The following is a 1,153,433-nucleotide window of genomic DNA, read 5'->3' as shown; positions in this document are numbered from 1 at the left end:
TTAACTTATTTAATACTCACTACATTCCTATCAAGTAGAATGATTATTACCCCATTTCTAAGCTTCAGAATTGAGAGCACTGAAAAATTACAAGTTACATAGATGGTAAGAGGCAACAGTTCAAAGCAGGAATAGAAAAGCTGAGGAAAACTGTGACAAAGGAGATACAACATTAACTTTCAGAGAAAAATAAAGTCTTCTCAGTTACAGTAACAGAAAATGGATATATTGAAAACAGAACCAAAAGGTAGTGAAAACAGTAAAAATCATCAACTACAAGGCAGAGAAAAGCAAGTCAAATTTTAAAGAAAGATAAAAGTTATACAGAAAAATTAGCAGACGTTTTCATATCCACGGGTTTCACATCTGTGGATTGAAAATATATTTTTTTATATCCCATGAAGTCCCAAAAAGCAAAACTTGAATTTCCCACTCACCAAGCACTATGCTGAATTCACACAATGAACTGATGTGTAAGGCACACCTGGATGTAACCTACATGCAAATACAGGATAGTGCAAACACTACGCCATTTTACATAGGGGACTTCAGCATCTGCCTAGTTTGGTATCCACAAGGGGTCTTGGAACCAACCCCCTCCTGACACTGAGGGTGACTATAGATATAAAAATATATACAGATATAATTCAAGAAATCTTGCCAGAAAAAAAAAAAAATAAGGTTTGACTCTATAGACATGAAAGGACATTTTTCCAGAAAGATTGACATAGAAAGCTAAAGGGTACCACATATCCTAGCAAAGTTACTGCAATAAGATAAAGTAAGCACTTACACTAAAAAAAGATCCGGCTACCTTTAAGGTAAAGGTAAAGAAATCCGGCTAAACTCAAACTTCAGAGCAATATTCAGTATCAGAAAACAATGGAAAAATGCTCAGAATCCTCAAGGGGAAAAAAAATTGACCCCGTAAGTATTTTAACTTCCCTCATTTAAAATTTGTGCAATTGAAAGTATAGTTTTGGTGAACTCTCCTTGAAAAAACTAAAAGAAAAATTTCATTTAATCAGAGGGTAGAAAACTTAGTACAAATGAAATGACCATGGGTGTTGATTCCTTTTAAGTATTGGACTAAAAATAAATGTCAGGATTCTGGTTATAATACATATTGTAAACGTGACAAACTCAACACAAGTTGGAAAAGAAAAGCGAGAGAGGTAGGAGTTAATTTAAGTATTCAGACTTTCTTCTTTTGTATACCTAGGTTCATTAAGCATTTACAAACCAAATAACTATACAGTATAAATATATTTAAAGGTATAAGATGAAAGAAATATATCTACTAAAAATCGAGTGATAGAGTATGTGGAGGAGAGGAAGGGGCAACATAATGATTTCGTCATGTCTCAAAATAGAAAGTAGGGAACTTATACAGAAATGGGGAGGTAAGTATATTTTATGTTATGGACTGAATGTCTGTCTCCCCTTCCAAAATTCCTATGTTAAAATCCTAATGCCCAAAGTGACGGTATTAGGAGGTGGGGCCTTTGGGAGGTGATTAGTCATGAGCACACAGCCCGCATGAGCAGGATTAGTGCGCTTATAATAGACAGGAGAACGTGTTCCAGCTGTCTGCTCCCCACACGTGAGGATCCAAGAAGAGGCTGGCTGTCTGCAACTGGGAGAGGGCTTTTACTAGATAGAGCTCGACCAGCTGGCACCCTGATCTTGAACTTCCAGCCGCCAGAACTGTGAGAAATAAATTTCTCTTGATAAGCCACCCAGTGCAGGGTATTTTGCTATAGCAGCCTGAGCTAAGATATTATATAAACTTTAGTTGCATATCTTGGTAAAACTTCTTTGGAGGGCATTTAGACAATAGCTATGAAAACAAAACTGTGTACCCATTTGACCCTAAGTTTCTACTTTCAGAAATTTATCACACAGATATATACCTAAACAGGTTATAAAAATGTTTATGGGGATAGATATAGATATATAAATATATCTATATATAGAAATATATAGACATAGATATATATTTTTTGTAATACTGTTAGTAATAAAAATATTTGGAACAATCTAAATGTTCATTTTATAAGAGTCATTAAATTCAGACAATGAAATGTTCTATAGATGTTTAAAAACAAAGGAATCAATTGGAAAACAATGTCCAAGATGTATAAGTGAAAAATAATGTAAGTTTAGAACAATGTGTATAATATACCATCATGTGTGTAAAACTATTTAAAAAGGAAAACGTGTATGCACTTAATACAAAATAATAATAGAATTAGAATGATACATCTGTTTAGCAAGTAGCCACCAAGTGTTTGCTTAAAACAAATAACAAGAACAAAAACACTTTCAGGTGCTAATTAGGTCCACAAGAACACCATAGCAATCTCTAAAATTTTGGTTTGAACAAACATAAATTTATGAGGTATCCAGGTATTTAAATGAAATCAAGGCCCTAATAGATTAAATTCATAAAAGCAAAATGATGCTATGTAAATATACCTAAAGTAGAATGACGTGTGAATTAACATAAAATAGGGAAGACTACACATCATAAGGTCCCAACCTCTAAAACATGTTCAGAGGAAAGTGAGGATCTCTATGCAGACACCCCAGTATAGGCACAAGCTAGCTTGATGTTTCCATTGTTATTCAAAACTGGTTATCAGAAACAGCTGAGCCTCCAAACCAAGCCCACAGCCAGTACAAGCTATAAAAAGCATTTTCTTGTCACTAAGAGAATATGAGCAGGTTTAGCACATCTACTATTCCACATTTCAAGTATTCAAATGACACTGTAAGGTGATTATCAAGGAGTTTTGCTAGAAGATAACTTTCTTTCTAAATCTTTTCAACCAGGCGTGATATACAAATGTGTAATATATCTTTCCTATAATTAAGTAAACTGTTCCCTTGCTTCATAGTAACTCAGCAACTAATGACACCTATGTGATCTTACTGGAGGGAAAAAAAATCAGGATTTATTTATTCCCAAGCAAACTCATACGAAATGGACATTTTAATTGATTATTCTGGTAGTAAAATAATTGAGAAAATACATTTTAATCATATTTCTTCTTTTCAAAACCTTTTTATCATTGTTCTGAATTGTAACTATATTGCCAAACAGCTGCATTATATTTTGTCATTTTGTCATCCTGCCACAAGAAAAAATATCGGCCTTGGGAATATTGTTTAGTCGAAGAGTATATGAGGTGTCTGAAGGGAAGAAAAAAATTAGATATATATTTACTCACACAACACAATACACTCCTTTAGTAACGCTACCACTAGAAAACACTAGCGCTTATAACATTTTCAAATTCAATATAAAATATATAGAATATCTAAAATAAGATTGTCATATATATAATCTGACCATTTTCAATCATTCAGTTCTGTTTGCAATCAGTTTCTGAAAACTTATCATTTGCCAGGGGCTGAGTTTGAAACTGGGACACAAAGAGCATTTCTTCCTTCAATAAGATCCAAATATAATAAAGATAGGTATGTAAATTTAAAAAGGTGTGTAAATTAAAAAAATAATTAAACTTCAAGAATTGCAGAAAAAAAAGTCTATATATGTGCAAAAGAATAAGTGATCCATTCTGATTGGTAGACGGTAAGTGAAATCAGAATATTACTTTGAAAGGATTAAATGAAGTTCACCAAGAGAGAAGAGGGAAAGAGGAAGGTAATTCCAGGCAGTGGGAATAGCATACACAAAACCATGAAGTGTGACATTTTATCATGCTTTCAAGGAACTGTAATTATTGAGCATCGCCAGAAGGTGAAATGTTGGGAATGAGGAGTGAGAGGAGCTAAGGGCTGGAGAATTAGATGTAGGCCAAATTAAGACAAACCTTAAAGATCATAGACGGGACCTTGAAGTTTATCTTGAGAGAAATGCAGAGTTCTAAAGAGTTTTCAGCAGAGGAATAGTAAGATCCAGTTTGCTATTGAGAAGAGGCAAAGCAGTTGCAACTAACTAAGAGCCTGATCAAATCATGTTAATCATCTGAAATTTACACAATGTTATGTGTCAAATATATGTCAATAAAATTGGAAAAATGGGGAAAAGGGAAGTATATGTTACCAGTATCTCGATTAGGCTCTCCCTGTCCTCCCCCAAAAACAAAATTGACAAATATTTAGCTAGACTGACAAAGCAAAAAATTTCAAATTACTGAAAACAGGAAAGAAATGGGTGACATTACAGAAAAAAAAAATTGACCTTATAGGAATAAAAGACATTATAGGGGAATAAAACAAACAAACAAACAAACAAAACAACTGCCAATAAATTAGATATCCTCGGTGTAATGAACATATTTCAAGAAAAATACAAATTACTGAAATTGACTCAAGAATAAACAGAAAATATGCATAGATTTGTAACATGAAAAGAGATTGAGTTAGCAATCAAAAAACTTCCAACAAAGAAAAGCTCTAGCTCAAATGGCTTCACTGGTCAATTATACCAAATGTTTTAAGAGTGTTTACCACTAATACTTCAAATATACTCCTAAACTATAAAAGGGAAGGGAATACTAACTCTTTCTGTGAGGCCAGAATTACCCAGATGCCAAAACAAACCAAGACATCACAACAAAACTACATACCTATATACCTAATGACTACAGGCAAAGTTCTAGAAACCAAATTCAGCAGCACATAAAAAAGAATAGTCACCATGACCGAGTGGGATTAATCCCAGGAATGCTGGATTGGTTCAGTATACAAAAACAAAACAAAACATCAGAATATACCATATTAGAATAAAAGGTAGAGGGTGGACACATGACATCTCAAGAGCTCTAGAAAAAGAATTTGACAAAATCCAATTTCTTTTAATGACAAAAGACTCAAACTAGTAATAGAAAGGAACTTCCTCCCCCTGATAAAGTGTAGCTATGAAAAACCAAAAAATAAAGACATAACCTGCACATATACATAAAACCAAAATCACACTTAACAGTGAAAGGCTGAAAGCTTTCCCCCTAATATTAACAAGACAAGGACGCCCACTCTAGCCATTTCTATTCAACATTGCACTGGAGGTTCTAACTAGGGAATTAGGGAAAATAAGAAAAAAAGAAAAAAAATCCTGATTGGAAAGGAAGGAGTAAAACTATGTGTATTTGCAGTTGACATGATCTTATAAAGAGATAACCCCAAAGAATCCACAAGGACACTAATAATACACTAGAGCTAGTAAACAAGTCTAGTAAGGTTACGGGATTCAAGAATATACAAAAATCAGTGTATTTCTATGATAATGAATGATGAAAAATGAATTCATGATTCAAAAATGAAGTTTAAGAAAGCAATTCCATTTATAACATCAAAAAGGATAAAATACTTACGGACAGTTTTAAGAAAAGAAAATATACACACTGCAAACAAAATCTTGTTGAAAAAAATTAAGACCCAAATAAATGTAAAGATATCCTAGGTCCATGGATTCAAAGATTAATATTGTAAAGATGGCCACATTCTACAAGTTGATCTACAAGTTCAATACAATCTCTATCAAATCCCAACTACCTTTTTATAGAAACGGACAAGCTGAATCTAAAATTCCTATGGAATCTCAAGGGAACCAGAATAGTCAAAACAATCTTGAAAAAAAAAAAAAAAAAGTTGAAGGACTCATACTTCTCAATTTTGAAAGCCACTATAAAGTTATGGTAATCAAAATAGTGTAGGATTTACATAAGATTCATAGATTAAAGCGTCAGAACTGAGAATCCAGAAATAAATCCATCAATTGATTTTTGACAAGGTGCTAAGAGCATATGTATTACTCTCCTGTTGCTGTTGCACAAATTACCTCAAACTAGGTAGCTTAAAAGAACAGCAATTTAATTTCTCACAGTTCACAGAAGAAGTCAAGGTGTCAACAGGGCCTCACTCCCTTTGGAGGCTCAAAGGGAGAAACTGTTGTTTGACTTTTCCAGTTTCTGGTTGTTGCTGGCTCCTTTGGCTTGTGCCCGTATCACTCCAACCTCTGCCATTATGTTCCCATTTCCTTCTACTCTGGGTGTCTGTCTTTTCTTCTGTTTCTTATAAAGGCACTTATCTTTGAATAAAGGACCCACCTGGATAACCCAGTATAAATTCATCTCAAGATCCTTAATTGCATATGAGGTTGGACAATTAAGTTTGCGAACTCTTCCTAGAAAAAGTGCTACATACTTCACTGCTGAATATCACTATGGTCACCTTCAAAATACTTCCCTTGGGAAGCTATGCACTGATGCCAGCACCTAGTCCACTCTTCAAAGTAATTTTGGAACTCTTTTTCTGGAATGGTCATCAGAGTTGTCATCGTATTACTCTTGATGTCCTGAATGTCATCAAAATGTCTCCCTTTCAATATTTCCTTTCTCTTCAGGTAAAGAAAGAAGTCATTAGGGGCCAGATCAGGTGAGTAGGGAGGGTGTTCCAATACAGTTATTTGTTTACTGGCTAAAAACTCCCTCGCAGACAGTACCCTTTGAGCTGGTGCATTGTCGTGATGCAAGAGCCATGAATTGTTGGGGAAAAGTTCAGATTGTCTAACTTTCTCATGCAGCCTTTTCAGCACTTCCAAATAGTAAACTTGGTTAAGTGTTTGTCCAGTTGGTACAAATTCATAATGAATAATCCCTGATATCAAAAAAAGGTTAGCAACACTGTTGCAACAAGTTTGTGAATTTAAGGGTCAGACTGCATATGCCAAGATCGTTTTTCCAAATAAGATAACATTAATAGGTTCTGGGGTTTAGAACATCGACGTATCTTTTTGGTGTCACCATTTAACTCACTATACCATTCAATGGGAAAAGAACAGTCTTTTCAACATATGGTGCTAGGACAACTTCACATCCACATGTAAAAGAATGAATTTGGCTCCCTACCTCATACCATATATAACAATTATGTCTATATATAGCAAAGCCATAAATTTAAGAGCTAAAGCTATGAAACTCAGAATATAGACATAATTATCTGTGACATTGAATTTGTCAACAACTTCTTAGATACGACATCAAAATTAACCAAATAGAGGAAAAAAATAGAGAAATCAAACCTCTTCAAAGCTGAAAGCATGTGTGTGTCAAAGGACTACTGAGAAAGTAAAAATACAAACCCAAATAATGAGGTTTTATTTGAAAATAATGTTTCTGATAAGGGACTGGTATCTACCATATATCAGTACTTATAACCTATCAATCATCAAAAAGACAAGTAAGCCAATTTTCCAATTTTTAAATGGGCAAAGCATTCGAGTAGACATTTCTTCAAAGAACATGCACAAATGATCAATAAGCACATGGACAGATGGTCACTGTCATTAGAGAAATGTGAATCAAAACCACAATGAGACTACTTCACATGCTCTAAGTTTGCCATGATTTTTTTTTTTTTTAATGGCAAGTTAGCACTGACAATGATGTCGAGAAACTGGAACCTTCGTAAGTTGCTGGTGGGATATCAGAGTCACCTTATAAAATGGTTTGCCGGTTCCTCAAAAAATTAAATAGAGTTGCCATATAACCTAGTAATTCCAGTCCTAGTTATATAAGAAGAAAATTAAAAACATGTACACACACACACACACACACAAAATGCTTGTTCATGAATGTTTATAGAATCATTATTCATAATAGCCAAAAAGTGAAAACAGCCCAAATGTCTATCAATTGATGAATGGATAAAGAAATGTGGTACATCATACAATGGAAAACTATTCAGCCATAAGAAATAAAGTACTGGTCCATGTTACAACATGGGTTTACCTTAATATTGTGGTAAATAAAACAAACGAAACAGAATATGAAATGTTCAAATAAGAAAATAGATAGAAACAGGAATTGGTTCCCCTCCATCCCAAGGTTGGGGAACTAAAGAAATTAGGAGTAATTGTTAATGGGTATGAGTTTCTTCTTGTGGTGATGAAAGTATTCTAGAATTAGGTAGCGGTGATAGCAAATCATAAGGTTGTGAATCCAACAAATGAATGGTATAAACAGGTGAATTGTATGGTATGTGACTTATATTTCTAAAAAATAATTAAATTTAAATAAATTAATGAAGTATAGCTGCCCACAATATGGATGAACCTTATAATGTTGAATTAAAAAAATTATGTCACAGAAAACATAACAGTAAATGCTACATATAGTAAGTTCCCCTTTTTGTAAAACAAACGTAAGAATATCTAAAAGGCTAATAAATAATAAAAGTAAAATTCCGGAATCTTTTTAGTTGTGGGGATAGCTCAAATGTGTATGCTATGCTAATGGTAATATTTATTAAGTATGGTAGCTGTATGAATGTTTATTTTATAAGTATACCTCTTACTGAACATATATGCTCTCGTATGCTTCGAATTGTATTAGGTTGGTGCAAAAGTAATTGAGGTTTAAAAGGTTGAAAATAATTGAAAAAACAGCAATGACTTTTGTACCAACCTAATATTTAATAACAACACTTAAGTTATTTGGTTTTCAATTTTACGTGTCTGAGCAAATGGTAGTGTCAGTAATAAAAACAGCGGTACTAAAAGCAGATGACCCATCATTTCATGACATGGGTCAACCTTACTTCCTTTAGTCATTCTGCTCACTATTCTTCCTCTAATGATTACTTCTGATTCACCAATCTGTTGATGCCCAGCCAGCTGAGTCAGGAATTGGGCTTTTTATAGTCCTAGAGCATCAAAAGTGAGTCATCTACTCACTTCTAGCACAGTTCATTTCAAAATTATCTTCCACCTCCTCTTAGATAAAATTAATCTGCCTATTATTTTATCTAAGCTGGCATCATTGTTATGCCATGTTTAATATTTAAATTCCAATTTCCATTTAAAGCATGATGCCCTGTAATTTCCCATTTGTTGAATAAAAGTTAGCTCAGCGCTTTATGAGAAATTTATGTACTGGACTAGAGCAACATCACTGCTCAGATCCAGGGTAAAGAGTCATCTTGAAAAACATATCTATTGCAAAAAGACAGGTGATTTTTGGAAGGTTTTGTTTTTAATTCTAAAAGCTTCTCTTTATCACTTTATCATCAGGGAGATCTCTCAGGAAAAGAAGAGGCTGCAGTAAGCCGTCTAGGTTATGGGAAGAGCCAAGGAGGAGACAAATAGGTTAAAAAGAGGGGGTCCGAAATGAATGTGCTAACTGCCAGCCTTGGGATCAAACGTCAACTGTAGACACAGAAAAAAGATGGAACTTAAGCTCTGTGACCTTAAAGACTCGCTCTCTTTCTGGTAAGAGTCATTAAACTCGTGAAAATTGCCAAGCAACAACTATTTAAAGCCTTTGGAAATTGACTTAAGGGGAGACAATAAATTGAGAAGCATTTATTTTTTAAAAATCTAGTTTCAGTAAGAACAGTGGTAGTCTGTGGCATTTGATCTAGAAACTGCTCCCTTTCCCACCACCAGCCCCTGCTTCCTACTCTGTGTTGCAGGTTTATTCTGGGTGGGCAAAGCGACAACTAGGGCAGTTCCCTTCTCCCTACTCCCCACCTCCTCTCAGTTGTAAGGCATTGGCTTCACTCTGGGAGGTCACCCTCATCACCTGCCCAAGATCTATGTTTGAGAAGATCTATTCCAAGAATAGATCTGGGAATAGATCGAGTTTCCCAACACTACCCAGCTCCCAGTCACAGGATCTATCCTTGTCAGACATGACAAGCCATGAGCTGCACGCCAAACAGACTTAGGGCTTCCATTGCCCTACCCTGCCCCTCACCCACTCTGTCCCCAGCATCTGCTCATAAGGCAGAAGTTCCATGTCAGTTTGGTTACCTCAAGAATGGAACGGAGACTACCATTTCCCCAAGCTCCCTCTTAGACCAGAGGAATTCGTCTTGGAGAAAGGAATCCCTCTGGAGGAAACACATCCTATCTGCCTACCAATTTACTTCCAGAACAGTTAACAGACCTTCTGCTAAGGGGGAGGCAGGACTTGAGGAATGGTAGCTCCACAGCACTGCCTGAGGGGGCTGACTTAATTGGGGACAGACAGTGTAGGAATTTCTGTCTAAAGGTATCCTCCCTCCAATAGAGATCATACTGGTAAATAATTAGAGAAGAATTTGGAGACAAGCAGCAAATAAAACAGACCCACTAGAACTTTAACAATAAAGGATATGAGGGGGGAAAAGATAGCCAAAAGGGCCCTGATGAGATCACACTCATCCCCAGTAGTCTGGAAGATTATGTACACACACTAGGGTGCCACCACTCTGGAACTATTGGAAAGCTGTTAATTCTTGGCTGAAAGCAGTATAGGTTTGAAATCTTCCTGAAATGGATGAGTTTTTCAGGCTCAGGAGGATTAATCACAGTCCCCAATCAGTCACTGGATAAAGACTATTCTAAATTGACCCAGGAGCAACTTGTAGGATTCCAAGCTTAAAAATTTTTAAGAAGAGAAAAAAAAAAAAAAAATTCTGGCAGTGACATCAGAGATTACACACTTCAGAAGAAATAAACTTCACAGAACTAATCCAAGTAACAAACAAACAGAATCAAACAATTAAGTCCCAGAGTGAAAATCAGAAATTATTTCCAATACGTTATATGAAATACCTAATTTTTATGAAAAATGAGACATGCAAAGAAACAGGAAAGTGCTATCTATACACAAGAAAAGACAATCAGGCAATAAATAATATTTTTGAGGGGTCCCATACATTGGACTTAGTAGAAAAATATTTCAAAGTAGCTTTTATAAGTATCTGCAAAAACGAAAGAAGAAAATAATGCCTTAAAAAACTAAAGGAAAGTAGTATTCAAACGCAGAATATTAACAAGTATACGAGGTCTGACATGTTCATGAACTCATCCTAGAAAAAGTGCTACATATGTCATTGCTGAATATCACTAGTCACCTTTGAAGTACTCCCCTTGGGAAGCTATGCACCGATGCCAGCACCTAGTCCACCCTTCAAAGCAATGTTGGAACTCTTCTTCTGGAATGGCCATCAGAGCTGTCATCGGATTATCCTTGATGTCCTGAATGTCATCAAAATGTCTTCCTATCAATATTTCCTTTATCTTCGGGTAAAGAAAGAAGTCATTGGGGGCCAGATCAGGTGAGTAGGGAGGGTGTTCCAATATAGTTACTTGTTTACTGGCTAAAAACTCCCTCACAGACAGTGCTGTGTGAGCTGGTGTATTGTCGTGATGCAAGAGCCATGAATTGTTGGCGAAAAGTTCAGGTCGTCTAACATTTTCGTGTAGCCTTTTCAGCACTTCCAAATAGTAAACTTGGTTAACTGTCCAGTTGGTACAAATTCATAACAAATAATCCCTCATACCAAAAAAGGTTAGCAACATCATTGCAAGAGGTTCATGAACTTAATTGTCAGAACTTGTAAAGAAATTACCACAAAAAAATGCACATTTTGGAGGTGAAATGTACAATGACTAAAGTAAAAACTTCAAGAGACTGGACTCAGCAGTAGGTTTGACCTGGCAGAAGACAGAGTCAAAGAACTTGAAGAAAAATCAATAGAGATTATTCAGTGTGGAGAACAAAGAAAAGAAGAAGAAAAAAGATGAACACAGCCTCATAAAACTTTGAGGCACCATTAAGAGCAGCAATATCTGTATAAATGAGAGAAACAGAAGGAGAGAACAAGATGGAAAACATATTCAAAGAAATAATTGCTGACAACTCTCCAATATGATAATTAACATTAATCTACACATTCAAGATTAACTAGCTCCAAGTAAGATATGCACTAAGAGATCCACATCTGGGCAAATAAAATGTTGAAAGCCAAAGACAACAAGTAAATCTTGAAGCAGGAGGAAACTGACTTACCACATATAACAGAACTAAGTTTAATTCTTACTGATATAAGTACAAACAGCAAAGCTTTTGGTATCATTTTAGAAAATAAGGTTTTTCAGTAAATGGTCAAAGTAAGAGATTGTTAACACCCTTTTCAGCTGGAGTGTGTTCTTGGCAGATACTGAGTCAGTATTTGAATTTTCACATTTTTCCCCTCAAAGTAAGCATCAAGTTTTGAAGATTTTCCAGGAAAGTTCCAACCAAACTCAAGGAATATGTTGAGCTCTCTTTCGGGGAGATAAAGAGACAGCATTGCCCCACTCATTCTACAAAACTTGGATAACCTTAATGCCTTTTCTAGTTAGAAATGCCCCTTATCTGAGTTTGAGAAGCATTAGAGAGCATATACGGTTAAAGTTATTCAGGGTGGGGAAGCCTTCAGTATTGGTCATCACTATTTCTCCCACAGAAACAGAGGCATAGAGACCTAGGTAATATAGCTAATAGTGGCAAAGGTAGAATTGGACGTCTAGTGGTCTGGTTCCAGAATTCATGCTCATTTCATTGCTGAATACTTACCATCCAGCTTGGCATAGAGTAGATTCTTAATAATGATGGTTTAAACTGCTGATGTGGCATTCATATTTGGGGAAGCTAATCTATACTGATCTATAGCGACTTTATTGGCTTTATTTAAATTTATATTACATATAAACTTATTGACTGTGCATTTATATATTTAAAAAAGACTAAGTTTATTTTGTTAATAAGAGCTTGGTATTTTAGAATGAAAATGCTTTAAGAATTATAACTGAATATCATTACCAGTCCTACACAATGTAAAAGCATTTATATAATAATATAATGTTTATATTATTATATACTATATGTTATATATATTATATATATATGTTATATATATAATATATAATAATATAATGTTAGCTTTCCCTATGTCATTTCAGAAAAGATTCTGAAAGGAATTTGAAATACTTTATGTTGTCTTCAAGATACTCTTTAAGCTAAAAGTAATTGCTTATAATTATAATTGTCAAAATTCACTATAAATATAGCCTTAAAAATTAATTTTAGAATGTTGTTGGTTACCAACTGACCAAATGATACTCACTCAAACTAAATGTTTTCCTATTACAAGAAGAATGATACTGGCCACCATTGATACTATTTCAAGTTCCCTTTGAAGCCGCTACCTCAGAGCATTTGAAAACCTTTCATTTCCTTCTTCTTTGCTATCCCTTCACAAACTTGTTGTGAGCACATAAAATAGAAACTCCTAGGTCTCCTTCACTATAGAAATGACCCTAGTGACCAAAGCTGGCATTTTACCTGCTATCTGCAGAATAATCCTAGAATCTGGGATCTTTAGTCATTTTTACTGAACTGGCACAGTGAATTTTTCAGATTTCCTGTTTTAGTACCACTAAGCTAAAGAGATAAGTCAGACAAAAGACAAATAGGTGGTTATAAAAGAAACAAAAGATTATGAAATATCAAAAACAAAACAAAACAAAACAAAAAAATAGTTCTACCAGTAATCAAATTGAAAGACTGAGATATCATTTTGTGCATATTTAATTTGCAAAGATTTTAAATAACAATACTTGTAAGGAGGTCAAGTAATGTAGAGTAGAGTGGCGATTCTGTAGCCTCATTACCCTGTGTTTGAATTCTCCACCCATCATTTACCAGCTGTCACTTAAAATCTTGGTTTTAAGTCTTTAAATCTTTTACCTTGGTTTCCTCATCTTTAAAATGGACCTTATAGTGTTTACCTCACTGATTTTCACTGATTTGAGGGTGGAACAAATTAGTATTAATGAACATGCTTATAACAGTGCCTGGGACATATTAATAGTTCCATAAATGTTAGCTATTGGTATAAGTAGGAATTCCTATAACTTAGCATATACTTTCTAAAAAGCAATTTGTCCTATGTGTATCAAAAACATTTTAAAAAGTACCTCAATTTTTTATCTTGTAATCCTCCTAGGGAATCTATCCCAACAAAATAGTAACTAATTTATGTTTGAATTATTAAAGCAACCGTTTTGATAAATTTGAAACAACTTAAATCTCCAATATTTGGGAAAAAAGTCAATAGATATATGACATTTATAATGGACTTTTTCTAATGCAAGTACAACAATTCTGATGGAACATCTACTACAGGCCAAACTAGAAAAATAAGGACCTAATTTACCTTCCTGCCTTAACTAGAGAACTAGATAAAATATGTGGGGAAAAAAATTATTTTTCAGATATTGTACAATAGAAAGATCAGGACTGTGATTCCTTAGAAGACAGAAACAAATGACGTTAAAGCCTACAGTTGCCCAAGTTTACCCAGAAGCAATTTACCAGCCATAGTGCAGTGAGAAGGAAACAAAAAGAACCTCACTGTTTTGCTGAGTGAAGGCAAGTATCCAAGAAGAAGAAACAGCACGGAAAGAGAACTCTAGAGGTCTGCAGACGGACCCCCTTAAATCTTTGGCTTAGTATTGATCTGCACATGTTTGAAAGGAAACCTCTTGAGGCTAAGGAAAGAACCACTGAAAAGAAATTGACAGCATGATTTCTGAAGCTCACACAGCACTGAAAAATTTTGGGGACCCACAAACCAGAATGAAAAGATATCAAAATGCATGAGGCATTGGGTAGAGTTGTCCGAATGTATTACCTTAGCAATGGGAGTAAGTTACCACTAGATTGAAGACATCTTTGTATGTTCCCTAATAAAGCTTAAAGACTTCAAAATGATTTAACTAATTCCAATTAACTGCATCGCACGATACAAATCTCACAATGTACAAAGTAATACAACAAAATTTAGCATCCCCAAACAAAAATATTGTCTTGTAACTAATAAAAAATTACTAGGCATTCAAAAAGGCAGAACAATATGATCTCTAACTAGGATAAACATCAATCAATAGAAACACACATCGGCAGAAATGAAAGAGGTTAATGGACAAGGAAATTACACTTGATCTTAGCAAAAAGGCCGAGAAGCGATAACAAGGAAATTAAAACACGTATTATAAATATACTTATGATTAGGATATAAACAATGAGTATAATGAGAACTGTAAAATATAAATATATACTATATAGTGTTTAGAGGTAAGAAATATAGTATCTGACATGAAAAAAATATATAAAATGTGATTAACCAGCAGAAACATTGCAAAAGAGATGATCAGTGACTTGAGGATATGGTAATGGAAACTTCAAAATAAAACAGGAAAACTGAACAGAGCACCAGTGAACTTGTAAAACAACATTAAGTGTCGTAATCAATCACTGATATTTTAAATTAAATACATATTTTTAAATGAATGTTTTAATTTCTAATATAGAAATATTGATAGTTATAACTCACATAAACAAAAATTATGAAAGATTCCAAAGAGCTTTTAAGAGTATAGAAAGCTTCAGAGACCAAAAAGTTTGAGAACTATTGCCCTAGAACAACTGAAAATAAGTCAATAATCAAGGCAAACTGTGGAGCTTATAAATCAGTTGTAGAGATAAATTGGAATTCTGAAGTACTCAATGTATTCAAAATAGGCAGGAAGAAAAAGGAATGAAGACAAATTGGATAAATAGCAAAGAAATAGTAAAATGATAGAATTCAACCCAACCATATTGATAGTTGCATGAAATGTAAATGGTTTAAACACTCCATTTGATTATCAGACCGGAGAAGAAGTAAAACCCAACTATATGTTTCCTTTCAGAAATCATTGTAAAGGTAAAGACATATATTCAAAATTAAAAGGATAAAAAAGACCATTTAAACAGTAATAAAAAGACAAATTGGCTGTCTCAGTATCAGATAACACAGACTGCAGGAGGATTATTACAAGTGACAAGAATGGATAAAAAGGACTAAACTATCTTAAACTATGCATACACTTAACAAGAGGTACAAAATATATAACACTGAAATTGATGAAAAGAGACAAATCCATAAATTATAGTTTGAGATTCAACACTTGCCTCTCAATAATTGATAAAAATTATAGACAGAAAATCAGTAAAGATGTAGGTAACTTAAAAAGCATAATCTACCAAATTGGTGTAATAGATATTTAAACAACTTTCACTCCCAAAATAGCAATACACACTTTTTTCCAGGTACACAAAGCATTCATCAAGAGATGAGTTCATCATACATTTCTCAATAAATTTGAGACACTTAATTCAATTAAAAATAGATATGTTCTTTGATGAATAATATTAAACTAGAAAGCAATAAAAGATGACAGGAACTTTCCAAAGATTTAGAAATTAAATGATGTACTTCTAAATGTGGAATAAAGCAAAAAATTTGAAAATATTTTGAACTAAAAGCTAATGAAAACTAAACATATCAAAGGTGTGGGATGCAGCCATGATATAGGAGGGAAATCTATTGCATTAAATGCTTATACTAGAAATCAAAATCATGATCCAAGCTTCAACTACAAGAAATTTTAAAACAGCAAATTAAACTCAAAATAAGCAAATTGAGGGAAGAAATACAAGTAAAAATAGGAATATGAAGACAAACAGGAAAATAATTGAGAAAAATCAATATAATCAAAAGCCACTTCCAGAAGATTAATAGAATTGGTAAGCTTCTAGCCTCACTGGTAAGAAAAATGTCAGAATATAAGAAGAGTCATCACTACTGATACCACAGAAATTGAAAGGATAAAAGGGAACATTTTAAACATGTTTTGAACAATTTTATGACAAATTTAAGTACAGAGGTGGAATTAAAAAATTCCTTGAAAGACACAACCACTAGGCTTACACAAGACCAAGCTTACTCAAGAATAGTTTATCTGAATAGTCTATGTACCTTTAAAATTAAATAATTTAAAACTTTGCCACAAAAAATATCCCATCAGGTCCAAAGAAATCACTGGTAAATTCTTCCAAACATTTAAGAAAATAATTAGACCAATTCTATACAAAGTCTTCCAGAAAATAGATGAGGAAGACTTTTCCAAGGCCAGCATTATTCTGCAACCACAACCAGATAAAAACATAAGAAAATTATAGCCTCGTATTATTAAAAGAACTAAGTATAATAATTTCTTAAGAAAATGAAACAGTAAATTATATATTTAAAAAGATTGTATATCATACGTGGGATTTATCCAAAAAGTACATGATTGGTTTAACATTAAAAATCCAGCAATGTACAAATGATAAACGTCTAAGTTTTGCTTTGTCGTGTGCACCTGAAACTAATAAAAAAATAAATAAATAAATAAAAGATAAAAAAAAATTCCAGCAATGTAGTTAAGCATATTAACAAATTAAAATAGAAAAGCCATGTGATCATATCAGTAGATGCAGAAATAGTGTTTAAAAAAATTCAGTTCCCATTCGTGACAAATTCTCAGCATCCTAGGAATAGAAAGGAACTTCTGCACTCTGACAAAGGTCAATTACAAAAACCTATAGCTAATAGCAAACTCAACGGTATAAGAATTTCTCCTTTTAAAAATCAGGGATAGACAAGCATATCTAAGCCAATCACTTGTATTTAACATTACACTGGAGATCCTAGCATGGGCAATACATAAAACAATAAAAAGCAGAAGGAAGAAAGAAGCAAAACTGGCTTTATTCAAAGACAGTTTCACATAGAAATTTCTATGGTCATCTATATATCACATTGTGTGTTCACATTGTACATCTGAAATCTATGTAACTTTGTTAACAATTGTCACCCCAATAAACTTTAATAAAAGGAAAATCCCTATGGTCTCCACAAAAAGATATTAGTTCTAATAAGTGAATGTTACCAGTTTGCAATATACAAGGCTAATACACGAATCAATCGTACTTCTATATACTAGCAACAAACATTTGGAAATTAAAAATTTTAATCTATCATTTATAATATCAAAACTGTAACATTTAGGGTTACAGATAACAAAATATGTAAAAAAAAAAACAAAAAAAACCTGTCGATAGAATATTACAAAATACTGATGAGTAAAATTAGAGAAGACCTAAATACATGGAAAGATTTATATCATGGTAATGGATTGGGAAGCTCTATAGTTAACTCTCCCCCAAATATACAGATTCAACAAAATACCACCTAAAATCCCAGCAGGTGTTTATGTAGAAAATGTTAAGCTGATTCTAAAATGTATATGTAATTGTAAGAATCTAGAACAGCCAAAACAATTTTTAAAAAGAATGAAGTCGGATGACTCATACTATCTAATTTGAGACTTACTACAAAGTTATAGTAACCATGGCAATATTGCGCTGACACACACATGTTAATTGATTTTCAACAAAGGTCACAATGCACTTTAATGGAGAAAGGATAGTGTTTTCAAAAAGTGCTACTGGAATAAATGAATATGCATTATGTAAAAAAACGAAACCCCCAATACTTACCTCACACTACAATTTAAATGGATGTTTAAAAGCGACAGATGTGTTAACTAGATTGTGGGAAGCCTTTCATAACGTAATGTATACCAAATCACCAAGATGTATATTTTAAACATCTTGATTTTGTGAATGATACTTCAATAAAGCTGAAAACAAGTGGATTTTAGTCATAAATATGAGAACTAAAAGTATAAAACTTCCAGGAGAAAATATTTGCAACCTAGAATAGGGAAAGATTTTTTAGACAGGATATAAAAGGAACAAATCACAAAAGAAAAATAAAGGTTTCGGTTTAGAGATCTTCAAAATTGAAAGCTTTCATACTTGAAAGGCACGATTATGAAAACGAAGAATTAAGCCACAGACTTGGAGAAAACATTCCCAATACTTACATATAATAAAGGAATGATATCCAGAATATGTGAGGAATTCTTACAATTCAGTTTTTTAAAGTCCAATAAACACCACAAAATTTGAATACATATGTCATCTAATTTATATTAATGGCAAGCATTGTTACGGGTTGAATGGTGCCCATTCCCCCACCCCCATTCACACGGAAGAACTAACCCCCACTACCTCAAAATGTGACTATAATGAAGACAGCTTCTTTAAAGAGATAAGTAAGTTAAATGAGATCTCTAGGGTTGGCTCTAATCAAATTTGACTGGTGTCCATATAAGATGAAAAGAGTAACACATAGACATAGATAGTGGGAAGACCACGTGAAGACACAGAGAGAAAATGGCCATCTACAAGCCAATGAGAGAAGATTCAGAAGAAATTAACTTTGTCAACACCTTGAACTTAGACTTCAAGCCTCTAGAACTGTGAGGAAATAAATTTACGCTGTTTAAACAACCCAATTTGTGGTACTTTGTTATGGCAGCCCAAGCAAACTAATATACACATGAATATGTTCAATATCATTAGTTACAAGAAAAATGCAAATTAAAACATACTAGAATGGCCAAAATTAAAAAGATCATCAACATCAAATAGTGGCATGGCTGTGGGACAACTGGAATTTTCATCCATTGCTGCTGGGAATGGAAAATGGTGCAGCCACTTTGGAAAACAACTTGGCAATTTGTTATAAAGTTAAATATATACTCACTGTAAAACCCAGCAATTCTACTCTCAAATATTTACATAACAGAAATGAAAACATATGTTCACTGAAAGGGTAGTATTCAACTTTTCATAGCAGATTAATTGTTAATAGCAACCAAATGAAAATAACCAAAATGTTCAATTTGTAAATGGATAAACAAATTGTGGTTTATCTCTATAATGAATTACTAATCAGCAATTAAATAGGAAAACATTCCTGATATATACAGCATTATGGGTCAGTCCCAAAACTATTACACTAAGTGAAAGACGCCAGAGAAAAAGTTATATACTGTGTTCCCATTTATGTGAAATTCTAGAAAATGCAAAAGTATTGTGACAGAAACATCAGTTGTTGCCAGGGATGGATAAGAGATTGACTACAGAAGGACACAAGAGAATCTTTGGGCTGATGAAATGTTCTATTAAATGATTTTTGACAGTGGTTACACAATAGCATACATTTGCCAAAACTCAAATTATGCAATTAACTGATGGATTTTTATATATAAATTATTCTCAGTAAAGAGGATTTTTAAAACAAGGGTTTGCAAAGTGTTTTTGATGGCATGGGGAAACTATATACAATGGTAAGCAAAGAAGGCAAGATATTAACTATAAAATGCTTTTATGATGCTACATTATAAAATATAAACTATACTTTCCTCTTAGTGTTGGAATTATTGGTGTGTTTATTTTGGTACTCTTTTCAGTAATTTCCAGGTTATTTTTGTGGTAGATATGTAGCTCTTTCATTCAAAGAAAAAAAGCTATATTTGCCCCTTTGTTTAACTTTCAAGAGCCACCTAAAGTAGAAGAGTGGTGGTAGTACTTACACATGAAAATAAGGAAAATAGGTCTCAACCTCCAGAATAAAAATGCAGCTGAATTGCATGTGTTAGTTTCATGTGCAGAATACAAGACCAATAGTAAAAGGCTGTCCAAGTTCTGCCATTATGGGACCTAGGCGTGCTGTGCCTGCTTCCAGTGTTTACTGGGTCTGCCAACAGCCCATTTCGCTACCTATGCTACATACATTTTCTCTATCTAAAGGCTTTTGCTAACTCTTGGCTGCTGTGTCTCTTTGGTATCTTCTTGCTGACGTCCCTGTGCTCCTCACATCTCAAGATCAATTTCTTGAGAGCAAGAATCAGGTAGTCCCAGCTAATTTTCACTTGTGGTGATTCTAAACTGTAACTTAAAATGTATTGCTACGTCTTCGAGAGGGGGAGACTAATTCCTCCCCCTTTGAATGTGGGCTGTAATTAGTAAGTTGCCTCTAACAAATAGAATATGGCAGGTGCTTCTGAGACCAGGTCTTAAACGGCATTATGGTTTTCTCCTTGCTGTCTTTCTCTCGGATCACTTGCTTTGAAGGAAGGAAGCCGGTCATCGTGTCAGGATAATACTCCAGCAGCCTGGTAGGGAGGCCCATGTGCAGAGAATTAAAGCTTCCTGCCAATAGCCAGTGAGGAGCAGTCTTCTTGCCAACAGCCATTTGAGTGAGCCATGTCTGAAATGAATGCTCCAAGCCCTATCAAGCCTCAGATTATGCAGCTCCAATCCCATCCTGATGGCAACCCCAAGCCAGTTAAGCTACCCCTGAATTCCCAACCTCCAAATATTAATAGTATAAGGTAATAAATATGTATTGTTTTCAGACAGTAAGTTTTGCATAAGTTTGTCATGCAGCAGTGCTGTTCTTACTTAAGGGGAGGTTAGTCCTAAGCTTCCTCATAGGTTGCTTAGGGCACTGAAGCATAAAAAACAACCCAAGAGTGTTCTCTCAGCAAGGATTCTGGGTTTGGAAATTTACCTCAGCGATACAGACAAGAAAAATGCCTTTGCTGGGCTATCCAATTTTAAAAAAAGAAAGGATAATAATTTACCTACTACCTTAAAAAAAAAAAAAAAAAATCAGAAATAATTATCTTCCACACAAACAGGACTCCAAAGGAAGATAAGTTTGTTCAATAAGGACCTTCAAAGAAGCCTCGGGTTCTTGAGATTTGGTTTCTAGGATATGTTTCTTTGGATTTTTATATTTGCCACTGCTGGCAGTGTAAACCTAACTCAGGCTTATAGAATCTCTTTTGTACAGTAATTTTTAATCTAATTTTGGTCAAAGACACCTTTGAGGATTGAGAATCTTTCTCCTGATAAATAGAGACTGCCACAGTGCGTTTACAAATTCCCTGCTTCTTTTGGAAAATATTCCCCACCTGGCAATTGTGCCTAGTTAAACTTGAGTAATTCTAGTAGTTAGGGCCCAAATAACTCCTGGCTTTCTGCTGTTTTATAAATCTGAAAATTTTGAATTATATGGTTTACTACATACTTACTACTTCACGACATATTAACTAGTGCTTTATAAATGAAGTTTTTTTCTTTTTTCAGCAAGTGTTTTCTGTTCCCAAGGAAGCTGAGACTCCAAATTCTAATACAAGTGTAGAGAATTCCCATTCCTGTTACAACTGATTTATATCACCTGCTACAACACACCTATTTATTTGATACAATTTATAAATCCTTGGTGTTAATAAATAATATCAACTTATATTGGTACTCACCAAGTGAGACTAGATTTAAAGGAGAACTTTCATGATCAGTTCACTGCCTTATTTCTGTATATGCAGCTTTCTGTGTAATGAACCCCTTTTTATTGGAGGAGCAGAAAAGTAACTCAGCATGAAAAGAGGCACCTTGATCACAATGAGCAGCATCATTTTCTCAAACAGCAGACAACCCCATTTTGTCATTTATAGAGTAACATATAGACATCACAGGAGCACACAGACAATCTCTGATTTTATTGCATTAAACCGATGGGATTATCTTTCCCAATACTCCTGGCTAAGTATAACCACAAATAGCCACAAAGACACTTTTCCTATTGGTTAACCTCTTTACAAATAAAAGATTCCTCAGAATAGGGTGCTTATGCAATGAATCTATTAGAGACTTAAGTTGCATTAATACCTCTTTTACAAAGAATGAAAACACATCCCATTTGATTTCTGTATAGAACAAGGCAGTGGGAATCACTTCAGCAGGCTCTCTCCTCTCTTATGGATCCAGGACAAAATATTCCTAAGAATCCATAACTTACTTATAAAAGAAAGCAAAAACAATGCTTCCCTACTTATTAAATGCTTCTACTAGCTTGAATTCCAGTGGCGCCATTCTGGTTGGAACCCTCCTCATTGTTTGGTTGCCAATGTAAATTTCATAATAGTTTCACTTTCAAATACATAATGATAAGGTGAATATTGTGATATTAAATAGCTACTGAGTGCAGCAAGTAGGGCAAAATACACTCACACAATTCATATATATATATATACACATATATATACATATATACATATATACATATATACATATATACATATATACATATATATATATATACACATATATATATATGTGTCGTGGGGGGGGGGCATCTGGGGGGTCTCTGCTCCAGCTCCCCACACAAGAACACAGGACATGGTGAGGCCAAAAAGGAACATCCATGGAGCCATAGGTAGGGGAGTCATATCACTATATTCTCACTGGCGGCATCTGCCTCTCTGCAATCCGCTCTTGTTAGCTCAGCCACCATCTTCTTGCTAGCCCCCATTTTTTTTCTCTTTCTGCTAGCGTAGCCATGGCAGTTATATTAGTGGCCAATGGCTCACTGGTTACAGCTGACGGCCAACTAGCCACAGCTGATGGCCATCCCATCACAGTTGATGGCCATTTACTACCTGAGCCAGCAGCTTTCTATGTGAGGCCGAGAGCCTGGAAACTGCTCTTTGGGGTTCTGTCCCCACAATATATATATAAAGTTTCCATTCCAATGAACCTTATTTCTTTAGCTTTAGAACACAAAACAAAGGAAAGCTCTTACATAGACAATTGACAGAGGCTACTAAAGTGGAAGCATCAAATAACACCTCCAACCCTCTCTATACCCACAATTTTATGTTCTTTCCTTCAGGTGGAAAGAAAAACAAAAAGATGAATGTAGCTACCATAATTCAAGTTAAAAAAATACTGTGCTTAGTACATAATTAAGAAGTCTAAAATAATTAAGAAGATTCTTTAGCAACTTGATAAAGTACAATCATATTCTTTTCTAAAAGATTTGCCTACAATTGTATTTATTTCTAGCTAAGGTGAAATATCACTTATCTTGAAACAGATGTAAAATTATCCTTATTAGGTACTTTTCTTTGACATTGGTATTTTAACACTATGATTAAACCAGATGGAAGGCAACTTTTTTCCCCTTTCTTAAAAAGAAAGAAAGAGAGAGAGAGAGGGAGAGAGAGAGGGAGGGAGGGAGGGAGGGAGGGAGGGAAGAAAGAAAGAAGAAAGGAAAAGAAAGGGGTGGGGAGGAAAATAAAACACACAGCCCAACCAGGTACTTTCAGATTCTAGTTGCCATAACAACTTGAGTCAGCTTCCATCATTAAATTATCTTTTGATCACACTTATGGCTTTTTCTTGTGTGTAACAAGTAAGGGACTCATTTATTTCACTTAATTTTCTATTGACGAAATTCCTCTCCTTTTGAAAACAACTCATTGTCTATTTCATTAAACAAAAGCAGAAGAATACTATAAACTTCCCCACAAAACTATAAGGTGCAAGGGGTCCCCAAAGAAAGCTTGGAAGTATTATACTGCAGTTTCACAGACTTCTAATGATTTATTTAAAGGGTATTTTGTTTCCATGAAAATTAAATACTTCTGGTGACTTTACAGCGTGAGAATTACCCATATATTTTTCTCTGTTTCAATAGGCCAATTCAAAAATTGTTTATGATAACACCACCCAAACATATTGCAGTAAAATGCTTTCCTTCTGGCCTCTTTCGTCTATTGTTTAATCTCTGAATATGAACACATCTGGAAAACAGTGAAGTCAGTGGGAAGTGTGAGAAGCTGGTATCGAAGCCAGTTGCTTCCTAGCAATAGCACTTAGGGAAAAGTAGGCTCATTTGTCAAGTGACCCCAAAGAAGGAAATCAGGGGGCCCTGGGGAACGATAATAGCATATGCAAGGTGCAAAACATAAGTTAACGTTTACCTTCCCAAAGTGGAATATTCAATATCCTCTATAAACAGGGTGCCCCAACTCAGAAGTCAAAAGAACTACAATGGCTCAGTGTACAGAACTTGTCACTCTTCCGTGGTGAAGGAGGGCCGATTCGTGTGTGTGTGTGTGTGTGTGTGTGTGTGTGTGTGTGTGTCCAATTCATTCAGAGATTGTTACTATTGTAAAATAGCATAAAAATATTTAGAAAAGTGAAATTAAAAAGCCATTACAAAATACAAAACCAAATTTTAAATTATAGAGTCAAGCAACATAATATCTTAAATGTTTCTAAACACTTACCCTCAATTTCTGTCCAGACCTCCTCATGAACCAGAGACAGTTTACAGGACAGCACGAATTTGCAGACCACTGCACTTAAAATAGTTCTGCTTGAGAGGTGAGCTGCTCAAACTTTTTGAGCCTCCCCTGGAGGCCTGTTAAATAGAAATCGCTGAGCACCCACCCTCCCCAGTGTTCAGAGTCAGATTCAGTAAATCTGGGATGAGGGTGGATAATTAGCATTTCTAACAAACTCACAGGTGTTGCCCATATATGAGTCACAGTGCTACAGAAGACTTGATGTGCTATATATGATATTATCCAATGTGCTCACTGTGGACATCCATTATACTAAACATAAATATCCTAAGAGCTGGGTGAGGGTAAGATTACCCAGGAGAGGCAGGAAGCTACAGCTTTAATCCCTCCAGTGGGTCTTCATTATTTTAACACAAACGGTAAATGTTGTAGTTTAGATCACAAAATTCTTTAAGAGCTGCATCATTCCCCCCAGTTTTGCCAGTTTGTCCTTCTTGTACACTCCTTGTCAATGTGGTATTTATGCTACAGCCACAAGGAATTATGGGTAGATGGATTCTGAAAGGGCTACAGTTATGTTGTCAGGCCTTCCCTCTCTCATTCTCTGTGCCTGGAAAGCTATTCCCTTCACCTCAATTCCTCTCTCTCCCTCCTAATCATTCTTTCAACAAATGTTTTTGGCTGCCTAACCGATAGGATTTTTATACGAGGTTTAAAAAAGATGATGCATTTAAGGGGCTTAGTAGGGAAAACAGCACATGGCAAGCATTTGATGGTGATGGAGATATTGACAATGATAATGGCAAAGGGAATGAGGTTATATGCAGACTAGAGTATCTAACACTTTGTTTTGTACCTATTAATTTTTTTTAAATTGGGGAATATTGGGGAGCAGTGTGTTTCTCCAGGGCCCATCAGATCCAAGTCATTGTCCTTCACTCTAGTTGTGGAGGGCACAGCTCACCGACCCATGTGGGAATCGAACCGGCAACCCTGTTGTTCAGAGCTCAGGCTCTAACCAACTGAGCCATCTGGACTCCCCTGTAACTACTAATTTTTAAATCACCTCAATTAGACTGTGAAGGTTCATTGCAGGAATTGCGCTTTTTACATCGAAATTTCCATTTCTCGTGAGGTCTCTAGGATACAGAAATGTCTTAATAAATGCTGACAGAATAAGAACCTGAAGGAATCATGAAAAACAAGTACACTTAATCCTGATTCTTTTCCCACTATGCTGTATCCTTTAAAATTTCCCTTTTTCTAGCCTCCTTATCACAGAGTTAAAAAAAAATAAATACAAGGAAACATTCCCTTTCCGTCATTTTAAATAATCCTTGGGAAAAGCAATTAATTGGTTAATTGACTTAGATTATTTCAGACTTTTATTTTAAATGGCTAAGCATCATTCATGTAAATGGAGAGGGGGCTGTGACAGTTGTGCAGGTGTCACTCAGATCTCCCCTCAAGAAAGAACTTGACCTTCAGCTGCAAGTAGTACAATTTCACGATCCATCTCAGCTTTTAACTCAAGGCCACAATCCTCTCAGGCAATCACCCCATTCAATGACAGAGCCTAACAGGGGACTAGGGCTTAGCTGTTTCTGCCTAGTTCAGGATTCCTCTAATGAAGGGTCTCTACGCCAGAGCTCTTTTTGAACTGGCAGAGACTTTCTGATCTGCGTCAAGATATGAGGCTATTCCTCCCGAGATTGTTTCCTTCCCCCTTCCCTTTCACAGGTGTCTGATCAACGATACTGTCTGAATGCTTTCTCTGCCCTAACCTGCCTCTCTCATCTCTCATCTTTCACAGGCATTACTTATTGCTTGTGTGTACACATACCTCATTTTATTGCACGAAGGCAAGACCCTCCAAGAGCAAAATGATGACGACTCACTTTATTGCTATACTTTGTTGTTTGTAGTGGTCTGGAACCGATCCCGCAGTATCTCCAAGGTATGCCTGGACTTTCAACTTCACCTCAGAGTTTTCTTCATAATGGCATAGGAGCATGAAAATGCAAACTAATGCGTTTGGCTTTCTCAATGGGATAGTAAGCATTGAATCCAACTGGGGTCTAGCTAAGAAACAACTTGAACAAGATATAAGCAAGACCTGCTGAGCACTTCCCACATTTATCTCTGCGATTAGGCAGAGAGATGGGTAATTGTGTCTCCCACCTGCTGAAACACACTCCAGGCTTTACTGCCACTTGAACTTCTCTTTCTATCTTCATTTTCCTCTATTGTGTATGTTCCTGATGCTTTCAGACTCCAGGATCAATATTCACAAGTCACACGTGTTTGTATTCAGAGAAGCAGCACAACCTCTGTTGCTGTGTGAAGGCAATTTTAGGTGCCATCTATTTAGCAGCTGAGAGCAGGAAGATACAACCACATTATTTTTATATACAGACAAAAGCTGTCGCTATGTCAACACAGGAATAAATGGTGAGGAAAGTTTGTACTAAAGCAGTGGTTCTTAGTCTTTTTTGGAGTCTTAAATACCTTTGACTATGACACAAAAGCTTTCGATTCAATCCCTATATAAAAGAAGCACTACTATCTACTATTAGCACGAAGAGTTTAAAGTACTTGTTCTACTATCATCCTTTCATTTTAATCAGTGTTTTACTGTTAATTATGAGTACTCCGATAATGTTTTACTATATAGATTAAGGTTTTTCACTCATTGTCATTTGTTTTTAATTAACGTCAACTTGGTAGTTTATGGAATGGTCCCTCCAGTGCTAGCTGCAGTGCTTTCCGTCCCTAATATCTACAAGATATCTTCCAGATAGAAACCAAATTCTATCCCTTCTCCTACATTTGCAGGACACTTGGCTTCATGCTCCTCTGTTGGATCATAACCTACAGTGATCCACGGCTATCCCTGATGTGCCTCTCTGTGCACAGGTTCAAAGGTGACAAATATCTGGGGGGATTCACAGGCCCCTGTGGGAAACTGATGAAAGCCATAGATCTTTACAAATGTACATCACACATTCACACAAAATTTTGTACATAATATCAGGAGGTCCACAGACCTCCCAAAGCCCATCCATGGACCTTCTAGGAGTCTATGACCTGACCCCCATTTTGAGGATCCTGCTCTGGAATGACAATAATTGCATTTATCCTATTGCCTTCAGCTAATAGACTCAGAGTATATGGAAGCAGTCAAAAGTACCCTGAAGCCACAGTCTGCAACTTCTGACTTTCTGAATGATGAATGTTCAGACACTGTTTATTCTGGGAGAGACAAGTTTCTGGTTTCTCTTCTCAAAGGTGAAAGAACAGAAGCAATCTTGCTAAGTATTGCAAGATCAGTTACAGAATTATCACTTGTAATTATGTTAGCAGAACAGTCCTTAGGCCCTCCCCTTCCCTCCATTGAGAAGGTAGAACTTAAAGCACTTTGAGCAGCCATCATGTTCAACTGTCACACTGCTTCTGCTAAGAGGCTTCCCTGTTATACGTACAGAAGAAATAAAATGATGTCAGAGATTTGTTTCAAAATAACACAGGTGGAGATGCATATAGATAAAACCAAATTGGTCATGAGTGTATAATTTGTGAAGTTGTATGATAAGTACATGAGGGTTTTTATACTATTCTCTCTACTTTCATATGTTTACATATTTTTTTTTTTTTTTGTACTAGAAAAATTGAAAAGAGAGAGCAAGAAATGTCAATGTTTATTTCAAAGGGAAAGGCAAATCCAGGTAAAATAGAGAGGCAGAGGTATATAATCTTCTTTTCAATCACTGGAATGAAGGGATTTTCTAAGTCGTACTTGACTCTTTTCTACATGACCACAATGTCTCTTGGGTTCCTTGTTCATTTTAAAGGACACCCTCTCAGATTTTTCATTCATTCAAGGAGGTAGTAAAAAATAATTTCAGAATGTTAAAACAAACATTAACTCTTGGTTAATGCATAGCACACGTCACCATCAGTTCATGGACTCTCCACACCCTCTTTAGGGTTTTAGGGCTACTTGGTAAATGAAACAGAACTCCCAAGATACTTGGATAGGCAGCAACTTGTCCTCGCTCTCAGCTTTTCACACTGCCCACATTCTTGCCTATCTTCTAGACCCAGTCAACTCAGCAATAAAGAACGCACCACCAAGGGATTAACAGTGATCGAGCTCATTATCTCGGAGGCTAAATTTTTTTCACCTTTAAAACGAGGGAAGTTGCAGACTGATCTACCCAACAGGATTTTTTTATAAACCATAAATTAAGTTGTTAAACAAGACCGTGACTATGACAGCTATTTGTCAATGCGAAGCATGTGTTTAAAATTGTGTTTGATGGAGTGATCCCTGGGGATCTCTGAGAGCACAGTGTTCCCTCTGTTTAATCCAGACTTCCGTCAGAATAGCTCCTCTTCCCTCTGTTCTTCTCTATGGGGTTCTGCGGAAAATTTTCATAGGAAAGAGGGTGCTATTGCTAATGAAAATATTGAAAACTACTGTTTTCAATTCGTATGTGAAAGATAAGTTTACAAGTTGGTAGTTACTGCCAACTATATACCAGTTAGGAGACAAAACATTCCTGGAATCATGAGTCCTGTCAATGAAAATTATGATTTGATTTACAATACATACCTATACATGTGAATATACATATATATGTATGATATATTACATATATGTGAGATATATACACACATATGTTTGTTAGATACATAAATTGATTTATTTCACAAAGAATTTTCAAGACTGCATTAAAGGAACAAGAGTGGGCTACAGTTTCTCAGGAGAGGGCAAGCTATGAAAACAGCAGTGAAAACAGAATAAGAATTAGATGACCTGGGTTTGAATTTTAACACTGACATTTAGCACCAGTATGACTGCACAAAGTATTTTATGTGTTTGTGCCCAATTTTCTCAAGCGTGAGCCATTGACAATGATACTTAGCTTGTTGCAAAAATTTTTAATGCCTGATATTCCCATATGAGACCTACAAAAATCACTGCTAGGATAACTGCTTTATCAGCGAAACTACTATACTTCATTTTTTTAATAGCTAGAATTATGTAGCCATTCATGTCTTCCATATTGCTTCACCTTTCAGAAAATTCAGAGCGCATTTTGAAGCCCAACAGTAACAGCTAGTTTGACCCTTATAGTCTGCGAATTTGTATTCTTCCTTTTGCTAGTGTTTAATTTCTACCTCTATTTAAATTTTCCTTGATCTCAATTTTCAATTGTATTACCTTTTTAACACATCTCAGCTGTTCTCAATCCTTTGTGGAGCAAAGCAGTGGAGATAGAGAGGAAGAAGAAGGAGGAGGCCTGAGGAGAATGACTCTAACTTTTTTTCCTTACAATTGTTCATAAGCATTTGGAAAAAGAAAAGTATAATATAATTAATCAGGTTGTGTGTAGCTTCTGGGAACTACTGTACTTTATAGTAGTTTTAGTAGCACTTGATATCTGTTAGCACTTTTATTTTCCCAAGATGCTTTGCCCACATGTCACTGGCAACACAGTCTCATTATGGAGAATCTTTTCTGGCACTTTCTGGAAGGTACAAGTGAGGACTGAGAAGAACACAGTCTCCCTTCTTCTTCTCCTCCTCCTCCTCCTCCTCCTCCTCCTCCTTCTTTTCTCATCACAGTTTGGATTATTAAATATAATACACTGGAGTCTTGCTATAACATCCAATCTTTGCCAACAGCCACATAATTTATGTACCTAGAAATAGTCCTGTAAAACACCTATATTCTGTACATGGATAAATAAATGGTAACTGATAGCGAGAAGAAAAAAATCGTCTAGACTTCAGAGGAATCTAATAATTCTAATTTACTACAGGCAGCCTGAAGATAGTTAACATATATAGTATCGATTGTATCAAGATTTAGTACTCTGGAAAACAAAACTCATTAAAAACAAACAAAAACCTTTTGCCATCAAAAGGATTTGAGAGAGAGGCAATTAAAATATAAGACACACCAGTCTTGTTCATATGAAAATTTACAAATATTTTCAAGAATAAGACCACTGTCCCCTCACAATAGATGTTTGATTACAAATCTAACACCTGAAAAACCAGAGAACACTTTTTCTTCATGAAAAAGAAAGAAAGAAAGAAAAGGTTATGTGCCCTCTGACAACAGTATGTTTCAGGCTTAGCCTCCTTGTTTTTGTGTTATAGCCCCGTATGCATTTCTGTAAAGATGTCAGCTATCATGCCATGTGACAGCCCTGACCAAAAGGGGGCTTCGGCATTTCTGTAGACAAACTGTTCTTACACAGAATGGCTGGATATTACTTTGGGGAAAATAGAGATTATAACCAGACACCACACATTTCTGTCCCTTTGCTTATTTCTCCTCTTTTCCTATTCTTTACATAGATGATCTCTCTTTTCACCCATTTCAATTATTGCTTTTATGCTATGGCTTCCAAATTTACAGCTTTATCCCTGATTGGTTTTTTTCCCTTCAACCCCAAACTCAGGATTTCAAGCTATCCAGAGAATACTTCACTTGGCTGTCCTGACAGCATGCCAAATTTAATTTGTTAGAAAATAAATCCTCCTCCTCCCTGTCCCCCTTCCCACCTGCTTCATTAGGTGACTCATGTGCAGAAATGACTCTTCCATCCCCAGCCTGCTTGCTGTGAGAGAACCCACATGGCTTCCCTGCCTCCTTCCTTTCCTCTTACTCTCCATCAATTGATACAAATTCTGTCAATTCAGTCTCTTGAATATCTTTCATACGGTGTGTTCTGTTCATGCTACCACTGCACTCTCTCGAGCCATCACCATTTTCACCTGGAGTACTGAACAGGCATCTTACCTGCTCACATCCCCCAAGTATCCTCTTTCCTCCAGTCTTCTTAGTCACTCAGGGTGCTCTTACTAAAATGGAAATCAAGTGTGTTGCTCTGTTGCTTAAAATATTTCAAAGAAATCCCCGCAAGGTTACATGCTGTGTGATGCCATTCCTATATCATTCTCAAAATTACAAAACAGAAGAGAACAAGAACGGGTTAGTGGTTGCCTGAAAACAGAGATGGAGGGAGTATGTGGGTACAATTATAAAGGGGAACACGAGAGATTTTCTTTATGGTGATGGAACAGTTCCATATCTTGATTGTGGTAGTGGTTACATGAATCTATACAGGGGATCAAACTGCATAGAAGTACACACACACACACACACACACACACACACACACACACACCATGAATGCATAAAAAACTGATTTCAAAAAGTGAATAAAGACTAGTCTAGGTAACAGCATTATATCAATGTCAGTTTCCTAGTTTTGATATTGTGCTGCAGTTATTTGAGACCATTGGAGGAAGCTGAGTGAAGGGTCCAAGAGTCTCTGTACTATATTTGCAACTTCCTACAATTATTTCAAAATAAAAGGTATTTAAAAAAAACATTTCAAAGGATCACAATTGCCCTCAAGAAAAATAAAATGCAGCAACATCATCATGAGTCATAAGATTTTGAAGGATGTAGCCTTAGATTGCATCTCTGGCTTCATCTCTTGCCACTCAGGTGATTTGATTGTTAAGTATGCTACTGAACCCTAATTCATTTTATCCTGTTGTTTCATTAGTTTAAAACTTTATAAATATTGTCTTTACTAATAAGTATAAGAAGACACAAATAAATAGTATGACATATATTCTTGGTTTCTCTATCAGTAAGCTATTGATACATAATGAACTGCCCAAAACATAGAATCTTAAAACAAACATCTATTATTGCACGAGTCAATGTGTCATCTGGGCTCACTTATGTATTTGTGGTCAGCTGCGGGTCATGTTTTGGTGTTCAGGTATTTTCAAATGGCCTTAGCTAAAACAACTAAGCTTTTCCACATAGTAGCTAATCCTCCAGCAGACTACTCTACAAGCTGTGGCAGGGTTTTGATGGAGGGAGGGAGTGCTCAAGGCTTATACTTGGATTGGTCCACAGTTACTTTTGCCAAATTCTATTGGCCAAATATATCATAAGGCCAATCCATACTCAAGAGATGGAAAAATTTACATAATCTTGATGGGAGGAGTTACAAAATCACATTGCAAAAGGTATAGACACACTATAAAAAAATGGGGTAACAAATTAACCTACTAAAATCCCCAAATATGAGTATAAACTATCAAAACATGAATAATACATTTCTCATTATAGTATAAAATGCTAAGCTTCTAGTGAGATGGTAAACATATTTATAATCTAAATTTAGTATTTTAAAAGACTTTATTATACAGAACAATGGAAAATTACCACTTTTTAAAGATAAATTGTTCTCCTTAATTCTTCTTAGGTTATGCATTTGGCAAATATTTAAAAATCTGCTTCTTTCTTTCTTCAGTCCCTTTTTCCAGGCTTAATTTCCTTTGTTGTTATTGTTGTTGTTGTTTCAGTCTTTTTTTTAAAGTACAGTTGGTATACAGTATTATATTAATTTCAGGTGTACCATATAGTGATTTGACATTTAGTGATTTGGCAATGTGATCATCCCACTAATTCTGGTAATCATCTGTCACTGTGCAAACTTATCACAATATTACTGACTATATTCCCCTTCACCTTTTTCTCTCATCCTTCTGCCCCCAATTATTTTTTCAAATATACTTTCTCTCTTCTCCTTCTGGAATCCCTATAATGAAAATGTTGGAGCATTTGATGTTATATCCCAGAAGTCCTTATAATTTTTTTTTTCTTTTTCCTGTTCTGATTGCGTGACTTCCCCTATTCTGTATTCCAGGTTGCTAATCATTCTTCTGTATTAACTAACCTGCCGTTGATTCCTTCTAATGTAGTCTTCATTTCAGCTATTGTATTCTTCATCTCTGATTGGTTCTTTATTACATTTTTCTATCTCTTTGTTGAAGTGCTCTCTGAGTTCCTCTATTCAACCCTCAAATTTAATGAGCCTCCTTATGAATATTTTTTTGGATTCTTTATCAGGCAAATTACTTATCTCTGTTTCATTAGCATTTTTCTTTGGGATTTTTCTTTTCTTATTCCTTCATTTGGGGCATATTCTTCTGTCTCCGCATTTTGTTTGACTTTCTGTGTGTGTTCCTATGAGTTAGATGAAATAACTGTCTCTCCCAATCTTAAAAAGGTGGCCTCTCTGTATACTGGGAGCAGGGTGGTTTGAGCAGGCTGGTTGTAGCCAAGGCTGGCACATGCGGTGCCTGGTGTGTTGTCTGGCCAGAAGGAGTGAGTTCCAGGCAGAGCAGCTGGAGTGTGCATGCTTCCTTTTCTTTCTGATGCAGGCAGGGCTCTCTGGTATGGGCAAGGCTTCCCTACGTGCATGCTGTGTGCCCGATTGCTTTGTCTGTCTGCTGCCTGAGCTGAGTCTGAGTGGGGCTGCTCTGAATGCCTGCATTACAATGCTCTAATAGTGCCTCACCTTCTCTGGGTGGGGCAGCCCTGTGTATGCACACTGCCACATTTTGCTAATTGCACACCTTGTGCTGGCGGGGCTGACCCACAAGTGGACTCAGCAGTGTTCTACTCACTCTGCACAAGGCGGTCCTATATGTGTGTCACAAGGTTTCACTAGCTTCGCAGTTTCTCTGGGTGGGACAGCCCCACACGTGTACAGAAGCACCCCGTTATCTCTGGACAGAGCAGCCCTGCGCGCCATACCACAGTGTTTTGCCAGCTCCTCGCTGTCTCCAGGCAGGGGAGCCTCATGTGCACAGGCAGCCCTGTGAGTGCACACAGAAGCACCCACTGAATCAATCTAGTGGTGAAGGGGTCCCTTGTACTCATTCTGTGGCGCTCTCCTGTTCCTGCAGGATCTAGCTGGGGGACAGGCAGCGGGGGGACAGGCAGCTGGGGGACAAGCACCTGGGGATGTGCTACAGCAGTCCTGCGGGTTGGCCAGCGAACCTGGTCGGAACTCCTGCCAACCATCCAAGTGCAGGGGAAATGTAAACGATGGCACTCCCAGTTCCTCGGTCCTGGGTAGTTCTCTCCCCAGAAAGCCCTTGTGTTTCCCAAATTTCTCTACTGACCTCCTCTCTGTTGTGCAGCACCTGTTCAGTTGGCTCTCAGTTGTCTCTCAGGAGGAAATGCTCTTAACATAGGTGTACGTTAGATGTGTTCTTGGGAGGGGGTGATCTCAGTGTCCTCTTACCTATCATCTGGGACCCTCCTCCAGATGCTGATATGTCTTTAACAGATTTGTGTCTTCAGGTTTTCATAATTTCTTCTGTTAGAATTGCTCCCCGTGTTGACCTGTAAATATAGTCAAATTACTTGCTTATCATCAACTATGCTGAGAAATGGAAATCGAGTACCTAATTTTTCATTACACATATACTTTTATCTCACTGCTGTTGCAAACTAAAAGATTAGTACCAAGCAATAAAATGAATAAATTGTTATATACACTGTGATAAATGACAAAATTACTTCCATGAGAGCATTAGACTACTCTCTCTAAACTCAAACTCAGAATTGCTCAGCTTCTACCTAAAGCACACAGGTTTTGTATCACCTAACTTAACTCATTTCATATTTCTCAAATACCTCACCAATTGGAAGCCGGGAGGTTTGGGGCGTCTCTCAGAGCATGGCACCACTGACTGATACAAGATTGTCTGGCAAGATACCAGAAGACGTTAGTTAGGCATTATACCCAAGCTCCCTTGATGTGAAGAGGTTAATTGTGTTTGGAAAGAGTTCTAGTAATAAAAGAGTAGTTTGAAATGAATTAACTCTCTGCCATGTAAGAACACAGAAGACAGCTATATATGAACCAGGAAACAGGCCCTCACTAGAAGCTGAATCTGCTGGCACCTTGATCTTGAACTTCCCAGCTTCGACAACTGTGAGAAATAGTTTTGTTAAGGCCACCCCATCTATGGTATTTTTGTTATAGCAGCTTGAATGAACTAAAGCACCCTTCTATGGGTAATAATTATAGACTTTAGAGAAAATTTTAAAACAACAACTACTTGAAGGCCACTGGAAAATAAACAAAAGCAAGCAGAAATTGGAGGTGATATAACTTTTGGAAGAAAGCAAACCACACGGAACAAGATCCATTCAACCCCTAACTCACATGATATACAAAATTGAATTGAGACAGATTACAACCCTAAATATAAAAGCTGAAAACATAAAGTTTCTAGAAGAAAACACAGGAGATGGTATCCATGACCTTGGGGTAGATGAAGATTTCTTAGACAGGACCCCAAGAGGAAAAAAAAAATTATAAATTGTACTTTATCGAAATTTAAAATCTCTGCTCATCAAGACACTGTTAAGAAAATTAAAAGACAAGCTACAGTCTGGGAGCAAATCTGCAATACATGTACCTGATGAAGTACTTGTCTCCAAAATATGTAAATAACTCTTACAAATTCAAATAAGATAATTTCATACAGATATACTTTATTGGGGAACTTATTATTAAAAAGTATTAAATTCACTATTGAGATGACTTAAAGTTTATTTTTCCTGGGGTCGTATTCACAGTGGCCTATAGGGTCACTCCACTGTGTACAGATATTTGACTCATTAAGCTTCTATCTCACCCAGCCAATAAATCTCTGACTCAGATCTTACTTTCAGGAGCCCTCTTTGGGTGACTTTAAGCGGAGACGGCAATAGTTTTGCTGCCAATGAATTTCTTCCCTTAAGTGGCAATAGTTCTGACTGTTGATGTCTAGAGTGAAAGTTTCTAGAATTTATCTGTGGGATCTACATGAAGTTATAGATTCTATCAAATGGCATGATAATGGTTTTTACCGGGCGAAAGGGCAGTGGAGTGTTTTTATGGTCCTTTATGGAGACTGAAATAGGTACTGACCATATTGGTTGTATTAAACAATTAGAGATCCAGATAAATCATTTTCTCAGGGAAGCTTACCTGACTCTAAACATTTCAATCAGCTTTCTGGTCACTGCTGAAGAATTCATGGCTTGTGAAGAACAGAGTTGAGGGTTGGGCTGAAGGCCCTGGACCCAGGCTGAAGCAGCCTGGAGAGCTATGCACAATGGGGCAGAGAGAAAATGACAAGAGACAGGTGGGTTGACTATCTTAGGCCAGGACATAATAGGGATGGTGTGGAACAATGTGAAGAGGGAAACACAGATATTCCAAGAATATTAAGACTTATTTCCCTCCCTGTATCTCCAAATTTCAAGGTGGAAAAACAATATCAAAACCAAAACTTTACAAACTTGAGATGAAGCACTTTGTGTTGGAAAAGGGTTACAGCTCAGATACACTGAAAAATGCCCCTACTAAGCATTGATCGTCACTACATTTGTGAAATCTCTCCTTTCCTAAAACAACTTCTTTTCAGTGTTACATACTCTAAATTATATGAAATTTGGATCAACTCTTTTTAATGTTAAATGTCTCTGATATTAAAAGTAATTCTAGCATTTTTCTAGTGTTATCAGATAAAACACAGGATGTCCACTTACATCTGAATTTCAAGTAAACAACAAATAATTTAAAAAATATAAGTATGTCCCATGCTTAGAAATATTTATACAAAATAAGGGAATTTTTATGTTAGAGATAAATGGAACAGGGATTGTGTGTCTGCATTGGAAGTACAAGTTCTAGCTGCCAAGATTGAACCTTAATTCTCATTTAAAGCAAACAGGTCCCTCCCTGCCTTGCGGTCTATTCACTATGTCCCATGCAACAGTTGGAATATGCTCATACTAAAAATTATTTGTGGTTTATCTGAAATTTGAATTAAACTTGTATCCTTTTATTTGCTAATCTTGCAATCCTATTTATATTATCAAATCTGTTGAGTATGATTTCTATAAATTAGATATCTGGTTAAAATTTTTAATTTTATTTTTAATTCCTGAGCCATTTAAATGTGTTTAATTAAATAGAAACATATGATGATCCAATATAATTGTTCTAATTTTTGAGGACTATTTACATCATTAAAGTTTAACTTGTAACCTTGCCTGAAATCTTCCTCCTTTCCTAATAATAATCTGCCATTCTCTCCCATCTGTATATATGTGTGTTTGTACACACACACACACACACAGACACACACACACACACACACATACACACACACAGATATAATCATATTTGGTGGCTTTTCCTTTTAAACTTTCACAAGAATTTTGTATAATAACATGCACCACATGTTTGAAGATAAATAATGAAGGATTGAATGGATGATTACTAAGCAATTTCACTCTCATCAGTTTATCCAGTACTTATTTCTTTGGAAGTGACAAAGTGCTTAAAATACTTTAATTTTTCACAATATCTTTTAACACGTTTTTGTTAATCTCTTTGCTATAACCATATTGCCTCTCTTTCATAAGCATGAATTTCAAATAATCCAGCCCAAATCATCCCCAACAGAAATAAAAAGAAACACCATTGTCTTTAAGAAAGAAATATCTAGCCAAAGACAAAGAAACTTTGTCCATTAGCAACGGAGGTAGGAGACTTAAAAAACAAAACAAAATGTACAGAGATATTAAACAAAGAGTCCTCTGAAAAGGATGCAATGTTATGTTTGTTTGGAATAAGAATTAAGGGTATCCTCTTGGTAGTTGGAATTTGTACTTAAATGGCAGACATAATTACTTACGTTCTTGTTCGTTATGCTTATCTCTAAAATGAGGACTCCCTTATTTTACATGATTACTGTATCTGTCAGCATTTTTTATTAGTCCAACGTTGTTTTGATTTTCATTTAATGCTGCAGTATTTCTCTGTGCTTACAGAAGTTTGTTATGTACCAATGAGGTGTTTTAACAATAACAACAAACTTTTAATATCATGCATATTTTATTCTCATTGAGGCCCCCAGTTATTATTTTCTAGTAACTGTTTTTCCCTCTATTCAACATCTCCATCTTTGGAAACATAATCTGAGAAGACACTGAAGTTGGAGAAGAAAAGATTTCCTCCCTTTCTAGGAGGGACCTTGTTTCCTGACTTTGAATTTGTAGCCATTGACCCTCTGACATTCTTCCACAGGAAGCAGGGTGTAGTAAACAATACAAAAGACCAAGAACCAACCATTGACCTAAGTAGGGTTGCTTTGCATGAACATATATGAGTATAGGTCCCTGAAGAACTCTAATTAAATCAGGGGTGAGGTACATCCACTTCCCCAATTTATGGGTTAATTCTTAGGAAGTACAGTATTCAGCTAGTCATTCCTGTGAGTCAGTGAGAGAATTGATTTAGATGAGGAATTGCCCAAATGCACAAGCAAATCGAGGACCATCAATTTTGTTTTCTCTCTTTTGTTCAGAGCAGAGAAAGCTAGAACTTAGGTTAGTTATTCTTTTCAATTTTAGTTTTTAATGTTAGTCATATAAATAATTAAAATGTAAATGTGTACTTTAGGGTGACTCATATCACAGAGAGCAGGTCATTTAGTAATTTTCAATAGAATCTTTCTTTAACATTGTAATTCTATTCAGTGAAAGAGCTATTGAAAATAAACTTAGGATTCACTCAGCAGTAGGGAAGTACAGAAATATATGCTTATGTATTTTTTATCATAATATTTAATTTTATATTAAAAATGCATTACCTTTGACAGAAACAAAGGGAACTCGGGGGAATAAACACACCAGTCTGTTTCAGTTCTCTTAAACCAAATAGAATTTGTGATTTGAGATTTGCTTTACATCTCGGAGAACCAGAGACTGCCTTGTTTGTTAGATGACTGGCTAGTTTTCGGGGACTGAAAGTTAGTCTTTTCCTGCACAAAAGCAATCAGCTGATAAAATGCAGAAGACATTATCATGTACTAATGTAAATTAGACATTGTCATGTACTAATTTAAAGTAGTAAGAAGAAGATCTACTGACCCTGAACTATTGACTAAATAAATAATAGTATAAAATTCCTGTAGCCGTGCACCTAGGTAACTCTCCTGTGAGGTCTGGGACCCCAGTGACCTAAATAAGCAGGGTGCACAAGAGCACTGTCATTGGCCATGAGTTTGTCCTTTGGTCTGCGAGGGCACTTGGCAGAGGGGAGGTGACTGTGGTTTGGGTGTGGATGTGCTGTTTCAGTGGTGCACACTTCATTGGTCCCACTCATAACCTTTACAGATTTTGGTCGGAGAGGATGGAAACAGGTTTCCAAACAGAGTGTATACTAGTCAGGGATCTCCAGAGAAACAGAACCAATAGAGGTTGACTATACAGTACAGCAGTCCCTTCTTATCTGCAGGAGATACATTGCAAGACTCCCTGTAAATGACTGAAACTGCGGATAGTACTCCACCCAATATATACCATATTATTTCCTATATGCACCTAGCTATGATAAAGTTTAATTTATAAATTAGGCACAGTAGGAGATAAACATCAATAACTTTGGATACTTCAGGGTGACTTGTATCACAGAGAGCAGATCATTTAGTAATTTTCAATAGGATCTTTCTTTAATATTATAATTATAAAATAGAACAATTATAACAATGCACAGTAATAAAAGTTATGAGATTGTGACATTATGTGATTGCAACTAAGAGGCAGGGAGGGGATAGAATGTGGAGATGCTGGACAAAAGGATGACGCCCATCCCAGGTGGGACTGCAGTGGGATGGTGTGAGAGTTCTGGAATTTTCCACTTAATATCTTCAGACCGCAGTTGATCGTGGGTAACTGAAAGTGTGGATGGTGAAACTGTGAGTGAGGCTGAGAACTCCCACCATCTGCCTTTTGCAAACTGGAAACCCAAGAAAGCCTGCCAGTGTATATTTTGAAGACCTAAGAGCCAGAGAGATGATGGTATAGATTCTGTTCTGAGTCCAAAGGCCTGAGAACCACTAGCATCCACTCACGCAATCAGGCAGCGTTCCTCCAGTTCACCCTTTCTCTGCTTTTTTGCTCTATTCCTGCCTCCACAGATTAGATCATGCCCACTCCTGTTTGGAAACGCCATCTGCTTTACCCAGTCTACTGACTCAAGTGCTAATCTCTTCCAGAGACACCCTCACAAATATACCCCAAATAATGTTTAACCAGCTATCTGGGCATCCTGTGGTCCAGTGAAGTTGACATTTACATTTAATCATCACAGAGGGTAATTTTATTTCTAGTTGGACAGGGTTCTGAATATATCTATATAAATGTCCAGTTATAATTAAACAATTGATGTAACTGCTTAATTAACTTTTTTTAATTAATGGATTACTTAACAAAGTAATTAACTAACTTGACTTTGGAGAGATAAATGTTAAAAAAGGGAGTGGTAAAGGCATGTTTAGAGTACACTGAAGAACAAAAGTATTTGTTGAACTTGCCCATAACCTGGACAAGAATAAGCTCCTAACACATCAGCAGTACGTCTTATGAAAACAAGCGTATTTTTAAGGGAAGCAGTTTATGCCTTGTTCTCTGTAGTTATTCTGAAAGTGTCCTATTATACAGTTGGCTATCAGGTCAGTAGTCAGGTGGTCCATGGATGCCTGAATTGCATGTTAACTGAAAGCTCAGTAGGAGTAAATGTCACCGGGGTAACTGTCACATACTCTATTAGCCTCATCCCTCATGTAAGCTGAGTGTCAAGGAAGGACTGTTAGAGCAACTCAATTCTTTCCAAAATTGAGGGATGTGAATGAAAGCCACACCCAGGTGGTTTTGTTTATGAAATTTTGATTTCATTTATGAAAGTTTGGGCAGAGAATTCCTCATCCATTTAAGCCATGCTTGTGATCATGGTAATAATATCTTTCTAAAAGTTAACTAGCTGAGTTAAGTGAAACAATTTCTATGCTTTATCAGTATCTGCAGATAGAAAAAATATACACCTAAAACTGAAAGTTGTTAATGATGATGAGGTTAACTCAGAGTCCAGTCTAACCGCAGACTTTCCAAACTACCTACCAACGACAAATCAGCATTGCTCATGTGCCATGATTTCCAATAAGCCTGGATACCCTGGTGAGATTTTTTTACTCAGAGTAACCACTATTTATTACCATCCAAATAAATAAGTGAATGCTGTTAGAGACCATATTACAAAACTCCCGAGGATTGCCATTTCCCTGCAATAAAAAGCATGCAGTGTAGAACTGTTGAAATATGCTGCTAAAAGAGTTTATGTTTCTTTTACATTAGGCCTGGTAGTAAACAGAGGGCACCTTCAGAGAATATAAATGATAATGATGGTTTCTTTCTAAGACATCAGAACTGTGGTGAGCACTAACTTCTCAGAGAGTTTATCTCCGATGTAATGACATTTCTCCTTTTAGAGATCTATCTTTCACGTCAGCCACATCACTTTCTCCTATTTGGGTCTCAGGGCCTCTAGCATTTCTCCAGATTAGAAGTGATGAGCTTTAGTTAACCAAAAATCGCAGCAGTAAAAGGATTTTGTTAAGGACTCTGATCAAAACTCAGCTATTTCTTTCTCCACTTATTCTATATTCAGTGTCAGACCCTTGCTGCAAATCTTTGTTACTTTTATGATTGGATAGTTTTCTCAAGGGAGATGGCCATCCATGGAAAGAATTAAATGTGCATTAGCAAGTCTGACCGTTTAGGTTATGTTTACACTAACACTATTAGTTCTTGGGTAAAACCTCAGGATGAAGATTTCATGTATAGACCTCCACCTCTCAGGGCATTATAAATTGTTAAAAGGGTCTTGGAGGCATGCTCAGGAGCTATGGGATTCCTACTAATACTTTTTATGGGTGTGGTTTCAATGGAGACCTTTAAATGAGCTGTGATTTTGAGCCAGGTGAAGTACTTTTTCACACATTTTAAAAGTAGCAACGTGAAAATGCGGAAGGCAATGTGTTTGGGCCAATATTTATGCACTGTAGATTTGAATTGTTTTCACTTCAAAATTGAGAAACTAGTCATCTTTTGCTCTTACTTTAAATAAAATATTAAATGGAATTAATTCATAAAATACTTTTTAAACAAGGGTTGTTTTTAAATGTTTTATTCAGGAAAGCAATTTCCTGTTTTCTGAAAATCCCACCCAAAAGTTTATAACAATAATTTAGTAGTTTGTTCCTTTGAAAAGTAATAAATTACGTTTCCTTTTCATGGGGAGATGTGGGAGCCTGTGTGTTAGGCACGGCCAGAGGAATGAGTCATGGGAGACCAAAATTAGTCTATTAGAAATTGGCGTGTTTGAGCTGTGGGAGGTCAGGCTAGAAAAACCCATCACCTCCCCGAGCACAGAGGGGTATGGCGTTTTATAGGAGGGGGTAAATGAGGCTGTTCCCCCTTCAGTGCTTCAGGGGGTTTTCTTGACAAAGGGTTTCAGGGCATGACCAAGTCCTCCAGCTCCACACCCTGGCCCAGGTCGCTGTCCCACTGCGCAGGCCCACCCAGGCCTGCTGATCATAGGCCCCTAGGAGATAAAGCAAGACAGGATCAAGACAAGATGGCTTTTAAGATGAGGTTTCTGCTCCTGGCCTAAATACGGCTCATCACTGTGAAGGTCAATTGTATAATCTTCCAGCTCCCAAATATTTCTGTCAAGCTAATATCAAATTAAAATGTCCTTGAAGGGGGGAAACCAGAAAATGGAATTCACACTTAGTAGATGTGGCAGAAATTTATCAATCAAAAAAAAATAATAATAATATATATATATATATATTTATATATTTGTTCCAAACATTTTAAAAATCCCTTGTTTAAAAAGTATTTTAAAAATTAATTCCATATATATATATATATATATATATATATATAGAGAGAGAGAGAGAGAGAGAGAGAGAGAGAGCAAGAGAGAGAGAAATATGAAATTTAATATTTGCCCTTATATATCTGTGGGATTTTTCTAGTATTGTTGGTGGGATGTTATTCTTCTTCCCTGCTTGCTAGTGTCCTGCATCACAAAATTCCTCTACCTCACCCCCATCTTACAATGTCATTTAAACACCATCATCAGCCAAACCCTGAGGTTAAATCTGTGTTTAGAATGAGTGAACTGAGAATGTCAATGCATGTTCCTTACCCACTGTGTCCCACTCTCAGATATGTGCGTTTGGGAACAGTAGAGTAGTTTCCTCATATAAAAGCAAAGGACCATTACAGAGGAAAATTGCATGGGATGGTTCTCCTTGGTGGAATTCCCATGGACTCTGCTTTCATGTAACGTTAAGATTTATTCTGTGTTTCTAAACCTGTTCCTTTGTTCCATACCTGTGGCATGATTAAAAGCCAAATAATGGCTCATCATATGCTTTGTAGAGCGAGAGGGAGTTTGTTCAATATTTCAATATATAATGTCTGTCTTGTACACATGAAGCATTAGTGATGCCTGGTTTTCTAGGGCATTAGTATGGTGACAACACTCTTAACATTAGCCAGGTTTAGAACATCTTTGCAATGCACACATGTGATTTATAAAGGGATTACGAACCTAAGGTAAGATACATTTGGCCCCATTTCCCTTGGATCTGTGCAAAATAAAAGCAAAGTCCCAGTTTGGGGCTGGAAGCTGATCTAGTATCCACTATGGGGAGGAACACTGTAGAGAATAGATGAAAAGGAATGAAGACTATAGCCACTCAAAATAAAGCACTCAAGTGATTACCAGTACCCAGAATTGATGGCACCAAACATTGCTTTTTGAAGAACAAGCAAATACTAAACAGGGAGTTTTGTGAGCAACAGGAAACAAAGGTTGATGATTAAAGTCTATGCAAGGCACCAGGAGGTTGGGCAAACAGAGAGGAGAAGCTTTTGGATCAGAGAGATAGAGCTGAGCAAGTAGCTGGAATTCATTTGCTCTGGGACCAGGCAGTTAGCTTTGACCTAGAGAATTCCTTCTTGAGTAGCAGCTAATTTTTCTGCATTTGATTTTTTAAAAATGTTTCCATTCCCCCTTTGTTTAAGGACTTTTGTGGTCTCTGTCCAGCAGCTATGGGCATGAATCTGGAGCCAATATAAGCTAAAGTAAATAAATATAAGTATGTTTAGAACAGTGGGCAGAGAAGAGAGGACGGACTCAGTATTATAGCTACATTGATTATTTTCCCTTTCAGAGGTTGTTCTTCCTCCTGTATTCCAATCTTGTTTGATGGCATCACCACTTATCCAATTATCTGAGTCAGAAATCCAGAAGTCACTCACTCCTAAGCACTCTTTTCTTGCACCTACCGGTACGTTCAATCAATTGCCAAATTTAGTCCATTTTGTCTGAAATATCTCACATAACCTTTGTCTCCATCCAACATGTTCTAACAAAATGCTTCATTAGCTCAACACTATTTCAATATCTTAAGTGATCTTACCAAGAAACCCAGCTCAGGTTTCATGCTGCTTCCTTAGTATTTTCTTTTTCATAAAATTAAAATCTTATCTTACTTCTGTCCTGCTTAAAGCTATTCACTGGATCCATCTGACTGACAGATAAGGTCTAAGTGAAGATGTTTGGAGAAATCAGACCTAGGGATCTAGAATTCAGGGAGAAGAGCTCAGAACTGGATCTGTAGACTTGGGAGTTACCAGCATGGCGATGGAAGTTAGATTCAGAGGTCTGTGTGAAAATTCCTGTGGCGCTCTCACAGACCAAGAAAACAAGAGCAAACAAGAGAATTTGGAGAAGTGTATCATCTAAGGAATAGCCAAAGAAGAATGCTCAAAAAATAATGAGAGGGAATATTCTTAGAGGTGGGAGGAGCATTGAGCTTTACAAAGTGAGGAGATAAGAATGTTTGGTGGTGCCGAGGTAGAAAACGGGCTAATCCAATGGATTTAGCTGTTGGGAACTTGATGGTAGTAAAATCACTGATGAAGCCACTTCATTGGAACATTGAGTACAAGAAGGGGTGAAAATGGGGCAGATGCCAGATATGGTGGTTTTCAGGGAATGGGAAAGAGGTAATGAAGTAGAGGCACTGCTTTAAACATTTTGAGTGCTAACAATAGAGAGATTACAGGAATCGGTAAGACCGAAGGAGATGATCTAGTAGAATGGAAGAGGTTGAAGACCGTGGTAAAGGGTTGCTGGATAAGTTCCTGAAGAAGCAAAAGGGATAGAATGAAGAGTTCAAGTGAAGGAGTTGGCTTTAAATAAGAAAATATTGCTAAGATAATGAGGGGGGAATCTCTGTAGATATGAGCTAAAGTTTGCCAGGGGGCCTTCAGGATGTAAAAATATGCTGTAGAAATTAACAGTGTCTTGGGCCACGCTGCTATGGCTTGGCCACTTAGCTGTGTGAGCTGGACAAATCGTTTTAACCCCAATGGGCTTCAGTTCCTTCTAATGCAGAAGTAATGATAGAGCCAGCTCATAGGGCAAAGAGGATTAAAGTAGTTAATAAGTGGAAAGTATTTAGACCGGTATTAGTAATAAGGTAAGTATCCAGTAAGTGTTGGCCGTTAGCTATTATTAAGTGCAAACGGAGATCGTTACTATGCTTGGGATTCCTATAGTGGTTGTGTCTGTGCTATTTTTACTTATTCTGGTGAAAACTCTACCCCCTCGCAGCAGGGGCAGACACACGGCCAAAGTTAGGGTTAGCGGAGCACTCAAAACTTTTGTCTGTAATGGCTGGTTCAAAGCAGTCACATTATCCAAGCCAGGGCAAACAGAATCTTTCTGCGGATTGTCTACCTGAGGTAAATTGGTAGAAAGTTTTCTTTTTTCCATTTTGCAAGGCTAAAAGGATGTAACTTCGGATTACTGGTATACATATCCCTTGCTGTGTGGAGAAAGAAGATATATGTAGTGGAAGAGAATGAAAGTATTATTCAGAGAAAAGTGGAGACAAGCAGTGAAGAGAAAAAGAAATGTCTGGACAGTGATTGAGTCCCTGTATTCAGTTGTCCTTGAGGCTAAACCCCGGTACTCTCTGGCAATAAGGTGCACAAAATCCCCTACTTTTTAGGCTAAAGAGAATGAGGGTTTGTTTTGGTTTTGGTTTTGCAACAAAAGGAGTCAATCAAATACATAGACAGTTGTGTGCCATGTAGCCTCTAAGATGAAAAGGGGAACAGGTACGAATTGCATGTGACTAGGTTAATCAGGAAATACGAGCAGGAAGTTAGTACATCCTCTATGTCATTTATGCATTCTACTACAGAATAGATTGTTCAATAACTGAGAAGTTCTAGATTCTTCGGTGTGCTTTTTTTTTTTTTTTTTTTTTTTTTTTTAACTATTTCTTTACTCAATTCAAACCCTGCTGGCACGAACTTTGGATTCTTTTCCCCCTCCAACAGTGATCCAAAATATGAAATATACTGTTAGCTTTCTAACATTCTCTTTCCCCTAGAAGGAAGATGAGAATGAGGGGAGGACAGGCAAACTGGAATGTTGGTCTATTGCATGTTCTGTCTTGCTGTCCTCAGTGGTGATGCTCTCCTGACTACTCTATGTGATATTTCCTGCCACCATTGTCAAAATTGCAATGTCCACTCAGATCCTAATTAGCTACAACTGAGAGAGCTATTAAGTTGCATAAAAATAGTCCTGTGTTATTTATATGAAGTCAAACAAAAATGTATCATTATTAAATGTTAGTTCACATGACAGTGGTGCAGTAAGATACCAGGGACATCTGTGAAAAAATTATTGTACTGGAGGTCAGAAAGCCCAAGTTTGGGTCGCCCATTTATTATTAGTGTGTGTCCTCTGTCAAATAGCTATAATTCTCAGAACCCTATTTACTTTTATGTAAAGAAAGAGGCTGGACTTGAGGGGCCTCATACTCAATGATTGTACATTGCTAAGTGTAGTATACGAGTATAGCATCTAAATATGCAATCCCCAAATTTCATTCTCCATAAAACAGGTAGAGTTGGGATGAGATAAACACACTTCTGAACAGGAAATCGTACAAAATCATTTCCTAATAACTTTCTGGTGTTTCTATTCTGGACTAGGGAAAAGTAAAATAAAATTCTCCTTAGTCAGAAAACTTCATTTCATGAAGTCTAGGCAAAAATGGGGATTCTTCAAAACTTATTCATCAAACTTGGCCTGATTCACTCACAGAACTATAAAGACTAAGTTCATTATTACTGTTGATAATATTATAGTTTGGGAAGAAAAAAAGTGGGATGGTAGAGCAGGAATAAATCCTTTGCCTTATAGATTTGGAAAAGATAAAGGATGCTGAGGCCCAGGGCACCCAGGGTTTAAAATTGTATTCCTATGTCTGCACTGATGAGAAAGCCAACTGGGAACGTATCTGTGTGTTGGTGGGAACGTATCTGTGTGTTGATGGGAACGTATCTGTGTGTTGATGGGAACGTATCTGTGTGTTGATGTTCTCCGGCATTAGGTTATCCTGGGTGAACCTAAGACTAAATAATTCAACCTCAGCATTGGGGACAAAGATTAAGAGACTGCTTTGGCTCTGGCAAGCATCCCTGTTAGTTTGCCTGTCTGCTGCAAAGGAAGCGATGAACAAATGGGGGACAATATGACCACAGTGATGTCAAGTCCATGGCTTTGACTCCTGAAGCCAAATGGGTCTTTTGTTTGTTTGTTATGTATACACGCAGAGATATCAAACTTCACAACTAGAAAGTCAACCAAAACGTTCTACACAACAGGTTGGGTAGAAAACAGATTGTTTTTCTTAGTTTGTTGGAAATCTTTTGAAGAGATCAGAGGAACCAATCTCCTAGGAAGTCATAACTTCCCAAGCTCATACTTCTTTAGAGCTTTGTTAGACCATACGTTAGCTGCAGTTCAAGGCAGACTCTCCGAGCCCAGCTAAGCATTTTACAAATATTTAAGCCACATGTCTTTCATTTCGGTTTTATCCCACTATTTCTGGAGCCAATAACAGTTGAGGTAACACCTAGTAAATTTAAGTAGCATTCTGGAAAAGATGGTGCTCTCTCTTTTGCACAGATATGTATGTAATATTTGACATTTACCATTCTTTATCTATAGTTTAAAAACAGAGCTAAATTTAAGTTATTAAACTTACACAGTACAATGTTGTGATAAATTCTATTAAGTTATTATCTCTGATGTGTTACATATTTTCGTGCTTAGAAAAAAAATCACTGTTCTGCTAATTCTTCTAAATATCACATTATACTCAGCTTTTTATACCAAACACCAGGTGATGAATTTTTATCAAAAGCAGTAAAATCCGACCAGTGAAAACAAATAGTATAAATGGACATTGACTTTTCACAGATATTTCTTTTTTCTTCATCTAAGGGCATACTGGAAATATATCTTTAAAATTTTGTGTTTCATTCTATAATAAATTGCCGTTTTAAAGACTGATGTTAATTTACCCTAATATTACAAATTACTGCATTTTGTTGACATCAATTACACTGAAGAAAAGAAAAAAAAACATTTTCTAAGATAAATTGCACAACCTTGTGGATAATCACCATGAACTTGTAGAACAGCTTATTAGCTGTAAAGGATTAAGTGACAGTTTAAAAATATTGCTTGGGACCATCGGAACTCATCTCATTAGAAGATAAAAGCAGTATACTTTTAACACTGAGGCTGACAATTTTTAAATCAGGTGATTATATCTAAGCTATGTGACCTTTTTAAATAAAAGCAATGTGGGAAATTCGATTTTAAATGGTAGAGAATAGTAAGTTATCTAGGGAGACTCCACCATAAGGTCAAAGAGCAATAGGACTGAGAAACTGTAATGATTATAGAATAATTAAGCGCAATTTTTTTCTACCTGAAGACAGAGAGGGCAAAGCCACAAAAATATGCATTGGTGATGGCTCTGTAACTTTTCTCTTGTGGTTATTCTTGAGAATGAAGAGCCACTCAGCTTAAAAATGAAATATGAATTTGAGGAATGGTATCTTAACTCCACTACTATTTTTATCTTTATATACTAATTTAAAATATTTTCTTTTACTCAATTTCCAGAGCTTCAACTTTTCCATTAATCTATTTGTGATAATCATCATTTTTAAGATTGAAAAATAATCATTTTGAATCTTTTTTTACCTATTTCATCTTTATATGAGAAATGCTTCTTATAACTGGCCAACCTTTAAATTTAGTGAACTGAACGTTCTCCAGTTTGAAAGCTTCATTCCTCATGTTCTTCCCAGACACTACAGACATTCCTCTGGGGTTATTCTGTGGGCAATACAGTTCACGTTGTGTGGGTTTTGTTCTCTCATTTTGAGTGTGGAGGAAAGCACTGCACAGATGCAGAGTCCCCAGGGGAGGTAGCACTGATTAACTGCCACTCACAGCCAAGCTGCACAATGCCGTGAGTTTAAACTTTCTTATTGGCACATCTTTGCCCCAAAACTTTAATAGATCCTCCTTATCTACATAATAAAATTTAAAAAATCCTCTACCTGGCATTAAAACGTTCTCAAACCTGGTCCTGTCACCTGTGATGATTTCATTGGTTCTACACACAAGGTAGTCTGAGTAAACACAGGTTAGGATCTTATTGTTAAAGTGTCACACCTGTAATAGGGAAGACATTGCTTTGAATATTAAGATTAGGTGTCATATGGAAAAGGGGAAGTGATTGGTGAAGTTGACTACCAGGTAGGAAGAGAGCATACCTACACAATGGGTGAGTAAGAGCTGGGACAAAAGAGTTAGGCTAGTACATGCATATGAGTGGAACTAGCCCCTAACAAATCAATCATATGCCATTTTCTATAGCTGTGCTGTTAAATATGACAGCCAGTCGCCATAGGTGGTGATTAAACACTTGAATTAGGACTAAGCCACATTGAGATGTGTTGGAAATCTAAAACACACATAGGATTTTGAAGACTTAGTATGAAAAAAGGAGTGTAAAATATCTCATTAATAATTTTTATATTGATTATTTGTTGAAATGATAATATTTTGGACATATTGGGTTAAATAAAACATATTAAAGTTAAAAGAAAATCAGTCACATAGACCAGCTTAGAGCAACTACACAGGCCATACTGAGCTCTCACTGTTGGGAGCTGTGTCGCTGGGTTTGAAAGCTTAAAATGTCAGCTCTTTGAGGGCCTGGAGCCAAATAATCTCGTATCTCCAGATTCTAGAACAGTGCCAGCCACAGAGTAAAGCTAAAAAAATAAAATAAAATAAAACAAAAAAAATGATTAATTAATTAAATAATGAATGGTTTTCTGACAACGTTCAGGCAATATATTTCTTCTACTCTCATGGGCCTCTGAGCTCAGTCCTGGTTATGATTCTTCTGAAACATATTGTCAATGACTGGCTAGGATGGGTGGGTAGGTGGGTGGATGGATGGATAGATAGGTGTAAAGGCATTCACCTTGGGATCTTTTTAAAGTGTTGATGAGATTATGAGCTTCTTGGGAAAATTAGAGATTTAAATAGTATCATACTTTCCATATACAGACAAAATAAAATACAGTTTTATTTTGCCTTCCCTTCAGTTCTTCTAATTTCAATATGAATTAGAAAACGTTGAGTTTATAAGGATTAAAAGTTTAAAAGTTGAGCTAAAAGGATTACTGCAACAGTTGTTTATTGGTTTCCTGATGACTCTAAAAATGTGTATTTCGTCATCCTGACATTCCTGATCCACTTATCCCACATTATTTTCTTCTGTAAATGTCACCCTCTATATTTTCACTGTATATATACAGAGGGTGCCACAAAAATGTATACACATTTTAAAAAAGGAAAAAACTACTAAAATTGTAATATATACTGATAACAAAAGATGAACACAAGTCATGTTTGACTTCTGCAATTACAAGAGGTGCTCAAAGTGGTTACCATCAGCGTCCAGACACTTCTGATTACAGCAAACTACTGCTTGAGCAACATTGACCAAAGTGTCCACTGGTATACATTTTTTTTTGCACTCCCCAGTATACACACACACACACACACACACACACACTCACACAGGGTGCCAAAAAATGCATACACATTTTCAGAAAGGAAAATACTGTATTAAAATTACACTGATGGTAACCACTTTGAGCACCTCTTGTAACCACATTATATTGTATTCATCAATACAATTTATTAAACGTGAATTGTATTCATCTTTTGTTATTGGTACATATCAGAGTATTACAATTTTAATACAGTTTTCCTTTCTTAAAATGTGTATACATTTTTTTGGCACCCTCTGTACATATATGGTTATATATTTATTATCTATCTCCCTTTATTAATTCCTAAGAAGGCAGAGACTTTTTTCCCAGTGTCTACAGTAGAGTCTGGCAGCTGCCAGATGGTCAACATACATTGAGGAATGAACGAGTTGATGAATAATTAAAATGGATGCATGCTCTGTATTCCTGAGAGCAGTTTCAGGAAGAATTGTAGAAAAGAGTCATTCTTTGTCCACAAATACAATACCAGGCATGGAATGTGACTGGCAAAGAAACAAAAAAGTATATGAAGAAGGGAAGAAAAAAAAACTAGATAAACTAATTTAGTTAAAAATTGAATTATTTTTATTTCAGAAATAAGGAAAATAGATCTGCAGACTCATCAACTCTCATAATTTTGTGTGTTGCCAAGTCAAGTTTAAGATGTAATAAGTGTAAGGAAAAGTTTTCTCTTGTAATAGTTAGTTGAACATACAGAAGTTAGTGAACGTGCAGCTCTATTTTTATCACACTGTGATGCAACAGTCTTTTGTATAAATAAATGCCAACAACATGAGGGACACAAAAAAGGTTTCCAAAGACGCATAATCTGTGCAGGCATAAACTGAGGGGAGACAGAGTTAAAAGCAAGGCCACTGACTAACCTAGACCGGTTTGTAGCCAGGATGGAATTAGACGAATGTTGGAATAAAAGCATACTCTTATTTTTACCAGTATGTGTGTGTTTTTTGGTCATTTCAGAATCTGGAATTTTCAAGAATAATGTTTTTCACAACCTGCCTTTCCTTATTCTCTTTGCTGTACTAACTTTCTTTGACCTTTTCCCACAGAAGTCTCAATTTTCTACACAGTTTATCTTGTTTTGTGCGAAACAAAGCAGAAACAAAGATTAAAAGATGGTGCATGTCTAAGTTGATGGTGAGAAGATGCTGAGATGAGTTTGTAAAGCAGCATTTCCATTCGCAAAGACAGGGCAATTCTGGGGCTGGAGGAAGGGGAAGATAAAGCTGCTCACCCTGGTGGGAGCAGATACAGCATGATTCCTAACAATGAAAGGAAAAGCAAAGATTGTTTTTGTTTTTTAATTGCGTAGATCCAGAAACACAGTGGAAAGAACTTGGGACCAAAAATCTGAAATTCAAGGAAGTTGAACCAAAGAGTTAAAATATTTGAGCTTATATTTGGATGAGCTCAAATATCATACCTGGGTCCTGATATGATAATGAAAAAAAGAACAGAAGTGAGAGAATTCGAAACAGGAGGTTACCTTGTGGGAAGAATAAACATTTGCAAGTATGTACAAAATGTCCTAGAAGTCTTTTATTCTAAGAACATGGAGGATTGAACACTTATTTAGCAGGCATCTCTGGGGCTCACAAGCTCCTGTGACAGGGTATGGGTTAAAACAAGGATGAGACACAGTCCCTGACCTTGAGGGGTCTAGTGAGTCCCAGGTTGTGAGATTTGTTTTAATAAAAAAACAATTTCATCTCAGAAGTTAAGGTCAGAGTACTCACAGTAAAAGAAGAATTCATCTAGCCCATAGTCGACTTAATGTCTCAAAATCAAATGAAATAAAAGGCTACCCTCACAGACATCTTTGTGAACCACAGGCATGGTCCTTAAAATATACTTTTTGTTATTCTTCCTGCGTCTGCTAATCTGAACTATAAAACTAGTCATTACCTGGTGGCAAGTGGGATTGCTACCTATTAATAAGCACTATGATTTTTATAGATACAAGGGAATAGAAAATGACAAAACAAAAGCTATACTTTAAGGATATAAAGAGCATGTATTTAATAGAAAGCAATGTGAGGCTTCTAAAAGATCAGATTTCTCTTTAGAAGAAACAGTACTAGAGATAGGAATACTAATTGGATTTTTTACGGAATGAGACAATGATGAGCAGAACAACCATCGTGTCTTAAAAAGAGACGAGGAAAAGGGAGAAACAATGACTTAACACCTAGAACTGTGTGTAATGGCATAATACTGTTACCAAAACTTCGTATTTCCAATCAGAATTTAAATTGAATGCTGATAACATTTATTAAACTCCTATAACTATGTGGCATGCTGTGGGAACTACAGACTAAACCAAAGATCCAGTCACAATCTTCAAGAAACTCCTAATTTATTTATTAAAATAACCAGAATTGGAGGCACACTTTGCAATAAGAGGAAAAAATGTTAGTGGGATAAAGAGAAAACAGGACTTCTACTACAGATTAAAAAAAAACACAAAAAACTTTAGTAGTAAAAATTTGAGTTGGCGTAGTTTTTATTTTTAAAATACTTTTAGTAACTCATTTGCTAGGCAACAGAGCAGCGTAGTAGAAATGAGGGCAGGTTTTTGAATCACAGCTCTGTCACTTACTTGGCCTTATTTAAAAATCTTCTGAATGTCATTTTCTTTGCTTGTAAAGGGGGAGTATCAAATTGAGCACAGTAATATAATGAGGATTAAGTGGAATAGTTTATGTTAAGTGCTTAGCACAGAGCATGATATTAAGTCTTCAATAAATGTCAGATATCATCTTAATTGTCACTGTCTTCATCATCATCATCATCATCATCATCATTGTCACTATTGGAGTATTATGGGAATTATAACAGATTAAAAAAACAGCTCTAGTGGCATCTAGTGGTATTGCAAAAATGGTAAAAATTCTATCTGCACAATATGTATCTTATTTTTCAATGGATATTCTTATCCCTAGTTTGCAAACGGGAAAACTAAGAAAAATCAAATGGTTTGCCAAAAGCCACAGAGAATTAATAATGACACTGTGCAAATGGCGCGCTCTCATGATTAGAAATGTGGGTTGTAGAGCCAGATTACCTGGGTTGAATCCCTGACTGAACCACTGTGTGACTCTGGGAAAGTGACTTACCTTTCTGTGCTTCAATTTTTATCATCTCTAAAGTAAGATTAATGTTAACGACTATCTCTTAGCATGATTACACACCAGTAGCCTATACTTTAGATCACTATGGCAGAGATATTTATTACTCACCCTATTTACAGACGGTTGCCTACATTTCATAGACCCTTTGCAGTTAGGCCATGTGGCTATTTCTGACCAACGAGTGGTAAGATCAGTGTCATTTCTGGACCAAATCATGTAAGAACTGGAGGGAGACTCTTGCTCTCTCTCTGCCCTTACTGAGGTGATCTGGAAATTGCATGTTTGATAGGGCAGTTTCACAGATCAAAGCAGCTTGGATCACTGAGTCACTGCATGGAGATAGTTTCCTTGGAAAGTCACCTGACCTGCACTATAATTTCCCTGGGCAAGATGTAAACCTCGTTGTGCAAAGTCACTCAGAGTTCTGGTTTACCTTTTTATGATGCATAACCTAGCCTGTCCTGATTGTACAATCATGACACAGTGTCAGACCTAAAGCTTACCTATCATATGTATATTGGGAGCTCAGAGTAATAATGAATACCTTTGAATGAATTACAATCACAAGGCTATTGAAAAGATCAGGAAAAGTTGTATTTCCTTCCTTTGTCCTTCATATTTGACCCTTGCCCAATATTCTTCCCAGGCCTGACCCACTGAAATTGCTAGCTATAGTGTCAAATGCAGTTGATAATGTGGCATCAATAATTTATTTTTAAGAGTCAATTGCCCCTAATCATCTCCTTACCCAGAAGTCAAGTATTCTCTAAGCAAAAATTCTCTAAGACCTCTCAGCAGCCCTAAGCAGGTGGTTCAGCTTGGGAGAAGAAGAGATCTATGTACAAATTAGATAAGGTTATTCAATTCCATAAAGTGATCCTTGATTAGTTCCAGAACTCAAGTAATTATGGTGCCCTTACACAACAGTACCCAATAATGTCTGCTGGTGACAGCTATGATGTGGAGGGAGCATGGTTCACAACCAGGTAGGAATCTGGAAATACCAGAGGTCCTTAGAAAATAAAAATAAAAACAATTAATTAAAATGTTTGGACAGAAGAACATCCATTATGTTATTCATTAAGATTTAAAACTCTGTTATTCTTTGATTTTAATCTAGGTTTTCCAACCTCACAAGAAATTTCCTGTTTATCAAGGGGCCATGTTAAAAAAAACTCAGAATAGGAGCTGAGGAGCCCAGATTTGCATAAAACTCAGAACAAACATTTCTGACTGCCTTTCTTGAATTCCATCAGAACAATTCCATTTGGCAGTCTCCAAAAAGGAACAAACTGAATAATATCTCAATGGTTCTGGAGTCTAGCACAAGTGCAAGCAAACACATAGTAGAATTTATGAGTGCAGAGCTGCCTTTTCCTGGAAGGGCATAGTTGAGTGTGTGATAACATAAAGCTAGGCTTAAAGTAAGTCAACAGTTCAGTTTCAAGGGGAGAAGTTCAGGGTAATTCCTGGTGTCTCCTGTGTATTGTACTAATGGGTGTCCCCAAGAGTCCAGTCATCTACTGACTTATTAACCAAGTATGTGAACTACAAGATTAAAGAATGAAAAAGGCACCCAGAATTTTAGAAGCTTCTTCAGTTAAATCATGAAAATTGGTATACACACAAGAGCCAACAGCTGTTGTTTTCCAATGAGCATTGTCCATTCTAAAACTGATTGAAGAGATCCCTCCCCTAAAAACAAACACAAAACTATGTTGATTCAGAAGATTCTCTTATCTACCCCCTAAAACATATCCTGAAACTACAGTTTAGTTTCTTTTAATACAATTTCCTAAATCTCTTATGGGTGATACAATTTCATTATGCAAATGGTTTGGTTGAAGTATTTATTTTATAAAGCAGCCAGAGGCTAAAATTTCCCACTGAATCTTATTCTTTAGGCTCCCAAAGAGACTCTCTTTCCATGAAATGCCAGGCTATAAACGACTGTTTTGGCTGTGATTTGTATGAGACGGAGGCTGAATACAGAATAAATATTCAATAAGGAGTCCAGAGGGAACTCACATAGCTCTAAGCATGTAGCTATCGATCCTTGGGACTCAGCATTATCTAACTGGCCACTGACCTGGTTTCCTAAATGAAGAGTCTGTTTTAGAATGATGAATGGGTGTTTAGGGGAAATACCCATAGCTAACATTATTTTAGATACTTTGCAGCCATTTCTACCAGGAGCCTGTGCAAAGTTCACTTACAGCATACTTTCCAGGGACCAGATGGTGAGGAACATCACTCAGCCAACAGATGTGCCTTTCTGGTGTCAGATTGTCTTTGCACATAGAAGGGCCAGGGGGCATAAAGGCAAGTGGGCACAGTCTGATGTTAATAGACCGGTTATTTTTTGTTATGTGTATCAGTTTACCAGTGGATTAGGAGATTCTGCAACTATAGATCTGACATAGACCATATTTTGTATGTTAAGTACTGCAAATCAGCTGTTAACAGCCACGATTTATTACTCTCTTATTTACCCTCTGCTAATAAGGGCTAGTGCAGTGGGTACCTTGGTGCAATCCTTTCATTAGTGTCCCACAGTAGAATATTTATGATGCTGTTCTTGACTCATGGAGATATATTTTCCATCCCTGCATACCAAGTTACCATGCAAGTTTCATGATGGGGAATTTTAAAAGAAAACAAAAAGAAGTTTGGCTAGTTATAATAATATTATAATACTGTAGTCACTCTATATAGGAAGTCAGCAAACTAGGAAATTCTTAAGCCTGTAAAACAATGCAAGTAAGAATGTGGTGTTAGAATGTTTCCTCAAACTGACTGACGCAAGACATAAAGTCTCTGACATCCAGAAACATGGTAAAGTAGGACGTAGGGTAGCTGTCTTAGAATCCTGAATGAAGAGAATGTTGAAAGCTCTTTCCAGTTATTCTTCTTCTAGGAAAAAGAATTTGTAAATTTATGATTTCATATAAATCATGTCATCTTTTTGTTTTCTACAATGTTTTGTTTTATGAGAAATATTCATTAGGATGGGTTAGAATATTTTCCTTTAAAAAATAGTTTTATTTTTAAATTCTTCTATTATTTCTGGGATGGTTTGCTAAGCTTGATTTGCTTTATTAGGCCAGTTCTACAGCACCGTGTACAGTTATATACCATTTAGTTGAAATGGAATCATCTACCTCATTTGTATATGACATTTAAATCACCACTCATGATGGAAATGGTAGTTTAGCATACGGCCTTCTTAGTCATAGTAGAATTGCAAACCAATGCTGAAAGGAATATACACTACATGCATGGTTAAAGATAAAATTTCATATATAGGTCTAAGTCATTGTCTGGGCTGTTATTGTTCTGTTATTCCTGAGATTCTTAACATTAATCTTTACAAGTTTGAGAATAACTGCTGTATTCTTATTTATCAGTAAAGAAACTGAGATATAAAGAAGTTTAGTACCTGTGAGAGCTTCTGACCAAGGTGGACAGTAGTTGAATTAAATTTTTTAGAATCCAATTCTTTGTTCCTTTCACTGGTAAGACTCCTCTGGATTGTCTCACAACTTCACTGCTCTTCTTTGCATTGCTTTACAGTGACATTGAGCTAGAAGAGATCATTTGGGGCTTGCCAAACTTTCTATTAGTTACAGTTAACAATCACATATGTGTCCTATTTTTCTCAGGCCACACTCAAAATTGGGTCACACCATTTTCATGACCAGGGTTCCTCTGGCTCTTGTCCCTTCTCCTTGGGGAGACTGCCTACTCCCTTTGCTGTGTTTCCTGTATCTCAGGAGTACAGGGAGGGGGCTTCTCATGTGGGCTCACGAATACCACTCTCAACTACTACATGGTTTGCTTGGTTTTCCTTCAGTCCTCCTCCAGCACCCATTGTTATTGTTTGTGATGAACCCTCTGACTCCCCCAATTCCTTCACCCTCCCAGTCCAATGTTGCCCCCACTGGCTCAAACTGATGGCTATTAAATCATGCTGTCTCAGGTCCTTCAGTACAAAGCCTTCAGTACAAGTGTGTGTGAGGTGCAGAAGTGCAAGTGCTGTCAATGATTGACTGGGACCCTTGAAGAGCATCTCATCAAAGGAGCTCCCCTCTCCCTACTGTTTTTAAGTTGCACCATGGTTAAAAGCGTAGGCTTTGGAGGCTCAATGAATAGTTTCAAATCCCAACACTTATTGTGTGATCTTGAACAAGTTTCTTAACCTCTCTGTGTTGTAATTTACTTTGAACATTATAAATAAAAACAATACCTATCTTAAGAGGTTGTTGAGAAGATTCCATAATTTCAAGACACTTGGAATAGTTATGTGACCCAGTGTGCGAACACTGTAAATGTTAGCTTACTTGGCTACTACGTGCCAAATCAGTGCCACCTTGTATTTCTAAAGCCTCAAGGTGATGCTTATACAAACAGTTCTTTCAATTTTTACATTTAGTGACCCCATTCTCACCTCAATCCTGTTTTTGTCAGGAATCCCTGGGGGCTGGACTGAAAGACCATCTGAAAAGAGAACTATGTTTCTACTTTGTTCTAAGCCCTTGTAGACTGTGTGTGATATTCATCAAAACTTACATGCCTCCTTTTAATTCATTCTTTCTCAAAGGCTACCCATTACCCCACATTAATAGTCTCCTAGTGGAAGGGAACCCAGTAGATATAAAGGCACATCTGAACTCTAAGTGAGCAAGTAAGGCTTAGTCTGGGAACCTTGCTCTATAGAGAAAGTTTCAGAAGAATTATTCTTTTAGTTGCAATACATTTATAGCACAGATTTTTTCCCCCAATCAACATTTACTCTAGGTAAAGCAAGTTCTCATGTACCTTCAGCTAGAAGTTCTATATACCCACACTTTGAGGAATCATGCGTTTCAACTAGACAGGTACAATAGGACATAAATAGTTAGAGAAAGGCAATTTCTTGTCACTACATTCCCTTCCCCATCTTCTGTAGTATTTCATAATGTAGGTAAGCCATGGTGATATCATTTAACTGAGAAGAGCAGATCTCATAAAAATTGCATAAACTTTCAGCAAAGCTCCTTCCTGTTAGCAAGCCTAATCTGCAATATAGTTCATTCAGTAAGAAAAATTTACTCTCATATTTTAACTAAATGTGTATGAAACCCACGGTGTCCAGTATTTTCTACTGTTCATTTACTAAACTCTGCAGGTCTTGTTTTGTAAGCGTGCTGACATTTAACTGATGGCATGGCCAATGGATGTGCTACAATTCAACTCACCAAATTAGAATGGGTCCCTATTAAAAAACCCTAGCCATTGATATAACTCTCTGACTTTACTCTTGCTCACCAATACCCCAGAGAATGTTCTCTTTTAAGTACAGTAATATCATCTGTGGATTTTTATCAAAATCTGAATTCACGGGCCATAATTTGTATCCTTGGAGACTTCCTGTTACATGCCTTTGAGCCCTGTACTTGTGCCAGCCCAAACTTGCAGTTAATAGAGAGTGTCCTGCATTTTAGTGGAACTGCATCTTTGCACACACTGCTCTCTCCATTTGCGATGCCCTCTGCCTCTCCTTCACCTTCTTTGCCTCATTTACTTCCACTCATCCATCAAATCTCATTGTAGGTATCAGCTCTTCAGAGCCAGCGATCGGTGTCTAGAACTGATACAGTGGACTGTTCAGACCCCATCACAGCACATGTGACCCTGTGTGATATAAACAGTTGCCGGTTTCTGGTCCTCACCAGGAGGTGAAATTCTTAGGACAGAAACTGGCCCTTTTACACCTATATTCCCAGTGGCTCGCACAAAGTTTAGCACATAGTGACTGTTCAATAAATATTATTAAAAAGAAAGAAAGAAAAAGAAAAATATAGAGCTGCTAGTGATTATATCAGCTAAAGAATTAATTTGAATTTTTGCGAATTAACAAATATTTAATTACAAAGAGTTGAGAGAAAGGGGAATAAAAATAAAGTATGTAGAGGCCTATACATGTTGGAACATATGGGAAGAGATGACTAAAAAGACTTGACTTATATTTACTACGTATTTTGTGTATTTGGGTATAGCTCTTTACATCTATAGAAGTACTAATTAACATTCATAGAGTAATTGAATTTCTCTTACTGGGTTTTAATACAAATAATGACCTTATAGCATCATCATCCTTATTATAGCCATTTTGCAGATAAAGAAATGTAAATTAAGGGCCTTGCCCAAGATTGCACAGTCACAGTGGTAGAAACAAAATTCAAACCCAGGTCTTCTGGATCTAAACATCAAGCCATGTGGCTTATTTTGTATGAAAACTATATTTAGATTCAAAATTTTCACTACTAAAGAGAAGAAAGAAAGATCTGGAAAATGATGCATCATAGAAAGACCTGCTCTAAAGAGCATGAGCTCTGATGTCTCCGTGTACTCAGTACAAATCTGGGAGCAACCATTTACTAGCTGTGTAGTTCTGAAGTCAGTTAGCTTCTTCTAGCATGACTGTCTCGCCCTTAAATGACAGATGCTCGTCCAGTCCTGAGCAGTCTTATTGCAAGGATTAGAGATGTGTAAATAGTTCCTAACACACAATCCACATTCCCCTCAAAATGATTATTCTTACAATAGTTAGTGCTGTACTGTTTTGCATTGCATAACGATAGGAACAGAGGTGCAAACTCATTAATGATGAATATCGTGTAAAATTGTAATGACCAATGTTCATGTAAATTAAGAAGATCATTTTCATCCTGTTGCATTTTTTGTCCTCCTGTGCAAAGTACAGTTCATATTTTGGGGCTCATTGTTTGGTTTGCACAAATAGAAAGTAAAAACTTTCAAGTATGCAAATGCTTGATGACACAACAAAGGGAACTTCACAAGCAAATGCATTACTGTGCATTTCCAGGTAATGTAAGCAAAGAGATAATTATTTGCCATCCCTCGAATGTGCCAAAGCAGAAGAAAACACATTGTAATTTGCACAGCTATGGGAACGATGTTCAACATATGAGCTGTGTGAGCCTTGATGTTGGTAACCCCCTACGGCAGATATAATAGCCAGTTATGTTTGAAAAATTGGCATGTTCTGGGCAAATTCCTGCATACTTGAGTCGGCCTTGTTGATTTCCTTTCAACTCAAACCCAAGTCAGGCCAAGTTCCTCCATTACTGAACAACAATGTGGCAACCAGAAATGAATTTTTCCCCACCCTTTTTCCCCCAATCCCTCCCTTCAGACAAATCATCCTGCCCAGATTTCAAAGAAATCCCAGAGAGGCCTACTTGCTGTTAAATCTCCAGGACTCCAGCCAGCACAAATCAAGAAAATGGTTTCCAGGTGCAGACTGCCTCCGCCCTCCTCCCTGCTCACTTTAAAATCTGGTGATTGCTCCAAGCTTTAATCAGGAGATGGACGATAGGGGGAATAAGAGGGTAACCTTAGGATTCAAAAGTGCACAGAAAATTATTTTGCCTTTTTCATTTTAGTGGAGTCATATCCATTCTCCAACACATATCACACAACCCAGCATGATTAATTCTGTCTCTTTGTCAAGCCTCAGACCCCGAATAACTAGGATACATTATCTGAACTATAGAAGGAGCCCTACAGAGTAAGGTTTTCACAAAGGTAGTTCTAATCCAATGCTATTACTATCTCCCAGTCACCATTTCACACAAAGCTGTAATTGGTGGGAAAATTGCCTACTTTTCACAATCATCCTGGATTTTCTAAATTCAAGTAATAGCAGATAATTATTACCAAACAAAACATTGAAGGGAAACATCTTTGGGAAACTTTTCTAGACATAATAATATTCACAGTGGTAGAATACTTCAGATGCCAATGTTTAGAGCGAGAACCATTGACCCCTTTCTTCTCTTCATTTGGTTTAAACTGTAGTAATTTCTCCTGTGCCCCAAAACCAGGGTATTTTTATTCTGAACTCTCCTGGACCTTTGTTTTCTGTATCCCTATAAAGAATATTCTTTCATACTGTCAAAATATGAAAGCCTTAAGATTCTGTTCTATAACTATGAGTAAATCTTCTGTATTTTTTTCTATAGTCTAAACATTTTAAAGCAAATAATTGTGTTTATTACATCATTATTACATAAGTATTATTCATTGTGAACAGTGAGATTTACAACTTGTTGAGAAGGAAAGCATATCCCTATCTCTAAACTTGTGCTATACCAAGGACATGTTTCTAATGTCAAGGTCAGGGAGGTTTTTTTTTGTTTGTTTGTTTGTTTCTTCACCCCATCAAATCCTTGGAATCATGCAGTTTACAATTAGCTAACTATAATTAGCTATTTTTAGAACATGGCCAATTTGTAGATTTTTTTTTCCCCTAATGAAGTTCCTAGTTTTATTGTTGTGCTATTTGTTCCTAGGCTATTTTGTTTCCATGTTATTAGTATGCTATTTTTTTCCTGTTGTAAAAAGAAACATAGGCTTTCTAACATATATTAGTCATAGTTTCAGTTTCTCAATCAAATAATTTGTTGAGCTTGAATCCATTAAAATCTTTCAAATGTGTTTGTGTTGGAGCCCTCTGAATTTCTCTTTTGCTTGGGATTTAGTATCAGAAATTGCTAGTGCTTGCCAATATCCATGTTCTCCTCCTCTTTGCCATCCAGCTATCACAGCTCCAGGCTTTGGGTGTACTGCATGGAAACCAGTGGCTAACAGAATAGGGGCAGAAGTGGTATACACACTTCCAGGATCGGTGCACAAACATTTCCTATGTGTAATCCTCTCTTTGTCTACCAACTGAATGGAGAAAACTAGAAGACTGAAGACCTGGGGGAGAGAAAAAGCCAGGAGATGGAAGAATTCTGGGTGCCTGAATTACAGACTGGAACACTCATCCCACACACACTGACCCACACAGGAATGTGCCCCAAGCAGGGCTACTGGGATTTAGGAACTGTTTGTTAGAGCACTTAACTTACCCTGACTCATATAGAAATTGGTGCTTTGAAGTGGACTGCTGCAAAAATGCAAAACCTAAAATATGTGACTTGGTGGTCGGGTGGCAAATTGCATAAAATCAAACTGAGGGCTGGAACTCTATGAAGACCTGTTATATGGTGGGAGGACTTGTGGTAAACTGTTATTTATGACTACTCTGAAGGAAACCACATGCCAGCTGAGCCTGACACTCTCAGGAAGTGGTTGGAAAGACTCAGAGTGAACATCTGTGTTGGCTGCCATTAACTAAGGTATTACAACAATGAGATAAGTTTAGAAAAGAATTGGCTAGTTTGCAAACAGAAATGAAAGGAAATAGAATCCAGAAATGGGAGGCTCTGAAGGAATGGAAGAACACTGTTTTGTAGAATATAAATTGCAAGAAGTAATACTGAAAGAGTCTGATCCAGTATCACTCCTTAGAATTCAGGTGTTGCAGTTGATGGCCCCTGAGTAGCCAGGAAATCAAGCTTGAAAATTATGTATTAGAAGAAACTTTGGGTGTATCTGAAATTGATTGATAACAAATAGATCAATGGTTTATATATTTTGGAAATAATTTAATTGCCAAAGATACTTCAAACCCTACAGCAAAGGCTATTAACTTCCTAAGACAGTGGCTGTCAAATAGGGGCAATTTTGCCTCCCTGGGGGACATTTGGATATGACTGAAGACATTTTTAATTGTCACAACTCAGAGAACACTGGTGGTATCTAATGGGTAGAGGCCAGGAATACTGCTACATATCCTAGAATGCGCAGGATAGCTCCCCCGCAATGAAGAATTATGCAGTCCAAAAATGTCAGTAATTTCCAGGTTGAGAAACTCTGGTCTAAAACAATCCTTAGATGCCCAAACTTGCAGGAGGGGAAGTGAGCTATAAAATCTGAGGGTCCTATGAAGAGCAAATCCAATACCTACTCTAGAGGAGGCCATGGAAGATAATTGACAAAGCAAAATCTCCCCGAAGACAGACAAGGGACCACATAGAACTATGTGATTCTTGATGTTGGCAACAACCTGCCAGAATATACGGCACAACTGGCAGGCCACAGGCAGAACGTCTACCATATTTGAGACTGTCTTGTTGGTTTTCTTCACACTCATACTTGCAATCATTGGTATAGAGTTAGTAGTTCAAAAGAATTTTTAATTCCCTAAACGTGCTGTGTAAAGATTATTATAAACTTACCAGCTTCAAAGAACACAGATTTATTACCTCATTGTTTTTGTAGGTCAAAAGCCTGGGCACAGTGTAGTTGCATCCTCTGCTCAGAGTCTCACTAGTCTGAAAGGCAGGCGTCAGCCAGATTGTGTTCTCATTTGAAGCTCAGGGTCCTTTTGCATGAACATTCAGGTTATTGTCAGAAGTCAATTCCTTGTGGTTGTAGGACTGAATTTTCTGTTTTCTAGCTGGCTGTCAGCACTTCTAGTGTCAACTTCTAGGGGCCACCCTCATGTCCAAGCCACATGGCTTACTTGTAACATGGTCTCTAAGGTCCAAGAATCCCTCTCTACTCTGCTATGAAAGAGTCTTATCCTGATAAAACCACAAGAGTGACTACCCCATCATGTTTACTTGTCTTTCACATGCTACAGGAGATTATATAGGATATGTACAGCAAAGGATGGGAATCTTGGGGACCATCGTAGAATTCTACCTACCACAACCCTCTAAGCTAAAGAAGAGAGGAAGAATTTAAAGATACAGGTGGGTTCGGAGGTAACTGACTAAGAACCCTGGGGAAATCCAAGGCCTAGGTTGAGAGGTGGGTGTGGACAGGTGAATTAGAGAAATAGAACCAACAGGAGATTTTCTATTATCTATCATCTATCTATCTATCTATCTATCTATCTATCTATCTATCTATCTATCTATCTATCATCTATCTATCTATCTATCTATCTATCTATTATCTATCTATCTATTCAGAGATTTATCATAAGGAATTGACCCACATGGTTATAGATGCTGCGGTTTCATGATCTGCTGTCCCCAAGTTGAAGATCCAGGAAAGCCAGTGGTGTAACTCCCAGTCCAAGGACAGGAGAAGACTGAGGTCCTAGCTCAAGCAGTCAGGCAGATAGAATTCTCTCTTCCTTTACTTTTTTGTTCTTTATAGGCCTCAAACGGATTGCATGATGCCCACCCACACTGGAAGGACTGTCAGCTTTCAAATGCTAATTTTCCCAGAAGCACCTTCTCAGGCACTCCTAGAAAAAATGTTTAGCCAGATATATGTGCCCCCATGGCCATCACAACAGGCAAAAGAACACACATTCTAATAAAACAAGTAGGAGTTGAAGATAGGTGAGGAAAAAATTATAGCTGAGGGAATGCTACAGATAGAGTAATGTAAGAATAGTTTCAGTCATATTTAATGGTGCTGCTCTTGGATGAATAAATGGATAAGTGAATGAAGGAATAAATTCTGCTCAGAATGCACATGCATATACATCTGTCAAACCACTGTCTTTCCCACTGTAATGTGTAAAATTTGTCTGGGTGAGTCATTTTTCATTGTGGGCATGAAATTCGAGGTCCTAATACCTAATCAATAAAAGTGATAAGATTCATATTGTAAATATACAATGCATTTCCAATGCTATAATAAATACTAACCACAAATAAAGTGCTCTGAATCAATCAAATTTAAATAGGTTCAAATTTTCATAACTTGATTTTTAAAAAGTACTGCAAAATTAAAATTAACTATTGTTATTATGGTGCTGTATTAACCTCATTCTTTGGGAAATGTCACAATTTTATTAAAGTAACAAAACATATACTATTCTTTTCTTCTTACTAACAATCCTGCTTTGATATTAATATGTTTAAAGCTGCTCTTTAATTAAAATCAACAAATACTTGTTGAGAAAACTATTATGCTCACAGCACTGTATTAGGTGCTTTGAGGTATATTTAGATCTACAATGGAGCACTTATGGCAAACTGTTATTTATGGTTTATATAAACAAGTAATTTGCATTCTAGTAGGGGAGACAGACATAAATAATTAATTCTGACTCAAGGCATAAATTGTTCATTGCAATAAAAAGGTACAGATGTAGAACTATGACAGCATGAGTTGGGGAGTTTAGATCTGCATAGGAAAATCTGAGTCAACTTCTTTAAAGAAGTAGGATTTGAATTGGCCATTAAAGGAAGGTTAGGACTCTTACAGGTGGACATGGATGACAGTGGTGATCTGAGTTATGAAACTACCTTAAATAAAAACAAGAAGAAAATAGTTTGGAATGTGCAGGGTGCTACCAACGCATAATTCATAACATATGCTATCAGGATGGGCAGAGATGTTTTAATGGAAATAAAGCATGAAGGAAATGTTATGGTCACGGAGAATACCAGGATGGAGAGGCTCTTCGTTATTCTGTATGCAATGAAGCTTCATTGACACTCTGTAAGCAGGGAAGTGACAGGAATAGTCTGGGGAATAGGACTCTGGTGGCAGAGAAAGAAAGACAACTTGAGGTTAGGGAGATAAGTTTTGAGAATCGCATAACATTTATTTAATAAGTATGTGTTGGTTGTCTATAATCTGCCTGAGGATGATTAGCACTGGGGATTCCAAAGAAATAATACAGTGGTATCTACCCTTAAAATGATACAAACTATGCAACTTTCTGTTGATATCCTGCTGCTTCATGCCTCTGTGCAAAGATATGGTCAAAATGGCAAGTAGATGATAAGACAGGGAGGGAGATACAGCTAAAAGGGTGTTAACAGATTGCGAAGGGTCTTGCATGAAATGCTAGGCACTGAAGAGTTGAGGTGATAAAAACATTTTTTTTAAAAGATAATTCTAGCGCACGGCAGGAAAATAAATAGGAAGAGGAAAAACTGGGCAGTTGAGAAATTAGTTTGCAGTCAATGGCACATTTCTATAGTAATTGATCAGGGCCTGAATTGGGAGAAATAGCATATTGACGAATGAGTTCGGAGAATGGGCAAAATGGAATCGGGTTAAGAGCACAGGTGCAGGATTTAGTGCTGGAGATGATAAGGCTCTTCTTCGAGTTTAAAGTCCTCTATAGATGACAGAAAGGTCGTGAGAGTTCATACTGCTCACCTCTATTTTCTCTGCAAGGACACAGGCAAACTTGCAGATTCTTAGGACAGTGGTAAAGACTGAGTGGCTCTTTCTGAGGGGTAGGAATGACACAAGACAAGGGGCAAGTGAAAGTACCAACAGTGACTATAAGCTGTATCTTTCTGGTAGTTTCTATTTGCCTATTTGCATACTTTTTTCCCCCATTTGCTCCGTTGTATATTGAACATTTGAGGGTGTTCTCTGTTAGATAAATGGCCTACTCCTCAAATACAGGAACACATCTGAGCCCTTGAGTCCCAGGTCACCACTTCTAGCTATGCAGGCTTCACTCTGCCCAATGCCAGGGACCACCATTTACACAGTCCACATGGAACTAGGTCTCTGGAGTTGTAAATATGGTGGCCCTGTTTGCTTCTAACTATTAAGTTATGGAAGCCCGTTTGACGGGACTCCAGTCCCCAGATGATGAGAGGCTTTTCTTTACCTCTTACACTTCTAATAGGACTGAAGGAGGAAACTCTTTCCCCCTGCTGAGGCACAAAATCCCCCTGTAAAAAAATAAAGACTTATCTCAGCTTGTGGTGGGTGATGCATTGAATTCTAGGTTTAGACAATGCTTATTTCTCTTGCCTTCCCTGTAGATAGTTCACCTTTGGTCTCTGAAGAAGAAGGTAAGCATGCCAAAATCTTTTTAAGAGAAAAAGGACCATACAATTCTCCAAAAACAAAACAAAACAAAACAAAACGGTGTATTGCTGAAGCAAGGTGTCTTTTATCCAGCAAACTGTCCTTGAGCACACCTTGTCTAAATATGCCACATTTCTTGAACCCCTTGTCCATTAATTTCACTGCCCCTGCCAATCACTACACTTAGTTTAATTCCACTGCTTCAAGAAATGGCAAGGCACAACAGAAAAAGAAAAAAAAAAGTTTTATATCAGAAAAATCCTGATCTTGCTACTTAATGGTTATGTATCTGTCTAAGCCTCACTTTCTCGCTTTTTCAATTATAAATGAAGTTAATATTTTCTTCACAAGCTCACTGTAAGGAATAAATAAGTTTACCTATGTACAATGTTCAACAGTGTCAGATAAAAACCACTTAACATGTGTTAGCCTCATTACTCTATTCTAACATGTGGTTAGGTACTCTGTATTGGTCAAAGAAAACCTTGTACAAAATCCAAATAGTAGGCCATTTTGTAGATTTTAACTTGGATTTATCTGGATAATATTGTCTGGAGATGGATATAGGTGGGGAATCATCTTTCTCCACTTTCTTCCACAATCTGAACACTTTTATGTCAGCCTATGGACACCTGAATTCCCCCACAGACATCCCTACCTAGTAGAGTAATTTTTGGCTAATTTTTTGATGGGATTTCCTCTTTTTCTCCTTCATTTTCAGTAGAGCTAAAACTTCATTTTCAGTAGAGCTAAAACTTACTTTTCCATGCAGCTGTCCTTAAAAGAACAGTTGCATCAGTAAATTACTAGAAATTTTACAAAACTTGTCCACCTAGCTCCCCTTGGGGTCTCTTACACTGGGAAATTGCTGCCAGAAAGAACAATGGCAGAGGTACTGGAAACTACCTTTGGTTGAGGTCTAATTTTTATACAACAGAATTGCACACATTTTGGATTTTCCTCTACTTTTGGGATTTGATGCCTGAGGCTATAAAAAAAATAGTTCAAATTTATGGACAAAATCGTGAAAATGTCTTGGTGCTTTCCTATGGAAAGCTTCAAGGAAAACAGAACTCTAATATCTCTATACTCAAGTTTAGAATAGTACGTTATGTGCCATTATATTGCTCTTTTATGTGAGGACCTTATTATTTAGATTCTTGGTAAACCATGTTTTCCTTCAAAATACGCAGAGCAATACCTCCACAACCCACTCAAGACAAGGTCTCTAGGCCAAAGATGCTAAGAAGCTTCGTCCATTTTGCTACACCACAGTGGTCTGTGTAACATACCTTTATTATTATGCTAAATCACTATTTTACACTTGAATGTTAATAATGAGGGATGAGGGTGGTATCATAAATAGTTTGATAATTTTTAGGGACTATCATACAATATTACACTAATGTATTCTCAGAAATCATTGCATCCATTGTCTGAGGATCCTGTGATCCAAAGAGACTAGAGTCTACGCCAGTAGATAAAGCTCAAAAACAGAACTACTAACTCTGTACTCTTTCTACCATACCATGCCCCACTTTTAGGACTGTAGTAGCAAAGTCGAATCAAATTGAAAATAGGATTTAAATTTGACAAGAGGATTGTGCAGTTTCAAACCTACAATAAATACCAAGATCAATTTCATAGGTGAGATTTATTTTTCCCTATCTTGTTATCTTATGTCATTTCATTGGGGCATAATCATAACTGTAGAAACATAGCAAGTCTTCAGAAAATGTTGTGATCCCATGTTTACAGACAAATCCAAAAATTGGATTTGGCTTAAGCCATCTAAATCAAACTAATTCCCTTTCTCAGGTTAATGCTGCAAGACTAACATTATATCCGGAGCTTACAAGATAGCTTTAGTGTTATATTTAAGATGATTGGCTTATTCAAATTCAAGCAGCAACATCTTTGCTAAAAATGCTAGCTATGTAAAAGTGAAATTTAATTCAATATAACTAGGCTACATCATGATCAATCTAATAGTTTTGTCACACTTCTGTTTTGAAACTAAAAATAAAAACAACTGTGCTTATGTGGAAAAGTCCAGCAAAGCAGTTGTTAATATTTGTTTTTCACGTAAAGTAAATGGTTTCCTTTTCTCTACCATCCAAAGCAAATAAAGCAGATTGAAAAATCAATTAAGCCAGAAATTCACACTTGCAAAAGTTTAGGCACATAAAACTATACTGATAGATTATAGAAGGTTTTCTAAAAACCTATTTTCAGTGCTTCTCTTTGCAGCTGTATTTAATATGGGTCTATAAAGGAGCTCCTTCCAGAGATAAGGAAATATGACAATAATCAGAATTTTTTCTGAGCATTTTGTCCATTAATGACTGAAAATCCTCACAATGATCTGATGAAACCACAAGAGCAGGCTTTGAAAACCAGCCTGAGTGTTGCTTTCTCACAATCGACATGTACTATACCAGCTGCTCTATAGAAGCTTGAACATATCAGGCCACACAGCAAATCTGCTTCAGGAACTGAACTGCCAACAAGAAGCAACATCTCTAAAGGGGAAACGAGAACATCTCTGAACGTGAACTATGGGTCTATAAAGGAAACGCTGAGCATTAGCCTCTGCTTTAGGTCAAGGAAAAGTAATTCAATTTCAGGCACTGCTCACTGAAAAGCTAGGGTGCATGAATCTGATCTGAATCCTTTGGCCTTGTGAGTGAAATCTGTCACCTATATAAAGAGATGCTAACATTTTTAATGTGTAGCTAATGTAGTGTCTGAATGTGTTACAGAGCTGAAACTGTCCCGCAGAGCTGTAAGCACCTGAGGTTCTTTGAATGCCATTATGTACAAGCCCTAAAGATTCAGATTTAAGGGTTCAGTGGGATACGGTAAGTATCCTGAAAACAGGATGCCTCTCAGACAAACCAAGAAAAACTACATGAAAACAACAGACATGGGGCTTCATTGAGGGCTTTACACTAGGAAAAGAATTCAAGGTGGGATTAGGCCCTAGTTTTCAACAGGATGGAGCTTGGTTCTGGGGTCATGACCTGTGTATACAACATGAGTATGTCTTGTCCATTAGGTGAGCATGGATGCAAAACATTTCAGGGGGCTTCACTGCAGGCTAGGGGAAGAGGGAGGAGCCAAAGTAGCCCTTTTTGGGTTGATAGAAATAACCTTTTATAGGATTTACTGGACAGGGGTTAATTAGTAAATTTATGGTGAGAAGAAAAAGCTCTGTAAGTCTTGAGTTCTTAGAGCATTAGTCTGAGTCTGGGTCATAGAAGACAGTGCTCTATTTCTAAGAACAAGAGGTTGGCAAGACAGAGGTAGGGGTCATTGTTCAATGCACAAAGCCCAGGATTCAAGACCAGGCTCAAGTTTTCCACAGGGCACTTGAGTTCAGTCAATAGTCAAGGCACAGATTCACCAATACGGACTAAATACAGTGGTCTCAGGTTGTCTGCAATGCTGTGGGCAACCAGGTGTTCAAGAATTGTCCCAGGCTCGTTGGAGACAAACCTGCGGGCAGTAGAATGAACTCAAAACCTTGATGGATCTCATCAGACTCATATGTGACTATCCTAAAGAGGATAGTGAACACTCAGTAATTATTTCCCTAAATAAAACTGAACCTGGTATTTGGAGATGCGACAGTGGAGTCAAGTTTATGAAATAAAGACACTGAACAATTCATATTACAATGTTGTCAACAGTCCTTTAAGAGGAGTTTTCTCTCTATATTTTGCACACCTTTCCTAGTGTAGGCACAAGGTGTAGGGAACCCTGGTGTTCTTATGTCTACTTTAGAACTGAAAACAACCACCAAAAACGTGATATCCGTAAGGTTGAACTTCTAGTTCAATATCACAGTTGAAATGGAGATCAAAAAAGATTAGTCTCATGAGTTCTCATTCTGCTTTTGAACCCAGAGAACTTCCTCCTAAGTCCCCTTTGGCAGTAGGAACTTTGATACATGGATTCTGACAACTATCATTGGCATCACCTCTAGCCCCAGCACAAAGCTTCACTCCAATCAACCTGGTCCATTGCTAGGTTCAGTTCATTCTAAAGGATCCCACTCTCTCAATTTTTGCTCCTGGTTTGCTTCTCTCTCTTCTCCTATCCATTCAGAAGGATTCATTTGCATCTTTCAAAACCAGCTTGAGTCCCAGATGATTCCTATGGTTCTGATGGTGTGAATCCTAACCTTTAGCACCATTGTTCTTGGGTGCTTAACACCTGTTGTTCCCAATTTGTGGGAAATTTAATTTTATGTCCTTTGGGATTTCTAAAGCCTAGAGGAAATTAATATTGATTGATTAAATTGTTCTGCAGGACTTAATATTGAATAACATAACTTGTGTATTTTAATTGTAATACTATAGCCTAGAGTAGGAGGTACTAGTCTTGGGAGATGTGGATGCTCAGCAACACTTGGTAACACATATGTATTCCATGAGTATCCCTTTGTATAAAAAGCATAATCAAGCTGTGAGATCTTAGATTGCTTATCTGTGTTAGTCGGAGCCCTGGAATGCATGATCTCTGAGTCCTTCCATATCTATGAATGTGTCTAATCATAAGGCCTGTGCACCTACTCTGGATACAATGCAAAGCTCAGTCTAGATGATTAGATGACACGGGGAGGACTACTTAGGTTGATCAGTCAGAACACATAAGGCCATAGTGGGTAGTGGAATCTAGAAGACTCGAGTGAATTGGGATGCAGAACAAGTAATAGGGAGAAACCTGAACTTGGGAGGCAGAACAAGTGATGGGGAGAAATGTGAAGAGCAGGCATGGGAGAAGTTAGCATTGGAGAATGGGCAGGATTCAACAGTAGGCAATGGGTAGGAATCCGGCAGGCTCTGTCTCATGCCATTAGGAAATTCTGACAGCAGGTAGCCGGTACCTAGATAGAGATGGAGCTCATGGGCAGAATTCCAATTGTGGGATGACACGAGGAAAGAAAGGGTAAAATTGGGGATCATTTAGCGAAATGGAAGGGACAAGGAAATAAATTGTAAGCTCAAATTCTTTATTAACAGAGCCAGAACTGCAGCAATTCTGAACAGAAGCTGAGACAGTGCTGATAGTTTTGGGTTCCTTCCAAGTCCCTGGAGACCAGCCTAGACTGAGAAACTGATTAAGGCTGAATCTCTAGGGTTTTAGTGATCTCAGTTCTGAAGGTCACAGGGAAAAGGTACCAGGCAGCTAGTTATAGTCTATTAACTGCTTACAAAAGCAAAATAGATTTGAATTTAGTACTAGCATGCTTCTTTGAAGGTGAGTTAATATTTATACAATGCAGACTTTGATGGAGCAACTGCTGATTGCACTACAGATGGAATGTGCTGTGAGGGGAGTGATCAGGTTAGATTATAAAAAAAAATGATTATAAGATTTTTTTCTAAATAACAGAGTTCTCTTCCAAGGCATATTTTATCAGCTGATTCTATCATAAACTAAACTCATCTTTGTGTTGTATTTCGTTCTAAAACAAAAACAAACAAAAAACTCTCACTGTGTTATTCAGTTAATTTCTTCTATAATCTTCATACCTTTAAAAAATATTTTCCTTTTGCATTTTTCTATGTGAAGTGTGTCAATTTTCTGACTCTAAAATAAAGAGATGTCATAGTCTTTATCTCTAATCTCATGGAAAATGAAATGATGTGTTTTAAGTCATTTCCATTCTATTTCCCATTCTTGTATTTTGTGCCAGAAACGATTTCCCTTTCTAGTCTTTCCTAAACTCAAAACCTTTCTTAAAATGTCTTTTCAGACAAAATAAATGCACACTAATAGGCAAGAATACTTATATGTGAGCTATGTGCATCATTATTTTCCTCTCATATACCATGTAAATATATCTATTTGGATTTCCAAATTTATTATGGGGCAAAGTATTGTCACCAGAGCAACAGGGAATGTGTGTGTGTGTGTGTGTGTGTGTGTGTGTGTGTGTGAGTGTGTGTGTGTTTGTATGTGTGTAAAAGGATGGGGGAGCTTTACAAGAACTTAAGGAATATACAACAGATTTAATTAATAAAGACAGGAGCTGGAGGGCATTGGACTGAAAAATTGAACCAGGCTAGCGAAGCACTAATTGTTTGAAGGTGTTGAACCAAAAAGGACAGCACATTGGCCCAAAGAACTGCTCATAAGAGTTCTGTTCAAGAAGGGAGATGAGCTCTAAAGCCAATCAGACAGGTCCTATTTCTTTTAAGACCAGGGATCAAAGAGAGAGATATAATAACTTCATTGAGGACAAACAGCATCCATCTTGGAAAAGGACCTAGACATAGCTAATAAGCTACATTTTGATAGATTCTGTGATTGCGTTAGTAGTTTTATTTTGTGGCTACATCCCAGAAAAGATCTACCCGTGATTATTAAGGCTTGGAAGTTGGCTATTTGGGGCTTACCTTTTAATCTTAGGAGAAATTCAAGTGGCACTTCTGATTATAGCAAACTGGAAGGTGCTCATACTGATGTTAAGTTCCTTGAGGGCAGAATGTGAGTTTTTCAAGCATTACATTCCCAAAACGGATCACAGTGCCTGGATTATAGAAAAATTAAAAATATTGGTTCTTTTTCTCTAGAAAAGGAATAGTTATGATCAGGTAGAACCACAGTGCTACTTATTTTCTGAGGCTATTTCTCTGAATCAACTACCATGAAACTATTATTTTGTAGTCATTCACAAGCTTATAAAACCTCATGAGTGGATCAATTTTTTTCAACTACTTGGGTAGGGAGGGTGGAGTATTTTGAAATTTATTCCTACTGGCACACCCAGAGAAAAGACAAATCCATTTTCCAGTGGAATTGATGTTTCACAGGGGCCAAACTAAAGATTTTAGTTTGCGGCTCTGGTTTTGTATATGTATTTGTTTGTTTTTAATAGCTGAAAGAATCAACCATTATCATGAGCATGGCATATTTTTCAGTTACATTTATAACAGAAATTTGAGGTTCACATAACAGTTACTCAATTGCCAGAAGAAATCTAAAGAACTTTTTTGTGACAAATATGGGTTTTATATACATGGGCCTTGCCCACGTTGAATAGTAGGAGCCATTTTGAGCAATTAAGTCCATTCCTCAAATCTTCACAGTTGATGACAGCTTTACCTTCCTTATTTTAGGTATATCAGGCACATAGGTGGTAGACAGATGGGGTGGGGGTGAAAGAGAGAGAGAGAGAGAGAGTGAGAGAGAGAGAGAGAAGATAGATAGATAGATGATAGATAGATAGATAGATAGATAGATAGATAGATAGATAGATAAGACACCCACCAAAGTATATTTAAAATATCTCATATTTGAGAAAGATTATCTAATAGGCTATTTAATTATTCTGAAATCATAATTGCTCTGAGGTATATATTTTCAGATCCTTATATCACAGTTCTGTATTCTTTTATGAAGTCATAACAGAAAATAAAGGAGGGGCAACAGAAAAACTATTTGCTTCTTTTTTTTTTTTTTTTTTTTTGTAGTTTACAAAACCGTATTTGAAACTAACAACCACTTTGATTTTCAGGTTCTTTTACACAAAGACCTCATAGGAAAAATGTCAATTTGGGTTTATTCTTGGTTAAAAAGAAAATATCCACAGAGCATATGCCATGTATTTGCTCTCTCCAACCCCCTTTATATGCTCAGAACTCTTAGAAAGAAATTCAAAATCTGAGTAGAAAGCCATTTTCATCAGGAAATCAGTACCATCAATTTTCCTTCAATCTTTCTATGATCTCTATTACATTATGATCCCAAATTGCCATGTTTTATGTTATAGTCACTCATATATGTCTTATTAAATCCTTTCAGAAGCAACATGAAAGCAAATACTGTGATCTAATTTCCTAATACAGCACGTACTACAAAGACGGGCTCTGAAAAAATTAATAAAAGATAGCATATATATTACATGGACGCTGTAGCCAGTTCTCTCACACCGTGATAAAAGTTCCTTATGCCCAAATTCACTGAGTGGAATGCATGTTTCACATCAGTCTCAGGGGAGGCGGAGTCCTGGAGAAAAGGCATGGAATGTGGTGGGCAGGTTTGCATTTTGAACAATTGGTTTCTTTGGAGGAGTCTCCCCTCTTTTTTATCCTACCAAGGGTGGCTGTAGACCGGTCATATGGATGTAGGGGGCAGGGTAGGTCTTTATTTGGAAGTATGTTTATGCTTTCTTCAATTAGGTCATTTGACTACCTGTATAGCATTGAACACGTTCACCCCAGTGTGCACAGGTCAGTTACTGTGCCTGAAAGAAGTCAGGGGCAGGCTGCCCTAGGCTTGTTGCCACAGCAGCAGAAGTCTTCCTTAAAGATGAGGCTATTTCTGAACCTGTTTTTATCATTCTCTTGTAACACTCAAATCCTAGGTATCAAGAGTCTGTGATGACCACATGACAGCTTATTGAAAAAAAAAAAAAATCCTTAATGGACTGCTTGCTGGGTATTGTCCCCCCCCCCCCCCCCCGAAGTGTCCCTAAGCTGTTTCTAAGAAATATCCCCATGGTGTCATTTCATGAATGTTTTGGATCAGGTCTCTCCGGTTTTTTCTCCTCTATTCCTCTTGCCACCTCAGCCAAATGGTTGACATTTGTGATTTTGTTGTTTTGTGGAGCCAAGCTTCAATCTCATGCCTTCCACTCTCTCCCAGCCCACCTGCCCAACACACATACACACCGATCTGAGGGAGAATACCACATCACATTTTGAGGCTGTCCTGCAATTCCTCAAAGCGCAACTGGCTTTACAAAAGTCTTGAAGACAAAGAAAATTTTGTGATTGATCACTTACAACTGCTATTACATGTAGCTACTCTTAGAGTCTAAATCAATATCATAGTTCCTTACTAGCTTAGTAAATCCTAAAGTGCAAACCAAAACCCGAAGTGCTTCCATGGGACAAAGGGTAGGTCACCCCTACCTCCATGAACACTGCCAGCAAGGTGTTGCCTTGGTTTCCAGAACCAGTTAATATCTGGACCCAGAGAGGGAATAAAGAAGACTTTGTTTCCCAAAGCCAGGCCCACTTCATCAAGCCTTTCCCAGGACATTCTCCAATGGGAAAAACCCATACAGGTGAAATCCCGCCTCCCACATGCATGAGCTTGATCTGACCCCCTGACCTTGACAAAAAAAGCCTCAGTAGTAGATGAGTACATTACCCTCTAATGTGATTTATTCCATCTGGAATAAACATCACCGGTTACACTCGAGTTGTATGGCACCAAATCTAATGTAATTCCTGTCACTGTCTTTTGTCTAGTGTAACACACAAAGAGAAGTGAAGGTATGAATCATGTCACCCCTTCCAAGCTCTTATCATCAAATACGTTGTTGTACATATGCGCATATCTAACAACCAAAAGTGAGCTATAGCACATCGGCACAGATGGTGCACTACTTACAGGTTACGAATGGAAAAGCTCTTCTAACTCTTCAGAGCACATATTTACCAGGTAGAATGCTTACTATCTCAGTCTAAATCATCTGCTTGGGTCAAAGCCACAGAAGTCGTGGGCTAGCCAGGAACATAGGGAACTTGCCCTTGGAAAAGCTTCACTAAACGTGCATTGAAGTAATTTTTCCAAAAGAAAGATAAACTCTAGTCTCCACCATAACAGAAAAAAATGCTTATTACTTTAAAAATGATAATTTTTAAACTTCAATAATGTTAAAGTCTTTTTAAATCATCACTTCTTTCTACCTCCTTACACTTTGTTGCAATATCACACAATGTGATACCGTGTTTCCCAGAAAATAAGACCTAGCCGGACAATCAGTTCTAATGCATCTTTTGGAGCAAAAATTAATATAAAACCTGGTCTTATTTTACTATAAGACCTGGTACAATATAATATAATATAATATAATATAATATAATATAATATAACATAACATAACTTAACATAACATAACATAACATAACATAACATAACATAACATAACATAACATAACATAACATAACACCGGGTTTTATATAGCACAATATAAGACTGGGTCTTATATTAGTTTTTGCTCCAAAAGACTCTTCAGAGCTGATTGTCCAGCTAGGTCTTATTTTCAGGGAAACATAGTATATAGATGATATATTACAGAATTGTACAACTGAAATCTGTATCACTTTACTAACCATTGTCACCCCAATAAATTTTAATCAAAAAAAAAAACTTTATCTAAATTTTAACTGACCTCAGATCTACCCAGCTATGTCTATTCTTAGGGTGTTTTAATTTAGGATTGTTTTTAAAACTAGCAGGCATTTCTTGTGTAACAAAAAGAAAACATGGCGTCACTATATGAGGTACACAGAGAAATGTACAAGATGCGTAGTTGGGAGATAATAAACCATAATCAATGCGATCAGATAGGCCTGGCTTGGAGTCATTGCTCTGCCTTTTACTAACTTACGGTCTTCAGAAAGTAACTTCATCTTCCTTAGTCTTACGTAAAACACAGATAATAAAAGAAATTACCTCACAAAATTTGGGAGAGGAATGTATGAGTAATTCTTGTCAACTGCCTACCTCAATGAAAATCTATTATTTTTTTTATTATTATTAATGATTTCATGTTAATTTCTAATTTTCTGAACCATAAGAACTCCACTCATGATACTACCTTAATATTTCCACAGAATTTCTGTCACAATCTTATTTTTGCACTAGATTAATTGGAAGCTATTTTTCTGGGTTGTAAAATCACCAGCAATTAGATAATTATAGAAGATGGAAGATGAAGCACAGATGCTAGGCCTTCCTCTCAGCAGGATTGGAAAAAACCTTGCTGATTTGATGAGAAAATACTTACCATACAAGAGAGTCATGAATAAGAAAGTGGTGGGGAGCAAGAGGTTCTGGTCCCTCACAGGGTTTCATACATACCACAAAGGAATGGTGAGCAACAGACCCCGGAATGAATTAGACTGGGAGCTTTTTGAGCTATTCTCTCACTTGAGTATCTAAGAAACTCAACAATGGTACATGAGCAATGCATGTTTGTCAAATTTGACAGGGATGCTTGGGGTTTCGGTTTATGATCAGTAAATTTGTATTTGCTTCCCTCTGGTTGTGTACGCTGAATTTAAAGAAATGATGGTACTTCGTGAGGAAAGCAGGTATATTTTAAATGCCCAGTGTGACGTATAGTATTTTATTACTATCCATGCCCACAGTAAATAAAATGTAGGGAAGAAGCTTGACTGAAGGGCTTATCTTGGTGTTGAGAGTAAAATCTTGTGACATTTAAATTTTATAATAGGATCTTACGCCAATTTTATCAGGCCCAATCCTTACTTAAACTAACGTCTTTAAAAAGAGCAAAAGTACTCATATATATTTGACCTTCTCGATTCTGAGTTTAATTACAACTTATTTTTAGGGTCTGAAGTTTACTCACTCCAGCAGGAACACAGCTTCTAGGATCTGGAAACGGTATGGGTGCTTTTTTTTCTTTTGCTTTTTTTTTTAAAGTAAGCAAATCTTCCAAAAGTCCATTTTGTTGAATTATATTTGATTGAATCAGACACACATGAATTGACTTTATTTGAATTAATGGTTTTGAAAATCATGAGGCTACATAGAGTTTAATTATGATGCTTCAGATTTTGTCAATGTTACAAACCACAGCTTTTAAACATTGGAGTAGGTGGACTCTGTATTAAATACAAGAACATTCTAGAAGTCCTTTGCCCTGAGTTAATGCTCTAATTTGGGAGTCAGCAAACTCTCCATAAAGGGCCAGAGAACAAATGTTTTAGGTTTTGGGGGCCACATAGTCTCTGTGAGAAACACTCAGCTCTGCTGTTCTAGCAAAAAAAGACAGTACATAAATAAATGAGCGTAGCTGTGTTTCAATAAAACTTTATTTACAATATATGCTATAGGATGGGTTTGGTCCATGAGCAGTAGTTTGAGAATTCCTGCTCAGATAAAGAGGACATCTAACAAGAACTACAAGTGCATCCTACTAGGGCATATTTTTAATATCAGTGCCAACTCTCATTCGTGGCTGAGCTCCAGGACATTTTGGGAAGAACTGAAAGCAGGCTAAATTACCCAGGAAAACGTTTTGTCTCTTGTTTCTTTTGTCTCACCCTTCATTTTTGTTTTATTACATAAGTAACAAATGCTAAGTCTAGAAAAATCAGAACGTACAGTTGAGCAAAACAAGAAAATAGAACACCCTTAATCTCACACCTCATTTTATAACATTTCACATATTTACTATGTGAAGAAATAATATGTATTTGTAAATACATGATTTTAAGTACAACAATTAAATTATACTATGCATATGTATGTGTACATGTGTGTATATATACATATATATGTAGAGAGAGAGGGAGACAGAGAGAGAGAAACTATGTGTAGTAACCCATTTAATAGATGTACAATGAGTTTCATTAGCATCTAAGAGCCCTTACTTGAGCAGTCGTGGCAATGGATTTTCCTGTATGATCCACTATTGTCAAGTATAAGCAAAAGACTGGCTGTTATCTGTTATATTGGAATATAAAGATTAAAAGAAATTAATATTCCTTCATGTGATCTTAAATTATAATTTTAATTGAAAGCAACTTGGTATGTTATATTTGTAGATCATTTCCAAGTGCACAAGTAAATTTTAAAAAATGTATTAGAGATTTTTCTTTTAGCAAATAATTTCTGGTTATTAGAGTTGTATTTTTGAAAGCAATAACCAATTGCTTTCGGTCATTATTTCTCTCGCAAATATCCCCAAATTTGGGAGCAGGTACAAGGTTCCTTTTGAAAATCTTGACCTTATTGGCTGTTTGGTACAAATCTAAATCTTAACCATTTTTAATTTTTTGAAACCCTTAGTTGGAGAAAGAGACAATCCAATTTTGGAACTTGCTTAGTAGGAGGACTTCTTAAATCTACTCTCAGAATCTAAATACAGAACACACCCTTAACGATATCTGTTTAAAAAATCAAGGGAATGTAGATGCTTCAGCTGGAAGGATACGGGCAGGAAAAAGCCTCCAGCGGCCTCCTTCATTTAATCACAGTCAGCTTTCCTTCTAGAGGTTCCAAATTAACAGTGGGGCAACTTTTAGTTTTTATTTTCCACTTTGAACAAGCAGGTGTTTCTTTCATGAGGCCCATATGTTTCTTCACAAGCTCTCTCCAAAGCACCTACAGTACAGCCTATGGTAAGGTGGCACGTAGCCAATTTCTCACAAGATTTTCCTTTATATTCCAAGGAGAGGATGTGGAAAGGCAATGTGTGTCTGTGTGCGTGTGCACGTGTTTGTGTGTGTGCGTGTATGTGTGTTGCAGAGACAGGGCAAGAGAACAGCAGCACCATTCTCTTTGGGTGAGTGGGGCATCACCCATGATGCCAGCACACCACAGTGCAGATGAGCTGTCAGCGAGCCCTTAGGTCCAAAGCGACCCCATGCCAAACTCCTGCTTGTGGCCCGTTTCCCAGCAGGCTCCAACATGGCTGTGGCAGACCCCGAGAGCAGCTGTCTCTGCCTGGCAAACAGGCAACAGTCCAACCAGGTGCTTTTCTCGAGTTAAGAATAACAGTACTTACAAAGAAGAGTGCCACTCGACATTGACGGCTCCTTGTTCCATCAGGATCATCAAGAGGACACCCAAGGGGAAGGGTAGGGTGAAGAGGGAAATAAGAAAATGGAGAGGCTTATGCCGTCATGGAGGGGAAATAGGAAATACCCAAAAGCGCAAGTAAAACTGGCCAAGATGTGTGCTGACATTAATTGTCCATGGAAGCATAGCTTTGTGATTATCATTAAAGTGTTGGTTGCTTGGGAGAAAGCACACGATGTTTATGAGAAAAAGCTTGCCCTTCTGAACAAGTGACTGGTCTGCTAGTTCTTACAGGGACATTAAATAATCTAGAGCAATTTACTATCTACTCTTACAAGCTTGAAAATGAATCTGCCGTCTCGACTCATCCTATACTCACCTTTATTTCCATGTTGGCATGGAAGTGAATGTATGAACTTCTTTATTATATATTGCCATCAAAATGGCTATATTGCCATCAAAATACAATACTCCATAAATTCTTAAAAGTTAGATAGTTAGTACATATGAATTTGAAGCACACCAACAGAAAGAGAAGCTGTAACAATTTGTAAGAGTACTATTCTATTATTGTGCATTTGTTTTTCTATCATTCCCAACATGACACCTTCTAGTAACTTTTCACCAAAAAGTGTGATTTGTGGGCTGGCAGCATTGGTATCAGTTTGTTAGACATGCAGAAGACCTAGCCCCACGCTAGACATATTGAATTAGAATCTAAATTTTAACAAGAGCTTCAGTTGATTAGCACACACATTAAAAATGTCCGAGCACCTTCAGGAAAACTGAAGTTCGGTGGTTAGTTACACCTGTTATTTATTTCAGGCAATACCGGTTATAATATTTGCTAACAGTTCTTGAGTAATCAAACCATCAGTCACTATCTCAATGTACATGGAGATTCTGAAGGAAAAGCTAAAAACTTTATAAGTGTTTTTGGCTGAAATGGACAACACTCAAAGAATTACATTTATAAGAATAATAAAAACAAAGTCATGCCTATTTGCCCATTTGGAATCATCCTAGTTTACATGTATTTGCCTTAATCACGTTAGATGCAGCTCAGTTACACGAGGACATTTACTTCAAGGAAATTAAGGCATCATGAGGTACCCCATTAAAGGTATTGATTAGCTGTCATAAAGTCTGCTCAGAATGACATTCAGTGCCAATTAAATTGAAGCCATATGTCTCAGAAAAAAATTGTATGAGGTAATCTTAAATTTAGTCTATTATATAAATAGACTATTCCATGACTTAGTGGATTAGGAAAAATTGATAATTTAAACATTGCCTGCTAGATAAAACTAAAAATAAAAGGTATAGTAATCTTCCTGGAATAGTCTCTTCAAACCCTGGTGAAAAATGACTCAAACTTCAGCTTTATGACAAGCGGACAATTTGGGATTATAGCAGCCTCGTGACTCTAGATGAGGAAGTCACCAGAGCAGCAGACAATGCAGCAGGAGGCATGGAAGAACTCAGCGGTGGGAGGGGCAGCGTAATCTCTGCCGAGGTAATCTGAGCCTGCATCCTGCTATTGACCGATTCTCTGAACTTCACCTAACTCCATGGAAATCCTGTACATGAAACAATGACAGGATGTCCCTGGAAAAGTTACAAAAAGCCCGGGTTCAAAACACATTGTTCATAAACTCATGGAATCTGTGCATACTGCCCATCAAATAGAAAAAAAAATTTTTTTCAAAAATATCTGAGGAAATTCCTTACTTATCAAATTCAATAGGCTTTTGCTTTAAAAGGAAAAAGCAGATTTAGCTTCTTTGTAGATAAAAGTTTCTAAACCTAGACATTCTTAGGAAAAAAAGGTTGATAAACTAATGCAATGGTTCTCAAAGTGTAGCATGCATCAGACTTACCTGAAAGGAAAACACAGGACTTCTGGGTCCTATCCCAGAGTAGGTCATAAGTAAGAACCAGAATTCGTATTTCTAATAAGTTCTCAGATGATGGTAATGCTGCTGGTCCAGGGACTACACTTTAAAGCCTACTGAGTTAAGTAAACTATATTACAACTTACTTTAATAGCTAATTTTATATTCACTTATTCTACAAACAGTATTAAACATCTCTGTGTGACTAGTACAATGCTAGTTGCCAGAGATGCAAAGCTGACTAATTCAGCCTTGTCCTCCAAGAAGTCAGAGTCTAATGGGATCACCAGTCCCATGGAAGGTACTTAACTCTCCTGAAGCATTAAATTCGAGGCAGAAACATGCCCCTGCTCTCAGTATTGGAGAACAGTGTTCCCCACTCCCTGTGCCTCCACTTTCCTCAGACCTCAGGAGGTCTTTGAACACTACAGAGAGGGGACAAGCATTATTTCCTTGCCTTCCCAGCCAAACCAATGACCTCAAAATAATAAAGATTTAGCTGAGAAAGGAAAACATGGAGGTGAAGAAATAAACACATTTTTATTTGCTTTATAATTATGTCTAGAACTTAGAGTGTGACCACTGTCACATAGCACTATGTAGAAGCCGATAAATTTGTAAAAGACTCCTAAGTTACTGAGGTAATTACACTGCCAAAAATACATGCCTTTAACTGTTTGAGCTTTCAAACAGACATTGGGTCTCCAATCTTGCATCAGTTGCAAGAGATATGAGAGGACTGAGTCAGTGAAGAGGACATAATTCCCAGTGCTCACTTCCAATGTTGGCATGGAGAATAACAAACCTGGGATAATCTTCCAGAAGGCAGAGCCAGGGGCCACAGAGAGAAATGGACAAGGGGGTCTTCCAAGAGAGCAAACCAGGATCTGGTCTCAGAACTTTCCCTGTCTCCATACGAGGGAGCCTTTCTGATGCCTGCCTAGCAGGATTTTATCCTTGCTACATATAAGCATTCACTAGGTCTGTCTCATTGTCATTCAATGGCTCTTATGCTGGCTTATATTCTGTCCCTCTTCCATCATTGTGTACTGGTCCAGCACGCATATCGGCATGAGAGGATGAGGGGAGGTTTAGATAACTTGCTTTTTAGTTTATAAATTGCCAGACCAAATGAAGTATATTTTTGATGGAGTATTGAGCATATCATTCAGAAATCCTAGACTTTGAGCTAGCTATAGTAACTGGATGAACTCCAAATTGTTTCTCTTGAGGTGATAAGTGTTACGCATAAAATGTATGTTTGGATATTTGAACATTAGAAAGAGATCATTCCTGGCAAAGATTTGTGCTACCCGTCCATATTGTAGTAATGTAATTGGGAGATGTCTTAGCTCCTCTTATGTCTAGGTGGACCACTTGAATAGTTACTATCAATTATACGTCAGTAATTGCATTGTTACAATCCATGATTCTAACTAATGTGTATGTCTTCCTGGCCTAGATGGTTAAGTTGCAATAATACCCTCTTCAGTTCCTTTTCGCCATCTACCAGCTAGATGTTGATGTTCAGGGTGACTAGGAGAGTGTTGACAATGGTAGAGATAAAAGATGAGGGAGACTGGATCCTTGAGTTACCACTTGGAAGAGAGTCACCAGATCACATCCACCCTGGATTGTTGCATGAGTGAGAAATACATTTTTATTTTCTAGATGAAGTCACGGAGATTTGAGACTTTAACTGTTAGTATTACTTTAATGTTTAATATAGATATTTGCTATTTATCTTTTATCCTTTACTCATGAGTGGGGGCTGGTGATAAAGACCAGATTAATATTATAAAACAAAAGTACTACATTTTTCTCTACATAATTGAATTGTAAGATGGATTAAATTTTGTGACCTTCTCACACCTAAGTTATACCTCTTATAATAATCCTACGAGGCAGCTATCATGAACTCTATTACACAGAAGAAGCAACAGAGACTTAGAGAGATTATGTAATGTACTTAGGTCATGGGTGGCTGAATAAAAATCCCTACCCTCATCACTCTAACTCCAGAACCCGTATTCTTTCCCATTTCCTACTCCACCTCTGCCATCATTACTAATAGGAACAGTTTCTCTGAAGTTGGCTTCCTACTGAGGATAAACTATGTTTCACTCAGCAGATTTTTGCATTTTTATCAACTCTTTTAAGAAAAGGAGACTTCTACCAAAAATGGTTGAAACGAGAAATTCACTCATATATATGTATATATATATATGAGCTAATACTGAGAGAAGAGAAGGAGAGTGTTGAGACTGACGTGCAGACAGACTTTAGAGACTCTCACGTAGGCAAAGCCATTCCGGAAAGCAAAGAGGGAGTACCTGCCATCTACCAATCCAATCCTACAACAAGGTACCCTTTGGCTAATGTTCACAGAGCATGTCACTGGACATAGACCTACAAAGGAAAAACTGAGCTGAAAGAGTAATTGGTTAATCATGACCAATGATCCTATTTACTCTATAGAAAAATGTTGCTACCAAGCATAGCTAGTCATTGAAGGCTTTCGTTTCAAGTAATATGCTTAATCTTCTTTTAGTAATATGCCAATATGCTTAATGTTCCGTATGTGCACAGTTTTGTCTTATCAGTTCAGTTGTCCTTCATTCACTCCTAGTAGGGCATGGGATTAATTTTTAAGAAAATGTGGAGTATGCTGAATATGATTCCTATTTTACATTAACCATAGGTTTTATTGGTTATATTTATTTAATTTACATAATTTTATATTTTACATCAATTTATTTAATTACAATATTTAATAAAATTATTCTAAATTTCTCCTAAAAAATCCCTATATGAAGTATTGTGTCTAGTTTAATATCCAGTTAACTGGAATATAAACTATTGGATTTTTCATGCAGTTGATTATGGCCTTCAAATTCAATAATTTTAGGCTTCCTCAGAATTTAACAATGAGAAGGAGATATACACATATAACAAACCTGTCTCAAAAACCTCCTCCATGTGACCAGGTAGAAAATTAGTCCCTGCGTGCCCTCTGTGATGTGACCCGTGAGGAAAGAAAGGGGCAGATATGGATCTCCTAAACTGAAGACATATACTTAGAAAAGATAGTTTTAGTTCCTAGGTCAGAGATTCAAACTTGTTTTTAGTTGACACTTTCTTGAGCCTCATTTCCAAATTTAAAATGCCTATATTCTAAAGCACTGCTGCCTGCAATGGACTGAAGGGTTGTGCCCTCTCAGCCCAACCATCAAACTCATATGTTGAAACCGATTCCCCGATGTAACCGTATTTGGAAGTGGGCTTAGGGAGGTCATTTCCTCATGAGGGTAGAGCCCTCACGAATGGGATTCATGTCCTTATAAGAAGAGGCTGCAGAGCTAGCTGGCTCTCTTTCCACCACGGAGGTACAATGAGAAGTTGGCATTCCACACGTCTGTAAGAGAGCTCTAACTAGAACCCAACTCTGCTGGCAACCTGCTCTCAGACTTCCAGCCTCCAAAACTGCGAGAAATAAGCTTCTGTTGTGTATAAGCCACCCAGTCTATGGCACTTTGTTATAGCAACCTGCACAGACAAAGATACTATCTTTATTCCCAATATATGCAATTATTCCCTTAATCCCAGTTGAGGTATATAAATCATTGTGCAGGCAGGGTAAAAGTGTACCTACATAGCTCTCATTGAGCTGGGCCCAGGTGGAGATAGATGAAGCAACCTGATGGCAGAATTCTGAAGGAAGTAATATTACTCTACGGGGCCTCTAGATGACATCTTTCATTCTTTAGGTCCTTAGTGGCATCTCATTCCCAACATTCCAATATCTGGGGGTTTTGTCCTCCCCTCTTCTTGTTCACAGACCTGAATGGATCTTTCTAATTCCCACAACCAGACCAAAAACCTCCTACCCATAGACTAGCCTCACCCAAAGACTCAGAACCCATAGTCAAGGAAGCCAGTATCCCATGATTTTACATGTTCTAAAGTTAACTTATATGCTAGTTTCTTGCCAAGAACTGGGTCTTGTCCCAAGTGCACTAAATGTTTTGCTTTCTTACTGATATGACTTTCATTGTGTTAATTATAGTGTAAATAAATTGTTGCTTATAATTGTATATTGCTCTTCTTTTCATAATTTATTATTTTTAATCCCTTTAATTTTTTTTTCAACCTCTCTCACTTTTATCACCTTTTCACACATGTCTTATAATCAATGGCATCTTTAGGCCAGCCGGCATTTGTGACGTGGTTATCATTATTCACACTTGATTCTTATCCGTGGCGTCATGACTAGAGTACTGCAGTCCCTTGATTTTTCAGTCAACAAACTAGTTAGGACCATTCAAAAATGAGAGATGAGTTCTAAATGTTGTCTAGTTCCTTTAGTTGGCACTTCCTAGTCAGCTCAGGAAAGCACCGGCATTAACATCTGTAGTAAGAGTACAGCAGGTTAGAAGAAATGGCAAGGACAAGAGTGAAGTATTTAAGATATGCTTCATCCCCAATACTGTTCAGCATGGAGCACTGGTTCTTAAACCTGAGTGTGCAGCAGAATCACCTATAGGTTGTTTAAACACAAATCACTGGACTCTAATCCAGAGTCTCTGCTTCCCTAGATCTGGTGTTGGGCCCAAGAATGTGCATTTCTAACAAGTTGCCAGATGCTTCTCCAGGGATCACATTTTCAGAACCAGTGTCCTAGAGAATGATTAAAAATAAAAATATTTCTCCATCTGCTGGTCTGAAGGCAGCCTGGCCCTGAGTCAGCTCCCACGTTCATTTCTCTGGAAGTCGCAACCAAAGTTTTGTATTTCCCAGGCCATAAAGATGCCTCTTCTTCTGTTCTATGGATTTACTTCTTTTTCTTCCCCAACTTGTAGCCATTTCCTCAATCTCTCCTCGTGGAAACACTGGCTCTAAAGATATCCTTCAAACCCTGAATGGTTCTTGCCCCTTTTTGTTTCTCTTTCCACAGTGGTTGTTCACAATTATTAGTATGAAAAGGTTGCAAAAGAGAGGGGCATCTGGAGGGGCGGGTGAAAAGGCCTTTGGGATTCATTTGAGAGAGTTCAGTGAGCTGGAAAGCGGATTTAGTGGGAAAGATTACAACACAAAATAATATTTCATATTTTTGTACAGCTGCATGTCCTTCCCTGGTTAATCTAAATTTTTATGTTGGGTTTTCCTCCCCTGGAATTTAGGAACTGAAACACTGTCCCAAATCTTTTTCTTCCAAATAATTAATTCCCACATCCTCCAAAAGCAAAGCAATAAATATTCCTCAACATGTTATAAGAATAAATTTTACTTTCACAAATCAGATGTTTACAAACAAGGACTTTGCTTAATTTTGCACCTGACATGCTTCCCTTGAGTCTTGAACCACCCCCATCTGCTTAAAGCAAGCTAGTCGTGCTTTCCCATTTTAGTAAACTCAGTGTAATCCAAACATACTTTAGTTTAAGCGAGGCATTATTATTATGTGTAGTGTTTCATGCAAATGCTTCCTCTAGGTTGTGTGGTGTTCTTGCACATCTGCACACGGATATAGGAAAGAGATTTTGGAGGAATGGCAAGGCCCAAACCCAGCAGTGTCTTAGGGCTCTATTGATACCCACATTCTAAGGCCTTGGTGATTGCCCCACTGCTGGCTCTCTCACGAGGCACACGGGATACTCTTAAAACCTTCAGCTGGGTCTCCTCAGTTATTAATTGAAGACATTAATCCCAATAAGGCATGAGTGGGCTTCTTCTACCACCCCAATATGGCCAACCCATGAGCCAGCTAACACATGCCCCCACTCTATGTTGGGAGGAAGCTTAGGATTCCCACCTTGCATACATGGAATAGTCTTTGCCTTCTTCCACTGAGCACTGTCACTCTACTTTCTTTCTGTTGTCCTTCCCTATTATCCAACAGTCCTAACAGGATCTGGAGTTCTGCTAAGTAGCAAATACCAGAAGAGAAGCAGCAATATATTCACAATTTCCCCCAAGCTTGGAAGGAAACCCATACACTGTCCTCACTATCAAGATTATTCAGGAGGAGGCCACATACATCATTCTTCATCTCCTCCCTTTTCTGACTCATTTCCTCCAACTTCTCACACGTGTACATAGGTCATAGAGTGCAGAGTAGAGCTAGTGGGGATCATGCATTCAGAGAATTAACATCATTTATTTGTTCAATCTGCCTGAGGACCTGCAGTAGGGTGTCTGGCTATGAGGAAAATGTGCTTCATTGAACTTTAGAAGTTAAATAATATAAATATACTTGTGCTCCTCTGCATTTTTCTCTACAAATAAGTGGGAAGGACCAGCAGGTAGCCTCATTCATTGATAGTTCAGGCATTCATTGATATTTCACATCATTTTGTTACATATTTCATTTTCTAGAGAGGTATGAGTCTGCAGGAAAGACACCACACTCCTCAACTCAAGGTTCTACCAAATGAACAACCTAAATAGTTGATAACCTACCTATGGACTAAAGCAACTTAATTAAGATAACTCATCAGACCAATGTTTATTGAGTACCCCCAAATGCTAGACATACCTTTGTATGATCCAAAATATCCTACATGATAAATGTTCTACTTCAGTCATTGTGATTGTAAGAACCTGTGGTGCTTACTTGTATCTATGTCTCTATATAAACTAAAAGTACCTCGAAGGTAAAGGCTATGCTTCATCTATTGCTAAAACCTCAAATCTCACGTTGCATACATCAGATACATAAGGATCGGTAATTCGTTGGAGCACTATTATTATTAATAAAATGCTAAGTAACATTTCAAAAATGATTAAACCTTGAGAATTATTTGACATAAACAAAATTTAATCATTTTTTAACTACTGGTATAAAAATTGAACTCTTACATCAAGCATTCACAGTTGAAATTAAAATGAAATCTCTCTCATAATATTAGAAGAAAATTAATGGTTTTGCATTAATGTGCTTCCTGGTTTATTACTTAATAAATTACTGTTAGTTACAAGAACTATTTTAGAAGACTTTAACTCTTATAATATACCGTATTCTATGCATATTATCATGTGAAATTATTTTACCTTTTTTTATTTTTTATAAATGGCAAATGAAAAATAATTAAAGAATTAAAAAGATGCAAAGTGTTGGCTCTGGTGACCTGATGTTTTTGTGATTATGTTGTATACATTACAGATAAATCACAGCTGTCATATTGTTGTATCTTGTTAAATTGTACGAAGATTTAATTTAAGGCCAATGTTGATAGCATTGTAGATAAATTAACCATGTTGTTTGCATGGATGGTTTTATAGCAGAGGCTCATAGCGGTTAGTAACTTAAAACTCTGTTAGAATTTCCACTATAAAGTTTCAACGGTACCTGGTTCTCTGGATTGCAAATTAGTAGCAAATCCTAAGACTAGAATTGCCTTATTAAGAAAGAAAATTATTTTGTTCTGGGTAAAAGATGCAAAGTTACAAAAGAAGTTGGTGCATCTCCCTTTTCTAGGGTTATTAAGAGATAATGTCTTTTACAACACTCTATATTACAAATAAAAAGTTCTGAAGTCTAGCCTGGGCTAAGTGCTAACCTGCAACTTGACCCCTTTTGGTCTCTCTTCCTTGTCATTGAAATAAAGAGTTTGGAGAAGAGGTCTAAAATCAATCAATCTATCTATCTATCTATCTATCTATCTATCTATCTATCTATCTATCTATCTATCTGTCTATCATCTATCTATCTATTTATCTATCATCTATCTACCCACCCATGATCTATCAGTTATATTTTATCACTAGTTATCTCCACCTAGTGTAATTGTGCTAATAATAGCAGACTAAACACAGAACTAAAAAGAACATTCCACATTCCATTTTCTCACTAAAGTGCTGCCTTTTAAAAAACTTTGCTGCAGACCATAAGAATCTATTTTCTTGTTTAATATCACCTGGAAGACCATCCTGAGACAGCTCAGTATTGTTTAAGAACCCTTATACAAACATATCTTTAAAAAGCATTCAAATGATCAAAATACATAACTTTATAAGTTAGATACATTAGAGTTGTAATATTCATATCATAAATAAAAATTGATGTCTATAATACACAAGCATGTTGTACCATTAATTTGCATAATAATCTATAGCCACTTATAAGATGACAGTAATGCCTAACCTAAAATACTTTATCATAAAAGCAGACGCATTCACATGGGAGCTAATTTTCTATTTGGCTTCTTTCTATAAATCAATATCCAAAGAAGCCTAAAATTCCTTAAGCTGAAAACAGAATGAATTTATTTGGGGAATGAGAACCACACCTGACCAATGATCACCAGCTACAAAACAAAAACATTTTTTTGTTCATTATAACATCCAAAGATCATACTAAAGGCTTAATTGCAAGTAGTATTGTTAAATACTATACGACAGGACTTGGACTTAAGAAAAACAAAAACACCTTGAATAATATGATCAGGCATGTATGTATGTATGTGTGTGTGTGTGTGTATACATATATATAGTGTGTGTATGTATATACACACACATACACATACACATATGTTTTATATATATATTAATCAAGAGGTTATTGCACTTCATAAATAGTGAATTTTTCAAGTTTGGCTGAATAGGGAAGAGATTGTAAATCTCTCAAGCTGTTGTAGTTTAAGCCTTTTTTTTCTTTTTTTTTCTTTTTTGTCAACATTTATCTTCTGATATGCTGACCATGCTCCTTAAGGGCAGCATTCTTTGCAAAGTTGTTCACCTCTGAGCATTCAGTCAGACAGCTCCCATTAAAACCCGGAAGAGGCTGAACACAGAACTGAGCATGTGTAATATCATTTTCTTGATGCCCCTCCAATTTAACATTCACTGTCTCATAGACATTTTATAGGGTAGGATCCTAAAACTAGTTATGTATCTAACAAATGATGGTATTGTCTCTATTTTGATACAGATACCCATGCCGTGTGAGACTAAGTCAAAATCTTTGCAGCTAAGAAGATAGATTATGTCTCTGATTTCCCATAAATTTCTCCAGCCTGTCACAAGGGCATTTTTTTTCTAATCGGCAAAAAGACTTTTTGATAGAAAAACGATATAGCTTCAGTTACTGATTCTTACTCCATGGCAAGTCGGCTTCACCTATGCCCCTTTTTGGCTTTCTCCTAAGACAGGACTGGCTGCTCATCTTATCTCGTCTCTCCTGAGCCCATGATATTCACTGGGCTGGGCTTTTCTAGTAGGGTAGATTATTCTATCTCAAAGGCAATGAACCAGACCCTACCCTTCTCCTCCCTGGTGCTTCTCAATTTTCACATCAGAGAAGACCTAGTCACATCTGCCTGCTCAAGGCAACTCCACCTGGTGTTTTGTTTCCTCTCTTTTTGTTCCCCAACCTTCACCTTCAATCTTCTACCCTATTTTACCAAAAATAGGACTTGGCCCGACCATCAGCTGTAATGCATCTTTTGGGGCAAAAATTAATATAAGACCTGGTATTATATTATATTGTATTATACTATTATATTATATTATATTATATTATATTATATTATATTATACTATATTATATTAAAGATCCGGTCTTAGATTATAGTAAAATAAGACTGGGTCTTATATTAATTTTTGCTCCAAAAGACACATTAGAGCTGATGGTCCGGCTAGGTCTTATTTTCGGGGAAACACGGTACCTGCAAAAGAGGCCAGCAGAGCCATCTTTTCCTCTATGAGTCGCCAGGCACACTTGAGAAAGCTGGTCCTGAGATTTATATGAAACGCGGAAATGGGCAGCTTCCCTTTGAACTCAAATTAACATTATGTGCTCCAGGATACTTTACACAAAGTGTGAAGGCACTGTGTGCTGGTTTAAGTACAGTAATAAAAATGTGGCATTGTGATTTCTATTTTTCTGTTTTTCCTTGGGCGTATAGTGTCCTAGAGGCTGTCCTCAGAAAAGAAATGTCAAGGCATATTACAAACACTTCAGGGTCCCTAATTGTGAAATCATAAAAGAAACAAACTTCACGTCACTGTTTAACATTGACCTCCAAATAGGGGCTGAGTGGATATTGGGAAACAAGTGATTGGTCATCGGGAAACAATGATTAGATAAGGAGATAACGATAGCATGAGAAGTTTTACCTGGTATAAGATTCATTTGGCTAATTTTAGCAATAAAAATTATTTATTTTGTAGTTAAACAGGCTTTTTTAAGAGCTTAAAGTGTCCAGTCGCTGGGTAAACAAGGATCTAGTTCTGATTAAGTAAGACAATTTCTTTCCTGGGAAAAAGTTTTTGTGGTAATGGGTTTTTTTCTGGAAAGAATTTTAGAGTTTTGTTTTTTTTTCCCCATAATGCTCATTTATTATTCGTGGGGGAGGAACAGGAAACTTAGCATACACAGCGGGCTTCATCAGATCCATGGCTGTGCATTGGCCTGGCTATGCAGCTCAGCAGGAAAAGAGGCGACAAAAGGTGTGGACCTGGGGGTAGGAGGGGCACTGCCATCCCTTGCCCCTTTCCAGGCCTGCCTTGGCCCACTTTCCCCTTCCTTTCTCTCTACTTGATTTCATGATGTGTCACAAGTCTGATTCATCTTCTATTGTCTTAATAAATCCTTCTTTATCTCCTTTTTCTCCACTAATTCTATTGCCAAGATTTGGTCCCAGCTGTCTGCTCACTCTACATTCTTTTCTATGGAGACCTTATGTACTACCATCCAGGATGAATCCAAGTTTCGTAGATACCTTTCCAATTGTTTGTGTCCTCTTTCATTTCTTTCACCAAAGTCGTGTACTTTTCAGTGTATAGATCTTTCACCTGCTTGGTAAAATTTATTCTGAAGTATTTATTATTTTTGATGCTATTGTGAATGGGATAGTTTTCTTTCTTTTTCAGATCTTTTGCTGTTAGTGTATAGATACACAACTGATTTCTATATGTTGATTTTGTATCCTCCAGCTTTACTGAACTTGTTGATTAGTCTAATGGTTTTTTTGGTGCAGTCTTTAGTATTTTCTAAAGATCATATCATCTGTAAACACCAACAATTTTACTTCTTCCTTTCCAATTTGGATACCTTGTATTTCTTTTTCTTACCTGATTGCTCTGGTTAGGGGTTCCAGTACTGTGTGAAATAAGAGTAGTTAGAATGGGCACACTTATCTTGTTTCTTATCTTAAAGGAAAAGGTTTCAGCTTTTCACCTTTGAGTACAACATTAGCTGTGGGTTTGTCATATATGGCCTTTATTATGTGTTGAGATATGTTCTTTCTATACCCAACTATTTTTTAGCATTTTTACCATGAAAGAATGTCCTAGTCTGTCAAATACTTTTCCTGTATCTATTGAGATGATCATAGGATTTTTATCTTTCATTCTAATAATGTGGTATATCATACTTATTATTTTACATATGTTGAAACATCCTTGTATCCCAAGAATAAATTCCACTTGATCATAGTGTATTAATCTTTTAGTATATTGTTGAATTCCATTTGCTAATATTTTCTTGAGTATTTTTGCATCTATATTCACTAAGGGTATTGATCTGTAGTTTTCTTTTCTCATTTTGGGCAGGGGAGCTTGAGTTCTCTCTGTTGGAGGAGAAAGATATATACATGCAAAGAGGGAAGTTAAGGAAGAATCCAGTGATGTTAGATTAAAATGACAATTATCAGTATGAATTCATGATTATTTGTATGTACATGTGAGATATATATATATATATATATATATATATAATTTGTTTCCCTCACAAGGTCAAAGGAAAAGGCCTAAAGGCAAAGACCCTCTAGTAAAGAATTGCATTCCTAGCATCTAGGCCTTGGTTTCTGAATACCAGTTCCCACTCGCCATAGCTTATGTTAGGACTGGAGCAGGGAAGGGAAAAGAGGAGCCTAGAAAGTCTTGTTGTGCTAGAAAGTAAAGAAGTGCATAAAAAATGATGCAATTTTTTCCAAGGAAATAAGGAGCCAGCTTAAAAGGGCTCCCACTGGCCAATTAAAGAACATTTAAAAAAATAAATAACAATTTAAATTAACTTCTTGAGAGATTTGTGAAAATGAGGACATCAGGAAATCAAAAACAAAGTTTGCATAGAGCAGCTAAGGATTATTTGCACTATACACAACTGGTTTTGTTAGAAATCAAAGGTTAAAATATCATAGGAAAACTACCCTGTAACCCTAGAGACCTAGGACTTCAGTTCATTTCTTGAAACATCATGACTAAGGTTAATCAAGGCCTGGTCATCAACTTAAAATGGCACACACCCTTCCCAATCACATATGATGCAATTATATCTGATTTAGCACCATTCCGTGATGGGACTTTAACATTAATCTATGTTTCTGTGATCTTGCTTCCTTAGTATGGGACCTTCTTCCTGATTCTTATTCATCACTTGAGGATCAGTTTGAAACAACCTCCTTCACCTACCCACTCTATTCAAATTTATATACTGGTTTCCTCCTGCATGTTGCTACACAGCTGTGCACATACCTCTGTTCTATTTACACCATGTCTGTTCTTTTTATATAGCTATCCTCCAGTAGCTTCTAAATTGTTTGAGGATAGAGCCCATACTTTATTATTTTTTAAATTTTTAAAAAAAATTTATTGGGGTGACAATTGTTAGTAAAATTACATAGATTTCAGGTGTATAATTCTGTATTACATCATCTATAAATCCCATTGTGTGTTCACCGCCCAGAGTCAGTTCTCCTTCCATCACCATATATTTGATCCCCCTTACCCTCATCTTCCACCCCCCACCCCCCACTTTATTAATATTTATACCTATAAACCTTTCACCTTTTCCATTACCTTTAGCAACTAGTTCATTGCTTTGCATATAATAAATGTACAACAAATTGTGTTAATTTCACTAGAGCAACTTATGAACAAAGAGTTAGATGGAGATTCTAAACTATTCCTAGCATGTGCCCATCTGAGCCAAACACAAGCTGAAATTCAGTAATTTTAACAGGGATAAATGTAAACTCCAGGAGAAGGGGGCAAGGAAGAATATTTACTGAGTACACACATTGTACAGGTACTTTCACAAGAATTGCCTCAATTGGTCAGAGATGCTAGGACAGGCTTAGTGTCATCTCGATGGACTTCAAGTGACACTGCAGGAATTTGAGCCCAGTTCATCCTGATACCAGAGCTTGTGCTCCATCACTATCCTAGGCTGTCTGCACTGCAGTTCATTTAGAAAAATTCTTGAGAGTGTAGTAGACAGAGCTTAGGGTTAGGAGTTCATTATAAATGAATTTAGGCTTATCAAGACTACTGTGGGTTGTAGAAGAAAATCTAATCATTATATGGGCCATTTTGCTGTTGTGACATTTGAATGCATCTAATGTCCCTAGGTATCATTAAAGAATTCCCATTTCAGTGGTCACATAAAGCCGTCTTTATCAAATCCTAACAACTCATGGCAGTGCGTGTTGGATACGTGAACCGGGAATAACACCATTTGGCCTTAGCATTTTCAACCCCTTAATAATAAGTGTTACTTTTTGATAGACCTGGATCTGTGTTTTATATTTCATTAAGTTTTCATGTTACTTCATTATATGGGCAGGTTAATACAATACTTAGACTTCTATTGACATCTGAGGTATAGTAGTTTAAAATATTCATATAATCCCTATACCGAAGGGCTATTTGGACTAAATATTTTTAAAGGAGAACTATTAATCATTGTGAATTTTACCCAGAGAAATAACCATTTTTCTAAAATTTTAATTAGTATTTTCTATGATAAAAGTAATGTACTTCCATGGTATTTTTTTCTAAAATGTTTATGAAGGAAAAAGGGAAAGAAAGAAGTAAGCTTCAGAGAATTATGCAAAGCAACAAAAGGAACTTAATTATAGGAAAATAAGTCACTTACTTATTGAAAACCTCTGGCAAGAGGTGATGATTACTAAGAAGACATTTTGTTAAACACAGAAGGTCAGGTATGCACTGAAGTTCAAACTCAACCTGAACCATGGGTTAGAATATTTATCTTTCTCTTGCTTCAGGCAACTCAGCTGCACAAAAGGCAAGGTGTCATACATAAACAGTGATAGTTTTTTTTTTTTTTTTAATGGAGATAAAATAAAACATTTCAAAGAATATCTGTTTCAGGTTTCTAGATGTGAGGATATAAGTGGGAAAATGATAGGTTGCAGGAAAAATGCCAAGATATCTTTTTAAAAGAAAACCATTATATCATTTATGAACTTATCTGATAACCATTTCTGTGGCTACAAAAAAAATACATATGTAAGTTTACTTTCTACTGCAGCAACCATAAATAGATTAAATCAGTTATGTCCAAGAAAATTTATTCATTAGACTGAAGTAACATCGAGCATCTCGATGTTAACATAATCAAGGCTCTTTAATTTATTTTCCTCCCTGAAATTCTACTCAACTTTTTTTTTTTTTTTAATCACTGGGAAAGATATATGGTAAGAAGTTACAGTTGTGAATCACTTACTTTGTGCTACCTGATACTCTTAACTCTAAAGAGAACCTGTCACAATGCATGACATTTAATTTTTTGCTTTTACAAGCTTGTCTTTTCTACTAACTCTGAATGCCATTGATTTTATTCAGTGTTGCATGACTAGGACCCAATATAGTTCTAGCATACAGCAGGTGTTCAATAAATAATTGTGTGTAGTTGATTTAACTTGATATTTAGTCCTTACTCTGTCTTCTAAATGTTCATATCCTATTGCTATGTGGTAATTCTTAAATGCCCTTCGACACTTTTTGCATATAATTAAAGGCATCTCACTCCTTTCTTTTCATTCTTATGAAGAAAACCTTGCATAAAACCTTTGTCCATGAGTCACCAGTTTAAATCCTCCCACCAGAAGTAGTTGTGTAAATTAAAGGAATTGTAGTCCTACTCCAACCTCCTCCCCGCACTGTTCAGTATTATTGGAATATCTGAAATATCCAAACAGCTATTTTAACAGACTTTTCTGAACTGAAATTTAAAATTCAGAACTAAAACATGGCAAGTCCCCTTGGTACTTCCATGTAGAAGCTAAAATCTCCAGTGCCCCTCAACTTTCAATCTATGCAAATTCTTCACTCTACCCATATGACTAAAAAGAGGGCAGGTGAGAAGAGTTGGGTCATCTTTCCCAGAGCTCAAGCTGTAGGCCGTTTAGCAGACTTTTTCAGAGATGGAGAGGTTCTTCATAGCTGTGACACATTTCTATTTCCTCCCTGGCTTGTTTTTAAACCTTCCCCTCATACCTAAGATTCCTACTAATGGAGAAAATTAAAAAGTAGTTTCCTTGCTCCATTTGATGTTATTTTCACTCTTCTGCCCGAATAATCACTCTGTTCCTCTTCCTTCTCCTAAGGTATTTTTGGCCACATTCTCTGTCTCACTTTCCTTTGATGGCGAGGGCCTCTGCAAATCACCTTGGGAATTCTCCTGGTCAGTCCTGGGTCAGGTGTTTTAACTCTTTTCTGCCTCCAACCCGTCTTGTGTACATGAAGTCTACCTGCTCGCTCCTACGTATATACAATACCCTTGACAGAATGAAGGCAGAAGCCTAGTGTAGGTATAAACCTACCTACCTCTGAAGGTGTAATCCTTTCAAAGATCTCCAAATGGCTGTCTTCTACTGTTTTCTCTGGACTTGAACAGTTACTTTCCTCAACCACTTGAGCAGAACCTGTGAAATCCTTCCTGCTCCCTGGGTCTCTACCCAAGCCTTGTCTGACCAGTTCCATCTTGGCCATCTGATACTGGCCGTCAAATTCCAGTCCTGGTCTTACTAAATAAAACTTTCCTCAGACACTTTTGGACAATATCTTCAATAAGCAAAGTGCAATAGAAGTCAAATCAGCCTTTTTGATCAATAGTCCAAATCCTGAAATTATGTATTAGCTCAATAGCATGCCTAAAATTCCTTCCTTTTTTCTTTCAAAATCCACCTTTCTTCTCTCCCCTCTGTAAAACTTACCCTGATTCATTAGAAGTGGTGTGACAAATCCCAAGGTCAGGTAAGGAAGGCACCATTTGGAAGAAGATGGGGGTTTACCAGTGGATGAACAGGAAAGTGAATAAGGAAAGAGATAAAGAGAAGGCAGAGGAGAGAGGGTCAGCTGACCTCCAACATACTGTCTGAAGAGGAATGCACTGGTTGATCTAATGCTATAAAGACAGGAGGTAAAGGTCAGATTCCCTCTCGGATTCTTCCACTTGGACTGGTAGTTGTGTGCTGAGAAATGGGGGAGATGTGACTGACTCACTGTGCTTCAGAAGCTGCACAGACAGCTGCAGTCAGCAGTCTGGAACTTGATGCCAGGGCCAGGGAACAGCTGCCTCCATCATTGCCACTGACAAAGGAACAACCAGCCTGAGAAAACCATTCACTCCCACAGCGGATGAGAGCGCCCACAGAGATGGTGGCTAGTGTGGACCTGAAGCCAACCATGGCAGGTTTCCAGGCTCCATTGCGGGAAAATGGCCTGAGTTTGGCCACTATGCCTGTCTGTCATTGGCCTCCTGATTTGTCATCCCTCCTGCCTCCCCATCTCCCCCCAAGGCTCTATGTGGACAGCATGCCAGACTCTGTAGATCCCCAAACGGTGGGTTTTCCAAGGAAGAGATATAAGCTGCTCTCCCACAGTCCTTCTGTCTCAATATTAGCATCAGAAGAATAGAAAATCAGGACAGGAGAAAAAAAAAAAAAGCAAACATATTGGCTGTTTGATTTATTTAACAGCCTAAGTATTCATTTTTTTTAAAGTTTAAACATTTTTTTTGGTAATTACCAGAGAAATATCCATGAAGGCAGAAAAATTCGAAACACTGAAAAAGGTAAAGGAAAAAACCCTCAAATGTGATTTCATGCCAGTCTTTACATAAAATGTAAGGTTCATTTAAATAATATATAACAAAACACAGAATACAATTATAATATATATTATTTAATATACAGCATAGAGGATCTGCTATCATATATATTACAATGTAATATGTAGCATTGAACATAAAAACATAACATGCACTGTATATTGGATATTACTGTACCTTGATTCTAAAATGCATAAACTTCAATTTAATATTTTCTCAGAATCAATATACAGAATAAACTGATGATGTACCTTAGATAAGAGCCAATATGATCTCAATGTGCCTATTAGAGTTCTTACAAAAATAGTGTATCATTGGATCAACAGTTTGTGTAGCCTTAACCATTTATCAGTACATGTTTCTCATGCCAATACGTGTTCTTCTAACTCATGCATTTTTATAGCTGTGTTGTAATCCTTGATATAGATATACTATGGCTTACTTACCCAATCTCTGCTTAAGAGCATTCTAACTTTTATCAGATCAAATGGCTTTAGGTCTTTAGATAGATGCAAGAGACAGAGGCAATCTTCTTACCTTCACAGTCCAGGTATTTCAACTGGCCCCTCAGAGCACATTACCTGTGAAAGAACACATTTGTGCATGGGCAGTGTTCACACTAACAGATACACAGAGAAGGATAGGCCAGCAACCCACTTACACCCATTTTATTTTTCAGGAAATTTGTGTGACTACACCCATTTTTCTGAGAAAAGATTCAACTCAGTTAGCTAAGTACTCCTTCCCAACAGTGGGGGTCCTTTCTCAGCAGAAACTTCAGAGGATGCTGTATTGCTTTACTAACAGAGGCATGTCCCCTGTGGCACTCAGGAACTCCTTTTCAGTTTACACCACAATAGGCTTGGGTAGCTGAGGGGCCCAACGGACTCAAACACCTGAGACAATTACAAAGTAGCCTAAATAACCATGGGGGATAGAAGGAGGAGAGAGGTGGGGAAAGTAAAAAGGAAGACAAATGGCAGCATTGTCTAAGTTAATGAAATCTCAACAAAATGATTTTTATCGGGGTTGAGCTGTTATGTTTTGTTTTATTGGGGGAGATGAGTAAGTTTTATAATATTAATTGTTAATATTTAACTCAACAATATCTAATTTTATTGACTATCTGCCATGTGCATGGCAGTACCTAGTCCCTCTCCAAATTGTTACTACTGGGCAGGGGATGGGGTAGTGGGGGAAAAGAGTGGTAGTTTATGTCTACGTCTTTTATATTTGAAGAATCAATGCTATATGTCATTTAAATGATTTCTCCCATTTGCAGCATCAATTTGCTAGATTGTTAGTTTTACTTGAAGGGAGAAGTAGTAAAAGGTGCCTGGCTTCTGTCATTCTTGACAATTAATATCTTTAGAAAACTGGTCAATAAGAACTGTCTGATGATTAGCTTTTATACCTTATTTATTCATTCACTCACTCACTTATTTCAGCTTGGTTGATGCTGGCAGCAGACTACATAAAATGTACCATAGATGTGGTACATTTGAAAGTGGTCTATTTCAAAGGCATGTGGTAGTATGATTTAGTAATTGACAACTAGAGCATGAGCAAACATAGTCAGTTTCCAAGGTTAAGGTTACCAAAACAAAAACGAAAAAACAAAAAACCCTCAGGGTTAATGCTTTTCAACATAAGATTATAGTTGTGTAGCTTGAGATAAGCAGAGAACTAACATTAGTTTCAATAATAGTAGCTATCTGCTGCCCAAAGCCTTTTCTGCCAAGTTTTAGCTAGAAATTTTATTTACTCATGATTACATTAAATCAGCATTAATCATGGTCTAATTCATTTGGATCACTGTTAATTATGGCTACCACATGTTCTTGAAGTACTTGTGTGATATTAAAATGGAGAAAACAATCATATGGTCAATAAGTAACATTTATCATCAGTATTGAAAAAAGTCTCCATAGTAAGTAAATTGAGTATTTGAACGATTGTGAATCTATTAAGAATAATTCATGACTAACTCAATTATAAAATTATAATATTAAGAATAATAATACTTCCAATTAAAATGTGTTGACATTTATGTTTCTTATTAGGGAATCTAAAACTGACTTCCTTCCATCCTTTTAGCTGTTGACATAATGTTAACATTGAGGAGAAACACATAGATAGACATGATTAATTAATATAATTACAATGAGCTATGTTACTTTGCAATTGAATATTCATACTGTAATGAGTACACAATATTCTGATATAATACTATGTATTCAGAATGAGGACCACATGAAACACTACATTTCCATGGATACCAATGAGAGATAAGGACAGGGTCCAGACCCTGGATGCCATGACAAGGGGGACACAGGAAAACACTGACCTCACTAAGAAAACACTGAGTTAATTGAGGAAACTTGGAATTGATTTGTTACCTCGAATCATTAAATCTGTCTATAGATTAAAGTACGACTCAAGACACAGATTAAATTTGGTTACAGAAAACTTAAGAAACTTATGTTTTATACACTTAAACTTTGTAGATCAAGGTTTTCATTTTCATGCCTACTAGTATTGCTCTATATCATACTGATCTTCTGACGTGTTTCTCTCTCTTATTGGACTATAAACTCCCACATTTTAAAGAGACTGGTTTAGTCATCTTTGTATTCTCCCAAGTTGTGTACACTAGATATGATGAGGGATTGTTTCAGTATTAGATTGATTGGAAAAGTGACCCCAGTGACTCCCCACTCTGTAGTTATTCTCCTTGCTATGTAACTTTATAGCTCTTCCCATTAAGAGGTGGGGTCTGTTTTTCCACCTTTTGAACCTGGGCTGCCCTTTTCATCTGCTTTACCCAATAGAATGTGATGAAAGTGTCAGTGTTCGAGTTCTGAACCTTGGTCTGTAGAGGTCTTCTGCCCTAATGCTCACTCCCTTAGAACCTTGTCACCACTCTATCAACAAAACTGGCTAATATGATGGATGTTGAGAAGCCACACAGAAGAGAATCCAGTTGTCCCAGCTAGTACTGTCCTAAACCAGCTTATGTCCAGTCAACATCCAAACATGGTCAACTAGACACGATCAGAGCCATCTGTCCAATCTGCAGTTTTCTGTGGATATACAAGTAGGCACCTCTGAGACCAGAGGGAGCAGAAACTCAAGAGCAAGAATAGGTGCTTGTTGTCTTAAGCCCCTGAGTTTGGGGGGAGGTTTATTGCACAACATTATTGTGGCAATAGATAACTGGTATACTTTCTGAAATAGATTAATTTCTCAGAAACAATTAAGTAAATAATGACTTAAGTACTAAGAAAGTTGTCAAACACTCAGTATTCTTGGGCTTAAAGCTTCTTGGTTTTTATGACTCCTTTCATTTTTCTCCTAATGCCTCATTGAGCATCAGTATATTCCAAAGAGCCATGATCCAGAAAGAGGTGTTATCCACACATTTGCCTCTTTCTAGATGCATGACCTTAAACAAGTCACTGAATCATGGCTTCAGTTTTATAGAACAGAGATAATGATCCTACCTTGTCAACCTCACAGTTTTATTGTATTGAATGAGAAAGTATTTGGGGCAGTGTTTTTGAAAACTATTGCATGTACTCCACATACTGAACAGAGAAACCCAGCTGCTAGTTTCTTTGGGTGAGAGGAGGCTGAGAGAATGAAGGAGGAGTGGAAGAAACAGGAAGATTGATAATCTTGGGGACACCCAGGGTCAAATGATAACTGTAAAACTACATACATGCCTCTCTCTCAAGTAGTGTTATCAAGTTTAGTGATGGATTTCTTTTTTTTGACAAATTGCCCTCGCAGGTTATTTCCAAGATGATATTTCCACAAATCAAAAATCATTCTCCATTGCCTGAATGGCACTAAAGAAAGTTATTATTTCACATCTGATTCCATAGAGCTGCATTTATATTTACCAGCAAGAGGGTTAATAAAAACAGAACTACAGTCAATAGCAATTGAAAAATGTCACTTCTCTATCTGGCTACAATGTGTCACCTTATAGGCTGCATCCTCTAAATGATAAAACATAATTTAATGCATCAAAAACTAAATATGAAACCCATTTTCACATTCTCCATAATATGAGACATATTTAAGGAGATTTTTTATTGGCTTTAAAATAGAAAAGAAGTGGTGAGAGAAGATAAAGTGAACATATATTTGAAGCTAGTCCTTTAATATTTGTGTGAAAAAAATTAGTAATATAATTATAATAGCCTTGTTTGTTGATTTATAAAGTGACTTACCTATACAAATATTTAAATTAATTTCCAAGTCATTTGAAGAAACTGTTGGGTTATTGATATATGACATTAAGTTTCCTTAACTGGTATGTAGTTAGATGCCTTTGCTCTCTGATTACTGAGTAAGAAGAAAATAATTTTAATAATATTTATTTGCTCTCCATAACATTATGATGCAAATAAAATAATCTGTTCAAAACAAAAAGTTGTGATTTTCAGTTTTAATCATTGTTTTAGAAATGCATACATTTGATGTGGCATTTTTAATTTTAAAAATTACTTTGAGAAATTCAATAATCACATTTATTTTTTACTTTATATAGCCACGTGGCATTAATAAAAGGTTTGTAATATGTCACTTCTTTTGTTGGCAGGACAATGGCCAAAGCTGGGACTCATTCATTATTTCATTCATTCGTTGATTCATGAACATGCATATACTCAAAATATTTAACTCACATTAAATATTAGCCACAGTGTTAAATATATCTTAATTAAGGAATATTAAAGACATGTTATATTTTGCATCATTTTTATATGATGACTTTCCTACTAGATTATAATGTCTTTTCATCCTCTATCTTCTTCTACTTTATCATCATTATCATCATAATCATCATCATCACCACCATCATCATATCTTATCTTATATAGATCTTTGTGTCCTCTCAGTGTCTGGCATATATTATAGTAGGTAGTCAATAAAAATTTACTCAATTAATATTAATTTAAAAATAACTTTACTTGTGGGGAGGTCAAGTGCTATGTAATTTGCTTTAAGCATAATATTTAATTACGTTATCACTACAAATCTATAAAATATGTACTATCATTCCCAGTCTACAGATAAGAAATTCTGTTTGGAGAGTTAAACTCACTGGCTCAAAGTCACACAAGTGTCAGGTGGGGAGCTTGGCTTAGACCTCACCAAGGAGGGCTGAGGGACAATGATTTAACTTCTGTTTATATTTTTACCGAAAAAGTAAGAAATTGTTTTCTTAAGATTTCATACACAAGTTAACAGCAGTAGATGTCTATCCATATCTATCTATGCTTTTTATTTCAAACAATTTTACTGATGGAGGCGAGCCAAAAACATTTTTAATCCACTGCTATAAACAAGAGTTTCATGAACTGTAGGTTGTTTCCCATTAGTGGCTAGAAAAATAAATTTCCAAGATCTGGCCCAGGATTTTATTTGAGTGGGATAACATAGGATAGGAAGGAATTTAAAGAGGTGGAGTGGAATGAAATGAGCCAGAATAGAAGAGAGAGCATCAATGAACAAGAATATCAATAAGATTCACATGTTTTAAGTATTCTTTTGAGAGATTCTGTTTTAGGTATATGTACATACGTGCTATACTAAAATCTATTTCTCATTGCGGATCACAACCAAAAATGTTATTCTAAACTACTACACTCTACAAAGAGCTGCAAACCCAGACACTGCAGACATTTTATTTGGCCAGCAAAAACAAATTCACGTTGAATTCTATTAGTTATGGCACATATTCTTTAGGTCCCACTAGATTTTAGTTTCGTCTGATTTAATTCACACTTACATTTTACCTGCTTGATCTCTGTGAGCAACTGAATTTTGGGATTCAGATATTCAATCTCTTATCTGTTCATTTCAGTTGTGTCAGTTGTTTTTAACATAAACATATGACAAATCGTCTGGCTTGTAATCCAAACAGATAAGTGAGACCCAATTGTGAAGACAGGTTTATCCCAATCTAGTTGTTCCATCTTCGTGTGTGATATTATAAAGCGAACACATGAGAATAAAAGCTGTAGCATGATATGGATAACTACTATTTTTGAGAACTTGCTAAATGTCTGGCACTGTGCTACACCTTTTACACAATTATCAAGCCTGAAAATAATCCAAGACATGTACATATGTAACTATATGTTATAGATGAGGACATTGAGGCTTAAGGAGATAAATTATCTTGTCTAATATTATATAGTTATGAGGCAGAACCAGAAATCAAGGCCAGGTATGTCCAATGCAAACTCTTTACCTATTCTCCCATTAGATGCATGGCTGGACATCTTATTTCAAAAACTGCAGGACATATTCTAATTAAAAATAATAATAATAATAATGCCCTCTATTTCACTATTTCTATGGCTACTTTCTAAGTACGGATTCTTATTACCTCTTAACAGGACCGTCAAAATATGTTCACAGTGGCCTCCAATTTTCTTTTTTGTAATCTAACCTAAACTCTGATGACCTTCCTATAATACTTCCTAAAAACTTTCCATGGATCCCCTCTACCTATACCACTTGTGATTGGCAGAATAATAGCCACCAAAATTCCAAATCATCACCATCATGACTACCATCACCACCACCACCATCATCATCACCATCACCACCACCACTACCATCATCATCATCAAAACATTCCAGCTCCTTTTTTGTTTACCTTTATATCCTCTCAGTGTCTGGCACATAATATGTAGCCAAAAAAGTTTGCTTAACTAATATTAATTTTAAAATAATTATGCAGCTATCAGTGCATAACCAAACTCCTGCTAGAAATTTCTTCCTGCTTTGACTGGCCTCCCTGGTGGGTTCCTCTGCTTCTCTTATTGGACTCAAAGCTTCTCAAAGACTGAGATGACCTGGTACTCCATTGTTTAGGCTTTGCATTTTGTAGATGCTCAGTGCTTTAACTGAATTGAAATGAAAATTTACGTAATTCTTACATAAGGCACGTCAGCATAATTAATCGGCCACACACTTAGAGAACTGAGAATGTAACAGAGACCGTTCTTTTTTTTCCCCTGAAGGTGGTATTTCCTAAAACTAAATAAAGCGGTGCTAACTGAATGAAAGTTTAGGTTGTCTTACCTCCAGTTAAAATGAAAAGAACGATATACCTTCTTTTTGCCTCAGCAGCAATAACTCCCTCTTAAAACTCACAAAAGCCGTAATACTTACAAGTGATTGCTAAACAGTGTGGTTTACTCAACAATAACAAGCACTCAGTCTACAAGACTCCTTCTAAAACTTTCCTTAAGCTTGTCTTCCTTTCTACATAACAGGTTTTTCTCATTAGCTCCATGTCTTGAATTTCAAGGTCTGATTCTCAGTGGAATAGTAAGCAGCATTTAGCCAGAGGGCAAAGGTGCCAAAGCCTGGAAGTGCTCAGAAGTTCATAGTAAATAGAGATCTAGAATCTGAAATGGGGGTGTGTTTGTGGAGTAGACAATCAAAAAAAGACAAAAATGAAAAAACAGCAAAATGTCCAGTTATACAATTGCAAGGAGTCAAGAAAAAAATGGTAAAAATCCTTTTAAACAATATCCAGTCTCTTGAATTGGCTTGGCTGGGGAATAAGTGAGCCCACACAGGAGAAGATAGCACACAGGTAAACCCGATTATGGAGATGATTGGCAGCAAGAGCAGATTTATACCCTCCCTATATCAAAAAGGGAGGGGGGTAAATGTTACTTTTCCCTTTTAATTTCACAGGAATATTAGAATATGGAATTAGGTCATTTTGTTTAGTCCCTTTGATATCAATAGAGGAAAATAAATGCCATGTGAATGCAAGCTATTATTTTTCTGTCCTACCTTTTCCAGGGTGAATCACAAACACTTATGCATATATGCATTGTGAATGATGTTGAACATAAAATTAATTGACCATAATGAATAGAACAGGCAAAACAATCCTTCTGGAATTCCACTGCATAGAAGCACTCTTCGGAATGCCTCTTCAGAAAAAGCAACAGTGTTTGGCAGTATTTTTAGATACTGCGACCTAGGCAGGATTTCAGCAGAAATATGGGCAATAAAATACATACTGATGTCTTTGGGATTTGTATGGATGCTTGGAGGTGATTAGACAGGCTACTAGGGTAATCTGTTATGGGGACAGGGCATATCAGGGAAATAAAATGAATGAAAGCAAAGGGCTTCTTAGAAATCTTACCTACATTTTACACTTGGTTTACTCTCTTTCCAGCTGTGAAAGCTCAGCCTGGGTAGCCCAAAGCCAGTGCTGTCACTTTGAGATGTGTGAATTTAGCTGAGCTCCAGCTGGTTGCTATCAAGGCTAATATAGGAGGCGGTATGGTGCCTTTACCTGGCTGAAAACTTTTCAGAAGTGTGAAGTGTCACATACCTCTTGTTGAAAGTCTGCTGCTTATTTCTCTAATTTCATCACTGTCTTGAATTTTATTGCATTGGGGATTTCTTATTCCTGTCTTCCATATAAGCAAGCTTTTAGTAAATTAACTGAGTGGGTGGGCAGCATAGGAAACTATTGGAGAATAGGGTCATGGGAAAGGAGAGGCATTTTTCTTCCACCCCCTTATGTTCTCTCAGCTGCTGGAGGCTATTAAGGCCTTTAAACCTTGTTTATTAGATGGGGGTTTTGAGATCTGCATCGGTGCTGGTGGGTGTTTTTATTTGATGTCTGCTGACTCACTTGTGTTTTGAATTTTATGTCAATTCTCAGATGTGATTTTTCAGAATGAGAGGCAAATATATTTTTAAAAATAAAACTTGGTATTTCCATGAGGTTGATGTATTTCACTACCTGGCTATAATATTAGTCAGTGTTTAAATGTCAAGGGGAAGCAATTAGCAAAATTATTTCTCCACGCCCTGTTTTCAGGCTTATTTTTCTATCTCAGAAGGTTTTTTTGTTTTGTTTTGTTTTAAAATCTGGTATAAAGTGATAGTGCCATCAAAAGATCTTTGACTTTTGTCGCGACCCGCGCGATAAGGGTTGTGGGGAGCAAGGAGGGCAGTGCAGGATTAAGAAAAGACAGTAGCCATGAATAGTGTTTAAGTAGGGCCAAGCGACCTGCAGCCTCAAGAACTCGATGCGCCTAATCAGGCCTATGCATTAGCTTTTATTAGTTAGGTGGGGGAAGTAAAGGAGATAAAGCTTGTCAATCTCAAGATCTGTGAATCCCACACATCATAATAGGAAACTGATTCAAGCCAATCACTCTTGCCTGAAGGCAGCTGAACCATAAGTCTCAGGATGTTTGTACTTCCCCAAGGGACAAAACCTTTATGCATATGAATAGATGGAGAGCACTTCCCTTGCAGGTTGTGGGAAGGAATGCAAGCCACAGAGGCAGAGGCTCTCCTTAGCCTGGGGAAGGTGGGGGGCTCTCCTTAGCTTGGGGAAGGTGCCCACCTCTATGAACCCCGTGAGTTCTCCTGTTCGTCCCCACTTGAGTTGACCCGTCCCCGCCCCCCCTGTGGGGAATCTTACTCGTCATTGGCTGACCAGCCATCTTTTTGGGGCCAAACAGGGAGACAAAAGGTGCAAACACAAAGGTTTAGCAAAGTCCCTGAAAGGATCCGGCTCACAGACTCTCTTTTCTTTGGGGGCAGGTACAAGGAGACAGACTGGTAGGCTGCTGCGTGGCCACAGACTTTGTTATGGTTGCATGTACTATAAACTTCAAAATAATTTTTCCTCTTCTTCACTTGGTATATTTTAATCCTTAGTGTTTTAGAATGAAAAGAGAATGTCATTCACATCGTTATTTTTTGAGTGTATACTCTGTACTAAGTGCTGTTGTCATGCAGGGCAGCAGGCGGGCTCTCAGCTCCTGCTCCCCACATAAGAACGCAGGACTGGTGAGGCCAAAAAGGAACACCCACGGAGCCATAGATAGGGGAATCATACCACTATATTCTCACTGGCGTCTGGGTTGGAGACACAGGAAGCAGGAGCCACACTATCCGCAACCTGCCGTCCACTTCTTTCTGCCAACCAACCCCACTTGCTAGCTGCAATTCACAGTGATAACTGCAAGCGACTCTTCCTGGCTCAGCCACCATCTTCTTGCTAGCCCCTGTTTTCTGCTAGCATAGCCACAGCAGTTATATTAGTAGCCAATGGCTCACTGGTTACAGCTGACAGCCAACTAGCCACAGCTGATGGCCATCCAATCACAGTTGATGGCCATTTACTACCTGAGCCAGCACCTTTCTATGTGAGGCCGAGAGCCTGGAAACTGCACTCCTGGCTCTGTGACCACAGCTGTGTTAGTCAATGGACCAATAAGCAGAGATTCTTTGATTTCAAAGAGGTTATAGTTTCTGAATGTGTACGTGCACACACACAACAACAAATGCCAATGATATCCAGTGCTGTCCACTTAACTGTTAAAAGGTAAAGGAGACTACGTGTTCTAAGTGAGTGCACTAACACCAATTTCTTTATGCCATGCCTATCCCACACCTTACTGTTCTCAATGTTTATATTTGCATATTGCATACTAGCAGATTTCACAAAGAGGGGAGGAAATAGCCTAAGAATGGAAATTTAGTTTAACCATAAATAAAATGCTGCTAGAATGAATACAGGTTAAACATAAAAAGCAGAGTAACACTCAATCAAAACAGAAACAAAACAACAGTCTGAAGATTTTTTCCTGAATGAATTATAGCTGGCCATTTAAAGAAGCCTCAAAAGACACACTATCCGAGTAAAATTCACCTTGATATGCCTTTAGGGAAATAGAGACCAGGGATAAATTTGCTGGTCTGGGCTATTCTGATCCTTCTTCTTTAAGAGCTGGGATAGCAGAATGGCAGGGACATTTAATGGCAGTACACATTTAAATGCAGACGGAAAAGTGTTTCTGGAAACCACGTATTCTGTGATTTTTTTTTTTTTTTATTCTGTGATTTTTAATGACCCTTTCAAAGTGTTCTAAGGGTTCCTATTGTAAATTTGGGACACTGCATCCCAAACCAAAATGTATATAAAACTTGTCTAGTGATATCATTAAAGTGCTGATTCAGATTCAGTAGATCTGGGGCGAGGCCTGGCAATTTGCATTTCTACCAAACTCTCAGATATTCCCATGCTGCTAGTTCCAGGACTATATTTTGAATAGCAAGAATCTAAAAGACTGGAAGTATAGTTGGCAGCATTTCCAATGGGGTGATGAGGCTTATACAGGAGCCCTTTTCCTAGTGACAAATCAAAGCTAAACAGTATACACAGGACTAGAAGTCAGTACCTAAAATTGAGGAATGCTTTAGCGGCATGAAAACCAGGAGAAATAAAAATAAAATTTACAAGAGGAAGAAAAAATCCTAGAAAAGGAACTATTAAATGGAATTTGAAATAAATGTGCTAAAGAGGATAAATATCAGGGAAACACGTTACAAAAGTGGTATTGCAAGGATTGGTAGGTGAGCTTGGAATGTGATTTTAAACCATAAATAAATTCACCTTTTCTGAACAGCAATTGGGAAAGCGGGTATATAGATAAAACATTTATTATACAATTTCTCCAGTGAGCATAACGTGAAATGTGAATTGGTACACATACTTTTAAAGTCTTATTTATTAAGTAAAAAATAAAACATAACTACAGTCATTACGTAGTATATCAAGTACACTAAGCCCTTTCTTTTCAATTGTTTGAATTTGTCATTAGCTCTCAAGGGACCTGGGTTTTTGATTGTCAGTTTACTTATTTCATATCTTAATATCACTAGAGATGTATTCATCACATTATTTTACCACACGGTTTATTTTATATGACAATGGTGGCTTGTTAGTTCTAGAACTTTCCTGAATGCAATAAACAGTTTCCAGTTTTCAACATTTCAGTAGATCTTGAGAGTAAAGAGATGTCTGAAAATTCTGTGTGTTTTAAAAAAATTATTTAAATCAATACTTAATGTTAAAAGAAATGCTTACAATTATAACACAATGCCTACTAGAAACTAATTATTTTTTTGTCATATCACTTGAAAATAAACAGAAAATATTTTGAAAATAATAACTATTGGAATAATGGTGAAAAAATACAAAATCTAGAATGTAACCAGCCAGCATATTAGTTTATGTAAAGTAAGGTATGTAATCCAAAAGAATGAATGCCCATTAAAAGACTTATGTAATGAATTCCATTCTGAGCCCAATTGTGACAAACTGAAAAAACATTATTTAAATAAAAACTCCAAAGTTTATAATATTGATATATAATCATTTGCTTTTACATTACCTTCAATTAATTCAATAAATATTTGTTGAAGTTTTACTAAATGCCAGGAATTCTGCTAGACATGAAACAGAAAGGCGTTCTAGAATCTGGCCACCCTCGTGGTAAATTCTGTGCCTAACTCTCTCACCTTGATTTATCGCACTATAACCCTCTGTCTCACAGCACACAGGGTTGAGAGTGTGTGATCAGTTACATAGAAATAAACAAAACTGTGATCACTTAGAGCTTGCCCAAAGATACAAAACAAGTTATGCAAATAGGGAACAATCTGAATAGAATTCCTATGAAAATGTCATTGATGTGATTGAAAGATGCTATGAAAAAGAAAGTTAATTCTCCCCAAGTCCTGTTTTATTTTGAATGAACTTCAATCTTCCTATATAAGAAATGTTTTAACGTTCTGTTTGGGTTTATCTAATTTGGGTGAGGAAGAAAGTTGTAATGTCATGGTGTGTCTTGGGATTTTTCCCTATAAAATATTATTATAAAATATCACCCTAGAGACAAGAGAGATACAAGTTATAGCATGTATGCTAGGTAACAAAGTAAATATCTATATGGCAATATGGTTTATATTTTATTTTAAATTTACCGAAATAAATCTGTCTTAGTGAGCAGAATGTGGTCCAAGAAATAATTCATATCAAATGGTTGTTTTCCCTTAGTGAGTCAAGCAGGTGAGTCAGACACACTCACCACCCTTCCCCAAACCTCATGCTCTTCCAATAAGGTCTTAAAAGGAAACAAGCCGGGGTGGGGGATGGAGGGCGGTCTGGAGACACAACTGCTTCTGATGGAAGAAGTGGTGAGAGGGGCTTCTCCACGGGACTCGGAAGATAAGGCCATGCCATGACTGACCTCAAAGAATAATCCAAACAACCAAGGAAATGGGAGCATGAAACTGACCCAGAGTGACTGTGCTAAGAGTTCCTCATATGCCTCCTTATTTATTTCCTTATCACACTAGTGCTAGGAGAGCTGCCTCAGTGAAAGGGAAAAGAAAATTCTGTGGGCAGTTAATTTTGGCATTTGCTGTACGTATGATTTCTATCCCTCTTGGAGAGTCATAAGCACAACACTGTATTAGAAACTCAGAGAAACCTGTAGCAAAGGAGACAGTTAATTTTGATTTAACCAATATGTCACAAATTTGATTAATTGTAACCACCCTTCATCCTGTTAATAATAATCTGAAACTTGTTCTGGGAAACACACTTTGCTAACCTGGCCACCATGGGAAAGTTTGCCTAAGAATAATGAATACTAGCAATAAAAAGATAAGTAGGACTGTGTGTGTGTGTGTGTGTGTGAGAGAGAGAGAGAGAGAGAGAGAGAGAGAGAGAGAGGTTAAGAGAGGGGTTATTTGGCACTTAATGGAATAATATTTAAGTACCTGAATTCAGGTATTTAGGAGGGAGCTAACAAAGTAGTTAAGAGTATCTCTCAAGTAAGTAATGCATTTGATCTATATTCATCTCTCCATGTTATCTTATATCATTACTTTTAACAATTCACTTTTGTTATTGGGACTCAATCACACACACACACCCCCAATAGTGGTAACTAACAATTCTTTTTGAAAATCATTCCAACAGAATCAGGTTGTTGCTATACTTATATTGATGATGCAGTTCTAAACATGATTCTGATCTTACTAAGAACCAACACACTAAAAAATTTTAAAAATCTAGATATCTGGTAACTAAAAATACAATTCTCTAGCTGTCAGGCTCTATTACCTCTGCTCGGCAGCCTTATTTTGTAGGCCTGTTTTCAGGAGAGAACAATGTACCTCTCACAGTACATGACATGCTCAATCTAAGAAAGTAACATCCTGTTTAAAATATATGAAAAGACTTGGGATTTTCTTTATTAAAGAGTGTAGAATGCTATACTGGGTCCCACTCCCTACCAAAACAAAGAGGGAGAAAATTGAATTCTCACTGATGATACATATTTTTAAAAATCATTCTCACAGTATAATCATAAATGTACACACACACAAAAAAAGAAAAAGTACTCGTGGCCATGGATGTCCACTGCCCTCTGATATTTTTCCCCACCCCTCAATTACATGGACTTTTGATCACTGTCTGGGAAATTTATTTTCAGTGAAGCCAACAATTATGTGCTTTAAGTTGTGCAGCTTAAATGCATAGCTCTTCTCGTACATCTCAGTTTGCCACCAAGAGTTCTGGCATTTCCTGTTTCCAGCTTGGACACACCACTTCCATTTTTAGAGAACAAGCAAATATACCACCATGAAATATAATTAGAATATCCTCCTTAATAGCCTCCAAACTTTTTTCAACGTTTTTCACCAAGGGCCATATGCGGTAAAATACACAAACAGCCAGGCCACTCACTCGAGGTGAAGTACGTATTGCCTGACCTGGTTTATTTAAGTCAACTAAATATATTTTTGGAATTTGCTGCAGGCCAATTAACAATGGATTGCAGACCACAGTTGGCCCGCGGGCCGCAGTTTTGACACCCCTGGCCTAGAGTATACATGACTGATTAATACATCATAATAGTGTTGGAGGCGATAAAACATGTTTGATTTTGAGTGAACATAATTTAAATTGTGGCTTGGTTGTTTGTAAGACTAAATGCATAAAGTAAGGAGCAGCAAAACAATAGCTTTGATTCTTCAACTGCACCATCTGATCCAACACGTTGTTTTTCAAACAAGTAATGAACATTCATTTTCTGTATCTGGAAAAAGAATATGAAGAAAAGTCAGAAAATGAATGTTCTTCCATGTGCATTAAACATGATATTGGTTGGACATTCTCATGTTCTTTTTAATGAATAAAGCAAAGGTATTGCTAATTTTTACCTGATGATTTGCAAATGGACTAATTAATACAATGAGCAAAGCCTCAAATATTATTACCAGGATGATCATTACTTGTAACTAAGCAAAATGCAATAACCACACACATTTCATTGTTTATGACATTAATATGCATTGCCTAATAATACCGGCAAAATTTCTCTTCCAAATTCTCTTTAAACAGATTTTTGTTAATCTTGTGTATGAAGAGATTGGTTGCTTCTAAACCCCTAAATTTGCTCCTGACTCCCTTTCAAGAATCAATACCCAGAAAGGTGTTTGATAGACCAAGGTCATGAACTCCCCAGGAAGCTTTCTGAAGGATGTGAAAGAGGATAAATTGCTTCTCTTTCCTGCCAGCTCCAAAGCACTCCTCTTTCTCACCTCTGGAAATGCACATGGGAACAATTGCCCCTGGACCATTTCCTCTGCCCTCTGGTAGGCTGTGGCTTCTCCAGTCTGGAGCAGCACTCATGCTGTCCAGCGCAGAAATCAGGGGTAGCTCAGTCAGCCTGAATGGACAATGCCCAGTCCCTAGCCCTTGCTATTCAAAGAAGTGAGCAATTCCACATTTGACTTCCATTTGTTTAACATAGCATCTGATCCAACACCTTGTTTTTCAACCAAGAAACTCGGCAAAATTAAAAATATTTGCTCAAAGGGAAACTGCTAGTTAAGTAACAAAAGGGTCAGGATTAGAAACCAGGTATGTGTCTCCGGTTCTGGGCTGCTCGTTCTACTGCCTTCCACACTTACCTCCTAAGTGGCCTTGTAACCCTTCTGGGAGTAGAGGCCACCAAATTTAGAGAGGTGAGTCATGAAGACCCCCATCCAATTCATTCCATCAGGGTCCTTTTTGAAAGAAAAAGGTAGATCTAATCTTTTTTGGTCCTGAAAACTGATGACACATTTAGCTCTTACACCTTTGTGCCTCAGTTATGGTTTCTCAATGCAGCATAACATTTTATGGAGCTGAAAGTGATATTATTTGAAATGTGATATTCTGCGAGGGTAGGGGAATAATATAATAGGTAGAAAGACTTTTCCCTTTTACTCTTACCTTTTAAAAAGAAAGTACAATTGTAAAGGAGATACTACTGTTTGCAGAATAAAGCAGCATTGTTTCGTCTTTATGTTACGGTATAACTTACTACCCAAATATCAAAACATGGTTTCATTAAATAATATTAAAACTGGTACTTTATCAGCTGAAGAAGCTATGAAGTACATACTTCCCAAGTTATGTGTGATATGATAGAATCAACCCATTGATATTCTTATTGATTTTGTCTTTTGCTTATGTGGAATTGTTTTTGGAAGAGCTCTGTAATATAATTTCATCCAATTTCCACAATTATAGGAGAAAACACCAAGATCCTAGAGGATGAAAGGGTTTGTCTAAGTGTCACATTTACAGTTAGCTTTGAGGCAAGGACTCAGGACTCGAATGATGACGGTCGTTCCAGTGTTATGCCAGTCTTCATTAATCTGCTTTTTTGCATGTGGTTTGTCACTTTACAATTAATTTATAACTAACCTTGCCTCAAAGTAGCAACACCAATTTCTCCCATTTTTTTTTTTTAACTATCTAAACTTTAAAAATTTTAGAATAGTTTTAGGTTTACAGAAAAATTGTGAAAATGGTACAGTTTCCCTAGCAACGTCTTCTAGTAGTGTGGTGCTTTTGTCACAGTTAATGAACTGATATTGCTACATGATTATTAATTAAAGTCTATACTTTATTCAGATTTCCTCAGTTTGTACCTCATGTCCTTTTTCTCCTCTAGGAATCCATCCAGGACACGACAGGACATTCCGCCATCATGTCTCCTGAGGCTCCTCTCAACTGTGACAGTTCTCAGATATTGCTTTTCTTTGAGGACTTGGATAGTTTTTCGAAGTACTAGTCAGGTGTTTTGTAGAATGTCCCTAAATTGATATCTGACTGGTGTTTTCCTCATGATTAAACTGAGCTTATGGATTTGGGGAATGAAGACCACAGAGATCAACTACCATTCTTGTTGCAGCTTTTCAGTGGTACATGTTATCAACATGACTTCTCACTATCAAGGTTATTCATGGTCAGCTGGCTGAGGTAGTATTTGTCAGGTTTCTCCACTTTAAAATTACTCTCTTCTCCCCATTCTCATACTATCTTCTTTGGAAGGAAGTCCCTGTGTGTATCCCACCCTTATGGAGCTATGTACCTTGAGGGAGGAGAACCCACAAAATTATTTGGAATCTTCTACATTGGAGATTTGTCTATTCTTTGCTATTTATTGATTGAGTCAACCAGTTATTTATATCAGAATGGACTCAGATATTTAGTTTATATTTTGAATTATTATCTAATATTACTTTGTTTACTCTAATTGTTGTGACTTTGGCCATTGGAAACCCTTTTAGTTGGCTCCTTTGTCCCTTTAATACACCCCTTAACATTGTGGTTATTTGTGTTTTAAAGTTCTTTCTTCTTTTTTGGCACTCCCAGGTGGCCCAAACTCACCTGGTATATTCTCAGCTACAACTATGGAATCATTCATTTCTCTAAGGAGCCTTAGTTCTTTTTTTGGAGAATGATATTAGAAACCAAGATGACATCATCACTGGCTGTTGATATTGTCAGTAGTTTGGATTTTCACAATTTTAATAGGTATGTAGTGCTATATTGTTGTAGTTTCCCTGATGACAGGTAATGTGAGCATCTTTTCATGTGTTTATTTGGCATCCATATATCTTTTCTGGTAAGATATCTGTTCAGGTCCTTTGCCCATTTTTAAAAATTGAGTTGTTTGTTTTATTATTGTTTAGCTTTAAGTGTTCTTTGTATATTTTGAATACAAGTCTTTCATCGATATCTGTTTTGCAAATATTTTTGTAAATATTTCTGTGGCCATGACAATATATTAAAACATTCTTTATACATTAATGAAAATCCTAAATTTGCTATAAAACACTGAAGCTGGTAGATTTGAAGGTTTGAGAAAAGGACAGTTAGACTTAAGAAATTACATATTCCCTTTAACTTGAAATGAGTTATGACTCTTAAAATTATAAGCAGTATTATTTCCTTTCTTTTGGTTAATCTCCCAGCAACAGACACTGTCGCTTTCCTAGCAGTCATTCTTTTGTAGTTCTTGCTAACTGCACTCCCGTTTTCTTCTATTCAGGTAGCCGTATACCTGCTCCCATAAATAAATCACGACTGTCCAAGCCACTCATGGTAACCCTATCCCCCTTTACCAATGTCCACATAAAAGTAACCCCTAGTCAATACAATGTAAAGATACGAAGGAAGTGTGGCAGAGCACTTTACAGGAGGGTTCTTCTCCCTTACAAAGAAAAGGCCACATGACAAAAAGATTGCTTTTGAACACTTCGCTCCACCCTGCTTTGTATACTCTCATTTGAGAATGTGAAGTCTAGAGCCTTGCCAGCCCCCATGCAACCATGAGGTGTCAAGCCTGATGACAAATGTCAACATTCTAAGAAGGTAAAATAGAAGAAAGAAATGATACTGGGTCCTTGATGACAGCATTGAGCCATGGAACCACTTCTGGAAAGCCTACCTCCAGATGTTTTGCTTTAGTGAAAATTAAATATCTATTATTCAGCCAGTACTTTTCAATCTTTACACATCATGGCGGCATATAAAAATCATATTTGTATAGTATCCTGGTGTAAACAGGTAAGAATCCTCACAGACAGAGACAAATTGCTCAGGGATTTCGATTGCCTCAGGCAGCCCCTCCTGGACACTATAACTGAACCTAAGATTAGCATCTCAGCTACCTGCCACCCATTCATGGCACACTGTAGTACACTGGGAGAGAAGTTCTGGTTACAGGCACATCTGTAACTTGAGACTGAATACATCCTAATTATGATGCATACTTCATACAGCTTGAAACCCATGCAAAATCTCTCTCATCTTGGAAGCCAACTAACCAACCTCTCAGATAATGTCCAATAAAAGTAGGCTCGTATTTGTACTAATCTGTGATTACTGAAACTTGAGCAGAGTTTGGAAACTTCTTGGTCTGGAATATACCTGGGACAGATGTGTTAGAAAGGGATAAGGTATTTTCTCTCCGTACTTATGCTGTGGTTTTAATTTAATTGCTTTGGCATATTATGGTAGGCTAACAGATTTAGAGGACATATCTTTGCAGTAAAAAAGCTTTAAAGTACAAGTCTAAGTTATTATTTGAACAGCTGTATCTAATTCATAATATGGAAATCATACCAAGCCAACTCAAGTGAAAAAATAACTAAACACAGTTACCAAAACCTCTGAGAATGCAAGGAAATCTCAATGTGCTTTCATGACCATCTTTCCAATATACTAAGGAGCCCTGGGGTTACTCCAGTGCAGAGTTCCCTAATGGTGAACTAAGATGCCAGCTGTACTTACAATGGATACTTTTTAAAGGTCTTACAACGTCTTGTGTTCCAAATAATGATTGTGACTCCTAAAGAGGAAACATATCTAAGCATTTCTTATTCATAATCAATTAGGTTTTCTGGCAGCAGGCAATAAGATGCATGGGATTTATACTATCCCCTTCTGTTTGGGAATAAATTGTACACTGTGGTCATCTCTGAATCACAAACTAACCCTCAGGTTTTTATTTATTATTACAAGACTGCTGAAGCATAAATTTCTTGGAAACCAAGTACTTTCTTTAGGAAAAAATGTGGCAGATATTTTTTCTTTCCACATACTAACTTCAATTTATTTAAAGTATATTATATATACATATATGCATATATATCCACATTAAATATATATATGTATATATATTTAGCATATGTTTCAATAGATATTTATATAATGTTATATATATTTCACTTTATATTAAATCTAATATTTTGTCTACATGTTACCACTCATTTATTTACTTATTCAGTGAACTCATTTAGCTCAGTGCCCCATCATGTGAAAGGGCATTTGTCATTAGTTAAGTCTTAAGGTTTGGATATGATTACTGAGATTAACATAAACTTTTTTTTCCTTTGCAAATATAAAATCGTCAGCAAATAATGACATTTGCAAACTAGAAACTACTGGGCACTTTAAATGGACACTTTTCATGGCATTAGTGATTTCCGATTCAGTGTGTCCCATCTTAATGTATGGGTAGGGATACAAGTCTATGAAAATGAGTGAGTCTTTGTTCTTCGGACATGCCAGCTGGAAACACAACAGTGGTACCCTCTGAACCAGCAATACTGTCAGGACTGCCAGGGGTCTCAAGAAAGCTTCATCTTTTGTGGCTTTCTGATCAGCTCCAGTTTTTGTGCATAAGTTTTAGCTAATTTCCAGAGTAGGGCAAAATACTGATTAGCGTTGTGGTGTGCAGTTAAAGTGTCAATTTTAGCCTAGCATTAGAAATAAACCTAATAGGGAAAATCTGGTCAGTTTCTCCTAGACTACTTGCAGAAGGCAATAAATAGCTCAGGAAAGCAATTGCATCTAATGAGATGGTTTCAGCCAAGGAAAAGCAAACTTTGGATTGTGAGCATGAAAAGATTACTCACTGGTCCTATTAGCATTCAGAAAAACTATTAAAATGCTTTTTCAGATTCTTTCCCAGGAGATAGGGCTCATTTCAAACTCCAATGGGAAAATAGGAAATGAAACGAAATGATAATAAAAAATAATATGACAATTGCTTTAGTTCAAAGCATCAAAGTCCTCATCCAGGTGACAGTTGCTCAACTATCTGCTGAAATAAGCATCTTTCAAATGACTTTACTTGGGGAAATAAGAATAATTGTTTTGCAAGAACATCTCATTTTACCTAATGATTTTTTCCCCCAAAGAATCTCATTTCCACATCTTGAAAGATGTCAATAACCTAGCAGTTTTCAACTGAGCTTGGAAGATATGTTATCTAATCCTAGCTTCCTAAAGCAAGGATTTAAAAAAGCCTGAAAAGACACTGTTGGTGAAATATGACAGAAGGATACCGGGTCAAACAAACAAAAACAAAGAGTTGATTGCTGTAAGAAGGTAGTCAAATACGTTATTAATAAGTTAATGTAAAAATAAAAAGAGTAAAAAGTGGACCATAGATTAGGTAATTAGGAAGCAATTATTTATTTTTTTAAGAGCAAGAATCTGAAACTGTGGTACATTTATACAATGGAGTATTACGCAGCCATAAAGAAGAAAGAAATCTTACCATTTGCAACAACATGGATGGACCTAGAGAACATTATGTTAAGTGAAATAAGTCAGAAAGAGAAAGACAAATACCATATGATCTCACTTATAGGCGGAATCTAAAGAAAAGAATAAGTGAATGAACTAATCAGAGACAGTTTGGGAAACATGGAGGAAAAACAGAGGGTTGCTAGAGGGCCGGGCGGGTGGGGATAAGGGGAAGGTGAGAGGTTTTGAAAAATAGTCGGTAACCACAAGATGGTCATGGGGGTTTGAAAATTAATTTGGGGAACGTACAGAGGGATAGTGGATGGGGGGACTGGGGTTCACACAGTGTGAGGGATATAAATGATAAACGTCTAAGTTTTGCTTTGTCTTGTGCACCTGAAACTAATAAAAAAAAAAAAGAGCAAGAATCTGGACAACATAATTTGAAAAGGGAAACAGTAAGTAGACACCACTTTTTGAGAGTTTTGATGAGGAGATGAAGAAGACTGTAATATATTGATGAAGAATATATATGAGTATGCGGTCAGATCGTTTTTTAGGATAAGAGAAACTTGAGCTGTAAGGAGGTACAAAGAAAAGTGCATGCAGAGTTAGAAAGGGGGAGATTCAGGAGTAAAAGAGGACACCTGAGGGAGTAAGATTCCTGAAGAGAAGAGAATGGATGTTACCAAGGGTAAAGATGGAGAAACCGGCTTTGGCAAGCAGAAGGGCTCACCATCCCCCAGTTTGGAGGAAGTGGACTGGGATGAGAGAAGACATGTATGGGGTTGGTAGGGACTAAGGTGAGGGGATGAAAAGTGGATAAAGGTCACATTTGATGGCTAATTGTCCTAATAGTAAAGATAACTGGGGTGCACTGGAAAAAAGATGATAAAAGTCTTTGGATGAACCCCGCCTCCCCCAAAGAGTTGAAATGAACTCAGGTCCTTTTGCTTCCATTGATTTAGAATATGGCATGCAAGATAAAATGACAGTCACCGAGAACTATCCTGAACCAGTGAGCTTCAGGAAAACTTCAAGGCTAGACACTTGTATGCAGACTTTTAACATGGACATTGGGAAGATACCTAGTTTGTACAGCTCACCAATTTAATTTATTTTTGAATTCCAGTTCATTCAATGCTCTCCATGATGCTCAGCTACAATGTGCAGTAGCCTATCAGGGCATGCCCTTGGAATTTTATGTTTTTGATATTTCATAAGTTTATTTGAGCCAAACTGACAATATATGCCAGGGAGCAAGATCTCAAATGCTCTGGTGATTTTTTTTTAAAAGAGCTCTTTAGCATTGCAAGAAATTTATTCTATAGTCAAGAAACATTCAGGGATTTTTTTTTTCTACTTTGTACTTTTCTTGCCCCTGTTTCCTTTTTACCTTTGACCTATGTTCTTTCATCAGGAACATTATAAATACATAATTTTCCTGTAAGTCAGTAAGTGGGTTCTGAATTATAGACTTATCGATCATGTTTTATACGTCTCAGGGAAAAAAATAGAATTCGGTCTAAAAACATTGCCCTTGGATACTTTACTACAATTATGACCTTGGAGAAAACACAGTAGCTTTTCCCTAGAAATGGTATCTGACTGTCACTGGTATCTTAAAGATATTATATATGAGAAGAAATAAAGGGTCACTTCAAACTTCATAAAGTACATCCTAATAGTCACTTAAATGCAAGAGGGGAAGAAGACTGGGTTAGCAACCCATTTAGGTTGAGTGATAACAGATTTCCAAAGCTGAAATGGAGAAAATATCAAGCTAGAAATATTGGTTGGGGCCTAACAGTCAGAAAGAATAATATAACCACTTTGATTTTTGTGATCAAGACCGTTTATAAAACAGAATGTATAGATTTAATGTGCCCTTTATTTTGAACAAAGGTAAGAAAACATAAATGGGACCTTTCTATATCGTGAAAAACATTTTTGAATGTGGATACCACCAATATGCTACAGTAGCAGAGCATAAGTGTTCACAGGGACCATGTAGAAGAGGGAAGGCAAGAATTGAGGCACCAGTGTGAGGGAGACCCCAGTATGCTGTGAAGAACTGGACCACTTTTGTCAAGCAGGAGACAGTCCTTTGAATCCTATTGGCCACCTCTGCCATTGAATCTGTTACTTAGCCTACAACAGTAAAACAATATATATTTTTCATATTAGGACTGACACTTATGTGTTTAAATATCTAAACATAATTAAGCTTATGCCATTATTTCCAAAGGGTCTTTATTTTTCAATCTGCCCATTTACTATGGTAGGGAAATGATTTCTTTCTTACTCTAAATATGTTGCTTTCTCCCTTCAGAATTTTGTCCCATTGGTGGTTATAAAGTAAAGCCTTGCCTAAAAATGTTGAAGTAAACTATTGTCTTATAGAAAACTGGAAGTAAGGTATTTGAAAATTATCTGTGGAAAACAGTCTTCTTTTTCTCTTGATGTTTGTAGAACATTTCTGTTTTGTTTTCATTTTATAGCGCTGATTTTTGTACTTTCTTTGGTATTTTATTGTTAATGAATTAAGTTATTTAAAGTGCAATCACTTTATAAGTTTTTCCGTTTGTTTTCCACACAAATACCCATAATTTGTCACTTTTTAAAAATGGTTTATATTATTGTTACTTTTTTATTATAGAAAGAAGGATATGTTTAGGGATTCTAGGGTTGCTGACTTTAATCACAGAAAACGTTTTATTTACTAATGAAGAGAAACTTATTGGAGATAAGAAAGGACACAGACTAGTCCAGAATCTATATTCTGGAGCAATATTCTCTTGCAGCAAGATAATGGTGTAAGAGCTGTTACAAATTAATTTGGAATAGAACCAACAACTTTTTCATGATATACTAAAAGGCCCTATAAAGAAACTCTGTTCCACCAAAAAGTATTATCTAGTACTTCAGAGTGTCATCTTCCACTGTTTAGGATTATAGTTATACATAACTATGTGTACAGTGCCTCAGACCCAGTCAAGAAACTCAAAACATTATACCAGTTTAGCTAAGATGGTAGGATGCTTTGAGGTGAAACCCTATGAGATCTTTCAAATGCCCCAATAGATATTAGGTGGTAGAAGCCTAAAATATTTAAGCGTGTTTAAGGTCACATGCATTCTGCAGAGAGAGGTATAGAGCTGATTTGTTCATTGATGCCGTCCAGATGTTGTGGGTTTGATGTTCTGTTGACTGATGAGTTAATTATTGTTTTTATAAAAACTCTCCAATGCCATGATGGCCAGAGTCACTTGACCTTTCAGCTAGTGTTACAAAAAAATAATACCAAGAAAAGGAAACCAAAAAAATATCAGCAACAACTCTTTCCTTTAAAAGAAAAAAAACACACACACATTTTACTGTAAAATGAATGCACAAAATAAAAATGTACAGTTCATTGAATTATTGTAAAGCAAACACCTGGGCTAACAGACTGCCAGCACACCATTTTCCCTGGGCACCCCTTCGGCCCCCCAAATCTCCCCCTTCTCCTCAAAGATAAATGCTGCTCTGACTTTAATAGAAAAGCTTCTCTTGTTTCTCTTCATTCAAATTACCACCTAAATAGGAATCATTAAGGACTGCAGTTTCATTTAATCAGCTTTTATGAAAAGAATCGCATAGTATGTTTTGTTTAGTTTCTGATTTCTTATGCTAATCATTGTGATTGCAAGAGGCCTCCATGCTCTTTGTAGCTACACTTCATTCATTTTTATTCCTATATAGTATTCCATTGTACCCAAAATTATTAAATCCATAGTTGATGAACACTTACATTTGTTCCAGTTTTGGGATATTATGAATGATATTGGTGTGAATATCCTTGTACATGCTTTAATATTCTTATAAACTACTATACACATGTATTGGTGTATCTAGGAGTGGGATTGTTGGGTCATAGAAAATGCATGTCTTCAACTTTAGAACTTTTCATAAGTGGTTTATGCCAAGTTACTCTGCTAATAGCGTTGTATTTAAATCCCTTTGGGTTGGACATCTTCATCAACTCTTGGAATTGTCAGTTCTTCTGATTTAATGATACCTGTGGAATTCTCATTGGAAATACAATTTTCATTAATTCTATATGTTATTGACTATTTGGATACCCTTTTTTATGTCTGTTCAAGTCTTTTCTAGTTTCCCTTGTGAGTTATTCCTTCCTTGTAGATTTTGAGGAGTTCCCTATTTTTTTCTGAATATAAGCCCCGTATCAGTGATATGTATTATAAATATAATCTTTTCCCAGTCTATGGCTTAACTTTTCACTGTCTTAACAATATATTTTGAAACAGCAGTTCTTATTGACTGCTCAAAGCTATCAGTCTTTTATTCAGTGTATTTGATATCTGCAGTGGATAATTTTTAACACCTTTCCCTTCCTCTATAAATTAAATTATTTTCAGTAAGAATCAAGAATTCAAAAAATTGATGTAATGAAACAGTGAAAACTTTCCTTTTTGAACTTTGTATATAATTATGCTAGTAAAAAAAAATAAAGTATAATACAAACTAGTGAAAGAAATGCTATGATTCAAAAGGAAAAATATCAGTATGTGAACATTTTTTTATGTCTTATCTATTTTTTTAATTAAAGTTTATTAGGGTGACAATTGTTAGTAAAGTTACATAGATTTCAGGTGTAGAACTCTGTAATACATCATCTATATATCACATCGTGTGTTCTCCTCCTGGAGTCAGTTCTCCTTCCATCACCATATATTTGACCCCCTTTACCTTCATCTACTACCCTCCTCCCCACTTACTCTCTGTGAACATTTTAAATTATACTCCCTTAGTCACAGATATAATCTTGTTGTATCAACTGACTCAATATTGTTTTATGATGATACAAGTACCTCACTTGAAATTCTTTACATTTTTTTTTTCTTTTTACAAATTTCTCTACAAAACTAATGATTTCTCAACATAAGTACAAGTAATTGCAGGACAAAAAAACCCACAACTATTTATTCAGTAGTTTTTATATATACTTAACTATTTAACCTTTGGTCTATTGGTTTGTTTGTTTCACAATGATATACTAATATTCTATGTAAATAATTGTATAGTACCTAAATAATTTTCATAAAACTGAACAAATCAAGAAAATATAATGTTATGCCAGTAACATGATTTAGTAGGAGCTATAATTATAAATTTTATAGGCATTTGTTTTTTTAAAAGAAATTTGGACAATTACTACTAGAAAATTATTTGCATAGAATATTATTTTAGATTGTAATTAAAGGATCAAATTTCAAACTGTTAGGTTTTAAAACAAACAATAATTTAAAAGAATATATTTCAATATAAAAGATATTCACTTGGAATTTTATTTGCAAAGTTTTTAATGAAATATTTTGCTTTAATAATTTTAAATTTTCTGTTATTTTGGGATTATTTTTTGTTGGGTGTTTTCTCTTGAAATTTGCCCTTTGATCTATAGTTTTAAATTTATTTTTATTCCATGCAAAACTGTTTATATTTTTTTCATTTTAATGTCTTGATTTACCTGATATTATTTTGAATTTTGTTTATAATGTATACATAATTTTATTTACAATTTTATATTGGGATTTTTCTAGTTATCTTATTGTTACTGGTTTCTAACATTATATTGTGGTCTTTTGCAATTATTGAGACTTACAGAGTATGCATCAATTTTAATTTTTAAAAAATGTGTATTTTGCAGTTGTTGGGTATAGTTTCCATTTAGGTAAGTTAGGTAAAATTTGATAATTGTGTAGTTAAAATCTTCTATATCCTTACTAAATTTTTCAGTTACTAAGAAATTGGTGTTAAAACCTTCCACTAGGAGAACTGACTCTGGGGGGGGAACACACAATGGGATTTATAGATGATGTAATACAGAATCGTACACCTGAAATCTATGTAAATTTACTAACAATTTTCACCCCAATAAACTTTAATTGAAAAAAACAACAACCTTCCACTATAATTGTGAAAGTGTCTATTTGTCTTTTTGGTTATTTCGTTTGGATTTATGTATATTGAGACTATGTTAACAATTATATGTGAGTATGAGGCTATTATGAGTGAGAAGAACTGATCATTTTAACAATTATGAAATGTCCCTCTTTATCTCTCATAACACTTTAGTCTTAAATTATCCTCTATTTGATATTAAAGAGAGACAACAGGAAAAGTTGCCTTTAGCTTCTTTTTGTAAGTTCTAACTGTGAAATATGCAGGATTTATACCTTAAAAATGGTTATAAGACTCCTTTCAACAAGAAAATATAAACTAGCTTCTCAACAAGGTAAGATAAATATTTGTGGTAAAAAGATGTGTAGCAAATTTTCAGCAAAATCTTGACATTTATACACTCATAATACAAGAGGTTAGAGTAAGTTCGGTTAAGGTAAGATGGCCACAAATGTCTTGTTTTTCCCTTATGAAATAAACTGGTGTCTAAGAAAGATATAGAGTGACTCAGTGATACTGCTAATTAATGAGAGATTGCTGAAGTGTTGAGGGTGTAGAATGTGTACCTGAGATTATCTGATTTTTAAATTATGTTTATTTAATGCATCTATTTTTTAAGTTTCAAGGAAAAAAATGTTAAAAGTGATAGAAGGTTGAAATTCCAGTGTGACACTATTGGAATTTTTTTTCAGTGGGTAACCATATTTTGGGAGAAAGCTACACATGAAAGTATGTATATGTTCACATTTACATGCATACATCATTTTTGTATATATTTATATTTACATGTATACATGTATAAAGGAAGAATGTTTTAAAACTATCTCAAGTAATAGTACCACTTGTTGATATCAATTATAGTTACTACTTAATTTCTTTAATCAACACAAAATTACTATGAGCTATCATAACTGACTTTCAGATGAGGGATCAGAATTCAGGGAATGTAAATAAAAGGCTGAAAAATCACACAGTTTATAAGAAACAGAGCCATTATTAAAATACAGGTCTTTTGGAATCTAAAATTCATGTTCTTTGCACTATTATGTGCTGTTAAGAAGTACATGTTTTATGTCAAATTGGAAACATAATAACCAAACAGTGTGAACAAAATAATGCTTTTAGGGTAACAAAAGTCCAACTTCAAGAAATGTACAGATCGTTATACAATGCTGGGGAAAATCCAGGAAACCATAACAGACTTTCTTGGCATGCCACACTGAGGCCATCCAGATGCAAAATCAATTAGAAAAGGCCAGAGATCAAAGAGCAATATTGTGGACATTGTTTCTTAACTGACATAGGTACAGGGTCTGTTTGTCATCATGCTTAATCATTTCTAAAATAGTCTGCATAATTATAGATTATCTACAGGTATTGAAGTGTGTTTTAAAGTACAACAGTGTCTATGAATAAGGAATGTGATGTCTATAGATGTATTCTAAGAAAATCTGTTCCATGAAAATCTGACCTTTCTATAGATGAAATAAGGAGTGATAAGTCACTTTATAAAAAGACTCTTACTTAGAAAAGTGATTCTGCAGGATTCCTTTAAAGTCCAATCTCTTCCGATGCTTTTAGAAAACGATTCCATTTATAATGGTTGGATTTGCACAATATTTCTCAAGAATATGTGTGCTGTGCACAGTACCATGAACCATGTATAAATGTACTTGAATAAATGTGATATTTAGAGAGGGTTAAAGAACAAATAACTTGGAATAATAAAATTGTACGCACAACCCAATGCAACCAAATATTTAAGTTATTTCAGTTATTTACAGTGCAGAATTTATGGACAAATATGTTGTCATAATCAAGACTTATACACCCAACTGCATACACAGCAATCTGAAATTTCTGTTTGGGCTCATTCTGATACAAAAATCCGTGTCAAAGTTGGCTTATAAAGTGACATGCCCACTACTGGTAAGGAGCACTTGTCAAAATCATCAGCTTAAGGACATGGCCTGAATTGAATGAGTTAAGGCTGTATTTTCATTTTAGACTCTTATTTGCTTGAACAGTGTGAATATATCAGAATGACTTCAAGGAAAAGGCAGGGATTTCTGCAGTCCCTCACAACTGAACATGTGATGATTCATAGTCTATTACGAGCTCAGACACAACCAGGTGCATGTATTAACATATTATTAAACACTCACAGATGGCTTACATTTACAAAGTGCTTGGTGAGTACATCAGTTAGCCACATTTGTATTCACCAGACAACAGCAACTGTATAAAGGCAAATCTAATATTTGCCTAATAACAGTAATAGCAATAATCTAGAGAAATGCTTTTCCATTTAAGGAAACTAAGTGCATTTTGAGAAAATGGAGGATGTTTCTCATCATTGAATCTGACTTAATCTCTAGTTATTTTAATATACAGGTATTTCTAAAACACATTCTTTATTCTATATTTCATGCACAATCCCTTCCTATAAAAAGAGCTTGCTGTTCAGGGAGTGGATGACTCCTTGCTGTCCCAATCTCAGCACAAGGGTCACCAGCTCAGAGTAGTCTAAAGTAGCCTTTTCTTACCAAACTGCTCCCAGTGACTACCTACCACATTAAGATCTCTTATTGTATGTAGCACTCATCACAATCTGGAATTGTTTTTTTGATTTGTTAGTTTATGTGCCTCCTTTTTCGGTCACCCTCCTCCTGAATGGAAGCTTCACTACAGAAAGAACCTTATACATATCCCTAGGCACTGAATCACCAGACTCTGGAAAAGCCTCTGACACAGTAGATGCTCAGTAAACATGCGTTGAGTGACTAAGTGAACACATAAAGAGTTTTTGGTTGGCATTTTAATTGGGTGGCTTTACTTTTATATTTTATTGCTATTCCCTGGAGTAGAGTTATGGCTAAATACAATGATCAAACACTAAAACAATGTTGATAATTAGTATAGTCTTTAATTTTATTAATTTATTAATTAAAAAAATTTTAAATGTATTAGTTTATTAATTTTAAATATGTTCTTGCCTTTGTGGAAGTTACATTCTAAAGGGAAGTTACATGTTAAATAAGTGTCATGTAAAGAAAAGTTCACGATACAAGGGGAGAGTGTAAAAAGGGAAATTAATTGACTCTGGGATAGGTTAAAAAAAAAAAACAGTCTAGAAATAAATCCTTTTTAAGCTAAGAATAAGATGACCACCTAAGTTATTATCAAAACTAGGAGACATTTGAGGGTAAAAAGTGGCAATAAACATCATTAAACAATTTATTTGACTGCTCATTTTATATTATTATATTGGTGGACTGATAAATTAGTTCTTGGAAACACTTATTTAAATGTCTTTTTCATTAAAAGAGATACAAAGAGACATGACCAGTTTGGTAGCCAGACTTCAATATGACCTTCAGTTAGCCTCCCTTCCTGGTATCCACACCCTTGTGAAGTGCCAACCCACTCAGGGTTGGTCTGTGTGATTACAGAATAGAGCAGAACTAACAGTGAGATCTTCAAGACTAGATCCTGAAAAGCACCGTCACTTCTGCCTCGCTCTCTTAAATTACTTGGTCTGGAGGAAGCCAGTGACCATTTAAGTAGACTGAGGAGAGGCCTGCGTGGAGAGGACATGCAACTTCGTGCCAACAACCAGAACCAACTTGTCAAGCATGTGAGTGACCTACATTGAAAACGGACCTTCCAGCCCCAGTCAAGCCCTGTATGAATGCACCTTCATTACCACCTTGACAGGAACCTCATGAGAGATTTGGCCAAGCTGCTTCCAAATTTCTGACCTATAAAAACTATAGATAACACATTTTTACTGTGTTAAGCTATTCAGTTTGGGGTAAATTGTTATACAAAAGTAGATAATTAACACAACAAATAATGCAATATTTGATCCCCTACTGGATCTTCAATTCTGCCCTAAAAGGGAAAAAAAGCTGCAAATTGACTTGGGTCTATTGAAAAAATTATTATTATAATTATTCTTGCTTTTTTAAGGCTAAAAGTCAATATCTTCCTGGTTGTCTGATTTAGGTGCAATATCGCAGTTTTTAAGTTTGAAAACTACGATTTTTGACATCCCTTTGGTTAAACACTTTAATGAAAGATATTCAACTGATTTTGAACAAATGCAACCAAAATTTAGAGGTTGCACTGAGTTTACAAAAAGGTTTATTATTATTATAGGATACTTAGGTTGACTTCAACGTAGTTCTTCAGAGGTTAAAACATTTCTAAAACCCAAATAATGCCAAGCAGCAAAGTGAGAAAGTATGTACAAGTCTGCCGAAGCTTTTTCTAATTAATTCAGCATCTGCTTCATCACTACCATTTTAGAGTTCAGTTAGTTTATCTTTGCACATATACAACAATATTGTAAAATGTGGCATCTACAGGTTCTATTTTGATTAGTGGATATTGCTATTTGTTTGAATGTAATTATTACTTATATATACAGCATGGCAGATAGAGGAAAATTTCTGCCTCATAAGTTTCTTAATTTAGTAAGAATATTGTTTTTACCAGAATGCTGTGCTCTACCACACATGCATTGTGTTCATTTTATCGTCACGAAACAAATGATTTTCTGTTCAATTTTGAACTTAATCAAGTTTACAATAACATTTACAATAATAGCAGATGTTTCGCTTTCAGCAGAATGAACTTCCAAAAGCTTTTCTTTGATTTCATGAATGGCACAAAAAATAAAATATTGGAATTCACTTATTTTTCATCTGAAGTATTTAATGACCCTGACGTTATCCTGGGTTATCAATTAACTCTCTCTGATGGTCTTTTGATCATAAAGCCAATACATTAACCACTATCACTTCAGGCTTCAAATACGTTCAAGAAAATGTGGAATCAAAATAAACATTAATTTGGAATAACAGATAATATGATTTAGATGAAAAGATATGTTTCATGGATTCATATGTAAACACAACTTCTGTAGCTGCTTCTGTACCATCCATCACAGTGAATAGTAAATGTCAACAAACAATTCTTGCAAGTTATGCATTCATCATCTACTGTCCTGAGAAATGGAAATTCATATTTAATTTTTCTATTAAATATGAATTCTCATTTTTGAGCTCAATGCTGCCAAAAGGATTTACTGCAAAATAAAATAAAAAATAAAAAAAGCCAATAAACTGTTGATTTATTATTTATAACCATTAGAGGACAAACCAGCTTCAGCAAGAGCTTCCCTCTATAAAAGCACTAAGGCAGTACTGCTCAGCCTCCATTCCCTTCATGTCATAGTCTGCTCAGGCTGCCATAACAAAAGACCGTAGACTGGGAGGCTTACACAACAGAAATCTATTTTCTTACAGTCGTAGCAGCTGGAAGTCTGAAATCAGGGTCCCAGCATGGCTGGATTCTGGTGAGGTCTCTCTTTTAGCTTACGCGACAGCCTGTTACTGTGTCCTCACATGGCAGAGAGAAAGAGAAAGAGAGAGAGAGAGAGAAAGAGAGATCTGTTCATACACAGCAACAACAGTCTATTGGATTATGAGCTCACCCTCATGACCTCATTTCAACTTAATTACCTCTGAAATACCCTATCTCCAGATATGGTCACCTTGGAGCTTAAGGCTTCAACATATGGATTTTGGTAGAACACATTTCAATCCATAGTATTCTACCCTGACCCCCGAAATTCATGTCCTTAGCTTATATAAAACGTATCCATTTTATCCCAATAGCCCCCAAAGTCTTAACTCATTCTAATATCAACTCTAAAGTCCTGAGTCTCATCTAAATATCATCTAAATGAGATATGAATGAGGTATGCCTCATCCTGAGGCAACATTCCCTCCATGTGTGAACCTATGAAACCAGACGAGTTATATGCTTCAAAACACAATGGTAGTACAGACATAGGCCAGACATTCCCATTCCAAAAGGGAGGTATCAAAATGAGGTGTCAATATACAAAATGTCCCAACCTGCAGAGAATTTTTATAAGTTTATTTGACTCAAATTGATGACAATGCTGCGGAGGAAGATCACAAACGCTCTTGAGGTAACAGTTTTGCAGCTTCATTTACGCACTTGAAATTAAGAAAGATTTCATGGAGGTGGGAGAAAGCAAAGCAGGGATTGGATTACAGGATAGTTAACAAAAGGATGTGCTCTCTTGAGGGTGGTTAGTTTATTTCAAATGTGTGTTAACCAGGCACAGAAACAGTAGGCCTTGCTAAAGGTAAAGATAAATCTTGTAGTAAAGAAGTTATATAGGGTCATGGTTACCCACCACATCCCGCCCAGCTGGGAATTTATGATCAGTTCACTCTGTGATATTATTTTCCCCAGGACTCATTTTTCCATCCACAGAAGGAAGGAGTGTGAGGTTCCAAGCAGGTACAAAACCTAGAGAGGCAAATTCCAATAGGTCTTAAGGCTCAAGAATAATCCTCTCTGGTTTGATACTCTGCCCTCCAGGTCCACTGCGGTGGCAACATTCCCCCCCCACACACACACACACAGCTCTGAGGAGTGGCTCCACCATCTTGCCCTACCCTTTGAAACCAAGGAGGAAACAGCCTTGTTCCCAGGGCCTGTGGTGGGAGTGAGAGCCCTGATGATCTCTGAATTGCCTTCAGGGTCATTCTTCCCTTTCCTGGAAGAATCAGAGTGACATAGTCAGATTAACGTTTTAGAGTTCAATGCACTAGTAATGTGAAGACTGAATTGGAGGGGAGTTGATGTGGAGGGACCATGGGAAGCCCCAATTACCCAGGGAGGAAAGTACATTAGCTTTTACGGATGTGACACAAGAGGAGAGAGAGAAATGGACGAACTAGAAAGAAAGATATTTGGAAATTAGACTTAACGGAGCTTCTTCAGTCTTCAGAAGAGAAGTATGGGTTCTGTACTTATAAATTTGAATAGAGAAGAAGGTATCAGCCATTAAGTAAACTATTAAGGAGCAGACAGCATGAAAAGAGTAAAATTAAAAGAATATAGTATTCTGAAAAGCAAAAATGTAAGAATTTCAAGAAAGAAGGGAGGCTCAACTGGGGGTAAAACTAGAAATAAAGCAAGTTGGGAGCAGAAAGTGACACAAATAGTCATTAGTCATATTAACAAGATAATTTTGATGGTGGATAGGAACAAAAGTCATATTGAAATAGACTGAAGATAGAAAGATGAGAATAATAAATGTAGAAAAAGAATTGTTTATAAATTTTGGCTGTGAGGCTTATAGAAGAGAGTGCAATACCTGGAAAAAGAGATGGGATATGAATATTATTTTGAATTGAAATATACACATAGAATCTGACACTTTCCCGCCACTCTACCCCAAATTATACATGGTGACAATAATTTAGAAAAGACAACACAATTGCCAAAAATAAGTTTTCTTAAGGTTCTTTCTTTAAATGATCTCATTCATAGGGTATTTCAGAGGATACTAAGATGAAAGAGAAAAACTGAAAGATTTCTTAAATTGGAAAAGTAGGGAGATTAACACTCAATATAATTTAAACATAACAAAAAAAATAAATGTACTACAGAAATGTGGTACACTGTTTGAGCTATGGGAATTTGGGTAAGAGGCCTTTAGAATTTCTCTTACCTCATAAACATAAAAATAGCTCAAAACTAGGGCTTGGTCATCTTCACGCGTATGGAGCTGGTGCAAGTTTAAAGTCCTCCATGTCCTCGTGTTTCACTTATAGCCACAATGATTATTGTATCAGACCTCCTCAATGCCAGCTTGTTCATTGGTTCTGACACCATTTCTATTGCTTAGTGACTTTTTTTGTCTTCACTGTTTCATTTAGGACATGTTGCAATATCAGTCACTACAGAAATATAAGTTATCATATATGTGTTTTGTTTATAAGTATCGGTTAAGTGTAAGTTTCATAGGAACTCCCCAAAGACTAAATTAGAGCAGGTAAGCTAAGTAGCTATACCAAGTTAAATTAATTTATTTAAATTAGTTAAATCACATGAAGAGAGACTGCCATATTAAGTTGTGTTATGATAACTGGTTAACCATTGAAGTTGTTTCTATCTGAATGAGAACCATTGGTAAATTAGCAACAATCTTCTTTTTTTTTTTTTTTTTTGGTGGGGGTTGATGCTAAAACATTTTTCTCTATTGAAACAAATGATAATTATGGTTGGACAGTAAAGGAATTCAGCCTTTAACTTTTACTTTCCATAAACAAATTCACCTCATAGGCAAAGAAAAACTGTTGTGAGTTATGATTTAGAGGGAACGAGAGTTTATATCAGATTCAACTCTCTTTGGAAGTGGAGTATCCCTTTTGTTATACAGTACAGGGTGGTAAGTAATGTGTTCTGGTGCAGAAGCAATAACAAACTGCTTCCTATAAGAACCTGCTTGTTTTATAATGAAGGACATTTTTTATCTGGAAATACACCATTTGGTGGAGTATACTCTCTCTCGAGCATTAAATGTTCTTCAGGCAAATTAATGTAGTCTTTCAGCAGGTGTTACAAAAACATTTCATGAGTTTAGTTGCAGGTTAAAAAACTTCACGTTTCACTCATCTTAAATGTAGTGGCTGTAAACTGAATGGCAGTTGATGTTTGGATCCAGATGACAGACATACAAAAGTTTTGTCAGAAACCAAATAATCACATATGATGAACAATTATGTAGTATGGTTGTTTGGGATCTTTTTAAGGCTTTATTTTTTTGTTTTGTTTATTTGTATTTAATATTTATTTTTAGGTTTTCTGTCAATATTCACTAGTCATAATATGTAAATTTTGGCTGAAACATACACTTAACTATTCATCAGTAATTTCAGTCAACAAGACATTTACTACCAAGTTATTCTAAAAAGCAAAAAAAAAAAAAATGCTACAGTTGAATATATTCTACATTGTGCTCCTTTTCAATACTTAGAAACATAGTATCAAAATCAGAATTCTAATTGTTATTTTTTTATTAACTAGAAAAATAAGTTAATAATAGTGTTAGTCTGTAGATAAAAATCATCATCTTCTACTTAGAGTTTGTTTCAGGTTCTACAATGATTTCTAATAGTCTTTCCCTAATAAAAAAATAGACCAAAAAGAGAAATGCTCAGTTAATTACCTTATTTTATAATGGGTTCACTTTTAATTCTTCTATATGGTACATTCAAAGGGCAAGGCTATAATGTATTTTAATTGTAAAGTGAGTACATATATAAACCTTTCATCCCCAAACCTTAAAGTTCCTTATTAACCTCACATTAAGGACTATCACTTGTTTCAGAAGATAAATTCGGCTCATCATGCTTGACAAGTTAATATTATGAACCGTAGGTTGTGGAAGGGGAGTGCATCTCCTAAAATGACTTTCTCTGCAGACATCTCTCCTTTCCCTTACTCTGCATCCTTATCTCTCTTACTCCCACAGGTAAAAACTCTAAATAGTTCATTTCCACATCTAATTCTTTACTAGGGCCTCCAGTGCAGGTAAATCACATCTCACAAAGACATCGTCGGGTTATCTGTACCATTGAGATGACAAGAGACGTGTCCCCATTCCTCCTGAATGGGGAGCAGTTTAATGGGTCAGAATCTCAGGGTACCTGCTGCACCTCTGTTTAAAGTTTGTCCTTTTAGATTTAGCAGGGAAATGCTTGTGCTTAACTCAGATGTAAAGGTGCTTATTTTTAAAATATGGGTGGGGGGAATATAAAACCATAAGAAGTGGGATTTTTCATTATGATCAAATTATTTTAATTATCACTCAACAAATTGTTTTAAAGGTAATTGATTTATTTTGCTGTGCAGAAGCTTTTTAGTTTGATATAGTCCCATTCATTTCTTTTAGCTGCTACTTCCCTTGCCTTTGAAGTCAAATTCATAAAATCCTCTTTGAATACTCAATGGAATACTACTCTGCCATAAGAAAAGATGAAATAGTGCCATTTACGACAACATGGATGGATCTTGAGATTATAATGCTAAGTGAAATAAGTCAGATAGAAAATGTCGAGAACCATATGATTTCACTGATATGTGGGATGTAAAACTGAAAACAACAAAGGAACAAGACAAACAAATGAAGAAACAAAAACTCATAGACACAGACATAGTTTAGTGGTTACCAGAGGGTAGGGAGGAAGAGGGTGGTAGATGACGGTAAAGGGGATCAAATATGTGTTGATGGAAGGAGAACTGACTCTGGATAGTGAACACACAATATGATACATAGATGATGTGTTACAGAATTGTACACCTAAAACCTATGTAACTTTGCTAATTATTGTCACCCCAATAAACTTTAATGAAAAGAAAGGTAATCAAATTTAATTGTTACTAAACCCTCTAGCTACCAGATTATATAAGTCTTTTGAGGATAGGAATCTGTTTGCTATTGTACTTGCAGTGCCCAGTACAGAAGTGTCAAGCAAAAATGTTTGCTAAATGAGTGGACTCTATAGAGAGAAGGGTTTTCAAACTAACTTTATTCACAGTGACACCACAATGCTCAAGATAATCAGCCTATCGACCACAGTTTTTTCTAAAGAGTTGAGAGGGAAACTATCATGACATCTATAGGGTAATTATTATCGTTGTTGAACCCATAAGAGATGGCAAAGTGTGAGTTGAGAGTAAAGCACTTAACGTTAGAGTGGTTTCTAACTCAGCTTCTGGGTTTTATTAACTATGTGATCTTGAACAAAACTGGTAAACGTTTTAGACTTCATGTTTCTCAGGTTTACGTTAAGCATGATCATCCCTACTTCACAGGGTTGTCATAAAGACTAAATCAGATCATGTGTGTAAAATTCAGCATCCAATAAGAAAAGTGCCATTTAGCACACCAATAATCGTACTTATTTTGAGCTGATTAACACAGTTCCAGGAAATAATTAGAAAAAGAATTCCTGAACATAAGTTGATTCTTGATTTGGCATAAATGGTCAAGTGGCTTTGAAAGAACGGAAAATGTTAACTTTAAAATTTTGTTTAACCATTACAAAAATGTTCCATATGTCTCTAGTAATTACCTTTTAAGTCTTCATTATAAATCTATAAAAAGCAAAAATGTCTTGTATGCACATTTGTTTGTTGTATTATGGACAGACAAGAAAAACATGATGCATTCCACATCTGGGAGGAGTATTTGTTTTCTATTGCTACATAACAAATTACCACACATTTAGCTGCTGAGCACAGCACTCTTGTATTAGCTCACCATCCTCTCTCAGAACATTGACTTCTATAATATAATAAATACCCATTTATTAGCTCACAGTTATGTCAGAATTCTGGGCAGATTTGACTTAGTTCACTCTTTAGGCTCTCAGAGGGCCAGAATCAAGTTGTTGGCAGTGCTGGGTTCTTGTCAGGAAGCTTTGGAGAAAAATCCACTTCCAAACTCATGCCAGATTGCTGGCAGAATTCAGTTCATTGGTATGGCAGAACCAAGGCCCTCTTTCCTTGCGGCTACCCCCTGGGTGTTAGTCTCAGCAAGTAGAAGCCACTCTCCAGTCCTTGCACATGTCTCCCTCCACCTTAAAAGGCAAAAATGGTGTAGGAATCCTTCTCATGCTTAGAATCTTCCTCCTTATGCTATATTCTGGAGAAAACTCTTTATTAAAGGGCTCGTGTAGTTAGGTGGGACCCACCTAGATAGTATCCCTTTTGATTATTTCAAAGTCAACTGACTGGTAATTTTAATTAGATCTGCAACATCCCTTTTACCATATAATGTAACATCATCAAGGAAGTAACCCCAGGGTTCAGAGGTCATGGGACCATCTTAAACTTCTATCCACAATAGAGACGTGAGAACAGGCCTGGGAGCTGAGACCTAAGAGAGATGACGAGTCCTACTCGAAGGCAGAACCAGAAATGAACATGAAAACAAAACCGCCAAGGGGATCCAGCAGTGGGGCTTGGCTGACATCTGACTTACACAGCCTTTCTACAGACTGTTTCAAGGTACCAGGCACCCTCACATGAGATATATTTTACAGGAAGATATTGAGACAGACATTCAAAAACTCCTTAACATCAGGAGGCTCTTGCTGAATGTTTCACATGCCCAGTGGCAAGTCTTGCTTTCATCAGGCTTGGAAGCCGTGAACATAAATATGTTGTCAATAAAATTGCAGAACTCTATCGCTGGAACCACAAAATTGAGAAACTTACTGTGAATTGAGGAAAATAAACCTTAAGATGCTGCTCTCAAGGTGTTATAAAAACGTTTCAGCTCTTGAATGTGATTTTTACAACAGCCTAAGAGGATGACTATCTAAAGTTGTCACAAAGAACTCCTTGAAAATGATTGAATTCAGTACATGACTAATGCACGCCAATAAAATCTCAAAGGTGAGACTCACAAAAATCTTATCTTTCATTGGCCATCCTGGAGGGCCACTAGTTGGGGACAGGGGAAAAGGAAAAGTAGGGAAATTTTAAAAAGTAATAACCTTTGTTAATAAAGGATAACTTAGACATTGTGAAAAGTGCACAGGTAAGTGCCCAGCTCCGTTAATTACTGCAAACTGAATACACTCACGTAGCCAGCTCCCAAATCAATAAACAGGCCAGCGCTCGCCCAGTAGGAGGCTCTCCCTGCCTTTCTACCCTCACAAGTCCACTCTCTTCCCAATTGGAATCTCTTATCCTGACTTCCAGTATCCTAGATTAGTTTCTGCCTGGTTTTCAATACTATATAATTGAAGTTATACAGTACATATTCATTTGTGTCAACTATAGACGTAGTTTATTCTCACCGATGCATAGTACTCAATTGGATGAATTTGCCACACTTTATTTATTCATTCTATTGTACATTTGGGTTGTTTCAGTGTATGGCTATTAAGAGTAGTGCTATTGTAAATATCCACACACACCCCTCATCCTAAAACTTTCCAACTCCCCACATTTGTTTTTTTCTATGACTTAGAAAAGAATTGTTGGATCACAGTGGGTGTCGTGTCCAGCATTACAGGATGATGTCAAACTCTTTTCCAAAGTGGTTCCACTAGTATACAATCGTCCTAATTTCAGCAACTCTGGGTACGTACTGACACTTCATTTTCTTTTGCATTGCCACGATGACAAATAAGGTTATGTGCCTTTAATGTGATTATTGGCTATTTGGATACCTTTCTGGTAAAGTACTTATTCACTCTCCCATATTTCTCTCTCTCTCTCTCTCTCTCTCTCTCTCTCTCTCTGCTTTCTTTCTGTTGTTAATTTGTGGGATATCTTTATACATTTTGTATTTAAGCCCTTTGTTGGTTATAGATGTAGGAAATATCATCTCCCACTCTTTGGCTTGCTTATTTATGCTCTTAATGGTGTCTGCCAATAAATAAACATGTTTAATGATAAAGTCCAATGTTTCTTTTTCTTCTTTCTGGTTAGTGTTATTTGTGAACCGATTATATTTCCTGAGGAGTTCCACTTTCATTTAGCAACTTGAAAGCTTCAGGATAACATTGCACCTATCCTAACAACAACAAAAAAGTTCACTAATTTACAAAATCGTACATTTTCATGAACCACCAGAGATCTAAGCTTGTGAAGCAACCAAGTGAACTTAATTTCAGAGTGACAAGCCCTTGTAGAAAATCAGGAAACTCAAACTGTTTCCAGTTTGACAAAGCATGAGAGGATGAGGTAGGAGCAAGGAACAAGAAATCATCTTGAACAAATTTTGAACAATTTTGAACAAATCTCTAAGTGTCGCACATGAGATCACATATCATTTTAGAGTACCTAGGAGCCCAGGCAGAAAGGGATCTTGTACTTGCTCTCTGGCTCTTTCCATGGGTTTCCACTAAACGCTTACTGGAAAGAGGTGATCAGCTGCTGCTAGGGGACGAGTGTGAAACATTGACCACTTCCCTAGACAATTTACTCATAGGAAGCAAATGCCGTAAGTCACTAGAGGAGGGGCAGCAATCCCTCCTGCACTCAAGGTCACAGAGGTAAAGGACAGAAGTTAAAACCACTTGCCTCTGGTCGAGGGGTAGGAAGAGACCAGCAAGATTAACAGTTATCTGCCACAGGGCAGAGTGGGGGGAAGGGCACAGAGAGTAGAGACCCCTCCCATGGCACAGGGACTGTTAACCGCCTCCACACTAGACACAGAAGATACAAAAATCAATTGTATTTCTATATACTAGCAATAAGCACATGGATACTGAAATTAAAAATATAATACCACTTTAAAAAAAGAAATGGAATACTTAGGTGTAAATCTAACCAATCAACATGTACAGTATCTGTATGCTAAAAACTACACAATTCTGATTAAAAGAAACAGAAATTTTAAGTAAATGAATAGATATGGCATGTTCACGGTTTGGAAGACTGAACATACTAAAGATGTCTATTCTCCCAAATGGATACACAGTCACAAGTTGCTTCGTGGGAATATGTTCTGAGAAATGCGCTGTTAGGCAATTTTGTCATTGTGCAAACGCTTAGAGGCTACGATGGATAAACCAACAGGAGATTAAATCAAGCTCAAGAAAAAATAATACAATCTTAGGAATAGAGACAGTGGAAATGTAATGGCTCTGTGTGATGTCAGAGGGATAGTGGATGGGGGGATGGAGGTGCACACAGTGTGAGGGATTTAAATGATAAACATCTAAGTATTGCTTTGTCTTGTACACCTGAAACCAATAAAATTAAAAAAAAATACAATCAAGAGACTCAGTAAGCACAAGATGTATGAGGCTGCAGCCAACCTAACATGGCATAGTGTTTTACAGCAATTTTTGTTTTAATTAGAAAGAGTACACTGTCAAATAATGATAAAAGGTATAGTATAGTAAATACATAAACCAGTAAAATAGTTGTTTATTATCATTATCAAGTATTCTGTAGTGTACATAATTGTAAGTGCTATACTTTGATATGACTGGCGGCATAGTAGGTTCTTTACACGAGCATCAACACAAATACATGAGGAATGCCTTGCACTACAGCCTGACAATGGCTATGACGTCACTAGGTGACAGCAGTTTTTTCAGCTCAGTTGTCATCTTATGAAACCACCGTCATATATGCGGTCCATGGCTGTCCAAAGTGTTGCTGTGTGGCGCATGACTGGATACATATAATGCCATTTCTACAAAAATTCCAGCAAGGATGTTTATAGATATAGATAAGATTTGTTAAAATTTATACGGGATGGCAAAGGAGTGAGAATATCTGCAATATTTTGAAAAAGAAGATTAAAATGGGAGGAATCAGATTACCTAGCAGCTATATAATCAGTTATTATACAGTTACCATAATCAATACTGCACAGTTTTCCCAAAGGTATAGACACCCAGATCAGTGGAACAGAATTGAGGCCGCAAAAATAGAGCCACATGAATAGGACCAAATGATTTTTGACAGGGATGCAAAACCAATTAAATGGAGGAAAGATAATCTTTTGAACAAATAGTCCTTTAGAAATTAGATGCTTATAGGCAAAAAAAGAAAAAAAAAAAATATATATATATATCTCAACCTCAACCTTACACACTTAAATATAAAACATAAAACTATAAAACTTCTAGGAAAAAAAATGAAAGAAAATCTAAGGAATTTAAGACGAGGCCAAAAAAAGTGTTATTAGACTTCACAGCAAAAGCACTACCCATAAAATAAAAAAATTGACAAATTAGACTTCATCAAAATTAATGCTATTTCCTCTGTGAAGGATCCTATTAAGAGAATGAAGAAACAAGCTACAAATTGGGAGAAAATATTTGCAAACCACAGATTCAACAAAGGACTAATATGTAGAATATTTAAAAAACAACAACTCACTAGTAAAAATAAACAATCCAATTAGAAAATGGGTAAAAAACATGAAAAGACATTTATCAAAGATGATATACAAATAGCAAATAAGTACATGGAAAGACGTTCAATATCTTTAGCCATTAGGAGCAAGTGGATTAAACTAACAATCAGATATCACTGCACTAGAATGGCTAAAAAAAAAAATAAGTGATACCACCAAATGCTGGTGAGGATGCACAGAAACTAGATCATTTATTTACTGCTTATGAGAATGTAAAATGGAACTGCCATTCTAAAAAACAAACAAACAAAACTGGACATGCAAGTACCATACAGCCCAGCAATTGCTCTCCTGGGCATTTATCCCAGAGAAATGAAAACTTATGTTTGCACAAACACTTGTGCACAAATGTTTATGGCAGCTTTATTTATAATAGCCTCAAAATGGAAACAAGACAGATGTCCTTCAATGGGTGAACGGTTAAATAAAGTGTGATACATCCACCCTATGGAATACTACTCAACAGTAAAAAGGAATGATCTATTTGATCTATTGATTTAGGCAACAACCTAGATAAATCTCCAAGGAATTATACTAAGTGTAAAAAGCCAATCCCAAAATATACCACATGGTATATGTTTTCATTCATATAACATTCTTGAAAAGAACATCACCAAAGTGGAGACCAGTTCAGTGGTTTAAGAAGGAGTCAGGGGTGGCAAGCAAGCAGACGTGGCTATGACAGGGCAAAATGAGGAACCCTTAGGATAAAAATGTTCTGTATATGAACTGTATTAATGGCGATATCCTGGTTGTGATGTTACAAGTTGTTACCGTTGGAGGAAATTGGTTTAAGAATGTACATGACCTCTCTGTATTATTTTTTTACAACTGGATGTGAATGATCTCAAAGTAAAAAGATTAATTAAGGAAAAGTATATGGGCAGAGAGCAAGATATAACAGTGTTTGAAAAACAGCAATTTCTAGTTACATTTTGCACTATATGATGAAATGGTATTATGTTACTAAAAACATTAAAAAAATAAAACCCATATAATTTTAGGCTTCTTTAAATGTCTAGAATATTGAAGATGGTGGTTTCTATTTTAAGCTGGCCATTTTAAGTGGTATGGTGGCAAGTTCCGGGTACTGCGTTTTAAGAGGCCTTTGAAGGAGATTTAAAGCCAAGATATAGGATGAAGAAGACACTAGAAACCATGTCATCTATGAGATAATGAGAAGAATCTGCAGTGTCTACCCACAAGAAAGGAATTGGTGAACAGAAGACTCTACTTTTTAATTCTCTGAAAATTACCCTATGGAAGGATTAGATTTCTCTGTAAAACCCTAAGGTATAAAAACAGGACCAAATAGGAAGGTACAAAAAGAGAGACTTCGGTCTGGTTACCAGGGGCTGGGGAGTAGGGAAATGGAAAGATGTTGGTCAAAGAGCACAAATTTCCAGTTACAAGATGAATAAGTGCTGGGGATCTGATACATAGCATGGTAATTATAGTTAACAATACTGTAGTATATACTTGACAGTTACTAAGAAAATACATCTTAAATGTTCTCACCACAGAAAATAGATGGTAATTATGCGATGTGTCGGAGGTGTTAGCTAACTGTGTGGTGGTAAACATTTTGCAGTCCATAAGTGTATCGGAGCAACGTGTTTTACAACTTAAGCAAACACAATGTTATATGTCAACTATCTCTCAACAAAGCCGGGGGTGGGGGAAGAAAGTGTGGTCCTTAATCTTCCCAACATGAAATAAGCCTATTGCAACATAACTTGTGTGACTATGAAGAGGCACATACGGGCTGGGGTCTGTGGCAGGAGTGTGGGTGTGTGGAGTGTCACCTTATCACCACCAGTCTTCATTAGTGGGCCCATCAGCTTGGCAAAGTATCGAGCAGTTCAGCTTGAGGCAGTGTCACTCAGGCTAGAATGACAGGGTAACTGGTGCGGCTTGAGTAGAGACAGTTTACAAGTGCAGTGTATGTCCCTGAGGAAAGTGATGTGTACCACGGACCTGACCTCCAGCTCTGACAAAACATGCTCCCCTGCTCTCTCATCTAACTGAGGAACAGCCAAGTTAAAACTGTATTATTTCATCAGTAGGAACCCTCTTCCAAAAGAAGTGTTAACATATTAAATAAGAATTATGGTGAAGTGTAAAGATTATGGGCTTTGAGCATTTAGCTCAAATTCTGGCCCTTACGCTTTACTGGTTGTGGTCTTGATCAGTCCCACAATCTCTCCTGGACTCAGTATCCTTACCTATCAGTGGGGATGATAATAATGCCTACCTCTGGGGTTCCCATGCTGGACTACACAGTGTATGCAAAGCACAGAGCAGAGTGCCCAGATGTGTAGGGAAGCAACAGATAGTATTATGTCCTTCAACTCGGTGATAAGGTGTTGGGTATGCTATGCAGGGGATTCAGCCATCTAATGAAAATCTGAACTGAGCAAGTGGCCTCTAAAATGCTTCTATCCCAAAGATAACTCCTGCTGACAAAAATGATGAAAGAGAGAGAGAGAGAGAGAAGGAAGGGAGAAGAGGGGAGGGGAGGGGAGGCTAGTAAGCTTTTCCTAGGAAAATCAAGATGTTAATAGGACTGGTAGTCAGCTTATCATTATTTAAGTGCATGAGTGATTCTCTAACTTCTAATCTCCTGATGGCCCAAGTGGAGAAGGCCCTCGTACCCAACTCTGTGCCATATTCTGGAATGAGGTCCTTGAAGCAGCCCTGCCTTTTCCCACCAGCATACAAATTCCCTTTAGAAGAATATCATTAGCTTCTGTCCTACCTCTTTCCCTGCCTGGCAGACTCCATTCCACCTCTCCATCCTTTTTCTTTTCTTTCTGAATTTTCCTTCCATCCAATCTTACTTTTCCTCCAGAAGGTCTGATGGAAATGATTGGAGACAAACAGATATTGGTGTATACAGGGGGATATTAAAAGTATCTATCAGCAGTGTGGTATGACATCAGATAATCAGAATGGATTGCAAACACTGGGACAGCCTTAGAGTTCCCTTGGGGGCTCAGGGAAGAAGCTGTAAATCAACCAATATAAATTCCTAACAATCTGTATGGTCATCCTAATGTATACATGGAATATCATCCTTAGTCTGAGAGAAACGGGGGGTGAGTGGGGAATGGTAAAGGCAGGAAGTATTAACAGAAGCCAAGCAAAAAAGTCTGATACACACACACACACACACACACACACACACACACACACACACGCACGCGCGGCTATATTCACCCATGCTGAATCTTTAATCTTGTTTGGAAGCCTGTTCCCAAAAGTTCTGCAGGCTTTCAGCGACAATCCTATCTTTATGTCTGTACACATCCATCCACTTTATCCATGTGCACTCTAAGATTGCAAACTTATTCGAGTTTTAGCCTACACAAAATATAATTAGGAAGCTTCCTTGCAAATGTGCTGGAGGAGAAAAGCATTAAACAGATTCACTTTCAAGTGCATTAAAATGTATTTCATTTGCCTATGCGTGATATGGTCAAAAGACTGATGTGGTAAATGATGAATGAATAGAACCAAATTCTGTTCTTCCTCATTGTCCTGCTAAATATTTATGTGTTACTTAATGTCAGTAAGTCCTGATTTCCTCCAGTCTAAAGGGAAAGAGTGAGGCTAAGACAGTAAATTAATAATAAATGTTAAAAAAAAAAAAACAACACTAAAAGAGACAAAGGTAGGAAGGTAAACAAATTAAATTGTTATGGAGGGGATTCAGCCAATAAAATTATAGTAAAGGAAAACTTGGTGGAATGTAAGTTATTTCTGAGTTTTGTAACTTTTGAGAAATCTTATCATAGCTTACATTTATTATACTAAAAATATGTCATGGCTAAAGTCTGTCATTTTTCATTGGGGCAGCAGGATGAAAGAAAATTAATTCTTACAACTAAATGGTTTATTTTACAAATGTTTGGTATTCTCATTAGAAACAATTCACATTCAAAGGTAAGGTTAAGTCAAAAATCAATAAGCCTTAAGATAAATAAAAGTCAAAGCATAATCCATCATGTTACAATCTTCAAATAGAATTTTACATCTTAAAAATTCAGTTAAAGTCTGTTAACACTGGTTACTGTTTGGTACTATGGACATTTTTCTTTTTTATTCTCTTGGAACTTTACCTACAGGAGTATGCATTAATTTTATGATGAAAACAATAAAAAAATTATTGAAAATAACTGGGAAACTGGTAAGTAGAAGACAGAAGAATAAGAATAATCTGGTAATGTAATGATCATTTGTGGCCTTAGGTATTTGTTGGATGGTAATACATCAAATTTATATAATATAGCATCCAAGGAATCAAAGTCATTCAAACTTTTTTTTAGCACCTTTATATATAAGTGAGGAAAAATAAGCCACATATTTTGAAGATGAATTCTTTGAGAAGATAATAAGTTTTTATAAGGAGATTTCTATAACCAACTATTTCATTTGCATTGAAATAGTCATAATTGAAGTAGTTTTTTTGTTTTCCTAATGTACAAAGAGCTAGCATTGATCTTTTGTTGGGTAAACATCTTTGACGAGCCATTCACAAAATCACAAGTGCAGTAAGTATGACAGCACTTACTGATGGAAACACTGACAGCACATATCGAGGGTGCATTTCTGCATCAGATCTTCCTGGTTTGAGCCCATGTGGAAAGATGGGAACCCTGGCCAAATTTTCACAGGTGGCCCCAGCTCCAGCTGCTGGTGACCCATCTTGCTTTCAGAAACACGAGGCCAAAAAGCTGAAATTTACATGTGCATGCAGACATTTTCTAATGAGCTATGTGATATGATATGACATACAAATGGGAAAACAGGCTCTCAAATAAGTGAAATGATTTATTCAAACTTACTGTCTAGATAGTACAAGTAAGAAAGCTACATTTAGATGCCACACAAATTTATTCCTACCTGGGCATTGAGCTCTAAAGCAAACTTGGTCTTATAAAGGTGGTTAAGGTTACTACAAATATGGAAAGTCTCTTTAGGTTGTCTTGGTTTGTAAAGATTTCCTTTGCATTACAGGTGACCAGTGGAAACCCTTGCATATCACTCTTTTTGACATAATGGAAATAAAAATGCTTATGTTGGCATTTTATGCAGAATTTTATCCAGCATTCTCTGCAATACAGAGGGGGGAAAAAACAACAACAATCATCTCTTCCACTGCTTCTGTTGTTATTGTTGTTTTTAAATTTGTTTGTTGTATTTTCATTTCTTTCCATCACATTTTGATTCAAATCATCTTGTGTCAGAACCAGAGCTCTGGACTTGGTATAACTATAACTTTGAGAGCATATACCACTGAGATGAAGAAAGTGAATGCCATACTAGTTTCAGACAAGGAAGAGATGTCACGTGAGAAGTCGAGAGTGCGCTAGCCTGTGAATGCTCAGGCAGAAGCCAGGAGCTTTGGAAGTAGACATCCTGGGAAAATTCAGAAAGGATCCATCAACAGCTGGGAGTAGGACCCTGCCGTGGGGCTGAACTCTAGTTTTGGTGCAAAAGAGATCAAAAGGGATGGAAAGATCAATATAGGCTCTCAGATTGAAGAAACTAGGTTACTAAATAAGAAATAAGACTCACTACAATAAGACAATCCTAGTGATGGAATCTGGCACACAAGGGTGAAAGCTACATTTAGGATAGCTCACCTTTTCCCATATATCCTTAGACAGTATCTCAGATGGCAGAGAATTATCTTTATGCTTCTTGTAATTACTAGTTACAACTGCTGATTTATAAAATACCTACCAGCTCCCAGATGCTTTACATTATCTTTGAACATAAATCATGTAATCTCTTCAACAATCTTTCTGAATTAATATAAAAATTTTATATCACTACCCTCACTCAATCCCAGGGAAACTACAGGGATAGATGCACATAGGCACATCTACAACTATACTGAAAACTGCAAGTATTTTCTCCTTTACGATTAAAAGATTTGCTTTGAGATTAACCTTATTAGTATTTATCCCCCCAAAAAGAGCTAGAGTCATACTTCCCTATTTCATTTTTACAAAAATAAACATAAAATAAATATTCTAAGTTTGGTTAGCTATGTATATACTGACCAGCTGAAACAAGTCACATCATGCTTGACAATTTCCATATAAAAATCTCCCAATGCATCATAAGTAATTCAATAATTTCTTATCTGAAAACATCTACATATCCTTTCCAAATTTAACACCCAAAATTGAATGTATGGTCCATTTTGGAATCACTGCTTTTGAAACTGGAATTAATTTAGCACAATTTTAAAAAGTTCCTTATACTCTTTTTTAATATGATCATATTGTAGATAAAATTGATAGACCGTTTTTATAGAGCTTTCCTGCACTTGTGATGATTTAAGTGGTATATATGTTGCATAATAACCTGAGTATCATTTTAATATAAACTGTTGAAGAAAGCTTTTATTGCTTCTCATCATGTTTTCTGTATTATTACTAGTACGAAGAGTTAAAAATGACTACTATTCCCATCACTGTTGCCAAATTGTTTTTTTTCTAATTTATTTATATATAAGTGATTCTTCTAATTTATTTATATATAAGTGATTCATAACCACCTCCCCAAATGAGCTACATTTTGCCATCCTCATCATGAGAAATAAATATAAATGCCCATTTTATGGATTAGTAAGCAGGTCACCCTTTAAATTAGTAACATCAATGACAAACTGAACTTATTGTATTCTGAAGTTTATCATTCTGATATTTATCAATATCTATTAAGCTTTTGAAATACTTTGATTTGGAGACCTAAAAGCATGGGGGAAGTTCCTTCAATCTATAAATTGATGGAGAAGACTATAAGTTACCTGTGAGTAGAGACTTCATCTGTTTTGCTCACTGGAGCATCCCTCTCACCAACGAACTGTGGCTGGCACAGACTAGACACTCAATAAATATACATTGTGTAAAACAATAAACCTGAATACTAAATTATCCACACTATTTTGGAGGTTTTCTTTTTTATGAGAGTAATGAAAGTACTACCAACAAGAATAGATCACCGGTGTCCAATGCATTTTACTCTAATGCAAAGATTTGTTACTTCTCTGACCTAAGATACAGCTAGAAAATCTGGTTTAATATTTAATAACTCAAACATAGAGTTAGACACAGTTGCATCAGTCAGATTCACTTGCAGAGAACAGAATTCACTCTACCACACTTAAACAAAAGGGGTTTGTAATTGTGTACTAAACAAATAAAGAATTGTTAGGAAGGCTAAAGAAACAAGCTTTAGACTGCACCTTCAGGAAAAAACACATACAAACTGGGCTGCCACGGACATTTTTCCTTGATTAGGAAGCTGTAGTATCAGAAAGTTGCCAATGAGGTTGGGACATTGGTGATCATGGTTGTCATAATCTAAACACGCAAAATTGATATCTCTGACCCTGCCTCTTTCCCAACCTAACTTGGTTCTGTAGTCAAGACTCACCAAAATGCATCTGATTCATGAAATGTAAAGTACAGTAAGAATGCTAGCTTCCAGGGATTCTGGGAAATGTAAATTTGGCATTTCAGCATCAGCGTTATATAAAGGCACACAATACACTATAAATGACTTAGAATTATCTCCTCTAAGACATGAATTCAGTTTTGTAAGTCCTTCCTAATAAATTAAAATGTCAACCAATATGGCATCAAGCATTAGACCAATCCAAAGTTATTCGATATGTGAAGTCTGACTAGTTTCCTCATCACCCACCAATCACATATAAAATGGTAAAACCAAATCCCTAAAACGTAATCCCACAATATACTTAGAAAGCCATATCTAATGCAATGCTACTCTCAGATTAGACATTTTGCCCAGTTAACAGTAACAAAGCTTAGAAAACAATAAAAATAATCTAGCTAAAGTAGAAGTAAAAACAAAGTAGAAAAAAATGCTTTAAGAAAGACTAATTTCAGGATGTAGCACAGCTTTAGTGCAGTGGACCCGCAGCAACTGGTAAACTAGGCTGGCATCCAGGCCACACTCACTGTATGACGTTGGTAAATCTCGTAACCTGTCGGTGCCTCAGTTTCCTCCTCAGTAAAATAGGGTAAATAAAAGCTTTCACTTAGTGAATTTTCTGAGGCTTAGTTGGATTAGAACTGTGCTTAGAACATATTAAGTACACATATAAATATCAGCTATTATAATTAGTCAGTTAACTAATCAGATTTGTATCTAATACCTGCTTTAGCTCTAGGGACTAAGAAGAATGCATGACAAAATAAGACCCAATCCCAACTCTCAGGTATTTAGGGTCTAGTTTAGGGGAACCGGCAGTACAAAGTGTTAGTATTGTACGTGAATAGCAAAAATAATAGGAAGCAGATTTGACTTTTTTGAGTAAAGGCCTTATGAAGACTGCAAAGTGGACTTTTCACAGACAGCAGTAGCCTTGACAAATAGAAACTTCCAGTATAAAATGAAAGATAATGAAGAGGTCAGCATGGAAAACACTGTTGGACCCACGTGGATCTTTCCAGCCAAACTAATACCTGAAAACGAAAACCATCGCAGTCATCACATCTTCTAGGACTCAGAGGAAATATGGTTATAGACAAAATGAATCACTTTTTTAGTTTTTGTTTTGATGTTATTTTTCTATAAACAGATAACATGAGTAATTAGGCATTCATTTAGCTGCTCTTAGCATTTGTGTGATAAAGAAAGAATTGGACAAATTTAAAACCAAAAATATATCAAAAATTGTTTCCAAAATTAATTTCAAAGTAGGCTGCCTACATGGTATAGCATTAAAGGTGGCCATAGGAAATGTGATCATAAACCTATTCAAAGATGCATAACTATGGCAACCTGAATCTGGCAAGAAAGAGCCCAATTTATGTGGAATTTCATATTTCTCTAAAAGTGTTAGAACAATATTCATTTTAATAAGGCATTGTAGTGAATGATTTTCTGAAGAGGATGTGTGAGACATTTCTTCCCAAATCCTCTTAGGATGGATGAACTTATTTCTTTTCATGTAGCTAGCTGCTTCACAGAATTATTATTTTATGATTGTTTAATAATCTAATAGAAGTTCTTTATCTGGTTTCCAAACATCTGATTCCCAAAATTCAAGGGAAACAGTATATTCAACATACAGGTACATTTTATCAAGCTTCTGTTTCAAGCTTTACACTTATCAGGTGCTATAGGAATACCTAGTTTAAGATGGGCCCCCTGCTTTTAGAGAACTTCAATCTAGTTAGTGGGGTAAATTATGCATGGATGAAAAGGCAAATAATCAAAGCTAACTAAGTACAACAAAAATACAAGGTAACACACGAGTAAATGTATATACCAGGTTTTGCAGTAATGTCATTCAGAGACATGAGATTACTAAGGCCTCATTGGACCAAAAATTTTAAAAATAAAATACAATAGAATAAATAATGGAGGGGGGTGATGGGAGGATGACAGGAGTTGAACAGAATTAGTAGAGAGGAAGAAAAGGGCATTCCAGGTGTGGGAAAGAGAGTGATCAAAATGCCTTTAAAAGAGTTTGTGAAGCTAATATTGCTGTAGTAGAGAATATTCAGAGGTGACCAATAGAAATAAGAAAGAAAAACATGGTGTAGGGACAGAGGTCTTTGAATGTGTGGATAAGGAAGAACCATTGCAGGGCATTCAGCAGGAGAGTAAAAAGCTGAAATGGGTCTGGCAACGTAAGTACAGTAATCTGTATGGAGACGAACTGGGTGGGAATTGTACAGAAAGTTGAGCTGGATATGCTGAGGGTCTAAACTAGACTGACAGTTGTGAGTAGACAAAGGGGCGTATGGAGGTGAAAGACTTTTTTTAAAAAAGAAAGGTGCTTGTTAGGAATAATTGGTAACGTAAAATTGATGAAAGTTTTTTTTTATTCTAGATGAAATAGAAAGGTGGAAAGAGAGACTGATTTGACTTCTTTTCAGATAGAGTTCTAAAGGGAAAAAATATTAATAATGTGGGCAAGATTTTTTGTGTCTTAATTCTCTAAAACAACAAGCTAGAATAAATGTACATTTTTATCTTCTAAATAGAATAAACTGAGAGGAGCTTTTGACATTATTAAGTTTATTATTAATGCTCATGGATAAGCACTGTTTAGAGGTCTACTAATGTGCTTTTGGTAAAAAAAAAAAAAAATAATTGAAGAGGAGTAACTAATTGCTATTTAATGGTCATCTAAAATATTCACCTATTACTGGCTCAGGGGACAACCCACTGGATTGACAATCTCAACACCATTGACTTGAGGGTAACCTTGCTGGCATTCACTTGCATTTCTAAGATCCTTCTGCATCACTCACATAGACAAATATCAATCTACCACTGTATAATCTCAGTAAATAAGCCTACGGTAAACATTATCATGAATACAAAAACAAATAGAATCCTTGCAATAAAGTGGTGATCAGAGTGGGAAGAATGTAAAGCGTTCTCCACTGACAACAAGGAGTCTTCAGAAAAGGATTTGTTTAATTTTCCTGGACCACATTCCTTCCTGGTCAGTACTTTGTGAGCAATAATAGAAACATCAGGCATTAAATGAAAAATATCTAAGTATTCCCCATTTAAAAGGACTTAATTTAGCATGAGAATTAACTTACCCAAGTAGCATTATCAAATGTATTCTCTGAATTAGTTGAACAGTATATTTCCAGAGGATAAATGTTGACTTGTAACTATGATTACAATGAATACTAGCTCCAACTAATGCATATCTTCAAAAGTCAACTGAAATATTAAATAAGGAGCTACTAACATGGGAGAGAGTCACTTTTGGTTTCTCTATTAGAAGCTGTCCACTGAATACTATCAAAAGAATTAAATGGTAGAAGAAAGATACACTTGCAATAAGAAAAAGAATGAATGTACAAATGGATGAATGAATAGCATTCTGCTAAGTTCTCTATAATGTGGAATATGTACAACTTTATATTGTCACTGGATATTGTGAGCTCACTCTCAAAGCATTGCTCTTTCAGTTCTCGTACAAATCACTGTAAAGCAAATGCTGTGCCCAGCTGGGAAAGCAGGTGTAAAATGGCCCAACTAATTACAGCTTTGTCAAGTAATGGCTACAAGGCAACCAGTGACTGCCCTCCTAGTGAATTTTAGGTGATTCTAACCAATTGGATTAAGAAATAACACATAAAGGGGAAAAGCATATAAGTCATAGAGAAAAACAAGACCAAGATTGCACTATTTCTGATCTGAGAAGAGAAAGGGCGGGAATTTTTAGGAAATGGACCATTAAGCCAAATGTGGAAAGAAAATGAATAACTTGTAACTTGTTTCAGGGCAACTTTGAGGTCTCTCATTCTAGTTGATTTGCTGGAAAAATTGAATAAGACATAATCAAAAAAGGAACCCCCCAGATGGGCAACACAGCTTTCTTATTCACGATTTGCACTGGTAGATGCAGCAGGCTCCCCAATAATCTTTCATGAAGCTATAACTGTGAAAATTCTCTGGATCATAACCAGAAAATAAAGCATCTCCAGTGTCCTGAAATAGTCAATGGCAAACACAGCTTGAATGTCTGGGACAAGAGCCACATTTTCATTCCCATTCCTGGGCCTTTTCTTGAAAATCTTCACAAAATACAAGCAGGCTCTAAATCCCAAAGGGAAGAGGAAGTTATTACCAGGATCTACAGGGCTGCTTACTCCTCATACTATTCTTTGCCCCGAGGCCAGAAATACAGCATTTTGTCAGATAGAGCCCTGCTCAGAGAAGTGGAGGACACATGTCCAGATGGCAAAGTCACCTGCTTCTAGGCAATGCAGAGAAGCAATTATTGTTGTTTGGCTCCAATCCAGAGCAAAAATAAAGACTTTAATATGTTAGGCCTGATAACTATATTCCAGTTGATCCAGGAAGTCTAAGAGAAATGCTATTTTCAGAAAAGAGTTTCAGTTCGAACTATGACGGTAAAAAAAATACTGTTAATAATATACTGCATTATGATTTTAAAATTAGCTTATTCTTTTTAAAAACCTCAAAATCAGGATTCTCAGGTAATATTATTTAGAATGTGGCTTTATTTATGTCAGTAAAGATGACAACCACAACTTTTAACACAAGATACTGACCTGTAAAATAAACTGTTCACGCTTGGAAAATACGTAGGTCATTTCCACTACAGCCACGACTACTTGAGAATAATTCAACATCTGTGTAACTATAATCCTTGTCTTACTAACTTAATTAACGACATGTGAACTAAAGTTGTTCTTCACAGAAAAATATTATTTATGTTAGACTCATGACCATACATTGCCTATTGTTTTCTACATGATATATAATTCTCTACATAACCAATTTCATTTTTTAAATAAAGAGGAAAAGTGGCCCTCTTCCTACCTTGTTACAAAAAAATATTTAAGGAGGTATACAAAAATATGTACAAGACATAAAAACTAAACAGATGAAGAAATTGAGAAGGATGACAATAGACGTTTCCAAGTTGTGCTTCAGAACTGATTCACACTTTGCTCCTCCCCATATTCTGTATCTTCCTTCTATTCTATAACCTCCCCTGCCCCCGCCCCCAATAGTGTACAAAACATTATGTTTGTTCCTACCAACTTCAGAAATCTCTGGAGATTTTGGATCTATGAGAGATGTATGACATGCCAGCAAAATCATCAGCCAAATGCATTCCATTATTCTCATGAGCGTGGAAAGACTCCGCAGGTCCAATTTACCAACATTTAGAATAAAAGGATACTGAAGACCATGTCACTGGTAAAGTCTTAACAAATGAAATTTCTGTATATTTTTAAGTTAATCACAGGACAGTGCTTTGAAGATGTATAAAACACTAACCTAATGTAGTCTATCTAGTAAGACCCTGTCTGCCTTTTATTCTCACTCTTTTCAATTGCAATCCATTACTGTCTAACATCTACTCCAAGAGTCAAGCATATTTTCATTCTTCAACAAAAGTCTACTGAGTGCTTTGTGTGTACTAGATACTAAGCCAGTTCAGCACTGTCCCCCGACAGAGGCAAACAGCCAGCAGACAACTAGTTATCTCCTACTGCTTCTGTTGCATCCACTGGTTCAAGTCATTCTTGTGAGGTGATTTCATAATGATTAGTACAGAAATTGAGAGACAAGGAGAATTGGTAGTAACTGGGGCTGCAGCAATGGGAAGTAGAGATGGAAAACTGAGGACACTAAGAAAGTAGAAATCAGTATGCCTTGCTTATGTCCTGGGGGAAGGTGTAGAGAGGGAGGTATCAGGATTCATTTATAGCTGTCTGACTAGTGCAACTCAGAGCATACTGATGCCCTTCACAAAACAGGAAGCACCAGAGAAGGAGCAATTGGGAGCGAGGGCTGGCAACTATGAGCTCAGTTTTCCTTGTCATGCTACATTCAACCTGCATTAGAACATTGAAGAAGAAATGTCTAATAGAGTGTGGGGTGTGCTTTTATGGGTCAGAAGAGGGCAGTGGATGGGAGGAACATATTGAGAGTTTTCAGTGATTAAATCATGGTTAAAGTACCCACAAGATGAACAAGGAGAAAGAGTAAATCTGAGGTGTCTCATTGAACTCATCACCACTATGGGCAACAGGGGTTCAGTCCTGCTGGGGACCTCTGAGGAGCCATGTATAATATGCCTCCCAATTTTCCACCCAAGGAACATAGAGAGGCAACATTTATTCATAGGTTCCAGTCCCAAGTGGTCAAGGTATGCCCGTTGGGTTGTTAATGCCTTTGCACTTCCAGATTTATGCCTGTGTCAGAATGACTGAAAGGGTTCCCATAGATACCTCTTGGGGTGGCAGGAGGGAAACCCTAGAAAAGAACTAGATCTATGAGGATGATCTCTTCAGTTTACCAGTGAATACAACTGGGTGCCACAGTAATAACTTGAATAAAAAGGAGGGTCCAGAGGACAAGAGGTGGGGCACAAATACGACTATTCCTTACACCCCTCATACCTGCTCCTACCCCATAACGCAATCCCTCACACATACTGAAGATTTAGTAGCTGTATGTAATCTCAAAAAAAACCCTTAATATACAAGTTATAGTTCCAGCTAATGTCATTCTAATGCCTTCATTAATATTAATCATCTTTCTTCTACCACCCACTTACGGTTTCTCTCATCCTCAGTCAACACTTAAGTGAATTTAGCTTGCTTGCTCGTCTGATGGGGTGACTTCATCCATGAGAAGATGGAGTTCACATTTTAATTCATGTTGCATCATGATGCCTGTAATTGCTCATTTATAGTTGTTACTGGGCAGGAATTTAGGTGTACTTCTTTGAGTCTAGTGACAATCCAATTGCCACCAAGGGCTAGCCGGAATCCTCAAGAGATGGAGTCAGGGCAAGACCTGAGCACTGGTTTTTGCTGCTGAAAGAAAGGCATTTAGCAATGCCGATAGCAAGGTTAAGCTTATTGAGAGGGAGCCCATCCAGTTGCACCCATGCCTAACTCTCTTCCCTGTTACCATGGTTATTAGTCTGGGTTCAATCAGGGACGATAAATCACACCATAATTTGAACACAGAAAGTGTAATGAAAGAATTATTAGCTATACTTTGATTGTGGTGATCAGTTTACAGTGTATACATACAGGCACACCTCATTTTACTGTGCTTCACTTTATTGTCTCCTAGATGTTGCATTTTTTACAAATTGAAGGCAAGACCCTCCACCAGCAAAAAGATAACAATTCACTTTATTGCAGTGGACTGGAACCAAACTCACAAGATCTCCGAGATCTGCCTGTATATCAACACATCAAGTTGTACACTTTAAATACATACAATTTGCATGTGTCAATTATACATCCATAAAGCTGGAAAAAAGGAAGCATTATTAAATACAAGTGAGTATTTGGAAAATGAGGGATTGGCTAGTAAGACACAAAGAGAACTTCATAGAATACTGGCATAGCAGAGACATGGAGTAGCCACTACCCCCAGGACTAGGACTGAACAAACAAAGGAAAGGCCCTTCAACCTCAGGGCTGTGATCAAGACCTTGTTGGAGGGGACACAGCTGGATGGCAGTAGAGTCACTGTGGTGTCCCAGTGGTAGAACTTGCTGGATATCCTCTCTCTAGGGTGCTGGGGAGAGTCGTCCGTGGTCCCCGACAAGCACTGGGCTACAAAAGCACCAGGGCGAAGGGAAGTTGCTGGCTGCTAGGTGCTGCTGCCAGCCCTGCCCTGCAGGGGCCAGAGCTGGGGAAGCCAGAGAACTAGAGCAACCCGGTGAGCAGCACACTGGAACCGAGAAGGATCAGTTACCTGCTGCAATGCCTCTGCCGCCTCCTCTACAATAAAGCTTAAGATTGTGCCATCTGGCAAAGAAAACATATTAAAACGTCCTAGATCTATTTTCACAACCTAGGCAAAAAGGGGGAATTTGGAGCTGAGAGGCAATACATCCGTAATCAGCATACATGACCCACTGCTCATGGGCCCACTGCACAAACACTGGGTCTCAGGGGAGACAAGCGGGCTGGTTTTGTTCATTCACAGGACAAGGCCACCTGTCTATCTGGCTTTTTAATGCTCCCTGATAGCTAACAACATAAAATACAAAAATTGCCACACTTTGGGCCCATTGCCATTTGTCCCTGGGCCTGCCTTTCCACCAGTGTCCTTGTTTCCAGTCTTCTAGTATTGGAAGAGTAATCTCTATCAGCACGAGATTACTGCAGATTACAACAGCAACTGTTGCAGTAAGAGTGGCTGGGTCGCTAGATCACCCAGCTAAACCACTCACCCCCATGTGGAGACTCTGTATATTTATACCTCGGGTCACATCCACCCCCACACAGGTGAAGGAGTGACCAACCTCACAGCTGACAGTTCTGTTCCATGGGAAGGATTTTCCCGTACCACTGTCCTTCAGGGTCACCTCTGAGTCAGGATATACTGTGGTAACGGAGCCAAAATATTGGGAATGACCTACCTATGCATTAGGCCTGTGCTTTTCCTTCTCTATTAACTGGTTATAAGCATCCCTACCATGAAGCCATAGGTGCAGAGAGAGAGAGAGAGACAGAAAGAGAGAGAGGCATTAGTGAAAGCATCAATACAACTGTAGTAGCGACCAAAGGAATGTGGACCTGAAACTTACATGTGTCCTCCAGGCCTTCTCAGGGTTATTTCAAATGAACCACTCATGATATGATAAATTGCTACTCCAGTAGCCCAAACTTCTGAGTTGGTGGTCTGACAACACCCAGTTAATGACGGTGTTTCTGATCTCATAGTCACTCAGTTCCCCCTGCTGAGGCACATAGTCTACTGATCCCAGTGGCATGCCAAGAACTGCTTTTCAACAGGTGAGTAGTTCTCTGCAGGAGACCATGCCTCACTAGAACCCTCCTACCAGAGGCATAAGAAATTTGTGTCCACCATAAGGATTGCTAGAAATCTGCGTCACATGGCATGAGATTACTGCTGATTAAAACAGCAACTATTGAAGTAAGAGTGAGCCGAAAGGATGGAGGTGGTACACAAAATGTGTTCCATGCAAGCAGAAGGAGAAGTAAGGAATAAGATTACTGAAGAAAGGGGACATAAAATCTTTTAGGAGGAAGGAAGGAAGGGAGGGAAGAACAGAAAGGAAAGAGGAGAAAAGAGAAAGAGGAAGGGAAAGGGGAGGGGAGGAGAGAAGAGAGGGAGTGAGAAGGGGAAGAGAGCAAAGGGGAGGGGAGAGGAAGGGAGGAGGTAATCTCCAGTGGTTTCCTAAACATGACTTAACTGCATTAAACAAGATGTTCTCCATTTCTAAACTTTACCTTGAGTATTAATTAGAAGCTTATGGAAATAGAGTTTAAAGTATAGGCCACTGGTACACAGTTCAGTCAGATAAAAGGCCGTAAGAGTAACCACAAGCTCCAAGGATATACAGGATGGACAAAGGCTTAAAAACCAACAGCAGCAATATGTTGATGAGATAAAGTCATACTAAGATCTTGGTAAACCCAGCAAAACTTCTGTAACTAACCTCAGCTGACAATCTCTGGGGAAAGAATTATTCATTACCTGAAAATGCATTTGCTGTTTCTATCATCACATTCATTTTAGTTGGCTTGATTTTATGAACTATTGTAATTGGGGACTCATAGGCCATAATGTGTTATGATAGATACTTGGATAGTTTTTTTTTTCTTTTATTTTGGCTATGTTTGCCTCTAAAGAAGCCATTACTCAGAATTTTTAAAGAAGCCTGCTAATATCTCCATGAACATCTTCCAAGGGCCTTCTCTGCATAATTTTTGTAGTGCTTTAAAAAATTAGTATATATCTACTTTTCTAGTCAGAATAGATTATATGTATATGTATTTGGATATTATCCTATTATAATAATATAATATAATATAAGCATGTATCATACATTATTCCAAGTTTTTATTTTCTAATAAGCAGAGCTGACAGAAGTTCTAAAACCAGGACAATTTCTCATTCTGTGTTTTAGTCAGATTCTGCTTTCATTATCTCTGTTGATATGTTCTGTTTTTAATCTCATTCTGCTGATTCTATTCTTCTATTTTGCATACTGACACCTTATTTGATTCTGGGAGATGCTTTTCTTGTTTGTATGTCTCAGTATTGGTATCTGTCTACTATACAGAGCGCAAGAGAATTCCTCACTCTTGCTAAATTAGAGGCACATATGTCTCAAATCCCCAGGCAATTCAACTAGAATCAGATTGCTATAATAAATATGATGTACTAGTAAATATGCAAAACAATATAATCAATATGACAGCCATGGTAAAATCCTAGTATAAATAACAATTTACAAAAAAAAAAAATCAAAGAAAAATGAGGAATTTGGAAGCGGTGATAAGCATTAGAGGAAGACAGTTAGAAAGGGGCGTGAGGGCAGCATGATGGGAGATGGGGGCTGGAGAGTCACAACTTCGGTGACAGGGAACAAATTAGCTAGAATTGTAGAATATTATGACAGAAAGAAACTGAGATTATTTGGTCTGTTCCCCTCAATGCAGCCAAGGCTATAGAAACGAAGAGAGCTGTTAGCTGCCCTGATTCTAATATCAACCCAAGAAGCTGAGTTCAACACTGTCTTTTGAAGCACTTACAGAACCACAGAAGCATCCCAAATTTGCAGTTTAGTCACATATGTAGGATTCCTGTATCCTCAGAAAGCTGTGCCCCCCACCCCTAAGCAACTGTAGGTCTGAGCAAGGGTTATTTAATGTATACAAGCCATTTAGGCGTTTGCTGTTTTTCACCTGTGAAACATGAAGTATTGGCACTCAAGCTTTTGTTCTATTGATATGCTTCTCTCTCCTATAAAGTCCTGCTTCTTTTCCATTTGCACTGATATTTGTTCCTTCACACACACAAGTCATGAAATAGAAACACACATTTTACAACTGGGGAAAAGAATGTTTCTTCAAATCTCTGTACTTACCCCCACTCCACCTTCCTAAGGAAAGGGCATTTAAGTTTTAGAGATATAGTTCTATCTCACACTTGGACCAATCTGCTTTTTCAAAGCACACTATTTACATTCAGATTAATGGTGATGTTATAGTTTTCCTCCCCCAAATATACTTTACATTCATACCTATAGGGCTTATGTTGGGATTTTCCCTAAGTAAAAGACATCTGCCCTCTACCTCCAGAGACTGAAACATATTGGGAAATTTAAAATATTTTTGTTGTTGTTTGTTTTCGTTTTCTCATACTTAGCATGCTTGTAAAACCCCAGGTACCAGTCAAGGAGATTATAGGTATAGCTTTGGTGAACGGGTAGCACAGATGGTTAAAGACAGAGGGAAAGTAGAGTGCCTAATGGTAAGAGATATAGACCTATAATCTAATTAATTATCAGTGATGTAATCTTTGGCAAGTTAATTTATATCTCCAAGTTTGTTTTGTCTTCTAAAACTAATAATAGGAAAAATAACAACAGCAACAACACTAATCATAAAACCTACTTCAAAGGGTTTCAGGTAAGAATTTATGTGATGATTTATATTATGTTCTTTGCAAAATAATCATTCGGCAAATGATAATGACTATTACTATCTCTCTGTAGAGATAATATACAGGAACATGCATCTGTATTCATGTATTTGTACATAATGAGTTATAACGAAATAAATTGATATATACGTACCGACAAGCTTTTTTTGAAACAAAAATGCAACCATACACTCACATATACTGTAACTATTTCAATTTGTAACTATTTCAAATAAAAAAATAATAGTTTGAGGTGAAAGAGTTAACTACGTTGTGTTAGTACAAATTTTTTAAAATTATATTAATGGCTAGGCTCCATATGACATGACTATGAATAATTTATTGATCATAAAGGTAAAATATTAGGCTTTAAATTTTATCTGTCATTTTAAATTGGGTCAGCCAAGGTCTGTGTGCTATTAAATCCGTAACATTTAAAAATATTTCCTCATTAGTGACACTGCTGTGTCACTAATGAGTCATTACTTCCATTCAGGATCTTGGTTTATGTTAATAAGTGTTATATAAAGTTTAATACCTGTTGTTGCTCACTATGTTTAGTCAGGTGGAGGTGAGCAACATGATTTTTTGAAATTTGAGAACCAGAGCTCAGATAACAAAAGGCTGTGCCTTAAAACACCTGAAGATAAAGCCAGGTCTTACAATAACTTTATTTTATGTAAGGACCACATTGATTTAAGTACATACGCATAATACACTCTATATTATCATTTATACTTAGTAGTAGTGGTCGCGATAAGAATAAAGGGGATGGTAAGAACGTTATCTTAGTTATAATACACAGACCTTGCTCCAGAAAACCTAACCATCACTGCCTTTTAGAAAGAAAGAATGTCTTTTTAAGACAAATGATTTTCTTTCATACTTTATCTAGTTATAATTATAACTATAATTATATATATAGTTAAAATTATAACTAGTTAATAATTATAATTATAGTTACAATGTTATAGAAATCTTTACTAAAACTTGAAGTTAGAATTTTTTAAGGTTTTTGTTGTTGTTAAGTTTTTTATTAAAAACAATATTTTTACTATCTTTAAGGGCAAGAAACAAGTTTAATACTTCCTTCTTCCAACATTCAAATAAATATCCCTATATGAAATCAGATATGTGTTGGAATGGTGTAATTGTTATTATTGTGTTTTAATGGAGTCAATCTTTTTCATTTAAAAATCATGAATCATTCAAAGTTGTACTAGGTTATCATAGTCTTCTCACTTTAAAGTAAAGGTATTCAAATATTTATGAAGTATATTTTGCATACTGTGTTGGATTTCTCCATTCTTATTTGTTGATATTTCTCAAACTGCTTATATAAAATTTGACCACATTGTAAAAGCTGGCAAGTTTATTCACAAAGACGTTTTGAGTCAAGTGGAAATGGCCTTCCTACTATTGACATGCATGCTTGTAGCTACCTGATTTTGCTCATGACTAATACTAGTTCAAAGCAGAGGGAGTAACACCGCCATCTATATGCACTGCCACAGCAGTAAGAGGATCACGCTGACAGTCACTCATTGAGGGGACTGCATTCTCCCAATCAGGACTCTTGTTTCGTTTTTTTGTGTTTTAATTATAGTTTATTGGGGTGACAATTGTTAGTAATGTTACATAGGTTTCAGGTGTACAATTCTGTAATACATCATCTATATATCACATTGTGTGTTCACCACCCAGAGTCAGTTCTCTTTCCATCACCATATATTGGATCCCCTTTGACATCTAGCCTTTCATGCTTATAAAACAAATACCAGCTTAGGGTAGTGATCAGAGCTGTCCACATCTTTCTGATGCATTTTAAAACTGTCTCCTCCACAAATATAACCTAATTGCTGAAGAAATTTTTTGTTTTTTAATTTTCCCTATAGAATGCCTACCACATTGATTTGTGGTATTGTATAGGTGTCAAACTTCAAAGCCCCTCTCACACAGCGTTCCGGCATTTTAAGCCAGTCAGAAGGGGAATATGCTTATCAGAAAAATACTTCCCGGGCATTCTCACATTTTAATTCTGAAACAATTGAGGATGTCTCTCCAATCTGGGACGGGAAATAAAACAATCAAAGAGAAGAAGCTTTCACCAAAACCTGTGAAGGGAGTTTTATGGCCTCCACTAGGCATTCAGTGATCATGAACTACTTTATGAATCAAACTTCTACTTCAGTGCAAAACAAGCTAGCCTTTCTGATGGCAGAATCAGCCTTGCATTAAAGCCATGCAGCTCAGGCGTTTAATAAACACCATTGATAATTTGAATTAGAATTGAAGTAGATTTTACAGCCTTATTTTGCGGGTGTAGGTATCTTACTATGCACTAGTGCTTCTAGATTTATAGCTGTAACTGTACGTGGATTACCGATCATGTATATTTAGCATTTGTTGCTTTGCATATAAGGAGTGCATTTTAAGATACAAAGCAAAGTGTGTTTGGAAAGCCTGATCATAGTATTTTGCATGTTTATGTCTCAGCTTGGTTTCTTTTCTTTACAACATAATCTTCAAGTTACTTCTGAAGAAAGGTAAAGAAAATAGTTATTTCTTTAATTCATGCTTGTGGGAATGAAAGCATAAAGTTATAAATGAACTATAAAAGTTAAGTAATTGGCAAGAGCGGGACTTCTCATCCAATAAAAAATTTGGATGGTTTTTTTCTTTTCTGGTTTTGGTTTTGTATTTGTTTATTTTCTTAAAAGACATGTTATTTATATTTTCACTTACTTAGCCTATAAGGGGTATTTATTCCAAGTAATATATTTGAAAGTCAGTAAAGTTTTTCAGAAAACAAAAAGCCATCAGTTCATGATTACATTTAGCCCATGACTGTCAATCATTAAAATTCATGTTATTACAGTTACTTCTAAATTTACAGAAAGACCCCTTGTGTGAATGGCCTGGAGAAGTAATGTAATATATAATTATGGTCCTTCTGAAAATGCTAATTACAGGATGAAGCTAAATATCTTCTCTACCATGACTGGAATAACCGGATGTATTCCCATTATCTCACAGCTAATCAGGGACACCTACTTTTGGCTTTCAGCAACGGACCCAAGTCAATTGATTGATTTAATTAACTGTATATAGATTCATACATATGCTGGATGTGATAACTGATCACATATTTTCAGTTTCTTATATAGACCTCTGAAAAACTGATTTCCCAAAGAAAATTAAAGTAGTATACAATAAAAAGACAAATATGAAACAGAATCTTTAGAACAAAGATCAAAAATAACAGCCAAGTGATGAAGGAAGGGACATACAGAGGGTGCCAAAAAAAGTATACACATTTTAAGAAAGGAAAAATCCGTATTAAGATGATAACACTCAATATATACTGATAGCGAAAGATGAATATAAGTTGCGTTTGACTTCTCCAATTACAAGAGGTGCTCAAAGTTGGTACCATCAGCGTAATTTTAATACAGTTTTTTCCTTTCTTAAAATGTATATACATTTTTTTGGCACCCTCTTGCATTTGAAAATCTAAGCTAACTCCTCCCTTTGATCATCAAACTCACTTCTAAAGCAAATGGGAACCAATAAAAGAAAGCAGATGGATTCATCAGAAGAAGCTACTTTTTTTCAACATTACACTGCCCAGGGCAGAGTCTATTCCCACACTATTTTTGTATTAGAACTGATGAATACATTTGTAGGGCTTCTAATTGCTATAGGATTTGATAAATTATAATTATGCAAACATTCTTTATTTATTAAAAGACCAATTATAATTCCAGGTAAATAAGCACAATAGGACTTGGAAGGATGGTATCAATCAAATAATACTTGTGTTGTTAATGTAAGAGAACAAGGTTTACCTTTGGAATAACATTTCCTCATGGCCACTCCAGGAATTATAATTTTTAAATTCATGCTTTTGTTTCTATAACATTCACCCGACAATTTCTGATAATTTGGAATTTGGAAAGTATACAAGAGGATTTTGAAACCAGATTAAATATTGTGTTTTATATTGTCGAAGCTGCTATGTGATCCAAATCAGATAGATTCAACACCCACTGAATGAGTGAGTTAATTAATCAGTGGTTTTCATTAATCAACTACTGAGTACAGGACACTTACCAGCACTTAGAGTAAGAGTCCCTAAGACTATCTAAATCAGGGTTGACAAACTTTTTCTCTAGTTAAATAGTAAATATTGTCAGCTCTGAGGTCTACTTAACTGTTATGTTTTATTGCAAAAAAAAAAAAAAAGTAGCTGTAGACAATATGGAAACAAAAGGATGTGGCTGTGTTCAAATAAAATTTTATTGACAAATACAGGCAGTGGTTGGATTTGGCCTATCTGTTGTGGAATACCAATCCCTGATCTAAATAAATAGAACAGACACCTACTCACAAACACAAGTGATACAAACACAAGTTTTTCTCTGCCTAGGACTTACTTTCAAAGAGTATTAACCAGCTTGTGCGCCACACAAGTATCCTATAATTTCATACAGACTTGAGAGAACTGTTAGGAGAAGTGCAGTTGAAAAGTTCTTCAAGAACACCTCCTCCAAATCCCGGCCCTTGGCAACTTTCTCTTTCCAGCTATGATTATGGAAACACAATCTTCAATGTGATTTCTTTTTTTAAATCAGCTACAATCTTCAGAAAGAATACAAAACTTCCTGATGTTTTCCCATAAAACCACTTTGTTTCTCATAATTACTCAACTAATCTAATGTTCTAATTGAGCCCCATGAGCCTAGCATTATACTGATTTTTTAAGTCATGTGATACTTAAAGGGTTTTTAGTATTGTTAGGGTATCGACACATAGATATAAAATTACTACCAGAAAATACAGTGAAGAAGATAAGATATAAATTATAACAAGAAAGTTAATAATTCTGTGTTGGAAATCTACTTTATTGGAGCAAGTAAGTTTGTGGATCAAACGTCCAACATCATATATGATCAATAAATATCTGCTGACATGATGCACAGATTTATAGAAAAATTAAGACTAAAAACCGCAAAAAGTGTTCTTATTCTGGCAGGTTTTTCCCATGAGTTGTTTGTAGTCACTATTATTCTGTCAAAGAAAGGGGGAGTATTAAAAGCAAGATGAAGTTCTCTTACAGATTTGTTCCTTTTCTTATGGATGTGAGTTTGTTTTACTTTCTAATTTTATTACAATTTCATATGTCACATTCTCTGCCAACCGTTGAACTGAAAAGCACAGGATGAAAATCTGGCAAATCCACTGAACTCTCAGATGTTACAGTAGAATCCATAAATTTAATTTAAATATTAAATCTAAAGTGAGAAAATAGAGAATCAAATTTAAATAAAAATAAATCTATCTAAAATATTTGAAATTTTCTGTCTTTCAAAGAACACAGAAAAAAGTTTTGTATCTCTAAGCCTAGATTTAAAAATTCACATTTTGGTCTTTCTTAATTTCTGAATCAACATTAAAAACATAATATTTCAACTTGTGCCAAGCATTATATGAGTTTCCATGGGAGACATTTTAAAATTAAGAACAAGATATTGTATTTACCCACCATAAGCTTATAATTTCCTTGGTGAACAAAAGAAACATGCAAAAGAAAATGAATATAAGCTTGCATTTAATCACCAATACATTGCATTTTGTACATATACTCTCATTTAGAAAGGATTCAGTGTGGCATGGATGACAAAAAAAGAGACTTTGTGAAACTAAGAGAACTGAATGAGTCTTTGAATGACTGTTAGAATACAAATATGAACAATACACAGGTCCCTAAAAGTACAAAGAGTAATTTGAATTTGACACTTAGATATTTGGGATCTATTTCAGTGTCCTGAAAGGGAAAGTAATGGAATAAATTCATATTCATTTACTTATGTCATTTCACAACTGAAAATTATTAAATGAAAAAAGATATATATGTATATGTGAAGTTCTTAGCATATGACAGAGCTGAATAAACCTTGGCTGTTACTACTTACTATCTCTTAGTATAATCTCTTCAATTTATGGATAAGAATGCCAGGTCTCTGAATGGTGTACTGATTTGCCGCTTTTTGTGAATCATGATTAAGTGAGATCAGCCTAGACTGTTCTGAATGGCCTTCCTGGAGTTCTACAATCTGGTGGCCGAGGTTTGATGAACTACATTAGTGGTCTTGCATACTAACAACTTAAAAATAGATGTAGAATTTAAATGAAAAAGGAACAGATAACAATCTGGTTTCTACTCAGGTTAAATCCTAACCTGAATCCCTATTGCTCAAGTAGACGTTAACATGTTTCTGTTTAAGGTGTTAAGCAGCTTGAGTTAGGATTCCAGCTCTACCATTTAGAGGCTGTGAGACCTCTAATTTGCTGAACCTCTCTGTCTCGTTTTCCTCATCTTTAAAATAGAACATACCTCATATAGATGTGAAGATTTAATACCTGAAAGAGATTAAAAGAGAGTCTGGCATAGAGTAAGCACTCCATTAATGACAGCTATAATTATCATTTGCCCTTATTAATTCCCAGTCAATCCTTAGACTTTGTTCATTGGATACAGCACTAAACTGCTTAAATTATTTGAATCAGACCTAAGTCAGCATCACAGTGTCATCGGGACTTAGAATGCTATAGGAGGGAATTCAGTTGAATAAGGTAGATAAGATATACTCATTTTTCTGTGCCCCATCCTGCACTCTCACGATTATGAAATTAAAGTAAATAAAGACAAAAGTATTAAGAGGTATATAAAATGTTACCATAAGGACAATGCTCAAAGGAGAGGAGATGAAAACAGATGAGAAATGTCAACACAATTTTGAAAGTCAGAATGCAGATACTGAAGTATAACTATTAGCAGAGCAACAACATTGGAGCATAACTTCCTACAGTGAGAGCTAATTTTCACCACAGAATCCTAGAAAGGATCCAAAACTGGAAGCACCAGTTACCTCTGAAAATGGGGATAAGGGCTCAGGTTAAAAAACAGGATGATTGTCTGAAAATTTATCTAAGAAATAGTTCAAATCCCACTTTCCTTGGACCCATGCAGCTGTACAATCCCCAACACTGCTGCTGCCACAGAAGACTTGAGGAAATCTCTGCAGAAGGGCCCGAGGCAAACACAGCAGAGTCTAAAAGTAGGACATCATGAAACTCATGGCTTTCCTTAACCAACTGACCAAATTCACTTGCTGTGCAAGAATTTTTTTGGAGGTAAGTGAGTCTAGCATAATCCCATGCTCAGAATTAAAGTTTCTATACATATATCTTAATTTTAAATAACATTCAATTAAATATTATGGTCAATGAAAGTCTTTCAAAATTTATTCACCTTCCTTATCTTTTTTGATTCTAGTTAGTATTTTACATTAGTAGTTAATATAGTAGTTGGTGACTGAATAGAACACCTCAGGGAAATGTGGAACAATCCATGAGTAGAAAGGATTCATGACTACTTCTCATCCGACACTTGCATGGCTACAAACTAAATAAGTTTGCTGTCCAAAAATGGTGGAAATACAAATGGCTGCTGTGGGAGTTAATTCCTCAGAGATAACCTAAGACAGCCTCAAAGATTCTCCCTTGGCACTGGAGGCATATGTGTATTCTAGAAGCCAGAAGAAGTAGGTTAGGAGAGAGCTGGCAGACCTGCTAGTGATCTGATGATCAGGCAAAGGAGGACAGGCATTCCATGGAAAACGGAAGTCCGCATGAATGGATGAGTGAACCCCACTTGCGGCACTCTCCATCTGATGATGGAAAGTTACACCTCACCTGCTCTGCCAAGCCCAGGACTAGTTGTTCCCTCCTCACTCACGCTGTGGCACCATAAGAGTTTTCACAAGGGTAAGGCACGAACTGGGAAAGATTTTGAAATAACTGAACTTTAAAACTTAAATGCCTGAAAAAAAACTGGAATTTATAAACTAGAATAAGGTTTCTGCCTTCCAGAAAAAAAATGGGGACTGGAGACATTTAAGTTTAGTTGTGGGAAAGTAAATAAAGTCACATTTTTTGCAACCTTGGGTGTTTTTTGCCTGGAAAATTCATACCCACTGGCCTTGTAACTCCTCCTCTTCTCAACTCCTGGTAGAACCCATTCCACCTAAGTTTCATTGTATATCATTTCTCCCCTCACTCTATTTTCTCTTTGGTGGCATACTCCCCCATGATATGAATTCAATTTCTATGAAGATGAATTCAATATATTTCCATTTTTAGCCTCCAACTTTTCCCTGAATTCCAAATGCAATTTCCCACAGTTTATGTAATCGTATTCAGCCTGATCAACTGAGACTCAATTACAGCATTTTTCCTAGAACCTTTTGCTCTTGGCTGAAATACAATTGCTCTTTCTCCTAGAACCTAGATGTCTGTCATCTGACACTTTCACACTCTGCACTTCAATTGTGTACCCTTACTTCCTGCCTAATTGTCAGTTTTGCACACTCCCTGAGTTTTGTACTATAACATTGCCTCAAGTGACAGTCCTCCTCTTCCATTACGATCCCAAGTACCAGCCTGGAAGTGGCAAATTCTGACAATCCTAGCCCCCATGTGTACAATTATCCTAAGTTCCCTACCTTGGGCTTCTCTTCAGAAACTTTCTACTCAAACATCTAGGTGTCTTCCCTCTCTCTCACTCTTCACACTCACTTGGGTCTAAGTGCTCTTTCTTTGGTCTTCATGGTATATTTAACATGGTTTCTGCCTTTGAATTCTTATTGTTGTCACCTTAAAGTTCTCATTTAGATAACTGAAACGGCGTCCCACCTGGCTGCCCTACTTCCAAGTCTCCACCACTAAAATATTAGATGCATCGCTATATGAATAATCTTTCAGCAATGTCTTTATTTATTCTTAATCTTATTCTATAAAAGACTTACATGGAAAATCAAAACAAAAAAAGATTATTCTCTACTATCAGTCTTCAATGGCTTCCCATTGTCCACAGAACAAAACCCAGAAACCACTCTGTTTTTATAACCATATCCTCTCCAACCTCCATGAATTCAATATGCAATCTAGCATGTACTCTTCTGTTTCTAAACATTTGCTCCTAGTTTTCCATCTTATCACAGGCTGGTTCCTCCTGTCTCTGCCTGTTGAAATTTTCCCAACCTTCAACACACAATGCAAGTGCCCCTTCCTTCAGGGAGGTTTTCTTGATCTTTCCGTTGTAATTAAAGTTGTTACCAAACTGCTTCTCCTTCAAACTTTGTGTGTACGTCTACCCAGCATGAATCACACTCCACCTGGCAGAGAATTCATTTGTGCATGTTTCCATCACTAGATTATTACTTCCTTTGATGATAACTCCTATGTTTTTGCCATGTCCTTTGAGACAGTACCAGGCACATAATGGATGCTCAATAGATGTAAGGTGAATGTATTAGAATTTCAAGGGAAAAAAAATACCAGTAGAAAACACTATTCCTATTTAAATCCACCTGCCCACCCTCTCTAATCTATATTCCATTCTGTTTCCACAGCTGCATAGGACTAGAGAAAAAGGTACAAACATGTTAAAGTATCTTGCTTTTGAGGCATATCCCCAAATGGTGCCCTAAAGCTATCGGCCAATCAAAATGAGTAGGTATCACTAACATAGAGGAAAAAGAAGTGGCATTAGTCTTCAAAGGTATCACATAGGAGAGCTCACAGAAAAAAGATATTAACTTAGTCTATTTATTTTATAAAGAAGGAGATTATTTATAGCCATTACATTTTTAAGATGACTTCATCTCACCCAGATATTCATTCCAAAGAGACTTCAAGAGTGTTTGTGGACTGGGAATAACCCATGCTCCAAGTGCGTCATCATGACTGTAGTTCAAGGCTGACAAAAATTGTTCTTTATCAGGGTTGATTTTATGCAGAAACTTTAATGGGGCAGGAAAATAGTTGAAATGGATTCTTTGCTTATAACTGTTCTGATGAAAAGTTGAGAAATCCCACACTTATTTTTGTTTAGTGGATGGGAATATATGTAACTTTCAGAACTCTGAATATTTATTCAGCAAGAAAGGCTTAAATGAGCATGAGTAATCTCTAGAAGTAAAAAGAAAAAAATTGTAGACATTATTTTTTTAAACTTTTCATTCTGAAAGTATGGTTACTTTAGCCATTCATTAAATATTCACAATGCATTTATTAGGCAACTTCTGAGTTTTGTAAGTGTTAAAATGCAGTAAGTCTTTAAAGGTTGGTCAGACTTCACCAACCTTTAAATTAGTGCCACAAGCACATAATATGCTTGAAACATTTTTCATATATTGTTCAAGAGAGATATTACTGAATTGAATCTTTTGTATTTCCCACATTCTGGCAGTAGAATGAAGTATATTAAATCAGAGGATAATGGAAAGGGTGTTCACAACTGAATCCTAGAGAGTTTGTTCAAACAGAAGATGGAATGTAGAAGTGAAGTTGCTCATATTATCAGAGGGTTGTTGTTTTTTGACACCTCCTTCACTCAAGCGTTTCTGAATGAACCAGTAGAGCCTGTTTCCACTAATCAATTTGCTGTGACCTCTCTCTCCCTAGACTCATCTCAAGTAAAATTATGAGTTGCCTCAGCTTTGCACAGGATTAGTATTCTAACTATTTGTACCATGAAATCCAGCAAAGATTCAATTAGTGCTGATGAGGTGAGAGCCCCCTGTGCCCACTGTTTCTGTGTAGGTGGAGGATTAGGAAAAGAAATGAAAAGCTGTGTTTGTAGCTGGGGAAATGGAGGCTCAGATTTCATGACAATCTGGACTAAGTTCAAATAAGAGGCTGTGGAAAACTCTTGTAATGATTGTCTATATTCTGTTTGGGTTTAATTCCACTAAAAACAAAACCCAACAAAAACTATAACTCTTAAACACTATGTGTGAATCACTCTTCCTGAAAATATGCTATACATGGGAATAGAATAAGACAAAATATCATCCACAAGATATTTAATTATAGTGAAGGGGATATAAATATGAATAGAAATGACTATAAAATGTGGGAAAATGGTAAACGTTCTAAGAGTGGTATGCAAATGTTATAGGAGGGAAGGAAGGTATTTGTGTGCTTTTTAGGGGTTTAAGATTACAGGAGATTTTATTGAGGAGTTGGTTTTTAAAACTTGGTTCTAAATAATTTTTAAGATTTCAAGAAGTGGGGGGAGCTATTGGGAGTGGAAATTAAGACATAATTTCCAAGCACAGGGGACGTAGTGGGAAAAACAAAGAGGTTTTAAACTGTTATATCTCTTCAAGTAAGAAAGAGAGAACAAATGAACTCTATAGGTCAGTTCCATCTATTTTACAGAAGGAATTGAACTTGCTATCCTGAAACTGTACACAGCACTATTATTCTAATAAATATGAAGAATATGTTGACATTGCCCCAGGCCTTACGTGAAAATTCAGACTGAATTATTAGTTAAGTCTTAAAGATAGTTTTCTCTTTTCAAACCTAAAACTTGTTAAATAAAGAAGTACAGGGTGGATAAGACATTTGGCACTAAGAAAAACCCCAATAGTTTTTATGGTCTACCTGACAGCCTACGTCCATTTTGCTCCTAACTGGGTGATAGGTAGTCCGTGATGGATGCAGAGTGAAAAAAGATGTCGCAGTTACTGAACATCTGGACTGAGAAACTTTCAAAAGTAGGCAAATAAGCCAAAACATGTGTACTTTCCAGCTGTGAGTATGTTAAATCAGTCTAACTCTTACATTTCTGATTTGTATGGAAGCTAAGAATCTCCTTAATGGAAGCTCATGCATTCATTACTCTAGTTGGTACTATAAGATCTTCTTGTTGTACAGCAGCATCTTTTATATATTTGGGAAAACGTAAAAGCTTATGAAAAATTCAGGTTTTGAAGATTATTTGGATTCATCTTAGATTTCTCAGAATAAAATTTGTCAAACCTAAATGCAACCACGTACATGACCAAGCCTTACAATTTCCACATATGCCAAATCCTTTAAAATACTTCTTTTGAATGAATTTGTATATTTAAAGTTTTCAGAAAAGTCAAAAATTATATGAATAGTGGAGTGAAACCGCAAAATGAATGAAGAGAATTACTATTTCCTTAAGATAAGAAAAAAGACGTTAACATAGAACATTGGAATATTTCCTCATAAATCTCTGAATCCCTCAAAATTTGAGTAAATCCATATTGAAATAATACAGAAATATACAGGCCTGACTTAATACAGACATGTCTGAACATAACTTCAAAATAGCATGCAATGAAGCTCTCTTTTATGGTTATTCTTTAAAAGATAGTATGGTACAACCATCCCTCAGAAAAAGATAGGAGAATTAGGACTTAGACAACCAGGCATTTTGCCTGGTAGTTGGACAAGTTTCTAAATCCCTCACAGGATCTGGCACAGATTTAAACAAGAATTAAATGAAATAAAATAGTATCATGTTCATTCAATGCTTGGCACATAGTAGGGATTCATTAAGTTTTAGTTTCTTCTCGGCTGTAATACAGCAATAAATAGAGAAGGCTGAGTTGGTATTATACTAAACGAGCATTTAACTCTGTTTTTAGGACAGTGTACAGGGAGTTAGTCAGGTACACAATGATAGCTCACTAATAGTGACAGTTGCTGGTGGGCCAACTTCCTTTTTCAGACCTCAACAACAGAATCTCCAGTATACTGTTCAAGCAGACTTAAAGACTTAAGTGTAAACATGTCCTGTTTGTCCATGAATCTACATATTTGCTGACTCGATTATTCACTTTTTGAAAGGATATGGGATAAATTTACATTAATCTTTCATATCGAAAGTGCTGTTCCTCCCTTATCCCCACCTACTAATAAAACCTAAAGTGTTTCTATTACCTTTGGCAGGACATAAGCAACCCATCTTGATTGGAATCCCTTTCCTTTTTACTTCAGATTCTTGAATTACAAATGGTTAAAAAATTGGAAGTGTCTCCGGAGAACAGATTCTGGAGTTATTTCTTTTTTTATTTTTATTAACATAGGTGTCTCCAACATCTGGTATCTTATTGAAATTCATCATGCTAAACCCAGCTGCTATTCCATTGGAAAGTGGAAATAAGGGGTGGAGAAAACGAGAAAGGAAGTGTGTGTGTGTGTGTGTGTGTGTGTGTGTGTGTGTGTAACTAGAAAAGAGTAGGATTTTTTACTATTGTTTAACGTGAGTATCCTAATATTTTCTTGGACTTCCTGAGACTGTAATATAGCAGACAAGACAGATGTAATAAGTATACACTCAAAATACCATTTATAAGAAAGACATTCCAGGGACCTTGTAAACAAGGGAAAATTGTACTAATGTCTGTTTCTGCTTCTCAGAGAAATGCTCATGTCTTTGTGTAATAATTTACAGTTTCTCTGTCCCCCTAAAAGCATGAAAATTGATCGTATAACACATCATTTCCTCAAAAACTGGAGTGCACACATAGAAAATGAAACGGTGATCAATGGCTACGGCAACGAGGTGGCCAATGATATCAGCAGACATAAGTGAGAAGCTATTTGTAGCCACTAAATCAGTGTTACTTATTCTTTCCTGTCCTTTTTCTTCCACTCAGTAGTGTGTGTCTATCTGTATTAGAAATCCAAGCACATTTTTACAAGACATTTTCTTTACTGAACAAGTGTTTTAAAATCATCTGAAAAAGTGAATAAAAACCAGAAATTCAAATTTACCTCCTTCCAAAATGCGATCTGTGGACATGATCAGATACACCATCTCCCCCCAGCCCCCCACCCAATTTCGTTCTTTCGGTTTATTTTTAGAAAGGCAAGGGCAGGTGGCCCCTTGTGTTGTCCCTGACATTAAAGCACAATAAATGAATGAGAAGCCAGTACCATTCATCTTCATGTTCCCTAACAATTTAGCGTAAGATATCTTTGAACTGTAACACTGAAATCAAAGCACCATTTATCATGTTTTTATTGGAAACCTTAATGCAGAATAAAAGGAAGATGAGATGGTCTATAATATATTTAGGAAACATTTCAAAAAGCGAATAAAATCTGACTCCAGGGAAGAATCTATTATAGACAACTTAGGATTCACTGCAGTTGGGGCTGAACTTGAAAACATTCAAATGGTGATTTAGCACTAAATTTCAGAGACTTGAATGATCTCGATAGTAGGTGAAAACCAGCACTATGACATAAATTGTTTAGTCAAAGTGTCAAGCTTTTCTATTTCTATCCCTTTTATTGCAAACGTGTTTACTCTATGTGAATGCTAACACATATCCTGAGGAACAAAATAGTCACAAATTATTTACAATTCAGGCACTCCCTTTCACATGTCTAAGTGAAAAAAAACAACAAAAAAAAACAAAACATTTTAATGGGCTGAAAAGGCATTGTAGGTAGGAAAGTGGATCGAAGCAAAGCTTTCCACCTGTAATGCTAACGACTCTTCTTAACTCAATGACATCGTTCTCATGTGCACACCTGCCATTACATCCCTGCTTCCCTAATCTCACTAGGATCATTAGGGGATTCTCTGAGCAATCAGACAAGCAATTACTGTAATGCAGTCTCAACACTAGCTGGTCAACATGGGATCAACAACCAATGTACTTAATTCAGATAGCACCATTGCCAGTAAAGATGTTTTATGCTTGCATGGAGTGAGAATATGCAGAAGAAGCTGGGTTCAAAAGCTCTGCAAGAGACCTCCTTTGTTTATTTCCATTGAAGATTTGACTCTGGTGAATATTTAGGAAAACAATATTAATGCTGCTGCTTCAGAGGATCCTTGGGGAAATCTGATAAGCATCTGATTAAATTTGTCTCCAACATAATTACATTTAAGTCAAACTTGTTTAACTTTTTTTATGCTTGGTTATCTCTGCACAGCCAAAAAGATGTTAATTGGCAACCTAGCTTCTAATGTATTTATACCACTGGTGGTTTATTAAGTTCAAATTTTATGATGCAAATAAAAAGAAATTGAAACTATATTTTTAAAGTTAATTCAACTTTGAGGTTTTTGTTTTTCAATGAAGGCTGTGAACTCTTCAAATTACATTGTTTTTACTATCATAGAAGAATGTCAATGTTTGGAAGATATTGTATATGCATAGAAGTATTTTCGATACTTCTAGACATTAGAAAATAGACCAAAGGAAAATTTTAAATGTGAGAGACATCCTACCCTGTGAGCATTAGAAAAAGACTTTTCCTTAAGAATTTGCCACATGGAAAGGTTCTTCACACTTAAATTGCCATCTCCAACTCTTTCATTGGTAATCTCTCTTGAGCATGCCCTCAAATAATTTGAATTTACCACAAAGTATAAGAAACAAAGGATACAAAAAAATTTGTCTTTAAAAATAGAAACAGTGTATTATATTACTATACATGCAAAAAATTGCTAATCTATACTCCTAAGTTTTGCTGAATATACTGATGGAATTCTATATGGAAAAAAAAAACGATATTAAAATGGGTATTATCCTGTTGTCTTAGTTTTGGATGAAACCCTAAAGTTAAGACAAACAATGTTCAGGGCTCACAAATTTTCAATAATGGTGCCAAAACATCTGTGCACAATTTGCTAAGGGGTGATGCCAAATCTGGTCCAGTATACCATAGACCATCACCACCTTCAGGATATACAGAAGGGGATGGAACTGATGAAGGTGTATTGGTAAAAAGAGTTTCTTCAGAGATTCTATTGTTAGAATACTGTGTTATCTCTCTCACCTGAAAACTGAGCAATAGTGACACCTGTCTGCAAGTAGCTGTCTGGTGGAATCTACAACTGCCGAGCTTAGAGACAGTGCTGCTCTGCGAATAGCCTACACTTCCCAGAGTGTAACTGAGCAAGGAAATTTATATTTCCTGTGGGCCAGATCTGAACCCAATAGAGGGAGGGGGGATTGGGTCACTTCAGAAAGGCTTACCCATGAAGACTGCTTGAAAAAAATGATGTTGCTCTTACAGAAATGGACTAAAGGAATCCAGGACCATGTGGAGAGTTGTAGGAAGCCAGCACAGGAAACATCAGCCTATAAATATCATGGAGCCACAGGTGGAAGAGTCCCAGTAGGGATTGCTGAGGTGCCCTCAGTTTGCTCTACACTCAGACAAAGGGCTATTGAGCACACAACACTCCTAAGAGGGCATGAGTAACAGATTACACCTGTAAATTTCAGACTTACTGAACCTTACCTCCCCTCCCTCTCCACCAAGAGGCTGCACAGTGAGAAGAGCTAGAGGGCAAATCATGAAGAAGCACACACAAAACCTTTCCCCATTGTAGTTTTCCCAGTGTGAACTACATTTAGATTGGGGAAGGATGGAAGCTTCAGTCTGAACGAGAAGAAGCTTGATGTTAGATTGGATTGAACATAAATGAACTAAGAAACACTTTAAGCCCCTGGAAAAGCCGTGGGACTGGCCTAGGATTTCATCCATGGCCAGGCAAGAAAGAGTCAACAAAACAGGGTGAAATGAGCTGTCCTGAAGAAGAACTCTTTGAGTCCAGGTTACATGATCTGTTATACAAGTTTTGAGAGGCATAGCCAAGGAGAGAGCTGAATTACTCTGTATGGCAGGGAGAGATGAATTTGAAGTTTATGAAGGGAAACTTCACAGAAGGAGAGAAGCAGGAGAATTGGCACAATATGGGGAAAAATTGCATTAAGCAAAATCTTTGTTGCCAGGGCTTACTAGAAAGAAATGTCTAGTAAGAATTTCCATATTATTTTCTATGAGGTACATGATATTAGCCTCTCCCTTCTGCTACAAAATCTCCTATAAATGAATATGCATGAATGGAATATTTTAGCAGAACCTGAAGAGATGAAGTGTCTCGATGCTCAGTCACTGTGGGGACCAGGAGAAGGTAGGCCATCACTATTAGGATGGATTCACATAAGAACAAACCCTGAAGAAGGTGGTATTTAAGCAGAGTTTCTAGCAAAGAGGAAGCTTCTCTTATATAATAGATTCTACAATTTGTTTACTTATGTCATCACACTTCCTTTTTCCTTGTATGTTCAGTATCGTTTATCAATATGCGTTTGATTGTAATGATGATGGTGGTGGTGGTGGTGGTGGTGATGGTAATGGTGATAAGGAGGTTGGTGGTGAAGACAGCTGCTACCATTTTTGAATGTTTACTATGCTGAGTGCTTTTTATGAATTATTTCATTTAATCCTCACAATAGACATATGAAATAGGTACTATTATCTCTATTGTAGATGAAGAAATTGAGCTTCAGAGACATTCGATAATTTTTTGATCCTACTCAGATATTAAATGATAGATATAGAATATTGAAAATGGTAGATATAGAATGTTTGTCTAAAACATAGTAAAAATTCAATTTGAACTTGATTTCCTCTATAAAGGCAATTCTTACAAATGTAATACACACCGAGAGTTTATTTCCTTTTGTCTGCCTACTTTGAATTTCATTTTCTCTTCTTTTTCTAGTTTTCTAAGGTAGAAGCTCAGATTATCAATCTTAAATCTTTGTTGTTGTTGTTGTTTTCAATTATGCATCCGGTACTATATATTTCCTCTAAGCAGTTTTCCTTCATTCCACAAATTTTGATAGGTTATCTTTTACGACTCAAAGGGTGGTCTATCTTGGTGAATGTTCCATGTGAGCTTGAGAAGAATGTGTATTCTACTGTTGTTGGGTGTCAATTAGATCCAGTTGACTGATGGTGCTATTTAGTTCACTAAGTTCTTACTGATTTTCTGTCTACTGGATCTGTCAACTACTAAAAGAGGGGTGTTAATGTCTCCAACTATAATAGTGGATTCATATATTTCTCCTTGCAGATCTATCAGTTTTTGCCTCATATATATTTGATGCCCTATTGCTAGGTACATGTGAATCACGGGTTGATATGTCTTCCTGAAGAATTTACCACTTTATTCTTGTATAATGACCTACTTTGTCCTTGATCATTTCCCTCGCTCTAGTCTTTTTTTCTGCAATATAGCTTTTTCCTGCAAAACAGCTTTCTTTTGATGAGTGTTAGCCTGATATATCTGTCTTCTTCTCTTTCCCTGCAATATATCTGTGCTTTTGTATTTAAAGTAGGTTATCTACAAGAAGTAGATAACATATAGTTAGGTCTTGATTTTTCATCTACGCTGACAGTCTCTCTCTCTCTCTTTTTTTTTCTTAACGTTTATCTAAGTGTGGTTTTGTTTTTGTTTTTTCCAGGACCCATCAGCTCCAAATCAAGTAGTTGTTTCAATCTAGTTGTGGAGGGCGCAGCTCACAGTGGCCCATGTGGGGATCAAACCAGCAAACTTGCATTTAAGAGCACCGTGCTCTAACCACCTGAGCTAACCAGCAACCCTAGTCTGTCTTTTAATTAGTGTATTTAGACCACTGATGCTTAATGTTGTTATTGATACTTTTTGGATTAATATGTATAATATTTGCTACTGTTTTCTATTCATTGTCCTTATTCTTTCTTTCTTTCTTTCTTTTTGGTCTTCTATCCTTTTTATACCTTCTCTGGTTTTAATTGAGCACTTTACATGATTCTGTTTTTTTCTCTTCTCAATTATACTATTAATTATATTTCTTAAAAACTTTTTAGAAATGATTTCCCTTGAGTTTGCAATATATGTTTATAATTAATCCAAATCCTCTTTCAAATAACATTATACCACCTCATAGGTAGGTAAGTTGCCTCATAACAAAGAATTCCCAATTCCTCCCTCCCATTCATTTCATATATTCATAGTCACCAAATACATGGTTTCTATTATTCTTTTGAACAAACTTTTATCTGTGAGATCAATTAATAATAAGAAAAATAAAATATTTTATTTTACTTTTATTTTACCTCTATAATGTGCTTCTTTTTATGTAAATCCAAGTTTCTATACCATTTTCCTTCTTTCTGAATAATTTATTTTAACACTTTTGCAAGGTAGGTTTTACTGGTGCCAAAATCCCTCAATTTTTGTTTGCCTGAGAAAGTATTTCTCCTTCACTTTTGAAGGTAATTTTGCTGGATACAGAACTCTAGTTTGTGTGTTTTTTTTTTTTCTTTCAATTCTTTAAATATTTCACTCCACTCTTCTTGCTTGCATGATTTCCAAAAAGAAGTCTACTGTTATTTTTATCCTTGTTCCTCTATGAGTAAGGTTTTGTATTTTCTTTTTTTTGGGGGGGTAAGGGGGGTTATTTGTTTGTTTGTTTCCCTTCTGGCTTTCTGGCTTCTTTCAAGATTTTCTCTTTGTCTTTGATTTACTGCAGTTTGAATATGACATGACTAAGGATAGATGTTTTGGTATTTATCCTTCTTAGAATTCTCTGAGATTCCTGAATCTGAGTTTCCTGGCTCTATTACTAATTTGGAAAAATTCTCAGCCATTTCTACTTCAAGTATTTTTCTGTTTCTTCTTTGCTTCTCCTTCTAGTATTCCCATACTGTGTAAGTTACACTTTTCTAATTGTTGCACAGTTCTTGGATATTCTTTTTCATCTTTTTAATTCTTTTTCTCTTTGCATTTCAATTTTGGAAGTTACTAATGACATATCTTAAAGCTCACTGATTCTTTCCTCAGCCACGTCCAGTCTATGGAGGAGTCCATCAAAGGCATTCTTCATTTCTATTACAGTATTTTTGACTTCTAGCATTTCCTTTTGACTCTCTCAAAGTTTCCATCTCTCTGCTTACATTACCTTTCTGTTCTTGTTTATTGTCAATTTTCTTCCATTAGAGCCCTATTGAGAGTTTAGCTAAGCTACTCAATAGTATCACTGCCTTGGCATCGATTTTGTTTGCCTAGTGACCTGCAGGAATCTTAAACTGACACCATCTCCCTTATGCAAGCACATGCTCTAGATAGCAGCCCACAAAGTCACAAGCAAATATAAGTTCCTGATAGGACTTCCCCAACAGTCTCTGTGTCCTGCCTCCCAGGACCTACCTCTTGTGCACCTCTTAGATAATACCTCCATGGAACCTACCAAAATTATTTATTTATTTATTTATTTGTTTGTTTGTTTGTTTATGTATTTATTTAGTTTTGGTTTGAATTGATGAATCCATCCAAAGCTCCACACCCACAGACTCTAATAAAGGCATGGCCACAGGTCTTGCCTTTCTCTTTGCCTGCACCCTGTCTTGATCTCCCCATGTGGACCTTCAAAGCATGCCATGTACTTCCTCCATGACCTGTAAATAATAAACTTATCTATTTCCATTTCTCTTGTCATCTTTTGTGGAATTGTAGCTCACCATCAGCACCTTGTGTTATATTTTTAAATGTTGATTTTCAAAAGTCATAACAAGCCTTTGGTACATTAATCATAGTTCTTTTAAATTTCTATTCTAATAATTCTAAAATCTCTATCATATCTGACTTGGGTTCTGATTCTGTGTTTGTCTCTTCAGGCTGTTTTTTTACCTATTAGCATGCCTTTTATTTATTGTTGAAAGCCATACATGATGTACTGGGTAGAAAGAGTTGAGGTAAATAGGCATTTAGTATGAGATTTTGTTTTTCTAGAGAGGAGTTAGATTATATTTCCTGTTTGCTTTGGCTATGGTGTCAGAGGCTAAAATTTCCTCCAATGTGCTGTTTTTGTCTCCATTGTTGTCCTTCAGTTTTCTTAGATACTCCTTAAATAGCATGTGAGGCTTACATTTTTTTTTTTTTTTTAAGCTGCAATGGTTTGTTATTATACAGAAGCCCTACTGATGTGTAGGTAAGGTGTAGGGGCAGAGATGTGTTCTTTAATCCTATGATTAGGTCTCAGTCTCTCATCCAAGCTGAATTTGGTATTTCCATTTCCCCGCATTAAAAGCCAGAAGGGGCTAGAGTTAGGTATTTCCCTTCATCCAGGTTGGTTAGATTCAGGTAAAACAGTTTCCCTTAAGGGAAGATCTTGTTAACAAAAACAGAGAACTCTATGTTTCAGAATTGTTACTATCCTCTTCACCCTCGCTGGAAGTAGAAGGGGATTTTTCTCATATTTTCACAGTGAGAATCTGGTAGGGCTCCTGGAAGTTAAAACTTTCAAAAGTATAGGAGCCCTCTTAAGACAGTTTGAGAGTTAAAAACCCCCAGGGGGCTCAGTCTTAGGAGAACAGAACTTCTACCTGTAACTCAAGCCAATTAGTGAGAGTGAAGTATACATGGTAGGGTTCAAGAAAACTTCTTAGGGAGAGTTTGATTTAGTGTCACCTAGCATTTATACTGATACCAGTACCTGATACCTCACTTACACCTGAAGAGTCTAAATTCAAGAGCTATTTTGATGACAGAATTTAGTGGGACAAAAACATATGTTTTCTATGCACCAACTGTAGACCCAGTGGAAGGGAACCACACTAGTCATTTAGAAAGGAATTTCACTGAAACAAAATGCCAGGCAAGGTAATTCCCACAGCAGGTAAGCCATGAAAAAACAGGATAAGGATGGGGCCATAAGTGTCCAGCTCCAGAAAACATCACCTATATTAATGTATATACAAGTGAGGGATCCCAACAGGAACCTATAAAACCACCAACAGGAAGAAGACCCGCCATTTAGAATCCTCCATACACAGAGGGCAGATTACAATTGTACTAGTCAAGTAAGCTGTTCTGCCCTATATCATGTTCTTTTCTCAGTTCAATCTCTGGAGTAGCTAAGTGCATCCTGGTGAGTAAAACAGGAATAGTAGAAGAATTAGATGGGAAAAGAAAGAAACTTTACCATGCCCCATGATTCCACATACACATGAGACAGGAGAGAAGATTTAACAGGAAGATTGTTTGGATTCATGTGATTATTGGAATGGATTAAATCATTATTACCTAAAACTGACAAAATCTATGGGAGATGGCAGAGATTTCATCTTAGGTATTGAGGAGTGGTGGTATAAGTTAGAGCGTAGATTTAAAGGAGCTGTGTTGGGAAAGAATGGAATAAATTTTTACTCCTATGGAGTCCAGTTAATTCAATAAGCCAGTTATATTTACAATAAAATCATATAAACAGCAAACATGAAAGCTGGATTTAAAGTTGATTGTGTTACGTAGGTACTGGTTATACAGAAGCCTTAAAAGTGCTAGATCTTTTGCATCTAATGTGTTAAATAAAACCACAGTACTTCTGAGTCTATTTTATATCCCTGGAACTGATTTCTGGCAGAGGAAATAAGTGCTCCCTTTCTGGGATAAGACTGCCAAGCCCTCTTTAAACAGATGGGTGTTATTTCATTATTCAGTGTATCTTCCCTTGACACTTCTCTCTCTGACACATATTGCTGCAGATACAGTCTTTTATTTGGAGAAAATTTTTGAAACAGATTTTGAGAAAGTATCCAGAGGTATGAAGGATTTCTCTCTTTCTTTATCCACCTGTCAATCAGCACCTGAAATTTGGTTGGATGTAAACTAAGACTGATTTCAGTTATTGATGAATCACTGAGAATTACATAAACCATTTCCATGATTGATCCTGGAAACTTAGTACTAGTACTAACTATCTCAAGTTCTCTTTGGAGTGGAGTAGAGATAGTTACTTTAGATGACAACTAATTGACTAGATAACTATATACAGTTAACCCTTGAACAATGCAACGTTAGGAATGCTGACCTCTGCACAGTTGAAAATCTGCCTATAACTTTTAATGCTCTAATTACCAATAACATAAACAGTCAATTAGCACATATTTTGTACGTTATATGTATTATGGTATTTATGTGTAATCCACTGGGAACTGTATGCAGATGCAAAATGAATAAGAGGCAGACTTTATCCCTAAGGAGGGAATAAACTATTAGAGGAACATAAGAGAAAGGTGTTATGTGAGGACCTATAAGGGAGATAACACTGAACATTTAGGGGTATTCTAGGGAGTTGTTACAAAATGTTTCATAGAAGAGGTGAAATTAGAAATGTGCTTTGAAAAATGCGTAAGATTTTGATATGCATACTTAGAGGTGAAATAATGTCTAAAAGACGGATGGAGATATCAGGCCCTTTTACACTAAATTTCAAGGACAGAATGCAGATTTGTGAAAACTGATAATGCAAACAAGTTAGAAAGTATCTGCAGTAGGGCTGATGTACCTGAACTCTCAGACTGTTTAAATCCATACAGAGAATGCATGGGAGGCAAAGTCAAATGCCAAGGTTCTTCTTTTGAGCGGCTCTGCTTTATCCCTGAATCCCTGACATGCACTCCAGAACACAGCACATACCGGGGCCTCAAGGAAGTTTGACAAATGAACATTTGTTAGCAGTCAGAGAACATGTGAAAACATTCAAAATTCAATATTACTCAAAACTTTTTTTTTTTGCTACTGAAAACAGTAGCAACAAAGCATTTTTGGAAGGCCATGTATATTTTCGAGAATAATTCTTTCAACATGATGAAAAGAATTCATTCCTTTTCCTGTTTCCTTAGCTTTTGAATGAGTTTCGTGCCTAGGGTAGCAACTCAGGGAGTTGCTTAAGCGCAAGCATTTTGAACTAACAGTAGAGATCTTTGATACTGGCCCATAATTTTCAGTCATAATTCAATCTGTTAGCACTGCAACAACAAAATGATTTGCTTCAACCTTACTATGGTTAAATCCCGATTAACAGTATAAAAAAATCCTAAGGGATATTTTAATAATCATGAATTATCTCTTCCAGGATATTTTCTTTTCAAAACATTGTTTTTGCATGTTCAAGATGGATATCAACATTGTGGGTTCTCGGTCATTATAAATTAGCTGTGTGTCAGAAGACTCTTACCCTTGTGCTATAAATATGGACATTTTGGACACCATTTTGCTCTCAGATATCAAGATGACTTTTTATATGTCATCATGTCACAGCAAACTCAAAATTGGTAGCAAGTACTTCATGTGCTACCATTGAAAAAAATAGCAAGAATCTCAGTTTGATGCCAAATTGTAGCCATTCATTCATTTGCTATTTGGCAAAGGGTTCCATCCATTATGATTGTACCTTAGCAACTATACTGATTACTTTTCAATTTCCTCATTCTAAACACCTAGGAAATCTGGGTTACCGTAGAAATTACTTTTCCACTATGTACAATTTAACTCAGCTAGGTTATTTTTTTTCTAAGACATCCCAAATTTGATCATTGTTAAACTACAACCATAATAATTACCTGTAAAGAGTGCACATTCCTAGGATTCTACTCTTTGGGTAAAGTTAAAACTTGTATGACCAAATTTTTACAGTAGCACATTTGTAAAGGTCAACCATAGCAGGGCTTCTCAAACTTTGATGTGCATTCTAATCACCGGAGGCCTTGTTGCACTGCAGAGTCTGATTCAGTAGATCTGGGGTGGGGCCTGGGATTCTGTATTTATAACACATGTTCAGGTAATGCTGACGCTTCTGATCCTCAGATTGCACATTGCGGAGCCAGGAGATGGAAAATCGATTTTGTTCTTTAGAAATTTTAACTGAATTAAATTATTTTAATAATAGTTCCCATTTGATCTTTGGAAATATACCAACATTGTATAATTTTATTATTTCAGTTGATCACAGCATAAGTTAATAGAGCAAAGATACATATGACTATATCAACTGGGAAACTGAGAACAATGCAGGTTAAGTGACAAAGTTGGAAACACCATAGGGTTATATCTCTTTATCACATTAGTGCTTCGGGATCAAGTCAATGATGTCTTCCTCTTGGAATTTTTAGTAGAGCATTTGTTATAGGTAGAAATTCCACTGGCATTGTCTCTTCAATGCAGGAACGCAAGAAAGAAATTTGTAGAGGAAATGTTTATTTCATAACACCAAAAAACAAAAAACAAACAAACAAAAAAAAACAGCTTTGGGGGCTTTTTTTTTTTTTTTTTTTTTCCTGGCCCCAAATTTAAATATAGAATACTGGTTTTCATAGCACTAAAAATGATGCTGGTATCTGACTCCAAGAGTATTCTGATGTTAGCTAAGGCTAAAAATATTTGCAATACCACCTCAGCAAAAACAGGTAGAAATGTACAGGTTTGATCCCAGACTTTTGGAAATTAACTAGCTCCTTTCTGAAGAAACATTTACAGAATTTGAATCAAGGCTCTAAGTGGAGAGACAGACCCATGTGAAGACACAGAAACTGACAGACAAATTTTAAGAGTCTGCTAGTCATGGATTCCTTTGCTGAGACAATAACATCTAGCTACATGCTTTAGATTCTTGTTTTCTGTAACCAAGTCTTCAGTGACTCAGATTAAAAATGTAAGCAAGAAATCAAAATAAACAGTTCAGCCTTTGCATCTCCCACCTGGAATAGTAGTATGATTTTAAGTACTGCTTGTTCAATAGCTTATACCAGGAACGTCCTTTCCCATTTGAAGTAATGTTCTTGTGGAGCAGATTCTCTAAAGCACATAGCACCACAGAACCTTGAACTTAAATACAGCGGGTGATTCCTTAAGGAACCACAGCAGCAATGGCAGACACATAGGCAGAGAGAATCGTTGCTTTAGTTTCCCAGTAAGAATATGGTGCCATAGGCAAAAACTTTTGTTGCACTCCAACCCATCCAAAGCAATCTTCGAAGATCCTTATATCAAAAAGAAAGGAGAAAGAAAAAACTTTGCACATATCTAAATCATATACTCAATTTTAAAAAGTTCTAAATTTTGGGGAAAGTTCAGTTTTTAATTTCCAACTGAATGACTTTGTTTTCACAGCTCCCCATCATTTCCCATTCTCAAACTCAATCTCTTGAAGAGGTCTATTTGCCTTTCGTCTTCCTTTAACTCTAATCTACATATAACTGTGACTATTCGCCTTGACTTGGTGATACCTACTTAAAATCTTTTGCTGGTTCTCCATCACTTAGAGTCCAAACACTATAGAATGGCATAAAAGTCCTGTCATTGTTTAAGTCTCCAACTACCTTTTCAGGCTCAGTTTCTATCATCCTCACTACCTCTTCTAACTCACATTATAAAAGAGATCCTGTCCCTTTCCACGGAGCAACAGGGAAGTAAGAAGTAGAGACGACACTCAAGTACTTAACCATGATATCTGTCTCCTTCAGTCTTCTTTCCTAGAAAACCAGCTATAATCTATATTTCAGATCTTTAATAATACCGCTTCTTCTTTGCAAGTAAAAATTATTGGAGGGGATCCTATAACCTTAAATGTCACTGGAGATTTAAAGGTGTAGATCAGTTCTCCTTGTAAAGCTCAACACTCAAACCAGTATATTTATATCCATCTCTCTCTCTCCATCAAGACTTTGTGCTTTTTGCAATCCGATGCATATTATATTCATGTTTATTACAAAAACAAATAGCACAGAATCCAGCATATAATGTTCTTTAAAAAAATCTTCAATGCATAAATAAATATAATATTGTTTATCCTGGCAGATTATGTGTACAAGAGTTAGGCATTAATTTATCATTTTCACTGCAGGTTTCTCAGCAATATGTAGCTCTTCTTAAAAGGTGTTGCCTTTAAGTACAATAGATATTACATACATAGTGCCTTGAAACATGAGACTTTTTTTTACATTATGAAATATATTCATACATTAGAAGAGTATAAAACCTACAGGTACATTTTAAAGAATAATAACTAAGCCAACATCAAAGTACCCAAAACACTCATTAAGAAATAAACAGTCCCAGTAACTTACAAGTCCCTGAGCCAATAGTCTTTGATGGTATATTCCTCTCTTCCTCTACTTAAGAAAAACTACTATCCTCATGAATGTGAGAATACGTATCTTGCTCTTTATGAATTTAGCATCGTATGTATGCCCCTAGGAATGTATTATTTGGTTTTGCTTACTTTTAAGCTTTATTTAGATGAAATTATATCATATGAATTTGAATGATGTATCTTTCATTCACTGTTATGTTTGTGAAGTTCATCTCTGGTGCTATTTGTAGCTGTACTTCATTCATTTTCATTGCTATATCATGCCATTGAATCATGATATCTCACTCTATATATTCAATATACTCTATTAAGACCTATGCTGTTATGAATTTTCTTCTACACTTAAGCTGTGTGTATAAATAAGAGTTTGTCTAACATTAAAACCTAGTGATGGAATTAATGGGTCATGGGGCATATCATTTTCATATTCAGGTAAGACCTATCTGTTTTGTAAAGAAGTGTTTCAATTTATGATTCATCCAACAATGTATGAAAGTCTCAGTTGATTCATATTCTCTCTGATACTTGGTAATATACAGACTTAATTTTTTTACTAGTTTGGTAGGTGTAATATGGTGTCTCATTCTACTCTTTATTTGCATTTTCCTGATTATTAGTAAATCTGTGTGTATATTTTCAGACATTTATTGTTCATTCAAGTTTCCTCTTCTTTGAATTGCCTATTCAAATCTTTTGGCCAATTTTCTTTTGAACTGTTTGAAATTTTCTCCCAGATGTTAGTTATTTCTAATTTATGTGATATAAATATATTCTCAGATTTTTGTGGTTTGAATTTTCAATATTTTCAGGGTGTCATGATCACAAGAAGATCTCATTTTTAATATAATCACATTTATTATTCTACATTTTGCATTTCACTATTAGTATTTTAATCTACCCAGACCTGATTTTTTGGTTGGGTAAGAGTTAGAAGTATAATTTTCTTTTTTCCCAATGTGTTAGCAACATTTATTGCAATATCCATTGCACTTCCTCCACACGACTCCCAATAGCATATCTGTCAAGTGACATGTGTGCATATATGTGGGAATCTGTTTCTGGACTCTCTATTTCAGTTACTTTGGTCTCCTTGTTTTATATGATAATTTAACTAGAGATGAAAGAGGTAGCACCTAAAACAGAGGAAAGAACTAAACATATTTTAGACTTAATTTGTAGTTGATTGTGAGATAACCATTGGGACTATTAAGTTTTAAATACCAAAATCACCAATTCATAGACTAATTGGGCAGAACTGGAAGACTGATGAACAGGACCACCTATATAATTTGGAGAACCTAGTACAAAATGAAAATTCTGGGCCACTTGTTAAAAAATTAAGAATTTCAAGATGGAGGCATCAGAGCATTAAACCAAGGATGGGCCCATTCTAAGTGTGGGGTCCTGTGTAACTGCATAGTAACATGTCCATGAAGTCAACGCTGTAGGAAAAATATAAGATAGTTCCTTTTTTAAGTGAGAAATATAAAATGATGCAAGAATAAGCCCCAGAGTCTTACATAAAATAGTTTTCCATCAGAAAAAATAGATGATCTAAAAAAAATAAATAAATAATAAAACACTTAGCATAGGAACAAATAGAATTTTTAACACTAAATTACATTTAGTACTACTCAATGTACCTGTAATGACAAGGACGTCTACAACTAACAAGGGGAAAATTAATCTTTAATTGGTCTGCTTCTATTTCTCATTCTCTAACCACAAGTTTGAATCTCTGCCTTTTGCATATACTTATGCTTTTGCTTGACTGCAGGACCATATTACATATAACAGTCTTTCAAGATCCAATGCTGTAACACACCGAACTGAATATGTTCTCTACACAGTTACCTGCTGTGTTTACTTTATAATGTTTTAAATAAACATTGAAAGGAATTTATAGTCTCCTAGTACTAGTTCATATGCCAGGAATACTTAACTGAAAAATTATTTGAATTGGTGCCTGTGGATATATCCTTTTATATTCTTATTAGATATTTTAGTATTTGCTAAAAGTAATGAACTATTCATACTATTAACATTTTGTATAGAATATATCAAATAATGCCTCTATTACTCAGTATTGTCAGGAACTCTTGTATTCCATATAACTGAATTTTTAAAAATATCAAAAATTGTAATATTCAAAACTTCAACTTTTTACCACTCTTTTCCTATATAAAAACACTTTTGATCTTTATAACTCACTACCTTAGCTTACTAAATAAAGCCTTTCAAATATTATTGGCCCTTCTCTCTATAGCTTGGTTATATTTATAACCTTTATTTTGGACATTAATTATTGAGCCAGGTTGTAACAGCTCAGTCATCAGTGTATGGCATCGTTGTGCCTACTTTCATTGATTTTCCTGCCTGCTGACTCCTGGTTACTGTCAATTGCTGCTTGAGTGTATAGGTGTGCCTAAGGATTGTGGTTTGTTCTTCATTTCCTATTGCTTATGTGATTTGTGCTAGAAAGGTGCTTATTATTAGATTTTTGTGTCAAAAAAGAGTCAGAAGCTTCAAAGAAGCAACCAACCCACACAGAAGTGCATGCATTTTAGTAAAGGCATTCTGACTGATTTTAGGTCACTAACCAACCTTCTGTACTTCTGTATGGATTCACTGCTCTGCTCCGACCATGCCTAAGGAAGGGCTCTATTGATGTCAGTGGTATTGTAATGAGTAGTTAATTCTAGGCTTTAGACTTATTTTCAGTTGGCAGAATTCTTATTCCTCTAGTTTTTATTACATTGTCCTGCTGCCTGAATTTTGTAGTCCCAGTGCTCAAATGGATGCCAAATCACTTAATTTGTTTGTGTGTATGCATAATTATAAGGAAATAACAATTATTATATCTCTACTACATACCCATGAATAAACTGATTTTTTATTCAGATACAAACATATAAATATCAGAAAAATATTGTTATCTAATAGATCATAGAACAAAAACTCAGACAAGTTATGGAAATCACCCATATTTATACATCCATCCAAAATTAACAAAGGATGTGCTAATAAAAGAGGTTCAACAAATATTTGTTACATAAATGAATGTTGTTCAATGCAGGTTGGTTTCGAACCACCACATATTTTCACAGCATAAAGGGGATGAACACGAATGGTAAATTTAGTTGCAGTCAGCTTTGGGATTATCCTTGGTTTTCACTTATTATGAGAACCTTTCTATTGCAGAGACAACATCAAGAATGGGTCTACTAAACAGCAAAATCTTAAAAGAGATTCAAAATTAGTTCCAGAGTTATATAATCCATGACATTCCACAACAATAAGAAACAATCTAGGAATGCACCTATGTAACTGGCTAATATACATGAATAATCTACTGTTATAAGGCGATTTTTATAACTGTAGAAGCTGATAAATTCAGACATGTCAGTTTTCCCATGGTAGAGACTGCTGAGTAAGATTGAATGGCTCCTATTAGGATCAACTGATACTTAGGAAGTTTTATTTATATAGAAATGTTTTGAAAGAAAGAAATCACAACTTCTTTGTTTGTTTATGGATGGTCGATTCTATGAAGTGCTTGCGAGTCTACTGTTCTTGTCTCTCCTGGGGAAGTGTCTCAGGAACAGTCTTCATTAAAGCTTAGAAATGAAGTGGCTCCTCTAGTTCACGTTTCAGGTAAACCCCATGAATTATTCTCACTTCCATCTCAGCCAGGAATGGTTTAAGTGCAAGCAATAGAAACCCACCAAAGCTAAACTACTAAAGAAAGAAGAAATGCTCTCAGAGCCTATTAAAAAGAAATTTAGCTGAAGGAACCATGTGTGTGTGAGTGTGTGTGTGTGTGTGTGTGTGTGTGTGTGTGTGTGTTGTGTACACAAAGCTCTGGGTTTATTTGATCATGATTCTTTGTATTTATTGATTTCAGGTTTATCACTCTGTAAACTATCTTCCAATTTGTCTGTACAAACATGGCTGCATGCAGACCCGAAGTCTATATAACATTCCTTTAAGATCCCCACAGTTAAATAACTCTATCAATGTATCCCAATTCTAAATTTCTAGGAGAGGATCTGATTGGCTCAACTAGAATGAGGTCTCTACTCCAACCCATCTTTTGTGAGCTGGAAGATGGATTTCTGTGATACACAGGTTCTATCTCCAGGCTGTGGATGTTATCCATATTGAGACCATTGGACCAAAGTGCTAATAGGTCAGGTTAGCATGGATATCACTACAGCGTGCCAGTTGTGATGCATTTTCTCCAACATATTTAGACACACAAAAAATATTAACAGCATTTCTTCCACTTGATCTTGATTCTTTACTATGTTTCCTGAGCCACAAAGTGAAGGAAGCAAAGCATTCCCTCTGGGGACGAACAGATCCTAAAATAAAAAACTCCCAGTTCTATATCAAGCAAAATAATGTTTATATAATTGAAAATTATTGTCGTTTCTGGAGATCATATTATGTCTAAGAAAGGAAAGGTGTATTAGTTGTTTACTGCTGCATACCAACTTACTGCTAAACTTAACAGCTTGAAACAACAAACACTTTTTTTGATGTCTAAGGGTCAGGAATCCTGGAGCAGCTTGGCTGGCTTTTCTTACTCAGGGGCTTCCATAAGGCTATGGCCAGGGCTGCAGCCATCTCAAGGCCGAAGTGGGAGGGGCTGCACTTCTCAGGTCACCTGGTGGTTGTTGGTAGCCTCCAGTCCTTAGCTGCTGGCCAGAGACCTCAGTTCTTTGACACGCAGGCCTCTCCAGTCTTGTTTTATTATAAATTTTAAATAATCAACTGTTTACATTATTAAGACAAGAAATATTTTTCAAAATGGAATCAAGTAGTATACTATGGTAATTTTTTTGTTGTTGTTTTTCCTTTTTTTTTTTTTTAAAGTGTTCGATGAATTTTCACTAATTTTTCCAAATGTGAAACAGATCTCTCAAACAATTGTGAATATTTTTCCAAGGGCCCAAATATATGAAAAAAAAATCAGTTTCTTTATTTTTCTGTTTTTGGAGACTTTCTTTGTACTGTGTCCTGTCATCTGATTCCAACGTGTATTGTTGTTCCTACACCTGATACTCTCCTTCATATCAGATTTCTCTTGAATTGGATAATCTTTCATTTCCTGGATCCCAAATGTTCTTTTTTCTTGAATAGCTCCTTATTTATTTTCTAAAGAACATTCTCCAATTCTTTCCTAAGAAATAACACATGATTTTCAACATTCTTACCTTCACAGTTCATATTTTGGATATGGAATTCTAAGTCAAAAATATTTTTGCTCAGAAAGGACATTTAAAGGCAATCTTCCAATTGCATCAAATTTTCAGTGTTACTTTTGAAGCCTGAAGCCATTGTCATCCCAACTCTTTTGTATGACATTTTTCGTTCTCGCCTGATTCTTTTAGGATCTCCTTTTTATTCCTGGCAGTTCTGAAAACTATTTCTATGCTATTTCTTAGATAATTTCTGCACCTGTTTTTATTTGTTTGTTTTAGTTTTCTAATTCTGTACCACCTATTATTTAAGTAGTGGGCCTTCTGGCTTAATCTTTAATTTTTAATAGTTTCCCCAGATTTTCCATTAATTAATCATTTGTTGCATTTTCCCTGAGATTTCGTCAATCTCATCATCCAAATCTTAAATTTAATATTTTATGTCTTTTTTTTTTTTTATTTCCAAAAGCTCTTTGTTGTGTCATGCTTGTTTCTTTTTCTTTCCTTTTTTTTTTGGTTTGTTTTTGTTTTGTTTTATTGGTATAATTTTTCTCTTGTTTCTGTGAAGGTATTAACCATTTTATTTTAAAGTTTTCACCTGCTCCTAAAATTTCCCCATTGTCTGATTCCTTAGGGTCCCTCTATTTTCTATTAGTTGGTTTATTTGTTTTGGCCTTTCTCTTTCATATTGGAGGTTTTTCTCAAATCCTGAGATCCTTTAACCTGGCTATCCATTCTTATTTAAGATGAGTCACTGAAATCTTGACTGGTGTGCAGGGATATGAATGGGGCCTGAGGGCCCAGCAGGCTTTTACAAGTATGTTGGGGGAATGCATTCATGTCATAAACTAGGGCTACTGATTCCTCCATGCTCCTGAATCCAACAGATGGGGAGAGGAGAGGCAAATTAGAGACAGTTTCTGTGTGACCAGTAACAGTTTGGTTCTTAAATGAGGAAAGAGAATGGTTCCCCAGAAGAGTATCTAGGTTTTATTTAATATGGCTTTTCAACTCACTGGTCACCCTAGATCTTCATTACAGATTCCCTGAGTCTGAAAACATTTCTTCAAAACCTGAAACTCTCAGTGCCCCATGCTTGGGGGTGTATGGGGTAGAAGCCTGGGCTTGGAGGGAGAGGGGCACTCATCTCTTAATTATAAAATGAATCAGGGTTCCTTTCTCTATAGACCTTCCTCCAACTCCTCTGTGTTCAACTCCTTTCTTGTGCTTCCAAATTCTTCACAGGATTGATTCTGCACTGAGGAATCAAAATTCTCAGGAATTCATAGAAAGTCCCCAAATCATAACTTAATCTGTATTTTTCATAATGATTTGAGTGTTTTTCAATAATGAGTAACAGTAATAATTAATAAATCATTTTTCCATGATAGAGTCAAACTAAATTTGCAGAGGTTTTTGGTAAAAAAAAAAAAAAGTAATAAATACATAGTTTATGATTATTATGAACTAATAGTTTTATAACAAATTATGTTTTAATGACATGTAAAAGTGATCTCTATTGTGATATAGATATTTGAAAATAGAAAGCACTAAAAGAAGGAAACACAAAATAAAAGTAAATGTTAATAAGTATCAAAGTATTAAAAGATAATACCACAAATGTGTAAAATATTTTAATTTCTCTTAAAATAAAATTTTAAAACACACAAAATGTTTATAGTCCTGTCCAATAGTCTTGATCTTTATTTCATAACAAATATTCCATTTCCTTGAAAACTTCCTTTCATTTTGTGGCAATATGGGTAGAGAGAGTGCAAAAAATCTTCAATTTAAATGTTAGGGTTTATGTTGCTTCATAAAAGCTCACTTCCTTTTTCAATGAGGAAAACATGTCACTTGCTTGCCCTGAATTTTATTGTGCCATTGAATCTATATTGCTTTTGCTGATTCAGAATTTTAGATCAGTTACTGATTCTATGTCTGAGTATTCAACAGCAGTCTTACCTTGCTTGCCTTGCATCTCCACTGTTAGAGTGTTTACAAACCACTGTAGCCTATGGAGTATTTTCAAAAATTGGAAAAAGCCAGCTGACATTATTGGGTAGCATTACATTAACATAACATTCTGATATCCTAACACAGTTAAGATCACTACACCAAATCATGTGTGGAAATTGCCAATTTAAGAACTTATTTTGCTTCCAGAACTTGTTATTTCTTGGAACAACACTCTAAGGATTTGTATAAAGTACACTATGCATATAAATGTATTAATATTTATTTTATTTGTAAAAATGATGCACCCACAGCTGCAGCTGGGGCCACAAACACACACTTAGAACTTGGCAAAAGCCACTGATTAAATCTTGACTGCTTCTCTCCTCTGCTCATGTCCTAGTTCTGGAAATGTTAATCTTATTCTTTGATTCTGCATATCAGTGATTTTTGCTTTTGCTTCCAACTTGATATCTATCTCTTTCTTCAAACTAGTAACATTTCTATAGTGATTATTAAGCTTTAATTCTAGCAGGAAAATTGTAATTCTTTTGCTTGTTTTCCCACCTGATTTTTTCCTATGTTCAGAAAAAAACATAAATTTTCCAGAAAGTGCTGGAAAAGAATCCCTTGTGGAAATATCACTTTGCATAACTGCATAACCATTCATTCTCTCTGTCTGGTCTGGGTACCTCTAATCATTAAGGCTCAGAATTCTGTGGAGTAAATTGGCTTATCCAATAACTCCCCTCTGCAGATAATTAGGTTTAAACTTTCTCTGTTCTCCTAAACTGGTTATTATTTTCCTTTAGCTTCTCATCTCTCCACATTTCATTGAATCTCTCATCTGCTATTTTCTCTTGTTATTTTTGCTTTTGTGGATTAATATCTTTATGCCAATATCAATTATATTTGTGGGTTGGAAAGAAGATAAATGCAAGACATAAATCTATCATTTTTGCCTATGCCCTTACTAGCCCTTGGTGGTTAACTTGCCTACCCTAGCTGATAAGAAAAACTCTACGTATCACACAATTCTACCCTACCCCTCACATGTTAGAGCTTAGAGGACAAATAATGCACTCTAGACTCAAGCTGTGCCTGTCAGATTCTCTCACCCAGATCGTCAAAATTGGTATTAAGTGAAAAAGATTAGTCTATGGTAACCTCCAAGGTAGAAATAACTGACCTGCCTTTTTCCATTTATCCTCATTTTTTCATTTATTCATTCAGTGACCAATTAATAAAGCAACTAATACCTAGTTTTGTGTGCGTACTATAATTACAAAATGAATGATTCATTTTGGAATCTAGTCTAGTCTAGGAAATAGACAAGTCAGTGAATAATTAGCCTATCATACCCAACAAGTATATATCTACCAAATGTTTGTAATGTAGAGAAAGAAGTTCATATCTGCCAGGGAGGATTGAGAAAGGATTCACAGAACACCAGAACATTGAGCTGTAACAGATGAGATGAGGTGGGCAATACAGGGGAAAAAAAATATCTAGATAGAGAAATGAGTATATGCAATATCCTAGAATGTGAAAGAAAAAAAAAAAAGAGCATGTTCAGAATGAGCAAGAAGTACCACAACACTAGAGTATAAGGTGTTTGGCTGGATGGTAGCATGATTGAATTTTAAACGTACCGACTTTTATGACGATCATGAAAAAGAGTGTGGGATTTATCCTGAATATAGAGGAAGTTTTAGGCATGAGAATGATGTCATCATATCTGCATTTTTATAAGACAAGAGCGGTATTGTGGGTTTTTTGTGAGTAGCTGAGAGAAGTGGCAGGTTGAACACTCCAAGAAAGGACTCCCATTAATTCAGAGGAGAGGACACTGGCCCAAAAGTTATAAGGTTGTTTGTTTGTTTGTTTGTTTGTTTAGTGGCGATATCAGAAAAGCAGAAAGAGTTGTCACATTGTCCAAAAAGACTTCTTTGTCCACCCCACAAATCTAGGTGCTAGCCCTCTTTTATGTTTCATAGCATCCTTATCATCATCACACACTTTATTAGAATTCCATATTTTGCTCTTAGGCATATAGAAACCAATGCTGATCTAAGTCTTACTCATAACTGTATATTTAGAACCTAGTGAGACCCCGTGGGTACCCAGTAAGTTTTTATTGAGTAAATGAATAAATGAAAGATAATTGTCTGAGACTCCTCAGGCAGATCCTATACTCTCCCAGCTGTTAGGAAATGGGCAGTTGACTTATTGACATCCATGACATAAACACCAGTGCCTCTCAAGAATGGTGGCCAGTAGCAGCTGTATCACCTGGGAACTGGTTAGAAATGCAAATTCATAGAACCCATCCCAAACCTGTTGAATCTAAAACTCTGGGGTGGGGGCCCAACAAGTTGTGTTTTAACAAGCTCTCCAGGTTATTCTGATGCAAGCTAAAGTTTGAGAATCACTGATCTGAAACTTTCCAAAAGTCACTTACGCTTTTGCTAAGAGATTATGTGCCCTAAGTTCTTTTACTGTGCTTGATATCTTGTACTGGTGTCCTGTATCGCCAAATCTCTAAGCAAGGTTCTGTTGGACAACAATGGAATGAAATGAGGACTTCATTGCTGTTGTCCAGAGTAGAAAATTCAATAATCAATATTCATCTAGTTATAAAAGACCTACATGCTTATTAACTTTATTTTATAAACAAGTACTCTTTTCATGGGACCAACTCAATGACTTTCCTGGGAAATACAATTGACCCACACTACTCCTTAAGGATATAGTTCTGATTTGCACTGAGATGTGTAAGATTAGACCAGATTGCCACATTTACATTGTATGGACTTCTTGGTTCAATTCTCTAATAAATGAAAATGTGGCAATTGTTGTAATTGGAATCAAGAATATTTTATCAAAATTTGAACTTGATTAATTTTACTTTCACTTCTTTTGATAACTGCCAGAATTCCAGCTCAAGTACAACAGTCAGCTCTGTCTCTGTCAGCTAGACATGCAAGGTGTCCTAATCTCCACCCAAGTTAAATAAAGTTCTAAATGAAAAATGAAAATACTGCCAAGATGGCCACATTTTTTTTTTCGGTTAAGCCAAATAAAAATAATGATGTTGGTAACAACATGTTATTCTCATTTAAGCAAAGAGTGAGAGTAAAAGTCACTATAAGATGGCTTCCATACTCAAAAAAATTATTTTGCTCACTTTTTTACATCCTGAGTATTGTAATCATTTCTGGTTCTACAATGTTCCACCTTCATAGTGAATATATATTACACAGCTCAAGCATACTTATTTTCACTTCATGAATCTGTAAACTCCGTAATTCTTACCCCAAACCTGGCAGTTCAACCTGTCTTTGGAGAAATGATTTAATAACAGAGACATGTAATGAGAGCTCTTATCGCTAAAATGTCACTGTATTTACAAAATATACTACACGGCACTTACTAATGTTCTACAAAGTGCTGTCATAAATCACTTAACCTAGGCTACACTTTTAAAAATACATTAATAAAATAAAAATATTTCGGGATCCTTGACTTTAAAACATCTATTTTATCAAATTTTGAAATATATTTAGTGCTCTTAACAATCATTACTTCATATATTTTCTATGTTCAATACTCTCTTTTTAATAGTTTTTACCCAGCATTAATTTGGAAATAGCCTACTGTACATTTTTACTGCATTTATAGATAATAATAGATAAGTGGGGCGTTCAAGAGATAACGATAGGAAACAACTAATAACACCTTCATTGATCATTATCTACTATGTGACAAGAACATTACATCATCTCACATGTGTGATATGGTTAGTGGGCTAAGTAGATATTTAATACTCACAGGAAACTTTTGAGGTAGGTATTATGGTCTCCATCTTGTAGGATAGGAAATTAAGGTATAGATATGGTAAGTGCCCCAGGCATCAGGGCTAACTGGTGACTAAGAGAAGATTGTAACTCTAGTCTATTTGATTCTAGTATGCTGTGCAACCTCTTACTCATACTTTGGGTATAGATTTGTCCTTTGAATAGATGACAGGATGATTAAATGGCCACTTGAGCCAGTGGCTAAAAGGTATCTTTCCAGAAAATGTAAATTTCCATTCAGGTGATTTCTAAACCAGATGATCAATTTAATAGCGTTTAAAGAATTTCCCTAACCAAAGCAGCTGGACAGCCTAAAATGTTCTCACCAAGTGGAAATATCTGTGAAGGTTACTGCAGCACTTCACACACGACACTTTATAGCTGCTACCTCTTCAATGCAGCAGAACTGCACTTTAACTCATGCACAATTGATTAATTAATGAACGTCCAGAATCTGGATAGAAAAATTAAGCTTTTCAGACATTGAAGGGATGCATCTGCTTTTCATTTTAGTATTTTTCACTCTAGATTAGTTTCCCCATTGAATCAATTGTTCATCAAAGAAGCCAGATTTACAAAGTTAAAACCTGAAGAAACATTGTTTTTCCCATATTTTAAAATTACAAAATAATTCTAACATACAAAACAGTACAAAGGTCAATATAGCACTAATGTATGTACCAATTTAAAAAAATAACTCATGTTAAAATTTACCACACTTAATTTAAAACTTTATTTTTGGCTTTATCAAAGTATAATTTATAGGGAAAGGAATGAATCAATTCTAAGTATACATTTAGATAAGTTTCAACATATATACTCGTATACAAATCATCATCACTATCATGATACAGAAAATTTCCATCACTCTGAAAAATATTCCCTCATTCCTCTTTGCAGCCAATTACCTCCCAGCAAACCACTCATCTGCTTTAAATGAAAAGGCAATCAAGGTCCAGAAGAAAATATTTGCAAAGTATATATCTTATAAAGGATTTGTACCTAAAATATATAAAGAACTCTTACAACTCAATAACACAACCCATTGCGGGGGGGTGGGTGTGGGTGGAGAGGGGCATGAGCAAAAGATATGAATAAACATTTTGCCAAAGAAGATACACAAATAAAGAATGAAAAGATACTCAACGTCACTAGTATTAGGCAGATGCCTGTTAAAACCACAAGATACCACTACATACATTCTACTAGTGATAGAAAGGCTAAATGTAAAAGTCTGACAATACCAAGTGTTGTGTAAATATGGAGCAATTGTAACAGGCTTAATAGGAAGGTAGAATTGTGCAGTCACTTTGAAAAGTTTATCCATATTTTTATAAAGTTAATCTTATTACAAAACCCAGCAATCCTACTCCTGAGAAAACACCTGAAAACATACCCACACATAGACTTGCACTCAAAAGCTGATAGCAGTTTATTCAAATCTCTTTAGAAAAATATAGACATATTTAATTTTCAAATGAAGGCAATTCCCCCAGATATTCTGTTTCCTTCTTCAAAGGTAACCATCATTCTGAAGTTGGTGTGTTCCCCTCTTATACAAGAGTGTATTCTGTTACTGTACATGCATGTTTCCATGAAAAGTGAAAGGAGTTTTTGTGTAGGCTTATTTACAAAAATGTATCTAAATCATATGTTTGGGTATAGACTTTTGCAGTTTGCTTTATTCATGTAACAGTATTCTTTTTAGATTTACCTATGCTTATAATGCAACACTAATTCACCCATACTTATTACTATATAGCATTTCATTGTATAAATATTATGACATTACCAAATTTTCTGTTAATGGACACTTAGATTGTTACAGAAGTCTTTGCTTTATAAATAATTCTTCAGTGTGCAAGCACTGAATTCAATGTGTTTTCTTGTCCACATGTGTGTCTCTTGAGTATATACCTGGAAATGGCACCATAGGTTACAGAACGTGCATATTCAACACTACATATTCAAAACTACTAAATGTTATTACATTTCTCTCCACTGTGGTTGTACTGGATATTTTCTACCTGCCCTTCTTGACATTGTCCATCCTTTTCCACACTGTTCTGTAACCCAGGAGTCTAACCTTTATGATCTATACCAATTTGGCTCCCATTACCTTAGGCTTCTATTGGGTTTGGCCAATGGCAAGTACCAGCAGGAGGTTAGAGGGTATAAGTTGGGGGGAAGTAGGCCCCTCACATGGTTAGGTGTGGCTTATCAGTGTCTGCATGCTTCTATGAAGATCATAGTTTCAGCTGGGTTTCTGTCACAGTTTCCGATCAGTTTCAGTTGTTCTTAAAAAGTAAGTCAGAATGAGAAAGACAAATACCATATAATCTCACTTATATGTGGAATCTAAAGAACAGAATAAATGAGCAACAAAATAGAAATAACTCGTAGATACAGAGAAAAAAACTGATGGTTACTAGATGGGAGGGGTGTTGGGAGATGGGTGAGAAGTTGAAGGAATTAGAAAATATAAATTGGTAGTCACAAAATAGTCACAAGGATGTGAAATATAGTATGGGGAATACAATCAATAATGTTGTAAAGACTATGTAGGGTGTCAGATGGGTACTGGACTTATGGGGGGATCACTTTATAGATTATATAAATGCCTCACCACTATGCTGTACATCTGAAAATAATATAAAACAATATTGAATGTGAACTATAATTATACACACACACACACACACACACACACACACACACATTCACTGACGTAAAGTACAGCATAGGGAATACAGTCAATGGAATTATAAGAGCTATATATGATATCAGAGGGGTAGTAGATTGGGGGCATCATCACTCTGTGAGGGGTGAAAATGTCTGATCATTATGTTGTTTTTGTACATTTGAAACTAACAATAAAATTAAATGAAATTAAAAAGATAAAAGCTGTTCAGCTATTCTCGTCATCACCCTTCAGGCTTAAGGTACTAACAGCCTTCTACTCGTATGAACCCCATCGAGCTTCACCGTCTTTTGCCAATTTCTCTTAACTCTTACTCTCAGCTTTGTAAGTAAATATTAACTTCATTATACTCTCTTTAATTACGTTTTCTGAGTGTATCATCTATATCCTGCTGGGACTCTGACCGATACAATGGTTTTCCAATTTACATATTCACACATGGAGAATTCCTGTTTCATCCTTGCCAATACTTGATATTAACAGATGTCTTCTTTTTGCCAACTGGATGAATATGAAATGAAAACCTATGATAATCTTGATTTAAATTTTCTGATTCGTAGAAGTACAGCATCTTTTCATGTTTACGTTGGCTATTTAGATTTTTTTCCTCAGAGAATTATCTTTTATCTTCATTGCTCATATTTTATTGAATTGTTTGTCTCCTTCTAATTGATTTGTAGAAATGATGTATATGTCCTGAAAACTAATATTGTGCCAATTATGGGCACAATATTTCTTTTCACAGTTTGTGGCTTCTGAAAAAAAACACCTTATTATGATTTCTTTTTTAGGTCATAATTTTTTGAATGCAGTCTAATTTATCAATATTTATGATTTCGTGGTTTTTGACTTGCTTAGGAAATTGTCCATTCTTTCATATCATTAAATCACCTTCTTATTTTTCTTTCTAAATTAAAATTTTTTTCCCTCTATTGTATCTAATGCATCATGAGTTTATTTTTGTTTACAGTATGTTGATATAATGTTATTTTCTTCCATATGGGAAGTCAATTAATCCCAACATTTTCAATGAATAGCCTATTCATTCCTCATTGAATTGTAATGATACATTTGCCATTTAATAAATTTCTTATGTGCATTAATTAGTCTGTTTCTATCCTCCATATTTTGTTCTACTTTTATATTAGTCTGACACTGCACCAAAACAACAAGTATAAATCATTCCAGTTGTATAGATTTTTTTCATAGCAGGAGCTCTCCCACTTTATTTTTCCTTAAATTGTTGCTATTATTTTGGGCCATTTTCCTATGTGAATATTACAATCAGCTGGCTACATTCTGCAAAAGGTTTGATTGGAAGTGTATTATATCTTCAGAGTAAATTCAGTGAAACTGACTTCTCTGTAATATTGACTCATGCCATCCATCCATGAATACTGTTTTTACATTGTGTTTGTGTGTGTGTGTGTGTGTGTGTGTGTGTGTGTGATTTACTTCTCAAGTTTAAGAACTTTCTTCATAAACATTTTGCATGTGTTCTGTTAGATTTATTTCTGAGTACTTGAGATGTTTGTCTTACAGTTTAGAATGAAATCATTACATTGTTTAATTGGGTGTTGCTGGTATATAGGAAAGCTATGTACCAAATTTTCTATTTTGAGATTTAACTCAGAAAATTTTCTGAACACTATTATTAATACTGATGCAAATATTTTTAGATTAATTATATTTATAGATAATCATATCACTTGAAAAAATAAACATTTTATTTTATCCTTTGCAATTCTTATACTTCCATTATTTTCTTCTGTTTCTTTTCTTTCTTTCTTTCTTTCATTTATTTATTTTTGTCTTATTACACTAACTCTCTCCAATGAAAGGCTGAATAGTAGGAGTAAAAGAAGGTATGCTTGTCTTAGCCCCGACTTTAAAGACAGTGCTTCCAACCTCTTACCATTAAGTATGACATTTCTTGTAATATTGGCAGATACCTTGTGTAAGGTTAAATAATTTACTTTCTTTTATAGACTACTAAGAGTTTTGAATTGGGATTAAATTTTTCATGTACTTTTTCTACATCTACTGCATTTATCATCCTGTTTCTTATTTACTCAATTAATATTATCACACTGGTGAATAATATGAATAAAGATTAAACTACTATTTTATTCATTGGGTAAATGTTTCACTTGTTACATTTAATGTGCCAATATTTCATTATTTTTTTGTATCTATGCTCATAATATAATAAAAATATTGGTCCCTAATTTCCCTTTCTTATATTGTCCTACCAATATTTGGTAATGTATACTTTTGGATAGGGGTATAGAATTTGCTAATATGATTTTTTGTCATTTTTTTTTGTTTGGAAATATCATGCATATAAGTCTAGGTATAGATATGCTTTAATTTACTTCTCAGAATTAAGAGGGCTTCATCAGTATAATAATTCATGTCTTTTGTTAATTGCAAAAAATTCCTGGCTATTATATCATAGATTAGAATACTATCTTTACCACATTTTCTCTCTGTTCTCCTTTTAGAACTCCAATTTTGGTTATTCTCATTCTATCCCCCATGGCTTTTCACATCTCGTATGTCACATTTCTTTATCTGTGCACTGACTTCTAATTAATTTTTCAGGTCTATTTTCCAGTTCAGTAATTTTCCATTCAGCTGTGTCAAATTTGCTATTTAACATTTTCCTTGATGTCATTTCATTAATTTGTTTTCATTTCTTGAAGTTATTTTTGTAAATTCTATTCATTTTTTTTTCATAGTGATCTGTTCATTGTTTATCATATATACTCTATTTTTTCCTCCTTATTGGTATTTCTGTGTCTTCCAACTTGTTGAAATGATAGATTCTTATTTCATGCATTTATTTTTCAAGGAAGGCCCATAGAAAAATCTTTGTCATAGCATTCCTACAAAGTAATATTATTATCATAACATTATCGGGGGGTTATCAATCAGGATCTTTTTGTTTGTTAATCTCAAAAACAATCTGGAGTCCTACACCAAATAGCTTGTGGGTAATACAAAAGTTGAGTTTGAATACTTGTGTTGAGCAGCCTTGTTGTTTCAACATTTCACAAACTCCCGGTGCCTCTTTGGTCTAGTGGGGTGGGTCTGTCTAATCCCTTTTTATGGAGAAGACAGCCCTTCCAAAGTCCTGGTTTTATGTAAGGACACCATTGCTATCCCTTTTCCTTGCATATGTCCATTGCCATGCCTTTAACCCTGCCTGAGGTCATTGGACCTGTAACTGAGCCTTATATGCCAAAAGCTGCCTTCTCAGGCTATGAGTTTTCTCTTTGCTTTCAGAAGCTGAGGATTTCTATTATTCCTTTCCAGATTAGATAGATAGATGGTAGCTAGACTATGCAGCATATCTATGTGTCAGAGACACGTACAATCCACTTGACCCCATTCTGTTACAGTGCTAAAACCAGATGTTTGGAGCGCTTCTATCCTAGCTGTCTTCCTTAGCTCTTTTCACTTCTAACTTCTGTCAGATGCACCTGGGCATTTTTATCACTGCTTAGGCGATATGGTGAAGGCCCTGGCTAATGATAGAGACTATAGCAGACTTGCTTACAAGTTGTTCACAAGTTTAAAAGAGACTGATTCGCAACAGAGACCAATATAACTGCTGCTCTATTGAATCCTTTGGCTCATCCTAGCCTTCTCCATTGTCAACAACAGACCAACACTTTGCAAGTCAAGTAGCTTTGGCTCTGTCCTAATGCAACCAGAAGCAGAAAGTCCCACAGTACTCCTAAAACGGTCTGTGAAATTGTCAGCTATGTTTTGAATACTCACAGGATTAAGGTTGTTTGGCTGAATTTCAAAAAGCGTTTCAGATTTTAAAGTATGTTTTTATAAGAAAATAAACAGTTCAATTATATTTTAAATTTTGATTTTATTTTTATCAAGTATACTCCATTCATCCTAAGCTTGTTCTGTTTTCACTAATTTGTATTAGGAAACCAACACAGCATAAACTGGCTTTAATTCAGATGTCTTTGTTTGTCAGTGGGAAAACAGTCATCAGGATATTCAAAGGGCATCAACATTTTCAGAAGCATCAAGAGGGACCTTTGTAATGATTTTAAATTTTCTCTCAATGGTTGTAAATATGCTTGAAAAGCCATGTGAATTGTATCACAGTAATTCAGGGGGAATGTTTGCTTATTTCTCAGCTGAGTTATTTCTGTAAACAATAGGTCCTCATGAGAAAGCCAGATTCCCAATGTAGTTGACTAATAGTTTGCTGTATTTGCCAAACTGGAGAGTTTGGCAATGCTGCATTCCTCTCTCAGATAGGAACTATTTCTTCCTTCTAACAGAACAAAACTATTGCAGACTGATATGTAAAACCCACAACAAAGTGCTCACTTTGGACTTCACAGCTTAAGAGACCTTTGGGTCCTGTGTCTTTAAGATGTCTCTAGGTCCTGTATTTCATACCTACTGAGTTAAAGGTCTATGGCTAAAGTTTCCCTGACACAAATGAATTAGATGAAAACAGAGAATGTGGGGGTTCTTCTTTGAATATTTGCCTGCACATGACACCGTTGACTTTCTTGGTTTCATTAAAATATTATTAGCTTTATATTTGCTCTTGAGGGATGCATAAGCATATTCAATTTGAAAGTATATAGGACGGTATTTATTAAGTAGTGTTTTTAAGAGCAAGATACTACTTTAGGCACTTTTATAAGCAACATGTTATTTGATCTGAATATATTCCTTTTGCAAGAGTATGAAGGAAACATCAATCCAAAGCCATTACTTTTTATGACCACTTCCATTATCTCTTCTCCTATAATTTGCCTACACTTCTTCTTTGCCTCCCATCCCTTAATGCTAAAGTCCTCATTCATACCTTGGTTGGAACATACACATCAAGTGGCTTTGACACTCAGGTGCAATTACCAATGATGCATTTGCCTCGATGCAAATGTCAGAATGTAGCAGCAGAAAGGTTACCTCCCTGCACTGCAGGGATAATCACTCTGCAAAGTGCCAAAGCTCTGTTCACTCCGTGTCCTTTCAGAGCCAATCCAGAGAGGTTTCTCACATCCGTCACAGAAACTGACCTCTAAATCTGTGCCTCCTGGGACAGTCACACTAATTGGCAATCCCAAGTTTTGTTTTCTCCGAATGCCCAAGCAGGAAAGTTCACCTAGGAAACTAGGAGGTGGGCTTGACTGCGTGGGACTCATCCTTGAAGGGATTTTGCTTCCTGTCTGGTAAAGAGCTTCAGTCTTTAGAGCAGTGAGTCACCTCAATTGATGTCTCAGGGGTTGAAAGTCAGCGTGAAGGGTGCCATCTGGATCCATTTTGAATGTCTGCAATCCCTATCTGTTTCAGCCCCTGAAGAACCCATCTTTGTCTCTGTCTTTAATTATCCCATTAAGGAGAACAGGTGAGAGAAGAGGCCCTTCTGAGGACTCGGGAAGAGAATGGGAGACAGGAAAACAAAGAAAGAGAAAGAGGGAGAAGATGCAGGAGAACAGCGTTTCAGCTCTGGTTGTGGTTGCTATTATTGCTCCTTTCACGGGTTTGGGGAGGAGGTAGGGACACCCATGCTGGCTTGCTCTCCAACGCAGCTGAGACCTTTATGAAATCACTGCAGAAGCAGGGGGGCAGGCACTATTTTTATCTTCAAATTGATTCAGCTGCGGTGGCTGCTGTGCCTCTGACTTCATCGCTGCCGGCCCTCCCCCTCTCTGTCCCCACTCACTGCTTCTGCCCGATTTGGAGACTTATCTTCGGCTCTGCGCCGCTCCCTTCCCTCCGGGCCATGGCTGGGCTGGGCTCTGACAGGACTCCTGCGGGATACTGATAGTGACAGAAGCAGAGCCTGCTGCAGGCTCTGACAGCCCTCAGAGAGGCACTAGGCCAGGCATCAATGAGCCACTCGGGGCTGCGCCAGCATCTAATTGTTCACCCTCCAATTTCCCTTACCCTTGGGAACACTGTTCCACAAAGAAATTTCATCAATTGAAATGCTGCACGCCGGAACATTTGCCAAATGTGCCCCATCTGACGAAGGTTTATTCCTCCAGACGTTGTTGCTAAGAGGAAAGGACATTTACACGCTGGGCTTTCATCTTCTCCTTCCTCGGTTGATGGGGCTCCATGTTGAAGCTCCTGGAGAGCATGACTCACCTGAAAGGACTGGGAGAGATTTCCTTATTTGGAGAGGCAAAGGAACATGGCAGCATACACCACCCTTATTTGCATGTGATGTTTGGAGTTGTCTGCTGTCTCTCTCTCCCTGAAATTCTGGGAGCTCTTCCAACCTGGTAGTTTTCTATTCATATCTCCATCCCCTGTGCCTAGGGAGTTGTTTCTCAGAAGTGTTTGTTACAGTGAGGTCACTGAGTGCAGGCTTATTTTAAGTGATAAAAAACTACGATTAGGAAAAAGAAAAAAAGAAAAAAAAAAAAAAATATATATATATATATATATATATTTATTTTTTTTTTTCCTTTTTCCTAATCGTATATATGCGCCAAGGATTAGGTTATCTCAGTGACTCACTGCTGAATTGTGTACACTCTCAGAGGTAACACAGATTCTGTGCTGAGCACAGCCCTGAGAGGCAGTGAGCATTCAGTGACGGAGTGTGGGTGGGCTGGTTGGTTAAGTGAGTGACTGAGTGACTCTCACTCAGCAGAGCCTTGATAGTCTTTCATCAAATGTCTGTTGGTTATAGTAGTAAATGTTCTAGAAACAACACTGAATGAGATCAGATCCCACTAGCAGGAGCCTGTCACTTAATAGGGAAGGTGAGATATGAGCAAATCCAAAATGCAAGTTACAACCCATAAGCCTAAATGGAGTTTAGATAGAAGGGGGAAAGGAAGATGACCCGGTAGGAGCACAAATAGCGGTTTTAAGGATGAAGGAACTTATGTACAAGATAACGATAAATGGATTGTACAGGAAATGACAGAGAAGAACATTTAGGTTTGGGTTGTCCAATACGACAGCTACTAGCTACATGAAATCTAACTTTAAATTAATTAAAATGAAATTAAAAAGTTAGTTCCTCAGTTACACTAGCTAATATTCAAGGACTCAACAGTCATTTGCGGCTAGTGCTACCATAGTGGATAGTGCATATCATTTTTATTATTGCAGAAATTTCTCTTGGACAGTTCTACTCTAAAGAAAAAAAACCACCACGACAACAAAAACCAACCAGCGTGAACAAAGGCACTAAGGAAGAAAAACGCAGGATAAGTAAAAGGAACACTATCTTGGAGTACCTGGAGCATCGGATAACTATAAGGAAACAATCAGAAATACGAAGGCCAGAGGACAGTCTACCAAATACAAGGCTCAGACAGTAACCATGTTTTGCAGGTGAAAGGCAATCCTTGAATGTCCACAAACAGGAAGGTGACCTGATCAGAACGATCCTCTGAGAGATACATTTAATGCTGTGTATAAGATAGTTTTGAGTGTTTTTTTGTTTTCAGAATCTTCACACATCTATTGTTTTCTTTCTTTTTTACTTCTCAAAACAAGCCTGTGGGTAGACAGTGCAGGTAAGGAAAACAAGTTTCCAATATCACCAGAAATAGAAAAACCAAGAGTCACAAAGAAGAAGAAAAAATCTCCCACCTGCGAAAAACAGCTTTCTTCCTTCACCCCACTGCCCCATAGGCGATTTTTTCCTTCTTGTATCAGAACCTACTGATATATGTTACAGTCCCTCTCAGGAGTAAAACTACAGTATTAGATACTGATAACCCGGGAGAGGAGGCAAAGGTCATGTGACAAAATAACTTCAAATTTGACATATGACTACCAGGGCTGAGAAGGGGGGCCTTAGGATGTGTGAACTGCGCCCCGTGGAGTTGGTCATGCAGCCCAGGTAACCGCCAGCTGGAAGAGAAAACAGCGGGGTCTCAGCTAAATGCAGAGAAATGGAAAGCCTGAGAACACTATTGAAAATCCAGCATGATGCAGGTATTCCTGAAGAGAAAACTTCTTGGAGTACTTCAAATCAAGCCTCATGGATGATTTTAAACTCGGAGTTTGGGAAGAAGAGCATGGATCAAGCCAACTCAGGACCAGGACCGCTCTCTAGTCTCTGCTTTCTTGTTGAGTGCTCCTGCGTCTGCTAACTAACCTATCTACAAATCAATAAACATGTTAACTATTTCTCAGAATTATTGAGAGGTTTCAGTGTGAGACGTATACGACACGTAGTGGGTGCCCAGGACATAGTCACATGTACCTAAAGATAGGTATATGTGTTTTATTATAAAATGCATGTGAAAAGGTAATGGGCTTTTCTGGTTCCAGATCTGGAAACATGAATAATGTTTATCAGACTGCCATAAAGTCTCTATTCCAGGTCCCCAGGAATTATCATCCCTTTCTTAAAAAAAAAAAAAATTTTTTTTTTCCAGCTCTCTGGTGAGAGACATTAAATTCATGAACAGAATATTGCCTGTTTCTCTGCCGTGAGTCTCGTTTTGGACTGAACTGGAACTTCTGAGAGCAGGTTTATATGGATTTCATCAGGTGCAAATCCCAGTGTAAAAGTTGACTTTGATTTTTGTTACTGATATAAATACATTGGTTCAGGCCTAAGCTCTTGTCCCCTCCTGCTTTTAATCCTGCTTTCTTTCTAGACTTCAATAAATGAAGCAAATTTTACAGATTGCTTAATTCCCAATATATTACTGCATATTTTGTATAGGTTTGCGATGCATTCCGGGTTTAAAGAGCTACAAGTATTTATAAGGCAGCTTCCTCTTCTGATTGCACCATGTAACAATTACAACATGGAATGTCAAGAAGCCCTAGCTATTCTTTTCTCTTGGTTTCTTCTATTTGAGGAAAAAGTTTTCTTCTAATTTTCATCAAAAGAGCTGCCTCTCCCAATCTCTTAGGTAGCAAAGTAAATGGAAAAAGAACCTTCTTAAACAAGCTAAATCAAGACCACTGTTTTAACAGGTTTTTAAGAAATCAAGAAGACAGCATCTGAACAAGAGAAACAAATGCTTTCTGAAGCTTAAACTAAATCCCCTAAGAGGTGGGGGTAAGCAGATGCTTTTCCTTCCCCGAAAGCACCTCCACTGCCTCTAAGAATCTTAGAGGCTTAATCCTTTGCTGGCCCACACTAGCTAAGAAATAAGAAAGAGGCAAGTTTAAAACTACGTTCATCTTCCATGAAAGGCAGCTCAGAGCTTTGAGCGCATTTTTTTTTCCCATCATCCTTTTTCTTGCAGCCCCAATTACTCTAGGTACTTCTGAGTTTCTGGCCATTGAAGATTCTTTTTAGATAGAGCTTGGTGGTCACTCCCCACTGAGCCATGGTTGTACATGGATAAAACAAATGCTTCTTTAGCACACTGTGTTTTGGAGGGGAGGAAGCACTTTTTCAGGTCCAAACGCAACTGTTTATAGCATTACGGGTGAAAAGAAAGGGAGAGAGACATGAAGAGAAGTTCTTAATTATGAACCTTTCCATAAGGATGCTTGCAGTATTCTCCTGCTGTTTTCCAATGCCCCTTCCATACTCTCAGTAGCTCGTCAGTCTGAGGTGTGCTGTTGGAGGGAGGCCACTTCACCTCGGTCAAGATAATCTAGCTCCACTGAGGGAAAGGAGATTCATCACAGCCTAGATCTTTCTACTTCTCTTAAAATTCCTGCAGAAAATACCAGGTAGGACCAAAGTACATGGCCTTTAATGACAGGGTGCTAAGAGGTCCCCAAATGAAGACAGGGTGTGGCTGGAAGAAGAACTGCTTATTTTTGAAAAGGAGAATTGTTCAGTGAGAGTTCTTCTATGGGAAGAACCTGGGGGAAGTCAAGGAAAAACAACAACAAAAAAATGTGTTCTTTGCCTGGATAGATTCACCTAGGAAATCTCTTAGCCACAGTAATACCTTTAAATGTGGAAAATTGCAAGCAGCCTGATTTTAAAACATTTTTGTTGTTGATTTTTAAGTAGTTAATTTGATCAAATTACATGAATGTGGAATGAATTACCAAGATTTCCTTCTGATTTCTAAGTATATTTCTCCATTGTGCATATGAAAGAAAATTTCAAAATAGCAAAAATTAGCAGTAACTTCACTGTCTTTCATTTAAAAAGCCACAATCCTTTCTGAGCTGGCATATCAGCCCAGCTGAAGCTGTGTCTTCAGTGCTGGTAGCTCTTACACTGGTAAGAATTAGCTCGTGGAAGGTAATATCCACCATCCAAGTTGGTTCTAAAGATTAATGAACTCATTATACACCTGTCATGGCCTTAAAGTGGGCTCTTTGTACAAGCAGGAATGTTTGTTACTGGCATGCAACACTTTTCTAGATAGGGATATAAAGTATGACGCATGTTATGATCTCCTACTAATTCTCGTGCTTTCCATGATATAAGCATATTTTCTAAGTATTGGCTGTCAAAGGCCATTTTCATTCACTTCAATCATTCAAAATAATCATGCAAAATAATTATTCAATATGATTTTTCAAAATAATCAAACATTATGCAGTGGTCATGAAGAGTTCAAAAGTAGTTGAGCTTTCATTTCCCCATCTGTAGTAGCCTCTAAATACCTTTCTCCACAGAATTTTTATAAGACTAGATGAAATTAAATGATGAGATTAATAAATTAGGCTAAATGCATATGAAAATGTCCACCAGTGGCAGGCAGTATGTAGATCCTCAATAAATATATTTTTGTTTCCTTCCATCAGGTTAGAAAGATTTTTAGCCTCATTAGTGACATCATTTATTGTACAAAACAGATGTTTCTGTAGAGAAAGGCTTTGAATAATGAGAAAGAATCCTCTACATAGCAGTATGGCCTCAGGACATATCCTAATTTGAAAAACACGAAGATCATTCTTTTCCAACAAGGAGATCATGGTGTCCATTAGTCTTGGGAAGAGTTGTACAAAACACTTCTGCCCATGAAAAAAGGCAGGGGTATGTGCAATGGAAATCGGGAACAGAAAGAGCAAGAGCTATATCAGTAATGAACTCCATATAGCTGCGGCAGCAACACTGAATTTTGAAACTGGCACTTTGCCCAACTGCAGACAAAGTTTGCCCAAGACGAAAGTTTTCTGATCTTAGCATATTTGCATTAACATCATGAGCTGGTACGACCGATGTGGCAACCAGCAGGCCGAAGGGGATGATGCAGATCATAAGCACGGAAACAGAACAAAGAAGCCACAACAGAACAGAAATGTGACCTCACCTACTTGTGCCCACAGCTGAGGAGCGATGACAGCTAATGAGAAGGCCTACCATGCAAGACAATTCACATAGCTCATTTAATCCCCACAACTTCAGAAGGTAAATATGATTGCTGCCATTTGAAAGAGGAGGAAACTGAGGTGACTTAATTTACCCATGGGTCATCTAAGTAGTTAAACAAGAAGCAGGACCTAGTTATGTTTAACTCTAAAGCCAAACCTCTTACACCACACCCTTCCCTATTTTACAGTTTTGTCTCGTTTTTATTTCTAATACACATAAAATAACTACAAGTGAATTCTGAAGTTCATGGTATGAAATGTTTTATTTTTTTTCAACAATTTCTTCAGTTGTCTTTTGAAAGTCTCAAGTAAAAATATCACCTTCAGGTATTTCTAAAAATCTGAATCAAATCTAAGGGTCTCAGTTGATCTTTGTCATCAACACTGAGATGACCTGACTGAATAGAACTGATAAGTAAATATTTCTGTCACCAATTTCTATAAGGTATTAAAAATTAGTAGAAATGGCTTCAAAGATGTATGATGTTTTAAGGCATTGAGTTTTAATTATTAATATCATCATGATTGCAATGGACTGGATGTTTGTGTTGCCCCCCAAATTCATATGCTGAAATCCTAACCCCCAACAAGATGGTGTTAGGACGTGGGGCTGTTAGGAGGTAATTAGGTCATGAAGGTAGAGCCTTCATGAATGGGCTAAGTACCCTTGTAAAAGGAACCCCCAAAAGCTCCCCTGTCCCTGCCTCCACGTGAGGATGCAATGAGAAGTCTCCTTGCTGTCTGCATCCTAGAAGAGGGCTTCCACCAGAATCCAACCATGCTGGCACCCTGACCTCGGACTTGCAGCCTCCAGAACTGTGAGAAATAAATTTCTGTTCTTTACAAGCCAACCAGTTTATGGTATTCTGTTATTGCAACTCACACTGACTAAGACAATAATCATTATTTTTAATCATCTACGTGTAAACTGATAAAAGAGAGGAAAGCAGAGCTTCTGGGGTTGAAGCCAGGGGCTAGGCAGGGCTTATGGGCCACCCTTCTCTCTCTTCTCAAATGCATCGAGGGGGTTCTGAAGAGTTTCTGTTGTACAGGGGACCCAGCTGGAAAACTCCCTGTTTAAGCTGTTCACTTTGTTGTTGTTAAGAATTGTGGTAGGCTGGTAGATGTTACGGATGTAAAGGTTATTCAGATGTGAATTTTGAGCCCCCAAAGGGAACAACCGATACATTGAGATTCAATTTCATAGTAAGTAGTGATCAGCATTTGTCTTTATCACTTTCCTGTAAGGATTTCATTAGCTTACACTCAGCCTAACATGTAACTCTATTTTTGTGCTCACCTACACATTTACTTAGAAGACACCGTGTTGGCAATATTTTTACTGTGTTTCTAGTCTGTTCTCTGGTGGCCAAAGGTGGATGGTATCTAGTTCTCTCTTTTCCCTTCTTCTCATTTTTCTTCTGCTAATGAAACAGTTTTTAAGTATATTTTCAGTGCTCAGAATAGGCAAGAAACTGAATGATCATTATTTCAGACGAGTACTTAGTATTTCTGGGTAAAAAACTATAGTTATTTCCCAAGTTTTGAATATATAGCATAACAGAACACCCCACAGTTTCTGGGTGGGAGACACACTCCCTAAGTCACCCTGTGCCCCACGCAGTGTGTGCCGAGAGACGCATACTGAGGGAAGTTACTACTCTTATTTTCTTAACTTCCCTCATGTGGGTTGGCCTACCAATGTGTGATGTGTCTGCAGCAAAGAACTTAGCGAAGATATAATGACAGGCCCTGATGTAGGCATTTGGTGACTTCTGGATCTTGGAGAGACCCAATTTCCCTGCAGCTTTTTCCCACGTTCTCTTTCTCTAGGTTCTAGAGTTGGCTGCTTCAATTTGTATCCTGCATCCTCCACTATTCAGCTGTGTGACTTCAGCAAGTCGCCATTCCCTCATCTATAAAATGTGGATAACAATTCTGCTTGTTTTGTAAGTTGCTAGGGGATAAAATAAGTTAATGCAAGTTGCATGCCAGAACAGCGCCTGCCAAATACTAGTAACTCTTCTACAATCATTATCTTCATTAAAATCATCATCATTTGTCCTCACTAACAAACACCTTCCCACTTCCATGGCATACACCTCATCATTTTCCATCTCCTCCTTCCCCTTTATTTAATCCTCACAGTATTTCTCATCAGCAATCTTTACCAAGGACATATTGTTGATTTGATACTTTTTTCTTCCTTTCATTCTTTACAATCTTTCTTTGGGTAATTGCAGTTTTTATTGCCCTTAACACACATACATGAATAACTTTTTATTTACATTTCTAAAGGTCTCTTTTCCCCCAATATCAAGTCCCATAAATCCAACTGCTATTAACGATCACCTAGATATAACATCAAAATGTCAAACAAAATCTGCATAAGCTGAACTAATAGTTGATATCATCATATACTCTCCCAGCCTCCCAGAAACTGTTCTTCCTGCTCAGACCCTCATAATGACATGGTAACCTCAGTCCTACAACACCTGTGCAATCCTTGGAATGGAATTTATGTTTCCCTCCTACCTCACTTAGTTAAAATATTTCAATTCATCCACATTAGATACCTATGAATTTTCTCAGACTGATTAATTTCAAATAAGAATTTTGCAAATCATATCATTAATTGAAGTATTTAGGAGTTGTTAACAACTGTTTCTCATCTAAATTACAGACCTTTGTGCATGAAGGAATTTGGGGCTTCTGCCATCTATTGCATGTCTTGTAAGCACCAATCATTGAACTCAGTGTTGAGAATACAAAGAAATCTGATGGTTCCGGTCAAGATGGCACAGGAGGTAAACACTGTGCTTACCTTCTCTCATGATCACATCAAAATTTCAACTAATCTACAAAACAACCATCGTTGAGAATCACCTAAAATCTTGCTGAACCAAAGCCCTACAACTAAGGACATGCAGAAGAAGCCACCTAGAGACTAGTAAAAGGGGCAGGGACACAGAACAGGCTGGTCCCATACCTGCATGTGAGGATTAAAAATCAGAAGGGATATCTTGGTTGTGGAGCCTCTCTCCCCCACCCAGAGGAGCAAGAGGTCCCAGCCCCACCCCAGCCCAGGGTTCCAGTGCTGGGGAGAGAAGTCCGCATAACTTCTGGTTGTGAAAACCAGCAGAGATTATGACTGAGTGAGACAGATGGTGGCTAGAGTCCCAGCCGCTCCTCCTAAAGGGACCTCACATGGACTTACCCACTCACACAATCACTGGCTCTGAGCTCCAGTGCCAGGGCAGCAGCCGGAAAGGCAGCAGGGGCATATGATGGGGAACTGAGTTACCTGGCTTAGGACGGGGACTGGAGGCACAGCTTTCTTCTGGCGGGAGAAACTGGTGGAGGCCGTTGTTTCTTTGTTGATCCCTCCCATTTCCTTGCGTGCAGACACAGGTGGCTGCCATATCTGAGTCTCCATCAAGTTGGCTAATGCTATTCGTTTGCCAAGCCCTAGGTGTTTGAGACCATACCCTACCCAACTTTTGGGCACACCCAGGCTGCTTCCAGTGGCTTTTTCATACAAACCGCCTTCCTTAACTCAGGCTGCAGACTTTCCTAGGGTCTCTTAAAGATTTGTGGAACCCAGATAAGCAGCATCTGGCTTGAGCAGGTCCTGTACCTCTGGCTGAGCAGTCCTAAGCCTGGCACTAGTGGCAGCTGTCCTTGGTTGCAGCTTGGCCTCTCCAGGTACTTTGAAGCACAGCATTATCACAGCTATATGAGGGTTTCTTTTGCACTTCTGCTGGGTGGCCCCAGGTAGGGCACAGGCTGTGGCTGAACTTGACCTGTAGCAGATCCCCTCCAAGGTGGCCCTGAGGCTAATGCCCCCAGTGGCCAGCTTTGAAATGAGCTGGAGCATCACCCAGCTGCCTCCAAGAGTGACACACCCAAGGGGCAGATTGTGCAGGCACAAAAGCCCTGCTGAGACAGATGCTGCTCTGTAGGGTCAGCCCCTGTACCACAACTCCTCCATTGTAGTCACACCCAGTACTCACAACCAATGAATGTGAGGGACAATCCCTCCCGTGGATGTGCAAATAGCAACCAAGGCTCAACTATAAGAGGAAGGCACACACAACCCACACAATGGACACACATGAATTGTGTGGCTCAGGTAGGGTTTCTGGGCTGTCCTTCCCGACTGTTCTCGGGAATTTTTTTCGCTTTCCCGTTCCCGAATCCCAAGAAAAGTTGGTCGGGAAATTGGGAAAATTGGCTCGTTGAAGGAACCCAGTAATACCCACAATGAGAAATAAACGTACTACTCACAATGTATAGCTTAGACATTTTTCCTATTTATCTGTATCTAAAGTTACATTGTGTTACAATGTTACACACCATCAGACATGCATGTGCGACACCAGAATCAGGTATCACATGACCAGCTAGTTTTAGCTCTTGTAAATCGAGCACATTTGATCATGGAGAACAGAAAACAGTTTGTATTTACACAAAGAAATATATATTTTCACAACCCAGGATTTGACTACACAGTGATCTTCAGGTGAACTAACTAAGGAAATCTAAGGTAGTTTCCCTTAATATGACATTGTAGTCAAATCCTGGGTTGTGAAAATAAATAGTTCTCTGTGTAAATACAAACTGTTTTCTGTTCTCCACGATGAATCGTTTCCACAAAGTGATGGCAGATACTACCAACCACATTCGATCAGTTTGTTTGCGGCTGACAACTGTGATGTATGTGAGTGTTCATGGCTCTCTCAGCTACTGTGGGTAAGTCAGTCTATTTAAAAATAACTTGCACTGCTAATATTTTATTCCAATATTACAATAATTTCCAATCTCGTATCATAATGTTTTGTGGCACTTTTTATCTATAAATATTCGCTGCACAATATAGGTCTTTCATAATTTTTTCTTAATACTTTTAAAGAAATAAAATTTGAATTGATTAAACATAGAAATAGAGATCTTCTGTCTCTCACGAAGTACTTGAGCAATGTTAGTTGTCTGGGTGAGATGGAAGAGGATAAATTTTTTGCCTTGTCAAGTAAGAATGAAATTGCACGATTGGTAAAGTCATTAATGGAAAGACTTTTTAAAGGAACATTTACAGCAGAAGTTCCAAGAGAAGAAATAAAGGATGTCCTTACAGAGAGTTCTGACATTAAATCAGAATCTGATCTGAAGCAATATTTGCTTTTACTAAAGCAATATCAACTTTGACATCAAGCCTAGCCCTATGCATGCAGACAAAATATTTGCTTCTCTAAGGAAGGAAATGAGCTTATATGAAGCAACGCATTCTCTCACTCCCAACTTGAAGATGCTTTTAGACACACTCGTAACAATTCAACCAACGTCTACAGAAAATGAAAGAAATATTTCCACATCAAGTATATTTGTTACAAAGTGAAGATCACAATTGTCTGGTCAGGCAATCAATGCTCAATGTTTCTTAAAGTTTCATTTTAAAAATGACAAATAAAAACTATTTGAAGTACTATTTTAATTTTCAAATGAATAATATCTGCTATTATTTTCTATTAATGTTTAATTTAATAAATAAAATATTTAAATGAGATTGGGAATGTTAGTACATTTTGTGATATATGTAAAAACTCACTGTATACTATAAGGTTTTGTTAAATAAAGTTTGTATTAATTACATTGTTTATATTTTGAGAAAACCTGAAATATAACAGAAACCTAGCCAAAATGATACCGTACTGACCCGTTTAGTGCTCAAGGCAAGAGATGCACTAGTCATGAAATTCCAGTCAACCTCCATTTAAGAAATTTTATTTACTCAAGCTTTACGTCTACCTTTCACATATAGGACCATCTCGAAACCTCTGAAAGACCGCACCTGGGGCCACAAACCCCGGTTGCCCCACCTTCTCTACTGCTTTTCTGTTTATTAACATTTACTAGTACAGCCATTATTGCAGATTATCAATGAAAATTAAATTAAAAATATTATTTTGGAAATTCTCGAGAATTCTCAGGAAACACGATTTCCCATTCTTGATTCCCAAAGGTTCCAAAATGTTGGGAATTTGGAAACCCTCAGCTCAGGTGAGCAGGAAGACTGCGTCACTGAGCCCCACAGCACACCTACTACGTAAAGCTACTCTACTAAGACCAGAAGACATAGAAGGCCTACCTAATACATAGAAATAAACACAGGGAGGCAGCCAAAATGGGGTGACAAAGAAACATGTCCCAAATAAAAGAATAGAACAAAGCTCCAGAAAAAGAACTAAACATAATGGAGACAAGCAATCCATCAGACGCAGAGTTCCAAACACTGGTTAAAAGATGCTCAATGACCTCGGGGAGAACGTCAACAAAGAGATAGAAAACATAAAAATAGAGATAGAAAACATGAAAAAGAACCAGTCAGAAATAAAGAATACAATAATAAAAATGATACATTTCCATTAAGAATACATTACAGGGAATCAACAGTAGATTAGATGAAGCAGAAGAGTGATGTAGAAGATAAGGTAGCAGAAAAATCCAATGACAACAGCAAAAAAGGATCTAAAAATTGAGGAGAGTTTAAGGGCCTCTGGGACAACAACAAGCATACCAACATTCTCATTATATGTTGGTATCTCAGAAGGAGAAGAGAGAGAGCAAGAAATTGAAAACCTATTTGAAGAAATAATGACAGAAAACTTCCCTAACCTGGTGAAGGAAATAGACATACAAGCCCAGGCAGCACAGAGTCCCAAACAAGATGAACCCAAAGAGGCCCACACCAAGACATATCATGATTAAAATGCCAAGGGTTAAAGACAAAGAGAGAATCTTTAAAGCAGCAAGAGAAAAGCAGTTAGTTACCTACAATGGAGCTTCCATAAGACTGTCAGCTGATTTCTCAACAGAAACTTTGCAGGTCAGAGCGATTGGCAAGAAATATTCAAAGTGATGAAAAGTAAGGACCTGTAATCAAGATTACTCTACCCAGCAAAGCTATCATTTAGAATTGAAGGACAGATAAAGAGCCTCCCAGACAAGAGAAAGCTAAAGGAGTTCATCACCACCAAACCAGTATTACAAGGAATCTTAGAGGGACTTCTTTAAAAAGAAAAGAAAAAAAACTTATATATGTGTGTGTGTGTGTGTGTGTGTGTGTGTGTGTGTGTGAATAATAAATTGCAATAACTACATACCTATCAACAATTACTTTCAATTTAAATGGATTAAATGCTCCAATTAAAAGATAAGGGGGCTGAATGGATAAGAAAACAAGTCCCTTACATAATGCGCCTACAAGAAACACACTTCAGATTGAAAGACATACACAGACTAAAATACATACACAGACTGATATTTCATGAAAATGGAAACAAATAAACAACAACAAAAATCTAGAGTAGCAATATTTATCCCAGACAAAATAGACTTTAAAACAAAGACTAGGGGCCAGCCTGGTGGCTTAGGCAGTTAGAGCTCTATGCTCCTAAGCCCGAAGTCTGTCGGTTGGATTCCCACATGGGCCAGTGGGCTCTCATCCACAAGGTTGCCGGTTCAACTCCTAGAGTCCCGCAAGTGATGGTGGGCTCCGCCCCCTGCAACTAAGATTGAACACGGCACCTTGAGCTGAGCTGCCGGTGAGCTCCCGGATGGCTCAGTTGGTTGGAGTGCGTCCTCTCAACCACAAGGTTACCGGTTCGACTCCCACAAGGGATGGTGGGCTGTGGCCCCTGCAACTAGAAAAATGGCAACTGGACCTGGAGCTGAGCTGCGCCCTCCACAACTAAGACTGAAAGGACAACAACTTGAAGCTGAATGGCACCCTCCACAACTAAGATTGAAAGGACAACAACTTGACTTGGAAAAAAGGCGTGGAAGTACACACTGTTCTCCAATAAAGTCCTGTTCCCCTTCCCCAGTAACATCTTTAAAAAAAAAAAAAAAAGAACAAAGGCTATATAATAAGAGACAAAGAAGGACCTAGTAATCCCACTTCTGGGTATTTATCCAAACAAACCAAAAATGCTACTCCAAGAGGACGCACTCATCCATATGTTCATTGCAGCATTTTTTACATAAGCCAAGATAAGAAGGCAACCTAGGTGTCCCTGAGTGGATGAATAAAGAAGAGGTGGTACATATATATCAATAGAATATTACTCAGCCATAAAAAAGAAGGAAATCCTGCCATCTGTGACAACATGGATGGACCTAGAGAGTACTGTGCTGAGTGTAATAAGTTAGACAGAGAAAGATAAGTGTCATATGATTTCATTTATAAGTGGAATCTGAAAAGCAAAATAAACAAACAAAACAGAAACTCATAGATATAGAAAACATTTTGATGGTTGCCAGATGGGAAGGGGTTTTGGGGTAGATGAAAAGGGGAACAGATTAAGAAGTACAAATTGATTGCTACACAGTAGTCATGGGGATGTAGGGTATAGCATAAGTAATACAGACAGTAATATTGTACTAACTAGGTATGGTGTCAGATGGGTACTAGATCTATCAGGGTGATAGATGGGAGGGGGGTTGGGGACAGAGTGAAAAAGTTTAAGGGATTAAGAAATACAAATTGGTAGTTACAAAATAGTCATGGGGATGTAAAGTACAGGGAATATAATCAATAATATGACAGGTGGGACTAGTCAGGGGCCTCGCTTCCTAAATTATATAAATGTCTAACCACTATGCTGTACACTTGAAACTGATATAAGATAATATTGAATGTCAAGTCTAATTGAAAAATGTAAAAAGGGGGGAAAAGAACAATAATATTTTGATACCATGGTACAGTGTCAAATGGTTGTTGGACTTACCATGGTGATCACTTCTTTAGCATAGGGAATATAACCAATAATGTCATAATAACTCTGTATAGTGCTAGGTGAGTACTACTGATGAACTATTATGTATACCTGAAATTAATGTAAGATTGTGTGTTAGCTCTATTTCAATAAAAATCTTTTTTAAAAAGACAGAGAATACAAAGAAACTTTAAGACAGACCCTTTCTTCCACCACGAGCTGGGTTATTAAAAAATTAAGATCTGTAAGCAAATTGAGTACAATATTCTGTGGCAAGGTCTACAATGGCAAATTCTACAGAAACATGAAAGGCAGATTCAGGAATCCTAGCCCAATATGTCAACAGTGTACAAATATTTTCAATTTGGGGATTACAAAGATTTGGGCTGATAATTCAGAGGAAGCATAATTTTCTTATCTCCTCCCTCAGTTCCATTTTATCCACCAAGCAAATTGTATGTGGTCACTGAAGCATCTAGTGCTTAGATACCTGAAGTTCAAATTCTCCTTTCTTGCTAAATATGAGTAGTTGTACAGTACTGAAAAATTTCTCCCTCTAAGCTTGAACCTTTTTGGAGTATGTACAATTATTTTGTGCTGTTATAGGCTACTTAACTAAACAGGATTGGCTGTCTTCACTAAAAGTACACACCACACTTTTAAGAGTGGCTCTAGATTCAGATAAAGATTAAATTACCACATAGTAAAAATAGCTTCTGTGTTTAAATCACTTGTTACATTTGAACATTTGATTTTTTTCATCACCCAAACAATACATTTTATAAACATATGTAATCAACTCTTTTGTCCCACAAACCAATTATAACATGGAACCAAAAGTAATTTAGTGGGTAGGTAGTTCTTAATAAGAACAAGGTGGTTCATTTCCATGAATATTATTCTAGCTTTCTCAGTGTTTTCATAAGGTCCTTGCCATTTGTAATATATTTCTTTTGAATAATGGAAAAAAGTTAGACATATCATTATACCTACTCTTTATATTTTGATCCTTTAGTGTAAAGTTAAAACACACTATAAATTTCTTTACTGTACAGCACAGGTTTGGTTCCAGTATGCACAGGGCCACTGTCACCAGGAGTGCTATATCCTGTTATTTTTAAAGTTTCATTCCAAAAGCTCCAAAGGCACTGGCATTTAATGTTACCATTTTATCCCATTTTGTAAGCGCGTGGTCTCCCTTCAAATTTCAAAAGAGCCTAATCCACAAAAATACACATAAGTTCTTACTATGTCAGTATACTAAACTGGATACTATAATTACCATCAAAAAAACCCTTGAGTTCTGAGCTGTCATTCATAAAATGGCAGGCATATTTCAAAATTACCCCCACTCCAGGTTCACCAAAATAGTACCATGCTCACAAAGGGATGCTTCCACTTTTAGCAAGAAAGGAGAAACGGTATCTCACTCTTCCCACCTTTCAATTCAAATCAAATTCACAAATTCCACTAATACCAAGTAGACAGAGAAGATGGTATTCGCAGTTTGCATAGGATCTGAGGCGTGCAGCAGTGATGGCGTTCACTACAACCACACCAGCTGCCCCAGAAGAAGCAGTGTGGCTCGGCAGCCACCCCATGCCAAGAACTATGCAATCAGCACCTCTGCTACGTAGTGCGGAGGGAATCTCAGAGGGCACTTACACCAGCAATCGCCAGAAGAGATCTACCTGTGCCATTGGAAATGAGATCATACTTAAAGATAATTCCAAAACTCACATTATTCCTAATCCATTAAAAAATGCTCATCATCAAATTGCAAGTTTTGCTCCAATATGTTGCTACTTCTAAACATTTATAATCATGAGAAGCTGAGTTCCAATATAATTCCAGGCAAGACCTTTTGTAATGGAGTGTTGATATTTTTCAAAAGAATAATTCTGGGACATTTCCCAGATCAGCATCTGGCTTTTTCAGAGTTCCCTAAGGAAAGGACTTACAAGGGGAAGCAGTGGAATAATTACACTTATTAACAATTTATATTATGCATGATATTTTTTGCACATCTGTAAGCAGCGCACACTTTTGCAGGTACAACTGGTACACACACACACACACACACACACACACACACACACACACACATAGATTTAGTTCCATAATGAGTATCGGTAGTTTGTTGGGTAGAACATGTTTTTCCAAAATATAAATTCTTCCTTTGTAATGGAATTATTTTCAGGAACTGTAACTAGTCACACTAATTTCAAATTAAGGAATGATTAAATAGACAGAACATAGGGAAGAGTTAAACAGCCCAGACATGGAAATGAAAATAACAGGAACAGTAGTTCTCCAGCTCTCCCGAGGCAGCAAAAGGAAACAATTGTGACCATGAAAATGACTGCAACATTTGGAGGATATGCTGTTTTTCTAGGAAGAGGATCTATAAAATTCACAGGCCTATCTCTTATATTATTCTTTACTATGAGACATTATTAAATTCCAGAAGACATCATGAGAATATAGATGATATTTGGTTATTTAAATCTAGATACTACTAAACTGCATTAATTGTTTCAACATAGGATGAATTAAGTCACTGGATTACTTTGACTAGTGAATAACATAAGGTCTCCCCCCAGTCAAAATGTACAGTAATAATGGAGACATACAAGGTCAGAAAATTAAGTTTGCAAACATGTTGCGATGATGTTTAACTTTTTTTTTATATCAGAGGGATTATCCATTATGAATTTGTACCAACTGAACAGTTAACCAAGTTTACTATTTGGAAGTACTGAAAAGACTGCGTGAAAAAGTTAGACAACCTGAACTTTTCACCAACAATTCATGGCTTTTGCATCATGACAATGCAGCAGCTCACACGACACTGTCTGTGAAGGAGTTTTTAGCCAATAAACAGGTAACTGTACTGGCACACTCTCCCTACTCACCTAATCTGGCCCCCAATGACTTCTTTCTTTACCCAAAGATAAAGGAAAAATTGAAAGGAAGATATTTTGATGACAATCAGGACATCAAGGGTAATACGAAGCCAGCTCTGATGGCCATTCCAGAAAAGAAGTTCCAAAGCTGCTTTGAAGGGTGGACTAGGTGCTGGCATCGGTGTATAGCTTCCCAAGGGGAGTACTTCGAAGGTGACCATAGTGATATTCAGCAATGAGGTATGTAGCACTTTTTCTAGGATGAGTTTGCAAACTTCATTGTCCGACCTTTCATATGTAGGTACAGACAAATATAATTCAAGCATGATGACATAAATGACCTAAGTGAAACATGCATAGCCTCTCCTGGAATTTTAAGAGAGAGTGCTAGATGAGAATTAGAACAGGAAAAAAAATCCCTGAAGAAGATGTGTGTAGGCAAACTTTGAATGACGACTGGGATTTCAGTTGGTGGAAAAACATGAGAAATGCAAACCAGTTAGAGATGGTTTAACATCATAGAAGTTAAAAAAGAAAGTTGGCTCAGTAATCAATTCAAATGGAGACTGCAGCCAAGAAAGCAAGAGATTGAAAGGGCAGCAATGAAAGAATTAGGAAAGATCACCAAGAGCAAAGGTGTTTTAGGGACCAAGGTTAACACCATCCACACCTTTGTATTCCCAATTACTAAGTATGAATGTAAAAGTTGGACAGTGAAAAGGGCTGATAGGAAAAAAATGGATTCATTTGAAATACGGTGAAATATGGTGCTGGAGGAAAGCTCTAAGCGTACCCTGGACCACCGGAAAGAGGAACAAGTGGGTCCTAGTGCTAATTAGGCCTGAAACATCACTGGAGGCAAAAATGACAAAACTGAAACTGTCCTGCTTCTGGTCCACCAAAACAAGGCAAGGTTCTTTGGGAAAGACAATAATCCTGAGAAAGTAAAAGGCAGCAGAAAAAGAGGAAGAGCAACTACAAAATGGACTGACTCCATAAAAGAAGCCATGGCAGGAGTCTGCAGGAGCTGAGCAGGGCTGTTGAGGACAGGACACTGTGTACATCGCTCATTCACAGGGTTTCCAGGCATCAAAGCCAACTCACTGACATGTAACACACAAAAAGAAAGAAGTAAATGAGTTTTGTCTCGAAGTGCAGAGAATTCTTGGAATATAACATGGGGAAGGCAGTTTAGGATAAACATCATATGAAAAAAAAGAAGAAGGAAACTTGGATATATGAGCAACTGGTTACGTGAAATATAGATAAGCCACTAAAGGATGGGTGAGAAGCAAAAAGATGTATTTAAGTTATAAAATATGGTTTCCAAACTGTAAGGATAATTATGAGGAGAAACAATTGTTTTACTACATATACAGATACTTTTGCAATAGAAGTTTCAAGATGAGAGCTGGGAGAGAATTATTCTGTATGAGGGAACAGATAAAAGCATAAATCTAAGAAAACGATTCAGAAGGGTAAGATTAGAAACTGTTTAGAAAAACAGTCAAAAAAGGAAAAAAAAATGGTTGAAGAGCAGCCAAATAGATTTTTAAAAAGGAGAAAAAACTAAAGAAACATTTTTCAGTTGTTTTCTGGGGGCCTTGTGATATCAGTCCCTTTGTCTATTTCTCCCTTATATAGTACATTCTATGGCAGACACACAGGGTGCTGTACTCACAAGGGCAGAACTCCTAACAGAATGCCTGGAAGCTAGAGACCAGGAGGACTGGTGATATTTAAACATATTGCCTCATTTTATGAGAGGCAGGCCTTACCCCTCAGGACAAAGAGTCTGGATTTCATTAAGCAGATAATGAAAAGCCACTGAAGTTTAGCTTGTTTTGCTTGTTTGTTTTAATCAAATCTGTTTTATAAATATATACTTCTGACACAAAAGTACAGAATATCTTGGAAGAGGAGGGGTTGGGAAGGAGAGAAACAGATTATGAGACCATGAAATAATCTGGTTTAGAAGAACTGATGAACTGAATTAGGGCAGTGACAGCAGAATGGAAATGGAAAGACGGTTTTGACAGGTGTTCCCAAATAAAGCCAAAGGAATTGGCATACCCCTGATTTGAGTGATACGGAAAGAAGTAATTTCAAAGATTCTCCTGGCAAAGAAAATGCAAGCTGCTGTCAGTAGTCCGGTGCTAGTAGGAATACTATATTATTATTTCAAGACTATTTTATAAATAAATAATTTCACTAATTCATTTAAAAAGTAATATTTTCAGCATAAGATATACAACAAAAATTCAACCAAAGAAATTAAGACCACGTTATCTTAAATTTGATTGTAAATATCACTATCAGCTCATGATTTTTTTCTTGCAAATATATTCATATTTAGCTCGATCCTCCGAAATTGTCTAAGCAATGATAAGTATCAGTGAGCACTCCAGCTTTTTATTTTCTCTCAATACTATCTTCATGTCAACAGGAAACAGTATCTAATTTGAAGTGATTTCCACTGGCCCAAGAGAGGACCATTTGACAGCAAATGGGCAAATTCAGAATGTGGAGTATTTTCCAAGACAAGTAACACATTTTTCCTACACATCAATGGTGTAAAAAAAAAAAAAAGTATCAGGGTGCTATTGTAGGAAAAAAGACATTTAAGACCTGTAATAACTAAGTGCAATATATGGTCCTTGTTTAGATCATTAGAACACCCCCACTGTTTAAACTTACCTTTCATATAATCAGGAAAACACTGATTTTAAGAATGTGCCCTTAAATATTAGGAGTACTAATTGTTTGGTGAGAAGAAGAAAAAATATCCTTAATAAGTTGAAGATGTATTCAGAAGTTTGTTTGTTTCTGGTGAAATGATATGATGTCTAGAGTTTACCTTAAAATATTCCAGGAAATAAAATGTGTGGAGGTGAGTTGGGGGCCAAGGGCAGATGAAATCAGCTCAGCAAGATGTTGAAAACTATTGAAATTGGGTGAGGTGTACATGCAATTCATTAAATCATTTTCCCTAAGTTGTATACATTTGGAAATTTGCACAAAAGCATGTTTAAAGAAAAGAATTTTCTTTAAAAAGAAAAGGTTTTTAATTACTAGGCAGACTACTTCAATAACCATGTCACTGGTCTCCCCACTTCATATGTATCCCCATTCAGTTCATCTCCAAAATTATCACCATGGTCTTTGTTTATGATTATGTGACTCCTCCACTTCCATAGATTTTAATGGCCCCACATTGCTTGTCAGATTAAGCAGAAACTCATATAGAACCTGCCATTTAAAGTCTTTTTTTTTTTAAATTGAGGTGAAATTCATGTAACATAAAATTAACTGTTTTAAAGTGAACAATTCAGTGGCATTTAGTACACTCACAGTGTTGTGCAAATAGCACGTCTATCGAATTCCAAAACATTTGCATCACCCCAAGAGTAAGTTTCACACCCATTAAGGAGTTCCTTTAAGATCTTTTTTAGTCTGGCCCAAACTGGGGCGTTAGTTATGTCTCTGAATGTAGCCGAAGCCTTTCTCGTTCCCACCTTTGCTCATGTTCCTCCTTCTCCAGTGCTTTCCCCTACTGCCTTGAAATACACAACTCATCGAATGTCCAAACCAAGCTCCGCCTCATTCACGAAGTCTCCACAATGCCATACATTGAGTTGATCTTCTACCTCCTCTAAATTCCAGCTTTGACGCATCTTAGAACCATGCAAGACTATGCTCTTGGACAGGATTATATTGCACGTAGAATTTATAGTTCACAATTTAGTTTTGCAATAATAATGCAGACACAAAACCTTAGAAGGAAGAAAATTCTGTTCTTAACCAGTCCTTTGGACCATTATGTCTAAGGGGACGGAAACTGATTTTGGAGTAAGAGCAAAACAGAGCTCACACCTCTGCAATAGGTAAAAGGTCTGGAAAGAGGCTAGCTGCACATTAGTTCCCAGTGTGGGGAGGAAAGCCACCATGATTGCCAGCACTGTCAAAGTTTCTAGTAATAGACGGGGCTCCAAAACAATTTTAAAAACAAAATGAAACACAACATGCGGTGAGGCTGAAAATAGTCATGAGGAAAATCTATGGGTATAAATTTTCAGCATTTGAAAAATCTCCACAAAGTCACCCCTGGCAAATGTATTTTTGTCAGTTAGGCCTGGCAATCGAACCCTGCAGTAGAGCCAGAGCCTTTCTTACCCACCTGGGGCCACTCTGTGGCTGCATCAGTTCATGGTCCTCGGTCCTGCCAGGAGCAGAGCCTGGCACAGGTGAGGAGGCATCGCAGAAATACTGGAATTGTAAAGGCCTATGTGCTTTAGAGAGAACCAAGTCCCATCTCTTCATTCTGTAGATGAGGAATTGGGGCTCTGAAGAGGGGAGATGGACTTTTCCAAATTTACTTAAGTACTAGTGACAGAACATGTCTTTGAATTCAGATATTCTGGTTCCAATTCCAGGACTCTTTCTGGCCCAATATTTAAATTATTTCATTCATTCATTCATTTCATTCATTTTAAAGTTTTAATGAACATGATTTTTTTCATTAGAAACATTTTTCTGTGCATAAGAGTTTTCTTTAAAAGCTTGGTTTGTGATGATTAACTCTCCTTGAGAGTTAAGGTAAACGACTCTTGAGCATCAAATTTATTACCTTTTTTTTAGAAAAGTAAAAGTCACCTTACAGCAATTTTCTATAATTTGCTAAGTACTGTTATGCCTATAGATCATATGGCTAAAGGAGTAAAGAGGGAAAAAAATAACCAATAATGTAAAAGACCCATACCTGATAAGAAAGCAGGGGATGGTAGAAGAAAATCAACAGACAAAATCTTGGCTATGACACAGGTCGCGCCCTGAGGTAATAAGTCCAACATCTGCCTCAGTTTCTGGGTTTCCTAAAGCAGATCCCCACCTCGGCCAAACCACGGGTCACAGACAGTGCCTAAGCTTGCGTCAACTATCGTAACTTTTCAGTTTTGTGTTGTATTAATTTGCTAAGGCTGCTGTAACAAAGCACCACTAACTGGATAACTTAAATAACAAAAAATTATTGTCTCACAGTTCTGGAGTCTGGAAGTCCAAGATCAATACGTCTGCCCATTTGGTTTCTGTGAAAGTGGCCATCCTGCTTTACAGACTGCCAACTTCTCCCTGTGTCCTTAGATGGTGGAAAGAGAGAAAGAGAGAGAACACTGGTGTGTCTCCTTATAAAAACACTAATCCTATCAAATAAGACCCTCATCCTTATGACCTCATTTAACTTTAATAATCTCCTTATAGGTCCTATGCCCTGCATACATTGGGGGTTAGGGCTTCAGTGTGTAGATTTTGAGAGGACACAGTTCAGACCATTAACAACCTCAGTCTCATATTCATCTCATTCTCCCTGTTGGTATGTCTATCTCTGTCTGCAAATTTCCCCCTTACAATAAGAACCCCCATCATATTGGATTAGGGGTCCACTTTAATCTTAATGAATTATATCTGTTACAACCCTGCTTCCAAATAATGTCACATTCTGGGGTACTAGGATTTAGGACTTCAACATTTGAATTTCAGGTTTCGGGGTGGGGCGGGTGGATACAATTCAACCCATAACATGGACCATCCAACAGTTTAGCTGTATCTGGATTTTCATTCCAAATGGATCCTGAGACCAAATTTGAATGCAAGTAGTTATTTGGGAAATTCAAAAACATGAGCAGAGGAGTGGGGGAAATGACATAGAGAAGGTTGCGTGATTAAATCAGCCACCACAAGGGTGACTAGGGAAAAGTCCATTAACCCCAAGGGGAAATGTGGAAATATGGGAAGCAGTGTTACCTCTCCAGAGAGCTAAGGCAGCAGGAGCATTTAAATACCAATTTTCCTTCTAGTCCCGCTCCCTCTGAGTACTAATATGGACTTCTATTAGTCTTCATTTGTCATATCCAGAGCAAAACTTAGAAACGTTCATGTTAACAAGCCTCTCCCCCGAGTCTCCCATCTGGCATTACAAAATCACTCATGCCCAGCCCCATTCCAGATACTGAGCTATGTGTTCCCAACATAGAATGTTACTCTGGAAACTATGCACATCTATCTACATTCTTTATCTACCACTAAGGAAGAAAAACAAACAAGCATAACAGATGTGAAAAAAAAATTAGAGTCTGCTTGCTTTTAGTATTTGGCAGTCTTAATTTGTGTTTATGTTTTATCAGTAAACCCTTGCTATCAGAGATTCCATTTTTGCTTAAAATTATTTTGGCCATAGATTGTGGCTTTTCAGGCCATCTGTAAATGTCCTTTAGTTCCTAGAACATTTGGCTCATGTACATGACTATGATAAAAATAAAACAAAATAACCAACTCCTATTGAGCATTAAAAAGACACTTGAAAGCACAAAGACTGAGAAGTAGTAGCTACTCACAAATGTCATTTCCCCAAACTATTTCAACCTGTCATGGAAATGATGATGGGGTAAAATTTAGATGCCTGAATCTGGAAGTAGCGGACAGGATGGAGTGGTAAACTATGCTAACTGCTGCAACTTTGGTAAAATGAAGACAGAATTGCCTGTTGGGTTTGACAAACTCAAGGCATTAGTGACTTTAGTAGAGGGGTTTCTGTGTAATGGTGGAAAGAAAAACGTGATAAAAATAAATCAGGCAGACAAAAGAAAGTGGAAAGAGTGAATATTGACAACTCTTTTGAGGAGATTAACTGTTGGGGAAGAAGAAAAAATAAACAGCATTTGAAGAGGGGTATAAGGTAAAGGGAGAATATATGTGTTAGGGTAGCTAATGTCAAAGCATGTGGTTAAGCAAATGGAAATGATCCAGGAGAGAATGATGATGGTGCAGAACAGAAAAGGGGGTAACTGGATGAATAAATACTTGAGTCAGAAAGAGTAGTGGAGGGGTGGCCTCTGATAGGAAGAGGGACCCTAAGAAAAGAGAAGCCAACTATTCACTTGTACACAGATAAAAGCGAATTTATTGGCTTGTGGGAAGATGAGATTGTGCATCTCATCTGAGTGTATCTATTTTATTAATAAAATACAAGATGAGGTCATCCATGGGTGGAGGAGGAGGAGGAAAAAGAATGATTCGAGTTTTGAGATGAGAAGTAGTATTACTTTCCTGGGGCTGCCATAACATATTACCACAAACTGAGGGAGGGGAGGCTTAAAGACAACAAAAATGTATTCTCTCCAAGTTCTGGAGGCTGGAAGTGTAAAATCAGGATGTTGAGAGGGACATGCTTCCCCTAAATGTTCTAGGGGAGAACTCTTCCTCGCTTCTTCCAGCCTTTGGTAGCTCCTGGCATTCCTTGGTTTGCAGCAGCATAACTCTAAAACTGCCTCCATCTTCACCTGATATTTTTCCCTAGGCATTGTAACTATTTCTCTCCTTTCTCTTATAAAGACACCATCATTGGATATAGGGCCCACCCTAAATCCAGAATGATCTCATCTTGATAGTCTTAACTTGATTCGATTTGCGAAGATCTTATTTTTAAAAAAGGTGACATTCACAGATACCAGGATTAGGACTTAGACACATCCTTCGTGGGGATACAATTCAATCCACTATAGAGGTGACAAATAATAATCACCCAGAAGAACCAGGAAAGTAAAATAACTAAAGAAGTACAGAGGGATTATCTGGCAATGCCAAGGGGCTATATGAATTTATAATAAATTGAAACTAGATCAACCCAGCATTTGTGTGATTTTCCTCAGCAATGTTCTGCTGCTTAGGTGCCAACATGAACTACGCATTTAGTTCATTTAACCAAGGTTGGAATTTTGCTAGGCAGGCATGGTGAATAAAGTGAATACCAAGGATGTTACGAACCTTTCAAGGAAGTGGCTACGTAGTGCTGAACTATAGTTCTAGTACATGAAATGTGAGCACCTGAAGAGGGAGATGAACTGTCAAAAAGTATCAATAGATTCAAAGGTGCTATAGGTTTAAAAACTAATTGAAATAGTATGTTGGAATGAGGGTAGGTAGGAAGTAGTGTTTAGTGAATGGTGCTTAGAATTGACATTTTTAGAGACAAATTAGTTCAAGGTTAGGGTTTCTCAACCTTAGCTACCCATGAGACTCACCAGAGATTCTAACTTAATCGTCTGGGGGGAGCCTGTAATTGATTTTGTCCCAGGTTGAGAATCATTCATCTAGCATGTATGTGACCATGGACCCATCAGCAGATACGGAGTTACAGTGGAGGAAAAAAATTGATGGAGGTGAGACGAGAGGCCAGAGCGCGGCAAGGATCTCCCCAGCAGGAGGAGGGAATGTGTAAGTCTAAGGTGATAGGGGATGTGTTATGCAGGGTGTCAGGCGGGGTCTCTGGTACCGCTCCCCACATAAGAATGCAGGACATGGTGAGGCCAAAAAGGAACACCCACGGAGCCATTGATAGGGGTGTCATACCACTGTAGTCTCGCTGGCGGCTGGGTTGGAGACACAGGAAACAGGAGCCACATGACCTGCAACAAGGTCTGCTTCTCTGTCAACCAACCAACCCCACTTGTTAGCTGCAATCCACCCTGCTAACTGCAAGCCACTCTTGCTAGCTCAGGCACCATCTTCTTGCTAGCCCCCATTTGCTGCTAACGTAGCCACGGCAGTTATATTAGTGGCCAATGGCTCACTGGTTACAGCTGATGGCCAACTAGCAACAGCTGATGGCCATCCAATCACAGTTGATGGCCATTTACTACCTGAGCCAGCACCTTTCCACGTGAGGCCGAGAGCCTGGAAACTGCACTCTTGGCTCTGTCCCCACAGGATGATTCATGGCGGAAGGAGATGGTGCAGGGCTTCAGGACAGTGGGTGGCTCCTTAGGCTAATGGTTTTATGGCAAGCAGAACCCCAAAGCTGTGTGCAAATCTTGGGGGCCACTGATGATCCCCAAGTCTGGAAGGGTTATAATAACCAGGGGATGGCCAATAAGTGTTGTCACAAAATACCAGTATAAAATTATGCTTAAACCTCTTACTCCCAAGAGTGCACCCCTCCTGAAAGAGATTATTGGGCCTAAGACAACCATACTTCATGTCACTGTTTACTATTTTAAAACAATACACATAAAACGACTATTTTCTAGAGAATTACTTGAAAGAGCAAGCTTGTTTATGCCTTGGAATTATGCCAGAAATTACCAACCAATTCAAGAGAAACTGCCTTGCAGCCCATCCTCTAAATTGCTTAAAATTTAGCACCAGTGCCAACACCAGCCTCTGTCCCCCAGGGAGGGAGGACAGCGCTTACGTTAGATTGATCACTTTGCAAGCCACTGCTTCACTCAGTGGCTGCCCATATCGATGATCACAAAGACCAATGGTTTATGGGTTTCAAACCTCAAACCATGGGCGTCTCCACATATGTTGTCCCCTCTTCTTTGAACACTCCCCACTCCTAAGAAACCCTCTGTGGTGGCTTTAAAGTTAATGCACAAGTTATCTGCTATGCTTCCCCTCAAGAAGCAGAGCTTCATCCCTACCCTTGAGGTGGGTTGGACATAGTGATTTAATTTTATTGAATATCAAAAGACAGAAGTGATGGGGTATCATTTTCAAGGTACGATTATAGAGAGACTTCAAATGGGGCACTGACTCACAATGCCGCAGAGCAGATGGGTGAGGTTGAAGTCCAGAGGATAACTTTCCAGTGAAAGTGGAGCACCAATTCACACAGAGGCTGTAAGATCAGCTGCCCTCTGACCCTTACTACCATCAGGGAGGGGACAAAAAAAGACAAACAGAATGCAAATGAGCCGCAAGCCCTACCTCCTACCACTTTATTCAACCTTATTGATGCCAAATGGGTGTGGAGGTTCTAGAGATTTTCCCTTGAATTTGAGCTGGAGAAGGGTGGGTATTGCCAAAATGTTTTTCTATTATTAGACCACCTTTTCCTCAGTCCTTTCACAAGAGGGAACAGGATTTTCTTGGAGCTTTTTATGTCCAGGCCTGTTGGTTGTTATGGGTTGGTCGCTTCTGAAGTACCCTATCTGGGATGTCTGGGCAATAATAAGGAAACTAGGGGAGCTCACCACCATGTTATTTTTCAAGTCTTGACCTCGTACATATGTTGTATTATGTCCAGGGTTTTGTTTTTGTTTTTGTGAGAAGCTGAGAGGAATGGGGCTACTGCATCTTGTTAGAACTGGAAGAAACCAGATTTTTAATTTTGATCAATCTCCCTCACTGTTCTAAATTTTGAAGGAGGAAACACAAGGCCTCAGGTTTAAGACTGCGAAGGATGGGCTGACAGTGTTTATGAGTGCAAATACTGATAAAGATTTAATTTAAAATTGCTTTTCTTTATAACGGTTCATAGTTTTTGAATGATTGGCCCCAATCCTGTTTTGCTTATGAGCCCTATTAATTTGCAGGCACTCTTTTGCAAAATACAAAGATTTTTCAGGAACACTTCTATGGTGTTAGAACAGACATACCTATATTCTGCAATGTGAATTAGTAAAGTGTGTATCTTCCACAGGTTAATTCACCATCTCTCCTCTCAGCACTACCTACTTTAATTATCTCTTTGTTATGTACTGGTTTGATTTTCCCTAACAAGATTCCTTTCAGATTGTCCGTCATAAGCTACTCAAGGTCAAGAACCATGCTGTCCATTTTTGGTTACTATTTGTGGTCAATATAGTCAGAATGTCAATTGAGAATGCATTATCTCAAAGGAAAGATGTTCTGCTCTTTCCTAAGAAGTATTCCTGAACACTTTGAATATTTTATATAGCATGTCATCACATTTTATTTACTTTAAATACCTTTATGACAATAAGCAGTTGAATGGACTCTGCTGATGAAATAACCCCCAAATACAATGTATCTCTCCTTCTAATAATGGCCAAATATTTTTTCCTATCTCATCACAATCATGCTTGATTAAATAAAGCAGAAACATACGCATATGTAGTAATCATGTATTTCAGTTCCTCCTTCTTGGTTGGATAAAGTGAGTATTTAGATGGGTCTTGGGCAGATGGTCTCGAGCGTCCTCCTAGTCACTAAAAGTTCTTTTAGTTTTAAGGACCGAAGCCATTTCCCAGTTTTCCTTAAAGGAAAACTGTCTCTTAAAGGAAAACTTCAAAAGGTAACATATTTGATCTCTAGTAGGCACATTAATAAAAAAATAATGCCTTATATTGATAGAGTCCTTTATATTTACAAAACATTTTTTCATATCTATTTGTCTTGACCTCCTCAACAGATTTAGGAGCTAAATATATAGCAGGTTTTCCATTTGCATTTTTCAGATGAGAAGACAGAGGTTAAATGATTTGTCTGAGTCCCACATCAAGTACGTCATGACACCAGTAATTAAACAAGGATATCTGAGGCCGTGATCTGACTGATATCCTTATGTATTAAATCACCAGAAGGAAAGACTGTCTTTTACACATGAGCAAACTCAGGTCTGATCGTTTTTGTTACATATGCTCAAACCTTCTCAGAGAGAGTGCTCACACTTTTTTTTTTTTTTTTTTAAACAAAAAGGAAATCCCCTCCTCCATCTCTAACAATCTGTCTTTCATCATCCTCACTTGTGTTTCACATCACTGAGTTTGCTGTTTAGGGAATTATTCCAAATCAGAGTATTATTCCAAATGGGGAAAAATCAGATAAAACCCAGTGTTCCTGGCTACAGCCTGTGTGATTATAAACACAATACTGTACTTACAGTAGGATGCCAGAGTGAATAGATGCCGCTGCCTTTGAAGGGATGAACGTTCATTCTGACCTAATAACTATCTAACGCTGGGTACAATTATCTTTCTCCAAGTGGCACATTATTATTTGACACATTAATTGTTGTGTCATTTCTTTCTGAAAGGCATGTTGGGTGTCTAATACAAACCAGAGGCTTCATGAATTATCCATGCCATAGTGCTGCAGCACTGATCTACCTTTTCCCAAATAAAATCCACCCAATCTCATTGCCTGTTTTCAATTACCACAGGCAGATCTGTGCTGCCCTGTGACCCCAAGAGCTTTCTTCCCATGCCTTGGCATTTCTGATAAATATCAGCACTGGTCCACTTATTCATTACAGCTATGAAAGCTTTCCTCCGCTTAGGTAAACCACAGAGACGTATCTTTGAAGACTGAGACATTCTTTATACCAGTTTTTGCCTAGGAAGTATTGCACAAGAGTTATAGGTCTCCTTTCTCTGTGTCCGTTCAACCTTGGTGCCTTTTCAGTCTTCTCCAGGAAGGGCTCTCTGGATAGAGGGCTGTTTCTAGAGCAAAAAGACCCCAGCAAGGCTCAAACATTTAAGTCCAGATAACCTTCATTGCTGCAGCTGCCGTTTGGCAGCCTTCAAAGCTGATAGGCTGGGGGTCCTAGGTTTGCCTCTGGGTCTGTCATCTGTCGTGTTCTTAGACCACTGATGGGCTGTCCCCACTTGCCCCTGAAGCCTGCGCTTCTCTCTTTCACTTCGGCTGCCACTCGATGATGAAATTCAAGCAGCCACAGAGCCCTTCATCCTCCTCCAGTTCCCAGAGGCTGAATCAGTCTCAAAGTAGAAAACAGAACCTTCCCATTGTCTTCACCCAATACATAGAGTGTGCATATTCTATGGCAAATTACCATTCCAAACCTCAGCATTAAAATGCATTTGATGCGCCATACTTTGTTGCTAGTTAATGCCAGGCCGCCTTAAAGACTCATCTCCCCTTTTGGTTTTAATTGGGTTCTTTTCTGTTGCTTTCATTTCAGTTTGCACCTGACCGACACGCTGCTGATTAATTACCACGTGAGTTGTTCGCTGAGCTAGAGGTATGATCAATTAAACATGATATGTATTACTGCATCCATCTTTGGCAGCTTCATGGTACATTATAATTTGGGAAGGGACTATTAAAATAAAATATTAAAGAATAAGCAGAAACAGCTCACTGTGAACGTGTCCAATGGCAAGAGAAAATTACAGGTTTCATTGTATATGCGGCACCATCTGCCTCTTCTCTGAGGCTGAGCCTTCAGCTTTCCCAGGGGAAATAGCTGTGGATAAGTTATTCAATTAGAACAGCATTATTGGCCAGCGACCTTGGAGAATTGAGTTGATGATGTTGTGATTATCCTGCTCTACATTCCTTCATGTCTCCTGCAGGCTGCAGTGCATGGCAACTTCCTCAAGTGTTTACTGAGCCCAACACTAGAGGTGAACAATTGGAATGAAGAATATCAAAGATTCCTGAAAGAAAATCAATTTTGAATGAACTTTTCTTGTTTAGCTACAGCTTCAATATTCTGAGTCACACTGTATTTTTGTAGACTTTCATTGAATTAAGTGATAGAAATGGCAGTAGGGAGGAAAGTGAATTTCATGATATGCATTTAACCTGTGGCACTGCAGAAAATAATTCTTCACGTAAGATTACAGGTAGAAAAATACTCAGGCCTCCTCAAATACGCTATTAATCTTTGGGATGGGAAAATCTCATAGGGGCATAATGCTTTTTTAATAAAGACTTTAGTTGTCCTTCAAAAACACTTGAATCATAAATAAAGTAATGTTATTTATGAATCACTCTCTCCCAGGAGGTCAGAGCCCTTTACAGACCATGCCTTTCAACCAACTTCCTAAATAGGACATTATTGGGGTCATTGGGACCATCATTATTATCTTAGATCCTGTGGTTGCAAACAGAAGATCCAAGAGCATTCCTTTTGCCTCATCCAAATAGGCAGATAGATAGATAGATAGATAGATAGATAGATAGATAGATAGATAGATAGATAGATAGATAGATAGATAGATAGACAGATAGATAGACAGATAGATAGACAGACAGACAGACAGAGATATATATACAGAGGGTGCCAAAAAAATGTATCCACATTTTAAGAAAGGAAAACTGTATTAAAATTGTAATACTCAATATATACCAAAAACAAAAGGTGAATACAAGTCACATTTGACTTCTGCAATTGCAAGAGGTGCTCAAAGTGGTTACCATCAGCGTCCAGACACTTCTGATTATGGCGAATTACTGCTTGAGCACTGGTATACAAGATGACCAGTGTCCACTTGTATACATTTTTTTGATACCCCTGGTATATGATATATATATATTTTTTTTTTTTTTTAAATTTTAAGTGCCTGTTGAAGAAAATCAGAAGTACAGAAAAATATTTCAAAATTAAAATCTAAAATCAGTTATTTTCACACCTCATAAATATGTACATATACATACACTCTGGGATGTCCAATATTTCCAGGGTCTTATTTGCAACCTGGGATCAGGTTGGGCAACCTTCTGTGATTGCTAATTGAGCAGGAACTCCAATGTTTCTCTCATCACTGGTTCAGATGCTCTGGAAGGTGGCTGTCTTTTATTTCAGCTTTCACACATGGCAAGAATTCTAAGCTCAAATGGTCTGCCCTTTTTGGACATGCTGATATTTAAAGTTATTCATTTTTATGACCTCCTTATACATTAGGACATTAATTTTTATTGCAAAAAATGTTTCTCCGCAGTATGTCATTAATTTTAATTTAGTTTATGTTTTTGATATGCAAAAATGTTATTTGTAGGTAGGTAGTCAGATCTATATTTTCACCTGTGTTGTTTGTCACTCCTTTTGTGTAGAAAGCCTTTCTTCACTTGAGGTAAGTTAAATATTTACTTATATTTTTTTGTTCTATTAAGTTGGTGCAAAAGTAATTGCTATTTAAAAGGTGAAAAATAATTGCAAAAACCACAATTACTTTTGCACCAACCTAATAAAAGTTGGAATTTATTTCCTTTTAACTATTTAATCCATCAGATATATACATATGTACATATATGCATATATATGTAAGTTTGTATGTATGTATTTAGTACTAAATGATCTCAGATAAACGTATCCCTGAGGACAAGTGGCGTCATCAAAGCCTTAACATCTGAGTGGCTAAACATATTTTTCTTGTTCATGTGAATGCTATGTGAGTCCTGGACCTCTTGAACAGGTGTCCTCCTTGCAGTAAGCTCAGTTTTCCAGACAGCTTCAGTTTTATGGTACCGCTATCTCAGAGCTTTGGGTTCACTGTGGAAGGGAGAACACAGAGAGTGGTGCCCCAGCTCTTTAGTGTTTTGGGCCTAGAAATCAGACTTCACCACTCAATAGATACAGCCCTGCTGCAGACCAGTCATCCAGCCCTCCCCACTGCACAGAGGACTGGAAAAGAAGGACTGGAAACTTTGATAAGGAGTTGTAAAACATGCCACAGTCTCCAAATATTCAGTTTGTCTACTTCCTGTACACATATTACAATTAAACCCACCTCCTAAGAGAGACAATGCAGTATCCTCCAGTAATGGCATTAAGCTCAAAGTCCAGAATTGCTGGATCACATATAGTAGTCTCTATATCAAGTCTATGGATAGTTCTGGAAGCCTATCAACTAAAATGAAAAGTTATCTGGCACCCACACATCCAATGGTTGAAAAGGGAAACAAGAGTCTCTGATCCAGAGAATTCTGAATTGCTTCTGTGCAGACATACTGTGAGCCCCCTACCCCGATTAGACCCTGAGTACTCTCTGGGAGGATCAAACATGGTCCTGGTTCTCTGTGACTCCTGGCTCCACCCTCAAGGAGAAGTTTGTTTCCTTTCTCTTATGCTTCATGGACTCATTTAAAATGAGCCCTAGGGGAATATCAGCTTTCTTTGACTGCTTTCTGCCCAGGGCCCAAGAATGCCTTTAGAGTTTGAATAGTCTTAAACACTTTTAGTTCAGGCTCACAGTTTCTTTAGCAATACAACTTTTTAAAAACTTGTGTATTTCTAGCCTATTTGAGTCCAATTAATTCCATGTGCCAGCAATTACAGCTACAATTCTTTACCCAACACAGCTCTCAGATCAACTGCATTTCTTTCCATTCTTACATTCTCACCTCTCCCAATTCCAGGAAGGTGTGAGTCTATCTGGATTTGATGAGAGGTGAACCCTTCAATCTTTTTACTTTATCTGAGTCATTTTATCCAATAGAAAAGATTACTGGGCCTTAGGCCCTTAGTTTGATCTTTGGTCTGAGGTATTTTATTGCATTAAAGATTTTTAAGGAGAAGTGTGAAGGCCAAAGCTTTAACTGGTTTTTGTTTGTTTTTTTCCGAAAGTAGGCTCAACTTTAAAGTCTTCCTACATTTTCTCTCTTCTATTTGGAGTTGAGGAGCAATTTCATTTTTACTCATGCAAGACCCTAAATATCTGAACTCCCTATTTTTTTTTCATTCTTGCTTATAAACAGGCAATTCTTTTCTGAGCACTTTTCCTTGTAATTCCTTACCGCATACAGCCCATAGCAACCAACACACATTACTTTATGTTTCAATTACTATCGCACCAGAAGCACGCTTTCATCAGGCACACATGCTGCTTCTCACATTATCAGAAGTGATGACCTTACCAAATGTGTTACCGCTGTAAAACATGGGTCTTCATCTTTCCAGACACAGATATCTGCAACAGAGGAAAGAGCATAAACAATCATTCACTAGTCCCTAATTTATTACCACTAGCCCATTGGTTTACAACAGACATGTGGGTCTGCAGAACACAGTATCTTGGGTGCCCCCAGGGAGGAAACACTGGTATCTCTAGAAAAGTCTATGCCAATAAAACTCTCACTTGTCTTTTGTTTTGCTTTTGTTTTGGTTTATTTTTCCAAAGGTCTTATTTGTGGATTTAAAAAAGGGGGTTCTATGGAAAGTAACTTAACAGGATGCTTGGATCATAAATTCCTGACCAGGCAGATCATGGTGGGTAGTCATGCTCCAGGCCGTAACTTCTTTAAGCTGGCCTGTTCATTCTTGTGCATTTAGGTTAACACACTTTCGAAATGCCAGAAGTTCTGCCCCTGGAAGTGGGTATTAACCCTCAAGAGAGCACATAATCTTGTTAACTATCCTATAATCCAATCCCTACCTTGTTTTCTATGTATGAGGTCAGACAATTAAGTTTGCGAACTCATCCTAGAAAAAGTGCAACATACCTCATTGCTGAGTATCACTATGGTCACCTTCAAAGTACTCCCCTTAGGAAGCTATGCACCAATGCCAGCGCCTAGTCCACCTTTCATAAACAATTTTTGAACTCTTTTTCTGGAATGGCCATAAGAGCTGTCGTAGTATTTCCCTTGATGTCCTGAATGTTATCAAAATGTCTTCCTTTCAATATTTCCTTGATCTTTGGGTAAAGAAAGAAGTTATTGGAGGCCACATCAGGTGAATAGGGAGGGTATTCCAATACAGTTAGTTGTTTACTGGCTAAAAACTCCCTCACAGACAGTGCCGTGTGAGCTGGTGCATTGTCGTGATGCAAGAGCCATGAATTATTGGCAAAAAGTTCAGGTCGTCTAACTTTTTCACGCAGCCTTTTCAGCACTTCCAAACAGTAAACTTGGTTAACTGTTTGTCCAGTTGGTACAAATTCATCATGATTAATCCTTCTGATATCAAAAAGGGTTAGCAACATCGTTGCAACAAGTTTGCAAACTTAATTGTCCGACCTCGTAGTCATTTATCTTAGGTAAATACACAAGAATAGAATTGCTAAACTTACAGTAAGTATGTTTGACCCCCTTTACCCTTTTGTACCTTCCCCTTTCCCTTCCTTTTCCTCTGATAACCACCATACTGTTGTCTGTTTCTATGAGATTTTGTTTGTTTGTCTTGTCCATTTGTTGCTTTAAGTTTTATATCCCACATATGAATGAAATCATGTGGTTCTCAACTGTTTCCATCTGACTTATTTCGCTTAGCTTGATATTCTTTAATGATTCAAAATCAAATAAGAAACAAAGAAAAATGTATTAATTAAGCAAAAACGTTAGAGAAAAAATTTAAAGAAAAAAACAAAATAGGAATCAAAGATAATAACATGTCAGTGAATCAGAATACAGAAAGGCAGAAAAAATGATAAATTAAGTTCTCATACTTTCATAAAATATGTACACAAAATTCTGAAAAATATAACAGGTCCTTAATTTCAAATGCATAGAAGAAGATGCAAAACTGTTATTCTCCAGAGCATTGGAGATTTTGCTCCCCAGCATATGTCATCAATTTGGCTCAAATAAACTCATAAAATTTCTCTAGAGGTTTGAGCATTTCTTACACCTACAAGTTTTTCCAAACTATTTGTTTAATAATATCTCTCTTCTTCCATTGGCCCTTTTCTAAATGAAAGATTTCAGACATACTCAGAGTTACTATAAATAAATTAAAAAACAATTGTGAATACCTACTAACACAAGAAATAAAATTTTACTATGTATTCATGTATTTTGACATTTTAAAAATTTGTTAGACATTTTCAAACAAATGCTAATACAGAGAGAAAAATTAATGAACCTATGCAGTTATCAATTAGTTTCAATAATTATCAACATTTGCCTATTTTGTCTGTCCTATTCTCTCCCATGGTTTTTAAAGGGGCTGAATTACTTTAATTTCTTGCATATTATATAAACAATATTATACCTAAGTGTTTTTCTATGACATAATGTTTTTGTTCACTATTTGTAAAGTTTATCCCTCTATCTACGAGTACTTTTAAGTAATCCACTATATCATTATACAGAATTTCACTCTATGCATATAATGTAACTTACTTATCCATTGCCCAATTGATTGACATTTAAATGCTTTTCAATTTCACATACTTAGAAACATTGCTGCAGTAAATATTTTTGAACATGTTTTCTTATGCTTGTGTATGAGAATTTTTTCATTATGTATACCTGGAAGTGAAATAACTACATCATATTCTATACATATCTATAACTTTTCAAAATAGCGACAGTCTGTTTTAAAAACGGTTTAACCAATATACATTATTACCACTGTATATTAGTGTATTATGGATTGTCCAATTGTCCCACATCCTTGCCAATACTTTTGTCATTTTAAAAATTTCAGACAAACTGACATGTATGACATGGTATTTGATATGCAATCTGATATGCATGGGGTATTTAATTCATTTTCCTGATTAATAATGAAGATAGTAATATTTTATGTATTTACTGGCACTAGGGTATCACTTTGTAACTTTTCCATTCATATTTTTTGCCCATTTTTGTAATTTTAATAAAATCTTTTATTGATACTTAAGAGTTCTTTATATATTTGTAGTTCTACTCCTTTTTCACTTAGATTATCTTTTCTAATTATGATTTGTTTTAATTCACAGATATTTTTCTTTTCATGTACTTGGGTTTATGCTCTGTGGTTTGTACTTTGCATGTTTTGTTTAAGATATTCCTCTTTCCCTAGATCATAAAAATGCTGTCCAATATTTTTTCTCTAATTTTTTTGTATTTTTTTCTGTACATATTTTTTATCCTCATAGAATCAAATATTTTTGTGTGTATATAGTGTAAAGGAGAAATCCCTTTCTCCAAAGCTAATTATCTATACCTGAACCACTTGTTAAATAGTCTGTGTTTCTAGAGAAAACCAGAATATGTCACCCAAAAATATGCTTCTTTGATATAAAAATTTTTTGAGCTGAAGGCAATTAAGAAGAAACAAAGAGAGGAAAGCTCTGTGTACTCTTCCCCTTTCTGCCTAAAGGCAGAGTATAATTTTGTTTTTTAAACTGGAGTTTTTTTGAAACTCCAGTCTCTTATGAGCCCAGAGATGGCACCAAAGAAATCTGCAAACAAACCGTACTTGATTACTGCTCCCCACCCCCATATATTTACCTTCAACAATTTGCTGCCTTTTGTCTTATCATTTCTCTACAAATGTATTATTCCTTCTTGAAAGTGCTATATAAACCCAAGTTCTAGCCACCTTTTGATTTATTCATCCCTGATTTCTTCCCTCATGTATATGAGATACATAAGTTAATAAACTTATATTTATTTTTCATATACGAGGTCGGACAATTAAGTTTGTGAACTTGCTAACCCTTTTTGATATCAGAGGGATTAATCATTATAAATTTGTACCAAGTGGACAAACAGTTAACCAAGTTTACTGTTTGGAAGTGCTGAAAAGGCTGTGTGAAAAAGTTAGATGACCTGAAATTTTCGCCAACAATACATGGTTCTTGCATCATGGCAATGCACCAGCTCACACGGCACTGTCTGTGAGGGAGTTTTTAGCCAGTAAACGAATAATTGTATTAGAACACCCTCCCTACTCACCTGATCTGGCCCCCAATGACTTCTTTCTTTACCCAAAAGAAATATTGAAAGGAAGACATTTTGATGACATTCAGGACATCCAGGGTAATACGACAACAGCTCTGATGGCCATTCCAGAAAAAGAGTCCCAAAATTGTTTTGAAGGGTGGACTAGGCGCTGGCATCAGTGCATAGCTTCCCAAAGAGAGTACTTCAAAGGTAACCATAGTGATACTCAGCAATGAGGTGTGTAGCACTTTTTCTAGGATGAGTTTGCCAACTTAATTGTCTGACCTCATATAAAACTATGTTCAGAGTTGCTCATAAAAAAGTGCAGATTTATACTACATTGAGTTACTATTTTCACATATTATATTGACAAATTTCCAAAACTTTGACAACACATTCTCTTGGAAAGGGTGTGGGGAAACTGGCACTCTCATATTTTGCTGATGCAAAGGCAGAACAATATGTAACACATGGGGAAATTTGGAAATACCCAACAAAATTCATATGCATTTATCCTGAGTCTGAAATTTTATTTCTATCTCAAAAATACACTGGAAATTTTCAAAAAAAAGATATGTAGAAAGTACATATGCACCATATGCACATATAGTCATTGTGAGACTACTTGTAAAAGCAAAAGACTTGAAACAAACCAAATGTCCATCAATAGAGGAATTACTGTAGAAATATTCAGACAATGAGAAATATGTATATACTTCTCTGACGCCATCTCTAAGATATATTGTTGAGTGAAAAAGAAGTAGAGAAAAATATCTAAAGTATGCTAGCATTTAAGCACTTATCTAACAAAGATACATATATATAATCACATACATATACATTTTTGTGTTCTCATACTTATTATATTTTAATAAAAACAAAGAATGAAAGAATAAACCATAAAATTTAGAAAATAGTTGATATCTACAGTGTGAAATGATAGAAAGGGTAAAGAGAACAGAAATAAAAGCTAGATTTCTAAGCATATGCTTTGTTTATGCTCTGTACTAGAATACCCATGTCTGTGCTTAATCTGTATTTATAGTTGTTACTTTACTGCCTTGACAACAGAGACTACATCCATTTAAACTACAATATTTAGGTTGATCAAGTCTCTTTACTTAGTAACATGAATAGTATGTCTATTTAAGGACACACTTATATAAGAATGATCTGCAATGATTTTAGGAGGAACACTGGAAGTTCATTCATAATTTGATTATGGTCTAATATCTTTGGAAATCATGTATCAGCACTGAGGAAAGAAACAGAAGATTTAAGGATTTTCCAGATGTCCTGAAGAATGTCCACAAGGACTGAGGAAGTTATGTGTAAGTAGGGAGGTACGGTGTTGGGCTAACTGGGTGTGATTCCAGGCCTGTTGCCCAAGCTTCATCCAGAATAATTCCACTTCATTGTATATACTGGCATTCAATGTAACATTTTCTTTAGAGAATAGGATCCGCAGACCATAAAACAGTTCGAAAACTACTTAGAGAAGAAATAAAATGTTTAATTAAAAGTATCTCTCACACATTAAATCTACATAAGATTCTATACTTTTTCATTATTCCACAAATGTGAACTACAGAAAAATCCACAAACATGATCATTCAAATAAAAAAGGAGAAAGTGAAGAATTCCAAAATCAAGAATAAAAGAATATGCTTGTACCAGATGTCAACATAGTTGTTGAGCATAAAATTGGCTGTAATAGTCCTAGAGGTCAAAATAAACCAAATCAGTGACATAGCTCTTATTTTCAGAAAGAAAGAAGAAAAATAGCAGGATACAAAGTGCTTCCTGTGACTATATTCAGAAAGAAATTTATTGGAAAATAAGCAGTGATTTTATCAGTTAGAATCCCTTCAGCCACACGTAATGGAAAATTCAACTCGAACCAGCTTGAACAACAAAGCTAACCTTGAAAAAAGAGGAAAATCATTTCCCGAATCCCCTAGAAAACCTCTCTCCATGTCTCATTGGCCGAAATTGGGCTCCTTTTTCCTTTTACCAATACATCTCTAGAAAAGGAGGTGGAGTCAGCTGCTCCAATATTTGTGTACTCTGTGGAGTAGGGCTGAATTGTGTAACAAAACTGATTTCTGTTAGAGAAGAGGAAGGAGGGTTGGGTACTGTTACAGGCAACGCACAATGACTATTTCAATGATTTAATGGAAAATGTCCTTGTTATCAGCTTTACCACAATCACCAAACTGGATTTTTATATGACTATTTATCATTCATGTTTGCAAAAATCAGGGGCTCCTATGAAAGGATATCTCAGCCAAAGCTAATGAGATTCAAGTATGAATGCCTATTTAACTTTATCCAAGTGAGACTGAACTGACAATTCCTAAATGAATGAATTGGAAGCACTTCCCTTTGACTGGAGTTTCCTAACCCAAATTAAACTTCAGACCAATCAACTATTGGCATTGCATAATACAGATTCAAGAAATTAGGAAGCAAAAAATGAGAGATGCCACTACTCTGCAAGATCCATCAACACAGAAAACAGGAATGAAAAGTTGTAAACAAGCCTGCCTAAATAGCACTTTCTAATTGTGTCAATAAACAGTCTACACACTAGAATAATTTATTTCAGCAAATTATTTTAGGTTACTTCTATGACAAGGAACTGGGATGCTAGTATTCTGAAAAGGTAGATCCATAAGCAGAAGCATGAAAATTAGTCAAAAAAGGGGGTAGGGTAGAGCTGTCAATCAATTATGAAGTTTTCTCACTGGGGGAAGACCATCCTCTTCAAAGAAGTAGGCTGCAGGAGTTCCTCCAAGGAAAACCAGTTTTTACCTAAGAATGCTTCTTTGAATAGACTCTAGGCAAAGTACTTGACAGAGACCATAAACTTCCATAATAAGGAATAGGACAGTGTGTCTTTTCCAGAATCATTTTCAAAGGAGATGTTATCCTAATATTTCCATAGCTATACGATAATCTCAGTAACATCTTTGTTGGGAATTGAAGCTAAGCATCATAACCACCAAAGTGAAGGCCAAGGTGGCTCATTGGCCCATTATATCTATCATCTAGGTAATCAAATAAATTTTCTAAATACATAGATTTATTTAAAAGTGATCTATTCAAAATTAGGGAATTTTGCCACAGACTATTCTTTTAATTTTCTTATAGTTACACTGAGAACTTCTTTTCTGACAGCAGTTCGATACTAGAATCATGTGTCTCTTAAGGTCACGCTTGTTTCATGCTGTTAAAGCTGTCATCACTTACTAGAGGGGCCTATACATCAAGTTTATCTATAAAAAGTGCCATCAGATAATTAAGGTATAATTTTAAAAAGAAGGGGGAGCAATTGAATCAACACTTGAAATTATTTTAGAATAACTGGGAATCTGTGTTAACCTCCTGCGTCTTGGCTCTTAGTCATTTTCCTGTCCACAGAATCAATGACAAGTGAAAAATTAATGAAAGCTACCAGGAGACTGACACTGTTGAATTGTTCAGGGTTGTATTCAGCTACATATTACAGAAATCTGACAAACAATGGTCAGACAAGTAATCTCACATAACAAGGAATAAAGTTGAAAGCCATGTACGGCTGATACACAAAGACCCAGGTTACCACTACCTCTGGACATAGAAAATAGAAAGGCTGTTTGTTATACTTCTAGGCATCACATCTACGTTAAATGAAGAAGAAGGATACAGATGGAGTGACAAAAATTTATATCAATTTAGTGTGTGCGTGTGTGTGTATGTGTGTGTGTAGAAAGTCCCATTTTTCCATGAAGACCTCCACTTGTATCACATTAGCTAGATCTGTAAAACATGACCACCCTTAGCTTCAAGGGCATCTGAGGAGAGGAATATTTTAAATGTAACATATTGCTTCCCTCTAAAACTTAATGAGCAAGGGAAAAGGAGATATTAGGTAGGCAAATTAGGAGTATCTGCTTCCATTATTCTTAGATGATTTCTCTGTAATATTAAAAAGGACATGACTGTGTAAGGTCTAGAAAAGTTGAACCAAAACCTACTTGCTTCTCATATCATATGTTGGATTAAAAAGATACTTGTTTATCGACTCAAGAATCATTACTATACCCAAATCATGACTAGGTACTGCATTAGATATTAAAGAAACAAATAAGACACAAATCTCCCATCAAGGAACTTACAAAGTGGTAGATGAGAGAGACTGGTTAAAACAAAGAAAGAAAGAAAAAGAAAAACTTGGGAAATGTGTGAAAGAAACCAGAATATGTTGCCCCAAACTATGTCGTTGATATAAAAATTATTTTGAGCTGAAGGTATAATTAAAAAGCAGCAAACACAGAAAATGTTTCCCCCTTTCTGCCTAAAGGCAGATTATAAATTGTCCTTTTACTGGAGATAGACAGACTCTTATCAGCCTAGAGATGGCACCAGAGGAATCTGCAAACAAAACTTACGCCACTAGTTTCCTCCCATATATTTACTTTCTCACAGTTTGCTGCTCTTGGAAGCCTGAAACTGCTTTATTTTGTCCTGTCATTTCCCTGCAAATTTATTGTTCTTTGTTGAAGATGCTATATGTCATGCATGGCTGCCTGCGGGGTCTCTTCTCCCGCTCCCCACATAAGAACGCAGGACATGGTGCGGCCAAAACGGAACACCCACGGAGCCATAGATGGGGGAGTCATACCACTATACTCTCACTGGCGGCTGGGTTGGAGAAATAGGAAAGAGGAGCCACACGATCCACAACCCTCACTCCGCCGCTTGCTAGCTCAGCCGCCATCTTCTTGCCAGCCCCCATTTTTCCTGCTGGCGTAGCTACAGCAGTTATATTAGTGGCCAATGGCTCACTGGTTTCAGCTGGCGGCCAAGGAGCCACAGCTGATGGCCATCCAATCACAGTTGATGGCCATCTACTACCTGAGCCAGCACCTTTCTACGTGAAGCCGAGAGCCTGGAAACTGCACTTCTGGCTCTGTCCCCACACTATATAAGCTATAATTAATTCTAAGCCGCCATTTTGAGTTACTTTGGGTTTAGCTTTCTCCTGTGTGCAGTGTGCTGAACATTAATAAACTGGATTTTTTTTATCTTGTTAATCTTTTTGTTAAATAGTCTCAGCTGAAAACCTAAAATGGGTAGAGACAGTTTCCTCCTTTACAGTGGCTTTGTTCAGTGACCAGTAGCAACCACAGAAAAAGTGATAAATTCTATCTGGGGAGATTGGAAAAGGGTATGTCAGGAATGACTTCATACTGGAGTTTGTCATTAAATAATATCTTGAAAGGATGTAGGCATAGGCTAGATAGATTGCCTGAGGTTATATGGAGGAACTAGGACATTTTCACAAGCTTAAATAAAATCACATAGAAATCAATGAACTTAGTATATTCATGGCCCTACAGGACTCAACCAATTTTCTTTTGTTGCACAAAGCTGTGAGGAAATATACAAATTAAATTCAAAGGAAAATACTTTGTGTGATATAGTCAATTATAAGAGAAAGCTTTTTCAAAATAAAATAATATGAATTCCCACACTTGTTGCTTAGAGAGGAAGCCTCAATAAATGTTAGAATAAGTTCTCCTGAGAATTTAAATAAAAATGGCAATTTTGTTTTCCCCTACCACAACAACATGATAGTGCTGCATTAGCATGTAATAGAGGGTTTCCAGGGCTGCTAGCCTGGGGAGTAAAGTAGGATCTGTAATTTCATAGTCCATCTCTCCCAACTATATTGCAAGATCCATCACTTCCTCTGTCTCAAAGGGTAGAAATGTGTCAATAGAAGTATCCTACAGGATTTTTACTTCTTAATATTCCCATTTTATTGGTCCCACATTTTCATAGTGACTAGACCCTGATTGACAGTTCTAAGTGAAATTGAAACTCCCATGCAATACGGATACCACTGCTGATAAGTGAATCCTAGGAATACCTGGCTGAGTGGTTCTCTTGTTCTCTCTGCATGAGGTACTTATTTTGGCTGCCATCATAACTTCCAAATGCCATTGTCAAAATATCCTGCCTTCCAATATACATATTCAACGCAATTCCTATCAAACTACCAAGGACATTTTTCACAGAAATAGAACAAATAATCCTAAAATTTATATGGAACCATAAAAAATCCCAGATAGCCTCGGCAATCTTGAGAAATAAGAACAAAGTGGGAGGTATAATGATACCTGACATCAAATTATACTACAAGGCTACAGTAATCAAAACATCATGGTACTGGCATAAAAACAGACACATAGGTCAATGGGACAGAATAGAGAGCCCAGAAATAAATTCATGCCTATATGGTCACTTAATCTACGACAATGGAAGCAAGAATTTATGGTGGGGTCAAGACAGTCTATTCAATAAATGGTGCTGGGAAACCTGGACAGACACATGCAAAAAAATGAAGCTGGACCACCTCCTTACACCATATACAAGAATAAATTCAAAATGGATTAAAGACGTAAATGTAAAATCTGAAACCATAAAATTCCTAGAAGAAAATATAGGAAGAAACTTTACAGACATTACCCGGAGTAAGATTTTTACTGATATATCCCCTCGGGCAAGGGAAGTAAGAGAAAAAATAAACATGTGGGATTACATCAAACTAAAAAGTTTTTTACAGCAAAGGAACCATCAATAAAACAAAAAGGGATCCTAGTGAATGAGAGAAGATATTTGCCAATGATATATCTGATAAGGGGTTAATATCACAAATTTATAAAAAACTCAACCCAACTCCAAAAAAACAAACAACCCAATTAAAAAATGGGAAGAGGACATGAAGAGATATTTTTCTAAAGAGGATATACAGATGGAAAACAGACATGAAAAAATGCTCAACCTCACTAATCATTAGAGAAATGCAAATAAAAATCACAATGAGATACCACCTCACCCCAGTCAAAATAGCTATCATCAATAAATCAACAAACAACAAGTGCTGGTGAGGATGTGGAGAAAAGGGAACCCTTGTGCACTGTTGGTGGGATTGCAGATTGGTGCAGCCACTATGGAAAACAGTATGGAGGTATCTCAAAAATCTGAAAATGGAACTACCTTATGATCCAGAAATTCCACTCCTAGGTATCTATCCAGAGAAATCCAAAACTCTAATTCAAAATAACTTATGCACCCCTATGTTTATTTCAGCATTATACACAATAGCGAAGATATGGAAACAACCGAAATGCCCATTGGTAGATGACTGGATTAAGAAACTGGTACATTTATACAATGGAGTATTACGTAACCATAAAGAAGAAAGAAATCTTATCATTTGCAACAACATGTATGGACCTAGACAACATTATGGTAAGTGAAGTAAGTCAGACAAAGACAAATACCATATGATCTTACTTATATGTGGAATCTAAAGAAAAGAATAAATGAATGAACTAATCAGAAACAGTTTCAGAGACACACAGGGAAAACTGAGGGTTCGGTAAATGAGAGTGGGAGTGGGGATAAGAGGGGAGGGGTGGGGATTAGAAAACAGTCAGTAACCACAAGATGGCCACAGGGTTACGAAAGTCAATTTGGGGAATGTAATCAATAATGTTGTAAAGATTTTGTAGGGTATCCGATGGACACTTGTCTCGTTAGGGAGACCACCTCAGGGATGATGTAAATGCCTGATCACTGCACTGTACACCTGAAGCTATAGATGAACAATAATGAATGTCAACTACAATTTTACATATATATATATAGTTACAAGAAGCGGAGTACAGCATTAGGAATAGAGACAGCAGAAATGTAATGGCTGTGTGTGATGTCAGAGGGATAGTGGATGGGGGAGGGGGGTTGTCACTGTGTGAGGGATATTAATGATAAATGTGTAACTATTACATTGTTTTGTGCACCTGAAACTAATAAAAAAATGTTATAAAAATTTTTTTTAAATCCTGCTTTCATTATCTCTATTACGATAAAATACAATCTATTGATCAATCTAATTTGCCTGTTTTTCTTTTTAATCTGTTAGGACTCTGGTAGGAAACAAAACTCATCTTTGAAGGTTCATATAGCGAGTCTAATGAACAGACTACTCCTTACAGAAAAAGTGAGCAGGATTAAAAGAACAATGAGGGATTATAAAATTTCCAGAGACTAGCAACAGTGGAAAGCCATTGCCTAGCTGAAAGGATAAGGTAAAGAAAAGGCATTTCCTGAAATCAGGGAGAAAGGCAATTTGGAGCAGCCCCCAGGGCAGAGCTGTAGGTGTGGAAGGACATGGCTATTACCAGAGACCTCATACCAAGGAAGGGAGAGGGAACAAGTGCTTCTATTTTCTTCTCTCCCCGTACCCGTCTTCTATTGTGTCTGCCATTGGCCAACCCCAAGGAAACAACCAGGTGGACTACCCCAGTCACAGGGCAGGGAAAGGAGCAAAATGACTCTGGAGGCAGGCAAATGCAGAATAATTAGGAAATCACTCTGCTTATTTTATAGGTTGACAACACTGTTTTTTTCATATTCCAGAAAACTCCAACTATCAGATAGTAAATTACACTTTGACTTCTGGTAAGGACAGGTCTTCTGGTGCTTGGACATTGAAATGAGAGGAGGAATCCAGTAATATTAACTGTAACGCTTTTTAAAAACTTTTTTTTTTTTTTTAAACCTGGGTTTGAATTGTGGCTCCAGTAATTAGCTTGATCAATTTACTTTGCCTCTGTGAACAGTTTTCCCATTTAACAAATGGGACAAATTTATAAAATTACCAGGAAAATACAAATAAATAATTTATATCACCCAATCCTCACAGTGACTAAGCACGTTACAAGCACTTTGTAAATGTTAGCTAATTTGTCTATTTTAACCACATAACTTTAGATATAGAAATAATACCTACATCATAAAATTGTGAGAAGTAAATGAATAAATAAACATAAAGCACTCAGAAAAAAAGGTCAAAAGCTATTATTATTTAAAATCATACTTTAAGAAATATTCGTTGGAATTTTTAAATTCAATACATTGTTATGTTTTAAAAACAGGAGACAAAAGAGCATGTAGAGGATGGTCCCATGTTTTGTGTACTATGGTGCCTAGTGAAGAACTTTAAACTATTTTAACAAACGGTTACAGTTAAAAGTTGCTAGCTATTAATAGCACAAATAGCACACCATCATAATGTGTGGAGCTTGACTGTGTTTTGGAAAGGACGCCAGAATAGTCATTTAATTTTACTCATTATGGAAAATGACCCTCATCACTGACTAGCCCACAGATCTTGAGAAACTGCCCTTGGGGGATTCTCTGTGATAAAGTGTGGTTTCTGACTTTAGAAGCAAAAATGTCTGATGCACATTTAATTATGTACTTTGGCATCGTAGTTCTCTTATGATTTAAAATCTGTCTTATGCTTTGGGCTGTGAAAAGAGGCATCATTTTCATTTTTTGAGGTGAGGTAGACTCAAGAAAGGTGCTATAGGATTGATAGAAATAATGAGAACCATGTGACTCTGAACTATCAGGAGCTCTACAATGAATACAGGAAGAACCTTCTAACTTGAAGAAATTCATTCCCTTACCTGCTTAAAACATTTATGTTCTATGCCTGAATGCGTGCGTTAAGTTGAGAAATATGAGAATTCAACGTGAAGCATTCATCATCAGTTTAATGTGATTTACACAAATTTTAGAAAGATAAAGATTGACATGCAGACAATAATGAAAGAACATCTAGATGAAACATCAGCATTCTGAGATGCTGAAGACATTGATTTAATTTTCCAGAATAAAATATAGTTGAAAAATAATCATGAAAGATGATGTAAATGAATATTTTATGCTAGCAACTATATTCACCAGTTATATTTTAAACCACTGCCCTTTTTCTCCATCTTCATTGTAACTACCCTACTTCAGATATAATCATGGTTTGCCAAGACCTCCTAACACTCTTCAATGGCTTCAATTTGCACGTTGAGTAAAACTGAAACTCTATGCCTTGACATTTAAAACTCTACCCAGTCTTGCTCCCAAATAACTCAAAACCTCATCTACAAATCTGCTCACTCACTGTGCTCCAACTACCCTTGAATATGAGAAGTTTATTCTCATCTCAGTAACTTCACACTTGTTCTTCCTTCAGCCTGAAACACATACCGTCAAGATATTCCCATTGTTGATTTTTTTTTTCTTTTTATTGTGGCCTCATATTAAATGTCACTTCCTCAGAGAGGCTTTCAATGATCATCATTTCTAAAGTACTTTAATAGTTTACTTTCTCTAAGGCTCATCTCATTACACGAAATTGTATCTTTTTTTTTTTTCATTTTTCTGCTCTTGTATCTGCCTTGCTGGCCAGAGGCGAATCACTGGTGATGTAATGTTTGGGTAGTTCGGAAAGCCCATTGGGATGTAGAACTAATTATAATTGGTGCAGGCTGACCAACTGCCATCAGACTTTCACTACTAACTTCTTATCGGCTCCAACTCTACCCTCTCCACCACCCGCAATCTGGATTTGTTAGGACAACTTAAGGATACTGCTTCTTCTAGATGCTGCTTATTTTTAAGAGGTATTACCTGACCAAAAATTTGTAAAAGAGACTCTTCAACCATGCAGGAAATTTGGTCCTGTCTAAAACATCCACTGAGACGTTTGGTTCACTCTAGAAGGTATTTGATATTTGGTGTACTGCGGTAAGAAGGGTTATTATTGGCAATAGAGCCATGAAACAATTATTGGACCAATAAAACATGATCATATTTTATATGTATTAATCCTACAAACCAAAAGTATAAATAAACATCATGGGCTATTTAAACCCAGGAACATTTTCTAAGTGTGAACATTTTTTCTTTTTTTTATTCACTTATATTTTAAAGGCTTTTCTTTAACTTCATTTTTATTTATTTTAAGTGTGTTTTTCCAGGACCCATCAGCTCCAAGTTAAGCAGTTGTTTCAACCTAGTTTTGGAGATCACAGCTCACAGTGGTCCATTGGGGGATCAAATTGGCAACCTTGTTGTTAAGAGCACTGCACTCTAACCAACTGAGCTAACCGGCCTCCCCTAAGTGTGAACATTTTTGACAGGACCAAATATCAAGGATCTCTTGGTGTGGACAAATGTCTCCATGGACATTTTGGACAGAAGCAAATGTCCACTAATCCTCTTCAACAGTAGTTCTGTAGTATTTGGATTTCTCTGTGCTAAATCTCATCCCCTCCCTCTCCTCACACACACAAGGAGAAATATACTGAAGTATGGTAAATACACTTAAAAGATAATGAAAGATATTAGACATAAATATTTATATACAATATAAATATTATTTATATATAATTTATTTATATATAATATATAAAGCAGAAACAATTATTTTTTAAAAAGAACCATGTGGTAGTATTTAGTATGAAAAATAGAATAGGAAAATTACAGAACATAGTGGGTGGGAAAAAAGTATGAACCCACAGGTAAAACAAATTATTGAGCTGGAATATCAAATTGGGAAACTCTCCCAGATGGCAGAAGGAAAGGAAAAAGAGACAGAAAATAAAAGTGTCATGGAAGATATACATGGAATTGCCAAATCTAGAAACTAGACGCCCCAGAAGGAGATAAAAAAAATGAATGAAGTGAAATATTGCAAGAAATTCCCAGAATTAAAGAAAGATGAAAGATTTGAGTTTGAAAGTACTCAGAGTGCCACAAGAGAGCCACACACTCAGAAACAATACAGTGATATTAAAGAATATCAAAGTGAAAAATTTTAAAGCTCAAAAGAGAGGTAGATTATCTTAAAAAAATGAGAATCGTACTGACATCAACTGAATTCAACAAGAATTCTAGATTAAAAAGACAATGGGGTAACATTTTAGAGTAAAATAATTATGAAACTAGAACTTAATATGCAAATTATCATTGAAATTCAAGCTATCATAAAATCTATTCTGGCAAGTAAATTTTCAAAATATTTACTACAAAACAACCCACTTTAAAAATGCTCTTAGTGGAAATAATGAAATGAGAAGGGTATTAAGTTCTGGAGGTTGTGATAAGAGAGATAGGAAATAGGGATGATAAATACCATCAAATTCCATGTCAATTTATTGTAAAAGAAAGCTGAGATTAAAAAAAAAAAAAAGTAATGTAAATTCTAAAACACTCAGACTCAATATTCTAGAAAATGCCATGAGTAGATAGAAACTAAGTGAACAAGAGAATATGCTAAAATATATGTTTTAAGGAGGAGGATATGAAAGCATTCATAAGTTTGCAAAGAATTGACGTGTGAATAAACATGAATGTGGAGCTTAAATTAAGGACAATAGCAATAAAAACAAAGCTGAATATATAACTCTTAAACTAAAAACTTGATTGACAGTGAAAAGCAAGAAAGAAGAAAAATGTACAAAAGTGAAAAATAGGAACAAAATTGCAAAAACTTGTCTTAAGATTATTTAATGTAAAGGGTTTGTGATTGTCAATTAAAAGACAGAGAATCATTCTTTTTTCCTTAAAGATTCCAGGGTATGTTTTCTGCAAGAGACACAGTGAAAATGAAAAGGCAAAGAAAGGATGAAAATGCAAATTTGAAAAAGAACACGTCAGGTAAATATGAACAACAGAGATCTTGAGTAGCAACATTAATAGTTTAAAAAGAAAAGATATTATAAAAGGCATAAAGGGAGGCTATAAGTTGTAAAGGGAAAGACAGAGCAGGAAGATAAAATCCTAATGAGCATACATATATATATATATATATATATATATATATATATATATAACAATATAATTGCAAACTAAGAAACAACTGACAGAATTGCAGGGAGAAACTGATTATAATTTTAATTATAAATTTTGACTTTAATATCCTCTTCAAAATTCATAGATCAAGCAGACAAAAAATAAACAGTAATATCAAAGATCAGAACAAATCAATTCATAAGCCAGGCTTTGGCTAAATAAAACTTGTACAATCAAAACACAGAAAATACACTTATATTATGCACACACAAAAAGTTTTGAAAAGTTTGTGTATTAAGCTACAGAGAAAGCTTCATTTTATTCCAAGGGATCAGTGTCATGTAAACTATGTTCTCTGACTGTAATTCAATAACATTAAAAATTAACAACAAAACTATATGATGAAAACTAAATAGTATTTCACATAATTACCATTGTATTATAAAGGAAATTATTTTAAAAAAACTAAAAACGGCTTAGAACTGAATATTAATGACAACACTAAAAGACAAAGAGATAAAAATATGTGAAATAGTAATTAGAACAAAAGTTCAACTCCAAATAAATTTATTGGTAAATAAGAAAAGAAAATGGAAATTGAGTAACAGAGAAAACTCAAAGATCCAAGAAGGGAAATAATAAAAAGGACAGTGAGATTAATAAAATAGAAAACAGACAACAAAAGAATATTAACAAAATCAGTCATTGAAAACTTTAATAACATAACTTCTGGAAAAATGATTAAAAAAATAAAAGAAATTACAAATAGAAATATAGAATGAAAGTAGTGAAATATCTTCCATGAAATAGTGAAACTAGTGAGAGAATAATATAAACAATTATATTTTAAAAAGCAGATCAAATGGATAGATTACTATAAAAAAATACAAAAAAAAAAAATACAGCAAGAAGAAACAGCAAAATTGAATAAACCAACAAGCATTAAATAAGTCAAATGACAGCAAATGATATGCCCCCCAAAATAACCCTATCCCTTGTTATTTTATAGATAATTCAGCAAACATTTTAAATAATATTTATCATTTATAAATTATTCTGGAAATTAAAAGGAACAAAATAGGAGTTGGAATTGCCTTACTGATTTTGTGTGTCTGATAAAATCTTGATTCCAAAAACAGATAAGGGCCAACATAGAAAATGAAGTGATAGCTGTATTTTACTTATGAATGTAAATGCAAACATGTTAAACAAAACTGTGATTTTATAAGAAAATTTTTATTACATTATGATCAAGATTAATTATTACAAAAATGCAAGGATAGTTCAACAGCAGAATTTTTAATCAACTTAATTTGCTACAATAGTAACCAAGGGGTACAAATATATATTTGCCACAAGATGCAGAAAATGCATGAAATGCATGTGATAAACTTCAACACTAATTTGTAATTATATATTAAAAAAAACACACACAAAAACACAAACCCATGGAAAATATGGAATTTCCCGAACTTAGGAAAGATTATGCAGCAAAAACCAGTTATAAATATTATTAATGCAGAAACATTAAGACTGGGAAAGACAAGAATGTCTTTCAGCACTACTCTTTAACATACTGGAGAGTCTAGCTAGTACTAAAAGAAAAAGAAAATAAGTGAGATATAAGGAATGACATAAGCTTGTGAAACTGTCATTATTTTTAGATGAAAAAAGTCAACAAGCTATTAGAAATAATAAATACAAGATTAACAAAACCAGTAACATTTCTCTATACCAGAAATAACCTAGAAAATACATTTAAAAGTACACTATTCACAATAACAACAAAAACTATAAAACATCAAATAATTAACTCAATAAAAATGCACAGGATCTTTGATAAATTAAATTATTGATAAATTACACATATGCATACCTTATGAGCTGGCAATCGCGTACTAAGGAATTTATCTTATATTCTCATGCAGAACAAGGTCTTATAGTGTGATTATTGAAGCATATCTTGTGTTGACAGGGAACTGGAGTCGATTAAAGTTTCCTTCAAAGGCAACTAGATGCCACCAGGAGAATACAAAACAGCAGTAGAAGCAACGAGTGAATGTACACACAACATGGAAAGATCTTAAAAGCATAATGCTGAGTGGAAAACTAAAAAACAGAAAGAGATCTTTACTGCAATATCACCCACATAAAAAATTTCATGCACACAAAATAACAATATGTTTTACAAAAACCCATAAAAACAGGGCTATATGACCAACATGTTAGAATGGTTGTCTATTGTTGTGTCTGGGGTGTGGGGGGGAGAGGAGAGTGAGAGGAATGGTGCAAAAAGAAAATAAATAAGTTAATATGTAACTAAAATAATAACTAGAAAGTGTTTGGCACAGATAAATAAAGGGAAAGTGCCATAAACAGAACTATAATTAATCCAATATTTTGCACCTGACATCCAGAAAAATAAGATAAACTCATTCTATATATTTAAGTAGCTGTTATCAGAGCCTCTGTAACAATGGCAGCAAAGGGGAACTGAAATGGTTAAGGCTGGCTGCAGTGGTAACAGAGCCACAAGATAGATGAGATGAGGAAACAGCACTATTGGTTCTGTGCTGTGTCCATCTTTCTTACAGCAGAGCAAACAAGACAGCAATACATTGATTTACAGTAAAAGGGCCTATCTTTGCAACCAGAAGGTTGGAAACTTATTTATTTATTTATTTATTTATTTATTTATTTATTTATTTATTTATTTATTTTTGATGAGAGCAAATCACTCTTTTAAGAAAGTCACTGAACATCTAAAGAGAGGCTTTGAAAAATAAGTTGATAAAATAGGTGAGTGCTTTATGTGTCTTCTCAAAGAGCATCCTATTTTTCAGCTTTATAGTAGCCATTTTTCCTACCTTCCCTGGTTCAACTGCAACACAGGTGATTATAGACTTTATTGGGGACAATCCTGAAATAGGGAGAGTAATGAAGCTTGTGTTACTAGTGTGAGTTCCCTTAAGGCATAGTGAATAATACATAGTTTCATTATTACACCCTAGAACAAGGGGGAGGGGCTTTCGCGTGGATTAAGATAAAAGTAGGGACTTCAGACTGAATCCCAGAGGTGACTGGCATTTAGGGAAATGAAGGATTTTATTTCTTGCAAACAATTCTTTTCTGCTGCCAAATGCCAATTTAGGACTAACATAATACAATAACCGCTTTGCCACTTGAACTCCAAAATGAAATAACCTCTCTGGGACTTCATCAACTTCTCTCAGCTAGTTTGTTTTGGCTAGCTATCTGAATTTTGCTTTATTTCTAAAAATCTATCTGGAGGAAAAAATTATTTGCTTTTAGCTACTTTAGCAAGAGCCCAATTTTTACACTCAATGAAAAAAAAGGAAGCATGATAGATTTTGGCAAGATTTCCAAAGTTACTTCTTTGGAATCTGAAACGATGTTATTACTCTCATGATAAAGACATTACATTTATTCCATGAGGAAAAAAATGAGTATTTTTCTATTTATCTAAGAACCTCCTTGAAATTGAAAGCATAATTTAAGGAATACAAAATACGCCAGCAACGTAGTCTCTGGGGTATAGATTCAATGTACTAGGGACAATAAAATGCAACTATTTGATTTTTATTATCTCCACCATTTTTATTGTTCAATTCAGCCCACAGTCATTGAGGGCCTGATATTTCTAGGTATTCTGTACAATACAAAATGTAAATATGCCCTGACTCCTTTCCTCAAGGAGCTTAAATATCAAAACTTAAAGAGGAAGAGATATGCGCTACTGATTGTAAGGCAATGCATAATGTAAAAACTAGCAGGATAAAAATGCAGAGAAAGTAACATGGTCAGGATAGAAGAGGGAAGAATTCATTCCTGAGAAGAGAATCTGGAAATATTCCTGGGAGAAAGTGACATATGAGCAGGGCATTTATAAATATATAGAATTTCCCTAGGCAGATACAGGAGTGCAGGCTCATTCTGAGCAACAATACTAGTATGCAAAGGGTGAAAAATAGAGATTGCACATCTGTGATACAGTGAATACTCTCTTATTATGGAAAGTATGGAATAAGTGCATTTCTCAGGACATGATAGTATAAGGCCTGGTTATAGAAAGCTTGGCTTTGATGTGAAGAAGTCTGGGTCTAATACTCAGGCTCCGAAACCTACTTAAACAGGCTGGTGACAAAATGTACCTATTACTTAGGTGAAGCATGAATTTCCGGGAAGAGAGTAGAGTCACAGTAATTGGTAAGCGGAGTTTCACAGAAGTTCAACAGACGAGTAGCGGGATGGAAAGGAAGAATTGCCTTCAAGAGGCATCATAGGCATATCATTTTAACAGGATTATGTTATAGGATGTATGAACATGTTTTATTCTCTGAAGTTTGCTTTTACATGACTTTCCCCTTATTCAGCCAGAAGCAGACATTTGACTTAGGGGTTATAAGGATTGAAGAGTAGAAGTGAACAAGACCCTTTAACTATTGAAAAGGAGTCTGACAATATTCTTAAAGACTAGCTCTGTTACACCAAGACTAATTCTTATGAAAGAGAAAGGGAATGAAACCTGGAAAGACTGAACATGTTTTGTAAAAGAGACTGTTGTGTACTTAGAGGGATTGCTTTAAACAGGAAGAGATTATATACCATAAATTGACAATTTTAAGTACTCCTGACACCCCCTTCTCACCCACCACCATCACCAGAATAAGTAACTTGTGTGTTCAAAAGTGATATTAGAAGTATATAGAACATAAAGTTCATTTCGTATTATCACTTTCCTACATAAGCAACAGCATGTGCTAAGTGATTAGATGGGTTGGGAGTAAAGGTTAATGAGCCAAAGGAATAAAAGTTACAGCAGCATCTATCTCGAACCTGGGTTCGAGAGAACATAATGATCCCAGTGATCAATTTAGGGAACAAGGTAGAGAAGTAGGACTTATCAGATGTGTTTAGGGCTGTTGACACTAAAGTACCGGCATGGCCCAACAGGCAGCTGGAACTGGAATCTGAGTGGTGGTTTCTACTGCGGAGTCAGCCCATCAACTTGAAGACTGAAGATGGAAGAAATACAATTTATTTCCTGTCTTAGTCAGCTTGAGCTGCTATAACAAAATACCACAGACTGGGTGACTAAAACAACAGGCATTTAATTCCAAGATCAAGGTTCCAGCAGACTCAGGACTTGGGTTGGGCCCTCTTCCTGGCGTGCGGTGCCCAGCATCTCTTTATGTGTTCATATGACCTCTTCTTTTTGCTCGAGTGGAGGGAGATCTGTCTTCCTCTTCTTACACGAGTATTAATGCCACATGGGTGTCCCACCTTCATGACTTCATCTAAACCTAATCACCTCTCAATGGCCCTACCTCCAAATACCATTGCCTTGGGGGTTAAGGCTTGAACAACATATAAATTTGGGAGTAGTGGGTGGGGGACACAAAGATTCAGCCCATAACAGTTCCCCTGGAATAAATTCCAGGGCAAGACAAGAGAAACATTAGAAAATATCTATAAAAGCAAACCTTTAGGATCTGGATGGGGTGGTTAAGTAGGGAGCAGCAGATAGGAGAAGCTAAGAAGGACTGAAGAATCAGTCAGAGAAGGAGGAACTGGATCAGAGGAGTGCAAGAGTGAGGTGTGAGAAATATAAAACAAAAAGCAAAAAACAAGAGAGTATTGAGTAAGAGGATGTAGTTAGCTGGGCCAAATACTGCAGAAAAGGTATATGAAAAGGCCACAGGATGTGGCTGATAATAGCTCAGTGGTGATATTAAAGGTTTCCCCCGCCATCACAAAGTACAGCCTTCCTGGGAAAACTTTCATCGGCCGAAAGGGTGTAAAACAAAGAAGCAATCACCATCAACTTCTATTGAAAAAAATTGTAGCATCCCCATACCCACAAAATAACCTACCAAATCACACCAAATAACACACAAACCCTAAAATAACACTCACATGTAGTAAAAGCAGGAAGTACGTGATAAATACACAGCCTGTATAAAGTAGATGTAATGTATGTACAATGTAGTTTTACTTATTAAAAAGACTGACTGATTTAAGTATAACTTAGTGGAACACCATGCTTTGTTACACCCATCAATCGCAATAGACTTTTTGTTTATCCATTACTGGATGCCAAGTGAAAGAGACCACTTTGCTACTAGCAGAACCAGTAATAATTTCAGCAGCTTTCAAGATTCTTTTTCTCTGTATGTAAATAGTATGAGTGGTGGACGCAGGCAAGTTCAACACATGCCCGATGTCTTCACTTTGTTCACCATGATTGAAAAGCTTAGCTGTGTCCAGTTTTACACTAAGCCTAACACCCTTCTGAGCTTAGGCTTCTCTGATATCTTAGGACACATCTTGCTAACAGATGCACAAATAAATCGAGATAAAGCACAGATGCTCACAGATACAGTGCAAGCTACGGCAGCTTGATGCTGACAGGCTGAGCATGGTTCCCAGGGAAGGAGCTTGGCGGTGCCGCTCTCACTGATCAGGGTTTGTGCTGCCTGTAAACACCTCATAGAAAAACAAACGCTGAACCTTAGTTTCACTTTTCACCTTTTTTTTTGTAAAAGCAAAAATTCTCTTTGGATTTCTCTTGGTTAGCAAAAATAAGTACTGATATAGGTCTTTCAGAAAAGCCAAGGAGCGAAACACAAACTGTTGCAGAGCAAATGCAGGTATTTGATATTTGATAGTTGATATTCTTTAAACGTTAACACTGCCAGATGCTGTCTTAGGTATTCTTTTAATTATAATATTATAGAGGCTCCATAAAAATGCTTTATCTAAATCAGCTTTCCCCTCTGGTTCTCCATCTGAGGGATAAAATATGATGTAGATTTGGTCATCCAGCTAGCTTCTGAACATGTTAGGAAATTAAATTAACACTTTCAAGTCAGTCCTGCTCTAGTGACCAAAATAATGGTCTTGAGTCTTGTCCAAGTTCCCGAAGCTTCCCAAATGCTTAATGAATGGACAGTTTGAGTAGTGTTTACAAAAGGACATTTCCTTGTGCTCTAGTTCCTCTCTGGCAATAAGTTTCCTACAAAGGTATCAATTAGTGACCTGCAACCACTAAATGGATTTCTCATTCCAGCTTTCACCAAATGACCCCTAAATTTACAATTGCTGTAATCAGTCACTATGCTGAGTACACAGTATTTAGAACTGTCTTCGTATAATATTTGTAAATTACTTGTTTGCTAGCATTATAAATCTGCATGTGGAATCGCCAATTAAAATTTCAAAAAGCATTCCTTTACCCTTTTCAAAAAGCCAAATAAACAGGTCAATAGTGGGAGACAACTCAACAAAAGAAGTGCTTACAAAATAACCGAAGATTTGTAGCATCACATAAAAAAAGTATTTGTTATTTTAGTTCTTAACATGAACATGAAAAAGTTAAATTTAAACATAGTTACCAGTTAAAGTAACAAGGAGGCTATATAATTGATTAATATCTTGTCTTCAATTATGATTGAATTAAAATGCCTCTAAGCATGCCAATTTATAATAAGAGGATTAAAATGAGATTCCTAAAAATTTCACAGGTAGTCTATCTAAACAGTTTATGGAAGTTTGGATTTCTTTTGATAAAAGAGCCTAAGAAATGGCTCCTGAATGCTTTGTTATTGTTTTGTTCTTTTAAAATAAGCTGATCCTGTGAGAGAGGATGGCTGACAAGAAATGATAAATCCAATGGAACACACCAGTACTTGGATTATTAGGCAGCAAATGGTCAAGGTTATTATGTGCCTAATTGTAGCTCTTATTAAAGAATGATAAATAGTAATGGTAAACATAAGAAAAAAAACAGAAGAGGCAAGATTTATTGAACTCTTATTTTGTGCTAATATTTTAGATGTTTGCCATGTAATCTTTACTGAATCTTCACTATAACCCTCTGTAGCAAACACTATAATAATCTATTCCAATACATACTTATAATTATCAGTATTTTAAGGCTAAGAAAATGATGCCCAAGAGGTTAAACAAATTTCCCAAAGTTGTAACATGTTGTGTAGGTTTTTTAATTACAGTTTCTACATTTCTCTCTCTTTTTTTTTAAGTAGTCTTATCTCTTAACATTCTGAAAAATATATACATTTGGGAGCACTGATTTATGTGAACCCATGGTAGGTGGGAAGCACATCTCTTCCTCACCCACACCAAATATAAGCCGTATAAGCTGTACCTTCATTATTTTTTACTTACTTTGCATCTTTCTGCCTTCACTTGTATATCTCAGTTAGGTCACAGACTAAAGCATTTGAGTATCATATTTTAAAATAAACATACGGAAAAGGCTTGCTATCATGAATATAAGACGGCAGTCAAAAAGTTGGAATGAATTCTAACTCAGCTGTTGACTAGCTTCCAGAAATTGTACTTAGCTCTTGTAAATTTTTTTATATACTAAATGAAGTAAAGGCAAAGGAGAAATAGGCTCTGAAGTATTTTTAAAAATAGGAATTTCAACATCAGTACTATTTCTTTTAAGAATTGTTAACTGGATTTGACAGTTCTTATATACAAGAACTGTCTTATATACAAGAACTGTCTTACATTTCTCTTATATACAAGAAATAAACCAACATATGCTAAATATTCGGGACATTACAGCATTCCTGTTTTTAAACATTCCTGTTTGCCTTTTCTCCATAAATGATAATTTTATAATGATGAGGATATCAATTCTACGTATTATGCAACTGCTACAGGAATCAAATGAGAAAAAGTTCTGGAGGCACCATAAAAAGGTAAGTTGTTCTAATTATCACAACTTGGTTAAAACAATCCATTATGGCATTAATTCTTGGTTACAGGGATAGAGGGGAGGTGCCGAGAAACTATTGCTCTTGTTAGAAACAGAGGTAGAAATCACAAGCTGCTCCAGAGCCCACTGAACCATGATCTTGGAGTTCACTCATCACTCTTAGAAGCTGCATTCTCCCCGTCCTTTCTCTTCCATACCCTCTTTTTCTTCCCCTGCTTCCTTCTCTGTCTATAACTGATTGATTGTTAAGGCTCCAGTGACGTTAATTAGGTTCTCCCTCTGGCATATTCTCCAGCTCTAAAATCTAAAGGAGTAGTTAGGCTATTTATTTATATATTTATTCTCGGATTTCCCCCATCCCCAAAGGGTAAGTGTCCCTAAGAGATTAAATCATTTGTCAGAGCCTATTTTATTATTCAAATTATATGCATGATACTGAACTCAGAAAGGCACCACTGCACAGACACTAGCTCATGTGTTAAACCAATGCAGTTACTCTATCCCTGGGCAATCACTACAGTTGCAATAAAAAGTGAATGGACTATATCTTCGGGAGACTTTTTTACGTGACAAACACCATGCTAGGTTATTTACTTAATTTTCTCTGTTGGAACTGTCAATAACCCTGCAAAGGAAATTTTATTATCCCCATTATAGAGATGAGAGCTCAGTAAAACTAAGGTACTCATAATTTGCCCCAAACTACGTCCCAGGTAATGAACAGGGGCAAGATTCAAACTTAAGTCTGGCTGACACCAAAACTATTATACCACATTGGGTGAGTTTGTTTGTTAGTTATGGTATCATTCACTAACTTTCAGCCCTGATGTGCTTATGAGCATAAAGCAACATAATAATCTTAATGCTGTACAGAGGTTCATTTGGTCAAATTCTCTACATATTCATCTAATGTGTGTAATAATTTTCAGTTGTTTTCCTTTTCTTCCTCGGGCTTCATTTTACTTATATCGCTTCCCATAGCATAATCTGAACTTTCCTATTGCCCCACAGTTCATCTTATGTGAGGACCCTTCCTGCACTTGCCTCCGCCATCCCTGCCCTCACTAAGGGCTGGCCCAGATTCACTGAGGAGTCTTTAAATAGTTTTTGTTCACATCTCCTTCACCCTAATGGACTCTTCCTACCTAGAATACTGCTCCCCACTCCTCTCCAGAACACCTGTTATTTTCATGTTAACTAGGCTCACCTTGCTATACACATACTTTAAAAATGCTCCTTTCTTGTAAATTGTTCATTATTTCTTGAATCTTTTCTCTCCTTCTTTGCACTCGCTCACAAAATTCCATCAGAATTTTCTATAACTGTATTCAAGGACATTCATTAGTTGATAGTTCAACGATTTACATTAATCTTTTTGTCCTTTTATCTCTCTCAGTTCCCCTTTTAACAGTAATTTTTTTTTCAAATAGCAGACACTATTATTTCTTCAACTTCCCACAATTTCCAAAACATTTATTTGCCCATCAGCATGTTTATGACAATAGAGCAACTCACAGCATAAAACCATGTTTTCTTTATAATACAGATAACCCTCAAGTTAACAAGACTTGAAAGTACATCAAGATTTTTCCAAATCTCATAAAAACAAGGGGATAATATATAAGCAGTCATAAAGTCTATTTCTCTATACAAGTTTATGATGCATCCCATTTGAATATAATATCCAACTTGAATAACTGTGGAACATAAGGATATTTCTCATTTTACAAATTATGAAAAAGAAAAAATAAACTTTTCAACATCTATATTCTCCTTTCTATTTTCACTATTTTGATGTCATAAAAGATACCCAGTAAAATTTGACATGATTTTTCAGATGTTATACTAGAAACTTTGGGTTCAGCTTTTCCCCCCTTTCGTCCAGGTAAAGTGAACTGAGTCTGTTTTCCCATTTTGCAATTTTGTAAGTGAGTTGCAAGGTGGAGTCAAATTCTAGAAAGTCCAAGACATAATCAGGCACTTCTAAAAGCTACCTTTGTTAAGTTGTAAGCAGGATATAGATTGCTAACATTATAAACTACTTCATCTATGCTTAAACTGGTGATTTGATCATTTACCAAGAACAAAACTGGTTATCAAAAGGCACTTCCAGCCCTGGGCTTTGAAGGAGAATATGCTGAGTCAAGTTCACAGCCCTGATACACCTTCCTGGATGCCCATTCTCTACCTACAGGTCATTTTTTTAAAGTCACTGATTCATCTACTCCAACCTGAGGATATAACCAAAACCATATATTTTGGATTTCTTATACACATTTCCCTCCCTCTACCCTCTCCTTCCTTAAGTGATGTAACTCACAGTGGTTGGCTGTGGCTGTATTAAATATCTGTTTAACTTCGCACATTGCAGAGAGAGGTGTGCTCAGGAACAGTCCCCTCCACGCCAGCCTTTTCTTCACTGGTGATTCTCCTGAGACACTGTCTACTGTGCACAATGACCTCTGCTGGTGAAGGGTAATTGGAATAAACCATAGTTGAGGAAACCCCGCTGAAAAAGCTAAGCACACAAACGAAAATATAGTAAGCAATAAAAAAAATCTGTCCATTTTGAAAAGACTTCCTATCTGTTCACCAAATCCATTTCCTCCTGGTAACAACTATAGAATGCATTTCCCACTTTTTCTTAGTTAAATTTTACCATGAGACTGAGTCTTAAACACTGGAATGATCAGATATTGTGTATACCATTTCCGGGGGTCTCCCATGCAGTTTTCCATGGCTTTGCCCCAGCAGCTGGCTGGGATGGAGCTGACTGCCCAGGGCACACCCCTGGGTGTGTATGAGAGGTCCACATGGAGGTAGCAGCTCAGGGTCATGATTTATCACTTCAAGGGAAGCCACCCAATAGGAAGAGCCACACCAACTGTTACACGAGGGAAGATAAAACTTTTCAACTGAGTGAAGCTACCAAAGTGAGAAGGTTTGTCTATCAGAGTCTGGTGTGATTAATTTGGAGGCATTAGTTTAGTGCTCAGATGTTGGCAGGAAACTGATATCAGAAACTTGGAAAACGGAGAACCATGTTAAACAGGGGCAGAGCATTTGGTAAAGATGCTTCTGCTTCCATATAACAATAAAACAAACAAACACAAAATACAAAACAAGCAAAAACTTTTCCTGAATACACTAGAGAGTGAACAAAAGCAGATAGATTCTGGAAAGCAGTCACTACCTGGAAGAAAAAGATGGCCTCAAGAAAAATTTTCCATTTTTACTGCTTTTAGCCTAAGAATAGAGTTCAAGGGGTGATATGTACAAAACTAAAACTCTGACAGAAAACTCATGAGCTTTCTGAGATGAAGAACCAGTAGCTAAATTTTGGGCAACTACAACTCATTAGGAGGAATCCTGCGAAGAAGAGATCCTGAGAGTTGGAAATTCAAATTCTGCATATAAACTCTGCCGAAATTTCTGGATAACCTCTGAACCATACATATCTGGGGAAGATGCCAAGTGGCATAACTCATGATTAAAGAACTGAAATGGTATTTTAACTCCTACCCAAGAGAGTGGTTTCAGTTTGAATCCAACCAAACTACTACTACAGAAAAGAAGAAGAAAAAAATCAAGATTTGGCAAAGGAATATGATAATATCCAGACGCCATATAAAACATTCAACATATCCAGGATACAACCCCAAAATACTCAAAATGTAAAGATGCAAGAAAATATAATTCATTCTTAAGAGAACAGACAATCAATAGAGACTGACTCTGAGATGACCCAGATGTTGGATTTTGCAAACAAGAATTTTAAAACAGTTATTATGGCTAAGTTCATAGGTGTGAAGAAAAAATATGATTGTAATGAGTAAAAGTATAAAAAAACTTTGCCAGAGAAATAGATACCATAAAAAAAAAATCTATGGAAATTTTGGAACTGAAAAAGATATCTAAAATTAAAAATGCATTGGGATGGGCTTAACAGCAGAATGGAGATGGCAGAGTAGTCACTGAACTGAAGATAGATCAGAAAAAATTATTCAATGGGATAAACAAACAAAAAAAAAGATTTAAAGAAAATGGAAATAGTCTCAGAGACTTGGAGAATACTATCAAAAGGTAGAACATATACATGCACAGAGCCCCAGATGAAGATTAAAAAATAGGGCAGAATAAAATATCTGAAGAAATAATGGCCTAAATTTTCCTAAATTTTTTAAAAGACATAAGTTTACAATTCAAGAAGTTTGATGCAGCCCGAAAGAGAGAAATTCACATATAATCACATTTAGGTTGGTCACAGTCAAACTGCTGACCAAAGAAAAAGAGAAAATCTTTCAAACAGCCAGGGAAAAATGACACATTACATACAGAGGAACAACAATTTCAGTGACTTCAGACTTTTCATCAGAAACAATGCCAGAAGACAGTGCAACAACAATATCTTTAAAATATTGAAAAATGTGACAGAGGGTAGGGAGCTAGGGGGTGGGGTAGGGTAGTAAACCTGTCAGCCTAGAATCTAGTGAATACTTCAAGAATGAAGGGAAAATAAAAATATTTTCAGATAAAAGTAAACTATGAAAAAATATCCCCTAAAACAATCACCTGTGTTGAAGTGGCAGATCATATGCCTACTACCGTATGCCTAATATCTAGCAGCAGTGGTAGGAGTCAAAGCTAGAGAGTATGTCTGCTCTTGTTCTATTTTTTCAGCAAAGTAATACAAGGGAGATATAAACTCAGGAGAGAACTGGCTGGTTTGCAAGAGAAAATGAAAGAGAAAAGGGAGAGCCCAGAAATTTAAGACTTTTAAAGGTTAGAGCAGCTAGCTGGAATTTAAGTGACTGAGAAATAAAATTCTATTCCATTAAGCCACTGAGATTTTGAGATTTTTCTGTAATAAGTTAGATTTATCACAATTAATATAGGAATGGATAAATTTCTTTCATTTGATGAGCCTACATCTATGCAAATTGATAAATCAGAGTAAAGAGTTAAAATTCTAGGTTACTTATGTCATCTAATTCTTTGACACTATTTTATGTTCATTAGTACTTACGAGATTTGGGACAACTGTATATAAACTTTTAATAATTTTCTTTTTAGATTTATACTCCTATACCCTTTTTTATATCACTACTGTGTATAGAAAGACACACTTTAATATATGTTGTTGATACAAATAGGATAAATGAAAAAGGAAACCTACTAGACATAAAATAAGAGCAAATAACCACTGTAAAATGGGCTTTTTATTTCATTATTACCTACAGGGTAAAGTCTGTTTTCTTACAGACTTACCTAATGAGATTTAGACTAAACATGAAGGACCAACTTTCTAAAATAGTCATAAACATTTGTGTTAAAGCAAAGGATTGGACTGATTTGTTGATGTGATTTCCTTTTTCAAAAAAATTTATTATTCAAAAATAATTTCAATAACAAGTTATTTAAATTATTCAAATTGTTTTACAATTATTCTAAAGATGATTTTAATTCTTTAAAAATATAATTATTTATTTTTAAAGTCTAGTGAATAATCATTTTTATTGCTACATAGTCTGTCCTGTCCTAAATGATCCAAGCCCTGAAACTTTGCAAGAAAAATAGCTCTCACTTTTAGAGTCTATAAAGAGCTTTCTCCAAATAGAAGCTTAGTTAATCCTCACTATTCTGTGAAGTACCTAAGCCAGAAAATATTCCTAACCTATATTATAACAGAACTGAAATATAGCTTTATCACTTAATAGAGCTCTAATTTCTGCCGTGTTTCCCTGAAAATAAGACCTAGCTGGACAATCAGCTCTAATGCATCTTTTAGAGCAAAAATTAATATATGACCCAGTATTATGATATGATATGATATGATATGATATATGATATGATATGATATGATATGATATGATATTATGTAAGACCTGGTCTTACTTTACTATACCCATTCTTATTTACTATATTAATTTTTGCTCCAAAATACGCAGTAGAGCTGATGGTCTGACTAGGTCTTATTTTGGGGGAAACACAGTAGTTAATGAAATATCACTGGCTGAATAGTGAAAGGTCTGAATTCATGGCAGACAGATTTGAAATAGTTTGTATTTCTGTAATGGCTCCTCCCCTTTATCCACCAGGCAGCTAAAATAGCTCTGGAATCAGGTCTAGTATTAAGTTCTAATCTAGAACACAACCTCAGTTTCATCTCCACCGACCTTGCAGACTCAAGCTTTGCCCAAGCTAGAGGAATCTTCCTGGGAAGGGAGGGTGCAGAAGCTTCTCTTCTGGTTCTTGCTCCTCCATGTTAGCAGTGAGGAAAACTATGGGAAGAAGGGAAAAAGCCTTTTTCCGTAAATGGAAATGTAATCTGTTGGGTTGCTCTTGTTTTAAATGCCTATTTTACAGCCTGTCGATGCCAGATACAGAATGCTCTGAAATTTTTTGTAAAAACCTTGTGGGTTTCCCAACATGGGAGATGCAACCGTTCTATGAAGACCCCACTCATCACTTTTGGATACCACGCTGCCTAACAGCCTTCTGCTCTTGTAAGCCCCCTGGAGTAGAGCATAGGGTAGTAAGACATCCAGTGTGCAGAGTAGAGAGGTACAAAGAAGGGCATTCCTTGCCCTTGACCAAACTGAAAGGAAATCGAACAAATAGGAGTTTTCCTAGTGGACCCCAGCTACTGTTGAGTGGTAAAACAAAATTTCTATTTCAGCTAAATATCCTAAATTGGCAATGCAAAGATATTTTTATTCATTCTAAACTATTTTTTAGAATTAAAAAAAAAAAAAAAATTAGGCCAAAGTGCTAAACTAGAAAACACAATTATTTTGAAATATATCCTGTAATGACCAATAAATTCAGAAATAGGAATTCATAAAAACTTTATATGGAGAAAATTTAATATTTATGTCATTATCAACCATTGGAAAAGCTATGTCTGATAAACAGAATTAGAAGGAATATATTTTGTTATGTATAGCAATTACGCCCTAATTAAAAAAATAAGTTGTGTACAAGAAGTGCTAGTATGGTCAATAATGAATTGCATATTTTACACTTAAATAAATCTTTAAAAAAATATCTTTATAAAATACTTTTGTGGACCAGATTTGTAATTCCTTTTTTGTTTTTAACATAACTCCATTCACTTGTATTACAATTTTGTGAGCAAAGCATTCTCACCTCCATTTTCTACCAAGATAGTTAAGATTGTAAGGAATTTGCACAAGGTCACGTATTCTAATGAGCAGCTTAAATTAGGATTTAATTTATGTTTTCTGACACAAAAGCCTATTTGATTACCACTATTCTATCTTACTTCCAGATGAGTTAAACAAACTAGCTTGTTCTGAAATGCATTTCAATTCTTTTCACATCAATTCAAGAAATACTTATTGAAAATATTTTGCTCACCTAGGCACTAAGCAAATAAAGAAATTCTTGAGAAGACTACAGCTGAGTGTGAAACGCTTTACCACTTCAAGTAAATTTGAGCAGTCTACCTAAAATGGTGCCTCATTCCCTCACTCAAAAGGAGCCCCCATGAGCTTTCTGGCACAATGGAAAGGGCATGGAACTCATAGCCTGGCAGTCCTGGGGGTGAATCTTGGAACTGTTATTTACTATTTGCATGACTAAATTCATACCTTGCAACATAAATTATATCATTTATAAATTACTGTTATGAACATCTACCTTATTTAAAGGTTAAAAATAATAAATATACATCACCTAATACAGTGCCTGGCATATCACATAGAATGGTAGCCCCTCAACTGATAGTAGATATTATTATTATTATTATTATTATTATTTTAAACATGCAATGGTAAGCTTTTGCTGCATAATAAAACATACCAAAATGTATTTGCTTAATATCTATATCTATAAGTATATCTATAGCAACATCGGTATCGATACCGTTTTATGATTTTTGTGGATTGGCTTGGGAGTTCTTCGGGGCCAGCTCAGCTGGGACTAAGTTGTCCAAGACAGTCTCACTCACATGTTTGGCAGTTGGCACCTCATTTGTCTGGGAGGACCTCAACTTGGATGACACATTTTTGCTTCATATGGTGTCTTATGCTTTAGGAGACTAGCCTATATTTCTTCAGTGTTCCAAATGGGAACATGAGAGCAAGCCCCATACGCAAACACTTTCCAAGCTTCTGGTCACAACAAGTTTGTTAGTAGTCCTCATTGGCCAAAGCAAATCACCAGACAGATCACAAGTGCCTAGAATCAGTGTTGGATGGCACTACCAAAGACACAAATAGAGGGAATGAAATAACTGGTGGAGATTTTTACAATCTGCCAAGATCTGTAATTATGAACATTCTTTGGAACCCTTAGCACGAAACCAGTTTGTGAACCTATCACATAATGTAGTACTTGTTCTGCTTAACCTGTTTCATGTGACATGGCTATGTTTCATTCTCTCATACCTAATTCAGTTTTCCAACAAATAATGTTATCCTAAGATTATAGTATTTGTGTATGTCCTCCTATATACCTACATCTCATTTCTTTTGAAAATAAAACAGTGCACTAACAATTTTCTTTCTACAGGGATAGTTATGTATGCAATATCTGACTTTAAAGCCATAGTACATTGGTAAGACTTAGAGCATTTCTGTTGCTTGTGACGATGCTTTGGGTCATGTTGCTATGGGAAGAATGGTGCTCTTGTGCTATAGACAGCAATTTTGCTCAAACTAAGTCACTCTCCTTGACTGACACATACTAGCACATTCTCTCAACTATAATTGTTCCTCAGCTCTCTACAGTGATGTTACTTTTCTTCAGGCTATGATTCAGTGAATCCTTCAAATGCATCCTCAGGCTCTTACACTCATCCAATGTCCTATAGCTTAATCTAAGCTACTCTTCAGCGTTCTTTATTCTTCTATCACTCATAATCCTACCATGTCTGAGCCCAGCAAGGTTGAAATTGCAATATTTGAGAACCCGGCGGCTAAAAGTTTTGCCAACCAAATGTTATAAAGAACAATTTGTGAGAGGTAAGAACAGAACGTACCCAAATAACGAAATGGGGCATTTATAAGTGTCCAGGTCACTTAAATAAGAGTAGACATTTCCACATCACATTGCTGAAAAAGTATAAAGCATCAAGTTCCAGACCAAACCAACTGTTCCTGTCTCCTCAGGGATGCAGTGACATGAATTTCAGAGACAACTTTTAAAATAAGATTACCAGCTTTCTGGGTATGATGTAGTTTCCAATAGCTCAACTAGCAAATGTGGTCTTTAAAAACTGTCTTCTTTCTGGAAGATTGCTGCATTATTTATAGTCTCTGAAACAGGAATATTTTTTTTTTTCTTTCATATTGGTTTATTTTAAATTTTGAAGCATTTTACTCTGAGCACCACCTAAGCTTCCTCTGTTACATGAGTCGATTTAAATCCTGGTTTGTAATGTTGTAACCATTGCCTGGTATGGGATCCCTAGGAGCTTTGAATCATAAGAGTTCAAAGGAACTGGTCACAATAACAATAAAATAGAAACTAGTCTTGAGAGTGTACAACCCATCAGTAAAATTATCAAGACAAGCCAAATGTTCTCACTGTAGTGCAAGAGTTGAGCTCCCTCCATCTCACCCCCTGTGGTCTTGTCTGCACTGCTGTACCTGGCCTGTCATTGAAGGAAGGCATTGGACTTGTCTTCACTATGGAATGGTCACACACCTTCATCATCCATGCTGTTTCTACTAGAAAGACAGATATAGAACACACTCGCCCTAAGAGTATTTTAACTCCTTTGATGGACTCCCAAAGAGGTTAACCTAACTCTAAGTTACTTACAAACAGCATTTTCCAGTCTTAATTACCTCTTCTAGGTACATACCACCAAGCCTTTTCAAAATCCCCAATGTCATTTATTCTAAAGACTCTTAAGGCTGAGGATGGCTGTTCCTAACTTCCCAATATTATCATGCAGATTAGCTTCTCATGCTTTGAACCTTGCTGTACCGTTAAAGGCCAAGTGCGTGCCTCCCTCATTTTTCTCAGCCATTCATCTCTAAGATAGTCTTATAGATGAAAATGCCTCTTTTTCCTTCAGTTATTCCATTGGATAAGATTTAAAATGAACTCCTTACTTTGTAGCATAGTGAGACACACTTGGGGTTCTATGTATATGTTCCACTGGGCCCTGTATCTACATTCTGCTCTTCCCTCCCATCCGTGTAGTATGTGATTCTCATTTTCCCATACATTCGCACCCTCTCACAACTTGTCTCCATCACCTCATGTTTTTCTTTTCTCCCCACTTACCTATTTTATTTCCTATTCTTCATCTACCTCTACTAACTATGCTTTTGTTTTTTATTTCTCCCTCCAATCGGCTTCTCAGTGACATAATAGTGTTCTTCTGGAGAGGTTGTTTTTTTGTGTGTGTGTGTTTTTTTTTACAGTATGGAGTTATTTTCTGTACGGAGTCTGTGCGTATGCACGCATATGCATGCCTTTCTTAGTCCATTCAGGCTGCTATAACAAAAGTACCACAGACTAGGTGGCTTGAATAACAAACATTTGTTTTTTATTCTGGTGAGGTCTGCTTCCTGGTTCACACACAGCTGTCTTCTTGCTGTGTTCTCACATTGCAGAAAGGTCGAGGGAACTCTCTGGGGTTTCTTTTATAAGTGCATTAATCCCATTCATGAGGGCTAAGTCCCCATGTCCTAATCATCTCTCAAAAGACCCACCTCCTAAAACCATCATATTGAGGGTTAGGATTTTAATATATATGAATTTGGGGGGAACATGAACATTCAGTCTATAGTTATGTATGTGTGTTGAAAATGGGCATGATGGGAAGTGGAGACTGTGATGGTGGCAGTCATCAAAGCAGAAATCAATCTACCTTATGGTTTTTATAAATGAGATTATTTGAGTATTTTTGCCCAAAATAATCCAAGGGACCTATGTTAGCACATAATAATAGAGATTACTTTCATCTTTAACTCAGAATCTTTAAACATTTAGTGAAACATTTATTTGTCCTTGCAAGGCTCTTAAATACAGAATATTTTGGAATATTTAAAATACATAATTTATCCAAGTAATAATTACTTACTGATTTCTGTAAGGGAAATTTTACATTATCTTGCTCTCATTTTCTATTTTCTTTTTATTGAAGTAACAGCTTTACCTACCTGATCTGTCATGTACATTTTCAATGAGGCTCCCTGAGGTGGTTACAATGATGACTAAAGGAATCTGTACATTTGTACTACACCGTCCTTGCTGATTTAATGAGAGCCAAGCCAGTGGGACTAAATCAAGGCTATCATTTCTGAAAGGCTTTGATTTTCAGACATTCATACCAATTATTACGTTGTTGACAAGATAGTGAAATATCCTAGATAATGTTGGTCAAGATCGTTTTTTTACTGAAGGGAGAGGACTATTGTAGACCCAGGTGTTGTATTAGTGTTTTTCAAGGAGTAATTTTTAGGGAGAAAAAAAATGTGGGGGGACTTTTAGCTTCCATTGGAAATAAAACATACCTATACTTTGATTTTTTATTTCATTCAAACTCAACATGGTGAAACTCAGCAGGGTAGTGCTGGGGACATTCTCCAATTTCCTGGTCTTATTCTTCTGAAGCATATTAAGCTTTCTGAAAACATCAATCAGGAGACAGAGAATTGATTTTTTTTTCTTTTTTGAGGTAAAAATTGAACGTATTACCTTTTCTACTTTCTGTGCTTTTTTCTCTCCTACCTACTACCTGCTGCTCTGTTTCTTTTCTCCTTCCCCTGTGAGATTCCACAACCACCACGTACTTTCTGCTTTCTGATACTCTCTCCCCTCATTCCAAGATTCAATATTGAGTTCCCTATATAGTTATCTGGTCATTCATTCATTTATTCAGTCAGTTAGTTTTTCATCAAATATATGGTATCTATGGGAGGTGGGATGTTAGTATACAATTTGTACTTAATGTTATTTGTATGCTTTTATGAAGTAAAAGCACAACTATTTTATGATGTGGTAGGCATATAGCAGACACCACTACACAATCATTTCTTACCATGGGAAGCTTACCAAAAGATGATAATTACAAAAGCTAGAATTTAGGAGAAATTCAGTGGAATTTGAGAAATAAAGGAGTGATAGTATTGTTTGCTGGGAGCAGTTGTCCTTCTTTCCCTGAAAGCTCACCTACAAGTTTCTTTCTAGGAAATTAAGTGAGATCCACAGCTTCCAGATGTAGCTCTAGGTAGGCTTCTTTTGTCATGAGCCCAAGTGAGCTGGGAGGGAGAGAGCAAAGCTGAGCTGTGTCTGAGTAGCCAATTAAAGCAACAAGTCAAAAATGAAAGAGTTAAGCCTTAAATCACTTACTGAGATGTTATAAGCAAGAGGAAGCCCTGACTCTCCCTGTTCCATTTTCCCTCAAGGACCAGCACATCAGTCCAGAATCAGGTGGACGAGCAGAGACATGAAGGTCATCTCACTACGGAGGAAGTTCCAGGCAAAATACTGCTGAAGTTCTACAGATTCTGGGGTCACGGGGATGGTGGGGGGTGGGCAAACAGGAAGGACTAAGAGTGGAAAAGTACTGGGTATTGAGGCAGAGTGGGGAACTATGTCTTCAAGTTTTCTCCCTCCTCTTCAGGTAAAGGTCTAGCAGAGACTCCTAAAGAAGACCTCTGCTCAAGATCTTGGATAAAGAGACCTAGAAATGAAGGTGCCAGGGCTAGGAAGGCAAATATGTGAAAGAGTATGACCAGCCAGAGGGACCTGGATCCTTGACTGCAACTTGCTTCCGAGACTGTAATGCGTTACAGTGCACCAAGCCTGGTGTGAGGAGGGTAGCTTTCCCACTGAGGCCTGCCAGGTAAAGCCTGTATCGTTGCCGGGGGTCAGGCCTGAAAAATCCCACGTAGGTTTTTAACTAGGAGCCAGACTCCTGACCCTTTGTTTTCCATTTGTGGCCTAGGAAATGGGAAAATAGCAACAGAAGCAAGATTAGTGGGTAGGTTCCAGGAAGTCCCAGGAAACAGAGGAGAAAGGAAGTAGTAAGCTTGAGGGATTGTGGTAAAGAATAACTACCCCAATACCATAGCATCAATAGAGATATGTTAATTTTAACATTACAAAGTAAATTATTTCTATCAAGTATCCAAAGACAGTATAAAGAGACGTAAAGGATTTCAGTCTGTTATTGAAAGTCGTGCTTCTTTCCTACCGCATTCCACTCCAGCAGATGCTAAAGTCTTGAACTATCTCCAGCCCTAAGTTTTCTGTTTGATTCTATCTTCTTCAAAACAGGTGGCATGGATGGATGGAAGTATGTAACATCATGAAGAACATAGATTTTGGAATTAGGGCTGCAACCTTGGCCAAATTACTGCATCTTTCTGAATCTTGGTTTCCTCAATTGTACATTGATGATAGTAATACTGAACTGATACCTACACTGCAATAAAGTGTAAAGAAGATAATGAATATACCTTTCATATCTCACTTGATTACTTAATAGTACCTTTTGCTCCACTTCCTTTTAATGATAACTCCTTAGTTCCCATAGTACCAAGTAACTTGCCATGTGAAAAAGTTCTTAGCCATATATCATGAGTGCATGTGGCAAAAAAGGAAAAGAGGATGCATGTATTTGTGGTCCAGGTGTTGATCCCAGCTTGAAGAATTATTTTCCAGAATTCAGGTTGTGAAAGCTCTCTGGTGATCTTGAGACTATGGTTAGACACAGGATTAGCTAGTAAGGCCTGATGATAGATATCACTACTAACCTGGCTTTAGAAGCTCTAAACACAAGGCATAGCACTGTCCCTATGTGTAAATCAAAATAAAAATACACTAATCTACAAATAAATATAGTGAAATCCAATAATATTTCTTCTTATACTTAGAACTTTGATGCTTAAAAAAAACAATATTAAATACCAAATTCTTTTTTAAAAATATTCTTTTTTCTTCACTGGTATATGGAAAGTTACTTAGTCTTCTTAATCAGAAATTCAACAAAGGAAAGGCCTAGATCTTTTCCCTTGACTTTTATTTTCCCACACTCCACTCTATCTACTATGCTTAGAAGTCTATGTTTTTAAAATCCTCTAGTGCAATTCTGGTTCCAAGCAAGACTGAGTAACAGACTCCTTTTACTTCTCCCACCAAATGAAAGTATAAAATCAAGTGTAAGTTAAGAAAAAGAGTTATAGAAAGTAATCCAAATAAGGGAAATAAATGAAAATATGAAATAATACTCAAATAATAATTTTTGAAAAGGCAGAAAAAGAGGGAAAGGGAACAAAGAGCAGATAGGACAAATACAAAACAAAAAGCAAGCTGGTTGATCTAAACCCAACCATGTTAGTAATCACATTTATTGTAAGTGGACAAACTCCCAATTAAAAAGAAAAGATTATTGAGTTAGATTTAAAAGTATGATATAATTTACTGCTTTAAGAAACTCACTTCAAGTGTAGAGACACAAATGAGTTAAAAGGAAAAGAATGGAAAAGAATATACCATCCTAAAACTAATTAAAAGGAAGATGGAGTAGCTATATTACTATTAGACAAAGTAGATGTCAGCAGGAAGAAAATTTCTAGTGAGAAAGAGGGACATTATATAATGATAAAACAGTCAATTTAACTGGAAAATTAAAAAAAAAAATCCTAAATATGCCTGCATCTAAAAACAGAGCTTCAAAATGCATGAAACAAAAACTGACAGAACAGAAAAGAGAAATAGACTAATTTGTAATTATAACTTGATATTTCAACACTTCTCTCTCCATAATAGACAAAGCAAATAAAGCAAAAATCAGCAGGGATATACAAAAACTGAAGAACACCATAACCAAGTGTGGCTAACTGATGTTTACAGAACACACCACTCCATGCCAAATACACATTCTTTTCAAGTGCACATGGAACATTCACCAAGATGGACTATATGAAGGCCTTGAAACAAAACTGAAAGCTTTAAAAAGAATTGGTATCATACAAAATACAGCCTCCGAATATAAAGTGATTAGATTAAATATCAATAACAAAGATAACTGGTAAATCTCCAAATACTTGGAAATTACACATCACAGTTATCAATAATCCATGAAATTATTATACTTCAATTACATAGTTATTAAATTACAATTCAATAATCTAGAGAAACATTAGGAAATACTTTGAAATGAACAAAATTGAAACACAACATATCACAATATGTGAGATGCAGCTAAAGGATCACTTCAAGAGAAAATTTATTGGATTAAATGCTTATCACAAAAAGAAGAAATATCACAAATCATCAATCTAAGTTTTGCTTTGAGAAACTAGAAGAAAAACAGTAAGTTAAACGCAATGTGAGAAGAAAAAAGAAAACAATGAACGTAAGAAATCAAATTTGAAAAAATAGGAAAAATAAACCAAACCAAAAGATGTTTCTTTGAAACGATGAACAAAATTGATAAACATCTAGCAAAACTTACAAAGAAAAAAAAGAGAGAGAAAATACAAATTACCAACACCAGAATGGAAGAGGAGAAATCAACATTGACCTCATAGACATTAAAATGAAAAACGGAATCCTACGAACAACGTGATATGTATAAATTTAGCAACATGGATGAAATGGACCGATTCTTTGAGGACCACAAACACACAAAAATCACACAAGAAGAAACAGATGAATAATTCTTTATGCATAAATTAGACTTCCTCAGAATTAAAAAAGTTTTGCTCTGTGAAAACCACTATTAATACAATAAAAAGACATATCGCAGAATAGGAGTAAATATTTGCAAATCACATATCAAAAAAAGGACTTGTATACAGAATATATTTTATAACTTTCAAAGCTCAATAACAAGGAAACAACAAAAACTGAACTGAAAAGAAAGGTTCAAAAGACTTGAACAAACACTTAAGAGGATCTTATGGTGGCAAATAATCATATGAAAAGATGCTCAACATCCTTTGTCATTAAGGAAGATCAAATTAGAAGTATTTTGCCATACCACTACACACCTATTAGAATGACTAAATCTTTTAAAAATCTGAAAATAACAAGGGCTAAGGAGAATGTGGACCAATTGGAATTGTCATACATTGCTGGTAAGTTATGAATTAAATGTTTACATCGCCTCAAAATTTATATGTTGAAGCTCTAATCCCCAGTGTGGCTGTGTTTGGAGACAGGGCTTCTAAGGGAGTAATTAAGGTTAAATGAGATCATAAGAGTGGGGCCTTGATTCAACAGAATCAGTGTCCTCATAAGAAGAGACACCAGAGAGTTTTCTTTCTCTCTCCACCATGTAAGGACAGAGTGAGAAGACAGCCATCTGCAAACCAGGGAGAGAGCTCTCACCAGAATCTGAATTTGCTGGAACCTTGATCTTGGATTCCTAGCCTCCAAAACTGTGAGGAAAAATGTCTGGTGTTTAAGCCACCCAATCTATGGTATTTTGTTATGGCAGCCCAAGCTGACTAATGAATAATAGTAATAAAAAATGGTATAGCCACTCTAGAAAACATTTTTGGCAATTTTTAATAAAGTTAAACATATTCTTACCATATGACACAGCAAACCCACTGTTTGGTATTTACACTCTAGAGACATAAAAGGTTATGTCATACAAAAAAACTTATATATACCAAAAAACAAAACAAAGCAAAACAAAAAACAAACAAACAAAAAAACCTGTATATGAATGTTCATAGCAGCTCTATTCATACTTCCCAAAGCTGGAAATAACCTTCAAGTGGTGAATGGCTAAGCAAACTGTGGGACGTTTATACAGTAGAATACTACTCAGCAATAAAAAGGAATATACTATCAATGCACACAATGACAAGAATGAATCAAAGACAGAATGCTGAATGAAAGAAGCCAGTTTCAACAGGTTAAGTACTGTATGATTTCATTTATATGACATTCTAGAAAAGTCAAAACTATAGTGATAGGAAACACAGCAGTGATTGCTATGGATTAAGTATGGGGGAGGGTGGGACTACAAAGAGGCATTCTGGGGGTCTTCTGGGGATGATAGAACAGTTTTGTATCCTGAGTGCAATGAAATTTCCAGTAATCTATGTATGTGTTAAAGTTCATAGAAACTGCACACCAAAGTGAATCAATTTTACTCTATGTTTACTACAAAATTTAAAATAATTCTATCATTAACAAGCTGTGGTAAATATTACTAGCATTTACCAGTATCACTCTCCCCTACTTTTAGCCATGATAATAACAATTCCTGTCCACTTGTGGACAGACAGTGCATGTGGCCAATGAGCTCTGAGTGGAAGTGACAGGTATTATTTCCAGGCAAAACATAAAAGATTTGGGGAGAGATCTCCAGGGTTCTGCTGCATATACCGAGAAAGGCTACGTGTTCCAGATGCTGTATTGTTAACACAGTGGAGCCTCCATAAGCCAAGGTACCTGAGTGACTGTAGACCAGTGACATCCCCACCTCTCACCCTGCCACCCATTGTAAATTTAACATGAGAGTAGAACAAACTAATATTATGCCAATGAGTCACCCTGCCTAATGCAGAAATTAGTAATACAATTTGAATGCTTTTGCAACAAAAACCTAAAACATGTCACATTAACTTGGCAATCATCTGTCAGCAGCAAAGAAAACATCAGAGGCTGTAGTGACAATGCATTAAGTTAAAATGATACTTACTATATATAACTCATATGGCAGACAATTTTTGTAATGTGTTTGTGCTTCTCAACCACGGCAATTGTTGTCCCTAAGGGAACATTGGAAATATTGGGAGACATATTTGATTGTCAGAACTGGGAGTGTTCTAGTGAGTAGAGGCCAAGCAGAGGCTAAATTTCCTACAATGCACAGGACAGCTCCCCACAACAAAGAGTTTTCCAGCCCAAATGTCAATGGTGCTGTGGTTGGGAGACTCTGATCTTGAGTCATTGGGAAAAAGACTGGTTGTTACTGCCTGGATTTGTTAACTTATCGCGAAATAAATAGGAAAAATGATGGGTTTTCAAGCAAACATGACCAAGAAAAAAGATTCCAACAATCTAGATTTTGCAATATTGGAAGACCAACTGCTTTGAAATCCCAAACGGGAAGAGAGAAAATTGAGAAAGACTCATTACAACTGAGACTTTTGGGAAACATTAGACTAAGAGTTTGGCCTTCACATCCCTAATGTTGAGAACTTCTTAATGTATAAAGAAGCCACAGGTAAAAAAAAAAAAAACAAAGCAAAACAAAACAAAACAAAATGAAAAACAGAACATGGGAATAGCACCCAGTAAGACCTGATAGTAGGAAAAAAGGTTCTGGAAAAAGATAAGATTAAGGGCATAGTTTTTCCTCAAAAGGTCACTATTAATATTAAGAGAGGAAAAGGAAAAATAAATAACAAACCTGTGACATACATCTCAAAAAGAACTGTGGTTGTACTTTTCGCAATTTGGAAATGACTAGAATCAAAATAGATATCCTGATAAATTTGGGGAAATTTGTAGTGCAAAGAAGTTTAGTCGTGGATGAAAAAAAAAAAAAAAAAGAAAATCCTATGATCTAGTGAATATTTAAAACAATTCTTGGGTTCTCAAACTTCCTTAAACAGGGAGTGTACTAATAAAGTTGCACAGCTCCCAAGGTGGGCATATTACTCAATATAACTTCTGAGGTGGCCAAGAAGAGTAAGGGTAGATACAAAACAAATTGTATTTTTATTTCAATGACTCCAGACCCAGACAAACCACTTTCATACCTGATGTAAGGACTGCTGTGAATCACTTAGAAATCTGAGGGCTTGAGTTCAAAGCTATGACTGAATGGGCCTAAGTTGTTTCAAAGGAAGAGACAGAGGTCTCCTGAGGAGGTCTTGGGGAGATGAGTGTGTTCTATATATGATGGGAGAAGTCAACTTTATATTTAGTGACTAAAAGGAAGAATCTGCTAAACACATGACTCAGCCTAAAGCACACAAGAGCAGGTGTTAGATAGCCATTCATCTGTTCTCCTGCTGTGATGACTAAGGAGGCCCTGTGTTCCCAGTGTTGCAACCACAAGATGGTAGATCCTCCAATAGTCTGGATCCCTTGGTGACTATATGGAGCAGAGACCTCCCTGACACTGGCCCCTGACAACTCATTAGAGACATATGGCACGATTAATGTCTTAATGTACACTTTCACCTTAATTTTTGTGTTATAATCTCTGGTAAACTGAGAATCATCTTGGCCATTCTCATCATAATGATGCCATGAAGGAGAGAGAGACAGTGAAACTAACATATCACTGAAATAGAGAGCCCAATTCAATCATCTGAGGGTGCCACACACAAATATCCATTCAAAACGATGTCATAGTGCCCACATGCCATAATACTAATTGTTCTACATACTCATATGTGTAAAACTATATGACCTTGCATACCAGTTCAATCTGAACCATTTTCACTACAAGCCAACTGCATGTGGGATATATAATTGTCAAGCGAAAATTTAGATAGTAATTGTTTCCCACAAGGTTTATTTGGTTACTAGAGTAATTCATAGTGCATGCCACTATCCATTGCTGTGTGCCCACATTTTAATTTTTAGGTTAAACCTAATACTTACCAGAAAAGCTCTGCTAGTAAAAGACTGTTGTAATTCTGCTTTTTCACTTGTGTTAATTCTTCGAGTCATGGAGTTGGGTGTGAGGAAAGACTGACAATCAGTACTATTCCTGGTAAATACTAGCTTCTACTGGGTTGTTGTAGGGAAAAAAACACTTTCTTCATTTTTCTACTGCTGTATGTGGGTCTATTTATTAGTTTCATTTTGACAGATGGAGAGAAGATGAACAAAGCATGAGATTTATCTTTCAGGGCATATTTGATAGAATCAGAGACCTTTTACCCTTTTGTATACTGCCTGGAAAAGTCAAATCAGACCAATATAATATGATTTTGTTTCCTCAGACTTTGTTAAAGAAGCTAGGTTGGTAGATAAAACTGTATCAAGCTGCTTTTCTTCATGAAACACAAGTCTAAGACAAATTCATAGATCAAAGGCTACATGAAATATAACATATCTGGTTTTTCTTCATAAAAGATTTTCTCTTACGGTATACATAATGTATACAGTCCACATGAAATACATAAAGTCTTGACAAGTTAACTAAACAAGGCAGCATCCTCGAAAGATTTATCCAGTTTCCAAAATTTATTCCCTGAAAATAACTATCCCACTGTTAAGAATTGTAAAAACAGGTATCAAAGACATGTTTGGAAAGCATATCTCAAAACTGCCTCTTTGCTGACCCAGAGTCCCAAAATCGGGGAATTACGATTCAACACCTGTAAGTCTCTACTGGCGGTATAATAACAGATTCTCATTTGAAAATCAGATAAAATTGGTGGTTACCAGAGTAGGGAACTAAGTGGTTAGAGAACAGAGTGTGTGGGTAACATTTCCCCTATCTGTTGATACCATTAGAATATTGAATTATGTAAATATATTATCTAAACAAAAGTTAACAACAACAAAAAGTAAAATTTAAAAAACGAATGAAATAAAAGCCAACAAAAACAAACTCAGTGTTGTTCAACAGAGCATTGAGCATTGTCCAGGTTCACGCACCGGCCCCTGGACTCTATAGTTCATTCTGCACTTGCCATAATCCTCCTGACTGAGACCTTGTTTGGGTGAGAAATTTCAGGAATGAAGCTAGTTAACAGTATGAGGCCCACAGTCCACAGAATATGAGTCTTTCTTCACTCTACCATGCCATCTCTTTCTCACTCCTCTTTTCTCCCCTAATTCTTCTGTCTTCTCATCTCCATGTGTCCTATAACAGTAATAGTTCACACTTGTTGAATGCTTACTATGTGCAAAGCACTGATCCAAATGCATTGGATCTTGAGATTATCATGCTAAGTGAAATAAGTCAGAAAAAAGTCAAGAACCATATAATTTCACTCATATATGGTATATAAAACTGAAAGCAACAAACAAATAAAACAAACAAAAACTCATAGACACAGATAACAGTATGGTAGTTATCAGAGGGTAAGGGGGGAGGCGGAAGAAAAGGGTAAAGGGGGTCAAATATATAATGATGGCAGGAGATTTGACTTTGGGTGGTGACACACGATGCAATATACAGATGATGTATTAGATAAATGTACACTTGAAACCTATGTAATTTATTAACTAATGTAACCCCAATAAACGTAATAAAATTTTAAAAACAAACAAATAAATAAATAAATACTTTAAACCTCAATAGCAGCAAGGACAATATGTGAAGGGAAGTTAAGTAACTTGCCCAAGCTCATACAACTAGTAAATCATGACACTTAGATTGGAAACCAGGACCTCTGTTTAGCGTTGGCACTTAACAATTATGCTATGCTGCCTCTTGCAAGTTAGTCTTATCAATTGGTTCTGGTGTTCACAAAAATTACACTCACTAGATGAACTTGTCCAGGAAAAAAGTAAACAGGCATTTTTTTCTTTTATTAATGTCTGTTCCACTGACCTAAAACGTTCTTGCAGAATAATTTATATTCCCCTTTTGAAATTTCAAAAAGAGAGGAGGAAACTTTGAATGGGAAGGACTGGTTCAAAAAGGAAGGACAGAGCTGTGGGTGGGTGGAGGAGTTGGGAGAATGAGTCCTCTTTTCTTACTTGGTTGTGCCAACCCATTGGGAAGAAGCTTAGAAAGGTAAATTTCAAATAATTTCAAATACATGTAAAAAGCTAACCAACCACTCAACCACCTCAAAATTGGTCAGTCTTAAGGAACAACGTGTCCCCTTTCATGGAGAAACATGAGTAGAGGCTGGATAAATGGGCAAACTGTTGTAAAGGGAATTTATGACATTAATGTTGGGGCTAATGGCCCTGGAACTGATTCCACTTTGAGATTTTAAAATAATCCTACAATTCTTATGGCATACTTTCTCTCTTTTAGAATCCCCTCAGTCCTTTTTCTCATTGTAACTGCTGGTGCTGATCTAGTCTAAGACTAATATCTCTCTGCTAAACTGAGTGGTTAATTAGGTACAGGAAGCCCTAACACTAGCCTCATCATTTATGATTCTCAAAATATTGTGATACTGTTCAGAGGTTGTCATATTCTACACATGTATTGACATATTATAACTATTCAATTATCTTTGCACTTCAAAAAGACATTATTTCGCTATTCTAAAATTGCATTTATGGGTTTAAAAGAATTACTAGCTTCTCATTATACGGCTACCAAATACTTGTACAAAATCCAAGTTTAATCATGATTGTTGCACATAATCAGATGACATTGGAAGAGAAACATTAGCTGGTAGCTTCTAAAGTAGTACCTCAACCTGTATTAAGTTTTTAAAATCTATTAAGTGCAATTATAAAGTTACACTAGAAATTCTTAATTATTTTACAAAGGAATGGAGACTGAAAACTTATCCAGTAGCTGTAACCACCTATTAAATTATTTTTCTGTAGTTGAAGAAACTGAAAATGAAAATGATTTCTTCTCTTTTCATGAAAAAGAAATAATTCATACTTATAGTGGATTACCTTTTTAGGAATTTTGTTTATAGACCTTTTCTTCTTATCTTTATTTTACTTTCTTATTAATTTTTGTTTGTCAGCACCTAATATATATTTCCTGATTCACATAATCAGAATTATTTCAACTATAAGAAATGTTGTCATATAAATTAGTGGAAATTAGTCTAAATTATAATATACACTGGGTGAATTAGAACATTGTTACTCAGCTTACAGAAGAATTATTTTTAAGGAAGATTTCTTTAAAGATCCAAGTCCCTTACTAACCTAAATGTAGAATTCCAGCTGCTTTTCTTTTACATCCAACATTCCCAGGACACAATCATGTAAGATGGAGGATATTGGTAGCTCTGGTGCTTAGATTTTATAATTACCTGGTAGAATTTCTTTCTTATTTTTACCTCTACAATGAATTTTTTTCATTTTTGCCAAAACTGATCCCATATTACAGCATCTTAATTTCAAACTTGCTGCCAAACCTGAAATCAATTTGATGGACTACATTATCAGAATTTATTTCTAAGGAAGGACAAAGGATGAAACTGTTTTTCTTTATCTTTTTAGGCCCCAATTATAACTTGATTCATGCACTTTGGAATTGGAACACTTTGGGAATGATGTCACCATTGTGGAAACCAGCCCATCAACGGAAGCCTGGAGTGTTTCAACTTTTGTTGGAGAGGACGGAAGACTACTAGTTGGAGTAACATAAATACGACTTAATATTGAAAAGAGAGTTTTAGCAGAGATGTTACCAACAAAGAGTTCGTTTAATGAAAAATCATCACAAGAATTCTTCAGAAAACGAAGTTTTTGACTATTTACTTTACATTCATCCTTTGCAATATTTTACATTTAAAAGTCTCTATATAATCATACATGTTTTGTATGTCTCAATCCATCTTTTATTTAGATAAAAAGTGAAGCAGGTTAACTTCTCAAAACAAATGTGCAAACTGTTGGAAAACATATGTTTCAATTAAACATGACTCAAAGTAGGTTTTTATAGCCATAAACAGGGTACCAGATCCATTAAGCATTTTATGTTTCCTTTGCTTATTATCCTATAATTCATTGTCCTAGTTTGTATGTGCAAATTACTGAATCCTGGTTAAAATGTTTACTTTTTTATCCATTGTTAATTTAATATATCTTCACTATTTGTGTGTGTGTGTGTGTGTGTATACACAAAATATATACATACATACTTTGTATATTTAATATATACATATGCATATATGCATATAAAGTCTGTACATATGATATGTATATAAAATACACTTTTATATGATTTTTATTCCAGCATTTATTACTTTACATTTAAAAGGAAAATATTTTCTTTACAAAATAAATATTTGTTTCCCATGTTTCTATATTGCCCATGGAAAACACACCATAGGTATGCCAAAAAGAAAAGGAGCTTTTAGGAAATAATCTGTTCTATGCTAGACTTTCAGTATCACCATCCTCTGAGCATGAAAGCTTTTATATATCTACTTGGTAAATTTTACTCTTATTTTGTATTTATTATGATAATAGTGTTGGGTTGATAGGAGTTTAAGTCTTGTACACGATACAACTCAGAACAGCATTTTAATCCTCAGAGCACCAGAAACCATACAATATGAAACGGAGACAGAAGAATCCATCTGTTTTACAGGTGTCCAAAGTCAGTCTGTTAATCTAATCTTCCAGAAAACATTGAGCCCACCATTATTCTAGCTGGATCACAAATGTTATATTTGACTTGACATATTTGGGATAGAGTTTGGCAGAGAAGCCACCCTACTGTTAAATTCCACCTTCAGCAACAATTAGGTAACGCCTTGACCTAAGCACAGGTCCACTTCATGGCATCTCACGTCTCACCTTTGAATTCCTATTCCTTTCATAGCTATTCTCCTTTTATTCTGTGATTTCTTCATCATGTGCTAGTTCGTCAGTTCATTTATTTGTCTGATAAGCATTTCTTGAACATTGGTTTTGTGCTCAGTATGGTGAAGGATGTGGTATGAAAATTAATGGCTAAAGAGAAAAAAGTTGAAGGTCTGGTAGTCAAGAAGCTCAAAATACTGAACTTACGGAGCCCAAGACTAGCTGATAAGCAGCACCATGCAAAGCATGGACCAGGACCCGATCCACAGGATAGATATAGAATTTGAAAATAAGCTCTTTGAAACTGTTACAGCAATTTGACATGGCTCTGATGTGATCAGTGAACTCATCTTGTTGAAAAGGGTACAAGTTTGGTGTGGTTGAGTCCGTGTGGTGAGTCACCTGTATGCTAGTGATACGTGGTAAGACCGCATGGAAGTCCTCAGCAGTTCTCCAGGAGATAGTCTGCAAAGCACTGGCCTATAAGACATATATAACAACCTACAGGGTGCAAAATTTCTATTGATCTCAATTAATCCATGTTCGCTAATGACTTTTAAAAACTGACCTGATGTTTAGAGATCTGGAGAAACTGAGTAGATCCCATAAAAGGAAAGATACAAACAATTTTTGCCATTTTACCAACAATTAATTTTGTGTGAGTTGGCATAGCCTCCTAGAGTCACTATAATCACAACTCTCTAGCAAAATTGACTAAATAATAGTCACCAACAATAAAAATCTACTTTAGATCCAGTGTGTTTTAGATATACTCTAGATCTATGATTGTGCATATTGTAATGTGACTAATCAGAAAACCTTAATAAAAGCATACTTTAACATTTGGTTTGAAGTCAAAAGTTTTGTCTAAAAATTATCAGGATATTCTTGATTCTTGATTCAAACAGTGACAGGAATCAAGTATATATAGCATTAATATTTGTCAGGCTGTTTCTTTGTTGTTGTTGTTTGTTTGAGGGACAGGATTCAAATATCTTTGGTCTTATAAAGGTAAAAATTCTCAAAGTTACCATTTAGTCCTCCTATTCTTTAATGATTTCAGGTACAAGAACACACAAATTTGGAAAGTATATGTTATTCAATATGCTGTCCATGTAAAATTTCTGAAATACAGTAGAAGGTATCTCTTTCAATCAACAAAACTGTTGGGGGTCTGCTATGGGAAAGTGACTATAGACAGCCTTGGGGGAAATATACAGAAGGTGTTGTTCCTATTCCACACAAGCTCAGTGGCCTCATATGAGAGACAGACACATATAAATAATGACAAACCAACATGACAGGTGTTATGATGGAAGTGGATACAAAATGATATCTACAAGCAGTTCTGGCTTTGCACAGTCATACAGAACTGTACAAATGATTGTGCAAAGCTGAAATTGTGAAAAGTAACATTAATCAATAGGAAAAATTATGAATGTTCTGTGACCCTTAATTTTTTTCTCAAAACATTAAAGTTGTCTTGCTATTGGTTATAAACATAGGTAGATGAAAAATAGCAAAATCAATATTTATTTTGCACATTGTAAGTTTAAATATTAGAAACTTTGAGAATTAAAGTGTTTCATCTCACTGTAAAAAACAATAGCCAAAGTAATTTTAACAATGCTTTGCTTTTCAACAATATGGAGCAAGCATCTTTTTTATGCCTTAGTCAGTTTTCTATGCCTTATGCCTTTTAATTGTGAGTCAGCGTCCAACACTTCATCCTTTGTACTTTCAATGTCATTAAATATCTTCAAGAATTTTTCTAATGTGAAGTTGTTTAATTTTGTTTTGTCTCCATTGTCACTTCTTTTTTCTTTTATTTAAATTTATTGGGGTGACAATTGTTAGTAAAATTACATAGATTTCAGGTGTGCAACTCTGTATTACATCATCTATAAATCCCATTGTATGTTCACCACCCAGAGTCAGTTCTCCTTCCATCACCATATATTTGATCCCCCTTACCCTCATCTCCCACCCCCCACCCCTCTTACCCTCTGGTAACCACTAAACTATTATTGTGTCTGAGTTTTTGTTTCTCATTTGTTTGTCTTGTTCTCTTGTTGGTTTTGGTTTATATACCACATATCAGAGAAATCATATGGTTCTCTGCTTTTTCTGTCTGACTTATTTCGCTTAGCATTATAATCTCAAGGTCCATCCATGTTGTCACAAATGTTCCTATATCATCTTTTCTTACCACCGAATAGTATTCCATTGTGTATATATACCAAACTTCTTTATCCATTCATCTATCGAAGGACATTTTGGTTGTTTCCATGTCTTGGCCACCGTAAACAAAACTGCAATGAACATTGGAGCACACGTGTCTTTATGTATAAATGTTTTCAGATTTTTTGGGTAGATACCCAGGAGAGGGACTGCTGGATCATATGGTAATTCTATTCGTAATTTTTTGAGGAACTCCACACTGCCTTCCATAACGGCTGCACCAGTCTGCATTCCCACCAACAGTGTTTGAGGGTTCCTTTCTCTCCACAGCCTCTCCAACACTTGTTACTATTTGTCTTGTTGATGATAGCCATTTTGACTGGAGTGAGGTGATATCTCATTGTGGTTTTTATTTGTATTTTTCTGACGATTAGTGATGTTGAGCATCTTTTCATATGTCTATTTGCCATTTGTATGTCCTCTTTGGAGAAATGTCTGTTCAGGTCCTCTGCCCATTTTTCAATTGGGTTGTTTGTTTTTTTGGTGTTGAGTTTCATGAGTTCCTTGTATATTTTGGATATTAGCCCCTTATCGGAGGTACTGTTTGCAAAAGTCTTCTCCCATTCAGTTGGTTGCCTCTTTATTTTGTCGATGGTTTCTTTTGCTGTGCAGAAGCTTTTAAGTTTCATATAGTCCCATTTGTTTATTTTAGCTTTTACTTTCATTGCCTTTGGAGTCAAATTCATAAAATGCTCTTTGATCCCAAGGTCCATAAGTTTAGTACCTATGTTATCTTCTATGCAGTTTATTGTGTCAGGTCTTATGCTTAAGTCTTTGATCCATTTTGAATTAATTTTGGTACATGGTGACAGATAGCAGACCAGTTTCATTCTTTTGCACGTGGCTTTCCAATTCTCCCAGCCATTGTCACTTCTTATGGGACAACTTCATCCTCTTATCACAACCACTTCTCTCACTTATGTTGATAAGTTAACGTTCACTAAATTCCTCTGGCAGCACATCTACAGTGTCTTGATTGGTGGCAGAGCTAAATATTCCCTTATTCAGCTACTTCTCCTAGAATTCTACTTATATTCAAGTCCAGTTTCACTTCTAGCATTATCATTTTTCATTTCTTTGCTACACTTTCGCCATTGATGGCCAATCCCTCTTTCATTATCCGTTTTTAAACTATCATGTGGGATTATCACTGGGAGACAAGGAGGCAATGCAACTCTATGCTTTGCAGTCTGAATAACAAATTTGTAATGACAATCACCAACAGCTTTTAAAAGAAGTGACATAATTGGTCACTGATCATGATGCACATGTTATTTAAAAAGTGATTTGTCAATAGTTTAGTGGTTGCCAGAGGGTAAGGGGGGTGGGGGTTGGGAGATGAGGGTAAGGGGGATCAAATACATGGTGATGGAAGGAGAACTGACTCTGGGTGGTGAACACACAGTGGGACTTATAGATGATGTAATACAGAATTGTACCCCTGAAATCGATGTAATTTTATTAACAATTGTCACCCCAATAAATTTTTAAAAAAGTGATTTGTGCACTGAAGACCTAGAAGCAAAATTTATACTTTATATAATTACTCCTAGTTTGTATACCAGGTAACTAAAATTTGAATTCTGTTGTAAAAGGACTAGTGTTATTTAACTAAACCATGGTAACTGAATTCATGCATAGTGGAATAATGAAAATCAAGGGCTACCTGTATAAAAAGACATGGAGACCTTTAAAAATAAATCATAAAAGCATAGTGCATCCAGGGATGGCCTATCAGCCTTGCTGGGACCAAGGCTATAGGAGGAAGGTGGAGGTCATGCAGAATCTGTAGACGTGAGGCTCAAGACAAGATTGTGAAGGTTCTTTGGCATAAAATTCTCATGTAACCATTGCTGCCCTGTGAAAGAAACTGCCCTTAATTCCTGCCTTACCTGTTTTATTTTCTCTATTCTCACTAAAATGTATCGAGACATCAAAACTGCATAAGTCACATTTTCTATTCCATCATTTTAACCTGGTCTTTCTGCCAGGTCTGAGAACGTGGGCTAACATTTACTCCTCAGTGCTAGCATGCAATTTCCTCCTTATAGCTAGCAAGAAATAATAGCAGGAGCCAACACTGAGCTGCCTCAACATTTTTGTGATGAAAACTTCTTTGCTTCTCTTCCCTTGTCATGAGAATCACAGACATTGGCAATAAGTGTGGTCGCCAATATCTGACTCTAGCCATATATTGGAATAGTGAAAAGCCCAGTGGACTCAGTCAAGCTGTGTGTTTCAGCTCCTATCCCACCAATTACTTTCCTTGAGCAATTCTTTTCACTTCTCTGGACGGAAGTTTCCATAACGATAAAGAGATCTCAGGCCTCTCAGATATACTTCTCTAAAGGCTATAACTAATTCTGGTTTATCATGTATTTTCTCAAAGATTATACTTCATTTCCAGGCATGCAACAACAGAGAAACAGAAAGATTACAAATCCAACTAGAATATCTGCTCTTAAGTTTATTGGACATTTATTTTCAAAAGCAATGGCTTTCTCCAGACCAATCTTGAAGAGTTTCTGTGGTTTTCCTTTTCTCAACAACTGCCAGCAGCTGAGTCTAATGATCTATACAGTAGTGAAGTTCTGCATTAGTTATTGATTGCTAATTCCCTTTAGCAATTTCCTAGGAACAAAATGCAATCGTAACTTCCCACTGTAAACGCTACCTCAGTTCTTTTCACAGAAGAGAACATGGAATATGGACCGAAATACTGTTTTTTCACTTAGTGTTAAGTAGCTTAATTGAAGTAAACATGTATGTTCATGTATTAAAATATATACAAACAGATTCAACTAAGGGACAGAAAAAAAGAAACAGGAAAAATTTTAAATTAATAAATAAAGAGTGAAGTTTTTAAAGTAAAGTGAGTCAAGAAATTCAAGTAAGTATGGTGAAAATGAGACGCAAGAGCAAATTTGTAGGAGAGGGAAACTGAAGGTGGGAGGGGTGATATGTGAAAAAGGACTAGGGATGGTCATTTGAAAGCTAACCCTCTGTCTTTGCATTCTCTGTAGCCCACTGCGTTACCATTATGTTAGGTACCAAGGTTGGAAACAGAAAACACAAGGATTATCACTGACTGCATCTCCATACATATATAACGCACCTTAAAAATACAAGAGAAAGTGGATATTTGAAACAAGCAACATGAGTTGAATGGGTTTAGTTGTCCCACATTATAAGCTAATACGACCACGAAATTAAAGAGATTTTTCTCTTCAAGAGTGCTTCTTGATTTGAGGAATTTCTCCAGAATACAGTACCAAAGGTAGAACACAAAGTTTGCTTATTTCCTCACACTGCATTTTGTTTTGCAAATTTAAGCAGTATAAATGCTGCTTTTCTGTTTTTCACTGAGAAGGTGCAGCTCTTGAAAATAAGACTGAGTTCCTGAGACAGCAGGAAGCAAAAGAACCACACCCCAAAATAATGTTCTTTCACTGCATTTTAAAACAAGTTTTCGTTTACCTTCACAGTCATTTCTTTCTGTTTCTGTCTTAATTTTTTTCAAAGTTTGATTTAAGTAATAGTGGCACCTTAATTTCGGTGTGTCTTGTCAGTTAAAGATTGGCTGCACAAAATAGGGGGGAATAAGTTAGTGATCATTGCTGTTCTTACTTATCAACAAACCAGATAAATCAAATAAACCAAAAAAATAAAAAGAAAAGAAAATAGTCAATTGGAAAGTTTGGCTGATTCAAAAATTGGCAGGGATGTTTAGTTTGTTTTTATTCAGGATTTTCTAAAATTGCTCCCTTCTCAGTAGATTCTGGCCATTAGCATAGAAAAGAGAATAGTATTCTGGAAATCTATTAGAATTATAAAAATGCACTCATTGCAAAGCTTTTGGGCATATGTACAAATCAACAGGTAATCTTACCTCTGAGAAACTATTTTATGGATCCTCTCACCTCATTAGAATCTCTCAAGGCCTAAAGGACACCTGCTAAGAGGATCATTATCACCTCAGACTCCACAAAGGTGCTTCTTACAGGAATAGGATAAGAAAAGAATTTCAAAGGTTCAGATTCACCCATAAAAGACTCAATTCCTGTTTTGAAAAATAGATCTCCCATAAAAAAGACCAAGAGTTGCAAACTGCCTTGAAGTTAGAGTATATTATACAAGTTATGGTTGGTGTCTACATTTTTGTAGCCCTAATTTTACTATGCAGTTAAAATGTTGGGTCACTCAGTGCTATAATTTCTTGTAGAAAAGGATGATGTTATTTGCATTTTTAGATCATTTCTCTCTAGGTTTCTGTTGAAACCATGGCAATCATAATAATTAATCAGTGTGTGGGGTTGCAAAAAATTTCTTTCAATTCTGCATATATAGGTCTACCTGAGTGGACTAATTAAGGAATCAAAAGGATGAATAAGCGGTGAACTAGAAAAAGTCATTGAGGACATATGTTACACACACATAGAAAATCAATAGCTTTAGAAGTGCTATGGAGTCATGGACTATTTTTTCTTTTTCATGAATCTATACGTATATTTTAACTTTGTTATTGTTGAAAAAAAAATTTTGTTATTGTCTGCTGATTGAAACTGCATCCAGATTTCCTATAGCCTGTTTTATCTCCTTAGAGTCCTTTCTTATAAGTTTTAATTTGAAAAAAATAAAAATAAAAAACACATTTCTAAAAAATTAAAAGATATATATATTTTTAAAATATAACATTGCATGTCTTTTCCAAACACTTGGTATCCATACAAAAACGAAATTAAAGAAAAGGCTGATCCTTGGAATTCTTTTAATCTCATTTGCTTTTCATTAAAGTTAGCCTGCTCATTTAAGTTGTGGCCTATTTTTTTCCTTGTAATTATTACTTCTGTGTCCCTCAGATCATATCACGGAATGAATTTCATTTCCCTCACTTGAATTTATAGAGTTCCCTAAAGCTGAAATTACGCCTTCTAACTATTTCACATGATATGTAACCATAAGGTAATAGAATTGATACTTTTAATTGTATGGAAGTGTAACCTATATGTAGAAATGTACGCAAATCATAAGTGCACAGTGCTCTGAATTCTAACGAATACATCCATGAAGTCAAGAAAAAAGAACCTATCAAATCAAAAACCAGAATATTATCAACATCCACAGAAGTTCTCTTCATAGTCCCTTCCATCACTTCTCCTTAAAGATGGGTAACCACTATCTTGACTTCTTACCATCATTTTTAATTTTGCCTGATTCTAAACACAACATAAATAGAACCATACATTATGCACTGATTGTGACTGGCTTTTTGTTGTTTCTCATCCTGTTTGTGAGATTCATCCATGTTGTTGCATATAGTTTCTGTTCATTAATTCTCATCTCTGCATACCATTCTATTCAGGAAATACACCACAGTTTTTTTTAAAAAAGAAATATACCAAAATTTACTTATTCCTTCCACTCTTGATTGGAATTTAACAAATTCCAGCTTTTGGTTATTATAAATATTGCTGCCTTGAGCTTTCTTTTATGTGACTTTTGGTGAAAATATATACTTATTTCAGTGGGTTATATATCTAGGAATGGAACCCCTGAGTCATAGGATATGTATATTTTTAGCTTAATAAATACTGCCAAAGAGTTTCCAAAGTAGTTGTACCAATTTACACTATCACAGCAGTATTTGAAAATTTATTAATATAATAGATTCTCTACACCCTTGATAACACTTGAATTTGTCTTTTTCTTCTTAATCATTTATGTGAGTGTATAGTGCTTTTAATTTGCATTTCTTTCATGAATTTCCCTCAAAGGTTGGCGACTTTTTGTGTATTTATTCCTATTTCATGTGTTATTATTTCAAATGTTTCTGGTCATTGTGATACGCTGTTTTGTAATATGCCTTCAAGATCTCTGCTCACTTTCTTCTGAGGTGTTTAGCGCTTATTGATTAATAGATATTCTTTGTGTATTCCAGATGTAGTCTTTTTCAGATATAGGAATTGGAAATCTCATATCTCATGGTAAGGCTTTCCTTCTTACTCCATTAAAATGTCATTTAAGAAAATGAAGTTCCTAATATTTAGTTAAATGTATCATTTTTTTTAAGTTAGTGCATTTTGTGTTCTACTTAAATAATCTTTGCCTACTTCAAGGTCACAAAGATATTCTCTTATATAAAAGTCTTATTATTTTCACTTTTTAAATTTAGATTACAATAATCTGGAATTTTTTGTGTGTATGGTGTGAGGTGAGGATTAATTTTTTTCCAAGTGGATATCAGTTGATCCAGAACCACTTATTGAAAAGACCTTCCATTATAATGCTGAGTCTCCTCTGACATAAACATGATGTTTGTGTATGTACAGTTAGATGGAGACTGTAGGTCTTTCTTTTCTGTTATATTGGTATAGCTTTCTATCCTGAGCCAATACAAACTGTTTTAATTAGCTCTTTATTAGTTCTTAATATCTGGTAGGGTAAATCCTCCTGCTTTGTTTTTTAAATTCAAATTGACTTAACTATTCTTTTTTTTTTTTTTTTTTTTTAATTTTATTGGGAAATAGTGTGTTCTCCAGGGTCCATCAGCTCCAAGTTGTTGTCCTTCAATCTAGTTGTAGGGGACGCAGCTCAGCTCCAAGTCCAGTCACCATTTCAATCTTTAGTTGCAGGGGACACAGCCCACAATCCCATGTGAGAATTGAACTGGCAACCTTGTTGTTAAGAGCTTGTGCTCCAACCAATTGAACCATCCCGCTGCCCCTCTGGCAGTTCAGGGGCAGCTCATTGTCTTCAATCTAGTTGTGGAGGGTGCAGCTCACTGGCCCATGTGGGAATTGAACAAACAACCCTGTTGTTCAGAGCTTGCGCTCTAACCAACTGAGCCATCCAGCCGCCCCTTGACTTAACTATTCTTTTCCTTTTCATTTCCACATAAATGTCATTAAACATTGCCATTTTCCACAAATGACTTGCTGAGATTTTAGTTGACATTATGATGAATCTGTAGAACAGTTTGAAGAGAACTGACATCTAAATAATTTGTCTTCCAATCTATAAACATGATATATCTATTTCCATCCTACTTAATAACTTTAATAGTGTTATTTTCAACACAGAGTTTTTGAATATCTTCCTTAGATTTATTGCTAGATACTTGATGTGTTTTGATTTACTGTAAGTGGCATGTTTTTAAATTTTATTTTCTAATTATTGTTGGTATATACAAATAAATTGTTTTTTATTTCTACTTTTTATTGAGCAATATTGCTAAGTTCTAATTGTTTTGTTTGCATGTAAAGTTGTTTTTCATTTCTTTGTATACACAATTATGTTTTCTGTCAGAAAGAAAAAAAAGACAACCTTACAGTCTTATTTCTCAATTATTTTGCCTGTGTTTTTTGAGGGGGGATGTTTATTTATTTATTTGTTTGCATAACTACACTGGCTAAAACCTCCAACACAATAAAAGACTGATATATTTTGCTGTTCTCAACTGAGGGAAAAGTTTTGGATGTTTCATCATTACATGTTAATGTGTGTGATAGTTTTTATTAAATTTATTTTAAAACAAATTGACATTATTTGTGCATCCAAATGCATGTCTATTTTCAAAGTGGTTTAGGAGACAACATGTTAAATTCATTACTCAGAATACTTCTCCTCAGGACTTGCTGCTAGAACTTCATATATTTATGCCTTTATAAGATATATATATATATATATATATATATATATATATATATATATATATATATATAATATAATATACCAGCATTATTGTTAAAAATTTTAATAACTTGCTTTAAATCTCAAAATGATGGTGACTTCATTTATTGTTGTTCTTTTTGCCCCTTATGTTTCCTGTAATTTCTCTCTAAAATTCTTGAGTTGCTTGTTTTTCAATAACTATATGTTAATTGAGTATAAATCAACTCTGAGTCCTCTACTTCCCCTTTTATAAAACTAAACGTGCAACACTTCTTTAACGTAATTGACAATAGTTCCCTCCTTTTTACTTTTTTAATTCTGAGATTCAAACATAAGCCTCCTTCTTATATAAAATCTAGTTATCAGCTATGGTCACTTTCTACTTTAAAAATAAAGAAATTATTGGTTAGATCCTTTGCCAAACAGTAACCTTCCCCGCTACACATTCAACTGCCATGCTGTCTTTTGGAAGTCTTAGGGCCTTTGGGAATTCCTGCAGGGATAACTTGCTCACCTCTACTACAATTTCTTATTCTCAATGAACTCCCAGTCTCACTCATATTATTGTTACCGTTGGCAGAGACTACTAATGATCCCCCAGCATCCGTTTTCTATCATTAATTGAATCCCCCTCCTACCAGGTTTCAGCATGACACACAATGGTTCAGGTAGAGACTACAGTTCCTAGCCTCTTTTGTGCCCAGATATGACCATTTGACTAAGTTCTGGTCAGTCATATTTGAGAGGAAGCAATGTTTGCGACTTCTGAGTCATGTCCTTCAAAAAGAAAGCTGACTTTACATTCTCCTTCTTACTCTGTGCTGGCTAGAAAATGGTAATGAGGGAATAGTTAACTTAGACCCAGAAACACTTGCTAACTTGGGTCCCCCGATGGCCTTGTGCAGAGCTGCCTGACCTGGACTGGTTGGTCTACCCATGGACTACCTAAGATGAGTGAGAATTAACCCTTTGTTTTATTTAAGCAACTGTGTTCGGGTTTTCATTGTTACAGAAACTTCTCGTATCTTATATTATTCAGCACTCAAATCTGTTCTTCCCTTTCTGTCCACACCAGAAAAGGCATGGAACAAAGGTCCTTTACCGTGTTTTTTTGTAAAAATGCTACTCAATCGGGAAATTGTAGAAGTTAATTGACGATTTGGGAATAACAGCACTACCATGTTTCTGAAAATAAGACCTAGATGGACAATCAGCTCTAACACATCTTTTGGAGCAAAAATTAATATAAGACCTGGTATTACATTACATTATATTATATTATATTATTATATTATATATATTATATAATTTATATATATTATATTATATTATATTATATTATATTATATTATATTATATTATACCCAGTCTTATAGTAAAATAAGACTATAGTAAAATAAAAATTTTAATTTTTTCTCCAAAAGATGCATTAGAGCTGATTGTCCTGCTAGGTCTTATTTTCGGGGAAACTTGGTAGTAAGATTAGGCACAGAACAGCTCTAAAACAGAATATTAGCCATCACTCTCTGTACGAAAATATCTAAGTCATACCTGCCTGTTATGGATTGACTCCCCCAAAAGATACATTGAAATCTACATCACTGGTATCTGTGAATGTGACCTTATTTGGAAATAGGGTCTTTGCAGATGTAATCAAGGTAACATGGTGTCATTAGTGAGAGCCCTAATCCAATATGACTGTTGGTCTTAAAAGAAGAGGAAAATACCACGTGAAGATTCAGATACACAGGGAAAATGCCATGTGACAGAGTCAGGAGTGGAATGATGTTATTACAAGCCAAGAACACCAAGAATTGATGAGGATCTCAGAAGCTGGGAAGAGACAAGGAAGAAGTCTACCCTACAAGTTTCAGAGCAATCATAATAACTCCAACGGTACCTTGATTTGGGGGCTTCTCACCTCCAGAATTGTGAGACAATAAATCTCTGTTGTTTTAAGTCACCCAGTTTGTGATACTTTGCCATGGCAGCTCTAATAAACTAATACACAGCCACAAGAAGTTTCTCACTGGCCAATTATTTTCTTTCTAATGTCCCCAAACCTCTCACCAAGATGCCACTCCTGTCTCTCCCCAAAATACTTTCTCTTCCCAATTCCCCAATGTTCTCATATAGTAACATATAAAACAGAGATTCCAGAACACCATTTCAGTTCATGTAATTCTGAGACAAAATTTCTGGAGTTTTATTTTTATGAAGTTTCTAACAACAACAATAAAAAGAATCAATTGTATAATAGCTGTGATTAAGAAAACATTTAATTTCTCCAAAATATCCCCAAGCATACATTTGGCACATGCTCTTTTACTGGTGCCATTACTGCTGTAAGATGTCTTGCCAAAATTTCCAGGTTCAAAATAATGTGTTTCTATACTCTAATGTTGGAGAGAGAGAGAAGGGGGTGGGGGTGGGCTATATCTACACATATATATCTATACATGTACATAAATCTGAAGAAAAAGTGAGTTCTTTTAAAAATCTAAGATGTGGTATGATTTTGGCGTCCTAAATAAATACACATTTCTTGAGTTTAGTTGAACAGACCTGAACTGGATGGAATTGACTCAAACTGAATTATGAAACTACGCTTCTCTTACTAGTGAAGTTTAGCTATAGAACAGAATAAAAAATGTAACTTTAAATGTATGTTTTTATCATGGGCACAATATTATTATTAGATGATCAGTTAATTTCTATCCTGTTACTTTATCATTGTTCTCTATTAAAATTCTAGCAGCTAGAGATAAATTTATTTTATTCCCTGGTGATTCTTTTTTTAGGTACTGATATCAAAGTGGTGCCTAGCACACTTGCCTAATCATTAAAACGGAAGTCAATGCCTTTTTTGGATATTTTCTAATCTCCATTTTTGTGCAGTTTGAGCTAAAGATGCCCAGCATCCCTGTGCTTTGAAGGGTTGGTTATGTCAATGCTCTGTAATCTTTAAATAAGAAAGACCAGATATAGTAGAGGATTGTGGTACTAGAAATAGAATGTTCAGTTATGTAAAGAACAAATGAATGATATTTTCTCATCTCAATATGAATTCGGACAAAGCTGGAGACTAACTTATCTTTTCAGTATTTCAGCTCCATTTCAATAGGCTTTTAACAGTGAATCTCTCTGGTGGAAGTAAATATATGTATGTATGTGCTGTGTAAATTTAAGTGTTGGTTACAATTCTTATCTCCCTCTTACTATCTCTGATCATTCAGAATAGTGTTTTGTTATTTAAGGGACTATGACTTCCTTAGAGGAAAAAAAATGCCACCTGACTCATTCATAGGCATAATGGTTCAGTAGAAAAAGTTTATATTTGCCCTCTCAATTTTCACTTTCCAGGTGTCTCCTCCTCTTCCTGTGTGTACAATTTGCTCAGGATTATCTCCATTCCTTGTGAATATTCATGACCTTCAACCTGGGTCTATAACTCCTCCAGCCATGTCTTTCTTGACCCTTTCCTTCATCACCTCACATTCTCCATGAAAAGTTATTTATCCTTTGCTCCATTTTCTTAGGTCTCTAATTTCTTTATCCTTAACAAAATTCTCAAAGAGTTTTCCATATGCACTTATTTATTTCTGCATCTCCCACTAATGCTCTAACACTTTTCCCATCTAACTTCCTCTGATCACTTCATCAGAATTGCTCTCATAGAGGTCACTAATGAGCTTTATTGCCAAATATAAAGAACAGTTTTCAGTCTTATGGTGGCTGCCATCTCAGCCACATCAACATAATCAATTGTTCCCTCCTTTAAACAATCCCTCCCCTTGGCTTCTATGACCCAACACTGCCCTGACTGAAGTGCCTCAGGAGTCTTCTCGTTTCATGCTCTCTCTGTGTGATCTTCCCACATCCATGCCTTCTGTTACATCTAAAATTATATATTCACATGATTAGATGCCCCATCATGGAGAGAACATGATATAGCCAGAGGCTGGTTGAGCAGAGGTAGTTAAAATTATAAAACAAAAGCAGCAACTCTAGCATGGTGACAAATAAGAATTAAAATTCTATGAAATGATGACAAATACGAAGAGCATCCCAGGTGGATAAGGAGTCAGGAGATAAAGAAGAGAAAGAGGAAGGTTGTCAGAGAAGCCAGGAACAGGAGGAGTGAGGTGGGGTTTTATAATGCCTTTTCCCTCATTCTTGCTGGATAAGACATCTTGCCACCATTGAGCTCTAAACTGAGAGCTATTTAGAGACAGGGACCAGAAATAGGTAGAGTACGTGAGTATAGAAGAGCGATAAAGTCCTAAAGGAGGGTGATGTGATCTAGGACCTACAAAAACGGAGGAAAAGGAACCAAAATCAACTTGTGGTCAGCAGCATCTGTGATAGAAAAAGGCATCTATGCCTGACTAACCAATTATATAGGAGAAATACACTATATGTTATCAGAGCAATGCCAGCAGTTAGAACAAATGATTCTGGAAAATATACAATGGCTCATGCACAAGAGAAATTTATTTCTCACTTATGTGGAGAACAAAACACGTGTTCCTGACTAGTAGACAGCTCCCTCCAAACAGGGACCTAGGTTTCTTCCTATTTTGGTGTCTCCATCTGCAGAACACGGCTTTGAAGTGCACTGTGCTCCTCTGCATCGAGCCAGCAGAAGACGTAGGACATGGAGGATTATTCAAAGGAAGATTTCACAGGCCAGGGGTGGAAGTGGAACACATCTCATCCACTCACATTTCAATTATCAAATATCAGTTACATGGCCGTACGCAACTGCAAGGGAAACTGAGAAATTCAGAATCCTTGAACAATGCTCATTTGAAAATCCATGTATAACTTTTGATTCCCTAATTACTAATAGCTTACTGTTGACTGAAAGCATTACCAATAACATAAACAGTCAATTAACACGTCTGTATATTGTATGTTATATGTGTTATACATCGCATTCATACAATAAAGTATGTATACAAAAGAAAATATTATTAAGAAAATTATAAGGAAGGGAAAATACTTTTACAATATTTATTGAAAACTATCCACATATAAGTGGATCCACGCAGTTCAAACCCACGTGGTTCGACAGTCAACGGTATATTCTAGCCATGGGCCCAGGGGACAGGGGAAAGAGGGGTACTGAACAGCTAGTGTGTGCCTGACACACAATAATTCATATGCTCTTACAAAGAGTGCACTTTCAGTATGTTGTGTTCATCAATGGTCAGTGATTCATTTGCAACGCAAGCACAATTGAAACTAAAATTCATTGGCATGTCTAGATGCTGCAATAAAAATGAATCCATTGAACCCATTCATATTTTCTTTAAACTGGGGCACCCCACACAGTTCTATCTAAAGCCTTGGTGCAAAACAGCATGTCAAGTCTGATATTTTCCCTATTATCCATCACACAGTATTATTGTATACACACGAATATTTGCTAGTGTGCCTTTCTCTGTGCTTTCCCAATTTCAAGCCAAAACAAAAAACCCATTAGCTTCTGGGGGAAAATTTTTCAATCCCCAATGTTTTAGACTTTTTTCCATACCTCAAAGCCACATCTGTCAATGGGTTAACTGAGAAACAAAGAAAGCACTAGATATTCATTAGCTCTAGAAGGAAATTGCACTGCCACTTCTGTAATGGTAAACACCATCATTCTCCTATGGTAATAGAAGACCATTTAAAAGCAGTTTCTCAGTAACTGAGATAACAATGAAAACAAGTTAGCCCTGGTGGCTAATTCTCTCTTTTATGTGTATTTTTGGCCATGAGGCATTAACATTTCTGAGTAAACATGAATTTCACGTCATTTTGAAAATATATATGATGAAAGCATACAGCTGTAGGTATGCATTTATTGCAAGGGGCATACGTATATTTTTAGATGAGCAACTCGCAAGCATGCCTTTCACAGAGAAAGTGTTGAAAGATATTAGCTAAATGAATTAAGACTTAGAGCAGCATGGTATATCTTTCATTGGCTATGAATTAGATTTCGGACATTCATTTTTATGTATCTCTAAATGTAGTATAATTTATATGCAAAGATCTTGTGGTAATTTTTTTGTATATAAAAACTACATTTAGTAAAATATAGTTGATCTTTCTTAATATTAAAACATAGAAATTATGAAAGGAAAGAAATTCCAAGAATGAGGAGTTAAATGATAAGGGGAAACAATGCTTACACATTTTTTTTAAAAGGCATTCTTATGTTTTAATTATTCATTCCTTCATTGAATAAATATTTCAAGATTCTATAGAACCTTGTTAACCAAAGTATAGTCCGCAGAGCAACAACAGAAGCATCACTTGTAGCTTGTTTAAAATGCACCATCTTAGGATCCAGCTGATTTCCTGAATCAGAAGTATGTTTAACAAGATCCCCAGGTGACTTGAATGCATATTAAAGCTTGAGAAGTACTGCATACATATCACTCTATATACAATGTACATAGAGTTTTTCACGTCAACAATCATTGGCCAAATAGCACTAAGCAATTAGACATAAAACCTGTAACGAACTACTGTAGAGCAATAGTTCTCAACTGAGGGGGTGATTTTACCGAATGTGTAGAGATATTTTGGAAGGTCACAGCTAAGGGAATGCTACTGGCATCTAGTGGGTAGAGGCCAAGGATACTGTTAAATATCCTACAATGCACCAAAGTGTCCCCCAAAACAAAGAATTATCCTGCCCCAATGTCAATTGAACACTGGTGAGAAGCCAAGGGCAGTGGTTCACAAACATTAGCATGCATTAGAATAACCTAGAAGGCATGTTAAAACACAGATTTCTGGGCCCATCACCAGAGTTCCTGAGTATACACCTAGGGTGAGACCTGAGAATCTGTGTTCCGCTCAAGTTCCTAGATAATTCCAATGCTGCCAGTCCAAAAGTCACACTTTGAGAAATACTGGTATAGAGTAACAGGAAACGCTACTTGGCCCACGGTGGCCTTTTGCTTTAGCCTCTCAATGGCTCTGGAAACTCCTGGCAAGTTAACTAGAGCCCAAGCTTCCTTGATGTTATGGGTTGACAAGGAAAGCTGGGCAGCAAAATCTCTTTAAGGGTTGCTTGGGGTGAAATTGGGGGTGTACAAGCAGGGCTGAGTCAACAAAGAAGATACAGTGCCATTGTCATTTACAGATGATACCAGATGGCAGCTAAATTCAGAGTCCAGACTGCCTGAAGGGCTTGCTAATTACAAGAGACTTCAGCTGCAGGAAACACCCTAATCACCCCAATGGCAGCTGGACAGCCCCAGGGAAGGCCCAATTGCCAGTAGAAATTTTTGCTTAGTATAAAGTAGAACTTGAAGGGTAAAAATGACAAGTTCAATTTGGACCATACTTAACAGAGAACAGAGTGAGAGGGAAATATATTTGGGGAAATAGTGGAGGGTAATAGGGAGTGAATGAGGGGGACAGGTAGATTTGATGAGATAGGAATCAGAGTCAGGAAACCGGTGAGCAGCTGGAGCCCAGGCCTGCCCTGAGGGACCCCCTGCTGTCCCGGGCACCCCTGCACACCACACTCTGTAGACTGATCATGGCCAGTTTCACAAAGAAGACGTGAAGGTGGAATCTGTAGTTCCTACTTAACACTTGTTATATGCCCTCTACTCTTTGTTATCCCTTTGAAAAAAAGCTATTGATTTAACACCTTTAGGAAGGTAAGATGACATCTTCTGCCTTGTTTAATCAGCTAGCTGCCTTTCTTTGCTTGGCAACTAGCACTGAGATAATTTTATTCCGTGGGTGCACTTAGCAAAACCCCAGGACTCTAAATGAGGGAAGAGCAGCAGGGAGGGGAACAACTACCAAAGCAGCTGTTTCTGGGCTACACCTCCAGTCATGGAGTTTGGGCCACGTTCATGATATTCTCCTCTGCTAGATATTTTAACAAAATTTCCTGCAAAGTGGAAGTAAATTGGAGAAATTCGTCTAAAATGCAATTGTTTACAGTTTAATTTAGTGGGATACAGTATGTTTAAATGGACTTTCTTCTTTTGAAATTTGATTTTACAATGAAAAAGAATAGGAATGGAATCGCAAGTATGTTCACATTTGAAAACCACTTTAGACTTTATTTTGTGACCCACTATTGTAACTATTGCACCTACCCTGTTTCCCCGAAAATAAGACCTAACCAGACAATCAGGTCTAATGCGTCTTTTGGAGCAAAAACTAATATACGACCCGGTCTTATTCTACTATAACATAAGACCAGTATAATATAATATAATATAATATAATATAATATAATATAATATAATATAATATAATATAATATAATATAATATAATATAATATAATATAATATAATATAATATAATATAATATAATATAATATAATATAATATAATATAATATATAATATAATATAATATAATATAATATAATATAATATAATATAATATAATATAATACCGGGTCTTATATTAATTTTTGCTCCAAAAGACGCATTGGAGCTGATTGTCCAGTCTAGGTCTTATTTTCGAAGAAACACAGTAGTAACTTTGAGCGGAGTGTAGTGAGAGGTACAGTCCATTTCCAAAGAGGAAACATTAATTAATGGTCCTTCTCAGACTCACCATTCTTTATTTTTCTCTGGGCTCATTTCAACGCATGCCTAATACAACATAGTGCCAACAGTACAGTTGGGAATCCATTTCCTGTCTCTATCTTACTTCCTTTTCCTACCTCTCTATGATATCACCAAGATTCAGTGACACTTTTGGGGGTGGAAGGGGAACAGAGCACCCTTCATCCCAGGAGGGTAGGTGGGGATTCCTATGCAAGTCACAGGTGCCCATCTTTTTTTCTCACAGGTGCCCATCTTTCAGATTCTTCACAAATGTGACTTTACTGGTCAAACTAAGCTTTCTCCTGTTAACATGGAGCAGTGAACTCATAGCTCATAGTTCTGCTGAAAATCCCCTTTTCTGTTACCAGGAAGAGTGATTTCAGTCCGGAATATAAGAAGCTTGAAGTCACCACTCTGTCCTAACAACAAACAAAAAGATGACAAACTATAAGAGCAACAACTCCTCTTAGATCCATAAAGGAAGTGAGGTCAGAGGAAAAACCACTGCCCCACAAATTGGAGAAGCAAACAGGCAAATACAGAGAATCACAACTTACTCTGGAACAGACACCCTGAGCTGAAACTTCCCAGGGAACCAGAGCAGGGGGTATTGGCATGAAGAGATGCAATAGAGGAGAAGGGGCAGAAACCCCAGTCTACCAGCATTTTATTCAGCGATGCACCCCTTTTCTACTTCCTGCCCAATCCCCCCATCCCTATTGTAGATACACTGAGTGTTTTACCATGGCTACTAAAACTTTGAATTTGTAATTTTTGGATTAACATTAAAGGGCATTCTTTACACAAAAAAAGGGTATTTTAACAAGTTTTTGCCTATGTAGGTCATTGTTGAATAAATACTCATTTCTTTTGTGAGAGCAAACTCTCTTCACTTCAAGGCGAGAACTTGGTCATTGACTGATAGACAAAATAGCATTGCATTCTCCAAGCTTTTACTGTAAAACTCCAGGAAAATCTCTATTCAGTGTACCAACAAACCCATATTCTTGCACTGTTTACCCTAAAAATCACACCAGGGGTACAAAAATACCTCCCACCTCTTTGTGGGTATGTGCACATTGTATGTCAAAGCAACTGGAGAAACAGCAAGTACCAAATTGCAGCTGCCACCAAATTCAGGTTGCCTTGGCATTTTAATATTTTGTTAATCAAAACACAGAGCTCAGAGTTATCCTTAGTATTTAGTTATAAACACATCACACACAAATTGATATAGCAAGCGTGAATTTAATTTTTAATAGACACACTGTAATTTTTATAATTATAAAGAGAATAAAGGATAATTGTCATATGTTGCCACATATATAATATAGATGGGGAAGGAAAAATTAATTTTTCCTTCTACATTTCTAAATTCTTCTGGCAAAACTAATAACCATATCAACATGAGACAGGTCAACAGGATAAAATGACCAAATTTATGACATAGGTACATACAGCGATGCCATAAGAATATGGGACCTGAGGACAAATTGGCAGTTTAGGCTTATATGCCTTCTTGAGCTGAAGAGAAGGGAGTTGGGGTTGTGGTTTGGGACTTCAAAAAGCAGGAAGGCAATTCACATGGAGATAGAAAAGCAAATGTTTGGTGAATAAAATTTTGCTGGGCCATCTTTAAAAATGGGGCACAGAGAGGACTTTGATTAAACAGGTCTTGCTAGGTTCTGCCCTGTCTACCACGCTTAGTTCATATTAAACTATAGTTACCTATGATAATACCTCCATTCTTTTTTTTTTTTTTTAAAGATTTTATTGGGGAAGGGGTAAAAGGAAATCATTAATAGTGCCCAGCTGAATTTAGAGTTTGAGAATTTATAAAATAATGTTCAAGCACATGGGAACATTTGTTAGAGTAAAATGTATACATAATTTTGTAGTGACTCACAAAGTTTTGTTATAATCATTCCTTCAAAATAGAAAAACAAATTACCAGACTAATAGATATAAAGTGTTTCTGTAAAAGAGAAACTAGTCTTATAAACTAAGAAGGAAGAGGAAGTATTTATTGGAAGCAGTGCTGTCTCAATATTAACCAGCAACCATTTGAAAGTATTTAAGAATTCTAAACAGTAGTTTGGTACGTAACAGAGATGACAAATACTTTCATAATGCAAAGTAGCTCGGTATGCTAATTTTCCCCGGAGTCTTAATTTTCTTACTCTTGTAAGAATCCAAATCTTTGTTGCAGTCCATATCCCTGGGTGTATTTGATGTTTGAATCTTTATGGCTAAAAATAATGGACCTTAAAGTGGAATAATTTTGACCTTGCACACTCACAATTTTGGAGCAAAAAATGAGAAGTGTTACCAAAAGCCCACATATAGGAAACAAATAAATAGAGTACAGTTTCTCCCCCAAGTAGTTAAAGTCTATCTAATAGAGATTTCATGAAGTCCTCAGTACCTGGTAAATTCTAAAATGTTAAATTTTTATAACCTAAGTTATAAGTTGGGGTAAAATGGAAATCAACTCAATGAGAAAGTAAGCTTCTAAGATTCTAGTGCCATTCTATAGATATTTGTTGACTACCTACTAACTGTCAGGAATATGATCATGTGTTCCGGATGTTAAGGACTTTAAAGTCTAGTGATCATGGTAATATAGTAAATAAATTATTTCAATAATAGATGAAAACATTTTATGTAAGTAATAAAATAGAATTATATATGGGCGTCTATGGTACACATAAGAAGTGAAATCTCAACTTAATTCTTAAAAGAATTAGAAATTAGTTTGGTTAACTAGGAGCAAGTTTTAGATGAAACTATGCAGATTTGTTTCCCGCATAGTTTTGAGTTTGACATGTAGGGGATATGAAAGAGTGAGAGAGAAAGAGGAAAGAAGGAGGAAGAGGAGAAGAAGTTTTTCAACATTAAATAAGATATTAACAGTGGATTTTTTTCATAAATGCACTTTATCAGGTTGAAAAGGCTCCCTTACATTTCTACTCTTTAATTGTTTTTAATCATTAAAGGATGACAGATTTTGTCAATTTTTTTTTCATCTATTAGATAATCTTGTGACTTTTGAAACTTGTTCTATAAATGTAATATATCATGTTATTTGATTTCAACATGATTTCATATGTTGAACCAGACTTGCATTCTGGGATAAATTCCACCTTTTCATGGTACATAATCCTTTTTTATATGTTGCTGAACTCAACTCAATAAAATTTTGTTGAAGCTTTTTACATCTATAATAATAATGCATATAGGTCTGCAGCTTTCTTCTGATACTATTGTCTAGTTTGGTATTAGGCTAATACTCACTTAAGAGAGTGATTTAAGAAGTGTTCGTTCCTCTTCTAGTCCTTGGAAGAACTTGTGATGGAATGGGTTAATTCTTCTTTAAGCATTTGGTAGAATTCACTAATGACATTAGTTAGGCTGCCCTTTGCCTTTTTCTTCTTTCTTTCTTTCTTTCTTTCTTTCTTTCTTTCTTTCTTTCTTTCTTTCTTTCTTTCTTTTCCTTTTCCTTTTTTTCTTTTTGGTTACTAATTCAATCTCTGTACTTGCTATAAGTCTATTCAGATTTTTCTATTTCTTCTTGAGTTTTAGTAGTTTGTGTCTGTCTAGGAATTTCTCTATTTGGTCTAGGTCATGTAATTTGTTGGCATATAATTGTTTATAGTATTACCATTGTTTTCAACAATTGCCCCATGGTGACGAGCTCTTAGTCAAGTCAAAGAAAGATGAGCCTTGCAAGCAGTAGATTCCAGAGAAATGTCAGACATGTCAATAACAGTTACCTGGGAATGAGGCTTTGGAGGAAGCTCAAAATCCATTCCATCTCCTCAAGTGCCTTTTAATCTGCTGTTTTTCACAGATATATTAGTTGTGAGGATGTCAATTTTCAAGACTCCTGCATTACCGGGGAGAGGGGGTTTGGAAATATGGCATATTAAAATACCAAAACGTTCACTGTTCTTACTGATACTGACTCAATTTTCTTGAATAAATGTTCCTCACATTGTTGCAAATCTTTGTTCACTTTCCAGAGTTCTGAAAAATCTGCTTTCGACAATTTTTGCCAGAGCCCTCATTACTTTTATGGACGAGTGGTTTTCAGAGGTTCTTATTCCACCATTCTGAAAGTGCTTTTGCTACCCTGATTGTTACGTCAAATAGCAGCCACTCTATTGACCCAGGAGTGTAGGATAACAGAGTATGTCCCTGGGGAAATGGGAGGAAAACCTTAGAAGCCTAGAAAAGGTGTGGAATAGGGTCTAAGTACCCAGTGATTTAATGTTGCTTAAATTACAAACAAAACAAAAAAAAAAAGAAAGAAAAGAAGGAAGGAAGAAAGGAAGGAAGGAAGGAAGGAAGGAAGGAAGGAAGGAAGGAAGGAAGGAAGGGAAAAAAAGAAACCTCTAGGAGTTACTCTCTGTAAATTTGCTCATTTCTGTTTTGTTTGCTTACTCTTAGTTTCTAATATGTTTATTGTTAAGAACTGTAATCTTATCTCTACTGAATTAAGTAGAAAAGATATTTTTCCCATTCCAGTGGGTGATTATCAGCCCACAATGACTATGTGCTAGCATATTAGCCTGAGGAAAATTCCAGAAGCAAAGAGGGACAGATATGCTATGGCTACCCACAGAGGACAGAGAGGATAAGCTGGGGAAGTGAGTTCCTGCCTGTGTTGGTTTGTCCTTTATATTGCTAGAAAAGAAATAATCTGTAACATTCCTAGAAATAAAATGGAATTTTTTTCTCACAATGGATATCAACTTCAATGCTACAGCAGTCATTGTTCTTTCATTCATAGTAGCTGAAGTAAAAACACTATGGAGAAGTTCTGTTTTTAAGTTTCTTTGAAAGTTACCTGTTCTACTTAAAATTAAAAACTTCAAATTTTCACAGTGGACATAGAATTTTTTTAAGAATTTGCACACCAGAAATAAAAATAACAATATGAGACAGTACAGAAAGTAAGAATACTATAAGGTCAGAGGAAAGAAAGTTATTTTTAATATGCTTATAAATCATATTATATGGAGCTGATCTTTGCTAGGTGCTTAGGATAGAAAGTTGAAAATGACACAGTCTGTGTTTAAGAAATTCACAGCTTAGAAGAAAAATGTATAAACAAACAATTATAATACAATATGAACAGTGCTGATAGCAGCGATAAACCTCTATGGCAGGGATGTCCAAACTTTTTTCAACGTTTTTCACCAAGGGCCATATGCGGTAAAATACACAAACAGCCGGGCCACTCACTCGAGGTGAAGTACGTATTGCCTCACCTGGTATATGTAAGTAAACTAAATATATTTTTGGAATTTGCTGCGGGCCAATTAAAAATGGATTGCGGGCCGCAGTTTGGACACCCCTGCTCTATGACCACACCGGGGAACGGGGAGGAGGTGCTCAGCTTGTGAGTTTTGGAAGAGCACCTCAAAGAGACAAGCTTCCTTTTTCTGTTTGGAGGGCAGTGTTCCCATGTGGACCTGCTCCTGGCACACAGGGCAGGATTTCAGGCAAGTTAGAGGGGTATCACTACAGGCCTCTCAGGGTTCCTACAGCACTTCCTGTTCAAGGAGGAAATTGCTTTAGAAGAGTCCTAATCCAAGTAAGATATCCATTTAATATAATATCCCACCTTATTTGCCCTACTTCCAAACAGTCCTGACCATGTTCACTCCAGAAATGTTGGGGTACCAGCCATACACTTTCTTTTGAGAAGGAGAGAAAGCATCTCACTTCAGAAAGAAGATGTACAAAGGCGTGTGCCCGCCCCCCTGCCCCCAGCATGTCCTTCCTCTATGCCAGCTCTGAGTTTTCCAATATGAAACATTGAGACATTTGGTAACATGAATATTACAGTAATTATGTCCTTACTTTGTTCCCATCCTGACATGATTTACTCCCTTGGCCTTTGGAAAATATTTTGAAAAGAATGTAAACATAACATGTTTTTTCAATATTGAGTCATAAAATTTTTTTATTCATGTTAATATCTTTGTTCGGAGAACTGTAGTCCAGGTATACGCAGGAATCTGCATACTTCCGACCACATACGCCTTTATAAAGTTTGCCTTTTATTCTTCAACCCCATAATTTCAAGGTATTAAAATATTTTACCCACTGTGTCTTTATCACTTGGTAATGCCACCTCTCCCTTGTAGAGGAATACCCTGTGATAAGAGATTGTAAATCTGCCTAACAGGTAAGGTATATCCTAGCCTTGAGAACGAGGGGCACAGAATACAAAGGGAGGACAGATGCCCAGTTTACAGGGTAGGGCCTCTTTTTCAGGGGTATGAGGACAACTTCAGTAAAATGATCACAGTTTCTCCTGTCACTACAGAATTTGTTCAGAATATCCTCTCTTTCTTCCAGATGTAATGAAGATGGAAGACAATAGCTGGCTAGTGGCTTTATTCTCTCCTCTCAGTTAGAGAGCTTAGGGTTACAATCTGAGGAATAGGGAAACCCTGAAAATGGTGTGGAGTTCCCAGGTGAGGAACTGGGAAGAGAAGAGCAGCTGAAACTTACCTTGGCCAAGGGCAGAAGGTTACAAGGGCCAACGGCAAGCCAAGCTCAGCAGACACACAAAGGGACTTGGAAGCAGCATGAGGGAAACCAGATGCAGGAGAAAGATGTGTAAGTTTTTGGGTAACTGAGGCATTTAAGTCTTCACTAGTTATTTTCCCATGTCTGCCATTTATAATGATTAAATGTCCCATGGCCCGGGACAATCAGCTAGTGCTGTGAGGAAAGGTCAGCCTCCTTACCTTGCTGTTAATCTATTTCCCATCAACAGAGTACCTAGCACTTCCATCTTGAAGTCTTTAGCCTTAGAAAAACAGTAATATTTCCTGTTCTTCACTCATAAGAGTAGATTAGTGAGGGCTCCTTTCCCACAACTATGGAAATGGCCCTGGCTAAGGTATACAAAATGTCTTTGTTGAGAGAATTTTAGAAAACTTACAAATGCAAGGGAGAGTGGAGAATGAGGTTCTGAAAACACCAGAAACCAGCAGTGCCTCAGATGTCTTGTCAGCATGAATTAAGCAACAGTATCTTTAGGGCTCCACCATGGCAATGAATGTGCTCCAATTGCTTTTGTTCTGTTTAGTTTCTCTGCTTTGCCTCACCTCACTCAGAGTTTGGAGTCCTGGAAGACAGAGTGTGGGCAGCTCCAGTTGAATGGTAATGCCCCTTCCTGTTTGGGGAAGGCAGTGACTTTTTCAGATAATCCCACCAAGCCTCCACATATAATAGGAAGAGGTCACCCCCTAATGGAATTCATTACTAAAATAAGAAGGAATAGAAACCAGCAGACAAAATACCCTCTATCAAGAGCAATAGCAACACACTCTCCAGTTTGTTGAATTAAATAAAATGACTTTTCTAATAGTAGGAGGAATATTCTGGTAAAAATCAAGCTTAAATAAAAGCAGTGGACAATTAAGAATGTAGTACTGAAAACCAGGACCAATAGAGGTAACAACATATAAGAATTAAATATCATTTAAGTGAATTAGCCTGGAAACCCAAGACAATGATCAGGCAAAATCAGTGAAGATGAAACCTAAGATAAAATAAGGTAGAAGAATGGAATAACGTTTAGAAGACCACCACACTTTCATGTTCATGATCAACTCTGTCACTCTCAGGGAAGAAAAGGTGATATTTGCATAAGAAAGGTGGTAATTGGGATGGGGGAGAGTTTGAGTTGGAATTAAAAGAAATTGAAAGAAAGAGAGAGAGGGAGGGAGGGAGAGAGGGAGGGAGGGGAGGGGAGGGGAGGAGAGGAAAGGAAAAGAAAAGCATAACACTTTCTTACAGTAGTATTCTAATTAATCAAAATAGAAACCACACCATTTGTCAAATACTATTTTCAAATTATTGTTGCAGGTAAGAATCATTTTTGATGCAAAAGCATGATGATGAACAAAATATTTGTAGAGTCTCACATTATCTTCCCACAATGCATTTATTAATTACAACGGGAAAGTTGTAACTTTACAGTGGAGAACACTGACAGATCAACAGTAATAAGACACATCAAAATCATGTACCTGGTAGTATGATGCGATGGGAAGGGCACAGCATCACTATTGTGATTTTCTTGCCCTAAATGTGTAACTTCAATTCTAGTTAAATTCTGAAAAATAACTAGCCACTGGTCTTCAAATTGTCAGGTATATGAAACACAAATAGTCATTGAAGTCACTAGATGGAAGTGTAAGGAGATATACCACCTAAATGCAGTGTGAGATCCTGGGTTGGATCCTGAAACATGAAAACGATACCTGTGGGACAATTGAAAAAATTTAAATGAAGTATGTAGACTAGTTAATGGTATTGTAGCAATGTGAACCTACTTGTTTGGATACTTGCTCTAATTATATAACATGTTGACATTTAGGGGGGAGGTATACGAGAACTACAAAAGTATTATTTTTACAACTTTTTTATAAGTCTAAACTATTTCAAAATATGAAGTTAAAAATGTTCAGAACAGAAAGAAAGAAAAAGAGAGAGGAGAGAATGCTGTTGCCCTCACTGATATTGCCATCACTATTGCTCTCCATATCTAGATACCCCAACTGACCTGCTAGAGTTCCATGTACAGTTAAGCTGGCTACTATGAACCGAATGTTTATTTCCCCCAAAATTCATATGTTGAAATCCTAAAGCCCAGTGTAATGGTATTAAGAGGTGGGATCTTTGAGAGATGACTAGGCTATGAGGGTGCAACCCTCATAAAGGGAGTTAGTGCCCTGATAAAAGAGGCTCCAGAGAGCTCTCACAGCCCTCTGCCATGTAAGCACACAATGAGAAGATGACCATCTGTGAACCAAGAAGCAGCCTCTCACCAGACAACAAATCTACAATCACCTTGGACTTCCCAGCCTCCAGACCTATGAGGAAAAAAATGTTTGTTGTTGAAGCCACCCAGTCTATGGTATTTCTGTTATAACAGCCAAACAGACTAGGACACCTGTGAAGGCAAACAATCATTCATTCTGTGCCTTGGATTTTAATAAAAAGAGCAGATAACCACAGAAATGTTATTTTGAAATTAACACATAATTTTTTGTTAATTTTTCTGTTATTTTTTATTTATACTATGAAAAGAAACTCATTTAATTTTTTATAATTAGAAAGTTACTTTTTCTCTTCATCTTATTATTATGAGTGATAAGTGCTTTTAATCACATTATTTTTGTATGCTTCCCTACTCTTATTTCCTGAATTAATACCCAATTCTAATTTTTCTACATATGCAGATCAAAGTACATGAAATCATGGTATGCAAAGTGGATTTCTGCATATGAAACCAAATTTACTTTAATTGATTTCCATTATACATAATATACATCTGTCCTTATAGAACAAAATTTAGCCTTCAAATGATGTGCACAGTTGGAGAAAGTTTTAATAAACACCATGACCATGGATGGACACAATAACTTGTTTTGATTTCCAATATCTTTCCAGTGGAGAAACACAGGGTCATTATCAGTAAACTAGGTAACATTATGTATCTCAAGCATTTCTACACATGGGTTATCCTGGCACAATTTGAATGTGTGCCATATTTCGTCATGAAATCTTTTCCAAAATATGACCTTCAGAGCTGTTGTCAAAATATTATTGGTTATATGAGATTTCAAATCCAAAAAAGATGCCTTCTTTTACTACAAGAATACAATGAAAGGCTTTCACTTAATATGTATGACTAATTTGAGTGGAACTTTTTTCAATAATATTTTGAATTTATTTTAGGACTTTGATGAGTTTGTTGTTTTTTCAGTGATTGAATATAAGACTATTGAATAGCACCCCAAATGGGGGTAGAGGCTAATGACACTTGTGGACTGGTAGAAATTTGATGAGAATCAGAGATGTAATTCCCAAAGCAATAAAACATCTTCATAATGCAAATAATGTTTCAGGTTAGTACCTTTCAGGTAGCTTGTACGAAGCCACCCTCAGTTTACCTCACATGATAGAGTTTTATTATGAAAGATGCACAAGGAGTAAGAAAGATTAGAAACAGCTGCATAACCTGGCTTCCAAGAGACTAAAATAAGTTTCAGAATCCTTCCACAATAACAAAGTCGGGCCTCATGGTGAAAAGAATTGCCATTCAGTACACAACATGGCTGTAAAGACCTTGCTCTCACTTTATGCCGCGCCGCAGAAAGGCTTCTGTTATGCACTGCTCAGCACGGTTACTCCGCTCTCTGTCACTACTTCCTGTGTTCTGGCTGCTCCTCCTGAAATATTTGCTGCTCTACAATCTGCCACACAGTTCTTGCTTGTTCACAGCATCTGCTACCTCATAATTTCTACTGGATTATCACTTCCCCTTGCTACTTTTTCTCTGCATCAAGCTCTACTTCGGCATTACTCATGTGTTTGTGTCCCTCTCTGTCTATTTTATATTTGAAACCTCCGCAAAGAGAGGATCTTACCAGATCTGTTATTTTATTTTGGGGTCCAGCTCTCATAGCAGGCCCCCTCATTAAACCACTGTTTTGTTTATAAATGGTTGGGTTTTAAATGACATTCATTTCAGGTCTACTTCAAGAGTGCCAGTATTTCGGGGTCAGATGGAACAAGGCATAGTTTCTCTATAGCCTACGTATAGAAATCCCTAAGAAGGAGACCGTGGGCATGGCACATTCTCTGTGGATTCTCCAAAAAGGCCTGTAAGCACAGTGTATGGCTTGCCCATTCGACTTTTTGAACCTCTTTGAATCTAAAGAGAGAAAAATAGCTTTAAGTTTCCATGCATAAAGTGGGTTCAATTATTGGGCTCATCAGCCAGATATGAGACTGCTGCATAGGATCTGAATCACCATCAATCACCACTAAACAAAGCAGAGGTAACTGGCTTATGGAACTCTACAGCTTTCCCTGCTGCCTCCAATAGCACTGCGTTAACCAGCTCAGCTAACCAGCGCACTGGTTATAACACATAAACACACCCTCACATCCAAACACAGCCATCACTAGCAAAGTGCATCTGTGATGAATGAGATTCAATCGGCCTTCTGGCCTTCCAGGCTCAAGATAACATTTCTCCTACTGATAGTATCAACTTATAATTTAATTTCAGGTCCTAGCTCTTAAGAGATAAGACTGTTTGCAGAGCTAAAATCTAATCCAGTAGAAGATGTTGGACAGAGTTCCATAAATTCTGATGACCACAAGATAGCCTGATTTCCTTAAAACTCTGCGAGAATATATGTTATAAACCTGAATTTCTAAAATGAGCAATAATGAAAATGGTGACACCAAATTTAATATTTGCTTATCCATTTACCCAGATGCATGAACTCACTGATCAACTTGAATGTACTCTTTAAAAAAAAAGAAAAAAGAAATCCACTTGTGATCTTTACAAAAGTGCGGGCCTATCATGGCTTCTTCTGAGGTTTGTCAGTGAAAGTTGATCCCATATCTTTGTTAGTTTATTATTTGCTTTTACTTAAGGAAACACATGTTTGTTCTGAAAGTTACAAATGCCACAGAATGATAAACAGAGGTCACTATTAATAGTTCCATATCTGGCTTCTTCTTGGAGGGTCTACTGTCTGTATATTTATTTTAGGAGCTGTGTCACTGTAAGCCCTGCCACCTTCAGTTCTCCTTCACTGCAGACGCTCCTTGCTGCTCCTGGATTGATGTAAGCATAGACTAAGTTATCAGGCAGCTCCTGACCCATTCAAGGAGGGTAATTTTATTGCATGTCTGTTTAGCTTCTGTCTTGTGCTCTCTTGAAGACATCAATTCTCTCAGGTGAAGAACACATATAAAATTTAGAGATGCTCCCTTAGGCTAAGAGATTAGGAATCATGCCAAAATTTCTGAGAGTGAAGTCACTCTATAATCTCCCCCTGCATGTGCCATCTCCCACGACCGTGTGCTGCCCTTTGATTAGAAGGAAATTAAAGGCAATGTGGAGTCACTCAGGGGTTTGATTGCCAGTCATTTTCTTTTCTTATCCACTTTCTGTTTTATGGAATAATCCCAAGATGATCGCTTGCTCTTCCCTTTCTTTTGTCATTTTTTGCACGTACGTGTGTATGTGTGTGTAGGAAACCTATGAAATAACGAACCACCGTAAACAATAAGCATTCCCTGTCATATTCTTTTTATTGCACCATACCCTCCTCCTCTCCTAACAAATAACTTTTAAGAAACTGCCTTTCTTTTCCTAGTGCAGAGCAAATTTATTAAATAAAAATTATAGGGTGGTTCAGCCAATTTCTCAGCTATACTGTGAATTCTTCAAAGCTGTTATCCTAAAATGCTGCCTATATGTTTCTCCCTATTCTAAGCTTCTTTCAGCAAACTAGAAACAACAATGAGTCCGTTCATCAAAATGGTCATAGCTGTAGAATTTAGCCTTTGAGATTCAGCCTCTATTCTCCTCCCTTCTCAGGCCAACTTTCATATCTAGTAACCCTAAATCATTGTTATTCTGAAATAATATAAATGCAAGTCCCTTGTAAAATAAATTTCTTCTCTGAAAAAAAAAAATGGAGTAAGGATAAAAGAAAACATTATCCATGCTTTAAATGTAAATCATAAGTGTAAAAACAGTCATTAATAATAACAACAACAACAAAAATTCACCTGAGTGGTGTTAAATAAAAAGAACAAAAATTTTGCTAAGCATGTATCTTGATTATTTTTTCAAAATGCAGATTCATTTTTGGCACACTGCCAAACACTTTATGGAATATCACTGTACTGACACCCATGAAAATTGGCACCTAATCCTGGTTTTACCTCTTCCTCATTGTGAGTTCTTGGGCAATTTATTCTCCCTCTTTGTCTATTGCATTAAATGAGACAATTGGTTCAAGAGATCTCTAAAATCCTTCCCTGCTTTCATATCTCCTGGGCATCAACTCAACTCCCTCCTCCTACCTAACCTTGTGGAAGAACTTCTAAAAAGGATCATTCTAGGCCTTGTCCTACCATCTCTTCTGATTAATGAGTTTAGAAGCTCATTCCCATTTTGGCATTAGATTGACGCCGGAAGCACGCTTCCTCCATTTCTCTATGCCTTAAGTTTTCTAGGATAGATCTCTGCTGACAAAGCCTATGGTTTTCTAGCTTGGACTACGACTAGGTGACTAAATTAAATTTTGAGGTATTAATAAGATGTCAGACTATCTCAAGCCACATTTTGCAGAGATCTTTGTAAGTAATGGAGTGGGTAACTTGATGCTCATTTGCCTTATTCCTATAGTTATCTCTCCATTGGTTTTAAACTTGAGGGGGTAGGAAAGAACAATTATATGTTAAGCTCCTTGTAATATCTCGATAAGAGGAGCAAAGGCTTGATGGGAACAACTAAAATTGAGGAAGGAAGGAAAGAAGGAAGGAAGGAAGGAAGGAGGGAAGGAAGGAAGGAAGGAAGGAAGGAAGGAAGGAAGGAAGAGAGGGAGGGGGAGAAAAGGAAAGAAAGTTGAAAAATATTTATTGAATGGGTAAATAAACTGGTGGACAAATAAACAAATGTCTCTTATTATCCATTAACAATTTTATATAGATGCTTATTTAAATAAAGATGCTTATTTAAATAAAGCAATCCAACATTTACTGCATTGTTTCCTGTATGTGTGCATTTTGTATTTTATGTGTGTGTAAATGTCTTTTATTCTGGGTAAATTCTATACACAAAGTACATTTTCAGATTACAATGTGTAATAGTACATCAAGGTTTATTTGGAGTTTCTTTTATACACAGTAAATCCTAGATTACAAACTCCTTTAGAGTAGGAAGCCTGCCCCTTTGGTTTTCTTGTGCTTAGGATCTAGCTTAGCATTTACTTTTATTTGCTAAATATAAACACAATGAGGATTTGGAGCGGCAAAACCCTAGCACTCTCCTAATTGAGTGCTTGCTGGATGCAGGAAGTTGATTATTCTGAACTCTAAATACTGATTCAAAGGAAATCTTGACAGGACACTTAGGAAAGGAAATAAATTAGTGCTTAGTTGCATTTGTTTATAAGCTTATATCATTTATTTAATGATTGAAATCACAAATAATACTTTAATATTTTAATATTAGTTTTTTTTCAAATTAAAATGTCTTCTTACAAATGGAAATTCCTTTATACATTGTTGGTAGAACTATAAATTGACATAACCTTTCCTTAGAACAATGTAGCAAGATTTATTACAGGCTTCAAAACTAATCAACTTTCACTGAGAACGCCACTTTTAGAATTAATTTTAAGGAAATCATCATGTCTATGCACAAAAATGTTTGTACAAAAATTTAAGTAGATGTTGCTTATAATAGTGAAAATTAAGAACCTTTTTAAAAGCCCAACAATAGCTTTATTTTTTAAATAGTAAATCTGTATTTTTGAAACACTGTTTATAGAGCAAAAAGCACACTATTTTCAAGTCAAGTTTATAACACAGTATTACTGAAGGATTTAACTTTTAAAAATAAATATATGTCTGTCTGTACACAGGTGCCAATGTTTTTCTCTGAGGAGTTGGTTTATGTATGTTAAGAAAGAGCTTTCCATGGGTCTCTCACATTTCTGCTTATTTTGCAAGTAGAGGCACTGACTGTTCCTTCTTCCAGACTGTCTATCTAAGAATATTGGTATTATGAACAGTCTTAGAAAATAGAAACAGTGTCTCCCTCTACAGCAAAAAGTACATTGGTTCAATAAAGACAATGTCTGTCTCCAAGACAAAGTTTAGGTAAGCTACTCTCCATAAGAAAAGACGTGGGGGTCCCTAACCTCAGCAGCCCCACGCCAGTAACATAACCCACTGTATACACAGATACCTTTGGGCCCTCTTTGTGTCACCCTGTGGAAAACAGTGCTCAGAAATTGGTTCTAAACATACTGAGCCTCTACTCCTGTAATAAAATGTCCTTTATCTCTGACCTAGGAGTCTCACGTCTTCTACAAGCATCTATAACACAATGGCAAGCTCACTTTACAGCTTGTGGTTCTTGATCATGTATATTTTTATTTATATTTTTTAAATACATTTCTATCTTACTACAATAAATATGGGTCACTTTTATAACCAGATGTTAATGTTGTTTTTTTAAAAGAACCTGAGAGCCAGATGAAATGTCACTGTCATATGCCAACAATGGTATTACAGGATGCTGGTCTACCATGGCAGAAGGTCTAGGGGTGAGGCAGTTAACTCTACTTGTCTGTTGATAAGTGTGGACCTTCTGGTGACTCTTTTCACATGTCAAGAGCCTTGCAGGGCTCTGCTCTCAGCTTAGAGCCTGTTGAAATCTCAGGCAATCCACTATTTGTATGTGGTTAATGGGGACAAGGAACTGTCCCAACAAAATAACTAGGTCTCTTGGAAAAATGGCAGCCGCAATGTCTGACAGGGAACAGGTGTTTAGTTCATAGGATTCAGAGTCAAGAGCCTGCTGCCTTTAGATGTAGCTGTCAAGTGATCACCATCTACTGGCACATGGCACTGGGAACAGATCCTGTCTTTATAGAACAGATGAGACTTCATAGTTGCTGGAGGTTATGAATGTTTGCGAATATGGTTGTGCATAGGTATGTTGTCTCATCAACATCCATTAAAACAGAGAAGTAAAGTCTTTATGAAAACGTCCTTATCCGATGGGAGTTTCATGTCTATAATTTGAAGTGAGATGAAAAGAATGAAATGTAATTTTCTAAAGATTTCTTCGGCGTGTATCTTCACTGTACCTTGGAACTCATAGATGGTGGTATAAGACACAGAAATCCAAAGAAAGGAAGCGAGGTTCTTCCCTTGCCTCTTAAGCCATTGTTTTATGTTCTGAGGAGCAAAAAGGCGAGAGCTGAGATCATGGCTGATTGATTTCAGGGAATGTAGACTTAGAATAATTAAGTTGGGATTTCTTTTATTCCTTAAATAATTTTAAAGTAAGTATTGCTATGTATGTAAATCCAACCTATAAGATTCTGCCTTTGGTAAAAGTTGACCCCCAATAATTAAACAAGTTTATTCATTATAAATGAGTGCAAAGAAACCTAATTCAGTTTCTTAGCACACAGTTGCCCCCATTTACTCTTTTAGGTTTTATGTGGTTTCTGAACTGGGCTTTGATTCCCAGTCCTCTTCCCCATGGCACTCTGGAGTCCCACAAGTATCTTTATGATGCAATGGCAGAGTTATTTGTTCTTTCTACCAACATTCATTCTCGCTTTCCACCTTAGTAACAGAACTCCAGTTTTATTCACGGTGGCAATGTTTCCAGTTAAAAGATCTCATATTGCCCAGGTTTTTTGCAAGATGTCACCATATAACTAATTTCTGGTCAATGAGAAGAGGAAGTGCCCTGTGGATTTTCTAGGGAGTTTCTTTAAATGGGAAATAATGATTCTCTTTCTTCTGCTTCTCATCCTTCTTCCTTCTTTCATCCCCTTCCCCTTCTCCTCCCCCTCCTCTTTCTTCTCCTTCTTCTTCTTTTTCCTCCTCCTCCTCCTCTCCTTCTTCTTCTCCTTCCCTCTCTCTCCCCTTTGTCCTACCCAAGTGACACAGATGGAATTCCTCTAGCAACCTTACATAGTGCAGTTATTTTTCAGGTGGAAGTCAAGAAGAACGAAAGGTAGAAGGATCCTGGGTCTCTAATGATTTTGTACTTTGTCCAGACTATCTCTTTTCAACTTTGCTGTTGTTTACACAAAAGAACAAACTGTGTGTAAAGCTACTTCAATAATTTTAACTGAAGCAGCCTGATTCTAGCTGATACAGATCAGATGCCCTCAGATATCATATTTTTTTTTTTTTTACAAACTCTCTTTGGTGAATTTCTAAAATGAAATTGAAATATTCAGGTTTTGAAAGAGATTTTTAAAAAGTGTTGTAAGAAACAGGAGAAAAAAATTAGGCACTGAAGTGGCAGAGAGGATTAAGTTGTTCTCAAATAACAAAATTAAAATTGATTCTATATTGTTCTATTTTTGAAACTAATAAACTTATCTAAAAATATTTTCAATATTTTATTCAGCCATAACAAAAAAGAAGTCCTGCCATTTGCAACAACATTGATGGAACTTGAGGATATTATGCTAAGTGAAGTAAGTCAGGCAGAGAAAGGCAAATAGTGTATGATCTCACATATATGTGGAATCTAAAAAAGCAGATACAGAGAACAGATTGGTGGTTGCCAGAGGTGGAGGGTGGGAGGGAGTAGAGGATGGGAGAAATAGGTGAAGTTGGTCAAAATGTACAAACTTACAGCTATAAGATTAATAAATTCTGGGGATGTAATGCACAGCATGGTGACTATAGTTAACAATACTGTACTGTATGTTTGAAAATTGCTAAGAAAGTAGATCTTAGAAGTTCTCCTTAAAAAAAAAATTATAACTATGTGAGGTAATGGATTGTGAACTAAAGTGGTGGCAATCATTTTGCAAAATATACATGTCTCAAATCGTTATGTTGTACACCTTAGACTAATGCAACGCTAAATGTCCATTATAACGCAGTAAAACTGGGAACATATTACATTCAGTTTTTACCCACATAGAGAGGCATTATAGTGACATGATTTGAAATCAGATGGCTTACTTTGCATCTAGCTCCTCACTGTCTTTATGTTTCCCTTTCTTCATCTGAAAACAGCACCTTCTTCAAGATTCTTGTGAAGTTATATGATTTAATACAGATACAAGGCCATAGACAGTGACTGGAATATATTCTCCCCTATAGTTCTTATTTTAATATGTCCTCTATACTTTTTGTAAAATCCTCTATACTTTTTGTACTATATATTTTTGTAAAATCTATTAGAGTGATAATCTTGATTCTATATTTAGCACAGCAATAGGGCTTTATAATTCTGCAGGAAGGGAAAAACAAAGAATATGGACTTGTGTGTGTTTATGTGTATTGAAAGTAGGAGGGTGAAAATCAGACCGACTGTCAAAAGCATGGAAAACATTATTCTCACCTTCTCTCTGAACTTCTTATCCATCTATCACCAGTGATTCCACAAAGTAAATGACAAAGTTCTTCAGGTATGTAAGTAGAACTTCTTAACAGGCAAATAAAGTTTATTTGTTACGTCTGCCTACAGACCTCAAACTAATAGTATTTTGTGTTTCATGGTAAATTCAGTCTCACTTACCTTCTGTTATATTGCTTTGTTTATGACAGACTCAAGAATTAAATCTGTAGCAAAAATCCTTAAATATATATTAATATTACTCAATCTACTTCAAAATTTTTATTTTCATTTAGGGAAAGTCTTACTATTTCCACTAAGCTTGTAGTTACATCACTTGAATCCATAAAAAAAAAGAGTAACATATTTATTGCATTTTTGAATGACTACTCGTCTACTGGAAATAAAAGATTCTCCAGTACCTCTCACTGTTTATATTGTCTTCATTCCTGACTTTGTCAATATATATTGCACACGATGGGCATATATGGCAGCTTTTGAGCACTCTTATTTACCTTTTCTTAGCTTTACTCATCCCTTCCTCTTCTGCATTTATGATGTGGCATTTCTAATTCTTCTCTGTTAATTTTTATTCTTGATTACTTTTTGGTATTTCTTATTCATCTATATTAAAGTTGTATGTCCTCAGAATTGATTACTAGAACTCACCCACAGAAAGCAATGATCTCTTCATCACGAAATCATGCCCTTTTTCTTAGTTCATAATTGAGTATTACACAATAATTCCCTTCTGGTTCTCATTCTTACAATTGAAGATAATAACACTAATTGTTTACTTTTTCTTATTTTTTAACCAGCTGGTAAAATATTTCATATACTACCTCTAGAACAGTGAGCTAGTTTAGTGTATCAGTCAAAATCATGTTTTAATAAAATGATTCCTTATAAAAATGCTTTCTACCACCTTTATCTAATCTTCCTATCTGCAGTGCATTTATAGTTTCCTTAGTTCCAAATCCCTACCTACTGACAGTCTTTGCTTCATTGGTCACCATTGACCACCGATCATATCCAACCCAAGACTCTCAATTTCAATAAATAGTATTTTAGTAATGAAAAATGTTTTATGAGCCCTCAAAACCAAATGCATTTAGAATTCAGCTCTTCATTCATTATATCTCAAATAAAAGAGATCAGAATCACATTCACATAAAATCACTCTCAGAAGAAATTTCAAATCTCCCAATTATCTCAATCAGGATAAACTAAAACTATGAGTTGCTAGACTTCAAAAATCATTTTTAAACTTTTGGTTTCACTTACATTCCCCAATATACACTTGTAAGAGAATTGCTACTTTTCAGCAGATCTGAAAATACCAAGTTTTACTCAATCTTATTTTCCTAGCTTTTCTAGTACCCTAGTTCTGCTGATCCAATTCTTTTTATAATTTACTATGATTGTCTGTTTCTCTCTCTAGACTGTGCCTATATCATGTTCATTGTTGTAACCACAGAGTAGTCACATAGTAGTGTTTCAACAAATATTTCCTTGAGAGAAGAAATGAATTAAAAAAACAGAAACGAGTGAAAAGTCTATGAAATCTTCAAGGGGTTGAGTAGAAGGAAGAATGGGAGAAGTTATGATCATGAATATTGTCTGTATATTTAAGGTTATTAAATAGAGGCTAAATGTTTTCTTTTAAAATGAAAATGAGGTACTGGCATTTGAATCTTGATAACTTTTGAGCCATTCCCAGTGTTGAGCTTTTTCTTGTCTTTTTTTTGCATTAACATGTTAATATTTGTTCCTGCCAAAGAAGTAATTCAAGATAGGAACATTAGTTCACTGGAGCAAAATCATGTCAATGTCACTCTAAAAGAGAAAAGGCTGTATTCCATACAGAACTGAACAAGAAGGCACAATTCACATCATTTTCAAAGTCTATTATTTGGAGCATTTGTTAGAATAACCAGGCTGCCAGGGTTTGTTCTATTTGTATGTTTAGGGTTTTTAATGTTCAGCCACATTTTAAATATATATTATTGTACTTATAAACCTCACAACAGCTAGGAGGCAGGAACTGAGGCAGGTTAAGAGTAATGCCAAAAGCAAGCACAACAATATCTCTATTAGAAAATAAGCTTAATCAGGAGTAAGTAGACCTGAGCTCTGGTTCCAATTCTGCCACTAACTACAAAGAAGAATTAACTCAAGTGGGTTGGCTCCTCTAGGACATAATTTTTTCAACTTTCAAATGAAGGGCTTACACCACAAAATCTAGGTCTAAAATTGTGTGCATATTTCATCACAGAAAATGCATTCCAACCACTCATTTCAAAGCCAGAAATCTCATTACCAGAGATAGAAATAACACAAGAGGCTTAAGCATCATTGCAGAGGACGAGCTACCTTCTTTTCACCCCTCAGAAGGGCACTCCCCCTTTGCCCACCCACTTTTGCCAAAAATAAATAAATAAATAAAAAGTGCAGTGAGTCATTTGGTCACATTTTGCATTGGAAATCGTCTCTTGCTGGCCCCCATCCCCACTTTCCTGTTGTTAATGGTCAATATTTGACTTCCAGACAAGACTTTGGAAAGGTAATGCCATGGGACCAATTTTCAAAACATAAAATTGAAAGGAGGGTGGTAGAAAAGTACAATAGCCCCGGAAACTTGGAAGAATGCTACCTGTATACTAGAAACCTTGATATATTTGGGATAACTTGAGGGGGGCACTGTTGGCCAACAAGCCTGCCTGGAAAGTCAGAAGAAACCCTGCAGAATACCTCTACATCCTCTAAATCAGGGAAGATGATGGGAAGCATTCAGGAAGAATGCCATGTAAAGATGAAGGAAGAAATGGGGTGATGCTTCTACAAGCCAAGGAAAGACAAAGATTGCCTGCAAACCACCAGAAGCTAGGGGAGAGAAATGGAACAGATTCTTCCTCACAGCCCTCAGAAGGAACCAACCCTGCCACCATCTTGATCTCAGACTTCTAGAATTTTATTTACTGTCCCCAGAATTGTGAGACCATAAACTTCTGTTTTTCAAGCCACCCAGTTTAAGGTGCTTTGTTATGGCAGCCCTAGGAATTTAATACTGACCCAAGCCTTTTTTGAGACTTTGATCAGGTGTCTCTCTAAAGGTTGAAACCATGCTGGAAGATAATTATTGATTTGTTCAGGGGGTAATCTTTTTGCCATAGCAAATGGAAAGCATAAATCCCATCCTGCCATGGAGAGACCCAAGATCAAAGGCTAAAGCTCACTGCAAAATAATGGTAAGATGGCCCTCACTGGGAGTGGCGTTGTATACCTGCGGGTATTTTTCACTGAGAAATGTGCACTTCTCTCTGGTGACTGGGAGTAGACTCTTGGTGGAAGAGTGGTAATTGGAGGAGAATTAGTTTGGAAGCAAGAAAACTTCTGTACCTGCAGGTACCCAGACTATAAACCACAGGCTGGGGAGAAAGTGTGAGAGCATGGATTGTGGACTGAGAAGGACTATTTATAGTTTCCAGCTTTGTTCTCTCTGAACCGCAAATCTCTTCTGTTATCCTCCAGCATTCAGAAAAATCTTTTTACTCACTTATTACCATGGGGAGTCTGAGGCCAGGAAATGGGCTCTGCGGGATTGGGGAAAGGGGGATGGGAAAGGAACTACAGCCTGTTGAGAAAATCTAGTCTCAATACAACAGTGGTGACATGCACAAAAGCCATGCTGTGGTTTAGAGACCCTAGATTAGCTAAAGTGCCAAATGGCCACCAGAACAGATTTGGGAAACATGTCAGCTTCCCCGAGACATACTCGGAAATGCCCTGGGGAATAAAACTAGTCAAAGACTGGACTTCCTGAATTCTGGCAGGACGGGGCTTACCCTGCTGTATTTGTTTAGGAACTAACTGTTGGTAGACCTCAAAACTGAGCAGGTCTGGGACATAACATCTTGTGAACACTGTGCCAGACTTTTCAAAATGTACATGCTTTCAGCATTTCCTTTTTACCTGCTTTCCATAGATGTGGTATCAGAGATGCAAAGTTATAGGAAAAAATAGTATTCCACTAATATTTCAGAGTATGGATTTTATTCTAAAATATTGCCACATATTAACAAAAATGATGAGTTTAGGCAAATAATGACACTTAGTGTTTGTTCATGCAGTGTTCATTTCTTGGTGCGATAGATAAACAGGTCCACATTTCTACCTCCCACCATGGCTCTAGTCCCAATCACCATAATCTCTGATGTAGACTCCCTGTATCTTCTTTTATTATCCTACAGTACATTTTTCTCCCAGCAGTTAAATAAGCTAAAAATGCTAATTTAACTTTGTAACTGCCCATTGAAAAATTTTCAATACTCTTCCAAGGAAAAAAAATCAAATTTGTCAGCAACTTGGTGCTGCCTGTATCTCCAGCCTCACGTCCCGCTCTGTCTGGAAATTCTTTTCTCCACTTGACCTAATTCCTAATTTTCCTTCAGGCTTTAAATTTAAGATTACTTTCTTGAGGGAGACTTTACTGATCCTGAACCTAAGTCAACTGCCTAAATCATCACACTCTTTATTTTTTCTTCAATTAAAGCTGTACTTTCCAATTATATATTAGTTTGATAATTTATTTGTATAGTATTGATCTTCACACTGTGAAGTATTACACTATGAAGGCATAGATTGATTTTCTATTGAGCTGTACTCTATCCCAAGTTTCTAATACAATTTCTGGTGTATTACAGACACTTCATAAATACTTGATGAATGAGGAGGTAGATGCCATTAAAATAGTACTTGAATTGTTCCTTAAAAAGAAAACACTCAAATATGATAAACTATTTTTTTCAAGGAAAAGATTATTATTTTTAAGCAGGAATGAGCTCTGTCTACAAGTTTCATGCTGAGCTTTAAGTCTAGAATTCTTCAACTTCTCAGAAGCTAACCTAGCAAAGCTTCCCAACTTATGCCCCATTTTGATGAGATAAGAATATCTGAGAACTCTCCAATAAACACTATTGAAAGGCTTGGCTTGCATTTCCTAAGAGTTTACCTAATGGGTGTCACTGGTGTTTGTATTTGTGTATATATACAAGTATATATGTCGGTAAGCTTCAGTCTTCGGTCAATCAGATAGAAAGTCTAGGAATATAGGGAAAAAGAAAAAAACACAAACCGAATCTGATTAATATAACTGAAGCAATGAATTTGCTAAAGTAGAAATAAATTCCCATCTCTAGTTTCATGCATTTCATCTCTAAAGTTTATGTAAGTTCCCCTATATGCAGTCTTAGTTTTCAATTTTGACAATTTTATTAGTAATATTGAATTGTTTTAAACTATCATTACATTTAATCTTCTTCTTAAAGCTCCCTGTTTCTTTGGCAGTAAAGACATAAATTGCCATTCCCTATTTCTGTTGAACTTTGAAGTATAAAATTCTTTTTACTTAGCTAACCTAAATCAACCATGTAATGTAGCCCCTTTGGGTAATAATTATACCTGATATATCTACCTGAGTAAAAGGAAGAAAAACATCTCAATTCCAGTTCTTTTAATTCAGTTTTATGATAACTGATTTATATAGTTCTTGAGTCTCCTATTATTCAACAGGAATAAACCGCTCTACCAACCCATGATATTTGCAAATATATGCCAATAAATTGTTTAGTCCATCTCCCTACACCCATGTAATTTTGATTTTTAGTAAATTATCATAAAATACATGTTACATGTCATTATTTTTCATTAAATTATTCTAATAAATCTATTACTAAATTAACTTAAAAATAGTAAAATTAAATGTTTGTAAACAGCATTTTAAATGTCCTGCCAAGTGTTCTATATAAAGTTTCACTTCAGCCCCTATGTCAAAAAACTTTATGTCCTCAAAACATTTTTACTCATTGTTATAACAAATTTTTCACATCACCGTCAATAACCTAGAAAATTAATATTGATAAAGACATTTTATGCTTGTTGGGAAAACAGCTCCCCATTGAACCAGAAAAAGAGGAACTCTGTGTCCGTTTCAAGGGTCTTTTTATTTTGAAATGAGAATATCAAAGGAATGAGTCCTCTGTAAAATGTTAAAACAAGATTTTGCTTTTGTTCCTAGTTGCTTTTGACAAGCAATGAGGTGATTGGGCAGGGGATGGGGAGGATTTGTGTAATTTACCTGTTGAGGCTCATGTGTACTTCTCTCTCTCTCTCTCTCTCTCTCTCTCTCTCTCTCTCTCTCTCTCTCAGAATATCCCTATTATCCTGCTTGAATGAAAGAGATAGCTTTATGTGTGTCCACTCAAAGAATGAGACACACTGTTCCTTTTCCAGAATGCAGCCACTAACAAGAGTCATGTTCTATGCATATAAACATGACCAACATTCTTATTGTGCAATCTGCATGAGTTTTTGTTTTTGTTTTGTTTTCTTTTGGCTTTCAAGACAAAATTATACTTCTGGAACATATCAGTGCTCATGTTTATTAAAATACTACATATCCATTGTAAAAATTTACTAAGTATAACTATATATAAAAGAAATGGTCATAATCCTACTACCTAATGGCAAATCACTTTTGAAAATTCACTTGATGTATAAATGGTGGGTACAAATATTCAAGAGTACAAAAAAATCTCTGCTACATAGTCCTAAAATATTATTTCTTCTGTCAAGGTAATCATTTTATTTACTGGCAAGAGCTTTATCTTATTTAATATAAATTCATTCCAATCAGACTTTTTAGAGTCAATGCAATATTTTCTCAGATAAATCAGAATTTGTCCGTCAATTAGGTTTCCTCCCCTCTCCTTTATCTCTAGAATTGTATCCATATTTTCCTTCAGCTCAAGCAGTATCTCACTGGGTGGGAGAGTGGATATGGGTGCTCTCCCATCTGTTTATACTATATTTGTTTGCATTTATTCTTGTTGGTCTTTAATGAGATATTCCATATGCTATCCAGTCTCCCTTCATGAGACCATGTCTTCTGTACCTTCCTTTCTCCAACAAGGACTTTTGATCCTCCAGCTTTTCTCAGCTATATTCACAGCTTATTTGAAGGATATGGAAAACAATTGTCTACTCTCCTAAAACTCTGCGGAATTTCCTGAAGCCCATCTGTCTAGGTAGAATCTATGGCCATTGCTACTCGACCTCTTACGGATCATGCAGAACACAGGGCTTCTCTACAAGGCTTACCAACTCCCCAGTCACTCTCCGAAACAAAAGACATAGGTATCTTCGGTGTCCTGCACATCCCTGCCTTAAGTGTAGTTGGAGGTTCTAGAGCCCTACCCACTTGCAGCTCAGTTCTAGGTTCTCTTAAGGATATGACATCTTCTCAACACAAGTTTCTAAAATAAAGTCACATCCTCTCCAGTTTCCCTCCCCCCTCTAACTTGGACAACCTTTACCTAAAGTCCAGGGATAGGTTCCTATCATATTTCCAAACTTTTAGTTATGGAAACCACCAGATGTCTTCTGGGCTTAGCCTTTTAAAATATTCTGGCTCTTACAGGTCAAGTGTTCTGGCTTTCAAGAATATGTCTTTGCTATGAGTCTCAAGAGTCTATTTTGGAACTCAGAAATCAAGGTATTGACATTTTGTCCTCTATATTCAATGTAATCTCTCCCTTGAGGTATTGCATGTTAATGAATAAATAGGGAGAAAGGTCACAGCAAAAAGCGAAATAGACTGTATTGCATAGAGAAGAACTTCAGTTAACATAATAGAATTCTACCTATCTGTCTACCTGCCTACTTATCTCTATTCTAGAAAGCCTTTTCTTTTGCTCTTGAGAATTCAGATGTGGCCATTACTCTTATTTCTCAGAATTCTACACATTTTTCATTTTGCTTCAAGCTGTACTTCACTAACACATTAACATGTCTTTTGTCTTCACCATTTTGAATTATTCCACTTTACATGTCATTGAGTTTATTGGATACCTTGTTTATTCCCTAAATCACAGAGTTTCAGATTAAAGATGGGCATTGTTTCAAAGGTAACAAGTTATTATTTTCTGACAAATTAGAATATCAGAATAAGGTTCATTTTTTTCTTTTTCTTTTTTTTTTTTGGGGGGGGGTGGGGAGTGGTGAGGAGTGCCTGTAGCTCAGACTGGCAAAACTACTCAAAAAGTTAAATTTAATATCAAGGTAGACTGGGAGATTAAAACCTCTTTGACATTTAGCAGGAACTTGCAATAAAAATTTTTCAATGTCTCTTATAACTACTTTTTTTCATTCTTATTGCTAACCCCTTAGTTAGTCCAGGTCTCCATAATTATCATGTAGACCAGGGGTCTGCAATCATTTTCTGTAAAGAATCAGATGAATACTTTAGGCTTTGCATACTATGTGTTCTCTGAGACAGCTATTCAATTCTGTGGTAGAGCAAAAGTTGCCATAGAAAACACATAAATGAATGACTGTGTTCCAATCATATTTTATTTACAAAAACAAGCAGGAGTCAAACTCTGTTTTAGACTATCTGATTCCCTTTTCAGTTTATTCTGCACTCTCTGGCCTATTAATCTTTGGAGGGCATAGCCTTCCCTGCTATAGTAAGTACGTATACGAGGTCTGATAATTAAGTTCACAAACTTGTTGCAATGATGTTTCTAACCTTTTTTGATGTCAGAGGGATTGTTCATTATGAATTTGTACCAACTGGACAAACAGTTAACCAAATTTACTATTTGTAAGTGCTGAAAAGGCTACGTGAAAAAGTTAGACGACCTGAACTTTTTGCCAACAATTCATGGCTCTTGCATCACGACAATGCACCAGCTCCCGCAGCACTGTCTGTGAGGGAGTTTTTAGCCAGTAAACAAATAACTGTAGTGGAACACCCTCCATGCTCACCTGATCTGGCCCCAAATGACTTCTTTCTTTACCCAAAGATAAAGGAAATACTGAAAGGAAGACATTTTGATGACATTCAGGACATCAAAGGTAAAGCAATGACAGCTCTGATGGCCACTTCAGATAAAAGAGTTCCAAAATTGCTTTGAAGGGTGGACTAGGCTCTGCTGTTACTGCATAGCTTCCCAAGGGGCATACTTCGAAGGTGACCATAGTGATATTCAGCAATGAGGTATGTAGCACTTGTCCTAGGACAAGTTTGCGAACTTAGTTGTCTGAACTCATGTACCTATTTCTCAGCCTGGTATTTAAGACCCTATATTATATGACCATCAGAAAAGCAAGAAAACTGAAACCAAGCGGAAGAAATTGTTGGGAAAACAAATCTAACCATAGGTTCTGGCTTCGGTGAACACAGTCCAAGAAGAATTTTCTAAAGATACAGAAACCTCAGGCATAAAGTAGGTCAGCATCAGTGCCTGCTCACCTTTCCAATACTGTTGAACACCAGAGGGGCAGGTCCAGATTGTCATCACACACTAGATGGCCAGGAGGCATCATTTATAGTTTTTTCTCTGTATTAAAGGCCATCAGCCAGAATTGCAAGGGGACAGAGATAGGCTACATAGCACTGTCTGTCCATGAGCCAGGCACTCAGCAGGTTTTATCATCAATTCAGTTAAGCCAAAGCTTTGTTTCTAGGCTTGCGGATACCATCCAAATGGCTAGAGTTCATGGCAGCATATGAGACTGGATACGTAATAAGCCGAGGAACTAGAGTGACTAAAGTGTTGGGAGCAAAGAGAAATGCAGTCCAATGTTAGAGCAGACACTGTAAAAATCTATTCAGAAGGATAAAATTGGTTACAGTACCATAAAGGGAAGGCTACCCATACTGGGTAAGACTGCCCTGGGAACTTCCTCAATTAGGTAAGTCCCTTCAGAGGATCTGCCCTTTGGAGTAAATGTTCAAGCTTCCCTTCTGTCAAGAAAACAGGTGAGGAAAAATTGAAGGTCCTAAATAAAATGCACCCAAGACCAAGAAAGACATGCAAATTCTGACTTGCAAATTTTAATAAGAAATCTGACTGCCATGCTGAGCAGACCACTTACATCAGCAAGTGTTCAGCTGCAGTCTGGCTTTAAGAGAAATTAAATAATATTCAAAGACCACTTTATTAAGTCATCTTGAAAAATTACTGCCATAGACACCAGTGATATTTACCATCTATATAAGCAATTAATGTTTGCCCACAGAAAGAACTAAATGGAAAATCAAATCATAATTAGATGATAACTAGGTAAGCATGGAATCAGTACAGGGATGATTTGATATATAAATTGTTTAATAGCATTAGGCTAAGATAACATAGAACACAATCACTTCACTATAAAAAAATATTCGTGTGAATGGATGCAGAACATTCTGTGTTTGTTATCTACAATTCCTAGCATCTTCCTTAATAAGAGGGATATCTTTCATAGAAAAGACTCATTTAAGTTTCAAAGAGGTATTTTGGGGTATACATTCTCTTGACTATTCTTGCATTAGCATTTTCAAAATTTATCTCATGTGACTCCTCTTTTTCTATATTTCTATGGCTGGCCAATCCTTATTTTGATAGTCACAGTTTTTATTTAAATAAATTTATATGGACAAGCAAGTTGCAACTAAACCCTGTTTGAATGAGAACAATACTTTACCTTCCCCATGACTTGGCTTATCTCTGCCCTGGTTTACTACCTAATATTTTAACTCTGAGGGGGAATTTTATTTTATTTAATTTCCAAGAAAGTAAAAGACCTCACATGCTGCCAACAGGACTACCATGAAATGGAAACTACAGAGACACACAAAGGCATACACTGAACATACTGGATTCCTTATCTGGATGGCAGCCCTGGACACTTGGGGGCCCAGCTGCTGGAGGCTGTTGGTGGATTTGTTAAAATAATTTAATTCTACCACTCACTATACCAAAGTCTACTTCCTGCCTCAATTAGTATTGGCTTAAGAACAGATGTGGGACTAAACCAGTAGGGGTTATTGGTAAGGGGAGTGTAGCTGAGGGTATGGAAGTCGTACGTCAGAAGATTCAGCTTCTAGGCAGCTGGTGAAAGCAGAGATAGCATGGCACAGAAGGCCTCGCCATGAAGCATAATGGGAGTTCCCATTAGGAAGAATAAGATAAGTAAATATTGGCCTGAGTAAGAACAAGGAGAAACAGCATAATACTCTGGGGAGCTAAGAACCAGAAATCTGTACGGAACACAGTTTAGAATATAAGCTACACAGGGAAGAAAACAGAAAAAGGAGAATGGGAAAATGTAGCAATAAATACTAATGAACCAACTACTTAGTATTCTATCTTCAGTTATGGGATGCTTAACTGTGGGAAAGACTGATGCTCTCCCGCTCATTTTAAAAACGGAGACAATAAAACTAATTCACAGGATTATTGTAAGAATTAAATAAGATAGTGCATAGAAAATGTTTATTGTAACCCTTGACATATGGAATACACTGATAATGTCTGCTTCCTTCTGTCTAGTGAAGGAGACGCTTCACCTGTGATCCATAGCCCCCAGGAGAGTCATAGCTGGGTGTGAGGAAGTACGTGAATCCCTTCAAATTGTTTATGAAAATGTATGTGTGGACACACACACACACACACACACACACACATTTTTGTAAGAAGAGGGTTTATACCTTTTATCTGATTTTCAAGAATACCCATAAGTAGAATAAAGGTTAAGAAGTATTGTGCGGGAGCACAGTGGTAAGAGAGGATTTCCATATCTCACTTACTAGTCAGGACAAATGTGATCCTAAAATATGAACAGACAATTTCCTGTTGACTCGGACAGAGTAGGACTATACCTCAGGAGACAGTCCTTTAATTCTGACAGCAGGACATGGCAACTGTGCTTGGGAGTGAAGAATAATCACAGAGCAAAGATTCTTTGGTTGACTCAATAACCCACTTAGATCTGCTTATCCATTGGAACTTTTCTTGCCTTTCTGTTTTTCTTTCCATCATTCACTAAATTGTCCTCATGATTTGGTCTTGTCCTTCTATTCCAGGATGACAAATGTCACCACACCTATTCTGGCTCTTCCTGGGGAGAAAGTAGATAAGGGTATGGAGGTTGTAGGTGATCAATTAGATGGTCATTGCAAGAGAAATAAAGAGATTTCAGACAACATTCTCCTCCTCCTATTCAGATGATGCCTCTTGCCAATATTTATCAGCTAGAACATATTTAGCACCAGAGTGTTTATAAAAGATTATGCTAATAAAACGGATGCTTTCACTTACAATGAAAACAAGAACAGAGAATATTCCGTATGATGGCAGTTACAACACCTGGATCTACTTGACAAGGTAGAAGTAACCTTTAGAAATTTTGAAAAGGAGATTTTGCATTAATATAAAATAAAGAGCAGATCTAGAAATAACCCAGCTACCATTTTTTGAAATGATAAAATCATCAATTATTCTGAATACACTGTAAGATAGTAAATTGAGATATAAAATATTTTTTGTAAATTCAAGAAAGTCAAGTCAATATAAATTATTCCTTTGTCAAAGTTAATCTTTCTAGATAAATAGAAAAACAGAATTAATAAATATGCAAAAGATCATAACTCTAATCCCTTTAACATATTCATGAGCCAATTAAGAAAATATAGCTGCCATTTCATTATTAGTGGTGGAAGGTTTGGTTCAAAGAATAATTGGTCTTCTGGTGCATGAGATTATATGCTGAATTTTTTCTCAGATATAACCAGCAGATAATTAATTTCTATTTTATGTCTTTTTTAAAAAATATTTTTGGTGATTCTCTATAAAGCAACAACAAAATATATCTAAGGACAAAATACTGTGTTTTTTGTAGCTGATTCGCAGCATATAAATAGGTATTTGTTGTGTATTGTATTTACAGACCCATCAATCGCCTTCTAAAAGGGTTGCCCTATTGTGGATTCAGACATTTGCATTTACATTACTTTACTTGTCAATCAGTTTTACTCACCAAGCTTAATGAAGTAAGCTCAGAAACATAGACCAGAGGAAAGAAAATGGTAAAACATTGAGTGCATCTGTTTTAATGATTCAGAATCATGCATGTTTTAGTTGAAATGTTTTACAGGTAAACTATAACACTGCTATTTCAAATTTTCACCTTCAAAACGTTTTTATCAGATTTGATGTAAAGATGATCAGTTTACAGATCAATTAAGAAAGGTCTGGTTAACTTTGCAGAACTAGGAGTAGAAGGTGGATATGATGGAAACTGATAACAAAAGGTGGATGTTAGAGAGAGGTAGAATGTGACATTAAAGGGAAAAAAACAGTCTATATACTCCACGTGGACAGGAATAGGTTGTTTGGTTTAGTACGTAGCTCCATTTCTTAGGACTATGTATGTCATATCATAGGCACTCAATTGAAAATTTGTTGGCTGAGTGAACTTGTGAATGACACAACTCTCTAAAGACGGATCAGACTACATGTTACTTGAATACTCCAGCACAGACAGAATAACATGGTAGGGATGTTGTATAGGGGGCTCGAGTTTCACTTAAGTGACCTTATTTATGGTTTTACTCAATTGTGAACTTCTATATCTTAACGTAAGAGAAACATGGTGTATAATAGTACCTCTCCTGCCTTATTCAGAAAAAAAGCGAGAGTGATATGTTTGTCTACCAGAAAGAAAATTCTGAAGTTTCTTTCTGATCTTTTCTACAAGGAGCTAGAATAACCATGGAATCACTTCCAAGACTAACAAATAAGATGTTCATTACACATTTTTATATATCAAATTTAATCACTAAAGCCACTTAGAGAATTTAAATTAATGAGAACTAAATTGAGAGTAATTTTTTTCAACTTTCAGGTAAATTGGAGTACTTAGCACAATCTAATCAAGAGATGCCTACGCAAGTTGTTATGAGTCACTAGTCACTACTAATCAGAAATTCTTGTATACATATTTGTTGAATTTTTCTACTTCAGTATTATATAGGGTTCCTTTCCTCTTATTTTGTATTTGTTTGCAAAACAAAATTTTTAACATCTTTCTAATGAAATTTCTCTCTTTAGATAGTCAAATACTTTGTGATAAGTTGTCAGTTCCAGTGATGGCTTAAAGCAAGACAGCTTGGTATCACAGAACATCTGCTCATGGATTGCAATATGCTACTTTTTATGATTTTGTTTCAAGAACCCTTAGTTTTATTGACATGTACCAGATTACAGCCTATAAAACTTGGAGTGACTGGTTAGCATTAAACTTGCAAATAATAACAAAATACATGCAGAAACCTGCCAATAAATTGACCTTTACATTTCACCTTCATGGTACACTATAGGTCATAGTCCCTCAGCAATTCCACGGAAGACAAGCAAGAACCCAGAATCCTGAGGTCCATTTTAGACCCGACTAATCTCACACATACATTAAAGGAGTTAATCGTAGCAGAGTTCACTGCTACAGCTAAAAAGCAGGACATATATGTGAGGGTCATGGGCATGGAGGGAGATATATCTCTTAATTCAAGACATCAGTATCACTCTGTGGATTGACTTGAGTCCTCTCTATGTAACATGGATTTTCTTGTTTACTAGTTTTGTCTCTTTACTGTAGAACTTATAGTTCCCTCGCTACAAACTGAGTCCAAGGTTTGCCTTGTAAAGTGCTCTTTTCAAAAGCTCTCAATTACTTGAAAATACCCAAAGTTTCTAAAATTCTCCATAGTCTTTATTTATTTTACAAGAATTGTGTGTATATGCTTTGTTCATTAATCATAGATTGATAAATGCAAGAAAATATTGGCCACTAAAAAGGTGTTTCAAGACCTTTACGATTGAGAGTACTGAATAATACATCTGGATACTTTGAACAAATAATGAACGAGAAAAGCATGGCCACCAGTTTTTTAACCATGATGAATTTGGCTGTTCTATTTAGAAAACATTTCTTGAAAATTTTGTTTGTTATTCAGCCTGTTTGATGATATTTCCAATTTACATGCATAAGGAAGCAAACCAGTGATGATTGAAAGCCTTTTCTTGAGAGTTGGGCTAAAAGCAGGAGGTAATGCCCAGCATCAGACTCAAAGATCCACTCCACCAACACCACCACCTCCCAAGTCAGCCATCAAGTGCTAAGTAAGAAGCTCATAAATGAGGCTCAAAGCAAAGAGAATTTTACAAATTTGGACTCAGTTACAAGTATTTTCCAAGTTTGTTTTTGCAAGAATTTTTTAAAAATTCTTTTAAATACCTGAAAAATAGATTTGCATGCAAGCTATATATAGGAAGGGTTTAAATAACTCAGGTCTATATTTCTAATTAAGGCCTTAAAAGCAGAGCTCATGGTCAAGTTTAACTTTCAGAGAGGATTTCCCCCACATGATTCGACTCAGATTAGGATATAAATTACTCATACCTTAACTAGAAAGTGATTTTCCTAGGAATTATTAAAATGCTTGAAATTCATGAAAAAATGAAATGAAGATCATTTAATATCATAAACATGACAGTAATAGCAAATAGGTACTCTCCATTTAAGCAAAATATGTGTTGGCTTCAAAATATTACACAGAAGGAAGAATAGCCCATTCATTATATCATCTAACAGTGTTTGGCCAAGTAAAATTCTTTATATGCTGTGTTTTATACTTACTTAAAATCTAACAACTGCAAAATATTGAAGGAATTAAAGCTAGAATAATGTTATTAGTGATTATCATAACTAACATTATCTGCTTTGAAGATGAATGCCTTAGAAACTTTTCCACCAATCTTAGGTAATGTTTAACCTGTACACGCAACTGTCAGTTTTGTGATGAGTTAACAGGTACCCTAATTGGATGTCTTATTTCAGGAGCTCTAGATGAACAATTTCTGTTTAATCATGAGAGAGGCCCTAGAAGTAGAATTTCTATTTACTGTTCTTTATGAGATCAAATGAGACCTCTGATATTTATTTTAAATTTATCTCCAAAAATGTAATTCTAGAGATATCACGCCACATAATATATTTTAATTAGAAGTTCTTAAATGCTGAATATATACCAACATTATTAGGATATGTGAGCTATTATATTTTCATTCTTTTAATATAAATTTAATTTAAAACAAAATAAAATGTGTTTATATTCCCATTCTTGATTCTCTAATTTTTTTGATGCACTGGTAATCAGTCCAAAATTTACTAAATATATATTTTTCCCATTCAAAAATTTTGTATTAAGATCCATGTTTTCTATGGATTAAATACATTACCAAAATATTTTAGCAAGTACTGTAGGTGTAGAGGAACTAAGCATATAGAATATTCATTGAGTACATGCAATACTCATACTAAATTCTGGGCAGACACACAGATATGAAATGTAGCACCTGAAAAATCATTATCTAGTATCAGATTTATTATGAGAGGAAATGAATGACATTGGACATAACACCAAAATGTTTAATAGTGGAAGTTTCAAAATGGAATATTGAGAAAGAAATGAAAGATAGCATCTAATACAATGATTTCAAAATAATAAGCATTTTAGAAAAATTCTTTGTTAAACATTACTTGGACATTCTATAAAATAAGTGAAAACATAAGTATTACCCACTTTTCCTTAAGGAAGGCATATTTTTAAGATGTTCCAGGAAGAAAAAAAGAATAACAAAGTTCATTATGAATTGACTTGTAAAAAACAGCATTAAGGTTTTTATTAGTGCAAAATTATTATCTTTCAAATATACACATAAGGTGTTACAGTATCTGGGATTTTTCTTGACCAATGACCTATCTTCCAGACTCTTCCCACCAGTCCACCAAAACCAGTTCTGAATTTTGATTTTCACTTAAGTTTGAAAAGGCAACTGCAGCGATTGCCAAGAACACTTTCCTAAAACACCTTTAGAATGAAAGTAATTGTCTCTGCAATCAGTTTAAACAGTTAACCAATCTTTACTGACCTCCAAAAAACATTAGGCAAAGAAATTTAACCAAAGGCTGATCTTAAACACCTTAAAGTATATGATCAGGGTTTCTTTTAACATATTTAAAGAGACATATTTTTTAATGTCACATAAGTAAAAATACTACATCTGCTACAATGCATGGAGACAAGGGCAACTAACCTCATCAAATGACAAGACAGATGAAATAAAACTATAGCCATATGTCAAATGTACCTGGTTTTTGTATCTCCAGTGTCAGTTGAAGTTGGTATTGGAAAGCACTCATTAGAGAATGTGTCTGTGTGTATGATGCCTACAGTACTGATTCTTCATCACCCATTCAGTTCCTGAGGAGCCTTTCATGCAGCTTCTCTTCCCTTGAACTTCAGAGGAAGCCATCTGCTAATTGCACTGACAGGACCTGATCTCAAAAAGCCCTGAGCTGTTGCACTTCAGTTTTTGTCTGTCATTTACAGTCTTCCTGTTTCTTCCTTCTGCCTATTATTTGTGAGATCTGTAATCAGCTCCTCAGTTCCATTCCCTCCAGAAAATCTTTTTCCTCTGACTTCCTGAGGGCATTCCCCTTGTGCTCATTCATCAGATTCAGGTTCCATCACTCGTTTCTATTCCATGCACTCAATCATCTGTAAATACCAATCATTCGCTCTACTCAAAGTTTTTCACTATGTTTGTTTGTCTGTTTGGTTGGTTGGTTGGTTGGTTGGTTGGTTGGTTGGTTGGTTGGTTGGTTGGTTGGTTTTAGGGCTTATTTGTTTTGTTTTGTTTTGTTTTGTTTGTTTAGTTGGTTGTTTGATTTGGGGGTTTGTTTTTTGTTTGTTTGTTTTGTAGGTCAGAAACCAGCCGTTGTTTTATTAAAATGTGTACAGGGATTGGGAAGAAAAGGACCACACTGTACTATGGTAATGTATACAAAAGCATGTGCCACATGCAAGCTCCACTGTCCTGGGCTGTCCTGCCCAAAGGGAGAAGAAGAAGGAGAGGAAAAGGAAAGAGAGAGAGGCAGAGACAGAGACAGGGACAGAGATTCAGAAAAGATGTCACGAAACCCAGAGCTCCCTGGTTTTTCCTCTTTCAACTGGAGCTGACTATGACATTCAAACTACTAAAGAGTGGAGAAGGCCACCAGGTTGGTTGGATGGGAAGATTTTCTTTCCTATTCATATGTTATTGTTGTTTTATTTTTTAAGAAACTCAGTTCTCCCAAGTTCTGGTATCTTCCAAGTAAGTGGTTGTCAAGCAGTCAGGGAGGCAGTGGTCTACCAAAAACGGAGCTCTACTCACTCTCCATTCAGTTTTCTCTCTGAAATCAGAAGTCTGTCTCTAGTACAGCCAAATTCATGGGCAAAATCACATTCAGGTATACATTGCCTCATGCAACACACTCATGGATGGATGGATGGATGGATGGATGGATGGATGGATGGATGGATGGATGGATGCACTAATGGATGGACGGATGGAGGGACGGATGGATGGATGGATGGATGGATGGATGGATGGATGGATGGATGGATGGATAAATGGATGGACCATACATACACACACACACACACACACACACACACGTCTGTGCATGCAGATGTCAGAAGAGGAGATGGGGTCCTAGCTGACACAAAACATGTTCTTCCTGACACACTGGGTATCATAGTCTTCATGCTGCTTCTCACAAAGCAGTGAGTCCACCACCCTGACCATCCCTGAGCGCAGTGTGTCATTCTTGAAGCCAGTGCTCCTCAGGTATTCTAGTACCTTACAGCAGGCCAGAGTGATGTGGGACTCCTAGAAGAAGGTGCTGAGGTCCTAAGTGGCCATGAAGAAGATGGACTAGATGCAGATGCTAATGTGAGCCATGTCCGGGACCTGCAGGATGGTGATGTCAGCAATTAGTAGGACGGGGTCATAGGTGGGTTGCAGAATGATAGCAGAAATCTGCAAGCTCTGGATGGTTTTCTCATCCCAGTGGTCATCCCACTCATATTTCCCCAAGATGATTTTGAGGTCTGCTATCTTGATCATGGTGACCTCCCCCAGATTGGTTCCTTCATGGGGAGCCACCATCACGGTTTGCTCATTCACCAGGACACCACTGCAAACCAAGAACAGCCCCTGTACAGGCTGCCACTGTGCACCCTGCTGGTGCCACCAGCCATGGCCAGCACACGCCTTGGGTCTTTGGAGCAGTGGCATTCTCAATTTTCCCACAGAATCCGGAGAGAATATTAGCTCAGCAGGATAAACTCAGACCTTCCTGTCCAAAGGAGAATGTATCACTCAATGAGGAAAGCTCAAAGATCTGGAAAGGTGGTCTCTGCGGCTACGATGACCACGAAGTCAACGAACCTGTTCAACTTTTCACTTTAAATATTGACCAACTATCATAATATGGCTGGTTATAAAGTGTAGGATTAACACTGGAAGATTTTCAATCAAATAAAACCTGGATTCCAATTCAGGCACTTGTTATCAATAGGACTTTTTGAACAAAGTGCTTAATTCCTGAAAGCCTCTGTTTCCTTGCCTGTAAAATAGCTATTGTAATAACCATTTTCTCTTAGGGTTCTTGAGGAGACTGAATGGTATAATGTATATAAACAGACTCAAAATATCTTTATAAACATGACCACAATGAACTACCCATACTGTTCTTTGACAACGAGAATGGAGAAGGTAGTTTAGTATGTGAAAGACCCCACTCAAGGATTTGGAAAGATTTCTTCTTACCATAAAGGAAAAAGGGGGGAATATCACCTGCAGTTTAATTTTAAATACGTAAAACTTATATAACATAGGGAAAAGCTAAAAGGAAATATTAGAGATGTCAATAGTTGTTCTGGTGGGGTTTGTTCCTACTTTCCTGCATTCTTTATTATTATGTATCTTCCATTTTCATAATGAAATATTACCATTTTAAAATAAATTATTTTTAAAAGTTCTATATTCTTGGTTTTTCTTTTTGCTATAAGAGTAATTTTTAAATAGAAATTCAAGCTGATCACAAAAATAACAATATTATATCTGACTATGTTAGTATGTCAATTAAAATAGAAATTGGGACCTATCATGAAAACAAAAAAAGGGGTTTATGACAGACATTTTTTAATAGCAAGTTAAAATGATATCATAAAATCAGTGTACTCTTAAGTGGAAAAAAATGTGTTACTGATTTTAAAAGACATAGATATATAATTATGGATATATATATATTTGTTTCTTTATGGAAAATGAAAAATAAGATTATATTTGTATTTTCTACTTTTTTCATAATTACTTTACTAAAGTTTTCCCTCTCCTAATTTTCCCTCTAGTTTTTTTATAAGATACATTTTGATTTTTTTTTTTTTATAATGAACACCCTCCTCAAGTCACAACTAAACAGAGTAGCAGAATGCTCTGATAAGTTAGAATAGCATTCGTCAATTCAGTCTATCCCAACATGAATGGTGTATCGCTCACTACCCAAGGAAACAGGGCTCTGGAAATGTCTAAAAAGTATTCTAAAATCAATTCTAGTATATTGGAAGCTTCTATACTTTGCCATATGCTTGAACTTGTTATCCAAGTATTCATTCTGTGAGTGTCTTATGTTCTGAGGTTGCAAACAGAAGTAAAAGTCATCCTAATCTGAAAACATTCACTAATAAACTGACACCAAATCCCCACGTGACTCTAGTGTCTAGTGATATCTGTGAGCACAGAGCTCTATTTGATTGGGGACATCTGATAATACTACGCATATCACTTGCAAGCAGAAATTAAATTTGCTTAAAACATACACAAAGCCTTTGATAAATTAATGTCTGGGGAAAAAATTAATTGGTCAACACTCAGCCTAGATAAAATGGAAATGGAAAGAATGATAGGAAGAGGCAAAAATAATGACTGAAAAAGGATTAAAAGAGACATTTAGGACAACTGATCTTCAGGACAAATGACTCTCTGTGGTTACAATACACAGTCGAACATGAAATGTAGAAGATAATCTCTTTTCATACTCTTTTGTCTGAAAATTAAGCTTTGATTCATTCTCAGTCATACTAAGACAGCACACATAATTTATTCCATAATATATAGTTTCATTTTTTAAAGATGACATCAGAATAAAACCTTTTTTTTCCTTGACTATTTAACAAGGCATTTTGATCTATTTTAAGTGGTCTTTTTTTTTTTTTTTTTAGATGTCATTTTTGTATGCTAAGAAAACCATGAGTGTATTAGTTTATAATACAAACCTTAACAAAAGGTAAAGTCCTTCTCAGGAAGGAAGAGAGGCTGGAGATTGAGTTAAACATCAATGGCCAATAATTTAAACAGTGATGCCTATATAAGGAAACTTCCATGAAAACCCTAAAAAAGGGGGTTACACAGAGCTTCCAGGTTGGTGAACATACCAAGGTGCTGGGAGGGTGGTTCACCCCTGTGAGCATGAATTCTCACGCTCCTTACCCATACCCTGCCCTGGCATCTCTCCCATAGGAGAGTTTCTGAGTTGTATCCTTTATAATAAACCAGTAATAGTAGGTATACTGTTCCTGAGTTCTGTGAGCTATTTTACCAATTTTTGAAACTGAGTAGCGGATCAGGGAACCCCAATATTTAGCTGGTCAGTCAAAAGTATGGGAGACCTGGAGCTTGTGATTGTATCTGAAGTGGGGGTAGTCCATGGGACTGAACCCTTAACTTGTGGGGCTGACATTAACTCGAAGTACTTTATGTCAAAATTGAACTGAATCACTGGACACCCACTTGATGTCTAGAGAGTCAGCGAATTGATTGTCAATGAAAAAAAACCCACACATTTGGTGTCAGAAGCGATGTGAGTAGAGATAGTGGTTCCCTTTAATCATGAAAATGGTTTTGACTTTACAGACTTCTGAATGGGTCCCAGGTACCCCAAGGTTTTTGTGGAACATACTTTGAGAATCTCTGCCCTATCACAATAGCAAAATGCATTTTTCTCTAAAATAATACTGAACAATGGTTACACAGAAACGGATGTGGAAACTTGTCTAATGAGGAGAAACAGAATATTTGGAGAAGCTGTCTGACGGACAGCCACACCATTTCCCAGTTCATAAAACAGGTGGATAGAACCCTGAACATTGCCAGAGCCCATTCAGAATCAATTAGGTATATAAAAAAGCAGAATTCTATTTTCTTGAGTAAAGCATTAATGGGAAAGAACAATGGTGGGGTGGGGAGGGGAGAAATTAATGCACGTCATCATTATTTTGTAATCAATAGAAAGACCATGGTCACTGCTAAATTTTCTGTATCGTTCATTATGCCACCTGCTCCATAAAAGCAGGAAATGCCTTTTATTTTTTGGTTAATTACTAGGCCAAATGCAACGATTAGTATATAGTCAGGAGTCAATAAACCCCAAATATATGAATGAACAAACACCTTAAATATAGACGTGGCGATTAAACACTTGTTTGACTTCAGGATAGGCAAAATCGGAACTGATAATTACAAAATAGAGTCGAGATCTAAAAAGAGGCCAAGGGAAACAGTACAGGTAAGAAAATTCAGAGTACTTGAGAATTTATATCTCCGTTAATTCCTCTTTGCATTTCTTCTCAATCCATCCAAAACAGTTTTTCTCCTAAAGTTGTCTGCTTTTAACAGTTTTGCTAATGGATTTAGTCAGGAAAAAAAAAAAACTAGAGCAGTACACAGTTATTCAAGTACTGAGCTCCCCTAGAAGTTCAAACCTGCAATCACTCAGATAAGTGAATTGCTGTTTGCAAAGGGGAAAGGGAGGAATTATCTAGTAATCAAAAAATTTGAAGTCTGCACCCTGGGTTTGCATCTGCTTTTGCCATTTTCAGACTGTATGAACTTGGTTAATTATCCTCTTAGATCAGTTATCTCACAGGTAAAGTGGAATTAACAGTCTGGGTTCTGCTTACCTTAGAACGTTATGAAGAGCAAATTGTAAAGATAAAAATAGTAAGATAAATGACACTGCCCCCAAGCAAACTGAAAGCATTTTTATCTTTCATTCTACAGTAGCGGGGATAATTTAGTTCCCTTCCACTGCCATCCAAAAGGTGATGGAAGATGAAAGTCACACAGACTACATCTCCCCTCCCATCTGGCCGAGGCAGAATAAAGCTTCAACACACGCAAGGCACAGAACACCTTTTACTTGTTCAACTCTCCCTTCTCTCTCCCTTACTCTGCCCTGCCATCCAGTAACACTGTAACTGAACTGATGATAAAGAACTCAGGTCAATCCCTCCAGTTGATGGGAGGATTTAGCAAAAGAGGAGAGAGAGAAGATAGTTTCTCAGTCTGCCCTCCTTATCCCAACTCTGCCACACACACATAGGACTTTCCCTAAAGACCTAAGTGTTATTGGTTGATGACAACGATTTTTCTATGGGCAAAGGTAGGAATAGGGGGAAACGAGAGAGAAGAAGCCACTGTCTCCCTTATGCACTTCATTCCTTTTCATTTTAAGCAACAGATAGAAAATAACATGGGAAAAGTATGCCTTGAATAAAAGGCACTTACCTCATACAAATACTGCCCAAACATAAAGATGTGTGACATGATCTGTAAATACCCAGAAAGCAGAATATTCATATACTTTTCTAAGCTCGCTATGAATAGCCTTACAGTACTGAATTATAAATTCCAAAATAAAAATTTATAAACTTAGACTATACAGCTGGAAAGCATATTGGTCTTATAGCATACTGATATTTCTTTGAAACAATAAAAATATCTAGCTAGTCCAAACTCAAGTGTGATGCAATTAAATATAAAGGCATTTCATTTTACTTCTTGAGAGCTAATATTTATTCAAATGAAAAGGAACATAATCCTTTTTAAATCGCTACTCCTTCAGAAAGTGAAAGAGGTGTTAGAGATGTTATTTACTCCTAGAAATTAAATATTTAAGACATTCATGCAACTCTTGAATCCAACAAAATAAAATAATATAGGTAAATACGCTTTCTAATACAAGTTGAAAGCATGTTGTAAACTTTTTTTAACCACTAACCTTTTTGTTGAGGTGACATGAAATCTCATATTTGATGTGTAATATAAGAAGGAAGAGGTGATGCAAACTGGAAATGTACATCCATTCCCCAAAATTCAATTTTCTAAGAAAACAGTATTTAAGCACCACTCGATGTCTGTGCAAGAGCATCAGTTCAACAGAAATTAAAAAAACAAAACAAAACAAAAAAAACTTTATTGGATCTTATTGAGCACTGTGATCTACAATATATGTATTAATATTTTATGTAGTGCTTTTAAACATGATATTGCTTGAATCCTTTTGACAACGCTAAGCTTTGAAAACAAGTCAGTCACTCTTCATTTACCAGTAGGAGAGTATAGATTGAATTATTTCTAGGTTTAATTAACAATTACACTTCACATCTCCTTGCTAAAACTCACATTTCCTATAATAAAATAAAGGGTGATTGTATCTTAACAGGAGCCTTAATGAGTGCTGTGAAGTAAGCAACCATTGTGTGTACAAGAGAGCTAAATAGAATAAGTACAAACATTCTCATTGGAAGCCATAGACTCCTGCTCCATTAAATCCAGATCACAACAGATCATTACTCTCACACTAACAAGCTGGAGAAGCTACAAAATCATAGTCTGTTTTTCGTTTTTGTTTTTAAGTCATTACAAAATTGAAACTTAAAGGAACTCATCTCAAAGAAACATAGAACAAAATTCCAGAAAGTAAGAAACTTTTTATATGGGAGAAAAGACCTGAGGCATTGTCTTCCCTAGAAAAATAGCAGGATGATAAGGTAAGCAGCCAAACTATTAATAAGCATTTAATGGCAAAGTGTGAGTAAGCATGACAGATAAAATCTTGAAGGAGGAACAGGCAATACAGGACTGTATCCACCTGAAAACTTTTTCCCAAAGGGCCCCTCTGAGTGCTGCAGTGTTACACCACTGGCTGGGGCAGGCAGGAAAACAAGACCAGAATGACTGTGGACTTCTTGTCAGAGGAGGTAAAACAAGCCAGAAGACAACAGGGCAACATACAGTACTGGAAGAAAATAACCAGCAACTTAGATTTCTATATCTAGCAAAAATATCTGTCAAAAAATAAAGGCAAGGTCAAGATGTTTTTAGAAAAACAAAAGCTGAGAAAATGTGTTCCTCGTAGCCCTATACTACAGGAAGTGTTAAAGGTAGTTCTTTAAGCTGGAAAAAAAAAATGCTACCAAATGGAAACTTGGATCCACAGAAAGTAAAGACCAGTTCTAGAAATGATAAATATGTGATGAATCTGAAATACATTTTTTGTTAATTAGCTAACCTCTTTAAAAGATAATTACGGAGTGAACAGAAAATTCACTAAAAAGATTTGAAAATGATGCTCAAACATGAAAATATTCGATCTCATTCAAGTTAGAGAAATGAAATAGAAACAATACTAAGATATCATTTCTCATCTGTCAGACTGGCAAAGTTAAAAAGCAAGACAGCACATTCTGTTGGCAAGGCTATTGGGAAACAGACACTCATACATTGCTCATGGAAAAGAAAATTATTATATCCCTCTGGAGAGAAATTTGGCAATATTTAACAAAACTACATATACACTTCTATTTTGATTCAGCAATCCCACTTCTAGACATCTACCCTGCAGATACTCTTCCAACAAAATGAAAATACATATCATGAGGTTATTTATTGCAAAATAGTTTGCATTTGCAAAATATTATAAATAAACCACATGCCATACATAGGAATAAATTATAATACAATTTACATAATGGAATACTATGCAACTATGAAAGAATGAGAAAGATTCCTCAAAAATGATTTGGAGTTATTTCCAGGATATACTGCTAAGTGAGAAAAGCAAAGTGCAAAGCATTATCTATAGTATTCTATACTTCTTGAAAGAAAGGTAATAGTATGATGACTATAATAAAAAAGACAGATAATAACAAGTTGGCAGGAATGTGGAGAAATTGGAACACTCACGCACTGCTGGTGAGATTGTAAAATGGTGCAGCCACTTTGGAAAAACTTTATTGCATTTCCTCAAATGGTTCAACATAAAGTCACCACATGACCCAGCAATTCCAGTTCTGTTAGGTTGGGACAAACATAATTGCAGTTTAAAAGGTTAAAAATAAGTGCAAAAACCACAATTACTTTTCCACCAACCTAATAGTCATGCATCCAAGAGAATGAAAATATATGTACACACAAAATTTGTACACAAATGTTCATAGTAACATTATTTCTAACCCCAAAGTGGAAACTACCCAAATGTCCATCAACTGATGAATGGATAAATAAAATGTGGTATATCCATACAATGGAATATTATTGAGCCACAACAACAACCACTACAACATAGATGAACTTTGAAAGTATTATGCTAAGTGCAATAAGTTAGTTATCCAAGATCCTAGAGATTATTGGTTATCTAGGGCTGGGGGTGAGGAAGGATGAAGAACGATTATGGGCACAGGGTTTCTTTTGGGGGTGATGAAAATGTTCTAAAACTGATGGTGATAGTCGCACAACTCTGTGAATATACTAAAAACCAATGATACACACTGTAAATCAGTGAATTTTATGGTATGTGAATTATGTGTCATTAAAGTTGTTATATTAAAATAAGGAAGAAAGAAGAGAATACAAGAAAAATATATACATGTATCAGCTCATTTATGCAAAATAATACAGAAATGATAAATCTGAAACTAAGCGATTCAGTAGCTACAGAGGTGGGTATGAAAGAATGAAAAGAATGGGAAAATGGGAATGGGGTAGAAGAAATAAAGAGGGAAAATTTCCTAATAATTGATTGATTGATTATTATCCTAGATGCAAACATGAGGTTTCTGGATCAAGGCAGCTAATTATTACCTATAGTGATAACCACATCAGTTCTAGAACAACCATCAAACACACAGATACACCCACAGAGAAATATAACTTGAAAATCATTACTTAAGATACAATGATACTAAAAAGTATATATAGTTCACTCAAAAGCAGGTAGAATTGGGGGAACTGAGACAAAGAACAAATGGGATATATAAGTGGTGCTATAGGATGGGCTACACAGCCTCTCAGTTGCTCTGGTTAGGCTTCCTGGTCAGGCAGGGCTGGGCACTTTGTTCAGCAGCAGACTGGGCTTTAAATTTGTTTACTCTACACTGTCAGAGCAGTAGAACAAGCTCCAAGGCTAGTAAGCCTCCTTGGTTGGGAACCCAAATCAGGCAAAACTGTCCACTGAGACCCCTGGTAATACAGGGCCACCAGATCCACTCTGTGGATGGGCAGAGCTGCTGGCAGGGCTCTCTGCCCAGGTGCCACTGTAAGTGGGGCTGTAGGATGGGCTATGTAGCTTCCCAGGTGCTCTGGTTAGGCTTCCTGGATAGAATCGGGGGCTATCTTCAGCTATAAACAGGGCTACGAGTTTGCTGCCCTACCCAGAGAGGCAGTAAAACAGGCGGCAAGACCTGTGTGGTTCACTGGCTGTGGACCCAAATCAGGCAGAAATACACACCAAACTCCTGACCACCTAGGGCCAACAGATCAGCTCTGCAGACAGGCAGACCCAAGGGCTGTGGCCTCTGATCAAGCATTCCCTGTGATGCAGGACTTGAGCCCAGTAACACCTCCTTCACTGAGGGATCTGGAGGTTCACCTCGGCTCTCTTTTTCCCACTGGAGAAGCCACAGACTCCAGGGGAAACCTCAGTGGGGCACTACGCCAGCCAGGAGGAGGGCACTGTGGTCAGAGTGTAGTCCTTCCTCTGACCCTTCCAAAGTGGTCCTCCTCTCTATCTGTGACCCAGGGGGCTGCTTTAGCCTCACCACTGCATTCTGGGAATTTCATGAGGGTGGCTTGTCTATGGATAGTTACACGCTGGTCTTCTTGTGAGGGGAACAGAAGTCAGGAAAACCTATATCCCCATCTTAATGTCATCACTCCTTCTTTCAACTTAGACAAATGGATGTTGTGTTTGCTTTCCTCTTATCCGGTGATTTGAAACATATATGTTTCGTTTTAAATACCATAATGATAATATTTACGTTTTTCCCAAACATTTTTAACTTCGATTCTTCTAATTACCAAACCACTAAATGAATGAATTGTTCCAATATTACAACAGGTAAGAGAAGAGCACCTCTTAATTTCTCTATTGGACCAGCAATGCTTCTGAAACCAGTACTTAGTAAAACTTATTTGATATATCGATACTCACTGACACACAAAATGGCATGAGTACAAGAAAAAAATTAGATGCAGATTTGATGTAAGGGGAACATATGTGGAAGAAATGTAAACTTATTACTGAAATGAAATCTGTTTAAAAATCCTCAGTATTGGATTGGTGGTGGTGGTGGTGTTCCCTTTAATTTAACTAAGCATATATAGGGAAAGAGCACATTACTTTCCTTCTAACCTATGGGCACCAGTGACATGGCTGCAGTTCAATATTCAAATAGCTGACTTTTGGGGGGGAAAAGGCTCAAGTTGACTTAACAAATTCCATTTATTGAAAGCACATTCTAAGTTTCATTTTCAGCTCAGACTCCAGACACTGACTTAGTTAATTGGAACAATTAAGAATCACCAAGGGTATAATTGCCCCTTTCATTTTGCTTTGGGAGGAAAGAGAGTGATTTATCTCAGAAAACAAGAGCCTGGGGGCCTGCAAAGAAAGGGAATGAGAACATTTTGGTTAAACAGGAATATCAGGAAAGCTCTTTTGTAATCAACTCAAGAAATGATATGCCTTCAGCTTCTCTCCAGGACACAGAAGTTATGAAATGTCTGAAACTATTTGTCCTAAAAATCCTACATCCTATGGTCTATTTTGGCAACGTGAAAGAGCCTGTCAGCCAGCTGTATCAGCTGCTAGCCTTGGTCAATGCTAAAACACACACACACACACACACACACTCACACTCACTAGTATACACTCACCAGAATGAATGAAAACAATTGTGCTGATTTTATTTGGATGACAATAATATTACCACTCTAATCAATAATGTGTAAAAAAAAAAAGAAAAAGAAAACGTCAAGATTCTAGACTACCTCAAGAAAATTTCAAGCAACTCTTACAAATTAATTAACTCAATATATATCGCGTATGTAGATTACATCAACATAATTGCAGAGATCTAGTTTTTGTGATTATCACACTTGGATACTCTCAAGGCTTCAGTAATTGTAGTCTGATATATCAGAGCGCAAACCTATGGAGATATTATGAAACATGAACTTCAAATCTTTTATTTACGATTCTATTGTATCAGCATGTCATATTTTATTATTATTTACAAATATTATAGTTCCTTAATTTTTCACAATTAGGCTGACATATGAACTTGGAAAAGATGAGGAATCAATTGTAGAATTAGCCTTCTTTTATATTTGTTGTGTCTACCTAACACCAAAGTACAAAATTTAGTCAGATGCTCCACCACTATTTTGTCTACACAAGGCCACCCATCTGGCTATGGAACCTGTCTGTATCACATAGTTCTTCCCAAAAGGAATATTTTGCTAAATAAGAATAAAAGATTATTTTTATCTTCCATTTAGAAGACATTGGAATGCCTTCAAGTCTTTTGTTCTGGGTTCAATTTCATTTATTTTGGGAAAATTACAAACCATAGAACCAGTTTGATAACATCTGACTCTCGGTTTGTTAGACCAAATTAAAATAATTTAAGAAAAAATGACTTTTTCTGACTCATTTGAGTGTTCTGTGCAAGCTGTAAATTTGAAAAACTGGCATAAGCATTTAGCATAGGCTTATTCCACCTTGATATCTCCCCAGTTCTGCCCTTGATCTGAGCAGAAATATGGGAGATGCCCTGTGTAAAATTATGAAAAATCATATGAGAAAGAAGGGAAAATTAGATTTATATTAGCTATGAAGACTGAGGAAAGTATGAAATTGGAAAAGGCAAAATTTCTGTCATCTATTCCTCCTGCCAAGACATCTGTCCCCGTTAAAGAAGACCTCCACATGAACTCTTGGAAGGCCTATAGGCAAATGTCTTACTCTGTTCATAAGAACTGCTCATCTCCAGGGAAGGCCATGTTCAAATTCTTACATCTGTATTCAGCAAACGCTTGATGAAGAAAATGATAGTTTGCTGTTAAACCTTGGTCAATCTGTCATAACTTTGCCTATAATTTAAGCATCATTTTGAATTTAGCAAGAACAAAATTGTGTTTCATATACCTGTGGGCACATGGCACCACGCCACAATTTCTTTTACAGATATTCCTTCTGAAAATATTAATATAGAACCACTAGACACATCAGTGGGTTCAACCTTTGCTCCTACCACAGGGGAACACAGAGTTGATAATAACCATGGTTCCCCCTATACTAAAGTACGTGGCCCCCAGGAAGTATGATTTGAGTGTCATTAAAATCACAGCTCTGGTACAAGCCTAGAATAACCGCCACTGATATTTAAAAAACAAGCATAATGTGTCTAAAAATCTCAGTTAAAATGCATATATCACCAAAAAATCAGCTTTCTCATCTTCAGTCTTTAACACGTTGGCCTACATTCATTTATCATAACACATAGTTTGTATTTTGAATCCTGAATAAATGAGATGCAATGAAGATGAAGAATGTTGCAATTAAAAACTCATGGGAAGAAAGGTCATTGAGAAAAGGGACACATGAGGGTGGTGGCAAAACAAGGCATATTTGGAGTGATAATGCCAGTGATTGAAAGGGGAGGACATAGTCAGGAGGGGATTGAACCAAATACACCTTCACAGGATGGACTACATTTTCTTAGCTCCAAGTAGAGTCTTGTGTTCCCTACAATTCAGAAACTAAAAGTCATTTAGAATGAAAGTATGCCTCTACTATTGTTTTAAATCCTCTATGTGGAGAGGATTGGTGCTGTGTAGCTTTAAAGCAGTTGACTTTTATTTTAAAGACAGATTTAAGTGATGACTTGAAATCACATAGACATGCACTGATGTCATCGCATTTAAGGTTTTGGAAAACCTAAACGTTCAGAAAAAAAAATTAAACTTTGTGACAGCCTGCCCTGATTAGAGTAGCTGGCTTTAATTTCTGATACTGCTTTTTTGACATTGGTAAAAGTAGCTTAAACTTCAAGTTGATTGTACATGTTATCAAAGCTCCAAAACAAAGATATGACCAAAAAGCCTGCTTAGAAATGAGGACTACAGGATTGTATTCCATTTTCAGTCTCCTGAAGAATAAACCAGATTATCTTATAACATGGGAGAGTGTAGTATTCCAATGGGGTATCATCAGAACCTAGGGCTTCATTTTCTATTTCCACACTGTTCTTTACTATTTTTATCTATCTTTTAAGGCATTGCAATCTCCAACAAAATTCTCTTCGTTCTTCTGATGAAAAAATTAACTTTAGCTTGCCATTGTAGGGGAGGAAAATTTGTTTCTGCCCATCTTAGATTCTCAGCTGGAGCATTGTGACAAAAGACAGATTAACAAGAGAAAAGCAAGTTTATTAACAAGGATATCTCATATATACATGGAAGAAATTCAGGATTGAGTAACTGGGTGGCTAGAGCTTTCATTTATATAGCATCTTAGCAAAGGAACAATAAGTTTTTAGGGACATGACAAGACAAAGAAAAGGACGTTGAGTCTCTTGGGGCAGCAAATTGTGGGGAGGCAAATATATGGGAAATTAATGGTAGATAAAGGCTAGTTAGTAAAGTCTCCAGGCTGGTAAAGCTTGGCTCTGGTGATTGATTAACTTGTGTCCTTTCTGGTAGAGATAGGAGGAAGGAAACCTTTGTAAATGTATGTCCTGCTTTTAGGCAAATAGGGGGATGGCAGATGGTTGGTTGGTTTGCTTTCAATCTTCTTCTTCTCAAGTGCCTTAAGCTCAGAATAATCCTTATGCCAAAGTGGCTTGCTTGGGAGTGGCGAGTACTGCTACCCTTCACCATAAAGCCGGTTGTCTGCTTTCCTGCACTCATACAACATCTCTGAAATCTTTTGAACAATCAACTCATTGTGTGGTGTCACCAATACAAAATTAAGGCTGTGGGGCAAATAAGGACTTGTTGCATTCAATTATATTTTTTCCTTTTATTTGCTGAAGAGTAACTTTTGCCAACACTTTAGCAACTATAATTTCTGTACTATGGGATTTAAAATTATTTATTTTCAGTTGATGTGTTCTCCTAATTAGAGTGAGGGAACAGTTGTCTGAAGTAGCAATTAATTAAGCATATCTGAGAGATGCTAAATACCCTAAGAGAAGGGGATCAACATTACTGAGCATCTACTACAGTCCAACATTGAACTTGGCACGTTGACCATTCATCTTAATTCTCACAACCGCCCTGTGAGATTCTTTCTGACCCTGAAGTTTATGCACTTTTTATTACATAAGACTACCCACGTAAAGTGAGATTAGGCACATGGGCTCTGATAAAAATAATACATAATGAAATTTTTGAAGGATGGAATCTGATAGATAAAGTTTTGCCTAACATATTTTAATTGAGTCTCTTTTAGGAGTAGTTTAGAAATACTGGAATAACAGAATGTTCAAGAGATAAAATATGATATCAATAGTTTTATTTGTCCTGGGACAAATTTTTTTTAACATGTTTTTATGTTAGCTGTGGCAATATACTGGCTGGCTGTTGCTGAACCGTTTCTCCTTTCCTCTTGGGTACTTAACTGGACTACAATCTTAAGCCGCCATTGTATTTAGATGTGGCCAAGTGACTGAGTAAGAATGTGCCAATGGAATGTGGGTGAACACAATTGCCTCATTTCCAGTCAAGGTCCATAAATCCTCCCGGATGGTCACACCCAATATACCCTTAAAGCCACATGTTTAAGACAAAAGTGTCTCTGTGAGCCTGGACCCACAAATAATTACATGAGCCAGGACTCAGAATTTTCACCACTACTCCAACACCTTTTTACTTAAGTAAGAAATAGACACCTATTGTATGAATTAAAGTGACTCTATGTCCCACTATTCCCAGAACAGTCCCAGTTTATACCTCTTGTCCCAGTATATTTATTAAATCTCCCCCTTTCATTCTCAAAATGTTCCAGTTTGACTAATAAACAAACTGTAGTATTAGGCCTGTAGTATTAGGCCACAGAAATTTATATACTATGACAAATAGCATTACCTTAACTAAAACATTGGTTTATATTTGTTTCATTCTGTTCATTCTTTTTAGAAGATTATAGCTAAGCAGGCTTTATTTCTTTTAAAAGTTTGAAAGACTAGCAGAGGCATACACAATAAATTGTAGCTTATTTGATTTATTAGATATAAGACTCTGGACCCTTGGTGCTAATGTCCATTCCAATGAATATGTGTGTGAATGGAAAGCAAATACATATACAATTAATGTCCTGGTAAATATAAACCTAGGTTTAATGACTAGACATGGTAGTACTCAATTAAATAGTTATTGCTAATGTTATTATAATTATTTCTATTACTGTTAATTTTATTTTATTATTTCTAATTAACTGCTGATAAAAATATGAATACAATCTTTTTGAAAAGTAATCTTGCAAAATTACTTAGTGAGTGTTCACTACCTTTGTCTAAATAATGTAATTTCTAAGAATCTGTCCCCTTAGGTTGAAAGTGAGAAATCTGCAATACAAAATAATTTATGCTCAACAGAGGGACTTATTAGTCTAAGTAACAGAGAATTCTAGGAATAAATTTGCTACAGGCAACACGGCCTAAGAGGTCAATAAAACTTGAAGATGGTCTCTCTTTTTCTGCATCTCTTAATCCTTCTTCCCTCTATCTGTTGACCTTATTCTGTATAGACATTCTATCCACAGGGCCAGGAAGATGGCCACCAAGAATCCAGATCACCTCTTCACAGTTCAGCAATCCCAACTTAATAAATCTAGCTCCCCTGACAGTTCTAGCAACAAAGTCTCAGGGAAAACTCCAAGTCACTGTATATGGTACCCTTGCCCATCTCTTAACCCCTTTCTGAGACATGAGGATGAATTATTCTGATTGATCAACTTGATCCGGTTTAATGGGATACTCTGATTGGTCAGCTTGATCTGGGTTAATGGGGTACTTTAGTCAGCTTAATCTGTTTTCAACCATTGTGGTGGTAGTGATGGGGGGGGTGGGCAATAGGCTAAGCAGCCCATCAGCATCACAGTAGGGTTAGTTTCTGAAAGGAAGCAAAGATGGGCAGACTGACAATATAGTTCTATAAAATGATAGATATATAACAAAAATATATTTATATAAATATGTCTATTGTATTATCACATATGTTGGTAAAAATTCATAACAATTTTTTATACAGCAAGAGGGGAATTTCATAATTATTCATGATATATCCATAAGATTTAAGACTCTAAGTCAATAAAATCATGGCTTTGATAAATCTTGAATGATATAGGAAACATTCATGATATACTACTGTGATGGTTCATCTTAGGAGTTGACTTGACTGGGCCACAGTACCCAGATTTTGATCAAGCATTATTCTAGGTGTGTCTGTGTGGATGTTTCTGGACGAGACCAACATTTGAATCAGTAGCCTGAGTAAAGCAGATTGCCTTCCTCAATGTGGGTGGGCCTCCCCCTTTGGGAGGCCTGAAGAGAACTAAAAGGTGGTGGTAGGGGGTGGGCAGAATGGGTAAGGAAGAATTTGCTCGCTCTGCATAACTGCCTTAGAGTTGGGAAGTCTGTCTGCTCCCATCTTCGGATTCAGACTGGAACATTCTCCGTCAGCTCTCCTGGGTCTCCAGCTTGCCAACTGCAGATCATGGGACTTCCCAGTCTCCATGACTGTGTGAGCCAGTTTCTTATAATAAAGGAGGTTCTGGCTCTGTTTCTTTTGAGAACGCAGACTAATACAACTATTTTAGTGGAAAACTCAGAATTTAATAGCACTCTTTCAACATATTTCACAAGCTTGATATTTCACCCTTTGTTTCAATAAACAAAAGTTATTTTATATGAATAAAAACTTTATTATGAAAAAGCATACATATACATATTTGTTTTTTAAAAGACAAAATGTTAGATAGAGTTTGAAAAATAAAAGGTAAGTTAAATGAGATGTTGTCTATTTCTGCCAAATGGGAAATTGGAGAGGCTCTGTCCTATTTCCTGCTGCAGGAAAGTTGGACACAAAAAGGTATTTGAGATGAAATGATAGAAATATAATGGAGTAATGTTCAATTTCAGTTCAACAAGCATTTATTGTATATCTATCCTGTGGAAGCACCGTGCTGGACCCTGAGGGTACAGGGATGATAATGTCCTCTAGGAACTCACTGCCTAAGTTGATATAGAAAAAAAATGCATAATTTAAATATATCATAGTAAAGCTAATGATAACAATGGATGCTAAGGAAGTGCAGTGGGACTCAGGTTGCTTTCAAAAGCTAGATAATCCCTCCTGTAGGATGTAGTACCTGAACTGAGTCTTGAATACTAAGTGAGGAAGGGGAAAGGGGGAATAGAGAATGTTTCACATGGGAGAAAGAGCAACAACAAGGCCACTGAGGAATAAAATAACATATTTTGTTTGAGGAGCTAATTCAGTATTCTTGGACTTCCGGTATGAGCAACAGGTGACATAAAAAGAAAAGCAGGATCCAGCTAATTGCCGACTTTATGTAATACACCAAAGAAATGGAAAGTTATTTGGCAAATTATGGAGAATGACTGATAGGTTTTAGTGAAGTAGTAGGTTTAATTAACATTCATTTTAGATAGACCATGCTAGTAGCACTATGGCTGATAAATTGGAGAGGGACAAATATGAAGGATGGAACATAGTTAGGATTCAACTACAATATTCCTGGGCTTTAGAATGGGCTCCATGAGGGCATTACTAGGGCATTACTAGGTAGTGACAACAGGGCATTACTAGGTAGTGATAACAGGGTAGAAAAACAGGTGACATAATCAAAATACAGTTGGTATGTTATTAACATTTAGAGGTTGATTTTTAATGGGGTGGGGAGGGGAATGTAGGAAGGAAGAGAATGGTGAGGAACAAATGGTGAGAAACAACCTTTAGGATGACTCTGGGGTTCCTACATTTATTGACTAAGTTATATGGGAACTTTACTAACTGGCTAATGGAGAAGCAGAATTCAGTTTAGGATTAGGGTGAGGGAAGGAAACAAATTTAGTTCAGACATAACAAATTTAAGGAGACTACTGGTTTTTCAGTGTCCACAGTTATTTAATAATGCAGTTTGAAGTTCTAAGGAGAGGTTGGCTGGAGATACAGATTTGTTAACTGTCAGTAGATAGACTTCAGTTGAATCTCTAAGAGTCCATGTGGAGAGGGCCGTATAGAGTGGAAATAATGGAGAGCTCTGACATACTGTGAAAAGTGAGGGGAGGGAATAAAAAGAAGAAAAATAATGTGAGAAAGGTAAAAGGAGAGATGGGGAAAAGTACTGTGCAACTATCTAAAAGAGCAGAGAGTTTCAAGAAATAGGTAGTGGCTACAATACTGTGGCCAAATAGATAACCCTCCATGGAAAAATGTGTGCTCCCCACTCCATGGTAGAAGTTGTCATTGGCCACCTAGCCAGGACTATCTCTCCCAGCATCAGCTGAATTTTGGTGGTGCCATTTTACTAATTTTCATTAATAGAAAGTGGGAGCCAAAAGAATTTAAAAAGAGATACACAACTTCTTTAAGAAAACACACTGATATCTACACACTTTCCCTCCTAAAAGCTGAGAACCCAAGTTCCTGACTGATAGCAGAGCAACAATAGGCAAGAAGACAAAGTCCCTGAGTTACCACATGGAGGAGAGCACTCTCAACGAAAAACACCCACATCAGACTATGGTGTGAACAAGAAATAAACTTACGTTAAGGTTTGGATATTGGTGGTGAGAGTGGAGTGCTATTTGTTATTACAACTAGTGTTATCATAAGTACAATAAGAACTGAAAATTGTCTGTTTAATTTGACCACTAGGAAATCATTGAGAACACACGAACAATTGCATATTAGCTACACAGAGACGCAAATTCACTGAAGGTTTCTGTTCTAATATTAGGACCAGAAGGAGAGTTAGTCATGTTTTACAGGCTAAGCAGAAGAAGCTGCTAAAGACAGAATGAATGTGGAATAGAAAGGGAATCAGTCATGAAGCAAGGTTGTGGAGAATATCCTAAGGCAGACCTTAATTAGAAGGATAAACACCTCTTTCTATGACGGATGAAGGAAGTGCAAATAGATGAATAAATGCAGAAGTAGATAAATCTGAGGGACACTTTAAGATTCTAGTTAAATTATAACTATAATATTTGTTAAACATCAAAGTTTTACATATTGTGGCAATCAAATGCTTGTTATAATTCCTTAACTGTGCAAACCCCATAAGAAAACACACTGGTATATATACACTGTCATTTCTAACTTAACGTTACTGAATAGGGAATTTTTCACACTCATTTTTCTTCAACTTGCTCATTCTTATTTAATTCCCTTTTGAAGGTGATATACAAGATAAAGATCCCTTCCCACAAAACATCATTACCAAAGATCTAACATCAAATACTGTCCCTAGAAGAGGATTGCACATTAAGAATAATTCTCTCTAGCTTTAAGATGCTTCTTTCTGACTGAGAGCAACATGACAAGGCAATCTGATGATTCGTCTTGGTAGTTTGTAATATTTCTGGCTTACAGATATATTTATCTCTATATCGCTCCACTGTGGGACTCAATCTAAAATAACAAAACTAAACTAAAAATGTTCCCAAGTGCTGAAAATGATTGAAATGAATGAGGAGCTGGAGAACAGGAAACGATGGGGGAGGGAAGGAGAAAGAAAAGCAGTGCTCAGTGTTTTTTGTTGATAGTCAGCTTCTGAAAGAAGGGGTCTATGTGTCCCAGTCTAAACCCCCATTTTCATGTATTATAACATTTCTATTATAATAGTTTTTGGTAATGTATAATAAATATGTTTATGTGATCGGTGTGAAACCTTCTTTTGAAATGAACAGGATTTAAGATCATGAAGCAACTTGATCCTTTTTCAAATGGTCACTCAAAACCCTCTTTCTATTTATTTATTTATTTTTCCTCCTGGATGAAATCTCAGGCAGTTACCACAATTTTTTCAAGTCCTTCTCAGTCACTAGAAAACTGTCATGTCAGATATAAAAATAGGCAGATCAATGAAATAAGGACAGTTTTTAACATCCTCCACGTTAAACCTTTCTCCCTGCAACTCAGGTCTGATTTAGGCAGGGAACCTTCCATAGCAGAGCATGGCAAGTATGTCTTCTTCTCCCTCCCTCTCACTGAAGAAAGCTCCCTGATCCTCACCAGCCAGCATCAAACCCAGCAGGAGAGGGTCTTTGGGGAAGCAGCACATTCTTAGGGTGTTAATGCAGTTGTGATGTGCCATTTGTTCCTTCTAGACGCAGGCTGCTGTACAATCCCTCGCTTTCATGGAGCACCCTTGTGAGGTGTTGTGTGTTTTTTTTTGGGGCGGGCTGTTGTGTGTTGTTCTGTTTTTTGAGGGTGGAGGAGGTACCATACCCCTGTCCCATGTCTCTGAGGTAGATCATACCACTCCTTCAACTGGTTTTAGGCTCCCCCTTCCCTTCAGTCTGTGGGGGCATCAGGTGACCCACCTCACTCTTTTCTTTCGGAGGTCCCTCTGTTTTTCCAGGCAATGTTCTTGAGCTGTCTCATGCATGTAGCCTCTGGGCCCACAAGAAAACTCACTCTTTCTAATCAGCACTTTGGTAAAAGTAAAACTTCTCTTAGAACAGTCATTTTTCTCTTTGCTACCAGGCCATGACCCACACCTATAATCTCTTGACAGGAGTGAGACGGCAGTCCCCCACTTCCAGGGCATATATATCAAGACCTCCAGCTGGTTCTCTTAAAGCCCCTGACAATTCCTTCCTAGGGAACTCTCATTCATTCATTCCATTCGTTCATTCATTCATTCATTCTTTTTCTCTCTCTTCCCACCCCTCTCTCTCTCCTCTCTCTTCTCTCTCTCTCTCTCTCTCTCTCTCTCTCTCTCCTCTCTCTTTCTCCTCTCTCTCTCTCTTTCTCTGCTCTCTCTCCTCTCTCTCTCTCCTTTCTTGCTCTCTCCTCTCTCTCCTCTCCTCTCTGTCTCTCCTTTTTCTGTCTTCTCTCTCTCTCTCTCTCTCTCTCTCTCTCTCTCTCTCTCTCTCTCTCTCTCCCTTGTGTTCTCTCTTAAGTCTTCACTGTTTTATAGGCTGGGGGTGAATGGTAGTGACAAAGACTCGTGACTTGACCACACTTTAGTCAGGCTCCTGAACCTTCTCCTAAGCCCATCTGTGAACTTGCTTATAAAATCTAGTTTCAGAAAGAGCCCTGGGTAAGTCAGTTTAACCAGCACCCTCGGTATCTGATCACACTCAATATCTGCCTGGGTTCCTCATCTTCCAGTGTCCCCCAAATGATGTCTGACCCCTCTGGCCTGTCTTTAGCAAAGAATCCTGTTAGGTCGCTTTAACCAGAACACCTCCTACTTCTGATGTTTCCTGTTACTAATTTTCCATGCAGTGACCCCACCACCTTTGCTACAAATTCCTACTTAACCCATGCTGTACTCAGAGGTTACCCTAGTCTCTCTCCCCACTGTACAATCTCATTGTAGCAGTCCCTATACCTATAGCAATAGTACTGAATAAAGACTGCCTTAGCATCTTTTAGCAAGTGTCACGGAACTTTTTTTTCTTTAACAGTAGTTGATGCTGGTACTGGCATCTGCTGCATGTGTGCTCTCTCTGTTCCTTGAGGATATGGGGTTACTGAGTCCTTGTGTTCTTCTCACACTTGAGAGCGGAAACACGGACAGAAAGAGCCCCATTGCAGCATCTCGTACATCATTTTACACCCCCGCCCAACTCAGACTGGAAGCTCCACGAGGGCAGGACCTTATCTGTTTCTGAACTACTGTGGTTCTCACACAGTGCCTGACACAATCCTTGCTACATAGTAGGTGCTCAATAAATACTTGTTAGATGAATGAATTCTGTTCTATTTATTCATTCCTGCGAGAAAGAGAAAAAAAGAAAAGCTCTCCTCTTTTAACATGATTGCCCAAAGCACAAATTAGCAGCAAGAAAGTATGGTCTGGCTTTAAGAAAGGGAACATTTTATTTCTTTTTGCCACATAATGATAAACCTTTATATAGATTTGCAGTAATTAAAGAGCTGTCCCCTATCTTCTCCATTATTAGCATCTGCTTAAATGAGATGATATTATGTCACATAATTTGACTGAGAGGAAACATTAGAGATAATCTAGCTACTCAATTTAAATGACAGAGATTAAGTGACTTGTGCAAAATCTGAACAACAGCCGTTCTTGACAGGGTAGAAGCAGAAGGCAGAACCCAGAAAAGCTCTCAGTGCAGCACGACAGTGAGTCCCTTTCATTAAACACGAAGCACTATCCATATTAACTCAGAGAGTTCTTGCAGAACAGATCAAGGGAAGGGTTTTATTTTGAAGATAATAAGGAGCTCTTCATTGACAGACCTCATCAGTTATAATTTTATTAGAATAGTGGAGATGTTTTAAAAATGTATGGCTTTCTTACACAATTCCAACCAAACTGGACAGACTGAACATTTAACTGAGTCTGAAGCACACGAAAATTTCAGGTCCTTTAAAGTAATTATTTAAGATCGAAGTCTGATCATAGGAAAACTGTATTTCTTTTACTTTGCCAGTAGTTGTTTTCAGCAAAAATTCATTTATTACACACTTAATATCATGGAGAATTTTCACTCCATTCACAGACTCCCCATAGAAGTTATGGCAGGAATGGAAATCCTGCTGTAGTCCTGTGGGTTATTGCTAGCTTTGGTCCACTGCGAAGCATGTCTTAGCCCCTCTATTAGATTGCAAGCATGTGTAGACGTTGTATATGACTGCGTATTTTCTCACAACACCTAGCACAGAATATTAATTAATATATTTATTGAATAAATGTACCAAAATTTAAAGTTTGTATAGTTTCTCTCTCTCTCTTTCTTTCTCTCTCTCTCTCTCTCTCTCAACTACTACTTCAGTATCTCTAAGTAGTATATGAGGTCTGACAATTAAGTTTTCTGAACTCATCCTAGAAAAAGTGCTCCCTACCTCATTGCTGAATATCACTATGGTCACCTTTGAAGTACTCCCCTTGGGAAGCTATATACCAGTGCCAGTGCCTAGTCCACCCTTCAAAGCAATTTTGGAATTCTTTTTCTGGAATGGCCATCGTATTACCCTCGATGTCCTGAATGTCATCAAAATGTCTTCCTTTCAATATTTCCTTGATCTATAGGTAAAGAAAGAAGTCACTGGAGCCAGATCAGGTGAGTAGGGAAGGTGTTTCATTACAGTTTGTTTACGGGCTGAAAACTCCCTCACAGACAGTGCCCTGTGAGCTGGTGTATTGTCCTGATGCAAGAGCCATGAATTGTTGGTGAAAAGTTCAGGTTGTCTAAGTTTTTCATGCAGCCTTTTCAACACTTCCAAATTGAAAACGTGGTTATCTGTTTGTCCAGTTGGTACAAATTCGTAATGAATAATTCCTCTGATATCAAAAAAGGTTAGCAAGATCATTACAAGTTCACAAACTTAATTACCCAACCTCATATTGTCAGTATCTTAAAAAAATCAAAATTTTATAAGTGGATGGAAAACCCCCAATAAATTCAAAATATTTCTTTATGAATTTTGAAATTCATAAAATTCAAAATATTTCTTTATGAATAAATTGCTTTTTCTTCCAAATTTTACTTCTTTACCATGTTATGATATTCTTAGACTTACCCTTAATATGCCCATTACAAGAATAATTGCCCTTGGTAAGAGTGCAAATGCTCAAAAAAATTTTTTGAACATATGGAGCTCATATGTAGTGACTGACAGCAGTTCAAGTCAACAGTCTTGGGGGAGGGAAGAATTTTGTTAAAAGGTTTGGTCATCAGTATCAAAATTTAATTATTTTTTATTATGATAATTGTACATTCTTGATCTAAAGGCAATGAATCACAAGGGATCATGTACAAATAATTCCACAATGATATTCTGAGCATCAGTGTATGTAAGAGATGGTGACAGGGATGTGAAGATTACACAAGCTAAACTTCTGAAGAATATACAGTTTCATAAGGAAGATTCCTATCAAGTGTAAGAAGAACCATTATAGCAAGAGTTGACAAAATCAAGGTTCTTAGAAATGCCGTGGCAGTTCAGAGGAGAAACTGGTTCAAAAAGGCTTCATTTGGAGAAGTGGCGTAAGAGCTGGGTCTTGAAGGATTGATAAGATTTAGGGAGAAAGCAGTAGGGACAATGGCATTGCCAGCTGAGGGTTTCATGCCAAAAGCTTGAAGGAAAACACAGGGAGAGTTTGTTGAGCTTCCTCACATTCATGAAGTGTGGTGGCTATTGAAAGTAGAAAGGTAGGTTGATGAGCAATCAGAGTTCCAAATGTCTTACCAAAGGAAGGTGACTTTATTCTGAAGACTGTCAGAATCTACTGCAGGTTTTAGAAGGACCATTTTGGTCATATAAGACAAATAGAGGAGAAAGAAAACCAATTCAGGAAAAGAAAATATCGAAGTTACAGCAATAGTACAATTGAAGGGCAATGAGGGCCAGAACCAAGGCTGTGGCAGTGGAAATAGAGGGGAAGTTGGGGTCATACAACAATAGATTTGGCAGCACTAGTTACTTTCTTGAAAAATGGCAATTAGAAGAAAAATAAATAGTCATTTATATTACTTTTCTAGTACTTCAGGGTAACCAAATAGCCCTAAGTGATGTGAGAAAGTTATTTTTTGAGATGAATTGCAGCTAACCCATAAGGTGGGAATAATAGAAACTACATTGTGAATGCTTTATGAAATAACTGATTCAAGCAATAATCATCAGTGGATGAAACCATTAGATGAAAAGTCCATTAGAACTTCCCAACTTTCTGGCTGTTCCACTGAAATGAGAAAACCCAAAATGTGGTTCGTCCTGATATGACATAACAAAAAGCCCACAGTATCTTTGCTTATGTACCCCAGTCAAACAATTGTGTACCTTCATCTATCCAAGCTTCTAGAGCTGACCTCCATTTATAGAAATTATGGAAGATAGAGGACCAAATTAAATGACACCACAAGAAGGCAAACAGATAAATCCAAAATGTGAGAAATTCTACAGAAAATCCAATTTCACAAATAAGTAAATTGCATGAAAAAAAGAAGGGAAAGGGGTCGCAATAGATGAAGAGTTAAAAGAATTAAATGTGATTTGTAGAAATTGTTTGGATTTTGATTCAAACTAATCAAATGCAAAAAGGAATTTTTGATAAAGTATGAGTAATTTGTATGGACAAATTACTAAATGATACAAAGAAAATATTATTTTAAAGTTAATTATATGTGAAAATGGTATTGTGGTTACATAGGAAAAGGTTCAAATTTTGTAGAGATGCATTCTGAAGTATACCGTGTTTCCCTGAAATTAAGACCTAGCAGGACCATCAGCTCTAATGCAACTTTTGGAGCAAAAATAAATATAAGATCGGGTCGTCTTATATAAGACCCGGTCTTATATAACATTATATAAGACCCGGTATTATATTATGTTATGTTATGCTATGCTATGCTATGCTATGCTATGCTATGCTATGCTATGTTATGTTACATTATATTATTAAATCCGTCTTATATTAAAATAAGACTGAGTCTTATATTAATTTTTACTCCAACAGATGCATTAGAGCTGATGGTCCAGCTAGGTCTTATTTTCAGGGAAACACCGGTACAGGGGTCAAATAGAGTAATACATGGGATTTGCCTTAAAATTCTTCTAGCAAAATCAAGGAAGGAAAGAGGGAAGGGAAGGAGTAATGGAGAGACAGAAAGGACAGAGGAAGCCAAAATGGAAAAATCTTGATAATTTTGGAATGTGGAATGGCTATAATGAGGTTCCAATATACTTCTATCTTTTGTGTATGCTTGAAATTGTTCAAGAAAAAAAAAAAAAAAAAAACACTTTTTTTCTTTTGTTTATTATATAACTTGATGCTGCTTTAAGTCCCATATCTAGAAAAGCAGATGCTGATTATTTTCATGGATCTTATTTTTCAAGACTTTTTTCTCATTTCAGTAGCATGTGACACTCTGCCCTGAAATGATGTTTTAAGAAATCTGGTCCTCAACATATGTTGATTTTAACTAAAGAGAGAGAGAACTATTGTAAAAAGTATTAATGGTAAGACAAAGGATACAAAAAATATATATATATATATATGTGGGCCTTAAAAATGCATCAACATAGTTACTCCTATAATTAATAAATCAACACTGTCTTGATTCTCAATTTGCTATAGCCAAGGCTTTGGTCATTACATTAGTAATGGATTTAGATGCAAGAGGAAAATGACCAATTTTACTGCCTACATACCAATTTTTAAAAACTGCATAACAAAAGTATTTAATTACATCTGATTCCTCTACTGCTTGAGTGTTTCAATCTGTTTCAAGGGTGGCAACATTCTACCATCTTTAAAATGATTATAGGTAAAATTCTGCTAAATTTCTGTTTGTTGATCTGGGCCATTATGTATTCTTCATAAAGAACCAAAATGCATTTTTGGGTAAGTCTCAACCATCTCAGTAGTAAATATTCTTTCACAACCCTCAAGCAGGAAATACAACTAAACCACAAACTAGTTATTTTTCCTTAATTTTCACACGAAATAAGCAGAAATTACAAAGATGATGGATAACCAAAAAATGAAATCTAAGTGTGAGACTTAACATAGGGAACACAAGGATCTTTCAGCCAGTTTTCTTAAATTAATTATTTTTAAATGCATTCTAATTCAGGTACTTGCAATTGTGAAAATACTACACAAACATAACTTGGTAAATGCCTTAGGCAATGATGAAATTCGTCACTCAGTCTGTCATCAATCAATAAATCATGGTTGATTTATTAGTCATATTTTACCTTATAATTATGCAACACTTGACAGCTTACAAAGCACTTATACATATATTAACCCATTTTCATCTCACAAATGGCCTTTGAGCGTGCTCGGATTATTGTGTTCATTTTTAAACATGAGGAAATGCCTTCACAGAGGGCTGAGACACCTGTGTAGGTGTACTGCTGATGGGAGTGGGGTGCCTCAGAACCAAATTTAGAAATCGCAGCCTCAAGATCAGTCAATCACACTTTTACAGTTCCAGGATGCACAATGTAAGGAACAGTCACTGACACAGGCGGGACTCTAACACAATCAGACACATCTTCCCGTGACTCCTAACCTAATTTGTGGATTACGAGCCAAACAAGTGAAATTCTTCATAATAATACAAGACAAGAATTCCGGAGCTGTTCCTAAAACAGAATATGATGCATTTCCAAATGAATGAAGAAAAAATACTTAGTGACTTAAGTTTTAATACTTATTGTCTGTGTTCTTAATTCCATAAAATATAAAAGGAAAGATGAGGTATATTATATGTTAAGGTTGTTAAATTTCTGATTCCTGAGGGATTATAAATAATTACTATAATTAGCAAAATAAAGTATAAGTAACGTGCTGTGCATCTTGCAATATATTTTCTCATTTATTCCTCAAGACCATACTGAAGGGTATGTTATTTTTAATTGTTTTACATTTTATAAAAGGAATCTGAGTCTTAGAAAGATTAAGCGTTTTTTTCACGCATGCACAGTTAGTAAGTGGGACTGAAACCCCACAATGTTAAATCCTAACGCCCATATTCCTCACCACAAAATTATGTTTTTTCTCCCTTCTCCATCCTTCCCTGTGTAAGGTAGTCACAGCACCATTCCAAAGTTTTTGCAGATGGAAAACTTCTTCAAATGTATTGGATAAATTCATTCATTTATCCAACACATTTGTATTAAGCCCCTTCCTTGTGCACAAAAATATATTATATGGTTTCTACTGAGCAAGATTTGCTCTCCATTTGACAGGACCACACACACACACACACACACACACACACACACACACACACTCACCACAGCACACTACTACTACCAATAATAATTTCTCATCTCTGAGATCTTACTATGTGTCCAGTTGTTTAAATGCATCCCATATGGTAACTCATTTAATTCTCATAGTCCTGTGATAGTCAGATCATTCCATTTATCTGATTGAATATTATGTTGGCTTATGTTTCAGGTGAACACCAAGAATTTCTGATGTCTGAAGTGGTATGATAATAGCTCATTTCATAATTAATCTGAACCCAAATACAATTTTCAGGAAGTCATTTTATATTCTTAATTTAAATAATTCTCAATTATGTAGCTTTGTAATTTCAACATCAAACCATTCATTCAATAAACACTATTGAGTACTTAAATATGTAGAGCCTTGGGCTAGTGGCTATTAAGGGTACTTAAGTATCACATAAGGACTTCCAAGGAACCTGTAATCTAGCCGTATAAGGATCAAAGCTGCTGTGTACCGTCAGAAATGATGCAACATATCATCCTCTGTCTTGTTTCTCCTGCATCTGCCTACTGCAGCTACTCAACATGTGTCCATTAACAACTCCACCAAGCAGATCCAGGCCTATAACATCTCCTAAAAGAATCCTAAAGCATGTAAGATGAAAGACACCTTGACCCCACCACTTGTGGGTCTTGGTAATCATTTGCGACTTTCGTGTAAGTTTTGGTGGCCAGGCATATTTTCATCTAATATTTATTGGGCCAAACACAGTTCTAGGCTCTGACTACACATCAGTGAACAAAGCAAAGCCCTTGCCTTCACCAAGTTTGCATTCTGATGTGGGGAAATGAAAAATGAACAAAAAAATATAGAGTGTGACAGTTCATAAAAGTGGCTATAGAGGAAAATCAAAGAGAATAAGAGGAAAGAGAGTGAGATCTTCTCCAATAAGGTAAAATTTGAGCAAAGTCTTGAAGAAAATAAGGGATTAAACCATGTGGACATTTGCAGGAAGAACTTCCCAGCCATGGGCTGTAGTATGTGCAGAGTCCTTGACTGCAACATGTTGGGCCTGTTATAAGGCTGCAGTTGGATGTGCAAGAAGTCATGTGTTTGGAGATGAGGGTGGAGCTGAGCTGGAACAAGACCATACATATTCATCTCATGTCGCAACAACAGCCCTCAAAACCCAAATATAGCCTGGATACATATGCCAGAAAGAACTCATTGTGCACATAGGCCTCAAATAACACCTCTAGGATTTCGTTTTGCCCTAATTTAATTCTGTGGTTTGCCTGTGTTCCTACTCAGAATCCAAACTCAAAACAGTGAAGTGGGCATGGGGGAGAGATAGGTATGTTCTAAAGATATGCAAATGAATGAATGAATGGATGGATGGACAGATGAATGGACGAATGAATATCCAGTATTCTTTAAAAGCAGGGACCCAGCCTTCAAGTCTGCATGGGTAGGATGGGGTCCAAATACTCTGCCTAGCTTTTATCATTTCCCTTTTCCTATACCAAAATCTCCAACAAAGAGCTCTGTTGTATTGAATAAATCTCCCAGAAAAACAAGCACCACCACCCTTACTAGCTCCTGATCTGCACCTCCCATCCTCTACTCATTTGTAAGCCTCATATCAACAACATCTGATTTAATTGTGAAACTCTTGTTTCCCTTAGGCACTGAGTCTAGACTACTTGATTGTCCTTCAGGACAAATATTTGAAATCCAATGAGTTTTCCCTAACCCCCTCTGGCCTGAGTACCAGGCACAGTGAATCCTCCCATGTCCCAGTAGAATAAAGCAAGTAGCAAATGCATGTAAACTAAGTGCGATAAGCCCTCACTCCAGTTTGGGTGATTGGTAAAAGTCTTATGGAGAAAGTAACAGAACTATCCTTGCCCCTTCATCTGCTCCAGCTCACTCACAGCTGAGACCACTTGTGCCCACACTTCCTTCCCTGTCTTGTTAGATGGGTCCTATTCAGTTCCTGACCCATAATCAATCAACGCAGGAAATATGCAGAAATATGCTATCAACTGCCATTGGTTAATAGAATTCTCAACCTAGAACTGAAATTGGAAGACTCCCATTTTATCCTCTTTTTCCCCTTACCCTTCTTCACCTCTAACAGTTCAAATGATTTTGATAAACAATCCCTTTCATTCAACATGGGTGCCACATGGAAACATTACCCAGACAAGTGTTGCTTACCGGAGAACTATAACTCAGTAAGCTAGAACCAGGCAGATATGGTTTCTTTGGTCCTTCATAATACCTTGGTGTAAGTGATGTGAGTCAGTGATTGGTGGAACAACTAGTAATGTCCATTTATTAAATAATATTAAAGAATATTATTCAACTTAAATTTGTAACATTAAGCTTTCTTCCCCACTGTAAGAAACTGTGTTTTATTCATTTTAATCCAGGTTAGTTCCTGACACATGAATGATACTCAATACATGCTTAATGGATTACTGACTTGATGAATTATTAACTAATTCATATATAAACCAGATGTAGGCTGTGAAGTACAGAACTGGAGTGATCTCTCAACTAGAGCATTTCCTATTTATCTCTTTGTTGTCCCTGTACCTGGAGTACACTTCTACCTTGTTTCTTCATTGTGTCATTTGCCTGTTTACCCTAACTGGTAGTTCACTTCCCTTACAGGAATGGATTCCACCCTAAATTCCAGCTGGTGACTAGGATTCAAAGGCCAAATAAGTTTTAGTAACCATTCTTTCAGAGGGTTGAGTCACAGTCTTTGTATTCCCATCCCTTTCGCAACATGTTTGCTCTGTTTCAAATATCTCCCAAGTCCATTGCAGTCCCACAAGGTTTCAAGGTCGGAAGTCACCTGGAATCTGGGTGGGACTTTCTGCACCTTGTCTATACCATACTTGGAGTTGCCATGTCCTTTGGACACTAGGCCTCAGACAATTTCTGCTGCCTCCTGGTTCAGTATCTCCTTCCATCTTATACTCTACAAAGTGGATCATTACCAAGCCTCAGCACCTTTTTCTCCTCGATGTTTACTCAATGCAGAGAACTGAGTGCATTCTAGTTGGTCCTTGAAAGAGGGACAGTATTTTGTTCGATATATATTTAAAGATATTTCAGAAAAAGGGATGAGCAAGGATATCCCAAAAACAAAACAGAAACATTTGACTTTTTTAGGGAATGGAAAGTAGTCCTGTTTTGGATTTAAGGTTTATTTCAGAGATTAGATTAAAATGATTAATGTGATATGAATATAGGTAACTGTACATAAGCTAAACCCTCCTGTGCACGGAAGTCTTGCATATTAATGCAAATTATTGTCAAAATGGAACAATTAAACCTAAATATATTAGTACATTACATAAAATAAAGCAGAAATGGGGCATCTTTAGGTATGAAAGACTCATTGGCGAAGGATTTGGAGATTATGGTTTCAGTAGGGTGGTAGCTAGTAAGAAAATGAGAAGGTGGACAGACACTTCTCCCAAGGAGACGTATAAATGTCCAATAGATATATGAAACAATGCTCAACTTAACTAGCTATTAGGTAAATGCAAATCAAAACCACAATGAGATACCATCTCACACCTGTTGGAATGCTATCATCAAGACAAGTAATAGCAAGTGTTGGAGAGACTGTGGCAAAAGAGGAACCTTCATATACTGCTGGTGGGAATATAAATTGGTACAGCTGCTATGAAAAACAGTATGGAGGTTACTCAAAAAATTAAGAATAGAATTACCAAAATACCCAGCAATCCTTCTTCTGGGTATCTACCCAAAAAATCACAAAACATTTATCCACAAAGATACATGTGCTTCAATGTTCATCACAGCATTATTCATGGTGGCCAAGACATTGAAAAAACTAAAGTGTCCTTCATAGACGATTGGATAAAGATGTGGTACATATACACAATGGAATATTTCTCGGCCATAAGAAAAGATGAAATACTGCCATTGAGACAATACGGATGGGTCTTGAGATTATCAAGCTAAGCAAAATAAGTCAGACAGAAAAGTCGAGAACCATACGTTTTCACTCATACGCGTATGTGGAATATAAAACTGAAAGCAACAAACAAATAAGACAAACAAACAAAGAAACAAACACTCATAGACGCAGACAACTGTTTAGTGGTTACCAGAGGGTAAGGGGGGAGGAAGGTGGTAGAGGAAGGTAAAGGAGGTCAAATACATGGTGACAGAAGGACTGACTCTGGATGGTGAACACACAAAGTGATATACAGATGATGTATTATAGAAATGTACACTTGAAATCTATATAATTTTACTAACCAATGTTACCCCAATAAATTTAATAATAAAATAAACTGTACAAAAAGCTGTTTTTGGAGTCAAGGGAAAACAAATGAGAAGGTGCTAAAACATTTAAAGTATGCAAAGCAAAATAGATGCATTAGACAAGACCTTCTCCAAAGCACGTACATCCTCTCTGATATGTTAAAATGCACAGGTGGCTCTGCAGGGGCCACTGTATCCCTTACAAATAAATGCAGTGCAGGCCATTGAGGATACAGGGCACACAATTTGGTAGATCTGCATTCATGTTATGGTTCCTTTATTCATCAGCTATGAGACCACGGGCCATTTCTATAACCTTTCTAATACTGTTTTCTCTTTGGTGAAATAAAATACCTCCTTCATAGTTGATAGAAGAACTACGTGAAGTAACCTGAGTACAGGTGTCCTACACAGTGCATGGGATATAACAAATGCTCAGTGAATGTCAGATTTTCTTGCCCTCTTAAAATAGTTTGTTACTTCTGTTCCCACTAGGATAATGATTACATATGCTTTTACTATTGAATAGAGGACTAAAGAGGAGAATTGTGATTGTGCTTATACTTTAAACAATTCTATCAACATTAAGAAAACTATTAATAGCCACGTCATCCGTTTTAAAACCTTAATTATCAGGATGATAGTGTGAAAAGTAAATAAGAGGAATGGGGAAAAAACCCATGGCATAAATAAGAGCTTCAGGCTCTAAATGTATAAGAAGTCCAAAAATGTTACAAGGCTAATATTATCCAATATGCCCCTTCTTCTACCTTACCCACATATTTTCCAATTTTCACCCTTTCTGGTACTTTTCAAGTCCAAATTCCCTCATGTGCTGAGAGCCTAGTCCATCCTATTAACAACACTAAGGACTCAGGATACCACAGCAGACAGGGTGAAATCCCTACCAGTTGGGAAAGATAGCTATAAAATATTGTAATACATGTAGGAGACTTATTTACAGGGTGCATGAGAGCAGAGGTAAAGTGGAGCCTGGTTTTGACTAAGGAGTAAGGAGATACTTCATAGGGGAGCTAATAACTAAACTGAGCCTTGAAGTTTGAGTACAAATTAGACAGCTAAGTAAGGATATTTCAGGTAAAGCAAGTAACTATCTTTTCTCCTACTGTCATCCACCCAAGCATCCATATTTGTAACACACATACATGCGCGTGCGCGCACACACACACACACACACTATCATTCCTTCCCTTTTCCTTGTTTTCTGGGAATTTAAATTTATTGATGGAGGAGAAGATATATTAATCAGGGACATAATTTAGATCAATTTTTTGAGAAGTCTTGGAACTTGAAGTAGCGACTTTCACTTAAAAGATAGCAACAGGCAATGGCTCCTTGTCATTACAGAATCACCAGAAACCACTGCCTTTCACAAGAGACCTACTAACAGATTAAATAAACGAGTGGATCACAAACTTGAAAGTGTATCAGAATCTTTAGAGAAACTTAATAAAAACTCAGAGGCACAGGCATTCTATTTTCCCCAATTCCCATTTCTGAAAACATAACCTTTGCCCAGACCTATTGAATCAGAATTTTGGGTGATAGAGACTGAGTTTGAGAAACTAAGAAATAACATTCTTCATGTAAATTAATAGCTTTCTGGTTAAGAAATTTGCACCCATGTTTATGTCCATTTGCATTTTTACTGAAATGAAATTTTGCTGTTATGTAGACATGCTTTGAGAGAACAATGAGTTTGATATTTACCACGGGAAACAATTTTTTTTTAATATTAATGGATTAATAATGTTAAAAACCTTCAAACCACAATCGTTAATTTAATGGAATATCTTCAAATTAATTTTAATTGTATCACAAGTTATAAATACCTTGTGTTTAGAGTTCCTTAAGAAAAATATCTTCTACTTAATCTCTAAGTACAAGAAATAAAAGTAATTACTAAAAATCGTCAGAACAGAATTTCCTCAGACTGCTTATTTTTGTGTCTGTCCTCATTATTACAGTTTGCTGAGTCAAACTGTAATAGCTTATAAAAAAAAAGCAAAAATGGGTCACATAATTTTGTTGCACAGATGACTATTTTGAAAGAAATAAAGAAGTAGAGATTAGAAAGAAACGTTATCAATTAGAAGTAGCAAGCCAGATGGAGATGTAACATAAGATGAGCTGTTTTGTTTTCACTGTCGTTATGTAATTTAATTATTTTTTGTGAATGACTGTCATCTTGTATCCTGAAACTTTAGGAAAACAACTGAGAGGAATGAGTGAGAATTTCATCCATAGAGATTCAAAGCAGAATTCATTTTGCAGTATTTTCAATTGGCATTGGGTTTTGTTTTGTCTTGTTTTTCATAAAATGTATCATTATCAATGTATTAGTTTTCTACTGCTGCATTAAAAATTATAACAATCTTAGTGGCTTAGAACAACACATGTTTATTGTCTCACAGTTTCTGTGGGTCAGGAGTCTAGGATGGCTTAGCTCAGGGTTTCACAAGGCTATACACCAGGTGTTGGCCTGGATTTATTCTCATTTGGAGGCTTGCCTGGGGAAGAATTCACTTCCAAGCTCATCCTGGTTGTTGGCAGAATTGATCTCCTTGCAGCTGTACGAGGACCCACTGAGGGCCCACTTCTTACTAGCTGCATGCTGGAAGCCACACGTAAGTCCTAGAGATCACCACACTTCCCACCCACGCGATCCTTTCCATGGACAGCTTACAACGTGATGTTTGTTTCTTCAAGGCCAGCAGGGAAATCTCTCTCTACAATCGGCTAAAATGGAGACTAATATAATGTAACCTAATTATGAATGGGACATCCCAACACTTTTGCCACATTTGATGGCTCAATGCAAGCCTGACCCCACTCAAGGGGAGGAGATTATACAAGGGTAAGACTAAATACGAGTCACCTTAAACTATTTTCTCCCAATCAGAAACTTTATTGTACATTTTAAATTTACTTATTTATTGTCTTCTCTCTGTCCTAGAACATATGTTCCTTGAGATCAGGAAAAAGTTTAAAATACTATTGACTAGAAACTCAGTTTATTATTAATATAACCTAGCCACAGAAACTGTTCAAATATTTTTTTTTTTTTTAAAGTTACTAATTGAGAAGTAAGGCAGAAGTTTATTTAGCACACAACAGATAGGCCAGGACAAACTGGCCCAGCAGTTCGGTTCCACAAAGTCATTCACAGACCCAGGTTCTTTCTTTCAACTATGTCATCCCTAAGGTATTATCCTTGACTCCTTGGGTAAAACAGGGCCATGGAGATGTTTATTTTCCAGAAAACAGGAAGGAGGAAAAAGTCAAAGCTCAGGGCAATAACTTCTGCTCACATGCTATTGGCTCAAACACAGTCACAAGGTCCGCACAGCGGCAAGGAAACAAAGAAATCTAGCTGCTGGCTGTACGGCCATGAGCCAAGGACAAAAGGAGCTTATGGGGAACAAATAGTAACTACCTGCTGTAACAGTAGAACAGTTTACCAGAGTTTCTCATTAGGATAACAAATCATCGTCAAATTACAGCAGCTCTCTGATGACCTCGATTATTGCATCACACCTGGAATGCAAGTATAAGTTTCTTTGAAATGCACATATTTTCTCACTTACAAAGTAGAATTAATATGGGGCTTCTTGTGTTTGCCTCACAAGGTGGTTGTGATGAACAATCAGAGGATGGTATTTTTCAGTTTTGTTCTATTGAGCTTAATAGGCTGCCTTTACTACGACATTTGCACAGTCATTATATAAATATCACAATTTTCCTTTTTGACCAGTATGAGATTATTTTTCTCTACAAAATACAATAAAAATATTAACACTTTTCTTTTTTTATATAAAACTATAAGAAATTCTTTTTTTGAATGTTCATGGCTTTTAATTTTCAAATTCTTAATTTCCCAAATTGTGCCTAATTGTGATTTACCAAAGTATTATGTTCTTGTTTGCACAAGTCTCATTTGGTTTCTTATAGGTAGTGCAAGCAAAATTATTTCTCTAAATGCAAAATGTCATGTCAAACAAATCGTCTCCTTTATAATACAAGTTTCTGGGAAGAACTAAGCAAGAGGGGTTTATTTATTTATTTATCTATTTCTCTGACACAGAAAATTACTGGCTTTTCTCCACCTGAATATTTAAACTCCTTAAGTCATCTCTACATCATAAGTGATAATTATAACTGTAAAATATTATTTTCATGTAGTGATTACATACTCTAACAAGGCCTGATACCATAGAAAGAGTACTTTAAGGCAGAAGGAAGTACAAAGGCAATGTTTATGACTGTAGATGAAATAGTACCTATACATTAGCCACAAAGAAAGGGCAAATATAGGAAGAGAGCGATAACAAAAATAGGCCTCCAGGCATATCACATTTAAAAGTCTATCCACAATAAATCTAATCCTAACATACCCCTCTCACCATACATACACACTTATATATTATGCTGTTTCTCACCTAGTACTTTGCTCAAACAAGCTTCCCTGTCTCACTTTGTCTTTGGGCCCTCTGTTCCCCAAGCTAACTCATACTCATTTTTATCACGCAATTCAGTTATTATCTCTTCTAGAAGGTTTTCTGGACCCCTCAGAATGGGTTGAGTGCCCCCTTCCCTGCCTATTCTCTGATTACATTACTATAATGTGTTGATCTCTTCTTGGTTTTTCCTCCCCACTAGGCTGGGGACCTCTTGAAGTTAGCAATGCATTTTATTCCTCTTTATATAGAGATGTCTAACACAAGGCCTCATACATGATACACAATCAATAAATGAGTGTTGAAAATATAAATTAATAAATTAAAAATAGAATATCTAAAACTCATAGACACAGACAATAGTTTAGTGATTACCAGAGGGTAAGATGGAAGGGGGGGTGGTGGTAGAAGAGGTTAAAGGGTGTCAAATATATGGTGATGGAAGGAGAACTGACTCTGGGTGGTGGACACACAATGTGAGATATAGATGATGTAATACAGAATTGTACACCTGAAACCTATGTAACTTTACCAACCATTGTCACGACAATATTTAATGCCACATCTTTGAATTGCAGGAGTGCTAGTTTAGGGGTCTGTATTATCCAGGATCAACAGGAATTAAAATAATTATTTCAATATTCTGTTTTCTAAAAGAGGAAAGAGTAAGTTACTTTGGTTTAGCATATATTCTATGCCGATAATTTTCTGGCACAAATACATAGTCTCATCTATTCATTCAACAAATATTTACAGAGTACTTACTATGTGCCAGCAACTGTTTAACTGTTTTAGACAACAGAGACACACAGTAAAAAAACAAAACAAAACAAAAAAAAAACCACACATAATAATCCCTGCCTTCATAGAATGGGTGCAGGACAGTGAAAGTAAATGAGAAAAAGAAAAAATAGTTAAATATATTTTATAGTGCCAGCTGCTAAGACAATTAGCAGGAAACATGAATATGAAACGGGGGAGCGGGGGTTAAAATTTTAAATTGGATAGGCATAACGGGTCTTACTTAGAAAATGAACTTGAGTAAAAGACATAAATAAACAGAAAGTGATCGCCTTGCATCTATTTGGGAAGGAACAAATAACAGTAAGATAAAAACTGAGAAATTCCTTCTAAATTTACCAAGATAGAGGTCACTGTGGCCTTTTAGTAGAGTGAAAATTTGATTGAAATAGGTTCAAGAAAGAATGGGAGGAGAAAATTTAGCAAAAACAAATCTAATATAATCTTTTAAACAACTCTGTGAAGTGAGTAGTTTTACTCCATTTAGAGATGAAACTGAAGCTCAAAAATATTAAATAATTTGCCTAAAGAACTCGTAAGAAGCAGAGTTCGGATTCTAATCCAAGTCAAATCTATTTCCCCAAGGATCCTCCAAATTAGCAAATTGTTCCTTGGCTCTTTTGGCAATTTTAATGAGCTATTCAATGTAAGCTCCACTGCACAGTAAATAATTGTAAAATAACTGATACATAACTAATCATTATTACAATAAAAAAATGTGATTTAACTAGAAAGCCATCAAATGAACGACTACACGAAGATGTGAACACTGATTCCAACACTTGGCAAGGCACACTATTCAAGACAAGATAAATGTCCTGCACAGATGCTTGCTCAACAAAACCGTAAGATTAAAGAGTATTCATGCATCACCCTTACAAAGCATGAAACTATATCCACAATTTAAAAGTCAGTAAGGCTGAGGCTTTACTTTCTTTAAAACTAATAGGAATTAGAAATGAAATTACTATACTAGATGGTTGAAGAGATTTATTTCATGTTCTCAGCCTTTAAGGGTGTGTGTGCATGTGCATGTGTGTTTGTGTGCAGGTGTATTTACTTTCCTATAGATGACTTTTCTGGTTTTATATATTCATGAGGTGTCAGAAAATTTGGTAGGAGAGAGAAACACCAATTTCACAAGGATAATGCATCATGCAGATAAAGTAGGAGGATGTTTTAAAAATTATTTTCTTACAGAAAACTACAAAAATAAAAAATATCTAGAATTGCATAACAAATTCCACATGCCCACTATTCAGCATCAACAGTTAACCAACTTTTGGCCAATTTTGTTTCATCTCTATCCTCACCTATTTCCCTCTCTCGCTGTCAATTTTTTGAAATAAATAGACATCATATTATTTTATCTGATATATTTTAGTATCAGAAGACTTTGAAAAATAAGTGATTCACATGGTTTATTTACATAATAACAAGGTTTAAAAAAAACATTTAAGTTTATTAACTTTATTCAGCAGTACCCAAATTCAAATTCTATAGAAATAGTGATATCCATTTTAGACGACCGCATGGGCTGGGACAGATTGAATCTCAGAACGCACTTTGCTTCTAACTTCTCAACTTTTACTTCTAGGTCTTCCATATTCTGGTCCTGCCCTCCAAATACAAACTGTTTCTCGTTGTGTTCTCTTTCTGGTCAGTCCTCTCTTCTCCCAGGTCTAGAATACCACAGCACCTTATTCAAAACCAACACTTTTTCACAGCTCATGTGCAACCTCCTTCAAGAAGTAAGTCTTTCCGGAATATGAGGAATCACAGTCACCTTTTCATTTCTGAACCCTATTGCTCTTATATTAATAGTTTGACCTTCACCATGCAAGATTTTGTTGTATATACTTTTCCATGTATGTTTTCCCAACTTGATGAAAAGTTCCTATAGGACAGGAAATATCATTTAAGATTGATTTCTATCTTAAACTCCATAGCAACTGCCACTGGTTATATAGCAAGTGTTCAATAAATATGTATTTATTAATGGATTTAGTAGGGTCAAACATCTACATAGGACTGGAAATGCCATTGAGGTTCTTAGCATATATTTATTTAAATGGGCACATTGCTAAACTTCTCCCAAAGAGAAATTTACTAATAACCTACAACCTCTTAGCACATTTTAAAAACTCAAGACTCTAATTTAAACCCTTCAGTTTGAGATTTACCTAATCATAAACATAGATTTCTTTGGTATTTATTTCTTATAAAGTCCCTGAAAGTCATCTCCTTAAGAAGTACCAGGAACACTTCAGTGAAGACTGAATGTTCTCTGTTATTTCAAGAGAGTTCATCATAAATGCTGAGTAGGGGACAGCCTCGAAAATAGCACTACTCAATCTATTTCATTTATATTGCAAGGCATTTGAAAATGGAATATTTTTATGTGCTGAATCAATTTGATTTCTCTATGTGATTTGCCATTCATATTTTTTTCTTTTCCCACTCAAGCCTATGATTTTAATAGTGATTATATACAGTGACAAACATGTGAATGAAAGTGATATGGAAAATGTCATTATTCTATTTGTCACTATTCTATTCATAGAAGCAGTCTGCTGCTCTATGAAAATTTGGTACTAAAACTTACTCCATGATAATCTTAGGAAAAAGAATAAGCTGGCTATCTTGACAATATTTATTAAAATATCTAGAGTAGTAGGTGTTGACAACCTTTAGACATTATAATTTCCTACACTATTTCTCAATTGCAGACTCTTTAATAGCATGTTGACTTCTGTTTACTCTGTTTACCCTGAATATTGCTAGTACATATGTGCCCCTAAGTACTTGATGGGAGGAGTTGTTGGAGTTATGGTATTAATTTCATGAAGGAGCAAGAAAGAAGATTCTTCTCTATGATAACATTTGGAGGAAGGTGCTATCCAAGTGAACTGATCATATTTCACCTTAAATTTTAATCCCCAATACGAAGTCAAAGGGGAAAGAGGGTGTTGGAAGCTCCCCTCCAAACTCCCATCCAACGCTGGAGGGTCTGAATACCAACCCTAAGCAACCTAAGGTCTCAGCCCTTAGAAAAAGTATAGAAAGAGCTCTGTGGCTCAGAATCATTAAAATGAATGTACCTAAAATACACTGAATGCTTATTATGTGTTACTGTACTATGTACTTTGCAAGCATCATCTCATTTAAACTTGATCACAAATCTATGGGGTGGATATCATTTTATGTCCATATTGCAGCTGAAGAGCTGAGAGCTCTGGGGCATTAACCTAGAGCCCCAATATTTATATTTAGAGCCTTCATACTGCCTCTCTATTATTTTAAGCCCCTTCCCCCAAAATATTCATCTCCATGGGACCTTATCTTAGCACTTATTCTCCAATGTATGTCATGGCCTATATCCCAACCCCCAGGGTCAAACTTGCTAACGTAACTGGTTAACATAAGTTCATTCATTTGCACATAATCTTAATGTAACCAGTAGCTTTTTGTGTTACACTTGCTCACCATCTTCCCCTGTAAAATGTTTATCTTCAAACAACATAGGAACCATTATCAAACATGGACCTCAGTCCTAGAACTTTAACTAAGTCTTCTCTTCCCTAGTTGAAATTAAACAAAACTCTAATGTCTGCATTTGACTTTGTCCTTTGTCATGATACAAGCTACCTGCATTCCCCACCCTCAGAACTGAGCTCTGGGTCTTAATCCAATCTTCTGGACTCACATCCTTGTGTGTATCTACTGTAACGTCCCCTTTTGGTATTGCCAGGTTCCTAGTCCCAATTCCTCCAGGGACCCAGCCAGATCAGCACTCCTCTGCTCACTGAGCTTCCATTCTCACAGATAGGGAAGTCCCTGCCATGGTTTCTTCATGCCCCCTGCCCCCCAAAAGAAAAAAAAAATCAGAAATCTGTCTGGCTCCGAACCCCATGATGTGTGATATTCACACATCAGAAGTATTATTCTTGAATGGCAATTTGAGTTTGAACCCAAAATTGTAATAATTAAAACGATCTTGCAGCACCTTTTGGTATCCTCCATAGAGGTGATGTCTAATGAATCAAGCCAGCAGGGCCATCCTTTGGTACATAGAACAGTGGGGAAACGAGAACTCAAATACCCCTGTTCTTTTCTTTTTCACTTTCTTTCTCCATTATGTCCCACAAAAGAACAATCCAAACACTGCCAGATTTGGCATCTCCATCAGCTCTGCCCTCCTTGGGAGTTGTATTATCACAAAAACTTACATTCTCTTCTCTATTTCACTCAAAACAAAACAAAACTGACCCCTAACTTTTTCTCAATCAGACTCCATTGAAAACAAATTCGCATTACCGTGACAATTATTTATAACAGCTTCATGCTTTGTTCTTCTTGATGACAGCTATATATTTAATGAACACACTCAGAAAGCAAACCACATAAGCCAAAAGAATATATTCTAGTTCTGAAGTTTCAGGTAGTGTGATAAAAGATAAATTAGTGTCAGAGACATTTTCATTACGCCTCTCAATAACACCAACTGAAAACAGCACTATTGTTTGACCTTGGAGTTATGTTTCCAAATTTTATATAAAGATACATCTTATTTAGAGAAGAGAAATGGCATTTCCTGAGCACTCACTCTATGCCCATGTAGTGTGAGTTTTGCATGTGCAATTTCATTTAATCCCTAATAACAGTCCTGATCAGTAGGTATTATTATCTCCCATTTTTTAAAGAAAGTAGGACACAACAAAATTTGGTAGACATCAAAATTTTCTCAGTTAAGTAACAGACCCAGAATTACAACCCAGGTGTTCCTGCCTCCCAAACATGGTCCCTATTCACACTTCTCAATTGATCTTATCTCACTGATTGGGTATATTACCTAAATTATTGCTATACATTCCTCACAGATGTATCAAGAGCTTGGCCTATCACTCAGTTTCTAATAATAAAAGCTCCAGGAAGTAAGAACCTTGTGTTAGTGTTTTATATGCTTAGTGTTTAGCACTAGGCATGAAACATGCTAGCTGCTGGGGTAGCCAAATGATGGCCCTTAAAATAGTCCACACCCAGACCTGTCAGTAAGTATGGTACATGGTGAAGGGAACTTTGCAGATGTGGTTCAGGGTATGGACCTTGAAATGGGGAGATTAGCCTTGTAGACCCAATCTAATCACATGAATCTTAAAAGTGGAGAACCTTTCTAGGCTTTCATCATTGGGAAAGATGTAAAGACAAAAGAAGGATGAAAGAGAGATGCAGCATTTCTGGCTTTGAATACAGAAGAAAGAGGGGTTCAACAGCCAAGGAATGCAGTGACCTCAAGAAGCTGGAAAAGGCAAGGAAATATATTCTCCCCTAGAGTCTCCAGAAAGGAATATAGTCTTAATTTAGCTCAGTGTGACCCATATTGCACTTCTGACCTATAGAACTATAATATAATATATTTGTATTGTTTTAAGCCACTGAGTTTGTGACCATTTGTTATAGAAGCAATACAAAACTAATACAGTGTCTTAATATTTGTCAAAAAACAAAACAGATGAATCCACAGGTTGATCTTGTTTTCATAAATTGGACACCCATGTCAAGGATCAAAAGCACAAAGATCTAATTTTCATTTGGTCTTTTGTGAGTAGCCAGCTTTCCATGGAGTTTGCTACATGAGGATTTTATGACTCAAGAAGATTTATATCTATTTAATTTTGATATATTGTGTGTTTCAAACAATGTTCACAATATATTGTCTTTGGGTGAATCTAATCAGATTCACAGGGACCCATGTCCTGAGAGCTATGAACTTGGTTACACTTGTTTTTGCTCTACTTGATCTAATGGTCATGTAAAATCTAGTGTCAGATCAAGCCAATTGCCTTTGACTCAAGAAGAGACCCATTTATTCATCAATGGTGTCTACATTAGTCTAAACACAAGACTAAGCTAGGGAGATGGGAGTTTTTAAGATTCTCAACAACATACTCCAGTGGACACAATGATCTTCAGATACAATAGACCAGTATCCTACATGCCCTAAAAATGAGATCTCTTTCCTTGATGTAAAAGGATAGTCTTTGTCAGAACACAGAAGACTCTGTAGACACTTTTGCACATTATTTCTATTGAACCAGAACTTTTTATGTGAAATATTTATTAAAATGTATTCTTGGGTCCCTAAATATGACTAAAAAGGTTTAAAATGCACCATATTTAAACCTAAACAGCACTTCATCTCGCAAGTGCAAAGCACTAAAATGAAAGAGATCACAAAGGTAAATTCTCAAAGTCACAGATCAACAGAATAAGAAGGCCCATAACAGAAGCACTTAAAGGAAAAAGTAAAATCATCCAAGACATGAAGGGGTATTTTACACTAGTGTACAGCGTGCATGTAGGTGCGTGTGTGTGTGTGTGTGTGTGTGTGTGTGTGTGTTTAAAAGTCCAATAAAGTTTGTCTCCTGAAATTGCAGGGTCAGAAGTTTGAAAAGAAAGGAAGGGAAAAAGGAAAGTACAGAGAAGGATGGAGAAGGGAACTAAATCAAAGGGAAGGGAAGAAAGGATGAGAAGAGACTTAGGTGGTTGCATCAAGTAAAGGAAAGGATATGTTATGCGTGGTTTTTAAAAACCTATCTGCGATGGTTTTCTTTGTGAGAATTGCCGCAAAGACTTTTCAAGCTGCTGTGCTTTAGTGAGTTTAGCACAACTCCTGAGTTTATTCTAAAGTCTAACACTCAATTTGTGTAATACTTCAGTAGTTACCACTCTATATCATCCACCATCAAACTGTCGATAATAATATTGGCTACATTTCAAAATGATTTGCATCTTTATTACCCAAAGTGTCAGTGCCATATTCCCCAAAATGGGCAGAACAGAATAATTTCGGCCATTGAGGGTTCTCCTGTGGGTATTCGAAGATTGTGATGAATGAAAATAAAGCCTATGTTTTTAAGTACAAAATGGAGAGTGATTCCAAAGAAAAGGAAAGTTGGCTTTCCTGTGCCTAGGACATGGGTAAGGCAAGAGGGTGACTGTTGTTCCACAACAGAAAAGAATCTACTGACAATAAGAATCTCTGATGAGATAGTATGGCACCTGGGTGCTCAGGGGCTGACCACAAAAAGCCGAGGTCTTGAAGGATGACAAAAGACCCCTTGGTCCCTAAGGAAAGAATGACCATGTTGGATCCTGATGGCTATCACTACCAGCAACTCTGCTGTGCCGAAACACAGTGCCACAACTCTACCCCAGAGATCCATGTCTTATTTACTCTCTGTTACTCATGCACTGTTCTCAGTTGGGGGCTTCTTGAAATATATTTCTTTAACATCAAATTGTCACAGTGGTTAATAAGTGATGCTGCTTATTCGCACCCACCGTTACCAGCTGAAGCAGGACTCTGGAACTCTAGGCATAAGAGCCCCCACAGCGGTTACTCCAAAACCAAAATTCTTCTCCCATTTCTAGTACTGCCAACCCGGTGCCAGTGGCACCCAATGTGTCAATATACTGGAATACTACCTCCGTGTCATTGCAACTTCTACAACATGGTTGCTCCAACCACAACGTTGCAGGCTTTTACTTACACACACACACACACACACACACACACACACACACCTCTTTCTCTCAGGATGCATGTGAACATCATGGTGGCTGGATTGGGATGATCTTCCCAATCAGCTGCCTTGCAATATGCAAAACATGCCTTCTCTCCAACACTCAGGCTTTGTTGTTCAGTCTTGTTTACTCCATTTAATGCCCTCTTCATTTTACTCTTAGAGACCCTCAATTTTTTCTTCTTGCAATTGCACTTCCCTATGCATCAGCCAAAGTTGCATATGTCCAAACTCAGAGATCAATGGTGGGGTGGGGGTTTTCTTTTCCAGATAGGCACTCAGCCTGCCTATAACTCAGTGGATACATCAGGTATGAGGGGTGAAGGAGTGTCCTACAATGGAACTGTGCCCAACATGTTCACCGACGTTAAAAAAAAAAAAAAAAGAAGGTCATTGTGGTTCTAGGGGAGTCAGTGAAAAGAAAATGTTTGATGCCAAGAGATTGAGGAGGAATCATTTGAAGAGAGTGAGTGTAGCTAACTCATAAGGAGGTTTGCAGCAGAGGGGAGTTGAGAAAACTTGATAATGCTGTTTGCCCACCTGGATAGCTTTCCACTCTGACATGCTGATTTACATCGTGGATGACTTCATCAGTTTTTACTATTTTGAGGGTCTGAAGACAATGGCAGTCTTTAGTGCTGTTCACCAAATATTGCTGGTTCTCCTTCTGAATACATAATAGGATTGAGCTTGCTTTCTCCCCATGTGACTTGTTGTGGCACTGATGTGCATCACCGCTAGGTGGAAGCTTCAAGAACTAGTGCAGAATTCAGTACACTCTCTTGTGCCTGCGTTGGCAAACAACCGTCAAGATGGGGTCTGCTCTATCAACCTGGGTCCTGGAAAAAGGACACAGAAACTAGGGTCTCCGATCAACTTCCGATGGGCAAGTCATGTGAAGAAGAAATAAACCTCTGTGGCTGAAAGCTAATAAGATCTCAGGATTGTTTTTACCACAGACTGACCTAGTTTAACCCAACTGACACAAGCATGTATCAAGTTTACTTATATTTTTAACAATCTATAGAAAAAGGAAGAACATTTACAGATGCAATCTGCGGTCAAGTTATCTAAATAAATAACCTAAAATGAGGCGAACCCTGTATTTATCCTACCAATTCTAATAAATTACAAAAATTACATTCAAATGTTATCTCCTAAAGCTACATCATGTTTTATGGATGTTGTATTTCATTGACCTAATTGAATGTAACCCCCAAACAAATGACAGTTTTAGGGGGTAAAAAAATCATATTGGCTTCAAACTACAAATTCTTAATTGAGAATAATAACAAAATATCATAGAATGTGTGTGTGTTGCTTGCTCCTTCAGGACCCCCAGGATCATGTAATGGTCCCTTCTGCCTAAAAGGACAACTGGAGTTATCTGTCTTATTTAGAGGCAGACACCGAAGCCGTTACATTGGGATAATTCTAGATCTTCCATCTCTTAATCAGTACATATTCCAATTATTACAATTTAAATCATCCCTGAACCCAGCTAAAAAGAATTAAAAAACAATATTGGCCATTTTTAGATGATTATTTAAACAGACACACATAGCCAAAATCATTCATGTTTAATAAGAGGACAATTTTGTCTTTCATCATGTTATAAATGGACTGTTCCTTAATTACGTCAAAGAATACACACACACAGGGACACACATAGTCTTCCAAAAATGTCAATGGATTTTCCATTCTCAGCAATTAGATTATGGTGTTCATTTTTGTGGTGCCCTTTGATGCTGCCTAGAGCTTTTTAAAAATCATCCTTGGTTGGTTTGAAATCATTTCCTTTTACCATCTTCTCATCAAGGATAAAGATAAACAACATTGATGTTCAGTCATTACAACCCCTTTGGATTTTAAATACAATTTCCATTTATAGTATAAAACTAGCAGATTCACACCATAGGAGTCTGCTTCTTTTTATAATCCCAAGGGCCTTTGGCACAGAACCCATTTCATGAGGTCCACTTGCAAATCATCCACTTTGAGCTAACTTTCTCTCTGCTTCGTCTGTAAAAATTTTCCACTAGGAGAACCAAAGTCCGTGAAATCCTTATAGTCTCTATGGGTGGGCAGCTATGTGGACAGCACACAGAGGAGAGAAGCTGAGTGTGTTCTGGCAGGGAGCCATGTTAAGAGACAGTTCTTCGCTACACTGAGAGCTGCTCTGTATTTATCTATGATTGAAAGATGTGTAAATCAGATTCAGCAGAAGTGCTTACACACAGTAGTCACCTTGTAAAAATGAGCGATTCTATAGCTTTTATTTGACATTGTTCTTATACAGACGTATGACCAAATTCTAGTGAAAATACCATCTTAAAACATAACTGTGACACTTGCTTTATAGTCTTGGAAAAATCATCTCATTGCTTATCTGACGTCTCACTTCCAAGACATTTCTCTTTATTTTTCTTTGAAATTCCTCTTCCTTTATTTTTTATCTTCCACCTTTAAAACTGGAGATCTAGTGGGAGGGAATAATCTCCATTTCTCCCACGCATGAAGTTATGTTCCTGAGTGTCTATATGGTGTTATTTATATAATTATTATATTACTATAATAGGGCAGATAGGAGCTTGAACCGAAGACCAAGATTGTCTGGGTTCCCTGATTCTCTGGTTGTACAATTTTACCAAATACTTTGCCTCGTGTACTTATGTGTTCCTGTGCAAATAATACTATTTAAATGTAAAACGTGAAAATTTAGATTCTGGCACACAGTAACATATATATATATATATATATATATATATATATATATATATATATATTTCATTATTACTCTTAGAAAAAGTAGCAATTCATTGTAGAGCATCTACTTCCAACATAATCAGTTACAAGGACAGGTAAAGGTAATCATAGTGGTAAGGTTATACTGAGCATCCCCAAATTTCCCAGATAAAAGACTCGGTTACATAACTATGTATGGTGTCAGGCAGGTGCTAGACTTATTGGAGAATCACTTTGTAAGTTATATAAACATCTAACTACTGTGCTGTACACCTGAAATTAATACAATACTGAAAGTCAACTATAATTGAAAAATAAAAAAATATAAAAAGACTCAGTTACAGACCAGCTGAGAGGTACATACTGCTAATCACTACTTCAACAGAGAGGTTAAACAGCACTCCTCCCTTATAAAATGCTCCTTATCTATCTAACAAACGTTGATCTTTAATGTTCACATCAACTTTCACCAGAGTCCTCTGGACATGAGACCTTGGAAGCTCCCTGAAATAAAGCCTTTGTCTGCATCGCCCCATCTTATGACAATTCTCACAGAGTACGTGAAAGGAGAGCCACAGGCACCTCTAAGGACCTGGAAGCACTTGGCAATCCTCAAAGCAAAATCAGCAGCGCCCCCACTGAAGTAAAATGACATATCTTGTCATTATTGCTGAGCTCTGAGGTGGGGTGCAGTTAGAAGCAGAATAGTCTTATCATCTTTTGTTTCAAACATCAACTCATTTTATTCATTCATTTATTCATTCATTTAATTACTTAACTGAAAGTGAGCTGAGCAAAGACAAAGGTTGAAACTTCCACTTTCAGTAGGGAATGATTTAGTAATTATTATAATTTCTCTCATTGAGGATAACTAAAACTTCTGGACAAAATATTTTTAATTTTTTTTAAAACAAAATACCAAATAACAACAAGATACTAAAGAATTTTCTGATCCAAACTTAGGGAAGTAAGAACCAAAAAATAAGCCTGGTACTCAAAGTTTCTTTAACCTAAGGTCATTTGTCAATTTGGGGGTGAAAGATCATCATAACAGATTCGTGCTTTTATAGACTATTGGAGATGTCAAAGCCCAGGACAACAAATTTGGACCTCTGATAAACCAGACACCAATGTCAGCCCCAAAACTGAAATAAAAAACTCAATAGATAGATTTTACATAAGGTTAAACATAACTGAAGAGAAATTCATGCATTGAAAAATAGGTAAGAATTTTCCAGAATGTATACAGATTGACAGAGATGAAAATGCAGAATAGAAAGATACAGAAGAGACAGTGAGCAGAGGCTTAGGTCAGAGAAAATGAAATAAAAACATTTTTGAGAAATACAATTAATTCTCAGAATTAAGGAAAATATTAATTCACAGATTCAAGAATCCCAACAAATCACCTGCTGGGTAAATAAAAAGAAATCCATATCTAGAAACATTATCGTATAACTGTAGAAAAACAGTGATGAATAATATAGTCTCTTCTCAAAAGGAACTTACAACCTAAGCAGCTAGGGAATATAGCAGACATGTACAAGCCCTGTTTTATGGTTTTGTTTTGTTTTGATAATCCACCATCAAACACATGTCATTACTTAACTATTTAAGTGCAAAAAACCAGTTTCACTCTTTACTTAACTCAGGATACAGTAGTGGATCTGCAGGGAAGGCCCAGCTCCCATGGTCTCCCTCAATTCCACAGCGACACTCAGAGCAGCAAATGCAAATGTGAGAAATCTAAGAAGCCCTCATCAGTTCTTAAGAACATAAATGTATCTCAAGACTAATTTTCATATCAGCAGTCCAGAAAGGGAAGTCTACTAAAAGATACACACGCACAGCCATTTCTGAGGGAGCAGTAAGGTGGCATTTGTCTACTTAACGAGTCACATCCAATGCATTTTTCTTAACAGGACACATTCCACTTAACAAAGGACATGTTAAAATGCATATAATACTTTCCTTTCCAAATAGCAAATAAAACTTTGTCTAATAAATCCTTGTATTTTAGTATTCAGAAGAGTGCTCTACACATAGGAAGCTGGACATACCTATTGTATATTGTTCTTATTGCAGCATAATAAGTTCATCATTCTTCTCCAATACCAGTCTTTTAATCAGCAGCATGATGTAATGAACCCAGGTAGACCCAAGTTCTAGTCCCAATTCTGCCATTTATTAGCTGTGTGGCCGTATATGATTTCCTTACCCTCTCTGAGCCTCAATTTCCTTGCCAAGATATTGGTGCAGTAGAAAGCAATGGGACTGAATATATGGCATAAACCCCTAACCCACTATTTCAGGGTAATATCTTTCCCCAATTTTATATAATACCATCAGTTACTACCTTGTCATATAGTAGACTCTGAAACCAGACTTCTTGGGTTAGAATCCTGGTTCTTACACTTATATGATGATGGGCAAGTTATTTTAACTTCCCTGTGCTTTAGTTTCCTCATTTATAAAATAAAGATGATTATAGCACCTTACTTTCAAAGTTATTGCAAATGTAAATGAGTAAATACATGTAAAGTGTTTAGAACAATGATTGACATGTAATAAGCATTCAACTATTTTTATTAATAATAGCTATTATTAACTTAAATGATGAAATTACCATTTTTTAATCAATCAAATAGTGGCAATTTCATATAGTTCAACATAGTATTTATGACCCCGCCACAGGTCACCCGTGGGCACCTGGCCAAAGCTAAGCCAATCAATCTTTTCCTGAGAATTTTTTATTTGGGACCAAGAGAAAGGTAGTTAATGCTAAAAGGTGTAAAACTTAGAAGCCATTAGTAACAACATTTCCCATTGTGTAGAGAGAACCAGGGAGACAGAGGAGAGAGGTACAGAGGGAGAGAGGGAGAGAAAGAAACCCTGTTTCCCCAAAACAGGGTTTCGGACAGTCAGCTCTAATGAGTTTTTTGGAGCAAAAATTAATATAAGACCCGGTATTATATTATATTACATTATATTATATTATATTATATTATATTATATTATATTATATTACCCAGTCTTATATTACAATCAAGTAAGACTGGGTCTTATATTAATTTTTGCTCCAAAAGATGCATTAGAGCTGATTGTCCGGCTAGGTCTTATTTTTAGGAAAATACGGAATTAAATCTACAAACAGAGCAAGAAGATAAACAGTCCTGATGGTTCTTGAGATCTAATTCTATCCAGTTCTTTGCAAAGCCCAGCTGCATTCTCAGAGCTTGTTTATTCTGAGATAACCCAGTATACGCCTCCCTACCCCCATTGTCAAATTAACCTTTTCACTTAAACTTTTTCATGTAAGATTTCTCTTTCTTAGAACCAAAGATCTCTTACAAACATACTGTGTATACAAGCTTAAAATAATCACATCTATCTCAAAGGATTTTTGAGCTTATTAAAGGAATCAATATAATATATATGAAGATCATTCAAAGTATCTGACTCAAGAGAAAACATGATTAAATGGTAACTTTTATTAATTCTCTTATTGTAATCTATCAGATATACATGTTGTCAAAGACACAGGATATACAGGGGGTTAGATTACACGATATGAGATGCAAATGTGATTCAATACAGTAATAAAACCTTCTGCCTGTCCATTATTTTGTAGGACTTCCAAGAAAGCACATCTATAAGTTCTAACTCTGTGAAAGTCTCTGAATTCCAACCATTCTTAAATAACTTAATCATGTCTTAATTTATGAAATGAAATTCATCTAACCTCAAATATTGCTTACATTAAGGCTTTGTTCCAACTCATCTAATCTCCTTTCATTTTATGAGACTCCCTAAGATTTCTGATCTGTTTCTTATCTCTTCTCTTTGCCTCCATGTGCTATGGTGGCTAGCCATGTTTTCTCCCCTCAGAACCATCAGAAAACTCCATCCTGGTGTGTATTATTTTGCCTTTTTTATTCACCTGACTCCTCACCACTCGCACTCTATTGGCAATAATACATATATTTAGCAAGATCGCTAGATACAAGGCCAATATTATATTTCAAAGTAATTTTATATTTATGTAACAGCAACAAATATGTATAAAATAAATTTAAGAAACGACACATTAGCAATAGTAGCATGAAACATTAAACACCTAGTAATAAATCTTTTTTTTTTAATTAGCACAATCTCTACACAAAGACCATATAACATTTTTGATAGAAATTAAAACAGACCTAAATAAGTGGAGGGATATATTATGTTCATAATTTGGAAGACTCGATGACAATTCTCTCCAAATTGATCTGAAGAGTCAGTGCATCTCTCCTCCCCCAAAAACTCAGATTGTATTTTATGGAAATATGTAAGCTTTTTTTAAATGACCCAAAATGACCAAAAGTCTAAGACACTCCTTGAAAGAGTATATACAAATTGCCAATAAACATAGGAAAACATACTATTGTCATTAGTCATCAGAGAAATGCAAAATAAAACATGAAAGAATACTACACACTGTAATTAAGTCAAATTTGGAATACCGTAGTCAAAATTAAGAAGATTGACAGAACTAAGTTATACTGAAGATATGGAAGAACTGGAAATCTTGCATACTGCTGGGGGAGATGCAAATTGGAGAAACATGTTTTGGAAAACTGTATAATAGTGGACAGCGGGAGGGGACGTTACTGGGAATGTGTTATTTCTCGATGTGTGTGGTGGTTACTCATCAAGCCATATTCTTACGATTTGTGCAAATAACATTATGTATGTTATACTTCACTGAATAATTTTTATTCAGCTTCTTTTTTTTTTTACTATCCAAGTTATTTTCATGTGTTGATTAGGTTTTGATAGTAAGTGGATGGTAAATTTGATTTCATTCCTTATTTTCAATGACAACAATATCTCAATGGTGAAATTTTGATCTTAAAAAATATTACAGCCAAATTAGGAAAAAATACATATACCAACCTTTTATAGTAGATAATATTGCTGCATTTTAACATTAGCAACGTAACCAACCTCAGAAACTACATCTGCAGGGACCTCTGAGCAAAGGTAAAAATAGTTGAGCAAACATGCTTTCTGACCTCGGAGATCAATCAGTTAACAAAAATTTACTGGGTCCTTATCATACATAACAGGAGATCCCACAGAGAACTCAAAGCATAGACTTGATCTCTTCCTATAGGTGTTAAAATCAGATGGGAAAACAAATTTCACTCAGGTACTCGGAAAAAGGCATTTAACATTTCAATGTATTAAAAAAAATTATGCTAAATATACAGCACAGAATGCAAAGAGGAAAAAAATGTAGATAGGGTCTGGTAAAGGAGTACTTTCTGGAGGAAGTAGTTTTAGCAATATTATAAGTATATTTAGGGGACCTTGAGCTCTGAAGGCTAATAGGTAGACAAAGTTAGAATGCTTATAATTAAACCATCATTGAATAAAAATAACATTGGATACAGACTGGGTAAGGTTAGGAGAGTGGGGAACCACTGTTTTGAGCCAAGAAATGATATGATTTTCTCCCTCAAAAAAAGTTAATCACTCCTTCCTCCCATAACATGTAGCTTAATTTAATTCTGATTTGAATGTTTGCTCTTCCCGTGCTTATCTTCCCCACTAGATAATAACTAACCTTCTTAAAAGTAAGCATCAATTAACAGTCATCTCTATTTTTCCTAGAACATGCAGATTAGATAGAGCCTTACACACCATTAGCACTCAGTACTTGTGTGTTGAATAAATTAATCAATCAATAATTAATAAAGAGATATAAAAGATAGATATTCATCCACAAAAGTACAATAAATCTGGAGTTGTGGCTCTAATGAGATCATTGTGGAATTGTGAAACTGAAAAGATATGATTGGAAATTAAACATTAGAAAAAAAGCAAACCAGTGTCCTAGTGAACATGGGAGAAAAGAAGACCCTGAGTTGTCTGGAGGAGCTAGCTGCTAGAGAGCTTAAAAGCAGTCAAGAGACTTAGATTAAAGACGTCTTGGCTCCCGAACTGGTGGTAGTAGGTATTAAATACTTCGTATATTGGGGACCAGCTCCTTTAGGACCAAGTAAGTTGGTATTTATGTACTCTCACCATAACTATATTTACTTTCTTTTGGAAATTAATAGATAAATCTAGTACTGTAATTACTTTGGGAAGTCATGAGATGAAACATGCTCTGCAAGAAGCAAATTATATACATTCAACCACTTAGCTGCATTCAGCTTCTAATCATAACTACTGAAAATATTTTAAAATATGCAATAAAACGAGAAGCATTCATTTTTCTTATAGCTTTTAACAAACTTAATAATCTTTAAAGTGGCTTTTGGTGTACTTAAATGGAAAAGCATTACTGTGCAGCTTTTGTAAAACAGATCTGAGTAAATCCTGTCTTGTTGACCATGATCAAGTTGCATTTCCTCTTTACCTACGAACGTTGAAGAGAGCATTAACTGCACTAAAGCACACGCTTCACTGAGTATAAGACCTAGATCATGGTAGGTATTCAATAAATGTTCATTTTCTTTTTCTGCCAGGTATACTAAACCAGGTAAAACACCAGTTTATATATTAGGGACCATGTAAAGTTTTGTATTTTCCATAGAAAATGCTTTGCTTTCGAATAACTCTGACCCTACTAAGCAAATATTATTGTGTATATTATTCAATTTTATAATAATCAAATTATGTTTGATAATTAAATTATAGTAATTTAGTTAAATTGTTACAATTAAATTATCTTTCATAGCTTGACATAATCCTTCTCATCTTTGGTATCTTTACTTCTTGGAATTCCTGACTAATACATTCCAAACAGATGTACTCCTTTTAGGAAGAAAAATGCATTATCCTACATCACCAACATCAAAGCAACTACTTCAGAACCTTAATTGCTCTTATAGAACTAAACGAGCAAGGAGAAATTATTGCTTTACACCATGGTTTAAATCAATGCAGGATATAATATAAATCTGATGAAAGTCTAGTATCTCTATTACCACACGCATATGCATACCATGTTTCCCCGAAAGTAAGACTGGGTCTTACATCAAGTTTTGCTACAAAAGACGTATTAGGGCTTATGTTTAGGGGATGTCATCCTGAAAAATCATGCTAGGGCTTATTTTCCAGTTAGGTCTTACTTTTGGGGAAACATGGTATATAGAATACAGAATTGAATATAAAATTAGTATAATAAAATTGTGTATGACTGATTGACTATTGCAACCAATGTGTAACTGTAATTACCGAAAAGGGATCCACAGGTATACTTCTAGCAGGAAAACTAACTCTTTCCAGTTTATTGCTATGGCTTTCACATGACTCAGTACACTCTCCAGTAACTATAAAGTCATAATTTTACAGGTTTCTAAATGTCATAAGTCTAGTCTGTACCTCACCTAATTAATCAACATGTTAGACTAATTTGTTCATTGGTGTTTGGGAATAAATAAATAAGGAGTTACTAGGAAAATGAGCTAACAAGCCTGCTGGTGAATTCTGAGATCATATATATGCCATGTTTTCTTCCAGGTCAAGTGTTTCTTTAATGTAATTATTCATAAAATGCAGAGTAAGAGCTTCATTTGTTATGTTCAATAAACAAGTTGAGCCATATTCTGTCCACATGTAAAGTTTTAAATTTTAGGTTATTTCTAGTTATTCATAGGGAAAACAATGTAAACACTACCCTTTCTACCTGGGTCTAGAATAGTGCCTTCTAATGCAGCTGTCTAACGCATCATGAGCCTTGTCTAAGCACACTGTCAGTCATGGGCAAGGTTTCTTTTCTTCCCCCTCCTCTCTCTCTTTCCTTGACAACTGTTGTTTGATGGATGCTATGTGATGGAGGATGTGGTGTTTGGTTGATGTGTGGTGGGTAAGAAATGTATTGCATTCTCAAATAAATGACAGAAAATTCTTTCCTGACAAAAGAAGTCAACATTAGAAATGAACTCTCTGAATATACCTGCAGTAGCTCAACAGATCACAACCATATATGTAATACCTTGATTTCTGTATGACACAAAGTGTCTAGTAGTCACCAATGAGAAAAAATCCCTAGGTAAGAACAAATCTCAATCTTACATGTATCCTTGCTGCTGCTGGAATTCAAACCTCAGAGGATTCTTGCTTCTCTCATGTACATTGGGTCTGAAACTGAAAATAAAATACATGTGTAGTTCATCATATCTGAAAGATACAACTGCTACAATGTGCGGCACAGTTAGGGAGGCAGGTAAGCGTTCCTGGGAAAACTGGATTTAGTCCATAAAGAATGCCTGCTTTGAATTATTCACCCTAAAATTAAGAATCATAACACTTCCCCTACAGAACATGATGCCAAGCCAGACTCACAGAGCAAATAAACCGCAATGTTTTCGAGTCTGAAACCTCTTGAGTATTTTTGAATAATGCCTCATGTGGATTAATAACTTTATGCATTACATAATCCTTAGAAAGATTCAAGAGTCATGCATGTGATTCTAAGGTGAGGGGAGATTGGTGGAGAAATTGCAGAAGATGCTGTTTAGAAATTAATTATGAAGGGTCTCAAGATCCAGCCTTCCTTGAATTCAATAAGGGAGCTTCTGTTTCCCCAAGTACTTTCCCAATACATTCCAAAGTATTTGGAGCCTTCTAAGATTATGTTTTAACTAATGTGGTAAACTGTAATAATACTAATTTTAAACTTTAAAAAACCATGTTTTCTATAGGATGTGGGCAATAAAGAGTAGTGGGAAAAGCAGTAAGCACTCCTACTTTCATACATGCATACGTGTGTATAAAGCAAAGGATGTAGCTGAACACTTGACATCACTCTTCTTTGCTAGCCAAGGACTTCCATTCAGAAGATAAAACGGAAAGATTGACATACTCAATATCCAGAAAAAACCATTCAATTAATGATTCTTAGAAAATAATATTCCTTTACAATTGAAAAATTTTGCAGCAATAGAAACAAATATTTAAGTTGGGTTTTTAATAAACTAAGTTTTAGTCCTAAGGTTATTGTTAAATTGTTGTTCCAGATTCAAAATTTTAAGTGAAGTTGCGTAGCGCTCCTAATTCTCTCATCAATTTTTAAACCTATCTTGTTTTGTTTTCCCATTAAATAGAACCTTCGTAACCCAGACATCACCTTGATCTGATAGTACCCTTTCTATTTTATTCCTTCCTCCAATCTCTTTCTTTCAGGGCTCTTAAAGCATGTACATTCTTGGCTTGATGAGAAAGTTTGTACTTAGAAATTGCCATCAACAGCATGCCTCAAACATTGTCTTGGAACTGCTCAATATCTATTACAGTTGGAATCAAAAAACAATGGTTACTAATGTCTTGTGAATATTTTAGGATTTTTATAACCATGCTATATCGCCTAGAATCTAGTTCAAAAATGTTTGGAGAATATTATTTTTACATCACAGTACTCTATCTTTGAGATATAATTTATTGATTCAATCTTCAATTTTATTTGTTTATTTTTTCAAGGATCCTTTGGCATTTATTAAATTTCAGACGTCTCACGTGTGCTCCAATGTTCATTGCAGCTTTTTTTAAGGTGGCCAAGACATGGAAACAACCAAAATGTCCTTCGATAGATGAATTGATAAAGAAGTTTTGGTATATATATGTTGGGAGAGAGCCCCAGAAAGCAGTTTCCAGGCTCTTGGCCTCACATAGAAAGGTGCTGGCTCAGGTAGTAAATGGCCATCAACTGTGATTGGATGGCCATCAGCTGTGGCTAGTTGGCCGTCAGCTGTAACCAGTGAACCATTGGCCATTAATATAACTGCTGTGGCTATGCTAGCAAGAAAATGGGGGCTAGCAAGAAGATGGTGGCTGAGCTAACAAGAGCAGATTGCAGAGAGGCGGATGCCGCCAGCGAGAACATAGTGATATGACTCCCCTACTTATGGATCCGTGGGTGTTCCTTTTTGGCCTCACCGTGTCCTGCGTTCTTATGTGGGGAGCGGGAGCAGAGACCCCGCCTGGCACCCTGCACGGCAATATAAACAATGGAATACTATTCGGCAGTAAGAAAAGATGATATAGGAACATTTGTGACAACATGGATGGATCTTGAGATTATAATGCTAAGCGAAATAAGTCAGACAGAAAAAGCAGCGAACCATATGATTTCACTGATATGTGGTATATAAACCAAAAACAAAAGAACAAGACAGACAAATGAGAAACAAAAACTCATAGACACAGACAATAGTTTAGTGGTTACCAGAGGGTAAGGGGGGTGGGGGGTGGGAGATGAGGGTAAGGGGGATCAAATATATGGTGATGGAAGGAGAAGTGACTCTGGGTGGTGAACACACAATGGGATTTATAGATGATGTAATACAGAATTGTACACCTGAAATCTATGTAATTTTACTAACAATTGTGACCCCAATAAATTAAAAAAAAATTTCACACATCTCAATTTTTCGTTACTAAATTTATTCCTTCTATTTTTACACAATCAATGCTTCTATAACCTCAATTTTTGCTACTTTAAAAATGTGATTATTTCGGTCTGTTTGTAAGAATGGTTTCTAATCATTTTTGAATTTTGATACTGATCATATTTGATTAATCAATGCATACCATTATTTTCTCATCTATGATATGTGTGAACTAAGTCAAATATAATTAATCTGGTTTTGAGAATTTTCCACAATATCTTTTGACATACCCAGACATGCTCACATACAAAAGCAATATTCAGAATTTACTGTTTCCAGTGCTAGTCATGTAGTACCTTGGATTATGATTGTATCAGAGTTGGCTCCCTGGACATCCCTAGAATTCCTGGAAAGCAAAGGTTATGGACATGTAGCAATGTAGAGAGACAAAAGACTGTCTATACCAAACTGCTCATCTTTCAGATGAGTAGACTGAGCCCCGAGCAATGAAAGGACATGCCGAAGGTCTAGGCTCCAGTTCATAGGAACAGGAACTAGGGACTTGGGTAGCATCCCTTCTCCTATCTCAGAGTTGAAGACTAACAAGCTACTTAACTGGATGGTACCTTAGCCTTCTTACTTTAAAATTACAGTTTTTTGCTTCTTTGGTAAGATGTGTTTAATGAGTCAACTTTAAAAAGACTTCATGTATTTAGAGAAAGAAATAATTAAATATGTGGTAATGTAAAGGGTAAGGAAAAAAATGGTGCTAAACTCTTTCCTGCCAGTGTTTTGCTAATCTTTTGCTAATTATATATTGTTTTCAAGCTTCAGTTTACTCTTTAGAGAAATGACACTAACAAGAAATACTTGATTAAGTTGTTCTGGCACTTAACAGCCATGAAAATAAGTGCCATAATATATAAAAACACAACAAGCTAAGCATGTGTTGACCGCTTACAGAATTAGATTATTACATATAAAGGGGTTCCATATTTTATTATTCAATGTGAAAAAATAGACTATCCTAGATGAATTTCTGTGAGATTTGCATTCTAGATTGTTCCAAGTGAATTTCCATATTAATTACACTTACTTTCAATCATGCTTCTCCAGAAGCAAAAAAAAAACACAAAACAAATTATGTGAACGTGGTACATACTGGGGGCGCCAAAAAAAATGTATAAATTGGACACTTTGTCAACATTGCTCAAGCAGTAATCAGAAGTGTTCACTGTAATCAGAAGTGTCTGGACACTGATGGTAACTATCATGAGCACCTCTTGTAATTGCAGAACTCAAACGTGACTTGTATTCATCTTTTGTTATCGGTATATATTGCATATAACAATTTTAATAGTTTTTTCCTTTCTTAAAAGTTGCATACATTCTTTTGGCACCCTCTGTATATGGATACATACACATAACAGAAATACATACACAGAAGTAGAGACTGTTCAACGTGACAATTTTTTATGTGAAATGCTATAACTTATCTCTAAGGGTTTTGTTTCTTATTTTGTTTTGTTTTATTTGTTCATTTATTCTGTTCTTTAGATTCCATATATAAGTGAGATCATATGGTATTTGTCTTTCTGTCTGACTTATTTTACTCGGCATAATATCCTCTAGGTCCATCCATGTTGTTGCAAATGGTAAGATTTTCATCTATTGATGGGTATTTTCGTTGTTTCCATATCTTGGCTATTGTGAATAGCGCTGCAGTGAACATAGGGGTGCATATATCTTTTCGAATTAGTGTTTTGAATTTCTTTGGATAAATACTCAGGAGTGGAGTTGTTGGGTCATAAAGTAGTTCTACTTATCATTTTTTGAGGAACCCCCATACCATTTTCCATAGTGGCTGCACTATTCTCCGCAATCCCACCAACAGTGCATGAGGGTTCCCTTCTCTCCACATCCTCGCCAGCACTTGTTTGTTGAGTTATTGATAATAGATATTCTGACAGGTGTAAGGTGATACCTCATTGTGGATTTTATTTGCATTTCTCTGATAATTAGTGACATTGTTAAGTCTTTAATCCATTTTGAGTTTATTCTTATATATGGTGTAAGAAGGTGGTCCAGTTTCACTTTTTTTGCATTCCAAGTTTTATAGGTAAATATCTTACATGTTTGACAGATAAATATGATAGTTATATTGCTACTGATGATTATCATGATTCTACTACTTTCATTTCACAAATTCAGTAAAAACCACACTGGAACATGATAATTCAAAGAATTCAATCACAAAACGTATTTAGGGTTGCATTATAGTGAGAGTCACAGTTGTTAAATTGCCTCAGTTCTGATGATCTTTATTCACTCTTCATTTCATCAGCTCACTTCCCTAACCCACACTCTGCCTAGGTATTATGGACTGGATTGTGTTCCCCCCAAATTCTTATGTTGAAGCTTTAATCCCCAATGTCACTGTATTTGGAGAGGGGTCTTTAAGGAGGTAACTATGGTTAAATGAGGTTCTAAGATGGAAGTCCTAATGCAATAGGACTGGTGTCCTTATAAGAGGAAGAGACACTAAGGATGGGAGTGCAAAAGGAGAGGCCATTGGAGGACACTAAGAAAAGGCAACAGTCTACAAGGAGAAACCAACCTGGTGAGCACCTTGATTTTGAACTTCCAGCCTCCAGCGCTGTGAGGAAATACATATCTGTTGTTTAAGCCACCCAGTTTGTGGCATTTTGTTATGGCAGCTCTGGCCAACTAATACACTAGGCATGACTTTTAAAACCATAAAACCTAAACACTTCTTTTACTGCAACATGTATCCTTCCAGTTTACCACATTTGCATTCCCAGTACCTTACCCCCTATGCTCACTGAGAACTGTAATCCCCAACACTTGATTTTCTTCTTTACTTTAGTCTTTTTCCAGCTGTTCGTAAGATAGGTCCAATCAGCAGGAAGCTTGTGCATCTGCCATGTGACAGTTCCCAACACATGATAACAGCAAAAAACAAGGAGGAACCTATGACCAATCTCTTCGAAAAATCTCTTATCATTACCCTTAACAGATTATTCCACTTAATGTTTTACCCTGACCGCACTTGCCTTACTAGACCCCAAACCTAAATTGATAGAACTATTTCATTTCTCCACTCTAACACCTATTCCAACAAACACGGCTGAAGAAAATCAAACAAGTTTAATATCTATCGGTATCACCACAGGTTTGGGCTACCTGTGTTTCTGTGCAATTTCCTTTCCCATTTTCCTCAATTTCAAACATTTCACTTCCTTCTTCAAACTCTGTAAGTCTTATCACCCTCTCCAGGCTTCAGCAAATGACTTTGCCTCCTACTCCACTGAGAAATCCAGGGTTTCATGATTTGCCTTCCCCATCACCTTGGAAGGAGCACTTTTCCTTTCTCTCCTGCATCATAAAGGATATTTTTCTCAGTCTTTCCTTCTTTCCTTTCTTATTAACTTTATAATATATTGACCTTACCCTGTCCCAAACAAGAATTTTTATTTTCCATTAAACATAAAACAAAAGAAAAACAATAAAAAAAATCTCAACCCTAAAACTACTTCCAGCAACCGTCCTATTTCTTGCTTCTTCTTCATAGCCAGGAGACATGACAGAAACATCTATGTTTTATCTCTTCAATTCCTCATCACATATTCATGAAACCTTCCACTGTAACCTGGCATCAGCATTATCATTCTGGTACTCAGGGGTCAGCAAACTTTTTCTGTAAAGGTCCAGATCATAAACATTTCAGGTTTTTCAGGCCATTTGGTTTGTGTTGCCATTCCTCAGCTTTGTTGTTACAGCATGAAAACAAAATAGATAATACATAAACAAATGATATTAGCTGTATTCCAATAAAACTTTTTATAGACATTGAAATTAGAATTTAATATAAGTCTTATATAGCAAAATATTATTGTAGTTTTGATTTCTTTAATAATTTAAAAATATATAACAGCATTCTTAACTTATCAGTCACACAAAAACAGGTAGCAGGTCAAATGTAGCCCACGGGCAGTAGTTTTCAAGTTCCTGTACTAAACCTCATCTTTCTAGCACTACCAATGATTGTCATATTACCGAAAAACCAGCAGGTGTTTCTGCTATCCTTACTTCAATTGACTTCTCTCCAGACATGTCCTCCATACCACTCCTTCTTGAAGCTCTTCTCTTCCCCATATTTTATAACACTACTCGTCTCTCTGTTTTATTTTTCACCTGTCTGAACATTTTTTTTCCCTCTGTTTTCATTTCTGGGTCTCTGCACTCCATCTGTCCCTTAAATGTCAGTGTGCCCCAGGCTCACACATCAGGTCCCTTCTCTTCACATTTATTATACACTCTCTCATCACATGATCTCATCCACATCCATGGCCTCAATAATGACGCACATACTCATGTCTCCCAAATATGCAGCCCTATCTTTGAGACCTGATTTCTCTTCTGAACTCCAGATACAGATATAATTGATGTTTCTATCTACATATTCCAAAAGCATTCAAATGTAACTTTTCCTAGGCTGAAATGAGCATATATCCATGAAGTTTTCCATCAGTGAACAAACAACTATTCATCCATTTATCCAGACTAAAGAACAATCCACAGTTTGTTGGGTCTATCTCCTTAAAATTTCTCATTCCATTGACTTCTCTCCAGCCCCACTACCTTAATTTGGGTCTTGGTTGTTCCTGTCCTGGAGTACTATGCTAGACAGCCATGCCAGTTATTTTTACTTCCCATTATCATTCCACCTCAAGGTACTTTCTCCACATTTATCTACCTTTCCCTATGCCCCAAGAGGCTAACCGCTACTTACTGCAACACCCGGCTTTCCTTCTCTGGTATTTACCACTGGATTCAGTTTCTGGTAATAGGCATAGGTCAGTAACAGCTTCCTACTGTTGTGGTTCCCTGGGTGCTTTACCATCCTTTGTTAATTCCCTTAACCCCGTCCACACCCCTTTAAATAGTCTTTCAGTAATCTCTCTACAGTTAAGCTCTTTGAAAGTGCCATCTGTTTCCTGCCAAGACTAACTGAAATACAAGCTAACTCATATTCCTGGTTCTAGTCCATTCCCATCCATTGCATGCCACCGCTAGACTAATACAGCTTAGTCACAAATCTGATTATAGTTCCTCAATGACCTACACTGGCTTTCAAGTTAAAGTCCATATCCCTTAGCTTAGCTCACAAAGCCCTCCACGATTTGATCATATCTATCAATCTAGCCTTATCTTCCACACTACTCTTACCTTCCATAAACAGAAAACAATTTTCTGATGCTCAAAAAAAACAACAACATGGTATTCATTCCTCCTTTTTTTTCCATTTTATTTTCTCTTAATGGAATTCTTTACTCTATAGCTAACTCCTACTTTTTCAAAATTCAGCTCAAATATCCCCTATTATAGGATCTCCTAGTATCTTTTACATGCCCACCAGTGTATATACAATAACCCCCCCCTCTTACTCGCAGTTTCACTTTCCATGGTTTCAGTTACTCCACCATCAACCTCAGCCTGAAAATATTAAACGGAAAATTTCAAAAATAAACCATTCATACGTTTTAAACCATGCACCATTCTGAATACCGTGATGACATTTCTGGCTTTCCTCTTCCATCCTGTCTGGGACGTGACCTTTGTCTAGCATAGCCATGCTACATACACTTCCCACCTGTTGGTCATGTAATAGCCATCTGGGTTATCAGATCAACTGTTACCATATCACAGTGCTGTGTTCAAATAACCCTTATTTTACTTAATAATGGCCCCAAAGCACAAAAGTAGTCACGCTGGTAATTCAGATATGCCAAAAAGAAGCCATAAAGTGCTTCCTGTACGTGAAAAGGTAGGTAAAGTACAATAGGATATTTTGAAAGAGACCATATTCACATAAGTTTTAGTATAGCATATTGTTATAATGACTCTATTTTATTATTAGTTATTGTTGTTAATCTCTTACTATGCCTAATTTATAAATTAAAGTTTACTATAGGTATGTATGTATAGGGAAAAAAAACATAGTATGTATATATAGCTCTTTGAAGCTATAGTATGAGTATAGCTCTTTGAAACATAATATATATATATATATATATATATATATATATATATATATATATATATATGGGGTTTAGTACTATCCATAGTTTCAGTAGTTTCAGGGATCCACTGGGGGTCATGGAACAAATCTCCCACAGATAAGGGGGACTACTGTATATCTATCATATTTTGATCAGACTTTAGTAGTAATTATGGATTGACATTTGTCCCCCTTCTACTATGAAATGTCTGAGGGCAGGGAACAGGGAACATAACTTATTTTACTTTGTAGAGCCCAGAGAGCCCTTGACTGGTGCCACCCTTCTCTCCTCTTAGCAGAAACAAAATAAGGAAAGGTTCTCTCTCTCCTTTCTGATCACTGTGAGGAAGTTCCTAAATATCTCAAAATTCTTATCTAGGGCCTTGACTCATCAATGTCACTCTACATAATGGAAAAATAATCACTAGTTACTCTTCCCAGACCAGAGTCTAAGGAATAATAGTAACCAGATCTCTCTGGAGGTCATATTCTTCAGAACCACTTCTTCTCTTGCAGTAGATACATTGGCGCTTTCCAAGGCACCTGGCTAAGAACAGGAGTCTGATTTGACAATAGACATTGTCAACAGAGCTGAGCAGGCCAGACATGTACTAGAAACGTATTTCCCATTTCGCAGCCTTGGAATTTCACAGGCTATTTGTGTGTACATGCATTTACTTATCTTTAAGAGACTTGAGAGTCAAGTTCTTGGAAGAAAGCAAGCACAAGATACTTAAAAAGATATTGACTAATCACTGCTTTCACCATCCTGGTCTTTCTCTGTAGTCCTAAATTAAAGAGACACAGACAGACAAATTCACAGAGACAAAGAAAGACACAGAGAGGAGAGGTTGACACTCACTAGTAATGTGATATTACTGTCATTTTCTGAATGACAAGTCTAATTGTTAAAATGCTCCCCTTTTTGTAACAAGAGGACTTTCCCCTACATCTAAAGTTTCTGCCTCAGGCAGTAGAAATGGATGCAGAAATGGTGCAGGGACTCTAACCATCATCCTATCACTCTTACTCAGTCACTGAAAGGTCCTCACGCCCTCAAATTATACACATGGTTTTGGTTTGTAAATCACCATGGTGATGAGCACCACATAAATAACTCATGGAGTTCAATAGAAAAAAAAAAACTAACAATGAAAACGAACAATGAGGAAGAAAAGGTTTTGTGCACTAGTTTCAATTAAACTGCTCAAAATAAATAAATACACGTTTGTTTTCTTCAATTTGTGGGTGCTGGTCCTCTTTGCCTGGAGAGAATGACATAAAATAAGTAATAGAGAGGAACATGGACTTACTGATTCAAATCTTGTTTAAAAATAAGAAAGATATCCTAAAGAGTAAAAGAGCGTCCTGTTATGACAGCAGAACCATGAACTTTCAATAAAAACAAGCTAAATGAAAACAACATTTTTAAAAGGAAAAAAGAAAACACCTCCCAACAGGTTAGAGTTAAATATGAAACTAATGACTAAAGTGGAGATGAACATGCATAGGAAATGGTTAACCATGTTTGAAAGTACAACCATGCAGTAATGATGTAGGAAAAGTCTGTCTTTCAATATTTTAGAAATAGCCTGATAAAGAACCAACAGGAGTTTTCACACAGTACCTTAAAAGCCTGTCTTATCCTTGGGGTTTCTGCAGCCAATGAAAGTTTGTCATGATGATGTAATGCTCCTGAGTTGTGTTTCAGCACCGAGTATGTGGTCACTGGATATCATGCCTGAGATATAGGTAAGTTTCTGGATCAAATCTTTCTTTCCAGCCTGTTCCCCTGCTTAAACTAATTTCAGCAGAGATCATTTGTTTCTCGTCTATTTTACTGTCTCTGAACAATTTTTTTTTAAAATGTGGGCTTTTGTTATTATAGAATTGTAAAGACAGCTGGTAAACAAAATGATGGGATCTTAGAGTCAATTTTCCTCCGTTATTACTATGAAGGCTTTGACTCCTCAGCAATTTATCATCACCTCAGAGGGAAAGAGCAGCAAACAGCGTTTATGTTTTATTTGTTAAGGGAACTCTAGTCATTTAACAAACAAGTTTTACTAGAAAGATATTTTCAGGGAGATGGAAAGATTTCTTTTGAAGGATTCACAGTGAATTAGACTTGTTAAGTGAGCCCCGTTGAACTTGTAAGCAGGAAATAAAGTTCCAACGTTATTATAAGTAGAGAATATATAGGTCTTGCTCTCACAGAGTTTAAACCCTAATGAGATAGAAAGGGAGCACACTAATTATTTTTTTTGATTTTGAATTAAGTTAAAACAATTTTAAATGAAAACTGAAGTTACAGATTTAGTGACCTTTACTGGCCGAATAGTTACACGAAGTTAAATGGGGAAAAGTTAAATATAAATAAATAAGCCAGTTCCAATACAAAGATGTGCAGATGCTTTTATATATAAGCATCATTTTTAAATTTGGAAAATTTTTAAAATTTGAACTAGGTAACCAGCACAGCCAATGGATATGCAGCTCTTTATTTTCTTGCCATAATACCCTCTGTAGATGTGGAAATTTTTAAAAAACTCATTGATCTCAGTCAAACTGTATATATTCAAGCCATGTGAATTATAGAAAACAATTATCCAGATAATTCAAGATTGGGGAAAAAAAATCAAGAATGCTACCAGGAAAAGAGAATGAGTCGGGGGACAGGACCACAGACAGGGGAGGAGTTTAATAATGCATTACTGGAGACACTGATTGAATTACCCAGATATTAGTCATCTTTCACCTTAAATCTGATTCCACAGACAGATTCTGAGAAGAAAATCTAAAATAAGAGTGTGGAAAAGAATTATCTTCAGCAATGAGGGATGGCAGAAAATGTTAAGTGTTATAGAATTTCTAACAGGAAAAAATATTTTTTCGTTGTAGAACTTAACGTTTGATGCATGTTCCTTTTATAAAAACTTTTCAACTTTCTAGCCTGAATACTACTCTGCTTTACCCTCAGCTGAGTTACCAAATACACACACATCACTTTCCACTGCATTTTCATTCACTTTACATTCCAAAGAACGTGGTCATCTCCCTACCATACTTCCTAAATGGTTAATAGATGCGTCACCCTTTACATGAAATTGTCTTCTTTTGGGTTCCTCAGTTAACTCACTTTTCTCTCAAATTAATAACCAAAATCCCAAATATTTGGTATGATAAAGTAATCTCTATGTGAATTTTAGAAAATTTATTAGTAAATATTTCCAAGAAAGGCAAACAGGGTGGATCAGGTGGAGAACAATGAGAATGGCAGGAAATGACCTGTTTTCTGACACAGAATTTGTTTGGCTTTGGGGCCCTGGTCTACACTGAAAGCCTAGACCTTTATCACAGAGCTTTGGTGCAGCGCACTGGAGCTCCTCAGGCTTGGGCTCCCAGTTCTCACAGCACGCAGCTGGAAGCAGAAAGGGCATCCATGTGGGGTAAACATAACTCATTAGTCTGTCCCGCAGGCTTTCGGAGGGGCCTAGAAGCAATCTGTCTGGGGTTCTGCTTGATCTAGGAAACCTCTTTGATTTTCATGTTGAGATTCAGCTATGCAGAAAAATTCAGGAATTTTTTAAAACTCTGTCTCATAGGAAGATATTGCTTAAGGACAGACCTTAGGATATGATCTGTGAGTTGATGGGGATCAATACCATCCCCTTGTGAGTCATCCTGAAGACAGAACAGGCTGTGCAAAAGACAATCCAGGGGAGATCTCTTTGTACTCCCGAGATCAGAAAGTCACAGTGCAATTCCAGCATTCCTGCTCTCAGGAGGTTATATCTACCCAAAAGACAACTTAGAGGATTTGTAAGTTCACGAAGTTCAGTAACCCAGAAAGTAAGCTTGGTTGGGAGGTATCTGTTATAGTACTCCACTGTCTATAACAAAATAGCTGTCATTCAATTTTAAGAACTATCGTTTAAAGTATCTCTTTTCATTTCATCCAAAAAGCATTTTTTTTTCAATAGAAATGGCCTAGGCTCATTTAGCTCTTTATCCTACCCATTTATTCAATGAAGAGGGAGGCACGTTAGTGCTACTGTTAGAAGAAAAGAATGACAATAGCAAGGAAATAAGGTGTTAGCTATGCCTCCCCAATGTGAATATTGGGAGAAGGTTTGGAATGTGGGAGCATATGTGAGGAGGAAGGATAGGACTTTAATAGTTATGCTCAATTATAATTCCACAGTGAATGTGCCCTGGGCACCTACCACGTGCTAAGCATGAGATGAGCTGGTGAGCACACAAAGAAGGAGAAGGTATCATTTCTATCCTTAAAGAACTTTCCATTTTCCTTGAATGGGTTAAGTCTTAAAAATAGAATAGGTATCATCAAACAAAGAAAAGTACAGTGTGTGATCAAAGGAGGACAGCCATACACCCCAGTCTGCCAAAGATGGTCTCAGTGTATGCATGCCCCTTGTCTCGGTATCGTTATCAACAGCACTTCTGTTCATTTTCCAAAGTTCCCTGGCTTGTTACTTATAAAGGAAAACCACTAAAGTATTTAAAATATGAATTAAATAAGGAGATCATTAACCTGGCCAAGAAATTATGAGGCCCTGACCTCAAGGCAGTGATCCTGGTAATAGAGAGGAGCGAACAACACCCACTGCCCCCTCTTTTAGAAACAGCGCACCCACCTGTTTTGGAAGAAGTTTTCCTATCCCTTTGAGAGATGTCTCTGTGTGTCAGTAAATTAAGGCCCCTCTGCTTTCTCCAAGTCAGCGGGTGGACATGTGACCAATGAGCAAATGGGACACTCTCTCCTGGAATTTTGCCCCTTGAGCAGAACCATGAGATGAGAGAAGAGAGAGGGAAGTTTGGAGATCCTTTAATCTAGCGGCAGTGCCCCGACAATGCCCACAAGCAGTTCCTGCTACAGAGACCCCCATGATGGCATGGCCCCTGTTATCTCTGAGTCTGTTTCTTCAGCCTTCCTTTCATTCTGTGAGTTTCCTCATAGCCTTCCAATAAACATCTGTTTGGTTTAAAGTAGCCAGAGTTCAGTTTTTGCTGCTCACAACCAATAAACTCACACCGATACCATTGTTGCCAAGATGCTGCATTTATATGTGGGAGGGGACAACAAAGGAAAAGCGAAGTGATACACTCACTAGCTGGCACGTTAGCACCTTTTCTTAAATCTGTTTCTTGACCATTATTTTTGTAAGTGAACTGCAACCATAATCTCTATCACTTTAATATAGTTTGTAAAAATGCTGTATCTACTTCATTGCTCCAATCACCATGTACCAAGACATAACACAAAAATGGGGTTTGCTTTGAAAAAGATCATTGCTAGTATTGAATTTGAAGGTCCTTGCTCCTGCTGCTTAGAGTTCAACAGTCCAGTATTTCTGTTTCCTTACGCTATGTTGGTTCCACTACTACACAGGGGCTGCACAAACGAAAGGCTAAGATGTGATTGAAAACAAACAAAACATAACAAACAGATGTTTTCTTGGAGGTTAGTTGTCAATGAAAGGAGTTTGTGTGGGTGACCAGAAGTAAGTTTTTATTTTGGCATTGTTCTCCTTTAAACCATTCAAGGCATGGAGTGATGCCTCTGCAGCTATAACCCAGCTAGAGGGTGCTGAGCAGTGATCTAACACGGGCAGCACACACTGTCTTCAGGTGGGGGGAACAAATGAAAAGTGGTGAGGGCAAGATTACACACTGCGATTGGTTGGATTTTGATGCAGCACACACTCTAAGCTCCTGAAATATGGAATGCAGAAAGTCTCCACAGATGCACTCTGCTGCAGTTCTTGAAAGGCAGGAACAAATTTAAACTGGGCTTTGTAAAAACAAATGACATCATTCCTGCATACTCTGAAACGCTGCAGCCCCAATGGAACATTTTCCCATTTTCCCCTTTGCTCTTTATGTGTCTGACTGCAGGACTTCAGGTTTTTATGCTTAACGTTTAACTGGCTAAATCTTGCAGGGAATAACCTTTCATCACTTGTCTCTAAAAATAATAAAATCAGAGAAGAAAAATACAGAGGCATGTAAAAGTTCATTTAAACTCCCATTTAATCTGCATGCGGCTGTTATCTAGAGACATGACAGCACATGGGAAGAATTCTAGTGATTTGAAGGAAACAATAACAAAATGCTGTATTGGGAACTGTCATCATGGAAATTATGGCCCTGATTTATTTTGGGTGGCCTTCAATGTACAGTGTGCAGTGCTCATGATGTAGGCAAGGATTTCCATTTAGGGATTTTTCTGGGTTTGCATCGTTAGCTGTAAAAGTAATCAGGGATCTGTTATAGCTAAGATAGTCAGCTATGGGCTATATTGAAATACTGCCTTAGATGTACTGTTTCTCACTGTAGAATTCTACCAAAATATAAAAGATATATAAGTCCAAAAGTTTTTTAAAACACAGCAAGATTAGCTGACTTTCAAAATATTGTGTAAGAAGCTAGACACCTAGAAATACAATAGTGAATCTTCAACATACTAAAATGTGATGGAAATTTTCTCATCAAGAAAAATTGGTTTTATAGTTATTTATAACTCTATTTAATAACATTAAGTTGCCTATTTGAAAGTTGCTAAAACAATTGGTCTTAAAAGTTCTCAGCACAAGAAAACAAACTGCTGGTGGAGATCATTTCACAATATCAAAACATGTTGTACACCTAAAATTAATAACATTTTATATGTCGGTTATATCTCAATGTAAAGGTAAATAAAAAAAATTTGTTTAGTCAGCATCCTTAGTCAAAGGATATCCCAGGAAGTCCCCTATTTGTCAGTGTCAGTCCTGTAAGAGCAGTTGTATGGACAGTGACAGTGAGAGCCTACCAAGGCATAAAGCCTACCTGGTTTTCTCAAGACCATCCACCAAGCCCAGACCTAACTATTCACCTTCCCAAAACCAGTTCCAAAGCTAATTCTGGAAACTACTCTTCTTTATTGAAGGAAGTAGTAAAATCTTTTCAGTTCAATTTTCTTCATTATTATCAGATGGCAAACAAAAACTGAATCTCAAAGGCCAAGGATGAGTTTTATGTTAAAAACCATACGAAACGACTTGAACTGAGGTATGGACATGGCATCATGCACCTCTCAAACTTGCAGTGATTTATTTAGGAAGCAGAAGCAAGAGGATCGTTGCCTTTCTCTCTGAAATGAAACCAGCCCTGGGAGAATTTAAAAGAGAAATGAAGAAACACATCCATATATCTATCTCTGCCCTTCCCCTTGAACATTAATTTTACATCTTTGTTCTTTATTCTTGCTTCTCCACAGTCTCTTTGATCTTCAAACCTTAGAGGTGATTTTTGAGAACCCCACTCTTGTTCATGACCTTATGATTCAAATGATGGCTACTGTATAGACACAGTAGAAAGGCAGATGCTACACTTAAGAGCAATCTCTAAAATAAATAGAGATTCATTTACTAGTCAGGAAATGCAATAGACTATTTGATTAAATAAGCATTTCTTTATTACCAAGGATGATATAATTTATTTACTCACATTGCCCTCCTCTTCAAAACTTCCCTCTCAGTCTTAAAAAAAAAAAACCTTTCTAAAAATGTTTGCATAATTTTATTCATTAAATTATCTGAAATTGTTTCCACTTTAGCTCCTTTTATGGGGACTAAAGGTGATGTCCTCTTGTCATCATCTTTTGTTTTTTTCCATTAAGGATACTTTTATGTGTAGAGAGTTTGTTTCCCAGGCTGGGGAAAAGAGAGATGAGAACTTTCCAGCACTTCTCTGCTTTTTCTGAACTTCTAGCAGTCTCTCTTTCTTGTTGTTCTTTTGTCTTTCTTTCGCCTCCCACGTAACATTGGAACTAAGGAAACAGAGCTTGAAGTTGGGGTTATAGAACCTGCTCGAGCCCTCTCTTGGCCCAGAGTCACTTGAGCCTTAATTTCTTTTTATTTTTTTAAAAAAAAGAAGACGTAGAAAATAGGAACATTATTTGATGATTTCTAAACTCAGCTCCCTCTGCTTTGAATTCTCTCCCTGGCATGCACATGCTGAAAGTTTTACATCAAAATTGTCTATGGGATTTCCTCTCAAAATATGTATTATTAGCACTTAAAACTGAGAGTTTATGAAAAAGTTGGGGAAGTATTTAGAGATTAAAGAAACCTAAATTCAATTTGCTCTTGCTGATAATTGCTATGGAACCTAAGACAAGTTGACGTTATTTAGAAAATACAATTTATTATATACCATTATTATATAATTTATTATATACCATTAAATTTGCCCAAAATTTGATATAAAAGAACCCCATAATACTGAAATAATTATATATATAATATATTAAATAAACATTTCTTCTTCATTACCAAGAATGATACATATAATTATATTGTATAATATATATATATATAATATATACATGTATTATATATATACACATATATAATATATATACATGTATATACATATATACATATATTATATATATATACTCATGTGTGGGTATGTGTGTGTGTGTATAGATAGATAGATAGATAGATAGATAGATAGATAGATAATCTCCATTCCAATTTATGAGGCAAGGAAATAAAAAAGTATTGTGAAAGGGATATATGACCAAAAATCACCAGCAAAGCATGAATTGAATCACATTGCTTAGAACTTTCCAATGGCTTCCCATCAGAGAAATCCCAACACCCTGGAAAAGGCCTGGATTTCCTTCTTCACTCTGCTTCTCCTTCCTGTCTGACCTCAACTTCTCTGGCTTTCTCTTTCACTCGATTGTAGCCACACCAAACTCCTTGCTGTTTACTGAGCAGTCCAAACATATGTCAGCCTCAGAACCTTTGCATAAACTAATTCCTGTGTCTGCAACAGTGTTCCTCCAGATGGCCACATGCTAGCACCTGTGTTTCCTTCAGGTCTCTGCTTCAAATGCCATCTTTTCCGTGAGACTTTCCTTGACCACATGAGGTAAAATAGCAGCCCCACTGTCAGTCAATAGTATTTGCTATTTCTAGTATCTTTGATCCCCTGTAGCTCTCTTCGTCTTTCCCAGAGCGTGTATAAACCCCTAACATTCTACCTATTTGTTGAGTTGCTTGTTGTCTGCCTTCTCCCACTGGAAGGACAAGCTCCATCAGGGCACTGACTCGGCTTTCTCACCCAGTGTGTATAAAAATGCCCGGCAGAAAGTGATGACTCAGCAAATATTTGTTGAAGAAATGAATAAAGAATGAATGAACTTCCAATTTTTAAATCCTAAGAGAATTTTGTATTTCTAAGACCGCTCTATGTTTGTGTCTTCACAGAAAAATCATACTTACATTTGTTCCTGAATCTGAAATCCATGGAGTTGTGATTAAGAGAGATTTAACATTAAGATATAAACCCAGGGTGTTTTTTTTTCACATATTTAAAATTAGATATTAATGTTAGTGACATTTTTTTCAAATAGAATCCTCTTTTGTTTCTTCATTATTATACATACCACCCTGTCTCTTCTTTCCTGGCTTAAAAACTGAAACAGTAGTGTGCACTTGTCTGTCCAGCCAGTGAATTTTCATACAAGAATTCACTTGCTTGGTTTTAATCTGTGTTACATATGGCTCCAGCACAGAAAGCTCTCGTCCAGCTTCTCTTCATTCTTAATGTTTTCCTCATTGCTGTCGATGTCTCTGAAGCCCTTGAAACTATGAACTGTTCTCACTCAATTAATTTTTCTCATTTCTGTCTGCCGTGATCCTACCCTTACCCACACATTGCCTTTTCTTTCCCTGCGGGGAACTCTACTCTTTGAGGTTACTCCAACTGTAATCTTTAGACAAATACAGTGCACTAAGATTTCTCGTGGAATTGAATTCTCATGAAGCTGTTTGAGCAAAGGAATCCCTGCTTTTGATGAGTCATGTAAAATATCTGCTGGAAAACAAGCTAACTTGTTCCTTTCCTTAATAGTAATAAGTTGAAAAACATAAAAGTGTTATATACAGAGCTAAAGGTTAACCTAGTTTTCCTGTGTTTCTCCACTTGTTATGCTTTTATAACTCAAGCATAAAACTCTTCGTATAGAGAGCTAAACTTGAAAAGACTTTAGGACATTATACTTTTCCATCTTCTAGAACTTCACAAATGACCAAATGCTGATAAAATCCTGCCATTTAGCCTGTCTTCTTTTTCCCTACTCCTAACTCCACATGGGTCTGAAATTTGTGTACAAACATTGCTGTCCAGTAGAGCTTTCTGCAATGATGGGAATGTTCTGTATCTGAACTGTTTAATACCGTAATCATTAGCTACATGTGGCTATTGAGCCTTTGAAATATGACTAGTGCAGTTAAGACATTGAGTTTTCAATTTCCAGAAGGATATCTTTAATGAAGATAAATTTCCCCTACCAAATATAGGGGAGAGAGTGGGTGACACTCAGCCAGTTCTACATCTACGTCTATATCCACCTCCAAACCCATGTCCTTTTCTTCTCTTGGTCACACATATGTACCACTCCTCAAGTTTTTCAGGCAAATTACTTAGAAAAATTTAACTGCAAAACTACTTTGACAGCTGACTCTCAGGTATCTGTACTGAGCAAGTACATGTTTATCAATAATGTAATGAATCTGGGATTCACATTAACGTTGGGTTTAGAATCTTGTATACTGACTCTGCTACTGCAATAGGAGCATATATTTCACTTCATTCTTCACTATACAGGTTCTTATAGGCCATGATGGTAAGATTCCAGATGGTTAAGTTTCAGAAAGGAAAGAGAACATGACACGGAGACCTTCCTAACTGGATTTCTGAAACATCACAAATGTTTGACTATTATAAAATTTAAATTCTCCCATTACCTGTGATATTTTGACATTAGTTGAAAATTACCAGTCTTGTTAGCAATACTGTGGAGAAAATATAATATTTCAAGCTCATCCAAATGAATTCACTAACATAGATGTGTTTATGGTACCACAGAGGACATATCTGATTCTTAAATTTTCAATATTTATAATTACAGAACTCCCTCAATATCATGGCTCATAACAAAATTTCATATATATTTGCTTCTTTGCATTTTTATGTAGGACATCTTCTTTACTATTCTCTAGACATCAAGTCTGCACAGAGTTGATGCAATGGTGCCACACCAGCAAGTAGGACATTAGCCCACAGCCAGGCAAAATATGTTCAACGCCTACCAGGGGGTAAACACGTGCCCACCACTCCACAATGCCTATTCTGCAGATCAATATTTTTTAGATACTCACTGAACAAAACAAATCGAAAAGAGAGCAACCATACTCTCCCAGGAGAGTTATAATACACATTGACATATTAAAAATTCTGAGAAGTCCAGTAGTAAAGAAACTTATTAGCTTTTTTAAACTCAGTGTTTCTCTGTGATTTGGGCCTTAGAATATTTTATTTTCTCAACTTGGTATCTCTTAATAGCCCATGGAACTAATGTTCCAGGGAACACACTTAGAGAAATTCTCTTGGCATTAAGGAATTCCTAGGTATCAATGTCTTATTTCCAAATATTCTGGCATAGTATAGATAGATCTAGACACATTCCACAGATTCAGAAATCTTATAGATTCTACAGATTCTAGATATGAGAGGTTTCCAAGAGGTTGATAAGATATAAGATAGATAGATAGATAGATAGATAGATAGATAGATAGATAGATAGATAGAAACTTCCACTGAGAACTTTACTAACAGTTTGTAGTTGCTTTGCCAAGAGGCTTCAGACATATTTGGGATCACAATTGCTCATTGAGCTACCAATTTGTCATTAATTGCAGATGCAATTAGCTATATGATTATTCCCTGAAAGGTTCTTGTCAACAAGATTTCCCCTACTAAAAATATCTGGAGGGTCTGCTACAGCTAGCAGCTCTCAGGACCAGATAACACACAGAAGTTTTCATGGTTTGCCTTAGATTTTAGCATGATCTCTCTGAGACGACAGGTACCAACCCTCTTACATGATTTAGCTATGTCTATGTAAGTGTCTATGAAACTACTATGTGGTGCAAAGGAAAAGTATCTTTGAAAGTCAAAAAGGCATCATTAAAATCATTTTCCCTCAGGAACAAGACTGTTTAATGGCTTCTTCAAAATAAATAAATGAAAAGGAAAGGATTCCCAAGGTGTCCAGTTTTTAGAATTTTATAGTTCTGAGTTATGTTTTATCTACCTATGAACTATTATCTCCAGACAAATTACATATGTGACACTCTCAGAGAATGTCTTTGTCTGTTACACAAATTCTTCTCTAATACATATCTCTGTTCATGCTTTTAACCTATATTTTAGAAGTTGAAAAAAGACTATGGCAGCACATTACATGAGATAGTACCATATAAAAGATAAACTTTGGAGTTAGATTTATGTTCAATCCCTACTCTAACAATTATAAACTGTGTAATCATGGGAGGCTATTAAACTTGTACGAATGTCAGTCTCTATCTGTAGAATGGGTATTATAAAACCTACAACAAATATTTAAGGGAATCCAATGAGATAGTGTATGTAAAGCACTTGAGACAAGGCCTGGAAAATACTAAAATCTGCTAAAAAATGAGGATTATTACTCTAAGCTATTATTTTGGTTTAGAAAAATTTTCAGAATTATTTTTCTCTGTATATTGTTTCTAGAATATAATATTGAAGCTCCATTTCTTTAAAGTACATACCATATTGATTACATCCCTTTTTGAAACAAATGATCAAGTCACTAAAGATTGGGAAATAAGAGAAAGCCCTGGTCACTGAAAGGTTACAATCGAATCCTAACAGCCACAGCGCAAATCATAACAACACATCCCAGCAAGTGTATTACAAGAGATGCGTGATCCCAGTGGTGTGGGAAACAAGAAGGCAGAAGCAAATTCCACTCTCGTAATCAGGCTTGGGGCTCTTAGAGAAGAATGCAGAGGATCTGTGTCCTAAAGAACAAGGAGGATTTGCTGGGTGGAAGAGAATGAGATGAGTCTTTCAGCAGATGTATCAGGACGTGAGATGCTCGGTGGGGCGAGAGAACACATGCGTGTGGCTTGGAGGAAGGACAAGAAGAACAAGGTTCAAGAGTGTCCATATAAGAGGGTAGAGAAGCCAAAATTGATCGGACTGGAAGGGAAGGGGGGAGGGTAAAGCAATTAAGTGACTGAACATTTACTACGACTGGCAACATACCAGATGCTTTACCTATACTTTTGCCTCTAAATCATATGACAACATTGTGAGATAAGTAATATTATCTCTGTTGTGCAGATGAGGAAAGTGTGGCTCTCAGGAGCTCAGCAAGCGACCCAAAGTTACATAATAAGAAATTGAAGAAACTTGGATTCTAGCCCAGGTTTGTCAGATGACAGCGCTCATGCCAACCTCTATTTTAAGAAGAACCAGCAGGGGTTTTCATCAAAGAGGTGACCTCATCAAAAAAATTATTTGGAAAGAGAGTATGGTGACAGGATAGAAGACGGTATATTAGAGCGAGATGAGGCTGGGGATTGGGATAAGTTGGAGGTTATTGCAGCTTTGCAGGAAAAAGAGGAAGGCCTCAGTGAGCCAGCCCCTGTGCAAATGAGGAGGAGGAAAACATTTCTTAGAGACTCAGAGAGGCTTGTTACCAACTGGATGTGAACATACCTCAGAATAAAACCTCTGAACCCAGGTACAATAAAACGTGTGTCAGGGAAAATAGTGAACTACTTCATTTAAAAATTTTATGTTAATTTAGAGGAGCAGAACCAAACATGTGGCATTATGTCATCTACAGTGTGGTCCAAGCCCAACACATCACTTCACTTAGAAATTTGTTGAAAATGCCAAATTTCATATCCTACTCGGTCATTCTGAAACAATCTGCATTTTAATAAGATCTCCAGGTAAAAGAAGCACTAATCTAAGAGAACTAAAATTGACAGTAATAGAGGGGGAAGGTGTCAGAGAAGATAGGCAATTTTCTTTAAAAATAGGTTCTACACCCTGAATTTCAACCATGAATCTGTAATCTTTCAAAAAGCATTCTGGTTAGCAATGATTTTATTTCACATTGCTCTCATTATGTTAATTAGTTTCTAGAAGAAGCAGCAGCCACAGGTGCTGACATTGCCAAGATGCAAAAGGCAGATGCTGCTTCAGATTCAGTACTTTATAAGAGACTGCCAAATCCAAGCTGTAACCAAATGATTAGGTAGCATTTGATCTGCTCACTTGGAATGTCAGCAGGGATAATGCTTACATAAGCTTTATGCTGTCTTATATTGTCCTTCAGTTACTGGGAAAATAGGAATCCAGGGGAGTTTATTTTAACATCATGATTGATTGAGAGGGGCACAAAGCAGGAAGATCTTAAAAGTTTTCTGAACATTCAATTGTTTCATTCAACACATACGTGTATTAAAGTGTGTGTAAGTATGTATAATGAGGAGAATGTCTTGAACGCCTTTCTGAATTTACTATTCTCCTCTCTAATTGTTACTGATCCAAAGTCCCCAGATTCATGGCACCCAACAATGCATGAGACTCAGAGGCAACACAAGTAGGTTTGGGAAGCCTGGAAGGAAAACAAAAATGATAGATTTCAGAAAGCTAAAAATATTCATCCAGGATTTGCCCTAGCATCTTCTCTGGACCATTGGCCCAGTGATTTATACCAGCTTTCCCCCATCTCATCTACCCTAATCAGCATTGGCATCCTTTGCGTAAAGAGTACTGGGACCATATATTCTCAATGTCGTATAATTTAATCCTTTAGATGTGATGGGCAAATTAAAATACTTCCCTGTGGCTCGATAAGCAAAGCTTGTACACACTTGAACTTTGGTATGAGGCACGAGTGTTCATATCCCCTCGGGTCAATGTACTTAGATCCCTGTGATGGCACCGTAGTGAAGAACGTAGGGTTCCATTACTATCTTCACCATCATCACAGTTCATCAACAAAAACGTTTGAGAACCTGCTATATTCAGGCAATGCTCTGGGCTCTGGGACACAGAGGTGAACAAAGCTGCCACTGCTCACGTGGACCTGACATTCAAGGGAGCAAAACAGATAAGGAAAATATAAAACAATATAACCATAAAGTAAGGTCTAGTCGTGATAAGTGACAATGAAAAAGCATAATATGGTGGTAATGGCAAAGAGAACAAGAAGGATGCTATTTTAGCCAGGGTGTTAAGTCAGATTTCTCCAGGGAGTTGATATATGAGCTGAGACCTGAATAATGTAAAGGTTAGACTTGGTAGGAGAAGCATTCCAGGCAAGAGGAACTGCAAAGGCAAAATGTTTCGGGCTGAAGCACGTTAGGCACATTTGGGAAGTGGCAAAAGTTAAACATGGCTTGGAGCAGAGTGAGACAGAGTGAAAAAAAATGGTCAACCTGGTACCAGATCGTGTGGGTCTTTGAAAGACCTTGAAGGTAGTAATAAAATTAAAACAACCAACAAACTAACAAAAATCTTTCATTTACTGAGATAGGCAATATACAAATAAGACATATATGCATTACTCATTCTGATCCTCACAATAACTCTGTATTTGGGTATCACCATTATCCCTCAAGAAAACTGAAGTTTTAAGCGATTAATGAAAATGACCAAAGTTGAAGAGCTCCTAAGTATTGGAGCTGGGATTTAAACCCAGGTCTGTCTGACACCAGAGGCCATTGTACTTTAGACAATGATGCTGTCACTAAGACAGATCTCTGCAATCAAAATTTACATGCAGTTTATTTGTGGAAACTGTGAAGTTCAAGTACAATAAATATGGCTATAGCTAGTTCTAATTATAATAGAAGGGTTGAATTATAGTCTCTAGTTATTACCACAATTAAATTTCATTTTTGGTTACATTTTTCATGCTCTTAACACAGTAAGATTCTCATTGAATGTTCAAGTCCACAATAATTCTGTACTAGCATTTATAGAAGGTATAAAATAATCAATTTTTTTGACATCTAGTTAACTCCTTATCAAATTCAGTAGACAATAAGCCATGATACACAGCTGCAAAGATATTTCGATTTTAAAAATACTTGATATTAGCTACTGAACTTGAGATTAAATGTTCAAAATATTTGGTACTTTCTACTGCTTCTTAATTTATATCATCTTTGCTAATTTGTGCACCTGCTTTTCTAAATTTACCTCATAATACATATATCCACTCAAGGAGGTCTGTTCCAATTATACTCACCCTTTTCTATTTCATTCACCCACACAAGAACCCTTTCCAGGTCTCTCTGCTCATTAAAATCTGGCTCTTCCTTTCATGCCCTGCCTTTCTCATTGGAGCATTTAATATACTGTTCTGCCTGTGTAACAGGTTAACCTTCGATATATAGATTCTGTTTCACCAACTAACCATGTACAATTTGACTTTGTCTTCTAAGTCTGTGAGGACCTAACTTTGCCCACTCATCATCACAGATCACGAGACTTTAGATTTTGAGAGCTTTTGAGCACCATTTATTTCTGTGCTCCCAACCAAATTTGTATCCCTGCTGACCAGAAAATTTGTTTGAATCCTTCGGTTATTTGAATGATTCCTAACTCATGCATAGCAGATCTGTCATCTTCATGACAAGGTGGTATGGTTTTCAAATCTGTTTGCAGGCGTTTCCTTGGAAAAGCCCTGGAATATGAGTGACCTGAAGCACACATTTTAATGACATTAAAACCTAACTGAGTTAAAAAAAAAAAATCCACTTAGGACAAAAATAAACTAGGTAGGTCTCCCTCTTCCAGGGCCGCCTATCCAACAAACGGATAGATTTTAGACCCGGTTCTTTTTATGAAATCTCTACTGCATAAGGGTAAATCGTTGTAGAATAAATGGGATAAATTTTTCCCATGAAGCCAGTGGTGACAATATTAAGCTAAACATAATCTTTCAACGAACATTTTAATAAAGTTTTGTTAGAAAATTAAACAGACTTTCTAACAAAATTCAGACATCTCTTAATGCTACTTTTACACTGCAAATGGACCTAGTATCAGAGTCCATGTGAATCAGGTATAAATTATAAAAGGTTTTTATTAGTTTTCAGGATGACAGTATTTAAAATACTCTATATTCTCCAACAGTTTGTTGAGGTACAGAAGCTGACACAATTCTGAGTTTGTGAAAAAACTACAGTGTCTAAACTCTCCAGAAGCGCTCAGAATGACAGGGTTTTTAACCAATAAAATGTGAGATCCAAGGAACACACAGTCACAACTCAGCAAATAATAAGGAGCAGGTATAAGCATGACATCATCGAGAAACATTCTCATTGGCGGTGCTTCTGTGTGCTGGTTGCTGTTCTATTTGTGGAACTAGCAGCCTTATTCAAATTAACCTTTTCACACAGAGGGGAGGCAGGCGATGGTGAGTAATACACTGCAGTCTTTTCCCTGAAGATGATGTGCTCTCAGATTTGCTTTACATTGCCTTTCAGCAGGCAAAATAAAAATAAATTCAGCTGTGGCAGTGTTTCACAGGGATAATAGCTGCTTGAATTAGATCAGGTCAGTGAAAAGGAATGGACTAGAAGCTGTTGCACAGTTAAAACAAATTTCTGAATTTTCTCTTTGCTTTTATTCTTTCCCCCTCTTATTATTTCTCCAAGTGTCATTCCTGGACTCAACTGCCGCAGAGACTACACTTGGTATCCGTCCAATCAGCCATTCCAGGGAAGGCTTTCTCTGAATATTAATATGGCCACCCTGTGCTATCTGGGGGTCGAGCAGACAGGTCAGATTAACATACGGTTTTCTGGCATTTTAGAAATACTCAGGCGTATGAAGCTGATGAGATAATGTAATCACATTTACTGTAGCCTGTGAGGAACTGTCACTCTCTATCCTGTTACTGTTATATAATATAGGGCCTCCAGCTATATTAAACATCCAGGAGAGAGCCCACTCTGTTTTTAACTCTTAGTACAATACTCTAACTTAGGAGAGCTCCAGTGTAGGGGGCAGGCCATATAGCCATTCTCCTAGTACTTTGCATAACATGCTTAAATAAAATACTTTGGGTCTTTAGCCTTATTTTATTTTACTTCTTCCAACTTGTTTCAGTTTCTCTTTTCATCTACGATGATCATTCAGGATATAAACCATGAAAAATTTAAAATCCTGGTTTAGAGTAAATTTGCTTTAGTCATTTCTTTTTCCAATATTTATATTTTATTCCCTGCCCTTTTCACGTCTTCCTTCCTACCTCAATGTGCCTCTACTTGTCAGAGATAAATGAAAAAAAAAAATGCAAGTGACAAAAGTCTACAGAAAGTTAACAATAAACCTATTATCTCTGCCACAATATGGGGTTTCTTAGTCTGTGTGAGCTCCTATAACAAATATCATAGACTGGGTAGTTTACAAATAACATTATAAATAACATTTATAAATAAATTATATTTCTGATAGTCCTGGAGACTGGAAGACTCAGATTAGGGTGAGGTGAGGGCCCTCTCCAGGTACAGATTTCTCCTTGTATCTTCAGGTGGGAGAAGGGGCTAAGGAGCTCCGTGGGGTGTCTTTTATAAGAGCACTAATCCCATTCATTTGGGGGGACACACACATATTCAGACTATAGCATAGGGGTAGGCAAACATGGCTGCACTTCAGTCAGAAACAAGTTATTACATGCAAAGAGCTAGCTCTCTTTGCTCCAAACTCAAGACTCCTCGCTGCACCATTACATGTCCTTAAAGAGGTGTTAACCTCTGAGATCTTAGTGCTTCACTTGCTACTCCACTAAGAATATTAATAATCTTGTCATCAAATGTTAATGACAATGTCTCCAGAATGACACTACATGTTACAATCCCATTTAGTCTCTGTGTACTCTCTAACCTACAATCCCTTTAAATTTATCTGGGTGTTGTAGCTGTTATGGGATTCTGAACAAAACTATATAGATTCAGAAAATAGCAGCTTGTATGAAGAAGGTCACCGCACTACGTTTTCATCACTGCTGAATAAATAATGCAAGAGACAGTGGAATGTAGAGGAGCGCTGGGAAATCTGCTGGCCTGTGGGGAGCAGGTGTATGCTGGGCGGTGGGTGGAACAGAGGCAGAAAGTATGAGGTACAGACTCTGAAAGTCACTGCCACTCTCAGGACCTGGCCCTGCCTGAGCCTTGCCAGTTTTTGGCCAGAAATCACTTCTTACAGTTCAGCTTTTTCATGGGTAGCCATAGAAATCCTAGGAACCAGATGTCTGGAGCAGTTTTTAGTGTAGCTCTCTGTGTGTCACTGAAACCCACCAGTCCTGTGTGCCCTGCCTTCCATTTCTGACTTTGCACCTTTCCCTGCCTAATCCTAGCCCTTCCTTTGAAAGGAGACTGTTTCATGGCCTACCTTGGCAAACCACTCTGTTGAGAGCTCAGAGGTTGCCAACTTGACCTGGCGAACCACACGTTCTCAGCTTATTATGCCTGAATGCTGCATTGTTTCCCGTGCTGAATGAAGTTTTAGAAAATGACTTTCAGATGTTAGATTCCCATTCTGGTGCTGTTTTATCCCCCTGCCGTTTATAATCTCATAAAACTCATTATCTTTGTTTGGCTCTGACAAAACTGAAACGACTCATAAAATAGCATCCTAGATGAGATGGACTGATATCAATTGGAAATGCTTCAGCTTAAGACCACTACCAAGTAATGTAATTATTGCCTTTCCACTGTACTTACCTTTTAGTTTATGTGTTTGCTTTTTTTGCTGTAACTCTCAAATGCATTGGGTTATTTTAGACAGCGCTGGCAAATTACTGTGACTCTCTTTATCTGAACTCTGATCAGAAAGCCGCCTAGATTTCCCCAGGTTTTTTTCTCCCCCCACCCCCTTCAGACCAGAAAAGTAGCTGCTGAAAGCAGAACAGTTGCCATGGCAACCTCTTGGCAGCTTCCTCCGCGAGTAACAGTGTTGATTTCCCGAGGAGGCCGGGTGGGAGGGGGTGGAGCTCTGAGGAGGTAAAGGAAGGTTACTGTGCACTTAGTTAATATGCAAAACCACTTACACGGTGCTGGATGCACAGTAAATCAGTACAAACAAAGCCATGCTTGATCAGCTAACGTGGACTTTACACACTAGTTGATCAGGCCAAGGATGCACATGGTGGCTCAGAAAGACATTTTGCAATTGGACAGTAAAGGACACCAGCAGTAATACTGCAAGAGGTTAAACACTATTTTTGTAATGGCTGGTGAATATGGAAGAAATAAACAGAAGCTGAGGTGTAATTGCCTTGCTCCTCTTTGCTTTGTTCGAAGGAAAACAGCAATCTAAATCACAGGGATGGTGTTTTCTCTGAAATCTAACATACTGAAGTTCAAGTTTGCATCAATTAAACTCTATGTAAGATAAACCAATATGTTCAGATATAAGCAAGTATAGTGTAATTTGGTTTGTGCTTGAACAAAACATACGGCTCAAGTAGCATCTTTCACCTCGGAGTTTTCAGACAAAGAAGCCGCGTATAGTAACTTGGGGCTGGGAGTGGGGGCGGATACTGTTGGATCTCTCTCTCTCTCTCTCTCTCTCTCTCTCTCTCTCTCTCTCTCTCTCCCTCTCCCTCCCTCTCCCTCTCCCTCTCCCTCTCCCTTTCCTCCTCTCCCCCACCTTCCCCATCTCACCCCTCTCTCTAACTTTGATAGATCCATGTTTGTTTCCTGGGGGCTGGAAAGGTTGGAAATAAATCCCCGAGAGAGAACTGGGGAGAGCTAGTGCAGTGTTGTTCTGGCAGAGGTCACCTGCAGGAGATGAGCAGACTGACTGGGAGCTGAGGAGGCAGGCAGCCAGTTCCTCACCTCGGGGTCTGCAGCTTTGCATGTTAAAGAAGAGGTAGGCTGTTGGAAAGCCTGCAGCAGTGAGCTGAGGTCTGCCCAGCAGGTGTCACTAGGGATTTAAAGCTTACCAGACCTTTGGGAAGAGGCCTAAGAAACAGCCAAGTAATGATTAATGAAGGTTACTTTAAAATATTTTTGAGAGGTTATATGTGAAATAATTCCAAGGAATTCTCCTTCCAAGGGAAGTTAAAATGACAGTTACAGCTTGGTTTAAATGATTTCTGGGCCATTCTCTCCAAGGCTCTATCTCCATTTCTGAGTCCCCCATTCCAAAATCCAGACATGGACATAAAACTCACAGAGGTACACAGAATCCAAGACCATACACATGCAAAATCAAAGCAAACACAGAAAATTATTCTTATAGCAGAGATTCCCACCTGCAAAATCAGCCTCCAGGTACTAGCACCATAGAAGCTGATTTTGTAAGCAATCTCCGGGTTAAGATCAGAGCTCCCTGTAAAGATGCAAATGCCCCAGAAGTCCCTCTATAAGTGAGGTGAGCTTGTATTTTATCAATGGTTCATATTTTTAACAAAGCCATATGAAGACTGTGTAAAAAAAAAAAAGAAAAAAACTGCATTGAAGATATTACCCAGTTTAGATACCTAGGGATATGCATGGGATCATTATTTCCCAGAATTAGGAGTAGGGAAATTTTGTCTCCCCTGAATATTTTATTTGCTGTTTCTCTTTTTGTCTTGACTGCCTGGAAGCTCAATATTACATTTCATCATGAATTTCAATAGCTTTCCTTGCTTAGATTTTCTTGTATAATTTCTCCTCCATCTATCTTACGTTATTTAAATAATGGCTTCCTGCCTTGTTACACATCATTATGTAGTTTTAGTCCATCTGTACTTTTTACTGTGTCTATTACCTCACATACATTTTACTGTGTATATTACCTCACATACCCACTTAAAAAGAAGGGAAGGAGGAAAAAAAGGAATGTAGAAAGAGGCAGCTAGTGTAGTGGTCTGGGCTGGTCTAAGCCTGTATGTACATGAACGTCCTCCTGGGGCCTAAGACGACAACTTGATCACTATGGGCACCTACAATGGTTTAGAAGAGGAGAAGCTGGGGGCAGAGAGACGAGTGCACGAAAGAAGTGCACCTGCTTCAGGGCTTGGCTGAGAATTATCAGGGATTATTTATAGTTCCCTTAGAGCACTTTACAAAGCATCATTAGATACAGTTTTACTTGCAAGTGAAATGAAATTTCTGTCAAATAAATATAACCCTTCCCATCTCACACAAAAGAGAAACTGAGGCTCAAAGAGGTTGTCATTTAATCACACCGCATATATAAAAGAATCAGGATGGGGAACAAGCCCCCTGCTCACATTTTCGCTACAGCCTGGGAAGAATGAAAGAAAACCACAGGGCCTGCAAGGACATCATGCAAATAATCCTGTGTTTCCTGGTCTTTCTCCTGGGGAGGCCCTATCACACAATACCACCAAGGAAACTCTGCCACAAATGAAAAATGCCAGTCTGCACATATGTAATAGTGGCAGAATTTCATCAAGATCTTAGTTGGTCATTATATTTATTTCTGTTTTATGAGGGAAAGAATAAATGGTTTTTAGTAGTATTGATGTCTACAGGCCCATTTTCTGACCACAACTCTAACCAGTTCTCTAATCACTTAAATGATGTTGTTTTAATGAGAGCTATTGTCTTTATGAATTATTAATAAAGGACCACCATTACTATTAATATCACTTAGTAAAGATTATATAAAAAGCTTTGAGACTGCAGATGTCATTAACAAGAAGCCAAACTCTCCATGGTATGAGAAATAACCAGGTAGGGTTCATTACACACATTCAATCTTGTAAAAGTGTTACCTGGGGTGGTAAGTGGATTCCCCATGCCCACAGGAAAAACCATAAAGATTGATACATACAGGAACTTATCCTCCTCCATATAGAGAAAACTGATGCATTGAGAAGAACTTTCATACACCTCTGATCTCATGACCATGACAGTGGAATGAATACATTACCTCACATTTCAGGGAGTTCATGCGTACCTAAAAGGTCATATTCATAATGGGTGAAAACAAACATATTTACACTTTCAAATAGGATACAGCATGTTGGAAAAGTGGGAATGTCGTCATAATTCTATGACATTGTATATATACTATGAAGTCCATAATTCTCATGGGCATCACAGTAGTATATTTGAGAGCCGAGAACACAGGAGTGGGGCAAAGACCCCTTTCACACGTTCTCCCTGTAATGATATGCCCATTCAAAGGCTCTCCCCTGGCCTCCAAAGCTGCCATTGCCTACCAGGGGTAGAGGATCACTCTGCCTCTTTGTTGGGGCGGGGGAAGGGGTGATGAATTAGAAGTAACTTGAGCGCAGCCAGAAGAAGCAGAGCCTTGGCCTCTGACACGCCTATAAATAGAAGAGGAAGACCGACTAAGGTCGCATTACCTTCAAGGTGAAGACGAAGTTCTGCACTCTAAGGAAGGGATCACCTTACCAGAGTGGGCCAATCTGTTCACCATCCTGGGGAGTCCTGTGTTCCCCAAGAATGATCACACTACTATACATTTGTTCTTTGAGAAAAGGGGTTTATCCCACAGATTACAATTCCAAACGTGAGGTTACATTTGGAATAACAACAGCCTCCAATGCATTTGTAATGACTACTTTTTGTCTCTGAATCTGTGTTAATGAAGGATTTGCCAACCCCCATTTTGTTAGCTGACGTTCAGCCTCCTTGTGGGACTAAAAGGCATAGGTCAGCTGGATGACCTGTGGGCCTAAAGGGTGAGTCCATTCGCTAAAAAATCATAGGTGTACCTGGAAATGTGTAAGGACTCTGAAAAACTTATATGTGTAAAAAACTTTTATACATGCTTATAGATTATATTTTTGACAAAAGCCTCAGTCTTATAGAAATCGCAATACATGTATTTTTTTTTCTAGAATTTAGATCTTTTAAAGTCTATAATTTAATCTCACATTGGTCAGGTGCATATCATTATCCCCATTTTAACATAAGTAGAGACAGAGGCACAGGGCTTGAGAGTAGAAAAAGTCATGGAGTAAAAAAATGGAAGAATTCAAAATAATAACTACATTTCCCTGACTTCTAACCCAATGCTTGGTGTACCCATTAGTGTATGCTCTCTTATTAATTAGTTAAAACATCTGTGAAGGACTGTCTGCATGGAAACAGTGTGAACCTTTAGTTTATGTCTTGTCTGGATGCATTGATTTTTCTGATTTATTAATGCAACATTCTGGGGTTATTCCACTGAATTTATTTGCATTTTTAATTCCTTTGCTCTTTTCCTAATTATGGCTAAGCCGGTAATACCAGCAATAAGCCTTTCACAGAAGTTTTGAGTTATGCCAATAACATCTTCCTAGTAGTTTTATTAATCAAAGGAAACCATCTTGTTTACATTAGAATACTCATGAAGTAACCATTGAAAATTGATAAGTATTGAAACAATATAGTCTTCAATTTTTGGAAGACACTTTCTAACTGGCTTAGATGATTTACACAGAAAGGATTTGTCTGTGCAAGTTGTCATCTGTTTCCTCTGGTATATCCAATTAGGTGGGTTGGGAACTAGTATGCATATGGTTAGTTTTTAAAGTAGAGGAACTTCGTGAATTTTGAATCTTTTGGGGCTACTTTTTAGCTAATATTCTTGTTAAATCATAATATGTCATTAAGGATCGAGAAAAATTTGTGTTTTGCTATAATAAAATCTATGAACATATTGAAAATCAGAATACGAGTGTAGAGATCATAGACTACTAGGATAGAATTGTAAAATACCACATGAATCATATAGTCAAAACATGCCAAGGAGAGAAACAGACCCAGAGAAGTTAAATGCCTTGCCCTAAGTCACACAGCATTCAAGAACACAACCGAAACCATAATGAAGGTTCCCAACCTCTGCGACGCACCCTTATGTCATTATCCTTTCTATTCATGTTTGATTCTTTGTTTCATTTCTATTCTCTGAATTTTCACCTCCCACAAAAAAAAGTTACTATCCCCATGTTTTCTTTTCTGCACATGGCGTTGCACAGTCACCCAAAGATTTGCGTTTCCATCACACTGCCTCTCAGGAGAGGCCCCTCCATCACACTGAGGCCAGGCTGGTGTGTAAAGATCTTAAGACCATCACCCTGTAGCCCTGGGGAACCTCAGAACATCAGCATGCTTCCCTGCCTCAGTCCTTTTCCTTGCAGGGTGAATCCACAGGACACCTGATAATAAAGTACGGTATTAACAGGGAGGGAATACAGAGATCTGTTTGCCCAGATTCAAAAAACCATGCGTGTGGCAAATGAGAGCCCTGGATTGTAAAGTCTTGCAGCAAGGCATCTTAGTCACACACTACCTGCTTAAGTGCACTGAATCTTAAGGCTGCATTTTCTACTAAGCTGTGAGCTCTGAAGATGAATATTAAGTTAGAATTTGGGAGGAAAGTGTGCTCCTCGGTAGAAAGGCACTTTCAACGTTTAATTATGAAGCTGCCACCACAGCGGAGCTTTGAGATTTGTTGCCGTTATAAACTGAGTCAGACTTGCCAGGGCTGTGGTCAAATTCAGTTCCCACCCCCACCTTCTGCCAGCCTCCTCCAGTAATTGACTGACCTTACTCAGGTTGATGTGGGCTGAACTTTGAGCCGGTCCCAGGTGTTCCGTGGCTGAGCTGGGCTTCAGAAGGACATTGTGAAGGCAGAAGACCTCACTGACAACAATTTCCGAGGAAATCTCTCATTCCCAGAACACAGCAGTGTTTAGTGGGAACAGTTTTACATCTTCCTGAAGAAAATGTCAACAGAGTTGCCATTAATTTCAACCTGTTGTGAGAGATACTGAATTATTGTGCAGCAAATATATTTTCCATACCCACCAAGAAGATTGCAACAATCTTCCAAAATGGAGAATGTCTTATAACCAAGCACATAGATCAAAAATTGATTTATGGCAGCCATCAAGTTGGTACAAATTTTGATACTACCTGTTTTATAGCCTTCAAAGAAAATGCTCGTCTGCTTCTAAACTTAGGCTACCTAATTTTGTAAATGTATTTATGATTTGTATACAGTTAAAAGCAATTTAATGTATTTTACAAAAAAAATATATCACCTAGTACTTTATTTCTATTTATCTAAGGCAAATACTGATTTTCTTTGACGAATAACTATATTCATATCCGATTTTTAAATGCCTGTCATCCTTACTTGTCAAGCCAAAATACTTTGACATTCCAGATGTCTTAATTCTTATTGTCTCAAGGTTTTGAGGGGAAGAGGGGCCGGAATAACTTTTCCCCTTTTCTTTTGATGACATTGACTGCAAAACTACTTCCCTATCCCAGCATGGAGGGCAAATAACATTCTGAGCAAGTGACATTTCTTCCAAGACAACTCATGAAGTGTGGTGAGAAACTGTGTGTGGGCTTCTCAAAGGGATACGGTATTTAAAATAGAGAATAAAGTTCTCTATTTCTTCTTAAAAAGCAGGTTAAAAGAAAATTGTTAAATGGGCAGAAAAATAAAATACAGAGAAGTACGAACATACAAGAATGTGAAGGTGGACGTGGAGGGAAAGCAACTGACCAAATAGTAATGGATTGTAGATAGATTTTTACCTCACCATCAATTAGTCATAGGAGACAGTACCAGACATACAAGAAGTACAGTAGTTCCCCTTATCCGAGGATTCACTCTCCCTAGTTGCAGTTACCTGTGGTCAAACGCAGTATGAACATATTAAATGGAAATTCTGGAGGGGAACAATTCATAAGCTTTAAATTGGGTGCAGCCGTTCTGCGTTGCGTGATGAAATCTCGTGATGCCCCACTCCGACCACCCAGAACGTGACTCATCCCCTTTTCAGGTGTCTCCACGCTTCATACGCTCTCCTCTCCGCCCACCCATCCTGCCCACCTGGCCGGCACTTAGTAGCCACCTGCGTTATAGATGGACTGTTGCGCTACCGCAGTACTTGTTTAAGTCACCCTTATTTTACTTCGTAATGTCTCATTCGCGGCGCTTCGGCTCCTCATGTAGGCATTTTAGCATCTCAAATCATCACCAGAACGGTGAGTACAGCAAAATAAGATATTTTGAGAGAGAGACCATAGCCTCGTTTATTACAGCATATTATTACTATTGTCCTATTTTATTAGTTATCGTTGCTAATCTCTTACCATGCCTAATTTATAAATTAAACTTTATAGTAAGTATGTATGTATAGGAAAAAACATAGTGTATGGAGGGTTCGGTACTATCCGGGGGTTCTTGGACCATATCCCCCACAAGGGTTTCCAGGTGGGAATTCCCGCCCGTTCTCAGGAATATTTTTCACTTCCCCATTCCCAAATCCCGAGATATAAACTGTTTTCTGTTCTCCACGATGAATCGTTTCCACAAAGTGATGGCAGATACTACCAACCACCTGGTTCAAGGATCTGTATTTCCTGATTTCCCAACCAACTTTTCTCATGATTCGGGAATGCATAAGTGAAAAAAATCCCGAGAACAGGTGGGAATTCCCGCCCAGAAACACTAGCGATAAATGGGAAAAATATCTAAGAGATACGTTGTGAGTAGAACGTTATTTCCCATTGTGGGTATTACTGGGTTCAAGGAACTGATTTTCCCGATTTCCCGACCAACTTTTCTCAGGATTCGTGAGCAGGAAAGCAAAGAAATTTCCTGAGAACAGGCAGGAATTCTTGCCTGGAAACCCTATCCCCCACTGATAAAGAGGAACTACTGTAGTGACTATATGTAGCTTCAGAGAAAGTAATTGCACTTGAATTTATTTCTCCCTATTTTCTCAGTTTTTATGGTACAGTATTTGACTAGAAAATGTGAGTGTTGTTTCTACACACAGCTAGATCTGTTGTCAAAAGTCTGTTAGGGAAAAAAGAAAGATAGAAGTGTTCAGAAAACACCTTTTCCTATGATTCTCACAGACTAGACTGGCTGCAAATCAAAGGCTCTTTCACTGTTAGGTCTGACCCCATCCACTAGGGCACTTTCTACCATCAACTTGCAGAAAACTAGAGAACGTGACCAGAGACTGTGTTTTGGTCCCCAAATCCACTTCCCCGTGGTATCTCTTTCCTCAGCCTCTCCTACCACACCCATGTCCCATGTCCGCACATTTTTCACCATCGTGGCATACAATCTGTGTACAGAGTAAGAGTAAATCAGGTAATAGCACAAGTTTGCTTCCCTGACCACACCTTTTATCAGCAATCTAAGGAAGAGATTTAAGTTAAAACTGTTTCCAATGGTTTCAGAAACTTCAACATTGGGGTTAGTCGGGAGGAAACTCGTCATCACAGTCTCTACTCAGAAAGAACATTAGACTGTCTGAGTTGTACTTATGGTCTGGAAACTTGGAGAACTTTCTTAACTGTTCTGAGCACCTGTCTCCTCATCTATAAATGAAACATGAGAATGACTTGCAGCTTTGTGAGGACTGGTAATTACTTATAGGACCCACAGTAGGAATTTAATAAATGGTAACAGTTATTAATGTGCTCACCCACCATACAGGATAATTGAAAAAAATATATTTGTGTGCCCATTTTCAACGATAGGGGTATCCACAGTGGATGGTAGCAAGAAACATTACTGCTAAAATCCATTCTAAATGTCCCATTGTCCACACCGATGGCATTCAACACTTCTGGTGTTACAGGCTTAAGATAATACCCTTCTATACCACTCAGCTTTCATCTGTTCCCATATATTTGCCCAACCCTTATTCTCTTTGCCCATGAGAATAAGTCCAAACTTCTTAACATGGAATTTAAGGGTCCTTAAAATCTCCGACCAAACAAGCTTAACAACACTTGACAATGCCGTGATGTACTCTATGCTCTTACTCTATTGAGCCCACTGTGGAACAGCCACTTGATGTATTTTCTTCTGCTACATGTTTTTGTTCCAGCTCAACTCTCAGACTGTAATGTCATCTACCCTTTGGTTCATTGGTTGCAGAGCTGATGTTCCCATCTCAGTGCTTGTTCAGCCCTTTGATTATATTCCTCAAAGAGCACTTATGACTAAAGAAAATGTCAACAACATTTCCATTTATTTCAAACTATTAAGAGAAATACTAAATTATTGTGCAGAAAGAAAGGTTTTTCTTAACCACCAAAAGTCAGACCACACTTTACCAATGTAAAGAGTTAGTTCCAGGATATTAGGTAACATTTCTTCCATCTAGATTTCTAGCCAAGAGCCTAAGCACAAACAAATGAGCTAAATGTATTCTTTTTAGATAGAGTTGTCTAGTACCAACTACATTAACGAGTACAGTGGTACTCTTATATGTCCCATTATCTTTTAACTAGGTCTGGAAGAGACTCTCCCCAGGGGATTTTAAGGACAGGTATGTCTATGAGGAAAAGAGTGAGTCCAGAACATGTTTACTTAGAGTAACCTGACCTACCAATACGTGAGATGTGGTACAAAGGATATGAGCTTTCTCCAGTTTTACTAATCATCCTTGATACCAGTAGAACACCTAAGGTAGCAAAGGGGAAAAAATGTGCTGCCCTTTCTTGGAGAAAGCGGCTAAAGTCATCCCGCTACCGTGGAAATAAGAGAAGCCAGCAAGTAAGCTCTCCTCCTTAACAACATAATTATGCAACTGGATATTAAAATGAGATTCTCTACCTCTGTTTTGACTGAGGCATGAAAATAACAGATGCTACATTTTAAAGTGAGATTTCAAAAAATTAGGATGGCAGAAAGTTAATTTTGTAGACCCTGATATGACAGCATACCTTAAAAAAAAAAAAAAAAGGAGTTGAGAAAAGTAAGATCGATTGAGGAAAATTTTTGGAGAGAGCTATAGGGGGAGGGTGTGGTGCTCACCCTATGTCTCAAGTCAAAGACAACTTTAAAGGGACTACTGGGAGGATTCAATATATGTCCTAGGCTGCTGGGGGAATACAGTGAACTGATACTTGATTCTTGCTTGGAAATCTAAAGTGTAAGTGGTAAGGTGGCAGGTTCCTTTGTGGAAGAGTGAAATAATTGTTGTTGGATTGAGATCACTATAGACCCAGAATTTATTGGGGTGGGGCCAAAGGGATGGGGGAAAGGAAATAGGCAATGAATGCATGAAAGTTTCTGTTGGACCGGATGTGTCCAAAGGAGTGAAAGAGCAATTATCTGGGGTCATCTTAGGTCCTGACCCAGAAAGTTACCCAAAGTAGGAACAGACCTCACCAGAAACTGGCAGTATCACCAGATTCCTAGGGCTGGTGGAACAGAAAATGACTAGCCCAAATAAAAATAGAAATCCTTAGCTATTGGTGCAGGCAAAGGAGGTGATGCTGGGAAAGTTGAGAAGTTGGTGGAGAGGAGGTTCCAAAGAACCCATGAAAGCACTTGTAATAGAAAGTGCCAGTATTAAGAACCCACCCAGACCAGAGAACAGCACTGCATTAACAAACAGTAACAACAATAACAAACATGGAAGGAATATCTTGCCCCAACCTATCTCTGCTCCTACTTTTCTCCCCCGCCAGCTCTGGCCAAGAAGGGAAAAATAAATCCCATTAGTAGGAGGAGGTGGAGAGGTAGTTGTGACGTTTTATGGGACAGGACATTCTAATTACTAAATTGACAATTTTGTGCCTCAAGAATGAATTTTAAAAGTCATAGTCCCTACCTGATTTTCCTCCAGGAGAAGGGGAGGGACTAGCCCTACAGAGCTCATTTTATGGGGCTCTGGGAAACAAACACGGTTGCTTTGTGATTACATCCCTTGAGCCATGTTTCTTTCAATAATCTTTTTAATTTTAATATAATATTTTACATGCCTGTCTGCCCCCTTTGGTATCCCTGATAGTGCTATTCTGTCTTGTTCATTTTCTTTTTTACTCTCAGTACTTAGTATAGTGACTCTACACATTTAGCACTAGATACTTGCCAGACAACACAAGCGAGAGTACCGTGACTATGTGGGAAGAGGGTAAGGGAATGAAAAAGCATGAATAAGTGAGGAAGCACAGCCTGTTGGATAGATCAAAAAAACTTCACAGACAAGGTCATATATGACGTGGGCCATGTAAGATTAATATCATTCCACCAGGTACATATTTAGACCAACAGAATTTGATAAAAGTGTAATAACAGAAGAAAAAGTGTAGAGACGAAGAGATACAGTTAGCCTCCAGATATGAAAGAAATGATTGTGCTATATAGATGGCAATGTGAAGACATGTATAGTCATTTTATAGTAAATGAAAATAGAAAGCAAGAGGAGAACCACGAGACTGGAGAGGCTGAAGCCATCAGGTTGCTGGCAGATCCTGAAACGAAATAAATGAAGCTTCCTTAAGGAGAGGAGATGGGGAAACACACCAGAGGCCCATCAAGGGCATGACTATAGCATCATCCCGAAGGTGCTGCCCAATCAGGGTCAAGTCCAATGAGGAAGACAATGTCTACCTGAAGTTTATAGATCAGGTTTATTTTTCAGACATAAAAAGATTTTGCTTCTCCAATCATCAACTTCGCAAGCAAAAGAGAATTAGGTTACCCTAATAGCAGGATTTAAAGGTAAAACCATGAGAACAAAGGACTAGAACCAGCTACAGAGAAAAAGCCAAATGGAAGAGAAAGAAATAGAATAGCCTGAAAGATGGGTTTGGCTGTGTCAAATCAACTGGGTTAAATAATATGGATAGCTATCTATTCTGTATATAGTTAGTTATACCCCAAATTCCCTAACTCTGCTATAGCCCTTGTGTTATTCATTCAAATAGTTGACTCTTGTGTCTTACCGATAAGGATGCTGCTTCAGATAATGCGAGAAAGGCAAGCTTCTTAGTTCATAGTGGTGAAATCTATCAAGGGAAATGTCCCCAACCCTCCCTGTTGGAGGTAATGAAAAGTTATTTCAATGAAGTGACATGATAGAGACCATTGGAATGCCTCTTTTAACAAGTTGCCTTCTGTCACAAAAGATAATTTCTCAGGATATTATTTATGAACATTTTAAAATGATTTAAAGAGAGCCAGTTTATATAAGACTAAGAAATAGAGGAAAAATTAAGTGCACAGGCCCCGGAGAGCCAAAGGACTTTAGGCACCAGCTAGAAATGGCATCTACTTTTCATGTTGCATTGAATCTGCCCTGCGAAGATTAAATATAGACTGCGAACCTAGGAGAAAAATATAAATCACTAGAAAAGTCAAGAAATAAAAATGTACTGAATGACTATTTTGTGTTATATCCTACATAACTTACCTCGTTTAATCTCCATAAAAGCCCTATGAGGGATTATTATCATCATCCCACTGAGGAAACTGAGACTGAATTTTTCAAGGCAATATATGTGGCAGAACCAAGATTCAAATCTAGACCTGTCCAAAATCAAAGATCTTGCTTTTGCCCCAATACCAAAAAGATATTTTTGAGTGCAGGCAGCAAAGGAAATATAGAAAAACACAGTTCATGCATATAATGGTTAATTAGGAAAACAATTGTTTTTTATAATACTGAAATCAGGTTAAGATAAACAGCAAGATATTTTGAAACCATAGAACAAACAAGAAAAAAATGAGAAATGTACAAGACTGGATGTGGTAAAGGACAAAACTTTACTAAAATACTTTAAATGAGGCTTAAATTACTGAAAGACAATATTTTAGAGATTTCACTTCTTGCTCAAAACAATCTAGGTAGTTTATTGGAACATACAAAGACAATAGGTTTTTTTAACTTGATCACAACATTAAAGATATAGAGAGAAAAAAAATTTCCAAAAAGAGGCAAGAAAATTTGAGAAAAAGCAATAAAAAGGACTATGCACAACTAGATTTGAAATATTCTTTAAGGCACAACAATTAAAACAGTATTGTATTTATGCAAGAAAAAGTCGAGACTAAAGGGAATAAAATGAAAATTCCAAGTGTATATTAACTCTAAGTATACAAAATGTGGATAATTTTTTCAAATTGTACTTTAAAAAAAACCCACAAGCTTCTATCTCTAGAAAAAACTAAAATCATTAAATAAATAATTTGAAGTCAACTGATTAAACAATAAAAAATAAAGAGTAATCCTGTTAAAATGAAAATCAGGTCACATGACATCTGCGATTAACCATCCCCCCCTCCCCCAGTGATTTCCCCTCCTCCCCAGAGCACAGGATTGATAGTGACTTTGAAGACTCTCTGTAACCTGACCCATATGTCTCCCTGAATTCATCTTGTATTTCTCTCCCCTTTCAATCATTCTGCCTCAAACCACTGGCATCCTTGCCGGTGCTCAAACAATACATAAAGGTTCCAATTACAAGATTCTAGCATTTGCGGTTCTCTTTGCCTGGAACCCTTCTCCCCAGCCCCTTCACCTCATCAGATCGTTGCCGAAATGTCATTGTCTCAGTGATGCCTTCCCTTGTTTCTCTGAAATTATAAAAGTTCTAAGAAAGAAAATATAGGTGAATATTTACATAATCTTGGTGTGTGAACAGACTTCTTAGCAAGACTTACAAATTACTGATTAATAAATTTTACTACATAAAAATTGATAACATGTTCTTGTTCCAAATATGATAGATAGAATAAAATAGCAAGCAACAAGGAGAAGAAGTAGACATATTGTAGGTCATCTGCCAAACAAAGGTTAATTTCTTTCCTATATAAAATTATTACATATGAGAGAAAGCTAATATAAAAATGGGTAAAGGAATAGAAAATTTTTACACAAAAAAAACAAATTACCAACACACATGAAAAAATACTCAACATCACTGATGAGGAAATAAATTAAAATAAAAATATTGACACTATATTGCCCAAGATAAAAGGAATGATAATATGCAACATTATTAAGAGTGAGAAGAAAGACTTTTTGTTTCCTACAGCCAGTAGATGCATAAATAAATATAATCTATCTCAAGAGCAAGATGACAATATGAATAAAAAGATATTTAAAATGTGCTTACCTTTTGACCCAGGAATTTCACTTCTGGAAATTGGTCATAAGGAAATAATTAGGGACAGGTGGAAAGATTTAACTACAAAGATATAATGAAATGGTAATATGCAACCTTAGAGGGAATGAGGAATGTAAGTGGAGGCAACACAATCTTTTCTTTTTTTCTCTCTCTTTTTGGTAGGGATAGAGAGAGGGGATAGCTGAGCTGATTTTATGTAAATAAGCCTTAGGTCTTTTTTTTTCTCTTTAAGAACCATCTGGAAGTGGCAGCTGTATTGCATCTTCACTACAGCTAGAAGAGGAAGTAGTGGGCTTAAGCTTCCACATAGGGATTTAGGTTAAATATAAGAAAGTATTTCCTTACAAGAAGATTTGAAAACATTGGTATTGAGTAAAGGAGGTGGTATAATCGTATTCCCTGGAAGACTTTACCGCAAAAGTGATTTTCCTCAAAGCAAGATGATTTTTGGTGCCTGCCTGTAAGAAGCAGGTTTGTTGTTTAAGTTCATGTTCAGTCTTCTATTTTTAATGATACTTTCATGTTTGATCAGTTCATTGTGCATCGTGTGGTGTGGGTTCATATTAGAGTAACTGTCACCTTATCTCATTAAAATAATTCTTAGAATTACTCCTTATTGCCCAAATGAAATAGGTAAGAATTAGGTGAGTCTTCAACCCACCAGCTGCCACGCATTATATGATCCCAGCAATATTTAAAATCCTTTGGGTGATATTGGCTTTTCCTAAAAAGCTGTAAGTCTGAAATCAATTTATCAGCCCTCTGAAAGGCCAAAGATGTTCCAAGTCCACTTTTCACTTACAGTGGGAATACTTTTGTATTCCCATGAATCATTTGGGTTTATTATTGTAATTATAGTATTATTACTGAGCACTGATTACTATGATTATAATAAATATTAGGCACAATTCTATTAGAATATAACAGAATTGGACACAGCCATTGGGAAGATCTGATGTAAAGGGGAAATTTCACAAATATGGAAAAAATATTTGTACATGCTCAAGAAAAAAGCTGACTATTAAAACTATGTTATAGGAATAAAGCAACATTAAGTCAATTCTAATCATTTTTCAAAGCAGTACAGATACACTTACCAAGGAAAAACATGAGCCTAAGGAGAAAAGAATATAAATTGCTTATATGGAAATTAGAAGCGATATTACTATATTGTTTACACCTTAAAGAATCATGTGTTCATATTTAATAAACTTCAAATATTCTTATTTTTCAAACAAACAAAATCTGACTTCATTTCTCTGGTTGCATAATAGCTACATGCCACAAAATAAGGAATTCCGTAGTGACTACCTAGCGATTATTTCTATCTTTATATTTTTCTAAGCAGGAAAGAAGAAACTGAAATGAGTACTATGTTTAAAGATACTAGTAGAGCACACCCCTTCCAAAAGGAAGAAGAAGACTGCATTTGTGGTTTCCCAGGCTCATTTGACCCAGTTTAGTTTATTTTAAAGCAATATGTAGTTCTTCCCTAAGTCCCAACACTTACTATCTTTTTAAAAATTAACTTTTACTTTTATTCCTTGGCTAAAACCTGGTTTGTCTTGCTTAAAAATCCAGGTACCTGGCATATCAACATCTTTTTCTGTCTATAAATCAGACCTCTGTCTTGGCTTCATGAAAATTTTGCTCCTCAAATTGCCTGAACATCAACCTGACAATATTCCTGGGATCACTCACTCTCCCTTCTGAATACACAGCCTCATTCTAAATTTCGATGATTGAATTTTTCAAAATAGCTTTTATTCCTGTCTCTTAATTAGATGAAGAATTCACTCATTTCTTCCCACTCTCTCCTCTCGCTTCTCTAAAGGTACCACAGCGTCTGCCTATGTTCTTTCTTAGGTCAATGTTAACCACGTGACTCTGAGCCTCCTGTCCAGAGTTTCACAGGCTGAGCAATCTTCAGGCCCTTATGCATAGTCATATTCCCTTGTCAAATACTTTAATATGACAACTATCATATGTACAACTTATAACATTTAAGTTTAGCCGTTAATTATATGAATATTTACCAAACGGAGTAGCCATCTGTCAATCAGCTGTTAAATTGGTAGAAATATAAAATAAGTTTCAGATTAGATAGGGATTTGTTTGACAAGAATGATTATAAGTAGCTCATAGAAGGTAAAGAAAACAATACACTAATATTCTTTACAGCTTTGATTTTTCTGTTGATATTCCTTTCTGCTTCCCTTGTGAAGGAAAACTCCATTTTCCTTCAGTGTCAGAATTAATCACCCAGACAGCACCATAATCTCTCATTTTAATATGTTCAACTCAGGGTGAAAAACATAAAAGGCCAGTGGGTGTCTCAGCTTCCATCTCAAAAGAACCTTTGTTATGATGCCTAGTGGATACGGTCATCCCTTGCTTACTAAGTCAGCTAAGCCAGAAGTGTTTGAAGTTAGCACAGTTTTCTAGAGTACATTATGAAACACCAAACCTTCCTTCATCCCTTCTTCCCCAGATTGATTTATTCTGTCTATGAGATAAATGTCTCCATATATTACTCTCTTGAGAAGGCACTCTAATCTCACAGGGGGATTTCCTGGATGGGACCAAAAGGGAGCCTTCCATAGGCCATCCAACTATTTTGTATGTGAGATGCTTTGGGATGACTGGCTATATGACAAGCACATCATCTGATTTCATTCATCAAACATCACTTGTGTGGCTAGAGACATGTTGAACAAAATATACTGATGAAGTCAAAGGCATCCGTGAAGCTTCCAGAAGTATAATAGGCTGGAAAAGCAAATCCATATTCTGTGTATGTTTCTTGCCCCCAGTGGGCACAAATACTTGAAGGAAAGCATCTAAAGTAATCAACCTGCCAGGAATTCCACTGAGATCCTAGCCTTTTTGCTCAGCATAGACTGTCTACTGGAAAATTGAACCCTAGTAATGGTGATAGTAAAATAAGCCTAATGTAGAGAAGTCCCAATGCTTGTATGTTAGTTCCTGTGGCTACCATAACAAATTACTACAAACCTGGTGGTTTGGAGTTACTGCAAAAGAAGTTACTACAAAACAACAAACATTCCATCTCTCATAGTTTGGAGTCCATAAATCAGAAATCAAGGTGTAAGTAGGGCCTGTTGCTTCTGAAGGCTCTAGGAGAGATTCTTTTCTTGCCTCTTCCCTCATCAGGTGACTCCCGGTGTCCCTTGGCTTGTGGCCACATAACTCCAACCTCTTTCTTCTCTGTTTGTGTATTTTCTTGTCACTGGATTTAGGGCCCACTCAGATAATTCAGGGTGATCTCATTTTGAGATTCTTAACTTACATCTGCAAAGACCCTTTCTCACATATGGTTATATTCAGCTTTTATTTCAAAAATATTACTAGGGGTCTTAACTGTGAATTTACTATTGGGGCCTCATAAAGCACCCCAATCTGCCATAAACTGTTTAAGCTTCATTGGATCTTCTGGGTCACATGGGCTGCCCACGTTGATTGGAAGCTGATTGCACTGCAGCCTGGACTGATTGCCAGGGGCTGTATTGATTTGAGTTAGTAAGGAGACAACATCTGGAACAACAGCTGCACTTGGAAGCATCACCTAATTAAGCTTATGATAATCCACTCTCATTCTCCAAGACCCATCTGTCTTTCCCATCAGCCTAATTGGAGAGTTAAATGGAGCTGTAATAGAAATGACCACCCCTCGTCAGTCCAGTCATTAGTGGTAGCGTCGTTCTCTGGGATTCCACAAGAATGTGTTCTTGCTTTTGGTTTAATCTTTTAGTGAGGATGGTGAGGTCCAAGACCTCCATCCCTGGTCCTTCTCTCATAAATAACTCTTATTCATGAGTCAAAAAGCAAATGTGTGTATCTGGCCAATTGCCGAGGATATCTTCTCCAAGAATACACTCAGGAAATGGAGGGCAAAGAAAAGGATGTGTTTGCAGGTCACACTCTGGTTGATGGACTTGGGTCAAGACTCCATTTATCACTTGACTACCATAAGCTTCTGCTCTGACCACTGAAATACAGTGCCATTCTTCTTTACCAGGGATGGGTTATTTTGGAGCCATTATCCAAAAACAAGTAAAAGATCTACTTATATTCCTTTCCTCAGCATACATTTATACCAGAAAATGACCACAAGCCTGGAAATATAGATAATAACTGTCCCCCATTTAGTGAGCCCTATCAATAGACACACAGTTCTTACGCAAATTATCAGGAACTTTGTGAGCTGTCCATACATTTCAGATTGTAGACTCCATGATCAATAAACCAATGTGAAATACCCATGTGTCTCAAATAGAGAAAGCAAAACCAACTAGCCTCTGGAGGTTAAGCGCCTGAATTGGCTTGCGCACCTGCCCTCCACGAAAGGAACTTCTCATCTCCTTTGTAACCAGGCAGACCATTTCAACATTAGTCTCCCAACAATAACCCCAGCCTACAAGAAAATCCAGGATCACATTTTTTAAATATGCGTTTTTTAACATATGCCAGTGGTTCCCTCTTCAAAGGCTTTAATAAGGAGGGGTTTTTCTGTGCCTATTTAGGGAACATAAGAAGAATGTAAGATTTATGTTATAAATCTAGTCATTTGATTCCTTTCTGTATACTATGGTAAGTCATTCAGGGCATATTAACTTGCGTTAGACTGATCACCATTCAGTACAGCTTCCTGTCAGTCAACTTCCCTAAGAATTAAAACTACCTTGGCTCCTCAGTACATTCAGATAATTGTACCTATGTGAGAAAAACAAATAAACTAAAACTATACTTTTTCACTCTCTGGTTAAGCATGTTCAGAATTTAGTCCCACATATTTTCCCCTGTGCATGTTATAAATTGGTAAATATATATATTTTATTGTATAATCTATTACTGTGGTAGACACCATAATTGAGTGTGCTAAAATCCCACTGTAGTTACCATTTTGAGATAAAGACGGGAAAGAGAGGCTTAGGACCTGAATAACACAGGCTCAAGCAAGGGAGGAGAAACCCCTTCAGACTAAGAGAAGGATGTATTTGAGCTACTTTGGTTGCATCCACTGTCTAGGGAAGCTTTAAAAAAATGGAGTTTTTGGATATTCTAAGTCCTCCAAATCCTTCCATAATTCTCATTTCAATATTCAGGGTCTTACTCTGTCCCATTTAATACTTTAACTTTCCCACAAGAAACCGGGAGAGAGGGCATATTAAATAACTTGATGACTTAACGACATTAAGTCATAACTTGATCATGTGTTAACTTGATGACTCCTGGCCAATCCTTTCATTTGTTTTTTGGGTACCCCAGGCGCTGCAGCTTTAGGAGTCCAAAGGTTCTACTAGCATCATCAGATAGAGTTCCCTGGGTTTAAGTTTGTAACTTGAAAATTTAATATTTAAGCTTGTCATTCTCTTTCCTGAAAGCCACCTAGTGTGGCTAAAAGCAGACACTCCTACCCCAACTTGAATTCCTTCATGCTCTTATGCAACAGCAGCAAGTTAATACTCAAAGCCTGATCTTCAACGTGCACTTGATTCCAAATGATTACAGGAAAATGAACTGTTTCACCACTGCTTACCACAATCTGTCACCTTCGTATCATTGACACGTACTGCATTTTCAGTGCTGTTAGCCTCAATTGTGCCAGCGAACAATCCCAGATTTCCTCCTTTTTCCTCAGGTCTGGTGCATATAATCTACTCCTTCCTGGAACCAAGTTCCAGAACAGTCAGGCTTTTTATTGCCCAGAATATAAATATATATTTATTAATATGTTGTCTTTACATGTTATTTAAATATGGACACTGTATGTAGCCTCTTCTTTGATATTTTGTCCTGTTATCACTTTTTTTTTCCTTTTTCTTTTTTTTCCCCCAACTAATGTTCAGGAAAAGCTAGCAGGCTTCTACTCCATCTTTTTGGACTAGTATGGGAAAATGAAATCTCCTGTCATACTCCACTGAATGTTTAAGCCAAAGTACTTTTTATTTTGAGATTTTTTTTATGCCTCTGTTTAGAAAATATCTGCATATATATATTATGTAATTGATAAAATATATACATGCGAAGATAATATTCTATTTATTCTCTAATTTTTTAAAAATTTTTACCAGGGAAACACAACATATTTCAGTTCTCTTTGTATAATGATTATTAATATTATTCCGCTGAACATTAGGTCTTTTCAAAAGTGACTCTCCTATTTCAAAGCACATTGATATAAACTGATTAACTTGTTTTGTATTTTTATAGCTTAGGTTGCTTTGTTCCCATCATCTACTTTTTTTTTCCTTTTTTTTAACTGGAGATTATAGGAGAACAGTGAGTTTTTCTAGGACCCATCAGCCCCAGGTCAAGCCACTGTCTTCAACCTAGTTGTGGAGGGCACAGCTCACTAGCCCATGTGGGAATCAAACTGGCAACCTTGCTGTTAGAGCACCGCGCTCCAATCAGATGAGCCAATCAGCTGCCCATCTACTTTTTAAAAAAAATTAATGACTGCAAATCTTGTCCTTGTTTTTCTCTTTAAACTAATTTATTTTTCTTGATGTGTCTTCTTAAGACCAATTGGCACACATATCCCAATACTGTTATCTTTCCACGCATTCCCCACACATTTAGAATTACTGTCTATTTTCAGTACCTTCATTATGCTCCCTAACCACAGGTTATATTTCTTCATTGTTTTTCTATTTGAAACCTGATTTTATTACTTAGTCCCTCTCCTGCAATTAATTTACGCTAGTTGAATTGTTGCTGTATTTCACCTGAGAGAAAGCAGCATGCTTCTGGTGGTCCAAGTTATCTCTTACCAAAGCATGCAGTATGTGACCTTGAAGTTATTGAGTTAATTTATTTACAAACATTTTGAAGCTCCTACTGTATGAAGTACATTGCATATAGCACTCTAGAGGGGACATATGAGAAAGAATTTTTACTTTTCATGTATTTATAAATTGATGAAAGAAATGCTCAGAAGAAGTAAAGGAAAATCAATTATTCTTTAAAATATTAAGCAGCCCAAAATGGCATAGTTTATTCATACAATGATTCGGCAAATTTTATTCAATGCCTACGTTATGCCAGTCGTGGGGCCAGGTTCTAGCAGTGCAGTCAAAGCCTGGTACCTGGCCGAAGGGCCATGGAAGTATATCCTAGTAGTCTGATTGAAAATGAACACACATTACGGGTATGAGCCCTGCAAAGGACAAGCATTGAGTGCTCTTGAAACAGGCAACACGGGAATCCAACCTAATCATGGGACTCAGAAAAGGCTGCCTTGAGTTAAAGACGTTTACCCGAAAAACAATAGTAACATTGGAGAGACAAAGGGAAAGCAATAGAACACAAGGACTGAGTGGACAGTGACAAAAAGAATATTTAAACTGGTGTCGGAAAGGCCTTCAACAGAGATAAACCCAGAGATGGTATGTAATTCAATCTAAAAAATATTTTTAAAAGTGTTAGCTATGTTCTCTGTGAAAAATTCTGTGTACTGGGAAAGACATGGATTCGTTGACTGGGGAATGACATAGTCTGAGTGGAAGGAATAGTTGAGCAAAGACTGGAAGACGAAACTAAGTGTGGGTTGGCTTGGTCGTAGAAGTGAAGCTGATGGTAGCATGAAATGAAGTTGCAGAGATGAGGAAAGTCCACACAACCTTTAATATCTAAGGAAGTATGTTCTAGAAGATAACTATAAAATGAAAGAGAGTAAGAGGAATTAGAGGTTAGAAGGGGAGTCCTTGCAACAGTGCAAGTGTAATTGCCTGGATTAGGGTAGTGCAGAAGATGTTATTGGGGCCCTGCCCAAATCCCTCTGGCATCACCAGTCGCATTTCCATGCACATCAACTGCTACCTACCACAAGCACTTGCAACTCTCTGCCATTGGGCATTCGGTGGCCCCAACAGCGTACATGCCTGGCCTCTCCATGTCTGGCTCAGGCCAGACGTTTTAGGGACTTAATGCTCTTAAACAGAAAAGGACAGAAATTTAGTACATTAGTACCCCAGTTCTCTCATCCCAGCAGAGGGGGACAGCAACTCTAGGGTCTGTTGTGCTCAGTCTTCCAGAGGTTCCCCAGCAGAATGGAGCACAAAGTGTCTTATATTAACTTACTTCTTTTCTTTGTGTTACTTCCCTACTCTTGTATCAGTGTTCCTGGGACTTACCTCTAAATAAGTACTTATACCAAACCCTTGTTTTCTAGTCCACTTCTGAGAGAACCCAAACTGAGCAATTAGTTACTAAGGAAACTGAAGAAGAATAAGGAGTATTTGAAGATGATGATAAAAATTTAGTCCCTTATTGGGTATCCAACGTATGAGTTAGTTGCCTGTCCCCATAATATGCGGCCAACTCCATTTTCTCCTAGTAACAAAGATAGATCTTCTCAATTGCACTGTTTTTCCATTAAATGTAGAGTTGTGTATTACCAATACTGACAGTGACAAAGGGATATAATCCTTAATTTACCAAAATTTTCAAAAATGTTATGTTTAGAACTTCACATAGTTGTGTCCCAGTTACTGATCTCAGGTTGTTTCGGTTACTGTCTCACAGAGAACCAGCATCTATGCAACCCAGACACCTCTGCATGAATAAGGACCTTAAAGACACTTATTCAGAATACTCCTTTTACAGGTAAGGCAACTGAGGCACAGGAAAGAGAAATGACTTCAGCAAAGTCACACAGTTGGTGAGTAGAGGCCTACAAATAAGAATTGGATTCTCTGTCTCTCTGTCAAGTGCACTTTACCTGACAGTTGTCTGCCAAGTGGAAAAAGAAAGCTTCAAAAACAACAAGACACTATTGTTTTACCAAATATATGGTAATAGACTGAGATAAATAATTTTAAAGGCAGTTGTTTATAGTGTTAACAGAAGAACAGGGTTTTAGACACAGAAATCATGATTCATACTATTCTAAAACTTGTTCTCATGGCATGTGGTTTTTGTTTTTTTGTTGTTGTTTTTTTCTGGATTGAAAGATAATAGAAGTTAATGTGTAAAAGAAGTTCAGTAGCCTCAGGTAATGATAAGGTATGCATCTGTGTGACCTTTGTTATTTAATACAAACCAGACAGTTCAACTAATACAGAGAGTAGTTGTTAGTTACTTATCAAAATACCACCCATCAGAATTCAGAAATGAAAATCAAAAAGAGAAAAATGGGTTTGAGCTGAACAAACATAGAAAAAGGCAACAACGGCCCCCCGGGGTTACACTGGCGTTTGGTGGATGTTAATACAGTTGCTCTGGGTAAACTAATTTCTATCCACAAAATCAGATGTATAAGTGCATCATTTGTATTAATCTATAACCAAAATTAATTTCCATATCAAGGTCACAGGCCCCCAGGTGACAAAACTTAATTTCTGTCCCATTATGACTTCCTGCCAGGATTACATCTAAGTTTCTGGGTTGGGAGTGCTGACAAAGTACCGAGATCACCAGGACCTCAATAGATGTTCCAGATACTTTGAATATTAGTTATCAGTCCACATATTGTCCTACGACACCTGTCTCACACTGACCATCAAGCAGCTTGCGGTCTTCCAACTTCCTGTGCCACATTGGCACCACTCTCAGCAGCATGGAAAATGGTCTACTTCTCCTCATACCACACCGAGGAGTGCAGGGACCCTCGGAGGTCCACCTGCCTGGACACCACTCATGGCAATTGTTCTGTTCCTGAGCTGTGCTCCTTCACCAAGCCCTGCTCAGGAAAGGTAGCACCAGGATCTACTGTGCCTCAGCTTTGCAGTGTCTTCCAGGTCCTGGGCCTCAGGCCAAGGAGTTCAGGCAGAAGGGTTTCCAGGGCACAGGCCAACCTCTAATGCTCTCACCTCCCCCAGGCGACACGCCTCCCCCAGTCTAGACTCTGGAATTGGGAAAACTAACCCTAGCTAATTAAAAATTCTTCCAGACTTTGCCTTATGTTTTTTTTACCTTAACTTTGAAGATCCCAAAAGCCAAAAATTTCACTTTTTAAAAAAAAAATTCTGTGTTCCTCAATGCCTCAGGGATCAGTTGCTTGAATAGAGAAAGTGTCACAAAATAATAACTACAACAATCAAAAAAGTGATTAACATCAATAATTAATATCTAAAAATATGTCTCCAGTGACAGTGATGCAAATTTTAATTCTTATTTTGCCTTTTCATGTGTAACATAAGATTTAAAATATGATTAAAATTGAGACTGGTGAGTGACAGTGGGTCTCTCTGCAGACCGTAGGCCATTTCCAAAACAGCATGGCAACAGTTATGAAAATCTTAGAGAAGCACTACTCAGAATCTTCCACTGATAAGAGAAAAGATTAATGCTAATAAACCCGCTCCATCACCACCACCCATAAGTAGAAGCGCTAGCTCTACCCCACTTGTAGGTGAAAAGCCTTGTGGTTCCACCTGCCGGGACTTACCTATTGGGTTGGGTGCCCCCTGTTGATTGTTTCAATATAATTGATTTACTGCACTGATGTGTAATAAAACCCCACCCAGGTACACATTCGTACTCAAAGTTTTTATCTTCCCCTAAAAGGTGAGAAGGGCAAGTTTCAGTCTTTTGATTTGTAAGGTACAGGACCCAGACCCAGGAAGCAAGATGGTGGCAAAGCTGGGACTGGGTGCAGGTATATTTATTTGAGTCATGTGTTTGTGTGTTTTAATTAGTTTATTTTTCTTCTTGTTTTTACTCACTGAGCCATGCTAATCCCAGTGTTTATCAGAGACTTGAGCCAAGTGTACTTTAAACTTGAAGCTGTTCATTTTTGACTTCTTTAAGAGAACCAGGTATCTTCTCAGTAGGTGAAGACATTAGACTGGAACCTAAGAAAATTTAATTTGAAATTTATGGAAAGACTTTTTTCTACTCAGTATGCATCAACATTCAGTGGATAGAATTTTCCTGTATACATAACAGTCTTATTTAGCAAGAAAGCATTTCTTAGAAAATAATTTTTAGACTAGAGACACAATTTTAATTAAGTAGAAACCATTCACTACAATAGGAGCTACAAATAACTGCTTTGTGGATATCCTCTGGTCAAAATAATTTGGTAAAACACCTTCCTGAAATTATATCCATTTTGGGTCTCACTACATCATGCAGTTGAAAGCTAAATTAAATTCTGATTAGTAACCTGCTGCTAAATGATACAACATAAAAGGTTAAATGCCATATAACTGATAAGCAACTAAAAACTCAATTAGCCTATATACCTCAAACAAATGAGTATACTTGAAAAACAATAGCGTGATATCTCATCATTAATCTCAAAATTACATCCAGCACATTCAGTATGCTAAGTGTTTTTTTTTGTTTGTTTCTTTGTACCCAAACAAACTCCCTTATCAATTTGAAGAAAGGCCCATTATCTCTTATTAACCAGTGTTTATTGAGCACCTATTTGTGACAAGTTACTGTTATGAGTTCTTAAAAGAGATAATAAAATTATCCCTTTCTTAAAGTAGATTACTAAATATTTGTTACAGGTGTATAAAAATGTTAAATTTCTAAATATATGCATAAGTTCTACACATTAGAAAAAGCATCTTGATAGAAGTGAAAGGAGGCAACTCTTGCAGACACCAGGCTTTTCTCTTGATGTTCTGCTTCTTTTTGGCAACCTCTGGCTAGCAATGATGGTTGCTGCCATTCTGAGTGGAGAAACTCTTCCCCCACTTACCTCGGTAGCCCAATTATGGTCATCTCAGATTTTCTTTAATAGCATAATGGAAGTAAGGCCTGAATATTTAAATGTGGCTTATTAGCAGCTAAGGGATAACAAAAGAGGAATAAGCATACACACACATACACACACACACACACACACACACACACACACACACACACACAACCATGACACAAGATTGTGAGGCTTAGAACATGTATGTATTTACCTTCAGCTTGGGGAGTTGTCTCCCTGTTTGGCTCTTAGTCTCACTCCATCTAGAAGAGGCCACCTTTAAACTTTACCACTTTGGGAGCACCCTCAAGGACTTCCACAGTCAGTGGGCAATGAACAGAAAGACCGTGACCATGGGCTTTGAGGTCAGCTAGATATATGACCTCAAATTTCAGTTTGACTACATATCTACGTACATTTAAACCACTAACCGTCTATTATCTTTTAGAAAATAGCATTCATAATGTCTTCCTCACGGGTTGTTTTTAGAATTAACAAGTACTTAGCACACTGCAGAGCATACGTGCACAATACATGGTAATTATTATCATCATCATTATAACAATAATAATTTAAAAGCCATAAAAGATAACAAAACCCAGGGTGAATGAAGTTATTTGTACTTTCCTAAAGCTTGACGTTTCATTTTTCATTTTCTTTCTCAGGATCTCCTCATTCTAAACAACTGACACGAGGCAAATCCACAATCTTACATAACATATACATTAACTGAGTGGTGACAATTTAGTTACAAATGCATAAAATGTTGAACAATAATGAATGTAAGAGATAGTGCAAGGTTTCACGTGATTAATTAGCAAACACAAAATATGTAGACCAAGTCTGAGACAGAGAGAGAGAGAGAGAGAGCGGGAGAGAGACAGAGAGATTGGTAAATACTATGTTTTTGAAGAAGGTTCTTTGGTCACATATGCATGATGGTTGTGTCCTGACTGAGCCTAAGTGGTGAAATGAGTTATGTGTGAAACGGAGCCTGAGGAGAGGGGATAACAACATTTCTGTGGCGGGCCCTGCAAGGGTGAGCAACACCCCAAGTTGTCATATCTAAGGAAAGGAGAAGTCAGCTGACTCTGCTGGCTGCCCCATCTAATTGATCCTTTGGAGGGGGGAGCCCAGCGACCAGAATTATTCTAAGGTATAGTATTTATAAGCCTCTGGAAATAACATTAGCAAATGCTATTTTCCAATATGATTTATTAACAGCTAAGGAATAACAGAAAAGAAATAAACACACAGACCATGTGCACAGTGGTGTGGCATGGTCCTTGGGGGAAGGAGTGTCTGCCTGAGTGAACCAGAACCACAGCTGTCAATCTCAGCCTGTCCCAGTGCCATATTCTCCTCCCCTAATGATTACCTGCCGTCTGTATTCTCAGCCACACCCATCTGGGCACCAGTGACTGACTCAGCCTTGCAGAATTAGAAGCTGTACCCCTGCCCACTTGCAAGTGGGCTCTGGAAACTGTCCATAGTTGTCTTAAGTCTTAGAGCCTAGAGGTCAACAGAATTCTCTGTGCCAGGAAGAATATTCCATTTCAGGTTCCCTAACAAACCTGCACTGTTGCAGCCAGCCCGTCTAAATGACCCTGCAGTACAAGTTTGCAGCACTTGGTTTCTCTTGAGAGTGTCAAGGTGGGGAATGAGGAACCTGATTTTGAACCCCAGCCAGCCAACTCAGGGGTGGACCTTTCTCACCTGGCAGGGGAAAGTAGGAAAATGGGGGAGGATAGGAGCATTTTACTCCCCAAGGAGAAGGAGACTGGAACGGAGAAGCAGTGCATTGGGAACTTAGCCAGCAGACTGCGGTTTCAGGCAGGGATCCAGTCACAGTGAAGATCTGGAAAGTAAAAACCCACACTGCAAAAATTAGAAAATCAAAGATGAATATTGCAAGGAAGGCCTCAGTTTAGTTAACACTCAGATACCTGAGTGATTTATCCAGACATGTCAGAAACCAGGCTCAGGTCTCTAGTGAAGAAGCCTTCATTATACTTGCACCGAGAGTAGGGTCAGGTCATGCAGGAAGCAGGTGCGACTGCACCCAGGGCATGGAAACCCTGGGTACTCTTGGAAAGAAGTGGGTGAGCCTGGGACTGACTTTAACACTTCTGTGATGTTAAAACAGCAACACTTTTCATTAATTATTCTTTGAACATTGACATGTTTTCTCTACTACTTTTGGCACATCTATCTTTTCACTGCTTTTTCAGTGTGGTGACTCATGGACCTAATGGTTAGAAGGAAAACATAAAACTATGCAATGCTGGGTTAGTTTTTATTGCAGCCTTGGTATTTTTTAAAGTTTGATGTAATAAGACCATCAGTCACTGGTGTGTTGGACATACTGAGAGCCTGACAGACGTGGCACAGCACCTCAATCGCCAGAGTTCCTATTCCCAGAAAAGGGGTTAAGCTCCTGCACCGCAAGCCAGCTCTGGCCTGCTTTGCCCCCACCTCTCCCATAACACATCCTTCATCTCTTCCTTTAGCAGCCTCTTGAGGTTCTAAACTTCTTACATTTCTCTACCCCTCTTCTTCAGCTTCCCTTTCCCCCCTGCGTCCTCCAGGGTTCCCTTTTTGCATAATCCCTTCTTTCGTTGGGGGATTCTTGTCTGCATCCCTTCTGCTCAGGACTACACAGACATTTCCGTGCGTGATTTCAAAATCTCTCTGGAATAATTTGATATTTCCGTCCTCAAAATGTCTTGCTACCTAAAGCACAAAGAAAAGAAATTTCCTTCTTCTAAACACATAGTTCTGTGTTTGTAGAACCCCTTGTCCTCAGTCTCCCTCATTTCCTGACAAGCTAATCCCACCCTGACTTAGTCAACATTCTCCCTCAAAGCATGACTTCCTCCATGTACACATCCATGTATTTTTTTATTGAGATTTAATTGACATATAATATTATACTAGTTTTAGGTGTACAACATAATGATTTGGTATTTGTACATATATTGCAAAATGATCACCATAATGAGTCTAATTAATATCCATCAACCACACACGGTTACAAAATTTCATGTGTGTGTATCATGAGAACATTTAAGATCTTCTCTCTTAGCAACTTTCAAATATATGATACATTATTAACTTTAGTCACATGCTGTACATTTGATCTCCAGGACTTATTTATTGTATAACTGGAAGTTTGATACATCCATTTATTGATTGGTTTCATACTCATTTGGGCCTATCTTTTCTTTGGCATAATGACCTCTCACTCTCCTCTCCAAATTTACCTCAGTACCTCAGACATGTCATTAATGTCTCAAATATGTCTCATTACTGAGTCCAAGATCGAATGTCTCCAGGGAGGTTATTGTGGTTACAAAGTTTGAAGGCCATTGAGTGATCCCATTACCAGTGACAGAACTTGAAATTACAGTACAGAGACCACCTTCTTCCGCTCTCCCAACTTCAGGGAGCCTGCCCCAGTGACTCAGTGAAGCACAGTGAACTTCCAGAAAATTCTACTGACTCCATCTACCTGAGAAGGAAATAAATGAAGAAACCCCTCCTTATGATATCCACACTCAGAGAATTCTCCACGGAACCCATAAAGCATTTACCAATCAAGTACTTCTCAAAAGTACTGCAGGGAATAATTTTTTTTAAAGTACTTCCTATGTTTTTTGTTGTTGTTTTTTTTAACTACTCATCAGAACTTTCAGGTCCATGTGTTTTCCTCAAATACCATTATGGTAGATGAAAAACAAATTTAAAAAGTAAGAAATATTTTTTGGATTTGCCAACTGTCACCTGCTGGATTCAAGCTCCTTCCACCCACCTCAAGCCCCATTTAAACCCACCTCTGGTCCAAGCTGTTTGGGGGAATCCTGAGAGGCCTCGTGATCCAGATTCACTCACCTGCTCCCAGTGCATCAGGGCCCAGCTCTATGTTCTCTTTCAGCAAAAGTTTAGTGTGTGTGTATGGTGTGTGTGTGTGTGTGTGTGTGTGTGTGTGAGAGAGAGAGAGAGAGAGAGAGAGAGAGAGAGAGAGACAGAGACAGAGAAAGAGAGACAGAGACAGAGACAGAGAGTCCTGCTTTCAAAGTATTTACTGTGTAATAGAAATGCAAGAGTTGACATTTACTAAAGTATCAAATGTTTGCTATTCACTGTGCTAGGTTATTTATACCTGTTACATCACTTAATCTTTGTAGGTTTTTTAAAAATAAAATAGAAATTATTATTTCCACTTTAGAAATAAAAATAAAGACCTGAAACATAATGAGAGGCTAAATAACTTGCACCATCACATAGCAAGTGTCAAAGAGTGCTTTTGTTTTGGTCCCAAATTTGCCTGGATTTCCTCAAACAACCCACTTTCCCACCAACCACATCCCATTTTTCCAATTCATCCTCCAGTGCCCCAGCTCCTTCAATTCTTCGACCTCCCCAAAACTAACTGTCCATTGATCCTACCACTTTTTCACTCTCCCCCACACCTCTTCATCTCTCCTTACCCAGCTTAAAACCCATGGTCATTCATAAAATACTCCTTCGCACACACACCTCCAGTCTCTTTGTGGTTTGCTTCCTTTGCATGCTCACTTGGTAAAACCCTAACCCTGATTAAACCCAACACTCCACCTCCTCTGTGTGTTTCCTCCCAGCTGCTCATGGCTGCAGAGAAACACACAACCAAGGGGACTGGTCCTTTATGAGATGTAAACTTCACGTCAGCCCTTGGTGGTGGGCACTTTTATGATTGTTGCAACATGTGCTTAAATGACTGGCTGGAGCATGAAACTAAATGCAACAAGCTCTACAGCTTTCCAAAATGAAGCCTAGTTTATACACAGAGCATTAATCATCGGCTGTAGTTGTATTCATTGACGAAGGCTATTTCTTCCACTTTCCTGAAGCTCTCTGTTCTTCCTAGTAACAAGTGAATCTTACTTTTAAAACTAATAGCCCACCTCTGCTGAATTAACAAAAAGAGAAACTCAAATAGCCAGATAGAAATGTGAATAGTCTTTATCTTGGCGAACAGTGTCGCATACAAGTGTCATCAGAGGAAAACTGGCCGACTGCCTCCAGTGTCCTCACGTCAACAGCGTTTTTGCCCTCAGCCTCTCAGGCTCAAATGCTAACATATTCAGGGTCTAAGAGCAAATATAATCTCTCAGTGTAAACTCACAGTATTCAAACTCATAAATAGATGTACACAACCAGAATCCAACTACAAACCAGCCTATCACAAAGTCCCCAACATTGAAATTGATATAAGCAGTGCCCCCACCCCCATGTAGAAAACCAAGTCATAAACAAAAGTTTGACTTGTGAACTTGTAATCAGAGGAAGAGAAGTTACCTTAATTGAGTATTTCATGGGCTTAGCTTAAGATAGCCTAGGGCATCCAGTGTCACAATACATAGCTTGCCAGGGGGACTGGAAGTCTGATCCTCAGTGGGCCCCCTCTTTGGCACAGTGCTCAGATGAACACTGATAAATATTGGCCTCTGTAATCCTCCCCCCATAGTAATGAAAATGTCTTTCTTTAATAACATTAATTCATTCAATCTGGTTACTGTTAATCTCACAGATGTGAATAATGTTCTTAGATAACTAGCTATAACTCTTGAGTTTTACTCATTGGTTTCAAAGGTAAATTCTCAGAGTTCAATTGTATACCACATAGTTACAAATTCTCGGGGACTCCCTCTCTGCTGTCTCCACACAACGTCAGTGGGAGATTCCAGAATCAGTAGGAGGAGAGCATGACCTAAGGTCTGTTTTGAGAGAGAAGAGAAACCAGGCAGGATGTTAATGGTATTTCATCTCCCTTCTTCACCTATGCATAGAGCTGGTACATCTTGTGATGTGCCAGTAAACTGATTGCAGAAGAAAATTGAATTAGTGGTAGCAAAGATCACCCCAAATTGCCCATATGTGTCTCTAGTATTTTTTTCCAAGAGTTACCATCACAGTAAAACGCTGCTATTTGATCCATGCCATACCTGTGCAGCAGAAAATCTGTTAGAACAAGGAAACTATTTCATCTTGTCTTCTCAATTCAAAGCAATCTAAACCATCTCCATCATCAAGAACATTTGTGATATCCATTTTATCGCAGTGTAATAAGCAAGATATCAAAGATATTGTTTTCTCTGCTGTGTCTTTTCTGCACCTTCAATTTATTTTCTTTGAAATCTGGTCTAAAGAATGTAGCGTACTGCCTCCAAACTCATTATTAATACAATAAGATAATTTTCACAGACTACAGTAACTATGGATGGAACACAAACTACTGAAGTCTATATTAAGATCATATTTTTCAACTCAAATCGTCTTTTTTTTTAATTACAGAATACCAGTTAATTCCTCTGAGCATTCAGATTTTTTAACATAAGTAATTAACTCCTCTGACCCTCCCTTATCTTTTAACACTATGAACTGCTGTTGTTAGCGTAGTGTCTGATGAACTTTCTCATACGTGACACACACAGATACAAAGCTCAGCCACAGCACTCTGACTTCTAAATGCAGATGTGCATGACTCTGCTGAGACTCCCCCCCCGTCCCCCCCCCCCAAGTGGAGGCTTCCTGCACAGACTCCAGTTTCTGATGGAAATACCACCAAGGTGATTTTCACCATCTGCCCAGCATTTCTGGGGTGGTATCAGGGCATATGTTGGAAGGAGGGGACGCCAATGTTTCCCTCCCATTGATCCATGTTCTTTTTTCCATGCACCCAGCCAGGAAGCTGCACAAATCTGTGGCAAGTGGCCACTTTCAGTTTTCTCAAAAGCCTAAAGAGTGGTTCCCCTGTGTTTTAAAAAAGGCAAATGCTGACTTTTCAACCTAATCATTACTTAGAGAATGATAGCAAAGAATGGAGCCCACTGCTTTTTATGCCTAAGGAATCAACCTGGCAGCAACCGAAATGTTTCAACTTCTCTTTTGCAGATGACAGAAAAGTAGTAGAGAAAATGGGCTCTCCTCCAGGCGCCCCCACCACCTGCAGACACTCTGAATGCAAAAACGTGCCATTTCTACTCCATCCTGGAACTCCCAAATGGAACGTGTCCAATCCTTAGAATAGGTGGCCCTCCTTAAAAAGTACACAGTTGGCACGCATTTACAGCAGGATGCATCCACTTATAAGAGAAGTAGGTTTAAAATTGTTGGCTATGTCTTCTGACATCACAAGCTGGGTTCTAAGGCTGTTGTTGATGTATAGGCGTTTGGAGAAGGTGGGTCTAGGTGTAGTGGAGAAGCAGGAGGATTGGGGCACTGACCTGGCAGAGGGGCTTGGGAAAGAGAACTCTAGGAGTAAGGAAATAAGTTCCAAAGAGAGGTGAATGAACTTAAAAATGACCCTTCTACAGAAGTGTCTGTGGAAAAGTTAGTAAAAATTCCCTTTGCAGTACAGTTAGGTGATCAATTAATTTTTCCATTAATACTTTAATATACGGTTGCTATTTTTTTAAATTTTGCTATTAGTATTACATTTTAATTTGATGTGCCCCAAATAGTCATTACTTACTCTTATTTCCAAGATGTAATTTGTTAATTTATTTCTTTCCTTAAAAAAGAGTGACTACTCTTTGTGAAACACTTTGCTATATGCCATGGCAGATGCGAGGTTAATAAAACACTACAAATTTTACTGATAAAACAAGATCAATAAAATATGGTAAGAACATTCAACCAGGAATGAGAAAATAAAAACGTTCTTAGGGCAATCTTAATCATTTCCAATTTTTAAGCCTTGACTTCTTAATCTATCAAATGATAAAATATGTTAGGAGGGCTCTAAATTTGTTTACAATGTTAACCTTCCTTCATAGATCTGTCTTCTCCTTTAGTAGTTCGGCTTTCTTTAAGGTCTTCTTCTCCTCCTCCTCCTCCTCCTTCTTCTATGCAAAACTTTCTCCATCTGACTCTATATTACTTCCCTGGGCAATTTCGTATATTTCCATGGCTTAATTTTCACTTACAGATTTGTGATTCCCAAATGTAAATAGATAGAAGATAGATAATAGATAAATGTAGATAAATAAATAGATATATGATAGTAGATAGATAGATAGATAGATAGATGATAGATAGATGATAGATAGATCTCTTAATCTCCAAACCTGATTTTCAGCTTTCCATTGAATGTTTCCACCTATATATCCTAAATTCATCTCCAACTTTCATGTGTAAAATTAAAAATTCTCTTCTACTTTTGAATCTCTCAATAAATAATAATACTATCTACTCAAATACTGAAACCAAAGACTGGGCATATTCCTCAATAGCTTATATCACCACCCAATTAGTACCCTGAACAATCCATTCTTCTTCTAATATTCTTTTGCCTCCATTCCATCTTCCAGGCCACCAACAGACTGACCTTCCCAAATTTCAACAATATTAATTCATTCCCTAAGTTTGAAACATTTAACCACAAGTTTGTTGCTGTTGCCAACATCTTAAAATCCACCGATGGTTGCCCATTACCCAAGTTTACATCTCAATCTGAAATACGCATTCCCTAGGAGTCTTGGCAATGTGCCAGGAGAATTGGAAACACCAGGATAATATTAGGTTGGTGCAAAAGTAATTGTGGTTTTCACAGTTGTTTTTAACCTTTTAAACCGCAATTACTTTTGCACTAACCTAATGTCTTCTTGGAAATTTAATTTTACTTGATGGCAACAAATTTAAAATAATATTTTAGTATTGAAACTAGTAGAATGCAGTAGAAGGCAAAAATATGAAAGGAAACTTCAAATAAATTTTTCACTTGTGATGGTCCACTTCAGACTATGCACCGAAAATCCATGGTGGGGCACAGGCTATTCTTCTTTCCTCTTTGGAATGTTTCTGAAAAGACAAAATCTTAGAGAAAGACTGTGAGTACAGAATAAAACCAAGGCTTCTTAGTACAGCGTTTACAATTCATCTGGCCCACACCTGTTACCTGAATGGCCTCAGCTTCTTCTCCTGCTCCCCTCTCACCCAGGACTCCAACTGCAGCAAGTTACCTTTATCTCAATATGCTGTGTTGTTTCGTACAGGAAGGCATAAGTTCGACAAGGGCACAGAATATGGGGAACAATGAGTAACTTGTGACCTGGCTAGAAGTGGAAAGAAATGAGTTTGGGAAAAGATTGGAAAGAATAATTGGGGCCAGCTTGTGAAGAACATTGTTTCCCACAGTAAGACTCAATCTGGTAGGCAATGGGGAACCCCTGAATGTTTAAAGCAGAGGAATGGCAGGATATTCCTTTAGAAATAAAAGCTCTATGCCACGTTATGATACCTCCGGTGGTAACATGGTGTATGGCTCAAAGACTGCAGTAGAGACTCTGGATAATGGTCCAAATGAAAGATAAAATTATTAGCAATCACTGAAGAGGTGGCCCGTGGGAATATAAGTGACACTTTTCACTCTAGGGGTGTGAGGTTAAAAACAAAAAACTTAACCACAACAGGAACTGTGATAATGATTCATTTGGTAAACATCCTGTAGTAGATGTTTCAGATACCATGGTAGTGAGAGAATGTTCAGTTTTTCTAACACCAGTATATAAATTAAAAACAATGAGACAGATCGCAAGGGACTTGGTATACTAGTTTCAGGCCTCTTTAGGATTGTATGAACATTCTGTTCCCATTGATTAGGATGCCCTTAGCACCCCAGACCCTATTCCAACAGTGGAACCCTTAACTGTATTTCAAAACACAGGTCGAAAGATACTTCCTTAAATCACGCCATTGTCACCTACTGCAGTTGCATCAGGGGCCTGCATCTCTGTGTGCCCAGAACTTCTGTAGACACACAGCCCTGATGGCCTCACCTCTCTGTAATATAATTATGTTTCTGCATGTTCACTTCCCACTCTAAACTTGAGCTTCTTGAAAATCAGACCACAGCTTCTCTCCCTTTGTATACCAACACAGCAGCCCTGGCACATATTAAACATATTAGTTATTGGATGAGTGCACTAAAGAATTAAAACTCATAAAGAAACCAGCCTCACTACTTTGTTATATCTCATATATACACACATATGTCAAAGAAAGTACAAGGACTCATTTCAAACTAACTGCCTATTTTACAAGATTAAAATCTATTCAACTGACATGTATTTCCTATAAGTAGTAATGTGATTAGCAAATATTTTATATTTTAGACAAAATTAAGTAATAATTATGAAAATATTCAATTTTAAGTTTTTAAAATTAATTTTCCAATAACATTCTTTGAAGTGGGCAGAAGAGTTTTTTAATAGTCCTACTTCAGAGATTTGGTAGCTGATAATCAAAGTGAATGTATAAAACATCCAAATTTCACTACTAAACCTCTATTAAGATCCTTTAATACAGGCTATTAATGGATTTTTATTTAAGATAAAATGCAGGATAATAATATTGAAGGAGATGAAGATAAGTTTGCCTGATGTTTCCTCTACTTTCATGGATATGCCTTACCTGCTACATAAGAGAGAAATACTTCCCATAAAAAGAATAACATTTTTAATTATAAAAAGCAAATGTAAATAGAAAAGTTATTATTAATAGATCAAGATCTTAACTCGTTTTCCTCTACTACTTCACATAAATGTGTATAGAGAAAAGAAGCAAGATTCATGATAACAAATGTATGCATTTTAGTCAAAGATGTTTTCTATTTTCTCCTATTTCTCCTCTATCTTTTGTAATTGAAGCAACCAAGATATTACATCATTTCAAGTCATAAATCTAAAATCTAAGTCATAGCAAGTAAACTTTTAAAATGAACATAGGGAAAGGAAGAAAATGAACTATAACCTCTATAAATTTATTGAATACTTGCTAGACAGAATAAATGAGATAAACTCTTTACATGTGTTATATTATAAACAGTATTTTCTGGCTTTCCTTACCAGCACCTATTGCAAATAGCCATATGCACTTTTTAACGTGAATGTTATGCTTCTGTGATTTATAGCAAATATCAAAACAAAAGGAATGAAGACCTGATTTTTGTTTCGATGAGCAGGATTAAAATATCCTCTGTGGTCCTCAAAGCTCTAAGATGCATCTGCCTTCATAAGTTCAGTAAACACCACCAGTAACTGTCTCATTAAAAATTAGAGTAGAAATAGTCATTGAATCCATTTTGGCTTCTTGCATCTGGACTATATTATGTCACAATTTCATCCTTAAAAAAAAAGGATGGGCAAATAGATTTGAACAGGGCAAAGAGATTTGGGGAAGATATCTCTGAAGCACTTTCAAAATCACGAATGACTGACAAAACCTACAAAGTTTAGGTGAATAAATCTGTATGGATAGCCAAACAAATGAATTTCTTTTTTTTTTTTTTTTTTTTTTTTTGCATAATGACTTTTACTTTCCTCAAATAACCTTCTTATTTTGGGCATAATTAGCTTTTGAAATTTAGACAACTTTTAAATGTAGCTTCATACATTAAGGATTGGATACAGTTAGTTATTGGACATTTATAATGTGCTATGTAGCATTTTATGTGATTTTCCAATAAAACCTCACTTAAATGAGGTAGTTATTCTTATCCATGTTTTATAGATGATGAAAATAAGGTTCAGGGAAAAATAAAGCCAACTGCTCATATTCACATAACTTTTGTAATTTGCAGAGATCAAGTTTGAACGCAGATCTTTATGATTTTAAAACTTGAATCTTACCCTTTGTGTTTTGCTGCGTCTCAGAAAATCACCTCAGTATGCTGTACTGTTTATTGGGATGCATTTTTATCTATGGGTTATATTTAATATAGCAGCATTTTTACATGTGTATATATTCCTTGGATGGCACTTATTTTTAATAGACTTCTTAAAAGCAGTTTAGGTCTGCTGAAAAAAGTCGAATAAAACATATAGAGAGTTCTCATATGCCCCCTCACCACCTCACCACCCTACTTTCCCCATTGTCAACATCGTGATTTCGTGTGGTACATTGATTACAATACATGAGCTAATATTGTTACTTTCATCAGTTTTTCGTTTACATCATATAGATCTTGTACATATTTTGTTAGATTTCTACCTAAGTATTTCTTTTGTTGCCAGACCATGAGATCAGAGTAATCAGAGGATCCCTGAAGGAGCTGCAGTGTCTTGTGCAAAAAGGTCTTTTCTCTCTGATAGCTGTAGGTATTGACATAAGACTTGTGAATACCAAAAGAGTGGCTTCATCAGAGTGTGAGCGTGTGATTTGCTCATCTGTTTTAAGAAACGATCCCTTGTCTATAAGCAGGCTTGGTTCACAGTGGTACAGACAAGAACTTGGGAATTAAAGCTTAATGCTAAGCAGAGGAGCCCCATTATCTTTGACAATGACCTTGGTGAGACTATGTGCTTTGTCATTTAGATCTGCTCCTAGAAAGAGAAAATGTGATTCTATTGCAATCGTTGTCAACTACCTTGAATAGAACAAATAAAAAGTTCTGCTATACCTTGAGTTCAGAAAGGATTTCATAAATTTGACCTCAAAGGCAAGGGAAGTAAAAGCAAAAATAAATAAGTGGGACTATATCAAACTAAAAACTTCTGCACAGAAAAAGAAACTATCAACAAAACAAAGAGGCAACTAATCGAATGGGAGAAGATATTGATAAATAACATCTCTGATAAGGGGCTAATATCCAAAATATATAAAGAACTCATATAACTCAACAACAAAACAAACAGATAATTCAATTTAAAAATGGGCAGAGTTCCTAAACATACACTTCTCTAAAGAAGACAAATGGCTAACAGATGTATTTTTAAAAATGGTCAACTTCACTAGCTATTAGGGAAATACAAATTAAAACCACAATGAGATACCACCTGACACCTGTTAAAATGGCTATCAACAAGACAAGTAATAACAAGTGTTGGAGAGGCTGTGAAGAAAGGAACACTCATGCACTGTCAGTGGGAATGTAAATTGGTACAGCCACTATGGAAAACACTATGGAGTTTCCTCAAAAAATTAAGAATTGAATTACCATACGACCCAGCAATCCCTCTTCTGGGTATCTACCAAAAAGAATCTGAAAACATTTATCTGTAAAGATATATGTACCCTGATGTTCATTGCAGCATTATTCAGAGTGGCCAAGACATGGAAACTATTAGAGTGTCCTTCAATAGATGATTGGATAAACAAGATGTGATATATATATATGATATATATATAATGGAATATTACTTGGCCATAAGAAAAGATGAAATAATGCCATTTGCAACAACATGGATGGATCTTGAGATTATCATGCTAAGCAAAATAAGTCAGACAGAAAAAGTTGAGAACTATATGACTTCACTCATATGTGGAATATAAAACTGAAAGCAACAAACGAACCAAACAAACAAACAAACAAAAAATCATAGGCATAGACAATAGTTTAGCGGCTACCAGAAGGTAAGAGGGAGTGGCGTGTTGAACGAGGGTAAAAGGGATCAAATACATGGTGATGGAAGGAGAACTGACTCTGGGTGGTGAACACACAATGCAATATATAGATGATTATGGGGACAGAGCCAGGAGTGCAGTTTCCAGGCTCTCAGCCTCACATAGAAAGGTGCTGGCTCAGGTAGTAAATGGCCATCAACTGTGATTGGATGGCCATCAGCTATGACTAGTTGGCCGTCAGCTGTAACCAGTAAGCCATTGGCCAATAATATAGCAGCTGAGGCTACGCTAGCAGCAAAATGGGGGCTAGCAAGGGCGGAGTGTGGCGGAGTGTGGATTGCAGATTCTGTGGCTCCTGCTTCCTGTGTCTCCAACCCAGCCGCCAGCGAGAATATAGTGGTATGACTCCCCTACCTATGGCTCTGTGGGTGTTCCTTTCTGGCCTCACCATATCCTGCGTTCTTATGTGGGGAGCGGGAGCTGAGACCCCATCTGATACCCCGCGTGACAATGATGTATCATAGAAATGTACACTTGAAACCTATGTAATATCACTAACGAATGTCACCCCAATAAATTTAATACATTTTTTTAAAGTTCTCATGCCATACCATTGATGCACATCACTTTAAAAACCCTTTTAAGAAACTATGTAAAAATACTTTATGTAAGTTCCATTATCAGAGGTTAAAAACCCTCAGACCTATACAGGACATTCTTCTTAGAATGTAAAGTAAATTTCTCAAAAAATATTTATTGAGCATCTTTTAAATTCAGAAAATTATTTAGAGATGTGGGAGCTTGAATTAGTACTAAGGCATAACATGAACCAAACAGTTTTTTTTATCACAGTCCAGTTCAAGCAATAGGACAAACATACTTGAAGGAGTGAACTAGCAAGGTCAATTTTATATGGCAAAAGCTGAAACTGCCATCAAACAGTTTGGCATAACAGAGTCTGGGTGTATGACAGTCAGTTACAAAGAATCATGAAAGTCTACTTGACCACGATTGTCAATTTACATAAAGAAAAGCTATTCAAAAATGTATGTCAATATCATCTAATTCTTCCGTATACTTTGGAAAGGCAGAGTTTTGTTGTTGCTGTTTTCACTGTTGTGTCTGTTGTTTAATAACCTATTCTCTAGGAAGCTTAGAATGAAATTAACTCTGACTCCCTCCTCCTTTCCAGACTGCCACACAACCTTTTCCAGTGGTAGCACTGATCTGAAGGAAGATAATTATTTACAAGGTAAAGTAAGTTAGTTTATTATTCTCAGGTCTTGTTACACTGTGAATTTATCTAGTAAACACAGCTTCTAGAATTTTTACTTCAATACTTTGTATTATCAATTAAGACAAAAAATTAAATTGCTTTTGAATATCTGATTTTAATAGGTTACATGCCTTTTGCCAGTTTTTCTCCAGAGTATACAGACCTAATGTAACAATGAAAACCAATAACAAAATCAGCTTTCCTAGACAGCAAACCATCTTCAATCACAGATTTAAAATTTTGGTTGAGACTACCAGCAAGCATATCATGTGAATTCCTGTTTCTAACATTCTATATTGAGTGATGTGCTCTCTGAAGATGGTATGCAGGAAACAAGCTCTTATCTAGGGGGATCCAATCTGGCTGTCAAGCTTCCATGTCCACCTTACAGTGTCCTGTAATGTCAAATCTTGACCATCCCAGGAGATATTTCCAAACCACACCTTGGGATAGACAAGCCTGGAGGCTCCCAAACTTGTATGTGAGGTATGGCATATAGAAAGATCCTGCCATTTGGAGGAAGAGGTTGAGTTCAAGTCCAAACTCCCAATCTCACTCATTTTGACCTTGGGCACATCCCTTAACCATTTTGGATGTCAGTACACGTCTGCCCTACCTCTCTAGATGATAATTTGTTTATCAAGTAAAATGATGTGATGTTAAGAACAAAATAAGGCATAGTTACAGATGTTCAAGAGATTAAGAGAGTATGTGGCGAGCGATTGGCATATTTCTTCCTCCTTTTGCCTCTTAATTTTTAACTGCTCAGCAAAATATTTATTGAATGTCTGCTAAGTTCCAATGATAAGCACTAGAGATTTACAGATAAAGTGACATGATCCCTGCCCTGACGTAGTAGCAAAGTGGCATGATCAGATTTGGGTTTATAAGGATAACTCTGGCTGCTATGTTGAGAATGCATGACAGGGAGGTAAATGTAGAAGCAGAGATATCTGGTTTATAAACCACTGTATCATTTCAGGCAAAACCAAACATGGTGCCTTGGACAAGGGTGGTAACAGTGGAAGTGGAAAGAATTCAACTGAAATGGGGACTGATAACTGAGTTTTGAATTTAGCATGGCAAAAAGAAAATTGGTGTCTTTGTGGCAGAGACGAAGTTCCATCAAAGCAAGGTGACTGAGAGAGGATTACTTACAAGGGAATGAAAATTCCATAGAGCATATTGGGAAGATTTGGGAAGGAAGTCAATAGAAGAAGGGAGACTAGGAGACTACAGAGGCTTGCTTTTGGATAAAGGCCTGAAAGGCATGAATACAAAGAATGCCCATGAGTTTAGAACTGGGGGCCGGGTGCCTCAAAATATAACTCATCCCAGGTATGGAGGGCAGAAAATCTTCTGTTTTCACCAATACTGACTTCCATCCAAAACCAGCTGCTATCCATTTGGCTGGAGGACTATGATAAACATAGTGGAACTGAAGAGCCCTGAACTGAAGTAAAAGAATCCTAGCCCTTGAACAGAGTTTTTACCAGTAGTTGAGAAGGAGGTGAAGTATGTCTAATTATACTTATTATCATTTTATTGAGTACCTACTCTATTTCTGCCGCATTTAATCCTCACCACAAAACCCTAAAATATAGATGTAATCATCTCATTCAAAAGGTGAGAAGAGTGTGGCTCGGAGAAATTAAATAACATATTCATCTATGAGCATCTTTACATAGTCACTAAGTGACAAAGCTAGGAGTCGTCTCTCTCTCCATTTCCATTATGCTTTGAAGGGCCACGGAGGCACATCTCTTTTTAGACGGCAAAGAGTTGGGATTAGTTGGAAACACAATATTGGGAACAGTAGGGAGACAGGACTAAAATAATTTTGTAAGAAATGGAATTGAATTTGGCTCAGCTGTGGTCTCCAGCCTTCCAAATCAATTCTTGTAACTTACTCAGGTTCAGCTACTGGTTGGTAGTGGCTTCCAGGCTGCTCTCAGGGGCCTATGAAAACATTTGCCAAGTAACAGTTACCTGTTAAGTTTGGAATCTAAAAGAAGAAATTATTTTAAATGACTTTCCAAGTATTAGTAGGAGTGAATCATTTTCTTTAATTAAGACTATTATTGTAGGCTCTGACCTCTTCCAAATTCTCACCCTTTCAAGTCTGACAGGAATAAAAATTTTGCCTTGCATCACCTTCACCAGTACTTCTTTCCTTTCACAAGCAGCTGTGCACATCATGGGGCTCAGGAAAACATAGAATTATTGCCAAGTGCAGGTTGGACCTATGAACCCTGACTATTTAACACCATGAATAATGAATCCAAACTCAGAGGACTTTTTGGGGGGCCAGGATTTCACTCTTCAAGCATGTATACTTCAGAAAACTGCTTAGGAACATATTGTTTATTATATACTTTTATCTTGGTTGAAAGCTTTTGTTCCTAAAGGCTTTTGTTCCCCTTATAATTTTACACAAGGGTGATGTAACTTTAATGGTGAGCTCCAAGAATCAGAAATCCAGGAATATGGCAACTTTATTTTGCCCAATACATAATGCCTTCCCAACTAGCAAGTCTGAAGGGGTTTATTTGTATTATTTATTAAGATGCTCTGCATTATTACACTTTTAGCATGTGATTTCCAGAACATAAGGATCTACTATATTTAACTTTGAATGGCTTTATGTACAGAGGATTCTTGACACTTGATAATGGAGATTCAAATGATATTAAAATTATTCACAAATGTGGAGCACCAGTGTTTGGTTTTCTTCATTTTTTTTTTTGGTTGGCCAACTTAAAGAAGGCCATGAAAATTGATAAATCACAAAAATATAATGTTTACATTGAAAAGGATAAACTAAGGAACACAAATAAACTTGTGTTTTAGTCATTAACTGTCTGGATTTGGAAGCACAGTTTAGATTCCAAATACTCTGTCCTGTTGTTTCCATTTAAGTCAAATCACACTGTCATAATATATAGCCTCGTTTTGAATTAAACACTGTTGATACCATGATATGAGTAAAAAGGGGCATAGACCGGGAATCTGACAAGTTAAGTTTTCATTTAAGCTCTGCTCCTGATTTCTGTATGACCTTAGAAAGAGTACTCAACATTTCTAAGCTTAATACTCCCTTATCCATGAAGTAATCCAGCTGGTCTAAATGACCTCCAAAATACCATCCTGTTCTTAAATTGTATCTATATGTAATACTTTCTGAGAAAATGATACATAAATACTGTTTCAAGGATTTAAAAAATGTAACCCATTATTTTAGAACATACCATGTCCAACTTTTACTGGTTTGATTTTCTAAAATATATTCTTTTCATTCCAGTCCAATTTGTGACTCTTTTTCCAGTTAAGTCTTAAATTGTTTCTGCTATATAATATAATTTCAGAATTTTCAACATACAGAGTGTAAAGTATGACAGAATGCGGTACAGCAAAATGTATGAGAGGAAGATAATACTCCTCAGACATGGGTAGTTACGAATCTCATCCAAGTAGACAGGTAAAATAAACTTAGGGAGAAGAAAACTGACATTTAAAATTGGTAGAGATACAAGTATTTTGCAGAAAAAACATCTTATACTTCCCCAGCAATCTGTCTCCTTTTCTTTCTTCCAAACACATGAAAAAAGGCATTTCAAGTTACTGATTAACTTCAACATACTGATCTTTGATTCTGTCTAAGGTCCAATAAAACTGACTAAATTTCCTCCTACCAGAAAGAAAAACTAAAAAAAGAACGTATTTTTTTAAAGATTAGCTTCTCTATTATCCTGATATATCAGCCCTAATCACATTTGATTAGACTATTTTTATTGGTTCCTTTTCCAAAAGTAATTGGGAACTTGTTATTTCCCAAAATAACAAAGCAGTTATTTTCCTAACTGTGAAACTATATTTCGTTGTCAGAATAAAGCCATAAATTTCCATGAGTTATCCTTTTTTTTGCTGATATTTTCTATTCTAGAATGAAAAGGCTAGGATTATGATTGGCTAAAGAAGATGTGGTATATATACACAATGGAATACTATTCTGCCATAAGAAAAGAGGAAATAATGCCATTTGCAACAACATGGGTAGATGTTCAGATTATTATATGCTAAGAGAAATAAGTCAGACAGAAAAAGTCGAGAACCATATGATTTCACTGATATGTGGTATATAAAACTGAAAATAACAAAGGAGCAAGACAAACAAATGAAGAAACAAAAATTTATAGACATAGGCAATAGTTTAGTGGTTACCAGAGGGTAAGGATGGAAGGAGTGGTACATGCGGGTAAAGGGGATCAAATACATAGTGATGGAAACAGAACTGACTCTGAGTGGTAAACAGACAATGTGATGTATAGATGTATTACAGAATTGTATACCTGAAATCTATGTAACTTTACTACCTATTGTGACCCCAATAAACTTTAATTAAAAAAAGAAAAAAAGGCTAGGATTGTGGGGAGTTGATTCTATACCCACTGGAGTGCTTATCTATTCTTAGCCTTGATTATGGATGGAAGTAAAAGGGAAAAAAACTTTAAGCAGGGAGTCACTTTGACTAAAAATGGAAAAACCTTGACCAGGGAATCCAAATCAATATACCAAGTAAAAATGAGTTATCACATATGACTTTATAATGTTAAAGGCACAAAAATATGAGAGGGTGTAGACAGTAGCTACCATTATTGTGCAACCACTCTATAAGAGGCAGCATGGCTCAATTTGGGGTAATACAAAAATGAACAAGGCAATCTTTTTCTCAAACAGTTTATATGACGTCAACCACAAACACTCTAATTTAACACATAGTGTGATTTAGTCCTATGATAGAGGTATGACCCTTTGTAGGAATACAGATTGCTGATATTTAAACCAACCTGGAGATTAAGAAGATTGTGACAGGTGTGGACAAATGGGAAGAGTTTTACAGGAAGAAGGAGCAAAAGCCCCATTATCGGCTATGAAGAAAGTCATCTTTGAGGAAAGGCAATTGATGCTATGTAGAATGCATGGAAAGAAAAGATTTAAAAAAGGGAAAAAAAAAAAAAAAGAGTACCATTGAAAAGGAAGGGCTTAATGCTATATGAAATGGGAAGTGGCTTAAAAGATTTTTGAGCCAAAGGATGATGAGACCTGATTAGACCAGCACTAATTAGGACAAATAGCCTGAGAGCAATAGGCAGATAGTGTTGGAATGGGGAAGACTGAAGGCAAGGAGGCCATTTCACTGGAATCGTGAATAACAAATGCATGTTGTTGCTTCCTCATCCCCACTAGCCCAGGAGAAAAGTGAATCTTCTATGTGTCAAGTACAATATCCAACACAAAATATCCAGGAGTGAAAGTTAGAGTCCCTTCCTCATTCTCTCAGTCTAGCTGGAGAGATATGGGCTTATATTTTCTCTTCTAATTGAAACCCCCAGCTTTTGTCATGATCTGTTTGCTAATCTTTAAACTCCATCCCCAGAGTTTCTGCCCAGTAGAAGTGCCCGCACTTCCTAATGGATATGTCCACATAGATGTTCCACAAACTTCTTAAATGGCCACATCCAAGGTCAAACTCACCTTCCTCTCTGCTAACCTGTTTCTCCTATTGTCCTTCGTGATTCACTCAGTCTCCCAATCCAAACTTCCAAAGATATCTACTCTTTCTTATTCACTCTGGAATTCTATATCCAAACCATTAGCAAGTCATGCCAAGAAACTTCTCTTCATCTGTCCCCTCTTCTCCTTCCCAATCTACTGCTTTCCTTGCTTCAGCGTTCCTTCAGTTCTCACCTGGATTATTACATTGGCCTTCTCTCTGATTTTATTGTAGTCTCCTCCTCAAGGCCATCTTCCACATAGCTACCAAAGGTATCTTAAAAAACAAAAATCAATTCCCATCATTAGCCTCTTAAAATTCCAGATATTTACATATGCCAAAAATAATAACCACAAATTCCTGAGTACGACATGAAAGGACATTTTAAATGTGACTGAAATACAACTTTCCAATAGCTATTCTACATACTCCAAATTTCAGCAACATTGAACTTATTCACCATCTTTGATAACTTGCCACAATAAAAGATTATCTTTCCATTGACAATAGCGCATGCTATTTGTTCTGCCTCAAATGTGCCCTTTTTCTCTTCTAAGCCTGGACATCTTTTTATCCTTCAAGAACAATATCAAAAATCAGTTTTTTTCTTCCCTGGTACTGACTAACAAAATTAGTTTCTCCCTATATCCACAGAGTACACTTTTCTACTTTTATTTTTGCATTTTATTGTAATTTTACCTGTTTATATGCCAGAACTCTTCCAATAGACAACAAAATTTTCAAGGGTATGCGCTGAATTTCATTGCCTTTTTATTTCCCATGTCTCAAATTAGCCCAGTAAATGGCATGTGTTTAATAAATTTGTCTAATGAATGACTAATTATCACTATCACTGTTGAATACTGTACAAATAAGTAATTACCTATCAGAAACAATAACAATGTAGACCAGGGCTACCCATAGTACTTCATGGAGAAAATGTAGGAAATACATATCATGGAGATTTAGAAATTCATCTGCAAGGAATGTTTTGAAGAGAACATAACCATATCCTTGTTAACAACATGGCTTTGATAGCAAAGAATCAACTAACATCCTTAAGGCAGTGTGAAATCAGACTGGCTGTAGAAGAGAAAACAAGGATATGCATTCCAGTCCCAGGTATGTTCTTTGTAGAGTTGGTAACTGAAGCTTTGGAATAGGATGAAGAAATCAAGGGATCAGTTGTAGGGAGAGAAGAGTACATGCATAATCCATGTTGATGTTCAAATTCTCTCTGAATATGCCATAGCCAAAACATTTCTGTTTCAGGATATGGCTGCAGTGTTATGTTTTAGTTTCTACTTAATTCTATTATGTTGTGCTATGTCATTAATATTCTCTAATTTTTATGCAATCGAGGAGAAAGCTATTGAATAGTAAGAATGCTTTCAGCTGATTAAAAACCCCAGTTTTTCTGGGTATTTTGTTAAAATGAAAGATAATTTTGGAGGCAACATCAAAAATGCTTTGCCTTTCCTGTTTTATGCACTTCTTTTCTCATTTACTTGAGCATGTAATAATGCAGATTTGAATTACCTGCCAATTCTTGCAATGGTTTTCCTGATGAAGTTAAACTGACATCTTGGCATGCTGCTTGCTAAAATTACAACAATATTCATCTTAAATTCAACATGTTCCTCATAGTATTTATTCATTATACTAGTTTCAAAGAACTGGTTATAAGATAGCTTCAGAGAAAAAGATAACCGAATCTCAAAATGGCAAAGTGCTTCCACTCTAGTAGATATTTCATGCATTGTGTTCCCAATTACCTATTAGAGATTTGAAACCTTTCCAAGGAGTAGTATGCTACAAAGTGCTGTGAGTCTTGGTGTAATTAAACTTGGGAAGAGCTCAAATGCTAGGGAAATGGAAAAAAGAACATTTCCTCTTTACTTTATCCCCATCACTTAGCATCAATTAATTACATTGTGCGGTGTAATTGGTTGGTTGGTTGGTTGGTTGGCTGACTTAATAGTATGTTGGTTTTTCCCATATAGAAAGTTAAATTTTTTATGGATTTTACTAGCCCAATGTCAGAAATCCTCAGATCAAAGATTCTAGAGTCTAGGTAACATATTTGTATTTTTCCATCCTTTATTCCCGGTAGGAAATCCAGCACCTGCATAGACTGTTTTTAAATGAATAAATGGCCAGGTATCTTTTGTGTTTCTTCAAATGATCACTAGAAATCTTGATCACATTGTCTTATTCAACTCACTAGTGCATGTATACTCTTAATTATTGGGAGTTGCATGAGGTAGGATGAAATTATTTATGGGAATGTAATATCACACCTATGAAGGATTTCCAGTTTTGGAAAAAAGGACAAAGTTACTGAGGAAGATTTTGCTTCTTAGGGGAAATCCACAATAGAAGGAGCAGATTGGGGTGGGGGTGGGGTACAGCTAACCTTTCAATTATTTTTTGCATGACATCCTCTTCTGGTAAATGAACGAGTTTGCCTAAGAGGCAAGACACTGTAGGTTTGCTATTCCCTACTCCACGAATGGCAAACACAGGAAAGTTAAAACAAGGAAATGTGTAGATGCACATATTACAGAATTGGTGACTGCTGGTCAAGCTCACGTGGCTATAGAGTCCCTCAAAACAGTCACACTCAGCTGGAGCCATTGCAGCAGGCTCAGCAAATAGAGGCAAAACTCAAAGCTGAAAGAAAAGCAGAGAAAATTGGCTGAGACTGATCTATTTTGGGACATCTTGACCTTGATGCAACTCAGCATAGATTGCCTAACACAAAAGTGGTGGGAAAGGACTGCTGTGAGTTTTTTTGGACCATAGGGCTGTCCATCTTCCATCGCTATTCCATTCAGGTAATATACCTGAGAAAACCTTGCTGGATCCCAGAGACAGTTCAATGGCAAGACCTTTAGCCCTTAACATCATAAAGTGTTCCTCACCACCATTTGGAAACTGTCTTGTTATGTTGGGAAAGATCTAAACAGGAGTTCCCAGAGTAAATTAATACAAAAGCTAATAACTATGCAGGGTATCATAAACTCAGAATTGCCTGAAAAATTACATAGGTATTCTTAGTAGATTTGGTAGTTCTACCCATAAACTCCCAGCATGTATGATTATTTGCAGCATGTATGATTTCATCAACTCTATATAAAGCCATGTTATATAATAGGAGAACCTGATTGTGTATTGTTTAAACAATAACGTAAGGAAAAGAGTTATTTACAGTACTTTTATTCATTCATAAAATAAGTTACTCTTCCTCTCCATTTTCCACCAAAAACATCCTAGCCAGTTAAATTAAGCCATTTAAACTATGCAAAGCACCACATAGAAGATGTTTGCAGAAGAAAAAAGGGGCGGGGTTATATCATGTGCTTGTTTTCTTCTTTTCTTGGATTATTTGATTCAAAGTACTTTTTTTGTTTGTTAAATCAACTAGAGTTAGCAGTTTCTTTTCCCAGTCTTATAGTCCAAGAATGCTATTTCTAAAAAAAGGAATTCACTTTTATTAAATTCAATTGTTGAGTCATTCTACTGTTGTTGAGTTCCTAGTCAGTGGCAGGCACTGTGTTAGGTTCTGGGACTATTGGAAGGAACAAGACCAGAGTGGTCCCTTTTCTCATGAAATACATATTTTCCTTTTTAGTGAGTTACAAACAAATTTTATCTTTTTTTAAAAGACTGCAAAATTTACACATTATTATTTTATTTAGTCTGTTGAATTTTCTATTTGAGTGAATGAGTTTAACAGAAGCTGAGACATAATTAAAGAGTTGCTAGCCTGGAAATTTCATCAAAAGAAATCACTGAAACAGTGTACCAAGAGACAAAATTTGGAAAGAGATATAAAAATTATAGTGAGAAAGATCCAGAAGAGGAAAGGGTTGAGGTAGATGCAATATTTTAAAAGATAATTACTTAGAAATTTCCAGAACTTATCAAGCATACTGGATTTCAGGATCAAGTTTAAAAAGAAAATAAATCCACACTTGAACACATTTGAGCATAACTATAGAAAACTAAAGACAAAGAACTCTTAAGAGCAGGCAACAAAAAAATAGATAAACTATCTTCAAAGAACAACAATTAGACTGGTAACTGACTTCTTAACAGTAATCTTACTGAGAAGACTGTGGAATGTTTTCTTCAACAAATTGATCTTAATTCTACACAGCAGAATTGTCATTTGGAATAAGACTGAAATAAAGACATTTTTCAGACAGAAAACCTACATTATTTTTTTTTTAAATTTAAACATAAAATGTATTCACCCATAGTGCCTCTAACTCCAATGCTGGGAATTTATTTCAAAGAAATAATAGGACAAGTATAAAAAGACGTATATACAAGGCATTTATTATAATAGCTTTGCTTACTTTATCAAAGATTTGGAAACAAGTAAAATGCACATTAATAGGGAATTACCGAAATAAAATATGATGCATTCATAATTTTCATTATGAAGATTATACAGTTGTTTGTTTTCTCTAACAGAAGTACAGTAATAATAAATAGAAAATAAAAGGAGAAAGCAGGCTATGGAGCAGCATGTTTCATATGATCCAATATAGGCTAACATTTTAAATCTCTGTTTGTTATTAAGTGTACATATCCAGAAAAGTTGAAAAGGGTATACATATGATTATTGTTCCTGGGGTGTGGAATAAGGAAAAATTTCCCCATGTTCTGTTTTCTTTGCATTCTTTACTATCATTATTTTCATTTTGGGAAAGTAAAGCTTTTTCGTAGTTTCCCCTATTTATTGAGACCTTTAGTATAAAAATTACATTTATGCAGCTAACATAATGATGTTTTAGATCTAGACTTAATCTCATTTGGGTAGGCTATGGTGTTAATGAAGCCTGCCCTGAAGTTTTGTTTTTTGTGTAGGCCAATTAGCTCTGCGCTGAGAACAAAATGACTGTTTTCTGCATTATCTATTAGCCGGAGGAGCCAGGCTTTCAAGTCTTTACCTGAGTCTCCTGGCAAGAGACACTGTGAGGAGGTTGCAGAGCATAGAAAATGGAAAAAAAAAAAAAAATCAGCTCAAATCATGTGAACCCAGAGGGCAGTGGCAGCTAGCATCACTTTCACCCACAAAGAATGAGTCATAATTTATTCTCTTTGAAAAATCTACCTTTGATATTTCCAGACCACCACATTTCCCAGGTCACAGTGAGTCAAATCAAAACAAAACTGCACTAAGCAAGAAACTCTCATTTCTTAGCACTCCCTTTCCATTTGCCTTATTGCTTTCTCCCACTGTCTCTACTTAAGAAGATTTCCTCTTTTTTCCCCATATCCAGTCTCATAACAAATGACCTCAAGAAATAGAGGCTGACCTAACCACTGTCTATTGCCTCAAGAAGATATTCTAATTTTTTCAGTTATGGTAAGGAGCACCAATAGTTTGGGGATTCTAATATAACAATTTTTAGGCCTGCAGTTTTGCCCCTCAATTTTGCAGCAAGGAAAGTCTGGTAACATTGTTTGGAGGCTTGTCTAATATGAAGCCTGGCATATAAGACTATAGCTTCATTCCAATCTGAATATATCACTGTCAATTTATAGCCAGAATCATGGAAGGAATCTGAGCAGCTTGTTGGATTGTTTATATTGAATATATGGAAGAGTTGGGGTTATATATTCCAGCACACCATTGTGAATGATGTACAAGGTGAAATTCTAAACAAGTCATTTCAGAATTCTGGGTATTGGTTTTATCACTGGAAAGACTATGTAGCATGTGGATACACTGTCAGGAAAAACAAGATCTTATAGCGTTCTGCGTGTTTCTTAAGCATTAGCAACTGTTCAGGGCTTTTGCACTAGCAACTAATAATTTTCTAGTTGTCTTTATCTTGTGAAAGTCATTTTATATTTTCATAATAGTTGTACCATCAGTAGTGTTTGTAGGGCAGTTTTTCTCACACAAAGATCTATTTTCTAACAGTTAGTATTCTGATAACCAAGAAGAAAAAAAATAAGTAAGTCCCCAGGGATTTATGACAGGTTTTTCTTTTAGAAATCCCTGTATATTTCCTGAATATTTTCTATTGGAAAATATAAAGGACATATATGTGATAAAAAATAATAATTTTCCAGATATTGTTTTCAGATATGCTGGTTGTTAGATAGTTAATTAATATAAATCCATAAATTTCCATAGAAACATACTTCAGAGACAAAAGCCCTGAGAGGAAACTCATTGTCAATCAATCATACTTATTTTTGAAACTCTACTTCCTGTCAAGTTTAGTTAAGACTTCTTGCTACAGAGGATTGTAAAACATACATTCTTGTTTCTGGCACAGTCCTGGTTGGCTAAAGCCCATTATCCCTGTGTAATTGTTGGTAGTGCACCTTTTCACATTCGAAGTTTGAAATAGGAATTTTATGAGCATTCTAATTTTAATGGTATGATAACTCTTTGTCACAGATTTCCTGTCAGTATTTCTCTTGATGTACACTTCTCTGAGAAAGTAAGGATAAATGAAGAATGAACTCACTGTTTATATTTACCCTGGTCCTTCACCCAGGACATCTGCTAAGTAAGGCTCAGTCAGGGCTCCCGTGTTGCCCAGTTCTCAGGGATGCCATTCACATCGTAACCTGTATGGACAGTAGCCTCCACTCTTTTTCTTGTAACTACCTCGTTAGTAAAAACACGTGTTTATATGAATGCAGTTAAATTCATTTACTGTCAACTTTGTATCTCTTCTTTCTCTTATGTGCTACTGTGCCCAAGCCCTCATCTCAATCACATACAGAATTTATCATCTCTTTTAAACTAATCCCATTACAATAATGAAAAAGACTTTTTAAATGTCATATTACTGGTAGAATCTTGTATCACATTAAAAAGTCTGCTGTTTGTATGTAGCTATTTTTAACTGTAATTTTCAGTGCAAATTAACATTGCTTTGTGTACATGAATTATGTTCCTCCATTCTCCTGATATTTAGTAATCACTTAGGTACAACAATACATGAGATATGTGTTGAATGTTGACTAAATTTCTCTGTATGAGAAAATCTGGGTAATATACTTCTACATACAGATTCCCTTGCTATCTGAAAATAGAACTTTCCTATCCAAACTTTCATAAACCATAATGGCATAAAGCACAGAGGCAATTATCATTGATTTATATGGAAAATATTTTGAATGTTCCCAGACACAAAATTCAACACACACACAATGTATTTATTTTGTTCACATGATGGAAACGCTTGATTACGTCTAGTTTTACACTAGGCATAACACCCTTATGCGCTCTCTTAGGCTTTCTGATACCTTAGGACACATCTTACTAACAGATGGTCAAAAAATAAATTGAAATAAAACACAGATGCTCACAAGCCAATTCAAAGCTACGGAGGCTTGGTGCTGAGGTGTTGAGTGTAGTTACTGGGGAAGGAGCTTGGCAGTGCCACTCTCGCTGCTTAGGGTACACGCTGCCTCTGTAATGGCTCACTGCAAAACAAGCACTGAAATCATAATAAAAACAAAAAATGTGAAATGTTGGAGAAGAAAAATATGGCCATTAAAATATCAGTTCAGGAGATAAAATACACAACAAGTCAAAGTTTGAGAAAGAGAATATCCTGGTCAGGGATTGGGAGTGGGGGAGATAGAGGATATTACTAAAAATTGTTTCAAGAAATTTTTTTTCAAAGTTGAATAATAAGAGTTTGCAAAAGGAATTTCAATAAAATAAATGAAAAATACCCATTTTAATGCACACCTCCATAAAATTTCAGAGCATTAGGGATAAATAGAATATTACAAATGCTTGCAAAGAGAAATAAATAGATTTTGAAAACAGGATCTGAGATCAGAATATCACCAGACAACTCTACTACTGCATATGAAGTTGGACGATGATTTGCCTTCAAATTGCTGAGGGAAATTTTAATTCAACCCAAAATTCTGTTCACAACCAAATTGTTAGTCAATCTATGTCAAACTATCAATCAAGCATAACAGTATATTTAAATAGTTTCAGAAATGTAAGCCTTGAAAAACCTATCTCCCATGCACATCATTTCAAGAAGTTACTGAACAATGAGGACATAAAGTAAAGTAAGAAGAAGACACTGAATCTTCAAAATCAGGGACCCAGAACAGGAGACAGAAGAAGTTCCGGGTTGATCACTATTCAGTAGCTCTAAAAAGAAACTCCCGTATTGGAGGAGAAGGATGAAAGGCTCACATATGGATGCTTATGAAGGTGGCAAGGGGCGGGGGAGGTAAAATTGATAAGCCCAAGATGTGTTTGACCATATGGAAACTAGAAGTCAAAAGGGTCGTATTAATCACTCAAGGAGCTTGATATAATGATTGTGATATGTAAACTTAGGCAAATAAAAACATAGGCATTGCAAACTTCAGGAAAAACAAAAGTTGCACAAGATAGGTAATATAATCATACTACTTGGTTCAGCCCTGAACAATACCAACATGGTCATATCAAGACAAACACTGATCAAAAATGCAACAAAATTAATTGATAACACTATATTGAAACAATAGGGGGAAATGAGATGCTGTAAGAATGCTAAACCCTCATTTCATAAGAAAGAAATCTATAATAACTAAAACTGACAAGTAATAGCATTATAAAATATAAGAAAGGAAATGCCAAAAGGTATAGCCAATAGAGCTTACAAAAGAGCACACAAGAATAGGAGATTTGGGGCTCAGGGAGCTATTTTTCAAATTCAATCTTGCAAAAGTATTTTACTGTTTAAACTTCTATGTACATGTATTACTTGGAAGAAATAAAAATACTCAAATAGAATAGAAATGAGTTAAGAAAGGGAGGGAGAGAGGGAGGGAGCGAGGGAGGTAAGGAGGAAAGAAGGGAGGGAGGGTGGGAGGGAGGGAGGGAAGGAGGGAGGGAAGGAGGGAGGGAAGGAGGGAGGAAGATTCCATCCGTGTATTTCATTATATCAAACAGCTAAAGAAGATGATACCTATAGTCAATTCTATAGATGCTGAAAAATTCTATCGATGCTGATAAAATTCTACAACCATTGCAATATAAATAAAAGAAGGTAAGAACAAGAATAGTTGCTCTCAGCATTAAAATTCAGGAATGGATTCACAATTATAGCCAATGACGCAGATAAGAAAAATAAATCTATTGTCATGAAAAATGGCCACAGTATATTGTTAAATTTAAAAAAAAGTGTTGGAAATATATATATATATACACACACACACACCTGGGGTGCCAAAAAAATGTACACAAGTGGACACTTTGGTCAAAGTTGCTCAAGCAGTAGTTCGCCGTAATCAGAGTGTCTGGACGCTGATGGTAACCTCTTTGAGCATCTCTTGTCATTCCAGAAGTCAAATATGACTTGTATTCATCTTTTGTTATCAGTATATATTATTACAATTTTAATACAGTTTTCCTCTCTTAAAATGCATGTACTTTTTTGGCACCCTCTGTATATATACCAAAGTTGATACTTCCCACAGTTTTAACCTGGGCCTGTCTTGATTTAATAAATACTCAGTTGTTCTTAGACTGTGCACCCATACCATCTCATACATACCTCGGTTTTAGTACTGTAGAGGTTTTTTTAATGGAACACCAACTAATATCCTTAAACTAGATGATTGATATTGTCCATTCCCTTTGTCAAGTATAATGGCTGATGCCGAAAGCATGCTAAAATCTTCCAGCTTTTAGCTGTTTTCCAGTAAAACCATGGATTTCTGTTCCTGCCAATTGAGTTGTTGTTTACGGAAAAGTTGGGAACATTTCTTCCCAAACCAGTTGTCTTTGCTATTTTAATTACATAATTAAATTTTATGTTGGAAAAGATGAATGAAATACTATATGAAAAGAAAGTTGTTTCTGTGAAAACGTGAATATTTTTAAAGGAATGGATAAAATTGAGTTGCTGAAAAATAATACTATCAAATTAAGTATTGGCAAGATCACTAAAATACTACTTTACAAAACTAATACAACTCTAGGAGGATCTGCACCATTATTTTTCAAGTTTCTGTAATTTTTCACTCAACTTTAAAAACATACAGACATTAAACCACACACCATGCATTGTGTCTGTGGTTTATAAAAGAAAAATAATGTGAAGAAAAGGCCTTGACATATCAAAAGATCAGTGGAAGAATGTATAATTTTGTTTTAAAATAAAATGTTAAAAGGCATTTTTAAATTTCCTCCTATAACCAAATTTTTATTTGGTTAATAAACCAACTTCTGGAACAAATTGCATTAGGATAAAAGAGCTTCAACTGAATATAAAAATCATTTATTTGTATATCTGCCTCCCCTACTGAGATGTTATTTCCTTGAGAGTAAATATCATACATTGGCCTTGTTATTCTTTGTTCTCCAGCACCAGTGAAATGCCTAGACACTTAATAAATGTTTGCCTCTTAAAATTTTTCAACAGATCCTCTTTGGATAAATAACATACTGTCAAATTCTTTATTTTTACATTCAAATTTTCCTATGAAATTTATATTAAACTCCATAAATCCAAATTGAATCCCCTAAGCAAACTGTTTTGCTTGATTTCCTTCCAAAAGAAAAAGAAAAAAAAAGAAAAAACCTATTTATCTGCCTCTCCTCATGTGGTTCATCTACTTGGAATGCCCTCTCACCAAATTCAATATCCTATCCAACCATAACCCTAATTGAGACAATTATTCAGTGTGAAGTGTTCCTGCTCTGAAATTACTTCCCTGACTCCTTCCAACTGACCTGGTGGTTGGCTATTTTAATATTTGGGTATTGAAGCGCAAGTCATGATAAGTCAGCTCCTGTGGAAGGTTTTGGAACTGGCTGAAGACCCACCATTGAACTGAGGCCATTGACTGGACCCAGAGCTAAATACGCAAGTTCAGAAATGCCATACAGCAGCTGAGACACAGCACCAAGCAACTTATAAAGGTTAAATCATGTTTCACACAAGAACTAGCCCAAGATTTTCCAAAGCTCAGACCACAGGAAAAGCAATAATAGGCTAAGGAACTCAATCCTAAGTCTGAGTGGAAGGCTGCCATCATCGTTGAGTTGTGTTGGGAGCTCCCAGATCCCAACAAGAAGTGAGGCCCAATGCCGGCTACAGAACCACGCAGTAGGTGTGACTTCTGTCTTCACAACCTTGGCTGGGCAGGGCTGCCAGCATAACTTTGGTGTATAGACAACAATGGAAAAGCCAGATCAAAATAAGCTACACATACCTGTGAGATGGCAGACCGCCAGAACTTGGAGGTAACATAGGCACATGGAGGAATCCCATGGGAAAATTGGATCCCTGGTCTGGAGACCAACAGAAATAACAATTTCTTATGAGAACCCAAGAAACAAACTGGATGACCAGACTCCATGTTTGGAGCAGTGACTTAATTTTAAAGCAGGAAGAATGAGGCACCAAAAGGGAGGCACTAACACTATAGATACTTTCTGCGTTATAAAATGCTTAGTAAATGGTTGGATTGAAACTTGCATGTGGGATATCAGTCCAGCCCTGTATTACTACTTTGGAAGAGATGTAGATGGGGCAAAATAGCATAGCCTCACAGTTAAAAACACTTAAACTTAGAAAATGGAGTGATACTACAGGTAACCCCCAGGTAACACAGTTGTTAGGTTCCTTAAAGTGCCCTGTTATGCGAATCCGTGTTATATGAAACAAAGAACTAGTACAAAAAAGGGGGTTAGATTCCAAAAATTAAAAAAACATACTATTATATTTTTATAATTAAGAGAAATATTTTTATTAAAGCAATTTTCATCAAATAATATGTATTAATATGTATTAAATAATGTTTTCTTAGTCATCACTACTAAGCTTTCATTACGTTCCGTGTTTTTCAGGGATTTCCCTAATTTCAAATGAGATATTTTTTGCTCTTCAAAGCTCTCATTGAGCTCAGTGTTGTTCGGGGATTTCTCTAATTCTCAAACCGTGTTAGAGCGAAACTATGTTATAGAAGTGCCGTGTTATACGGGGGTTACCTGTATTTTGTAGCGTAGCTAACCTAGAGATGAATGAGCCAGTATCCTAAAATAGATTTTAAAATACAGCAGGTTTCAGAATCTTTGAACAGATTTTGAGAAGCCTTTGGATAGAAGGAGGCATAATTCTATTGAGCTGAGCACCTCTCAAGAAGCTTTTTATTCCGCCATAATAATTAAGAAAAATTTGTCAGTTACCAAGTCAGCATATTTTAGGACCATGCGTCTGGATTTCTAGAGAATGTAGTTTCTATGACTTGATAAAAGCCTAAGTCAACCACTCTTCAGATTTGTTAACTATTAATTAAGGACCTGAAGGCAGTCTTTCTAAACTTGTTACTTTGGTGTTTTGAGGTTTTCATTCATTCTCTATTTTAGAATATTGTCATGTTCCTCAAGTAATTTTGTAGAGAATAAATTTTAACACAATTCTTACATATGCAGCAAATATTTATCTTTCTCGTCTATACAATATTACCTGGTTTGGGGCATTTTTTTAAGGGCTACATATCAATTTCACTTATTTGGTCAAATAATTTGAAAAAATCAAGTGTCAGTTCTAAAGCCTGGTTCTTTTTGTTTTGTTTTGTTTTGTTTTACTATATCTGTTCCTTAGTGTTAGTGTTAGTTGCCTCAAATCTTTTTAAACATAGGTGGCAAATAATAACATAGTAGTTAATAATCATTGAGCACTTATTATGTGCAAGAACTTATGCTGGACACTTTATTTACATTATTAAATCTAATCTTCATCCAATATATACTCTTATATTTGCCATTTTTCTTTTTCTTTTTTACAATTGAATCCTATGTGATTTTACTAACCAATGTCATTCCAATAAATTTAATAATACAAAAAAGAGTTTTTAGCTCAGCTACTTCATGATATTGCTTCCGCCATTTTGTTTGGTCAAGCAGCCTTCAGAGACCTCACATTGATCCTGGCCCTTCCTGCAAACACATGCCCTGGGTAGCAGCCTCAGAGTCATAAGCAGATGTAAGTTCCCCATAAGACTTCCCCAATGGCTGTGTGATCAAAGGTCTCCCTGCCCACTATGACCTCCTCATTATGCTCCCCTTAAATAAGACCCTGTGTGACTTAACAAAACCCCACTCTTTTGGTTTGAATTGACCAATTGACCTTAGCCTAGGAACCCCAAAGCACTCCACCCATGGACCCTAATAAATGCATGTGCCCCAGAATCTCTCTCTCTCTGTCTGCAGTCTGCTTTGACTGCCATTTTTCAAATAAAGAAAATAAAATCCACTTAGGTTCTGCAACTTGCCCAAGACCACACAGGTAGTAAGAGGTGGATCTGGGATTTTTAACCCAGGTCTCAAATTTTTATGTTGCACATTTAACCACAGCAATGAGTGTGTGTGTGTGTGTGTGTGTGTGTGTGTGTGTGTGTGTGTGTGTAAGTACTAAAATGTAAGATACTAAAATGTTCTCTTTTTTCCTTCATTCCTTCATATAAAAGTTTTCTTTATTTTTAGAGAAGTTTATTGAACATTTAGTACATTAACAAATGTACAGGGTATTCAATAGGAGTCAGCAACGGTTAAAACTCAGTCCCAGTGCTCAGAAGCTTATAGTAGAGATTAAATATTTTCCAATTAAAATGACAGCTTTTTAAGTGGGAAAAAAAATAGACTGGATATTTGGCCCTGCAAGTTAGCCTAGGAAATTCAGATGTCGCAGGAAGGAAATTGAGGGGATCTCACTGCACTTCACAGAGAATAACTTGAACATTGTGAAGAACAGAATCCAATACTTATTGAATACTGATGGGGTTTGGTTCATTATTCTTGGCTGTGGAACATATTGTTAATATGTTTATCTATGTGATAAGATTGTAAGTTCCCTAAGTGTTGAAACTGCTATAATGCTTCTGATCTGCCACAAAGCCTGGTGCACTGTTGTGTCACTCAAAAGTGTGTTTAATTGAATTAAGATAGGATCTCTTATCAGTATTAAGCCTTTTTTCATTAAATTCTTGGGAAATTTCTCATCTTTCTTTCTTCCACAGCACTTAGGCCACTGCAAAGATAAGCAAGTTCGTTTTCCCGTAATTCTCATTCCCAACACAAAATAAAGCTTGGCCCCTTCTCTCTTTCTCAAGGAAGTGTTTCATATACATTTTCTACATGACCTTTTTCCTGGATTCTAACAGGACCTCCTCCATTGCATTGAGAATTATTAATCCAAAAGATTTTCTGACAATCCATTTTGATAGGAAAGTAGAAATTGGGAAGATTGTTTTGAATTTAGGGACTCTGCCTTTCAACAAAATGATATATAGTATATTTAATATTAAATGTCACTACCAACACATTAATATTAGCAAAATTATCAAACAAAATGTGTATTTTTTGACATACACATTTAATTTTGTCGGACTGCATTTTTCCTTCTTTGCTATTTACACACCATTGGTTTTAGACTGGCCACCAATAGTTCAAGTCCTTGAAGTACCGTGTGCTCTCTGAATTGCCTGTGTGCAAGACTGTGTTACAAGATTTGAGAGTAATTTCTCTGTTGAGATTTCAAAGATATACTTTCGACAGATTTTCAAGAGGAGAGGCAATCTCTTTAATGTGTTCGATTCTAATAACCGAAACTTGAAGGACATATTATTAACGTGAAACACTGTATGTTTCCAATGTTTTGTACCCTCAGCCTAACCTACCAGTGTCTTGAATGTGATCATTTATAGTGTCAAAAATTCAATTAATGTCTTTGAATTTAAACTAATAACTGCATTCTCTTCTTTTTCTTCACTCTGCAAATTCTTCATCCTGTGTTTTTGGTTCATTTGAATTAAACTTTAAAAATGTCTAATTCACAGGGTTGGGGATTGGGGAAATTGGTAAAGGGTCCAATGCTATAAATTTCCAGGAATAAGACAATTATTAAGTCCTGGAGACGTAATAAGCCTGGTGACTGTAGTTAACAATACTGTATTGTATATTTGAAAGTTGCTAAGAAAGTAGATCTTAAAAGTTCTCATCACTAGAAAAAAAACCTAACTATGTGAGGTGAGGAAAATTAACTAAACTTATTGCAATTATTTTGCAATATAGACACATATAAAATCATTTTGTTGTACACGTTAAACTAATACAATATTATATGTCAATTACATCTCAATAAAATGGGGAGAAAATGCCTATTCAATAATGAGTCAAGATCTATGAAGTACTTCCTACAAAGATACTTACAATTCACTTAATCACTTGTAGGGCAACAGAGTAGCAAACTAGGAATTATATTTTTTATTTTTTATCATTGGTTCAGATGGTAAAGTGATTTGCCCTGAATTAAGACATCCTTATAACATTAATAAATAAATAAGGAACTGTTAAATAGCATATGCCCCAGTGGTTTGACAAGTGAACAGGCTGTTACATTATGAATGGAATGCTCTTTCTACCACTTCCTGCACGGCCTGTCCTAAAACTTCAGGACTACTGTACTTCCCTGTCCCATACTGTGTTCTGTGTATGACTTACACAAGGTTTGTAAAGCAGAACAAAAGTGTTAATTAGTATATCATTATTGCCAAAGAGGCAGATGCCAAATGTTTAGAAACTCTTGATGACTGGCTCTAGATTCTTAACTGTTCTGGGTTTTGTTCTAACACAGGGGGTTAAATAAATTGCCAATGTGTTGTGTTGTACTCTGTTTTGTTTTCCATAATCCTGTGCATACTGAGCCTCCTGCCTCCCAAGAAAAACAAAGTATATCTTAAAACATTTCTTACCACAGGCTCATTTATTCTCATTCTAGAATCAATACCTTACATTTTCCTTGTTAGAAAATTAGCAATGCGCTCATATTCATTCCTTGGATCAGTGGATGAAGAGAACAGATAATTTGTATAGATTACCCAATTTCCTATGGGTGAATGAGAACACAAAGAAAGGGAGGAAGAGGGAAGGAAAATACCAGAGTAGCCAGAGACAGATGGGCTACTCAAAAGTGGTTGCCTGGAATGTAGGGAATGAAAGCCTGAGGTAATTATTTGAAACTGAATGAGTCAATTGTTTAATACTATTTTAAAATATTTGAAAAGCCCATAACCTCTAAGTAAAATCAACGTTTTCATAACCAAGATACCCAGAGTAGTACAAAATCTTGACTCCTCCTAAAAATACTTGAAATGTAATTATTATAGTTAGTGTTATAAGATATGTTGTGTAAACTACATATTGCAAATTTTAAAACATATTCTAAAATAGGAAGGGGCCTAGAATGAGTAATGAAAACAGAGGAATCATCCTTTCTTAACAATTGGATCCTTAGATTTTATCATGGATGAGTACCATGGTTCTGGTTAATAAAATGGATCATAACCAAGAACAGAAAGAAAAGAAAAAGAGTAGAAAATGATCTCTTAAGTATGACTATATTAACTCACACGTCATATAAGTACTCTTGCATCTCCTCTCATCTCAGCATCAGACATTATGTAGAAGGCAAGAGGAAACCCGGTTTACCACATTTGAAAGCTGTTCATGGCTGGTGACAGAGTTCATACTTAGCAGTTCTCTCCTGCTATTATAATCTTAAAATCTACAATCTGGAGGAAAGATTCATCCTTTTACAGCCAGCCCAGACCCTTCACCTTTAGTGTAGGCTTCAAATTCAGCCACGCACGTTCTCACCTTCTCTGTCCAGTAGCAGTCTCTAGACTTGTTTCAGTGGGCTGTCCTGTTTTCTTATACATGATAAGAGAGAGAACCAAGTCCTTTCTCTCTGTCCATGTGAGGGTCAGGAAAGCTGCATGGATGGGCAAAGGAAGTTAATCCTTACTTAGACATAGTTACCAAAGCTTTATGTATTCGTATGAATCCAAGAACATGTTTGCTGAGTCAGCCAGTCAATGTCACTTTTTAATATAATTTTTTTGTTACTCTATACACTTGGGTAGGAAGAAGGTCATGGACTTCAGTGCCCATATGTCTGGCTGGCCCCCTTGATAACCTTAATCTACATGTTCGCTTCCTGGAAAGGCCTAGTAAATCTCAGGAGTGATGATTTCCGTTGTCTTAGGAGAGTCACTTTTCATTTCACCTCAGATTTGGTCACACAGAACTTCATCTGACAACATTTTTCTGATGCAGTAAAACTACTGGTTGCTTCAATTATTAATTCAATAAGTTTAATTCAACAAAATGTGTTTAGTGACTTGTCTTTTCTCCACTCTAAGCAAATTTGCTGTCAGTCTATGCCCCTCAGGAATTTACCCTCTAGCTAGTGTAGATGATTACTAGGGAAACAACTTTTAGAATATTTACACAGCAAAATATAACCAAGGACCAAAATAATATAGGGCAGCTATGTCAAGGTCGAGAGAAGTTCACTTTCTAAATATAACAATAAAGCGCAAATGAGAAGATAACTCTACAGTCATTTTCTGTCATCAGCATATGCCTAGTGATTTATTTTAGACCTGCTCTGTCTTTATAAAAAGCCCAGCACAGGGGAGAGCTCTTGAAATTCATAATAGCAGTAATAAACTTGAAAGAAGTTGCTAGCAAGATGCTACACAGCCCAAAGTAGCCCAAATATTGCAAACATCCAGCAGTGGTGGTGCAACTATCCACCCAACCACGAATTCCTAAAGTCCCACCAGATGCCACTCAGAAGCCTGGGTTTCTGAATCATCTAAGTAATAGCCAGATTTGTACATAAAATAGAATCTTCAACATGTGTTTAAATCTGAGAATCACTTAAGATTGAGAGGAAAGTGAAAGTCATTCAATTTACCCCTCAAAACTATAGTGAATTCACCTCAAATGGTAGGGTGAGATTCCTAAGAATCTAAATGATTTTAGTAGGAAAGACTTTGTGGCTGACAGACTGAATTTTAAGGGGAAATGAATTGAGAAGTGTAATTTTATAAGGAAACCTAGAAAAGTTCTTACAGATATTTTTGTATTTACTAACAAAGTTTCTTTTCTTTTCTTTTTCTTTTTTTTTAAACAAGAATAGCACACATTTCAGTGCTTTCCATGTGCCAGGCATTTTGCATACATTATCTCAGTTTTTGCTAAGCAATTTTCCTGTTCTATAGATGAAGTTTTAAAACTTGCCCAAAGTCGATACATATAATAAATAATAAAATTTGGATTTAAAACCAGAATTACAGCATGCAGACACCATTCTTCAGCAGTGATGATGGGAGCACTGGTGGAAGGTGTCATGGGCAGGGAAGGACGGCCATTTCTTCCTATAATATATCCTGACTTTTCTGCAGTTTTTTCCTTAACCTTTCAAGAGACAGTGATGTCCACATAGTCCCCAAGGTCCTCTTTTGAAGGCCTTTATGTATCCAGTCATTCAAGCTTTGCTTCTTCTGCGGCTTCGTAGGCACTGTTCAAAGTGGAGTCTTTGGGGTCTGAATACTGATCACGCTGTTTTGCAAATTGCCACCTGCCTCCCATATTGGTCAACGGGAATGGCTGGGTGATACTGTAGCTCTCTGTCTGTAACCTGAGTTCTGCGCCTGCCTTTGCTTTGGCAGCTGCATTTCCCTGGCATAATTAATTTCCTGTGTCCTGTGGCTAGGAGGATGGCACTTTTAATGTCTGTTGCCAAGAGGAGTTGCTTCCTGCTTATACTGCACCAAGCTGAATACAGATTTTCATATTGTATAGAATTACAACATTTCCCGGTTTTCACCATTATGCATCTCAGTGGCCCTTACGATTTATCAGCATTACCTTTAATTACTTTAGTCTAATAGCCAGTTTGTCTTAGATCCTATCAGGAATCATAATGAATCATAATCAATAAAAAAAACACCTTTTTGTTGGGGAATTAATGCTTGATGTTTACCATCCCTCCAAAACTCAGTTTGCCACCATCTTTCTGCATCTAGTCGTATTCCAGGGTGTAGAGAGTAAATGTCGGTTCCCAAACAACAGACGAAAATCTTCACTCTGCATGCAATGACACCCAAGTCATTTATCTCCAGCCAGATCTCTACCCTCAGCTCTAGATTTCTATTAGTATTTGCAAAGAGACCACTTCTGGATGCCCCACACATTGTTCAAACTAAACATACCTAAAAATAAATTCCAAAACCAACTACCTCTTTTATATTCCTGGTGTCTTTAACTCATTCATGTAAACCCGAAATTTAAGAGTTTAATAATCTTTCACTAAGATCTATCCTGTCATTTCCACCTCCTTAATAGCTTTCAGTGAAATCTCTTCCTACCTTCTCCTACCACGTCTACTGTTAGGAACCTCATTACTGAACATGCAGTCATGCTGCCTGCCACACCCACCCGGACCTTTCCTATCTCACCTCTTTTATGAAAGAAGCATTAGTCCATTTTTTGAACAAGGGCTGCCATTAAATGGACCAGAGCAGACACACCTGTGCCAACCGTCTAGCCAGTGATTAATGAGGTCACTTGAGTCAGAACATTCTGTTCAAAAGAGGTAGCAGCATCCAGCAGATTAGTTCCTATGATAATTTGCATGTGGAATATCTGAGGGATTGGCCTGTCCTTAGAAAGGAGACGTTTATCCTTGGAGGTGCTGGATCGTAGACAGAATGACCATTGCTAATCTAGCGCACAAGCACACATAAGTGAACACTCATTTTCCTTAGGAATATTAGTCTCTATGCCTTGCAACCAGAAGGAGGTGGCTAATACAGATAGAGGGCCCTGTCTCAAGGAGCTGGCAGTCACAGTCACTTTGAGGGGGTGCAGATTTGTTTGTAGGGTTGTGAGAGATTGGACAAACCCTTCCAGGATGGAGGAGCAAGCCATCCATGTATGTCAATGATAAGGTAGACACTGCGCTGGCCAAAGCCAGGCTTTGGTGACTTTACTTTGGAACAATTCCAAAGAAATAGGAAATGCAAGTAAAACTCTCCCTCCCTCTCTAATTCTCCCTGCACTGCCCCTTCTAGAAGGATAGGCACCAAATTATTAAAAATGGTTACTTTTGAATGGAAAACACGAGACTTTTAAGATCTTATAAATTGCTTGTATTTCCCCTCCCTTCCCTCCCTAAAAATGTGCATGCACTGTATTGGTGATAAAGAAATAAGAAAGCAAAAAATGAAAGGACAAAATAAAAGAAAATGAAATTCAAGAACACCAGAGCTGGATGACTGCCCCTGATACAATTAGACAGTTGCAGTGGGGAAACACATGCTCTGGTCCCAGGATGCCTGGCTAAAAACAGATAAGGAAACACAGGCCCACCATATGACTTGGCTTCAGGAAAACCTTTCTGTTTGTAACCGGTATTCTGAGACCACTTAAAATCAGATCCAAAACTAATAGTTCCCAATGCTGAATTGCAATGTCAGGCTGAATTGTCTGACTTGCCAGGTTTCTATGGTTAAAATTAATGCCTTGCTTGGCAAAGATTGTCATACTAGCAATTGGAACCATCTGAGAGGAGCCAGAACCGTCTGAATTTCCTGACTCCTAGGTCCCTTTGAATTACGTCTCCGCATTTATCTGTCTCCCCCAGGAATGGAATGAGGCGCAGGCTGGTCATAAGGATTAACCACATTAGATCCAGTAATGTGCAAAATCAGAGTATGAGGGAAAAAAAACAATACTATCAAAAAGAAATTATAGTTGTCATCTCAGGAGTATGGGGAAGAGCTTCTTGAGAATATGCAGATGAATTTTACATTTGCTTAACCAAGGAGTACACAACATAATTTGAGAAGATCTAGCCAAATTCATTCCAAGCTTTGGATGAGAAAGGAAGGGGGAGAAGCAAGGGCTTTCACCTATGCCAGCACGTTCAGAATTCTACGGTACCTTGCAAGCAGATGTGGCTAACACAGATAGAGGGCTGGAGCAGGCTTGCAAGCAATAGACCTTCAGAGAAAATGTAAATTTGATTGTTCGGTTGTGGAAGATTGAGGAACCATGAGGACAACCTCTTCCAAACAATATGTTGGGATCTGCAATCTATATGCAATGATTCCTAGGTTCATTATCTCCAGCTAGATCTCTGCCCTAAGCAGCACTCTGTGGTTCCAGGGTTAACTGGTATCAGTTGTGACCCAACCAGTAGCAATGAAGAGCCACACCACCAACAACCAATATGAAGAAAAGGCTTGCAAATGATGCGCAGGGTAGGAATGTTAGAACATGCTCTATCGTTGGGCCCTACTCAACTGCTCCAGACTCAGTTCCCAGTTTGGGCTGAAAGATACACCCTTCTCTTCATCATTAAAGATAATCTAATAAGAATCTATCTTGGGAATGAAAACTGCTTTCCTGACTAGAATTCTCAGGTAGTGGAAGGATATAGCTGTTAGAAAACAAATAGGTCATGCAAACATATCCGCATGAAATAAAATAGTAGCTCCCAAGCAGGCATGGCATTTCTAGTGCGATAGAGTAAAGCCTAAATCGCTGTTATCTGTCCTCTGGACTCCAGAAATCTGAGGGAATTAAATTCACAGGCAGTCTAGTAAAGATCATTTTAGTAGAGAAAAGACGAATGTGCAAAAAGTCTTCTAGGAATTAAAGAAAACTGAAGGAATGAGCTGTTCCATCAATAGGAGGCATGTATAACCACAGAGAAAAGCAGAGACTTGCTATGAGATTGGATTCGTGTCACAGATATGAGACTAGCCAGTCTTGATGAACTCCACATCCAGTTTGCCTGTGAAGAGATCCCCTTTTTCTCAAGAGATCTGAGTGAATCAGATTTCAGTATTCAGAAGGTTCAGGCTATCATCTCTCATCAGGTCTTTTGCAAGCTGGCCTTAGGTTCTTTTATCTTCAGCTTTTGGTTTTTTCCCCCCCTCCACTCTACCTGCCATGTAACATCTAGAATCATATGTCCAAAACAAAATCCACTCAGACTCTTCTGCCTTCAAACCCATCGGTGACATTCAGTGCGATCACCCAGGCTTTTCCATTTCCCCTCTTCAGACACCTCTCCAGATGCTCTTGGCCCCAGTCACAGAACCATCTCAAGAACTTCAAGCACAGCAACGCTATTGCTTTGGTAAACTTAGACATTGCTTTTTCTTACCTCACCACTTCCTTCCCCTGGCCTGCATGATTCTATCAGCCACCCTTGGTGCACTCTGAACTATGCAGGACTCAGCCCAACACATCACTGCCTTCTTAGGGAACCCTTCACTGACTAGACCTAGAAAAAGGAGTTTCCCTTCTTCTATTCCATAGCTCCTTGCTCTCTTGGTTCCAGCACTGATTATGCTGCTGTGTCTCCATTCACACTTCTGTTTCTTCCACTGTCCTATAACTTCCTTAAGAGTGGGAAGACTCTCTTTAAATCTGTAAATCATATGTCAATGTCTTTAAATCCCCAGCCCCTGGCATAGTTACTAGGATGCTGTAATATTTATTGAAAGAATAATTAGTGATTGTTACCTACTAGATGTCACTAAATGTCAGGGCCAATACCTGAGAGAGGGCTTCGGATGGCTAAGACGAAGTCTCTGTGTGGGGTTAAGGGGCAAGTCCTGACCCACCTGTTATATCTCATCCTTTTTAGAAGCTCAGAGATTCTTTAAAAGTGGATAAAATTTGACTTACTACCCTCAAGGCATACTGCCATGATTTGGAAAACTTCCTATCCAAACCTTTACTGAGGACTTTGTTGTCCATAAACATGGACATTACTCTCTTATATAATTCATTTATTTCACCTAAATGCTGGACAAGGGAACTGAAATGTTCAAGCCACCCTATAAGTGGAGAGTACCTCTGTAGATCCTATGATATCCTAATTCTAATTACATGTCTACTTTTGAAATACAACATTCTTAAAAGTTCTTTTTAATGTTTCAGCAAGCCTTTATTGAGTGTACTAATGCCGGGCATGATTTTTATTATCACAATTTATTGAGTGTATGACAGGGTCAATAATTTATGCGCTACCAGTCAGGTGTGAAAGAAATGTAGTTCCTGTATTTTCTACATCTAATTTAATTGTTATCACAGTGCTGGGTAATGGGAGAAAGCATGACTGTTGAATGACAGTATATAATCTCTTTTAGGCAGTCAATTTAGAGTAAATCCTCAGTCCTTCTGTGCTTTTCCACCCCTGTTCCCAAGATGGTTCCTAGATGTATGGGGGACTTTCAAGGCCATGAGTTACTGGGATAGAAGTCATCTTGGAGGCATGCCCAGAGATCTGAGCTAGGAATAGCCTTTGGCTTTTCATAGACTTCTCTACTAACGTCCTGTCCAAATGTTCCGTGGGCCCATGGTGCTGAAGTCTGGGTCCACTGGACTCCTCAGTTGTTCTCACACTGGTTTTAAGAGAACACCCAAGCTCGCCCTGACACTGTGGGCCAGTCTGAGTATTAACCAACTCGTTCCTCCAACTCTGGTTTAGGCCATCTACCCTTTAGGCTGTGCAGTCAGGTCAATTTTTTCTTGTTCCCATAGCTGGCTAATGGACTCTCCATCTGGGCATTTTCTATGTCCCCTACTGTTCAAACACACTTACTTCTGGATTCCTTCCGTGGCAGAAGAGACTCAAGTGTGTGGAGAGAGTTAGAAGAGAAGTGAAGAGTCTGCCTTCCAGCTCTGTTTGACCCCTGCCTCAGCCACTTGTAACAGCTCCTCTACAACAATGCATCTCAAGCTATAGTGAGGTCCCCCTGCCCAATCCATTGCAAACCAATATCATTGTAAAATATAATAAAAATTAATCAGGAGAAAAATAAAATAATAAAGAGGTACACAATATAAGCCCCAGTTTTAAAAACTATTATTTGAGCCAACGGGCACAAAACTAGTTGTCTTAGTCAGACTATGCTTGTACCATATAAGAAAAATACCATAGACCATGTGGCTTATAAAGGACAGAAATTTATTTTTCATCATTCCGGAAGCTGGAGGTGCAGGATCGGGGTGCCAGCTTGGTCGGGTTCTGGCAAGAGCCTTCTTCCAGGTTACAGACTGCCAACTTCCCATGGTATCTTCACATGGAGGAAGGTAGAGTGAAAGCAAGCTCTCTCCTGACTCTTATTATAGAAGGGCATCAATCCCATTCCAGAGCTCTCTACCCTCATAAACTCATCTAATCCTAATCATTCCCAAAGGCCCCACCTCCTAAGACCATCACATTGAGAGGTAGGGTTTCAACATACGAATCGGTGGGGGGACACACTGTTATTCAGTCCATCACAGTAGTCTATCAAATTGCTATAGAGGTTTCTAAATGCTTATTCCCCTTTCAGAACTTATCCCGATTGCATGGCAGGCCAGAACCTTCTCAAGACTGCACTTGGAGCAGTGCAGCCCTGGAATGTGCCATGTTGGACAAAGCGCTCTGCTGAGGTGGTCTTCAGTCTCCCCCAGCACGGCCCAAGCCCCACTGTGATGGATTCTGCACAGTTTCTCTTTTATATTATTTTTCTAACAGCCTTCAAACGCCACACCCAACTATTACTCTCACCACACCCCTGGGTTAAAGCCTCAGGGGTGAGCCAGGACACCCTTCTTTGACTGCCTGGGTCTCTCTCAGTGTCTGCATCTTTGATCAGGAGCTTCTCCACTTTCTCCTCTCGTTTGGGGTTTATAGACAAAGTTCTCCATCTTTACTTTTGATATGTGAACAAGAGGGATTTTGTTTTCCTTTTGCTTTTCCTTTTCTCTCCTCTCTCTCTCCATTTTGGCATTTTAGAAAACTTTTTTCACTGTCTAAAAGGCTCAACTCTCTTGCTGGAATTTATTTTAAAAGTTGGCTTTGGGACTCAGAGTCGATCAATGCCCTCTTTGTTTCAGATGGTACCCGCCCTCCTTCTGGAAGGACAACTGCCATTGACAAAATGGGTGGGGAGCCTCAGAGGCAAAAAAAAGAAAACTGTGCAGGATATGAAAATATTTTATAAGACCTCTATTACACTCACATCTGTGTGATACAAATAGGAGTACTTATGAAGGATTTAAAAACTCTTTATCACTATTACATTATACTTGCTTGATAATTACATAAAATGATGCTTTGGATGGAAACACTTATATGTTCCTTTTCTACACACTCATCTCACAAAGAAACAGGAATTGTTTCCATGTTTTATATCTTTATTGATGAAGCCAAAAATAATATCCCGAGATAAAATAAAGTTAAAATTGTAAGATTTATTCGTGTGTGTGTGTGTGTGTGTGTGTGTGTAAACAATTAGAGGAAGAATTCATTTTTAACTGAGTGACCCTTATACACTCTTTAAATTTTAACTTCACATACCAATTAACCTCTGCTTTACTTTCATGAAAATCGTGTTGCCCAGAGAAAATTGGGTGGTTCCTTTTCAATACTTCTGTATTTCAGACATTTTGTAAAAATGTCTGCAAAATTACTTCACAGAATTCATAATAACCATCAAAAATACCCCAGAAAATCTAGATAGTATTTGCACATTTTCTCTTCCTGTTATCAGTGATTTATTATGACCACATGAATAATTGTCATTTTTTTCAATTTCAATAGCTATTATAGCCATGAAAGTTGCTGAAAAAAATAACTTAGTTTTCTGAGAACTTATCTCCTTAACACCTACGGCTAAATGATGGTCATGCTTATTTTACCATTTGAAACTTTTGCTCAGGGCCTGAAATAGTGAAGACATCAAGTGCTCACCAAATTAATTAATTATTAGAAGTGAAAACTCACCTTCTACAATCTTCTATTGTCACTGTCCCTATTTTCACTGAACCTCCATGTGTGTGCATTTTTAATTAACTCAATAAAATAGATGTAGAAAACACAAATTTTTTTAAAAATTCCAAACAAATATTTACACACACACACACACACACACACACACACACACACTATCTTTCAACAACGCATTTTTAGGGTATTAGTCAGAATCTAGGTAGGAAAGAGATGTAACAGTCAAATTGCATATCTGGGGAGAATTTAATTAAGGTATTACTTTCAAAGGCATGATCTGAATGTAGGGAAACTACAAAAGACAGTGCAGTACCAGAGGGCAGGTTACCCCAGGGAATTGTTACCGTCCTCAGGCTAAAAGAAGCCAGTGGAGCAGAACCCCAAGATGAAGAAAGCTTAGATAAAGAAAACTTAATAACACAGCATCCTCAGAAAGCTCTACCAAAAAAAGAAGAAACCAAGCTCAAATCAAGTAGCATTTTAAATGACCTAGGGTTTATTCTTCTTTCCAATTACTTATTGTCACTACTCATTGACAATATTTTAAACATTATGTGACTTTATGTCAAGGGATACAGCCAACCCAAAGTGATCCCTGCACCCTGCAAGAAAAGAGCCTGGGAATAAGTATCCCATCTTTCCTCTCCTTCCTCCCTCTGATCTCCTGCTAGTGTTCCCCTTGGCAAACTCAACCAGAATCCAGAGGCTAAGTAAGCCTACTGCTGTGGGTCAGAGTCCTAGTCTCCAGTGTAGAGTGAAGAAGGCTGGAAAGTGAAGCCAGAGGGAAAAAAACAACACATCTCACACACTCAATGCATTATCTTACAATTTACACATGGTTGTATGTGTGCTTCTTAAAAAATACTATGCACCTGATGTGTGCATAAAATGTCTGAGAGAGTTAACAAAAGGATATATGCAGGCCAAGAATAACATAATTTGTCTCATTTTCTTTTCCTAATACCTCGTGGTAACAATACTCAGTACATTTTTGGAGCTTCCACTATGTGCCAGATACCATCCATTCTCAGACGGTAGTAAGTGTGCCAAGCTTTGTGGCCACCAGCCATAAAATGCCTCCTTAAATGTATGGAGTTTCCCTCTTTGAGTCTTGCATCCCAGGGTAGAAACCAGAAGGCAGTTTCCTAAACTCCTAAACTCCGTCACGTAGCCTCTGTTAGGCCAACCAGACTCATCCAAAGGAGACTGGGTTTGGAAGAGAGCAAGGAGGGAAGGGGACTGCACAAGGACTCCCTTTTCCTGGCATGCGTGTTGAGGCATGGCACAGAGGCTAGAGTGACAGAGTAACTGTCCTTTGCTCAGCTCTGCTGTGTCTATACCCAGCAAGAGTATCACTTCAATATATTTCTTGGCTGTGAGGCTGCTGTGTATGATTTTTCTAGCCTTCCCAAAGATTCTGTAAGCTATCTTTAACAATTTTCTTTTCTACTAAAACTAGCTAAATTAAGTTCTATTGTTTGTAAATGTTTAAAAAAAATCTGGGTGACACATATTTTCTTTTTGGGGGGAGGTGACACATATTTTCAGCCACACTTTAATACAATCCTGTGAGATATGATTGCTGATTAAAAAAAATCAGAGCTTGGAAAAGTGAAGATCACACAATTTATAAGTGGTCAAAGGGCTGACCACAGAAATCAGCTCCCCACAATAGGCTCTCTGCTGCATTTTCTAGCTAATTCACCTACAGCTTCAACAAGAAATTCCTCAAAAGAAAGAAGTCCTGAAGGAAATGCTTTAGAGAGAGATAGGCAAGCACATACCGTGTTTCCCCAAAAATAAGACCTAGCCAGACCATCAGCTCTCATGAGTCTTTTGGAGCAAAAATTAATATAAGACCCGGTATTATATTATATTATATTATATTATATTATATTATATTATACCCGGCCTTTAGTAAAATAAGACCTGGTCTTATGTTATATATTATATTATATTATATTATATTATATTATATTATATTTATTATATTATATTATATTATATTATATTATATTATATTATATTATATTATATTATATTATATTATACCCAGTCTTATATTATAGTAAAATAAGACTGGGTCTTATATTAATTTTTGTTCCAAAAGATGCATTAGAGCTGATGGTCCAGCTAGGTCTTATTTTCGGAGAAAATGGTAATTATCAGTTGAGAGGCTTTTATAGATCCAGCTGTGTCTATGAAAAGGAATAAAGGAATCAGATTATTTTTCACTGTAAGTACCATGTTTCCCCAAAAATAAAACCGGGTCTTATATTAATTTTTGCTCCAAAAGATGCATTAGAGCTAATGTTCAGGGGATGTCATCCTGAAAAATCATGCTAGGGCTTATTTTCCAATTGGGTTTTATTTTGGGGGGCATACAGTTGTAAAATGAAGGGGAAGGGGGACATCCGGGAATGCCAGCTACCTCAAATCAAGAACATTAGAGTTTCTTTTGTTTTCTCCTCTCTTTGAGCATCTTTTAATGTGAAGCTTAGATGTCATCTAAACCCCTTTCGGCCCTTGGAGCATAACATGTATTTGGTGCTGTGTTCATTAATTCTTAGAGAGGTGACTGGCAAAATTTCTGTAAATATCTACTCTGTGTACTCTATTTTGGTTCCTGTATTCAAGCATACTGTGCTCTGCATACAAAAATCACCTTCTTCACCTGTCTTCCCAACCCCCTCCAAAAACACCCAATGTTATTGGAGATTTGTGGGCACAGAAAGGAGTTATAGCATATGTCACGCACTTTTCTCACATCTTCTCATCTCTTTCCCTGCCCTCCCTTCTCTCAACCTTCCCTCCCAGATTGCCCCCAGTTCTACGTATTATTTTTCCCTTCAGGAAAAAGAAAACTAAAGTCTTTCCCTTACATATATATTCAAACCCATGAAAATACTTAACAAAACAAAAGGTCATCCTCTGCTTAATGAAACCCACTGTCCTCAGAAGGAGATAACAGAATGGAAGAAACCAAGCTAAAGAACAGAAGCATACATTTCTGTTACAAATATAAGTAGCCTTTTAAGTTATTGAATAAGAATGCATTAGCGATGGGAGCAGAAGGAAGGGAGAGAATAGGAATCCTGAGGGGCTATGGGACAAATGGGGAGCAGCTGGGGTTGGGGGCAAGGTCTGGGTTGGAATCTTAGTTTCTTCTACATCTTTATTACATCTTTCAGGGGAAAAAAAGTTCCTTAAAAGAAAGAGTTTTCAATCTGAATCTAACCTAGAAGCCTATCTACTTGGACATTGGGTGTGCGCCTCTGTGGTAACAAACAATTGGAGAGGTGACAGCAAGAAACTCGATGTCAACATAAGTTGTTTTCTTTTAAAAAAAATCTATGTATTTTAAGAATTTCAAAAATTATAGAGAGGTCCACAGATTTCTCTAGCTTCCCAAAGTCCGAGCAGATAATTATCAGTTGAGAGGCTTTTCATGTCGTGGCATGAAAAGAATCTCAACAGTGTCTCCTTGTTAAGGTAAGACGTCCAAATGCAGATAATAGCTTTGCCATTGAATTGGCAAACTACAGAAATACAAAGTAATGAAACTGATTTCTCATGCTACATACAAAATCCTATGTTATTACCTTGTGATCACATCTCACATTATGCAAAGCCAGAGTATAATAAAGATTCATAAATCATATTACAGAGCCTAGACCCCTTACCAATTCATAATACCTTTTTAACAGACCCACTGAGTATTTTCAGATTTCTAAAAGGTGATTTTTTTTTTTTTTTAAGTAAAACTAGGGGCTGTCGTAATATTTGAAAGGGAAGATCAGGTATTCTGAATTAGTTTAAACTGTTACTTCTAAGAGTTTACCAAACTGTGGCTTTTAAATATAAAATGTAGTTTGCAGAAGGAATTGACCTGAAACAACCAATTATAGGCTTTCGGGGAGTGGGGAGGATAATCCCCAACAGATTGCTTGGTTTGCTTTTATTGTGGGTCCATGTTGGTAATATGCTTCTATTTTCCTTTTTTTAAAACAAACCAAAAAAAAAAAAAAGGATTAAAATGTAGCCAATATTCAAAGTACTCCACTTGATTGTTCTTCACCCTTTGGGAAGGGACAAATTCCTCAAGTGTGATCAGTTTGCTGTCTCTTGTTTACACGTTTAGTTATCATAAGTTTGAGTATGTCTGTTGAGGTTTTAAAATGGACAATGAACCAAGAAGCCATAATACCCAGTCAACTTAGGTGATATTAGTTGAAAGGAGAAAATCCCAATGCTTAACAATTGCCTTCAAAAACTGTAATCATAAAAATTTGAAAGAGGGAATTTAAATTATTCCTGTTTTGAAAGTGGAACTGGTGAAGGTAAAAATGATTATGGGGGTGTAGGGTAACACTGTACCGCTTATATATACCAAATAACTCTCCCTGAATTGGCCAATCTGACACTCTAAGAAGTTTCGTCTCAAGGGTGTTGAAGGAATGACCCACCTGTGAGTCAGAAGCTCTGGAATGTCTAAAACCAGCCTGTGTGGGCAGAGGCTGTGAGCCACCCAGTGAGAATTTCCTCAGGGCAATCCCAGGAAAACTCCAAGGCCACTTATTTCCTTGCAGCAGGGGACCTTCTGAATCCCGGATGCTGACACACGTGACCCTCCTTAAACTGAGAGGAACCTCGCTTTGGGGGCAACAGGCATTGGAGACTGAGAAGCAAGAGGGGAAATGAACCAAGATTGCATCATAATGCTTTGGAGCTCGTTCATTAAACAGAAGTGGAAAGAAAACAAATTTAACTCAAAAAAATAAAATAAAAATTTTTTCTGGGCTTTGGGCATTTATATTCTGGGGTGCAAAGAATGGCCAAGAAGAAGCAAAATCCTATCTTGTGATGAAGCAGCAATAAAGGAACTTCAGATGTGGCTTAGCCACATAGGAAATGATAAATTAGCCACCTGTATGCCACAGATGCCAAGCTCTTTGAATCTCCTTGCTAATTCAAAAACAGAATGTACTGCTTGTCACATGCTTCCCATAAAATCCTTTGAAAAGGGAATTCATTAGAGAGTTCACAATATAATGAAGCAGACATTTATTGCTAAAATGATTGCTGACCTGGCTTTTTAGTTATTTTGGTTCACATTAAGATACCCCTAGCTTCGGGCTTCAAAAGCATATTGAGTGTAAAATAATGTGAGGTAGTGCCCTGTGCTTCCAGGGGTCACATGTAGAGTAACCCCAGAAACCAAGAACACATCTGGGAATCCAAACGTAAATAGAGAAAGCGGTCTTTGAACAGCGAGGAAAACAGTTGTCCCAAATCTCCTACCCTTTCTTCTGGAGGGAGGAAAAAGTTGATATAGCCTTTGGAATATTGAATCCCAGCTCTCCCATTTATAAACTGTGAAAAGACTGACTATCAGTAAAATTTATTAGTAAGCTGCAAATAATATCTACCATATAAGGTCTCTATGAAGATTTAATAAGATCACACATATAAATATCTACCTGACACATAAAAGACAATAAATTATGGCTATTTTAATTTTTATTTTGAAGACTAGGAACCTCTTTCATTTTCTCCCTCAGATGATATAATATTAATTAAGAAAACAGATTAGAAGCCAAGAGGATATTCATGTCCATAAAAAGCACAGCTGAAAGAAATTAAGTAGCCAGAAAAACAATAGAGGCATAGTCTTGAGAACCCAATCCCACTCCTGGCAAAAAGCCTCTAGCCATCACTGCCCCGTCAGGTATCCCTGCATGAAAGCCCAGAAGTGATGCCCAAAATGGTGACAGCTACACATCAGAGAAAGAGGAGGAGGATTAACTTGAATATAAGCCATACAAGAAGGCAAGGGATATATGCAATATATTCTTGAATGATACTTATAAAAGCTTTTTCCAATTAAAAAAAAAAACAACAACAACACTATTCCTTCTTCAAGAGATATATTCCAAATTTAAACTATATTATAATATCCTTTCCACATAGTTGATTTGCAAAGATAAAAAAGTTTGGCATACTGCTGTCATGGGTATAGGTGAAAGCAGCATTTTTATATATTGGTGGTGTGTATGTTGGTACAACTCCCATGGAAGGTAATTTCACAATATCTATAAAATTACTAATGCACCTACTTTTGACTCAAAAGTATACTTCTGGAAAACATACTACAAACATACTTTCAAGCATGTGAATTGATGGATGTGACAAGGTTACTCTTTGCAGCAATCTTTGCAGTAGCAAAATATTGGAAATAATAATGTTAATCAATAGTGTGCCAGTTAAATAACTTATGACTCACATGTTGACTGGAATACTTTGCATACATTAAGCAAAAAAGGTGTGGAAACTCCTCAAGGACTGGTCAAAAGTAATTTCTGATGTAACTTGTTAAGGGAAAAAAGTGTGAAAACTATGCATATTATACCTTGGTAGGTAGAGAAAATATGCATGTATGTGTTGCTTGTGTATGAATAAAATATCGCTGGAAGGATACATCAGAGGTGAACAACATTGGTTGTACTGGGTGGTTGGAGAACTGAGGTGGAAAAGAGAGTCTTACTCCTTTGCAGCTCTCGAATTTTGAACCATGTGGTCATATGACCTATTCCAAAACAAAAGCAATTTTGTGTTCCCGTAGTTTGCAATGTGAACAAAGCCTAGGAAAGGAGGATGGCAAAGAATGGAGTATGTTGAACGGGGGGTGTTGAGAAGGGGCAGTTCCACGTACAAGGTCACATACGTGAAGTAAGGGAGGTGCAGATGCGTCGTTGTCATCAACAGAAAGAGGGAGGCATCTCTGCAGCCTCACCGCTGTGAAGAAGAACGTGTGCCAGATATAGACATGGTTGAGGGAGGAAAACTGTTGATCTAGGGTGCATTTTTATTGTCCTGTTGTTCGTCTTACAAAACAAGATGAAAAATCGGCTCTTTGATTTTTTTTCTATGAGTCTACTGTTGTCTATAAAATGCATTTAGTAAAACAATTGTCCAACAAAAAGCTCCACTAGAAAGAAGGTTTGGTGATCAAATAGGTTTGAGAAATTCTGAGTATCATTCTTCATACTTGGATATTCATGAGACACAGACGTATTTCCAAAGTTACTTATGCAAGAAATGCACTTTTTGCTTTTAAGCTGCATTCCTGTTGACAATCATGGAAAATAATATTCAAAATACTGGTTTATAGGAACTGGCCTCTGTTGACTTTCCCAGATTTTACCATCATGTTTTTACCAGGCATAATAATTGAACCACAGTTTCATAGATACATTTTTAAAAAGAAACAATAACATGTTTCAATTATGTTTACAACTTAGTAAAAGTTATGGGACTTAGAGCCTTAGAACTTCTGGTTATTAAATTTGATTATCAACTTCATGGTATTTTGAGGAAAGTGTTATTACATTGAAGTAATGTCATTTTAATGTAAATTTTTTGTTGGTTGATTGATACCATTTTGATCTGTTTTGTTCACTGCTATATCCTAAATTCCTAGAACAGTGCCTGGCATATAATAGGTAGTTAATAAGTATTTAAGTGAATAAATTGCAGCATGAATAGAATATACTAATTATTATACTTAGTAATACACTAATTATCTAAGAAGTTGATAGAATACACTAATTAATATACTTAGTAATACACTAATTATCTAAGAACTGAGTATACAAAACATCAAAACTATACTAAGCCACTTTACTTATTTTTGTTATTCCAAAGATACTCCTCAGAACTTATGCTACCTCAAGAGGACAGCATTACAAACGTTGTATCTATTATATAGACATTTTTTCAAGGAATAATTGTCATTTAGTAAGGTACGGTCATTAGAAAGTCACATGTATTGCATTTAAGGAGCAAATGTTAAATAACTGTATTTTCTTCCGGCTATACCCCAATCTGCAACAACTCTTAGCACCTTAGGACTGACCTGGCTTGGGGTTGTCAGTATCTAAAACCATGACATGTGTCAGAGCTGGGATCATATCAAAGTCAGACAGTGCCCAAGCAGCTTCGCATATCACTGTCAAATGCCAGAACGAGGGTTTGCTGAGTCATCCTGGCATCCTTCAGAGAGCAGGAAAACATTATACAATCTCTCAGGCCCTCAGTCATCCCTGGGGCAAATCAAACTTGGGCAAATGAAGTTATAAAGCCAGTCAGTCATGGAATATATACTTACTGTCTACTATGTTCCCAGTGGAATGCTGGGCATTAAATCAGCCCATATGGACTCCCTAATAACAAAATTTCATGAGTAGTTATTATGTACTGAGAGTTGTGTAAGAACTTTACATGATACCTTATTCAACCTCACAGCAACCCTCTGAGATGCCCTACTCTAGGTATCACGTTTCACAAATGAGGAGAGTAGGCAGACAGAGGTTATGTAGCTTGCCCATGGCCACACGGCTAGTAAGGGAGGGCAGTGTTTTGAACCCAGGTTAACTAACTGCAGACCTTAGAGTCTTAACCTCTGAGCCATAATGGAGTCTGCCCTCCCCAGAAGTAAGCATATTCATCAATATTTTTACATGGGGGGAACTAAAATTTGTTAAGCATCCCCTGTGCCCAAGTCCTATGTTTTATATATTTTGTATGGCAACTCATTTAATAGAGCTGCACAGTGAAGCAGTAGATGGTGGGAATTAGGAGTACCAGACCAGTTAGCTAAAGTCCAGGGCTCAAATCCCAGCTCTGCCGCTTCCTAGCCATGTCCTTGACCAACTTATGCGTATTTCACCTCTTTGGGCCACGGTTTTCTCATCTGTAAAAAAGGAAAGTACATACCTTATATAATCAGTATTATTAAATGAGTTAATATATAAACAAACACTTAGACCATGGCTGGTATATAGTAAGCACTATATGTCTTAATTATTTTTTTAATGTAGGTAAAATGTAGTTGAAATAAGCAACGAAAGGCACGTAAGAAATCATGGAGGTAAATGGGAGGACTAGAGGAATGCAAAAACGATGACTGCCTCTGCCTTACACCCCACCATGGGATGTTATTGAGCCAGTATCCTCATCTCCCAACATCACCTAGATGAGGCATTGCTGAACCTCAGGATGCTTCTGGTCTCCAAATGCACCGTCCAGCATCACATTTCTGAGACTTTCCAACCACTTTTCCTCAAGCTGTCACAGAATCCAGGGCCACTTCTTGGTCTTCTTGGGAGGACTCTGGCCCAGGCCCCACCTCCCCATTCTATTACGTCTGCAAACAGCACTTTGATTCGGTTCATGGCCTCGTATAAACATTTAGGAAGGGAAAAGTGGCCAAGTAAGAAGAATTGAGCTTACTAGTTTTAAATGAAATTTTATTACAATTGCCACAGATTAGAATGTGTATATACCAGCAAAAGAAGCTATTATCAATCTTAAAGCATTGTGGTTTCCCATCTATAGCCCAAGAAAAAACTTTAAAAAGATGATCATTGGGATTATGTTTCTGAGTTATTTGTTCTGTTCTTTTTCTGGAAGAGTCTGGTGATTGCTATATGATTGCACATCGAAAGGATAAAATATCAACTAGTGTGTGTAAAAGCGTCACTAATTTAAAGTGCTTCACTAATCATTAGTCATGGTAACAATCTTACCTCATCGCCGTTCTGATCACAGAACTCCAGATGACCTACAGTGAAGTGAAGAGGTCTTATGAGTCAAAGCAATTAGTCTGGCCAGGGTTAGCACCATCGCAAGCTAAAAGTTCCAAGTCTGTCACTTGACCCTCTCTGCGTCTTCTCACTGTTCTATGCAACGGCCCAAATTTCACTGGCCCTAAACTAAGCCTGTCAACTCACAATGCATAATAGCCTGCCAATGAAGTTAAACGTGTACTCTAAGTTGTTCTTGATCAAATCGGAAATAAAGAATATTGACTGACTGATAAGTTTACCGGTGAGCTAGTTACTGTATATGCCAGCCTCACTCTGTGCTTGATCTCAAGGGTCTCTGATTTCTAAAGTTTATTGCTCTAAATTCCGGGATGATTTAAGAGCATATGACGATGAGTGAGAAGGACCTCACTAAGGAATTTCTCAGTATATTATTGACGGAACAAGAACAAATATTTATTTTGTTATAGTGTGTTAGAGTTTAAAACAAAATATATATTTTATAACAATTTAATATAGTTTATAACAAAATACATGTTATTTTGTGATAGTTTGTTTCTCAACAAAGCTTGAAGAAAATATTGGCACATACACAGGCTTGATTGGGACACTTGACTCCATCTTGCCTGACCTAGTCTAGCATAGTAAAGATAAACGTTACAGCATGGATACGTTCCTAGTGGGGAGGGCCATGTTTATCTACATCACTAGTACTTCATTAAAGAGGCCCTTGACGCATATATTCTATGGAGGTCAAATGTTTATATCAAATCACTACGTAAAAGTCGTGCCAACTTTGTGCTTCAAAAGTAACATATCAAACCTGCAATACATTTAGTCCAGTAAAAAATTATACTTTTAGACAAATACTGCAGTTCTCCTACATAAAAACTGATGACAAGGTTAAATACTGTTTAAAAACAAAACCAATGAAAATATTTTTATTTCTGGGTAGGCCTCCTACTGGTTAGTAGAAGTCTATAGGTTTTGTGCTACCTAGTTCTGTGTGTCTCAGTTCCAGTGAATTGTGGTCTCCCGTGAATGCAACCCTGAGTTTCCTGTGGATTTCACTCAGCTTGCATGCATAATTACCAAGTCTCCAGTAATTATGGTTTATCTCTGCATACTTGTGAACATTTTATAATGGAGAAAATATTTGCTGGAGGAAATTCTAATCAAAACATTATTTGCAAGAATGTTGCTTACACAGTTCTTTCTCAATGCATATTACTGTGTTCCATAAATAACAGTGTTAAATATTGCAGCATCCTTGGGAGGTAGTCAAGTGGGAATATTATATTCACTTTTTTTTTTTTTATAGTTTGGGAATACTACAGCCTCTGCTGGTTTACCACATTGAGTTAGCCACTCTCATTTCTGGACTTTCATAGAAGTTTGTCATGCCTACAAGTTTGTGAGCCCTAAGTTGACTGAGACTGTGTTTTAATTATCTTTTGAAACAATGTTTATTAAGGATTTTCTTGGCAGAAAGCTTAGAAAGTACAACCTGAAGAATAAAATCTGCCAGCAATTCCACTAAAAATACTTTGGTGTTTAAAAGCCTTTCTATGTTTCTGTTTAGTGCAAACATTATTGTACACACGAGTCACCTGTATGTACATCATGTTAAATGTAGATTCTGATGCAAGAGGGCTGAGCCAGGGTCTAAGAATCTGTATTTTTATCAAGCTCCCAGGTGGTGCTGAGGTTGGTGGGCCGTGCATCTCATCTTGAATATCATGTCCTGTATGGATACCTGCTGCTGTAACTGTATTAAAATGCAATGTAAATGTTCTTTACATCTTTGACAGTTTTTCCAAATACATTGTTAGTGGAAACTTTTTTTTCCTTTATTTGAAATTACCCTGAAATAGGGAATTGGTACATACATGGTTATGATGGTGTTCTCATACCAGGGGGAAAAAAAAGTGTTTTGTGATTCAGGAAAGAACATGGAAGTCTCTTCTGATTGATGGTCAAGAAAGCTTGGTAAGGAGTAACATGCCTGGTGAAGATGGCAAAATTTAGAAAAGAAATATATTTCACAGTCTCAGCAAATGGCAGAGATATGAGGGCGACATGAAAGACAAAAAGGCAGGGAGAGTCGGGTCTAGATAGATGCAAATCTATGACAAGTCAAGAAAACTTGGAAATGAGGGAAAATACAAGGCTTGTCAGAAGGTTGGGCTCTTTTGTTACTGTGCTCCCCTAATGAAATGTTATCTCCTAGAGCAAATCAGTCAAGGTATTTGATATTCCAGCTATCACATTGGGTGCACTCAATATTTATCAAAGGGCCATGGTGCTTTAAAAGGATTTTGTAATACTTGCTTCTCTTCTACTTTCCGCATAGATTCTTTGATTTAATACAATTCATTTTATCACAGTAAGGAAAGTGGTGTTAGTATAGGTTGTCACCCAGACATAGAAATAATTGCTATCAAAACTGTACTTTGACATAGAAATTTTTCTGATAAGATTATTCTTGAACTAATATGCTTTGCCTTTGAATGAATTCAAGATTCTGCTTAAGCCCATTTTGCCACTTAGCTTGCTATATGTGTCTGTAATATTTTTGAACAAAATGGAAGAATCAGTTGGAATTGTAGCTGAGGAAACAAAGATGGAAAGATATTGTCTCTGTCTCTACAAAGAGCTTCAGAAATAAATGAAAACAACAGTGTAATAGCTATGATCACATTATGGGTGCACAAGAGGGGGAGTGATCATCCCTCCTTGGGAGGAATCGGGGTGAAGCGAAGATGGCATGACAGTTGAGAAAGAAAATGCGGATGTCTGTTATGATTCTGCTGTGTGTTAGGCATTGTGCTAAGAACCGCAGGAAGTGGGGTATAATGTGTAAGATGAGTATTTGTTCAACAATGTTTATAGAATACATTGTTCCATGTAATGTAATAAATTATAATCTCTCTTTTCAAAAAGATTACATAGTCTGGCTTATGAGACAAGACACACACATGAGTGTGTGTGTGTGTGTGTGTGTGTGTGTGTGTGTGTATTTAAGTGCTAAGTGAACATAGTGCAAATAAGTGGTAAAGCACTGTGAACTCAGCTGATCCAGGCGGGTACAGGGTGATGGCAAAACTTGAGTAAGACCTAGGTCAGTGGAAAGGTGGCTGCTTTCACTGGAAAACAGAAAGCAAACACATGGGCACAAGAATATATCACTTAGAATATTTCAGGTATAAGAAACAGAAAAACCTATGACAAATTGGCTGAAACAATAAAGGAGATTTGTTACTCAGAGAAATGAAATGTGTGGAGGTAAGGTAAGCTTTAACATACTCAATCCAAAGGTCTTTGGCTCATTTCCCTGTGATGGTCTCAGCTCTGCTGTCATCTATAGTCTACTTTGTCCCAGGCTGTTTTTTCCTGGAGCAACAGAGATGGCTGCAGTATATCAAGAAGCCAGAATTAAGGACCACAACATTCTAGGCATAATTCCTGCGATTCATTCTTACTGGACTGTACCAGGCTATCTGCTGTTCCTGAACTTGTCTTTGTTCAAGGGATAGAAGGTTCTGACTACATTAGCACTGGAAGAGTCAGCTTCTCAGGAAACACAAGAATTTTCCAAGCAGAAATGAGAGGACTGGTGGCAGGTGGGGAATGGATATCAGATAGGCAGTCAATGAGCAGAAGCTACAACTTATTCAGAGGATCTTCTTCTGTCCTCATGACATGTTGTCACCTTTCTTGTGCCATCATTGTTGAGTGCCATATTCATATGGCTTGTGAACACTTAACCTGATTGTGTCTTGTTCCTCAGGCAGTGCATGAACTTTGTAAGGTCAGGGCCGCACGTCTTAGCCATCTTTGTATCTCCAGCACCAAGCAGAAAGTAAGCACATAGTGACAATAAATCAGTGCTATTCAACAAGTTCATGTGCAAAAGAACTGTAATATGGCTATGGTGGGCACAAAAAGAAAGAGAGACTGAAATTAAGAGTGTGCTGTACACATGAGGATTGCATTGAAAACGGTTTGGTCAAGGGCAGCATTTTCCAAAGTGTGTTCCAAGAAATACTAGTCTCACATGGTGTTCTTGGAAAAAGAATTAGTGATCAAAACACTTTGGAAATTCAGTGTCCCCCACACACACCTCCTTAAGGTGTTATACACATATTATCATATGTGTTAAGGTGTTATGCACATATTACTTTACGTGAAAAAGTATGTTTAATGTATTTAATCAAGCCGTTCTCAAAATTATCTGACATAGTCCCATTCCTCATGCTTCTCCACATAATATCTATTGATGTTTTGTGGAAGGAATATCTGGGTTTCTATAAGGATGTTTATCACATGTTCCACTGTGAGAATGCCAAGAACATTTCTCCCTGTACATTTCTAACCACAGAAATGAGATTGCTCTTCTTTCTCTCATGTACTGTCCAGAGGAGTTGGAGTGGATTCCTGGGTTTCCTTAGGAATAGGAAGGACAGGGAGGGCATCCTGATCCCAGGCATTCCTCCCCCTCGCCTCCCCCCACAAAGGCAAGAGGACGGCATTCCTCCGCCCAGCCCACCCCCACCATCACAGGGGTAACAGAAAGTGAAATGCTGGCCCTTCTCCAGGACAACTGTAGCCTGGGGCAGACCATCACTTATGTGATGTCAGTAAACTGCTTGAACTGATTTAAACCTAGTTTAACAATGCTGCCACCAGCTTGTCCTCTAATTCTCTGCGAACTGTGGACAGAGAAAATATCATCGCTCCTGGATAGAAGTGACTCTAGTTTTATGTGCATAGCTCTGAGAGATTTCTTGTTAAGAATGCTTAAAGTAACAACTGCTACAAGAAAAGGCAGTTTCCAATTTGTGTATCTGCTCATTTGTAAGGCAATGAATTGAGATTATAATTTTTTATTGTGGAAAATGTTTAAACATAAATAGAAGCAGGAAGGATAGCATAAGAAAACACCTTAGTATGCATCACTCAGTTTGAACAGTTATGACATTTGTCAATTTGTTTTTACTTATACACTCTCACCCTTTCTGTTTATTTTCTAAACTATTTTAAAGCAAACTCCAGACATTATGCCATTTCAACAATATCTTATTTGCTATAGATGTACAACTTATCAGATAGAAATGGATAGTATTATATATGAATATATACCATGGCTTTATCACACCTAACAGAATTAATAGGAATTCTTTAATATCATCTGATACCTGGTTCATATTCATAATTCGCAAATTATGTCAGAGATACATTTATACAGTATGTGTGATCAAATCAAGATCCAAACAAGTCACTCATATATTTGGTTGTTATCTCTTACAGTTCATTCTCAATTTTTAGTCTCCTTTTCCCTTTTTCACTTTTGGCATTAATTTCTACTTTTTTTCTTTTACGCTAGATGTACTTTAATATATTTTTACAGGACTTCTGGTTCTAATGTAATCAAAGAACACAAAACAATCAAATAAGTATGTCATTATTTAAAATTTGTGGCAGAGTACATACAAAATTAAATGGGCCTTATATTCTATCCTTAATGTTCCGAATGTCACTTATTTATCCCAGCTATTTCACTTTAGAAAAAGAAAATAAGCTCAAGAAGCATAATTTATGATTAATAACTATAATTTTATATTTATAATTTATTATTCCTGTAGGTGAGGTAGGACTCCAGCAAAAATCTACTGATTCCTGGCATAACAATGCCCATTTGCCATGAAATGAGTCAAAACCTTAAGTGTTCTCCTCAAAAGTTTTGCCCATATCCATCTAAATTTTTTATTTATTTTAAATTTTTAGAGTTACATTACCCACATTTGTTTCATCTTTCATATGCCATGGTTGGGAAGAAACTTACAAAACAAAATCTGAGGAGGATTTGCAGAAGCTGGATCCAGCCTTGCTAAAGGTTTTGCCAGTTAGCCATCCCTGTTTCAGAAAAGCTACATGCTTAAATGGGTCACTTCTTTGGCAAAGGCAGTAATTTCTGAGCCTTTATTTAGAAGAGATGAGGAAGGAAAGGTAAATTGTATAGAGAATTAGTAATACAATCTTTCAATTGATTAACTATCAGACCAAGTATTTCTCTAAATTCAGCAAACCAACTCAATCTGACCATTGACATAGTCTTTGCAATTTGTTAAGGCTTTTGGCCCAATCAAGAACACCAAACACTAACTATTAGTTTAGGTTTGATTTGTAGGTTGGAATTATTTTACATAGAGAAATCTACACATTGCATGATAACTCCAGAACCCAGTTAATCAAAATTCCTATAACAACCAAAGAATGTGCCGGAAAGTCTTAAGTAGGCACACAAATGATTTGTAAAGATATCTCTCATTTTCTTCCCGATTTGTTACAACTATGATACTCCTTCATTCTCTGAACTTTAATAGAATAGGTCCCCTGTAAGCTATTTCTTTCTAACATGGGTAAGAAACTTTCTTCCTCTTTTAAGTACAAGGTAATTATGTAATCATTCATCATTACCAGATGCTGATTTGGGGGACTGTTTGCAAAAGAGAGATTGTATACCTGCAGTCTCATTTCTCTGGACATCTTAAAGTAATTTTTGAGTTAAAAACACGATGTACTCACTGAAACAAATAAGAGGGATAAAGCTGTCAGTTTTCTAGCCACATGGAGATGCTATTCTCCAGTGTCGATCTTGATAAAGAACCTCTGTTTCATAAACCGTTGAAAGACTAGAGTTTAACTGGCTGGCAGAAGAACCATCGCATCAATATGTCTTTAAATGGAGGTCAGGGAGAAGTTAAATTACTGACCAAATGGGTAAAAATATTTCCCCTGACATATACCCTGATTTTTCAGTATATCTCCAGGCAAAGTTGTGTGGCTACATTCATTTAAATCATTTTATTTCTACATTTTGTGTCCTATTAACAGGAGGGTGGGTAAGAAGTGACACTGGTGCTCAAAAAGGGCAGTTATCTATAAGTAAGAACCTCTTCCTTGATACATACAATTTTCAGAGAAGCAACTCTCTCTCCTGCATGACAGATCAAATCAATCACGTTGAATGCCTACATGAGTCATACCATGGTTTTATTCATCTCGGCTAATAGGCATCTCCCTTAACCTATGAAACTGTAATGGCTTCTTTCCAAGTGGGCTCTCACTGCACACCAGAGGCTTTCTTGCCTTTCTTTTTCATAACCAAAGGCTTGCGGGTCAGGGAATTGAAAGCGTTTGGCAGGAGGGACCTGAGTGGGAAGCTGATGGTCTGGGCTGGCAGCCTAGGTTTGGGCTGTGCCCCAAAGAAGGGAGGTTCGAAGGACTACGGAAGTCTATAGTGCATGGAACACAGTAGACACATATTGTCACAGTAACAACTTATTGACCACCAACTGACTGTATATGCTATCTACAATGTTGTTTTCTAATGCTAAGGCAGAAATTATATATTTTAAAAGCAAAAAGAAACTGGATAACTAAAGAGTAACACATGGTAAAATGTGAGTCAAACTCGGAATGGCACAAAAATGTGATACCAGTACGTTCACTGGGTTACTTGTGAAACCAGATATTGCAAGAAAACTCTGGAACCAGAGAGGGTCAAGTGGAAGGACTCCCCCTGACAAAAGGGCTGTCCTGGGTTCTGTTTCAGTCTATAGATTAGGGTATGTATAGGAACAGGGAAATTGTGTCTTTAAGAACTAAACAGATGAAGCAGCCTCTATTAATAAAGAAACTTTTATAGGGAGATCATCTTTCTTCTGTGACATCCTCATTCAATTTCCTGAAATTGTATATCAACTTGAACCTTCTGTTCTTGTGTGTACCACAAAGAAGCACAAGGAAAACCTCTGGCCTTTCTAAGAGAGAGATGGTCAAAACAATCAAGGTAAATATCACTTCCCTTTTCTGTGTGCTATGGCAGACACTGCTAAGAGTTGCCTGCTTATATGTGTACAGCCCTTTTTCCTGTGGACAGAACCCTGGTTTGTTTTGTTGTTGTTTGTTGTTCCTGGCTTGCAATGTGTGTAATGAAAAAACGATTTTTCCCAGCCATACTAGCACAGGGGGGGACAATGTGACAAAGCAGCATCCCAGTGGATGGAGCTTTTAAGACAATACACAAGGGGGCAGAATCACAGTGCACACCCTTTGGTCCTTCCCTTTGTCCTTCATGGAATACGCACCCAACATGGGTGGGTGGCCATGAGGGCAGAGCCATACTGTCTTAGTCCATTCAGGATGCTGTCACAAAAGACCACAGACGGGGTGGCTCAGAAATAGCAGAAATGGATTGCTCTTCGTCCTGAAGGCTAGAAGTCCAGTCAGATTCTCCTGGCAGTCCTCTCCCGGGTGCAGACAGCCAACTTGTTGTCTCCTCACGTGGTAGAAGCAGGGAGGGAGCTCTTCAGAGCCTCTTTTCTAAGGGCACTAATCCTATTTATGAGGCTCTGCCCTCATGACCTAATCACGTCCCAAAGGGCCCACCTCCTAATACCATCACACTGGGCATTCGAGTTCAACATATGAATTTTGTGGAGACACCAGCATCCAGCCTATAGCCCATACATTAAGAAAGGTGACAAAGCTGAAAGCTAGAAGGAACTGACTCCCTGGGAGCATTGTAGACTGCCGTTCCAGTCCTGGACCACCTGACTCTAACTTTTTTATGTTAAAAAGTAAAAGCTTTAATATATTTAAACCTAGACTTTAGAAGTTTCTGTTGCTTGAAGTCAAACACAATCCACAAGTGTATTTCATTCATTAATGTAATATATTGCATACATTAGCTCATTAGCATTTGATGATGTGAAATCCTCTGGGGTAGAAATTATTATTACAACACCAAAATGAATTACAAAGCATCAGATCTTTTCCTTATCTGGAACTTTCCTCTCCCTCTTACATCGCAAATCCAGTTTCCCCCGAGTCTTTCTGGCCTCTCTCCTCCACCTGCACCTCCGTGGCCTTAGATCAGACTTCCTCACCTGAATTATTGGCAAAGTCCTCCTGCTTTTTCTCTCTATTTTCAGTCTCATTCATTCCTTTGTACATGTAGCAACTCTTTATTGAATGGCAAGCACAGTAGTGGATGCAGGAGAAAGAGTAGTGATGTAGACAGATGTGAAACAGCTTGGATTCTCCCCACTTCCCGTCATACCGTGATCCTCCCAAAACGTATACATGATCACGTTGTTTCCTATGTAAAATCCTAAAATAACTTCCCATAACCCATAGGTAAAACTAAAAACTTTAAGTTTCATATAAGGTCTTTTAGAACCCTGCAATATGCTAACTTTCCAACCTCATCTTACCACCTTCCATCACCTTTCTTTTCTCCCAGGTTCCCTATTTTCAAGTTCACTGAACTGCTTGGTAAGTAATGTATTTAAAGTGCCTTACGCAAGGCTGGCAAAAATAGGCACTCGGAAAATGTGGCTTGCTTTCCTCAGCCTTTTCTCAGACACACCATACACTTTCACACCTTCTGAGTTTGCATGTAATTTTGCCTGAAATTTCTTGTTCACTTCATCTCCCAGAAGATCTATTCAGAGTTCAAGATGAGCTGCAATCCTGTGAGCTCTCTAGGTATCCCTGAGGATATGGAGAGTCAATTGTTATGCTTTGTACCTTCCTTCCACATCCTAGGACAGAGTAGTTACTAAAAATGTTCAAAGGAATTACTTATAAGTGCACTTAATTCACTTCAAATAAATTAAGTTTCTGGTAGCTGACCATTGGTATTAATGCGCTGTTAGAGATCAAGAAAGATGCTTTCGAACTGGCCACGTGGGAATTTGAATGTAACAGATTCCCAGTAACCCCTGAACAGCAAAAATGTTCAGCTCTGCACTGGTCTGAGGCAACGACAACATCTAATATAGCAAGTGCAACTTTGCAACAAATCATATTACCTAAATTCAATATTTATTAAGCACCTAATGTGTGGACCTAGGTGGAGTTGTGGACAAAGTAGATAGATTGATAAGCAGTGGCTTACCGAGGGAGTTGAGAGTGAGGAAAAGGTGTAAGTAGAATGAAGCAAGAAATGGGAGAGTATAGATAAGAAGAAACGTTCGCAGGCCTCTGAGTTTAGATTAGATATGGAAAGAAATGAAATCCCAAAGAGTCGGACAAAATTGGGAGAAAAATCAAGAGATGAAGCTTCTGAATGTCTCAATGCAGTCAGAGTCCACGTGGTGTCTGTAATAGGTGAAAATACTAGGATAAGAGGAGTTCATGATTAGGAAATGGGAACTGTGAGGTGAGGGATTCAGGGCTCACGCCATCCCTGGGGATGAGAACCTCCGGGACAGTCATGGGTATGGAGTGGGATGTGATGCCAGGCAGTTACTAAGGTGAGGAGTACAAGGCACCATGAGGCATGCTGAGCGTGTCCACAGGGACAGACAAGTCATCTAGAAAAATGGCTGGACTAAGGGTGATGGTAAAGAATTTAAGAATTTAAGTGGAATAAAAGATTATCTCTATGTATTTATAGAAGATCATCTATGGGGGGCTTAGAGGTAGGCAAGTTGAATAGTTTACCTCTCCCAGGAAAAGGGGTATTTACCCAGTGATGGGGGAACAATGCTTTGGAGCAGTACTGGGGATCCTGTCCCCCAGACACACCACTCACACACAGGTACCAAAGCCTATTGCTGAAAAGGAGGAATGATTTGTTTTTGTCAAAACAGCTAAGGAAAATGGTATTGTTGGGAGAAAACCAAGTTTGAATCAAATCAAGAAGGTATAATAACTCTTTGGTGAAGATGATTAAATTTTTCTTCATCATGAAATGGGATTTCTTGAAAATGTAAAATATTGTTAAGAAAGTTGAGTAGTAGGAGGCTGGCCAGGGGAGAGGAAACACAGAAAATTGTCAGTATAAAATATATGAAGAAGGTAGATAGCTGATGGTGTTTTCTCTTTTCCAAGGATTTTGGGTTGTGAGGCACAGTGAATTAGCTGGCATCAAGGTTATAAGGAAACATTGGGGACAAGTGCTTTGAGGGCTGGCTCAGGGTGAGTTTCAGGCTAGGACTGGGAGTGTTAGTCTCCTATGGCCTTCGTTCTGGGTCTATAATTGAACATTGTTAAGAATTGTGTCTTTAAAGAAATTCTAACCCCAGTGGATTGGGACTGAAATTACAGTCTCCAGATCCTTACTTCCTGGTGGGAACCTCCCAATGAGAGGGGTGGCGTAAGCATCTAAAGAAATATGCTGTGGCCTGGATTGAATCTCATCTTGGGGATGCCTCTGGCAGCATCTGTCAAAGGTGAGATCCAGGAAAAGGAGACACTCATTCTCAAAGACATGAAAAGATCAGAAAATTACCTACTCGTTGTATCTGACACATGGGAAGCACACACACACAATATTTGCTGAAGAATTTATATGAATTGTACGTTTTAACTTTCTGCGAAAATTTTGAGAGCACATTTTCAAACTGCTTGAAAGGACTATAGGAAACACTTGTCCTTTCTGGCTGCCCTGTAGCTGAGCCACTCTCTACTTGAGAGAGTTCCCCTTTTATGAGTTAGAGTTAGAAACTCACGCCAGCTCCTCCTGCAGCCTCCCTTGCAGGTCAAAAGCATGCATGAGATCTAAACTCAGCCAATGAGATGCAACTTCCCAGACTTTATGCTGGGGTCTGGAATGTGGGATGGCAAAGAAACATTACTTGGGCAGGGGCTATGGTGACAAGATGAGTTTCCCAGAGCAGTATAAGTGGCAGTGGCAATGGCAGCAGCCAAGGCTTCATGCTGGTGGTGTCAGCAGGGTGGGCTGCAGGGCGCTGGGTTTCATGGCCGGGGAAGTCGTGTCCTCACCCAGCCAGTTCTGCATGTGATTGTGCCATCGTCCCTAACTACCCATCCTCTATCCCTGGCTTTTCATTCCCACATGAATCCTACTTAATATCCTTTCAGTAAATTCTACTTCTCCTTAGAACTGATCGATTTGGTTTCTGATTCTGGCAACTGAAAATTCTACTGATCCAGATGCTTGATGCCAAAATGCGCCACTGAAAGTAAAGGAGACTAAACTGCCAAGCTGAGTAAGGCGGGTGGGGTAGGATCGGGTGCTGTCCATGGCAGTGAGAAGCCTGCCTGGGAAGTGAGTGAGTCTCTTTATGAGGCTGGGAAACAATAGCTTAAACTGTCTGTTGCTCTTGAACACAGATCATGGGCCCAGGGAGATTTTGGCATTAGGGGAAATGGTAGGAATGTCAATGTGTGCCTTTCCGTGAGGGCCCATGGAAAAGAAACAAGTTAAGACTACAGAAGGATCATCTTAAAGAAGGAAACAGGAAATTCAGCAGCAGCAGCAGAAAAAATTGTGAGCCAAAGACAAGATTAATCTTCCAGGCCCCTCTTAAACAATTTTTATAAAGTTGTTTTCTGCCTGACGGAGTGAAAAACCCAGATGGCCAAGATTGGATTATGGGTATTGCCTTCCCACCCCAGGTTATTGTTTTAAATTTCCTCGGGGCAGAGGTCATTCATCTGAGATCTAGGAGGCCCGGCATCATGCAGGAGTCCCTGGCATGGGTCAGGAATTCTCAGACTCACAGTCTATTTCTAGAAAAGAGCATTGGCTGTGTTATTAGCCCATGGATTTGACTGGACGCACCTGAAGCCTATGGAATGCTTACGGGAATTATATTAGCAAAGAAAGCCCAAGGTTAATAAACAATGGCCTGCAGCTACTTGGTCACTAAGGCAGTTCCCTGGTCTCAACAGGAGATAGAATACTAAAGCTGTCCTGCGCTCCAGTAGAACATTTTCCCCAGTGTTGATCTCCAGTGTTGCCATCCAGGAGAACTACATTGCTCTGGATAGGGTGACTGCCCTGAAAATAGACCCAATATTTAAATGTCTCAAACACAATAGAAATGTTATTCTGATTTGCATAACAGGACTGAACAAGTGAAGAAGTAGGTAGTGTAGCCTTTATCCATGCGGTAATTCAAGGATCCAGGCTCAGAGAGGTTCTACCATATTCAACACTACCTTTAAGCTTGCCTTATCAGGTATCTCCACTGCAGCGAGCTGGAAAGAGGGGAAAAAAGACATGTAAGCACCCATGCTGGTTTTATGAGCTCAGCCTGGAAGTGATGCATGCATGGCACTTCCACTAATATTCTATGGGCTAGAACTCAGGCTCCATGGTTAAAACTAAGTGCAAGGAAGGCTGAAAGAGTTGGCGAGCTGTGTGCCCAGAAGGAAGAAGAAACAGGTATTGTACTAGCAGCTAAGCATATCTCACATAACAAAGAAAAGAAATATCATTCCTGAGAACAGGATTAGTGCTGTACAATTGGGTGACAAAGTACCTCTTTCTCCTGCCAGGACAGGAAGCCCTTGCTACTCTCATCCAACACAATGTAAGTGTTATGGACCAGTGACTGTTGTCAGTTGTTTACATGGTTGCCTTTTCAGAATCCTAGTGGATTTGGGGTGTGGGGAGGTTAAAGGGAGTTTAGCCTATTTTATATTAGATGTGCTAGTAATGAACATTTGTTTTAGCCATATGTGCATAAACTATGATGGAAGAAGTTAAAAATAAAAGCCCAGAAATTCTGGATGTAAAATTGAGTGTATTAACTGATGAGACTTTGGGCTGTCTCTCTAGGGAGGTGATGGGTATATTTTACAGGGATGTGAGCACTTTTTACCAAGTGTGAATGGGACAAAGAGTATATATTTAAATGTTGGTTGGGCAAAGTGTGGACCTGAGGAGGCATTTTTGATTGCTAGCTCAACATCAATTCCCATTTCTTCCCTTTTGATAGAGCTATAATTTTGCTCAGGTAGCCCATTCTCTTCTTGACTTCATTTAATGGGCATCTCATTCCCTTTGCCCATGATATAGGGAAAGACATGTGATGCAGTTCTGGCCAATGAAACATGAGGGGGCATCTGCAGAATGGCTTCAGAAAAAGATTTCATTACTAATAATAAAAGATTCATAGGTAATAAGGAAACTTTTTTCCATTTGACTTTGTCATGCATGCATACAATATGTAGAACTGTGCCAACAGTTTGCGGTTATCAAGGGAATTGAACTGACACTAAATCAACGGGAGAATAATAGAACCAAAAGATGGAAAGAACCTCAGTTACAACTATATCATTAAGCCACTAAATTTAGTGGCCTTCAAGCCACTAAATAAGAGCCTCTAGACTTCTTGTTACGTAGGCTAATACATTTTTATTAGTGGTTAAGACATGTTGAGTCAGCTGAAAGCCTCCTAACTGATAAAGCTTCTTTGAGCTATCCAGTCCAAACATTTCATATCACACATGGGGAATCTGAGGTTTAGTGACTTGTCATAGAAAATTAATTGTTTATGTATGATAGTTGTGCAATATTCTTTGTGGATGAAGACAGTATTGGGAACACATGTCAGTAAATAGTGTGTGTGTGTGTGTGTGTATGTTTCACAAGTGTGATAAATTTAACTTGATCCATCTACATTTTCTCAACGAGTTTTCCTTGTAACTGAGAACATACATTTGATAGCCAGTGGGCTCGGGTCAGTGGTACAGTGTTTGGTTATGAAATGGGTGGAAGTTACATCAGAGTCAAACACATTGTTTTGACCTCATTAGGATGGTGGGCTGACCATCCGAAGTTATGCTCAGTCTGAGAGTCAACAACTTCATTAGAAGCCCTGTAACATGGAGGGAATTGAGAATTCTCCTTCAGGTTCTATTTTACACGAGCTCTATTGCTTTGGACAAGTAAATAGCAGAAATAAAGCTTTGCAGATGTGGGTGGCTTACATGGTATTTTAAGATCTAGTGTTTGGTTTTTGTTTTTGTTTTCTTAGTAGCTGAACATTTCCTATGAATGCTTCTGAAGTTACTGCAGATTATTTTCTTCCCATTCTATTACGTTATACTCTACTTCCCCCTTTCAATTATTGTGAATCTGTAATGATGAAAATAACTACTATAAATAATGCATTGACTTTTTATGTCTTCTTTCCAACAAAGAGAAAAATTCATGCTGAGCTGCAGGTAGAACTGGGTAGCAGCTGCTGTAGTGTCTCAATAGACAAAAGTGTATGGACTGTTTGGAAAGCAGTTTTACCTCCTACTGGGATGAGATGGAAGGGAACATGGATAGTGGCCATACTGATTTTCCACAATCCTAACCCATCCCCATTCTTTAACATGGACAATCTCCTAACTGAATGTATGGAATATCTAGGAATGGCGAAAGCAGTCTGCCTATGCTTCTCCTTCTTTCTCAGGAGTTTAAGGATTCTCCAGGAGACAGTAGAGGCAACTGTATGAATTTGCACAGCTTGGGGCAGAAAATGTAATAGTTTTACTCCTTGAGGCAAGGTATTAATTCAGTAAAATTTTAGCCCACCTTATTCTCAAGGGATGGATGATTCTGAAAACAGTATGGTATTTGGAATAAAGAGACCTGGGGTGAAGTTCCAGCTTCCCACTTATGAGAGTTAGAACTTTGCTTAGGTAACTTCTCTAAAATTAATATAATAATAGACAAATTATTCATTCATTCATTTATTTTCTTATACCCTCTTTCAAAATATTTAAAGCAGATTATGATAAATTATATATGCAGTAATCACCTGAGGCTGCTGAAACAGAAAGAGAAAATCAGAACAAAGAAAAGAGAGAAAGCGTGCTAACTATAAAGGTTGATATAATAGCTATAAATATTCATCACATTAGAAGCTGAGGTTCCTAGAAGCCAGGGCATGAAGGTAAAAATTAGGTTATATATATTTGGTTTTCATTAAGGAGAGTGAATATCAGCGTTTTCCTGGCACTGCCTTATCAGAAAAATTGAACCCTTATAAGAATAATAATGACCAACTTCCAGGGTTGTTAAGAGCATTAAGTATATATAAAAGTTTTTATAAATTGCAAATTATTATTTGACACTAATTAGTATATACATATTAATTAAACATATTTCCAGAAACTGAACTTGAAAGCAAAAAGCGAAGTTTTAACATCTTAAGTCTTTTCAGTGGAAAGCATTCTCTTTGCTTTCCTGTCTTCTCAAGCAGATTACACAGGGCATAATATCACTTTTAGAAGAGATTTGCGAGTTGTCAGTTATGAATATCAATGATTGTGCTTTGCACTATCTATAGCTGTAAATGTAGATGAGAAGAAAGTTATGTTGCGTTTAGGGATGAACAGAAAGCACTACTCCAATAGTTCTCGCACTTGCGTCAGAGGAAAAACCATCACTGATATGTGTTTGCCTTTAAATAATTTGGCTCTCATAATGGTGGAGTAAAAACTACATAGCTGTTGACCCCTTGGGCAGTGTAACACAGCTGCTTTTCTGTAAAAAGAATTAGTGAACCTCAAGTTGAAGCAAGCAGCCTTCTCCCAAGTCATTTTCTCACCCTCCAGGCAACCTTCAAGGTCCCCGTGTCTCTTGCCCATCAGCGTCTGCAAAGCATTATCTTTAGTTTCTGCATCACACCGCAAATGTTCAGGGGTGTCTTCTTCTCAGCCTATTGTTCCTCTTTTACCTAATTTACCCAGTTTGAAGATGTGGTGTGGAGAGTGAGTATACCTCAATACTTTTAAGTTATCCAAGGGCAAAGGGTGGTAACTTATTCCAAAACCTGTCAACATTAACAACACCTAGCACATCAGTTGAAAAGCTCACAGAATACTTCCTTATACATTGTTTCATTTAATCCTCTGTGAGTTAGTTATTATTTTCTCCATTTTGCAGATAGAATAAGACATACCTGGATCTAAAGCCTGCCTTATTAGCCCCTTATTAACTGTGGGGGATCAGGCAAAACTGTTTAGTATTTTTTATGAATCAGTGTCCTCACCTGTAAAACAGAAATAAAATATTTACATTATTGGGTTGTAGTAAAGACTACATGAGATAATCCCTGCGAAATGCCTTTCATGGTATTATGTACAGAGTAGATACATAATATTGATGATGATTATTATTATGTTACCTGAACAGAACTCTCACAGCCACAAAAAAATATGAATTATATATTAAATTGTTATAAATTAATTGAGAAATACAGTCATGTTCTATTAAAATCTTTTCTCAGGCAATATGGTTTTCTTGATAATACTTGTAATTTGAATTAGTGGATAACATTGGTTTAAAGAAAAAGAGTCTGCAAACACATACTTATTTCTGCAGAATAAACCATAAAACCTAGGACTCTTTCTATGAAACCACGAAAAGGTGCTTAAATCCAGTGAAACGCATTTCTGTCCCCAGGCAGGGTTGGTTTGTGCTCTATACTCAGTGGTTCAATGCAAGACAGCCACAATACTCCAGGACTATGAATTTTAATCCCTAATAGTCTCGTAGTATAGAACCTAAACGTTCGTGCACAAAATCTTTTCTTATCTGATTCATCCCAGAGGCACCGAGTTATCCTGTAGGTGTCTTCTAGGTTATAATTGCCATTATAGCCCAGTTTCTTCAAGTTGGCCAATTCTTTAAAGATGCTTTATCTAAAAACCAGCCCCGAACATTTCTTCAGCAGCTTCCTAATGTCTGAGTGTGTGTCAGCCATTATTTCCATTTCTAACAGCACACCCCTATATTAAATTGCCAGCCACAGCCTTGAGAAATCACACAAACTGTGTTTGCTGATATAACCCAGCCTGTGCAGCCAGCACTCGGTCAGACGTGGGAGCTCTTTGATCTTTTCACTGAGAGGCACATGGTCTCTGTGTCAAATATCACCAGTGGCACTATTTCACAAGTTGTTGTACCCAAGTTGGCATGAAGACTGGGCAGGAGTTAAAACTCAGAGTCAGGGATAGGTGCACACAAGTAAACACTGAGAGCCAAGCACGCCTGTGCCAAAAGTTGTAATACAGGGAGCAAGATAAGATACGGAGCCAGAGTCCAGGCAAGGGTCAGAGGACAGCAGCAGGCTGTGTAGCCGCTAGAATTGCCATCCCCTTGCTAAAGCTGTTCATATTGGGCCCCCTGTGAATAGAGTGTATTACATACATGGGCATGTAATGTCTCACAGACACCACTTAAAGTAAAGATGACTAGGATGCAAAGAATTTGAACACCTACTATTTCAAAGCCTTTCTTTGTTATCAGGTAAATGCACCTAAAACTCATTGGCTGAAGACCATTCCATCTAATGATAAAGTTACCTATTTGTACATGAAATAAAATATGCCTTGCATTTTTTTATATAACCATTCCAACCAATTTTGGAAATTTTTGGATTTGAATAGGTTGCCTTTAAAATTCAGCTGGTTTTGAACCAATTAAAGAAGATTGGACAATCTAAGCACTTTTTCATTTTAATTTCATGTTTTTAAAATATTCTCATGATAACTTTATAGATGATTCATTGAATGCATTCTTTGTGAGTGTCTTGCATTCTTTAATGAATACTTTTACAAACTGTATAAACTGATTAAGTAAATTAATAAATAGCCTGTGTTTGTTCCCTTTTAATGAGACATTGCTGTTCGATGATAATAAAGAAAAGATCTGTTATGATTTTATTGTGCAGACGTCAGGAGCAATGAACTGCAATAGAGGATTAAATTCAATGGAGGATTAAATTAAACATGAGATTAAGTATAAAATCACCGTACCTGGCATGTTATCTACTTGGTTAATACTAGTTCCTTTTAGAGAAATGAGAAATTCATTTTCATTACCGAATTGACTTAGTTGCTATTTCACATATACCTCAGACTCGCCAGCTTTTTGCCAACTTTTCATTTTATGTTGAATCTTACCAGTCTTGTTTTTATGATATGGAGAAATGGGAGAGTAGATAATGAAATAATCTTCTTTAGAATCTGTGAAGTTCCCGTTTATTTATTTTCCTAATTCCAGTTAGAAAGAGACTCTGGAACAAGGAGCAATTTCCACTTGACCCTATACTGGTTCCAATGTGCCTAACACTAAACCTCCAGCTTTCTGTGCTCTCCTTTGTGGCCTCTGTAGGCAAAGGAGCGAGGTACACCAGATGTTCCAAGGCTCGCCTCCTCCCACAGGATATGCTGTGGGCAAGGAAGCCAATTCAGTTATGCTCTAATGCATGCTTTGCTTGAGCACCTCTATGTGGTAGCTGGCAAGAAGAAGAGGCAAAAAATAAAGATAAAGGCATAAAAAACATAGGATCTGATTGTGTAAATATGGAAGAAGAGACTGGGATTTATTTGAATGAAAGGGTTAAGGTGAGCAGAAAGAAGGATTGATACGTAGTTCTAGTTTAGTGAAAAAAATATACCTGGTATTGATTGCCTATACTTCTGTATAATTACAAAGGCATGACATTGGCTGCAAATACCTATGAAGAGAAAGAACAAAGAGAATCAAAGTGTATGTTGGGCAGGGAAGCCTGGGTGATATAAATCGGTGAGATAACCTGGCTTCAGTGGGAGAAGAGCCGACTGTCTGAGCGTATAGCTAAAAGAGGTTAAAGAGGGTGTGGAAGAATATGCATGAACTAGTCTAAGTATCAAATGTGCAGCACTACATATTTAACATTAGAACTAAGTAGATAGATGGTGAGTCAGAGAGTCTGAAGAACAAAACAAAACTGAAAGGTAATTAGTAGACAACGAAAAAAATGGGAAAATCAGGGCAGAGATAGGATTAAAGATAAAATAAATAGTGAAAATACATGTAGAGAGGGGAAAATATATGAAAAGTGATATAAGGAGGACTAAACTTGTTTTCTAATAGGAGTGAGCTACTTAAGTAGGAGTGACCATCACACCCTGCAGTTTCTCTTTCTAACAGTTATTTGTTCATTGCAATCTTACAATTTTACCAGGGCTTTCTTTCTGTCTCATAATCATTCAATTTGTTATCTTTTAGGGTGTCTTTTACTTTTTAAAAAGAAAGTGCTTATGCATTGGTTGAAAATCCTATCCGAGTTATACATCCTGATCTACCAATTAAACACCTTCACTAGATTGTGCCCACTTAGGTTTCTTAGATATCACAAGTCTGTCTGTTGGTTGCCCAGCCAGTGGTCATTATCCCATTCCTCCCAGCCAAGAGAAACATGATTTTGCAGTGGGCAGAGATTTTCTGATTTCAGTCAATGTAGGATCCTGAGTTAGCCCCAGAGAATGAGTCATGATTGGTCTAGGTCATTTCATAATAATTTCACTCCCTTCCATTCATTCCAGAAGTAGCATGTCAACCAGTTCTGGTCAATGAGACATCAAGGGAAACCTGGCATTTCCCTTCTAGCCTCAAAAGGAGCATACAACAGTGGATCGCTTCATGCTTGTGATACTGATGTAAAGACATAATGCCTGGGGATGTGGCAGCTACGTTGCAACAATTAGGCAACAAGTACCAAAGGATGGAGAGAGTCAGCCTCCTGGATGATCCCATTTTATAGTTGAGGCTATTTCAGCAACTGCCAGATACCAGACATGTTACATGTGTAAGCCACTATTTAGCTGGATTTTCTGTTACTTGAACCCAAATACATTTAATCTCTCAGTCATATCTGGCCTGGGCAATCAACCTGTAACCTTCACTGTGTCTTTCAGGCCTTAAAAGAAAACACTTATTCAGTAGTTCAAGAAACTATTTAAATGAGCCATCTCCAACTAACATTTTAAAAATAATTTAACACATTCTCTTGTCACAGATCCAAACAGCTTAAGCATGACAAGATGTTCTACCTATTTTCATATGTTATCACCTTCTTCTGGGGATATAAAAAGGGATACACAAGAAAATTAAAATGTGAGTAAATTGCAGTAAAAACTAAAGTGTATGAATAAATACAGATATTTAAAAATAGCATTCCCATGTTGACTCCTGATTAATCATTTTAACTAAAATTTATTTAAGAATACATAAAGTCATAGCTTTTTGGAGAGCAAAAAGGCCATAAATACGTTTTTATTTTACCTTGGGAACCAAAGAGAGAGGAAAAATGACCTATCAGTAATTATTCAACTAGACAACAATAAATAGGACTAGAATATAATTCTTCTTTCAGGCCAAAGCTTTCCTGCTCTACCATACTGACTTCCAAAAGGAAACTTAGAAACACTGTCGTAATTATTGAAATCTGTCCACCAGAAAGCAATGGCCAGATGCGGGCTTTCCTGAAATCCACCTCTTGGTTATCTTCGTTCTTCCCTCGTTATTTCTCCCTTGTTCTCTTTCTTATGCATTGCACTGATATTTCCTTTTTTCTTTCTTTCTTATTTTCTCACAATTTCATTTGTTTCCTCTATTCTGATTACCTAAACTTTCCCTTCCCTCTTCTGATTACCCAATCTTTTACTTACTTCCTTTTACTCTTAGCTCCATTCTTCTACCAAATCCTAGCTTCTAGTCAACTTTCCACCCATCCATTTTCTCTTTTGAACATAAACTCAGGGAACTTTAGCAACTCGTTTACTTTCATTGGTTCTATTTTTCTTACCTGTTTTTTATTTGACATAATCCATTTTCATTTTTATCCCTTCTCTTGCACATGCTTTTTAAAATACACACCTTAACTTTGTATTTATTATTTTATTCAATAGATCCTGCCATTTTCTAATGTTAGTAGAGCAGTAGTATTCATAATTACCTGGGCCTGGCATAATTACCTGGGCCAATGCCAGTGCATTTCGTAGTTGACCTGCAGACTTCTGCCAGCAGTGAAAAATAAAAACTATGCCAGTGCTGGTGGGAGAGTGGTGGACAAGATGCTAAAGATAAGCAAGCAAAATCCAAAGAGGTAAGAAAGTATTGAAGAAGAGACATAAAAGAGAAGAGAACATAAACAGCATTATACCCTACTATTTCAGAACCATATTATTTCACACACACAAACAGAAGAAAATGGTCAAGCTTCCGGGTTGTTAGGATTGACTCCTGGAAGGAGGCACAGGAAACCCCAAGTGAAAAACATCTGGCTTAATTTAAGAACCAAACCTGAAGAGGTCAGTGCTGGGGCTGAAAGAACCTGAGTTAAAGGTTAAGGATAAAAGACATTGGTCAAGGTCTCTTCAGTGTTTAATCAACCTGTGTTGCCAAACCAGAGGGCTCTTTTGTAGTGTCAGTCATCTACTCAGTTTGATAAGGAGAAGGACATTGGACAAACAACAGGGAGAAGGAGAATATTATTTTTGTGGGATTATCAGCTGACTGAACACTTAATTTACATTCTTTATTAGAAAGGTTCAATGATGCTAACTTTGGGATTATAGGTTTTGTTGTTTTGTGATTCTGTGGTAGAAATCTCTCCGTTTTGGAAATGGAAGCAATATATTTTGCTGCCACAATTTCCAGATTTCTACTCCACCATGAAATTTGTATACTTTATTAAAATGAACTTTACCTGGTCATCAAAATATTCTCTTATAAAAAAGTTACTAAAATAATCAAAATTTTAAAATATTGCTTTAAAATAGAGTAACTTATACTCCATCTCTTGATTAATCAGGGAATAAGGACAACTATTTTGAATATTTTTTATGACTCTTCCTAGCCCGTGAATCTTTATCTGTGAGTGCTTTGTTTGTGGTGCATAGTTTACTTATGTATATGCAGTGTTTGAGGAGGGAAGACGTGAGAAGGAATGAAAATTAATCTCTGTTCGATAGCTAAACAAACAAATATGCAGCCATATTTCCATGGGCCACCCTTGGCTGGATCTAAAATTGAGGAATATGGGTTATGTGTTAGTTTTCTGGGGGTGTTATAACCAATTGCTATAAATTTGAAATCAAGGTGTTGACAGGATTGGTTCCTTCTGGAGGCTCTGAGGGAGAATCAGTCCCATGCTTCTCTCCTAGTTTCTGGTGGCTCCTGACAACCCTTGGCATCCTTGACTTGTAGTTGCAGCATTACAATCTCTTTCTTCATCTCCCCCTGTGTCCCCTCTGTGTCTAAATCTCCCTCTCCTTTCTCTTATAAAGACATTAATTATTGAAGTTAGCCACCCTCCACTAAATCCAGGATGATTTCATCTTAGAAACTTAATCAACTAACTACATCTGCAAGGACCTTCTTTCCAATTAAGGTCACATTCTGAGGTCCCCAATGTGCATGAATTTGGGGTGGAGACTATACAAACCACTGCAGGCAATAACTTTTTTTTTTTTTTTTAAATATGGCTCAGCACAGACTAACACATTTGCAAAAACTCTAATTCAACTATCTTTTTCAAATCCCACTAGTCCTGTTTCATGAAGCCTTACCAGAATGCCTCCAAAACTCATGAATGTCACAAACTGACACCCACACTGTGTCCTACAGACATCTCCCACATGAATGGTGGCCTCCTACTTATAATGCCACCCATGGTTCCATCATTGTGGCTCCTCTGCTCTGCTCTAATGGATGCCTTAGTGAAGAAGGTAAGGAGATATTCCATCCTCATGCCTTTCAGAACTTTTACAATTTGCACAAAACAGTGAGCCTTGTGTACTTGCACTTTAAGTTAATTAGAGCAGACCAAAACCGAACTAAAATTTCGGTCCTCACTCTGTATCTCCCCTGACCTCTGTGAGTTTCTTCCCTTTCCAGTGCATATGCTTCTAAGATTCTAAGGAGTGAACCCTGTGTCCTGATTTCTACAGGTGGGGCTACAGGGAAGAAGCCAAAACACTCAGCACCCCCTCATCATTTCTTATCTCCCTCAGGCTCATTTTGTACTTACGTGTTTCCCTGAAAATAAGACCTAGCCGGACCATCAGCTCTAATGAGTCTTTTGGAGCAAAAATTAATACAAGAACCAATCTTATTTTAATATAATACCAGGTATAATATAATATAATACTGGGTCTTACATTAATTTTTGCTCCAAAAGACACATTAGGGCTGATAGTCCGGCTAGGAATTATTTTCAGGGAAACACCGTACTTAAAGACATTTTATTTGTTCTATGCTCTCTACTCTCTAGAAATGCCTGGATAGATAGGCAAATTAGGCTGAAACCTTCCATAAAAACACAGAAACTTCTCTGTAAATTCGATTTCTATTTTCCCTCACTCTACAACAAAAAATATATACGAATGTGTCCCACTTGTTTATATCTAGGGAGTATCCAGTTACAAGATGGTGAAAATAAGATGGGTATGAGAGACCTACTAGCTGGTTAGACTGAGTTCCATAGGCATTAATATATCAATCAGTGAGGTCTCTATGGGTCCAAAATTTCACCTTCAGTGTATGGAAAACAAATGTGATACATACAAAGAGTAGGGCAACACGTACCATCATGACATGGTCCTACACTAAAGAACACATTATATTCCTTACATTTTTAAGTTCTGAAATTGGGTTTTCAATTCTCTCCCTGGAGAACTAATTTACATTAACCAAATTGCAATGCATTGATAAGCCAAAATGCCAATTTATTAATTTACATAGGAAAATATAACTGCCAGGTGTACTATAATGCTCATTTTGACTAGTTGGAATAGTAACTTCCCATAGAAATGTTTGCTTGAGAAACAAAATCAAAATTAGAGGATATTTTGTGATTAGATTTAATGAAAGTTAAAAAAAAAAACCTGAATGATCTTAAGGCATACAGCAACTTCTCTACCTTGGGGTTACTTACACATGCCACATGGATCAAAATATTTCTCAGTTGCTCCAGAGTGGGCTAAAATAATACTGGAATATGTGCACTACCCAGCTATCAATTTTCAGTGATCTTTATTATTATACAAAAGTTTCTGTCACTAAAATTATAGTCAGTGTCAGAATTTTCAGAATTGTTATATACTTCCCTCCTTGGTTTTCAGTACATTTTGAGATTCAGGTTTCCCTGATGGGAATTTAGGAAGGTACCGTTATCTTACCTGTGACATACTCATATGACTCATCTTAGTGTGACATTACAGTTTTAGGAAAAATATCTTTTCCAAAAGACTACACTCATTCATTTGTGTGAATTGTTGTTAGTTTAACAGGTGCACACTTGGAATGTGCAGTCCTGTGTCTTTATCACATTAGGTCTCAAAAAACACATGTAGACACAGTGATCTCTAGGGCACTTAATACCTAGAAGGGACATGGCTGAGGGGAATGTGCAAAAAACTACGATGCAGGATATCGGGGTTCTGGTCTCAGCTCTCTGCTTCAAGGCATCTGAGGTATAGTTAACTCATGCCTGTTTTGTCATATTTAAACATAGAGAACTGGGGTAGCTCATTTTGCAATCCCTCCGACTAGCACATAGTAGGTACTCATGCTGGTTAAGCTCTTTTAACTCGCAAATTTTTCCAAAATCTTGGTGAATTAAAGTCCAGATCGGTGAATGACATTTTACAAATTTGATTTTTCTTTCACAGTAGATTTTCATTTATTCATTCAGTGAATATTCATTGCAAACTGCCTACATGTCAGGCAAGGTCCCTGACCATGAAGAGATGATTGAAATTAATAATTTCAAGGTTTTCCTTCCTATTCTATATCCTTCTTTTCCCCACTCAACACTATATGTGCACATAGGACCTTCCTTTTATTCTGGTAATCTAATAATCTCTCTTTATAACCAATGCCCTTGCTACCTGTTTCCCTTTCCCATGATTGCCCCAAGATTTATTTCTCTCTGAGACTCATTAGTATTGAATTCTTTTTCTTCAAGAAGCCTGCCTACTGCTTTGCAATCCCAGTTCAGAAGTTCAGGAAAAGCAAATTCTAACAGGGAAGCAGGAGTCTGCGTGAGGGATCCCCGTGGCCTCCTTCACTTAATCCTGGACCGTGAATTGCTTACATCCGCCACACTGGAAGGTCACTCCGGCTTCTTTATCCTAGTGGTAGATTGCTCCAAGAACTCAGAGCAACTTCCAGATCTCCTCCATCTTACAGCCCCTTGCAAGTCGTCCACAGGGCGGCCGGGAAGGAATCCAGCCAAACATTCTGCAGCCACACATGTCTTCACTCATACCCCAGCCCCCGCAGCCTTCACAGGTCGCTGCCCTCACACGTACCTCCCCGGACCACCCACAGTGCCCTCCCTCCCCTGAGTCCTGGACATGCCTCCCCTGCTCTCTCGTCTCTCGGTGGTGTCCGAACATGTGCAATCAGTGCTCCACTTATTTCCACCAATGTCATGAGGAGGGAGATTTTAAAGAGAAATGTGATTGGAAAGGTCATAACACTTAAATTTGAGCAAGGACCAACCAACAAAGTGCAGAAGCAGCAGCAGCAACTCATACCATAATGAATGTGAGAACGAAGAGGAGAGAGGCACAGGAAACTACAAGGCACCTGTCACTCTTGCAGGGCTGAGTGTTGGTTGTGAGTCTACCTGATGAGACAGCAGAATGTCTCCAGACTCACTAAGTGACTTCTTTGGCCACAATTCACCAAAACCCAAGAAAGCCAAAATCCCAGATCACTAAATTCCTGTGCTTAACAATTTTCTCTGATCCAAACAATTGGCCTACCCACACTTTAGACGCAGGATGAGAATCACTGACAAGTCTGGGGTACAGTTCAGGACTTGGTAATGTATCTACAGGAAGCCTAAGGTATCAGGCAAATATGGCCATAAGCTGACTGTCTCCAGTGACCACTTCGAGTTCCCCTCCCTTGCTCTGAAGCAGTATTTGTGGCCTGTCATGACCTATAGCTCTGTCTCAGGGGGGTAGGCACAATCAGTCTCCATCTCCTCCCCACAGAAGGTAAATCACAGCTATAGGAAAACATGCTTTTGTGTTGTTAGTGGTTTTTAAATATAACAATTGTTTCTCTGTGTGATTAGCTCCTGATCAGTAGAAAAATTTGATGTTTTAATTAAATTTATTGGGGTGACAATGGTTAGTAAAATTACATAGGTTTCAAGTGTACAATTCTGTAACACATCATCTATATATCACATTGTATGCTTACCACCCAGAGTCAGTTCTCCTTTCATTTGGCAGGTGCCTTCACCTCTGCTAAGGGGCTCTTGGTGGTAGGATCGAGTAAACCGGTGTTTGACCACAGGAGCTCTGCAAGTGCCATTTTAGAAATCTGTCATAAAGAGATAATTGTGGGGAGGGGATAAAGATACATGTACAAGAGTATTTCTTGCAGCATTTTATATATTTGCAAAATTTGACAAATAACCCAATATCAATAGATCGATAAAATTGTTGTGCATACATGTAAGACTCTAGGCAATTATTAAAAGTGTACATATCTTTATTCATTGAGAAAGTCCCCTGTGATTCACTGTTATATGCAAAAAGAAAGTCCAAAACAACATGTATGATCCCATTTATGAAAAGTTTATACTGACATACACCCCTCCCCTCCACACACACACACACACACACACAGAAAGATGTTAACCAAAAATTTGAACACTCCTCAAATCCCCAAAGTAGAATTTCAGGTGATTTCAAATTTTTTTATTTCTATTTTTCTACGGTAACACAAACAGATTTTTAGGATGGGCCGTGGGGTGGGGGGGGAATAAAACTTAATTAGCTCTCTTGATTTTGAAGATAAGAAAAGGAAAGTGTATGGGCTTTCGAATCAGACAGAAGTGGGTTCAAACCCTGACTCTCACTTCCTAGTTATGTGGCCCTGGGCAAGTCTTTTAACTGTGCTGAGCCTCATACGCTTCATCTTTATAATTATTACCTACCTACCACAAGTGTTGCTTCAGGACAATACAAGGGAGGGGCAGAAACTGTTTTGCAATACTATCCACTCTATCTTTCTATTAACTCCTTTTTCACACTGCAGTTCTTTCACTATTAGAACTGAATGAGAAAGGCTGAGGATTATCACCTCAGAAAAAAAGCGGACACAGAAGAAAGAAGTGAGAAAAATATAGTGGAATTAGCAGTCACATTTTTGTCTTTGAATTCTAAAGTAAATAATTAAAATTTTTAGGAGACAAAAGATTTGAAAACCAAAGTGTCATTTAAAAAGTTTCCTTTCATGCTTTTTTGTTTTCATATTGAAAGTATAACTCTTGAAATAAAATACCTTTAATTTTAAAAGAGTAGTTGATGTCTAACCACTATGCTGTACCCCTGAAATTAATATAAGATAATATTCAATGTTAAAGTAAAGTGTAAAAATATTAGAATATAAGAAAATTAAACAAAACAAAAATAAATGAGAGTAGTTGAACCTCAAACTTCCAAACAAATCTCTAAATAAATCAAGTTCAAGTACTTGTCACAAGATACAACACTTCATTCATTCAACAAATATTTCTTTTCCAGGCATTTTTCTAGGGGAATGTAGCAGTGAGAAAACAAACGAAAATTCTTCATCTTTAAAACTGACTTTGGGGCCAGCCCAGGGGCTCAGGCGGTTAGAGCTCCATGCTCCTAACTCTGAAGGCTGCCGGTTCGATTCCCACATGGGCCAGTGGGCACTCAACCACCAGGTTGCCAGTTCAACTCCTTGAGTCCCGCAAGGGATGGTGGGCTCCGCCCCCTGCAACTAAGATTGAACAGGGCACCTTAGGCTGAGCTGCCACTGAGCTCCCCGATGGCTCAGTTCGATGAAGCGCATTCTCTCAACCACAAGGTTGCTGGTTCGGCTCCCACAAGGGATGGTGGGCTGCGCCCCCTGCAACTAGCAAGGGCAACTGGACCTGGAGCTGAGCTGCGCCCTTCACAACTAAGATTGAAAGGACAACAACTTGATTGGGAAAAAAGTCCTGGAAGTACACACTGTTCCCCAATAAAAAAGTCCTGTTCCCCTTCCCCAATAAAATCTTTAAAAAAAACAAAAAACAACTGACCTTGTAAAATAGGCAATGCGTTCGTATGATATGTACATTCATAAAGGAGGAGGTATAGAGTGGAGAAGATGTGAAGTAACTGGAACTAATGTAATGCTGATGGAACTAACATAATTCTGAAGGCTGGTAATCCAAGGCAATAAAGTTTCTGCCTGGCCTTTGGAGCCCTGAGCTACCTTATAAGGAGTCTGATAAGCCTAAAGCCACCAAGCTGGAGAAAACCCATGGAAAGGACACATAAAGATAAAGATACCCCAGGAAGCTCAGCTAGCTCCTGTCCCCTGCAGCTCTAGTCTTCCCAGCCCATGCACCAGAAATATGAGTGAAGATGTCTCAGAGATGACACCAGCTCTAGGAATCATGGCTCCCTGATCAACGCATAAAAGACCCTAAGCCAGAACATCCCAACCATGCTTCTCAAATTCCTGACTCCAGAAACACCATGACATGTCTATTTATGTCCATCAACTATAAATGATGGTGGTTGTTTTGAGCCACTGAGTTTTGGAGTGATACATCATACAAGGATAGAGAAACAGAACAATGACATTGGGTGAAAACAAAGAACAAATCCCAGAACAGTTCTTACTATAATATTTTCGTAATGCTCAAACATAAGTAAAACAAAACAATAAAATTTAATTTTAAAAATAATTTTAAAAAATACAATATTTTTTAGATTTGATATTAGTTCTGATTTTATTGCATTAGAATCAGAAAATAATTATACCATTTCTACTTTTCAAAATTCATTAAGGTTTTCTGTGTAGCATAATAAATGGTATTTGTGAATGTGACAAGTATTTGAATGTGTATTTGCTCTTTTCAAGATACAATACTTGCTATATAAATCTGTATATATATATATATATATATATATATATATATATATATATATATATATATCAGATCTAGTCTACTAATTATGATATCCAAGTCTTCTAGACTCTTCGTTTTGATCTGTGAGAAAGGGGAATAAAGCACTTGTACTGTTAGTGTGTTTCTGCCTAAATTTTAAGTTTTGAAATTTCTGCCCTATTACTATTTTGCTCTTGTTTTAGGGACAGCATGAATATTCACCGTGAATTATAAACCTTCTTAATTTTATTTATTTAATGCTTACAGACCTGAAACCCACTATATATGATACTAAGATTATGACCCCTGCTTTCTTTGATGTTTGTTTGTTTTAAGGTTAACCATTCTTTTACTTACATCTTTTAAAATCAGAATGTTTTAGTATTCTCATATGTAGCTTAGGCATGGATTTTCTTTGAGATCAGCCTAAAATCTATCTCCTTTCATAGAAAATGAAATCTATTTATATCTATTAATAAGAGACATCTCAGTTCTGTCATTTATTTAGTCAGTTAATATTTATTAAATATCTTCTAGGTGAGGCATTATAGGGGCTGGAAATACAGAAGTGACAAAGATAAATAGATAGATAGATAGATAGATAGATAGATAGATAGATAGATAGATAGATAGATAGATTGATAGCCACCTCCTTCCTTCAGATTTCTGGTGCCTGGAATGGTGGCTCTATATAGCTAGCCAGCTAGCTATCATCTTTCATCACTTCTGTATTTCCACTTCTGTAGTTTGCAGTCTAATGGGAGACAGAGAGAAACTAAATACAATATTATGTTTTCAGCTTGATAGGTTATTTATTTAAGCCCTTAATTCTATGGTCTATATTTTTTGTATCTATGTGTTTGTGCAGTTGTTCTATTACTTAGAAATCTTGTATTCCTGTACTAGTGGAACCTTTATAATCTTTATAACAATATAACATCCTTAGCTTTACATTTCTTTAGACAGTATCTGTTAACTTTCTATTATGAGCAATGATAAAATTAGCATGTTTCCTGTTTTCTCCCCCTTCCTCTTTCTTTATTATCTTTTTAAATGATTAATAGTATAATTATATATGCTAATATTTCTACTACTTGATCTGTCAACTTTGAATATCTCCTGATTCTCAACTATTACAGGTGAAGCAATCAGTAAACTTATTCTAACTCTTCTTTTTCCTCTTCCTCTCCAAATTTTCCTTAGTTATGTACTTTCTAAACTGTTCGGGCACATAATACATATATGTTTTGATACCACGTTCTCTCACATTTGTTTGATCTTTGCCCGTAGTTAAACAGATACAATGCTCCCTGCCAAGGCCTCAGCCAAAGTTTCTGAAGTTGTCTCCAGGAATTGCATCAAGAATTGTTCATCAGGACACTGTTCCCTGTGGTCCTATATGTTCAAAGCAGCTAGGACAGACTTTAGTCTTTGTATGTGAACAGTAGTTTGTCTGAATGTGTCATCTTTGGCTCATACTTTCCTTTACAAGTATTGTAAGAGTGTTCAAATTATTGGCAGTTTGGTGTATGCTCTTTATCTGCTGAGGAAATCTGCTGTCCTTTTACATACTTTTATTTCTTGGAGCATCTTTTCCTGATGCTGTAGAAGTCTGGAAGGCTACCCTGGGCGATCCTCCCAGAAGAACATTTCTCCTCCTGTACTAGCACACAGGTAGACTAATTTCTGCATCATGGCTGTTTAGCCCTACTTCTTCAAGTTATCTGAACCAAATGGATCTAGGGGGCCTACGCTACAGCCCTGCTCACCCCATTTCCTGACCCTTTTTTCCACGCAAGTGATGTAGTGTTTGCGCTTTAATGAGAGACCCTTATCTTCAGGAGGTGGCTCAATCTGAACTCTGGTATTCTCTGAGCTTCTTCTCTCCACCTCCTCTTATGACTTTTGGCCATATTTACATGATTTTAAAGCCAGTAGATTATAGTAAAATACAGATATAATTTCATGAAAAATAAATTTTGCAATGTTATTTTTTCCTTCCTTAGACTTTTTCCTTTTTCCTAGGAGAGTAGGCAAAAAACTGAGTTGTGCAACGCTTTTCATGTCAAATATTTCAAAGCATTTTCTGTTTGCAAGAACCAGACTTAACAAAAAAAGACTTGTGGGTTCCAAAGATCCAGAGCTTGGTTCACTCAGAGCATAGATTTTGTACCATAAACTATATTGTAGAAAACCCTACATGACCCTTACAGGGCAGTTTTCCTCAGCCCCAAGGAGATAAGGGAAGAATCAGATGGCTAGAATGACTTGATTTGGAGAAAACACAACTCGATTATACGAAGACCTCTGAGAAGTGCCTGGAACTGTCCTAATTTGGAATCTAAATTATGAACAATGATTGCAGCATAAACCCTATATTTGGGGGAGAGTCTCAGAGCAGAAAGGACTATGGCTTAGCTTTCCAAGATGCAACTTGGGAAGGTGAGTTTTAGAGCAAGTCTCCAACACAGAACCTGAAAAATGAGAAAGAAGTGCTGAGGAAGTTGTCTATGCAAAAAGTTATCCATAGACATAGAAATGGTACAACCAAGAAAGAAGCAAGAATATGTAGAGTCTGAGACTAGAGGCCATGGAGGAAGCATAAGCATCAGTAACAGATGTTAGGCCACTACAGCAGGGATCAGACAAATGAACTACACCTGCTTGGAGGCCAACAGGTTCCAAAGACATCGCCTGAACCTAACACCCCTCCAGTGCCAGGATGACTCAAAAGCAACAGCATTCCCCCCAACACATTGTCCCAGCAGAGAAGGAAGGAGAGGAAAGGAATAGTCTACCAACTGAAGATTTAATTTGACTTGGCCACACGAAAATTGTACATGACGGAGTCACTTTGACTTGCTTAGATTATCTTTCTGCCATAGATTATCTTTCTGCCATCTTCAAAATGGAAGCTATAGAACTGAATTAATTTCTCTTATAGAGAAATAAACACTATTAGAATGTTGCACACGTAGGTTAGTGTCACAGAACAACAAGGAGGTCTGAGTAGGTGGGAAGCTGTGAGGGAGAAGGATGGGAGAAGCGATTTGGAGAGATGGCAGGTAGCCCTGACATAACTAACTGCTTTGGACGTCTCTGTACGGACTTTGCTTATAAAGAGTGGGAAGGGGCACTATTGTGAGGGTGTTAAGCCAAGGAGTGGTCAGAGCTGACATAAGTTTTAAGAAATGCCCTCTGGATAGTGTCCTGAGAAGTGTCTGTAAGGAGAGAAGAATGGAAGCAGTGGGTCAATGAAAGAGGCTTGAACAATAATTCAGGTGAAAAATGAAGGGTAGTAACAACGGAGACATTGAGAGAATATCAGATTCCGGATATAATTTGACAATAGAGTGAATAGAGCTTGCTGACTGACAACATGTGAACTATGAGAGAATGCGTCAAAGATGATACTACCGTGTTTCCCTGAAAATAAGACCTGGCCAGACCATCAGCTCAAATGTATCTTTTATTATAATATAATACAATATAATACCCTGTATTATATTGTATTATATTGTATTATATTATATTATATTAATTATGTTGTGTTATATTATATTATGTTATATTACATTATATTATTATGTATTATATTATAAAACCGTCTTATATTATAGTAAAATAAGACCGGGTCTTATATTAATTTTTGCTCCAAAAGACGCATTAGAGCTGATGGTCCAGCTAGGTCTTATTTTCGGGGAAACACGGTACTAAAGTTCTTATCCAAACAGTGGGGGAAAAGAAGAAATTGCTATTTACCGAGGTAAAGGATACTACCAGGAATAGATTTAGGGTCAGGGTGAGTGTGGATAAGATCTGGAACGTAGCTGTAGAGTAAGCAGTAGAATATATAAAATTGGAGTTAAGGACACCTTAACATACACATTTGAGAATTATCATCATATAAATGGCATTTAAGGCCATCAAGACTGGGTGAGATCACTAAGGGAGCGGGTGGAGATAGGTAAGAGATCCAACAGTGAACATGGGTCCTCCACCATTGGAAAACATCAGGGGAAAAAAGAAAAGAAAGGATGAGAGAATGTGGTATATTGGAAGCAAGGGAAGAAAATGTTTCAAGGAGGAGAGGGTGTTAAATAATCTCTTTAAATATCAGTAAGTGTTGGTGTTAAACTCCATCTCTTGGCCTATCCATGCCAAGTACTGCTGATAGGTCAAGGTGATGAAGACTGAGCATGTACCACTGGATTGAGACTTCACTGGATGTAACTATTGTTGACCTTCACAAATGCAGTTTTAGTAGAGTGGTGGGGATAAAAGTCTTATTGAATTGGTTTCAAGAGTGACTGAGAGAAGAGAAATTGCGTACAGAGAACAAAGTAGAACACTTCGTGGCAGGCTTTTGTTAACAGCAAAGAATAGAGAAATGGGGTAGGAGGTTGAGGAGACTGGGTGGTTAGGAAAATGATTTTAAAATTTATTTTCTAAGCCTGTGTGAATTGTAGCATGTTGTGTGCTGAAGGGAATGATTCTGTGAAGGAAAAACTGGTGGTGCAGAAGTGAGGAAACAACTATTGGAGTGGTAGACATGAGTGGGTGGGAAGGTAAGGAATTTAAGGCTGAAAGTAGAGGAGCTGACTTTAGATAGGAGCCTGATGGTTTATCCATGATTCAGGAGGGAGGGTGGAGCTGGAAAAAGATGGGTAGCTGGGGTGTGAAACATAAATGGAAAACTTTACTCCTGAGGGCTGGCTTGTTTTCTCAGGGAAATAGGAAGAAAGGCTATCAGTAGAAAGTAAGGATGGAAGACCAGGTATTGGCCTAGGAAATGTCCTAGGATTGTCTGGCAGTACTTACATGCCAAAGGAGCATGTAATTTTGGAATTTGGGTTGCTTGGGAAAATATTTCCAGAATATTTACTAGTGTGTTTGAAAAACCAGGGTGATGAAATATTCAGGGCACCCGCTGTGTACTATGTTGGCCCTGTTTTCTAGAGTCACAATGTTAGTTAACAGGTTAACAGCTACTACAGCATTGTGTTCAAAGAAAGACCTCTATCATTGTGCATCCAATTTTTTTCCAAATGTTTGAGAGCATAGAACAATTTGTGTAACATTACCTATTAGCATCTTCCAGAACCACGTTCCATGGACTACAGTTTGGAAAATCACGTCCACAAGTATAGCGTCACCAAAGGTGTTCTTTCATTCCTCAAGAGAGCTCTGCAGTCACCACTATGCCATCTACAAGGGGCAACGTGTGAACTAGATGCCAAACTTAGACTCTAGGTGAACAGTGAGGGAAGAGCTCATTTATTGTTCATTAACCATAACGGGGCTATAAAAAGCCTTCCATGACAATTCAATCTAAAGGAAAGAGCAATGTGCTGAGATCCAGGAACTCAAGCCTGGAACAGACAGGCGAGGTGATCTTGGCAAGTCTTCAGCACTTAAGGATCTAACTAAATGTTCATGAACACATTCCCTCCACCAGTTGTGTGGACAGAATACACAGTGATTAAGAGTACTTGTCTGAAGTCTGTCAACCTAGGAGCGAATCTCAGCTCCATCTCCTACTGGCTGTGTTACCTTGGAAACAAGTTAACGTCCATGGATCTCAGTTTTCTTCTTTGTAAAATAGAGAAGAAGCTATCACCTACCTCACTGGCTATTGTGAGGATTAAATGAAAAAAAAAACACAAGTCAAACACTTAGCACATTGATTTTTACGCGTACATTGTAACAAGAGAATGCAGTGACTGATAGAGAGCACTTTTCTAAATTAAAAGTCCTGTGAAATTGTAAAGGAGCATTAGTTCTTTATTAACAGGGTGGCAAAGGAAATGAAATTAAAAATGTTTTTGAACAAAAACATGTAACCCCGATAGATTTGGCTCTTCAAAGTAGGAAGCGAACCTATTGCTCTTTACCAATATCCCTCATCTGGTACACCCCCCCCCCCCCCCAGTATGTTGGTAATAGTCTATCTCAGAGGCTCATCAATCTGGTACTGCATTATTGCAGAAAGGAATGGCGTCTCTGCTGGGGCTAATAATAGTAATAAAATAATATTATTTTATATCTGTGACCTAGCATTTCCTTTACAAGCAGGTCTTACTCCTGATGGGAAAATAAAGGTTCCCATAGGGTTAACTGACTTAGAGAAGGTCAACAGCATGGCACAATCACTCTGCTCATAGAGCAGTGAGAAAGTCTGTATTTCTGACATATTTATAACTTGATGGTTAAGATGTTCACTTAATGTTCTTTTTTATTCAAAGGTCTCTGACCATTTAAACCTCTCTCCGTTTAACTTAGATGTGTTTTGCTAGCTATTAATGTCCTTTAAGTACCTGCTTTATGCACACTTTAAGATCTGGACCTACCAGTTTTCAAACAGTTCTACTTTGACAAAATTCCAAAATAATTACAGCAATTGTTTTTTAAAAACATGTCCAAGTTAAAAATAAAATATTTCTTTAGATTTGAAATTTCAAAGAATTAAGTTTGCTGGTTTGTTGTAAGAAGATAATTCTTAGACTTTGTGATGCTAAGAATAAGAAATACACTACATTTTGCATACAGGCTTAAAATGTGTTTGAGTATCTCTGCTATTAACCTTGGAACCTGATCCGAGACCAGACTCAGAAGTAGAAGCTAAAAACCTAAAGTCTAGAGTTTATTGCCAAATCCATAGAGAGTCGCCTATCTGCTTTCTAACTTTGATGCTTCTAAATAAAAAGACAAAATATTTCTTTGCTCCTTGATTACATGTTACTAAATAAAAGTGATATTTATAAGTATTGTTGGGGTTAAATTATACAAATATTTTTATTAGCAGATGATTGTAAGAGATACAGATCCCAAATGTAGATGTGCATGAATGGACACACGTCAACACACATGCACAAAAAAGATAGAATTACCCATGGTGTGCGTCTAGATTTTCGCAGCAGACCCAGCCATATGTTTCTTGTCTAGGCGGCTGCCCAGGGAACTCATGCATGTGGATAACAGTTCTACAGGCAAGAAGCCATATAAACAATGAGCATAACTCATAATGAAACAAAGAGGCATGCTAATAGCAAATTGTGTCATTATAGAACACTACTCAACCAAAGGTTTTTTAATGAGTAATTTTGATAAATGAATAAATATATTAATATAATCACCCCACTGTAAAAGTAATCAGATGTTTGATGGTGAAGGATCGCATAGCATTTTGCACTGTAAGATGAGAAAGTCACATCCTCTCCCTGACTTTTGTCTACACTTACCTTTATTGTAACCTCTCTAGAGTCAGCCAGGACAGTAGCAAGTACCATGCCTGGGAAACGGTGGTTAAATTCTATAAAATATTTTGTTTGTCATTGCAATAGGAAAGAACTGCTTCCAGCTTCAAAGAAAGAATGGCTTTTAAATTCTTTTTCTTTTTATATAATAAAAAGAATGTATACTTTCAGTTGGATGTGAGGTGGGTAGTTTAATAAAGCTATAGAATTTCATTCATATAAAAAACATTTTTATATGTTAAAAGTAAGCCTATGTTTCACTTGATGTTTTGTCCTGAGAAAATATTGTCGCCTTGTTTAATTCAATGAGAAAAATATTTAATAATTGATGAGAATTTGTGGAGTTGAAAATTGTAAACAAGACAGTATTTCAACACACCAGCTCTAAAATAACAAAACAGACTTCCTCTGTTGTAATTACTTACCCTTTCTATAGCACCTATCATCTTAATACTTAGGCATAACAATACGAGGCCTAATATCAGGATGAAAATATAATGATTCCATCTAATTTTTCTCTCTCAGTGAGTGAAAATACAGTGTTCATCTATACATTTATTCCCCTATGTTACACGGCTTAGTTCCTGAAATTAAATAATGCCTTATGTACTACAAGTACGCAGTGATTGGTATGAAAGAAATATGAAGGTGTGACACTGTATTTTAATTTAAAATGAGTCAGTATTTTCTTTCAATACAAATATTATACACATAAGCAGATATACAGCAGGTCTTCAAGTAACATCGTTTCATTATAACATTGATGAGATGCTGTAGGAACTTGACTCTTGTGTCTATTAATTAGCCTATGGTAAAATTGGTTTTCTTATACGTTGCCTCGCTTCCAGTCACAGAACCAATTGTCAATGTTAAGTGAGGACTTCCTGAAGTATCAACAGCTAATGGCCAAGAATTTGATTTTTCTTGTCCTGCTTTCATTCTCATTTTTGAAGAAATTGTCTCTCTAATCATCATCCTGTGATAACCATTTGAGTTTCTGAGGCCCATATTCATCTGCTGGGTCTGCTGAGGTTATCCAGCTCTTTCTCACCAATAGGAGGTATATAGAAATGATATATATCACAACAAGCAATGGCACATTGTGCAAAACCGTTATAATTGTAATTCTGAACATAAAGTGATATTAAAGCATCAGATGTCTCAGTGTCCTCAGCTATGCAAAGGGAATTGTGCTCATTCCCAAATAGTTATTGAGGGCCTGCTACTCAATGCCTACGTGATAGGCATTTTCCTACAAAATGGGCTGCAGCAGTGAACATCAGAGAAAAATCTTCTGTCTTTGTGGAAATCCTCCTCTAATGGAGATAGGCTGTAGAGGGGTAGATAGACAATAAGCAACAACATAAAAAGCAAAATATATATTAGATGGTGATAAGTACTATATAAAGATTAAATGGAAGGAGCATCAGGAGTGCTTGCGGGGTTTGCAACTTGCAATAGTTTCCTGAGACTCACCTGGAGGAAGTGAAAACAATAACCAGACTCATAGGATTCTTGTGAAGATTAAATGAATTCTGTGCAAAATGCTTTAAACAGTGTGGCATATAGTCAAGGGTTAATAAATGTCAGTTTATAAAAGAGGGAGTGACATTTAGGGTTGTTTTGAGAAAGGTTTTTGTTTGTTCTGCAGCGATTTTCCTTTATTAGCCATGGCCATTTTTATCTAGAAGTGAGGATGGAACTGTATTTAAATTCCACATAAAAGATTCAAAAAGCTAATTTGTGAACTGGATAAAAATAAAGAACTGGAAGATCTAAGTCTTCATGGGTAAATTATCCACAATTTGTCCCTCTCTTAAAAATAGAGAGAAGGAAAAGGGGAAGGGAAAGAGGGAGGGGGGAGAAAGGAAAGGAGGAAGAACGTTTCTGTAATAAGAGTCTATTTTAAGTATAAAATTGTGTTAAGTCATAGATATAGTGTAATTTTAATTCTATATCTATTCTAACGTGAAAGATGGGTCAAAGTAGATGCATGCCAAATCTAGGAAAATACTAATCTTCACTAATTTAATTAACTGGGTTCAAACATTATTGAACTAACCTATAGGAATCTCAAATATTTATTTTTCTTGACAAACATCTCTATTATTTTAGTAGGTGACTATATTTAGGTATTTTTAATAGCAAACAAACAGTAAGTTATTTGTATTAAATAAGCCAAACATTCTAGCTAATACAAGAGAAAGATAATTATAGGGTACCTACAATGTGCTAGGCAATTTGGACGTTTCTTCCTTTCTTTCTTCCTTCCTTCCACCCTTCTTCCCTTCCTCCCTTCTTTCCTTATTTCTCTTTCCTTTCCTCCCTCCCTCCATCCCTCCCTCCTTTCCTCCCTTCCTCTTTCTTTCTTTTTTGGGGAGTTACTTTCATTTTCCATCAAAAAGTTTTGAGAACCTGTATGTTGGGTGCTGATTGAGATACTGGTGGGATAACTGAAAGTGGTTAGACACAATTCTTGCCAAGTCTCATAAAACTTACAGTCTTATAACAGAAGGTATATACAATCTCTTTAGCTCTTCACATCCTTGTAAAGAAGGTACCATCCCAGTTGTATAGAGAGGAAAACCAAAATGAAGAAAAATTTAGCAAGCTGTCAAAGGTCACTCACTCAAGTGTGGAACTTTCAGGTTCACAGGTGCAAGTGCTTACACTGCTGGCTCACTAATATTGGAATATACAATGCAAATGCAGTTTTTGTTTACTATTCTGATTGTGGTTTGCTTATCTTTTAAAAATTAATGTTCACTTCTCAAAGACATGAAAATTGATGGAGTGGAAAGATGAGCCATAACCAGACTATGTAACTGAGGAAGCTAAATCAAGATTCACACTTTGCCTTGGGTTAAATCACCCATGCATTAATCTAAAACTTACTACATACAGTTTGTATACTTTAATGATTTTACCACATTGTGTGGAAAAGTACACGTTAAGAAACATCATAAAATCTGTGTGTTTTTTTTAGTTTATGAATTGATGTCCTTGCAATGATGGTGTCAAAAAGTGTAAGCCTATGATATCTATCTATCTATCTATCTATCTATCTATCTATCTATCTATCTATCTATCTATCTATCATCTATATACAGATATATCTATATATCTATCTATATCTATCTATATCTATCTATATCTATATCTATATCATCTATATCTATATCTATATCTATCTATATATATATTTCTTTTTTTTTTTAGCTGTCTGCCAGCAAGAATTCAATAAAGAGCCTCAGGAATGTAATGGTTTGCACTTTAAAATGAAAACATTATACAAAATTATATAGCAAAAAGGCAGACACTGTGAGTTGGCCGTCCCAAATTCCCTCTAAGCTGTCCTTCTCCATGGCCAGTTTGGTCTCCAGGAAATCATGTGATCCCGTTACGGCCAATGAGATATAAGTAGATGATATAGGTGTGGCTTAAGGAAACCTTTCTAAAAGGAATAGCCTTGGCTTCTACTTTTAGCTTTTTTCCTTCTTCCTACTGTGGAGGGGGGGAAACGTTACACTTTAAGGGGAGCAGAAAAAGAAAACAAACTTGGGCACCAGAGAGCAGCTGCACAGTCTTCATCTTTTGCTGCCTACTTTTGACTTATTTCATTGTGGGGAGGGTGTACAAAAAAACAAGTATCTTAAGCACGCATTCTGTTGTTTGCAGATGAAAGCAAAACAATACTAATCAATACGGTGATCTTCCTTTTCCCCCTCCCTCCTTTCCGCTCCTCCTGTTTTCATTTCATGTTATTTTATTCTCAAGTTTCTGACTAGATTTTAATTATTTCTCTCTATTCTTCTTTATCACCTACCTAATTTGTTATTTTAGCTTCCAACATGGTAGAACTAATTACCTATTTAGATGACTTCCAAATTTATCAAAACTAAAATAAAAATAAGCTAGTATTCCTGAATTCCATACTTTTAAGACCCTTCTTTTCTCTTATTTACCAAGGCTTGAAATATGAAAACAAAATTTTTTTTTTCTTGTACCCCTTCCCCCCAATAATTTGTTGAATTTTAGAGTCTGAATTTGTAATGTCTTTCACAGCTGTTCAAATGTTCATTTCCTATTGTAGTCAGACTCTTATCCTCTCAGCCAGGCTGTGGCAAGATCACTTTGACTCAGCCCAAACATCCTACCCACCAATGTCACATGTATATAGAGTTCTATCCATTCTTGTTTACCAATTTAAAGTCTTTTATTGCAAAGCACCACCCAGCCTTAGCAAGAACACAGGGAAAATGGCACTCTCATATTTTATGGTGTCATTGTAAACTGATAAAATGCTTTTGAAAAATAATCGGGCAATATGTTTCTAGAACAGTAAAAACAAATTCATAATCTTTGTTTTAGTAACACAATTTAGGGGAAATTATCTAAAAGAAGTATTTTTTTAAAAGAAAGAAGCTAAGATGTTCACAATAATGTAAGTACACTTGTAAATACTGGGGAAAATCTCATGTGGGGATAATACATTAAGTAAATAATGGCAATTCATTATTAAGAAAAAAATGCTTATGAAGATTTTATGTCAAGGTAAAAATATTAATAAAAAATTGCAGTAAAATGATAAACCTCAAGTCAGAATGTAGTTACCCCTGTAGGGATGGGATATGGATGCAACTGGGATAAACCCAGGGGCAGGCTTAGAGATTATTAGAAATACTATATTTCTTAAGCTAGGGAGAGTCCAAAGGCACAAACCTTAACATATACATGATGTATATTATTTTATATGCATATTTCATTAAAATTATTTCATTACATTATTAAAAAAATAAAAATCTTATCCATCTTTTGAAGAACATTTCAAGTACAATCTTCTCCACAAAGTCTTAATATTTTCAGATATAATTTCATCCAGAATATTTTAATTGTACCTCATAGTATAGTTATTCGATAGTTTTATCTAAGCTCATCTTCATATAATACCCAGGTTTGTGCCTTGTATATAGTATGAAATTAAAGTGGTATTCTGTGAACTACACATACTTTAGTCAAATTAAATTATTTCCATAGGGGTATAACTTTCATTTGTAAAATTAAAAAAGGCAAAGATAGCTATAGTTCAAATTGGATGTTTTGATTTGTATACAGATTATCTCTATTATATTATAGTTCCAATATTTGCAATCTAAGAACTTGCAAATTACCATTTGAAAAAAATTTGCTATTTCTGGTATTGAAAAACTGAATTATTTAATACAATAAAATTCTAATTTTAAAAGAATAAAAAGTAGTATAATTGATTGAATCATTTTAAATGATTAAATATGATAGGGACCATGAAATTAGGTTGAAATGCTCCAAGTCTGATAGATTCTTATATGTAAAAACTTCTAATTTAAAAGAAAGTTACTTGAGGAATGTTGCCAGAATTAATGTTCAAAAGGTATTTGACACATTCAAGTTTTGCTTATTTTCAATATATGCACCCAAATAGAAGAAACAGGTTTTCTGCTATATTGTTTTAATGTACGTTATTCTAATTTTATATAATTTGTTTAACTATTCAACAAGAATTCATTAATCACCTACTATGTGCAAAATAGTGTGAGGGGAAAAAAAAGTAGGCTAAATAAATGGTTAAGGTGCAGCTCTTTTTCTCAAAGGGTTACCTGTGACAGGGGAGCCAATAATATTTAATGAAAGCAGAAAGGTGTTATGGAGTATGGTGCCAGGTGGGTACTAGACTTATTGGGGGGATCACTGCATAAGTTATAGAAATGTCTAAACACTATACTGAAACATATAATATTCAGTGTCAATTGTAATTGAAAATTAAAAAAAAAAGTTTTTTAAAGAATAAGTGAGAGAATTGACATTTGCTGGATGCTTACTTGGACCAATGTGAGATACAATGTATCTCACATTGGTGAGATACATTGTATCTCACATTGGTCCAAGTAAGCAATCAATAAATGTTATTTCTTCAGTGTAAGGGAGATATTATTTAAATAGGTGGAAAACATTGAAAATCAGAAAAAAAAGATGAAAAAACCAGCTGGCCAGTGACGAGGCACGTTTTCCATTATACTAAAAGAAGCTTCAAGAGGGGAAAGATGATTTTTAGGTGAGGAGATAGGATATGTATACGTGTGTGCGTGTTATGGAATCATTTTGGGAAGATCCCATAGGAGGAAATGGAGGAGGGCTATTAAGCAGAGTAAAGCCATCCAGGATGGATGGGGCATGGCAAGGTCCACACGGCTGGAAGGGGAAGTAGGAGATATGAAAACCTAAGTGAGGCCCTTAAATGTCATGGTATTGTATTGAAACTGATTTGTGCCACTTTGGGGTGTTAAATATAGGTATGCTATAATTAAGGTTTTGCTGTAGGAGAGGTGGAATAAATCGCAGGAGAGGCCAGAGGTTCAGAGCTGGGGGACGGGGAGGGGAGGTGGTAGTGGAGGCAGGAGGAGACTTGAATGAAAGTGACGATGCAGGAACTTGGAAAAGAAAAGACTCATCTTTGGATGTGATGAAGATATTTAAGCTAGAAGGACCAAAAACTGTATTGATTGCAACAAAAGTTATGAAATGTCATTTTCAGACATTTTACAGACAGCTCCTCATTCAAATCAAAATATGTTGTTTACCACATAATCACATAATATCACCAGCTGTTTGTGTTGTAGTAAGGCTTTTACATGCTTTTCTCATACGTAAACAGGAAAATTCCCCTTTGCTGAACATTATTGCTAAAATATGACACATGAAAAAAATAGGCATTGAAAACCTAATAGTACGTATTCACTTCTGGCCCTAGGAAAAATCAGAATTATATTTTTTAATTTATTTAAAGCTGTGGGAATCACTTTTATTTTCACTTCTAGTAAGATCTAATCTTTCAACACACATTAGAAAATGGACTCAATTTCCACATCCCCCCCGCCCCCCTCATTATATTAGTGTTAAACCAGCCATGCAATCTTTGGCATCACTAATCCAAAGGTGTAAGAACTTTAAATGTACACTGATATTGCAGAAAGTCTTTACCTTTGAGAAATCAGGGTGTGGTGCAGGTAATACTCTTAATACTGTAAAAGATTTTTCTACCTCTGACACTATTTTTCAAAAAGAGTATCACTACTGGTGAAATATACAGAGATCTGGCAAAAAGCTTTTGGATGGGTAACACTTAAAAGGCTAGTTGTAAAGTTTTGCTGTATCACTTAAATTGAATTAGATTATTATCTGCTTGGGGGTGTTTATATATGCTTTTATTTTTCTGGACAATATGTTAGGTAATAGAAATTCAGCACATGTGCCATGTGTAAGAAACTCAGAATACTAGCTTGTATCCTCTTGGCTAATTCATTATTTGGCTATTTGCAATAATAATGAAATATATTAAGTTAGGGAAACAGGTCATCATCTTTGACCCAAATCGTTTTGGTTTTAAACAGAATGGTAATATCATTTAGAATTGGATTCAACAGATACCTTTAACACATTATTTTACGCAGTCAGAATTACACATTCTTGGTAAAATAATTTTGCCATGTTTATATTTTCTGACTTTTTACATCCCTGCAAACAAAGTAGAGGAAACAGCACTAAACAAAGATAGGCACATATTTTTGCTAGGATACATGTACTTTTTCCCTACCTTCTCCCCTTCTGGTCACACCTTAGTTCTGTTTAAATTTAAGTTCCATACAGATAGATGTACATGAACTGAATTCGAGATGCACACACACACACAATTTTCTCCAGCACTCTAAGTCGCAATAATAGCCATGCCTTTCTTCTTTCATTGTTTTTGCTCTTCCACGCAGCGCCCCAGTTCACACAATGACGTGGTTCTTACTTTTAAATCTTTCTTCTTACTCTTTTTCTGTATACCTGGGGAGTTGCCTTAACATTTCTTCTCCTTCTTCTTTTAATATGCAAGCAGTTTTTCCAACACTGAATTCCGTTCTTTTAACCACACTATTCAGGTACTAGATCTTAACCTTGACCTACCCCTTAATTTCCGTGTATTTCTCTGGAATGGATTCTTGTACTTGATGTTCTATTTTTGCCATAGGCAGGGAGTGCAATTTGGAAGGCTTTTCCACGTGAAGCATTTGCTATAGAATACATTTATGGCCAGTCTGCCACTCAGCTCTCTGAGAAAGAGCTGTTAGTACGAGAACTGCCACGATGACATAATTTCTTATAGCACGCTTCCACTCTTACAGTTAAACTCACTTCCGTCACTCCCTGCCTCTCCTAGAGGAAAACGTTAGTTTCTAGGAGAGGCAAGTGTTTCGTTTAAATATTGTGCATTTTTTGATATCCTACCGTTTTCAAACTTGTCTTTTCATGTTATTTCTATATAGATGTAGTAGAGCTTAAAGAGCTGTTTACCCTGCGCCCAGGATCAGTCCAGGGGGTGGGGTCCGGAGCTGTTTTCCACGGAAGAGAGAGATCTCCACCCTAGCGACCAACCCCTCACCCTCCAGGTTCCACTTTCCTTCAGAGCTCCAGATTCCCTTGCCGCACCCACGTCTTCTGATGTAGGCTTCCCTCGGCTTCTCGTGCCCGCTGCTTTCCTCGACTAAGGATACTTCGCTTAAGGAGTGGTCCACAATTTTCAACACTTTCACACTTATCTTATTTGTTCTTCGAAACACTAAGACCAGGTCAGATCCCCTTCTCTTAACCTGTTTTATTTCTAAGACACAGGCCCACTGAGTCACCCTGCCAGGAGTAGAAGTGGGCTGTGGATTCACCCTCCTGGCTGGACCACCTTTCCTGTCTTCCTCACATGAGGAATGTGGCCAGAGGTAGAGATCGCACCAGGCACCACACTGCCTTTGTTTTCATTAATTACGCGCATCGGGCCTTTAGAAGTGTTTGGAAAATGCCACACTACATGTAGACCACGGCTTTTCCTGGCTAGAATTCGTTCCTTCGCTCTCATTTCCTGTTTCTCGGCCTCTCCCTAGTTTCTCTTCCCATCCACTTCATGCCACATTACTGCAAATCTCTCTCTCACATAAACTTCCTCTTAGCGTCCTTCCTATTGCCAGGGCGGTTTCCCACGCGGGGCGGGCTCAGGGGCATCGTATAAGGGTGTCGAGCCCGCCTGGGAGCCCCAGCGCGCTCACCTAGGTTTGCAAGAAAGTGGCGCACGCAATCTCAATCGATGTCCGCTGCGCCTGGCCAGCCCACGCCCCCACCCCGCCTGTCCGCTTCCGCCCAGTCTCCTCTTCGCCCCCGCCGACCCCCGGTGCGGCCCTGACCCCTGGCCCTCCCGGCCGCCACGGGAACGGCCGGGCCGCGCCGGCTGCCTCTTCTCTGCTGCCCCAGAATCCCGCGGATCTGCTCCCCTGGGCGCGGAGGCGGGGCGGAAGGAGCTGCCGGTGCAGGCGTCAAGGACTCGGCTCCCGGCCGCCCTCCTCTCCGGGCTCCCTTCTGGGGCGCAGGGCGGGGTGCTGGACTCCCTTCCCCCCTTGCCTCCATAGTCCCCGCGGCCTCGGCAGGGGTCTGCAGCTCCTATTTCCCTCTCCTGCAAGTTCGCCTGCTTTCCTAAATAACTAGCTCGGGTGGGCGCCCCTACTCCCGGGGTTGCGTAGAGAGGCACGCGTCTCTGCCTCGCTCGCATTCATCCCTCCAAGGTGAAACGCTGCTAGGGAGGATGCCCCCGCCTCGCCCGCAACGCCCGTCGCTCCCAAACCCAAACAATGATTCCCCTTCCTCGCCCAGCCCTCCTTGCCAGTCGCACCCCCGCGCGCACCACCGCGGCGAAAGCGCCGTCCGCCCGGGCTGCCCCAGCCGGGACCTCATTGTTGCCCGGTGCGAGCGATGACTGACGCCCGGGGGCAGTCCCCGTGAGCGGCCTCGCCGCCAGTCCCGCAGCTTCGGCCGGCCGCACCAGTCAGCTCCGCCCACACCTTTCCAAGTTAGCTGGCGGGTGAGCCGCGGGGACGACTCCGGCGCCCGGCCCCCTCCCGCATGTCCCCACCCGGGCGGGAGCGGGAGGGGGGGCGAGAAGGCTCCGCGCTTTATTTGTCTCCGAATTCTCTTCCTAACGCTGCCTTGCACGGTCTGACACAAAAGAGGGGACTTTCTCGCGGCTCAGCGCGAGTCCTAGCTTGGCGAGTTGAAACCCGGGGGTTCTCCCGCTGCGAGACCCCGCAGACCCCCTAGGCCGGCGGCTCCCAAGGCTTGGTGGCCATGTGTAGGTTATTTTGGGTGCCGCAGCAAGGTGGTGCAGGTGAAAGGGAAGCACGGCCGAGGCCGGAGGCCGGGAGGCGGGGGCAGGGGTGGGGCGGGGTGGGGCGGGGTGGAGGCTCCGCGGACCCACCCCCCAGCCCGGCGGCCCGGGCAGCTAGGCGAGGGCTTGGCAGTGGGTGTTGCCTTCTACCTCTGCGAGCGGGGAGGGGTTAGTTTCCCACAGGGGATTTCAACCATCACACTCAAAGCCCGCCTCCTAATCCTCGGGCGGAGCGGCTCGGGGGCCCCATTTTATGGCAATAAAGCGACTTAGCGCCTGCTGAGCGAGCCCCTCCCCGCCGCCGCCCCCGCCCTCGGCCCCACCCCGGGGCTCGCCCGCAGCGGCGGGGCTTTGTTTCTGGGGAGGAGAACCCGGAGCTCTTTTGTTTGGGGGGTTTGGTGTTTTCACCCCCCACCTCACCCCGCCCCACCCCACCCCCCCGTGCCTCTCCGGTTTCCTGAGCTGCGGGCTGCGAGGGAGGAGAAGCGGCGTCTTGCTACCCCCTCGGCTGGGCCCCGGGGTAATTCGATGCGGGCCTGGCGAGGCTCCCCACGCTAGACCGGGGCTCGCGTCTCGGCAGCCTCCACCCACCGGCCCACCCTACATTTAGCGCATCATGTGATCCGGGTAAGTCATTTGCAAGTACAACAGTTCCCTGGGTTGCCCCCCATTCATTTCCTGAGAACTGCAGAGAGCAGCTGAGAGGCTCTGCCTGTGCGTGTGCGAGTGTGCGTGTGAGTGAGCGCGGGTGACGCCGTGTGTGTGCGAGAGTGTGTGCGCGCGCGTGTGTGTGAGAGAGAAAGGGAGAGAGAGAGAGGGGGACTCTGTGAGGGAAAGAAAACAATTTCTCCTGCTCTGCAGCTTCTGTTCAGGTCTGTGCCGATTCCGTTTCTTATCAAAATAAACAACCCCCTCCTCTTTTTTTTTTTTTTTTTTTGCTGTCCCAAATCAGACCGTATTCTCTTAACATGTTTTATTTTCCTTCTGTCATCTGCTCAAGTTAAATCATTTTGGTTGGTCTGTGTTCTTAAAGGGGGAAAGTGTTGGGAAGCGGGAGGGGGCCGAGGGAGGGCGATGCTATTGCAAAGCAAGTATCGTCCGTCGGATTCGTGGAGAAGAAAGAAGGAGCCTTCCCCCCCCCCCCATTATTTAAAAAAAGAACTTACCAAGTAACGTGAATTAAGCAAATGTTTTTCTACCCCTAATTGAATTGTTGGTTTCAGTGTTTGCCAGACAGTTGCCAAGGATGAGAAATAAAACACCAGGGCTGAATTGGGGGTGGGGGGTGGTTTGTGGAAATAGTTTGCCCCAGGAATAGAGCGAGAGTTCGGTGAATAGCTGCAGCACCGGGTCTATGCGAGCTGTGGGTGTGCGCTGGCGAGTGTGGAGGGGAAGGGGTTAAGGCGGAGATGACACTGCTGGCATGAATAGTGGTCCTGGTGCTACATTCATTATTGTCTCTGGTCGTAATGATGTGTAACTGTCACTTGCCACAGTGCCTTGTCCATGGAAGTAGCCAGAGGCTGCCCCGTGGCTGTTATTTTCAATTACTGGGGACCTGGCCAGAGTTGACAAGGGGCAACTTTGCGCGTCCACCCTGGCCGGGAAGCCCGCCTAGCCGGCCTGGGAGCTACTTCTTGCCTTAGGAGCTGGCTTCGAGGACTCGGACTTGACCTCTGCGACTAGAGTTGGTGTTCTCGTTAGATGTTCCCCTACGGGGAGAAGCAATCCTGCTTTTGTTCGGTAGAGAACTGCCTACTAGAACTTTGAAAACTTTTATCTTTGGGGAAAAGGGTGGGGTGCACTCAACAGTTCTGTTTCGAAGTATGTTGGAGGCAAAGGCTTGGAAAAAGTACCAATTCCTTTGTTATATGCCCTGCAGCTTCCCAACCCTCTTCACCCTGCGCTTTGAGTTTTGCATACTTTAATAGTAATAGCCTTAATTCAGCTGATAAAAGCTGACCGTGTTGAATTAAAGAGTATTAGTACAACGGAATGTGTAATCTGGATAAACAGTTTGTGTGGCTAATATTGTCAGATCTCTAATTTAACTGTACAGATGGTTTAAGTATGGTTCTATATGGATTGTTTTAAGCAATTCCACTGGCTAATAGAATTCTCGACGGAGCATTCGGATGTTTTATTTTGAATCAGCTTTAATATTGTCTCAGTTTCCCTATAACACCAGGGAGATGAGCAGCTCTATTTACATTTAGTGCTTGTGCATCTAGTTGCTTCGGTAGACATCTGCCAATCAAATATGCGTCATTGTGCAAATGTATCTAGCCTCCTGCTTGCCCTTTTCTTACTGGAGGATAGAGTTGTTTAGATAAGTAAATACTTTGAAATAAATTTGGTGGCTTTTTACAGGCAGCAGCTTGTGGTGGGGATGGGAGTGGTCGCTTTGAAGAGTAGGTGTGTCTCTTAAGAAATGCTCTTTGCAATTGACATTTAATAAAAACAGTAATTCCACCCTCCCCAAGCCTCGTTGTGCTGTGTGCAGACCTCATTCAAATGTTGTTTGCATTTTTCAAAACCACATAGAAATTGGTTATGATAAAGGGGTATACTTTTAGGCTAGAAAATGTTGAACTGTAGAAGCTTAGTAGAAATTGGATGTTGGAAGACAAACATTTCAGTTGCATAAGTTATATATATCTTTATCCCTGCAACCTGGTCAATCTGAGACTACAAGGAGTATATTAAGCTTCTTTGAGTTGGGGAGATTGTAATTTGAGCATACAAGAATTGGCAGAAATTTGTAACGTATTTAGAAAAGGTTTATTCTATCTTCTAATCCATTACTCTTATGCAGTATACTCAAGCTGGTAAAATTTAGAATGTTTTCACATAAAATTTTCATAATTTATGAACTAAAACTCTAATTAATGTAGTTGTGTCCAGTAAACAAAACATTCCTGAGGGTGTTTCTGTTTATTTTTGAAGTGCCTCAGTTATTTATTGCTTAATAATACATATTTAACAGAAACTTGCATCAGCTAAACTTTATTTTGGAATGCTTTGTATTGCTGTTTATTGAATGAAAATTGTTGTGCTAATGAGCTCTTAGTATTTTTTTCTCCAGAAAGTTCCTTTTCTCAACAACTGAATGTCACTTGGGAGAAAACTGGTCCTGGTATAGCATTTGAGACCTTGACTTTAGCAACTCTTGGCTGGTGGTTGTTTACTACAGCTGCAGCCTCTGTGTGTACAGAAAGGGAAGGGGCTGCAAACACTGGTGTGCTCACTCTCTCCTGGCCAAGGGGAAAACAAATCAGGATGCTCCATGGTCATTCCTAAGAGCATGCATCAGGCATGTAATAGTGAGTGTTCTGGTCGATTAAAAATATGTATGTTCCTCGGGGATTACTTCCTGGCCTTCCGTGAAAGGTAAACATGGACTTCAACAGATGAAGAGTGAATTTTAGATGTGTCACGAAGTAGGCTGTTAACAACTTAATGAAATAATTTGGTCTGAAATATAGGGTTTGTTTTTGTTTTTGTTTTTTTTATCTGCAGAGACACGGAAGTCCTGAGTCCTGTAGGTCTATAGTGAGGGGATTGTGAACTCAAGCCAGTGTTGGTTAATCTAGTACTGAGTAACCTTATTAGTGAGGGGATATTGTTAAATGGTTGAATATATAAAGGTCCTGGACATTTTCACCACTGTACAAAATGGAAAATGTGGAATTTCATATTTATGCAAATTAACAGTAGAATACTCATTAAAATAGGGGTGTCAAATGGTTTCTTTTCTTTATATTGTGAAACAGTTTTAGAGTGTCACATTCGTAAATCTAGAAGTAGATGATTTGTGTATTAATGCAAAATAATTGTATTTTACAAAATTAGAAATGGAACCAACTCTTTTGGAAAAGTTACTTACTTTTTAGGTAAATACGTTTCCCAATTTTTACTTCCATGTTGATTAATGAACAAGAGCTGAAAATCCCAAAGTAGTTTCATTCAGAATGGACACCGTGGTTATCTTTATCTTTTAGAAAACAACTTTCATTTTTGTAAATAATTCCTAAAATAGATTTCAGTTGCTTACCTCTTATCATTTACGTTTTGAAAATACCCTATGCTGTGAGTACAAAATATCTACATTTTTGCCCAATATGCATTTATTTTTGTTTTTCAAATTCATATTTATGTTTTTCAGCCTACAAGTTATACACAGCTTTCAGTCTTAAGTATGTACAAAATGTAAGGGTAAAAATATTAAAATTAAATCACTGGTAACACCCTATAACCACAGCCTTAACTCATCTGCCACAACCACCGCTCCCAAAATCAAAATGCAAGTAAACAGATGGGCCTTGCTCCGTGCCCAGAAGGTCAGCAGCCCTAGGCTCTGTGAGACCTGCTTGGTTTCTAGATCCCAGGCCTGTCCAGAGGACTGTGTGACTTCAGCTGGCCAGAATTCATTTTCAGGGCCCAGCCAGCCACACCCCATGTGATGTCAGCTTTTGAGTTTTGTGGTCAAGAACACATGCTGTGGATTAAATGGTTACTTTGTCTATATATTCTCAGTAATTATGTTACAAAAGGACTTTTTGGTTTTGGGTGTTTATTGTCATAAAAGTGGCTACTTGAGTAGTCATATTACTCCATAAAAATTTGTTTTGGTCTGGCAGTAGATTACAGGATAGTCACTCATAGAATTCTGCTCTGGTATGGTCTTTCTTCCTGTCTTTTTTTTTGCACTTCAAGTTTTTGCACTTCAAGTCGAACTTTTATTTTGTTACTAATTTCGTGGTGTGTATTTTAAAATATTTATTAGTGTACTAATTGGACTAGTCCAAACAATATTGCTCTTTAGGTACAGATGGACCAGCAGAAAGCCCTTGCTGCTGTATTGCTGCATTGAAGGTGAGAAGGAAAATAGTGCGAGAGCTTTGGGGTAGTTTACCTACCCACACCAGAGGCTATAGAAGCTGCCACTATTACTGGTTGCTGGCGTAGACACCCAGGAATTATGTTGCAAGTGCTACATTCACCATGCTTATCAGTATACAGTAGTACCCCCGATCTGCCGGGATATGTTCCAGTACCCCAGTGGATTCCTGAAACTGTGGATCCTTTGGAACACTATGTGTATGTAGTACGTGTTTGTTTTCCTATACATGCATGTCTTTTCACTTAAAGGGAAGCACTTTATGGCTTCTCTTTGGCATATCCAAATTACCAGCATCACTGCCCTTGTGCTTTGGGGCCATTATTAAAAAATAAGGGTTTCTTGACCACAAGTCCTGTGTTACTGTGACAGTGGATCCAATAACCCAGAAGCCTACTCAGTGACTAACAGGGGAGCCAGTACAGTGTGGATTCGCTAGACTAAGGGATGAGTCAGGTCCTGGGCGGGATTACGGAACTGGATTTCTTGAGATTTCATTATGTTATTCAGAACGGCGTGCAATTTAAAACATGAATTGTTTATTTCTGGGATTGTCCATGTAATGTTTTCAGATGGCGGATGACCTTCAGTACTGAAACTTTGGAAATCAGAACCTTTGGTAAAGGGAAACTACTGTGAGGGCTTTTCACAATAACTTGTAGCGTGATGTGTATGTACATACTATATACACACATATATTTACACACATATATTTACTGTTTATATATGTATTAATATATATGTATGTGTGCATCTATGCCTATTTAATGCTGATGTGTTTTTGTATTATTTATCTATATTGGTACGTACCCCCCACACCGTATACATTCTGACCAAAAATTAATAGTAAAAAGCCCCCCACACTTGTATAAAAAGGGGAAAAACACACAGACTCTTTTTTCACATTCGGTTTAGTAATACTATTCTTGCTTTATTTTTGAGATTAACAAGCAAACTCATAATAAAACATGGAAACAGCTCTGCCCCAAAGAAAACAAACCAATAAACCTAAATGGCAACCAAGATAGATTACTGTAAAAAGTGAAATAACTGTAAAGAAAACCAGCATACGTTTTATAATTAGGTGTCTGCGAAGACGGTGCATCCTGGGATCAGGACTGATTGAAGTGGCAGAAGTATCTGAGTTTGAGTTCGTACTCTTCTTGCTTACTAACTCGGGGTGGCCTTGGTCAAATTTCTTAACTTCTCCTAGTCAGTAAAATGGGAAGAATAATACGTAGTTTACAGGGCTGTGGTGGGGGTAAAATGAGATAATGTGGGTAAAAATCTCTTTGTAAAACTGTCAAGTGTTGGTGTGGCAACTGATTGGACAGGAAAACCCTCCCGCCCTACTCCCTACCCCCTGCCCTAAAAGGGATGAACTTTGCAACCTCTCAAAGTGAGCATATAAATTACACTTAACGGAGAAGGAGAAGGAATTTCCGAGTGTGGGTAGAAAACTTCTGCCTGTCAGAGGTCATGAATTCCATTCCTGTCTCACTAGAGATTTGCTCTATGACCTTGAGAAAGTCACTGTTAAGAAGTTTCTATGTGGCTGGTATAAAAGTTGCTATTAACATATAATGCAGGTGAAGTATCTGAGCTTTTCAAAATAAAAATACGTGAAAATACAGTTCCGGTGATCATTTACAGAAAATAAAGATCAACAATGATTATTGAGAGATTTATAAACCTCTAGGCTACTTCTTTAATGAGTCAAGTGAAACTTATATGAACTGGTCATTAAAAATGCCCTCAATTTTTTTTTTTTTATAGAATCTTTAAATTTGTGCTGTTGTACTACAATTTAGAACAGTCTATTGAACTGCGAATCCCTAGTTAAGACAAGATTCTGTTGATTAAGGTATGTCTCATTTGTGGCTTAGAGTCTATTGGTTAGACTCAAACATTGTTTGCAACACAACACATGCACAGTAAAGAAAAGCAGGTCATGGAGATATTAAATGGGTATTTGTAAATTTATTGAATACGTTTTATTTATATGTACACATTTTCTGTCATGTACAGTTCTCAGATTTCCCTAAAATCTGAGAAGATGAAGAACAATATTAATTTCATAATGTCTTCTGAGCCACGTTTTCTCCAGTTAAGAAACAAAAAATGTTTTTTTCACTCTAAAGAATCTTTAAACACTCGATTCTTGCAAGAGCAAAGAACAAATTCAAACCAGCTCATCAATATAATTCATTTTAGACTCTTTCATATCTTATATACACCTTGCCTAACTCTTCTTCGTGTTGCAACAATCACTGTAAACGTTTCTTTCCTTGCGACTTACTTATCATCGCTTGCTTTAAGACTATGCTAGATTCCAGTCTGTATCTATGGCCCCATAGCTCATGATATTCCTTCTGGTGTCAGTTGCTTCTTGACTTGCCTTGTTCCCTCCCAATAATGAGCCCCTTGAGAGCAGAAAATGAGTCTTATTATTATAGTTACTTTCCTGGCTTCCAACACAGTTCTTACTATAGTGACTGGTTATACAGTGCTAAAATACTTACTGAAAGAACAAATTCAGGAGTACAGTCCATGTGACAATCCTTTGAGTATCATGGTAATTTCCTACCTAAGTCTTTTCCTCTCTAGCTAGATATTTTCAACCTTCTTAGCCATTCCCCAATTCACTACAATTTCCTGAAAAGGTTTATCATCTTGCAAAATCAAACCTTGTAGTGGAGTCAAATAGTACTGGATCCGAAACCCCAAACTAGCCCTTTTTTAGCTGTCTAACTGGGCAAGTTAATTCTCCAAGCCTCAGTTTACTCATTGGTAATAAAAGAAAAACAAGAACAAATTAGGTCAACATTGCAGAATTATTCTGAGGATTCAAACTGTGGTAATACCTGTAAAGCATCCAGTATATAAAAATTTGCACATACTCAGTGCTTCGTATCTTATCCTGTTCCAGGATATTGATGCCTCCTTTAAAAGCAGTGCTTCAGAATGAATAGTAGCAAGCACATAAAATAGCTGCTCTTTATTGTACAGCTACTATAATACAGCAGTTAGGCACTGTGCTTTTCATGTGTTAGCTTACTGATATGTACTCTTTAGTAGACAGGTGTGTGTAGTTGACTTTCAAATAACTGAGACCCCTAACGTACCTTTAACACACTGAATTTTGACTTAGATTTTTTAGCTATTGTGTGATGGGTACTCTTCACCAAGTAACACGGCCCGCCTTGTGACTTTGCCACTTTTGAAAAAATATTTGAAAATTTTACTGCTTTTTGCCTTTCTATAACAAAATGAATAGAAGAAAAGGAAAATGAAAGTGCTACTTTTAGTTATGAGAAACAGTATATTATCTTGATTTACAATTGAAACAAAGAAATCATTCGGTATGTTGTGAAGTGGTGAATCTTTATTCAAAATGCTTAATGGAGTTAAGCTAGTAACTTGTAACTTGTAAAAAATAAGATTGCACAACATATAAAAATGCTGTACATCTGTTTTTAATGACTATTTAATAGATTGTGTGTAATTACAGATTTTATAATTTTTCTTCTGTCTCTGGGAATGGGTCTCCTTAAAAACGTAAATCTGGTCCCTTGACTTACACATATTTGAGTTTTGAATGAGTTTTCAGGAGTGCATTATGTATATATATATATATATATATATATATATATATATATACATATATATTTATATGTATATACACACACACACATATACATATATATGTATATATAGAGAAAGACTCCCTCTATTAAATAGTATTTATTGCACACAAATATATGATATCATGGTTTCTAAGTTATAGATATAGAAACTTATGTTCACCTCAGTAATGCCATTATGGTTAATAGCCAGTGAGCTTTAAAGCAGAGGTTTAAATGCTGGAAAGCCTTTGAACTTTCAGCTGTGTTACTCTTACCTCCCTCCAGCTTTAAATAGTCTTATTATAGAGTGCAAAAAAAATGGGAATATTGTACAAATAAATATGTGCTTATAGGCTGTATTATTAATAGATTATATTGACATACTACAATTACTAGGATACATTGACTAGAGAGAGTATTTACTTCCGTACAGACACAGTTCTGTATTTCCTGATAGATGTATTATAGTAAATTATGTGACCTAATCCAAAGAATTTTAGAAGGCAGTTGCTACAGGTTGTTCCATAGTGGTAATAGTAGACCAGTATATTCTGGCCTGTGTGCATTGTGCTATTTAATAAAGCTGTTAAAGTCAGAGGCATAAGGAAAGTAATAGAAAACATTTATATAAAAATTTTGTGTATCCATTTGACTAATACTTATTTAGCTTCTACCACGCATCTGGAATCGTATACGAAAATGGGTAGGCCATCGTTATTAATAAGCTGAAAGTAGAGGAGGCAAGACTTATGTAGAAAATTGTAATACAAAGTAATTTGTGATAAATGGGCCAAGTGTTATAAGTTGCTACACAAAATGCATAGGAAAAAAAGTGCTTCTATACAAAAGACCAAAGGTTTCATGGTTGTAGTGGATATGTTGCAAAAATCCTTCCTGGAAAAAGTTTACTCTTTATAAAAAAGCAAAGTAAACCTTCAAGAGGAAGAAAGCAAATTAAAAAGATATTTTGGCAATTGTGGTGATTTCACGCCTCCTTTTCTGTTATCTTTTAGAGATGATGGCTTTATGGTGTTTTGGTAAACTATCATTTGCTATGTCACACAAAAATTTTCTTTTCCAAAAATAGATCCTGAGATGTACTTGGTCAGTAGAGCATGTAGTGTGTTACAAGTTTAGGGAAGGTTTCTTTGGGAAAAGTGAAAATAATAGTGATTGATTAATAAAGTTTTACAAATACGCTTTATGTGATGCTATCTACTGAAATTTTTTTTCGTATTGCTGAAGAGATTGGATGGATGATACTGTATTTATAAATGATGGGACTTTTACCCACCACCAAAATTCTTTGAATTATAAGAGGTTTTTGTTTGTTTGTTTGTTTGTTTGTTTGTTTTAATGGAAGAACAATGGAAGGAAAAACTTGAAAACTGATCAGTTTTACGGAGTCAATTGTAGTTTATCAGAGGTGTTGCTTGAAGGGATGTTTAGAAAGAAGCTGTACATTAATGTGGTTGGATATTTAAAGAATGACATCCTCTGGAATATGCATTAGCTTTTCTCCTTTATGTATATATAGGATACTTAAGCAACACAAAATATTTCAAAATATTTTATTTTGAGAGATTGTATAACAAGGAAGAAATGAACTCTTGGCAAGTCTATAAAGAACGTTGATGGAATTCTTATTGTGCACTGAGCACTCTATTGAGTGTATTGGGACTAGAACACGGCTCTAGGCTAAAGCAGTTGTGTTTTATTTATAAATAGCCTGGTAATTAAGACAGTTTAGAATACTTAAGTATGGGCTGGCAAAATATTATTGCTTATTGCTTGGTGGTTTACAGGGGGGATTTAGTTTCATCTTGACAATCCAGTAAGGTAGATTGGACATGTTACCATTTTATTGAGGATATTAAAATTGAGTGAAGGTGGCCAAGTCAAATCTAGAACCTTGATTTCCAACACCGGTGAACTAATTTTTTTCCCCATCTCATTCCTCTGTTCTCTTCCTAAAACGTTGGGTTTAGTTAGTCCGAATAAGCCAAAAATTTGAAAGTTCACATTGCACAAGAGAGGTGCCACCGTCTACTGTCTAGTTCATATTCAGTGAATATTGGATGAATTCTTATCTCTTTTCAAGTGCACTTCAAAAGGGCGTTTAACAAACCCCATGTATATCAGCCTGGAGATATCAACCTAATCAGTCCTAGAAGAGTGTATAATTAGAGCCATGTAATTTTTTTTCCTGTTTTAGGAAAATTAGGGAGATGTTTCATTTCTTACGGTGTTCCAGGGCTTGTGCTAGATGCTGAGAATAGAAAGGTAAATAAAACATGGGCTTTGTCTTAAGGTATAGGCAGATCACAGAAGAAGCACCACAGCTAAGCCCAAAGTAGGGCTATACTAGTGTATTCTGCTTTGGTTTATTTTCTTCATTTAGATCTTTATGTACCGAAACATAATGGCCTAGATATTTTTAGATTTATGTGTTAGTCTGTTTTAAGTACTCTTAATCTTATCAGAAAAGCTTTTTCCATGTAAGCATGCAATTTTCTAATTTTTTCTCTCTTTCAAAAATTGTATATTGCACATTTATTGTACTTGGAATATGTATGATACATTTTAAAGGCATAGTCTCTTTTACTGTTTATGACCAACTCAAAGCCAGGTATTTATATTTTCTTTTTGAAGATCTAACTGACTTGATTGAACGATTCATGATGGGGCAGCATCCCATCGAGCAACTAGAAGGGCAGTCTGATTTATGATATTTAAATGTGAATTTATTATTGTGCTTAGTTTTTCAAAGGAACTAAGGAAATAAACTTTGTTTTGCAGAAGCTCACTTATTGCATAATATTTGCAAATACATCTCTGGTAAATGTAGGTACACGTGCATGGAGAATTTAAACTTCCATTTTTTAGTGAACCCTTTTCTCTCTTTTTTACTTAGCTCCCATTCTTCCTCTAGCCAACAAGAGCATTCTATTCTCCCATAATCCATGTTATCAGAACTACTATGTATCCTTTTATAATTTTCTTCGTATCAGAAGTATTATTAACACACATGCATACAAGTTTTTTTTGAGACAACTGCTTACCAAAATGGGATTATTTTCTGGAAACTATTTTCAACGTTTTTTGTTTGTTTGGTTTTTTTTTTCATTCAATACTGCCTAAGGGAAATACTTCCACCCAGTTGCTGCAGCTCTAATCCATTTAAAAACAAACAAACAAAACTGTTGCATAGTATTTCAAAGTACAGTTATCTCATAGTCTAACCATTAACTTATTGATTGGTAATACTTTGTTTCCAGTTTTTGCCACTAAAACTGATAGTGTCATAAATGTTTTCATATCTATAGTCTGATGACCTATGAGATAAATTCCCAGGGTGGGATTACTGTTTCAAAATTTTGTCACATTGCTTTGAAAAATAAAAAGACTGTAATACTTCATGTCTTTACCAGCAATTTTAGGCAGTAACTCTTTCCCTGAAGCTCCATCAGCAATAGTTGACACTTTTCCAGTATGATTGTTGTGTGGTGGTACCTTATTGTTACTTTAAATTAGTATTTCCCATCTGATATCGACCTTGAACATCTCTTTTCCTATGTTTGTAGGTTAATTAGAATTGTTCTTCCAAGAACTGCTCTTGTCATATTCTTTGTCCATTTTTCTGCTAGATGGTTGTCCTTTTTTGGGAGTTCTTTATGTATTACAGCTATTAACTATTTTTTGACATCTCATTACAATATTTTTTTTCCAAAACTAAACTTTTATTTGTTATAGAAGTATCTTTTGATATTAGTATTTTAAATTTTTATATAATTGCTTCGTTCTCTTTGGTGTTTCTCTTTTCTTTAAGATTTTCTTCATTGATAAAAAAAGACATGTGATCTCCTACATTTAGATTTAATTTTTGTTTCCACTTTGGTCCTATCTTTGGTCCATTTGGAATTTTTAGTTGTGTGTGGTATAAGAGAGGCGTCCACTTTTATTTACTTTCAGATACACAGCTAGTCCATTATATCAGCACCATTTTTAAGGTAATATATCCTTTTCGCAGTAAATATAAATTCTACAATTGTCATAGCTTATATTCTCATATATTCTATGATGGTCCCAGATTTTTTTCTTTTTCAAATACTTTTCTTAGATATTTTTAGACATGTAACTAAAGTTCAAATTTAATGAATGTTCTATCCATCATCTCACCTTCCCTGGGCAAAAAAAAAGCACAAAAACCCTCTTGTGATTTTAATTGGAATTGCATTAAGTTATATATAATCTATGGACAATTAACATTTTAATGTTATTTTTAGTGTATTATACCATCCCAGTTTAGGTTTGTAGATATCTTTGTATTTGCTCATCTTATTTTTTATACCTCAAAAAGATTTTAATACTTTATTTGTAATGGTTGTTTCATCTTTAATTTAGTTCTAAGTACTTTACAGGTTTTTGGCTATCTTATATTTATTGAGCTAATATGATTTTTTTTTTTTTTTTAGTCCATTGACATAGTGAATTAATTGCATTGATTGATTTTTGAATGTCGTATCAGACTTCCATTGCTTGTATAAGTCTACTTGGTCTTAATGTATTATATATAGTTGTATTTGTTTCCTAATACTTTGTTAAGAAGTTTTTTTTTTTTTTTTTTTTTTTAAATCTATGTTCACAGAGACTAGGGGTATGTAATTTTTCTTCTTGTAATGTCTTTATCTGATTTTACTTTCAGGGTATTCTTAGCCGGCTAAAGTGACATGGGAAATGTTATGTCCTCTTATGTTTTTTGGAATACTTCATGTAGAATTGATATTATTTCTTCTTTAGTAGTATGAGAATTCACCAGAGAATACATCTATGTTTAGAGCCTTTTTTTTTCTTTTTTTTTTTTTGTAGGAAAGTTTTAAACTGTAAATTCAGCTTATTTGATATACATAGGATTATTCAGATTCTATATTCAGTTTTGAATGAACCTTCGTAGTTTGTGTTTTTGAAGGAATTTGACTTTTTCATCTACATTATAAAATTTATTGGAATAAAGTTGTTCATATTCCCCTGTTCTTTTAATGTTTGTAGGATCTGAACTATAACTCTTTTTCTGATGTTGGTGATTTGTAACTTTTTCTGTTTTTTTTCTTGATTAGTGTGGTTAGAGGTTTATCAATTTTATTGATGTTTTGAATGAACCAGCTTTTGGTTTCCTTTATTTCTTTTCTCTTATGTCTATTGAGATAATATGATTTTACTTTTTTCTAATTCCTTGAATCCTGATCTTTATTATTATCTGTCTTCTGTTTGTTACAGGTTTAATTCATTCTTCTAGTTTCTTAAGATGGAAGCTTAGAAGATTGATTTGAAACATTTCTTATGTAAGGATGTAATTTTTACTGTAAATTTTACTTTGAGCACTGCTCTTTTTAAAAATATTTTCTAATCCATTGTGATTTCTTTGACCTTGGATTATTTAGAATTATGTTAATATTCAAATACTTGGGAATTTTGCATATGTATTTCTTATATTGGTTTCAAGTTTAATTCCATGGTTTTCATAGGATGTATGATTTTGATTGTTGAAAACATTGCTGAGATTTGTTTTATTGCTCAGGATATGGTCTATATTAGTGAATGTTAGGTATACAATTAAAAACACCATATTCTGCCATTGGTGGGTGGAGCCTGCTACAAATGTCAATTAGGACTATTTTCTATAAATGTCAGTTAGCCAAGTTGGTTAATAATGTTCTTCAAGTCATCTATATTGTTAAGTGATTATTTTGTCTCTTTATTCTGTCCGTTTTTGGGAGATGAGGGTTTAAGTGTTTAAATACAATTGTGAGTTAGTCTCTCTTTTCAGTTCTATCAGTTTTCACTTTATATATTTTGAAGTTCTGTTATTAGGTACATATTCTCTTAGGATTGTTATGTTTCCTTGACTAATCGACTCCTTTATCATCATGTTAATATCCTCCTTTTCCCCTTATAGACACATACGATTGGATGCTACTTTTTAAAATCCAATCTTATTGTCTCCAAATTTTTTATTTGGCATGCTTTGATTGTTTATATTAAATATTTTTATATGATTGCATTTCTAGCTACTAACTTGCTATTTGTTTTCTATTTGTCTCACGTATTCTTTGCTGTTATTTTCCTATTTCTTACCCTCTTTGGACTTGATTATTTTTCAGTATTTAATTTTATCTCCACTATTGGTTTCTTCATTATATCTCTTTGTTTTACATTTTTAGTGGTTACTCTAGGAATTACAATAGACATCATTAACTTTTTACAGTCTATCTTCAAATGATACTATGCCACTTCTTTTTGATGTCAGAATCTTAAAACAATGTAATGCTCCTTTCCCTCTCCCAATGTTTATGCTATTTTCCTAATACATTTTACTTACACGTGTTATAAACCATCCTTTTCCTAGTCACTGTTTTTGCTTTAAAGAGTCAATTACCTTTAATAGGGGTTACAAATCAGAAAAGACGTGTTTTTTGTATTTACTGATGTTTTCTCTAGTTCCAGAGTTCTTTATTTCTCTGTTCTAAATTTCTATCTAGTATCATATTACTTTTGCTTAAAGAAATTTCTTCAATATTTCCTGTAGTGCAGGTCTGCTGGCAGTGACTTTTCTCAACTTTTGCTTGTCTGAAAAAGTCTATTTGCCTTTGTTTCTGAAATACTTTGGCTGAGTTTTGAATTCTAGGTTGACAGTTTTCTCCCCATTTAAAGATGTTGCTGTATACTTTAGTTTACACAGTTTCTGAAGTGATGTCTTTTGGCATTCTGATCTTTGTGACTCCATATGTACTGTTTCTCTTTTTCTCTAGCTACCTTCAGGATTTTTTCTTTAACCTTTGGTGTTCAGCAGATATGCAAAGGTGTTTTCACTTGTGATTATTCTGCTTGGGGTTCTCTAAGCCTCTTTGATCTTTACTGTTCTTCCCAATTTTTCATAAGTTTACATCCATTATCTTTTAAAATATTTCTTCTGCCTCCTTTCCTCCATCTGGACTATTTGGATAGGCACATTAGTCTGCTTGATATTGTCCCATAGGTTTTGGATACTCTGCAACCTGCCCCTCTCCATTACATTTTCAGTCTGAATACTGTCTATTGAGCTGTCTTCAAGTTTTTCTAATTCTCTGTATTGTGTCCAGTCTTTTATAAGCTCAATTAAAGAATTCTTCAACTTTAATATAAAGTTATTTGTCTAGCATTTGATATTACTTTTTAAAAATTTCCACCTCTGCTGAATTTTTGTTTATGTTATGTTGTCTGTTTTTCTTTAGCTTCTTTTAAATTTTAATCACAATTATTTTAAAGTCTCTATTTGATAGTTTCAACATCTCTGCCATCTTGGGGTCTGGTTATGTTGCTAGTTTGAGCCTTTGACAATGGGTAACTTTTTGCATTGTTTATGTGTCTTGTAATTTTTGATCAACTGCATGACATTATATATAAAAGAACAGTAGAGACTGAGGTAGATAATTATTGTGCTAAGAAATGGACACCTCTTATTCTGCAAGGTGTTAGTGTCTGTGGAGGAGAGAGATGAATCAATATGGTTAGTAAATGTGCTGAGTTATTGATTTGTTGTTGCTGTTGAACTGTCACACCACTAGAGACTTCACATTTTTTTCCAGGAATGCATTGCTTTTACCTTGAGACTTCTGTGAGACTTGGAGTCCCACAAAGTTTTTCTTCTCAGTGTTCTTGCTTACCCTCAACTTGCACCCAGCCCTGAACTCCAGTGACACAAGGGACCTCCTTCTGTGCTTTTGCCTTTGTCCCAGTCTGGGTGGACTTGTGGATGGGTGAGTGGGTGGGATCTTAATTCCCCTACATCAGCTGCTGTCTTAGGCAGATCTGGCGTACTTAAGCCTGAATTGAAAATTTGTCAGCAAGCCTCTCCCTTCTTCTCGTGTTAGCCAAATTCTGCTCTGTATCAGTGGCAGGCTTTTACTCCAGTGAGTTTCCTAGCAGTATGGCCAACCTCTTTTTTGTATCACTTCAGAATTCTGGGCCTGAGTGAGTTTCCTGCCTTGCCCCAGGAGCAGAGGCATTTTACCTAGTGTTCAGTGAAGGGTCAGGTGTGTGAGATTTTTCTCTCTCACCCAGCAGCTGCTATTATTTGAACCTGGGGAGAAGGGGAGGCAGAAGGTCTGTGTCTCCTGCTCCCTCTGCTCGCCTCCTCTCCTAGTAGCGGATACCTTCTCTTCCGCTTGCAGCAGTCCATCTTTGCCTGGATAAAGCAGGGGTATTTACTGTCCCTTGTCCCTGTGGTGGATGTCTTTTGCTTCATTTAATAGTAGAGTCTGGGAGGTTAGCTTACCCCTCCCTGCATGTCAGCATTTCCAAAGGGGGCTCTCTTTGGTTTCCTGTTCTGTTTCCAGTCTTTTGTCTTAGCACTTGGAGGAGTCTTGTGCAGAAGAGCAGGTGAGTGGCTGTGGAGTGTCCTCGCATCAGGAGCTTCCTCGGATACTGTGGTTTTATTAGCCTGCATTCAGCTTTTAAAAATTTGTTAAAATTTTAGTGTTTTTTTCTTTTTCTTTTTAATCTGCTTAAAAATTAAAACAAAAAAACAAAAAAACAATTATTGCGGTAAAAAACGCCTAACAAAAATTACTCTCTTAATTATTTTTAAACCTGCAGCTTCGTAATGTCAATTCTATTTACATTGTGTAACAGATTGCAAACTTTTTCATCTTGCAAGATTGAAACTAGACCCATTGAATGGCACCTCTCCATTTCCCCCTCCCCTGAGCCTCTGGCAACCACCATTCTGCTTTCTCTTTCTTTCTTCTTTTTTTTTTTTTTAAACAGGATTTTTTGTTGTTTTAAATTTTTTATTGGGGAATATTGGGGAGCAGTGTGTTTCTCCAGGACCCATTAGTTCTAAGTCATCAGCTCCAAGTCAAGTTGTTGTCCTTCAATTTAGCTGTGGAGGGCACAGTTCAGCTCCAAGTCCAGTCGTTGTTTTCAATCATTAGTTGCAAGGGGTGCAGCCCTCCATCCCATGCGGGAATTGAACCGGTAAACTTGTTAAGAGCTCGTGCTCTAACCAACTGAGCCATCCGGCTGCCCCTGCTTTCTCTTTCTTATCTGCTTTTATGACTCCTCACTCTTCTTCCATTATCATGGCCAAAGGCAATGTCCTATTTCTCTGTGAAGGGCCTTGTTACCCATTGGAACCTAGATCACCTGGTTGCCTTATGAATTAAACTGTTTAGTTTCAAAAAAATTATGATTTTATAGGGTATTCATCTTACATAAGTATTTTCTTTCTGTAGCTGTTTAAATGAGCTTAAATTGATTTCCTTTTCCTTTTTTTTGAAATACCAATTGAATTTTGTATTTTTTAAATCATCTACTGATAAGTCATCTTTTTTTCTACTTTAGGTGACTGTTATAAAGCATTGTATCAGAAGATTTGTTAATAATTTATTACTTTTAAGAAATTTTAAATTACAGTTGATATTCAATATTACTTTATATATAATCCATTATATATAATCCAGCCATTTCATCCCCCCCCACACACACGCACACCCTTGCCTGTGACAACTGCCAGTCTGGTATCTTTTATAACAGTGATCTCTGTATCTCCCCATTTGCTTTACAGGCTTTAAAATTTTTTAAGTTTCAAGTATACAGCGTAGGTTAGACATTTATATAATTTATGAAGTGATTCCCTTGATTAGCCTGGTACCCACCTGGCACCATACATAGTTATGACAATATTACTGACTATATTCCGTATGTTGTACTTTCCATCCCTGTGACTATTTTGTAACTACCTATTTGTACTTATTAATCCCTTTACCTTTTTTACTCTGCCCTCCAACCCCCGCTCCCATCTGGTAACTATGAGTTTGCACTGTATGTGTGAGTCTGTTTCTGTTCTTGTTGTTGTTGTTTAGATTCCACATATAAGTGAGATCACATCGTATTTGTCTTTCTGACTTATTTCACTTAGCATAATACCCTCTAGGTCCATCCATACTGTCGCAGATGGTAAGATTTCATTTTTTATGGCTGAATAAAATTCCATTGTATATATGTACCACATCTTTATCCAGTTGTCTATTGATGGGCACTTAGGTTGCTTCCTTATCTTGGCTATTGTAAATAGTGCTACAGTGAACATAGAGGTGCATATATCTTTTTGAATTAGTGTTTTTGATAATTATTGTATAACTTTGCTTGATTCCATTTGATAAACGAATGATATTTAGGAAATAGACATCTGTAGTCACACGTAGGCTTGGTTTGTAATATTTTTCTTGGTGTTGAATCAGAGTTTTGTATAAACATTTGGATGGACACATAAATTAATTTAGAAAATATTCATGTCTTTTCATGAGCTTAATTGGAACTCTCCCTTAAAGGCTAATACTCAGATGTGAACCATCGGTCATGATTTTTGTTGTCCCCCCCACCCCCAGCCCCAGTGGTATATGAATAAACTTTTTTTCCAATTTCTTGTCTGTATTTGTCCATTAAAGTTTTTAGCTTCTTTTTAGATCAAGTTTTGGCTGGGAAGTTGCCTGTTTCCTTTTTTAGAAAAATACTTTTCATTGAAACATAACGTTGTATTTGTTTTAGATTTGCAACATAATGATTTGATGTAATAGTTCAAAATGATTACCACAATAAGTTTAGGTAGCAACCATCATCACACAAAGTTAAAATTGTTTCTTTTCTTGTGATGAGAACTATTAAGATTAACTCCCTTAGCAACTTTCATATATATAATACATTATTGTAGTCACCATACATTAAATGCCCAGGAATTATAACGAAATTCTTACCTTTTTACCACTTTGATCCATTTTGTCCACCCTCACATTCTTGCCTATGGCAACTGCCAATCTAGTATCTATAGCTATGATCTCTGTATCTCCCCATTTGCTTTTTTGGCTTTTAAATTTGTTGTCTCGAGATAACATGTAGTATTCTCTAATACCGTAGTTACATTTCTACCATAACTAACACATATGCAACTTCTTTCTTATTCCTAATATTGTCTTTTTTTACTCATTTTTCTTAAATGTTCCACAAGTTGTCTTGCTATTTTATTATTTTTTTTTAGTAAAAGGGCTTTTGGATATTTTTATTATTTTTCCTCTGTTTTTTCCTTGTTTTCTTTAATGACTTTTGAGTCAAGGTTTTCTAGGAATATGTTATTAAATTTCTGAGTATTAATTACTTTAGGTCTTTAATTTTGTACTTACATTGCAATTGTGATTTATATTCAGAAAGCATAATTTGTAAATCTAATTTTTAAATGACTGTGACTTTTTTATACCTAAGCATACGGTTTATTTTTACCATTGTTGTACAGATATTTGAATAAAGTATCTTCTCTGTTGAGGAATGTGATATTCTGTTCTTCATCTCTTAAACTGAGTTTATTGATTTGTTTTAAATTAAATTATTTTATGTTCTAACATATTTTCTGTTAAATTTGGTTAATTCAAAAAGTTGTGTATTCTGTATTCTAATCATATTTTGTATCTATTAAATTTTTAAAATTTATTTTTTATTTCAAAATTGCAAAATATAAATAACACATCTTTTTTTTTTTTAAATTTATTTATTTATTTATTTATTTTAAGTGTGTTTTTCCAGGACCCATCACCTCTAAGTCAAATAGTTGTTTCAGTCTAGCTGTGGAGGGTGCAGCTCACAGTGGCCCATGTGAGGTTCCAACCAGCAACCTTGTTAAGAACATTGCTCTCTAACCAACTGAGCTAACCGGAGGCCCCCAGTAACATAAAATGTACCATCTTAACTACTTTTCAATGTGTAGTTCAGTAGTGTTAAGTATATACACATTGTAGTGCCACAGATCTCCAGAACCTTTCCATCTTGTAAAACTGAAACTCCATTAAACTTGCCATTCCCTTCACCCCATGGCCTGGCAACCACCATGCTACTTTTCTGTGCTTTGAGATGGACTGTTTTAGACAACTCATATAAGTAGAATCATATATTGTTGCCTTTTTGTGTCTGGCTTATTTCACTTAGCATAATGTCCTCAAAGTTCAGCCATGTTGTAGCAGGTGTCAAGACTTGCTTCATTTTTTAATGCTGAATAATGTTACATTGTATCTACATACCACGTGAACATGGGTGTACAGATGTCTTTGGAGTTTCTGCTTTAAATTCTTTTGAGTATGTAACAGAAAATAGAATTGCTGTGTATTGCAGTAATTCTGTGTTTAATTTTTTGAGAAATTGCTATACTGTTTGGTACAGCACCTGCCCCATTTTGCATTCCCACCAGCAATGCTCAAGGGTTCCAGTTTCTCTACATACTGGCTAATTCTTATTATTTTGTGGATTAAAAAAAAAAAAAGTAGCCATTCTAATGAGTGTTGAAATATCATCTCGTGATTTTGATTTGCATTTTCCTATTTTCCTAATAATTAGTGATGTTGAGTATCTTTTCACGTGCTTATTAGTCATTTGTATATCTTCTTTGGAAAAATGTCTATTCAAGTCCTTGGCCGATTTATTTATTTTTTTTAAGTGGCATTTTGGTTGCTACTGTTGTAGTAGTTCTTTATATATTCTGGATATCAGATATGATTAGCAAATATTTTCTCCCATTCTGTGGAATGCCTTTTCACTCCGTTGATGGTGTCCTTTGATACACAAAATTTTTTAATTTTTCTTTAGTCCAGTTTACCTATTTTTTTCTTTTGTTACCTATAATTTTGGCATCATGTCCAATAACTTATTGCCAAATCCACTATCATGGAGCATTTTTCCTGTGTTTTATTGTTTTATGTCTGTTTATTGTTTAGTTCATAATACTCCATGACTCTTTTTAAAGTTATTCTTTTTTGGATTGAATTTTTTTTTTAATTAAACTTGTTCTAGACTGATACTAATATTGTCATTCCTATTTTTTCTTTTTGAGGAAGAGTTTGAAAGTACCTGGCTTTACTAATCCACTTATTCTGTCATTCACATTCCCTTTTTAATTTGTTTTAAGTTTGTTTTTTAATACATGTAGTTTTTTCAGTATCTAGTTTGTTTTTTTATTACCTTTGTGTTATAATAGTCACATTTAACATAACAACTGTGCCTATTTTTTTATTATAATTTTTTTAGTCATTTCTTCTTCATAGTTTTCCTCATTTCTGTGAATTTTACCATATTGATATTTATTTCCTTTTATTTCCTGTGTGACTGTCACCAATTTGGAAGAGATAGTGCACTATGCCTTTTGACTAATGGTCAATATTCCTTCCCCAGCATCATGTTTATAGCCATCATTAGCACATATAGTGCTGATATATGAGGAAGAAAAGCACAATGAAGACAATTTTGACAAAACAATGTGCAATGTACTACCATCACTAGAACATTTTAGTAACAAATATACAAATCTCTGATGTCTACAATATGAAGGGACCCCTTTCAGATGTAATGCCTTTGGTTGGATATAGCTTTCTGTGGTAAGAATAGGAAAAATAGATTTTTCACTATATCTTATAGTAAGGTCACTGCTATTTTTCATATATTCTCCTTTATGAGTTTTAATTTTCTTGGTGCTGTGGTGTGGTGGGTTACAAGGGATGTTTTATTCTAAGAATATGAGTCTGTGGATACATTGTACTGATAACACTAGAGGTTTCTTCTATATTAACAGGAGTTCATTGATCAATTAATAATACAAACCTGGGACAGAAAAATTAGCTGCAATTACAATTTAAAGAAGTTTTAAAATTCTTATCCAAATTTCTAACCCTGATTTGAAAATCAGCAATTTTTGATCTACATATGGTTAAACTATTTTCTGAAAAGTTTTGCTGTCAAATCTTTTTTTTTGGCTGTCAAATCTTAAACTGTTTACTGGGAATAATCACAGTCATGGAAATGAACTCACTCTCATTGAGTATTTATAATGGTGCATGGGATTGTGTTTAGATCCTGTCTTAGTTTGTTTGGGCTGCTGTAACAAAATGCCACAGACTGGGTGGCTTACACAACAAAAGTTTATTTTCTCACATTTCTGGAAACTAGAAGTTCCCAGATCAAGGTCCAGTAGGGTTGGTTCCTGGTGAGGTCTTCTTTCCTGGCCCGCAGATGGTTGCCTTTTTGCTGTGTCCTCCCTAACATGGCAGAGAGAGTGAGCGAGCTGCAGGGTCCCCTTCTTATAAGGGCAGAACATTGTTGGATTAGAGCATACCCTTATGACCTCCTTTCCTTTATTACTTCCTTAGGGGCCCTACCTCCAAATAGTCACATTGGGGGTTATGTCTCCAAGACCGACATTTTGGGCGGGCACAGACATTTAGTCCATAGGAGATTCAAAGCATACATTCTTGAGAAATCAGCCTTTAATCCTTGATTAAATTTCCTATTAGAAATAGTTTGACTTTCTACCATTCAAGTAAAATTACACATGCTATTAAAGCATTCATGGCCATATATAAAGAATTTAAAGAGATGGAAACCTCTTCCAGATAAAGGCTTTGCAAAATTACTGTCTGAATCAAGAGTGTTGATTTATGAGTAAGGATATATATAACTCTGGGCTTTTTTTCCTAAGAGTAAAATTATCTCCAAAGATATGTTATTGGCTACTGTGTACAGCAATTCTTAGGGCTCAGCAAGAAAATGCTGTTTACACTTCTGGCTATGCCTCAGTGGATGCTTGTCAAACAGGACATTAACAAAGAAGGGAAGGAAATAAGGGCGCTACTTTTTTCCATTTTTCCTCTATTTTGAGGTTCATCTAGAGGATAAATTTATTTCATGTGGATATAAGGCAAGAAAAATGAACACATTTATGGAATGCACTATGCAGTGGGTTGTAGGGTGGCTCTCAAAAAGATATGTTCATGTCTGAATCTCTAGAATGTGATTATTACCATATTTGGAAAAAGGGTCATTGCAGATGTAATTAAGTAAAGGATCTTGAGATCATCCTGGATCACCTGGGTGGGACCTAAATCCAATGAAAGCAACATGAAGATGGAAAGATTGGAGTCTCCACTGCTGCGGAGTGACAAGCCAAGGAACACCAAGATATGCTGGCAGCCCCCGAAGCGGGAAGAGGCAGGGAATGGAGTCTCTCCTCGAGCCTTATAAGGGAGGGGGCCCTACTATCTCTTGAGTTTGGACTTCTGGTCTCCAGAACTGTGAGAGAGTAATTTGTGTTAGCCTCCAAGTTTGTAGTCCTTTGTTAGAGCAGCCACAGGAAACCATTGCCAGTCAGTGTGGGGAAGGCATTCTGCTAACTGCTAGGGATGCACAGCTGAGCAAGACAAGGTCTTTGCTGTCAGGAATTCAGATTTGGTTTTGAAAAGTAAACATATAAATATTACAATAAATTGTGTAATAAAAGTTTGTAAAGAGTATTCTGAAAGCGTTGAAAGGTGCAGCTAACTTTGTTCATTTGGAGGGGTTGGAAGATTCACTGAGGAAGACACTTTTGATCTGAATTTGAATGAGGAGTAAGAGTACTGGAAGAAAGGGGCTGCAGGGTTAGAGTGAGGGGAAATGGGTGTGAAATTACACATTCTGCTCCTTGAACTCCCACCTGTGATGTGAGCACCCCATCTAAGTCTCAGTATGTTCAAGTGTTAAGAGTAGAGCAGTTTTCTGAAGTCACATTGTCATCTTGAGGCTGTCATATCGCACACTCTAGTAGTCTGTCTCCATGGTAAATATAAAAGATATTTAAAAAAATTACCCTCTGCCCATGCTTCGTCACTTAGTCTGGCTCAGACCTGTGACAGTTTAGTGTGTAGTATGAAGTCAGTGGTCCACGTATGAGGCCACAGTTATAAAGAACTATTGATACTCTGTGATTGGGGGGTCAGCAGACTTTTGCATAAAGGGCCGGAAAGGGAATATTTTAGATTTTGCAGGCTTCATAAGGTGTGTGGGGATGTGTGTGCATGTGTGTGTGTATATATATATTTATATAGAGAGGGTGCCAAAAAAATGTATACACATTTTAAGAAAGGAAAACTATTAAAATTGTAACACTCAATATATACCAATAATAAAAGATGAATACAAGTCACGTTTGACTTCTGCAATTACAAGCGGTGCTCAAAGTGGTTACCATCACTGATTATGGCGAACTACTGCTTGAGCACATTGACAAAAGTATCTACTTGTATACATTTTTTGGCACCCTCAGTGTATATGTTTTCAAACACAGATACACACACACACACGCACACACACACACACACACACACACACAGTGCCAAAAACTTGTATACACATTTTAAGAAAGGAAATCTGTATTAAAATTGTAATACTCAATATATACTGAAACAAAAGATTAATACAAGTCATGTGTATACATTTTTTTTTTGAACCCATGGTGTATATATATATATTTACAACCCTTTAAAATGTTTATATTTTACAACCCTGAAAAATGTAAAAGCTATCCTTGGAGAGCAGGCCTTATAAAAACAGGCCATGGGCTCTGTAGTGTGCTGACCCTATTCCGTAATATGATGATATGTTAAATTAGGGATCCCTCTTTCTTTTGAAAGAAGAGTTAAGTATTCTATTAAGAACAGATTAAATATGAATAACTTCATGACTTAAAATCTGAGCCAAGGTATTATTGATTAAAATATATGGCTTTCTAATCTTAAATACATATTGAACACATTTACAAATCACCAGAAAAGTGCTTAAGTTTTCTTTAACTTCTTTGCCTTTTTTATAAATGGAACTTAAAAAACATGTATTTCAAAAATCCAAAAAGAAATATGAAGCATGCCATCTTGATGATTTCTCTAATAATATCACTTTAAAAGACTACATTTTTAGGTTAGTAACTAATAACACTTTAAGAACACCATTCTTTTTTTGTTGGCACAGATGTTTCTTTATGCGAGATGTTGTATTGTACTTTTAAAGACATTGCAAAGAAAATTGTGTTCTTTAGGGTGAATGATTAATTGGACATTTCAGACCATCTTGTGAAAGAGCTTTACTATTAGATTGTCTTCTCTTCAATCATGGCTCCTGCAATGTCTCAAAGTGATTGTAGCTTTGGAAATTGTCAATAAATTGTTTTAGGATTATTTTCAATTTTCCTTATGTATGCTGGTATAGGTATCTCAAAGATGACTTACTTTTGGTTCCTTCAAAACAGTGACAAAGGAAGTATTACAAAAACTTTACACCGAACTTCAAATGAAAAGAATATTAAGGATATTTCAAAGGATGTCTTACCAATCAAACTTTCATATTATATAGTACAGTTTCCATGTGTTCTTTTTTCCCCCCACTGAATACATAGAGTTCAATTGAATCAATAAAATTTGCTAAGGCAAAAGGTAATTTTGCAAAGAAATTATATTTTAGAAGTCAATCTCAAATACAGAATTAGAATACTTAGTAGTTAGTCTTTTCTGCTTCATGTGTTACCTATATCCTATTTCTAGATACAAGCCCCTGAATTCTTTCACTAAGACTCACTCTCCTTATTGTAGCCACATCTCTCACTCCACTAACCTTTCAAAGGAAAATCCCAAGTCAGTTCAGTTTAATTCAGACCAACTGTGATATGGTTGGTGAAATCTGGCAAAAATAATTAGAAGCCTGTTTCTTCCAGGGCCAGTTTAGTTTCTTACCTCCACTACTTATTTGTAAAGTGGGAATAATATCTATTTAGCATTTGTGGAGAGGATTACAGAAGCTGTGTGCAAAGCATCATCACTGTGCTTGGCACAGAGCATGCCCAGTAGATCGTGGCAGGTGTTACTAGATACTGTTCCTACTCTCTCATGTAGAAATAAAGACAGAACACACTGAAGAACTTCTAAAGGTAAGGTGTGATAAGAACTGTAATCCTTGGAGTAGAGGGAATGTAATAGTAATTGCTTCTAGAGGTCCTCAGAATGCTGTGTAAGGGATGGCCTGTGAACCACACATTGTTGGGTGGGTTGCTTTTGAATGGGTGGAGGGAGAGGAAAGGGCTGTCCAGACACAGGAAGCAGCTTGAGCTCTGGGTGAGGCAGGAAGTGCTGGGTGTGTATAGGGCTGAGGTCCACTGTGGCAGCTTTAGCCCACAGAAATGCTTTCTTTGGAAATATACAATGCTTTCATAGATTTAAGCCAACAGAGAAACATGAGAGATTTCACTTAAAAAAAAAATCTGGATTTCCAATTATTTTTTAAAAATTTGCAGGTCTTATAATCATTGGTTGCAGCTTACCACCATTCCTTAATCTCACATTATTTTAACGACTACATTTTAGACATTTTAATAGAGTTTAGTTCAAATCTTACATTATATTTTTTTTAATGTCTTGTCTATTCTTCCCACTTTATTCTTCCATATGATTTTAATAATTATTTTATTTCCCTAGAAATATGGTATGTATTTACAGTTTATTCAAACCTTACTTTATGTTGTTGTTCAGTAAAATTTAGCAGCTTCCATGATTTGAGTTCTGTAGATATTTTACATTTGTAGTTGTAATTGTGAATGTCCCCTGTGACTTCTTTTCATTTTCTAATGAGTCATTGTTGGTGTATGTTCTTGTAGGAGATCTCCATTGGCTTGGGTTGATATTTTTTATCATATTAAAGAAGCATCCTTTCTTTTTCACTAGGAATTACAATTTAGAATAAATTTTGAAGTTTATTAAATGCTTTTGGGCATTTTAGGATTTTCCTCTTTGACATATTGATGCTTTGGATCATAGTATGTTGCTTTTCAATAATAAATTAGTTTAATTTTTCAATATTTTACTGTGCTCTAGAATAATTCCTACGGCATCAGAATGAGCTTCTAAAAATTATTGTAAAATATATTATCTATTTTTTAAACGTTGGGAAACTTTGTTTGTATCTATCTTTTTTTTAATACTCAATTGTTTTTCCCCCTGTACCTCACCAAATCTGTTCCATCTGACTGATCCAGTCCCATTGTCTGCTTGTTTTAAATCAATATTGATATTCATGCTTCCCCCCCAAAATAATTTTGTGGATGCTTTCAAGTTTAGTAGCATACATTTAAACATAAAATATTAAAAAAAATTACATTTGGTGGTTAAAGCAATTCTTAATTTCATGATTTTTATACTTTATATCTTTAAAAATAAACTAGTTTGATTTATTATTTAAAAATATCCGGTTAGTATTTTTTCTGTTTTTTTTTGTTGTTGTTGCATATTCTAATTGGTTATTTCAAAGTGATTAGATTTTACATTTTGTTCCCTTTCTGTTAGAAAATCTGAAATATAATTTCTGCATTTTGGAATTTATTGAAAAATTATTTGTCATGTAGTATACGCAATTTATAAAACCATCCACATCTATGTAAAAACAATTTATTCTTAGTATACAATTTGGTGTAAATGTGTTAACTTTTGCTTTTTGCTCTTAAAGAGTTCCGCTTAGCTTCTGAAAAAAAATGCGTGAATGAACAACACAGTTTCTCAAAGAATTGTGGAGTAGTTGGAGTTAGTGGGAACTCTGGCCATTTGCTTTCCTACTGGCATTGAAGACGTTGATCTAGAGATTCTAAGAATACCAGAATGACCTAGAGGTGGATACATTCTTGTTATTGCCATTGCAGGGAACATAAGCATATATTCAAGGAGATGAGAGAGACGCTTTAAAATAGAAAGAGCCCTTTTATGAGCTTTACTGAATGTTAAGCGTCTGTGATACATTTAGTTTCTTAGATGAATAATGTCATAAGTGATGAAGTAAAGCATTGAAAAAAATGTGACCTAATAGTACATTGAAGATTTAGCTGGTATTTTTTATGGAATGAACATTAAAGGACCAAATTATACACTGTAGAAGCCTAAACTTTGTTATCAACACAAATTGTCTAACAAATCTCATGACTAAACATTTTTTGTCTTAACAGCTGCTTTCTCCTGAAACTTTGTAAAGTGTGTTTTTCTTGACCATTGGTTGACTCCAGACTCTGAAGGCCCAGCTGTGGGCATTTCCACTTTAGTTTCTTCTCTTTGCTCCCCATCAGTCAGCTCATGCTTTGACCAAGCTCAGGTGCACCCATCCTTCAAGTACAGGGCAAGTCTTACTGGTTTAGCTTGGCTTTCCCTGATTTTTATTTTCTAATACGTGGTTTATTTCTCTTTGTTGCTTTTCACTCTTTAAATTGATACAGATACCTAGAGACCTCACAATTATACGAGTGGAACATAAAATGATCTAAAAAGGGATGACTGAACATTCCTGGTTACTCTTTTTTTCCGTAGAGATAGTATTATCTTTAAGTTCAACTTCTTTCTCAATTTTACCTTAGTGATACCATGACCCCAAATTTTGATTGGAAAGTTTGGGAAAAAATTGTACAGGAACTTTACCCAGAATACGTGCTCTTAAAAACTGAATCTTGAATACACATGTCCCCCATAGAGGCATCTTGATACTTTTTTCCTTTGAGGTGTTTTGAATTGGAACTAAGTCCCTTGCCAAGACTTCCCTAGCATAGTACAGAGGAAGAATAAGAAAGCCTTTCTTAAATTGTTTGGCTTGGCTGTATTACATGGTCAGTGGACGGATAGATTTGAGTTAGTGTCTTTACAGATACAGGAAAAATACCTAACAAGACATACTTGTGTTAAGAGCAGATGTCTAATAATCATCTGTTTAGCATAAAACAATCATCTATTTTCTAGGCAGTCATGTTTTGTTGGGTATGCTTTAATTTATGGTCTTGATAACACAGTGACAAATGCAGAGTTCCTGTGAGCAGTTTTGCAAGTATGCATTGATTTCACCTCCAGAAAAAGTCATTGTTGCTTATCAATATGATGAACATTGTGAAAAAAAAATTTTTTTTTGAAAAATTTTGAACATTTGAAAATTAAAAAAAACTGTTTGAAAATGTAGTGTTGAGTCAAACAAATGGCAATTCCATTATAAAGTATCCTAAATCAGTCGTACTTTTCTTGTGTTAGAAACCATTAATTTCTTTTTGTAGTGAAATGTGTTAATCATGATTTTACCAATTTTTAAAATCATAAATGAATATTTTATGTTAAATATTTGAACTCAATTTTAATGTCTAAGATGTCCAATTAAAAAAATGGATAAGCATCTGTTGAAATACCTGTATTATCAAAACAGTCTCAAATATCATAGATAGATGCATGTTTAAAGCTCTGCGAACATTTTCTATCTACAGGTAAAGCATAGATGACAGCTTTAATAGCTAGTAAGCATCAAATATGATTATGAAATATAATTGTGAGTGTCTGAGGACAGGGACAGTATTTTATAGACAGCCTTGAATTCCCTGTTCCTGTGGTCCAAGCTATATAGAGTTAGGGGCCCAGTCAAGTGTGTAAAATTCAGTTACACCGTTTCTTTTTCAGGCTGACAAACTGGGATCTCATAACTACCTTCATTTTATTACAATAAGAGGTGATGCCGAGAGCCTCAGTGTCTCAGGTTGAGTTTCTCTTCTTTTTCTCCCCTCTGACACTCTGTCCTTACACGTGATATGAAAGGCATTTTTTTTCCTTTCACTTCACAAAAGCTTTCTTTCTCTTCTCCTTTGGAGATAATTAGGCACAGAGCAGTTTTTATCCTTTTTTTTTTCAGTGCTTGAGTATTGAATGATTTGAACAAGCACTTCATCTTTTCATGGAGAAGGTCCTCCTTCAGAAGCTCTGTTCCTTTAACATGTTCAGGTTGGAAGCCAAGTAATACTGTCTTCTCCACGTGTACCTTTGGTGAGAGAAGCCAGGAATTCAGTCTGCGCGTTCCATTCCAGATTAATTGATGAGTTTACTCTTTTACTAAAGACTCTTACCCTCTTGTCGCTACCTTTGCTTCCCCTTCCTTGCCTTCTAAGTAATTGGTGTCTTGCTTTGATAATAAGCCTAGAATATATCAAATTATTCCACTTTGTAGTCTATGATGCTTCTAATTAGATGATTCAAATATGATGATGATGTGATTTTATTGTTCTTAGCTTTGCTTCCCGTTTTCACTTCATTAATCAGATTGATATTTTAAAAAATTAAACAAGTAATCGGTGATAAAGTTATAATTAATCAGAGACAAAACTCAGTTCTGTTTGGGGGGTATAAAACTCATGTAGTTATATTTCTGGAAAATACTTGTATTTTAAAGATTCTGATATGGCTAAATAAGTCACTATTTCCTTTGATAGTATGTCTCCTGACTTTTCATATAGATCATCAACTTGCTTTAGAAATTTATGACTACAGCCAGCCAATAAGCCTTGTATTTATTTAGTAAAAGAACAGTTCTCTCTTAACCAGCACTGAAACAATCATTGACTTTGGCTGTACTTGGCCCTGGTGATGTACTGAATACAGTGGTGACACAACCCACTGTGAGCTGTGCAGCTTACGGTCTAAAAGAAAAGACAGACATCCAACAAATACTTCCAGAAATTAATTGAATTAATAAGAGTGAGTACAGGGCTACAGAGGAAAGGTACAGAGCACTACTGTGGAACCTGTACAGGGCATAAGGGGGAAACCACCTGCTTTAGTGATGTTTACTCATCAAGTTTCAATTATGAGAGCCCAGTCACTCCATCCATATTTTATCTCACAGCCACCACTGTCTGTTGGTTTCCTGTGGCCATTCTATTTTACATTGTAGTCTATTGCATCTTAAAATAAATCTAATGGATTTAGAAGTTGATAGATTTAAATAGTAACACTATATATGTTCTGAACTTATTTACTAAACTAGAAAAATGTTTTCTTGACAGAAAATTATTGACTTCTGAAATTGTATACTAGCTCTAGCTATATTTTCAGTCTGTGAGACTGGGAATGGTGGTGCCAAGAACAGAAATGAAAAAGTTGAGCAAAATGTAGGGCAGCTGGAGACCAATGCAGTTAAAACCGTGTCTGACTTAACCAAGAAAGTGGGGTCCTGGTCATTCACTGAAACCGTATGATATTGAGTAGCATTTAATTTTAATGATTTAGAGGACACACAAGTCAAGAAATTTTGGTACCTTATTCATCTTTAAGAATCTCAATTTATATGACTGTGCAGAAATGTCAGGCTGTAATGTTATGGTTGAATAAATGTTGGTTAACACAGAGCATGAGTTTAATTATTCACTAAATATCTCTACTTGTCCACAGAGGAAAAATGATGCAATACGCAAAACTGTCTAGAAACAAAATGTACAAATCATCGAAATAAAATACTGAAAATATGTGCATCTGTAATGACCTACAAGCCCAAAAAACACCTCATCTGGGAAATTTCCTTACCTGTATATGCTTCTCTATTTGTGTGTGTGTGTGTGTGTGTGTGTGTGTGTTTTAATAACAGGATAAAATAAATTTTACAACCTGGCTTTGGAAAGGTAATTATTCCACTGGGAAAATTGTTCTCATCGTTTTCATGTTAAACTCACGTTTTAGGATCTATTACAATGTCATGTTTTAGCTCGCTCTCCTACTTCTAACAAAGCTTCTGTCATTTGTCTCTAAATCATTATGTAAACTATTACACTCTGATCAAGTAGGTCTTGTGTTGTTATGATGAGTTATTTGTGTGATCATTGTGCTGTATTTGATATTATCAGAGTAGATCAAGCCTTTTGAAATTAGGCAGAATTAAATTATAGCTCATTAGTACATATTTATAGTGATTTTGAAATTCTTTCAAGGACAAAACATCTCCTTAATTTTGATTGTTTTTCCCTCAGAAAGATCTACATAAAATCAAATACAAATAACACATTGTAACTTAGCTATACCCCTCTAACTGAAGATGTGGAGTTTGTTCTTAAAATTCTCTGTGGGGTCTACTTAAGCTATTCAGGAGATTGGTTAAGCTATTCAGGAGATTGTCACCTTGGTGGTGACTGCTCATAGCCAGAGAATCCCTGCTCCTGCTGCACTCTGCTATTTTAGAGATAGAGTTCCTCTGAAAGGCGTTTTCCATGCTGCACGACTGATGATATTTCTTAGCACTTAGACTAACATCTTTGAAATCACAAATTTTTGAGATCAATCATTGTTTGACTCTGACACCATGAGAAGCTCTCCAGTGACTAGCTTAAAGGATACTCCTATTTAGTAATCTTAAAAAGGTTTAATTGAAAGTTTTTTCGACTGCCAGAATGAAATTGTAGTGTCCTAGAATTAGTTTGTTGATAGAATTTTTAGAAATAAGAATTCAAAAAATTATTTACTTCGGAAATCATTTAAAATTTATAGAAAGTTGCATGAGCAGTGCAGTTATTCGCATTTCACCATGTTTGCTCTACTATACACTTCTTTCTCCCATTATCATCGGTATTTATTTTTTTAACTGAGTGTTCCCTTTACATTTTTTTTTTATAGTTGGTATACAATCTTACATTGGTTATGTTAGCTTCAGGTGTACAATATAGTGACTCAACATTTTTTATACCTTACAATGTGATCACCCCAATACTTCAAGTAATCATCTCTCACTGCGCAAACTTACCACAGTATTATTGACTCCCCTTTCCCTTTTAACCCCTCTCTCCATCCCCTCCCTTCTGGTATCATTGGTCTTTTAAATAAACATTTGAGAGCAAGCTTTAGGGATAATATCACATCTTTCCTAAATACTTGCATGTATATCTGCCCAAGAAAGAACACTTTGACATAACCACCATACAATGAGTCCCGAGTCAGTAAGTCCACATTGATGTAACACAGCCATCTAGTCCACAGACCTCATTCAGATTTCATCAACTGTCCCATTGCCGTCTCTTCCCTTCTGGTCAGAAAACCATCCAGGACTGTACATTGCAGCCGGTGGACATGTGTGTTCACACTCCTCATCGGGAACATTTCCTCAGCCATTCCTTGTGTCTCGTATCCTCAACAGTTGTATAGATACAGACTTTACGTTCTAGAAGTCGGATAATCCTGAGCCTGTGATGATGTTAATTTTGATCGTCTGGTCATGTTAGTGTCTGCCAGATTGCCCTTCCATCCAGGCGCCATTTCTCCCTCTGGAATTGATCAGTGCCGTCACGGGAGGTAATCTAAGATTGTACCAGTATCCTTTCCCTAGTCAGAGCTCCGTCCACCAGGCTTATTCTCTTCTGACTACTCTGCCTGAATCAGCCACCACAGTGATAGTTGCCAAATGGTGATTTTTATTTTCTGTCATTCCGTCTACTGGTCATCTACTTGATGGAAGAGCTTTTCCTCATTTTCCTATGTTTATGCATATTGTATCACAGATTCCTAGTTTATTCGATGAGTTACTATCCTTAATTATTTTCATGCTCATCTTGTCCCAGATTTGGCAAATAGGAGCCCCTTATAAGTAGCTCATCTGTCTTTTGAGCACTTCCTTAGTTTTTGATACATGAAGCAGCTCCAGGGTCATCTTGTACTGTCCTTGCTCCATCCTTGTGATAAGCTGTTACTTCCTCAGGTAACCCTTTTAGTGGAGGATGCCTGCTCAGTAGACGTTAGGAAATATATGTATGTATACATATACACACAAACTTTTTTATACACGTACACCCATGAACATGACATCTGTAGCTACCATGTTTCCCCGAAAATAAGACCTAGCCAGACAATCGGCTCTAATATGTCTTTTGGAGCAAAAATTAGTATAAGACCTTGTCTTATTTTACTATAAGACTGGGTCTTATACAATAATAATACAATATAATAATAATATAATATAGTAATAATATAACAATAATATAATATAAGACCGGGTCTTATATTAATTTTTGCTCCAAAAGACGTATTAGAGCTGATTGTCTGCCTAGGTCTTATTTTCTGGGAAACACGGTATGTCTGTGTGTGTGTGTGTGATTTAAAACTCTTGAGTTCATAATTATACTCCCATTCCAGTCCAACACTTCGGAGTTCTTTCTAGCTTTCACCCTCTTTGTATTTGAAAATACTGTTCCAGCAGTGAGAAGCCTGGCCCGTTAGCCTCATCGTATGTATGTATTTGCTCAGTCATTTAGCTTGTTTTCCTTGGCCTCGCTCTGTCTCATTGCCTGCTATCTTCTTCCCTCCTTCTTCCCCAGTGTCTTTGATCCCCAGTGCACAGCTGCCAACATGCATCTGTGCTGCTTCCTCTCCCCCTCAGCACCCAGGTGCTTGGTGCCAGTGGGCATGCTTACCTGCACGTGCCATCCTCCTTCCCCTCACAGCATTCCGTGTCCTCGGGAGCTGCTGGGCACAAAGTACAGTAATGTTTTATGATGATTGAATTTGGACCATTGACGCCTTTAGCACAGTTGTCAGAATGTTTGTGTGTGTGTTCAATTTTTCAGTGTAAATCCACACTTTTTTCTCCTGGGAGTGCTCAGTCTGTGCGAGGTGTCATGCTAGGTATACTGCAGAAGTGAGGCAGATGGGCACAGTCTCCACCAATGTGAAACTGAGAGGAGGCAATGGATCAGCTAAAGTACATAGGATGGATTTTACCAAGAGGGACGAATCAGTGGCATAGAAAAGCACTGGGAGTCAGCCTTCGTACCCAGGATTTTTTCCAAGTCAAGTTGTTCTCCTTTCAATCTTAGTTGTGGAGGGCGCAGCTCAGCTCCAGGTCCAGTTGCAGTTGTTAGTAGCAGGGGGCACAGCCCACCATCCCTCACGGGACTCGAGGAGTTGAACCGGCAACCTTGTGGCTGAGCGCCCACTGGCCCATGTGGGAATCGAACTGGCAGCCTTCGGAGTTAGGAGCCTGGAGCTTAGTATCTTCTTTGCCCTCTGAGATTTACTGACTATTTGGTATTTGTGGCGTGGGTGTACGTATGTGGCCAGGCTAAAGGAATAGCTCTGAGAGTTGCAGAATCTGAGTGTAAGACCAGCATTTTGCTTTGATGGTCTCACGTGGTCTTCCTCTCTATCTTGAGTGGTGGGTACTAGCGTAGGTTTCTGAGCAACGTAAGCTTTTTATTGTGAGGGGTTTAAGTGCTTATGGGGGTTGACATATGGCAAAAGGATTTCTCTAAAACCATTTATAGAATGATAATTAGGAATGTAGGTCCAGTAGTAAAAAATGAGTCATAAAAATATCCTTTCCTGACCTGCAGAAAGTAAGCACATGTTAATGAGACCTCACTCATTTGTATTGTAAAACCAAACATATATCATATATTACCACTGTATGTTCACATATATTATTTTCCATGTGAACTTGTTTGCTTCGTTGCTTAAATAGAAACCTTTGTTACGTTTTGGACATAATTGCTTGATAACTGTTCAGTGCTACATAAGGTACCTAGCAAAATATTTTCTGAAAAATGTTAAGCCTGTTATGAGGACTCCTTGCATAAAAATTCAGAAAAAAAAAGGGTTACCAATGTCTGTTTTTTATAATAGTGCGTTCCGATGATATTGACTAAATATTCAGGAAGTTGGCATTCCTGCCTTGTGGCAAAACCCATATATGAGGTTTGATACAGCTGCTCATTATTCAGTATACATATCTCTAGGTATTAGGCTTAAAGAGTCATGGAGGGGGGGGCGGATGGCTCAGTTGGTTAGAGTGCGAGCTCTCAACAACAAGGTTGCTGGTTCAATTCCCACATTGGATGGTGGGCTGCGCCCCCTGCAACTAAAGATTGAAAATGGTGACTGGACTTGGAGCTGAGCTGCGCCCTCCACAACTAGATTGAAGGACAACAACTTGACTTGGAGCTCATGGGCCCTGGAGAAACACCCTGTTCCCCAATATTCCCCAATAAAAAAATTAAGAAAAACCAAAGAAGACAAAACAAAAAAGAGTCATGGAAGCTTGAAGGACCTGTAGAAATCTGTCTTCTGTAGATGAAGGTACAGTGACTTGTATTAGGTTATAGAGCTTGAATGCAATAGGAATTCAGCTCTCAGAGCTCTAAGTCAGAATGTACACCTATGGTCTTAGTGCTTCTGGATTTGGTGGAGGTGGTAGTGGTAATAATAATAACAATAATTACAATAATAATTATTTGATTAGCCTACCAGTTTATAACACCACGCTTTTGCCAGGAGGTAAGTAATACTGATGGTTAGTAATTACCTGGACCATGTTTAGTACTTAATTAAATTGGGTGCAGTGTCCTCTCATCAATGTGTCATTTCGAGATTCTGAGTAGTGAGTTCAGCATAGCTATGTATGTAAACTGAAAATCCGAATTGCCTTTAGTATTATGGCTGAAATGATTACAATCTGGGAGCAGGATTTTTGGGATTCTCTGGGGAGGTGAACGGTACAGAGGGGAATTTAGAGCTGCAGTGTCTAAATACTATTTGAGAAGAGTAACTGTGGTTTATACAATTAGTTTAGCTGGTTGGTTGTTTACATTTCTTAGTTTCTTTATTTTTTATTATTTTTTATTTTTCATTTATATGTATTATAAAGGGGAGAGAATAGAAAATTGAATCCTGAATATTTGTGTGCTGGCCCAGTAGGTGTGTATGTATCAAAAGGAATATTTCAAAAAAATATTTGGAGGAGCAGGTTTTGGAGCTGGGGGAAAAATACTGAACTGAAAGCAGCGAAAGAACAAGCCAAACAAATGAAGAAACAAAAACTCATAGACATAGACAATAGCTTAGTGGTTACCAGTAGGTAAGGAGGGGAAGAGGGCTCTAGAAGAGGGTAAATGGGGTCAAATATATGGTGATGGAAGAACTGACTCTGGGTGGTGAACACATAATGGGAGATGTAGATGATGTATTACGGAATTGTACACCTGAAATCTGCATAAATTTACTAACAATTGTCACCCCAATAAACTTTAATGAAAAAAAAAATGAGTTGCTGTTTGAGATAAAAGCTGCTTTTCAGTTGCAGACATTTAAATCATAAAAGCACATGAATATATGTATAACATTTATATTTTAAAGTATGCTGTGTGGTTAAATTTTTGTGAAAATACTTAAAAATGTGTTAACCATCCCGCGATGTGGTGTCTGAGTCTTGTTAGGCAGTGAATCGAGCAGCATATGTAGCATGTGGGTCTTTGGGCCAGAGCTGTGATGCCCAACAAATTTCTGTGGTTTAATAACAGCTTTTAGAAATTTGAAACTGTTTAAACAGACTCTTTCGTCACATTTACAGCTCATCCATGTTGTGATTTGTGTCTCATTTTTACTCTTTTGTTAAAGAAAATCAAGGTTGTTGATTAAAAAATAGAGCAAGCTTAAGTATTTGCAGACCCAGCAAAGATGTACAATACATAGAATCACATTCTCTGAATTCAAATTTCGTTTGCAAATGTTTGTAGAAGTGACAGTCCACTTTACTTTCTGAAACTGCCATGTCCCAGCTAAATTCTCTAAGATGAGCTCAACAAAACACCTATATTTTATAGAAGTCATAAAGTCCTTGAGAAACTACCAGTCTCGTCATCTTAGCGCATGGCTCTTGGATACCCGTCGCAGAGAAGCTTGTTCTGACCTTGGTATTTCATAATCATTTTTTAACTGAATTCATATTACCACAACGTGAGCTAGGTGTTTTCCCTTTTTTGAATTAGAAACTGTGGTTCAGAGAACCGTGGCTAAGTAACTTAGCCAAGGAAAGAGATTTGGAATTTGAAGCCAGAAATGTCTGACCTGATGTTTCTAATAAATCCAGGTTTTTAACTTTTTTTTTTTGGTCTCACCTTTCACATAATGAATTAAGCTCAGTGCCACAAACTGTGAGGGGCATTTAACTGAACCAGCTCGGAAACCACTTTCCAGCTTTTTGGAACTCTGGGAAGGCTTTTTAGTCTATTTGTTCTTCCATCACACCCCAGGAGGAGGAGCAGGCTGAGAAAGTGATATTTTAGCTCCCTTTTCATTTCATTGTTGTATCAGTGATACTGGAAGGTAATTTTTTTTCTTTCTAATAAGCAGTAACCACATGTGTGAGCCAAGGATAAAAAGAAAATGACATTGGTAGAGTTTTCTTGCTGTAGATATAACCTACTTAGTTTCCTAGGAAACAGAAACATGATTTACAAATATTGATTTGAAAAAGCTTGAAGAAAATCCTAGGCCATTGTTTCTGCCTTTAAAATAGTTTCTCTGAAGAGATCAAGTTAAGTAATTGAATCTTTAATGATTGCATTTTATTTAGAATACATCTCGTATATTAGGTGATTCTGTGAAATTTGAGTTGAGGTTCATTATGATTGCAATAGTCGGTGCCTGCCTCATTTTCTATGCTAGGGAAATGGGGGGCCTTTTTTTCCTGTGGCTGGATGTGGTCTGGTCAGTCACCTTTTGATTTTCTGAGCTCTGTGCTGAATGCCAATGAAAGGGACAGTGGGTACAAAGAAAGGTAAACATAATTTAAGATGCAACTTAGTGTTTAGTTAGAATCATGAACTCTTGTAGTCCATTTTATGGACAACTTTTTTTTTTTTTTTTTTTTTTGGTATCTTTCAGTATCACCAGTTCAGATACAAATGTTCTAAGTTTTATAACTAATAAAGGAAGAGAACTTCCAGAAACAACCTCTGAGCACCTGTCAGCAAATTAACATAACTGCTAGGAAAGTGTGTGAAAGTTGAGCCCTTCAGACTAAAAGAGCTAGCTCATGACATGATGGTAGGTGGTAGGAATCTGGGGGAAAATGCCACCTTCCTCAAAGGATTCCACGAAGGTGTAAGAGATACAGGGTGTGTTTGTGTGTGGCACTGTGCGTCCTTGATGGTATTGCAACACCATGCTGAAACAACCCAACACACCCAGTGCATTTCTGGAATGAGATATGGGGCTTGGCAGAGGTCACTCCTCACTGACTGTCAGTGGTGTTTCAAAATGGTAACCCCAAGTCACTATGAATAGTTTAAATTTTCAGTACATTCTGTGTAAGGAATTGCAAATATGTAATGCAATCTATAAACATGTCTTTTAAAAATTAGAGTTAGAAAGTGTGGCATTGAAAGCATTCACTGTAACAAAAGTTGAGCCATCTTGGAGGACTTATTCCTTAAGGATTCTAGATAATTGAGGTTTCACTGAAGACAGTTTTATTGTCATGAAAACGCCTGACATTTCTAATCTGAAATCCCATGTGGGGTTTTCAGTCACGTCTCAAGAAAGATATGGATCTTCAAAAAGGGGAAATGAACCGATCTTTGTTCTACCTAGAGATTTAAAAAATAGGAACTTTACAGTCTATAAAATGTAGACTTGATTGATCAAATCTCAGAAATATAGAACTGAGATTTCCTGTGAAATCTGAAAGATTACATGTAAAATGACTGAAAGGAACTAATACTGCATGTAGTGAGTGGAATAATTGTAGAGCATATTGCTTGGTGTTTACTCTGAAAATATGTAGCTTCAAAAATGTTTTCAAAATGTAGCCAAATCAATAGAACAGTAGATCTAAAAACATTTCTGGTTGTGGGGGACAAAAAAAAATGATCAAGCCCCTCCTATGTGCCCGGCATTGTCCTCCTGGCCTAGTCCTTTCCCCTTGGAAATGCACAGTGCGGTGAGAGGAGACAACCCAGGTACATACAGGGAGGTAAGTGCAGAGGCTATGGGAGCCAGTCAGGTTCTCATCATTTCTTTTCCACGAAGGCGTGTACATATGCTTTTTAAAGCCAGGGGCAATAGTTTCCTAAATAGCTACGGGACATATATTTCATCGTTATTAATAATAAAACCACTGTCCTTTGCTTTCTCCAGCTGCCAAGGGATTAAAGTATAGATAATTTGAATGAACAAGATTTTAAACTTTTGCAGCTGTGTTTGCATGTATTTGTGTGTGTATGACAAATATCAATGAATATAGTGTATGTATTTAAAAAATTTAAAATTATATACATCAGAATCTATAAAACAGACTGATTTAAATTCTTGAGTACATATTTGTCTAACTTAAACATGGAATATCTCCTAGCTATTTTTTTTTTTTTTTCATTGTCTATCACTAATACAAGGTCGGACAATAAAGATTGCGAACTCATCCTAGAAAAAGTGCTACATATCTCATTGCTGAATATCTACGGTCACCTTCCAAGTACTCCCCTTGGGAAGCTATGCACCAATGCCAGCACCTAGTCTACCTTTCAAAGCAGTTTCGGAACTCTTTTTCTGGAATGGCCACCAGAGTTGTTGTATTACCCTTGATGTCCTGAATGTCATCCAAATGTCTTCCTTTGAATATTTCCTTTATCTTTGGGTAAAGAAAGAAGTCATTGGGGGCCAGATCAGGTGAGGAAGGAGGGTGTTCCAATACAGTTGTTTGTTTAATGGCTTAAAACTCCCTCATAGACAGTGCCGTGTGAGCTGGTGTCTTGTCATGATGCAAGAGCAGTGAATTGTTGGTGAAAAGTTCAGGTCGTCTAACTTTCTCATGCAGCCTTTTCAGCACTTCCAAATAGTAAACTTCGTGAACTCTTTGTCCTGTTGGTACAAATTCGTAATGAAAAATCCCTCTGATATCAAAGAAAGGTTAGCAACATCGTTGCAACAAGTTTGCGGACTTAATTGTCAGACTTCTTATATCTAGTGAGCTCTGAAATATTTGGGGAAACTAGTTCTTCCTTTAGGAAGTAATGACTTTCACACTTTTTAAATTAGTAACTTATGTTGAAATTGGAGTGTTTTAAATAGTGGTTGTTAAAACCAAAACAATGCTCATTTACATTAGTTTGTGTTTTTCTTTATTTTACTTCTGTAGAGAAATTGGCTTGACGCATAATGTATGGATTATAGTGCCTGTCATTGTCTATAATTTTTAGATTTAATTCTTGACTTTATTTTCTTTTTTGCATGTGATGGTATATTTTGGAAGACCGTAAAATTAAGTTACTCTAATTCCTTCAAGTTATTTACAGGCAAATAATAATGACTATATTATGGTTATTTATGATTTACAGAATTCTTTTCTGTTAAATGGAACTTCAGCTTTGTCCATAGCTATGACCTCTGTATTTTAATTTCTTAATTTTTTTTATGCCATGTTATTTTGGACATTAATGTCAGCAAAGGCAACTAAAGGGACAATGGAATCTCCATGGGAACTGGCAGATGTCTCAGATTTGTGGAAGTGTCCATGTCAAATATGTTGATTAATAAATGGGAAGTAATTGTAAGAACTAAGAGACACTGGGTATTATTTCTTCGTAGAGGTGATGGAGGAAAGAGGAAAGACCTGTGGATGAGGGATGAGCATGAGCATGGGAAAAGTGAGGAAAATAACAATATTTCGTGTTAAAGAAATAGTAGGAAACAAAGTATATAACCCAGAGGTTACCTTTCATATCTAAGTTTTGAGTATACTGCCCCCAGTCTCCAAAAAATGAGTTAGTCTCCTAAAGATGTCCAAGGCGACTTTTTTTGTACCTCACTAGACAAAATGAAACAACCACCGCGATCATATACCACTATACAGTTTAATCTTTCGCAGTCTCTTCACTTGGGCTGGAGGTGGTAGATTATGGCCCACTGCTTTGCACTCAGTGAGGGGTCTAGTGGAACTTTTTGAATGTGGCATCAACATGGTGAAAATATTGACGTGAAGAGCTTAATCTAAGCAGCACACAGATTGGATTTCATGGGGAGAAACTGGAGTCAAGGAGAGTAGATAGAAAGTAAATATTCATCTAGCCTAAAATAAGGAAATTTTACAATGCAAACAATAGGTAAAATTAATAGCATTTCATGAAGAGTATTTTGACTCCTGAGGATACAAACATAGCGAAAGAGAAGAGAGAGAAAGGATTCTGAAGTTTTAGTACTGGGTGATTGGGAGAATGGTGATGCCATTCACATAAAGACACTGCAGGAAAGTTGATTTAGGGTTAGATTCAGGGCTCAGTAATGGTCATATTACATGCATGAGCTGACAGAGCTTCTGAGTGGATGTGTGCTCTTATCATTGGAATTATGGAACTGGAACACAGGTACAATCTTTGAGTTGGAAAGAGGTTTGAGCATGAAGTTCTGGGTGAAGCTTTGAGACATGACAGTGCACTAGGGGGGAATATATTTGTCTTTCTTCAAAAATTGCCATTGCAACACTTGCCTCCAAGATTCTATTTCCGCTCCACTTATCCACTAGCATTTCCTAACAATATGATGTCGTCAGTTAAGGTGTGTTTGATTATGAGTAAAGAAAATGAACTCAAACTGGCTTTAATAATAAAGGGAACTGTGGTTACCTGATAATAGAAAGTCCAGAGGTAGGTAGGCCTTCCGGATTGGTTTGGTTTAACATCTCAACAGTATCAAGGATGGATCCAGTTTCTTTCTGTCTCTGTGTCAGCTTCAACGGCAGTCTGGTTCCTCCTCAAGTGTCCAGGAGTGAGAGGGAAGGCATCTGGTTTTCCACATGGAGAGTGAGAAGAAGTTGGCTTCTGGCAGCTCTCTCAGAAGATGAGGAAGGTTCTTTCTCAAGTGCCACTCGTGACGAAGGCACTGTAATTCACCATGGCCACGAGATCTTTTTTCATTCATTCAGATATTCCTTCATTTCTTTCAATAATTTTTTGTGGTTTTCAGAGTTTAGATTTTGTACTTCTTTTGTTAAATTCTTAAGTATTTTGTTATTTATGATACTATTCTAGATTTGTTTTTTTTAATTAAGGTATAATTGGCATATAACATTATATTAGTTTCAGAGGTAAAACTCACGATTTGATATTTGTATTGGGAAATGTTCACCACAGTAAGTCTGGTTAACATCTGTCACCATCCACAGTTACACATTTATTTTTTCTTGTGATGAGAACTTTTATGATTTACTCTCTTAGCAACTTTCGAATATGCAATATAGTATCACTAACTATAGGTAGAATTATTTTCTTAATTTTAGTTTTGGATTGTTCATTTAAGTACATAGAACACAGTTGATTTTTGTATATTGATCTTGCAATATCCTTGCTGAACTTGCTTATTCGTTCTAATTTTTAAAATGAATTCCTTAGGAATTTCTGGATAGAGGATCATGTCATCTGTGAACAGTTAGTTTTATTCTTCTTTTCCAATTTCAATGGCTTTTATTTCTTTTTCTTGCTTAATTGCCCTAGCTAGAACTTTCAGTACAATGTTGCAGAGAAATGAGAGCAGATGTTCTTGTCTTCTTTCTGATCTCAGGGGGAAAGCTCCTAGTCTTTCACCATTAAGTATGATTTAATTTGCTTTTTGGAGGGTAGATGTCCTGTATCATGTTAAAGAAGTTCCCTTTTATTCGTAGTTCATTGAGTGTTTTTATTGTGAAAGTGGGTTGGATTTTGTCATGCTTTCACTGCATCTATTGATATGGTCATGTGGGTTTTGTTTTTTAGTCTATTGGTATGTTGTATTACATTAATTGATATTCAGAAGTTAAACCACCCTTGCATACCTGGGATAAATTCCACTTGGTCATGATATGTAATTCTTTTTATATGTTACCGTTTTTGGTTCATAGGTATTTTGTTGAGGGTTTTTGTATCCATATTCACAAGAGGTAATGGTCTGTTGTTTTCATGTGATGTCTTGGTTGCAAAGAATTCATTTTTAAATGCCTCGGTGTTTAGATAAATTGGAATTTTCAACATATTATTGGTGACTAATGTAATATTTCTTAAAGGGCTTGCCTAAGTATACACTTATTAAACACAATGCCATGACTTTATCATATTTGATAATATATAGTATATTAAGATTGTAAACCTATGTTTACAGTTTAATGACTGTTGTATTCATGAATGTGGTGTTTTCTGCTCTCCACCTTTCTTTTTGTGGGTTTCCTGACTGTGTGTGTGTGTGTGTGTGTGTGTGTTGTTGTTGTGTGTGTGTGTGCGTTTGTGTGTGTGTGTGTGTGTGTGTGTGGGTGTGTGTGTGTGTTTATAGGACTCATTTACTCCCATCATTTACCTGAAAAGCAATGAATATATTATGGTATGAATAAAGTGAAATGAATTTTATGGAGATTAAGCTTGGATTTGTTTTTAGGGTTTTAGCATTTATTTTAGATGATTGGAGCATGAGAATTTTACAAGTGATAATTGCGCAGTTCCATTAGAGGTAGTAGAATAATTTATTGCACGGATTTCTTATTTCTCAAGAGCTTGGAAAACAATGCAGTTATTTACAATCCAATCCAAAAAAATTAAAGCCTATTGTCTTGTAACATACCCATACGCGTACAATTGAAGTTTGTATATTTAATGATAATTTTTTCTGAGTAATTTTAATATTCCAGAATGATTTCTCGTTTGTTATCTGGTCATCATCAAAGCCTTGTAAAAAATGGTAGAGTTAATATTATGATCTTAATTTGACAGACAAATTACTTTGGTCATTAAAATACCTTAAGTGGCATTAGAAATACAGTAACCTAGATGTTCAGAATCCCAGCCATATGGTCTTTCTTGTAAATCAAATTATGTCCATCAAAGTGTCGTCTAATGACCCTGTTTTGAGTTCTGAGAGGCCCTAGTCCTTTTCTTTTTTGTCCGTTTGTGTGCTAGAATAGAAAGTTAGCAGCAGGCAACATCGTCTCCAGCACAGTAGTTTCTGTGGTAGTGTAAATTGCGGTGATGGTATTTATCCCTAGCAGAATTTCCAAGCAGAGGGTTTGCTTAGTCGGAAGAGTTGCTTGGTCTCGGGGCCTGAGCTTACCATCTTTCAAGGAGTGTTTAGCAGACTCCTGACCCTTAGGATCTCACAAAGGTGAGAGCAGGAGCATACTTTCATCCCCAGTCTGTAGGATACCACTCCCTCCTCCGACCTCTCATCATTGTGAAGTTTCTAAGAATGAGCATGTATTGGTACCACTTCGCTGGGTCATGCCCTCATTAGTGTTCTCCTTGGGAAGAACACACCTGGCTGCGGGATCTGGTGGGTCCTTCTTTTCTGCTCCTTAACTCTCTGTGCATACCTTGGGCCTTTACTGGTAGCCCAGGTCTGGCTTCCTCTGGAGAGTGCTCCAAGAAACACCAATTAATTCTGTGTTAGTACCTTACACTTTGCAGAGATTCTCATTTGATGCTGATAACTGAAGAATTTATTATCTCTCATTGACAAATGAACCAAAAAACAAAACCCAAGGCTCGGAACTTGAACGATATGACTAGAAGCTGGCATGAATGGGGGCTAGAAACCTGACTTCTATCAGTTTATAAAGAGTTTGAGAACAGGTAGTAGGTTTTAGTCCCAGCACTTTGCACATACCTGGGTCCATAGTTGGAGCCCAGACATGTGTTGAATAAATGTTGAGCTCCTGCTCCATACCTTGTGGCTGCTCCCACCTCTGCTATTGTGAGATTGATATGCAGAAGATTCTAGACTCTCACAGGGACCCGGGATCTCTGTTCTTAGGGCCTAGGAGCACCAGCTGCTTTGAGAAGTGAGAAAATCCTACTGAGACTTTGTTTTGAAGCCATTCTGATATCTTGTCTTTGACCTGTGTGACTTCGGATGCAGGACCTGTGTCAGCATTCACATCATGTACACTTGCTGGTGGCCTAGCTTCTGGTCCATGTGCTTTTTAAAATTAATTAATTAATCAATTAATTAATTAACTTATTTATGTGTGTTTGTCCAGGACCCATCAGCTCCAAGTCAAATAGTTGTTTCAATCTAGTTGTGGAGGGCGCAGCTGACGGTGGCCCATGTGGGGATTGAACCGGCAACCTTTTTGTTAAGAACTTGCGCTCCAACCAACTGAGCTAACTGGCCGCTCCTGATTCATGTGCTTTTGATGGCAGAATTCATGTAGCTGCTGCTTTTTATCTGAACTTGTGTCTTAGGCCATGCTTTCTACTATTCAATAAGTTGTGTTTTCGATTTTAACTCCAAATGAAATTATTGCCAAACAATGTCATAGTTCTTCTCTAGCATCATCCGTTGACTGTAAATGTTCTAGACCATATATATTTTGGAAGATACAAGGAAAGAGGTATAATAGAGTTCCATCTTTAAAACAAAAATGCTAGCAGGTGATCATCAATCTCTCCCCATGCTTAAAATATCAGTGATTATTTTAAGCTAATAATTAAATAATTTAAATTTACATTTTTGAAAAAAAAGTTGGTTTTTAATATGTAAACCACATAAACATACATAAAATATGAAAAGCTTTAATATTTTTTCATGATTTTTAGTACGTAAAAATACAAGTATAAAGCAGGCTGAAAGTAAAATTTATCCTAAAAGTTTTGCCCTCGTTGAAAACAAACATTGCTTAAATTCTAGTTTTGGCAGGAACTGGCAATCCCTATTCCAATTTTTATACAGTAGTACCTGTTTTCAAACGTCTCTTTTGATGAACATTTTGGTTTACCAACGCTGTAAATTTTATGGATCTATGGTATCATTAGACAGTAAAACTCATGCTAAATCTGCAGTTTTACGGGTTGATTTTAAAGGTCTGCAATGGATGAATCCATTTTGCATTACTTTCTATGGGGAAACCGTGCCTCGGTTTTCGGACGTTTCAGAACTCTAACGGTCTTCCGGAACAGATTACGCTCGAAAACCAAGCTACCACTGTAGTTGGCTTTTTGCTTGGAAAATGCATGGTATTGTGTTATTTCTTAGTGTTCGTTCCACTGACAATTTACACCAGAGGTATCAGAAGTATGTGTTATAATTAATTAATTATAATTAATTATAGTTATAATTAATTATAATCCTGGGCCTAAGCCCAGCTGACTAACTCAGAACTTTTGAAGGCGGGGACCAGGAATTGGCCTTTTTACAAGCTTACCATTGATTGTGACGAACTCTAATGTAAAGCCCACTGGCAAGTAAATAGCAGCTAAGAATAAGAGTCACAAAGATTTTGGATTTAGTCCTTTCACCATTTAAGGAGGCTTTGATATTTGTATTTGGAAATAGGGATGGTGATAATGTTAGCTCGCTCAAAAAGGTATGCGGATTCAGTGTGTTATATATAATCTCATTAGTGCGGTGTCTGGTATACAGCAAGTGCTCAAGAAATGGTACTGGTAGCGGGGGCAGTCTTAGTGATGGCTTGTTGTTCCTACGATCGCACCCAAATGATATAATAGGTACTAGGACTCGTACTTTCCTCAAGACAGAGACGTGAGAGTGCCACCAGAAAAAGAACTCGAGAGCTGTGAAGTCAGTAGCAGACATTAGCAAACATTAGCCTGTTTTTATAAATAAAGTTTTATTGGTACACAGTTACCCCGTTTGTTTAACTGTTGTCTGACGCTGCTTTGGACTCTTTGGCCCACAAAGCTGAAAATACTTACTCCCTGGCCCTTGATGGGAAAAGTCTGCTGACTCCTGCTCTGTACCAGTGTGGAGATTTGGCACATTAATCCATGCTACAGAGGTAGTCAGGTGTTGGTAATAGAGTGCCGGTAGCAGTGGCCAGTTTCCCGCTCCCCACTCCAGTCCTCTTATCACTCTTGCTGCTGGGAGTCTTTAAGGAGGGCCAGCCCTACACTGGGCCTTTCTACTGCTGCCTTCTCACTCTGCCTAAAACTCAGTGACAGGGTCCTTTACCATGGTCGCATCTGGGGAGCCAGCTGGCTGAATGCTTTGGAGACTCTCAGGACTGCAATATTGAGTCCCCGCAAATAGTAACATGAGAAACGGAAACAGTATATAGAGAACATATAGACAGCCATGGTCATATGCCCTGGGGGGTTCCTTGCTGCCAAGTTTGAATTCACCTTGAATTCTGGAAACACGTTATCATTCATCTCTTATCACCTCCAAATTAAGAACCAAAAACAAGCCCAACTGTCAGATCAGAAAAAACAAAATTGACATAAAACCGTAGAAGGATCTTGTAAACAATCACCATCCAATTCTCTATACCTAAAACTCTATACCTAAAATGGAGATACAATTGTTGAAATTTGTGGTTACATTTCGCAAATTAAGGTCAACTCCTTGAACGTCTGTCAACAAGCTTTGTAGCATGCTCAAGCAGACAGGCAACAGTTACTTTATAACACTTTGATATTTTCTAACACTTTCAACAGGAGTATCTCATTGTTATATCTTTCTACACAAGGCTCTAACAGTTGTCACGGGCTCTAGGAAGGAGCCTCTGAACTGTGGGTTTTATTTTCAGCCTTAACGTAATTTCATTACCCATGGGGCAAATGATGAGGTATCCCCATTTTTGCATATATTGTTGCATATATCTATGAAAACACAACAGACATCTGTTAGTCTTCAGTAAAAATGTTTGGAGAGAGCTCAATTAGAATGCTATTTTGTGTTCATGTGGGTTTGCTTGTCCGTGCTTCTCTCTGTATTTATTTCTTCTGAGGTGTTTTGTGTTTTTCTCTGCATGTGTCTCAGTCATCCTTCACTTGGTCCCTTAACTCCATTTTTACCCTAGTCTCGCTCCTTTACCTGTTGATGATATGTAGTGTACCCCTTGGGCCCAGTGTTTATACATTATAACTAGCACAGCATTTTAACATTTTTCTTAAAAACAAAACAAAACAAAAAAACCTTCCTGCAAAATAATAATTAAAAGTCTATGTTTTCTTTGATCAATGTTTTTATTAGCTCACTGACTCTCCAAGAAGGGGAAAAAAAATTCCCCGTCCCCTGTTTTCTTGGACTATTTGTGTGGCTGGCTCAGAGTGTCTTATTGTTTGATGGAGTGATAAAATTCCCCTGATGGTTCCTACTCCCTCTAAATTTGGAATACACCTACAGTATTCTTTTAGGCTTTATTGTTTCCTAAACCATCTATTTAAATACTGTCCTAAAGCATAAATGGAACACTGTTATTGTGACTAAGAATAATATGTGTAATGGAGCAGTAGATTAGATTTCATTACCATCGTCATAACCATGCAAAAGCCATCGTTCCCACAAAACACTCAATAAATTCTAATGATTATTAAATTTTGCCAGTACCATGGTAAATTTATAATGGTTACTTGTCGTGATTTGAAACTGAATTAATGAGAAGAACTTGACCTTTAAGTCCAATGAGGCCTTTCTCAAACACATATCTGAAGCAGAGGCAGAGGCAGAGGCATGAGCACAGTAGTCCAGGGGAAATCCATCGCTGGTCACTGAACAGAACACTATAGGCTAATGCGTGGTTTTGATACATCTACTGTAGAGTGAGGAGCTTTTAGAGTATTGTTTTATATTAGACATCTATGAACTTGAGAATGTTTGTGCCCTTTTATAGGAAATGTTTCATTTGACGCTCTTATTTCATTTTCTTTTTACTGTTTATCAGAAAAGCTTTATACTGTTTCCCCGAAAATAAGACCTAGCCAGACAATCAGCTCTAATGTGTCTTTTGGAGCAAAAATTAATATAAGATCCAGTATTACATTATATTATATTACATTGCATTAGATTACATTACATTATATTATAAGACCCAGTCTCATAATAAAATAAGACTGGGTCTTATAATTAATTTTTGCTCCAAAAGACGCATTAGAGCTGATTGTCCAGCTAGGTCCTATTTTTGGGGAAACATAGTATTTGTTTCATTGTCCTAGATTTTTATTGGATCATGAGACAACATCAAACTTACCAAGTGAATTGAATTTAAATTTTTTTAAATAATGAACTTCACATACTTATTCTATGGCATTAAAATAGATGGTTTTGCCATTTGAATCATTGTATTACACTTTATGATCCTGTGCTTATGTTCTTGCTTTTCCCGTCTACAATTCCCATCTGCCACTTCTTCCCCACTACATTCCCTCTTCTATTCCAACTCACAAAACCTCATTCGTAGTTCATATGCCATCTGCTCCAAGAAGCTGTCCTGCTTTCCAAAGTCAAAGTGAATAAATTGTTCTTTTTCACATTTTAATTTCTGAACTCTAGAGACATTTTGCCTGTACTTTTATTTCACCGTTATTTCATTAGTTTTCAATTTTAGGGTATGTATCAGACTGAACCATGTGAAATTACTGTTATTCAACTATTTTTGAGCTGCAGAACACGGCAAGTTCCTATGGTTGAACCTAATTCTTCAACATTAATTGCACAAACTTTTAAAAATAAAGTAATGGTCTGAGTTACTTAAAACACATCTTGGACTCAGATTTATTTGTCTCTCTATCCTGGAGCACTTACAGAGGTTTGTACATGACAGTTATATTCCAGAAATGTTTGCTGAAGTGAAATGAGTTGGACTGTTTAACTTACCATTACTTTTTATAAGACAGTTAATTGATGATCTAGAAATTATTCCTGTTCTGTGGGCCACACCCTTTTAAAACCAGGATACTTGAGTCCACTGTGCACTTTGGTGAACTTCCCCCAGCCATTTCAATATGGTTGTTAGGAAGCTAAACTTCTTGTCTCGAAGTCACTGTTCCTTATGTTTTAGTTCTATTTTGTGTTGTGTATTACGTGCCTTTGAGTTAGCGCAAGTGAGGTCTACAGTGTCCTGTCCTCAGAAGCCCTGCTCAGCTCCTGTAGTCTCCTGCCTGTTTCTTCTTTCATGGAGTCAGTCCATCTCGTATTTGCTGTTCCTCTTTTCCTGATGCTTTCTATATATTTTTCCCAACATTTTTATCTTTTCCAAAGAACCCTGCCTTTTCACGATGGACCATGAAGAACAGCTTCAATTTTGTCATTTTGGCCTCCAGTGATATTTCAGGCTTAATTAGCACTAGGACCCACTTGTTCCTCTTTCTGGCCGTCCGTGGTATCAGAAGAGCTCTCCCCTGACATCTTATTTCAAATGAATCAATTTTGTTTACACTGTATTGCCTTTGTTGAAACTTTTTTCTTTTTTTACTTTGCCTATACTTCTTATTTTGCTTTACTTAATGCAAAAATAGTACTTTTTTCTTTTCCTCCCTGCTTTTCTTTTCCTTTCTCAGAATTATTTTTACTAACTTAACTCTTGGCTGAAGGTCTGCTAGTGTCCCCCAGCCCCGGAACATGTTCCCCGGATTTCTTTGTTTAATCATGGGGAAAAAAAAAATCCTTCTTTTGAAGTTATATTCTGTGCTTGCTAAAGGTCCTGTTAAATCTTAGGAGATAAAAGTCGTACTGACAACCTTGGCTATTCCCTGTCCTTTGCCAGAAATAGCAAACTCGATACTCATCTTGTACAGAAATATGTGCATGTTCATCCTCATTTAAAACATCTTGTATTTGGTCATTCTTAGAAAAGTAGAAGTCTAAGTCAGCTCACAGTGTGAAATTGGGGGTGTGGGGGAGATGAGGTAGGGTTGGAGGGTGAAAAGTGTGGTGCTGAATGAATCAAGTGTGCTTTTTCTTTATTAACAGCTTCCTTAGTATAATTTCCCAAGACATTTTTTTTTTTCAGCTCACTTAAATACTTTTTCCTAACGTGAAGACATTTTACATGAGAAAAGGTGATTTTGGAATTGGAGAGAAAGCTCAATCTGTGAATATATGGAAATATTTTACAGCAGCATATATGACTATGTTTTTGTTTTTGTGACTTTCTTTTCTCCGTGAATCAACAATTTTGCAATGTAATACTTTCAATTAGGTATAAATGCTGATTGGATCCTTTATAAGCTGTTTGGCCTGGAGAGACATTTTTCATTTTTAGGCAAACCCCTAAGGTTGAGGGTGCTAAACATGAGACTGTAGTTTATACAGTTGAATTGGTAGTTTTAATAATGAAATAAGATGACCTGTTTTCTTGCAGGAGTGGAGGAGGGGAAAAAGTTATTGTAAGTCTTTGGAAAGATGATTTTTATGCCTGTAGCGATACAGTGTATGTGTTTCTGTTGTTCCAGTGAATAATTCCGGAAAACATACTAGCCCTTATTGAGCATGGATTTTAAACTCAGGGGTAGAGATCAGTGCATTCACAGTACCTAGAATTACCTTGCACATGACAAGTCCATAATTATTATCTGTTGAGTTGATAAATAAAATAGCTACAAGGTGCTTAATACGATATGATGAGCTCTGAGGAACACGGAAAAAGCATATATTAAACATAGTCCTTGGGGTTGTAAATTAGAAAATAGAGAACAAAAACCAATGCATATTAATAGAGAATGATTAGTGCTGAAATCCGTAGTAAGGTACATTTTATGTAGTAAAGTACACTATTAATAAAAAAGCAGACATGAAGAGTGATAATGTCGTTTTCTAATTACTGAACACCTACTTTGGACCATTTATTGTGCTAAGTGTTCTACGTACATTATCTCAGTGAATCTTCGTGACAAATTGTGATTATTGTCCCTGGGATTCCTCCGTGACATAATCGAGGTTCAGTATGTTACTCAAGATCACCTGGTAGCTACGTGGCAGTGCTGGGTTATAAAAGCTATTCTGCCAGCTTCTTTTACTGCTTTGCTGTTTCATTGCTTTTCTAGTTTTCTAGAGCCATCTGGACCAGGAGTGGCCCAGGATAGTAATGGGACCAGAGGCCTATAGACCCAATAGGAAACTTGGAGCTCTTCCGAAACCAGAAGTATAACACAGATACTGCTGTCCATGGATCTGGGTTCCACCCTTTGGTACCGGTTTAGTGATGGGAAGAGGAAACATTGTAGAGTGACTTTAAGGGGCTATCTTCGTCTCTGCTCTCATCACTATTAATGTATTCCAGTGATATTCTCAAGCTGATCAATTTCCATTATAGGAAGTATTTTACATACACCTAAAATACAGTGGTTAAAAACAAAATGAAGAGTTAAACATGCAGCCATCACGCTTGAATTACTTCAGTTTGGAAATTGATGTAATTGATAAATCTCTGCTATTTGAGATCTATCACTTGGGGAATTTTTTTTACAAATATTAGTATCATAGCCCAATATTCAGAAATTCTTAGTAAGTTTGTGATGGGGCTCAGGAAATCTTTTTATTTAGTTATTTACACATATATTGCCTTTTTCAAAAAGCATCTAACCATTTTTAAGCACCCAGTCCAGTAGTGGATATTCACATTGTTGTGCAGCAGATCTCCAGAAGTTTCTCATCTTGTGAAACTGAAACTCCATACCCGTAAAACAGCCCCTTGTTTCTCCCTCCTCTGACCCCCTACTAATCGTTTTATTTTCTGTTTCCATGCATTTGCCATTTTAGATACTTTATGTAAATGAAGGCATACAGTGTTTGCCTTTGTGTTATGGACTTATTTCATTTACATAATGTCTTCAAGGTTCATCCATGTTGTAGCATGTAATAGGATTTCCTTTTTTAAGGCTGAGTAATATTTCATGGCAAGTATATACCACATTTTGTTTACCTGTTCATCTATCAGTGGACATTTGGGTTGCTTTCACCTCTCAGCTATTATGAATTGTGCTGCTATGAGCAAATATTTCTTTGAGACCCTGCTTTCAATTCTTTTAGTAGTAAGATCTCTGGATCATATGGTAGTTCTATTTTTAATATTTTGAGGAAATGCCATATAGATTTCTATAGCAGTTGCACCATTTTACATTCCTACTAACTGTGTACAGGGGTTCTAGTTTCTCCATATTCTTGCCAAAACCTGTTAATTTGTTTCTGTTTTTCTGATTTTTTTTGGATTCTGGCCATCCCAATGGGTGTGAGATGTCAAAAAAATGTTTTTTAAAGCCCCACTTGTGACTCTGATGGTAGACCAGATGTGTGAACCACTATCTCAGCAAATCCTGTGTGTTTCAGAGACTGCAACAGTGCCAGATTTAGGAATCGATAAGAAAATACAGAACTTTCTGGATAGTCCATTGAGAGAGGACTCAGTGTTTCTTCAAAGATAGAGGTTTCCAAGGAAAACCTACCTTATCAAATTAGCTAATTAGTTGCATTGAATTAAGTTCTTTCTAGCTTAAGATTTGTAGTTTTGTGATTCTGTTTTGCACGCTGTTTTTTCTTTTCCTGCGGAAATATTTATTATTATTTTTAATTGTGTGTGATGAAACACATACAATTTACCATCTTAACGATTTTAAGTGTATAGTTTAGCGGCATTATGTGCATTCAGGTTTTCTAGAAACATCACCACCATCTATCTCCAGAACTTTTTTCCATTTTGCAAACCTGAAACTTTATACCCATTACACAATAATTCTCTATTCCCCCTCCTCTCGGCTCCTTGCAACTACCATTCTACCTTCTGTCCATAAATTTGACAACTCTAGCTATCTCCTAAGTGAAATCATATAGTATTGGTGTGTCATATAAAAGTGAAATCATGTAATTTTATTTTATTTGTTTTGTGACAGGCTTATTTCAAATAAAAAAATTGAAAACAGTTTATGCAACATTTTAAAAATGTTTATTAACATTTACTGAGTGCTCTTGGAATGGAATGCCATAGATCATTGAGTCTAGGATGCACATTCTCTCCCCCTCACATACTTTCTAACATCTCTGAAGGCAAGTTAGCGATGTGTCACAGTTTAATTGACAGAGTTTTGCACATGGAATAATGGTACATTTCATAATTGATGGGAACTTAGCTTTAGTGATGGTAGGGTAGGTGATTTTTGTAAGAGAAAATGATTACCTAGAAAATATTCATTTAGGGATGCCCTTCCAATTTCCAGACTGTAAATGTTTTAATTTAACTAAAGAACAGAAAAGCTATTTGGTATCATTAATCAGTACATCCGAATCATTACTCTGAATGATTATGCTTCATTTATTTTGTGTCAGAATGTTTTCCACACAATAATGGAGAATAAAAGTGCATCATTAATTACAGTCGAGCAGCTCACACATGTGTGGGTATATATATTTCCATATCATCACGCAGTGAAGGAAATTTAATATAAGAAAGAATCCTTACAAAAGAGCTGAGATTTAATTAAATAATAATATTAAATTCACAACCACTTATAATTGTGCCTTCTAACACTTTTACATAATGCTTGAAAAAGTTTAGAGAAACATTTCCGTATGCCTGTGTCTTCTGTTTCTAAATGGAAAGCATTCTTAACAATACGGTTTTTATCTTTGGGAGGTAACAGTTACATGCTTTGGAGAAAAAGTAACCATTTTTTTTTGAAATGGGATCAATTAATTTGCAGAGCTTCCCTGTGATGGTATTTCTGAGAATTACTGCAAAAAGTTACAATTCTATGCATGGAATTTTGGATTTGCTCCTTTATTATTGTAAGTGTGGACCCTTCCTGATAAGAACCACTGTGTCAGTCTGCTCTTCTAGTTATCAGAACTCCATGCCCCTCAGTAATGTTCCTTTTAGCTCTTTCCCTTTCCCCTGGCCAGCTGGACTCTTGTCAAAAAACCACAAAACAAACTAACAAAACCCACTTGCAGTATATAATTGCGATATAATAAAAACACACTGTATCTTCCTAAGTCCAAAAGGCAGATGAAGGGAGCCAGCCACCAGTTTGTTTCATCAAATGTGCTTATTTTTCAAAGTAAAGTACAGGACTTTATTTACAGTTCAATAACTTCTTAAAAAACAAAAATATGTTTCCCTTTTGTAGATGAGAAAATACAGATACAAGTTAAATTTAAGCTGTTTAAGTGATGTTACAGGGAAAAGTGGGTGGAGAACAAAATTTTAGAGATTCTTGGAGAAAGTCATAGGCTCTTTCTGAACTCTGTCCTCTCTCTTGTAACAAAGCCAAAATAATTTCAACACTATTTTTTTTCAAGCACCAAACCATTTTCAAATGGTTTCTTAAACATTACTTCAACTTATTCTTGCAGTGAATTTCTAATTTATAATTTTTATTGCTATTTTGAGTCATTTATTCAAGAATACTCACTTCACAAATGATGGGGTCAGATCTAGGATTCGGGATTTCTGATTCTTAGGCGCATTTCATTTTTACATCACACTTGGTGATTCACTCATAACTTAATCACATTTCATTCCCTGCTCCCCAATTATGATAGCTTTCATGTCAGTATTTTAACGTTATTTTTCAGTTTCACATTTTTGCTTCAGGCTGTGATTTTTAAAAAAGCTGTTGAAGCCAAAATTCTTTCAGTATGGAATGCACCCTTGATTTTATGAGACTCTGAAAAAGAAAATGAGATTTAACATTAAAAAATTTATGTTAATATTTTGTGGAATACCCATAGTCCCTGTACAATTATGGGGGGGAAAAACCCTCATATTTAATATAGTTTAAAAATCTACTTTTAAAAAATTGTTTATATATGTATATAAAACAGCTTTATCGAGATATAATTCACATACCATAAAATTCGTCTATTTAAAGTATGCAATTCAGTGGCTTATAGTACATTCACAGAATTGTGCAGCGATTACTACAATTTCAGAACATAAAACCTACTTTTAAAAGTAGAGGTATTCAAGGACATCCAGGTTGCTTTCAGTTTTTGGATGTTATGCATAGAGCTGCTTAAAAAAATGTATAGGTGATTATAACAAAATAACTAATCTTCAAATTAATGTCAGAATCAGGTGTTTGAAAACCATTAATTATACTGTAATTGTTTCCTAGCTATTTAGCGACATTTTATGCCAGTGTGTTCAGCTGGAAAATTTTACTAAATGTAACGGCACCCTTCCCCCCTTTTTCATTTTTTTTTTTGTTATATCAATGTCTTAGTGTTTCTCCATTCCTGTATTTAAAAGGTTTTGATAAGGAAGGCGAAGTGGATGATGTTTGCTTAAACAAGTGAGTTTCATATATTATTGTAAGGGCCATAACCATACATATAGTTACTAAATGTAGGTTAGATTTCTATGTTAGCTTATCGAGTTCTCATGGATCCTAGGCAGAAAACTTATTTATTGAGCAGTGGTTCTCATTATTGATGCAGATCAGAATCACACAAGTATTTAAAAATACTAGTACCTTTCCCTACTCCTTAGAGATTGTAATTTAATTGGCATGGGACCCAGGTGCCAGTAGCTAGCAAATACCTGCTCTGTAGAAGTCCTTAAAATATTTCCCCCCCCACACACACACTTATTTAGTGCCTACTGTCTTTTCCAGTACTGCTTTATACCCTGAGGATATAAATAAAATTTGGAGTCCTTACATTTGAGTTGGCAAAAATGCATAATAAATATTTGTTGACTGGAATAGAATCGCAGCTGAGCCCTCTTGGCATACTGCTGTGCCTCCTTTGTAGCAATTATGCCTTTTTGATATCCAGGAACATTCCAAGCATTGTCTGTCACTTCCTCATTGTCTTCTTCCCCCCTTTATATTTAGGGACACCCCAAATCCAGCCCGGCTTAAGCTGGCAGGATCAGGTTGGTTCGCGCCAGTAACTTAGGTCCTTTCCTCCATGTATCACAAACTCACCTGAATCCCCCCAGCATCTGAGTTTTGGGTAAGCTCAGTGTTCAGTTACATGATACAGACAAGGGACACACTGACTGGCCAGTTGTAAGTCAGCGCAAGCTGTCCCAGGAGGCCTTGTACATACAGCGTAACCTGCAGGTCTCAGAACCCAGCCTTCTCAGCCCCATGGCACATTTTCTTTTCTGGAAGCAGGGAAGCAGGGAAGGAGGCGTGGTGTGATGCTGTTCCACTTTGTAAATTCTGCCTGGGGTGATCGTCTCTCCTGTGCTTCCCTGCAGTTGTTTGGATATTTCAGAGTTGACTTTACTTATTGGTGGTGGGGGGGAGGTGCTTTGAAGTAGCAAAATGTTAATGTGTCTGCCTGTGAGTGTGTGCATGTACACACACACACACTTGAGTGAGAAAACAGTACTAGGAGAGGTAGTGTGTATATATATATATATATATATATATATATATATTATTTAGTATATATGTATATATGTGTATATATATATTTTTTTTTCCTTAATCAGTGATATTTTAAAAATTTGGTTATTTTTAGCTTTTCCAGGTCCTCCGCATGAAGAAAATACCTGCTGAATAAGAATAAATGGGTTGTGTCCCTGGGTTTTGTATCTTGCTGTGATACTTTTAATGGAAATATAGAATGGAGGAAGAAAAAAAGACTGCAAAGTTTAATTAGACATTCCTTCTGGTTGAGTCTTTGATGCCACTATTGGCATTATTAAATTTATACATGCAATAATGAATATTATTAACTAGAATTTATGCAATAGTGAATAATATTAACTAGTCATAGCATGCCCCATTTTTTAGGAACATTTTAAGAAACACATTCTGCTTTTACTTCGTACATGGAGTAATTAAAGTTTAGCCATCAAGGTTCGTTCCTCATACTGCATTCTCCCCTTAGTTCTTGGACTATTCTTTTTTTTTTTTAATTTTATTTGGGCCTTTGCCTTGCTTATTTCGTTTTGCAAATAATTTATCCTCTGGACATGTGTGTATTGGTGTATGCCTTTTAAAGGATTTGGTTTGGAAACTGTAAGTATACCAAATTCTGTGTGGCCACCATTAGAACAAAGCTTCCTAATTTCAGTGTCATTGAGTAAGCAGCTGGTGCAGCTGAATTCAAAGGAACGGGCATAGTTACTGATTGTTTTCTCTAAAAACAGCCTGAACAAAGCATTTCCTTAAGTAACATTGAGCAGGATTTAGAACTTCCTATGTCTCCAAAAATTCTTAGAAGGGTTGGTGGAAGTGCAAGGGTCAACATGACTGCATGTGATTCCTCGCCTTTCCCCCCAGTCCGCGGTGATTAACTTCATTGAAGAATCTGGTATTTTAAAATCATTAAATCATGATCAGAAACTCAAACAAACAAACAAACAAACAAAGACTAAGAAATAGCCAGTTATGTACGTGTTCGTATTAGCTATGTCTAGGCCATCGTTTGTAATGTCAGAGGAATGGATAATACAAATGCTGGTTAATATAAGAAAAAGAAAGTTCAAAAATTGTAGTAATTATGTGCTATTTTTACATGTTCATTTCTTATAACTAGTTAAGAAAGGTAATCTTTTGTACAAATTTCTATGTCTTCTATAATGATCTTGGAAATGGTAAACATCAGGAGTTGGCAAGAATTCATTTATGCATTTTTTCATAATCATGCTTTCATTATTTTTTATCACAATCATGCTTTCTACAGTTTTTCTTAAATTTTTTATTGGGATATAATTCATATATAGGTTATATTAGTTTCAGGTGTACATGATTAGATGTCTGTATATAATTATCGTGAAATGACCACCAGAAAAAAATATAGATAACATACATCACCACACAATTACAATTTCTTTTTCTCTGATGAGACCTTCTTAGCAATTTTCAAATATGCAATGCAGTATTATTAACTATAGTCACCATGCTGTACATTGCATACCCAGGACTTATTTTATAACTGAAAGTTTATACCTTTGACCACTTTCACTCATTTTACTTATCCCCATTCTCTGCCTAATTTTTCTTTTTAATGAGCATCTACCATACCAGACATTCTGTTAAGTGCTAACAGGACAGGAAAAATGCATGATGATCTATGCAAACAGTTAAGTAGTAGTACAGATGGAATATAATTTGAGAACGTAAGTGACATAGATCTGCTTCCTTATGTTTTATTTCCAGGTAAACTTGTAAATCCTGGTAAAATTTCTTTTGTGAGAGAACTTGAGGATTCGTAAGGGGGTTTGAATACTCTCCATCCCTACATTCTGTAATCTAAGGTTCTATGAGAGATTGCCCAATTGTTCCAAGGGGAAGGACAATTTAGGAGATGCTGTGTTTTAGATTAAATTGTATTTTACTGTCTTCTGTTAATACAAGAAGAATTCGCATTCTTTTTCATTGTTATGGATTTAAAATGATAAAAATCATCATACGTGGTCAGACCCAGGGCCATTCAAGAAGAGTCTTATTCCTGGCAGTGCCATGATGTGGTTATCCCTTGAACATCTTAATGGTTGTCCACTAATATCTGAAATTCTTTAAACTACTAGTTTCTAGACTAAAAAAATTTAGTCTCACAAATTAAGGAATTATTTTCACGAGTAGGTATATTACCAGCCATATAAAAAATTATTATTTACATTTTCTATATTTTATTTATATTTCTCTCAGGTTTTAATGAGATATACCTGAGTGTTCTGCCAGGATTAGATGGATAAATTGTGTTATAAAAATCCATGGCAATTATGATTCCATAGATTATTTGGCTTATGTTTCTAGACCAAAACACAATTATTATTTTTATATCACCTTCCGTCATTGTCGTGACCATTAAATTATAAGTAGGTAGCAACTTGAGCATACATTGTTTAGTAGGGTCTGGTGGTTAAGGCTATGAAGAGCATCAGAGCTCTGTAAAGGTATTGTGTGTGTTTTTCCCAGTTCTATTTGGTTAATGTTTCTATTTTTATGTGTGTTAAGAGAGTATTTGCGAGTTATCTTCCCTGAGTTGTTCAGTGACTTTTGGGCCCATTTCCTAAGTTCATGAATAACTTGCCACCCGTGATTCTATAAACATATAAACTGACACTTGTTTTGCGTCATGAAATGAGTTACCCTTTACTTATCCATAGGGAAATTTTAGAGACCCAGTCTGGGAGTCTCAGGAGATCCCTTGCCCACAGGGGGAGTTTAGAACTTTATTATTTCTCATTCCTTCTACCTGAACAGTCAATTCTCATTCTCACAGATTAATGTCTGTGTCACCAGACAGCAGATGCCTGTAAGTCAAGATCTTAATTTCTCACTTGACCAATTTGTGAACCGATCACTGCCTAGTTCTGTCCCCCCTCTTTCCTTCTCATTCTGAGGGAGATGAGTTCCTTTGGATTGGTGCTGTCCTGACACTGGTCCCCCTAGACTTTGGTTCCTCCTGGTTTTACTGAGGTTAGTGCTCTCACCGTGTCTCCCATGCCAGTTTTCATCTCACTGACTCCTCTTCAGCTTATGAAAATCTCTAAAGTTGTATCTTCTTAAGAACTGCTTCTAGGAAATACCTGTACTTTTTCTTTTCTTTCAATTGAACGAGAGCTTCTTAAAATAGTTCATTTCCATGTCTTCACCTTCCATTCACATTCCAACTGAAAGCACTTGAATTTATGCACCTGCTACCATGCTCAGTCTTCTTTTACTAGTGGTCTCTTAACTGCTAAATACTAATGCTTTCATAAGGTCTTATTTGACCTTGCTTTTACATTTGACGTGGTTGATTACTTGCTTCTTTAATTTCCTTCTCTTGGCTCCCATGTCATTCCCATGTTCCTGCATATTCCTGTTACTTCTCTGTCCAATGTATAGGTTTCTTTCTTTCTTCCCGCCCACCCCCTTAAGTTGGTATTTGGAAGTTTTATCATTCTTCCTTCTTTCTATATTCGTTTTCCCTTAGTGTACCCATTTCTTTCTGCATCTTCAGATTCTATCCATGTCGTAATGAATCCTAAATCGCCATGTTCATCTTCTAGTTTCTAGATCTAGAATGCCAACTTTCTATTAAATATCTCCTTCTGGGTTTATAATAGCATTTCAAACTCAACATGTCCACAACTATGTTCTTTATATATTCCTTTGAAAGGCTTTCATTTCCTATTTTTATCAATGAATCTTTGACCAACAAGTGCTGAATCCCTAAACCTGGGAGTCATCCTTGACTCCACGTTGTCTCTCACCCCTTATATCTGTCATCAGTCCCCTGTCCAGCTGATTTTGCCTACGCAGTATTCTTCTATTATTGGAGTTTTTCAGTCGACCATTTTCATAATCTCATAACTGGTCTCTTTACTTCCTGTATTACTTCCATTTTATAAACTGGAAAGATGATATGCTGAATACAAGTATGACTGTGTCATTCTTTTGTTTAAAATATAATGATTTCTTTTAATTTATGGTCTAAAACTCAACTGTGTCCCTTGGGGTGTGGCTTCCACCCGACCTTTCCATTTTCTCCACAGTTTGGGAACGTTTGGTATCTGGGACGTGTGGCGATTGTTGGTGCCGCCCTACTTTTGCACATGTGCTCAGGTCACCTGAACTCATTCTTCAGGTCTCACCTAAAGTCTCGCTAACAGCGCCAACTCAGCCTGCTGCTCTCCAGACCAAGTTAGTTTTCAACATTTACTTTTATTTACTTATGATGCTTAGTATAATGGAGAGCAAGTATTTGTTAGCATATCTATCTACTCCATTAGATTTTGACTTTTTGGAGAGCTAAACCCTTCTTTTTCTTTGCATTCACAGTCCCTGTTATAGTATAATACCTGGCAGGTAGTAGGCCTAGTAATAAATACAGTGGAGCCTTCTCAACAAAAGAAATAAGAATCAATAATTGGTCAGTTAATAAAAAAAAAATCATTAAAGTAGAATAATTTTAAAATGATGTATATGTATCTCAAATAATTTATTCAAATATAAAACTTATAAATATACATTTTTGGGCAAATCTTTAATATAAAGCCAAGATTTTTTCCTCCAGTATGGGTCCACAGATGAGGTTCAATGTTTTCTTTCTTAACCAAATCACACCCGTAATGGATTGTCTATTATTTCCAATTGTTTTCTTTAAACTTCAAAGGGGAGCAATAACTTAGAAACAGTTTTGAAGATACTTGTGTTTTATTTTTCCCATTGTTGTACGATTATGATGTCCATACCATATTCAGTGGCAGTTTTTAAAAAGTACTGTTTTATTATGGAGTAATCTTTGAAAAATTTCAAAGTATTCAACTTATTTTTCATAGGAACAATTATTATTGTGCTTCTTTTCATATTCCTATTTCATTTCTTTGTAATATATCGTTTAATGAAATCACATTATTATAATGAATATCACCGCATAAAGAGGTTTAGGATCAATACTATTCTTACTATGGTACAAATATGGCTCAGCTGATAGCAGCAGAAGGACTCAGTCTGCTTAGGAAGGAGCTTCCTTGCTGGGAACACCCCAGGTGCATCAGTCAGTATGATTTACAAAGGGAATGGAGATCATTGGTTAATCTGGACAGTGGTTAAGTGGAAGTTGGTTAAAAGCACTCTACTGTGTTTGTCAGATTGATGCTAAAAGGATGGTTATCTCTGTTACTTGGCATTTTGGTAACTAAAAATGCTTACTACGATCTTGTCTTCTTTCCTGTGCATTCTCTCCTCGACATCATTTATAAAAATGGTAAATAAGACCACTTTGAGCACTGTCTCCTGAAGTCCTCACACTTATATCCTTGATTCTCCATCATTTGTCTACTGCTTTAGCATGGCGAAATGTAATCTTTAAAACTGGTCTTTGGTGTGTTCCAGTCTAGTGATTGCTATCAAGTAGAGTGAGTGCTCAACCATATTCTACCATTAATTCCTGTTTGTTTTTGTTAACCTCAATATGTTGTTTTCTTCAATATTGGAAAGGCCTTCATTTTGGATAATTCTGTGGTTGGCCTCCCAGTTAGCAACTCCTGTATAGTGGCTGGTTTTAGCTAGATTTTCCATGTAAGCCAACAACTTGCAAATTCCACCTCAAGGCTTTTATTCTGTGACAATGGCAGCCAGGTTTTTGTCACATCTTGTTTAATAATTAGGTTTAGACTCTCCCTTAAATTCATCACGGTTTGATTTAGTTCCTGCAACCTATCTGTTTCAGAAGATAACGTAGTATTTGCAATATTCTTAATGTTTTTCCTAATAAAGACCAAGGAAATAGTTATTCAGTTTTTCTCTCTCCACTCTTCCCTCTCATGTTAAGTGCATGCTTTGCAGAAAATTTACTGTATTTCCAGAGGTTTTATCTTTTTAAGCAATATTTTTTATTAGCCTTGGAGCACTTTGCAAGGTTACTCTCTAATTCTTTCTCGGCAGGCCTGATTATTAGCTTGTACTTGACCTGCTGATCTTTGAGTGTTTTCCTATATTCCTTGGTAGGGCTCTCATTCCAGTTTTTGAAAAGCAGTTAGCTATTTATTTTCCCCTCCTACCCCTAAGCCTCTGCCCAGGGACTGATGATTTTGATCCTTGGCAGATGTTTATCTTGGGCAATGGATAAGGTCTTTAAAATGGTCTTCAAAGGACCTAGGGTTTATTTTCTTAAAGCTGCATGTTTCCTTTTCAGGAATAAAGCCCCATTTTTAAGAGTTGATTAGTGGCTTCTTATAGCCTCTACCAGAGCTGGAGTGATGGCGCTATCTATTTCGGCAGGACTGTTTCCCAGTGGGCAGCTGTCTTTGATTTTTCAGTGTTCTGTGAAGCTCTCCTGCCTGACACTAAGAGGTGTATTCACATTGCAGGGCCGTTGTTCCTGGTAATGGCGTTATTTCAGTATCTTAACAAAAAGTATGAGGCTGTTGTTTGAACAGATCTTAAAAGCAGTACCTTGGGGCCGGCCCGGTGGCTCAGGTGGTTAGAGCTCCATGCTCCTAACGCCGAAGGCTGCTGGTTCGAATCCCACATGGGCCAGTGGGCTCTCAATCACAAGGTTGCCAGTTCAATTCCTCGAGTCCCACAAGGGACGGTGGGCAGCGCGCGCTGCAACTAAGATTGAACACGGCACCTTGAGCTGAGCTGCCACTGAGCTCCCGCATGGCTCAGTTGGTTGGAATGCGTCTTCTCAACCACAAGGTTGCCGGTTCGACTCCCGCAGGGATGGTGCCCCCTGCAACTTAGACTGAAAGGACAACTTGAAGCTGAACCGCACCCTACACAACTAAGATTGAAAGGACAACAACTTGACTTGGGAAAAACAAAAAAGTCCTGGAAGTATGCACTCTTCCCCAATAAAGTCCTGTTCCCTTTCCCCTATAAAATCTTTAAAAAAAAAAAAAAAAAAAAGCAGTACGTCATAGTTGTAGTATATAGGCTCTTTCAATATAATATCTAGATGAGCTGGGAATGGCGATATTTCATAATAAAGGGAAATTATTTGTGGAAAAAGGAAAGCATACTAGATTATTAGAGCAAGTAGCTTAGGAAAACAAATGTTCAAAAGAGTCACCATCTGCTTCAGTGGACTGAGAATAATGATACAGTCTGAAACCCACACACTCAGGCATTTCTTCTTCATGGTCTCATCTTCTCTGTCACCTCTAGTTCACAGGCCGTACTAGACTGTGGATGTGAATGGACCATATCATGCACGACAATCCACAGTTTCTGTTTATGCATCTCCCTAGGACTTCCAGTCTTCTTCACTGTCTCCCCTAATCCTTTTATGTCTGCATCTCCAGGACATCTGTATACTGGTGAATCATTGCATCAGCTTGTTACCACGAAGAGTCTCCTCCATTTCAGTCTCTTGCTTGCTCATATCCCCTCTTCATAAAAACCCCTGAGAGGGCCTAATCATTGCTAATTCTCACTCCTAATTTAGGAGTTAGATCTAGTAAAAAAAACTCTGGGAAGACCCTAATTTCGCATCTCTAGCAGAGGGGAGAATGTTCCTTTAGGTCACATGGTAGCTCGGGTCTCAAGCCATGTTGCTTATTTACTTTCTCCATGTCACTCCTAGTCTGCTTTATGGGTTGAGAAACTGGGGATTTGTCCTGAGGAAAGACAACTTATTCTTTGTCCCTGGTTGCTGTGCACGTCCACTCCCTTACCCCATATTGTGGAAAACAGTACGACACAATACTAATGTCTTCATTCTCAAACCAAGAAGCAAAAGTCTTCATGCAACTAGGTATCTAAGGGATTACCGCATGTCCATGTTACTGTGTACACCTAGATATGTCTCATTCCATTTCAAGTCCTTAGGGTCCAGATATCCTATTACTATGTAATATAAATTAAAATAATTTTGAGATAGTTACATGAGTATTTCAAATTTGAATTTCTCACTTTGAAAAATACATGTTTTAAATGCAAACAAGATTTACTGTTATAAATTTAGTGAGTATGTTTATATGCCAATATGTAGTATATGCATATAAATCAGATATGCAGTAGGATAAAGTGTGTGCATGTGATGCACATGAGGATGACATACATGAGTAAGTTGTGTGTATGAATCAAGCAGTAGTATGACGCACATATGTGCATGAAGTTCGGACAATTAAGTTGGCGAACTTTCTTCCGTGCACTAACACAGTGGAGGTGCATATACAGTATGTGTGTATGTATGCGTATAAATCAAACACAAAGTAGTTTATGTGTATGAATCAGGTAGAGTAATATAATCTACATATGCGTGTATGTGCGTGTATGAGTCCAACACAGTAGTATAATGTGTTTGTCAACCAGACACAGAGTACTTTGGAGTGTGTGTGTGTGTGTGTGTGTGTGTGTGAGTGAGAGAGAGAGAGAGAGAACCAGAGGCAGGTAAGTGTGATGTGTACGTGTACAGATGTATGTGTTTATATGTGAGTCTGACTCCGAGTATAATTGGAAAAACACTGTATAAATAAAACTTAGGTTGATTCCGAAATGATAACACCTACATGACTTTGCACAAACACCACCTTTCTAGGCACCATTAGTAAAATGTGAAATTTTCACTAGATCTTACTAAGCTCCTTTACGTTCTGAATTTGATGGTTAATGAAGTCATCATCACAAACTACTTAGCCTGTTCCATCACTGTGTGAATTATTATATCTGCAGTAGCATTCACAGTTGACCTTTAAGTGTTTAGAATCTCCATTGTGTCTTTGTTTATTAGCCTCTGCAGGAGAGAGACATGATAACTCTAATTTTATGGTTATTTTTCTGAACTATGCCCAAACTGGCCCTGATTTTTATAATTAAGGGAATCTAATACTTCCTTGGCTATACTATCAAAACCAAATTTCCTCAGTCAGTAGATTGACATAAAGAAAAAATTGCAGCAATCTATGTCTCATCTTATTAAGGATACGTGGCTACATGATACCTAACTAAAAATGATTGAGTAAAATTTTTGTAGGCAGTACATAGCTAATACTTACCACAGGCTAGATACTTAGCAAGTACTTGTAGAATGAGCAAATTGTATAATAAAAGGCATTTAAAAATAATTTACTGTCAAATATGTGCCCGTCTGTTCTCTGAAGATTGCTTGGTGATGTTTTGGTTGGGACTGGTAGACAGAAGTGGTTTCCCACCATCATGGTGGCAAGATGGCCGTGCTGCTTAGATGCTGTTTGTAACTGTGACAGATACGGAGAGGAAGTGAGGGGTGATAGGAATAAAATGTTAGTGCTTTTCTTGCTTTCGGGAACAGTGATTGCACCCTTTTGAGAGGAACCGTCTTAAACCAGTGACCCAAATTATTTCATTAGCTCTATGTCCATAGAATCATATGGGAGCTTTTTTTCTGGGCATAAATCTTGTGTCCATAGGGTACTGAAGCAGTTAATCTAAATGCTCTCTTTTGGAATCCTAGTGCAGTGCGGACATAGCACTGAGTTATGATACTGAAACGTCAGAAGGCCCTCCTTTTCTCATACAATATTCTCTTACTAACTAGCATGTGGTAACTGTAAAAGGAAGTGAAAAAATTCTGTAAGGGAAAATTATGCACATTGAAAGAAAATTTGGTAATCCAATACAGAATTTAACACCTTTTTTATTGCGTGAATGCCTTACACTTGAAATTTTCTTTTCTTTCTTTTTCCCCCCAAAATTCATTTGAGCATTAATCACTGAAGCTCGCTGTGATGACAAAAAATGCCTTGCCAGGCCCTCTGTCATCTTAGGCTGATTAGGTGCAGTGGTGATTAATTCTTTGTTTGATACCTTATTTCCACCTTGTGGAAAAGGAGTAAACATGAGAAATACGACTTTAAAAAATCTGGCTGATTATCAGTTATCACAAATATTCATCAGGAAGATATTTGGCTCTAAAATGAATGAAATGAAAATGTACTATATAAGACTGGTTTACCTAGCAGTTTTTATGTCCTTGAATTTAGCATAAACAATACTAATATATGTTTTGGGTGCTTGGTATTGGCGATAGCTTATCTCTTTTCAGGGCCCTCCTTATAGCGTTTTGAAACATTTTTGCATTAGATCTGTGCTGAATCTAACCTCAGACAGGAGACTTCTTCCAGAGGAAGAAATGAAACTAAATATTCATACCAGGGGGTGGTGGGGAAAGGAACAAATAAAAAATGTCTTCCCCTCAGGAGCAGACTGCATGAGAGTTCTGCCAACTGGCCTGTTTGTGAGAACTAGTGAAGTCATCAGGCCAGAGCTATTTTAATACACTGGCATGGAGCTCCAAGGCAGCTGGAGGTGCTGCACAGAGGAAGCTCTCAGAGAGGTTTTCAGAAGCAGAAAATTTCTCTGCTGACTGACAGCATCACCATTTCACTCCGGCTGGGACTCTGACAACTCCTGGAAGCATGAGGACTTGTGTAATGGCTCAGGCAGGAGGGTGAAGAGGATTTCTATCCTTTACAGGTTATGTGAAATGATGTCTCAATATCACGATGCCAAGACTGTCCAGCAGAATAAGTTGCCATGAGTAAGGAAAATGGTCGTGGTGGCAAGCTAGAAATGAAATCTTTTGTTTAGAGAACAAGACAGATTTTTTTCTTTTGCTCTAAAAGGTCAGAAATGCAAAGGCTGCCCTTTTGCTGATACAATCCTGTAGACTGTGAGCAATGTAAAGGAAATGGGACATACGTGATATGTAATTTATCAGCATATTGAAAACCATGTTGAGCAGTAAATTAGAACAGCCCCAAAGTGGGAGAAAATACTGTTCTATTGAATGTTTTAAACACTTAAGAGAAAGATCTATCACTTGCACATTTTTTCTGTAATCTGAAATTAATTTTAATTTTCTGATTATGAACACTGCCTTGTGGGCTCGTGTTGCTAAAGATCCTTCAGAAAAGCATAAATGAATATTTGATAAGAGAATCATATACCGGATGCTGTTTTAACCACTTCCGAAACGATCTAAAAGTGTACACAGAGCTTCATCCCTTTAGAGACTTAGAAAAAGTCCAGACACATCACCCAAATTGAGATAAATTTAGAGATAATGAGATACCAAGTTTTGAGCATAGTTAGTTAACTCTTTTTCAGCTTCACTGATGCAGTATTTTAAATTCAAAAAGCAAGAGGTATTCTCCGCTAAGTAGCTTCCTATTACAGGGAGTGAATCAAAGCAGACACTAGCATGAGTGCACCCAGGGGTCATGAGTATGAAAGCTGCCACGATTCAACCCTGGTTGAGCAATGGGAAGCCAGAGACAGGAAGCTGTCTTGTTTATTAGAAGTAGGGTAACCACAGTCTCAGACAACTGAGGAAGATTCTGCTGGCACTTTCGTTCTGAATAGCAAGCCCTAGTGGGAAAAAAAAGCCAAAGTACTTGGCATAGGTGTTTATATATATATTACCATGTTTCTCTGAAAATAAGACCTGTCCGGACCATTAAGACCTGGTCTTATGTTAATTTTTGCCCTAAAAGACGCAGTAAAGCTGATGGTCCTGCTAGGTCTTATTTGTGGGGAAACAGTACTAAGTTTTATAGTGCTCTTGTTTACTTCTTAAAATTTTTAGTTAAAAAGTTATAACCCTTAATGTTTCTTATTCGGTAACAGTTAAAAGTTTTACAAAAAGTCTCATATAAAGTCAAGACAGGAAAGAGTGTACAGCCTTGATTTTACAGTACTGAAGGAATTCAAAATAATATAACTTTAACTTAGTTGAGAGTGTCCTTCAAACTACTGCAAAAGACATTTATTCAGAGATTTCCACCATGTTTCAGAAGAAAAAAGATCAGAATCACCTTGGGATTACTGGGAAGGTCAGGGCGGGGTTGCAGAGTAATTTTTTTGTACTATTTGATAGAATTTGGGCCATCATTTGGAACATTTTCAACTACAGATGTAGAAACTGAGACCCAAAAGTGTCTTTCCTACCTGAAGTCTCACAATCTGGGATGCATTATGGAAATTAGATAAATGAGTCTTAGTGAGAATTACTGTATGTTCAATAATTGACTTGCCATTTTTGGGGGGGGGGAATTAAGAAAAACTGAACTATGCTTAGATAAAAACTTTTCTGGACATAAATTATTCACCCTCTGATACTTAAAAGGTACTTGAGGATCATGAAATTTGGTTTAATTTTAAAAAGTTGTGCTTGAAATCTAACTCCTGTCTTCTTGCTGTGGGACCTTGGACGAGTTACTGAACATATTTGGGCCTAAATTTTCTCATTTGTAAGATGAATTTAATAAGAGAACCGACTTAAAAGGATTGTTGTGACATTTTGAAAGAATAGATCTGAAATGCCTAGTATAGTGCCAGGTATATATATAGAGAGAGAGCAAAATAAATGTGGACTGTTGCTATAATGACTAATAATGTTATTTTCTTGTACAATACCTCCAAGCCCTCATTGGAAAGATCAATTTTCATTTGTGTCGAAGTATTGGACTATTCAAGGTAACAGAGGGGCGAGGTCCAGATTTAGCCCTCTGACTTCACCCCTTTATACTAGAAATAATTTTTCTTCTGTTGGGCTGCTAAATGCTCTATCAGGAATATAGTTCAAGAAGTTAGAACTGGTGCATAGAGGCCAATGAACATTTCACAGAAAGTAGTAGATAGTTCGAGTAACAATGTCAACTTCACAGTAGCAGGTTTCATTCATGGTCATTTTATACAGAGGGTGCCAAAAATATGTATACACATTTTAAGAAAGGAAAAAACTATTAAAATTGTTATACTCAATATATACCAATAACAAAAGATGAATACAAGTCACGTTTGACTTCTGCAGTTACAAGAGGTGCTCAAAGTATTTACCATCAGCGTCCAGACACTTCTGATTACGGCGAACTACGGCTTGAGCAACGTTGACCACAGTGTCCACTTTATACATTTTTTTGGCACCGCCAGTATATTAAGATCTCTGTCTTCTGCTTCTCACTCTTGGCTGTGTGTGGGTATGCAGTTTTATATGTTACTTTCACATATATTATTTAAATGATGATAAAATTATGAGATAAAATTCTTTACACCTATTTTACAGATAAGGAAACTAAGGCTCCAAGAAACCTATCAAAAATTACATAGTTAAAAAGTATTCGAATGAACTCTATTTCACTTTTTGTTTTTCCTCTCCCTGTGTCTCCATAGCTCTCTTCCTCGATTCTTCCGTCCTTACACATTCTTGGCCACCTTCATTTTCATCCTTCAACTTTGTCTTTTCCCTTATGTTACCATTCCCATATTTCCCCCTCGTTTCCCTTGTGTATAACACCAATAACTTTTAAGAAGTTGTTGTCTCTAATAATGTTTTATTTTTTTACACCAATTTTAAAGTCAGATACATCTTCTTTTAAACATGTTGAATTAAGTTGCAAGTTGGGGCCAGTGATTCAGTTCGCCTCCTGTGAGTGTTCGTGACTAGCTATAGGAAAAGTAATTTGTTATTCTTGTGTAAGATATGGAGGTGACTCATTGATATATATCATGAAAATTATCTTTTTTCATTGCCGGACATTTCAACTTACACTTACAGAGTGCTCTGGTTTTAAAAGTCATCACAGTAGTCGCCGTTGCGATAACTTTAATTCTGTCTTTTCAGAGTACAAAACCTGCTGCACCCTGGTCTTTGGGGGTCCACTGAAATTAGTTAGACCCTTTGCAGAAGTAATGGGAGGAGGCCCGAGTTCCCTCCTGTCCTGGGGATGACGTGGAGGTTGTGGGCAGCTGCCCCTCAGCCCTGCTTCTTTCTGTCTCACCGTCTCAGACGGGCTGTTCTGTTGTACTTTGTACCTACCCACACACGCACGTGGCCCCTTTCACTTGCTTGTTTCTTTTTGTCACAAAGACCAGGTGGAGTTGGCTTTATGAAGATAAGGGAAGCTGAAAAGTTAGACGTTCAGAAACAGCGACAGCTTGAAATTGAATACGTCTATAGACCGTGTTTTAAAAATGTCCTCATCAGGATCCAACAACCTGGGCTTGGCCACCCATCATGGTCTGTGACTCTCTCTCTCTCATTAGTGGCTCCCAGCAACTTTAGAAAATAATTTTGGGCTCTTTGTTATGCAGAGCACTGCGACTTTCTCTGGTTCTCATGACCATACCCAGTTTTGGATCTCCTGTTACTCAACTCAAGACTCATTAATATTTTCTCAGTCCGTCTTCTCCTTTCCTCTTCTCTACTAGGCCCCACAATGGAGAGGGAAGTATGCAGGTTTGTTTTTCCACTGAGAAGAATTTCACTCCCTTCCTCCCCCCTCCCATAGAAGGCAGACATGGCTTCTAAATATTTTCCACTCCTCTTTTACATGTAGAATTAAAGCCAAAACACATTATGGTAATCTTAGCTGTTTGGTTGAGTAGATTTTGGATGAGTTGGAGTTTACTGTAACTTTAAGATAACATTTTTCAGTTTGACAGTCTAGTCGGGTAACACAGTTTTCATTTTCATAGATTTTTCTGAGCCTATTTGTAGACCAAAGCGTGGCAAATACTTGAATAAGTTTCACTTCTCTGTGTAGGAAACTCTTCATGTTAAATAGGATTCTTATACAGTCAAAGGGATATAATTTTACACCTAGTGCCATGTAAGTTGGATTTCTTACTCATCACACACCATATGCAGTGTTATTAATCTTTACTGTATGTAGAATGACAAGTGAGCAGTAAAAGCAGGGCTTTACAAACTACCAACAAACATGCAGGAAAAAAAATCCCCTAACAGATGCTTCAGAAAGAAGTGACAGTCAGTGAAATTTGGGTTCCATGTATGTTGCATAACTGATGTGCTAGTCTGTATGCTCAATATGGTCCTCGGTCTTCACTTCAAATCACCTTATGGGCTCCATTCTTTTCTCCTTATCTCTCTCCACTTCCTCTTCCTTCCTCCCACGTACCTGTACCTCCCTCACCTCCTAAATCCTATTTAAAACGTCTTCTCTGGGTGGCCACCGCTTGACTCCTCTTCCTTTTCGCTCTCCGGACAGATGCTGCATTTGTCGGTCTCTGTGTCCGAAACATGCCATTCTTCCCCTGAACTGGGATGAGGATAGTCCTTGAAGGGGTTTGGCACCGCTCACGCTTTTTGTTCCCGTTTCCTTGGCCTTTCTTGCCCTTCTGTACAATCCACTGTTGCTCGCCGCGTTGTTTTGGCTCTGGTTATCTGTGCCTGCGCAGCCATTTGCAATGATTCGTTCCTGGACCTTATGATGTATCCGTTTATCCGGCCCTGGGCTTCGTGCTTTGTATCCATTGCTTATTGGCCACCTGCTCTAACTAACTGTGTGTCGTGTAAATTGATGCTGTTGTTTTTCTTCTGTCACCATTGCTTATCCATACCCTCTATGTGAAATAAAAACCTTCTGTGGACACATCTTGACTATTTCACGGGCTGAGCCATGGTGAGCGCTGCCTGCAGAGAATTAAGGCCAGCCCAAATGCAGACGGGCCTGGCTGTATCACCGTGGGAATTAAGTTAAAGGTACTGGATTGTGCCTACAGTTTGTTTCCATAGCCTGGTGATGAGCATCATATGTGCACAGGACACAATACAGAGACCAGACTTACTGAGACAAGCTTTGTTGCTTTCTGTTGCCTCTTGTAAAGAACCAAGAAAATACAATTTACGAGTATCCTCGTATACTTGGATGACAAAGTAAATACCTTGTGTTTGTTTCTGTTATCGTGGCTCATCGGCACAGCATCGTTTGTTTCCTTATAATGAATTGTTCTGTAGCAGGGTTTTGTGTTTTAAAGATATTTAACTGAGTGGAATGATCTGAGTAGTAGAAGTCTGACCTTCCAACTTACTTGATGCTAAGACTACGAGGCATTTTGGTGAGAGAGTAAAGGGCAGAATTTGACTTCCTAAAATTTCAAGTTAACTTTCTTTTGATAGTTTTCCTTAACATGATTTTTCTGATGCTTTCAAAAATTGTCTAATGTCAATAGGTGGTATCCTGGGACTTGAGAAGTTTTATTCAGTGTTACATATCCTACTACATGCTCTCGAGCGAGCAATTTAACTTCTCCTTGTCTTAATTTCCCTGCTCATAGATGGTAATTATTGTAATTCTCCCTCACTTTCTTCCTGGGGATGTCATGATGCTCTACTGTGATGTTTGGGACTAAATGTCATGTGTAAATACAAAGTACAATATAATAATGGAAGTTTATTATTCAAATATCCAATCTTTGCTCATTAATTTAAAATTAGGAGAGATGTGCACTGAAGACATGTAAGCTTCTGAGTCATTTCTCTTAATAAGATCAGAGACGTAGTCCTTTTGCTTTTATTTTTGGAAAATGAGGCATGGGCACTTCTATCAGGAATGGAAAGTACATTGTCCAGTGAATGAAAGCCCAATGTTAATGGAGTCAGTGAAGTATATAGGCATACTAACATGTTAAGTCCACCACAAATTACATGGACAGGGAGGCAGCGCAGCGTGACAGTGGCCCAGGCAGGGGTGCCTGGGTTCTGACCTTGAAGCTGCCTCCCATTAGCTGTGTGCTCCTGGGTAAGTCAGGAGAGATTTTCTCATTTGTAAAATGTGTTGTTTGAACTTGCTAACCCCAAAGTTCCAGTGTGTCCTGTCATCTTAAAACCAAGTGTCCCCTTCTCTGTCCGTCCTTGCCAGCCTCACTGGTTAGTGTCAGGTCTTGGGCTTGGCCCGCTGCCAGGGAGCTGCTGCAGACCTCAGTGAGCCGACCCTCTGTGGGACATAGGTCGCTGAGGAAAAACTCCAGCTCCTAAGGACAGGACCCTTAGTGGGTTTTGTAGTATTCTGTATGATATGAAAATTACTTCTGACCAAAGCATCTAGAAGTGTAAATGATGAGTCTTTGAGTCAGTCGCTTTGACTTCTCTTTGTGAGCAGCCCTGGCTGTTTTGATTAGCCTGGTAGTTGTCAGTCTTTGGAGTTAGGGGTGGACTTTATATGGTTTGTTTTTAACCTCTTTTGACCAAAAGAATGTTGATGTTGTGAGTTGTTTGAAATACCTGTTAGAGATATTCTGGAGCCGTTTCAAATTTAACATACCTTGATCATGTTTTATGTGATGGAATATATGGAAAAGTTAGCCGGGATTGGGATTTTATAAAACAAAATTATGACTCAAAATTACTTTTCTTACTTAAAATGAATAAACAAGCCTTTAAATGTTCCTAGCCATAGTCTGTACTCACTAGTCCCACACAATGAATTCGTCTTCAGTTTTGCGATGAATGTGAGTCTCTGAATCCCACTTCACTCTTCTTTGTGACCAATAGGCAGACGTGCCAAAAGGTTTCCTGCTTTTCCGCCTCCTTGGGCTCCCTCGCAGCAATGTCCTGACAGAATTTTAAGCGATATTTCTAGCACATTTTCTAGTCCAGAGAGATTCATGGGATAATTTAAGCTTCCAGCCATTCAGTCTACACTTGTTGAACATCTGCTGTGTCTGAAGTCCAGTACAGGTATGTAACTTGCCCTGTTGTAAAGCAGTGTTCAGGTGGTTATGGCAGCTGATGGACGCAGTAAGTAGAAGGGTGCACAACTCCCAACTCTCTCTGCTTGGGTTTGCATTTCTTCCCACTGCTTACTTAACGTGTGACTTTGGGTAACCTTTTAACTTCTCTATACTTCAGTTTCATACTGGGAATGTGAACCTTACCTCATAGGGTACTGAGAACATTAAATGAATTAATACATGGGAAGGACTTAGTGCAATGTTTGACACATGATAGTCCTTATTGCTTATTATTATTACTAGTAATAGCAGCAGCAGTAGCATTTATAGTGGTAGATGGTATTTCTTGCCATCATGATTTTTATATTAAATGGGAAATTGAGACATCTATCTGTTACAAGGAATGTGTATTAAGCATAAATAAAATATGTTTCGAATGGCCAGTTTCTCACCATAAATGGAAATGAAGTTTTTTCTCTGTAAGTATTATATTCAATTTAGTTAGCTTATATAATAGTTTACTCTGATACATAATCCATCCTTAACATTTTTGGTATTTCACTTTATTATAACAAGTATCTGAAGATGCTCATTAGAAGCATATGGCCAAAAAAAACCTAGATAATATAATTTTCTGATTGATACAATGGCTTTCTCCTATCTAGGTGTAAGTTAGTATACGCATGCTTTCTTAAAGATTGCTGCTGTGGCTGTGGTGGAGGTAATGTATAAGGTAGCCAGGGACGACAGTAAAGATTTTAGAGCTAAAGCAAGATTGTTGATTGGCTGAGATCATGAGGGAAGGCCTAGCAGCAAGAGAGTGGAGTATTTCGGAAGCTTATGAGCCGCAAATGAACATTTATATGCAAGGGAGAGAAAGCCAGTTGCCCTCCAACTTTTCTTCTCAGCTGTGGTAATGGGAGAAAAGGAAAGATACCAGGAGGGATGACCGAACTTATGTAGGGGAGATTACTTTGGATTCTGCTTGATTCTTTCGTGGCTGTGATATGCTGTCCAAGTGGCATTGACTTAAAACTTAGGGAACTGCCTTAGAAGCTTGCTTTGGGGGAAGAATTCTTTCTTTGAGACCTGTGCAATGTGATCTGTAGACAGTAGGATGTGATGTTGGGCAGGGCAGATAATCTGCTTCCTTTTGGCCATTAACTTGATTCTCAGCTTTGATAAATGGACTCATTGTTATTTCCTTTCTGTGGACTGTCAGAAAACTTATTTTCAGTCTAAGTAGTCTTCTCGAGTGTGGGACTAATAGAAAACTTTAAAAAAGTTTACAACAATGAATTTAAAAATGTAATTTCAGAATTACCTAATGGCCAGCAGGTGGGCCAGCCAGGAGACTTTGTCTCTCTGGCACCATTAGCCTAGAAAGACCTACACAACATGTACCATGTTTCTGATGCCAAATTGGGGCTGCTTTGCATTTCGATTGTTTTCCAGTTTCTGGGCTTAAAAAAACCTGACATTCATAGAATTGTTTAATCCTCATCACTTCAAGAAGTTATTGTATCTTCCCTTTTTTATACGTAGGGAAACTGAGGCATAGAAAGGTAAAATAATTTATTTTAGGTCGTATACCTCGCAGATTTGGGAGCCAGACAAGAATCCTTGTTTTGTGATTCCAAATCCTCTTTTGTCTTTACTTGATCCCAGTTCTGTCTCTGTCTCTTTTGGGGAGTTGGGTTTCAGTGGTGGGTGGCGATGCTGTTTTGATCCTCTGATACAGACCTTTGAGTTTGTCATTTCACTTCTTGATCTTCAGCCCCCACTTCCACTCCTCTTCCTATTGTCACGCCCTCCTTACCACCAGCCAAGCACACTTTCCAATGTGCCTGAAATATGTTTCTGGATGTGCAGGAGTCCGAGCAGCATTGTCGGTGGTGTTTGTAAGTGCAATGCGTGGTTAATGTTCAGGAATGGTTCTATGCTGTAAAACTCTTTCCTTTTTCTTACAGTTTTCACCCATCACTGTGTGTTTCTAAGTTATATCGATGTTCCTGTTAGTTCTCACTTCTGCATAGTATTTCATAATGTTCACCTGCTGTATCTTGCCTTTCCATTCCCTACTGTGTATCTCCAAAGTCTTCAACTCCCAGTACTACATTATTGCCTTAAACATTTCTAAGTGTGTGTCCTTAAGAAGAGTGGAGTTGCCTGATCATGTAGGACACAGACATACTTCATTTCGCTAATTACTGCCATGTTTTTGTTTTTATCTGTTTTCCAGAATGGCTGTACAAGTATAAACATCCACCAGCTGTGTGTAGAATTTTCCCTTTTCCCAAATCACTGACCAAACTTGGTATTATTCTCCTTTCTAATTTTCATCAATTCTGATGGGTATAAAGTAATATTTTGTTATTTTGATGTGTATTTCCTTAATTTCTAGTGAGTTTTAACTTCTTTCACTCTTTCTCATTATCACATATCCTTTGCCTTTATAGAAAGTCAAGACCTTCTATTAACTCTTGTTTTAGTTGTTGAAACATCATTCTAACTGGCACCTCTGCCTCTCACTCCCACCCCTCCTGCCTCCATTGCCTGATTAATCCTCCTAAAATTGTCACATGGGTCCTCTGCTCAAAGTCTCTAATGGCTTCATATCGTGTCTGGTATAAAGAAATCTCTACCTGTGTGAGTTGCCCCCCTCCCTGCCCCCCCAATGCGGTTTGTCTCACCATATGCCTTGGTCTCGGCCCCCACAGCTTCCCATGGCCCGGTACACACTGTGAGTTCTCACTGTGCGTTGCTCCTCATGGAGTATCTTCCTGCTTGTTTCAGAAAGCCTCCTTTTAGTTTTGATGTTCATCAAAATTTTGTATGCACGTAGTTCTAAGAGTCAAGTCAACCAACAGAGTTTGTTAAGAAAAAGCAGCAATTCTTTGCTTGTTGTCCACCTCCTATTTTTCCATTCTCTGAGAAACTACTCTGAACTGTTTTACCTGATTCTTTTGATGTTTTTAAACTTTGTATCTCTAAATGACTTTTTTACATTGCTTTTCCGTTTGTTTTATTTCCTTATCTGTGGACTGCCCAGTATGTAAGTAACATGAGGATTTAGCTCTTTAACTCCACCCCGCCAAACACACAGCTTTCCTCTCTCTCCAATGTGGTTACACCACCTTTGGTTAGATTTATATTGTTTATAAAATTACACCTATGGAGATACTACTTTTTATTACAGATGTGCTGTGTGCAATGATTACTTTTCCTTTCCTGTGAATTTTTTTCTGATTTTTATTTGTTTTTATGGTTGAGTTTTGAACATTTTTATCACTGCTTCAACCCTCAAATTGTCTAATTCTCTCTATGCGTTCAGATTCCTGAGGTGTTCTGGCAGATCCTGCTTCTTGGAGCCTTCGGCCCTTGTATGCAGCTCTAGTCACCATAACTGTCCTTCCCTCTTTTTGCGTCCTCTGTCTCCTTATCTCTTGGTTCCTCCTCTTTTGTTTTTTCCCTTTGCTGTGTATATCCTCCCACCTGAGGGAGGGAGGTTGGAGGACAGGTATTTTTTTTTTTGACATCTAGCATGTTTCGAATATCTTTATAGTTTGATAGTGTAGTTGGGTCTGGAATTCAGGATTGGAAGTAATTTTCCTTTGGGATTTAGAAGGCATCCCTCCACTCGTTTCCATTTGGATGACATAGTGATTGCCAATTCTTTTGTTATGATATTCCTCCCCCCCCACTCTTGTGTTTTCTCTCTCTCTGAAATCTCATAGAAGTATCTTCTTGTTCTAAGTGTTCTGAATTTTTCAGTGATGTGCCTTTGTGTGGTCTGTTTTTATCAAGTTTTGCAGCTATTCAGCTGGCCCTATCATTCCGTAAATTTATATCTTTGTTCTGGGAATATATACATATATATAATTTCCCTAATACAGAAATCTCTTGTTATCCAAATGAACTCATTTACTGAGTTCAGATAGCAAGCAACCAGATGGAGACGTATCAGAGGATCCAGGGACACTGTTTCTTGCAAAGCTTACTACCTCAAATTCATTTTCATCATCTATTTAGTTCTTGAGTTTCAAGAATGAGAGTTTGAGGAGCAAGAGGGTTCCTGTTTTGTTGATGCTGTCCTCATCTCCGTTTTCCCTAGTGTCCTATTTCCCCAAATCATGGGCTGGAACTCCAGTTTTCTTATTATTTTGCTCTTGTTTTCTGGCTTTGTTCTACTTTCTAAAATATTGTGTCATAATCTTCCCATCCTTTTATTATTTACTGTTTTTGCTATCATATTTTTAGTTTCTAAAAATACTTTTTGTTGTTTTTATTCTTACAGTAATCCTTTTTTTAATGATGCCTTTTACTTTTTTTTTTCTTTTTTGAATGTGCTAATATTCTTTGTAATCTCTGTTGGAGCACTAAACAGCTTCCTGGATGCTCTGAGTTGGTTTCTGGGCTTCTTAGCTCAGTCACTTGTCTGGGCTACTGTTTGTTCAGCCCTCGATGGCAGGAAATATCTTTAGGCATGGTTCTAGGGCTAATTAGGTACTCCAGAAAGACCTTATGGATATCTGCCTATTGGTCCAGGCCAGGCAACAATTTGCAACCTGAACGAGAAGAAACTGGGACATCTCACCACTCTTTTCCCTTCCTCCCTCTGTTCCCTTCCTCCCTCCATTCCCAGTATCATTCCCTCACTCACTCCATGTCACTGGTCTCTCAGCAGAGGCCCCAGGTTTCATTCTAGCCAGAGAAGAAACCACTGGTTTAGGATTGTGGAGGGTAGTCATCTGCCTTAAGGTAGGGTATCTGGAAATCTAATTATTTCTTACAGGGATTGCCAACCAATATCCCTTGTTGTAGCTAAATATGACCCCCATTTCTAGAGTTATGTGGAACTGACAGCTTCCCAGATTCCCGGAAGTTTTTTTTGTTTTGTTTTGTTTTTGGTTTTTGATAAGTCATATTGCTTCTCAATTTTCCTTACAATTGGCTTAGCCTCATTCAGCTTTCTAGGCTCTGCTAAATTATTTACCTTCCATCTGTTATTTACCTTTCCAATTTTTTGTCTTGTGATTGGCTCATCTCACATTCTATGCCTAAAAAAAATATCTATTACCTTTCATTTTATTTGAATTAGGGAGAGAGTGAAAGTCAAGGTCGATGAAAGGTCTGTTCTCTCTCTCTACATAAAAGTCATGTTGTTGTTGGCCATTTGAGTTTCTCTACTGTCAATCACTTATATGTTTTACTAGGCTTTTTTTTCAATTATTGAGTTTCTTATCTTTTTCTAGAATTTCCTTATATAGGCTAGATTTTAATTCCTTGTTGAATTTATATCCTTATGTTAACAACTTTGGGCTACATGATCAAGGTCTACTCTCAAAATTTTAACTTTCTGAAATGTGAAATTAGATGTTAATATTTCTGGATGTGTGTGTTATTGTTGTACGGGATTCCCAAAAACGTAAGTGCTACAATGTCCTAATGCCTTAAAGTTTCTCTCCTTTTATTACAAAATTACAGTCACTGAAAGAACACCTGTTATGTAGTACATGATTTGTATACATTGTCTTGGCTAGAAATTATAGAAACCCTGCTGTGGCAGAGGCTGATTGTCCCACAGTATTTGTTTTTTTCTTCTTCTATGGTATTAGAATTTTGACTTATGCACATGGCTGCCCACGAAAAAAAGATGACATTTTTTAGCCTTTAGCTATGGCTAAGTCAGTTCCAGCTGATGAGATATATGGTGTAGCATCTTCCGAGAACACACCTTTAAAGTTACCTAGTGCTTTACCTTTGCCCCACATCTTTATCCCTTCTTCATTTCTGTTGTGTGGAATATGGATGCAACGGCTAGAGGTCTAGCTGCCATAGGAAAACCAATAAGATGGGGTCAAACTCGAGGAATGCTGGTGCTGTGAGCTGGAATGTGATGGGTCCTGTACAAGCTGGGGAAGCAGAACTGCCATAACCAGCCCTTGACTGCCTGACTTTGCACTCTGAACACTAGAGATAGAAACTGCAGTCATGTCTAAGCCACTGTCCTGTTACATCTGCTGACGCTTGCAGCTAAACCCGATCCTAACTGGTATACCAACTCAAATTTGGCTTCATAAAAGACAGGTTTATGGTTTATTGACTTATGGAATGGGTTCATCCAAGAGGTGACGTTGTTCTTAAGTACGGCCCCATGCAGCAGTTTAAATCACGCCATTAATACTCGGGTTCTTTATTCACTTTAAAGCTTTGTTGTTTCTGCTTGCTTTATTCTTAGCCTATTAAAATGGGGCAACAGCATGGCTGCTGGTCATCTCTATCATAAAGACATTTTGTATTCTCAGAGAAAGAATGAATACTTTTTCTGATGACTTAAAAGTTGCCCTCGTCACCCATTTTCCAAACCAATCATGGTGACCACTGGGGAAGGGTCAGATGGGTTAGGTCAAGGTCATAGGCCCACTCCTGGGCTGGCGGGAAGGGACATTCTTACCAAACACATGGACTGAGCAGAATGCCTGTGGGATGAAGAAGGGCTGGTTGTGAGAAGATGCTGGAGAGATAAATATTAATATATGTCTAGTTGCAATATATACAATTAAGCTTTACCTTGCTGTGTTTTTAAAACAAATATGTAATGTTAATTTCTTGCTTTTTCAGTTTTTCAGTAATTCTTTCCAAAGAGAGCAATGAATGTTAAAATGAATAATTTATAGGAGAACCAATGACAATAGAGAGACAAAAAATAAAATTAGTACCTAAAATGGTATGCTGTGTTTCCCCGAAAGTAAGACCTAGCCAGACAGTCAGCTCAAATGCGTCTCTTGGAGCAAAAATTAATATGACTCGGTATTATATTATATTATATAAGACCCGATCTTATATTATAGTAATATAAAACCGGGTTTTATATTAATTTTTGCTCCAAAAGACGTATTAAAGTTGATTGTCTGGCTAGGTCTTATTTTCGGGGAAACATGGTAGTAAGGAATTACAAAGTATTCTTTGCCTATATAGTACACAATAGTAAGATGATCAGATGAAAATCTGTGGGGAAAAAAACACACCACATAATGTTTCTAAATAGAGGTCATTCTATTAGCAGTAATTAAGTATTCCTTATTACCATTCCTTTGCAGATTGGGGACTGATAGGTTTTTCTGTCATTGATATTTTTGGGAGGTGGTTTATTTTCCTGGGCACTCTGATGAGTCATTTATCTAAGGGCAAAATGTAAGGGGGTTTTTATTAATGTTCTGACTGGGGAAATTATTCATTGATTGACCACATATTTTTGTTGTTTTTTTGTTTTTGTAGTTTTTTGTTTTGTTTTTGTAGGTTTGCCAAAAAGGCATAGAAATGAAACATGATTTGCAAAAGAATATTGTATATTATTGATGACAATAAGAATAGGTGCACAATTTTTTATAAGATTGTCAGTAAACGTAACTTTAGGAGTGTTTAATGTATTTAATGCTGTTCTACTTTCTTGTTTCAACCTTAATAGCAATTGGTGTGAGGATCTGCCTAATTTATAACTAGATCCATTGCCCAGTGATTACAATTTTCATCTTTATTGAAAACATAAATATTGCCTTGAATTGAGAAATGCAAACATTTATCAAAGAACTCTTCCTAGGTGAAAAATTTAAACCCTCTATGTTTTTTTACAGTATATATTACCTCTGTCCCTTTCTCATTAAGTAATCAATGCTCTTTAGAAATGGGAGCTTGGTAGCTTTTACTGGTTATTATGGTTGAGGACCAAAATACTTGTATAATTCAAATTTACTGTATTTTAGTAAATTATCAAGAAACACTGACATCATTATGAAAGCAGATTGTGTGTACATGCACATATGTGTGTGTGCGTGCACACACATACACATTAATTTCCATTTTTCCACTGGGGCCTGTTTTGTGTTTGTAGGCAAGTTGGAATGACTTTTGTAGTTGTCTCAGTTTCATCGCTCCTGTGTTATCACAGAAAGAATCGCCCTCAATCTCGCTACTATGAAGTATCTTTTCTTTGTCCTTCCTTACATCCTTATTTAGTCATCACTAAACATATTCTGTTCTTTTGAAACATTTGAGTGCATTAATATTTTATGTTTGAAATGGTTTAATCTGTCAAAAGATGAGGGTCTTAATTTTTTTCCTTCTGGCCATTGGAAGGATAATTAGAAAAGCTTGAACAGCGCTAGACCCTTATTTCAAGTTTACAGACTTAATGAAAAAAATAATATTTCACAGAGGGAATCTCAGTTTAACCTTGTGGAGAGGTTTTTCAGTCTGTTAGTCAGACTCTATTTATCATGCATGGAATCTTATTTACCTTTATGTATGTTTTTTTTGTTTTTTGTTTTTTGTAATTGTATTTGGATAATCTTGAGAAAGATCCTGACTAATCTCACTGCTTCTTGAATCTCTGATTCTTGTTTTACTCTATTTCTTCCTAATTTGCTTTGTCTCCTGGGATTTCTAGGTACCAGAAAGTCTTCCTACCCATACAGATCATTGTGCTGTCTCAGTTTTAATTTGTGCCTCAGTTAACACTTTTTTCATATTCATTTAAATGCTTTATGAGTTCCTGTTCTCTGAAGCATAGATCTTATCTGTTTGATTGAATGACACATTGCAAATATTTAATGTTACATATTTATGAGGACCTGCTGAATTATTTTATTACCCTATTGGACGTACTTATCAAGTCTTAATTGATGTTAAGACTCAGCAATCCATTAAGTCTTTCAGTCAATTCAAACTCAGACTGTAACTGGGATTTTCATAGCCCTAACTGCGACAGTGTTGAACACAGCAGAATCAAAACAGAGCTGTTCTGGCTTTGCTGCTGTTTAGATGTCTTTGGGAACCTCTCACCTTTTGATGTTACAGTGAAAACATGGAATAGTGCCTGGCAGGGGGAGATGTTCCCAGGTCAGATCTGTTTTCAGGATTGAGTCCTCATGCTGCTAATTGCACTTGAGGTCTTATCTATTAAGAATTAGTAGATAATCTCATTCTAAATACTTAATTAAGTTAGGAAGAAACCATATACATTACAGAAAACAGTACTACTAAACACTTATATAGCACTTATTTAGTGGATACATGTTTTATAGGAAGGAGGTATTATACAGTGTCATAATCCTTATTGTGTGGTAGAGGAAGTTAAGGTGTACAGAATTTATATACCTTGCATCCATGCACACAGTTACAATTGTGGAGGCAAGACTGGACCAAGACATTCTGACTTAAAGGACTGCTGTAAAAACTTTACTGTCCTGCCCTGAGGGCCTTCCTTTTGGTTCTGTGTGTGTGTGTGTATGTATGCATGTATGTGTATACATGTATGTGTGTCTGCGTAAGTGTTAAGTCAGCGATATGGGAAAATTTCATTGCTGTATCTTTGATTTTGTTTTCTATTTTCATGCAATTGACCTGTGGATGTTGGTAATTTTGATAATGAGTTTTAGAAAATAACAGTTACGCACTCCGTTGAAATATTAAAGTTTCTGTCCTCCTACTTATCAAAATTTTAGCCCCGTTGACACCATTCTTGTTGTATTTGAGAATATCAGTATTTTAACATGAATGTTCGTCAGTTCCATTTGATAAGTATTTATTAATTATCTCCTGTGTATAGTGTCCCATCTGAGGTATAGTACTCACAAAAAGGACAAATAAGACACATCCTTGAACTGAGTGGGACGGCGCAAGTCTTATCCTTCTGTAAGTACTTCCATAGTAAAGACTTACGTGAATACACTGTAAGGCATATGAATGGCCCAAGATATTGTAGGGGTTCAGAGATGTTACATAAGTAGGACATAATTTATTTGAGGAAGTTGTTTTAGAGCTAAGTTGTGAAGATGGGATTTCTGTTAGATTTTTGAGGTGAAAGGAACGATGAGAGTGAGTGAGCAAAGGTGCTAAGGAGGCACGTTGTGCACAGTAGCTGAGTGTGGGTAAGATGTGTACATGGTGGGGAATCATTTTCAGATGTGATTTGGGGTTATAGTGTGAATTCTATTTAATACCTAGACAATTGTGGCAGTGCGAATGGAAAAGAAGGTCTCCATTTAAGAGTCATTCTCAGAACCCATAGGACTTAGCAGCTAATAGCATGGGAAGAGTCTGGGTGGAGGAGGAGGGGTCAAGGATGATATCCTGCTCCTCCTAACTCAAGGAGCCTTTGGAGAGGTACCGGATGTTGTGGATGGAAACCAGAAGAGCTGGCTTTCATTCTAGCCTCCTTTGCTGAGACAAGGCTTCTCGTGGTACTCAGTACAGACATTTTTGAGTATCTCAGCTATTGAAAACCTGGGTTGTACTATAATACTGTATATGGGGTGTGTGTTTAAGGAGTGGAGACCACTCCCCAGAGGAATTGTGGACAAAATGCCTATTAAGTATGATAGCTTTGTTATGTAGTACATGCATTGTGTCTAAAATGAGGTATTCTAAGCGCCTCTTATTCAGTCTTTTTATTTATTTTTTTGTTATTCAGTCTTAAGTGGTTTGAAAATAAGGGAGAGGAGTTGTAGGCACCGTGGCACTGAGTTTATAGTACTGAAGTCCATTTCATTCTTGAAAGTGTTCTCGGCTTAATGAAGGCTCCCGAGGTCTCTGGAATTCTGTGTCCCAGTCCAGGACTGCGGGTGTTCAGCGCGTCCACCCAGGTGTCAGTTATTTTGCGGAAATGGTGGGTGGTCTGTATTGCACAGTCCTGTATTCCGTACACAGGTGTCATGGAACACACCTTTCTCTCTTCCTTGTAGATACTCTCTGTGATGGCATGAATCCTGTCTGCTTTGGATGACTGTTGAATTTTTAATACTTGGCACTACGCCTGGTACATGGCAGACTCCAAGAAATGGAAGTGAAGTGATGATGAGTTGTTCCCACAGCCTGTGACAGATTAACTTTTCAGAGACATGATATTCTAATGGCTGTTTATGAGGGAAAATTTGAATTAAGGAACTTGTATGTCTGATTTACCATTTATATATTTTAATATGTGATATCTGTAGTTGGAATTCTTTGTCGACCAGAATGTTTAACATCATACCCAATTTTTTACATCTGTCACCTGATGAGGTGTGCCCCCCACCCCCGCAAGGAAAAGTTTTTTTATTGGCCTTTTATATTTATGAATATATTTTAGATCAACTTACAAAATTCCACAAAACAAATAGATAGATAACCTTTGGATTCCTATTGGGATTGCATTGAATCAATATGACATTTTTTGGAGTTAAATGACATCTTTAAAATTAAAAACATTTTCAATTTCATAACTTGCTGTCTGTAGTCATTTATTTAGAGCTGTCTCTTGATAATTTTTTTAGGCCAATTATATTTTATTTAACAAGAAAACAAAAATTCCGTAAGAGTAAATCATATTAATTTTGCTGAACATCCCCCTTTTCTAGTTTTATTGAAATATAATTGACATATATCACTGTAGAAGTTTCAAGTGTACAGCATGATGGTTTGACTTACCTATATTGTGAAATGATAACTGCTAAAAGTTTAGTTAGCATTCAGCATCTCATATAAGTACAATAAAAAGAGCAAAAAAAGAAAAGAAAAAATGTTTTTTCCTTGTGATGAGAACTCTTAGGATTTACTCTCCTGAGTGGTTTATGAGCAGGCCACAGTACATTCTTTGCACATTGAAAACTGTAAGGCATTATTTTACATTGAATCTGGGGCCAATAGGTTACCTGTGAAGGTTTGGGGCCTGACAGGGTGGTGCTGTGTAAATCAGCGGTTTTGTGGAGTCAGCGTCAGCGTCAGCGTCGCCACTTTTGCCTGATTCTAGTGATCATCTAAGCTGAGGCTGAAGATGTACGTAGAATTTCCATCTTTATCTTAATTGTATTACATTTTGAAACATAATGCTAATCATTTATTTTGTATTTTATCATTTCCAGAAGCATATTTTTGTAATACATCTTTAATAAGACCAAAGCACAGTAATGGCATTATTTCTTTTTCTTTTTTTTTTTTTTTACAGAATTATGTTTTCCGGTGCAGCATTTTCCAGACACAATAGTAGAAATATGCAGGAATCCGAAGATCTCATTAAGCCAATTTTGGAGAGATACTGATAAATTAAAATTAAAGTATTGTGATATTATTAATTGGAACTTAAGCATAATCAAGGAGAAAATATTTGTTAAATAAAAGATCATATTATTATAAAATGAAATTGTTACTTTTACAAAATTTTTCCAGGAAAGTACAACACATGCAAAGTGAATCTATAGCTGTATTTTGAAAAATAGTAACTTCTATTCCAGGTTACTGTTCTTTTGTTAGTTTTGGATCTTTAAATTCTAATAGTGCAGACTATTTCCCCCCTCTGGGAGGTTATCATCCCTTAGTTTTACATGTTTTAGAGAAAGCTGTAAATGTACCTTCAGTAGTTTTAATAGCATTTCCAAGACGTACCTCAAAAAATAATTCAAAAGAAACTGAGTTTTTTTATGTAAAACACTGTGATCCTCTTTCTTGACAGAAGTCAGCTTATGTCAACTGAACATTTCTTTGCCCTTAAATTAGAAATATCTTCAGCAAAACCTCTCCGGGGTTGAGATTTTTAAGGATGTAAACTTTGGGGTTGACATGACCATATTATATTAGTCATACATAATCATTGATTTTGTGGATGGAATGGTGATTAGAAATCAACTTCATGTAAAGTTAGCGTGACAGGGAACAACGCAGACCATCGTTCTCCGTCTTCTCCACATAAAGTCCGAATTTACCTTCTCTTCCCTCCACAGACTGCTTTTGCGGTGGGCGACTAGACTGTGGCTTCCTCAGGATCAAAGACTGAATCATTTTATGTCCCAGCATGCAGAGCAATGCCAGGCAGTACTATGAGCTTTATGTATGTGTAGAAAACAGTGTCTACAGCTGGCAGGTTTTCTTTTTGAAACATATATTTTTAAATAATTACAGATTCATAGGAAATCTACCCTCCACACCCCCAAATACAGGGAGGTCTTGTATCCCTGTATCCCTTCACCCTGTTTCCCCCAGTGGTGAACGTCCTTTTTTTTTTAAACATCTTCCATGACTGTAGTACACGGTCAAAACCAAGGCATTGGAACAGTCTGCAGAGCTTCTTCAGATTTCACTACTGTTACATGCACTCATTTGTGTGTGCTTGTGTGTCTGGTTCTGTGCAGTTTTGTCATATGTGTAGATTCATGTAACCACTACCAGCGTCAAGGTGTGGAGTGGTCCCATCCATCCCCACAAGGCTTCCCTGGGCCTCCTCAACAGGTTTTTAATAGTGATGACGTAGTGCTTTGCATTTACTTATGCATTAACCATGGCTTGTAAATAAATTATGTTGCTGTTGAAGAAAAGAGATAGCATTCCTATTTCTCAGTCTATAGGTCATCCCTCACCCATGACCAGTTTACCCATTTTCTGTTTTAAAGAAACGTTATCTTAAAGGGGATTTCCGTGAAGTTATAAATTGGCAACATTATCATAATGGGAGTCCACTCTCATTAATTGGAACTTTCAGACCACACGATATATTCATCTTATCCAGAAAATGTATGAGGTTGCAAGACGTAAATAGAATGCTAAAAATGGAGACCCACATTGTTCAACATTGACTGGTGCAGCTGAGAAAATTGTCTTAAGAGTAAAAAAATGGATATGCAATCTCATGTGCGATGAATTGGTGTGTCGAGTGGGTTTTAATTGGTGTGAGTACGGCTGTCTTGTGTGTAATTGAGTCTGTGTAGATGGATGCATGCAGCAGGCTTAGGCTGTTTAAATGTGTGACTGTGGATGTGTGAAAGGGAATCCGTCACTTAGGGTGAATACAGCAGGCTGGGTGGAAGAGATAGCCACCGTGTTTATACAAGCAAGGAGGAAACTTTTGGTATAGAGGGGGAAAAAAGCAGGTGCCTATACAAGTGTTTCCTTTAGGACATGGTATGGAGTTTTAAGAACAAACATCTTTACTCTTTATCACAAAGGTAAAAATAGACAGCATGGCAGAGTTGACACTTGGGCTATAAATTCATCAATACAAGACCTGTCAGGGCGTGGAATAGAAGGCACCTTGTCTCCCTCTTCCCTCACCTACTTCTCCTTTCCCATTTTATGCTGTAAGATAAAGTAATGGAAGTTTCTTGGGAATTTCATCATTGGGAGTGAAAGGACCTTCTCCTGCTGATACTGCTTCTCAGTTTTCTTCCTTCCTTGCCTCCTCTTGCCCCCACCCTGGAGCTCCTGCTGTGCCGAAGCCAGCAGGAAAAAAACCTGTTTTGTAAAGAAAAGCCTCCAGGGGACACTCCCCAGGCCTTGGGATAGAAAAATATTGCCACCTCCTCAGTTTTTTTAAAAACCTCCAGCCTATCTCGAGAACACTGTGTCCCCGTTGGGCGTGTTCATGTGTGTACTTTGAGCGGATCTGGGAACCTGCAGGTGGGCGCGGGGACACCGCGTCTGGGCTAGAGTCAGGCAAGGCCTTTAAAAATAGCTTGTTTTTCATTTTTTGGAACATTGCCTCCCTGCTCCAGTTCATTAGCAGTCAATTTTTAATTCGTACATTAGGCACTGTGGGAAGTTGCAAAAGGCTTTCATCTTTGAAGAAGTAACCATTCAGAGGATTTATCTACAAGGTGGGGAAAGCGATTTACCAGTAATTAAAAATAATAGGCCCTGGAATATTTAAGGACTGAGAATACACTGTTAACATGATAAAAGTGGTCTGAATGCGGCCTATGACGACGTAAAGCACATGCATTTTGAATTGGTTCGTAAGAAGTTGAGGAATTTTGGGCATTGAAAAAGGAATCATTCAGAGAGGCAGGAGGTGGGCATTCAGCTGTGTGTTGGGGTGGCCCTGGATTTGGGGTGGGGGCAGGTGTCCTAGGTTCAAGTCCTAACACTTACTCGATTTGTTAATTCAGGTTGATTCCTTCCCTGAGTATAAAATCCTGGTCCTACAGTGAACTTGTGAATACTAAATAAAATATTTATTTAAAAAAGCTGTATGAACTGCAAAACTCTATACAGATTTGAGTTAAGGCTGTTTGATTACCAGTCTTAGAAATCAAATGTTTTTTATTTCTTTTGTGTACAATTGAAAACTGAAGAGCACCTGAAAGGGTGCTGATTATTTATTTTTAAGAGAATGAAATGATACAGGAATAACACAATTCAGATCACTTTAGGATGAAATATGTATTCACATTTTAACCCATCAGAAATACATTTTTTAAATGATTCTGATCCTCTTCAGCTTTTCTAACAATGTGTGAGGGAAAGGTCGATTACTTCCAAAAAAAGAACTATTTACTAGCTTTTTGTTTGGCTTCAATCTGACTTTATTTATTCAAAGAAAAACAAACAAATGCAAGCAAACAAACAAAAAGCTATCCCAGGACCTTCCCTCCCTCCTTGGAGCGCCTATTTGTAAGTCAGCTACTGCATTGAGGATCAAAAATTGTCATTGTCTCTGCCATGGGTCCAGGAATCAAATGAATATAAATAAATATATCACTTCCACCTGAGATCTGCTATAGAATACAGGGGAAAATCCTGAGTGCTTTCTAACAGGGACCTCATGAGGCCATTTTCCCTGAAGAAGTAATATTTGAGTACAGATGTGAAGTAAGCTGTGGGATAAAGTGGCCTGGAAAGCACAGCAGAGGTATATAGATTGGGATAAAAATTAATTGCTAAAAATATCAAGCCCGTGTATGTGATGTGCCTTTTTATACTATTCTACTCTGGAAGCTTAGATAAAGCCTCTTCTATATTACCCTTAATACAGTGGTTTGCCTAGGAATTATGCTCTGTTCAACCTGAGATATTTTCAAAAGTAATACTCGAAGATTTCAAATACATCTCCCTAATGCTTTGCTTCATAAAAACTGAATCAGAGTAATATACCAAAGATACTAAAATAAGATTTAGACGAATACTTTCATCAATCTGTATGGAGAAGAAATTTCTAAAGAGTGACACCAGATCCAGAAATCATAAATTGGAAATAGATTGACATGCTTGACTGAAAAATTAAATACATCCCTATAATAAAAATTGTGTAAATTTGAACACCAAACCATAAGCTGGAAAAAACCCCCCAAAGTATTTGCAATGTATGACAGTGAAAATGTAATATTTTTAAGGAAGAGACCTCTAAATCAGAAAAGAAGGCTGCTGCCTCCGCAGTAAAGATGTGAAAAGATTTGAAGAATGATTTCACAAAAGAAGACAAAGCCAGTAGAGTGATGACTTCATGTTTCATCTCCCTGGTAGTGCAGGAAGTACAAAGTAGAATCAGGTTTTCTGCTTTCAGATTGGGTAAGATTAAAAAGTTGGCCATACCAAATGCTGGGGAGGCTATGGTACATATGCATAATATATAAGCACGGAGGAAGCATGTGTAACCTTGTACTTTTCTGTGAAAGACTGTATCAACATTTGAAATGGAAGTACCCTTTGGGTCAGACATTTTACTTCTAGAAATGTATTCCAAAAATGTAATTATGAATATGTAAAAAGATTTGGTGACAGTTATGTACAACAGAATATTGTTATTAAATATTGTGAAGCGATCAAAATGCCCAGCAAAAATAATACTAGTTGAATAAATATGGTATGTTGATATAAGGAACACTAGGCTTTACTTAAAAACAAAATATTCTGAATTTATTGATAGGGACGTTTGTCTATGAGCTATTTCCAACTGAAGGAAGCAGATTACAAAATGGCATTTATGTCAAGGATAGATAGTAACATTGAAAATTTGCTTTATGTTAGAGACTTTTGCTACGTTCTTCACATTGATTATTTCGTTTAATGATCACAATATTCCTTGGAGTAACTATGATTAGCCCCATTTTGCAGATTAGTAAACAGAATTACCAGGAGGCACATAGCTCCAGGTCACACCAGTAGGAAGTGTGGAGCCAGGCAGGATTTAGTGAGCAGCTTTTAGAAATGTGTTCTTGTGTAGGCATATATGAAAGGGCATAGGCCAAGTATCGTAATGATGCTTATATTTACTATTTTGCTACTAGTATTTCCAGTGATTTTAATTTTTCTGTTATACTTTTAGACATTATCTGAGGGTTTTGGAGTACGTATGTGATACTTTTCTAATTAGAAAAAAACTATTTTTATATGTTTATATTAAACAATAAATAGTGATTTTTAGAAGGGCGGATAGCACTAGTTTTAATTTATATGCAGTGTGTGTCAAGTTTAACTTCAAGAAGTGAAGAAAAATTTATGAATGATTAGCATGTATAGTTGAAATTTTTGATAATACCCACAAGGTTACTTATTAGGAATCAGTAAATAATGTTTTCTGAGGTACGTTTGAGGGAAGATACCAAAAAATGAGTTTAAAGAATAAAAACAATTGAACATTAAACACACATATCAGTTTAAAATGTAAATACTTCTTTTGAAAATTAAAAAAAAGTCCATATCGAGGCAATTTTATTTTTATCAATAAGCCATTAAGTAGTTACTGAATTCCAAGAATTTTGAGGAATAAAGAAGAATGTAAACTGCAAAATTAACAATCTAGTTGTGGAAACAAAACTTAAGAAATAGGTAGTCCATACTTGAGATAGTATATGTAATCAGGTGGTAAATTGTAAACTTCAGAAGAAAACATAGTAAGTATTGTAAACTACAGAAGAAAATAACAGAATTAGGTCTGAGTCATGAGGGTAGGGTTATATATGAGATGGATAAGGTTGAATAATACTCATGTGTTATCGGGATGGTATGTGGAGAAAGTAAGCATTGAGTTGACACGGAACCCTGGATAGGTCGTGGCTAGCAAGTGGCAGAAGCAAGAATAAGCAGAATGGGAGCCGACAGTTTAGTACTGGTCATTCAGGAGCAGTGAGAGTTAAGGTGAGATTTTAGAGAGCTTCCATAGTGAAGCATTTCTATAGAAAATGATGCAGATAAATTAAAAAAAAAATTTTTTCCAAGGCCTTCTATGAAGGTTAGTTATATTTGTTTTCCAAAAGTTTCTCTGCAGTTTTACAGAATATTAAGAAAAGTCCTGTAATCAAGAGTCTGATCACTGCAGTGTACACCTGAAGCTGAAGCTGAATAATAATGAATGTCAACTATAATTTAATATATATATATGTATATATATATATGTGTGTATATATATACACACACACACATACATATATATATATATATAGTCACGGGATGGGGAGTACAGCTTAGGGCATGTAGTGAATGGTATTGTAACAGCTATATACGATGTCAGAGGGGTAGTAGTTTGGGGGAGGAGTGTTATCACTTTGTGAGGGGTGTAAATGTCTAACTATTAACATTGTTTTGTACACCTGAAACTAAAAAAAGAAAAAAAAGGAGTCTATGCTTAACAGATTTTGAAAGTATCTGTTATACATCATGGCATTTTATTTTCAATTTTCAAATTGTATTTTGATAACATATTAAGAGTATTCAGTGGATTTTCTGTGAGAAATAATGAAGCTGATCAGTCTGATTGGGGCTCTGCACACTTGGGAACAGAGTTCTTAATTAAGAAATTCTGGTTTGGATGAGGCTTTGGACATCATTTCGTTTGACTTTCCACCTCAGTAAAAAGGTTTCTTCTGTAATGATTCCCAAAGGGGATCATTCCTAACTACTTGCCTAAAAATATTATGAATAAAAAGATGAAGATTGCATCACTTAGTCCAATATTTAAAGTACCCTATTTTTATCTGTTGAAATATATATGAATAACTGAATGAAAATGTAAAGCACACACTTGTTTTGTAGAAGATTTGTACTTGCTGGGAATGGATCATGTGGAATAGTGAATTACCAGTTAATTAATTTAATCTTTGAAATGCTTTAAAAAAAAGCTTTCTAATCTTGTATTACAGCATTGTAGAACATATTTAAATCCCTTAATCTGGCAAATTAAATATTGTTTTCGTCAGTGACCGTATCAATATTTTAGTTCACTTTGTTAAATAACCTAAATGTCACTTGATCTTTTGGTGTGACTATAAAAAAAATACATAAAATATTAAGTAATATGTTTATATTCTACTGATATTAACCATTTTGTTATTTTATTCTTTTATAATGTACTCTTTATAGGAGAAAGAAAGTTATCTGTGACTTCACAGGTAGCATATTAAGGGTGTGTGTGTGTGTATAGAAAGTCATAAATTTTGATTTGGTAAAAGATAACATCTCTTTCATAGTAATGATTTAAATCAAGTTGATTATTTTTATTAGTAATGAACACTTTTGTGCCTTACACAAAAATGAGATTATCAGTAACATACACATCCTCAAAATAAAAGAGACTTATGACGATAATTTCTCCTAAAAGTAGAATTAAGGTTAATCCATTTCTCTGTATCTGAGATTCTCCCTTATCAAACTGGATTGTGTACTCTACTTGATACTTAATATACAGTGTATTGTTGCTACAATTGGTCATTTAGAACAAAGCAGAAGACACCATGTCTGTATTTCTTGAATGTAAATTTAATGCATGAGCCATTCAAACAACAGAAATTACAGGAATGAAATTTAAATCACATGCAATATCAAATACAATAGCATTGCTAGACTGATTGGGTAAATATGGAGAATTAGTTAAGGAAGCTGTAATGGAGAAACCAAGCAAGAATTTTGAAAGAGCATACAGGTGGGAATTGGTGGACGAAGGAGGGTTTCCATCTAGAAGGAATGGTGAATTGTTGGAGCCTATGAACCCATCAAAACCGGGACTGTTTTCTTAATCTTTGTAGTTCCAGGGTATGTAGCATAATCCCTTTTATATATTGGTACATAGTTGTTTTCTTCCTTTTCCTTCTCCTCTACCTTCTCCTCCTTTTTATTAAATATAGTGCCTTTTGTATATTAAAAAGGGTAGAAAGTAGATTTGAACAATTTACAGTGTAGTGTAGTGGTTCAAAATTCAGATTGGAATTGGAGAGATTGTAGTTGAGTCCTACCTTAATCACTTGATTTCATCTCTGTGATATTAGGCAAGATCTTTACCTGCACGTTACAATTTCCTCTTTTGTAAAGCAGTATAGCAAGAGAACCTATATCCAAACTTGTGATTTTTATGAGATAAATCCTGCAAACTCTTCAACACTGTGTTAGTTTAAATGTTACCCTTCGATAAAAAAGACACGGTGCTATGGAAGAATGCTACTTTTGTGGTTTTCATTAACATATAAATGTATTCTTTATGGTCTGCCATAAGCTTCTAAGATGTGATGATTAGTGACTTGAATATTATCTGTAGAATACAGCTATTTTCTCTTTTAGTTATATTGACTGGAAGTGGGCCAGAGTCAGAGAGGGTAAGCAAATGACAGTCAAGCTTTGCTCTGGAACAGTGGAGCTGTTTAGATTTTTTTGGCTTTTCCTCAAGTAGATATTTAAAAGTTTGTTAAGGCCCATCTTAAGATAGGGTGACATATCCTCTGCTTGTGAAGGGAATTGGTATTTCACTGGACTGGAGGTTGATACAGGAAAAGATACGATCTGATTCAGATAGGAGAACAGACAAGTAGTAACATAGGAGAGAAATCACACGGTGCTGGACAGAGCGCTGTCCACTCCTCCTAGCTCTTCTCCGGTGGCTTCTTTTCTGACTCGTATGCTTTATCCAAGAGGTTGCTCTTCCATCGTCATTTGACTCTATTGTTGGTAACCTTCTCTTCTGCTTCCTGTGTGACGGTAAGCCCTCTACCATACTGGATAAAGCAAAGCCTGCCCCGCACTTCCACTTCTCAGCCCTGGCTCTGCTTCATTCTAGTTCCTGAATTGACTCTCTCGGCAGGTATGGCAGGTATTCTGTTATGCTTGGCCCTCTATTTACTCAGGTAATTCAAGACAAATAATCACTTAAAGCATTTGAAGTGTAATATAAGAAGATATACTGTGGAGTTCTACGGAGAAAATTCACATTTATTTATAATAAAATACAGAATTTCATATAACGTAGACCCATTTGTAGGTGAATTTTAGGTTCTACCTGCAGCAGCCACTCTTTCCTTCCCACACTTCTCTTCCCACTGCTTTTCACTTGGCCCTGGTTCTGCACTTCACCATGGTCTAGAGGTAAGATTTGATAAGCAATGCTCTTAGGAGATTATGTTACAGAACTTAACTGATAGGGAACCAAACATTTTATTTAGGAAAGGAGTTAACTGCTCAGGAGATGGTTAGAATGCAAGACTCTTCCTAGGGCCCGAGACTTACCCGATATGTAGAGGAAGACATGCTTATAAAAACAAGCGAGAACAAATGATAAAAGTGATACTGGGTGCCCTAGATGCCCAAACCTATAAATACACTTTCCGAAATACTGTAAACCAAAATTAATTTTTGACTGTTAATAAGGAATTAGAAGCATTTATTTGAGCAAAGGAAGCTGCAGCGCAGGAGACAGAGATTCGTAGCAATTTAAATTGTATTCCACTGAGACAAAGAGGAGGCCGCCTTTTACAGCCAAAATTCCCGTCTGAGTTCTCAATTAGATTCATTTTATGTAAATGAGGTATCCAAATTGTGTAGTTCTGATTGGATGGGTCAGGTCTCAGTCCACTGGTGGAAAGACAAACCAGGATTTTCCATCAGTGGCTGACTGAGGTGGCGCAAACAAGCGGAGCATAGTGCGCGAAGCCAGGAGTTCAGTCTGAAGTTCTTCCAGGGATACAGTATACTTAAAGGGTGCCTGTTGGCAAATGGCCGCTAGGCTTTCATTTATAAAATTTGGGCCCTCAGTTGACCATAGAGGAGGAGGGTCCATCTCAGCAGATAGATTCCTTCTCGGGGTTCACAAAATGAGTCTTTCTTTTCGGGTCCGCAATACTTACCTTAGAAATCACAAGTGACTTAGACATCAAAGAAAAAAGTGAAAGCATATCTGATCCAGTACATTCTGGCCAATTGGTCCTAGCTAAGTCTGACCTAAAGAGTAAAATGATCACGAAACATGCCTGTATATGATCTTAAAGAAAAAATATTTATTTAGTTAGAAACATTTAATAGGAACCATATGTTGAAAATAGATGACCAATCGTGATGAATTTTCTTGTCATATAGTTGAATTGTTCCATTTTCACAACAGATAGAAACAGCTGAGGAAAAGAAATCTAGTGGGATTATATTAAAAGATATAAATAAAAGTGCTGGTTTTGTATGGTTTATAAATGTTTAATTTTTAGTCTTTGGAGAAGGTATGCAGTACAGGGTCAGAGCTTGGTTTGAGTCCTAGTTCCCCCTTTTATTATTGATTGGATGTTCTCCATATAACCTTGGACAAGTTGCTTCCGACTTGAGCTTCAGTTTGCTCATCTATAAAATGCAGTTACTGAAATTGTCCAGTTGATAGTGTTGTACTGACTGTGAAATGATAACTATGTAAAACATCTGGCAAGGTGTCTGGAAATTAGTACTCAATGAACGTTAACTATTTTTTAAATTTATTTTAAAATTATAGTTGACATACAATGTTATATTAATTTTAGGAGTACAACATAGTGATTATACATTTATATACCTTATAAAGTGATCACCACGGTAATTATAGTACCTGTCTGTCACCATAATTACTATTTGACTATATTTCCTATGATGTACCTTATATCCCTGTGATTTATTCTATAACTGGCAGTTTATATTTCTTAGTCCCCCTTATATTTCTTTTTTGCCTATTTCCCACCCCCCTAGTGTTAACTATTAATAATAGTGACAATTGCAAACTCTCATATGTCATATATTATTGCTGGTTATGTCTCTAGACTATTATAATTGGTCATGTAATATACGTCCATTTAAAAAAAAAGTTAAAAAATGCTCTTCCTTATTTTTCTCTTATGATGTAAGGGAAATACATAATGATGTGATGCTCCTTTTTCTCTTTTTACAATTACTCGTTGTAGTTTTTTGCAGCACCTAGCAAAATGCTTTTTAAAATCCTGTTAACATAAAGACTTAATTGAACATTTTAAATCTTGAAGTACTTTCCATATAAAAGCCGTGTTTATTGTATTATTTGTCATACTAATACAAATTCTATGAGTGACCGTATTAATCTTTATAGTCTTTTGAAATCTATAGTCTTTTGAAATTTATAGCTATTTGAAATCTATTTATTAATATTTTAAAGTAATGTTAGGAAACATACTTACAAAATATATGGTGTATCTTGTTTTTTTAAAAAAGCATTATGAGAGCAGTAATGCAGATTTAGATAGGAAATACCCCTTACTCAAACTGCCACACCACATTTATACAACAAATGTTTTCATGTATTTTCTTAATTCTTCTTTTATCTGAAGGTCATTTTTACTTAGTATTGTTCTTTTCCCCATATTTCTTAGATATAGTTTATAATGCCAGCATAATAGTCCATTACACAGTTTTTCCATAATTAAATTGGCCATTTCCTTGTGAATTGTTTCTAGTTTTAGGGTTACAAATGGTGTTTCAATGAGCTTTTTATACTTACAGTTTTTTTTTCTTCTCTTTTCCTCCCTAGAATTAATTCAGGAATGTTATTACTGGGTTAAAGACTATCAACTATTTTGACTCTTGAAACAGAAGTGCCTTTCAGATGGGTTCTAGTAGTTGGTATTGCCACAGGCAATGTTTGAGTAAGGTCATTTTTATCACTTTCTAGCAATGGATATAATAGGCATTTGTTTTAAATTGGCTAAGTTAATTGATACTAAGTGATATATCACCTTTTGTTAGTTCTTTATGAGGGACTGAAATGAACTTGTTGATATATATTTAGATTCTGATTGAAGTAGACTGTCATGTCTTGTAATTTTCTGGGATTAGTTGTACAATTATTAACATAATAAAATATACATTGTTAGAAGTAATTTAAAGAAAAACTCCTTAATGCAACTTGTTGACTTTTTGTATGATGAATTTGTATGCTCACAGTTGAAACTACTTATAGGAAAATTTTAACGTCTCAGAACTTAAAAAAATAACCTTTAAAAAGTATTTCCGGCTTATAGATTCAATTACAGATTATTTGACTTAATGTAACATTTGCATTAAACTCATTTCTATCTGAAGCCCTAGTCACTAAATGTAGAATTGGAAACCACTGTTTTGGTTTTACAGGCATTTAAAAATAGCCTTAGGGGATCTTTATCTTGAGTTTACTATTAAGGCAAAACTATACAAAATCTCCTTAACTTGCTCTCTCTTACCTAATTTTTAGGGCAGATCTTAGTAAATATTTAATGACACCCCTCCCCTCCCAAGGCAAAACAGGCATGTAGGATGAATAGACATAAATGGGTATTGGAATTTCCTTGCAATGTATAATTAGATGAAAAAAAAAGGAACGTGTGGTATCTAAAGAGACAAAAATGAGAAGAATGAGATTAGGGAGAAACACGTGGAAGTAGGGACAGGCACATACATTGAATTTTTATTGCCTTCAAATTTCTTCACAATTTCCTCTGTAAATTGTAACATAGGTTATACTTTACGTTTATTGATACACAGTTACTTTGTATTTTAGGTCAAATTAGTTCTGTATGTTTTTCCCTTTGCTCTCTCTTTTTTTTTTCTTTATTCTGTTTTATTTTAAGAAAAGCACCATCTGACTTGCTGATTCTTTCTGTCCTGCTGTTGATGTAGCCCCAGTCCTTCAGCTTCTCCGTGTGAATTTGCACTTCAGTGGCACCATTTCCTGTCAGAAACCAGTCAGGCCCCCTGACATTTCTAGGTGGCAGTTCACACAGGAAAGGACCTGAAAAGTTTCAGGGCCACATGACTTCCTCATGGGACGAGCTGATCAACTTAGTGCGTTGATGGGTCCCTTTTTCCCTTAACTTTTGGCCTTCCAGGGCTACAAGATTAGACTTATTAGAAAATTTAAAAATTGATGTAACCATATATTCCAGCACAAATTGCAGAAGATGAGAATTCATATATGGGTTCACCTGAAGTGAAATCAAGGTGAATGATAGTGACATTTGATACCAAGTCAGGTGATTTATTTTTCTTATTGTAGTAAAATATACGTAACATAAAATTTACCATTTTAACCATTTTTTAAAACATTTATCTGACAAATTTGTAGCTTTTCACACTGTGCAAAGTGCTTTTCTAAATAATGGAAATTCAAAGATGAATAGAACCTGATTCTTCTCAAACAGCAAAAAGTAGAGTTAAATCCTTATGTTTTCATATAACTGTATCTAACTTTGAAATCAGTGCATCATATGTAAGTTACAAAGATGAACACTGCCCCTTCCTTATTTTATGAATAGTAGAACCTCTACATACCACTTTATTTTTATTTTTTAATTGTGAAATATACAAGACATAAAATTGACTTTTTAGCCAATTTTAAATGTTTAATTTAAGGTAATTTTTATTCACGGTATAATTTAAGCCTCAAGGGGAATTATATAAAGTTTTAGTAGAGAAGGATAAAGCTAAAAAGAAGTTGATCTGCCAATCTTTCACGTTGTTTTGGAATTAAAATAACTGATTTTCTTTCCTCTGTCACCTTTCTCCAGTTTTTACAGATGTATTTTGGTAGTTGAACTATTGCCAAGTTTTTTTAAACCTGTTTTTTTCTCTAACATACAGATTTTTAAAAAAATCTCAAGGCCTTAAAGCAAAGATAATGTTTTCATGGGTTGTATTTGCATTCCAATCATCTATAATAATTTTATAATAAAAATATGAAATTGAAAATTGTGGCTACATTTTAGTTGGCATAGATTATGATTATGAATAAAGTCAAGGTTTGAGTAAAGATAGTGAAATTTCAGCTGTTTAACTAGAAAAGTCTTAGCAAGTCTAAATGATTTAAGGAAGTACCGTTTTTATTTTTCCAAATAATGTTTTCTTTCTATTACAGGGACGCTAGAGGAGTGATTATTTATATATGGCAGTAATCAAATTAGATGCCTGATATATCTCCTTGGTCTCTTCATTTACAGTCATTTAATTACTCATCAGGTCAGTCTAATTCATTACATTTTGCTTTATTGATTGATAATCTACATTATTTTGTATTTATGATAATGATACTTGTTTACAAAAGGGCAGAGCATAAACTTGGCATTCTGAATTCCCTGTGTATCCTTCGTGCTCAATATATGTAAATTATTACTATGGGCTAGATAGGCCTATGACAATGAGGTACCAGAACCTTTGCATCTACTGAGACTACTCACTGATTTCATTTTTAATTATGAAGAACAAAATGTCCAACATGTATATCTTACACGTGTCACTTACTAATGTTCATAACCAATTACTAGCACAGTTAAGAACCCTCAGAATCACTTTGAGGACAACAGTAAATAGGGTGTCAAGTGTATTTGAACAGTTCATCTGAGAGGATTAGCAACAGAAATTTCTCAGAAAACCAAAAGTAATTGGGAAGTAATGATGTTTGCATAAAGGCACTTCCTTTTGCCATCTTAGATTTTTTTTTTTTTAAGAAGTATGGTTTAATCCTACTCCAGTTATTAAACTGCTTTAAGCTTCTTTCCAAATATCACAGCAAAATTGAAGGATTTATTTCCTTACCTGTACTTTAAAACACTGCTGTGAAACCAAGTAAGGCAAGCAATATACAGCCCCCTTGTGTTTTCAGTTTATCTGCATTTGTACATGATGTCTAAGGCTATCTTCAATTCCCAAGGGAGTCTGCATCCTTTAAACTCTATTATATATAAATTGTTACCTGAAAGGGTTTGTAAAAGATCAAAGTAAATATCAGCCTAGAAAATAGAAGAGATTGCTTCCTCTCTGAGCTGTGTTGCAAAGGGAGATTTCTTCTGCCTATGTTGAGATCTTAATGTAGTTAGGGGAACAGTGAGTTATTAAAGTTTGAAAAGTATCGAGGAGGTGCATGCTGCTTTCTGTAGTCACAAATATTTGAACTCGATTGAAACCAAAGTAATTTAATCAGTAAAAATCTACTTGATTACTTGGAGTTTCTCCTAATTGTCTATGTTTTAGAGAGTTTTTTTTCTTTCTTTTTCCTTCCTTAATGCAGTTTCATTCATAAAAACAAAATTTGGCTACAATAAATGATTCTGTCCGGCTCCCTTAAAATAGTTTTTAAATGAACAACACTGACTTTTTTTATCTTGCCTGTTATTTTATTGGTTACATAAGGCCAAAGAAAATGAAATAGAGGCCAAAATTACTTTGTACCTATGGAATTATGACTTTGGTCAAAAAGTTTTTGTAATACATATATTCATTATGTGTTCTCTTTTTCTGTCTCTTGGCTGTGATCAATAATGCTGCTATTACCATGGGGCTTTTAGAGCATCCCAAAGAAGTTTTCGAGCATGACAAAATGATCCATATATTCTTTTATTTGGTTCTTAGGAACAAAACTTCTGTGCTAACTATAGCTTGTGAAGTCAATTAAATAGCCAAACTATTTGATGGATAACTAATGTGCTGAATGATGGAGCAGTTATTATTTGATGAGTATTCGTTAGAATGTAAACTTAGAATTTACCATATTTTCCCTGAAATATGTGCTCGTTAGAGGTGGTTGATTCTACAGAGCACATTTCCTCTATAAGGCACGCCTAAGTCGAGTCTGATTCTCCTGCTGCAACCCTGTATGTGACAATGTAGCTGTTGGGAATGGCTTGAGTTTCCATATGAATTTTTAGGAGCATTGCTGTAACTCTGACAGCAGAAATATGGATCTAAAAGGTATAATAAGCCATAGGCAACTTGATATTTCAGAGGCTGGAAGCTGGAATAGAGGTTTAGTTGCACTGTTGGTGACAAATGGTGAAGGCTTAGAGTCTCTTTCCAGGTTATCTTTTAGGGACACTCTTAATAGTGACTCTGTTTCACATACCCCTTCATTTTCTTTGAGGTCCCCAGGAACTTGGCTGTTCTACTACTTGTTCACAGTCAACACCTGATTCATCTGACCACAGTTGCTGTTTTTCTCTCCTCTTTCCAGCTGTACTGGATTGAATGGTGTCCCCCTAAAATTCCTATCCTTCTTGGAACCTCAGAATATGACCTTATTTGGAAATAGGGTTGTTGCAGATGTAATTGGTTAAGATGAGGTCGTACTGAAGAAGGGTGGGTCCTTAATCCAGAATGACTGGTGTCCTTTTAAGAAGAGAGACCCAGTGATGAGACATAGGGAGAGCAGCATGTAATGATGGAAGTCATGTGTCTTCGAGCCGAAGAAGGCCAAGGATTGCTAGCAACACTAGAAAGTAAGAAGGCATGAAACAGTTTCTCCCCGGCAGCCTTTAGAGAGAGCACAGCCCTCCCAACACTTGATCTTGGACTTCTACACTCCAGAACTATGAGAGAATAAGTATCTGTTCTAAACCACCTACCGTATTTTGCCATGTATAATGTGCTCCCATGTATACTGGGTGCCCACGTTTTTGGCCTATACTTTCAGGGGAAAAAAATATTTCATTTTAATTTTTGATTCAAATTTTTATTTGTTTATATTTAGGTACTTGTTTTTTATATTATAAAGGAATTTTAGCGTGTATTACGATGCGGAATTAGTACTACCCATGTATAATGCACATCCTTATGTTTCCCTCACAAATTTGGGCAAAAAGAGCGTGCATTATACACAGCAAAATGCAGTAGTTTGTTGTACTTTGTTGCAGCAGCCTTAGGAAACTCACACACATGCAAGTAAACAGAAAAGAACAGTCCTGAGCTTCTTTACTGCAAGTCTATTCTTTTTTTTTTTTCTTAAATTTTATTTTATTAAATTTATTGGGGTGACAATTGTTAGTAAAATTACACAGATTTCAGGTGTACAATTCTGTATGCAAGTCTATTCTTGAGGTAAGCATTTTAGTAATTTTTAGGTTCCCTAAGGGTTAATACTACTAGAAATGCTATAAAAGTGGAATACAAAGTAGGGAAAGTTATAATAGTTACAGAACTCCCAAACTTAACCTGTGGCTCTATAGTTGAAAAGCATTAGTTTCAACCATTGCTTTAGTTTAGTAACTTGTGGGAAAGCCTTTCTATTCTAGGGCCCTACCACCTCCCCCTTCTCTGTCTCTAATTTAATTGGTTTAGGGTGGGGCCTGGGTGTTGTATGTTTAAAAGCTTCCCAAGGGAACCTGGCAATACTACGAAGTTAGGGCTGGGAATCACTGGTATAAATTTAGCAAGGGGTAAGAACCCGGGGGTGGTTCTCAGCCCTGGCCACACACTGGAATCACCTGGGTGACTAAAAACATCCTGGTGCTTAAGTGTGGGCTCCAGAGGTTCTGTTGTCATTGGTTGGGAGTTCAGATGTCTCAGAGGGAGTTTTAAAATCTCCAAGGGAATTCTAATGTGCAGCCAAAGTTGAGAGATATTGATCTAAAGGTGTTTATATTCCAATGCATAGCTGGGATACTTACATTTTTAAACTTTTTGAAGGTTTTTTTTTTTTTTTTTTTTTGGTATGTAGGTATGTAATGGATAGATTTAGATTAATAGTAGGTTCAGCAAGACAAAATAGTAGCCTTCCTTTTTCACAGTATAAGGCTTTCCTGGACATCTTTGGAAAAGGGAACCAATGGTTTATGTGTGTGTTGGGTGGATTGAAGTGGTGAGTGGGCAATAGTGGCTGCATCTGGGGGGGTTGGTGGGTTTTTCAGATTTATCCCTTTCCCTCCTTTGTTACCATTGCCTTTTCTGCTGTTGGAAAACCTGTCTCGGGCCCACAGTAAGGAGACGAGACTGAAAGTGTAAAGTGGAAGTATGGAAGATGAATAGATTCTGCAGTGAGAAGGAGCAGAACAGGAAAATGCTACCCAGAGGAAGTGGGGAAGCAAAGAGGTGCTGTGGTGGCTGGAGGCTGTTTAAGCCTGAGTGTGGGGACTGTCCAATGAGTCTGTGCAGAGGGGACTTCCATTTGTATGTCGCTGAAGCTATTTGCAATTACTTAGGGAATCACTTTCCTTTGCACATCGAAATACTTTGCAGTGAGCCTCACCATTGTATTGTGTGATGATGGTCTCATTCCTCCAGGTCTTGCGATGCACCTTTTTCTATGTAGACTCCGTGTTTGGGTTGTGCCTTTAGGGCTGCTGACTGAGAGAGAGGTTGTTTTTAATACCTCTGATGTGCCTAGTGTCTTATTTCTGGTATCCCATTGTTGCCGTTTCCTGCTTAGTAACAGTGCATTTAAATGATGGAAGAAGACAGAAAAATATCAGATGTCATGCATGTTTGTTTCATGTGCAGGGCTTCGTATGCATGCCGCTGTATTGAGTTCATTTTGTATTGGTTTCCCTGTCAAGTTTGCATGTTTGCTAGCCTCCTGTTGTGACCCTAACTACCTTTTCTGTTTTGTTTTGTTTCTGAACTCCACAACTGATCTGGCGGCTACTGTTCAACCTCTGAAGCCTGTGGTCTGGCTAGCGCTGCCTTTGATAGACCTTATTATTGGTGAAGTTCTCGGGGATGGTTTTCTGTGATGTATGCTTGATTGCTAATTCTTGAAAGTAATGATAGTCATAACGATCTGCGCTTCTTGTATGTCTACGAAGCACTCTTGCATTATTGTATTTAATTTTCATATGACTCCTCTGAGGGAGATGATAGCACTTCCATTTTACTGGTAGGACACTGACACTGAGCCTTGTAATTTAGATCTAACCAGTGGCATACTGGTAAATGGCTGTCTGAACAAAAAGCCCTGACTTGTTGCATTTGCTGATTTCCTTGACGTACATGCACTGACTGTAATGGATTTCAAGCTACAAAAGTGTAGTTACAGGGTTGTGTAGAGATGTACACAGTCAACTCCTACATGACTGTAATAGTCAGTTCCAACCCTGCTCTGTATCTTACACCAAAGCTGATGTTTCTATTGTATTTCCCTCCCTTCCTGCCCCCCTCCCACCTGTCCTCCCCTCCTCTCTTCCTCCCTGCTTATCCCAGGCATTCACTTAACAGAATCTCCTGTATCGAGATCTCAAGTGCATCCTGTCCTGCTTGTAGCCTCTTCTATTGAAAGTTTCTTGGAGACATGGAATTATCAACTGTCAACTTCCATGATCCTTATTGCCTTAAACTGAAGTATATTTAATAGAATAGGATTTATTATATTAAGTCATCTCTTTTTATTCTTGATAAGAAAAGTGACGCTATCAAGTCAAAATGTCTGATCAATCCAGATGTGAGTAGCAATTTTATGAACTTAATAGTAACAAATCAAACTGATTTTACTCATGACACCAACTGTTCTTTTTGAGTGACTTTACATTGCTTTTTTTCTTTCGCCTCTTTTTCTCTGTGTATCCTTTACCTGAAATCACCTTTTCTCCAAGATAGGATTTATTGGATACAATTATGTAGTAGCTGACTTGAAAGGGTTCAGATCTTGATGGTAATGAAAAATCAAAGTCGTCAGTCATCTTTCTCCACAATTGCAAAGGAAGTGGCCGGCATTAAAATCTTTTTTTCATTCCGTATTTTGATGGGAGAGTCTAAACACTTGTTTGATCTCCTGCTCTTTCTCTATTTCCACCTGATTATAAATCTCAGAAAGCACGGGTCTTAAGAGGTTTCATTAATCCTGTTTCTAACTATAACACTGACTTCCTTAAAAATTGGAGTGTATTCTAAATCATTGCATTTTGTCAAGTGTCCTCGCCATGCTAAGAATTGGAGTGTGAGGCAGTAGGCATCTGTTCAGTACCGTTGCCATCTTCGTGGGACTGGCCCTGTAGTAATGAGGGTGCCCATCTTTTTTCCTCAGCAGAGTGGTGATAGGCTGACTGGGAGTAGAGATTGCCTGCATCCATTCCTGGCATGGACTGCCAGCCTTCCCTGTGTTTCTGTGTATCGCAGTTGCTTTCTTTAGTCCAGGAGTACTGCATCATTTAAAAAAGTGGGAAATAAAATTTCTGACATTGCTTCTTGAAGTATGTATACACTAAAAGATATTTTGGCGAATAGAAATGTGAGGATTGTAGAATCTCCTGTACAATCAAATTCCATGTAAGAATGACCTCATTGTAAAGGCAGGCTGCATTTTTCTTTCCCAGCATGTCAGACCCCTTTAAGACATGGCCATAGGCCCTGGGATTTCCCACTCAACAGAATGTCATTTTATGTTGGATCCCCAAAGAGGATGGGATTGTTGAGATGTTATGACTGCCTGACAGTTAACATTTAACATGCAGGGCTTGACACTGAGCCAGGAGAGCAGATGAGCACAGGAACCATAGATGGAGTTTATGTCACTATTACAGAGGGAGCTGAAAGAAAACACCAGAGAGGTTCCGAGTGGTTTGCAGTCTGGACAATTTCATTTTGCTTTTGTTGACGAAATAGTTAAAGGAGCAGATTTTTTATCTTCTTAAAATATTAAAATTGGAAGCATTTTTTCCATAAGAAAAAGACATTTCCCAGAGAAGAAGAAATGTTATTTCTCAGTCTAATGCTGAGAAGCGTTGCAGCTCTTATCGATCTGTTTCCTACTTTTATTTAAACATATAGATCTTTAATTGCAAAGGACTTGTAAGTTAAAAATACCTATTATGAGTAAGTTTCTTGATGGAGAAATCTAATTTTTCAACATGAACACCATAAATGGAAACTGCTTGCTCTCTGTGATAGTTCTATAATAATTGTACTGATTTACGATGGATATATTTGTTATCCAAAAAAAGTTACAATGAAATGGAATTAAATTGAATTATTGTATAGCTAAAAATTTCTTTTCAGTTTGAAATCTTCACATGGAGAGTTAATAGAATGGGAATAGAAATATATACACTTTTATTTGTAATTTCTATTAGATGAATAATGCATGTTTGACATTGGTTGGTTGTTTTCATCAGTAAAAAACAAAAACATGGTGTGCCTTTTCAACGTAATAGGTCTTGCTGAATCATTTATGACAAGACTAAGATGCTGCCTAAATATTCGAATGTTATGGAGTTAAACATAATTTCCAATAAAACAGAAATGGCATATCTGGTAAAAACTACATTTATGAACGGTTTGTACAGTGACCCATTCCCAAAGGTGATTTTGCCTCGTTGAAATTATAGTGTGGATTTATTTTGCATACCTTTTCAGCAGTGGTGAGCTCCCCCATGGGGCATTTCTGCATCTTAAGTCACTTTTGCTGGAGATAATTAGCCATGTATTATGCATAAGAAAGCAGAATAACTGGAGGGAGGGAGGGAGAGGAGAAGTATGGGAGATCCTGAAAAATTTCTCATGAGCAAGGGTTTGAAAATGAAGAATTCATGGTGTAGCAACATTATTACTAATTTAAAATTGGTAAACTGCCCTTGCAGTTTCACTTATTGAAGATGGTTGTTGCCTTGATACTTTTTTTAATTGAAAAAAAGTAGCAGACAACGATGATAAGGACTTTTAAAGGGTTTCTCATGGCCCTGGTTGTTCCAACCCTCCTTTCTCACATTCTCCTATGACAGTGTTCTGGAAGGTAACACATAGCTGACAGGCACCTCTGAGTAATTCGGTGCCCCCTGTACCCTCCCCGTCTGTAGCAGAGTCAGCAGTGACCCTTGGTGACAGCTCTGGGACTGTGTGCTCTGATGTTTCACCCTCTTTGCTTCTCTGAGGGTGGACAGTCTGGTACGCCAGGCCCCTGCTTTTCCATGTCTTCACTGCTCCTTGGCTAATTACTTCCAACTCAGACCATTTGTTTGAGATGTATGTGAAAGTATAAAAGTAAATACGTGTGCGTATCATTGATATCGCTGTAGACATTTGGCAGCTTATCTAAGGAAAACTGCTTTCCTTTTTTACTTCTATTTCTATTAATGAAATGATAATAAGCTCATTTCTGCTCTTCCATCATTTTTTATGGCAATGATAAACCTGTGTGTATATAGTCTATATTTAGCAAATAGATTAAAATAGAATTTCCCAATAAAGAGAGCAGTTAGAAATACAATCAAATGAGTTCTCAAATAAAAGCAAGTGACTAGTCATGTTCAGAGGATTTCAGACTTCCTGTAGTTCTATGAATCATCTATGTTGACTTTTTGTTGTTGCTTTTTTTAGTTTGTGGGCATTTATGTATTCACTTATTTTTAGTTCACGTTTTCACCAGAATACAGTTCACTTGCAGAAAAATGCACATATTACAAATGTACAAATGGATGAACTCCCACAAAGTGAACGTATACGCTCAATGTTTAAGTCGTAAAACATTACCAACAGCCACTCATACAAGTGTCAACTGCTATCTCATCTCCATCACCACAGATGACTGCCTGTGCCTGAACACCACAGGGGTACAACATGACCCCTTGTCTGGCTTTTGTCACTCAACATTATGTTTTTGAGATTCAATCATGTTCTTTTTTATTGCTGTATAATATTCTACTGTATGAATGTGTCAAAAAGCTTCCACAGATTTCTTTATCCATTTTACTGTTGATGCACGTTTCTCATATTTAGCTGCTATGAATATTCTTATAAATGCCTTTTGGGGCACATATGTACAAATTTCTGTGTAGCATATTTCTAGAAGTAGAATTGCTGAATCTTAAGGAATATATTTTCATGTTAGAAGATACTGCCAAACAGTTTTCTTAAGTGACTGTACCAATTTAGACGTTTATCAACATTACATGAAAATTGCACATGCCCCATTTTTCGTTATTTCCATATTTTTTTGCTCTCTATTTTTGCCTTTCTGATGGCTGTGTATTGGTGTCTCCTTTAATTCACATTTTTCTAATGACTAGTGTTGATGTATATCTTTCATATGTTAGTTGCCATTTGACCATCTTTTGGGAGGAACTTGTCAAGGTATTTTGGTCCATTAAAAAAAAACACTTTTTCCTTTTTTCATTTTTTCCTTGTTTGTTCATTTATAAAATTGGACCATATCCTAAGTCCAGTATTTCACCTGGTGAGGAAGTGAGACTCATGGAAAAGTGTCTCAGTTAGAAATATGTGTTTGTTTGTTTAACAAATGTTTATCAAACATCTCTTATGTTCTATATCTTTATAGTGGTAAAAAGACAGTGTCTGCCTTAAAGCGTTGTAGTCTAGTGGGATATTAAACAAGTAAAAAGACCCCAAGAAGACTTGGTATTGAGTGCTTTGATAATTAGTGTCCAGAAGAGAGCCCAGTGAAAAAGCATAAGCAAGGGTGAATAATAGTTTTAAGAAAAGACTTTCCATAAAACAAGAAAAGGAGCCAAAACTTAGATGAAAAGTTGGTGTTAGCCAGATGAAAATGAGTATGGGGAATAGTGTTTTAGGTAGAGGAAACAAAATCATGTTTGTGAGATAGTGATGCTTATGGGGCAAAAGGGTGGGTTTGCCTGTATATGGAGGGCTGGTGGTGGTGGTTTAAAAAGTCTTAAAGTACTCATTCATTTATTTAATGTGCCAAAACCCATGTAAATCACAAGGACATGAGGGTGGGAGTTAACAACAGCAATGATAATAATAACTAATATTTATGGAGTGTTTCTGGTGTGCCGGGCACTGCTAAACACTTTACTTGCATTATTTCACTTAATTCCTATCTCCATCCTATGATGTAGGCACTGTTACTGCTGTTTTATATTTGAGAAAACTGGGTCCTAGAGAAGCTAAGTAGCTTCATTCAGCCCTAGAATGCCCCTGTGTCCACTGAAAATATAATCTATTTGGAACTTCAACTACTACCCAAAGAATTACATGTAAAATTGTAATTGCATTGAGGGTTACAGTAGCCTTAAGTTAGACATGGGTCTGTATATCGTAACAGTAAGAGTTGTAAGATACCAGAATAGATGATAAGAATGAACATTTTCTAACATTGTTTTAAATTATAGGTATATAATAAAATAGTATGTATACTATACTAATACGATCTATAAACTGTTATATATAAAAATACTGCCATCCCCTTGTGAAAATGAAAAGGCAATAAACTATAGTAGCTAAGAGCACAGAGTCTGGTGTCAAAATGCTTGGGTTTGATTCCTGACTCTACCATTTATCATTTAAATACCCATGGCAAACTCTTAACCTCTCTGCCTCACTTGGAAAAACATTGTCTTAAATCCCTACTATGTTCATTTCAAAATTTGGTGGTCCTGGGAGGAAAACCTGTAAAAAAAAAGCCTTTGGTCTTTTTCCTGAAAGTTTCAACATGCTGAATGAACACCAACAAAAAAATCATTTGCATACTGAGACCTTGTAAAGTACATTACTTTTGGGCCTGCAGAAAATTTTTGGATTGAATTTAAGGCACTGAAAATAGGTAATAATTGAAATGTCAGCAACTATAATTTTAACAATTCTAGTTGATGCTACTGGAATATTAAATATACCTGTTAAATATATTTTTTTTCTTTTCAGTATATAAATTTTAATATACATCCCATATCTCTCCAGCCATATTTTCTATATCAAGTCCCCTGTGGCAATTTTATCTTTGAATACAAACTCTTCTTGTTCAATATTTGAGTAGTGATAATGGGTTTTATTCTATAAATAACATCCTTAGTACCCTAAACTACAGCCGGAATAACTTCATCATTTGCAAGAATTACAGTGCTTTATATTCAAAAGAGCAATTTTAATGTTTTATTCATTGCCAGTAAACAAATGCAGAACACATGAAGAAAACTGTTTATTGGCCTAGAATGGGCAAATATATTGTGTTAGCGGGGTGCCCTCTACCCACGGGGCTGGCAGGCCTTTACTCCTGAAATGCAGTATTCCAGGGGCCTTCTAGAACAATGCAAATTATATTTAAATTAGCAATCTAAGCAGGTCTGAGCTGATGAGCAATTCAAACTATGGAAGGATACTTGGCAATCTTATTTTATTCAGAGCTAGTTTTAAGAGTTACTTGTCCCCTCCAAGGGTTGCCCAATAGCTTACTTCTCAAACTTTTCCTTAGAAAAGGAAACTAATCCAGGTGTGTGGTCGACAATAGCCTGCTGCGTGCAGCAAATCTATTCTGACCCTCTTGTTTTACTTAACATCTGTGATTTTTTTTGAACTGTATTCATAACATACTGTTTTTTTAAATACAAATTCTCAAAAAATAATCTGCACGTAAAATTGATGCTTCGTAAGAAGCACCATGTTTTATCATACGCATTTATGTTCCTCCTGGTACACCATTCATTGAAAGGCCCAGGTAAATCTAGGGTCTCTCTGGTTTGTAATTTCCTTGTCCTCCTAGATATTTTGCATCTGAAGGCCAGAACAGTACAGCACATATTTGAATCGGCTGATGTGTGGACAGTAGTTTTGTTTTGGTTCTTGTTGTCAGTACAGCGGTACAGCTAATATTTTAAAAATTAGCAGATTCCATCAGTGGGTACTGACTTCATTTCACTTGAATATAGCTACAGGGCATCTGTTGTCAGAAGCTGAGTTGCACTGGCCTATGGCAGAGGGCGTTCCTTGTCCCTGCTGTTTCCAGCCTTATTTTGGCTGGCTGCACGCCTCTGTTTCAGCCTCCCGGCTCCTGTTAGCATTTAGATTTGTAGCTCCCTAAATTAATGAGCCCAGAGCTCCCCATTTGATGTACTGTGGGTAGGTTATACGTATGCTGTGATAGGACTGATTTCCTCAGACCCTGGAGGGTGAGGTGATAAAGGTTGGGAAGCACTGAGTTAGCCTTTTGGTAACTTCATGCGTGGCCCCGCACTTCCAGGGTGCCTCAGGGTTATGGGTTCCAGGAATCCTTTGCCTCTCTTGTGTTTATGTCAGTTCTTGTGGAGAACTGTCCTCTCGTAAAGTCCGTCTGCAGACTCAGAAGAATCAAATCCACATGCTCTTTAACCAGGTGGATCCTCTGTCTGATGTCCAAGGTTTTAATTTGTCAGCGAAGCAGTGTCTGTTGGGCATAGCCCTGCTTCTGTTGCCTGATAGGGATGGATCCAGACTGGCAACATTCTCGCTCATAAAGTGCGTCTGACGAGCCCAGCAGGAAAGAGGTGTTGGTAGAAATCACGTGATTGAAAACATTTTCTTTGCGTGTAACTCCATGAAGACAATGGGGGCTAGTATAACTTATAATGTGTGGTTGTTTTTTAAGTGCTGTTAAATGTTTACAAAAGAGCTGCAAAATTCCATAAATGTACAATGAATTCCTTCACCGCTTTTGTACAATATGAAAATTATAAACTCTGTTAATGAAATTTAGTTATTCAGAAGAATGCCTGAAGAGCAACATACAAGGAGCAACAGTAAGACACAGAATAGATGAAAATGTTATTGTCAGTAGGTTTGACATTTTGAAATTTATGAGGATTGTTTGGCTTGAGTTTCCAAGCGGTGCTGTAACATAACATACTAGCTGTGTTCAATTTAATGATGTATATTTTGTCCAATGCATTTCCCATCAGCAGGAGTGGATATGGATGCAGAATAGGCTACATTTTATTTTATCAATTTATATACAGCTATGCTTCAGGACATAACAGTGAACGTTAGGTTACATTTCTGGTCCTCCGGGAATCTTTTAGTTTTAATAGACTATGAGGATTATGGAAACCCTTTGACATTGAGTTCAGGCATGGCTGTGCGTGAGTGACTGTGCTTTTTGGAAGACACACACAACATTTTTGAGCTCACTTTGCAGAGTTTTCAAAGATGGATAATCTGGTGAGATAAAAATACACCAAATTCAATCTTTACAACTATCACTCTCTAAGGAGGTAAAGAATGTGCTCAATTAGCAGTGCATGTTGTGATGCATTTACATCCAGATGCATTAAATGCTAGATTAAACAAGAAAATTATCTTCTGGGAGTTTAGTGGACAAAGTAGACATGTCATTAAATTCTATATAAAATACAATGAGAAGCTAAGAAAATTCCCATTCTGGTGTACAAGGCTTTGAAGTGTGGGACCTTGACCAGTACTGCTTACTACAAATACAATACAAGCAGTTTAAGTCATTTTAGAGTTGCTCATTGCCATGTTAGAAAGAAATATGTGAAATTAAATTTAGTAATATATTTTATGTAACCCGATATAGCCACAGTAGTACCAATTCAACATGTAATCAATGTAAAATGATAAATATTCAAATTACCTTTTTTGATAAAAGGTCTTTCAGATCTGGTGGGTATTCCACACTTGCAGAATGACTGAATGTGGACCAGCCACATTTCAAATGCTCAGTAGATGCGTGACTGGTGGACTGATAGCACTGCTTGGCTTTTAGTCTCTTCAGTACAGTGAGCAGAGATTTTATATGGTGCGAATTTATTCTTTCATGGCAGTTTTGTTTTAGGGTGCTGAAATCCATGCTTTCTGAAACTTAGCGTCCTCCTTCCTGTTTAGCAACACTAAGGATTTAGTTGGAAAGAGGAGGAAGGAGGGTAAATACTTGTTGACTCAGTGAATGAGTGATTAACGTTCATAGTAAAAGATCAAAGTGTGGATTTCCCCATAATTAAGGGAATAAGACCGATGATATTAATGAGGCAATAAAGGAGAGAGTGTAGCAGTTGAGAGCCAAAGTCTGACTAATTCTGGAATAGATGTAATATTAAGTAATTAAATTTTTAAAAATAAAGCCAAATAATCACCATAAACAGGAATTCTGGATGATGGATTTTCAGCATGATCGTAATTTACATCTGTGGGTTTTAATTTATATGGATCATATTACTATGAAAAATTATAAACTCATCTTCTGTTGCTCCTCTTTCTCTATAAAAGGAGAGTATGACATGTATGTATGTATGTTTTCTGGAAATCTGTTTGCCTTAGTAACTCTTTCTCTTAAATTAGAATGATTTAATAATGTAGGCTACTCACAGAGGTTCATGTGGTGTGTTTTTTTCTGATCTTCTTTGGGCTCTGGCAGATTCTATGGCCTACTAATATTGCTTAGTTCTGTGTTTTAAAAACCAGAGTAGTATTTATCGATATCAATAAGAAAAATAATAATTTAATAATAGCTAGTATTTGTATCAAATGGCTTCTGCAAATTTTATTTCTTAGATTCTCCAGACACAGCAAACATGCTGCAAGGTAGGCATTATTTTAGCCATTTCTGTGGATGTTGAAAAACTGAATTTTAGAGAGATTGGGACTAGGCCATGGCTCTGTAATTTGGAAATAGAAAAGCTGAGATTTGAATTCAGCGCTGGAGGATGCTAAATCTCATTTAGTATTCTGGAGCTAATAAGGTAATTTTAAGGAAACATATTCGTAAGTGCCTCTCGTGAAGTTTGCAGTTTGTGGTCTTACAAAAATGGGAGAGCTACTTTCCAGTACCTTCTGAGGCTCCTGAGACTTCTAGGGTGTCTGTGGGAGTGTTCTTGCATCTCTGGGAAAACCTACATTAAAAACAAAATCACTGGCAAATAAGAACTCTACTCCACTTTGTTTAATTTAAACCCCTCGGTCTACAGAACATACATGGAGAAATGCTACCCAGACGGTGGCTGTCGCAAGACTTAGACCGGCAGTGGCTCCCGGTCAGAACTGTGAACGAGGACACCAGTCTCTTCCGTGGCTGCTTGGATCCACAAAGTAAATGCTGCTGTGGCAGTTTGTGCCTTTTCAGTGCGTGGTGGCACTCCTGAAGTCTGGCCACATCTGTAACTAGACGTTTGCTCAGGCATAGCGCTTCCCTCAAGCTCACGCTCGGAAGCTTCCAGTGAGAGGCACTGTGTATGGCATGAAGAAAACAGAAGGGACTTTGAAATCAGAGTGTGTTCATATCCCGGCTGTGCAATTCCGCAGCCATCACACTCTTATTTCTTCCCTTGTAACGTGGAGGTTAATATCTCCTCTCCCCAGTGAGGATTACCTGAGATCATGCGTGTAAAGTACCTGCCACATTGCTTGGCACGTACCTGATTTACGGATTGTATTTTTCCTGCTGGGATAGTATTATAAATAATATACTCCTTTAAATGATACAAGACGAAGTAATAGATGCATTTCTGAGCATTTGGCGTAGCTGTGGTACAACTGTAGGGAAGGAAATTGTTGACAGTCACAGATAAACTCTGTTACAATGCCGTGCTTTATGGAACTGTGCTTAGAAGGGAAATCCTCCCTGCTTACCCTCAGAATTCTCCAGGGCCACCCCCAGGATTGTTCAGCTACTGGTGTGTCCACAGGCTGAGCTTTAGAAATAGTGAAAATATTTCACTCCGTTGTCCCCTTTTTATCTCCTAAGCATTTCTCTTCATGCCATATAGTAGAGATATGTGGCGTGCTAAGTTACAATTGACACATTAGTTATCCATTTTATACCTACCCTGAGCAGATTAGGGGCCACTGGGAATGAGAAGTTTGGGTAAATTTCGTGAGTTCAGCAATTCAGAGTTAGAACGCAAACTCGGTTAATGTATTCTAGTGCATAGTGTATGCCTGGCAACCCTATGCATTTTTAAAACATAGGATTCATAGGACCCACAATATTGTAAATGGAAAGAGACTTGAAGATCTTTCAAACCCCTTAATTTCATAGGTGAAGAAGCTGAGGCCCAGATAGGTTAGTTAATTTACCAGTTGGCACATAACAGTTAATGGCAGTATTGCAGTAATAAAGGAAGAATGACCATATTGCTTTCTCCATCTATTTCGACACGAGTCTCACCAAGCAAATAGTGTTTTATGGTGAGCTACAAGAATTCGGCATATTGTTAAGGACAATAGAAACTCCAAACAAAACGCATCATATAATTTGCTTGCATTAAAAACTGCTGCCAGGTATAAAGGGTTATTCCAGAGAGTTGGAAGACTAGATGCCTGTCAAGTTGCTTGCCCTCCTGTGACCAAGAGGGGTTCATATAGCCACCTCTTGATACTGGATTGGTCCATGGGTGATAGCTAACTTTGAAGTGATGCATGCATATCCTGGACACCACCCTACGATTTGGATAATCTGTGTTTCTATGTCTGTAAAATGAGAGGAATAACACTACATCCCTCACAAGGTTTTGAGGACCGTACAAGTAGGGTAGTTAGTAGTTGAAACAGTCCCTAGCACTCGTAAGTCTGTGTTTGCTGATGCTTTAACCAGTCACTCCTCCTCTCCTGCTATTACTGAGAATTGACACCACCCTACTCAGAGAACAGTTTGAATTCAGTTCTTTGGCCAGCAGCTTTCGCTTGCTGCATCTCCCAAGATGTATTTAGTCACCTTCAGGAATAAATTTAGGGAATTTAAGGGACTGTACTTTTAAAATCGTATGTTTTTTGAATGACATTATATTTAAATTAAAATGTAAAAATACATTCCCCATACAAATTGGGGAAGTACATGTGAGCGTAACCTGCTTACTTCCAGTGATTATGTGATAGTTATTTGACTTTTGAACACGTCTTAAAAATTAGAATAGAGATTAATCCATATATTATTTATAAGACTAATCCTGATTTTAGTATTTTAGTTTTATGTATGTCTCCAAGTAGGTTTTTAAGCCTGCAGTTGGCAAATTTTTGTTTTGAGATTATTTTTCAAAATGCTTTTGATATGTGTTGGCTGCTACACTATTATTTTTCAAAATCATTTGAATATTCTAGAGTATTTATAAAAAGATAAACTTATATAATTTACATACGCTTCAGGAATTTCTCTCTAGTCATATTTTCCACCACTGTTTGGCTGTGTGTGTGTGTGTGTGTGTGTGTGTGTGTGTGTGTGTGTGTGTACATGTGCATGTGTACTACTGTCTGTGGGTGTATTTTCATTGATTTATGTTTGAACAATAAATATTTTAAAATATGTGGTCTGTGAGGGTCAGAGATGTCACAAATAATCTTAAATGATGAAATGTGGCACAGTTCATGAGAAAGGTCTTTCAAAGTCACGTTTTCATAGAATTAGCTTTTTTAAATCGTATTTTAAATTATCTGATGCTCATTGTGTGTGTGTACACTTGTTCTTAGTAAATTTTTCATATTTGTGTACACTGTATGCACATATGTATTTACATATGTGATTGTATGAATGTTTAGTCAGATTTAAATGTCCTAATTCCTAATACATCCCTTTTCCCTGAAATGTCTTCTGTTCCCCACTTGTCAAGACTCAGCTTTGTTTCACTTCCTCTGTGAGACCTGTATGGGTTCCTTAAACGCCCATTATACTTGGCTCTTTCACCAGAATTCCTATGATTAATTAAGGGTGTCAGCCTGATATAGGTTAGAGATTATATACTTTGATCACAGTTATTTTCATTGTAAAATGTGGGCATTAATCCTAGGTCATTGAAATGGCTAATCTTTGTACACAAATTTATTAAATATATGTAAAAGCACCTAGTCAGTGTTAAACATGGTAAACATTCAATAGATGGTGCTATTATTGTTGTACTTATTTTACTAATTTATATTTGTCTCACTTATGTTGTCTGTGGGCTTCTTTAAATCAGGTACTGTGGCATACGATTTTTAAGGTCCTCACTTCCTGGCATGTAGGCGATTCATGGATGAATTAATAGCAGCATATAGGTACCATGTAATAAATTCACTATTGTAAATCAGTGGGCCTTCATCACCTCACAATTGCTTGGATTATATTTCACTGGACCTCCAATTTTGGTATTTTTCAGTTTCTAAAGGAGTCTTTTTCTTCCCTTATAAACAAGAACTAACCTAATATATCATTTGTCATTCTCAACAAATAGTATTTTGTTTTTCTGGCATTATTTAGTAATGGGAGAAGCATATGGTTATGTAATCCATTTGACAGTCTACTAATTTGCTCATCACTGAGAAATACTAATTGATTATGTATTTGTTATGATGGCTACGTAGCTATGCATTGTGGACCAGATTACGAGCTATATAGGACAATGATTATGATGTCTGAATGCACAAACTGGATTGATGAGTTCAGCTGGTCAAAACTATTGTTCAGTAAGGCTCTCAGCAGCCCATAAGATATTCATTAAAAACATCAAATAAATCCTCTTGTTTCTGTATCACTATGTCAAAATGTCAGTAAAACAAATCTGTTTGGTTCTTTGATCCGTCTTTCATATTGTATTTTAAAATCTTCCCGTGATAAAACTGCTTTGGGTTCAAATGTTAGAAGAGGTTGAACATAAAAGTATCCTAAAAATACATCATCTGGTATTTTCTAATAATTTTTAAATATTTTAAGAATGCAAATTTCATTTAAATGTCATCCATAATTGTGTGCCATTTGTTTTTCTACTCAGGTTTTACAGTTTAACGGAATGTTTTGCCAACATTTTAATAAATATTTGTTTTATTTCACAGGAATTAATTCAAAACTGGATAGGAGCAGCATATTTTAATCAACTATTGTTGTAATGGACCAGAAAATAAATTTACTTCCTAAGCAAACTGTTTACTGTGCATTTCAATGGGATTTATCTTGCTTAGCATTGGCAAGCTAAACACAGAAGGCAACAACAATTAATAGGAAAGCCAAATATGTATACTGCATACTAAATAAGGCAACATATTTTTGTTGAATATGTCATAGATCTTTCGTATATAAAATTCATTACCCAATAATGTATACCTTAGCTGTGTTCAGATAGCACCCATTGAAGTGAAGTAATAAATTATTAAGCTGTGTGAATTATGCATTTTTAATTGGTGCCAAATATGTGTTTATCATGATTTTATTGTCAGTTGTTTTCAAAATTTTAAGTTTGCTTTTCTGTATATAAATCCTACAACCACATTATACTTACATAAAAGTGCTAAGGCATGAACTGGAGGTTAAAACATAGCTGGGCGCTCTTGTTATTTCTTCTCTCCTTCCAGCCTCTTAAAAAAATCCAAAGACTTGAACATTTTTAGCATGCTGGTTTCAAACACGTTGAGAGGATTAAGAGAAGGATGTCAGGGTTCTTATGGGAATACAAACGTGTGTGTGGCCAAGTTACTTTTGGCAGAATGTAGTTACATATGAAGTAGTTGTACGTGTAAGTACAGATTGCATATGCTCATATTTGTGTTGCAATCTAAATCACATAAATTAGACATATGAAGACAGAACTTAATCATCTTGTTAGTCCTTTGCAATACAAATCAGATTTTTGACTATGCAGTCCCAATAAAATGGCAATTACACTTGAATATGAGCATAACATAAATTACTTTTCAAACCATTATATTGAACACAGTATATGTAAATAAATGCTTAACTCATTTGCTGTGGTTACTTTCTTTTAAAGGTTTATTTGTTCTCTGTCTGCATAGAATAATGGAGTGTAATGTAAGCTGAAAACAGATTAAAAGAGTAATTTCCATGTCAGTGTGCTTTTGCTTTACCTCCTCCCTCTGAAAATGGGCTGTATATTTAGTGAATTCTATTCTTAAATGATTTCTCAAGCTTCCAGGCAAACCTTTCTCCAAATGAGGCTTTAACTCTTAAAGGTTGCTCTTTCTAGATTATCCTTTGCTTTTTTTTTTTTTTTTTTACTAGTGAACATTTCTTGGGTGAAAGCATATTTTCAGGGGGACATGAAACTGGAAATAGGGAAAAACAATTTAATGAGACTTTTCAATGGATTATACATAAGTAACAGAATTCCAAGGGGATTGTTATTGCATTTAGATTATTAATGACCTTTGAATTCCCTTCTTCCTGTTTCTATTGGCTATCTCATCATTGAATTCTCTTAATGGAAGAATTATTGACACTATGCTGTGGGACTCTAGGGTGGAGATGCCATTGTCTCTATTCTCAGGCCCTTCATGTGATAAACAGGGATAATGGTTGAAGGTGGTTCTGAGGAAGTGTAATGTGGGCTAGCGTGGGTCATTGCCTGTTCCTAGTTCTCAGCAAAGTTTAAGTGGAAAGAGGAGTCTGGGCACTTGATGTAAATGTCTATAAATCAGTCTGTGTGTGTTTAATTTGTAAATGATATACATGTATGGAGTAAGGATGAGACTGATATTTGTTGACTATGTGCCAGATAGTTTGGTATGCGCATTGTATCCATTATGCTTTTCAATATTCCTAGGCTACCCCCTGCCCCTCCCCGAAGAGGTTGTATTATACCAGTTTAATAACGGAGGAAAGGGGTGGCATATAAAGTTAAACAGGTTGCCCCCAAGTCACCTTACCCGTTGTTAAAACCAGCGTTCACTCTGTCTGGTGTTCACACGTGGATCTTTTCCATGCCAGCACATGGCCTTTTCCTGTGGGGTGGAAAGTGTCATTCATTCATGTGAGACCATGAAATTCTGGGTATAGAAGTGTTCTTGATGTTTCTTTATTGTCACCTGGATTGCCTGACGAGTCAGAGTAGGGAGGTGGAAATGTGTGCCTGGTTTTTTGTCTCAAGGAAAGGACGTAATGCTAGAAAGTAGGTGTGTAATTATTAAACATGTCCAGAGAATACTCTGCACTGAAGTTTTTTGTGCTTTTCTTTTTTAAAAAATTCATCAGATCTTTGCTATGATGGTCTTCAGTTAATAAATGTAATGAAAATTGGATTACTTATTATGAGAAAAATGCTTTCTCTATGGATTCTACCCACCAGAACTGAAGTGATGTCTAGTAAAAGTTTGAACATTCTTAAGTGAGATACATGGAAGAATTATCACTCTAATCTTTAATCATGAATCATGAAAATTATGTGTATTTCATATGTAGATGTTACTTAGAGTATAGACCCACCTGTACCCCAAAACAGAAAATAACTATTCTTTCCTATTTATTGTGAGAGGCATTCTCTAAAATCAGATATTTTTATAGACATGATTTGCTAACTACCCATAGCCTATACTAAAAAAGTATGTGAACACTAGTTTACTTCACTACAGAGAACGATATGTGTGCCATGGAATCCATATCTTTTCTCAGCAGTAAGATGTCTCATGCTGTACAAGTTCAGAAGAGATACAGTAGTGTCACCTGTCACCTAGCAACAAGCTTACTGCTTTGTGTTTTTTACATTTTAAGTCAAAATACATATGAAAATGTCGTACTTAGATTTGCATTTATCTCCAGAAATATTTAGCTTAACCTTCAAATGTTTTTAATTCCTAAGATAACTCACCACGACAGATAAAACAAGTAACTTTAAATGAAAAAAATAAAAAAGGCAACATATATATTAGAAACCTTGATACAGGGTAAGGCCAACCTGGATCTGTTATATCTCAGACTTAAGTGCCTGTTGAGTTCCCTAATCGGCTTTAAAACTTATGGTAACTGACTTGTATACATAAACCTTTATTACTTGACTTTTAAAAAAATCAAAAATCAGTACCTGAAAACAGAAGATCATAACTAATGAAGCAGTGATTTGTAAAGTTGAATCTAGAAGACAGAATTCCAAATGGGATTGCTGTATCAGCACCAGAATTCAATTTATTTGAAACAGAACAATTAAATTATGTTTGTGGGGAGAGTGGAATAACCTGACTAGTCAGGTATCTGTAAACATCTTTAAAACGTGTTTCTCCATCTCTATTTAAAGATACATAAAGGAGTTCTCAGAGGAACTAACAACGAGTGTACTTATGGGTCCCGGAGTATGGAGGATGTGTTGAACACTAACCTTTAAAGATTGAGAACATAATAGATCATTTACGATGAGATGAGGAGCCAGCATCCTGTGACTACGGGTAATATAATGCCTGTACTCTGGGGTAATTATTCTGAAGTAACTCCTCATTCATTAAGGAGGGGAGCATCCACTTTCATTCTGGCCAAGGTCATTTCTGTTGTCTAGGGAACTCTCTTGAAATTCTAAAGGATGCAGGCTGACCATGTGTGAAAATTTTAGCGGAGAAAACAAGAGTTTGAAAGTGAAGAATTCAGAAAGTCATTCTCTATTGTTTGTAGCTATTTAAGAGAAGTAGGTGTAACTAGAATTTCTACAGACTGTCCACTAAAGCATGAATATTTACCAGCAGTTCTAGCAATAATGGTTTTGTTTAAAAGTAAATCTATATAATTCTTTCCAAAATGTAATAACTTATGCCTGTTCTTATTTTTTATCTTTTTTCATATTGAAATAAATGACCAACCCTTTGCTTTCCTTCACTTGACAATTGAGAATCATTTTTGAAGCTGGGAAAGGAAAGACTAAAGCCATTTGTAATGAGTTTTTGATGAGGGCGGTGACCTTTAAAACTTCTGTGCTTTGAGAGATTTACTGAATAATTTCACAAACGCATTTGGCAGAGCTAAGTAATCATTTAATTAGGAAATTGATGAGATATTAACTGGTATTGGAAATGTGCCTTTTTCCTATTTTATATCATGGCTTGGTTTTGATGGGGATCTGGGGGAACAACACCAGGGACCTCTTAGCCTGAATAAAATGAGAAGTTCTTCTGTTCTATCTTGTGGTCTTAATTTAGGCAAATATATATTTTTTTCCTATTTAATATCTGGGCTATTTATGGAAGAGTGGTTATTCTTACATGTATGAAAGTCCAGATTGCTGTATAAACATTGCTTCAACTAGGGTAGTGGGGTAGATAACAATAGGTATTATTATTTTACCTGCTTCAATGGCGAAAGAAATTGGGCCTCAGGTTGATTGAGTTGCGTAAGGTTACACAGCCAGTGGATGGCAGAAGTGAGACTAGGGCAGGTCTTGTCAACTCTATGTCTTCATTTGCTGTCATTTGTGGTACTTAAAGTTTAGGGGTGTAAGATGGGAGCTGCAGAGTCAGAGGTGATCTTGAGCACACTCTTTGAGGAAAACAATAGTGCGCATTGTACCCGGCTTTCCCCAGGTTTAAAACATGCAGAGGTAGACATTTAAGTTGTAGATGGTTGCAAAGATAAACCATGAAGAGCTGTGCTCTAAGATTTGGGCCTAAGGGGATTTTTAAGGACCCTGACATCATCTGACTTGTACCTTGGGTATGAAATTGACCTCTGATCATCACTGTCAAATGGATCTTAAAATAGTTCATGTGCTCAACTGACAGAACTGCTTCTGGAACAAATGATATCATTAGGTTACTTTGTAAATCACACAGTGCTGAAAATGGGTGGTATTGTGTTATGTATAGTTCATGTAATGTTTATTTCAGTCTGCAGATTAATCGTACCTAAAAGATAAATTATGTAATTAAGGCCCTAGTTACTTGGGTAAGAAATGCCCACATAATTGATACAAAGACGAGTTTTCTTTATTTGGTTTTTCTTTCATTTCTCATTATTATCTTCACTCATTCAGCAAACATTTATTGATCTCCTAAAATTTGCTATGTTTTGTATTGGGAAACAGAGATGGGAATGGCACTGTGTTTGCCCGTGTTTCTTCTTCTGGTGGGAATATAAGTTGGTATAGCCTGTTTACAAAGCGCTTTGGTGACATATTTTGACTGCCTGAAAAAAATCCATATTAGTTTGATCCACTAATTATATTTGTATAATTATATTCTAAGGAAATAAATAACAGAGCAGATTAGCGCAGCTAAGTACAGTAGTTAGGACGAGGCTGCCTAGCTGGGGTGAGTGCTGGTGAAAGTCTACACTAGGCCCGAGTCACCTGTCCCCACTTCCTGATTAGCCTGTCTGGAGAGGGTGTCCTTTTTAGTTGCACACAAGTGTCATCCAGGCTAGCAGAGGGCCTGATGTATGCAAGAAGATGCTCATGGTATATTAAAATATGAGAGAGAAAAAAATCACAACCACATTTTGAGATATTAGGAGCCAGAAAGTAAGATTAAAGCCAGTTTTGAAGTACTGGGTATGTGGTGCTATGAAGTTGGAACTGATTGGTTTAGATATATTTTGAAGACTAGAGAGGACAAAATATGTTTGATAAGAACATGGTATATTAAATGACTTTTTAATTCTTTTTAAGGGATTCCGTATTATGGCTTCATAACGTAAAGTGGAAGAATGATACTCTGAATTTCAAGAGACTATTTCTAGTCTTCTGCTATAGTATAATATTAAAATAATGCATTTATTTTATATTGCCTTTTAGTAGCATTTCTAGTAGTAGTAAAAGGTGTAGTATATACGAGTATTAGGAGATTACTTTGAGATGAGAAAGAGACAAGAGAAGAGGAGAAAGGAAGAGGAGGGAAGAAGAGGGGAGGAAGGAGAGAGAAAAAGACAGAGAGATTTAAAACTGGAATAAAATTAAAGTCCGGTTTCCCTGCAGGCCAAGCCCATGGAACTTATGAATTCTGCTACATTTCCTTTAAGGCTTTATGAGTTAGTGAGCTTTTTTTTTCTTTTTCTTTTTTTTTTTCTTCTTTAAATGTATGGAAACACATGCAAAAGGAAACCTTCCCCAATGCTGCAGTACAGACATTGGCACAGAATATCTGAGGACTCCAAGGCGTGTCCCCTTTTGAGTATAATTCCAATGGAAAAAAAGTCAACTGTGCTTAATAAGCTGGCTTACGTGAATGCCAAAGAAAATTTGCTTCATGAAATGGAAATTCTGAAGCAAGTTACATAATGCTGAGAGAAAATAAATAGGAGAACTTTTAAGATACATCCAAAGGGGGCAAATGGTCTATTGTAATCAGAACTCACCAATCCAGCAATATTTATTTAATTATATTTGGTAAGATCCAAATGGTCCTGGGGATTTGGGAACTTTCAGAAACCATATAAATATTTACTTGTTTAATTTTTAAGAAGCGACATGTGTTAACTTAGATCAGTTTTTAAAAATTCCTTGGGTATTGATTGACCAACATGGAGCCACCAAAAGGTACTCATGTTACGTATTCTGCACATTTGTGTCAACTGTAAAGAGAAAAAAATCATTTCCGCTGGAAAACAGCATTATTTCAAAAATCTCTTAGTTGTTAAGAATGATGGAGCCAGGTGCTTCAGTTGGGGTATTTAGGAGTTCTCTTTCATATATTAAATTTACTTTTAATCTGCTTTCTCCTCGGGCTTCTCTCTCTATTGCATCCCCCATCTTTTTTCCCCTCCTTCTCTCCCTGATCTTTGTCCAGGTTTTCGTTACCTGGTGCCCACGATCTGTCTCAGTGTCATAGCTGCTGTTTCTGCCTCTCTCACCTCATTTCTCCGTTTTGCCCTTTTCATGTCTGCTAAAGAGCAAGCAAAAAACAAACAAGGAAAGAAAAAATATTCGCCAGCTATTATTTCTATGTTGCTCCACTAATCAAGGACTTTAAAGAATTGCAGACTTAAGATTCCTCCCCCCCCACCTCCCAATGAAATGATATTAATGAACATGTGGAACCTTTTCTCATTATTTGTTTCTGTGTGCTTTTCTTGTAGAATCAATGTGACTCTGGAAACAAATGGCTGAATGAATAATCCATATGAAGAGGAAAACAATAAAGGTTGGTTTGTCAAATTGTATAATTGAAGTAAAAATTCTATTTTAAATCTGACTTTCGGGCAGGTGTTCTCACTTGAGCACTTTCTTATCTGAATATGAGATGTAGGTCTATACTTAGACACACGCAGCTATCTGTAAAGTGTAATTTTTATTTTCAATCCCTTAAATTTATGAGGAGGCAGACTGTTTTTGTGCAAGTTTAGCTGTCAATTTCCACAACTTATTTTAAGAATCAACTTTCAGATGAATATTAAAAAGCGGTAAACCACTTGATACAACTGATCACAGGGACAAAAAAGAAAGCCTGATTTTGTTTAGTACACATCAGTCCCTACAAGCATAATTCTCATACCTGCACCATATGGTGTATGATTGCTCTCAAATGCCGTCTTCTTTGCACCTGCAGTCTTGGTTTTCCTCACAAAGGTAAGATGATTATGAAAGACTTTTAACTTTGGTATCTGACAGACAAGTACCAGTATGAACTACAGGAGGAAAAAAAATCTGTGAACATCAACAATAATCAAATGCTGGGTATCCCTGAATTTGTTGTAGTTATTTGCACTTTTCTTGTACTGTATACTGATAATATAAAAATCAACGGTGATACTAAGGAAACTACAATATGTTAAACCAACTCCATTTCATAATGTTTTTGTTTTGTTTTACACTGAACAGGTCTGGTACACATGTGCCTCGTAACTCTTCATATAACTGCACAACACATAAAATTTCATATTTCCTTTTCCCCAGTTACTCCCGCTACTTTCAAATAAATGTATAGTCATGCCATATCTTTTTCTGCCCGTCTACTTTCACAGTTACTTGCAAATGATTTTCCAGGGTATATCTTTAACTTAACACTGCCTTCCTCCTTCCTCCTCATTGCTAAAATTGCTCCTTTCTATACATATTAGTATCTGGAAAATTTTCAGACCTCTAGAAGGAATATTGATTCAGAGATGATACAAAGGAGACTAATGGGTGTATCAGTTATGTGCTTTTTCATGACTTCAGTGTTGCCTGTGTGAGTGCATTTACTTCGTGAGAATTAATTATGTACTTATTTGTATGTAGATAAGTGGTATGCTAGGGAACTGTCTCTGGGGACTGGGGTACAGAGGCCTGATCTGTAGTTTTTGTTAATTCCCATGGTGTAAACACTCCCACTATGGCTGCCTTCAAAGGTTTAACTAACTCACAAGATTCCTTAAAATTTAACATTTGGCACACATGAGTGGGGTTGAGCTAGTGCTAGCACACCACTGATAGTATAATTTCATTTATAAAGTAAAGTTAAACAATTTTGTGTACTCCTTCAGACAACTGGGGCAGAGGTAGTAAATTGACGTTTCCCTGGCTCATCCCTAAGGAAACATGGAAACCTTCTTCACTCATTACCATGCAGAATGTATTTATCCCTTTCCTTATGTATGATGTTGATATTGTATTGCTTTGCTTTTGTTCAATTGTTATTAAATTTTTATGTTTGAATGGATTAGTGTTAGCTTTGTAAGCTTATACACTTTGACAATGTCTTTGTTCTATAACTAATTGTATGATAACTGAAGATGTTGGCCAGGAGAATCATTGTGTTACTACTTTCCCTGAGGATAAACTCGTAAAATATTATTGTGATTGGCCATCATATATTGTATGTAATTCTCACTAAATAATTGTGCTTCATATCTTATAACTCATAAGTTCCTAAGTCTTTGCAAAGGAAAGAGCAGTGAGTATTTCACTGAATGTGTTTGTCCCAGTGAATTATTTTTTCTATTGATGTTTTTCATATTTTTGATCAATATTTTCAGTTATATATGCCTTTCAACAGAGAATAAATTCGGTACTTGTTTTTAAGCCTACTTGAGTCAGGTGCTGTTAGTTTTAACAAAGTCTGATTGTGAGAGAAAATTGCAGAGTTTGAAAATTGATCTTTTCTAAATATTTTAAATATATTGACAAGGTCAGTATTAAGATGAAGTTTTAAGACTGTCAGCAGTGGATGCAACATTGCCACTGTCTACAGAATTGAAAAGGGATTTGACTGTGGCTCTTAAAACTGTTTTGTGCATTTCCAGTGGTAATACACTCTTGCCAAGAGTAATAGAATGCCATAATGTGCCTTTCTGCTTAGTTTCTAAAATTTAAACACCTTAGCAGCATTTGTAAAATTTCTTTTGTGGCCATACCAAGAGTCTTACTTCCAGGAGCAGTTTTCATCTGCCCTTTCCTTAAAAAAAAACACAAAACACACACACACAAAAAAACTCTCTCTCTCTCTCTCTCGCTATATATATATATATATATATATATATATACACACACACATATATACATACATATACACACATACATATACATATGTATACACACATATATATACACACATATACATATATATGTATATATATATTTGCATTAAGTTCTTTCCTTTACTCAATTTTAAAGTTTTTTTCTTTTACCTCAGTTACATTGCACTTGATTTTGTCCTTTTACCACTTGCCAGTAGAAAGCATGAAATAAATTCCTTAAATTTCTCAGCCATTCATTATTTTCTGCTCACAAGTATCTGCATAAAATCCATCTATATGCTCTTTAAGGCTGATTTCAGCAGTTGGTGTCATTGTGAATGAGGTGGCTGGTTTGTGGACTTGGCTCCACAACCTGGCTTTGCTCTACTTATTTTCCAGCCTTTGCCATATGTTTGCCAAGTGCTTCTCAGATGCTACTTTAGAGCAAGTGTCAGAAACATACCTATACATATACATTAGTCTGTGAAAACTTTTGCTCTGTGATGACTGTCGATGCGCAGCTGCTTATACCATCCAGCATAACACTGGGTGACTTCTACTTCTTGTGTTTGGAATCTAAGAGGACAATAGCAAACCTTTCTGAGAAAGCTTTAATTCCCTACTAAAAAAAAAAAATGTGTTTCATTGTGATGGACATATATACAAGTATGTATGTAGTGTGGTTACTTTTAGTTTCTTTTCCATGAAGTTCCAAGCCGTCTTCCTTCACACAGGATAGAAAGATTGTAAAAGCAGCCATCCAGCTTTTCTTTCATTTTGAACTAAGTAGCCATAGTGGCTCAGAAAGCCCCACTGGCGTTAAGGAAACGTCGGCCCTGGGCCGCTGCTGTAGGTTTATGCAGAGTATGAGTAGCTTCCTGGGCATTAAACATGGAATCAAAAACAGGCAAGTCTTGCCTCTGCAGTTCTCTATGATTTTAGACCAGTGACTTCCTTCTGAATTCTACTTCTGTCAATTGCAAAGTGAAACTAATAACACCTGTCCTACCTATTTCAAGAGTTGTGATGGGACTGAAAGAGAATACAACATAACTGAATACAGTTTGAAGTTGTAGGATTATAGTATTGATACTATTATTTTTCTAGCATAAAACAGAAATTCACAACTTTGTTGTATGACTTTACATCATTAAGTCTAACATTTTCGGAACTGGATGCGCCCTCAAAGGTCACATACTGGAACATGCACCTGGAGTGTGGCTGCCTCCTGTGAGTTGTTTGGGTCGTTGGCATCCTGTTGAGTACTTCTTGGAATTTCCTCCTGCATGTGGCCTATCCCAGGCCACATTCACCCTATTTCTAGGCGTATTGAATTATATTACAAATTCTTCCTTCTATTGAGTCAAATCGATAGAGTTGATAATGATAGAAATTAGTAGATATATCACATATTTATTAAAATATCATCCAGAATTAGGTCACTCTTCTGTCAAGTCGGGGCATCTTTGGGTGTCTCATTTCTCTTATCTGGGAAGTAAGAACAAAATGGCATAAAGGGATTTGAGAAAGATTATGCAATTACTGAAGTAGGATAATGGGTTTATTATTTGAAAAGATGGTGTATTGCTCATTTTAAACACATTAAACCATTCCAAGCCCCATCACCTCACCACCTCACACCTATTAACATTCGTTGAACATAATTTGCAGCATCTCTGTATGCATATGTACAAGTAAATAGAGATGGTTTTACAAAAATAGGATCATATTTATGCTTTGTGTTTCTAATGAAGTTATTTTTTTACTTCTCTTCCAAAATAATGGAACAAATAGAAACTGAATTTAAACTGAACGAATTTATTAATTTCAAATTAATGTCCTTTCACCAAAGTGATGCTATTACTGAAGAGTTAAGGAAAAGAAAAATGACTTGACTGAATTTAAATTTAAACAGCATCTTTTGACTTTTTCCTAAGTAAGTGGGAAAATTCATGATATTTTCTGACTTTTCTCTCTTCTTGTTGTAGTACCTTTTTCAAAGTAAGGTTATTACCCTTTATTTCTGATGGTTAATCATAATTATCAAAGTCATTTCATCTTAATTCTTATTTTTTCTCAAATACAAACATTGCTTTACTGTCATTTGGTGTTGCTGTGAAGGCTGAAGCAAATTGGTGTTTCATTTGTTCTTGTTTTGTGTTTTGGTCTGATGTCCGTAGACTATTTTTAGTAAGCTAGAAGTTCAGTAACTTGATTGATTTTTGTCTTGGTTTTTATCATGCTGTATTGATTTTTCTTGGATCCTGCCATTAAACTCTGAGAAGTAGCATCTGTTTTTATGTCTTCAGATTTTAAAATTATAATTAAAGTATATTTTCTCTTTGTTTTGTTCTCTTCTTTAGTAATGCTGAAAATACATATAGTATTTCTCCTTGGTTTTCCATTAGTGTTTCTCCTGTGGTCTTCACCTTTAACTTTGTAATTGCACTTCCTGTGCTTTCCCATTAAACATTTTTTCTTATTGTGTTTTCAATCAAATTTTTTATTGTTCAGTTCCTGAAGTGGCTCTGTAGTATTTTGTAGCTCTGTCAGCTTATTTTCATCTGTTTCATTTATCTTGTATTAAATTGTTTGAATCCTGTACTTCTTCCTTGAACATTGTTATTTAAAGAAAGACTCTTTTTTCTTTTTTTTTTTTTTTTTGAGTCTATGAAGTCTTTATTTGATTTTCTGAGTAATTTCTCCGGTGATGTTTGTTCTTCACTGGCCTTTTGCTGTTTACATTTCTCTCTCGTTTTTGATATTTGCTGCTTTTATGCACCTTTCCCTTGGGGCCTCTCTGATTATTACCCATCTTTTTTTTTTTTTTTTTTAATTGGGGAATATTGGGGGACAGTGTGTTTCCCCAGGGCCCATCAGCTCCAAGTCATTGTCCTTCAATCTAGTTGTGGAGGGCTCTGCTCAGCCCCAAGTCCAGTCGCCATTTTCAGTCTTTAGTTGTAGGGGGCGCAGCCCACCATCCCATGCGGGAAGTGAATCGGCAACCTTGTTGAGAGCTCCCGCTCTAACCCACTGAGCCATCCGCCCGCCCCTCCGGAAGCCGCTGTCTTCAGTCTAGTTGTGGAGGGCGCAGCTCATTCTCCCATGTGGGAATCGAACCAGCAACCATGTTGTGCAGCGCTCGTGCTCTAACCATCTGAGCCATCTGGCTGCCCAGATTACTACCCATTTTTAAATGAGGCCAGTAGTTGGCAGTATTGCAGGTAGTATCATGGGCAGGAACCCAGACAGTTTGGGTGTGAGCTAGATGAGTCCCAGTCTTTGACCTGAGTTTATTTCAATCCTCTCTAAATAAAGGTGTCCTTTACCGAGTCTTCCCTCTATTTCCATCGCACAGCAAAGCCTCTTGAGACAAAGACTCCTGTCTGCCTTCCTTCTGCCACTACCAGAAGGCCCCCTTGACGCCAACACTAAACTCTGAAAGTGCTGTGTCTGTGTATTTGCTCTTTCAGCACCACTCGCTCTGCTTTTTTTTTTTTTTTTAACTGGCTAGACCTTTCATAATTGTGATTTTTACTTGTAGGAAATTCTATGTCTTGATCAAGATCTGAGGAGGTGTGTGTCCATTCCCAGTGGCCTCTCAGATTTCACAGTCTTTGACAGGTACGCCTTGATTGGCAATCTGAGTTTCTGACTGTTTTTACTTTCATTAAAGATGGAGTTTTTCCCCCTGTTTTTTCTCAATTCACTGTAAAAGTTTCCAGGGAGTTTTAAAGGAAGGATATAAAAATGCCTTGATGTTGCTATTTTTAAATAAATAATATTTTAGACACATTTCAGTGACCCGTGGAAAGAGTATTTAAATAAGAGCTTGGCTCTGTACTCAGGCCTCCTGGGTTTCAATCCTGGCTCTGCGAGGGCTTCACCTGGATTCTGTCTTTCCTTGTCATGTCTGTGATGCGGGGACAATGATGATGATGATAATGTCTACTCCATAAAGTTGTTGCGAAGGTTAAATGAGAAAAAAGAAAGCTAAAGCATTTGTTTATTGCCTGGCAGTTTCTAAGTGCTCATTACAATGGCCATTTTCATTATTTCAAGCTCTGTTAATTGTGTTTAGAATATAGTCAGTTTGGCTTTAGGAAATTTTTCTGCTCAGGCCAATATTTTTATATTTCTTCCTTTGACTAAAGATATGCTGAGATGTACTAGCATGCCTGGGGATACCAGGTGTCCTATTTAATATATCAGCTCTGGTTTTAGGGTCTGACTGAGGACTTCCAAATTGTCACTCTATAAGGAATAGCTACATCTGGCTTTCTCTCAGAGGAAATAAAATCCTTGAAGACATTGGCTATGCTGTGGTAGTTGGTACACATATTATTTGGTTTTCTCACAGAATGTTGACAACTTCTATTGTATTAGGGTTCTTTAGAGACACAGAACCAATAGAAGATTTTATCTATATATCATCTATCTATCTATCTATCTATCTAGATATCTAGATATCTGTCTATATATCTATATCTATCTGTATCTGTCTGTCTATATATACCTATCTCTCTAATCTATATGAATATGTGATTTATTACAAGGAATTTGTTCATGTGATTATGGAGATTTAGAAGTCCCATGATAGGCCGGCCGTCTGCAAGCTTGTGACTCAGGAAATCCAGTGGTATAATCCCAAAGGCCTGAGACCCAGGGGAACCATTGCAATGGGGTAAATCCAAGTCCAAGGACAGGAGAAGGCTGATATCCAAGCTTAAGCAGTCAAGAAGGGACTGAATTCTCTCTCTTCCTCTATTTTATGTCTTATTCAGGCTCTCAACAGATTGGATGAGGCCCACCCACAATCTTCTTTACTGAGTCCGCTGATTCAAATGCTAATCTCATCCAGAAACACCCTCACAACACCCCAGAAATAATGTTTAATGTGAGCACCCTGTGGCCCAATCAAGCTGACACATAAAGTTAACCATCACATCTATCCTGTACTGTGATTAAACCCAGCAGTCATATATTTAGCATTTATTATTTGTTAGACACTGGGCTACAAAGACAAATCATATTTAGACTCTGCCCTCATATCTTCATCATTTCAGGGACAGGCAAATAACTTACTACGATTTGATGTGATTAGTGTTACAATATATTTAATAAAACCTGGGGAGTTTGTTGGGCCATGGATGGCTTTACGTATGAAGTGACGTTGACCTGGGCCTTGCACGGCAGTATCACAGTGACTGGAAGAAATGGGAACAACCAAAAAAAGGTGGAATCTTTTGTTTAAAAAAAATTTCTTCATAAATGGAAAAGTCATGTTTTGTCTCCTTTGGACACAGAGGTTCCCTGCACAATTTCTTCTTGGAGTTAAGGGTAAATGCGATATCTTTAAATATTTCAGCTAGAATCTATTGAGGCTCATGTGTCCAAATAATTTTCTTTCATCTTCCCTGTCTTTCCCCTCCCCCTATCTCTCTCTCTCTCTCTCTCTCTCTCTCTCTCTCTCTCTCTTCCTCTCTCTCTGTCACTGGTTCATGCGCTCTCAAGCTCTCACTCTCTTTTTTGCTCACACATTTTCATTCTCCGGCCACTTGATTATAGTAGTTCATCAGCTAAGTTTTGTGTTATCTATTTAGAGTGCATTGTCAAAGTAGTTTATATAATATATATTTTACCAGAAGATACCGAGGGATCATAAAAATGAGCATCTCCTAAACATAACCATTTTAGTTAATATTTTGATTTAATGAGAACATTAAAGCAACATAGTAATTGATTATTAAAGCATTTATTAAAGTATAATATCTATCTGGTTAATTTTATGTATCAATTCGGTACATGAAAAAAATAATAGTAACCTCCTTCGCCTCTCCTAAGCTATGTTAGGTGAGAATTGTTTTCTTACTGTTCTCCAAAGAGACTTTTATTTAATAAGATTATGAATAATTGTTGACAATAATGAGTTCAGTTCTTTATCTTTTACATGATTTAGTCCTTCACTGTACCTTATAGCCTAATGGAAGTCAGACTCACAAATATTCCAATTTAAAGTCCAATTTAATTGATTATTGATAGTCAACATGCTTTGTGTTCCTAGAACTAGTTAGGCGCCAAATTCTGTACCAGTTAGAGAAACAGAACCATGGAAATGGTATAGAATATGGGATTTATGATCAGGATGTGGCCTCATTCAGCTGTAGGAGCTAGTCTAAGCAAGTTGCTTCTGTATATTTGGTACTAGGCCTGAAGTCATCAGGGCAGGCAGGCAGGAAGGAGGAGGGGGAAGTGAAGGAGAGCAAGGAAAAACCAGAATCGGGATGCACTGGCGTCCACACAGATTTCTCACTGCCTATAGGCCTCCGATCTTGGGGATGCTGGGAAGCTGGCGCCCTTCACTGAGTCAAACACATCATGGCCTGAGAATCCCATACTGATGGAGAGCCTCTGGGAGATGCAGGTGCTGTGGGCCGATGTGCCCCAGCAAGGTGAGCCAGCACATCAGTGACAATGCGTGTGAGCTACACTTGCGTCTGGAGCCCTGCAGTTGACCTTCTGAGTGTGAAATGAACATGACTGCTGCTGCACTTCTGCCTTCTGAATCTTACCAAAATGTCTCTTATAACCCAGGAACGGTGGAACTATGTAGGGAAGACAGTGCTGGGACATGCAGATCGAGCTCAGTTAAGTTGTGACAGTTAATATCCACTGAGTCCCACGTTGCCTATCCCTGCTCACGCACAGGTCTCCCCCATCCTTCCCGCCACTTGACCGTGGTAGATCATGTACCTTTTTTGAGGCTTGCATGCTTTCCTTGATCCTGCTTTTCCTATCTGAGGACCTGAAGCGCTGCTGCTGGGGACCAACCTTGCAATGGAGATGGTGGCCCATGCAGAGAAAGCTCATCTGCACTGGGACGTTAGCTGCCTGGACTCACTGTCTCTGAGCTCTGCTCATCTCTTGAGAAACTGCAGGATCATGTGTCCTCATGTGGTGCTTGACTCAGTTGTTGGTGTCAGTAGTGACCAAGATCACTCTGCTCCCTGGATTTTGTGCACCTTAATTCCTAGACCGATAAGGCTCAGGCCAGGGCCATGTAGCTGCAGGGAGCTGCTGTTGAGAGCACAGGAAAGACAAAACGTGGCATGAGAACAAGGGGATTCTGATTTGATGCATGGCGGAAGTTGTCTTGACATCAGGGGCTTATCCAGGTAGTAGAGTTTGGAGCAAAGTCCTGAGAGTTTGTATTCAGAACATGAATAAATAATACCAGGTACAGCAGAAGGTTAGAGGTGAGGCTGACAGGAAGTACCGGGAGGACGGCCTCTAGAAGACAGCTAACAAGGAGGCAGGTATTAATTCCAACTGGGCTCGTGAACCAGGAGGCACTAATGCAGGAGGGGAGGACAGGTGGGTGGTTCGAGGGCAAAGGGCAGCACCAGTGGAAGCATGCTGCCCCAAGAGGCAGAGCCACAGGGCTGGAATGGCACGTGGCCCTTTATCTCCTATGCCAAGTCTGCTGTCTTGGTGAACTTTCCTTGCGGTCTGTGTTGAGCCATGCATGGTACGGGACTAGGAGTTTCTATACAACAGAACTTCCTGGAACAAAGATAAAGGGTGTACTTGGTGAGGTGAGTGAAGGTAGACAGGGAGAGGGTACTGGCTTCTCACTGGACTCAGGGAGAAAATTTAAAAAGGAAAGCTTTTGAAAACAACCTATTTTAAATTCCCAGAATTGCATCCATAACCCCAAGATGGATGTGATTTTAATTTCTGGTTTAGAGTAAATTCAGAAGTAGAATTCTAATCAGATAAAGAACAATTAGGTTGCTAAAAAACCATCAGTTACTGCTAGACTATACCAGTTTATACATTTATACTGTGTGTGTGTGTGTGTGAGAGAGAGAGATTAAAAGATACATTTTCTAGTTTATGGGTAAATGCTTACTCGATTTTTACCAGGATCATGTGAATTAAGACACTTTACCTGGTTAATTTGCTTTGTAGACTCAGTTTTTTCAAGTGGTGACTACTCATGGGGGTATGTTTCTAAACTATAGATACAAAGGACAGAAAATGCTGTTTGAAGAATTTATCATAGTTAGTCTTGTAAACTCCTCTCTCCATAATGTACTCGTTCTAAAAAGGAGAAAGTGGTAGAAATAGATGGGAGTCTGGCTGCTGGGCCAGATTTGTTATTTCCACCTATGATAGCTTTTATCAGTCTCTAAACTACTGAGGGACCTGCCTAAGGTTGCACAGCCATAACAGAACTGCATGCATCTATTCTCTGTTTTGTAACATTTATTTGTACTTCATTTCTAAAAATGCTATTCAGAGTAGAAGGCCCCAGTAGAGAAATTATTGTGGAGATGGTACTTGTGAAAATACCTGTGTGGGGGGAGGGGAGACTGAGTTCTTACAGGTAGAGCAAAATTTATTTTTTAAAGCAATTTAATGATAGATTTACGTTTATAATTTCTGGTTCTATACTAGGACCGAACTGCATATTCAATGCTTACTTGTCTAAGTAGATAATGATTGCAGCCGCAACTTACCTTTCAACTCCACCCATAGAGTTTGAAGGAAGGTTCAGATGTCAAATATGCACAGGTGGACTTGGCCTGTAATTTGGTAGTTCACAGCTGACTGCTGGCCAGCGTGGTGCAAATTATCAAGGGGAGGCAAAGAGAGAAAAGGCCAAGAGAGCTCTGTGTGGCAACTAAGACTGAGAATTGACTCATCTTCCCCAGTGCTAATCAATTATACAAGAGATGCTTACTTTTTGTTCTGCCAGAAACAATATATGTTGTTGTAATGTAAGAATTTAATTATGGTGGGGAAGTCTCTAATGCTTTTTGAATGAGAAATGGAACCTCAAGCATACTTTGCCTGTAACTATGCAACCGAGACACTGCTAAAGCCCCTGCTTTAGAAACTGCTGGTGACAACAGTTTACTTTCTCCACATTGAAATGTGCTGGCAGGGTGAGAGGGGAACCTGAGTGGGAGCAGTGGGTTAGCTAATTGTCATTCTTTTTATGTCGGCTAGGCCTCGTTCAGGAGTTCAGGATGCAAAGTCTGTGCTGCAAGGTAATGCTATTGTTGGCATCAAGAGTAGCTTCTTTCTAGATATTATTATCAAGTAATGCTGAAAATTTCAAACATTTGCCTTAGAAATGTAGAAATTTGGAGTTGGTTGGCGCTAGAAGAATTATCTCATTCAACTGGATAATGGAAATAGGAGGGAAAAGATCAATAAAAATGAAGCTATTTGCTCACAGTTACACTCGCAGACTGGCAGATTTGGGAGAAAGAAAGGCATAGAGGGAATATGGTTACTTGTTCGAGGTGTGATCAAACAGTACTATGAATGTTTAAATAAATATTTACTACAGTAAAAGACACATTGCCATTAATCCCCCTCAAAACACTCCCCCTCACTTCTAACACATGTATCCCATCGTTCTTACCACTTTCTGAAGCAGTTCTGGAAGTCCTCTTTTCTGAGTGTCTTTCGTTGTGCTGTTGTGGCTGCCTCAATATTCTGAATCATTTTGACTTTGGGGAAGAGCCAGAAGTCACACAGTGCCAAACCCTGTGAATAAGGTGGATGAGGACACACCGTAATGATATTCTATGACAGAAATTGCTGATACAAAAAGCCATATGTGACATGGAGCATTGTCTTGATTGAGGATGATTTACAGCACACTTTAAAATACACTTTCTTTCAACCATAGCTCACACCTGACTGACTGCACTGAACAAGTTAAAACTTGTCACACACTGTTACTAAGGTTCGTTGCACCACTTCCCCTATTGAAGATCCCTGCCTTTCCGTTGGATGGCACTTGGCAGCAGCATTCACCCTATGTTTTGATCACCGTGGAAAGGCTCCGTGTCACAGATCGCTTCTGGTACACAATTTCTGTCAAATGAAAACATACAGTGTGTCCTCATCCACCTTATTCACCAGGTCTGGCACCATGTGACTTCTGGCCCTTCCCCAAAGTCTAAATGACCATGAAAGGTAAACATTTTGAATCGAATCAAGACATTGAGGCAGCTATGACAGCACAACTAAAGATATTTATGATAGAGGACTTCCAGAACTGCTTCAGAAAGTGGCAAGAATGATGGGATAAGTGTGTTGAAGGTAAGGGGGTGTATTTTGAAGGGGATTAATGGCAATGTGTCTTTTACTGTAATAATATATATATTTTTTAATTTAAACATGCACCACAGTTTTAGATCACACCTATAATTCACAGATTTTAAGATCTGGTGTAAGCAAGTATGTTTAACTTCTTCCTGTTTCTGAATTTAAAGCAAAAGTTACCTGATAGATATCTTTTTAATGAATGTTTGAATAAACAGATAGATGGAGTATGAATGAGAACAAAAGAAAGAGAATAAGAGGAAGTAAAAACAGACCTCGGTTACTTCCTTCTTTGGAAAAAAGTGTTAAAGAGCATGATAATGTGTGATGGAAGGAAGGAAAGAGGAGATCCTGAAAAATTGATAAATGGATCACACAAAACCTGAAGCACTGAAAATTTCTTTTATTAAGTTTCACTTTTCCAGTAAGTAGTAGTGAAAGAAAAGTTCTGCTTTACAGGCGTTGACTCTGTGGACAGTGGAAAGGGAAGGGTTTTCCTAAAGAGCTACCCTACACAGCTATCCTGAGGACGTGCTAAAAATGTTCTTAGACTGTGGTTAAATATAACAACAAATATGAAGAAAGTACTTTCCTATACTAATATTTATGATTATTGTACACATTTATGATAGCCCCACAATTTTATATTGGGGCATCTAGCAACACGGCTTTTTTTTTTTTTTAATGAGTAATGTACTTTGGCTTGGTAAATTGAGTATTCTGAGGATTTCCCCTTTACTCTCCTTTTATGCTTTAGTAATGCAAATCAAGTTTTGATTCTTGTGTTAAAATAATTGCTTGTGTTGTGTAATGACTCTATAGTCTTAATAAAGCAAATCCTAGCCAACTAAGTCATTTTTTACAAAATCAGTAATTTTGAAAATTCTTTTTTAATCAATTAAAAGAATTGTTTCCTAGTTGAAAAAGTAGGGATAGACGCTTTCTTGAATTTATTAACTATCTGATAGATATGAGAGAATATATGTACTGAATATGTAAGTTATAAGACATAATAACAAAGAGAAACCTAACTTGTCAGAAACCTGACCGTTGAGTCCGCGAACTTGTTTTTAATGATGTTGCTAACCTTTTTTGATATCAGAGGGATTATTCGTTATGAATTTGTACCAACTGGACAAGAAATTAACCGAGTTTACTATTTGGAAGTGCTGAAAAGGCTGTGTGAAAAAGTTAGAGTTAGATGACCTGAACTTTTTGCCAACAATTCATGGCTCTTGCATCACGACAAGGCCCCAGCTCCCACGGCACTGTCTGTGAGGCAACTTTTAGCCAGGAAACAAATAACTGTATTGAAACACCATCCCTACTCACCTGATATGGTCCCCAATGACTTCTTTCTTTACCCGAAGATAAAGGAAATATTGAAAGAAAGACATTTTGATGACATTCAGGACATGAAGGGTAATATGACAACAGCTCTGATGGCCATTCCAGAAAAGGAGTTCCAAAATAGCTTAGAAGGGTGGACTGGGCGCTGGCATCAGTGCATAGCTTCCCAAGGGAAGTACTTCAAAGGTGACTGTAGTGATATTCAGCAATGAGGTACGTAACACTTTTTCTAGGATGGGTTCGCGAACTTAATTGTCAGACATTCGTAGACTTTTTCCAGTGACCTTAAAGACCCCTTTTAGTCCCATATATGAATATTACAATCTCCTTGCTTTTTATAATGCTTTTCATCATGAATAAGTACATGTTTATGAGCTGTATATTGTTTCCTTTTGCTTGTTTTAGGACATATGAGTGGTGCCGTACTATTTATGTTTTTTTGTGATTTGCTTATTCGAAGTTTTATTTTTGATGTTCACCACACTGATGCATGCAGGTGAGATTATTTATTTCCACAGCTGAATAGAATTCTATTAAATGACTATACTATAATTTATTCATCCTCCAGCAATAGACGTGTCTGTTCTTTCTAGCTTTTTGCAGTTTTGAATAATGCTTCCATGGACAGTCATTTAAATGTGTCCTCGAGCACAAGTAGAAGAGTTTCTCCGGAGTGTTTACCTAAGAATAGAATCTCTGGATTGTAGTGTGTGCATATTTTCAACCATACTAGATCACAGCTAATTATTTTCCCATATCAACACTTTAATTGCACTGTTTAATAGTTCCATTTCTTCATATCCTTACCAACTGTTGGTGTCTGCTGATAGTTAAAGTTTTGTCAGTCAGGTGTATTAAATAGAGTCTTCTTGTGGCCTTAATTTCACTTTCCTTTTACTGATTGATTATGTGTTTACTGGTTATTTGAGTTTCTTCTTCTGTGGAATTCCTGTTCAAGTCTTTTGCCTTTTTTCTCATTGAATGGTGGTCTTCTCCCCAACCCCCCAAGGGATGGATATTCAGGATTGATTAAATGTGTTGAAAATATTTTCTCCAAGTTTATGGACTTTCATTTTACTTTATATTGCTTTAATTTTTAATTTTGTTGAATGTATACTCAATGGTTAGTGCTTTTTCTATCCAGTTTGTCATGATAATGTTTCATGCCCTACTGAATTCTGTTTGTAATATTTTATATTGGATATTTACATCTACTTTCGTAAGTGAGATTGATCTGGACTTTTCTTATAATATTCTGTCTGGGTTTGGTATCAGTATTAGAATCTTTCTATTCTTTGAAAGCATGTGAATAAATCGAAAAATCTACTCCTTACATATTTGGTAGAACTCATGTAAAACTATCTGAGCCTAGTTTTTGCTTTGTGGGTAAAATTTGAACTTGAAATTTAGTTCCTTTAATGGTAATAAACAACTTACCAAAACTGACTGAAGAAGAAATGGAAAATCTAAATAGTCTCATTTCTATAAATGTGTCTATTTATTGTCCGTTTTCAAATTTATTGGCATAAACATTGTATTAGTTTTCTAGCGCTAGCATCACAAAGTAATCACAAACTGGGTGACTTAAACAACAGTTTATTTTCTTACATTCTGGAGGCTGGAAGTCCTAGACAAGGTGTTGATAGAGTTGATTTCTTCTGTGGCCTTTTTCCTTGGCCTATAGATGGCCGCCTTCTCCTTTTGCCTTAATATGGTCTTTCTCCGTGTACTTCAGTGTTTTAATCTCTTGTTATTATTATATAAAGACATCAATCATTAGATTAGGGCCTACTGATTTTACCTTTTGCTTCAATAACCTCTTTAAGGCTCCATCTCTAAGTATAGTCACATTCTGAGGTACTGGGACTTCAACATAAGAATTTTGAGGGGACACAATTGAGCCCATAACAAGGATGTTGACAGTTGTCTCTTGATTATGTTTTTAATTTTATATTATGTACTTTTGCCTCCCTTTTCCTTTCTATAGGAAATTAACAATTGTGAAAGAGAATGATCCAAGAAAAAGGAATAATACAAACAGTTGCAGAGAGGGAGAAAAGAAGAGTTTATCTTTAGCTTTTTAATTAAATGAGTAATTTAATTTCTGACAGGGCAGAAAGGTCAGTGGGGGGCATTCTACCAAATATTTATACATTATAATATTAGAATATGTACAGTTCAAGATATTTGATATGCTGTAATAACTTTTAAAAATATATTTTATTAACCATAAAGCCACAGTTAACAGTTTGTTGGTATTTTCTTTATTTTGTGTGTGGTTTCTCCTTGATATTATATTATTATTATTATTATTTATTTTTTTAATTGGGGAATATTGGGGAACAGTGTGTTTCTCCAGGGCCCATCAGCTCCAAGTCGTTGTCCTTCAGTCTCGTTGTGGAGGGCGCAGCTCAGCTTAAAGTCCAGTCACCGTTTTCAATTTTTAGTTGCAGGGGTTGCAGCCCACCATCCTGTGCGGGAATTGAACCAGCGACCTTGTTGTTGAGAGCTCGTGCTATAACCAACTGAGCCATCCAGCCACCCCTCTCCTTGATATTACTAATTGAATACTCTTTAGAGATGCTTTTGAATATCTGTTTCTTTTTTAAAAGAAATACTTCAAATTGTATTTGAGGAAATTTATTAACACTGAATTATTTCTTCAGATTTCACTCAAAGTAAGTAAGAATGTATCAATTATTAAATTCTAGTGTTTAGAGGGGAGAAAAGGTGGTGAAGTGATGAAAGGTAATTTTAGACATGCTACATACTGTGTTTACATTGCCAGGTCTCAGATATTAACACAAATTTGAGGGTGAATATATGAGAGAAACATTTTTATGTAGAAAGTCCCAAACTTTCTGTGTATTTATTAGGATAAAGGGTCTTGTAGAGTTATAAGGTTACTTTTATATTACATACTAGATATGATATTGATTGGAATTTTAGGTTTTTAGATGAAAATACTTGTTTTATTAATGAAATAATTAATTAAAAAAATAAGCATACAAGGATAATGTTACAATTGAAAATCCAGTTCTTAAATTTCAAGATTTCCTTTTAATGAATTATTGAGCAATTAGCAAATTTATCTGCTGGGTAGAACTCTCTACCTGGTCCTTTGGAAAAGCAGGAAACTTGTAGTGTGTCCTGAAAGTTTATCAACTAGCCAAGCAGCAAAAGATGTAAATCTGTTTAATGTTCATCAATTAAATCTGTTGTTCATCCTGGTTCTTTTCCATGACTGTTTCGTTCTGAGTTATTTTTTTTATCTCTTGATCCACTAGATTTCATTGTCAAGTGATTTTAAGAAAATATCGTATGTCCTGCATTCCCTAAGATATTTTATGTTTGAGCATATTAATCAGCTACTTTTATACTCTAAGGTCAGGTTGATTTAATAAAATAATTGGATCACCTTTTTCCTCAGAACTCTGTGGAAATTTAGTGCCACAGTACTTCTGCAATTGAATGTTTCTAGGACCAGTGAGGCTAATCTGATCCTCCCATTCCCCCTTCCTCATTGTAAGTGAATTGCTTTTTCCTGCCGGAACACCTGCAGAATTTTTTTTATCTTCAAGTTCAATGACTTAAGGATACAACTTATTTTGGATCATTCTGTATCAATTTTTTTTCTGCAACACTGCTACTTCAATTTGTTCTTTCCTCACTTTAGGGAAAATTCGTACTATTATTACTTGAAATATTTTTCTAGTCAGTTTTTTTTTTTCTCTAGAGGATCAGGAATTTTCAGTTTGTTTTTCATGCCTCTTCTCTTTTATCCATTAAAAATATGTATTCTTCTTTCTCCTCTCTTTAACTGTAATAAAATTAAGCCATTTTTCTACATCAGTAATGCAGTTTTTAGCCATATCTTCTCTCATTTTTAGCCATGTCTCCTCCTCATTCCCTTGCTGTTTTTATTTTTATTTATTAGTACTGACTTGATATATATATATATATTTTTAAGATTTTATTAGGGAAGGGGAACAGGACTTTATTGGGGAACAGTGTGTACTTCCAGGCCTTTTTTTCCAAGTCAAGTTGTTGTCCTTTCAATCTTAGTTGTGGAGGGTGCCATTCAGCTTCAAGTTGTTGTCCTGTCAGTCTTAGTTGTGGAGGGCGCAGCTCAGCTCCAGGTCCAGTTGCCATTTTCTAGTTGCAGGGGCACAGCCCACCATCCCTTGTGGGAGTCGAACCTGCAACCTTGTGGTTGAGAGGACGCGCTCCAACCACTGAGCCAGCCATCTGGGAGCTCAGTGGCAGCTCAGCTCAAGGTGCCGTGTTCAATCTTAGTTGCAGGGAGTGGAGCCCATCATCCCTTGCAGGAGTCGAGGAATTGAACCAGCAACCTTGTGGTTGAGAGCTCACTGGCCCATGTGGGAATCGAACCGGCAGCCTTCGGAGTTAGGAACATGGAGCTCTAACCGCCTGAGCCACCGGACCGGCCTCTTGATATATTTTTTGATCTTTGGTATGTTTTGATGGCTCTGCAACATCTTTTTAATTTCTGTTATTTTATCTTTGAGTCCCTGTTCACTGATAATCACTTTATTTATTTATTTATTTTTTAAATCCACCTATTGTAAAACTTTCTGTTTTAGGTTGTGTTTCCTTTGGAAATAAGTGCTCTTTTCCCTCCTTTGCACACTTGTTTCCTTTTATATCTCGCTTGTATTCTTTCTTCCTTTTTATCCTATCACATGTTTACATTTCATTCATTTCTTCTTGTCGAGTAGATATTCTCTTTGTTAGGATATACTCTTGATTAATCATTTTTCCCGTTTTTCATACTGTAGTCGAGACCTATTTTCCCTTAGGTGCTACATTTTGAGAACAAATTTTTGCCTCTTCCACTTTGCTGTAATTCAAGGTGAGGAGTTAAATGGAGCTTTTTCAGAGGAAATAGAGGAGGGAAAGAGCTTGGCTGGGTTATGTACAAGCTGTGTCACATGTCCTGTGCCTTCCCGCCCCATTTTGACCATGCATAGACAATGATGTCTTTTCAAAGGGGCACTCAGGTATAAAATGTCCTTACAAAGGCATGCAAACTATTTCTGTACCTTCCAGCTAAGTGACGTGATGCTACATGGAGCTTTGTGGTGTTTTGTTTCATACTATGGCTTCCCTCTTTACACATATAATCCCTGGGCATTTTTTTTTAATTAAAAAACTGAAAATTTCTCCATAGGGTAATTATTTTAAGTATTTAAAATAATTTAAGTATTTAAGATTACTTTGGGGCCAGTATAAGCATCTTCAGTGTTAAATTACATGGTCATTTTACAGTTTCTTGAGCAGAAAATGTTTAGAAATAGTAAATGGGTTTTACGTTTCTCCTTTTTGTATATTACTGTTACACCATTTTCTGTTGCCAATGTAGAAACAACTTAATTATAAAGTGCATATTATTTAAAATTATTCTTTCATTAGGCATCCCGATTTTGTGTCAGTTTTGGTGTTTCAATTTAAAATGAGCTAGTATTTATAAAATAGGTACATGAGCTGCATGAAATTATTGGGTGCATTACCTTGTAAAATCATATTCTACTTCACTGCTTCACTGTGTTTATCTCAAGGAAGAGGAATGATTCTTTTTTCGTTGTTTGTTTTTTTGGTTCTGACATAAATCCAGTTCTCACACGGGCAAAACATGCACAGTCTTCAGTGTGCTTCTGGTGATTCATTAAGTCTTTTAGAGTGCAGAGGGCAGCAGTGGGTCACGCGAGGGCAGGATTTGAGCCTGGAGCCTGTCACCTCCTATTGATCTACCAGTTATTTGTTTCATTTATGTTTGAAGTTGCTCCACTGTAGCTGTGATTACTGTGAATTCCATCTGAGACCTACAAGATGATAAAAATAAATTGAAATTTATAAAGTTCACAAAAAAAACCCCAAAATCAGCCTTCACAGCCAGTTTATTATGCTTATGTTTAAATGCAATTGGTGTTAGAGTCACTTCAATTGAGAGAGCCCTTAAGGAAGTTATTTGTCATATGTTTTAAAGATTGACTGTCTGTGACTGAGGAACTGCCATGCTGTTCTAAATGATTATTGTGAATCAATCATATCAACATTTTATTGATTGGATTAATTATAAAGAGTCAAACTTTATAGACTATTTTAAAGACCATGTTTCTTCAATGGAACATTCACAGTGAAAATGTATCAGGATAATTGAGGAAGTTTCATTTATTGTTAGTGTTTTTTTAATCCTCATGAATCAAAACTCACAATGTTAGAAGAGTCTTAAAATTCTCATGCAAAAACTGTTGTTTTTAACAGGTGGTCATGATTTTACATACTTGTGCATATTGTTTTTTTCTCTTTTTGTCAAAGTAAAGTATTCTAGAATTTTAAGGTTTTCTTTGGCATAACTTGACATTTCTTTTCTTGAGAGTCTTTATGTACCATTCAATTTGATTTAATACATATTTATTGATTATATAACACCAAAAGTATGATTGATTGGGCTAGTGTCTTTGTGCAGTCAGTTAATTTGTGAGTGGAAGACAAACCAGCCAACAACCAAAAACTTTTAAAACTCCTCTTTTTGTTTCCTTTGAGTGATTTGATCAATTAAGGTAAAAAAAAAATCTATTCCTAGTTCATATGTCCACCATGAATGTAGTATTTTAATTGCCATCAGTACTTATAAACAGAATCTACTGGATAATTGGTGGTGATGAAACCCATCGAACAAGAAGTTTCCTTTTTTTGAGCCCCATGAGAAACATTCACCATGCATTTCTTAATCCAGGGCCTTAAAGGAATCAGTTTCATAGTTTATAGTTTAGTAACTTCCCCTATCTTGGAGAATATTGTCATGGAAGTGGAACCAAACCACAAAAGGGTGATGTAGCCCAGACAAATTATATATATATATTACATCGTTGCCTAAAAACAGGGGTCAGTAGATCTCCCAGTCTCTTATAGTATTATTGCTCCTGCATTAGAGGTTGGAAGCTTGTCAGAGGCTCTGTCTGGCACTTGGTCCCAGAGTTTATTTTCTTAAGGAAGTTCGCAAATTTGGATTGCCTTATGTTTCTCCCCAAATTAATAACCTCAATATAAAACTTTTAAATGTGGTTGTGTTTGATTGCTTATTAGAAGTCTCTGGCAAGTGAGGCATTTAATTTATAATGCTTAACTTCTTGATTCCTTGCTTGATTACATCTTTTTTGTTTTTTTGGCATCTGTTCTTATTGATATATTACATATTTTTAAAAATAGCCCAGTTTTTTATCCCTTGCCAAGTTCTGATAACTTTATCATTTTGTGGTATTTATGTTTATAATTTTTTAACATTTGCAATTAGTATAAATTTAACTTTGAAAACCACTAACAACTCTTTTGTTTTTCAAGGATGCCCTCCCACAGATGATATTAACATTTTTTTTGCAGTTTATGCAATTTTGTTTAAAAAACATTCCCCACCCTTCTGCTACTTCCAGCCCTTGATTTAACCCACTGAAAATGGGTACTTTGACAGCATCTGCACTGGGAAATGCTTTCCAAATAAAACATTTGTTAGAACACACAAACGATTTATTTGGGTACATCTAAGAGCCTAAATATTTGATTCAGCTGCCAGTATGTGCTTTATTGGCTAATGTTTCTACAGTGTTTCTACATTTGTATAGGCTAGCGGCCAAGTTGTCCGCCAGTCTGGTACCTCTTGGGGAGTGGAAGTGGGTGTGTATATGGGGTGTTGGTAGCACTACAGTGTTCCTGTGTGTAACCAGTTGGCATATGTCAGAACTGGCAGATGTTGACCCCACCAACCCGGAAGCATATACATACTAACAAGCTTCCTCAGTCTGTCCAAAGTAATTGAGGAAACCTACTCAGATCCCCCGTGACATTTATCCAGGGAAATCAGTTCATAGTGCAACTTATTCAATCATGTTGGACCTAAAGTGTCAAGACACTTAGTACATTTAGATCTAATACGTCATTATTGTGCGAAGATATATTATGGTAAAAATACTACATGTGTAGTGCTTTATTGTTTATGAAGAGCATTGTCATGTTTTTTCTCATTTGATCAATCAAAAAAATACTTATGAGGTAGATGGTGTTATATCTATTTGTGAGATAAGTAATAAGTCAGACAAGTTGGAAGTGTTGACACTGTGGGATTAAATCCTCATTAGCAGATCCACCACCTATGTCCTTTCACTGTGCCACCCAGGAAATAAGGCATGGCCAATCGAAGATGGACTGACTTTGTGTAATACAAAATTGTGACTTGGTGTAATACAAAATACCAAATTAAGGACCCAAGAACTCTGCTTGTACCACCAACATCAGGGGGTCCATCAGCAACAAGCATTTGTTGATCCTAACTATGTATTATGGGATTTTTAAAGTTTTGATCAGATGTGCTCTGAAACTATAAGTCTCTACATAATCAGAACAAACAATGGATAAGCGATGATGCACATTATCTAAGACAGACATAAATAATATGTTTTCTTTCTGTGTGGATACTGCATTAAAGGAAGAAGATTTGATGGTAGCCTTATGAAGAAGATTTTGAGAATGGCTGATTACTAGTTAACAGATCACTGGGAAGGCTTCTGTTGCACATATGCACTAGTGCTTTCTACACATGTGCTTGGTGCCAAGCAGTGTGCTGGGGACTGGGGATACAAAGGTAATTGATACATAAGGTTCAATCCCGAGGAGGAATTTGCAGTCTAGAAGAAACCCCTGAACACAGTAGAGGAAATGACTCAGTTTGGTACATGTTACGGACTTACTTGTGTCTCCCCAAAACTAACATGTTGAAGCCCTCACCCCCTGGATCATGGTTCTTGCAGGTTGGGCCTTTAGGTGGTAATTAGGTCATGAGGGTGGAACCCCCATGCTGAGATTGCTGCCCTTAGAAGAAGAGATGTGAGAGAGCTCCGTCTCTCCATGTGAGGACACAGCAAGAAGATGGCAATTTGCAAGTGGAGAAGCGAGGCCTTACCAAGAACCAAATAAACCAGCAGCTTGATTTTAGACTTCTTAGCCCCCCAAACTATGAGAAACTAATTTCTGTGGTTGAAGCCACCCAGTCTATGATATTTGGTTTTAGCAGCCTGCGCTGACTAATGCAGGAATGATAGAGGAATCTTCACAGACTGTATTTGAACAAGGGCTTAAAGGATGAGTAGGAGTTCTGTCACCAAATAAGGAGGACAGGGTATTCCCCCCAAGATAAACTAAAGGTGGGCATGCCCTGATGTGTGAAAGGGAACGTAAACCACTCCAGTGGTTGTGCACCGATGGAGGGATTGGAGGAGAGTTTAGAAGCTAAACTCGGGCCTGTTTGTCAGAAGTCCTCTCGAATGTGGGATATATTGAAGGGAATTGCACATACACCCAGTCCAATGGTTTTAACCCTTTTTTCTGCTTCTGTATCTTCATCTGTTCAATTTAGTCAGTGTAAATTTTCATTAGTTATAGTAGTTGTCTCCAACATGCTGTAGAATCTCTGAGAAGATAGGTTTTTGCATTCTGATCCTTCATGAATTTGGATCCATATTTCTTGGCCACTCCTTTTCCTTCTCTCCCATCTAACACACACACACGCACACACACACACACACACACACACACACACGCACACGAGTCCTAACTTAGCAGCAGCCCAATATTTCCCTGGGATTAGTATCCTCCAGCTCCAATATGGCAGAAAAAATTGAGAATAGCTGCCATAAACAATGGGAAGACTTAAAATATAAGTGTACATATAAATATGGAAATATAATACCATCAACCTATATGTTTATAGAAATATAATTTGTTGCTGATAGAAGGAAATATTTTATGGAACTGTGTAATTCATTGGTGATGCTGATATAGACTAGAAGGGAAATTGTTGGCAGCTGGGAAATCATTTAGGGCCTATTTAATAATCAGTGAAAACATGATGACCTGAATTAAGACTGTAACAGTAGAGATAGTAAGCATGGATGGTGTGGAGAGAGATTTTAGAGCTGGCATCAATATAACTTTGTAACTGGTCAGGAAGGGAATGTCTAGATTCCTCATTGGTGCACAATGATGCCATTAATATGAGTAGAGAATAATGGAGAAGAAAAGAAAGTAGATTTTTTGAAAGTATGAGGTAGGCAGAGAAATAAGTGAGATGAGGAGGCTTTATAAACTTAGACATTTTTTAACTTATGGGAAGTAGAAGTAGAGGTTACCATGCGGAATAGGGATCTGTAACTCAGGAGACAGATGGGACCTGGACATGGATTATCTGTATAGGAATGGAATTATGGCAGTGAACATAACTTGGATTTCTCAGGGAAGAATGTGAAAAAGCGGAATAAATGTAGACTGAGGTATGGGTTTTATAGGCTTCTGAAGTTGATACTAAATGTGTAATAGATGGAAATCACGTGTTAAGGACTCCAGAAAAATAAAGGATGAATAAATTCCATTCTCTTAAGGAGTTGACAGAAATACTCTTTACATTTTGCCAAGTATTTTCACAAAACCATCTTTTAGAAAATGTCTTAAGTAAGTTTCTCATCTAAACAAATGTTTAATAAGGCAAAGAAAATCTCAAAATTAGAGTGCTCATTTTGCAGTCAGTTTACTGACAGTCATAGATGATGACATATACAGATTCTACTCTTGGATGGCCTGAAGTAGAGCTGTATCAAATAATTATTTGCATTGAAAATATTAGGTAAAATAGAAGCATACAGAAATCTATTGACATATCACTAATAGGGTCTTATTTACCTAGAAACCATAGCTACCTGAGACCCCACCAACTACTACTTGGTATTATACAGGTAAGGCCTCTGAGAAGACAGCTAGATGCCACAAGGTATGTTCAGTTCATTTACATGAGAGTATATTGCATGCTTAAGTATCTATATTTCCATACAAGTTTAGCTGGTTTATTAAAAAAAAGAAAATACACAATAGACGAGAAGCAGTAAATTTGAATTAAGCATTTTACCAAAGAAGAGAACCTTAAAAGAGTTTCTAGTTGAATCTCCTCATCTTAGATGTTAAGAGATGTTAAGTGACATATCCAAGGTCATTTAGCTAGAATAGTAACTTAAATCAACTTGACTCTTCGTCCAATATTCCTTCTTTTCCACCATAGGGCAGAAGGAGCATCTATAAAAAGAACATGACAATACTGGGAAGTAAAAGCCTGACAGACTATAAAATGCAGATAACAAAAACTCAAGAAGCACAACGTTGGGTCATTTAGTACATTCACACTTCAGTGGGCCCTGAAGTTATCTCTATATAGTATTGCATAATCATTGAGGCTCATAATTATTGGTCTGTGTCATCAAGAAAACATTACCTTATGTCCCTAACCTTTTTATTTAAATATATCAGGGATATTTCCATCCAAGTGGTTAATAGTTTTTCTTTTGAATTTGAAGTTAAAAGAGATAAATCCTCACCCATCCAGAAAACTAAATTCTTCAGAACACAATATTCCAAGAATGCTGTAATAAGGGAGGCTGATAGAGGAAAGAAGAGACAGACCTGTCTTGTGACTTGCTCACTCTTTCATTAAAATGGTGCGACTTCGATGTTTGGTGCAGAGAATAATGTACCTTAAATGTTGCCTGACCTTTACCACCGAAGGTCTCATACATGTTTACAGGAAGGAGGGATCTGTGTCCAATACATTCTTACAAAGTTGATGGCTTAAGGCTCATTCTTGGTGTCAGACATGAGAGCTTCCAAAGCAGATTGTTTTGTTGTTGTCGTTGTTGTTTTCTTTTTTAAATCACTTGTCTTTGTCTTAGAACCCTGTCCTTTAAACACACACATTATTCACCTCATTCTTCTTTGAATACCACCAGACCGGAGTTTTGTTTTGTGACTGGGTAGTCCAGCCTTGACTGATTCCTTCATTTTGCTATAGCTTCTGCACTGATTCAAGCTCATTTTCTCAGTTTGGTGACTGGCATGACTCTATTTTAACCTGTCATCTTGGTTCAACCTATTTTTGTCAACTTCTCCACCGTCTGTGCCTTTCACTAGGCCAGGAAACTGATTCCCAAGTAAAAAATGAATTTAATTGTGGACTTAGAAAATGTTGCATTTGTATTCGTAAGGTGTTATCAAAAAACAATTCATTTTTGGTTTTTCTAAAGCCAAGGATCTTGTCAGAATTGAGCATTTTTATTTGTGTTTAACTGTGTATGTTACTTGCCATTGAGTTGGCTCCCATTCGTATAGACCCTGTGAATGTGTGACGTCCAAAATGTCATGTTGTCTATAGCCCTGCTCGGCTTCTGTAGACTCCTGCCTGTGGCTTCTTTCATGGAGTCAATCCATCTCGTATTTGGACTCCCTCTTTTGCTGCTGCTCTGTTTTTCCCAGCGTTGTTGCCTTTTCCAAAGAACCCTACCTTCTCATGATGTACCTGAAGTAGCACATCTTTAGTTTTGTCTTTTTTTTGCCTCCAGTGATGTCTAAGGCTTAATTTGCCCTAGGACCCACTTGTTCATCTTTCTGGCGGTCCAGGGTATCCTGAGAGCTCTCCTCCAACACTATATTTCAAATAATTCAATTTTCTTCTTATCAGCCTTCTTCACTCCCCAGCTTTCCCATTCATACACAGTCATTGGGACTATGAGGGTGTGGATGATCTAGGCCTTGGTCTCTAATGGCATATCTTGGCCCTTGATGATTTTTCCTAATTCTTCCATTGGTACCCTTTAACCATATCCTGGTATTTATTTTGTTTACTACAACACACACATATAAAACTCACTGGTAAACATGCGTAAGATTTTAGATAAGTGCCATCATTTTCTTTCTCTCACTTTGGGATGAAATTAGCCACTTTAAGTGGCCGAAATTAGAATTTTTTTATTATGGTGGAAAAGTCAGATAGAAGTTCTTTGTGCATTGCAGAATATTAACTACCATTCCACTGTATTTCCTTAGTAAAGTGCTGGTCATTGGGTTTCAGTGTTGGGCGTAAGACCTTAGGGGTTACTTTCTCTTGAATAAGGTAAGGGATTGCCGAGGATCAGGGGAAATGTAGGGAACTGACTACTTTGTGTGTCACTCAGTGAAAATTGTATTTTGGCTCAATCCTTTTGCACATGGAGCTACAAGGGGCCATAAAGGTTAGGACTGCATTCAAGCTGTCCTCAAATCAGAGCTGGCTACCCTTTTCTTACAAATCTCCAAGGAAAAAAGATTCCATGACCTCGGTTAACTGCACATTTGAGAACTCCATAATCACACTTGTAAGGACTTCTTCCTAAAGCCCATTCCTAATCCTTCCTTTTTCAGTTAGTTTTTTTCCTCTGGCATTATTATTTTTTTTACTTTTACTGTTTTTTTCTTTCCCCTTCTGGTTTCTCTATCAAAACAATACATTCTCATTATCTAGTCATTAGAGAAATATCAGAACACATGAAAAGAAGTCACAGACAAGAACAGTAAATTTACCATAATTTTAATTACACCTGGAATAATGAGGTAACTTTTTACACACCATTTGTATTTTGATTTTAAGAATATGTAGTACAAACCTGTGTATGTTGGTGGGTATATTTCTATATCTTTTGAAGTGACCCTATGTAGTATTTAATTTTATGACTGTGATAATTTATTTAACCACTATCCTATTTTTGAACATTTAGCATGCTTCCAAGATTTAGTAATTACAAACAGTAGAGAAATAAATATCCTTTTGCACATCCTTAATTATTACCTTAGGATAAATTCTAAGAGTTGGAATTGCTAGAGCCAAAGGGATGTGCATTTTATGGCTTTTAATATTTTCTGCCAAATTGCTCCACAGTTTACAGCCCCACGCGTTGGAGTATGAGAGTGGCCTGCTCTTAATTAATTTATATTGCAGCTACATCACAAGACCTTGGAAAAGATAGCTCACTGGCATGAGATGGTCACTTCCTAGCTTTAAGAATATAATAGGGGCTTAATTAACCATCATCCTTTTCCTCCATCGAAATTCTTGTCACCTCATGCCTTTTGTTTAGACTGGGAAATTGTAATATATTTATGCTCTTTTGAAAAGGAGAGATGAATGGTGGAAAAGGGAGCAGGAGTTTTGGAGCATTGTGTAACTGCATATGTGAATGTTCTTTTTTATTTCCTACCCTAGAGACACTGAATCAGCTTCCGTAATATTCTTTGTGGCTCATGTGCAGTAGGATCATAAACATCCGTGTAGACATGAATGGATGACAACTAGTTTTCCCGTCTATCCCATCCTGGTCTGCAAACCTGATCAGTCTCTCTCTGTATAGGAGTATATACAGAGGTAATTAGAGGCTAGACGCCCTGTAGATGTTAGTTAGAAAAATCAGGCTAGTACGTTTTCAAAATTTTGTGGAAGAATGAAGAAATGGGCCATCAAAAATAAGTTGTGCTTTTCACATACAATATTTCCTATGGAGACTTGATGAAAATAGGTTCTTCCCCCGAAGAGTCTTTCCTCTGAAGTAAATCATGTGAGAAATGTATTGTCTTAGGAAAATGTACTCTTAATGGTGGCAGCCTTTATTGATTAAAGTATAAAGATATTGATGGCGCGTTGATTCACAGCACTGCTTTTTGTTGTTGTTTGTGTTGTGTGTAACCCAGCCATGGCGAGTATTTGATCCTGAGGCAAAGCCTTTTAGCTGGTATGGTATCACATCACAGTGGTCCCCACGAATGAGTTACCGGTGTGCCTGAGGTAGCCATCACTTGAGCCTTTGGGACTCTGCCAAGGCCATCCTTGGCTGATTACCGCACTGTGCAGGGGAACCATCGCCTCTTCTCTGTGTTCCATAATGTAACAGCAGTTGGGAAGCCCTGCATATATATCTGTTAGGGCCTTTGGCTTCCTTAGAATACTGTACGCAAGGTTTAGATCTCCCTTCATGTGTCTGAGCATCCAGACTCATGAGGTCTATAGATTACTCTGATACCATTTTGAGAGAATTGAAAGATCCAAAAAGTCCTGAGGTGTACACTAGACCTAGAGTTACCTAAGATTCTCATAGAGTGGTTCTGAAATTCCAGGGTAGTTTTGTTATCTTCGGGGCCCTTTTCCCTGGAGAAAACACTAGCTAGGCTTGAGTTTGCACTACTGTGTTCTGTTGAAGTGGACCATTAACAGTGGGAGATGCAAGATAATGAGTCATGCATAAGAACTGTGAAGGAACTTGCTATTGCATTGTCTTGCTTATTAATATTTGTGTTTCCTTGCAGACTCTGTATGTCTCTGCATCCTTGGCTGTGAAAAAGTACTGGATACGTACGTTTCCTCTTAAAAATTATACCACAGCACAGATCACTTCCTCATTGTCTAAGTTTTGGATGGAAGATTCTGAGTGGTATAAAATTAGACATTAGATACTTCTAACAATAATTTAGGAAGGGGCTATGTATCAGTCTATCAGCTCTTTCCAGTTAGTTTCCCTATTTGTTGGGCCATGATCGGCACCTCAGATGCCTTTACTGCTTAGGGTCCCCTTCGTAATCACAGAATGCTGTGTTTTTCTCCCATCTGTCATTGAGGGGTGGAATCCTTTGTGCCAGTTCTCCTGGATGTTTGCACTTACCAACCAGGGAACCAGATTTTAGCATCAGAGTTGTACGTAGTTTCTTATTCAGAAACTAATGGCTTGAAGAAACGTAAATGTATGATGCTGTATTGAGTGATTACATTTAAATAACTTAGCATTTCTATATTCCTTCTCTTTGACAGCTTATTTTCTGTCAAAATATTAAAATTTGCCCAATCAACTACCCTGTTTCCCCAAAAATAAGACCTAGCCGGACAATCAGCTCTAATGCGTCTTTTGGAGCAAAAATTAATATAAGACCTGGTCTTATATAAGACCCAGTATAGTATTATATTATATTGTACTATATTATATAAGACCTGTTATTATATTATATTATATTATATTATATTATATTATATTATATTATATTATATTATATTATATTATATTATATAGACAAGTCTTATAGTAAAATAAGACCAGGTCTTATATTAATTTTTGCTCCAAAAGACTCATTAGAGCTGTTGGATGGCTAGGTCTTATTTTCAAGGAAACACGGTATTGTAAAATGAAAAGTTTGTCTATTGATGTGATTGCACCATTCCAAGTACTAAATCATCACAAGACTTTTCCATATAGGGAAATGGAATTATTTTGTTGAACACATTTTAACTTAAAAGGATGATTGGTAGAAAGAAACATTGTAAAAACATTGTCAAATGTCTTATTTGTTAGGAGAAGTAGTAAGACTTAATGGCTTAAAACTATTTTTTTTAAGGTTTGTATAATGCATTCTAAAATTGGAAACAGATTGAGAGATTAAGATTAGTCAAGGCAGAGTGCTGTCTTAAAACCTACAATCATTTTTTCCCACAAGACATTTTTCACAGCCATGCAAATCAATGGTGTGTATATATACACACACGTAACAGATATAACTGACATACAATCACACACCCATATGTATCTATATCCTTCTGAAATCTTCTGGCATAAAAATGACTATTTTATTGCTTTATTTAATTGTATTTCAGTGTTATCTTTAATAAATACACTGTGTGATAAATTTCTTCAAGAGAAAAATGATTAAATGTAGAATGACATATTTGCCCATTTGGTCTAGTGTTTAGATTATTAGCAGTTCCTTTCTATTGTTCTTGACAAAATGTTTATAATTAACGTACGATGATAGAATCACATTTGAATCACTGTTAAATATGCTTAAGTAATATAAAATAGTGTGGGAGATTTGTCTGTTTTTTCAAACTTTGTGGATAGCACCTTGCTTTTGGTAGTTTTAGAGACTTGACAACAGTAGTTGCTTTTAGGAATTAGTATTTTTGTATATGTCTAAGTATTTCTGATACCCTCTGATTTATAAAGTAAGAAATGCATTATTGAATTGGCCATTTATTTTTTAGCTGGGTTTTTGAGATCAGTCTAAAGAATATATTCTTTTTTATTAAAAAAAGTGGAATTTGTGATTAACCTGACAGCATAGATTTTTTTTTTAAATGAATAAACTTTATTTTTCGATGCAAAACAGAATTGAGCAGAAGTGTGGAGAGTTCCATCCTATGCACAACCTCCCCAACTGTCCACATCCCACACCACAGTGGTACATTTGTTACAATCGATGAACCTACATTGACACGTCAGTATCACCCGAAGTCCACAGTTTATATCAGGGTTCACTTTCGGTGTTGTACATTCTGTGGGTTTGGACAAATGTATGATGACACCCACCCACCATCGTAGTATCTTACAGAACCAGTGTCACTGCCGTAAAAATCCTTTATGCTCTCTGCCTGTTTATCCTTCACTCCCCCTTAACCTCTAGCAACCACTTATCTTTTTACTGTCTTCGGAGTTTTAATCTTTTCTGAAATGTCATACAGTTGAAATCATGCGCTATGTAGCCTTTTCAGGTAGGCTTCTTTCACTTAATGATATACATTTAAGTTTCCTGCATTCTTTTCATGGCTTGTTAGCTTATTTCCTTTAGCACTGATTAATATTCCATTGCCTGGATGTGCCACAGTGTACTTATTTATGCATCTGCTGAGGGATATCATGGTTGCTTTCAAGTTTTGGCAATTATGAATAATACTGCTATACAGATCCATGTGTAGGTTTTTGTATGGATATAAATTTTCAGTTCATTTGGATAAATTCTAAGGAGTGTGATTACTGATTCCTATAGTAAGAGTATGTTTAGTTTAGTAAGAAATTGCTGAACTATTTATCTTTCAAAGTGGCTATATCATTTTGCCTTCCAACCAGTAATATCCTAGAGTTCTTCTTGCTCCACTTTCCTGCCAGAATTTGGTGTTGTCAATGTTTTGGATTCTGGCCATTCTAATAGCTGTGTGGTGGTATCTCATTGTTTTGATATGCAGTTCTCTAATGACATGAGATATTGAACATCTTTTCATACACTTACTTGCCATCTGTATATTTTCTTTGGTGAGATGTCTGTCTTGTAAAGTATTTGGCCCATTTTAATCAGGTCGGTTGTTTTCTTATTATTGAGATTTAAGGACTTTTTGTATATTTTGGGTAATGGTCCTATATTACATGTGGGTTTTTGCAAATACTGTCCAACCATCTATGGCTTCTCTTCCCATTCTCTTGAATGCGACTTAATGAAGCCAGCTTATGAATTACTTCTTTCAGGGTTGTGCCTTTGGTGTTGTATCTATAAAGATATCTCCATGTCCAAGGTTGTCTAGGTTTTCTCCTAAATTTCTCCTGACTTTTAGTTATACATTTTGCATTTAAATCTGCGATCTACTTTGAGTTAATTTTTGTGAAGGGTATAAGGCCTGTCTAGATTCATTTATTTGCTTGTTCCAGTACTGTTTGTTGAAAAGGTTGTCTTTGCTCCATTATAATGTGTTTTAAAATTCACATTCAGTTATTCATTGCTGCTATATAGGAAAGTGAGTGACTTTTATACATTAACCTTGTATTTTGCAACCTTGTGATAATTATTCATATATTCCAGGAGTTTTTTTAGTTGATTCTTTTGGATTTTCTACATAGACGATCATGTCATTTGCGAAAAAAGACAGTTACATTGATTCCTTTCCAATCTGTATACCTTTTACTTCCTTTTGCTATCTTAGTGCATTAGCTGGGACTTGCAGTATGATGTTGGAAAGCAGTGGTGAAAACTGACATTCTTTCCTTGTTCCTGATCTTAGTGGAAAACTTTGGATTCTTACCAATAAGTATGATGTTAGCTGTAGGTCTTTTGTACATGTTTATATCAGACAGTGTTCTCCAGAGAAATAGAACCTGTGTGTGTGTGTGTGTGTGTGTGTGTGTGTGTGTATACACTTCTTCTGTGGAGTTTTTTGTTTTGTTTTTTTTAACTCTCGGGCTTGTCTACTCTGAGCCTCCAGTAATTCCCCCATTACAATTTGGGTTTTTCTACTCTAGCGCTGGTTCCCACAGAGGTTTTTGTTTGAGATTTTTTTTTTTACTTTGGCAAGTTGTGGTTCTCTGCATCCTCTTGTCTTTTCTCTCCAATTTCTGAGGCAGCAGTTTGCCCGTGACCTCACCCGTCTGATGGATCTAACAGAAGTTGTGATTTTTGTTTATTCAGCTTTTTACTTGTTGTTATGATGGATTAGCGACTTTAAGCTTCTTACACGGTGGACCAGAAATTGAAAATCCCTGAGGATATCTTTAGTTCTTCCAAAAATGCATTGTTGAGAATCCACTTCTTTTCCTTAAAACTCTCTAGGAATTTTCCTGAGTAACAATTCCGGTATTGTTATGTAATCAGATAACGTGGCCTTAATAGTTAACGCCCCAGGGAAGTGGCAGATACGCTGCAAAGGTCTGTGGTTATTATAAGATAGTATATTTTGTTTAAGTATCTGACAAGTATAAATCTTTTTTCTTCCTTTACTTTTCCAGATAAGAACAGAAAAGACTGATTTTCCACAAGACTAAAATCTTTTAAAATACACTCACTGGCTGCTCTTTGTATCAAAAAAAGAAAAAAAAGTATTTGGCCCATAGTTTTCTTTTTCAGGGTGCTAAGTTCTTTACACATGGTAATAGTATAATGTGTCCATTTTTCTGTTGTTGTGGAATAGCCTCGAACTTAAAAAAGATGATAGCATTTGCATATTAGAGAGCAGTATGTCATAGATACCTGCCTCATGAAGATATTTGCAAACATCAGTTGATAGCGCACTTGAAGCAATATAAGATTCTATGCATCAATTACAAATATAAGTTAGACAATAAGTTCCTTTTAATTTCACCTACATTTTTTAGAGTAGTAGTATAATTAAATTGTAACTATGACGTGAATATGCATGCAACTCTGTATGTGTGCGTGCCCTCTCCTGGTGAGGGAATTGGTGTGACCCTTTTACACTTTATGAAAGTTATTATGGATAAAAACTTACTTCTTTGATTTCTCTCACTGTTTTTCTCTTGGGTCCGCTGTTTTTTTCTGACCTGAAATTTTGAACACCCAAGTATTTCTTTTAATTACACAGGTAATATATGAAATTTGTAAAAAGTGAGAAAATTTGCCAAAGCAAAAATGAAAACTATCACATCCTTTTAGCTTTTTCTGTCTCTCTTCTCTAGTCCCTCCTTCTTCCCTCCCTCTCTCTCCTCTTTTCCCATTTTTCCCCACTTGCCCTCTCTCTCTCTCTGCTCCTGCCTGCCTCGCTCTTCCTTTCTCTCTCCGTCTCTCCCTATGTTATTAGCATTGTTTTTAAAGGTATGGAAACATATTCTTCTCTTGCTTCTTTTTTCACTTAACTATGATTATTCATTTACTTAATGACAGAGAGCTACATATCACAAATTTAATGAATAAATATTATTCAGTGGTTTGTATGATCCATTCAACCACTTCTCTATTGTTTGGCATTTAATTTCATTCCTTTTTTTTTTTTTTTTTTTAATACTGTAAGCAGGGCAGTATTACACACACATTTAAGTATACTTGTATGCTTGTTCAGTCATTTTTTTAGACTAGCATTTACTGTTAACTTCATTATTTTTATTAGGAGACTAGTAGGCCTTGATGTTTTTCCTTCATTTGTTTATCTCCAGCTCTTTTCACAGTTTAGTAGGCTGTAAGTAAATGATGAAAGAAAAAAATTGCATTTTGCAGTATTTGAGGAGGTTGTTCCCGCAGGTTTATACATTCAAAAAGTCGTGATGGTCCACAGAGTCCTGGTCTTTAGGAGTAAACCATGTACAAAGGAGCAAGATAAACTGTACCATGCTTTGCCCTTTTGAAAGCTAGTGGCAATGTCTTTAGTTTTAAAGATAGTGTTTATCTGATATTGTGTTGAAAAATAATGCTCCTAAAATAAATCTCTCTATATTCAGTTTAAATGACCATGCATGCTAATTATATAATACGTAAATATATCCCATGATATTATATATGTATATAGTATATACCCATGTACATATATATGGTCACATATGTAATATAATATATATAATACTTTAACTTTTTTTTTTTTAAGTTTTATTGGGGAATATTGGGGAACAGTGTGTTTCTCCAGGGCCCATCAGCTCCAAGTCGTTGTCCTTCAATCTAGTGTTGTGGAGGACGCAGCTCAGCTCGAAGTCCAGTGGCAGTTTTCAATCTTAATTGCAGGGGGCGGAGCCCACCATTCCATGGGGGAATTGAACTGGCAACCTTGGTGTTGAGAGTTCACGCTGTAACCAACTGAGCCATCCGGCCTTCCACTGGCAGCTCAGTGGCAGCTCATTGCCTTCAATCTACTTGTGAAGGGCGCAGCTCACTGGCCCATGTGGGAATCGAACCAGCAACCCTGTTGTTCAGAGCTCGCGCCCTAACCAACTAAGCCATCCAGCCTTCCTTTAACTTCTTTATAAAACACTTTACTCCTTATATGGTAGTAGACTTAATTTAGGATTTTTCCTTTAAGACTCTTCTGGCTTAAAATGCAGTCACATTTTCTAAGGCTTCCTTATGACCTTAAATTTTATCTGGCATCAAAGATCAGGGAGGTTTTCCTTCTGACTGGTTAAGGTTAAGTTAGTTAAGTCTTAGACTTGGTTAGGGTAACCGTGTTCCTCTGTCCCAAGATGTCTGGCAGCAGAGTAGAAGAAGAATGGTAACAGGACTATCATTTACGGGACAAAGACTTATGGGAATGAGAGGAAACACTGGCTGTGATTGGCTAAGGATTCCGGTAACACATGAGTTAGCAAAGGAAAGGTTTCTTTCTGGCCTGAGAAGCAGGGTTGATGACGATGTCATTCCTTGAGGGACAATTCCTGAAGCAGAGCAAGGTTTTCTTGTTTCTTTTTTTTTTCAGGGGGTGTGGAGGTCAGAGATACTGAATTTGGGTTGGATTTGTAAATGGTTCCAGGCCCCTGGAATGTTTACTTAGAGATGTCAGCCAGTCAGTCGGAATGTATTTCTGGGTCTTAAGAGAAAGATCAGGGCTGAAAATACAAAGTTGGGTCCCAGCAATTAGTTGTTGCAGTCTGGCTGGCTGATGATATCACCAGCCTGTTTTTCAGTGGAGACACAACTGAGGTTGTGGATAGGGCATTCGTTCATTTTATGGGACTGACTCCTTCACTGAGGACTTTTGGCATCCCTGGCCCCTGGGCACTAAAGGCCCATTGGAGTCCTCCAATTTTATGACATTCAAAACTTCCTCTAAATTCCCTGAAAGATTGAGGAGAGGCTGGAGGAAAGATCATGATACCAATATAGGTTGAAGTCTACTGAAATGATAGCATAGAACAACTTTGTCCAATAGACACGGGATGAAATCCCTATGTGTAGTGTTAAATTTTCTAGTAGACACATTAAAAATTAAGAAAACAATAACATTATCTTTAATAACATTTTATTTAACCAAGTATAATCAAAATATTATTTCAACATGAATCAATTAAAATTTAATGGGATGTTCTACATTCTCTTTTTCATATTAAGTCTTCAAAATCCACTGTATATTTTACATAGAAAGTAGATCTAAATTTGGACCAGTCACATTTCAGCCGCTTGATAGCTGCATGCAGCTGGTGGTTACCCAGACATCTTATAGGTAGAGAATATGCATCTGCTAATGGAAGAGAATTTGTGGTTTGCCTTTCCAGAAAGCAGGTTCTCTCATCTTCTAAAATCATTTCCTTCTTTATTCCTATGAATTGGTAGTCAGATGTTCTAGAGACCTACTATACCTCACATCTTTTAATTTATTATTATCTCTTTTTTGGTGAGAAAGCACTCTACTCTTCTTTATCAAGGACATTGCTGTGATTTAATGTACATGACCTGTGGTGATTTAAATTTGTTCTTCTGCACATTGCAACCAGATGGAACTGACTCGTGCAGTTCCACAAAGATGTGTTGTTACCACAAGCATGTGTTGAACTTTATGTTACTTAAAAGATAACTCTCCTAAGAAAATTAATGCAATATAGATAGGTTTGTATTTCAGTTCATATTGTGAAATACTTGTTCTTAACAGAGGAGTCAATCCTGGTTTCTATGAAGAAAAACAAAGTATAAAATGTCATCCCACAAGTCTGATGTAGAGCCAAGAATGAAAACTCTGTCCTCTTGTTTCTTGTTGAAAGTTAAGTCACCATATCCATTTGGGTAATTACAGTTTCATTCTTTGGGGATTTTTGAGGCTAACTTGGTAGATTTTCACTGGCCATGTCTAAGAATGGGTCTGTACATCTCCCCTGAGTTGTTATATTAACACTGAAATCCTCACAATTTTTTTTTTTTCAGGCCCTATAGCTTGAACTAATGAGCAAATTCACAGTTCCTTTCTGGAATCTTTGCACTTGTGGGAGAATTTGGATATGCAGAAAGGGGAGAAGGAATTCACACAAAATAATAAACTCATCTCGTGAAATGTTGCGAATTTCCCAGAAGATGTATTCTAAAGAAAACTACAAATAATCTTTACGTCGGGTCTTATTTTCTTTTGATATTGAGGTAGTGTTTATAACATAGGGCAATATAATTAAACATAAAACGAAGATTCTTTCCTAATGAGTGGATTGTATCAGTCATTTTAAAATGGGCACCTTCCTTTTCCCCTTCTTCCCCCTCCCCCTTGACATTTGACAATTTCTGGAGGCATTTTTGATAGTTACAAATGTGGAGATGAGGGAGTGCTACTGAGATACCGTGGTAGAAGGCAGGGGTGCTACAGAACATCATACAATGCACTAGACAGCCCCCATAACAAAGAATTATCTGGTCTAAATGTCCATATTGCAGATGTGGAAAAGCCTGATCTAAAAGAATATCTCAGTTATAGCAATGAACTTCCTATAAACAAGGAGTATTGACTCTCTCCGTGGGCAACGTTTCTTTTGGCCATATTCAGTATCAAGTAGCAGAAAAAGGTAATCGAAACTTCCTGGGTACAACAAGTAATACAGGTTCAAAATTATACTGTTTTTATTTTTATGGTGTAGATTTATTAGGAGACTGGCAGGAAGTAACGGAGCCTGCGTAAATGCTGTGCGGTTATGTAGTCCATTAATAAAAAAGTATAATCCAGATCTGCTAAATGAACTTTGTTTCTTTTCTGACATTCATTTTGTGACACTTTCGAATTTGAGAAGGAACCATAAAAGGGGAAAAAAATAGCCCTGGATTTAACTGATTTGCACACACACCTTTAGAAATTCTAAGATGGGATAAAAATGGTTGCTAAACGAGGAAATGTAGAGATGAGTGAAGGACGTTCAGAATTACAGCAGCATGGATAAAGGCATAGTGCTTTTATCCATGATACTGGCTTCATATTTGCCTAAATACAAGCAATTTTTTTAACTTTTAGCCTCTTGGATTTATTTTGTTTCCTGTGTAGTTCTTCTATTTTCATCAAATAATTTTACAAGTTTTCTGCAGTTCAAATTACAGGCCACTCTGTAGGTATCTTCTTCAGTAACATATATGTTCAATAAGTTGAGTAATAAATAGCTTTCATTAAAACAGTGTATTTCTGGGCATTCATGTGAAGGGGAACCCTAAGTAAGTAAAGTCATTTTATCACTGAATCTTTATCATTTCTTTGCTAGGAAGGGCTATCAGACATTTCATGATTGTGTCTAGTAGTCAGAGAATAATAAATGTCCTCCTTACGATGTCTGTGGAGACGCAAGTTGTGTCCCTGTGTAATTAGTGTGCATGCTTACAGTTTCAAACAGATAAAATAGTTCATTTTCACCATTCATTATGAGAAATATGTATTAATTTTGTAGATCAATCTTCCATCATCTGCCATTTTTTAAGCAAACATCTGCCATTTCCATTCTAGTTATATAATAGGTCATATAGAGAATCTTAACACATAAAACTAAGTAGATTTTGCAAAGTCAAACAAAAATCAAATTAGGACATCCAGTCTTAAAAATAAGTTTGGGAACAGTTGATGACATAGTATTACCATTACTACTAATTTAAATTATTTAATATTAACTATGAACATGAAAGCACTTTATATGCATTATCTCATTGAATCCTTAAAACAGTTCTATGAAGTAGAAAGTTTTCTGCATTTTACACATAAGAAAACTAAACCCATAGAAGGTTATACACCAAGTGGGTTGTGGAATCTAACCTAGGAAGTCCGTTTATTGGGCCCATATTCTGGGCAATATTCTAACTTAAACATCTATACGATTATGAAAGTGTATTAAAAAGGTGTAGACATGGAAGATAGAATGCCTTAATAAAGGTAAAAGATAAAGCAGTCAGAAGTCTTGGAGATGGTATTGGGATAAAATAAAAGTACGTACGTAATAGCACTGCCAATAAAAATGTCAAATTAGTATAGGATTTGGATGATACATGAAAATTAATTGTTATGACCAAAGACATCATTTGAGGAAATCTGGAAAAGTCACAGATAGAGGTGGATATACTTGTAAACCGACAGATTACATTTTGGGTTGAGCCTGTGCATTTTGTCAGTGGGCAGCCAACTAGGAATGTCTTTCTCCACTGCATTCCCAGGATACAGAGTGTTGGGGGGAAAGTTAGAGGAAACCCACAGTCATTTTGAGATGTGCCTGACATGGGTGGCCAGACAATTGTTGATAGAATCTTTTAATTGCAATTATTTTTGTTACAACTTTTGACAACATTAAAAACACATAATGCTTTTGTATGCTTTGACAATACTTCTTGGATGAAATAAACTATAAAGTTCATTTTTTCCTTCCTTTACTGTTTCGAAACATACATTAAAAGCCAATATCATGCCTAGGGTTAACAAGGAATATAATATTATATTTGGTACAAAATCTTAACTAAATATTCAAAGTATAAAATGAGAAGAGAGTGAGTATAGATTCTTGGAGAAAAAGACAAAACCAATTTACCTATTTAGCAGTATACACCTTTTTCTGGCCATGGAGGAGAATCTTAATGTCAATCTTTCTCTGTTTTGTTTTCATTAGAATATTTGTAATTTAAAAAAAATTAACTTGGATTTTTATTTCTCCTCAAAATTCTTTTACTCATTCCCAACTCTTCGGTACTGTTTCTTCAGCCTGTGCAGGAGACAAACATTCAACAGCCCATGTTTTAATAAGATAATCCATGTTGGATTTGATAAGGAGCCACTTGACATCATTATAGACCAAGAAAGGTGGAAATATAGGTCAATAGTCATTTCCTTGTTTCCTACAGAAAATAAATGACTTAATACATGATAGTAATCTTTCTTCTCTCTAGGCACAGAGGACCAGTGATGTTATTTCATTATGTATTCCATTCAGTGTTCTGGATGTGTTTTTTTTATTACTATTCACATGATTTTCATAAAGGGAAATGGCCAATGAATATGTTAATGTATAAGAACCTTAAACTTGTACTTTGGCAAATATCTATTCAATTTTTTTAGTAAGTTTTGATAACCATGAAAGTTTGCAAAACATAAACTCTGGAGACCATATTAGTCAAAGTAGAGTTAATTCTTGTCTTGAATATGTAGCTACTAAAATGACTTGTTTATATGTTTTTTCCCTCTATTTCAACCAAACTTGCATGTTTTCTGAATTGACTTACATATCTATGATAGGATTTGAACATCCTCAGCTTAAGAGAAATCTTCCTCTGTATGTAACAGATCCTGAATAAGCAAATACAGAGGGTGCCAAAAAACTGTATACACATTTTAAGAAAGGAAAAAACTGTGTTAATTGTAATACTCAATATATACCAATAACAAAAGATGAATACAAGTCATGTTTGACTTCTGCAATTACAAGAGGTGCTCAAAGTGTTTACCGTCAGCATCAGACAATTCTGATTATGAAGAATTACTGCTTGAGCATAGATAATATCTCTTAAAATGTGTATACATTTTTTTGGCACCTGCGGTATATACTGAAATTTTACAATATACCCAAATATTCCTGTATTTTAGAGTGTGGTAGATCTGCTAACGGATAATGGAGGAATATATGACATCGTTGGCTTTTTCTCCTGGGCTTCGTGCCTCAACCTTCATATACAATCTGGAAAAATCAATGCCATCCTTGACACTTCCTCCTCCTTGTATACCATCAAAGCCTGTTCATTCTTCCTTGAATATTTTTCCTCCTCTTTATTCCCACTGCTACCGCCTTGGGTCAAGCCCTTACCACCTTCCCCTGTGATATTGTGGTGGTCTATGAACTGGTTGCACTCCGTTCTGCATCAAATCCCATATGTTTATAAGCCATCTTCCAAATTAATTCTGCTGCTGTCTTTCTAGTAAACACAAAGCTTAAACACGTTATGCTTTTGCTTCATAAGCCTTCAGGACTCCCCATTGCTGCCTGTTGGGTAAAACTCAAACTCGTTTCTTCCTCATTTACCTCAAGGTGCCTTGTGGCAGGGAGCCTTTCTCTCTTGTTCCCTTGTACCCCTAACAGCTAGCACATAGCAGGCATTAAAGAAATCTTTGTGAATGAATAAATGAACTACTATAACATATAAGGCCCTTTGCTACCTAACCCCAAGTTACCTATCTGGTGTCACCTGCAGTTTCTTCAATGAACACTATGCACCAAATCCTTTATTATTCTTCACAAATATGGGGGATTTCATAGCCCTAAGACTGTATGTATGCTCTTTCCATCTGTCTGTCAATAACCATCAGTCACCTAAGTCAGACCCTGGAGAAGGAATTGATTATATATCTGTCAGTATTTCTTCTGTTTATCAACCCAATAAATGTTTCCTGAGCACATACTGCTACATGTTGGATGCTATTATTATTTGGGAATAAGGATACTGCTACCGTGTTTCTCCGAAAATAAGACCTAACCAGAAAATAAACCCTAGCATGATTTTTCAGGATGACGTCCCCTGAACACAAGCCGTAATGCGTCTTTTGGAGCAAACCTTAATATAAGACCCAGTCTTATTTTTGGGGAAAAACGGTATGAACAAAAAGACAAAGTCATGGCCCTCCTGGAACTATCATTCTAATGTAATAGCAAATAGAGAATTTGTCAGGTAGTGATGAATACAAAGGTGGAACAGAATATACAGAGGCCTAGCGGAGAGAGCATGGTTGAGTTGCAGCCTGAGCAGAATGGTAGCAAGGGGGGGTCGGCTAACTGGTTCAAGGCACATTGGATAAATGGTTAGAGGTACCCGCTGCAGGGGAAGGTAAGGATTCCAGAAGGACTGTGACGCTATTTCCCTTCAGTGTATCTGTACTCGACCTGCTTTGCCTTGCCGCTCCCACTTCAGCCCTGGCTCCCAGCATTTTGTTATATCAGGAGTTTGGGGCACACTAGCCCACGTGGCTTGGACAGTTCTGGGCTCATACAGCTTTGCAGCTACAGTCACAGTATCCAGGTCATTATAGAAAATAGTTAGTAGTCCCAGAGTTAGATTACCTAGTGCTTTCATAACCTTGGGCAGATTACTTAATCTCTGTGAACCTGAATTTTCTTGTCTAAAATGGAGATAGTTTTTTTAAAAAAGGTTTTGGGGGGACAGAATGACTAGAATGAAACTCTGTACAACTTTCTTTTGTCCACTGATATATCCTAAATACCTAGATAGTACCTGGTACTCAGTAAAATATGTCTTTAATAAATCAGTGACTGAGCAAATGAATGACGTAATGAATGTAAAGCCCATAAAATGATACCTGGTACGTAAGTGCTCAGTAAATCATAGGTATTATAGTTGTTAATGTTATTTTTTAAATTATGAGACCCCGTGATCCCATTGTGGTTGTGTTGCAAGTGTAACTGTCTGTGTATGGGGCCCGTGTACTGCCTTGGCCCTTCTGTTGCTGTACGGAGGTGTGTGTGCCCACAGAAGGAGGCCTAGGGTGTGTGGTAGCGTCCTGATTCTGTCTCCTTCTGTCCTCCAGCTCTGGTCTCTCCGGGGGCTAGGCTCTCAGAATTAGTTTCTGCTACTCCTGTTTCATGGAGGGAATCTTATTTCGGGCTTCCTTTTCAGAATTGAACTCACTTCTCTCATATATATATACATTTAAGAGATATAATCGACATACATTATTACCGTGTTTCCCTGAAAATAAGACCTTGCCGGATAATCATCTCTAATGCGTCTTTTGGAGCAAAAATTCATATAAGACCCAGCCTTATTGTATGTTAGTTTCAAATGTATAACGTAAGGATTAGATGTTTGTATGTAGTTAAATGATAACCATAATAGGTCTAGTTATCATCTGTCATCCATCACTGGTCATGCATAGTTACAGATTTTTTTTTTCTTGGGATGAGAACTTTTAATATCCATTCTCTTAGCAATCTTGAAATATAAATTACAGTGTTATTAACTATACTCACCATGCTGTATATTACCTCCCCATGACTTATTTTATAACTGGAAGTTTGGCTTTTTGACCACCTTCGCTCACTACCCACACACACATACAGCCCCCTCCCCCCACCTCTGGCACCCACCTATCTGTTCTCTCTATCTGTGAGCTCAGTTTTTGTTTGGTTTTGTTTGTTTGTGTTTTAAGATTCCACTTGTAAGTGAGATCATACGGTATTTGTCTTTCTCTGTCTGACTTAACTTCACTTAGCATAATATCCTTTAGGTCCAACCTCGTTTTTGCAAATAGCAACATTTCCTTCTTTGTTTATGGCTGAGTTATTCTCTTATCTTTACATGACACCGAGGATCACTTGTGAGCCCTTCCTGATATGCCAATACCTGCCCCTACGTGTTAGAACTCTCCCTGGAAAGTTAATACTGCCCAGCTGAACTGAAGTTTTGCCTTTCCTCTTTAGGGTTTGGTTGGTGGTAGGTTGGCACTTCTCTGGCCATATTTTTTTCTCATTTTTGACCTGGTTTCTGTTCTCCAGCCCCTGGCTTGCGCCCATTGTCTCCAATGTGCCTCATGGTTCATGAATACAGCGCAGATAGACTGAGATGGTTGTGGCATAGCAGAGACCCTCACTGTTCCATGTTCATGGAAAGATTTGGCCAACTCACAACCCCCAAGTGTGTGCAGCTCTTCAGAATATGAATGACAAAAATAATTTTTTTACAGTTTGTGTTAATGCTAGGGTGGAAGGCATTATTCAGAAGGTCAGATCATATTTCTAAAATATTAACATGAACTATACATTGTAGTGATAATTTAGAACTTTACCAACATAGGAAATAAAATGATTTTTGCTATCAGGAAAATATAATTACTGCATTGCACACACAGTTTTACTAGTCTTTATGAGAGATAATTCCATGTGTCAGTGTGCGATATTTATGGAAGGGTTGTGTTTTTGAGACTGAAGACAAATATTTCAGAATTAGGTATATATTGATCATTGAAACCGCTGAAGGGAATTTAAGTTGAGAGTCCCAATAGTTTGGCTCTTAGTTCTGCCAATAAAATGTGGTCATTGATGTGATATCCACTTTTCCATCCTGTAAAGTAATGAAAGATGAAAGACTGGGTTAGAATAGCAAAGTGTATAATTGAGCTGATGTTTGTTTTGTACCATTTTAGGTACTTTGATTATGCATATACCCTCTACAAAATGACTAATCAGTTCGAGGATATATGAGCTTAGGAAAATATACTTTCACACTTTCACTAAATCTGTAAGTGATTGTAAATTATGTGTGACGTCCAAATATGTCTTTATTGAGTATAAAATGTAGAAGGTGAAGTTCCTATATCATCGAAGTGTATGAAACTCTTGTGAAAATATTGAAAGAGCCACCAAGGATATGAATATTTTCAAAACACTAGGTAGCAGATGAGATTACCATAGATTTTTCTGGATGTTGACACCTGGATGGTCTGACATGCTAAATTAATTATGAGATATTTCCAGGATAGGAATGTATAATAATATCATACCAAAGAAATTTGTTGAAAGCTTGATTTAAAGAAAAAAAAAAAAGTGTGAAATAGCTTTGAAACCAGGGGCTTATTTGACTCCGTATTATAACCCAAAATGTTGATTCTCATCTTGTGACCTTGGACAGTTTAACCTCCTTATGTCTCACATGCTTCGTCTTCAGATAATACAGCTTTGACCTCTTGGGTTGCTGTAAGCACAGAATCTGGTTCATAGTAAATATACAAATGGTAGGTGTTATGTTTGTTACTAAGAATAATAAAATAATCACTGTTTCATGCTACTATGTGATTTGTTGAATAGCGATAGATCACTGAAACGATTGGCTGAGTATAATTCCAATCTGTTAGGTTTGTTTATCCTTACCTATAAAGAGCAAAAAGAATTCACTGATTCTCTTGCATTTCAGCACAAGTTTTGGGGTTGGGGTAAAACAGTTATGTTTTCTCAAAAAAAAACAAACGACCTATTAGTTGGTTGGACTGGTATATCTGTGGTAAAGACTTGAAACAAATTGCTATTATTGTTTTTATTGTTGTTGTTAAGGTAGAGGTGACTCAAGAAAGGGGAGAGGAGTTGACTTTTCTAAGAAGCAGCTTTTTTTTTTTTTTTAAGGAGGGCGCACCTCACAGTGGCCCATGTGGGGATCAAACCAGCAACCTTGGTGTTATCAGCACCACGCTCTAACCAACTGAGCTAACCGGCCACCCCTCTAAGAAGCATTTTTTAAGCAAAAGCCTAATTTCCTTGTAATCTGATTAATTTGCTTTTTCAATAGGAAAATGTACTCCAAAGATAATACTTTTAACCATTTAGCATGCTGGCATTATAAACCTTTACGAATATTCTGTGAAAGTTCTTAATCAACTTGGTGCAATGAATCCTGAATTGCTGCTCATATGTCCCTTCCATTACTGACGCGGGTATGAATGGAGACAATTGATATTTCTCATCCCTTGTAACTGAACATGAAGATTTAAGGTGGATATATAATTAAATGATCATGTCCTGTACCTCGAGACATCAAAACACCAGTAGATATTTTTGGCTTATGAAGGAAAATCTTATTTAAAATTAGGTCTATTGAATATTGACTAGGTGGCTCTTTATTACCCAATTGTGCAAACTGGATGACTGACTCCCAGTCAGGAGGAGGGAGAGGAAAAGACCTGCATTAAGGGAGTAGGAGGGCAGATTGTAGTGGTTGACCTGGAAAGTCATCCCTGCCTGTTCTGTTTTTACGAGATATGGTCATTGAGCATCAGTCCCTTTCTTCCTGTATATTCTATTCAAAATATTTTGATCTGGTAAGATCAATAACGGTTGTGTTTTTATAGCTTTTGACTAGGAGAGTTACAGTTGTGTTGCCAAATCTTATTGGGCAAATAGGAATATCCAGAGTACCATTTTCATTCAATTCACATGTAATTGGTCACTAGCCAACTAATAAATCTGATGTGAATATGTGCTTTAATTGGTAACATTTACTCATAAAAAAAATAGCATGGGTGTATACGTGTGTATACCTGTGTATTTGAATATATGCACACATATGAATTATATAGGGTTGTATAATATCAAAATGTTTGTTACAACATAAATATACAAAGAGTACCATGTCACTACAGTTGATGACTGTGTAATTTTATTTACCTCTTGGGAATCAATTGAGCTTTTGATTCCATAGCAAATGTGTTTTGATTAAGATCGTGGCAAGATATGTTTGACAGCAATTTGAACTTATTAGAGTTTATTACATATTTAAAGTCTACAGTCAACTGAGATTGTATGTATCTGATTTTAGTTTAGAGAGATAAATCTATCAATATTTTGTTCCAAGCACTGTATCCTCACTGCTGTACAATTACCATGCACTCTATAAAAACCAAGTGCCTTCCTGGATGCTCTGGAATATGTTGTGATGCTCAGTGCTTATGTTTATGCTAAACAGGGTTAGAATGATGAATGCAGAGATTAATATGCTTTATACATATTTACGATACGACTTTCAGGCATATGTACAGATTGAATCTGCACTTGTTGAAAGAATTTAATAGTTAAGGATTGGTTGTTTAGCTGTGAACATTGTTATTTATGGTATTTATTATGGTTGTGGCTTTGGATGATCAGGAAAAGAAATATTTCCAGGGAAAACTTAATTTCTTAAACAATTTTTGAAAATATGGTTTATTTTTTCACGTTCACAAGAAACTAATATGTACATCCTGTTTTTAATCATGTAGAATTATTCGAGAACAACAGTTAAAAGAAAACCATCATGAAAATGCAGTGATATTGAAATGTGCTCAATGGAACATGGACTCAGTTAGGTTTTCATGATGTATCAGTTTTTAACCTCAAAGACTGTGGTTAGCTTGCATTTTTTTAAATTAGTAAGTTTATCAGAGCCAGTGAGGAAAATGGTTAAAGTGTATCAGTTGTAAATTGGTACAAAGCACTAAAAGGGACATTAGCCTCTAATCAGATTCTAACAGTTCATTAAACCTGCCTTTCCAGAATCGCTCTTTGTCTTTTTCCCTCCTTTGCAAGGCATCTTCTTCCCTTTTCGTCTGAACAAGACCTCCTCTGGGTAGGAAGCAATATCAACTCATTCTTCATTGTCTACCAACCAAACAGCCTACAGGATGCTTTGTTAAGGGAGATTCTGGGCTGCTGTGAAAAGCAGGGCAGTTGAGGGCTGGTTGCTGCAGGAAGGTTTTCCTGAGACTAGATGGTGGCAAGCCAAGCTCACTGCTTCTAACTGCAGAAGCAAGTGACACATTAGGATTTGAGATGCATGCCTGATGTGTAAACTCACCAGCCTCCATGAAAGGATTCTAAGCTTGGAACAAATTAACTGAGCTCGTCAGTAATGCCACAATTCCTTCAGCTCTAAGCTATCTATTAGGATACAATATCCCTAAAAAATATAGACAAGTTAAAAGCAAAAATTTGAAAAATAAATGTACTCTGAAATTTTAATAGTATTTTACGTTTCTAAGAAAAAAAAACATGACATTAATTTGTATTCTTTTTATTACCTGATAGACTAGGTAGCATGGAATTTTTAAGTGCTCATTAGTTAACTCTAGAGTAAATTTGCTTTTTCTTCTTGTTGATTTTTCCAAGCAAATATTTGTGATAAGAGGCCCTCTAAATTTTATTTATTAAAGTATTATTCTTAAACAAAAAGAGGAGTTAAGAAATAGAAATAATTAGAGCTTCCTTATACTGCACTCTGTTAGTATTATTTGGTGATAAAAACGTTTAGTTTGTGATTTTTTGAAGTGGAAGTTGTTTTTATTTAACGGTTTATTTTGTAGAAAAGCAACTACTGTATGAAAGGCGGAAATCCTGAAGGTTTAGAAATGATATCAAACTTTGTCACCACGTGGGCAAAATATTTAGAAACAAATCTTCTTTGGATAAGACCACTTTAGTGTCGTATGGTTACTCTATAAGTGAGCCAAAGAACCATTCTAAAAGCTCAGTCAAATTTAGTCATTTCAGTTTCTCAGTTTTGTCAGTAGATGAGGGTAAGGTTGGCATTCTAAACGTGTTTTAAAACATGAGCTTGATTTTAGCCTTAAGCAAACACTGATATGTGGCTTTCTGACTCCCTTCATAGGTTATTGACTTCAGAAAGTCCCTAAAGCAGTGAAAATTAGTAGAAAATAACCTTGGCTTAATCTTTTTATAAATGTAGTTTGAAATTATATTAAGCCACCATAGAAATAAGGTTTTCCTTTCAAGAGATGTCTAATTGAGCCAAACATATACTAGAACAAAAAAAAAAATTGTTATTTATTCTTTGGTTGTGACTTCAGTTTAATAATTTACCCTTAATCCAAGATTTATGTTAGTTGTTTTTAAATATTTGGGGTTGATATGTAAGAATTTTCATTTGATCAGAATTACCATGATACCAAAATTCAGTGTGTCTAGAATTATATTATCTTGACTTTTAAATATTTAGACTTTGACAATAATATGTGAGTCTATAAATCATTTTTATCTATTTTTCTCCTTTATGGATTTCTGTATGCAGTACAACCTCCAGAACTAAGGAAGAGAGAAACGTGCTTTATATTTCCTTACACTCTTGGAAAAGTGTGATGAATTATTCCAGCCCCATATAAATTAATGTAAGGTTTCCTTACTCCAGTTTATTACAGTTTGACCTCCAACCCTGAGGTCAGAGATTCAGACTGATTAATTCAACTTCTTCGTCGTTATTTCAAATGAAAGTTCAAAATGAGGAGATAATTGGTTACGCTGATATTCTCAATTAATTGTACTTCATTGTTAAAAAATTAGGTTAGCAGTACTAAATGTACTACAATGAAGGAAGACTGTACCAGATGTCCTCTTTGGAATGCTTTAAAGCTGAACTTCCCTCTGTCTCTTTTTTATTCTCAGAATTTCAACACCTTTGAGAACAGAATGTTAATGCTTAATGGGATGCCGGCAGTTAGAGTCAAAACAGAGCTTTTGGAATCTGAACAAGAGGTAAGCAGAAGTTTCTGAGATGCCCCACCCCCCTTCTCTTTATGATACTGGCAATCATTTCCAGAGCATCCTGATGTTGGCAGAACAGATTTTCTCTCGAGTAAAAATCATCTGAGACTGTGGTTGATTTCTCACTCATTTGCAACCTCAAATATTACTAACTTGGAAAAGATCACTTTCTGAAATTAGGAAGGTACAGTAACTTTATAAGAACCATATGACTATTTAAATTGGTGCATGTTTTGAAAAGCGAATAAAAATCCAAAGCAAAGAGGAAGTATTAAAAACAAAAGAGGAATATAACCTCAATGTCAGAATAGCTTTGTTCTTTCTTAGGAAATCACAGAGCCCAGATATGGGAATGACACTCTTTGTTGGGTGGATTTCTCTGCTGACATTTGTATTTCTCCTTTTTCACTCCATAAGGAGAGGGGACAGTTGATGAACTTGAGGTCAGTGAGTCTGAAAAGCACACATACAAGCGAAAGAAAGCTTATTTAACAGTGTATAGGCAAATTGACCAAATAATTTATGGTTAGAAAATAAAAGGGCTTATGAGCACAGCTAGATCTTTTTTGAAAAAGATGATGGCGATTTTATAATTGTTAACATTTACAGCTTCACTAGTTGAAATCATCATAAGGGTAGTGTGATTGCTTGCAGCATTAGCTGACCATGTTTTGTAGTTAAGAAAACAAGCATTGCTAGTGTAGCTGAGTGCACACTGCCTACCTATCTTATTAAACCACCACCGTGGTGGCAATACAGATGAACGAAAAAAGGACATACATACCTAACCTTAATCTTATTAGTGTATGTCTTATTTAAAAAAAAAAAATCAAAACTAAACAGCGCTATTTTGTCATTGAACCATCAAAAGAAAATTTAAGTAAAATGTACTTACTGTTATAAAAATCAGTGTGCGTGCATTCATCTGGGATCTCATTCAAAGGGTTAGGAGACTGTTGTACCAAAAAAGATTTCTAATGAGGACATTCAAAGGCATGGATCTGGATGGTAGCTTGTAGAGGGTTTCTCCAATAACTTCCTCATTCCTGAGCAATGTGTCACAGGGTGTGTGTCATCGCAATATATATTTCTCCTCTTCAGTACAAGCCTGTGTCTGAAACAGACCTTGTAGAGGATATCATTGTAGAGGATATCATTTTACCTTTATGTTCAGTGTTGATTGTCATAGCTCTGAAATGAACTTTGTGGACTGTGTCAATCCGTAAAACAACTCTACAGTTGTCTACATGATGTGCTGACTCACTCGCATAGATTCACCCCAAGACTTAAGCGATAGAGCATCATGGAGAAAAGACTATGTAGCAGTTATTAACATTATTTGTTCAGTGTAGATAAACCTTAAGAGAAAGTTATGTTTTCACCTTGATTTTCTAGCCTGACTCATCAAGTTAAACTCGATATCCTCCAAACTCAGTAGTTCTTACCTTTTTTTTGTTTGTTTGTTTAACATAACCAAGGACTTGTTTTATTGCTTTGGAGTGCTGCTGTTTTTTGTTTGTTTGTTTAAACCTAAACTCACTAGTATCAGTTTAATGGAATAATACATTCTGCACAACCCATGTTTACTTTTAACAAATGATACAGACCATAACATCTCATTCAGAGAGGATAACCTTTGTTTTCCACTGCTGATGGAAAAGTGAAAAAGCATGGTATATTTCACAATGCCTTTTAATTTCACAATACATGTGTTTTTCGACTTGAATATCTGTAAGTATACTCAAGTCATGCATGTTGAAGGAAGGTGAAAAAGCACAGACAAGTCAGAAAATATGTCTGGGCCAGTAGTCAAAGTCAGGAAAATGTATTGTCACCAGGCCTGGGAATTTTTAATGATATCTAAATACTTTTTTCTCCTTTGCCATCATTTTTCAGTTTTAAGATAAGGTTTGTATGAAACATTTAGGTGCACAAAAAACAAATGCCAATATTCCCAGGGGTTTTACAGGGTGAATAAGAACCTCATGTCACATTATTTATAGATAGTGTTTTTCTGTCCTCAAATAGGGATATGAAAAATTGCGGGTTCATACTTAATACCTGTTTCTACTTAATGCCTGTTTCTACTTAATGCCTGATCATTAAAATCAATCTCTCTCCTTGTGAATGGAGCTGATGTTGGTATTTTAACCCTAATTTAGATTGTATATGTTGGAGAGAAGTAGGAACTTGATTTCATTCTTTTTCTTAGTTTTCTGTGTACTTCTTAAATATATGACAGACATATCTCATTCTGTTTTACTGTAAAACTTCAAGAGAAGCAGCCGGCAGTGTTTCATGAAATGTATTATGGCAGCTACTTACACAATACAATAGTTTGTATTTATTTGTAATTCTTTAAATCAACTCTTCTTTAAAATTGGAGATAAAATCTATAATTTTAGTGAAGCTCATTCAATCACTTTACTAGAGTTTTTCATTGGAGATAATGGGATGGGTGACATACTATATAATTTCAGAATCGCAGAACTACTTTCAGATAAAGAGTGCTAGAATTCTGAAGATATTTTCAATTCAACTTTACAGGACTCTTTCCTCATTTACTATTACGGCTGTTGGAAGTTTGATTTGTCATAAGAAAATGTAAACATAGCGGTGAAATTAAAAATCACATGGAAGATCGTTGGCTTTTGAAAAAGATGAGACATGTTAGTTAAATGAACAAAAAGTTAGAGAAATGCATCTGTGCGTCACAATAATGAATGAGCAGGCCGGCAATTTGCTATACTCTGTTATCACTCTGTAAACCCTAGTTTTGACACTGTTCATAAGACACAGACTTTAACCTCCGGTCTTTAGGGGAAGAAGAATTGGTCTCCCTTTCTGGCTACCGCAGCATTGTAAAGATACCCGTGTGCTACTTGACACGGGCCTCATGCTTCAGCGCACCGCGAAGGCGTATGTTTGTTCCCTCCTTCTTACTATAAATAGTCCCTTAGGTTTTGGGCTGTCAGCAGGCCGCTACGTGCCCCCCATCCCACCCCTCCAGGGAATGCAGGACCTGATGAGTATTTTTCAGAGCTTAAAGAAAGACTATGAAACAGGCCTAGGTTAGCCACTCTGTGTATATGGTCATGTTTCTTCAATCAGATTATAAATGCTTAAAAGGCAAGAACTATTGCTTAGATTTTTTTCTAGTAGTTCTTGGCACATGGTAAGTGCTCAGTAAGTACTTGGTTCATTCAACTTGTCCAGGAATTATAATTGGCTTGGTGAAAAATATGGACCCAGTCAATGGCTAGTTATAAACCTGCTCTGTCTGTCTCATAGGGTTGTTGTGAACATAAAAATTGGAAGCGCTGGGAATAACCGTTCTCATTGGAGGCAGAGGTCTGGTCTTCATCTTGTACCCATGTGACCTGGATAGATATGGTGGCATATTGACACCAACTCTGTGTGCCTTCCTTGTGTGTGGCATTCTCTGATTCGTGCACTCATAATTTTGTGATATCTAAATAGACTGTTACTGCAGTCACCTGGAATGTGACTTCAGTTTTCTTCAGGCTTATCAGGAGTACAGCACATGCTGCTCAGCAGTCCATGGGAAGGGCATGAGCTCTTGTGATATACTTCAGGGGCACAGCAAGGAGGATGGCGATGGCTTTGTCTGTGACCTTTGGTGCTTGTGTCCTGCAGTTACAAGAGCTTCCCTGATGCTGTCAGCCTTTCGGTGTTCTAACATGTTATTAAGCAAAGGACTAACGCAGGTAGAAGAGCACTGGAACTATTATACCCAGAGATGAGTCAGTATGCCGAGAAAGGATACTGCCTCAAAGACGGGAAATGGGATTTTATTCCTGGCCCTGCAGCTTCCCAGAGGCTTTGGGAGGTTACTTCGTATCTCCAGGCCTTTAGGTCCTCACCTGTACAGTGGGGATGTTGGAGATGCGGTCTTCCCAAGTTCAGTCTGACATTCTAATGGGCAAGGAATGAGAGAAAGCATTTTTGATTACAAGTTTAATAATCCTGCTACAATAAGCTACCTGTGTGTGGAAGTAGAAATGCATAGACATTAAAGAGAGACAGACCTGAGTTCAAATGCTTGCTCAGCCAGGTGCCAGCAGTGTGTGTCACATTTGGTCTCCATCTGCTTATTTCTCCTCACTTAAAAGTGAAATGAACTACCCAGCCTCACAAGAGCTTTCGGCATATGGTGGGTGCTGAATAAATATTCTCCTTATGAAGAAAAATGGATGAAAATGGCCCCATTGCTTCAGTTTCTATTGCTGCAATTTTCATAAGGTATTTGGTAGAGATTTTAACATCGATGTTAATTTATGATTCTAAAAGTAGACTTACGGTAAATCTCAAAATGGAACCCTTATTTATTATTTGAATTTTTTTTTTTAAGATCTTTTTTTTTTTTTTTTTTTTAATTGGGGAAGGAGAACAGGACTTTATTGGGGAACAGTGTGTACTTCCAGGATTTTTTTTATTTTCCAAGTCAAGTTGTTGTCCTTTCAATCTTAGTTCAGCTTCAAGTTGTTGTCCTTTCAGTCTTAGTTGTGGAGGGCACAGCTCAGCTCCAGGTCCAGTTGTCGTTGCTAGTTGCAGGGGGCGCAGCCCACCATCCCTTGTGGGAGTTGAACCGGCAACCTTGTGATTGAGAGGACGCGCTCCGACCAACTGAGCCATCTGGGAGCTCAGCGGCAGCTCAGTTCAAGCTGCCATGTTCAATCTTTAGTTGCAGGGGGTGCTGCCCATCATACCCTGCGGGACTCGAGGAATTGAACTGGCAACTTTGTGGTTTAGAGCCCACTGGCCCATGTGGGAATCGAACTGGCAGCCTTCGGAGTTAGGAGCATGGAGCTCTAACCGCCTGAGCCACTGGGCCGGCCCATTATTTGAATTTTTATTTAAGCACATCTGAGGAAATGTTTCAAATTCTGATTAGATTTTATCTTGTGAAAAATAATGAAGCCAGAGATCAATTACTAAATTCACATAAAAATGACATATTTTCGTGTGATGCTGGTTATTTGGCCACAATTTTTTAGAGTTCTGAGTTTATACACTTTGAGGATACTTCTTGATGTATTTACAAATGAAATGATTAAATGTCTTGGATTTGTTGCAAATTAAAATGGAGGAAAGAATGAATGGGTATAGAAATAAGATTTGTCATGATTCCATCATTATCGAAGCTGGGTGATGGGTACCAGACAACTTGTTTAACTCTTCTGCCTAATTTTGTATATGTTTGAAATTCTTTAAAGTAACATATTTTTAAAAAGAAGAAAAGTGCTCTCTAAATAAAAGTATAAAAAAAATACATAGGCACAGAGGTGTCCGAGGGAGACAGGAAAGAAACACTCCTCACTTAATCACCCTCACTGTTTGTTTTCTAAGGCATCTGCCATAGGGAAGGTGCTGACCTGAGTCCATTCACCAACGACAATAGTGGTGAAGCCCTTGCTTACTTCATCTCTCTGTTCTCTTGTAGAGTCAGGTGCTCTTCTGATCCTTGGGCTGGTGAATAGAGACGTGGTAATAAGTTGGCAGAGAGAGAGAGAGAGAGATGGAGTGAGATGTGGTGTTTTGCTAATTTAAAGTGCTCCATACAGTCAGTAATTAATTGCATGGTCAAAGACCCCTCTGTGTTCATTGGAGAGCCCAACGTCTCTTTCCCACAGCCATGTAGCTGCGAAGGGTATAGGTATGGGTAGCAGACAGGTATAGGTTCAAGTGTGTTCTCCATGGCTTCCTAGCAGAAAATACCAGTCCTGGTCAGACCAGAGATACCTCTGAGCTCCCTAACTTTAGAGGTCGGGCAAAAGAGCATAGTGGTTTTTTCCTGAAGGGAGCATGTAGGAACTTTTGCAAACCATTCTACAGGACATTCGGAACAAGGCATAAGTCATAAGTCATTGAGGACATTTCTGTATCACAAAGAACTGATGAGCATCAATCAGTAAGCCAATTCTGTTGTAACTTCCTTAAGAGCAGAGCTGTGCTGTATGTTTCTCGTTATTCTTCATTATCCCCGCACAAGGAGTTTCTAGATCGGCAGGGCTCAATAAATAGTGATTGATTCAGATGCTGTTTATTGGGAGAGCCAGTTGTAGAATTTGATTTTGAGACAGGTGCTGTTTTGGAAACGGCCAATTCTTAGGCTTAATAAAGAAATAGACAGGTGTAAGTTTTGTAGCTGAATGTAGACACGTGCTATAGAATGCTTATTTAAGACAGGCAGTTAATTATAAATTAGCAGCTTTGGGCGGGGTGGGGTGGGAGGGAAGGGAACCCAACTACAAACCTAACTTTTTCTGTTCCTCCGTGAACCACTACGTTTAATTTAACAAAGATTTAATATACCTCTGTGTAAAAGCGTTGTTACTTTAATGACTTTATCAGAAGAGAGGAAAGGCATTGTAAAAATGCCGCTTGAATTACCCTTTAACAGAACCTCATTATTACCTCCCCTACTGTGGAACAGGAGTCAACGTAGCCAGTAAATTGGTAGAATTATCTTAGACATACAAATTTGCTTATCATTTAATATTCTCTGATGACCCACTGTTTGAGATGTTTTGATCTGTAGTGAAGTCACTACATGGCTTCAAAGAAAAACATTTGCAGAATCTGTGTCATTGCTAATATGAGAAGACCATTTTTTTAAAAGCAGAAGAAAATATATCTGCACTTGCAAATCTTATGTTTTATGGAAGAGATGTCCTCCACTGAAGAAACAGAGTTAGACTGATTTTAATAATGTCAGAATGGCCAATAAATGTATTAATAGAAAGAATTGAAAATCAATGAGCTGTGATAGTAATTACAGATAGTACCCAAGGGAAATATAGCAGGCAGACAAATCCTCTCCCTAGGGGCCTGCCCTGGGCAAAGCTATGAAGTCGATAATTCTGCCCTCCTTCTTTCCCATTAGTAATGCACTTTCTTCTTCAACTTCATTCTCCTCCACCCACAATTCAGACACCCGACCTCTATGCTGTAATGGTTCACTGTACCAAGAGATGACCAGTTTTAACTGCAGTCTCATTAACTGAGTAGAATGTAAAATGCTATTCTTTCCAAGAGTTACGTATTTGCATTTTTAAAGGGTCAGTGCTTTGTAAAAAGGAACGCTGCTTAAAAAAATTTCATGCCCTTAATAATTTGGGAATTTTGATTTGGGGGAAATTAACCATTCTAGAATATTTCAGCTTATGCGTGATCATGTTCTTCATTTACTAGTCTTTGCAGCAGAATAAAAAAAAAAAAAAAATAGACCATGAAGCAGGCATGTATTTCTCTCTATCAAGATGTGTTTTCTTGTGCTAATATTTGCATACTGATTCACAGTTTATAAAATACCTCAGAAATACATCTTATTTAACCCTTAGAGGACTTTTGCTTTTGGCCACAAGGGATTAACTGCTATGGGAATTGACCTCCCATCATAAACAACTAGAAAACCGGACAAATTATATGGAGTGTTTTTTACATATTGGACAAAACAGTTAATGACTGATCCTTGGGAGCAGGGCAGAAGAGGCGGTGAGTTCTGTGATGGCCTCAGCCTGCTGCCTGGGGGCAAAGCAGGGAGAAAGAAGCCAAACTGGGCCTAGCAGTTACACTGAGTTAAGCAGGCAGGGATTGGAATTTGGAGAGGTTAAGGCAACTAATTTTTAAGGGAACTGTAACAAAGAGAAATGAGTTGTACAAAGAAAGGTCTCTGGAGAACGTTAGAGTGGTCTCCTTAAGGGTTTCCTGAGTAATGATCTGCCTGTATTTGGAGGAAGGCAAGGAAAGGACAAGAAATCCAATAGGCTGAACAATCCTTAGAGCGCCCATAAAGTTCACACAAACCGTAATGGAGAGACCTCTTTATATGTGGGGCATTTGGTAGAGATCTCAGAAGGATCAGAGCTTAGTAATGGGGCTGAATTAGTCTCAATAGTCTGGTCTGACCCTAGCCAGGACAGACCTGGGGAGCAAGACGTGAAAGGATCCAACTGATCAGCAAGTTACTTAATTGTGCCAGAACCAAATCCAACACTCCAAGGGAGACAAGATCTTGCCCTCAGTAACGTAAAAGTCACAGTTTCTGGCATTTGATGAAAATTGATCAACTTGATCAGATACAGAGAAAAAAGACTGAGAAAATAAACAGAGCCTCAGCTACCTATGGAATAATGTCCAGTTGCCTAATTACATGTACAGTTGGACTCTCAGGAGGTGTCAGAAAAACTTTTTGAAGAAGTAATGGCTAGACATTATCCAAATGTGCAAAACTATAAATCCGCAACTCCAAGATGTTCATTCATTGAGCCCCAAGCAGAAGAAACCACACCAAAGCTTATAATAATCAATTGATGACAACAATGGAAAGTAGCCTTAAAAACAGTGGGAGGGGAAGGGGGCAATATACCTGACATACAGAAATCAGACTTGGTATCAAGACACCTTCAGGACAGAAGAACTTTCTTAGGTAGAAGAAAAGGGTCACTAGATACAAATTTGCATCTACACAGGAAGTGAGGAGCACTCAAAATGATAAATATCTAGGCAAATATAAAAGATTTTAAGAATCATTTTTATTAAAGGAAAAAATAATAACTTACATTATGGAGTTTATAACGTATATTGAATGAAATGAGTAACAACAGTAAAATATCAGAGAATGGATGACATATACTGTTGTATGTAGGAAGTGGTATGGTTTTATTTGAAGGTAGACTGTGTTAAATTAAAGGTATATAATGTAAATTCTAGAGCAACCACACACACACACACACACACACACACACACCCCACACACACACACACACACACAACCAACCAAGTATAGTTAATCAGTGGTGGAGAGAAACTGGAAACATTTTTAAAATGGTCAGTTTTTATCTAAAGGAAGGCAGGAAGAGAGGAAAAATGAACAAAGAACAGATAGGAGAAATAGAAAACATAGCAAGATGGTACATTCAAACACAATATGTTGATAATTATGTGAAATGCAAGTAGTTTAAGCACTCCATGTAGAAGACAGATTGGAAATAAAAACAAGACCCAACTATATGCTATCTGTAAGAAACTCCCTTTAAAGATAAAGATACAGATAGGTTAAAAGTAAAAGCATAGAATCAAGAGGAGTCAAAATCATGAAACAGAAAATATGGTGATTGTTGAGGGTTGGATGGAGGGGGAAATGTGGAGTTCTTTCTTTGATGCAGGTAAGAGTTTGACTTTTGCAAGATGAAATAGTTCTAGAGACCTGTTACACACCCAACAATGTGGATATAGTTAACACTACTCAACTGCACATATAAAATGGTTGAGGGGAAATTTTATATTATGTGTTCATTACCATAGTTTAAAAAACAAACAAACAAACAAACAGAACACTGATGATTTGTAACTATACAGGAGAGCTAGTACTGGTTGCTAAGCTGAGTGGCTAAAGGAGGACGTTAGTGGAAATTGCTTCAGATGGTTCACATGGGAAGTAACTTCTTAAAAACCTACTTGTTATAGCAGCAACCATGTGTCAGTAGACAACCCTATTTTTACTTACAATGGACACTTTGATGAATGTTGGCTTTGCCAACACCCTTCTTCTGACTTTGGAGCAAGAAGTTTTGTATGAAAGGTGAGATTATTTGTGTTTCGTCATCCGAATCCTGTTGATTGCCTATGCCCAAGGCCTGTCCGTATCCAGATCAGAAACTGGAATTCTTATGTCTGATTACATTATTATTATGAAAAAATTTAAATAAGAAACATCTACGAAGAAGAAAATAACAGGATCATATTACCTTGAAAAGCTTTTAAATAGTTTAGAATATTTTCTTCTAGGAACATAATAAATCTGTAATAAACATTTTTTAAGCAGACAAACAAAAAGTACACGGATAGAAACAGATGAATCATGTATACACAAAAGAACAACAAAAACAAAATTGTGGTACCTATATTAATATTAGACAAAATAGATTTCAGAAAAAGGAATATAACCAGAGATAAAATGGAATATTTTCTAGTGGTATGGGGCACGGTCCATTCATTAAGAGGACATAACAGCCCTAAATGCTTTTGTACCTTAGTATACCCTTGATGAGTGTAATATTATCCCCATCAGTAAATAAAATTGCAGAGATATTGTGTGTCCAAGATCGCACGACCAGTAAGTAACAAGAACAGAACTGGAGTCCATTTTGAATCAAAATCTTCTCTTTATTGCAACAGTGATTGTCGCTCAATTTTGATAGTTATGGTAACTAGTGATCACATTGGAAATCATCTGGTATCAAATAATTCCCACTACAGTTTTAATGTTTAAGAGGGATGTAACCAGATCTTATGAAAAGTTTTGGTTCAGAACTCCAATAAATGCAGATTAACCTCCAGAGGTCCAGGGCTCATTGCCCACATTAGCCTGCAGTGAGTGTGAACTCTTGGAATCTCTCTTTTATCTTAATTACATAGGATTTAAAAAAATATCCTACTACATAAGGTATGTTTGGTTAAAGTAATGTTTTTAATTATTTAACAATAGGTAAAACTGCAAAAATATTTCCTGGTTGTGACATGGGCAGATTTTTATTTTACTGTATGTCTATCAATTTCAGAAATCAACAAATTGAGCATAGCTGACAACCACATTCTAGATTCACCTTCTAGAAAACTGTTTCTCTGTCATAATATTTTGAGAACACAGAATTACATAAATATGTAACAACGTAAAGGTGTTAGCAGTTGCTGTTTTTTACTGCTTGGCTATGTCAGAGTCATCACAGAGAAAAATGTATACTTTGCTACCAAGGCACATTCAACGTGCTGGCAAGTTTGATCAGTGTAACGTCTTGCTGAGTAGTCGTGTTTGTGGCCTGTCAAAAAATGAATCTGTCTCTGATCCACTGGTCAGTCCTTTGTCTTATCTTTAAGAAATATTGTCAGAAGATTTTCTTAGTAAAGAAACATGTGCTTCTCAGCAATTGTAAGTGAACAGTGATGTTCAGATGACTCATAGTTCCCATGATCAATTCTGTTTCCAACTCTCAAACGTCAATTTCATTGCTAGGTTCTTGTCATAACTAATTATATATTTTTCAATAAAGCCATGAGGATGACGATTGAAATTATTCAATCCTAAAGCCTGTACGTGCTAAATATGGCAATCTTATTCTTTAAATAAGATAAAGAATGTACTTTCCTAAGGGTTTTTTTCTTCTAACCCGAGTTATATACTTTTTATTTTTAACTTGAAAGCAATTAATGGAACTGTGGGTTTAAAACCTCCAAACTCCCTTGGCTAAGTCGCTATAACAAAATAATAGAACAAGTCTCCTGGGTCATTTCAAGTTGTGTTACGAATTTCATAGAAAGATGAGTATTCGGACAATTTTAAAATGGATCATCAGTATATTGTTTTATTTTCAAAAAGGTAAAGAGGTAAAGTATTTGAGGTGAAGTATTTTCTATGAACAATACAGTGGTACTAAACTGGGATATAAACTGCCATTTAACAAATGCCGGAAATATCCTAGGTGAAGCCATCATAGGAAATCATTGATTGTTACAGATATTGAAGAATCGTTTTCATTATAATTTTTCCTGAAAAATATTGATTGAAATAATTTCTTGTTGGAAACGTACTTTTGGCTTCTTCAGAGTTTGTAGTCTGAAGAAAAATGATGGCAACAGGACGACTTTGCGTCTGTGTGTATCCCTTGTGTAATTCAGAGGACTTTATTGTGTGTTCCCGTTTCATGCTTGCATAAATTCAATGAGGAAATGGAACAGAATTTGTGGTAACCATTTTTCACATGAGAAATTGGAAACAAGAATACAATCACTTGTCTAAATCCTAGAGATAATAAGTGGCAGTTGTGAGACTATAACCCAGAGCTTCCAGCACTAAGCCTTTAGCTAAAGGGTTTAACTGCCTACTTATTTCAAGTGCCAGTATGTATACAGTTTAGGATTTTCAGTAGAGCTGTGGACAGAAAAGATTCCCAAAAGTCACTTTGGATTTAAGTGGTATATGTTCATGTTGTTACCAGGAAATGCTGGCCGGATGATAGAGATGGAACTGAGTCTTGATGTAAGAGTTTAGAGTGCAAATATAGAGAAGATACGAAGAGAAGGACTTTCCTGGGTAGGTGGATATAGTGTGGAAAAATATTGCTGGGAATAGGCCTTATTCTTGTATAGACTACCATCAGTGAGCAGATTTTTTTCAGAGTAAAGGAGGTTATAATTCAACCTTTTGTTTGGACAACAGAACTGTATTACTTGTAATATAAAGAATGCTGGCCTAGTACTGATTTTTGGGGAGAGGGGGGCGTGATCCATAGTGTTCTGGGACTCTCCTCACTCTTAGCTGACATACGGGTTTCTCGCTTTCCCTTCCTCACCTTCTCATTTGTGCTATTCCCCACTTCTTACTGCGGCACTGAATTTTCAGACCTGTTCAGCTGTTCCAGAATTCATTTAGATAAATTTGGAATTACTGATATTTGTTAATATAAAAGCTGTGCTATAGTTAAATGGTTAGACATTTGAGTTTCATGCTTCACACCCTTTCAAATTCTCTGTGCCGTTTCATTTATCTAATAGGATCTCATTGTATTTCTGTGTAACACTATGGGAATAATCCGGGGGGTTACTTTGGGCCCATTATTTTTATGGACCCACAGAGTTATTTGAGGGCTGTTCTGTCATATTCTCACTTAGTCTTAAAGTGGTGTGTGATTCTAGAGACTTCCCATTTTACTGAAATCGTACAGTACAATAGAAATGCAGCGAATTTAGCCTGATTCTGCAAAGCTACAATTACTTGGGTAATTCAAGCAGAGAAACCACATGTGCTTAAAACGGAACCATTTATTCTGTCTTTCATGAGTTAGAATGCTTTAGTCTGATTAGTTTTTTAAAATAAGTTATTCTTCTACAACACCTTTATAGTTCCCAGTTATTTATTCAGTCAGTCATTTAAAAACAAACAAACAAAAAAACCTGAGGGGGTGGAACATTGAACAAATATACATGGGAGAACCCCAAAATACGAAACTATGTGTGTAAATCAAATTTTAGGATATTACACTTTGTTATGTACTGATGTTCTTTATGATTTAAAGTGTTGGCAATGCTGTACCTGAGTGCCACTGTGTATCTGTGAATATCCTTTGCGTGCTTCAGAGCTTTCTTGTGCATTATAATCTTATGTTTGTATCAATTCGATGAGTAGGTGGACTAGAACAGGTCCTGCAGTCATTTCTCATACAGGAAAACTGAGAAATGAAGTTTTTACGTAAGTGTGACATGGTTTGATAGTTGCGTCTGAGGGGTGGCCAGGGAATGCAGATGTTCTAGCGTTACCCCAATGGTCAGATGGTGAGCCCCATTGAACTGGTGAGACGATATGTCCATCTCAGGACTAGGAAACCTGGGGCATGGAAAGCAGCATTTTTCAAAGTGTCGTCTACTGACCATGGCTGCAAAATCTCTTGGGTTCATACCCCAGTCCTGCCAAATCAGAATCTCTGGGAATAGGAGAAAACAAGTTGAGTATTCAGCAAATTTTCCAGGTCATTCTCATGCCGACAGCAGTTAGGAGAACCGCTGATCCAGAGTGAGTAATACAGCCTCTGGTGCATTAGGCTTTTTGCGACTGTGACTTCTAAGGTGCCACCATCTAAATCACAGAATCTCCTTTCTGCGATGGAGTGATGAAAGGCTGCACGTGGCTGTTTGACGCTCTGGGAAAGCCCTGGCTGATGCGCCAGGCCTGTTAGAAGAGCCAGTGGGCACTGCAGTCTGGAGACAACTAAGGGATTTTCAGGACCCGCAATTGATTGGTAGATGCATGGAAGTTCTGATGGCACGAATAATTCCTTTAAAAACTCAGAGTTGTGTGGAAATTGCGTAAGTATAGTGAGTGTGACACTGATAGTACTGGGCCTGCTTTGCTCCAGGAGTCTTTGAATTCCTGTGGAGCCCAGTGAGTTCCCATTGTCAGGTGTAGAATTGTATTTTCAGGTTCTAAGCCAATTACCACTGAATCATGAGAAATGTACTTAACTCTGTCTTTGAACAAGTAGTGCTCATTTTAGTCATTGACATTTTATTTTACCTCTTCCCTACTAAGAGAGTAAATGACTCATTTGGAAGTTAAAAAACACTTGAACTGTTTAAAATATTGATGTTGTAAGTGCCATAACTTAGAAGAGGCAGCATGTAAATTGGCATTTAAATGTCGTCTCCAAAGATTCCACAGCTTTTGTACAGAATGAGACTTGCTATCTGAATGGAACTGTGATGTTGGATCCTAGTTCACTGTGGAAAGCCTCGCAGCAGAGCTGCAGTGGCCAGTGAGCGCCACATAAAGCCACCCTGCGGAGAGGGGACTTGGGGTTAATATTCACTCTGTGCTCTTCTGGCCCATCAGAGCCTAACACGTGATTGTTCTAGGGTCATTTTTTCTAATTACTCATCTAAAGAGGTGTCTCTCTCTCTCTCTCCATACACACACACACACATTTTTTAAAAAATTTGAACCAGAGTCTTTTTGGGTGAGCTGAAGCCTTGCACAATATCTATAACAACACATAAAGTAAGTTCTCAACAAATGTTTATTTCTTTTTAAAAAATGTATTCAGCCTGACTAGAAATCTGAGATTCTATGTTTATGTTCCTATGACGCGGTGTCAAGGTATTGCTACATAGAATCCTAATTCTGTCACCTCTCACATGGATGGGACGAAGAGTCTGCTTTTCTACTGGCTGTAAGAAAAGATGGATTGTGTCTCCCTATCCTAAACAAAACAAAATAAATGGACGAATTTTATAAAATCTTACGAAACCCATATCACACTATTCTCTGTCATTTTCCCTTTCATATTCCAAAATCCAGCCTCTCATTTCTCTTTGGCAGTAGAACTTCTCTGCATGTGTCAGTCCTTAGCAATCAAAGACGAGTACATGTAAAAGTTGATTGTTAATGTAAGAATCAAGACAAATACTCCAGTGTCTAATTTTTTTAGGTGACATTTTATTTTTTTAATGGAAAAGACATTGTCTCGTGTGTGTGTGTGTGGGAGAGAGAGAGAGAGAGATCTAGCTAAAATAAAGGAGAATAATATTTATTTAAATATTTATATAATCGTGGTTTAAAAAAAGTATGCTTCTGTCTGAACTACTGAGAAAATTATAGTTTTCACTTAAGTTTTCTAAAATAGATATAATAATAATAATAGCTTAATTCTCTATTTTGCTTTATATATATGTATGTGTATATATATGTATGTGTATATATATATACACATATGTATATATATACACATTCATATATATACATATATACATATACATGCCTATATATATACATATATACATATATGTATATACATGCCTTTATATATGTATATGTGTGTGTGTATATATATATATATGTATATATGTATATATATATATATATATATATATATATATGCCTTACAAGTGACTTTTTGTTTAGCCCCAGTAGAAGAACCCTAATTTGCGACTACTCTTTGGAACTATGGGATAACTGGTGAATTGTTTATCTTGTTATCAAAACAGCAACAATCATGTATCATTTCTATCACTGGTATTAAATCTGGCTGAAATCATATAGAGGTGAGATGAGTACTGCTGTTGCCCGGATTTTTAAGGAAAATTAGAATCATTGAGAAAACCTGCCAAACCCTTCATTAATCAAATATGTCAAAACTTCTTTTTACAGTAGGGCTAGCTGCTGGATTTTGCTGGTCTTTCCTATAGATACAGAAATGTTAACCTCATCTTCAGTCCTATAGTGTGCTTGAAATACACAAATGATCTATTTATGACACCAGGAGAAGATCTGTAGTATTTCCAACATACACAATTAAAGGGTGAAAGAGAAAAAAGGGCAAACACAACTTTGATTCCCAATTCATATGTTAAATATTTACGGCTAAGATTGTCAAGAATCAATTAATTTTCGGGATAATACAGAATATGAAAGTTTTGCTCCTTAGAAGGTTATCAGTATAAATGGAAAACAATTCAGTTGAACCTAGGCAGTAAATTCATTCACTTAAATGGGAACTAGGTACCAAAAAACAACTTCATAGTAGTAGAAATTCCTCAGATTCTTTGCACTTCTCAAAGCAAATGATTTTTCTATCGAAAAAAAAAAAAGCACAAGATTTTATGCAGTTGAAAACATAATGCTAATTGTTGGTCCTGCAGACACATAATAGGAAGTCCATAGATTCTGAACATCCTCTTTTTCTTTATAACTTCTAAGTGTGATAATAAAGGTTTAATATTACTTTTGATTCTTAATGAATCAAGAGGATACTTCCATCGTCCTAAGAGTAGGATATAGAGAACAACTGAAATAACTTTGAAAGACATGGTATCCAGAAAGCTTACAGCTTTAGTTTTCAGTATGTCTGTTATTTAGTCTCTAGGTGGAAGTACTTTTAAAATATATGAATTACTTTAAAACTATCGAGCTAAAAAAACTTGTGTTTATGTTAGGAGATAGTATAGAGTTGACAGGGCAGGTGAGACCTGTGTTTATTAACAGATATTTGTTGTAGTCTTTTAACATATATGATTACATTTGATTCTGACAACATTTTCAGTTGAAGAGATTCTCAGAGTGTATAATTGTCCATCTGACATCAAAACTTAGGAGTATTCTTCCCAGTATATACAAATAATGAAAAAACATTATCTTCCGATAACATATTTTCTGATAGACATAAGAGATTGGAAAACATATTAATGTGTAAGTATTCATGGCTGCTCCTTTTGGTCAGCTTCTTTTTTGTTATAGGCCTTTGTTATACAGAATCTGAATAACATGAGAAACATGACTTTTGAGGGTGGTGGCGAGAGTAGAAGTGAAAAAGCAGGAAAACGAGCATACTTTGCTTTACTCTGAAAAGGGCAGAGAACTGTTGCTGAGTGAGAGAATAATTGATTTGGAAAGAGTGTGCAGGGATGGGGGTGGGGGGAGATTGAGTATAAGAGTCAAAAAATGCTTTGACAAGTTTGGATAGAGAGTTAAAAAGGTTTGGTGGGCAGGGAGGGATAGATCTGCAAAGCTGTTCAGATTTTGAAAATGGAGAAAAAGACATTTTAGAAGTTTGTATATTATAATCATGTTTAATTATTTTTTATTTCTGACACTTGACTAAATATCTAATTTATTTATTGAATACTAGACTGGAATTTCCTTGAATAACACATTGCTTTGCCTAAACCATAAGGCAGTTCACCTGCACTTAGATTATAAAGTATTTTTAAAAACAAATGTGCACACGTGTGCACACAAACTCACACACCCTACCAATACACATATACATATATGTAGTTATACATATGTATATGTATGTTATATTTTTATATATTAATATATATAAATTATACAAACAGCAAACAAAATATATGTGAATATTTGCATATATGTATATTGATTAATTTATGCAGAAGTATTGTTTATATATACATAAATAAGATATGTATAAAATAATCTTTGCACAAACACCAAATACTATTCACGTTACTGACAGTGCAAAATTGTTTAGAAGAGGCTTTTCAAACTACTTTACATTTTTTTCTGAATTTGAAGGGGAAACAGCAGAACCCCTGAAAGGAGATGGGGTGTATGCTGACAGTGGAATCTCTGGTAACTGCTGCTGCTAGCTGAACTTACTTTCTTGCCATATATTGAGGAAATGGAAGGGAGAAAGCTTTGTAAGAGCTAAGGGATTAATAGCAGTCAGCTTGGATGTTTCTCACATAAGGGTTTAGAATGAAGCTTGTTGGAGGAAAATCTTGGTGAACCAGAGCACACGTCATGTGAGGAATGAAACCATTTGCTTTTCAACATTGCAAATCTTTGGGGAATTATTTTGCTTTTCATGGTGTATTGATTACAATACCCAAAATTTTGGATGCATTCAAATGCATCAAAATGTTAAGGATTAATTCACGACAGTATGGTGTATTGTATTAATGATTTATTAGAAATTGAGGTTGAGTAAAATGCAGCAATAAAATAAACTGGATCATTTGACCCATTAGGGCAAACTGCATAATAATGTAGCCAGTTTTAATTTGCTGAGGGAATTTAGGCATTGTTTGTTTTTAAAGGTTCATTTAGTTTCCTAGCTGTTCTAGATTTAGGATTTGGAGGGAGACAGGTTTCTTCCCTATATCATGGTAAGCAGGGTCAAGGGAAAAATCCAGGTTGCCTCTGTTCTGTCTAGAGAAATCGTGCGTAGTATTGTCAGTGTCAGGTCTTGCTACAGCAATCAAAACTCTGTCATGGAGTCAGAACATTTTCTGGGGTATTGATCCTATTTGTGGGTAACCGTTCTAGAAATTTTTGTGATTATTTTTGGGTTGCTCCATAGTTATGAGCTTTCTGCATTCTAATTCTTGAAGGAACAGCAAAACGTAATTTATCTATGAGTCCTCTGTCAATTTTGTAGTTTTTCTAAGAGTGATCCTTTGGCATCTTGGGGCCTCCTTCAGCCTGGGCTGTACTCCTGGGTTAGTTACAAGGACTTCTGTTGGCTCTTAGAAGCTCAGGGAAGACATAAGTTACTGCCAACAATTTGATCACAGGGCACCCATTCAGCTTACGGCATTTGGCAGGTGTTCTCCAGAATCTGATTGGTTTTCAGAATAGTCAAATCAACCTTCTATTCAGAGGTAATGGCATGTTTCAGATCTTCGGGACTTTGGCAACAAAACTCAAAACAGAGGAATTAAGAGTAAATCAAGCAGCATTAGAGAGACTAATAGAAGTAGGGTTTAGAGCCCATCAGTGGAAAACCTCAGTAGCAATTAGGGTTCCCTTAACAATTCTGAGGTTCTGGCAGGAGAAACCCAGTGTCTAGCCAAACCAGGATCAGGCAGTAGGAAGTAAGCCCTTGTTGGATAATTCTGTTATTGGCGGTCTTCCTTTTTTCTGGTTTTGATTGTTAAGTAGCTCTCTAAGTGTTGTCTTTGTATCGGGTAAAGAGCTTGAATCCAAATGAGCTTGAATCATACGTAGTTAACATCACAGAGTTTGTACGATTCTTTTTGAGTTTATTTCTTTAATTATCAGTTATTAAAATGTACCTAAAATCATCCTGTGTAAGAACTCTTGTGCAGCACTGAAGGATGAAGTGAGAAATGTGCCCTAAGTTCATAGGCATTTATGTAGTTCATCTACATCACAGAGTGGAGAATTGAATTTTTCTAGGAGCAATTTAAGACAGAGAGCAGTAGAAATATTTGTAGACTGAATAGAGTTGGAATTCCAAGATGTAAACATATTGCCCTGGAAACAAAGATTTGAGTGGGAGTAAGAAGACGTAAGAAAAGTTGCCAAGTGAAGTGTATGTGGCAAAAATGAAGGAAGGAAACTAAGTTTTAAGTTGAAGCCACTTACAGTTGTGTTTACCAATTTAATATTCACTTTTGTACTGCTCCTTTGGTTATTTTCACTCATGTCTATGAGCAAAAAATGTATGCATATGTATTTTTTTTTGCTAGACTAAGCACTTAAAGATTAACTGCCCTTTAACTAGACTAAGCTTTTGAACTAGCTTAGACCCTTAAAGACTTAAGGTCAGTTATGAGAAATGATATATTCATTTAACACTGTGCCTTCACAATGGAAAAGCTCAGCACATGTTGGTCAATTAATATTTTTCATTCAATTTCATTTAAAATATGTTTTCTGTTATAAAATAGTCACGGGGATGTGAAGTACAGCATAGGGACTACAGTCAATAATATTGTAGGGCAGCTATGTATGGTGTCAGATGGGTATTAGACTTATCGGGTGATCATTTCGTTAAGTTATATAAAGGTCTAGTTACTATGTTGTACACCTGAAACCAGTATAATATTGTATGTCAACTGTAACTGAAAAATAAAAAATATATATATTATTAAATTTTTAAAATAAACAGAAGTTTTAAAGTATTTTAAAAAATGCTTTTTGAGTACTTATGTGCAAGGCATTGTCCTACGGGGCTGCAGGGACACCAACTGCATGATACGTAATCTCTGATCTGAAGAGTTTACACGCAGAAGCAGAATGAAATTGCAGCAGGAAGAGTAATGTTAGCTAATGTGCATTTATTCCTTGCTTGCTAGAGTTAGCATTTTACATACATTATTTCATTTAATTCTGGCAAACCTAGGGGTTTGGTATTATTATTCTCTTCTTTCTTAAAGAAACTCAGTGTCAAGAAAAATACGGCAATCATTGTGTTAACTGAAAGTAAATGACAGTTTAACTTAGAGTCTGGTAAAAACCAAAAGCTAGGCTCTTAAATGTACCTCTGTGTTGCTATCATATATGTATGTGACGAGCCGTATGGACAAGTACAAAAAAATAAAAATGGGTATTTAAAAATAACATAAGCTTTCTGAGCATTAGATGATCTGAAAAAGCTCCAAAGTAGTGACAACTGTAATAGACCTTGAAAGGGTTAGTATCGGCATGAGAGGAATCATTCTAAGCAGAGGGAATAGCACCAGGAAAAGTGTCAAGATTTATTAATATAATCAGCATCTATCTCCGAGTTAAGAATGCTATGTACTGACTATTTTAATAGCACTTATGAAATAATCATTTTTCTAACATATAAAGTGGGCACTAAGAAAATGGAGTATTTTCCTAAGGTAGAGCCAAACAGACACTCTGTAGGCAACACTTGTGGACCTTGAATTGTATGTTTTTGGTGATGCTCATTCAAATTTGGATAGTAGTTAGTTACAGAGTTTCATTTAAAGACAGAACCATTGTTTGATTTAGTTGGGTGCAATAACGTCTCATGGACTACCAGTGTACATGTTCCTACCCCCAGAGTGATTGCTGGCAACATTTGATTGCTTTGAAAATGTGTATTTTACCTGTTAATGGGGGTAGGTGAAGTTCAACAATTAAAAACAATTGCACCATCAGAATTTCTCAAAGCCAGTCCTTGCACCTGCCGCCTAAAATACTAATAGATGCACACATCCTGATTCCTCATCTCCCATTTTTTGTTAAATATTAATACTTTAATTTATATGACCACAGTCTGTCACTGAAGTTTCTGCTTCTTCACCCCACACATCAAAGATAAATTTTGGTACTTCAGGCTTGATTTACAAGGTAGCTTACACATTCTGGTTAATTCATCATAACACTTCTTAGACAGTTCTTATTTAAATATTGTGATTGCTATTTTATAGGCAAAGACTAGGAGGGAAAGGAATTGACAATTTACATTGTCTGTATAAAGCATTATACCTTGTATACTATGTTCAACATAATGACATTAATTTTATTTTGATATTTTACTTTGATCGGTTCTGGGATGTTGAAGAATAGATGCTTTCAGAGGAGATAATCTGTTGCGACTCTTCTGCTATGCCAGGTAGAGACATTTCCTAGATGTTGGACAACTCTGGTCCTTGTGGCCTATGCCAGTTCTGGACTTCAATAAATCTGTAGTTTAATAAGTTGTTATTTCTGTGAATAACTATATAATATTTTAGCCATTATGATAAATTATTAACTTTAAAGCCTTTTTGTGTGTGTAAGTCACAGATCTTCCCCAAACTGGAATGCTGTTTATTTATGTTTCTTAATTATGGCACCCAGATCACTCCAAAGACCTTCTAAAAATCTATACAAATCAAGAACAAATAAAACCATAATCCCCCTTACTTTACGCATAACTGGAAGATAAAGAACGCTACAAACTTCATATTACCTGTAAGTAGAATGGCAAACACCAATTTCCAGAGAAGATATTTATAATAAGTTCCCTATCAAGACTTGGTGGAGAGATGGGATTTTGGAAAAAATTATACCAAAAAGAGAAGATGTATCTGGGCTGATATCACCCCCCAAGAGAGAAAATCAATTCTAAATTCAAAAATACTGAAAAGGAAGCTTGAATAGATCAGAGTACTGATTACAGGGTAAGGCTTTAAATGTGTGTGTGAGCCTTGCAAGTATGTAGTCTTAGAATGGCCATACATCCGAAGAGAAAGGATGGGAGGCTAAATGAGGCCCCTAAAGATACCCATGTCCAAATCCTTGGAAACTGAATGTTACCTTGTTATTTGCAAAGGGACTTTTGATGTGATTACATTAATGATCTTGAGATGGGGATATTGTCCTGGATTATCGGGGTGGCCCCTCAGTGAAATCATAAGTGGTTTTTTAGGGAGATGGCAGGATGGGATTTGACCATAGAAGAGAAGATAATGTGAGGATGGAACAGAGGTTGGAGTGATGCGGCCACAAGCCTAGGAAATCCAGCAGCCACCAGAAGCTTGAAGAGACTCAGAAAAGATTCTTACCTAAAGCGTCCCCAGAAAGAACCAGCTCTTCTGACACCTTGATTTTAGGTATAAAAGGTTTATTTGGGGTTTCTTTCTGAACTATAAGATAATACATTTCTGTTATTTTTAAGCCATGAGATTTGTTCTGGGGTTAAAAAGGAAACTAATACAGAAGGTAAAACGGGAAATTTGCATTTGAGAACTCTCTGATGAAAGCATAAAGAAGCAAGAGGGGAAATTTTGGATCGTGAAAGACATGAAAAGACCAAAAAATAAAAGGAAAACACATAGCCTCTTTGCCCATCACCCTCCTACAAACCATTCATTAAAGAAATTACATTTCTGAGACACTTAACAGAAGAGAGCACTCCTAATCTAAATATTGTGCTAACTACTCCAAACCAATGTTCTTGTTCACAAAATACCATGGTAAGCAGTCTTCAGAACGATTCTAAGAAGCAAACAAATGAGAATCGAAATCTGTCAGCTAATGAAAATTCCCCTCAAAACACCAATCACAAAGCAAAACAAAACTGTAATACAGTATAAACGAAATTAAACACTCCCAAGCTATTATTTGGAGCTATAGAGGGGGAAACCCTTTAAGTCAAAATTTAAATTTAAAAACAGAATTGGATTAAAAACAGGAAGAAGTGAATCACAAATGAATTGAACTTAGGAAGGAAATGGAAATTTGGGTAAAATCATAAGCAGTAAATACTAAATTAACAGGTGCTGTAGGTGGAGGGGATTAGAAGGAAAACTTAATAAGGGTCATTGAGGAAATACAGGCAAATAACTAGGAGAATGAAAATGAGATAAAGAAAAAGGTAAAATTGGTCTCACAGAAAGTTGTTGAAATACAAAGCAGGCAGAGAAGATCCAACTGATGGATAATTGGAATCCCTGAAGAAGAAAAAACAGAACTAATATTGAAAATTATAAACCATAATATTTTCTTGAATTAAAAGAAGACCTGAAGTATATATTGGAAAGGTACATGTCTAAGTATTTAGGAAAATTGACAAAGAATCATCAATTCCTACATATTCCCTTGTAAAACTAGTGAACTTTAAAGAAAATATCCTTATGATCGATAGTAGGGATTGGCAAATTACATTTAATGGCTTTATTTTATATAGCTTGGAAGATAAGCATATTTTTAATATATTTTTTAAAGCATTATAAAATGAAGAGAAATATGTAGCAGAGAGCGTATGTGGCCCATGATGATCTAAAAATATTTGCTACCTCTCCCCTCACAGAAAATTTTGCCAACCCTCTGGCCAGGTGGTATATATATATACCGTGTTTCCCCGAAAATAAGACCTAACTGGACAATCAGCTCTAACGCATCTTTTGGAGCAAAAATAAATATAAGACCCAGTCTTACATAAGACACATACATAATTCAAGACCCAGTCTTATGTATATATGTCAAATAACACATAAGGACAAGGTAATTAAGCTGGCATCAGACATCTGTAAAGGGATGTGCCAAAGAAGCAATAATTCAAGAAACTCGTGGAAAAGAAGTATAAACCAAGAATTTTATATCTAAGCTCTTCATCAAGTACAGAAAAGCAGTTCTAAACATGCAAGAACTCAAGGACTTCAGCACTCACTGAGTCTTGCTTGATATCAAGCGAATGAGTTTTGGCAACCAAGAGAAGATGAGAAAATTTTTGCAAAATGATATGATGGTGAACATTTGATAAATTTACTTGTAGATCTAAGCCATTAAAAAAAAAAGGGTTCATGAGTATAAAAATAGCATGTAAATATTCTGACAACATTTAAAGAAAGCATTAAATTTGAACATGGAATCTAGGTTAGATACAATTATTGCATCACGTTTAACTTAGAGATTTTGATAGTGGTTATATGAGAATGCGTAGTTGTTCTTAGTGTGTACATGCTGAAGTATTAAGAATAAAGAGGCAGTGTATCTAAAATTTACTCTGAAATGTTCAGGAAAAAAATGAGTATGTTTTATACACACATACATAATTGTGTGTGTATGCAGATTCCTTTAGATAGATATAAATAGACAAAGAGATGGATGAGTTAGCAAATGGCTTTAACCCTGTACAAATGCAAGAAAAAAAGGATAACAATTTGAAATCCAGGTTACAATTTTTATGTGAGTTTAAAAATTATTTCAAAGCAAAAGATACCCAAAAATGACTTAGAAGAGGTCAGGAGCGAATGTGCTATGATAACTCTGAATAATGTCTCCTGCATTTCTTCCCCTTAAAGAACGACCATGATGATAGAGGTTCTTTACAGTGATTTCTTCCAAGCTTGTTTCAGTTTTCAAGACTCATGCTTATTGTCAAAGGGCAGCCAGAGAATTTCACCTTTTTGATACTTATACCTTTTTAGATACTCATTTGTTATTGAAGAAAAAAAATGTATTTGCTCATTCAATGTAAATATTTGAGTGCCCACTACGTGCACTGTTCTAAGCGCAGTGGAAGTAGAAGTTGGTGGAAATGTCTCCTTTCAGTGCAACTCCTAGGGCTGGAACATACCCCACAGCCCTCTGGTGATGAGGGTCTACACTGGGCTTACGGGCCCTGAGGACAAGTGGATTGAGCTTCTTGTGCCTGCTGGACTCATGGCAGAATAATCCGCATGAGGACAGTGGTCTGTTTGAGGTGCAAGCCAGGTGTTTGCGCTGGTGGACCTAAGAAAACCATCAGGGCCAGGGTACAAGAGGAAGGCCTCCACTGGGAATCAGGAGCAGGTAGCAGAAATGAGTCAGAATGGGCGTTAAGTAGGTCAAAGGAAAGTGGATTAGGGGGTAGGCTGTGGAAGCAAAGGTGCCCTTTATTGGTGTTGGCAGAAGCAAGCCAGTCAGCTTGAAGACTCAAGTCTGGGCTGGCGAGGGACCAGCAAAGATGAAAAATAAATTCATTTAATTCATAGATACGCAGTGTAAATGGTTTCTTACAAAACCCTTGATAGTGCTCCCCCTTTTACACTTACTTTTTTACTTTTAACAAGAAAAATGTTTATAAAACTGTTCAAAATGCAATTAAAAGTTTGCCTTTCGATGTTTAGAAATCTGGCATATGCTGCTTATATTGCACAGTTTTAAAAGTGCTGCAGTTAAAACAATGACAGATGAAAATATATTGTAGGAAACATTCATTTATACATAAAAGTGCTTCATTTCATATATTTACTTGTAGATCTAAGCCTGAAAAAAGATGGGTACATGAGTAGAAGAATAGTAGGTAAATATGCTGGCAAAGTTGAAAGGAAGCAATAAATTAAATTTGAACATGGACTGTAAATTAGGTACAATTATTGCATCACTTTTAATTTACTGATTTTGATAATTAGGTTATTAATACATATAATCAGATAATTAATAAAATATAAAATTTTAAAAAGTTTTATTTTAAATGTATGAAAAATGTTTTTTGTTGTTTTTTCATAAGTTCAAATCTGCTATTTTTGGTCATTTTCAACATCAGTGTTTTCTTTCATTTGCTGACCCATCCAGTCCAGTCCTGCCTTTTTTGTTCTGTAGGAGCCACAGAGGGCTGAGAATTCTCTCATGGTCATTTAAACTGGTGAAAGGAAAAGGTTCTCTTTTTCATGGTGAGACCCACAGAATGGTTCTCCTGCTGGCCTCCCAGCTGACCACCAGGATAGACAGTCAAGCTCAAAGGAATGCAGACCCTGATTTGCAGGTGATGATTAAAATTATGGCAACCATGAGCAACAGCCCAGGTTTCCTGTAGCTCAGCTGTGGCTCTCAAGTGTTGCTGCAGCTAGTTTTTCCTAGAATTATAGCTAAGGATTTTCTCAAAGGAAGGAAGCCCTAAAATTATGCTTTCTAGATTCTAAATTCATGATTAATTGATGCATAGGAGCAGCAAAGAGGAGATCCTATGAAGAAGAAAGAAAAGTGCATGAAAATGCAAGATAGGAGTTCAACCATGCAACACACACTGCGAACCTAGTATTAAGTTTGGTCCTTGGAGTAAAGGATGAGAAATACTCAGTGCTCTGTAAGAGCGTACAGTGTGGTGGGGAAGACAGATGTGGGTTAGAGAAGTGAATGTTATGTTCGTGGAAAACAGAAGTCTGGCCTGCGAAGGACAGACATTAGAGAAGCATTCTTGGAGAGGGTAACTCATGAGGTTTGAATAAGTTAATGAAGTGAAGAAGTGGGGCAAGGCCCTTGAAGGGAGAGAATCTTACGAGTGAAGAGGAGGAAGCACAAAGCTGCATGCTGTGAGTGAGGGCAGCATTGTAGGTTGGCATTGTAGGAAGAAGGCAAAACAGGGAAAAAGAGATCAAAGACTCAGTTAAGGAAGAAATGGGGTGTGTTATTATATCTATTTGTTTCCTAGGCTTGCATTAACAGACTACCACAAATTTTGCATCTTAAAACAACAGAAATTTATTCACTCACGGTGCTGGAGTCCAGAAGTCCAAAACTAAAGTGTTGGAGGGTCCATGCTTCCCCAAAACCTGCACAGGACAATCCTCCTTGGACTCTTTTAGCTTCTGGTGTTAGCCAGGGATGCTAGGTGTTCCGTAGTTTGTGAGATGCATCAATCCAACCTCTGTCTCTGTCTCCTTTTGTTTTTTTTTGTCTCTACGTCTCCTCTCTTCTTGTAAGGACATCGGTCCTACTGGATCAAGGGCCCACTCTACCCCAGTATGACTTCTTCTTAACTAGTGGCATCTATAACGACCCTATTTCCGAATAAGGTCACAATCAGAGGTGCTGGGAAATGGGTTGAGGTACTTAAACATATTATATCATTTTGTGGGACACAGTTCAACCCCAAACAGTATTCATAGTGGACTGTTTAAATTTATATTTTCTCCTGGGAGTTGCTTGAAGGAAGGCCACTTAGTGGGAACCAATACTTGTGGGCTGATAAACCATGGTGATTTCTTTTAATGATATATGGAAGAAAAACGGCAAATTTCGATTTAATGAACTTAGGAAAAGAACACTAAACATTAATAGTTCCACTAGCCCTCATTAATTAAACAATTGGTAGCATTTTTCTGAGAAGCTATTTTAGAAACTACCTTTTGGGAGTTATTGTGAAGGAGCAGTAAGTAGTTAGGCCTTCAGAAGATGCTTGCTTGGAGGGGAAAAATACCCTGGATACATCCTACCCTAGGTCCTTGTGCCTTACAGAAGCATAAAAAAGTAACAGAAACATTGGAACAAACCGTAGGACCTCTGACGTACAAAACAGAGTTTTATTTAAAAGGTTATATTTGCTTTGAAATACAGTCATAGAATGAAAGCACAAAGATGCAGTGTACATTTATTTCTATGGTTCAAAGCATAGGGAATGCAAATTTTGATATAATGTTTGTATTGTTTCTCATTATCTGAATATTTTTCTTGCTTCTGTAATTCCTGATATAGTATTTATTACATCCTAGCTACATTTTTTTTTTAAATCTGTAATTCTTCAATTAGAGTAAGTGAATGAATATCCTCCATTTTGTAGAAATCCGCCACGTGTGCACTTTTCCAGGAACACTTCTGTGGACTTAAAACCACTCTTCTGAAGTGTTTCTCTGTTGCTGACTGTAGGAATGTGTTTGGTTGTTAATCTGCTGGGTGTGTGGTCAGCATGGAGGCCTTGAGTTGTATCTTCAAAGATTAGTCAGCAGTTTCACTAAATTTATATTATTAGACTGGGGTCATTACTTCCTTCGTATCATCTTATATTGACCTTAGGATCAAAAGCTGAAATAGCTTCCTAATGTAACTTTTTTCATTTTAATAAGCCAAGAGGTTAATTTTTTTCTTATGTGTCATCATACCTTATCATCTTTTCTCTTATTTACTACTATGATGGATTTTTTTCTTTTTTTGACTCAAGGGTTTTAATTCATTGCTGTATAGTTTAATATTCTCATTAGCTAAAAATTTTGTGGCTGAGATACAAGTTCTCTTAACTCAAGTACCTGAACAATCTGTAGCTTTAGTTTACTAAATAATGTTACGTTTGTGTTTTGATTACAAAATTTTGCCCAAGGTATTTAGGTATTTGTCTGTTAGAACACCTGAGGACTAAAAAGAAGATTAAATTTGTTTTTAATTCCAGCAAATGTTTTACTTTTTAATATAGGCAAATAGGTGGATGCTAAAAACTACAGAATGTTACAGTTGTTGTCAGTCACCCCCCAATTAATGAATTGATTAATTTCTCTCTCTCTCTCTCTCTCTCTCTCTCTCTCTCTCTCTCTCTCTCTCTCTTTTTCTTTCTTTTGAGAACAATACTAGATTGTGTTCATGTGGAGTGAACATGAATATTTCCTAAAAACAAAGCATGCTCAGAAGCTGAGCAGGGTGAAGGAGACCTAGTACAACTGAAGAATGAGATACCTTGCAATTTTATACCAGCCATCCACCTAACTTGCCGTAACCTCTGTGAGCTCCTGCTTACCCATTTATAAATGAGGCTAATAATGTCTATTCTCCCCACATTGCTCAGCCATTGGATGCATCCAAAGGAATAAAGTTTGAAATTTTATAATTTAAAACTTTATAAACTACAAAGAACTGTGCTGATATACAAAATAATCGAATTGAGAAGATTCTTGGAACAATAGATCAAGAAAACACCAAAGACTTTTTCATTTCAGCAAGTCATTGAAGAAAATAATAACGTTTCCTTTAAGGCTTTTAGATAAGATGGGAAAATGTGGACTGAATGAGAGTAACACCAAGTAAATTCATAAGCTGTTAATCATCAATATTAAAAGATTTTTTTTTTTTTTTTAACAGAAGTAAGTCATGTTTGGGACAGAATGGATGCTCACTGCATGTAGATTGATGACAAAGGGTTGGATGGATATTGCAACTCTTAGAATTTCTTGACTTTGTGCTGGAAATACTACATTTGTCCTATTAGTACAACACACTTTGAGAAAATGGAATCTCTTCTGATATAAGTGGTCAGGATGGTGTGGGACTTCAAAATTATTCCATATAAACATAACTGAGATAATAAAGAGTATTTAGTCCATAGAGGAATGAAAATATGAGGAGACTCAACAGATTTTCAGTTTTTTGAAAGATTATGTAATTATCTATATTATATGTAATTCAGAAGGCACGATGGTATTAGTACAAATTTTGGAAGATATAGGAAGGCAAAATTGATATGTATGAGGAAGCATGAACTTAGTAAAAGAATTGTTTGAAAAATGATGTCCTGTTTCTGACAAATGCTTTGTACTCTATCACTGGTATTGTGGGAGCTGAGTCTAGTTGAATATGTTGCACAAATTTTATTTGGGAATCCTTAGTCTGAGACGATCAAAGGTCATCTTTTAATTTTACCTTGGAAAGATTTTGTAATTCTATAAAAGATCTCCTAGATAAGTCCTGAGTCTACTGATCAAGTACTTATTATTGGTTCATTTTCCCTTGCTCTGTGAGCTCTACTGGATAAGAGTAAACTGTGTATAATCTTACACTCTGGTCGTAGCCACAGTGTTCCCACAACTTAAACAACTATTCCTCGTGTTGCCATTCATTCATTTGTTCACTCAGTAATTATTTTATGTTTCTACCATGTCCCTATCACTGTTTTAGAGAGTAGGGGTAACACAGTGACATAAACATAGTCCCAAGTTTCATTTCTTGGAGAGTGAGGGAGACAGTATAGAGATCAACAACTAAACACACACACGAGGTCAGGCAATTAGGTTTGCGAACTCATCCTAGAAAAAGTGCTACATACCTCATACTGAATATCACTATAGTCACCTTCAAAGTACTCCCCTTGGGAAGCTATGCACTGACCCCAGTGCCTAGTCCACTCTTCAAAGCAATTGTGGAACTCTTTTTCTGGAATGGCCATCAGAGATGTCATCGTATTACCTTTGATGTCCTGAATGTCATCAAAATGTCTTCCTTTCAATATTTCCTTTATATTCAGGTAAAGAAAGAAGTGATTGGGGGCCAGATCAAGTGAGTAGAGAGGGTGTTCCAATACAGTTATTTGTTTACTGGCTAAAAACTCTCTGACAAACAGTGCTGTGTGAGCTGATGCATTGTCATGATGCAAGAGCCGTGAATGGTTGGCAAAAAGTCAGATCGTCTAACTTTTTCACGCAGCCTTTTCAGCACTTCCAAATAGTAAACTTGGTTAACTGTTGGTACAGATTCATAATGAATACTCCCTGTGATACCAAGAAAGCTTAGCAACATCATTTTGACTCTTGATTTGGACTGATGGAACTTTTCTGTTGTGGAGAATTGTCTGACTTCCACTGTGCATTTCGACACTTTGTTTCAGGGTTGTACTGGTACACCCGTGTTTCATCACCAGTAATAACATGGCCCAAAACATCATCTTGCCTCTCCAACAGGTCTTGGCAAACTTGACTCTCCTTTACTTTTGTTCGTTGGTGAGCTCCTTTGGGACATTATTTGCACACGCCTTTCTCATGTCAAGATTTTCAGTTAAGATTTTCCTGTTTCTCTATCGATGTTTACTTGGTGTGCTATGCTTCTCACAGTCAGCCGATGATTCTGATGTGCAATTTGATGGATTTTTGCAATGTTTTCATCAGTTCTGCTCGTTACTGGCCCCCCTGGCCTCTTCATTAGTGACGTGTTCTCTCCCCTCATAAAAACGTTTAATCTATTTGTACACTGCCATTTTCTTCATGGCATTATCCCCATCAACTTGGACTAACATGTCCCTGATTTCACTTCCATTCTTGCCAAGTTTAACAAGAAACTTAATGTTTGTTCATTGCTCTAATTCAAGCGCAGACATTCTCGTGACGGCACACAAACACATGCAATGCCACTCAGGAAGACACCACCACATGATGACACGAACACAGCTGTGAGACACTGATACACCAAGGTTATAAAACCTTACCGAGCTGTTTGTACAGTGCTACCAATGTAAGTGCACAGTGGCAAGTTCATGAACTTAATTGTCAGACCTCGTATGAGGAAGAGAGAAACACTATTTTCAAATACTTAGAAGACAGAAATACTCTTAAAAACAATGAAGGAGGTATTATAATAACAGAGGTTATCACATAGTGTAATTGATAGAGGAAATTAATTTCAAACTGGCAAGGCCCATGCAGGATTTAAATTATATCATTGAAAATGTTAGGACAAGTTAAGTGCTTGATTAATTATTGATGCTCTGGGGTGTTCATATCTCTAACATCGCTTCGTACTAGACAATCAAGTTAATGCTGTGATGCTGTTGTCTCCTCATTGAATTAGTAGTGGGAGTGAGAGCTTGGAAAGTGCTTCAAGGATATGGATGAATCATTAGTACCCTGACTGTCAGGTGAAGCAGGCAGAAGTCCTCTCAAGCCCCGATACAGATTTGCAGGATTTTAACAGATTAAGGTAAAGCAGGTTATAGTCACTTATCACCAACTTTCTGAGAAAGCAAGCCATTTGTAGTGAGAGTTTGCCAAAATACTTCAACTGAACACTTAAGGAGTTCGGATACTGAAGTTATCAATTATATAAAATAGAATAGCTGTGTATACATATTTAAAGAAATGAAAGTGACAAGTAACAAAAGACTATTGTGAATGACCAGGAAGGTCTGGAAAAGATCCAAATGGAACCTCTAAAAATGGCAAACATTGTTGAAATAAAAAATGGCATAGAGAGGTTAAGGAAGCAGATAAATCAGAGCTAAAGAGAGAATTGGTGGATTGGAAATATATAAGAATTACTCAGAAAGCAATATCGAGAGAAAGGTAATAGAAATACAATTTTTTGAAAAGTGCGAGGTTGAATAGAAATATCTTCTCGGACTTCCCAAAATAGGAAACAGTAGAGAGAATGGAGGAGAGTCAATAGTTGGACATTTTGGAACTGGTAAAACATATGAATTTAAAGATTTTGTTTATATAAAATATCCCAGGTAGGATAAACAAATATGACTATGGCAGTATTTGTAAGGTAAATCTATTTTAGTTTTCTCTTTTTGGAGGATTTGGGGACTAAAACCTGGAGTTGGTGAAATCAGCCAAGATTTTGGTTACCATAATTATGGTATAAGAAAATGGCTTAAATTAATGATCTAATATAATGGTGAAGAGATGATCAGTACACATTTTGAATTAAAATCCAATGTGATAAATGGATAAGCTGTTGTGAGGGTGAAGGAAAAATCAATTCAAACTGACTTTTATTCTGGATTTAAAGACTAGAACATAGGAATTAGGAAAAGCTGGGAAGTTGGAATGAAATCATTCTGGGGAAAAGGTGTTTGGTTTTAGATAAGGTTAATTAAGTGTGGGGGCATGATGACATTGAAATGAAACTTTTGTGAAAAGAAACTATCCTTATGAGCATTTAAAATTTTTTCTTATGTTTTATCTGAAGAAAAATATATAACACAACCACGAAGTTCTGTTTTATTATATATCCAAAGTTAATCATATAAAGATCAGTCTAAGTATAGTATTTCAGCGTGTTCCCTACTTGTATGTATGTATTACAATGATATAATGAAAAGAGAACAATACAAGTTCAGGTACTAAGTTAACTGGGAGTGTAATCTCTGGAATTAGAACTTTCTTGTTAACATAAATTAACAATGACAAAAGTATAGGAACTAAAGATGGTAGAAATTCTTGGACGTGGGCAAACATGTTGATTTGACCCTAATTGTGTATTTCTAAAGATATTGTACTTTTACCTACCCAGATTACTGATTTAGCAATGGAATGATTAACCATGATGATAAAATATTTTAACAGAGCCTCATGAAAATTAAAAAAGGTTAGTGCTGCCCCAGATTTCAACTAGGCAGAAAAGACCAAAAGCCTTTTACTCACAAGTAAAATAATAATTTGCAAGTCAAAGGTGACTGAATAACAGAAGAGTAATGGTAAACTGCAGGTTAAATATGAGTAATAAATGGATTCCTTCTAAAGGGAGAAAAAAATCTTAAATACCTCTAAAATCATGTGATTTCTTGGTTTATGATATTGCATTAAATATGAATATATTAAAAACAGGCTTAAAAGCCTTGTGTAATAGGTCTCACATAGCCAATCAAACAAAACAGATATGCAAATTAAATAGAATCAACATTTCAGAAATCTACAAAAATCAAATTAATAGCAATCTGTGATGGATGATGATTTTTTGCTGAGTGTAAATTGCTGTTAACACAAATGGCTACTGATTGCTAAAGCATAGGTTTTTGAGTCTGACAATTCTGGTCTCCTGTGTATTCTTGCTACATTTTTCAATTTGAACTACTGGGAAACCATTGTTATGGCTCCCAGCGCTGTCATTGGGCCTATGCTTGACTTGCAGGCATCACTGTTAACTCTGCCTCCATTCCTTTCCCACTGAATTAGCCCTGGAAGTTAAAGTTGTATCTTAACGTCTTGCTAGTACAATAGTAAACACAGATACAATCTCAGCCACTGAAACCACATGACAGACCTATAATAAAATGATACAGAATAGTTATATTAATTTTTAAGGTCATCACTGAAATGAAATGACACAGTTTTCTTAGAGATAGCTGAGATTTCTAACATTATGTCTTTTGGCCTGTTTGGACCCAAATTTTACATTGAGCTAATGGGATCAAAATTAAACAAACTGAGTAATTAAAAAAAAAAATACACATGAAAAGCTACCTTTTTATCTGTTAGTGAAGTCGATAAAGTTAAATAACACATTATTCTGTCTTCTATGAAAATTGCATTTGATGTATCTTGAGTGATGCAAGGAAACAAAGAACTTCAACGATTTGGGGGAAATGAATGTTACATAAATCAGCCTGCACCTCCCAGAAAACAAATGTGCTACATTTGTGCTAGGAGGAACTGTAGGGAGGTGGGTTTTATGAATGACCCTTAATAGCTATAATTAATATGTAGAACCTTACACATAACTGGCGTTGTTTTCTGAGGTCTGTAGTTGAGATTATTTTGATTGCTTATTTTTGATCTATTGAATCTGTTTTTCTAGCCTTGTCTGTGCCTTTACCTACAGTCCAGGGATTTGCTTGAAGGTTGTTGGTTGCCTATGTTGTAATTGTCGTTTAAAAAGATCTGGTTAGGGTCATCCTTGATGTGGACCACTTTCTTATATTCACCAGTGTATCTTTAGCTTGAATTAGTTATAGACTGAGCCCAACATCAGTAGATTTTGATACTTCTGAGGCATTAACTTTTCCACACACTCAATTATTAAAATTCAGATGTTCCACCTATTTGAGAATTGTATGGCTTGGTATGTGGATAGTGAAACTTACAAATAATTACAGAGTCCTGTGCTTGAATTTGACTTTAGGTACAAGCCCTATTATTCTTCATACTAACATGAAAATCTTAGAAAGATGGCCAGGTTTTTGCTCTTTGAATATATTTTCAAATATTAAGTCAAACTTATCAATCCCTTCTATTTTCTGTACTGCTCTACTCACAGGTTTATCATGTATTTGTGGAATGCCACAATTAATAAGACTTCAGACTCTGTGGTGAGTTTCAGCATTTATTGCCTATCTCTTGATGTGGAGCTCACTTCATCACTGTCTCAGCATGTTCTGGCACACACAAAGGCCACACACAGACAGCAGCTCTTTTTTAAAAACGGTATTGCTTTAAAAATTGATGTACCAATTAGACCTCAGCCAAGTGAGAAGATATCATTTTAAAGATCATGTTACTTAAAACCTCTTGTTAGCACACATGAACAAATATAATGCCTTGATTTGTGGGCCGTTTTTGTTTGAAAAAAATTACAAAAATAATTCTTCAGTGGCACATACAGAGGAACTGATCTGAAGAAAGCAGCTGTATCCTACTAGGATAAACTAATGAAGACTATACAGGTAGATGCCTTAGCGATTCTCTAAAAGAAATGGCATTGAAAAAAAAAAGACCAAACTCAGGGTCGTATTTCTGGACAGCACTTATTTTTAGATTTGTTCTTGCATTAGACTTTCACCAATCTGAATTATATCATCATCCTATTGAAAGTAACATAGAACTATAGAAAGTAACATCCTATAGAAAGTAACATAGTCCATAGGTGGACTGGATCTTTATTACTTATATGAATAAAATTATTTTTGAGAATAACATTAAAAGGATAGAAAGAAGAAATCATTAATATTTTTGATTCAACAGTGAATTACTACCATGTGCTGAGAAAGTTTCTTCATTGTTTGTTTAAAGACCATTTTTTAGTGTAACGGGCTATTAAGCTAAATAAAGTAGCACCAAAAGTGAATGACGTCCTGGAAAGCACACAAGCTATTGAGTTAGAATTATTTTTACTTCCCATCAGCACTGTGATCATGTCTGTGAACTTGGGCAAGTCGTTTAATCTTCCTGAGCTTTGTTATCCGCTTCTGTGACAATGGAAAGGTACTCAATTTCCACCTCCTGGTGTGGTCATGTTTTAGAAATAATTGAGAGAACGTATGTCACAGGGCTTATTACAATGCCTGGAAATCTTGAATTAAACAAATTAAGCATGTAAAGTATCTAAGAAGCACAATGTATATTTTAAAGAAGTTGAGCATTAAAAAAATTTTATCCCCCTTTCCACCCCCACTGCTTCTGAATCTCTTACCCTTCTAACACTCTTCTCCGTTCCTTCCCTTGTTACCTGCTCCCTGGCATACCACACGCATTTTGGATAATAAAATCCAAGTAATTACATTTTTATTATTTTACTTTTAAAGTTATCCTTTGTGTTTAATTAGGATTTTATGTTTAAATGGCCTCAAAAATAAGCACATTAAAATAAAAGCATTATAGATGACTAAATTCTATTTTATACTTTTGGTCCCAAATGATATGCTATGAATTTCCACTAAAATATTTATAGATCTGTAAAATGAATTTGTATTTTTTAGCCATTAGTATGCCTCAGGGAAGATTATTTAATTCTCTTAAAAACAACCTCTAAAATAATTATGAAAAACAGTACTCCAGCTTCTTCATTCCTGATTAATGATTCTTAAAATCTTTTTCATGTCTGAATTGACATGATGAGATTTATTTTCCTGTTTCAAAACTATGGATGATACCTTTACTTTAGGAAGTCACTGACCCCAGAGTTTGGAATGAAGAAAAGGGACATGGAGAATTCTTTGCTGATCTTTATTGCTTTGCTGCATTAGGAAAGTTTTCATTTGAGCCAAGGGAGTGAGAACCCATTAATCAGGGGCTGCTGTCACTGAGAAGATTTGTGTTCTCCAATTTTGGAGAAGGTTGTAGAACCAAGGAACCACATATCATTTATAACCATCAGGACAGGGTGAGTTATTCCATAATTTGGGTTAATGCATCACCCCAACTCAGCCCAAAACATACATACACACACAAATACCCTTAATAGCAGGTTAATGTGAAGGTAATGTTTCATGCTGAGGACATGGTGGCCTGAAGATATTTCTATGGAAACAGTAAGGCCCCTGCAGATATCTGTCTTCTTAAGTTGATGCTGTTTATTAGAGAGGCTCCTATTCCACAGGCTGTAATTATCATTAGGTGGAGAAAGGTTGTTGAATGTGGGTGGACCACTTAGCTGAAGCTTTCTGACTGATTTGTTTAGCACAGCTTTGAAATAAATTTCAGAGGAATATTAAGAACCTGAGATCATTGTGCTACTTGTCTCCGTAGGTGAAGCCACAGCTAATTATAGGATGTTCGCTGAGTGCAGAAGAAGTTTTTGAACAGACAACATAAACAACACAAAAGCACAATGAAGAGTGAGCATCTATGTTGAACGATTTTAGTGTGTATACATTTAGACTGTTTAGAGAAGTCCATTATTTCTTTTAGGGGAAAAGGCTTCAGTCAAAACGGACTTTGAATTAATCAAGTTGTCATCGGCGTGTTTTTCCAGGGCTAACTAACAGTCTGTGATTCGGCATGTGTCTTCTGTTTTTACAACTAGGACTCAGACTTCCAAGATTTTTCTTGGTTCTTGGCATAAAATTTAAAGCAGATGGGCCAACAAAAATTTCACTCTGATTAGGATGTGTGTGGTGTTTTGTATGTCTGAATTCATAGTCAAGGACAGTACATTTACTAAACCGATAAATGTTCTTACTGAAGGAAAAACGTTTAGAGATTTGACTAATTTGGCAGCACCCTTGAATTTCCTTCACTGTTTTTTTTTCTTCAAAAACTGAGATTTCAATTGTAGTGTTGCAAAAACCAATGTCTTACTTTACATGATTAGTTTTTCTTTGAAGTTAGAAATGTGTATCATCATTAGTTCATGTACTTAGTGAGATTTTTTTATGACGAATAATGTAGGTGCAGAAAACCTTATTTGAAAACCATGTACTCATCCTATTAAGATACAGAACCCTGAATTGAATGAATGATGTTTAAAATTATGCAATAATGCATCGATTGAAAAAATGTATTAAAAGGTTTAGGATGTGTTTTTACGTTTTGTAAACACCTGTTTTGGTAGTTATTGTGACGCAATTAACAAAACTTACTGAAAAGACAGGTGGTTAGGAACAAAATGATTTTGTCTATTGAGTATGATGGACTAGCTTAGATAAATTTGTCTTTAATATGTGGAGGTATAATTACGTGCTGACTTTGGCAAATCGTTGTCTCACTTGGATAGTTTTATTTTCATGTATGTGTGAACTTCTGATGATTAGATCTCTAATGAATTTATGGAGCAATCTAAATTTGGGGAAGAATAAACGTGAATTTATTTTATATTTTTTCCTGAGTCAACTAGATTCCCATTCCTATGCTTTAATTGACAACTGATCTCAATTTTGTTTTCTATTAGTTATCAGTGATTTTTGATTATATAAAGAAAAAAAGCTTTCAGTTCACTTTCATACTTCAGCTCCAACTTTAGCTTCTCTTTTGCAAATGGCTCAAAGGAGGGAAGTAAATTTTGCTTTTTTTACTTTACTTTCATATTGCCCACTGTGGAATGTGTTGCAGAGATGGCAGAGGGGGACAGTGGTGACCTCTGGGTTATATTCTACCCCCCTTTTTTAATAGGTGTGAGAATGGCAGGGAGGCTGGGAGAGAGGCAGTAATGAGAGATACCCTACAGTTTGATCTGGCTTGGTATAGTTATTTGCTGCTGGTGGCCTCACTGATGCATTGTTCTCCATATCAGTGATGTTCAGTTTTATTGCACCTTCTCAAAGGACGTCCTAAAGCCGGGCAGCCATGTTTCCTTCCAGTCTGCCAATGGTCCATTCCTCCAGCCCCCGCTCTGGGCAGGGTGCCCCTGGCTGGTGGTCTCCTGGGCATCATCTCCATTGTGTATCCCCTGATGTGACACTAGCATGACCTTTTCCACCCCGCCCCCCTCAACTGTAGCTTATTCTGTTAGCACACCTGGGGGCTTCTGTCTGCTACAGTTGCCATGCATAGCTGGATAAATCTTTTGAGGTACAAGCCCAGCTTCCTTCTGCAATGTCCCTTAATTCATGAGCCTCTCACATATTGTAATACCAAAAGGTAAAATGAAGGTTATACACTCATGCCTCTACCTTTTGTTTCCTGTCGGTGTCTCTTTTTTTTCATGATTGGATAGGTAGAAAGATAATCAATGAGTGTATTGCCTAAGTACATGTGTGGTCAAGGTTTGAGATATAAAATGCCCTCTTCTTGCAAGTATTGCCATATTTATGATCAATGCTGTTGCTGTCCATCCCATATACCTTCCCTCTCTTCTCCCTACTCCAGCAACCCAGGCAGAGGACACATGACTCCATGATTCTCTGCTTTTCTCCCCAGTACTTTTCTTAAGGACTTAAGAAATGGGCCAGACTTGGATTATGGTTATGAGAGCAGAGCTTTTTCAGCCACATTTAAGGAAGCCCTGATGGAATTGTCTGATGCCATTTATTTATGACTCTCTTTAACTAGGAAGTGATTGATCTCTGTCTTCAGCTTTGGGGTAGTGGACAAATTAAGTACAATAACAAGCGTCCTACAAGTATCCTGTAATAAGGTTTTCTTTAAGAAAGAAAGAGGAAGGGAGGGAAAAACATATATTGCTGCCCTTTATATCTGAAAATTATTGACCTGTTGCTCGCCTTTTAACATTAGGTTAATTTACTCTTCAAACATTTTTTAGGAGTGTATTGTGTGCCAAGCACATACCATAGAAAAGGGGAGCAAGGTTTTTAGTAAGAGGGGAAAAATAAATGCTTTAACAGGAAGTATACATTAATGAGAGCTTCTTAACCCAGATTTTGGAGGTCAAGTCTCCTAGCGTAAGTAAAGTCTGAGTAGATGACTAAAGGAGAAGTAGGAGGTAGGCAGGTGACATGAGCAAAGGAGAAGAATATTCCCTTGCAGTGATAACCATCTATAAAAGGGCCTAGGATGAAGAGAGAACATGGAATCTTAAAGAACTGAAGGTCCAGAATATCCAGAGCTCACAGGGCAAATAGTGGCTCATAGAAGTGGTCTTATATGATACTAGAGAAAGAAATAGAAACTAGATCATTAGAAGAGTTTGAAAATGACCCTAAGAGAATTAGAGAACTAATGAAACATTTTAAGTAGGGGCATGGCATAATGAGATTTGTATTTTAGAATGATACCTGGTATGTTTGGAGATAATAGATTATAGAGGGCAAGGGGAAAGTAGGGAGATCAGTTAAACAGCGATTGCAGTAATCCACATGGGAAATGATGGTGACCTAGGATAGGTTACTGTAGCTGGTGTGAATTGAAATAGACAAATTAGGGAGCAGGTTGGGGTGTGAAGTAGTCAACATGTGAAGACCAGTGGCATGCAGGGGTTGAAGGGGAGAGGAGAGGGAGGAGTCAAAAATGAGGCACAAATTTCTGTCCTGGAATGCCATGTAATTTGCTATTGGTCTTTACTGGGATAGAGAACCCTGGAGGGGGGAAGACCTGATTAGGATGCAGAAGATGATGGATTTAGTTTTATATGAGTGGGGCAGCTGAAGTGCCCAAGGGCCATAAATGTAGAGAGATCAAGGAGATATTGGAACTATCTGGAGATGACCTGGCCTTCAAAGGCAGGTTATGCTTGGAAAACTGAATTCATTACCAAAGCTGATGCTCATTCAAAATAAGAATAAGGGGACACTGCTCTCTCTGACATGTTGCAGTGTTTCGGTTTGCAAAGTCAACCTTCACTTGAGGCAGTTCCCTCCCACTCCCCTGAAAAGGATTTATTAAATGTTTTCAATATGCTATAAATTTGGTATTCCATCCTTCCAACATAACTAAGACACTTTAAAGTAATTTTTGTCATGGGACATAAATTTAGAGCCTAAGTTCGAGTGTACATAAATGTGGTTACCATATCAAAGATAGACATACAAGATCTCAAAGTAAGCATTAGTCTTGTAGACTGGTTGCCTTTTGAGACTAGACATGAAAAATGACAAAAGCCTTTGCCCAGGAAAACAACTTTTTGTGTTGTGAGTTCAGAATTTTTAGCATGATAAAACACAGAAATAATAAAGCGAAAGTCTTCACTATTACAAATACTGCAATCTGTCATTCTCTTAGAGGGAACCGACCGTTAGCCATTGAATTACAACAGGGGAAAGCGTGAGTCCATCATTTAGTCTCCATATATATGGATTTAATGAATCTCTCTGAACAAGAAGAAATTTTAGGTTTTAAGGGAAAGAACAAAATGTAAAGATAATTTCTAATTCTAAAGAAGGGAGCCTAGATTTAGAAAAAAAAATTATTATATATTAAAATGCTTCAAGGAAGAAGTGAATTAGGTGGAGATGGGAACTCACATAAGGTCTAGCTTATACTGCTCTAATGCTTTTTATATGAACTACTCCTTCATAGATTAAGCTGAGTATGCCATCCTTGAATTGTCAGCTTTTTATAATGCCTCGATCACAGACTTGGAAGCTCCTCGGCTCTGGAGCAGGTTCAGCATTCATAGTCAGCATATTGCTTGGCATGTAGTAGACGTTCAGTAAGGATTCATTTCCTTACCACACATTTGCATTGCTTTTGAGAAAAAAGTAATCTCAATGTGACAAGTTGATTTCATCAGAAACTGTTTGACATCCAGAGATTTAAAATCAGTTAATTTGGAACTACTTGTTCAATATAACCTGCTCTCTGAGTTATAATGAACATAAAGGCGGCAGCATGACTTGCCTTACTGCCAATAGTTTTGTTATTACCTTCTTTGTTTAAATATAACATATGCTTGGGACGTGATTCCTCAAAACTCAATGTCTGTTGTAGCCACCTTGTATTTTTCCCATTTATAGAATCCTATGGGAATTTATCATTGACTTATTCATTATGATCAAACTTCTGATCCAGGGCAGCAAGATTTTAACCTAATATCAAACTATCTTATTGTCTATTTTCCTCCATTCCAGTTAGGCCGGTCTTTTCTGGGTCCCTGCCATTCATTTCTCCCTGCTGTATCCCTGACTTTCCTCCTGTACCCTAGGTACTGCCATCCACTCTGACACACAGCGCATATTAGTTTGGTGCAAAAGTAATTGCAGTTTAAAAGTTTGAAAATAATCACAAAAACCGCAATTACTTTTGCACCAACCTAATAATTCAATTAGTAACCTTTGTCTTCGATGTCAGCATTCCTAACCAACCACTATGAAGATATTAGGATGGCTGGCAAAAATTAAAGCACCTGATTTCCTTTCCTGATGTTTCAGGACTTAAATATAATTTCATATGGGAAAAATTCCATTACTCAAACTAAATGGACAAGAGAAAAATTGTGGTATGTGAAAAATATTACAGGTTGGCTGACAGAGATCTTGGCCTAAGACTACTAGGCACATCTGCATAGCACTGGAAAAATTACTTAGCTCTCTGGGTTAGGTGATTTCATTTTTGTTTTCAATGTATAATGAGACGGAAAGTGTTCTAAGTTCATTAGCAATTCTAGGATCTATAAAAATAAATTCCTTTGTGACACAGAAGTAACCTTGGCTGTCTAGAATCTGGAAGCTAAATAAAAACGAGGGTTTGGCAGTAAAGCAGCAGCTTTGCCTTACCCAGCAATGATGAAACTAGCGAAGAAATGTTGAAGAACCACAGATACAGCTCGAACTGTGATTGTGTGGTTTGTAAACAGAGAAATAGCCACAAAGAAAGAACAAAATGCTTCGTTGGCTGCCTTTATTACAATGCCAAGACATTTTGGATATAAGCCAAGAAATGTAGGACGATTAAGAGGAAAAAGAGATAAAAGAATGAATAAAAAGGAAATCCATTGTTAAATAAAACTATTACTCTGTAATCCTCTCAATAAATTCTGATGTTTGATAGAATTTAACAGCCATTCTTTATAAAAATATTAAAAAAATAGAACTTATTTAATATTGGAATAGGTATGTCTTCTAACCAATAGTTAACAGTATATTTCATGGAACCACCCAAGCGAGTGTTAAAATCAGAAAATTAACCTGTTAACACAATTACAAATATTATTGTTTTATAAAATCTACTCTTGTGTACATGGAACACAAAGAAAAAGACTAGCACTAAATAAACTTAGATAAAAATGTTATTGTTTCAAGAGAATCTGATTGAAAACCTTAAGTTAGAGAAAAATGTGGTCTAGATAGACTTAAAGGACTTCAGTTTAGTAAAGGTGCTAAAGTAATTAGCATATCTGTGCTTGATTAATAGCTAAATTAAATATATAATGGCATTCGTGGTGGTAAATTCTTATGAACTGCCTAAAGATAAATTTTAAAAGAATAAAAAAGTAGATGCTATTGGGCGGTCAAGAGTCTCTTAGATCCCTGTGGGTTCTAAAGACTGTACTGTCTACTTGTTCTTTATGTGATGTAATTTCAGTGCCAGTGTGAATGGCCATGTATATGCACAGGTGTGTACTGTGTGTGCACGTGTGTGTGTCTGTGTGTGTGTGTGGTTTGATGACATATAGAAAGTGAAAACAGTTTTATAGATTTTGAGAAGTTTAAGTGTTAATAAATCATTGTTAAAGTCTCATGAGCTCTTTACATTCTCTTGCAAACTCTGTATCCAAATTCCCTGGCCAATAGGCTTTGCAAGAAGTTCAGCCAATGTGGGGTATTGGTAAACGACTATGAACGTTTAAGGAGCTGAGAAGCTGTGGCTCTTCTCTCTATCTGTATCTCTATTGCCATCTCCATCTCTATCTCAGTTTCTTACTTGGGTGGCACTTTTCTGCAGTGGACTGACTCTCATTACCCAGCTCTTGGGGCAGCCCCTAGTGTGGTTCTAGCTCCCTTCGGATGGAGCCAGCCCTGGATTCTTATGACATCCCCTTTGTCCATCGTCTTTCCAATCCTAGGCATGAAAGTGGCTGTTTGGCTTTCTGCTGTTGCTAATCTGGGTTACTTCACTCTTCTCTATTTGGCGGCTCAGCTGTGTTGTCACCTGTATTAAATTTCCTGTTTAAATACTCAGGATGGCACCTGTTTCTTTACTGGGCCCTGATTTAGAGAAGCACAATCGTGTGTTTTTCTTTCTTTAGAAACAACACATAGAACAATATATGGCACATAGTAAGCACTCAATATTGTTGATTGAATGCATTCTAAAACAAAGAAGCTGAGGGAAATTTAACTGGTCAAATTATTTTCAGATATTCAGTCAACTAAAGCTAATGAAAAGCTCTACACCATACACATAATTAATTTAGATCACATGGTTGTGTTTATTTAGTCATTAGAAAAGAGATTGGAAGCTGCCTCTCTCTCTGACCCAGTGTTAATTGGAAGAGTAGTGCGGGGGGGGCAGGGATCACAGATTTTTTTGAAGAGTGCCTTTAAGGTAAGATGTTAGGAGTCAACTTTGGGGCTGATAAGCAGTCAGCAAATGGTTGATTTCAGTTATCCTTTTATTTATTTATTTTTCATTTTAACAAAAGCAATATTTCCTGTAATAAGAAAAATCCAAAGAAGGTTAGTCGTAGCTTCACCCCACTCACCTCCATCCCCACAAATGTAACCAAGGTAGGTGATGCATTGTAACCGCACAGTGGTCTGCATATATTTAAAATATGCAGATTGCATCTTGCAACATATACTGATTTGCAACTTCTTTTTTCACTAAAGAGATTAACTTAGACTTCTCTCTCTAGCAATCCACAACTCTATGCCATTTATTTCAGGAGCTGCATAGTACTCTATTGTGTGGATATAGCCTAGTTTATTTCAGGTTCCTTATTGATGGGCATTGAGTTTTGGCAATGACATCTGTCCTAGCAGATGGCTACTTTAAATAAAATAAGAAGAGTTTAACTGTTTTGTGAGGTTTTTTTTGGCCATAGTTTCATAATGTTTCTATTTTATATAAATATCTCATCTGTAAGAGTAGATAAAAATCTTAGTGGCTGTGAAATTTCTACAGCTTTCAAATATACCTGAATGTATATGGGTGTACATTTGATTCTGGCACCTCTAAAAATCTTCACTAAAAGTGTTTTTCAAAATCAGTTTTTATTACTTGAGAGCAGGAGTACTATTCTATTGCTGTAAGGAGTTAGAGTTCAGGATGAACTGTTTTTTCATCCAGGAAGATCACTGTTTTTTAATCATTTTATTTTCTTTGCTTTCCATTGTTGTCCCATTATTCTCATAGGTTATTCCAGAGTAATGTTTAGATTATGAAATAGTTCAGAAGAGATTTCTGATGATGAAGAATTTGTAGATTTCAAATAAGGCTTTTGTAAAATACCCCAATCTAAAATCTTTGAATTCATAAGTTGTAATGCAGGGTCTCAGCTCCCGCTCCCCGCACAAGAACACAGGACATGGTGAGGCCAAAAAGGAACACCAACGGAGCCATAGGAAGGGGAGTCAGACCACTATATTCTCGAGGGCGGCTGGTCGAGACACAAAAGCAAACATCTGCCAGTACCCCAACGAGCGGTCTTCCTGCACCCCAGTCTCTCTGGCAGCCGGGCGAGACCCAGGAAGTAGAATCCACATGATCCGCAATCCACCATCCACACTTGCTAACCCCACTTGCTAGCCGCAATCTACTTACTAACCACTTCTCTGCTAACCAGCCAACCTAGCCTGCCCCTTAGTGTAGCCACGGCAGTTACATTAGTGGCTAATGTCTAACTGGTAACAGCTGAGGGCCACCCAGCCACAGCAGGTGGCCATCTGATTATAGCTGATGGCCATCTAATAACCGAGCTAGCACCTTTCCACGTGAGGCTGAAAGCCTGGAAACTGCTCTTTGGGACTCTGTCCCCACGTAAGTTAACACCATTAAAACTACAAACTGGGTCAAAGGGAAATTCCTGCCACAGAGTCGCTTCTTGTAGTAACACAGAAATAACATTGTGAATGAATGCTATTGAGAAATCATCCATACATGTCAGTAATGAGGAAATCATGTTCTCAGAAGTTTGGTGACTTCTTGGTAAAGTATTTGGCTTTCGATTCAATAGTTTAATTCAATAATTCGATATGTTAACATTTATTGGAAAATAATATTAACATTGCTTAGGAGTTGGTACGTGATTACTCTGCCTTACTCATAAGATAGCGATAAATTATCTAAAAATGAAAGCAATCAAAAGAAACTTTTTTAGAAATAAATGTAGGGAACTATAGAGTTTACCAATTTCTGTTGTCTTCATCATCTACTTGCGCAATGGCAACTATATCTTCAGAAGATAAAAGCTGACGTACATAAGTAGACCCTATCCAGGAAAAGATTATAATACCTTCATTTTGGTGAGGAAATGCCTAATTGTCTTAGAAATGTCTTCTTCCAAAACCTGCTTTGACTATAATTATTTTGAAAGTGTACTTGTCCAGAGCTCATCGTTCCCCAAGGTTCTTGAAAACTGTATTTCTGAACCTTCATTTCATTTTTAAGTTTCATTTTTAAGGCAGAGGTAATTCAGTTACTGTGTATATTAATATAAAAAAATTATTGAAGAAGTGACCTTTATTTGTCCCAATTTTAATGTATTTAGCTGTTCAGACGAGAGAGATGGTTCTCATTCTAGGTCAATCTAGACAAGTGGGATTTTTATCCTTATATAGCAACATTGTGAGACGTAATCGGCATTTTCTGAAATACATATTTTAAGTAACATTTGATTTTTAATAGAAAAATGTAAATTTTTGACCAAAGTTTATTCTTACAGTCTTTCCTAACTTACCATACCCATGAAAATGTGTTTGAATATATGTGTCTCTTCTAAAAAAGTAGAATGCCCTAGGACAATGTTTTCTGCTTTCAGCTTCCTACTAGAAGTATTTTTGTTTTAGTCCTTTTACTTTTTAGCCTTATTCATGTGAAAATAAGTGTTGGAATAGCCTACGAAAATGCATTATGTATTTTGATGTTTCAGCCAAAATGTTTCAATGTAAATTCTTTGATATATTTGCTGGGTTTTTGAGCCCTTTCAAAAACAATGTGTATTTTTTTCTTTATTCCTATCTTCAACATTTACATTGTCTTTAAAAATATAAAATTACTTTGAATTCTTTCTTTGAGACAGACCATTGAATTGTACGTGGTTAAAATCTATTAAAGTAAGTGCCGATGACTTTTTTTAAAACTTTCACTAGAAAATTAAAAACTTCGGTCGTCATTGTTTGAAGTCAAAAACAACCCCACTTACAAGTATGTAAAATGAATTTTTTATAATAACACTTAGTGGGATGAAAAGGGTTAATTTTCCCTTATGGGAAAGTCCTGATATCACATGAAATATTTTCTTATTTTTATGAAAAAAGAATATTTGGAGTTATTAGTCAGAAAGTTTAAGCAAACCCATAGAAACTTTATAAGATTAACTTCTCCTTGTTTGGTAGAAAGAGGCATTTTTGGTGATAATTTGTGAATTACAGCCCAACGTGAGGCTTGTGAAATCTAGGATCCTTGATACTTATATGAGGCAGAAGATAAAGAATACAGTTTAGGGGATGGGAATGTATCAAAGGAAATTTGTCATTATTGATGTGATAATAAACGACAAATACAAATAAGATTAGATTCTGTCCTTCTATGGCATTTTTAAAGACAATGTCTTTGTGTGTTCTCTGCTTCAAGTACACTGAAGGTCAAGATATGTCTGATAAATCAACTTATATCATAATGGTATTCTTAATTTAGTCCCGTAAACCATGACTTAGAGGAAATCTTGTAAAACGTAGGCCTAGAAATTCACTGCTGTAATTACTTTACTTTTGTTCTTTTTGAATCCCCTCACAACCTATTGTTTGAAAAAGTGTGGTTATATTTCATTCATAATATCTTGCTATATTCTAAATAAAAGTAGAAGCCCAGTGACATTTTTGCTTATATATTTTTTAAATATTATTTTGTTCTTGACCCAGCTTTTCTAGACTTTTTTTTATTGTATTAATGCTTTCGTTTACACTGTCCTTGCTGATACTTTTTAAATATATAAAATGCCTCAGAAACTTAATGATATTCTTGGTTTCTCTTGGATGAAAGATAGTCTTTCAAAATAACTTTTAAATGTGTGTGTGTATTTTTTTAACAAGAGAAAAATGAACAAGTTTATTAACATGTATACCTTACTATACGTGGGAGATACCTAGAATAAATGAATAAACTCCTTGATTTTTAAATTTAAACCACACATCTTCATTGGGTTTTCTAAAGGCATATTTAGCAATGGTTATTAATAGTTATTAAAATCATAGTACTTCGTTATTGAGAAAAACAAAGAATAGTTACTTGTATTCTAAATTTATATGGTGGGAAATTAAAAGAAAGTTAACCTGTCAGATTTACAGTTTGTTGATGTGTGTAGTGTAAATAGTAGCTCCCACATTGTAGACATTAAGAGGCATTATGTTACCTGTCTGCCTACCCAGGTCTGCAAAGACATTACTATCACTGCTCCTTTGTGTAGTTTGAACTTTAGACCCTTAAGGCCATAAGTCACTGTAAAGGAAATATATAGAGAGATAAAATAGAAATTTGCCTCTAATATATATATTTGTGTGTATGTACACACACACATGTAAATAGATAATTATATAGACATGTAATTTATACATACACATATACATATACATATGTGTGTATGTGTATATATTTATATGTATATATATTTATATGTATACACCTACAGTGTTTTCCCAAAAATAAGACCTAGCCGGACCATCAGATCTAATGCGTCTTTTGGAACAAAAATTAATATAAGACCCGGTCTTATTTTACTATAATATAAGACTGGGTGTAATGTAATGTAATAAGACCGGGTCTTATATTAGTTTTTGCTCCAAAAGATGCCTTAGAGCTGATGGTCCAGCTAGGTCTTATTTTCAGGGAAACTAGGTATATGTACCTATGTATACATACGATATATATATATATATATATGCACACACACACATATATATATATATATATCTGTATATATACCTATATATACATACAATATATATACGAGTATATATATTTTTGTCTGCGTATCTTGTGGTATTCTGTTCCTCTGCCCAACCCTCCAACTTCCTTCCAAAAGTAAGAGACAGGTGCATACTTTCATTTGCATTCTACTAGAAACTAAAATGAAGGAAGACTCATGATATGAAAAGAGTCTGGCAAATCTGAATAAATCAGTCTAGATCTAAAATGATCTATAAAAGCCCATTAACTTACATGAGCAATGTGGTTACTATCCTGCAGGAGATTTATATGAACACAATTCTAGAATTTTGAGTGATTCTTTTTTTCAGTTGTTGACCGTATTTTCTAAGTGACTTTTCCATAAGTAGGGGAACCTCAATAGTTAAGCTTTTTGTAGGTAAAAGAAGAGCTTTTTGTAGGTAAAGCATGACAAACAGTAGCAAATAATCAAGTTTTGAGTACTCACAAGTCCCCTGAAATCTGATGAGATTTCTAACTTTTCAAATGACATTTCATTCTTGTAAGAAAGGTTCATAAAGCATACAAACATCTATTTTCTGTAGAATGGTTGTTTCTTTCTTGACAATTCCAATAAGATGTGCATATCTTATTTCCATTCTCTCTCTCTCTGTCTCTCTCGGACAATTACTTACCATTTTGCTTTTAAGAAATTGAAGCACATAACCTTCTCTTTTTAACTATCATAGATGAAAGTCAAAGAAAATCCTTTCTTCCTACTACTAAGAGTTTTCATGAAACAGCGAACTTAGTATTCATGCTAAGTTCTTCATTGCTTTGAATAGCAGCAAGATCTGCTTTTCCCACCGAAAGCCTTCTTAGTTGAAAAACAGTCTTAATGAGTTAACAAAACTATTCTAATAAAAATATTTAAAAAGATAACCTAATGTTATTTTAGTCTAAATAATTTTTATTTACAAATTATAGTTTTTATGAGATATTTAAATATAATGATCAATAATCAGTTTTTCTCTTATTATAAATAAAATATTCACAAAAGGCTATCATATTATTATGCATTTAGTTCATTTCATACAATCCTTTACTTTAGTTTGCCCAGAAAAGCTGTTTCAGAATTTATGTTTTAATGGGAATAAAACTTGGTTAACCTCAAATGAATGTTTATTTGGAGCTTACAAAAATTATCACGGTCATTTAGATGAATAGGAGTTGTTATTTTTTTAAAAAAACAACAATGTGAACAAAATGAAACTTTTTGAAAGTGAAGATACCTTTTATTACTTCACTATCTTTAATCTTTTTACATTATGGTGTTTATGGATTGTTTCAGACAGTATGTCTAGATTAGACTATCTAGTTAAAATTGGGCAGTTATACTTCCTCAGTAGTACATAATGTCACCAGTTTCTATTTGTGAAGATATTTGGTGTTTCTGATGATAATTAACTGTGTGAGTGTATGTGACCAGAGCTAGTGAGTGGTTTTGATCTGACTTTATACACTAACAAGAAGTATGCTTTGTAGCTTTTTTGTTTGTTTGTTTGTTTGCTTTTTAACACTTTGGCATTTTGAAGTATCCAATAGATTTGTTTCTCTGTCTTGTGACTTAGCTATTGCCTTTACACAAAAAGAGCCCTTGCTGTGTGACATATTACTACTAGTTAATTTTGTCATTCGGTTACTACTGAGCACAGATTTTCCTGATCACAGAGCACAGATTTCATACTTAGTTAAAGGATGTCCTGGAAGATAACTGAAGAGAATTGGAAAGATGCTATGTTCTTCATGCTAGTGTATAAAACTGTTTGGCTTATCTACTTATCTAGTAAGAATGGCAAACCTCCCATGTCCGGAATATCAGTGGCATATTGTGGGTAAACGGCATCTGGAGGATAGAATGTGAAAGACTTTGATCTTTGTAGCACTTCCATAGATTGGGGCTTGGTGACTTTTGTCCCTTTCTGGAACTGACCTTTGTAATGTCCCTGCAAAACCACCACAACCACCGTCCATTGAAAGATTTGGTTCCTTAGTATTCCTTCCTTATCTCGGTAGGGAGCGCCAACCTTCATTGAGTTTCTTAAGCGAAAATCAAAGGAGTTATCTTTGATGTCTTTCATTGTTTCACCCTCCACAGCAAATTCATAACTTCTAAATGTGCCTTCTATCTGAATTCATCTCCACCTCCTTAATTCTTCATACAAACTGTACTACATTAGACGTGTTTCTCTCATTTCCATTCTCACACCCTTCAGCCCATTCTCCATATAGTAGGCTTTTCTTCCAATCTTAGAACCTTTCAGCATCTTTCCATTTCCCTTAGAATAAAGGGTATTTTTTATTCATAACTAGACCCTTGCTTGTTCTCCTCCTTAGACTTCTCTTTTCCCATCTGCACAGCTTGCTCCTCCCTCCCTTACTTCAAGTCTTGATTCAAATGGTCACTGTCAATAAACCCTTCTACTACAACCTATTTAAAAGTACTGCTGCTTCATTGGATGAAGAGTTGCTGTGGATGAGTGGTGACGAGAGCAAATGTGGATGCAAGAAGACACGTTTGGAGATTTCTGTAGTAGCCGAGCCTAGATGGTAGGGATTATGTAGGAGTAGGTTTGTGATATTAGAGATAAAGTAATGTAAACCAATTTGTGATTGTTTGGAGGTTTAGTTAAACATTCTCACTTATGGATTGGATTTGGGGACCAATAAAAAAGAGACGAATGAAGGATAACCCCCTTAGTCTTTTTTTGAGCTTCTAGGCAGAGGTTGATGCCATGATAGGTGGAAGGCTCAGAAGAGATGGAGATTGGTTTTTGCAGAGGAGAGAAATTAAGAGTGTTGCTCTGCATTTGTTCCATTTGAATACTAAGTGAAGGTTGCAAATACACCATTGGCGATGGCAATTTGTATTTGGAGATGGAGGTTTCACCGTGATTGCCATCTTGACATAAGAGACTGTAGATAGAGTGGAGCATGCAGGACTAGGCTCTGGGGCAGGTCAGTACTGAGAGTGGGAGCACACTATGTGAGCCAGAAAGGAAGACTAAAAAGACTGCCAGGGACAGAGGCAGAAAACCAGCAAGGTGTGGTACCCCAGAGGTCAAGAGAAGCAGGTACATAATGAAGAAGTGATTGTTCAGCAGTGCTGAATGTTACTGGAACATCAAAGGCGATGAAAATAAAGAAGTAAACAATGGATGAGCAGCAAGGAGATCATTGGTACTTTTGTTAAGAGAATTCTCAGTGGCCATTATTATGTCCATTAGTCCCCCATGGCTATTTAAATATACGTTAGTTAAAATTAAATAAAATTAAAAAATTCCTCAGTCACGCTGTTATATTTCATGTTTATAATAGCCGTATGGGGCTCGTGGCTGCCATATTGGATGGTGCTGGTGCCGAGCATTTCTAACACCGCAGAGAGTGCTTTGGTGAGTGCTATTCCAGAAGGCAAATACAGCTCTGAGTGGCCACGTCCTCTAGGGCGGTGTGTGGCCAGAAGAACGCCAGAACAGAGCCCTTGAAGGCACTGGGTCCCAAGTCCCTGATCTAAACGGGATACTTCCTGGTAGAGCAGTGAAGATGGAAGCAAGATGAAAGTGTGATCGCATAGTTTGGAAGAGTTGAGGAAGTGGAGACAGTCTATAGACCATTGTGGTTCTAAAGACAATGAAAGTGATTATCACAGGTCTTATTTTTTGTTGACTGTAAGTGTTAAACTGTTAGGGGCATTGGCATCTATGGGAGCGTAAGGACACTGGTGGACATGATTATTGTAAGGGCTGGCATTGCCTGGGAAATTTTTATTCAGTAGGTGTAGCCTGAAGATGAAGAAGATTGAGATCCATCGGGAGGAGGTATTGATGTACCTTCACCCTGGGGAAGAGAAATGTATAGGTACCATTGTATTTTAGACATATCAACACATTTAATCCTCTGAACAACTTTAGATGAGTAGGTACTCTTAATATCCTCATTTTCCAGATGAGGAAAGTGTTGTGTGTTATTTTGAGAAGTGAGATTGGTGGGTAAACAGGTTTGGTTCTGGAGACCTTTGAAAACCAAGTAGGGGAGTCACAGTTTTATCATAGTGCGCAGAAAAGACTATTATTTTTTAATGGTATTAATTTAAATGAAGGTGCTCCAAAAAGGCTGGTGCTCTTTCCAGTAGCTTGTATCTGTCATGAAGTTGGCTGCCACTCTATTTTAGCAGAGTTTGTCCTTTACAGTAGAGTAGCCACTCGATGTGGAACAGGAACGTGGTTTATGTCACACATCTGTCATGCCCTAAATTTAACATTTCTAACAAAAAAATAACGCTTTGTTAAAATATGAGTTAATTATTTTATCAGCTGTCTGTTAGAGGCAAATGCCCTACCTTCTGTCACATTGTGTCTTATAATTAAGTTTATTATGTACATGCCTGTTTTTCACACTAGGTTGTAAGCTCCTTGAGGTAAAGTTGGATTTATGTTTGCTTTATCCTGGAGTGCCCTATCAAAGCTTTTCAAAGAATTAGGTATTGCATAGATACAGGTTACACTGAGTTGCTTTAACTAAGTGTTATTACTGGTGAGTCAGTTTCAGGCCATCAGTATCCTCTATCTACTTTACTTTTGTGCTTGATCTTATGGTACCCTTTCTTGTCACATCTCCAATTTACAAAAGAAGAAGGAAGGGAGGGAGGTAAGGAAGGGAGGAAGGAAAGAGGGAAGGAAGGAGCAAAGGATGAAAGGAAATAATTTCTAACTATATTACAATGTAGTCTTCCGACTGAATGTCATCCTGTTTATGTAAGGCCAGTTACCAATTTGGCAAGGACATTTAAATTTATCTGTCTTTTAGAGTACTATGTCACACATTTCAGGGTTATATGATGAGAATTGGTGCTTTATTTTTTCTATCAAGGAGAAACTTTTGAGACTTTAATAGAATCACTCATTTTTTTCCCATGCAAATAACTGTTTTAGTTTAAATGAATTTACTGCTGTTCTCATTAAAGTTGGTTATAAATAAAAGGATGTGTAATGAGGCATAATCTTTTATTTAATAGCTAACAACAAACTTCAGAATGTATGAAGAACAGGAGGCAATATAATGTTGGTATTAGCCATGGTAATTATTTGGAGAGGATGTTCTTAATTTAGCAGTCATCCTCACAATTACTGGATTAATAAATTTTGTATTCAGGGGTGACTGTTTTTATTTCACAGAAGACGGTTTACAAAAATACTAATGTAATGACAGAATGGAAAGAAAAATAAAGCATGAATATGACTCTTGACATAAAAATTGGTTGTCTGAGCATGAGATAGTTCCCTAAACCAATCAATACTTGATGCTGATATTTGTCTTCCATAATTTGCTTTATAATATGTGAATGATGAACTCTGTTAATGCACATTAATTTGAACTACTTCTGGTTGGAAATATTTGCAGATCTTTTAAATGATTATAAGACAAAATATCAAAACATTAGAGGCATTGGTTTTGGCTCTAATGGTTCAAATACTGTAATTTTTGTTTATATTAATTCTTAGCAGTAAAATAAGGGCTGATGGAATACAATTACTTAAGTATCCTTTTGTCAGTAAAACAAAAATTCATAAAGTTAAGTTTTGCACTTGATTCATGACGTTTTGCTAGGACTAGGACCAGATTTCTAAAGTTACTAGTAAATTTGAATTAGAAAGCCAATATGGAGAATTATTTTGTTTGTCAGTATAATTTAGGCCTTGTGAACAGTGGGTACTTTTTAGCTTTGTCTATACATGACATAGATAAACAACACGGTTTGCTTTAAAAAAAAATAACAGAAGGTAAAGCATCATGATGTGCAAAAAGTAATGCCTATCTAATATATATGAAAGAGACAAAGTTTATATGTTGGCAAAACTGTGAAAAAGACAATAATTCTACACAAAAGATTAGAAAATGAAATATACTTGACCTTAACAAACTATAATTATATCTCTGTATTATCCCATTTTTTATATTAAATAATTTATTTTCTTAGATTTATGAATTAGGAGAACTTTTACTAGATTTTTAAATTATATTTTATATGAATAAGTTGGTTAAAATTTTTTTACTTCTCTCATGTTAAAGACAGAAATATACCTTGCCAAATAGATGAAAGCAATTATTTTACTACCTTTAGGAAGTTTCTGAGAAAAAATATTATTTTAAGTATTTTTATCTTCTGTAGAAAATAACACGTAATGATTTTTGTATGGATGCCAAAATATAGACATAAAAACTAAATCTGTGGTTGCAAATAGTGATTTATAAATCTGAGTTATAAAAATAGAATAGTTTGCCCTAATTTATCTTTGATTTCCAAAACTGTGTACTCTTAATTTTTGTTTAATTTTCACTTCACAGTGACTCCTGAAATTTGACTTTTGTTATCTGTAAAAAGCATGTTCAGGAAGTATAAGTAGGTACATAAAAGAGTTCTAATCTATTTTAATAGTTTTAGATATCAGACTTGCGTAAAATTGGGTGCATGTTTTATTTTTTAACATAATAATGTAACGTCTGTTTGCTAACAACATCAAGTCTATTCTTTTTAAAAGGAGAAAGTCTTTATAGATTTTTTTTCTTTAAACAGGTCAAGATGTAGTTTTCCATTTCATGTCATAAATAGTTCAGTTAATTGTACTAGGCTTCTAATTAAAGAAAAACACCCATATAGAACACAGTCAAGAATCTGGAATTTAGAAAAATTATCTTTGGAAAAGCATCCCTGTTCATGCACCTGTGAAAGAAAAATCCCATAGGTCCTTAGAAGCCGATGTATTCTAATTTTAGACACCAATTTTACCACACGTTTGTTCTGTGTTCCAGCTCTAAAAGTAGTTTTGAAGCAGCAAATTAGGAAGGGAATGGGTGAGTCATGGCTAGAGGCATCTGGAAGCAGCTGGAAGTGACAAGAACCTTCATCATAAGTTGGAAGCAATTTCTTATAAAGACCAAAGACACTACAGGTGCATTTTATAGGAATAATCCTTTATAAACTTTTACCCTAAACTTACGGCATGTAAACAATTTACCATGTTGACTTGTAGGCTGAGGCAGTGAACTAAATTTGAATTTCCTTGTGACTCATTTAACTCTCTCTTAGTCAGTGTCTAATGCCAACTGTGCAGGTTGACAAGTTTAATATTTGTTCATTTGGAAAGAAATGGAATGTCCACAAAACATTTCCTTTTCTTAGCTGTCTGATATTTCATTGGGGTGGCAAGGATATAAATAATTCCCATCCTGAGAGCTATGTATAAAGTTCTAGGTATGCATGAATTGATGTGGACCTGAGAGGAGGACTCTTTGTGCACACCGGGCAGTGAGGAGCATTTTGTTACAGAGATGGCCTGAGCTGAGTCTTTAAAGGAGGAACAGGCGTAGCCCTGCAGAGGCTGTGGAGAACCGTGCTCCAGGCAGGATTGGCACAAGTAGTCATTGAGAACTGAAGGGACAGGGTTTGATAACCCCAAGTAGTTAAGGAGCTTCTGGTGAAGTGGGTTAGAGAAGGACTCAGCAATTTTTTTCTGTAAAGGGCCAAATAGTAAACATTTTATCCTGTACCAGCCTTGTGGACCATGTGGTCTGATGTGATGGCTCCACTCTGCTGTTGTCCTGCAAAATGCAGCCACGGACAATATGTAAATGAGAGGGGGGGGGCGGCTGTGTTCCATGCCTACAATTTATACAACTTGCCATGTTGGATTTGGCCTTGGAGGCTTCAGCTTGCTAGACCCCTGGTGTAGAGGTTGTGTTAGCACCATGACCATCGACTGCTTTAAATAATTTTCTTCTTGCTTTTGTTAGTATCTTCGTAGGATTGGTCTGAATGGCATGATATAGACAGAATTCTGGAAAACTTGTATATATCTCCTCTTTAAAACATTTTCTGTCTGTGTTTTAACTATTGTAGTAGTTTTGTGTGCTTTAATACCAGATAATTTGCTTTTTATTATGGAGATTTTAACATTTATTAGCATGGAGTTATAGAATAGTAATTGTCTACAATGTCTCAGTACGTTCATATCTTTTGTTCTGTTTTCTTTTGTTTCCCAAGTGTGGTTCACATTCAAAGTGTCCTAGTAGAAGAACAGCAGGAAAAAACATGATTACCCCAAGGTCATAGAGGTAGGCTTTATGAAGCAGTAACGTTTCAGCTCGTTCTTCGAGTAGAATTTTGCCAAGCAGTGAAAAAAAAGAAATGACATTTTGAGCATAAAGAATAGCATCAGCAGAATAAAAGCATGTGACTGCAATGCAGTATTCACTGAACATCAAGTAGTCTAGAACATCAGGAAACCTGGAGATCTGTCCTCTTTTAAAGTGCCTTAACTGACATTCTCAATTGTTTGGATTCATTTTGCAGCCGACGGAAAGTTCTTGCTCTTCTACAGAGTCCATTATCCCCGTCACAGCCCAACTGATCTTTTTAAACATAAATCAGATCATATCACACCCCTATTCAAAGACTTTCCTTCTTACAAACTACAATAACAAATCCTTGACGCTTCCTAAAAGATTGGATGTGACCTGGCTCCTTACTCCTTTGTCTGAACTCATTTTCTTCCATATTTTCTGTCCCCGCTCCGCTGGCCTCCTTGGGATTTCTCAAGTACACCCAGCACACTGCCTCTTCGTGGCACTCACAGTTACTCTGGAGCACTGTTCATGAGGAGAAGTCCCTTCTTTTATCCAGGTTTCAGATCCAGTCACACTTTACCAGGCAAGCCTGCTATGAACATCCCATTTAGGTAGAAGCTGCTTCTATGACACTTTCTCGCCCCGATCCTACCTTACTTTTTCTTGCTACAAAAGCTCTTAGAAAGTTAAATCTGATGCCACTGTAGAAGTTGGACTGTAAAATAGTTGAGGACCGTGGGTCAAATGAGATAATGAGAACTCTGGCTGAAGAATCAGAAGTATATATAGCACAGAACAAATTCGGGATAATTCAGGCCAGAGATATTTAAAAATAATTAGTAGAACTTTTGAACCTTCTTTACATGTTTCAGTATTTTTCATTCCTCTTGTAATTTTGCCTACTTAGGACAGCTCCCATAGCATGTCCAAATGAGGATTGTCTATTTTATATAAGAAACATCAAGTTTCTAAGGTTAAATTTTATATCTATCTGGCCCCTGTAGGACAATGAAAAAAGATTTTTCCCTTTTATAAGCCTTTGTATAATTTTATATGGTTATCCATATAGAACATAATTAAATATAGAGGTTGTGGAGTAGGTAATTTAATTAAATACACATTGAGTTTATGCTTTTCCAAAACCAAGTATAAAGTCCGTGTAACTCTTTATGATTGATGAAGAGTCTAAGATTCATGAGAGATAGCCATTAACACTTTTTCAGATTTGAAGGACAAGAAAAATGCCAGTGGGATTATTACTGTTTTATCCTGAAGTCCTTTATGACAGTTAAAATACGAAAAGTAGCAATTAGACTACACATAATAAGGATTTATTAGCTAGATAAACATCTGTTTGAGGGGAAAATACTCCAGATCCAGGAAAGGATATACCAAACAACTATTTTATATCAAGAAAACAGTTACACGTGCCCTCAGAGACCCCTGACTCCTTCTGGGGCCCAGTGTGAGATGTGAGAGTTCCTCGATGAAGTTCAGGATGAAATGAATAGACACAGGACTATTTGTAATCATTTCTGGTTGAGAGCTTAGCAATTTTCTTTTTTAAATCTTTATGTCTATCCATATATCAAATAATGAACCACTATAGGGAAATGTTTGGAGGAGAATACTTCAGCAACACATCACTGAATATGAAGTAGTTAGTAGTTTCTTTTCCAATTTTTTTTTGCCTGAATTACATAATTATGCCTAAAGAAAACTACCCTGGTCATTTTAATGTTGTGTGCATGGGTTACTTTGATAGCTTGTCTTGCTCTATCAGGCAGGCGAGACTTAGTATGCTGGGTCAACTGGATTTTATAATTGGCATGTACTTTATTCAAAATATGAGAAATAGCATTATGGGTAATTTTAATACTATGTTTCCCCGAAAATAAGACCTAGCCAGACAATGAACTCTAATACGTCTTTTGGAGCAAAAATTAATATAAGACCTGGTCTTATATTGTATTATACATAAGACCAGGTCTTATAGTAAAATAAGACAGGGTCAGGTCTTACATTAAATTTTGCTCCAAAAGACAATATAGACAATTTAGAGGTGATTGTCTGGCTGATTTTGGGGGAAACACTGTACCAGTACACACGCGAGCACGCGCACACACACACACCCCTAAAACACCTTAAATCACCTTAGCGCTAGGGCTGAATGAGATCAAGAACCAAGTGGAATTCTTAAAAAATAAAAAAACATAATCAACTCAATGGATAAACTATACTGTTAAAACTAAAAAAAAAGACAGAGATTAAAAAAGTCAGAAAAATAGCAAGGAAAAGACATCACTTTACAAAGAAAACACCAATAGACTGACATAAAACTTCTCAGTTTCAACAATGGCAGCTAAAAAGGCAACGGGATAATATTTTCAAAATGCTAAGAGAAAATGTCAACATAAAGTTATGTAGTCACTCACTACAATTCTTTGAAATATCTTCTAACAATATGGGAAAACAAGGACATTTTCAAGTGAACCAACCAAGGAACTAAAATAAAGGAAATGCTAAAGTATTCAACTAAACAATTCAGACAAATTAACACTTGAGGGAGAAATAGAATGATTCCAAAAGGATGATCTGAAATGTAAACAGGAATGGTGACCGAAGGAATTGGTAAACATTTCATAAATGTATACACACATATTTTCTTCTTAAATACTACTACTAATATATGATATGTAGGTCTTGTATAAAATGATACAACTGCAATGTTGAATGATAATAACATTTAAGATTGGAGAGGATATTGGGAGTTTCCTGATGTCCTTATATTATTCATCTATGACACTGTTAATTATGCTTGTTAAAAATTCAAGAATATCTACTGAAAGAATAGAAGTACAGTATATAATTTTCAAAACTAGTAGAATGGGGGAAAATGTATATGACAACATGCAAACAAAAAGTATAAGCAATTCTCTGTATTTTTTCTGTATTTTTAAAATCCAAAATGAGAACAAATAAAAAAGTAAGACATATACAAAGCAAAAAGTAAGATGACAAAAATAAAGGCAAATATCACTAATCATAGTAATTGTAAATGAATGGGTGGGTATGAGTGAATTCTGGATGGTCCCCAATATTTCCTGTCTGCCTCACCCTAGAGGTGCATGCCCAGTATCGTCCCTACAACTGTGAATTTGGTGGATTTGATTGCTGTGATTAGGTTATGTTGTATGGCATAACTGACTTTGAGAAAGGGAGATTATAGACATACACCTGTTCTAATCACATGCATCTTTTCAGAGCAGAGGTTTCCAGGCTGATCTTAGAAACGGAAGTCAGAGAGATGCTGCATTGACAGCACCTTTGAGCAGCCTCTAAGCTAAGAGCAGTGCCACCTGAAAGCTAGCAAGACAGTGGGAACCTCAGTCCCCCTGCCACAAGGAAAGGAATTCTGCCAATAACCTACAGGAGAGTGGAAGTGAATCTTTGCTAGTCAAACCTCCAGGTGAGGACTCAGCTAGCTGAAACCTTGATTTTATCCTGAGACCCTGAGCAGAACACCTAGCTAAAAGGTGCTAGATTCCTGACTCACAAAAACTGTTTTAGTAAATTTGTATTGTTTTAAGCCACTGAGTTTGGAGTAATGTGTTCTGTAGCAATAGAAAACTAATAATAATGGACTAAACACAAAAACCAAAAGACATAGTTTGTTAACTTGGATTTAAAAGAGTAATTAATAGACATACCTAAACATAAAACCGAAGTTTGAAAGTACCAGAATGATGACAGGTTTACTATGGAAATACATCCATTTTATTTCAGGTCATTCAAAATTGCAAAAGTGTACCAAAAAATACTAAATAAAAGCTAGCTTTGTCATATTTCTGAAAATTCTTATCACACAGACCATGTTTTCTGACCACTGCATTTAATTAGAAGTCAATAACATAAAAAAAAAATGCAATTTGAAATTTAACATGTTTGTAACTCATGACTCAAACAAGAAATCATACAGCAGTTGAAAAATTATTTAGATTTGTACAATAATTTCATTGTATAATAATAATGAAAATACTATATATCAAAATATGTAGTGTGCTGTAAAACTGGTATTTATAACTTTAAAAGGGAATAAATGCATACATAGAAAAGAATATAAGCTAATCATGGGTGTTCATTTTGTTATGTTTTATTCAAATTCAAATGTTTAATTTAAATAAATATGTATCATGCTTACCTACATTGTATTCCTTCCTTCGCATATTTCAAATATTACAAAAGTAAATCTGGTCACATTCTTTTTTTTTTTTTTTTTTACATTGAGTGGTCAATAATCTAAGTTGGCAGTAATTACTAAGTTCTCTTCAAATAAGTATTCTTCTGTAGATGATACATGAAAAATTAAGATGACCAATGTTGTTGAGACCAAAAGTAAACAGTACTCAAATCATTCTTAATCGTGTTTTTATTTTATATCTCATCATTGACATTCCTAATTAAAATGTGGTATTTAGCAGTGGCTCTAGATACTTAAACTTGCTGAGGACAAAGTGCTATGGTTCTTAAAATTTCCCTTTAGTTAATATCTAATCCAAAAGATATTTTTGCAAAGCCTTACTTAAAAGAAAGCGATCGCTGAAAACTTTAGAACTAACATTTGATACTAAGGAAAACCATATAATTATTAAGTTGTGCTAGTCAGTTGTCTCACGTTTCTTAGCTCCAGTGACTTGAACTGGTAACATTTAATGGTTTCCCTTCAGGTAGGCCGTCTGTCGAGTTGGTGTGTGGTATATAATTGGATGTGCCTGTCTGCTTTCCAAGCCTGTACGAATACTTTTTTCGCTTTGGTGTCAAGTCAGTGCTCAGTGCTAAAGAAAATAAAAGTCCATTATTGAGAGGATTATAATTCAGAATAGACTGACATTGCTGCAGTTACATTTTTTTAAATCACTGATTTTATCAGTACTGAATTTTATTGTAAAAAGGGAATCATGTCATTTATTTTATGACTATATGGATTCTAGTAGATTGACTAATTGATTTATAATCTGTTCTAATTTACTATTGTGCATAATTGCTTAAATTTATTGAACAGGCATGAAATGTTTCACAGGGGATGTCTCCCCCCTTTTCTCTTTTGATAATCTAAATGATTTACCTTTATATAACTGCCTATTTCCCCCATTAAAAGCAATATATCTAGTGTCCATAAAGTAATCCCAAGGTCAAGTAGTGAGACAATTCATAAATACCTTCTCTGAAATCGCCACTGTGTGAGCGAAGCTCATTAATAAAAATTCAGAAGTGCTACTTCCTTAATAAGTAGTCCACAGCGCAGGAGGATACACTTGACCTCGTCGGAATTCTCCCCCATGAACAGTTCTCGACCTTGCCTTTTCCACTGTCATGGTAGCCTTTGGTTCCTTGACTTGCTTTTTCTAAGCAAGTTCACTTGTATTAATTTTCATTTTTAATGAATTATTTGCTTCAATGCCTTTTTTTGAGTGGTGCCATATGTTTACTATTCACATTATAAATTCTCAGCGCCTTCTTAATTTAGAACAGTATAGTAGGGCTTTTGAATACATCATCCATGTGAATTATTTTTAGATATTTAAAAAATATTACTGGTGTTTCGTAACCCTATATTTTCTTTCCACTGAAAACAGTGTATTCGTTTTTTTTTCATTTCACATGTTTACACTTGGGGCAGAAATAGAACACAATCAGGTTCATGTATTATTATTATTACTATTATTATTATCATTATCATTATTTTAAGTTACATAGTTCACTGGAAAATTCAGGCTGAGCAAGGGTTTATATGGTTTGCAAAAAAATCCACAAAAACAAATATGGACATAGGGAAAGAATAATAAAATAGGGTTTTAGTAACTCATTTCCCAGTTCTTCAATTACAAAATATAATTTTGGTCAGAGTCTTACTGTTTAAGCTGTGTTTTATGTATATATGGTGCATATTATTTTTTGAACAGTGAAAGCACAGCCACCACACCAAAACTAAAGCAAAAATTTTTTTGACAACTAGGATTTTGAGAATTGTCATCTGTGTAAAATTAGGTAGTAATAAAATGATAGAAATCTCAGACTATATTTAATAAAGCTTTGTCAGGAATCCTCTCTTCTCAGTATTTGACAGATGATTCTCTTGACTCATTTCATGTTTAGGCTTATTCTCCCTTTTGTTTATTTTTGGAGGTTGAATCTACTAAAGTGATTTCTCTGACTACTTATTGAATTACTTAACAGGGAAGCAAACATAGATGAGAACAAAACAGGTCGAACTGATCATCAATTAGATTGTTTTAACAAGCCATTATCAAATGGCCAATGTTAATAAAATCACTCATTTACATCAGTTGCTGGATCCATTAGAATGTTCTATGGCAAAATTATGTCATTAGTTGTTCATGTTTGATTTCTAATATGAGTCAATTTATATTTGTTATTACATACACATTGTGTGCATACACATGCACACACACACACACACAAATTTGACAATGAAAATTCTTCTTTAGGCTTAAAACCGTAAAAATATGTTCGTTGCGGTGGTCAATTCAGTCACCAAAGAAGATAACCAAGAGAGAAATAAGCAAATAGGATAGAAATGCACAAACCAGCACCAGCCTCATTTCATTTATTAGTTCAACAAACATTCCAGAGATTGGGGGTATTGCAGTGAAGGAAGTAAGAATCTCCACTGTCATGAAGTTCATTCATTTCTTCTGTCTCTGACTGTCTGGGTTCCCACATGGAAACCCAAGCCTTAGGACATCCAGTCCTAAAGGCTTGACTATGTTTTCTGGAGTGTTTCAAAAATGTATCACACAACACCTAACTTCCTTCTTTTCCTCACTGCACTTACCACTCCCGTACCCACTGAGGAGGCCGTCTTCGCCAAGTGAGGTATTGAAACTATTTAACAGCAGGCAGAACAATGACTGATCAGTCCGAAAGGATTCTGGCCATAAAGAACCAGACTGCACCAATCAAGAGCTCGTGGTCCAGTAATGGCCACGCTTCCTAGGTGCTCCCAGATTTACTCCCCTCCCTTCTCAGTAGAGTCTCACCCCATTCCCTGTTCTGTCTCGGACAGTGATCCAGGTTCATGCCAGAGTCTAATCTCATCTCCCCACTCCCTGTTCTAGCATGTGGTCACCAGCCCCTGACCCTGTTCTCAGGTTAGGCTCTGAGCAGTCTTGGTAATTCATAAAGGCACTAACTGTCTCCCAACACTTGCCAGTACAGAATACTGAACATAACTCATAGTTTGATTTTTTCATTTCTATTTTTGCGTTCATTTTTGTCATTCATATTGAAAGGGATTTGAAAACCTAAATGAGAAACCTTGGCCACTAAATCAATTTATACAGGACGTAAGTGGTGCTGACATATAGGTGTGTGGATTAAATTTTGAAATATATCTGCTATGTGAAAGGCCAGACATAATTGAAAATCCAGACTAAAAATTCTCATCATTCACCACAAATAGGACGTGTCAGAATCACTTCCCTTTCTAGAGGGCGCAGGACCTAAGTATGTAGTCTGCCATGCTTAGGGAAATACCTTACAAGAAACAGAAGTTTCTCTAGGAAACCTTGCTTTGACTCATGCCTTAATGTAATGACATGAACTTTTCCTCAGTCCCTTTGAAAATCGGACCCTACAAAAAAAACTCACCTTCCTCAAATGGAGGATGTATTTTTTTTTTTTCAACTGATATAACTAGTCTTTTCAGGCAGATGGAGCAATGAAAAATATAGAGTCATTGTCTCATTTATTCATTTGGCCAATATTTATCGACTTGAGTCCCACATGGCGAGGAGCTCACAATATTCTGAGAGAGATACACAGACAGATAAAGTTAGTATAGTATGGCAAGTGGAAAAATTGGGTGGACTCAATGTATAATGAGATTCCAGAAGAAGTGCCTCATTGGCCTAGAGTGAGTATCAATCAGAGAAAGCTCCCTGGAAGAGGGAATGTCTGAACTGTACCATAAAGATGCATAGAAGTTAGGAAAACAGTTGAGGATGGAGAATAGTCATTGGGAGAGAATAGTGTACCTCTGTTCAGAAGAAACAGACTGTGTAAGGGTCCCATAACTGTCAAGAATGTAAGGAAGCTGCATGCAGTTTGAGACTGGGAGAAGGAAGGGTGTGAAAGGCAGGCCTGGGAGATTGGAACTCTGTTTCTGTTGTGTTAAAGAACCTAGAACGCATATGCGGTGGTGGGTAAACAGCATTTTGCCCCTCCCCTTTACATTTCTTATCTGTATTCATACTAGCTCTTATCCAGTCTTCTAACCATTATGGCAAAGTATAATACAGGAAACAGTAACCACTCTAAGAATTTGCGTGCAATTTCAAGCAGATAGGAGCTTAATACAGAGAATTAGATTTTTACGTAATCTATTGAAGAGAGGGCTGGAAGTCGGGCTTGCATTTCTCCCGTTGATTTCAGAACACACCATCATAACTGAAGCAGAGATTGGGAAGCTGCTGCAATTTCCATTACTGCTGTTGACACAAGGGCCTCTCACACAAATGGGCATCTCAACCCTGCAGTGTTGAATATTGCTGCTGCCAGGCACACCGGCAAGACGATGACCTCCATCTCACTTCTCACTTCTAACACTTGCATGAGGGCATCTCCCTGACAAAATCTAGAACTTTAACATAAGAAAGTTTCATGTTCCAGCTTTTTGTTTCATGGGGATGTAAGTAAGCAGTAGCAATAGATGATGAGCAACAAATAATCACATCTAGTACAATATTTTACTTTGTACTTATTTATATATTGTGTAAACTGCTAAATAAGATTATTTTCCCATCCCCTAAAGAAACTACCTTTAGTATGAAGATCACCAGAAATAATTTTTTTAAAAGATATCAACATGGGAGTGAAAAGAAGTGCGGAGAATAGGACGAGTCTGGCTGGGATAGAGAGAGAGGGACACAAGGAACATTTGTAGGACAAAGTGTTAGAAAGATTTAGAGGGAAATCTTTATTGTAGCTAATTTTGGATTGTTCTCGGTGATCATTCCTTTACATAAGTTTCCATTCTAACCTGTTTTTCTCTACTTAAATCTCATCAGAGCTCTGAAGATTCTGGCATTATGGATATCATAAAGCTGAATGACCACTTAGGCGTGAGGGCAGAGTATCACTTTAAGAATGTATTTAAGACCACCATACACACACACACACACACACACACACACACACACACACACACACACACACACACACACCTCATACCCTCTAGCAGTTACCTGTAAGGACTTTTCAAGAATATCTTTTCTCTCTATTAGACTAAAGAGCAAGCTATGGATTAGAAAAGTGATAACTATAGAATGGAACCAAATTTGTGTTGACATGTGTTTTACATTATTGCAAAAAACCAATGAGATAATGCATACGTTGTTTAAGTCGTGTAACTAATATATTATTACAGTATAGTGTTAGGGCATCTGGTGTATCTCTCTGACTTACTCTAGTTAGTTATTTATTTTTTGCCAGATGGAACAGGAAGCAATGAGGTGAAGCTGATGGTGATGCTCTGACTAGGTTCTGAATAAGAAGGAAGAAGAGCGTGGTGATGTCAAAATTATGGCAGCTTGGGGAGGAAGGAAGTTTGTATTGAAGTTTGTAAATGTAAGAAAAGAGGTGCTAGACACAGTGGTAGAGGGGTGAACTTGTAAAAACTGACTTTTTATAGTGCTGCAAACAGCAAAATTTACTCTTTGGCAAAATAAATGAGAGTTTCTGTGAGTGATCCAACCAAGTAATTGTGCATCATACAAATGAACCAAAAATGAGAAAGATATCCAAAAGGAGTGAGTGTGGCTCTACTACGAGCTTTTAATTTTGAATTACAGAAGGTAGCCAGGGACAAAGAAAAGATACAACTGTTAATACTTATTCCATCAAAGCATAGTCATAGCCCTCTAACTTTTAGAAAGGGAGAGAGACCAGTTTTTTCTTAAGAGGAAATTGAAGTCTTCAGTGGAAAAGAAATTTTTAAGAGATCATTTGATTTGTCACTAAATCCATTCCTTCATTTAAAGATTTAATGAGCGCCTATAACAACAAGGTACCTGGAATGATGTTAAATGCTGAATACAGTACATATATGTATAGTGATACATTTTACCTATGTGATTGTAGAAAAATCTATGAGAAATTGGACAGATATTTCTTGTATATTTCTCAAGCTCCTAGAAAAGATGAATTGCTGCATTTGTTGGAATTTACAATGTACTATTATGTGAATAGTTTAGGTTGGTGCTTAGAAAGAATATTAATGTCATAACAACTTTAATGCATTTCCTAAGAAAAAGTCATGTCAAACATATCTTTCACGTGTTTGGAATTGGAAATCCAGTGGCACCAATATAGTTTGACTTGATTTCAGCAAGGCGTTTCTATTTTTCTTATAATTGTTTTTGATGAACAGAAGCAGAAAAATTACTGTGAATAACAGTAGATGTAAGTAACAATTTTAGTCTTCAGACAATTCACACACAGTGTTGTTTAGTGGATTAATGTTGACTTGCAGAAACTTCTAAACTAAGAACTTGGCTCTTTCATTCACTTTTTAAAATAAGTTTCATTTTTAAAAATTTGATATATGTAACATACACAGAAAAGTAAACAAATTATAAGTGTGCCGTTTGTGAAATTTTCACAAATTATAAAGGTGCTGAGCACAGACATGTAGCTACCACCCAGATTAAAACAAAAAAACCCAGGAATTTTATATGTCCCGTTCATGTCTCTATCACAGTTGCTGTCTAATTTGAAGAATAATCATTATCCTTATTTGTAAAACTGTAGTTTAGTTTTGTCGGTTCTTGAATTTTGTCAGGTTTTGATGACAAGAATGCCAACCTTATAAAAACATAATATGTTCCTTCTTTTTTAATTCTCTGGAAGATTTTTTTATAAGTTTTGGGTTTTTAATTTGAAATAATTAATTTGTTAAGAAAATCTTGGCCTAGAGTTGTTTTTTGGTTTTTTTTTTATCAGAAGTTTAAACAATTTCAGAAATAGGTATAGGACCCATCAGATTTTCCATATTTTCTTGTATTATTTTTGGTAAATTATACTTAATAAACTATTTTATCAGCATTTTTACATTTGTTAGCATAAATCTTTTGATAATGTTCTCTTTTTATGTCTTTAATATCTGTAGGCTTAAATCCCTGTTTCTCAATCCTGATATTGGTAATGAATGTTTTTTCTTTCTTTCTCTCTTTCTCTCGTTTTTCTTTATTAGTTTTGCTACGAGTTTATTAGTTTATTCAAAATAACAAGTTTGGGGTTTTTGTTGAGGTTCTCTGTTTTGTGTTTGTTTTTTATTCAATTAGTTCTGCTTCATTATTTTCTTATCCTTTATTTGGATTAATTTGGTTTTCTTTTTCTAACTTCTTTAGATAAATGTTTAGATAATTAACTATCAATCTTTTTTTCTGATATATGTTTTAAGAGCATGAATTTTTATCTAATCACACCTTTAGCTATATCCCACAGATTTCACATATCATATTTTTATTCTTATTTGATTCAAAGTATTTTCTAATTTTTGTTGTACTTAAGTTTTTCACCCATGGGTTGACTTCAAGGTATACTGCTTTATTTCAAAGTATTTACGAATTTTCTAGTTATCTTTTTGTAGTTGATACCTAGCCTGATTCTATTGTGGTTAGAGAACATATGCTGAATTATTTTAACTCTTTGGATTTGTTAAGACTTAACTTTATAGCTCACCTTATGGTCAAATTCTGATAAATAGTTCATGAATACTTGAAAAACAGTGTTTATTGGGCAGATATCAGGTATATTGGTCCAAATAGGTAAATTAAAGTAAGTTTATTACTTGTGGGATTTTTTCCCCATTTTATATACCCCTACTCACTTTTTGTCTCCTTGTCTATCAGTTACTGAGAATGATACACTAAAATATCACACTATATTTATGGATTTTCTGTTGCTTATTTTAGTTCTTTGTTTTTGCTTTTTAAGGCTATATTTGAGCTGTATTCAGATTGATAATTTTATATATATCCCTATTAGAGAGGTCATTTTGTCAAAATGAAATATCCTTCTTATGTCATAGTAATTTTTCTAGCTTACCATCTATTTTTTCTGGTATTCATTCCTATAGCTATTGCAGCCTTCCAGCCTTCTTTTGCTTAGTATTTGACTGTTTTGTTGTTTTTATTTTTTCAGTTTCAACTTTTATATTCTTATATTCATTATTTGCCATTTTTAAGTTGTTAAAAAACTGAAACTATAAAAAGATGTGAAAACCATAAAAAATAGACTACTTAATTCCAGAATGTAGTATATTTTACATTTAAATATAATATCTTTATGTTTTTATTTATTCACTTTGTTCTGTTTTATTACTCTTTCCTGCTTTTTCCGTATTAATAAATTTTATTTTGTCTATTTTCCCCTTTATTAATAAGTATTTTTGCTTTTTAGTATAAATATTATTTTTAACAGCTTCTTCTAGAGATTGCATTGCCCCTTTGGCTATTACTATTCACCATAGATTAGCACTTTTGCTTGTAATTAGACAATGTAAAGATTTGGGGGCATTTTAACTCTATCCCTCCCTTTGTCCTTATTTTGCCTTGATTTTTGATAGAAAAGTATCAAAATTTTCCGTAATTTTATACTTTTCTTACAGCAATTTAAAAATACCCTTCCATTGTCTTCTGGCTTTCATCATTTTGTTGAAAAGTAATTCTTCGGTTAAGCAGTAACTCCTTTGAGGTCATTCTTTCACTGAGTGCTTGTGAGTAGTTTTCTTTGAATTTATATTGCTTGAGATCCATAGAGATTCTTGAATTTACAACTTAGTATCTTTCATCAGATTACAAAATTCTTGGGAATTATATTTTTTAATGTTACTTTTGCCCTATTCCCTTTTCTCTTTCTCTCCTCATGCACATAAGACCCATCTCATATGTTTTAATGCTTTTTAAAGTATCTTAATTATACTCCACCCCTCCATTCCAGACCTTATTCTTACTAGTTTCTACTAACTCATCTTTCAGTTTGTGAATCTTTTCTTCTGCTGTGTCTATTCTGCTGTCACAAGTATCAACTTTTCAGTGTCTTTTAGCTGTATTTGAAAGTCCATGTTTTATGATTCTAAAAATTCTGAATCACTAGTAAGTTTGTTTTTATTGTCTATTTCTCTTCTTTTAGTTTTAAATAATTTGGTATGGTCTCTTGGAATACTTTTTAATATTTAAATGAATGCAAGACAGTGTGATTATCCCTCAAAAAATAATTAGATGGGTGCAAAAGTAATTATGGTTTAAAGGGTTAAAAATAATTGGAAAAATCACAATTACTTTTGCACCCACCTAATACTGTAGAATAGTAGTGCAGTATAGTTACTCTCATTGTGTTTGTTTCTTTCTTGGATCTTGGACCTTCAAGTCTTTGTTGCTTCAGTTGCTCTCCAGTTTCTTAAAGTTGCACTTTTTAAAAGTTGAATCCAGTTTTGTTTTTTTTATGGTTCCTAGCAGGAGAGTTAATCTCTACACACTACTCTTCTTTAGCCAAAGTGAAACTTAGCCCCTTTTCTACATTTTATCTCCTCTAAATTGTCTAGATTATTTTCCATCTCATCACTTTGGACCCTACCCAGGAAGCCCCTCATTAAATACCGTTGCAATTTAATTCATGTTTTGAAGCAGTGGTGAAAAGCGTGTACAGTCCACTTGTGAGATATGATCTATAGAGCTGTTCATACATTACTTTTTTTATCCTAACATGAAGCAGAAAGTTATGTAACAATTCACCTATCAAGTTGACCTTATTTGCTCTATTTACAGTTCCCTCCCCTTTTTTGCCTTCATTCTCTATTTTTTAAAGCATTATTACGTAATAGTACATATGTCTTTCATCATACCTTTCCTGTCATGGTTGTCCCTATACATGTTCTTGGATAATTGAAGCTTTTAAACCAGTTCATTTTTAACTTCTCCTTAATTTTAGATTGAATTTAAAACTATTGCTCTCAGCTAACCTTATTCATAGTTGCCAACATTAAGTCTTCTTCAAAATCTTTATTCTTATGATCTTTCTTTATATACCTCTTTCATTGCACATATATTTTTATCGTTCCTCTGTGAATTTCTCATGTCAGATATTCCAGAAAATTTAGTACGGTCTGAATGATGAACTTTGTGTTGATTGATGTTCCTGTTGAACAGAATTTTCAACAAATGCTGCCTTGGCAGTCAGACTAACTTCAAAACTCCTTTATAATTCAGTACCTTCTGATTGGATATATTGTATTTATAGAAATCACTGGAATAATGTTTTCCTTTACTCATAATAAGAATATTCATGTGTCAGTGAATGGTATAAACCCTTTCCTTTAATCTTTTACAAATATACATCAAAATTGTATCTTTCTACTTCATCTTAGAGAATATTTACAACCTGGTATAATTTCTGTATATTTGTGGGAAGATGTATACTGTGTTTCCCCAAAAATAAGACTTAGCCGGACAATCAGCTCTAATGTGACTTTTGGAGCAAAAATTAATATAAGACCCGGTCTTATTTTGCCATAATATAAGACCTGATCTTATAATGTAATATAGTATGGTATAATATAATATATCATATCATATATCATATCATATCATACCAGGTCTTATATTAATTTTTGTTCCAAAAGACACATTAGAGCTGATTGTCCGGCTAGGTCTTATTTTTGGGGAAACACGGTAGTAGTAACCATTGATTTTTTCCCTAGGAACCCAGACCCTTTTCCTATCATATTTCTTGTGTTCTTTCTCATCTACTGACCACTGAAAGCATAAAAAAAATTAATACCTTGTTAAAACTAAAATCTAATAATTTAATCCACTTTACCAGTAAAATACAGGTCTGAAAAAAGCCCTGATTGAAATACAAGATGAAAGGAATAATGCCATCTATGTGTCATCTTTCTACAAATCAAGATATTTGCTGTATGCTTTTAAAATTAAGGAGTAATTATTTAAACTTTAATCACTGTTTAGAATTGCACTGACAAGAAATTATCCAGGATCATTTTATGCAAAGCAAGAAGACTTTATTTCTCAATTATCTTACCCTATAATTCTGTGAGACTTAGTATAGTATTAATGAAAAACTATAGAAGTGATATTAATAATATCATTTTATTTAATCCAGTTTCCGAGTCTCTTACCTGCAATTCTAAAATCTTTAAAAATTCTGAAAAATTAACATGAAAAAAACTCATCTTGAATTCAAACCTGGCTGCATTATGTGCAGATATTTATGGTCTTTATTTGTTAACAGTGTCAGTGCACATTTGTACTAGTACAGAAATATTAATGTGTCTGACTATGCAGTTCCACCGCAGTCCTTCTTGGTAGTATGTTATTGCCTACCTAAGATCCTTAAAATTTTGAATTCCAAAATATATATGGCCCCAGGGGGTTAAAAGAAGAAATTATGCATCTCTAGTATTTTCCAGTTAGTTTTGATAGTTATATCACACATATGTCCAACTGCCTTCTGCTGTACCAGATTGTGAACAGATTTTAACATTTGACCCAACAATGTGTGTAATTTATTGAATAATCAAAGGCTGTGTCATTTTATGGAAGCTAAATTGATAAAACTATCCGATATAGTAATCTGTAGTTTGAGCTAGCACTAGAATAAAATAGATAAAAAAAGATAATAGCTACAACAAAAAAAGTGACAACCAAAACTAACTGAGTACTTTGTGTCAGGCCGTGTGATTCAATCATTTGATCTTCAGAACTCCCTTCAAGTGTAGGTACTAATATTAGCACCATTTTATAAGTGAAGAACTGAAGTGTAGAAAAATAAGCAACTTGCCTGTGGTCGCTGAACTAGGCCAGAGTCAGGGCATAAACCTAAGTCTGTTACTCTCCCATAGCCCATCCCTTCACAACTCCGCTATAGTGTTGTAGTATATCCTTTAAATTAATGATATAAGGCATTTAATACATATGAAATGTAGTTTCACAATCAACTCTTGATTGTCTTCCTGCCGATTATCTTCAGGAAAAATTGCTAATAGCAAATCAACTTTCTTTTGTCATCTAGCAAGTATCTGGGATCCTCCCTTCTGCTGTCACTTGGCTTGTGCTCAAGAAATACAAATGAATTTTAATATGAGCCTGAGAAAAAGAATATAATTATGGCAATAAATCTGCTGGAATCATATAATGAATTTAAAACCCAACATAAATGCTTTTTGGATTATCTGTCATTTGGGATTACTTATACTGCGATCCCTTGTTAAGACTGCAGATAATTGAATGTTGGCTATTTTTACTGCAACTGAAAATATTGACGTTAAGAAGAAAATGGACCATGTAAATGTGTGTTTGCTTATTTATTTAATAATTATTTGAGGGCTCAGCACAGAAATCATTTAAAGCCAAAGAATGAAGATTAACTTTATCTCCTGAGAATCAAAATTCTATTACTTGGATCAAAAAAAGTGATTAATGTGCCTGATTCTATTCTTTTTTCTTATTTACTCAATAAATCATTGAATAATATACAGTTGTTTCTTAGAGATATTATAGGGAAAAACTAATAATGGAAAATAATTGCTAATATATGTTTGTGAACTTCATGAAAGCTTTTACTTAACCTTTTTGACCCTTCTTTATTAAATATTATAGTCTTTCAATTGCATGAAATAAAAGGGAAATTAAAAAAATTTTTTCAATTGCACTTACCATACAATATTGTCAGGTGTACAACACAGTGATCAGACATTTATATAACTTACAAGGTGATCACCCTGGTAAATCTAGTACCCCTCTGACACCATACAGTCATTACAATATTATTGACTATATTCTTTATGTTATACTTCACATTTCCATGATGTGATTATAGTGATTTCAGTTTTTGCTGATCTACTATAGGCATATATTATACAATGAGTTTTGGGAGTCAGTATGTATTACAGTTAAGGCCATGGGTTTTGTAGACACAACACTAAAAATTGTCGCTTGATATTGCCCCTTACACCTGTAGAGCCATTGGCACATTTCTTCACCTAAGTCTCTGCTTTCTATCTGTAAAATATGATTAATAATAGTTTCCTATTTGGGGATGTTGTAAGGATGTTGTAAGGATAATGCATGTACACATTTCCGTAAGTGTTAAATACGCATCTACATGCCTTTATACCATTTAATGTGTGAAGGTCATTTAGGTTTGATGCCTAGATTTAACTGGCAGTAGTCATCATCTGGGCTGATATCCAGAATCTTTACTGGAAAGGCAGATGCTTAATGGAGTTGGGAATCATCCACTGCACTGTGACTTAAGCTCTCTTACCCAAACCTAACCCGCCTTGACTCATAAAAAACAACTATATCTGCACTCTTCCATTCATGCACTTAAGCATGGGATGAAAACTAACAAAATGAAGGCATATGAACATACACACAACTGCATAAATAGATCATAAACATCTCAAGTTCATTTTTGTGCATATCCTCACTATCCACATTCCCATAATTTTTCAGTGTACTATAGGCTAAGAAATCACAAAGTATACGTGCTCACTAGCATTCCTACCGATACCTAAACCATACCACATAACCACAGAGATGCACATACTAGTGTTTGCACTGTATAGATACAGTCATATATAGAAGGAGTGAAAAGGAAAGAATGAGAGGAAAACAAAAGACCCTAAATTTTTTTAAAAGATGAAAAGAACAGGATGGTAGAGGAAAAGAGTTGGGAGGAAAGGGATGATAGCTTAGTGCCGGGTTTCTCAGCCTAGGCACTATTGATCTTTTGTTTTGTTGTGGAGACTGTCCTGTTACCCTTGCCCTGAGTTGTGATAATCAGATATGTCAGATGTGTAGAAGAAATTGGAGGCCATGGAATGGAGGTGGGCAAAAGTTCTAGTCAAATAGGGTTAGCATAAAGGAGATGAGAACAATAAGCAAATAGGATATGAGGAGACAGGGAAGTAGAATAAAATACACAAAAAGCATGCAGTAGAGTTTGAAAGGAAGGAGGAGGAAAATCAGGACACTGATACACGGAGTCTCCACATAGAAGGGAGTAGAGAGCATTTTTTATTTGTCACTGTGGAATGGAAAATTAACAGGGATCAGACACATACATCTATCATTGTATCTAATTATAAGATTTGTAATCTCCCTTCCATGTATTATTTCCTGAGTGACAGGAAACATACATACAGAATCATGAGTAACTTTGGGAAATTTGATAGACATTAAGGCTAAATTTTGGAACCAGAGAGAATATTATCTTTTAACTTTCTTGTACTGAGGTGCACTTAGAAGTTCTGTCCATTTTTCTATTTATTAAAAAAAAAAGTAAAACACTTCAAATTAACAAATGTACAAAAATGACTCATGTTAGGTTTTAGGCTCGTTGGAAGCATTCCATCATCCATTCTTTTAAAAATTATCTTGTAATATATTGAAACTAGTCACTCAAAGTTTTGTAGGGAGAGAAATGTTTTAAATGGCAATTAATAAATTAAACTTTTTTAATGAAGGAAGGAGCTGATAGAAACTTTCACTGCTAATGTTAATATATGTCATAATTAAGTTAAGAAATACATTTATTGTTTGTTAAGTTTCAGCATGGAGTAATTTCATAAATTTATTCAATTTGAGAGTTAATAAGGACTTTAGGGAGCAATTGGAGCTTTACTAATGAGCTTTAATTAAGTGCTTACTTTGTACCAGGAACTATGATGTAGATGCTGGGTTCCCAGCCTCGTGAGAGAAAGACACCCAATCTCAGAGCGCTTTGGAAGCACAGTAGAGGAATCTAATTCAAGACAGGTGGCATTTGTTAAGACTGGAGTTGATAACTGATACTTGACTGAAAAGGTATTATCGAAGTACTTTTTAATTAGAAATTAAAGAACTGGTCATACAAAATAGAACCTAAACTAGAGCTCAGGGAAATGCCTTTTTACAAAGCCACATTGCCTCTCACTTCTTGTTCCATTCACAAAAGTTATACATTATTGCGCTACTTTTATCAAGGAATATCCATCATTGGTCAAAAATAAAATAATGTGTATATATATATATATATATTTTTTTTTTATTTCTGAGTGTTTGGCTTAAAAGAAAAGGAAGAAAATAAATATATGGTGAGTTGATTTTTCTACTTAGATTTCTAATTGTACTGCGTACAAATCTAACTAGGCTTTTAGTTTTTCCATTTTATTCTCCCCTCTTTTCATGTTTCTTTCAAATGTGTGTCACATATAGCGTGGCCAGGGCACAAAATGTGAATGCTATTCCTAAAATAAGAATGATTTTTCTAGTTGCTGTACCTAAAGCTTACTGTGTAAACAACAGGAACTAAATAGAAATACATTATAACATGGATCACTTCATGCCATTTAATTTATATGCAGGGTGCATTGGGAGAGTGAGTTGGTGCCTACCAGACACCTATCCGAGCAGTGGTTATTTTTACACCCTCTTCTGTTGGATGTTGCAAAATATTAATTGCACATGAACTACGTGAAAAAAAATTATTTTTCATTTAGAAACACAAGTTCTCTCTCCTCCCTCTTCCATGGCTGACGAGTGCAATATGAAGGAATAAGTTCAGTCTTAAGAGTTACTCTTAGGTTTAGATTACAGATCTACCTTACATTGTATGTACTCTTGGATGATTCTTTCAACTTCTGTGGGACTATATTTCTTTGTTTATGAAATGGGAGGAGAAAATTCTACCAGATAAATGTTTATTTTTCCTCCATTTTCAATAATCATTATTTAATTATTTATTATTGTAAGGTGTCTATAATATTTATCTGAATGTTTACGTGATTTGTATGTACACTCTGAAGTTGATTTAAAAAGCACAGTTTTCTTTCCTCAAATTCATTTGTAATGCCTGGCATTTTTTTATAGCTCAGGGTTAAGTCATTCCCCATTGCTTATGCATTTCGTGTTTTTTGAATGCAGTTCACTAAAAAAAGGATGAAACATTAAATCTCAGGGGCGGGGAAAGGGGAAGAGTTAACTTCTATCAGGGCATGGATTGAAATCTTTTTCCGGCATCCTCAGATTTATTACTGTGTACTGCTGATCATATAGTAATGTCCACTAAGGACTTACTATTTAAGTGAAAGCTTTTCATCAAAAATATAAAAAGCTTTGTAGTTCCCAAGTATTGGTATATAATTGCTTACATTAGTTTCTCAACTATGAAAGCATTTGCCCAGTAAACTCTAATGCTTGGGATTTCAAAAGGAATCCATAGTTTTAATCTACTGGAAGACCTGGAATTGCATACCTTCAGCTATCAATTATACTTAGCTCTTTTCTTTAATTCCAAGTTATATATACATTAATTCCTATAGCATAATGCACACACACCACAAGTCTAAAACTGGTGGTAGAAACACCTGTGATAAATTGAGCTTTTAATAGTATTGTTATTTTCTTCTATTAACATATGGTTCATTAGAATGTAAGGACAGGAAAGCCATATTAAAAATTATAAATGACTGTATCTTATAAAGATATTTTTCCTTAAAATAGACTTTAAGGAAAATTAAAAAATGCTACTCATACTTTTGTCTGAAAATATAACACATTTCTTTTTATTTTAAAAGTAGCACAGATACACTGTAGAAAATATGGAAAACTTAGGGAAAAGGTAAAAAAGGGAATATCGATCACCCACAAATTCACCAAATGGAGAAACCATTATTAATATTCGGGAGTAGTTTTTCTGGCTTTTATTTTTTTCTTATTTTCATATCTAAATACAACATTTTGGGGAGGACAAACTTAAGTTCATTCTTTATGTGCAGTTTTATATACTAACATTTGTAACTTAACATTATTTAGATAGTATTTTCCCATGCTGTTGATTATTGTTTCTCAAACTTGGTTGATCATTGAATCGCATGGCATGTTTTTTAAAGTGTTGGTGCCTGTGCCATATTCCAGCCCCACTGAATCTCGGGCCTCTGTACCTTTAAGGTATTCTCTAGATGATTCCAGTTCATGGCTACAGTTAAAACCATTGTTCGATACTTTTTCCTGTGTTTATACTCACTTTTTTGTTTCTAATTTTTATTACTAAAATAAGGCAAAGTTAAATATTTGTGTACACATCTTTGTCACAAAGTGCCAAATTTCCGTATATGTCCCAATGGAAATCCCTGCATTAAATTATGCCCTAGTTTCCCGGGAGGAAAGTTTTGTAACCAACTCGAATATATAAGCTTGTAGACAATTTAACTTTAATAGTTATAAAATTTTAACATATTAAATTAGTTACAAAACAAATTCAAAATCCCATTTTATAGAAAATAAATGTTTTAAAATATTAAATTTTTCCAGACTCTCAAATGGTATTGTGTTATTTACTTCAGTATTTTTACATGCAAGTTCAATGTCAGCGTCTGTGTCCTCACCAGAACCTGTTAGATGACTCTTTAAGTCATAACACTTTTCAGGAACACATCATCTCAATTCTTGTCTGATTTGCTTGAGATACAGCACTGTTTAAATCAATGATAATGTTGCCCTTGGGATTTTTTTTTTCCCCAAAGCCACCTAAAGTACTTATTTGCATGATTTTAAGATGAGATATATATATCTCTTAGGAAAATTATATGTAACAGCCATCTTTTGAAAGCTTCTTCACATTGCCAACACTTGAAATTTTGCAATATATACAAATAGTGAATCAATATGTTGTACACCTGAAGCGAATATAATGTTATTTGTCAATTATATCTCCATAGAAATTTGGTTAAATAACTAAATAGCCCAGTGTGAGATCAGGTTGTTTTTTTTTATCTCTGAAATTAGATGTATTCCACTACTGTGAGATAGCATTATAAAAACAATTCTTAATGGTGAACATTTTGTGAAATCAAAAGCAAGTTTCATCTGGTAGCAGAGCAAATTAATCTGACTGAGAATGGTAAATATTATTGCAATTTTAAGATATATTAGTAGCACAGAATATTTGCCTCAGGCACTGGAGTGAGACTATGGACTAGGGTGAAGATTTAAATAGACTTTTTAGTCCCTAAAAGACTATAAGGCATGTTTTCCTCTTATGTATAGTGAAACTTTAATTAATATTTTAAATTTGTCACTGAATGATGATAATAATAATTTAAAACCAAAAGAACAAAAAGTTCTAATCATGAGTAGGAAAAATAATCCTGTAACAGTTATCTCTCTCTTATTTTTAGATTTACAAATGTTGTGAAATAGTTTTCGATTATTACTTTTACAAAGAATGGTAGACATAATTGTATCTCATCGCTAGCATTAATACTGCATTTAATTTATTTTTTTCAAATAATTAGTGGGCTTTAGTTTTTAGTACAAATTTAGATTTACAGAATAATTTGGCAGATTGTACCTAAGAATTCCATGTAGTCATCCTAGCACTGCACTTTCCCATATAATTAAAGGTTTGCATTAGTGTAGCACATTTGTTACATTTAATGAATTAATGAACCTATATGTACACTCTTAAGTTTACATTAAGATTCATTCTTTGTGTTGTACAGTTCTGTGTGTTTTGACAAATGCATAGTGACATGTGAACATCATTGCAATAACATACAGAAGAGTTTCCCCGCCGTGAAAACCCACTGTGCTTCACTTACTCAACCTTCCTTCCTTTCCCCCAAGCCCCTGGCAACTACTGATCTTTTTACTGCCTCTATAGTTTTGCCTTTTCCAAAATGTCATATAGTTGGAAACAACATTTATTTTTAGGACATCTTTGTATGCTTCGTGAGGTTCAGTTTGATAGCATTGTAAGAAAATACGAACAAAAACTAGCTCCCTGGGCTTCCTTCTTGATGTTTACTTTAGTGACACTGCTTCTTTACCTCATTTGCTCAGGTGAGTAGGATTTAAGTGGTTTACTCTCTTGTCCACAATGGTATCGAGCAGCTATGATTGAGTCTTCACCCATTATATGGTATAACAAAATATTATTTATTTGCTAAATATTTGTAATTTACATATATAACATTATGTTCATGTCCAGACATGTTTGTCAGTCTTTTCATTGCTTAGGAATGTCTGCTAGTAATTTTAAAAATCTGTAAACAGAATCCACTCTATCCTTCACCACCGTATAGGAGAATCCTTCTCCCCTCATTCTACCCCCACACCTGCCAAACCAGAGTTTCAGATTTACAGTCAATTAGTAACATAGATTCTGATTGTTTTAGGTAGATACTATGATTCATGAAACTCCTGGGAAATAAATAGGTCATGGAAAAATCTAATAACTAGAAAATAAGTAAAATTTGAGATAACTTTTTGTGTGTGTATTGAGCCCTTTTTAAAGGTTAGCATTTCAGTTCACTTGTGAAAGCATAAAAACATAAATGTAATAGCACAGAGTCCATTATATTATGCCTATGTTCTGAATTTTCTCAAAGAATTGATCATTTCTTAAACTGACACTTGAGAGATTAATATAAAGCAGTTGAATTACATATTCATTCAAATTTCTCCCCGTTACATGTAGTAGATAATTCAGTCAGTACTTTTGAAACCAAGTTCCAGATTGTCAATGTAAGATATTTCTACTTGTTTCCTTTTATTCTTTCATCTATGCTTTTAAAAGAACTACAAATCTCATTCATTAGTATACTCGGCTTTCATTTTTTTCTTGGTCAGTTTTATAAATTCACATTTATGTGACATTTGTTTTTAAGAGTTTGCCCTTGAACATGGAGAGTAAAGAATAAAAATCACTGAGCTGAAAACAAGGTAAATGATGACCGTGAGGGCCCATGCAAGATGAATCTTGAAATATAGGCTTTCCTTTTTATTAAAATAAAACAATAGAGTGGAAAGTGAAGTGCAGGCTCTATTCACAAATGGATTTTCGGTGACTTTTACCCTTAGAGCTAAGATGGCCAGAGTTGGAGGTTGCTTGCTTTAAGCCTGGCGCTCATAGCTTTATAATTTCATTAACTAATGAGGGAATGGAAGGCATGAAAACTACGGCAGGTACCTCCTGCACTTCATGTAAAAAAAGGAATTCATCTCTTTGATTACAATGTGCTTGCATTTAAAATAATGCCATGTAATTTAAATACTGAAATGATCAAAAGATACAGAATCATAGATTATTTCCTTTTTACATGAAGTGCAATAAGTTTCTTTCAGCACCTCCCATAAAAAAAATGTACATATTCAATTAATCATCAAGTCAGACAGTGAAACTTAACATAATTTTCTACTGAGACACACAGAAAAAGTAAATAACGCTCTGCTGTTTCATCCCGTGATAGGACAAAGAATGGCCAACATCCCATAACAGTTATTTTAATATATTTATGTATTCTTGCCATAATGGATACAAATTGAACTATGGATTCATATAGCTTATTTATATTATGGAATTAAGAAATCAGACCATTCAATTAAAATGTATTACATCAACTGTTACATGATCATCCCGTAGGCCAATCTATTTAATCTAAAAGTACGGAAAAGAATTAGTTTCATGTGACTGTCTTCTATATTTTAAGAGAAAATGTGTTCGTTTAAAATCATATGTAGACCCTAAAAATGCTCATAGTATCCCAACTTGTTCAACCACTTTTGCAATATACTTGTACATCTGTTTGGTTGCTTAGCAAACACTGTACCTCTACAGTGACTGAATTACGCAATCCTGCATCAGAATATATCTTAGGCTGAGTTCAGTGAGTTAAGTCACTTCTGAGAGTTATAGTAATAGATTAGGTTGTTTTTAATTTTTAGACTAAAAGGGCAAACTCAGTCGCTTCCCTCCCACATTTCTCAGTATTACTTAAAAGCACTTAATACCCTTAATTCAATCTTTACTACCCTTAATTCACTCTTTACAACAATTATATGAGTTTGGAATTAATATTACTCTTTTATAGGTGGAGAAACTCAGACCTAGAGAGTTTTAATGATGATACCAAGATTACACGGCAAATAGGTGACAGGGTAGGTCATGAATTAAAGGCTTTTGTGTCCACATCAAATTTTCTTTCTATAATAACCACACAACAGGCTATAAAGCAGAGTTTATTGTAATAGTTAAGCCAGGAGATATATAATGTTAGGCAAGTCACTTTACAATCCTCTGAAAACTGCCATGAGGTTATTTCTCAAAAAAGGTATAAATATAAAACTAAACCAATTTATAAAGTTAAAGCCAATTTATTTTAATGCTTGCTGGATAGATGAATGGATGAATGCATAGATAGTGGGGGACTTCCTGTCTGTGGGTGAGTGTGTACGTGGGTGCACACAGACTACTTAAAAATCCCTGGTGCCATTAGAGTCAAAACAAACAGCTTATAAATCTTGGCTAACATTTAACAGAATATTATCCAAATGCCCCACAACCATGACTACACATGAGAATCTCTGGAGGGCTTTCCAAAGATAAGGTGGTGTTCAGAAATAGTTTTTTCTTTTTTTTAAGATTCCCATGTTATAAAAATATATGACCAGCGTTAAAAATGCTTTCCCCCCCCCCCCCCAACTGATGGTAATGGTTAACTGTAGGAAACACATCTAATATTCTGGGTCCTAACATACAGCAGGTTTTAGATTCATTTTTACATTCATTCAACAAATTTCCAAAAGGTGAAGTTACATTTTAAAATGTTTATTCAGGAAAGTGATTATCTGATTAGAAAAGCTCACATGTTATCCCTAGATCACAGAGGAATATGTTCAGTACAGTATTATATATAAAATATTTTATTTATATTTCAATAAAATTGGCTTTAAGACTTTTGAAGAAAGTGATAATATGTGGCAAAATAATCTTGTTTATATTTATCTTTAGGTTTTCACATACAAGGTTTTTATGAAGTTTGTGGTTACATTTACCTTGTACTTTTGTGTGTATGTAATTATTAAGACATTTTATTTAAAAAGTTACTTGTGGATCCTTTCAAGTGATATTATATAATATTTTGGAAAATGAAATTATTCTCATTCTCTTTGACAAAAATCCAGTGTTTCCTTACAATCTCCGTGTCTTCAGAGGAGTATTGTTTCTTTAGATAATATCAAATTTAGTGTTTGTCCATCTCTTCCACACTAGGGATATCAGCAAAAAGTCAGCTAATGTCACTATTCCCAGGCAAAAGTAATGGGCTTGATGGGCTTTTAAAAACAAACAAATATCAGAAACTACAGAACCAAGACAACAGAAACAACAGAAATGCTTAGTTGGCACTGCTATGGGTGTCCATAAGTGTTCTATCAAGAATTGAGTAGTTAGTAACCAAGAGTAAAATTTTAGTATGGAATCCTTTATTTGTTCTTCTGTTTCTCTACCTCATTGCACTTAAAACTTAAAACTTTTCCTCATTTTTGGTCTGTTTAGGTCCCTACTCCTTAGTTTCCTAATAACATACCCGTATCTTCTCTCACTTTCTCAAATACACCTAGTTCTTTTATATAATTTTTAACTGCTCTCAGTTCTTCTATTTTGGTGTTTTCCCTTGGTTTCTGTCAGCTCTCGTTCTCTTGGTTGCCTCCTGCTTCCCATCACCTCACTATAGCTACACATCCATGGATTCAAACCTCAGAACCAGTGCATTTCAATGTTCCACTTTCTGAAAGTAAAGAAGCGAATTCCTAATGCTGATTTCAGGATCAAGGCTTTCTGGTCTCTTTTTCCTAAAAGGAGGAGCAAGAGTCTGCCATAGCTGATGTGAAACCGTACTTCAGCAATATTGCTGGCTTTACATGTATGTATGTGCTGCTTGAAACTGGATTTATGGATGACTCTACCTGCCACATTAGTAGAAACAATTAGTATGGGCTGTGAGGTTATGATGCTATGTTAACACTGTAAACAGATGAATGGTCCAATAAAGATTATCCTCTTTATATTGATGAGGCATTATTTTTGGACATACTGGCTAATTTCAACTGCTGCATGTGAAAAAGGAACCAGCGTGTAGCTCTGTAATGTTTATGCTTATATATTTATGCATAATGCATCGAGTGTTCCAGATACAGTATTCTGTCCAAAGGTTTGGTTTATCCTTCCTAGTTTTATGAGTATTTTCTATTTTTTGATGTGAGCTCATGCAAAAGCTATATAGTTCTCAAGTATTTGAAAGCACCTAAGGGCTATTAATATTTGATCGTCATAGCTTTCTAGTATATACAACAGAATTATAAGAGAAACATTCTTCTGTTGCTGTAAAAGAGCTTACAAAATAAATAATTTTCTTAATAAGGAATTAAGCAGATACCTACAAAAGGTAGACTCCTGCTTGTAATCTAGCAAAGTCTAAGCAGATTGCAAAACTCAGTGAGGCTTGATATCTCAGAAGCCATCTCTATATAAATAAGCTCCATATTTATCACCTCCTGTATTGTCATAATCTACTAAAGTAGTCTTTTGTTTATATTATAAAATGTTTCTATAATGATGAATTACATCTCAGCCCTTGGTTTGTTAACCCATGTAGAAAGCTTGTTTTTAGTAGATAGGAGGAGAAAAATTGGGGGTATAAGTAGTTATTATTTTCAAAATTAGGATTTTGAATATGTCTAATACAGTAAAAAGAGAGAAATTAATTAAGACTATATTTGAAGTCAGAAGTGCTAAATTACATATTTTATAATTTTAATGATAAACCAGTTGGGATATTTTATGAAAGCAGCCTTTCATAAAATAACAAAGAATTTCTGTATGAGTATAACATACTAATAAGAAACAGCTTACATTGTTGTATAAAGAAATTAGATGATAATGCTGGGGACCAATTGAAATACTGTTCTAGTGAGAAGACTGGCTAATGCTAACAGTTTTTTATAAAAGTAGTTCATTTTATGGTGCTTGTTTTTTCTTTTGTTTCTTAATGTCTGAGAAGCTTAAAAACTTCTTAGTTTCAGCACATAAAATGAAATCTTGTTACTTAGAATTTCATGCAGTAGATATTTTGGATAATTCATTTTTATGTTTTCTAATTCATATCTTTTTGTGGATCAGTAATCATGTTAACTTAGAAGCATAAAAAATAACAACAACAATAAAACATCAACCCATATCCCTTTTTAGTTGATCTGGTACCATTTTTTACTTATTTTCTTTCTCTTCTCATTGTTGCAGAATAAAATTCCCTTACACTAATGCCTATTGTATGTTTTGAATGGAGCTATAATTTATATTCTATAAAGAAAGATTTTTAGGAACATGTTTTGTTCATTTAAGTGTACGCTCAAGTTTTGGGGGAGAATAGCAAACCAAAATCTTTTATTAAACAAAGAATGAAATGTACCAATTTAATATTATTTTAGGCATTGTTGTTCTTCTACCATAATGAGGCTGAAAAAATGTTTCTGGTTTTCACACAATAGAACAGTAATGTCTGTGTTAGCCTGGTCAAATTAGATAAAACCAAAATGATCTGTTACAGTCTAATTCTCTCTGTTGAGGCTAGGCTGACACATGCTAATACAACTTGTAAGCCTACTTCAGAAGTAGGCATCCAATAAATACTTGTTGAATTTGAGTAAATATAATAAATTATATTCATGCCCAATAATTAAATGCTGAGCCCATTAACCTTGGGGTCATTATTATTATCCTTATTATTATTGTTATTATCATTATTATTAAATTTTGTTTATTGAAACTTAAAAGAATGAAAATGAACTTGGACAAACTTATTATTATTGGCTTAAATGAAACAAAACAGACAACGTAAATTTCCAGAATAAGTTTTTTCTAAAATTATTTTCTAAAAGGTACATTATAGTAGTTCTTTATATGATTTTGAGAAAAATGTTGGCATCACTAAGAGTTAAGTTATGGTCCAATTACTAGAAATTATTTGTATTAAATAATGTGGTAATTGGGTGTGGGAGGTTGGAGAACTTTGTGCCCTGTTTTAATGCTCATGAGAATGGTATGGTAGCTCTTGCATCAAATATGAAAGTTTTCCTAATATTGTTGCTAGGTAATATTATGCATCCAGATTATGATAGTTGAGTAAGGGTTTGATTATGAAGTTGCTGAATTCTGTAGCTGGAAAGGATATTCAAGGTTATCTAATCAAATTTTTCATTAGTTTATAACTGAAGAAAATGAGACTCACAAATGCAGGATGGGTCAAACCAACAAAATGAATGTTTTTAATTAAATAGGTTGTATTTATACAATTTTAAGTAGATAATCCTTTGCATATTGAGCTTGTCTTTTAGAAGATGTTATGTAAAAATTGCTCATCATTTTTAGGTTCCTGTGGCCTCTTTTCTCCTCCCTAGAGTACTTACATCACTGGATTTTAACAAAATTGTGCCTCTCTCTCCCAATAAGATGAAAATGTCTTTATGGCAGAGGTCTTGTTTTACTGTTTTGTACTTTTATACTCTCAGCTTTAATCATGATGACTGTCACAGAGCAATCCTTTAAATATTTGGGGAATGAATGAATGTCCTTTAGCAATAAGAGAAAAATTAATACACATTCCAGTAATAAATCTTTTCATCTATTAAATTGTGTGATTAACAATGATAAATATGTGTTCCATTTTTCTCCCCGCAGTCTCCAAACGTCCACAACTACCCCGATATGGAAGCTGTTCCCCTGTTGCTAAATAATGTGAAAGGGGAACCTCCGGAGGACTCCTTACCTGTAGATCACTTCCAAACGCAAACTGAGCCAGTGGACTTGTCAATCAACAAAGCTAGGACATCCCCCACAGCTGTTTCATCCCTCCCAGTTTCCATGACAGCATCTGCCTCCTCACCTTCTTCAACTTCAACCTCTTCTTCGTCTTCTAGCCGTCCAGCCTCATCCCCAACTGTTATAACATCAGTATCTTCAGCCTCATCTTCGTCAACAGTATTAACTCCAGGGCCCCTGGTTGCCTCTGCGTCTGGTGTGGGAGGCCAGCAGTTTTTGCACATTATCCATCCTGTACCGCCTTCAAGCCCCATGAATTTACAGTCGAACAAACTGAGTCACGTTCACCGCATCCCTGTGGTGGTACAGTCGGTGCCTGTTGTCTACACAGCCGTGCGGTCACCCGGAAACGTGAACAACACTATTGTAGTGCCGCTTTTGGAGGATGGGAGAAGTCATGGCAAAGGTAAGGGACATGAGCAAAGCCTTGATTCATTTCAGCACTGGAGGTAACTCTTCTTTTCTTCAGTGAGTGGGCCCTAAATAGTATGCAAATACAGTACATCCAAACAAGTTCAAGGCAGAAGACAGAACCACCAGTTGATCAGCCATTGACTAAAGCATAGTTTAGTGGGAACTAATCTCATATTTATTTAGGTATATCATCAGTATTGCTTAATCTATATTTTTATGTATCAAGTCATTTTATGTCAGAATTCAAATACCTAAATTTGCAAAAAAAAAAAGTGTTTACCTTCAAATACCCAGATGGGAAGAGCAATCTATAGCTAGCATAATGTTAGATATAAATGCATACGTCCCATTTTGAATTTTTAAAAAGTAAATCAGTATGTTTCTTCTTGCAGTTGTTCAGAATGGAACTTATTTGGATGACAGTAATACCAAAATGCCATGAAATTGTAATGTTTGGAATCTGCTCATTCCCTGTTGAGTAACTTGTGAATTAAGTTACCATTAAAATAATTTTAAAGTTAGTTGTTTGGCTACAAAAATATCATGTAGCTTGAATTCTTATTTTCATAAGTCTAAGTTATCATTTTAAATAATAGGATGGTTCAGTATGATGGAAATAGTTCAACACAATATTAATATTTCCTTCCAGAGTTTAGAAGGCAGGAAGATACTTTGCTACATGACTGCATTTAATAATGCTCAGTTAATTAATTGTATATGAGAGTTTGCAGCTAACTATGAACTTATTGATCTACTTCCAAGTTCTTTTTTGTTTCCAATTTTCATTAGAAGGAACTTGTAATAGCATTATGTTGTTGTTGTTTCCTTCTCTTCCGGGGAATCTAAAAAATAAGCCACCCTTCAGTAGAAATGTAAAATGCCCATGATCATTGATTCATTCCCTTTTAAACTGAATACACATGTGTGTATTTTGTCTTCAGAACCTAGAAATGATGATGGATTAAGACTTTATGCTGTATTACTTTTTGCTTTGAATACTGCATTACTACTAAGGCCCATAATTAATATAGGATTGGTGACTACATCAAACACTGCTTTCTCATAAAATGCTGGTAAAACATGGTTGTTTTGGTTCTTGTATAAGGTAGGTATCAATGCATAGGAGTAACATTCGGTTGTGAACATAGAGAAATTTTTGCAAACATACACTACAAAACTGTGCATTCATCTTTGGCAAGTTATTGTTTATGATTACTGCTGTTAGTTTCTTCATGGCACGTGAAACAAATTTCACCTTCCCAGTTTGCCACGTGGAAAACCTCATGACTCAAACCAATCAGAGATTTTAAACTGCAATGTTGAGATGCAGATACTCTGTGCTTACATGTCAGTTTCTCTCTATCGTGCTATATGGTCAACAGCCAAGAACTAGTGCAACCACCCTCTTCATGAACAGGCAGAAGAAAAAGAAGGAGTAGGGAGCCTTTTCATGGATTTTACTTGTGCTAAACCCTATTTGATATCACTAATACTTCTGATCCAAATGAGCTAGTAGATTTGAATAATAACTGAAAGATACCTCAGGTCTTTATTTTCTTTTATAGTTATAGATGTTTTTATTATCTTTTTCAGAGTTAGGAATTAACAATTAGCAAAAATATGACCTTGAATATTGTATTATTTCATTAATATACATGTGTATATGTGCATACCATAGAACCCAATCTTTGTGCAAAACCACTTAAGGGAAATACTGCTTTTATTACGCAGTCCATTGATAAGGATTTTAACATTATTCATGTCATTTTTTTTTTTTTTTTTACAATTTTGATGCACTAATGAAGGAAAAAAGAGATATCTCTTTTACTTGCTGGTATCATTTTTATGGGAGAGATTATTTTTATTTAAATTGTATAATATATAAAGTATATTGCCCAAATTTTATTTTCTGGGAACTATCTTTGCAGAAGAACTTTGTTAAAACTCAGCCTGTAATTTGTTCTCTACATGAGTATATTTGTTAGTTATATACAGTGTTTTTCACTCAATAGCTTTCTCATATCCAGAATAAACATTTATATAGTCATAAACACACTGGATTATGATGTGGACGTTAGGAGCATGAGATTTGGGATCAAGAATGTATGAGTTAGAATTCTAGTTCTGTCACAGCTTCGGAATGGGGAAGTTATTTAATCTCACTAATCTTCATTTTCTTCAATGATAAAATGGGATTAAAAACATCTGTCTTTGAAGATCACTTGGAAGATTAAGTAAGAGCTTATGTGTAAATATCTAGCATTGGTCAGCTACCCATAAATGTTTTCAATTCTTCATCATTATTATCTGCCCCCAAACTATGTGAAGCATTAATGTTCAGAAATTTTTTCAATCTTGTAAAAACAGAAAGTTGGAGGGGGGAAAAAACCACATTGACTTGAAAAAGGAAAAACTGACCCCAAGAAATTAGTATAGAAATACCTCTCAAAGTTATTACTACACAAGTTATAAGGGATGAGAGTTTAGTATTGTCTGCAGACATCCCATATTTTCTATTTTTATTAGTTTATATTAAGTTTTTATAACCGCCATATTCTATAAGTATCGCTATAGCATTTTATACCTTTTTTTATTGTTTACCTGATTAATTAGATGATGGTAAAAGTGTCTAGTGGAGGAGGCCTGCCTCCCTCACAGAATGAATACGGGAAAGAGCATTCACTCATTCTTCAAGTCTTTATTTTGCACATATGTAGCTAGGCAGTAGGCCAGCAATGAAATAGCTGAGTGATAAAGGGAGCCCCTGTTTCCATTCCCACTTAGCACTTGTATATCTGGTATGGATGAGCAGAAGAAAATACAATAGGAGAGTTGGATTTTCAAAATGCTAGTAATAAAAATAGTAGCCCATATAAATGTAGATGATTGTACTGGCTAATTACTTTTAAAGTTGGTATAACATATCTGGTCTCTGGTAGAGAAACAGATTGCCGTATGTCACATTACACAAAGGACCATGAATATACTCATCCATGTCTAAGATAAAGTGTCATATGAATTGAATCATTTGTCCATTCAAGTACTTTCTGAGCATCCATCATGTATCAGGCATTTTATTGGCACCAGGGATACAGTGGTGAACAAAACAGATGCTGTTTCTATCTGATGCTTATAGTCTATTGGGATATATCAACTTAAGTTAAGCAAAAGAATGATATAATCAACTGGTAATTGTAACACAGAGTTGAATTAAAACATAGACAAGTCATGAATTTGCCCAGGGCAGAGAATTTAATTATAATTGCAGAGAGAGAAAGTTGTATTTGAGAAAAAAGTGTCATGTGTGGTTGGAAGAAATGTTTTTACTGTGATGCTGAAAGGGAGTAGTTAGGGTTTGGGGATGATGTAGGGTAAAACTTCCCTATGGCTATGACTAACAAAAGGATGTGAAATGAGGATAGACCCTCAGTCCATCCAAATATTTAAAGAATATTGGTGTAAAGGAATGGCAAGTTGTTAGCTAACCCAGGGCACCACCATATCTCAGTTGGGCCTTGAATGTAATATATAATATGAAAAATGGCATGATGTTTTGGAAGGTACAGTAAGCAAGCACCATTTCCACTAGAGCTGTGAGAGGAAGGATGTCAGAGAAGGTCTCCGGAGGAAGACAGTTTTCTGTTCGATACCAAAAGGGCAAAGTAGCAGATGGTACCCCCCAAAGTAATAGTCCCGGGAGATAGAAGGCTCTTGTGTAAAAGCAACAACCAATAGACTAGTCTGGCCCGATTTGTTATTACGTTACCTGAGACATGTTATTTATAAACAAGACTCTAAAAGAATTATTTTTACCTTGCAAATGAATTTCAGTCCAGCCTAGATAAGTTTTTAGTAAATTTCCCAGGATATTTTCATTAATTTTTACAGCAACTTAACAGCAGAAAGCATAGAGGGTCTTAAATCATACGCAAAGTTCTTGGTTTGTTAGTGCCTTAATGAAAGACTAGGAGTGTTTAGGATTCCCCTTCCTCCCTCCCTCTCTTCTTCTCTTCTTTCCTATCTGCTTGTGAGGTAAGAAGAAGAGTGTTAAAGACAACACAAGTGAAGAGAGTCTTTCAAGGAGGGAGCCATTGATTGTATCAAAAGCTGCTATGGGCTAAATAAAATGACTGAGAATTGAGCATTTGGTGATGGTAGAGTTCATTGGTGATACTTAACAGTGTGTTAGTGGAGTGGTGGGGCAAAGTGCCGACTGAAGTGAGTTTGTGTTCAGATAGGAGGTGAAAGAGGGGAGGCTAAAGTGTAGACAGCTCTTTGGAGTAGTTTTCCTGGAGGAAAGAATTGTAGAGAAATGGAATGGTAGCTGTGGAGGCATTTAAGCTCTCAAGGGAGAGATCTTAACACGTTGCGTACGGATCACGAGAATCTTCGTTTTTTTCTGAGCCATGCGTTAGGGACGGATAACGAGAATTCTCGTTTTTACTGTTGACTCTTTTTACTTTGCACATTTTGTTGAATTATTTGTGTTTCGTTAATAACAAAGGAAGCTGCTTTCTGCAGTATCACACCAGGAGGGATTACTAACATCATAGGTGAGTAAATCCTAAAAAAATTCCATAGAAAAATAATAAATGACATAGAAGCATTTACGCTTTAAAGAGAAGAGTGCATTTTAAAGTATTTTCTTTTAAAAACCTGCTGGAACAGAGGGGTATGAGGGATTTAAACCCTGCCTTACGCAGCGTGTTAAAAGAGGGAGTAGCATATTTGTATTTCGTCAAGAATCAGCCATTAGATCGTTGAAAATGGGTACTTCTAGAGAGGGAAGAATTGTAGAAGCAAAGTCCTTAATTGCATGTTAGTTACTTACATTTACTGTGGAAGTAATTTGCATCTTGCAGTAATTAACCCAAGTTCTAAAGTCAATTTATTAGATTGAAAAAAAAATTAGGAAAAAAAAAAAAAGATACATAATGAAAAATGAAAGAAAATGCAAAAACAGAAGATACTGATCTAGGATTGATCATGAAAAGCAAACAAATAAAAGTTCAGTAAAATTTGAGTTCCATTGAGAATTATAAAAACGATTAGAATTAACATAAATGTAAGAACAAACAGTTCTCATTCATCACCTAGTGAAATGTACAGAATTCATTCACAATGAAAGATTAACCCCAAGTAATTTGTGTTTGTCATTTGAAGATACTTTTTACATTTGGGTATTAATAGATATTAACATTTTAGAAATCCAGAATACTTAAAGGCAGTACCATAACCAGTCTGTGAAAATGCAACTAAAGAGCTAAAAAAAGAAAGAAAGAAAAAAGGAAGCTGGAGGAACAGGTCACATCACTTTGATTCCAGGAATATGGCTTGAGCAAGGGTGTTACTGATCAGTGGTTTTGGAACAGTCAGAACTGAAAGCCTGGTGCAGCCAGGTGGGTAGTTCACTGTTGTCCAATTATCTTCCCTGGTAACTATCCCGTTCTTCTTTATTAGTTTATGTAGCTGGTCTGTTATTTCTCCCCTTTTCTCCATTATTGTCTCCCCCTTAGCTACCCAAACCTGTCACGTGACTGTCATAAACTAGATTGCCTAGAGGGAAGAACTAACTCAGCTCCAGTTTCCTGTGCAGCCACATTTTCTTTTATGAAAAGGCAATCCCAGCAGCCCCGTCTACCAGAATTTTACAAAATATTTATTGCACTAAGACTTTTTATTATAATGGTGTCGTATTTGAAAAATAACTATTATGGGCCATAAGTGACTTAAAACTTCTATGTGATTAGGTCCTTGAGTATAAATTACTTTTTTCCCCCAAAATATCTGGCAAGAGCATGTTGATACTGCTGTTCAGAAACCAACTCCATTTGAGCATGTAATTTCTTCGGCCATCTCCTTTAAAAGAGTGTTGTTGTTGTTGTTTCTCATTATATTTAGATGAAGTGAAGAATACTCCAAAAATATAACTTATTTTCATAACTCACTCGGGAGTTTCAAAGGGTTGTGGCCATGGGCAAATTTGAAATACACTCCATTTTATACCTACAGGCTGTTGCTTTTCTCAGCAGCCTACAGGAAGAAGCCATAAGTATATTTTTAGTCCTGTGCCATTTATATTTGTGAAAGGAAATATGGTCATCACAGTGATTGCTGCACAGCTTGTTGGAGGTTATGACTGTTGAATGCACCTGTAGTTTTGCTCCCATAAACTTCCCATTTCAGGGCCTCTTTGTGTCACCAATTTTCTCCTGTTGTTAGTGTTCCCACTTGATGTTAATGATGTCTTCTTTCAGATCACAGTTCATTTTGTCACAGACTCACTTCTTCTGTCTACCTTACACATGACTGTCCTCTTTTAGTTCCGTTCGGTGGAATCCTGGTGTCGTCTGTCCATAGGACCAGAATAGTCTGGGGCAACTGACCTATGCTTATGAGTTCGGTTATCTTTGCTTCTTGAGTGATTGAAGTATCACAGCTTCCTTTGGTAAATTTATTCTTCAACTTATGCGTCAGGATGATAGCTACTATATAGAGATTCATATTTTAATTCTGAATTTTATCAGCAAACCATCTAGTTATGTTCTTTAATTTTTCTAATGTTGCTTATAGGGAAGGGGGACTGGAGAGCTGTTGACCTTTGGTTTAATATTCTTAAATACAGACTTTAACAGGACTTGAGTGTTTCACTTCTATCATTGTAAAACAAAGGTAGGAACTTGTTAAATAGTGAGAAAGGCAGTCAGTCAATATTTATGAACATCTGAATTTTAAGTAGGAGTTCAGAAAAATCTTATTTTATATAGACACATTGGTCATTTTTTGTTTGTTTTTACCTGATTTTCAACACTGAGTAGAAACTTAACTGTATTTGTTTCGCTTCTGGGCACGCACAACACTTTACATAGCGTCAGCCCACCAAAAAACTGGCTTTTTATGTTCTTGTTTATTTGAAATACCTACAATCTGTTGACTCCTCTGCTTTATCTGGCATAGACTGGGATAGTTCTAAGGTTTGATAATAACAGGCTCATAGAGGAGAGAGAAATTGTATTTTCGTAAGAGAATTAGCAGAAAAATGAAAACTAGGTAAGCTCCTTGGAAACTATAAAATGTCAAGGAGTGAGTTTAATTGGCTTTTCCCCACAGAGTTACATGGTAAATAAAAGTACAAAGGCAAAAAAGAAAAGTATGAACACTAGAGGTGATCCACCTAGGAGAGTGATGATACTTCATTCACAGGTAGATATTACTTAAGGAAGTGAAGATACAGACAAGAGACAAATCCATTTATAAGGTAAAGTAGCTAAAGCAAGAGGTTAACAAAATGGACTTTGTGTTCACTGTGTTATGAAGTGACACCTAGCACACCATTTCATTTGTTAGGACAAGTTTCTCCTATAATAAAAACATCTATTTTATGTTTAAATAGTAACTAATATAATATTAACTAAATATTAAATAATAACTCATAGTAACTAATATACGTAACTAATATAATATTCCAATGTACTCGCTACATTCATTTTCACCACCACTCCTGAAAATTTTGTTGCCTTTGTATTTTCATTTCTTAAGAATAAATTTTTTTCTCTTCTAAAATAATATTCTGCTTAAATGTAAAGCCTCCAATTTCAAACAGTAAAGGTGCTATTATGCTACAAGGAAATGCTTATTTTACATATTAGATTACAGTATTTATTTATAGGATGATTTTGAGCATATGTGGACAAATACATTCATTGCAAGAAACCTTGCAGGATTGGAGCTATACCGGGGGTGCCATGAAAAATGTATACACGTGACTGTATTCATCTTTTGTTATCAGTATATATTGAGTATTGCAGTTTTAATAGTTTTTTCCTTTCTTAAAATGTGCATACATTTTTGGGGACACCCTGTGTGTGTGTGTGTGTGTGTGTGTGTGTGTGTGTGTGTGTGTGCGTGTGTGTGCGTGTGTGTGTATGACAAATGGGTATTTTACCCAATAACTCTTAATCCCTGGAAGGAACAAATGAAAAAAGGGAAGATGAAAGAAAATCTAAGAGGGGAACTTGGTCTTAGAATCATTTGCCAGCACTGTTTTTACTGGCTTTTTAAGTATTTACAACTCTCTGGCTATTGTTTCTGTTCCCTATTTTTCTTTCTTATTCCCTTAAAAATAATTATTTTTCTGTTCTAAACCGTTACTATTTTCTCAGTCTTTCTCTCTGCCTATTTTCCATTGTTAATGGACAATTTGATTAGCTGATATTCTGCTTTGTGTTCTATAAAGAAGAACAAGTTGGTATTTGCCTATCCAATAAATAAAAGAACAGGTACTAATTTACAGAGTAATAATCACATACTCTGTTTTTCCTCCAGCCATGTTTATGGGGGGAAATGCTCCTTTGATCATGGGCCAGTTGTATGTGTTTTTCATGACCAGGTGGCTTCACCATTTTTTTTCTTCAGTTCATTAGTTCATTGATTCAACAAATGTTTTACGGCTGATTACATGGCCTGGAACGTGCACTGTGAGCTATGCTGAATTTTAAAATAGCTCCTCTTAAAAACCAGCTCTAGTTTACAATATACTAAAACAATATTGTTTACACTGTGGGTCATTTTTCTGTTGATTAATTTTGAAATCAATTAATAGCTTATCATCAGCAGTTTTAAAGATATTAAATAGAATGAAATAGAAATACAAAATATCTGATAGTGTCACCCAAATAAGTATTTTATCAGAAAACTTTTGTTCAGCAACCTATTTACATATGCAAATATGGTTGTGTGCGTGTGTGTGCCCACGTGCTTGTGTGTGCATTGAGTCATACTGAAATATATATTTGCTACTGTGGTTCCTGTACAAAAAGTTTGAAAGAGACTCAGTTTGAAAGAAACTAAGAGACTGGAGTTCTCTCACTTTTAACTCAGCCCCTTTCCTTTTCCCTTCTTTCTTCACCTTCTTTTCAAAGTAACCTCCACTTTCTTTATTCTGCCCTTTCACCTGCCATCTTCCCTCCATTTCCCTATGTCCTTCTTCCTCCCAGTTGTTCTTCTCTATCTCCCTCCACCTTTTACCATTCCATCTTTTCCTGAATTTTGATTCTTCTCTCTCCTCTGTATCTAACCAAGTCACCTATCCCAGTACTGATGTATTATGGAACTAAGTGATCTGTATTGAAAATTACAGTCTTTGTACTGCCATCTAGTGGTAGAATTTTAAAACAAGGTGAACTGAGAAGGAAGAACACTGTAATCCAGTTAATTCTGATTGCTCCCAGATTTTCCCAGTTAGTTTAGGGTTGTCAGGGAGTGCAAAGAATATGCCCTTTTTAAGTTAAGTTTGAACCTGAATTTGAAACCTAACTGATCTACTGTGTTTTAGAGCTCTAATATATGAAATATTAAAAAAAAGAAAAAAGAAAAATACACACAACTATTTAACTTGGGCCAGAAAGAAAAAGCATCAATTACTTCTACCTACTTGTCTCACTTCCCATCTTGCACATTTGTGATTTCTGTTTAGCAGAAATAAAATGCTATTTTCTGTGTCTCTGTGCTGACTTTGTTTTGTTTTGTTTTTGTAATTATTGATTATGTTTGTTGGATAAATTGAAGCATATATATATGCCAACTTGTGAGCTATTAACAATAATAGAAAACATAAAAGAAAATGGAAGGCTTATGTCTTGGTACAGCAAGAACTCAGGAAAACAGAAAATAGGAGAATTTGATGAAACTGAGATAACTAGGAATAACCCTTGGAGAATTCATCAGAAAACTGCCTTCTCAATAGTGGAGGCCTGAAGAGAAGTTCAGTAGAAACAGAGTAGAATTAGAAAGATAATCCCATGGTATATGGATTTTTCCATTTCCTGGGGAGAGAAAGACCTAGCAGGATTTGGGTGACCTACAATAAGAATAAGCAGCTCTGTTGACCAAAACTGTGGTTGCTTAGATCACATGGTATATATGTATATTGTTACGAATCCTCACTCCTAGGATAAATTTGGTTAGTGTCTCCCCAAATCCATCTAAGCCTCATTAGCTACTGTTTCCTCAACGCATTGCATTGTGCTGACACTAGTAAATGCTTAATAAGTTATTTATTGAATGAAGAGATGACTGAACAAAGAATTAATTAACATACAGTGTTTTGTATGAGATGTCTGGGAATGCTGTGGCTGGTGATGGTCTCTAGTCCTAAACCCTAGGCATTAAAGAGACCTTCCCTCATGTAGAGAAGTAGAAGAAGCAACAACATATGATAAAATGGTAACTAGCAGAGCTCCTCTCATCCTCACAGTTGGGCTTCTATCACTACTGCCCCCTCCTCCCCTTCAATTTGTTGCCATTCCTCCAAATAGATCTCCTGGCCCAGCCACCATTTCCATGGATTTTCACGATGACAACTCTACCTTTATCATGTAGTTTCCTTTTCCTAGAAGACCTTTTCTTTCTTTGGCAAAAGACTTTGTTCAAATGTCTTCTTTTCTAGAAAGGTAAACACCAAGTTGTAAACCAACTTATTTCGTATATATGAATATATATATATATATATATATATATATATATATATACACACACACACATATGTATATATTATTTTATGTGATATATATACATATATAATTTATTTGACTCAATATATTTGACTCAAATCTATTATATGTAATATATAATAATATTGTAATGCTATCTATATCATTGCCTTACTGCCTTTTCCAGGGTCTGGCTCACAATAAACAGTAAGTGTTTGCAGAATGGATGAATATCATTCCAGAAGCTGTTACTATTTTATGTCAATGGGCCATCAATAATTCCCTGGTGTTTTTGAGTATATTGTTTCTAACGTTTCCCAAGTTTATTTCATAGCACTTAATGTTAAAGAATATTTGGTAGTGCATTACAGATGCTTGATATGATTTAGGTTTTAATAGTTTCTAGAGTTAAACCCCTGTGGGTGAAAAATACTCTTATGGCTTCCAAATGGTCTTAATGAAAAGATATTGATGTATGAAAATTATAGTCGGTTCCTATTTATTCTTTTAGTGTCAGATAAAATATTGTACCTGTCAAACTGGATAAATAATGGCTTTGATTGGATTCAGGCAATTAATAGAATTTTCTAGGTTTCTTACATAATAGTAATGCCAAGTTCATTTCCCAGTCAGGGTGAAACAAATTATACTTCCTACGCCAGTGCGGTTAACTGCGTCAGCATCATAGTACCATAAAATCTCAATAAAATCTGAAAACTGTGGAGTATGGATAATCCCACTATAAATTGTAATAAAAATTACCCCTCCAGACTCTATATTCTCTCCATTAAGTTCATAGACACTGTCTCTTTGTACATAAAGTTTTATGAAATAAATCGACCGGTTCTCCTGTCCTTTACCAGATAGCAAGCTGTTTTGATTTAAAAGCTGATAACGGTACCATCAGTTTTTGGTGTTTGCAATGCATTTTAAGAACATAAATTTCATCTAATGAACCTTAAGTAGAAAGAAACTGCTACTTTTATTTGCACTATGCAGTGAATACCTCTTTGTGAGGAAGAATAAATGACATATTTACTGTGGTGGGCCCATTCGTTGCAGCCATAAAACAATGATTTGGTTTCCTTCCACAGATCTCTAATCTTAAAGGTATATTACACAGACCCAAGCACAAATCTAAAACAGCTTTGTCTGAACTGTTTCACATCTTCTGTGTTTAGAAAGAATTGTCGATTTGGTGATTGCATTTTTGTCTCTTGTGTGCTGAAGCCAAGAGCTCCCTAATCAGCCCCCGTGTGGCCTTTGTCAGAGGTGGGGTTTTAAATCCATCCTCTATAAACACAGAGCCCTTTAAAACAGAGGAAACCTTCTGGAGATCTAGGTTGTAAATCCCTAAAGAATATGAATCAGACTCTGGAGGAAGTCATATGTTAATAATGAAGGTAGAGTATGTGTCATTTGAGGTGAAAGTTAAAGAAGCTTAAGGCTTTGCTACTCAGAGCAGGAAATATTCCAGACCAGGAAAAGGGTGAACGGTGAGGGCAGAGAATGAAGGGTACATAAAGAATGAAGAATAGTGTAGTTTTACTGAATTGTAGGCTGTAATGCACTCGCACTCACACACACACAGACACACACACACACACACACACACACCACAAAGGATATAAAACGTACTGCATGCATGATACACACTATGAATTACTTGGAGGAGAGGTTCTGAGATCCTCCTTTGAAAGTCTTTTAACTCTTAGTTGACATATGTTTCTTACATTTTTTGCGAATATGATTTTCCAGCTGTGTATAGAGAGAAAATAGTGAATAAAAATGGCCAAGGAAAAATAAATGAGAGGAATAGTTCTCAATTTTCATTTTTATTACTCAGGTCTCCTAAAATGATTTCTCAATAGATTTTTTTCATGTATTCCCAATAGCCACAAAAAAGTTGTAGCATTTCATGTTCTGTAGTTACCCTTCGTAAAAGAAAATAGATCTACTGATGGTTGATACCCCCTGAGATTCTCATATGCCAACTTCCTGGCCAAATTAGGAAACTCCCTGTATCTGTAGGTGCAGTGAGGGCAAAAAGTGGCAGCCAGCAAAGGAGGTCTCAAAATTATTATTAAATAAGAATTTGAAAAATCACAGTGAGTTCTTTGGGGATTGGAATAAGTCAGTTTACACAGTCTTTAGTCCTTGGAGATTATTACAGCATAATGATTGCTTTTGAAATCACAACCATTAGTTATGAAAGAAAGGGTAAAATATGGTCAGTCTGTTTGAGGTAAGCAACAAAGTATGTAATCAATCTTATAAAGATATGTGTTAAAAATCATTTAAATAATTAACCTTTATTAGATGCCTATCTGTTCTTTATGCTTTATATACGTTATCTTTAAGTCTTACCTAACTAGTGTATAGTTATTACTGCCTGTCTTTCACAGATAAGAAAACGGTGACTCATGTAACGTCCTCTACTTCTTATTAGCGGTACAGCCTTGAATAAAATAAAAACTTTTTAATACTCTAAAACCAGTGTGTGTGAGTGTGAGTGTGTGTGTGTGTGTGTGTGTGTTTGTGTGTGTGTGTGTGTGAATTGCATGAAATAATTCCATGTTGCTAAATATTGGCATTGTGGTACCATATGTATTTCCATTTCTCCAGCATCTTGCAGCATTAAAAGCAACAGCCTCAAGCTGTAGGTTAACATTTCTAGGTGTGGGGAAATTTTGTCAAAGTGTGGTTCAGTGAGATTCAGAGATCGACAAATGGGTCATTTTTAGGCATAGCTGACCCCTGCCTGGAGCTGTCTTGAGCAGGGAACTGGCTGAACAGACATATACAACATATATAGCAGACATGCCTGTTCAGTCTTGCCTCATTCCAGTGATGATTATTTTCTGAAAAACATAAAGGGAAACCACAGTGTAAAAATACAGCCAGCATTTATTATTACTGCTATAATTATATTTATTTTTCTTAGATTAATGAGTTCAATGAAATTCTGAGCATTAGCCAATAGCTAATAATCATTATAACATTGCAGTTTTAGAATCATCCTAGCTAAACAGATGTTCTGAAATGCCTTCTTCAAAATTGGAAAATAAATTCCATAAAATGTGTGTTTTGTTACAGAGAATACCTTCATAGTAAAACCTGACATTTCCCAGTTTTGTTTCCGTTTCTCTTTAGAGTATCACATAGTATGTTTTCTATGGTTTTGTACTTCTCTTACTGTTTTATTGAATTTATCAAAGAGTAAAATACCTTGTATGCTGTTTAAAATGGATTGGTATCATGATCTGTGTTAGCAAGAATTTTCCGATACATTCTCAAGGTCATAGTTATAATGGCACATAATCCACGTATCCCATGTATTATCTAACAAATGAGTACTGGCTGGTGATGGACTGATTAGTGGCATTGTTGTGCCCAGTGGTGTAATCTACACTAATCAAGGTAGTATCATCTCCAGTTATGTGTTTTCTTATCTCATTATCTAGGACAATTATTAAGAGGCCCGTTTCTTTGCAACTAGGACAATTATTAAGAGGCCCGTTTCTTTCCTGGCTTAGCTAACAGTGATCATTTTTTGACTTATTGGAGGAAAGTGTTAATTGCATTATCGATGTAGAAATGAAGAAGGAAATGTAATTTTAAAAAAGATACAGAGTCCTAGGACTATGAAAGAGCATAGTGCATCGTGGAAGATAGCAGATTTTACAGATAGATAGGGTGGTGGTGTTGAAATGAAGTGTTTATAAGAAATGGAATTGAGGCTCCAGGAGTATTCATGGACCTGGTTATCAGAGGCCTTGTATGCCCAGCTACTAAGGAGTCTGTATTTGCTGAATGCTACAGAGAGACACAGAAAGCTTGAAAGTAGGGGAGGAGTAACATGGTAACGTGCAAATCTGTGGGTGAAGGTCCCAATAGAGTGAAAATAAAGGAAGGGAGAAAAGTTCGGAGGCTGTTTTGGGAGGCCAGGTGAGAATTCCTACAGGCCTGTGCAGCGGCCGTATGAATGGAAATTTGATAGACAGAACTTAATACCAAAATGAATGTCAAAGATGAAAGGAAAAAAATAAATGTAAGATAGTTCTTGCTTGGGCAACTGAAACATGTTGAGAAAGTTCAGTGGAAGAATATATAAATTGAAAGGTCGTATTGAGAGTTTTACCCAGAAAACAATGCAAAATAAAAAAGTTGACAAAAACATGAAAGATAAATTGAGACATCAATTGAAGCTTTCTAAAATGTATGTAAAAGGACTTCTGTAAAATAAGAATAGATAGAATGAAATATTCAGGGAAATGTCTGGGAATTTTGGAAAATTAAGGGAAGTCATGAATCTAAAAGTATAAAAAAATAAGTAAAAATAAATCCACATCAAGACACATAGCAGTGAAATTGTCAAGCATGATTCATAAAGAAAATCTTAAAAGCTTATCTACAAAATAATTAAAGAATGACAGACTATCAGCAACAACAGATACCAGAAAGCAATAGTCTGTGCAAAGGGCTGAGGGTTCCTAGAATTCTGTTCTCAGCCAAAGTAAATTCAATTGAAGTAAACTTTTTAAAAATTTCAGATGTACGTTTACTAAGAGCTTGCCACACTCTCGCAAATTTTATGAAAGAACTGAAGGGTATACTTTTGAAAAAAGTTAAAGAACCCAAAAGGAAAAGTAAGCTTAGAGCTTGTTTTAAAAATATACATAAATATCTATATAAGGAGATAAATTTTAATTAACTCTTGACAGTAAAACATGAACCAAAATTCTAGACTATAATGAAAGAGAACATGGGGAAGGTGGGGATATTCACTGGGTAGTTACAGCATGCTATATTCTCCATGTTTGGGAGAAGAGTAGATACCCAAAATGACTTTAGAAAAAATTTTAAATCTGGCAATATTAAGTCTTATAACGATATGGGGAAATGGGCGTGTTCATACATTAGTGGGAGTGTTCATTGATTCCACGGCTTTGGAGAGCAATTTGGCAATATCTAATAAAACTAACAATATGCATATCTCATAATTACATTACCAGGTATGGACTATGAGGAAATGTACAGCAACTTTTGTAGCAGTGGATATTATGAACAAGTTAATTTCCCATCACTATGATAATAGATAAATAATGGTGGTCCATTTACAAAGTGAAATACTATACAACAACTAAAGTGAAAGCGTATAAATAAATCTCAAATGTAATGTTAAGTGAAAATAACCACATCATGGAATATGCTATCATTAAATACAGTTTTCAAAAGAACAAAATTGTATTAGGGGTTGTTCATTGACATACATGTAGTTAAAGCATAAAAACTTGCATAGGAAGGATATATACCAGGAAACTATGGAAGAGAGAAACAAAATAGGAAAAAAAAATACAAAGAACCAATGTTTTTTGTGATATTTTACTTTTTTTAATGATCTGCAGGACGTACTGCAAATGTTAAGGTTATTTTAATCTTTTGGGAGAATAAATAGGTGGTCATTATAATATATATGTTTTGAATTTCTGAAAATGACTTGACATAAAAGAAAAGCTGTAAGTAATTTAACTCAATTTTACAAGCAAGTTTATGAGAGAGCAAATACTGGCTCATTTGTTAAATAGCTCTTCATATTTCCTCTTCTACCTCTCGGTAGTTGTGAGAAACAGTGAGAAGAAACCACTTTCAGGATTTGGGATAGTTGAAGGAGAAAAAGGAATAGAAATACTGACTTGTTTGATTGCTAGTGTAAATGTGGTGAACACATAGGAAGAAGTTCTTTATTAGCATATGAACATGCGTGGATTGTAATGAGCCATCGGGCCTCTCAGATCTCAGCATGACCTCAGGGATAACCAGTGCTTAGTGCTGAGGTGACTTGCCAGCTTTGGTTAAGGAAATCAGGTGTTCAGAATGCATATTGGTAGCACACTACAAAATTCAGAAATTATCCAAGCGTAAATGTTATAGGGTTTTACCAATAAAAATTTTCTTTGTCTTTGTTATTGTATTCAAAGAAAACACTGTCAAACTTTTGTGTTTGTTTAACACCTAAACATACTGACCTCAACCACTGTGCAGACTACCAGACTTTTGCCTAGGAAAGCCCAAGACCCCACCCTCCATTCTAGCCCTATCTTCTCCGCACAGAACCAGGATGGGCTTTCATGAAGAAGTTAGTAGTGTAAACCCAGTTTAAAGTTAGGAAAGCAAAGGAGTGGTGTGTGCCTTCTATATTCTCTCCCAATATAGCATATGTTATAGCTGTGCTCAAAATACTTGTTTCACTTGGCCTGTCTTCTAGGCAGAATTACTTGGATCTTGTTGGTCAGGAGTCGTTCCTGAAGACAGCGCCACCTGACTGTATGGGCCCCTTCCCTAACCACATCTGAGGCTCAGGCAGGGGTCTAAGTGAATGAGCCCCAAAGTAGTGGTCATACCTGAAGCCAGAGGAACTCATAACTCCATTTCCAGATGGTATGGATCTCACCAGTTTTCTGAGAGACTAAATAATTTATCATCTCCAGATGGGGTTTTTAGCAAATTATCAGAATAATGTCCCCATAAAAAACAAACCAAATATACAGAGAATATAGGCTTCTTATGGATTGATGGAAACTAATGGAATCGTCTTTTCTTATAAAAGCATACCACTCATAAAATTGATACGGGAAACACCAACACCTTTCATCCTGTTTTACAGAGCAAATTTTTCTCTGAACCCATAAACACATACACAGCCTTCCATCTAAATTGAAACAGAGGAAAACATAGCAATACTGAAATTTTTGGCCCAAAGGTATTTTGAATTAGCTGTCCACGCAAGGATGGGACGATGCTAAGCAGAGCACTGGCAAGAGTCAGCACCACTTGTGCCCTCATAAAGACAAATGGCATTCTAGGATTTTAACCCCGTAGACCCTGGCATTCACAGGTACACCACCTAAGATTTCTGCTTTTCCCAAGTGTCCCAGGAGTATGTATGTAGTAATATATTTTGCTAACTTACCAGTTAGAGTCACTTGAACACACAGGGAGTCAGTTTATGAGTGAGCCTCCCCAACTGCAGCGCTCATCGCAGTGGTGCTTCGTGCTTTCTGCTTGAGGCCCACACAGTAACTCTTGTGAATTGTTGGAGGGAAAGGCATGTGTGCTTGTGTGTGACTAAATCAAATGAGAAAGAAAGCTTTCATACATTTTTTTAAAATGTGATGTGAGGATATGCACGAGAAATACACAACTCTGCATGGAAATATGGGATGTGGAACGAGTGTGCCCATTCCTGAAGCCAAAGGAAGAGAGTTTTAAGAAAAGGCCGGACGTGAAAATGAAGAGAGACCCAACAGTTGTGTAAGCCATAGAGAAATCCAGTGGCACTTAGAAGTAATTCACAAATGTGAGGATTTTTGATGGTCTTGGGACATAGCTTGAAGAATTCCAAGGGTCTACTGTATGTCTAAGAGGACAAATTAAATCATGATTTCATATTAGGACTTACTTTTAGTCTAGCAGGTTTATGTACAAATGAGGCACGGAGAGCAAAACAATTTGAAGACGGGTAGAGGGCAACAGCAACGTTGAGTGTGAATGTGCCACGGTAGTTCCTGATGCCAGTTTTTAAAAACCTCTTTTTACTTTAAACTAGCAAAGAACCTTTCCACGGCAAGTCACTTACATGTCATCTCACTGTACATAGCATAGTTGAGATAGAAGCAAAATTGTGAAGTCCAAGGGAAATGTTCTGCCCTTCCTTTATCTAAAGCCCAAAGAGTGTGGTTCAGTAGTACTTAAAATTATTATGGCAGATCTCAGTCTGTTTCTTGAAAGATTCGATTCTACCCAGTCCACAAACCAGAAAACACAGGTAGAGCAAAAGAACTAAGTGAAATCAAAAGTGAATAGAAAGACCATAGATTAATGCCTAAAATAATCTTCTCTATGCTTTAAGATGAAAATGCATTTGGTGATCTCATCATTCCCCATGTATACTCACCACAAAAACACTTTATTATTAAAGTATTTTAAAATTATCTCTGCCTAAGTGGGTTCGGTTTTGAATAAATCAGTTGGAGCAGGTTGGCTAGGGTTTTGAGCAGTTGTAACAAATCGACCAAATGGGCAGGTAACAGGAAATGGTGGTATACTGATACATCAGGTCTACTAGAGTTCAGAGCTCTTGGCGGACTCTGGAGAGTTATATGAGGTTACCAAGCGTGATAGAAAAGCTCAGTTATTAATGGAAACTTTCATGAACTCCTTTTAATCACAAAAGCCTTTTGTGCTCTAAGACATACTTCCAGTTAACACAAGACAATTGTAAATCTTACTCATTTTCCTTTTACAAATAAGAAAAGTAGTTTTAGTTTTGGTTCTTTAGGAAAATGAAACCCTAGGAGCTGTTGTCATAATCTCAACACACATTAATTTTTAATATATTTTAAATGATTGAATTCTTTTGTAGTTTCCAGCATCAACTCATATTATAGAAATAATAGGTTTGTTGCAGCATTTAAAATATTTTGCTGAAAGGAAAGAAAAGGTTGTTAATGTAATTTAGCTGAAAAGCAAATAAAATTTATGAACATTTTAATTCCCATGTCATCCCATGGCCTATTTAAACCAAAAATGTAATTATCAAAGACTACACAGTAATAGAAATTTAATAATTGTGACTTTTCCCCCACAAGTGTTAACATTAGAATAAAAGCCAGAATGCAATTTTTAAAATAAAATGTGAAGCAGACATTTTTATCGTATATTGCAAAATATTTTGCCAACTGGGAACCACTGATCATTTTAAGTAGGGACCTGCATTTATTACCATCATCTTCATCAATAACTATTACATTTTACTGTGTACAAGGGAGTATAATTGATATGGTCTCTGCCCTCAAGGAGTAGACAGAATAATAAGGGACGTAAAAATAAGTAAATGTTTAAGTATAATTCAAAATGGAAAGTGCAAGAGTGCCCTAAAATATGTAAGTACAAAATGTGTGTGTGTGTGTGTGTGTGTTTTAAAGAAGGGATTACATTGATTTAGAAAATGAAACGAAGGTTCAGGAAGAAGGTATCATTCTATAGGAAGGGTTGTTTTTTGTTGGCTGAATTGCAGGTGGAAGGGAGTAGCCAGATACTGCTGAATTAAAGGGCTTTGGGGATAAGACACATAAGTTCCTAATGAAAAATGAATTGTGGAATGGTTGGGGAGGGCTATTGAACCTTATTTGTTAGATGGTCGGAAAAATTCAAGGTTTTCCAATAAGAAATGTTTTGTGGAAAGTCCTGCATTCATTCAGTTACTAGAGAAATATATGTGGGACAAATGGATATAGCAGTACTTCGAAGAAGTTCATTAAAAAGCAGTATGAAAGGAACGGAAGGGGGGTCTAGAAAAATTGTGGGGTAAAAGCAGTAACAGTTAACTGCTGATTTAATAAGGGGGACATATGAAATGAATGAGAATTATGAACATGGGTGACCACGAGAATGATGGGACTATGAGTTGAGACTTGAAAGAATAGGACTTGAGTTTGAAATGACTTTTGGACATTCGGGACATTAGCATCAGAAGGTCCCTGGCATTGAGAGGAGGGGTTAGAGGTGGGAACGTGAATTTGGTATTCATCTTCTCTGAGATAGTAACTGAAATTGTAAAATTGTGATATTTTATGGAATTTCTAAGAAGCTCAGCAATCGAGGCAGAACGAAGGGGGTAGATAGTGGAACCTGAAGGGAAAACTAACACTTTGGTGTATGCAGAGAGAGGAAAAGAAGAGGAAGGTCAAAGGGAGAAGGGCGCGGGGGAGAGCAAGAGAGACCCAAGAGAATTAAATATTAGGTTGGTGCAAAAGTAATTGTGGTTTAAAAGGTTAAAAATAATTGCAAAAACCATAATTACTTTTGCACCAACCTAGTAATAGTATACAACAGAGTCTGAAACTACTTTCTCTGAAAGACTAAAAGGTGTTGTATGGCAAGCCATATAGTTTCTATGACAACTACTCAACTCTGCCATTGTAGCACTAAAACTAGAGAGAAAATAAATGAGCATGGTCGAGTGAAACCTTATTTACACTAACAGGCGGCAAGACAAGCACGCTTAAGTGGGCCCATCCCTGAAATGAGAGGCACAGCCCACAGTCTTGAAGGTTGTAGAGAGGTCCAATGGCATTGTAACTGAGAAGTGGACCTTGCACTAGGGAATTATAAAAACATTATGAGGTTATTTTTTAATGTAATAGGGGTAGAAGCCATTATACTATCAAGTGTGCCAATAGGAATTGGGAAAAAATGAATAAATTGCATATCATATGTACACAGTAGCAACATCCAGAATTTGCATAAGTGATTGGGTTTTGAAGTCTTCATTTGGGGTTATGTCAGTCACAGTTGGGGTTATGTCAGTCACAGTTGCTGCTGTGTAGACGCATACAGTTTCAGTAGCAGTAACAAAAGTACAGAAAGTAAGAAACACAGCATAATGGAAGAAGCATCAGTAAGCAGAGTGGGACCCTGGAGAGCTGGTCGTAATCTTGGAGTTTACCATACTTTGAGTCAAGCTTTATTTACTTATGAATTTTTCTCTCATCATGTATTTGATGTGCCAGAAAAATCAGGCATGTATGTGACCAACTGATATTCTGAAACCAAATGAGATCAGAACATCAGTTGTACAAATATGTTATGAAGACCGTGCTTCATCACCCTTCAGGTGATAAAGTCTGGAGTTGTAATTGATTGCTCTCTGTGCAGCTTGCTTGAGGTGACCAAAAGGCAAAGCTAGTGCAGTTTTTACGGAGTATTCGTATTACTGTCACTGATGATTCTCATGCACGTATCTCCAGCTGGATCTTCGCCTGTGCTCCCGGCTCATATAGCCAGGGTGATCCGTATCGAATGACATCATTCCTATCATGTCATTCTTCTGCTCAGTGCCCTCCAATGGCTTCCCTTCTCCCCCAGCACAAAACTCAAAATCCTTACATGGCCCCCAAAGCCTTCCGTGCTCTGCACACCCTCCTCTTCCTGCTCATCCACGTTTCTTGCCCTTTCTCAGCTCCAGTTATACTCTCCTTGCAGGACCTCAAACACATAAAACTCGCCCCACCTCAGAGACTTTGTACCTATTGTTTGCTCTGCCTGGAATGCCACCCCTGACAAAAAAATTAATAAATAAAAAATAAAAACAAACCCACATCAGCGAGCCTCCCTCAACTCTTTCAGGGGCCTGCCCACAGCTAATCGTGTCTCTCTAGCCCCTACCCACTTCCTTGCTTTATTTTTCTCCATATACCTGACAGAGTATGTGTTTTTCATATTTTTTTGTTATCTGTCTCCCACTAGTGTGAAAGCAGGAATGTTTATCTGCCTTGTTCGCTGCTCTCTCCCCAGCACCTAGAAGTGCTGGGTACTTCATAGATGCCCAATAAATATCTGCTGACTGAATATATAAATGAATGTTTGCACCAAGGGGAGTAGCGGTTTTATGTATTATCCAATATGTATTCTCTAGTGATATTTTCCGTTTAGCTATATTTAAAAAGAAAACTGCCTAATTTGAATTAATCCAGGAAAGGTGAGGGATTTACAGAGAGTATTAGCTCAGGACTTCATATAAGGGATCGTTGAAGAAGCACTAAATTTACTGTCAGAGTGAAATAGAATGGTGATTGACTGCTAAGCGCCAGGCAGGTACTAAATGCTTTGCATATATTATCCCATTTACTTCTCACAGCGGCATTGGCCAGGGAAGAACCTGAGGATGAGTGGTGGGAAATCAGTTGCCCAAGGTCAGATGGTTGCCTGTGACAGAGCCAGAAGTCACATCTATATTCTCTGAAGCCAGAGCCGTGTTTCAGTCCTAGAGAAACACTGTGACTCTCCTCTTGGGAGCAATTCCTGCATTGAATGAGTTGGAGGAGGCCTCTTCTACTCTGTGATGCCGTGATGCTATGAATTCGCCCCCTGTGCATGATTCCCCCCATACATTCATTTTCCCTTTTACCTTCTCCGTTTTCTACTGCCCTTCTTTCTCGCAGAAAGCAGTGGCCCTCCTGGAAGCCAGCGTTTCTCTAACTGGGCCATGCTTCAGCCTTGGCAAAGCAAACAATGCGGGCATCTGCAGGTAGCAGGCAGCCTGTCAGTGGCTGGAAGAGGGAACAAAAGGCTGGCAGCACTGCAGCCGCAGCCCTCCGGGCTCCTCACCCCACCCATCTGTACTCGCCCATCTCCCCTCCAGCCCTGATGGGTGGAGATGGGGGGGATTGCATAATTCCCTGTGTGATTCATTCTGGGTAGGAGATGTTAGTCTGTAAGTTTCAATGTACAAGGTGTGATCAAGAAATATGGCGAATGTTTAAAAAAAAATTTATTACAGTAAAAGATACATTGCCATCAATCTCTCTCAAAATACCCCCCCTTGCTTCGAACACATTATCCCATCGTTCTTGCCACTTTCTGAAGCAGTTCTGGAAGTCCTCTTTCATGAGTGTCTTTAGTTGCGCTGTCATGGCTGCATTGATGTCCTGAATCGATTCAAAATGTTGTTTACCTTTCATGGTCATTTTGAGTTTGTGGAAGAACCAGAAGTCACACGGTGCCAGATCCAGTTAATAGGTGGATGAGGACACACCATAATGCTTTTATGTGACAGAAATTGCCGTACCAGAAGCGATGTGTGACATGGAGCATTGTCATAATGGAGGATGAAGTAGACACTCACGAAAGAGGACTTCCAGAACTGCTTCAGAAAGTGGCAAGAATGATGGAATATGTGTGTTCGAAACAAGGGGGGAGTGTATTGAAAGAGATTAATGTCAGTGTGTCTTTTACTGTAATAATTTTTTTTCCTTTAATCATTCACCGCATTGTTTGATCACACCTTGTATGTTCATCGATTGTTATATTGTACACATTTAATATGGTGACTTCTGGAAAAACTTCTTTTCCTTTAAGAATAGCTAAATAGGCCAGTTTATTTCGAAGGAAGTGAAAAGAGTGTTTAATCTCTTGACAGAACGTAGGGGGAGGTGGGGGAGGTGAGAATGCACACTGATGCCACTGTGTCTGTCATTCCACTGTTACATGGAAGGAACAGTAAAGTTTAAATGTCTCATGTGAGTTGAAGAGAGGGAAACATGAAGTATAGCTTTGGGTCACCACATATCTGTGAGGATCCATCCATATGAGCCTCCCGTCACCTATGAGCTTGGGTAGAAAAGCGTTGTTCACCTGAGCAGTAATGCCAATCGGTGGTCCGCTCCAGCAAGAAGCCTGCCTGAGGCACAGTCAGCAATCCAAGGAGATGTTTCTAAAGCTCATGTACCTGTAAATGCATTTGGCATACTTTGGATTGAGAAGGGAATCATGTCGAATATAATATGTGGCTTTTATTTTCCTTCTTATATTAATAGCCCACTTAAATGTGTGCTACTAAGTCCCACCTGCCTCTTAGGAGGAAAACAAAGAGGAACTTGATAGGCTGACTGAAACTGTAGCAGCAGTTTGTCCACGTCACTGCCTGGAAAACTCTGGAAGGAGCTGGGAGAAAAACATGGTGCATTGATTCTGTGTTGCTGCATAACAAATCATCCCCAAATTTAGCAGATTAAAATATTTTTTAAAGATATTTATTAAAATATAGCAACATTCAATATTGTATTAGTTCCAGGTGTATACCGTAGTTATTCAACATTTATATACCTAAAGAAGTAATCACCGTGATAAGTTCAGCAACCATCTGACACCGTACTGTGTTATCACAATACTATTGACTATATTTCCCATGCTGTACATTACATCCCCATGACTTACTTGTTTTATACCTGGAAATTTAACCTCTTATTCCTTTTCACCTCCCCCCCTCTTTTTTTTTTTTTTTTACTTTTTCAATTACAGTTGACATTCAATGCTTTTTTATATTAATTTCAGGTTACAGCATAGTGGTTAGACATTTGTAAAATTCAAGATGTATCCCCCTGACTAGTCTAGTACCTACCTGGCACTATACATAGTTATTACCATATTATTGACTATACATATTCCCTATGTTTTACTTTACATCCCCATGACTATTTTATAACTATCAATTTGTAATTCTGAATGCCTTTACCTTTTTCACCCTGCCCCCAACCCGCCTCCCATCAATCACCCCAATAAATCTAGTACCTTTCTGTCACCACACATAGTTATTACAATATTATTGACTATATTCCTTATGTTATACCCTACATCCCCATGACATACTTTGTAACAATCAATTTGTACTTCTTAATCGCTTCCCCTTTTCACACACACCTCCTCTCCCCCAACTCCCCTCCTGTCTGGAAACCAACATAATGTTCTCTGTATCTATGAGTTTGTTTCTGTTTTGTTTGTTTATTTTTTTCTTTAGATTCCACATATAAGCAAAATCACATTGCATCTGTCTGCCTTACTCCTCTCCGCACAGTACCCTCCAGATCCATACATACTGTCACAGATGGCAAGAATCCATTCCCTTCCATGGCCAAGTAATATTCCATTGTATATATGTACCACCTCCTCTTTATCCATTTATCCCTTGATGGACACCCAGGTTGCCTCCACATCTTGGCCATTGTAAACAATACTGCAATGAACATATGGATGTACGTGTCCCCTCAAAGTAGAGCTTTGGGTTTCTTTGGATAAATACCCAGAAGTGGGATTACTGGGTTTTTCTTTGTCTCTTATTGTAGCTTTCATTTTAAAGTTTATTTTGTCTGGTAAGAGTATTGCTACGCCAGCCTTTTTTTCACCCATTTTCATTTTCATGAAATAGCTTTTTCCATCCCTTTACTTTCAGTCTGTGTGTGTCTTTCAATTTGTAGTGAGTCTCTTGTAGGCACCATATGTAATGGTCTTGTTTTCTTATCTATTCAGTCACTCTGTCTTTTGATTGAAGCATTTAATCCATTTACATTGAAAATAATTGTTATTGGTGTGTAGTTTAGCATATTTTTTATCTTTTTTTTTTGCATCCTAAGGAAGTCCCTCTAAGATTTCTTATAATTCTGGTTTGGTGTTGATGAACTCCATTAGCTTTTTCTTGTCTGGGAAGCTCTTTATCTGTCCTTCAATTCCAAAAGATAGCTTTGCCGGGTAGAGTAATGTTGGTTTTACGAGGTCAATTAAGTTCGCGAGCTCATCCTAGAAAAAGTGCTACATACCTCATTGCTGAATATCACTACAGTCACCTTCAAAGTACTCCCCTTTGGAAGCTATGCACTGATGCCAGCGCCTACTCCACCCTTCAAAGTGCTTTTGGAACTCTTTTTCTGGAATGGCCGTCAGAGTTGTCATCGTGTTACCCTTGATGTCCTGAATGTCATCAAAATGTCTTCCTTTCAATATTTCCTTTATCTTCGGGTAAAGAAAGAAGTGATTGGGGGCCAGATCAAGTAAGTAGGGAGGGTGTTCCAATACAGTTATTTGTTTTCTGGCTAAAAACTCTCTCACAAACAGTGCCATGTGAGCTGGTGCATTGTCGTGATGCAAGAGCCATGAATTGTTGGCAAAAAGTTCAGGTCGTTTATCTTTTTTACACAGCCTTTTCAGCACTTCCAAATAGTAAACTTGGTTAATTGTTTGTCCAGTTGGTACAAATTCATAATGATTAATCCCTCTGATACCAGAAAATGTTAGCAACAACGTTGCAGCAAGTTCTCAAACTTAATTGTCAAACTTCATAGGTCCTTGCTTTTCATCACTTTGAATATTTCCTGCCAATTCTTCCTGGGCCTGCGAAGTTTATGTTGAGAAGTCAGCTGATAGTCTTATGTGAGCTCTCTTGTAGGTACCGTGTTTCCCCGAAAAGAAGACCTAGACGGACAGTCAGCTGTAATGCGTCTTTTGGAGCAAGTATTAATATAAAACCTGGTCTTATACTATATTATGTTATATAAGACCCGGTATTATAGTACAGTAAAATAAGACCGGGTCTTATATTAATTTTTGCTCCAAAAGACGCATTAGAGCTGATTGTTCGGCTAGGTCCTATTTTGGGGGGAACATGGTAACTAACTGCTTTTCTCTTGTTGCTTTTAAGATTCTTTCTTTGTCTTTAACCTTTGGCATTTTAATTATTTTGTGTCTGCATGTGGTCCTCTTTGGGTTCATCTTGTTTGGGACTGTCTGCACTTCCTAGGTTTGCATATTTATTTCCTTTGCCAGGTTAGGGAATTTTTCTGTCATTATTTTATTCAAATAGGTTGTTCCCAGATGTGGCTGGGTGACGCTCTAGCTTAGTCAGAGGCTAGCCACCATGTGTACCAGCCCCAGGGCCTCCTGGCAGGAGACTTGCTACAGGCTAAGTTCAGCTGCAGCCTGTATCCTTCCAGGGCAACCTGACATGAGCTACAAAGCAATCTGCAGATGGCTGCCACCCGCACAGAGCTTGAAAGGTACCTAGAGAGGCCAAGGCACATCGAACCAAGGCAGCTCCTGCTAGTGCCAGGCTTAGGACTGCTCAGCCAGAGGTACGAGACACATTGAAGCCAGATGCTGCTTTTTTGGGTTTTGTGAATATTTAAGAAATGTTAGGAAATTCCACAGTATTAGCTAAGACAAGCCGTTTATACTGAAAAGCCACTGGAAGCCATTTGGGTGTGCTGACAAGTTGGGTGGGGTGGGGTGGGGTGTCAGGGAATCAGGGCAAAGGAATGGTGTTAGCCAGGTTGATGGAGACTCAGACATGATGGCCGCCTGTGTCTGCCCACTGTAAAGTGGGGAGGGCTCAACAAAGAAACAGTGTCTTCCACCAGCTCCTCCATCCAGGAGAAAGCCACCCCTCAAGCCCTCGTCCTGAAGCAAAACAATTCAGTTCCTCCCCATATGTCCCTGGTGCCTTTCGAGTTGCTGCCCCAGTGCTGGATCTCAGACTGAGTGAGTCCATCAGTGAGTGAGTCCATGTGTGGGCCCTTTAAGAGGATAACCTGGGATTGTAGCTGCCCTGGCCTCACTCAACTACGATCTCCACTGGTTTTCACAGCCAGAAGTTATGGGGACTTCACTTACTTGCACCAAAACCCTGGGCTGGTAAGGCTGGTGTGGGGCTGGGACCCCTCACTCTTCTGGGGTGGGGGTGGGGGTAGGGGTGGTTTCTGTGTAGCAGAGTTTTCCCTCCCAGTTGTCAATGGTCACATGTGGGTGTGGGAACAACCCATTTCACATCCTGCCTTGCCTACCAGTCTCAAGGTGGCTTCTTCTTCTGTATTTCTTTAGTTGTAGGGCTTCGTTTCAGCTAGACTTCAGGCTATTCTCATTGATGGTTGTTCTGTAGTTTAGTTGTAATTTTTATGTGGTCATGAGAGGAAGTAAGCATGGTGTTTACTTACTCCGCCATCTTGACCGGATCTCTAATAGATTAAAATATTTGCTCAGCATTCTATAAATCAAAAATTTGGAATGGGTTTAGCCAGGGAGATCTCATGCTGGTCTGTCATGCTAGTCACTCATGGCTATAGTCATCTGGTGGCTGGAATATGACCGGTCAGTCTAGAAAAGGATCACTTACATCAGCTGGGGTTAGCTGTTAGCTGAGCAGCATGTCTCTTAGGCTTTCCTGGCGTCTTCACATGGTGGCTGGGTTCCCAGAACATCCAGAGACATTATTTATCGGGGTGATCTTTACAGTAACAGTGTATCATAGATGGGTATTTAAAAGTCAGAGTAAATAGGTTCAACTTCAGGTATTGGAGTTTTTCATTTATCTTCCCAGGGATTTTGTCACATGGAATGCAGCTCACGCAGTGTTCTACAATATCTCCAACTCAGAGGAATGGCACCTCCACCAGCAAAACTGTCTGATCCCTTTTTCATTTAAGTGGAACAAAATCTCAAACGTAAATTATTTTCATATGCTTGTATGTCATCTGCTGCTCCCTTATTTAGGGAGGTAGATATGGTTTTGGTTCTGCTGCCAAGTCACTTTTCTGTTTTCTCTGAATGGGCACTCCAGCGAATGGGCGCTTCCTAAATGAGCTCAAAAACTTAAAGACTAATGGAGGTTAACTAGGGTAATTGTCCCTGTTCCACATTTAATAGAAGAGTGGAATTATGCAGGTATATAGATAAGCTAATCATCTGACCTAATCAGCAATGCAGATTTTTAAAAGCCTTTCTAATTACTTCCTCAGCTTGGCTGAAAGTGTGGGTAAGAAGAGTTTCTCAGCATGTTGGTAGCAGATGTATTTCATAATATTGACTGAAAATATTGGAAAGAAATCCTCAATTATAATGTTCCTGAAAAGTACATCAAAAAAGATACCATATTTAACATATTTTAAACTTTCTTTGAGATATAAACATAACATAATCTAGATGATCAACACTCTCACGCCAATAATTTGGAGTCTTTCGAACAGCTAGACTTTAACTTTCAGAGTCAGATTGCATATTGGTTAACTGCCCATATCTTCCTTGAGGTGCATTACTTACCTATGAGAGCGCTAGCTGTCTTGGACAAAATGGGACCACCAAAATACTCCCTTTTCTTTAGCTATTTGTTAATTTGGTATCTTGGCAAAAGAGTCTTAGTGCATGATGTTTCAACAACTTTAAATGTTAAATTGTTGACATTTACAGGCATATGTAACACCACACAATATGTGATTTGGAAGCCTAGCTAGATCTGTTACTCATTTTCTTGGCTGAATTTGAGTAGCTATGAATGATTGTTAAATGCATCATTCTATAGCAGGATTGCCCAAAAGAAACTATGAATTCCTGGTGGAAATGCCTATATCATCCCCATGTCATGTGCTACATGGAGGGCTGGTGGTTCTTCTTTACCTTCTGTGAGCTGCTCAATATCTTCCCCATACATTCTGTTTAATATAAGTTAGTCCAAGCCAGTTTCTGTTCAGAGACATGGTGGTTTCCGTACATTTGGAATGACTGAATGCTTAAGTAGCTTTCTATGAGCAGATGGTTGTGGAACTGGTGCCTTTCTTCTCCAACATCCCTCTTCTGGGAAGTCTTCTCTAGAGGTCATGTACCATGTGTGGTACAAACAGAACATCCAAAAATTCTTTAATGAGTATCACTGCATAATTTCTGGCATTTCAGGAAGCGAATGCTGTATTTGAGAAATTGGTTTATTTGAGGGCTGAGTCACATGACAATGGATTGTTTTATTTTATTTGAGGGCCAGAAAATATGGGTAATCCAATATATGGTTTAATTTCTTTGCTAGTGCTGGAAACTAAAACATAATTATGCAATCGAAAGTTACAAGATGTAATACTTTTCTATACCCAAACTCTTAAATCTCTAGATCAGAGTATCTCAACCTGGCACTAGTGACATTTTAGACTGGTTAATTTTTGTCATGGGAAACTGACTGTCCTGTGTATTGTAGGATGTTTAGGAGTATCATTGGCTTCTGATGCCAGTAACATCTCTCTCCCTGCAAGGTGTGACAAATCAGAATGTCTCCAACATTGCCAAATGTCTCTTGGGGGGCAAAGTTGCCCTGTTTGAGGACCATTGATTTAGGTTATTTGAGTTGTTTTCTCTTTAAACAACTATTAGCAAGCCCTTTCATTGTTTGTAGTACATTTTAATATGTATGGCAGATACACTAATGCATTAGATTCAACAGATACAAGTTCCTCCCTGACCAAGTTTAGTTACAAATATGTTGAAACTTTCTAGATATACTTTTTCTACCCATATTATAAATGTGATGTAGGATCATAAGAAGTTCTCTCTGTGGGTAAGAAAAATGGTGAAATACCAGCATTTCCCTGAAGTTCTAGCTAATGCATGATGCACAGTAAGAAAAAAAAAAATTGTAAATGTACCCGGATATCATTGTAACCATGATTTTAAGTGATTTTGCTTTCTTTTGCAAGCAGTGGTTCTTTTAGAAATGTTATGTAGCAGGTTTGAGGAGCAGTGATCTGGTTGGAACTGCCTGGAGTGGAAGTCATGCATTTTAACAATGCAATTGTGCAGCGAGTAGAATACTTTTAATTTAGAAGCCATGTGTATTTTGTGCTTGCGGTGAGGGCTGATGGAAATCCTAGGCAGTGGTCTAAAGCTACTCACAGAGAGAAGGAGGTGGAAATGAAATGTAACTTTAAAAAATATACATTAACATATGAAGTGCTGACTGTAATTTTCATTTGAAAGGATCTGATTGTCTGGGGACCAAGGGGCAGATCATTAGGCTCTTTCTTGCTTTGGCTAAGTTTACAGTGGGAGGAGGATCATATCTGGAAATGCCTTTTATGAAAAATGAAATCAGGATGGAGACAGAGAGTATTTTTTAGCACATATAATCACATAATTAAAAATGCCATTACTTCTGTCATTTTTCTACACTCAGATTTCCACTTAACAGCAATAATGAACTACACGATAATCATTCACTGAAGTATGGAAAATACCTAAAACCTTGAGTCTTGTGAACCTTGTTCTTCTTAAGCTTATTATGAGGGCTGTAAACAGGAGCAATAAAATGGCCAGGATTCTGGCAGCAGGACCAACGAGAAGCCAGACTGCCCCACAGTAACTCAGGGGCTACATGACCTAATCAGCTTCTGACCACTCGGGAGTAGGTAATATCATGGATTTTAGAGTTTCTACTCTGTATTCATGTCCTGAAACTATTGAGAGTTGAGGGAGGTTTTGTAAATCAGATGAAGAGGAGGAAAGAGTCAGTGAGTGCTCAGTACATAAAATACGTCACTTTCACTGATCCCTGGGATTTCTGGACAATTCCATGTATGTGATAGACACAGAGGAGACCTTCCATGCTTGCTATTGGTCCAGGACAAGGTTAACTGTCTGCACACTAATTTTAATTCATATATATGCCTTTTTTTCCCAGCACAAATGGACCCCCGAGGCCTATCTCCCAGACAAAGTAAAAGTGACAGTGATGATGATGACCTGCCAAATGTGACCTTAGATAGCGTTAATGAAACTGGATCTACGGCCCTTTCCATAGCCAGAGCAGTACAAGAGTAAGTATCACATTCTCAGGATGAACTAAGAATTGCCAAGGTGTTCAATGGATAATGGAAACAGCAGCATCTCCTGTTCCCCAGATATGTCATTCTAGCCCTGAACTGGCACACATGTCAGCATCTTTCCATTCAGCCGTATGTTCTTTGGGAGGAGAGTAGGAGAAAGCCTGGAGTGTTTTACATAGCTGAAAATTTGTGTTCTGTTAGAAATAAGACGTCTGTGCATCTTTTCTAATACTTCCTGCCCCTTCTCCTGAACTCTGAAAAAAAAAAATTGTTCTTTTTGAATGTCACTATCCAATTATCATCATCGTTATTATTATTCATATACAACAGTCAAAAGAAATAAAACATAGCACGTGTTATTATCTTGTTTTTATGGGAAATGTGCAGAATAGGTTATTTGAAATTTCAAGTTAGAAGATAATTTGTTGAAAAATCAGGATCGTGTAATTTTTGAGAGGATCTTTTCTCTCTTTTTCTGGACGATAGGTTTAGAGCTCAGCCTTTGTTTATTGAAAACAGCTGTTTTTCTGTCGTTGTCAGTTCTGTATTTAGCATTGAACCGATGGCTGGTCCATCTATATTTTTTCTCCAGAACAATTTTTAATCACATAATCTTGAAGAAGAGGAAGATTTAAATAGTCACTGTTATTGCTGACACACATGTTAATTAACAGTTTATTCAAAATGATCTTGGTTACTTCCTATATATTTCTTTTCTCCAAATATTGAATTAAGTACCTACTCTGTTCCATGCATTAAGCCTTGAAATAAAATAAATAGTATAGCTTTTTAAAATTTAAAGCATATATATATATATATGTATATATATATGCGTGTGTGTATAAAATGAGCAACATATCTCTATGTAATATGTATTATATATTGATGTTACATATGTATGTATATACACACAAATATATGTGATATATTAGAGGAAACCAGGATATAGTGGATCTAAAATGAAATTTGGGATCAGATCTGGCTTCAAACTTATATTCAAGTTCTTAATAGCTGTTTGACTTTTGGCAAGTTATTTAACTTTGGCAAGTTATTCTTCATCTGTAGTAAGAAAATCAGAATACTTAGTTGTTGTGAAGGTATGATACAGTAACAAGGTATTACAAGCAAGTCACGAAGTTTGAGCATATAGACTTTAATTAATGGTGGAAATAGTATTATAATTAGTGGGAGAGGTAAGAGTGATAGTGTGGAGTATATGACAACTAGGAAGTACAAGTGTTGGGAGTTTCATTGTTCATTGTACAAATGAAGATACTGAGGGTCATGGAAGTTAAATGACTTGTCCAAAGTCATATAATAAAGGATAACAAGACAAAGTCGGGGACTTCTCAATCCAAAAACCGATTTTTTTCTGAGAATGCCTCTAATATCTTTTTCCAATAATATTCTTCCACTTGAATAGTTTATAAAAACATTTTTTCAGATTTGTTCAATTCACTGGTTGTAGTAACTTAGTTTTTCTAAAGCAATTGTTAACTTGAACCAGGACAGGCATTGAATCAAAGGGATTGCTGAAATCATATTTAAAGCGGTGGCATGCCAAGTCACCTCATCACTCGTTCAGTGACCAGCACTGTGAGCCTGGATTTGTGGGAGCTGAATTTTAAGGTCAAGGATTCCATGTTCCCGTGTAAAATCAGACTAAACAAATACAAGTTTTAATACTGAGATGAATAATGAGTTTCATAGACATTTCAATCACATTGTTTTTCTGCAGATTTTACATATATATACATATGTAAAAAAAAAAAAAATATATATATATATATATATATATAGAGAGAGAGAGAGAGAGAGAGACTTTAGAGATATGTGCGTGTTTCTTTTAAATAAAGCTTTCAAGTTTGGAACTGTGATTACTAAAATCTAAATTATACTCACTCCATTTGGGACTTATATAGCAAGTAATGGTCTTCACTTCTTAAACATAACCACGTTTGTTTCGTGCTTTTAATATTATGTGCTTATACTGTAATATATATTAATGTGAAACTTTTAATAACAACCTGAGAAACTGGAGCCTTCATTTTCAACATAACCTCCTTAATTTGCTTTGTGAAAACATTTTCAAGCCACAGTATTTTTGTATAACTGTGCATATGCCTGCCTTTGTTACTGTTACAAAACTTGCATGTGTACCTAGGGAAATGCCAGATTCATTATTTATGTAAGTGTTTTCATTAAACGATTAGTAAAGAATACTGAGCTGTCACCTGGGAAGCCCTAGCATGCCAGGACCCATCAATAGTTAATTAACCATCATTCAAGACGGAGTATATGTGTGTGAACACTGGAGAGTGCAAAGATACTATTAGATGAAGCAAAAAGAATGTTTTGCAGAGACCTCTTAAATATAGGTGTATTTCAAAACTTACAGTAATATGTTGAGAAAAATTTTATGCTGGGACAAATAAATATATAATCCTTGTTAGAGAATTAGAAAATAAAAACTGTGCCCAAGTTTACCCGAAGTAACTTTCAATGTATACAATTGTGAACATGTCTTTCTGCTCTTCTGCTATTTAACGCATATCTCTGTTTCATTATTAATTTCTCTTCCCTCTTTTTCTGTTTGCCTTTGGATCTTGATGCCTTGTCTGAACTCCTAAGTTGTCAAACAAACAAACAAAAAAATTGAATAATAAAAGGATAAAACATCAGCTTGGTATGGTCAAGATGAGAGGATTTTGAAAGACATCTATTTTTTGCCTTTGCAGAACTTTTCTAAGAGAATTAGGTTGAGAAGAATGTTTGCAGGTAAAGAAAGAAGTGATGAAATCAAAAGTTTATGTACAGAAGTAGCATCTTTTAAAAGACCTGGGCAACCAGTTTACTTTTGTCTTTTCAATTAATGACGAAAAGAGCCATAGTTTAGGGAGAGTTCAAAGGCTAGCCTCTTATTTCATTGGCCCCTAGTGGAGTGTCAAGAGAAGGGGGGAGATGAGAAAGGAGGGTGTTAAGGAAGCTTGACACTAGAATGGTGTGACGCTGCCTTGTCCTAGACCAGCCCTTAGCACTAGATGCTAATCCACAGGCTAAATATCTCCAGCTGAAGCTCTCCTTCCCCATTCAGGTTCGTAGTCTTGCCTCGTGCAATAATCAGTATAGTCTGGATTTTTAAAATGGTGCTTACTTTATTGACATTGTTATAGTTGTATAGCATAAAACTTGATATGCTAATAAATGTTTTCTAAATGTCTGATACGTATTTTACTGGTTTTTAAAATGAACTTTTATTAAATCTTCCATTTAAGAAATGTTTCCTTTGATTTAAAATGGCAGAAGTTGTTAGTCAAAATTGCATCCCCTGCCCCCCCCACCCCCCCCCGCCAATAGTCACATATTCCTACCTTTACATAAAAAGAACATTGCTTGGTGGCTAGAGCAGCTAGATCACTCAATTTATATACACTTATATAATGAGGCTGCTGATCTGTGCTAGGGCTGATCATTTCAAGCGTTTTACTTTTCATTTGATTTCCCATTTATCAGCTCAGCATCAATGAATTCAGATAAATTGGAAGAACTGGCCACAGAGGGTAGAGCCCAGGCAGGCTTTACCTTTTTCTTATTTCCATTGTGCAGAGGGTGCCAAAACAATGTATACACATTTTAAGAAAGGAAAAAACAGTATTAAAATTGTAATATTCAAAATGCACCGATAACAAAAGATGAATACAAGTCATGTGTATACATGTTTTTGGTACCCCCGGTATAGACATGTCTGAGTCAGACACCATATATTCAGTAATTCTGAAAAAGCCAACTTTCAGCAATTTGTAGGACATGTTTTCTCTTAGTCTGTGTTTTTGTTTGTTTTTTCCCATGCTTGATGGTAAAATAGGGTCATTACGCTTAACAACTTGACAAACATAATTATGAAATAAATGTTTGGGGGAAAAAAGAGGTCCAGGCACATGATTAGAGCAAATTATTATAATTAACTCTAACTCTAGGCAAAACAATGATATTTTTCACATAGGTAAAGTCTGGCTTTGTTAGCCGGAGCCTCTCATTTCTGTACCTCTTTTTCTTGTTTCTAATTTGAAACATTTGCAATCCTCATTTGTTGGTGTGAGTAGACTAATCAATTTCCTTCAAGTTAAAGTGTAAATGAATCACAATATATGAGAGACAGCCCTCCTCAGAGAATTTCTATTTAACCAGGAACAAGCCTTAAACTAAAAGAATATGGATCTAGATATTATACAGTAGTTTCCAGAAGAGTGAAGTGGGAAAGGGGAAAGGGGCGCGGGGAGAAAGCAGAGGAGGATGTTGAGGACGTGCACCTGTGTTTCTCAGTGTCAGTCCTTTCAGAATTGGTGAGGGCACATTCGTGTTTAACTCACACCATGTCTGAGGAGTCTATCCTCTGATTTTGATGATAACTCTCAGAGGGGAACAACAGCAACGTAAATTAGTAGTGTTAGTCACTTTTTGCTGTGAGTAGCATCGCTGATATTTGCATCTGTTAAAAGGATATCTAAATGGTTCGTAGTCATTACATTTAAGCTAATTGAAACACGGCACTGTCTTCTTCCCTGTTTTTATTACAGTTGACCCTTGAATAACACAGGTTTGAACTACTGAGGTTTCGCTTGTACATCAATTTCTTTCAATAAATACTATAAATGTATTTTGTCTTCCTTATGATTTTCTTCATAACTTTTTTCTACCTTAATTTATTGTAGGAATATAGTTTATACACATACAAAACGTGGTAATTGACTATGTTATCGGTAAGGCTTCCGGTCAACAGTAGGCTATTAGTAGTTAAGTTTTGGGGGAATCAAAATTTACACATGGATTTTCGAGTACACAGGAATCAGCGCCTCTAACCCCCACACTGTTAAAGGGTCACCTGTATATTGCTCTCGCACAGTGTCTCTCTTAAAGAAAAACAATTTGAATTTCTGGAAAATAGAGAATTTTACCTTTAGTATATGTCGTGCTGGAGACCCTGCTCGCTGCGCCACCCGTCGTGCAGGGCGTCCGGCGGGGTCTCTGCTCCCGCTCCCCACACAAGAACGCAGGATATGGTGAGGCCAAAAAGGAACACCCACGGAGCCATAGGTAGGGGAGTCATACCACTATATTTTCTCTGGCGGCACTATACTCTCACTGGAGGCTGGATCCACACTGTCCGCAAACCGCCATCCACACTTGCCAGCCCAGCCGCCATCTTCTTGCTAGCCTCCATTCTTTCTCTCTTCCTCAAACCGCCATCTTTCTTCTCTCTCCTTCCTCTCCTAGCATAGCCACAGCAGTTATACTGTGGCCAGTGGCTCACTGGTCACAGCCGACGGCCAACCAGCCACAGCTGATGGCCATGCAATCACAGTCGGCCATCTACTACCTGAGCCAGCACCTGTCCATGTGAGGCCGAGAGCCCGGAAACTACTCTCTGGGGCTCCGCCCCCACAGTATATTTTCACACTTAAATACTCTTTGAAAGCACAGATATGGTAGCAATTTGATATACTGTTGCTTTCTTCAAACCTTGTTGCTAGTTCAGTTATTGTGGTTCTTATTTTAGAAAATTGCATTGAATGGTCAGAGAAGGTCAGAAATCTTGGGGGTGGGAGGATTCCTTCCTTTTTCTTGTTCTAAACTTCTTAACCACCACTCTGTTTCTCTCAATTTCCTTATGTATGACTGTGTTCATGTCTTTTAAATTACAGTGGAGAACAGTACTAGAGATAAGGAAAGACAAAAGAACTGTTACTCAGAGCCTACTTCGGGGCAGATTCTATGAAAACCCATGTAGTCTTCATTTAATTTGCCCTATGATCCAGTTTTTATCCAACAGATAAGGAAACAGAGGCTCGGGTTTACTCTGTGTCCAGAGATCCTACAGCTAGTAATTGGCAGAGCTCATATTCAAATCCAAGTTTGTCACTCTGTAAACCCATATTACCTTATGAAGACAGCTTCTGCTTTTGTTCTGTGGCTTTAATATTTCTAAACTGTAAATATCTAAAACAAGCAAAGCTTTTTGAATCTTGAAAAGTCAGGATACAACTATTATGAAATAATTTCAGATTTTTTTTTTTTATCGTTAAGCTCATTGTTGCTTTAAATATAATCTGATTTAAGAGCATTCTATCAAATGCTTTCTCAGAAATTGCTTTAAAAAGGCATTTCACTTCTATAAACCACAGCAGATTGTTCTGACATTTTAAATATAAGCCTTATTTTAAATTTAAAGAAACATCAAAAATAAACATTTTTACAAATTATATCAAGCACTTTAAACATAATTTGGGAATGTTAAACAATTCTTAATTCAAAACAATGACTTTCATAGAATAAACCCTAGTGGAGGCCAATATGAAGTTACCTAAATCTAGTATTTTATATACGCTTAACCATTATTAATCCTTTCTAAAATTCACTGAATATGATTCAACTTTAAAAGGTTAAGCAAGTCTTCTATGTAATACCTCAGATAACTTTTTCAAATACAAAACATTTATACCAGCAGGGAAATTATAAAAACATATGTAAATTACACCGAAGGGCTTGATTAAAAGGCTATCTATTTACAGACCAATGCAGTTCACCCTAGAAAGCACTCATGGACACAAAAACACTTAATTGAATATAGATGCAATTCTTCTACAGTTTCATAGCAAACTAAACTGCAGGTTTATATTGAAATGTGAGGAAATAAAACACAAACATAATAGAGTGTTCGTTCTTCTTATCAACTTCACTGTTACTATTATTTCATTAAAAGCAATTATTGCCAGAGAAAATGTGTTTTCAAGTATGTTTCTGTATAAACATACACACTGACTTTCCCAAAGCCAAAAAATGAACATGCCTTTTAGAATCGCTCTGTCAGTCTTTAAAAGTTTGCTGAAGGGTTGAAATGGTACTGTTGTCATCTTATTTTGTATCCCTTGACCGAAAGATCTGAGAGTATTTGGGTCATGTCTCTTCCCTCATCTGCTGATTAGAATAAACCTATCTGAGTTGATTGTGCCCAGAGCTCAATATGTCAAGTGATTTCAGCTTTTATTCTTAAATCCTTCCCAGATTCTTATCTCATTAAAAAAAAGCTGTATCTTTTAAGCCTAACAAGTTTGGGACACCCTCAAATTCCCACTTCATGTCTTACCAGAGAAACATCTTTGATTCAGACCTTTAGATGGAGGTCCAGCGCTCTCATAGTGACTCATGGCTGATATGGGAGCTACCCGATGATGAGTAAATCTAAGAGCTTCACTCTCTTGCCATGGGCCTTAAGCTCATTTAGGTTGCTCTTCTTTTGAAGGAAGTCAGAAAAGGCTGCTGATTACCGTGAATGAACACAGATAAAGCCTAAAGTGTATGCTTAGCCTTCATCAGTCCAACAGTCTTCCAAGCCAAAAGATAAAAATTAAAAATTATTATCACTGAATAACTCAGACCCTGGGTATCAATAGCAAGTTGGGAACTGTACACCCATGCACAGTCCCTTTTATCTGCTTGATGGGCAGTGTTGATCTCTTTTTAAATTAAAAAAAGTATAATCAAGTTTGGCGTATAATTTGAGATTATGTTTTTAAAAAATTAGTAATTTCTAAGGTAACTCATCATTTTAAATATAATTGTCTTTTCCTGTGGTCATACAGTATACTGTAAACTGATTACAAGTATGTATTTGGTTTCAGTTGCTTGACATATTTTTCCACGTGCTGTCTTCATGTACCTTTTTCTTGCTATATGTTCTACCTATAATTACATTGCACACTTGTGTACACATTTAATTTTCATACATATGTATATATTCTTAATGGGTGTAACTAGTGAATACAGGTAGTCATTTCTCATGCATTTTTGATGTGTGTTGACATAGATGTTCAGTGATAAGGTTGAAATATTAATGTTTTGCCTCAAGTTCCCAGAACTATTCATCACTATTTCATTTATTAATATAGTCAGAGAGCGTACACATGATAAAAATCCATACTGTAATATAGTTGAAATTAACTCAATTCACCAGGTCTTCTTATTATTCCTCATGAGTTATAGCCATTGTACCATAATTTTCCTTTACTTTATAGCACTTTACCACACACTTGAATCTCAATAAATACATTTACTTACATGCACCAAATGGAAGTAAACAAAATTGAAGGATACATTTTCTTGGAGGACCTGCTGCTATATAGAAAAATCTGATATAGAGAGAAAAAAATAGCTTGGATAAGAGTGAATCTTATCAGGCTGGTGTTTTGCCATCTGCTTTCACGATCACATAGATGAGGGTAACCACCTAGTTGAACTCTAATATATCAGGCATCGTGGCTTATCCTAAAAATTAAATCCCAAACCATGTGCAGTTAGTATAGTAAAAATGCCAGTACATTTTAAGGCTATTTCTGATTAATTTGTAAAACTATTAGTGTAAAGGAAAAAAATCCAAACCTTAAATTATAAAATGAAATTAATTCTGCCACATTTTAGTTTTAAAATTATCCGATGTAACATTAAGTATTATTTCTACTTATAGGAAAGCACATTTAATATATAAAAAGTGAACCTTTAACTTAATTTTAAAGTAATTATATATTCTTGCTAAAGTGATCATTTTATCAATCTAATTTTTTAAATAGTTTTAGGTGTACAAAACAACATGATTAGACATTAAACACCCCTCCTGTCCCCAAGTGATAACGCCACCAAGTCTACTACCCATCTGACATCGGACATGGCTATTACAATACCATTGACTATATTCCCTATGCTGTACTCAACATCCCGTGAATGAAGACACACACACACACACACACACACACACACACACATATACATATTTAATTATAGTTGACATTCAATATTATTTTGTATTAGTTTCAGGTGTACAGTGCAGTGGTTATGCATTTATATAATCTATGAAGTGGTCCCCCCAATAAGTCCAGTAACCATCTGACACCCTACATAGTCTTTACATTATTGATTATAGTCCCCATACTGTATTTCACATCTTCGTGACTATTCTGTGACGACCAATTTGTACTTTCTAATCTCTTCACCTTTCTTACTCATTCCCCAGCCCCCCTTCCATCAGTCTGTTCTCTGTATCTATGAGTCTGTTTCTGTTTTGTTCGTTCGTTTATTCTGTTCTTTAGATTCCACATATAAGTGAGATCGTATGGTATTTGTCTTTCTTAGTCTGACCTATTCCCTTCAGCTTAATACCCTCTAGGTCCATCCATATTGTTGCAAATGGTAAGATTTCATCTTTTCTTATGGCAGAGTATCAATCTAATTCTTAATATTAGACTGAGTCAAATAATATTTCTAGGTAGAATTAGATATCTTTTTAAATAATTTAAATAAAAACAATTCTATCTACCTACCTACCTACCTACCTGTCTACCTATCTGCCTATCCTTCTAAATATTGGTTAGTGTTACTTTTGGCTGCAAACTACAATAAACCTTACTGGAGACCCCAAACGTAGAACAATTTTTCCGATATAACAGGAAGTCTGACATCAGTAGGGCACGCTGCTGGAGGTGCTCAGAATGTTCTTAGGGTTTCTTTTCTGTTTCTGATTTGTTGTCTTTCACTTGTGGCTTTCTTCCCACTAGTTATATGAATTCTGTTGCATCTTTAAGTATCCTGCCCTTATTCTAGTCAGAAGGGAAAGAGCAAAAGCAGAACAAACCAACCAACCTACCAGACGAACATACCAGCCAACCATATCACTTTTAAAAAGCTGTCCCAGGAACCCCACTCCGTGACATCAGCTTATATGTTATTCCCCAAATCTTATTGCCCCAAATTGGTTTACATGGTCCCAATGATTGCAGTATGGCTAAAGAAAAGAAAAATTTTGGACAGGGACTGAGTCAGTTAACCAATAATGTCTGCCACCAAGGTTAAAGTTTAATTTATTACCTAAACACACACACATATGTTATATGTTAGTTATATATGTGTGTGTGTATATACATATATATGTATATATATACACACACATATATACATATGTATATATGTATATATATATATATATATATATATATATATAGTTCACATATATAATCAGTCATCTATTGCCACTATAATTCTGTAATAGATAGCCCTTCCAAAACTCAGTGGCATACCATCATAAAACACTTCTCTTCCATGCATCAGCTGGTCAGCTGGGGCAGGTCTACAGGTTGTTGGGGCAGTATTGTTCATGTCTCTCATTTTTCTAAACCCAACAGACAACCCAGGGCATGTATTTCTCATGGCAATGGCTGGAGCACAGAAAGGTAAGCCCAATTTGTACAAACACATTTTAGGCCTTTGTTTGTATCACTCAACTGCCAACATCCCATTGGCCAAAGCAAGTCATATGACCAAGCCCAGCATCGGTGGGGAAGGGAGATATAGTCCTCCCTTGGAGATGAGGAGCTTAGGAGAGTGATGACTAATATACTGTTTTGGAAAAGAAAGGCTGTTGTTTGTAGAAGCAATTGAAATTAACTAATTTACCTGTTTTTAAAATCTAATTTCCTAAGTTTTAGCAAATTTTAGTCATGTTCTCTTATAACATTCCTAGATGGTTCTGATGAATCTCTTAAGTTCTTCTCCCTAGATTCACTTGACGTATTTTTTTCAAATCGATAATAACTAACACATTAATTGTGTCTTCATATTTGAATTTCATAGTGCAAATCCTCATCTCCAGGGTTATACTCTCAGAAATGTTTTATTTCACCAAATGTTTTTGTATTTCTAAAATACAGAGCTTGACAAGAGGCCAATTCCAGCTAAATAAGCAAAATCTTTGAAATATGGCTATATTTAGACTCTAAATTCAAATTAACATTGATTAACCTCTTATGGTGCACAAAAAGATCAAAAAAAATATCAGCTATTGTGCTTTCCCCACCTGATTTCTGAAATTACATAGCTGTGGGCTGCAATATTGACAAAATACAAATAAAACATAAAATCAAAGCTATTACATGGATAATTGAAAATAGAATCTTTGAGCTAAAATTCCATGATCTTTTAACAGAAAGTGTTTTGGTCTTGAATTCTGCATCCAGTCTCCATTTTATTTGTATACATAAGCACTATTACAAATGAGAGAAAACATGGGATTGATTCTTATAGTCTCCATTTCCTAATGCAAATATAAAACTTACTTTAAATTGCACATTTAGAGAAACTTTTCTAATATATGATAGGAAAATGCAACGAATATTGATTAGAAAAAAATAAATGACATTTTTAATCAAGAGATTAAAATATCTTCCTGCCGTCTTGTATTGTGTAGATTAGATTATGGGGTTAAAATATTAATTTTCACTACAGCTTTTTTATGATGCTTATTATCCAAGTAAATTCAGCGACCAGTAAAGGTTTTACAATGTGAGAATATCCAGCAAAATTAGAAATTGTTCAAGAAAACAAACAGTTATTGATTTAAAAGCATATAATCTCTCTACATACTAAAAGCAACCTTTTTTTTTTTTTTTTTTTAATGTATTTGTAGCTTTAGCTTTTTACTTTTACATTTTTTTCACCCAAGTTTCCAGGTTGACAGCTACCTTGAAGCAAATGTGGGGCTTCATAAATCTTGCCACGTATATCTTTTGAAAGATCAAGATTATACTGATGTTTTCAAAGGGATTGCGTGGTAAATTATTAGTCATAAAAATGAGTAACAGGTTGGTCATGTGCCTAAAAAATCAGGAAGAATCTATCGGAAGTTGTTGAAGTAGTTCAGACATGAGCAACTCTGGGCTTCAGCCAGGGCTCTAGTGGTGGCTTTTGAATAAGTATCAGTAACAATAACCCTATGTGTTGTATTAAAAATGTAGAGCATTGTAATTATAAATTTATTTTTTGTGTATCTGGCAATGTTCCTTTTCGTAGTCATGATTGAAACATAGTGATGATTTGTCAGATGAGAAAAATAAGACTCAGGAGAGTTAAGTGACTTAGCTGGTATCATTAGAACTAACGAGTAATGATGTTAATGGTGCCCAATCAGATGTAATTTTCCACATGTTAAAAGTGCTCTTTCCTGCATTTTGTCTTGAAGGATTTGTGATTTATATTTTAAAGGAATAATTGATAGTTTTAGTGATAACCAGACTCTAAAGGATAAAAAGGAGGAAGAAGGAATGGCCATGCCTCAAAAGTGAAGGATGTAATTGAGAGGAGTGGGTGGAAGAGTTTGACCTAAGGACGAAAGAGCCAGATGGGGCGGTCCTGATTTTACTTGGAGATCTAGAACTGGAACTGATTAGAGAGGACTGGAAATACAGAAATGGAGTCATTGGCATAAGAACAATTATTGGACTATTGATTTTTTTGAGGTATGATTTACATATAATAAAATACTCTTTTTTTAAGAGTGCAGTTCAAAGGGTTTAACAATTGTATATCCTCATGTAACTGCTACCCCAGTCAAGATACAGGACATTTCTATTGCCCAGAAAGTTGCCTTGTACACAAGCCCCCTATACCCCAATGAATTCACTGCCTCCTCCCAACCCACATACAATCACTTTCTGGTATCTGTCACCAGGGATTAGTTCTAGCCTTTCACTTAGGGAATCGTACACTATGTACTCTTTTGTTTCAATCTTCTTTCTCTCAACATAATGCATTTGAGATTCTTGCATGTTGTGGCATTGCTAAGTAGTAGTTCATGTATGGATGTAACATTATTTATCCATTCACTTCTTGGTGAACATTTGTGTTGTTTCTTGTTGGGGCTGTTATCATAAGACTGTAGGAACATGCACGTGCAACTCTGCCTTGGGCATGTTTTCCTTTCTCTTAGGTACATGCCTAGTAGAGGAATTGCTGGGTCAACGGTAGATGTGTGTTTATCTTTACAGGAAACTACCAAGCAGTTTTTCAAGTAGCTGCATCCTTTTACATTCCCAACAGCAATGTACAGGAGTTGCAGTCGCTCTGCATCTCCAACTACCTTTGGTGTCCATAGTCTTTCTTAAAAGGCATTCTGTTGATTGTTTAATCTTTAAAATAGGATCTATTCAGTTCTGCACAGCAAAGAACACGATGCCAGGGACCCACTTTTGAAGACAGACCTGCAATGAGGAGGCAGGTGAAGAAAGAACAGTTAATAGGAGGGCCAGAGGGGCTACGAGATGCCTCAAGAAGATAGGGAGGAGTGATTTGTCAGTCAGCTCCTTTCCCTCTGAAATTCCAGGAGAGTGAAAAATGAAGTCTGCTCACTTTAGCAAAAAATGAACTAAAGACAATACAGATTTAGTGGAGTTGTTAAAAGGACATATAAGCCTAGATGCAGCAAGTTAATGGGAAGGAATCATGAGTGCTGAAGAAGTAGCAGTCTGTGATTTTGCAGAAGCAAATGTAGAAATGTGGTTGTGAGGGAGAGGAGAAAAATAAGATGACACCAGAATAGTTATGGTCATTTGTATAGATTGGAGATCTGTCTACCCAGAGGGAAAGAACGTTTGAGACAGTTATTCAAATAATTGTGTTTGGAAAACAATTTAATTGCATGTCTGTGTGTGTGTGTGTGTGTGTGTGTGTGTGTGTGTGTGTGTACACATTATATATAATAAACTTGTTTAATAATTATGTGGACAGATCAGTGTAGGTAGCAATTATGAATATTTATCCATTCAAAATAAAATAATTAAAGGTCTAGTGTATGCCAGAGCCATTTTTATCTTCTCTCTGTTTTCGTTGTTGTTACATGTTTGTCTTCTTATCCACATGAACTTTGAAATTCTCCTTCTTTCTTTTGATCTCTTAACTTCAAACATAAATAAGGACTTGTAAACTTGGAACCGAGTATGTAGGTTGGGTCTTGGTTCATTCCAGTGAGAAAATACAGGACTTTCTATTAGTAGCCCTTTCATTTTCTAGCTCTATAATATTTTATAACTCTCTAATCTTCCCATCTCTTATCGATTAGAGACACGAGAGTCTCTTAAGTACTTTCCAGACTGCTGTGCCTGTACGGTGCCCAGGAACTAGAGCGTTACTTCTTTGAATTTCATAGAACTAAGGTCATAAAATCAAAGTTGCAGATAAACCTTACTGATTCATCCAGATACTCCTACCAAATCACTTTGAGTGACGCCCTTGTTCTACACAATGACATGACAAACATCAGAAGAGAATTCCTTCATCCTTATACTTCATTCATTCAGCGCTTATTGAACGTTTGCTATATGTAAGACACCATACTACACTTTGGGGACGAGACAAATAGAGAATGTCATCTTTAACATGCCAAGAATGATTTCATTTTCTGTCCACTATGAGATCTAGGATATTTGTATTCAAAGAAGATCTCTAGTGAATGAAAGTTTACCATTGCAGTAATTTGTGTTATTGCTCACATTTATTGAGCATTGAACATATGCCAGAAAGTCACCAGTCATCATGGGAGACCTGCCTGGCTCAGACAAAACCATCTTTATCATGGGGGCAAAAAAGATTCAAGATGGTCTCAAATGTCTTTCCAGTTTAGGAGTGCGGGGAAGCATCAACACTTTCTTTTTATCAAATCTGATGCTTGTAAAACCCAGACTTTGTTGATTTTGAGAATAAAGAAAAAGAACAGAGCTTTAACTGGAAGACAGAGATGTATATTGTGCGGTGCAGAGCACAGATAAATTAGATAGATAAATTATCTATTAGGTTAGTAATAAATTAGATTACTTAAGTGTATCTAATAAATTTGTTAACCTAGTGTTTCGTACTTTTGTGGGCTAGTTATAAAATAGGTAAACCCTGCATAGAACAGGTTAATCCAAACATTCCTTCATGATCCTTGCACTCTACATACATATAATATCCTTTGAAGATGAATATGGGGAATTGAAGGTGGTACAAAAGTCAGAATGAAAAGGGTTAAAGTTTTGAAATTACTTCATCAGGAACAAAAGGGGAACTTAACGCTATTTTCAAAGTTATGTTTAAATAAATTGAACATTATTGTACAATAGGGTTTTACTGTTTGAACTGGGACAAATGTAAAGGAGGAGGATTCCACATAATAATGTTGTGTATTTTCTTTACTAAAATATACAGAGGTCTTACAACCATGTATTTGCAATTTTTTAAAGGCTTTTCCAATATATGACAATTTTTAAAGGTGAATGGAGGCTCTGGTTCTGCTCCACCACTGTCAAGCAGTGGACCTAGAGTGTGCTGCGTAACGTCTGTGGACATTTCTTTCTTCCAAGCAGAAGGCAAGGGGTTTGGACTAAATGACCCCTGAGGTCCTATTCAGGTCTACAATGTACTAAGCCAATGATTTATTAACATACTAGAGTCCAAGCCTTCCTCAGCATCTGGGAACCATCCAGTATTTTTTGCCATTTATCATGAGGTTCCAAGTTGGTGTTTCTTCTCTATTATGATGCACGATAATGATGTCTAGAATGATAGCTTCACCTTAAGTAGGAGAGCATGTATATTGTGGTTTAGCACAGTTTGTTCCACATTTATATATTCTTTAATAATTCAATTTAGGTAATCAAGCAAGTGTTTGGAATTTGGGGCTTTACAAATCTGTCAAATATGATTTAATTTAATGGTAATGGATAATTTATAAGAGATACAATAGAAAGCATCAAGAACTTTACATGTGAAAAATATTCATCATGACGACAATGGTTGTTAAGGAAAAAGAGTCCTAATCCAGGTAATTAATTCAAGTCTAGGCTCCAAGCTTGTTAATTCTGTGTTTCCCCGAAAATAAGACCCAGCCGGACAACCAGCTCTAATGTATCTTTTGGAGCAAAAATTAATGTAAGATCCGGCCTTATATTATATTGTATTATATTACATCACATTACATTACATTACATTACATTAGACCGGGTCTTATATTAATTTTTGCTCCAAAAGACGCATTAGAGCTGGTTGTCCGGCTAGGTCTTATTTTCAGGGAAACACGGTTGTTATTGTGGACTAACAAAAGGAGTTTGTCAACGATAAACTCTGAGAACAGGAGATAGCATCTGGTGTCAGAAAAGTTGCTTTTAATAATCATTTTCAAGATGACACCTATGGAATCCTAGGTTTTAAATGTTTAGGGTTCATTTTAATGAATTTTAGTTTTTAAGTTGTAGTAACACAATCACATATAAGGGAGTTGCCTTCCAACATTTTACAAACTGGGAGCCTATAAGTATGTTACTTTGTACCACCAGATTATCTTATTTGGGGGGCGACTCACAAAACGGATCTCCCATCTCTGTTCATGTGTTTAAAATTCCTGTAAACGTAATTCTCGAGGTGGTGAACGCAAGAACTTGGCAGAGTGCCTATAACGTAGTAAGACCTCCGTAAATGTTAGATGTTGCTGCTTCCTGTTATCACTGTTTCTATATATAAAAGTTGTCACTTTGCCCTAGTTCTTTTCAAATTCATGTCTACAGATGTCCACTCGCATAAAATTGCACAGCTGAGCACATGACTAGAGCACACGTGCCAGACTCAATTAAACGTCAGGCCAAGTCAGGCACATGTGTTCAGCATGTGCCCTCACCGTGGTCGAGCAGTCACTTGTATAATAACAAGTGAATGTTTACCATGTGTGGCCAAGGTGATGTATTTGAAATCGCCGTGGTCCTTATTTTCTAACTTTAATAATAATAGTAATAAACAATATATACTTTCATTAGAAATTTTTATTAATTATCTTTGAAACAAAAATGTACATTGCTCCATTTCAGGCTTCTGGGCCGTTGTTTTCTTATTAAGGGAGGACACATATGTACGTGGGTACCTTATTAAGGGAAGACACATGTACGTGGGCACAGCAGAATACATTCATGTGACCTTCATAAAGATCAAGATATAGAATATTTTGAATACCTCACATGGGTCCTTATTCCCTTCCACATAGTAATAATCTAGATTATTATAGTACTTGTCCCCTCAGAGATAATCTAAATTATTCTAATGGGAGAAGATTCTAAGATCACAAGATGGCCTGTCAAATTCTCTGACCATCTATAACTAGGAATTTCAGTGGCTGTAGATTCTTTTATACTCACTAATTGAAACAAATATAAGATAATTTGGATGCTGCCATTGCTGTTACAAAAACTGTCCAATTTTAGTATTTATCAAAATACATCATTGTTCTTTTCATATTCACTTCATGATAATTATTAAGGATTTTCATTCATAATATAAATTTTTTATAACTAAATATCGCTTTTATCTTTTTTATATTTTGGGATTCTGTGTACAATTTTCTTGTTAAAAGGCTTCTAGAACTAGCAATTTTCATCTAAGAAATGCATACACATTCGTGTGTTAGGATTCACTGGTTTGCTGGAGTCAGTTGAGAGGAAAGAGTGTAGTTGCAGCTGACTGGCTGGAAATGTCATTTAATCTGCTGTCGGTGCCATAGCCATAGTGAGTGACCTTCCAAACTGGGGTTTCTTTATGTGTCATTGCCTGTGTCTGTGTGACTATGTATATGAACATGGGGAGAAAAGCAGTTGGAAGCAGCTGATTTAGGTCAGTGGCTTGCTGTGTTTAGTGCATTCTACCAACCAAGATAGCAACTTGTGGGGAAAAACTTTTGAGACTACTCCAGCATGATGCCCGTGAACTAGATTCCTGTTTTCACAATTGTATTCTCTGGTCCACAAGGATCATAATTCCAGAACAATAGCCAGGACATTTTGATCTGACGACAGAATTGAATATTTCTGATTCCCTTTCCCATTTCAAAAGAAATTTCAGGATAATGTATATAAACGTGCGTAGTATTGTGTAATTAAAAAAATAACCAGACAAACAAATCAAGTTACAGGAAAAGTAATGCAAGAACAGTTAGCTAAAGCTAAGGAACTGTTAATACGTCGATGTGCAAAGCATGAGGTTCTGCATAATAAAAGGAGGCAAGATGCTAGTGGCGTGTCCATATGTACGTAAAGGTCACTTGGAAGAGGCTTTAGGACAGTAGCCATAAAATATTGCCCTAAAAGGACAACGATTGTTTTGGACCTGACAGCTTATTTGAAATGACAGTTAATGTGGCAGGGGAAAAAAATGTCAATTCAATGTGGAAGTATGAAAAATTGCATTGAAATTATACTACAATGTCACTTATTTGTATAAACATAGTTTCAACTGCATCATTAGATAATAGTGTAAAAATAAATTGTAACTTTTACTGCATGTGAATAGACATGAATATACACTTGCATTAATTAAATCTAATAAAAATTTCTATTCCCTGGCTTTATGAAAAATGTAACTTACACATATCTATTCACTCTGATTATCATATTCTGTTTGTGTCCATTTAATTTTCAGATAACTTGAAGAAAATAAAGTGAAATTGGGCTGTGTTAGAGATTTTGAGAGCAAAGAAAATGAATTCTTTTAAGATTTATTTCTCATGATTTTGACATGCGGAATGTATGTTCCAAGAGGTAGTTCCCCTTTTTCATCAAAAATGTCAAGCTCAGAATAGAAAATTTTTCTTCCACACAATGTGTTATTTTTCTTTCCTGGAAGAGTGAATATGATTTAGTGGAAGCTCAGGAACTGGGTGTCCTTACTCTGAATTTTAATTCCATCTTTATGTTCTGCTGGCTCTGTTTGCAAGTCGTCCAGCCTCAGTACTTACATCTGTAAAATGGAGGTAAGAGTTCCTCACCTATTTAAGACTATGATGGAGGAAACAGCAGAATTAGCTGCAGAGTTCTGCTTCTTTGGAAGACTGTTCCTACACTGTGCTGTGGCCGTCCATGAAAATTCCCTAAGGGTGCTTTCTTTGTAGTACTTGACCGCTGGGACCGTGACCAACACTATGTGCAGTGGAGAGAATGCAGTTACAATCATATGTATCTCTATTACGTGGTTCTGAGTCCCGCCACCCTAGAGAGTATTGGCTATTATTGCTGCAAAATTGTGTCAGGAGGGGTCACTTCCCAAAATACTTGATAATTGGAAGGATTAACTTCCACTCTAATCACAAAATGGTGCCATTAAAAAAAAGAAGAAATTAAAAATACACTTATGTCATAACAAATGTATTGGCCAGAGCAGACACATATGGGTTTCTGACTTAGATTTTAAAACCTTAAATTATAATAAGAAGAGTAAGCTTTACTGTTTGGTCTACTATTTTAATGGAAAGGACTACATGTATTATAGAAAAGATAGAACAATTCAACAAAATGTAAGGATTACCTATGAAAATCAGAAACAAAGACATTTAAGACCTATTTTTATAAGCAACTGTGGATTGCTGAAGTGTTTTTAGTTTATAAAATGTTGTTTGAAAGCTAAGTACCATTATATAAACAGTGAGTAGGAAGGAGGGAAAGGAAAAAATGTGTGCTGAGCAGTGATTGAGAGCCGGACAAACCACATGCCACATTTCCCTTTATCTGCTCAACTACATAAGGTAGTGTGAATATTCCTGCTTCAGGTCAGGAGTTCTTAGTCCCTGTGTGGCCAGAATCTCACTCTCTGACCCTGGGCAAGTCATGTAGTGTTATCCTCAGTCAGGTTTTGGGTGAGGTGGGCATGGACCAGGTGGTCTATAGAATGCTTTCTGGCTCCGAATTCTGTCAGGGTAGTTGAAAAAGAAATACGTTTAGAATCAATGCTCCTTTCTGTCTGACTAGCACAATTGAGACACCCAACAAGTCCCAGAACCGCTTAGGGTACTCATTTACAGAATGCAAATACAGTAAAGTCTTTCCGTTCTGCTACAGGATTTCTGTGAGGATGGAACGAGATAACATTTGTGAAGGTGTTCTGTGCACTCTCAGTACTTCCCAAATGTACAGTATCACATGATCCAGCAGTCACAGCCTTACTGAAACACCAATGGTTGAAAATATTTGTAGAAAAACAAAGGCATGCAAACCTTCCCTTTATAGGTTGCGATGTATGCAACCCTTGTGTGTTATCAAGAGTTTTTATGCTCTGAGCTCACCATAGTAACACGAAACTCATTCTCAGTCGCTTTGACTTTTATTAATGACTCAACCTGTTCTTATTCAAAGAAAATGGAGTCTTAATAGCTTTCAGAAATAGCAACAAGCTATTTTGAAATGCACACAAAGTGTGAAATTTTCGTTAGCAGGAACTCAGCAGTTTGCTGAGTCTATATATATAGTATCGACTGTGAAGGCATGAGCACTAGTCAGTTTTCACTAGGCTATGACTTTGCGTAATTAGCAGAATGTGTAGGTGCCCGTTTCACATTTTATAAGAGCAATTAATTGCAGAGAATTTCCATTTGTCTTGCTGGTTACTTAATTTGAAATTTAATATATAAAGTTAAAACAAAAATCAGAAAGATACGAAAGCAATTTCATGGGACAAAATCTTTTTAAACAGAACTAGAAAGCTGGCATGTAGATGAAGGGAACATGATGTGTGTTTGTTACAAGAGCACAAAAGTGGTTTACACGGACCCAGGGCAGACCTGGCCTTTATAGAAATGCTCTAAGCAGTTACTGGGAAACCTCCCTGTGGTCCATTGTAACCACCCATTGCAGAAGTTAAATCCCGAAGGAAGCAATAGAAATATGATTTTTTCCTTTCTTTTTATTTAATAGAAAGCTTATTCTATTTTTCTGGGCCTGGGGAAAAAAGTTAATAAACAGAAATGATTTAAATCAGGCATTTCTTGTCAAAACTAAAAATGTTGGTGTCATTTTTAAAAATGTAGTTGGGATTCCAAGTAAATTCAGTAGTGTTCTGTGAGCTTGTTAACTGACCATGGTTTGGAATTAGCATACATATGCATATTGAAATAGAACATGATAGCCAATGTGAAAAATGTGTCTGTGTCAGGCGTGTGTGTGGCTTGCAAAGCAAAGCATATTAAAGTTCATGAAGATGTTAAGTTTTTATAAAAGATAATAGGAAGAACAGAATGGCATAATTTCAAGTTAACATTGTGCAAATATATTTCCAAATTGCATACGTGTGGATAAATTCTTGGTCAAGGTAAAAAAAACAAAACAAAAAACAGGATCTATACATACAGACACTCATGAGACTACACTGGCACTCCACAGTAATTCACATAAGCAAAATAGAAATACTCTATTTTTGAAGCCCTTGAACCCTTATATTGGTCATGCTGTTACCTGAAAAATCCATTATTTAATCCGTCCATGATTTGCTTCGCATGGTGTGAATGAATCAAACCCGAGCTGGCGTGTGCATAGCATACTGATACACACGTGAGAGGAAGGGAATTTCAAGGTCCCGGCTCTTCAGCACTGCTCAGCATACAGAATACAGTAAATCAGTCCAGCTGACTGACTTGTTCGGCCCTGCCCAGATTGATGATGCTTTTGTAAGCACAACCACAATTAAGAGACGGATTGGCAAATGAGAGCCCCTGACAATACAGCACCTTTACTATAAACGTTCTTTTTTTTTTCACTTTTTAAAAAAGATTTATATTAAAATATAGCTAACATACAACATCATATTAGTTTCAGGTGTACACGATAGTTATTGAGTCGCATGCCAGCCACTCATCTGATACTAAATCAACACCCAATTTGTGCACGTATAGACTCAAAACTTAAAAAGAAATTAAAGTCACCTTGCAACCACTGGTTCACACTTTCTAATCAGCAGATAATTTGTGTAGTTGGTTTAACATTTAATTTCCAAAATACTGGTTACCCTGGGATTCTTACAGAATGGAGTCTACTACAGCTATAATGATTTGAGTTTGTCTTGCTATTTAACAGGATATTGCAATACTCTGGTTACTTTTTATTAAAAAATTAAGCTTTTACATTTCTTCATGAGGAATAGCCCTAGTTATGTACAAATTGAGAGCTGGCAGTTTTGTGACAGCCTTGATTGTAGTCTCTTAGCATTTAGCCTGTCCCCAATACCCGGAGACATAGACTCATCTTACTAGTTATTTCCTTTGCTTAGGAGGGAAATGAGACACAGAGACATGGTGGCAGCCCTAAGCAGACATCTCCACTGCAACAAGGGAACTCTAGTAGGCCAGGGCAGATCACCATCATAGCTAAGACTTCTCTAGAGCATGCTGTGCTCCAGGCATTATTCTGAATAAGAGGAAGTACGAGGTCGGACAATTATGTTCATGAACTCATCCAACTATATACCTCATTGCTGAATATCACTACGGTCACCTTCAAAGTACTCCCCTTGGGAAGCTATACACAGACACCCTTCAAAGCAATTTTGGAACTTTTTCTGGAATGGCCATCAGAGCGGTCATCGTATTACCCTTGATGTCTTGAATATCATCAAAATGCTTTCCTTCCGATATTTCCTTTATCTTCGGGTAAAGAAAGAAGTCATTGGGGGTCATATCAGGTGAGTAGGGAGGGTGTTCCAATACAGTTATTTGTTTTCTGGCTAAAAACTCCCTCACAAACAGTGTTATGTGAGCTGGTGCATTGTTGTGATGCAAGAGCCATGAAAGTTGGCGAAAAGTTCAGGTCGTCGAACTTTTTCATGCAGCCTTTTCAGCACTTCCAAATAGTAAACTTGGTTAACTGTGTGTCCAGTTGGTACAAATTCATAATAATACTTCTGATATCAAAAAATTTAGCAACACTGTTGCAACAAGTTCACGAAGTTAATTGTCCGACCTTGTAAGTACCCCACTATAAAGATGGGGAAACTGAGGCATAGAGATGAGTTATCTTATACCACCCACGTCACAACCAGTAAGGGGGAGAACCGGTAGTGGTTGAATCCACGTAGCCTGTTCCACAGTCTGTGCTCTTAAACAGGCGCTCTTCAGCCCGTCTGTGACATTGTTGCGATGTTTGAACTCTCTCATCTGAAGAGCCCTTCAGGGTGGGTACGTATTTTATGTGTTTATATACATCGAGCCTGGCACACAAACTAGGAAATGGTTTCGATTCATTAATTATTATTTTCAAATATCGAATTTGCATTTGATCACTTGTACAACTACTGAATCATGTTGCTTTTATCCTCATCTCCAGGGCAGGAATGCCAAGAGTGGAAACATAAATTGGTTGTATGTTAACTTTATCAGTTTTTTAAATCATGGCATTTCTATTTTACTGTTCGGTAATATGCAGTTTTTAGGCCTATACTTTGTGTGTTGTTGTTTAATGCACTTATGGATTTTTTATTATCTTTATTTTTCAATTATAGTTGACATTCAGAGTTATTTCATATTAGTTTCAGGAGTACAGCATAGTGGTTAGATATTTAAGTAATTTACAAAGTGATCCCCCAATTAGTCTGCTGCCCACCTGGCATGATACATAGTCATTAACATATTACTGACCGTATTCCTTGTGCTGTACCTTACATCCCGTGACTATTTTGTGACTACCAGTTTGTACTCTTAAGCCCTTCATCTTCGTCACCCTGTCCTCCAAACCCCCTCCCATCTGGCAACCATCAGGTTGTTATCTGAATCAATGAGTCTGCTTCTGTTTTGTTTGTTCATTTATTTTGTTCTTTACATTCCACACATAAGTGAGATCATATGGTATTTTCTTTGTTGTCTGACTTACTTCGCTCAGCATGATACCCTCTAGGTCCATCCATGCTGTCTCCATGTATCGATTTTTTTATTCTGTTTTCACCTATGTTGATTCTTCTTATTTCTGCAGATATCTCTGGGACTCTGTCTTTCTTTTGTTCAAAGCAAAAATAATGCTAAATAATAAGGATGGATTTGTGGGCAATTTCCAGACCTAGCCTATTTTGCATAACATCTGTATTTAATCAGGGACTACAAATTTAAGCAAACTGCTCTAATCATATTTTGTAAATTTAGTTTGTCTTGATTGTTTCAAACAGTATCAGTATTGGTAGATTTCCATGTGGGTTAATTCTATTTTATGGCCATTCATCCTTCCACATTTTTCAATAAGGATGATTGAGGGAAAATAGTCCCAACAAAAAATTTGCAGAATTTTTTGAAAATAGTAATTTACCTACTTCAAAAATCATAACCTCACTTGTTGACAGTGGTGTTACGGACATTATTCTTGTGTTTGGCCAGAGCACGTGAGGAATATGAGTACTATGAAAGCCCACTATAAAATTATTTGGATAATATATTGTATGGTTGTTTTTCTGAGCAACAACCAGTTCTCCAACCCTCTGACACCAGTGGGTCCAGCAATCCACATTCAGTTCTGATGCTAACTACCCAGTTAGATAGACTCCACAGATGAAGGGCCCAGTCCAATAGGACTGCCCCACTGTGGATGTCAGCCAGACAACCCACAGCTCTGCCTGGCCAACTACAAATACGAGGATTCCCATGACCCCTCTTAAGTTCAATAATTTGCTGGAATGACTCAGAACTAGAGCAGTGCTTGACTTATGATTACCAGTTTATTATAAAGGATGCAACTCAAGAAAAGCCAAATGGAAGAGATGCACGGAGCGAGGTATGGGGGATAGTCATGCAGAGCTTCCGTGCCTTCTCTGGAGATACCATCCTCCCAACATGTCAGTGTGTTCACCAACTCAGTAGCTGTTTGAATCCCATTGTTCGGGGAGTTTTATGGAAGTTTCATTGCACAGGCATGAAATCACTGGCCATTGGTCTTTGAACTCCATCTCCAGCCCCTCTCCCCTGCGTAGGAGTGAGGCCGAAAGTTCAAACCCTCTAACCATGGGCTTGTCTTTCTAGAGACCAGCCCTCATGGTAAAGCTATCTAGCCCCACCCTCACCATGGGTCACCTTATTAGCATAAACTCAGATGTAGTCAAAAGGGGTTTGTTATTTTGCTGTCACTTAGGAAAGAAAGTCCAAGAGTCTTAGGAGCTCTGTGTCAGGAACACAGGGCAAAGACCAAATATATATATTTTTATTATACTGTATATATGCAGACTAATACTGTATTATAAGCAATATTTTGATACATAAATTAGGTTCTCATTTAAAGAGCTCAGAATACTTCAAGACTACTTTTACACATAATTCTCAATTGCAAGCAACATCCTTTAGCAAATGTGAAATTATAAGTAACTAAATTTTGCTGAATATTCTACTACTCTAGCTAATTTCCATTGAACTTTTTTTTTTTAAGTAGATTTACTTCTTTGTTCATAAAATAAACATAGTGGGGCTTTTTTTAAGAATGTGGCATGGGAGTCTGTCAGGACTTGAATTTCAAGTCTGGTGTGTGACCTTGGGCTAGGTATGTATCAGCCTCTGTAAGCTACCTCTTCTCATTTACAAAGTAGAAATGATGATACTTATCTCATAGGTCTTAGCACAGTACAAAGTTCAGAGTAAGCTGTCACTTTTAAGAAAATACTTGTGCATATGTAGGGGCTGAGTGTCACAGAACATCATGCTTTCTTGGCTTCTCGAGGATTTACTCAATTTTCCCTTCTCAAACATTTTAAGCTGTCTTTTTAGTTGCATGTTCCACCTAACATACAGGATTAGAGCTTCCATTTTCTTGAGAAAAAAAGAAAAACCAAATGACCTTTGTCTGGAATTCCAGGTACGTATTTCTCTTCTTTTGTGAAAAAGTTTCTGAAACAGATGTTGTTTTCCAACATTCTTTTATCCTCACTTTGAAGCATTAACACTCTACAGCCCTTCTGTAGCTTGACCAAAAACCTGTTCCTATTATGATTACTCATCGACCCATCTAATGGTTCTTTCTCACTGCCCTCCCTTTTAGACAATTTGTCAAAGTGATGGAGTTTACATCTTTTCTCTTGTCTTTTCTCTTGTTTTTTTCTTTTAAGATTTTTTTTTTTTTTTAAGATTTTATTGGGGAAGGGGAATAGGACTTTATTGGGGAACAGTGTGTACTTCCAGGACTTTTTTCTCCAAGTCAAGTTGTCCTTTCAGTCTTAGTTGTGGAGGGCGCAGCTCAGCTCCAGGTCCAGTTGCCGTTGCTAGTTGCAGGGGGCGCAGCCCACCATCCCTTGCAGGACTCCAGGAGTTGAACTGGCAACCTTGTGGTTGAGACCCCATGTGGGATTCGAACCGGCAGCCTTCAGAGTTAGAAACACGGAGCTCTAACCGCCTGAGCCACCGGCCCGGCCCCGGAGTTTACTTCTGATACTACCGTTTTACTGCTACCGAGTTTCCCTGAAAATAAGACCTAGCTGGACAATCAGTTGTAATGCATCTTTTGGAGCAAAAGTTAATATAAGATCTGGTCTTATTTTACTATAAGACTGGGTATAATATAATATAATATAATATACCCGGTCTTACATTAATTTTTGCTCCAAAAGACGCATTAGAGCTGATTGTCTGGCTAGGTCTTATTTTGGGGGAAACAGGGTTATTTTCTCGCACTGACTTTTCCTTCTACTTCCTTTTCCTCTTGCCCCTGATTGTAAGGTCAGTCAGCAGCCCTGCACAACTCTGCCTCTGCAGGTTTTTCTTTAGACAGCTCACCCACTTTTTCAGCTGCAGCTTTCCCGTTTGTGAAAATCAAGTCCATTCTTGTAAGTCTGCCCTCCCTCCTGAATTGCAGTCATTCGCTTCTAGCTGCCTAAAATGAAAACCATGTTTCCCACCATTCCTGCAGTCTCTCAGAAGTTTAGTGTTCCCTTTACCTTCCTCTAGCCAGTGTCACCAGGTTTTGCAATTCTTCTTATCTCATCTGCTCCTTTCTCTCCCTCCCCTCAGGACCTCTTTTAGACTTTGTCCCTTTACATCTGAACTATTGCAGTATCGTCAGGTTTATCTTTTCCAGTCATTCTGCACACCACTTGCAAATGAATCTTATGTGATAACATTATTCCTCTGAAATGAAGTCTTCCAGCAGCTTTGCACTTTCTAGAGAGAAAAATCCCACATCTCTCACCTGTCATCAGACATTCCACCTTGAGGGCGGCACCTGTTTTTCTGAACAACTCCTTCCAACTCAGGTAGCTGCATGCTGTACTCACCTTTTCCACTTCTTCCTCTTTGCTCCTGTGTCTTGCCTCGTTTGCACACTTGCACTCCGGGCTGCTTCTCCATGCCTGCTCAGGACCTGTGCCCTGTGAGGCCCAGTCCACATCGCATACCATTAGTTTGAAGTGATTTTTGTCTCCCTGGCCTCTTAAAGTCATCAATGTTTCCATTTTTTCATTATCTACCATCTTGGGATGACTCTTCTGATGTTCTTAATCTTGTATCGTTATTAGGTAACCTTAATGTTACCTAAATTGGATGGCAGGTGCATTGAACGTAGTAGTGCTTAATACATCTTAGTCAGTTCTTTCTGTGTATCTGTTTTCAATCACAATAATGACCTGGTGCTTCATAAGCAACCAGAACAATGGAGTTATCAGTGTCAAATTCAGAAATAACCAAAATAACTAAACCAGTTGTGCTTTGCTTTACCTGTGTTGTTAATTTAACAAGCACTACATGTTTGGGCATGATAAACTCTGTACCATCTGAGGCCAGTGCTACATGTAGCTGAGGACAGAGAGTGCTGGAGGCTGATGCGGGGCAGAGAACAGAGTGGTGAATTTGAACGCAACTAGTGTAAATGATGTTGATCAATCGTAGCAGGCCGGGCATGTTTTGGAAGAACTTGTATAGTGGGTGCGTTGCTCTTTGTCCAATCTCTTGGTTACTGATGTATGATACGTCACGCACTCCTTGCCAGTCTCCACAGACACCTTTAGCTCTGTGGGTACTGATTGATGTGTTTGGCAGCTCTTGGCCTCAGGTACCAAGTCCTGAAATAAAGTATCTCTGCATAAGCTAGTAAGTCAGTTCCTGTCTCCTTACCTTAAAGTCCTCCCAGCTTCCTGGCCAACTGCTTCGGCAGTGAGGGAACTGCCTCTGCCGCTGTCTGCTGATCAGACTGCTCCGTGATTCAGTACCGAATCCCTCTCCTGGGTGCCATTCCCTTTGATATAAATGGTGTCCACCTGAACACAAATCAGGATTTACAGGCACACACATACACATACACAAATACATAAATTCATGTCTTTTAAATACATTATTTAAAATAATTAAAGATAATCGGCACCTGTAATTATCAGATTGGGGTTTCTCTAGTATTTGAAATTTTATTGTAAGTGAAATGTAAGAAGCCACCTTTTCTCCTTAAATAGGGCTTATCATCTTTGGAGTCTAGTTTTGTCATTTTCATCACGCCATGAACCAAAGAATATAAAGTTTGTCCTACTCAAAGAAAAAATGGTCCAGTCTAGTAAGCAATAACGCCTTCTTGAGAGACTACTATATTGTAATAGATCCAATTTGCGGTGACAAAAAGCCCATATTACATACTTTAACGTTGCCTCTATTTTTTTTTTTTTTTTTGCCTAAATGAGGCATGTTAAAATTAATGCAGCCAGAGGCAGTAAAAGCATTTGAAGTAATTCTTCTGCTACTCACTATTCTTTCTCGACAGAGCACACTACATTAAAGGTGTTACCAGTGTGACTAACAGAATAACTACCAATCAGAATGTCTGTCCATTCAAGAAATTCCTCCAACTCAGTCCACACTAACAAGTAAAATCAAAGTATTTCAGTTCATGTATTAAAGGACAGAAACCTTAATGCACCATACAATGAACACTCAAAATATTACATCAGACTTATAAAATACACAAAATGAAGTGGAAACCTGAAGCAATTCAGTTATCAGGGTAGCTCAGGTCAAAGCAGGAATTTGAGATCTGTATTACCTAGATAAATAGCGGCTTCCAGATTATAGGTTGTTCTGTAGACATAATCTAAATTTTCCCTCCAAAAATCTCACCATAGAATTATTTTTATTAACCTTTTAAAATGTATTTATCTTTTTTCTTTTACTCCTTTCTACCACTTTTCAACATACCTATTACTAGTAATTCTGTGCAAAAACCATGATGCTGAAAGCAGTAGAATTGATTGATCAGTTTATTTACTAAAACAAAAAAAGTGCATAAGAGAGAATGTGCAGCCAGAGAGAGAGAGATATATTCTATATATTTATAAACAAATATAGAATGAATGTTACCCATAGTAACTGTTGAAAAGAATGGAAAAAATACATTCCTAAATAAAAACGGCAAAAGTAGTTTTTAGAAGCTCAATATTGCTTATTTCGTATCCTAGCAAAGGAATAGCACTTTAAAAATGTTGTACTTTGAAACAATTTTAGGATTTAAAAGTTGCAAAAATACTCTAGAAAGTTTACAGATACCCTTTTGTGTCTTACATCATTGTAGCACAGTTATTCAAACCAATAGAGTATCTTTGTTTCACCACTGGTAACTAAACTACAGGCCTCATTTGAATTTCACCAGTCTCTTCACAATGGCCACTAATTTTCCCCAAATTTCTCCTGAGGTGAGGAAGTGATGGGCGTGTCTGCTTTGGCAACCTTGCTGGGATGGGTCCCGTGTGCGGCAGACAGGGCTGGAGGCTGGCTGATGTGAGGCCACAGAACCCATCACGGTGGGTGCAAAGGTTTTCTTGGACAACACATAGGTCACACTACTTTCCTCTCACCTCTTCCACTCCACATTTTATCTTTAATACATGTGTATTACATTTAAGTACATGTATTAAAGTATATGTATATGGATATGTATCATTTATTTTCCAAGATTATTGCAAGAACAAATATTAGGAAAGATAAAAAGGCTACTGTTGTAAGTTCCCATCATCATCTTTTATTTTTACCTCAATGTTTAATGTGTGCCTTCTTTGTACTAGACGTAGGGCTCCGTATCGGACGTGTAGGGCAGAGCTAAGGAGAAATAGTTCCTGCTTCTCATCAAACAGTCCTATCTATATAGAACTAAAAGCCTGACAAGTGCTGTGAATGACAGAGAGAATAATGAGCGTCTACAGATGTGATCCTTTTTGGTGAGTCATGGGGAACAGTGTGACAATTGAGTGAGCGCTGGGGGTGAGTAAGAGTTAACTAAGTGAAGGGGCCAGAGCCTATTGGGGGTTCCATATAAAAGCAACAATATGTGCAAAGGCACTGAGCTCAGAGAAACTGAAAGGAGACCAAGGTGACTGGATCACAGGAAGCAGCGGTTCGTGGAGGGGGATACTGTTGGGAAGGGAAGTGGGAGAGCTGAGCAGGGGCCAGGTCACAGGCATTTGGGCCATGTTGAGACTTGGGTCTATTTCAAGAGTGATGAAAAGCCACTAAAGGGGTAATGGAGCAAGAAGAAGAGATTTGCCTTTTAAAAATAACACTATGGCTCTAGTGCAGGAAATGGATTGAGGGAGAAGGGTTTGGGATTAGTGCTGGACAGAGAGAGGAGTGGGTTCAAACAGGTGAGTGACTGCCGAAATGAGAAGATGACAGTGTGAGGGATTGAAAGGGGATTGGATATGGGGAGAGTTCAGTCAAGGATGCCTCCAGGGTTTCTGGGTTGTTTGCAGAATTGATCATCAGGGCCATTGACTGTCTCAGGCGGCCCTGAAAGAGAAACAGATTATTTTCCGTTTTTCTGACATCAAGAGAAGGGTAGAGAGATCTTGTTTTACTCTCTTAATATTGATCATGAGATCACATGAGCCTACGTTGTGTTGTGAAATGCCAGCTTCTCATCAGGACGTGGGGTTTCTGACATTCTGTGAATGAGTAGGACGATTTGAAGTCATCCAAGAAGGTGGGCTGTTCCCTGGTGTTCCGGCCTTGGTCTGCAGGTCGGATCACCTACATTCTGCCTCCGTGAAACTCAGGGCTTTGCAACCATTTATATGATAGAGATGCTCACATCTCCAGCTCTCTTCTTAAAACTCGCTGCTGAACCCAGAACATGCACCTAACAGAAAGTCATTGCGTTTGTTTCAGTTGTTTGTTTTTTAAAATCCCAAACATGATCCATATTCCCTCTAGTGGCTCTTCTAATTACCCATTTCAGAACCCTGGGTGTTTTGCTTTCTGGATTCTGCTTTGCCTCCACACATCTTGCATATATTTCCATCAAGGCCCAGGTATAACAATTCATTGTGTGTCCATCTTCCTCTGATTCCTTGTCCTACCCACCGCCGTTCCCACTCCTGTCATCGTAGACCCTGTGTGGCAACGCTGCTACAGTAGCCCTCCAGTGGTGTTCCTGTATGGTTCTGTATTCTCTTAGGCCACTCTCTGCACTATTGCCAAGGTGATTTTTTTCTAATACGTGAATCTAGTGTTACTTCCAACCTTAAAAGCCTTTAGTGGTTGTCCTTCAACTCTCTTTGAGGTAATTAGTTAGCACAAGATCTTCCCTGATCAGCCCCCTATTTATTACATAATCCCCTCCAGGCCTGCCAGACCCTTTACTCTAGTCACCCAGTACAATTTGTAGTTTTGCTATTGGACATATCCACCCTTTATTGCCTGTCTATATCGTCGTAGGGAAACATCGAGGTCTACGCCAAAGCTTAATTCAGATGCCCCTTTTCTGTCCCCTCATGGCCATTTACCACATTGCACCACAATGGTCAGTTGTTTGTCTAAACACGTGTTGTACTATTAGCTTCCTGAAGTCAGGAGCCATGTGTTAATAGATGGTATGTACCCCCACCCCTAACACAGTTCACAGTACTTCAAAGCCTAGAACAGTGTCTGGCACAATAGATGTTCAATTAATATTCAAATTAATGAATAAATAATAGGTATGCAATAAATGTTGGTTAAATTAAATATATAAGTGGTGTATATATGTCTGTGAGCAAAAGAGGAAAGATTTATATTATTCCAAAGCTGATTGCCGCAATCACTAGCTCCTTATTCAGACATTTATTTATTGATCTGTATTCTAGATCGGGATTAGCATTCTAGCTCTTCTCCCCCTAATGTTTCTAAGAAACTTGCCCCTCACACCTTCAATTCACTCTCATACTTAGGTGGCTAATTTAACTCCTCTCCTTGAAGTATCTTCATTACCATCATTCACTTCTGATTCTGAAAGTTTTACTTATCCTTCATGTCCCAGCATAAAAGTCTCTTCCTTGAAACCTTCTCTGTTGTTTCAGTTTGAGTTCATTCGAACCCCTTCTTCGCTTCAATAAAACTTGAAATCCCTTTTAATTTGCTCACCCTATTTTATGATCATTGCTACCTGCTTATCTCAGCTAGACTTTAAGCTTGAGAGCAGAGATCCTGTCTTACTCTGTAATTCAAGACTTCATGGATAGTAGCTGTTGAGTAAAGTATGTTGGATTGAATTAATATCGCTCAATTATTGAAGCGCTAAGTGCTCTGGAGGAGTTCAATAAGCAAGTCAGCGAAATAGCTCAAATTTCTAAATCTAAAACTTTTCATCTTTTTTTCTACATCTCACTGCTTAACAAATCCATTGGACATGGGCATTGCTTTCGATCGTAGAAGTTATATTCTAGTAGGAAAAGAGGGCTAACCATACAGTTACTTACTGAGTGCCCACTTGTGGCAGGCAATGGAGAGCTGATAATGAAAAAAGGGAAAAGTTCCCTCTTCCCCTTGGAGCATATTGTCAAGCTGGAGAGACAGACGAAATAAACTAAATACAAACAAATGTAATCTTCAGCTAACGAGTGCAGGTACCCTGGGCTGTGAGAACTTGGAGTGAGTTCACCTACACCTGCAGGTTCAGGATGGCTTCTTAGACTTGAGCATACGCTAACCAGGTGACAAGGGAAGGAGAAGAATCTTTAGTGTCACAGCCACACAGAGAGCAAGTGGGGATGCTGGGAGATGAAGCTGGGATTAACTAATAGGATATAATTATGCAAGCCAAATGTTCTCTTTTTAGAATTGCACATTCTGTTGACGTATAGAAGAAATTCATGTTGCTCTCCTCAAAACACTGCATGTTTAACAAAATTTATACTGTTATAGTAGACAGTGGAAGAAAAATCTCATTAATTCTATATGATGTATAAGTTCAGCCCACTGTTCTGAGACTAATATCAGTTTCTTTGCATGAGAGAGAAACTTACGTATAATGAAGGGGAGGAAAACTTACAAAAATATATGGCATTCCTAATGGTTATCTAATTCCTTACTTGGTAAAAACAGAATAAAACAGACCCATTTCATTTAAACACTGGTCACGCTTACTTTTATTTGGTCAAACTAACCTGAAAAAGCATGAGAAGTTGTATTCAGTGCAACTATGTATAAAAAGGAAGCAATACCAAGAATAACTTTAAAACGATCTTTCATGTGATTTCTGCATAAGAAAATACCAATACTTAAGAACAATTGTGGAATTATTTCTAGATTACTTTTCTACAAATGTAGTAAACTGGGTTAAAGTGTGTATTGTGTCAAATAATTAGAAAAATTATGGATGAAAGTATGGGCTAATAATTTTGTTATATAACAGAAAAATCGGACTTAAGAATAGAAAATACTTGCATGTAATAATTTCTCATGATCGTGATAATGAAAACCTCTGACCTCACTAGATGAGTAGTTTCCTACAATATATATTTTGTTGTTCTGTGAAATGATAGTTTATTCTGACTGTTCTCGGAATTAAGCAGCCCCTCTAATTTGTGGGGTGTGATAGCATGAAGGGACTCAAGTATTATTCCAAAATTACAGCTGGGTGAATGATGCCACTATTTTTGAAACTGAGAAGATATGGAAATAGACACCTTTAAAAAAATTTTTTTTAAAGGAAAGGTTAGGATTGAAAAACCTGAGTCTAATATTCAGAGAAAATATAGGGATAGGGATAGAAATTTGGGAGTCACTGTGATGTGGATGATAAGTAAAGCTTAGATGGGATGATATCAAGGGGGTCAGCGTGGCCATATCGGAGGCTGTTTTTTAGCCTAGGGAGTGAGTTGAAATTGGGAAGAGAAAGGTCATGAGAAGGAGATCCCCAGGCCACGCCAACACGTAGAATTCAAAGAAATGAGAGAAGGAGATTCCAGCAAAGGAAAGAAAAACGAAGAGGAAAGCCAGGTGAATGTCAGTGATGCTGAGTAAAGAAAGCTTTTCAAGGAATTGCTTGAGCGGTTATGGCGGTTGCTACTGAGAATTGGAGATGAGGCCTGAGAATTAATCTTTAGATTTGAAAACATGGAGGCCATTGATGACAATGACGAGGATGTTGTCATCGGAGGGATGTGGACACAAACGGTTTGGATTGGGTTCTACAGAAAAGGGAAGAGAGGAAGTGGATGTAGCTAGAATTAATTTTACCATCTGAAACTTGCATGCATTACACAGTTTGTGTTTAAATAGCAACACTAATAACAATGAATCTTCATAACTGTGAAAGGGAGAACATAATATATTACTATGACTGTATTTCTTGGGAGTACCCACATGCTTAGTTGTTGGTCTGGTGTCAACTTTAGACCAAAAGGAAAAAAAAAACAGTACTGTCACTTTGCATCTACTTACACTATAGAACGTACAAGGGAGCTTAAATAAATGCTAAGTCTCTCGTTAAATCCCTTAGTGCTGCTTTACTTACTGCATCCTCTAGGGTCGTGTGGAGGGAATACCTATGCACTCACAAAGACTGGATGATAATCTGGAGTAGGACAACTCATACCTGTGTTCAAGTTCTGGTTTTGCTGGTCACTAGCTGTGTGACCCTGGCAAGTTACCTAACTCTCTTCTAAACCTATTTTCTCAAAGATAAAGTGTGGATAATAATGATATGAGATAAAATAAGATAATGTGTTTAAGGTTCGAAGCCTGGTGTCTGTGACATGGTAAGATCTTAGTGAATGGGGTGATTTTATGTTGCTATAATTACTGACTTGTTCTTAAATGGGACATAATGGAAATACTATACAATGTAGTAAACAGAAGACAGGTTTTCTAGTAAAGAACAGGAAGACGAGATGTCAGAGGGTAAGCCATACCTTAGAAATCACAGTATTTGGTTCGTGTTACTGTACCAGGGGTGCCACAAAAAAAAACAATGTATACAAGTGGACACTTTGGTCAGCGTTGCTCAAGCAGTAGTTCACTGTAATCACAAGTGTCTGGACGCTGATGGTAACCACTTTGAGCACCTCTTGTAATTGCAGAAGTCAAACATGACTTGTATTCATCTTTTTTGTTATCGGTGTATATTGAGTATTACAATTTTAATAGTTTTTTCCTTTCTTAATATGCATACATTTTTTTGGCACCCAGTATATATGTGTTCATTAGTGAAATCACGTAAACTGAGTGGGAAGACTGCAGACTCTGCAGAGCACATTTGTTATCTCAGTCCCCTGGAATGTACTAGATATTCTAGTTTCATCTTCCCATCCTTTCCAATCCAACCAGCACTGCTAGATATAAAAGTTAAATGTGTTAATGGCTTCCTGGGTACCAAGCGCTGTTCTGAACACTTTACAACTATTAACCTATGTGTATCTCACAGCCTACGAGGTGGCCACCATTATTGCCTGCATTTGCACAGGGAGGGTAAGTAACTTCCTCTCAGATGACACTGTTGGTTAATGGTGGAGCTGGAATTCACTCCAAGCCAGGCTGGTGACTCAGTTTGTGCTCTTCACCACTGCATCCTAATTCCAGTGGGGGGGCTACAAGATTGAGTTGGCGTTGTCACAGCTTTTCTCTGGTGGCGATAGTAACAAGGTAGGATCGGTACCCTTCCCCAGCAGCTCATCAGTGATCAGTAATTTGTGTTGGTTACCCGGGTTTCACATCCTATCTCCAGCCAACAGCCACTCAAGTAGATTCATGAAAACATTGAAAAACAGAGTGATCATATTAACTATAAATGTTAGTCATTAAAATACAATATTTGAGGGTGAGGTCCTTTGGTGCTTATACTCAAAGAAAGAAGGGTCATTTCTGTATTAAGATGTCTAAAAAGTTCTTATATGCTTAGCAGGAAAGCTAAATTAAGCTCAGCTTTGTATAAAATTATAAATATGCTGTCTGTCTCAGATGAGTAAGTGTATATAAATAGAATAGTTGGTATATGTGGCCTTAATGGTATAGCTTCCTTTGTTCTACGTAATGTAAATCATTAAATGTGAGCATTTCCATCTGACATAAACTGTTGGTCTCAGAAGAGCACATTGTAGGGTTCAGTGCATGTTACACAACAACCACAATTGCCCTTTTCTTCAGCATGGTGGTTTTTTGGTTTTTGTTCTTTGTTTTGTTCTGTCTTTCCGATTCCAGCGGTTAGTACCAAGGCTTGAAACCCTTAGTTACACAACAAAGTGGCTTAGCAGTAATCGGGCCTGTGTGAGGCTAAGGGAAGAATAATGAACGTTCCCTGCAAGCTTCCTGCCTAGATGCAGGTGCAGGAATCAGGGGGTCATGAATAATGCATGACATGCAGATTAGGCGGTGGTCTCTCCTGCAGAGGTTTTGACTTTGCTACCTGCCTGGCTGCTATATGTGGAAAGAAGGTAGGCAATGGCTAAAGAAAGTGTCACAATTTAAAGACCAAACTCACAAAAACACTGCATATCCTTTTCAAGAAATAAACCGCCGGTAGCTGACATGCAGACCTTTATGGTCTCCTTTATCAGATGTTGTACCTTCCAGGTTATCAATTTACTAACTTTGGGAAGGGATTAAAAGCTTTCTTGTTCCACTGTTTTAATTTAAGAGACCTTATAATTATTTGGTCATACACACACAATCGGGAATTTTTTGAAAAATTATTAAACTGTTCCAGAAAGTATCTGCTTGTATTATAGTACTTGATGTCTGGGTCAATGGAGTTTTGCTACAAGATAAAAATACCTAGAGAATATTGTAATTATAGGTTAAACAGGCCTACATTTCTTCACTGATACATGCAATGACCACCGTCAATAAGAGAAATACTTCTATCATCAAACTTCACCTGGTGGAATTGTCATGATGGACCGAAATCCTAGGGTTAAGGAGGAAGTAGTAAAGAGGTAAACATTGAAAGGCTGTAGAATGGGTTAAAGAACTGGGAGTATTGGGCTGTTACTTTTTAAAACTTTATTTAGGCCATAAGACTGACAGCCAGTGGGGATGTAGGGAAGGATAGAGAGGATTTCCTGTATTTCCGCTTAAGTCAGGGGCTTTAACTAGGGAGACATTTTTTGGCTCACAGTTCCATTGTGATGATTGTATTTCAAGCAGACAGACGGAAAGAAAAAAAGAAAGAGGAGAAGAAAAAATGCATTTTGCTACCTTTTGTATAATTCTTACTGTTTTATTGCATGTGTTTTCCCCCTCTCCCCCCAATTTGGGGCACTAGAATATGAACAGGCTTTCATTTTTAGCTGAGTCTGTCATTTCCGCTGGGCCCCAGCCTGGCCAGATGCCAAGACCAACAGGTGATCCTTGTAGCTGCAAAACAGCAGGAAGTGGGGCTTGCTTGAATGAGACAGTTCACCAGAGGGGCTGTCTGGCCTCTCTCCATCTTTCTGCATAATTAACATCCCCTCCCCCATGTGGAGCAGAAAATCTGTGCTGAGCAGCTCAGCTGCAGCAGCCATTGAGAAGTGCCACGAGGAAAAGAATGTTAATAAAGGATGTTGGAAGAAATAAGCTTTCCGAGTGCAAAGTGCAGTCTGGCTCAGGACTTCCTGGAAGACTGCAGTTGGCCCTTCTGAAGGGGGAAAACTGTGTTACCTGTTTTGAAATGATTTTCACTTGCTGAACAACTGTGGAGAACTGGATCCGTGCGCTCTAACTGGACTTGAACACGAGTTTAAAATCCCTATTTCCTTTCTTGTCTTGTAAATAAGAATAATGTCTGAGACATAAAGATTAAAGATAGCACCAGCTAAAAGACTGCCTAGATCTCACAAATCCTAGTAAAGCTAGAGCAAAGCAGGAAGTTTGCTACAAGCAGGGCATGTTGTGTTGCCAGTTAGTGACCCACAAAGATGAAGTTCAGCAGCTAGTTCCTGATTCGAAGATACCAGCATTTCCTAGAAAATTAAACTATTTTCAGTGGATGACTCCAACTCTGGAAGCTTGTAAAACAATATATAGTCTTTATTTCTGCATTATTTTGCTAAAGTTTTGAATTGAATTTGCCTTCCTCAAAACTCAAAGCTGTAGAGCATCATATCTAGAAGGTCTTTCCCCTAGAAATAACTGTTTGCCTTTCCTTCCTCCCCCCATTCCCACAGATTCTATTTCTGGACATGTGGATGAAGTTATAGAGGGAAGGAAAAAAAACTTTTCCTGTATCCTCTCAGATTCAGTGGTCGGGGACTTGCAAATTAAACTGACAAAAGACAGATTAGCAAGAGGAAAAAACTGTTTATGTGTGCAACATACATACATGCAGGAGTGCTCAGTGATAAGTAACTCCAAAAGGTGGTTAAAATTTGGCACTTATATACCACTTTAACAAAGGATGATGAATTGGGGAGAAGGGACTAGTTGAAAGAAAAAGGGTCTGGGCTTCTACGGGGGTAAATTGTAAGAAGGTAACTATTAGGAAATGTATGGGGAAACAAATGGTACATAAGGGTGTTTTGTGCAGACTCATCTCAGCACCATCCTACCGTGTACTCCTCTTCCTGGTATGGGACAAGGGGACACCTTTACAAATGAAAATTTTCTTTACAGAAGATAACTTCATGCCCTGCTTTTAGATCTATAAATGAAAGATAGAGAGTTCCTCCTGTGTGCTTTTTCTCAGTTACCTTTAGCTCAAAATAATCCTTATGCCAAATTAGCATATTTTGGGGTGGCATATCCTGATCCCCTTTATTATCTTGCTTTTTAGGCTTTTAAATCTAGAAGTTGACTGAGAAGAGTGTGTACTTGGACTGTCTCTTGTGTCCCTCTGTGGGAACAGGTAGCAGAAAGGGCTCACTGAGGGCAAATACCATACTTTAACATTATTTTTACCCACTCCTACACTTGGCAAGGACTAGGTAGTCAGTAACTTTGTTGGATTGAGTGAAGGAATCAGTTGATTAAAATTGGTGGTCCTGCTTTAATCAACGGATTAAAACTGGGGTCCTGCTTTAATCAATTGATTAAAATTGGTGTCTTCAGAGTGAACATTGTGACAAACCCTTGTTATGTTAAAAGTATAGAAGGAAAAAGAGACAGACTCTACAGGTTTGTAGGCATGGGAACATAATTGCATCCTTTTACCAAGAAGTGATCAATATCTGGGGGATTTCATATTAAGCAAATCTAAAAGAAATTATTTATTAACCAAATCCCTTGTTATTTGTTCACTTATAATCAGGAACATGCTTTTTCAATGATTGGATTACGTCTTATCTGTCTACAGGGTACATCCATCCCCAGTATCAAGGGTCCGCGGAAATCGAATGAATAATCAGAAGTTTGCTTGGTGAGTACACAGTCTAAATTATGAGAACTTGTAAGTCTTATGGGAAATTTTAAAAAGGCTGTGTTAAAACAATAGAGAATTAGTCCTGCTTCTGTATAGAGAATATATCTCTACTGAACTACATAATCTCCCTTTCCTTTGGAAAGATCTAAGTGAACATGATATAAGTGCTTTCCAGCCAAAATTCTTTACTCACCAAAACTGAGTGCAACATTTTTTCCCTAACAGGTACGGTATACTTTCCAGGATTATCAACCGTTAGATTTTAAAAGAATGTTTCTCTTTTTCTGAAAACACTGTAAATTTTTCAGTGACACTTAGGCAACAATTCAGATTTTTCTCAGGTACCAATATCCACTTCTCATGAAGATTTTCACAGTAAGTTAATATACTAATTTTGATATATTTAGATAATTTTTTCTGAATGAGCCTTAAATATCGAGAGATTGTTGTTGTTATTTTAATTTGGGAAATACAAAGATCTTCTTTTACTAATGAGTTCTTGAACAGAAATATGGATGAAACTTACCAGAAATGACCTGAAAAGTTAGTTCAGCCACAAAACATTGATTATTGATTCTGTAAAGAATGTGAAACAAAAAATAATATTGTAGGTTTTAAAGTCCATATTTGTTATATTATCTACCCCATTCCACAAAATTAACCTTTCCAGAAATAATGTATCTTCAAAAAAAAATGAAGGAAAGAAAGAAAAAATTGAACTTAAACTTTGTATTGTATTACTTCAGAGGTGAATGGAAATTCACAGGTCTCCATTTTTACTTCACCGAATTGTGCTTAAAATGGGATTTTGATTAAAGCTGTGACAGTTTTTAAAGTATGGGAAGATGATTACCAAAGATTGAACTTCCAAATTAATTTTATTCCTAAATCAGGATTATTTTTAGACACAAAATAATGATTCTGTGAATTTGAATAGTGCCTAATCAGCTCACCTCCCTTCCCCGTTAAATCTAATTAACCTTCACAATAGCTTGATGTTGTTGTTAAATATTGTGCTTTTCTTTTTCACGGAGAGGGAAATGGAGCACAGGTGATACAGCCATTTGCTCACACTGTCTAAAAGCTGGGACATCCTTCCTGGTTTCTCACAATCACTAAAGCATATTGTCCCGTCAAACCTGGAAACCTGAGGGAATAAGAATGCCGGTGGCCATTACATAGAAGGACAGGGAGCAATCAGGTCCTTTCCAGACCGCACAGAGTTGCTGTTTCTTCTCAGTGCAAGCCATATTGCACTAAGAAACTTTATTATTTATAGAGACAATTAGATGCTCAAGTGAACAACATAAGTTAATGGACAGAGTACAGCTTTGTCAGTTATAAGATCCTGCTTCTACAACTTATTTCTCAATAGCTAAATGTGGAACACTGCGTAAATAACAAATTTTCTTTTCTTCACTTTTACTTTCTGGAGTATTGGAATAACAACGATAACTCGTTCCAACATAATTTATAGCACGTTATTTGGTTAGTAAGTTTAAACCACTTTTACCTCCAGAGAAATAATCTATGAAAAACAAAAAGGATTTTTACTCCTAGCCTTGAAAAAAATTCAGCTTTTATTTATTCAGCAACATTTATTTACTGTCCCTGGCACTGTGAGAAGCACTAGATTAGAAAGATAAATAAAACATGGTTTCTGTTCTCAAGAGGCCCACTGTCTTGTAGGGGATGTGTGTGTGTGTGTGTGTGTGTGTGTGTGTGTGTGGTGTCACATAAATAATATACAATCAATAGTATATGATGTCATACAAGCAACATGTAATATATAATCGAATGTGGATAATGCTGTAAAGAGATGTATTTGTAATATAATGTTCAGAGGGAAATGTTATCAGCTCTGTTTAAGGTTAATTTTAGAGTGGTCAGTAGAGAAGGGAGAAAATATAAAGGAAGGAAGAGGACTGTCAGAAAACCCATCCCAGAGAGAGTTTTTGAGTGAAGACTCAGAATTCCAGAATTAGTAGGAAAAGCAGAGGGTTGAGGCTTTCTTTATAGATTGGAACCCAAGTACAGGGACCTGGAGACAATTCTAAATTAACTATAATAGGAGCATATGGATTTAATACAGGTGCTTTAGTTGGTCGTGCGTTAGTTAAAATTCCTATTATATATACTACCTTGAATTTTCCTTAAGTTAATACTGCGAGGCTGCTATATGAAAATAAATCAACTAGCTAGGAAGTAGCCCAGTGAGTCACTGAGCATCTATATCTGGTTAAGTGATAAACGCTCGCTATTTCTTTGAGAAATACTGGCTCTGAAAATCCAGGAAGTTTAAATACTCATGCTAGCAGTGGAGATGAAGGGAAAGTGACACTTGTTCTCCCCAAAATAGAAGTGTGGGATAATTTATAGAATTATGTGAAGTTCAGTACTCGCTTGGCTCTGACTTGAGTTAGCTGTGCAAACACTATATGTGAGTGATGTTGGGTGATTTTTTGAAGTTGGGTTAGCAAATGCTTCAATCCTTTAAAAAAATATTGTTCATCAAATAAGAAATTAAACCTCCGTAAAAGAGGAAGGGCTCGAATTCAAAGGTTTTTGCATAGAAAATGAATGACAATTGGTAGGTGGGTTGTACATATCAGTGGTTTTAGCTATCAAACCAGTGTTGATTATTGGGTAAAGATGGTTTAAGATTTTAAGTAGTGTTTTTCTTTGCATAATGTTAATATGAGAGGCATCCACTCACCTTATTCCTGTGGCAGCATTTCCACTGAAACTAAAGAAATGTGTGGAAAAGAATTTCTGTTCAGAAAGGCAAACAAACCTGCTGGAATGAAAAGAAAATGTGGTAACGAATGTACATATCCAGGGAGGAGATGAAAGCACCGGGATGTAAGAGTTCCAATGACAGATGCTAGGATGGAGCCAGCTTGCTATAGCTCTCTGCTAGCTCTCGGCGATTAAAGAATGGCAATAAGAACTTCTTGCAGGATATGTTAGCACCCTGATAAAGAACATGAATGAGATCACAGTACAACTCCAATTAATCAAAGGTAGCAATCCAGGCCAGACCTAAACTCTTCATCAGAATGGCTCTCCCCTCACTGCCACTGCCACTCTAGTAGTGTTTGATGGTTTGAGGATTGATCAAGACTTTGTGTTTCAGCATGTGAATTTCCCTCTGTATTTCATGAATCGTATCTCTCCTCTTTCCTTCACCATTGGCCCTAAGTGGAGGTGATCACACCTTCCTTTGTCCAATAACTGTAGAAACCTTTTGTAGAGTGTTTGCCACTCATTCTTATGTCTGACAATGTCAGGAAAAAAAGATTTTGCTCCATTTGGGGCAAATTGGGGAAAATGGGGCCAACCTTATTAAAGAGTTAAATGTGCAAATAGACTTTTGTTCCTTACAGATCTTTTTTCATGAAATGATTATAGTCTGATATCAAATCCACAGAGAGTTTCCAAGTCATTTTTCAGCTGTTTTATTCCCGAAGATGTGATAGAAATCTGAATCCTGTGTTTGGTATAAATGTAAAGGTTAGAGCAAAACAGGAAGGGGCTCAGGGAGGAATTTCTCTGAACTGAACAATGAAGTTGATTTAAGACTCCCAAAATTTGTAGGATCAGTGTAAGTATTCTGAAGACATGCATATTAGTATCTGCTCACTTTTACCTTTTTACCCTTTTTTCTCTTCTCTCCACTTCTCCCTTCACCCGGCACCATTCCTAGACTTTTAAAGGACTTGAGTATATAGTGTTCTTGATGATGGTGGTAATAGTGGTTACGCTGTGGACCTAAAACATCCGTTTAGAACTACTCTGTAATAGTGGGTCTTACATAATAGAGACTATATGGGCTGTTTATATGATGACAGAAAATAAAGTATTACTAGGAATTCATCAATAAAATAGAAGTAATTTCCTCTAACCAATTGGATGCTGCCACCACCAGTCTCAGTTATGATTTATTTCTTACCAACATGCCTGAGATGTTATACAGCTGTCTACACCAAGAAGCTCCAATTTTTAATGGAGTATCTGCAAATTTTGATACCTTCTGGGTGTGAATCACATTTCACATTTGGATGTGATAACGTTCTGTGCCACAAATTTTTGTGGAGAACAGGAAGAGCCTTTTCACACTGATGTTTTATTGTTGGAGATAGTGCTACAATGAAATTAAATATTTATATGCAAACGGTTGCAAATGTTAGACATGACTTCGTAGAATCTTTCTAGAAGATGTAACTAGTATAGATCTTTGTGATAAAAATAAGAACAGTGGTTTTTCTTTACAGCTTTGCCTTAATGGAGGAAGACACTCAAGTTGTTGATATTGGAAACTTCTCAGAAAGCTGTACAGCTCACCCTTTAGAAAGGGACAGAACATTTCCAAATGTAGTAGTTAGTATCAGTGTCAGAGCTGCAAAGGAAGGGAAAGCATCATCAGGTTCAGTTCAGCTCCTCACTTTCCAACACGTAACCTGTCAGCCATGGGCATATGGTCTCTGCACACTTGTCCAGTCATCTTTCCACTATGCAGTGCTTAGCTACTGTTCAAGAAATGCTAAAGACTAAATAAGATGAATGTTTAATTCATTACGAGCCAAGCAGAAGGCTTTTGTCGGGGAAATTCCCATGATATTGATGTGATGAAGGAAGAGAAAGGAGAAATAGAAGAGGCCTAATGAAGACATTGCTGCTCACTCCAATATGTGGCAGTTACTCCCTGCCACAGTGTTTACTCATCATCTTGCAGCTCCTTGCATATGCTCATTATTTATAGACAATTTATGTTATTTTAATTACCAGGTCATTCCACTGCCATGCTTCTTGACTTATGGGGCAAAAATTGTGATGATGTGTGTGGACTTTGATATGTGAAAGTTCTAATTCCCAGAATGCCTGCCTGGCCTTCATCATTTTTTTTGTTTTTGTTTTTGTTTTTTTTAAGGAGGGTGCAACTCTCAGTGGCCCATTCGGGGATCGAACCAACAACCTTGGTGCTGCTACCAGCACCATGCTCTAAGCAACTGAGCTAACCGGCCACCCCTTAATTTTTGTTTTTTTTCAATCCATATGTGTTTATAAGTAACAGCATGTTGCCTTTAGATTTCCTTTGGAAGCATATTCTCTCCGATGTTTGATAACAGATTCAGAAAATGGGCATCATTCCTATAATCATGAACCAGTTGGCAAGTTCTGTGTATACGTACTGAATTGCAATGAAAAGAAGTGCCTCCAGGATGTTGCTACCTTTTAAATCCCTCCAAATTCACATCTTTTTTTTTTTAATGTTATAATCCAGGATCAGCTATTAAATTCTTTACTTCCAGCACCTCTTCAAATTTAGCTTCGTGACAATCATGTATACTTTAAACTTGTGTACCACCTTTCAGATTGACCTTATTGAAGACCTTTGGTCTAATTTTCCTAAATTCCCTATTACCTAGAATTTTAGCAAGAAACCTCATAATAAAAATGTTTCACGTTCCTGTTAGTATCAGCTGATTTTTATGTCTAGTATTGCTGGAGTCATAGTAAAGATGATTGGGGGGAGGGGGGATTAAGCTAGGTTAATTTCTGCAATTATTTCCTTAATTATAAAAGGATTGGGACTATAAAATCATGTTAAACCATAAAGATCACCACTTCTGAGACCTTTTTCTATTGAAAGTCCATGAGTATGTTGTTTTCACCAACCTGCTACTCAGAACCATTATAGTGTATTACCAAAAGTCTGATATAAGAACTCATAAGGCATGTCAGTATACTCTTTTCTTCATTCCTGCATTCCTGCCATCTTCTCAGCACTGTAGCTAGCTGTAGTCCTAGTCTCTAATAAAACATCTCTGTTGTGTTAACTGTTTCAGCATGACCAAGAGACATTTCTTCCGTACTCAAAAGGACTTGCTTAGAAAATCTGAAAATATGTGGAGACTCAACAACATGCTTCGATAGGTCAAGGAAGAAATTGCAAGAGAAATTTAAAAAATATTTTTAACAAAATGAAAATTAGAGCACAACTTAATCAAAATTTGTGAGATGCGTCAAAAGCAGTGCTTTGAAAGAAATTTATGTTGTTGCATGCATATATTGGAAACGAAGAAAGACCTAAAATCAACAATCTAAGTTTCCACCTTAGGGAAACCTGAAAAAGAAGAGCAAATTAAATCCAAAGTAAGCAGAAGAAAAGAAATAACAAAAGGTATTGTTTGTAGTTCTGGGAGTTGTAGCATATTTTTCATAGAACTGTAATTTTTTTAGGTGGTTTTATACACTTAAGGATGTTTAAAATTACATAATCAGGAATGATGATTTACTCTGGGAACACTACTGAAACTATAGCTTTTTACAGAGTTTTAAATTGTGCAGTGTGCGTTTTTCTCCATCACAATCCCGTCCCTGTTAAATTTGGTCAGATGTAGAACTTTAAAATAATGGCCATGTTGTAATGAAACATGGACAGAGGGATGTGGGAGTCATTAATGAACAATGCAGAAAAAAACTGTCCCAATATGAAAAAATATGGATCTGTGATGGCACCAGTACAAGTCATGTTATAATTAACATATCAAATTAAAATGAAGAAAGATCTTATTTTATGTATATCTAGAGACACCGCATTCTTTCTTAAGTGTTTCATAGTATTTTTGAATGGATATATTTGGGCTAAAAGATTGGCTGATCCTAAATGTCTTCAAAATATGTACTTGAAAGAATAATGACTAGTATGTGGACCCAATCAAAAATCCTAGTATGTTCGTGAATGTGCTATGAATACCACTCAGGATAATAAATCTGAAGGGGCTTTCCCTGTGAGAATGCTGGGTGTACCAGCAGTATTATTTTGGTTTCCATCTATTAGTCATATTTGCATTGTCATCTTTTTAGCCATGAAGGGTCTTCTGCATACACATGAACTAACAATTTTATTTTTATTTTTTTTCAAACTTTTATTTATTTTAAGTGTGTTTTTCCAGGACCCATCAGCTCCAAGTCAAGTAGTTGTTTCAATCTAGCTGTGGAGGGCGCAGCTCACAGTGGCCCATGTGGGGATCCAGCCGGAAACCTTGTTGTTAAGAGCACCGCGCTCTAACCAACTGAGCTAACCGGCTACCCCTGAACTAGCAATTTTAAAATTAGATGCAATTTCACCTTACTCTAATTTTTCTCAGCTGACCACTAGATTTTCATGGTTTCTGAGTAATTTCCTTAAAATTGGCTATGTATTACTTTTCTTAATATACTGTGTTTCCCCCAAAATAAGACATAGCCGAACAATCATCTCTAATGTGTCTTTTGGAGCAAAAATTAATATAAGACCCAATTATTTTATCATATTATATTATATTATATTATATTATATTATATTATATTATATTATATTATATTATACCCAACCGGGTCTTATATTAATTTTTGCTCCAAAAGATGCATTACAGCTGATAGTCCAGCTAGGTCTTATTTTCGGGGAAACATGGTAGTACTAGGTTACCTAATCTATGATCAATATCCTCATAATTAATAGATCTCTTTTAATCAATTTTAGAAGAGCAATAGTGTGTGACATATTTTTCCAAAAATTAAAATCAACCCAATATCACACTGGTTTTCGTCACAGCAATTCAACATACGTGCACAGCTAATATGGTAGCTGAAGGGCTAAAGACCCTGCTGGCATCCATTGCCTGTTTGTAGCCATTACTTCTGTCTAAATTTTCATTCAGTTTAGTCTCTTTTATCAGGTAGGATTCTTTTGTTGGAAGTAATTGAAACCGAGTCTGGCCAACTTAAGCAAATGATAATTTTGTAGAAGCACTTGAGGTGAGTTAGAGTCAAAATACAGCAGAGGAGCTGGGCCTCAAGACACACAAGAAGCAGGACAGCACCCAGGGTTCAGGGAGCAGGTTTGAAGAAGCAGGTGCAGACCTAGAGTGAGAAAGCCCTAGAGTCTGATGGGCTTAGGTCCCAGCCCTTTGCTGAGGGAGAAAGGTACCTGGGTTAACTGTCCCTCTAAGACCACATGTAGTGAGGACCACAGGTAACGGGACAGTTTCCCAAAGGAACAGGAGGTACTGGTACCAAAAAATGATGGGAAGGACTACTCTTCAAAAACTAGTGCTATCGATTATCCTACTATTTGGTGAATTAGAAGCTGTCATTAAAGGTAGTGAATAAACTTTAATGTTATTCCCTGGAGACCATGATTTCTTACATTTTGGGTGATAAGGTACTCTGCAAGAGTAACTAAAATACATGGCTTCTCTTAGATCTTATTCTTGGTTATTCAATGGCCAAAGCATAAGAAGATGTCAAAATAGACTCCAGTCTTCTTGAAATTTACAGATTTTGGTCCTAATCCCTTCAAACCATTCATTTTCCCAGAAATCCTACTTTAAATCACATTTTAAAATGCAGTCTTTAAAACCAAACATTCATAATTATTGTGATAAGATATATAAAATAGTCAAAGCAAAAATAGTCAAAGCAGAAGAACTTTTTTTTTTTTTTTAATTGGGGAAGGGGAACAGGACTTTATTGGGGAACAGTATGTACTTCCAGGACTTTTTTTCCAAGTCAAGTTGTTGTCCTTTCAGTCTTAGTTGTGGAGGGCGCAGCTCAGCTCCAGGTCCAGTTGCCGTTGCTAGTTGCAGGGGGCGCAACCCACCTTCCCTTGCGGGACTCAAATCGAACTGGCAACCTTGTGGTTGAGAGCCCACGCTCCAACCAAGTTAGCCGAGGTGCTGTGTTCAATCTTAGTTGCAGGGGGCAGAGCCCACCATCCCTTGCAGTACTCAAGGAGTTGAACTGGCAACCTTGTGGTTGAAAGCCCACTGGCCCATGTGGGAATCGAACCGGTAGCCCTCGGAGTTAGGAGCACGGAGCCCCAACCCCCTGAGCCACCAGGCTGGCCCAGAACTTCTTAAAGTGTATAAAGCTTGAGTCTACAAGCTTGTGGTGTAAATTTGTCACTTATACTAAGTTAGTCTTTATTCCTTTATTCCTTCCTGCTTTTCAGTATTTCTATTGAATGAATGAATGAATGAATGAATGAATGGTGTCTGACCCAAACTGTTCAAATTAGGTCTTGGGAAAAGTGCAAAAGAGATAATACTCTTCATAATAATATTATCTTGAAAGAAAGTGCCTTATAAACCTTAGGTTTGAGCCCACAATCAAATTTCAATATTACATAAAAGGAATCTCTTTGGCATCATCCAATTGATTCGTTGACACACCCCGCATTTATTATATAGCCTCAAATGAAGCTATAATTTACTTCAACTCTCTTGGGTCCCTATGGACTCTAACAACGGAAAATCCTGAGCAGATGGGTATATGTAGGTAGTAGGTAGGACTGTGGTTGCGCACACTAGGTAAATGCGTGCTCCAGAAGGGGCATGTTACATCCAAGCAGAAATGGTAGCATTTTAGGATGTAAATGCATCCAGTTTACCTCAGTTTCTGTAAAGGCTAAACAGAAGGGTAACTCTGTATGTTACCAATCCGATCATGATTGTGCTCACTAAATAATCTGTTCCATCCTATAATATATTTGGGACACCTTCATACATGAACATATCATGTCACATCCTTTAGAAAGCAATGATTTCAATCACCCGTAGGGCTAAATTGTTGTTATTGTAAAATAGAAATCTCTCCAGTTCCATCTATTTTCCCATTTCTCTACTCATTGCCTTTTTCCCTCAGAGGTCTGTAAAGAAAAAGAAACATTGCCTTCCTCAGAATTTGTAGTCGATAGGTATGGGGAAAGAAAGAAAATACCTTCCTATTATTTTTCACTTTAGACTTGAATTATTTTGTACTTTTTGAAGAACCCTGTAGCTTAACCATAAGAATGGACTGATTTCTTACAGTGAAAGTGGCTTACAGTCATGTACCCCAAACTTTACAGGCTGTGAAGTGTTTATTTGGGGAAGAAGGAAGTATGGATTTATATTGAAGGTAGGAAACAAAGGCCAAAGGCAACTATGTTGAAAACAGAAGAAAGTTGCTGCCACCTAGAGGTTAAACTTGGTAAATTCCGAGAGCGTGCTGTGAACATTCAGGAAATAATCTTGAGAGTTGATATTGATGTACTATCATCATAAAACGGAAATGCAGCCAGTTGACTCAGTCTCTGCCTCTAAGTTGAACTAGTCTCATTCCACCCCTTTCACTGGTGCTACTGTGCCAGTATTTCCTATGAGCTTTTTCTGACCTTAGTGAGTTTTTCTATTTTTTGTGGACAGCAACCTTGTTATTGATTGTAAAAACGCATGTTAAATCATTGGAAGTCTTCCTCCTGTATAATACAATTCAGTTATTGGGAAGGTTCATATTACTCTGGCTAGTAGAGAATGTCTTTTTCCATAGCCCAGACCATCTTTTTCAAATATTATCCCAGGACCTCCATTAAGGTTCCATTCTCATTCACTTGTGTGGCTGATGCTCTTTTGTTTCCCAGGAAAGCACAGGTAGCAGGGAAAGCTGTGAGATGAGAGTAGAGTGTCCTGGGCACACCCTTAAGAAGAAAGGTATAAATATTTAATAAAATATTCTTCGTTTCCACCAAAAAAAGAAAAAAGAAGAAGAGGTAGAAGAAGAAGGGACCTGAGACTCACCTGAGTTATGCAAAAATCTAAAACCAGAGCAGCACCAGCCTGAAGAATAGTATGCCATTTGGACCATTTTCATTTTGGTTATTAGGAACTTACTGGACATAGTGCACTGACATTTTAAAAACTAGTTTGTCAGGACATTTTTAATGGAACAATCTCCCTCATAAAGAAGTCTAGACAGCCAAAAATGCTGTGCTGCCACATTTGGCTTGACAGTCTCTCTTTTCAGGACTGCCATACTGCACAATCCCAGTGGTCCCCATTGGACTTTGTGCGAAGGTTGCCTCCTGGAGCACTAAAACAAAATGCATTTGCAGGGAAAGGTGGGAAACTAGGAAAACAATGTGTGTGTGAGTGTGCATGTCTACCCCTCTCTCCTCTCCTGAATGGGATATTTGATTGAATGTTGTTGATGATTGCAGTGATGGTTTGCAGGAGGAAAAGGGCCCCCCCCAATACCAGAAGGTATCAGCAATACCGTTAGGAAAATGAGGATATGTTTATTTTCAACCCCACTGCTTCCTTAAGAATGCATTAGCCAAATCTCTTCTCTGCCTAACCTCACTTGCTTGCCACATTTGTTCTTTCTCTCATCCTGTATTTAATTTTGTTACAATTTGTAAGCATTCATATTCTCCAATACGTACAAATCTGATCACTTTTGAAATTGGCCAGAAATTATTACTTCTTACTCAATAGCACCATCACTTTTCTAGAATGTTTGTGTTCATTCATTTGTTCCCTTATTCAGTAAATTGATTGCACCCACAATGATCTATTCCCTTTTCTGCCTTCTGGGGACACTGTATTTAATAAGCAAACAAGGCCCCTGCTCTCATGGAGCTTACTGTGTAATAGAGTAAGATAGACAACTACTGATAAGTGCTCTGATGAAACTATAATAGGGATATGATTGGAAATGACTAGAAGCCATCCAAGGGGCTTGGTCAGAAAAAGCCTCCTGAAAGGACATGACACAGAAGCTGGGAGCTGAATGAGAAGGAGGCAGCTGTGTGAAAATGTGGGAGAAATTATTCCAGGTAAGATGGGAACAAATTTGGAATGTTCCAAAAGCATAGAGGTGAGTGAGAGGTGGGTGAAATAAGGTTAGAGAGGTTGGCCAGGGCAGAAGCACACCATCTATAGTCTATAATCCAGGTGTAACAGATGGGAGCAATGGGCAGGAGAATGAAGTGAATATATATATATGTATATATATGTATATACGTATATATGTGTGTGTGTATATATATGTATGTATGTATATATATACTCACTGTTCTATGGAAAAAGGATTAGAAGAATGGAAGCAGAGCGAGTAAAGAGGCTGGGGCAGTGGCTGAGGAGAAAGGGTGGTGGATTAAATTAGGGTACATTTTAAAGAAAAGAGAAGAAGCTAGCATGACACCTAGTTTTTGTCTGAGCAACTTGTGATTGTGATCGGGAACTTAGAGGCCGGGGCAAGTCTATGGATACAAATGTGGTCACCATTGCCATAAAAATAATACCTACTGAGGGTGAGTGTTACTGTATAAATATGATGAGGAGGGACAGAAAAGTTTTTGAGATGAAGAAAATTCTGAAGATAAACATTCTTGCAAAATATCAACTGGTATCTCTAAAGTTGAGCCTCAAGTACCCACAGCACAGGGAAATCAGACAGAAGCTACAATGGTGTACTTAAGGTGGCCTGAATATGTCTTCAGGGAGAGAACGACTTTACATATCAGTCAATTTCTTTGCCCCACATTGGCATACTGTCAGCAGCCTATTGTAAAATGATGCCACCTGCCCCAGGATATGTCCAGGCAAGGCACCCAACCTACATAAATCGATCTTAATACATTAAGGCATCCTTTCCCAAAACACCAAGTACCCTGACCTCTTTTTTCCATGAAAAGACGTTAGCACCAGAAAAGAATCTCTTTGTTCATATCCTCCAAGCTCAGTTTTCTTTTTGCTACCCTTCCACATCACCCAAGCCAGCAGCTGCATCATAACTCCAGCTTGGTCAAAACCAACATCCATTTGATCACCCAGTGGAGATTCCTCCTCCTAGATATTTCTTGACAATGTTGGCTCTTCTTCATCCCACTTGCCTTCATCATCTCTTACCTGAAATATTAACCTAAGCTCCTAACTGACCTCTTAGAATTCAGATTCTTTCTACCATCCCCGGCCATTCCCCTGCCATTCAGTTATCACCATGCTTACAGTGATGTTTGTAAAATGCCGATGGGACCTCTTCTTTCTTTACAACTCTGCCGTGCCTTGCACCACATATGAGACCCTTTGCCAGACAGACAATTCGTGTCCTTTCCCACTTTACTTTCCCTAAATTGTTCCCATCCTCCTTGGACCCTACATTCAGCCATGCTGAACTTGTTTTCCAAAAGAGTTTGATCTCCAAAGAAACTAAATCTGACAGACTGTTTCAGAATCTTCTCTGCAGTATTTCCTACAGTTCTCCCTCCCATCAGCCTCTTCTTTCTCTCTGATCCAGTGCCACTATATGAAACAGATTCTCACCCTCATCACAACTTATTGTCATCATTTGTTGGCCTGTGTGTAATGGTCTTCCCACCTTGGTCTTCCAGATGGAGACCCTCCATTGTAAGGACCATTGTTTCTTGGCTTCTAACACAGCACAGGGTATAAAGCAGGCTCGGGGCATATTGATCCATGAAATGAATACTCTTTCCACATCCTCATCTTGTTGGTGGGAAAATGGAGGCCCAAAGAGTTTAAATAATTCTGCTCAAGTTTGTACAGAAAATTAGAGCTAGGATTTGAACTTTGATCTCTTCACTTTGGTGGTTTTCCCTTCACGTTTTCATGGCTATTTCCCATTCCTTGTTCACTATTTTAAGAAAAGTAGACAAATTCAGATTCAGAGGGCAACAAGAGTTCTTCTCATGTTAGAAACATCTTTAAACATTGGTTACATCATCTCTGCTCTTTCTCTGCTTGTAATTGTTATACAACAAAACATTTGAAGGATAATGGTAGAATACTGACCTGAATTTCAGATTTGAAGCCTGTTCTGTCACTCTTTAATTATGTGATCTGAGGCAAGATTGAGTCTCCTGCCATGTGTGTGTGTATGTATGTATGTATATATGTGTATATATGTATATGTATGTGTATGTATATATATACATACACACACACACACACACACACACACACACACATTTCATAGCTTTCCTTTTCTTGTTTCCACAAACCATATAGTATTATGGTTTAGGACTAGCATTCCAATTCCTACCTCCACCTGACTTTTCCATTTATGCCCTTCCCTCTGAGCTACTTGATTCTGAATTTAATTATCAGGTTTACATTAACCCTGTCTCTTTGCTTTCTTCCCACCTAGCCGTTCTTCATGGCTGAGTGAAAAGAGTTTGATTAATAAAAGCTTGCCCTTTTATATTTCCTTATAATTAGTCCAATAAAAAAGGGTCACCTCCTGGATGGGATTTATGTGGGTAGATTCCTTTTTTTTTTTTTTTTTTAATTCTTTGTCCTTTGGGTATGCTAATTCAATGGCTCTTTGTTTCTTGTATATATTAATGGTGTGAAAATCAACCTTCTAGTTTTTATTGCCACACCTTCAAAGACACAAGCACACACAAACATCACAACTCTGGAAATAGATTTTGGAACAAGATTTAAGTGCTGGGACTGTGGTTTAACAGGATTAAGGCCTGTGACATTCTTAGATGAACAAAGAATAATATCCTTTTCCTTTTATTTTTTTTTAAATCTTTATTAACTGGCTCAACAAGTACTGAATTTTAAGCGGCACTGTACAAAGTGTCAATTCATGTCGGTGTGTAGAGTTTAAATCATTTATCTTTCTAAGAGCTAAGAAGTTGGTCCTCCCCAGGATGATAGCAGCTGTGGGTCCATAGTCCCAGAGCACGCACCGTAAAGGGTTTCCTGGTCATAATAAGGGAAGATGGTTTACTTATAGGAAATGTCCATCAAAGCAAATCTAGTGGTGTAATTGGCCACCGAGGGAGCTGTGGCCTCTGAAGTACTGAATATAGATTTTTATCCACCAGCAATTTTTTTAAGGCCTTTAAAACTGACCTGGGGTGAATAAATATTAAAAAAATAGAAGTCTAAGCAACTCAGTGGGAACAGTGCAGGTTTGGGGACATGGGAACACTAGTTCAAATCCCGTCTCCTACATTTATTGGCAGTCTGGCCTTAAGCACATCATCAAACTCCTCACCGTTATTTTTTTTCTGAGGTAAAATACATAAAAAAATTATCTCTTTCCCAGAGCTCAATATATTTTATTTAAATGTGTTTATTCAAAGGGCTCAACAGAGTAGGATCATATATGTTAGCTATTGTTTTTATTAAAATGCCAACTGCCGGTTTTCCACTCTCTCAAAGACAACCATCTGAATGTCATTTGTGTCTGACTTTACCTTCTGTGTGGGTTATGTGCTACCTGATGAGAGAGGGAACCGAATACAAAATTAGAAATGGGCCCTGAAATTAATAATTTGCTCCCAGGCGTGCCTGGTTATATTGCTGGTAAATAATTCATCCTCTGCTGGTAGAGCTAGGTCTCCAAAGTGATTCTCCACAAACTCCTCATTTTTAGCACTTTTCTCCAAAGGGAAACAGCGAAGTCTGATTTCCTCAGGACATGGACGGTGTACTTTGTTAGAACTAACTTTCAGTGACCTTTTATATCCCTAAGCTCTTTATAGTTTCACAGAGTTTCATACTTACCATGTTTGCTTCATAACCATTCTGTGAGACATCTTAAAAGATGTTATCTTAATTTTTAAATGAAGAGAGGCAAAATTGAGTGGTGATTAAAGAATCAGTCGCTTATTTTCATATTTTAGTCACATATTAACTACGTAACCTTAGGAAATTGACTTACTATCTCTATGCCGCAGTTCCCTAATCTATAAAATGGGGCTTGCTATTAATACCTGTCCCATGGTTATTGTGAGGATTAAATGTGCTAATATGTATAAAGCTCTGAGGAAAATGTTTAGCAAACTCAATAAATGTTGACTGTTTTATTACAAGGGGATACAAAGCTAGTTTATGTAGGGTCGTAGCTAATGCATAGCTACCATTAATTATCTCATTAATGTCTAGAAAGTATTTTGACCCTTTTACAGATAACAAAATGGAGACATAGGTTAACTGAAATCCCCAGTATGATATAATACGCTGACCTTGATATTTCTACTGCAACCCTCCTGTTCACGCCTCTTCCTTTACCTACTTTTTAAATGTTCATGTTCTCCAAAATTCCATCTCATTTTGCCCAATCTCCCTTAATAATAATAGCCTTCTCCACAACTTAAGCCCCTCACCCTTTTGCTGATAGCTTGGATTAATCACTTCCCTTCCTCCTCTGGGTCCGCACGAGGAATTCCTGTCACAACCCTTGAGTGTGTACGTATGTGTATGTATGCCCCTTTCATTTAGACTCTTAAGTCCCCAGTACCTTGCATAAGGTCTGGCCCATATGTAGTAGGCACTCAAGAAATATTTGAAGAAAAAAGAAAGAAAGGGCTGGGGCATGGCTTTAAACTAAAGTGTTTATGTTCTTCTAGACTATTTTCTGGAATATTTTAAGGTGGGGTCTTTTTTCCCAAGATTTACTCAGTTAAAATAATTTGCTAATTGGAAGTCTGACATATTGTGAGCACCTACTGTTTGCCAGGCACTGTGCTAATACTGGGAATATAAATAGTCCCAAAGAGTTTCTGTCTTTGGGAGAGAGTTCAAACACTCCTGAATGAGTTAGCAAAGTTATGTTGCTGCTGTGTGTGGATGGTCATTTCTAAAGATAATGTCATCTCTTTGTCACAGGGACGATTTTCTATGCCTCACCAATTTAACCTATTTAGATACTGAATCATGTTTTGGCCCTGGGAGTTGGCATTGTTCGAGATAATAGAATGCAAGAGTAGAAGTTATTTACATTTTTAAATTTCATTTATAAGTTTTAAAGAAATGTGTCTGTCTCCGTTGCCTTGCCCCTTCAGTGCTTCCCCTAACGTGGTTGCCATGTGTGTAAACTGAAAATAATTGAACTAATACAGTCCCATCACTGTTTGCCCACATGTATGTGTACACACTCCTAATTGTGGTCATGCAGTATTTTTGTGTGTTGGTTTCTTCTGTGGCTCCTTACCAGCCTGATGCTGCTCCCCTGTGGAGCGTCCTTAGAATGCTGATTTCTCTCTGCGTTTAGAGACCCATTTTGAAGGCATCAGTAATAGCCTTTTGCCTGGTATACCTACTGGAATATTACTGTCCTTGAAATGTAAAAATGATACGTCATTTATCACATAACCACTAATGTTTGAGTGGTTATCACCTAACCATTATTGTTCAGTTGTGTAGTGGCATGCCCTTGACTTGTGGGCTTTCAAACTGTTGGGTATCTTGAAAATAGCATTAAGTGAAGTAACACTCATGGTGCTATGATTGCTTGACATTGTCTGAAACAGGGCCTCACTTTTGCAAGTTGGTGCTTAGCCATGGATTTGGAGGACGGTGATTCTAGAAATTATTGTTGTGCCACATAGTAACAAGGGTTGACAAAGGAGCATTTCCTTTTCTTCTGTTTGTACTTGGTACTTGGACTTAGTATGTGAAACATAGGTCATTCTTGTAATTCTTGCATGTGATGCTTTCATAAAATACGAAACCAGTCATTGTCGTGATCTGGGTATAACATGACCTTTGTTAGGTACGTGTTTCGGGTAGTAGTAATTACATTTAGCATTTATAAATGTGCATAACTATAATAATATTGGTTAGAATATGTCCTTCCGTTCTCATTCCCATTGACCTAAATGTTCAGTGCACTGGAGGAGGAAAATCAGACCCTGCCTCCTGGCTGTTGCCACAGCCCATTCGTGGGGAACTCTTACACAACTTCATGATTTTAGTTAGTCCTAACTGGGTAAAAGTAGTGTCACCACTTTCCTACATGAAATGTATCCTTTACATGAACGTGTGTTTGCCTTCTCTTGTGTCCTCAGAGGTCAAAGAGCACATGTTTGATAACCTCATAGCGCAGACGATTTATAGTAATGAGCCATATTTTTAAAATGAATACAAAGGCCTTAACCACCATTTCTCATAAGTAATAAATTATTTATTCTAATTGATAAATAATAGCTAATACTTTACATACTCATAAAAGCAACTCCTTGTGTTATGAGCAGCCTTGGTTCAGAGGATGTAGCTGGCTGAAGCTAGAAGGTTCAATACCTCTCCATGCCACCATCACCCCAGAATTTAACATTAGGATGCATAAATGGCGGCATTCTTTGTATTTGAAAGACGAGCCCTCGTTGAAGGTAAACCCACCTGCCTACACTCAGAAAATAATGAACTCTACTGAAGTAGAGGGACACACACAGACATTCGTGTGTGTGTGTGTGTGTGTGTGTGTGTGTGTATTTATATCGATATCTGTATCTCACCGTGTAGTTTTATTTCTTAATATTCTGATAGAAATTTTGCAAGTAATGAGTACCATGCTGCCATGCTAGCTCTCGGCGGCACATGCTGCTTTCCTTTCCTTTCTTGGATTGCTCTTCCTCGCCTGCATACCTGCTCCAGCAGCCCTGTGGGCTCCATCGCAGATTTTCCTGTGCTGCCCTGTCTGGCATGCTTCACCATTGCTGCCATCACCCTCGCAACACACACACACACACACACACACACACACACACACACACCTCCCGTGTAGCTGACCCAGGCTCCAGAATCTCCACTACCCAGACCGCTGTAATGTATTCTCCTCTCCTACCACTGACTTGCCAAAAGGGTTTTATAAAAATTTGTCTTGAAAAGATCCCTACTAAAAGGGGCCGACACTTATCCTTTTAAAATTCTCTCATGGGAAATTCACAACCAACCCTTGGAACATTAACATTAATTATTATCGACCCGGTTTTGTCAGTGATGAAATTAAGGGTCCAAAATTGAGATTTAGTGATTTGTTCTACGTAACAAAGCTACTGTGCAACAGAGCTGGCATGTCTAGAACTTCTCGTTCCAAATTTAGCCCTGAATCTCTTAACCCACACTGCCTGAAGTCAGATTTGAATTCTTGTTTGTGGAAGGAGAATTTAAAAGCAACATACCAGCTGTATTTTATTTCAGTACAAAGATGCCATAGATCTTGGCATTTGGTTTTGTTTGAAGTATGGAAAAATATTTGTAGATGGGGAAAGAATTTACAGATAAACATGGAAGGTTACTGAGGTTCTTGAAACTGCTTTTCAAAACCTTTTTAAAGGTGTAGATTAGTTTTCTCTGTGGAATGCTGGAAATGCAATCCTGCCTCAAGGAACTAGTGAATTCTAAGAACTCTCAGTGTACTTTCTAGTCATATGATTTTTCTCCTTCTCTTGGATGTCACAGCTTTCTTAGAAATCACAACCTTGGTTTTTCTCATTAACACAGCAGGAATTTTAAACTGTGTGATTATTCTGAAATTATTGGTGGCTCTGAAACAGACTGTTACCAAAACGGTTTTTAAAATGTGCTTCTTGGATCAACTTTTTCCAAATAACGCGTACACATAAATGCACAGGAACCTATGCATGTAACATTATATACGTGCTATATCTTTTGGTAGGTTTTTTTGGAAGCCATTTCAAAAGACGTTTCCATGTAACTTTAATCGAATGAGAAAACATCCCCTCTAGTACTTCCCCCCCCCCCTTAATTTCTAACTACATTCAACTTGTTAAATAATTGTATAGTAAAATCATTAGGCAAAGTGAAATTTTCTGGTGCTTTCTTACAACAGTAGTCTATTTTATAGAAATAGCACTGATCAGTCAACACAATTGAAGACTCTGCATAAGAATTGATTCTGAGAGATGTCATGTTAAACCCTTCTGCCAGTATTCTGTAAGAGTGAAAAATAGTACCAATACCTAGCAAATGGGATTCGTAGGTAATTTAGAGATCCATATGCCTCATCCAAATTGCTCATATTCTAAGCTCAATTTTAAACACAGAGGGCAGGTGGAGCTGAACCAAGAGGACGCTACTTTCAAATAAGGTTGATGTCCTCAGGCCATCCAAAATGACACCTGCTACTTCCTGCTTTCTTTCTAACAACTTTTGTCATAAGTAGAGAAATGAATGGAAAGGTATGGGATTTTCTTATGTGAGAGGATAAAAAGACCGGAGGAGGGGTGGGACTGAAAGCTAACTTTCTTCTCTGTGCTCAAGAGAACACTGCTAAACTATAGGTCTCCCTGACTTAACAAGAAGGTGATGTGAAAGAACGGAGGAAAGGCAGACGTATGAGCAGTGGGAGGCGGAGCCATATCAAGTCCCTCGCAGGAATAATTGACTATTGTCTCTTCTGGCTGAACTGTTTTCTTAAAGGAAATATCAGATTGTAATACTGGGCTCTCACTTGAAAGTATATATTCTGCCATTTTATGTCCTCAGTGCAAAACGGTTGATACTACTACCGCTCTACTCTTTGACCTCACTTTTTCTAAGGTTACTTAAGCTTTTACCATCTGTAAAAGGGGAATGATAATGCTATCACTTTAAAGTGTTGGAAGAATTAAATAAAATGACACATGTAAAAGATTCAACAAACTATGGCAAACATTAAATTGCTTTCCAAATGTTAGCTACTATGATTTGAATACCAAAAAATTTAGTGGAAGGAAAGTTACTATTTGTAATACTCTTAGGCGGAGACTGAAATCCATATACACTATGTCTTTTGAGCTCGGGTTTGACTGGAGTAAAGCTAGCAAGTAGTTTCAGAGATTTGGTTCAGTTCTTAAAATTTTCTGCTCTTCCAAGTAGAAAATTATGCATGTTCTGCAGGACACCTTAAATATTCAGTAATCTTCCCCAAGTCTAGTGTCTACAGCAAGAACCTGAAATAATAAACAGCACCCTTTGCCTACGTCACATTTTTTTCTTTGCTTATATCTCTAAATATCCAGTATTTCATTAAATTGATGGTTGGCTCTATTCAACAACCACAAAACAAGAGAATTCTCAGCAGGTTGGACTTGAAACACATCATGTCAATAGGCTTTCCAACCTCTTAAAAGGTCAACGTAAGTGGCTACAGAAATGTGAAGAAGTCTCTTGTCACTTGATGGCCTCTGTTAAGTGTGTAACAGATGAGAGCAGGCATTGTTACTTCCTCACTCACTACTGAATCCCCAGAGCTTTGTACTGGGCTCCCCCATAGTAGGTGCTTAGTAAATGTTTGTAAAATACTAAATAAATGACCCATCTCACAGTAATATCTTCTGGAGATTTTTTGAAAGCAACAGCTTTTTTTTTTTTTTTTTTTTAAATAAACTTACATGGAATGGAACATTTAAAGAGATAAAAGTGGTATTCAGTTAGTATAAATTTATTTTCTACAAATTTAGATTATTGTTTTAAAGTCAACCACTGAGAGCAATGGAACTATTGATAATCAAGTGAAATTTATAATTGAGTGTCAAAGATGAGAATTATAGTCTCCTTATTATATTAGCCGTATATACTTAAAACTGAAATAATTCAAAATAGTGACCCTGGCGCTCTGAAGGTTCCATGGCACATGGTTTAAGACAACCGTCATGGAGTTCAGAGAGAATGTGTTGTTGGCTTAAGGACCATAAGAATAACTGTGATCCAGAGGAATGGAATTGAAGTCTTTGCTGTCATTCTTTGTAAATCTGAAAGCAAGATCTTTGTCTTGAAAGAAAACCAGAGTTTAAGGGTTTGAAACAACAGCTACATCTGACCAAAAGCTTTTGTGGGTCTTGAGAGCACTGCTGGTGCAATCCACTCCCAGGGACAGAGACCAGCTCTCGTGCCTCCCTTGTGCGTGGGAGGCATGGTGGGTTGCCGCAGCCCAGCATGCGTGAGCTTTCAGTCCCTCTCCTCTGTGCGCCTCCTGTTGGCATTTTTCACTTAATTGGGCTTTGGTTTTTCTGTCCTGTAAGATGCAGGGAAGTTTCTTTCTGTTCCACGGAAACACTGTCCGGATGAACTGAAACTTAAAAAATGACTAAAACCTCTTTAGAGAAAGTTGAACTTCTCAGGAAAGATGCTATAGGAATGGAAGGAGTTATTATAAACTTCAAAAAAAAAAAAAAAAGGGTATATAAAAATGCTGTTAACACTTGGAGACTGTGTCCCGTTTTACGCCTTATGTTTTCCCTTTGCTCTGGGAATTTTCAGCCTGTCTTACGGATGTGTAAATCACATTAGCAGTGGGGAAGTTTTCCATCCGTAAGTTGGTAAGTTGTGCTGTTTGTCAGAGCAGACGGCTCTGCTGTTTTCCCTGCTTCCTACAATTCTGCCCACACACTGACACACTACAGAGGCTCTCACACTTAGACATGTGTTAGAGAGCAAACTGCTTTCCCCCTCAGGACTCATAGAGGGTGTTTCAAGAATGCTTTCCCTGATTGGACAAAGAAAGTCTCACTAGTTGATTTGAAATAATAAATCAAGAACTAACTGAACTCATTTAATAAAACTAAAGGATGCATGACATGGCTAGTTCTAAATCATCTTCTGTGATCAGACTTAAGCAGGTTTATCCTGCAACTCTCAACAGTGGTTCAGTCCCTTCTCTTCTAACTGTTTCTAAGAAGGCTTCTTGTTACTTTGAGAGCATGCAAAATGGGTCACAAGGGTTTGGTCACACAGGCGACAAAATTGAATAATTCTATAAGTGCTGTGCCCTTGTAGCCCCTCAGATCAACCCTGAACAATTAAGTTGACGGCATATTCCTGTGCATCTTATCAATTTTTAATTATCACACCTCTGAAGATAATATGTTTTTGCTAAAAGGGAAAATTGTGATTTCAATTTGAAAATTAGACAGCTTGTTTAAAAAAATAGTTATCCAAGACTATGCTAACCCCAGATACATTTGCGAGTGTGTTTATCATTGGCAAAGCAAGTTTAATGTGTTTTCTGATTATTTATCATCATCTCTGTAAATGTAAGAATGATTAAGAAATTATTAATAGTCTACAATGGTGCAAAAGAATCTCTAGAGAATATCAGATAACAATAATGAAAGAAGAGGCATAAATGGTGTGTATGTTTCTCCAACCTTTGCCCCTGAGCACTTGCAACATTTTTGGAGATACAACACTTCTTAAAATTTGTATTGACTTTATGCCTTCACTTCTGCATCCTATGTGGGCTCTATGATATACATTTTGTTTTATTAATTTTTTATTTATTGAGATGTAATTGTGACCCATAACATTATGTAAGTTTAAGCTGTGCACGTGTGAGTGTGATGTACTTAACATTGCAATGTGATTACCACCATAGCCTTAGCTAACACCTCTATCACATCCCATAATTACCACTTATTTTTTTTGTGGTTAGAACCATTGTGCTCTAGTCTCCTAGCAGCTTTAATGTTCATAATACACTATTGTTGATGATATTGACATACATTTTTAACTGAATTTTATTGGAGAACTTTTGCAATTTCCCTTGAGGTAAACAGCCATACTTAAGATATTCCCAGCCCAGGATTGGGGGGCCGAGGGAGGTAAGATTTATTGACTGTAACCAAGGTAGCAGGCACTGTCTTAAATGCTTTATATGTGTTAACTCGTTTAATCCTTACAACAACCCCATAAGGCAAGTATGTTTATTTGTCCCATTTCATAGAAAGGAAACAGGCCCTGAGGCTTTAAGTTACTTGTCCAGAGCTGCAGAGTCAGATGATGGGGCCAGGTGGTCTGACTACATACAGCCCAAAGCACTTAACCACAAACCTCCTTTCCCCATAATAGATGCTCAGCAGTCCAGAGTTAAAACATAATCATCCTCATAAATGGAAGCTGCATGAACATTGTCATGGCCATGTTTATCATGGTTTTTGTTCTTTATTACTTTCCAACTGTGCAGACCTATTAGGGTGATCTCACACTTTATATGCCTCGGCACTCATAAATTCCGTCCGAATTACTCCATAGTTGTTCACATTTGGTCTTTGTATTACTTTTGTTATTGTTGTTTCATAAACATTTCATAAACATAAACGCTGGTTTACCCAAATTTTGAATTCTAAAGATCAGAGACAATGTCTTATGCTATTTCTCTTATTTTCTACAAAAAGACATGGGAAAACAGGTATAGAGTGAACATTTTAAAATGTATGCTGAATGGAGTAGATTTAAGAAAGTTAAGTAATCCTTATTTTAATCAGTAAACTATTTTTCACACCTGCCAGAATATAATCTTCAGATATTTTTTTAGTATCATTGGTGTACGGTCACATATTAATGTCAAAGTATATGTGGCCAATTCAGTCATCTTCTGAGAGACTCACATAAAACTATTTCCAAAGAAGATGCTTAATTAGTTCTCAATGATAATGTACATATTTTTAAACTAATCTTTCTGTAGAAAAACAGGTTTCAAATAAAACTAAATGAGACAGTTTCATATGTTTTCACAAATGCACAATATACAGAATTACAAAAAGTCAAACCATGCTGTTCTACAGTGAAGTATATGTTAATTACCCAATAAACAAGGAAAATTTAACTGGTAATTAGTATAATTCATTTGTATCTAATTCATAAATGTTTTCCAATAACTCAGACTAGTGTCGTTGCTAGTAATATATTGAATACGTTAAGCTCCATAGTGACTTGTTAGGTTTATGGACACATCAGCTTTTTTAAGGGCCTCGGAACTTGACCAAAGTACTTTAGGTAAAAGACAAAAGAAAAAGAAGTACATTGTATTGACTGGGAAATAGAGGAAGAAATCTCAGAAATCAGTGTGATACACCATCATTTTTAGTAGAGCATCAATTTATTTTTAGAAGTTAGTATATAATAAAGAGAACTACAAATCAAACAAGATGTTTTATTTATTGCTGTAAGTTCTTGTTTTAAAATGAAGGCTAGAAACTATATGATATATTGGAGTATGTTTATTAGTATGTCTTGTTCCACTGGGAAGCCCTTTTGTTTTGGTCACTCTCTTCCATAATAAGCATGAATACTTCATTTTTCTGCCTGACCGGTGCTCTGTGAATGAACCTGAACTTGCACCGATGATGTCAAACGTGTTTCAGCAGTTGAGCACAGCATACTTCATTAATAAGTCATGGCATCAACCCATCTGACAGCCAAGCTCTCTACTGTTCTTCAGAAGCCATAATACGCATCACGGGGAGATTTGCATGTTACCTATAACAAAAGCCCCACAAACGCTTAATGAGATATAAAGTTCCTGCTTAACAATTTGATCTTTAAAATTTAGATATTTATATCACCCGATGCGATGTAAACTGGTAGAAATTATAAAATAATGGGGAAGATCATAAAATACTGAATTTTCTAATCTATGGATCATTTTATTGACTCTTAGAATCAGACAGATAGTCTTAAAGTGCTATAGTTTATAATGGCAGGTGAAAGAATGGAATATTTATTATATTGATAATTAACTCTGAGTGGGAAGAATAGATTGTAATTCACAGAAACTTCTGGCTTCCCAGAGACATACCCTAAATTAATGTCGCTAGTCTATGAAACAGTTCTCAAACTGCACGTCCATTTTCCTTGTAAATGAGTTACATTGTGTAGCTTTTGATGGCTGGAAGGTAGGTCCTTGAATGGAGGAACCTGGGGGAATATTGGGGCAACTAATGAATTTCATTTAGTAGTGCTTAAGGGTGATGATCTAGAATCAATGGAGACTAATAGACGTGTCATCGTGCATGCATGCTTTGTCAGTGCGATGTTCTGGGTACCTTTGGGGAGAGGGGAGCTAATAGACTTTTAAGGTCACACTTGGGTAGCACCACGGGTCATTATTAAGATGGGAGTAAAACCTCAAGTCAGGGGGAAAAAAACCTTGGTACATATAGAACAAAGACAAGTAATTTGTCACAGCATTCACAATCTTTACCCAGATTGCAAGGCACCGTGCATCCCTATCTTGTTCTTAATCTCCCTTTTCCCATCTGTTCAATGGGGATAATAGTGTCAATCTCATAAGGTTGTTCTGAAAACTAAATTGATAATTCTCATGTAGCACATAACACAGTGCTGGACATCATTTATTAAGTGCTGAGTATTCTCTCTCCTCTACTCCACCAGAGGTAAACTTTGAATTTCTAGTAGACTGTTTTATCCATTTTTGACTAAATGCTCCTCATTCCTTTTTGTCCTGGGCCAATGCCAGGTAAATCACCCAGTCTGAGCGTGACCCTTTCTACCTCACTGCACACCTCCCTTATCTAATTCCCACAGTCAGGGCCCTGTTCAAATCCCACTCCTTCCGGGGATAACTTCCCAACCACCACAGCCTCCAGGAGTGGCTTCATTTCTGAATTCCTCAAAGAACCGTGAACAGTCATTGGAACACCGATTTGTATTTCCTTTTATTGTCAAGCATCTTCTAATTATGTGTATAGAAATATGTCTTGTTATGGTACTAACTCTATAAGCATATCTCTAAAAGTAGAGATTATGGGATGTAATTCTCTGTGGCCTCCAGATCACTGAGTCTGTCTTGCTGAGTGACATGGTAGAATAAGCCATAAGCTTTGGAGCCAGGCAGTGCCTGGTTGGAATTCCTGGCCTGCTACTTACTTACTGTGTGACCTTGGGCAGTTTACCGTTCTTCAGCCTTATTTTCTCCTCTGAGAAAATACCCTATAGAATTTTTTTTTAAATAACGGTAATGTGTGTCAAACACCAAGAACAGTGCTGGGCACAAGTAATGCTCAGTGATAGTATTATTATTATTATTCAGAATATATGTCAGTAGATACTTCTTTTATTACCTGAGCAATAGAGAGTAGCAACTGCTAAAAAGAGGAAGATATATTTTAAATTTCAAGCATCAAAGAATATTTGGCCATCTCTGATGAAACTGAAATAATAAAGACCTTAAATATTCTAAACTATTAAACCTCAATAAACATATAGCCACACATGCCTTCAGTAATTAGTGCCTCTGATTTGCATGGCACTGTTTTAAGCACTTGATACAAAAAAAAAAAAAATGAATAAGAAACATTTACATCCAACAAAGAACTTACATCCTGCTAAAAGAGATGGCTGATCAGCAAAGAAATTGCTATATAATGTCAGAGGTGGAAAGGGATATGAAGAAGAGTAAAGCAAAAGATAGTGAGAAGGTGCAGATATAGGGGACGGGAGAGGCTATGTAGATTGGGTGCTGGGATGCCCTCTCTGAAAAAGGGACATTTGATTAGAGAGATCAATTAAGTGAGACCAGGACGATAATGGTAAGAAATACTTCTAAGCAGAGGAATAGCAAGATTGAAGCCCCTGCATCAAAATGAGTTTGACTTATTCCAGGAACAGTTACTAGGAGGCCATTGTGGTTGAAGCAGAGTAAACTAGAGAAAAAATGGTGAGGTCTGAGGGTTCTTATCCTTGTAGGTTTGTTCTAAGCAAAATGAGAAACCATTGGTGTTTTGATCATACAACATTGTTTCTTTTATTAAGAAGACAATGGAGACCACTTCACAGCCATTAGGATGGTTATTATTTTAAAAAACGGAAAATAACAGGTGTTAGTGAGGATGTGGAGCAATTGGAACCCTTGTGAATTGCTGATGGGAATGTACAATGATGCAGCTGCTGCGGAAAACAGTTTGGCAGTTCCTCAAAAGTTAAACATAGAATGACCCTCTGATTGAGCACTTCCACTTTTGGGTAGATACCCAAAGTACCGAAGACAGAGAGGCTCATGTAGCAGTATTCATAGCAGCATTATTCACAATAGCAAAAAAGGCAGAAACAACCCAAACGTACGTCAGTGGATGAGTAGATAAACAAAATGTGGTATGTACATATCATGGAATAGTATTAGGTTGGTGCCAAAGCAGTTGTGGTTTAACAGGTTAAAAATAATGGCAAAACCGCAATTATGTTTGCACCAACCTAATATTTGGCTTTAAAAAGAAATTAAATTCTGATACATGCTACAAAATGGCTAAATCTTTAAAACATTACGCTAAATGAAATGCGCCAGACACAAAGGACAAATATTGTGTGAGTCTACCTATATGAGGTACCAGGAGTAGTCAAATTCATAGAAACAGAAAGTCGCGTAGAAGTTACCAGGCTGAAAGAAGAGGAGGAGGAGGAGGAGTTATATGTATGATGGGAGCAGAGCTTCTAGTTGGGATGATCAAAAAGTTCTGGAAATGAATAGGTTGCACAACAATGTGAATTTACTTAATGCTACTGAATTATACACTTAAAAATGGTTAAAGGGGTAAATTTTGTGCTCCATACATTTACCATAATTTAAAAAAAAAAAAAAAAAAGAAAGGCAAAAGGACTCTGTGGGGTAGGGGGAAGCGTGTGGAAGCAGGGATTTCAGTTACATGCTATAGCAGGAAGCCAGATAAAAGATAAGTATTGCTGTGAAGGTAATGAGAAGTATTCAAAATAGAAATACGTTTTGAAAGTTGAGCCAATAGGTCCTGTTGACAGATTGTAAGTGGAAGAAAATAATCACAGAAGACTCCTTTTTTTTTTTTCCCCGAGTTACCAGGAGAGTAGTGGTCATTTCCTGAGATAGAGAAAACTGTGGAAGGAGCAAGTTTGGGGAAAATACCACATGTACAGCGTTCAACATGTTAAATTAGAGATATCTAATTAACACACAACTGGAAGGTCAAAAAGATATATGAGTCTGGAGCCCAGGAAGGAGGGGCTCTAGAAATAAAAATGGGAGAAATAAAAAAAGATGGCATAGAAAGCACACCATACGAAGCCTGGGAATGAACACAGTCACTCAGGGAAAGAGTTGAAACAGATAAGAGAATTTTCAGAGGACTGAGGTCAGGGACCCGCCAACATTTGGAGGTCAAGAGAAGGGGAGGAACCGAGAGGTGAGAGACTTTTCGTGAATACTCAGCAAATTTCTATTGAGCACTTCCTCTTCCAGGCACTGTTTTAGGTGATTGGGATGACAATTACTTAAAAAGGCAGCACCCATCTCTTAATTCTGTGCTCTTGGGCAAGTTACTTAACTTGACTAAATTCCAGACTCCTCATCTGAAAAGTGGGGTTAATAATGAGGTTAGCACAAAGTACAGCAAGAGTAACAGATCATTTCCTGAATCCCCACCTGTTCACGCAAGGTGCTTTATTTTCATACTTCGCATCCCTCTTATAGTCCTGCAAGGTAGGTGTTCCTGTTTTATAGAAAAAGAGTCCAAAGTGTAGGGAAGCTAATCATTTTTTCTAAGACACAGCTAAAAATTTATTGGCAAGATTCTTACCCTGGTAGTTCTAAATGCCCATCTTTCAGGCCATCCACTATTTCAAGCAATGCTAACACAGAAAACAGTCAGCAGACTGCCTAAGGCAGTTAAGTGCTTCAGAACGGGTTTCTTTCATCTCTTAGTCCTCCCATCCATTTAAGTGGATCTCTTTGAAGTCCTGAAAAACAAACTCCTATAATTAAAACCAATCAGAAAAGCAATCACCTAGGTCATCAAGTATATAAACTGCCAACTATAAACTTAGTAATATCCCTAAACAAATTTAATGAATGTTAATTGACTAAATAAACAAAAACTATGCATTTTTAGTCTAATTTTCTCTACAAAGTACCTGGCCTTTAGAATTTCAGATTGGACGGCATTTAATGAAATGCCATTACCATTAAATTAAGTTTATTTTATGAGCTTTCTTTTATAAAATCCATTCAAGTTATCTCTGAAAATACTTCTTTATTACCTAGTTTCTACTACCCTTTTAAATTACTGCTTGTCTGACAAATGAAAAGAAAGTGCCACTCTGTTGTCTGTTAAACATAAATCTACTGTGTATGCTTGTATGTAGATTAATTTTAATCATTAACTTCTCCTATCTTGCCACTCTCCCTGTGGACTCCAGGTTAGTTAATAGCTTTACTATTATTCTGGTCACTCAGGCTAAGCCACTGGGGTCTCCCTTCATTCTTCCGTCTCCCTTACCCAGTATTATCCAATCGGTCACCAAGAACTGATAGATCTACGGAAATTGGTCCCCTCTGACTCAAAGTTGAAGACCCTACTTTCATTCAGGTAGAATCCAGTGCTTAGTTGATGGCAATAAAGCACTCTGTCATCGATAAAGGCCTTTACATTAATCACCACCTCACCAATGAATCCTACTTTCATAAACCAGAATTTTCCTCCTAAAACAAAACAAAAATCCCGATACTTTCAGGGCCTATGAAATGCAGTTTTCTATAAGGGAAACTCAAAGCCCATGGTACCTGGCACTGATCATCCTGTTCTCTTCTTTATTTAAGACTGGCTTGTTGGTACCCTACATAAAGCTTGTCCTGATATTCTCAAACAGAATGAGACACTCTCTCCCTTTACACCCATTGCACTGTATTATTCCTCTCTTTATCGCACATTGTTTTCATGGCTTGTGTAATTATGATTTGCATCTATAAATAGGAGGAATTTTTATTATCCTAACAGCTGGCACCAAGTTCCTCCAGAACAAAACTCTTGGTATGGACAATGTGCCTTTAGACATGCTTGGGGGTAAACTGTACGCTGAACCCCACTCCTACTTCCCAGCCAAAGACTTTTGATATAAGCTTAGCCCCCAGGCTTTGGTAGGGGAAAGCAGCTCCACACATGCCAAGGGAAGGAATTTGTTGTTTTTCTCTTGAATAAAGATGAGAAGGGGTGGGGGGGGGGAGAAACCAGAGAAGAGATGAAGGACAGAGAGGATGCCAGCAAGATGAAGAGTTTCCTGAGGCTGGATGGGATCAGTGAGCAGCACGGAGGTAGCCAAAAGCATTTTACACTAGGAAGACAGAGCCAGAGCTCCAGGAGTTCCTAAACATCTGTGGTAAAAAGGGCTGCTAGATGCTCAGATGAGTTTTTGTGGTTCCTGATGTGAACATTGAGAAAGATGCTGATTTTAGCACGAAGATTAAAGCCAGAGGCCAAGGTAGCCCCGAGAATATAAACTTCCCAGAAATTTACACACATCTTTTGGAGATGGGGGGTTAAACCTCCCTATGTTACAGAATTGGCAACGATTTGAGTCTTTTTTCACCTATTTGAGGTAGATAAATACCAAATCCTACACCTCCCCAGATTATAAATTTTCTGAGGATGCCTTTGCATGCCCACTTGCTTTCCTATAGTGAACTCACAGAAAATATTTGTTGTTTTGTTTTATGGAATCAGTAGTATTAAGATGAAAAATACCGATACAACTGACTACTGCTAACTTAAACTCTCTCATCATACTAATTTTCTCAGCAGGAAAAGTCCAAGGTTAAAAAAAAACAACTAACAGTACAAATGATACGCACTCATCAATAAATATGGTGCAGGAAATTTAATATTGTCATCTTGATATATTAAAATTTTGTCCATCGTTCTGTAAGGAAGATGTGATGTGATGTAGGAAGAAGTATAGACCAAGTTTCTTAAGTCTCTCCTTTCCGGGCCCTTAACCATGCTGAGCTACTCTTTTCTCAGCTATTTCTCAGCTGTAAGACCACTACCGTGTCTCCCCGAAAAAAAGACCTAGCCGGACAATCAGCTTTAATGCGTCTTTTGGAGCAAAAATTAATATAAGACCCGGTCTTATTTTACTGTAAGACCCGGTATAATATATAATATAATATAATACCCAGTCTTATTTTACTATAAGACCCGGTGTTGTATAATATAAGACCGGATCTTATATTAATTTTTGCTCCAAAAGACGCATTAGAGCTGATTGTCTGGCTAGGTCTTATTTTCGGGGAAATACGGTAATAACAATATCTATCCTTCCTACCTTTCTGTAATTTTTATGATTTTTAAAGTTTATTTTTGGTGCTATCCAAGTATAAGCCATTATTATGCCACCGACAGTATATTAATGGTACATAGTAAGTTTACCATAGACTGTACAGTACATATTGAGAAACTACCAGTAATATCTAACTCTACGCTGATCCTGGGAATAGTGGACAGTGTTTTACCAATAATGGAGAAGAGTGAAATCAAGAAAGTAATATTTACGTGATGCTTTAAAGCTTGCGAAGTTTTTATATAACCCTTCTTCTTAGGTGAACAGAGATGGGCCAGGACTGTGAATTTTGTGGATAGTATAGCCTCAAGACTTTAACGGTATAGGAAAAGTTCTGTATGAGCGCAGGGCCAATAGCATAGAAATATCAGCTCCGTGGGAGCCGGCTAAGAGCAAAAGTGAGGTTGGAAAGAAGGGGTAAATATCAGCAAATAGGAGCAGTCAACAGTAAGGACTGGTTCTTGGTGTAAAGATGGTATCATTAGACCCAAGGTCAAGAGGGAGCCCAGAATACTTCCCGACTTCTTCTATGAGACATTACCCTGATACCAGAACCAGATAAAGTCACCACAAGAAAACTACACAAAATATTCCTTTTGAAAATAGACTCAAGAGCCCTCAACAATATACAAGCAAGCTGAATCTAGCAACATAGAGAAATAATTATACTCGTATACCACAACCATGGGATTTAACCCAGAAGTGAGGTTGATTTGACACATGAAAACCAATCAATATAATATGTTGTATTACTAGACTAATAAATAAGACTACATAATTGTCCCAATAGATGAAGAAAAGCCATTTGACAAAATCCTAACATCTTTTTATGATAAAAAAAAAAAAAGACACTAGGAATAGAAGGGAACATCTTCAACCTGATGAAGAACTTCTATAAAAAAACCTACACATAACATGCTTAATGGTGAAAATGGTGAATTCTTTATCTACGATCGGGACAAGACAAGGACGGTCGTACTCACTGCTTTCATCCAACATTCTAGCCGGGGCAATTAAGAAAAAAGAAATGAAATCCAGATTGGAAAGGAAGAAGTAAAATGATCTCTATTTGCTGTTGATATGATCTTGTGTATAGAAAGTCCTAATCAATTCCCCCAAAAAACTATTGGAATTAACAAACGAGTTCAGCATAGTTGTTGGACATGAGGTCAATATGCAAAACGCAATTACATACATTACTATCCGATAACAGCAAACAATCTGAAAATGAAATTGAGAAAACAATTCCATTTACAGTAGCATGAAAAAGAAGACAATGTCAAGGAATAAATTTAACAAAAGAAGTACAGAATGTGAACACTGAAAACTATAAAATATAATCAGAAAAAATTAAATCTTAAAGGGAAAATATTCCACGTTCATGGATTGAAACTTAATGATGATGCAATGGCAGTATTCCACAAAATGGTAATAAATTCACTGTAATTCCTACCAAATTCTGACTGCATTTTCTTTTATGTAAATTGACAAACTGATCCTAAAATTAATCATGGAAATAATTTGGAAAAAACGAACAAATTTGGAGTACTAACACTTTCCAATTTCAAAATTTACTTCACAGCTATAAAATCAAGACAGTGTGGTACTAAGATAAGTGTACATATATGGATGAATGAAATGAAAGTGAGAGTCTAGAGATAACCCCTTACATTTATGGTCAATTGACCTTTCATAAGGGTGTCAAGACAATTCAATGAAGAAAAAATAATCTTTTCAACAAATAATGCTGGAACAACTGTATATCCATATGCAAGAGAGTGAAATTAAACTCCTTCCTTTCTTACACCATACACAAAAATTAACTAAAAATGGACTATAGATCTAAATGTAGGAGTTAAATCTATAAAATAGTTAGAAGAAACCGTAGAAGTTAAATTTGAGACATTAGGTAAGTTAAAGCCTTCTTAGATATGACACCAGTCACACATACAACTAAAGAAATATTAAATTGGATTTAATCAAAATTTAAAACTTTTGTGCTTTAAGGACACAAGAAAGGTAAAAGACAACCAACATCTTGGGAGAAAATATTTGCAAATCATATATCTGATAAGGGACTTGTATCCAAAATCTTACAACTCAACAATGAAAAGAAGACACAGCTTAAAAATCAGCAAAGTATTTGAATAGATGATTCTCCAAAGACATACAAATAGTCTATGACTACATGAAAAGATGCTAAACTTCATTAGTCATTAGGTAAATTACAAATAAAAACTACAATGTGATAGCACTTTACACACATTGGTACAGCTAAAATAAAAAAGGCAGACATAATGTGTTGGTGAGGATGAGGAGAAATTACAACTTTCTTACAGTACTGGTAAAATTATAAAATGTTGTAGTTACTTTGAAAAACAGTTTGAAATTCCTCAAAATATTAAACATAAAATCACTGTATAACAATCTAGTAATTCCATTCCTAAGTATATACCCTAGAGAATTTAAAACATATGTCGACACAAAAACTTGTACAAATGTTCAGAGCACTGTTATCCATAATAACAAAGAAGTGGAATCAACCCAAATATCCATCAAGTAATGAATAAACAAAGTGGATATATCTATACTGTAGAATAATATTCAGCTATAAAACAGAATGAAATATTGATGGATGCTACAACATGGATAAACTTTGAAAGCTTTATGCTAAATGAAAGAACTCAGACACAAAAAGCCACATATTTGTTTGATTCTATTTCTATTAAATGTCCAGAATAGGCAAATCAATAGAGACAAAAGGTAGATTAGTAGTTGCCAGGGATTGGGGAAAGATGGAATGACTGCTAATAATATGGAGTTATGTTTTGGAGTGATGAAAATATTTTGGAACTAGATAGAGGTTATGTTTCCACAACATTGTGAATACAATGAATGCTACTGAATTGTACACTTTATAGGGTAAATTTTATGCTATGTGAATTTTATCTTAATAAAGTTGTTATTAACCAGAAAAGGAGAAGCAGCTCAAGGTTAAGAATTGTTGGAGATATATTGGACATTGAGTCAGCATATAGAAGTCTGCATATTAAAGCCCAGATTTAAATTTCATTTTTAAGAGCAGCATGTTCTGTTTTTGTTTTTTGTTTGTTTGTTTATCATTAATACTTCACCTAGTTCAGAAAGAATTTCATGAGACATATGTTTTTAAATTACTATATAAAATTAAAATTATATAGTTTGGGATTGAGAGTTGTATAGTTAGAGTAGAAAATAAACACACCACATCTATTTGTGGCTGAGTTTCCTGGCAGCCAAAGCAAAAAAAAGTATATAGCGTAGGGATTTTAGTTCTAACTATCTGATGAAACAAACGTAAAAAAAGAATACCAGCGTTGCCAAGCAGATTTTCCTTCATACTAAATAAAGTATAACACAGACCTTTCTACAGCCTCACTGGAGAGTGAGAAAGTCCTAGCTCGAGGGATTAGGAAATGACATCTGTTCTAGCTCTGCCACTAGTTACTGTGTTTCCCCAAAAATAAGACCTAGCCAGACAATCAGTGCTAGTGCGTCTTTTGGAGCAAAAATTAATATAAGACCCAGTCTTATCTTACTATAATATAAGATCGGGTCTCATATAATATAATATAGAGTTTCCAGGTGGGAGTTCCCATCCGTTCTCAGGAATTTTTTTTGCTTTCCCGTTCCCGAATCCCGAGATATAAACTGTTTTCTGTTCTCCATGATGAGTCATTTCCACAAAGTGACAGCTGATACTACCACCAACCACCTGGGTTCAATGAGTCGATTTTCCTGATTTCCCGACCAACTTTTCTCGGGATTCAGGAATGGGAAAGCGAAAAAAATTCCTGAGAACGGGCGGGAATTCCCATCTGGAAACCCTAATATAATATAATATAATATAATATAATATAATATAATATAATATAATATAATATAATATAATATAATATAATACCCGGTCTTATTTTACTATAGTCTTATTTTATAAGACCGGGTATAATATAATACCCAGTCTTATATTAATTTTTTCTCCAAAAGACACATTAGAGCTAATTGTCCGGCTAGGTCTTATTTTCGGGGAAGCACGATAGCTGTGTGTTCTTGGCACAGTAAATAGTTTAATGAACTTTCTGAACCTCAGTTTCCTCATCTTTTAAATGTCTTTCAAATACGAATTTCAATCACATTTTAATATACCTTCTTACTTTTCCAGCATTAATATGGCAGAGTATTCAAAGATTAAATAGCATTTTCAGGAAGGGAAATAAAAACCAGGTAAAATGTTTCCTCCATTAGATGGAAGGTTTTTCCCTCCAGAATTCAAATACATGCACATTTTGAGAAATGCCTGTTTGTGACACCAGATTGCCCTTTTGGCCAATACAAACTCAAGTGGAATATTACCGATGAGTTCTACTTGGTCTTGTTATTTATAAATCCCCATACAAGCAATAAAAATTGTTCCAATAATTTATGTAAGCTTAAGTACCAGAGAGTTAACTGGTATAATTCCAATGCTCTTTAATGCAATGAATCTCTAGTGTGACATAGACCTGGTTAATGATCAGCGTAAGTAGATGGAGCCTTGTTTGGGTGGGTATTTCAGAAGTTATTTATGGTTGCATTACCACATCTCATTAGAACTGCATATTTGGAACATTTTTAAATATACTTTAATACTTAAAATGCAGAATCTTTTTATATACTGTCCTTGCCTGGGGTACATCCATAGGACTATGTTATTGTCAATCTGCCTTGTAAATAGGCCCTTCTTTTTTTTTTTTTTTTTCTTTTTTAAATGAGGCAATTTATTGAAGTGCTTTTTTTTTTTTTAATTAAATTTATTGGGGTGACAATTGTTAGTAAAATTACATAGATTTCAGGTGTACAATTCTGTATTATATCATCTATAAATCCCATTGTGTGTTCATCACCCAGAGTCAGTTCTCCTTCCATCACCATATATTCGATCCCCCTTACCCTCATCTCCCACCCCCCACCCCCCGCCCCCCTTACCCTCTGGCAACCACTAAACTATTGTCTGTGTCTATGAGTTTCTGTTTCTCATTTGTTTGTCTTGTTCTTTTGTTGTTTTTGGTTTATATACCACATATCAGTGAAATCACATGGTTCTCTGCTTTTCTGTCTGACTTGTTTTGCTCAGCATTACTCTCTCAAGATCCATCCATGTTGTCACAAATGTTCCTATATCATCTTTTCTTACTGCGAATAGTATTCCATTGTGTATATATACCACAACTTCTTTATCCATTCATCTATCGAAGGACATTTTGGTTGTTTCCATGTCTTGGCCACTGTAAACAAAGCTGCAATGAACATTGGAGCACACGTGTCTTTATCTCTAAATGTTTTCAGATTCTTTGGGTAGATACCCAGGAGAGGGGTTGCTGGGTCATATGGCAATTCTATTCGTAATTTTTTGAGGAACGTCCACACTGCCTTCCATAAAGGCTGCACCAGTCTGTATCCCACCAACAGTGTATGAGGGTTCCTTTTTCTCCACAGCCTCTCCAACATTTGTTATTATTTGTCTTGTTGATGATAGCCATTCTGACTGGGGTGAGGTGATATCTCATTGTGGTTTTTATTTGCATTTCTCTGATGATTAGTGATGTTGAGCATTTTTTCATATGTCTATTTGCCATTTGTATGTCCTCTTTGGAGAAATGTCTCTTCAAGTCCTCTGCCCATTTTTCAATTGGGTTGTTTGTTTTTTGTTGTTGAGTTGCATGAGTTCCTTGTATATTCTGGATACTAGCCCCTTATCGGAGGCACTGTTTGCAAAAATCTTCTCCCATTCAGTTGGTGGCCTCTTTATTTTGTCAATGGTTTCTTTTGCTGTGCAGAAGCTTTTAAGTTTCATATAGTCCCATTCGTTTATTTTAGCTTTTACTTCCATTGCCTTTGGAGTCAAGTTCATAAAATGCTCTTTGAACCCAAGGTCCATAAGTTTAGTACCTATGTTTTCTTCTATGCAGTTTATTGTGTCAGGTCTTATGCTTAAGTCTTTGATCCATTTTGAATTAACTTTGGTACATGGTGACAAATAGCAGTCCAGTTTCATTCTTTTGCACGTGGCTATCCAATTCTCCCAGCACCATTTATTGAAGAGGCTGTCTTTGCTCCATTGTATGTTTTAGCTTCTTTGTCAAAAATTATCTGTCCATATTTATGTGGTTTTATTTCTGGGTTCTCAATTCTATTCCATTGGTCTATGTGTCTGTTTTCTGCCAATACCATGCTGTTTTGATTATTGTAGCCCTGTAGTACAAGCCAAAGTCAGGAAGTGTGATACCTCCATTATTGTTCTTTTTCTTAAGATTGCTTTGGCTATTCGGGGTCTTTTGTGGTTCCAAACAAATCTGATGATTTTTTGTTCTATTTCTTTAAAATATGCCATTGGGATTTTGATGGGGATTGCATTGAATCTGTATATTGCTTTGGGTAATATGGCCATTTTAACTATGTTGATTCTTCCAATCCATGAGCACGGAATGTCTTTCCATTTCTTTGTGTCTTCTTCAATTTCTTTCAAAAATGTCTTATAGTTTTCAGCATATAGGTCTTTCACATCCTTGGTTAAGTTTATTCCTAGGTATTTTATTCTTTTTGCTGCAATTACAAAAGGAATTGTTTTTTTGTATTTCTTTTTCTGAGATTTCATTGTTAGTATATAGGAAGGCAATGGACTTTTGTGCGTTGATTTTGTAGCCGCAACTTTACTGTATTAGTTGATTGTTTCTAATAGCTTTTTGGTGGAGTCTTTAGGGTTTTCTATATATAGCATCATGTCATCTGCAAAGAGTGATAATTTAACTTCTTCATTCCCAATTTGGATGCCTTTTATTTCTTTCTCTTGCCTGATTGCTCTGGCAAGGACTTTAACACTATGTTGAAAAGCAGAGGTGATAGGGGACATCCTGTCGTGTTCCTGAACGTAGAGCAAAGGGCTTCAGTTTTCTCCATTAATTATGAGATTAGCAGAGGGCTTGTCATATATGGCCTTTATTATGTTAAGGTATTTTCCTTCTATACCCATTTTATTAAGTGTTTTAATCATAAATGGATGTTGTATCTTGTCAAATGCTTTTCTGCATCAATTGATATAATCATATGATTTTTGTCCTTTATTTTGTTTATGTGATGTATCACATTGATGGATTCGTATGTTGAACCATCCTTGTGCCCGAGGATGAACCCCACTTGGTCGTGATGAATAATCTTTTTAATGCATTGTTGTATTCGATTTGCTAGAATTTTATTTAGGATTTTTGCATCGGTATTCATTAGAGATATTGGTCTGTAGTTTTCTTTTTTGTGCTGTCCTTACCAGGTTTTGGTATCAGGGTAATGTTGGCCTCATAAAATGAGTTAGGGAGTACTGTCTCTTCTTCAATTTTTTGGAAGAGTTTGTGCAGAATTGGTATTAGATCCTCTTTGAAGGTTTGGTAGAATTCACTAGTGAAGCCATCTGGTCCCGGACTTTTGCTTTTGGGAAGGTTTTGGATGACTGATTCAATTTCGTTACTGGTGATCGGTCTGTTTAGATTTTCCAGTTCTTCATGGTTCAGCCTTGGAAGGCTATATGTTTCTAAGAACTTGTCCATTTCTTCTAGGTTGTTGAATTTGGTGGCATATAGTCCTTCATAGTATTCTTGGATGATCCTTTGTATTTCTGTGGTGTCCGTGATAACTTCCCCTTTTACGTTTCTGATTTTGTTAATCAGTGTCTTCTCTCTTTTATCTTAGTAAGTCTAGCCAAGGGTTTGTCAATTTTGTTAATCTTTTCAAAGAACCAGCTCTTTGTCATATTAATTTTTCTATTGTCTTTTTGTTCTCTATTTCATTTAGTTCTGCTCTAATTTTTGTTATTTCCTTTCTTCTGCTGACCTTGGGTTTTACTTGTTCTTCTTTTTCTAGTTCTTTAAGGTGTAACATGAGGTTATTTATTTGGGAGTTTTCTTGTTTCTTGAGATAGGCCTGTAATGAGATAAATTTCCCTCTTAAAACTGCTTTCGCTGCATCCCAAAAATTTTGGTAGGATGTATTTTCATTGTCATTTGTTTCTATGTATCTTTTGATCTCTCCTCTAATTTCTTCTTTGACCCAGTCCTTCTTTAAAAGTATGTTGTTTAATCTCCATGTATTTGTGTTTTTCCCTTTCTTTTTACAGTTGATATCAATTTCAAAGCCTTGTGATCAGAGAATATGCATGGTATGATTTCAATCTTCTTAAATTTGTTGAGACTGATTTTATGTCCCAATATATGGTCTATCCTTGAGAATGTTCCATGTACACTAGAAAAGAATGTATAGTCTGATGTTTTAGGATGAAGTGCTCTATAAATGTCAATTATGTCCATTTCATCTAATGTGTCATTTAGGGCTACTATTTCGTTATTTATTTTCTGTTTGGATGATCTATCCATAGCTGTCAATGATGTATTTAAGTCCCCTAGTATAATTGTGTTTTGGTCAATTTCTCCCTTTAGTTCTGTTAGTAGTTGCTTGGTGTATTTCGGTGCTCCCTGATTGGGGGCATAAATATTGATGACTGTTATGTCTTCTTGTTGTACAGTCCCTTCACCATTATGAAATGTCCATCTTTGTCTCTTGTTATCTTTTTCACCTTGAAGTCTGTTTCATCTGATATCATTATGGCTACACCTGATTTTCTCTGGGTACCATTTGCTTGGAGTGTCAATTTCCACCCTTTCACTTTGAGTCTATGCTTGTCCTTGTAGCTGAGATGTGTCTCTTGGAGACAGCATATGGTTGGGTTTAGTTTTTTGATCCAATCTGCTACTCTGTGCCTTTTTATTGGTGAGTTCAGTCCATTTACATTTAGGGTGATTATTGATATGTGAGGATTTCCTGTCATTCTATCTTTAGTTTTCTGGTAAGGCTGTGTCTCCATTGTTTCTTTGCCTTTTTGTTGTTGTCTATTATTTCTGTGTGGTGGTATTCTATGATGTTTCCCTCTGTTTCTTCTTTTATTTCAGTATATATTTCAATTCTGGATTTATTTTGAGTGGTTACCCTTAAGTTTATGTAAAAGAAAGTTTGATATTTAGAGTATTCCATTTTCTTCAGCATCCTTACTTTCTCCATTCCCATATTCCGGTTCAGGCCTTTACTCTCCCCTTTTTGAGTTTTGGTTGCCACAAATTGTCCCTGTTGATGGTGGTCGAAGAGCTTCTTTTAGTATTTCTTGTAGTGCAGGTCGTGTATTAGAAAATTCCCTCAGCTTCTGTATGTCTGGAAAGGTCTTTATTCCTCCTTCATATCTAAAGGATATCTTTGCTGGATATATTATTCTTGGCTCATGGTTTCTCTCTTTCAATAGTTTGAATATTTGGTTCCACTCCCTCCTGGCTTGTAGAGTTTCTGCTGAAAAATCTGATGATAATCTAATGGGCTTTCCTTTGTAAGTTACCGTCTTCTTTTCCCTGGCTGCCTTGAGGATTCTTTCTTTGTCGTTGATTTTAGACAGCTTCAATACAATGTGCCTTGGAGAAGGTCTGTTGGGATTGAGGTAACTAGGTGTTCTATTTGCTTCTTGGATTCGAGGGTCCAGTTCTGTCCACAAATTTGGGAAGTTCTCATCGACAATTTGTTTGAATATATTCTCTGTTCCTTCTCTCTTTCTTCTCCTTCTGGTATGCCCATTATTCTTATATTGCTCTTTCTGATGGAGTCAGAAAGTTCTTGTAAGTTCTTTCATTTCTTTTAAGTCTCAAGTCTCTTTCTTCTTCTATTTGTGTCATTTCCAGGTTTCTATCTTCGATGTCACTGATTCTTTGCTCCATCTGGTCAACTCTACTACCTAAGCTGGTTATTTCATTCTTAATTTCTTCTATTGAGTTCTTAATCTCCAGAAATTCTATTTGGTTCTTTTTAAGATTTCAATCTCTTTCGTAAAATGCTCATGCTGTTCTTTGATTGAGTTTCTGAGTTCATTTAACTGTCTATCTGTGTTTTCTTGTATCTCGTTGAGTTTTTTCAGAACTGCAATCTTGAATTCTCTGTCATTTAAGTCACATATTTCTGTATCTTTAAGTGCCTTCTCTGGAGATTTTTCACTTTCTTTCTGAGCTATCTTGTTGCCTTGGTTATTCATGGCGATTACCGGTTTACTATTTCTCTTCCTAGACATTTACAGGAGTGACTTCTGCAACAGGTTGATAGAAAGCGGTCTTTCTTTTGTTTGCCAGTACTTCTTGGTAGAATGTTTTATTATTTCTCCAACTGCAACTTATTTTTCTTCTCCTACACGGTAGTGCTATGTTTTCTCTGCACTATTCCAACTTCTCACACAATGGGGGGATTCCCTGGGAGACGGGCTTCTCCTCTGTTAATAGTTTGTCTAGGTCACAGGGCGCAGTGTCCCGGTGGGTATGCGGAGAGCTTTTGATGTTCCAAAGCTCTTCCAGCTCCTGATTCAGAGCCAGTATATTTCAGCAGTTCTGTTTACTCCTGCAGGGATCCGCCCATATAGGTGGGGTCAGGGGCAGGGTGAGTTGTGAGAGGTGGCCCAGAGCAATGGCGGCGACCACCACCACAGCGGGTCCTGCTTCCACAGCTCTCTCCCCTTTGCTGGAACTAGTTGGGCTGTGAATTTGTGAATAGGCCCTTCTGATACAGAAAAATTAACCTTTTTATATCAAATTCTGTGCTAGAGGAGTGTTATGGTGAGACCCCAGTGTATGCACTTGGTGAAGTTCTCATGGGGTCCACTGTTCCCCAAGCTTCTTGTTCCCTTTCTTTCCCTTCACCCTTTCAATCAAGTATCTATTTGATATCCCAGTTTCTGGAGAGGTATGCATGATACCGTATCTTCATTCTTCAGGAGTTTAAAAGTTTATGTTTAATAAAATAAAGAGAACTTATTTTTCTAACTTAACACAATTCTATAGGGTATCAAAATCAGACGGGCTCAAGGGCCACACCATTAAGGTAAGTGTAAAGTACCTGCCCTTCCAAGGCGATGAGGAGGGAGGGCTGATGCCAGGGGAGGACAGAGCCGGCCTTAAAGGCATTCACATTAAAATAATTAATCCTGTTGGACCTAGAAAGTCTTTTTCGGGTTTACATAATCCATCCAGCTACAACGCCTGCCATAAAACAATTTAAACCCCAGTACTTTCCAAAGAAATTCTGTGAAAAATTCATCTTGAATATTTTAGTAGGTCATGGTGTCTTCCATTTAATGTCCAGTGTAATTCAAAAATCTACACTTGTTCCAGAGCTCTTGTTTTGTCCTAAATTATGAATTGATTTTATGGGGTAAAGTCTTTGCAATGCATATAGTGTTCCCCCAAAAGTAACTATTTTCAATAGGTACTATAAATCCCAAGTGAATCTTTTTTATTAGCAAACACTCCTGTCCCAATTTTTAATCTAAATTCGTCATAAAATTTCATAATAAAACCAATCACAGCTAATGCCATTAATGACTCATTTTTTCTATTTTATCTTTAAACCTTTTGCTTAATATAACTTATGATCTTGCTAAAATATGATGAATAATTAAAAAAAGAACAGAAAGATCAGCCTATTACAGTTTTGTTTATTTTAATGATCTAGAAAGTGATGATTAGTAGCAACTGTAATATTTAAGTAAAATCATGATATACTGTGACTCTATCTACAGACCCACCCAAAAAAGGCTCATTTATAAACCCATTATCTTTTAATTAGGAGATTTCTTATTAAAATACAAGAATAATTAGAAATACATTTGGGGCCACAGACTGTTCATATGAAAAAAAGTGCCAAATTCTAATTGAATATATGCTAATAATGAGCTTTTGGAAATATTTTAGCAAATGTCTTATTGATTTATACATTTCTGGAAATTAATACATTTTTATTGAATCCACATTTGAACATGAAGTGGTATAATGCCTTAGTCACAGCTTCTGGAAAGGTTGGCAACTACTAATCTTATTGCAATCTGTTCAAAAGTAGTTTTCCATAGGAAACTATGGAGGGGAATGAAAGAGGAACTAAACGCTGATGAATGTACACTGCCTTGGGATGTAGCTTCTGGGGTTAGATAATTAGTGTATTTAATGGCATCTTTTCCCCAATTAATATTACAGAAAAGAAATTGATACCATTTGATGGGAACTAGACAAAGTCTGTTATAGTATGGAAGATAAATAGGAGGATTCCTGCTTCTCAGTCATCTGCTGGCTAAAAGAAAGCCTGCAAAAAAAAAAAAAAAAAAAAAAGCAAATGTCTGGCTTGTCCACATGAATAGACTCTCTACCAAAATTTACGTAACCGCTGGTTAACTGAAAGTCCCATCCACTCTTTTTTTTGGCTTGTGGCCTTGATATTTCGTTCCCAACGTGGTGTTTGATTGACTAACAAGGAAGTGGTTCTTAACTTACGTATGTTCTATGGCAGGAACTAATTCAGAATTCCAGGAGGTGATATTTCATGTTTTATTAAAAATAATTTTACAGTATAAACTTTGGAAAACAGTACAAAACATAACTTTGAAACTGAAAATGTTTCCCATTTCCTTAAGGTGACTTTATTGTGCAGCCAACTTGACATCCTTTTTGGTACAATTGTAAATAAACTGGAATGGCAGGAGAGGAGCTAGTTCTGTGGTCTTGATGGTCAAGTCAAGCAAGACAATTGCGACCACTGCCAAATTCAGCCTTCTAAAAACATTTCCCTGGAGAACATATAAATATATATTTTATAACCACTACAAGAATGTATTTTCATATTAAATAATTATACTGAGTACCTCTACTGGCAGTATGTATAAAATAGTTTACCTTACAATTCTCAAGAGAGAAGCGTATGCCGTAGTGTATATAGCAGTCTACATCTAAGAATGCTTTTATGTGCTGTTGTTTTCTATCATTGGTTTGGAGGGAAAATGTAGATGCTACAGATTATTTTGTTGCTTTTTCATATTTTATCATATGCTGGTTTATATTACATGTATCTATCTATCTGAATCAGTAGAATGTAATAACTAAGATTGGGGTGCGGAGTCAACCACTTGGGTTCAAATTCTGGTGTGGCCACCTACTTGGTTTTGGCCTTGGCCTTAACCTCTCTGGGTCTCAGTTTTCCCATCTGTAAACTAGGGATGCTAATACTTTTGACCTCGGAGTTGTTTTGAAGCTTAAATAGCATTTAGAGCAGTGCCTGGCACATGGTAAGCATTCTGTAAATGCCAGCTGTCATTGCTATCCTCAGCCATGTTCCTTGGAGTTCTGTTCAGATTGTCTGTATGGATTTGCTAAAGCACCTTGTGTTCCACTGTTTTATGCTCTTGTTTTAAAATTTGGGGTATGTGTGTCCTCTTTCCAGCCTTAAAAGAATGGCCTGGCTTTTTTTTTTTTTTTTTTTTTTTTTTTTTAACTCCTATAGAAACTCCAATTTCAGTGAAGGGCATCTCATCACACCAAGGTCACACGTGACAAATGGTCTTTCATTACCTGCTGATTACAGTTAACCTAATTTCTTTCATGGCAGCCAAGCGGTGCCTTCTATTTAAATAGAGCTGTTCCTGGATGTGACTTTTCAAGCCTCTCTGGGTTTCATTCTAATTTAACTTGCCACTCCAACTGGGACTATTGTGCAACTGAAGTCATGATTCACTCATTTGTTCTCTCTAGATCTCATTATTACCATGTGGTGCCTAAGAGGCCCCCTCGGGCGTTCATTCATTACTCTAAGTGGTCTAACCTTCTGGGGAAGGGAGTGGTGGGCTTTTAGTTATTGTTTCTTTGAACTGTACAGATGTGTTTAGTGTACTTTCTGGGAACACACCAGCAACTGTTTTACCTCTTCCAGTATTTTCATCATACCAGTTTTATTACTAAGGATTATGGGAAGAATCCTGTGCTGGCGTATGCAGTACTTACCTGCACGTTCCCGTTCTTTAGAACAAGGCCAGCTTTTGAAGCACAGAAGTCAGTTTCCATGCCTTTGAGGATACCTTAAGTGCCTTCTAAACAAAGGACACATTGCTTAGAAAGCATAAGAAGGGCAGAATAGAAACACCCAAAGTATAATTACAGCTCTTCTGTTACCAAACGCCCATGCTTATGAGGGAGACAGGACAAGATGATTTTGCCAAGAGTAAGGATCATTCCTTCACCATTCCCACTCACCTAGATGCTTACTAGAATCAAAAGGAAGATTTTTGTTTTATTCACCAGCATCCTGTACATGTTCAGAGGGATCTCAGTGGCCTCCCACTAAAATTTTTAATTGTAAGCAATGCTTTAGAATGCCCTTCTCTTGAACTTAAAGCAAAGAACTGAGATACTACTATACATGTGGTTTTAATGGTTACCCAGATTCCCGGATATTTAGTAGCCACTTTGTATAGCATTTAAAATGTGAAACTCAGGGAAATGAGAGAAACTGCGTGGCCATTCTCTGAAGACTTGTGTTCAAAGGATCCTAGTAAGGATAAATTAATTGATAAGGATTAACTCATTATGTTAAATTAAAAATGAGGAATGCCTGACTTAATATACTCATTCATCCATTCATTCATTCTATTTAACAAACATTTCTTGAATGTCCACAGTGTTCTAGGCTCTAGAAATAGCGCCTTGACCATCACATTTCCTGCCCTGGACTTGGCTTGGCCAAACTCCCCACCCACGGTGGTCTTGCACCTGCAGTGTCTGCCAGCTGTGGGATCTTGCTGTGGGGTCAGTGCAACAGCGGTCCTCCATGGACTTGGATTGTCCTATCCTCTTCTTTAAGTTCTTCTTTAGGTTCTTTAAGTTCTTCTGCACTTTCGATACCCTTTTACCTCAGCCCCACTTACCTTTCTGCCTTTCCACAAGCAGATCAAATTAGTAATTCTGAAAGGTACAGCCTGGCCAGAGTTTCTTTGACATCTGAGGATGTCTCTGCCATTTGAATAGGGGGGACAGGTACAGATCTTACTCATTGACTGTTGTGTCAAAGCCAGCTTTGCTGGGTGCAGCTCTTCATTGCACTTACCTTTTTAAAAAATTATCTTTGATTTGTCCTTTCAAACTTCCAGTGGTTACTTCCAGTGGTTGTTTTTCATAACGCCTTAAAACATTTCACTCTATAATGAAGAAAACAAGGGTATGAAGTTTTGTAGCATTAAAGCCATCCACCTAACATGTCTTCTTTTGATGTAAATTCAGAACTCTCCGTGAAGTCATTTCTGTAGCCATTGCTTTCCTTTTCCTGCCGGATCTATAGTTTAGTGGTTGATTGACTGTATACAGCTTTGCTTCATCGGTCCCTAAAAGACCTGCTTAGTAGTTACTTGGTTTTGATTTCAGATATATTTTTCACTGTTCTCTATATACACATATACCTAGCACTATAAATAGCTAAAATCAACTACAGACAAAACAATATGTGTGTGATTATGCATAGTTATGTTTAGACTTCTACATATTCGTGTGTAGAAAGTATTGTATGAAACAAAGTGTTTTTATTATAGACTTTAAGTTGTAATTTGAAGGGAAAAAATACCATATAATTTTCTCTATTTAAAAGATGTCAAACAGAGCACAACACAAAAGTTTCTATTTTTAGGTCCCCAGTGCCAAAACATATTTATTTTCAAGAAATGAATTACTGTTGCCCTATTTTCACAGTGTTGTTCACAAGAACCACAGCCTGTTCTAGAACATGTCTTGTCAGGAGTAGCTAAAGCTGTTTCTTTTATGGGCAGGCCAGTCATACTATTTTGACTCTTTTCACAATAGGCTCCAATCTCTGTAACTGAGTCAATTATGTGGAAAACCACAAATCCACATTGACTGAGAAGAAGGCTGAAAAAAGTGGCATAGATGTCCATACGGTTTTTCATTCTACTAATAGAGATCTTGTATAAATCTTTTTAAGACACCAGTAGATAAATAGCATTTATATTTGATCTGACCTGATAACATAAAACTTTGGCTACTGATTCTGTTATTTGTACCGGAGAAAAGATACACTGAAAACTTAAAAGGGCATATGGAAGGAGACATTTTTAAAAAGTTGACCTTAGCAATGTTATAGTGAAATATTAGAAATAACCTACATGTCCATCACTTAGGAAATATATTTAAAAGCTCTGGGATGAATAGTCATTGGTCTACTGCCATATTTCTTCTAAGTCAGGTGTCAACCAACTACAGCCCATGGATCAAATACAGCCCACTGCTTGTTTTGTAAATAAAGTTTTATTGGACATAGCATACTCATTTGTTCATATTTTGTCTATAGCTACTTTCATGCTATAGTTGCAGAGTTGATTTGTTACAACATCCACTGCCTGACTCTCAGAGTTCAAATAAAATATTTACTATCTAGTCCTTTCCAGAAAAAGTTTACCAACCTCTGTTCTAAGTTAAAATACCATCTACTGAAAAAATGCACCATTATTTTATGTAGCACTGATAAAGAAAAAAAGGTATGCCAATTAAACTATGGTAAGCCGTCAGTTGTAAGAAACATCCTGATTTTAGAGACATTAAAATATGAACAAATTCATCTTAACATTGATGCATTGTGATATATAGCACTTCAAATAAACTATAGTGTTTGTATCAACATGGATGGAAATCGAATGATTAATGTTGAGTGAAGAACTATTTGCAGAATAATGTGAACAGCATGATATTAGTTATACGTCTCAAAAACCACAAAACGATATTGAGTTTCTGTGAATGCAGATAGGTAAGCATGGATAGGTCACCTATCTGGATAGTTCAGCATGATTTAAAAGAATTGGAAAGCTTTAAAGTAAATTGATGATATTGGTTTTCCCTGGGAGGAGGAAAAGGGATCAGGATGATGATGGAAGGCAAGGCAGGGTTTATCTTTATTTGTAATGTTCAGGTTTTTTAGAAAGAAGTGATTTATTAATGGAAAGTACATTTTAAAAGTATCAAAACATGGAAAAGCTGGAAGAAAATATGTCAAAATATTAAGAGTGGTAAAATTATTATAGCAGAAGTATGGTATATAGTATAGTAGAAGTGTTTATTATATTTCACTGTAATTTGAAAAACTATGAATAACTAAAAAAGATAGGTCATGTTCTTCATTTCTATCTCAATTGAAAGAGATTAAGGTGTAAAAAAGTACATGTTAATCAATTGCCTGACATTACAAACTAATCCTGTTTGTGTGCTGTGGCATTGAGATTCAACAACGTGCAAGTCAGGGCCAAATTTCACAGTTAAAACTTTTTTTTTTATCAGTGGTACAGCTAATCTTTGAATACAATGTACTTTATTCCTCACTGTGAAAAACCAACAAGTGGAAAAGTTAAATGTCAGGTGCATTTTACTGAACAGAAATAGCTTGTCATGAGTCATATAATTGATGTACTGATGTCACTTCTTTCACCCTGACCTCACTTATTTTGAAATGTACATTGTGATTTTGCACAATTTTTTTATGTTGTCACATATAAGTCAGACCCTCATGTTACTTATTAAATGCATTCATTTTTGTCATTTGTCTATATCAAGGCTTCCTCAAATATTCTCTATACGTGTATTGAGAAGTTCCAAACATTGAGGTATAATTTTGTCACTACCAGATTGTTTCTTATTGGATAACGGGGATCTACTCACCCACCACTGCTCTCATTTAGTACTTGTTTTTGTCTCGATGTTGTTGTTCTACGTATGTCTTTCTCTCCATAGAGTGTTTCACCAGAAATAGGTCAAGCTGCCTGCCTTCAAGATTAAGAAATGAAACGTGTCAGAGAAAGTGACAGCAGGAGATGTGGACATGAGACCTTGAGTCTATATAAAGCTATAGACTCTGAGGCTGAGATCTCTTGCCACTACAACCTAAACAGAGTGCTGTGTTTCTCACTGTTTAACTCCACTTTTTCTCTTTCCAGTTCAATCTCACCATTTAGTATTGAGAGCACAAGACGCCAGAGACGGTCTGAATCCCCAGACTCCAGAAAACGGCGTATCCACAGATGTGATTTTGAGGGATGCAACAAAGTGTACACAAAAAGTTCTCACCTGAAGGCTCACCGAAGGACACATACAGGTACAGGTCCACAGGGCTACTCACCTGAGGGTCAGTGAGAATCCCAAAGGGCTGGGTGCCCGACTCCAGAGCCAGGAGTGGTCAGAATGGTGTCTGTACTCACCCATCGAAAGTGCTGAGTTTCGTGCCTTTCTGAGTGGAGTGCTTTCCCTCTCTCATTTGGAAAAGGCTTAATTCTTAGTGAACTTTAGCAACCATTGAAGTGTTTCTTCTGTGTCTTACGGAGTTTTGCATGGTACGAACACAGTGATCTAGTTTCTTCAGAATCTGCATCGCCGCTTAATCACTGTCTAGTTTATCATATTTTAAAATGTTGTCCACATAGCATATCAAACAACAAACTGAACAAAATTATTCTCTTAAAGTTAGCATTTAACCACCACTTAGATCGTGTATTTCTACTCCCTGATCTCATTCCCCAACTAACCCAACTAATGAACTAATTAGAAGGAGAAAAGTAAGGGGAAGAGGAAGAGGAAAAAGGAGAAAATTGGCAAATACATAGCACTGTGAGGAGTTTAAAAAGGTATTTCCACATCCCATTTGACTCTCACTGGTTTTTGTTTTTTCTGTTTTGTTTTGTTTTTGTTTTTTATTTTATGGAGAGAATTTTTAGTATTCCCAGTTTAGAGAGAAGAAAATTTAGACCAGAGGTGATTCCCTAACTTTGTCACCATCCATCCATCTGTCCGTCCATCCGTCCGTCCGTCCATCCGTCTACCCACCCAACCCAGGAAATAAGCTAATGAGTCTTTCTTTAGCCCCCTACCAATCCCCTTCATCCTCTACCTTGTGTATCGCTTAGCTGGCATCCTGGCTTTTCTTGGCTTCGGATCCTGTTCAGTGCCACCAGCGGGATGCTCTGGAAAGAGACTGAAGGTGGGAGGAGGACCCCACAATTACACCACCTTTCCTAGGAAAAGTGATGGTGCCTGGGATGTGTGAAGCTCAAACAAGTAGAGAGAAGAGGGACATTTATTCACACACATTCCTGGTAGCAGTGGACCGCAGATCGAGCAAACCCAGTCCAGTGGCTGTCCTCAGCAGGAATCAGGCTCCAGCACCTGCCTCTAACTGGAAATTTCAAGTGTAACAGATTCCCATGGGGCTGTGTAACTAGTACTCCCATCTCAAATACAGAGGGTGCCAAATAAGTGTATACACATTTTAAGAAATGAAAAAACTGTATTAAAATTGTAATAATATATACCGATCACAAAAGATCAATACAAGTCACATGTGACTTCTGCAATTACAAGAGGTGCTCAAAGTGGTTACCATCAGCGTAATTTTAGTACAGTGTTTTTCCTTTCTTAAAATGTGTATACATTTTTTTGACACCCTCTGTGTATTGAAATAACCATACTATATAAACCGTTTCCCAACTGAGGTAGCAAAATCATTTAAATCAGCATTCTTTGCCATTGTTTAGTCATTTTATCATATGAGACTACTTCTAAAGGTGCTTTATAGAGATTGCTTCATGACTCCAAACGTTGAGGCAGTGTCATTTGTGTATGAGATGAAGTAAGTTATGGCGTAAAAGGGGGCTTGCCTGAAGTCAGAAAAGCATTATGGAAGCTGGAGTTTACTTTTTGCTCATTTAATGCATCATACTTTCCATATATCTAAGATAATCAGCACATGTTGCAAACTGCTGCTTCCATCTTTCTCCCCTGCCCCCCAATCCTTACCTCTTTTCTACTTAATTCCAGATTCTTCCCTCTCCTTATTGATTCTGAGCTTCCCCAGGAGAAGTTTTCATTGATTTTTTTAGGCGCTATTTATGATTCAGTTTTTTGATCATTAAGGTGAAAAGTATAAAGACATGAAAGTCAGATAAGCCTGTTTCATTCTATCACTAGATAATGAACACAGATCATAATACTAAGTATGATCAAGTCATTGTGACTTTTTATGGGAGCATTTCTGTTTTAAAAAAAAGAATGACTTTTCGTCAGTGAATCAGCATATGATATGAGTTGACCCCATTTTCCTTGAACTTTTTGAAATAACGTATTAGCCTCTTTTTCACACGGACACCTGTATCCCATTTACCTGAGGATAAACAATGAAAGAGAGTAAAATTAAGTGCTGTTCAGTGATTTAACCCCATGGCAGCATAGAATTGCATCTTGTCAGCTGTACCATATACTGTGGTAGTAAGGGAGACATGATGTGTGCATTATAATTCAGTGTAAACCTGGAATGCCGAAGTGAAATTAATTAGCTTGGCTTATTAATAAGATAAAATCAGACCTCTCATAATAATGATAATAAGATAAAATCTAGGGTCCAAACAGACCTCATACATAACAGAATCTAGTTTGTTTCCTTGCTAGGGGAATCCCTTCGCTGTCGTCTCTCACACAGATCCCATCACTACTGTGCCGTTTTCTGCGCACTTACACGTCTTTTATTTGATCCTCACACCTGGTGGTGGCAGCTGTCGTTATCTCCTGTGCACAAGCGTGGTTCCTGGTTGAGTATTGTTCCCACAGCATTAATTTTCCTACCTCTCCTTAAACACTTAGAGTGACAGAGAGCTTATTCTTCTGCAAGACAAGTCGGGTGAAATTTCTGAGGGCGCAGTCCTCGTGTGGTAAATAATTAGATACTTGGGCTTAAAAGTCAGTAAAGAGATCCGAGCTGAACTGACAATGTGTTTTTTTTATTGAGATATAATAGAATTATAGCATTATATAGTTTAAGATGTACAACCTATTCATTTGATACATTTCTATATTGCAAAATGATTACCATCGTAGCATTCACTAACACCTCTTGTCATGTCACGTAAATACCATTTTTTTGAGTGTGGTGAGAACAATGAAGGTGTAATCTCTTAGCAACTGTGAAGTTTATAGGACAGTATTGTTTATTATAACCATCATGCTATGCTTTAGAGCTCCAGAACTTATGTATCTACTAGTTGTAAGTCTGTACCCGTAACCTCTCCCCTCTTACAGCGTTGAAGTCTCTTACAGCGGTGTTGGGCTCTCAGTCCTTTCCAGTGGACTCAGCTAACTCCATTGATCACACTGTAATTTTCACTTCCTGATCCTGAGGTTCCTCGTATCACCCTCATGAACCACTGGCATCTTCATTTCTCCAAATCAGATATCCTCAGTTCTCTCAGCCACATTTTTCTAGATAAACACCAACTTGCCACGGTGTCTTTTTAAGTTTTCCACACCCCAAATTGAGGGATGAGGTCTCTAATAAATGCAAAGATAATGTTAAGTCTTTTAACAGTTGACTCCCTGTTAGGTCATCTAAATGAAAATCTGCTGAAAACTAGGTTTGTCCATCCCCTGTACCTACAACTGAATGCTTTTAAACCTGAACGTGCAATGTTGTATTTATAGTCGGACATGTCGCTCCTTTGGGAGTCCAGGCAGACCTCGGAGATATTGCACGTTAGTTCCAGACCACCACAGTAAAGTGAGTTGTAATCTGTTTGCTGGTGGAGAGTCTTACCTTCAATTTGTAAAAGAACGTAGCATCTGTGAAGTGCAGTAAAGTGAAGCACAATTAAAGGAGTTATGCTGCAGTAGGCTTCCTCTCCCCGAGAGTGTGTAGCCACTGGCTGGATGATGCCTTGTGGGAGGACAGAATCATTTTTATGAGGCCTGCACATACCCTTTCAAGTCTGGGAAATAATTATTCTATTTTATTGATTTGAGCCCAATCTAATCAATTGAAACGACTTTGAAACCTCTCCACACCCACCTTGCTTTTAGTGTTAGGGCTCTCTCCTTCAGTTTCTCCATTTTTGCCAAATATTGAGCAGGACAGGTTCAAGGAAAACACCTTGAGATGTGATCCTATGGAATTCCACCCAAGTGGATCTTCATGCATTAACCAGTAACTAAAAATCCACCTAATTGTCCTATGTCCAATCCATATTTCTCAATTTCACAGCTATATCAAAAAGTCCTTGTGAAATTCCTGCTCTAAACCACATACCAAATCCATTCATCCACTTAGCAGAGAGATACTTAACTCTGCAAGGCATAGTTTTCTAAACTATCAGTCAAAGCACAGAATTTTTAAAAGGAAAGAATGAAATTTGGTTGATATGCTGCCACTGGTTCAAAGTGAGCCCATACTGGTTTCCGATTTATAATTATTTGCAGTACTTCATAACTTCATGTTCAAAATAAAATCAACATTAGTTCTGTAGGGATTTAGGTTGGCTTTTAATAAATATCTTCTTAGCCTTACCTTTGCTTCAGGCATATTGAGTAAGTTATTTATATGTGACCAATAATAATTAATGTGAAGTTTGGGATTATAACAGATGACTTATGAGAACTACTCACGCTATGGTAAGTTAATAAGTAGCAATGGGAAACTTTATTTGAGAAAGTGAGGTTAATTTTACTGTTAACACTTGATCTTTTGTGCTTTATTGGTATGTGACCAGCCCCCTATTTAGAATTTATACAGTAAATTAAATGTATTTGTAGGAATGTGAAAGAGGAATATTTTCTAGATATTAGCAAGGAATTTAAAGTAAAAAAAAAAAAAAAAAATGCTGAAGAGTGCCTTTTTAAAAGAAAAATAATTAAGCATATTTTCATGCATGTGAAGTTTAGACAATAACATAAAAATGTGACCATATATTCTTAAATGCCTTTACTAACTTAACACGTGCCTGTGGTGAACCGTTTAAGGCATGTTAAAAAGAAGGAAAAAAATGTATCTGAGCAATCATATATACTTGATTGTCAGCAGGTACACTGTTCCTATTCACTGAACTAAACAGTGTGTGATTTAGCTCCATGAAGAAGTATACAGTGTATTTAAATGAATATGCAGTATATTTAAATTAATGGACATTGAAATCTGTGCCATCACTGCTATACTATGTACTGTGAATTTCCCGTATTTCAAGAATTTCATTGCTTTTTAAATGATTTAAATATGAATTTTAGAAGAAAATTTTTTTATAAATTTGGCATTGTTGTTTAGGATTCTCATTCATTTCTAAAAATATATGCCATAGTAATTTCTAAAATTCAGTGCTGCTAGTAACACTCAGGCAGCAATGATTCCTACCGCCACTAGATGGTGCACTACAACCAGATGTTGGATCTGGTCTAAGAGGGTCTGAAAAAGTTAACTAGAACCCTCTAGTGGTATGTATGACATGAGGTGATTATCAGTGTTCTGCAGAACATTACAATTTAATAATGAACACGGAAAAGGCATGAGAAAGATAAATTTTAAAACCAGAATTTTAAAACTATTTGGTTTCAAATAAATCTGGAAGTGTTTTATATTCCAACTTGAGATCTTGTTCGCTAACAAATCTATGAAGCTCATTTAGGCAGTCTTATCTAATACTCATTTTAATTCACATGAAAAGTATATACCCAGATTTTTAAAATTAGTAAATGTAAAGCAGTCACATTTCTTGTTTTTCTGACTTCATCAAAAATTATTCATCTCTGAGTTGTATACATCAAGGAGGTTAATTCACATGGATGCTTTCAAAATATTAACCAATTTTGATTTAAAAGTCTCTAAAATATGTCCTTCCCTACTTTTACAAATGAATGAAATGATGCATTATTTAGCTCTTCCTTTGAGGAATAAAGCCTTTGTAATTAATATCATGTGCTATAATTAATAGCAGGTGATGATTCTGCATTTGGAATGCACAGATACACACACATCCATCCTGAATGCTTACAGATTCCATGCTTTTTTGCTTTTTTTTTTTTTACTTGCCTCATCACTTCTCACTGCGATTCCTATATTTCTTGCTTCTTATTTTACTGGATGAGACATCTGATTTTACTGGATGAGATACTGAAATGGTTTGATGATATTTCTAGAGAAAAGCATGGGCTTTGTGACAGCTCTGCCTCTTGGTGGCCTTTTGTTCACAAGTTTAGCAGTTGCGAGATGGTACATTCAGTAGTGGGGTGCTGCTCATACTTTCACATCTATCTTCATTAATTAAATAACTCATTCCATAGAAAGCTCCATGTCAGACCGTCTGTGTAGAGTCATTGTTAGATAAAGTATAGGGCTTAGTGATGCCAAGATAATTAATCGCTTAAGAGCAAATTGACATTTTTCAGGTAAAACTCCTCTCCCAACACTTTGTTTATAAGTCCTGGCTGAACAGCTCACAAATGTGAGCCATACTGGTAACTGCTGAGAAAAACTGTAATTAGAAATACTACTAAATGTGAGTCAGGAGACAAAAGTTAGAATCTGCCTTTGTCCCTTACTGATCGGTAAACTTAGACAAGCTACTTTGTGACTCTCAGGTCTTCTGTTTCTTTGTGAACTTGGAACATAAAAACAGAAGTTGTTGCATAACTCCTGCAGGGAACATCATTTTTATATCCCCAGTAAATACAGTGACTAATATATTTAGAGACGAATTATTTGTTGAATTGAAATTGTATGCCTATGGATATTGATATCAGTATATGTTATTGTGAACAGTAGTTTCAAGGCAAAAATGGTTGGATAATTTAGTGTATACTCATCACAATCAGCTATAAGTATATAACCTCTTTACTTCAGACTCTACTATTTTAAAATATATGTAATTCAGAGAAAGTTGGAATAAAGCTAACTGTTGTTTACTAAACCCATTTGTCATCGTTTTAATAAAATGATAGTATCAATAATCTTTTAAAGAATATATTTAAAATACTTAGTAAAATAGTCTCCCATTTGAAAGGACTCATTCATAGACAAATTTAACATGACAAGTATTTATTGAGAATTTTCCATGTCTAAGGCACTATAGATCTTTTTCTTCAAAAAAAGGCATAGCCTCCATCTGTAGTGAACTGGTCTGTCAGTGCACTAGACAAGACTCAGCTGGATAGTCAGACCAAAGGCCAAGTATGCAAGGCCTATACTAACAGTACAAGCAAAATGACAGAAGAATACAATGGGAGCTGTCGATTATGACCAGAGAATTTGGGGACACCTTCCTAAGCTGGGTGTGCAGGGCTCTTCTCATCTGATTCCTATTCTTCCGTTCAACCTCATTTGCTGACCCTATCCCAATTTCCCGTATTCCTCAGCCATACAATGGAACGAATCTCCAGATGTGCCCTATGGAGCACTGTGGAACCCCTTCTTCCCCCTACCTGAAATGACCGGCCTAGGTGCCCCCTTTCTTTTTGCTTTAGTTGGTGTAAACTATATATTTCTTGAAACTGCCTCAGTGTCACTTGTCTGTTAAGCCCTCTGACCACCCTCCTTCCCTAGGCAGGTAGAATTCCACCCTCTATGACCCTAGAGCACATGGAAGTTTCCCTGGTATAGCCGTTCAAGGGTCAGAAAGGAAGATATGTGGGAAACACTGGAGCAGGAGAAACAGCAGGACATGGCATCTGATTGGACTTGAGGAGAAGGGACAGGGAGACCTTGAAAACACCTGACGTGTGTGGTTAGGAGTTAGAATGCTACAAACAGACATGGAGACTGTAGGTAGGAGAGCGCTGCTGTTTCCTTACGACCTGCCAAGTCTCAGGCACAGAGCTCAGCTATGCCGGTGCTTTCCGTATTTTAGTCACATGTGTCAGTCTCTTGAAAGGTTAGAACACTGTCCACTGTCATGTAATGGACAAGCGGTGGAGCTGGGATTCAAACTCTGGTTTCTCTAGTACCTGTGTTTTTGTCGTTACACCTGCTCTCAGACAAGTTTGCTAATAACATGCCACACTCCTCTGCATGTCTAGCCTGCGGTACCTGCCTACTTAGAGTTGGTCATTAAGGTACTTTGAAATAATAAGGCAGCCAGTGACTTCAAATGGTCTGTTTTGAAGGCTTCTCATTAATGGGAAATGGTCTTTCTTCCCAGTCTACTCCAATTTGGCTTTGTTAGAAAACCAATGAGAAAACAAGGACCAGTAGTAGCATGGATAATTAAATTAAACAGGCAGCTCTTGAGTGCTTGCCCTGTACACAACTCTCTGAATAGTAATGGGTGTGATGTAAAGACGAAGACAGCCAGGAAATCTGGTCAGGAGACGGCCTGGTCCTCAAGTATCCAGCATGAAAAGCATGATAGGAAAGCCACGAGTAAGCTCGATACATGTCGCTACAGCAGCACTGCAGTAATTGGTTCTGACTGCCGGGATATGGCGAATGTCACCTACCCAGGCGAACAAGCCCTGAAGTGCCATCTCTAAAAAAGGAAACCGAAAAATCTGGATCAGTAACAAAACACCACAAAGTATTGCACGTGTTTTTGTTTATGGAAAGGGAGTTTCCACTGTCATAGACAGTGACTATTTAGAAACACACTGAACCTAAGATTTACAATTACCTGAATGTAGGTACCAGTGCTATTCATAATGAATTCATTTTGGTTTTCAGAGGGTTACCCTATTTATTAACAAAATAAGTTCATCTTTTTTCGTACATTTAGAAAAGTAAAGGCTTCAAAAACACCTACCAATTCTTAATTCTGTTTGTATTGATGCATAAATCATCAGTGACAGTTAAAAGTGCCATGGGGTCTTAGGAACCATGCTCCTCATTCGCCTTCCTTTGCTTTGGGCTTTATTTTAGCCACACAGCCATCAAAACTGTGTTCTAAGGAAGAGTGCGGTAGTACAATCCCTAGCCCGCGTACCTTCTCATTCTCTGCTAAGAATAACTAGATTATGATTGTTGGTCATCTTATCCTGAATGGCAAAATTAACTACTGTTTATATAAAATCTATGGTTTGGATGGAATTATTAAAGATAATGAGGAGCTATGTTTTTGTAGAAAATATATTCACCATTGAAGACCATATAAAAAATAATGTTGCTAATGCTTAAGATAATTCAGTAAAAATCTTGGTAACTAAGAATAAAAAGAATTATAAAGTAAATATGTCAATCACATACTGTTACTAATTTTCAAAGTTTAAAGGGAGATACTTGTTTGCAGACTAGACCTTTAAATGGCATTAGTTTTAAATAAAAACCTCCCAAATTTATTTTCCTTTTTACAGTGTATATTCTAATTCATTAGAGTAGAATAAAATCATAGAATGGATAGAATGCAAGTGGTAGATTCTCTTAATGTTTCACAAAATAGATTAGTCTTATGGTGACTTCTGTATGTTATATTTTTAAAAGAATACAGAGTATTTGGATTAAAGTAGTTTCACTTATTTGATCAACAAGCATTTATTAGCACAGAGTACTGGAGTAGGACTTGGGGGTACAGTGATGAGCCAAGTTCAAAGCCGTCCTCAGTACTGCACTACTGAGTGGGGCAGGCAGACCGGAAGACCACCGATCACAGTGGGCTGTGATGAGAGTTTTAGCACATGTGTGCCCAGGCTGCTGAAGAGTGACATGATCAGATTGTCTTTGAGAAAATTTTCCTTCAATACAGTGCAGACAATAAATTGGAGGAAATAGAACATCAGACAGGGAAACAGAACCATCAGAACTTGGTATTGGTGAAAAGATGGCAAGACTCTAAAGAAAAGCTGACCACCATGGTGGGGATAAACTGGGGAGGAGAGCTGGACAGATATTTGGAAGGTGGAACTGGCAGATGTAGTAGTCAGGTTGGGGCAGGTAGGAAATAACAGATAGGAAAGAGTCCAAGAAATCTCTCCAGGTGGAGATTTATGACTTGATACCTCAGGAGAGGAGATGGGGTTGCCTTTTTTGTTGTTGTTCCAGATAGGAAAACAGAAGGCGGGGGAACATGTCTTGTTTGAAAGATGCTGAGTGCAGTTTTGGTTGCGTTGAGGTTGCTTTCAGACTGCCAGTAGGAAATGTCTTATATCCCTCTCTGGTGCTTAGGAGAGTCTGGGGTGTAGATTCTTTGGAATCTTTCTTTTATACGTTGTAGTAGAAGCCATGAGAGCCAAAGAAAACATATGCAGATGAGAAGAAGTCAAAGTCAAAATCTTGGTAAACATTTATGCAACAGGAAAAAGAAGAGGTCTCTGCAAAAGAAACTGAGGAAAAGGTAACCAGAAATGTAGGAAAATAAATATTGTCGCTACATAGAAATCAATTCAGAACAGCCAAATAAAGTATTATCCTTAGACCTTGAACTTTGTTCTTTCAGTGAAGTACGTTTTTATTATAGGATATTTTTATTTATATTTGATTTCTAGATGAGAAGGGCTAAGTCTCTGTGTTAACACATTGTCCTGTAACTACTAATTCACATTCTCAGTCTACTTGTCAAGTTCTGACCAGATACCCGATTTATTAAAGTAGGGATTTACAGTGTTCAGAGGCAGTACAGAGTAGTGATTAAGATTATGAACCTTGATGTTCAACTCCCAGGGTTCAAATCCCACCTCTACCACATACTAACTGAGTGAAGTGGGATTGGCATTGCAGTTTCTTCATCAGGAAGTTGTCCGAGTGAAATGAGTTCAGATCCATAAAGCTCTTAGAGCCAAGTGCGGTACGGGGAAAGTGCTATCTGCTTTAACAATTATTATTTTTATCAAATACCCATTACAGAATTGCATGGGGAAGATCTTGTTTACATATAATGGAAAAAATGGTCAATTAATTCAGTCCAGACAATTCAGTGGAGCAGAGACTAACATATTGATTACCTGTTTGGTTGAATTGACAAGACCAAATGGATCAAACGAATTATAGGACAAATTGGTCTGTTTGGCCTAAAAAGTAATTTTATACATAAAATGTTAGAAAAATCAAGATTAGGGTAAGCATCCAATTACCTGAAAACCTTAATTTGTGCCTTAGAAGTAGCAAGTAGGATCTGTTTTTCACTTTATATTACTTATATTTCTTAGCCAAAACAGAAAGATTTTGAATTTCATAACTGTGAAATTGAATATCTTTTATTGAGCTCCTGTCATTTGCCAGGCATGTGGCCTGTGTCTTTCTAAGTTTCACAACAGTCCTGTAAGAGTAGTGTTCCCATTTTACATGTGGAGGAACAGTGTTTTGGAAAACTTAACCCCCTGGCCTGAGGTTGAATTGTCAATTGGTGACTGAGCCTGCCATTGACCATGTACTCTGCCTGATGTCAAAGCCTGTGCATTTTTATGCCACCTTAACCCCACCAAGAGGGAAGGCAGCCTGGTCTCCCCCTGGACAGGTCAGGGGCTTTGTCATCTCAGTTCTAGGTTTCTGTTTTCTCATTTTTAAAGTATCTCATTTTCTTCCAAATCTAAAATTCTGTGAACTTTTATGAACTAATGTAACAGAAACCAGAAGACAAGATAGGAATCTTGATTCTGTTTTTTTTCTCCCATATGCAAATACCATTCCTCAAGTGAAACAGATTGTCACAGCAAATATGTTGAGCCTTGAGTGTAATGAAGCTCATTTGTCAGTGTCTGGGGCCCCGTAACTTTATAAAAGTTAAACAGGGAATCATTTCAGAAATGCACTTCTGAACTGAAGAGAATGCCTATGTTTCCTGTTGCAAAAGGTGTTCCTTTTCAGTTGCTTGAGAAAATAATAGAGAAGCTGATGTGAGAACATGAGTGTTTTGTTTGACCCAAGCTTTTTCAAACTGCACATTCCTCTTATGTGGATTGCTGCTCACACGTCATTTTAATATGAAAGGGCACCTGTCTTTTGTCTCAGTACACATTTACCTTTCAGCATTTCAGATGGTGAAATGGGAGGTACCTGAAAAAGTTATTTTTGTTTCATGGGTTTTGGGAATCCATTCAATACCTGGTGTTTTCTTTAGACTTTATTATGCCTTCTGCTGGGTAAATGTCATGGAAATGCATTTAGTGACTCTTAATCCTTTTCTTTAACTAAAATTGAAAGAGACAGCAGTTCTCATAATAAATCAGTTTGTTGACTGTATCAAGAAGAAAACCTTGATGTGAGTTTTTATTTTTCCCAGGACACTTAATGAGAATTCTATTTAAATAATGCCTGTGAATGCACACGCACAAATTAGTTAATATACATATAAAATTGTATTTGACATGAACCCCAAATGTGGAATAAAAAAAGAGTATTTTAGAACAAAAATTAACAAAAACCCTCTTTTTTTGGTATGTTCTCTTTTTAATCTTTACAGGACTATTTCACTTTAAAAAATAGATGCTCTTGCTACTACTTTTGGTCAACATTTTCTTTTTCAGAAGTGTTCTGCTTTAGTCCAGGTGTTTTAAAGAACTGGAGGAGAACAGAAGTTGTGCTGGAAAATGGTCAGATTCATTTTATTAAATACAAATGGTAAAAATGGCTTACGGGTTTGTTGTGGGACACAGAGACCTTCACTTCAGAATTGAAGACCTAGAAGTTAATCAACCACCCCTTGGCTGGTATTAAGCTGCCAATTACTGAGCTCGTGTCCTTTGATTTTTCTTATACGGTAGCAATTCAACGTCTCAACTTAAAAAAGAAAAATCACTAACACTTACTGGTAAATACATACATAAAATGCCATTTTATATCATTTCACTATTTTATAGGATTACTATAAGAAACAAAAATCAAAGATGATCTGATGGTGGAGTCAAGCTCTTGATTATTTTGAAAAATGTTAAATATATTTTCAAAGATTCTGCCACTAGGGTTTCTAAGTGAACTCGTGGGTTATAGAAAAGGAGTGAAGAAGGTGGAGATGCTCTTTTTATTTTTAGCTTACTTCTAGGGAAAACAGTTTTGAATAACACTTTTGCAGGATCCTAATTCAAATGAGTTTAAGGACAGTTCACTATTTCTGAAAATGTGATGAGAAATCGCGTTTACTATTACCTTCATTCAGCCTGATGCAAAGCAGCGGGGAGCAGTGGAAACAGGCACTGGGAGATGCCTAACTCCTTTGTCCAAGCCAGCTCGTTCCATAAGAACATTTTCATGGAATGTTTACCTACCATACTGTCCCTACCATTGACTTTTTAACATTAAATTTAACTTTCTGTTTTCTAGCAAGATTTTAAAGGAAAGAAAGTAGGATGGGAGATGGATTCTGTCTGTTCTTCACTATTTCCTTCAGGGCTCATTTTATGTACACTACAATATAGCTTACAAACTTATCATTTTGATTAGTTTTTATTCACATTATAAAGTTAGTTTCTGTTAATGATAATTTGTTTATAAGAGTATACCCTTTAAATTGCTTCAGAGCACAAGCATGCAATGTAATGTGCCTTTTCATAAAATGCAGTAGCCACTAAAATTGTTCTTGTATCCATTTCTGACATTTGACTAGTTCAAAGAGAGCATTCATGGTTTGTTTGTTTTTAATGAAATGCTAGGCACTGGGCAGGTATCATCGAAACCTAGGTCTCTCTTAAGCGAGGGGCAGAAGCCAGCTCTCCGCCTGGTCAGAGTAGCCATCTCCTCGTCCTTCACTCACCGCCATAGCTCAGTCTCTCATTTTGAAGGGAAATTTGAAGATCTTGGGTTTTTGGAGTTTTTTTCCTCTTTCTTTTTAAACATGGAGAAAGAATACCCAAACTCTAGTTTTATTAATGAGGCAATGGGGACAGGAATGTTATGCATAAGATTGTTTTGCATATTAGAAAAGAAATTATGCATTTTTATAAGAAAATGTTCAAGGAAAACTCATTTATCATTCAGATACTTAAGTTTCCTATTTTCTGATATACTTCCTCCATCCTCCCCTCCCCAGTGAAGAAGGTTTGCATTCTTTACTGTATGCCTTCATTAATCACTTAGCCCCTAAAAAGTTATAAGCTTAGATGTCATTTTCATTGGTTTTATTCATGAGTAAGGAAGTGTCTGCCTCTTGTATTTTTCAGGCCTATTCCCTTGTCATTTTTTAAATTAAGATATAATTGATATACAACATTATGCTTCAGATGTACAACATAAGGATTCAGTATTTGTGTATGTTGTGAAATGATCAGTACAATAAGTGTAGTTAACATCCATCAGCACACATAGGTACAATTTTTTGTCTTGTGATGAGAACTTTTAAGATCTACTCTCTCAGCAACTTTCAAATACGCAATGCAGTATTATTAACTAGAGTCCCATGCTGTGCATACATCCCCATGACTTACTTTATAACTGGAAGCTTGTACCTTTTGACCACCTTCACTCATTTCATTCACCCTTGTCTTTCATGATGGCTTGTTGCATTTGACTCCACCTCATAGAACACTTCAGATTTTGCACTAAGTTTCCCTGCTCCACATTTGTGGCCTCAGAGAAATCTTTGCCATCAGTGGTTGCTTTCCCTGATCCTCCCGTTTAAAATATCCATCTTAGAAACATTGCCAAACATCTGAGTTCCTACATGCTGATCCTTCCCTCCATGTAGCCTCCTTCCAGACTCAGTAGAATAGTAACTTGTCATCATTCACAGTGGCCATTGTGGCATAACTGTATTGAAAGTGGCTGGGGGGAAGGGGAGTTCCATCACTGTGTCGAATCACTGCCCTTTTGGTTACCTTGACAAGGATATAGAGACATTCCTGACCCTACTCCGTCCTGACCTTCACCCTTAGAGGGAAGACCTTCTTCATTTTTTAATAAGCAGAAAAGATTCTGAAGATGTTTTTATAAACCCTGATTGAGTTGGGTGAGCCTTTTCAGAGAATCACGCATTTCTTGTTGCCCAGAACTCTCAAAGTATTTGACATGAATATCATGCGTTTATTACTGAGAAGACTGTTAGAATTTTAATTGAGGTCTTAAGTCAAGAATAAGTGATTATTCTGTAGCCAGAATACTCCCTCACCTACCCATCCCAAACTAACAATGTGCATCATATCCCAGTTCAGTGAGGTGGCATAACCAGGGCGCCTACAAAAAGCAGAGGTGCCCTTCCCTTACATGAAGGATCAGCAAACGTTCTGTAAAGTTTCAGATAGTAAATATTTTAGGCATTGCAGGCTCTACATTCTCTGTTGCAATACTCAATTCTATCATCACTGGAAAACAGCCATCAACAATATGTATACAAATTAATGTGGCTGTGTTCCAATAAAAACTAATTTATGGATGCTAACATTTCAATTTCATGTAATTTTCACATGCCACGAAATGGTCCTCTTCTGATTTTTTTCAACCATTTAAAAATTCAAAAGTCATTCTTAGCTTACATGTTGGAACAAAAAGAAGAGAAAAAAAACCAGGCCACAGACTGGATTTGCCACAGGGGCCACAGTTTATTACCCCCGACTGTGAATTTTCAAAGGGAAAGGATATAAATACCATTATTAAACAGCCAACATAAGAGTAGAAGTAGACTGTTATAATTTTGAGGAAGAAATCAGAGAATATTAAGTGCCAAAATTGGGTGTACAAGGAAATCCAGAGAGCACCTGGGAGAAGAACCTGTCCCTACAGGGATCATACCGGCTTCTAAGATCCAACTTAAAATGAGACTGGAAACTCTTGTCTCCTTCTCCTTGCCCCTATCTACCTTCCAGTCCCAGCCCAGTTATGGAGTTCCTTCCGCTCACCTGATCTGGATTGGCCAGGTGAGGGTGCAGCAGCTTGTCGAATCCCAGTCATGCGCATGGAACATTTCCTCACCGGGATAAACACACACATCCTTCTACCGCGCAACTGAGAAATACTTCTTCCCAGTTAAGAAAATCCTTTATTCTTTCTTTCTTAGGCCTCACCCTCCTCTGTAGCTGGTTCCATAATAACATAGGCGATAGCTAAGAGATGCCTCTTGATGACAAAGAGTCAGCTACCTGAGCTCAGTGTCCCAAAGATGGATGTGTTTTTGAAGACGTGATTTATATCAAGCTGAGCTTATTAGAGCCCGTGCTCATGATGTAAATTTCAGAAGCATACAGGGATGACATATAAATAAAAGCACGTTAACAGTTGCCATTGATACGCTATCTAGTAGACCCCCCCCCCCACAAACACACACACACATACACACATCCTTTTAAGTTAGCGGTTTTGCTGATTTTTATTTTTTTAATTTTGGTTAGTAGACATCTGCGAAAGGAGATTTTTTTTTTTTATCTCAACAGGGCTTCCAGAATGAGTCAAAAATTGAGGTGTTTGGGTTCATCCAGTCAGTAGGTTTCTACTTGAAAGGAGCCCTTTCAGAGTAACCTGGAGTTTTCTATGGGCCACAATTAATGCATTAATCTTTCTAGATTTAATTGTACTATTTATTCACTCACTTCAGAAAGGGTCATTTGCTCCTGAAGGACCCATATAGATAGCATTTATTTAACAGAGGAATGACAAATATTGGGTCCAGTTCAGTCTAGTTTTCCCACCATGTAGGCATTACTTGCACATCTCATTTACAGGGCTTAGTAGTTTCGTGTGTGTGGTGTGGGGTGTGTGTGTGTGTGTGTGTGTGTGTGTGTGTGTGTGTGTGTGTTGCAGTTTTATTAAATCATTCAAGCACTTGCTTGGCACCTATTTCAGACTCTGAGGATACTAACATAGTGGAGACATGGCCCTTGACCTCCATATGTTCAGAAACTGGTAGAGAAGAAAGGAGTCTAAACAAAATCTATATGCTATACTGTGATAGATGAATTAATAGAAACAGAAAGTGAATCATTTGGGAGTACCTAAGAAAGTAGAACTAACTTTGTCTGAAAATGTGACAAAGTTTAGATGGGGAAAAATTATTCATTCCACTGTAGCCTAGTGAAAAGCACTGGGTTTGGCACCAAACACATCTTTTTACTGTGTTTGGGCAAGTTACTTTACTACATTGGGCCTCAGTTTTCTCATCTGTAAAGTGGGGTTAATGATACTCACTTTGCAGCTCTATACACAGGGATCACCAAATAGCTCTCTTCCCTATCTCAGGCCCTTTTCACAGAGGCCATGTGTGGCAGAGTAACATGTTGTTGACTATTGGATGGAAAAGGCAGGAGAGAGATCAGTTTTTGTGGGGTTGCATGGGGACAGGGCTTCCATTCTGAATGAGAGCCAGGAAAAAGCACACCTGGGTCAACTATTGTCCCGCTCCCCCTGGGAGCTCATTTGGACAATGGATAGTGTATCTTTTCCCAGCAAAGCCTTTGCATATTTTACTGTCCTTACAAGTTGACTGAGGGACCAGGTCAAATTACATACTTCTTCAGACTGCTTTTTACTGTGAGTTTCAACACTAGAATCAGCTTGATGATTCCTGGGCTTGCCCTAATTCCTAAGTCCCTGAAAAAGGTATTTAAACTTTACACTATTAAGGTATCAAGGATTCTTTCCCAATAGACACGGAAAAAGTAGATGTTCATGAATAATATGTACTGAATACCTAATTTCTAGGGGTGGTGGAGTGCTTCACATTTTAATGAAATTTTGTGTATATTCTTCTCAATAATCGATAAATGGACATTGTATCCTAAAATAGCCTTAAACCATCTAAGTAATGCACATTTTGGAGGAGTATCGAAACGAAACATAACTAATTACCATTTATAATTAATTCTTCATGAGTTTCAGTCTTATTGTCAAATCACCCTAGGTAGGGCTCTAATATCCTCTTGTAGTCTACCAGTGGTAGTTATAGCCGGTAGCAATCAGCTTATGCCTTTTGATATTTTCACTGCAGAGTAACTTACCTGTAATTGAGGATGTGAGTGTTAACTAACTTGCCAGATGTCACAGCAGGAGAGATGGGATTGAAACCCCCATCAGTGTGACCCCAAACCTGCTGGTAGGATGGTTAGGATTCCTGGCAAAGGATCACCAAACGGAAAATCCATTGGAAACAGTTTCCCCGTATATAGCGCTGGCTTGGTTATGACGGAAAAGTGATGGCGCACCAAAGCATGTGTTTCTGTGTTGCTTTCAGGAGAGAAACCCTACAAGTGTACCTGGGAAGGCTGCACCTGGAAGTTTGCTCGTTCGGATGAACTGACGAGGCATTACCGCAAACACACGGGAGTGAAGCCATTCAAGTGTGCGGACTGTGACCGCAGCTTTTCCCGGTCAGATCATTTGGCACTGCACCGCCGGAGGCATATGCTGGTGTGAGGAATGCTACCTGTCCAGCTGAGCGTAAGAGCTGGATCTCTTAGCAGCACCCAGTTCAGCAGGGCTGAATCCCCTTCACAGTGTTAACACAAAAGGGCATCACCATCCCACGATGTCTGAAACCAGAGCAGGAAAAAGAAGGAACACTTCTCCTTTTGGTCTGAAGGTAACCCCCATCGCGACTACATGAGAAACGTCTTCAGGCTGGCCTGGGAGATCGGTGACACAATGCTGAAGAGACAGGCATTGTTTTCCGTGCTGTGTACTCTGCCATTTAAAGATGTTTGTAGCTTGTGCATTTTCTGAGCTGTCAGACATTTTGTTATTGATACTTTAAAGGTCATCTACCACAAATTGATGGCTAGAGCGAGACCTTTTACATTGGGATTATCCTCCCATCATCCCACCCCTGAACCCCTTTTTACAAAAATTTTAGTTACTATCTGAGTAAGATAGAATACACATCCAATCTGTTACCAGCAAGCAGCATGAAAGTAGAAAAGAAGAAGCTGTTGGAGAGGTTCCATTACCTGAAAATAAAGGGGCACTCAGGCAGCCCGTTGCAATAGCGATGGTGGCAACTAGATATCGCCCGCAACTTGTCATTATGCCATGCCCTGAAGAAAACCAACATTGAATCTTTCATTTGTTTGTTGTTGATTGTTTTTGTTCTGTTTTGATTCTGTTTTGTTCATCTGTTCGAGCAGAGGGGCAGCGACATTTCAGTTGGAGTCTAGTCCTGGTGTCTGCCCTGGCATGGACTGGCACAGAAGTGTTCTGTAGTTGAATAGGAAGAGCCTGTCTAAAAAACTACTGCCCCACTTCAAATTGCAGTGTTCTGTCACCTAGGCATCATCTCTTCCTGCCCCTAGTATTTGATTACAAGGAATTGGGGGGAAAAAAAACTTTCTTAGACACACTGGCACCAAGGTAAGAGGTGGGGCTGCCCAGGCAAAGTCAGTGAACATGAAAAATCAGACAAAGCAGAGATGGAAATAATGCGCCTCTTGAGGAGAAAAGCAATAATGAATAAAAGGACTTTCCTACAATAACTTCACTGAGGACTCACGTTACCAATTTTCATACTTACTAAAGGGATTGTAAAAAACACCCCAGCATTTTAGATGTCTTGGTTACATTCACAGCACTGAGGTAATCTTTCTGCTGTTTGTTGTCCTGCCTGGTTGACGACCACAATTAAAGATTATGCTCCCCTTTTCTTGTTTGAAAACAGTTATTTGGTGACTGGAAAGACCAGGGAGGCATAGCAGGGAATTAACTCTTGGGTTAATGGGTCAGTTCTCCTTGGAACCGAGTCAGTGGAAAGGGAGCGCTCCCTGAGGAAAGCATGTCATGGTGCTAGTTTCCTCACTCGGAGAGCCAAGGGTAAGTGACTCTCCAGTAGGTTCTTCTACACAGATTTCATTTTTCTAAACTGTATCAGGACCCAGTGGTTCTGCATTGGCATCTGCAGGGATGTTGCACCCACTCATCCTGTGCTGAGGGTGAGCGGAAATTACAGTCCTGTCAACCCCCTAAAATTATGAGCCTTTTGGCAACTAGCAAAGTATATAGTAAACAAAGCAATACATCACCAACAAGCATTCTTTCAGAAAAATTACCATATTTTTCCCCCACTAAAAGCTGTGTTTTTTTCAGCTTTATGTGACTAAGGGGCTTGGTGAGGTTTTTAGTTACTGTTGTTAAGGTTTTTTATAGCTTAAATATAAAAGGTTGCCAGCATATAGACGTCTGCAATATATTTTAATTACAAACGCTTGATTTGGGGAATTGCACAAATTAACCTCACAATATTACTAGCTCATTTTTAAATGTTTGAACATTCTGAAATAATTTCCAATTGCAGAATTATCCTTTTTAGGCTCATCGTCTAATTCAGATCATCTTATTCTGATGAAGCAAGAACTATAGCATTGAAACAAAGACAATTTGTGTTGGATGGTAGTAAAAGGAATTGTTTTAAATGTTCAAGCAATAGCGTAATGATTTTCAGGTCAAATTCTGTCTTCAAAAATCTGTGCTCTACATTTTCTGCCAGGTCTGAAAAATTCATCGGGCAATTTCCCTCCAACAAGGGCTGCAATTCTATTGATAAATAGCTTCTTTAGCTACACAGTCTACTACCCACCAAGCACTGGGGCTTTGTTTTGTTTTCGTTTTTTCCTTTACCAACTGGAAAGTTTTTTGTCTGTACTGTATGCAACTCCTACTTTGCATTGCCTGTGACCATTTGGAATAGAAGAAGATTTCTTGATGCATGCCGGCATTGGTGATTGGTCAGTGGCAAAGAACACACAGAGTGGCCAAACACAGCTGTGGAGCCGCCTCTGCTAGACCTGGAACCTACTTGGCAGGTAGTAGGTGAATCACTCAGGTGAAATGTAGGCTCCATTTAATTCTTTCTGCTCTCACAAGAAGAGCCAATCTTTTTCTCTGCTGAGAGATGTCTTGAGAATGTTACAGGTACAAATGGTTTTTAGAATTCATAGAACTGACAGGCAGTGGGAGTTTCCTGAGTGACAGCTTGATTTAAATTTAGCACAGAACTACATGAGCTGCTCCTCTGTAAAAACATAGGAAAGATTCAGGAAAGTGAGTTTTTCTCCTCACCCTCTGAAAGTGGAAACCAGATGGAGACAGTAAGTTAACTGATAAAACCTGTCAGCATGACAGCATTTCCTCCTTTTGACATATCGACACTTCTAAGGAGGGAGGGATCCAAGCACAAGTAGTGAATGAGTTCCTGATCTAGCTCCAGGACCGAAACTGATTTGGGGCTTGTCTTGGGACAAAGCAAATGGCTCTTGTTGAGTTTTCTACAAATGTTTCCCCATGGAAAGGAAAGTTGTTAGGGAGAGAAGGAACTGGACTTTTAAGTAGAAATATCTTGAGGCATGGAAAGGCCTCCTCCATTTCATCTTATATTCTTTCTCGCCTCTTTGTAAAAGCACAGTAGATGGTGAACAACAGAAAAGAAGTAGAATCCGAAGGACTCGTCAGTTGTTCCCTACCTAGAAGGATGCTTTGGTTTTCAATTTGAATCTCTTCAGTGTGCAGCGGGGCATGTGTGCATGTTTGGGAACTTACACCCAGGTGGTGGTGATGGCTTGAGAAGGCACCATGGACCCGGCTATCTCTTTGCATTGTAGACATTGAGTTCAAGGGAGTTAACATTATTTGAAAGTTGCAAGGTTCAGGCTTTGAGGTTTTAATAGATTCCTTCTTCATGTTCTCATCTGAAGTTGTTAGGAAAAAAATTCGTGCTTCCCCATCGTCCTCCAGCCCCATCTTGTCAATTGTGTGTAGTATCTGAGAAGCCTGCTTGATAACTTGTCTTAAGTTCTATTAAGACATTTAGACTGAAATTCCTAATGGCTTTACCATAAAGATTATACTACTGCCTGGCATTACTTTTACAAAACATTATAGAACATTTATTTTCAAACGCAGTTGAATAACAGTAACATAAACCACACTGCAAAAAAAAAAAAAAAAAAAAGAAAGCACTTTTTAGTCACTTTATAGTTTAAGTGGAAAATAGGAAGAAGATTGTCAGGGGGAAAAAACTTACAAAAAGCTACAGTGTTTACAATGCCAGTTCTAATGATTAGAAAGGTCATTCTCATTGTGGTTGAAATTTTGAATAGCTCATAACAGAGATTATGTTCATTTTTGTACTTTTTTTTTAACTTCGAATTGCCATTTGTGTTTTAAACATAAATATAATCTGCACTTTGAAATCAGTTCATTAGAATGATAACATGTATATGGATAAAGATGCAGTATTCCTTATTCTGTACTTTATTTATTATACTTACCAAAGCTGCAATCGAATAAATCTGGTGAGGTGAGGCCTTCCAATGTATTACTACGCCTTGGTTCTGTTGTTATGACTGCTTAGATATGTAGCCATGATGTTGTTATAAAGGTGTCTTAACATTTCTGGTACGGTTTGACAGAATTGAAGCAGTGTTAAGAATACCAGCAGCCATGATACATTGAGTTACAGTCTTCATGGAAGGGACTGAACGTAAGATAACTCTTCCAAATCATAATAGGCCCAGGAAGCCTTAATACTCATAGTCCATAATCCAATCTCAGATTTTGCTCTTTGCTAATGCCTGTAAATGTAGGAAGTAAATGTATTCTACAACGTCATTGACCAAATCTCTTCCTTTAGTTTTTCAGAGGTAGTGCATCTCAATAAAAATTCTTTCGCTTTGATTTGGTTTTGTTTTAAAAAGAGGTTTGGTAAGTTATGTCTTCCATACTACATTTCTACTTATCCCCACACTGCCATCCACTTACCTGCACAGGTACCCCCAGCACATGCACATGTGTATACACACCCATATATGCAGCAGCCAACAGGCTCATAAGTATCAACAAAGAACTTTTTTTAAAGAATGAATTTGTAATAATCCTTGCTGTCTAGAAATGTAAGTTATTTACATTATTGGGGAATCAGCTTATAATGCTATATATGACTTTGCCTGCATTTTATAGTTAAGAAGTGTACATAAAATTTTAAAATGCTATATTTTCACACTTTCATTATAGAATAATGTCTGTTTAGCAACCCATGTCCATTGGTACTTTAAATATGCTAAATACTGTGCAATTGCAATAGAAATTCAGATTTTCGTAAGAAAATGAAATAGAAGGATACTGCATCTTTAAAAAAATAGAGTGAAAATATTTTACTGTATTCGTACCATATGTGATAGTGGGAAAAGTATTTTCAAACTCACAAATTTTACAGAGGTTGTAAATAGTTTGATGAAGTATGTTGGGAAAAAGAGCTTCTAGTTTTCATCACAATAAAAAGAAATTGTTCAGATATGCCTTGTATATCTTACACACAATTAGCGACATTGCCATGGGAACTCTGTTCCACTTTCTCACGGCACATTCCATGTGCTCTGACAAAATGGAGTGGCCACTTGTCTCAATTTAGCCAGGATGTAAAACACAGTAGTAAAGTCATATTAAGCTGTGAACCACTGATTCCAAACTCAAAATGTCTACCTGAAGGGGGAAAACAGCGGCACAGGATTTCACTTGTGCTAAAGAGAAGCATCTAGCAATTGTTCTCTTTCTCCTCAACGAAGTAGTTCTTGATCAGAAACACTGTACAGGTGTTTAGTCTTGTTTAGTTCCAGAGGGAATGGAATACTTTTAGGAGTAGCTACATGCTGACAAGATTAAGTGTTATAGATACGGCCACATGGTAAATGAATCTATACTGGCAATAGGAATAAGCTAGTGCCCATTTTCAGAAATGAATTAAAAGCTGAAAGTGCCTGTCAATAAACATTATGACCAATGAGATATTCCTATACTTTTACAACAGCAATAATTCTTCTTGAGACTGGGTTTTTCCTCCTCATTTGGGAAACACACACTCACAGAGTAAATATATGCACATAGTAAATTGAGTCTGTTCACACACCCACTAAAATTCTTTGGTGTCTTTTTAAGTATACCTAATCTTGTTTATGTTAGCATTTCTTAATTTAATCTGTCTTACAGAATGTAAAAATGCAAATCTGAACATTAGGGTTATCTTCAACATACACTATAGCACATGGCAATTATAATTTTGAGATAAAAATTTCACTGTGATTGGCCCCAATCGTAGGAGTCACTGAGTGTGCCTCAAGTTTTGCTCGGTTAACATAAACCAATTTATTTAGCGCAAAACACTAGAGATAGTGTTTGTTTTACTTTATTTTATCCACTAATATTAGATGCACAAATCCATCTCTGCATTTCTTCATTTCCTTTTTTTCTGATATTTCCTGTTATCTGAGAACCATTTTGGAATGAACATTGACACAATCATTTATCCCTGAAAAGTCTACTGAAGTATAACTGACACTTAGTAAGCCTAGCTTTTAACCAAGGTTTGCAGTTAGTCCTGGAAATTTCTAGATTTACGTTTAGAACTTTACAACTTTTGCCTATAATTATTTTACTGCTAACAGTGGAGTCATGAATAGAAATATACAATGAGATTATGTGAATAGACGAGACCTCCGGAAATTCTCCAGCCCTGCCATCTCAGTACAAATCCACCCAAACAAGCTATTGAGGGTTATCAGTTAAATTATTCTCTTTCAGAGCCAAACATTTGGTAAGAGCAATTTCAAAAATATAATGGTGATAAAACACTCAGTCTTTAGACAGTGGAAACGACCAGGAAGGACAGTGTTCTCCAGAACCAGACCACAGGCCTAGCAAACGGTCTACTGTTTCCTCCTCCAAGTGGCGGGAAGAAGGAAAAGGAACTGTGCCAGGATAGGGTGTGAAATAACCAATGAAGTCCCCTAGGAAACCTGCTGAGTTCCTCACTGAAGTCAAGTCTTCTGACCGGGCTGCTTTCTGGAAGTTGTCCGAAAGTACTAAAAGTACTTGAATGGTCAAAAATCCAGTAAGCCATGAAATAATGGCTATTCTTTATTAAACACTTACTATGTGCCAAGCACTATACTAGGTAATTCTTAGACACATTACCTCTCATCTGTACAACAGTTCCACATTTTATGAATGGGAAACGGAGGCGTGGAGAAAGTGGCTGAATTTTCCTCAAACACAGAAATAGTGACTGGCAGGATGGGCATGTGGAGCTACCTGTCTCTGGCTCCGAAGTCTATATTCTTTCCACCTCACTGCACTGTACGTGAGTTCCCAGCAGCCAACTTTCCATCTCTTAAGTAGTTTTATTATGGAAGCGTAGTCATCATATTTTCCAAGTAAGATACAGGGACATGATATAGCATATGATTTGTCTGTGGTACAGAATATTTGAAATCAGTCTTCTGGAAAGTCACACATGAAGGATCATTGTAAACGAAGTGCAGCAACCAGCTGTGTCCCTGAACTTGTCACTTTCCCCCTAAATGTTTGTCCTCGAGATCCAAAAATGATGAAAACTCTTCCCTACTCCGTAGCATTTTAGCCAAAGTGGATTTCCATGATTCTCCGTATTTCTTTGTAAGTGTACTAAAACCCTTTCCACCTAGTAGGTAGCCCTGCTAGAGTCTGCTGAAGGTGCATTTGAAAGTTTGCCCTCCATGGAGCTAGTTGTTAGTATCAGAGCCCTACTCTGGGTGCTTGTAGATGGGGTGGCAATCACAAACATCCAGACGATGAGCAAGGAGAGAGAACGGATCATTCCTTTTCAGATTTCTCACCTAACAGCACCACCTTGGAGTGTTTTAAATAATTTTATAAATAAATTGTTTATAGTATTGTTAGTTTAATTGAATTTTACGTGAGAAGTTGTCCAACATCAGAGAAGTGAAATCCCCTCCTCCTTTTCTGCGCAGAACAAAGTCTCTGACAGTATTGATTCATGGAAGTACTAATGGACTTAGAAAACATTAAGAGAATGTCATTTCTCATGGTGTTTCTTTTTCTGAAAATGAATCTCCTGAATTATGATCTTTCTCCCTGTTACTTGGCTGAGGGAAGAGATAAAACCTGCATAAACAAATTCCCTTCCGTGCTGAAAGCGAGTGTTCTGTGTGCACAACCCACGGGAAAGGGGCTCTCTTCTCAGTTAATTGGGTTTCACAAGCAATAATTTCTCAACAACAAAACCACAACTTTGAGTTGAAAAGAGATGAATAGTGGAAATAATCACATCAGGAATTTTTTTTCTTTCTAGACTTCATCTCTAGAAATTTTAAATGTTTGAGAGAACAGAGTCTGCTGTTTGTGCGAAGCAAGAACCAATGAGTCTTTGTGTGAATTATTATATCTTGCTTTTTTCCAAAGCAGGCTTACCAAGACTTTTGTAGAGATTCATTTTTTGTTGAGAAATGACGTTGGATAGGAGAGTAGGATTTGGGTCAAGTTCTAGTAAAAGTGCCCGGGTAATCAAAAAGTAAGATATTTTAAGTACATAACAACATCTTTCTCCTAATTTCATGCTCTAAAGATACAGCATAAAATAAAACATTAGAGAAAATGCTTTTGCCCTACTTGTGTTTCTCATTTTCCCATAGCAGAATTTGTAATTATATCCAGACTACAGTATATATTTTGTTCCTCAAACTTGATTACATTGGATGGGTATTGTTGAACTGGGGCACTGGTGCCTATATTCAAGGCTCTTTCCTATCAACTTGTCTGTCCACAATTTGTTGTGTTTAAAAAATCATTTTTTTTAAAAAAAATCATCCCCTGTATGGAATGGTGGCTGTATTGTTTTGTTCATGTCTGTGGGACACATTGCAACATATGACAAGCCAACTCTGTGGATGTGAGATAACTACTTACAAAACCAGCTTGAAAACATCGTCTTATGTATTATGTCATCCTGCATCATAATGCAATTATGTGTATCATAACATGCTCATTTTAAAAAAGAGAAACCAGCAAATTCTTGTTTGTCCATAGAAGAATGTACTCAGAAGTTTCTGTGTTGTGAAACGATGAGAACAGACCACCTTTAAGATACCCACCTGCCACTTAAAATGACTTAGTTATAATTAGTAGTAGTCTAGACATTGCTCTTGGTGTGGGGGTTGGGGGGGTCAATTCAAACATCATATTCTTTTGACTAAATCTCTCAGTCATATTTGAAAAAAAAAATAACACGGGAATAAAGAAAAATATCATCTGTGGCCATTTCAAGCAGGCATCTTTTTACTTTTCCTTAACACTTCACTCATTATACATGGTGATTGGATTACAAGATCTATCTGTAAAAATACAGAAACATCCTTTAGTTTACAAAACAGTAATTCTAGTCTTGAAGCCCCTAAACAGCAAATTCAATAGATGCTGCGTCTGACTTACTTGACAGATACAATTTTACGAAAGATTCTTGGGTCTCTGACCCCCGAGAGTCAGAGCACCAGAGGAGATCCTACACATTAAAGGATAAAACCCCCCAATGATGCTGGCAAGCAAATGTGTTAATTTCTTAAATCTTTATTTGATTTTCTGTTCAGAGTTTTAATTACAAATGAATTTATTTCTCCAGCTTATCTAAAGACCTAATTTCCCAATAGTTTCCTCTGCATTTATATACTCTGTAGTGTTTAGGCAAGCCCTGTTATAAGTTAATATTATGTAAGTGTTGTTCTTGTATTTATGTATAGTGTATGTATTGTAAATATACTCAGAGCTTTTTTCCTTTTACTGTAAAATGGTGATTTTTTTTTTTTGATTTTTTTTTTTTTTGCCCTCTGATAATGTAAAGGGAGACCCTCCTAATGAGATTCTCTCAGAGGATGATTATTCCAGTCTATTCTCAGAGATTTAAATGAACAAGTGTTACGTTTTTAATGGTGTCTCAGACATATTCTGTTGGTGCATTGCTTTTCTGTATTCAACTTTCCTATGAATTGAGCTGTGAACTGAAATAGAGTTTAAACCTTTAAATGTATGCATTTGTATAATTATCTGAATGAAGGCATGAAGGTTAAATAAAGCATTTTGTATGGAACAAAACTCCCTAATTATTACTAAGACTTACTCAGACACTTTGGAAATCATAGTTATTAACCATTCTAATTAAACCTTTGTTATGAAAAGTTTTACCATTTCTGTATAGTAATTTAAAACACAGAACAAGATAGACTATATATTAAAAATATGAACTAGGTTTTTATTTCATAACAATCAGCACCTAAAGAGGGATTACTAACTTAATATTTTAATGAATGTAAAACTAAAAAGAGGCCCAGAAATATGAAATGATATAAAAAAAAATACATCCTTCATGGACTAAAATTGAATCTCCACGAATTATAATTTTTTTCAGACTTTATCATTTAAATGTAGGATTATCCATCTAGCACATGTCAAGGCTATGTTATTTCTGTAAATTTTTAAGAAAACTGGATTATAGAGGCTTTTGAAAATAAGATCATTAAGTAAGGAGTAGAATTTTAAATAGTTGCTAAAGTGAACACTTGAAAAATCTGTTTAAGTATCTTCCCATATATTTTCTTTCAGCTGAAGATCTGCCAGAAAAATCTAGTCTATAAAGGGTACGCTAGTAAACACTAGCAATTATATGGAATGGTGGGTGATACATGATAGATGATAATTCAAATTATATTTGAGTACTTCTTAGGTGCCGGAAGTGTTCTAAGCATTACATTTGTCCCCGTTTTGTCATTACAAAAATCCTATGTTCGATTCTGGTATTATCCTAATTTTACCGGTGAAAAAGTGAGGCATTAAGTTCAGGCAACTTTCCTAGTCGGTCTGGTTCCAGGCTTGGTGTCCTTAACCACTGAAGGGCTGCGGGTTAAACAATGGGGAAAGGATGGAGCTGGAGAGCAGGGGTCGAGGGGGGAGAGAGAGTTAATAGCAATGAGTGTTATAGAAACTTTCAACAAATACCATTGATTGTGTATGTACAAATAAATAGAAATAAAATACTATCCTTCCTTTATGCTCAGCAAACCATAGTGTAGTTTAATAACTCATAAAAATCAGAGATGGAAATTGATTTGGGCTCACTTTATTACCGGTCAAATCCATTTGCAAATGAACGTTGAGTTCTGTGAAATCGTTCTGCTCCCCTCAGAGACACTGTGTGGAGAGAGCCATGGAGGCCACACATCACAGTCCATTCCCACCAAAGCCCACTCCTCCCACGTTGGTGTGGCTTTGACTGCCGAACCCTGCTGCTTTGAGCATTAGGAATGGGTCCTGGGGGAGTGGTTTTCTCTCCCAGTGAGAGCTTCCTTGCTACTTGTATGGGATCACAACACCAACTTGATAAAAGAAATCATTCACTAAAAGATGATAAGATTCTTTGAAAATTAAAGCAATAAACCGTCTACATTTTTACTAAATTATTTGTGAAGACTAGTTAGGCAGGGACCTATAAAGTAGAAAAGTCTATCTTGTTCTCCACTCTGGTGAAGCATGGTAGTAATCTGTACAGCTGAACCTAATTCGTTCAATTACTTCATTTTGAATATGACTGTAACTAAATGGTAAGGTGGACATTTGACATATGGCTTTGGCTTGATTTTCTGAGAGTTCGCTTTAGGCCATGCAAGCAGCCAAACCAGCTCTCCAGCTTTGTTTTTGTTTGTTTTTCAGTTCACCCCAGGAAGCTTTGTCATAAGGATAGACCAATGGGACAAATCTCATGGAATAGATCACGACATTGTTTTACTTTCAAGGTAATTTATTTGTCAGTATTTCTTCTACCGGGTAATTCCTGGATATTTGAACAATAGATGGAATTACACGGGTGCTAGATAATTCTGTAACTTACTCAGTCCTCACCTTTACTCTGGATGCTTCACCAGAGCTGTAATTTCTAATCTAAACATTGATGGTTTCATTGTTTCTTGTTCTTCGATTTAATGACTATGAAAAAACAGCATGAAATACTGAAAAGTACAGAAACAGCAATGTGCTTAAGATTAGAATACCTTGGGGCTTTATCAAAAAAGAAAAAAAATGTTTCAGTGCTAGAACAAAATTATACTCCCTAAAAAATTATTTTAGTCCCAAATGGCCACTGATGATTTTCATACCATATAATACATTGTCTTCCCACCAAAGTTGCATGGTTTCCTTCAACACAACGAGTTCCTTGTGCTTTGTCCGAGTGCTGTCTGGATTTAATATATTTCTCTCCCAGCAGTGTAATAAGTATAATTTACATCACTTCCTGTTTAGTCTAAATTCACCAATGAACGCCTACACAGCCCATACACTTGAGTGATTGTCTATTTCTGAAATAAATTACATTTTTTTGTACAGAAACAAGTTTTACATGATCTTTTTCTTTTAGAGTTTCACTGTGTTAAATTTGTGTGTGTATGTGTGTGTGCGCGCGCATGTGTGTAGCTCAGTTTTATGAGGCCATGATGACATCAGTAGCTATGCTAAAAGCAGGTTCACTCAGGAATACCCCAGAGATGCTTAAATACACGTATGGCCATCACAGTGCCCCCTTTTATTCTTAGTAGTGCTACAGTTTACGTGGACATACTGCAATCCATTACTTTGGAGAGGATTGCAAGGCACTGTAAGTCTGTGTAATGAGCTACTGTGATGTCCAGGTCCCTTAGTGCTGTCAGGCTATACCAAAAATTCTAGTCAATTCTAGCATCTCAAAGGTGGTCTTGCTGCTGCCCCAGACTCCTCTGAACTCTTAAGCTTGAGCATAGACCACATGATGGGGTAGATGTGGTGTGAAGGGTTAATATTAGTGATCTTCCTCGGAGCTCTTCCAGCTTACATTAGTGTGGCCAGCACATTCCGTTGCTGAGGTAGGGTCTGTGGCCCCTGCTTCACCTTTCATTGCCGATTTGGACCCATTGCTTTGGAACATGTTCAGTATGAATCCATACAGTCACTTGGAATTGACGTTGATTCTTTTGTAATCTATGTAACAATATTATTATCTGAAGTAAGCATTTAAATTATGTGTTTGATATGTCTAAAACCTAAGATGGTTAGGATATTTCATAAAGTTCATTTATTCAGCCACTTATAACAAGTCAATGTTATTATGGTTAGTAGTAACAACTTTTACGTGTATAACATAAAGCACATATTTGAGTTTATTACTCTGTGTAGGTATTATACTAATTGATATGGGACATAAAAATTGTACCTAAGACATAATTCCTGACAAAAAGTAGGTTACAGCCTATTAGGATAGATAAATACCCAGTTTCTATAGTATAAAATACAAATGGATAAACACCAACAAAACTGGCTAAGGTGTTACGGAAGTTTAAAGGTAAGGAGAATAACTTCTGTAATATAGTTAATCAAATGGGCCTTTATACAAGCATCCTCTGAGATCCATATTACATGTAGACGCTCAGATCCCTAATTCTATGCCCAGTGAAAGACCAAAGCCCTCCCCAAGATTTCTGTGAACTTCGAGGATGTGTGCAGCACTGGGGTACGGGCGACAGGGATGTTGGCATTGTCACAATCACTTTACTCTCTTGGTTTATGGGTAATTTCAAGGTCTGAAGTGTACAATCTCTGTTCCCTGTGCCATCAGCCTCTCCCTTGATTTACCACAGGTGCACACAGGAAAATTATATATTCATTGTTTGTAAATTGAAGTTTTGTGACCCATTATTGGCAATTGAATTCATTTAGGGGGTAAAGATGAACATTTTCAAAAATTAAGTGAAGAGTGGAATGGGGTGCTACAGGGTAGGATAGAATGGAATGAAAGGGAAGGGAAGAAGGATCAAAGAAGATGAAGAGTAGCTATTGTTTCTGTACACACGGGCGTATGTGTGACACAATGTGGCACAAGGTAAAAAATGAAGTTTGAAAGCCTCAGGTTGACTGGCCTGTCTCCTTCTTCCCTGCCCAACACGGCCCAGGGCAAATCCAGGTGCCCTGGTTTCTCACACTGAGCAATGTATCCACTGTAATGGTTAATTTCATGGGTCAACATCTCTGGGCCACAGCAGGCAGCTAGTCGATGAAACATTATTCAGGATGTTTCTGTGGAGGTGTTTTTTGGGGTGAGATTAACATTTAAATAGGTGGGCTTTGAGTAAAGCAGATTTCCCGCCATTATATGGGTGGGCCTCTTTCAATCAATTGAAAGCCTTAATAGAACAAAGACTCAGAGCAAGAGGGAATTCTGCCAGCAGACTGCATTTGGACGTGAACTGCAACTCTTCCCTGAGTCTCCAGCCTGCCAGCCCACTTCATCAGATTTTGGACTCACCAAGCCTCTTCGATCATGTGAGTCAATTCTTTAAATTTAATAACTCTCTGTCTATATATGTATATATATATACACATATATGAGTATATGTCTATATATACATATACATATATGCACATATATATTCATATATATACATATAGATATATACACACATGTACATTTATATATTGTTTTCTTAAAGAGCACAATTAAATAACTGCCAATTAAAATTTATTCCCATATGAAAATTAATATCAGTAGGAGGCTTATCAAATTATATTCCATAATCTTTCACTGGAACTTCCCTATCTATATATTTATGGTAACGTATGGAATCCCTTTCTTCAAAAATTAGAAAACAAACTTTTGTCAACATATCAAAGCCCTTTATGGGGAAAGAATATTGTGAAGAGTACAAACATTACTAAAATTACCTGGAGCCTTTTTCCCTGAAAGCTTCTGCTCAGACGCTGCCAGTGCTCACACTCATTAGCATCTGATTAACTTTTCATGATTTTAATCCACAAAGTGTTATGACAATTAGAAAAATGTCTTTTTATTCCTGTGACTTTAATACTTTTGCACCTTTCCAAAGACAATCTTTAAGACAATTCACATTTGGAAGTCCCTAAATTGATACCATACCTTATATATGAGTCTTTATTTAAAAATAGCAGACAACAGTAGTTACCAGAGGGTAAGGGGGAGGGGGGTGATAGATGAGGGTAAAGGGCATCCAATATATGGTGATGGAAGGAGAACTGACTCTGGGTGTTGAACACACGATGTGATATATAGATGATGTATTATGGAATTGTACACCTGAAATCTATGTAACTTTACTAACAATTGTCACCCCCAATAAACTTGAATTTAAAAAAAGGGGAATCACAAAAAAAAGTTTTCATTTGATTATTTGATTATTGGTTGGGTTTAAAAAAAACATATTGCATGATAAAAAGAATTTTGAAACTCAGAATGATAGCTATATAAAATTGCTACATTTACTACAATCAGAAATTAAATAAATGCTTAATCATTGTGTTGTATACATGAAACTAATATAATATTGTATACCAACTATAATTAAAAATAAATTTTCAAAAATCTGAAAAATAAATCAAAAGAAAAAAATTGTTTCTTTATCAAGTAAAAGAAAAAGACAAACGTGTTAAACTGTAGCTCTTGCTGAGTAGGTAGAACTGGAGATTAGAAACTTAATTTTCTAGTCAGAAATGTTGTTTTCCCTCAAGTTGGAGCATTTACTTGGCTTAGTAGCTTGCCCCTGTGACAGTAGGGACCTCAAGAGCTAGCAGGCATGAGCTTACAGGATACTTCCTGGTAGCCGGGGCAAGTGGAAACAGGCCACCTCCTCACACTGTTAATTGATGTTTTCTTTCTTCTGCCAATATTAAGGTATTTTATTCTAACACCGTCATTTCCTGTCTTTTGTGAAGGATTCTGTAATATGAAAATCATTCGGCCCAGATGGGGCCTAAAATTTTATGCATTTCCTTTTTAAAAAATTCATCTTCTACATTGATAGGCTGTCTTTATTCACATAGCCAAAATAATAGTCCCTTTTTTATGATGTGTAACGAAGATACATGTATTCACCAATATGCTGACTGTATCATATGAAGTATTTATTTAGATTTGGTGCATGTGCAACAACCTGCTAATCATTGCCTAGTTATTTTCCACCATAACTAGCTATTACTTTAACGTTGTCTTTGCCTTTGGGGACTGATTTGTGAAATGCTTATCACCCATACGGGGGAGGGGGCAAGGGGTGGTATTTTCCGTGGCTCTCTAACTGGTGGAAGGCGTACCTCTCTATTAAAACCTTTGAGACACCAGAGATGACAAAAGAAACCTCCTGACTTCTTTTCACTGTTTAATCTCTTGGCATTCTGTGTTTATAAAGACTAGCTTTGGACAGAAAGCAGTAATAAAGTCCAGAAGTAGATAAAAGCACAAATAGTGAAACCAAGGTATTTGTAAAGCTCTATAAATCTGTTACCAGAAGTTGCAGTTTAATCTTTACATACAGCAGAGTCTCAAGTCTCAAGGTTAACTGCTCCATAAAGTTCCATGTAGGCTGGTGTTTGATGGCTCTTCACTTCCTTATCAGCTAAAGAAGGACTCTCCCATCATATTTCTTAGAATCCTACTTCTTTTAAATGTATTATCAATGAGAGATTCCTGTACCTTAGATTTAAGAAAATTCCATTGGCCTGTTGGCATGAATTCACAATAGTACGTTTGATGTATATAAAGATTGACAGTGGCCTCAGTCCGTTGCCGATAATGGGTGTGATATAGCACTTTTTATTCCATGAGGGGGGAAAAAAAAGACTTTCTACCAAAATTGAACATGGATTCTTCTCCATTTGTGACAAAGGAGCTAAGTAGAAGATTATAACTATGTTCTGAGGACAGATTAAGAAAGAAACTTTTGATAAAAATATACTGGTAGAGCTACAGTCTTAGTCTTTATTATAGAAGGTTCAAAATATTGAAAATGTTAGCACAGTGGAAAGAGCCTTCACTTAAAGGCCAGATGGAAGTAGTTTTAATACTAGTTATTCAGTTTACCAGCAGAGTGATGCCTGGAAGTAAGTTCCTCGCCTGAGGAGACATACATGTAAGCGCACAGTGGAAAGTTCGTGAACTTAATTGTCCGGCCTCGTATTTTAACACTGGGGGTAATGACACCACCTCCCGGGGTGCTGTGAGGTGTACATGGGATACCGCATAGCTGAAAGGCGCAGTGCAAAGCCTGCCCCCCAAGACAGCCTTCTGGAAGGGCTTTGTTGTCATTCTCAGTTTCTCCAGTTCATAGAAGGGAAGGAATTTCTACTTTACTGCTCAGGAGGGAAAGAAACGTTCAGGGGGCTCAACTCCTGCCACTCTCCAGCCCTTCCCCAAGACAGCTGGAGTAACTTGTCTGTTTGGGGAAGTTGGGTGCAAGAGTGAGCACACGGTGGCTCAGTCCCTCCACATCTCTGAGAGCACCCTGGCCTTAGGACTCCCCGGTTCTCCATCAGATCTAAAGCAAAGATCCTTTTATCATCACTGCCTTACCTGGGGGTTTTAGGCCATCTCCCCATGATCTCCAGGAAACTAAAGGCGATACTTTACTTTGTGAACATGGGCTTTAAATATTGGGGCAAAGAAAATCACAGCTACTTAAATATGAGGCAATACCTGCCTTAAGCATACACAGATACTTAGCTACTTTATTTTGGGGTCAGCTAAAAATACCCCTTCTAGCCCACCTCCCCAGTAAATATAGTCCCTGTGTGTTCACTTGGTGTTTGAAATTACACATTAGACTGCATGTATTTGCCTAAGGCTTCTTATCATTTACTCGGTAAGCCTGGAAGGGCAAAAGTGGTAGCCTTATCAACAGTCACACCTTAATGTGAACAGAGTCTATAAATGTATTGAGAAGAGTAGTTTTGGATTAAGAGGAAGAATGAAGATAGTACAAACACTGCCTTCATGTGATTGTGCTGTTTTTGTGGTTGTTGTGGTTGTTTGGAGAGGTTGGGCGTTAGAAGTGGCCAGGGATAAAGGGAGAAGAAGTGTGCAAAAGTTCACGAAGGAGAGATAAGAGCCCTGGAAAATAACTTTACCTAGTTCGTGGTTTTGCTCAGTGAAATTCTGCCTCAGAAGTAAGGGACATGTTACTGAACTGTGTACTCCCTATTGAGTAGAAGGAATTGTGAGATTACACATTCAGGGTCCAGAGTCCACACAATCGAATACCCAGGTGGATTATTCCATCCAATACCCAGATGGAAAATATTTAGAAAAGAAGTTTCCTACAAACTGCTTTATTGAAGGCATAGCTCTTATTTGAGGGTTCTGAACAAATCAAACCTTTTTAGTTTTCACTACTCAATCTGCTATTTGACTGCAAACTGCTATCAAATGCCAGTTTTTTTTGTTTTGTTTTTTTTAAGAGCAAAAGGAAAGAAGACTAGAAATGAAAACATAGGTTGGGAGAATTGTGTTTTTTTGTTGTTGTTGTTTTGGCTATAAACTTCTATTTTTTCCACTAAGAGAACTGGACATCCCTCTGGGGTGTGGTTGAGAACTGGTCAAGGCAACAAAGGATAAATAAAAACTTTTTTGAAAATTTACTAATGCCTTGCCCAGAATATTTACATTAGAAATGTTGCATCACAGAACAGATTCAGAGTATATATTTTATATATATAACTTGCATATGTATACATTTATTCTTATATGTCAAGAGTACATTCATATTTATGAATTTATGAATACATTAACTCATTATATTTTTTAGCTTCCTAAACCACTCTGTTTCTGTCATTTAGGAGACACAGTTTTTGTATTTTGTGTGTGTGTGTCCTTAAACAGGACAGTTGGTGTGATAATATTAATGAGCTGAAATTCAGTGGGATGAATTTTCCTGCTGTAGAAATTCCATAGAAAATTGTGATTTTTTTTCAGGTATGTAAAACACACATTCAGCATACAAAACCCAATCCCCCCAAATCTCTCTTCTCTATATTAAACAAAATCCCTAAACCATATATAAAGGCAAGCTCTCTATATTTTCTGGCCAGTTCCCTCAAGGACAATAATCATATGATTTTCAACTTTGTATCCTCTCTAAGCACTTTACCTAAAGCCTTGAGCACAAAATGCACTTTCAAACATCAGTTAACATTTATTGGGCATTTATCATATGCCAACCATTGTGCTTAGTGCTTGGCACGACTGTTATTTTTATCTGCTCAACAATCGTGCTACTAATATTATTCCATTGTACAGATAAGGCAACTGATGTTCAAGTTTAAAGTTGAACTTCAAGTTGAAGTTTAACAAATTTGTCAAAGGTCACATGGCTAATGGACGGAGCCAGAACTCAAGCCCATATTTTAACCACTAGATGCTAATGAACTCATCTGTTACAGGCGTTGAGTTGTACAATAAACAAAGGGAAACATACATACCCACAATACTTTTTTTTTTTTTTTTTTGCTGAAGAAACAAAAGAAGTTCATATTGTAGAGAAAAGCTCAGGATTAGTCTAGGCTGATAAACCTAGGCTTGGTGGCCAGCCCCACGACTTATTATAGCAGATGTGTGAGTCTTAGGCAAATAAATCAGGCTTACTGATTTTCAGGTTCTTTATCTGTAAAATGGGAATAATGCATAGTAACGATTCCATAGGACGATAGATCACTTACATAAAATATGATATCTGAAGTTTGAGGTTCTGCTCATTTTCCCCTTGCATGACTTCTTTTTACCCACTCCATCCACACAAAGGTATCTCTCTGTGGCTGATGAAAGCTGATGAAAACAGGGAACCCTTTGAGGGTGCTGTTTGTGCTATGGATGCTGCTCTGCTTACCTAATTAAAACATCCGATCTTTCATTTGCAATGTGAGAAGCCATTTCTTGTTTCAAGACAATGGATGTTTAAGAAAATATTGAAAGAAGTTGGTGCACATTTGGCATAACTTACCATCTCTCTCTTGTTTTAGATTGGTTCCTGATTTTTACCAATGACCTTTTCTTCAACATAAGAGTGAGTAAGCCCTGGACTTTCCCAGATTAAAAATACACATAAACCTGGAAACAGCCACCACAAAATATCACTGTGTAAACATGATAAAATGCAGAAGTAGATCATTTACATTCAATGAGTAACAAGGTATTTGCAGGAATTAGCTGTCCTTGACCGGCCCGGTTCTGTTCATACAGCCTATGCTTTCACTTTATTGATGCCTATAAAATAAACACTTCTTGTTGTAATGTGCCCTCGTTCAGAATTCAGCACACAAAGGGCTATATTTTATGGCTATGGGCCACAACTCAACCTCCAGGGAAAATGTATGATTCCTTTCCTCTCGCATAGCTTGGTGTCTGCTCTGAAAGTCTGCATCCCTGGGACGGTCAATTAGAATCAATAATTTGTTGCTTGTGAGCCAGTTATCCACAAATTAGCCCTCTCCCCATCCTTCTGTTCCTTCTGGTCATCTTTTGGGAGTTTTCATTACTTAGAAATGCAGCTATTATTCTGGAGAAAGAAGTGAAACCAATATGTATAAGAGCATAGGTTTGGGAGGATGGCAGGGAAAGAACAAGTGGAGAGACAGTTTCTTTCTGCTTTTGCCCCTGGGTAATCAGGAGTTAAATATAAAATACAAAGAGTCTGAGGAGACCAAGCTAATATTTAAAAAAATACTTTGATCAGAAAAGATGGCACCAAACGCTACCCACAAGTCTAAGTGGAGTTTAGAAATACTCTATTAGCTCTTACTTCCCATATATGGATCACTTATTATGTACCAGGTATTGTGCTAGGTGCCTGAAAAATATTGTGTCATTGAAGCCTTACGTATCCCTGTGAGGCAAACATTACTACACTGACCTTAGAGGAACAACCTGAGGCTTAAAGAAGTCAAGCAGCTGCCCAGAGATACACAATGAGTGAGTGGCAAAGTTGGAATTGTCTGCCCCCCAACCCAAGCTCTTAATCACATCGATGCTATATATAGTCATCAGGATAAGCCAGTCTTAGTCAGAATTCATATCCTGACCCCATTGAAAGATAGTTTAATTTATACAATGTGCTGCTTTCATATAGAAGTAAATAATGGTGTTAACCAAGTTTTCTTTGTTTTATTTTCCCCTAATTTTCATACATCTATAGCATTTTCTAGTTTTATTTGGGAGCTTTTAAATTCAAAGAGTTCTTTAGAACCAATTATGAAAATTTCAATAAATATTTTTTAAGGAACTATGACAATCACCAAGGAAGTAGAAAACATAATTCCTGCCCTCAAGCATTTATTCAACAAATATTTATACAGCACCGATTTTTGTGCCAGGTCTTGTTTAGACACAAGGAATGAAACAGTGTATATGGCTGACTTACCCCACTCAAAAAGACTATACTTCCATGAGGAAGACAGGTCAGAAGAAACAAAGTGGATGCAGTGTGAGAACTGCTCTGGCTGCCACATAAGTACATGGCAGAGGCACCGAGTCCAAACTTGCCATCAGGGAACAGTCCTGGCAAGAGGTGACATTTGCACTGAGTTGTGAACAACAAATACAAGTCAGTTGGGTAAAGGGGAGAGCTGAGAAGGGAGAAACAAATGATTTGGTCTAAAAAGAGATAAAGCTTTGAGGTTGTGGAGAAACAGCAAAAGTACTTCTGTGTGGTTAAAGTATAGACCAGTGATCTCAAATTAGAATCAGCTGGTAAGCTCTGAAAACTCCCAATGCCCAGGTTGCCTTCCAGATCTATTAAGTCAGAATTCTCTGAGAATAGGATGTAGACATAAGTAATTTCTAAAACTCTCTGAGTGATTTCAACATACAGGCAAGTTTAGAAAACAGTGGTGTAGATCAGCAGTCCTCACAGATGGTCTAGAGACAGATCGTAACAGAATCGCTTAGAGATATAAATGCTATGCATGGTATTGGAGGAGAAGTGACAAAGTTATTGAAACATAGATTGCTGGGACCCTCCTCCAAAGTTTCTGATTCCATGGGTCTGGAGGCCTCAGCATATGTATTCCTAATCAGCTCCCAGGTGATGCTGATGCTAATGCTGCTAGTCTAGGAACCACACTTTGAGAACCACTAGTCAAGAGCAGCACTTCACAAACTCTAGTGTTCATATGATCACCTATGAATCTTATTAAAATGTAGATTCTGATTCAGTAGACCTAGGGTGGGACCTAAGGTTCTGTATTTCTAACAAAATCTCTGCTGCTTGTTCTGAGACAGTACTTTGAGTGCAAGAGGACAAATAAGGAGAGGTGAAGCTGGAAAGGTAATTAGGGACTAGATCACTCAGAGCCTTATAATGTTTGGGATGATTTCAAATCAGCTTTAGAAAATAAGGGAAGTCATGGCATGTACAATGTTTGTTGATTTCTTTCATTCTGGTTTTCCTTCCACACACCAATTTCAGCCTCGTAAGATAGTGGTCAAGAGTAATCAAGGCTACGTTCTTTTATGTTTACTTCACTATGGGAAAAGAGAGAACTCTTTTATTCATGGAATAAAGCTTCCTCATTTCAGTCCTATATTGGCTCAATGTACCCACAGCTCCATCAATAAGTGTCACCAGGGAAGTGCCCAGCATCAACTGTCTCAGCCCTGGGTTCCCAAGTCAGTCATTGACAAGGGGGATGGGGTCATCATGACTGGCTGGACTAAGCAGGGTCTACCTTTCAAGCAAAGGTCATCTCCTTAAATCACTTTACTGCTGTATAGCAGGAGGATGGGATTGGGAATGGATGTTGAGGGGTCAATTACAATTAGCCATCCAGACCATGAATGTCTTACTAAAGTACATATTTTATGAGGACCTTTGGGAATCATTGAAGGATTTGAAGTAGAAAGGTGGCAATATCAGATGTGCCTTTGAACATGAACACAGTTTTGAGGTAAATAACTTGTAGTGGGGCAAGGAAGCCAATTGGGAAGATACGGCACTCATCAAGAGTTAATGGTGGCTTCATCTTAGGTCATAATATGGAATAAGCTCTGAGACTAGGTGATTGTTAGATGTGGGTTAGGGCAAGAGAGGACTTGAAGACCACTGGCATGTTTCTGGTTGTGATAAGGAACATATAAGGAGAAGGTCTTGGCGAGGGGTGGTGGAAAAGGATAGGGGATGCATTAAGGAGTAGGATGGGTGCAAGGTGATAGGTTCAGTTTTAAGCATATCAAATTTAACTTGCCAAGGAGGCTTCCAAATAAAATTGTCTAATAGCAGTTCAAACTACTTGTATAGGTCTGGACCTCAATGGAAAGAACAGGGCTGACGACATAGACTCAGGAGTCTCTCACTATTTTATAGATGGTGGTATAGATTGTGAAGAGAGGCCAAGACACAGCCATGGAGAATAGGGGAGGACAAGAAAAGGGACATTTATACAGGAGACTGAGAATGACCAGGTTGAAAATCAGATCACAGAAGAATGTGGTGTTAGAGACACTAACGGAAGAGTTTCGGGAAAGACACCACAGTTCACTGTAGAGAATGCTACCATAAATACAGAAAAGAATTCAGGGAATTTATCCACCAGGACCTAATGAGATGATATATATTGGAATGGACTTAGAGTATAGGTGAGGAGTGAATGATTTGAGGTGGCAGAGATAGGAAGCATAGACAATCCATCCATGATCTGCTGTGAAGGGCTTTAACTAAAGAGGAATGTGGGAATTTTTGTTGTCGTTTTTTCATCAAGGAGAAATCAAATGTATAACTATCATTATAGTGCAATGGTATTCAGGAGCCAACTCATGCCAGCTCATGAGACAGGACTGAGCTCATCTTTTCTCAAGTCTGTTTTAAGAAACATCACACTGATAGCTTAAAATTAGACATAGTGTGGTACTTTTACCCACCCCACCCCCATTGGCAAATACTACAAATCAATGCTTCTTTCTTCTGGTATGCCAGTTAAACATTTACTAGCATGTTACTGCCTCATAGTAAAATCTTAGAAGCTACAATGGTTATTTTACATGTTTTTGGCTGCCCAGTATCTGAACTCCCCTTGCTGTTTGGGGAGTTCCTGATTTCAAAAGTCCTGGTGAAGAACAGAGCTCATCTCCTACTTCCAAAACTGAGAAGATCCATGAACTTGGGAGCCAGGATTAGAACACATGACACTCCTTTCTGGACTTTAATTCTGAAGAAAGTGATATGAATAAAAAGGACAATGGAAGATTCCTTTCAGCAGGGGAGACAGCAACATGTGATTTTCAGAGGCAGTGGTGCAAGGGGAGATGCCCATTGCAGTGGCAATGTCCTCACTATAGGTTTCAGTTTGGCTCTGGTACTGGCTTTCAAAACTTCTTTTATTGTTTCTATTCCTCCAACTCTGTATTTCTCGTTCTCCCTGTCATTTCTTAGGTATCCTATATTCCTTCCGTATGTTTTTTTCCTTTGCACGTGCATGCACTATATTAGTGAATAAACAGATGAACATCCCCACATTCATGGAGCGTACATTCAGCCCAAACAACCCAGAGGCATTGTCTGTTGTTTGTAATCCCAGATTCTGATTGATAGTGAGCCATACAAAGCTCAAGGATGCCCATAATCATTGTGTCATAGTTGGTGCTCTGGGAATCAGGCTCTGAGATGGAGTTTGGCATGCAGGATGTTTATTAAGAAGTGCCCTTGTGATCGACACAATGAGAGGGTGGAGAAGGAGGTAGGATTAAGTGAGGGGAAAGTTGAACTGTGAAGTAGGCTCAACAACAACCTCAGCCAACCCTGAAGGAACTATGGAGCTAGAATGACTCTTCTAAGTTGTCCTAAGCTGGGCCAAGATCCACTATCATTGGATATTAGATATGGGTTATCTGGGAAAAGGTGTGACCTGGGGCAAGGTGGCTCTTTGCAACTGAAGCAGTCCCTGAAGGGGGCTACCAGCTGGAGGTTGCCCGCTGACAATGCTCCCAGTAGCTGGGGCAACAGGTCCATCCTTGAAGAGGGATCTGGGCAAAACATTACAGTGTATTTATGTACGGCTACTAGTCAACATGGCAAATAGAAAAACAAACAAAAATAGCAAAAAGAAATACGAGATGTAAAAATTAGAAAGGTAAAAAAACAAAATTGTCATTTACAGTCAATAAGATTATATATGTTAAAAGACAAGATATTCTAGAGGCAACAATACTCTACAAGATAACTTGATAAATATCAACATGTAAATATTGATAGACTTCTTCAACATTAGTCATAATGAAGTAAAAGTCATAATAAAAAAGATTCAACTCACAATAGCAATCAAAGCTATAAATAGATATCAAGGAATAAGTTTTAAAATATTAAAATGATTTGAAGGATCATTAGGAAGTTTAAGAACCTTTAAAGATATGAAAGAAGACCTAGATAAATGGAGAAATACCCCATTTTCAAGAAAGGGAACACAATATCTTAAATTCAATGCAGTTGCAAACAGAATTCCAACATAGTATTTTCATCAGACTTCACAAATCGCTACTGAAATCCATACAAAAGAGAGAAAGTCTAAGAACGCTCAATTCCAATTCTAGGAAAGAAGAACAACTTCACATAAGTAGTAGAGCTAGAAATTGAATCCAAGTAGTTTTGCTCAAGAACCCACAAATCTAAAAGACTAGCAACATACTGGGAGAAGACACTTTGCATATACAGAAAAAAGATTATAACACACAATACATTTGAACACCACCAATAAATCAATAAGAAAATGACAAACACACCAACACAAAATAGACAAGAGATGTGAGCTGGCAATTTATGGAAGGGAAAAACCAGGATGGAAAAATACAGGAAAAGACGCTCTACCTCACTAGTAATTGGTGAAAATCAAAATAAAAATAATTTGAAATACAATTTCATTCCTAAATTGGGAAAAATGAAAAAGTATGACAATACCATATGGTAACAAGTAAGCAGAAAAATAAAAACAATCTTACCATAGTGGTAAGTTAGAAAATAGGTACAACTACATTGGAGAGTATTTGTGCAATCTGTAGTAAAGTATAAAATGTGTATGCCCTCTTACCCAGATTTTCTACTGCTCACCCTTGAGCTCTAGTTCTCAACTGAAGCTGCTCATTAGAATTATCTGAAAGGCTGTTAAGAAACAGCCTTGGAGATTTTATGTTAATAGCTCTGGGATAGGACCCTTGAGGACCATTGCCTTAGAGAAACTATCACACTTGTGCGCAGGGAGACTGGGACACGTTTATAAGACCAAAAATTTAGTAACAAACCAAATTGCAATCCACCAGGGATAGTATAAATAAATTGTGACATATACATACGTATATGTAATAATATATGAATATTTGTACACACACACACACACACACACACACACACACACATCAGAGAAATGAGAGCTGAAGTATGTTTACTTGTTAATGGAAAAATGGAAAGAGCCGGGTGAGATGCAAGTTGTGCAAGAGGGTTGACTAATGGAGATAGGTAGGTCCCTGACAAGGAACGATCTAAGAAGTACTTGGGAGGATGGAGCCAAAGCACAGGTGGAGGACTTGGTCTCCAGGAGGCTTGTTAAGCGAGAGGAGAGCACCTCTTCTTCTTGACAAAAGTGAAGGACTCAAGAATGGGAATCTGCATTGGAGCATCTGTTCCTCTTCCAATAGCCATTCATGGACCACCTGTAGGTAAGTGGGTGGTGAAGGTGTGGGAAGTGATTCTGCCTTTGGGTGGTCTATTTGCTTAGTGAAGTAAGGTATCATCTGCTGAGGGATGGGAAGGAGGAGAAAGGCCATTAGCAACAGTATTTCTAGAATTCCAAAGGGTATTTAAATGAATGTTTATTGTTTTTCAGTTTACTTGTTGGTTAGTCCAATAAAAGTGTTTTTATTTTTAAAATTAACCTTTTTAATAATTTTCAAATCCAGAGCCAATTTTTGTTTTGGTTTTTGTTTCCACTCGAGCAACTTGCATTTTGTAAATTTTCAACAGGACAATCATTAACAAAGGAATTCATTTCTGCATGTGACTCATAACATTAGACAAGGTGTATCTTTGAATAATGCTACTCAACTAGACTTCACAGGTCCTTATACAAAAACTTCGCAGTTACTCATGGACAAAAAGTTGATCTATTTTTGAAACATGATTGATATTTTCAGCTGTACTAACATTTAAAAATTGAACCAAAGCAATTGAATATAACTCAGAGGGAGAGTCAAGTTATTGCCTTTTGCCTTTTCCAGTTGCACTTTGTGACTCAAAACTGAGGCCACACGTCTTTCCCCAAAGGTATACACAAAGGTTTGAGCTCTCTGAATAGGCCAGCCAGAAGCATGTGGATAGAATGTGTTAAACAAAAGAGCCAATAACATGACTGCAGTTTTTGAAGGCCCCAAAAAGAGCAATTGAGCTAATTTTGGCATCAGCTACTTGACAAAAAAGAGAAGATGAGAAAAGGGAGATCTAAAAATGTTCTTTCACTGGAGACCTATTATCAATTGCGCATAGAGTTATTGAAGTTGCTCTTGCATGCTACACCTGCAGCGCTGTGTGAGATAATCGTTTTATTCTTTGCTCATTAGAAGAAACAGACCTCCCAGAGAGTAATGTGCATTCTTATTTTTTTAATGGATTTATGGACTCAAAGTATTGAATACCAAATTTTCTGTGGGTTACGGAAAAGGCACAGAGGGATCCTAGAACAGACTAGTTGTCAGAGTCCAGGCGCCTTGTATCCAAGGAAATAGACTTAATTTAATCCAGGTGACTGGCTATTCAACACAATCTTTTCTTAATTAGTGGTACCTTGACCTCTTCTTGTGGAGTCTCTTTCATGATCTACATTTCTTTCAACTAACTAGTCTTATTTTCCCACACGACTTCCCACAGTTTAACTGTAATAGAAAATGTACTTTTTTTTTTTTTTAAGTTCCTTCAATTTGAAGTATATCCAAGTGGCCAAGAAGAGACAACTGTTCTCTGCACTAGTTTTGTGAAAATAATTTTTTTTCCCCAAAATGAAAATCGGAAAAAGCAATTCTTGGATCTTCAAGAACCTCAGCAGCAACACTAGTAGTAGTAACATAAAAAACAAATAAATTAAAAAAAAAAAAAAATGAATACATTAGTGTGGGAAAAGGGGCTTAAAATCACCTTCCTTTAAAATATATAGTTTGAAGCAATATACTATTTTTCACAATGAAATATATTGTAAATAAAATCATCCTTGTTTTGCTTCTTTAAAAAAATAAAAATAAAAAAATTAAAATAGGGAAATGTCTTCCAGTTCAAGTGTAGAAGGCAGAATTCTAAGATAGCCCCCCAAGATTCTCAAAGGAAAGAAGAAATTTTCTAGATATAATTAAAATTCCTAATCAGAATCTTTGCTTTAAGTGAGGGAGATTGTTCTGGCTGAGCCAGTCCTTAAAGAAGTCAGAGAGATTCTCCCTTTAGCCTTGAAGAAGCAAACAGCCGTGATTTGGAGAGGGCCATGTGGCAGGGAACAGTGCAGGGGTGGGGTGGGCTCTCGTTACTGAATGCCTCTGTCTTAGAGCCACAAAGTATTGAATTCTACCAATAACCAGTGAGCTTTGGAGAGGGCCCTGAGCTTCAGGTAAGATCACAGCCCTGGGCAGTACTTTGATTTCAGCCTGGGGAGAGCCTGAGCAAGGATCTAGCTGAGCCATATCTGGGCTCTTGACCCACCTCCACTGTGAGATAACAAAAGTTGTGTTGTTTTTAGCCACTAAGTTTGCAGGATTTTGCTATGTAGCAATGGAAAACTAATATGCTGAGGCAGTGCTGGTTTTGCTTCTTGACTTTACCGTTAGATTTAACTTTTTACTGGTCTTCCAGTTCCCAGAACACGTAGATGCAGCCTTGGTAGGAAGCACCCTTTCTGGAGAGTGTACCTTCCAGTTGTCATCTGCATGGTCCTGTCAAATGCCTGAGTGAGAGAAATGAAAGAAAAGACGATCTAAGACAGAATGCTCAACCTTTCTTCTACCCTCATGCATGTGATGGATGAAGATCACCTTAATAATACTCTCCCATGACTATCCTGTTCAACTCTCACTTGCAGTCTGCAACTACACCCATTTCCCTCCACATTTAATAAAGCAAATGATGGAAAGCAATGTTATAACAGTGATCATCTTGAATCCACTGTGATTTCGTTTTTCAGAAAACAATTTGCATTCAACTTTTGGAACTTCACCTACGAATACACTTGTGACAGACCTCACAACTAGTGTTTCTTCATCAGAGCTGAAAGCTGCCTTTTCTTCTTTTTTTAAGCATTCAGTGAAGACTGATTGAGAACTTATTGTGTAAAGGGCTGTAATATAAAAGTGCTGTAAAAGTAGCTTCCTGTTTGCTACCCAGAAACATTCCTATTAATCAGAGCAAGAAGATCTGTTATTACCAAGTCCTTTTCCACCTGTTGATCCTTCTTTAACTTTCTAGTCATGTCTTGTTTTATCAAGGCCCAAGTTGGTTCAACTTCAGGCTGTGAGCTCCTTGAGGCTTCTCTTATTTGTCACTGGAATATACGTACTACTCAATAAATATGGATTTGAATAAATGAGTGATTGAGTGGCTAATGGAAAGTGCTCTTTCCCTAGGAGGGTCTGTTTGTCCGGAGATTTCTTGTTTTTGTTTTTTTATTTTACAGTTTTTTATTAAGATTTAAATCAATACATACATATGTACACTATATACTCTTTTGTCTACATGATTCATAAAAAAAGAGCAAAAAGAAAAAGTATAGTCACTAAAATGCAGTAGAGGAGTGGTTTCCGAAACCCAAAGAAGGCATAACAGTATTGTGGTTTAAAATTGAGGATCCAAAGAATATCAGGAGTGAAGTCATAATGCCATTAAAAGCTTGAATTGTATACAGGTATTAGGTGATTGAATTAAGTTTATATGTTTTGCCTTTGGGCATGTACTGTGGGCTATTTAATAATATTTTTCTAAGAAGCAAAATGTTCCAGGAGCACATTAAACATAATAATATTTCCATCCATCACATCCAAAGCAACAGCTTTTCTCTTTCTCTTCATTTTTATGTTCCATTCTGTTTTGTGAAACCAAAGGTAGAAAGTGAAGAAAGGAGTTTAGAGGCAAGAATTAAACTTATTTTATTGCAGAATTTTGAGAAAATATCTTTCTCAATGTCAATTATTCTGGGTCCTTGGTGAAAATTTTTTTTAACCACTTCATGAAATATGATTGACATGCACAAAGCTATATAATATTTAATGTATACAGTTTGATTTAATCATTTTGTAGATAAGTATATACTCATGAACCCATCACCACAATCAATGCCGTAAACTTATTCATCATCTCCAAATTTCCTCCCACTTTATTTATTTATTTGTTTATTTATTTATTTATTTATGTAATAAGGACATTTAACATAAGATTTACCCTCTTAGAAAAAATTTAAGTATACACTACAATATTGTTATCTGCAGGCACTATACTGTAGAGTAGATCTCTCGGACTTACTCAACTTCTGTAAATGGAACTTTGTACCTTTTTGACCTAAACTTCTTTATTCTTTAGTCCCTAGTAATAATCATTCTACTCTCTGCTTCTATGAGTTTGACTATTTCGGATTCCTCATATAACTGGGATCTTGTAGTATTTGTTCTGGCTTATTTTATTTACCATAATGTCCTCCAGATTCATCCACGTTGTTGCAAATAGCAGAATTTCCTCCTTTTTAAAGGCTGAATAATATTTCTGTTTGTATAAAAATACCCTATTTTCTTTATCCATTCATCCATTGATGAAACTTTAGGTTGCTTCCATGACTGTTGCTTCTACAGTTGTTGTGAATAATGCTGCAGTGAACATGGAAATGCAGATAGCTCTTCAACATCTTGATTTCAATTCCTTTGGATATGTACCCAAAGGGGGATTGCTGGATCATATGACAGTTCTATTTTTAATTTTTTGAGGAACCTCTATACTGTTTTCCATAACGGTTGTACCAATTTACATTCCCACCAACAGTGCACAAGAGTTTCCTTTTTTTCACATCTCTGCCTACACTTGTTATCCTTTTTTTTCTCCAAATAATAGCCACCCTAACAGATGTAAGGTGATATCTCATTGTGGTTTTGAATTGCACTTCCCTGATGATTAGTGACGTCAAGAAACTTTTCATAATACCTGTTTGCCAATTGTATGTCTTTTTTAAGAAATGTCTGTTCAGGTTATTTGCCCATTTTTAAAATTGGGTTATTTGGGATTTTTTTGTTATTGTTATTGAGTAGTAGAAGTTCCTTATATATTTTGCATGTTAATCCTTTAGCAAATAGATGGTTTGCAAATATTTTCTCCCATTCTGTAAGTTGTCTTTTTTACTTTATTGATTGTTTCCTTTGCTATGCAGAAGAGTTCTCATTTTATTAGGTTGGTGCAAAAGTAATTACGGTTTTTGCAATTATTTTTAACCTTTTAAACCACAATTACTTTTTCACCAACCTAATATGTAATCCTATTTGTTTATTTTTACTTTTGTTTCCTGTACCTTTGGTGACATATCCAAGAAATCATTGCCAAAGCCAATGTCAAGAAGATTTTCCTCCATGTTTTTTCCTAGGAGTTTTATACTTTAAAGTCTTACGTTTAAGCTTTTAATCCATTTTGAATTATTTTTTGTGTATGCTGTATGATAAGGGTCCAATTTCATTCTTTTGCACGTGAATATTCAGTTTTCTTAACACCTATTACTGAAGATAGTATTATTTCCCTATTGTATATATTTAGCACCTTTGTCAAAGATCAGCTGATCTTACATGAGTGGGTTTATTCTTGGGCCCTCTATTCTGTTCCATTGGTCTATATGCCTGTTTTTATGCCAACATCATACTGGTTTGATTACTGTAGTTTTTGTAATGCAGTTTGAAATCATGAAGTATGATGCCTCCAGCTTTGTTCTTCTTGCTCAGAATTGCTTTAGCTATTTGGGGTCTTTTTGTGGTTAGATGTGAATTTTATGATTTTTTTTTTTTCTGTAAAAAATGCTATTGAGATTTTGGATGTGATTGTACTGAATCTGTAGATCACTTTGGGTAGAATGAACATTTTAACTGTTTAATTGTTCCAGTCCACAAACATGGGATTTCTTTCCATCTGTTTGTGTGTGTGTGTTGTTTTTCTTTCATCAATGTTTTATAGTTTTCTCCTATAAAGTTCACTGTGTAGTTTTCACCTATAATTTTCACCTTGTGAAAGACAACAAAGTTTTCCACCTCCTTGGTAAGTTTATTCCTAAGTATTCAGAGATTTCTGAACAGGAAAGAAAGCTGGTTATAACCTCTCCATGGTTTTCTTGTGGAGCCAGAATTGTAACTGAAAAGAACAAGGATAACAGAGAAATCTCAGAGCTCAAAGCTGCAACCAGAGGATTATTCCATATGGTGTTGTCTTGACAGGCCCTAGACAGCAACAGGGGACTAGGTGCCTAGGAAAGATCATCTGGAGGAAACATCAGGAAGCAGAGTATGCTTATCCCTTGCACATGCCTAGCATTTAAGGTCGGCTAAAGAGCCAGAAGGAACATGGTCCATAGGCTGTGTTAGAGGACTGGAAAGTTGGCTGGAAGGAACACAGGTGTAGTGGATATGAAAAAATTGCAGGAGGGAACACAGTCCAAATGTCTAATAGAGTTGTTTTCCCACTAAACAACCAAGTCACTGCTCATCAAGTCGTGGTGTTTGAAGCTGGGAGAAACCTGAAGACAGTCCTTATTTTAGGCAAGGATCATGGGTCCACAAGTCTCAATTCACTCTATAAACGCCACTGGAGTTAAGGTTGGGGCCTGAGTGTGTTTCTCAGGAGACCTGGAAGCCCCGCCCTTCCAGGGTTTCTGTGAAGAAAGGCTGTGTGACCCTTCACAGTAATGCCTGAGCTGGGAGAGAGCACATCTAGTTTTGCAGGAACTGGGTGTCTGTGACTGTGGTGGATAGGAGGAATGTGGCAATTGGAGTAGAGGGTTTGGGGGATGAAAGAAGGGGATAGCCCAGTCTGGAGGGGCATGGCGGAGACTAGGGAATGGGTGTGGCTGGACCAGAGTTGCACGACCAGGCAGAGTGAATAGGGTGTGGTTATTGTGGGAGAGCAGTGAACATGGACCAGCACAGGGGTTAACCTGGTCTTGCTGGTACGGCGTGTGAGGGAGGCAACGTGGTTGGGGTAGAGCGCATTGGCCAAGGCCTAACCAGCAGGGACTTGGTGCAAGTGGCGTCCTAGAGGGTGGCCTTAAGGGGCGGGCATGAGAGCAGGAGCATGGGTGTGCCCACACTTGAGTTCACAGAGGACCCAGACTGGCTACAAGAGCGAACAACCGGGAGGGAAAAAAGCAGGGAGGTTGTGGTAGGGCCAAGTCAGAGGGCAGAGGATTCGCCTGAAAAGAGCAGCATGACAGAGAGAAAGGAAGAGGTATAGCCCAGCCAGGAAAGGCTTGGCGCTGCGGAGCCTCGGGGCATGGCTGCAGGAGGTCGGGTGTGGTCACCAAGAAGCGCAGCTGCTTGGCTGGGCAGTGGCGGAACCCAGACACCTGGGGTGCGGGTGAGGGGCGTGCGGACACGTGAGCCAGATGGAGGGCAGGGCCGTAGCTGTAACTGAGGGGATATAGCTCCTGATTGAAGGACCAGGCAAAGCACAGAAGACCATTTATCTGTATCTACAATTCCTTGTCTCTCCCAAAAGTCTTTGCTTCTTCCACAAGTGCCTTTCCCCAAAGTGGCTGTGTTCTCCCACAATTCTCAGCGGCTATGATGGACAGCTGGGGTGCGTGTATAGGTGACAGCTGTGTAGTCCCAGCAGACGAGCTGTGGGGCAGGAAAAGAAGGGGTCATGAAGGAGCAAAGATGGCGAGACTGAGGGCGTGGCCAGAACTGACGACGGTGGGGGGCCCTGTGGGAAAGGCCCCGGAAGTGCACTCGGTGAATTCTTTCTCTTTCCACAGTATCTCCTTCCCCATAACTCCTCCCCCACACAGTTTTCTATTCTCACCCACAATTCTCTGTTTCCTCCCACAATCCTCTGGGTGCACCCACAAGTCTCTGCGCTAGTTGACAGTTTTCCTTTCTCTCCCGCAGTACTGCCGTGGAGGGTCCTCCTACCTGTCTCCATTTTCTCCGAAAACACTCTGTTCTCTCCCACAGTGTTCTATTCTTCCCCAAATTTCTTCCCTCAGCCCAGCTTCTCTGTTCTCTTCCACACTGCTGTGCCACGCACACTTCTGTGGGAGTGGCTGCGAAGCTGCACTGGTTACCAAGAATGGAAAGTGTGGCCCTGGGAACACCTGGGCGAGTGGCCCTGGCTGGAGAGGTAAGTTTGCAGCGTTTGGGCGCGTGAAGGGAGGTCACGCAGGAGCGAAGGTGGCGTGGCCAGGGCACGAGGAGCAGGTCAAAGGGCCCAAAGCTGAGAGCTGCTAATTCAGGAATCCTTCCTTCCTCGCTCCCCTCTCTTCTGAAGTGTACCCTTTTGTGTTTGACCTTGAAAGGCCACAGGTTTGAAGCAGTAGAGCCACGTTGAATATAATTGGGCCCAGACTTTACAGAGGAATTGAGGTTTTTCAGATCAGCTCTACTGGGACTGCTATATTCGTTGAAAATACTGTTGTTGGAGACAATTATTCTTTATCTTAAATATTCCTTTTTTTTTCTTTAAACATTTCCTGAATGACTTTGCCAGACACTGGACTTAGTGTTAGGGACAAACTGATGAATAAGTATGAGTTTTAATAAAGGCCCAACCAGGGTGCCATGGGTTGCCTAATTCTGGGGCCGCCTAGGGGTCTTTGAGGTGTCTTGAAGAAGCAGGATTAACTCGGAAGACTTCAGGCAGGGAAGGGGGGACGTAAGGGGTAGGGGGCGCTAGCGGAGGCGGCTGCAGCTTTCTTGAGAAATGCAGGAAGGAGCTGGGAATGCGGAGCGTGAAAGATGAGAGATGGTGACTGCTAGGAGCTGGCAGGCGACTCAGTATGGCTGGAGAATGGAGAAGCCTAGTGGTGAATGGTGGGAAACGAGACTCCAGACCTGGATAGAGAGGGCTGTGATCTTAAAGATAATGGGAAGCCATTGAAAGTTCGTATTCAGGAGCTTGACACAATCTTATTTGAATTTTAGGAAGGTCATTCCTACCAAACTGTAAAAGATAGGTAGGAAGGAGTAAAACTGGATTGAGAGAAACTTGTTATAAGGTGAGCTCAAGAGTATATCTAGGAAATTACATGGTCTGGAACTAAGGCAGTAGGGAATGTTATGAAGAACAAACATTTAGGAGACTTAGAGTATCTTTCATTGTCCACTATATAAAATTTTATAAAGTAGCTTGTCTGCCTTGAGTTTGAAAGGGCATGGGTTTTAGAATTAGACACTTTGTTTTAAATTTCAGCTCTACACATATTACCTGGGTAGCGAAATATCTCGTGTTCAATTTCCTTCTCCATAAAATGGAAATAGTAATACCCAGCTCACTAAACTGTAAACATGGTGGCAACATATGTAAAGTACTTAGCATATAACTGGAACTTTGTGGTTGCCTGTCTTTATGTTACTCACATAATTTACTTTTTTGTTTAGATTTCAGGAAGTTTAGAGTTTAATGTAATGCTACTCAGCAGAAATCATACTAGACCTCATGACCAGCATATCTTGATCTTTTAATATTTCTATTAACTTTATTGAATTTCAGTCCTTTTTGTAAATAACCTCATATTCCTTTTGGAAAAAAGGTGAAGAAATGGATGGATAGATGGATGAATGGATCTATGGATGTCAGTCAGAGCAACCTTGATTATAAACCAGGCCAAATTCAGTGGTTTTAAACATCCCCTTTTTAGCTCACAGTTCATCAATTTGTATTGGAATGGCTTTTGCTAGGACAGCTCACTCTTCTTCCATTTGGTAGTAGCTAGAATAAATCATGCTTTGTGGTCAGCTGGAAAGCTGGAAGCCACTGTCCTCACACTTTGGGTTGGCTGTTGGCAGGGACAAGGAAGGTAACTGAGCTAGTGTAGGCTCTTTCTCATATGCTGCTGGTTGTAGGGTTCCCAAGAGCAGCATGAGAGGGCTTCTCCCGCTAGAAGCACTTTGCAGGCCCCTTCACCAAGTTTGCTAATGTGCCACTGGCCAAAGCAATAAGATAGCCAATTCCAGACTCAAGGAATGAAAAAAAACAAAAAAAAAACAAAAAAAAACTGTGCCTTTGATGGGAAGAGCTACAAAGTTAGGTTACAAATGAACAGAAAGAACTTATGGCCATTTTTTTACAGTCTACCACCCTCTGGTCTAGGTTAGGCTCTTTCACATGGTGGTTGTCACAGATTTCCTTCGACTAGGTTTCCCTGGCTGTTATCCAGGAATCCTTCACCACTCACATCCCTGCTATTTGACAATCTTCCACTTTCTATAAAGTCTTAATGTTCTATCTCTTGAGTCCCCAAAGAATATCTCATTGTTTTCGGTTGCATCCTACCTGAGGACAGTGTTTCTTTTGCACCAGCGTCCTTTCACCTCATTTGGGTTCGCAGATTTGCCAGATGCTGCTCTCCTCAAGGACAGTTAACCTCCTTGCTAACAACACCTTTATTGGTGATGCAGCGTCTTTGAGACAGTAAAGCTACCCACCGTGTGTGGTACTGCAAGAGTCTGCTATTCATTCCTTTTCACAACTCTTGGTTCATGGAATATTAGTACTGTTTGTGCCTCAGTGTCTCAGTGTTTTGAAAACACACTCAGAGGTTTTCCATATAGCCTGCTTCTCACTCCTACCAGTCACGGGTCCATTGGCTATAGAGGGAGAATTGTGAGGAGAAGACGAATGCAAGTTTATAACCAGTTCATCTTCATGTTGCCCATCCAATGATTAAGACTTGTCCACCTGACTCTTTCCCTTATTGTGAGTTTTTTCCCCTACAGATTCCTCAGGATGACATCAGTTCACAAAACATAGTCGGAAATGTCTGACTCCCAGAAAAAGAGGTTCCTGATGAACTTCCATTAGTTTTACAAGTGGTACTACCAGTATAGCTATTATTACTACTTGTAGTAATACCTGACATTGAAGCCTCCCTAAAACCCTATAAGTGCGATCATTGTCTCCTGTTGGTACATGTGAAAATAGAGGAGGCCTAGAAAGAAATTCAGAAAATTTCCCTTGGTCTCATAGCAAGTACTTAGCACAGCTGGATTTGAACCCAGGCCCTCTGACTCCAAAGCTCATTCACTAGGTATGTATTTCAGAAATTTTGCTTTACACTTTAGGTATTAGGAACACAATGGTGAAGAGCTTTTTCTTTTTGCTAAAAGAGGACAACTGAACAACCCCAATTAAAGAAAGCAAAGTTTAAAAAGTGAAATTCAAATTCACTGGTGGCTGCTGTAATAAAATGGTATCTGTCTGGTTTTGTGGCTATGTATTTTGTAACGTGGTATAGTACTTTTAAGTATGCTACTCTGTGTAGCCATGGATGTAACTGCCTTTCCAGAAAAGAGGGAAGAAAAAGGAACGGTGATGGAAACAGAAAAAGGAACTACTGAGAATGTGTCCAAATTTCCAGGGCATGCACGTAGTATAATGAAAGAGCATGAGACATGGATTCAGATTTTCCCTGGGGCTAAAAACTGATTTGCCCATTACTAGCTGTCGTGTTGAGCAAATAATTTAAACCTACCTCTTCTCTACTGAAAAATGGGGGTTATATCAACTGTATAAGTTTGTGAATATTAAATAAGTTAATATTCTGGCCTAGAATATGTTCTACTCAAGAAGCTATCGCTATTATTATAAACCTTAAACCTTTTGAAACAAGGTAGAAAACAAGTAATTTTTATAATACCAAATAAAATCAAAAGCTTCCAGTGAACAATTTTATTTCAATATCAGTACTCTTGTAGTCACTGTGTTTCTAGCCTGTTTCCTATTTACTTTTCCATATTTTTTTCCATTCTTTGCTTCATCCAACCACAGGTTAATTCTCATTTGCCCCAAAATCAGTAGACTTATTTTACTTTCCCTTTTTCTTTCTCCCTTTATTCAATCACTATCCCATAAAGTCCTTCTTTTGGTGGTGACATTTGCACTGGTTTTTGAAGAATTTCAACGGGTAGGGAATGCAGCATATCTGATCATCTATGGTACTTGCAGAGATGAGCAGCTTGGTATGTCTGGAACACAGGATATTACTGGGGGAATTTTTTTGTAAAGGTAATTAGAGGCAAAGTGATAAAGGACTATGAATCCCAAAGTAAGTAATGCAGTAAGCACTGGAAATTTTGAAGGTCTCCGAAGTGGCAGATAACATGACAGATGCGTGTAATAAAAAGGTAACTTTGCCATCAGTGTAAACATTAGATAAAAGTGAGTAACAGATTCAAATGAACAGAGACTGGAAGTAGGGAGATCATTTAGAATCACTTGAGGTGGTGAATCCTGACAAGCTATGGAGATGGCCTGAGCCAAGGCAAAACAATCGGAATGGAGAAGACAGAAAAGATTCAAGAGGTATTTGCCAGGTTGAATTCACATTTGTCAAATAGTCATAAAGTATCCACTTCATAGCAATAAATGTTCTAGGTATTAAAGATGCAAAGCTGCCAGCGGTCCTGTGTTCCAGATAGAGTTTAGGTGGTGATGCATGTGCTGGAGAATATAATACAGCTGGGAAGGGGGGAAGAGAACGTGGGGTGGCAGTCACTCACTGACAGCACCCAGAGTGGGTGTCTTTAATGCAGTGACCCAGAGAAGAGTCTGAGGGAGAAATCTTGGGGACTCGGCGGGGAGATATTTCCAGGAAGAGCATGTAGTAGGTGCGAAGCCAGGAGCTTCCATGGGAATTCCTGGACCAACAAAATGGTCCAGGGAGCAGGAGGTGAAAGCAGTTGGAAATAAGCTATGAGAGGTATCTAGTGGCTAGTTAGTTCTTGGCGGGCCTTGTACTCGTAGGTCATTTAAGGATTTTTTGGTTTTTACTCTGAATGCAGTGGTAGCTGTTTTGCATGCCTCATAATTCATTTATTGCTTGCTAGCTTAGTCACACTTAGGCATGTAACTTGAAACTTTCTGAGTCTCAATCGTCTCATCTTTAGAATGGGCATACAACTATAAACCTTATGTGGCTTGATGTGAGCATTAAATAACTGTTGAAAGGCACTTGAGTGTTGACTGGGTATGTGGATTGCATAGGTGGGAGAGCAACAGTTTGTATGTTATTGGCCTACACAACTACATTACGGTGTTTTTCTGGGGAAAAACAGGAAGATAGCTGGGTTGGTGAACGAGAGAAATAATGAGATCATTTTGGGTTCCGAGGTGCTGTGTGCCATCCAGGTCCTGGCTGGTTTTGTGGGTGTGGACTCAGGAAAGAGATGCTGCTGGAGACGTGGATTTCAGAGGGCAGAGGCAGACCTGCGGTGGTTGCTGCATTCTTGTTAGTTCTTAGGCATTCAGAACCTTTTCTCACTTACTGCCCCACATTGTCATCGTCTCCCTAAAATTGAAAGAGGGACTCATTAAACGATAAAACAATTCTGTCATCATCGTTCTTAATTCCCGTCCTCCTCCTGGTGCAGGCGCACAAACCTCCTACCTGCCTCTTGCTCCAGAGGCCATAGAACAGGTGTCCTGGTGAAGACCTGGCAGCAGAAAAGGCTTGATGGACTTTTCTCTCGTTTCTGTGTGTGGCAACTTCCAAGTCCCCCCACCATTGAGTTCTTTTCCCATATGTTTGTTTCCATTTTTCTAATTATCTTTGTGTTTCCTCCCCTTTGAAGTGTTTGCCCAGGAACTGCACATTTCCTCCATTCTTCCACTTGCAATAATGTTGTCTCTCATTTTGATGGACTTGCCTCGGTTTAATTGATTCCTGATCTCATGAGGCACTGTCATTCTACAAATACACATCCATACGTATTGAAACATTATTGCGTGATGACACCATCTGCCAGAGATGCAAGGGAATGGTACCCACGAGAGAATCCCTTTCTTCACCTTTCCCAAGTAGTGCCCTTAGAATGGCTGGCGGAAGATCCACGGAGCCCAGAGATGGGAGCTAAGAGCCACCGAGTACACTCCTGCATTTCCTACTCAGGGGAGGTGCTGCACCCGCCGTGATACCTAACATCCCCATATTCCTGGTTTAAAACCTCCTACATGGAACCTTAGCTTGCCTAACAGGCATTTTCTTGCTTGATCCATAATAAATATTCACCCCACCTTTCTTATTTAATCATATTCCATTATTTTCCCTAAACCTTCATCCCTTGAAGTCATATGTCACCTTTTATAAGCAGTGTCTATCTGTTTCTACTATCTTCTTTGTGTCTTTTTCTAACCCTCACTTCAGGCCAGCTCTCCTTACGTCAGGACACTGGTCATTTTCATCTTTCTCTCTTTGCCACTGAAAAAAGCAGCTGAAGGTATAGGCAGACAGGTAACCCTTTAGGAGGAATTCAGCCATGGTGTCAGCCAACCCAGGAGTCTGCTCCACTGTTGGAATTTCTGCTCCCGTATCACTTGCCTACGTGCCTTTGTACCTGGCTGAACACTGACTGCTTTCCTCCACCTCTGACTGCCTTAACCACCCCCTTCTTTGTTGGGCTAACTCGTCCTCGTCCTCAGGTTTTGTAACCTCTGGGAAGCCTTTGCTAGTAAGTTCATCTGGTGTCCCCCACAGCTTGTGCCTGTGTGTGCAGAACACTGTGTGTGAGTGTGAGTGGCCCGGTACTGTATTGCCATGGTCCTTGGGCTTGTCTTCCTTCCCAGTTAGAGTATGACCTCCCCTGAGGTCACCTCAGCCTCCTCAGCGTTGATCCCACTTTTGAGCCTGAGTAGATACTAAATAAATGCTTATTAAATGAGTGTGTACATTTCTTTATTCTTTCATCACCATGCTAATATTAAGATATTATATATTAAATACTTTACCCACAGAAAACCTTTCTTTATTCTTAGTTTTACCTTCTTCTGATTTCTTTTTCCCTCTTAAAATTATTTCCTAAAGGAATTCTCTATTCTATGAAATTTCTCTTTCAGTGCCACCATAATTTGTCTATTTTTATTTCTTAAAACCAGCATTACTTTTTTCTTTTTCCTTGCATACTTTGAAGTATTTTGATGTGTGCCTTTATTTTTACCTGATATCTTAATCATCTTATCAACCTGAAGCCAGTGTCCTGAAGCAGTATAGCAAGTTGTTTCAAAATTATCAAGCTTTCTTCAAACTAAATATCTTCATCAGGCAACCTGAGAGTCTCTGGGATTCATACCCCCTTACCCCACCCAAATTTTAGTAGCGACCATTTCAGATGAAAGTTTGTTTTATCTGTCAGGTGTGTTAGGGGCTAAAAAAGTAAAAAGTTGAGAACTACTCGCTACTATATAAAAGTCTCTTGACTGAACTTTAATTTTATTTGTGACTGATAATGAAGCTCAAATCACAACTCAAATATACAAGAAATAAAACTTTGTTTAATTAAATTCTAATACAAACTCCTTTTCACTGGAAATAGTGGGAAATCAGTTGTAATCTTTTTGGGGTTCCATCCTCTTTTCCAGAACTTGAAGGAGAAGGGTTTTGGGTTCTCTGGCATCATTACTTCCTTCATTTATTCATTCAGGAATGTGACAGGCAGTATTTCAGGCTCTGGGATATGGCAGTCAACAAAAATTTTCTGCATCCATAGTAACAAATATACACATACATACATATATAAGTAAATATAGATGTACATACTGTTAGGTGTTGATACCGTGTTTCCCCGAAAATAAGGCCCAGCCAGACAATCATCTCTAATGCATCTTTTGCAGCAAAAATTAATATAAGACCCGGTCTTATAGAATATAAGATTGGATCTTATATTAATTGTTGTTTATTTTACTATAAGACCCGGTCTTGTAGAATATAAGACCGGGTCTTATATTAATTTTTGCTCCAAAAGGCATATTAGAACTGATTGTCCAACTAGATCTTATTTTCAGGGAAACAGGGTAGATGCTGTGAAGAAAAATAGCTTAGGGTTATGGGGACAGGAAATCCCAGGTGGGGCTATTTCAGATAAGTTAGTCAAAATAGTCTCTCTGGTATGGTGACATTTGAGCCAGAAGAGTGAGTCTGTTAGGGAATAAGTATAGATATGCAGATAGAAAGGGAAGATAAGACAGCCCTGGGGCTTTCCAGATAGAGTAGAAAAGGAGGTTCCAGGAAAGAAGACTAAGAAAAGATCAGGGAGATAGGAGGAGAACAAGAGGTTGTAGAAAGCTAGAAACCTGGTGACTAAAGTACCTCAAGAAGCTGTGATGGATGCTGTTGGTAGTTTGAGTGAGATGAGAACTGAGTATTGACCATCTATTAACGATTATACTCTCTGAGATAGATTTGCCCCTCTACTCTTGGTACACACAGCTCCCTTTCCGCTGGGTTCTAGCTTTTTCATTGGCTCTGTGAGCTACATTTGTGTGGCTCTAGAAACCAACCTACTTCTTTTAAGCCATATTGGGGGTGGGGTCCAGTGAGGCTAAACCCCTGACTACCTAGACACAGGAGGAAGCCATTTATTTCTTGAGGAGGCTCCTGAGATGTTTCCGGGAGTAAGCCATGGGTCTCTTCTCTAGGTTTTCTAAAACCCATTCAGATGACTATTCTCTACCTTCATGTTCCTCAAAGAAGGGAGGGAGTGAAGCTCAGGGTCCTTGTCCAAGACCAACCAGCATCTAAATTCTCATTTGGCTTCCAGTGCTATACTCTTCCTACAATTCAGTGAGTCTTTATTTAGTGGAAGAATAATGGGGTGGAGAGGGGTGAAGACTTGTTACATATTCTTTCTAATCCATGGATTAAACTCTGAATCCTGCAGGTTCCCTCAAGATGTACACTTTTGCTCAAAATCCAAACCTTCTCAGCTTGCTGCTAACAACCCTTCCCTGATATGAGAAGCCCAGCATGGCAGCCTCTTGAATACAAAGAAGGATGAAAGAATAACAGAAAATACTGAGGTAAGTTTTATTTTTGTCCCCATTTCTTTACCTCTCTTTTTTTCTGTGGGTGTTCTGCATTTATTCTACCTGTAGTTTGTAACATGTATTTTGACACTGGGGAAAGGAAGTGATGTCTGCCCTCTCCTTCCTTTCATCCTCCCCCAAGCAGGAGAAATTGTGAGTTGGGTCTATCCGATCCCAGGGCATTGAGTAGAACATGATCTTCTAAGGGACAAGCGTCGCCGTACATGTTCACACAGCCATTTTCTTTTCTCTCTGTTCCCTCCCGCTAAGGGCCAGACCTGCTCACTTAGGGAGGATGCAGGCTCTCGTGGTCGCACTGGTGCTGGCTCTCTTGCTCTCAATGTCTTCTCTTCCTCCAGTTTGGTAACCAGACCGAGATTTCTGCGTCTGCTCAGCTCAGGCCAACGTGGTCTCAAACACTCAAAGTAAACATGCTCTTTTTAAATTCTGCTTTCTTTGTGTTGCTGTTTATTTTCTTTCCGATTTAATTTTTTGTTGCTGGCAGAAGGACATGATGCCAGCCTTTCCTTCCATTAGAAGGTAGAGCTGAATTTTGGCGTTGGGATTGAGGACAGAGTAAAGAAAACAAAATAGCCTTTGTGGCCTGCTTTAAACCCAAGCTTTTTATTTTTAAAATTTTATTAATACATAATTCACATAACATAAAGTTCACCATTTCAAAGTGTACAATTCAGTGTTTTTTAGTTATTTACTATGTTGTACAACCATCATCACTGTCTAATTCCAGAACATTTGAATCACCACATAAAGAAACCTCTTACTCACGAGCAGTCACTTCCCAATTTCCCCTGCCTCCGCCCCTGGAAATCACTAATCTACTTTATGTCTCTATGGATTTGCCCATTCTGTACATTTCATATAAATAGAATCATACATATGTGGTCTTTTGTGTCTGGCTTCTTTTACTTAACATGATTATTGAGTCTTATTAGTTTAGGGAAAAGGAGTCTTCTGTGTTCAGCTCATTAGAAGTTGGCACTGAAGTCCAGAACCCAAGACTCAGCATATCAAGGTACAATACTGTACCTTCCATTGCTCTGTTTGCCATCGCTCCAGCAGTATCAGGGACCTGCAGTGGAGGCTGGCTGAGCCACCTGGGGATTTGGTATGCCAGGACGTCGTGGCCATAATATAATACCTAATAATAGCGTCAAAAGGAGACTTCATTCTAATAGGAACAAAGTATATCATGCTACTTGTGGAAAACATCACTTGTAAGGGGAGGAAAAGTATGTATCATTGGACATTTTCTTGTGTATTTTATATGTCCTGTTCTAATAGGATTTCCTTATTCTCTTAGATCTTCGCCAAGTCTCTCAGCCTTAGAAAAATAAATTAGTAGAGTTACATGATTGGAAAGGACAATCATTACTACTTTATATTTTATATAACCTTGATTTTTCCTTGTATTTAAAGCTTTCCAGCAATATTGGTCCACTTATCTATGAAGTGGGGTGTGTGTGTATGTGCACACTCATGCACACACAGGGGCGTCCCAGTTTGAGTCTTTGAAATATAGACTTGATTTCAGACACATTTGGTCACATTCACACAAGAAAAATGTTTTTTTACCTGCAAGCACAAATTATACTGAGACAGATATTAGCCGTGGATTTGGTCTAGTAAAAATCACTCTGGGGGCCAAATGAAGGCATGCTCCTACTTCCTGTCAGTGGGTCAGCGCCGTGCACAGGACAGAAGCAGGGCCAGCAGCACCGGCAGTCTGAGGGCACCCGACGGCCAGCCATGCTCTCCAAGTGGGCATGGGCAACCCTGAGACTCATGAGCCCAATTCCAGCGACTCTGACTGTGGTGCTGAGAGGCCCAGCAGCTGGCATTGCCAGGAACAGGCAAAAAGAAGGTGGTGAGCACCACATGGTAGGAGAGAAGATTTGTTAGTGAGCCCACATGAAACAGCTTTGGAGACTCTTTATAATAATCGGAGGTGGTCTCGGGTGGGTCCTGTAATAAATCGTATGGGACTATGAAGGTCCATGGAAAATTATCAGTATAATCTCATTTTTACCCCCACACTGATGCTTTGGGAAACATTGATCAGCTTTATAAACTAAAGAGGATAGGTAGATAGATGTAGATGTATATATATACAGACGTATATAATGCATATGTTATATATTGCATGTTACATATATATTACATATTATACATTACATTACATATTACATGTAGTAATTGTTTAAATTCATAGGCTGATTTTTTATTATCTACAACCGGGGACCTAATCAAGCTCCAAAAAGATCATTTAAAAAACAACTACTCAAATAACTGGAGAGGTCTACTCTCACTCAAGAGTTTCCTATTTAGCTTGAGGAAGTAGCACTATTTCCTAAAATTCCCTATTCTCTTCTCTGCACCCCTCCATCCTTTTAAGAGAGAGTATCTGATTTAAAAAAAAAAAAAAAGCAGGTCGAGAAATCTAAGTGATTCTGCTACTCACCAGCTGGTGATCTTGGACAAGTTAATTAACATCTCTGCAACTTAGTGTTCTTGTGTGTAAAATGGGGAATACAATACTACCTACCCCAAGGTATTTTGGGAGGTTTGCTGGATTCGTATCTGTAAAGTGAGTAGCAAACTGCCTTGCTCTGTAGGTACTCAGTCAGTAGTAGTTCTCTACTCTTTCTCCCTGCCATGGGCTGGGCCTCTGACAAAGACCACCCTGGATGGTATTGAAAAGGCAAGTCCCCAAGGACAGCTCTCAGAGGAAGGCAATGGCAGCTAGCTTCCTTAGCACAGCTTGTCTTTGGGAACTCCATCAGCTATTGCCTCCGAGCATGACCCGTCTGTTGCCTTCCTTGCCTCGTCTTCTTCAGTATCAGCCATTCCAGCCACATGTGACATTTAGCCTTGGAATGCTTCCTTCCAGTAAGTACTAAGGTGTCTCCAGGCCCACATGTCCAGGTCTGGTGCAGCCACTTGCACCGCTGTTGCCATGATACTTTGACCAGGCAGATCTCAGCCGACCTTCCCACTCCTGATTTATCATGGGTGACACTTCCTACGCCAGTGGTGCATGACTAAGGGTAAAGCATCAGCATCTGACTTTTTTCCTTCTCCTCTTACAAAGTCTTTCTTTCCCCCTCTCTTTCTACATCCTGCCTCCACTTACTCCTTTCTTCCATTTTCTGAGTTCTTTTTTGAGGTTGATGAAAATAAACCTCAAGAAACAATGGGTACCATTGTCTAAGTATTTCCAGAAATGACTGATTAGTAGCAACTCTGCCAAGCTGAAAAGAATCATAGTTTTTGGCACTTACCGAAGTTTATGTAGACAACACTAAACAATTTCACTCTTGCATGAGAAAAGAGCCAAAGACCATTCTTAAGGAACAATCTGACCCCAACGGCAGGCATCCTGGGACCCATCTCCTGGGAAGGTGCTTCACTGTTTATCTAAACATGTAGTCAGGTCAGCTGTGTGGACGTGCTCATACATGCCCCTCATTATATGGCTGTGATCCAAAGCAAAAGGGTCTACCTTCAACGAGGAGCTTGGCACTAAATCTGTATCATGTTGTAGCTAAAAGCTCTGGTACCGGGCTACTGAGATGTGAAGCACTAAGCTTGTTCATCATAGAATCTAATAAAATCTTGGTTTCCTGATACATAAAATAGATAAATAATATTTGTTACCTCTTAAGTTTGTATGAGGCTCGTATGCTGCAATCAAGGCCTGGAACATACTAAGTACTCCACAAGCATTAGGTATTGTTATTGTGTTGTTGTTGTATTTGTTATTATTTTCTAAGGTGAAGCTAGAGACTTTTAATGTTGTGCTGTCTGTATTAAGCTAAGCTAAGAGAAGTAAAAGAATACATAATAATACATCAAGACGATGTGTAAAGAAGATTGTTCTCAAACGTTAGTGTACATCAGAATCACCAGGAAGGCTTGTTAAGATCCGGATTGCTGGCCTCCACTCCCAGAGTTTTTGCCGTAGGTCTGGGGTGGACAAAGAATTGCTAACCAGTTCCCAGGTGATGCTAATACAGCTGTTCTGCAGGCCATATGTCCAGCAGCACTACGTTAGGGTATTTCCCTTCTAGAAAAGGAGTTTGGGGTTTATCAGTGGTTGATAAAAAACATGACCACGTGTTTCTGTAATTTTTTTTCTGAGAAAGCGAGGTTGAGATGTTGCTCACCTGTTTTCAGTGCCTTGTATGAACACCCATGTTAGGCTGAAGCTTCTCACTCAGCAGACTTATGAATTGAGCATCTGTGATGTGCCAGGTCCTGGACAGACAGCAGTGGGTGGGACAGACCCTCTCTCTGCCCTCACAGAGTAGTAGTCTGCTGGGGTGATGGGTATTAACAAATAATTGCAGGAAGGCGAAATTATAGACACTATGGAGTAAAACATCTTTAATTCTCATATCAATATCAACTCTGTGAGATAGTACAAATATTATTGTCCCTATTTTACAGCTGAGGAAAAAGGAATAGAATTAAATCATTTTAAGGCTGGCAAGCTCCTAGCAATCACTTTCTTAAACTCTTAATGCAGATGGAGCTAAAGGACTTCTCAGAGTCACAGAAGTAATTGGCATCAAAGCTGAAATTAGACTTTTATTTGAATTTCTTTTTCATACTGTCTGAAAACTGAAAACATGGTTTTGGTGTTTTATAGCACATGTACTATATATTAACACACCAACTGTATTAGTAAGGACAAAATAATAACAAAGGAATTAGCAGGCGACATAAATGGACTCTCTGCCACACTGCTTTAGAGCATTGTGTGGTATTTATAATGTAACTTCATTTCTACTTCTCTTGGTGGCCTAGCAGCCAGCCATTATTCTTTTATTATATTACGCGGTGGGTGTTTTTCTCTGAATACATCGTCAAAAGGACACTTGGCCATGCCTGATGGAGTTTTATTATAAGTCATTTATTTTTAAAAGTGGAAACTTTGTTTAAAACCATCCACAATTTCTGAAAACAAGTCATTTTTCAAATTTTCCCAAGAATATAATTGTAATTCTTTTGTAAAAGTCCTCTCCATCAGCTACTCATTGACCTTATCAAATTTTTCCCAGTTCTAGTAACAAGGAAACTAAAGTGTTTATAGAAAGGAAATCAGAAATATTGCTACTAATTAGAATATATTAAAAGAGTGGTGAGAAGTCTATTTGTATTTAAGGTCACACATTTTAGGGAGCTAAGCTTTTAAGTTCCATCAGACAGGTCCATTACATGAATTATTTTAGCTATGGGAATTTATTAGCCTCCATTAAATAATCATGGACCTGGTTACAAGGGATCCTGTTTCTCCCTGGTGCCAGTGGGTGAGAGTGGGCTGTAGTTCAGGGGCACTTACCACATCTCTGTGATCACAGAGAAATCAAAGTCACCAGAACTAGATGAAAATCTGTCCCCAGAATTAAAGTGGCATTTCTAGAGTCCAAGGAGAACATGGAAAATTGTCTCCTCTTACCCCTCATTATACGGATGAAGAAACTGAGTCCCGGACAGGACATGAGCTCTTGTGATCCTGTGGGCAGCTCCCAGTCTCCCGATTCCCTGTCTGGTGCTTTTCTCTGAACTATGGCAGAGGCCGAGTGTTATTCTATGTTTTACTGCATTCTGGTCCCCTTCTCCACTCCTACGGCTGTTCCTTTAGCTCATGCACGTTGGACATTTCTTGTACACGGTGTCAAGGGAAAGAAAAAAGCCCACAAAGTAAAAAAAAGTCTATTCCTGGCTTTGGTATTTCATAAGCCGAGATCCTGGAATGAGACAAAAAACGTGGACCAATGCATAATGACGTAAGAGCAATTCCTGCCCAGCGGTACCTAGATAAAGATTATCTGGGATAAGAAAGGAGAAGTTCAAAAGGCAGTTGCAGAGAACTTAGACATTTTTGCTTTCTGGAAAGCGGGCCTGTGACCTGCTTTTCTTAGCCAAGCGCCTATGGGGGAGGGCGCCCCCAGGTACACAGGCCCCAAACAGCCTTCCTGTGCTTGGCACAGAACCAGTGGAATGAACCTATGCACTCAAGAGGGTGGACAGGACGCAGGAGTGGCAGAGCCTGAAGTTTAAGGTTGTGGACAAGAGGGGTGCAGCAGTGAGCTTCAGGATAAATGGTGCCTGGAGGCAACATTGAGACAAGGGTGCTCATGCCGGTGTGGATGCCACTCCTCCTTCTAGCCCTTCCCATGCCGTGACACCCTGTAAGGCACCCTAAAGTCAGGCCTAATCCTGGGGGAAGCAGAGGGTAGGTAAAGGTGGGGGTAGGAGACCACACTATGTGGACTGAGATCAAATTTCCAATGATTTGGCCAAATGGGAAAGAGAAATAAACATTAAGTTCAGTTACAACAAAATAGAGAAATCTCTTGTGCAAAAGAGTTTGTGGGTGAGAATTTGCCTGCTATAAATATTACTGCTTATTTGGCATGAATATAGTTCCCCCAAATGGGAAAACAGTTATTTTCTGAATTCAACTTTAAAAAATAATAATTTAATCCAATTAACTGGCATGTAAAATGGTCTTAAATAACATTTTAGGAAACGTGGCAACTCCTCTTTTAAATGAAAAACTGTTGTGATGAAGAATTGATGTCATAAAACATTTTAATGTAAAACTTGTGTTAGTATTACATTTTGGATTTGAAGATAAACTCATCCCTCATAGAGTCCCCTCTTCCATCCTGTGTTATGAAGCTTCCAGAAACTCCACTGCAGTGAGGTCCTCTAGACAAGACCTCCCAGCTTCCTTTGAGACACACCTCCAGCTCACTCTCAGCAAAGCGTGTTGTAATTTTCTTATTTTAATCCATCTTACTTTACGATCTTACTGTTATTTATACATTTCAGATGTTCTTTATTCCTGAAGTGCATGCAATTAACTTTCAGCTAACATTTACACATGCCCTTGAGGGTTACTATTGCTATCTTCTCTTTTTCAAAAAGGCCCTGTGGGTCTAGTTCCCTGTGTGTGGGAGGTGTCAGGAAGCAGCAGGCCCCAGTGGTCCAAGCTGAAGCCCCTCCAAGCTCCACTGGCTTTGGGTCATTAGGGAAGTCACTTCACCCGTCCGTGCCTCAGTCTCCTCATTTATACAGTGGAGGTAATGATAGTTCCTACCCCATAGAATTGTGAGAACTAAATATAATCCATGTAAAATATTTAGTGCAATTTCTGGCAAATGGTGTGTTCCAGAAATGTCAGCTCTTAATATAGTGTGGCATTGAACAAGGCATTTGACACATCTGCCCTCTGCCCCCGTTTCCCCAATATACTAATTTTCCTCCCTACTTTGTGCTATTTTATTCTTCAATAAATGTTTGTTGAATGTATTCTGAATGAACCATTTGCTTTCAGTTTTTAGTTTAATAAGCTTTAATTAAACCCATACCGTGTGCCAGATAGCATGGTAGTGAGACACAGAAATGAATAAAATGTAGTCCTGGTCCTTCGTCTCACAGAATAGGACAGACTTATGTAACGATGTCCCCTACGCGCACGTTGAATGGGAAGGGGCACTGGAGACTCAGTGGGGCTTCCTTGAGGAGGCAACCGCTGACCTGAGTCCTGAACCAGGTGAGAGTTAGCCAGGTGAAGGGTGATGGCAGTTCCTTCCAGGCAGTGGGAAGAGCCTAGAACACGGAGGAAAAACCATAAAGATACGGTATGTGGTGAGAAAACACCCCTGCCATTTGCAGGGATCAGGGCAAGAGTGCAAATGGAGCCTGCATACCTTATGTCTCAATATTTAGCAGTTATAAATCAAGTGAACAAACTGCTACATAAAATAAGTTTTATCCTCTTACCTTGAAAAATGTACCTTTGTAACATCCTGAAAGTCTAGGCTATATATTGGAATTCTGGAACTTACTGGAATTCTAGGCTAGAAAGTGACGGTAAGGAGGAGCCTGCCCATAGCCCCTGGCCCACTTCCCTCTTTTCTCACCCCTGGCTCCATCAATCATCCATCTCCCTTTCCTTGGCAGCAGTGCTAACATTTGCCCCTTGACTTGCCCACCTCAGACCTACCCAGAGTCATGTTCGGTCCTTCAGAGCATAAATCGGGGAAGGGACCCCTGCAGGCACTCGAAGGGCTTTGGGCCATTTGTCCAGGGAATTCGGGAGACCAGACATCAGTAGCTTGGTCCACGAGGAGGAAGCATGGTCTCTGAGTGAGTTTTTCCCCTTAGTCACATGGACAGCTGACCTGTGAAGACGGGAGCTCCAGCACTGGGTCCTCTAAAAAGCAGAGCTCAGAACAGATACCCTGGGTGCCTGGGTCCAAGTGTGGTACTGAAGGGAAATCACACTTCTCTGTTATGAGAGCATAAGGAGTTAGGCAAAAAGTGGAGTAAGAGGCTGGAGAAGAGAGCTGAGAGCCATGCCGTGGGCGTCTTTGTGTTCCATGGAGGCTGAACGTGAATCTGTTGGTTTTGTGCAAATACTGAAAGATTTTGTGAAAAGAAATGTCATAATTACATTTTTAAAATAGATTATTGACTATAGTTTAGAGGATAGATTAAGGGTCAAGAGTCAGAATGAGACAGAGGTAGAGGGACCAGTTTTAGAACAGTCCAGGTGAGAGATGAGGTTGAATTCTGTGGGGATAAGAAAATGGGTCAATACATGTTTTGGAGGTAAAATTGATAAGAATTGTTTGGAGATGATGGTGGGAGAATGTGAGGAATGGAAGACAAGGAGGACGAGAGGATGACCCCCATGTTTGGACTCATTGGCCCTGTATTTGTTTTCTGTTGCTGTCATAACAAATTACTGCAGTTAGCAGCTTAAAACAACAGCCATTTATTATTTCACAGAGCATCCCAGCTGAGTCCCCTCCTTATAGTCTCATAAAGCTGGGTTCCATTCAAGCTGTTGGCAAGGCTCCATTCCCTTCTGGAAGGTTTGGGGGTGAATCTGCTTCTCCACGCTCAATCAGGTTCTGGGTTAAATTTAGTTCCTCGAGGTTGTAGCCCTGAGCCCCACTCCCCCTGCCACATTTTCATGCTGGCTGTCAGCCGGGGGCTGGTCTTTGCTCCTAGAGGCTGCACAGATTCCTTCTCATGCTTTCCATATGGACCTTTTCCAGCAACAGCGGGTAGAGTTCCTTACGTTTCAGATCTCTCCAACTTCCCTTTTTATTGCACGTCTCTGCTGCATTCATCTACAGCGTAACTCTTCTGTAAACAGAAGAAATAATTCTCTAACTTTAAGGATTCATGGAATTATCTTGGGCTCACCCAGGTAATCTAGGATAATCTCCCCATCAGAAGGCCCTTAACCTTAATTACATCCGCAAACTCCACAGAAGACCATGTATTCACAGGATTCAGGGGTTGGGTTGGGGGCTTTAAAATTAGGAGGGCATCTTTATTAATAGGGTCATCTGCCTACCATCGGCTGTTAAAAAGCTTCTGAAATTATTTAGTCTAACCAATCTGCTCATTCCACACATGTCCCTTGTCTAAGGCCAGTCAGCTGGTTGGAGGCAGAAGTGTAGGTAAAAACCCAGGCTTCCTGATTTCTGGTACAGGCCATCTATGACCCACTATCTTGTAGCCCCCAATGCTACTTCCTACAACCCCACCCAGTTGCTCTCTATCAAATCACTTTGTTTCTTTTGTTGAATCCATGAGACCCTAAAATATTGTTACTAGTTTACTTATTAACTGGCTATCTTCATTCCCAATATTTGAGCTCCAAATAAGCTACAAGTCTAAAGTAGGGATTTTCACCTGGTTTGTTCACCATTGACTGTCCAGTGCTGCAGTTAGTATTTGCTACACAGTAAGCTTCAATAAATAATTGTTGAATGAACGATGATAATAAGATTTTGCCTGAGTATGTGAATCTAGGAAAAGTAAGAGCATTACAGGCCAAATTTTTTTCAGTCTTCATGTTGTTGTAACTTAAATCCAGAGCATGTTCAGTTATCCTCTAATTCTTTTGGTAAAACCTCTTAATTTCAAATATGCATTTGCCTTGAAACTAATATTTTTAAAAATGAAGTTTAATTTAAAAAGAGTATGCATTTGCAGCATACCCACTTGAATGATAATATCAACATTTAAATCAGTTGAGATTGATTATGGTTGGATTTTCCCTAGACTGTGTATTAAATTGTGCATGCTAAGCAGACCATTTTAACCTTCTGCAGTAATATATCTTCCACGAGTGGTCCTATTAAAATAAATCAGCAATATTAAGGCATAATTTTGTTTCACATGTAACATATTAATGAGTGTTATTACTAGGGCCAGCTGGACATTTGCATGTGTTTATATTTCCTACAGTGTTTTGTTATAAATTTTACCTCTACTTAAACCTTATTGGTCATGTGGGGTTGAAAATAATTCGAGAGGTCATCTTGTCCACCCTTCCCTTAAATCATAAGTGTATGAAAACCATCCATAAAGTCTGAGTAGCTATTTCTTAAATAGCCTCTAAGAATAATAAGCCCCAAGTTTCACAACTATGAAAATATGCATATTCTTTCTAAGGCTTACCCTCTCTTCCTTGCATTACTTTTTAAATTGCATTGACTTAATTATACTTTCATATTTATTTCAATGAACAGAGTAACATCAAAATAATTTGTATCCTTCATTCCTCTGTCTTCTATTGTAGTTGAAAGCTGCAAAGCTAGTTTATATTCATTGGGATTTTATTTTAAGGATTAACTACACAGTCTTCCAAGTTATATCTCATTTATGGGACCTCAAAGTGAACACAGTTTTTTAAGGAAGTCCTAATTAATGATGTGTGTAGTGAGTGTATACCTTCTGTGTGCTACATTCTTCAAGAAACACAAGCATTTCCTTTCTGATCTCTCTCTTCTTGGGGGTCTACTGTGGCTTATAAACTAAGGGCGTCCCCTGAAGTGACTTCTCCGTGCATTTTTGTAGGACTTAATTTAAAATAAACTCTAGACGCATTAAAACAATCAGCACAATCTGTTCATCAATATCTCCTTGAAGATCTGATCTCTGGGATTCATTTTTTCCATGCTTGCAGGCCAATTTCTACATCTCAGATTTTTAAATAGAAGTTTTCTACCTTTGGCATTCCGCATGTTTCTGATTGCCTTTGGTGGGTGTGTGCTCAGACGTCACAACTCATTTTATTACAGAAACGTACCAGCTTCTTATTGAGGTGGGATCTCATTATGAAGAGCCGCTAGGGGCAGCGAGCAAGCGCACTGACACGGAGCTTTCTGGCGACGTCCCCTGGAACCGCCATGCTCTTAATGGACTTGTACATGTTCTACTCCAAGAAGTGTGTCACAAGCAGAGTTCAGAGTCCAGTTTTGTTTTTAAAATCAGCTATTTTAAAAACAATTTCAGGCTTGTCTGGGACGACGGCGCCTGGATACAGTTCTTTTTTCCTTTGTATAGTTTCAAAGTTCTTTCTTGTAGCTTCACATGCTGTGGAGGTGATTTGCTGCTATGTGCTATGAAAGCACTAAAAGCAAGCAATGCCAGGTTGCAGTAGTGATATACAGTGAAATACAGTTCACTAGTCAATTTTATTGTAACCTAATTCAGGAATAATATGCAGAGGAAAAGGGAGATGGCTGTCACCGCCTGTATCTACAACCTTAAGGTCCAATCACTACTTTTATTGTTACTGCTATCGTTTCAGTAGTGTGGATTGCAACCGAAATATAAACAGATAAATTTTGATTTATTCTCACTTTTTACATACAATTAATTCAGATTTTATTAGATTTCACAATTTTTAAAACTATGAAATTGTGACTTCTTTAACCTTTGAGTGACAAGATCCATTGGCTTTCATTATACAATAAGCAGAGTATTGTTTGACCCAAAATATAAAGAAACCTGTGGATAAAAAAAAAAAAAATTGCCTTTGCTGTGCAAATATTCAGGATTATCCACACTCCGCTTCAATAGAAGTTTCTGATTCGAAAGACATACAAAACTGTACATGAATTCACCTTACATTTTTCATTCTGGGAAGATAAGGAAGCTTTTCCTAGGTTTTGTATGTTGTTGAACAATTACAACTTGAAATGTTGCTTTTGTTAAATATTTACGGCTCATCACAATTTATGCCAAGACTGACTTTCTTTTTATGCATCTTCAGGGCTGTGTGCCCAGATCTGGAGTGGTGCTTGTTATAAAAAAGTACCCCTTAGGGAAATCTAATATATGATTTCTTTATAAATATTATCCCTTCAAAACAAGGTTCTTTTCTATTGGCTAGATAAAACAGACACAAGGAAATGCATATGCTTTCTTGTTGCATCCACAATGGGCTCGTTTCTTTAATGCATAATAAATCACAGTCCCTAACCTCCCCAGAATGTGTGTAAGGAGACAAGATGGATAAGCATATTATAGACACAGAAGAAACACATCATAAAAACTGCCATGAACTACAATTTAGCATATTACCAGTTATATATATCTCTATTTCTCATTGCTACACTTTTTTGTATACTTAATGGTATTCTCATACCCTCACGCTTTATCACAGAGTCTGGAGTAAATTGGATTAGATACAAAAACCTATTGAAATCTAGAGAATTGGGTAAATAGAGCAAAATATTTTTACCCTGTTGATAAAAAAAATTGGGACAATATACCTTTTCTGAATTAATTCATGCTACAATAGTGTTATCAAACATTTTGAAACATAAGCTAATTAAATTATTATTACTACTAAGCCAAAAAAACCTCATGGTTGTTGTAGTCATAGGAATAATTTTCCAATATGTGTTGATATGCATTGTATAAAGAAGAGAAATAATTTAAGTAGTTACATTACAAATGAGAGTAAAACATGAATCTTGCACTTTCTTCTGCAGTTCTGAAAAGTTACACATGAAAATGAACTACTTTAAAAGTGGAAAGGCCTTGAGAAAGAAAAGTTGGGACTGGATCTTGGAAAATAGGAGTTAACTGAGTTATATCTTCTGGTATTGCTGATAGCTGTGGATGGTCAGGAGATGGGAAAATGAGTATGATATGATACTAACACCCGGTTGATTGCGTCCTGTGGTCTTCAGCACCTGGTCTGTGAGCCATTCCCATTCAAATCTTAACATCTTTGTATCCCTCCTAAGGCATTTAGCAAACCTTATAGCCCAAGGTTAATAAAGCCAAAAGCTTCACAGGCACAATCCATACTAGCAACATTATGGTGGATAAAAAAGAACACTGAGATTGTGAAGTATCAATACACACATGACTATTAGTATATATCTCTTATGTGAATGTTGAGGTTATTGGCTTGTGTTCTGACGTGGTTTTTCATTTGGGACATCAAGGGTTAAGCTTCACCAATCAGAGTCAAGAGTGGATCTCACTTAAAAGATATGATTATTCTTCTGGTCCATCATCAGGAGAAGATCGATCTGCAGATAGGACACCTGGTACAAGAAAGAGAACATCAGGTAAATGAGAGAAGTCAGACTTTGGGGGATTTAGGAATCTATGACTAGGTTCCCCCTACTAGGAATCCCCTGCCTTTAGTAACTATGGCTCCTTGGGTTCTGGAATGAAAATAAACAGGTTTCCCTGGGCTGAAGACTCTCAGGAGATTTTATTGCCTTAACTATACCTTTGTGCATTCTAGAAGTAGGTGATGAATGTGTCAAAAATACTTCTAAAGAGCTCTCTGTCTGTCTGTCTCTCTTTCTCGCACATGGGCACACGTGTGCAGAAATAATAATAACCGTTCACTTATTTTAGCATCTTCCAATTTTCTCTCAGGTCTTTACTCACCCCATCACCATTATAGTGCCCATTCCATAATAAGCAGCAAGTATGTTATCAGCAGAGATAACAATTCGATCTTCCAACCAATTTGGACTCAGAGATCGTATCTCTTTTCTTGTGAGCTTTCAGAATCTTGTTACAGAAAATACATGTCTTTCAACATTGAAAAAATTTCCAGATAAATATGTATCTGAGTATGTTTGTACTACAGGAGTCTCCTGGATTCTGCCTCATGTCCCACATCAGGAGATCAGATGAATATCAAAATTACAGTTATCTTACATGTTAACTAGGCAATATGTGAAGGCAAATATTCTAAGAAAAAAGGGATAGTACCTTATCACTATTCAAAAGATAAGCGCGAACTGTGGAAACGCTGGTGTTTCCACAACAAAGCTGTTACAGTGCTGGATCTGGAGCACACGAGGGAGAGAGACCAACTCGGATCTTCCCACTTAAGCAGAAGACCAGTAGAGCTCCTCCAATTACAGTAGAAGCCCACCCTCAGTCCTGCTCCAGAGTGTGGAAGGATGTCAACCACTGTGTCAGTGGGACTATCCACTCCGGAGGAGACCAGCAAGATGTCCTTTGCCTTCCCGGGGTCTCATGTGTGGGGAGAGGCAGCATACCTCTCAGTTAGGAGAGGGCATCAGTGCTACATGTTACAGTGTCTAGAGTCAGGTGCTCTCTGTGTTTATTTCTCTTTTTTTCCACTGCTTAGCCAGCGGTTAGTTCTCAACCAAGCCTAGATAACAGGATTAAATGCCAAGCAAGATGTTTCATAAGCATCCAGAGTCCTCGGCACCACCACAGGCCTGTTGTATCTCAGTTTCGGTGAAGTCTGAGACTTAGTTCTGTTATGGGTGAAGGTGTGTCTCTTCTCCAAAAAAAGGACATGTGGGTACCTTCCATTACTTCAGAATGTGACCTTATTTAGAGATGGGGTCTCTCAGAGGTTAAAAAGTTAAAATGAGGTTATTAGGGTAAGCGCCAATCCGGTAAGACTGATGCTTATAAAAGGGGAAATTTGACACAAACAGACATGCATAGAGGAAAGACAACGAGAAGAAACGCAGGGAGAAGAGGCCTTGAAGAGATCTTTCCCTCATAGCCCTCAGAAGGAACTAACCCTCCTGACACCTTAATTTTGGACTTGTAGCCTCCAGAACTGAATATGTTTCTATTGGTTAGCCACCCAGTTTATGGTATACTGTTATAGCAGCCCTAGGAAACTAACACAAATTCTATTTACGTTTTATCTCTATAGCCAGTTTAGTTCCAAATAAACTCTGGAAGCATTAAAATAATCAGCACAGTCTGTTCATCAATATCTCCTTGAAGATCTGATCTCTGTGATCCATTTTTTTCCATGCTTGCAGGCCAATTTCTACATCTCAGATTTTTAAATACAAGTTTTCTACCTTTGGCATTCCGCACGTTTCTGATTGTGTTTAGTGGGCATGTGCTCAGACATCACAACTCATTTTATTACAGAAACGTAGGCAGCTTCTTATTAAGGTGGGATCTCATTATGAGGAGCCACTAGGAACTCAGCTTTGTAGGGTGGTTGTATGGATGCAATGAGTGATTACATGTAAAGCATGTACGTAGCACTGGGCCAGGCATGTTGGAAGAGAAATTTGTGATCAGAGCAGAGCCTGCTTCCTTAGAAATCAGGAATAACTCCCGGATCTCACTATGCATCACACCAGGAGGTACTTTTTCCTCCTCCTCATGTATAAGGTGAAATCGCACACGGACTGGGTCCCTCATTTATCTTGAGGAGGCAGGTTCTGAGTCCTGGATTTATCTCTTGTTACTTTCATTTTCTAGCTGAGTACATTCAGAAAATTAATTGATTTCTCAGATCCTTAATCTTCTTGCCTAAAAGAGGGTTATAATTCCTTCTTCTAGGTATTCTTTTGGTTTCAGTTAAAGAGTGAATGTAATATACCTAACATATATTGGCAACTCAATGCATGTTAGTTCTCCTTCCCCTCTTCCACTTTCCCCATCAACCAAATTTAATGAGCACTCAAGATATAAACAGCCCTTTGTGACTCAAACTCCTCATCTATAAATGAGGATAATTACTTCAGCTTTGTAGGGTGGTTGTATGGATACAGTGAGTGATTACATGTAAAGCACACAGGTAGCACTGGGCCAGGCATGTTGGAGCACCTAGTAACTTGGCTCACACTATTTCTAGTATCGCCACAGAATTATTAGCATCCGATGGGAATAACAGCCACCATTTAATATCATAACCATACATCTGAACATAAAAATGCCAACAGGCAAAATCTAACAAATTAATGATTATTTCTCTGGATGGTTTTACCCTTTCCCTATTTACTCAGCTAACTTTTATTTTTCTGTGTCAGGGACTGAACCCAGCACACGATGCCTGTTCAAGATAAACGAGGCATTCAATATCCTGCCTTAGTGCCCTCCCTAGTCCCCTCTATGCTATTTCACTTTTACAGAAGAAGAAGGAGAAAGCTCCTGATGTGATGAATGTGGGGATCTAGGAATTGTTCTTCATTTTTATGGAAGTAGACTGTGCTTATGATCGAAATTTCTCCTCAGTTTAGAACCAAGTTAGCTCCAGAGATAAAGCACCGGTACCCAAAGCAAGACCCTTACAATTAGATCTCAAGTTAGATTTCAGGTGATTCTCTTAGGAAGTAAATAAATATAAACATAATTTGTCAAGTGTCAACACTTACAGGTAAAATATTTTTCTTCTTAATTCAGTTCCATTAAATAGTGTGGTTCAGAAATGTTCATATGATTATACTAATTTCCATAATACAATTGAAATGAGAAAGATAAAAAGTAACCAATATTGAATAAAGAGGAAATAAGAGAAAACTCTTCAACAGCTTTTTTTCATATAACTACATATGCAAAGTTACATGACTGAGGAATTACTCAGAAAAAATAAAAACTACTCAGTTTTGCTTCAAATGATCTAAATACTAACCAAAATTATTAGATAATTAGCTCGTTTTTCCATTTTCTGTTTATATTTAGCTTATATTTAGGCAGGCATCAATCAATACAGTAGGAAATCTTTTCCTGAGTAAAGCAAAGAATGCTGTCCACACAGCCATGAATGAGCATCATTGCCAAGGGATGAAAATCCCTCATGGGCAGTTTTATTTAGGTGGTTCTATCACCATGGGGACGTCAGAATGGAGAACAGTGGGCATCTTGTAAGATCCTCACGTGAGGGAAGGAACTTTGCCAACACCTCTGCAAAGGAAAACATTTAGCATTCTACTTGCACAGGTCAATTGTGGACACAACAGAGTTTTATTCTTTTTGAAAGTCTAAAGGCAGCTTCTGTGTTTGAGATCTTCCATACATCACTCAGTAACTTCAACATAAACTCTGCTTCCTCATGGAAACTTCTCCTCGGGTTACAAAGTACACGAAAACAAGAGGGAGGGTGTGGGGGGGGAATTCCACTTTATAGTTGGTTCACTTGTATAACTTCAACAACAGTGACATTGATCAGATTTACTCCTATGGGAAAGTTACAAGAGATGGAATTATTGCCCAGTGGTATAGGCTGACTTCCACATCTCTATTTTGGGAATAAATACTCTTTAAGAAATCCTTGATGTGAGTGATTAACACACGCAGATTGCCAAACAAGAGAGAAGATTTGCAGACCTGGGCAGTGGAACTTGCCATCTCCTGACTCAGGTTTAGGGGGCAGCAGTTCCCTCCAAGTCCCACAATGCATCATTTCCCCCTCAGAGCTTCAGAGCGAGCCACTTTTGGCTGGCCTGAGATTTCTGCTGTAGTAATCTATAGACAATTAATGCTTTACTGTTTGTCCAGATTAGTCTGATTGTTAAAAAGTGCAATTTCATTCTAGCTAACAGATTATTTTCCATCATGTTTAACCAGAAGGGGGGCAAGTTAAATATAAAACTCTGGAAAGATCACATCTTACATAATTTTACTGTATGGACTTTATGAAATATGTTCTTTCACAAAATTTTGTTATGCAAAAGAACGTAAGTTGTGAAACAATGTGAGAATGACTAAGCTGGGCCTAGAAAAAAAATGTAATTAGATATAATAAAGCCAATTTAAAACACTATTTAAAATAAACCTAAGTCAGTATAGAGGATCCCCTGGCAGCCTTTATGTGTAGCCATAATAACATGCATTCGTCTGGTGGCATGAGAGAAGCCAGGGCTTCTTCATACTGCAGGCTTTGGAGGCAGACAGCTAGAGTTGGAAACTCAGCTCTGTCATCCTTGCTATGTGATTTTGGGTAAGTACTTAACGTCTGGGGGCATCAGTTTCTTCATCTGTAAATTGGGGGCAACAGAAGCACCTCCCACCTGGAGTTGAGAGTGTTAGATGATGCCTGCAAAGGACACTACCCGGTATATAGGAGGTGCTAAATAAGTATTTGCTAGCATTATTCAAAAATATAGCAACCAAGTCTATTACGAATGTTATAGACTGCCTAATAGCAATGTGAAATGTAAGTAAACTTGGGAGAATAGATACATAGCCCATGATGCTGTGTGCACTTAGGATTCAGCAAATCTGGACACACCTGCAACGTAACAGGCAAGGACTTTAAGGCCGAGTGAAGCCTAATGGGAATCCTCTGAAAAGACTCATCCTAAGTGATAGAGAATAGCTCCAGGACACAGGGCTGATGTGAGAGGGGGAGGAGAGATTGTGAACATCATGTCTGCCACCCTGATATTTGGCCCAGTTGCCGAAAACTCCTTGACCAAAAGGCATGGTGTGGCCACAAAAAGGACAAAAATCAAACACTCCCACACACCCCCCACCCCACCCAAAAAGCAAGAATTTACTAAACTTTGCTTGGAATTTTAAGAGTGGCAAAATGGCAGTCTCAGTTTCGCAGTGTTGGCAGTGATGAAAGACACTGCCAGGAGCTCTGGAAGATAATGCCAGGCTAACAGAAAAGTCAGTGTCCTGGACAGTAATAGCTTCAGGACAGACGTTGAAGACAGCTGTAGTGAGGGCATGATCTGTAGGCACTGGTGAGGGAGCCTTCTAAGGGCGGCTGCCATAGAACTGATGTGGTTGGTGGCAGCAGCATCAAAGGATTTCTCTACGGGGACCCAAGAAAAAGGAACAACTGACTGAGCCAAGGTAAGACCATACTGGCAATTCAGAATTATCTATACTGATTGCCACAATGAACCCTACAAGCGACACTCTCCCATCCAGGCAGCTATCTCTGGTCCAAAACCTGATACTCATCCAGGAGAACCTTTGAATGTCTGTTCCCACTAGGAACACCCACCCTAAACAACTTGGGAGGAGTCCCAGTTGGAAACATTTACAAAAAGCAAATACTTCTAATTTTAAATATTCTCATAATACTGTAATAGAAATTTTCACTTACAGCTAAAAGTTTGCAGCCCTTACCTGAATGGGCCACGTACTTCCTGTGAAAAGAATAGAAACATATTTTTGCCTGAATTTTGTATATGGAAATACAACCAAAAAAAAAAAAAGTCACTGAATTGAACAGTCTGTAACATCTGACATGGAACTGCAAAATACGTTTTGTTTAAATACATAGTTAATATTAAAATTTCATGACTTTAATATAGGTTTTACATGTATAACGTGGCCCAAAAGCTTAAAAATAAACTTTTATTTATTATTTATTTTGCTTTTTCTTCATTCCCATCCTCCACTCCCCTTCCCCTTTGGCAACCATTAGCTTGTTCCTCTATATCTTTGTGGAGTTTTATTGAAAACAAACTTGAAGCTTGGGAATGTTCCTTTCTTTTCTCTCCTCATTAGTTAATGTTATGAATCCTACTGTTTTTCTGTTTAAATGCCCCCTTGTCACAGCCATCTGGTCTTCATCTTGACTGGCTCAGCCCTGGCTCCTATTCTCATCACTTTAGGTGTGGCTGTTTTAACAACATACTATCGGTCAAGTTCCCTCCAGGACCTCTCCTTCCCAGCTCTTCTTTTATGTTGTAACCTCCACAAGAACAAGACTGTTGTGTCTGCTATATCCCAAGCATTGGATCAGAGGCACTGGCTGCCTTTGTTTCGAACAATCTTTTGAGGATATTTGTGTAGCAGTCTTTGAAGATAGAGGCAATGTCTCCATTTTAGTAGGGGTGGACAGGCTTGTTGCCCATTATAAAAGATTTGGGTTCTCTAAACTCAGGGTTCCTCTCCGGAAACTCAATCCAGGGCACATGCAGGTAACACCTGGCTCTCTTCATATCACTCTGTAGAAATGAGGCTGTTGTATTACCAGTGTGAATGCTGATACTCGGCTAAGATCAAGCAACTGTCTTTGTCTCTGATCCTGGAGACTCATATCTTTTGTCAGCATTCATGAAACTGTGGGAAGCCAACTTTTTGTCATGCAAGCATTTTAATATCTCAGACCCTTCACAATCCTTGATAATGTACAGTATTACCATTAGGGAATGCAAATTAAAACATAATGAGCTGCCATTACATATGTATTAGAATAGCTAAAATAAAATTTAAAAATACTGACAATAAATATCAAGCTCTGGCAAGGATGCAGGGCATCTGGAACTGGTGAGAATGCAAAAATGGAACAGCCATTCTCTGGAAAACAGTTTGCAGTTTTTGTGAAGTTAAACATACACGTACATATGACCTAGCAATCCCACTCATAGGCATTTAGCCTAAAAAACCCAAATCTTATGGTCACACAAAAACCTGTGCAAAAATGTTTATAGCTTCTCTATTTATAACTGCTCAAAATTGTAAACAGCCTAAATGTCCTTCAGTAAATAAATGAATTATGGTACAACCATACATGAAGTACTATATTACAATACAGAGGAGAGAACTATAGAAACATACAACAACTTGGATGAATATCAAAGGTATTATTCTTAGTGAAAGAAACAAGTCTCAAAAGGTTGCGTACTGTATTATTCCATTTATATGACATTCTCCAAAAGACAAAAACTATAGGAACAGGGAATAGATCAGTGATTGCCAAGAGTTAAGGGTATGGGGAAATTGTGACTATACATGGGTGACGTGAGGGAGTTTTTTGGGGTGATGAACTGTTTTGTATCCTGATTGTGGTAGTGATTACATGAATCTATTCATGTGCTAAGATGCATACAACTGCATCAAAATCAATTTTACTATATATTATTTTTAAAAATAAAATTTAAAATTTTCACTCAGATGCTCACCAGTGTAATTCAACAACGCACCATTTTATAAGCTTCTAAACAATGTATAACTTTTTGAGAAATAATGAGCATGTAGTAAAATGCACAGATCTTAATTATATAAGTTAACAACTTTTGACAAACATAGCAGATATTTAAGTTTTGACATCCAATTCTAGATCTGTTTATTTTGAAAAACATATACCTTTTTATTATCATTTTCTCATAATGCAATAATGGTGCTTCTCAGTGATGCTATCACGCTGTATTTTCTTCTTATTCTGTTTATTTGTCCTACATACTTTGCCATTTACTCAAGTAAAAGGCAATACCTTAACAGTCTCAGTTAATTCATCTTATCTAAATGAATATTTTAAGGTATTATTTTACTTTTTGTTTCATCCAGTATAAGACCCCACATTTTTCATTATTTTTAATACTGTAAATACATCCATATTATATTAATTTATACAAAGTTTTGGAGGTTGCACTAAAACTTTATGAGGTCAGTGTTCAGCATAGAGATTGTAAAGCCATCTGTAACTAAGTATAATGAACCATAATAAAAAGCATTTTAATATAAATATATGGCAAAAAATAAACTTTTCAAACTTATTTCATCTTCTATCTATCTGGGACTCTTTCAAATATATTGATAAAACATTGTTTCTTAGCCAACACAATTATAAAAATGTACAAAAGTTTTATAACCAATAACTTGAAGCATTATAATATCTAAAGCATGACAGAAAAATAACTCAACATCCATAAATAAATGTTGGAGCTTATTTTAGCCAGACTCAAGTGAATTTGCAGTCAGAGAAAAAAGATAATCCAATAGCTTAGAAAGAACATAAATGGTATGTAATAAATTTTATTCAAAGACAATGAGAACTAAATAGGCGCCAGTTCAAATAAGCACAACTGTTTTACAATTCTTTCACATTTTAACCCTGAAGAAATCTAGTGACAGGACCAAACCTGTTCTTTAACCAGTCAAGCAAGTAAAAAATATGATTGATATCGTAAAGAGAAAATCTAACCCCGGCAATTCTGGCCTTGAGAATGAAGGTGATTCTTCAGTAACAGGCAGGACATCTCTTTGATCAATGGTTTAACACGTCCCAGCATCAAATTGAGCACTTTCTGAGATCTAGTGTTAACCTAAACAGTTAACCTATTTGCCTTTTCGCTCCTTTCCAGATTCAGAATGGGCTGAGAAATAATGCGTGCTTCAGGAAAAACTCCTGGCAGGTATTTCTAAAGGTGCAGCCTCTCCTTAGTCTACTGGGAGCATAATGGAAGTCGGACACTGTTCTGTCTTCCTACTTTTTTAATTTAGTAACAAAATAATAAATTGTTTATGTAAAATGAAGTACCCTATACCCGAGTGAGCCTCACTCCGTCCGAGTATGTAAGACGTGTGGCTTGCCTAGTCTGCCCACTCCCTTCCCAGGACCCTGGCCGCAGTTGTTAGATGTTCAGGCTTCTACTTGATCATTACTGGAAGAAGTTCCTTTATTTCAGGACTTTATAAATATAACAAAATTGGATAGTTTGACTGAATGAACCTCCCATGTAGGGTCAACTATATTGTACAGTAAATTAACCTAAGCATTAGTATATTTCAAACAAATTACAAATCACATATAGGGTTCTTGTTTTAACCTCTATCCCTCTTTACAAGAAATTGGTGCCATTGGTACTAAAGGAGGGATGGCAAAGAGAGAAGTCTTTGTTCTCTTCCCATCTTGACCCTCTTTATTTTCAGCCATCCTGGGTTTATGACATGTTTTAATCATCTTCTGGGGACTGTATTGTTTAATTTACCATACTGATACTTTATCAGGACTTTCCTCTTAATGGCAGAGCAGTATCAGACTCTGTGACTGTAAATAATCAAGGTTCGAACTTCAGATTCTCTGCTCACTAACTGTGGAACTTAAAAAAAAAAAACACCTCTGTGCCTCAGTTTCCTTGTCTGTAAAATCGAAATCATAATAACTGCCTTATAGATTTATTGTGAATATTAAATGAATTGGTATGCACAGCTTATAATAGCCCAGTACAGCATGGGCACTACATAAATTTTAGCTATTTATTTACTAAATGGTAAACCTGAAAAAGCCTATTAATAACCAGGGGTCTTGATAGCATGGGCCCACAGAGGAAAATATGTAAAGGAAAAGGGGTATGGAATAGAACTCGATGGCTCCAGTTTTAACTCCTGTGGGATTTCTTTTCTGTGAAGAAATACTTCTATGGGTGGAAAGATATCTCTGAACTCTTTTACTTCAACACATAAGAGTGACAACTGGAGAGGATCTTATTCAGCTTTGTGTCCTTCGTGCCTAAAACTGCTGAGTATATAATAGATGCTCAGTAGATGCTTATACGAGAGTTACTGACCGTGTGAGTGGGATACAGGCCATGGGAACAATAATCTTATTCTTAGACCTAGCTCTCATTTCTTTCTCTAATCTGGTAAATATTGAACTCAACAGACAAGCGCAAACTGAAAGTCTGGAGAACACTTGCTGAGCTGTGTTGGAGGGGCAGGAGCCAGTAAGTAGAGGTGTAATTCTAACAAATTGACCAAACGAGAATGTCACAAGAAGCAATCAACACAGGACCCAGCTTGAGTCGCTGTTGACATTCTGTGTAATTACTGCAAGTGCACCCTGGGTAGTCCACATTATTGTAAACTGCATTTCCAACACTGTATGGCATTAAATTAAAAGAAAAAAAAAAGCAATGAAGTTATAGCCATTAGCAAAGCTGAATTGGAACTCCTAGAAAATGTCAAGGAGATCTTAATTGTACTTTATATAATGGTCTCCTAGGCTAATAAGATATGATCTAAAACCATTAGGTATGAGAAGGTAAACATTTTAAGAGCACTTTTTTTTGCCAAAAGGCTCTTCATCTCTATTTGACAACTCTCTCTCGGCCTTGAGGTAAAGCACTGCAGTGTTCTGAAATAACAGATATTGTTTGTGACAGAGGGAATGAGGCCCTGTGGTGTAGGAGAGTATTCAGAGATAACGTATAAGGAGCAAGGATGTCTATAAATTTGATTCTTAAGTCACACATCACGTTCCCCACCTCCTACCCTGGCAGAGGGCGTGGGCAGGTATGTTCTAAAAGTTATTCCCTTGTCACGTAGCATGCAATTCCAAAATGCTGGGAAACACCCATTATTCTGACAAACTTCAGAACACATAAATCTATTTAACCTTATAAATGACTGAGATTCATTCTCTCAAGGTCGGAATCTCGCCAACAGAGAGCCATATATTCATGTCTTGTTTTTTTCAATTGAGCTTCTGAGCTAAGACAGTAGATCCTTGAATCCCTGTAGCTTTTAGAGATTTTACAGTCTCTGCTCTTAATTATTGATAGAAGTTACCAGCAATCAAATATATAGATCAATGTTACTCTGTCCCTATGAGCCCCAAAGTCATGTCTTCTCATTCTGGTTTAAGGAATAAGCTTTTTACCATGGTTCTTACTTTATTTAATGTTAACATAACATGAAATATCAATTCCTCAATAAGATGTATATCTAAGTGAGAGGTATAGTCCCTTCTACTTTCTTCATCACTCAGTGAACAAAAGAGACTGTTTACTACCCCTACAGAAGTAAATGTGGGAAAAAGCTACCAAAAAATAATTTTATGTTTGAATTCTACAAGTGTGTTCAATTAAAATTCATTAAGTGAAAATACAATTACCAAGGCAGAACTTTACTTAAATAGTCCCTCCAGTTAGAAACTGAGAGTGGCTGCAATTTGGTTCTGTTTGTAAACACAGTTTCGAAATCATTGTTCGGACATGTGGGCTTTGGTTCCAGTTTGTCTCAGTCTTGTGTTTATTCTGGCAAGCAACCTAATGCTTCTTTATACCTTTGTTTCTCTATTTGTATAGGGGAGAACGTTAACACAATGAAATTTGTATAGTGCCTTGGGACACCTGCACAAATTGTGCTGTTTTGAACAGATATTAAGACGGTATTTGTTTAATCTACTGCAAAATCAGAATAATACTATCCTTAATGCTGGCTGGGCAGTGTTTACTAAAGTGTGTTTGTTTCATTAAACATTAGCTCTTCAGTATTAGATGCTACATGAACCGGCCTACTTTTGTCAAATAAATGTATGAAACGGTAAGGTAAACAAAATTAAACAAAGGCCTTTGCTATGGGACTTCTCAGAACCTTTAACATGTAATGAGCATTATGAATCTCCTAGATGGGTATGGTATGTGGTGTTTCCCAAACCTGTTTAACAATAGCAATTTTTACTTTTGAACTTTTATTTTGGGGTCATAGGAAAGTTTTTGTGAAATGTTTGGCACAAGAATAAGCACCATTAATAAACGCAGTCCAAAAATCTTAAAGAGAAAGTACAGTATTGAAAAGCATCTCTCTTCTCATACTGTAATAGAAGCTGCTGTAGTTGACATTCAGTTAACTTGTAGACCAGCTTTGCATCATTCTGCAAAACATACTGCTTGAATCATCGTGACTTTCTCGTTTTGTAGGACAAAAAAATGATGGAACACCAGCATTTCCATGTAGTTCAAGGCCATGGTAGATTCAACCCTTGGGGCTAGTGGGATAAAGCTAGTGCCTGCAAACTTCCACTCCCACTAGTTGAACTATTTATATGTTGACTGGAATCAGTTATGTTTGTTCGCAGCCATTTTTATGACATTTGTGCTTGTTCTTGTAATTGCATAATTTAATTAGACATTATTTAAACCCATAGAATATAAATATGAGCATGAAATGAAAGTCATTGACTCAATGAAAACTAGATTGAATGCTTTGTCAAGACTCATCATGGTGAGATTTAAAAATCGTTGTTAAATGAGATATAGGCAAGATATTCTAAAAGATTGGTGGAGGGGTGGATCTTCAAACTGTGGAAGTCTGTATTCTGCGTGTTAAGTGATTTTGAATTCTCATTGTACACCAAAGAAATTGAAACTGGAAATTCAGGGTGATATGTTGTGGGTGTGGTTTATGGGAAGAAAGAATCAAAATTCCTAACAGAAGACCTATACTCAAAGAAATGACTTTGATCCGATGTCAAAAGTTGAGGAATATGGAGGGATTATATCCAAATATTTTAATAACCAGTATGGTTTTGACACCAACCAATCAGAACAAATGCCTGCCCCATCAGAAAGGATATTCAAATTTAAACAATTGTACAGACAGGCCAGTGCATGTTGGCTAAATGTCAGTTCTGCCTACAAATGTTGTAGGTTAAAATACAACATTTTGATAGTTTACATCATTTTAAAACAATTTCTTATTTTAGACAAAAGTTTTGATGATCTGGCCAAATGCTACTCCTAATCACCTCAGAAGAAGACTGAATTACTGTGACTATCAGTTACAAGAGGACCTAGTATAATATAGTTTACAACGTTCCTTCCACGTATCTCATCCCCTTTAATGATCAGAAACTGAAGAAAAGAGGGTTGGCTGCTATAAGCAAATGGCCTGGAAGAAGCCCCTTGGAAGTGACCACAGAAGCAGGTGGGGGTTATATTAATAGAAATCCGAATTTAATTACATAAATAATTTCCTTGCTAATCAATTTGATGAAAGCAAAAGGTCACAAAGAGAAGGGGGAAAAAAAAGAGATTTGGAAACTAGAATCCAGGTTTAGGCAGAACAATCAGAGTATCTGCTGCCAGAGGCAGTTCTTGACATAAATGTACTCAGTTAAAGGAAACTGAAGGAAATTGGAGGATAATTGTACTGAATATGTGACTGGCCTGATGTCTTTGACATTCTAACCATTGTTAACCCACAAGGGTATATGGAGGGTTCTTCAACCACTATCCCATAGCTTAACCAGTACAGGAGGAGCCTCAGACATCAGGATTAAATCCAGACACTAAGAAGACAAATATCACAATCAGCTCTGACTCTCAAGTGACAAAAATATGAGGTCTGTCCACCACTCTGTTTTTAATTAGCTGGAAATAATATAGTTGAGAGAAATTCCAGTGTTCTTTGAGGCAGTAAAATAATGATTTTGTTAAATAAAAAATATTATGGTTATACCAAGGCTTTATTTTCCTTAACAAATTTCACTCCTTTGAAGTCAGTCATCTCTTCTTTTGAAGTATCAGTTACTGTTAAGCTGTGCCTGGAGAAAGTCTGTGAGTCAGAAGCTACATTGCCACCTGGAAGTGGCTATTGGCATTGTAGCCTCGTACCTAGCTGTGTGCTGGAATTATCTGGGAGCTTTAGAAAAACACTGATATCGGGGGCCACTCCCAGATATTCTGAATCAGTGGGTCTCTCATGCTGCTGAAGCACAGGACTTGCAAAGGTTCCCATGTCAAGTGCTGTTCGTGGACCAGCTGTGTCCGCATCACCTGGGAACCTGTTGGAAGTGCTGGAAATCAAATCCCATCCTAGGCCCACAGAGAATCAGAATCTGTACATTCACAAGACACCACGTGAATTGTAGGCACAGTGAAGTTGGACAGTCTAGAAAACTGTTTCTCAAATTACTGTCCACATTAGAATCATGAGAGGTATTTATTCTCTTTGTTTAATAAAATGCAGATTTGTGTTTTGTTTTGTTTTGTTGTTGTTGTTTTTTGTCCCCAACTTAGCTCCTGAATGAGAATCTCAGGGAGAGGGAAGATATTAGGCTGGGAGGACATGAGCCTAAGGAATCAGCAGTTTAACAATTACCCAGTGAATCTTAGGGGCATCTAAATTGAGAACCAGTGGGTGGTGGCAATAGGGAAAGGTTGGCAGAAGGGTAGAAACTTTCAATTATAAGATGAGTAAGATCTGAGTACCTAATATATAACCTGGTGACTATAGTTATTAACACTGTATTATTGTGGTATGATCGAAATTTACTGAGAGAGTAGAACTGAAATGCTCTCACCAAAGAAAATGGATAAATATATGAGGTGATGGATGCGTTAATTACCTCAATGGGCGGAGTCCTTTCATAATGTATATGTATATCAAATCATCATGTTATACACTTCAAATATCTTACAATTTTATTTGTCAGTTATACCTCAGTAAAATCGAAAAAAATAAAATAAACTGAGAAGCATCGTTTTAGAGAATGGATCTTGAGACCTTCTGATATTGCTAAGATCCTGGATCCGAAAGGCTGGGGAAGGGGTTGTAAGCAGGGCAGACAATGCCTGCCCTGAGTATTAACAGGTACAGGGGCAGCTACCCAATCACGGAGCAGCATCCTCTGCTTCCTAAGTCAAAATACGAGTAATACTAACTTTAAAGGAGAAGATGCATAGACCATTCTTTTTGTCCTCTCTTTTTAGGTACAAGTCAGATTTCAGAGTGTAATCTGAGCTATTCACCTACCTTTTCTCAAATGCCAACAGTTAACAGGTTTTGGCCCAGTTCTAGTGTTTGTTCCTCATCAGAATTTAAAATAGCCATTCTCAGAAATAAAGTTCATTGATAAGTAGGGACCTAAGAACCTCTTGTGGAAATGATTGACACAAACTTGTCTAAACGTTTTTTTCTTCTCATAACCTCAATTAAGAAGTTTGGGCTGTGTTACTAAATAGAGAAGAAGGAGCACCCCTATATGATAGCTACTCTTAGGCAACCATGGAGGCGGCATAAATTAAAACACAGTCCTGGCAAAGATCAATTCCATGCAGGACACGTCTCAGATAGTGTAATGTTTGCTTCTCTAATGCGTGTTAATATTGTCACCCAATTCCAGACTAAAAAAGAGTTTCACTGTAGCCTTTATTCGTTCTAGTAATCAGGTGAATATACATCAGCTCATGGCCATTATCATGGGTCTAGGCAGGACCTTATTTTGCTTTTGTATTAGTTTGCTAGAGTTGCCATAACAAAGCACTACAAATTTGGTGGCTTAAAGCAACAGAAATTTATTGTCTCACAGTTCTGGGGGCTAGAAATCTAAAATCAGGTCAGCAGGGCCATGTTATCTCTGAAGGCTCTAGGTGAAGATATATAGATATAGATATAGATATAGATATAGATATAGATATAGATATAGATATAGATATAGATATAGATAGATTTATTTATTTATTTATTTATTTTTGTCTCTTGGTGGCCTCTGGTGGTTGCCAGCAACGCTTGGCATTCCTTGTCTGTAGAGAAGTCATTTGGTCTCTGCCTCCATCGTCACACAGCACTCTTCCTGTGTGTTTCCACATTGTTTTCCTTCTGTGAATGTATGTGTCTGTGTTCCTTCTTTTCTTTTAAGAACACCAGTTATATTGGATTAAGGGCCCACCATACTTCAGTATAACTTAACTATTTCTGCAGCAATCATATTTCCAAATATAGTCACATATTGAAATTCTGGAAAGAACATTAATTTGGAGGGGGTACTATTCAACTCAATACAGTTTTGATGGTATTTTTTTATTTCATTACTATCAAGGCATTGACTGAGGCTGCAGTCTCATCTGAAGGCTCAACTGAGGACGGATCCACTTCTAGGCTTGCTTACATGGTTGTTGGCAGGAGTTAGTGCCTCATGAGCATTTAGACTGTGGGCCTGTTCCTTGCTGGGTGCTGGCCAGGGGCTTTCCTCAGTTACTTGCCACGTGGGTCTTTCTATACGGCAGTTCACAACATGACAACTGGCTTCCATCAGAGTGAGCTAGTGGGAAAGTGAGCAAGATAGAAGCCACAATATTTTTGTAAACCTAGTCTCAGGAGTGACATTTTAGCACTTTGGGTATATTCCATTCACTGGAAGCAAGTCACTAGGTCCAGCCCACATTCACAGGAAGAGAATTACAAAGGAGAGTGATTATCAGAAGGTAGAGATAATTGGGTGTCATCTCATAGGCTGCCTGATGCTTATGTTAGAATAAGAAGGTCAAAAGCAGTGAGGTTTTCTGTCTTGCTTCGCAGTTGGAAATCTGGAAAGACATAGTTTCAGAGGGGGACCTTTTTCCATCCATCTATGTGCAATGGCTATATGAGAGCCAAAATCTATGATATGGAATAGTTAGGCCGAGAGAAGGCTGGAGCTAGCACTCCTGTGTCTGCCTCTGCTGCTAGGTGGGTTAGCACTGACCTAGGATTCCTCCATTGCCAGCAGCCCTGCCAAAAGGCTTCTGTGACGAAGGGGAAAGTGACATCTGTTTCTCTGAGTCCACGGTGCTGATATTCTACCTAGAGGGGAGATAGAGAATATTGATGAGATTCATCGAGATGGGTCTAACCATTTAGGGCTAAAGTGGGGACAACGTGAGTAAGGGACCAAGCCCTGATCAAGCCAAGTGAATGGATCCTAAGTTTCTCTACTAAAGACCTCTGCAGTGGATGCCAGCAGGGACCCCAGCACTTAGGAAAGCACAACACAGTGTCATGCAAGCCAGTGAACCCAGACGATGACCCGAACGCTTGTATGCACAGATTTAAGGCTTCGTTCTCTGCTGTTAAGCATCTCCTACCATCGTCCAGCATTGCCTGGAGAAGAAGCAGATGGAGTTGGAGATCATCTGGAGGATTAAGTGGAGTTACCCACACCTGACTGTGTATATCAGAAGAAACTGAGGCATTTCTCAAATTTAAACTTCTGCCTGTTGTACATCAGAATGGGGAAAATTAGACTAGTTATAGGATATAAATAAGCTACATTTTCTTAATGGCTTTGAGCTGTGGTGTTTATATTTGCAATGCTTGCTATATTTGGAACTGGGACTTTTCCATGCATAATTAGTTATAAAATTAGTAATATTATATATTCAGTAATTATATCTAACTGCATAATACATTGAAGGGAGTGTACACATATGTGTGTGTGTGTGTGTGTGTGTGTGTGTGTGTATATATATCTCCTATTAGAAGGTAATTTTTTCTATGAGAAAATTGTAGAGTGTGTGTGTGTAGGTGTGTAGGTGCAGGTTATAGTATTAACTAACATAAGTAGAGTAAGCCTCACTGAGAAGATGGGACTTAAGCGAAGAGGTAAAGGAGATAAGGGAATTCGCCATGGAGAGATCTGGGGAAAGAACATTTTAGATAGAAGAAACAGCTAAGGCTCTAAGACAGGGATCACTTTATATATATAATGATATATAATATAATATTTACAAGACAGTATATATATATACGTATATATACATATATGTGTATATATATATACATGTATATGTATGTGTGTGTGTGTGTGTGTGTGTGTATATATATATATATACACACACATATATATACATAAAACATCACTAAACATGCTCCAGCCACAAATAACTGTGATCTCTTGGGTCTAGTGTTAGGGATAACAGTGTAGACCTACAAGGCTTACAGAAAGACAAACGTGAAAAAATAAAACTTTGTGTAGTCTCTCTGATAACAGTGGGTTATTTACAATACAGAATTGATAGTTCAATGAAGAATAATGTTGACTGTGATACCTGGCTTGGAGGGAAAATGTCTTAGTCAGAATAGGCTAGGTAGATCTGCACTAAAACCAAATCTTGAAATCTCAGTGGCTCATTGCAGAAAACATTTTTGTTCTTCATACAAAAGAGATGCTTCCATCTCACCAACACAGCTCTCTTGAAATAATGCTCAGGGATTGAGGCTGTTTCCATTTTATGGCTTTGCCATCTTGCTGTGGATCTTCCATGAGCTTTCCAGAGCAAAGGAATAGAGTTCTTGGAAAATCACACTGTTCCTTTACCCTTAGGCCCAGAAGTGACTCATGTCACTTATGCTTAAGTTCACTGGCTGGAACCAGTCACACGTCCCAGTGTAACCACAAGGGTCATTGAGAAATGCAGTCTTCTGTGTGCTAGGGAAAAGGAAAAGGAACAGGGCCTAGTAAAAACAGAACTGTCTCTCATACAGGAGGGAAGAAATCAGCCAGGCAGCTTAACCTTGAGTTAGGTCCTGAATGGAAGCAATTTTAACCAGCTCTAAAGAGGTGGTTCTTGATAATTAAAGTGGGTTTTTTGTTCTTGTTTCATTTGGTTTTTTAAAGTTTTTCATGTATCTCAATTTCTTCTTCCTCTAATTCTAATGATGTCTTTTGGTCATTAATGGCTTATTTTCCCTCTCTTAAAGGAACTAAGCCCATAATACACAATCAACAAATACACAAACTTATTAAATTAAGAGATGGCAACTTTGAACTCAATCAGCCCTGACATTTGTTAGTTTTACTAAAGATTTAGTGAGGAAAGAGATAAAAGAATAAGTGAGTAGAAAGTTCCACTAATAGCTAACAATTTATCCATCTTTCATCTTCCTCCAAAGTAGCCATAATTAAGGGCTGATGATGTCATCATCTGTAATAATACCTCTATTTGTATCTCCCTTTCAACTTTGCAAAGTGTGCTCCATCTGCTATCTCACTACATCTTCACATCATGCAGAGACAGCAAGGCAGGCATTGTCCCCATTCTGCAGATTAGGAAATGAGATGCTGCGATGTTAGGTGAGCTGCCTAAGATCTGCAACCGGTCCTTATGTTGTCACTGGGACCCAGATCGCCTAACTTCCTGTCCTGTGCTTTTCCCCTAGAACTTAAGAGGTCCTTGACAAATGGAACTCATTCCTATAAGCAAGATAAGTCTACTTTTTAATTTACTTAACATGGAGAAATCCTAGTTGGCCATTATAATGCAATAAGAGCATAATTTTCAAAAACCCTCATCCAGTGGTGTGCAGTTTTATGAACTCTTCTGGAAGTGAGTGGGTTATAAGGCTTAGCTGCACAGAGGCATGTGCTCAGGGGTCGGGAAAGCTGTTTTGTGAAGGGCCAGATAGTGAGTTGTTAAGCTTTGCAGCTGTATGATCTTTGTTGCATCTCCTCCTCCTCCTCCTCCTCCTCCTCCTCCTCCTCCTCCTCCTCCTCCTCCTCCTCCTCCTCCTCCTCCTCCTCCTCCTCCTCCTATTTCAGTAGTGACTGTAGCTTACAGGCTGTTCAGAAATAGGCCACAGGTTGTGCCACAGGCCCTGCGTTAGGACACTGCTTGTCCACAGCAGATAAGACAGTGATCACACCACTGACTGCGTAGCATACATTTGTTGCTGCCTCCTGCAGGCATTCCATCTGCTTTGGATTACCTGCTTGCCAGTTTTTCTTAAGGCCACAAATTGCTCACCTTCAGGTGAGATATACCCCTTTTGTCTCTGAATTTCTTGTCCTGCCAGTTGCTGTGCCGTGTCTCCCTTCTGGCACGTGGCTGGATCTGTGACTTGGTATCGTGCATTTATTTTTGAGCTCTCCTTGCAGTTGTGAGCCATGGGGCATGACGCTCCCTTTCTTCTCTAGATAACTGCACATCTGCTGCCTCTTTTCTCATGTTGGGCCTCTCCAAAGTGCCCTTCCCACCTCATTTTATAAATTTCCCCTCTTCTTATCCTGTTTGTTACCTCTTGTGAACGCCTGTGAGGGTGGAGGTTGGGGTATCTAGGAGGTCAGTCAGGGGCATCAATTGTGAAAGGCCAGGGAGCTTCCCCGAGCCTCGTTTGTTGGTTCCCTCCCGGAGCCCTGGCAGTGGCTGTGGGCAAGGGCAGTGCTGGAGGCCCGGAGGTCACTACTCTCAGGAGATCGAAGCCTGCCTGTCAGAGATGCGTGAGCTGTGTTAGCGCTCCACTGTTCTGCGATGGAGATCAGTCACTTTTTATAAGTTTCTCCTAGTGACTTGTGTGTGTGTGTGTGTGTGTGTGTGTGTGTGTGGCTAATACGTGTTTTGTTTTGTTCTTTAAATTAAAGTTTATTGGGGCGACAATTGTTAGTAAAGTTACATACATTTCAGGTGTACAATTCTGTAACACATTGTCTATATCTCACATTGTGTGTTCACCACCCAGAGTCAGTTCTCTTTCCATCACCATATATTAGACCCCGTTGACCCTCTTCTCGAGCTGCCCTTGCCACTTAGCCTCTGGTAACCCCTAAACTATTCTGTGTCTATGAGTTTTTGTTCTTTCAATTGTTTGTCTTGTTCTTTTGTTGTTTTTGGTTTATATACCACATGTCAGTGAAATAATATGGTTCTCGACTTTCTCTGTCTGACGTATTTCATTTAGCATTATAATCTCAAGATCCATCCATGTTGTCACAAATGGTCCTATTTCATCTTTTCTTACCACGAATAGTATTCCATTGTGTATATATACCACAACTTCTTTTGTCCATTCATTTATCCAAGGAAATTTTGGTTATTTCCAGGTCTTGGCCACCGTAGAAAGCTGCAATAAACATTGGAGCACACTTATCTTTATGGATTAATGTTTTCAGATTTTTGGGTAGATACCCAGGAGAGGGATTGCTGGGTCATACGGAAATTCTATTCATAATTTTTTGAGGAACCTCCACACTGCTTTCCATCATGGCTGCACCAATCTGCATTCCCACCAACAGTGTATGAGGGTTCCTTTTTCTCCACAGCCTCTCCAGCACTTGTTACTATTTGTCTTGTTGGTGATAGCCATTCTAATTGGGGTGAGGTGATATCTCATTGTGGTTTTTATTTGCATTTCTCTGATGATTAGTGATGTTGAGCATTTTTTTATATGTCTATTGGCCATTTTTATGTCCTCTTTGGAGAAATGTCTCTTTAGGTCCTCTGCCCATTTTTCAATTGGGTTGTTTGGTTTTTTGTTGTTGAGTTGCATGAGTTTCTTGTATATTTTGGATATTAGCCCCTTATCAGAAGCACTGTTTGCAGAAATCTTCTCCCATTCAGTTGGTTGCCTCTTTATTTTGTCAATGGTTTCTTTTGCTGTGCAGAAGCTTTTAAGTTTGATATAGTCCCATTCATTTATTTTAGCTTTGACTTCCATTGCCTTTGGAGTCAAATTCATAAAATGCTCTTTGAACGCAAGGTCCATAAGTTTAGTGCCTATGTTTTCTTCTATGCAGTTTATTGTTTCAGGTGTTATGCTTAAGTCTTTGATCCATTTTGAATTAATTTTGGTACATGGTGACAGATAGCAGTCCAGTTTCATTCTTTTGCACATGGCTTTCCAATTCTGCCAGCACCATATATCGAAGAGGCTGTCTTTACTCCATTGTATTGTTTTTGCTTTTTTGTCAAAAATTATCTGTCCTTATTTATGTGGGTTTATTTTTGGGTTCTCAGTTCTATTCCATTGGTCTATGTGTCTGTTTTTCTGCCAATACCATGCTGTTTTGATTATTGTTGCCCTGTAGTACAAGCTAAAGGCAGGGAGTGTGATACCTCCAGCCTTGTTCTTTATTCTTAAGATTGCTTTGGCTATTCGGGGTCTTTTGTGGTTCCATACAAATCTGATGATTTTTGTTCTATTTCTTTAAAAAATGCCATTGGGGTTTTGATGGGGATTGCATTAAATCTGTATGTTGCTTTGGGTAATATGGCCATTTTAACTCTGTTGATTCTTCTAATCCATGAGCATGGAAAGTCTTTCCATTTCTTTGTGTCTTCAAGTTCTTTTAAAAATGTCATGTAGTTTTCAGCATATAGGTCTTTCACATCCTTGGTTAACTTTATTCCTAGGTATTTTATTCTTTTTGTTGCAATTGCAAAAGGAATTTTTTTTTTTAATTTCTTTTTCTGAGATTTCATTGTTAGTATATAGAAATGCAGTGGACTTTTGTATGTTGATTTTGTAGCCGGCAACTGTACTGTATTCATTTATTATTTCTAATAGCTTTTTGATGGAGTCTTTAGGGTTTTCTCTATATAGTATCATGTCTTCTGCAAAGAGTGACAGCTGAACTTCTTCGTTCCCAAGTGGATCCCTTTTATTTCTTTGTCTTGCCTGATTGCTCTGGCGAGGACTTCCAATACTATGTTGAAAAGCAGAGGTGATAGGGGACAGCACTGTCGTGTTCCTGAATGTAGAGCAAAGGGCTTCAGTTTTTCACCATTAATTATGATATTAGCTGAAGGTTTGTCATATATGGCCTTTATTATGTTAAGATATTTTCCTTGTATAAGATATTTTCCGTCCTCCTATTTTATTAAGTGTTTTAATCATAAATGGATGTTGTATCTTGTCAAATGCTTTTTCTGCATCAATTGATATAATCATATGATTCTTGTCCTTTATTTTGTTTATATGATGTATCACATTGATGGATTTGCTTATGTTGAACCATCCTTGTGCCCCTGGGATGAACCCCTCTTGATCGTGATGAATAATCTTTTTAATGTATTGTTTGCATTTGATTTGCTAGACTTTTTGTTGAGGATTTTTGCATCTGTATTCATCAGAGATATTGGTCCTTACCAAGTTTTGGTATCAGGGTAATGTTGGCCTCATAAAATGAGTTAGGGAGTATTGTCTCTTCTTCAATTTTTTTGGAAGAGTTTGAGCAGGATTGGTATTAGATCCTCTTTGAAGTTTTGGTAGAATTCACTAGTGAAGCCATCTGGTCCTGGACTTTTGCTTTTGGGAAGGTTTCAGATGACTGATTTAGTTTCTTTACTGGTGATCGGTCTATTTAGATTTTCCAGTTCTTCATGATTCAGCCTAGGAAGGCTATATGTTTCTAAGAACTCGTCCGTTTCTTCTAGGTTATTAAATTTGGTGGCATATAGTTCTTCATAGTATTCTTGGATGATCGTTTGTATTTCTGTGGCATCCGTGATACATCCGCTCTTTCATTTCTGATTTTATTAGTCTTTTCTCTTTTTATCTTAGTGAGTCTAGCCAAGGGTTTGTCAGTTTTATTAAATCTTTTCAAAGAACCAGCTCTTTGTTACATCAATTTTTTCTATTGTCTTTTTGTTGTCTATTTTATTTAATTCTGCTCTGATTTTTATTATTTCCTTTCTTCTGCTGACCGTGGGTTTCATTTGTTCTTCTTTTTCTAGTTAAGGTGTAACATGAGGTTATTTATTTGGGAGTTTTCTTGTTTCTTGATATAGGCCTGTAATGATATAAGTTTTCCTCTTAAAACTGCTTTCGCTGCATCCCAAAAATTTTGGTAGGATGTATTTTCATTGTCATTTGTTTCTATGTATCTTTTGATCTCTCCTCTAATTTCTTCTTTGACCCAGTTGTTCTTTAAAAGTATGTTGTTTAATCTTCATGTATTTGTGGATTTTCGTGCTTTCTTTTTGCATTGATATCCAATTTCAAAGCCTTGTGATCAGAAAATATGCTTGGTATGATTTAAATCTCCTTAAATTTGCTGAGGCTAGTTTTATGTCCCAATATATGGTTTGTCCTTGAGAATGACCCATGTACACTAGCAAAAAACGTATAGTCTGATGTTTTAGGATGAAGTGCTCTATAAATATCGTTTATGTCCATTTCATCTAATGTATCAGTTAGGGCTGCTATTTCTTTACTTATTTGGATGGTCTATCCATAGCTGTCAATGATGTTTTTAGATCCCCTACTATAAATGTGTTTTGGTCAATTTCTCCCTTTAGTTCTGTTAGTAGTTGCTTGGTATATTTTGGTTCTCCCTGATTGGGGGCATAAATATCGATGACTGTTATGTCTTCTTATTGTATAGTCCCCTTTACCATTATGAAATGTCCATCTTTGTCTCTTGTTACCTTTTTTATCCTGGCATCTGTTTCATCTGATATCAGTATGGATATACCTGATTTTCTCTGGATACCATTTGCTTGGAGTGTCAATTTCCACTGCTTCACTTTGAGTCTATGTTTGTCATTGTAGCTGAGATGTATCTCTTGGAGGCAGTATATGGTTGGGTTTAGTTTTTTGATCCAATCTGCTACTCTGTGCCTTTTTATTGGTGAGTTCAGTCTATTTTCATTTAGGGTGATTATTGATATGTGAGGATTTCCTATCATTCTATCTTTAGTTTTCTGCTAAGACTGTGTCTCCATTGTTTCTTTGCCTTTTTGTTGTTGTCTATTATTTCTGTGTAGTGGTAGTCTATGATTTTCCCCTCTGTTTTCTCTCTCTCTCTTTTAAAGATTTTATTGGGGAAGGGGAACAGGACTTTATTGGGGAACAGTGTGTACTTCCAGGACTTTTTTCCAAGTCAACTTGTTGTCCTTTCAATCTTAGTTGTGGAGGGTGCCATGCAGCTTCAAGTTGTTGTCCTTTCAGTCTTAGTTGTGAAGAGTGCAGCTCAGCTCCAGGTCCAGTTGCCATTACTAGTTGCAGGGGGCGCAACCCACCATCCCTTGCGGGAGTCGAACTGGCAACCTTGTGGTTGAGAGGACGCACTCCAACCAACTGAGCCATCAGGGAGGCATCTCAGCTCAAGGTGCCGTGTTCAATCTTAGTTGCAGGGGGCGGAGCCCACCATCCCTTGCTAGACTCCAGGAGTTGAACCGGCAACCTTGTGGTTGAGAGCCCACTGGCCCATGTGGGAATCGAACCGGCAGCCTTCGGAGTTAGGAGCATGGAGCTCCAACCGCTGGAGCCACCGGGCCGGCCCAGGAACGTACATTTTTGAAGCAGATAGATTCATACACCAGCTGTTCAAATGCAGAATAAATACAAATCTACAACTTTTCAAGGGGATGCCACAGGGGCATGGGAGAGATTCTTAATTCTTCAGGGGGAAGGGACAGCTAGGAAAGATATCAGAAAGGAAATGATGTCTGAGCGGAGTAGAAGAAGAGAATGAGGAAGATGTCAAGGCTGAGGGGATAATGTGCACAGAGGTGTAGTAGGTAGTAACGTGACCAGGCATTACCCAGAGCATAATGTGACTTCACATGTGGTGTCTAGGAAGGAGGGGCCATAAGGTGCGAACGTAGAAATGTGCCGGAAAGTACTCTGTGCTGTGGTATAAAGTGTGTTAATCCTGGAGGCAGTGGTGACTAAGTGTGGCAAAGCAGTGGCGCCGGAGGTGGGTGTTTTTGAAAGATCTCTTAGGCTGCATTGTGGAGGTTGGACTGATGAAATCTAAGATTGCAGCAGGAGGTGATTGTGGTTGTTCTGCAAAAGATGGTAAATATCAGAGTTAGGACAATAACAGAGTGGGTGGCAAAAGGGAACAGGTTTAAAAAATTATTAGGAAACAACAGCACTCGATAACTGATTATGAATGTGAAATAAGGAAAGATCCAGAACAATTTCCAAGTTAATGGCTTGGAAGTTGGGAAATGTTGTCCAACAATACTGGAAACACTGAGAGAGGAGCAGGGAGGAAATTAGGAGGCCAGATGATTCATTCCATTTCAGGCATGCCAGATCTGAAAATCTCCTGGGATGTCCACGTGAAGGTGTTGGTGTACAGTAGGAAAAGCTGGGTTGAAGGTCAGGAGCAGTGACTCAGCGGGAGATGCTTGGGAAACATCAGTAACTAGTTATTGGTCGAGGCCATGGGTTTAGATGTGATTGTCCTAGGAGAATTTGGAGCTTGAGAAGTAAACAGGAGCAAAAAAACCCCCAAGGAATGCCACCTTATTAAGATGCCTGATGAAGAGCCTGCAATAGCAATAAGAGATGAAGAAGGAATGGTCAGAGAAATAGGAATATAATTGGAACCATGTGCCATTACGGGAGGCAGGGGAGAAGAGAGTTTGAGTCTAGTGAGAGAAGGATGGAAAAACAATGATTTTATGTAGAAAATAGGAGATCATTTATTAGAAACAGTTCAGTAGAGTAGTGGAAGTAGAAGCTAGAATGGAGTGATTTAACCAGTGAATAATTAAAGGAGAAAATGTAAATATTGAATGTAAAGGCTTTGAAAACACTTTATTTGCAAATATATAGTAGAGTTTTATCAATGTATAATGTTAGGATAGACTTGGAACTATCCTTCAAAATAATTTACCTGTATTTAATTTACATATCTCAATGACAATAGAATCATAGGTAATAGTGTCAGTAGATTCATAATAGAACCTACAACAACCTCTTATTCTCAATACAAATCCCCTCTATAGCTCTACCCTGTTTCCCCGAAAATAAGACCTAGCCAGACAATCAGCTCTGATGCATCTTTTGGAGCAAAAATTAATATAAGACCCGGTCTTATTTTCCCATAATATAAGACCAGGTATAATACATAATACAATATAATATATAATATAATATATATAATATAATACAATATAATATATAATACTGGGTCTTACATTAATTTTTGCTCCAAAAGTCACATTAGTGCTGATTGTCAGGCTAGGTTTTATTTTCCGGGAAACACGGTATTTATCTGCTGCAGGAAATTCATTACTTAAAACAATTCCTGTCCATTTACTGAATAACTACAGTTATTAGAGGCCCTATTAGGATTTTCTGTTTTTATGTCCTGGGCCGCTTCTTAGCCCTGGACAGTTCACAGACCTTCTTTTCTTGCCAGCAGGAAGACAGACACACTTGGCCTCTGTCACCAGTCACACTGTTCCCTGAGATTTTCCTATTATCCCTGCTCCTGAATTTGAAGAGCAAGAAACCATATCCTTGTCTCTCCTTTACCTGGTTTCTTCAAAGTTTATCACATACGCCCTTTGTGATTTCAAGGGTTTGGGAAACTTTTGTTAATGACTACAGAGAAGTAAACAAGATTGGAAAAATAACAAACCTGGCAAAGTGTCAGCTTCAGAGGTCATGGAGTTAAGATCTTTGGTTATGAGTGGGTGTAAGTGGGCCTTACCCATCTACGCCTATGACAGGGCTCATGAAGTCACCTGTTTCATGTATCTTCCCCCTGATTCCATGTCCTCATGTTCTTCATGACCTTTCTACCAGGAAGACTTGAAGGGGACATGATGACAGACCAAGAGGCCTCCCTTTGTCATGGCTCTGAGAACCAACAGGCTAAATGATCCCCATTCCATGGGCCTCAGCCCTCAAAGAAATGGTCACCTTTATGTATTACCTCACAGTTGTTTTCCACTTAGAGCTGAAATAGAAATCCTAATTCTAAAATACAAATATTTTCCATCCTTCCCAGTCCAATCTCATTTGTTAACTTGACATTCTTTTTTATGATCTGTAAGTCATTGGTTTAAACATAGACTGGAGCAGAACCAAGGAAAGAGGCCTTTGGAGACCATCTTTTGTGTCCTAATCAATCCACTAACTAATGTTCTTTAGGAGGAATCATTCAAACACCCATTTAACTGTTTTTTAATTCAGTTTCCATTGTATCATTGTGTTCGTTAAGTAGTATGAGAAATGCTTTGCTGAAATTCAGATGTACTGCGATGAGAGAGGATGGTATAGTGGTTACAGGTATAGGATCTGGAGCCAGACCTACTGGGTTTTTTTTGTTGTTGTTTTTTTAATTTATTTTTTAAATTTATTGGGGTGACAATTGTTAGTAAAATTACATAGATTTCAGGAGTACAATTCTGTATTATATCATCTATAAATCCCATTGTGTGTTCACCACCCAGAGTCAGTTCTCCTTCAAAGGCAATGGAAGTAAAAGCTAAAATAAACGAATGGGACTATATGAAACTTAAAAGCTTCTGCACAGCAAAAGAAACCATCGACAAAATAAAGAGGCCACCAACTGAATGGGAGAAGATTTTTGCAAACAGTGCCTCCGATAAGGGGCTAATATCCAGAATATACAAGGAACTCATGCAACTCAACAACAAAAAAACAAACAACCCAATTGAAAAATGGGCAGAGGACTTGAAGAGACATTTCTCCAAAGAGGACATACAAATGGCAAATAGACATATGAGAAAATGCTCAACATCACTAATCATCAGAGAAATGCAAATACAAACCACAATGAGATATCACCTCACCCCAGTCAGAATGGCTATCATCAACAAGACAAATAGTAACAAGGGTTGGAGAGGCTGTGGAGAAAAAGGAACCCTCATACACTGTTGGTGGGAATGCAGACTGGTGCAGCCGTTAGGGAAGGCAGTGTGGAAGTTCCTCAAAAAATTACGAATAGAATTACCATATGACCCAGCAATCCCTCTCCTGGGTATCTACCCAAAGAATCTGAAAACATTTATACATAAAGACACGTGTGCTCCAGTGTTCACTGCAGCTTTGTTTACAGTGGCCAAGACATGGAAACAGACCTACTGGTTTTGAATCCTAGCTCTTCAGTTTACTAGCTCTGAGATCATGTGCAGGTTACTTCAACTCTCCATGTTTCAGCTTTATTATATACAAAAGGAGGAAATATTGATGTCTCAGAGTTTTCTCATAGGGTTTTCATGAGGATTAAATAAAATAATCCCCATAAAGCACTAGATAGCAAGTAACCAATAAGTGTTAGCTTTTAAAAACATATAATGGTAACTCTCAACTGGGGCAGGGGAGAACATTGAATAATCAGAATCTCCATGTAGGTGATGGGACAGGAAATATACTTCAGAAAAAAGCTCCAGTTTACTCTAACACATCACTCCAACATCTTGGTTAAGAGTCAGTGGTATTTAATTTTCCTCTTTTCAGCTGTACAGCCATGCGCCGCATAATGACATTTTCACCTGTTGGTTGATGGTGGACCACATATACGACTGTGGTTCCATAAGGTTATAATGGATTATAACCAAAAACTTATTTGCAAGGTTGAAAGGAAAGGCTGGACCTGATTACGATGTTGAATTTATTGCTAGCTCTGGGTCGTTTAAATAGCCAAGGAGGCTCAGCACGCTGCTCATGCACTGTGTATGGGTGGGTGGCTAGGGCCAGGAGGTGGCAAGGGAGCCAGGGGAGAGGGCTGGGAAGGTCAGGAGCCCAGGAGCCCATTCCTGTGTGCAGGTGCGCATGTACACACACACACACACACACACACACACACACACACACACACTTCTCTCTATTTCTCTTTATCTCTCTTTCCTCCCTGTCCCCACCCCTCACTCTGTTCCCTATCCCCTTTCTCTCTTCTCCCCCATCCCTTTAATTCATTTTCATATCCAGCTTTGTCTCTTTGGGTCTCCCCTTTCTTCCTTCCCATTCCCCCTTACTCCTTCCCTCCTCCTGAAGTTTACTCTCCCTCTGAGGGCACCTCCCTCCACAGCCCTCCCTCTGCCCCCCAGTGTGCACACACAGATACTTTTATATCCTATTTTTGCTCTACCTTTTTTTATGTTTAGGTATCTTTAGATACACAAATACCATGTGTTAAATTACTAACAGTATTCAGTACAGTAGCATGCTGTATATATTTGTAGCCTAGGAGCAACAGGCTGTACCATATAGCCCAGGTGTGTAGTAACATATACCATCTAGGTATATGTTAGTAGGCTCTGTGATGGTCACATAATAACAAAATCACCTAACAACGCGTTTCTCAGAACATATCCCTGTTAAGTGACACGTCTGTATTATCACTAAAAATAAAAAGAAATCTGACTTAATCTGTTATAGGCTGAATTGTATCCCCCCACCCCCCAATTCCTTTGTTGAAGTCTTAATCCCCAGTGCCTAAGAACATGATTATATTTGGAGATAGGGTCTTTAAAGAGGTGATTAAGTTAAAATTAAGTCATCAAGATGGGCCCTAATCTGATATGACTGGTATCCTTAGAAGTGGAAATTTAAAGACAGGTAAAAAGGGAGAACCATATAAAGACATAGGGAGAAAAGGTGGCTGTGTTAAGCCAAGGAGAGAGGCCTCAGATTTCTAGTCTCCAGAATTGTGAGAAAATACATTTCTGTTGAGTCACCCAGTCTGTGGTACTCTGTTATGGCAGCCCTAGCAAACTAATACCGTGTTTCCCCAAAAATAAGATCTAGCCAGACAATCAGCTCTAATGCGTCTTTTGGAGCAAAAATTAATGTAAGACCTGGTCTTATTTTACTTTAATATAAGACCGGGTCTTATAATATCATATCATATCATATATCATATCATATCATATATCATATCATATCATATCATACCAGGACTTATATTAATTTTTGCTCCAAAAGATGCATTAGAGCTGATTGTCCAGCTAGGTCTTATTTTCGGGGAAACACAGTACATAATCTAATTGACTCCACTTCATGCCTAGGGCATTTTAAAGGATTTCCAAGCCAATCTTTGTTAATCCCATCTAGAATTGTGTCTAGAATCAATAACTCAGTTTATGGCATGTGATTTTCAAGATCTATTTTCTTTACCCATTTAAAGATTGGGTATGTACATCTATACAGCTTTTCAGCACTTCCCTTGTCCACCACAAATCACTAATACAAGCTCTTTTTCTATCCCGGATGTAATCTGTATGGGTAATGAGATTCAAGCTCATTTAGAGTAATTATATACTCTCTTTTTATCCCTTACCCAATCTCAGGCTTCAGTTGCCTCTTCACAAGTGTGTTCCCTCTTCCCAGTCAGTCATGTTCATAAAGATAATAAAAGCAAATTATTAATAGAATGTGAGCAAGTCCATCTTCTTGCTGTCATTTTTTACAAGCAATGGGTTTATGGAATTCTTGTTCTTGTTCTGAATATATTTAGTGTTGTGGTCTTTTGAATTCTTGTTAGCTTTATGTTAATCTGGGCTTTATTCTGTCTACCCTGTTATAACAGGTTGTCAGCACCCTTCTGTATTTTTCTGGACTGTGCCTCCCTGGCTGTCCTTCATATGATGGAAACATTGAACTTAGAGTCAAAACATTAAGGTATCATCTATTGCTTGTGACTTGGGTCAAGTTGCTTAATCTGAGGTCTTTTTTTGTTTGTTTTTTGTTTTTTACTGTAAAACATAGCTAAAAAATACTGTGTTTTATAAGGGAAGCCATTATAGAATTATGGTTTAATTATATAATATATGAAAGGCACTGTAAATTACATATTTCATATATATGTATATATAAAACTTTATTACAATTATTTTTAGACATAGCCTTTCAGTTCTGAGTTTAAGACATATTTATGATATCTCATCAGTCTCTTAATTACTTATTTTTCATTTTTATTTATTTTTTAACAAACTCTCATTTTACAAAATTCAAAGCATAAAAAAGAGTACATAGTGAAAAGTCTCTTTCCTCCTCCTCAGTCTCCCAGCACTTAGTGCCCCTCTTTGGGAGAAACCCATATTTCTTAATGGATGCTTCCAGAAATATTCTATGTATATTCATACTTTTTCTCCCTTCCCCTCCTTTTTTTACTCAAATACTGACATCGTATGAATTCCTTCCCTATACTACCATCTTTTCTTTCTCATAGTGCCACAGTTTCTTTGCTGGGAATTTCCTCTCCTCACTGAGTCATCTACCCGTCTAAATTCTCTTATTTGGGATCAGAGGTTTCTTTTCTCTTAGTTTTAAGAACTATCCTTAAATAGTCTCTAGTGCACACCTAACTTTGCATAGTATTGTGACAAGTTACTTTCCCTCTAATCTTTAATGGAAAAAGAAATTACCATTTTTGGCAGCAAGAAATATATTTCGGTTCTTGCAAACCAAATATAAGATCTAGGTTTGTATAGAGGTTGTGTTTTAATGTTTTCATGAAAGGCTTCATAGCACAGTGGAAAGAGGGCCTGAATTTAATTAAGTCAGCCAGACCTAAGACCTAGCTCTGCAGCTTTTAAACTGTTGGACACTGGGTAAGTTCCTGAACTTCATCTCACGGAGTCTATCCATTTCCACATTGAAAAGTGGAACTAATAAAAAATTACCTCAAAGATTAAATTACATAATGTTTATGTAGTGCCAGGTATATCGTACTTGCTTCATAAATATTGATCCTAATACTGCTTTACACGTATTGCATAATTTTCTCTTTTATAATTGAGAATATTCCAAATCGTAATCAATAAATATTTCTTGCTTACCTACATTTTAGGGCACTGCCATAGATGGTAAAGATACAAAATGAGAAGTATATATATATATCCCACCCCTCCTTCAAGGTGATTATAACTTAATTCGGGAGGCAAAACATATCCAAAATACAATAAGTGGCAGAACGTGACTGTGCTTAGACTAGGAATAAATAATTTTATGAGAAAAAATAGAAAGAAAAGACTTTAACATAAAGGAATAAGAGATGAAACCATGTGCTAAATACAAAATACTGTGTTACAATATCTAGTGCTGTTATTCCAAAATTATGAGTAGCTCAATATTTAGAGGAGAAGGCAGTGAATAGAAAACCAGTGCAATGAAAACAACGATTTATGCAGTTTTATTTTGTTGTTTTAAATAAGGAGTATGCTCTGAATTCCTGTCATCCTAGAACAAAATTAATTCCCTTTCAACAAGAACTATTTCGTTTTATTCTATTATATAGAATGTAGGAAATTTGCTAAAAGGTACAGCTTAAATTTGAAGACTTTATATATTCCCTCTCGTTTGAATTCATTATAGTAAATACAAGACATTAGACTAACAGTCAGTGGAAACTCATTTCTTGTTGACATACTGGTAGCTGCACTTCTGTAAACTCTCCTTATTGAAGTTATTTGTCCAGGGTCTTTAAAAAAGCAGCAGCAGCAACAACAACAAAAACAGCTCATGACTCAGATTGTACTTACTAAAACAAGAAGCAAATAAAGCTGCCTTGATTACATTCATGAGGTAATTCAGTCAAACTATACTGCAGGAAACCTGGACTACAATAGCTCAAATCTCAGTGTAGCGGGATAATCAGGGTAGAGAATTTATTGTGGGGGCGATTAAAAATTGCATCAGAGAAATAATGATCCGTCCTTTAATTACTTTCCTTTGTAGTGAGCTTAAGTCAATATCAACTGTTTGTTTTATTCAAGCTCCTTTATTTTTCTTTTTTTAAAGAACACATTGCGTGACTATGTAAGTACAAGAACCAAGAGAAACTCATGAGCATTTGGCAGGTAAGGTAGAAAGCACTATAAAAGTGACATACATTTGGTCCCTGCAAAGAAAGCCTTGTGCTGTGGCAAAAACTTAACAGGCCATCGAGAATAAGAGTCACAGTGAGATTATTATCTTTTCCCCCCATTTTTATTGAAAATATGGTAAAATTGTGATAAATATTTGAGAATGGAGAAAGTTTGAGATTATGTATGCATTGGTGTTTCTAAGTGAATTTTCTGAGTGTCCCTTTGAATGCAGCTGTGTAGAAGAGTAACCTAATTAGTTGACACTTTTAATCTTTCTCTGGGCTCTCATTGTTAGTGCCAAGTGTTATTACTATTACTATTTTATTTTTTGCCAAGGAAAATGAGGAAATGAGTATAGCTTTTTAAAAACAAAGGATGCTCCAGAAGCAAACCCAAAGATCCCATCCCATGCCAAGTTGGAAAGAACATATGGATGTGAAAGAAAACAACTTTGAGGGTGGCCTGTGCTGAGAGCACATCTTGTGATCTGCTAGGGACATTGCACCTGGTTCCCAACACGGATGCCACAGACAAATAAAACCACATACTTCATTTGGGTGTGGCATCATACTGAGGCAAAGGCTCCTTTAAATTAGATTCCTTTGAATGCTTAAATTTATACATGACTTGAAAGGCAATCCAGAAACAGTCTAGGTGTTTATTCTAATGACATAAGGGACTTAATTCCTCCTTGGGATGGCAGGAATTGTGTCATAGACCTTCTTTAAAGATTGTGTCTCTGCACTGGGGAAGCCACTCTGTCACCAACAGTGGTGAAATAGCTCTGAAAAGAGTTATGCTGCCATGTTGCTAAATCGTGTCGTCCTGCCTCCTCCCAGCCGATGCTAAAGTTACACAAGGGATTTGTCTCGTGAGTCTGTAGCCTCCGTAAACCAATCGGTAGGTAGCGTAGTGAACAACTAAGATCATTGGCACCGGGGAGAGACAGTTTGGGATTGAGTCCTGGCTTTGCCACATACTCACTACGTGGCTTAACCACACTCCGTGCTTCAGTTTCCACATCACTGCCTTTCTCATTATGTTGTTATGAAGATTAAATAAAATAATATAGCAAAAGTGCTAAAATAACTGGCGTTTAGTAAGCACTCATTAAATTCAGGCATTATTGTTATTGCTATATAATAAAGACTATGAAATCATATTTCATTTAAATATTCAGAGAATGAGGTATTTTATAAATGATCAAGAATTAAATGGAAACTTCTTTTTGTCAAAATCCTTGTAAATATTACTGCAATTCTTATAGAAATATATACTCATGACATTTCCTAAAACTAGTATAGTAAAAATAATGTAATATCTGATGATAATCCTGCAATGTCTCTGGATATCCTTTTGAACATGATTTATCATTGTAAAGAAATGAAACAGGTATAGGAATTTGGAGTTAATATACTCGTACATTGACCCAAGTAATCCCCTTGAAGAATTAAAAATTTTTTAATATATATCTTATATGAGTTTTCCTTATACAATTTACCTTTCAAAGCAGAAAACCAGACACAAGTCCAACTGGATGGTTCCAGTTAGTTGGTTATATTGCTCAATGAAATTTCACTGTTTTTCTAAAATTGTTCATACTTTCTTGAATATTCACATCCTTGGAATATGGGGTTTTGGATACATTTCTCAAAAACTGATACTTAAGTTGTTGTTGTTTGAGTATAAATTCCTGTATAAAAGATGGAGGCTTATAAGGCACAGCCAAGATACATATATTCAGAAATTTAAATACCTATTTGATAAGTTAAATTTTCAACCAAAAAGCTAGATAAGTAATATAAGAACGATGACATAACTATAGACCCATAGGATTTAAAAATGATAAGGGAACACTATCCACGATTCTTTGCTAACCTATTTGAAAAACTTTATGAAATATGTAATTTTTCTAGGAAATTTATAAATTGTAAAAAAAAGGAAACAGGGAGAAGTTAAAGCAACAAAGAAACAAATAACCGCAAAAGTAATCAACAAAGTTGTCAAAGAATTGTTCCTTTTCCTGTGCCTCCCCGTAGGTCTTACAATAAATTTCTAGACAAACTTTTTAGAATAAATTATGTTTATGCTAATGAAATTACAGAGCACACATAACTATGGACGTGGTAGTTCAATCATTACATGTGGCTAGCATAATCTACTAAAGCTTGACAAAGATAGCAAGCAAATATAAAATTATAGGATACAAAATCATAAATAAAACTCCATCAGGCCATTAAAAATAGCACATATTTTAGGAATACAGTGATCGTTCAACATTAGGAAATAGTGATTCTGTATAATTGAAGAGTTGTGGTTAAACCTAAGAACAAAGATCAAAGACACAGAGAGTGCTTCTAGCCAATGAATATCATACCCCTTTAAATAAGACCCAATAGATTAACTAAACACTCCTCTCTTATATGTCAGTCCTTATTTTATTTTTTTGTGTCTTTTGGAACTTGATAAAAAACCAGGGAGCCTGCTGCTCTTCCTCTTTGTTTCAGGAGATAGTGTTAAAAACAAAATTCTTTCACAGGTACCAGCAATGTTCAAAATAAGTCCTTCAAACTCAACAGTCTTCCAGTTGTGCCTCAAATAGAGAAGCGAAGGACTGTTAACTGAAGTTCTGTTGATATTAAAAAGGTTACAAGAGCAATCTTTACCACTCACCACCTTATGTTTATGCAGCACTCTTTCCCTGAGTCCACCCTCAAGACTGAGAAGCTGTAGGCAGAGTCTCTTGGTTGAAATAAACTAAAGTGGAGTTTGAAAATTCGCTTTTTACTCATATGATTATAACAGAAAGTGTGGATTGACTTCCTTATCTCTTCAGAAAAATTCACCCCGAAACAGAGCTACAGGGAAGAAGTCCCCTCTAGCAAATCCCTTTCTGTGATGCCCTTTAGTCACTCCCCTTGGCTCCCACTTCCATCTCCCTTGACAGCTGCTCCCCTCTGTGTGGGCTCCTTGGAATAAGAGTTGATAACAGTGCTTCCCTTTAGCCAAATCTTCTTTAGGGTAGGGTCACCACTGTTCCTCACTTCCTCATACACTAAGGATTGCCAGAACCCTCTGGGAGTATGACAGCAACACAGGAAGAGAGCCATCCTTACTGTGTCGAACCCACCAGGACCATATATTACTTACAAAGGATGTCGGTAGTCTTACAAGTTGCTTGGGGAAGTAGCTCTACATGGTATTATGGGGTATCACTCATTTAACAGCTTTTTAATACTCATTTATGATGCCCAAAGGCATATTATAGATTCCCTAACTCTCTTTTAGCTTGAGGTGAGCTTTTATAGTCCCCAAAGAATATTCCTCCAAGGGTAAGGCAAGTGGTAGACCTCAGGTAACTAGAGTATTTGGCAAACAAGCCACATTCCTTTTCAGACATTCCTCCTAGGGCACAGGAACAACAAGTACTCGAAGCATAAGACAAGTCACCAGGTACCCATAGTTCCATAGGACAGGTATGCAAAATAAATTCTTTACATGCTCTTCACAACTTCACATGCACACATGTACCCTGCAGTGTTTGCCTCTGTGTGTGTGTGTGTGTGTGTGTGTGTGTGTGTGTGTGTAGGTGTTGTTGTGGTAAATCCCTGAAAACCATTTACTCTCTCTCCTCCAATACAGTTATAACTAAATCCCAAAACTAAGTCTGAGGTTTACATCTGCAATCTAAGGCACAAGCAGTGTAATAAATGTAGGGTATGGGGACAAGAGGCCACAGAGTCTACAGAAAAAGCACTGGGCTGAGCTCTAAAAGAGGTTTAGTGTCTGTGTCGTGGATGTAATTCTGACATTGATGATTCGGTTTGCTTATCTAGAAAGCAGAAATGACTACCTACATCCAGTGGGGTCACAAATGCACTGTATTCCAAAGTGTAGAGTAAATATGCTGTCTATTTTTTCTTGTAATTGATCTGATTTCCTTCATAAGTACCTACAATGCTAGGTAGTATATGGTATTATAGACCAATTTAGTAAGCTTTTTGTGATTCAATATAAACAGTCTCATTAGATAAATTATCATACTCACTCTGATAAAATGCATAGATGCTCTTTTCCTGACTCTGCTCCCCTCAAGGGTACACTTAGGGAAGTGTCGGGACACTTAGGGAAGTGTCGGGACACTTAGGGAAGTGTGGCTCAAGTAATGTCATGGTAGAGGAAAGACCAGATCCGCATTCGCTCTGGGCTGTGACTGGACTGGAGACAGAAGTTGCCTGACCAGGCCTGTCTGTGTGTCCCTGCATAGTCCAGGGGTGTCTGCTGTTGAGGCCTGATGCATATGTATCTTGTGGGCTGGTCTCTCAGGTTGACAAGGCTTGGCCATGGTCCCAAAGAAATGGCTCTCCTCACCTCCTTTATGGTAGGGTTGTGACTCCAAACTTGTCCCTGTCAATTTTTCAACTCTTGCCTTTGGCATCACTTTGCTCCTCATCCCCAGTTTCCTTCGGGGCAACACCAATGAAAGTTCTTCATCTCGACTGCCAGATAACTGCATCCCACCCCCACTCTGAGGACATGTGGGAACTTTTGGGTTCTGTATATTAACTTGTAACTTGAAGCTAACTTATGTGTATACAAGCTGTGCCCCAAAATTAAAAAGACAGCCTGCAAGATTTCCTTTAAGCATCTTAAGTGGGAAGCGTGGCCGAAGCCCTATTTTTATAATTGCTTTCCTCAGTATGTTTCAGGCACTTTTCCTTATCTCTTGAACTTCAGTCAAGAGAGGGGGCATCAGAACAGTTTGACTCTCACTCACTTCATTTCTTCTTGCTCTTTCCATTTTTCTCACAATATTGCACTAGAAAAGGAAGGTATACCTTTCCCTCCTCCTGTAATGACAATTAAATGTAAACAGGTAGGCTCAAAATAATAGAAGCTAAAAAAGACCTGGATTAGCTAAAGTCATTTGGAGAAAGAATAACAAAGCTGGAGGCATCACACTTTCTGATTTCAAACTATATCACAAAGTTACAGTAATCAAAACAGCATGGTACTGGCATAAAAACAGACCAATGGAATAGAATGGAGAGCTCAGAAATAAACCTATGCATATGTGGTCAACTGGTCTTCAACCAGGGTGTGAGAATACACAATGAGGAAAGGATTGTTTCCTCAATAAATGATGCTGAAAAACCTGGATACCCACATGCAAAAGAATGAAATTGGACCCTTTTCTTATACCATACATAAAAATTAACTTGCAATGGATTAAATACTTAAATGTAAGATATGAACTGTAAAACTCCAAGAGGAAAACATATGGAAAAAGCTCCTTGACATTGGTCTTGGCAATGATTTTGTGGATGTGACAGCAACAGCACAGCAAACAAAAGCAAAACTAAACAAGTGGGACTACATCAAACTAAAAAGCTTCTGCACAGCAAAAGAAACAATTAAAAAAGTCAAAAGGCAACATAGTGAATGGGGAGAAAATATTTGCAAACTGTATATCCAATGAGGGGTTAATAATAAAAATATACCAGGAACTGAAACAACTTAATAGCCAAAAAACAGATAACCCGATTTTTAAAATAGGCAAAGGGCCTGAAAAGACATTTTTGACAGAAAATATACAAATGACCAACAGGTACGAGGTCTGAAAATTAAGTTTGCAAACTTGTTGCAATGATGTTTAACCTTTTTATTTAATATCAGAGGGATTATTCATTATGAATTTATACCAACTGGACAGTTAACCAAGTTTACTATTTGGAAGTGCTGAAAAGGCTGCACGAAAAAGTTTGACAACCTGAACTTTTCACCAACAATTCATGGCTCTTGCATCACGACAATGCACCAGCTCACACGGCACTGTCTGTGAGGGAGTTTTTAGCCAGTAAACAAATAACTGTATTGGAACATCCTCCCTACTCACCTGATCTGGCCCCCAATGACTTCTTTCTTTACCCAAAGATAAAGGAAATATTGAAAGGAAGACATTTTGATGACATTCAGGACATCAAGGGTAATACGACGACAGCTCTGTTGCCCATTCCAGAAAAAGAGCCCCAAAATTGCTTTGAAGGGTGGACTGGGGCTCTGGCATCGGTGCATAGCTTCCTAAGGGGAGTACTTCGAAGGTGACCATAGTGATATTCAGTAATGAAGTGTGTAGCACTTTTTCTAGGATGAGTTAGTGAACTTAATTGTCCGACCTCATGTGTGTAAAGGTGCTTGACATCACTAATCATTAGGAAAATGCAAATCAGAACCACAATGAAATATCATCACACACCTGTTACATGGCTGTTACCAAAAAGATAAGAGATAGCAAGTTGGTGAGAATATGGAAAAAAGAAAGCCCTTGTATGCTATTGATAGGAATGTAAATGGTACAGCCATATGGGAAATAGTGTGGAGATTTCTCAAAAATTAAAAATAACACTGATATGATCCAGCAATTTCACCTCTGGGTATATCTCCAAAGGAAATGACATCACTATCTCAAAGAGATATCTAGACTCCCATATTCATTGCAGCATTATTCACAATAACCAAGATGTGGAAACAAACTAAGTGTCTATTGATGGATAGTGAAATTGTGGTATATACATATAATGGAATACTATTCAGCCATAAAAAAGGAAATCCTGCCATTTGTGACAAGATAGGTAAACCTTGAGGACATTATGCTATGTGAAATAAACCTGACACATTTATATGTGGACTCTATAAAGAGGTCAAATTTATAGAACCATAGAGCAGAACAGTGGTGGCCAAGAGCTGGGGGCTGGAGGAAGTGGGGAGATGCTGGTCAAAGAATAGAAATTTTCAGCTGTAAGGTGAGTAAGTTCTGAGGATCTAATGTCCAAGATGATGATTATAATTAATAACCATGTATTGTATACTTGAAATTTGTTAAAAGAGTAAATCTTAAATGCTGTCACCAATATACAAATACACACAAAAGGTTACAGTGTGACATGATGAATGTTTTAATTAACTTGATTGTGGTACTCATTTCACAATACATATGTCTATTAAATCATCATGTACATGCTAAATATATATAATTTTTATTTGTTATTTATACTTCAGTAAAGCTGGAAATTAGAAGCTATTTTCTTCCATATATCTATTCCAGTGTTTTATTTTTATTTTGATACATAATAAATTGCCTCAAAACTTAGAAGCTTACAACAAAACACTTGTTTTTATTGTATTTCATGATTTCTTGGATTCAGAATTTGGGAAAAGCCCTGCTGGGCAGTTCTTGCTCTACATGATGTTATCTGGGGTAGTTCAACTGGGGCTGGAGGATAACCTTCTAGGATAATATACACAGATGGCTGAGAAGTTGAAACTAGTTTTTAGGGGCCTCTCTGCAAGCAGGGCTCCTTAGGCTTCCTACCACTATGGCGTTTGAGTTCTAAGAAACCTCTATGGCAGCTTCAGGGAAATCTCAGAATGACAGTTCATATTGATAAACAGTTAAGTCGATAAGGTTAGCCTAGATTCAAAGGAGTGGGAGAAAGGACTCTTACCGCTTGATGGGGCATGGCGTGTGCATATGGGTAGGGAAGGAATGACAGTGGTCATATTGAGAAATAAGCTACCATATGCTCCATGCAGCCATTCAGAGACTCAGTCTGGCAGTTGCTCTGCCATGTAGTTTCCAGGGTCATCTTGGGCGTTTTCTTTATCCCAGAGATCTAGAAGAAGGAGGAAGTACATGTCAGACATCTTTTAACCTGGCCTAGAAGTGACACATGAGCACTGCAGTTTACATTCCATTGGCTAGAATTTAGCCATATGGTCGCACCTGACTATAGGAAGTCTGGAAATGTAGCCCCTCAGTGGACCCAGGAAAAGGGAGGGAACAGAGGTACTGGCGAGCAGGGGTCGCCACACACTCTGTAATGAGGTCAGCCAGGCCTTGCTTTCGAGAGTATGCAGCAGGAGCTCAGATAATTAGAAAAGTCTATCTTTCCTGGCAGTGACTGACTTTCAAGCTCATTTTCTCACAATTAGGTTTTTTTTCAAAAATCTGTTTTGTTACTCAAAGCCGAGTGCTGGCCCTGAGGCAGCCTGCCACAGTAAATGGGAAACTATAGCAACAAGATTTACAGAGTATGGAAATACATTTGAAAAGACTTAAAGTTTTCCTGTCTTTATCATGTATGTTTTATATAAGGATATCTTTAAACTAAAATAAAATCACACACATTGTTTATAAGATAACTGCACACACCAGAATGTTGTTGGTTTGACAGGAAAATGTAGAATGAAGTTTTTATTTTAAAAATGGGTTTGCTCTTGAATATCAATATTAGAATCATCTCCAAATGCTCAGATACCCTAGAAGATAGAGAAGGCATCATATTCATCTTTGCGTCATATTCACTTAGGGGGCTCTCCATAGAGCATTAGTTATTTATACAATAAATATTTATTGAGCATCTACTATATTCTATGCCCTTTTTAAAATTCTGGGTGTCCATCAGGAATGACCAACTCCTTTTGTTCATGGAGGCTACATTCTATTATGTTACTTCCATTCTGGTGGGTTTATACTCCAGTAATTAGCCCAGTCTTCAAATTTATAAATACTTGCAGAATTAGTAGGAATTGAATTATTATAAAATAAAACACAAGGAGATTTTAAACTATTTAAACTTCTAAAAGAAAGGAGCATGTTGAATCTGATCAAATAAAATTTGTAAAAAAAAAAAGTGAAATCACTTAGCAGTTACTAATTATGCACTCAGCACTTATTGCTATAATTAATAGCTATCAGAATTATGAAAATACCCCTAGAATGAGCTCACTTCTTCCACACAGTTGCTACTCAATAACAAATTATAGTTGTTAGTAAAAGGTAGAGTGTACCACTGAAATGAATACAAGCATATTCTAGGGGAAAATATTTTAAACTTTTTTTTTAATTTTAAAAACGGTGAAATATAGACTTCAAAATTATTTTGGTAATTTAGATAATTTCCAGGAAAGTTTTAATAGCTTTATATACTTAATTACACCAATGGTTGCAACTCCTTTTGTAATCAAGCAATTGTTTTGAGAACATGAATACCAGCCAAGTTGAACAATAATAATAAAATCAGCCTGTAACTCTGTAGAGCATTTTTAACTCTGTTCTATACATTCATATGCATCTTCTCATTTTATTCAGCCACTAAGCAATTTTTAAGCAAAATAAAGCAACCGTAAATGAACTCAGATAATACTGGTTTGCAGATTGAACTATGGAAAATGAACAATTGGAAAATTAACATTGGGACACTCAGTATTATTCCATCATTGAATTTCTGTGTCACCTTGAGCAGATTTTTCAACTGTCTTCTCCTTAATCATTTACCCTTTGTTAGATGGGAAAACTTCCTCCATGGTTTTATAAAGATTAGATAATAACTATAGAGTAATTTCTGGAAAAAAGCTCTTGGCAGAAGTGCAGCTGGGATAGATAATAGTTTATCATTAACTAGCAAAATGGAATCAAACTCCAAGTCATGGGAAACAGTAAGTGCTAAGAGGTCCAGAGCATTACGTTGTGTGCAATAGGTGTGAATCAGTAAATATTAGGATGAACAAAGAGAATGTGACGCACAACGCTGGCCCCAACTTCTTGCCACAGACACATCTCCTACGTAAACCTGATACATGAGTCCTGTGGTAATCATACAGTAAGAAAACACTTGAAACTATGCTGTCAAGCATAAGCACTTAAACTTCTTTGGGAAACAGATTAACTAAATGCACTTGTCAGAAAATGGAAGGTTTATTAACGAATTACTTATCCTACTTCTAGCCATTATTTCCAAGACCAATCAACAGCCCCAGATGGAGCTGTTGAGAACAATGCATAGCAGAGAGTTCTGTACTTCAGATCTGGAAAATTTGTCTCTGTAGTGGGTAAATCTCCAGTGTGGTTTTTCCAATAGCAGCCTTTGAAGAAAGTAGCTTAGCTCTCTTGAAGGAGATGAAGTCATTGAATCAGAAACAAGCTGGGGACATCTGACCTGAAAGTGAACTTAGGTTAGGGAGAAAAACTGTATATTAGATCACCTGTCTGAGAGCCAACCAGGAAGTCTCCATAGAAAAAATGAAGATATGATATTATTATTATAGGGCCAGTATATTAATTGGCTTTTGTATTTATTCCAAGATAATCCCAACGAAAACATGGTAGTATCCCAAGAAGTCAGAATCCTGGGATGGTTAGTGGATACAGGTGTGTGTTGTAGGCGTGTTTTATAAAAGCGCCATGTGATTGTGTTCTTATTTAAAGATACTGGCTCACTTCCCTCTTAAAGGAATCCTATTGTGAATTCTTTTGTAAAGAGTAGAAACTTTTGGCAAGGCAAGAATTACCAACCAATTGACTTTCTTTAAATGTAATATTTATTTAAGGTGTGGTATACACTAATGAGTAATAAGAAGCCCTCTATGTAGGCAAATTTAGTTAATAAATATATATTGAACGCCTACTACATGTAAGGCATTGTGTTTGATTTGCAAAGTGGAAAAGAATGAATCAGACATCACCTCTCATTGAGCTCACAATTTAATGTGGAAGATTGTCTCTATAAAATTCATTGTGTGAGATGGAATCATACTTATATGGTTTTTGTTTGTTTGTTTGACTGTTTATTTTTGAGAAACTGTAAAATCATGAAGAGAATGCTAATGGGTAGAACTGAGAAATATTTCCTGCAGTAGAAATTTGAGGTGGACCTTAAAGAATGAGTAGGATTTTTAATAAATAAAAGAAGGAAGAAAGGGTATCTAAGGCAAAACAAAAAATCAGTACTAGCCAAACCAAGTAGTCTGAAAGCCCACTGTGTATTCTAAACTTTAGGAGTTGTCCAGGTGATAAAAGCAGGTGATACAACTCTGTGTTGAGATGTGTGAAGTCAGGGCTATGCCCACCTTCATGAGGCGCGGTCATTTCCCTTTACTACATGGATAAAGGAGGAGCAGTACATGTCCTTGAGCATTGGAATGGCCTCGTAGGATTTGTGCTTTTAAAAGGATTGAATGGAAGTGTGGTGAATGAATTGCAAAATAGAGAGTTGGTGACCAGAGTAAATGAAGTATTTATTAGGTTAATTGGATAATGTGCATGAAAACATCAAGTAAATTTATAAAGAACCACACTGAGTGTAAATTGCTACTGTTACTATTATGATCCAGGAAAGAAATGATGACTGCCTAAGTCATGGAAGTGTCAAAGGCATTGGGAAAAAGCAAATATTTGAGATACGAGGATGGACAGTTAAGTTTGCGAACTCATCCTAGAAAAAGTGCTACATACCTCATTGCTGAATATCTCTACAGTCACCTTCGAAGTACTCCCCTTGGGAAGCTATGCACCGATGTCAGTGTCTCGTCTACCCTTCAAAGCAATGTTAGAACTCTTTTTCTGTAATGGCCCTCAGAGTTGTCATTGTATTACCCTTGACTTCCTGAATGTCATCAAAATGTCTTCCTTTCAATATTTCCTTTATCTTTGGGTAAAGAAAGAAGTCATTGGGGGCCAGATCAGGTGAGCGGGGAGGGTGTTCCAATATAGTCATTTGTTTACTGATTAAAAACTCCCACACAGACAGTGCCGTGTGAGCTGGTGCATTGTCGTGATGCAAGAGCCATGAATTGTTGGCGAAAAGTTCAGGTAGCCTTTTCAGCACTTCCAAATAGTAAACTTGGCTAACTCTTTGTCCAGTTGGTACAATTCATAATGAGTAATCCCTCAGATATCAAAAAAAGTTAGCAACATCATTGCAACAAGTTCACAAACTTAAATGTCAGACCTCATAGTAACAAAAGTGAACATTCGTTGAGCAGATACTATGTTCAGGCCTTTTCTAAGTGCATTGCATGCATTATTTCTTTTAATCTAATCCTTCAGTCCTTTAAGAGTCATCCACTTTAAAGATCTGGGAACTGAGCAGAGAGATTAATTAGCTTTCCCAGAGGTCACATACTGGCAAATGGTGAAGTCAGGAAGTAGAATCAGGCAACCTGGCCCTAGATGTGCTCCTAGGCGTAACTGCACAGGAGGTGATGAATTTTAGATAACGAGTAAGGGATAGGGGGAGTCAAAAATGATCTTTAGTGGCTGTTCTCCAACTATCTTTTGTAATCACAAGTTTTTCAGAATGTTAATAGATGTCATACACAAAAGGGGTCCAACATCAATAAAATATTGGGATAAACAAAATAAACATTCTTCTACTGCAGGGAGACCTAAGAGCCTTTAGAAGTTTAATTTTCATTGCAGATCTCCAAGAAAGCACGATATAGTATATAGAATTTCTAAGACTTAGTTAACCGTAAATCTCTTTTTTAATTGAAGCCTTTTGGGGATTAGTGTTCCTGGAACACAGTCTGGAAAATACTGTCGTAGAGGTTCTGCTTTGGACACCAGATGCAGGAGCAAGTGTTGTGGATAAAATGGTGAGTTTGGTTTGGATGTCGTGAGTGTCAGGTGCCTCATGGGGATATGCACAGTGCGATGCTGTCGATTGGGGTTTTGAAAGGTAGGTCGGAGCTGGAGCTGTAGACATGCAGATCCCTCATACGTGGGTGACAGTAAAGACAAGCTTAGTGGCAAAGGCTGAGCTCACTAATGGGAAGAGTGAAAGAGACGATCAGAAACACATACCGGGTGCTGCCTACATGCAATGACAGTTACTGTTTAGTTGATATTTAAATTTGACCATATATTAAGTTATTTTTAATGGCAAGTGGTCTATTAAATTGCAGTATATCCATATGTATATTTAAGCCGAAGGTATTCTTTTAAAAATCTGTTTCTTCAGTAGAGGTATGAATTTCTTCCTTCCTCTCTCTCTTTCTTTCTTACTTTTATAAATTTTATTGGGGAATCTTATGGAACAGTGTGTTTCTCCAGGGCCCATCATCTCCAAGTTGTTGTCCTTCAATCTTACTGTGGAGGGCACAGCTCAGCTCCAAGTCCCGTTGCCGTTTTCCATCTTTAGTTGCAGGGGGTGCAGCCCATCATCCCTTGCGGGAGTTGAACCGACAACCTTGTTGTTGAGAGGTCTCTCTCTAACCAACTGAGCCATCCGGCCGCCCCTCCAGAAGCTCAGCTTCTGGCTGCTCATTGCCTTCAATCTAGTTGTGGAGGGCGCAGCTCACTGGCCCATGTGGGAATCGAACCGGCAGCTCTAACCAACTGAGCCATCCAGCTGCCCCTGAATTTCTTAATTTGTAAAACCATTGATCTGGTTGATCTCTCTCTCTCCTTGGGAGAGATGGTCTTTAATTTGAACACAGCATAGCTTAACTGTAAGTGCAGTGATACGGGCCTATGTGACAAATGTCAATTGTCCATCTGGCTGCCTTATATAAATTTAAGGAAATAGTATTATTTTCCAAGTTTGAGTTTTAAATAAGGTCTCCTATTCATTTAACGCATAGCAACAGAGATTCTTTCAAACCAAATAGTTCCAGAAGGATCTATTTTAGCAGCAACATCTGTGAACCATTCTAAAGGCTTGCAATAAAAAATAATATCATATAATATCTGACCAGAAAAAACAAATGCCAAATTGGATTCCTCCCTGGAAAATGAACTTCAAATTGTGTTTTAAACCTACAGACTTTTAAGGGAAAATGTCTAAAAAAAAATCATACTTAATTCGTTGAAAGACAGATAATTTCAGGCAAATACACAATTGAATCCTTGATTTCAACACGTTGAGGACATGTTTCCAGTGTCAAGGCCAATATTAACCTAAAAAGAGATAGAACTGAGAAGAGGGAATTTTAGTAGTTTTCATTTTGTTTTTTTATTCTAACCCCTCCCCAGTTCATCGCGTACACTTTTGCTAGATAAACATACCTAAAGCACAGCTCTTGGTCCTGTAATTTCTCTGCTCAAAAGATCTTAGTGGTTCTCTACCACGTAGCTATTGAAGTCCAGCCCCATAGACACATCCGGGACCTGTAGGCCCAGGCCTTTTACGGCTTCCTGGTCTGATTTCCTATTGTTCTGCCTCTTACATAGAAGAGTCCAGCCAACTCTACTGCTTGTTTATCACATACAAACCCTGTATTCCTCCTCCTGCTCCTTTGCATGTGTTGTTTCCCCTTCTTAGATTATTTCTCACCTCACCAACTCTAGCTAGGGGTAAATGTCTTTTCTCATCTCCTATACTATTTCGTATAGAACGCTAACACATTTAACCACTTTCCAGTTTGTATTTTTGCTACATAGAAAGGCCACATGGTATGGTGGTAAGATTTGTGCAGCCTGGGGGTCAGCCAGACACTGGATTCAAATACATTTTTTTGTTTTATTAGATAATGGCCTTGGCAATTCTCTTAACCTGTCTGATCCTCAATTTCCTTACCTGAAAAATGGAGATAAAATTTCACGTGTAAGATTCTTCAGCACTCTGTTTGGCACACAGATATTGATATATATTAATTCCATTTTCAATAGATCTTCATAGTATTTTTGCTTTCTGAGTGGGTACGTACCAGCTCCACTAAAAAGACTGTCGAATCAGAGAAAAATTACCTACTTCATTAGGTTGTTAAAAGAATAAAGAGATAATGAATATAAAACATAGCATAGTTTCTGGCATAGAATAACCATAATAAATGGAAGCTCTATTATGATTATTATGATTTAGGTGTGTAAATGTCAGTAATAACGGCTTGTGTGCAATTTGTCTTTGAATTTCTGCCAGTGCTTAGCAAATAGTTGGTGCTCAACGATTATTCCTGGAATGTATACTTCCATATTGTTGGGATCGGTTCTGGGAAGTAAGAAATAATAATTTGGGCAAACCGAAGATAGGTCCACTTAGTAGTTTCTGGAATTAAGTTGCATAAGCATTTGGTTAAATTTGGTACCTAATTCAACACTTAAAAGCATAAAGAGCAGAGCTCAATAGAAAAAATTTTTTAATTTCCTTTTTTAAAAAATGTGATTATCAAAAGCACAGATAACATAAAATTTACCACTTTAATCATTTTAAAAATCTACAGTTCAGTAGTATTAAGTATATTCACATTGTTGTGAAACAGATTTCCAGAACTTTTTCTTCTTGCAAATCTAAAACTCTATACCTATTAAACAACCCGCCTTTTCCCCTTGCCCCTAGCCCCTGATAACTACCATTCTACTTTTTGTTTCTAAGGAGAAAACATTTTTAAAAGGAAAGAAAAAGAGAAGAATTCTATCATGAGTACCTCACCCATTGATTATCAAAGAAGGTGGAAAAACAAGAAAAATAATAACAGAGAGAGATGTCCCTAGCACAGCGAGCCTGTCACATGCCAAGTTAATTGTGACTGAAACTTGGAGCAGGCTGGTCTTTGGCTAGGAAGCCAGAAATGATTATCAGGTCCTGTCTGGAAAGCCAGAGGTGGAGTAGTGCAGCACGGCCAGAATCAGTTTCTGAACAGACGAAGGCCAAGAGCTGAATTAGGGGAGGTACCAGAACTACAGTCAGGGGACAAGCATGAGACACCAACAAGAGACAGAGAGGAAATGAGAAGAGATGGAGAGGAGAAAAGCAATAAACTTAATTGCTGTGGGTGGATTTGACTATCTTGAGCATCTCTTAAAGGGCTAAGCCTGGGCCTCCTGGGCAATTCTGTGAGGGGTCTTATGGCACATGCCCCAGGTTGGTTGAGGGAGACAGCAAGTGAGGGAAGGGTCCTTTCCCACCTCTCTACCCTGGCCAGTTAGTACTTAGGAGAATTGAGGCTCATAATTTTTTTCACCTGATTTTACCAGTATAAACATATATTTTTGAGGAGTTGGGGGGAAAGTACTAAAAAAAAACGCACAGGATTTGTCTGGGTCCCACCCACCTTCAGATGGGCCTGCTGGGAAAAGATGGTGCTTAAAGAAAACAGGAAAAAACCCAAAACTTCTAAACTGAACATCATGAGTCCTAGATTTTTTTTCTAGCTCCACCTAGTCTTTTTATACATGACCTTTGGCTGGTCTAATCTACTAGCCTTTGGCTCCCCTTAGGGTAATTTTCCTTATAATTTTCAAGGACTTTGTGTGTCAAATTGATCCACTGAATAAAACCGCATATTTTCCTGCCTTTGTATGGTGACCATTTTAGTGTTTTGATTCTCAGAATTGTTTCATGATCATATTAAAAGTTAACACTCAATGGTTCACATATCTAAAAATTGAGGTTAACCCCAAAGAACAAAACAAAATGAACTTTAATAAATGATTTAGCTGCTATAAACAAATCAATTCCTTGACCATGAAGTACTGGAGGACAGACTTCCTTCTTAGCTCACGCCTGTGTTCCCTAAGCCCATGGTAGACTATGGGCTAAGAGGACGGACAGGAAGAGCCTGGAAGGGATGACAGTCTCAGAAGGCAAAGGGAAATGTCCTCATTCATTCTGCAGTGAATGGGCATTGCAAATACAGTGATGAATAAACACATGTAGTCCTTTTGTTCCTGGAGTTTTCAATCTATGTAGAAAAAGGGAGTTTATATTCTATGTGAAATAAAATATTAAACAAGTAATCCAGAAAAGAAACAAAGTGGTGATCTCATGATAAGCTCTAGGAAGTTAATAAACAGTGACATTGATATACAGTAAAGACAGAGACCTTTAGAGAAAAAATGCCCCATAGTGGGGAACCAGATTCTTTCAAAGTGAACAAGTACTTGTACATGACTTACTACATTTCAATGCACAACTTCTCTTTTTGTCCATGGTCAGTGGGAGTGGTGCTCATGCTGTATAGTCTCTGGACGAAGGAAGGGGATTCACTCAAGTCACCTTCCCACTGCTCTGCCTTGAACTCTCTGCCTCCTCCCTCTTTACCTCGAGTCTTCACTTACTTTTCCCCTGTACCTTAATTTTCTATTGCTGCTGTCACAAATTACAACAAATTTGTTGGCTTAATGCAGCACAAATTTATTACTTTACAGTTCTGTAGTACAGAAGTCATATACAGGTCTCACTGAGTTAAAATCAAAATGTCAGCATAGTTACATGCCTTCTGGGGGTTGAGGAGAGAATTCATTTCTTTGCCTTTACCAGCTCCTACAAGCCCCACACATTCCTTGGCTCACGGCCTCCTTCCTTCTCCTTCAAAGCCCATAGCATAGCATCTCTCTGACCTGCTTCCATCCTAACTTGTCTTTCTCTCTTCACTGCTGAGAAAGGTCCTTCATTTTCTAAGGACTCATGGGATTACATTGGGCCCACCTGTATAAACCAGGATAATCTCCATATCTCAAGATCCTTAAATCACATCTGCAAAATCACGTTCACCATGTAAAATTACATACTCGTATTCACAGGATTAGGACAATCTCTGTGGGCTATTCTGTCTGCCACACTGAGGTAACTGGAGCTTTCAGGTTCCTTACAAGAGAGTTAAAGGCCGTCATCCCCGTAAAACTCTTAATTTCCTCAGCAATCAGGTAAGAAAATTATGGAGAAAGTAGTGAAATAAACAAATTCACACTAAGGTTATAATGGCTGACCGAGTCTATAGCTTCTTGTGGCATTGAATTATAAACCTTAAAGAAATTCTAACAGATCAAATTTCTGGCTATATTATGGATATGTACTTCTTGATTTGAAATAGATTGTTGTCTTTGAAGAAGAGTTATCATGGGGAAGAGGAGGGAGGAAAACAAAACTTGGTAGACTTTTCTCTGCTGTAGGGAACGGGGAAGGAACTACGTTGCTTTCCTTTCCTTATCCAGTCAGTTTTGTTTGGAGCTGAGATCCAAGCAACTGGTTAGGGGCCTGGATTTAGCTTCTGAATGAGTGGAGCTAATTCACCCACGAGTGGAGGAGTTTAAAATAAGGAAACTACATGAAATGGAAATACCTGTTTTAACTTTGCCTGGTGTTGGGTTCATCAACTTTACAAACCTTGTGTTGGTAATTCATCCTATGGAAGCAGGAATAACTGGCTCTCTCTGTCAAGGGCTGAGAGTAACTTTCTACATTACACATCTTTTCCTCAATTCCAGTTTCCATATTACTTTTTCCTCTGCAACAGGAGTGTCTACAGCCCATTTCAACACCTAACTCAGTACTTGGCCCATCGTTTGTGCACAGTAAATATTGGTTGAATAAGTGAATGATTTCTTGTCTAGGTGACCAAACTGTGATTACCATGTGGCAGTAGCTACCATTTATTGAACACCTACTCATTGTACCAGGTTGGCTTTCATGTATTTTCTACATCTTCATATATTTTCTCTAATCTGCCCAACATTCTCTGGTATTATTATCTCTGTAGTCAGGGACTTTAAGACACTTGCCCAGGATTACACAGCCATTAAGCCAAAGAGCCAGGACTCAAAGTGAGGTCTGCCTGACCCCGACACTGACTGTTCTTCACAACTCTGTACTGCTCTCCTCCTCCTAATCATCCCGGTCCAATGAGAAGCCACGATCAGCCTTAGCTAATCAATCTTCAGTGCCAGTTCCCTAATGACGGATGGGGAGGAGACAGGTAAGGGCCAAAAACGGTCCTGGGCATAACTGTGAGCAAGACTGTTTTTGGAATCTGCTGACCTCTCACACTATTTATGCTTAATATTTTTAATAGTGCTATAATGATTATGGGTTGTATTCATTCTGGACCAGATTAATATGTTTGGCAGTTTTGATCACTCTCTTTATGGCTAGCTGGCCTATTCATTTTGGCTCATATGTATGACTATCTCCTCATAACACAAATATTTTAGTAAGAGCTTTAGAGGGGAGTCAATGTTCAAGCTTTATAAGCAGGTCCTACCTGGGTCTGCCTTTTAGAGACCCTACACTATCACCTACTGTAGCTCCTCCACCTCTGCTCTGTATAATTCAAAATTTTTAAAAATCCCTAAACTTTAAGACAAAAGAGGACCCGAAATGATGATTCTGGGGATGCTTCGAAGTGCTTTTTGAAATATCATTATAAACTAATTTTTGTGTGCCTGCTTTGCTGGTGCTCCCAGCATGTGCTAATAGGTGGTGTCCACCAGATAATGCAGCACTGGGCTTGTGTTCAGTTGTTTCCTTACTTATCTAGAGGGAAACTGAGGGAAAGTGGGGGCCAAGTGAACTGGACAAATCCAGAGACTTTTTGAGATCACTTGGGGTTTCTTCAGTATTTTTTCCAATTCCTACCATTTCTTCCTGATCTTTACTCAGAAAAACTATAATTGTATGTGTCACAACAGATAATTTTCCTTTATGCCTTTAGTATTTGTTTTAAACTATGGGGAAACTGTCACTTGTAAGGATCTATGTCCAGTAAGTCCTCATTTAATGTCATCAGTATGTTCTGTGACTGTAAGTGAAACGATACATAATGAAACCACAGGATATTTTACCATAGGCTGATTTATATAAACAAGAGTTAAGTTCCTATAGCATCTATAATGAAAAGATTTGGAAGTAAGCAATATTATTCAACTACCCATTATACTTTTTTCTTCTTTGGATTTTTCATCAATAAATTTGTAAAAATCCCTTTTCCATAGTTTTTATGATGCATAGCCAGTTCATAAAAACTACCAAATGGCTTGCAAATGTAAATGACTATGTACATGCCAAGAAATAATTCAGTCATGCTAATTTTTTATGTGCAGATTTTGTTATTTGTTTCAAGAGTTTAGAAATATGAGACCCTTTCATTTATGTATGTAGGGATCCCAGGAGGATACATTGGATGGGACCCAATATTTGTTTCATAAGCTCTTTCTGAGATTCTCTTAGACATCAAAAACTGTTAGGTACCAAGGACACAAAGATGAAAAAATTCTGCAAATCCATCAGTCAGGACATATTTTCCTCTGAAATACAGAATAATCATTGAGTTTTAATTTCTTGAGGCACACATAGTTACAATTTTCATAAGAACACATGAGTACCCAATTATGTGTGAAATAGTCTTGTCGATAACTTAGGTATAGAGGTCTGGTGAGTTGCTGGATTCCTAGTTAAGCCAATATTTAAACATCAAATAATAAAAAACATAGCTGTAAAAACTGCATTGAGCTAATTCATGATAATTAATCTCTGGAGTATTGTCCAAAACATCATCCGCCTACACACACTAAAAAGAAAAGAAATACGTTTGCCAAGAGAGGAGGAGGCTTGAAAAGTTCTTGGAGCACAGACCCTCATCTGGATGATGTTTTTGTTCTGTTAATGTGCATCTGCTGTGTTGGGAGCTTTGCTCATTTGTCTTGTTAGAATGGTGGCCTCCATACTGCCATGAGATGATAAGTAGAAAGGGTTTGGAAGAATCAGTGCTGGAAGGGTTACAGGGCGAGGAGGAGGAGAACCCTGGGAGGTTGGCGGAGGTGTGGGACACGGAAGAAATGGAAGAAAACGGGGTAGGAGAGGTGGTAAAGGATAGAAAAAGAGCCAGTGGGGGTAAGAAGGAGAGAGAAGGAAGAAAGATGAGAAAATAATGAAATAGAGTAAAAATGACGAGAGATGCTGTACAGACGAAAATTAGAGGGGGAGAAAAGGGATGTAGGTAGAGGAAAAAAAGAGAAAGGAAAGATGTTCAACTCTAGGAGCCAGAGGCTTCGATGAGAGAGACAGTGAAATGCTCACGACACTAACTCCTGTGTTTGATTCTGGGATCAAATTGTTGTTGCCACAGCCCATTGACAGCCCACAGACCTGTTAATAACAGAACAAGTCCCAACCCTGAGCAAGTGGACTGTCCCCCAGCTGTGTCTGTGAGCCAAGCAGAAACGCTTGACTCTGCCAGCGCTGCTGCCATCTTACCTTGACACATGGCTTTATTGTGGAATCTTAAGGCATGGACCACAGTGCTCTAGACTAATGAATCGAGGCTGAGGTGAACTATACCTGGCTAGAAGCCCCTCTGCTTCTCATGCAGGGAGTGGATAATCTTCAGCTTCCACGTCTACCCAACACGACAACAAAACGTGCCTCGTTCCCTCTTACTTTGAGAGCAGGAGTGGAGCATGCATTTGGCAGATCAGAGTAGGAGAGAGAGAAGCAAAGGGAATTTTATAATCCTTTTGGCTATGAAGACTCTTCCCTGACTAATAAAAATCTCCCACTGAAAACTTTGCCTGAGGAGTGCTGCATATTACCTTCAGGCTGTACATTATTCTGTCAGTGTGCATGAAACGATGTTACCAGCAGGGTCAGATAGTGATGGGAAAAGTGCCCTCAATTTTTCAGGACCTATTTAAAAACGGGTATGGTTTGATTTGGCTTTTATTTATGTCATTTTAAATATAAAATAGAACAAAGTGAGTGTTTGGCACGTTGGTTGTTTGTAGTGTAATGGTTCAGATAATGGGCCATGCTTTGCATAATGTTGTGACCGCATTAGGAGAGAATTGAATCATTTTTAATATTGACTGTTCCTACCGCTGTACACACTATGTTTTTTGCTGTGGCTAGAGCTTCTTTAATACCTTTCAGTAATTGTATAATTATTTCCAACAAGGTCTTGTACACCATTATTAGATTTATTCCTAGGTATCTTACATTTTTGCTGCTATTGTTAATATCACATTTTTTAAATCAAATTTTCTGTTTATGGATAATGTAAAGTCAAATTATTGCTTTTTTCAGTAATGATCACTTATCCCACAACCTCTCTGGACTGTTATCTTCTCTAGTTTTCTGTACAGTCTCTTATACTCTCTCTGTTGGTAATCATATCCTTTCTAAGTAACACCAGATTGCTGTTCTTCGTAATCTCTCTCTCATCCTATGGTGCTGGATGAGACTTCCAGTTTAAATCATCGTAGTGGGCATCATTTATGTTGCCAGATTTTTAAAAGAATGCTTTACATTTTTTCTGAATTGTATGATGCTTGTTAGAGGTCCTTTTGAAAGACACTCCTTATCTGGATGAGGAAATCACTCTTATTCCTAGTTTGCTAAGACTATTTATCAAATCAGAATTTGCTAAATTTTATCCATTTTTTGTGTATAAGATAATCATATAATTTTTATTCTTTTAACCTGGTGAAGTAATGTGTTTAAATAAATCCATTGCTAGATTTTGGTTTACTCTATTTATAAGAAAGTTTACATTTATGAGGACAAAGGAGATGAATGCATAATGTTGATTTCTCATATTATCCTTTTCTGATTAAAAGATTAAGTTCTACAGAGCCCATGTATAGTAGTAGAGAGCGCTTGCTGTTTTAGTGTTCCCTGGGACGCTTGGGTGTGATAGGGATGATCTGATTCATGAATATTTGGTAGAGCTTGAAAATGGTCTGGTCACTTCTTGGTGTTTATACACACACACACACACACACACACACACGTATATACATATATGTATATACATGCACACATGCAGGCGTGCACATGCGCATGTGTGTTAAAGGAATACAGTGCAGTTGTGTAATTTTTTCTTCGGTTAGTTTTGGTGTTATGATTTTTTTCCAGGAAGTTGTCCATTCATTCAAATATGTAGATTTATTGGCACACAGTTCTTGATAATATTTTCTTATTATTTTCCATCCAGGCTGCATCTGCAGGTATGCCCCTCCTATTTTTACTTCCAACACTGTTTATTATCTTTCTATCTCTCTTTTTTTGTTGTTTTTGTTTGTTTGTTTTTGAGAAGTCTCACTAAAGATTTGTGTATTTTATTAGTGTTTCAAAGGATAAACCATTGATTTGGTTGTTTTTCTCTAAGGCATTACATATAGTTGGAGTAATTTCTGCTCTTTTTGTTTCTTCTCTTTCTTTTTTCCTTGGGTTTACTAAGTTGTATCTTTTCTAACTTCCTGGGTGGGCCGTTTAATGCACTAATTCTTATTTTAACATACATTTAAAACTCATTCATTACTTATTCTTTCATTACTGCTTTGGCTTCTTTCCACAAATTAAGAGAAGGATCTGGTATTCTTCTGGGGGAAGTGTTATAGAATTGAAGGTGTTACAGTGACATGGTAATTCCTTCTATAGAAAAACCACTCCTTTAGGTCACCTGGCTCGCATCCTCTTCTCCTTCCTTTTACTGCTCATAGTGAGCCTCACTCCTCGCTCAGCAGGGCCATCCACTAACTGGTTACAATGCGAATCTCAGAGTAGTAACAGTTCCAGGATGTTTCTTACCCAGATGAAAGGCTGATTTTCCTTTTAAAGCAGAAGAAATTCTCTTCAGGCTGTACCTGATGCTGCCAGTGCTTGTGAAAGGGTATTCTCCACAGGGTCAGTTGGTGAGGGAAAGAAATGCCCTCAGTTTTTCAGTAAAATACTTAAAAATGGACGTAGCTTGATTTGTAAGCAATGAAGTGCTGAGGGACCTAAAGAAGGACCACTCAGTTTTGAAAAATACAAAAGGCGATTTATATTTCCTCTCCCCATGAAGGAAACATTCAGTAGTCACCTAGTTGGACAGGAATTTGAAAGGAAACTGTTGACGTTTTGTTTGTCTTGTTTTGTTTCAATGCTGGAAAGTAATTTTAGAGATCAGCTGAGGCTCTTGTTTAACAAATGAAGAAACTGAGTCCTAGAAACGTTTAGGAATTTGTCCATAACCACAGCCCTTGTTCCTGGAAAAGCTGGAGATGGAATCCAGTGTTTTGCCTCCCTAGCCACACGGACTGATTTGAATGCTCTTTGTTAAGCTTCTAACTAAAGATGTAAAGATGTCTTTTTTCCACAGCTCAACATTTAGCTTGTAAATATCCTGATGAGCTATAAAACTTGGCAGGGTTGCGAATCCTGCAGAAGAGTAGGAGGTGGGAATTTTCCAAACTTCTTGGATTATCAAAGGCTAAAATTAATGACATATGCTGTTGCTAGAGATCCTCAGATCCTAGCTATGTGATGTTAAATGTTTCCATTTTTTGTTAGAACACAAAGAAGGCTTCTTTACTCAGTGGGAGCAAATATCAGAAATGGCATGAGAGCAATATATGGGCCCTGAACAGCCAGCATAGAAAAGATTGAAGGCTATGAAAAGAACATCCAATAATGATGAAATTCAACAAAATCTATAAATCAGAGTGTATGCTGATGGGAGCAAAGGAAGTATGAAGCCTAACTGTTCTTAGCCATTTAAGAACACCTTTTTAGACATGATGAAAGCCTCTAGAATCATTTGCTCCAGCTGTTCATTTCATGACATTTTTGCTGGGCTTTGGCTGGACCATAGCCTGTGGCAGTGGGAAGAAGAGAAGCTGGGGGTCAAGCAGAGGGTGGGCTTTCTCAGGCCTTACACATCACACTAAGAGCATTTGAGAGACATTAAAGCAATGAGAAGTCAATCATGAGTTATACGTTAGAGAAGAAATTTAGTTAGATTTGAATTTCAAACAATTACTCTGGTTGAGCTGTCGATAATTAGTGGTATGAAAGAATAGAGGCAGGAAAATCAGTTCAGAAAGTATTAAAATTCCCCAAAATAAAAAGGTGATAAGACCCTAAACTAAGCATAGAAGTAAGGATGGAACGGAGTAGACAGATTTGGGAAATGTTAAGTAGGTAAAGATTTGAATGTGGGAGATGAGAGGAAGAGATGAGTCTGGGGCCAAATTTGGCCCCAGATTATTTGGTGGGTGGACGTACTATTCACTAACCTAAGAAAGATAAAAGGAGTATCTTTGGGAGGGAAATTAAGTGTTTATTTTCAGATATCTTGAGTTTTACTTACTTTGGTCTGCAATGATGGAGAAGAAACGAGCCTGGGGGTTTGCATTTGAGAGTGCTGAGCATATAAGTGGGTTACATGGGGGAAAGGATGGGTTTCCCAGTGAGAATGCTGAGGGAACAGAGCTTTGGCCAGTAGTAACACTGAAAGGGAAGAGGCAGGAGATGAAATCCACTACAGAAAATGGAAAAGTCAGAGAGGAAAGGGGAGAAAGAGAGAGAGTGTTATTCTAGAAAACAATTAATGAGAGAGTTTTCAGAAACAGTTGTATTAAATAGCTCAGAGAAGTTAAGCAAAATGGGTACTGAAGAATGAGACCATATTTATATGCTGGGCTTAGGAATGTTCCCAAACAGAGAAGATGGGTAGTTCAAGAGCAGAGATAGCGAAAGTAATGAATGTAATGAAGATGGTGAGAGTAATGCATTTTTGTGATAAGTTAGAAAGGGCCAGGAGGAAGGGAACACAGCTGAAGTTGAAGTCCACAAATTTGTGAATACAGTTGATATCCACAATGGGTGTGTGTGTGTGTGTGTGTGTGTGTGTGTGTGTGTGGAGAGAGAGAGAGAGAGAATCCTTGTCCCAAGTATTAAATTCACACTCGTAGTGGTTGGAACAACTGTGGTGTCAGGTAGAGTGCCTTGTTCCCATGAACTGGGGTGAATAAACATTAACAGATTCCACTAACAAATTCCTGGCTGTCCAATTCCTATCTTATTAGTTATTAAAATCACTATTATCTCATGCTGAACATGTCACAATACAATGAAAAGTTCTATTGATTGAACTGAGACGCATGCTGATCCCATCATTAATAAACCATTTCTGTCTCTGAGTTACTCCACAGACAACAAAGTTATCCAATAAATATTGCTGTTCACCCAAAGTCAGTTTCATAGAGTGACCTTTCCTTGACCTTGACTTCAAATCTTGGGGTTATGTTCTACCTAGAGCTTCTGACCATTCTGTCTGGACAGGAACCTCTCTTGAGGGTGAGGGATGGGATGAAGCAGGGAAGGAACTCACGCTGCAGGCATTGCCACATCACACTTGGAGAGTCAGAGCAGGGCTTCTGTCCGCCCATGGGGATCCGCTTCTCTTTTTTCCTCTCATTGTTTCATTTCTAACTTCTGTCTGAGTCTCTCCCTCTCCAGTATGTTTTTTCTGTCATTATTTTCCACTCGTTCTTCTCTTTGAATTACATCTTTGCCTACCTGTTACATTGTATGTTGCCAAAAGACACTCTGGAATTGCTGGCTAAGTAAGTGATCTCGTGGACTCATTATGAGTCTTTCTCTTTGATGGTGGCTTGTCTTCCTGAGATCTCACTGAGATTGACCTCACAGTGAGAAATAAATATCTTTCTGTTTCAAGTGTAATTTGGGAATGTACAGCCTCCTTTTAACTGCTCTGCTAAGACAGGACTACCATACATAACCTGCTCGTGATTACTCACCCTTTCATCCAATGAGTTTCCACCACTTTAAACACACAAAGATAACAGTGAGTGCACACAAAGTTGCTATACAGGGATGTAGTTTGAGTTGGAAAAGGTGTCTCTTGATGTTCATTACATCAAAAAGTAGAAGCTTTCTGATGAAGGGGAAACCATCAAGGCATGAAAAAATATTGACCATAAATTAGTTAGAAGCTTGGCTCATATACAGTTCTGGCACATTGTAGACACTTAACTGATATTTGTGAAATGATGAATAAATGATGATTTTGGATCATTACAATTCAAAATATTAAATACACATTACAGTTATTTTATAGAACATTTCAGATCTTCAAAGTATTTATAATGTCCTTTCATACGCTCCTAAAGAAAGCTGGTTGCTCTGTGGGATTATTTATTGCCGTTAGTCCATAATAATTGTTTTTAGAAATGTTGAAGACATTCATTCAGTGCCTGAAAACTTGTGTATAGTTCATGGACTTTTCTGCAGTCTTTTGCTCAAATAGGGGTGTAGCCTGGAATTCCAGTTTATCACACCAAGGCCTTAGCTGTGGCTCCCCTCTCACCTCTAACATGCAACCCCAAAGTCACATAAACTCATCATTTATCCCCAGGAAACAACTTAGTGTGTGTTTGTTTATGAATAGATCTGTAATAAGCCCACAGGAGCTCAGCAGTATAAAATTTGAAATAAATAACACCCGTGGCCAAGAGTTGTCCACAAAATGAACTTCATCCCTCTATTTTCATAAACCTCCAACCCCCACCTGCTGACTGCAAATCTCTTTCAGCTTCAGGACAGCCAGATGTTCTTCACCCTGTGTACTCAAACTACCACTCTGAACCCCAGGAAAGTGAAAAGGGAACGTACGTTAGAGTCCACTGCCAAGGGAGCTCCACCAGGATCCAGAAGCCTGGGAATTCTACCCTAGGGAAAGAAAGCAGGAGTTTCCCAGCCAGATTCACCTCCCACCATGGGAGGTTGTTTTTAATTGTTCTTTGAAGAGCCTTTCCAAGTCGTTTAAAGCCTTGTCCGCCCACTTGGGGCAGGTTTTGCTGGACTCCCAGAGCAGTCACGGTTTCTTCCCTGCTCTCCCTGGGCACTGATGCTCTGAGCAGAGCTTCTATTTTCCACTCTCTTCAATGACAGGGCCCAACTGACTGGATGCAGTGGTGATGGCTGAGATCTTTTCCACTGCAAGCTTTTAACTGGGATTCACTTATTGTTTTCAAAATAGCCCCAGGGAATTTGTGTAAATGACATCCTTTCACTTTTTAATTAGCAGTGAGCATCCTTTACTCGGCTTTTGAATAAGCAAGTCCATTTAAGTTGGTGAAATAGCAACCAATGAAGCCATGCTGACACAAATTGACTGGCCCAGGAAGCTATTCTTTTACACCCTTTTATTTAAATTCAATCATAGCTACAAAGCTGGAACCTGTACCTAGCACTGTGGTAAGGGGTTAGGATGCATTGACTCATTCGGGCCCACCACAATCCTATGATACCATTACTTACCCCATTTTTGAGATAGGGAAACTGAGATTGACATACATAGAGAATGGCAGGGCTGGAACTTATCCAAATCCAAGGCATATAATCTTTACCATCAAGCCTTGCACCTCCCCAGAATTCTTCAGTAGAACACAGAAGAATCCCATTGGAGCATCAAATGTGGTTTTGAATGATGCAAAAATGGTCCATTTATTTAGATTACCAGTTGAATTTTGAAGTTTATGTAAATTATCATTGAAGATAAAACTAATTTGGCTGCAGGAGAAAACCTCTTTATTTATTTACTTTAACTTGGATTTTGAAATAATTGTCGACTTACAAAAAGTGGCAAAAACAGTACACAAAGTTCCTATATACCCTCCTCACAGCTTTCCCAAATGTTAACATCTTACATAAGCACAGTGCAATTAGCAAAATCAGGAAATTAACATTGACAGTGATACCAGTAACTATAGATCTTATTCAGCTATCACCCATTGTTCTACTAATGTCCTTTGTCAGGTCCAGGATCCAGATTCCCAAATTGCATTTCATCATCGTGGTTCCTTAATCTCCTACAACCTAGAACAGTTCTTCAGTCTTTCTTTGTCTTTTATGATCTCGACACTTTGAATAGAACTGGCCAATTTGGTGGAATGAGCCTCAATTTGAGTGTGTCTGGCATTTTCTCATGACTCAGGTTAGTACAAGTACGAGGCAACAATAGTACAAAAATTACACCATGGCCTTCTTGGGGCATAATATTAGGAGATGCGTGACACTGATGTGTCCCATTATTGGGAATGCTGACCTCCATCATTGGTTAAAGTGGTGTCGCCATGTATCTTCACAGCAAAGTTGCTATTTTCCTCTTTGTAATTAATAAATATCTATTCTTTAAACTTCAGGGCTCTTGCATTTACTTACACTTATGCCGATTATTCTCTCTGGGCTCCAGTGTCCTCATGTGTTAATGGAGTGAATAATCCCTGCTCTGTGTATCCATCCGTGTCCCTGTGAGGCACAGATACCATAGTACGTGTTTATGTGCTTTATCCATTAAGAAGCAGATAAATGCAACAAACTGAAATACTGAATCAACTACATAATGAAAAGCCACAGGTTGACAGATTACCTAGCATTCTTACTATGTGCTTTCAGACTTCCACTGAAATCAGTTAAAAGGGAGATTCAGGAATAGTTGATGGCCATTCAAAGCAATTTCTGTGGTATGACTTAGCTCATAGACCTCCCAGAAGAGACCAAATCCTCTTTAAGATTTCAAGGGTTTCTACTAATCTAAGGTTCCCTGGACCTCACATTTAAATGAATAAACCTGAGGGAGAAATCACAGTATGTATTATGTTTTGGAATTACCCTACATAATGTAACATTGTGAGTTCTCTTTAATTTTACCAATGTAACAAGCCTGTCCTGATTCATTAACATGTGGGTACAAAGCAGTCAAGTTCTTTTATTTTTCCAGTGAGCATCCACATGACTTGTTAGTGGGAAGTCTAGCATCTCCCTCCTGAGACGTCCCCTGGAAAGCCTTCCCTTCCCACACATATACAGACCCGTTTTAAGTTTAGAAGCTCAAGCCTTACTCAGTCCCGTGGGGGCAAAAGTTTAGGCCTGCATTACTGCTCCATTTTTTACTACCACTGAATGTCATTTTCAAAGCTAGACCCGCTCTGTGCCATGAAAGGATGTCCATCCTGCAATGACACCTCATAGCTCGAGCAAAGAGTATCCCAGGTTCATATGCTCAGCCTTTGTTCCCAAACCCCAATAATGTGCCAGCATAGGTGGATCCTAAGGGAATTCCAATTTCAGTCGCGTTTTCCTTTTTTTTTTTTTCTAAAACAGCATTCCTCTGGTGTATGCCAAGGGTCACTGCCCCCGACATCTCATTCATTTTGGTATGTTTCTCTTTAAAGACTCTTGATGTGCTTCCAGCAGACTTGGGTCTACCTGTCGTGGTCCACCCTAAGAGGTGAGCGGGACTGAGGTCCCTTTCTCTCTAAAGTCCAGAGGTTCCCTTTTGCAATTTCTCAGATTCCTCCCCAGCAACCAGCTAGCTATGCTGATTAAGAGGTGCAGTGAGGGGGCCGGCCCGGTGGCTCAGGCGGTTAGAGCTCCGTGCTCCTAAATCCGAAGGCTGCCGGTTTGATTCCCACATGGGCCAGTGGGCTCTCAACCACAAGGTTGCCAGTTCAACTCCTTGAGTCCCACAAGGGATGGTGGGCTGTGCCCCCTGCAACTAAGATTGAACACAGCACCTTGAGCTGAGCTGCCACTGAGCTCCACAAGATTGCCGGTTCGACTCACGCAAGGGATGGTGGGCTGTGCCCCCTGCAACTAGAAACAGCAACTGGAACTGGAGCTCAGCTGCGCCCTCCACAACTAAGACTGAAAGGACAACAGCTTGAAGCTGAATGTGCCGGCACCCTCCACAACTGAGATTGAAAGGACAACAACTTGACTTGGAAAAAAGAAGTCCTGGGAGTACACACTGTTCCCAATAAAGTCCTGTTCCCCTTCCCCAATAAAATCTTAAATAAGTAAAAAAGCTGTGCAGTGAGGAGCAGGCTTGGTCAGGCTGTAAAGGATTCCCATTATACTCTTCCCCCAGGTAAACACTGCCCAGTTGTCATGCTATACTTAAGGAAACCATTCAAGAGTTTCTGGAAAATGGTTTGTTGCATGATGATGTCCTATGATCATCAGTAAAGAAGAAGGGTACTTACTGCACAAATATGTATAATTGTGTTCAAGCCTCAGATACATGTGATTGTAAAATAAGGTCATATTTTCTTTTAAAGTTCCCAAAGTGATGGTTTGAGTCCTGTCTACTTGTTTACCATAAATTAGTCAACTTCAGAGTGTCTTGGGCTCTCTCCGAGAGAAGATAACGATGCCCTCACACAGTCGCCCAGTTCAGGACCCGGCTCATCGTCTCTGCGGATTTCCTCATCACAGCAGCACAAACACTCAGCCCCTAACAGCTGACGACCACCGTGGATCACCCACCCTCTGGCCTCAGAAAGGGGCACTGCTCTTTCCTTCCAGAAAAGGAGAGACTGGGTGGTAACTTCTAATCGGCCTTTGTTGAAAGTTTATGGAAATAGAAGGGACTGTCCACATACAGCATAGATTACCAGTTATACACCTGTGTGCTCAGAACCCTCAGCCCTAAGGTCGGGACAACATTCTTCAGGGAGTCAGTCCCCCAACGATACTGTTCTGCCTTCCTCCCAGTCAGCTGCTTCTGGAAAAGGACAGCCAGCCACTCTTCAACAGGTGTGCCCTCTAATACATCTGCTTTACTTGGATCCCATGAGGTTTCAGAAGAGGAGAAAAGACCCCCAGTACCTTCCTCAGAGCTAACAGGCCAAAGCCCACAGTTCTGGGCACTGATTTGCAGTGGCAGTGTTCTCCCATTCCCATGGTGACAGACAGTGGACAAACCACAACACCCACCTTTCAGAGTGTGGTCTGGTCCTATGGCCTCAACTTGACTCATATATGGCACTCCACCTTTAATGTATTTTCCCAAATCTGGCCTTTTCAGTCTTAAATTGACACTAATCCTTTAGTGCAGGTTGCATGCCACCAATCCCAGTGAATTTCTTGACTCCTCCCTCCAGGGTAAGTTATTTCCTTATTTAAAGCCATTCCTCCCTGGAATGGCTCCAACTTCCCTGGGGGGCTGGGGGGGGGGGGGTCAGGTAGGGAAACTCAGACAGGAAAATCATTCTTTGAGACCACTTAAGAATAAATATGCCAGAAGAGTCTAATTCAGCACAGAGAAAACAAACAATGGCCCCTAGGTAACAAACACTAAAACATACACTAAATTTATATTAAACAGAGAACTTCTCAGTTTGAAACGTCTAATTTATTTCACTGTATTCAAGTTTCCCTTTAAGAACTAGGATAAAGTTCTGCTTTGTCTTTTGCATAACAAAACAATGCCTATTACGAGGTTCTTCCAAGTTTGCTATATAAATTTGAGCCTCTATCTCTCTGAAGGTGGCACATGGCTTGCAACTTTTAAATGAGTCTTCCCCCACATCTATATTCATTAAAATAAAAATAATAATTGTAGTCAAAGGAATTTCACATGGGAGGAAAGTAAAGCGGGACCTTCCTCTGGCCTCACATTCACCATCGTCAGCATCACTCATGCATTTGCTGAAGCTGCTCCCTGGCCTGTTGACTGCCTGGAAGCCTGGGGGTCTCTGCTCTCTAGATAGTGTCACGAGTGACAGAGAAGGCTCCCTGGCAAGGCTCAGAAGCACTCCCGGTGTTAGGATACAGACTTCCGGGCCTGCTGCTGAGGAGGTTCAGAAGAGAGCCCAACGTGGCAAGTCTGCGGCAGAGAAGAGACACGATGGTCCTCCTCATACCGCTTAGCTTTCTTCACTGTCATCTGAGATGGATGGGTAATGAACTCTATAATATCTCCAAACTCTAATACTCTACGACACCGTAATGTCCTTAGTGATGTTTTACAGGACTTCACAGTCATGGAAAAGCTTTGGGAAGCCAGGCTTTGTTACTTTTGGGGGGCACTGCTCTTGGACAGAACACTGGTTTCTGGCCTTAGGAAGGTAACCACAGTTGTCTCAAACCTAGGATGTGCTAACACAGGCGTGGCATGTTCATACTGGATTCTATGGGATGAACAAGATTTGAACTACATCATAATTATCTTTCTGCATCTTTAGATCCCTGAGAAGCTTAGGGTACTTTTAAAGGTAGTTTATTTCGACACAATTAATAAGAAATATGTTTTCCTTTTTCATCATGGCATTTAAAACTTGATGCAATAAGTTACCAAGTGTTGGGTTCTGCTAAGATTATACCCCCAAAACCTCACTCTGGATTAAGAAGAAAGTTTAGCATATTTAACATACTAATTTCCTGACCTTAAAGAAAGAAAAAAAAAAAACAAAAAAAACAAAAGAACAACTACACTTACATTCCAGGAAAGCCGAGAAAAAGATGTGTCCTTTTTCAGGTGACCATTTTATATCTGGAATAACATTATTGCATTGGAAGGACATTACGTGGTTAAGTCAGACAATTATGTCTGGTGGAAAGTATGACTTGTCTTTCATTTTTATAAATACAGAATAAAAGTGAAATAGATCTCCTCCCTGTTCTCCAATTTTATGACACTCATTCCATGTTGGGGGCACTAGCCAAATGCTGTTGCATCCTTCTTCCACTCTGCGTGTCAAGACTGTCCTTTGATAAACAGCTTCAGTGTTACTTTATTCACTGAACCTCCCCCAACACAGTTCTCACAGATCTTTTCATTACTCTGTGAACTTCTATCGTGGAATACTAAATTTAATACCAGAGAATTTAGCAATACATTGCTTTTTTTGATTTCCATTAATTTGGTCCTATCAACTGAATTGTTAACCTAAAACTCAGGATTAAGTCTTCTACTTTGTATAACCATAGCAACTCACACTGCTTAGCAATAGAACTAGCTCAATAAAAATTATTGGTTGACTCAGGCAGAAAGACGTTATTTACACAGAGAGACTAAAAGACACATGTATCTTTTGCCATAATATGGCTAAACTAATACCGGACCAATTTAGCATGTTGGAAAGGAGGAAGACATGGAAACTCAAAATTCCCTATCAGCAATCAGAAAGCTAATTAGCTGGCAGAGTATTGTATTTGTTTGGTTTGGTTTCCAGAGAGTTCTGCTACTGCTGCTTAAGCTTGCCAACACCTGCTCAGAAAACTTAGGTCCATTTTGAAGGATAAAGGTTTATGTGAAGGTTTATCCAGATCACTGTTGAAATGTGTTTTAATGCTGAGTCAAAAAAATACTGAGTTTCTCCTCTGGCCCCAAATAACTATGGGGACAGAGGGCAGGGGAAGTAAGCAGCATTCAGAATTTCTGGAAAATATGTTAGCTAAGAGGACCTTGCTGGTGTTACTGTGGACTTTCTGACTTGACCCAGTCCTCAGCTTTAAAGCAATAATTGTGGAATCCAGAGACTGGGCTATCACCAGTAAGGCAAATGGAGGAGACTCTGAAAAAATAAAGGGGTCTGGTAGCCTTCCAGAACCTATTAGGTTGGTGCAAAAGTCATTGCGGTCTAAAAGGTTAAAAACAATTGCAAAAACCACAATTACTTTTGCACCAACCTAATAACTGAGGCTAGAGTGCTCTGATAGTTTAGGCTCCTTGCTCAGATGGCATCTTCATACGAGTATGAGTAAGGGTGTCCTTAAAGACATTGCTAAAGTCTAAGAAATTATGTAGACTTGTAGTGCGTATGAGCTGTTAAAAATCCTGCAGATAATGTAGGCTGTGTATCTCTATGATGAGTTTGCTAGTATTCTTTATCATTTGGAAAATATCACAGTAGGAGATGTTATGAAAAAACTGTTGTCATAATTGGGTTGCAAACCCATTCCTGAAATTATCGCCATGTGCCTGTTTCAATTTACTACCATATTATCTGTACTCTAAAGAGATGATACTTGAAAATGATTTCAGCCGTCTACTTCATACAGCGCTGCTTTCAGTAAGATCATCTTTGTGTTTCCAATGTAAATGACTCGAACCAAAGAAAGCTTTCTTTCAGAAGATTTCCATATAGTACTGGTAGTTTGTTCCTGCTTCATGTTTTATACATGAGGCTGCTACATTTAAAAAAAAAAAAAAAAATTCTGTCAAGTAAACAATTTCAATAGGAAATTAAAGACTTGTTTTTCTTGAGAGAGAAAAATGTACAGTTGTTATAAATAAATACGCAAATGCACTTCTCATTGCCAAGATTTTCCAAAGAAAGCTTCAGTTTGCTCAAACAATAGTTAGCTCCTGGATCATCCAGCTACAGGAACTTGTGGTCTTTGGTAAATATTAGCATAACAGCCTATACGCAAAGGCCGCACCCCTGACCATCTGATCTCAGACACAGTGTACCCTCACCGCTGCTGGGAAAGACCAGTCTGAATTGTTGGGTAGGTTAGACATAATGAAAAGAAGCAGAGGTTCCACTTGTGTTTATCCACATTTCCACCAGCAGCTGGTTTAGTAAATTCCATTCATTAGCAGTGTATGAAAACATGGACGATACAAAACAGCTAAGAAATGAAAAGTTTTTCATAAGCATTCATAAAATTAGCAGATAATTATTACTGTAATCATTAATTTCACTTCCGTTGCCATTATATCCCCCAAGACTAATTATATAAAATATTTGGCCATGTGTATATCAATCAGTGCTAATTATTTTTTTATTCATTACTGAAAACCATACCATATCTCTTGCTATGAAAACAGAGCTAACATTTTTCATTTGTTTATCGTGTATTTATGTGTCAGTGACTGATTAATGTAGTTGTCTAATGTATATTAAAATCTTTAATATTTATCATCAGAAAAGTGCTAGAATATGCACTGAATGTCTTGCTAAGGACACAGTATAGTGATTGAAAGGATTTGACCAATCTCTTTCTGCTCTGTGGTTTGAAACACAACTGAGAGCTGTTAGCAATCCTATTATGCCCACGATAGTGAAGATAAGGAGTAGCGTTTCTTAAGCATCTACCTGAAGGAATAAAGGCAGACTGATTTACAGAACATACATAAATTTGTGTCCATGCTACCTAGTTGGTTTCACATGAATATCCTTATTTTATTATTCTTAGCCGTACGTGCTTTGTACCCTCCACATTTGTCAGTTGTGAGCATGTCTTTCTCTGTTTGTAAAATGAAGATATCATCTGGGAATGGCTGTTTGGCAAAGAAATAAACCCAGTCAATGTTTGACTGGCAGGCTTGTTTAGTTATATTCTTGGTAGGTTAGTTTCAAATGACATTTTCTGCATATGTCCAACATTTGCGAGAACCAGAACATCCAGACTTGTTCATGGTGTTATTTGGGCTATCCAAATAAGAAAACAAGTCTGGATCTTCCAGACAGTAAGGCTGAAAGCAGTGTAAGGAAGTGTGATTCAGGTCAATGAGGTAATTGAGGAAATGTCATGACAACCCAAATTAAAATGAGCAGCTTCACATTTGCATGTGCCAGCTGCTCCTCAGGAAATCTTTCTGGCTGCTTTTTGTTCCTATTAGACATAATAATATGGCTGCAAATTATATGCAACTGAAAGGGAATTGACTCACTCTCAGCAGGTATTGTAGGAGCAGACAAACCCTAGAAGGATGACATTCAGAGGGAATAACCAAGAACCAAGCAACACACACACACACACACACACACACACACACATTTTCTTTCCCGTTTCTTCTGTGATGATGCTTGGAGATAATTTTGAAGTTTATTTTAACCTCATACCACTCTTAAGGTGCCTTGTGACTTGTTACATAGTGCCATGCAAAATGGTCTGAAGGCCTTGGCTTCATCCTATCACGACTCACTTGTTCCCCAGGAGGACAGAATGATGCTGGAGTGTACCTTCCCTCCAGCAGGTCATAAGCGCCACAGTCTTGAAAAATAGGTGCATGATACCGTCGTGAGCCCTTCCTTGTGTCAGACTATTGTGGAGTCTTCTAGAAACACAATACATAGAGATAGGTTTTGTGTCCTTCATCTGTACGTCGGTGCTCCTGTGTTTCACAGATTGGAAGGTCAACGGCAGTGAGGACTCTGTACCCCATGTCCCAGTGAACTTGGCAATGGGGCATTGTCCTTTAGAAGATGTTCATATATGTGGCCTTCTAGGTGAATCTGTGGGATGGTGACTTTAGAATGGCTTCCTTTCATCCATTGTTGGCATCTCACATGGCCATTCATCAGCTCAAAACAAATTAAGTCGTAACCTAGTCATCAAAGTTTCCTGCCTGTGGCAGTTGCTGATCCAAGCAGATAGATTGGCATGTCTGCTATCTTGATGGCACAAAGCCCCACAGAAGCAGAACAACTTTTCCCCAACACCAAAATGTTCTAAAACACTTACTCTGTCCAGTACATTTGTAATTTCATTCTAGAATATAAAAGTAAATTCTCCATCTAAAAATCATCTCCTAGTACTTTTTTAAAATGTAAGACAGTGATTTTAATTCAGGCAAACTCTACTGAAAGTAGTAGGGGAAATTTCTTTTAATATTTCTATCTTGTTAAGTTACCATAGTAATAAAAATCTCACTCTGTTAAGGTAACTTTCTCAACAGGTCAGAGCTTGAAATTCTGTGTTGTAAATTTCCAAATACAAAGAAAGGCATAAGTTTATTTATTGGAGTTCAAATGTAGAAATTTGACAGCTTTGAAGACTTTAAAAGATACTGAATCAGCAGCTATAAAAGGAAAACACTCTTGACAATTTAATTTGTATAGTACTACAACTGAAGGGACTATGTGGTGATTTATGAAGGGCATGTTTGTGGGCTGGATTTTGGAATTTCTGCATGAAAGGTGAATTTGTGCTCAGAATGCTTGCATCTTCAAAGACCCATGAGTTTGGCTGTGGGTACATGTAGCATTTGGTTTGGAAACATATGAAAGAAGCACTGCTATTCCTTAAGAATAAGATTTAACTGTCAATTTACTTTGATACATTGATTTAATGTTTTAAGTTATTTTATATGTACTATTTATTATATATGTCTGCATTGCGGCATCTACCGCCATGCTTTAGAAGCTCCTGGAGAGCTGAGATTATCTCCATGTAACTGTTACCAATTAGTAGGCACCAAAGGCAACTAGGCTTTTAACTTTTTCTCATGCTGAGTTGCTTCATTCAACGACATCTCCTCAGTTGTTTTTGATGTCAGGTGTACTGTAAACTAAATAAAGGCAAGACTGAATGAATGAAGTCAAATGTAGCATGGAAGATGCTTCTGGAATGGCTATGTAGCCCATCCTCTTCAAAGAACAGGATAGGAAAAAAAGAGAAAACATGGTCCTTAAAATCAAAAAGTACAATCTAGTTGGAGAAGATAAAATACACATTTGATTCATCTAGACACTAATTACAAAGCAGTCTGAGAGCAAGTATAAAATGGTTTACTATACACTGAGTGTGCAATTATTAAAGGGATGATGAGCAGATAGTCATCAGCGCGGGGCAAGTGGTGATTTTTCTCCTCCCCTCCAGGCTTCTCCCTTCCATTCCAACTCTCCTCTTAGGAACTTGCTCTCCAGAAGCTCCACCACTTATTGAACCAATACCGAGGAGACTAATGGAAACCAAGACTTTTCCCTGTATCCTCTTTGGAACCTGGAAACAAAATGTGTTTTATTTCCTCTGTGCCCAAAGTATTAACTATCCCGTAATAACTGAAAACAAAGGGAGAAGATGAGTTTGACAGGTCAAGTGACTTTTCATTGCCTCTCAAATCACTGCATATAATCAAACTTTCTTTGCTGCTTGCTGGTTCCATCTGTAATTAGCAGAGACTTCTGAGAACACAGAGAAGAGTACGAGGCACCTTTCTAAAAGAACTGTGTTTGTATGTGAGGCACAGGAGAAACCGTGACCTTCCAGGCTGCAGGGATTTGGTGAGGCACGTGAGACAAAATTATACCTCAGGCACAAAATTTAAGTGGGTACAAAAAAGCTTAGTAAACAAGATCGATAATATCTTAATACAGTACTTTTTGAAATAAAAATATGCAAAAATATCCATAATGAACAAAATATCACTTTTAAATAAAGACCGGGTCAGTATTACTGATTTTTACTTTTGCCTCAAGCCAGTATAGTTTGGTATGACAAAGTACTAATCCTGTCCTTCAAAAATTTTTCAGTTTGTTCATCCTGGATTTTCTTGCATTAATTTTAACTTTGAAAAACTATTTCATTAAAGTATTATTCATGTTGATTACAGATATTTTTGGTGCCCCCTTAAGTTTTGCGCCTGAGGTCAGGTGACTCTATCCTACCTAGTAGAGCACTAGGTCCAGTCTTGCTATAGGGTCACTGAAGGGGAAAAGATGAAAGAAAAATTTGTTTGGGAGGTCAAGATGAAGACTCTAGTTCCCAATCATGTAAGAAAAGTAAAACTGAGCTTTCCTGGAATGAAACAGTGATAAAAGGCCAGGAGGGAAAGAAGAGGTGAAGGATATAGTTGTACATTTGAGAATTCTCATAGCCACAAGAGGACATCAATTAAGATTTTGCGAGAATATGTCCTCCAAGTGAGTATGGCAAGAAAAGACAGCAGACTAAGTCCTAATATGAGGATTACCTCTATTGTAAAGGACAGATTTTCCTCTAGAGGATTATCACTCCCAAAGTACAGCAGGCCCTCCAATAGCGTTTAGTTGAATGTCGTCTCGTTATAACGTTGATGAGAGGTTATAAGAGCTTAACCCTTGTTTATATTAGCCTATGGTAGAATTGGTTTCATTACATGTTGTTTTGCTTCAAGTTGCAGAACCTATCACTAATGTTAAGTGAGGACTTACTGTAAACATATTCTAGACCATGTACATGCATCTGAACCACCTGGAGGGGCTGTTGAAGTGCAGATTCTGGGGCCCCACTCCCAGGACTTTATTTCAGTAGATTTGGGGTAGGGCCTGAGAATTCGCATATCTAACAGGAGATAGAGATACCTCTAATCCAAAGCCCCTACCTTGAGAACCACTGGGCTAGTATAAATAGAATCTTTACAACAGAGGGGTTTGTTTAAAATTTTATGTAGGAAAATACTCTGTGGAGAAATCAAATTTATTTCCTACTACTATAAACTCTTCAGGAAGAAACAAACAAAACGAATCATTCCACCACCCCTCCAAGACCAGACAGGTATAGCAACAAATACGGCTAGTTGGAACGAGATAACAGAGGGTAGTGGACACTGTGAACGAGAGATTCCATGCCCAGTCTAAAGGTACTGAAGTTCAATTAAAACAAAATAAATCCCTATGTATGACAATTTGCACGTCTGATATTCTGAACCCAACAAGAATACTAAACTGGATCACCTGAGAAAGAAAAGGGGTTCAGAGTCTTGGTGATTTAAAATTTGATAAGGGGAGCAACCAGGTTCCTGGGCACTTGGTTTGATTCTGGCTACTGAGAAGTGACATAGAATTGACATAGAAGTTTGCACAGTGACATAGATAAGAGCCTATTAAAATGCAGCCCCTTTTTGCAGCTGGAAGGACTAAGCACTAAGTCCTCGGATCTTGGGAGCTTTGGTGAAGATCCTTAAGATCCTGGATGGGATAATTGGGGCTGCCGGACAGCTGCCCATGTCAGAACCACCCATTAAAACCTAGGGTGTGGCAGCCACAAGCACACACAGCTTGAAGAATGGCGCTGTCCTCTGTTTTTCTCACAGATTTATACCACACAAAATTTGCCATTCTTCTATTGCCCAAGTAGGGAGAGGAGCACTGCAATCACTGAGTTTGGACTTCTAAGAAATCTTGGGAAACAAAAAGCTCAAACTGTACTTAATATGATTTAGCAAAATGGGGAAATGTGACATTTCTTGAATTCTAAGTGTCATGGAGCAACCCCATACTTTTTTCAGTTAAGACTAGATGGTTGATAGCAGCTTAATTTGGGGCACTAGCTTGATAACTGTTGGTTTACAGAGTAATATATGGAGCCCCATTTGTCTTCCTCTACCCCAAGAATTTGCTGAGAAGCCATCAGTGTCATTCCTGCTTTCTTCTAGTATGAGGTGATACAGCCTGTTTTCCATATTAGAACAAGTGAGTCAGCTGAGAATTATATAACATTTTGGAACATGACAGGTAAGCTACCAACAAAAAACACATCTCATGGTTAGATACGGATGCCTGATTGCATCTCAATATAAATTAGCTTCCACACAGGCTGCTTGAGTTCTATTTCTAGCCTTACAAATTGTAGAATAGGGCAAGATTCACAGGATGTTAAAATGACCACTAAACTGAACTAGTTCAGTAGAAGCAGGAACTCAGACTAGAGATACACAGGTAAGCAGAAGCCATCTTCACCTTCTGGAACAGGTGTCTGCAAACTACACACTTGGGCCAAATCTGGATGCCACCTGTTTCTATAAATCAAGTTTTATTAAAACACAGCCACACTCATTTGTTTACATACTGTCTGTGGCTGCTTCAGTGACAGAATTGAGTAATTGTGACAGAGACTGTATGGCCTACAAAGCTGAAAAACATTTACTATCTGGCCCTTTACAGAAAAAATGTGGTGATCGCTCTGCTAAAGAGAGAACTCAGATGTTTCCAGTTCACTAAATTCATCTGGAATGTGGTCCAATTGAATTTTATTTACATCTCAAATGACAAGGTACTTCAGTGATATCTGGTCACAGTAATGTCTGTGACCAAATTTGACAAAATATCAACATCCCTAACGTGAATCTGACATATATAGGCCCCATGTGATGGTGACTTTCAGCCTATGTTTTCAAGTTCCAACTTTGATAATTGGTCCTAATCTTCAGATCTTCCTATTCTTTTAGCTGGATTCCAAGCTGGCCAAACTATTGCCAAGGTCTGCTCATAGTTGCTCCCTACAGTAACAAGTTACTTTCCGGCCCTGCTTGGCATTGTTCTATGTAGGGAAGATGAAGAAGTTGGCACGTTTGTCCTTCCAGTTGTATGTCCTTTCTTTCCTTGGAAAAATCTCATCAGTTGCAGAGGCCTGGTGTTCTCATACTCTCTTCCTATCAAAACCTGCCCTGACAAGAAAACACATGAACCTCACTCACAGTAAAATACAGATAATATGTAACAATGCAAGATCACCTTTAGCAGTGGGATTAAAGTCCTAGATGCATCAGCAAGTAAGTAGGATAAACATTTTTTTTCTCTCTCTTTTTGAGGTTGGGATATAAAAACAAAGGGAAAGAAACAACAACAGCAAAACACCAGGTAGGCTAGTAGCTTCCTCCTCTAAGCGCCAGTTCCTCTGAGCTTAATCTATAACCCAAGAACCCCTATATCAAAGTCACCCAGCATACTTAATAAAAATGCAGATCCTGGAGCCCAGTCCTGAACCAACTGGATCAGAATATCTGGAGATAAGTTCCAGTAATGTTTACTTTCAACAAGCACAATTCCCTTGTCATGATTCTTATGTTGAGTAATGTTTGAAAACGATTGCACGATACGGTGTGCAGTCGTCCATTATCCTGCCCGCTGCACTTGTACCTTGATGAGCAGTAATGGTGGGCTGGCGACACTCCAGGACCTGACTTTGCTCAGTCTGATTGGCCACTTAATGGTCCCCTGCCCTGCAGGTGAGCTGATGAATTTCTCACGCTTATAAGGGCTCTCTCTGATGGGGACTGGTGTAATGTTTCAGAGTATACAGGACATTTATTATTTATTTTCACATTAACAGCTCAGGACAATGATATGAGGTAATCATTAGTACGTTTCAGGAAAGTTACCCAGTTTCCTTAATTGTAAAATGGGGATTTTTGATAAAGCCTATTTCAAAAGGTTGTGAGAATTGAGATAATGCACTTAAAGTGCATAGCATGCAGGAAGTGGTTAATAAATGTCAACAATCACTGTTGCTAATTTTATTTCACATGAGAAAGTTAAAGCCCAGGAGATTTATTTAATAAATTAGTTGCACACCTTGTAAGATACTGAGAGGAAGTTTTGGAACCCCGCACTTTTTGGAGTCTTTCTTTCACCCAGAGGTTGATTTATCACTTACCATGAACCTCATTAAGTAAGCTTCAGAGCCCCCTCATTTGCATGGACCCCTTTCAAGACTCTTAGAGGGACCCAGCATATGTTCACACAGCCAACATTTTTATAATATTTGCAAAACTTAGATAATTTAATCACAAATTAGTATAGAAAACTTCCTTTCCAGTCCTACTTGATCATGCTTTCTCTCTTCTTACTGGCATTGGATTGGCCATAGGCATTTTAGGGTCCCAGCTAAGGAGAGCTTGAGCAGGGAATGCTTTCATCTTGGATTCAGTGGAGTACGTTTTCATGTGCCTTACAATCACTTCTGTACATAGGTACATCATTGCTAGCAGTCTCAAAGTAGAATTGACTTCAAGTAATCCTACTGACCATTTTTCCAGCACACGTGGTACGACCCAAAGTTATCCCGATCAGAGCTCATATTATGTGAAGATGTGCCAGAGAACCTAGCTCCCAGCCCTCGAGGTGTATGTATTGTGGAAGTGAAACTAATTATGAGTTATATGGAACCAGGAGCTAGTCTGTGGCAAATTCTTACAGACAGCAAACAAGTAGAATTATAAATAGAATTTCTGTTTGCACCGATATCTAGGCACAACCGAAGTTGTCTCTTGTCAGGAATATACTCAGTCATACAGTGTATGCAATTAAAAAATGTTCTGCAGGGTTTTTTTCCCCCTTTTTGGATGGGAATTACACAAAACAGAATTTATCAGAATTCCTCAATTTGTAAATCACAAATATGTAGCAGTTCTGAAACTAATGAGTACAGACAGTGTGTAAGTCACGTGTTTTATACATCCTCTCAAGAATGGAATATCGGACTAGACCTACAACAAGTTAAGAAATTAAATTGGTAAGTAATCATCTCTCCTCAAAGAAAAGTCCGAGTCCAGATGGCTTCATTGGTGAATTTTCTCAAATACTAAAGAAAGAAAAAATACCCTCTTTGGAGGGATGTCTATTCAGGTGCTCTGCCCGTTTTTTAATGGAATCGTTTAATTTTTTTGGTGGTGTATGAGTTTTTTATAAATTTTGGATATTAACCCTTTATCAATGTATCATTGACAAATACCTTCTTTAGCAGGATGTCTTTTTGTTTTGTTGATGGTTTCCTTTGCTGTGAAGAAACATTTTAGTTTGATGCACTCCCATTTGTTTATTTTTTCTTTTGTTTCCCTTGCCAGAGGAGATATATCAGTAAAAATATTACTAAGGGTAATGTCTGAGCATTTACTTCCTATATTTTCTTCTAGAAGTTTTATGGTTTCAGGTCTTACATTATATCTTCAATCCATTTTGAGTTTTTTCTTGTATATGGCATAAACAAGTGGTCAGGTTTCATTTTTTGCATGTATTTGTCCAGTTTTTCCAGCACCATTTATTGAATAGACTGTCTTTACCCCACTGTATATTCTTCCTTTGTTATATGACCATATAGGAATGGATTTATTTCTGGGTTCTCTATTCTGTTCCATTGATCTGTGTGTCTATTTTATGCCAATGCCATGCTGTTTGATTACTATAGCCTTATAGTATGATTTGATGTCAGGTATCATGATACTTCCAGCTTTTTTCTTTCTCACGATTGCCGTGGCACTTCGGGGTCTTTTATGGTTTCATATAAATTTTAGGATTATTTGTTCTAGTTTTGTGAAAAATGCCATTGGTATTTTGATAGGGATTGCATTGACTCTATATATTGCTTTGGGTATTAAAAATATATATGCACCCCTACGTTTACTGCTGCGCTATTCACAATAGCCAAGATATGAAAACAACCAAAATGCCTATCATTAGACGATTGGATAAAGAAATTGTGGTACATTTATACAATGGAGTATTACCTTGCCATAAAAAAGAATGAAATCTTACCATTTGCAACAACATAGATGGGCCTAGAGGATATTATGCTAAGTAAAATAAGTCAGACTGAGAAAGACAAATACCATATAATCTCACTTATATGTGGAATCTAGAGAACAGAAGAAATGAGTAAACAAAACAAACAGACTCATAGACACAGAGAACAAACTGATGGTTGCTAGATGGGAGGGGGTTGGGGGATGGGCAAGATGAAGGTAAAGGGATTATGAAGTACTAATTGGTAGTCACAGGATTGTCACAGGGATGTGAAATACAGCATGGGGAATATAATAAAAAATGTTGTAAAGACTGTGGTGTCAGATGGGTACTGGACTTATCGAGGGGATCACTTCATAGATTATATAAATGCCTGACCACTACATTGTACACCTGAAGCTAAACTAATATAAAATAATATTGAATGTCAGGTATCATTAAATACATATATATGGTCACGGGATGTAAAGTACAGCATAGGGAATGTAGTCAATGGTATTGTAACAGCTCTATATGATGTCAGAGGAGTAGTAGACTTGGTGGGGTTATCACTTTATGAGGGGTGTAAATGGCTAATTATGTTGTTTTGTATACCTGAAACAAACAAGTAAATAAATAGAAATGATACTCAAATTCATTACGAAAATAGAGGGAATACTTACTGACTCATTCTATTAGTTCAGTATTACCCTGACATCAAAACCAGACGAAAGCATTACATGAAATGAAAACCATAAGACAATGTTCCTCATGAACGTAGATGCAAAAGTCTTCCACAAAATATTAGCAAATCAAATTCAGCAACATTTAAAAAGGAATTACACCAAGGATTGCAAGTTTGGTTTAACATCTGAAAATTGATTAGTATTTATCAGAAGATTAAAAGACAGACATACATGATCATCTCAGTAGACGCAGCAAAAATATTTGACAAGATCCAACACGCATTCATGATAAAAGCTCTCAATGAATGAGGAATAAAAGGGAATTTTCACAAACTGTTAATGGCATTAAAAACAAGAAAACTTACCACTAACATCATACTTAGTGGTAAAAGATTGAGTGCTTTCCCCTTAAGAAAAGGAAAAATAAGGATGTCCACTTTCACCACTTCTATTCAACATTTTACTGGAGTTTCTAGCCAGTGCAGTAATGCAGGAATAAAAAATTTAAGGCACGCAAACTGGAAAGGAGAAAATAAAACTTTATTCGACAGATCCCTTATGTACAAAATCATAAGAAATACATTTTTTTAAAAAAACTACCATAACTTAGCGAGTTTAGCAAGGATGCAGGCTGCAAAATCAATTTTTAAAATTAATTGTATGAAATACCAGCCGCAAATAATCAGAAATTAAAATTTTAAATTCCATTGATAATAGTATCAAAAAGAATAAAACACTAAAGAATTTAACAAAACTAATACAAGTGGGCATGAAAGAACTTTCTGGGTTGATAAAAACGTTTTAAAATATGTTGTACAACTATATAAATTTACCAAAAATCACCAAACCATGTGCACTCACAATGATAAATTTTATGGTATGTTAATTATACTCAATGACATTGATTAAAACTATACATACAGAAAAAATCTGAATTATCTTTTTATTCTCACAACAAATAGAAATATTTTTATTTTCTCATAGAAAACAATATTATAAATTTGTCACATAATGAGGCAAAGATTATACAGCAAAAATGGGGCCATGTGTTTCAGAGGTGTGTTAATTAAAATATTTTATTTTTCTTAACTTTTTAGTATTTCTCAGCATTAAAAATAAATATTTGCCTTATTTTTATTTATAGTTTGTATAGCTTTTCTTATAGAAAAATTATGTAAGTTTGAGTAAAATTCACTTCTGCTCCTACTGTTCCCTAGTCCCTTTGTCTAAAGGGAACCACTCTTAATAGTTTATAATATAGCCTTCCAGAAATAATCTAATTAAATATAGTAACATAATCTAAATTATAATAATAATAACCTAATAGATAACCTCTCATTATTAAGGGCCAGGCTGTGCTCTAAGGACTTTCCATTTATTACATCACTTAATCCTTACATCAATTCTATGAGATAGGCACTATTTTTACCCATGTTATAGATGAGGATGCTGAGGTACCAAAAGATGTAACAACTTTCCTGTGGTAAATTTCAAACCCAGGAAATCTAGCTATAGAGCCCTACTCTTAACTACAACTCAAAATTGTATCTCAGTACACACTTAAGTGTGTGGGGTGAGGGAGGGGAATAGCAGTGATTTAAAGCATAGGTACATAGAGCTGTTTTGTTGTTGTTTTTTAAACATATGCTAGACACAATTTTCTGCAATGCTCTTTTGTCTCAACAATACGTCTTGAAGACAGAACTGGCTACATAAATATCTGGGCCCAGCACAGAATGAAATGTAAGGCCCCTTCTTCAAAAATGATGAAAAATTTCAAGAAGGCAACAGCAGCGTGTGAAACCAGGCACAGGATCGTTTTCAGTGATGGCCTGTCATCACAGGCCCATGAGGTCAGCCCTGCGTGGAGACCATAGAACCCAGTACTTTCACCTGTAACTTTTGTCCCAACCACAGCTGTCTCCCACCTCCTGAGCATTGGCTGATGAGAGAACTAGGTGCCGTCTTGATGTCACAATTTAGGGCCATGCCAGCTTTTCTGTTATGGTTGTCAGCTTATTGAGAGAGAGCCAACAAGCACACCCACACAGTTCCTGCTATTGACTAAGACAAAGAGAAAAAACGAGAGTCTGGCTGCATAAAAATGTGGATAGAGATCTGAGATTAGAAACCTGCAGTCTGAAACTACCTTGTTCCTTATCTTTCACTTTATTTTTAGCAAAGTAATTTAGGTCACTAATATTGACGAGATCAACAAAACTAGCACTAAACTCTTCCCCTCTGCCTGTCCCTCCCCACACCAAAACCAAAATTATCCCAACCCGCACTTGGAAGTAAAATTTATCAAGCTCCTTTACCCAAATGATGCTGAAAAATTGGATTGCTAGACTCTGAGCAGCATTTCCTATCATTTGAATTTTTTATTTCCTTTAAAGGTGAAAGCAGAAACCACCCAATGAGCTTCAGCTCAGCAGACAGATACTAATAAGACACATTTCTGACCTGGTGATGGAAGCTTTGCTTTGTTCTCTTCTGCATTTCCCAGCTAATCGCTTACAGCGACTTAGGGAATTAATTTGACACCTTGTTCACAAACTGATTGAACAAATAGCTAACAGGGTTAACTCTGTAACCGGAAGGACTACGGAACATGAGGCACTGGCCAGGCAAAGGACATCCAATTCTGTCTTCCAAAAAGACACAGGCAAGAAAAAAAGAGCCGAGAGGAAAATTTCCAGAACATTTCCATTTAGAAGCACGATGAAACTTGTTGACTAAGGTATCGACATTATCTAGGGCATGCATTTGACAATCTGGCACAGGTGACGAAACTGACAAACACACACAAGAAACTAGCACAACATTATCTGTAAATTGGTTGTGATTGAATACTTCATGTCATCAAGGGAATAGAGGCAATGAAAGAAAAGCCTTATTTCTCTGCAAAGAAAAGAATTTCTGTCAGAAAGAGACCAGGAAATAAAAGAGAAAAATGTCTTAAGAGAGATCACTATGCATTCTGTAAAGCACATATTGTAAAAGGAAAAGGGAAAAGCAGCTTGATTCTGAAACTATTCAGTGTAATTTTGTGTAAGCTGTTCTCTAAGGAGAGAGACTGAACCCTAATCAACCAGCATCTTCTTCCAGATGGCTCTAAGTGTGCCTTAATCTTCTTTTAAGAGAGGGTGGGGATGATTCCCTACTATGAGGAAAGGCACATATTAAGACTTGATCAGCTTTTTCGCGATGGGTTTGCCTCCAGAACACAGGTGTCATGAATACCACTGCTAAATCTAAGCCAAAATGGGAAAGGAAAAGACTCATACCAACATTGTCATCACTGAACATATAGATGTGGGCAAGTCTACCCGTTCTGGTCATCAGATCTACACATGTGATGGGATCAATAAAAGAACCATTGAAAAAATTGAGAAGGCGGCTGCTGAGATGGGAAAGGGCTCCTTCAAGTATGCCTGGGTCTTGGATAAACTGAAAGCTGAATGTGAATGTGGCATCACCATTGATACTTCCCTGCGGAAATTCAAGACCAGCAAGTATTATGTGACCATTACTGATGTGCCAGGACACGGGGACTTTTATCAAAAACATGATTCCAGGCACATCTCAGGCTGACTGTGCTGTCCTGATTGTTGCTGCTGGGGTTGGTCAATGTGAAGCGGATGTCTCCAAAAATGGGCAGACCCGTGAGCATGCCCTTCTGGCTTACACACTGGGTGTGAAACAACTAATCATTGGTGTTAGCAAAATGGATTCCACTGAGCTGCCTGACAGGCAGAAGAGAGACAAGGAAATCGTTAAGGAAGTCGGCACCTACATTTGTGCTAATTTCTGGTTGGAATGGTGACCACATGCGGGAGCCAAGTGCTGACATGCCTTGGTTCACGGATGGAAAGTCACCCGTAAAGATGGCAGTGCCAGTGGAACCACGCTGCTTGAAGCTCAGAATTGCATCCTGCCACCAACTCGTCCAACTGACAAACCTTTGCATCTGCCCTTCCAGGATGTCTACAAACTTGGTGGTATTGGTCCTGTCCCTGTGGGCCGAGTGGAGACTGGTGTTCTCAGACCCGATATGGTGGTCACCTTGGCTCCAGTCAATGTTACAACTGAAGTAAAGTCTGTTGAAATGCACCATGAAGCTTTGAGTGAAGCTCTTCCTAGGGACGATGTGGGCTTCAATGTCAAGAATGTGTCTGTCAAAGATGTACATTGTGGCAGTGTGGCTGGTGACAGCAAAATGATCCACCAATGGAAGCAGGTGTCTTCATGGCTCAGGTGATTATCCTGAACCACCCAGGCCAAATGCCAGATATGCACCTGTGCTTAATTGTCACACAGCTCACACTGCTTGCAAATTTGCTGAGCTGAAGAAGATTGATTGTCTATCAGGGAAAAAGCTGGATGATGGCCCGAAGTTTTAGAAATCTGGTGATGCTGCCATCGATACTGTTCCTGGCAAGCTCATGTCCATTGAGAGCTTCTCTCACTACCCTCCTTGGGGCTGTTTTGCTGTTCGTGACATGAGACAGACAGTTGCTGTGAGTGTCATCAAAGCAGTGGACAAGAAGGCAGTTGGAGCTGGCAAGGTGACCAAGTCTACCCAGAAAGCTCAGAAGGCTAAATGAATATTATCCCCAGTACCCGCCACCCCAGTCTTAATCAGTGGTGGAAGAACAGTCTTAGAACTCTGTCTCAATTGGCCATTTAAGTTTTACAGTGAAAGACTGGTTAATGATTACAATGCATCGTAAAATCTTCAGAAGGAAAAGAGAATGTTTTGTGGACCATTTGGTTTTTTTATGTGTGGCCATTTTTAAGTTATTAGTTTTTAAAACCAGTACTTTTTAATGGAAACAACTTGACTAAAAATCTGTCACAGAATTTTGAGACCCATTAAAACAAAGTTTAATGAGAAAAAAGAAGAAAAGACTTGATGAAAGGAGTTTGCCAATACACATTTGTAACTTAACACTCTCAGAATGATTTGTATGGGTTTTCACTTTGCCCATTCTCTGCCTGGCAATTTTTGGCTCATGAGTGCTGAGCTGATGGCATGCTTCAGTAGAATTCTGTTTCTGGAATGGCTGCCAAGTCCACGGCTTTTTTTTTTTTTTGCCCCCAAGATACCCTTAATACTTGTTGAATGAATAGAACTAGAGACCACATCCCCACATCCCATGGCATACCAGTTGACAAGGTAGGAACTGGAGGAGGAAAGCCACGTTGGCACCCGTTAGCTGAAGGCACGGAGCCTGCGTTCCATCCTTGTCTACGCAGAACATAGTAATGTGAACACGGCTGCAGAATTTAATCCGATGGTACTTCCAGCTTCATGAGCATTTTCAGCAGTTTTTAGTTTTATTATTATTATTACTACTACTATTACTATTACTATTACTAGCACAGTAACAGAGCTTACCTAAAACAATGCCACAGTGTCAACATTGAAGTCGTAATTACTGAGGAGTTTCTGGGAGAAAGTATTCTTGAGAAAGGATTCCTGGTCATTACACTTATTCATTCATTCATTTGTTTAGTCATCCAACCATTTATTGAGCACCTACTAAGTCTCTGTCATGGTGCTAAGATCCTGAAGCTATGCAGGTAAATAAAGTAACATATCCTACCTGCCCTCAGGTTTATAATCTAGTGGGGATATTTTAAGTACAGTAATTGGATCAGGGCTGTGATGCCATAGTATGTTATGGGATTCAAACTTTGAAGGATTCTTAATCATACTTAGGGAGTTATAAAGTATTCCCAGAGAAGAGGCAACAAAGCATAGACCTGAAAAATGAATATGATGTAGCCGGCAAAAGGTGGGAAAGGATATTTCAATAGAAGGGATAACTCTTTGCAAAATGCCAAAGGCAAGTCCAGGGAGAGCCATGCTGGGAACTAAAGGAAGTTCCTGATGACTGGGGGTAGAGTTGCGGCTGAGGATGGGACTGGAGGCTAGAGAGGACAGCAATAAGGCACCATCCTCTTTTATACCTAGATAGGGATCTACATTTAAATGAATTACATTCTGCAAACTCAGACTATGCTAAATGCTGCCAGAAACACAAGGCTCGGTACGAAACTGAGCTCCTCTACCCTCAAGGAGCTTGAGTCATTCGTAGCAGATTCTCAGTGTCCAAGATCTGTGTCAAATCACAGAACAAATAATCCATGAGATGCAAGATGTCTCACAATGATACTGAGCGCTGATTCAGAAGAGCTGGCTCGTGAAGGAAGAACAATCTCGCTCTTTCACTTTTGGGTTTTAGCATGATTTGAAGGTGGATATGTGTGCATGTTTAAAACACACCAAGAGGGATTCTTGAATTTCCTACATTCTACCAACATTAAGTAATGAAGGTGAAATAAAGAAAGGGGGTGAATCAAAATGATCTCTTTTGAATTTTAGAAATATTAAGAAGAGGGAATGTCTATCACAATAATATTGCGGCATGTGCTTTGTGACATAGCGGCAGCAGGCAGAACTTAAAAAAATTGGAGAAAGAATTTACCTCAAACTTCCCCTTTTTTTGTGAAAGTTTGGAAAGACTATTTTCCATCTGATTTTGTAAAGTAATTACAGAACATCATTTTCCCCTCAAAGTCTATATGTTTGACTAATATATAATCTAAGAAATCTTCAAGGGCTTTTGGAAGGTTCTCAGAAGACATTTGGAATTTTGGAGACATAAAATGAAAGGCAGTGCCTATTTTAAAGTCGTAGATATTTAAACAAATATGCCAAAGCTAACATTAAATATCAAGCTACTCATCATTATTCGGGATAATTAGAGATATTTAATGATATTCTCTCTTCAGTATAGTTTTGGTGGGATAATAGGCTTTTTGATAAGTTCCTTTCTGGACCCAATTCCAGTTTTAATCAGAGGTGTGATTTGTTAGATCTCCAGCGTATGCGTGTTTTAAACAAAGACCTGCACAGCCAACTACAACTAAACAAACAAATTAACTACAATAATAACTTGGAAAACCACTAACCTAGATAGCAGTCCCCAATCTCTGATCAGAGGACTCCTAGTTTAAGGTAAATAGTTTAAGGCAAAAACATTTCAAATCCATACCAACCAATGTCTCTCTATACCACACTGAATCTCATGCAAATATGTGTGCCATCTCTTAAAAATATGTTCACATAGTGTTACGTATTAATAAATAGAAAACACTTAAGGGTTACTAAATTTATGGTAGTTTTTGTCATTTGCCCTCAAGCAGCATAGTCTAAAAATATAAGATAGCTTAAAATGTTTTTATCTTAAAAAAGAATCCTCATTCTGTAGGACAGAGGCCTATTTAGTATTTTCTGTTAGTGAGAGGGTTACTTTTTGTTCTAATTCACAGGCCACTTATAAGCGTATTATATATGCCATTACAGGTAAATAGTTTAAGGCTATAATGAAGCAGAATTTAGCCGGCCTGAGTAATGTGCTCAGGTGCAGTTCTCCACCTACACAAAGTCCCACAAAAATCCCAGGGCTGGTCAGGAAAAGAGAATGTATGACTTCTTGTCTGCTAATAAGTGCAGAACTATATCTTAATCTCAATTTCAGCAACTTTTTTTGGTCTAATTTATCAGGTACTGTTATCACTTTTTTCTACTGCATGATGCTTTCATGCTGTTTTTAAAGATGTAATTATTCATGTGACTCATTGCAAGCTATCTCAAATCCTTTTTTTGAAAGTAGGTGTGGCACGAATAATAAACTAATTAACTTGCAATGTAGTACAAGAAATAGATTTCATTATAAAGCAAAGAGTTCTGAAAAACTTAGATATTTTTTCAGAATAATGTGTCTCACTGGGCTGAAATCTTTGTCTGAATGAGAAACAAACTTTTCAATTCTAGGCAAATAAAACTAATTGAACACTTATTGACTGTATTATATGTGCTGCTTGGTGCTAGGAAACAAAGATAAATTAAAATCACCTGCAATATTTTTACTCTCTATTAGTTGAGAAAATGGTGTCTGAGGGCAGGAGGTGTCTTCGGTGGCTTTGTTCACAATTTTCCTTTTGTTTGAAGTGCTATAGAAGCAGAGAAAAGAGAGCAATTTTTGTGGCACTTGGGGAAGTAGAAAGTGAATCAAGAAAGTTGTGCTTCATCAAAGAGACAGCTGAGATGTCTGGAAGGATTAGCTGTGTTTCACCAGGCAAAGAAAAGAGGAAGGTCACTCCAGGGAAAGAGATCAGTATGAACAAAGGCACACTCCCAGTTTTCCTTTTATCTCTCTCACTGTTTTATTAGCTCTTCCTCCTTGACCCATCCCTAAATAATTGGGGTTACTCGGGACTCTAGCCTGGGCTCACTTACCATCTCTGACTACAAACAAGTCTTAAGCAATTCTCATCCACACCCATGGATGGCTTGATGCCCATCTTTATGTTGATGACAACTAAATATGTATCTCCAGCCCAGATCGCTCCGCTGAGCTCCAGATGAATGTAACCAAACCCTTCGCGACATCTCTTCCTTGGTATCTCCCAGACCAAACTCAACAAACTCAACATGTTCAGAACTGAATCCGTCTCCTTCTCCTACTCTTCCTCCTGTAATTTTCCCGTTTCAGTTACTGGCACTATGATACCCCAGGGGCTCACATCAGAATCCTGGGTGCCATCCATGACTCCTCCCTTTTTCTCACCCACAGCCCCCATCCAATAAATTGTCAAGTTCTATCAAGATAGTGTCTGAAGTAGTTCATGAATTGACTCACTCTGTCCCTGTTGCTTCCACCTTTCTCTTACATTCTACATCATGTCCTTAATTCCTGTGTCCTAACTCGCCAGCAGTAACTCGCCAGCAGAAGGTGAGGAGGGGTAAACAGGAATATGAGGCTCAATGGAAATGGTTCGTGCTAGAAGTGATGCCCTGAGGCTAGAGAACGGTACCCGGTATGGCTTGGTGTTTCGTGTTGTTGGCAGTCACAGCAAGTCCACCTGTCTGAAAGCTACAAGCTGAGTAAGCACAGGACACGCTACTCCTTTGCGGTGGGGAGGTATCAGCAGTGCTCCTGCCAAGTCCATTTGTCTTAAGTTAAAGCGATTCTTTAACTTAAGGAATAGTGAGTAATGCGTAGGAGGTGCAGTCCCCTCCTCTGATTTTTCTCACTTAGGGACCTCGCGACAAATATGTGAGGCTCCCGTCTTAAGACTCAAACAAAAACTGGAATAAATTAATGAATGAAGGAACCGTATTTCCTCATTTGAGAACTGCTCGTTTATAGCCTTTATCCATTTATCTTTGTGTATGTTAAACGAATTTTAAAAGTTCATCTTATAATAAAAAGGGAAACACTATTTAGGTCACATTGGCTGCAAAAAGATTTTTCCTAGTTTTGTGTATGTGTGTGTTTGTGTTAGCAAATTTGTGTCCATGTCCTTTTTCTCTCCCTCCCAGACACACACTCTCTCCTGCTCTGGCACATGCCCTGAATGCTTGGAAATCCCTAAATGGACGAGGGCGATTACAGCCAGCCCAGAGTGGCACTGCAACTCATAGGAAGACATTTCTCAAAACTAAATACTGTAAGGCAGGGCTTTTCACTTTATTGTAAAACAATTCCACGGTTTTTAAAACATGTTTTTCAAACACAATATGCACTGAGTTAACTGAAGGTTTGGAATAAAATGTTAGTACAACTCATTTCACTTGAGTATGTCTATTTTCAGAATGGCCATTGTGCCAAGGACATGTTGATCAAGTGACTTCCCCTAAGTGTTTTGGCAGCGCAGCCTGATGACACACCGCCGGTTATCAACAGCACATTCAAGCTCAGGAGAACTGAAGCCTGAGCCCACAGGGCTCACACCCCTGGACTTCAAACACAGGCCTCCGACGTGCTAAGTGAGCCCTGGCTAATACCTGTCTGGACTCTCTCATTCATTTAAAACATTTATTTTTTATTACTATTAAAGTGAATCATGGTAAAGAATGTAAAGGGTACAAAAGGTGGGATCTTTCTCCAGTCGCCTTAACACTTCCTGTTAAAATATACATATCACAGTGCACCCTGTTTGTTTTACTTAATCATACACACTTTATATGTTTATGACATATGACAAAAATCTGCATATACAGCTCATTTTTATATTGATAAATGATGCTACACTGTATTAATGAGCCTCTGGCAAATATAAGAAGAGAGCATGAAATCAAGGAAATATGTCCGGGAAGTAACTAGAAGTAGAAAATGTAAAGAATTTTAATTTTGTGGAGCCCAACTCTACAAAAATATAATTAAAAGTGGAAATAAATGGATGTTTTTCAAAAAAAAAACCTGTAAGTGATTTATAGGGCGGCCCTGGGACCCTGGACACAGAGATCATTTTAAATTCAGGATACACTGAGCCAAAGCACGTCCAGCTGATGTACTTAACAGAGTCACTGCGCCTGCCTAATGAGATATTACACCTCCAATAAAGTCACTGTACTGTGTCTAATGAGTGCCTAGCACTCCATATATATTTGTGGAATGAAGGCATCCACTATGCAGAGTGAACCAGTAATGAACCTGAGAGCTTACTTTCTGAAGCGCTCTCCTCTGTGGGAATATCACCCACAGCTCCTGTGACAGCCACCATCTGCAAGTTAGACGTTAACAATTTCTTTTCTTTATCCTCACTGTCATTCGGATGAGAGACAAGTTCTGATTTAGTAGGAGCTTATTTTCACAACTATCCTTATGTTCTCCGACTCAAATTCACGGAAGGTAATTAAATCCATCCTGGTTACATCGGAATGCCGTGGGTTATAAATTTTCTCCTTTACAATTGATATTAATGTCTTTTGGGTTGGCAGGAGGAATCATATAAAGACAGTGAGGCCCTCTGTTTTGGGATCAGGTAATTAGGTGAATCTCCTCCTTGTGCAGATAGCTAAGTCAGAAATGTTCATTTTTGCATTAAATTTTAGTTTTTATATAGTTTTTAAGGTAGCTCTGAATTATATAAAAATGACAGAGTAGATATGGTTTCTGTTTCCTGAGACGCTTAAGATCACTATTTACTCAGTCTGAGGCTTTTTCACTAGGAAAGAGAGGGGAAGCGATGGTATCTATAGCAAAAGGACCCTGAGTTTATTGGGGGTGTGAATAGATAAGAATGAAAGTAGAAATCAGATTTCATCAAGAAAGAGTAAGAAAGGGTTTTCATCAGATGAGGCAGAAAAGAAATGTCATTACAGCTGGTCAGAGATCCATGTCAGTAAAAGAAAGAGAAAAAACATGTACGTCTCACTATTTCAAGGAGAGGAGTAGCCCTCTATGAGTTTTATTATGTGCTTTAATTGATAGAGAGAACTGGAAATCAAGACATCTTGGTTCTGTTCCCATAATTTGAATGCTTTCACGTCGCTCTTTCTGACTTGATCAAAATATTCTCCGCGTGCAGTGGTTTAAGAGTACAGCTCTGTAACCACCATTACAGAACAAGCAATTCAAGTAAGTCATTACATTTTAAGTACTTCTTAATTCAGAAATAAAGGAACTAAATGTAGGCAGGAGATTTAAAAGTCCATAATGATATCAGCTTAAATGAGCCTTCTGGAGTTATGTTGTAAAAAATCTGTTATTCAACAGCTACTCAGAAAATTGGAACCCAGTGGCAGACAAGAAAGGGCTCCTTATCAGAGCCCAGAACTTGCTCCAGGTAGAGCTAATTTTACCCACTTCCTTCTCTCTTTTCCTTACCTGAGAGTGAGAGAGCTCTCCAGTATCTGATGATTAGACACCTCCAACTTTGACCTCCAATGCCTGCAGGTCACTTAAGTCTACAATATCTAAAGCAGTGGTTCTCCCTGCTGGCTGCACATTAGGACCACATGCGGCCGTCAAAAAGAATGACTGTTGCTCATGCCTTAACCCAGATCATTTGAGTCAGAATCTCTCGGCTGAGAGCCTTGTTAGTATTTTTTTAGCATGCCATATGAAATTCTAGTGCAGCAGGGATGGAGAGTAGGTCCCGACAGGAGGGAACCAGAGACATCTTGACCCTGGCATTGCTTCTGAGACATCAGGTCTCCAGAATGGTGGAATCAGTTCTGGAGGGATTTCTGGCTCCCTAGAGAAGCCTGGCTTCATATTACAAATTTAGGGCCAGATTAAATGTAGAGGCAAGTCCTACTTTATCCTTTCTCTACCCCCAAGACTGGGGTGGAAAGACAGTTACCTCAGGATTCCCCTAATCAAAATCCAAAACCACATGGCAGGGTGGAGGCCTAAGAAATGTCTTAGAGAAACCAGCCAAACATCATGCATTTAATTTCTGACTAGTTCTTATAGACGGGATTCTGTGTGTTCGGCAACTCTCATATCTCAATTCACTAGCACATCAACTTCTTTGAACTAGGGTTTTCTTTGTTTGGTTTGATCTTTTTGAATTTATTTAAACTGAAAAAAAAAAAACAAAAAAACAAAACAGTCCACCCATTTCTCCCCCTACCACCCTTTACCACCAGCAGTCACACCAATCTGTTCTCTAAACCTATGTTCGTTTGCTTTTTTAGATTCCACATATAAGAGACATTTACAGTATTTTCCTTTCTCTGTCTGTCTGATTTCACTTCGCATAATGCCCTCAAGGTCCATCCATGTTGTCACAAGTGGCAAGATTTCATTCTTTTTTATGGCAGAGTAATATTCGTGTGTGTGTGTGTGTGTGTGTGTGCGTGTGTGTGTGTACCACAGTTTCTTTACCTATCCATCATCTATGGCCACTTAGGTTGTTTCCATGTCTTGGCTAAGGTTAATAACCCACTTCACAAATGAGGAAACAGACGATTCAGAGATCATCAGTAATCAACACAAAATCACCCTTCTGGAAAGTGGCCAAATCAGGATTTAAACTCCAGGCTTTCAGATTCCAAGCCCTGTTCCTTCTGTTAGCCGACATTGGGCAGACATGTCTTCCCCATGCTGCCACGCTACCTGTGGGAAACGCAGCGTCCGCTGTAAGCAGGAGGCACACTGCTGTGTCTCTGTGGTGTTACGATCACCATCTCCATGTCTGAGCGTGGAGCTTTCAGACATTTTCATGTTTTTTAGCCCAAAATTAAACCTCTCAACACCATTTGAGAAAGGATAAAAGAAGCACTTTTCACCCAATTCTGGCGTAAGGTTTGAGAATTCAGCTACCTATGCCAATACACTCTCAAATTGGTGACTCTTTTCTTCTTGAACCTGGGAAGAAAGGGAGGAATTCCAGGGCGGAAGGGGAGATTCTTTGGCACAGAAAAACTGCTTCCCTATGTTCTACTCATTTAAAAATAAAGGAGGAGAGAGTCCCAGAGAGTTTGTGAGGAAATTAAGAATGCCTGCTGCTTCACTGTGTGTTCCAGTAATTAAAGATTGATTTACGGTCACAGACTCTTCTAAATGGATGGAGTTAAACTTTATTCTCATCTTAACCTGAATTACTTTAATTATCGGAGAACAGTAGTTCTGACTGGGGCCAACAGAGGCCTGATTTCTGAATGGGTAAACTATGCAGGAGAGCCAAAACATAAGGAAGTGGAGGTAAAGACGAAAAATAATCCATTTTTTTTCTTTGATAAATTTTTAAGATAAATAAGCATAATTCCAGATGTGCAACTGCCAGATTTGTGTTTCATACCTGAACAGCTGATCATTGCATGTAGGACATTAAAAAGCCCAGTGACTGCGTCTTTTATAGTATTGAATAAAATTGACTTACAGTATTGAATAAAATTGATGGAGATGGGGAGAAAAGACAAACCTTGCTTTCTTTACAACCTGTCTAGCCAGGGCTGCTGAGCTAGGGTTTGGATTCCGGCTGGTGTCCTGCAAGACAAGGATGCTCTCTGTCTTTGGGCAGCCAGGTAAGGTCAGAGGTGGCCCATGTCTTAAGTCACTTGTAGCATAGAGGATCCTCAACTCTGTTCCAAATACTCATATTTACCAATGGCTGCAATACAAATATTTTTATTTTTTATGAGTAACGTGATAAATACTAGGAAGCCCTCTAGACGGGAAGCAACAGCTACTATAAAGTCAAGCATTTCTTCTGTACGTGGCCCAACCCAGAATATCTAGATTTGTTAGGACAGCTAAATCCCAGCTTACCCCTCATTCAGCCCATGATCTCACCCCAAAGTATAGAAATCCTGGCACTTCATTCAAGCAGACATTTTTCAATGGGAGAAATAGGCGTGTGTATGTGCCAACCATTTCCCAATATTTCTGTACGCAGGCAAGAAAGGACTGCCATATAAAATCCATGGAATTCCTATGTTCAATACCATACTTGTGGAATTGCTATATTTAGTAGATGAATAAGAATTAATGCTACTGTATCTTATATTTAAGGTTTGATCTAAAAGAAAACAAAGAGAAAATCAGAGTTTTTTGAAAGCAGAATGTGTTATAGGGGAAAATATGCGCATATATATGGTAATCAAATGCGCATATATATATATACACACACATACACACATACACACATGCAAATAGATATTTGGCAATAAAATAAATATATGTATTTACCAATTAAATACAACTACTTGAGATTTTCAAATATCAGCTCTTTGAAGAAATAAAAAGTGCCTTAGAACGTTCACCCTATTACATACCCTGGCAAATAAACATAAGGGCAACTATTAAAAGAATGAGCATCGGGGCCTGTGCTGAGCAGAAAGCATGGCATTCTAGGATTACAATGATAATTCTACTTTTACAGAATTGAACCGCACAGCATTGTTAGCCCTAAGTGCCTTTCCCTTGGAGGTTATAGAAAAGAATGGCGCTATATTGAATGACCTTCAATTATTCAGTTTCCTTCTAAGGATAGTGATCTGTATTCTAGATCCAACTGTGGGTCAGAGACATTAAATAAGAGAAAACTCAAAGAGAATAGCAGCAGAGGAACAAGTTACTGAAAAACACGAGCACCTGATCTGTTTCCTACGGACAATTCCTTGCGCTCTTTAGGGCATATATATATTTATCTTCTCTCCCCCTCCTTTGGAAATAAACAAGTCTAACAACACCAGATGTGAATGGCCAATTTGAATTTTAAATTTTGAAGGGCCCTGAACCCTGCAGGTAAGAAGCAGGTAGCAACTGGAGAGCAGAGTATCACCTTCCGAAACCATAACCTACCTCTGCCGCTACAGACTTTGGGTCTTGGCAACAAGAGGCTAGTGACATGGCAGCCGGGAGCTGCCTCTGCTGCTGCTTTTGACACAGGTAGGCGGAAATGGATGTGAGAGGAGCTCAGAGTCTCCAAAGCACGACAGCCTGGCACGGTGAACGCTGCACAGCCAGACGGGTTCTCTGTTCTCTCCAAGCCCCAGAAGGTATGAGCTATAGGCTCAGCCAAGTAGGAAGGACATCTCGATTTAACAAGTAGCTGCCAAGGCACCTGGCTGTTGGTCTTACCCAGCACTCAGCGCTGTGTAATGATCAGCCAGCACAAAACCCCTGCATCCACCAGAGGTTTGTGGGGAGGCTGGCGACACATGCCCAACTTCACACACTGGCATGTGTACCGGGGGGATTCTAACCCACCCCCCACAAAACAAAAGGCATTCTTTAATGTGGGGAGATACTCCAAGAGGTGATGTTTCTAAGACCATTGACAGATGGTAAAGAAAGGCAAGTTGGGAATTTATAGAGAGGCTGTACTAGAACAATGTTTTCAAGTTCAACCTGAGGTCAGTAGAGTTTGCTAGATATGAGAAACATGGAAATAAATGTTCTTTCTCTTTTCCAAGTGATTTGAGGAAAATATTCACTCTGAGAAAGCACTTCCTTATGCTTCTCAAGATGAAAAGAAGCTTTCTATTTATGTAGTATCCAAATGCCCTGGTGAGAAGCAAAACTTATTTGTCAAACACGCTGAACCTACCCACCCAGACTGACTCATCCACCATCTCATATGCACTCTGCAATCCAGAATCTTTAAAAAGGAAAATCACATATTTTGTTGCTGTTTCTTCCCAGATAGTACTTCTTCTGACTTTTTGCAGCTTTATGGGGTTTTTTTTTTCTACTTCACTATGTTACTTTTAAAAGCTTTTCAGTTTATTGCTAATTTCCCCCTTTTCAGGCTCAGTTGTACAATATGGTATGTGTGTTGGCTTGTAATTTTGGAGCTGAATTTATGGGCCTGCTATATAGTTCAAATGATATTCTATTTTTGCTTGTTTTACTTTTGCCTGGACTTGATATGTTTTATGAGGTTCTTTCCTATAGTACTGGCATTCATATCTGGCATAACCAAAATACTATCTCTTATTTAATATGCCTTCAACATTTCAAGCCTAAGTATTTCCTTCTCTTTTGTATGATATTGGAGCTTGTTGTGCTTTTTTTTAATATCTGGAAATGTTTCCTTCCACATCAGAATCTCAAATTTGTGAGAAATCCTTTTGGAGGATGTGCTTTGGAGGGCAGAGAGGACAGACAGCCACCACAGACCCTCGGTCCACTGAGTCCCAGGGTCCCTCTGGACAGCTGTGGGGATGGGGTGAGGTTGGTGTGGGAGACAAGGTCTGATTCTCTACCCCTTTGCTCCAGTGCCCTTACCTGCCTGGTTCCCCTTCTCTGTGCCAGTGAGGTGCTGCCTCGTTGCTCCCTTTAGTAAACAGACTGCTCTTTTCTAGGCTCCTCACGTTCACAGTAAAAATGAGCCAGGCTGCTTGTGCTGGGATATCTCGTACAGGCTGACTTGACTCACCAAAGAAAATTTGAGAACAGGACAAAATTGTAGACAGGCTTGGAGAAACACAGAGCGGCTCAGAAAGATGGGCGCCTGCATTAGCCCACGGAATAAACATAATTCACAAACCACTCCACCCAAAGGAAGCTATAAAAATCTGAATGATTCCTCAGGAGACCCTAGATCTAGCCTGGCCCTGCCTCTGCACAAGTGACTTTGCACAAGGAATTTCTCAGGACTGATTTTCACGTAAGCCAGAGGTGAACGAGACAATGAAATCTTCTAGCCGAACTCCTGCTCTTCCTGGTATGGAAATGGGAGGTTGGAGCAGTTAAGTGACCTGCCAAGGACACAGTTAGTTAAATGCAGGTCTCCTGGCTGTCATTTAAAAAAATTTTTTTCATCACATCATACAGTTTCTTTCATCTGCAAAACTTGAGTGTGGGTGGAGAGGAGAGTGGTGGGGGTGACAATTGTTAAAGTTTCTTGAAGTTTTAATGCTCCACAGTCCATGACTGTAGGAAGTTAGGTTCAGGACTTGTAGGAAACACGTTCGAGCAACCATTCTCATTGCTCTGTCCCTTCTCCCTCTCCCCACCCCATTTCTCCACACCCATCACTGATTTCTTTTCTATCCCCTATTTCCCTTCTGCTCATGATTCTGAGTTTGGAAATACCTTATTCTGGGTTAGAGTTTATTTTGCACAGCTTATTTCCTTTGGAGGAAAAGCACTAGAGATAACCAGTTGGTAAATAAAAATTATGCCTTTCAAAGAGGCAGTGTTTTGGGTTTTTGTTTTGTTTTGTTTTGTTTTGTGTGTTTTTTGGGAGAGCATCGAAGGGAAAAATAAAAAGATTTTGTTTTATATTTTGGGTTTCCGAGTCTTAACCATTTCTATAAAAGGGAGCAAGAAAGAAAAGCCAGGAGGCTGGCTTCTGGAAAATGCCCGTATTTTAATTCAAGTGTTGTCTGAGAAGAAGATAAAGCAGAGAGTACTCACTGTACTAATGTGAAAAAGATGAATGACACCTAAATGGGTTTTCTTTGCATCACAGACCATGGTTAAGTGTTTTACATGCATTTGTCACTGCTATTAATGTAATCACATAAAACTTTCTCTTGTTCTCAAGTGCTTTTAAAGTGAGCTATTTGAGCTTTTGATTCTGCAGGTTTTCCTTCTCTTTCAAAATTAGCAAAGGTAATATGTAAGCCCTGAAACTTTTTTTTTTTTTTTAAAGTAAGAGCAGAAGTAAAGAAAAGAATATGATGTCTGGGTAAATTGAGAACTGTGGGCATTACCTTTCAAGGGCTGTTACCCGTAACTATCATAAAAATATCCTGAGAGGATCATAAAGAACGTTGCAAGTGTTTTCTGTATTATATAATATTAATGCCAGATCATCTACACAGGCTTTCCACATAGGTTTTCTTCCCCTACTGTGTTTTCCCTGTGACTCAGGAGCTTACAACTACCTCAAGGAGAGACCCAAATCCCAGCTGCACCCCACGCAGCAGGGGAGCCTTGGCAAGGGGACGGGGCAGTCATAGGCCTCGCTGTGGCCCAGGTTTCTGAGGCCCACGGCGTTAGAACTAGGATTATAGGAAGCTCCTCTTTAGCCCTTCGTTGCACCCCCACCCCCACCTCAGGAGTGGAAAGGGAACCTGCCTCCTTTCCTTGCTTCAACTGGAAATACCTGGATTTAAAATTTGGCTCTACCATTTCCTGTCGCCGTGGCATTAAGCAAATTACTTAACCCCCCTAAGCCTCAGTGCCTCATCATACATCACCCATCTTACAGGGCTCCCCTGAGGTCAGGCATGGAAAGCACCTTTCAAAGAGGCTGGCACCCGAGATGCACGGACTGGACTGCTTTATGTCTGTTACGTCCTCCATCTTACTGAAGGCCCATGAAGTTACCCAAGTGTCCTTGAAAGCTCTTAAGAGTGTTTTACCTGTCATAGTCCAGAAGAAACAATCTCATTTTTGTTCTGTTTTAAATTAATTTATTTCTAGAGCAGTATTAGGTTTACAGAAAAATTGAGCGGAAAGTACAGAGAAATCTCATTTATTCCCCACTCCCCAAAGTTTCTCCTTCTATTAACATCTTGCATTACTGTGTTATAGTTGTTATAACTGTGATGAGCCAAGATTGATACATTATTCTTAACTAAAATGCATAGTTTACATTAGGGTTCACTCGTCTTTTTATACATTCTGTGCATTTTGACAAATGTATAATGACATGTATCCACGGTTACAGTATATACAACAATAGTTTCACTGCCCTAAAAATCCCATTCTCCACTTTTTTATCATTCCTCCCCTTTCCCCAAATTCTTGGCAACCTTTTACTGTCTCATAGTCTTAACTTTCCAGAATGTCACATAGTTGGAATCAAACAGTATGTTTCGTCTTTTCAGATAGGCTTCTTCTACGTAGCAATATGCATTTAAATTTCCTCCGTATCTTTTCATGGCTTGATAGCTCATTTCTTTTTATTGCTGAATAATTTTCCATTGTATAGAGATACCACACATTGTTTATACAATCCTCTATTAAAGGACGTCTTAATTGCTTCCAAGCTTTGGCAATAATTAATAGATCTGCTATCAACATTTGTGTGCAGGTTTCTGTGTGGATATTAAGTTTTCAGTCCATTTGGGTAAATAACAAGAAGCATAATTGCTGGATGGTATGATAAGAGTATGTTTAGTTTTGTAAGAAACCACCAAACAGTCTTCCAAAGTGGCTATAATATTTTGCGTTCTCACCAGCATTTTTTAAATGCTGAAAAATACTTTGGATGAAAGGGCATATTTCTATTGTGGGTTACAAGCATTTGCAAGTCTCTGTATTTTGTTTGCATCCAAAAGTTGAGTTATATGAATTTCTAAAAGACTCAAACTTACATTCCAAAGCCTCCTTACATCTGAAAGTTGTTTCTTCCTGTTATAAATAGTGTAATGACCTACTTGGGGAAAGTGTTGTCACATGCATGGTAAGTCAAAAATTTATTAAAAGAGCAAGTTATATGATTTTATTTTCTTTAAAAAGTTGAAATCCAACCTGCACCAAAAATGGTAGATCATTCACAAAATGTGGCAACCATAAAACCAATGAAGGAAACAAATTTCAACCAAAATGATGCTGTGATGTGGGTCAGTCTAAGGAGATATCAAAAAAGAAAAAGGAAAATAGATGTTTCTGAAACCAGAGTTACATCTTGCCTATTTAGAGGCCTGACGGTTGTCACATGTTCATGATTATGCAGTCCCTCGCTGTGACCCTAAGCCAAAAGTACATCAGAAGAAATGTCTAATTTTTTCTTACATCATGAGACAGGTTAAGATGAGGAGAGTCAGAGAGTAAGGGAGAGGGGAATTGAGCAATGACTGTTTTGGGGGCTTTATTCTTGCAAGGAAGGCAAGTATGTTTGAGAGACATTTCCACACACTGCATGAGAGCTGGAAGACTGCAGTGGGATGAATGGCTTTGCCCAAAAACGACATGGCCCCTCATAGGGAGCTTGACTGTAGAAATCCCAGTTTATGGTTGGTCAAGTAAGAACCAGAAAAACTTTTTGATGGATGTCTAGTTAGTCAACAGATCTGTAATTTGAGAAGCATGATAAATGGCTGTTTTAAAAAATGGTCAGGTACCTTCTGAGTCAGGCAGTAGGTATGTCTGCTTTGTTGATCACGAAATCAAATGTGTTGAAGTCAGACTAGAGAAGGAGCAATTGACACGCCACTGGGTAAAGTGGCCAGTACTTGAGCAGACTCCAGGAAAAAGAGGGCCTGGAGGTACTGAGGGCAGCAGCAGGGGAGGAGTAGGTGTGGCCGTGACTTTGCCAGAGAAGAACCCCTGCCAGCATAGCTCTCCTACTGGTCTTCCATCTGCCCTTCCTCAGGCGATCCCCTTGCCTGCTTCCCACTGGCTTTTCCTAACCCGACAAGTCTTCTGAAGGCCCTTATACCTGAGAGATGACCAGAGATGTCATCCTGTCAGGGCCACAGTTGGAGGAAAATGGGTGGTCAGCATGTTTAAGCAGAAGCAGATTTCACAGAGCAAAATGTGTTGGGGCAAAGGCAAACACAGGATAAAAATCCAATGAGTACTGGACTTGAGAAGGCAGAGATGGAGAAAGAGGAAGAAAAAGTAAGAAAACTGGTTGAGTTACATCTGTTCACACCTAACAGATGATTAAAACAGAATAACTTGTTGTCATTCTTGGTATATATACAGTCTCAAAAGTATCACAGATAATGATTGGTAAAAGTGGAATTGTAAATTTTTAACCCCTTATCTACTTGAGATAATGTTTCCAGGTAGTTAGAAGAAGAGAATAAAAACCATGCTGGGCTGGGTCTGTTCCCAGCTTTGGAACTTGGCAGCTTTTTCAGAGTTTCACTCAAGTTCTCAGGTCAAAGGAATCAAGTAGAAGAGGTATTCATGTAAACATGCTGTGTTTTTCTGAGTTACAGACCTACTCCAGTTATTTATTTTAGACTTGCAAAAATGTTCTCATCCTGGTAGCTTCAGGGCGTGTGACAATATAAAAACTGAGACTCATTCGAGAAAATCTCTATGCATTTCAGCCTTATACAATAGCGTCCCCCTGGTCCTCCAAAAATATTAAGATAAGAATTTTTGTACTTAGATCCTTTGCATTATTCCCTAATTGCTGAAGAATTTTCAAAACGCCTTAGGACACGTCTACAATTAAAAAATAGTCTCATCAGTAGGGGATAATATTTTATGGCCCATTGTAGATTATAAAGTTGAATCTAAAAATATTCTCCATAGGCTTTTTTCAAATACTTTTTCAGATGTTACGATGTCTCATTCTCTCCATAGCTTTGGTGTTTTCTCTGCAAGTGTGTGTGCTTTTTCTTCAGAGTTTATCATTCTCTGCATCTATCGATGAGTTAGACCGGGGAAATCTAATCCAAGGCACTGGACTCTTAGGAGAGCTGCACTTTGCTTCATTTAAAAGGAGGGACCTCTGTGGTTAGTCATCCAAATATAATATGCATAAAATAATTTGCATGAGAACTCTGACACTGCTTCTCTTTTAGAAATGGAAATCTATGAAAGAAGTAAGGCATCATAAGTAAACTGTAGATGGTTAACATTTGGGCCTTTCCAGATGGTATCACGATCTTATTCTCTTTAGTCAGTAGTTTTGAAATATTTGCTTCCAGTGTTATAAAATTGAGATTTTGATGGCTCATTTAAGCTGTGCTAGAGACAGTTCACACATACTTAGAAGTACCTGTGGTGTGCAATTCATAGTGCTAGAGCTATCTAAAACAGTAAAATAGGGAGTAAAATGTTTTATCTCTTTTGACAAGTAATTCATTGTCTCTTTGGAGAAAAAATATTAGCAGACAAAACAATTGAAGTATAATTTTAAGGCAACATTTAAACACATGCAAAATAATATAGTGTGGTCTTAGAACTGTGGAGCGATACTAGAAGCAGAGTTAAGCAGAAACCAGAATGAATTGGGTTATGTTGTGATGGCTTCCTGGAATACCTTGAGTTTTGACCCAGATTCTGATGGTTAGATAGGAAAGGGGCGGTATTATAAGCAGAAGGAAGAGCATGTTAAAGCAAGACGTGCTTAGTGAGTCTAGCATATGACATTCCCAAGTGAATTAGACAAAGGAAATGTGTATGACATGCATAAGAAAAATAGACATAGGTTATGAATTTCTACTTTAAATGAATTTGAAATTTTGTTTTAGGATTAACTTTTCTTCTTGTTTTAGTTAAAACTTGGGTTCCAATCATGTAAATCAACTTGATATCATTAACGGGTGGGGGGAGCATTTATTATATGGATACTGGGAAACCCCTAGAACACTGAGAAGTCTAAGGGGATTTTTAAAAACAGAAATATTATGGGCCAGAAATGGGATAGTCATTGGGGAACCTCTCCAAAGCTCCCATTTCCCCACCAAAGTTTTCTTCCCATCTTTCTGCTTCGCTTTCTCTCCCTCTATCTATCCAGACTGTTTCTCTTCTCCATGATCTATATGGTGAAAAACAACAACAACAACCATGCCCCAGTGTTTACATCTTCTTTTGCCAGCCCATTGAATTTGGAATCTTTTGGACTTTATTCAAAATTGTCAGGCAAAGGACTGTGCTAGGTTCAGTTGATTTCAGGTGCCTGAACCTGGACCAATAAAACTGGAGTCTGTTGGCCACTCTCACAGTGTATAAAGATGGCCATCAGAAACCTGTTCCTATGACTGAGTGGATGAAAGTAAAGGACGAACCCCAGAGAAGGGAGGTCAGCTAACCCAGTATGTGTCTACTATACTTCCATATCTACATTCTCTTTCTTGCTTCCACTGGGTTCACACTTACGATAGCTATGAAATAGTTTATGAATTAGGCTGCCCGAATGGATTATTAGGAAGCCTGAAAATGTAGTCCTCATTTGCAGGATGGTACGTCCTGTGGCCCAGTCATGCCACTAAGACGGGGTGAGGGTAGTCTGAGCTCTGAGCTTGGAGAATAGGGGGTTGAGGGTTCTGGTAGCTTTTCAAAGCCGGACTTCCTCAGTCATCTTCTCCTGCCTTTACTGAATAACAAATTTACTATTTAATCAAGTCAAGTAGGCTTAAGCACAGTTGCATTTTTTTAGTTTTATTGAGTATAATTGATATACAAAAAATTGCACATATTTAATTTATACATCTCAATGAATTTAGACCTATGCATACATCTGTGACACCATCACCACAACCGAGGTGCTAAATATGTTCATCATTTCAAAAAATTTTCTGTGTTCTTTTGTGTTGTTATTTTGGTAAAAACACTTGATCTGAATCTACCATCTTAATATATTTTTAAATGTACTATACTGTATTGTTAACTATACCATTGAATTTTTTTATAGATCCTTAATATAAAGGGGGAAAATAAGACCTACCATGAAAAGAAATTTTAAAGTACTTTTGTTATCTAAGATTAGAAGATCTTAAGTGTTCCACTCATAGACATTTTATTCTGGAATGTGTTCTTGATTTACAACGGAAACTATCCCTTTTTTAAAAAAAATGAGAATGAAAGTGAAATGTAATTTCTCATTTTCATAAATCTTTTTCTTGGCATGAATAGAATATTTTTATGGACTTTGTTAAGGTATTTGCACTAATTTGCCACAGCTACATGCAGGTTTCTTTTTGCCCTGAGAACGTCTTTGGTACTAGTAATAGAAAATCCACTGAATGGGCTAAATGTTATGTCCTGCCAATGAGCCCTGCACAAATTCATTTTCTCAATATGCCTAGAAGGTGATAGGCAAGGCACTGAAATGTTTAGAATTGTGTATATCAGTACAGTCAGCCCGGGCTAAAACTTATTTCTAAAAATCAAGCCAGCAACGAACAGGGTTCAAACCATGAGTCACCTACTCCGCTTTTAGCACTGGACTCTGCTGGTCCATAGCTTCTCTTGACTCCATACATGTAGGTCACTGATTACCAGACTATAAAGAGATCAAAGCACTAATGATAGGTTCTACTGCTTTCGGAGCTATCTTGAATTAGTGTTGTGCAGTATCATATAAAAAATAATTCAGCCTCAAGAAATAATTTAATTCTTTTCATGACAGAGAACATTAGGATTCATTTTAACATTATTTGTTCCTCCTATGAAAGAGCAGTCAAATAATAAAATTTCATGCTGGAATTATGGTTCTTGCTTTGTTTCAACAAAGGAGATAACATGAAAGCAGAGGCACTAAGTTAATAAACTGTGGGGAAAGTATGTGGACCATTATACTATGTACTCGTATACTATTTAAAAAAAAACCTTTCTATATCTTAAAATAGAACCTGTTAATCAACATCATGACTGATTTGTTGAAAACAAAGTAGGTTAATATCCCCCTTGTTTTTCCCAACACCTAATAAGGCCTGGGGCTGCGGAGGCAGAGACCATCTTGGATCTGTCCTTCATGCAGGCTGGGGTGTAAGAGGTACACCCCTGAGAGCCTAGGTCTTCCTCTGGAAGTTTTCCAATATTGTACGATGCGAAGGAGAAAGACAAGAGGAGAGAAGACAGGAAAGCTGAGGTTTCAAACTGAAATCAGCTGACCTGTGTGTGAATCTGAAGGAACAAGAATGAGCAGCAAGACTGGCCTCCAGGAGCAGAGGGAGCGGAGTAAGGAGCAAGCCCTGAAAACGAGGCTCAGTGGAGGGAGAAACTCATCGTCTATTCGCCCGGTGCCTAGAATAACACCTGGCATGTTGTAGATGCTCCATTACGAGCGTGATTATTTAGTTTGTTAAATAATCAATGGTTGAGTGACTAAACGAATTCACAAAAGGTGAGCTTGTGCAATTCAGTAACAAAAGAGATATCCCTTCGTGTCAGCATCAGTGTGTGCTGACTAAAATGGCTTTTAAAAATATCTCATGACACCAAAGTGGAAATATGCTCCTAAAAAGGATACATGCAAGAAGTAGAAGTTATGCTGTACAAAAGACCTTTCCCTTTATATTTCATCATATAATTATCGCCATTTTTATCATAGTAATTAAGCTCTCATTAAGTGTAGAATCTGTCTCTCTTTTTCACCTCTGGTGCTTGAGTGTACTGTGTTTTCTATATTAAGAAAAGCTTCAGAAATAATACCAAGTAAAATTGGATGTGAAATATTATAACAACAAATACACCTTCCCCATTAAAGACGTTTTTTTTAGTGTAATATTTTCCGTTTACTATTCTCTAGACTCGGAAAATGTCCTGTTGGTAGGATCAACTCCTCCCCCAACATCTGACACTGTACCCTTATCTGATCCTACATTATGAACTCAACCTCATGTCTTTCCACATATACACCATCCCGGTGAAACTGACTTTCTCTCTTGTCTCATGCACTTTATGTCCCAGATTTTCTCCCCATATCTGGATGCTATTCTGCTTTCCTACGAGTTGCTATTCTCACTTTTTAAGTTCTAGTTCAAGTTGTAGTGCTCCCTAAAACTTTTATCTGTCCAGTCATTTTGATTGCATTATAATTTTGTGAACAAGGCCAGTGTTTTCGGTACTCTGCATAGGTTTTTCATGGTAGGCATTTGATAGATATTTGTTGATTTTTTTTTCAGCTCTGGTTTTGTGAGTCAGTATTTATTTTCATAGCTGCATTTAAAGGCAACTGTGGTCTAAAACACTGGCTAGAATGCCATGAGTAGGTGATGTGTCACATATTTTACATGAACGTACTTTGCGACAAAATTATCTTCCTCCTTCTGAAGTAGGAGCCTATGAACGTGGTCTGCAGCCAATGAGTTTGGTTCATTCCAGGGTAGAATATTATTATTTCCAAATCTCATCAGTATTATATTTTTCTTTCTGCTGTATGATTAATATATTAGTCACACCAGGTCAGAACTAAAAGTCTTTGCTCGAGTTTATGAACTTCACAACGACTTTCTCAGTTGCAACATCTGGCTATAAGGGCTTCACAGATGGACGCTGTGCACGTGACAGCAGGTCATGAGTGCAAACTGCTGTACCGTTCTGCTTGTCCGGTGATTTTCTCTTCCGCAGTGGTCTTCTGCTCCTTAGCTATCCTTCTGATCAGCGCTAAGTCAGTCCTCTAATGATGGTGACTTATCATTAGAAGGCACTTTCTATGTCCAGATGTGGTCCTGTGCCAAAAAAAAAAGGTGACATTAATAGCAAGCACCCCACTGATAAAAAGATGATTAATATTTATAGCACAATTTATTGAAAATGTATGCTTCTGGCTTTGCAGAATGGGGAGAAGAGCATATACAAGAATAACCTTCCTGCCATTGGCAATTATAAACTCTGGACAAAATATAAAACACAATTGCTTGAGGTACTGAAGAGCAACCAGAAGCAGGCAGAAAATGGAAGCAATGTGATCCTTGAAATAAGGGACACAAACTGGGTGACATGTAAATTTTTCCAGCTTTTCTTTCTAAGGCAATCCCCAGTCCATGTAGCATATGGGGTCTAGAATACAATCAGAAAGTCGAAGTCCTGTGCTTAGAAGTCAGAAGTCAGAGCTCAGGGCTGCCAGAGCAAGTAGAAATTGAAGGAAGAAACTGCAAAGAAACAATCACCAATGGGAGCAGATCTTCAAATCTGCACACAAACTGTCTTTAGATTTCCCTGAACTGCACAAATGAGAAGCAAAAATATACAGTGTTTCCGGTAGAAATCAAGTTGGGGAAAGCTGAAAGAGCTGAGCCGAGATGTCAACATCTGCATGGTTCTGAGGGGACAGACTTTGACGTTCAAGTCCTACTAAGTCAACAGGGCTTAGTGAACATCTTGAACTTCCTATTAAAACCCCAGAAGGGCTACACTTTAGGAGGAAGAATCACATCTCAGAACTAAGATTAAAGCTGAAATAGACCTATGCTAACAAAGCTTGAAACTAAATCCGAATATCAAGGTGATCCATGAGTAATTTAACTGCCTACTAAAAAAACCCTCAGTACTCTTCATAAGGAACTGAAGAATACATAATCTCTACAATGTATTCACAACGCCTAATATAAATGTTTTAAAATTCTTGAATGTGTATTACAAATTAAATTATTAATTATTAAAAATATTAAACACAGGAAAATGACCCATAGTCAAGAAAAAGATCAATAGAGGGAGCATTTGAGATCTTGCTCCCTGGCATATCAGTTTGGCTCAAATAAACTCATAAAAATTCAAAAAAAAAAAAAAAAGAAAAGAAAAAGATCAATAGAAACAGATCCACCAGTCACTCTGATGCTAAAATTGGTAGTCAGGCTTTAAAATAACTATAAGTGCATTAAAGGATCTTCAGGAAAGTGGATGAAGAGATAGGTAATTTCATGAGAGAAGTGGAAACTCTAAAAAAAGAAATAATACATCTAGAATTTAAAAAGTACAATATCTGGAGTTAAAAAAAAGCATTGTTAGGAGGAACAGCAAATTGGACAATGCAGAATAAAGGATCTAGAAGAGAGGTCACTAGAAATTATTAAAACTGAAGCACAAAGAGCAAAAGATTGAAAATTATTGAACAGAACTTGAATAAATTACATGACAGTATCACGTGGTCAAACATACATGTTACTCAGAGTCCCAGAAGGAAAGAAGAGAGAGAGGAGGGAGAAAATATATCTGAAGACATAATGGGCAAAAATTTTCCAAATTTGATTTAAAAAATTAATGGAGAAATCCAGAATTTCACCAAACCCCAAATAGAATAAATTACACACCTAGGCACATTTGCTGAAAGCCAAAGGTGAAGTCTTAAGAGCAGCCAGAAAAAAAAGACACATTTCATACAAAGGAACAACAAAAAGAATGCATTTGACTTGTGTTGACTTGTATCAGAAACAAAGGAGGCTGGAAAGTAATGGAATGACATCTTTCAAGTGCTTAAATTAAAACGAAACAAAACAAAACAAACCTGTAAGCTTACAATGTTATGAATACTCATATTCTATAAAAATAATTTTAAAATGCAGGCAAAATAACAAAATTTTCACAAGAATGTAAATTGGTGCAGCCACTACAGAAAACAGTATAGAGGTTCCTCAAAAATTAAAACTGGAGTTACCATATGCTCCAACAATTCCACTTCTAGGTATATATCCAAAGGAAAGAAAAATATCTATAAAAGATATCTGCGCTCTCATGTTCATTTCAGTATTATTCACAATAGCCAAGATATGGAAACAACCTAGTTTCCATGGACAAAGGAATGGATAAGAAATGGATACATATATATATCAAAAACATGTACACAAGTGGACACTTTGGTCAGTGTTGCTCAAGCAGTAGTTCGCCGTAATCAGAAGTGTCTGGATGTTGATGGTAACCACTTTGAGCACCGCTTATAATTGCAGATGTCACACGTGACTTGTTTCATCTTTTGTTATCGGTATACATAGAGTATTACAATTTTAATACAGTTATTTTCTTTCTTAAAATGTGTACCATGTTTCCCCGAAAATAAGACCTAGCCGGACAATCAGCTCTAATGCGTCTTTTGGAGCAAAAATCAATGTAAGAGGTCTTATTTTACTATAATACAAGACCGGATCTTATATAATATAATACCGGGTCTAATATAATATAATACCCAGTCTTATATTAATTTTTGCTCCAAAAGACGCATTCGAACTGATTGTCCAGCCAGGTCTTATTTTCAGGGAAACACAGTATACCTTTTTTTGGCACCCTCTGTATGTAATATATATATATAGATGTAGATATAGATATAGATATGTATATATATATACACACACACATATGTAATCTATATGTATTATGTGTAATATACATATATAATATATACATATATATAAATTATATATATATACAAAATACATTCAGACATGAGAAAGAAGGACATTCTGTTAATTGCGACAACATGCATGGACCTTGAAGGCATTATGCTAAGTGAAATAAGCCAGACAGAGAAAAATAAATACTGCATAGTGTAACATATATGTGGAATATAAAAGAAATAAAAATAAAAAAACCTCGAAGTCTTAGTAACAGAAGAGTGGCAGTGCTAGGGGCTGGAGGCGTGGCAGAAATAGAAGTTGGTAAAAGGGTACAAACATTCAGCTATAAAATGAATAAGGTCTGAATAGTTAATGTAAAACATGGTGACTATAGTTGACTACTCTGTATTATATAGTTGAAATTTTCTAAGAGAGTAGATCTTAAATGTTCTCACACACACAAAAAAAAGATAAACATATGAGGTGATGGATGTGTGAATTAACCAGATGGTAGGAATTCTTTCACAATGTATACATACTATATAAATTCACCTTAAATATCTCAAATATACAATTTAAATATTTCACAATTTTCTGTACCTATTACTCCTCAGTAAATCTGAAAAATAAAGAAAAGCAAAAGTGGAGATAATTTGTTGCCAGCAGATTTATCCCACAAGAAAGGCTAAAGGAGTCCTTCAAGCTGGATAGAAATAATACCAAATAGAAATTTTAAATTGCAGGAAGGAATGAAGGGTACATGAATATAAGTATGTGGATCAATATAAAAGATTATTTTTCCTCTTTTCTAATTGTTTAACTGACAATTGCTGTTAAAACAAAAAATTATTATTATTAATAGGTAATATTTTATTGAGAGCTTACTTTGTATTAAGAACCAGCCTGAGTGTTTTACAAATGCTAATTCATATAATCCCCACAGTAATACAACACGATGCAGAGATGTGTAGGAACTTGACCGAGGTCACATTTGTACGCATTTAAGAGTGTGATGATTAAAATATAGGTTTTGGAATGAAATAGACTTGGATTCAAATACTATCTTTCCACAAACCAGCTGAGTATATTTGGGAAATTTATGTAATTCTTTAAACATCAGTTTCCTTGTCTAAAAAAATGCATAAAAATATCTCTTAAATTGTGACAATTGGATAAAATAATTAATGTAAAGAAAAGTAACCCAAAGCTAGGCACCTACTATGCTCCCCAAAATGTTAACCATTGCTACAATGTGATCTGAGATTAAAACTCAGTACTGCCTGCCTGTAAAGCCCATGTCCTTAACCATTGCTCCACAGTACCACTCTCTCTTAGAGAACAGTTTGAAACCATGAAACATGAAAAGCAAAACAAAACAAAACCCTTCTCTATCAAGGAATGGACAGTATAGAAAATACAAATGCTCCTGCCAAGTTAAAGAAGAAAAAAAAGAACCTGCTACTTTCTTTGATAGAAGACATCTGTTTTGAAAATTGGTAAACTGAGGGTGCAAATATTTATTTTAAATACCTTTAGATACTCAAGATTCCATCTCACACAGCCTTTTGTGGTTTTGTTACAGCAGCACATTTTCTGCACCAACCAAAACAAACCATCACCAAATATGTGCATTTCAGAACAGAAACACTGATATCAATTTGTTAGGGAATTGTTAGGGGTAAAAAGCATTTTTCTTGTTATGGCTACTTATACTTTCTCAATATATTCTTATATTTAGTCAATCAATCTGATGATCCAGTAAAATTACTGTTATGATTTATAGGTTATTTTGCTTTCTTTTTGGCCTTTTGAAAGGTCATAAGCAGCAAAGCAGCTTCCTATCTATGAAATGCATATTCCTAAACAGCAGTACTAAAATTTTCTGTTTTTCTAGTCATGGGATTTTTAAATGATTCAATTCCCTTAAATAACTTAAGACCCTTAAATAACTAAGGCATTACTTAGTTCATTCATTTACTGAAAAATTTTAGTGAGCATCTACTATATGCCAGGCTCTGTGTAAGGCATTATAGGACACACACAAAGAAATAGAAATCCAGAAATGACAATCTGGGAGAGAACTCGAAGAGTAAGAGTCTGCAAGTAATTATATATACTGTGTTTCCTCGAAAATAAGACCTAGCCGGACAATCAGCTCTAATTGTCTTTTGGAGCAAAAATTAATATAAGACCCGGTCTTATTTTACTATAATATAAGACCAGGTCTAATATATAATATAATATAATATAATATAATATAATATAATATAATATAATATAATATAATATAATATAATATAATATAATATAATATAATATAATATAATATAATATAATATAATATAATATAATATAATATAATATAATATAATATAATATAATATAATATAATATAAAATAATATAATATAATATAATATAATATAATATAATATAATATAATATAATATAATATAATATAATATAATATAATATAATATAATATAATATAATATAATATAATATAATATAATATAATATAATATAATATAATATAATATAATATAATATAATATAATATAATATAATATAGTATAATATAATAATACCGGGTCTTATATTAAATTTTGCTCCAAATGACGCATATGAGCTGATCGTCCAGCTAGGTCTTATTTTCGGGAAAATGGTATTCAGTTTGACAACTTTGTGACAGAGGATTAGGACAAAGACAATAGAAAGATAGAGAAGAATTCTAGATTGGCTTCACAGTGAACTGAGTATTAAAGGACGTAAAGGAGTTAATCAGAACTCTGTTCCAACAATAGTTAAGAAATACACAATCTAAACACATTAAGATCCTTAATGAACACAATGGGGGTAATGTTTTCATACTAAAGCAACATTGAAAGCTTCTAGACGTTGGACTTGACAGTAATTTCTTGGATGTGACACCAGAAGCACAGAAGCAAAAATATACAAGTGGGACTACATCAAACTAAAAACCTTATGTACAGGAAAGAAAACCACTAACAAAATGAAAAGGTAGCCTATAGAATGGGGCCACCCGTTTGTAAGCCACATATGTGATAAGGGGTTAATATCCAAAATTTATAAGAAACTCCTCCAACTCAATAGCAAAAACAATTTAATTAAAAGATGGACAAAGGACCTGAATAGACTTGCACCAAAGACACACAAATGGCTAATGGGTATATGAAAAGGTGGTCAACATCACTAATCATCAGAGAAATACAAATCACAGTGGGATATTGCGGATGGCTGCTATAAAAAAAAACACACAAAAAACCCACAAAAGATAAGTACTGGTGAAGATATAAAGAAAAGGTAACCATTCATTGTACATTGTTGGGAATGTAAACTGGTACAGCCACTATGGAAAATACTATGGAGGTTCCTCAAAAAATTAAAATTGAAATTACCATTTGATCTAGCAATCCCGCTTCTGGGTATATAAAAGAAATTGAAGTCAGGATCTTAAAGAGATATCTGCACTCCCATATTCATTGCAGCGTTATTCACAGTAGCCAAGATATGGAAGAAACTTACATTTGTCCGTCAGTGGATGAATGGATAAAGAAATGTGGTATATACACACAATGGGACACTATCTAGCCTTTAAAAAGAAGGTAATCCTGCCATTTGCAGCAACAGGGATGGACCTGGAGGACATTAAGCTAAGTAAAATAAGCCAGTCACAGAAGTATAAATGATCCCACTTTCATGAGTAATCTGAAATAGTCCAACTCATAGAATCAGAGAGTAAAACTGCAGTTACCAGGGGCTGAGGGGAGGGAGATAAGGAGAAGTATTGGTCAAAGAGTACGAAGTTCCAATTAATTACGCAAGATGAATAGGTTCTAGAGATCTATTGTACAACATAGGAATCACGGTTAACAACCTTCTATTGTATACTTAAAAATTTGCTAAAAGGATAGACCTTACGTTAAGTGCTCTTACCACAAAAAAGAAAAAACATGTATATAATAAGTAAAGGGAAGGGGCAAAACTTTTGGAGATGAAGAGTAAGTTTATGGCCTTGATCATGGTGATGGTTTCACAGTGTATTCTTATTGCCACACTCATCAAGTGGAATAGATCAAATATGTACAGTTTTTTGTATGTCAATCCAAACCTCAATAGGCTGACAATAAAAAAAAAAATAAAGTAAATAAAACATAAAATGCACAAAATAAAGGTAAAGCAACATTATATTAGGTATTAAATACGCCAATCTTAAAGTTTAGCCTTTTCCGGGCCCATATTATTTTGCTATAATATTAAATAAATAAATAAGCTAAAAATGAAAATAGTACTGATACTGATATTTTCAAAGTTTAAAGTGTAGTTTCTGACTTTCTTCCAATATTAAAACAATAGAGTACATCACGAAGTAGATTTTGGCATCAGCTCAGTAACATACATTATATAAGACCAGATTAAATCAAACAGCTTGAGAAAAATAGAGATAACCTAAATTAACGATGTAGAATTAGTAGTAGACAAACTTGTCACATAGTATTTCTGTTTTCATTTGCCTTAACTTAGGACATGATTTCTGGTTTCACTTTGGCACAAATTCTGAAATGGCCTTATGTCTTATTTACATACTTGGAATTTAGTTCTCACAGAGGACATGCTGCTTAAGAAAACAGGTGCTTCAGCACAAGCCCTGGGAGGCAATATTTACATTTAATGTGATTTGCTTAAAGAATCAAGTAAAGCATGAACACCTTGTTTTGACACAGGTTGCTAGATGATATTTACTTGGATTTTAAAAATGATGATTTGTCATAAAAAATACCCATGACTCTTACATGAATCTGTTTAAGCTTGCTAACTCTTTGAAACCACTAAAGATGTCTAACTAAAGATGTTGAACTTTGTTTTGGGGTTTGGGGGCTTTGATAAGGTAGGATACAGTCTAAAGAAAATCATATTACCACGTTAGCACACCATTGGATCCTCTTAGTGAATGTAATTCATTTCTCACAATAATAATAGTAATAATAATAATAAATGCCATGGATATTCAGAGTGTATTTTTTTTAAGAAAGAATGAGAAGGAAAGAGAAAGCGACATCTTGGTAGAAAGTGGATTTATCAAAATGGGGTAGAAAGCAGGGATATTGCTGAAAATGCACGTCTGAATGTTCTACATAGTTTATCCTGCTGCAAACAGGAAACTCAAAGCTCAAAAGACAGTCTCGTTGAACTATGGATTACCCATTGTGGAGTGCACTTCAGGGTGGAACCTAAAGAAGAATGAGTCGTCCTTGCAAATTTTTCTTTCAACTAATGATGAAAACTCAACCTCCTAGGATTAGAGTTGAACAATAGGTTAACAACTGAACAGATGTTTGAAGATCTGGCCGACAGTGGCAAGTTCAGCCTGCTTCCACTCACATTTGTGGCTGAAAATTGACAGTCCATGCTCGTTGTTTGATTCTCAGTGTGAGAAGGTGCTAAGCTTGACTGTAAACCCTGATGACTTGAAAGGTCACCTTTTTCCTGTGCATCCTCTCCACCCTCATGATTAACCCTGAAATGGCGATCCCAACGCCCTTGCAGCTCCTCCCAGCCCACTGTCTTGAAAAAATCCTCATTTCTGATAAAGCTTGGTAACCTTCGAAGTATGTCTCATTCGTTGTGTCACTTACTATCAAGCTTTACTCTTTCCTTTGATTGGATTTTTACTAAAGCTGAGATCTTTAAAAATATATGTTCGAGTAACTAGGAATGTTTTAAACAATTGGGTACGTTTTTACAAATATAATGGGTAATAGTAATTATAACTGATCTGCAAAGGAAAATGTGGAGTAATTTTTATTTATTCTGAGTATAACTGTCTGATGTTAGGATTTGGCATTTCCTTGTGGGAAACCAAGTATGGGGATGTTCTGCCAAGATAAAGGAAGGAGGAAATAAGTACCGCACCCCAGTAAGACTATATGGAGGTTTTTACAAAACAGTTTTAAAAATAGCTTGTCTGATGATAGAATCAATTGACCTTAAGGAATATTTCCTAATCCTACTGCTATGAGGTGTTAGTTCCCAAAGTTATACGACTATTATTCTGACAGTGGTCCCATTTCTTTCTTTGGGGATTTCTCAAATCCTGCGCCTAGCTCTGCTGTGGGAGGAGGGATAGTTTTAATGAGTCCCACCACGCTGCTTTGGATCAGGCTCTTGCCTTTCTGCACTCTTCCCTAGGAAAGTCTCTCTCACTTGGGCCGCATGATTTTTTTTTTCTTCTCCCCAGTACTCTATTAGTGCTATGACAAGAAGAGATTTGTCTTTCTGCAGGAGCATCACATAATTTTGAGACGATTTCCCAGTTAAAGTCATAATTAGTAGTCTCTGCATTGGCAGAGAAGTGATATCCTGAATCTCAGCTGATAATAACCCGTCCTGTAACATGCGTAAGTCACAGATCAAGGGCAAGGGGAGAACTGATTTCTGAACTTCCCATTACACTGTCCCTTGATTGATGTAGATGGGCCAAAATTATATTCTGACATGTTGGAAGGTCTCCAAAGATTGCTCGGTAGTGTCCTATTCTCAGAGGTACACCTTTGTAACTGTAACAGATCTAAAAGTACTAGGTAGATCGAATGCTGGGTACCCAAGGAAGGCACCTTTTTTTTTCTTTAATCAAAACTGGTGCCAGATGGGCACTGGACTTATTAGGGAGACCACTTCGTAGATTGTGTAGATGCCTGACCACTCGGCTGTACACCTGAAGCTGAAGTTGAATATTTTTGAATGTCAGCTGTAATTAAATACATATAGAGAGAGTTACGGGATGTGAAATATAGCATAGGGAGTAGAGTCAATGGAACTGTAACAGATATATACGGTGTCAGGGGGTAGTAGATTGGGGGAGGGGTTATCACTTTGTGAGGGGTACAAATGTCTAACTATTACGTTGTTTTGTACACCTGAAACTAATGGGGGGGAAAAAAGAAGAATAAATCAAATGTATTTTTGGTAGAGGGTAGGTGGGATACTATCCTTAATAGCTGAGACAAGTGCTTCCAAAAATAAACCACTTTTTAAAATTGAAATTTCCCAAAATATATTAAAATGTCATAATTCAATCAAAAAACTTGTTATAATTCTATGTTAATAGACTGAGAAAAGATATATCATTTTGATAAAGTGGGAGAAAGAAGTGGAATGAAGGGGTTAAATATTTTTCTCTTATATCAATCTAAATGAAGGTCTAGCTTGATGGTAAGTCGTTACCACGGTTTTGCTTAGAGCCGCTGCTATGGCAGCTCTGTGAGTGTATTCAATTAATAGATACTTTGAACACACGTTATGGGTGAAGCAGTATGATTTTTCTAAAAGTAGGGCACACAGAGATGAAAGAGTGAGTTTTTATCCTGAAAATTAACTTAAAAATCTAGCACAAGTCTGCAGTAAATAACCATAAGACTCCATTCAAAACACAGTACCTACCAAGTTTCAGCTCCTGCTTCAACTTTCTTAAACTAATCCATCACAGAAATACATTAATAGCCAGTATTGTTTGGGGGTAGGTTATAATATTAATCTGTAAGAGAAAATTTATTTTGCATGTGAACTAAACATGAGCTAATTCAGCTTCTTGTGCAATAGGCTTATGGGCTGAATATAGTTTTAAAATAGGATGAATTCTAAAGTTCTGAAAGCTCTAAAGAAGCATAATGATAGATTCATGCAATAAAGTAAGCAACACTTGAAACGTATCACCTTATTTCTCCTGCCTCTTGCGTAGAAAAGTTTTATGTTATACATTTATTCATGCTGGTTGTTCATGGGACAATCTTTGTGTCAATTTGATGATAGTTTTAAAAAAATTTTCTTGTAAGCTGTGCCAGCACTGTGCTACGTGTTCAGGGGGCACAAAGACAGCCTTACACATACAACTGGGACAATCATATGAAAGGACAGTGGCAGCAACAATTACAACTGGAAAAGACACCTTAGAGTATGGGATTTTTTAAATAAAAACTGAACCTTGGTTAGGAATTCTAAAGGAGAAAGTAGCCCCAAGACACTTAGCTCTAGCAAAGATTTTAAGGCACGATAGTGAAGGTGGGGGGGACGTACAAGTTTGTTAGAACTAAAACTTTTGGAAACTTAGGTGCACTTGTAAACATCAGAAAAGCTTGTACCCTACCCAACATGAGTAATTGTGTTTTTAGTAGTCTTTCATAGAAATTAATACATGTAGACAAAGTTACTCTAAATTCACTTTGGAATAAATGTACCACATTATCTGTCTGAGTTGAACAATATAGAAATTAGATGTACAAGACATATTTTTATTTAGTCTAGTATTGAAACACACATGGAATTGTAGATCCATTGCCATAATAATTTGGTTGCCCAGGGCAGGGATCTTTGGCCCTCTGTTTAGAAACCACTCGTGTCAGGTATGGCAGTGATGGAGGGCAAAGCTAGAGTATTATTACAGGACCGTAAAGTTTGTTCTTTATTTGGGAGAAGGCATTAAGAGTATTTGAGCACAGAGTGGCATAATCCAAAATGTGGTTTGGAAAAATTAGTTCAGTTTGATGTTAGCTCCATAAGGACAGGGGCTTCTCTCTCGTACTCACCGTCGGATACACACGCTTAATAGTGCCTGGATCGTAACAACTGCTCAACAAATAAATATTTGTTGAATGAATAAACAAATGAATGAAACCAATTATAAGGACAGAGTTTCAAAAAGTACAGGAAGGTAAAAAAATGTCAAGTGCTGCAAAGCAACCAAGGAGAATGAAAATGTGAAATAAGAGCATCCAGTTGTGACTAGTAAGAGGTTTGAAAAGAGCATCGCAGGAGCCCTTCCGGGAGAGTGCCAGGCATAGAGGCCAGCAAGACTAAGGGGGGAAGAAAGGTTAGTTAATGAAGAAGGTGGAGAAGAGATGAGTATTTTAGAAAGTCTCAATCCTCTTTGGAGAAGACCTTGGCCTTGTCTGGTAAACTTGAGCTGTACGTGTCCTATGGCCCAGCAGTTCCTATGGCAGAACTATGGATAAGGCAGTGTGGTTTCTCATGATGGGGAACAGAGAGAAGAAACATTGTTGAGGCCTCTGTCCCAAATTATATATATTTAGGGGCGATGGGGCATCGTGTTGGCACCTTACTCTTATGTGGCTCACGAGAAAAAGTACTTTATACTGTATTTGCCCATTTTCTGAAAGGCCAGGATTGTTTTGAATTTTAAAAAAAAAATTTAAATCATTAAAAACGTTTTTAAATAAAGTAAGTTTAAGAAGGTATAACATCAATAGAAAAGCTAGAGATAGGGCAGGAATTTGAATGGGAGACATTGTTAAATAAATGTGAGGGTTTTGTGAGGAGTTCTTTTGGTTTTGTTTTTTAGAATCAGGAAAATGTTGATAGGGTCACAGACAGGGGAGAAGGATCAGGTTAGAAGAGAAATACAGCTGGAACTGTTCTGATAAATGCTTCAGTCCAGCATGCTAAATTTCATGGGACGGCAGAAAGAAAGTCACTGGCAAAGCCACCCACAATCACTCTTGCCTTCAGGAAGATGGACTGCAAACGCTCAGAGCAGGAGCACATACCTTTTCACCTCCGAGTGACTCTACAATGTATTAGGAGGCATACTACAGGACGGTCTCGATAGGAATGGACAGAACAGTTGCTAGAATTTTCAAGACCAATGTTCCCAGTATTGCTAGACATCAGTTGTTACAGGAGACTCTGATTTCGCCTTCCTCCTAGTTACAGAGACACGGAGGCAGGTGAGTGAGGTATCGTTGCTGTGTATAATCAATGGCATTGTGTTTGTACTCATCGGTGTGTCATTGCCACTCATCAGACTGTATTGCTCTGAACAGTTTCCACAGTAACCTCGGGCCTGTTACTGCTTGTTCTCTAAATCTGGCTCAGGGAGACGGGGCGCGGTGGCTGTGGGGTACAAGAGAGCTACATAAGAAGTGGCTTAAACTGGTTACCACAGCAGAGAGCCATTTTGGGAGATTAAATGCACAGAGTTATAATCTGTTTTGGGAAAATGTTATTATTTTTTAGTCCGTTATAAACTCCAAAGCTACTGTGCTTAAGTGAGTAAATAATATCATTCCTGTCACATCAGTTGTGGAAGGCTGTTGTAATTCTGTTTAGTTAAACCTGCTGGCAAAGCAGGCAGAGCAGGGAGACCAGGAGACCCACTCCATAGAAAACATAAATAACATTTATTTTTGCTGGAAAAGATACATAATATTATATTGTAATTACAGGTCTTTAATCATCCCAGAGAAAATTTGAGATGATGATACGGAGATTAGACAATGGCAATCTCCAGGTCTTAAGAGAGAGACAATGTGAGGGGTAAGATCATGGGGTTTGGATTCAGACAGTGGGCCTGTTTCATCCCAGTTTATAACCATAAGCAAGCAGTGAGCCTCATTTTCTCCATCTGTAAAATGGGGCTAATGGTACCTTACAGAGTTTTTATATGGTTTAAAGATAATATATGTAAAATGACTAACAATGATTATTATCTGCTTACTCATGCCCTGGTACACTGCTCATTAGATATTACTGCTTTTTATATTTACTGTACATAAACTACATTCTAATCCAGAAGCTCCCTAACTGGAGGATTACAAACATTCACAATCATCAAAAACAAGCAAATATACAGATTTAAAAAAGAAAAAGAAAAACAACGTAAACACAGGCCTTAAAAGCCTTTTCAGGTGGAGGTATCTTCTAATAAATCTTCCATATCATTCATTCATTCATTCATTCATTCATTCATTCATTCATTCATTCATGTGTGTGTGTATGTGTGTATGTATGTAGGTATGTAGGTATGTATGTATGTATGTATGTATGTATGTATTTATCTGCCATTCCTCTACCTCTGAGGGAGGGAGGGAGGGAGGGAGGGAGGGAGGGAGGGAGGGAAGGAAGGAAGGAAGGAAGGAAGGAAGGAAGGAAGGAAGGAAGGAAGGAAGGAAGGAAGGAAAGAAAGAGAGAAACTATATTTTATTAGGAATGGGGACTAGGAAGACTGATGTTTAATAAAAGAGAGCTAGCTTTGTTATAGAATCTACCTCCTTCTTTAAGATATCATAGCATTTAGAGATGTATCTAAGCAATCTCAGGAAGAGTTTATAGTCAGTTATGACAGTATTCTCGTATGATATTTTATAATCTTTAAATAGAGAGGTCTTTTGCCCTGGTTTACCAAGGACACTTCCAGTTTATTCCTGTTATTCTGACATAATAGCCCCTATAATCCTTTCCTTTAAAGGTATCCTAGTTTGGACAGTAAGTACAGTCATTCTATGTAAAGCATTTTACACTTGAATTTTCCTGAGAACCCAGGTTAGATGCAATGAAATGGAAGGTATTAAATGTAGGTATTTTGCCTACAACCTGAATAAATTATGCAGAGTGCCACCTTGACTATGAAATGTTTTCACAGGAAATTTTCAAGTTAACGTTTTATTTTTAGGTCATAATATAGCAAAAGAAATTAAAGCAAAAAAAGGAAATATTTACAAGTCCAAGAGGACCAAAGCAAAAGTAAACACGTGCCAGGTCACTGTTGGCCAGAGCAATACAGAGAACTAGCAAATTGTGCTCATGCCATGCTCTGGACTTTCTGGCAACTCCTTCCAAGTCTGATAAGAAAGATGAGAGGTATTTTGATTGACTATGAAGTGATTTTTACAAATCTAAATATTATGCAATTTTTTTTTTCAAAAATGCTGTCAGAGTTCAAAACTTATTTTGAGCATTTTGAATTCGGAAGTCCTATACCCTGGAGAGGAGTACATTTCATAAAATTACAAAATGATGTGACATGAAAAATATCCAGTGTTTAGCCAGCTTTTCCTTTCCTCTTCGGTAAATCTACAAAATTTGTATTTCCAAGAAAGGGAGAGAAACTAGAATTATGCTTTTGCTCATTAACAACTGAGATTTCTGGATTAATTCTAGTTTGTGAGAAAATTCAAACATATTGCTTTTTGTAATTTAAGTCATGGAAAAAATTAAGTTAAAGTAAATATCAATTTATGAGGTACGAATATACTCATTTTTCTTATGATGTCACTGTATCATTTTAAGCAGGGTTTTAAGTATTGTGCTTTTCAATATTATTTATTTACTCAGCCTTAACTCTATTGAACTTATTACTCACCAGGAAAACAAAATGGATATCTTGGCATGAAATAAAGACAGATAGAAAGAATAGATAGCTGTCAATGCCAAATACCAGAATGTAGATTATTTTAAGTCTAATGAGTTCTACTTGTGAGAAAGCATAATCACAAAGTAATAGTAAATTACAAATTTTTTTTGTCTTTCATTAACTTGCCATAAGTAAATCCCCATAAGTAAAAATTTCTGTAAATTCTAAGCTTAAAAAATAATCAGCCTGTAGTCCTCTAGTAATCCAGAGACACTTCTCTCATTAATCTGTTAACATTTTCCATTTTTGAGAGTATAAAGAAGCTAGTGTATATTTCTTTACTTATTTTGAAAAATTAGTTTAAAAGGCCTGATACCCACAAGCAGAGATCATTATGAAAAATATTTATAGATTTGACTACATTAGAATGACATCTTCTGTAGAACAAAACCCATCACAACCAAAATCTAGAGACAGAATATGTAAAATACATGCTAGACAAAAGGTTACTCCATTTAATACATGAGTTCTCACAAATAAATAGATAAATAAATGTCTCCCCTAGAAAAATTGGCAAAGATTTGAGAAGAGAATTTATATCATAAGACATACATATAGAAAATAAGAAAAGATACTTAACTTCATTGATAATCAAAGAAATTGATATTAAGTCATGATGGATTGAGTGCTTTCACCTAGTACACTAAGGACTTTTAGAGTGAGAACGTCTATACTGATGAGGATGAAGGAAGAAATGAGGATGAAGGAAGGAAGTCATTTTTATACACTGCAGGTGAGCAGGTAGGTCTGTAAAACTTTCTAGAGAGAAATTTGGCAATATATATTAGAAGCTTTAGTGCTGTGCAAATCATTCGACATGGAAATTCCCCTTCTAAGGATTATTCCTGAGAAACAGATTGGAGAAGAGCACAGGGTACTATATATAAGGATATGTTTTATAGGAACTCACACATTGGCAAAAATTAGCAAGAGTCAACTATCAATACTGAATTGGTTATTAAATATGGTATATTTATAGATGAAAAGTTCATTTATTAAGGATGTAAATTTATGTTTATTGGCATACAAAAAGGCCAATACACATTTAATTGAAAAAAGGCTAGTTACAAAAAGAATGTTTATAGTAGGATATACACCAAAATTATATCAACAGTCATCTTTCAGTGGTAGGGTTATATAGAATTTTACTTTCTCCTTTGCATATGTCTATATTTCCTAAATTATTTACAGGCGAATAAAAACAATAAAGATATTTCCTCCCTTTCCCCATTATGAAGGAGAAAATGTCATAGTGATTTCTGGTTATTTTCAATTAGGTGGTTATTTTCGATTAAGTTTGAAATTTAATTCTCTGTCCAGAAAATAGTAACATTTATATTCTAATAAAAACCTAACTATGAAGTGTGCTTCATACATGAAACTTTCAGACAATGATAATGGGAAATTTCCGTAGACAAGGTTGTGACCTCTGCAAATAGAAAAGTCAGGAGAAATGAGAGGTCACAAGTATTATGGCGTAAAGCTGCTTTGTAGGTGGGGCAATCCATTTGGAGGGGAGATTTCTTAATACGTCATTATTATTCTGAAGGTTGGCACTTCTTGTTTTTAGTTTCAGCCCTATTTCTTCTTCTTCACCAGCACAAAGTGAGCCAGATCTTGGGAATGAGGAGAAAGAGTAATTGGAGGAAATGGGGAGAGAGGGAAAGGGCGACAACAATGCAAAAACCTTCCTGGCCACAGTTTGGAAAGCAATGATATCTGGCCCATAAATTTGGTGCTAATTTTGTCTATGGAAAATCACAGAAGTGAGCCCAAAGGCCTCTCTTCCTGCTCCATGCATAAATTTTAAGTCAAAATTTAGCCCAGAGGTAAAAAAAAATAAAAAAAAAATGAGCCAAATAAATACGTGTAGCAAGCTAAATCCCTCACAAAGGGGCCTTCAGTGTTTCTACTCAGCATAAGAACATAACTTCTGGCTCTTCTACTGAAATGATTCATGAAAAAAAAAGCTGAATGTGTTTTCTTAAGAAGCAAGTCAATGTGTCAGAAAAATATGATTGTCCTAATCCAGTTTAACTTTTAACCTCAATAAATAAGCAAGAGAAGTTTGCAACCTGAACCTTCTTAGCAGTGAATGTTTCTCTTCCTTCTTACTCCTGAAGAGTTTTTCTTTTTCATCCTGGGGATAAAGGGATATTATAATTCATCAAAATTTATCCCTACAGGAATCTGGACACCCCCAAAAAATGAGTTAGTGAAAGAAATTATGAAACTTGCACAAATATTTTATTTTTTTTTAAAGAGGCAGGCACCCATTTGGATACAACCCGGGGCGAGAGCAAAGGATTCATGCCAGGCCCTCTGTAAGACTCTCCCTCCCAGGATGAGGAGCAGTGGATGGAGGGTTGGGACACATTACCGCACCCGTATCAACCAGGTCTGCGATGCTGAGCAAGTCCCCTTCACTGCTCCAGGACTCTGTAAGAAATGGAGACCAGATTGCTGATTGACAGAGGTGGGGGTGGAGGGAGGAGGAATTTGAGGAAGGTGGTCAAAAGGTACACACTTCCAGTTATAAGATAATAAGTCCTGGGGTTGTAATGTACAGCTAACAATACTGTATTGTATATTTGAAAGCTGCTAAGAAAGTAGATGTTAAACGTTCTCAAAAGAAAAAGAAAATTAGCAGGTATGTGTGGTGATGGATGTTAACTAGACTTGTGGTAATCGTTTCACAATAGATACATATATCAAATCATTGTGTTGTACATCTGAAATGAATATGTTACTAGTATATGCCAATTGTATCTCAAATCTTAAAAAATGAAATGACATTGACGTAGAAAATGGTTAGACAAAATGGCTTTATTTGTGCCTTACAGTTCTAAGGTTCAATTACTTGTACACTACTAAATTGAGTGAGAAGGAAAGAATACAAATCAACATGTACAATATGATCCCATTTTTGTAAAATAAAGCAGAGACACAGTAATAAAACAAAAATGTATTCATAAGGCAAAGACTAGAATGAAACAACAAAAATAGAACGCAGCTTTTTATAATTCTTCGTGTGAGTCCTTGATCAGTGCAAATACTGTCTTCTCTCAGTCTGTGGTTTGACTTTTTACTTTTCTGATGGTGTCTTTTGATGAATAGCTATTGATTTTAATGCAGATCAATTTATTATTTTCCCTTTTAAATTAGTACTTTTCTGTTGTGCTTAAGAAATCTTTGCCTACACCAACAAATGAAATTATCAATGTTTATTTTTATCTTTACCATTTTATATCAAGTCTTTCAACCAATACATCAAGGGAAGTATAATACTATACTCAAAGGAAAGTGTCCTAGGGTGGCATGCCTTGTTTTCAAGTTGAACTTGCACGAAGGAAGTCAAGGAGAAGGCTTGAAAATCTATGTTCCACTTTTCTCTACAGATGGTGACCAGTAAATCCCCTGGGAAGTTGATTCTCTCTATCTTTCTAGTATGCTCTCTGAAGCTCCCCATGTGTCATTGGCAAATTTCCCCCATTTCGTCAACCTTTACTTTCAATGCAGTCTTCATTCTCTCAAACCGTCTGCAGTTCCACCCCACCCATTCCTCTAAGCAAGGGTGGATCCAGGATATTTGGAGTTCTGAAATGTATACGGTTTGGGAGCCCTTTTAAAGAAAAGAAAATAAGTAAAATAACAAAATTCCTTGGGCACTGCATGTAAAAATGACAAATATAAAATGTCCTCAGCTGCCCTGGGCGGGGCCAGTACAAGTGAGGGGTTCTGACCACAGGTCAACTCCCTCTGCAGCCTTTTCAGAGGAGGCTGTTTATTCCTCAGACGTCTTGTACACAAGAGCCTGGAGTTGGGGTACATTGTGGGTTTTAAGTCATTTCTTTTCCTTCTTCCATCAAAAGCCCTCCCTCCTTTGATGTTTGTACCATCAGACCATTCATCGGACCGCACGTGTACTACTTCTCCTTGTTTTTATTATTAACCTGTCCTTGGCCACTGACCTTTTATTGAAGATTTTAGGTCACTTAGGACTGCTCTTCACCCACCTCTGTCAGTTATTATCCCCAGATGAACTGTGCAACACCTTGGTCCCCATCGTGTAAAGCTGCTCTTCTGATCCCATGTCTCCCTCTAGCCACCACTTTGTTTTCTCATCTCCTTCACAGCAGATCATCTCACAAGAGCTTTCGATACTTAGTATCCTCACTTCCTCACCCCAAATTCTGTCCTCAACCTCTTCAAACAGAAGAAAGTGGTATTCTCAAGTCAATAATGTGTCTCATGTTTCCAAAAGCAGTGATCTGTCTTTGTCTTCATCTTACTTGTCATCTGAGGAGCTGTCCACTCCCTCTTTAAAAAAAACACACACAAAAAAAGCAAAAAAAACCAGCAAAACCAAAACAAACAAAAAAAACCCTTTATTTTCTTGGTTTCCATGACACCACACTCTCCTGGTTTCCTCCTACCTCCCTGGACACTTATTCTCATTCCCCTTTGGGGACTCCACCTCCTCTGCTCAATCTCTGAATATGAGACCACTGCAGTCTCAGTCCTGATTCCTGAGTCGTACCCTCTTCACCATCGGCACTCACTACTGAAGTGATTTCCTCCCATCCCATGGCTCTAAATGTCACTTACGTGCACAGGATTCCAAAATGTGTATCTCTGCCATTTCCTATTCCCAAATCTCCAGATGCATATCTGTCTATATTAGTTTCCTGGGGCTACTGTAACAAAGTACCACAAACTGGGTGACTTGGAAAACAGACATCTATTGTCTAACAGTTCCAGAGGCTAGAAGTCCAAAATCACAATATTAGCAGAGTTGGTTCCTTCTGAGGACTGCGGCAGAATCTGTTACATTTCTCTCTGCTATCTTCTGGTAGTTTCAGACATGCTTTGGCTTGTAGATGGCATTCTCCCTGTGTCTTCACATCATCTTCCCTCTACATGTGTCTGTCTTTGTGTCCAAATTTCCCCTTTTTATAAGGATACATTCATAATGAATTGGCCCCACCCTCATAACCTCAATGTAACGTGTTCTTCTGCAAAGACCCTATTTCGAAATCAGGTCACATTCACAAATCCTGGCATCTAGGACTTCAACATCTTTTGTGCGGACACAACTCAAACCTGAACTACATCTAACTGCTTTCCTGATGCTCCTCTCGGATGGGAATGTCAAACAACAGGCACAAAACAGAAACCTTGATTGATGCTTCCACCAACCAAGTAGTTCTTCAGGCTTATTTCCTTTAACAAGTGGTACCACCTTCTACTACCTTCGGTGCCATCACTGATGATTCTCCTTTCCTCACACCCCACAGCCAATACCTCAGTAAATGAAGTTAGTTCCATTACACACTCTGAATCTGTCTACTTCTCTCTCTCTCCACCACTACCAACTACATTGATCCAAGTCGCGATCATCCCTCACATGCACCACTGCAACAGCAGCCTGTCTCCATTCTTACCTCTCCACAATCTAGTGTCCACCCTGCCACAGCAACTTTTACCTTACATTGTGTTTATTTTTGGTCAAAGCAATATATACATATAATTTTTAAATCTATGATAGTGTTTAAAAACCAGTGAAAAACAGCAGTTCGTTATCCCATCTTTTCTTACCCCTTATTTTCTGGGTTTTTTTCTGTTACTGACCTCTACGTTTCTAAATAATACGATTGCTGTTTCTTGGTTTATGAATTTAGATATTATCTACTGGCTTCCTTTTATGGTTGGTAAAGACCTGTATCTCCTATACGATCATTTCCCACCCTTATGCCCCCATTTCTCTCAGAATAGTAATGTTACTATTTTCTTGTCAAACAAGTCATCAAGGTTTTCATTATTTTGTTCATTTATTTTTTTATTTCAAAGCTAGTTTCTTTTTCATACATATTTTGTGTTTTACTTGTAGATGTAAGTAATTTTTTGAGACCTTGCATGACTCAAATGGCTGAAAATTATTTTACCATCAAACTTGTGGCATGGTTACTATTGAAAAGTTGACTAGTATGTTAAACATTGTTCCTTTGTTTCCTTCCCTCCTGGCCCCCCGCCCCCAGAAGCTTCTAAGAACCTCTTTCCCTCATTGCTCTTATATGTAATGATGGTGTGCTTTGAACTAAGTCTTTTGTTTACCTTCTCCTGGGATTCTTCTTCAGTATAAAATAAAGATTCATGTCTTCTCATTGAAAGAAATGTTCTTGTATTATTTGTTTCATAATATCTTCTCTTGTCTTTTCTTAACTATCTGAAATATTCCGAGTTAGATGTTAAACACCCTGATCCTCCAGGTCTTGTCCTTTCTTTTCTTTTTCCCATCATCGTGTTTTTTCTTCTACATTTGGGAAGATTTTTTTTTCAACTTTATTTTTCAATTGTTTTCTTATTTCATCTAAATTTTTTTCTCTCGTTGGTTCCTTTCTTATAGTTCCCTGATCCCATGTTAGATGTGCAATATCTTATCTTCCTAATGGTATTAAAGATTTTTAAAAAATAATTATGCTCTGATTTTTCTGTTTTCTCCAGGAGTTTTTTTCCTGTTTACTTGGTCTCTCTTTTTTATATTAAAAGATTTTCTCAAATGTCTAATTGTTATTATCTACTCTTTTATACTTAATAGTACTTGGAAAGCGGATCAAGTCCAGGACCAGGGCTGATCAAGCGGTCAGCTTTACTGCAGGCTGAGTAGCCAGGGAATTATGTGCAAGTGCACTCTGGGCCTTTTCATTTTCTTGTCAGAAAAATTGCCTTGAGTTTCTTCTTGCCTGCGGAGTATAGACCAACATCCATGTAACAGGGGATGGGAATTACCCTACTCAATTTGCAAGCTTTTGATTAATCTGTTATCATCCCTAAGCTGCACATACCCATCCCTCACGCTGCCATGTGCCCCTGATTCCTTCACCACTCAAGTTCAAATTCTCCATAGAACACATGCTCCTTTACTTGCCATAGATGGTGTCATCTTGATGCATGACCAGGAATGCGCATCTGGAGGCTAACAGCTTCCTATTAAAACTTTTATCCAGTCCTTTTATTTCTAGGCCCTTGCCCCACCCCACTCCCACAGTACCTTATAACTTCCAGTCCTGGGCAGTAAAAATTGTCTCACTCCTCTTTGGTATTCTCTGCATGTACTTTAGTTTATAATTACCTGCTTCTATCTAAATCAGTTACCATTCTTCTGTCCATCTGCTTCCATGTTCCAAAAATATGTGGTAATGCTTTAGCTCCTGCTGTCTCCTCTCCTTTTATCATTGTTCTTAAAGTTTTATGCTTTTTTTATTCCTTTACTATTATTTCAGCCAAGTCTTTGGAATAAGAGGAGAAAACTCTATGTGGTCAACTAGTCATCCTTAACATCTTTAACCAAAGTAATGACTTGCTCTTTAAAGTCTCCAGTGAGTTTTCATCACGTGAAGAATAACATCGCAAAGCGTTAGCATGGCCTCTAAGGCCCCATGTGATATGGTCCTGCACGTCTTTCGGCCCCATCATGCACCTCTCCTCCCCTTTCACCTACTGCACTGCAGTACACTGACCTCCTTTCTGTGGCATCAAGGCTTTTTCCTCAAATCTTCACATGTCTTGTTTCTTTTTATTATTCAGATCTCAGCTCAGATACCACTTACTCAGAGAAATCTTCCTGACTTTCCTAACCCAAAGTATTGCCCCCGCAAGGCACTCTACTATATCAATTTGTTTTAATTTTTTTAGAATATTTTTTACCAGCTGTACTTATCTCCTATGTTTATGTGTGAACCAGTTTAGTGTCTGTACCAGCCTCAACTTCAAAGGTTCTATCAAGTGTATTCACTGCAGTGTCCCCAGTATATGGCACATTGATACTCAATAAGCTTTTACTAAATTATAAACACTCAGTATTACTGTTTTCATTTACTAAACTGGACAAAATATGCTTACCTCCTCTGATACAAGAAAAGAATTTTACAGAACCTTAGAAGAATTTATGCTAAAAGCTTTACTCTAAAATTTAAGATATTTGAATTTGTGACTTCAGAGTATTTTATTTTCTGTTCAGGTTTAAGAAGCTGCTGTGTACAGAACTGAGGGAACCTGAATCCCTTCTAAACGACCTTCTCACCCACCAGTCCTACTCCTGCCAATTTATTTATTCAATCAACAAGTATTTATTGAGCTCTTATTATGTGTCAAGTACTGTGTTAATACGAATATATAAATTTGAGACAGACACTATTTCTGGAACTTGCCTACCAGTGGGATAGGCAGATAAAGAGTAATAAACAGCCAGAGAAAGAAAATCATAACAAATTTTGACAAGTCTTAGGAAGGACAAAAACAAGTAGATAATTATAGGTAAGGACCTACTTTCGATAGAGTAGTCAGGCAGGGTTAAAGCGATTAAAATATTTTTCTCATAAAGGGGAGAAAAATAATCTCACCAGTCACTTTCCTTCTCTGGGAAATATTTGTTTTCTAGTCCAGTCACATGGCCCCCTTTGATTTCTTAAAAACAAAATTTAAAAGTTCCACCACCAACGCATCTTATATAACATGGTGGTTTGGGGGGAGGATGGTGGTGGAAGGAACGAAAATACATAAATATGTATATAACAAAGCAGAGAAGAAAATATGCATAGCATCTATCGTCCTTGTTTCTGCAGCTGGTCATGAAGCCATACAGTTTTCTCTGTTTTGACTGATTTCAGGTTTCCTTTGAATCTCAACTCCTCTTGGTTCTTGGATTGTTTCCATGGTAGGATGATCCACACCTTCTTTGAGAGGGTCTGAGCCATCAGTGTTCCTTCCTGCATGGGGTTGCTGTCTTCTTCCATGAACTTTAACTCCTGGATGATAAAGTGTCAAGAAGTGCCCCTGAGGATACTCTGAGTTCCAAACATACTCCTTTTTGCACCTATTGTATAGAAATTATTTTATTTCCCTTGATAATCAGGATCAATCACCAGTATACCCTATCACGGTATTACTGTTTCACTCAGTACTGTAAAGTCGTCTTTGCCTGTGGCAAACAAGGAGAAAATTGGAGATACATGTCAGGGACCCAGTATTTGGAAAAAGAACCAGGTTAGTGTTTGTTATGAAAATCAAGAGAGAAGAAAATGGATAGAAATATCAAAACACTGCTGCTGTATGAAGGGCATGGGAACAGATTTACAGACTCAGTGACTTTTAAGAGAATGATTTCAAAGGAGAGGTGAAGGCAGGAGACAGACATTGAAGAGTTAGGGAATGCCAGCTAGTTAAGAGGTGAAGGCTGGGATGCAGTTTAGAGGGGCTGTAGTAGATTATTAGTCATTCAAAATCATTGGCAGGGAAGGGAAGGAAAGAGGGCAGGGCAGGGTGAGAGAATGGTGATCATAAATTTAGAGTATTTCAGTCTGCCCTGTGCTATAATTCTCTGTAGCCCCACTCAGCTGCCCTGGCTAAATATTCGCTGTTGCGAAAAATGTTCCTTTTCATTACAGCCTTTTGAAATACTGCTTTTCTCTCTCTTTCTCTCTCTCTGTCCTTTCCTCACTCCTTCTCCCAGTCTCCTCTCCCTCCACCCCTCCTTTTCTCCACTGTTGATTTCATTGGACTTCCTACCTTCAGCTGTATGTCTGCAGATAATTCTTAAAAACTAGTGGTTCTTAAAGTGTGGGCCCCAGACCAATAGCATCAGAATCACCTGAGAAACTTTTAGAAATGTGGGAAGTGGGCCCCAGTCCAACCTACTGAAGAAGAAAGCCTGGGAGTGGAGCCCAGCTACATGTTAACAAGCTGGACGGTGATTTGATGCATGTTAAAATTTGATAATCTCTACCATAGCAACATCCCAATTTCTGAGCCTTCTTCCAAGCTCCAGGTCTGGCAGTCCCCATGAGCCAAACATGGCTATCTGGTCATCTTGTTTGGGCATCATCTTCTACTAATTCCAAGGCCTCTAACTCTTGTTTCCCCAGTTGCCTCAATGTTCACCATTCCTCATTTGAATTTCTTTCAAATCCGTTCATCATTCTAATTGGTTTTCATACGTATTTAATTTTTCTATATTGGTTATATAATAAAATTTATTTTAAAAATTTTAACCCTCAGTATGTAGCCTGACCAGTAAACATTTATCCACTATAATTTATATTTCCTCTTGTGTCAATCATCTTTGCCAATTTTGCTGTTTGAGATCTTTGTATTTTTATAAATAGTGAAGCTCTTTATAAATTGGAGGTATAAATTCTGTTAATTGTATTCATCACAAATATTTTCTTGTTATATGAGAAACTCTGGGAGTGGAGCCCAGCTACATGTTAAAAGTTTTGTTTTATTGTTTTTAATTGTAATGAAGTTTAAAAGTTAATGCTATAATATGTAATAAGTTGTAGGCAAATGGATGGCTTTGTCTCCGTAATATTTTGTATTATTCAATAATTAGAAAATTATCACTCCTACAGAGCTGAAAGAGACTCTGTGTTGTGGTTTCCAGTGTTTTTCCATGGCTTAAAAAATGTGTAGCACTTTCCATGGTTCACTTTGGTTTATGGTATAAAGTACCCATAAGGCTTATTATACCCAAAATACTTATTAGTTAATGATTACTTTCCCAACTGCTTTATTAAACTTCATTTTTCAGGGGCAGTAGAGTGTAACGGTTAAGATGTGGCTCTGGAGCCCAGTGGCCTGGATTTAATATTAGCTCCAGCTCCTGCTGATCTTGGGAAAGTCACTTCAACTTTCAGCTCCTTCATCTCTGGTGACACGCATCCTCATATGTCACACAGCCCCCTCCGCTTGTTGTGACTGAAACACGTAAATTCAGCATCCAGCACATAGTAAGTGATCAGCAAATGTTAACTATGTTCCATTTCAAAATTCATTAGGTTTCCTCTTCCTCCTTTACTGTGCCATCAACACATAGTCTATATTTGTACCATTATTACATTATTTTAATTACTGTGATTTTCCAGGTATAGGCTCTTGTAGAATGGTCTTATCTCAGCCCCCTTTTCCAGAACATCGTATATAAAATGCACATGCTGTACCTGATTGACTTGACCGAGTGACAAAGGAGCTTAGTAGGTAGAACATAACTTGAAAGAGGAAATAAGGAAGAGTCTGGAAGATACCAGCTCAGTCAGGCGGGCCATGGCACGTAGGCAACATACATGTGATGCTTTCATCGAGGAAGCCAGCGTTGGACAGCAGCAGGGTTTTAGATGAAGGAGGAGAAGGAACACAGGTGAGTTGAGGAGGTGTTACAGGAGAGAATCGTGTGAGAAGAAAGCAAAGAGACGAGAAAGGAGGGAAAAGAAAAACAGAGCAATCCATCATGTGAAAGAGAAGTGTCACCGAATCTACATAGCTCCCGTTATCTCTGTAGTGACTGGAAACAGATCCAGCTGAACCCCTCAGCACTCGAGAAGTAGGTTTTGCTCACGCACAGCAGTGATGTGCGAGCTGGACAGTACAATACATATGTCTATGTTTCATTCTAAGCTCTATTCGATTTTGCTTAAGTGTTTAAATGCAAAGTTACTGATTATTTTTTTTTATTGTCTGGATAGTCAAGATATTATGTTTTGCTCTAAAACGTTGAAACTGCTCTTTATTGGTGCCTCCAAATATTTCTCAATATATATTTACATGAATTTTTAAAATCATTTATATCATTTCAAACTTACCTAAAGCCCCTTGACCATATTATTTCAGCATGCTCAATCATTTTGGCCTTAGTCCACATTTGAAATTGTGATTTGTGTTTCCCAGTAGATTTCTGTTCAAATTACATCTTGACTCCTAACCTTCTTCTACATTACCTAAGAGCACACAGTGTTACCTTCAGAAAGGGTAGATGCATATTGCATTGGAAAGCTATGCCGGGCCTGATCCGTGAGTTTGCCTTAAAGCCAATTTATGCCACTTAAAGTAATCCAGTATGCACCTTGGTAATTGAAATCCTTCCATTACTCTCACTGCAGCCCATTTAAATATTTCTCTTTCAGATGCAATTACGTCAGGAGGTAAGCCAAATGCTCTGGGAAAGACATGGGCATTTCCAACAAGAAGGCTTTTGGCTGTCCACCAAAAAACTTATTGGTATTTTTAATTCCAGGTCTGACTTTCTTCTCTGCAAGGCTTCCATTTGCAAAGAGCACTGTCAGCCCCCCTCCTCATTCTAGGAGAACGATGGGACTTGGGTTGACCAGTGCTCAGGGTGGCGACCACCCAGAGGAGGTTACCTTAGATCTCTTTATGGCTTGATTTTTTTGCTACAAGAAAATTTCCCCCATTGCTTTCTTATCTCAATCTGAAATCAAAGCTTTTTACATCCTGTGAAATAGTACCATGTCTTTCTAAAATCTTAAACGTCACAGATGCAATTTTAGCTTGAGTGCAAGCTTACCCCATAGTCACAAATTTGAAAAGAAAGGTTTTTGGATATTAACAAAACTAGCAAATTTCTAGGCTACAACATCAAGAATGCCTTTATATATCCTGAGATAGGTGTTTATTCTGTATTTAAGTATGAGAATGCTGATGGACCACAGTGTGTGAACTAAATTCAATTGAGTACATAGAGGAAACTCGTGGTTCTGTATTCTCATAACTGTTTTATGAAAAGCTTTCCATTTAACTCTCAAAAATGTCTCACAAATCAGCACTAGGACAATGCAACGAAGTTATAATGAACGAGCGCTCTCCTCACATGCCAGGGTCCAAGTCTGCTCCTAAGTAAGTGCCCTTTTGAGGGCTCATTGTGACTATTCCCATCTTCCCTCAAATAAAACCTATTATGCATGTTCATTTCCCTTCTTCTTTTGACTTTTGGCTGTCAGATTTACATCTCTTCCAATCTATGTTATCTTGGCCTGTAGCAGCAATATCACAGCCAAGGACAGGGAGCCCGAGCCGGACAGACATTGCCAGAAAGTACCTAACAAATATTTTCTTACGTGATCGATCCACTCAAGAAATGGCCCCAAATAATATCACAGAGGAGGTTTATGATGAGCTACTGGAAGAATTATTAATAAGTCACTGATTGAAATCCCTGATTAATAATAGACCAACTTTACCGAAACACAGAGAAGGTACATACAGCCAAGCCACACAGACGGGTATACTCCAGAGCCAGTCCAAGGACTTGAGATAGAGGCATGAATGAGGCTGTGTTGCTCCTTGGCAATGCCTAAAACATGTGCAACAATAGTGGGCTTGTCGCTCGTGAAGACATTGTTGTAGCGGTTCTCATGACTTCTGCGCCCAGAGAAGATCGAGTTAGAAATCCTCCTGAAAATCCATTAATGTCTTAGTCAGACCTCCTCCCCCCGAAAGATACACATTATTGAAATACGAATAAACCTTCAGAAAGAGGGTACCACAAAGCCTCAGTGCCCCTGATTTTACTAGAAAGATAGGTGGTAGCAGGAAGCTGAACAGCTTCTATTTGTGCATAAATGGAAGAAATGGATCATTGTATCTGTCTGGTGCCTTTCATTGGTACTAACATTTATATTAAAATTACCTTTTAGTCTTTAGAAAAATAGAGGCTTAAATGTTCTAACCGTGAGTTTCACATTTCTGAGGACTGTGACATTTAAAAATATAAAGTTAACATTTTTAGCTCAGTTTATAATAGGTAACAAAATGTGTCCTTATTGTGTACAATGTAGAATATGTGTGTATGTGCATGTGTGTGTGGGAAAAGAGGAAGAGACAGACGTGTTTGCACTTATATGAAACATTAATGAGCACAGAAATCTCGGTCCAAAACTCTAACGTTTAACACTGACAAATATTCATTTAGTGGCTTTGGGCAGGTTATTTAACTTTTCATTGCTTCAGTCACAAGTTGGAAATCCTAATACTAACACATCCTTCAGAGTGCATGTTCTCTAATTCAGCATTTCTGAAAATATGATCTATTAAAATGTCTTCGTGACTCAACAGAACAGTGGAAGGCAAAGCATGAGACTTTACCTAAAATGCAAAAGCAGGCAGTGGGCTTCAAGCAGTTGAATCCAAAAAAATAATTTTCTCGATGTAATCTACAAACAGAATCTTCTAATATTAAAATCTTTATGACCTTGTGGCATTGATGGGCCCAGAGCCCCAGTAAGTAAAATAACATCAAAGCAGAAACTTTTATCCAATAAAACCAGATCCTTGAAAAAGGAGGCTAGTGGCCTGGGGCTGAGTCCGTAGGGCTCTTTCCACCTCAGGACCCCACCAGTAACCATCTTCACACAGCCTTTGAGGCAGCCCCTTATCGAGATCTGCAGAAAAGTGGGCCTGACTCTGCTCAGAGTTCCAGAATAACCTGCCCACTCCTTAGGATCCAGGTTACTTAGAACCAGGCTTAAAAGGTTCGTTGTTGATCTCTTTTACTTTAAATTTTGCTAATCAAAATTGGTTTTTTGTGTGTCGTTTGGAGAAATCATGTCTTTCCAAGGAAGTTCATTCCAAAAGTGATTAAAACACATTCTCAAGACTTAAAAAAGAAATTCCTAATTTTAGAAGAATACTTGTTCTGTGATCTATGGAATAATTTAAATCTCAATTCCCAGAATGATGAACTGCCCTCCGTTTCTCTTTGGCAATTTTCTGTAAAGAATGAAATACTGTGTTTGATCATTACACATGAGCATTACTTTTTGAAGGAAAAAGCCGCATTTTTTTTCTTTATTCTGTCTTCTTATTCCAGAGCTGAACCCTAACACTGAGATGGGAGTTTCGTAATCTCCCTTAACAAAAATTACTTCAGGAAAAATTTGGTAAGATCATTAGGGAAATTGACCCTTTCTCAGAAAGTTGACATGAAACGTAACTATAAAGCTAAACTATTTAGGTCAGGGCAGAAAGCACTCGGAGCTAATTTTCAAAGGATACAATCATCCCTCAGTATCCGAGTGGGGTTGCTTCCAAGATCCCTGCAGATACCAAAATCCACAGATGCTCAAGTCCCTCATATAAAATGATGTAGTATTTGCATGTAACCAACACACACCCTCCAGTAGACTTTAAATCCTCTCTAGATTACTGATATTATAATACCCACTACAATGCAAATGCTATGTAATACTGCATTGTTTAGGGAATAATAACAAGAAAAAAATCTATACTTGTTCAGGCCTAACTGTACATCACAGGCCTAATATATTAATAGTACATGTCAGCAACAGGATAACATTTTGCTTTTAAATGTTTTCCATCTGCGGTTGGTTAAATCCATGGATGTGGAACCTACGGATTCAGAGAGCCAGTTATAATGCTGATTTAGGTCTGAGGAGTTGGCAACTACAGAAATCAGGTAGAGAAGCTGTACCAAAATCAAGATTCCATAAGTCCAGTGCACTAAACAGTCAGGTGCAAAACAGTATCCTTTCCTCATGTGCTCCCTCTGGGCCCACAACAGCGTCCTACAGGACAGATGAATGCGTCGTAAATACCCTTCATTCATTCGCTCCCTCCCTCGTGTTCTTTCATTGATTTTTCCATGTGTAGATACACGAACAAGCCCTAAGCCAGGTTCTATACATGTGCCTCAGATACAGAGATGAATACAAGATAGTCTATTTTCAGTGTAACATCAGGAATCGTTAAGTCAATCCAGTACAAAGAGGTAAGGACAATAAGAAAGAAAGGTATAGATAAAGCAGAAGAGAAGAGGTGCACTTGATTCAACTTACGGGAAAGAAGGTGGTGTTTGAGCCAAGTCCTGAAGTCTGAGTTCAGATAGGCAGACAGAAAACGTTGGGTGGGGTGGGATTCCAAATAGTGGGAAAAGGTGGGCATGAGAGACTATTATATGTGATGTCGGCAATCATATCACTCAGTATGGCCACAGCGTGGAACATAGTAGGGCATGGGAAAGGGGACAGACAAAATCCATAACCTAGAAGGATCTCTGTGTCATTCTAAATGGTCTTCCCTTGGCACTGAAGGTAATAGAGACCCCAGCAAATATTTTAAGCAAATCAGTGGCGTGATTAGATATATAATTATTTTTAACTTTTTATTCTTTAATTTTTTTCATTTTTATGTATTATATATTATATATGTAATAATTGCACAATACATTCACATTTTCAAAAAACAAAAACAAGCAAAAAGGTATACAGGGGATTATTTCATGTTCATCCCTGCCCCATATGTAAAGAGTTTCCTCAGTCTTCTGTAACTGCCTAGCATTTATAAAGGAATACTCTTGTTGCAGTGTAAAAGAAGAATTGAGGACATGGGAAGTTGCAGGAATCTAGGCAAGAAATGGTAAGAGCCTTGAAAAATGATAGATCTAAGAGCCTGGAGAAGTACCAAGAAGATAGAATCAACAAAACTTGGAGGTAAATTGGGGAGGAGGTGAAGAAAAGAGTCAAAGACAACCCTGGGATTCTGGCCAGGGCAGTGGTGAAACAGTGTTAGACGTGCAGCATTTCCTGAGAAGGAACTCCCTGGAAGAGCAGGTTGGGATAGGAATGACTCGAAGGAGATGATGAGTTGAGTTTTCAACAGGTGAAATTTGTGGATGGAGTTCAGGAGAGAAATGACAGGTGGAGAGTTTCAGGTCCTTGGAATACAGTTAATGATTAAAACCTTGGATCTGGAGGAAATCATTTAGCAAGAATATGGAACAAGAAAATAAAAGCAGGTAGAACCCCCTGCATTTAAGAGGCATTTCAAGGAAGAGAAATAAATACTATAAATACTACATGACATTAGAGATTAGAATAGGTTTTGCCAAACTGTGTCCTATGGAGGTGTTCCCCACATAGGCAGATGCTCACGCATGCATGCGTGTATGTGCACTTGTGTCTGTGTGTGTGTGCACACACACACTGTTCCATGGTCGTAAATCTTGGGGTTCACAATCTACATTGCTATATTAAAGATGAGTAACATCTTAGAGGACATTTTTGGAAAACAGGATATCCAAGTGTTTGGATAAGGACTGAAAAGTACCATCTTTAGATCTGGAGAAGATGGCCTCAGCCCTTGGCTCTGTCCTTTTGGTGGTCCTGCCTTGGTTCTCCCCTAACTGTTCCCTTTTTCATAGAATGTAAAGTCCATGAAACTAGAAGTATATATGTACTAGGAACTTGTCCCAGCCCCGCTCTCACACTTAGACAAGGTTCTTGCCATCTGGGATCCCAGAATTTGCTGCCCTAATGGCCGTAAAGCTGCACCCAGGGCCTGTGTGGGACCTTACCTGGTCTGTTCTCCTGCGGGCAGAGTGTACCCACCCTCTGGTGTACACATCGGTAAGCCCAACTTGTGGTGAAGAAGTGACTATTTATGGGGAATGTGGAAGAAGCTGGGAAGGATGAGCTGAGGTGGCCATACAGATAGGAATGAGAGTGCTCATTGTGTGGGTGGGAGCTGGGGTGGGAGGACCATGCTGACAGACCAAGGGCCAAAGCCTGGGGCCAGCTCTCCCCACCCCACCACATCACCTCAAAAGTTCGAGAATTCTAAATTCAGCCTAGCCCTCCAAGCCATTGTGAATGTAGATTTATCAGGTTGCGAGACAGCATATACGGTAGTCACCCCCTTATCCACAGTTTTGCCTTCCATAGTTGCAGTTATCCACAGTAAACAGTCCAAAAACATTAAATGGGAAAACACAGAAGTAAACAATTCACAAGTTTTAAATTGCACACTGTTCTGAGTAGCATGATGAAACCCCACACTGTCCCACTGCATCCCACCCCGGATGTGACTCATTCCTTTGTCCAGCATATCCACACCGTATATACTCCCGCCCATTATTCTCTTGGTAGCAGCTGGATTATCAGATCAATTGTTGCAGTATCGCAGTGCTTGTGTTCAAGTAACTCTTATTTTGTTTATTTGCCACATTCATATAACTTATTACAGTATGGTATTATAATCCTATTTTGTTATTAGTTATTGTTGTTCATCTCTTACTATGCCTAATTTGTGTTAAACTTTATCATAGGTATATATGTATAGGAAAAAATATAGTATATATAGAGTTTGACACAATCCGCAGTTTTAGGCATCCATTGGCAGTGTGGGGACATGTCCCCCAGGGAATGGAGGACTCCTTTATTTAACTTAGCAGTGTGTTAGCTTGATACATAGCTTGTAAATTCAGACATACAGTATATGGACCTCCAACATACTGAACTGGCCCCAAAAATTTATGGGCTGGTCTGGGAAGGAATAACAAGAGGATGGGATAATTGACAACCACTGAGGAAGGATGGAGTGACACAAGAAATGAACATTTTAAAACAAATTTTAGGAGAAGTTTCATTCCTTAGAGTCATGGGCCCTGCATTAGGTCCTTTAATCCTTTTAACCTCTGAGTATACAAATGAGTAAACTGAAATTCAGAGCGATTGGTCAAGTTCACACAGTTAGCAGTTGCTGGAGGTCATTGCTCAGGACTACCAACTCCAAACCAGTGTCGTTTCCACCAAATCCTGCTGTCTCAAAACTTGAGAATGCCAAAGCCTTTTTATTTTACATGAAAAGAAACATCCCTCTAAGACGAATGTATGGTCTTAAACACATGGTACATTTGAAATTCATGATGCAGTCTTAGAAAGTAATCTGTTATGTGGTCGTCATGCATCTTCTACTGAGGTTTATCCAGTTTAGAAATAAGTGACTATGCTCTATGTCATTTCTTAGATCAATTCTCTCACCAAAAAACACATACACATTGTACGTTTTCATGGTATACCATGAAAATCACTGTTTAATATTGACATTGTGGATCAGTATTTAGTACCTTATTATTATAATCATTCAATTTAGTCCATATTTATAAAAAGAGAAATCTCTTTCTCAGACAGATACATAGCATAGCATAGCAAAAATATGTATTAATATATATAAGCATTAGTACAGAGACCCAAGGAAACCTAAATATATACAACATGAAACTTAACCCTATCGTGCGCTTAAACCAGAAAAAGGTTATTTTGGTGCTATCTTGAGTTGATTAGCCATGAAATTTTAAAAATAAAATTTTAAATAAGTCGCATAAATAAGAATTCATTAAAATGTGTTAATAGTTTTTGAAGACTTTATAAATCATATTTCAGAAGACAAAATGCCTTCATTTGAGTTGATTGCTGAGTTACTTCCTGACTTGGCTGGATTGGTTTCATCTGAGATTATTCTTTTGTGAATTGGCTTGAAAATAGAAAAGTTACTTGGTAAAAGAATTAGGAAAAATTATGTATTACAAATTAGGGGCAAGTGAGCATGGTTAAAAAAAGA

General features: G+C 37.0%; 1 protein-coding gene, 2 long non-coding RNA genes and 1 pseudogene across 20 annotated transcripts; all 4 read left to right on the top strand.

Annotated features, from left to right (window-relative positions):
* Nucleotides 1-452,938: 452,938 nt before the first annotated feature.
* On the top strand, nucleotides 452,939-964,303 carry KLF12 (KLF transcription factor 12). 17 transcript variants are annotated; one of them, XM_074329363.1, is made up of 11 exons: nucleotides 558,634-559,170; nucleotides 659,943-660,043; nucleotides 685,203-685,267; nucleotides 691,105-691,184; nucleotides 734,333-734,422; nucleotides 820,865-821,411; nucleotides 852,731-852,866; nucleotides 863,105-863,152; nucleotides 891,983-892,045; nucleotides 941,387-941,544; nucleotides 959,261-964,303. In XM_074329363.1, exons 5-11 carry the CDS (start codon nucleotides 734,357-734,359, stop codon nucleotides 959,440-959,442), a joined length of 1,200 nt encoding a protein of 399 aa, XP_074185464.1. In that variant the 5' UTR covers nucleotides 558,634-559,170; nucleotides 659,943-660,043; nucleotides 685,203-685,267; nucleotides 691,105-691,184; nucleotides 734,333-734,356; the 3' UTR covers nucleotides 959,443-964,303. The 17 variants fall into 17 exon arrangements, with proteins under 17 accessions (XP_074185463.1, XP_074185461.1, XP_074185470.1 ...); XM_074329359.1 differs by lacking the exon at nucleotides 691,105-691,184 and adding an exon at nucleotides 565,220-565,307 and having other exon boundaries at nucleotides 558,635-559,170; XM_074329360.1 differs by lacking the exons at nucleotides 558,634-559,170; nucleotides 691,105-691,184 and adding an exon at nucleotides 452,994-453,012.
* LOC141571289 (uncharacterized) lies at nucleotides 719,015-723,113 on the top strand. The gene is made up of 2 exons (XR_012496049.1): nucleotides 719,015-719,076; nucleotides 722,331-723,113. It is a non-coding gene; the product is annotated as an uncharacterized LOC141571289 (long non-coding RNA).
* Nucleotides 964,304-964,558: 255 nt separating the features above from the next.
* Nucleotides 964,559-1,002,476, top strand: LOC141571002 (uncharacterized). Of its 2 annotated transcripts, XR_012495452.1 has the most exons (4): nucleotides 964,559-970,622; nucleotides 978,670-978,713; nucleotides 1,001,540-1,001,678; nucleotides 1,001,955-1,002,476. It is a non-coding gene; the product is annotated as an uncharacterized LOC141571002 (long non-coding RNA). The 2 variants fall into 2 exon arrangements; XR_012495451.1 differs by lacking the exons at nucleotides 964,559-970,622; nucleotides 978,670-978,713 and adding an exon at nucleotides 992,801-993,011.
* Nucleotides 1,002,477-1,096,318: 93,842 nt separating this feature from the next.
* LOC109450631 (elongation factor 1-alpha 1) lies at nucleotides 1,096,319-1,097,661 on the top strand (annotated as a pseudogene).
* The last annotated feature ends 55,772 nt before the right edge of the window (nucleotides 1,097,662-1,153,433 follow it).

The sequence above is a fragment of the Rhinolophus sinicus genome, linkage group LG04, assembly GCF_036562045.2.
Source record: "Rhinolophus sinicus isolate RSC01 linkage group LG04, ASM3656204v1, whole genome shotgun sequence".
Taxonomy (NCBI): domain Eukaryota; kingdom Metazoa; phylum Chordata; class Mammalia; order Chiroptera; family Rhinolophidae; genus Rhinolophus; species Rhinolophus sinicus.
Note: the sequence above shows the minus strand (reverse complement) of the source record. Positions and strands in the feature narration are given on the sequence as shown.

Bases quoted from the DNA above. Each gene is read 5' to 3' on its own strand.
- KLF12 (XM_074329362.1), top strand. From the start codon at position 685,247: ATGAAGAGGAAAACAATAAAG. The intron at 821,412-852,730 runs GTAAGGGACATG...TTTTTTTCCCAG, and splicing joins TGGGAGAAGTCATGGCAAAG to CACAAATGGACCCCCGAGGC. The intron at 852,867-863,104 runs GTAAGTATCACA...TAAACCCAACAG, and splicing joins ATAGCCAGAGCAGTACAAGA to ACAACCCAGGGCATGTATTT.